Source organism: Cynocephalus volans, chromosome 11, assembly GCF_027409185.1.
Source record: "Cynocephalus volans isolate mCynVol1 chromosome 11, mCynVol1.pri, whole genome shotgun sequence".
Taxonomy (NCBI): Eukaryota; Metazoa; Chordata; class Mammalia; order Dermoptera; family Cynocephalidae; genus Cynocephalus; species Cynocephalus volans.
This window is the reverse complement of record NC_084470.1, coordinates 52,130,233-53,283,665: the sequence shown is the minus strand read 5'-3', so window position 1 is coordinate 53,283,665 and position 1,153,433 is coordinate 52,130,233. Positions and strand designations below refer to the sequence as shown.

At 40.4% G+C, this 1,153,433-nt stretch overlaps 6 protein-coding genes, 1 non-coding gene and 2 pseudogenes across 11 annotated transcripts; 5 read left to right on the top strand and 4 right to left on the bottom strand.

Annotated features, from left to right (window-relative positions):
* Positions 1–32,260: 32,260 nt before the first annotated feature.
* Positions 32,261–36,437, top strand: CCK (cholecystokinin). Its single transcript, XM_063113523.1, has 2 exons — positions 32,261–32,474; positions 36,304–36,437. The coding sequence occupies exons 1-2, from the start codon at positions 32,261–32,263 to the stop codon at positions 36,435–36,437; spliced, it is 348 nt and encodes a 115-aa protein (XP_062969593.1).
* Positions 36,438–66,774: 30,337 nt separating this feature from the next.
* TRAK1 (trafficking kinesin protein 1) lies at positions 66,775–186,295 on the bottom strand. 4 transcript variants are annotated; one of them, XM_063115097.1, is made up of 17 exons: positions 186,023–186,295; positions 151,909–152,103; positions 109,534–109,610; positions 102,336–102,452; positions 100,017–100,117; positions 99,012–99,120; positions 96,916–96,994; positions 95,769–95,899; positions 95,068–95,142; positions 94,427–94,564; positions 90,449–90,525; positions 89,040–89,276; positions 87,693–88,009; positions 80,889–81,107; positions 72,528–72,630; positions 71,659–71,751; positions 69,483–69,569 (listed from the first exon to the last, which is right to left on the bottom strand). In XM_063115097.1, the coding sequence occupies exons 3-16, from the start codon at positions 109,582–109,584 to the stop codon at positions 71,679–71,681; spliced, it is 1,827 nt and encodes a 608-aa protein (XP_062971167.1). In that variant the 5' UTR covers positions 109,585–109,610; positions 151,909–152,103; positions 186,023–186,295; the 3' UTR covers positions 69,483–69,569; positions 71,659–71,678. The 4 variants fall into 4 exon arrangements, with proteins under 4 accessions (XP_062971164.1, XP_062971165.1, XP_062971166.1 ...); XM_063115094.1 differs by lacking the exon at positions 71,659–71,751 and having other exon boundaries at positions 66,775–69,569; positions 80,763–81,107; XM_063115095.1 differs by lacking the exon at positions 71,659–71,751 and having other exon boundaries at positions 66,775–69,569.
* Positions 186,296–276,503: 90,208 nt separating this feature from the next.
* On the top strand, positions 276,504–851,225 carry ULK4 (unc-51 like kinase 4). Its single transcript, XM_063114672.1, has 37 exons — positions 276,504–276,585; positions 288,396–288,578; positions 298,239–298,338; positions 300,091–300,230; positions 302,838–302,997; positions 306,580–306,681; positions 307,265–307,348; positions 309,090–309,165; positions 311,690–311,782; positions 315,285–315,403; positions 315,560–315,629; positions 317,085–317,181; positions 340,887–340,991; positions 343,427–343,487; positions 345,289–345,470; positions 346,331–346,377; positions 352,067–352,145; positions 379,080–379,187; positions 383,136–383,219; positions 396,605–396,766; positions 412,092–412,274; positions 447,658–447,785; positions 474,484–474,617; positions 476,126–476,247; positions 476,415–476,471; positions 488,472–488,523; positions 488,628–488,722; positions 501,022–501,073; positions 501,171–501,315; positions 514,385–514,477; positions 547,551–547,599; positions 600,697–600,802; positions 665,091–665,254; positions 671,434–671,532; positions 721,882–722,067; positions 848,064–848,149; positions 851,026–851,225. The coding sequence occupies exons 2-37, from the start codon at positions 288,441–288,443 to the stop codon at positions 851,087–851,089; spliced, it is 3,822 nt and encodes a 1,273-aa protein (XP_062970742.1). The 5' UTR covers positions 276,504–276,585; positions 288,396–288,440; the 3' UTR covers positions 851,090–851,225.
* On the bottom strand, positions 357,043–358,000 carry LOC134391077 (ribosome biogenesis protein NSA2 homolog). Its single transcript, XM_063114979.1, is given in 2 exon segments — positions 357,043–357,331; positions 357,334–358,000. Coding segments are annotated over 2 exon segments (780 nt in total). The 5' UTR covers positions 357,947–358,000; the 3' UTR covers positions 357,043–357,164.
* On the bottom strand, positions 359,327–359,639 carry LOC134390291 (ATP synthase subunit g, mitochondrial-like; annotated as a pseudogene).
* Positions 494,836–494,987, top strand: LOC134391442 (small Cajal body-specific RNA 21). The gene has a single exon (XR_010024980.1). It is a non-coding gene; the product is annotated as a small Cajal body-specific RNA 21 (non-coding RNA).
* LOC134390840 (Golgi reassembly-stacking protein 2-like) lies at positions 558,945–589,668 on the top strand. Its single transcript, XM_063114619.1, is given in 3 exon segments — positions 558,945–559,086; positions 559,089–559,950; positions 589,479–589,668. Coding segments are annotated over 3 exon segments (1,167 nt in total). The 5' UTR covers positions 558,945–558,971.
* Positions 851,226–858,198: 6,973 nt separating the features above from the next.
* Positions 858,199–901,783, bottom strand: CTNNB1 (catenin beta 1). 2 transcript variants are annotated; one of them, XM_063114031.1, is made up of 16 exons: positions 901,605–901,783; positions 872,918–872,978; positions 872,249–872,476; positions 871,788–872,041; positions 871,435–871,673; positions 871,142–871,343; positions 869,869–870,013; positions 865,027–865,130; positions 864,610–864,948; positions 864,196–864,354; positions 862,552–862,671; positions 861,873–862,023; positions 861,661–861,782; positions 860,537–860,597; positions 859,285–859,505; positions 858,199–858,978 (listed from the first exon to the last, which is right to left on the bottom strand). In XM_063114031.1, the coding sequence occupies exons 2-15, from the start codon at positions 872,928–872,930 to the stop codon at positions 859,297–859,299; spliced, it is 2,346 nt and encodes a 781-aa protein (XP_062970101.1). In that variant the 5' UTR covers positions 872,931–872,978; positions 901,605–901,783; the 3' UTR covers positions 858,199–858,978; positions 859,285–859,296. The 2 variants fall into 2 exon arrangements, with proteins under 2 accessions (XP_062970101.1, XP_062970100.1); XM_063114030.1 differs by having other exon boundaries at positions 858,199–858,819; positions 901,605–901,782.
* A 110,352-nt stretch (positions 901,784–1,012,135) lies between these two features.
* On the top strand, positions 1,012,136–1,012,619 carry LOC134390303 (gametocyte-specific factor 1-like; annotated as a pseudogene).
* The last annotated feature ends 140,814 nt before the right edge of the window (positions 1,012,620–1,153,433 follow it).

Here is a 1,153,433-nt window from a genome sequence, read left to right as displayed (position 1 = left end):
ACTCTTAGACAATTGTTCCAGGACCATTTATTGAATGATAGATTTTCTCTCATTGCTTTGAAATGTTACACATTTGAACCAAGAATCAGAGGCATATCCAGTGGGAGCTGGAACTGTGGGCCCAGCTGTGACCCATGCCAACCTGCTTAGACAGATTTGTGACAAGTGTGAGCCATGACAGGTGAGTGCCTCGTGTCCTGCATAAACCACTGTAAAGGAACATGGTCATTCCTTCACTTCAGCCTTCAGATCTCATGCAAAATGTCTCTTGTGGCCCATACCAACTTGCAATTATGTAGAGAAGGGAACTCTTAGCTAGGTTGACCATATAGGCTTTGAACAGAGGAATGATGTGATGTGACAAGTTTCTTTTGTTTTAATAAACTTTTTTACAGTGGTTTTAGGCTCACAGCAAAGTTGAACAGAAAGCACGGAGAGTTCCCATATACCTCCTGTCCCCACACACGCACAGCTTCCCCCACTATGAACATCCTGCACCAGAGTGGTACATTTGTTACAAAGGATAAAACTACATTAACATCATTATCACCCGAAGTCCATAGTTTACATGTGGGTTCACTCTTGACGCTGAACATTCTATAGGCTTGGACAAATGTATAATGACATGTAACCACCATTATAGTATCGTATAGAGTAGTTTCACTGCCCTAAAAATCCCCTGTGCTCCACCTATTCATCCCTCCCTCCCACTAACCCTTGGCAACTACTCACCATTTTTTTTTTTTGTCTCCATAGTTTTGCCTTTTCCAGAACATCATGTAGTAGAAATCATACAGTATGTAGCCTTTTCTGGTTGGCTTCTTTCACTTACTAATATGCAGGTAAGATTCCTCCATGTCTTTTCATGGCTTGAAGGTTCATTTTCTTTTAGCACTGAATTCCATTGTCTGAATGTACCACAATTGATTTATCCACTCACCTATTGAAGGACATCTTGGCTGCTTCCAAGTTTTGTCAACTACAAAGAAATCTGCTATAAACATTTGTGTGAGATTTTTGTGTGGACATAAGTTTTCAACTCTTTTGAGTAAATACTGAGAATCATGACTGATGGATTGTAGAGTAAGAATATGTTTAGCATTGCAAGAAACTGCCAAACAGCCTTACAAGGTGGCTGTTTACATTTTGCATTCCCACCAACAATGAGTTAGATTTCCTGTTGCTCCACATCCTTGTCAGCATTCGGGGTTGTCAGTGTTTTGGATTGTGGCCATTCTAATAGGGATGTTGTGGAATCTCATTGTTGTTTTAATTTTCATTTCCCTGATGACATGATGTGGAGCTTCTTTTCATATGCTTTACTTGCTTTCCGTTTATCTTCTCAGGCGAGGTATCTGTTCAGGTCTTGGCCCATTTTTTAATCCAGTTATTTGTTTTCCTATTGTTGAGTTCTAAGAGTTCTTTGTATATTTTGGATAATAGTCCTTCATCAGATACGTCTTTGCAAATATTTTCTCACGCTCTGTGGTTCATCTTCTTATTTACTTGATGACTAAAGTTTTTATAGGAACACTTCGGATGCCATTGCTTAATTCAATTGTGACATACTTGTGTCTTGGACCAGGGAGTACTGACGAGGGGTCATATAATTAAAGCACAAGAAAAAGAACTTGCTGATGAGTTAGATGTCAAATGTCAGGAAAAGAGATTGTTTGAAGGTGACTCTAAGGTTTTTGGCATGAGCAGCCTGAAGAATGGGGTTGCAATTAACTGAGATGGGGAGGCTGGATATTGGAGTTAAGAATTGGGTTTTGGATATGTTAGATTTTAGGTGCTTACCAGACCTCCAAGTTGAGGTGTTGAAATCCTACACTTGGAGATGAATGCAATCAGCAGACAATTGTAACCCCTGGGGATGGGATGAATGTGTTGCACGTATGGATAGAAGGGTACACATGAATATTTGGGTGGCCTGAAACGTGGGTTGCAGCACGGAATGCCATGACCACCAATATCCAGCCTCTTTTTCTTCCTTTAATAAGACAACACTGAGTTTAGTTAGGCACAGAACTTCCCAGCTAGAATTGACAATTACTAGCTTTCCTTGAAATTTTCTGTTATCATATGACTGAGTTTAGCTAATGTGATAATAACCTCATCATACCCAAATGGCTTTTTAGCTAATTTGTCTGAACAAACATCTAATCAAGTTCCCCACATTACCTCTGTTCTTATGCCTTCTAAATCTCTTTTCATCTAGAATAGCCTCTCTCTCCCTCTTTTCATTCTTTCATGACACCGACCAATTGAAGAGATCTGATTAGATGTCCTATAGAATAACCCATCTTCTGAGATTATAGGTTAGTTTAAAAATTTAGGTTAAAATTTTGAGTAAGAGCATGTCATAAATAATACCACATATTTCAAATTGCATCATATTAGGCGGCACATCAAGTCTGGTTATCCCACTATTGATGATGTCAAAATTGTAAGTTGATTTCAACATCACTTTTTAAAGCAGTATTAAGTGTATACAAAAAATAAGATATTTATAGTCTTTAATCCAAAAATCTAATTCATGAAATTATACCTTAAGAGAATAATGAAACCAAGGGGGGGAAATCTATCCATGAGGACTTTAGGCACTTATATCTTTAAAGAAAAAACTAAAAACAATATGAACGTTCAACAGTACTAATTCTGGTTCATTTATTCTTATATTCCATAAACATTTATTTAGCTCTTACTATGTGTTAGTCACTGGGTTAGGGACTAGGAGCATAATGACAAATATGCATGGCATCTGCCTTGGGGATCTGCTGGGAGGACAAGCAAACACACGGACATTCACATCACAATGTTAGAAAAACCACAATGGGGATGATTTCCCATCTTTAATGATTTCAATGTACTTCCCTCAGTGTCCCCCCCATCTCCCCAGATGACGAGGCACGCAATAATTGATTACCAATTCATTTGACATTAATTTCTAATGTAATTGCAATGTGGCTTTATAAAAGATAAACAAAATGATTTTTCAAGTAGCACATATTGATCACTTATGACCCTGAAACATCGAAGAGACCCAAGATATGGGGGACGATATTTGTTCAACAGCAAAATTGCATCAATTTTTTATTGCCTGGAAGAGGATGTATCAGGGGAAATTGAGCATGATTTATTTGTACAAGTAAATAATAATATAAGTTTTAATGATGCCTTCTTACTGTCTCTGAGCCTAAAATTATGTCCCAAAGGTAGTATGCTGGACAGCAATGGAGGTCAGATATGCTGCATCCCCAGCCCCAAGATGGCAGCAGAGCAAGCACACGGCAGCAGGTCTGTGTGGAGCAGACCTGTGTCCTGCATCAGAGAGCCTGCTCATTGCGGAGCCTTCTTGACATGAAGGCTCACCACCTACCGTCTCAAAATGGAGCTCGTCAGGTTAGTTCGGTTCAGGCACTTTTAAATGTTCACTCAAGGAGCTACTCTTAAAGTGCATGTATATAAAAAAAACTTCAAACCTTTCTTTAAGATTGAGTCAGACCTGGATGAGATTTTAGGATGTCTTTAGTCCATTCCTTGCCTTTAGACTGGACCATGGCTGCTTTAACTCATAAACACAAGAATTTATCTTTTTTAAAAAATAGAATGCCCCAAGGAGCAACTTCACCATTTCTGTTACGAATTTGCTTCATTTTCTGGAGACACTGGCATTTAAAGGCAATCCTCCTACATTCCTTGTGCTTCAGTTTAACTTTGCTTCTTTGGTTCTATCCTGGCAATGGTGAAGTGCCCAGCATCAGTCCCTGTGCACCTCACTACCCACACGTCACTCCGTTCTCCTCCTGTCACTTCAGACTCCACTCCATCCCTTAACACACTTGGCTCTTCTTGGCTAGCTCCTGTTGTAAAGTTTCCAGATAACATGCCACCACCTCCACTAGCATATGGCAGTGGAAGGAAAACTTCTAGAAATTTACAGCTGGGCAGAGAGTACCTCTCTTCCCCACTCAACAAGTTCAGGGAAACTTTCCCCATCTGTTCGGAGGAGGCAACCCTGTCCTAGGCACCGTTTTTAGCCCACTTTAAAGTTCTTATTTGCAACCCTAGAAAATAGAAACTAACCTATAGTGACAGAAAAGAGATCACTGGTTCCCTGGGAATGACTGGAAGGAGGGAAGGGGGGTACCAGGAGACTTTGGGGGAAGATGGAAATGTCCATTGTCGTGATTGTGGCGGTGGCTTCAAAGGTGTATGCATATATCAAAACTGACCAAACTGTACATTCTACATGTGTGCAGTTTTATATTAATTATACCTCAGTGAAGTTTTTAAAATTCTTATTAGCTCTTACTTCAACTTCTTTCAGACCTGGCCTAACTTCTGGAGCTTTGGCTTACTAACTTGCTGAGCCAATCGCTTGTCTCCCTATTCCCCAGAGCTGGAAACCACAGCAGTAACATCCTCACACAAGCCCTGCTTTGTAAATCAGCCTTAGTTCCCTGTAATTATATCACCACTTCACTGTCAATGGAGCTCAGAGAAATTAAATAGATTGCAATTTGTTCCTGCCAGAGAGCATCATGCTTGCAATTCAGCTGTGTGTGGGCCACCCTGTGACATTGGAGAGACAGACCGTGCTCAGCACAATGGACATTTCATAGACAAACATTCTGGAGAGGACATTCAACTTCATGCATCTGGACCATCCCTCCCACCAAGACCTTGAGAAGGCCATGACTAAGTCTTACTCATTCTAAATGTTTGTAGAGGTGAATTGGGGTTCACTGAGTGTTTCCTTCCCAGAAGCATCCCAGCTGTGCTTTAAGGGGAAGAGATCTAAACCTCTCTCTATATATCAGCCCCCATCAGCCCTTCCTCTCCATCCCCTTCACAGGGGAGCAGTGAAGAGATATTGTGAGAACACCGAGCATCACACAACTCCAGAGCTTTCCAGAGCAGGGGCTGAAATTGCATTTAGCTCCACAGCAAAGCAGAAGAGAGCAAGAGAAGATGATAGTGAACACACGTATTCACATCTGAGCCGCCTTTTCCGAGGAGAGATGTGGATATTTGATTCTAATCACAGATATCCTTCCCACCCCAGGAAAAAATATTCCATTCACCTAGATAAACAAGGCAAAACAGAATTTATAGAAATCAGGTTTCAAATGTAATTGAGTGCATCATAAACCTGGCTCACTGAGCTTACGAAAAAGTGGAATTTATTGATTACTATAAATAGGAAATGCAGCCTCGGGTCTCCTCCAGACACAGATGGATCCAGGTGCTAAAGGATGCTGCCCAGGCCCTGTCTCTTTCCCTCTCTCCGCACTCTCAGTCCTCTGTGCAGGCTGCACTCTCAGGCAGACTCTTGCCTTTTGGAGGAAAGATGAGTACAAAGGCCCCTACTGATCCTACTGATCCTACTGATCCAAAATAAGGATCTAGGTGGCTCCCTCAGTGTTAATATATCAAAGCTCACAGAGGAACTCTGATCGGCTCTGCTTGGATTAAGTGTTCGTTTGTGAACCAATCGCTGCAACCAGGACAATGGTGGGCTTTGATTGGCCATACCTGGGTCACCGGCCACTCTTGTGGCTAACACCGAGGGAGCAGGTGAGGAGAGGAACGACAGGCCCCTCGTGGGCTGGCTTTCCCAGAGTGAAGAAGAGTCCTGTCAGCAGAACAGGGAGAACAGAAGAGCATCCCGAGAAGCTACCACAGTCCACTAGAAAGAGGAAGAGAAAGAGCTGGCGCCCCAACCAGAAAGGCCGTTCCCTGAGAAAAAGCCTCTTCCACCTGCTGCCGCCAGAGGGTCACAGAGCGTGTCTTCTGTCGTGTGAACTTCCGCGGTTCCCGTTCATCTGGGGAGAAAGCAGAGTCTCCAACTCTGGTGGAAAGTTTAGTGGCCTGCCTCTGACCATGCTGTCTGCTTCTGCAGCAGGAGGGAGAGCCATGGGACTGCCCTCCCGGTTCCCAGGAAAATTACGATGCCAGCTTGTAGTTTATTCAGAGCAGAGAGAAACTCAACCTTCATTGAGAGGAAAGTAACTACGAGGGAGGGGAGGTACTGATGAATGAAATATCATCATTCTTGCTTTGATCTGTGAGACGTCCATGTATAGTGACAGGCATTCCATGGAGCAGAAGGGCACCTATAATCACCTTCTGTATGTGTCAGAGGTTTGTGTTCCCAGGAAGTCCACAATTTGAGATTCTTTTTCCCCCTCCCTTACTCAGCACTATTTTCCCTGAGAGAAAGGAAGGTTTAGCTGTATCTTGTGACTCAAAAGCAGGTCTAGCCTACGCTAGAGCCTTCACTTTTATCACTGAGCCTTTATCACTGTCCCTGGTCCCAGTCTGCCATTTATTAACTGCGTGGCATTTGGCAAGTATTTTAATCTCTCCAGGTCTATTCTTTCAGACCACAGTGGATTAAAACTGGGAATCAATAACAAGCAAAATTCCGGAGACTATGCAAGTGCATGGAAACTAAACAACAGACTCCTCAATGACATATGGGTCCACGAAGAGATTAAACAGGAAATGAAAAAATGTCTTGAAACTAATGAAAATAAAGACACATCACACCACAACCTGTGGGATACTGCAAACTCAGTACAAAGAGGAAAGTTTATTGCAATAAATGCATACATTAAAAGAATGGAAAGACTCCAAATTAACGACCTCACACTGCACCTCAAAGAACTAAAAAAACAACACTCCAGTCCTAAAACTAGCAGATGAAAAGAAATAATTAAGATCAGGGCAGAACTAAATGAAATAGAGACCCAAAAAACTATACAAAAGATCAATGAAACAAAAACTTGTTTTTTTGAGAAGATGAATAGACAAACCATTAGCTAGGTTAACAAAAAAAAAGAGAGAGAGAGAGAAGTCCCAAATAACGAAATCAGAAATGAAAAGGGAGACATTACAACCGACACCATAGAAATACAAAGAATCATCAGAGATTATTATAAACAACCATACGCCAATAAATACGAAAACCTGAAAGAAACGGATACATTTCTGGACAAATATAAACTTCCAAGACTGAACCAAGAAGAAATAGAAAACTTGTTCTCTCTAGGGAGAATGGAAATAATCAGACCTATTTTTGTAGGAAAACATGCCAGAAAAAGTTCCAAGATTTCTTTCTTTCCCGAAAACCTGAGACAGTTTTTTGGAGCCTGATTTTTAACAGGCTACACTTGTATTATGAAACGTGCTATAGACCATTGAAAGTTGATATCCAGTCCCCTTAAAATGTTAATTTATACACATTTTATATCTCTCTGTGCTATGCTAAGAATTGTATTTTTATCAAATGCTTTTCTCAAATCTGTGAACAATTACATCCCATTTCTCCTAACTGACTCATGGCCAGCCTTCTCCCTCATCAACAACACTGAGGCAATAATGAGAGAAAGGAAGGAGGAAAAATTGTGTGCGTGTGTGCGTGTGTGATTGAGTCCTCACACATGCATACACAATAAGTTGGTGAGGTAAATTCCATGATTATTTGACCTGTGCTTTCCTGCCCATGAAGGAAGTATTCTGGAAGGTCTCTATCTGGGCTCCACTCTCATGAGGACCCTCTGTGGGAGACCAGTGACTCAGTGGTGTGAGTGGACACTTAACTAGTCCTAACCTCGTACCTAAAGGAGGAGACATGTCCTCCTGCAAAGTTATTCCACTCATAGAAGAGCAGAAAAGAAGAAAACCCTGCATTCCAGTGTCTTTCCCTCTTCCCTGTTCTGTATCCTGAATTCCAAATAAAGAAAAAAAAATAGTTTAGGTTTGGTTGGAGTAAGAAATGAGGACACGGATTTAAGGATCACTTCAGAAATTCATTTTTGAGTGACTGATGGGGAATTGGGTGTTAAGTGGCTTTCTTGGGGCTGGGAAGTGGCTGGAATAGTCACCAAAGGACACCACTTGGTGTCCCCATGTCCTGATGGAGCCACAGAGGGAGAAGCCAGCTGCATGCCTTTTGTAGGCTGGGCAGGTAGATGGTGTCATTTGGTCATCATCCTTTGCTGTCCTTGCCATGGCTTCACTGTGGGTCATGTATATGTCCTTTCTCCCCTGGTTTGGGGTTTGGTCTTGTGACTTGGAATGTGAATAGAGGAATCATGTGCCCATCTGACCAGAGGCATTAAATGTACTGGGATGTTTTACCTTGCCCTCTTGGGCTCCTGCCCTATGCCATGAGAAAACATCCCCCAGGAAGCTACTTCCCATTCAGCTTGGGTCCCAAAATAAGTAACACATGGAGAAAATAACACCCAACCCACAGTTTGAGCAGAGTTGTCTCCAGAGGTCCCTCCTGATCTGAGCCATGTGGACACAGTCATGGGACTGCAATGGTGGATTCCCCTCAAGAGGATGAATTCCAAACTCAACTGATCCCTCCGTAACCACCACATTGACACTTTCCACCTGCATTGAGTCACTCTACTGTTATTTTGACTTAAACACACCCTTTATCCCTTCCTCTCCACACACTGTATTGAAAAGATGAAAGCTTTTCTATCTGGTTTAGGTTTCACCAAAAGCAGACCCTGAGACAAAGGCTTGGGCGACGAAGTTTATTTATGAGGTAATCCCAGGAGGCAGACATGAGGAAGGAGGGAGAGTGAGACGGGTAAGTGAACAAGCCAATAAATGGTGCTATAGTTTGACTGTGTCCACTCTGAAATTCAGGGGTTGCCATTGTGATGGTATTAAGAGGTGGGACCTTTAGGAAGTGATTAGGCCATGAGGGCTCCTTCCTCATGAATGGGACTAGGTGCCCTTATAAAGGGGCCTGTCAGAGGGAATTTGCTCCTGCTCTCCCTGCCCTTACCATGCATGAGGGCACAGTAAGAAAGCCCTCACCAGATGCCCGCACCTTGATCTTGGACTTCCCTCCAGAACTGTAAAAAATAAATTTCTGTTCTTTATAAATTACCCAATCTCATGTATTCTGTTATAGCAGCACAAAATGGACTAAGACAAATGGTGTTAGTGAGCTTATGGGCAACTGGGGCTCAATCCAGCTGGATACCCTCTCAGGAACTGTGTAGAATGCACCTCTGGTTTTCCCCCAAAGAGAACTAGGGCTATGATCTCACCAACTGCTATTGGTTGAGGTTTGGGAGGAGTGGTAACTCACCTGTACTTCTAGACCGTGCCTGCACCTGACTAAGTGACCTGCCATCTCCGAGGAGAAAGCCTGAGGTTGGGTGCAGAAGCCAGGCACAGCAGGGAACTGTCCTCCTCAGCAGTGCTGAAATCAGGCAGGCCAAGGGGACCCAGTTTAAAGTTGCTTTACTTATGTGCTGCTGTTCATGTCCCTGTGTCTCCTGCAAAGTGGCAGAAACAGGTCTAGAGTGAGAAGTAAGAGGCAGGAATAGAGATAAACAAATGGCTGGTAGTATTTGAGCACCTGGCTCCAGTTGATTCTACAAAGAACACTCCCAATTTTCTGTTGGTTTGGAGGAGGATCTGCCAGGTCCCAGCAGAAAACAGATTGTAGTCTCAAAGGGTTAACTGAAGAAAGTTAAATATTCTCTTATCTTACTATTATTCCTACAGATCAACCATAGCAGGTGCCAAAGTTTGAATGAAATTTATATGAGAATAACTTGAATGGAGAAAGTTCTAGAAAGATTGCCATAATTTGATTTTACTGGTGAATCCAAAGCTTTGGGTATTTGAGTGCAGGGTGAACACTGAGTTGAAGAAGACCTCTCCTTCTCTCCATCTGTTTGGCCCTAAAACTATAATAATTTCTTCCCTTGGTTGCCAGATAAGGGTAGGTAAGATGGCTTCACTGCCCTATGTTTAGGCAGAGGCAGATGTCTTGTCATCCTTTTCTTGATTTTAAATAATTGAGTTCTAAGACCATGTATTGGTCTGTTTGGGTTGCTTATAACAAAATACCTGGAACTGGGTGATTTATAAAGTAAACAAAATTTATCGCTTACAGTTTCTGAGGCTGGGAAGTCCAAAGTCCATCTGGTGGTGGTGACAGTGACCCAGAGGTCTCACATTGCAAGATGGTGGAAGCAGAGAGAGAGAAAGACAGACTCTCCTCTTCATTTAAAACCCTCAGAACCACACCCCTGACCACCATTTTTAATCCATTCACTACTGCATGGTCGTACAACCCAATCACTTCTTCAAGGCCCCACCTTACAATTACCACAATAGGATTTCCCACTCTCTTAACAGTCACAGTGAAGGCTAAGTTCCTAATACATAAAACTTGGGGGACACAACTCAAGCTTCAGGGAGTTTTGGAGGGACGTAATTCAATCCACTACATTCTGCCCCTGCCCCCCCCAAACTCATGTCCTTTTCATATGCAAATACATTCATTTCATCCCCAAAGTCTTAACTTGTTTCAACTCAAGAGTCCAAAGTTCAAAGTCCCATCTGTGAAATCAATACAAGTTACCTGCTTCTAAGATACAATGGCAGGACAAACATAGGGTACATATTACCATTCCAAAAGAGAGAAATAGGCCAAAAGAAAGGGGTAACAGGTCCCAAACAAGTTCAAAACCCAGCAGGGCAGGCATTAAATCTCAAAACTGGTGAATCTTGTAGCTCTACTCCATGTTCAAAGTCCTCTGCATGCTGGTATGGGGGTTGGGTCCCCAAGTCCTCTGGCAGCTCTGCTCCTATGGCTTTCCTGATCTCAGGTGATGCTTTAGTTCTCTCTGGCTGGTGTTGCACACCGGTAGCTCCACAGGTCTGGGGTCTCCATGGTGGTTCCACTCTCATGGCTACACTAGGCATGGTGCTGATGGGGTTTCTATGCTGCAACTCTGACCCCACATTTTCACTCAGCGTTGCTCTAGCAAAGGTTGTCTGGGAGGTCTCTGTCCCTGCAATAGATGTCTTCCTTGGTACCCAGACTTTTTCATACACCTTCTGGAATTCTGCAAGCCTGCAGACCTAACACCACATGGGTGCTGCCAAGGCTTCTGCTTGTGTTTTCGAAAGTTGTGGGTCCAGCCAAACCTGGGAGCAATTTAACCATTGCTGGAGCAGCCAAAGCAGCTGGGGTGCTGGTGCTGGAAGCAGCTTCCCGAGGTGGCCCTGAGCAGTGAGCCTACAGAGCTTGCCTCAGGCCTATTCCCCAAGACCATTCTGCCTCCTTAGGCCTTTGGGCTTGAAATGGAGTAGTTGGCCCCAGAGGCTTCTGCAATGCCTTCAGGGCCTTTTTCTCCTTCTCTTGATAATCCCTTTCCTTTGTACTAATCTTCTTAGCTAATGGTTGCTGGGCTGCACCATTGCATGCTCTCTGCTTCTCTATCACATGGCCAGGATGCAAATTTTCCAAGTCTTTGCCCTCTGCTTCCCTTTTAAATTCTGGCTTTATGTCATGCCTTTGCTGCAATAACTCAAAGTAGGCTGTTGCAAGTAGCCATGCAGCTTTCTTAATACTCTACTGCTTAGAAATTTCTTCTATCAGATACTCTGGTTCACAACTCCTAAGTTCCAACTTCCACAATGTCCTAGGGCATGGACACAATTCAGCCATGTTCCTTGCCAGTTCACAGCAAGAGTGATCTTTGCCCAAGTTTCTGAAAAACTCCTCCTTATTTCTATCTGAGACCTCTTTAGAATGGTCTTTACAATGCATATTTCTATCAGCATTATGCTCACCACCATGTAACCAGTCTCTAAGACATTCCAAACTTTCTCTCATCTTTTTTTCTTCTTCTAAGTCTTCCAAACTCCTCCAACTTTTGTCTAACACCCAGTTCCAAAGCTTCTTCTACATTTTGAAGTATTTCTTATAAGCAACACCCCACTCCTGGTACCAATTTTTTGTATTAGTCTGTTTTGGTTGTTTATAACAAAATACCTGGAACTGGGTGATTTATAAAGTAAACAAAATTTATTGCTCACAGTTTCTGAGGCTGGGAAGTCCAGAGTCCATCTGGTGGTGGTGATAGTGACCCAGAGGTCTCACATTGCAAGATGGTGGAAGCAGAGAGAGCAGAGAGAGAGAGAAAGACAGACTCTCCTCTTCTTTTAAGCCCTCAGAACCATGCCTCTGACCACTCTTTTTAATCGTTTCACTACTGCATGGTCCACCTTACAATTACCATAATAGGATTTCCCACTCTCTTAACAGTCATAGTGAAGGCTAAGTTCCTAATACATAAAACTTGGGGAACACAACTCAAGCTTCAGGGAGTTTTGGAGGGACGTAATTCAATCCACTACAGACCACTAGCTAAATCTTTTAACAGTTAGCTTGATGTGTGCTGGAGAAGGGATGGGTGGCTTGCTTCTTCCCTGGAGACCTTCATCAGAATCAGGGGCCCAGCTAGGAATAAAATTCTAGATTGGCATTTATTTTTTCTCAGCACTTTGAAGATTTTAATCTATTGTTTCTTGACATTTATTAATATTTTTACTGTTGAGAAATTGATTGTCAAGCTAATTATTGGTACTTTGCATATGATTTTTATTTTTCTTCTCTGGTAATTTTTATAATTTCCTCTTCATCCTTAATGTTCAGCAGTTTTCCTCAAGTGTGTCTATGGATTTATCTTTACCCTGAATGAATTTTAGTACACACTGCGAATCCAAGGACTTATGCCTTTAATTCTAGAAAATTCTGAGCATTTTCTAAGAATATTACTTTTCCTCATTTTTCTAACTCACTTCTCCTATGACTCCTTTTAGATGTTTTTTAGAGACTCTAGTACTAACCTCCTTTGGGGTTTTAGCCTTCTCTTCTTCTGTGCTACCTTCTGAGTTCATCCTTTAGGACTAAGTTTCAATTAATTAATATTAGAGTTTGTTTGGTCTATTGATCTTTTATTTCAATGATCATATTTTCCATTTCTAAGGTTGGTTCTTAGCATATCTACCTAGTCTCATTTTATACCTGTTTGTTTTTGTCCAATAATTTCTCATTTTTCTGGCTATTTATCTCTTGAGAATTCTTAGCATACTTAGTTTTCAGATTACTCTATTATTTGCATTTTATATGGTATGAATTCATCTCTTGGTTATTGATTTTATTGACTGTATTTCTTAGAATTAGTTTTTCTCAAGTGTTTTCAAATTTATTTTTCAGCATATCTTGATTTAGTCTGTCTCTTCTCTCTCTTCTCTCTCTCTCTCTCTCTCCTCTCCCTTCCCCCCTCCCCCCACCAAGTTCATGACTTTCTACTAACTAGTGTGCTATTGGCTCCACTCAGCCTCCTAGGACACCCAGCCCCGTGATGATATTAGAGATTTTGATTTTCCATTTACCTAGGCTTGGGCCAGATCCCGGCCATGGAGCTCTGTCTGTTTACTTTGCCCACCATGGGAAGATAGATTAAGTAAGCCACATCTCCTGGAAGTGATGGGATATGATTTTTTTACTCACCCCTTTTCTTGAGCAAGGGAACCCCAGCACAGCCTGTGGCTTCCACTGGGGACCCTGGATTTTGTGCCTTGCCCTAGATGGATCACTTTTAACTTCCACACCTTTGAATAATGTGAACTCCTGCCCCAGGCCTGTACCTTTAGTCCCCCACTTACTACTGTGTATTTCTATTATGTATCTGGCCCATGGACACATAGATTTTGCTTTTAATTGTAGCTATATCTTTCTAACTGGCCCTTTTTACAATTTATCTATCACTCTTTGGAGAAGAAGGAATCCCTTAAAGCAAAAATTACAAAAGAAAAGAGGAAACTAATTCCCCCAAGGTCATACAGCTAAGGAGCATACCCAAACTTGATCTCTAGTCTGTATTACTACAAAGTGAATGTTCAATCTACATTGTCACAATGGCTCCTTTTTTTTGTTGGGAGAATCTGGTTGTTCTTCAATGGCCACCTAAACAAAGATGATCTCAGCTTCTTAATGAATTATAAAATCAATCGTTTAGATAGTTTTATATATCTTAAATGAATTTAACAGACAGGTATCTGTCAGCCAATTGGGAATCTAAATAGCCAATAAGTGTTTTTTGCAGGTGATGACCTATCACATTAATGAACAAATGTCACTAATTGCAATTAATAGTGATACTGTTAATAAAGATATTTTTAAATGCATCAGCAGCACCAAACACTTGTATGCCTGGCACTGAGATAGAAAATGATATAAAACATGGTCCTTGCTCTCAGGAGATGGACAGGTAGTAACTAGATCAAAAAATGCATACAGTACATTAAAAGATAAATAAAAAGAAACTAGGATAGGCACATCGTGCTCTAGGGTGATTGGGAATACTGCACTGAGTTGATGGAAGTTAAACCAAGGTTTTAAGAAAATGGCACCTACCTGTATGGTCTATTTCATTTATTCTCATTTGAACATTTCTGCTTCAACTGAGAAATAGTGTAGCACAGTTGCTTCCCATTAAACTAATATTTCTGCCTGGTTCAACAGTCAGTAACTTTACTGAGGTGTGGTAAAGCAGCCAAACATGATTTTTTTTTAAAAAAATTTTATATTATTTTATCAATATACAATATAGTTGATTTTCCTGTCCCTTTACCAATTCCTCCTCTTCCTCCCTCACTCTCCCCGCTGCCCCCCATCAAAATCATATCTGTTCACTCGTCTTAACAAAATCAAGGAATTTTTGTGATTATTGTGTCTTCTTTGCCCCTCCCCCCTGTTCATTTGTATATTTACTTATTTATTTTTATTATCTCCCACAAATAAGTGAGAACCTGTGGTATTTCTCTTTCTGCGCCTGGCTTATTTCACCTAATATAATTTTGTCTAAGTCCATCCATGTTGCTGCAAATGGAAGTATTTCATTTTTCTTTATAGCAGAGTAAAATTCCATTGTGTAGATATACCACAGTTTCCTTATCCGATGATGGGCATATAGGCTGGTTCCAACTCTTGGCTATTGTAAATAGTGCTGCAATAAACATGGGAGTACAGGTATCCCTCCGACATGATGATTTCCATTCCTCTGGATATATACCCAGCAGTGGGATAGCTGGGTCGTATGGTAGATCTATCTGTAATTGTTTGAGAAACCTCCATACCATTTTCCATAAAGGCTGCACCATTTTGCAGTCCCACCAACAGTGTAGGAGGATTCCTTTTTCTCCGCATCCTCACCAGCATTTGTCATTCCCAGTCTTTTGGATCTTAGCCATCCTTACTGGAGTAAGATGGTATCTCAAAGTGGTTTTAATTTGCATTTCCCGAATGCTGAGTGATCTAACATGATTTTATTCACCCCCAAGCAAAATAGAGTCTCAGCATCTTCGAATCATGAACAGCATAGGCAACGTGACCAAATTTAACTTCAAGGAACATCCTGGTCACCCAAAGTTATAAAACAAGGAAGTCAGTGAAAATTGAAACTCATTTACCCAGAAAAAAAAATCCACTTTCCTTTTAGCTGGGAAAAAGACAAGAATTTGCATCCACATTTTAAATAATAAGCCCCTCTCAAAATTGAAGTTGATATAAAGTGTTTTTAATTTAGAAACAACTGACGGGGTAGAATTATGTTTTCATTGTAGATTTTTCTTCTTTTCTCTATCTCTTACTTATTCCCCTCACCACCACCATCACCCCCCCCCCACACACACACACACACACACATGCACACACACCTAATCCCTTTCCTGCATTTCTTCCCCATGGAGGAAAATAAGATGTTGAATAAATTCAAAACCTCTGTGTAAGTTTTCCATGGGTGTTTGGCCGTTGGCTTTTTCTTTTCCTAGTTCAATCCATACAACATTGAGTTACTTAAATCAACTGTTTGTTAAAGTATGGTCTAAGTCCTCTAGTGAAACCCACGGGTTCTTCTGAAAGCCACAGAAACGACAGGGTGCTGTACTGGAGTTCTGAGATGAACCCTATGAAAGGTGAAATAATTTTTAAAAATAGAACTTAGTCTGTGTCAGGCACTGAGGAAGGCACTTTACATTTATCTCATTTAATTCTCACGATAGCCCCCAAAGACAGGCACTATTATTATTTTCATCTTCATTTTGCTGATGACAAAAGTAAGGCTCCGAAAGGAGAAATAAATTTCCCAAGGCCTTACAGCTAGGAAGACCGAGCATTTGAACCCAGGCAGTCTGGGCTCAGAGTCCGGGCCCTTAACCACACTGCACAGCACAACTCTAGTAACCTGAGTAACCCAGAGCTATTTTTTTAGTTTTATTGTTTCCAGGTCCAGCTTACTGATCTGTTCGTTCATTCTGTCAATCTTTTTCTTAAATCCTTAAACATATTTGTAATAATTGCTTTAAAGTCCTTGTTTGTTAATTCCAACATCTGTGTTACTTCGAAGTGTATTTCTTTTTAATGTTTTTACTACTGATTATGGGTCTTATTTTCCTGCTTTACATGTCTGATCTTTTTTTATGATAAGCTGGATGTTGTGGATGATACATTGTATGGAGTCTGAACCACCTTGTTTTCTTTTAAAGAATGTTAGTTTTTACTCTGACAGGTGGTTAAATTACTGGCATGTCCTCTTGATCCTGTCAGGCTTTGTTTAGGCTTTCTTAGGGCCAATCTATTTTAATTTGTGTGCATAGTCCTAGAGGTATGGCTTGCAGTCTAAGGTGTGGTCCTTACTCCTAAAGTGTGGCTTTTCTGAAGTCTCAGCTGAATGCCTGAGCTGCTCAGCAGGGACTCTGAACTCTGGCTGTGTGGGAACTCTGGTATTTCCCAGCACTTCACTACTTCTGGTATCTTGACTTAGTTCTCAGCTTTCTAGTGGAGTTCTACCCTGCACATGCATGGCCCAGACTGCTCCCCTTGTGTATGCTCTCCTCTTCAGCATCTTGCTCTACTAATTCCAGCCATCCCAGCAACCCCAAACTCCAATCCCTGACTCTTCCACCCAGAAAGACCCCTGTGTTGCTCCAGTCTGGAAAGTGCCTCCAAACACATAGGACTAGGGCAAATGTGAGTTTCTTGTGTCTCAAGAATCAGAGTCTTACACTGCCTGCTCTCTTGTGCTGAAAACATCTGCCTCATATATTTTGTCTAGTTTTAGAATTGCTTACAGGAGGGGCCAAAAAACAGAGGAAATATGTGAGTTTGGGAGGGCAGGGGTGCCTGTTAGGTGATAAGCATTATACTAAACATTTTTTCCAGATAATGTCAGCACTTCCTGCCAATGAGCTAGTTATTATGCATTCACTAAACTATATTTTCAATAAACCATATTTCATGGTCTCTAAGACTCTGTTGATTGTAAGATGCACCACTATCTTAGGAATACAAAGAAAAAAATGCTGATGATTAAACATATTCCTTGATAATTGTCCTGCACGATGCATAAATCAGTCATACCCCCCTCTTGTTAGTTTGAAATTTCTTTCATCTAATCTAAGGAATTTGGCAATTTCTCCTGCTTTCAGATGCATGATTTGGTGGATACTGGACAACCCTTTTACAAATATCTCAACACAAAGCACAGCACAGCTTTATCTACTTGTGGTATCTTCTTTTTTTAAGACCTGTATAAAGTACCTGGTTACTGTTTGCTGAGAAAATATGGAATTGCAATCATTTCTCTAATAACGAATATATATTTCACTAACATTTCTAGATTTTAATGCTGTTTCTGTGCCTTTCTGTGCACACAACAGCCTTTCATTTCAGTGCCAAATTGTAATATAACATTTTAAAGACACCTTAAATAGCATTTAAAGTTAACACACATGGTACCAATCATGCACATTGTTGAAATGATATCAGTATGAATGACCAAGGCCAACTTCATGTCTCCAGCAATTATAGGATGCCATAGATTGTGGTACATGTCTTGATTTCAGAAATTTTAAAATGTGAAAAAATATCTCTATCTTAGAATTGACAAAATATGGTAAACCTAAGTGATATGTGTGTATGTATATGCATATATACATCTACACATACTTATACAACAAAAAAAAATCTGAAGGAAATAATTTGCTCACAAAGGTCTTCTAATTACTGTTCCCATTTTGACAACTTCAAGCACACTTCAAAGTTGCATCGCCATTGAACCTGTGAGTTGGCCTAGTTTTGTAGACCAGACTACAATTTAAACACACTTTTCATAAAATGAAAATAATTACAGTGTGGGCATTCTGAAGGACGTCCCTTTCTCTCACCACACACACCCAACTGGGAGAGTATAAATCATTCTAAATGTTTGTCCTTTGCTGTGAGGACTGACTTAAGCTGAGAGTTGCTTTCTCAAACTCAGCGGTTACTGTGAATGTCACTGCCCTGAGGATGAGGGGGAAGGGTGCCACTCTTGGACTTGTAGCCTCTCTTGGAAGCACAAAGCCTCTCTTTGTGCTGGGCCCTGTGGGAGACACTGTAGGTGACCATGGTGCCACACCTGCTCCCCCATCCTCAAACATACATGAGCAATCCAGGCTCCTTAAAACTGGCTTTCAGTGCATTTAACTTTTCTAAAATCGGAAACTATTTAGGCAAGGTGAGAGTTTATTTCCTTGAGCCAACCCTAAAAGTGCAACATCTTTTCTTATTGGTTTTTGACTTTCCAAGTTTCTAGGAAATTTGTTTAAAAGACTTAGAAAATTCCAACAAGCAAAAAGTACTCTTTAATTTTCAATAACGATGGTAATAGTTGGCATATATGATGTGTGGTTATATGTTAGGACTTTGAGTGCATGATCTAATCCTGATGGCTACCAAGAAAAGTAGATGCCATTATTATGCTCATTCTGCAGGTGAAAAGCTGAGGATCAGAGAGACAGAGTAACAGAGGCAAAGCCACACAGTAAAGCAGGTATTTAAACTTGAGCTTATCTGACACCAAAACTCATGCTCTTATGACAAAAGAATGTCCTCCCTAACATCCCCATTTTCTCATCCAAACCTCTTTCAAATATAATCTGCCATTTCAATTAAAAATAGTCTTGCACCCAAGGGACTGTCTGAAGAGGTGAGGAGGAAACACTAAGCTTACAACTCAAAGTGCAGAGCGAGCTCACCACTGGCTGTAGGCGCCTGTCCCAGAGGAGTGGGCAGAAGCTCCGCTGGTGCCCATTTGCCAAACTCAGCAGGCATGGGCCTTACCTGATTCGCCAACATCACATGAAGTCTGTGGTGCCCAGCCTTCCGGTTCCCACTCAATCCCTTAACTAAAGCTTACCTGAAACAGGGATATAAGAATATGCTCTCAGGTGTTCTCGGCCACATTCGGCCAAGTGTGAAGGGCACAATTGGAGAAGTCAGCTGACTGGGAGAGGGGACAGGGAGAGGCTCCAGGGTTGCAGTGGAGGCACCTGGTCACCAGAATATTCTTCCTTAGGTGCCCCTGCTCTGGTTTGGCCCCAGATGCAGGTGGGGGAACTGTGGAGTGGAAGAGTGTGGGGGTCACTACCAGAAGGAGCTCCTGAACAGGCTAGTTTTGGGGTGATTTGTTATGCAGTAATAGAGATTTAAATAAAAGAAGGGAGGGATGGAAGGAGGGTAGGAAAAAGGGTTGGATTCAGGAGGCTATGAAAACAGCCCAGATAAGAGCCAGTGAGCACCTAAACTATAGAAATGGAGAGAAAAAACAAATTCACCTTTGATTTGACCCAGAAAGCTCAGAACCTCTAAGCCCTCCCAGACATGCAAATAACCCAGCAGCCAGGATTTCCATTGTTGAAGCCTTCAGAGTTGGAAAATAAGCCCTCTGACTGGCTTATCTGGGGTAGCTGCCCCAGGAAAGGATCTATCTGTAACCATTCCCCAAAAGGAAGAGCATGCTTCTGTGTGCCGTGGAGATCACGCTCTAGCCACATGGAGCCTTCATTGATCTCGTTAATAAGCCCTTCAATGGAGTGTTTCTGAGAGGGGGCTGCCGCCAGGAACTGATGATAATGTGTGGGGGGGAGGGATGTGTAACAAGGCCTGGCAGTACATGGCGTCCTTCCACCCTTCCCTCATCACTCTTTTTCCCTTTCAGAATGATTCAGCAATTCATTTATTCTATGTGGACATAATCCCTCTCCCACCAAAAGTAAATAAATGAGGCTAGTTTTCCCAGGACAGTCCTAGTGCCTGACACCAAGACAGCTGCTTAGAAATAAGCCTGTGACGTGTCTCTCTCTTAGCATTCCGGCCTCTCCATTCAGAACCCTGTAGGGGTTGGGATGTCCTTTGTTGCATCTGTGGCAAGGGGAGGAACTTGACAATTAAATGTGGGAAGCCCCCTTTCCTTCCCTCAGAGAGAGGCTTTGAAGTTTTCAGTCAATTGTGTTTACTGTAACTGACCAGCCTCGTGTGTGTGTCCGTGTGTGTGTGTGTGTACACTAGAAGTTACCCACTAGACAAGTAGAAAGAACGGTAAGGCACATTTGCACAACTCAGTGGTGGGGAGATCTCAAAAGGAGCTGTCTTGGAGCCACACCCATCTAGATTTGTCCAACTGAAGCCTACCCGCCTCCTACATCCCCAGTCCATGAAGGGGATGGGGGCAGCCCAATGTCTCGAAGTCTAGTCTGATATCCTGATGTTGCACAAGAATCACCTGCCGTGGTGGATACTGTGTTCTGCCCAGATGCCCTTGGATCCCTTGTGTTGCTTCTATTCTCCCCTCAGACCCCACCCCGGCTTCCAGTGGATTCCACTTGTGACTCTGTCCCTTTGCCTAAACCTACAAGACCCAAAAGTGCTGGTGGGTTCACCTGCCTCAGGGCAGCCCTTAGCCAACCACTGTCAGATGCAGCAGTTCAAAAGCCCAGCCCCCTGGCTTCAAGCTCCTGCAGAGCTCTCCTGCAGGATCCAGCTGAGGCCACTCTCTGTGGGACCTTGTCTGAAATCACACCTTTCCTTAGCTTCCCCTGTCCCATCCTACTTCCCCCCCAACCAGTCTCCCTTGGAAACACTTCCTGATACATCACTCAGGTAGGATTCTGGGGAGCCCAGCCTAAGACATTCTGGTAGCTGGTGAAAAAGAAGATCCTGGCCGCCCCCCTCCAGAGGTTCTGATGCAGCAGGTCTGAGACGAGAGTTGACTCTACCTTTTTAACACGGATCCCTGAAGAATCTGGAGCAGGGGATCGGTGGACTCCACACTGAGAATGATTGGTCCACAATAAGAGACTCCTACTCAAAGAAATGTGCACTTGGGGGTTGTCATGAGATTTGATGGTTCTAAAACATAAATGAGGCCACCCCTGTGGAAGATTAGGAACATTGCTATGGAACATTCAGCAAAAGCTTTGCCAAGTTGTACAAAAGGGACCTCCTCAACCTGCCACGGTAGGTCTTAGTGGTCACATCAACACATCAGCCCCTGGCACCTGGGAGATGTGGACTCTTCAAAGCCAAACAGCACTCCCCGTTTACCACCCTATCCTAGGACTGCGCAGGTCTTCTAGCCACGTGGCCAGCAGAGAGTTTATTGCCTGTGGACAGGAGTAATAAGCACAAGGAATATTTTTAACTTTGGAACATGACTTAAGTGGACAGAAGCTGAAAATTCAACCAGAAATACTTTCCCAGAAGTAGACTCTGAGCGAAGGCTTTGAGGGCAAGGGACTGATTTGGGAGGGGATCCCAGGCTACACGGGTACGGACATGAGGAAGTGAGACAGGTCATGGAAGGCCAATAAGGGGTGCATTACTGAGCATGGCCACCAAGGGCCACTGGAGCTGAGTCCTGCTGGGGAACTCCAGGAGCCAGCACAGAACATGGCCTCAGAGTGATCCCACCCCAAGAGTGTGGAGCTGGGGTATTTTCCCACCAATTCCCGGTAGTCACTGGTTCAGGGCTGCTCCCTGGAGGCATTGATTTCCCACCACTTGAAACCTGCCTCTGCATGGCAGAGCAGGCTCCCTTCACCAGAAAGAATATTCGAGCAAAGAGTCACAGAGGCAGAGAGCTGGAAGTCAGGTCAGCCAGTGAGCCAGGCACCCACGGCATCTGACAAAGCATTTGCTAAGGCATCTGCGTTAATATGTGCTGGCCCACTCTGCGAAGGCACATTCTTCCCAATCCTATTGCCTATGGCATTGCCCTTTTTAAAGCAAGACAGCAAATAGTTATGGGTGGAAGAAACACAATCACATCCGTGAAACCAGTAGCATCTTCTCTAGATGAATCCTTTAGCCCCATCTGTGTCTTCCCAAGGAAAGCAGATTGCTCTGTTAAGTTTCAGGGCTTTGGCTGGTAACAAACCCAGCTGCTGGCGTCTGATTTTCTCGGCTGTGTGTGCAGTACGCGCGTATGCCTTTAGCAGCCTGGCACCTCTTTGCAGCAGCTAGGGTTGCCAAGAGAGAGCTGCACTTTCCCTCCTGCTCTCTGCATCCATAATTTCTCTTTAAAATTAGCATCTTGTTATACAAGGGGGTCATCCACAGAGAGCCCAGAATAAATCTCCTGCAACTTGACGGTTTTAGTGGACTTGAGCTTTTAGTGCCATTTTCCCTCTACTTTCACCTCAGTGAGGGTCACTGTGCTCGGAAAAGAGAGCGAATGACAAAACTCAGGAGATGTGCGACAGATTCATGTAACTGAGCCAATCCCAAGATGCCTCTCACTTCAACTCCATCCTCCCATGGGTTGTTTTCTCCTCAGTATCTCATTCTGAGACCAGAAGGGCTGAATGTGCAAAACGACTAAAAGTGTCAATGTTCTTGTCCGCAAGGCCTCACCTCACAGTGCTATGGTTTATCCCACTGAGACCTGACAATGCTCTAGAAAGTAACTCCTACCCACCTTGTTTGACAATTGTGCAAAGGCAGGGTCACAAAACCACAGTGGCTTGCTCAGGGCTACACAGATGGTGGATGGGAGACCCAGGACTCAAATCTAGTATCATTTTCACTACAAATTTCCCAGGGTCTGAGAGGAAAATGAACCGTACTGGGCGTAAGAAAGAGGACACATTTCTTGAACATTTCTCCAGGGCAATATTTGTACCTCTTGGTGCACATATTCCCCAAAAACCAAGAACAGAAGAGGGGGATTTGTGTGTTTTTACAGTTCATGAATGTAAAAGGATCTTTTCTGAGGCTTACACTCACGGTGCTTCATCCCAGACCCCCTCCGCCCACCTGAGTTCACCCGCAGTACTGGTCCAGGCTGATGGCTTCCCACCGCGAGTACCTGCATCCTTCTCGTCTGCTGTGTTAGCATTGGGTCCCCATGCTCCAACTCTGCCTGCCATTGTAACCCTCAAACAATAGGAGATTGGAGTCATGGATAAATGCTCTAGTGGGACAATTCTAAGGGGTTTCTATACAGCTTCTCAGAGGGGACCCAGCAAGACTGAACCCCAATTGTCCCCAACAGTAACCTGCTCATTATCCCACACTTTCCTAACTTTTCTCTCTTCCCCATCTCACTTCCCCACCTCCTCAGTTCAGCTCTCTGGGAAGCCCCCCAAATTCATGACCTACATCCAGGTCTTTGTCTCAGGGTCTGTTTGGGGGGATATGCAAACCAAGACAAGGACCCAAAGTGTAAACCAAGATTCTTGTTTCAAAACTGACTCTCTTTTCCTCCCAACTCCAAGCTCCAGCAACTTACATAAGGAAAATAACCTGGCAAATAAAATCATATTCTCACTCCTCCACAAGTCCTTGGTGGCCCTAGGCACAGCACTCAGAAGCTCCCCACTCATCTGAAGGCCCGCCTGTGGCCAGCTGTCTCTGGGGAAATCAAGGAAGGTGATAAACAAACTCCTTCCTTCACTCATCATCCCAGGTGCTAGGAAAATATATGCACAGACCCTGCGTTTCCAGGCTGCCAATTTTTAGCATTTCATTACACATGCTGAAGATTCATGCTATTCCTAAAGGAATGGATGTCATTGAAAATCTATATAGAACTTTTACTTTCATGGTAAAATTCCCATTGTCCAAATACCACTACCTTTTAGTGTGAATTTTTTTTCCTTTTCTTTTGGCTCCCTTCCCCACCCACATGCCCTTTGGGCATTGTTCAGCATTATGCCTATGCAAAATAGCTCCAAACTTGCTTTTCCGAAAACCCTGGATCTCCAGAGAATTTCTAGGCTGGCACTATCCACCTCCCTGCTGAAATCTGGGAACTTTCTTTCCTCCCTTGGGTCTCAGGCTTGCCCAGGAAATGCTGAGCGCAGATTGGATGGTGTGGTCAGGCCCAAAGGTCAGTAATTAGCATGATGAGGAGGAAGAAGAAATATGTATCCAATGATCTTCCTGCCCCACTGCTCTCTTTTGGTGACCACGTCCTGGCCCCACACGCACATGCACACAGACTCCACCCCCTCTTTCTGAAATCCCTGCCTTTGACCCCTGCTCCCAACTTTTGCTCTCTTACTTTTCCCCAGGTTGAGTTGGGATAGAAAGAAACAGGTCAAGTGTGATTAGGCCTTAGACGTCCATATGTTTAAGGGTCCCCGACCCCATCTGACTCACACCCCCTTTTGACAACAGATCTTTCACGCTCTCCCTTTACTGTCCTGAAATAACGTTTATAACTGTTATAATACCCCTACTGACAGAGGTTCTCTTCTTGACCAACTCTAGCCAGCCTCCTCTGAGCCCTTTCTCAAGTAGGCCTCAACCTTGACCTATCGAGACTTGAACAAATACTAGCATAGTTTCTAATAGTTCAAGACCACATCCTTAGGATGACTTTAGCCCACCTTAAAGTGCCTGCCTGAGAAAAATCAAGGTTGCCAAAAGAATTTATGGTTTGTTCCAGCCAACCTGAAGATAAGGCCCTTGTCTCCCAGCCTCGGTGGGAGGCTAGGAGCCTAACTTTGATAAGCACCAGTTGACAAATGCAGATGGGTTTCACATGCACCAGCGCACTCCCCACCAGCACCTGCTTCCCACTTTCTGTAATTCTTCACTTCCCTGGCTCTGCTGAGCCCCCACTCATCCTCCTCCCTATTTCCTCATTCTCCCTTTAAAACACGTGATCACCTCTGTTACATAATCACTATACAGTCCACACCTCTGTACAGTGCTCACTGGCTAGATGGAAAGGTACATCCATGCAATGGACTATTCTACAGATACTGAAGTAGAATTATGCTAACAACATAAAGTAAGCTCAAATATATATTTTAAGTGAGAAAAGCAAAGTAGAGAACATTATGTGTTACGTGCTTCCATTTGGAGATAAAAACGTGTGTGTGTTGTGTGTGTGTGACAGTTATTTGATTTGCTTGGATGTGCAGGGATTCTGTCGGGAAGAATTTACTAAAAACTGGAAATTGTCTGGGGAGGAGAAACTGAATGGTGGAAGGACAGGGGTGGGGGACTTAGTTACCACTATGTACTCTTTTGTAGCTTTTAAATTTTGAATTATATTCATTTAATGCCTATTCAAACCATTTCAATTTAATATTTAAAACTGTGAGCCTTCACCAGTCAAGTTGTCCTGGAACAGTTGTGTCCCAAAGCCTTAACTCAAAGGAGGGGGAGTGACCACCATTCGGGAGCCAGACAGGTTGGCAAGGTGGGAGGTGTCTCTGCTGGAGGTGGGGACCCCAGGAGACACAGGCTTGCCTTCTGCTGCAAGGGGACCTCAGCTTCAGAGGCAAGCTGGATCAGTAGGACCACAAAGGATCCCAGACTGCCCCCCAAATAATTTGGGTCTCACTGTTAACTTTCCCAAGTAGAGCCATAGAATCTTCTTCTAAACTTTCTACAAAGGAAAGTGAGTTGAAGGACAGGCCCGAGGACACTGGTGGCTGGTTTCCCTGGCAACTGTTCCTCTTGGCTTTTCCATATTAGTTTGAAAAGCAAAAGGAAGGTGTGTCCTGCATGGAGATCAGTCGGCTGGGAGCTGACCTCTCCTCATTCCTGTCATTTGCTCATGAAGCCATCTCCCATTTCTGGTGGCTCTTAGATCCCTGACTAAATAAAATGGTGCTAAAAACAATTGCCAGGACTATCTGGAGTCAATGACCCAGTTAAGGGTTGGCAAATTGCTTTTCACTCATGAATATACACCTTGTAAATTCAATCAACTAAATTGACTAAACTAAGAGTTTAACCCAGTAAATGTTTATTGGTCACTTAGCACATATGCAGCACAATCTTTGCAGCGAGTGACTAAGTCACAGTTCCTGCACTCTGACATATAATATGGCAGATGAGATGCACACGTAGATGAGTTCGTTAAACAGATATTTATGGAGCATCTGTCATGCACCAAGCACTGTTGTAGGAAATTAACATAAAATATGGCAAACTCTGACACTGAGGACACACAAGGTGTTAGGGGGGTGCAACCACTCTGTCGCCGCCCCATGCGCATCCCCTCAGGCCATACCAGTGGAGCACCTGCAGGCTCAGCTTCCAGGCACCAGCATCTACAGCTCTTCCTCTGAGGGCTACCACTGGGGTTGGAAACCCCTTTGGCCCACACACCCAGCTGGTCAGAAGTGCCCCCAGGAGCTGCCTTTAGCCAATGACCGGCTCCCTAACCACCCTGCAGGTGAGATACCTCTGAGGCAGGTGTTCTACACTGGCCCCTGGAGTGCCCAGGGGAGAGATCTCACACACACACACACACACACACACACACACACTTGCCTTTAGCATTGTGCTTTTGCACTTGCTCTTCTCACACACAACCTGCTTAACTCCACAGAGTGGTGTTTGGATTCATGATCCTTGAACGAAAGAGACTTCAAGGTCCTCCCCAGATTTAGTCTTCCTTTATTCTACCAACCTTATAGAAATGCCAGAGAAAAAAATAAAATATTTTCCAATCTACAGGTATGTCTCACTCTGTTAGGGACTGAATGTTTATGTCTCCCCAAAATTCTTCTGTTGAAGTGCTCACCCACAAGATAATGGTATTAGGAGGGGGAGACTTTGGGAGGTGATTAGGTTTAGAAGAGGCCATGAGGGTGGGGCCCTAATAATGGGATTAGTGCCCTTAGAAGAAGAGATACATAGAGCTTGCTCTCTCTCTCTGCCATGTGAGGACACAGTATGAAGATAGCCATCTACAAGCCAGAAAAAGAGCCCTCACCAATACCCTGCCATGCTGGCACCCTAACCTCAGACTTCCTAGCCTCCAGAGCTGGGAGAAATAAATGTCTTTGCTTAAGCCACCAGTCTATGATGTTTTGTTATAGCAGCCTGAGCTGACTAAGACACAGTCACTGTTGATGTCCTGTCCTTGTTCCCTCCCCTGTGGCTATTGCCACCACAGCCAGCTGCTTCTCTCTTCTCTGCTCAAGGGAGGCCTTTTTGGAAGTGGAGGGGGGAGCTAACACCCCCTGAACAGCCCTCAACCAATTGGAAATGGGAGTTGGTGGGTAAATGCCCCGAGCTCTCCTCTCAGCCCCAGGTGGGCAGGTTATGAGGCATGTTCCAAGACACATGTGTCAGAGAGTCCCCAGGGGGATTGAATCCACAGCAGTAGCCCACTCACTACTCACGCATCTCTCTTTTACCTGCTCCCCCACTCCCACTTCCTCAGGATCACTCCCAAATAAATTCCCTGCACCCAGGTGCTTGCTTCAGGCTCTGCTTTTGTAGAAACCCAACTAAGACAAGAAAGTTCTTCATTAAGAAAAAAAAAAAAAAAGAAGCACTTCACAATGACTACATCTATTTCCATCTTCTCAATCAAATCATTCCAGATAATGGTAGATGACACTGGCTATGAGGGCCCTTGAAAAATTCCAGGAAAAATAATGGCATTTCTAATACATTCAGGAGAAAAAATTCAAGACACAAAGTAGAAGCCTTCAAACCAACTCATGTTTGATCACAGCAAACAGCCTCCTAACCTCTGTTAAATGGGGATTACTTGTAACAAATGTAAATTCTATGAATAATAAATTAGGAGGCTCTAGCATGTCCCTGGAAATTCCACTAAGGTTTCTATAAATACAAAATGGACATATGTTTTTGAGATACTTCCCATGACTAAAAAAGCCTGCATGACAACGTCACATCTGTTTCAGGGACGGCTCTTTGAGGATACCTCTCCAATTCTGAATGGAAACTCCCTTCAATTCTTTTCACTGCAATCAGATGGAAATTTCTAGATTCCAAAACCAGTAAACAGTTGCAGGTTTCCTCTCACCACTACTCCCTTTCAAATGCAACATCTGGACATGGTTCCCTGTACTCTTAGGCCTCTACGTGAAGGCAGTAACCTTCCACATCCTGAGGAGCTCTGTGCCCCACTGGTGAGTCTCACTCAGTGATGGGGGTAGTGGGTGTTGGTGGTGGTGGTAGGAGAACAGAGAGGGCACTGCCTTTTTTATTCCTTTCCTGAGACAAGAGGATGGGCTTAGGGTAAATTTTAATTACCATCTCACATTTGATGAAATCCAAAACAACCTCCAAAGAAGGTAAAACCCTATTACAACTTCCCTTTTCTTTATTTGAAAAGGAAAACCATTTCTCTGTAACGTATGGCAGCGAAGTCTACATGGCAAAGAGTGTAACAGGGGGTCTTCAAGCAGGTATTTGCTTGTTCATGAAGATTCCCTGCCCAACCCTCCCTGTGCCCTCTCCCTGCTCTACTTTTCTGGAAAGCATGTGTGCCTATCTATGACCTACCACACATGCCATGTATCTTTCTCATGTTTTCTGTCTCCTGCACTAGAACAGAAGCACCAGAGCACACGGATTTTGTCTATTTTGCTCACTGTTGTGTCCCAACAGTGCCTCATAGACAGTTGGTGCCTTCTGCAGGATTATACTGAAATTAGGCAGATTTGGGGCAGGTGGTTTATTTGGGAGATTTTTTCCCAGAGAGCAGAAGTAAGGAAATGAGAAGAGAAAGACAAGGAAGGAGGAAAAAATAAGCAGAGATGTCATCAAGGTCATTGCTAAAGGCAAAGAATCTTTGAGAAGTCTCCAGAAGCTTCCAGAATGGTCCAAACAGAGAAGAGACTGGGGTTCCCATTCCCCACTGGTTAAAGATAGTCCTCGTTGCCTTTACTGGTTTCTTGAACAGCACAAGGTTGTTCCCTGGATGGCTGGAATTTCTTTCTCTTTCCTCTACTTTTATAAATGTTCTCTGATGAACACTTATGACTTGCATGAAGTTTATGTTTCATAATACTTAGTAGGTTTCATAATAGTTTATTATCCTAAATGTAAATCTACCTTGATTCCTGGTGCTCCTCCTCATCCCTGAGGTCTTCCTAACCAATCCTCCTCACCAGTCCTCCTCTTCCAGTCTCTCTGCCTTTGGACACATCAACACCAGACTCATCTTCCTAAAACCCTTCCCTCCCTCATCAAAGCATTTCTTCAGGATCGTCTCCCACCACCTCACCCTCGCGGGTCCCACATACATCAGAATCACCTGGAGGAGTTTGACATCTTGTCTACCTAGTTTATTCAGCTTCCCCATTATGCTGTCAGCTCTTGCTCATACTGTGTCCCTGGGGCCTGGCACAAAGTAAGTGTACAATAAATATGAATTAAGTGGACGGTGGGAAGGTAAGGAAGTTCTAGAGCAGAGGTCTCAAAATGTGGCCAGAGGACCAGCAGCTTCAGCGTCTCCAGGGAACTTGTTAGAAATGCAGGTTTGGGGGCGCCACCTCAGACCTACAGAATCAGGAACTCCGCAGGTGTTTGAACAAGCTTTTAGGTGATTCTGTTGTATAACACGTTTATGTTTCCAGGCACGTCTTGGCCACCGTAACATATAAAACCAGTTTCCCCAACTGGACTACACAAATCTTAGCAGCCTCGTGGGAAACCCACTGGAAGGCATTTAATCAGCTTCTCTCCTTCAAAGATGATGCCTCTAGGTTGCAGAAACGCAGGTGCCTCTCGAGATTAGAAAGAGGAGCTGCAACCAGAGGCATCTGCGGGTCAGACTCCGCGCCCGCCCCCACCCGACCCCCGCGCAAGCGTCCCCACAGTCCCTCCATCCTGGGAGTTCCAGAGCAGAGTACAGATTACGATTTTAAAAGAAGACCCTACAAATCTGCATCCGAGACGGATGAGGGAAAGGACGGGGGAGGATTGGAGGGCCCGGTTTCGGGGGGATGGCTGGTGATCCCCAGCTCCGGGACTGGGAGGCCTCGGTGCGCGGAGGCGTGAGGGGCATGCTGTGGCTCTGCTCTTCCCCGCGCCTCGGTTGGCCGTAAGATGGGGTTGGCAGTGCCTTTGCAGGGACGCGGCGAACTCAAGCACCAGCCAGGGGGCTCCAACCCAAACGGCTTACGGGGGCACAGAACCACGGCGCACTGAGTGGCTCAGGGTCGCCCCGCTCCGGAGCCCGGGGGCGACCGCGCAGGAGAGGGCGCGTAGCAGTCTGGGTGTCTCCCCTCCCTCCTCCGGGCGGCGGGTGAGTGACTAGGGGCGAGGTCCTTGTCTAGAAACCCAGCAGCCGGAGCTCTGTCGGGGACTGGGCCGGGGGCCGTGAGCGCGTGTGGGGAGAGTGGGAAAGGCAGAGGCCGCGGCCAACTGGAGCTTGGGGGTGCGGTGGGGAACAAGATCCTGGGGGACTCGCTGGCGCCACTTGGCGACCAGAAGCGGCGGACACCACGGATAGGCGGTAACTTGTCCCGAGAGGAACACAGAGTCCTTTCCCAAACTGGATTCCTCTGAGCGAAGCCAGACGGTGCCATCCTCATTTTACAGGGACATAAAGAGGCCAGGACGCCAACAGCCAGCTGTGGCCAGAGCCCTGTCACTGACCCAGGAACACTCGCCCTAGGAACCCTAGAAAACTTCGGGAGCTTTTAATGGGGCTGAGAAGGAAGCGAAGACCCCCGCGCTCCGTCCCGCGAAAGCCCACACAGGTCGAAAGATCAGAGCACGCAGGAGACAGGCCGCCACCTCTCCCTCTCGCAGCTACACCGTGCTGACACCCAGCCCTGCCTACTGTCCCCCCCGTTTCCTTTGTGGTCCATCCTGTCCCCAAAGCGTACTAAACGCGGGCAGCTCTCTCTCCACCCTGGAGGAGATTCCGGACTCCTAGGTTCCCGCCCTGGAGAGCGCCGCGCTGGGATGGGCAGGGGAGAGGCAGCTGGACGTGGCTGGGGGAGGAGGCTCCTTGGGCAGAGGGAGGCCGGACGAGGGGCACCCGCCTGGGAGGGGTTAACCAGACTCCCCTGGGCCATTTCTCCCTCTCCCCCAGGAGCCATTTCAAGTGGATGTCGCCCCTCTGGGCACGTGTCGCCGTCCGTCTGCGTCAGCGCTGGGTAAATAGATGACTGGCCGACAGCGCCGGGCGGGGCTATTTAAGAGGCAGCCTCCAGCCCGCCCACCCTTGAACTTGGCTGGGTTGCTGGGCTGCTCCGGTGGAAACGCTAAGCCAGTTGCGTCTTCATCCAAAGGTAGGTCCCTCCGCTCGCCGGCAGGGATCCAAGTGTCATGTGTCTCTGAAGAACGCTGTCTTCAGTTTTGTGCCCTTTCCCATTTCGTTTTCCTACTTTGTGTCTTGCCTCCGACAGCTCGGAAGACATTCCTGAAAGTCAGAAATAACGGTGCTGTATCTAAAAATGAGGGCCGAGTGGGGAAAGCTGTTCTAGAGACGTTCACACATCCGCATCATTTTTCTCTTTTGCGTACAATGCTGACATATCCATTTGCTAGGATTCGCACTCAAATAGGATTTGTTAGCTGTTACAGCGCGATGCGATGTACTCTGCAACCTTTCCATGTAAAATACCATGGGGTTTTACGATTTAAGTTCATTTTCTAAATGCTGCAAAAAAAAAAAAAAATACAGAGCTTTAAGGGCAGAAATGCGCGGGTGTTTTATCAGCTTGCAGATGTAAAATGCAGCAGGGCTTTGGCAACCACTGAGGGCTGGGCGCATATTCTGAATTTTAAAACCCTGCCTATGTTTTGCGTAGTGGTTTGAGGAAACTTTATAGATATGGCTTTTATTTGTTGCTTCTACATTTTAAACTGTGCTCTTCTCCCCCGCCCGCCCCCCCCCCCCATTTATTTCTGTATCGAAATCTTCTTAGCTATCTGGAAGGTGCAACCTTTCTTCAAGGGTCTCATTTCTCCTACGGAGTCTTCCCTTCAGCATATTTTTCAGACTATCTTAAATCTCGCGCCTTTCCAGTTAGAAGAGAGACACTCTACAAACGCTGCCTCAAACTTTAGGAAAGCAGAAGGCATTCCTTCTGCTAAACGTGTCAGGAAACAGGGTCTCTGCGCCCTGGGCACCGGGCGTGGATTACCCAAAGTACGAGCCGGGCGCACCGGGACGCGCGCGCTGTGGCCACTCGGCTGGGGTCCGCGCCTGGGGAGCCCTCGTGCTTGCGCCCGCCTGGCGGGTCTGGAGCGCCCATTTAATCTGAGCCCGCTTCTGGGTGCCCGACCCTCCGCAGTAGCCCGCGGATGCCCAGCCTTTTCGTTAACGTCCCCTCCCCTTCGCTCTCCACAGCCATGAACAGCGGCGTGTGCCTGTGCGTGCTGATGGCGGTGCTGGTGGCGGGCGCCCTGACGCAGCCGGTGCCCCGCGCAGATCCCGCTGGCTCCGGGGTGCAACGGGCAGGGGAGGCGCCCCGGAGGCAGCTGAGGGCCGTGCAGAGGACGGACGTCGAGCCCCGAGCGCGCCTGGGCGCGCTGCTGGCCAGATACATCCAGCAGGCGCGGAAAGGTAAGGGTGCTGCCTCCCCTCCTTGACTTCGGCCCCTGCTCCGGGCTCCCAGTCCTGAGCCTCTTGTGCAGCGCCCGCCTGACGGAGGTAACCCCCTGGGAGGAAACACAGACTGCACGTTGAGCTAAGTTTTTCACTGTTCTCTGAGTTACACTGCGGCAGACAGTGCAGTGTTCCGGGCGTCCTCTGCAGCAAACTGAGAGAGGGTGTGGAATCTTGTTTTTTAAAAAAACTTTCCTTGAACTAATTTTTGGTATGCTGTTGCTGTTTAAGATCAACACCATTTTATGAAGATATTAAAAGATAATTACTGAATCTTCTAGCAGGAGGTGATCAATGCTGAGAATGCTTCAGATCTGACAACAGTTTAAAAAGAAGTGACCCAACAGGCAAAAAAAAAAAAAAAAAAAGCGACAATGTGTCAGTTTTCACCAAAGTACGTAGTGGGAGGGAAGAATCAGTCACATTTTTGAGTTCTCCTTGGTAGTGACTTAAAATAAACATGCAGGGAGAGATGTGTTTGTTTTTATTTTGCTGTTGGAGACATGGTCCCGGTTGCAGTAAGAGCTGAACAAATTTCAGTTCTTTCAGCATCTTCCAGGAATAAGGTGATGCTACCACCCACTAGCTAAGTGGCATGCAGACAGACCCTTTCGTGGGCCTGACTTTCTCATCTGCAAAGAGAAGATGAGACTAGAGTTCCCCGAAGCGCCCTCCCACTCTTCGTGTACGATGAGTCAGAGGAAAGCTCATCTATCTCTTGCGGTCCTTAGGATCATGAATCGGACTGGGGCAGTTTTTCCTACCAAGTTTATCCACAGTGACACTGATGATGAACGGTGGCTGTGCAGCAGTGTGCTAACCTGGACCGACACAGCGGGAAGTTACAGCCATTCAGCAGATGCTGCTGGGAGGGCTGTGGGAGGTGGGCTCCCTTTCCCATGAAGCTCTCTTACCCAGTTGTTGTGTCAGGGCGTGGACCTGACCTTAACTCATGGCTGGACAGGAAAGGGAGAAAATGGAGGGCTCGGCTCTCCAGAGTCTCCCCTTGTTTCATATGAAGTTGAGACTGGGGTCTTTTGACCAGGGGACTTCAGAAGGAAAGAACGGCAGGTGATTTGTTATTTTTCTTCCCCTCGTTGGGAAATTGCTTCAACTACCACCTTCTGTTTTGCTTTTTGGGTTCCTGCTGACTGTCTGAAAGTAATTTAGTATCTGTCCCCAGATGTGGGTTGAATTTCAACCAGACCAGTCTGAAATATCCTTGGCTTTTCATTGAGCCATTAATCTGGAAACCCCCTCCCCAACTTTAAGAAAGATCCAAAAGAAACAGTTCTAGGAAGAAAAAAATAAATAAAAGCTAGTTACCAAATTATTTCCTAGAACCAACCCTTGCCAGTGGCTCTTATAGCACAAACATTAGTTAGAAAGTTCTTCCCAGCCCCTCTTCTCAAAGCACTCTCCACCCCCTTACCTTTTGCCTTCAGCCTGTGTGTCAATCAAACCCAGGTGAGAACAGCGGTCACTGGGAAATTCAGCTGCCAACACTCAGGAGCAGCCCCAGCTAAAAACAATCATACTCTCCTAGCTCACAAATTAAACCAGGAATAAATATTTACACATATAGATACTGCATGGCTTCCTTGAATATTTTACATATTTTGAGATTAAATCAGATTTTTACTCAACTATAGTATATATTATGCTTAAAGGTTCTAAACAAGAAATGTACTTTTTGAGCCGTACTTAAGAGTTTATCATTAGAAATTGTCTGCAGAGCTTTTAATGGTCTGAGGAGAAGCAATTCTATTGAAGGATGGTGCAGGGAGGCATCTAGTGACATAGTGGCATTTAGTGCACACCTGCTCCATGCCTGGCAAAGCCCCAATGCTCCATCTCTCAGTCATCACAACAGCCCTGCACAGTAAGCATTGTTATGCCCGTTTTGTCAGTGCGTAAGCCAGGGCTCTACAAGAGTGAGTAACCTACACGTGTCTGCACATCTGGGAAGCAGCAGGGCTGAGAGTCTAGCCAGGTACTGACCTCCCCCAAGGGTCTGGAAGCCATTCAGCTCCCCAGCTGTACTGCCCATTCTCCGTTTTAATGTTAAAGGAGCCAGGCCCTTCAATTGAATTCTAGGTCCCTCCCCTGTGTCAGGCACTGGGGAAGTGAGTGAGGATTCTGGTAAGTACACATGACGTGAGGACTGAGCTGCGTGTGGGATGGGAAGTTGCGTGTATAGTAACTGCAGCTTCCATGGCTGGACACAGTGCTCCCACCAACAGCTGAGGCTGCTTGCTCGTGTTGAAGCTGTCACTCTGCTTCCATTAGATAGAAATTCAGGTTGTGCCCAGCTCTTAGAGTGGACATTCATCATCAGAGCAGGCAGCAGAATGGGTCAGATTTCCACGTGACTGTGTACAGGTAACTGGGTCTTCAGGTTTTGCTGATTTCAAGGACTAATGTTTCACCTGGAAGGTGCTGAACAATTAAACAGCAGGGGCTGATTTTCTCCTGCATAGGCTGAGAATATGTGCAAAAAGGACTGGGATGTGCTGAGTTGACTCTTGGTTCCAAAACTGGAAAGGATGGGGGAGGGGAGAGAAAGGGTAAGGATGTTGTTCTGTGTAGCTGTTTCCTGTTTTTTAATTTAGTTTGCTTAATTTTGTGACACCATAAGACAGGGTAACTGCCTCTGCAGTGTCATTTATCCGTAAAAAAAAGCCACAGTCTGACTCTGCACCTGTGGGCAGGAGTTGGCCGGGGCAGCCTCATGCAGAAGGGCCATATGCCAGCATCACAAGAAGTGGGGACACTGTGCCCCCCAGCACCATGGGAATCCTTGAGCAGTCCTCCTCTCTTCTACTCCTGAATTGGCCTGGGCTTTGTCCATTGATGTCCCTAAATAGCCTTTCTTAACCGTTAGTTTGCATAGGAGAAGGCGTTATATTGATATCATAGTCCATGAGGCCACTGTCTATGATCTGTGAGCTAGGACTATGTCACATGCCTCCAAAATAACCACCTGTCCATGTCCCTGCTCACTCAGTGTGAATTATACGTGAGGATCATCCTTTCCTAAGGACTTTATCATCCCAAAGGACCCATTTCAGATTCATTTCTTGTATTTTGGTCAAAACAGCTGATTTAAATTACCTCTTTTACTACCTCTCACTCACACTGTCAGATTCAAATCTTCCTTGATGGTTGCTGAGCTGCCAAGATTTGAGTCTGACAGTATGTCTTTTTCTGAATATCATACTTTTAAAAGAATGTAGCTTTCAAATTAACAACTTTTAAACAGTATTTATATAGCAATGGGACTTGAGTCCACTTTTTTTAACCATTCCAACATCAAGATATTGTAATTGCACTACCTTAATAACAAGAGCCCTCCAGACAGGTAAGATATGTTCAGGAACATTAAGGGGTGAGACCGAGAAATGGGTACATACTGCAGAAGCTGTGGTTGTCTTCTGCTGAGGGCCATCTACACAAGGAAAACACCCTGAGAGGTAGGGAGACAAAGGAAAACCTAGGCAAGTCAGTCTCTGCAAGGCAGGAGGACGTGAACCCACCTAAATACTTGCAGAACACAAAACACACCTGTAAGTAGTAAACATTGCCCTCTCTCCAGTCACAGTCATGCATCTTTCTCCTCTCCTGTATTTTTCTCCAGCAATTCTATTACCTTGACAACTCTTTGATACCTGTAAGAAGGTGTATGTTATATATTTTGTCTAGCTTTTTCCATTGTTCTCCTTCACAAATTGAACTAGTGATGTTCTGACATATAATACCCTGTTTCCTTCCTCCCCGCCCCTTGTAGCTCCTTCTGGCCGAATGTCCATCATTAAGAACCTGCAGAGCCTGGATCCCAGCCACAGGATAAGTGACCGGGACTACATGGGCTGGATGGATTTTGGCCGGCGCAGTGCCGAGGAGTATGAGTACCCCTCCTAGGGGACCCGGCCTCCAACAACCCGCCAGGAAGCAACCTCCCGATGCAGAGGAGGCAGAATAAGAAAGCAATCGCACTCATAACTTGTCTCTGAAGCTTGACATTTTAAGTATCTATTTATTACGTTTTCAATCTGTAAGATTGTCCAGTGCAACCACACACCTCAGCAGAATTGTGCAAATGGAAGACAAAATGTTTCCTTCATCTGTGACTCCTGGTCCTAAAATGTTGCTATGCTATTAAAGTGATTTCACTCTGCCCCCCATTCTATGTCTACTGAGGGCAAAGGGCTCCTCAAAATGTGTGAGGGAAGCCTGATGTGCGGTGCCCAAGGATGAATCTCTGCAGCAGATGGTTCCAGAAAGGGCTTGAGACATGGGGGTCGGGCGTGGAGCTGACTTCCCTGCTGCAGACAAGGCAGGCAGTGGAAGGGCCTTCTGTGGTCAGCTCGGGCCCAGCCCTGGCCATCCTGATTCCTGATCTCGTCTGCCAGCCCCACCCCACACCAGGTTTCTTTGGGGTTTTCTCGGCCTTTAACCAAGTTACAGGGCAGTGCCAGGCAGTGTGTTTGCATGCATCTGATCACCCCATAGCCCTGTGACACCTAGGTTATCGTCCTTCCTTTGCAGATAAGGACACAGGTTCTGAGAGGTGAGAGTGACTGGCCCACGTCCCCCAGCTTAGCGCTCCTAGGTTGATGGGACTTCCATCACTCTAGCACTTCTCAACCTCTAGAGTACACAGGAATCAATGGGGAATCTTGTTAAACTGCACATTCCAACTCAGCAAGTCTGGTCCGGGGCCCAAACAAGTTCCCAGGTGATGGCAGTGCTGGTCCCAGCCCACACTTAGAATGACGATTGTGCAGAGAAGAGTCTATGATTGCTTCCCTCTTGAGCCCCACTGTATTCCAGAGTCGGTGGGCATGTTGGGAGGACTGTGGTAGTTATCCTTAGCAGACGCTATCCTCTCATGGGCTGATTGGTTGTTAGTTCTCTGTAGGGATGAGTCAAGGGAACTAGTCCAATGGAACACCTGGAGATGATCTAATACCCACCTCCCACAGTGCCTCTTTTCCATGCCTCCCGGTTGAAGCCTCCAGGAACCTCAGATCCTTGTCCCCCAGAGATCACAGTGGCCCAGTGCAGCAGGACATGGCAACCCAAAAGGGAACAGATGTTGAAGAAAATATTGGCAAATCAATAACTGGTCTCAAAGGGGCCCTCCCTGGCCACCTCTGGCACTCAATGCCATCTTCCTTATCAGATGCAGGGAAAGTCATTGGAGGGAGCCCCCAGGAAGACTGGGTCAGCACAGTTCTTAACTTGAGCTGACATTAGGATTCAGTGTAAAACAGACTCCAAACAGATGGCACACTTTATTATTCCCTCCTGAGGTCTCTACCTCATTCAGCGCCTACAATGTGGTCTACAAGACTGCCTCATCTTAGGTATCCAATCCCCATTCAGTCTCAAGTATCAAGATGCCTGTGTTTTTAGCATGTGCACACACACACACACACACACACACACTCATTGCCAAAAATATTTTTTATGGGTTTGTGTGGGGGTGTGGGGTTTGGGGTATGTATGGGGATGAGTGTATGAGTGTGTGTGTGTGTGTGTGTGTGTGTGTGTGTTGTTCATTTGTAGGGGGTGGGGGATTATAAGGGACTTGGAATTTAATATAAAGTCAGCAGTGGGGAATGGGTGACAGAGGTCCGATCTGAATTAGTGATTTATAAATCAGGGAAGTGCGTGTGAAACTATCATTTTCAAAGGTAGAGTCATGACTCACACAAGTATAAAATGAACACATGTCAAAGATGTCATTTAACTCATCAATTCCTAAAGGAAATAGTAAGATGTTACAATCATTTCAAAGGAGAATCTGAAGGACAGACGCATACAGGCAATCAGGAATGCTGAAATGAGTTTGCTAACAGACGTCAAACTGGCTCATATCTACAAGTCAATAAAATGTAGTTTGGGGAATAAACTGTTATCCAGAACAGATTGTCTTGGGTTTGAAGAGACAAAGGAAAGAATCTTGATCACTCAGGTAGATTTCCAGGTACCTTGAATATTTTTTTCCAGGACCTTCAAACTATTGCTAGTCCTGAAGATGAATAAAGCAGAAGCCAAGCAAAAAGAGAGAAAGCCATCGCTTGCTAATTTCCCCTGGGCTCTGGGTTCTGAAAACATCTATTACCAGATATCAAAATGATTTGTGTCTGTCCCTGCTGTGAGCTAGAACCTCTCAGAGAACGAGGGTCCAGGGACCCCGGATGAGAGTCCACCCACTCCCCACTAGACATTCGTCACCATCGCCAAGGCCCCCACTAGACAGACCTCCCTCTGGACACTTCATCATCACTCGCATCTCTCTGTCCTCTCTTATCACCACCACCCCCACTCACTCATGACCCTCCAGCCTCACTGCTGTCCTTGCTATGTCTTGAAAACACTAAACTCACTCCTACCTCAGGGCCTTTGCACCTCCTATTCCCACTGCCTGTCTCACTCCCCCTACCCTCCAACCAAAAGCACGGCTTGACCTCTCAGCTCACTCACCCCAATATGACCTGCTCAAAGAGGCTGTCCTGAGCATCTTCTCTAAAAAAGTTCCTCCATTGTTCTCTATCCCCTTCCCTGCTTCCTTTTTCTTCTCATGCTTATCATCACTTGGAATCACATTATACGTCTATCTACTCATTGGTTCTGTCTCACCCACTAGGATGTCAGCTCTGTTAGGACAGGGATTTTTGCCTGTTTAGTTCATTGCTATATTCCCAACCCCTACCACAGTATCTGGCACATGGTAGATTCTCAGTAAATATTTATTTATGTAATCAATTCATTAATCAATAAGGGAAAAATCTCTCTGGATCACCTGCTACTCAGGTTACAGATTGGTTTTAAAAGCAGTTTTATCAGACTACTTGTTTTAAAAATCAGAGAGGTAAAGCAGACTCAGGGACAAAGCCAAGTCCTTCCGGGATAGGCATAAGGACTAGCAGTTGAAAAACAGGCCACTCACACAAAAAGATGGCTGGCAGCATGTGTGACATCCATGGGGAGGGACAGTACACTCTGAAGTACGCCCCACCCCAAACACACATACACACCCACAAACATACACGTGTATACAAAACACACACACATACACACACACACACATGTCCAGTCCTATTTCTTTCGCTGTATTTAAAATCCAGAAAGGGTTGGCAATATCAAAGAAGGAAAAAGAAGAGTATTGATTTTCATTACAATATTAAAGAAGTGGAAACAATCTAAATGTTCCACAGTGAAGGGCTTGTTAAAGAAATAAACGTACATCCAGTTAATTAAGCAGTTATTTAAGTGATATGTATGAGGATAATGTAGAAACATGGAAAATGACTGTGATTCACATGAAGTGAAGAGGTCCTCTGATCCCATTAAATTCATTTACCAATTAATGGGATTATGTGAAAATAAAGAGAGTCATGTTAGGGTCATAGGATCACAGGTATTTCCTCCAAACTACCTATAATATTTGTAAATCATCCTTATAACAACTGTATCCCATGTCCTTTAAGCTGTGCCAGTCTGCAGAGAGACACAGAGTCATAAGACAGCCATAGAACTAGTTCTTCCTTTACCAAGGAGACACCCCAATTTCTCCAGATCACTTTGACAATTGCTGAGGTTTGTCACCTGTGTGGCCACCCACAGTGTCCACCATTTTCCTCTCCTTGGCTCCTTCTCACTAGGGCCGTAAAGCCCTCTGGAGATATCACCTTTGCCGGCAGAGATAAGAGCATTCCATCTGCTGTGCCCACCCCCAGGTTCTGGCCCAGCATCTAGAGTCTTCTGGTGCCTTCCATCCTCAGTGTGGGAGCCCTGGCCATAGTGCTACCATTTTGTTCTTGTCGGGTCTCAACAGCATTCTGTAGGGCCTGGATGCCATGGGAACCTCTCTGATAAGCAGTCATTGTCAAAGACACCAGTTGCCCCAGCCAGGTGACTGTACTGCCACCCCCAGTGTGCAAGTCTTTATCCTGCTCTCAAGTTTCCAGAAATATCATTGGCCTCTGAAGGTCACTTGCATGTCTGAAATCTCTGCATTTACCTTGTAAATTGAAAATGATAGCTTGAGTCACATGAGTTGTTCATTCTTTATACCTGGTGGCAATCACTGGGCTCAGCGAGGTCGGGATGAGACAGAAGAACCACCAGTTTAGCTGCTGGGATGGAACCTGGGAATACCCTTCTGTTTGAAGACATTATCAGTTCTTTTAGAGCAGGTTTGCTCCTATGAATTCTCTTAGTTTTTCTCCATCTGAGAATGTCTTAATTTCATCTTCATTTCTCAAGGATATTTTTGCTGGATTTAGAGTTCTAGGTTAACTTTTCTTTCAGTGCTTAAAAAAATACTGTACCACTTCCTAAGGACTCCACCATTTCTGACCAGAAATCTGCAGTCATTCAAATCATTGTTCACCTATAGATAATCAGTCTATTTTTTCTGGCTGCTTTCAAGATTTTCCCTTCATCTTTAGCATTCAGCAGTTTGATTATGATATACCCAGGTGGCGATTTCTTTGAGTATGTCCTGTTTGGGATTTGTGCAAGTCTTGGATCTGTAAGTTTATATCTTTCACCAAACTTGGGAAATTTTCAACCACTATTTTTTTCAAATATTTTTTCAACATCACATTCTTTGTTCTCTCCTTCTGAAATCCTGATAACACCATTGTTAGACCTTTTGTTGTTGTCACAGAGGCTCTGTTCATTTTACTTTTTTATTCTTTTTTTTTCCCCTGTGGTTTACATTGGCTAATTTCTATTTATCTATCTTCAAGCTCATTGACTCTTTCCTCTGTCATTTCCATTCTACTAATTAGTCCATCCAGTGAGTTTTTTACCTTGGCCTTTGTATTTGTAAGTTCTCAAATTTCCATTTATATCTTCTGTTTCTAAGATTTTCTATTTTAACATTTGTTTCAAGAATGTTTGTAATTGCTCATCTGAGCACTTTTATTATAGCTCCTTTAAAGTCTTTGTCTGATCGTTTCAATATCTATGAAATGTCATCATTGGCATCTGTTGATTGTCCTTTCCAAGGAAAATTGAAGTTTTTGTGGTTCACTGTATATTCAGTAATTTTGGATTGTATCCTGTACAACTTGAATATCACATTATGAGATTCTGGATCATGTTTAAATCTTACAAAAAAACGTTGATATTTTTGTTTTAGTAGAAAATCGACCTGGTTGGTTCAGTCTGCAGGTTTCAATCCACCTTCTGTGGTCTGTGATTGTGTCAGTTCAGTTTTCAAAGAATTTATACTGCTCTTTGGCTCCATTTCGGATGTGCACCACCCAGTGGCCCAACTGGGAACTGGGTGGTGGTCTGTTCATTACTTCCGTTCTCAAAGTCTTTGGTATGCTGATTAGGACCAGACCTAAATGGGGAGCCCTGGAGTTCATAAGCAACTGTATGGGGTCATTTACCTAATCTCCTCCCTCTCTGTAATCTCAGTACTTTCAGTTCCCTGAGGCTTCCCTTTTTAATCCTCCACCCAGAAACTTGGGTACTGGTTATGCTGTTCTACCACACACTTCCATTTTGGGGTTCATGTTCAGGTCCAAGTGGCAGGAGAACACAGAGAGATAAAAAGCAATGGAGGTTGACCCAACCCTCTTGAGATCACAGCTCCTCTGATCAAAGAGCAAGATTCCCCTTCCTCAAAGTCTTGGCTCCTGCCAGTCCCATTACTGATGCTGTCACTGGAAGTGTGGGTTCACCCAGGGGCTGTGGCATGAGAGGACAGAGAAAGAGAAAAAGGAAAAGACCAGGAAATGCTCATGCTCTCTCTGGGGATTGGAATTCTCTTTTTCACTCCTTGAGCCAGAACTAAAGGATTCTCCTGGAGCTGTCTATGCCCCAGAGCCCACTTCTGGTCTCTCGCTCTGTTACAGTCAAGTCAGGGAGAATACCAGAGGGCAGAAATTGTAAACGCAACACCGGTTTGATGAATTTCTGTATTCTGGAGTTCTTCCCCAACCTGTCTGCTGCTGTTTACTTTTTATGATCCTCAAATAGCTGCTATATACATTTTCTCCTGGAGTTATGATCACAGGGATGGATGGGTGAAGTTCACTTACTTCATCTTGTCCAGGAACAGAGCATCAGTGTTGTTAAATATAGAAATTTCACATAAAAAGCCTGGATTCTTCTGAAAATCTGGCAATGATGAGTCTACATTTCTGCATTGCAACAATTTGGAGGTCAAGGCCTGGTTGCCCTTTTAGACAGTGCCTTAGGTTGAATGTCTCCCCCCCCCCAAATTTATCCCCACTGTGACTGTTAAGAGGAAGGGAAATCCTATTGTGGTAATTGCAAGGTGGGCCCTTGAAGAGGTGAGTAGATTCTTTTTTTTTTTTTTTTAACTTCTTTTTTTTTTTTAATTTTATTTTGTCGATATACATTGTAGCTGATTAATGCTCCCCATCACCAAAACCTCCCTCCCTTCTCCCTCCCCCCCTCCCCCCCAACAATGTCCTTTCTGTTTGCTTGTTGTATCAACTTCAAATAATTGTGGTTGTTATATCTTCTTCCCTCCCCCCCGCCGATTTGTGTGTGTGTGTGTATGTGTGTTTGTGAATTTATATATTAATGTTTAGCTCCCTCCAATAAGTGAGAACATGTGGTATTTCTCTTTCTGTGCCTGACTTGTTTCACTTAATATAATTCTCTCAAGGTCCATCCATGTTGTTGCAAATGGCAGTATTTCATTCGTTTTTATAGCTGAGTAGTATTCCATTGTGTAGATGTACCACATTTTCCGTATCCACTCATCTGATGATGGGCATTTGGGCTGGTTCCAACTCTTGGCTATTGTAAAGAGTGCTGCGATGAACATTGGGGAACAGGTATACCTTCGACTTGATGATTTCCATTCCTCTGGGTATATTCCCAACAGTGGGATGGCTGGGTCGTATGGTAGATCTATTTGCAATTGTTTAAGGAACCTCCATACCATTTTCCATAGAGGCTGCACCATTTTGCAGTCCCACCAACAATGTATGAGAGTTCCTTTTTCTCCGCAGCCTCGCCAGCATTTATCGTTCATAGTCTTTTGGATTTTAGCCATCCTAACTGGGGTTAGATGGTATCTCAATGTGGTTTTGATTTGCATTTCCCAGATGCTGAGTGATGTTGAGCATTTTTTCATATGTCTGTTGGCCATTTGGATATCTTCCTTAAAGAAATGCCTAATTAGCTCTTTTGCCCATTTTTGAATTGGGTTGCTTGTTTTCTTCTTGTAAAGTTGTTTGAGTTCCTTATATATTCTGGATATTAATCCTTTGTCAGATGTATATTTTGCAAATATTTTCTCCCACTCTGTTGGTTGTCTTTTAACTCTTTTAATTGTTTCTTTTGCTGTGCAGAAGCTTTTTAGTTTGATATAATCCCATTTGTTTATTTTTCCTTTGGTTGCCCGTGCTTTTGGGGTCGTATTCATGAAGTCTGTGCCCAGTCCTAGTTCCTGAAGTGTTTCCCCTATGTTTTCTTTAAGAAGTTTTATTGTCTCAGGGTGTATATTTAAATCCTTAATCCATTTTGAGTTGATTTTAGTATACGGTGAGAGGTATGGATCTAGTTTCATTCTCCTGCATATCGATATCCAGTTATCCCAACACCACTTGCTGAAGAGGCAGTCCCTTCCCCAGTGAATAGGCTTGGTGCTTTTGTCAAAGATCAGATGGCAGTAAGTGTGTGGGTTGATTTCTGGATTCTCTATTCTATTCCATTGGTCAGTGTGTCTGTTTTTATGCCAGTACCATACTGTTTTGGTTATTATAGCTTTGTAGTATAGCTTAAAGTCAGGTAGTGTTATGCCTCCAGCTTTATTTTTTTTGCTGAGCATTGCTTTGGCTATTCGTGGTCTTTTATTGTTCCATATAAATGTCTGAATAGTTTTTTCCATTTCTGAGAAAAATGTCTTTGGAATTTTGATGGGGATTGCATTGAATTTGTATATCACTTTGGGTAGTATGGACATTTTCACTATGTTGATTCTTCCAATCCAAGAGCATGGAATATCTTTCCATCTTCTTGTATCCTCTCTAATTTCTCTCAGCAGTGGTTTGTAGTTCTCATTATAGAGATTTTTCACCTCCTTGGTTAACTCAATTCCTAAGTATTTTATTTTTTTGGTGGCTATTGTAAATGGGCAGGCTTTCTTGATTTCTCCTTCTGCATGTTCACTATTGGAGAAAAGAAATGCTACTGATTTTTGTGTGTTGATTTTGTATCCTGCTACTGTGCTGAAATCATTTATCAATTCCAACAGTTATTTTGTAGAGGTTTTAGGCTGTTCGATATATAGGATCATGTCATCTGCAAACAGGGACAGTTTGACCTCATCTTTTCCAATCTGGATGCCCTTTATTTCCTTCTCTTCTCTGATTGCTCTGGCTAGTACTTCCAACACTATGTTGAATAGGAGTGGTGAGAGTGGGCATCCTTGTCTAGTGCCTGTTCTTAAACGAAAAGCTTTCAGCTTTTCCCCATTCAGGATGATATTGGCAGTGGGTTTGTCATATATGGCTTTAATTATGTTGAGATACTTTCCCTCTATACCTAACTTATAGAGGGTCTTTGTCATGAATGAGTGCTGAACTTTATCAAATGCTTTTTCAGCATCTATAGAGATGATCATATGGTCCTTGTGTTTGAGTTTATTAATATGGTGTATCACATTTATTGATTTGCGTATGTTGAACCAACCTTGCATCCCTGGGATGAATCCCACTTGATCGTGATGAATAATTTTTCGTATGTGTTGCTGTATTCTGTTTGCTAGTATTTTAGTGAGGATTTTTGCATCTATATTCATCAAGGATATCGGCCTGTAGTTTTCTTTTTTGGTTATATCTTTACCTGGTTTTGGTATCAGGATGATGTTTGCTTCATAGAATGAGTTTGGGAGATTTGCGTCCATTTCAATCTTTTGGAATAGTTTGTAAAGAATCGGTGTCAATTCCTCTTTGAATGTTTGGTAAAATTCTGCTGTGAATCCATCTGGTCCTGGGCATTTCTTTGTTGGGAGCCTTCTGATAACAGCTTCAATCTCCTTTATTGTTATTGGTCTGTTCAAATTTTCTACGTCTTCACGGTTCAGTTTTGGGAGCTTGTGTGTGTCCAGAAATTTATCCATTTCCTCCAGATTTTCAAATTTGTTGGCGTATAGTTGTTTATAATAGTCTCGAATGATTCCTTGTATTTCAGATGAATCAGTTGTAATATCGCCTTTTTCATTTCTAATTTTTGTTATTTGAGTCTTCTCTCTTCTTTTTTTTGTTAGCCATGCTAATGGTGTGTCAATTTTATTTATCTTTTCAAAAAACCAACTCTTTGATTCGTTGATCTTTTCAATTGTTTTTTGGTTTTCAATTTCATTCAGTTCTGCTCTGATCTTAATGATTTCTTTCCATCTGCTAACTTTAGGATTGGATTGTTCTTGTTTTTCTAGTTCTTTAAGGTGAAGTGTTAGGTTGTTCACTTGCCATCTTTCCATTCTTCTGAAGTGAGCATTTAATGCAATAAATTTTCCCCTCAATACTGCTTTTGCAGTATCCCACAGGTTTTGGTATGATGTATCATTGTTTTCATTAGTTTCAATAAACTTTTTGATTTCCTGCTTGATTTCTTCTTGGACCCATATGTCATTAAGTAGAATGCTGTTTAATTTCCATGTGTTTGTATAGTTTCCAGAGTTTCGTTTGTTATTAATTTCTAGTTTTAATCCATTGTGGTCTGAGAAGATACATGGGATAATTCCAATTTTTTTGAATTTATTGAGACTTGATTTGTGACCTAATATGTGATCTATCCTGGAGAATGATCCATGTGCTGATGAGAAGAATGAATATTCTGAGCTTGTTGGGTGGAATGTTCTGTAGATATCTGCCAATTCCAATTGGTCTAGAGTCTTGTTTAGATCTTGTGTTTCTCTACTGATTCTTTGCCTAGATGATCTGTCTAATATTGACAGTGGAGTGTTCAGGTCCCCTGCTATTATGGTATTAGTGTCTATTTCCTTCTTTAGGTCTAATAGAGTTTGTTTTATAAATCTGGCTGCTCCAACATTGGGTGCGTACATATTTATGATTGTTATGTCTTCTTGATGGATCAGTCCTTTTATCATTAAGTAGTGTCCCTCATTGTCTCTTTTTATGGTTTTTAGTTTAAAGTCTATTGTGTCAGATATAAGAATAGCCACTCCAGCTCGTTTTTCTTTTCTGTTTGCATGGTAAATCTTTTTCCATCCTTTCACTCTTAGTCTGTGTGAATCTTTATGGGTGAGGTGGGTCTCTTGTAGGCAGCATATAGTTGGGTCCTGCTTTTTGATCCAGTCAGCCAGTCTGTGTCTTTTAATTGGGGAATTTAAGCCTTTAACATTAAGAGTTGTTATTGAAAGGTGTTGATTTATTCCTAGCATTTTATTGGTTGTTTGGTTGTCTTAGGTGTCTTTTGTTCCTTGCTTTCTGATTTACTGTTTGGTTTCTTTGTTTGTTGGTTCCTTAGGTTGTAGATAGTGTTTTTGTTAGCTTGTTTTCTCTTCATGAATGCCATTTTTATTGTACTAGCGGGTTTAGATTTTTCTTAGGTTTTTATGGCAGTGGTAGTTATTTTTCAGGAACCAAACCCAGTACTCCCTTGAGGATTTCTTGTAAGGGTGGTCTTGTGGTAGTGAACTCCCGCAGTTTTTGTTTGTCTGAGAAATATACTATTTGCCCCTCATTTCGGAAGGATAGCCTTGCAGGGTAGAGTATTCTTGGCTGGCAATCTTTGTCTTTTAGTATTTTGAAAATATCATCCCATTCCTTTCTAGCTTTTAGGGTTTGTGATGAGAAGTCTGATGTTAACCTGATTGGGGCTCCCTTATAGGTGATTTGACGCTTCTCTCTTGCAGCTTTTAAGATTCTCTCTTTGTCTCTGAGTTTTGCCAATTTGACTATGACATGTCTTGGAGAAGGCCTTTTTGGGTTGAATACATTTGGAGATCGTTGAGCTTCCTGGATCTGAAGATTTGTGATTTTTCCTATACCTGGGAAGTTTTCTGCCACTATTTTGTTGAATATGTTTTCAATGGAATCTCCATTTTCCTCCCCTTCTGGAATACCCATGACTCGGATATTTGAGCACTTGAGGTTGTCTGATATCTCTCTCAGATTTTCTTCAATGTCCTTGATTCTTTTTTCTTTCTTTTTGTCTGCTTGTGTTATTTCAAACAGCCCATCTTCAAGTTCAGAGGTTCTCTCTTCAACTTCGACAAGCCTGCTGGTTAAACTCTCCGTTGTGTTTTTTATTTCGCTGAATAACTTCTTCAGTTCAGCAAGTTCTGCTACATTTTTTTTCAGGACATTGATTTCCTTGTATATTTCCTCTTTCAGATCCTGTATACTTTTCCTCATTTCATCATGATGTCTAGCTGAGTTTTCTTGTATCTCATTCAGTTTCCTTAGAATTATCACTCGAAATTCCTTGTCAGTTATTTCAAGGGCTTCTTGTTCTATAGGATCTAGAGTATGAGATTTATTAACTTTTGGTGGTGTACTTTCTTGATATTTTGTATTTCTGGTGTCTTTTTTTTGGTGTTTATTCATTGTGGCAGGGGGTTTCACAGTCCACCGGTTTGAGACTAATGACTAACTAGGATGTTGCTGTGGTTGCCAATTTGGTATGGCTCCCGCCGTGACTGCTCAGTTGGCCTCTAGTGTCTTGTGTGTGTGGTTGCCTCGGGTCTTGGGCTTCTCCGAGGATCCACCTTTCTGGTCAGCTTGTACTCTGCTGGGCTGGTGGATCACGTACCATAGGGTGTGTGATCTCTGTTGAGCTTTCACTTCCTGTACAGGACTTCTCCCCGTTCCGTGTGCTCTGGCCCAGGCTGTTAGATCGTGCAGTGGCGACCCCACCGGGTGTGTGGTTTCTGTCGAGTCTCCGCCTCCCTGGCCGCACGTCTCCCCCCTCTGTGCACACTGTGCTGGGCTGGGGTGTGTCTTCTGCACCCCTCGTCTATCAGCTGGGCCTTCAAGACCCTGCTCAGCACCGCCTCGCCCAGGAAGTCTACCAGGTTTCTGCTAGGCACAGACGACCGGTCTCTCTGGGTGCCTTTGTAGCACTGTGTAGATCTTTCTCGGGTCTTGTTCACCTTTGTATCCCCCCGGTATAAACCGAGTCTAGTGCCCGCCTGCAGCCTGCTCTCCGGCAGGTTCAAGCGGACCTGGGAACTCTCCTACCACACTATTCCCAACCAGAAATTCGTTAGGCTTTTTTCCAAACTGGTGGTCGCAGAGATGTTATCTGCCTCCCAGTAACAGGAAGTTTACCAGGGCCGGAGTCCAGGGTGTGGTGGAGTGACAGTCGGCCCGCCCGTACTTCCTAGCCCTCCCAACACTGGTCGGGACGCCCCACACCCCCAGCCCCGCCAGAGAACCACGGAGGGAGTGGGAGAGGAGGCCGGCCTGCAGGGTCCGGAAAGCCCCGCGCCAGGCCAAGCAAATGGGCTCAGTGATGGCCGAGCAGGGCGGAGCTGCCCGCACCTGGGAAAATGGAGGCAGCACCGGGGCAGTGAGTGGCCTGGTGGTGCAGGCAGGAGCCGCGTGGGCATCCACCCCCTGAACAGAGCTGTGCCAGTGATCACTCACAGTGCTGTGCCAGTTCGGGCACTCGCTCTGTCTCTGGTTTGTTGCCTTCCGTGTTCTCGGCGCTGCCGCCTCGGGCTGTTCAGTCGCGGCGCCGCTCGGGCGCTCCCAGGAATCTTCTTTAATGCCGGCCTGAAACCTCGAATCCTGAATAGGGCAGCTGGCCGCCTTCAGTGCGGCCCCAGCCTCCGGGATCCTGGCTGCATCCACAGCAGCCCTGGCGCCGTGTTCCCTGTTTCAAGACTCGCTTTTGCAGCTAAGAATCAGTTCTTTTCCTGCTCCACACTTCAAAGCTGTTGCCTGTAAATGAGGCAGCCTCTCCTGCCGGGGGCAAAGTGGCGTTGAGCCCCCACGACCGGCCAGCAGCAGCAGTCCTCCCTTAAGAGATGGCCAGAGGAAGGTCCACAAGTTTCCCGGCTGCCTGAGGCCCAGTGGCCACCTTTTCCACCTCAGCTACTCCGCGCCAGCCGCCGCAGCCGCCGCCATCTTGAAACTCCAGGAGGTGAGTAGATTCTGAGAACCATGCCTAGTGATGGATTAAAAATGGTGGTCATGGGCGTTGTTCTAAGGGTTTTAAAAGGGGAGTGCATGAGGAGCTATCTCTCTCTATTCTTTCTGCCCCACCATTTTCTGCCATGTGAGACCCTGGAATTGCTGTAAAGCCACCACCAAAGAAGACTCTCACCAGATGTGTTCCCTGGACTATGTAAGAACTTCCCATACTCTGAAACCGTAAACAATAAATTTTACTTTCTTAAATTATCCAGTTCCATGTATTTTGTTATAAGCAATAAAAACAGACTAATACAAACAGGCTTGCCCTATCACAGGCCAACCTTACAGATGTGTGTTATATTTGCAACCCCAGCTTGAGGGGAGATTGAAATCAACTACTTTCAAAAGGTAGCTGTGGGTACAACTCAGATTCAGCTACACAACTGCCTCTTGGTTCGTTAGGTCTTTTTGATGCCAGCTCTTTCTTGCCTTCCCAGCCTCTGGCCCAGGTTTATGTCTCCAAGCCTTGGCCTTCTCCAGGCCTCCTCTACCATGCTCTGCCCCTTTTGGGGTTCCTCCCTTGATCTTCCCTCAATCCTCCTCCTTTCCCTTTTACTTTGGCTTCTGTTACTCCTGCTCTTCACCCAAGACCTCAGCACAACTGTGAGCAATTGAGTTCAGCTGTGCCACCTGGACTCACTCTGTGGTTGTCTGCTGCCACCTACCCTTGAGAAGGGCACCAGCCACAGACTTTGGGGCTGCTCTTGCTTTCTCTCAGCCTGCCAGGGCCTAGACATTCCTCTTGGAACTCTAAATCTTGATGACATTATCTTGAGATGTGCTGAAATTTTAAAACTCAATAATTTATGGCATCATAAAATAAACCACCATATCTTAATTTTGAATCCTTTACTATAACTTCTTTACTTTGGAAAATCTTCAGAGGAAACAAGAGTTACAAATGGAATGAGGTATATCTAATTAAGCTCGAAGTCTAGTACCTTTTCTATTTTTTCCTTCCTGTGGCTCACATGCCAGTCTGGGCAAATAGAAACAGGCACAATCAGCAGTTCAAGTCTTTTCTGCCCAAATGCCTCAGGACTGTGGCCAGAATGACTTCAACATGTTTGATCCTTCTCTAAGTTCCATTCCAGGAAGGATTCAACTGTTCTCCTGTATAAACTTGTGTGCCCTGTTTCAAGCCCTCACTGGCTCAACAACATGCACTGAAATGCACCTGTGTGCCAGGCACTTTGTTAATGTAGCAGGTACGGAGACCCAGCCTAGTGGAGTTGACAATCATAGCATAATGCAACAAGAACACTGTGACAGACAATGTGCTGAGGCTGGAAGAAAGCAGAACAGCAGAGCTGGGTGAATTAAGGAGAGGGCAGCCAGGTGGCTGCCTGGGCGGGCCAGTTGCTAAGGGACATGTAATCACCACTACAGCAAATTGGAACCTAGGTGTCAGTGAAGTTTTTCATACTTAGTGTGATAGTTACTTTTAGGTGTCAACTTGACTAGATTAAGGAATACCTAGAAACCTGGTAAAGCATTATTTTGGGGTGTGTCTGTGAGGGTGTTTCAAGAAGAGATTAACATGTAATCTCTGGGTGGGAAAAATCCACCCTCAATATGCGTGGGCATCATCTGCTATGGATTGAAGTTTAATCCCCACTGTAACTGTTAAAAGTGGGAAATCCTATTATGGTAATTGAAAGGCAGGCCCTTGAAGAGGTGATTAGATTGTGAGGACCATGCCCTAGCAAATGGATTAATCCACTGATAGTTTAATGGTGGTCATGAGCATGGTTCTGAGGGCTTTAAAAAGAGAGCATGTGAAGAGCTCTTACTCTCTCTGCTCCACCACCCACCATGTGAAACCCCATGTTGCTGTGTAAAGCCATCACCAACAAAACTTTCACCAGATGTGTTCCCTGGACTTTGGACTTCCCAGCCTCTGAAACTGTAAGCAATAAATATCATTCCTTTATAAATCACCCAGTTTCAGGTATTTCTGTTATAAGCAACAGAAACAGACTAATTGGTACCTGAGAAGTGAGGTGTTGCTTATAACCAATACCTGAAAATGTGGAAGTGGCTTTGGAACTGGATATTGGGCAGAGGCTGGAAGATTTTGGAGAAGCAAGCTAAAAAAAAGCCTAGATACTGGTGAGGGCTTAAAAGACAAAAAGACCAAGGAAAGTTTGGAAGGTTTTAGAGACTGGTTAAATGGCGGTGACCAGAATGCTGATAGAAATATGAACAATAACAGCCATTCTGAGATCGTAGATGTAAATGAGAGGGAGCTTATTGGAAACAGGGGCAAAGATCATCCTTGCTATGAACTTGCAAGGGACTTGGATGCATTCTGTTCATGCCCAAAATTTTATGGAATGTGTAACTTAAAAGGGCTGAACCAATGTATTTGGTAGAAGATATTTCTAAGCAGCAAAGCACTGAGGAAGCTGTATGGCTACTTGCAACAGCCTACTCTGAGTTATGGCAGAAAAGGCATGAAATAAAGCCAGAATTTATAATTCAAAAGAAAGCAGAGGGCAAAAAATTGGAAAACTTTACATAGAACCAGCCATGTAAAGAGAGAAAAGGTGTCTTTCTGAGAGGAAACCAATGGTGTGGCCCAGCAACCATCTGCTGAGGAAATTAGTACAGAAGAAAGGGATTATCAAGAGAATGGAAAAAAGACTTTGAAGGCATTTCAGAGATCTTCGAGGCTGACCCCTTTATCACAGGCCCAAAGACTAGGGAGACAGGACGGTTTTTGGGAACGGGCCTGAGGTACCCTCCATAGGTTCAGTGCCCAGGGCCACCTTAGTATGCTGATCCCTGCACCCTGGTTGCTTCAGTTTCTCTGGCTGTGGCTAAATTGCCCCCAGGTGTGGCTGGATCCAAAGCTTCAGAAGATACAAGCCAGATGCTTTGGCAACATCCACATGATGTTAAGTTTGCAGGCTCACAGAATGCCAGAGCTGTGGAAGCTTGGGCCTCCACCTCAATTTCAAAGGATGTATGGAAAAGCCTGGGGGCCCAGGAAGAGATCTGTCACAGGGGTGGAGCCTTCTCTTTCACAGTGCTAAGCAGAAATGTGGGCTTGGAGTTGCAGCAGAGAAACCCCACCAAAGCCACATCTAGTGGAGCCGTAAGAGCAGGGCCATCATGGAGACCTCAGATCTATAGAGCTACCAGTGTGCAACGCCAGCCTGGGAAAACTAAAGTATCACCTGAGATCAGGAATGCCATAGAAGTGGAGCTTCCTGAGGACTTGGAGACCCAACCCCCACAACAGAGTGCAGAGGACATCAAACATGGAGTCAAGGCACATGATTTGCCAGCTTTGAGATTTGACGCCTTCTCTGCTGTATTTTGTACTTGCTTAGGACCTGTTACCCCTTTCTTTTGGCCTTTCTCCCTTTTGGGATGTGAATATTTACCCTATGTTTGTCCCACATTGTATCTTGGAAGTAGATAACTTGTTTTGATTTCACAGATGGGACTTGGGACTTTGGACTTTTGAGATGAAACAAGTTAAGACTTTGGGAATGAAATGAATGTATTTGTATGTGAAAAGGACATGAACTTTGGGGGAGCAGGGGCAGAATGCTGTGGCTTGAATGTCCCCCCAAACTCATTGAAGCTTAATCCCACTGTAGCTGTTAAGGGTGGGAGATCCTATTATGGTAATTGAAAGGTGGGGCCTTGAAGAGGTGATGAGATAATGAGGACCATGCCCTAGTGAATGGATTAATCCATTGATGGTGTAATGGTGCCATGGTTCTGTTGGCTTTAAAAGGAGAGTATGTGAGGAGCTCTCCCTCTCCATGCTCCACCATCTGCCACGTGAGACCCGCGTCACTGTGTAAAGTCACCACCAACAGGGCTCTCACCAGATGTGTTCCCTAGGCTTTGGACTTCCCAGCCTTGAAAACATAAGTAATAAATATTGTTTCTTTACAAATTACCCAGTTTCAGGTATTTCTATTATAAGCAAAAGAAACAGACTAATACACCATCTAATCCGCTGGGGGCCCAAAGAGAACAAAAACAGAGGAAAAAGGCAAATCTCTCACTCTATTCACTGGAGCTGGGATACACTCTTCTCTCCTGTCCATGGACATCAGAACTCAAGACTCTTCAGCCTTTTGGTTCCAGGACTTATACCAGCGGCACCTCTGGTTCTCAGGCCTTTGGCCTTGGACTGAGAATCACACCATTGGCTTCCCTGGTTCTGAGGCTTTGGACTTGGACTGAACCACACTATCTGCATCCAGTTTGCAACTGGCCTATTGTGGGACTTCTCAGCCTTCATAATCCCATGAGCCAGTCTCTCTAATAAACCCCCTGTCATATACTCACACACATATTCTACTGGTTCTATCTCTCTGGAAAACCCTGACTAGTACGCTTAGTAACTTACCTAACCAGAAAAATGGACTGCGGTTCCACCCCTACAGCAGGCAACAGCGCTCGCAAGTGGACATTTGAGAAAACACTCCTCAGGTTGCCAGCTACTCCCTGTTGAGGGTTTTAGTTCTGCATACATTGAATCTGCAGGATTCAGGCCCATTTCTTCTTGCTACCCAGTCAACTGAAACTTTAAAACCAGATAATTCAGAGCATAGGACTATTTTCTATTTTCTAAGAATGGGTAGGCTTATTTTATTATTTTACTTTTGAACTTTTAATATGGCTACCAAAAGACTCTTGGGATTAGAAAATCACCCAATGAAATTGAAGAGAGAACAAGAAAGACTGACAAGTGAAATGCTTTTTGTAGAATTAAAACCGAGGGGGGGGAAAGAAACTTGGAGGTATTTGGAAGACAACTTGGTAACCATGGTTACCTCTAATTAGTGAGCACCTTATGCTTTCCAGATTTGACTGAAGGAAAAATGAAAGGAAAAACAATTCCAAATAAGTACATTAAAAATGTTACGTTCCATTGAGTACATGTCATCTTTGCATTTTAAGCATAAAACACAAGATATGGAAGTTTTTAAATAGCAAATCAGCTATCCCCACCTTCACCTTCACCTCTGAGTCTCTCCCTGTATAGCGAGGACTCATAAACCAAAATTGAGGGTTAAGAAAGTCTCCTTGAAGGAGGTAACACCAGAGGTCAGGGTGCAGAAAGACAGGCGGCTCACTGAAGAGTCAGACTGACACAGGAATCCTAACTGTGGCTGAGTTGGGGTGAAGTTATAAACTATCCAAACAAATTCCTCCTGTCTGTGCTAGGCACCGAGGAAAGGATGAATGTGGCTGTGGTCCTCATCAAATGTACCCAATAGGGACTCCATAATTACTTGGATTTGAACTTGAGCAGAGAGGAAAGCTCCAAGAGAAATTGTTCCGGGGTCCACCTCAGGTTTTCTATGAGAAGGAGCCATGACAGGAAATCATGACCACAGACAAAGAAAGAAGAGAGGAGGAGGCATCTGCTACATGTACCTCAGGCCCCTTAGTCTCTCCCAGAGCCAAGACCAATGTCAAAGCCCTATCTTCTAGCAGAACAAGTATCCAGCTGAATCAGGACTGGGACATGCTTATAATAGGATGGGGAAAGACTTCTGTCTGTCTGAGGGATTTCTCCATTTCAAGGGAGAAAGACTTCATCTACAATTCATGAACTAATAGGATGGGTTTCTAATGAACACTAGCTGCAGTATGCAGAATACAATGGTTATTTTCTTTCTCTGTGTAGAAAAAAATTATGGAGTTGGAATCAGGGTAAGACGAACTTTGGCCTACATGGAAACCCCGCAGTTGTTCATTTATTTTTTCATACATTCATTCAAAAGCTATTTGCCGACACGATCACAGCCCAGACACTGTGCTGAGCACTAGAGATGCTGAAATGCAAGACAAATGGACAGATGTCAGGGCATTCTCAGTCTAGTGGGGAGGTGACACATTGGGTCCAAAGGCAAAGAGTTAGGGATCATTTTCACTTGAATGTTTTAACAGACATCTCAGACTCAATATTTCCAAACGTGAGCTCATGACTTTCCCCTCAAACTTTCTGCACCTACTGCCTTCGCCAACTCAGGTGATGGCAACTCCATCCTTCCAGTTGCTCAGGCCCAAATCTTGGTGTTATCTTTGACTCTTCTCTTTCCTTCCCATGTTTCATCTAACCCATCAGCAAATCTTGTTGGCTTAGCTTCAACATGTATTTAGAACCCACCCACTCGTCACCACTTCTACTGTCACCACCCTGGTCTGAGCCACCACTAACCCTCCCCTAGATTATCCTAACAACCCCCTAACTGGTCTGCCTGCTTCTACACTACAGTTTATACACATAGTCACAGCAATGTACTAGACTCCTTGTTTCTGAACACATCATGAAGCCATAGCTGGTAATCATGATTGCCTTTCTCCACAACTCATTCCGTGTTCCCTGCAAGCCCATACAGGCATGGCCACCTGTGGTTTGGATCTTTCTGAAATGAAAATTTACCTTTCTCCCACTAAGTAAAAACTCCTGACCGGCTGAGGACAAAGAAAACATGAAGTAGGTGGGGAAAGAATGAAGTCACAGTTACCAACCAGTGACAAGGATTATCGCACTATATAGGGAATTCAGAGAATTGTTTAAACAGGTGTTGGAAAACTGAAAAAGCAAAAACGAACACTGAGATAACATAGTGCTAAAATGAGCAGGAATCAGGGCCTTTGCCTTTGTTGGGCATGGGGAGAAATGGGAGTAGGTTGGGATTAATAAAATTGAGAAGCTTGAAGGAGCGCTGAGCAGATGGAATGCAGAACTCCAAGGACAGGCTGCTCTGGCTGTTATCACTGAGCAGGAGGGGAGCGTATGGGGCCCGTGCTGGGGATGAGAGGAAAACTACAGACTGGAACCGGTGCTGTTGCCAGGGTGAAGAAGTGTTGCTGGGATGACACCGAAGGGGACAGCACACAGACAGGAAGAAACACGTCTCCTCCCCCTCCTCCAGCCCCCAGGGGTGCCCCTATTGGCAGCACCTGACATAGAGGTGGTTTGCAGAGGCCCAGCCCCAGCAGGGTATAAAATGGTGGATTTGGAGCTGAGAGACACCTTCATAACTGGCACAATTGATTTCCCCCTGCTTTTTTACTTAGGAGGTATTATCATGGTTGACATTACAACGCATCCACAGGGTCCAGTACCTCAAGACAAGGTCATGATGGAAGAAAATTAGACCTGAACACCACCTATAGACCCTGAACTTCCCTTTGGAAAAGACCATGCATTTATTTTGTTCTTGTGAGGGATTGCTATATTGTGCTAAACGGAAGTGATGTTGATGATGATGTTTATATTTTGAAGTTAAGGAAGATGAGTGTAATTAGGTGTTGGACAGCCAAAGGGTAGACTCTAGTGGATATTCAAATATTGTCTGTTCAGCACCTTTAAACACCTCTCCTTGGGGAAGTCTCCACATCCCCAGCGTTGGAACCGGACACTTTTCCGTGGGCCTCTCCTGCAGCTGCGGCAGGGGCTTGTGGAGTTGGCTACAAATCACACGCAGCGTGAGCAGTGCTGGTGGCCCTTCTGGAGTGGGCTGGGGGTATGATCTGGGCATATTCCTATCTCCCTGGCCTCCAGGTGTGGTTCTCTGTCTTTAGGGAGATCCTCTCACCTAACTATTATCCTTTAATAAACCCTTTTTCTCCTTAAACCATCTAGGCAGATTTCTCTTGTTTGTAACTAAGAGACCTCACTGAGGCAGATGGTGAGAATATCTAGTTATATTCCTCTCATCTCTAAGTTGGAAATGTTTATAAAGAATGTTTTAAAAATACAGGTGAGTGAAGATGTAATGGATAAAATAAGGCCCCAGCAGAGGAGGGAGGGGCTGAGACCCGTGGACTTGGTGGAGAAATGGTGCAGAACCCGTCCTCCTCTGTGACAGGTGCACAGAGAAAACAGTGAGTGCGTGTGCAGGAAGCTCACGGGCTCGGTCGCAGAGAGTTGAGAGAGTCCCTGCGTGGTGCTTCAGTTTTCTCTATGAGAAAGGGTGAAGATCTTTTGTTGAGACTGAGGGAGAGATGGAGTAGAAAGTGAGGAATGGGGAAGGTTTGAAGTGTGCCTATAGAGAATAAGAGAGGCCACTGGCTAGAGAAACGTGGGACCACGTGGCTTCAAGCAAGGCCCAGCTGAGGTGAGAGACAATACATCTGGCACCCACACTCATGGTTCCCTTTCTCACCTAGAAGCCGGCAGTCCTGGGCTGGTCAGGGAAAGAAGGGTGAGTAGTTGAATAATCCAGAATTGGGATTTTGACAGATGGGGGCAACAGGTAGGCCATAAAGTGGGGGAACTGGGCACTGAGATAATAGGGCACAGTCTAGGCTGGGTAGGGAAAAACAGACTGGGGCTGACGGCAAACTAAAGCAGCAGAGGAGTAGGGGCTAGATGTTTCTGTGAGGTCTAGAACATGCGGAGAGGGTGACCGGCTGAGAGCCACGAGCCACGAGGTTGTGGTCAACAAGTGGGGTCACTGGATTTCACATTTCAGAAGGTGAGCCATCTAAGCTGATAACAAGAGCAAGGATACGGCCTTGGGAGAGCCCGGCAGGAATGGAGTGCTGGTGAAGGCCAGTCGAGATAGGGCGGAAGCGGACATAAGAGCCCAGAGTCAAAAGGGTCATCTTCACAGCCAGCCAATGTCACCCAGGCTGACAGCAAGACTGAAGATGGAGAAAAAGGCTGTGAAGTCAGAAGGTATCAATCCTGACACCTTCAAAAAATTAGGGGAACCTCCAAGAAGTTGGCCAAGGACAGCCACAGGGAAGGGAGGTTGAGGGTAGCAGAGGCAGGAAGCATGAACGTCAGTATGGCCGTGGCTTGGGAAGAGGATGGCATAAGAGGGACAACCAAAGGCAGCAATAGAGAGCCTGGAGCCCAGGACCCTCAGGAACATGGCAGTGAGAGTCTCCCCAGAGGCCGTGGGGGAGGCAGGGTTCCATGGGACGAGCCAGGTGTGGTCGGGCATGAGGTGGAGGATTGTTGACGGTGGGGGTCACAGGCTTGAGGGACTCTGTTTACCGTGGAACCGGGTTCCAGTGGGAAATGGCCGAGGAGGCACGGCTCTGAGGAAGAGGGGCCCAGGGCCCGTCCTAGGCAATGCCTTCTCCCCACCCAGGGTGATTTGTTAAACGCAAAAATAATCAATTATTTTTAGAAGCTTCCTCACTTAATCAGAAATTTATTACATTTAACAAAGATGCCTTTTACCATAGGAGTCTCCACACCAGCACTACCAGATAGACGGTGTGTTGGCTCATGCCAGTCCACAACTGTCTGCCATGAAATAGAAATGGAAGTTGAGGGTAAAGGGTGAGGTCCTATTTGAGCAGTTGACATTGCCACATCGTCCAAGCATGTGACAACAATGTGCATCAGCTCAAGTGTCATCCTGCTCTCTTGGGGAGGTGCGGGTGGCACGAGCAGCAGACTAAGACACACATAGGACCACATCAGACCGTGTGATATTCTCAGGTTTGTCAACCATAAGTCAAAAGTGTATAAAAATATAAGCAAATGTAAGCATTTATTTATTTTTCTAACTTGTTACTTTTACCAGGAAGTTAATTTTTAATCAAGCTTTTTTAAATGTATAGTGTGACATTATCATCTAAGTTGGGAAAGTCATATTTGTATTTTTTACTTTTTAGCCAGAATTTATGGATTGTAAAACAAGCCCCAGTGGAAATTTTTGTTGAGAAATTACTTTAAATATCTCATCAAAAGAAAGAGAGAGAGAGAAGAAAGGAAAGAAGGAAGGAAGGAAGGAGGGAAGGAGAGAAGGAAGTAAAGAAGGAAGGAAGGAAGGAAGGAGGGAAGGAGGGAAGGAGGGGAAGGAGGGAAGGAAGGAGGGAAGGAGGGAAGGAGGGAAGGAAGGAAGGAAGGAAGGAAGGAAGGAAGGAAGGAAGGAAGGAAGGAAGGAAGGAAGGAGGGAGGGAGGGAGGGAAGGAGGGAAGGAAGGAAGGAAGGAAAAAATGAAGGAAGGAAGGAAGGAGGGAAGGAGAGAAGGAGGGAGGGAAGGAGGGAAGGAGGGCAGGAGGGAGGGAGGGAGGGAAGGAGGGAAGGAAGGAAGGAAGGAAGGAAGGAAGGAAGGAAAAAATGAAGGAAGGAAGGAGGGAAGGAGGGAAGGAAGGAGGGAAGGAGGGAAGGAAGGAAGGAAGGAAGGAAGGAAGGAAGGAAGGAAGGAAGGAGGGAAGGAGGGAGGGAAGGAGGGAAGGAAGGAAGGAAGGAAGGAAGGAAAGAAGGAAGGAAGGAAGGAAGGAAGGAAGGAAGGAAGGAGGGAAGGAAGGAAGGAAGGAGGGAAGGAAGGAGGGAAGGAGGGAAGGAAGGAGGGAAGGAGGGAGGGAGGGAGGGAGGGAGGGAAAGAAGGAAGGAAGGAAGGAAAAAATGAAGGAAGGAAGGAAGGAGGGAAGGAGGGAAAGAAGGAAGGAAGGAAGGAAGGAAAAAATGAAGGAAGGAAGGAAGGAGGGAAGGAGGGAAGGAGGGAGGGAAGGAAGGAAGGAAGGAAGGAAGGAAGGAAGGAAGGAAGGAAGGAAGGAGGGAAGGAGGGAGGGAAGGAGGGAAGGAAGGAAGGAAGGAAGGAAGGAAGGAGGGAAGGAGGGAAGGAGGGAAGGCCACAATAATACTTTTATCTTTCAGAAGGAGAGAAAAAATCTATGGTTACCTGAGGCAGGAAGTGGGGAGAAAAAGAGTCTGGGGAGAGATTGGGTAAGGGGCATAAAGAATAATTACTACTTGTAATAAGGAACATGCTAACGATATTAATTTGATCAGCACATGCTGTACACAGCTTATGGTGGTCAATGTTGTACCCAAAATATGTGTAATCAATTATGCTTCAATAAAAAAAGAGGCTAAAATATATCATACATAAAATCTTCCTTTTCTGTCAACATCTCTCTGATTGAGGCTGGTTTCTCTTATCTTAAATGTTATTAAAAGAAAACATAGACTCTTACACATTGTCCCCTGCAGATAGCACCATTGTCATTCTGCACTTGTAAGGTAAATTAAGAGAATCCAGCTCATCTGTCACATTGAAAACTTTAATACTGATATACATCGTGTTCACAGTGGGGTATTTGTGTTCAGTATGGAGAATCCCTGCTTCATTTGTAACATTTTTAGCTACGAGTGCAGAACGAGTTGAGAATAACGGTGAGTCTCTGTATTAAAGCTCTATTGCACACTTTTAATGAATAACAGGTACTGTCCTCATAATTCTTTTATTTTTCCCTATGTTTGTTCTTATATTTTTGAAATGTTATTTAATGTCTGCCAAATCTAATATCTTAAAAATTGGGCTTGTATTTTGTATTTCTTTATCTGGTATTTTATTTTTCCTGTAATTCTTCATTATAGTATTTTACAAAAATATTGGCCCATGATGGATTGATAAAAATTTTTAAAAACAACCAAGCAGTCTTTCACCACCGAGAATTGAGAAGTCCTGCTCTATGAGTCTATAAAGCCCCTGAGGCAGGACTGGCTGTGGACGCCTGGCTGAGCCCCCTGCCCCCTTCATCCCCCTGCACAGTCTTGCTGGGTCAGGACGCCAGCCTTGAGAAGAAGGCATGGCTGATGGGGATGGGTGACCGCATACCTAGTTCATGAGCCAGGTGAATCGTTTCTGGGGTGGGTCAGTTCCACCATTTCTGCTGAACTCCAGAATAGCCGAGCACACAATTGCTTCTCCAGCCACAGGCTGGTGGCCTAAGGGTGGCAAAGTCCACCGTCGGCTGGAAGTCAGGCAACCAGTTGAGTCAGGAGTTGGACACTGCCACTGCTGCTCTGGGCCTTAGTGTCACAGGTGACTAACAGAGGCCCCAGGGAGGACTGAGGGTTTATGTATTGGGGATGTGGGAGAACAACACATCTCTATTCTGGCCTTTCTATTCTGAAAAGATGTGCCTAAACCTTTGCCTGTCGCTTAGGAATCTCCTCTACCAATGGCCCCCCAGTGCTACCAGCAGCCTGGCCCTGAATTCAGCCTGCTGAATTCTGCCCTGCCCAGCTGAGGTGGGCCCCAGGTTACTCTCTTGCTACCTCTCCCTGGATCTGCAGCTGGTCCCTGAGGTTGCTGGCTCTAAGCTAAAGGCCTGGGTTTCCCTCACTGGTTTTACATTCTTTGGGACTTCGGAGCAGCATCAGCCTGAACCTTGGGCATCTGGCATGGTAAACAAACATTTCCTCTAACCCTAGATTCAATCATTGTGCTGTGGCTTTGCAGAGCTTAGGAGATACAGGCTAAAGCATCAACAAGGAAAGGGGCAGAATATCTGCAACTTACTTTCAAATGTTTTCAGTAAAAACTGAAGAATTAGAATAGTTTATAAAGGAAGATGCAAGATTCATTTAAGGGTGCAACAGAAGGGGGGCGTTATTTCAAAAGGTAGGAAGCGCCCTAATAATACAGAACATGTTTTGTGAACTGTTTTTTTAAGTGCTTTCCTGTTTCCTGGTTGTGGCGGGAGGACATGCAACGTGGTTTTCTCCCTGTTCTATGCTGAATTTCTTCACTTACACCCAAGCCTGTGTGTCTGTCATCCTCTCGGCCTGGAATGCCTCCTTTGAGCCCACCTGAACAACTGAGACCATGCCTCATGACTTCTCTTGAGTGGTTCCTGACCCCCCAAGCAGAGGGACTTGCTCAACTTTAACCATGGCTGCTCCTGCTGCCCCTACGGACCGGGGCCCTCCCTGGGGCTGGGAGTGTGTCTGGTTCCTCTCTGGATCCCCAGAGCAACATGGAACTGAGGCCTGAGTGGGGACTCAGGACATCTTGACAGGAAGAGTGGGAGGGAGGAGCTGAGAATCCATTGGGAATACCTGGAGACCTCAGGAGTCCTTGGGGGTCTGGCACTGCACCACTGTCCTCAAGCCACTGCAGCCCCCTGGCCCCACTGAAGCTCTAGAAAGGACACCAGACTCCCAGTCCCAAAGAAGGGCTCTGGAATGTAAGGGGCCAGGCCTTCTTCCTGGGCATTTTCTCCTGCTTTGAACCCCAGACAAACTCTATTTACAAGTGACAATGGGGCAGGGTGTGGGGGGCACTCCAGAAGAAGGCACGGTGGCCTGCCCTAAATTGCTTTCCAGGGTAGAGCAAACCCACCTGGTCTTGTGATGGGATCTCAGGGCCGGTCCCTTCAGGTCTTCTGCAGCCTCCAAGTGCCCTCTACTGGCCACAGAAAACAAATTCTCCCCAGATACGATGTTTTTGAGCCATGAGCTTAGATGAGCAAAAAAATAAATTTTTTTTTCTATTTCTTTACTTAATTGCTATTATGAGCTCCCAATCAATTCAGGTAATTCAGAATGACTCTCCTTCATCAACTTCTCCCCAGGTGGCATCTACCTTCTGGGTGCCGCACTCGCTAGAGCTATGGGGGAGGCATGCGTCTACTTCCTTTGTCCTGTTGGCAAGGCCCCCCCAGGGCACACCTGCCTCCCTGCCCCTAGGCAATATGTGGAAGTGACTCCCATATCTTGTCTGGGGCCAGGTACTTCGGGATCTCCTGGGGTCTTGTCTGCTGAGACCCTCTCGCTGCCGTCTCTACTTCCTCTCCATCCCACGTAATCACTGCACTACAATGGGGGTGAGGAGCTGGGACGGGGCTCTGGAGCTTTCCCACCTCCCCAGCCCCGCTGAAAAACTAGCTCATCTGTCCTTGAATCTCCAGACTCATCTGAGGCCCCTCCCGTAACCTTGGACTTGGGCCACAAACAAGGAAAAGTGAAGGGCTCCCACACCGGTCATATGTTGGAATCTTTACAATTCCTCCCTTCCTTCCTTCCTCCTGTACTTACAGAGCCTTTCTCCAGGCCTTGTCCTGTGTGTTTGGCAAGCGGGAGTGACAGAGAGAGAGCAAGCAGTAAAAAGGAAAACTGGCTCGGTAAGTTTTTGTTCCAAATCTTTCGGTCTTATACCAAAAGGTATATTCAGCTTTTGTTTTCCTCATAATTGAAAACTAGGAATTTGACATCTTTGTTCTCTGGCCCCATCAACTGCCTCTTTGACAACTTCCCCCTTGGGCCATGGTGTCCTCTGGTTGAACTCCCTGGGCTGGAGGAGGGATTGGGATGCACATGACGAAATTCAGCGTAGAACAAGGGGGAATACCTACCACCTCGGATATCCTCCTGCCAGTCCCAGCAGACAGAAGAATGCATTTTATAGTTTGCAAAGCATATGTTAATAGGGTTCTTCCTACCTTTTGAGATGAATCCTTTTTTCTGCATCTTTCTTTTTTTAAAAAAAAAAAAAAAAAAAAACTTATTCAGGCCGACCCCGTGGCACACTCAGGAGAGTGCAGCGCTGGGAGCGCAGCGACGCTCCCGCCGCGGGTTCGGATCCTATATAGGAATGGCCGGTGCACTCACTGGCTGAGTGCCGGTCACGAAAAAGACAAAAAAAAAAAAAAAAAACTTGTTCTTTGCTTTTCTCAAAAATATTTTAAAGTTACTTGCAGATGTCAAGCCCCTTTATCTTGACCTTTTAGCATGTATCTCCTAGGAAATAGGACATGCTTTTGCATATCCGCAGAATAATGATTGAATTCAGGAAATTTCACGTTGATACAATACTTTTAAAATATATGCTCTATATTCAAATTTCTCTGATTGTCCCAACATTTTCCTTTATAGCATCTTTTCCAGTCCGGGATGCAATTCAGATCATGGGTTGCATTAGTTGTCTCTTTATCTTCCTTTACTTTGGAACGGGTCCTCAGTCTTTCTTTCATGACACTGACATTTTTAAAGGGGATAGGTACATTGTTTTATAAAACATTCCTCAATGTGTCAACCTCATGATTCAGGTTTTGCAATTGTGGCAGGAACAGCAAGGGGCATGTGTCTTTCCTAGTACATCACATATCAGAAGGTCTCAGTTTGTCCCATTTGGGGTAACATTAAATCTCACGTCTTGTTTCAAGTGATGTACAACAAGTTTCTCCACTGCAAAGATACCTTTTCCCCTGCTATCGTTATAATGTGTCCCCTCTAAAATTCAGGTGTTACCAATGTGATAATATTGAGGTGGCGCCTTTAAGAGGTGATTAGGTCATGAGGACTCCTCCCTTGCAAATGGGATTGAGACCCTTATAAGAGTCTTCATGAAGCATTCAGTCTCTTGCCCTCTGCCTTCCACCATGTGAGGACACAGCATTCCTCCCTTCCACAGGATGCAGCCCTCACCAGACAACCGAACCTGTGGGCACCTTGATCTTGGACTTCCCAGCCTCCAGACTGTGAGAAATAAATTTGTTCTTTACAAACTACCCAGTCTGTGGTATTATTATAGAAGCACAAAATGGACTAAGACACCCCCTCTGTAAGTTAATGAGCATCCTGTGGGAAGATTCAGTGTGAATGAATATACTGCTACCTAACAAAGTCTTACCCAATGGTATTGGCATACCTTGTTGTCTGAATCAGTTATTAGCGTTATGGTTGCAAAATGGTTTTTCTAATTCTATTGTCCTTTCTATATTTGTTACTTACCATTCTACTGTAAGAGCTTAGAGAAATGCATTCTAGGACCCTTTTTACATCCCTCCTACAAACCTTCACCCTCTGCTTGGAATGCCTTCCCCACTTGGCAAATCCTGCCCATCTTTGAAGGCCATATCCAGGGTCACCTTGCCTCGAAGCCTTCCCTGTCCCTGCTAGGAAATATGCCTCCCATGGCAGAATTGCCACCCAGACCCCATCTGGTCTAGGGCAGCGGTTCTCAAACTTGAGTGCACACCAGCATCACCTAGAGGGCTTGTTGAAACACAGACACCTGGGCTCCACCCCCTGGGATTCTGATGCACTGTGAGAAAAGCTTACTGGCTTAACAACTAAGATTTACTTCTCCTTCAGATTACATGTCAAAGACAGGTTGGCAGGGATGATAGAGACCACCGTTTCAAAATGTGGCTTCAGGAAGAGAGGAACATGGAGAACCTCCCATGGATTTTCCTCCACTCACAGCCTCCTGGCCACAACTAATCACGTGACCTGCCCAACTGCAGTGGCTGGGAAACATGGGATCAGATGGACCATTTGTTGAGCCCATGGTTTCCCCACCTTGGGCCTTCTCTCTGTTCCTCAAACACACCAGATGCTTTCCTGTCTCTGGGCCTTTGCACCAGCTGCACTCTGTCCAAATGCTCTTGTGCCAGATCTTACACGGTTGACTCAAATACCCCCCTCCCAGGAGAGGCCTTCCTGACTGCCCAATCCCAAGTAGCCAGCCACTCCTTCCCACCACCCTGTTTTCTCTGCACAACCCGATTATTCTACATTTGGTGTCGTCATTCTCCTCCCGTAGATTGCATGCTCTATGAGAGCAGAAGCTGGCTCACTTGTTCATCACTGTCCTCCCAGCACCTACAACAATGCCTCACACAGGGCAGGTACTCAAAATGTTTACTCAACTAATTAACACTAAGGTGTATTACTGTTACCACCTCACAGGTTAAAAAAATGGAGGACCCAAAGAGGATTAGTGGCTTGCCCAAGGTCACACCACTACCAAATGGTAGCACCTCATTTAAACACCAAGTCCCATATCCCACTACAGCATTTGCTTGCATGATTTCCCTGCTTTCAAATACTGATGTGGAAGTTTTATTCATCCTTTTGTTCATGTCACAATTTCCCATCTGGTGGGACTTCACTGTCCTTGATTTTTAAGTCTCTTCACACAACCCCATGGAAGGCAATTTGGCCACATCTAGGAATTTATCCCACAGATGTGCTCACATATGCAGAAAGTTGCATACATGCAAGATTTTTTCATCACAGCTCTGTGACAGCAAAAGATGAAATAAACTCATGACCATCCATGGGGGCTGGTTCACAGGCGTATGTGCGTATTCGCAGTGGGTGTGTGCACACAGTGGACCAGTACGCAGCCCCGAAGAGTGAGGGAGATGTTTAGGTTCTGATTGGAAAGTCGTCTAAGGTATGGTATTCAGGTTGAAAAGAAGGGGGGATATAACCGTAGTAAAGTATATGCCTTTCATTTAACTTCCCCAAAGAGGTGAATGCCTTCAAGTCCTACAAAAAGAGATCATCTCCTCGATGAAAAGATAAAAACAAAATATAAAGCAGAACTCCACTGTGGTTTCCATCATTTGGACTTCTTTTATTGATATTCATTAGCAAATAAAATGTTATTACTGATTTTTGATGCATCACAACACACTTTTTGGTAGTGGTTGCATGATGTTGATCATTTATTTATTTACTATACTAAACACCGCAACCTCCAAATTGCTGATTTTTACACTGGTATTTCTGGTGATGATGGGTGGTTGCTCTCTCTGAATACATAGAGTGGTCCACTCAGTCCATGGTTTTCATATTCCTTTGTTATTCTACCTACTGTTTTAAAATACATTCAAATAAGATATAAGTTACTTGCAGTGAGTGCACACATACACCAGCAAGGAGAGTTGAGAACATAATTAACCAACACTCTCGTGTTCAGAGAATAAACAGTCTGAAATTGTGGGACTGAGCTTGCTCCTTGGGGACTTTCTCCAAGTATCCTCAGTGGACATAAAGTTACCTTCAATCAACTGAAGGATACGTCTCTTGCTGGGGGAGGGGGCACAAAATGACAATGTCATTTACATGGGATGTTATCCTTCCATAAATGTCTGCATCAAGTGGTCACTGAACCCCGTGATGTACAGTGCAGTCCACAGATTAGAATAAATTATCTGCTTAGATTGGGATGCCACAGACACGCTATGACTGGAGTTGGAAGCAGAGAGGATTATGTTTAAAATACAGCACACATAAATAATAAATAGAAGTTTAAAACTTAATCAGCGACAACAGAACCATGCTCCCTTATTCATTCATGGTTCTTTTCATGAGCACCTCTATCTTTTCCTAATGATAATCAGTGCCACAAGGAGACAAAGGGCTTTGGGGGGCCGAAAATAACTTGTTGTGACCATCCCCTGTTCTGAAACAAGAGGGTAAAATGTGTGGGCACCGAATGGCTGCAACAAAAGACTGCACAAGTGAAAGCACACTGACCCATCTTACGTCTCAGAGTAAGGACTGGAACCAGAAAGATGCCAAAGCCTTGTTCCTTTCTCCCTCGAACCAGTTGGTATTACGCTTGGTTGTGGTTCTTCCCCTTTACTTTGACTGTTGACAAACTTCTTTAATAAGTTTTCTCCTTATCCCCTTTCATTTTAATCTTATCATTAAAGTTGTCTTGGGTCTGGTCTTAAATCAATTGGGTTGTGACACCAGGTCCCAGAAATAAGCTACTATCTCATTAGCAGCTTGGTGTGTTTGAAGTTTGTATTTTGGTGTTATAGAACCACGTACAGAACATACACTGCCAGTACCATTACTTCCCTGCATATAAAAAAATGGTAAAATAAAACAAGTCACACAGAACACAGAGGGGCTGCTGGACAATGCAGCGGGAGTGAATACATTCTCTTCGGGTCAGACGTTTGGCCTGACAGCTGATTACGAAACACAGGATGACTTCAAGTTGAAGGTATGAAAAGTAAAAGTCACACCTCAAAAAAGAAATAACCGTCCACGGAGGCAGAATAGTGAAGGTCTGAAGAAGCCAGGCCACCCATGAAAGGAAGAAAAGCTCCCGACCATGAAAGCTACGTCAGCCGCGTGTGGCCGAGGACGGAGGCTCCTCACACTGCTACAGGGTGGGCAAGGCGTTATGACCCATGCCATGTGACAGCTCACGGTGTGCACACAGGCAATCAGCCACGGAATTCACTGGGTCCCTATCCATGGGATAGGAACACACTTGGGAGTCTCAGTGCTTCTCAAAAGGAAAGAAGAGGAGGACACACCTTCCCCCAGCTCAGCACAGGTGAGGTCCTCGGGAGAGTGGTGACAGGGCGGGGCACTCCCTGTGGGGTCCAAAGAGGGGACAGGGCAGATACAAGGTCTCCGAGTCCTATGTACACATTTTACAAAGTTTCCACTCTTCCCCTGTTAGGCACGAGGCTGACGCTCAGGAGCGGGGCAGAGAAGGAAAGGGGAGCGAGCGCTGCAGGGGGAGAGGGAGGCGGGGAGCGACACAGAGCATGTTGGTCTCCTCCAGGGCAATGGGCCCCCTCCTGTCCTCACCGTAAGCTAGTTTGTTTGGGGAGCTTAGCACCCATCAAGATGCCTGAAGTGAGAGTCACGGGAGCTTTCATCTGCATGCTGGATCCCACCATGGTGGGGAAGCTCCGATTCCGTCGGATGCCACTGTTGAGCTGCAGCCCGCTGATGGCACTGGTGACAGTGGGGCATCCGAGAGGCAAGCCCTCAGGTACCAGGCCTCCAGGGACAAGAGCCTGTGCTGGTCCTGGGGGCCCACAGAGAGGTCCCTGATCTTCAGTCAAGGTGGGGACATGGGCTCGCCCTGAGTTCACCACTTTGGCCACCCCAAACCTCCTGACTTTGTCCACGAGGTTGAGGTTGGAGACGGACACATCTGTCTGGCTCTCACTGCTCTGGACGTTCTTCTTTTCCCTCACCTCCCTCAGGATGGAGCTGGCTGGCTTGGAAGCCAGGAAGTTGTCGTAGGGAGGGCTCGTGCACTTGAACTCAAAGGAGGGCGGGGAGGACGTGGGCGTCTGCATAGGTGAGTTCGGCGGGGTGGAGGGGATCACAGCCATCTTGGGGGTGTAGGAGTGCAGGAGGGAGCCCCGGCCAGCTCTGTCCCAGCTCTGGGGGTCATACACAGCTGCAGAAATGCCCCGCTCCTTCAGCAGCCACACCAGCCCGAGGGATGTGCTCATTGTGGTTGTGGACTCACGGGTGTTAGTGAAGGATTCAGCCAGGCTCAGCCTCCGTGGAGTGCATGGTGTGGCCACTGGCGTGGATTTCAAGTGGCTGGCGCTGCCACAAGCTGGAGTTGGGGCTGAGTTAAGGCTGAAGGGAAAAGATGACAGGTTATTCATCAGAAATACCTGTGGTGTTTGTGGCACAGAATGGGTCAGTGGCCAGTCTCCTGCAGGTGGTGCAGGGTGGTCCTGGGACAACAGGAGAGGACTCCCTGGCCAAGGCCCCCCAGACATCTCTGTCCGTGTCTGCTCCTCCCTCTTGCCCAGGGAGGCCTTGGATCCCCTGAAATGGGGCCACGGTTTAAATTAACTGGAAGCTGCACACAATCCCCTTTGCTTGTCCCTGGGGGGTGGGTATAACCGTCCCCTTTATGGATGAAGAGGCAGGCTCAGAGGTTAAGTGGTATACTCAATGTCACACCCAGTTACTCAGTGAATAATCCCAGATTCAAACCCAAGTCTGAGTAACCCCAAGGTTGTCACAGGATAGGTAAGGGTGCCCTTCAGCAAAGAGGTTTCTTTTCCTACCAGATTTACTCAAATTCCAGCATTCCTTCCTAACACCTACTTCTCCCTGAGGCAAGACATTAACCAGGTCTATGGGATGAGAGAGCTTATTTTAGGAATGGCATAACAGCCAAAGTGGGTGGGACAAGGCCAGACAATGCCCATCAAGTCAGTGGCAGCCCTGGCCTCCTGACTCCCGGTTATGTGCTCTTTCCTGTGCTCTGAACTGGCCCCCAATCCCCTTCACGTGCTCCATTTTGATGAGTGGCATTATGGGGTCAGAGCAAGCCATGTCACGTATGAGCAGAACTACATCCTACTACTTGGAAAAAGACCCACTGAGTGTTACTAAAGGAAAGCAGAAAGATTCGTTCCTTCACTCGTGCCATGCTGAGGACCCACTAGGTTCCAGCAGCCGGGATCCAACAGTGGAGAACAGAAAAGTTTACCAGAGGGGCAGCAAAGGGAAACATGTTGCTGTCTGCTTAAATAATCAGGGAAGACTCTCTTTTAACAGCTGATACAGGGACGGGGTAAGAAACAGGCTCAGAAGCCCTGTACAGCTTCTGAATGAGCAACCAAGGGGCAAAAAAGCAGATCCCTCCCGACAGTCTCACGGGACCTACCCTGGTGCCCACGCAGGGATTTGGCTGTGGCTGCCAGAGTCCCTTGGAGCAGGTCAGCTGGGCGGTCCCTGGGAGCTAGGGGATGGAGACCTCTCTCCCCAGTCTAGCAGAATGCCCAGATACCTTGGGCAAATCACCACTGGGAGAAAAGCAAAGAAGAGGACCCATCCTGGAGCAGGTCCTTGGAATAACTAGTGAAGGGGTCTCTCCTGGGGTACAAGATGGAGGCAAACATTTGGCTCCACATTCAGATGACCTTGACACTGGCCATTCAGTACAAGGTGGGGACCACAGAAAAAGCCAGTATCACACAAGCTCAGGAGTGGGGATGCTGGTAGGTTGGGAGTACTCAGAGAAGCATGAGATTAGAGACTATAGCAGATTCCTAAGGTTAAAATTGTGGATTTTTAAAAAGGCTCAGGTGAAATTTCACAAATGTTGATGTACAACCACAGAGGGCAAAAGAGTTCTGGACTTAAGATCTTGTTCACACGGCCATTCTGAGAAAGATTTTCAGTTGTTTCAAGCTGCCTTTCTTTCAAACTCAGGCAAAAAAGCATTCTCTTGCTACTGACTTCCCAGGCTTTTTTCATCCCCAACAAAGCCATATGGACTTGCAGATGAAGACTCATGTGGTTCGAGTCCTATGGCCACAGTCAGAAGAGCGCGAGTTACCCGGGCACCAGCCTCTCATAGGAGGAGACTGTGTCCCGTGATTTTGAAAACAATCTCTTTCAAACATAAAGCCACAGGATGGGGAAGCCAGGTTCTCCAGGGCAGGAAGGGAGATGGAAAAGACAAAGCTAAAATGGAGAGACCCTTGTCTGGTGAGAACTTCCGGTTAGGCCTTCATTAGTGCTGGCACTCAGCTTGACTGGGGGCATTTAGACGGGTTAGGGGTAGCGACTGTCAAGGCCGTGTTAGCCAGGCACAACCACAGAGACACACCCATGCCTATGTCCCCAGGTTAGTGGCGGCCATGCGTGCACACACAGCTCCTTCCACGTGACCCTGCCAGGGCAGGCCCTGCTGGCGTGTGCTCACCCCCTGCCTTGCCCGTGGGCTCAGACTCTCTGCCCTACATCTCCTCTCAGCTCAACAGGGCATATGGCTGCTTCGGTGTCCTCCTCACATGACCTGCGGAGAATTATTCATAGTTTAAGGCGCTCCTTGGGGTGGCTGCTCCCTCCGAGCTGGCCCTTCTCACCTCCCTCCCCTTCTGCTTCGCTTTCCAATAAGCCCAGCATCTTACTTGACTGCGCCATAGAGGAAATGGCGGAGGGAGTCACTCTGCATGGTGGGGAGACCGTTTTCCCTTTCACTGGAAGCTGTGGAGGCCCGAAACCAAACCAAACCAAGCAGACAGCCCACGCCATGCATGTCCTCTTGCCAGGTGGTGCACAGAGGGAAACAGACCGCACTCAGCACATGGCTCGGTCTTGGAGTCTTCTCATTTGGTCATTACAGTTTGGCTGTGGGTGCATGGTACCCAGGGCCCATTCCAGAGGAGCAAGGGCTTCCAAAGTAATTTCACCCATGAAAGAACTCCATGCCATCTTGGCAAGCTTTGGGACAAAAATCCAACAGACTTAGCCATAGTGCCTGTGGTGTCAGCTTCAATTGGTTGAGGGGCCTACGAATGCATTCTATGGCAATTAAAAGGTAACTAAAGGTGGGTCCAGATCTCTCTGAGCTGGATCTCAATCAATAGGGGCCTCCATTCAAAAGGAAAGATGGAACTCAGAACAGATGCCTGCAGACGCTTCTGAGATGCTTAAGCTGGCTAAAGTTGGTTTATGAATGAGGCTCTCTACTTGGCTTTCCTCAACATTAAGTACTGCAGGGAAGGGAGTCCTCTGACCTCCCCTACCACCCCCACTGTCCTTCCCCCCACCAGGGCCAGACTCCCTTACCTTGGTGTGACCCGCGTGAGCTCGTCTGAAGGATGCAGGATGCGACAGGTGGTGAAGGTGAAGGTGGAGTTGGTCTGTGACATGCACTTCCCAGGGTGGTGCGCTAAATTGAGGGGGGAACAAAACATATTCCTTGCATCCAAGTATAATCACGATGAAAATAAAAATCCAGCATGTCTCTCTACAGATGCAAGAAGCGATGAGCTACCTTGTTAACTGGATCTGGGCGAGGAAGGTGAAACGCAAATGTTCTGGACTGGAGGTGGTCCCTCAAAAATAACCATAGTTTGGAGCACTGGTCTGCAGAGCATCGAATTCCAGCTTCCGGCCCAACCCAGACAGGGTTTCTCATCAGTATTCCTGGGCCAGTAGTGGATCCAGTTCAGAGGGGTCTAATGGGCCTTTGTGGGTAAATTTGGTTTCCCTCCTCGGAAGTCAAGATCTGCTTTCTTCTTTTGTTGCTTTACATTTCTTTTCATTGGCAAACAGGTGCCAAAATTCTGCCCAGGGGAAGGGGAGAGGTGCGGGCAGGGAGAGGAACTTGGCACCTGGAAACAGGGCGAGGCTCACATGGCTCCCTTTTCTGTTCACACAAAAATGGGCTTAAGGAAGCTGGTTCCACTACTGTCTATCTGTGATTATCAGAGTGGGAGACAGAGATCTCAGCTGCCTCAACAACATGGCAAGAGTTCCAGAGATGGGGTGCTCCAGCTCCAGGAACAAGTCTGGTCTGACATATAGTGGTGCAATCAGCACAGGGTCCCCCTTCTTACTCCCCAGCTATTTCTGTGCCATCTCTATGATGTTTGATTTCTAATGAAAATGAAATGACAACAAGGTGTCCTCAATTTATTTCCTTCTAATGTTCTAATGAGTTACTGTTAAGGCAGCTGAAGACTACAGTCTGTAGCAAAGTAAACCACAGAATTGTTAGGACCATGCATCAGAAAAGCTGGCAAAGGAAAAAGTAATAGAGTCTATGGGAGATATCATGATTGTAGAGGTCATCCTCATTCATAACTCAAGCATGAGGGAAAAAAATAAAAAAACAAAAAAAGATGCTGCACCAAATAGCATGCACAATGAAGTACGGGGATGATTCTCCCACCCCACCCCACCCCAGCCCTCCCCCCACTCCTGCAGCAGCTCAGCCTCCAGAGACCTCCTGGGAGAAAACTGGGATATCAGAGGCCATGAGGATGCAAAGGCCAGGAAGATTCGAAAGGCTATGAACCAGAATCTTCTAGCTCCTATGTTAAGTTTTCTCTTGGATTTGACAAAAAAGAAAAGGGACAAAACAGAACAGATTGGTGGCCCAAACCTATAGATCCACACACAGTTGATGGTGTCTTAAAAGAAAACAAGGAACCAATGAAACAAACAAAAAATGCTGGAGACATACAAACTGAAGGTAGCAGGACAAAACCAGAGCACAAAAATGGTGACAGTGACTAGAGGAGCAAGGCAAGACTGGTTTGCCTTGATCTCTACAGTCTGACCAGGCTCTGCATCAAAGGAGGCTTTCATGGCACCCGGCATGCAGCCAGCTCCACAGCCACCAGAGGGAGCTCCAGGCAAAGCAGGAGGGAGAAAAAAACAAAAATAGCCTTTATGAATCTTTGTTTCTCAACCAATAAAAGCAATGGTTTAGGAACTCACATAACTGAGAAATTGCTGCAAGAGAAACAAAAATGGAATAAGCTATGAAGAGAAGGCAACCAAACAATCACGATTCTCTTACTCCAATAAGGTCTAGAAACAAAAGCAACAAAATGCCTGAGAAAAGCATCCCAAATAAGAAGCATGAGGGGTTGCGAGGCGGGGGAGGGGAGGGGGGCAGGAGGGAGAAGCAGTAAATAAAAATAATTAAGACAAAACAGTTGAAAGAGAGATACCATTTAAAAAAAAAGTCAAACAAGACTAGATTTAAAATCAGAAGCATACCCCATTTAAAACACATGGCCAGAATATCAAATCAAAAGGTCAGGAATGTTCTCTTCCTCGTCCACCCCCTTACACATTAGATCTTCAATTGCAACAGGAAGTGGAAGATAGACATTTTAGAGACATAGTTGCAATCAGCAGAAGCAAAACCCATCTTATAAAAATGGGTTCTGGGGATAGGAAAAGGCTGCTAAAAATTCCGAAGTCACCATTCCCCAGAAGAAATGGACAGCTTTAGAAGACCAAGATCAACCAGTGTCAAAAGTGACAAAGCCAGGGATTCGGCCCCTCCAAAATACCACCGGACGCCTGGACCCGCGAGCGCTCCGCATGTCACCACTGCCTGCTGGGCTGCTGCTGCACCTCCCTTCCTTGGGACACAACATAAAGACAGTGAGTCGCCCAAGGCTGCTTGTACTTGCCACAGAGAATCAACAGAATGATTCCTAAACCCCATATGCAGAAAGGGGCAAGTTCTAAGGAAAAAGGGGGGCGGGGGGGGCATATAAAATATTATTCTTGGCAGGAAGTAAGGAGCTTGGGGTGAGGGTTTGCCACTGATGTTCCCCAAGACCACACCACACACTGAAGGCCCTGCTTTATCTAAACCGTGAGTTCTTTGCAGAAATTGATCACATTCATCTCATGCTACTCACTTCGGGAGCTCAAAGGGCAGGGTTTCTTGGGTTGAATGCTCCAACTCCTACTTAAACCCTTATACTTTCTCTCAACCTGACTGGGGCTTCAGAGTGTTATGAGGAGATGGGCAGATATTAAGCAAGTTAGAGAATTAACACAGACAAATGCTTTCATCGTTTTATTTAGGACTGACTTTGCATTTACCAATAAAAACCCTAAGCCTTTATTATTTTTAATTGTTTTCCCTCTCCCAGGTTCTGGCACTGGTACAAAATTTGATAAGCTTTAAACTCAATTAATCCTTAACTATTCAAAATCTTACAATCTTCTTAGTTGGTGCCTAGCATGCAGGGTGGGTTGCCCAGTTCACCTGCTCTGATTGGATCCTGTTGCACCTTGTGCCTGAATAGGCACCCTTGGTAAGTGGCGCTGACCACCCATGCTCCTCTGGGACCCGTGATGCCTGGTACTGACCAGAAAACTGGGTACTTGGGATCCTGCTGCTGCAGCCAGTGATGGGATACCATGACACAGCCCCTAGTCTCCAACAGTCAGGGCCTCCTCTCTGGATTCCCCTGCAGACTGCTATCCGCAAGTGTGCTATACAGACTGGGGTGGCTGCTGCTCTGTGGAGCTCATGCCTTCCAGGGGAGACAGCCACTGCTTCCCCACAGCCCAAACCTTAATCATGAGAAGAGGAATGAGCACAGACAAGGCTGGGGCACTCTGCTGGGGCCCAGAAGTTCTGCAGGGACTCAAAGGGTAGTCGGGACTCTGTCTGGCTGCCCACATAATAAGGCTTGTACACCCCAGCTCATGCATTTCGTTCAATCCTCATGGTGCTTTCCTTCCCCCCATCCACAGGGAAGGGCAATCTGGTAATGTGCTGGGGAGAACAGAAGTTTTTCTCTCTGTACAAGCCATCATAGAACCTAGTCCTTAAAAGAACCTTTGCGTGAGCCCACACAGAGACGTCACGGTGCAACTGCACTGGGTGTGTTTCCATGGGGAGACGGAGCACACACATGCACGCACACAGCTGCTTCAAAGGAAACCTTTGAGACCGGAAAACACTGGCTATGCCATGCACCCAAGCTGTCTTTAACTCACACAAATAACTTCTGAAAATGTCCAAAAAAATTTACAAACGTATCTCAACATCTTGGAAAAGGGACCCTGTCTTTGCAGTGCACTGAGGGACTTCCATATCCTTTTCCCCAGTTTTCTGGGATGTAGCCAACTTGTATAAAATAAACCAAATGCCCCTGACCTTGTTTTCCCTTTTCTTAACTTGAACATGCAGTGTGAAGCTGCTGTCGCATGATTTGGATCTGCTTTGCAAGATCTGTAAACTCATTAACCAACTCATACACACATACACACACACTCTCCCCCCACCTCCATAATTCCAGTAGCTGTCACCACATCAACAGTGGCATCTTTCCTATCCAAGCAAAAACAAGTCTATTGAAAACAAAAGCCATTGTCTACCCAGGTTAAAGGCATGGCTAGAACTAAGCCCTAAGAACATCAGTTTTTTGTTTTTGTTTTTAATGCTCATCTTCTGATGGCTTTATTCCCTTTGGGGCGTGGGGGGGGGGGGGTTTCTTTGCCTGTCAGCCACATGAGAAATAGCTCTCTTTACATTTAAAAAAAAAAAAAAGGGAGGGGAGGGAAGCAATGCTTTAGAATCCTTCCTAAAAGACCAAAATATCAGGGGATAGAAAAATGCTTTAAAGACTTTTCTGTCACTTCATTGTATAACTGCCCGTGAAATTTTCTGAGGGAAAAAATATTCTGAGTTCATGTGGGAAAAGTTTCATATAACCTGTCTGCTCCACAATTCATCATTAATACAAATTCTGTGTTAGGGATTAATGTGGTTTTAACAAATGTTCTCTGGGGGTAAGGGGTAAGGAATCAAGAGTAGTTCCAGAAGCAGTCCATAGTGCAGTTGTTTCTTTTTTAATAAAGTGATTTTAAAACATAAAGTATTATACTAATACAAGACGACATTTTCTAAGCCCTTAGTTCCAGGATTCGCATAGGCCTGGTAATTATTTTTCTCTGCTTAAGCATTTCTTCAACACAGCTCTCATCTGGTCCTGCAGCTCCGTAGAGACCCCCGCCCCTCTCCATGATCAGAACCTGGCCAGCAGGCACTGGGGAGGTGTCTATCACAGCGATTTGAACCACATCACACAATCTTTTTCTGGTTCCTGCAAAAGTAAAAGTTTACTCTTCCCACTACACCAAGCTGTCTACTGTTTGTTGCATCTAAAAAGTATGTGATTTAAGAGATGAACAATTTCACAGCATTGTACAGAGAGGGCCAGAAATTCTCTCCAGCGCCCCTGGGGTATCTTCTAGAGAAAAAGGGATTTTTAGAGTGCTGTTAAAATGTCAGAAAGGCTGATGCAAAAAATCTCTTTGGATCCTTTGGATGCCGACAAAGCAGGACCCCGTGCCCTCTGTCCTCCCTTCTGTGGCAGACACGAACAGGTGCAGGGTGCTGGCTTGGCCAAGCTGCATCAACACATTTCCCTGCTGGTGCTTTCAAAGCCAGTTCAGCAGAGGGTCTGTCCCATGCTTCACCAGGCAGCACAGCTACACAGCTCACCCGTGTGCTCCCTGAAGGGCCCTCTGCATGAGAAGTGCCAAGTGCAGAAGCCCCTCCTCAGAAGCCCACATGGGTGCCTCCAGGAGCAATGGAGGAACAACTTGTGGTGCTCAGACATGAGGACGCCCCAAAGAAACCACTCTCAACAAGCAGGCCTTGCTTTGGAAATTTTAAGCAGGGTTGACTCTATGCTGTTTGTTTTGAATGAATCAGTTCTCTCATTCTTTGTCCATTTTTCCACTACTGGGTTGCAGTTAGCCTGTTTTGCTCTGTTTTAACACGTATTCTGATGCGAGACCACAAAAGCTTCCGTAGCATCTCCCAATACAGTGGGCATGAGCAGACCATCTGCTCTGTCTATAATGACCCAACTCCTCTGTAATTGCCACAGAACCAGGGCTGGTTGGAAAAGTGTTCCCATCAGAGTGGGAACTGGTCAACTCTCGCAGCGGAGACAACGAGAAGGAACTCATGCCCACGGGTCTGTGAACCAAGTGTACCAGACTTTTCCTTCCAGACCCATCAGGCCCCCAGGTGAACTTCCCCTCCCAAGCCTATCTGGACCCTGCTTCTGTGGTCTGCGGTGGGACTGAAAGCGAGAGAGGACCCAGGCTGGTGCAACTGTGCTGCAACTGGCCCCTTCCTCTGAGACGGGCTGAAGGAACACTTGGCTCCCTAACTTTCTGTCAGTCTCCTTTCCACCATGAGCTGTTCCCCTCCCTTCCCTCACCTGGTAACCACTCCTGAACCTATGTATCAAACAAGAAAGTGCCAAAAGAAGCTACTGCTTGGCTTTTGCCTCCGGTGGCCCAGAAGCTGGAGATTTAGGGAATTTTTCAAGGACAGTTTTGACCAAGTGTGACTTCTGCCTTCCACACTGACTTAAGCCCCAATGACAGGAGGCCTGGAGGCCCCAAGGCAGGGACCAGACCACCTGGATACAAATCCCATGACAGAGGATGCCCCGTGCCTTCCTCTTGAAGCTTATCTGTCTGCCTATGACTCCAGGATTATACACAAAGAGCCACCCAGGGCCTCCAGGATGATTTATTTAGAGAGTAATATGCTTCTTACATTCCAACAATTAAAGTGGTTCTGTCGTTCCCAACAGAGAAAAACAGAGCCAAATAATTGTTAACACCTTTCCCTTCTGTATTGAGCTTTTACAGATAAATCTTACTCAGGAAACAAGGTCAAAAGAACTCTTGTCTACATGATCAGATCTTTCCTAAATTACCCTCAGAAACCTAGATAACTTTTTTATGATCGCACACCTCCAACCTAACCCTTCTACAGTTTCCACTGTAAATGTGCATGCCTTTCCTCAAATAAAGTTGCTGGGATGAATTTGCTGCAGTTCTGAGTAAGAAGGAAACAAGGAACAACTATGTCTTTGTTTACAGTAGGGAGTGGTCGGGACTTGAGTTCTCATAATTGGTCCCCTCTCTCCCTCTGTTCTCCAAGAGAAGCTGTTTGTTGATTGATAAGCTTTTCACCTTCTGTACAACTTCTCGAAGATGCACCTAATGATGCCTCTTTGAACTTCCAGGATTCACCTTCTAGTCTACTTGCTGGACTGCACAGAGAGGGCATCACACTCAACACGACACCTACCCCTTCAGCCACAAATATCAGCCAGACACTGTTTCTGTGCCTCTCCTTGCCTTCTAGATGGGCAACAGAGACAATAACAAAGGGAGCTACAATACCGCAGCTGGTTTCCCTTTCTTATGTGTAGATACTAAATAATAAACATTTTAATTCCCTCACAAGTTAGTCCATTGACTGCTTTAAGAAAAAAACAAATCACAAATAAACCTATGTGCTAAATAAATCCTTTTTACTTGATGATTCTTCTAAAGTTTATGTCAAAGAAAAAAGAAAAGTTGGTCCCAAGCAAAGTCCCTTGACCACAGCTGTCTGAAATTAGCCAGATGATGGGCGATACCACCAAGAACCTCAGCTCTTTCCTGCCTTGTATTTCATGGGGAGTGTCACGGCCTGCACAAATGGAAATTATGAATCACAAAGATGAACGTCCTCTCTTCAAATCCGGTGGCTCAGGAATGTCATAAAGATAACAACATTGGGTTAATTCATCTTTTTGGGGGTGTCTCCCCTTATCCCATACAGGTCTTTGTCTTCTGGGCACAACAAGCTAGGTGGTCCAGGAAATCTGGGGATAGTACCCACAGGAGCCCATGATTGCCAGGGGACCCGAGCACAAAGCTTTTCATCCCAGTTGCCAATGGGAAATTCTGCAAACTCACAGCCACACCTCTAATGCTTGGAGCTGGGGGTGAGCCAGAGCTCTTTTCCAGATTCACCTAGTGTCCTCTCTCTGGAAGAGCTTCATGACATTATCTTAGGGTTTGTTTGTTTAGAAGTATTGCTAACACACTTATAAAAATACAGTTTGAACACATGTAAGCTGGACAGAAAACAACATATATACCTTCATTGAAGTTAGGAAAGTGAAAAGGCTGATTTATCAAGTGTTGCCTGAAATCCTGAACATTTTCTGGGCTTCTTACTATCTTAATGTAGCATACATTTAACAGATTCTTTCATTCATCTTCTGAATGACCCAGCACTTATAATTTCCCTAAAACTGCTCATCTTGGCTCAGTTCAGTTTGGAAACCACCAAGGGACTCAGGAATCTGCCCCTCAGACCCGAGGAGATTCCCATGATAGGAAGAAGGGCACCAATGTTCTTAGGGGTTAGGGGTGGCCCAAAAATCCATTTCTTTTTAGCAGCCTTCCCTGCTCCCCTTTTAGTGTACTGCTGGGCCACGTAGCTCCAAGATGGACAGGGCACTACACCCGTTTGTTACAAAAAGGAGGCATCAGACCCCATATTAAAAAACAGAACCGCAAAATGGGAATGCTTTAATCGTCATCCACACAGACGAGCGGAAGCTACAGACAGAGAGCCACTACGGACGGTGCCCGCAGCAGAGGTGAGAATGGCCCAGAACTCTGCCTCTGGGAAAGGTGCCAGGTGTACAGGACTTATTGTGGTGCCCTCACCAGACCCCTCCTCCTCCTCCTCCTCCGTGGCCGCTGGTGACTCCTGCATCTCCTCTGGGGAAGCCTGAGGCCGGCTCTGGTAACTTCTGCTGCCTGAGACAGTCACGCGTGCTCGGGACCTCTCACCTGAGGTCTCTGGGTGCTGAACTGGTGTGGAGGTAGCTAGGCCCAGGAGAGAAATGTGGTCACCTGTGTCATCTTCTTCAAAGTCGTTAAGGCAGTACACTTCATCCATGTCAACGTCCAGTGTCCGGAAGCCCTTGGTGACCACACCAGGCCGGGGGTCCAGGATGCCCCCGAGGTGAGGCTGGGCCAACTGCTGCCAGTGGTGAAGAGTGGCAGAACCTTGCAGGAGAAAAGGAAGAGAATGGGGTACAGAGAGAGAGGAGAGGGTTAGGGTGGAAGTCTAAGATGATGCCTGTTTACCACCCTTCAAGTGCTTAGCATGAACCCCAGCTGGGCCTGAGCCTCCGAAGGTGGAATATGGAAGGGACATCAGTGGAGATGCTTTAGTCCTTCGTGCTATGCACCAGTAGTTAATGTCCTACTGTGCTCAAAAGGGGCACCCATCTAAGGAATCAACAATTAATTTTTTTTTAAAGTAAAATTAATGCCATACTGTATGCCAAGGATGCTTGATGATAATGTCTTTAATCAACTGATGTAACCCCAAAATTCAACATATTATGACTTTACAAATAGACGAGGGAAAAAAAGGAAGACAAGCACAAAGGGGAGGCCATGTATACCAATTCTATGCCAAATGCGCACTGCTGGGAACAGGAAAGACATAAGCTCAGGGAGAATAAAACAATGTCAAACCAATCTCAGGACCCATAACAAGAGAAAAGCAAAAAGAAATTAAAGAAGCACCTAGAGATAAGTGATAAGTGTGACCACCACCTCTTTTACTTAGGTTTTCTGTATTCCACCAGCAACTGTGAGAGGCTGCAGGGTTAGGGAGAGGGAATCGGGTTAAAGAGATGTGATTTAAGAACAAAGGAAGTCCACACAGAGGTCTGAAGCAGAGCAGCTGATATCCTTGGTGACACCAGACCCCGCGACTCAGATGACATTGTGCAAGTTCTGTAATAACACCGGAGCATGTCCCGGAGGACCTCAAGGTGTCATAGGTACTCTACAAAGAAAAGCGTTCCAAGGCCAAGTGCACTTAAGAAACCTGGGTAAAGAAGTGTAGTGTTTACTCAGGAGCACCCCAGAACTTTAGTATGCTGCAATGTCCTGGGGTTCTGCCCAAGCTACTGGACAGAGCAACCATTCATCCCTCTTGGAACACTTATTAACACCTTAGTTGAAGCTGACATTGGTGGTGTGTGGCCCCTGAGGCTAGGAGTTCCAACCCATTCTTCAGATAAAGTCATCACCCCCATGCATACAGCCACACAAATAAACATTCTATGCTCAAAAGAGAGACTTAGAGAAGATCCCAGGCATCAGAAGGCAGGAGCCTTCCCCTGCAAATGGCCCAGATAGTCACCACCAGTTTACCGAGGGTGTACTTGCTGGGTGGGCAAGAATCCCTCCAGGCTACCAGGCTGTCCTGGGGAGTAAAGAAAGGGGAATCACAGATGCCAGGAGCCAGCAGCTCAAGAAGTTAACGAAAAAGAGAAGGGAAAAGGCTGCAGATAGTGGGGTGACGGAGCAGTCCAGGACCCTCCAGTGTGCCCAGTGAGCCCACCACCTCCAGACACCACTGGGAAATAACTTCTTGTGGGACAATCTCGGCCCGCAAGGCTTGAGAGGATTTTGTAAATGGGCAATTTCAAATCCACTTAAAAAAAAAATTGTACTTACTACTAATACATGTTTAAACTGTTCCTAGACACCCACTCTGAGGTCTACCCCAGTTTTAAGTGTGCACAGGTACAACAGCAATCTACTTAACCCTGATCCACTGAATACAAACAGGAAGTACTATAAATGCAAAAAAACAAACAAAAAAAGGCAACAATATAAAGAGGGGTGTGTGATGAGAGAGAACATTACATTCCTGTTCTCTCACTAGGTGCTAAGATACATGCAGAGCAGTGGTTCTCAAACAAGGACAATTTTGCCCTCCAGGGTACATTTGACAATGTCTAGAGACATTTTTGTTTGTCACAACTGTGGAGGAAGAGGGGGATGCTAATCGCATCTTGTGGCAGAAGCCAGGGAAACTGCTAAACAGCCTACAATGCACAGGACAGCCCCACAACAAAGAATGATCCAGCCCCAGATGTCAACAGTGCCAAGATTGAGAAGCCCTGCTCTAGAGCAGTGGTTCTGAACTCTCAGAACCCCAAAGGGAGTTCACATGTAAGCAACACTGTGTAAATGTGGCCAGGGCTTCACACACCTGCTGAAACCAATTCATGGGATGTATCCCAGGTGCAACAGCATCTTTTTTTTATAAAGCTATTCTATGGAGGCATGCTTATATGGCAATTTATTTTATATATATATATTACATCAACTCACTCCTCAAAACCACTTTATAAACCAAGTATTATTACCCATACTTTACAGATGAGGGAACAGAGGTGCCCTGAAGTTAGATAACTTTCCAAAGTCACTTAATTAAAGGGGGAATAGCCAGGGTTCAGAACTAAAGGCCAGGTTCTTTCAGTACTCTCACGCCACCCATCCTCCAAAATCCACAAATCTCAGAACAAGGACTCAGCATTCCAGCCAGGAACCCCAGCTGAGTGGCAGTGGCTGGCCCCCCGCTGCACAAACGCTAGCAGCAAATTTTCCAGGTGTGTTCAACATCTGCCAGGAGACACACACACTCCTGTAGATGGGGTTTCTCTGCCACCCTGGGAACCCCCATACATACTACATAATGGGCCCCCATCCACGTGCTTGCTGGCTGCACGGGCACGTTCCTGGTGACAAAACAGCACCAGGGAGAAGTCTTAAACAAGCCAGTGCCATGCCCAGCTTCGGACTACACACTGGGATCTTAGGAGGAGGATGAGAAATCCCCAGTACTGCGTGACCACATCACCGCTACTTCTGGAATGGGAAGAAAGGGAAAGCCAAGAAACTCTGGAAAGCAGAGAACTGAGGCAAAAAAATTGCCGAACCTCCTTGCCCTCCTGGAGGGGGCTCGAGATGTTCACAATCTGCTGGGAAAGAATTCAGGGAGGCTGGAGGTCCAGGCCTTGCTCCTCCATCTGGTCAGCAGGCTGCCCCCATCACTCCATGTCCCCCCACCCCCCATCCCTCATGGAAGGGCTCGAGGGAGAAATAGGGCTACAGAGCGTCTGCTGTTTGGAGCCAAGGAGGCTACAGAAATGCATGAAGTTATCTGCATTCCCTGAAACTGCACAGCCAAGGAAATTTGGTGAGATTTCAACTGAAAGGTTATATGGAAAGATGCACTGTCCTCGGATTTCTACCCCACATCTTTGACATCCCTTACATAAGAACAGCTGATCTTACCTGGGCACTTACTAAGTGCCGGGCACTCTCCAAAGAGGTCTACATCTATAACTCCTTTAATATTTATCACCCTGTTGTCTCCATTATACAGATGAGGAAACTGAACACAGGGAGGTAAAGTAACTTGCCAGAGGTTGCATGGCGGGCAAGTGGCTGATCTGGGACTGAAACTGAGGCCAGCTCCAGTGTCCATTCTCTTAACCACAATTACCGCCTCTCAGCAGCGAGGAGGCCTCACCTATGTGAGTCTCAGAGAGCAAGTCAATAACACAAGTCAATAATTAGCTTTTCTAATCTCCATACAGGTGTTTTCTATTCTGTAGAAGTGAATATCAGTGAAGCATCTCAAACCTGACTGATTTCAGTTATGTCATGCTGTGGGGCTCATCAACTATCTCCACTCCTGGATTGCTCTGAGGCCCCAGGAGGGTTTGCAAAGCCCAGCATCTGGGCAGATCACCTCACCTTCCTTCCACTGCCACTGCCTGAGCCACCATGTAGGAATTCTTCCGATCTCCTGGCTGCCTGAAGTCCTTCTTTTGATATAGGAAGGCATACAAATTAAAAAGTAAATATAAATGGCATCTCATTCAGAGCCCTGTTGCCTCTTTCCTATTCCCTATTTCCCCATCTCATTCCCCAGCCTGGATTCCTTTACTTCTCAAACACAATTATTGGCTACTTCCCATTACCAACCCAATGTAAGACGTGCCCACTCCTCCCACCCACATACAAATGAGGCTGGTGTTAGGCAATGGGGCAAAGAGAGAAATCTTTGTGTTCCTGGTTGGGACAAGATAAAGTTCTATGAAATAAGGGAATGGATACTTGGGGGAGATGTAATTACGGTCACTGCCCCTTTCCCTGTCTGCTTTCCTTCCACACAAGAGTTTTCATGTCATCAAAGGAGAAGAAAACCAAATCCATTTATGTCAGAGTAATATCTAGGGTTTAAAAGTTAGAATGAAACCTGCTGGATAATGTACAGCTTAGAAGTGCATGCTTTTCCCTAATTACATATTAACTTATTTGCCAGAAAGGAAGCACAAAATGCAGGACAAGAAATTCTGCCTGCCTCTGTCTTTTTAATGCAGTTACCTCTCTCTTTCTAGTTTACATGTTTTGTTCTTCACCTACTTTAAACTCATAAGGTAGGATAAAGAGACAAGAGTGCCAGCATTCTTAAACACCTAGCTCAGCTATTTTGGCTGACACAATAAGCAAATGGCGAGATTAATTAAACAGGTAAGGGAGACACAGATGGAAGATGCTGACTGGCTATCTGCTATGATCATAGCCAACATTCTCCAGGGGCCTTGCCCCAGGTACATTTACCTGGGCTGCTGGAGATCACGGGAATCCTATCAGCTTCTCAGTGGGCCAATGAAAAATGACGATGTGAGAACATGACCCTAGCACAGTGCTGGTCCAGGTCTCAACACCAGTAACTTGGCCCTGTAGACCCGAGCTGCCAGAATGGGAAAAACTTAGGGAGCCTAAGTTTTAATAAGCACCTAATAGATGTCAGACACAACAAAACACATCACATTTACTCCTCACCACAATCTTGTTTGACAGCTCTGAGCTTTTTTCATACGTAAGGAAAACAAGGCTCCAAAGGTTGGTAACATCCAATGTCACAGTTAAGAGCTGTACTAAACCTGGAGTCAGGCAGACTTCTGTGGTCAGCACCCCACTTCACCAAATTAAACACAGTAACACAAAAAATAATTGTAGAGGGAAGAAAGAAATACTGACTGTATTTACAGGTTAAGAAGTCAAAGAACTACAAAATGAAGCCAAAAGTAACTATATCATGAGGACGTGTTACAGGTCATAGTAATAAGATATAACTTTTTAATGGCAGTGATTTAGCCTCCTGGGGAGCAGGGTACTCTGGATAAAATTTATCTTCCAAATCTAATGGGATTTTCTTTCTCTTATTCTATTAACTAATCACAAAAAAGACTGTTCTCTAAGTCACATGATTAAAAGAAATAAAGATGAATTGGTCAAAACAAATTTTTAAAAATCTCCTCCTGCAATGTGCTTTGAAAATGAATCCAAAAACATACTCTTAGATGATCTAATGAAATACTGAGTTAAATATAAAAAGCAGACAAGATAGAGATGGAAAATTCCAATGATCTTTGAGAGACAAAGGAGGGGGAAAAAAGAAAAGGAGAAAGTAAAATTGCAGAAATGGAAGATTTTATTGAAAGAAAAACAGACAATATGGATCAGAAAACAATTGCCAAGCTTACAACTGAACAAACAATTTAAAAGAGCCATACCTTTTCTGAAATCTAGAAAGGACCTAAATTATACAATTAAAAAATAATCATGAAAACAGAACAAGAGCCCACCCTCTTCCTTCCTTTGGAAAATATGGGATCCAGTCACGTCTTGGGTCTTCAGCAATCACAAACTCACCTTACCGCATGAATTCTCAGTAGGGGCAATATTAGCCCAAGGGGGCAAAAATGGGTTCTTTTGAGGTGAAAATAACTGTATTCTTTTTAGGCACAGATATATACATAGTACATAAACAATATATCTGCGATATTAAAATTTCATGGTGTGGGGGGTACAAATAGGAAAAGATGTCTACAAAGGCTCCTTAAAGGGGGCAATAATATGAGAAATGCTGCCTTACAGAAATTCTGATTTGGCTTGGCATCAGAAATGTAGTACAGAATTCTAAAACACCCTCTCAAACTCACATGGGTTTCCAAACTAAAAAATGAAAAATGCAAACACTTGGTGTAAAGCCAAAATAAAAAGGAGGAAGAAAGGTGAGGTTTTCCATGAGTTTAATCTGAGGAGCCCCCAAGACTAAAAAGTGAACTGTCCCTGGAAAAGGGTGGCTTAAGAAGATACAAAACTCACTTGCCTCCACAGCCACCCCTTCTTGGCCTCCAAATTTCAGACTGTAGCAGCCCTGCTCAGAACACGCTGTCTGCAGAAAGCCACACCCTCTCTATAAAGACTAAATCAGAACGCAGAGCCCACAAATCGCTTTCAGCTGGTTAGTGAAAAATCGCAACTTAACAGTGTTTGCTTGGCACTGCTCCTTGACACTAAAATTTCTGAGAAGCCAAAGCATTAATTCTCCACACTTCTCAGACCCCCAGCCTGACCTGATTCGTTTTTGAGTCTATTAGCAGTGCCCCTGCCCCTACAAATGGTTTTTATTTCTAAGGTTCTAAAGGCAAAAGAAAGAACTAGAAGACCACCGTCCGCCTCCTCTCCTTTCCTCTGCCCAGCTCGGTTGCCTGCGTGCCCCCTGTCATGCGTGCCGGCGGGCTCGGTAGGGGACCGAGGCTGGGCGCCACCCTTACAGGAACTCAAACCAGCAGCGCGGGTGGCTGTCGCGGAAGAAAAAGGAGTAGGCGTTACAGAGCGGCCCCGCCTTCCGGAGGTGCAGCAGGGACCACAGGGAGTCGCCGAGGAGGGCAGAGAGGGGCCGAGGCCCCCTGCGGTCACCTTCCAGCGGCTTCACGATCTGGAGCTTCTCGGGCAGGTAGGAGCGGCTGCTGAAGGACATGCCGGAGAAGCCGGTGACCTCGGAGAAGCGGGAGTGCGTGCCCAGGGACATGATGCTCTCGGTGGGCGTGACGGAGCCGCTGCGCAGCTCGCCCTTCTCCGCCAGCTCGCGCAGCTTCCTCTCTTGCTCCTCCTCGAAGAACCTCCGCTCCGAGAGGTAGTTCTCCCGGCGGAGGGACAGCCGCCTCAGCGCCGTCTCCAGGTCGTGCGAGCCGGGGGTGCCCGGGGTCCCCGGCTTCTTACTCCGCGCGTCGTTTCTGGAAGAAGAAGGCGGGGTGAGGGCGGGGTGTCCGGCAGGGGGCGCTCTGGACAAGAAAGGCCTGACGCTGTGTGGACGGGAGTGGGCACTCCGGGGGGCTGCAGGACTTTCTGCGGAAACCATGGCACACCGTTGAAATGCAGGCAAAAATGGGGAAACAAATGCCTGCCCAGAGGAACTACTTTCTCTCTGTAGGGTTTTCTGGGGAGGAGGACTAAGATGGGATGAAAACTTGCACATCCTAAGTAAAATTCACAGGCACCTCCCTCATGAGTGTTTAGGAAGAAACTACCTCCAGGCTGGAGTTCCCGTCCACCAGCAGGGCAGCTGGATCTAGGGAGGCTTCATGCTTCTCTTTCCTCTTGAATTAAAGGAGCTGAGAGCTCAACTCTGAACAAAACCAGCTCTGATCAAGGAGTTGCCCATCCATCTGACCCAATCGGTCCAGAAGAATCCATTTTATTAAGTTAGAGGGAAAGGGCACACAAAGTGGACAATGTTGGGGGACAGAGTCCATAGGGCTTCAGGTCAAAGAGGAATTGACCACTGCTGAGGAAGGCCCACCCTACAGCCACAAGGACGTGATGGACACTCGTTGGACACTCTGGCTCCCTGCACCCTATCTTCTGAAGCAAACTAGATTCTGGTCACAAGGCAGACAGCCTGAGTCTTCCTCAGTCTGTCTAACATCCAAGCTAGAAAGGGGTTCACAAAACAAATGTCTATTCTGTAGCCCAACAGTGAAGAGTAACAGAAAAAATTATTCTTTTAATTCTCCCCTTCAGTATTTTATAGAAAAGCAGACTTTCTGGTATTATCTTGTTACACCTCTGTGAAATGGTTAAAATGTCAGTAACAGGGATAAGGTTAAGCTCAGCGGGTTGGTAGAACAGATTTGGAGAACATAAGGTCTATATTTTTCAAGCAATTCTCATCAGCCTCCCTCTTATGAGTACTGAACCTGCATTCAATCCACACCACCTCTCCTCTTACCAAAACAGAAAAATAAAAACTCCCAGTTCACTCACCCCAAGTCAGCTGCCTCTGTTTCCAGGATGATACTGTTAGTCTTGTTGTCGAGGACAACGTTGCCGATGTCACTGCCATAAATGCTGGACCGGGGGGTGCTGACACAGCTGGACAGGAGGGAGTTCATGGCCGAAGACTGGTTGGAGCCAGGGATGTTCATGGGGGAAGGGGTCAGAGATCTCTGTTTGACAACCTGGTTGATGTTTCTCACGGTCTCAAAGACACGCTTCTGGTGACTGGGGAGGATGCACAATAACATCCATGAGTAAGCAAATGCAGGAATGATCTTGGAGCTAAACCCTACAAAACTGGTCAGCTGAGGAGCCAGAAAGGCACCTGGCCCTTGATGAGCCCCAAGCAGCCTGCTGTCCTGTGCCTTCCACATGTTCTTAGGGCATTGGTTGCCTCCTTCATAATGTGAACTTGGAGAGACTCAACACCCACTGAATCCAGGACTCTGGAGCATGGTTGTGTCCTAATGGTGAGAGCTAGCATAAGTGATGCTGCTCTTCACATCCCTAATGCTTGACCTACAAATAAAATACTTAAAAGATTATTTTTGTCTTCCATCTGGTTTTCTTCTTTCATAATATCCACTAGAATGCAAGCTCCAGGAGGGCAATTTTCACTACTGAGCACATTAGGGGGGCTCAGTAAATATTTGTAGAATGAATATTTGTGGACCACGTACTTTTTAAAAAAGCAAGACTTAAAATTAGTATTAAACTTCATAATGAGAGGATAAAATACCAGATTTGCCTACTTTTAGAAACTGTTATTTCTAAGAGCAGAACCATGTTTTGATGCTAATTTGCTCCCTTTTAAGAAGAAAAGGGTAGGCAGATTTCTATAATGACCACTTCCTTTGGGGCTGCAGAGGACTTCACACATATACAGAGGTTCACTGGACACTTGTCACTCCCAGGATCCTGTTTAAGTTCTGTCTGTGGAGTTTGGGTACAGAGAAAAGACAATGAAAGTCAGGAAGAGAGATGGCAGAAGCCAACAATACCCACGTGTGTCCATAAGAGAACACCACTACAGAGCCCTCTGTATCTTACTGTATCACTATTTTTTTCTATCAGACATTAAAAATTTTTAAAGTCATGTTTTCTGCTGAAACGAAAAATAAAAAATGCTAAGCTGTGCAGACATGGAGCTTGTTTTAAGAGAAATGAGAAACACATGTCTCCTATTCCAACTTTCTGTTCATAAAATATCTTTAAAACCTAATAGGAGGAGCTGAGGGATGTTGTCAGCTGTGTTCTCTCATTTCCCTTAATCTGAACTAGGAAGGAGCAGTCATCACTATTGGTGTCTGAGGCCCAAATGTTGCTAGGTTTTGAACACCATAGGCCACAAATCAGTCTCTGGGAAGCTTAGAAGGATAGAAACTGTCTGGCCATACGTGACATCTGGAGACTCGGGCTCTTCCAGCTTGAGCTCCTTGCGCATGGTTCCCTCGATTTCTGCTGCCAAGGAGTCCTGGGAAAAGCCAGAAGACACATGCCAAGTGAGCAGCAGTCCAAATGCTCTCTTTCTAAAAGAGGCATGCAGCCAGGTGAGCCAAAGGAGAGAAACCAATGCATCAGAAGCCCACAGACTTCCCACAATACAAAGTTAACAGCATTCTCCATTGTTACAGACCCTGGCTGAGCAATTACCAAGGCAGCACCATCACACACTGAGCATAAAGCCCCTAATCCACATGCAGCTAAGTGTCTGAAAGCAAACCTTTGCTCCCCTGGCCAAACTATGGAGCTGCCACTATGGCCACAGAAGGGACAAAGAATTTGTTGGAGGGAAAGGGGTATGTTCAGAATGATGGGTATGGGTGAATTGTCAAATACCTCCACACTTACAAATGGTCAGATATGGCATCACAGCCCATACAAGACTACTGTCCTCCCAGTCTACAGAGTCTACAGCATCCCCTCAGCTCATCCAGGATTCTGGAACAGAGGCTAGATAAAGGCCTCCAACTTTGGATCCTAAACAGTTCATTTACTTCTCTCTCTAGCTAGGTCATGAGTTCTGGGGTCAGAGGAAGGCCAGTCACTGATGGTGTCTGATTTCCCCAATGAGCCAGGTCATGAGCTGAGACTCAATAACATGGGCTGCCTAATGGAAACCCCTGCCCTGTACCACCCACAACTCCTCACTGTGTGTGAGGTAGAGCCTAACAAACAATCCCCCGCAGTAAGCAGGTAGATGCCCACAGGACCAGGTGTGCAGAAAAGCACCTACTGAGCATCCAAGGAGGCCACCTAGATCAACCTGAAGGGCTAAACCCATGCTCACCAACATAACTTCCGCCGATGATGGAACTGTCCTCTCTGCACCATCCAATGTAGGAGCTACTGGCCACTGTGACTGAGGCTGGTGTGACTAAGGATCTGAATTCTTAACTGCACTTCGTTTTAGTTGATTTACATTTACATAGCCACATGTGGCCGGTGGCTTCCCAGTAGACAGCACATGAGGAGTCGAGGGCATCCTCCCACGGCCCCACAGTCCATGGGGATGCTCTATCTGGAGGCTGGAACCAAGTGGGTAGGCTGCACAGAGCCAGCGGGAGGCTCATCAGCAAAGGGCTACTGGCTTGTGTTCAATTCTTATTCACAAATATACAATGTGGTTTAGTAATTATTACCCACGATTGCCTTAGACATAAGCCTATGGCAAAGGGGTTCTCTAGATGAGTCTTTTTTTTTAAGCCAGCTTATTTTTCTTAGTACTGTTATTCACTATGTAGTTTACATTTGTAGTTTTGCAAAACAGAGAGGAAGAGGCCTTAATATACCTTAAGAAAAATGACACATCAAATTAGTAACTACACAGCCATGTACTGGGATAAGGTCACCAGCAAGTTCTGTGATTTCTTTTGGCCATGACTCCATCCCATCTGGCAGCCTGGAGAAGCCTGCGGACCCCTTCTCAGAATAATATTTGTAAATGAGTAAAATAATTAGAAAGCCAGTAACACACACACACACACACACACACACACACACACACCCTGCCCTCACCTCACCCCGGGGTTTAGGACTGGTAATAACTGTCATTTTGAAGTGGAGATCAGCATCTGCGATATTTTGAGGATCTGCAACAACTGAAATGTGCTGCGAAAACACCTGTGATTGCTACCGGTGACAAAGTCACAGAAAGTGCTAATATTACTGTGGTTTGTTGCCTACCTTTACAAAGGAAGGAAATACTGAATACAGGTAGGGACTAATGAAAATAAAAGATGTAATTTTCCCTCAAAGTGCTCAAGCCCCCCTGAATTCTGTCTGTGCATCCCAGTTGAACTACTGCCGTAAGGCAAGAGACTGGGAAAACAGTTGAGCAAAAACTGCCACTCACTGTTTTATTCAGCAATTAGAACGGTAGAGAGCAAAAGAGGAACACCTGGGCGTTCTGCTCCATAAATACAGGACTGCTTGAAATACCTTTAATGCTTAATGCACTTTAAAAATAGCCATGTTCAAAAACAAGGCTTTGCCAACAGCTACAGAAAAAGGCAAACAAAAGCCTTCTCTCAGCAAATGTGAAAGCTGAGAACCCCTCCAGAACAAACTGAGATGCAGGCTTTCAATTCAACTTTTCTCATGTAATGGTTTCATTTTCAAAGACAGGTTTGTCCTTGAGATCGGGGAAGGCAGTGGCATGAGTTCCAGGTGCCCAGGAAACAAGACAGCCCCGGGAGCTTGCCGCACCAGTATGAGAAGCCAGGAAAGAGCCTGCAAAGCTGCCGACCAGTCTATGAGCTGTTAACGCTGGATCAGGGAACCTGGGGGACAGAGTGTTTTCTGCTGCTTTTACCAGGATTCCTGGACTCATGGTCATCCACCTGGCCTTGGAAAGCTGACAATTTATGTTATGTGTCTTTCATTTTGGTTTCCCTTAGATTTCAATAAAGTTTCTTGAGAGGGAGAGAGGGGGAAGTTCTAGCCTGACTTTGATATGTGAAAGCAAAGAAGAAAAGAAGATCATGATTTATTTATTTTATTTTTTTTAATTTTATTTTGTCGATATACATTGTGGCTGATTATTGCTCCCCATCACCAAAACCTCCCTCCCTTCTCCCTCCTCCCCTCCCCCCCAACAATGTCCTTTCTGTTTGCTTGTCGTATCAACTTCAAATAATTGTGGTTGTTATATCTTCCCCCCCCCCCGTTTGTGTGTGTGTGTGTGTGTGTGTGTGTGTGTGTGTGTGTGTATTTATATATTAATTTTTAGCTCCCACCAATAAGTGAGAACATGTGGTATTTCTCTTTCTGTGAAGAAGATCATGATTTAGGAGAAGTGGGCTAGACAAGAAGGAATGGGGGTGGGGAGCAGTGTCTGCTGAAAAGAAAGAGCTCCAGGGAAGGGCAAATTCGAAAGGGTTTTGCAAACAGCCATCCCCTCCTATCTCATTTAGGGGAGTTCCTCTCAAGAGATCTTCTCTCCTCAGAGAGAATTTGGTGTTTCATCAAACCACAGTAATAGAGCCTGAATATTAAAAGGTTCTTGGTAGTTTGTTTTTCGGGCTGTCCATCCATCATTCATGTATCTATCCAACCATCCAAATATAATATCTATTGTCTACAATCCTACAACATACCAAGTGCTATCTAGGTATAGAGTATTAAAGACAGGGAGGGAAGAAAATTACAAATAAGACATGGCCTCCACCTTCAATATGCTTTAAAATGAGTATGCTCATTTTCCTGACACCAAATGTTACAGGGAAATGACCAGGGGGTCAGCCCTGTGCTGACCAACTCCTACAGGGAGATTAACCACCTGGAAAATCCTCTTCTCAACTCTGTTTCCCTCAAGTCCAAACATGAAACAAATCAGGCTAGGGCTAAAGAAATAAGACCACAGAGAAATAGTATGAAAAAATAAAATTACCAGCCCAAGCACAGAGAGAAAATTTTTTTTCAGATCATAGATACTGAAAGCCACCAAGAGAATGATTAGTTAGCATACAAAGAATCAACAGAACTGTATGTGCACTTCAAGATTTCTGGAACGCACTTGTGAGGCCAAAACAGCACCTGCTCACTCTAATAAGGCCAGAAAAAATCAGTTATAAATAACGTTTTCCAAATATCTGAGGTTCTTACTAAATCAAGTTCCCACTAAATGTATCTTTTAATGACAAGAGAAGAGACAACAGACTTAGAGTGACGGAAAATAAAGAACCAATTTGTCTTATGTAGTTCAGAAGCCACCACCTGGGCTCGTGTGCCCTTGACTCAGATCTGATCCGAGCTGCAAAATGAGAAGCTGACTGTAAAGACAGCTCCAGGGGCCAGAATGTCAGATGCCGCCTTCTCACCACGAGGAGCCCTCTGGGCAGGAAGAAGGTGTTGGGAAGAAAGAACCAGCTCACCATGGGAAACAGGCCCAGCGAGTGGTAGCGCCGGGACGTGGTGTTGGGCATGGTTTTGTTCCGGAGGTTCTTCAGCTCTTCCTGTGCCTCGTGAAGCATCTCCATGCACTCTGCATACTTGTCCTCCAGCTCCCGCAGCTGCAGGAGACCAGGAAAGATACAGAGGGTCAGGATCTCGTGAGCAACCAGGGCACACACGCTAGCCCACCCACCTGAGAGCCAGAAAGGTACAAGTAATCTAACTCAGCCCCCAGCATCTCGTGGAACTGGCTGCCCTGTGGTCGTGTGGCCAAAAGGGTCCTGGGGCTTGCATTTCCTTTCACTTGGGGCAAGTTACAGACTCAGAAATCTCCTAAGATACTAACAATGGGCCACTGAGATAAAACCAACTTTAAACAAAAGATCATCACATCCTGGTTTCAGGCTGCATCTCTGCACAAGGCTCCTTTCTATGGTGTGCTTTGTGTTGCGCTGTTTCACTATTTGAGCGTTTATTGAGAGCCTGTGCACAACTGAGAATTACCTTATGAGTAAAATTAAGTTCAATATAAAATTGTTTGTTATGGTGGACATGACCAAAGCCTGGCAATGGAGGCTCCACTGGACCCAGAAGCCTGAAGAAATGAGGTAGAGACGCTCACCTCGGCCGTGAGCTGCCGCTGGGCATCCTTAGCAGCCCCCAGGTGCTGGACGAGCTCTTCATTTTCCACTGTGCACTAAAACGTGGCAAAGATCAATCATCTTCTCGTGTACAACACCTAGATAAGTTTGACTGCTCCCTCCTTGCTACTTGATCCATTTTGATCTCATCACATCTCTACAATGAGATCTTCATCTTATATTGGAGTAAAATTGTCTTTTATACAATTTTGAAGGCAAAGTCTTTCCTATATCCATGTTCATTGTCCACTCATCCCGCCCTTCACCTCCAAAGCATCAGCTGATCTTTAGACACATTTGTGAAACTGTTTTTTGCTGCTTCATCTTAAATCTAAAAGGGATATTGTTTGTTTTGCTGCAGAACATGCCAGGTGCACCACGTAATAACAGATACCGGACTAGCTGATACATAAGTTAAATTCCAAAACTCCATACCTACAGCACCTTTTTAATAAATTCTATTAATTAAAGACTATCTTGAGGAGATAAGAGGTCACAAATAACACATCTTGCCAATTCAGGGCATCCAGTTTTATACTATTGGATCCACTAAGCTTTTTCTCCAAAGGGGCAGCACAAACTCCTAAGATATGAAACTAAAGGGCACAGTCTTCTATAGTAAATGCCCTTTTTGATCTCAGCAAAGCCTTGTTGTGTCAGCCCAAGAAACAAAAAGTCTTACAGCTTTTGCCTTTTTCTGCAAATCAACTATCTGCGATAACAGGTGTGTGATCTCTTCCTGCTGGCGGGCAGCATCTTCAGTCTTCTTGGCCAGTTCCTCTGAGATACTAGCAATCTGGACATTGGCATCCCCTTTGACAAAGAAACGACAGTCACAGGAGTAAGTCAGAAAAGGACACATGCAGACCCAGAGAGAATGGTTTTTCTGTGGTTTGCACAGGAAGAACCACCTTTATTATAAGACAGGGGGAGGAGTTGGAGTGTGTATGAAGAAGGAACTCATAGTGACCATTTTCCTACATGGCAAAGCAAAGCAGCTTCTTCACGACTCAGTCAGTCATGAGAAGGAAACTGTCCCCCTGGCTGTCGCTCCCAGGCTCAGTGCAGGGGTCCAACCACAACCAAGGCTGTCTCCTCAAGGCAAATTAGGCAGGCTCCAAGAGTTGGCCAGGAGGTGCCACATTAAACATGAGTGTGACTGACTGAATCTCTATGTTTCACACATGAACAAATCTCATCACTAACAGGAACCCCTGCTGCACCCTGTTTTAGAAAGGAACTATTACTGGTGCACAGTGCAGTTCCCTTGGAGTTTTCAACCAATAGTCGAAGCCATAACTCATTTTACTAGATTTGAACATAGGGTGTGTTTCATTTACTTAGTATTTTGCAGAAACACAAAATAATCTGTTTGACCTTTTATCTTAATCTTAACTTGTAAACTTATAATAGAGAGGGTGGGGGAAAGAACTTATGTGCAAAGCTAAGAAATATGGCCTCAACTTTCAGAAATCAAATTACTAGTAAGCACTTTTTCCACATCTTCAACACAGGTTTCTGTAGCTGGGCCTAATTTAGCCATTAAATAATTCCAATATTCAAGTAGAAAGCCAAAATTAAAATTAAATATCTCAGCAAGAAATTGAGATAATGTATGGCTAACAACCCAGCACCCAATTCATACATGGGGAGGAAGCGGCCACACAGTGTCAGGGGAGGCTTCCAGTTTTAAGAAATGCTACTGAGCCACAAGCTGGCAGGATACTGCACTTTATCAAGGGTGAAGCAAATCTGTCTAGTCATAATGACGACAGATGCAAAAAGGTAAAGCAAGGGAGTGGGATGGGGAGGGAGGGCCAGGGACATACTCAGCTCCTTCACGCAGTCGTTGACCAGCTGCTGCTCCTTCTCTTCGTAGGTGATGGTCTCTGTCTTCAGCTGGCAGGCCTGCGGACAAGACTCAGGTCAGAGGTCCAGCATTTACACCTGGCCTGGTGGGACAGGCAAGGGCTGAGGTATGACACTAGGGCTAACCTGTGTCTGGGAAGTCATCCTCAGCATCTCCTCACTGTCACCCATCACACCCTCAAATATGGAATCTTAACTCCCTGCTTAGTTGAAGGATAAACATTCTCAAAGCTGAAAAGCTGAAAAAATGTGTGTCGCTAGTGGGCACCACACAAGGCAATGAGCACAAGAGCTATGCACCCTGCTCTGTTCAAACCCTGCACACACCACCATTGTATCAGTCTGTCTAGATGTTCATGTGTGTCTATCCCAGCTTGGCTCACAGATATGGACGCCTTTGTGACCCTCAAAGTGCCCAGGACACTGCCCTGCCTATAGCAGGTATTCTAAGGATAACCACAGAAGAATAGCTAACATTTACCATGCACCTGCTACGTGCCAGGCACTGAACTATGAGGTTCTGAGTTTGAGTTCATCCTGTGTGTAAACCCAAGAACAAGGTCCAATATGAAAGCATTAAAATTCAGGGACCCAAGAGCTATCCAAGGACGCTAGGCAGCTTACTCCTGGCTGAAAAGGTGGGAAGAGAGAGATGTGAAGGCCCAAGAAAATGCAGATACACAGAATGGGTCTCTGAGCCCTCGGGTCCTGGCCCCAGAGAGACACTACACTTCTGAGAATGGAGGCGGGGTCGTGGGAACCTGTAGCTGGATCAGACTGCCTCAGCTAGCTAGCTGTAGGTGACGATTCTGACAGAGGGCCTAAGCACAGGGTGCCCGGGACTGGAGCATTTACCTGGGGCAGATGCTGGGAGGGGCGGCACCAGACTCAGAATGGGGAGCACTGGGCTGCAGTCTTGGCTCAGCCACTGGCTGGCAGAGGAAACTTGGGCAACCTTCTTGGTCGCTCCAGGTTTATGTTTCCCATCAGTAAACGAGGGGCTGGAAGAGGTGAGGTCTAAGAGAACAGGACACGCAGAAGAGCATCTTGTTAAGCCCAGACTCGTGGATCTTTCCAATGTTTGGGCAAGTTCAAGGTGACAGGCAGCCTGCCCTGTCAGAGAGGCTTCAGGGAGCCCAGGGCCAACCTAGGTGGGCACACAGCCCAAATCTGACAAACAATGGCCTCATAAGCCAGGCCATTATCATCCCTCTGGCTAAAGAGCGTAAACTCGCTACTAGCTAAGGCAGACAAATAGTACTAAATTTGCACGTGTATCAGTGTTTCTAGAGAGCGGCAGTGAGTGGAGGGGAAAAGGGCTGGCTTGAGTCACAGAGACTTGCAAATCCTGGCTTTGTCATTTACTAACCCACTGACCTTGCAATATCAAAACACCTAGCAGCCAGGGGCCTGGTTTTCTCACTGTAAATGAGAAAGTAACCAGCTGTCAGCTTTGCTGTGAAGACTAAAGAAAAATAATGTAAGCAAAGTGCCTGGCACAATGCCTAGCCAATAGGAAATACTCAAAAGCATGAGTTCCCAAGTTGTCACAGCTCAACCTTCAATTAATTGTTTAAGAAATATGTCTCCAAGTTCTTGTGTACTGTTTCATTAGAGCATATCTAATCTGCAGTAACATGAAAACAAGGCTTAACGCCAGCCTCCATTTCTCCTGGGTGCTATATGTTCAGGGCTGGAGAATAACACGGGAAGACCTCACTGCGGGAGCTTTTGACCTAACAGCAGAGGAGGGTTTGCAACTCTCCCCAGCCCACACACTGCGTAATTCACCAGGCCCGTCTACCCCAGCCTGGAAGGTGTGTGCTGTGCAAGAAGGCAGTGCCCAGCACACGAATGAGGCACCTGCTAAGCACTCAGTATAGCTACAAGCTGAGGTTCAGGTGGTTCTTCCACAGACTATCACCTTTGAGAACAGCACTGTAACCATGGCTATTATCATGTGGCTGTGGCACCGTAACCATGGCTATTGTCACCAAATAAGGCAAACAGGGCCACCACCCTTCCAGCAGGGGCAAGAGCAGGGAGTCCACCTCACCTCAGATCGAAGTACAACATTCTCCTCTTCAAGGTCCTTCAGCTTCTTCTGAAGAGAATCCAAATGAAAATAATTCTGGACTGAGGAGGATGACTCATTCCTCTTCAACCTGGGGGAGAAAGGACACTCACAATCCAGGGAGACTCATTTCCTCCCCACCACCTGTCACCACCTGGAGACACAAAGAAGGGCTCTTTGAAAGAAAGTTCAGGAGACTGGCAGATGTGACAATGACCCATCAGTCTGCTCCCCACCCCCAGAAAACAGTACCTCCTATGCACAGGCTCGCCCCACTTCAGACCCACATTCCAACAAACCTCTGTCCACATCTGCAGTTGCCACATCACCCCAGAATTGAGGGGAATCAACAGTATTTAAAGCCTAGACAACTCTGGGATGCCTGGGTTCTTTTTTTAATACCCTTACAATGAATGCACTTCTGTATGCCAAGAACTGTTTTAAGTACTCTGCATGTATTAACTCAATTAATGCTCATAACTCTATGATTTAAGTACTACTGTTATTTCCATTTTACAAATGAGGAAACAAGTACAGACAGGTTAAGTAAATTGGCCAAGAACACAGCAAGTCGTGGAGCCAAGATCTGAACCCCAGGCCAGCAGGCTCTAGAGTTCATGCTCCCAACATGAGGCTGTGCTGACTCTCAGAGACTCCGCGCCTTCTGTCCCAAGGACCCACCACAGCTCCTCTGGATCCAGAACCCTGCATTTCCTCCAATAGCAGAGCCCACCCTGTTACCTGTTAACATGCCAGGGCAAATCAACCTAAACTGACAAATAAGCGACAAGACCCAATAAGAGGAAAACAAAGCCCATCATTCCATGTCCCATTAAAATAGTAAAATTAATCTGTTTGAGGCACTCGGAGATGCTTGGTCTGTAGAAGGCTGACTTGAAGGTGATCCTGCCGAGGTGACTCCAAGGACATCAACAGCAGCCACCCTGTGCCCTGGCCACTAGAAACACAGCCCCCCTGGGGACTTACGGGGTTGAGCACACGGACTCGGGCTCGCTCTCCTCTGCAGCACTGGTGTAGAACTGAAGCAGCTCATCTTTCATGGACAGCTCGTGCCGTAGCTGAGATACCTGCACAAACAGAGCCGGGCTCATCACTGGCCTCCCAAGAGCTGATAACGTCCATGCTCGTGCTCAAATGCTCATTGCTTAGTGACAACATTTTCTAAATTCCCATTGACACTGAAGGCACTTGATTTCGTGCCATTCAAAGAAATAGAGTTTCAAAGACTTGAGTTTGATCCCATTTAAGAAAAATAAAATCAATTACTTTTTGGCAGAAACCTCCCTATCTAAATTCATAATTGTTAGCAGAGAGGGGACTAGAAGGCTCTAGAATGATGGTTAGTGGAGATGAGAATGCTGTGGGCTTTGGAAGTAGCCAGATGACCATCTGGGCAAACAGCCAGAGAAATGGATAATGTTACCAAATGAAAAAAGAGGCCACTCACTTCAGCCAGAACCAAATCCCACCTCAAAACAGGATAATGGAGATGCCGGCTCTGGGTGGGCTGTGACAAGCAGCTCAAGGACCCTTCCTCTCACACCTGTGACTGATGTACCCTCACAAGGCTCCTGGCCAAGCATGGCCAGACCTTGGTTCTGTACCCAATATCACTAAACAGAAATTTCAGATTCAGGAAGAGGCAACTGTCAGGTATTGGCCACATATTGACTCCTGCTAAGACAGTTTTGCAAATCACGTTGATTTATACTTAAGGTTTTAAAATAAACTTGTGTCATAAAATTCTTCATTTGCCCTTTTACCATTCAGTACTGATGAATATGTAACCAGTGCTATAAATGAGAACTGAAATTCTGTTTTAATTATTTCTTGTTTCTAATTTGGTTTGGGGTCTATGGTTTATTCCATCATTCCCACATGACACAATGAAGGTATTGTGTGTTCCACGGAAAAGCCAATCTTATGTGCATAACGGCTTTAGCTTCCACACCTAGACTGATAATTTCATGGTGTGCCAAAGGGAAACATGTTATAGTTTTCAAATTCAAAGCTTTTCCAAGGAAAAAAAGGAATTTCCACTCCCAGAGAGTAGGATGCTCTTTAAGCAAGGTGAGGAAGTCCCAAGTAAGGACAGTAATGTGAAGAATTCGACAGGTGGCCATTTGCCAGTTCCCTGGTGGCATGTCCCTCTGCTCAGAGGGGGTGACCCGGCATGCTTTCTCACCAGTCACCTGAGTGCAGAGGCATTCAGGTCATGACGCTGGAGGAAGGGAACGCAGCAGTCAACTTTCTCTCTTCTAGAACATACAGTATTCCACCTTACCTTTTAAAGAAGTGCTGGGAATAAAACGTTTCTTACATAGTGGTAACTCTACTGCATCATGTTAAAACTATCACTAAACACAGACAACAATGTGCTGGGAACAGTTTTAATGAGGAAAATGTTAGAATACATCTTAGGAACATGAATAATGGCACCCCTCCCACTGAAAAAGTCTCTGATAGAAAGTAAGGGAGAAAAAACGAGGAGAAAGTCCTCGCAGTTAAAATTCACTATTAAGAGAACAGGTAGGGTGAGAAGAAAGAAGCTACTACATAGGGCCTGGCTCTAAGCTTCCAATCTGTGCTCCAGCAACCCCATCTAACTCTACAGCTTCCCTCTGCTGGTCCACACCATGGCCCTTCTAGAAAATCTGTGTTGTTCTTCCAAAACCTAGGCCTCCTAAAGATAAGCCTAAAAGTTTCATGCCCTTCCTCTCACCACCGATTTCCATCAGCCAAGATTTGTACCATAAAAATAAGAGGGTTTCTATCGTGAAAAAAATAGACTGTTTTGTTTTCTTTTATACACACAAAATTATATCATAATGATGAATGAGAGCTGCCACTTCACTCCGCAGCATGAACTGGCCTCCTGACGGGTTGCTTCTCCAGCTGCCTGTGCCTACCCCGATAGCTGTGGTCAAAGCCTGTGCGTGCTTTTGTCAGGCATGGACTGTCTTGATCACCCTACACGGTTAGAATCTGGAGTCTTGGAAGACAAGAACCACAGCTGCCCCAATACGCCCAGTCCTGCCCGTGTGACAGGCATTGGGGGTCTACTGACAAGTGAGGATTGTGCCCACCCTGAGCGATCCTATCCACACTGCCTGAGGAGAGCAAGGAGACACAGCAAATGGAAGGAGCTGCAGGAAGGCAGCTTTCGGTCTCCAGGTGGCCTCTTCAGGACAGGCAGCTCTGGGCATCCCCCCAGGAGGGTCCCCATTACATCCTGTCCTTCAGCCATGCCCGGGGCTCCCAGAAGTCCTGCCACCAGGGCCTTACCTCCTCCCTGATGTGTTCCACTTGCTCCTCCAGCAGCTCGTTCCTCTCGGTTAATGTCTTGTTCTTTTTCAACAATGACTGGCCAATCCGAGCAGCCAATTCTAAATCCCGTTCTTTCTGTGAAAGGCAAGAGGGAGAATGGATTCAAAAAACCTAAGCTTCCTAAAGGAACCAACAGTGCTCAGTGTCAAATGAGGAAAACAAGGGCATCTAGAAATAACAAGGAAATTAATAATTCATCATCCGTGTTGGCATCTGATGCCCGTTAAAAGAGGAGTAACCTTTGCCCACATAATGTGCAAGGGCTATGCAGACCTCTAGCAATGAGAAGGGAAGCCTTAAAACTTAATGAACACAAATCTTTATTCCTACAAAATGCTTTATTCCTTAAAAAAAACACTTCCAAGAACATATCTTTGTAATTGCTGTTGGTATTTGTGCGATCATTTGATAACCTGTTTCCCCCAGCATATGGATACAGTAGCTATTTGGTGAATGAATGAATGAATATAGAAATTGTTCTCAAATGCTCTTACAGTAGTAAAGCAAGTGCTGATACAGGGAGGCTACTAGACTGGAATTTACTGGGTTCCTTATTTTTGCCTTATATGAAACAAAAATGTTTAAAGTTACTCTGAAACACAATTACATGCATTTTTGTTTGTTTTGTTTTGTTTTTTACTTAGAAGAGGCTACTTAGGCTTTATTTTTAAAAACAACTTTCAAAATAGATAACAAATAAAACTGCCATACTTCAGATAAAAAGACAATTTTAAGGACACAAAATTTTCTGTTAGTTCAGCTGATGACATCAACTAGAACAGTAGAGAGGAAAATCCTTAGTGGCATACATATATAAAGGCATGGCTGCCTCTGTGGGAAGAAAGAAACCCCTGACAGTGGATAGACACTATCACCAAACACAGACTGCTCAGTCCCCACTAGATCCATATTTGCCACAACGGTTAGATTCCACCTGCTCACTTTCAGGTGGGGGTTGGCAAGGATAGGGAAACTCTGGAAAACTAAACCATTTTCAAGTCTATGCTAATTACCCTGTTCACCTGGTATAAAAAACAGAAGAATGGAAACTTGTAGTTTGGGTAGGAAAAAAGCTGGAGAGGAGTTCTAACTTCTGATCCCACTCCAGCTATTTACTACCAGCGTAGCCTTAGGCGAATGGTTTCAGCTTCACAAAGCTCAGATACACAGATTAGTTTTCAAACCACAGGTCGTAAGCCGTCAGTGAATTGAGAAATCATTATGGTAGTGGCAACTGGCATTTTGTTTTAAATGAAATACAACAGCACAGAATTGAAAACATCAAAATGCACTCCATGTAATAAGGGTATTATTTCATGTTTAAACTTTAGTCTGTCATATATTTACCTTTGTGAGTACTGGGCCACAACCTAAGATGCGTTCTCAAGACCTTGAGATCAGGTACTGGTCTCAAGTTTACCTGCTCCAGGTGAACCATCCTACTCTAAACTGGGAGAGTTCAGGTTGTCAGAACATCCCAGGGGCCCAGTTCCCTTGTCTGTTAAATGGGAGGAGGGTGGAGGGGCAAGCTAGCTGAATGATCCTTGAAAAAATCTTCTAGCTTTATGATTCACTGAGTTGTATGATAAAAAGAATAAGCAGCTTTTATTTCTACCTTCTTACATATTCACCAAATTATTCTGTGTAACAGCAGCACACCTCCCTTTGCTAACCACAAGAACTGCAATCAATCAGAAGCACAGCACTTGAGGTCTAAGTATAGTCTGAGAAGACTCTGGATACCAAAGCAATTTGGCTCCCTCTTGCACAGATGATGGTCTCTCTACCCTAGGTCTTCCACAATCCTGAAACCTGTAATGCTGTCACTATGGTCCCAGACAGAAGCCAACAGTACATCAAGTGGGCTGAAATATCCCAAGTCATTCCCAAAGTTTGTGCCTCTCCATCATGTCTTTGCCTCCCAGAAACACAGCTCATATGTGTGTGGGGCGGGGGAGGGGGGTCCTCCCATGGAGCAAAGGGGATGCAGCAACTTTGCCCAACCAACAGAGATGCTCATCTCTGTGCATTTATCCATGCTGGCCCTGGTGTCTACCAAGAAGAGTCCTATCTCATGGTCCTTTGTCACTTCTCAGGATTGATAATTGTGCTTATTTGGTACCTAGAGGAAAAGATTCAGAGAACAGTGTGAAGGAACCTGTGCAGAATTTGAGTCTCCAGGGGCCAACTCAAAATTAGCACCTAGTCCAAGTGGTTTCAGCCAATTCACACCTGGTTAAAATTGCAATACCAATGTCCATTTCTCTTTGGAAGTGCAGTCTCCATAAATCTAACTGAAGTCTATTAAATTTCTCTACTAGACAAGTTCTCAGACTGAATACCCAGCCGGTGCTTAATTAATGCTCTCCAGCTCACTACCTGACTACCTGTTCTGCACTACCTTCTGGCATCCAAGCTGCCAAGTTCCAACAAGCACAGACATTTTCCATGCCTTTGCCACATTTTGTATGCACATTCCACTGCAAACGAAGCAAGCAAAAACTATAATACTGAAGCCTGGTTAGGAAAGGCACTACCGGAGCACCTGAAGGACATGGAAGGCTTCCACGGCCACCAAGAGCCAGAACCCAGGAGAAATGGGTAACAGGCAGGAAAAGAAAAACAAGTGAGCTCAACAATAAAGCCCTTTTTCTAACTAAAGAAGAAATGCAAAATAAATCAAGAAATAAAAATTTTAAAAATTTTAAAAATGAAGCCGTTTGCACTACCTATTACACCTTAAATCCCAAACCTGAGAGCTCTTTCCTCTCCCATCCCCACTGAGGGCCAGCTCTCACCTGATCTGCACTGGAAATCTGATCTTTAATTATAAAGAACACTCTCTGCTGGGGAAAAAAGGCAAGAAGTTATAGTAAAAGTATTTATGGATGAAATGAAAAATTAATTTGTCATAGTGTCTCCAATTTTTCTAATTTTAGTAAGGCAACAGGCTGGTTGGGTTCCTCGTTGAGAATTACAAGAATGAAAAAAATAAATTCTATTTCTTACAACCAACCAACATATGATAAATGTTTACTTCTAAAAACAGAGTAGGTAGAAAATGACCACTGCATTAAACTTCAATGACAATAAGAGAGTACAAATTTATAATTTATGCCCTTAGAAATAAGCTATCAGAAGAACTAGTTCTTTTATTCTCTGGAAAATGAGGCAAAGTGGAGCTCATTCTAACTCTGCTTGCTCCCTCTTTTCAGCTATGTCTGCTTAAAAAGTCTGTAACTTGAGTCTCGGCCCGTTTCCCCATGAACACTTGCAAGGACTGACACACCAAGAGAGACACGACAGCCTGCCTTCCACACTGAGCAACTGACTCATCTCATTCACCAATTTCAGGATAGAAAGCATGACTAAGGGGCCAGTGGAAAAACCTTCCCCACAACTGTGCAAGAGGCAAGCTTTGCCCATAGGTACATTCCGAACAGCAGCAAGCCAGCGCAAGCCGCAGGATGCTCTTTCCCTAACAACCAAAAGCAAACTCTCCATGCTGGCCAAGGGCTGTGCTTTGGAATCCTGTGTAAGTCCCCCAGCACCCTGCCTGCATGTGGCAGGCATGCACACCAAAGCAAATGTACCGAGCAAACAGAGCCAAAGCCAAAGAAAAGCAAAGCCCCCGTCACATGACTGGGGCAGTCAGACATTACCCAGGAAACACACCTAGTTCCAAAGAAAGGCAGTTACTCAGAAGTAATTCTTATCAGGACAAGGAACAGAATAGCATTATACATAAAACACAGAGATTGAAAGAGACTACTGCCATGATGACCCTTTCAAAATAAAGCAAACAAGGCCCAACAAAGAACTGTGGGCAGAAACTGCCCCACCAACATTCTTTCCAGCAACTCAATTTTTTTAAAAGATGAAACCATACTTTTTATACACCAACACTCATCTAGGGAATTAACTGCGGGGAAAAGTGAATTATTGATACCCAGTACTGCATAAAGGGCTTGAGTCCTCGGCTCTTTAGGAAGTGGTCCTCACACGTCCAAGCACAGAGACTGGTCTTGCACTGGGGAAGCGTCACCTACCACTGCCTGTTCAAATTCAGCCGCAGCCAAGAAGTGCAGGCAGCGAACACTCACAGAAGCAGCATCGCATGAAACACATTACCCAGTTCATGTTTTCAAAGTAAAACATCCCACTGACAGTCAACTAACCAAATTAACAAAGACTAAATAGGGCAGTAAACATGACAGCCAAAAGCAACAGAGTCCCATGTACAGCAGGTAAGGGCCCGGGTTGGAAAGCCACCCAGTAATCTTGTGCATCTTCTGTCTCCTAGGATTCAGGTCCATTCACTGTAAGACAGGGAAATAGTGGTATCTACTTCTGAGAGCTATTGTAGAACTATTGAGATAACTCATGGACAACACTTAGCACTCAGTAAAATTTCACCCCTAATAATAATCATGACAAGAGAGGCAGACATTTTATTGAAGGCCTATTGTTTCCAAGGTTAAAGGGGAGAAAGAAATCAGCCAACAGGATCCCTGCCTTGGAAAAGCTTCTAACCAATCCTGCTGGATGAACAAAACAAACAGAACTGGAGGATGACTCCCATACTTGGAGTTTGGCAGGGGCACAGACTACCCAGGGCCAGGGACAGATTCAAAGGCCCCCGGTGAGCCCCGCAGCATGAGACTGAGAAGCAGGAAAGGATAGAGGTGGTTAAATGGCACGCAAGGTCAGGTGTGGGAGAGCAGGAGGCAGGTCACTAGTGACAGAGCTAAGAGAGGGATTCAGGAGCAAGTGAGTGGCCTTGAATGTCACACCAAGGAGCTCTGACTTTCAGGGAGAGGGCGAGGTGATCACAGAGGGCTTGGGATGGTGGCAGCTGCAAGGAAGATCAGAGCAGAGAGAAACTGAAATCTCACTGCTGAGGCTCCAGAAGCCTGAGTGATGGACTTGGAATAAAAATAACAGCACAACATAGGACCCCACTCAGAAGACTTGATGACCAACTGGATGAGAAGTAGACACTGGAAACACTGTAAGATCTGGAGAGCAGTGGCACTGTTGGGGGAAGTAGATGCAGCAGGAAGGGGTCAGCAATAAACCATTTTCAAAAGTCAGTGGTGCCAACCAGGTGAGCCCGCCACGTGGGTAACGCCTGCCACCAAGACAGCCACCAATGGAGTGCCACCAGAGGGCAGAAGGCCTGTACCACCAAATGCCTCACCCAACGACCTGTCACACAGCCACAAACCTGACATCACTTATACGGGACCTAGGTATTGGTGACTTCTCCTTCAAGAGAACAGGACAGGAATGAGTTCCAGGATAGGTGTGAGAATGCTGGATGTGTGGAGGGGAGAAAGCAGAGGAAGAGAGAAACATAAAACAGGGCAAAAAGATGCTCCCCAAAAAACTTTGGGTCCCAACACTCCTGACCAGGTCCTATCTGTGTTTCAACCTTGTCTTCCCAGTGGATGAAAATGGTAACAATGATTTCTGGGTCTCCCACATTGTAGTGGATTGAATTACGTCCCCCCAAAACTCAATAGAGCTAGAATTGTGCCCCCAAGTTTTGTGTATTAGAAACTCGGTCCCCACTCTGGCTGTTAAGAGGGTGGGAAATCCTATCACGGTAACTAAAAGGTGGAGCCAAACAGATGATTAGATTGTAGGACCTTGCAGTAGTGAACGGATTAAACAATAGTGGTCAGGGGCGTGGTGCTGAGGGCTTTAAAAGGAGAGCATGTGAGAGTCTGTCCCTCTCTCTGCTCCAACATTTTCACAATATGATACCCTGTTGTGACAGAAGTCACCACCAAGGAAAGCTTCATCAGATGTACTCCTTGGACTTTGGACTTCCTAGCCTCTGAAACTGTGAGCAATAAATATCGTTTTCTTTATAAATCATCCAGTTTCAAGTATTTTATTATAAGCAACAGAAATGGACTAATACACACATCATTCTACTGTCTTTCTGCAGAAAGTGCTAATCAATAGTCACATGACCCAAAGTCATTCTAGATTCTACAGTAGAAACAAAGTCTAAAAATTAGCACCTGTCTATTTAGGCCTGATTTGGTGGTGTGGGACAGTGTTTAAGGATGGGCACTTATTCAATACTTACTTACTAAGAACCTACCATGTCCCAGCCTGTTCTGGGTGGATACACACATTGTACTCATCTATTTCTAGAGGCCTACATAGCACCTTCATTCTCAAATGCCAAAGAATGCTGAGAAGAAATCGAAAAAGCACAGTCTCTATATATAAGCAGCTCACCCAGTCCTAAGCAACTCTCCTAAATTTCTTCTTGTCATGCTTATTTTGCTTATTCCATGTTGACACTGCATAATATTCCACTTACCTGACATGAGCCAAAACGCAAAGTTCATTAGGAAGACATGGACAATGATATATTTTTCTAACAGTTTTTGGATACAATTAAAATATATTGTTAGGGGAGTTAGTGAGAAATTGGTAAAGAGTCACGAAAAATGACTACAATACATAAGGTTGAATACACTAATTATCCTGATTTGAGCAACACATATTGCACACAGGTATTGATATTCAATGCTGTACCCCACAGATATGTACAATCAATTATGTTTCAATATAAATAAATAAATAAATACCAGGTCTCCCCCCCCATACACAGATATGTAGTCATGCTTCAATATAAATAAATAAATACTGGATCTTCCCCCCAATAATTAAAATAAAATAAAATAAATTTTTAGTATATATAGGTGAGTATTTTAGGTTTTTTTAAACTGGGTATCCTAGCAAATATTTAAATACCACCATATTTTCTGTCATTAATACATTCCTTTAAAAATCTAAGGATTCCCCCTTACTGGCCAGCTGTAAAAATAAATAAATAAAAGGCTGGCTGGTTAGCTCAGTTGGTTAGAGTGTAGTACTGGTAACAACAAGGTCCAGGGTTCAATCCCTATACTGGCCAGCTGCCAAAAAAAATTTTTTTAATGAAAATCTAAATACCCTGACAAAATTACAGCTACAAAGGCTGTACTACATAATTAGTAGTTCAAAAAATAAAGCCATTAAATCATATCACAAAAGAGCCCAATTTCTGAGATTCTAAGGTATGCTTTAATCAAATATAAACTATAATCAATCAATTATAAACAACTCTTTTGACTTCTCTTGAAACACTTACCTCCTCAAGAAGCCGAGTAACAGCGTCTATGTCATTATATGTCTTAGTCATCTGGCCAACTCTTTCAGCACATAAAACTGTAAAAAACAAAAATAACAATGAGACTACTGATGCCACAAACCTGCCAAACAAATGATCCATCTAAAAAAGTGGCCCAAAAGTTGTACGTGCACATTAGGTACAACCTACACTGTACTCAACACCACGAGGTTCATAAGGAGGCCCAAGTTTTGGGGATGTTGGGGTGAGTGTGTGACTTCTAACCCCTGTGAAGCCCTGACATTGTGTGTCTGTGTATGCACACACCCATGTGCATATTTAAAGGTGGTGCCAAGGGGAAGGTGAGGGAGTGGAAAGGTGTCTGACCTCGTATAAACTCATCAAACTGAAGAGCATAGAGAGGGGGCCAGCAGCACAGCCCCCAACATGTGAAGTGTCTGAAAGGCCTGCAGGATCTAGACCCCACTAACTGTACAGACCCAACCACTGGACAGAGTGGGATCCTTCAGAAAGCAACTATCGTTATAATTATTAAACAACAGTCTTGGGTTGGTAATTTCATAATGGCACAGCCCCCTCTTACTCAACTGGCCTATATTCTAAGGCTACGCAGCCAGTTTCCACACCATGAAAACCACGTGACATATATTTTTAATTTACAAGAAAAAGACTACTGCTATTGGGGACACACACACACACACACACACACACACACACACACACACACACACACACACACACACACACACACACACACACACACACACACACACACACACACACACACACACACACACACACACACACACACACACACACACACACACACACACACACACACACACACACACACACACACACACACACACAGTGAAGTTTCAGTACATGTACAGTTTACCGTGGTCATAAGATGCTGCACACAAGCCACTTTAGGACTGTGTCTTTGCTCTTCCATTGCAGAAAAGGGCTGTGCAATGACAGAAGGACTCTGTCTGCTAAGAAATGTCAGGGTTGTTTCGTTTTAAATCAATGGCGAGATATTGATTTGTAGCTCAACAAATACCAAGAAGGTAGCATAAGTTTTATTCTATGGGGGAAAGAGTGAATTGAACGTAAATGGATTTAGGGCTGAAGCACAAACCTTTTTGGAACCTATATACTTTGGTACTAAATAATAACTTAGAAATGCTTTGTAACTAAGATTCTAGACAATAATTCTGTTAATCTTTTGTAATGACCCACATTCAATAACAACCCATGCAAGGCATTTGGGAATTGGAGTAGTATTACTAAGTCAAACTCAGTAGCATTACTAACAGCAAACAGCAACTGGAACTCAATAGGTCTCTAAATATTTTATTAAATGCAAGTAGAGATCATCTTAGTGAATGAGATCAGAGAAATCTGATCCATTGGAATGATTTTCTAGTTTAAGGAAGAGACCCAAAATCTGGTTCCAAATCTGAAACCCTACCAACACACAGCCATCAAAGCCAGGAGTTGGGCTCTGCACCCAGTACACTCACGGCAGGATCCTGCCTGCCTGAGGGAGGGAAACATGCTGACTCTAGCACTTTCCTTCTCTTCGCTTCAGACAGAGTGGCAAGAGAGAGAAAGGCAAGGAATATTTACAAGGGTGGCTTTAAACCAGGATCTAATTTGATGTAGGTGAAGTCCAGCTCAAATTACTCTCTACAGTTCATCAGCTCGAGGTCACAAGAAATCCTTAAGTGAAGATTCCTATGCCACTGACAGGAGTTAGTTTTCCTCCTGTACAGATGCGATGTCCTGCAAGAGTACAGAAAAAGACTCTGGAGCCCTCCAGCCTGAAGCCGCTGGAAAACCTCAGCATTCCTTCTTCATACACCAGGAAACAGACCACCACAGTTGGCAAGTGGTCCCTGTGTTTGAACTAATATTGTGACTCTAGTGTTTGCTAATGCTCTCCTCAGGGGACTGAGTCCTCTGATTTCCTGGGAAAAGAGAAAAAAGCAAGACAGGACAGCTGCAGCCAGAGGTGCACGGGGTGTAGGGACCTCCCATAAGTCCCAAAGCCTGTGACTGAGCCTAACTGACATGAGTCAGAGGCAAAAATGAAAAGTGCTGTTTACCTCAAGCCATGGAGGTATGTGATTGTTCTAGCTATGTTTAAAAAAAAAAATACATGTAATCCCAATTTTGGGGGGAAAAGAGAAATGTATAGATATCTAGTATACAGAAAAAAATGAGGATAGCCACAAAAATAGTCACATTTGGATAGGATTACAAATTTTAATTTTTTTTGTGTTTTTTAAAAAAAAAAAAATTCTGTGGTGACCATGCACTGATAGGGAAAAAATACTTTAAAATATTTTTGAGAAAATATACAGTTGACTACAATATAGGGTCCTGGGATCCTCCCTGAGCTTACTTTTACGAGAAATTAATAATAGCAACAGCAGACTTTCACTAAGCACACGTAACACGGCCAGGCACTGTTCATAGCATACATACAGAGGTATGTATTATCTCATGTAATCCTGAGGGCAATACTATGGAGGTGGGCACTGATATAAACAGCACTTTATTAACGGGAAGCCAAGGCCCAGAAAGGTTAAATCAAGGCTACACAGCTAGAAAGTGGCAAATTTCAAAAAAAGAACAGACTCCCACGGTTAGAGCACAGTGCTGATAACACCCAGGTCCAGGGTTCAATCCCTATACCAGCCAGCTGCCACCCACCCATCCCACTCCCCACCCCCCTCACTCCTCCACCCCCCAAAATGGACAGACTCCGAGCAGAGGCAGCAGCTAACATTTATGGTACCCCTACTATGTCAAGGGATTTAATACAGTTTCTCATTCAATCTTCATAATAACCCTGCAGGGTAGGCACTGTTACAACGACTGCTCCACAGATAAGAAAACTGAGGCTCCAAGATATTAAGAACCTGATGTTAAAACCTACTAAGGTTGCAGAGAATGAGGCTGCACTGCAGAGACTGAATCTAGGACAGCCATAAAGGACACAAGAGCAAGGCTAGGGCTGGCACCAATCAACGTTTAGGAAGTATGTAAACAGAACTAGAGGCATTTGTGTCATGAAGGAAGGAAAGAAACCTGACTTTGGGATCAGAGGCTTAGGTTTTCACAGCACTCTACCAAGGGCACAGTGCCCCAGACAAGCCCCTTAATTGCTACATCTTGGGTTTCCTCTTCCAAGAAATGAGAGGATGGGGGGTAAGACCAATGAGGATGGGAAAATAACAAACCATGCCTTTAAACAGTGAGATAAGTACCAGCCGGTCTTCCCAAGCACCAGCTTTCTAGACACTAAATCTACAATAAACTGTGGTCAAGTTTCATTCTCCATAGGAACGGTATTTCAAATGGAAGTTTTATTTCTGATCCAGGGAGCACTACCAAATAAATCCACTTCCATCCAAAAATGTGTCAAAAGTAAAAAAAAAAAAAAAAAAAAACTAAAGAAGCAGCCATAAACCTGTCTAATAACTTTTTTTAAAAAAAAAAGATGACCGGTAAGGGGTTCTTAACCCTTGACTTGGTGTTGTCAGCACCACACTCTCCCAAGTGAGCCATGGGCCACCCAACCTCTATAACTTAATAAAAAAAAACTACAGTCCATATCCTAGAAAAAGATGTTAAACACACCCTGCCTGCTACAGAAAAGTAGAAATACAATACATATATCAAACCTCCTACACTATCAAATTAACACTAAAGGACAACCATTATCGTGTACCAGGCTCTGTGCTGAACAAGACAGGACACCTGCCCTCCTGGGGCACACAGAAAACAGGCCAACCTGGGAGATCTATCTGGGGGCTTCCAGGTCTGGCAAATCCCTTTAAGGACTTTGAACTTTTATTATGGGACAATGGAAAGTCACTGGAGGGTTTTCAAAGGGGGAGTGTTCACCTGAGATTTGTACTTCAGAAAATATTTTGGTTCCAGTGTGGAGCAATGGGGGGTGGGGTGGGCCAGTGCCAAGTGTGTTGGATAAATCCAAAGAAATCCTGGATGGCAGTGGGGATGGTGAGGAGAGGGCTCTTTTCTTGAGAGATTTAAAAGACTGAGTGGGAGGCAAATAAAAAGTAGGGGTCTGGGCTTCTCACTGGGACAAAGGGGACAAGAGCAATCCATTTCCTGGGCCTGGTGTTTCTCTCCCAGTCGGGCACATGAGACGGAAAGTCAGAAGCAAGATGGGGCTGCCCAGTGAAACCACCAGCATTGGGACCATTGCTGACATGGAATAACATGCTGGGCGCAGGCCTGCCCACAACCCACAGGGGCAGGAGGCCCACCTGACAGGCATTCCATCCAGGAGGCAGAGCTGCTAAGTTTTGTTTGGGTTTGGTTTTGAGGAGAGAGGAGAATCAAGTGCTTATTCTTGGGACAGCAGGTGGAGTAAGGAATCATGAAACCAAAACTGAATGAGTAGCCCTGGGCTGGCTGACCAGAAGGAGGGAGGCTGTGACTGGGCTATCATAGCTACTTGAAGAGGAGTGGGGTTCAGCTCCGTGGGGTGCTTTAGTCTGAAAATCAGCAATGCAACTCTGATGCAAGTTAAACCGTGCCAAAACAATTTTGAGAATAAATGTTGGCACCCATTTTCCAGCTCCTGTTTATCGACGTAAGATGCTAGCCAAAAAAAATCCCAAATATCTACAGTGAGCATGCCCTGGATAGAAACGAGTCTCTGCCTAATGCCAAGGAGATATGGCCAATGGGAAGCTCAGAGGTGACTAGAATTGAGGGCCCTGATGGAACCCCACAAGGAAGAAAATGGGGGGTGGGACTGGGATTTGATTTCAATGCAGTAAGACAAAGGCTTCTGAATGAGCCTTCTGGCAGGGGTGGGAGAAGTGGGGACAGTGTGTAGAGGGCTAACCAGGTGAGGCTACAGCAGAGTTCAGGTAGTGGTGGGGCTGGAGCAGGTAAGGTCTCATCCCATTGTGGAGGCAGAACTCGATGCCCAGCTGCATGCAGTAGATGGCAAGGAACTTCACAGTTCCATCACAGCAGCCTGCTCTCCCTAAGGAACCCTGTGTCTCCATGTTATATGTCAAATTAACAGGCTTGTTAGTGTCCTTGACATTTTGGCCTTCAGTAATTATTATAAAAACTACAGGCATATTGAATAAACTTTCAAGAGACACGTACCCCTGGAAACTCTGATATGCCCAGTGGAGGCAGAGCTCGTATTTAGGGATTAAAGAAAAAGAATGGTCCACAGACCAGTGGATTACCCCTCTTTCACTGTGACCAGCAGCAGCAGTTGTCAGAATGAAAAAGCATCACTACTTCTGGCCCCTGATCCACCAGAAAGTAAACTTAATAAATACTTGCTGTCTGCCCTGTTCACAGGGGCAGGAGGTAGAGATTCAGAACCTGACAGCTAAAAAGCTTCCCATAAAATTCTAATCAGTCACCATTCATGTCAAGTTTCCAGGAATTACAAAATGGATGTCCTTCAAAGCTTTGTCTACATGCTTTTGAGTTTAATGAGTCCTTGAGCTGCTTAAAAACCTTCCTTAGCTGTGGCACTTCCTATAAACAGCAGCCTCAACACATAGGACACACAGAGCCCCTCTTTACCTGGCCCCGGCCAACCATTCCCATTCTCCACCACCGCTTATCCACACCTATTGATGCCACTCTCAGATGTGTGGTCCAGCACTGGAGTATCTGCTACTCCCTTCTCTAGGGTCTGTTTTTCTCCCACTTTGCCATCTAGGAATTTCTGGCTCTTCCCACAGCCCAGCAAGAAGCAAGTGCCTCCATGTAGCTGAACCCTATGTAAGTCTCAGCTATTCTGTCCATTTCTGTAAAATCTGCATTTATAGTCTACCAGGCCAATCTGGTAAAGCTTTTGATGAGGAGGACATCTTTAAGTGGCTGTTGTGACTCAGCTTACAGCAGCAACTCCCACTTATCTCTGCCACACACAGTGCTGGGTGAGTTATACACAGTGATCTCCATCCCTTATGATAGGGAAACTGAGGCTCCGAGAAGTTAGGCAGATTGCCTAAGGTCACAGAGACTTTTTAAAGTCTCCAAAGTATCTACCCACGAGAAATGAAAACATATGTCCACACATAAACTTGTACACAAGTGCTCATAGCAGCATTATTCATTACAGTCAAAAAGTGGAAACAAGTGAGTATCTACTGGTGAATGAATCAACAAAGTATGGTAGAGCTACACAGTGAAATGCTATTCAGCCATGAAAAGGAATTAAGTACTGTTACATGCTACAGCATGGACAAACCTCAAAATCCTTTTGCTCAGTAAAACCAGGCACAACAGTACCACATAGAGTATGATTCCATTCATACAAAGTATCAGAAAAGGCAAATTATAGAGATAGAAAGTAGATTAATGGTTGCCTGGCATTGGGAGTAGGAACAGGGATTAAGTGTAAACAGGCATATGGGATAAAACTGAATTATGGTGATGGCTGCACAACTCAGTAAATTTACTAAAACTCATTGAATTGTCTAGTTACAATGGGTGAATTTTATAGTATGTAAATCATACCTCGATATTTCAAGTTACCAAATAACGTGGGTAGTGGATTGAATTATGTTCCTCCAAAAGTCCCTGAAGCTTGAATTGTGTCCCCCAAGTTTTATGTATTAGAAACTTAGCCCCCACTGTGACTGTTAAGAGGGTGGGAAATCCTATTGTGGTAATTTGAAAGGTGGAGCCTTGAAGAGGTGACTGGATGGTGGAACTGTGCAGTAGTGAATGGATTAAAAATGGTCGTCAGCGGCATGGTTCTGGGGCTTTAAAAGGAGAGGAGAGTCTGTCTCTCTCTCTGCTCTCTCTCTGCCTCCACCATCTTGCAATGTGAGACCCCTGGGTCACTGTTGCCACCACCAAATGGACTTTGGACTTCCCAACCTCAGAAACTGTAAGCAATAAATTTCATTTTCTTTACTAATTACCCAGTTCCAAGTATTTTGTTATAGCAACATAAAAACAGACTAATACAACACGCAAACAAGCATCCCTGAACCACACCTTTTATTCCAACCACTTCCCTATTACATGACAACATAAAAACATTTTATTATCTCAACCCCTGTCTGAGCCTTCCCTGGACCACGATAGTGATGTCAGACAGCAAAATTGTTGAGGAATAGCAAATCACCCATTAAGAAAAACGCACTGATAAACAGCACATAAATGTACTAACCCGCCACATACAGACGATGTATTTTTAGTTTAAAAATTGTCATTAAAATATAGTCAGGTAGCAGAAAGAATTCCATGAAACATCCATAAGAAAACTGAGCACCATCTGTGTCCAATTTTCAAGAAGAGTTTGACTTTGATCTCTCTTCCCCAGCACAAAGCTTCCATCCTTCTCCAAGTCATAGTTGCTTCCTCAGAGGCTCAGCCAAGCCCCTCACCTGGCTGTTGTCCCTTACTCAATATTTATCTTCAAAATAATTTAGACTTGACCAAATAGTCCAAGTGAAAACTACTAAACTGGGTAAGACATGTATTACTTGGTTTTAAAAGCAAACAAAACAAAAGGTAACTATTTTGACACAGCCCTTAAAGTTGATATTGGAATAAGGTGTGGGCCCATATTACTTAGTAATAAAAAACAATGCTTATTTCTCAGCAATTAAAACAAAATAAATTTTAAAAAGCAGAACAATTTCTTTTTATTCTTATCTAAATGTCCTCACATCAAAAATGGCTCCAATAGGGCAGCCAAAACAAACCCTATAAACAAATGCTTACAAATGTCCCATGTCCCTCCCCACCTGGGCTGTTTTAAGTCACATGAAGGCAGCTGACTCTTATTCATTTGGGGCCAGACACACAGTTGACATTCAAAGAAAATGGAAAAATCTGTCCTACATGCAAAGAACATCTCATTTCTAAACAACATCTGATAGAGGGATGAAAACATAAAAGCCCTGGTATGTGTCTCATCAACCCAAGATGAGCATGTGTCCTGGTGAGTCTCCTCCCAAACACTGAGGATTCCTCCCCAAAAAAAAAAAAAAAAAAAAAAGCCATCTGGGAAGGGCCAAAGCTCAAGTCCAATGTGACTCAAAGAGCCTATGAGGTGGGAAGTTGCTAAGAAAAATGCATTAATAGGAAGGCATCAACTAAGCAGCTGTGGTCTAAGCCAGAAGCAAATGGGCAGAGTGCTACCACACCCCCCATGGGAAAGACACTGGTTTATCATGGCAGCCTCTGGCCTGCATAGCTTTCAGACGAAGGTTCAACAGCAGTGGGGGCAGAGGCCAGAGCCAGGCCCACCACAAACAGCAGTCTGTGCAGCCGTACCCATGTCTGTGTGGTGCACAGTCTCTGCACTGGGAGGCAGGAGGAAGGTGTCACTTTGCCAAGAGCAGAGACAAACTCAGTACAGCTCTGGCTTCATTTTATGCTCCTCAGTAATATTATTAACTGAAGTTGTAGTGTATTTTACTGGCTCACTTTCCCTTGACTTGGTGGGGTGAGAGCAGGGTACCAAAGCTAGTTATTTAAGAGGCAGAGAAGGATAAATGAAATGACTATTAAGAGTATCTACAATGTGCCAACTGCTCCCTGGGCATTTTACAAATATTATTTCACTTAAAATCCAGAACTTATAACACAACTATGATCCCCATTTAACAAGCCAGAGAGAGAGGCCAAGTGCTTAGTCCAGGGTCAGGTGGGGCATAACTGTGAACTTGAACCAGGTTTATTAAATGATGTAATAATCCACCCAGCCCAAGACTGGAACACCCAGTGTTTATCTGCAGTGACCATTTATAACCTAGACATTTAATGAAGGGATAACCAAATGGCTCGCTCTTGAGCACTCACCATGTACATGGCACTCTGCCAAGTGCTGTATGTATATCCTCTCCTTTAATGTTTACATGTATCCTATAAGGAAAGAATTACCATTGGCCCATGGCTGGCCCAAAGCATTCCATGAGGCTCTGGGTTCCCACTGCCAACTGACTTTTTTTTTCTTGTTTTTCTAGATTATAATTTCTGGTTGGTGCTCAATACCTGAAACTGCCCTTAGTGCAAAAGACTGACGCTGTTAGCAGCCACGCCTAGGGACAGCGGTATGTATGTTCTCCTGCAGCCTGTGGTCTCCAGGAACCTAAACTCACTAATGAGAGCATTCAGGAAACTCCAGACCGTTCCACATGCTCTTTCCAAATCCTGCTGTATCCTGAGCAATCCTGAATGACACCTGCCAGGAGTTTAGTGACTCATCTTGCAATTGGGTAACAGCCCTTAGAAGTGCCCTGGTAAGAAGAAATTAGGAAGTCAGGCTTCTTTAGGCCTTTCCTCGAGAAAACTGTGGGAATCTGCCCTGCCACACAGCAAACCACAAGGAACTGACGAGGAAACTTCACTTCACACCAGTGTCTTCCTCATGTCAGTGCTTCTGCTCAGCACAGGGAGGGGCGGGACCTACAACTTCATCCGCACAGCTCAGCCCTGCTTGACCACACTGTGAGCACAGGGGACTCGGGTAAGCAAACAAAGCCCTCCTCCTTCCTCCAAACAAAGCCACTCAGCACTTGAGATCAATTCCATTTTGTGACTTACTGTGCAAGTTTTCAGTGACCAGAAGAACATAGCCTGGGCTGGCCCGTGGCTCACTCGGTAGAGTGTGGTGTTGATAACACCAAGGCCACGGGTTCGGATCCTAATAGGGATGGCCGGTTTGCTCACTGGCTGAGCATGGTGCTGACAACACCAAGCCAAGGGTTGAGATCCCCTCACCGGTCATCTTTTGGGAAAAAAAAAAAAAAAAAAAAAAAAAAGAACATAGCCTGAATATTTCCTCTCCCTGGAAGGACAGTTAGAGCAAAGCTGCCAGCCTAAGAGGATTAAATGAGATAAAGTGAGGGAAGGGCCTAGAACTCTACCTATTAGCTTAGTAAAGACAACCTCTGTTGGAAAGCAAACCCCCAAGGCAGTGCAAGAGCCCTACTCTGTGCTTACCACGGCGACTCTGGACAAGGCCAACCTACCTGAGCCTCAGGTGCTTTGATTGCAAAATGGGAAGAATGTTTACATCAAAGGCTGTTTTGAAAATTAAACAGGTGACGTTAGAAAGTGCCTTGCACCCCACAAGGTTATCTGTATCCATAACTATCAGAGCAACTCAAATACTAATTTTATCCTTCCGTTTTCAACCAAAAGCACCTCTCTAGACAAGTTGACAGTGTGGAAAACCACCTCAGAATCCAGGGAACGCGGTTAGACTCACACCCTGCACCTATTTTCGCTACTCAGAGCACTCTTCCTCCACACATGGGACTTGCTTCCCTGAACTCAGGACAAAGGTGGTATGACCATGACAGAGAAAAATAGGGTCCTGCCCAGTTTGCTCTGGGATACATGGCATGTTTCCAGCAAAACTGGCCATGAAACCAAACTTCCCAAGTTGCTATCTTCCTGATCTGCACCACAGACTTCCTTCAGGCCAGAGCAAACCTTAAAAGTGATTTTGTTTTATTTTACAAAGAAAACAAAGCATGTTGGCAATAAATGTTTTTCTTTTGAGGTTACTGTCTTGAAAACATTGTTAACACTTCACAGACAGTATGGCTAAAAATATTTTACTGGAGGGTAGCCAGTTAGCTCAGTTGGTTAGAGTGCAGTGTTATAATACCAAAGTCAAGGGTTCAGATCTCAACACTGACCAGCTGCCAAAAAAAATTTTTTTTGTTTTACTGGAAGAAGGGGGAAAATTGGATGGGAATAAACAAGAGAAGGAAGAGAATGTAATCGTCTGTCATAAGCCAGCAACTATAGAGAAGGGTCTCCCCCTCTGAATTCTATTACAAGCCAGATATGCTGGTATCACTGAGATGTGGACTAGGCACAGGACAATGCACAATGGAATTCTCCAGAGGGTATGTTAAAATCCAGATTGCTGGGCTCCGCCCCAGTCTTTCTGATTCAACAGGGTTGGGGTAGGGTCCAAGAACATGCATTTCTAACAAGTTGCTGGGTGATGCTTATGCTACTGGCTGGGAACCCCACTTTGAGAGCTGCCAGCATCATGGCTAAGAGCAGAAAGCTCTAGAGCCATCTACATAGGTGGGCTCTATGACCACTTAATAGCTGCGTGACTTTAAACAACTTGTTTAACTTAAGTTTCCTCCTATAGGTTAATAAATCTATGAAATGGAAATTATCACAGTACTTAACCTCATATGGTTGTTTTAAGGATTCGGTGCATGAATCCACATACAATGATATCTGGCACATAGTAAGTACAAGATGAACATTCACTATGATCATTACCATCTAGCTCTCAGTTAAAAATGTTTAAAATATGAGGATACTTCAAAAAATTCATGGAAAAATAGAGTTAAAATATAGTACAATCTGTCATGGGTTCAGATTCCCTTTCCAGCCAGCAGGCAAAAAAAAAAAGATAATACAATCTTTCCCTGAATTTTTTGAAGACCCCTCCTGTATAGATAGATGAAAAGAATATATATACACACGTGCACACACACACATACACACAAAATGCATGCAACACAAACGCTCTTCTCTGACTGGGATATAGGACACTGCTCCAGAATCTTGAACAGCCTTTAATTTAGAATCATATGATCCGATGATTGGTTTTAAAAATCATCCTAGTGTACTTTACGGTAGCAGCTCATCCCATATATACATATCATCTGGAGATCTTGTTAAATGCAGATTCTGACTCAGTGGGTCTGGGCTAGGGCCTGAGATTCTGTATTTCTAGCAAGAAATCCCAGGTATCACCAGCACAGTCTGCACTTGGAACAGCAGTTTTAACAGACAGGAAGCTGATCCAGTTAAATCTGGGCTGGACCTGGTTCTACAGGAGCAGATGGATGTCTTTTTCTTGATCACTTCCAGGGGCCCAACAAATGGTCGATCCCATCAGACTTCAACTTCATCAGTCTGTCAGTCCTTTTCCCTCCACCATCTCTGTGAAAGGGCCAGGTGGGGCAACAGCCAGGCTCCAGGCCTCAGAACTGAACCCCCTCCCTCTCTTCTGCCTTGTCCCACTGTTTCCCCTGCTTTATCCAACAAAATATTTTTAGCTGTCCTGGAGGTGAAGTGTTAATATTTTCAGGACAGTAACCTCAAAAGAAAAACACGTGCAGTATATGGCCAATTTTAAATAATTTTAACTTTGAAAACAGAATTTATCCTGCGACCTGAAATAGACCATTCTAAAGCAGAATTTCAAAAACGTATTCAAGAGACCTAAAGAACATCTATGTAGTCACTTTTCAAACACTCTGAGTCACCCCAAAAACTCCTTTCTCTGGGCTGTGGATGAAAGCCCCAGAAACCCAACTAGGAAACTCACGGCAGCATTTGGGCATATCTTTACTTAACATCTTCCCCCTTCCCCAAAAAGGAACACCGCTCTGAGTCAGACTGGGCTGAGCAGTGGGCTCCCAGGCAATTTCAATGTCAACCCTTGGGCTTTTCTGGCTAAAATACTTCTAAGTTTAAAAAATCTTTGTTTCAAATCAGTGATTAATAATTCTTTAAAAAATAAACTACTGCCAGCACAAAAACATGTTTTATTTAATCATGAATCAGTCTCTTGCCAATTAACTTACCAAAACCCATTCAGTTACAAGAAAACAACCAAAACGCTTAAAACAGAGTGCTAGAGTGCCACAAAGGCAAAACAGAAAAACAACTATTGATATTTGCAACAGGGATGAATTTCAAAGACCTTAGTTAAACAACAGAAGCCAGACATAAAGTCACACACACTGTGATTCATTTACATAGATCAGGAAGTGGCAAAACCTACAGGGACAGAATTCAGAACAGTGGTTTCCAGGGAGGTAGATGTAAACTAGAAAGGGGAACAGGGGACTTCCTGTGGAGCTGAAAATACTGCTTCTCTTGGGGGGGTGGGCATTACAGGGGCAGCATTAGGCCACTCACACGGAAATGTTCCTTCTCTCGGTGGGGGTCTTACATGGGCTTCCACAAATGATCTCTGTACTTTAAGTTGGACCTCAATTTTAAAAATGGTAAGAGTGCTGTAAAATCAGTAGAACAGTCAAGCCTGTTTAGACACTAACAGGGAAAGGATGAAATTTGAGCAAAGTACAGAATTTACCCTCTTCCACAAGGTCCAGGGTGTCATGCTGCTCCCGAGGGGGCTTCCTCTCTTCCTCCTGGCAGTCATATTCAAAACACTCCTCTTCCTTTCCTATGTCTCTCAGGGACATTGCTGAAGTCACCCCAAAGCCAAAACATTACCCTAAGGGGCCGTTCTTGGGGGAGTTCCCAGCCACCTGCCCAGAGGAGCCATCGGGGCCCGGGCCCACGGGGCACACACTGGGCCCTGGCCCGGGCCACGAACATGCCCTGGCTCAGCTGGAGTAGACAGGTGTGCACAGGGCCACCAGCCCAGGGAGGACCCGGAAGGGGTGGCTCCCAGGAGCCTGGAGGAGGGGTGGGGCGTGAAGAAGCACCTGCTGGAATGGGATCGTCCTGCCCAGCACCAGGGCCACCCTGCCAGGTGCTGTCGATTCAGAGGGGAGACTGGCAGGCAGGTACAGCACTCAGCAAGCTCCGCCTCCCCATTCTTCTCCCCACTTTTTCTCCCCCCTGGAGCAATGAGGAATGGTAGCTTCCTGGAAGTTTATAGCAACTGCACAAGGCAGTATCAACCAAGCCTTAAGCAGGTATGGTGTCTAAAGGTGGGGTGCTAGTGGAGGAGCTGCCCTGGTGAAGCATTGCCCAACACTCCTAGATGAGAGATTTCAAGATTTGCTTGAGAAGCAGAGACAGATCTTACTATGACAACAGCCTGATGACAGTACTGAGCAGAGGAAAGGAGTGATCATTCTGATTTCTAGCAAAAGTGAAAAACTGCAGTAACCATTACCTGTGTTAAGCTTATTTCATCCCAGTCCTTCTTTGGTAATAATATATTGCATTTTCTCTATATTAATCTGCATTTCACAAATCCCATTCTCACCTGAAATCTGTTTTCACAGCCAAATTTATAAAGATCTCTTCCAGTTGCTAGAATAAGGCAAGATGGGGGCCGGGGGGGGAAGCAAAGCCTAATATCTTGCAATGTTGCCTGAAAAATAGGATCCACAGTTTAATTGCCTAGCTCAATGCCAATTCCTCCATGCTGTTAGATTTTTGCCTGTAACAGTGAGAATGGCAGGTTCTTCCATCAAACTCACTGACAGGCAGCTCCAAGTGCTGGCATCTCAGAGAATCGCAGCTCATCCTGGAACCTGTGTGCTTCAGCCACCTCCTAGCTACACTGTGGCAGGTCTCCCTGCTCCTAAAAACCACACCAGAGGACCTATTCTGCCTCTCTGGTGATTCACCTTCCCCAGGTAACCATGAGGGAAGACTTTAGCAGAGGCAAGATCATCATAAAAGAATTAATTCTCCACACAAGGACAGGACTACGTCTCATTAATTTTTGAATCCTTAGGGCTAAGGATTCTGCTTAGGTAGCAAAAAATGTCTGCTAAGTTGAATCGTTACCTCCATAAAGACTAATATAAGATCATATACAAGTGCCTCTAAAAAGAGAACCAGAATATAATAAAGATTTTATTTAAAAAGTAAAATCTAGAGACATATGCATTCTCTGGCTAATTTTTTGGAACCTGAAAATGACTGCTACATTTTGCCATGTTAAAAATGTGTTCTTCATAAAAAGTATGTGTAGAAGAAATTCAGAGGCAAGGAGTTCAAAATCACAATTTGAAAAACTAGGTAAGCTTTAAATACAAAGTTCATAAAAACAGAAAAAAATCTTTCTTTAATCTTAATAAACGTTATTAAATTGAGCTTATTAATTCAATTCAAATGAGAGTAGATACATGTATCAGGTCTTCTGAATGAGAGCATCACTTATTCTGAACCCCTGGGAAGGAGGAAGGAAAGGAGGAAAAATCTTCCCCTTGTACATGATTCATTCAGCAAGTATCAGATTTGCTATAACCTGTGTAGGATACTGTGCTGGGCCACAGTGCATACAAAGGAAAACAAAAGCTGAATTCACACATTGGAAAATATTCTCTCAAGTGATTTTACTCATAACCAAGTGGTTTATGACTCATCTTTTAACTCAAATTTAGGCTATCCTTAACAAATGATTTCAAAGTCTCTATATATTATATAATAAACATTTAAGACACAACTTTTTAAAATAAATTTTTCCCAACTTTTAATTATGAAAATATTACAATATACATAATAGTTTAAAGAATACTATAGCAAATACCTGTATACCTCCAACAAAATCGAACAATGAATATTACGCCTTTTTTAAAACATTGTTCAGATTTCAGAAAAGTTGAAAGGATGGTGCAAAAATTTCTGAATGTCTTTCATCCAGATTCCTCAAGTGCTGATAATTTATTACATTTGCTTTCTCTCTCTCTCAACATTGAAAGAATACTATAATCTAATCTATAGACCTTACTGAGATTTCCCCAGTTGTCCCAGTGACATCCTTTATGGCAAAATAAATCCAAGATCATTTGTTGCATTCAACTGACAGGTCACTCAGAGTCTCCTTTAATCTGGAACAGTTTCTGAGTACTTCAAGATATTGATGTTTGTGGCCAATACAGGCCAATTATTTTGTAGAATGTCCCTCACTTACGGCTTGCCTGATGTTCTCTTATGATTAGATTGGGTTTATGAGCTTTTGGCAAGAATGACACAGAAGTGGTGCTACTTTCTTTTCAGTGCACCTTATCAGGAGGCACCTGCCGTGGATCAGTGCTATTACTGCCAATGCTAAAGTTGATCATTTGGCACAGGTGATGTCTGCCAGGTTTCTCCACTATAAAGTTACTATTTTTCCCTTTGTAATTCAAAAGGGTCTTGTGGTGATATACTTTGAGACCACTAGTTTTGATGATTCTTGACTTAATCCATTATTACAATGGATGGCAAATGGTGAATTTCTAATTCTCTGATTCCTGCCTTTATTAGTTGGCTTTCTACTGTTAGTAATAACTTTTTCTTCTCTCCTACTTAGGTACTCATTTATTTATATCAATGTGGACTCATGGATTCTTACTTTATTCCATAAGTTACCACCCTTTAACCTTATTATTAATTTTGATGTCCAAATCGCCCCATATTAGGCCAGAGGAGGCTGGCTGCTGTGTAGAACATAACACTTTGAACACAGGACCGCCCTAGGCTCTTCATGTCACCCCTTTTCTCTGAGTTTAGACACTCTTCAGGAATACCCATCCCCCCCCCACCTCTTCTTCCATCCTTCCCCACCGTAAGGGATGTGAGGAAATTCTCAAAACTCGTGCACATTTGCATTTACTTCAAGGTTAAAGGCAGAGACAGGCAAAAAGCATCTTCTCTGACAGAACTGTTTCTCCAAAAGTCAAAGTAAAATATGAGCCCCCGAGTCCAGCATGAAAGCCTGGGAATCCCTTCCACCAAGTGAGAGACGGAGAGAGCTAGATGAGGCTGGACATGCAGTCTCGAGTTCAGCATGGACCAGCCCCACCATAAGAAGCTGCTTGGCCCATGAAAGACAGACAAGTAGCAGAGATGTGTGCACTATACCAGAGGCATGGACCAGACACTGGGACCTACAACAGAGAGGCTGGGAGTGACTTCCTAACTCGTCTCTGGGAACACTGGACAGGAAGGCTAGAGGAGGAAGGCATCATTTACCTCCTGCAGGGCAGGGGGACGTCTTTCTGTAAGTGTCCCCTGCTCTAGATCTACTCGACATACTGCCATAAAAGTCATCTTTCCAAAGCTGTATCTTGCATTGTCCAAAGAGTGGCCACAAGCTGCTAGGGCTATTTATATTTAAACTTAAATAGTTAAAATTAAATAAAATTCAAAATTCAGTCATACTAGCCACATTTCAAATGCTCCATAGCCACATGTGGCTAATGGTTACCATATCTGACAGCACAGAATAGAACATCTGGAGCATCACAAGTTTCACTGGACAGCACTATTTTGAAAGGGGCCACTTATTTTCAAGACACGAGGTTTACACTTTCTTGGCCTTCACACCCTGCATCTCCCCTACAGCCTCTGTTCCCAGCCTGACCTCCCATCACCCCTCATTCAGACAAAACAAACTGCTAACTTCTTCCCACATAAGGCTCTTACCTTAGCTCACCTGTGAGGGAGACCAGAATGCCACCTCAAAATTATTTATTTTGATGTTCAAATTACCCTATATGAGGCCAATGAAAGACCCTGCAGGCTTTGGCATAAGGATTATTTTGAGCAGAAGGCAATTGAGGAACAGCACGTGCAAGAAAAGCTCTAAAAAGGAAGCATAAATTCCCCTTTGTAAAGGAAATTTACATTTGCAAAGGTGTCTCCCTCCTGTACCATCTCTTATCAATGGATAAGGCATCCACATGAATCTGCACAAACCTAACTAAACAACCTTTGCTTACCATACATTTCCTAGACACCTTCCCATAACTTACTCCCCCACAAATGCCCAAAGCCCCTTTTCCTTTGTCTCACCTCTTTTCCACATTTTGCCACCCTTTGGGATGGTATAAAAGCCTCCAAATTATTACTACCTCTTTGAGTGATTGCTTGTGCTTACGTACATAATGTACGTAATTAAAACTGTTTTTTTCTCTTGATCGTCTGTCTTTTATCAGTTTAATTCACAGGGCCTCAGCTACTGAACCTAAAAGTGCAGAAAGATAAAGTTTTTCCTCCCCTACATATATAAATATGGCCTAAGCAAGGTCCTTGGGGACATGACAATCAATCAAAAAATCAGTAAATCAATAAATAAGAGAACCATGAAGCTCCAAAAATCTAGGATTTGGGCTTGCTTTGGCCTTCTCGTCAATGCTCTAGTCCTCAGTTTCCATGTCTAAGGGAGGACATTCTCTCTACTGAAGCTGGTAATAAAAACTTATGCTTGTCTAAAACAGTTACATTATAAAGCTATTTACGTGTCATTTCTTTTTTGTTTTTTAAAATCACCTTAACAGCCATTCATGCGAGTGCTGTGTCTGAAAAGAGAGAAGTCAGCCTCTGCCTTCAAGGGTGCATCACACAAACATAAGACAAAGAAACAGGGTCTGTTTGCATTGACACTTAGGGAAACAGTACAGGAAAATTAGAAAAATCATCTCACGAACCTACGTTTCCAATTAATGCTTAAAATACCTCTAACAAAACTTCACTCATGAACCAGCCATCCCATCTTGGGGTGACATTTTAGAGGTCACTGAAATCAAGTGAATAACACAGCCCACATGACTGCTTGCATATTGTCATGGATTTTCATTATGGAGTTAACAAGCTATAAGAACAACCTCTGTGACCTCTATCTGAGTTCCATCACTTATAAAGTCAGTATGAACCAGACCACCTCCTGCCCTGACATTCAAATCTATGATACTGCAAAGTGGGGGGTGATGCAGAACAAGTCTGATAACAAAAGAAACTGCTGCCAGAAACAGGTGGTCAAAACAACTGCATCTTGTTCAAAACACCATTCATCTTTCCAAAGGGATTTTTTTAAAAGAACTTCATAACTAGTACTAGTTATAAGGAAACAAAAGTAAGCACTGGCCTGGCTCTTCTTCGCTTACAAAGGGCTTTTACTTTGTTCACACTCTTCACAAAGGCTCCAGTCAGTGTGGTTGTTCCCATTTTCCAGATGGGGAATCTGGGTTCACAGAGATCCCAGCATGTGCCCAAACACACAGCCACACAAAGTGCAAAACAGGACTCAAATGCGGACCCCAGAGGCCTGTGCTCTTTGTGCCGTTCTACCTGTTTCTAGAATCATTCCCAAAAGGCATTCTGTTTCTTTAACTTAAAGACATACACTCGAACTCAAGCCTTTTTGAAAATTAAAAAGGCCTCACATGCTTTATGAGCACACTTTTTTTTAAATGACCAGTGTAGCCAAGAAACAACATAAGGTTCTGAGACTGCCCTAAAGAATTACTTTCCAAACCCCCCTGCCTGGGGTGCTCTCCACTGACATTGGCACAGTTTCCCAAACACACGTAAAATAAACAACCCCCCAAAGCATGTGCTAAAAACTTAGGTTTCTGAGGGCCTCTCCTGGTCTGAAGTAAGCCTGAGAATCTGCTTTTTTAATAAGTGGGTGATTTTCAATGATTGCCAGGTTTTAGAGGTTTTGCATTAGAGATGGGACACATCCTATCTAGGTAACTATGACCCTGTTTAACACCAGAGTTTAAACTAAACACCGAGTACATATGCGCAAATTCTGTGATGGCTACTCCTAGATTAGGCTGATTGCAGGCTACTTCAAATCTCTAAAAATTACTGTAAAGTAATGAGCAATAAACTCCTTCAATTTCTTCTTATTATAAGCCCCTCTCCCATGCTTCTTGTTATATCCTCTAGTTCTTACTGTATGGCGGTATGGGGGGTGGGGGGGAGAAGGGGTGGACAGAGATGTGTATAAGACCATCACAACTAAAACTGATATGGGGAAGAATACAGTGATTCAACACTGAATAAAGCTCTCCTAACCTCAAACATGAAAGGAACAGCAGCCATCTCTTAATTCTGACTTTTAAAGAGAGGGCCCTGATTGGCCTGCAATCTATATTCCCATCCACAGACATTATTTTCAGTGCTAACGCTGCAATTTAAGTGTGAGTCAATAACTCTGACACAAATGATGATTTTGCATCTTTTTCAAAACATTTGACTCACCTTTTGTTACTAGTATCAAAAGTTCCCTAGAAGTTTCTCTCAAGGATTCAAAATGCCAAATGATAAGAGAGACAAAGCAATGCTGTGTGTCTACTGATTTGTGATTTAAAAGCTAAATATAAACAGGAACAAATTTCTTTTCCAGACTAACCTGCCTGAAGCCAGGAAAGAACCCAACTAGTTAGAAATGTGTAAACAAGTAACCAGAAAATTAGTATATACTTAAAATTCCCTCCTGTAGGTTTCCTAAACCAGATCATTTCTGGGCTTCAGTTCCTTTTATTCACTGTTTTGCTACCATCTTTAAATGGGACTATGAAAATGCCAGTTGTCCTAGGAAATTCTGTCCCAACAACCTTCTCCAAAACGGGAAAAGGTTAAAGGGCAGTTATGCTCAACACACATTCAGACAATAGCAGCAATCAATATTTATTTACCCTTGGATGGATGAGCCATCTCCTCTTCTATTTTCCTTTGCTCTTGGAAGAGGAGAGATCGGGGTGTCTCCGGGCCAAAAGACTCAACTGAGGAACTGCTGGGTAAGAAAATCTTTCAGATGGACACCCAGATAAGAGCAGGCCTCCTTTCAACCTCCAGATTGACCATGGCAAGTGACTGGCTTTATTTCAGAGTGTAAACAGAACTGGATAGTGTAGATACTGGGTCAAGACATTAAGAAATCTTCCTCCCCCGCTTCTAGGAAGGCATCCACCAGAGCCATGGCCACACCCAATTCATCCACAGGCCTTGTGACAGGCGCTCTGCTGCAATCAATGCTCCTTAATCCAATGGTACACTGAGCATGTATTTAATCACTCACTTTAAAAAGTTAGGGAGAGTTCAGTCACAAATCACTAAGGAAACTAGAAAAGGTCAATGATGATTTACAAAAAGAAGCATCCTTATAATTGCTTCTTGGACTTAGGTAATAGAAGAGAACTTAAGAATGAATATATCCTAAAGAAAAAAGAATTCATTCATCCTTTCCCCTCAAGACCCTGGGAGCTGACCACCAGCCTCGTTACTCAAGATATTTAAAGACCCACAAGGACCCAACATGACAGTGTCTTCATCTAATGCTGGGGACAGTGGTGCTCAATTGCAGAAGTTCCTTAGCACATTTAAATACCACCCCCTGAGAAAGCCTCTTGACTCCTCTCCTGTAGTTCATAGTCAAGGCAAAGATCAGCAGACAAGAGATAATTGTGCAGTTCTTCAGCTTACTAACTAGGCCATCTCCCAGCCTGTTTCATCATTCAGGTTAATCAAATCTAGTCACAGTTAGAGCAATCTGAATCTCCCAGTTCAATTAAAAAAGCAGTTACCTTACTTATTAATGGCTCTGTGGGACTGGGAACATATCATCACTGGAGAACAGACCCTCAAAGTACATATATTAATTGCATCCTTTTTATGGTAAAGCCATGTGATTTAAGGGTCATTTTCAAGAAGAAATTAAAGAAAGCAGATTAACGTGTAATATACAATTCTGATGCCCAACACCGCAGGAGCCTGAGACCCCTTCCCCTGTGATCTCTCTGAGAATGCACTTCAGTGCTACTTTCCATATGCTAGAAACCTCCTGAGACCTGTCCAGCCATACAACTCGGCCTCCACCCAGTCTCCTCTGGAATGTGCCACACCCTCCCTGCATAAACCAAGATAGTGACAGAAGATACACTCTCTCCCTGACCCTCCCAATACCTCCCCACCCCCATCTTGGCTCCAACAAGCAAAATTCATTTGAATCACCAGCTAGGTGGGAAGCTGCTTCTGCCTTTCGCCAGCCTTCCCCTAGTCCCCAGGTGTGGGCTCAGGAAAGGGCAGATTCTTCCAGGCCTGCTGCTGACAGTTCAAAAAGCCACCTCCTCAGCATACTATTCCAGCCTCTAGTTTCCTAATCTCTTCCACAGCACAGAGCACAGTGAACACATTTCCACTTGCGCACACATGCATCAACAACACACTCACGTCTCACACCAGAGAGAATTCAATGCAACAGAAGCACCACACTTGCAAGCCCAGCACATCAGAAACCATCTCCCCCTTCTAAGCAAACGACCATACACACCATGAAGGAGTCTCCCACTGTAAAGAGCCCTGCCCACCTGCCATCTCCTCCACCATGCCATGGAAAATGTCAGCACCAAGCATGTCTGCCGGCAGTGCTAGTTCCGGTGACCGCCCCCCCCTTCTGCCCATCTCCCCAGAAGGTTTCAGGACCTCCCCCAGAGGGAGACAATGCCCCTACACAACCCCGCTCTATTTTTCAAGGGCCATAATTACCGTCCGAGCACTCTTCATAATACCAGTCTAGTTCATAATAATCCGCTTCGATAAATTTCTGCATAGTCAGAATTCTTGCAGAGGAAAGAACAGACTTCACAGCGCCATCAACGTCAAGTAAAACACTGCCATGCCTCCCTGCCCTTCCAGAACACTGGGCAGAAGAGCATCCCAAAACACACCAGAATTAGGATGTGCATTCTTAATGACAATCTGGAGCCAAAAACAGAAAAGGGGAAGTGAAAAAGAAAAATTCTATTGGGGGATAGGAGGCAGAGTACAAGGAGCAGAAAGGAAAGCAATTTGCAGAGCTATTGGAGCCCCTGGCAGCCCTGCTAATAAAGCGGCACTGGACAGCAGCCCTGAATGGGAGTAGCCAGAATTGTCCTATCCAGACGCCCAGAGGGTGACGTCAGGGACACACACCACCACCGGGCCGTCTCACTCAAGCCTTGCCTCCTGCTTGCTGCTCATCTTTCAATCTAACCGTTACCACAGAAACCGGCCAGCTCTGAAATATGATGCAGAGATGGAGGAAATGTCTTCCAAGGATGCTGGGAGCAGAGGCTGATAGATGCCACACAGGGAGAAAGGAGGGTGCAGGCAGGTGGGACACCAGGGGGCTTAGCACCATCATCACCTCTAGCAAATGTAAAGACAGACTTACTTATTTGCTCAAGTCTGGGTCACTACAGAAAGTAGATTTTGCATTTGAAAAAATACCACCTTTTAAAATTTGCAAACCATTACTTTTGGGTTTTTTCCTCAACCTGATTTAAAACGTTAAACATCTTTCCTTAAAAATTTTGACCACCACCTAAAAGAAATGAAAAAATTACTTAGAAAATGGAAACATTTTCATTTAGAGACAGTAGTATCCTCTGCTCATGCCTTTACTCAAACTTCTGGAAAAACAGCCTGCAACACAGAAATAGAGAACACCATGACAAAGGGCTCATGCAGTACAATACACTGTTTCATGGACACTCACATGTGTATCAAAGTCAAAATGCACAGCAGAAGGAAACAGCCCACCTGAAGGAAGGTGGTTGCCTCTGGGGAAGGAGTGAGGGAATGAGGCTTTGAAACCATCCTTATTAAGTCCAACTGTAATGTTTCCTTTCCTCAAAAAAAAAATAGTTAGCATTTATTAGTTCTAAGTGATATGTCTGATATTTTTATAATAAAAACAAGGTACTGGATGATCAGACAAATTTTAGACTTACTATAGGTAAAACTCCATCCCCTAAAGCAAAGCTTCTCAACATCAGCACTGAGGTTCGGGGTTAGATTCTTTGCTGTGGAAGGCAGTCTTGGGCACTGCAGGATGCTCAGCCACATCCCTGGCCCCTACACTCACTATATGCCAGCATCCCCACCCTCTATCCCCCAGATATGACAACCAAAAACGTCTCCAGACATTGCTGAATATCCCCCGGATGTAAAATCGCCCAGCTGAGAACCCTGCCCTAAACCAAAACACCAGTCATGTGTCATTTAATGATGGGGATATGTCCTGAGAAACGCAATAGGCAATTTTGTCATTGTGTGAACATCATAGAGTACACTTACACAAACCTAGATGCTACAGCCTGCTACACACCTAGTTATGTGGTACAGCCATTATAATCTTATGGGACCACCATCGTATATGTGGTCCGTCGCCGACTGAAACGTCATTATGAAGCACATGACAATACTTACTTCACTGATCTGTTGGCCAGGTACTACAAGTTGCCACTGGTGTCAAGAGCAGCGCATATGTGTGTAGTGTACATATGTATAAATATCTCTATGTCTGTCTCTGTGTACATATAATAGAAAATTAAGAGGAAAATGATACAGACACACATTCTATATATAGAATCCTGGGCAGAGTCCATATTTTGCACAAATCTAACTCAACCTTTCTAAATCACTGGAAGAGGAGAAGCCTGTGATGTTGGGTTGTAAGGTCCCCAAAGTTGGCCTCCTCTCCCCTGCCTCTGTTCCAGCAGTCTCTCCACCTCTGGAGCACCCTCTCCTCATTCGGGGCCATGCCAGGCTGCTACAACCAGAACCTCCCACTTGCCCATCTGGCCCAGCCTTTACACTGTGACAGCAGGTCCCGTTCCCCTATCAACTGCGGGGTTCCTGCCCCTTTAGCACTATCAAATAGCAGAGCCTCCTCAAGTCCCAGAAGGGAGAAAGGGAAGTTAAAGGCAGGGGGCCCAACCACAAGCAGCCAAAGGAAACCATCCACATGTGGGGCAGAGGAGTGATGGTGGTGGTGAATCTTGATTAACATTGTTAATACGTTTTTAGAAAAGTTCAGAATATGCAGGGGACAAGGGAATGGCACCATGTTGTCCCCTGGCTGTCACCTACACCCTGGAAGACCTGTGCCCCTCTGGCATCTCTTCTTCCTCCAAGGCATTCCCAACCCAGCTCCAAATTCTTCCTGGTCCATGTAGAGATCAGAGCCCATAGCCTCCCTCACTTACTTTAATCCCTCTCCCTGACCCCAACTTAGACATACATTATAAGCTTTCTAGGACATCTGACTACTTAAAGTCAGCAGACAATGGTTTTAATTCCTCCCATAACTGCCCCTGGTATCCATTCATGTCTCATCTCTGCCTTTGGTCTTTTACTGTGCCTCTTTCTCTGGCAATAATGGTGCCTCTCAACAGCCCCACAGCAAACCACCGAGCAGCCCTCTCAGATGTCCTTCCTCCAGACAAGTGAGCTGAGGCTGGTGTCCCGAGGCTTCATTTCTTTAAAGTTCCTTAAGGTATTTCTTTAAAAAAAAAAAAAAAAAAAAATTCCAGGCCTCATAAATAAACAAATCAGCAGTTAACAGACTCCTCAAAAATCAGCATGTTCAACAGGTTCAATCCAATATGTCCGGGGGGAAGGTCCGATATGAATCTGCGAAATGAAGATTTAATAAAGGAATAGAAAATGCAAACTCTTTAAAGCATCAAATGAAAGTTAAATGAGGACACAAACCCCTTAAACAAAGGCTTGGCACATTTACTTTATAGCACTATGAGTTTCTTTAAGACTTTATTCATTCCTCATCACCCATGAAAAAAATGGATAGATGAACCTATGGACTGATGGATGGGTGGATGGCAGTGTAATTTCATAGTTAAGAGCATGGGCTTTTGAGTCAAATGGCCTAAGGTTTGGTGCAGGCTTCTCATTCACCATCTCTGTGAACTTGTTAGACACAGCAGTCTCATCTGCTAAAGGGGGATAATTACGGTACATGTCACAGAGATGGGGTGAGGCCTTAATTGGGGATGCAGAGCACTTGGCATGGAGTCTGGGACAAAATGAGTTTGCAGTAAATGTTAGTTGTGATCCTCTTCATCACTCTACTTCTTTAAAAAATGAAATAATGTACTGGCCAGCTGCAAAAAAAAAAAAAAAAAAAGGAAATAAGCTAGTATGAGCAATTAAGAAGAGTACAAATGTCTAAGCTATAATTAGGTAAATGAGGTAGAAACGCCATTAATAAGCTTTTCTCAGCATGATTAATCCAAAGGCATTGAGTTCACAGTGATGAGGAGTGACAGGTTGGGGTGGGAGAGGGGGCAGAGAGACCACTTCTAAACAATAACGGATTACTGAACACAACTCACATCAAGTCCAAACACTGCACGTATCCAATTTACTTTTTAAGACAATGGGAAAGAAACAAAACAGAGTGTAAAAATAAGCACAAAGGAAACAGCATCACTCACTTATGCGTGAATTTTATGGGCCTCTAGCAGTTTCAGAGTGAATGTCTATTTTACAGTATATGGTATAGATTATTTTAAAAAAGTGAAAGTCTATATCCAAACTCTTTTATAGGCTCAGAAGGATAAAGGAATCCATCTATAGCTCTGCAGAGATAGTTCCAAGAGTAAAATCCAGGTCTATTTGGCTTCAAATCCACTTTCCTTTACACCAATAGTCCCAACAGCCCTAACGGTTACAGCCGTCCCTTGGCCCAAGCTCACTGCAGCTGAAAAAGCAACCTCCTCCCAACTATGATCCTACACTGCCCCCATCACTGCCCACCCAGGGAGAGTCAGGAACAGGTACAGGAGCAGCCTCAGAGAAGCCTCACTGTCACGTAGGCGGCCACCTCCCAGTCACCCGCATCTTCAACCACACTATTAAAGGAAGTGCTGTCTGCACACTAGTCATTCAGTACTTTATATCTCACTTAATCTTCAGACCTCTGCAACCTAATTACTCCCCCATTGTACAGACAAGAAAAAGGGGCTCAGACAGTTTAAGTCACTTGCCCAGAATCACACAGCAAATACCAAGAGTATATGGATATAAACCAGGGACGGTCTACCTCCTAAGCCTTTTCCACTTCATCAATGTGACTGAGGAAACATCTAAGGATTATTTGCAAATGAAATATGAAAGAAAAAAAAAGAAAAGGTACAATTAAAGGAGATAAAAAACAAATTAGCATGTCACAGAGAAAACTAATTGAAACTTTTTTTTAAAGAACAAAATAAAAATCAGGAAAGTAAGAGTTAAATTTTAAATACCAATGTGACTTCATGATATTAAAAAGAAATACTATTTCCAGCTGTCACAAAAGTGGCCCAACAAGGACATGCCCCCACCCATCACCAGCACAACATTCTGGTGCCCAGATTTGGGTTAGATCTGAACACGGCTCCTTGGGGTGATGCTGCTTCCACATCTTGGGGCTGGGAAACATCAAGACAGGCCTGCAACGACAGGGCTCAGGAAGGCAAAGATCACTCCAAAAAGTCTGGGGTAGTAGTGGGCTGTGGGAGCCAGCTTAAAAGGACCACTATGGGCAAAATTGTAACAATTTGAACATCAAAAAGAGAATACAGTTAATGATGATTAAAGGGAACACGCTGAGTCTCTGAAGGCTATGCAATGAATTCACAATGAACGTCTAACCAGGTGAATAAGGCAACTGATACATAAAGGAACAGAGAATACGATAGGAAGTTATTTTTAATCCATTTTAGGAAGCAGGAGAGGTGGGTGTGTATGACTGCTCTGTTCCTGCCACTAATACCTTTTATAAAGCACTGTACAAATACGTCTGTAAGTAGGATGGCTATGAATAAGCCAGCCAGATAAGGAATGAGGAGGCTGGTGTTTAGAACAGAAAGGCCTGACATTGTGGCACAAAGTACACCCATGTAGCTGGAGGATCAGACCCAGGGCACAAGACGACGAACTAGCCAGAGGCTCCAGAGGAGAGCTGACTGCCCACACTGGGGCCCCAAATTCTTGGAAGATAAAAGTCCAATATGACCCTGCTAATTATAACAGCAAGACACTCACAAACCTTGAATGTGTTTTCAAATATCCCAGGTGAATGGGTCATTAGAATGCAACAATGGATTATGTCACAGTAACCAAATGTACAGAATTTGTCATTTCAGGAAAAGGCACCAGGTTGAAGGTGGCCCCACAAAAGATATGTCTACCCAGAAGCTGTAAATGTGTGAAAAGGGTCTTTTTGCAGGTGTCATTAAGTTAAAGTTCTCTGGATGACATCATCCTGGATTAAGGGGCGCCCTAAATCCAATGATAAGCATCCTTATAGGAGGAAAGAAGGGGAAAAGACAGAGGAGAAGGCAATGTAAAGACAGAGGCGGAGACTGGACTGATGCGTCCACTAGCCAAGGATCGCCAGCAGCCCCAGGAACTGCAAGGGGCATGGAATGGGTTCTCCCTCAGAGGGTCCAGGAGGACCAACCATGCTGAGACCCTGATTTTGGACGTCTGGCCTTCAGAAATGTGAAAGAATAAATTCCTGTTTGAAGCCACCAAATTTGTGGTAATTTTTTATGGAAGCCCTAGGAAACTAATATAGCTACTCTGAGATAGTAATTTCTTTCATCTCTGTTAAGATTACTAGATCCCTGGAAAAATATAAAACAGGTTCAAAAATTACAAAGAAATGAATCAAACCCACAGTACCAACACTTAAGCATAAGTACCAGGAGTTTTGTGATCACTGCTGTAAGACTATACACTCTTTTGAAAGCATTAAAGAGGATCTAATAGAGATTTGGTCTGCGATGTAAAGGGGAATCTAATTAAATACATGTGTCATCAAATTCAAATGTTTAAAAGAATTTTTAAAAATTTCTAAGTTTCTAATTATTAGTTGTGTGAGTATATGAATATTTAAATCTATTTAATGCATTTAAAATATGAGTGAATACTAACAACTGAGGGTTAAAGGACAAATGGTGCTGTCGTGAGTTTGCCCCAAAATGTCTCAGACCTCACAGACCTTGCCAGATGCTACCTTCCTCCATACCCCACAGGTGAGCAGTGCTGGCCACACCTGGGCCCTCGTGTGGACGTCTGAACAAGCAGGTCAGGTGTGCTGACACGCCCCTGTGCCCATCCCTCCTGTTAGCAGAACCATTCAGTGCCCCCCACCCCAGGCGTGCTCCCGGACTCCAGAGCATTCCCCCCTGCCGGCCTTTTCCCTGCATGCCAGGGCAGCCAGGAAGCCTCAGATAGAAGAGAAGAAGACCCCAAAGGGACTTCCTACCCTTCAGTTCTTGAGGGGGATGTGGGGCTCATGTGGAATACAGACTTACCATCAGGCCTTCCCACCACTCACTTCAGAAAATTAACTGAACAGGATGCTTCTGCGGAGTTCTCTTTCTGAGCCTTATTTCTTAAAACGTTGCCACTGCCACCCATGGCAGAAGGCAGGCTGCTAAGGAACAGCTTGCTGTCAACTACTCCCTCCCAAATCATCTCCTCCTCATTTCAGGCACAGGAGAAGCAGGCGCCCACCCCACCTCCAGGGGGAAGGTGTGAGGAACAGAGCCTGGCTTTCATAGAACACATCCAAAAACAGAGAGCACTACAGAGGCCAAGTGCATCCCAGCCTCGATGCAGTTCTCATTACAATCAGCCCTACCTCTGAGAAGGAAGAAAGAAAAAGAGTTCCAATGTGCTGTGGCATCACTGCACAGCTTGCACAGTTCTGAGTTTGCCTCCTGCCAGCCCAGGAGGGCTGCATGGGAAATCTCACTCCTATGACCAGCAGGGCACATGGCAGATGCTGTAGACTTCAAAACGCAGATAAACCAGGAGCTCAAAGGGCCCCGATTCCACTCCTGTCAAAACTCAGCTGAACCTCAGTAGCCTGAGCCCATCACCAGGGAGAAGTGGATGGGGTGTGAGCTGAGCTGTCATGTCAATTTTCCACCCACCTGAGTCTGTTCCAGCTTTGTCTTAGACATGCTGAATTAACATGAAAAGAAAAATGGTCAATCTGTACAGAACTGCTTGCCAAGCACTTTTCTTCTTTATTAAAAAGAAAAAGAAAAAAAAGTTACTCAGCATTGAATCTGGTTTGATGAGAAAGAATGAAAGAGGGCAGGGGACAGTAAGCTAGAGGCCATGATGTTGCATCTGCCTCCTGGCATGAGGACCTGGCTGCCCAGCTCACCAGATACTGCGTCAAGGCTCCTGGTGCTGTCAGGCACCCTGGCATGTGGCTGCCTTTGATCACCTACCCCAGATAGGCACCCTCAATGCCCCCCAGAGTCTGGCACCCAAGCCCACGCCTGGGTGGAGGCATCATGACCATGTGTGGCTAATGTGTAGAAAGTGACTATGCAGCCAGCACAGTCACCTCTGGTCTTACAGACATCTGTGTCAGCTAAAAGTGGTGAAACATGGGCCAAAGGATGAGTCCACTCACCTGAGGAGTGAGCAAGAGAGGAGGGAAGACACAATTCCAGGGCTTGCTTAGGTTCTTACCTGTCAACAAATTCTCTCCAGGTCTTGGGAATAGCAGAAAGGATACATGCCTATTTGGGCATTTACATGAGAGAAATTCATAGCATCTACTTATAAGTACATTGCAATGTATACATTTTGGTATTATTTTTGTTAGCAAATGATGATAAAAAGTTTTCCCTGGCAATCAGATCCCCTTCCCATCCACGGTATGATCTCCACCCACTCTCGTAATTTATCTTTCCTCCCTTCATTCAACTCTGCCCCACCACACACAAGTCTGGGTGAGAACACACCTCCTCATTGTCCCATCGGGAACCCTTCCCCCAAAACACACACACACACACACACACACACACACACACACACACACACACACACCCACACACCCTTATGCTTTCTCTTAGGTCACCACCTTATAAAACTACTGACCCCCACCCCCTTCAGAAGGTCAGCCCTATGTGCTATTTATACATTTAATTTGTACAGGTTTAGTGCATATTGTGGTGTCTCTATTTGTTTCCCTTGCAATTTTAATTAGGATGAAGGCAATCTTTCAAAGGTAGCAACAAACAAAATGATCATTCTATTCTACATGTGGGTTTTAAATTTTGTTTTGTTTTTTATAAAAAAGATAAGGAAGGAGAAACACATTTTTAATTTAAAAACATGTGTCTCTGCACTTTGTCTGATTTGAGAAGCATTTATTAAGTGCCTATTTAATGCAAAACACTGGGCTAAAGACACTGGCCCACTCAAGCGGACATGGGTTCTGTCTTCATGGGATTTAATCAAGAATATAGAAATGATTTTCAATAATTCATAATCTTCTAGAATTTAAGCCTTGCACATATCTAAATCTTAACCACAAAAGTCCTAGGTGATATAAAACATGCTTAGAGGGCCGGCCCATGGCTCACTTGTGAGAGTGCAGTGCTGAGAACACCAAGGCCATGGGTTCAGATCCCTATATAGGGATGGCCAGTTAGCTCACTTCGAAGAGCATGGTGCTGACAGCACCAAGTCAAGGGTTAACATCCCCTTACCGGTCATCTTTTTAAAAAAATAAATAAATAAAATAAAACATGCTTAGAGAGTTGGGATAATATTTCTCTGATGTTCAGTTTGAGAATTCTTTAAGATTTCTCCTGGAATTAGCACCTGAAAGCAATTTAATGGTACTTTTATTTGAAAAAGCAAACACTACAGAGAAATCAAGAAAACTTGCCCATTTATAATAGCCACCAAAAAAATAAAATACTTAGGAATTGAGTTAACCAAGGATGTGAAAAATCTCTGTAATGAGAACTACAAACCACAAGAGGACACAAGAAGATGGAAAGATATCCCATGCTCTTGGATTGGAAGAATCAACATAGTGAAAATGTCCATACTACCCAAAGTGATATACAAATTCAATGCAATCCCCATCAAAATTCCAAAGACATTTTTCTCAGAAATGGAAAGAACTATCCAGACATTTATATGGAATAACAAAAGACCACGCATAGCCAAAGCAATGCTGAGCAAAAAAAATTAAGCTAGAGGCATAACACTACCTGACTTTAAACTATACTACAAAGCTATAATAACCAAAACAGCATGGAACTGGCATAAAAACCGACATACTGATCAATGGAATAGAATAGAGAATCCAGAAATCAACCCACACACCTACAGCCATCTGATCTTTGACAAAGGCACCAAGCCTATACAATGGGGAAGACACTGCCTCTTCAGCAAATGGTGCTGAGAGAACTGGATATCAATATGCAGGAAAATGAAACTAGATCCATACCTCTCACCATATACTAAAATCAACTCAAAATGGATTAAAGAATTAAATATACACTCTGAAACAATAAAACTTCTTAAAGAAAACATAGGAGAAACACTTCAGGAAGTAGGACTGGACACAGACTTCATGAATACGACCCCAAAAGCATGGGCAGCCAAAGGAAAAATAAACAAATGGGATTATATCAAACTATAAAGCTTCTGCACAACAAAAGAAACAATTAATGGAGTTAAAAGACAACCAACAGAGTGGGAGAAAATATTTGCAAAATATACATCTGACAAAGGATTAATATCCAGAATATACAAGGAACTCAAACAACTTTACAACAAAAAAAACAAGTAACCCAATTAAAAAACGGGCAAAAGAGCTAAATAGGCATTTTTCAAAGGAAGATATACAAATGGCCAACAGACACATGAAAAAATGCTCAACATCACTCAGCATTCAGGAAATGCAAATCAAAACCACACTGAGATGCCATCTCACCTCAGTTAGGATGGCTAAAATCCAAAAGACTCTGAACGATAAATGCTGGCAAGGTTGTGGAGAAAAAGGAACTCTCATACATTGTTGGTGGGACTGCAAAATGGTGCAGCCTCTACGGAAAATGGTATGGAGGTTCCTCAAACAATTGCAGATAGATCTACCATATGACCCAGCTATTCCACTGTTGGGAATATACCCAGAGGAATGGAAATCATCAAGTCGAAGGTATACCTGTTCTCCAATGTTCATTGCAGCACTCTTTACAATAGCTAAGAGTTGGAACCAGCCCAAATGTCCATCATCAGATGAATGGATATGGAAAATATGGAATATCTACACAATGGAATACTACTCTGCTATAAAAAAGAATGAAATACTGCCATTTGCAGCAACATGGATGGACTAGAGAGAATTATATTAAGTGAAACAAATCAGGCACAGAAAGAGAAATATCACATGTTCTCACTTATTCGTGGGAGCTAAAAATAAATAAATACACAAACAACCTGGGTGGGGGAGGGAAGAAGACACAACAATTACAATTCCTTGAAGTTGATACAATAAGCTAACAGAAAGGAGTTTGTTGGGAGGGAGGCGGGAGAGGAAGGGGGGAGGGAGGTTTCGGTAATGGGCTACAATAATGAACCACATTGTATATTGACAAAATAAAATAAAACTAAAAAAAAAAAGCAAACACTACAATTTTTAAAAAACAGAAATTAAAAGTCCATACTCATTTTATTCCTATTATACAACACAGGAAAACTCAACTTAAGAAACTGCGTTAAAACAAAAACACAATAAAAAAACTTCATCAAGGGATATCTTTGACTAGAGAGTAAAAAACTTTCAAAACACTTCAGACAATCATAGAATGTTTAATGCTAATTGCCACAGAATAAAACCAAGTCCCAAAGCAATTATCAGTGATTTGCCTAAGGTCACACATTTATTTGGTAGATGATGAGAACAAGGCCTTCTAACAACACAGGACTGTTGGGTCTTCAACTTCTTTTCCCCCCTAAGAACCAATAAGCAGAAGAAAACCTTCACTATAAACAGAAGTTACCCCAACCTCAAAGAGACATTACCTAATCCACAGGGATTAGTTGCATCTCTCAATTCTAGTTAAACTTCTATAGAAAACATGCATTACCATTCTCTCCCAGGAAGCCACCCTTGGTAAAGTTTAAGAAGTTCATCCCATGATAACACTTTGAATTAAAAAACATATTTCTCGCAATGATTTGCCATATTCACGCAAACCTGATGTCTCCTTCACGACTATTACCTATTGTCATTTCCAGACATTCACTAATGGATAACAACCTGCACAGACTTAGAAAATGGTAAGACACCCTTCCTCACCTGTCTTATAAGAAAATCCTTAGGACATGTTCAGACTTCTTAAAGACCACGTTTGGTGTTTTCGGGCAAACTGCTTATAAGTACTGCCTGGCTTGATGTCTGTAAGTGAAACAATTTGGTTAAAGATGAGAAAATCACAAATCAGAGCTCAGGAGAGGTGAAATTCTGTCCATTTTAAGTACCTCAAAAGCACATAAGATCTTTTCAAACCAGAAGATAGTAAGAAAGGAAAGGTGTCGGCTGCACATGGAGATGTCATATTGCCGAGGAGAAGGAGCTTGGTCCAGCTGGGCTCAGACCCTGCTTCTTGTGGGGTCTTGGGCAGACAATGGAGAACCCCTCTGAACATCAGCTTCCTTGTTTTTAAAATGGGGAGAACAGTCTTCACATGAGGGCTACTGGAAGAACTAAAAGTGCATGGAGCATAATAAATGCTCAACGGATGTCATTTTTAGTCATCATTAACCACCATTATCTACAAACCATCCAGCAGAAATTAGAGATAAAACCCAAAAAAGAGAATTCTGAATCCAAAGAGTGAAGTATCCAAGAATATCTGCTGTGGACTGAATGTCTCCCCAAAATTCATGAAAGCTTGATACCCATTGTAACAGTGTTAAGAGGGTGGGAAATTAGACTATGACAGAGTGGAAATGTGGGGCCTTTGAGAGGTGACTGAATCATGATGATTGTGTACTCATGAATGGATTGATACATTCATGGAGTAATGGGTTGGTAGTTTAAAGGGTTGTCATGGGCATGGATGGGTGGCTTTATAAAGTGAGCACATGAACGAGCTCTTGCCATCCTTGCTATGTGATTGCCTGTGTTGCCACAGGACCCTGTAGAGAGTTCCCACCCAGAAGAAGGCCCTCACGAGACACACCCCCTGGTCCGTGGACTGCCTAGCCTCCGAAATTGTTAAGAAATAAATTTAATTTTTTATAAATTACCCAGTTTCAGATATTCTGTTATAAGCAACAGAAAACAGACTAATCCAATATCTAAATCTCCAATGAATGTTCTCAGGGGAGGAAAATACCAGGAAGTTGATTAAATGTTACCACCTCACAGAATAATATTCCATTCATTCACTCACTCAACATTTATTCATCAGGTTTTCTTACTAACTTCATAACTCAATATAAGCTAACCAGGAATAAGCTATTTTTACTGCATTAATTTAAGGGGATATTTAACCTAAGACTTAGTAATACTGCAGTTCAAAGAGGCTTAAAAACAGTCACGTCTTCAAGCCTAGTAAATCAATTTCTAGAAATACACCTTAAGGAAATCAAGACTTGGGTGGACAAATACTTATGTAGGAGGATGCTCACCCAGGTGATATAAGAGGAAGAATTAAAAATAGCCTAGATTCCTAATAATAGACAAATGATTAGATACAAATGATGGATTATTAAGCAACAGTAAAAAAATGTGTTCTTCAAGAATTTTAATGCTGGGAGAAATGGTCAACATATAATATCAATTTAAAAAGCGTATGTTCCCAGGTACGTAATATATTTGTTACGGGAAAAAACCACTAGAAAAATCTCACAAAAAGTGAATGGTGATTGCTAAGTAAGTCAACTCTTTGCTTTTATTTACCAAATTATCTAAAATCAGCATACTTTTGTGACCAGAAAGAAATATTATCATTTTTAAAACCTAACTTCTGTTTTTTTGTGGGGAAGAGGGGACTTGAAAGTAAATTTACTATTGTAAAGCACATGCTTCAGAATATTTTTTTTGTATTATAAAGCATTTATCTGTTTATTGTAACATAGTTGATGTACATATCTGCGGGAAAACCTAACTTCTTTTAAAGGCTATTTCTGTTCACCAAAGGCCAGCCACCATGAGCTGAAGAATGGGGTAGGCACCACAGGTCTCTAAAATAATAACAAGCGTGCGGGCTTCCTCACCCTGAAAATCAGAAATGGACTCTATCTCTCAATGCCATGTCATCACCCACAAGTGACAGAAATTTTTTTAGACCCACAAAAAGGGAAACAGTGTATTAGCCCATTTTGTGTTGCTATAACACAATTACCTGAGACTGGGTAATTTATAAAGAACACAGTTTTATTAGGCTTACAATTCTGGGAGGGCTGCATCTGGCACGGGCCTCAGGCTGCTTCTACTCACAGCAGAAAGTGGCAGGCAGCTGGCGGGCACAAGCAGATTACATGGTGAGAGAAAGCAAGACAGAGAGAGGAGGTGCCAGGGTCTTTTTAAACAACAAGCTCTTGTGAGAACTAATAGAGCGAGAACTCACTCATTAATCCCCCCTCCCCCAGGAAGAGCATGAATCCATTCATGAGGGATCCATCCCCATGACTCAAACAGCTTCCAGCACTGTCACATTGGAGATCAGATTTCCATGAGTTTTGGTGGAGACAACACATCCAAACTTGATCACTGAGATAGAGAGGTTCTATGACTTTCTCATGGTGACAGCAATAACTGGTTTCAGAAGCGGGGCTGCAATGCAAATTTCCTATCCATAAATTTAGGAGAGAGGGAGAAGATGCCTTTGAGAATGAAAAGCATCATTTCTGAGCACCAACTGCATGTCCACACATGGGCCTCTATGGAAGTCGAGCAGGTGGTAACAAAAGCCAATGTAAAGATGACAAGCACATATTCAGTTTCTGTGAGATTCTGGTAACCAATCCAAGGAGAGAGATTCGTAGAAATCACCCGCAAAGAGGCAACAGCTGAAGCAAAGAAGGTGTAAGAGAGAGGAGACTCCAAGACACAACACTGACAAATGTCCATATTTAAAAGGGACTTAGCCAAAAAGAAAAACAAAAAGCCAGAGATGAGTGGTCAGAGGAGGAGAATGAAAACTAGGATGTTGCTATGCATGATTTAATTACACACAAACACCCACTGTAAATAAAACTCCCAGTGGGAAAGACTTTGAATAAGGCTCTTCACGTTTAATCATCATCCTTGCACCCCTCCAACAAGAGAGCTTGGAAGATGATGCCTCACGTTAAGGAGGCTCCTTGTTTGGGTTAGAGGTCAACCAAGAGTGCATGGAAATACAGAGAAGGCAGTAGGGCCCACCTTCAATCAGCCTACCTGGGAGATACTGGGCTCCACCCTCTGAACAGAAGGGGGAACATGCTAACATGATCTCTTCCTTTAAAGCACTCACCATCCAGAGGGGAGACAGTTGGTAAAATAAGCATAACATGGTAGGTAAAGGTGTGGGTTCTAAAGTTACAAATACTACGTGGCATGAAAGAGCGATGGCAGAGATAGAGGTGAAGCCTTCCTAACTAACCCCTGCTTTTCTGAGTCCCCCACTGAGCCTGTACTTGCCACGCAAAGCCCACAGCCCGATGCCCACACCTGCTGACACCACCAGCAAGCAGACCACTGTCTCATGTGCCTGGAATTTGGGCTCCTGTGAACTGAGCTCTTTCTCTACCACCAGTCATTTGCATGTTCCCAATCCTGTTTATGCCCCTTTGCTCATTAATGTAATTACATGATTGTGTTTATTATTTCAGGAATAGTAAAAGAAGCATTGTTCCTTTTCTTTTTTTTTTTTTTTTTACCGGTAAGGGGATTGTAACCCTCAGCTTGGTGAGCGCACCCGCCATACCTATATAGGATCCGAACCTGCGGCCTCGGCGCTCCCAGCGCTGCACTCTCCCAAGTGAGCCACAGGGTCGGCCCAAAGAAGCATTGTTTCTATGAAAACTAAGTTTGTGAAACATACAATTAAGTATTAAATGGCCAATTAGATTTGGATGAAATAATAGTAATATATTCAAAAAAATCATTTAAATAAAAAAGGAATATATTTGAATATGTATTCAAATCTAGGGTCTATGTCCTGGGGCACTCATAAAGTAAGGCACTTAGCATAACCCTGGCAAACAATAAGCACTCAATAGATGTGAATCATTATTATTACTACTGGTTATCACTACACAAGCAAAAGTATTACAAAGAATGATGAGAGCTAGGAAGGTGGGGGGGGAAGAAAAGCAATAGAAGTGGGAGGGGGAACAGCACAGAAGGGGTGGTCTAAGAAGGTCTTCTCTGAGGAGGACACATCTGTGCTGAGGGAGCAGATAAGCCAAGGTCATGGAGTGTTCAGACTTGCACAGCAAGTCTGGAGTGTTTCCGGGTCTGAAAGCACCAGTGTGGCCACTGCAGGGGTGAGGGAGAGGGTGGCAAAAGGCTGGCGGGAGAGAGGGCCAAGGGCCCAGTCACAGGGCTTTGCAGAACAACGGGAAGCAACAGCAGCAGAACAGCCCAACTGAATTTCAAAGAAAGACCAGCCAGGCTGCTGGGTCAAAACAAGACGGCAAAGAAGCAAGAATGGAGGCAGGGAGATGTTACAGCAGTCCAGGGGTGAGATGACAGTGGCTTCAAGGGCGACAGCAGAAAGGTCACAGAAGGGACCTGGGACATACCCAGAAAAAGAACTGACAGCACTGGCTAATGGCCAGGAGAATACGGAAATGGGATAAACCGAGTCACATTTATTAAGATAACTGTGAATGGAAGGGGAAAAATCCACCTTTGGCAGTGGTTTGTTAAGCTAATGCCTGGGTAGATAAGGTGGGGTGGGGAGTGGGGGGGGGGGTATAAATTTGGCTGTCACCAGCATGTGACTGGTATTGACAGCCTTGGAAAGAGGCTACAGAGAGAAGAGGGCTGGGCACTCCAGCCTTTAGAGAAGCACATCACAGTCACCTGAAGACTGGAATCACTATTTCTGAGAGTGGGGCCTAGGGAGGATAGGTTTTTAAAAACTCTAGGTGCATCAGGGTTGAGAGCCACTGATTTGAAAGTCAGAGGAAGAAGAGGAAGAACTGGTAAAAGAGGCGGGAAAGACTGGCCAGAGACAAGAGGGAGATCTGGGAGCAAGTGAGGACCTGGAAGCCAAGCCAGGACAGGGTCCAGAAGGGAGAAGCCACTGCGTCAACCCTTCTCAAGGATAAGCAGGACACAGGGAGACAGGAACCTTCAGGTATAGTGGTGTAGAGTGCTCAGAGCCCAGTTAAACCCCCCATGCCAGATGCTCTGGGTTCTCGGACCTTATCCTGAGTAGATTCCCACTCCTCTGGGACGAGACCCACGTGAGTGAACTGTAACACATCGGGTTCATCGTGCACGCCCGTAAAATCAACTAGTCACTCATTACACCTGTGACCGGTGGACACAAGTGAATGAATAACGGCAGAAATGGGGGTATGACATTCCTGTAGGTTCCACTTCACAGGCCACTCTAGAGTGCTGGGGTGAAGAGTAGGGAGACCTATACATGATTTCTGGCGTCACACACTCAGCCATACACACTTAGCAAGTCACTTCACCCTGGGTCTCAGGGGTCCCACGCACACAATTATGGTTGGACTATAACGGACTATAACATTTTATTTAAATGAAGTTAAATTTTAAAAACTCTTAATGGCAAGGAGAGTTGGTTTCATATGCAGGTTCCCAGACCTCACTCCTCCTCCCACATGAGCAATGTAAGCAACGCAGTGCAGGATGTCAGCCTAAGGCCTTGAGAGCTTCCTGCACTGGTCCAACCCAGTGTAAAGTCCCTTGGTTACATAATGGAAAAAAAAATCAATAATCCAGGAGATGTTTTTACCTCCTAATCAGAAAACCTCAGCTAAAACCCAAACAAGTCAAGGTCTCAAAAGATTACAGGTATATACCAGTCACTCAATAAATACTTGTTGGCTGATTCATTTACATTACTTGGCAGCAAAAACAAACAATGGAACAATATCTTAAAACTCTTACTTGCTTCATAACCTTCTCTTCCACCTAAGAAAAACATTGTTCCAAGTAAACTCAGAGGTCGAGTGGTCAGCAGATCAAATGCACATGAGATATGGAGGGATTTCTTTTCTCAACCAATGCTCCGTAACCAAAACGTTACATAGAGTGGCCCCCAGAGGAGGAACCAAAGGGAGTCATAGCCACCTAACAACTGACACGGCAACCTTCATGTCTGGTGTCTCCTGAATGTTATGTGACGAGAAAAGTCTGCAGCACACTTAGTCATCCTCACTTGGGACTGGGGAAATGTGCCCTACAGACCACAGGATGGAGGCGAAAATCACTGGGAAAAAGGAAACCTCATCTTCAAATTAAGCTACATCAGGATAAGTATCACTTGGGAAAGTGACCTTAAGTCAATAAAAAAAATTGAATATTGATTTTGTTGGATGTATATTTTATAAATAAATAAGCTGTTGACCTATTCTGAAACTGAGGTTTGGGGATAGTTTTTTTTTGTTTTTTTGTTTTTTCATGTTTCACCAAGTAAGCTCTATTTCTAAACTAGAATTTTTTCTCCTTTTTTAGCTTCTCTGAAAGACAGTAGTTAAGATATGGAGTCAGACCAGATAACCTAGGTTTGAACCTCAGCACCCACCTTGCTAGTTGTGTGACTATGGGGAAGCTTCTTCGCTTCCCTGAGCGTCCTCATCTGTAGAACGGGGACAGCAAAAATATTACACTCAAAGGTCACTGTGAGGATTAAACGAGATATATGCACAGCACTAAAAGCAGTGCCAGGCACACAACAGGCATCAAATGTTGACTACTCTTTCCTCCTGGTTTGACCATTTAATCCCAAATGTTCCATATTTATGGACACATTTGCTTTGTGGGTCATTTTAATTTTAATTTTCTGTGTTTCTCAACCTCATCAGGAATTTAAAGTCTACCTGACTGGGGAAGTGCTGAAACTTTTCTGAAAAGGTCATTCACTTGGTAAGTGTGGATGCCTCCACCATAGCATGACATGAAGATATCTGTGATTTCTACTGCTGACCAAGTCACAGCTCCTGTTAATACCACTGAGCTTTGTTGTCTACATTCATAATGAAAGGAAATGCTGCATTTCAGTTAGAACTTAGTGAAAATAAAGATGTAGTTTTTTTTCTCCTTTACAAGTTCATAGAACACCTAAATTCTCCCTACAGACTCTGAGGAACTTAGGACCTCAGTTTGAGAGCCCTGCTCTACAAAGTCCTATATTTAGGTTAAGAGTTAAGGCCTGATCATTCCATTAACAGATATTTGGCAAATAGTCACTCTGCTCTAAGCACAGGAACATAGAAGAAAATACAGAATTAAGGTAAGACCTGGATACAACCATGATGTAAGAACTTTCAGAATCTCTGCTCAATGTTTATTTTGGTTCTTCCAGTTTTATTATAGGTTGTGTTATTCACTGCCAAATCCACCAAGATTTCCTTTTTGTCTTAAACATATAACTAAAAACAAAACAAACAAAGGACACAATCTCTGTTTAAGACTACTGTTAAACGGACTTCAGAAACTGTGGATAGTTGTTATGGAATAAACACTGACTCCGCCACGCTTCCACCTGTTCTATAATAAAACCAGCCCCGCCCAACTGTAGACATTTTACAGGGATAACATGAGGCAATTCATGTCAAAGTTCTCTGAAAATTGTGTGGCAGTGCCCAGGGACGAAATTCCAATTACACCATAAATGTCAGTGATAAGTCAGCATGGGTGAGAAGGGACCCATGAGAAGGGACCCATGAGAAGGGACCAGGAGCCTCCTGTGGCAAAAAGGTCCATGAAGAGTCCTACAGAATCACAGGGTGGTCTCCTAAGGAACAGAAAGCAACACAGATTTCCTGAAAAATAATTTTGTTGTGAATTCTACTGTAGACTTCTTCTATAGTCTGAAGGAAGCAAATATAGAACCTAGCAAGGAGGTTACTCCAGATGCAGTTTCCTACACAATACCACATTTGCTTGCTGGTACAGATGCTGTGAGTAAAGAAAAATGACTTGCAAAGAGCTTTCAATATGCTTCAAGACATATCAGATGCTCTAAAGTTTCAACTTTAAATTAGTACAAGTCTAATATGCTTCATATCTATCATGGTGTGGATTATTCTATTTTTATTCCTATTGAAACTGATTATCTGCAGTGTTCACAAAGAAACTGTAGGGTTTGCATTAGGTATAAAAACACAGGTCAATTTAAACAAATTTCCTGTCTTATTAATATCTAATACAGAAAACCTGAAAATGGCCCCAAATGCACCTTAAAGGAGAAACTCGTAGTTCCAACTTGTTTGTTATAAATGATCTCACAAATTCTAGAATATTGGAGAGATCAGTCTGTATTAGGGAGAATAACTACAGAAAACTTTTAGAGATGCATTATAAGCTGGTTTTGAACCAAGTTACTTCCACAGAGAAGCAGGATTGTTGTACCTTTCTTTGAAGGTGACACGAGGAAACACAGATATGCAAATTATAGGGCTGCCATAAGTTTCTAAAGAGTGAAATTGCTTCTAAAAAGGCACCTCTTGATTAAACATCACAAATATCAAGTATTAACTTTTTAAATGATCACTTTCTTTTCAAGTCTGCGATGTCAAGTATCATGCCCTTGTCATCATGAACTCACTCAAAGAGCTCACTAATATACTGCTCACCTACCAGGTATCACCTCTGCAGCCCTCAGCATGACTGGTTGCTGCTGCAGTGACATTTTGACTCTCCCAAACAACCAGTTTAGTGAGCTTTCATGCAAGGGTCGTCAGCCTTGGTACACATCTTGCTACATCACATAAATGAGGTGTCTAGATATTCCCAATACCTTTGGTTTTAAATGCAGACAAACTCCTTTCCAATAAGAATTTTTAAGGACTCATGTGATACTTTTGCTAAGAAGGGGAAAGGGAACAGTTCAAATTCGTCTGTATAGTTAAAAGAAAGTTGGTTCAAACAAAAACTGTACTTGGTCCCCACTACTCTAAAATTTATGTTCAGAACATTTAAAATTGAGCCCTACAGCCATTTCTCTGACAACCTTTCCACAGATGGCAGGCCACAAGACATGGAAACCAGTACAAGATCTCACATAAGGCCATGGCTAAGAAGGACTGGTCATCTCACAGTGTCACAACATGAAAGCAACGACTTACGGAAGTATTTCAGCGTCTCTTCAATTTGCTCAGTTGTGAGGTCAATATTGGCATCTGGAGAAATGAGAGGGGTGTGGAGCCAGTCGTCGTGGTCATAACCGTAGATGGTGTCAGCTCTTAACTTGTAATGAGGCAGCTGCTCCTCCAGCAGGCTAATGATTTCGACTTCCGGAAGATCGGTGCTATTGCACACATCTGGAGAGAAGACCAACAAGACCAAGACATGAGAGCCCAGAACTGACTGTGTCCTGCTGCTGCTGGCTAACTAAACTTGTGGCCTGCAGCAGGTGTCTTTGGTCACTTATCTACAGCACGGGAAAGCCAGACAAGGCCTATCAGAGGTCTTTTTCCAAGTTAAATTCTACCTCAAAACTTAGAATTATGCATGCTAACTGCCAACTCCCGCCCAAGACAGTTCCTGCTGTTTAGTGCCCACTATCTGGGAAGGAAAGCTGAAATTCCTGAGCCTTCATCAACCCTTTAGCTTGGCCATTCTCTCTCAAGCACTCTACACTTATGCCAAGCCAGTTATAATTTCACCTATATGCCTAATTCCTTTCTGCCATTCTTTTACCATTGAAGCTATCCCCCTCACCTAGAATTCTGCCTTCACTTAATTTATTCATTCATCTGTTCATTCATCCACACTTCCTTCCTTCCCTCCATCCAAATGTATCCTGCGTACCAGAGGTGCAAGAGACACGTGGTGAACACGACAGTTGAGGTTGCAACACTTGTATCCTTATGCAGCATCCAACAATTATACCAATAGGTGCCCATCCTTCAAGGCACACCTTGAATACCACCTCTTCCCTGATATACGGGTGTTTTGAACACTCCAAGCAGACTTAATCTCTCTTCCCCTTTCTATATTCACACAGCATTTTGTCAGAACTTCCGTTACTACACTTAAGTTCTGTCTCCTGGGTATTTGAGTCTCCGATACAACTTGCAATGAGATGGCAAACTTCCATATACAGATGTCCTCAGTCCACCACCTGTGCCCACAGCTCCTGGCCCAGGCTGTGCTCAGGGGGTGCATGATAGCACCTGTGATGGCAGACCTATTCATATTAAGCACATGAATGCAGTCCTTTTAATTAAATTGTAAACATGCCAAAATGGCAAACATAACCAGGACATGGACCAATCTTACCCCACTTCTCTACCCCACTGCTTACTTGTCAAAGAAGAAATAGAGGATGAATTAAATAAATGCTAACAGGTGAGTGTTAATTGTCAATCTACCAATTCTGACATCAGCCACTGCATCAGCTCATTTTGCAGAAGGCTTTTGAGACCTATGATGGTAAACAACCTGTAGGAATGACAGTGGTCTTGTCAGCCCATAAATAAACCAAGCACTGTGGTACACCCAACTGGACAAGAGAGAAGACTTAACCCTGTCTTTCGTTCTAGGAATGAGTCTTCAATGGGGAAAAACCAATCAAAAGACAAGAATACTCTTGGAGTCAATTCTTAAAATTGTTGTACTATGTTCTTGCCCTGAAGTAGGAAACAAAGGTGGGAACCTGGATCAAGGTGGAGGATCAAACAATACTTCAGTCTCCTGTCCCTCTCCAAAGTGTTAGGAAGGCAGGGGAGAAAAAACACTTGATAAGTAAAACCACACAACAGCATGGGAAAGTAAGGAGGAGTGCTAAGGATGGATTGGATTATGAGGTATAGTCATGCATCACTTAACAACGGGGATACATTCTGAGAAATGCGTCGTTAGGCAGCTTTGCTGTGCGAACATCACAGAGTGCACTTACACAAACCTAGATACACAAACCTACTATACACCTAGGCTATATGACATAGCCTATTGCTCCGACCACTGTCATATATGTAGTCTATTGCTGACTGAAATATCACTACACAGCACACAACCGTATTCCTAAAACACGGAAGGGAGGATCAAATTAAAGCAGAAAAGCCCAGCCCTACACACACACACACACAGAGGGAATGACTGGTGCAAATGGTGGGAGTACATCCCGGGTGCTAGGAGGCAGCCTTCAGAGGAAGCAGGAAGTGCCTTGGGCAGGGATTCTTTGGAGAAGTTAAACAGGAACAGCAGCGAGGACCAGTCCCTACCCACCTCTCCCTGCTTGAGCCAAGGCCAAGAAGGCAGAAGGGCAGTGACTGCAGAGGCTGCTCAGACTCAAGTAGAACATAGAGACACCTACGCCCTGAAAAACAGCTATGCCAGACTTAGCAAAATCCCTGTCTCTCCATATTTAATAAGAAAGCCACACAGCAGGCAAAAAAATATGCGATAACAGGAAGAGAGGGCGAACAGTTAGGAGTCATCAGCCTTTGGGTAGGAGCCCACTGAAAACACCTGTCAGCACCTAGCCCTCCTGCAGCTGCCCACCACCCTGCACCACACCTTCTCACTCAATTCAATATGCAAAGCTTCACTGTAGAACATCGCCATTCAGGAAGTCAGCGTGGCTTTTCAAAGTGCTAAGGAAAAAGTTCATGATTAGAAAATGAGGACATTCCAAAGTCTGCTTGGAGCTTTAGGGAAACACTGCAGTCCTGGACAGGGGACTACATCTGAATGGGCAGGCTTCTCTGCCTAATGTGGGAAATGTCGCAGCAAGCACACTTGGCATTTCAGGCAGCCGAAAACCAGACCAGACCTGCTCTATCACTGCGAAGGTCTGCCACAAATAGATGTCCTCCCTAGGACAGAGCAACCAGTTGCCCAACCTCAAGACAGAAGATATCACATATTTCTTCTCTTCTCCCAGTAGCAACAAAACACCATCCAAAAGGTTCAAGATGGGCCCATAACAAGCAAATATTTCCTCTTCTCACTGTCAGTGAAGAGTAAGTTTCCATAAAGCTCATCTCTGGGAAAGGCCATAAAATGGCCACCATCTGACTGAGGGGACCTGAGGTCAAGGAGGGCTGACACACTCTTGGTGGCATATTTTGGCTGAACATGTATCTAACCAAAAACCATCATTCCACAGCAGCTCCACAAACGCAGTACCAGCCTATCCCTAGGAAAAAGACGTGGAACCAACATACTCCTGCATGGCACAACCCTCACGACAGGCTGGCATCTTCTGTTGCCAATGCTATTGGGTGGTGGTGAAGGTCACGAATTCCAGGGGGAAAAAATCCCTTCTAAGAATAAAGTGTCATTTTGCGAGCATGCTAGCAGCTGCTCAAAAGCTGAGACCCTGTCCCTCCATGTCCAAAGCTGAAGGTCAACCTATTTACAGTGTGGGTCCTTGTGCCCAAGAGATATCATTTTCCTTAAAGCATATGAGGACCAGTGAGATAAAGTATCAAAAGGTAAGGCTGTGCCAAAACACCCTTTTGAAAAACTCTGTATATTTGATTTTTCTGTAATGTGACCAGCCATATAAACATCAAGAAGTTTTCAGATGCTTGGAAGGCCCAGAGAATTAGAGCATAGGAGAGGATTATGAAGAGGTCCAAGGAGCTCTCCTTTTCCTTGGTGGCAGGGCCAGAAGTCAAGTAAGCGTAATATTGGAGGCCTTCAAGAATTCCCCAGGAATGATTTCAACAGGCCAAACACCAAGCCAGGTGCCTTCAGAGCATTCTCTCACCCTCTTGGCAATCCGGGACACAAACGTATTTGCTCTGTTTTACAGATGAGGAAACTGAGATTTACAGGGGCAGTGGAATATCTTGTTGGTCAAGGTCATGCAGCCAACTACATGGCAGATCCAGTATGAAAAGCCTCAGCAGTGTGACTGAAAGCTATGCTCTTCCATCTGCTACCTGCAGCCGGGCTCCCAGGAGGGTGCACTTGAAATGCTGCGGAATTTCCTGGATGTCATCATAAGGAAGTTTTGGTTCTAAGCAGGTGGAAGACTTCATACATGTGGCAGGAATATTCAATTAAACACACTGACAAATTAGGGAGGTGTCGGAATGATTCAGGAAGCAGAGCCAAGAACTGAAGTATGGTTCTGTAGAACCATAGAGGGTCAGTGGCCTGAGTAGGACAGCCCTGCCCCTCTCTTGGAGCTTATTCAAGCTCTTGGTGTGAATAGACACTGCTGGCTCAACCTGGAGGAAAGAAACCCTTTATGCTCTTGATGTTCATCATTTCTTCACAGCTCCAATTCACATTAGTAACAAGCTATAAAAGTGTGTTCTCGGATAAGTCTCAAATAAATGGTGTCAATCTCCTGATAGAACCCAAACCCCAACATGTCCATGAATTCTGACAGATCTGTAGTAACAACAACCCAAAACCCCACCAACCCTTGTCTGTCAAACCACCAGAAGGCCAGGCTCAGCCAGGCAAAGAGGGAAGAGAAAGACTCCTCGACATCTCCCCCTTCCTAGTGACTATAACAGCCCACATGGTTGCTGCACACATTGCTGCTGGCGTCATCTTTGGAAAGACCCTTTTTTAATCACAGTACTGCCCTGCTTTGAAAAGCTCCCAGCTCCCTACAAAGTGCTTCATGATTCAGCCTGCACCTTCCTAGGACACAGGCTACTGATTGTTTCCCAATACCCAGACTCTGCTTCTCCCTTCTGGTATGTCACCCCCAAGGTGTGGTTGGGTCCATGGCCACCCAGCTAAAAAGTACGTTTCTAGCTTTCTCTGCTGTGAGGCATGCCCACACGCCTGGTTAACAGGAAGTAAACAGAACTTCCAAGCCGTGCCCTTTCCTCCTGTCCAATCGTGAGTTGGGCAGGTGCATCTTCAGCCACAGAAGTAAAGGCAACAACACCTCAGGGATGACCAGAGCGAGCCTAGCTGCCTGGACAACTTGGAGGAGAGAGCCCTCTTGAACCACCTTCCACTTGGTTTTTAAGAGAGAAAAATAAATGCCTACCTTATTGGGGCCACTGTCATTTTGATCTCCAGCAGCTAAATCAATACCCAAACAGCCTTTCTCACTAACCTCAGCCTCTGCTATTTTCTCCAATTTCCCTTCAGTTAAGCCATACCAACTTCTCGACATTCTCCAAATATATTTTCCATAAATCTGGGTTTTTACACCATCTGTTTTAGCTGCCTAGAATGCCCTTCACTGGCCAGCAAACTCCATCCTAAAATATCACTCAAATGTCACCCTGGGTTGCAAAGCGTCTCTTGACCTCTCTTTTCTGGCTACCACAGTACTTAGAACATAAATAATTTCACTGCAAGGTTGGAAGTGTCTTCTCCAAGTCTCTTCCCCACGAACTGTGAGCCCCTCAGGAGAAAGAGCTCTGAAGTGGCCGTCTTCGCACCCAACCCAGCCCTTAGCACCTCGCTGGGCAACAGCGAGTGTCAGATGGATGACGGAACAAAGAGTAGGAAGCAGCAGCAACGGCTGCAGGTCTTCTGTCAACCCCTTGCCCACCCAGATGGACAAACATCCAGCCTTCATGCACAATGGAGGTGGAGCCACCTCCTGTCAAGGTCTTTTCAAGCGCCTCTCTCAGTATTACCCTGGGTCTTTGTCCAGCATGGAGCAAAGTCCCAGGTGAAGTGAACTCCCCCTCAATCACTTGGCAAACCCTAATCCGATGTCCACCATCCTTACAGCTCCACCTTGGGAACAGAGCATAACGGGCCTCTTCACCTCTTCAGAGCTATAACCCTTCCTAGGTTTTCTCCAAGGCACAGATTTGGAGTGGGCCCTCGTACTTCATTTATGGCTGCCTGGGAGGTATGAGACAGGGCTGGAGCCTGCTCAGCATCCAGAAGGTCTGGGGCTGTGGTAACAGTTATGTCCACTCTACACCTGACTCAGGCTAGATCCTCACTCCCAGAGAGGAGCCAGGAGATCCTTCTATCTCAGGACTTGTACTCATGCTCAGGCAACCTGCCAGGTGTCTGTGTTGATGCTTACATTTTACAGCAGAGGCAAAAGCTCTAAATTCGTGCCCGACATTTACAAATCAGAGAATTTCATGCAAAAACACAGATCCCTGGCCTCTCAGAAGAGGTCAGCATATCTAGCATCATGACCCACCTTCTCCATGGAGCAGTTCAATGCTGTGGGTGGTGGCCACCCCAGATGGGGAGGGGCTAGTTTCAAGGGGGCTTCTGGGCCTCTTTGCCTGCACACCAGAGCTGGAGGGCTAGCCCCAGGAGAACAGAGAACTGCACATGTGGGAGGAAGGCAAAGTACGCAGAAGAGCTGTCTAGGAGGAAATTATCCCTAAATAACTCACCCGGTCTGCAGCAAATCTGGGAAACAACAGTGAGAGAGGGAAGTATAAAAGAAGGGCAAGACAAAGAGGAAAAGCCTAGTGAGCGAAAAGTCTGGCAAAGCAGAGGAAGAGGGAGAAACAGAAGGGCACAAAGGAAAGAGGAAAAGAAGACTGCCAGGGAAGAGAGACAACGGAAGGAAACCAGCACCATGACTGCCACCTGCTGGAAGATGCCCAGAGGCCCTGGGTGCCAGCCAGGAGTACTGTTCCAAGAGCTTAGAGAAAGGGATCCCAACCTTGCCTCTGCCCCAGCTTTGCCCTGTCACCCCAGCACTCATGTCTTCACCTGTCTGAGGGTCAGGTTTTTTGTCTGTAGAACACAGGCGTGCGGCTGCAGAGAAGCTCTGTTCCCACCCTAAATTCCTCTGAGTAGCCAGAGCAGGGGTCGCACATCCCAGGGGCTGTGTTTGGGAGCAGCCACCACTCGTAGCACTTCCCTGCTACACAGAGTAAGTGGCCCCCTGATCCTTAACATGCTGACTTCTTCCGAGAGGCCAGGGCACAATCAAAGAACAAGAAGTCAATCAGAGGACAGGTAGGAGTCAGAGCTACTGCCTTCTAGTCCTGCCTCTGCTGAGGCCTGAGACCTCAGCAAAGAACAAATAAAAGGAGCCTTCACTCATCAAAAACAGCCACATCACAAAGGCCCATCTTTTTCCAATTGTTCCCTCCCCATCCCTACCCGACTCCATTTCTTTACCCAGGTTCCCTCTTGCCCCAAAGGCAGTGGGTGAGGAGTGTGACCCCAGGTCTGGGTTTGAGGAAGTCTAGCTGGAAGCAAGAACCCTTACCCTTGGCAGCGACTGCAAACCTGCAGCAATGTTCTAAAGCCTTCTCAAGACAAGACACCCTACTCAGCTACTTGCAAACCATTCTGTAGACTTGGAAACAATTCCATTTTCTTAAAATTATAAGGATTAAAGGGCACAGACTCAAGTAGTCACACGCATACCAAACTGGTGCCAGAGACGCATGTGACAATTTGTAACCATGTCTGACAGACGACCTTCTAAAAAACTCCTAAGGATCATGCAGTTCACAGCCTTACCTAAGCATCTTCAGAGAACTCAGTCTTAGTAATTACTTTCTATACCAGAAAAGTTGTGATTCCACAAACTTAGAGCTAAAATCTACTGACTCAACCACCTCATTTAGTGGAAGAGGACACTCTCATCAGAGAGGCTGAGGAAGTGACCAAATGTCACAGAGCAAACCAGCAGCAGACCTGAGACTGGTGCACATCCCCCCATGTAAGGGGCCTCAGGAAGTAGCAGCACCACCTCTGGATGACGATTCGTTCCCCACTGTTTTACCAGTACCCAGAACCCTACCCGGTAACTAGTGAGTACTCAATTAAGATTTGCTGAACAACACAAAGCACTTGTTATCTATTACTACATTTTATTTACTCTCACAAACCAACAGGCAGTGCATAATGAGGAGTAGGAACACATTTTATAAATGAGGAAACCAAGGTCCAAAAGACAGAAGGGGAAACTGAGGCCCTGAGAGATTCACAAACATGGGAGAGGTCTCAAGCCTCAGCAGAGGCAGGACTAGAAGGCAGTAGCTGCCCTCTCCCATCCCCTTACAGCACTGCCTCCCGGCTCACCCTCCAGTCCCCAAAGGACAAGTACAATTCTCCCTTTTTTCTTCCTTTTCTGCCTCTCCCCACAGAGGGACATTTTACTTGAAAAGGGCAGCAAAGGGGGTCTCCAGAAAAGAGGGAAGGACAAGCAGAGAAACCCATGTGGAACTGGAAAGGAAAGGCCAATAACAAAACCACACTTCAGAGACAGAAACAAAACCTGACACTGGGGAGTTCTCTGGAACGACTGTGGCCTTAATTGCCACTAGAGCAACTCCTTCTAAGAAAAAGGACAAACAATTACACTGGTTCAATTCCGTGTGGACCGGTGTCAGGTACTGAGCTATCACTTGACCACACACCCACACCCACTCCAGTGATACATACCCCGAGAGGAGCTGTCACGCAGAGAAGGCCAATCCACCCAACTCAGTCGCATTTGGAAACAGGGTCTCCAACATGAGGCTAAAGGGCAGTCTTGAGCAACTGAGTGCAGCACGGTCCACTCGGACATGCTGACTTGTGCAATGAAAGAGGGCAAGAAGGGGCAGGGCAAAGCAAAGACAGAAGGAAGCTGCCCCAAAATGTCAAAACCAAATACAGTGTTTTTCAGAAACAGTAACTCCAACAGGCTTTGTATGGAAACCTAAAAAAGCAGATGATAATTACATTACAGGTTAGGTTGACTCTAATACTAAGACAGAAAACTACAACTATACAGAAATCTATTTTATTTTAAAAGGAAAAATTAATGTGTATAAGTCCAGTCCAGAGTTGAACCACTAGGAAAATACTCAAGAAATGGAGAGTGTTACTGTCCACTTGAATTTGTTTTATGAGGAAATAAACAGAAAAAAATACTTTGGGTTCCTAATTTTCTTAATAACTTCTCTTTAAAATGTGTATGTTATATTTCACAAATATTAAGTAACCAGGGGAAGATTATTTTACATGAAAATATCAAGTGTCAGTATGCTTTTAATTAAAGTGCCCACAGCTGAACTAGTGTTTAGACAGATGGAGCTGGTATCAACTGGAACACTTGCAGTTTGATAGCACGTTTGGAGAACCAAACATTTGTCCATGACCCTTAAACCAGTAATCACACCTAGGATTTAATCTAAGAAAGGAATCCAAAAAAAAATCTAAAGTGTAATATACATTAGCATGTTTATGGTATATCTGATAAAGTTAAAAACATGCATGACCAGGTTCCTCAAACAGTTAAACACAATTACCATATGAAGCAACAATTCCACTTCTGAGTATATGCTCAAAAGACACAAAAGCAGGGACCTGAACAGAAATTTGCATACCTTGGTTCATGGCAGCATTGCATTATTCACAATAGCCAAAAGGTGAAAATAACCCTAATGTCCAAAGGCAGATGAATGGATACACGAAATATGGTATATACATAAGATGTAATATTCAGCCTTAAAAAGGAAATTCTGACATGCTACAACATGGATGAACCCTGAAGACATTATGTTATGTGAAATAAGTTAGTCACAAAAGGATTCTGTAAGATTCCATTTATATAAGGTATCTACAGTAGTCATATTCATAGAGACAGAAAGTAGAATGGTGGCTGCCAGAGGCTGGGGTAAGGGGAGGAGAGTAGTGTTAAATGGGTCCAAAGTTTCAGCATGGATGATGAAAACATTGTGAAAACAGGTGGAAGGGATGGTTGCACAACAATGTGAATGTACTTAATGCCACAGAACTATATACTTAAAATGGTTAAAATGGTAAATTTTGTTATTTTACCACAATTAAACAAACAAACAAACAAAATGCATAACCCCCATGACCCAATATCTCTCCTCCCAGGTCTCAGTCATAAAAAGGAATGAAGTACTGACACATGCTACAACACAAATGAACCTTGAAAACATTATGCTAAGTGAAAGAAGCCAGCCACAAAAGATCACACGATTCCATTTACATGAAATGTCCAAAATAGGTAAATCCATAGAAACAGAAAGGAGACTGGTGGTTGCCAGAGGCTAAGAGAAGGGCAGACTGGGGAGTAACTGTTCATGAGTAGTGGATTTCTTTTTAGGGTGATGAAAATGTTCTGGAACTACATAATGGTGGTAGTTGTACAACATTTTGAATGTACTAAATCCCACTGAATTGTACATAGTAAATGTTATGTGTATTTCAACACAATAAAAACAAAAACTCAAAAAAAGTGTCCCTGTTTAAAATTCACGAGATACCACTACCCACTAACTAAAATGGCTATAATCAAAAAGACAGACAATACTAGAAGTCAGAAGATAAGAAGAAACTTCTACATTGCTGTGAAAATGAAAAATGGTACAGCCACTTTAACAGCGGCAAAACTCTGTAAATTGACTAAAGAAATCATTGAATTGTGCAATTACAATGGGTGAATTTTATGGTATGTAAAATTACACCTCGATAAGGCTGTTTTTTTAAAAAAGTGTCCTTGCTTAGACAATGGTCACGCTAGCTCTGGTTACTTATTTAGGAGACAGAGCTAAATTAAATCAACAAAAGGCTATTAAATATAAATGGGATAGATACATACTTACAAACTATTTCTGCACACTTCTATATGTTAATTGTCATATCATCATCAATAAACCTTTTAAAAGATGTTCACTGCATCACCAAATACAACCTTCATATTTATAAAAAGGGCAGTAGTTAAGTAAATCTTATCAACTAAATGGATTACTATAAAGCCATAAAAAATCAAGTATTTGTTTATTTCTGGCGAGGGGCCGTTTGGGCAGAACCTGAAGATCTGGGGAACAGTGTTCCAAACAGAGGAAAGAGTGAATACAAAGAAAGGCCTGCAGCAGCAGGTACACCTGAAGCCAAGGGGGAGAGCATTGGAAGATGAGGTAAGAGAGGCCACAGCACCCAGGAGCTTTGAGGCCAACACAGGGCGTCTGGACTTAACTCTACCTGCACTACAAGATTCAAGGATTAAATGGTCACTTTGGCTGCTGTGCAGACAGACTGAAGGGGCTGAGTCAGGGGTTGGGGAGGAAGCTACTGCTACAGTCCCTGCAAGAAATGGCAATGGTTCAAGCTAGAGAGTAACAAAGGTGGGATAAGTGGTTGGATTCAGGAAATACTTTGATGGTAGAGATAACAGTGCTTGCTGATGGACTGGAATTATAAAGACAACACAGCTGAAGAGAGAAACAATTACAATACAAAATTAAGTGAGGGAGGGGACTTTTATATTGATTATAATTATGCAAAAATTATGTGAGTGTTGTGTCTTTTGTAAGTAGAGTCTTATGACATTCAGACAATTACATCAACCTACAAAAATTTCTACGCCAAGGTTTTAAGTAGGCTTTTAAAAACTTTATCATATTTCTCTAATGGCTGGTATTGTCTTTTTTTTTTTCAAATTATGCTAAGAAGTGGCTTTGGGGAGCATTAGAATGGTATATTAATACCGTTTTTAAATGACATTGTTAGCTGCTATAATGATTATATAAAAATTAAATATACCAGAGCTTACTCATTCAAATAAAAGCTGTGTCCTTCAAAGTAAAAACTCAGGGGATGGGTTAGCCTGCCATTAGATTCATGAAATTACCCTTCCCAAATTTTCCTCAGTCTTGGCACACTGGAGTGGGGGCTCATTTATGACCACAGAGGATACACATCTGATACAAGAAGGTGCTCTGAAAAACAGGACCACCGGGGTCAAGCCTCCTGAGAAAAAAAAGGAGAAGCTCAAAAAATGTGAAACCCTTTCCTAGATTTTTTTTTAAAAGAAGTAAATATTGCAAGATAGCCTTAATTTGTTTACTTTTTTGGTTGGATTGCCATATAAAGTAACCTGAAGAGTGACAAAACCATGTCAGCGATAATATCATGCAAAGGAACCCATAGTCCCAGAAGGTGTTTTCTCCCAGCTCATCCACAGACAGAGAGCACCTTTGAGGCAAAATTGTTGGCTTTTTTTTTTATTATTTTAAATGGTAGTAATATACGGGCAAGGGGTCAGTTTATAAACTTTTAAGCTGTATTTCTTCACTTCTGGGTTATTCCCATCCATCCATTCATTATCTACTGTCCCAAGTTTCACACTCCTTAGTGAGGCAGAGAATAAAGAAAAGAAGGTAGATTTCATGTTAAGCATTCCTGCCACAATTAAAATTTTTAAAAAGGAGTTCAAGAAAAATGGATTGAAATACATTTGAAAATTTGTGAGAGGTAGTAAAGGGAAATCATGTGTCATGTTCTCAATCTTATTGATGTAATAGGATAAAATTTTGGAAAAGTAAGAAGACTCAAAGGTGCTACTGAGTAACTTGCCTCACTGGACCACTGAAAGTCTTGCTCTATAAGGCATTAATTTGTGTAGTTGTGTTTCTTCAAAACTAGGTCATGATTAAAAATAAGAACACATTATCCTTGGGTGGGCAAGGGTATATTAAATAACAAAGATTTTCCCCAAACAAAAAGGATGTATCCCCAGAACTTCAGTTCCAATTTCAGCACCTTCAAAGATTTGCTCCCAACTGCCCTCCTGCTATCACTATTTCCAAAGGTGGCGCAAGCCAAATCCCTTGCTCCCATCCATACTGTGCCCAACGGACCAGGATACAACACACCAGCCTGCACCTACCTCTCTATGCACATCAGTCCTCACCCCCCACCCAGCCAGGGCTCAGTGCCCTCCACCCATACTGCTCTTCTTTCTAGAACGCACCACACTCTTTCCTGCCTCTGAGCCTTTGCTTATGCTGGGCCTTCTGCCTGGAACACTTTTCCTGTTCCTGCCAACCACCCCTTTGCCTTCAGTTTCCAGACAAAGTAACTTCTTCAGGACCACCTTCCAGGAAAACCCAGGCCAAGCCCGGGCCAAGGCAGGCCCCAAAGTCACCTTCTCTCCGGGCAACTGGCATTTTCCACTAATCACAATTTGCAGTCATTGGTTAGGTGATTGACTACCAGCTGTCTCCAACACTAGACTACAGCTTCATGAGGGCAAGGGCAGGGTCTGCTCAGAGTCAAAGCAGACACTCAATAAATGCCTCAGAATGCAATGAACAACACATCTGGTTCTTCACAAGCACCTCCTATGCCTTGTGCTGGGAAAACAGAACCAAACAAACACTGAGCAGAGTGGTTAGGAATTTCACTGAACATCTGAGGGAGACCTAGTGCTTCTGCCATTATACCACTTCTCCCCTGGTCACAAAAATGCACAAGGCAAGACTTGCTCTTCTGTCTTCTACTCCTCTACTCCTCCCTGGGCCTCAAAGGGCCTGTGCGTGGAATGGCAGAGCTCACACCCCACCTCTAAAATGCAAGGGACTGAGCCAGGACAACAAAATCCAACGCTGGATGCTGGGTTGGATCTTGAACCAGAAAATAAGTTTTGTTTGCTAAAAAGCAGTGATTCTCACCAATTTTGCCCCTTAAGGGGGGCATCTGACAATGTCTGAAAACATTTCTGGTTGCCACAACTGGGAGGGGGTGCTACTGGCATCCAGTGGTAGAAACCAGAAATACCCTTAAACATCCTACAATAAACAGGACGGACTCCACAACACATAATTTCAGATTTTAAATGACAACAGTAATGTGATTGAACAACTCTGATCTAAAGGACATTAGTGAGACAACTGACAGAAAAGGGCTGTGGATTAGAGAACAGTGCTGTGTCAATGTTAATTTCCTGACTTTGATCATTAAACTACAGTTATATAAGGGCATGCCCTTGTTTTTATGAAGCCCATTAAGTATTCAAAGATAGTAGGTCATAATATCTGCAACTTCTCAAAACATGGAGGTGGGAAAAGAGAAATGATAAAACAAATGTGGTAAAATGTTAGCATTTGGAAAACTTGAGCTGTGCTCAACTTGCAACATATATCTAAATCTAAAATTATTACAAAACTTAAAAATTTTAAATATTTTGAAACAAATTTTAAAAAGTCAAGAGGCTGGTGCAAATCAACCTTCCAGCCAGTACTTCAACAACTTCACAGACATCATGGATCCCATGTCCTGAGAGGATCTCACAGGTAAGTTTGCCAAGGATTTAGAAAATGGGGGGGGGGGGTGTCCCCAAACCACCGGGACACAGTCATTAATTCCAAAACCATTTTGAAAATTTCATTTCTACCTCCTTCACCTTTATTTCTCTCTTCTCCATGTGCCCTGGAAAGCCACTTTTGCAATGAAAGAACACTGAACTAAGTACCCTTTCTTACCAGATCTCTTCACACTATTCCAATTATTTCCTAGAACTGAAATTGCAAACTGACTTCCAGATAGGCATACCAATTTATACCCCACAAATGGCAAGTGAGAATTTCTGTGTCCCCACAAGCTCACTAAATGGGTTTTGTTAAATTTTTAAAGTTTTGCCAGTCTGATAAACCACCATTGGAATATTGCTATTATTATTTGTATTATTTGCATTATTTATATTTCTTAATAATATTCAACATCTTTTCATAGATGATTGGCTATTTACAGTTCTTCTATAGGTTGCTCTTAAATGTTCTTTTTCTTATTTTATCTCTGGGTATTCAACTCTATTATTGATAGAGGTTAATTATTATCCATACGGTTTCATTATTATTGACAGAGGTTAATGAAGCATTAATTGTATTAACTCTTTTGTCTATCAAACATATTGCAGTTATTTTTCCCAGCTTGTCATCTGTCTTACAACCCTCACATTTCACATTCTTTCCCCAACCAGCCTTGAGCAGCTACAGTACGACTTTCCATCATGAGCTCGTGTGCCACTGATGACCTGGGAAGCGATGTCAGTGTGGTGTGCACGTTGTGTGGTTCACATGAAATTTTTTGCTAGGCAAGGGGAGTCACAATCATGAGATTATAGTTGTCCCTTGGTATCTCTGGGAGACTGATTCTAGGACCCCCAGTGGATACCCAAATCCCACACTTGCTCAAATCCCTTAAATAAAATGGTGTAGTATTTGCATTTAATACTGTACATCATCCTGCTTACTCTACTTTGAATCTCTAGATTACTTACAATACCTAATACAATGCCTACACATCACCTCATTTGTGTGGATTCAACATAGTACCGGCGAGTGGCAAGTTCAAGTTTTGCTTTTTGAAACTTTATACAATTTTTCCCCCAGATACTTTCAATCCACGGTTGGTTGAATCCATGGATGCAGAGCCCATAGATACAGAGGGCTGACTCTACTTACATCCTTCAACAGAAAAGCAAAAAGCCCTTGAGCGCTTGTGCTGCAAAGGCAGGAGCCCTTTCAGTACTATTTTTTTAATTCTAAAATAAGCTCTGCATCCAGAGCTCCATCCCCAGCAACATGTGCCACAGCCTTGCCTGGCTCTTGGCCTGCAGAAAGCTGTGCTTTCTCCTACACCCACCTTAACAGGACCCTCAGGGGAGCCCCCTTTCCTCTGTACACCTCATGGCCTTTCCCTCTATTGTTTGCGTGGCTCCAGCCAAAGGTGTGGAGGTGCTCACTGGGCTATTCAAGTTATCTCCCCATGGAGGGTTTTTGTAAATGTAAGTGTTCTGGTTACAAAGTTGCATAATTCCTGTTATTTTTATTGTCCAACTTTGCAGAATACACAAGTTTTTCAGGAACAAATATATCACGTTATAGTAAGAATGTCTGTATGAAGGTTAAGTGTGTACAGTAAAAATGCCTGTATGAAGGTTAAGTGTGTACAGTAAGAATGCCTGTATGAAGGTTAAGTGTGTACACGCAGAAGAAAACACTAGTGGATATTTTAATAATCCTGAGATGGGGAAAGGCCATCCTAAGCATATATTTTCTTCTAGCACTGTAGAGCTAGGGCTAGGTCTGGAGCTCACAGACCCCTCCAGCCCATTCACAAACCCTTCACACGCAGGTCTATGAGCTACATAACCAGCAAAAAGGTCCTTGGAGCCTTGGCTGAAGTAGAAATAGTCTTTATTCAGCACACACAACACTATGAGCTAGGCAGTACAAAGAGAAACTCAGAAACTCAACTGCTACTGGCAAAGTCCAAAGAAAAGACTGAAACTGAGCAGCTGCCAGCAGAGTAAACATGCTCTATTTTTAGATGCGAGCTCTCTGCCTGCCAGCTTCTGCTTCACAAACTGAAGAACACACAATAGCTAAAAAGATACATTGGTGCACATGCACAGTAACTCCACCCACACACAACTTGTTTACAAGAAATGTGCTGCTCACCCCCAACCAGACCTGAGCCAAGGGAGACTGACTAAATTATCCTATTTTCCCCACAAGCACTTTTAGGGCTTCATCTTTAATATTGTATCTTTGAAGGAGTTGCATAGGGATCCAGCTATATTTTTTATAATGATAACGTCAATAATAATGACAAACATTTATAAACACTTATCAGTATTTAAATAAATTAATTCATTTAATCCTCCATGAGCCCTAAGAGTGGAGACTCTCATCATCCTGTTGTACAGAAGGATGAATACAACTGAGGCACAGAGAGACTGAATAACTAGACCACAGCTAGTAAGGAGTAGATCTGGTTGGTGGGTGTTTTTGTTGTTTTTTTTTCTGATTTTAAAACTTTTTAAATTGATAATTCCTATTCATGAGGCACAGAGCTCACAATCAACACCCGTGCCCAAGAGGTGATGATCACGTCAATACTATCAGCATGCGCACCTCATCAAATTGTAATTATTCTCCCTGTCCCCCACCCAACCTCTCCCCAACTCCCTTCTTTCCCCTCCACCCCCCACCAACCCCAACAATCCTAGGTCTTTCCCTCTGCCAGTCCCACACACCACTGTGTATACCTGGTTTTCTAACAGAGTCTGGAGCCAGAGGCCACAGTCCTAACCACCACCCATGCTGCCTCCGGCCCTAAAGACCCTGACCTCACGGATTAGATAATTCCTCCTCATGACTCTCCTCTCTCTAATCTTTTCTACTATTTCCCACTTGCAGTCTCTTGAGTACTTTGCTTTGAGAATTCCCTAAACACAGCACTTGGCTAAAGCTTCGCTTTTTGACACATTCTGAGACTGTCTCCAACCAGGAGCATTACTGTCAAATCAGCTATGACTGATCTTAATTCTGTCATGTCTCCTGGTGACTCACCTACAGGTTTCATTACTTTGCTGTCTTTTGCTTTGTAGAATATACTACTGGATTCCTTTTTCTTCCAGTGATTTAGAACAAAGCTTCCCCAGACAGTGCCCAGGGTGGCCTCCAGCTATGAACTATCTCTACCATTTGCCCATCATGCTATGCAAATATCCTTCTTTCCTTGGGTGGGTCATGATGTGAAAAATGAGGGAATTCAACTGATGTTGAAGGTTCACGCCATATTTTTAATTCTGGTCAAGGAGGCATGGGAGACACTATTAATGACCTCCCACTATCCATGTTCTCCTTAGTATCAAAGCCCAGAGCCTCATAGAGAGACTACTCTCCTTTAGCCTCCTTTATTCCTTTAGCCTCCCCTACAGCAAAATGAGACCAAGAGGCTAAGTTCTGGTGAATGAGATACAAGCAGTGGTATGGGAGCCTTTCCCAAAGGCTGCCTTCCTATAGCCTGGGACTGGAACGTGACAGCTGGAGCTTGAGCAGCCTTCTTAGACATGAGGTGACCTTAAGGATGGAAACAACAGCTAGTATGATAAAACCATCGGACAGGAGGAGGCTGTGTCCCTGAGGACAGCAGGGCACCAGCACTGCAGAGCCTCCCTCTGAACTTCTTTTATGGGAGGGAAAAATAAATTCCATCAGGTGAAGCCACTGTTTATGCACCCAAATTTAATCCTTAGTGATACAAATAGTTGTTAAATGACCAGGAAGTACACCTGTATTTCATTATTTATACGTAGCAAAAACAGCATAACTTACTTGTACTTCATCTCACCAATCTCCCTCCAGTCTCTTGGGTTTTGCTGCTCTAATCTAGGGATTCAGATCAAGTTTCCTATTTTCAAATTATTAACTTTTTACACTTATCCTTGCTTTCTATTGTCCAAAAACATTTATACCCCATATTTATGGTTAGCTTCTTTTATGGCTTTCAAGGCAGCCTTAGCAGTTGACTGAGTTCAGGGCCCATATTCCTCCACCTGTCCTCTCCTCCCCAAAGTCAGCTCTCACTGGAGGACAGTGGAGAGTCAGCATCAAGGGTGCACTCTGAGATTAAAGAATTAAGAGCCAAATCAGGAAAACTTGATTTTATTAATAGAACAAAATTTTGTGAAACCACAATACCAACTGTGCCTCTACCATTCAATGCAGCTATCTGTTTTACTGTTAATCTAAATTATTTCCTGAACAGGAAATCCTGTTGATAAATGAACAATGGTAGTTTTTCAAAACCTCAAATGAGATCATCTGGTTATTAAAAGATTTCAAAATCATCCAAAAAAAATATTACTACTGCCTGACAATAAGCAGTTAGAACAGATAAACAAAAATAAAACTTGACAGGGAAATGATTCCCTGTTACTTGAACCAGGTAGCAAACCAACACGAATGTAAATTCAAAATATACATAATTACAAAGGATGACCCACTACAAAGTGGAATCCAAATAAAGAAACCAAAGTTATAATAAGGGGAAAATGTTAAAGTAACTTATCAGTTGATATAGTAACTATACACTAGTGTCAGGTGCAAAAGAAGGAGCTACTAAGTGCACACTTGAATAGCATGGGTGACCACTCAGGAAGGACCCCTGCTCTGCTGTCCAAGGCTAGGGGGTAAGTCTGTCAGAGTCAAAAACAACAGCAGCAGCAGAAACCAAGAGGTTCTGAAAGCTTATTATTAAAAATGCAGCCACGCTGAGGAAGATGGGAGCAGAATAAGAGGTGTCAGCTAAAGCATATGCAATTTCTTTTTGAGGTGATAAAAATGTTCTAAAATTGACTGTGGTGATGACTGCACAACCCTATGAACATACTAAAAACCACTGATGCAATTCAATGTTACTTCATTGATATAATTCAAATATAATATAAAGTGTATAATACTCTATATGGATGAATTATATGGAAAATGAATTATATCCCAATGAAATTGTTACCAAAAAAAATGCAACCACAAGGGATTCAGAAGTAGGTTTGCTGAGCACACCTACTGCCTTTAAGAGCATCAGCAAATCTCTGTAAAATAGAAACACTGCTCACCAAAGATAAATCTGAATTCACCAGAAAGGTTAAACTGCCTCCCACATCAGCTGCTGGGAAAGGCCTATGAGCTTCTAATACCTTTTACAGTCATTTCTACTGAAGATGGAGTAAGCAAAATGAGATTCCATGCTTAGGAACAATAAGCTTTGGTTGCCTAGATTCTCAATGACATGAAATGACTGTTTTCCACTTAAGAGAGCTGAGTGGGTGGGATATTACTGGACTCACCAACAGCCCACTGAATTTTATTTGACTTCCCAACTAAAAGGGATATTTCTCTCATTGTTAAGTTGGTGTCCTGACATAGATCAGTCCTTGAAAGTCTAGGCCAAGAGTCTACAAACTATAGCCCACAGGGAAATCCAGCTCCCTCCTGTTTTTGTAAACAATGTAAATAAAAGTTTTACTGAAAACAGCTCTGCCCATTCCTGTAAGTATTGTACATTGCTGCTTTTGTGCTACGACAGCAGAGATAAGTAGTTGTGATAGAGGCTGTTTAAGCCGCAAAGCTAAAATATTTACTCTCTAGCCCTTTACAGAAGTTTGCCAACCCCTGCTCAGGGCCAGAAGAGCCCATGTCCTTCCCCCTCTACTTCCACCCCAAGTTCTCTTGCCTAGCAGGGCTAAGAGAATAAGCAAAGGGTTTAGAGGTGACTGACACCCTACAACCATTCCTGAAGGCCACCTACATGCCTCAGCCATTCAAGGCCACTCCTGTTTCCTAAGAATCTCCTAAAATCCAGGCTGTTCATTTTGTTCACAATTCCTTCAATCCCCAGCCTTGCTGTGGTTCACTGTGGACAAAATATCATTCCACAACTCTGTAACTATGGGCCGGGACACATGACTTGCTATGGCCGATGGGATATGAGTGGATATAACTCCATGTCCAACCAGAGGGTATGCATGTGCCTGTGTGATTGGGTTTGTCCTCTTGAGTTCCTTCCCTCTGCCAGGAGAAGAAAATGTCCCTGGATAGCTCCTGCTCCCTCAGCACAAATCCCCAGATGAAAGATAAGTGGTTGGATCCGAATCGAAGCCCAGATGACTCAGATGACCTGTGACCATCAGCAAAAAATAAACATGGTAACCACTGGGATTTAGAAGTCGTTTGTTAGCCAGCACTTCTACAGCAACACCTAACTAATATACACCTAATTTAAAGTCCTATAAAGTACAACCACTGATAGCTAGAAGAATAAAGTTCACCACACGGACTGAAATTACACCACCATCAGAATCTCCTTACACGTAGTCTAGGCAAGAAAGACGTGACCACATGTGGCTTTAATGACACCCTCCCTTATAGAAACTACTTCTGGAATTAATTCCAGCGAACAAAGTGAATGGGCACAGAATAAGGGTGGATAGAACGAAGCATGAGAAGTGAGAAAGGGAAGATTTCTTTTGTTCTACACAACTAAAGTTGCTTGGTTGCCCACCTTCACAAGCAAATAAAGCAAAAATACAAAAATGGGACTACGCCAAACTGAAAAGCTTCTGCACAGCAAGAGCCACATCAACAAAGTGAAGAGAAAACCTATAAAATGAGAGAGTGTCTGAAAAATACACACCAGAAAAGGGACAATACCCAGAGTATATAAGGAACTCAAACAAGGGCAAAAAACCAAATAACCCAATTAAGAAATGGGCAAAGGACCTGAACAAACGTTCCTCAAAAGGAGACATACTTTCCATATATGAAAAAATGTTCAAAATCACTAATCATCAGGAAAATGCAAATTAAAACCACAATGAGATATCATCTCACTCCATTTAGAATGGCTATTGTTAACAAAACAGAAAACAACAAATGCTGGTGAGGATGCAGAAAAAAGAGAACTCTCATATTGTTCATGGGAATGTGAATTAATGCAGCCATTGTGGAGGTTCCTCAGGAACTAAAAATAGATCTACCCCACAACCCAGTTACCCCACTACTGGGTATGTACCCAAGGGAAATGAAATCAGCATATCAGAAAGACACCTGCACTCCCACGTTCACTGCAGCACTATTCACAATAGCCAGGAGATGGAATCAACCTAAATGCCCGTCAATGGATGAATGGATTTTTTAAAAAACTGTGGTATACATACACAATGCAATACTACTCAGCTATAGAAAAAAGTGATGTCCTATCATTTGCAGCAACCTGGATGGAACTAGAAACATCATGTTAAGTGAAGTAAGTCAGGCACAGAAAGACAAATACCACATGTTCTCACTCATATGTGGAATCCAAAAAATAAAATAAAAGTGATTTTCATAGAGTAAAGAGTAGAATAATGGTTACCAGAGGCTGTGGGGCGGGAGGGGGGAGGAGAAGTGGTGGACTAATGGGTACAAAACGATGCTATCTACCCTAAGTGAGTCATTGTGCAGTATACGCATGTATTGAAACAACACACTGTGGCCCACAAATATGTACAAGTGTTAAAATTTTTTAAAAGTTTTTAAATCTTGCAAGAGAAAAATATAAATAAAGTTGCCTCCTTTACCTGTTAAGCTTTCCTGACAATTAACTCCCCTTTTTTCCTTCAATCCCTTTCAAGAGTTGCAAACCCAGGTCCCTGCAGGTATCTGGTCTCCATGTTGTCTCCCAGCTCCTGTTGCTAGGGCTCCGCTGCACCACTAGGTGGTGCTGCACCCTTGTCTGGACAGGCCCATTCCTTCCTCCTGCTCCTGGCAGCCTGAACTCAAATCCAAGGTGAAGAAGGGAGAGTGGGCCCCAGGAAACTTCTCGGCCCTTTCACAAACTCAGGTTTGCCCCTTCCCATTTCTATTCACCAAAAGCTCCACATAAACAGGGAGAAATCGCAGTTAAAATAGCATTGAGCAATGGAGTTCAAAGCTGCAGACGTGACCAGAATGGTTTGTTGTAAGGATTTTTCTATGCTGAAAAAGAATAATTCTGTCTATCAGACGAGCTGAAACCTAACATGTTGGGTTTGGAGAACTGAATTCCTACCAAGAAAAGAGAAAGAATGTCTGGGTCCTTCACATGGTACTCCCTGCCTACACTGCTGGAGGTTTGAGGGTAGGGGGCTGCTTTAAGAAGGGGGTTCCTACCCACAGGCTTACCCTGTCATCAACTTCCCAACCATTAAGAAACAAGATCCTCCTCTCTCCCTCTGAGAAGGTTCAGTTTGTCCCACACACATGTCCCATCATCTAGATCAAAACCAAGCTGGGGTTAAATCCTCCTGAATGTGAAGATTTAGGGTCCTGCTCTGAGCTGGCCCACTTGGGGTCTGGAGTTGATGTCTGCATCCTGTTGCTCCTCAGGCCACCTACAGTTCATTTTCTCCCACCTACCTCTAAGGATCCTTGCTCACTTGAGAGCCACCCCATCCAGCTGGACCACCCATGCGTCGTGCTCACCTGTGCCCCTCCCAGGTCCTCCACTGGTGGCATCAGGATCGTGTCATCTTCTCCACCAAGTCCTGTCATTTGTCCATGCTGTTGCCATCTCCCCTGTGCTCGACACCAGCCAACTCCCCTACCTCTCAATTCCTGGACTTGTTAACCTCAATGGCTCTCACGTCACACTCCACCTCCACCAGCCACGCCTGGGCCACCTCTGAAATCTGAAGTTCAGATGCCCCTTCCCTGACCATAACCCTATCCACACAGCTCTCCCTCAGTTATTCCACACCAAAGACCCCCAGCCCTTTGATCCTCCACTTTGCCTCTACCACCTCTTCCCATCCACCTGATGCCCACAGCCCTCTGCTTCAACTCTGCCTGAGCCTAAGGCTCATCCGACCTCACTCCCATGCTCCTTTCATAGCATTCACAGGGCACAACCCAGTTATGGGTGCGACCACTGCCCACCTTACTCTCCCTGCAGCTGGGTTCCTGGAGGCACTGGGGGAAACCAGAAATCACAAGGGGGCTGACTGAGAGCCCTAGAATGCTCCAGACTCCCTCCTCAGAGGGTACCTTCTACTCCAACTCGGTGACAGAGGTGGCAGGGGAGAAAAAGATGCAGGCCTGGATGAGGTCTGAAATAGCTTCTGGGCAGGGCAGTCAGTAAGGGCAAACTCGCTTTCTGTGCAGCGTCCAGTTGAGCGGGCTGGCTCCTTGTGTGTGTCTCCATCCCCGTGGTCGAGTTACCTCCCACAGAAGGCACAGCCTTCACAGCCTTCCCATTTCACTTTATTCAAACGCTCGCCTCCTCCTTCCCATTTAACTCTGGCTAATAATTCACAGACTTACTGCACACTGGGGAGATGCAGAGTGAGTGCTGACAACCATTCACTTCTCCTTCGTGCATCTGCAAATTCAGCCACTGATGTCTGGGTAACAAGGTACTTGCTCCCCCGACCTGAGGGGGAAAGGGCCCATTTACGACAGGGACAGGCCCACTTCGCATACTCCACTGCTGGGAAAGCACCCAAGAACATTAACTCAGCATGGCCTGTGACCTGTTCCCTTCGTCTAAGAAGCTCTGCTGAACACTGCAAGTCTTCCAAAGGCTTTGTCAGCCTGGAACCACCTCGGTTGTACAATGTTTAAAAAAGCAAAAAGAAAGAAGTTGTTTAAGAAAGAGAAGGAGGAGAGGAACAGGGGAAGGAGGAAAAGAAAGGAGGAGAGGGGAAGGAGGGAGAAGGGGAAGAAGGAGACAAAGGAGGGGAGAGGGGAGGGAGAGGAGGAGGAGGAAGCAGAGGAGAAAAAGGTGGAAAGGAGGAGGGACTGGCGGGAGAAGAAGAAAAAAGGAAAACAGAACATAAAGGTTCTACAAGATACTCCTCTGGAAACCAAGCACCCACTGGCCCCTGCAGTTTAGAAACTGAGACCCCAGCAGCTCTTCCCAGGGCACACCCGCCAACTGACCATCTGTTTGTGTTGGTTTGGTCTACATTCCAGAACAGATGTCTGGGAAATTTAAAGACTCAAATCGCACGATAAGAGGTGATCCCTGCTATGTTTATATAAGGTACCATGTACTCCCAGTGAGTGATCCAAAGCGTGGTCCTTCACTTCTAGAACTCAAAATCCAAGCCTAGCCAACAGTGAGAGCCAAATAAGGGGGACAGGCAGGTACTGTTCTAGATTTCACTGTGAACTGGGGTGGCTGGAAGCAGCTTTACAGAAATTGGGAATTGATCTGAGCCATTAATAAAAATCACCGAAATAGTTACTGCTGTACATCACAGCACTAGGTACTTAATAGGAATTACCTGAATACCAATAACAACCCTGAGATTCTTATTATCATGCCCATTTTAGAGATGGAGAAACAGGTTCACACAATAGATGACTTGCCCAAGGTCACAGCACAAGTACCATGAGTCAAACCTAGACCTCTCTACCCAAAAATCAACATGCTTTAGGCCCAAAACCCCAGAAAGCCACACTGCTTCGCCGTTGGGAATATTGATAGAACCTGTTCAGGCTGAAATACAGAAGGAGGATAGACTTCCCAGAGGAGAGAGTTCATAGTGCCTTAAAAAATTACAGTGGGCCTGCAGTGGATTGAATTATGTCCCCCAAAACTCACTGGAGCTTGAATTGTGTCCCCACAAGTTCTATGTATTAGAAACTTAGCCCCCACTGTGACTGTGAAGAGGGTGGGAAACCCTATTATGGTAATTGAAAGGTGGAGCCTTGAAGAGGTGATTAGATTGTAGGACTGTGCAGTAGTGAGTGGATTAAAAATGGTGGTCAGGGGTGTGGTTCTGAGGGCTTTAAAAGAAGAGAGTATGTCTCTCTCTTGCCCTCTCTGCTCTCTCTGCTTCCACCATCTTGCAATGTGAGACCTCTTTCTTGGTCGTTGTTGCCACCACCAGATGGACTTTGGACTTCCCAGCCTCAGAAACTGTAAGCAATAAAGTTTGTTTTTCTTTATAAATTACCCAATTGCAAGTATTTGTTATAAGCAACAAAAACGGACTAATACAGGGCCTATGTTCATTAATTTCCTCTTAAACCCCACATATGTCCAACAAGGATTCAAAAGAACCAGCAGAATAAGCAAAAAATAAGAGCGACCTAAATACTTTATTAAACGGAGGGAGTCAAGGAACAGCTAAGGCAACTGAGCTTCCTAGAAGCCAAGACAAAAAGAGAAACACACACACACACATACACAAACTTGTTATGTAATAAAAGGAAATGTAGATGAGCAGGAAAAGAAGTTTTAGCACAAATCTCAAGAGTTCATCAACAAATTTTTGCAACAAATACTGGATAATATAAAGTACGTTTAAAATAATTTTTTATGAATGGTGCACAGATGCCAGTCACTTCCACAATCAACTAATAATTTTTGTATTTTTAAGCAGAGGTCATATATTAATGTTCTATGAAGACATTTCAGTGGAAACATAATGCCTTTCCATGAACTGTAACACTCCACAGAGCTGTGCTGTCCAATATGCTACCCACTAGCCACACGTGCCTATTTAAACTTATTCAGTCACAAAGTTTCACACTTCAGGCACTCAACAGCCACATGTGGTTAGTCATGCAGATAAAAACATTTCCATCACTGCAGAAAGTTCTATTGGACTTTCTACAGAGCTTCAGAGTTTTCTAAGTATTTTCACAAAAACATGTCAGTTGCTCCTCCCAGTAAGTCCTTTATTCCCATATGATGGACAGAGAGAGAAACAAATTCTGCCTCCTCAACGACTTCAGAAGCGTCCATGGCCTGCCACTCCTTCAGGCCACACCCCATCACTTCCCAGCAGATTTGGGCAGAATTCAGGCCAGCCCCGTCACTCCCAACAGAGCAAACAGCACGGCTCTTGCCACAGTGAACCAGCCTCCAGGATAAGGAGGGCAGTAAAGGAATAAAAGGAAGTTACAAATCCATCAGGGCAAGGGAAGGGGGATGAGGGAGAAGAGTCGTCAGCTGCTGTCACTCCCCTTTACCCTCCACCTACTAACCCAGCAACAGGCATCCCAGGGTTTTCCTCCAGGCCACATATAGATAGATGGATGGATGGATGGTGACAGTTAGATAGACAAATAGGCAGACAGACAGATGATAAAAAGATAGGTAGATGGCAGAAAGACAGGCAGATCTAGACAAACAGGCAGTAGTAACAACAAAGAAAACTGATTAACTGAGCACTTACTACAGGTTGAGTATCCGTTATCCAAACTGCTTGGGACCAGAGGTGTTCTAGACTTTGGTTTTTGCATTTTTGAATATTTGCAGACACTAAACTGTTGAGCATCCCTAATCCAGAAATCCAAAATCTGAAATGCTCCAATGAACATTTCCTCTGTGTGTCACTCAGAAAGTTTCAGATTTTGGAGCATTTCAGATTAGGGATATTCAATCTTGTGTTATTCTATTTGTGTTGTTATAACAGAAATACCTGAGACTAGGTAATTTATAAAGAACAGAGGTTTATTTGGCTAATGATTCTGGGACAGCTGCATCTGGTGTGAGCCTCTGGCTGCTTCTACTCATGGCAGAAAATCGCAGGCAGCCAGCAGGTACAAGCAGATCACATGGTGAGAGGAAGTAACAGAGAGAGAGGAGGTGCCAGGGTCTTTTAAACAACCAGCTCTCACAGGAACTAATAGAGCAAGAACTTACTCACTACCCCTCCTCCTCCAGGGAGAGCATTAATCCATCATGAGAGATCCGCCCCTGGGACTCAAACAGCCTCCAGCACTGCCACACTGGGGATCAGATTTCCACGAGTTTTGGCAGGGACAACACATCCAAACTCTATCATTCCACCCCTGGCCTCCCAAACCTCATGTCACTCTCACATACAAGATACAATCATTCCATCCCAACAGTCCAAAAAGTCTTAGCTTGTTACAAGCACCAACTTAAAAGTCCAAAGTCTCATCTGACACCAAAAGCAAAAGTCCTTCCAGCTGTGCACATGTAAAAATCAAAAACAAATTTATCTACTGCCAGGATACAATGGTGGAACAGACATTGGGTACACATTCCCATTCCAAACTCTATCAAATCTGTATATGCCAACAGCATCCTTAGTATTCTGCATGTATTTATGTATTAACTCATTTAATCCTCACAGCAATTCAGAGAGGCAAGTACTACAACAAGCTCTCCTCTAAAGTTAGAAAGAAAGAAAAGAGTATAAAAAATAATTATCTTATTTAGAATTATAGAGATAACCACTCCAGGAGCTAAAAGTAGAAACTTTTGGGTCACGGAAAAGACGATAAAAATTCCCCTAGAAAATACCAAAAGATGCTCAACCTCCAAGTAGGAATAAAGAATACAAATCGAGATCACATGCCTGGCTGTTTTATAAACCTCAGTTGGCCAAGAGCAAAATGTTTGCTAACACCCAGGAGCAAACAATGTGGGCCCGTATACTCTCCCACGTTATCTGAACAATACACAAAATACAACCTCTCTGACAATATCCATCAAAATCTAAGTCCCCACTCAAAAATTCTCACAAGCATATACATCACAGATTTGCTCAACTATGTGGGAACATGAATATCCCCCCCAAACCCATTTGTATCTGCAAAATACTGGAAACAATCTACATGTCTATCAGTAGAGAATTAATTAAAACAATTGGGGGTCTTGCAGGCAATGAATAATACGCAGCCAGTAAGAAGAAGAATGTGATGGATGTATGCTTTAAAAAAAAAAAAAAAAAGGTCTCCAGAATAGGCTGCTGAGTAGAAAAACAACAGCATATTTAGTGCATGTGTCATTTGTAGAAAATTTTAAAAGCAGGAAGGGGACATGCATACACACACATGCACAGAATATTTTTAGAAAGACACACAAGAAACAGTGCTTCCTTTGGAGAGGAAAAGAAGGGGGCTGGAAATCTGATGGAGATGGCAAACCCCAAGGTGCATTCTTTAACCATTTGCAGTTTTTCTGCTGCACACTTTTCTAAGCCAATGCTTCTAAGGGTGAGCAACAATGGCCCCCTTGGAACACCATTTAAAAAGCAAAAACTGGAAACAACTTACAGCACCCATCAACAGGGGACTGCTACAGTGGTTCTTCTTGGAGCTTGAATAGCCAGCAGGGTTAGTTGCCTTTGTGGCTGCCACCTTCCCAGCAATCCTACATGAAGGGGCAGGGCCTAACTGTTCATTACACACCCTGATGTGGTTACAACTGAAATGCAGGTTACATAATTTCACCTTACTTTACTTTCTCCTTCGTATACAGTAAGGCATGACATTGATTCTTTTACTATTATGTATGTAAGAAATTAATTATCTATTAATTTAATTTCAGATTAATAAAGGAGGAATTACAAAATGTTTATTATAAAAAGAAACATTACCCAGGATTAAAAAAAATGTTTTTAATTAAAAAATATAAAAAGAAACAACAGGTATTTTAGGATTAAGAACTGCTGGTTTTCCTTAGTTTGTTGAGGCTGCTATAACAAAATATCACAACCTGGTGGCTTATAAACAACAAACATTTATTCCTCACAATTCAGGAGGCTGGAAAGTCCAAGATCAAGGCACTGGCAAATCTGGTGTCTGGTGGGGGACTGTTTCCTGGTTCACAGATGATGCCTTCTTGCTCTGTCCTCACATGGTGGAAGGGGCTGGCTAGCTCTCTGAGGTCTCTTTTGCAAGGGCACTAATCGCATTCATGAGGTCTACCGCTCTTGTGACCTAGTCACCCCCAAAGGCCCCAACTCCTAATGCCACCAACTTGGGGATTAGGATTTCAACATATGAATTTTGGGTGGAACTCACACAGTCAGACCATAGCATGGTTTAAATAAATGAATGATGATGATGATATAGCCCAACAATGGGATACTACTACGTAGGTATTTTAAAGAATAAGATAATATTATATGCACTATAATAAAATCATTTAAAGTAATACTGTTAATGTATTTAAATGCAAATCAGGGTATATATACAGTATGGTCCCATTTGTGTTTTTTAGAAGGAAAATATGTACATAAAAACTTTGTTAAACCGCATTGATGTTGGAATGACAGTTATGCTGCCATGACTATGCTTTGGTACACTTTCAAGCTTTACCACTTGCGTGTGTTACTGTTCTAATTTAAAACCCTGGTGAAATGAAATTATTAGAAAAAGAAAAAAACCCTAATGAAGGAAGTTAAATAGAGTCAGCAAATAATACTGCTGGGTCTAAACCCCAAGGATCCCTGTTTTACACAAGAGGTTAGGCCACCTCATTCTGCACCTCCTTAAAGGTGGGGGTGATAACAGTACCCACACAGCAGGGTAGTGCTGAGGACAAAATGAGTTCTAGGAGCAGTGCTTGGAAGCCTGCTAAGCACAAAGCAACTACTCAATAGATGCCCACCATTGTTAGGATCTATGATGGCTAATCTTCTGTGTGTCAACTTGACTGGGCCCTGGGGTGCTCAGAAGTTTGGTCAAACATTATTCTGGGTGTGTCTATGATTTTGGGGCGAGATTAACATTTGAATGGGTAGACTGAGTAAAGCAATCTCTTTAATTGCCCTCAATTACAGAGTAATTGCCCTCCCCAAGGCGGGTGGGGTAGGCCTCATCCAATCAGTTGAAGGTCTGAAGAGAACAAAAAGGCTGACCCTCAAGCATATAAGAGAGGATCCCTCCTGCCTGACTGCCTTCCAGCAGGGAGGTGGCCTTTTCCTGTCTTGAGACTGAAACACAGGCTCTTCCTGAGCCTGAAGACTGCCACCCTGTGGACTGGAACTATACCATTGGCTCTCCTGGGTTTCTGGTCTGACAACTGCAGATCTTGAGACTTGTCAGCCTGCATAATCGAATGACTCAATTCCTTATAATAAATCTCTTTACATATATCCTAATGGCTCTGTTTCTCTAGAAAACCCTAGTACAGGATTTATGAAATTTGACTTGTTCCAGGTCTAGTTAGTTATAAAGGTTCAGTCCATGATAGTTTCAGTTTGATTCGCTCAAGTTTTTCAGTGTTCACAGGAGATCGGGGTCAAAGAATGCAAACAAGCTTCCAACTTCAAAGTTCCTCATGAGGCTGTAAGTTCCGGAGTCACCAGTGAGCCCTGCGGCCAGGGGCACCTCCAAACCTACCTGTTAGGCCTGATCTTGGCAGTGGTACATGCTGTAACCTCCTAGTCCCTACAGAGGACCTCAGCTGAGCAGGAAGAACAGAGTGCTGAGAGCGGAGGCCCTCACATGTCCCTCTACCAACAACTACATTTTTTTAAATTATAATTTATTATTTGCCAGCTTCTTAAAATGGTTTGAGGTGGGCAAAGACCTGTAACACTCAGGTGAAACATTAGATACATTAGAAACTTGTTTCAAAAGCAGAACTAAAACCAATAAGGAAGAAGATAAATTCTGACTGGGTTTATGGCTAGTCTTTTACATTCTACCCACCTCTGGGCTCTGAGAGCGGGGCCAGTTCTCACTCATGGACTCCAGCAATTAACACATACCCCAGCAAAAAACTGGCCCTGAATACATTCTGGTTCAACATACATGAATCTGATTGTGTCTTTAGGCTTATTCAATAAGATTTATATGTTTTGAAACCTAAAACTGACTGGAACAGGACAAGAGGAGCTCACAAGAATTTACTGGGTTTGGCTCAGACAGCTCTTAGGAAACAGTGTAGAGAGGACAGAAACCAGACCGGTCATCAACAGTCAGACTCGGACCAGAGGAAGTGAGAAGAAACGCCAGCCCCACAGCAAGAGAGGCAAGTCAGAACAAAAGTGATTATTAGCAAGCGCCTCATCACTGGGGTGTTAATCAGAATCATAGGGCCAAGCGTTTTGTAAAGAAAAAAAAAAGAAAAGTGAGGGAGGAAGACAGGGAAGGAGGGAGGGCGGGAGGGAGGGAAAGCGACATTGTCTAACTCTGTTCTTTACCTTTTGAAAAATTCCTTGCTGACCCAAGACACCAAGCTAGTCTCTAAGAAACCAGGAATAAAGACACAAGAGTAGAGAAATCTCAGAGCTGGAGACGCCAGAGGGGCCTGAGAGATCCTGTTCAGTCATTGCAGAGAATTATGAAGGGAAAGGGAAAAACCCAATCAGCCAGGCTGCTCACGCCCGCAGGTGACTTGCCTCCTCTGAGCCTGGACAATAGGCCGACAGATGAAGGGTGGAGGAGATGGCAGGGGACAGCAGCCTCTAAAGTCCCTCCGCTCTGCCTATCAGTGATTCAATATTCCAACTTCCCTTCCACATGGCCACTGACAACCTGCCAAGCAAAACAAAGCAACAGAGAAAAAACTTCTCCTGTGGTCTTTTCTCCTTTCTGGCACAAAGAAAACAAGCAGCAGACACACCCGGCAAACACACTTACCACACGAGGATGTCCGAATGAGCTTGCCTTGGCAGAGTCCTGGTACAGGCTGGGCCCTTACGGGCTGCCCAAACTGAAAAACCAATGCCATGTGCAGACGTAAACTCCAAAGGCAATTCAGAGAGAAGAGAGACCCTCCATGAGAGCCCAGCACGGGCAGTGCCTGGGCACAGTCACCATCCTGCGCCTTCCTCAGCAGTTTTCTGAGTTTGCTTGTTAGGGCAAATCCTAAGACTCTGAGTTGCCCTGGAAGCACAATGGGTTACGTAACTCCAAGCGGCCTGTGAACCCTATCAGCTCATCTTGTTAAAATGCACCAAAATGACGCACCCAAAAATGTGATACCTCTAGGTTGGGGGTAGGGGAATATAGAGAAGGGCTTTGTGATGGGCATTTGGTTTTGCCTAAAAATTAAAGTGGAACAAAAAGTCTGCTGTTCATCTCTGTGCTCATTGGGAACTGGGGGCGGGGTGTATTTATCAGAGGCTAGATGCCAAGCAGTATCCTGGGACTGTACTTGGCAAAGCCCTAGGAGTTCGCAGATGCATTCCCTGGGATACTCTAGGTCCCTCCAAGAACTTTTTTTCATTTATGTCTCCCTTTCAATGACCACGTAATAAGACTTGAATCTGAGCACGTTCCGCATCATCTGGCTGTCCAGTACCTTAAACATGTAACAGTGCCTTTGTTTATACTCTTGTTTACCAAGGTACTGCTAAACATGATGGCACTGAACTGTTTCTCAGCTGTCCTTGGTGCTTGCTACAGACAACTCAGCAAAGAACTCCGAGTTACCACGTCTTATTGGGTTGGAAGTTTCAGTATTGCATTCTGCCATTTCTTTGCCCTCGGTTGTCACATTTGGAGAAAGTAAAACTACTTTAATAGGCTCAACGTTTCCTGGATTTCATTGGTATACACACCACTGGAATCTCAGGGACCAGTGCACGCATTTGGAAAAACGCAGGCCCAGTTAGGAGGCCAGTGCAATAGTCCAGGCATGAGATGAAAGTGGCTTGGACCAGGATGGTTGCTGTGGAGCTGTAAGAAATGATCAAATCCTGGACATGCTCTGAAAATAGATAGAGCCAACACACCTGCTGGCAAACAAGTGTGAAAGAAGAACAGAAGTCATAAATGCCCCCAAGGTTCCTGGCCTGACGAATAGGAATGACAAAGTACCATTTACAAAGATAGGGGAGATGCCAAGAAAAGCAAGCGGAATTGGAAATCAGGAGTTCATTTTGGCTGCATGAGTCTGGGATGCCTGTTAGGCATCCAAGTGGAACGTCATATGTGGAGCTAGACTCAGACATTTGACCTTTGGCTGAGGACAGACACTGAGAGTAGCCAGTACAGAGGTCAATTTTAAAACCCATATACTGGGTGACATCACTTGGTGTGTGGGCATACAGAGGAGAGCAGAGGGTCAGAAGGGCTGAGCCCTGGGCCCTCCACGTTCCCAGACTTGGAGGGAGAGGAGCAGCAGCGGTGAGGTAGGAGGACTAGAGAGTGTGGGAACTCAGAAGCCACATGAGGACTATATTTCCAGTAGCATCAACTGCTGCTGAAACGTGAAGTAAGACAAAGACTGAGGACAGACCCCTGGACTGAATGAGGTGTTCAGTGCTGGGGGCATGGTGGAGCACAAGCCTGCTCACAGTGGATTCAGGAGAGAACAGGAGAAGAAAAACTGGAGTCAGCCAACTGAAGAGCAGAGATGCAGGGCACTGGCCTGCAGAAAAAGCAGGGCCAAGAAGGATTCCAAAAACAAGGGAGGGATCATAACATGTTTCAGTGATAACAGGAAAGATCTGTGAGCAAGGGGAAACAGACAATACATAGACAGAGAGCAGATGTTGGAACCATGTCCTTCCGGTAGCAGCAAGTGGGAGTGGGATTCAGCGCACAGGTGGAAGACAGCATGTGTGGGCCATTCGTGGGGACAAGACAGAAGGTGTAGGGGCCCAGCAAGGAGCTAGGCACCAGGCTGGGATGCTGGGCCTCCTCTGTGCCCCTTTGTGGCCAGAAAATCCTGACTCACAGGAGGTCCTCAATGCTTAACTGGTGACACAGAACAAGAAGAAGCTACTAGAAGCAAATTTGCACATTTTAAACTGTCATCAGGCATTATTTCAAACAGGAAGACAAAAGCAAAAACTGCAGACAAAAATGAGTAGAGCAAACTCATGTACGAATGCAATTGGATTTAACGTTAGTGTTGCTACCCGCTGCTGCCACGCACACATCCTACACCATCTCCATTCAGAGCCCTCTCCTGCGTTCACTCCAAGCACTTGTCTCAATGTTCCCCTGGGGAAAGGAAATAAAAAGAGCTCTACCACAAAGTGCCTGCACAACAGATGTTGCCAGTGGACTGGGAGGTGATTATCCTGCTCTTGGAACACTGGGAAGGTATGACTGACAGGTATCTGTAAGAACCAATATGTGCAAATCTTGATGATGTACAAAGGGCATGCAGTAGTTCTCTGTTTCTGCATCCTACAATGACACTGCATGTTAATCCCATTACACCTACCTTATGTCTGAAGAAACTGAGCCTCAGAGAGAGGAGGAAGGGGCCAAACTACACTGAGCATCCGCTATGGGCCATGCATGCTGCTCACAGTTCAATTCTGCCGTCTTTAATCTTCATGACAATTCTGTGAGGTGCTGTCAACATCTCAGACAGGCCAGTGACTGATACAAGCCACAGAACAATTCACTGGCAAAGCAGGTTCCGGATGGGAGGTCTCACAATGCCAAAGCTTAGACTCTTTTGAACTTTGGTAGTTCCACCCCCCAATCTCCCCTACACCTGCTCCTGTGGCTGCATCCCTTCCCTAGTCTTCACTGACTGAAGCCTCCCTTCCGCCCTCCCTCCCTGGCAGGGAAAAGGCCCCCATACCAGTAATGGTGCAGGCATCCCGGTACCCTCTGTAGCTGGGAGCATCTTCCACAGCCTCGCTTACGTAGTGTTCCTCAGGGATGCCCGGGCTGCAGGCTAGAGCTGCATGGTTGCAGGCCTCCGAAGGGGCGACGGAGCTGGCCAAAGTGTCGTCGTGCAGAGCTGTGGCGTCCAGCTTGGCAGGTTTCACAGGGAGGTGCCCACTGCCATCGGGGGCTCCGCTGCTGGAGTCTGGGGCAGTCAGGCAGACAGCCCCCAGTAAGTCTGGCGCACCAGCAGGGGCTCCTTACAGGGAATCTACGGGACAATCCAGAGAGAGGGACACAGTTATTCAGAGTCTGTGTATAAACCTGGACAAATCTTTAGAAAATAAGGACCCCAACATGACATAGTTTCAGACCAAAAATCCTGAAAAGTGTTTCCTTCAAGTCAAGTCATATCCAATCACATTCCTCAGTTTCAATAATAGAACTGCAGTGATGTCCCATTCAGCTAATCAGATATCAACACACACCAAAACATGGTGCACATGCTTCATTTACTTATTGAAATCTGCCTTGAAGCAGCTTTAAGCAAATAAACAAACTGGATCACAGCTAAAATGATGATAGCTAACCTGAAATAAAGATATCCAGGAGACCTGGCAACCACATCGTGTGTGACAATAGCTGTGAGCGGGTGTTCTGTGGGAGACAAAAACAGATGTATTTCTACAGGATTCATATATATGTGAGGTAACATTTTTATTTGAATGTTGAATTATGTAAGATGCAACGTTTCTCTTAAACTCTTCCAATCATGACACATTCTCAGCTCTCTAAGAACATTAAGGTATGCCCTTACCATAAGCTACTATGAGAAATTCTCCTTCTAAAGGAGACTCCTTTAGAATCTGATGAAACTACAGACCCTATTCCCAAAAAACACATGGAGTTCCAGTAAAGTCTGCCCACTCATAGGCTCTGGGGGAGCCAAGGACAGCTGACTAAGACCTTTGGAATTAGCAGGTCAATCTGTCTCCAGGGGCCACTACAGCAACATCTGCCTGACCAGGCAATCACACCCCCCATTTAAAATCTGCCTGGGACTAACAATAACTGCTGGAAAGGGATAATGTGTGACACAGGCTGCTAAGGACTCCAACTACTCAAGTAATAGCAAACTCTCGCATGCAGGCAGCTTCTCCACACATTTCAGGAGAGTGCTGCTGCCTGAAAAGTCAGCCTTTAATCCAACAACAGACCTCTCTTCCCAGCCCGCCTCCACAGACCCCGCATGTGTGCACACACACACCACCCCCCAAAAAATGTCAAACAGGAGCTTAACGAGCAAGGCAGGAAGCCTACAAAACATTCTTTATCATGAGAGATCTCTACTTTCACTCTCATTCTTTCACAGATGCACAGTGGAATTTTCCTGAGACTCCAATACGTGTGATGATGCTGTTGCTGGAAAGGCTCATTAACGCAACACGTGCTTCCGTATCCCTGTAGCTTAAAATCTTGCGTTTTAATTTCTAATACACTATGAGTATATATGAACCAACATAACCATATAAACAATAGCTCTTTGAAATGCTCGGTAACTTTGAGGAGTCTTGAGGCAAAAAAAAAAAAAAAAAAAAAAGCTTGAGAACCACTGTTCTAACAGATGATGCACTGCATTCACTTAAGGAAAAAAAAAAAGGGGGGGGGGTAACATTTTACCCAACACAGTACAGTCAGTTCTGAAAGAAAACTACAGCCCTGAATCTGTGAAGTTTTTCCTCAGCAAGAGTTTATTAACCAAAATACACCAAGAATTCATTAACCAAAATACACCAGGAGTTCCTATGATAAATGAACTCAGTCTAGGTGATAGACTTCCTGCTCTCATTAAAATAGACAAATAAATATAAAAATGGAAAGAGGGAAGGGGACCCTGTACATTCCTGAGGAAATGGGAAAGGTAATAAAAGAAGCCTGGAACCTTTAAGAATTTGTGCAAGACAACATGTAGATAAAACTGGACTGTCACACCTAGTCAGTGACACCAATACAGACAAATGGATAAGCCACCTGACAAGAAAGGCCTAGAATCCCTGAGCAGAACCCAAAAACATTCTGGGCAGCAGAGGCCTGAGTGGGGTGGACTAGAAGACCACCAAGCGTTAGCAGTTGTGAGCAAGGAGCCAGGACCAGAACACACTGGGTGAGGCTAAGGGAAGCCGGGCACTGCCGCGGCCCACTTCCCAGGGGGCCCAAGTGGCTTCTCTAGGGCTGGGTCTTGGTCTGGACTTGCTGACACAATCAGAGTGTGGAAAATCCCATCAAGCTGCACTCTTACGAGCTATACACTGTTTTGTATGTATATTTCAATAAAGTCAAGAAAAGATTAATGAATGCAGATACTGAATTTGTGAATTTGCTTTTGAAGTCATCCCCAAACTAAGAAGATACAAAAGGGCACACTGATGAGAGTTCCAGAAAAATCAATAAAGGTGTAAGACTAACAGGAATAAAGAATACAAAAGCACACTAATTTTTAAATGAAGCAACTTACACCATTAAATCAAAAGGTTCTACACAAAGACCTAGACAAAATTAATAAAAATAGACTCCTAGACATAATCTAGTGAAAATTTCAAACTCCAGAGATATAGCCAAAGATGAAAAGACATGGTAAAGTAAAAATGGTAGTGAAATTAAACCAGTAATACTTAAGACTAATGTCTAAATAATGCACATGATTCACAAAGCTAGAGGAAAAAAAACAAAAGAAAAATGGACAAAGGATATAAAAACCTACCCCCACGCCCAGCAAGTGCACATGTGAGCATACACACGCACACCCTGAACGTCATGTGTGTGTGTGCACGTGTGCGTGCATCTGAACCCACAACCTTGGTGCTATAAGGCTCTGCTCTAACCAATTGAACTAACCAGCCAGCCTCCCTGAGAACATTTTAAGGAACCTTAACAGTGATCAAAAAAATCTTTCTCTTTTTGCAAAATGCAATTGTTCTACTGAAAACCAAGTTTCATTTAAATCAATGCGTTTTTAAAAAACAAAAACTGTCAGCATTTCTTAAAGCAGACTTTAACCATGGGCTACACAACTTTGGCTTTTATCATCTATGAGATGAGAGAGATGGCCTAAGTCTTGATTACTAGCCCTAAATCGCTACTGCTTCTCCTACTATCCGTGTTTCAATTCACAGCTGTCATACACGTAACCCAGAAACATACTGCTATAAAAATGAATATTTCAAGTAAGTATAAGTACTTTCTAAAAGAACAGAATTTTAGAAACATCAGCAAATGTTCACTCAAGCCTCAGAAGGGAACACAAGCAACAGTTCTGAAGTCCAAAGAACACCGTTTATGTATAGCAACTGGCAAAGCTGTTCAAAAGCTTGAGAGGCCCCTCAAAGTAAAAAAAACCAATCTCTTTTACACATTAAAATCAAGTGGGAAATAACCCAAATTTCCATCAATAGAAAAACAGTTATAAATTATGGCACATTCGAACTAATGAATTCTATAAAATGAGATAATCCATGTAAGGCACTAACCTCTGTGCCTGGTACATATTAAGTTCTCAAAATAATCATTACCACTGACATTATAATTTCCAGATTATCATGTCAGGGACCTTTCTTGGTTTTACCACAGTATTCATATGCCAGCACTTCCAAACCTATTTCACCATGAAACCTTTCTCCACATAATACCTATTCACATGCACTTATTTTGCAGAGTACACTTTTGGAAAAGCCTCTTCTTACTGGACATAACCTTCATACTTTCATCCAACACCACTTGTCCAGGGCTCATCTCCCCCTCAAAATTTTGAGCTCCTTGAAAGCACGGACAGGTCCTGGTACATGTAAGGTACTAAGTACATGTTTGCAGAATAAAACAATAATGAATGAAATAAGGGGTTTGGTCCAAATGACTTTGAGGATCCCCTGAAGCTACAAAGCTGTGGTTCTAGGATCCATAAAGGAAACAAAGGGTGTAACCTCCCAACTACACGGTGCTAACTTTGAGGACTAACAGAGATCAAGGGGAAATCGCCTGAAGCACTCCTGAAGGTATGCAGACAACACCCTGTGGGCTTTCAGGATGGCTCCAATGTAACCTCACTTCATCCTTTTCAATACAGACCAATACACATCAAATGTGATTTAATGGTCAAATATGTGTAAGATGACCCATAAACAACAATTCAGGGATCAGGAAGCCTCATTTATAGACCACCCAAAAGCAAGTCCTCCACCCAGTTTCTAACTCGAAGAAAGAGTTGCAGCATGCGCCCTCTGGGGAGACCCAGGAATAGTAGGGAAGGGGTGACAACCCTTCCCCAAGGTGTGAACCTGTTGAACAGTGCTATGAAAGACCCTAATGATTCAAATCCCAATATCCCTTCACAGTTTATTAGTGTTTTACTCATACCACATTTTCTGCTGATAACTCAAGATCTCTAAGAGTTCAAAGATCAAAAATAATACCAGGCATCCAATCAGACTCACAAGGAAAAGAGACAAGACCCTGCCCAGCACACATGCTCCAACAACCCCCCAGGCATCATTTGGGGAGAAGGGAAGAAGGCGGGGCTGTGGGCTTTCTGGCTGCAGAGACACTGGGAAAGTTCCTGCAGGTCTCTGAGCCTCGGTTTGCTCCCCTGTGAGGTAATAATACCTATACCTCTGAGATTGTTAAACGAATTACTGACATGGATGCAAATAAAGTCCCCAGCACAGTGCTAAGCACACAGCAAACTCTCAAATAGCAGTCACTCTTCTCAAAATTATTCATGGATTGTCTAAGAGAAGTGACTCTTGAATGTTCCTAAAACTGCGTAATTTTGAACACCAGTATTCTATAAGGCAGTGCACATCTGTAAAATTATAACACCAACTTTTATTGAGATCTCAGTGTGTGTGCCAGCCACTGTGTCAAGCACTTTGGAAGCTCTAGCTTATACTGCCTGCAGTCACCATCTCCCTGTTAGTGGGGTACTGATACAGTAGAGAAAAAGAATGCCAGAGAGGTTCGGTAACTTTCCAAAGGTCATAGAGCAAGCAAACGGGAGAACCCAGGCCTGAAATGAGACAAGTGATTGGAACCCAAAGCAAAAACGATTCTTGGGACTTTGTGGCTTGCCGTGCCTCTTGCCTTCCCTTTACCCTAATGTACACAGGCATTTCCGAGGCTTCACTCAGAGCTCAGGAACAAAGCAACTGCCTCCCTGGATGTGCTCTGGCTCCAGCAAACCCTGGCACACCAAGCCAAAGGCATCTTTCAAACAGAGGAAACAAACAAGGCTTAAGAAAAGTAAGAGTGGATGGCCCTGAGAGATGAAAGCGCCTCTGTTTAATTTACTGAATTCTGCCTAGGGAGCCTGCAGGAAGGCAGGATTTTTCTCAGCAGAGGAGTGAGAAATTCTGCAACCCGGTCAATTTTTCAGCAAAAGAAGTGCCAGGAAAAGAAGCAGGAGAAAGAACACATGGAGGCGGCTCTGCAGTAGAGTTGAGAGAACGCTCCTGCCTTGAGCCTGGGGCACGTGGCCCAGGTACCCTGCCTCACTCTTTTCAATTCCAAGGTCAATAATCCCAGCCCCCAAACTGTCAAAAGAGTACTCAACAGGCAGCTCAAGTTTTTTTGTTTTTGGGGTTTTTTTAAATCAAGATGTATTAGTAGCATCTATTACTTTTTTTTTTTTTTTGAAATATCAGATATACATATTACTCTCTGATGAAAGAAAATCAGATTAAAAGGATGCTCTACTTATGACAATCCAATGGACTGAAATCAGATTGTATTAGTCCGTTTGTGTTGCTATAACAGAAATATCTGAGACTGGGTAATTTATAAAGAAAAGAGGTTTATTTGGCTTACGATTCTGGGACAGCTGCATCTGGCATGGGCTTCAGGCTGCTTCTACTCATGGCAGAAAGTGGCAGGCAGCCAGTTACAAGCAGATCACATGGCGAGAGGAAAGGAAGAGAGAGGAGGTGCCAGGGTCTTTTTAAACAACCAGCTCTCACGGGAACTAATAGAGCAATAACTCACTCATTAATCCCCCCTCCCCTAGGGAAAGCATTAATCCATTCATGAGGGATTCACGCCCATGACTCAGTTTCCAATGCTGCCACATTGGGGATCAAATTTCCACATGAGTTTTGTGAGGACAACACATCCAAACTCCATCACGGATTTACAAAAATAATAATAATAATTAACTTTAAACAGCAAATTTTCCTAGTCACTTAATGTATCATTCAATTCACAAAAACTTAATTTATATATTTCTTTTCAGGAACATTTTTTTTTTTTAATTTTAATGTCAATCGATAAGGAACAGATTCACCACAAAGATTAACATCTTTAATGAAAAAATAACTCAAAAATGAATTTAAAAAATCCAAGCAGAAATTTGGTGAAGGACATGAGCAGATAAGTCACACACTAGCGTCTAATAAGTACACTCTAAGATGTTGTTGGGCGGGGAGTAGTCAGACATCTCAGGACCCCTGGGGCACAGGCTGGTTGTGGAAGGCAGTGGGTGGGGCCAAAGCCCACCACGGTGGCCACTGTCTCGGGACCCCGGGGGCATCTGGCCTGGCTGCTCAAGTTTATTTCAGTCTGTTGCTAAACTCAAATTTGCTGACAAAGTACATCTGTGCAAGTTCCTGAGATTTTTCTTCCCCTCCAACATGGGATTTTTGTGGCTCGGAACTTGAACTGAAACCCCAAGAGCTGTGTGACACTGAGGAGATGGTGTCGCTTTTCTGGGCCTCAGCACCCTCATCTGGACATGGCAGGGACTGAGTGAGCATCAACGAGCCGTCTCCTAGCTACACATTCCAGGAACTGCGGAAGAGGGCAGGCAGATCGCAGGAGGGCTTCTGCATCCTGGACAGCCCTTCTCTACTCCCCCTGGAGCTACGAGCATGAAACTGTTCCCACCCACATGTAGGTGCCAGGAGATCCAAGCAGTCATGAGCAGACAGAACCGCCCTTCATGAACAGTAAAGCACCGATTTCACAAGAGGTAAAAAGGGACATTCCTTCCTACAGGACAAATTCAGAGGCTGAAAGGAGAAAACCAGAACCAGAGTTCCGGGTTGGAGGCCAAACAGGTGACAAGGAGAAGCCAGTACTGGGTGGCCCCTCCATGGCCAGCCAGGTGCATGAACTTTCAAGGTTTCCTTTTTCTGGACAGGGGCATCCGATATACCTGGAAACCATGATTTATTCAGCAATTCTGAACAAACAGGTCCAAGGACAGCAAAAGGTTTCAAAAAGGGACAAGTTGTTCACCAGAATTATACCAGCCTTCCATTGCTGTTGTAAAAATTTACCACAAATTCAGTGGCTTGAAATAACACCCATTTATCAGCTCATAGTTCTACAGGTTAGAAATCCAACATGGGTTTCACCAGGCTCCGTTCAAGGTGTCACAGCAGTGTGTTCCTTACTGGCGGATCTGGGAAAGAAGGGGTATCCACGCTCATTCAGGTTCCTTGTGGTTGCAGGACTGAAGTCCCTGCTCCCTGCTGGCTGACAACTGGGGCTGGTTATTGTTCCTAGAGGCTTACTGTGTTTCCTTCTCACGCTTTTCACAAGCTCCTTCAGGCTTCTCTCCAGCCCTTGCATGTGGCCCCCACATCTCAGAGCCAGCAGCGGCATGTCAAATCCTTCTCATGCTCAGAACCTCCACAGTATCCCCTTCTGCCACATCTTTCTATCCTCCTCTTCTGCCTTCCTTTTCTGTTTTTAAGGGCTCAGGTGATTGCATCGGGTGCACTCAAGATCATCCAGGATAATCTCCCTATCTTAAGGTCATGTGATTAGTAACCCTAACTCCCTTTATAGCATCACCTAGATCAGTGCTTGATTGAATAACAGGTAACAATTTTTAAGGGACTTTAGAATTTTGCCTCCCACGGGGTCTTTGATTCTAAAAGCACAGCATACCTCAGGAGCCCTGTGTTGTCCGAAGCCTAGTGAGAAGGCAAACCAGAGTCACCCACAGCCACCTAGACCCTTTTAACCCCAGAGGAAGATGATTTAGAGCACACACTGGGAACCAGACAGGCTTCCGTTTAGTTTAGGTAGCTCAGCTACCATATACTCACTGCAGCCCTTCGTCAGGTTACAAGATTTCTCTCATCTACAAAATGTGAGTATTGCCACTTGTTTGAAGAGACTCGCCCTAGGAACCATAAGCATTTAGCAGCAGAACGTGCAATAGAGTCATGTTTTCAGCACACTGTTTCTATCTTAGAAACAATCACAAGGGAAGTCCACCTAACTTGCAGGCTGTGGATGGTCCTAAAGGAAACCAGTTATTTGGAATGGGGATGGGCACTCCAAGAGCTTGGCTCTCATCTGAGGCCAACTCACTCATGAAGGGCCTTGCCTGAGGTGCAACTAGCACTGGGGTCTCCCCTATCTGGCCAGGGCAATTCTTTTTCGTGCCATCTTATAGCTACTTCTCTGAGCAAACTACTGCTTGCTCAGGTGATGAGACCAACATCTGCTATTTTAAAGTGCAGACAGCCCCAGCACTCCCGTAACTGTAAAACAAGCTATAGGTCTGGCACTATACTTAGTGATTTACATGCACGACCTTGTTTAAGGCTCACAACCTTTAAGTAATATCAGTATCTACTTTTTACAGGAGAGGAAACAGGCTCACAGAAACAAAATAATTTGCCTCAGAGCTGAGCCTAGCTTTGAATGGCTTCTTCTATTACAGTTGTGAGTAAATTGTGCTTAAAGGAGCACATGGGTCAGCAGAGAATCAGACATTCCATGTGATCCTTGCCCACTGACCATTCTCCTACATCTGTCCGTTCTCTCTTAAAACAACCCTCTTGCCATAACAGGAGCAAAGAAACTCAAAGCAAAGACCCACTGAGACCATTCAAGTCCATTTAAGAAATATGCAAACAGCCCAAAAATGGGGTCCAACCTCTGGGGCCATGCTTGGAGGTGAACAGCTGATGGGAGACGACGCTGGAGGTCTACGCCTCCCCTACTTCTTCATCTTGTCAGTTTCCTATCTCATTTTACCTTTCTAGCACTCCCATCAGCCCAGGCCAGCCCCTTAAATAAATAACCGTACAAGTGGCTAAGTAGTGGAAAACATCATGTAAAAGTTGCACACTTGGGAGATGAGGAGGAGACGAGTTGCAGGTTTCCAGAAATGGTACCAGGTCGATGAAAGAGCAGGGCCATCAAGAAGAAGCTGTCAGCTTTGCAGGACACTCACGCTACGTAGGACACTTACGCTATGCAACTGGATACAGGCTTCCACATGTGCAATGCCATCTGTCCTACCCATAAAACAATTCTGTGCTAAAGCTTGGTAAAACCATTCTCATTCTGTGAAAGAGGAGTGGGAAAAAGGCTTGGGGAAAGTTTAAGTGATTTGCTCAAAGTTTTATCTCAAATAATGGTAGAAGCAGGACTGAAAAGCATTTCTTATTACTTAAAAATTTCAACTACTGCTACAGTCCTCTGCAAAGGGAAGGAGCATCTTGGGAGAGAAAGATTTGGAGGAGCCAATATTGGCAACTACAGTCAGAAAGTCGGGCAGTGTGGGGGTAACCCAAGGCACAGAAAAGGAGATGCCAAATGGTCTCAAGAATGACTGCCAGGGCCCCTTAAAAAGGAGAGGCCAGTCACTGGGGACTACAGGCAGCCACTGTTACAGATTCTGTTAGAATGATTTCAGGAGGTGCTTGCACATGGACTGGGTCTGCACTCGGGGTCCCTGTCATGCATGTCTGTCCTCTCTTGCTCTTGCTTCCCCACACTGTCAGGCCCATGCACACACAAACACAAGTACGGACATACACACGTGAGACAAATGCCACTTTTAAGGCTACACCTTCCTCTGGCTCTGGAGAGAGTGAATCCCCCAAAATAATAATGAAATCAATAATCACTCAAAGAAAATTTCCCTTACTCAAGACAACTGGAGCTCTGACTCAATTCAGTTCCAGAAAGCAGACCTCTCTTTTCTAAACCTTGCTCAGAACATAAGCAAACCCAACAACACGTACACCGCCCCCAATAACTGCCTATGAAGTAAGGACAAATCCATTTAATCAATCCAGGTCTCATGAATGAAAACTGCTGTGTGTGACCAAATCCCTGTCTCCAAAATAATTCTTCTGCAACTGAGAGAACAGAAATGCCCAGCCACGCTGCCTTCTGTAAGCCCAGCCCTGTCTCCCAGAATAAGGAAGAAAGATAGAATAAAAATACAGCGCCCTCTGACAGCCTTACATAATAGTCCCCATCTCTCTCTAGCTGGCAGTAGCAGATTTTATAAAACGCCATAAATAGCTCCTTCTCCTGCCAAAGAAACCAGGCTATGAGGATAAGCTACAGACCTTGCTTAAGGCCTGCCTCTCCTCCTTCGTCCACAATGGAACTTTTTGTGCCTTCCAGCATGAAGCAAATTCAGTGACATTAGCACAGACATGTGTTATAAGACAGATGCTAAAAGCTGGGCCAGACATTCAAAACTTGGCTGTCAACCCCCAAGAGACAGCACTCCCAGGCTAGCGTAGGAGTGGTAACTATAGTACGTCACTCTGCAGAGGGGCTTCCACAGCACACAAGGCCAATGCAGTTGCTCTGTTGGGCAAATAGTGGCCTTTGGACACTTAATCCCACCAGCCAAGGGGCATGAGGCCAGCCTGACAGGCAGCATGCAGGATGGAGGTGGTTCTCAGAGTAGCATCACCACAGTATGTTCCATACCCCAAGCAAGCCCCAATCAGAAAATCGGAAAGTACAGCAGGGCTCTGCATGTTCCTAGGACACCAAGAGGAATTTTGCAGGCTGGCCCAAGCATGTAAAGGTGGCAGGAGTGGTAACCTCATCCCGAATCCCTGTGGCATGGCTCATTGTAAATCTCTGAGATTCCAGGCTGGAAAGAAAATGCTTTGAAGAAGGAAACTTTGCCTAAGAAGGGTCAGATGTCCTAAACCAGGAAACCCTGCATCCCACACTGCAGGTATCATCATTTTGAATGGGCATGGGGTCTCCAGGGAAGAAAGAAAAGACAGAAAGAGACCTGAGATCCATGGGAAGGCAGGACTGAAAAGGCCCTCCCAATGTACTGGCCTGAATTAGTAATAAACCTTGCCCAGCCAAGAACAGCAGCTGCTGAGCTGTCACATTCTAGAATAAAGTTAATATAATAACTACAGTGCAAAAGAGGCCCAGGAATGCGGGAAAAGAGAAACAGAAGAAAAGAACAATTCTCTGTGACCTCTCCTTAAGTCCTGGTTTTTACTGCACTCACTCCCTAGGAGGAGTTTGGCTTTTTGAAAAATCATAATGACTCCAAAGGAAAAGAGCACTATTGGCTGTGTTTACTGCACAGTAACTATGTACCCAGCCAGGCTTTGGTGCACTACCCCAGAAAGTGCTCACCCAAAACTCATAGTAGTCTGTGGGGCTGGCATCATCACCCTCCTCAAGTCACAAATAGGAAAGCTGGAAGAAACTTGCCCACAGTCCTAAGAACCCAGAAGTGAGGCTAGTATTGAACCCAAGCCTGTTAGTACCATAGCACATGGTATTATTGAAATTGACAATGAATATGTAAGGTAGACACTGACGTAATTTGTTGCATTCCTCTTTTACCACTTATATAGATCTGAAATTTTTCCAGAGGAATGGAAATCATCAAGTCGAAGGTATACCTGTTCCCCAATGTTTATCGCAGCACTCTTTACAATAGCCAAGAGTTGGAACCAGCCCAAATGCCCATCATCAGATGAGTGGATACGGAAAATGTGGTACATCTACACAATGGAATACTACTCAGCTATAAAAAACGAATGAAATACTGCCATTTGCAACAACATGGATGGACCTTGAGAGAATTATATTAAGTGAAACAAGTCAGGCACAGAAAGAGAAATACCACGTTTTCACTTATTGGTGGGAGCTAAAAATTAATATATAAATTCACACACACACACACAAAAACCGGGGGGGGGGGGGGGGAGAAGATATAACAACCACAATTATTTGAAGTTGATACGACAAGCAAACAGAAAGGACATTGTTGGGGGGGAGGGGGGGAGGGAGAAGGGAGGTTTTGGTGATGGGGAGCAATAATCAGCCACAATGTATATCGACAAAATAAAATTTAAAAAAATAAAAATAAAAAAAATAAAAAAATAAAAATAAAAATAAAAATAAAAATAAAATAAAATAAAATAAAATAAATGAAATTTTTCAGAACAAAAAGTTGGAACATAAAAAGAACAACCCTACATGAAAAAAAAATTTTTTAAGACTGTAAGATAATGTCAATTTCAGGGCTGGTCGGTTAGCTCAGTTGGTTGGAGTGTGGTGCTGAAAACACAAAGGTCCAGGGTTCAAGTCCAGGGTCCAGGCTGGTTTTTTTGACCAGCACCAAAAAAAAAAAAAGATAATGTCAATTTCAAGACAAACACATTCAAACATACCATGAAGCTCTTTTCATGTCAAAAAATGTTAAAATCCACAATAAAAAATACTTGTGTAAAATCTTTATTAAAGAAAATTCAAAAATAAAATTTTTCAGGAAAAAATATCACTAGTAATCAAAGAAATGAAAATTAAAACAAGTATGAGATACTATCATGTATCTATCAATTTGGCATGCTTTTGTCCTAATTATAACCTGTGTTGCTGACAGGGTGCAGACAATGAGCTCACTCACATCCAGGAGCTAGCATCAAAAGGAATTCCACCTCCACAATTATTTTCTAAGAAAAATCATAACCATGTACACAGATTTAAGTTTCCTCTTCTCAGCATTTGCATAACAGTTAAAAATTGGAAACTGGAAATATCTAACAATATGGGTTTCAATTAAATAAGGGATGGTTCATCCATACAACACGTCTGCACACTTCTCACCATGACGCCATTTCCAATGACACTGAAGAGAAACATGCGGCGGCCAAGAAAATATGCTCATGATAGATTAAGTTGGAAGATGGCAGGTCACAAAACAGGGTGCAGAATATGATATCTCTATTTAAATAAAAATGAGAGGCATACAAATATAACTAAAGAATATTTCCAGTGGAATTTCACCTTCACAAGCATTCTGTCCCCAGCTGCAGAACTATACCCAGCACTGCTCCATCACACTTCCTTATTAGGTCCTTGGCTGTCCTCCAACATGACAATTCAGCCCTCACTTCTCGATGGTCAAGTGAGCTTAGCACCACTGTACCATCCTAACCACCTACCACTTTTAATAAATTACAGCTCTGCAGTAACCTCTGAAATAATTCCCCACATGTGGGGGTTAAGCTGGTAGGGAAATTGAGACCCCATTTCAACAGGTATTTCCTACAATCAGGCTATATACAAATTTCAAACACACATGAATTGCATCCTATGCTTCATACTATATAGCCAAAAACTGAAATAAAGACTCACTTCTGCCTGTTTAGTTCCTGTTATATCCTCAGCCTGGAACATCGTAAAACAGTAAGTGTAGAATGAATTTAATGACTCACGCTTTATGCCCAAGACTAGCAGAAATAACCAACCCAACTCTTTTGTCTTAACAACTATGTGATAAGCTGATTACAACTGTAGCAACCTATAAAGTACAATGAATTCTCACTGAGTCATCTGTCATATTAGGAAATGAGATGTTTAAGGGGCTTTCAGAGTGACAGGACAATGATGGTCAACCAAGATCGCTTCACAGTCAACTCCTGAAATTAACCTACAAAACTTACAAAGCTCAAAAGAGAAGAGAATGGGAAGTTTTTGTTTTAAAGCTTGTATTTTGATAAAGTTTCATTTCCATTTCCATATCAGCTTCTCAATGTGCACTCAACTACAGTGAAATCACAGCCTGATGTTTTTGAAAACAGACTCTGCAGCTATGGAAACAGAAGTTGTCACTATATTCTGACTTCACTGTAGGATCAAGTGAGAAGAAACATCTCAACCCGGACACAGCTACTTAGCTACACTATTTAGCTACATACATCGTTCTTTTCAATAAAATGTGCTTAACTATAATCAATAAAGCAAGCCCCTAAATTCCTAATTTTCTAGACAAATTGTACCACATAAGAGTTCCTCCAGCTGACAATTCATACTTCAGACACATGTGTGAAAAAGTATCCTATTCCTGATTTTATTAATTCTAAATAATCCCTGGAGAGGCAAGACGGTTTCACTTGATCCATATTAAAAGTCAGATTCTGGACTTAAACCAGTGTTATGGCAAAGAAGAAATTCTGTACAAAGCACTAACACAGGCATCTGGAAAGAATGAGAAAAGAATGGGAAAGCACAGCTAGATTTTTATCAGCCACTTCTAATAAATAATCCAAAACAGCCCCTCCGGATTACTCAAGAAGTAGCACAAATTATTAAGAATGTGTGGTATTGAGGTCAGAAAACAAGAGCCTCTATATAAGAATAAGACTATCCCAGGAAATAGTGAGGTCAGGGACCAGAGCCTTAGAGGGGCTGAAGGAAACATGTCCCCCCTCTCACCCCACACCACACACACAGAAAAAAGCACTCAATTAGCCTTTCTCGCTGAGACTAATGGGGCCATTACTACGAAACTGGCCAAAACAGCCATGTACATACACACTGAGTGAATATTGACAGCTGGGCCTTCAGTAACATAGTTTGATGGGACGGCAAGATCGCCTTAGAGCAAGCAGGCATCATAAGCACAATGCATAAAGGCAACAGCGAGACAGGAAATGAAAAGAGGGAACACCCTGGCCAGGAACTAGATGGATGGTGGGCAGGAAGGATGATGTCATGCCCAAGTTAAAAAATGCTGGCTCCTCACTGGTCCTCACCAGGCACCACCATCAAGAGCACCAGCAGCAGGAGGTCCCACTTCTGCATTGCTCAGGACCTTGCTCAGGTGGATCAATATCCACATTCAGCTTTGCTAACCTGGGCTATCTCTTTCTCTCCATGATCATTCCATTACAGAGCAAACACCATCTTTCCATGACCTTGGTGAATCTAAAAAGCACCTCAGAGCTTTCTCTTCACAACTAAAATATTTAACGGCCAGATCCAACTAAGACAGCTTATTTACAATTTCAAAACTACACCAACTGCCTGGACTCAGGAGAGCTGATGAGGTCACATTTTTACAAATTAGATAGTGTTTTTTGTCTTCACTGTGCTGTTAATTTTTTAATTAACTACCATCCCAAAGGTCAAAGTTTTCACACAAAGATTCTAGATTTCTCAGCCTCTCTTGATAAATATGGAGATCTGGCAACACTGGGCTCACTTCCCTGAGATGCTCCTGAGAAGCGACACTTAGTCAGTAACTAGAATGCACCTGCTCTCCAACTTGCCACAGCCCCCACCACTCCCTAGTACCTGATACTCAGCTGGTTTTATTCCTTTATGTTATTTACCTAGCCTCTATTAGCATGTTATGTAGACAAAAGGGCAAGGCTCTGGCATGGCCTTGCTTCCACCAACACAGAATAATTCTGATCTCAGCAAGTCCCCTTTCTTATATCAATATCATTTTGCAAAATTCCAGTTAAAAGAATGTCTGGAAAAGGAACTGGTTTTAAAGGAATTTCTGGCTAGCTCATTGTTTCTACTTACAATTGTGAACGTGTAACCCTACATAAAAGGTTTTTAAGAAATACTTACACTTCACACAATGAGAATTTTCTCCATCAAACTCTACTGTTCAATTTACAATCAGAATTTCACAGGTGAATTCTATTAGACATTCAAAGACCAGATAATCCTGATTACACTTGAAATTGTTCCAGAGCATAGGAAATGAAATACATCATGGGATCTATTCCAGGAACATAAGGATGGTTCAATATTTAAAAATCCATTTATATAATCCACTGTATTACTAGATCTAAGGAGAAAAATCATGATTACCTCCATAAATACTGAAAAACCTTCAATAATATTCAACAACCTATTCCCAAGTAAAACACTCCATAAAATAGAAATTCACAGATACTTCCTTAACATGAATACACACACACACACACACACACACACACACACACACACACACTCACGCACGCATATCACATTTCCTAAAGCTAACATCTTACTCAATAGGGAAATACTAGCAGCATTCTCAATAAGGTTAGAAACAAGATAAGGATGCCCACTATTCTATATAACAATGTGTGGGAGATATTAGCTAATACAATTATACACACACAAAAAAATTAGTTGCATAAGAATGGGAATAAAAGAAGTAAAATTAGCCCTTTGCAGATGACATGTTCATATACCTGAAAAATCCAAGAGAAATAATAACAGGACTAACTCAAACAATAAAGGGACTCATTAAAGTAGCTGGATATATTTGCATAAAAATCAACGGCCTTCATATCCATGAAAAATCAGAAGATATCATGGAAGCTAAAATTCTACATATTACAGCAAAAGTAAAATACTGTACTAAGAAACAAAATGAACAATATGTAAGACAAAAGAAAAGATTTTTTAAAAACCACACAAAGTTATCCATTATAACACGAATTGTAAAAGTAAAATATTGGAAGCAACCTAAATGCTAACATATGAGTTTGTTCAACCAATGTAATACTTTGCAACATTAAAGAAAAAAATATGAGAAAGATCTCCATAAACTGATGATGGAAGAGTCGGAATACATCGCTAAGTAAAAAAGAAAGGTGTAAAAAAGTTACTTTTTGTACAAGAAAGGAGAAATAAAACATTCACAGATAAGTATCTGTTCATTTTTACAAAAAGAAACACAAGATGAACAGCCAGAAATTGATTATACAGGTGTAGGTAGGAACAGAGTGAAGGAATTTAAGAAAGTAATGAGCCATCTCTGGGTACACCTTTTTCTACACTTTGGACTTTGGACTATGTTACTGTTTTACATAACTTAAAATTTGAATTAAGTCAATGAAGGTGTTCAGAGGTGGGAAAGGGGAAGCAGGGGTGGGGATTAGTGAGAAATCAGTAAAGGGCCACAAAAAATGATTACAGCGTGTAATGTCGAATATGATCATTATCCTGATTTGAGCATCACATATTGCACACAGGTATTGATATTCAACATTGTACCCTACGGATATATACAATCAATTATGTTTCAATACAAATAAAATAATTTAAAACAATAATAAAAATTGATATGGAAATTTTTAAAAGTCAGCGAAGGTGTGGGACTCTAAAATTGCATATAAAAAGAAAAGAACATGATTATAAAGCAAATTAGTACCAAACAGAAGAAAAAGCATCAATCAAAGGAACTGTTGCAGGCAATACTCTGCACACTCAATGAGATACAAGTGTACTCTAAGGACAAAAAAAAAACTATATAAAGTAAATCTTGAATTTTATTTAATAAGTTTGTTGACGGTAGTGGGAAGGGAATAGCTAATTCTAAAATTAATTTGGGTGTAATATGTAAATACATTGTTGTTTATAAACAGGAAGGTTTTTATTTTGGGGGAGCAGTGGGGAGCAGGAATTTGTTTAGTTGGAAGGGCAGGGAAGATATTTTTGGCAGAGTCAAAAAAAAAAAAACCCTTAAAAAAAATCAACATAGATGGAGTTTAAGATTTAAAGAATAACCTGCCAGCTGCCAGAGGAAAAAAAAAAATTTTTTTTTCCAGAAATAAAGCTGGAGAATAGGCAGGGGCAGATCCAGGCCACTTCATCACACTACTTACATTGTAACAGGAGTACTACTTACATTGTAATGTCTGTAATCACACACTAGGGTGGCCCTAGTCTCACACCCCATGCTAAAAAGAGCTTGGCCTTTATTCAACAGGCAAATAATCCAAAATGGCTGATACTCTCTTGGCTGCAAAGTCCATCCTGAGATGCACAATGAAATGCTTTGACATCAGAAAGCTTCAGGAATGCTCAGTACAAACACACAACACAGATTCAGATCTGCGGAAAGGCACATGTTCTCAAACCTATTCCAGTACTTCCACAATTCTGTGATCTCTGATTAGAATCTAACACTATTAAATTGAACAACCTTCACCCAACATAACTATTTTTTTTAAAAGTATAGTTACTTAACTCATTGAAAATATGCCCTTAATATTCTAAGGTAAAATTAATCACAAGTCATTTTCACAAAAACTTTTCATTTCCAGGAAGTCCAGCACAAATATTTTAACTTCAGTATTTTAGGAAACATTCTGCAAGCTGCTTAAAATGTTTATTATTCACTTGTTTTTCCATGACAAGTCATAATAAAATAACACTCATTCTATGCTTATTAGTCTAGAATTACATTTGGGTAATTCAGATCAGTTCAAAAATTTGTTTCACTTCTAAAAGTCTTCTAACACTGACATGGGACTGTCTGTGAAAGAACTAGCATTTTTGTGATGTGTCACTACTACCTAATCCAGAAGGCATCTGTGGTCTCCCCTGGGTCTTATGTCACCATGGTCTTGAGGTATTTTAATTACCTAATGTTGTACAACAAACCACACCAAAACCTAGTTGCTAAAAAAGACAATGATTTATTATCTCTCACAATTCTGTGGAGTGGCAGAGGCTCAGCTAGGCAGTTCTTCTGTTCTCCTTGGGGTCTCTCATGAAGTTGCAATCAGATGGGAACAAGGGCTGGAGCATCTGAAATGGGCTCGCTCACATGTCTATAGTGCCTCGGCAGAGGTGAGTGAAGATTGGAACTTGTCTTTCATGTAAAAACATGTTGTCTCCATGTGGCTACTTGGGCTTCTCATACAGTGGCTGGATCCCAAGAGGTGTTCAAAGCATGGGGCAGAAATAGCAGATCTCTTTAGACTCAGTCTTGAGACTGACACAGTGTCACTTCCACCATAATCAACTAGTCACCATAAGTCACAAAGCCAGCCCAGATTCAAGGGGAAAGGATACAGACTGGACCTCTTGATGGGAGCGTGGCAAGAATCTATGGCCCACCACATGGCCAGACAGCATCAAAGGCCTCAGACAATAAGGCACAACTGTGTTGCTCCTGACTGCTTTCTCTTTTTCAGTGTGTGGCTCAGACCTTTTCAAAAGAGCAAGAACACTGTCCCAAAGACCTTTCTAGAAGAAACATCTGACAAAAGAAAGAACCTGAATGCTTCTTCCCTATGGTTTAGGGCAGGGCTTGGCAGACATTTTCTGTAAAGAGTAAAATAATAACTATTTCAGGCTTTGAGGGCAACATGGTCTCTGTCACAACTATTCAACTCTGCGGCTGTAGAACAAAAGCAGCCACAGACAATATGTAAACAAATGGGTGTAGCTTTGTTCCAATAAAACTTTACTGACAACAACAGGTGGTGGGGCAGATTTGGCCCAGGGATAAATTTACTGACCCCTGGTCTGAAAAAATGAGCACTGGATTTGGGATCAGAAAACCAGGCCTGGAATTCTGATTTCACTACTCACTACCAGTGTAATCTTGGCTGACTTTAAGCTTTCTGAAGTGTTATCTTCCACATCAAAAACACAGGGATAATGTCATACACCTCCCAAGGTGGTTACGAGGAGTGAAATAATACAGGTGAAAGTGTACCGCACATTCCCTCAGTGACACAAACGTGCCTTCATTCCACTGCAGAGCTCCTCAGGAAGGGCCAGAGGAACTCCAACAGATGGGAGAGAAGGGACTACTGGGCACTGTTCTCCAATGAAATAAAACCTTCACTGGTGAAAATTATATTTTACAGCAGACTGAACAGTCTTTGTCAAAGATCTGGCACTGTTTTGCTCTTTCTCAACAACAAAATATTTTGTTTTACGGCATACAGATAGCACTGGTAACAACCTGTATTTCACAAACAAGTAGCATGCATGGTTAGTGAGAAGAAGAAAAAAAAAAAAACACCAAAATAAAGGAGCCTCAGAAGAGTTATTACTCAAATACAAAGTTTTTTTCAGAGGCAGAACTGTATAATCATACTGTATTTTAGCAGATTTTGTAGCTTCTGAAAGGTTAAACAAAAAACAGTCTCTGAGACAGCCATATATTTTTAAATGCTAAAAGCATAACCGGATTTTTTTTTAACATGTGGGTGCAAACTTTATTTTCCTGAAATTGGCCCTGGTAGGAAAAAAAATTTATTCAAAATGTACAAAAAACAAAACAACAACAACAAAAAACTATCCTTAGCCAAAAGGAATTAAAAGCATTGAAGTATTTTGTTTATATTTCCATAAGTGGGGCAGCCCTTTATAATACCAACAGTCAGCCAAGAGAATAAGAAATTTTCACAAGAACAACTGGCAGCATTCTACTTCTGCTTTTGGAAAATTCCATTTTATCCACAGGAAAGTGGACACATTAGAAGCTGAGTGACTGGCCCACTGGCCAAACCTGGTCTGCTGTAGGATTCCTAGTGCACACATGAGCAGATCTCTCTCAGCCATGACTCCTCTTGCAATTTCAACGTCCCCTTCTCCCAACTTGGCCACCTTGGTCAGAAGCAGCTGTCCCACAGCCTCCACCAGAGACAGCTGCATTCTGGAGAGATGACGTCAACATCTTAGAAGGGCACAGGTTCCCTCGTAAGCTCCAGAGTGAGTGCCAATGGCTGTCATCATTTGAACTGAATATCCCCTTCCAAAGTAAGCTGGAAAACTTCCAGGGCAAAGACAACCGAATAAAGCTAGAAACAAGGCAGATAGATGGATGGATGAGCTTGCTGCTCCTAATTCATAAATTGATAAACTGTTATACACTGTTGGTCTCTTGACTAATAAATTTGATGGGAAAGAAGCGAGATCATTTAGCATAAAACAAGCAAAAGTGAACATTCCCAAATTCCCTTGTATTTGTACTTGAGCACAATGGAATTCTCATATGATAGCTGGGAAGTCTATATTAAGTATCTCAGGCCAATCTTCTACTAAATAAAGTTCAAGTGGCATTGAGTTCACATGATACTCAGAGCTCTCCAGACAGCTGATTACTCCCCCCATATCTCCTACTTTGGAACTTCTGCTTCAAAGTAGCTCCTTGCCTGCTTTTGCCATGGCCAGAGTCCATTCTGTACCCAGGACGTGTAAGCATGATGAGCTATCAAAGGACTGACAGATAACAGAGCTGCCTCCATCGCACTGTGCTGTATGTGTGCAAGGTTGTGCACACCCAAACCTATCACTCTTAAAAACTTAAGGTCAACAGTTATGTAAGATGCTAACATTAGGGGAAGCTGGGTCAAAGGTATATGGTAACTCTCTTTGCAACTTTTCTGTAAATCTAAAATCATACCATAAAGAGTTTTTTAAAAGTAAACTTTATGTCAGCTTCAAGGCCTGAAGCATACCAGTAGTTTTTACACGGTCCTTAGACATAAGTCATTAAATCCCTTTAAGGGTCAGTTTAGTTAGCCATGAAATGAAGCTGATGAGATCCCCAAGGGACTGCAAAAAACACCTGACAAACAGGTGTCACATTAATATGACAATGTTTACATTAAGGAGTATTCCCAGTGACAGACTGTGACCACAAACCAGTGAGATTGTTAACGGAAGCCATGCCCAGAAAACAGACACTCCACTGACATTACTATACCATCACGCAGTTTCAAAGCTACCCCAATCTCCATTTCCACATGCAAATGGACAACACAGAGGTACAGCCTTTTGGTTACCCTTTATCATTTTAACTACAACTAAAATCATTTTTATTTAGTTTTCATGGAGTTGCCTACTCAATATTTAAACAAATATCTCCATAGGAAGTGATTAAACACTGGCCCCCTCCCTGTTCCTCAGATCTCTGGGTCCTGGTACTTGCTATTCTCTCTGCCTGGAATCTCTTCCCAGGTATCCTCATGGCCCTCTCTCTGGTCTTTTTTCAGATCTTAGTGGACACATCCACCCCTCAGCAAGCCCTTTCCTGACCACCCTGTTTAAAACCGCATGTCCTTCCCAGCACTCAGTATCCCCTTCTCTATTTTTCTTCTTAGAAGCTATTCCTGCTAATGTAGTATAATTCACTCACTGTTTATAGTCCATCTTCCCCAAATGTAAGAATGTAAGCTCCATGTAGATCGAGCTTTTGTTTTGTTCACTGCTAATGGGATTTCTTAAAAACCGTCTATGGAACTGCCCCATCAGTTTTATTGACATGGTTTTCTGGAATCGATGAGAAAATAACAACTTTTAAATTAAAAAAAGGACAATTTTTATGCCAGAAAAAAAAAGATGTGATTAATATCAATCAAGTACTTTCTGAATCTGCTATGTGCATGCAACTCTCCCTCATGCTTTAAATACTGTATTTTTGTCTATACTAAGTATATGTCACTTTTATGTAAATTATCTCACTCATTCCTCACAAATCTGTGGAGGAGGAGGAGCAGGCATTATCATTCCCATTTCACAGAGGGGAAAACTGAGGCACCACAAGTAAATGGTGAAGCTAGGACAAGAATCCAAGTTACCCAGCACCTTGTCTAGAACAGTCTCCATCATAGCTAGCTATATCTCTGGAGGGAAATAAAAACACTCTGAAATCAGTCACTTCAATTTGTTTCCTAGAAAATAATAAGCTTTCTGAGTTGGATGATTTTTTTAAAATACAACACAAATATTAAAGAAAATGATAGATGACCCATCACATATGTTCTTGTAGAAAAATTCACAGAAATACCCAGAAGGGAAAAAAAGAAAACTGAAGTCTCCTTAGAGGCACAGGGAGAAATGGGCCACCATCCACTGTCTTCAAGATCTCATTAATTCAGAAGGACTACCAGAAAGCCTACTGGTGAAGACAAGTCAATATCTTTCTAAAATACAGTTGACTTGGTGCCCATCCTGGTGTGGGAATCTAAAGTCTATATATACACAGAAGCACACATGAAAGCTCCCTGAAGTCCACGGCCTACTTACGTTATTTATGTATGTGTGTATGTACGTATATGTACGCATACATACACACACACATATATACACACATGCACACACAACTGCTTTTCTTCTAAATTAGGTAAAAGTGTATTTTGTCTTAAAAACAAAGTCATGGCACAAAGGGCAGATGGTAAAGTGTAAGTCCCCTTAGATGCACATTCTTTCACATTTAATATCTCTGAAATTGCGGTGTGTCTTATAGCCAATGGTACCCTACCATGGTTACTTGGCACATTTTTTTTCTTTCTCAGAGGTACACAAGCAATGGTGTATCTTATGATCTGTGGCACCTTAACTTTAATGACACATGGTAGATCTCTATTTCTTTAAAATAAAAGGCATCATTATATACATATGGTTCTGCACTTTGCTTTTCTCGCTTAGCAGCGTATCTTAGATTATTCTTTATCAATGCACGTAGAGATGTCTCTTTGACTTTTACAGATGCACAGTACTCCTCTGAATGGACAAACCATAACTTAACCAGTTACCTAGTGGTGGTAATTTAGACTGTTTCAACTGTTTTAAATCTTTTGTCATGTACTGAGATGAATAAAAGCTTTGCACATTGCTGAAAGCAGAAGATAGGTTCCTAGATACGGAAAGGCTGAGTCAAGTGGAATCATATACATACAGACAAGTCAGTCTCTGCCCTAGATTGGGGTGGGGGACAAGTTCAGCTCAACAATTCAAATGGGCAAGGCCACAAAAAACAATGGGCAAGGCCACAAACAAACCTTATCTCAGTTAATCTCCATAACTGCCAGGGACATGAATATTAAGTACATTTAAAAGTTAAGCAGAGAGGCTCAGAGGAGCAACTTACCCAAAAGCTGTACACAGGTCCAGTTTCCCAACCAAATGCCCAAGGTGGCAGAGCAGTAAGAGAAGTACTAGCCAAGCAAGGAGATCACAAAGGTGGCAAAAGTAACACCAACATGGGCAAAGGGCAAATCTGGGGAGGAGTACAGGAGGAAATAAGGTTTGAGCCCAGCCTTAAAAGGAAGCTTACAGAACAACATGTTCAAGTTTATTGACATTTAAAATGAAAATTTATTTCCAGTTGGTTGTATACTCTGTTTTCTTCAAACACTTAAGAATAAGAACATAAACAGATGAACAAGGTATAGGCTAAGTGGCAGGTTAACCAGGGTAAACTCTCAAGGTTACAGGACACTTTATGGAGGAGAGACATATGGCCCACCCAAGACAAAAAAGAGAGACAAAGCCAATCCTAGAATCCAAGTCCACCCCTCCCTTTCTACTTGGCCACACGTAGTAGGACAGTGTTTGCCTTCCATCAGGTTCTTCTCAAGTCACAAAATGAGGGCAGCAGAAAGAGCATCACCTGCAGACATGACAATGTCACATGTCTCCTCCTCAACTACAAGAAAACTCTCCTCAGGAGACCACACAGACTTGTCCTAATAACAATGGTCCACGTGAAAACCATGGCAGAGGGGATGGGGCCACTGTGATTGGCCTGGATCAAGCGACCCCTGTGCTAGCATGCTACAAAGGAGGCTGAAGAATGGAACAAAATCTGGATTCTGTTAGGAAAGAGGAAAGAGTGGCAGAAGATGGGTGTGGGTTGGCAATCAGTTTGTTACTCTCCATCACTCACTTGCTCACTCACTCACTCATTCAACCATTCACTCATTCAAAAGCACCACTGTGAGCCTGCTGTCAGTCTTTGTGGAGAAAATACTTGCACAGAATTGGATTCTGGCCCTACAGAAGCTTATGATCAGGCCATATTTACATAAGAACTTTCCATTTTCCTTGAAATCCAAAGTAGTGCTAGATATCCCGTGTAATTTAAAGTGATTTTAATTACTGCACCTTAAAGTGCACCAGTGCCCTACTTCCCATCTTCCTGATCACTGCCAGCTTCATCTGAATTGGACCAAGCACCAGAAGGTGCCCTTCACCAGGCCCCTGTTCTATTAATAGCAATTGTGCATGACTCAGGTTACAGGTTGGTTCAAATCCATATAAAACTGGCTCCTCTGACTGAGCCAATCTTAGTACATAACTTTGTCTCTCACAGCAGATTTTTATTTTTAAAATTCGTGTATTGGAAGTAGAAATGTCAAGTTCATAGGTATTAAAAAGGAATCAGAACTGCCTATTATTATAATTAGGGCCAGAAAAAAAGACAGTGACATTCAAAAAATATACCAAGTACTCAATATCATATCCTAATATGGCACACATTTAAAGCTTAAGATATGAAAAAAGCATATTTTATACTGCATTTGTAACAACATTAAAAAGCAGGATTTTTTACCTTTTTTCTAGATTTCTGAGTGAACAAAACAAAAAAGAATGCTTTTAATTTCATCATTTCTCATATTCACCTGGGTGAAATAATCTATTTAATATCAGTTAATAGATTCACTCAATATAATTTAAAAATCAATGATTTAGGAGAAAAGTGCATTTCTGCTTATGCTGATGGACACTTGTCCAAGATATATTTCAATTAAAATAATTTCAAAAGTCAATAAGCACATAAAAAGATGTTCAACATCATTAGCCATCAGGGAAATCAAACCACAATGAGATACCACTTCACATGCTCAAGGACATCTACAATTAATAAGACAGATAATGACAAGTGTTGGAAAGGACATGGACAAACTGGAACCCTCATACACTGCTGAAGGGAATGTAAAATGGCACAGCCATTTTAGAAAATAGTCTGGCGTTTCCTCAAAAGTTTAAATATGGAGTTACCACATGATCTAGCAATTCCACTCCTAGGTAGCCACAAGAGTAAAGAGAACACATGTCCACACAAAAACTTGTCTATGAACATTCATAACAGCATTATTCATATAACCGAAAAGTGGAAACAACCCAAAAGTTCATCCACTGATGAATGGATGAACAAAATACTATATGTACAGGCAATGGGATATTATCCAGCAGTAAAAAGGAATAAAGTACTGATACATTCTACAACATGGATGAACCTTGAAAACATAATGCTAAGAAGCTAGTCACAAAGGACAATATATTATATGATTCCATTTATAGGAAATATCCAGAAAAGAAAATACAGAAAAAAAAATAGATTAGTGGTTGTCTGGGGTTGGAGGATTAGGAAAATGGGGAGTAACTGCTAATGGATATGGGGTTTCTTTCCGGGGTAGAATAAAAGTATTCTAAAACTGATTATAGTGATGGTTTCACAACTCTGAATACACTAAAAACCACTGAATTCTATACTTTAAATTAGTGAGTTGTACAGTATGTGAATTATATCTCAATAAAGCTGGTGTTTTTTTTAAAGCTTTAAGTAAGTCTATGGGAAGGGGTAACTATAAATGGACAGGCACAAGACAGTTTCTTTGGGGTGCTGGAACTATTCTGTATTCCTGTGATGACGGTTACACAACTTTATACATGTGTTCATATTCACAGAAATGTACACCAAAAGAAAAAAGTCTGTTGCTATATGATAACTTAAAAATAAAAGTTTTTCTCAAACGTCTACGGCTTTGGGGCCGGCCTGTGGCTCACTCGGGAGAGTGTGGTGCTGATAACACCAAGGCCACGGGTTCGGATCCTATATAGGGATGGCCGGTTCGCTCACTGGCTGAGCGTGGTACTGATAACACCAAGACAAGGGTTAAGATCCCCTTACCGGTCATCTTTTAAAAAAAAAAAAAAGTCTACGGCTTTGGGCATATGTATAGGCCTCGGGCATACGTATACAGCTGATACATTATTAACAAATGTTCAGATATAATCATGGCAATGGTTAGTCTGGAAAATGGGAAATGATTCACTTCTCGCTGACCTGGTTATATCTGCTCCAGTGAATAAAATACCAAGTTATTTCCACTTTCCACCATATACAGAAATTCTACCATACATAAAATACCTTCAAAATGTCTCAACCATTCTGGAAACAAGTATGATGGTGGTAAAAGAGCAGAGGCCATCTTTATAGAAAATAATTGAACCTTCCAATAGAATGAATGCTGCTTCTTCCAGGCACCAGGCTAGGAGTGTAAAGTCCGTGGTTCTTGGTCTGGCTATACAACTGGTTAGATGGTGAGCAGGTGAGGTGGCATGAGTTATTTCTGATCCTCCTGCTTGAACCCACCCAAAGCTTCCCATCATTGCTAAAATAAAACCCAACCTTCTGACTCTGGCTTATAAGGTCTCATTGCGCATCCTGTACCCAACTTCTTCTTGCCTCTGCTTATTGGGATGGGGCACAGGTCGAGGCAAGACAGCACAGCACGGTGGACCATAAAACCAGCCAGGCCCATCTCTCCAGCCAAAGGGAGGGTTGAGGAGGCCATTCATTCCATAGTTGTTTATTGATCATGTTGACAAAGTGTTTCTCACAGTACTTAGCACATAAGGAGCCCACAATAAATGACAGCTGTCGTTACTGCTATAGACGTACACAGTTCTGTGAGCATGCACATGCACACACATACTCACATGAACATGCACACACATACTCACATGAACTTTAGCTTTATAAGCACAGGTTTCTGTCTATCCTGTAACCTCAACACTCCAATGGCAACATTAGCAGGTGCTCAATAAACATACTGACTCCATGGTACTGGTGTTAGAAAACAAACAGGAAATATTCAGGAGGAGCCAGAGTGTTTACAGAAATTTCTACTAAAATCAAAAGCAGACTGTTGTGCATCCAAATATCTTTGTCACAGCTTAGGTAAGCATCAAGGTAGGGCAGACTGTCTGCAGGGACAGAAATTTTTGGTTCCCAACTCTGGGATGAGCAGTAAATCCATCATTGGTCATGGAAAAAGCAAATGGGACCCTCAGCAGATGAGGTCTGGGGTTTCATTTTCACTCAGAGAAGGAGGAAAGTCAGTGTCTGTGGGTTTGGAATACCTCTTGGCTTGGGCCAGCTCAGGCCTGCTCGATCTGACCAGCCAGGTCAGGCAGGATCAGTGTGGACTTGACTCAGAGCAGGCCCTTGGCATGGACGCCAACCAAGCCTCTGCCAGCTCCTCTAGGCCTGGATCTGGGGGGCAGGGGTGGAAAGGCAGTGGCTCCTCTAACAAGGATTTCTCCAGCCTTCACCTGGGTCCAGGAGAAAAGGGGCCCGTACCACAGGATGTACACAGCTCCCCTAAGTGGGGAAAGGGCTTCGCACCCCACCCCCACAGCAGCCACCACCCCAAGGGTCCTCTTTTATCCTCCTCCTTTGCTACCAACTTGATCCCTCATTCGGAATGGACTGCAGTATTTTCTCTCACTGTATTTTTTATTCCGGGGGGGTAGGGTGGGCCCATTATCCACCTTTCCTTTTTCTTCATACAAAATCGAGTTCAGCTATCCTACTACGCTAACTATAAACATTAGATGAAAGTCAACCAGACAGAGTCCATAAGGCCCACCAGCTTAAACAAATGGAAAAGAAAAGATTTCTTTGTGTGGGACACTGCCTGGGAGAAGGAAGAACTCATAAAAACAGCCATTGTTCAGGAGAAGGGAATCAGACAGCTTTATTCCAGGCAGCACATGAAAAAGCAACATTCAGCCAGCTTGCAGAGTCAGGGAATCTAAATGGCAATGGAGTGGCCCCAGTCAGTCGACTCCCCATGCCTTTCCCCAGAGGTTTGACATGAGCCCGTAACACCAACAGATCCAAATGCCATGGGAAAATGACTTCTGGAGGGCCTGTGCACTCAGCCCCCAATTTTCTCAGGGTGCAGGGACTTCTGGCAGCCAGTACTCAAAATTCTGGGGCCCTTCACCACCGTCAGTCCTTAACAGTGGTATTTAGGGCTCTTTCGTAATGGGGGAGACATAGCAGAGAACAACGTATACAGTGAGATCTCAACTAGGCTAAATAGACATCCATATGCACACAGAAAAAAGACCGGAAGGAAGCCTCCAGAATGCCGACTGTTGTTGTCACTAATATCCACACACACCACTCATCACTTCTTCACACGATGAAGAATAACCAAGTTTTTTTTTTCCTCCAAGACTGAATCATGCTTTTTGGTACAGCTGGCTACCTTCCCAAATCAGACTGAATCCGCTCAGCAGGGTGTAAAGCACCTTAAGTAGTGATGCTAGAGGGATATTTCCCTCAGGAAGCCCCAGATGAACTTACTGCTCCCTCCTTCCAGGTTTTGTGGGCATAACCCCCAAACCCAGGAACTGACTTGTGCACCAGTCTACAAGATCATCTAAACCAGTTAGTGAGCATCAGAACCTCCTGGAAGTCTTATTAAAACACATATCGCTGGGCCCCACACCAGAGTCTCTGAGGTCTGAAGGCCCAAAAATCTGCACTTCTGACAAGCTCCCAGGGGATGCTGATGCTGCTGATTGGGGTCCATTACTGAGGGCCACTACTCTAAACCAGCAAGTAATTTCAAGCCACACGCATCCCTAAGATACCAACATACTAAACTCTTCAGTGATGCCAAGCCCCTGAGAGCCCTGTCCAGGTGCTTTTTTATTTTTAATATCTTTGAAGTCTTTGTAAGTTTGGGCTTCATCAATTACTACTTGCTCCTGATGGAGTCTGCAGACTTAATCATTCCAAATGGTTCGCACATACTAAGCTATCGTATCACAAGGGCATAGGGCAATTTCAAATCACAAACGGCTTCCAAATGAGTCACTGGGTGTCACTGGGCAGGAGAGAGAATGGGGTGAGAAGAGGGAGAAGTTTAATAAGAAAAAAATCTCAGCCACATACATTCAGACAGCCACCAGGGCTGTGTTCTGTGAACTGGGGACAGGCAGTCAGACTTTCATTGTCATTCATGACTTAAAAGATGGAGGACTCCCAGTCTCCAAGGTCACATACATATCACCTGTAATTTCCCTTCCCTTCTTTCTTGTAATGGCTCATCTGAGGGCAAGTGGCAAAGGGTACCATCCTCTATGAGCCTCTGAAGGCCACTTCATCAGGCTTCGGGCCACCAGACAGCCACTCAGCTGGTCAAGCTGGTCCATGAGTACAGAGTAGAGCCAAAGCCAGAAAAGATGCAGCAGATGTTGGCCTGGGCTGAAGAGAAAGCTGGAGGTAAAGGGGAAGACCCCACTAAGAGAGCACCTGACCTTTGAACAGGGTTAATACCATGCCCACCATGATGTGAAATGAGAAGGCAGGGATCCCACTGAGCTGGCTGTCTTTCTGCTTGCCTTGGGCATACAGCACAGGTTCCTTTCTGAACTATCAAAGGAAAGGCAACAGTAAGACCTGCACCACCTTGCCTTCACAGGGCAGCTCAGACAACTAAGAGCCCTGGCTAGGCTAGTGAAAGCCATCAGGACCTACGACAGTGATAGATATGGTGGTATCTGCCACCACTGGAGAGGCCACACCCTGAGCCCAAAATCTGCAACTGGCATGGTCAACGTGGAAAAGGCAAAGGCTAAAGAAGTTGCCAAGAAACTGGATTAAATGTACAATGTTAGTTCTTCTGTACATAAAAATAAAAATTATCCTTCTAAATAAAAAAGTCAACCAGAAGCCTCAACTTTACTTCCCTAAACCCCACAAAAGAAACCATAAGGGAAGTTTTTTTAAAAGATATAATAAACCCACCCACAAGGCAAAGAAATTGGAAGAGAGGGTAAAAGAGGACTGAAAACTTTTGACACATCTTGGAAGATGAAAAGCAGCTGGACAAGGCCTTAACTTCTTTAGTGGAACATGGACAACTGCCTGCAGGGGGATCCCAGGGAGAAGCAAGGAACTCTGAGAAGATTTGGGGCTTGGAGGAACTGTGCTTTGGGAGGTGATGAAGTGGGGATCAGGCTTGGGGCTAAAAACAGGATGACTGGCCAAAGGCTCCTATAAATGATCACTCTGACACATCTCCCAGCTCCCGAAGGTCCTCTTCACCTCCATGAACATCCAGGCAACAGTCCCTTCTCCAGTCCAGCAGAAACTGGAGTCAGAGAGGTTGAAACACAGAAGCTTTGGACTCTGGAACACCAGGCACTAATGAAAACAGGACTGAGTATGGATTAAAAACTGAAGAGTATGTGTAAATCTATACACCTAACAGTGGCAGTCACCTCCTAACCCCCAGGTCCTGTGCCCAACTCAACTGAGAGAACACCAGCAGCCAGGCAGGATTCTGGAAGGTTCCACTCTGGGGAAACTGACCAATCCAAGAAAAAAAAACTCTGGATACTCACAGGGTCCCCAAAGAAAAAAGCCAAGTGCATTATCACTCATAATACAGCTTTACAGTCAACAAGCCCTGCTCTGCAGACAGAGCTCCAATCAACTCCCTCAAATATGAACAAAGACCACCAGACATTTGAGGAAAGCCTCTAACTTGCAGACAGACACCAAAGCAAACAGAAACAAGGAACTCAGGAAACAGAGGCAATGTAGGAAATAGAAGAAAACTTCAAAAAATGACCATTAATGACTTCGGAGAAAGAAGACACTGTATCCCGAAAATAAGAATAGGACACTATTCCAAAATAGTGGGAGTGGCTTTTGGAAGCCACAAGAGAGAGCTTTTGGAAATAAAAAATAGATAGCAAAAATAAGAAAATTAAATAAAAGGAATGAGGATAAAGCTGAGGGAATCTCCAAGGAAATAAATGAATGAGAATTGAAAATAGAGAAAAGGATAAGAAACAGAGAGAATCAAATAGGAGTCCCAGAATGAGAAAAAAGAAAGGAAATGAGAGGAGGAAATTACCCAAAAAATGATGTAAGAAACTTTCCTAGAACTGAATAATATAACCCTCTAGATGGAAAGGGCTCATTGAGTGCTCAGCATAATACATTTAAAAAGTCCCAAACAGCATCCTGAAATTTCAGAAGTTTCTAAAAGCTTTCGGAGAAAAAAACAGATGACATAAAAAAGAATAGAACCAAGGATGGTAAAGGACTTCTCAACAACATCACTTAAGATGATGGAGCGTGGCCCTCAAAATTCTGAGGGAAAGTTATTTCAACCCAGAATTCTATACCCATCCCAACTATTAGTCAAGCATAAGAGCAGAATAAAAATAATGTCCCACATTGCAGGATATTATCCAGAAGTATAGAGGCAAACATCAGAAGAAAAAGCTTAAAGTCAGAAATAGTGACTTTTGGGGAACAAGACAGTGGACAAAGAATGGTGGAACATGGAAACCACAATTGTTTTAACTGGTTTTTTAGTGTTATTTGACTTCTTAAAAACCATGCACATGAATTAGCAGGAAATCCACTGGATAGAGAGCCACGTTGATGTGCACTGTGAATACACACAAAAGTCAAGTCATTTCTGACCTATGGTAAACTCTGCAGACTCAATGGCCCGGGCTCTTCAACAGGTAAATTGTGAGAAAAAGAAAGTGAACCTGCAGATTAATAGAAACTTAAGATACATATCAAGCTCAAAAATAGGCAAAATTTCACAGTGGCTAGCAATTATGTTAAAAGGACTGCAGTTACTTTTGAAGAGAGGGGCTTCTGAGGAAGCTGGCAAAGTCCCATCTCCTAACCTAAAATGGTTGTTCTACAAGGTATTTATCTCATAATAATTCACTATTCTATACACTGTTTTGTGTGGTTTTCTGAATCTGTGTGTGATTTAACAAGAAAAAGACTTTTTAAAAAGCTATATGCATGTTATTGCCTTGATAAAAATGAATTATTTAAAAATAAAGTCACGCAGACATCACACAGAGGATTTTCTGACAAGATGCTCCCTGTTGTCAACATTGGGTATTTCTGAGTAGTATGATTTGGGATGGTTTCTTACTTTCATCTCTGTTCTTTCTTAAATAATTAGGACTTTTAAAATTGGCTGTTACACAAAAACAATGTCAACTGTAAGTATCTATGGGCTAATCTTTCAGATTTGTGAGTCCCAGAGCTTCTATCTTCCTTCTTCTCTCCCTACTTTACCTGATTAATGCCAAACTCAGAACCAAGGGACGGTAATGGGGAAAAGTAAACATTAAATAAGTTCATTTTTCTAACTTTCAGATCTGCTAAAAGACCGGCATCTAAGAGAGCATTTACACTCTTCTTGCCTTCATTAAATATATGAAGATAATTCATATATATAATAATTATGTATTTTTGAAACTGTTTTACATTTTAAAAAGTACAATCTAATACCGTGGCCATGCTTAACTTAACGAATGGATTTAAACATTAAGTACTAAAATGTTATCCTGAATTAGGTAAGATGTACGTAAGAGCATCCTCAATTTCGACCAAAGGTTCCATCACCCCTTAAAAACCAAATGAAATTAAGGCAAGTCTAATAAACAAAAAAGAAAGAAAGAAAATCATTTCAGGACACTCAGGCAATACTAAAGCTCATGATATTCAGAATCAGTAACCAAAAAGCATTCACTTATTGAAAAGGAGGAGAAAACTACTCAACTAGCACCAGAAATATGACCCCTTAGTGCTTAGGGATTTATGACTGGGAGGTAATCTTAGAGAAAAAAAATTTACATTTCTTCCTCCCAAAACAAGTACTGTAAATTCTAGCAGACACAGTGCCTTCTAATCTAAACAAAACTTAACAACTGGTAACGAATTGATTCATCTTCCTCTTTTCAGAAGGGCTCCATGTGCTCTACAGACACCCTCTTAATTCCATCTTCCCAGGAGTGGGGATGCTAGTGTCAGGGCAACTCTAGGCACCAGTTGGTTCATCTTCCTGGCTTGTTAGTCAACAAAATCCTCCAGAAGGGAAAGCCCAAGGAGCCAGGCAAAACAGTAGAGGGGCCAACAAATCCTACAAAGACCCTCATTCCTCTTACTCCATCCTGCCTCAGAGTCTACATCCCTACTCCCACCCCTCCCAAACTATGGCCTCCTGAGGGTCTCTGAGGAGTTCCTGAATGGTGCAGACATTTTTTCAAGTGTGCTCTACAGCAGATTTAAATCAACAAAAAGAAATCAAATTGCTAGCACTGCTCAGTCAAAACCAAGATTATTGGAGGTAAAGCTTCCACTTCCAAATTTGGTCTCTGCTATCCCAGTAAGTTCCTAGTTTATATTTGTTTGCCATCCAGTTTGGGGACCACTGCCCCAGAACGTACACTACAGGCTTAGATACTGCTCTGACATAGGAGAGAGGGTAATAAGGTTAAGAGGGCCATCCTCTGAAGGCTCAGAGATGTGCAGGCACAAGGACTTCTCCTACATAATGCACTAATTGCTAAATTTGCCAAAGTCCACATAACCGAAAAGCTCAAATAAATAGATTTTTTAAATTACCTTTCTATGCTAATGGATAATTATAACCATGGCCCTGGAGTATGTACCTGATTCATAAGCACCTCTGAATAAAGAATACATTACATGGTGTTTCAATTTACTGAACACAACAGCCTGATTTCTAACCATCCCATGTAAAGAAGTCTTGGTAAGGGTGGAAGCCAGACAACACTGCCTCACGATCACAGAATAACTGCAAGCTGGGGAAAGAACTGTACTACCAGCCTCCAAGTGTCCAGTCTGAGTCCCAAATATGTCGGTGAATTGTGAGTCCAGTAAATACCCCCTTCTCCCATCTCTCCAAAGTCTGTTCAAGGTGCACTCAACAGCCAGACTTTAATCATTAGCATTAGGCAAAGGGTGTTCTCCACCTTGGATCAGATCCATGGTCACCTCACAGACAGCAGTCAGTTTCTGTTTAAATGCACTGAATAATAATGTGATTCTACCTTTAAAGCTTTACTCTAGAACAGTTTCCACAGTAGATTTCCTTTAGCTGAAGGTACAAGTCCAGCTTCTAAGTAAGATTATAGAAAGAAAAGGTATACACATATAGAGATGTAACACATCATGAAATGCATCCAGAAATGCAAGCAGAAGTTTATGGTAGCAATAGACTTCTGCTTTGAGAAATTTTGTCACATTTCAAAATTGCCACATCCAATTTCCTGATTTAAAAAATCTTTAAGAAACATACAGGCATCAGCTGGTTAAGATTTTATTTTGTTCATGTAAGTAGATTCTTCATCTCTAGTTTCTTAAACTGGGCTAACTTAAAAACCTAGAGAGCTCATGTAATTCAAGTGAAAAAACAGAGCACAGGAAAGAAAATTTTAAAAACTGGCAGCAGGCTTGTATCTGTTTCAGCAGTTGACCTTTGCTACTAAATCTTCTTAATAACTAATAGGTAGCATTTATTAAAAACAGTTAACCTGGAGCACCTCCCCTTATCCTCATGGCCAACGAAGGAGACATCATCTCCGCTCTACCGAGGAAGAGACTGAGACTTGGGGAGTTTAAGGAATGGCCCACACAGCTTACAAGTGGCACGGGTGGCCTTGACCCTGGGTGGTCTGGCTCCAGAGCCGAAGCACTACAAATCCAATTTATTTACTCTACTTTCTAGGAAAGTTGTCCTCTTAAGCAGAGAAAACTCATTCCACATAACGCAATGTTCAAATGGCCCCTACAAAAAAAAAAAAGAAAGAAAGAAAAGCAGGTGGGAATGGAGAAGACTAGACTAGATACAAACAGAAATGAAATAACATTATTTAAAATCCCCATATCAGTTTTAAGGTCCAAAATCTAATCTAACCCAGTGCCTTCGGCCACAAGGTGGGTTTCTGCCCAGGCCAGGGGCCCAGTTAAGAGAACTAGCTGGCCAGTGGGCCACCCTGCTCCTCTCAAATCAACCCACTTCTGGAGATCAAAACAAAGTATCACAACCAGATGACGGATACTTGAATGCCCATTTTCAAAATATTAAACTTTGACCACAGCAATCATTTCATTTATAATAAGCTTTTTAATAATTTTTAAAAATGAAGAAACAAAAGTTGGACTCCCACCAACTAAAAGGTATTTTAAAGAGTCGGGAAGAAGGCTGTCACCAAGTGCTCTTAAGAGGCCAAAGCACTGTCCTCTTTCAAACTCATGTCCCCTCCAGGGAGCTGTGGGCGAAGGGGGTAGGGGGACTCCTGTCAGCCTAACAGGCCACTGTCAGAACCAGGGATACCAAGGATCAAAGCCAGGGACTGGCTCAGAAATGGCCAAACCCTGCAGACGAAGTCTGTCTGAGACCAGGAAAACTGGGATCCCCTGTATTCCCCAGCTCCACAGAGAAAACAGGACACAGGGCCTGGAACTAGAGAAATGCACAGGCAAAAAGCCAAAGACAACACCCATCAGAAGCTGGAGAGATTTGCTTACAGGGCTGGGGCGAGGGGAGGGAGGGGATGGGGAGAATGAAGATAGAGGGGACAGGGTCAGAGTAAGGACAAAGGATTCCCAAGACATGGGGGAGGTAGAGGGCAGGGGTCAGGAGGAGGGGACTAGGAAAAAGGGGGGGGGCAAGGCAAGAAGAGGAGAGGAAAAGGGGGAGGGAACAGAACTAGGGGGAATGAGGGAGGGGACAGGAGGAGAGGGGTAGGAGGAGAACAGGGGAAGAAAAAAGGGGAACAGAGAGGGGAGGAAGGGTGAGAAGGCTGGAGGAGACAGTGACAAGCAGAGACAAACTGGGACAGCTGAGTACCTTGAAACGGTTGCTAAGCTGCTGCCCATAAGCCCACAATAACAAAGCTTAAGCTTGGAGATGGTTGCAGATACACTAATCCTTATCCCAAAAGGGAGAGAAAGAATCGGCAAGAACTCTAAAGTCAAAGTTACCAGATCAAATTCCACAGAAGGAGCCTTCCTAATGTATCCTTTACAAAGGAGGCCAACATCCTCTGGTAATAAGAACCAGGGATCGTTCTTTTTAAAAGATGAGAAGAGAAGATCAGTATAATTAGCAACACTTCCAGACCATGATAGGTCAGGGTCTAATTAAATACTAGAGACAGTAATAACAGTGACCACAACTGATGATCTGCCCTAGAGAGTGGAACAGCCAGCATCCACATTAAGAATTGTATACTTTCTCTGGAACACCTAGTGAAGCAATCATTTTCACAGGTTCATTTTCCAAAAGAAAATGCACAAAGAACTTTAATTTGATGAAAAACAATTTACAAGCAGAAACAATTTCTACACAGAAGTTTCTATTTCACTAAAAAGAAAAAGTATTTTCACATAATAAAAGTCTTGGCAAAAATATAAAAAAACAAATAATGAAGTAATGATCCAAAAATCATTTCTAAGGGCCAGCCCGTGGCTCACTTGGGAGAGTACGGTGCTGATAACACCAAGGCCACGGGTTCAGATCACTACATAGGGATGGCCGGTTAGCTCACTGGGTGAGCGTGGTGCTGACAACACCAAACCAAGGGTTAAGAACCCCTTACCGGTCATCTTTAAAAAAAAAAAAAAAATCTTTTCTTATAATATACCATTTTAATAAAGGACAAAAAAGAATGACAATCTCAATAAATGCAGAAAAAGCACTTGGCAAAATTCAACACCCTTTCATGATAAAACATTCAACAAAACAGAAATAGAAGGGAACTTCCTCAACCCATTAAAAGGCATCTATGAAAAACCCATAGCCTAACACTAAACTTAATAGTGAAAGACTGAATGTTTTGTCCCTATGATCAGGAACAAGACAAGGATGTCCACTCTTTCCACTTCTATTCAACACTGTACTGGAGGTTCTAGCTAGAGCAATTAGGCAAGAAAAAAAAATAAAAGGCACTCACACTGGAAAGGAAGAAGTAAAGCTATCTCCATTTGTAAATGACATGATCTTACAAATAGAAAATCCTAAGGAACTCACTAAAAAACTATTAGAACTAAAATACAAGTTCAGCAAGACTGCAAGATATAAGACCAATAAACCAAAATCAGTTGTATTTCTACACGCTAGGAATGAACATTCCAAAAATGAAATTAAGAAAATTATTCCATTTATAATAGCATCAAAAAGAATAAAATGCTTAGGTATAAATTTAACAAAAGTGCAAGACTTATACACTAAAAACTATAATGTGGGAAAAAATGAAGGAATAACTAAACAAATGGGAAGACATCCTATATTAATGGATTAGAAGACTTATTAATATTGTTAAGATGGCAGGGCATCCAGATCGGAAAAGATGAAGTCAAACTGTCCCTGTTTGCAGATGACATGATCCTATATATCGAACAGCCTAAAACCTCTACAAAAAAACTGTTGGAATTGATAAATGATTTCAGCACAGTAGCAGGATACAAAATCAACACACAAAAATCAGTAGCATTTCTTTTCTCCAATAGTGAACATGCAGAAGGAGAAATCAAGAAAGCCTGCCCATTTACAATAGCCACCAAAAAAATAAAATACTTAGGAATTGAGTTAACCAAGGAGGTGAAAAATCTCTATAATGAGAACTACAAACCACTGCTGAGAGAAATTAGAGAGGATACAAGAAGATGGAAAGATATTCCATGCTCTTGGATTGGAAGAATCAACATAGTGAAAATGTCCATACTACCCAAAGTGATATACAAATTCAATGCAATCCCCATCAAAATTCCAAAGACATTTTTCTCAGAAATGGAAAAAACTATCCAGACATTTATATGGAACAATAAAAGACCACGAATAGCCAAAGCAATGCTGAGCAAAAAAAATAAAGCTGGAGGCATAACACTACCTGACTTTAAGCTATACTACAAAGCTATAATAACCAAAACAGTATGGTACTGGCATAAAAACAGACACACTGACCAATGGAATAGAATAGAGAATCCAGAAATCAACCCACACACTTACTGCCATCTGATCTTTGACAAAGGCACCAAGCCTATTCACTGGGGAAGGGACTGCCTCTTCAGCAAATGGTGCTGGGAGAACTGGATATCCATATGCAGGAGAATGAAACTAGATCCATACCTCTCACCGTATACTAAAATCAACTCAAAATGGATTAAGGATTTAAATATACACCCTGAAACAATAAAACTTCTTAAAGAAAACATAGGAGAAACACTTCAGGAAATAGGACTGGGCACAGACTTCATGAATACGACACCAAAAGCACGGGCAACCAAAGGAAAAATAAACAAATGGGATTATATCAAACTAAAAAGCTTCTGCACAGCAAAAGAAACAATTAAAAGAGTTAAAAGACAACCAACAGAGTGGGAGAAAATATTTGCAAAATATACATCTGACAAAGGATTAATATCCAGAATATATAAGGAACTCAAACAACTTTACAAGAAAAAAACAAGCAACCCAATTAAAAAATGGGCAAAAGAGCTAAGTAGGCATTTCTCTAAGGAAGATATACAAATGGCCAACAGACATATGAAAAAATGCTCAACATCACTCAGCATCCGGGAAATGCAAATCAAAACCACATTGAGATACCATCTAACCCCAGTTAGGATGGCTAAAATCCAAAAGACTATGAACGATAAATGCTGGCGAGGCTGCGGAGAAAAAGGAACTCTCATACATTGTTGGTGGGACTGCAAAATGGTGCAGCCTCTATGGAAAATGGTATGGAGGTTCCTCAAACAATTGCAGATAGATCTACCATACGACCCAGCTATCCCACTGTTGGGAATATACCCAGAGGAATGGAAATCATCAAGTCGAAGGTATACCTGTTCCCCAATGTTTATCGCAGCACTCTTTACAATAGCCAAGAGTTGGAACCAGCCCAAATGCCCATCATCAGATGAGTGGATACGGAAAATGTGGTACATCTACACAATGGAATACTACTCAGCTATAAAAACGAATGAAATACTGCCATTTGCAACAACACGGATGGACCTTGAGAGAATTATATTAAGTGAAACAAGTCAGGCACAGAAAGAGAAATACCACATGTTCTCACTTATTGGTGGGAGCTAAAAATTAATATATAAATTCACACACACACACACACACACACACACACAAAACCGGGGGGGGGGGAGAAGATATAACAACCACAATTATTTGAAGTTGATACAACAAGCAAACAGAAAGGACATTGTTGGGGGGGAGGGGGGAGGGAGAAGGGAGGGAGGTCTTGGTGATGGGGAGCAATAATCAGCTACAATGTATATCGACAAAATAAAATTTAAAAAAAAAAAAAAAATATTGTTAAGATGGCAATACTCCTGAAATTGATCTACAGATTCAATGCAACTCCTATCAAGATCCCACCTGCTTTTTTTTTTTTTTTGGCAGAAATAAACAAACTGATATTAAAATTCATATGAAAATGTAAAGGACCCAGAATAGCCAAAATAATCTTGAAGAAGAAAAACAAAGTTGGAGGACTTATACTACCTGATTTCAAAACTTACTCAGCTAGAGTAATCAGGAGAGTGTGGTACTAGGATAAGGATACACAGATCCATGGAATAGAACTGAGAGTCCAGAAATAAACCCTTACATTTACAGTCATTCGATTTTCAACAAGACAATTAAATGTGGAAAGATTAGTCTTTTCAACAAATGGTGCTGGGACAACTGGATAGCCATATTCAAAACAATGAAATTGGACTCCTACCTCAAAAATTTATTCGAAATGGATCATAGACCTAAATGTAAGAGCTGAAACTATATAACTCCTAGAAGAAAACACAGGAATAGATCTTCCTGACCTGAAGGTAGGCAATGGCTTCTTAGATATGACACCAAAAGTACAAGTGACCAATAAAAAACGATAAATAGAACTTCATCAAAATTTAAAATTTTGTGCTGCAAATGTTACCATCAAAAAAATGAAAAGAAAACCCATAGGAGAAAATATCTGCAAATCATATACCTGATAAAGGACTTGTATCCAGAATATATAAAGAACTCTTAAGGCTGTTTAAAAACAACAACAACAATATACCCTTGGTATTTTAATCTAGAGAAATGCAATTTGGCATCTCCATCCCAATACCCTTGCACTGCCTCCCAGAAGGTGACTCTGTTTGAATAATTCTAAAGCACTCTCATGTTATCCACCATGCTGCAAACCTCTGGGAAGTGTCCAACCTTTCCCATTTGAGGTTCCACCATTAGAAAAGGCAATTGACCTCTCTGAGCCAAACTCTTGTCAAGCAAGTTGCTGAGGATATCATAATCCTGTTTTTGACTTATACACAGTCCAGCAGCTCTCACAGCAGCATCCCTTGAAACCACCTCTCAGGAATCCAGGACTGACAGCATCTTCTGCACATCACACCACATACACATATTAAGAAGGAGACATGTGGGCTCTGGAGTGAGGCCACCTGGACTCGAACTCCTTCCCCAGCCACCCAGCAACATGGACCAGTTACTCAACCTCTAACTGGTTTCCTAGGACCCACCTCAGGGGGTGATTAGGAGCATGAAATGCTATACTGCTATCATCCACGTAAACACTCACTAAATGCCATCTCTTGTTCTCATTAAGAAAAGAGAGGCAGGTAACTGAGCCAATTTTAGAAACAAAAAGTGATGATTTTGCTCTGGTTGGTTCCTCTAACACATGCTCTCCAGACATGGGTCATGCTGCTTTCTCCACCTGGGTACCTTTCCCTTAGCTCCTGGCTCCTCAAGGGAGCCCTCTCAAACTCCAACTAAGCAAAAGTTCCTACACAGTGCACAGTGACCTCTGTCATACAACCTGTCACAGTTACAACTTTCCATTTGTTTGTGAAACTGCATTAAGGTCCATCTAGACTACCAGACTGTAAACTCCATGAGGCAAGAGCTACGCCTCTGTTCACTATCTTCAAGCACCCTGCCTGCCATTCATTCAACAAAAACACCATGCCAGGCACTGTGTCAGGTCCCAAGCATTGGTAGGAAATATCAAACATGACACCCCTGACCTCCAGCAGCTTCTATTCTACTTGGGAGGAACACTGAAAACAAAACCCATAAACCAGTGAACAAGATCGTTAAGGAAAATGGGCATAAAATGGGCACACGATAATATCTGTCCAATAAATCAATGATGATAAACTGTATCTAATTACTTATTTGAATCCTAAAACTCTAAAAGCAGCTTGCATTTGTATCATACCACAAGAGTACATTTCTGCTCCATGGTACCATAGCACTACCTACTGCACTCAGCGAGGTTAAATTCCAAGTAGAACAAACTCCCTCGATAGTTAAAAGGCATGTCAGCATACAGCGTCAGGCCTGGTTAGCCTCTAATTCTCAGGACTAGAAGCATGCTAATTTTGCCGGTTGTGACATGAGTCACAGCAGCCACAACTATCTCCTGACCCAGGAATTCTGTTACACTGCTCTGGTGATTACAGCTTGTGATTCTAAAAGGATCACAAATGCATGGGGAAAGAAAGCACAGAAAGCCTGTAGAGAAGTCCTGCTCCAGTGGGCCAGCTCCAATTTCCAAATCCATGCCCTTGCATTTGCCCTGGCGGAGAGACAGAGCAACTTAAATCTCCGAGTTGTGAGAGGAACATGCTTTGAGCACCATGAAAACCAACTGCATGAAATGGAGAAATTCGTGTTTGTTCTTTAGTCATTCATTAAATGTTTACTGAACACCTACTATGTTCCAGGCACTACTGTGAGGCACTGCCAGTGCTGGGAATACAGCAGAAAATGAATCCCACAAAAATTCCTGCCCTCGTGGAACCCACAATCTGTTGGGAGCAATGATCTCAACAAGTGCTGCCCCTGTAACACACAGACAAGACTAGCCCTTTGGGTCTAGTGCCAGATGCCAGGTCGGCCACCGGCATCTCCCCCATTGTCCAAATGAAGCCTCTTACAGGCACAAGAGGGCACAGACAAAAATACCAGCAGTGACAAGCCATAGTGAAAACTGCTGATACAGGTGGGTCACCTGGGGTCAGAGAAGGCTTCCCAGGCCAACCTCAGGTCAGACCTAAAAGGTAAGCAGGAATTAGCCAGACTGGAAGAGCAGGCTGTGAGGAGAAGAAAGGGAGGGGGCAGGCTATGCAGGCAGAGGAACAGCAGAGGCAAAGTCCTGGAGAAAGGAGAGAAAGCGTGGCCCAGTTAGGAAACTGAAAAAGCTCCGAGTGGCTTTAGCAAGGAAAGGAGAGGCAGCAACCTCTTTGGCCCCACAAAGAGCTCCTGAACTGGTTTTAAGTAAGGGAGTAATGGTATTCAACTTGCACTTGAGAAACATCACCTTAGCAGCAGAGTGGAGAAAATATTAAAGCAGCCACATCCAACAGGGCAATCAGGGAGATCTGGGAGGCAACTGACCAGGAAGAGGGGTAAGGAGGAATGAGAGAAAAGAAGCTTCAGGAAAAGGTTCTGGTTCCTGCCTAAGCAGCTGAGGACAGCAGTGCCCTTCATGTGACTGGGCTCACAGGCAGGCCCTTTTCTTTGGAGCAAGGGATGGAGGGAGTGCGCAGTGGTGGTGACAGCTGGGCAGCATCTGTGCATCCTACAATGGAATGGTGCAATGGACAGGCAGGCGGGTAAATGGGTCCAGAGCTCAGGAGGCAGTTCTGGACCAAGATTTGGGCAATGATGACAACCAAGTCATAGTCCTGCTAAGATTTCCAAATCAGTATGTCAGGCAAGGTGCCCAGACACACTCTAAGGACACCAACATTCAAAGGCTGTGTGGGCACAGAGGAGCCCGAAGCCTACAAGGAAAATCAAAGCAGGGCCTTTGGAGAAGGAGGAGGAAAACCAGGAAAGTGTAGCTTCCCAGAAGCCAAAAGAAAAGAGCATTTCAAGAAGGAAAGAATGTGGGTAATGCAGCTGTCAAAGGTCAAGAATGACAGGACTGGAAGGTGTGCTGGGATTCAGCACCAAATGCACTGTGCTGTTGTGGTGGAATAATGGATTCAGGTGTCTAATGGCAATAGGGCCAGTGAAAGGAGGCAGAGGACATTTTAGTGAGACCGGCAGTGAAGGGGGTGAGAGGAAGAGCTATGGCTGGAGAGAGACGTGGGGTCTAGAAAGAAAGTAAATAATTAGGCAAGTTACAAGGCAGTGGGATATAGAGTCTATTGACAGGATGAGGCTGAAGAACGTAGAGGAGCTAACTGGCCAAGTGCTGCTCCTGATGAGACGAGAGGGGATCCAACATAAGTTGCACAAATCAGCCTCAGGCAGGAAGAGGGCCCCTCCTTCACATATCAGGAGGTAGGCCAAAGAACACCACTACTTACCAGGCTGGGCACGAAGGCTAGGAGACAGCAAGTCTGCCAGTTCTTGCTCACAATGTCAAGGGCATCTACGAAAGGCAAAGGTAGAGCATGGGGTAACATGTTCTAAAAGACATGCAAAGACTAGAACAGTCATCATGGCAAAGGCAGAGAGAGAAGCCTAAGGAAACACAAAAGTACCCCTGGGTAGAGCCTGTGACTCAGCTGAAGCTGGTTTATAAGGTCACCATGCTGGGTGATAGGTGATTATGTGATTTCTCCAGCAGCTCTCAGAAGGCAGGGGCAGAGTTCTGCCAGGTGCACAAAAGAAGGACAATGGGTGCTCAGAGATGACCAGATAGGGTGTGGAGGGGGAGGGCAATGAATGTGTGCAGAGGGCTAGAAGGACTGGAGTTCAGAGAGCACAGAGATTATGCTTAGGATTTCAGAGTTGGAGCAGGGAACTCCAAGAGATGACACAGTCCAGCTCGTGACCAAGGTAAAGGAGGGTGGAGAGGCCACCACTGGAGAGGAGATGGCTCAGGTGCTAGGTGAGTCATCAGAACTCACATGATGTGGCAATGGGTGGGGAAGATGATCTTGGGCCAAATGCCCCAGTCTTCAGTAATGGAAGCAGAGTCTGGAAGGAGACTGTGGAGGAAGGAGAAGATGAAATACCAAAATGTCACCAGACCCAAAGGAATGGAGCTCAGAGATCCCCTTCACTGAATGCATGCATATGCTGCCAACAAGCAAGAACAAGGCAGATCATTTTATATATATATATATATATAAAACTCTATCTAATCCCCACAAGCAGGCTACATAGTCTTATTCTCACTGGCTAAGAACTCTCCCAAGACCACCAAGCCTAAACATGCTGGACCAAGAATTTAAGGTCCAGGCTTCAAAACACCACAGCCGCTCCGCCCCTTCACATTCACAAAGAGACAGGGTAGATTGCATTATTTATGCCCCAGCAATCACTTATCCCCATGCAAGAGCTCTCTAATTGCGCCTCACACCATTTCCAAAGAGGAGGGGTCAGGGGTCCCCGGCTGCTGGGTAATAAGCGACCAGCTGTCCTCCTGAAAGGCATACTGTACTCGCTGAGAGGCCCCAGTAATTACCCAGAGCCCATTAAAAAGCACCCAGAATGTGATGTGCTAATAGTTCCAAAACTAACACATCAAAATATCAGTTTTTAAAGAAACACTAGTCCAGAACTTATGTTTCTAAAAGGTCTTACTTGGTCATAACTCAACAGGAAAAATCCCTTACTTCCCACATTTCCAAACAAAGCAGCCAGTGTTTTAATTCCAATGACAATGGAGTTTCATTATAAAGAGAACAGCAGCCTACCACACTTGTTTTAGGGGGTTAAAAAATGTTTGGTGCCACAGTCTCGGGGCAAAAAAAACTTGAATAAAAGATACAACAATAGTTAGTCTTATAGGCAACATTAACACACAAGCTGGCCATAAGCTCTCATTTGGTTCTTAATAATGTAGTATTTATTTAACAAGATGTCAATAAGGCATAGTGGAAAGGACTGTGAGTTGAGAGGTTGGGAAGAAGTTTTCTCAGGTTGACACACCCCAGGTGTATTTGAGCCAAATCTGGGGCTTCTCACCATCTTTGGCAAGCCCTGCTTGGCCATAAACAGCAACAGCAACATGCAACCCCTCTGCACTGCACAGAGGAAACACAAGCCCTGCAGCTGCTGCCTGCAAAGCCATGGTACATTCTGGAATAGCCAGGCACACCCCACTCATACTCACTGCAATCCCAAAATAAGCCCAGCTCTTGGGTTGATTATTCTTACCATACTCTACCAGAAAGCAGCATGATTTTCTGTCCTCAAGTACTTCAGATTCCAAGAGAACTGTACCCTCCAGATTCTTTAGTGATCACCTCAGCCACTTACTTGACACATCGGCACACACTGCAAGAGGGAAGCTGCTGAGCATTTCGGTCTCAGTAACTCCAAGTTTGCAGCTGGAGAAGCCGAATCCCCTCACTCATTTCTCAGGGAAGAGTTCAGATCTTCTCCCCCATACCATCCTCAAGGCCGGGAGCTTTGCAGAGAGGGAGCTAATCTCAGATTGTGGAGGTGAGCACGAGTGATAATGATGAGCCTTGGATCAGCTGTTGAATCTTCTTACACTCTCCCTGCCCCTGAAATTCTGATCCTCACTGCAGGGACATGCTACCATCCATGTGAGGAACCGGACACGCACCTCAGACAGCCCCACTCTAATTTATTACAGAATCATTTTTAAAATAGTAAATTTCAAATGGGGCACTATATACCCAGACATGGACTAAGCAAGTTTTACAACACATACACTGAGAAAGTATCACAGAATCCCTTTAAGAATCTTCGGAAAACTTTCAATCTTGAAAATTCAAATAGCTGAGGTGAAGGACAAATCGACGAATCATTGATACTGTGCTCTGGGGCGTGTCCATCCATTCCTCCTCCTCTTTGTACCTGTGCAACGGTTACCTCACGCTGACTTGGGATGCAGTTTGCGATTTACCTTCTTCCTTCTACTGAGAAAATAATTTCTCAGCTAAAAAGAAAAGAACATTCTTGTCCCACCTCACCCTCTAGCTCTAGTCTGAGATGCAGATGCCTCCACTTATTTCTTTGATGTTGGGAAAACGTTAACCCAAGCAGTCCTATTCATAGCCTGACCAACAGATTAAATATAACAATGATTTTTTTTTTTTTTTTTTTTTAAAGATGACCGGTAAGGGGATCTTAACCCTTGACTTGGTGTTGTCAGCACCACGCTCAGCCAGTGAGCGAACCGGCCATCCGTATATGGAATCCGAACCCGGGGCCTTGGTGTTATCAGCACCACACTCTCCCGAGTGAGCCACGGGCCGGCCCTAACAATGATTTTTAATACCAGGATTTTAAAACATTATGTAAATGCTTTCTGGTTTTAAAAATTCCATTTAGACCCTACAGGCCAACAGAAAAAAAAATCCATTTAGAATGCCTGTAAGATCTAGGCAACCCCCTAACTCCTTTGCCCCTCTGGCTCCTCACATCCTACCCCCAGGACACAGCACATCCTCCTGCAACCTGTCCCAGTGCAAACTCTCCTCTCCCTGCTTCCACTCCTTTCTCCCCTAACCTGGCTCTTCGCACAGCATGGGAGGGGGGCAGGTATCCGTTAAAAAAAAGTTAATCGATTCATGTCCTGCCCCTGGCTCAGAATCCTCCAGCAGCTTCCAATCACACTTAGACTAAAATCTCAACTCCTTACTACTGGCTTAGCAAGGGATACAGCCCTGCCCTGCGCATCTATCTCTCCAGCCTCAACCATGTCCACTTTCCCTGGGGGCTCCCTATGCTCCAGCCACACTGGTCTTCCTGCCAAGGCTTCTGCACATGCCATTTGCTCTGCCTGGGAAGCTCTGCCTCCATATTTTCCCATGACGCATTCCCCCCATTATTCAGTCCCTGCTGACCCATAACTTCCCTTTTATTGCTATCCCCTCCTAGCCCCCCAGAACTGAACTGTCTCGTTTACCATCACATCTCAATGCCTGGCCCACAGAAGCCACTCAACACATACCTAGCAATTACTGATCTAAGTGGGTCCCTATGCTGCCAAGAATCCTCTGACTCCAACCAAAGGTGATTCTCACCTGCTGAAGACCTATGGAATCAGAACCAACCATACATTTCTAGAATAAGCATAAAGCACTCAGCAAGTACACTGGGATACAGCATGCAAACATGTTGCCCTGGTGGACTGGCACTCTGGCACCTGTGACCACTAGTTTGTAAGAGCAGGGAATGCTGCAAGAAAAGGCTTCCTGCTTTATGATTCCCCTCCTTCAGATATAGTAAAGTTAGGGAAATGAAAATGGTTGTTCCTGGATTTCTTTCCCAATCTCTGAATTAGCAGAGAAATGATCATGAGTAATTCATTGCTCCATAGAGTATCTCTCTTCTCATATCGATCACAATGCAGAGTTTAGGTTTTGGCTTTTTAAAAAATCTTTTTTACAACTAAATAATTTTTTAAATGTAAAAGTATTTTTCTAATATAGATATATTTACTTTCTTTTAAAGAAAACTGCCCAAATTATAGAAGCTTTTTAAAAATGCACTTCTGACAATTATGGCCATTATTAAAGTAAGAAATGCCACTAATATATGCACGTATTATTTCATTGTTTTTGAAATAAAAATATGATCAGGTAACTAATTTGGTGTCATAGCTATAAAATTCATGTAAACATATCAAAATAACAACACTTTGAAATAAATAGAAGGGAACTTCTATAATGAAGCTTGCATCACTCTGAGCTATAAAGTGTATACATTCAGGTTAGACCACACAACCCACTTCATGTAGAAATTCAGTCCCCCGAAGCAAAATTTAAGTAAAATTTGATATTGATTCCATCTTGTGATTCCAAGCTGATGTGGGTTACTATAAAAATAAGTGGAGAGGAAGGGGCCACATGGAAGCTTACTGATAAAAGTTGATCAACGAGATCCAGGACGACAGCAGGAAGAGACGTGTGATCAGCCAAACTAACAATGCATAAATCAGTGTGCAAAAATAATCAGCGTCTCTGGCCAGCTCATCAGTCTGTTGAGCCCAAAGTGGTCAGTAAGCTAACAGTGCGATTTAAAACAGGCTCTTGTCAAAAAAATCTCCGGTATATGATCACTTACCTGTACTCCTTACACTCTCTATGAAATGCCAAGGTTCACTTTTAATCTAAAATGGACAAACTTTCTTCATATCCCCTATGTTCTTTTCTAGTTCCACAAAGGGTTAAATAAAAAGGTCCTCAAAGGAGAAGAAAGTATGGAAGGGAGGGAAAGGAGGGACAGGAAGAGTGAGAACACAGAAAAGGAGAGAAAAGGGAGAGAGAGAACAGAAGAGGAGAGAAAGAACAGCAGAGAGCAAAATAGAGAAAGACAAAGACAGGAGCAAGACACAGGCAAAAACACAGAAAGTCAGAGAAAGAAAGAATGAACACCAGAGAAAATGACAAGAGACAAAAACAGAGACAGAGAGAAAGAAAAAGTTCAGGGGAAAAAAATAGTAACGTGTTTCACGGAAAAGCTATTTGTTAAAGAGTCCCTCTTTTTCCATGTACTATATTATGCCATATGTGGGAAGTGAACAAGGCTGGAACTCCGCCTAAGAACATCTGCCACAGACTTTAAAAGCCCTAATAATAGCACAGCTGGTGTCCCCAGCCTAATGAGCTCACCACCCATGTGACTGCTCCTTCCCCAGCAGCTCCTCCAGAGAGACGCTGGGCCAACAACAGAGATCGTCTCCACCCCCCTACCCTCCCCCACATTCACGCTTTATTTCCTCCACTGCCTTCATTCTCCCCTTCCAGAAATCACCCCCACCCATTTTCCTGAGCTAAGTTACTCTGATCCAGCAGTTCCTTTGAACAGACACGTAACAAGAAAGGCAACTATCATAAATAAAAGATAGGGACATCACTACAGATCTTATAGACATTAAAAGGATAATAATTATGCCAATCCACTCAGCAGCTTAGATGAAATAGACAAAGTCCTTAAAATATACAACTTACCAAAACACGAAAAGAAAGAGAAGATCTGAATAACCCAACATCTATTAAAGAAATGTAATTCCTAATAAAAAAAAATCTTTCCATAATACCATGAAAGGCCAATATGACCCAGTATGTCTTGCTGCCAGGGTACAGGGTGCCGGCGCCCCCAGGAGCCCTGGTCTGGGGAAGTCTGTCTCTGACAGGAAGCCTTTCTCACTGACCAAAGCATGTTTCTAGGAGGAAACCAAGCACAACAGAATTAGGAAGGGGGGAGGGGGAGGTAAACAAAGAAGTGAGGTTTTACAAGGTTGGGAAGTTTTAACCCTCTCTGGTATAATTTTTTGAAACTAATTCCCATCACAGTACACTTTTAAAAGACCTCTAGCATTTTAAAAAACTGCACGTTAGCATCAGGAAGGGGAAGGATTTCAGTTTCTAAGGGGAAGTCTAGCAGAAAGTGACAAGAGGAGACTCCTGTTGGCACGAAGGCTGTATCTATAGCAATTGGAAGAGGAGCTGAAAAATCTGGGGTCTCTCACTCTCAGTCCGGGCAACACATCCCGACTGCCAGAAAGAGCCAAACGCGTATTATACATGGGGCTTATTCACCAGAAAAGGACAAAGAAGGCCACATTTCAAAACTCTGCTTGGTAACACAATAGTGTGGACGTGCTTGTAAGCATGCAGTACTGAGGCTAACAAATTACTAGATTCTATCCCTGTCTACCAGGTAATTGTATCAATAGCAATCACATGATTAGCTAAAAGGTAGGCAATCATTAACTTTTTCTACTGTTAAATGCTGTTACACATTAAAATACAGTGTTTTATGCCTTGTTAATACCATAAACAAGTAATGTAAGCTCTGACAATTTCCTGTTTTGATTTACAGCATCAACGCCACTTCTTGCCATAAGTAAAATACTGCAAAATTCACAAAAGCTCAAAAACAACAATTAGAGTATTTTAAAGAAATAGCTTTCTACATTATTCCCTTTTGTTGAAATGTTCAATATACTGAGAAGAATCCTCTCCAAGACACACCATAGTTGTTTCCATTCACAAAACACTGAATGCATTAAAATAACAAATTGCTATTTCAGTCTTTATCCTTCCACTCTCAAGTCTTAGAGACTCTGCCTGGCTCCAACTTCAGGCCCACAAGGGTGCCCTGCAAAGCGTATCAGAGCCAGAGGCAAAAAGAAAAATCAATAATACTGATCCTTTCTTTAATTAAAATTATGATACTTTGTTCATCATTGGGTTTTTTTGCATTTAGATTTTTTTAAAGTATTACTCATCTTAAGCACTGAGTTTTTCAGCACCCTTCCTTAAACTTTATACTCTTGACAAGTGCCTTATAGTAGGTTCACCCTAATTCAGGCCCTGGACCACAGTAATAATATACTCTGGGCAAACCAAAGAAAGAAAGAATAAACATTCAGGCTTCAATAACCACCCAACAACTGGGCAATAGCTGCCTTAATGACACGTGTGTGTGTGTGGGTGTGTTTGCTTCAAGGGAGAAAGTGTGTGTGATTGCTTCAAGGGAGAAAGAGTGTGTGACTGCTTCAAGGGAGAAAGAGTGTGTGTGTGCGTGTGCGTGTGCGCACACGTGTGTGATTGCCTCACGGGAGAAAGTGGGATGAAAACCACAAGGGAGAAAGAGTGTGTGATTGCTTCAAGGGAGAGAGAGAGAGAGAGAGAGAGAGAGAGAGAGAGATAGAGAGAGAGAGAGAGAGAGAGAGTGTGTGTGTGTGTGTGTGTGTGTGTGTGTGTGTGTGTGAGATTGCCTCAAGGGAGAAAGTGGGATGAAAACCACAAGTGAGAGCACAGCAAAATTCTGTGGAACAAACATATTTTACATCATGTTGCATTACCATTTAATAGCTGACAAATTAACTAGAACCTTTAATTACCTTATACATTGAACTCCATTCACTTTTACTTACATATACACCTTGTACAGTCAATACCCCCTCTAGGTAACCACTATTCTGACCTCTACCAAAGGATAATTTTGCCAGTTTTTGAACTTTATGTAAATGGAATCATACAGTATATATTTTTGTGTCTAGTCTCCTTTGCTCAACATTTTGTCTGCAATATTCATCCATTTGTTTGCATGTGCTAGTGTTTTATTCCTTTTTATTGTTGAGTAGTAGTCCATTGTATGGTTATACCACGATTTGTTTACACAGTCACCTGTTGATGGACATTTGGGTTTCCTCCAGTTTTGTGCTATCATGAGTAAAGTTGTTATGACTAAGTACATTAAGCACTTGTTTCCCTTAAGTATATGCCCAGGAGTCGATCACTGGGTCATAAGGTATATGTTCAGCTTTAGTAAATATCAGCAGTTTTCCAAGTGGTTGTTCCTTTTTGTATGTGGTGTACGAGACTTTCAGTTGTTCCATATCCTCATCAGCACTTGATATTGTCAAATTTGTTATTTTATCCATCCTCATGGGACTGCAAAGGTATCTTTGCTAAAACAAGCAATTTCTAGTTCTCTCCAATATTACCACAATTCTATAGCTCCAACAGTACTAACCGTAAAACCTCAAGTAAGATGTGTAAAAATCACAGGTACAGTAAAATCTCTAATCCAGAGCTCATTACTTTCAGGAACCCATAAAATATAAACACCATGAGACAAACATAGACAATCTTGGCAAGGAAACATGAAAAATTTAATGAACACCACAAGAACTCCTATAGTCAAAATGTTGCTATAAGATATTCACAAGCCTAAGTCAGCATCTCTTCTGAAAAACAGAAAACCAAATGATACAACTATAAATATCTGCACACCTGCTATGTATAAACAAACCCAAAGGACATTTTAGCCCTTATCTCACTTGGCCTCTGGCAGCACAGTGAACCTGTGAACCTCACCCTTCACCACAAGAACACTGTCTCCCCCAGCACTTCTGGTCTTCTCCCAATCCCTGGTCACTATTCTATGAGTTTTTCTACATGTATCACTACTGTCTTTACACAGGGATGGGGTCCCCAAACCATTACCTCAAACTCAGATCTCTCTCCCAAGTGACAGGCCCAGATGTCCCACTGCCCTAAACATCTCCACGTGGAAATCTCAGGAGCACATCAAACTCAGCACATTCAAAACTGGGCCCTCCAGGTCTTCGCCCCTGGGACAGCTGAGCTATGAGAGTCCAACTCAGAAACCTCAGCCCCATCCTTGACCCCCCCCCCTCACCCATCACCCTTTCCTCAACAAGCAGCCTTATCTCCCAAACACCATTCAACATATCCACTTCTTCCCATCCACACTATCACTCACTGCCCCAGTTGTAGTCACCCCCGTCACCTTGAGTAAAGCCAAAGCCTCCATGGCAGGTCTCAGTCATCTTGGAGGAAGATGAGGCCTAGGACCAAGGTGAAACTAGCCACCTCTCCTAATGCCACCCCCACCCTACCATGGGCCCTCTCTTTAGAACATGTATAAACTGCATCCCTTTTCCACCCTAGTGACCAAAATGGGGATGCAACTTCTGAGTTTGTGAGGGAAATTCTCAAACTTGCTTGCAATGATCACTCTGCCATGCTGCCTCTTGCCTGATAGAGAATTCAGTATACCATAAAGAATAAAAGTCTGATTATAAGATAACCAAACTCCTGGGAATATTTATTTTATTTCCTTCCATATGAGCATCATTTCTCTCCTAACATCGAGGGACTTAGCCCAGCTAAAAGGTTTTCAAGTTAACATTCAATAGTTGTTAAAACATTCCTCTTGTACTTAATTTCTCCTTTCTTTTAATAATACGAACTACTTTCCTATCTTCCAAGTACAGTATAAACCCATCTACTGCACCACTCAACATTTTAGTCTATTTTGTCAATGATTTGCTAGTCATGCCTTTTAGCCAGTTATAATAAGAATTATTATATTGTTATAATAAGAATTATTATATTATTATAATAAGAATAATTAAAGTAGCTTTTTAAAAAAGGGAAAAAAAGAATATTCTGCTTGTTTTCTCACATACATAACACAAAACTACAAGACAGCTTTGGAATGTCTTGATTATTTTCATCCAAATATCAAGTCCAAAGGGATTTTTCTAATGCCTTGGGACCACTGCAAAGTTAACCCTTCCTCCTCAAAGTCAAAGCAAGGAAGTTAGTTTGTCAGGTGAGCAAAAACCATAGCCCACATCAATGTATTAAGCCACAGGGACCATTCCTGTTAGTGCCATATAGAGGAAGGCCAGCACACACCCCCAGGGAGTGGCACAGAATACATGCTCCAACATTATTGGTGGATAAATGGATCATAGAGAATTCAATAACAAAAACAACAACAACCGCTAACACAAAATGCTTACTCTGAGCCAGGTATATGTACTAATTAATGTAATCCTCTTAATAGCCATATGAGGTTATTTCATAAGGTAATGGTTCAGGAACTGGCTGTCATAAATAGGAGATGATTTCTCGGTTCAACACATCTAGGCACCAACCTTAGAGGGAAAAAAAGAGAACATGGCTTCAAACACATGTGTGCTGCACTTTATCCAGACTGACTGTTAAATATGACGGGTTTTTCTTTTTTAACTTATGAATGAAAACAAAGCTACACCCCACTCGGTTACATAAAGCAGAACTGTACAATTTCCATAGTATTACGCATTTTATTTAAAACATATTCTATATGCAAAGGTTGAAATGAAATACCCACTGTCTGGGTGACACACTTTTTTTTCTCTACTACAAAAGCCAGTAAACCAATTGTCTCAGAAATTCTGTACCCAAATGTAACACTCACAAACACAGCATCAGTGAGTCATCAACATAACAAATTGCTCATTTTCCTCCTCCCCACCTTTCCTCTCACTCATTACGGTGTTATTCCTGAATCATAGGTTTGGTTTTTAGTTTGTTTGTTTGGTGTTTTTAATCTCCTGGCATAAAGTTTACCAATTTCAACTTTGTAACAGAACAAGAATATGCCTGTCCCTTTAGTTGAAATAAACCCCCAATCTTCTTCCCAGGTTTGAAATTCTGCAGTGCAGGCAAGGCCCAAATCTCTGGACCCTCCCCCCAACGTAGTAAAAAATGGCCCTTGATATTATAACCGTGTTTCCAGATCTCTTCAGATATTGAACCACCAAACACCCTAACTCCAAGTCCAACCAAATTTATTGTTGGACCCTGTATTCAGAATCACAAACTGCAATGTATCATTTTTACTGAGTTTCCTTTCTTTCTTCTGTTATCCTCTTTGATCCCCCAACTTACACACTCCAATTTTCATTCAAAATAAAAAAGGTGAGGGAAGAATGGAAGGAAAGACCATAAACACGCAGACCCTAAAACACTAGCCACTTCCAGAAACCAAGTTACTCTAAGTCCCACCACACTTACTAAATAAATTAAATGTGATGCCCCCAGGTTAAACAGCAACCAGAAGCAAGGGTTGAAGCAAGGGCTCCTGATATTCTGCTGCTTTTTAAGAATCACCCACAGTTCAAAGCAAAGACCGTGGCTAACATTCTGGAAATACAGAATGAAGGGAGAAGAGTAACTCAAAAGAAACAACCATTTCACACCCATTAGGATGGCTATTATTTAAAACAACAACAACAAAAATTAATAAATAAGCATGTGTATGTAGAAAAACTGAATCCTCTATACACTTGGGAAAGTAAAAATGGTGCAGCCATTGATAAAAACAGTATAGCGATTCCTCAGAAAATTAAAAGAATTACCATGTGATCTAGCAATTTGAATTCTGGGTATGTACCCAAAAGAATTGAGAGCAGGGATTCAAACAGATATTTGTAAATTGTATTAATCTGTTCTCTGTCGCTTATAACACCTAGAACTTGGTAATTTATTAAAAAATAAACTTTATTTCTTACAGTTTTGGAGGCTGGGGAGTCCAAGGTCCAGGCGGCACACCTGGTGAGAGCCTTCTTCTTAGTGGAGACTCTGCAGAGTCCCCTGGCAACAAAGGGTATCACATGGCAAGGAGAGAGAAGGATACATGCTAATGGGCTTCTTCCTCTCCTTATAAAGCCTCCAGTCTACTCCCTGATAACCCATTAAGCCATTAACTCATTAATCCATGAATGGATTAATCCATTCATGAGGGTACAGTCTGCATGATCCAACAATCATGTCTTAAAGGCCTCAAACTTCAAATACCATGTGTGCCTGTATGTGTTTTTTGTTGTTGTTGTTGTTGTTGTTGTTTTAAACTTGTGCTCAGGCCTTAGAATCAAATACCATATTGGGGATTAAGCTCCACCATGAGCCTGGGGAGGCATTCAAACCACAGCATGAACCAACAGTTCACAGCAGCACTTTTCACAATAGCCAAAAGACAGAAGCAACCCAAGTGATCATCAAACAGATGAACAGATAAACAAAACGTGGTATATACATAACAATGGAACATTATTCATCCTAAAAAGAGAAATTCTGACACAAGCTACAATCTGAAAGAAACTTGAGGACATTATGCTAAGCAAAATAAGTGAGACACAGGACAAATACTGTATGATTCCACTTACACGAGATTCCTAGAATAGTCAAGTTCATAGAGACAGAAAGTAGAATGGTGGTTGCCAAGGACTGGTGAGAGGAAGAAATAGGGAGTTAGTGTTTAATGGGTACAGAGTTTCAGCTGGGGAAGATGAAAAAATTCTGGAGATGGTGGCGGTGGTATTTGCACAACAACGCGAATGTACTTGATGCCACATAAACTGTACAGTCAAAAATGGTTAAAACAATACATTTTATGCTATATATATTTTATCAGTATTTTTTTAAAAAAGAAATAAAAGAAGGTCTTGCATTACAGATTTCTTTTCATCTCTCAGACTGGGGGACTTGAGTACTTCTGGCAAAAAAAAGAATTTAACAAAGACTGTTACCTGCTTCCATCCCCATACGAGGTTACAGAATGAGCACAACAGGCTGAGAGCTCTGCACCTGCTAGGAAAGCAGGAATGACAATGGAAGGATGGGGAGGAGGTTACATATTCTGGGGTTGGATCCACTTATCTTCTATCTAGCTTCCATTCTGTCACTCTATTTGTGATCTTCCATATCTGCAGTGTACATGAACTGGCACTATCGATTTGCTCAACAAAGAGTAGGTGGGTGGATGAATGAATGTTAAGTGGATGGATGCTTCAACTACTCAGCTAGAAACTGGGGAGAACTGCCTATTTATTCACTGCTCTGGCATATTTTTAAGAACTTAAAACATCACCCAATGTTTTAGGTGTCTATTGAAGAAGAGGAGAGGAGGTGGTTAATGACTGGCTAGACTATTAGAATGTCTTCCTCACCACAGATTTACAATAACAGTTTGTCCTTCTCTGGAGTCCTCCCATTTTACAGTTCAATGAGCACAATTAAAGGAAAGGGAAAGATTGGGGGAGGGCTGGGAATGGGTTCAGCGATCTTTTCCAAGAGACCCTAATCCCTTTCCTTTCAGTGGAGGACAGGAGGTTGAATGCAACTTTAAGCACCAAGCAGGGAAGGGAGAAAGTGTGTGCTGGCGTTGTGCATCTGAAGAGAACTTATCTGTGTAATCACAGAGGAAAGTCTGAGTATAAACACCACCTGGGGATACGTTTAAAATACAGATTCAAGTTGAGCTTCTCTAACACGCTCCCAGGTGATGCTGATGCTGCTGGACCACCAATCACACTTTGAGCAGTGAGGCCTTACACTCCTGCAATCAGCTTGAGCCAGGACAACAGGGATCAAAAGTCAGGCAGAAACAGCCAGGATCCCCCTCTCATAAGTTCTACCCTCTTCCCACTGCTATTCTCCACCTAGAAAACGGCCACTAGGTTCAACCATGAATCTGGACTCTCAGTCCCTTTGGCATAAGCAGCTGAACCGTCTGTAGTTACTCCCTGACTCTCATCACACTGAGGACAATAATGCTCCTAGAGGTCAAAGGAATCTGTCCTCCCCAGTCCCCAAGAAGTTAGCCAGCAGTCCTCTGACAAACATAAATCCAAGGATGGTTTCTGCACTTATTGCTCAGCTGCTCCTCAAGGTCCAAATTCCTGATTCAATAATACAGGTGAAGCCAAACCACTTAACACTCTAGGGAGAGGTTTTATCTTTGGCCATATCTCAAACTGGAAATTATTTGATAAGGACTGATAGTAAAGGAGGCACACCTACACTAGATCATATCTGTTCTACTTTTTGCAAAACTTAAAAACTGAGAGCTCACAGAAAGTTAACCACCAAAAAAATCCAGACCCATAGTGTACAGTATTGATTTCAAAGAACTGCCTGGAAGGACTTTTTGATTTTACTAAAACAACCAGAGAAACCGATAGAGAACTTCTAAAATCCCACGGTTCTCCATATGCATAGATGCTTTTTCTTTCCAAACCTGGAGAAAGAATTAAAATAAAGTCCTATATTGCCATTCTAAATATCCATTTTAAGTGACATAATAAACCTGCATCTATGTAATGGACTGTAGGATTTGCTAATAGCTAACCTGTGTGAACATAAGTCAGTAGACAGCAGCATTTTTTAAATGAACATAATGATGCTATCTAGTAACTAAGTCTAATCATTAAGGAGGGTGCAATAATGGTGAGGTGCTCTGAATGGTATGCTAGAGAGATACTTGTCAAAAATGTCAAACCACTTAACCCGCATGTTCAGGATTATTTTCAACTAATTCTTTAAAAAAAAAAATTGAGGGAGGCGCTGACTGGTTAGCTCAGTTGGTTTAGAGCACGTGCTGACAACGTCAAGGTCCAAAGTTCAATCCCTCTACCAACCAGTAGTCAAAAAAAAAAAAAAAAAATGTTTTAAGTCCCCTGAATACCCATGGCATGGTCTTACTTAACATTCAAATCCAGATAATTTATATTCTGGTGGTTCTTCAATTTACTAATATACCGATTTCCCCTCAATATTGGAGCATCCTTTTCAGATGTTAGTACAAAATCCATTTCCTCTGGGTAGATTATCTTCTGCTTTTGAATGTCCTGGAGTATCATAAATTATGGAACTAGAAGAGACCTAGAAATAATCCAGCTCCAAGATTCTCAAACTGGGGTATACATACTTATGCTGGGAGGAGGCCCTAGGACCCCAGGGAAAACAAGTAAGTCTTCCTCAAGCGCTTTTCAACTCAGACAGCAATTTTTTAAAAAAAAAAAAATATGACCGGTAAGGGGATCTTAACCCTTGGCTTGGTGTTGTCAGCACCACGCTCAGCCAGTGAGCTAACTGACCATCCCTATATGGGATCCGAACCCATGACCTTGGTGTTAGCAGTACTGCACTCTCCTGAGTGAGCTACGGGCTGGCCCTCAGACAGCAATTTAAAGCATTTTTATATTAAAGTAAGATGAATCCTGCATTCTATTCTTCATCAAAGGAATCAATATGTTAACACAGAAAAGTTCAGGCTTGTGTTAGAAACATCACAGAGCTCCCAAATCTCCCTTTCCTTGGGTTCCTTTGCTATGAAGTTTATGGGGACAAGTTTAAGATGCATCAATGTAATCCATTTCACAGCCTGAGACACGGAGGCCGAAGGACTTCCCCAAGGTTGTGAGTGGTCCCCGGAGAAGTCACTACCACTTGTTAGTCTTCATAAAATGGATTTTTACAGTGCTTTCCGAAAAAGCTCTTACTACTAAAAGGGTGAGGCTGGAAGCAGTCCTTCCTAGAATGCTGGACCTGAAGCCCAAACAGGGACAAATAAGAGCTCTTCTTCCACCCCATTCCACCCTTTTCCGCCTCAGGTGCACTATTAACAATCACATAATTCAATGAGCTTCTCAACAACACCACACAGCCTTTCAGAAAGCACGTATCAAAGCCTTTCTTTAAGCAGCTGCACATCATTTGGCATAATATGTAGCTCAGAGACATCCAGATTTACACATATGCAATTATTTACTATCTCTTTACTAAAACTTTGAACTTTTCAACACTGAAAGTGGCCTCCATTTAAATACACCTAAAAAGGCAAGTCAGAATAGGGAAGCTTTGTTCAGAAAGAAGGGGGGGGGAAGGGGAGAAGCCAGAAGACCCATTCAACAGTGTATCTGTGTCCAACAGACACTAACCCAAGACTATAAAACAAAATCTAAATACCTACATAAGCCCTGGGGTTCACAAGGACAGAGTTCTCTCCCTAACATTTCCATCTTCTAAAAGGAGCATCCTTTTGTCCTCCCCCTACAAAAACAACGGTACATACCAAACACAGGTAAGTTAAACAGATCAGGGTTCATTTTCAAAACCAAGGGTCAGACAATCATATATCTGAAGAGGCTGGTCGTTGTAACATTACCCGCAAGTTTATCAATCTTCCCAACCATATATTGTTAAACTGCAACACACACAAAAGGCTTTACTCAATATCTGCAACCCTCAGTGAGTTTAAATGAACTGTCCACCCTCTGATGCCTTTCTCACTTGAGCCCTCAAGGGTTAAAAAAAATAATAACTGCCCCTTGTAGGAAAAGTGGTCACCTGCCTGCTTGCCCTCCTCAGATCTCTTGTGAGCTGTACAGTACAAGAGAACAATCACATCCATGAAAACACTCACAGCTGATGGAGCAGAGAGGGCCCAGGGTACACTCTCTATCTTGTGAGCCCAGATGGTTTATTCAAGAATCATCTAACAATACAGAGGTCTAGCATGTGCAAGGTCAGAGGAAGGGGCTCAGAATGCAACGACAGGAACAAAGTTCACAGTGGAAAGCAAACAGTAAGATGCTGTTAGTTTGGAAACTGAAAGTTTAGGAATTCCTTCCAATACGAATAACACTCTATCATTTTCAAAGCCCTTTTACATGATCTGACTTGACCCTCACAATAAACCTATAAAAAAGATAATAATTACTATAGAATTATAGTATCTTCTTTATTATCCCTGTTGGGGCTCAAAAAGGTTACCAAGTCACAAACTTAATCATGTTGGAATGAGACCTGAAAACCCTCCCATGTCATTTGGTCAAACTTTCCAAACATGTACACAGTAGTGACTGAAGAAAAAAAACAAACTTTTACAGACACTTTCATTTAAAACACTGTCTCTTTAATCCTAACAACAATCCAATGAGGTATGTTGGGTTTTTGTGGGGGGGGGGGGTAATGAGGGGATAAATCCCAGAGAGGGGAGAGCCAGGTCAGAGGTTAAGTAAGGGCCCAAGGTCGCACAGCAAAGAGAGGAGCTGGAATGTGAATCCAGGTTTCCCACTCCAAGGCCAGTGTCCTTCTTAACTCACCGGAGGGAAGGCACATAAGCAACACAGCAGCGTGGAGAAACCCTCAAGGGAGAGCTGGGGATGGGAAACTGAATCCCGCAGCTCTCTGGGGCATCAAACAGGAAACGCTCTCAGCTCTCATGCTGGGGCCAAGCTGAAATCCAACTCTTGCAGCATCCCTGTGCCCTGTTCAGCTCTCCAGGTGGCTCTACACTTGTCTGGGTACCTCTGTGATAAAGCTGGGGCCAGAGATCAAACAGCATAAGAGACCTTCCAAACCAAGGAAGTGGTGCCATCTGTCAACCTAGGTCCAACTCTCTGAACCTACTAGTCAAGCTCCCTGCCTGTCACCCTCCACTTGGAGACCCTCCCAGTGCAGACTCTGGGGCTGATCACCACTCAGTCTGGAAACTGGAAGGACCGTGGAACTGGTTTCCCTGTGGTGTCTCCCCACCCCCATCCCCAGATAACCAAAAGACTCTACGGGAAAGGGTACCCGTCCTGGCTACACACTAGCAGACAGTATCGACAACGTTTACATATTTGTTTGAAGCAAATAAAGTTCTGGTGAAGCAGATCAGGAAAAAAACAACAACAAAAGAAGCCTAAATACTCATACTTTGGAGGCTCCCAAAGTGGATGCTAACTTCAGTGTCTGAAAAAGCGCAGCCAAGGGTCCTAAAACAGGAGGCTCAACGGGTACGGGGCACCCAGCGCCAGCCCCAGGAGCTGGTGGACTCTTGACATCTTCCCTAAACACAACTTTACAACAGTAGAAACAATACATTTCATTAAATTTGTTTTACCTGCAAGAGGCTGACCTTGGAGAGTAGAAAAGAATTTAAAAACTCATGTCAAGGGCCGACCCCGTGGCGCACTTGGGAGAGTGCGGCGCTGGGAGCGCACCGCCGCGGGTTCGGATCCTATATAAGGATGGCCGGTGCGCCCGCGCGGTGCGGCCGGTCACAAAAAGACAAAAAAAAAAAAAAAAACTCATGTCAAAAAAGTGACAACGTGAACTCTTAGGATGAAACCGGGAAGGGGGGCAGCCTAAAAGCCATCTGTCTGGTCTTTGACACGCTCAGAAGATATCATTTACTTCAAGTTTTGCGGGTGAGTAGAAATCAGGGTCCTGCCCGCACTCTGGCCTGGCTGACCTCAGGGCTCTTTGAAGGTCGCCTCACTGTCACCTCAGAGTGCCTGAGCAGGGAATCCAGGCCTCGGGGGTGGCCAACACGATGCCCTATGGGCGCCTTTTGTCCAGCCCCACCCCCTCCACCATACACACTGGGCCTCCCGCAGGTGAGGCCAAGGCAGGAGGAGGGTTGTCCCCCCAGGGTCCCGGAGCCTGTCCTCTCCAGCAGACACTATATCACGCGCCGACACAGTGTTCTTCCCCATTCCCCGGGCCCGATGCACGGGTAAGCGGACCCCGGGCTTACCCACAAGAGGGGCACGGAGCGTGGCCCCGTAGCAGGCGTGGTCCCGGGGGTTCAGGGCGCTCGGCTCTCCTGGCCACCTCCTCCGCGTCGTCCTCCACCCGGTCCCGGCCGCCCGGCGGGTCCGGCTCCCTCCGCTGCAGTCCGCCGGGCGGCACCGGGGCTCAAGCAGCGGGGGCTCGGCTTCGACGCCGCCTCCCCTTGCCGCTCGCCCGCCGACCTGGCGCTCCCGGGCTTGGGGTCCGGGCTGCCTGGGCGCGGGGGTTCTCGGGGTGCTGGAGACTCTGGGGGGTGCTGGAGACTCTGGGGGGCGCTGAAGCTGCGCTGGGACTCTCCCGCGCTCCCTCCCGCGCCGCCTTCCCGCGCGCGGCCCCTCTCCGGGGGACGCCTCGCTTGTGGCGCGCGGGCGTCACGGGCTCCGGGCGCGCAGGGGCGGCGGCCGGGTGGGCCCCGGGGCGGCGGGTGGAGGCGCTGCTGCGGACGCCGGCACGGATGCGGGTGCCGCGGCGCGGCCTCTCGCCATGGCTCCCTCGCCGGCGGGCGGCTCGCACCTCCCCTCCGCGCTGCCGTCACCGCCCGACGCTCGCCGAGCCCTCCCCTTCCCCGGCCCCGCCCGCCCACCGCCCCGCGCCGCCACCTGCGGGCCGCCCTCCAGGATGCCAGCGGGGCGCGTCCGTGCCGCCGCGGGCCGCGCCTCTGCGATCTCTCCAGCGGCCACACTCGGCCCGCCAAGCGCTTTTATCCGCGCCGCCGGGCACGGAGAAGTACCCGGGCTGTACCTCGCTCGGGAAAAGCTCATCACAGCCCTCCCCGAGCGCTTGTTTACTTCTAGCACTTCTCGGTGCCCGTCCGGAGTCAGTCGAAGGGGAGCATGGGACTCTCGCGGCCCTGTCCCGCGCGCGGGCTGTTCGTCGTGAAAACAGTGGAAGTTCAGCCGTTCCGATCCTGCAAGGCCGGCCGGCTCCTAGGAAGGCCACACTTACACTTAAACGGAGGGAGGACTGAGCCGGGAGCGGGGGGATGTGGATGGCAGTGGCAGTGTCAACAAGATGCCACCAAAGGGTGGGAGGGAGGGGGACGGGAAACGTTCCAGGAAGTAAGCGCTCACAGGCCACTCTTAAGCAAGTCACTTGTGGACGGTTTAACGGGGAACAACCCAAATTAGCTCATTTCCAGTTGAGGCTGCTAATTCAACTTCTTCTGCCTAGTCTCTGCCCAGAGGTCACAGAGGACACTGGGAAGACTAAGAGAAGACGCAGACCAGAACCAAAGATGGAAGGAAACTAAACCCTACCAAACCTGGCTTCCGTACTAGCAGAGGACTTGAAGAGATCAAGCGTAGACTGGCTCGGGCAAAAATCATATGTGAATGCTAACTCTAGGGGGGCTGTTATGTGGGAGCAGATATTTGCCTGGGTTACCGTCTCCCCGTAGATGATATAGGCTTATTAGTAGCAAGGAGGGAATTATTAATATACAAAGGGGCAGGCAGACCGCACATTTACCAGGGGATCAAAATTAACATCACCAGTGAGAGCAGATGGATATCATGTCCTCAGGACACAACACTATTCAGTATTCCCAGGGAGAAGGCATAACCTGAATCTAATGATGATGAAATAAAGCAAATTCCAAACGAAGGCCATCTATTCAAAAGGGGCCGGTGCTGTATACCTCAAAAGCGTCAATGTCATTAAAGACAAAAGAAAGCTTGGGTAAATGTTGCAGATGAAAAGGTGCTAAGGAGCCAGGACAACTAAAAGCCATTCCTGATCCTAGACTGGATCCTGTATGGGGGAGATAATGGACATTCCAAATTGGAATCCATATAGTAGATTAAAGTATTGAGTGAATGTTAAATTTACTGATGTTGATAACTTGTGCTATGATTATGTAGAAGAATTTTTCTATTCTTAGGGAGAACATAGTAAATTATTATGAAGGGGTAAAAAGTCATGATGCATGCAACTTACCTGCAAGTGTCAGGGCAAAAAAACATCTTGGTAGGAAAAAAATGATATAGCCAGTGGGCACAATATTATCAGTGAACCTGAGTACAGGGTATACTGGAACACTCCTATAAGTTTAAACTTATTTCCAAGTAGAAAGATTTTGAAAAACTGTCAAGTGTGGGTTGGAGTAGTGTGAGAGGAAAGCAGGTGTGGTTATAAAAGGGCAACACAAAGGATCCTTGTGATTTTGGAACTGTTAAATATACTGACTGTGGTGGTACAGGTGATAAAATTATGTAGAACTCAATAAACACAGACATATGAATACAAGTAAAACTGGAGAAATATGAATAAGATAGGTGAATTTTATTAATGTCAATATCCTAGTTGTGATATATTAAGGTTTTGCAAAATTTTATCGTAGAGAGAGACTAGGCAGAGTGTATTGTTTCTTACGATTGAATGTAAATCTAGAATTATCTCAATTACAAAAAAATCAAGTATACAACAGGTTTGTATATAAATGAGCATGGCTGCCTGGTAGTATGCAAGAGCAAATGTGCTGGAGCTGTCTCACAGCTGATTTAGAATATACCTGCTGCTGTTACCAACAGCGGAGGTTTTTAAGAAAAAAAAAATAGACTATTTAAAGTATAACTGATACATCAGGTTCCTGCCAGTTCTGTAATTTAAGAATCTTAGAGCTGGGTGTTCTTTGAGATCATCTAGTCCAACCTTCTCATTTTCAGGAAACTGTGGGCAGAAAAGTGGTGCATGACCACAGGAGAATCAAATTAGTGGTAGACCCATGATTACTATTCATGTCTGTGGAATGTGTCCTACTATCTTTGCACCTTTACCAGCTGCCTGTCACTCCCTATATTCATGAGATTCAATCAGGGTTGATACAGAATTTTAAAGACATTCATTCACTGGAGTCCCTGATTGTGGCCTTGTGGGAGTAGTGTCCTGACATTTGGTTTCCAGCACCAGATGACAGACATGTAGATCCCACCCCTGAGGAGAAGAGGCTAGTTTCCCTCTCCCACTCCCAGCTTGGAGAAAGCAGGTGGCAGGCGCCTCAGCTATGGGCCTGTCCAAACTCATGAGCTACTTAGAGCAGCTGCAGACCTGCTGCTGCTGGAAGTCATGGGTACAGGGACCTGGGAGGGAAGCAGGATGGGTACACAGAAAACAGTAATTGCCCTGGCAGGTCCCAGACTTATTCAATATCAGGCAGAGTTCTCTGTACCAGAAGGGACTCTGGCTTCCCTTAGGCCACTGATAGCCACTATATTCTTTCCTTTTGTCAAATCAAATCGAAATCAGCATATGTTTATTAACATTTGCCAGGCCCTGAGTTAGTAACTGTTGAAAATACAAAAAAGAATATCTGATTCCTGCCCTTTAGGAACCCAAAATACAGCCAGGGGCCCAAGGTGGAGATGTAGAAAATGACCCAACAAAAGGAATTAAAATGGCTTGGTTTCTGCTATGGATTGGATTGTGTTCCCCAAAGTTTCATGTATTAGAAAATCCCCACTGTAACTGTTAAGAGAGTGGGAAATCCTATTATGGTAATTGAAAAGTGGGGCCTTAAAGAGGCAATTAGATGGTGAGGACTACATCCTGGTGAATGGATTCATCCATTCATAGAGTAATGGGCATGGTTCTGATGGCTTTAAAAGGAGAGTGAATGAGAAGCTTAGCTTTCTCTCACTCAAGTCGTACATGATGTGATAACCTGCATTGCTGTGAAGAGTCACCACCCACCAACAAGGCCCTCACCAGATGTGTTCCCTACACTTTGGACTTCCCAGCCTCTAAAACTATGAGAAATACATTTTATTTCTTATAAATTACACAGTTTCAGGTATTTTATTATTAGCAACAGAAACAGACAAATACAGGTTCTCCCAAAAAACAGCATCCGAGAAGGACTCATGGGCAGGTAGTTTATTTGGGGAGTGAGCTCATGGATTAGGGGTGGAAAAAGGAATTAGGACCAGAAAGGATGAAACAGGGAGGGAGAGAAAGCCTATCCAAGGGTGTATAAACTATGAGTAACTGGGGCTTAGTCCCAATGAGGCCCTCTAAGGAATTGTGTAGAATGTAAGACGGAAGGAGCGACTATTTATCCACCAGCTCCTATTTCCCGCTGATCAAGTGGGTGCTGAGCAAAAAAGTTAACTAAGAGGATGTGACACAGGACATACATAAAAGATGCCTGACTCACCAGCAAAAAAGCATCCTGAAGGCAGGGATTTTTGTCTGTTTTATTCATTGTTGTATTCCCAGCACCAAGAACAGTGCCTGATTCATAGGTGCCCAATCAATATATATAGAATGAATGACATACTAATTCAGGTCAACAATAGAAGAAATTATAAAAAGTAAGTACGTAAGTCATTTTTTAACAATTTTGTGTGTGTGTTGCCTGTTAGTATTGGACTAGAGTGACAGAATAGTGAATGAAGCAGGTACATTCCTGGGCCTAATGAACCTTTCAGTCCAGGAGAGGAATCAGATAGTATGATACGCACATACATTTTCAATTAGCTTGTGAAAAGTGCTGTGAAAAAAAGGGTGCAGGTGCTATAAGTAGGATAGTAGGGGGGCTTATGATAGATTAGTTTGTGGGGAGGACCATTTTTTTTTTTTTTTTTTTTAAAGATGACCAGTGAGGGGATCTTAACCTTTGACTTGGTATTGTCAGCACCATGCTCACCCAGTGAGCCAACTGGCCATCACTATATGGGATCCAAACCTGTAGCCTTGGTGCTATCAGCACCACACTCTCCCGAGAAAGCCATGGGCCAGCCCTGGGAGGACCTTTTTGAGGAGAAAACACTTTAGCTGAGACCCAGGGGTGGAACAGGAACCAACCAAGCAAAGGGGAGAGGACAGCATCAGACCCAGAGGTGGGAAAGACCCTGAATGGCTGGAGCCCAAGTGGGGTTTTCAGGGAAGAGCCAGACCATAGGCCCTTGGTGGTTTGAGTAAGGAGCAAAGAGTTTTAGGTAAGGGAGTGACATGGTCAAGTTCACATTTTCTACAATCCCCCTTCAGCTGCTGTGTGGAGAATGGACTCAAGTGGATAATCAAGAACAGCCGGGGCTGGGCAGTTCGCTCAGTTGGTTAGAGCATGGTGCTGATAACACCAAGGTCCAGGGTTTGATCCTTGTACCAGCCAGCCATCCCCTTTACCCCAAAATAAAACAGCCAGCGACACTGAGGGTATGAGGAAGACCAGACCACTTCAGGGCCAGCCCAGGAGGCTTAGCTTCCCCTCCACCACCACTATTGCCACCAGTAATCCTTCAGCAATATGCTAAAACCCCACTGGAATGTAAGCAGGCCCTGAAATGTCAATTGGTAGAGTGTAAGTTTGCATAACTGAAAGTTAATTAAAACTAATATTTCTTAGACAATCTTACTATGCGGGGAAAAAAAGAAAATGTTTTCTATTTATTAATAGATATGTAGGAAATAAACCAATTATTATAGGGAAAATATAGGAAAATGGTCAGGGCCCCTCAGATGTTCTGAATCTTGCCAAGCATTTGATGTAAATATGCACAAGTGAACAGGTGTTCCTTGGTTATTGTCTAATGTAATTGCGCTTGTGCACCCAGGTGTCCTGGGCTATGGACTTAAGTATAAAGGACAAATGTCTCTGATCCACACCGCCCCTCGCCCCCAGGATGTCCCCTTTGGAGGGGGGGGCAGCCACAGGGAGGCTGCTATTGCTGCTGGAGGCTGTTGCTGCAAGCTATCACTTCCATTGCCCCCAGGATGCCCCAAGAGGCCACTGCCACTGCTGCTGCTGCTGCTTCTGCTGAGGACTGAGCTCGTGTCATGTGCCAATGGCTCCCGGGATCTTTCCCAATTACCTAGTGTGGACCTGTGTGTGAGGGGTCTGGTGACCCAGTGTGTACAATGGGTTTGAGGGCTGTGAGCCCTAGTCCTAGCAATACAATTGGAAAACTTAGTGTAACTAAAATAATGAAACATTTTGGCTTTAGTTATGAACTGCTTTAACAATACAATTGGCTATAATGGCAGGAGTCCAACAATGGCCCTAACTGAACAAGTGGTGTAGTTGTGTAGCGAAACAATTCTAAATAAAGTATCAGCTTGAGCTGACTCAGAGTATCCTAAATGATTGTGGGGTATTCACCTATGACCACCATACACTCATACATACTCCAGAAAAAGAACTTGAACCTGTCACCATTCAAGAAAGAAAGCAAAGGTCCAATCATGTTTATTCACATTCACATTATCATGGAATGTCTTATCCTGGGTTTTAATCTAACATTTATTGAGTGCATAGTATACACCAAACAAGGTACTAACTGCTTTAATAACATCAGCTCCTTAATCCTCACAGCAACTCTATGGGATAACTATTATTATTTGCAGTTTTTAGATAAGAAACTGAGCTTCGGAGAAGTTAATTAAATTACCCAAAGTCACGAACGATGACCAAGTCAGAATTCAATCCAGGCTTCTAGCCTCCTATGACTGATTAAACACTTTGATTTTGTCTCCCTGCAAAGTAAAGGAAAGTCAACCTCAGTCTTTGGAGATGGGAAGACTGGAGCAGTGAGGACTGGAGTGGGAAAAGAATCCTAGGAATAAGACATGAAGTCTTGCATTTATAATTGTTCAAGGATTCCCTAGAAGTAAGAAAAACATACTTTATGGTATTGGGCTAAATGGTGGCCCTCTTCAAAATATATATTATATCCTAATATCCAGAACCTTTGAATGTGACCTTATTTGGGAAAAGGAACTTTGCAGATATAATTAAGTTAGTGATCTTGAGATGAGGAGATCAGCCTAGATTATCTGGGGAGACCCTAAATCCAATGACAGTGTCCTAATAAGAGAAAGACAGAGGGAGATTTGAGACAGACAGAACAGGAGAAGACACACAGAGGAGAAGGTAATGTGAAGGCAGAACAGACAGACATGAAGCCACAAGCCAAGGAATGCCACCAGCTGCCAGAAGCTGGAAGAGGCAAGGAATGGATTCTCTCCTAGAGCCTCCAGAGGGAGTGCATCTCTGCCAACACCTTGATTTCAGATTTCTGGCTTCCAGAGTTGTGGGAGAATAAGATTCTGTTGTTTTAAAAAACCAAGTTTGTGGCAATTGGTTACGGCAGCCATGTATTAGGAAACTAATACACGTGCACAGATACATCACTACAATAATTCTCCCCTCTCTCCTTTATCATCAATTTTTCCCTCTCTTCTGGGACATTCTCATCAGCATACAAGCATATTATTGCTTCCATCTCGGAAAGAAGAAAAAATTCTCTTGACTTCACTTACACCTCCAGCTGCTACCCTGTTTCTTTGCTCTCCTTTATAGCAAAATTCCTTGAAAGAATTTCTTGTTGTCATAGTCTCAATTCTTCTCCATTTTTTAGAAACCCGTTCTGTTCAGGCTTTATTCAGACCACTCCACCCAAACAGCCCCTGTCAAGGTCACCATTGACCTCTACATTGCCACGTTGAGAGGTCCATTCTCAGTTTTCCTTTTACTTCTCAGCAGCATTTGACACAACCTCTGTCACCTTTTTCCTGGAAACATTTTCTTCACTTGGCTTCTAGGAAACTGCACTCTATTCTAACTCCTGTAGTGATGTCATCTAATCTCAAGGCTTTAAATACCATCTGTACCCAGATAACTCCAAATTTATACCTCCCGCCCAGACTTTCCCCTCTAGACTCGTGTAAACAAACTTCCTACTTGACACTGACATTTGGATGTTTGATAGGGACCTCTACCTTATTTTGCCCCAAACTGAACTGCTGGTCTTCTCCCAAGCTCCATCTTCCACAGTCTCCTGGATTTCAGTTGCTCAGGCCAAAAATCTTGTAATCATCTTTGACTTCTCCCTTTTTTCCACCCCACATCCAATCCATCAGGAAGTCCTGTTGGTTCTACCTTCAAAATATAATCCAGAACCTACTTGTTATTGCCTTCACTGCTACCAACCTAGTCCAAACCACTATCATCTCTCCTGGATTCCTGCAAGAGCCTCCTAAATTCTTGCTTGCTCTCCTGTTCTCTCTCACCCCCCACGCCAGTCCATTGCCAACACAGGAGCCAATGATCTTGTAAAATGTGTCCTATCATGGCCTTCCTCTGTTCAAAAACTTCAATGGTTCTGTTTCTCCATATATAATCAAAGCCTTTACGATGGCCCGTGAGATCTATGTGGTCTCTTCCCCTGATCTCACTGACTTCCATTTACAATGGTCTCCTTGCTGTTCTTCAAATACACAAGGGATGCTCTCACCTTGGAAATTTTGCACTGGCTGTTCCCTTTGCTTGGGATGCTCTTCCTCCACATATCCTTATGGCTCTTCTCCTACCTCCTCAGTGAGGACTCCTTGAATCATCTCATTTAATGCTTCCATTTCTCTTCCCCTGGCACTGCCAATGCCCTTTACCCTGTGCCTTGGATTGAGTGTCCCCCCAAATGTTAACCCTCACAATGTTAAGAGGGTGGAAAATCCTATTATGGTAATTGAAAGATGGGGCTTGAGAGGTGATTAGATTCTAGGACCATGCCATAGTGAATGGATTAAAAAATGGTTGTCATGGGCTGTTTGGAGGGCTTTAAAAGGAGAGTGAATGAGGAGGTTAGTCTGTTCCCTCTGCTCCACCATTTTCACAATGTGAGATGCAGCTGTCATGGTTGCCACCACCATGGCTCTCACCAGATGTGTTCCCTGGACTCTGGACTTTCCAGCCTCCAAAACTGTAAGCAATAAATTTCATTTTCATTATAAATCACCCAGTTCCAGGTATTTTTATTATAAGCAACAGAAGCGGGCTAATACACCCTGCTCCATATTTTTGTGTTTAGCACATTTTTTTTTTTTTTTTCCGTGACCGGCGCTCAGCCAGTGAGTGCACCGGTCATCCTTATATAGGATCCGAACCTGCGGTGGCGGGAGCGACGCCGCGCTGCTAGCGCAGCACGCTACCGAGTGCGCCACGGGCTCAGCCCGTGTTTAGCACATTTTAATACATTGTATAATTCATTTATTTATCATTTATTTTCTGTCTCCTGTATATTGGTAGTATTATTCCCAGATGTATACTAAGCACAATGTCTAGAACATAGAAGTTGCTCAATAAATATGTGTATTTATTGACTGGATCAATCCTTCAGGATCTAACCAGAGATCGATATGAAAGTGTACTAAAGTGTACTTGCTGATGTTTCTTATTGTTTTGCTGTGGGGTGGAGAGTGTAGTAATTTATATTTGTCATATCAAAGTTAAAAGATCTTGAGAATATGTCTTGTACATCCTTAACTTCCCTTCCACAGCCCATTATGAAGTGGCTATCCATCAAAACCTTGCTAGATGGATTCTATTTGTTTTCAATATATATGATATTATTCTTGGGGTAATGAGTGTCCTATATTATTTTCTGATTATGGTATATCTGTTCATATTGATTTATTTTGTCATAAAACTACTTCTTATCTCCAAGTTCTAGGACTCCCTGTTTCATTGGATGACTGTTGACACCAGATAAACCTCAGGCTTTCATGGACTTTGAGCTTATCTAATCCTCTTTCTTCCCTAAAGAGTCTTAATCACAGTTCATCCTGATGGAAAAATACCTCTGCTATTCTATAGTTGCTCTTACCTAAATCTTTTCAAACTCACAGGCCTGTCTGAGTTTCTGGTATGTGGTATTTTAAATGTAGCCAACATGATCCTACTTGCCTGTTTCCTAGTGCTGTCTGTGTATGTTTGGTTTTGTTTTCCCCTGAGGCAAGGATTCTTCACCCAGTGTCCCTGGAAGGTCAAAGGTGGGCATCAGGAAGCATATACATTAGGGTGTACTAAACTGAAAGAATGAATAAAACCCTAAAATGTACTACTTCAACACAACAGTTTATTTTTTGTTCAAATAACATCTAGAGTGATTCTACATCAGTACAGGAGACCTGTTCCATACTCTCTTTCTAGGACTTGGGCAAATCATGGCTCTGTCATCTTAGCTCACCACAGCATGGTTATCCTAATTAAGGGATGGGGAAAAAAATATGGAGGAACATCTGTGAGAGATTTTATGAGACAGAACTGGCAGGGGCACACATCACTTCTGCTCACATTTCCACACTTACCTGCAAGGGAGATTGGCAAACGTAGTCTAGATGAGCAACCAGGAGGAGAGACTAGATTTTGGTACTCAGCTAGCATTTTCTGCCATAGAGGTTCTGAGAAACAGGTACACACACAAAATACACCTTTCATACCATTCATTTTGTGTTATTTTAAAAATGTTTTATAAAGAAAAATTGCTTTATTAGTTTAACTTATAAATTATAGTTTTATTTCATTTCACTAGAAGTATGAGGTTATACGAATGACCCGGCTGGGCCATATGACTATTTGGAACGGAGATTGGGGCCTGTTACCAAGGGAGGATACCACTATATATGGTCAGGCAAGGTACAAGCATCATCATACTATGTTATGACATCTGAAATAATTACTTGATAAGAACTGGGAAAAACCTGTTGTGGGGGATATGCTAGCGCTCTGCCCAGATCCCCTGCAGCCTTACAGTTGTAGTGCAGGCAGCACCTGCATCTCTTTTGCTGACCACATCTTTTGGCTACTGAAGCCTGCTCAGTTCAGCGCAATGGCCTGGAAGTTCTGGGGAATTGAAGAACTTGTTCCAGAAGTCCCTGTTCCCTGTCCCTTCAGGCAAAATATGTTCTGTGCTGGCTCCCAGATTTTCTTCACGTGATTAAGCTCCAGTTATTTTTGTTCGATAAAAGCCCTTCATTGGCTGCCTTCTTTTCCTGTCTCATTTCTCTGCTCCCCTGCCCATGTTTCATGGAATCACTCCCAAATAAATTGCTTGCATATCTCAGAGGCTACTTTTGGGGGGAATCTAAACAAAGACACCTATCCTGCCATTGTTATTATGCATATTGGTCAGTGTTTAGCTTAGCACTAGCCTGGGCTGGAAACTGTCAAAGCAAAGCAAAGAGCTTCCAAGGAAGCTTCTTAGACATTCTGTGACTGTGTCACACTGGGAGATGAGGTGAGAAGAGGCAGGGTCAGCTGTTTCTGTGCTGCAAAGTCTGTGAGAAGAAAACAAAAGTAACAATCTTGCACTGCTCAGCACCAGCAAGTAGAATGTTTTCCTCCTGGTGTTACTAAATTTATCACATTTAGTAAATTAAAGTGGTTAACCCAACATGAATAGATTCCTGTTTCTCTGACTGGGCTTTGGGAATAAATAAGCCAATAAGAAATAACTTCCGGGCCAAGCCCGTGGCGCACTTGGTAGAGTGCTGCGCTGGGAGCGCGGCAACACTCCCGCCACGGGTTCGGATCCCATATAGGAATGGCCAGTGTGCTCACTGGCTGAGTGCTGGTCACGAAAAAGACAAAAAAAAAAAAGAAAAAAAAAAAAGAAATAACTTCCATGCTGGGTATAACAGCTTCGCAATGATTAAACTGACTTAGATAAGGGCATGTGGCAGGGGGAATACATTTTACTTTTTCCTCCAAAACCTATCCCACATGGACCAACTGAATTGAAGACTCAGCAGCATCAGGCTCTTAAAGGAAGGTACCAGGCCTATTTGTTAGCTGAGTTGACAAAGAAGGACTTCAGGAATGAGAACAAAGTGCTAGTGCCTTTCATTTCATTTGAATCACTGAATGTGACAGGACACAAAAACTACCCCATCTAACGTGGGATCACGTTTTTGCCAACAGAAGCACAAAGCCAAGAACAAAGTGCAGGAACCTTTGTCTGACTATCCTGGACACGCCACAGAGAGGGTGGATCTTTTACCTGACAAGAACTCAAACTTGAGTTTACTTTCATCCAGAAACCTCATCTGAAGCATCCTTCAAATTTGCATATCCCAGTGCCAAGCAGAAGAAATGACACACAATTTGATGAAACTTGATGAAGTCATTGTTTCCTTCCCCAGGACCCCCCCTCCCTTTTCAAAAATTTGTCAGATATGTTAAACAAAATTTCAACAATTTTAGTTTAAAAATCAGATTGGCTTTTATTAGCAATTCAGGAATCAGGCAGCATCTCATTTAAAGAATAGATAAGCACACTGCTGGGCCTGGCAGAGCAGTTTTTTTTTTATAACACATTTTTATAAGGTAGCTAGATGAGGAACAAGGAAACTGATAACATATAAAATGGACTGGTTAACATCAAATTATTTTCCTTGAAAGAGTGAAAGCAGAGGGACTTCCTTATCATGCTGGTTCAGGTTGACTGGTTACCTTCTGCTCGATTGCTGCAAATCTCCTGTTTTTAGGAAAAACTGGTCCGTTTGGGGATTTTCCTGCTTCTTATAAGTTTCAGTTTAGTATTAGTAACATCATTTTGGTTTGGTCTGCTGAGGACTAGTGCTGAAGCTCAGTCCAAAACAATGGCCTTCTGTAAATTTTATTTAACAGAACACATTTTCTTGGTTCTTTTCTTCACCCTCTCAACTGGTTTGAAAGTTCTGCAATCTGTTTCTATTTCTTTAATATTTACCCTCAAAATTTTAACAGTTTTATATTTCTTTATCAAAACAAGACATTAATCTTACTTAAGGATGCACTCTAGGAAAACAAACAAAACTAATCCAAATAAAGAGGTTAAAAGATTACAAAGATTACATGCAAAAAACATAGTGATCAATTTAAGATTAGTCTGGAGCATCTGGTAGTGCCAGAAAGTAAAGAAGTGCTAAGACAAAACAAAACAAAAAACACAATCATGGGGTTTATGTCAAAGGGACACAGGAGCCAAATGTAGAGCTCCCAGTGGCTAAAGCTGAAACAATTTGAAAAAATGAATAAATAAATAGTATTGGATTATTAACCCTGCATGGGATCCTGGAACAGAAAAAGGATATTAGGGAAAAACTAAGTAAATCTGGATTAAATGTGGACTTTAGTTAATAATAAGGTATCAGCATTTGTTCCTTAATTGTGACAAATGTACCATACTAATGCAAGATGTTAATAATACAGAAAACTGGGTGTGGGACATATGGGAACAATTTGTACTATCTTTGCGATTTCTCTCCAAATGTAAAACTACTCTAATATAAAACATATACTTAAAAAACAGTGGCAAACACTGAAACCAGTATAAAGTCTAAATATTTTAATATGATTAGGATATTTAATACATTTCTTATTAAAGAATTATTTAAATGCAAACAGTAATTATAATTTAAAATAAAAATATATATTTCCACAAAATCTGGAAAGTTATAGAAGAAGATGGAGAAAGGAGGTAATTCTGAAGGTTTCTTCTTGTGTAATGTATGATTTTAATAGAGAAATATAATTTTTTTTTAGATGTTAGGGGTTATTGCCAGAGAAATCGAAATAGCAGTAGGACATCCAAATCATTAGAGGTGTATAACACAGCAAATGCTGAGCGAGAGTGTGTCAACATGCTTCCTTGCTCTCCCTGTCATGCCTTTAGTGTCTCTCCCGTGATAATCATTCATCTATTAACCCATTAATCCACAAATGGATTAACCTATTACTGAAGAGTCATCATGGTCCAATCACCTCTTAAAGGCTCCATCTTCAAATGCAATACTGGGAATTAAGCTCCAGCATGAGCTTGGGGGGACATTCAAAGCATAGCAAACGAGAAGGACAAAAATATAATTTAAGAATGCACAATAAACTAAGACAAGAAAAAATAAAAAGAAATCATAGATGACACTATTACTACAGTGGCAGTGTCTTAATTTCTCTACACTTAGCTTTTTTTTTTTTTTTTTTTGTCTTTTCGTGACCGGCACTCAGCCAGTGAGTGCACTAGCCAGTCCTATATGGGATCCGAAGCGCTGCACTCTCCTGAGTGCACCACGGGCTCGGCCCTACACTTAGCCTTTCTTAGCTCACATGTAACCTGAGTCCCCATCATGACTGCGGCATGTTCTGACCTTTTCCCAGTAAATCTGAGCATTTCGAAAAATGTTTACGTTTTCCGAAAATCTATTCTATTATTCTTGTCGCCTCTTGCCCAGGCCTCTAAATGACGCTTTGCAGGCCTCTTGCCTCTGCAGAGCTTTTCCACTTCGAGCCCCAGTTGTCTGCCCAAGCACAGCTAATATAAGGCTGTCAGGTTTAATTAGAGTTGACTAAGACCTGAGGGTAGTAATTACATGTTAATCAAGTTAACCAGATGGAAAGACTTGATGTTGTGATATGTCATTTATCCTCAAATTAATCAGTGCATTTTATATAACTTCAATAAAATGCCAAGGGAATTTTATTTTGAGGAAGTAACTATGTATCTAAAGTTCATATGGAAAAATAAATACATAAGAATATCCAAGACAATTAAAAAAATCAAGGGATACTAATCCTGACAAAAAAGCAAAATATAAAGTCACTGTAATTAAGGGGTTATTTCTGTCATAGGAAGAGACAAATGCATCAATTGTACAGAACTGGGAGTTGAGAAACAGAGTAATGTATCTATGAGAACTTATTTTTATGGCTAGCAGGACACTATACTCCTTCCTTTTTAGTAGTCCAGGTTCTTTGGGATCCTGGACTATTCAAATAGAAACTGTTTTACTGGAAGAAAACCTTAAGAAGTTTTATTAATCATATATGTCATGGGTTTTAAGCAAAATCCTGTGAAACATCCAACCCAAAGAAAACTCTTTTCAAAAAGATTCCCTAAATGTTCCATTTTTCTCTAATTTCTTCCTAGTTCTTCTTTCTCTTTCTAAAGAGATGATCCTAATATTGTATCTCTAGGGAACTGTCTCATCTTTTGATGTTCCAAGATTAACAACATCACCAATACATCCAGCAGGGTTTTTTTTGTTTGTTTGTTTTTTGGTATTTGGTTTTTGTGTGACCGATAAGGGGATTGGAACTCTTGGCTTGGTGTCGCTCGCACGGCGCTCAGCCAGTGAGCGCACCGGCCATCCCTATATAGGATCCGAACTGGTAGCGGGAGCGCCGCTGCACTCCCTGCGCTGCACTCTCCCGAGTGAGCCACTGGGTCTACCCCATCCAGCAGTTTTTAAAAATGTTTTATTATGAAAATTTTCAAAGATGAAATAGAGAGAATGATAAATTAAACCCCCATGAACTCATTACCAGCTTCAACAATTATCAAGACAGAGCCAGCCTATCTTTATCCTCACCCAATTCCCTCATCCCTGGAATTATTTTGAAGCAAATTCCAATCTCAGGGATTATACAATTTCACTCATAAATACGTTGGTGTGTACCTCTAAAAGATAAGAAGTCCTTTTATGACTAGTTACCTAAAATGTACATATTATTAGTGAAGCTGAGTTGACAAAATTCACCTTGACCTTGCTTTTTGGGTGGCTGGAGATATTTCAAAATTTTTCAATTTCTTCTTAAGTTATTGTTTTATTCTAATTTCCTTTTTAAAAAATTTTCTGATTTCTTTTTTGAGGTCATATTGTGAGTTTGAATTTTGCCACAAATATATCAATTTAATCAAATTGTCTTATTTTCATGAAAGTGCATCTAGCAAGAGAAAAATTTAAAATATAGCAAGTTAATGCTAGAGGAGCAAATTGATGATTCAGAAGGAAAAGAGAACTGAAGGAGCAAAGGCCATATGCAGATGAGAGGGGATGGATCCAGGGAACAAGTGGAGAGGTTGCCCTTAAATAGGAGCAGATCATCCATGTGTAAGAGGAAAGATGGAGTTTGTGGATTCAGATGCATGACAGTGGGTTGATTTAGTGATTCAGCTGAGAGTGAATCGGAAATGATGAGAGTATCAGAAGCTGTGAAATAGTCAGCTCAAAGGTGGAGAAAGTGAGTTGTCTAAGAAAATGTAGGATTTTCTGGCCTCAGAAGCCATGTGAGAGTTGTGGGTGATAAATTTAAAGTAGGCCTAGGTCAGCACGATTGTGTTTTTTTCTCCATCCGCAATCTTCTGCCCCCATGTTGGTACAGACTGGAGTTTAACCAAAGTTACTTTTTTTTCCAAGATGGGCTTCATGAAGAAAGAGAGGGGTAGAGTAGTATAGCGTATACACTGGAGAGTAATTTTAGTGATTGGGAAAGTAAAAACAAGAAGGGAATGGTAGAAAATGAAAACATCATTTGGAGTGTGGGAGAAAGAGTAGCCATATCTTGAGACAGTGGTAGAAGCAGCATCTTCAGCAAATGGCCAGGGGATTCCACAGGCTGTGAGTTCAGAGGACATGGTGGAAGGGTTGGGAAGGGAGATAGTGGGAGTGTGTGTGGGAGACTGCCGTACAGTGTACCAGAATAAGAATACAAGAGTGGAATGATGACCTGAGAAGCTTTTACTTCTTGTGGCTGTTAGTCTCCGCCTATGAATCTTGTTGCTGTTTACTTCAGGCTTTCTTGACATCCAGGAAAGTGGATTTGCTACTCAAAAAGTTCCCCCACTAGGAGGATTTTCTTTCCTTTAATCTTCAATGGCCAGCTCTCTTTGTTTTTCATGTCTGTAATGCCAAAGCAGTCCATTTCTGGTCCCCAAAAAAACCTTGCCTAGCAAGTTGTAAGCCAGGCTTGAATTTTTCTAACTCAGTCAACTGGTCAAAGGGAACTCTCTAAGAGGAAAAAACTGTGCGGTAGAGAGGGTTAGACATGCATCAGGAGTAGGCATGCTGGAAGTGTAAACAACCTGCTTAGGGGACTTACTAATATCTTTAGGACCTGCAATTAATGATGTAGTAACACTGGGAAGATCCATCGTTATGGCTTGGTGGACCACGTAACTCAGTCCACGACAAGCAACTCATATCCCAAGGGCACCTCAGGTCTAATGGTATCTACCAAGGCCCTCTATAACGCAAGAATCATTTCTTAAAGGGAGTTACTTGACCAAGAGATGATGTTCCTTTTCAAAATCATGGGGACCACTACTGGGATAGTGCTAACAGGGCTGGCACAGGATCCACGTAGATCTGATATAAACACTTAGATTACCATTGCCTCCACTGGAGTATGTGGACCAAATTCTACAGCTATTTTTGCTCATTAGCCTGAGAAAACTGGAGAGCGTTTCTTGTTCAGGAATCCACTCAAATTTGGCATTCTTTTTACATCACTTAATAAATACAGAGTTAGCACTTCTTAATGTGGTGTATGTTGCTTCAGAAATCCAAAAAAGTTCACAAAACATTGTGCATCTTTTTTAATGGTAAGGATATAAGATGTGGCAATTTTTTCATTGCTTTTAAGAGATTATCCCTATGTATATGGACCACTGGGTGTCAGAAAATTCAACCAGATAAAAGGCTTCTGAATCTTAGAACTTATCTCCTATCCTCAGAGGGTAAATATATACATTAACAAGGAATCTAAGGGACTAGCTACTTCCATCTTTCCTGATTCTTTCAGCACCATGGCCTCAATACAGTGAAACACTGTGGTGTCTTGTAGGATGATGAGATGGTCAATGTTGCTGTAGTCTAAACTGTGTGCCACTGAGCCAGAGAGTGGACATAACCCTGAGGCAAAATTTCAAAGTATACTACTTACCCTGTCAGGTGAAAGCAAACTACTTCTTGTGTTTTGTACATAATGGGATAAAGAAAAATGCATTTGTCAAATAACAAGTTACATACCAGATGCTAGGAAGGTTGATCTGGAAGAGCAACCACAGTTGTAGTTATCAGTTGATGAACACTATGGTAATCCATTGTCATTTTTTAAGATCTTTTGTCCTGTTCAATCTTACTAATTAAATGGGAATATGATAGGATGTATTATTACCCATGCCTCTATCAACCCTAATGGTGGCAGATCCCATGTGGATGCAATATGTTATTTAGGTGGGTAGCAGTAACCAGAGAAGTGTTTATTTGGTCCTTTTAACTATGATATCGTTCATTTCACAGATCAAGGAGTATATACTCCACAATTGCTGAACAAATATATTTCAACATCACACTCAGGAGCTGGGAAAATAATCATAGAACATGTTTGGAGTCCTGCTGGGCCTACTGTGAGACGGGCATTGAGGAAACCCCATTTACCATTTCATACCCAAAAGCCCCACTCTGAAAGATGTACCATATGGATTCTGTATCTGCTAGTAGAACTGTTATCTGTTATTTTAAAGCAAGCTCTCAATATACCCCTAACAGTGTGGCCATTTCCCTTTCCCTGGTGCACTGTTCTTATGATCATGGCTTCAAGTCTTGTTGAGAAAGGTTCACGTGAGTGTTCAGTGACATCTCAAAAATACAGTGAATGCAAAGCAGATATGAGAATCTAGCTATCTCCTACTAAGCTAGACACTACAGAGTTACATAATAATGCTACTCTTCTCACTAGATTTTTTTGAATTTTGGAAAATATAGTTATTTTTATTAAAGCATGTTATTTATGTGAAAATATTATGGATTTATTATTCTTTTATTAAATATTATTTATTTATTTAGATGTTTTTAACATCTAAAATTTTTTAAATTTTATTTTTTAATTGACATGTAATAATTATACATATTTATGGGGTACAAAGTCATATTTTTATACATGTATACACTGTGTGATGATTGAATCAGGATAATTACCACATTCATTACTGCAAACATTTATCATTTCTTTGTGATGAGAACACTTGAACTCCTCTCTTCTGTCCATTTGAAAATATATAACAAATTATTTTAAATTATAGACACTTAGCACTACTATCTAATACTAGAACTTATTCTTCCTATGTAGATGTAATTTTGTATCCATTAACCAACCTCTCCCTACCCCCTCCCCTATTAAATATTAAATAAATATTTTAAAATTTCTGTTTGAATTTCTAATATGATAAATATTAATAGTTATAGCACACACAAACAAAAGCTCTTTGAGGTCTTAAATTTTTAGGAGTGTAAAGGCATCCTGAGACCAAAAAGTTTGAGAACCTCTGGTCTACATTATAACTTAGAACTTTTGGCATCTCACAACTAATTTAGCACAGACCACTGTTGAGTCCAGTTTCAGCTAATCAAGATAATAGACAAAACTGTAAATTCAACTGATGTAATTAATCCACATGATTAACCTTTTTTTCTACTCAAGTCTTGTAGCTTTAAAATAAGAGATTCTTTTAGCACAGTCATTCTCTCTGCCCTCAGTAGAAGAAACAATCTCAACTTATAGATCTTAAATTCTTTGTTTTTTGTTTTTGTTTTTTTAATGTGTGTGTCTTGAGGGAATCAAAAGCATTTTTTCTAATGAATGTTCATTCCAGGTGAGTATAGATAATGATTTAAACAACTGTATTCTCACATTCTACTAAAGGTTGTCAAATTCCCATCCCTTAAAATGAATTGGATTTCATTGCCTTTTTCCCCAAGAAGACCAGATATCCATTCCAAGTGTCCTCCAATATCTGAGGGCCTTTTGCCAGCCTCTACTCTTGGTACCAATTCAAGGAGTATATACTCCACAATTGCTGAACATATATATTTTAACATCACACTCAGGAGCTGGGAAAATAATCATAGGACATGTTTGGAGTCCTGCTGGGCCTACTGTGAGATGGGCATTGAGGAAACCCCATTTACCATTTCATACCCGAAAGCCCTACACTGAAAGATGTGCCATATGGATTCTGCATCCGCTAGTAGAACTGTTATCTGTTATCATTAGTGAGGGCTAGGGCCAACCCTGTGGCGCACTTGGGGTTCGGATCCTATGTAAGGATGGCCAGTGCGCTCACTGGCTGAGCACGGTGCGGGGGTCACAAAAAGGCAAAAAAAAAAAAAAGTACATTAGTGAGGGCTATAAATTGGAAGCAATAGAAATAGAAATTAAATTGATTAATTTAAACAAAACAGGAATATATTGTAAAGATACTGGACAGTTCACAGATTTAATGGCAAGATTGGAGAATTGGGCTAAAAAACCCCAGAAAGGATAAAGAGAGCCATAGGGCTAGGGTTAGGGATACAGCTGAGGTTAAGGCTAAGGCTAGGGCTAGGGCTAGTTCCAGAATTATGTTTGAGATACTACTAAAGTTAGGGCTACAATGAAGCTAGGATTAGGTTTAGGGTCAGTGTTAGGTCTAGGGTTGCAACAGAGTTAGTTTTAGGGTTATGAATGGGGTTAGGCTTAGGAGTTTTTGTTACCTTAATTTCCAAGAATCTTAGGTGTGAAGCCCTGGCTATATCTAGTGCTGTATCTAGGATTCTGGTTAAAGGGTGTTGTTAAGCCTCACATGTAGTACATGTTCTTAATGTCTCACCCTAGTTTTCTCTGCCAGCTGGTGTACCCATCCTCCATTATTTTTTCCTGAAAATTACTCTTATTTGAATGGTAACAACCTCAGTCCTGGAAATTAGGCTGCCTATCTCTAGTAGACTGCAGCCAATGTTTTACAAATTCAGTCATTCTAAAGTGATGCCCTTGCCTTAAAGTGGGACCAAATCTGGAGTGTAGTTTATGGTTCAGAGCTCCCAATGGGTTCTGGCAAAATCTGGTCTCCAGCTAGACTGTGGACCTGTCCTGCTTCCCTCATCCCCCACCTCCTAAGAGCACTTTCCCAGTAAGTCATACGCATAAGAATCCCCTTCTCAAATTCTACTTTTAGGCAACTCAACCTAAGACAGTGAGCAATAATTCAAATATAAGAAGGAGATTCATGTTCTCAGTTGCCAAAGTTGACAAAAGCCCACAATGTCTATTTTAATCACAAAAGAAATATTGATATATAACCCTTGACTACATATCCTACTCCAAGGACTATTTCTCTCTCTGCTTATAGGAGGCACCAGGAGGCAGGATCCTGTCTTTTGTTCATTGCTTTAGACCCAGGCTAATACAGTGCCTGACACACAGTAAGTTGTTGATATATGTTTGTTAAATGAATGGATCGATAGTACATATGATTCCTCTGATTCTGCTCTTAGATTGCTGTGGATTTGAGAAAGTCCTGATGCCGGACTTTTTCTCTCATCACAATTTGATATTTGATGTCCTCCACCCACAGCTAGGCACTAGTACAGCTCTGTGCCTTAGTTATTCAACTGTAAAGAACTTCTTGTCAAACACACCACACCACTGATGTCTCACTGTCATCTCTGTCCCCATTCTCAGATAATTTTTCTTCTTTATTATAAAAATTTAAAACAAAAGCTATCAAGAACTGTCTCCAACTAGTGTAAAAATAGCTCAACAGAGCAGAATTAATAAGCTAGAAATAGACCTTAATGCATATATTAAAAATTGTTCTACAATGAGAAAAGGCATCACAAATTCCTAAGGAAAGGGAGAACTTTAGTGCTGAGATAGTTGGTTAATTATTCTGAGGAGTAATAAAATTATGTCCTAATTTCCCAATGTTCACCAAAATAAATTCCAGATGGATTAAATAATCTAATGTAAAAACTGAAACAATAAAAGTAGAAATTAAGCAAATATTTAATCTCCAAATGGGAAATGCCTTTCTAAGCTTAAAAAATAATTTTTAAAAAATCATGGAGGAAATGTTAAACTTTTGACACCATCCTATCACATAGGAATTTATCCTCAGACAAAAAACCAGAGATGCTTGCCAAGACTGATGTATAAGAATGTTTGTTTCAGGAAAGAGGAAAGGAAACTCATTTTTATTCTGAACAAGGAGAGCATGTTTCTCTCTTCCCCTGTCAAAGACTGTTCAGGGACACTGGCCTAAAAGTTTGGCCTGGATTTGTAAGAGGAAACCCTAAATTCAAATAATCTGCAGATTCTTTGTATCACTAAAAGTAAAAATCAGGACTGAGAAACATTTGTTTAGGCAAACTCCTTAAAGTCACTTGCAGATGTCGAAAGATTAGAGCAGTTCTGTCTAGAGAGGTGATTAATAGAGAGTCCAAGTGCTACACCAAATAACATGATGGGACTTACAATTTTCCCCTGAAAACAAGAAAGAAGGGAAAGTCCTGGACTGGGTAGAAGAGGTGAGAAAGGAAAATAGGAGTTGCCGGCAGAATAGAGGAGGGTGGCACATGGTTACCTGGGGGAGGGATGCCTCAGGGTCTTGCAGGATGTAGATGTGCCTACTCCATTTTGTCTATTTAAATGTTTAATATATATATATATAATGTATGTATATATATGTATATGTACATATTCTATACACACATGCATGTTATACACATATACATTATACATATAACACATATCATATATATGATTGTATACACACATATATAATTAAAAAATATGTATTCACTTAAATTATATGATGTAAAGGTAGAATAGGTAGTACAGTTATGTGGTTCTAAATTCTAAATATACAAAATGCATCTCTACACCCAGACGTGCACTCACCCACATCCTCTCTAAAGTTAGCAGTTCCAACATCTTTCAGGAGATGTTGGAATTATTTTTTGCATATATAAGCAGATACCTACATATATTCTTCACCCTCTTTATTTCTCTCGAGAAATGGTAGTATACTATACTCTGTTAAGTACTATGCTTTTTCCTCTTAATACCTAATCTTAGAGATGCTTTTTATATTAATACACAAAGAGCAAATTTATTTCTAATTTAATTGTCTCCTACTGGTGGACATTTGAGTTGTAACTGATTTTTTTGTTGTTGTTACAAACAAGGCAGCAATAAATACTCTTGTGCATATGTCATTTTGCAAATGTAAGAATATATCTATTGGATAAATTCCTAGAACTGGAATTGCTGGATCAATGGGGATGTGCATTTGTCATTTTTATAGATACTACCAAATTGCTCTCCTGCTTTCTAACAATGTGCAAGTGCCTGCTTTCTAACACTCTTACCATTATGATGTTTAATACTCAGATTTAAGTTGTTTCCTTTCTGTGCTGTAACTTCCTTCTGTTATCATCACACCTTCAGTCTGTTTCACACAGTAACATGGGCTTTGGCAAATGAAGAAGGAATAAAGTATTGTTGAAGAGGATCAGAACAGGACACCCCAAAACATGCTGCTTTGGAATACTGGATTATTTTACTTTAAATTTTATTTTAGGTGGCTGGCTAGAATGGGGATCTGAACCCTTGACCTTGGTCTTACAAGGTTGTGCTCTAACCAACTGAGCCAACTGGCCAGCTGGATTACTTTAAATTGAAGACAATTAAGCAACAACAAATGCAGAAAGGGCTCCCTAACCTCCCTTTTCTACCTAAAAGAAGGGCATAAATTTCCTGTAAGAAAGGTACCCTTTCTGTATCAGGAAAAGGAGAACATCCTTATCACCAGAGGTGAGGAGTTGACACCAAGGTGAATCTGCACAAACAAATCTTAGTAAAATAATGCATATCCTCCACTAGTTTCCCCCATATATTTCCTAGTCACTTTCCTAAAATTTACCACCCCTAGCTCAAACCCCTTTTTTCATCATCTTTTTATGTCTTCACAGTTTGTTGCTCTTTGTTAAAATGGTATTTAAGTCCCCAGGTGTAGCCATTTATTTGGGTCTTTATTTCTTTTCCATGAAGGCCTTCATGTGCACGTAAAAATTTAAAATATTAACAGCAAATAAAATTTGTATTCTTTTCTCTGGTTAATCTCTCTTTTGTCAGTTCAATTCACAAGTCTCAGTTGCAGAACTTAGGAGAGTAGAGGAAAAGTTTCTTTCCCTTTACACTGTCAAGTGTGTGAGGGGAAGCAAGGTTAGAGGTGAATAGGATGTGCTAGAGATAAGATGATGAGAAGGCACCAAACCTTAAGAAATTTGTTGGGAGAGGGGAAGGAAGAGGAGAAAAAAAAATTTTGTTGCAAGAAATGAACAAAAAATATGATTATCATGAAAATTCAGTCCACCGTGGAGTTGCCACTGTATGCGTGATGGATGCTAGAGTCATTAATTTTGCTATTAAAGGAAAAATACATTGCAGAAGGCCAGAAATTTTAAGGGATCTTGGATTGTTATTATTATAACAATAAAAATCTCCCATCCAAGAGGTAGGTGGTGCTTGAGCTCTTCCAGTGTATCTACATTAACATGTTGGTGCTGGAAGAGTAATCATGCTCCTTTCCAGGCCTTCCAGAGTGGTGAGCTGCATCAGTCCTGAGGCTCCCTGAGTCCAGTTTCTGTCTCCAGGAGAATCCACTCTGAGCTGGTAACCTGAGACTGGAGCACACTGTATCCTAAGGGGGGCTGGAGACACCATGACCTCATGGCCAGCTTCTGTGTCTAGTTCTTTTTTTTTTTTTTTTTAACCTGTGCCTACTTCCATGGGGAATTACAACCTGGAAGAGCATTACGGAAACATACAAATCATCTCCTACCCTCTGAATTTATGCCCCTGACTAGTGGATTTTTCCTCCTCCTACTCTATTCATTTCTGTTTTTATCTTTAGTAGCACTTTCCTTCGATTTCCACTGTAATTATTTTGTTGTCATTTTTCTAAGCTCACTGTCTTTGAACTAACCCCAGCAATAATTGACAGATCCACAACTGTAATAAGCAACTTCAAAACACCTTTCTCAGGAACTGCCAGAATAAGTAGCAGAAAGCAACATAAAAAGAGGGTTTAGAAGATTTGAACATGTTAAGTTAGTGAACAGTTAGTAAGCTTGAAATTATGTATATGAAATTTTGAACCTAACAAATAAGAAATATATCTTTTTTAAACTCCTGTGGAACAGTTAAAAATAGTAGTCATTCGTTAGACCAAAAAGAAAATTTCAATAAATCTCAAAACCCAGATAACATATAGGCCAACAGCAAAATCTATCCAATTGCTAATTTTTTAAATTAGCAACTCTTAAATATCTCTTGGATTGAAAATAAAATACAAACTATGGGTGCTATACCTTTTGTGTCTTTGAAGATATTAATTACAATCTGGTATGTTTTTCACTTGCTTTCTGAATTATTTTTATTTCCTCTAAGTTACTTTTACTGGCTTGCTTATTAATCTCTTTCATGGTAGAGTCTTTCCTCACATGATGGAGTTTGGATGTATTGTCCTCCCAGAACTCATGGAAATGTGATCCACAGTGTGGTAGTTTGAGTCACGGGGTTGGATCCCTCACAAATGGATTAGTTCTCTCCTTATGTGGGGGGATTGATGAGTGAATTCTCACTATTAGTTCCTGCGAGAGCTGGTTGTTTTAAAAGACCTTGGCACCTCCCCTCTCTCTCTTGCTTCCTCTCGCCCTGTGATCTGCTTGTATCTGCTGCTGCCTGTCACCTTCCACCATGAGTAGAAGCAGCCTGAGGCCCATATCAGATGTAGCTGTCCCAGAATCCTAAGCCAAATAAACCTCTTTTCCTTATAAATTATCCAGGTCTCAGGTATTTCTTTTTTCTTTCTTTTTTTTTTTTTTTAAAAGATGACCGGTAAGGGGATCTTAACCCTTGACTTGGTGTTGTGAGCACCACGCTCAGCCAGTGAGCGAACCGGCCATCCGTATATGGGATCCGAACCCGGGGCCTTGGTGTTATCAGCACCGTACTCTCCCGAGTGAGCCACGGGCCGGCCCCAGGTCTCAGGTATTTCTGCTATAGCAACACAAATAGACTAATACATCACATATCTTGATATTTCTGGATATGTTTTCTGGCTATGTGTTCATATGCAAAAGTAAAGCACTAAAAGTTGTTTGTTGCACATTTTGCAGATTTATTGATTTTGTGGTGATAAGGCAGTGAGATAGTTGGTTTTTTTTTTTTTTTTAATTAGGAGACTTTCCCTCCTGCCAGATGTATTTTTTTCTTATGCAAATCTCTTTTCCAACAAAGAATATTCCAATCTTTTGACCAGAGATTAGAAGACTAGTTGCCATCATTCTTTGCAGGAAAGGGGGCTAAGGACAGGCTTCTTGGTTTAGCAGGCAGATTTTCGCTCATTCTCCACTGTTGCAGGCCTTTTATTCATGTTGTTTAGAAAGTATTTCCATGTTTTATCCTAAAAGCAAAACTCACTGCAGGGAGACACTGCTCTGGTGAGGTCTGTTGTTAGTGGAGGTGGAATTCCTTTCATTCACTACCAGGCAGAGCATTAAATGCCCAGGACTCACATGTCAGTGGCTGAGTTGAGGTTGCTTCTGCTGTGGATCTTCTGCTTGTCCGATGCCAAGTGCTTTCTGTGTTCCAGAAATGCCTCAGAATTTCTGTCTAATCATAGTTCCCTTTCTTGTTCTTAAGTGCCCTTAGGGTTTCAATTTCAATTCAGTCATTGCAGTGAGGTTCTGGAGGCTGTGTGGTAAATTTATGTTTTTGGTTCCTCATCTTAAATCTTAAGTCCAAATTATTTTGTGAGGCCAATTATAGCTTTTCCCTAGTGTTTTCTTTTGGCTCCCTTCTAAATGGTAGTGGAGTGTCTTTCTTAGGGCCCACCCTGAGCACCTATAGTCCTTCAGAGCCTATGTGTTTTTTTTGTTCTAACTTTTCCCCAGAATCCAAGTGAATTTTCTTAATTTGTTCTTGCTTTCCCTCAAAATTTTTTTTTGCTAATTTTACTTGTATTTTATTGTTATTCACATGCTTCTTTGTATGAAGATAAGTTATTTTTTCTCCTCTGCAACATCTAATTCAGTGCTTTGCCCAAAGAAGGAAATTCCTATGTGATTGAATGAAGAGATTCTTTATGATAATCTAGAGGTGAGGAAGATAAGGCAATAGGTGTCTGAGAGGAAGGGGCTGCCTGAGTAACTCAGCATTTGGCATCCTTCATGTCAGATTCACTCTTATCAACTATAATGAGAATGAAAATCTAAAATTAAGGTGAAAGAAAAGGTCATTCTGAAAGCACCAGGGAATTTAAGCAATTTGAGACATGGTGTTTCTCAGTTCTGCTCAAGAACCTAAACAGCACTCAACTGTTTTTTACTTTTTAAAATCGAGGCAAATGCCTGTCAAGGTTTATCTCTGGACTAGAAATGGTCACTGAGTAGGGTCCATGTTTTCTCTAGTTTGTCTTTTGTGATACTGTCTTAAAATTATCTATACCAGGAGTTCTTAAATTTTTCTGGGTTACTAGCACTTTTGAGAATCTGATCAAATCCATGAATCCTCTAGCTAGAAAAATGCACATGCATACAAGATTTAACTGTCTCAGCAGCTTCATGTATTGCCTAAAAGCATCCAAAGAACCTAGGCTAGGAAACTCCAGGATTTGATATTGTTTCTGACATTAACTCTCACGCTATTTATTAAAACTCAGAATGAACTAAATGATATTTCATCCAATTTTATACCTTCATTAATTTTGGAGTGATTTATGAAGAAACTTTTTCCATACCAAAGCTGTTAAATACACAAAACCGAAAATAACGAATACTGTAAAATTCTTGAGAAGACTAGGAGGGTTAGATGTAAAAGAAAAGGAGATGTGATTCACCTGAGATCAGAACACTTCCTCTAGATAGTGGTTTGCAAAGTGTAGTCCTCGATCAGCCACATCCGCATCTGTTAACTTGTTAGAAATACATAATCTTCACCTGGTAACTTGATAGAACTGCATAATTTTACGCCCCATAGAGATCTATAGAATCAGAAGTTCTGTGGGTGGAGCCAGAAATTTGTGTTTTAACAAGCACTCCAGGTGATTCCAATAATAAAGTTTGAAAACCACTGCAACTTCAACAGAAAAGTTAAAGAGGAAACAGAAAAGGGGAGCTGGTTCCAATGTGTTTGGTGGTTGGAATTTGAGGGCGTGGAGCTTTGAAAGGCTATATAGTCAATCAACTCAAGATCAGAGGATCTGGTCTGTTTCCTCATCTACAAGAAGGAAGATAATTCACAGCCTTCTCTTTCCTAAAGAGTAAAGAACTCGAGGTGCCTGCTTCTGAGCCATTAGTTACCCAGACTATGCCACCACGTCCACTTGAGCTCCCGGAGGACTCCAAAAAGGAAAGAATGGAAAGAAACAGAGGAGGACAGTGGGAACGGGAAGAGAAGGAATAACGATGGCCCAGGGCTCCACAGCTCCAGCCCCGTAAGTACCGCTCAAGTTGTTCGCTGTGTCAGTTCTACTCGCCAGTCCCGGTGCCGCGTTAGGATTGAGTAACGGTCCGTCACGACCGCCCACTTCTGGGCTCTAGCCAATGGGAACTGAAAGGCTTAGCCAGTCAGAACCCTGCGTTCTTTTCGGCGGTCTGAGTGTTGCCATAGAGACGGGATGGGCGTATCCAAACGCAGAGGGGTGCTGGACCTCGGGCTGTTGGGCTGGTCTTAAAGGCGGTGTGCGATGCCTTTAGGGTGAAATAGACGTCCTCGAGGCGTCCACTTCCGGGCCCCAGCCAATAGGAACGTGAGCTTCTCAGCCAGTCAGCGCCCTGCGCTCCTTCCGGCGTTCTGCGTGCTGCCCTGGAGACGGGATGGGCGAATCCAAACGCGTAGGGGTGTTTGACCCGCCGAGTCGGACGCTGCTTTCGCGCGTCACGCTTTGCTTCTTTGCTTCCCCCCTGTACGTGGGCTTGTCGATCCGTCCTGAGGTGGAGACCGAGACGTGCGCTGTCCCGAGGAAACCGTCGAGTGGACTGGCGGCATCTCCCGACCAAGCGACGAGGTGCGTGACAGTGGCGGTTTTAATGGCCAAAAGTCTGGGTTCGTGTCGCCCTCAGCGGGCACGTACGAAAGCGCAGGCTTGGAGGGGTGCCGCTCGGCCGCCCTCACTCCCTTCCTCCGTGGACCCTGCGCCCTCCGCGCCCTCCCTGCGTTGGCCTCTCTCTTAGGGCGCCGCTTTGCGCTAGTGTTAAACTAAAAACCCTAAACAACTTTCTTGGGGCTTTGGTTCGGGACACACTGGACACCTCTTTCAGGACCTGGGTGCAGGGGGGGATTAAGGGCGCTCAGCTCGGGACAGGCGCTTTATGGACGCCACCTCTTAAAACCCAGGGCGGGTGCGTCTTCACCGCCTGGCATCGCTTCCCCGGCTCCAAGCCGGCCTCGTTGACTGATGTCCACGGATGTAGCGAGGCAGTGGAAGCCGCCAACTCGCTGGTCGCGAGCCGGCGGGGGTTCGACGGTCGTGTAATTACGTGGAGACTCGGAACCTGCAGTTAATTCAGTATAAAGTGCTGCGAGGAGGAGCACCTACTGAACGCTTAGTTTAGTCCCCTCTGCCTTTTTGGTCAGAGGTTCGCAAAGTTGAGCGTGCATCATAGTCAACCGGAAGGCGTGTATTAACGCAGATTGCTGGGCCCCGCCTCCAGAGTTTCTGATTCTGTAGCTCGGGGGTGGGGGCCGGAAGTTTGCATTTCTGTTACCTTCCCAGGGGATGCCGATGCTGCTGGTGCAGAAGGCAAAGATCTCGGTGAAGGTAGGGATGTTTGAGGGGAGGGTTGCAGTCTGGACCGCGCGTTCCTATCACGTGGTCTGTTTTAGAGTTGGCTGAATGTCTGCCTCCTGCATCTTAAATACCTCATTTGCACGTGTGTGTGGTTTGCTCTGACTTAAGATGCTTACTAGGTGAACTTGTAGATTAAAAGAGACTCAAAAAAAAAAAAAAAAAAGACTCAAAAGGTGCAGCACACTTCTAGAAGATGAGGAAGAATAAACTGTGGTGCCGGGGAAAACACACTTGGGTCATAAAATTAATAAACAAACCGAAGAAAGTGGTGACTGTGAAAGTCAGGAGAGTGGTTACTTTTGGGGAGCAGGAGGAGTTGTGATTGAGGTGGGCACACTACTTCTGATGTAGTGATGTGGCTGGCAAAGTGCTATTTTCTGACCTGAGTGGTGATTATGAGGGTGTCCCTCTTATAATTCATTTGATTATACATTTATTTTGTGGGACTTTCTGTATTTTATTCCACAATTAAGAGGTTACAGATTTTTTAAAATGCGTATTAGGAACTCTTTAATGGGGAACGTCTTTGGACAAAGTCAAAAAGAATCTTAAAGTCACAGAATTTAACACTTAAGAAAATCATCTGTTCCAATTCTTATTTTTCTCCCTCAGGGAGCGGGAAATGCTTTATTTAATACTTTTTTCATGTGGTTAAAACCTTGTTTTCAAAAAATCAATTATTAATCTTATATAAAAACTTACTATTTGAACATCTTATCCTGATGTATCTGAATGTAGTCAGTTTCTGAACATTCAGTGAAGGTTTCTGGTTATTTTTTTCTGGCTTAATAGCTTCTCTATCTTAATGTGTTGTCAGTTCAAATCTTATTTTGGTTATATCAAGTACCATGTACTTACTATTTACCTCTTGACACGTAATTACTCTAGTTAAGTCTGTGTTATGGTGGGTCAGGAGTCAGGATTGGTTCTTTCCAATAAGTGGATTTTATACAGGAGAGACTTAAAAGGAACTTAGGAAAACTGTTCATTAAAAGAAATAATACTAATCTGTGCCTTTTTGGCTTTCCATTTATCTAAATTCAAAATTTTCCCACATCTTTTTTGACTTAGAATTAAAAAAAAATTTTTATGCCAATAATGGTTTCTTCAAATTTGATCTACATACCAGGTTTATAATCCAAATAACTAAATGTAATTACTAGCTTGTAAATGTTTTCACATACGATTTTCCCCATTTTGCAATACATTTTAATTTCTTTGGAAGATGGAATCACAGAATTAGCATTATTGCTATATTCTTAGAACACTGGCTCCCTACACCAGCATATGAGTCAGCAAACTATGGACCACAGGCCAAATCTAGCTCTTGGTTTCTGGGAGAAACATGATATTTCAGCAAAAGAGTGAGGAAGACCCCCAGAGGTTCAGAAACTTGAGATGGCAGAATGGAAAGACAAATGAAGGTAGGTTAAGAGTCAGGAGAGACTCCTCACTGCAGGGCAAAGGTAGGTGAGGGTAATCCCCAATGGTCCCAGCTCGTACTGAGGACACCTGCAGTCCAAGCTACAAGGAAGCTGCATGGCTTTTGGAGGCTGTGAGCCCAGTGTGAGGAGCTGCTTGGAGCCCATGAGACTGCATTAATTTAGAGAGAGAATCCACACTGTGCCCCCCAACCGCCGGGTCCCAGGCTCCTGCAGGATGTCACCATTTTGGGATCAGAGCCAACAACAGAGTGCATTTTGCCCTGAGGCTCAATGGTCCACACATATCCACATCCCTAAAGCCCCCTCATCCCATTCTGACTTGGCACCTGACTCCATGCAGTGCATGGAGTCTTCCCCCAGGGCAGAGGGAGCCAGCTCTTGCACTCTCTGGAGCTTGACAGCCAGCTGATTGGGCCTTTTGCCACATCTGGTGGCCCTGCTCTCTTAGGTGAGTTCCTGCACACCTCTTCCAGGGACACAGTCTCACCTGTAGCTCCAGTGAGCCCACCCAGGGCTACTGGGCCCGGGACACCCATCCCAGCTGGGGGGCTACAGAGGGCTAATGTTTTCACGATCTCAACGACCTCACCTGGAGTGGCCCACTCAAGCTGAGGAGCTGTGGAGAGCCCTAGTTTCTCTAGGGAGGTGCAGGGCCTGCCTACAGCTCCAGTGACCTTGCCCAGAGTGGTCCATCCCAGCTGAAGAGCTGTAGAGCACACCAGCCTCTCATCTGAAGTGGGCCTCTTTGGGCGAGGTTGCTGGGGTTGTTAGCAGGACCCTACCTTCCCAAGAGATGTGGGGGTTCTCTGCTAGAGTTGCCCACTTCAACAGCGGGCTGACAGAGTGTCCCAGTGTCTCTCTCAGGACTCTGAAATCCCAGTGGTGACCCCAACAATCCCATCCAGGGTCACCACCTCCAGCTGAGGAGCTTCAGAGCACCCTAGCATCTCTCCTGGGAGAGCATGGTCCTGCCCAAAGCTCCAGTGACCTCACCCAGAGTTGTCCCTTTCAGCTGAGGAGCTGCCAAGTGCCTCATTGTTTCTTATGAAATCCAGGGTCCTGGCTGCAGCCCTAGCAGTTCTGCCTGGGGTTGCTCATTTAAGCTAAGGAGTTGCAGAGCACCCCAACACCTCTCTCAGAGGCACAGAATTCTGGCTGTGGCACCAGCGAGCCAACCCAGGGTCCACCAGTCCAGCTAAGAGCTGCAGAGCACCCCAGTGCTTCTCCCAGGAGCCTGAGACCTTGCCTCGACCCTGGCAAGCCCACTCAGTGTTGCCTATTCTGGCTGAAGAGCTTCAGAATGCTCCAGTGCCTCTCCTGGGAGTCAGAGGTCCTGGCTGTAGCCCCAGTGACCTCGCCCCAGTGTTGGCCACTCTAGCTGAGGAGCTAGAATACTACTTGGCCATGAAAAAGAATGAAATCCTGTCATTTGTGGCAACATGGATGAGCCTGGAAGACGTTAAGTGAAATAAGTCAGGCACAGAAAAATACTGCATGTTCTCATATGTGGAAGCTAAAAAATTTTTTTGAAATTTAGAAATAGAGGGTAGAATTGTGTTTACTAGAGGCTGGGAGGGGGAGAGGGGGAGGATAGGGAGAGGTTGGTTAATGGACACAAAATTACAGCAGGATGGGACACATAAGCTCTAGTGGTATACGGTAGTTCTAAGCATCTGTCATTAACAATAATTTATTGTATGTTCTCAAATGGCTAGAAGAGAGGAGATCAAATGTTCTTATTACAAAGAAATAATGTTTTGCAATGATGAATATATGCTAATTACCCTGATTTGATCATTACATATTATATACATGTATTGAAATATAACTCTGTACCCCATAAATATGTATAATCAATGTTTCAATTAAATAAAATTACTTAAGTCCAAATTTAGCTCTTGGCCTGTTTTTGTATGGCTATTTTGAACACAAGTAACAAAATTAGAGAATGAGATTTTGGACAATATGCAGTAGTCTTCCCTTATCCAAGGGGTATGCGTTCCAAAACTCCCAGTGGATGCCTGAAACCACAGATAGTACCGAATCCTATATATACCATGTTTTTTCATATACATACAAAACCTAAGATAAAGTTTAATCTATAAAGTAGGGAAGTTAAGAGATTAAAAAAATTTATAATAAAATAGAACGATTATAACAATATGCCAGCATCACTATTCTTGTGTTTTAGGCCATTGTTAAGTAAAATAAGAGTTACTTGAACACAAACACTGGGATACCTTGGCTCAAGATGGCTACTAAGAGACTAAAGGGCGGGTAGCACCTATAGTGTGGGTAAGCTGAAAAGAGGGATGACTCATATCCTAGATGGGATGGAGTGGGACAGCATGAAATTTCATCACACTACTCAGAATGGCATACAATTTAAAATTTATAAATTGTGAATTTCTGGAATTTTCCACCTAATGTTTTCAGACCATGGTTGACTGTGGGTCACTGAAACCACAAAAGTGAAACTGCCTTTAAGGGAGTCCTACAGTATCTTGATATCTTTCTTTCCTTTACAGTATACACATGGTACTATGGAAAGCACATCTGTATTTTAAAAAAAATTTAAACCTTTACTTGTATGTATCTGTGCGTTTTTTCAATATGTGCATATACTGCACAGTAATTCAATTAGGGTAGATAGCATAGTTTTGTATCCATTATTTTACTGCTTCTTCTCCCTTTTGTCCCACCTTCCCTCTACGCCTCTGGTAACCATTATTTTACTCTCTATAACAAACCTTTGTGTTTTTGCTTTTTTTCCTTTTTTTCTTTTTTTAGATTACACATACGTATGATATCATGCAGTATTTGTCTTTCTGTGCCTGACTTACTTTATCTAACATGATGGTTTCCAGTTCTATCCATGTGGCTGCAAATGATAGGACATCATTTCTTTCTATAGCTGAATAGTATTACATTGTGTATGTATACCAGTTTTTTTTTTTTAATACATTCATCCATTGATGAACATTTAGGTTGATTCCATCTCTTGGCTGTTGTGAATAGTATTGCGATGAACATAGGAGTGCAGGTGTCTTTCTAATAATATTGATATCATTTTCTTTGGGTATATACCCAATAGTCGGATAGCTGGATCATAGGGTAGATCTGTTTTTAGATTCTCTAAGGAACCTCCATACTGTTTTCCACTATGGCTGTACTAATTCACATTCCTACCAACGGTGTAAGAGAGTTCCATTTTCTCTGCATCCTTGCCAGAATCTGTTATTTTCTGTCTTGTTGATAACAGCAATTCTCACTGGAGTGAGTTGATATCTCATTATGGTTTTAGTTTGCATTTCCCTCATGATTAGTGATGTTGAACGTTTTTTCATGTGCTTGTTGAGCATTTGTATGTTTTCTTCTGAGAAATGTTTGTTCAGGTCTTTACTCGTCTGATGTGTAGTTTGTAAACACTTTTTCCCGTTCTGTATGTTGTCTTTTCACTGTGTTGGTAGTGTCCTTTGCTGTCCAGAAGCTTTTTAGTTTGACATAGTCCCATTTGTGTATATTTTCTTTAGTTGCCTGTATCTTTGTAGTCTTGTTCAAAAATGGGCTAACCACTCATTTCGGGTAGCATTTACCCTATGTTTTCTTCTAGTGCATGTGTTTATTTCTAGGCTCTGTTCTGTTCCATTGTCTTATTTGTCTGTTTTTATGCCAGTACTATGCTATTTTGGTTACTGTAGCTTTATAGTATATTTTGAAGTCAGGAGGTGTGATGCCTCTTTGTTCTTTTGTTTTTAAGATTGCTTTAGCTACATGGGGTCTTTTGTAGTTCCATACAAATTTTAAGACCATTTTTTTCTATTTCTGTGAAGAGTGTTGTTGGTAGTTTGAGAAGGGATTGTGTTAAATGTGTAGATTGTTTTGGATAATGTGGACATTTTGATGATGTTAATTCTTCCAATCCACGAACATCGGATATCTTTCCATTTATTACCCACTGGTAGAACAAAAATGGAAATGAGAGAGAAAAAAACTAAATCTTACCACCACAAGAAATCAAACACCAAAGATGAACAATAAAAGGGGAAGAAAGGAGCAAAAGATATTTAAAACATCCAAACCAAAATCAATAAAATGCCAGGAGTAAGACAATATTTTTCAATAACAACCCTAGATGTGAATGGATTAAATTTACCATTCAAGACTCAGATTGAGTGATTGGATTAAAAAGCTAGACCTAACTATATGTTGTCTTCAAGAGACTCACCTCACCTGTAAAGACACACACACACTAATATGGAAAAAGATATACCATGCAAATGGAAACCAAAAACGAGCAGGAGTAGCTAATCTTATATTGGGTAAAATAGACTTTAAACCAAAAACCATAAAAAGAGACAAAGAAGGCCACTCTATAATGATAAAGGGATCTGTCCAGCAAGGAGATGTAACAGTCATAAATATATCTGCACTCAACACTGGAACACCCAGATACGTAAATCAAACACTATTAGACCTAAAAAAAAGAGACCCCAATATGATTAGTTGTGGATCTGAACATGTCTCTCTAAACATTGGAAAAATCATCTAGGCAACAAATTAACAGAGAAACGTAGGATTTAAAATGCACTTTAGACTAATTGAGTTTGACAGATATCTACAGAACATTTCATCCAACAACTACAGAATATATTCTTTTCTCGGCATATGGAACATTCTCCAGGATAGATCACATGTTAGGCCACAAGTCAAGTCTCAACAAATTTTAAAAAATCGAAATCATTTCAAGTATCTTTTCAGACCACAACAGATTAAAACTAGAAATCAATAACAAGTGAAACTCAGGAAACTATACAAATATATGGAAATTAAACAACATGCTCCTGAACGACCTGTGGGTCTGTAGTGGATTGAATTATGTCCCCCCCAAACTCACTGAGGCTTGAATTGTCTCCCAAGTTTTATGTATTAGAAACTAAGCCCACTGGGCCGAGCCCGTGGCGCACTTGGGAGAGTGCTGCGCTGGGAGCGCGGAGACGCTCCTGCTGCGGGTTCGGATCCTATATAGGAATGGCCGGTGCACTCACTGGCTGAGTGCTGGTCACCAAAAAGACAAAAAAAAAAAAAAAAAAATAGAAAGAAACTAAGCCCACACTGTGGCTGTTAAGAGGGTGGGAAATCCTATTATGCTAATTGAAAGGTGGAGCCTTGAAGAGGTGATTGGATTGTAGGACTGTGCAGTAGTGAATGGATTAAAAATAGTGGTCAGGGCATGGTTCTGAGGGCTTTATTTTTTTATTTATTTATTTTTTTTGTCGTTTTTTCGTGACCGGCACTCAGCCAGTGAGTGCACCGGTCAGTCCTATATAGGATCCGAACCCGCGGCGGGAGCGTTGCCGCGCTGCCAGCGCAGCACTCTACCAAGTGCGCCACGGGCTCGGCCCCTGAGGGCTTTAAAAGAAGAGGAAAGTCTGTCTTTCTCTCTCTGCTCTCTGTTTCCACCATCTTGCGATCTGAGACCTGGGTCACTGTTGCACCACCGGATGGACTTTGGACTCCCCAGCCTCAGAAACTATAAGCAATAAATTTGTTTTCTATATAAGTCACCCAGTTGCAGGTATTTTGTTATAAGCAATATAAACAGATTAATACAGAAGATTGGTACCGCAGAATAGGGTGTTGCTATACAGATACCTGGAAATATGGGTGCAGCTTTGGAACTGGGTGTTAGGCACAAGTTGAAGGAGTTTGGAGGACTTAGAAGAAGACAAAAAAATGAAGGAAACTTTGGAACATTTTAGAGATGGGTTAAATGGTTGTTACTAGAATGCTTATAGAAATGTGGACAGTAAAGGCCATGTGGATGATGAGGTCTCAGATAGAAATGAAGAACTTATCGGGAATTGGACAAACGATAACCCTTGCTACACCATAGCAAGGAACTTGGCTGCATTGTGTTGATGCCCTTGGACCTCGTGGAAGGTGGGACTTATGATTTGTGAACCAGAATGCTTGGCAGAAGAAATTTCCAAGCAGCAAAGCATTAAGAAAGCTGCATGGTTACTTTTAACAGCCTACTTTGAGTTATGGTGGCAAAGGCATGATGTAAAGCCAGAATTTAAAAGGGAAGCAGAGTGTAAAGATTTGGAAAATTTGCCGTCTGGCTGTGCAGTGGAGAAGCAGAGAGCCGGAGAAAAACGCAAGGGTGAAGTGGATAAACTGTTTGCTAAAGGCATTAGTCTGGTGATGAGGCAGCCAGATGCTAATAACCAAGACAATGGGGAAAAAGCCCTAAAGGCATTTGAGAAGTCTGGAAGGGTGCCCCACCCATCACAGGCCTTGAGGCCTAGAAGGACTGAGTTGTCCTGGAGGGCAGACCTGGGGTGCAGCTGCCCTCAGGAACTTGCTCTCTGCATCCCAACGGCTCTGGTAGGAACAGCCCTGTCTCAGGCAGCCCCAAGTGTGGTTTGTGCAGCAGCTCTGGAGAGTAGAAGCCTGAAACCTCAGCTACATCCACAATGTGTTAAGTCTGCAGGCTGGCAGGACCTGAGAGCAGTGGAGGCGTGGCAGCCTCCACCCTGATTTCAGAGGATGTATGGAAAAGCCTGGGGGCCCAGGCATAGATCTGCTGCAGGGGTGGAGCTGCTGCAGAGACCATCTACTAGAGCAATGCTGAGCAGGAATATGGGGTCTGAGTCCCCACAGAGGGCCTCTACCAGGGAAACGTCTAATAGAGTCATCGCAGCGGAGTTGCTGCCAGGACACCAGAACTACAGGGCCAGTGGTAACCTGCAGCACATGCCTGGAAAAGCTGCAAGCACCAGCGCAGCCCACTGGGCAGCACCTGGGAGAGCTGTTGGAGTGAAGCTGCCTGAGGCTTTGGGGGCGCAGATGCCCAATTGTTCCCAGGATGCAGGACTTGGAATCAAAGATTATTTTGGAGCTTTAAGACATAATGTCCGCCCTGCTGGGTTTCAGAACTTGTTTGTGGCCTGTTTCTCCTTTCTTCTGGCCTATTCCTCCCTTTTGGAATGGGAATGTATACCCAATGTCTGTTCCACCATTGTATCTTGGAAGTAGGTAAATTTGGTTTTGTTTTTACAGGTTCACATCTAGAAGCTTTTGCTTTTGGTCTCAGATGAAACTTTGGACTTTTAAAAGACTTTTGGGACTATTGGGATGGAATGATTGTATTTTGTATGTGAGAGTGAAATGAGTTTTGGGGGGCCAGGCGTGGAATGATAGAGTTTGGATGTGTTGTCCCTGACAAAACTCATGTGGAAATCTGATCCCCAATGTGATGGTGTTGGAAGCTCTTTGAGTCATAGGTGTGGCTCCCTCATGAATGGATTAATGCTCTCCCTAGGTGGGGGGATTAATGAGTGAGATCTTGCTCTGTGAGTTCCTGTGAGAGCTGGTTGTTTAAAAGACCCTGGCACCTCCCCTCTTTCTCTCTCTTGCTTCCTCTCACCATGTGATCTGCTTGTACCCTCTGGCTGTCTGCTGCTTTCCACCATGAGCAGAAGCAGCCTGAGGCCTGTGCCAGATGCAGCTGTCCCAGAATTGTAAGCCAAATAAACCTGTTTATAAATTATCCAGTCTCAGATATTTCTGTTAGAGCAACACAAAATGGACTAATATAGGGTCCAAGAAGAAATTAAACAGGAAATCAAAAAAAATTCTTGAAATTAACGAAAACAAAGACACATAATACCAAAACCTGTGGGATACTGCAAAAGCAGTACTGAGAGGGAAGTTTATTGCAATAGATGCTTACATCAAAAGATGTAAGGTTAGGTTTCAAATAAACAACCTAATGCTACACCTCGAACTAGAAAAACAGCAATCCAATCCAAAATTAGTAGACGGAAAGTAATTATTAAGATCAGAGCACAACTAAATGAAATAGAAACCCAAAGAACACTACAAAAGATCAAGGAAACAAAGTTGTTTTTGAGAAGATAAACAAAGTAGACAAGCTATTAGCAAGGCCAACTAAAAAAAAGAAGAGAGAAGATCCTAATAACAAAAATTAGAAATGAAAAAGGAGACATTACAACCATACCATAGAAATGCAAAGAATCATCAGAAGCTATTTTAAACAACTATATGCCCAGAAATTTGAAAATCTGGAGGAAATGGATAAATTTCTGGAAACATACAAACTACCAACTCTGTACCAACAAGATGTAGAAAACCTGAACAGCCCAATAACAAGCAATAAGATCGAGGCAGTACCAAGCAGTTTCCAAACAGAAAAAGCCCAGGAACAGAGGCTTTTCTGCTGAATTCTATCAGACCTTTAAAGAGGAATTAATGACAGTTTTCTTCAACCTACTCTTAAAAAAAAAATTGAAACACAGGCCATTCTCCCAAACTCATTCTATGAGGCCTGCATCACCCTCATACCAAAACCAGACAGATACAACAAAAAAAGAAAACTGTAGACCAACATGTCTGATGAACATAGACACCAAAATCCTCAACAAAATATTAGCAATCAGAATACAGCCACACATCAAAAAATTATACACCATGATTAAGTGGGATTCATCCCAGGAAGACAAGGATTGTTCAACATATTCAAGTCAAATGTGGTACACCACATCAACAAAAGTACAAAAACCAATTGGTTATCTCAATAGATGCAGAAAAAGCTTTTGACAAAATTCAACATCCCTTCATGATAAAGAGTCTCAGCAAATTAGGTATGGAAGGAAGATGTCTCAGCACAGTAATAGCCATATTTGGCAAACCCCATGCCAATATCTTTCTGAATGGGGAAAAGATCAAAGTTTTTTCCTTAAAAATGGGAACAAGACAAGGATACCTACTCTTACAACTCCTATTTAACATAGTATTGGCAGTACTAGCCAGAAGAGTCAGGCAAGAAAAAGAAATAAAGGGCATTCAGATTGGAAAAGATGAAAAACTGTCCCTGCTTGCAGATGACATGAGCCTATATATAGAAAAACCTAAAGACTCTACCAGAAGACTCTTAGAGCTGATAAACAATTTTAGTAAAGTTGCAGGATACAAAATCAACACACAAAAATCAGTGGCTTTTTTATACTGCAATAATGTGCTAGCAGAAAAAGAAATCAAGAAAGCAAGCCCATTTACGATAATAGTCACCAAACAAAGAAACAATCAAAAAACCCCTGAGAATTAATTTAGCAAAGGAGGTAAAAGATCTCTACAATTAAAACTGCAAATCAGTGCTGAAAGAAATGAAAGAGAACACAAAAAGATGGAAAGACATTCAATGCTCTTATGTGTGAATATGTGTGTTAGAAAAACAAGTGCTTGTCATCACTGTTTGCAATACCTGACATACCTTTGAGTTACCTCAATAGTACTGTAAGTGAAGCTAGAATAAAAAAAAAGATGTTGAGAGGGAGTTAAATGCTGATTTGTGAACTGTTTTATTTATTTTTTTCCCTTAATTTTGTTCATCTTACAGAAAGAACCACACTAGTATCCAATACTTGTAGGTGAATTTTCTGAACTTATAGAATTATTAGGTTTAGTTACTTATTAAATATCCTAGGCTAGTTATCCTACACTAAATAATCATGCAACTAGCATGCATTTGTAAGTGTCATTTTTATTTACTTTTAGGAGCTGGAGGTGCTATTTTATCCTATGTGAGAAGTCAGCCCAGAGATGGAAAACTTTATTCTGTATGAAGAGATTGGCAGAGGAAGCAAGACTGTTGTTTATAAAGGTCGACGGAAAGGAACAATCAATTTTGTAGCTGTTCTTTGTACTGATAAGTGCAAAAGGCCTGAGATAACCAACTGGGTAAGTCAAGTGTGTTTCCATCCATCTGGGGAAAGACAGAGCTGTGATTAGATAGAAAAGGTAACATGTAAACAGAAGCCATTGAACTCACTCTATGAAGTACCACATTTTCAGCCTGGAATGGATAACTTTCTATCTGTTTCAGTGCCAGCAATCTTGAATAATTACTAATAAACATATCCAAGTAATTTTTTTTTGGTACAGGTCAGGGAAACTATGGTCTATATTAGATCATTTACTTTTAAAATTTAGTGTATGAATATGAGGCTTTCCTAAGGAAGGACACTGAGTGAGCACTTAGGTTTGAGGTAGCTGTGTCACTTTATAGCCTAGGCTTTTGGACCATACCTAGCTTTCTTTTTTTTTTAATTGTGGTAAAATACACATAAAATTTATTGCCTTAATGATTTTGAATTGTACAATTCAGCGATAAGTATATTCATATTGCTGTGCACCCATCACCACCATCTATCTCCAAAACTCTTCATCTTGCAAAACTGAAACTCTATACCCATTAAGCTCTTAACTCTTCATTTCTCTTCTTCCCAGCTTTTGGCAACTATCATGCTACTTTCTATGATTTTGACTAATGCTAGGTGGGTTATGACAGTGATATCATACAGTATTTTTTTTTTTTTTTTTTTTTGTGACTGGCTTATTTCACTTAATATAATGTCCTCAAGGTTCATCCATGTTTTGGCATATATCAGAATTTCCTCCTTTTTGAGGCTGAATCATATTCCATCATACACATATATAGTACCACATTTTGCTTATCCATTTGGCGGACACTTAAGTTGCTTCCATGTTTTGACTATTGTGAATAATGCTGCTACAAATATGCGGATACAAATGTCTCTTTCAGATCCCGCTTTCACTTCTTTTGGGTATACACCTGGAAATGGAATTGCTGGATCCTTTGGTAATTCTATTTTTAATTTCTTGAGAAATCACTATACTGTTTTCAACAGGAGCTATACCATTTCACATTCCAACCAATGGTGTACAAGGATTCCAATTTCTCCACATTTTCACCAACACTTGTTTTGTTTCTTTTGATAGTAGCCATCCGAATGAATATGAGGTGATATCTTGTTTTGATTTTAATTTTCCTAATGACTAGTGATGTTGGGCATCTTTTCATGTGCTTATTGACAATTTGTATGTCTTCTTTGGAGGAATGTCTATTTGTTTGCCCATTTCCTTCAGTGCTTTGCCCATTTTCTAATCTGGTTGGTTGTTTTCTTATTGAGTTTTATGAGTTCTCTATATATTCTGGATTCGCTTATCAGGTATATGATTTGCAAATATATTTTGCCATTTCATAAGTTGCATTTTCACTTTGATAGGGTCCTTTGCACAGAAATTTAAAATTTTTATGAAGCCCAATTTGCCTATTTTTTCTTTTGTTGTCTGTGCCTTTGGTGTCATATTCAAAAATCACAATATCCAATGTTGTGCAGCTTTTGTCATGTGTTTTCTTCTAAGAGTTATATAGTTTTAGATCTTATGTTTAGGTATTTGATTCTTTTTGAGTTAATTTTTGTATATGGTGTTAGGTAAAGTGTTTCAGTCCTTGTGGGCTGTGCTATAGTTTGGATATGATTTTCCCCTACCAAAACTCATACTGAAATTTGATCCCCAAAGTGGCTGTGTTGGGAGGTGGGGCCTAGTGGGAGGTGTTTGGGTCATGGGGGTGAGTACCTCATGAATCGATTAATGCCCTCCCTGCTCTAGCTGGAATGTTCCTCTGAGAGTGGGTTGTTAAAAAGAACCTGGCACGTCCCCTCCCTCTCTCTTGCTTTCTCTCTCTCCACGTGATATCTGTGCACATACTTCAGCTTCCTTCTGCTTTCTGTCATGGGTGGAAGTAGTCTGAGGCCCTCACTAGATGCAGTTGCTCAATGGTGGACTTTCAAGCCTATGGAATTGTGAGCCAAATAAACTTCTTTATAAATTACCCCATCTCAGGTACTCTGTCATAGCACACAAAATGGACTAATACAGGCTATTATACAAAAATACCTTGGACTGTGTAATTTATAAACAACAGAAATCTATTGCTTACAGTTCTAGGGTCTGGGAAGTCCAAGATCAAGGTGCCAGCAGTTTTAGTGTCTAGTGAGGACTTGTTCTCTGCTTCAAAGATGGTGCCTGGTATGTGTCCTCATGTGGCATAAGGGGACAGCAGGCTTTCTTAAGTCTCATATAAGGACAGTAATCCTATGACCTAATCACCTCCTAAAGGCCCGACCTCTTTATAGAACCGTAGTGTGGATTATTTTTCAATGTGAATTTTAGAGGGACACAAACATTTAGACCATAACAGTAATGGTCCAGTTTCTGTTTTTTGCATGTGAACATCCAATTTTCCCAGCACCATTTGTTGAAAAGACTGTCTTTTACCCATTGAATAATTTGGCTCCCTTGTTGAAAATCATTTGACTATATGTGTAAGGGTTTATTTTTGGGCCCTCTATTCCATTGGTCTATATGTCTGTCTTTATGCCAGTACTACACTTTTTATATTACTGTAGTTTTGTAGTAAGTTTCAAAATCAGGAAATTTAAGTCCTCCAACTTTGTTCTTCTTTTTTAAGATTGTTTTGGCAATTTGGTGCCCCTTGAGATTTCATGTGAATTTTTGGGTAGATTTTTCTATTTCTGCAAAACATTAGTTATTGGGATTTTGATAGGGATTGCATTGAATGTGTACATTGCTTTGGGTTGTACTGACATCTTTCAATCTGTGAACATGGGATATATTTTTCCATTTATTTATGTTTTAAAAAAAATTTTTTTTAGAAGACGTTTATTTAATCCATAAGAAATAAATAAGTTGTGCAAGAAAGGAATCATAGTTTAATATGGCTTTTCTCTAAGCATGCATATTCATAATAATGAGAACAATAAATATTGATTTATGATGTAAATATAATACAAGAATGGAGAGATAAGAATGCACATGCTAGAGGATAATGGGGGAAAAAATCTGAATCTTTATATTCCATAGTGGAAAATCAATTGACTAATGTGTTTTGGAGATGTAGAAATAAATAGCAGATTAACTCAAAGTGTGAAAATGGTTGCCTCTTGGAAAGAGGAAATAGAGGTCATGATGAATGGGCACTACTGTCTTCTTTAACAAACTATACAGCTAGTGACTCCTTAAACTATGTGCATGAGTAATTTTCATTAAAAGTAAATACATTAAAATTCAATAATAAGAAGGCAGGGGGCCGGCCGTGGCTCACTCGGGAGAGTGTGGTGCTGGTAACACCAAGTCGGGTTAAGATCCCCTTACCGGTCGTCTTTTAAGAAAAAAAAAAAAAAATAATAAGAAGAAGAAGCCAAACATTCTAATAGAAAAATAAGCAAGGCACATTGAGACATTTACAAAATAATAACATATCAATGACAATAAACATTTTAAATGTTCTCAGTCTCACTAGCAATTGAAGAAGTGTTATATTTTTTCAACTATTATTATTATTATTATTAGGAAATATCAGTATTAACAATGATAGCCTGTTTGGGTAGTGTATATCAAATCACTGTACTGTTCATGTAAGTAGAAATTAATAATACAACTCTCAGCAGGGTTCTTTAGAGTAATTTCAGAAGTTTTTAAATGTTCATGTTCAGTTTTTTTGGCCATAGAATAAGTCTTAATACATTTAGAAAGACTAAGGTCATATAATATATGTTCTCTGACCACATTAACAGAAGGAAATTTAGAAAACTCACTTATGTGTGTGAAATTAAACAGCACTCTCCTAAATAAACAATGGGCACAAAGAAAAATCACAGGGAAATTAGAAAGTACTTTGAGATAAAAATCAAAGCACAATATATTAAAATCTATAGATGCAAGGCTCATGTGGTGCTTAGAGGAAAATTTATTCTTGTAAACACCTATATTAAAAATAAGAAAAATCTCAAATCGGTAATGTAAATTTCTACCTTCAGAAAAGAGCAAACTAAACCAAAAGCAAATATAAGTAAGAAATAACAAATACTACAGCAGAAATATGTGAAATAGGGAATTAAAAAACAGTAGAAAAAATCAACAAAACCAAAAGCTGATTCTTTAAACACATCAAAATTTGCAAATCATTATCTAGACTGACCAAGAAAAAAAGAGGGAAGACCAAAATTGCTAAAATCAGGAATAAAGCAGGAGCATTATTACACTGTCTTTTTCAGAAGTGAAGAAGACAAAATCTCTGTTCTCAGAAAGCTTCTGTTTTATATTTTTATTTTATTTTTTTAAATTAAATTTTATTTATATTTATTTTTGTGGGGTACAGTGTGCTTCAATACATGCATGTCTTGCACAATGATTCACTTAGGGTAGATAGCATAGTTTTGTCTGTATTAGTTCACTCCTTATCTTCCACCCCCACCCCCTCCCAGCCTCTGGTAACCATTATTCTATTCTCTACTTTTTTTTTGTTTAACACACAAAGATTAATATCCTTATTGCAAAAAGAACTCTTAAAAATGAATTAGAAAAATCTAAGCTGAAATTTGGTGACGCACATGAGCAGATAAGTCACATGTCCAAAGAAATACATGTGGTTAATAACTATCTTCTAGGATCTGGTTGGGGGTAGGGCTGTCCTGGCCCCCGTCTCTGAGGATCCCAAATATCGGGTTGGCTCCATTGCTGGCCTGGATGTGCTGCAGCAGCAGTGGTAGCAGGGGTGGGGCTAGAGCCCAAGGCCCCCATCTCCCAGGACACCCCAGGTGTTGGGCTGGCTCCATTGCTAGCCTGGATGTGCTGCGAGGTGGTGGTAGCAGGGGAAGAGGTAGGGCCCAAGGCCCCCATCTCCCAGGACCCCCCAGGTGTTGGGCTGGCTCCGTTGCTGGCCTGGATGTGCTGTGGAGGTGGTGGTAGCAGGGGTGGAGGTAGGGCCCAAGGCCCCCATCTCCCAGGACCCCCCAGGTGTTGGGCTGGCTTCCGTTGCTGGCCTGGATGTACAGTGGTGGCGGTGGGGACAAGGCTAGGGCCCACAGCCCCAGTCTCCCAGAACCCCCCTGGGTGTCAGGCTGGAGGAAGCTTCTGTTTTAACTGGGAGAGAACTATATATAATAAACATATGGATTATTAGTGTTAATTGCTGGAAGAAAAACAAAGCAGGAGATAGAAAAGAGACTGATGATGGCTGCTGTATAGTTAAAATGCTCAGAAGGTTCTCTTTGAGGAGAAATGTGGGCAGTGTGGTCTGAACATGGCAGCTTCCTAGTGGTGGCGGAGGCAGTGTTCTAGAGATGACAACTGTTACAACTGTGATGGCAGGGTCCTCATTCCTCCATGTCCTGTTGGTGGCAGGGGCAGGTGCTCTCTTGGTGGCTCAATTTATGGTGTGATTTTGGGAGTCTTTTCTAGAAAGTCAGCTTAGATTCTTTTTCATGACCCTTACCATCAGTTCTGTGAATTATCTGTGCCCGTTAAAATTCCTTTTGTAACCAGAGTGGATTCTTTTTTTCTGCAACAAAAAGTATTGGCCAAATCATGTGGTGTGGTGGTCAAGTAAAGAAAGTGATGCAGGGAGAAGAGAGAAATCAGTTGTATGAATTGCAGCTGATGAGGTGAGGATTAAGGATTTGGCAATGGAGAGGCCACTGATGACCTTGAAGAGAGTGGCTTTGGTGAAGTGGTGAGGATGAAAGCCGGAATTGGAATGGATTTAAGGAGAAGTGGGAAGAGAAGGTGGAGGTCATTCTTAAGGAGTTTGCTGTATCAAGGAGGTGAGAAATAGGGTGATAGCTGGATGGGGATATGAGGTTAAGATGGAAAGAATGATCAGGAGTAACTGATAGACAGAATTTGTGATAAGAGACCTGAAATTAAAGCAGGTGGTTCATTTTCTCTCATGTAAAGAATTCTAGCACTTGTAAGCTGGTTCCACCATGTCATCAGTTCCCTGTAGTTCCTCTCTTCGTTGCTTGGCTTATGTGCTCAAAGCCAGTTCACAGTTGCTGGATGGCCACTGCAGCTTTAGTTTTCCAGGGAGGAAGAGGAGGAAAGGGGGTGCCAAGGAGTTACCTGGTGTCTTAAATAAACCCCCTTTAAAAGTTTTCCAGGAAACCTCAGCCAATGACCCTGTTAACATCTTGTTTGTACTCCGTCCATCTCTGCAGGAGGTGAGGAAATGTTTTCTGGCCAGACACAAAGCTGTTTCCAATGGTATAGGGAATCTGTTATTAAGGACATAGGCAAGGTGGATATTAGGTAAGCAATTAGCAACCTCTTGTGAGAGATAATAACTGCAGTGTGTTTGTATGTTGATGAAAATGATCCAGTAGCAAGGGAGAAATAGACAGCATAGGGTGAAGAGGAGACGGTTGTAGAAGTGAAGTTTGAGGGAGGATGGGATCTTGTATACAAAAGGAGGCGTTGGCTTTTGAAAGGAACATGGAAAGTTGAAGGAAGGCAGGTATTTGGGACAACATGCAAGTTTGTTGATAGATTACATTCCCTTCTGATTTCTCTGAAATAAGCAATGTCATCAGGTAGGTGGTGGGAGGAGAGGAAGACAGTGTTAGAGGTCAGAGGAAAGAGGAGGCGTGAATGTCACTTAAAGGGCAGATTGTCTGGGGCCATTTGAGATTTGTGATCATAAATTTAAAGTAGATCAGTCAGCATGGTTTGTGTCTGCCTCAGCTGCTGGGGTATATGCAGAGTGTGTGGAGGGTTGAATTTACCAGAATTGGAATGCTAGCATGAGTGAGCCTAGAAAGTGAGTGTATCACAGGCTAGGATGTGTGAAAGAGATTTTGGAGGTAATGCAGTTTTTAGTAAAAGTCTAGCAATGGCATTCAATAGAAGTATAATGGGGGCTACAAATCTAATTTTAAATTTCCTAGTAGCCACATTGAAAATGGAAAAAGAAATGGGTGAAATTAACGTAAGCAATTTTTGGGGGGGTGGGGTGTGGCTGGCCAGTAAGGGGTTTTAAGAATATATTTTTTAACCCAGTGTATACAATGTATTATCATTTCAACATATAATCAGTATAAAAACTATTAATGAGATATTTTTCATCCTTTTTAGTATTAAGTCTTCAGAATCTGATGTGTATTTCATACTTGTAGCACATCTCTGTTCAGACAAGCTGCTTTTCATGTGCTCAGTAGCCCTGTGTGGCATGTGGCTCCTACATTGAACAGTGCAGGTGTATGGAGTAACCATGGATGGGTAGATGAGTAGAGGGAAGAGGCAAGATTGTGAGAGGCGATGTGGCCCAGCATCTGGGAGAGTAGGCATTGGGCGTATGTTGAGTGATGGAGGGTGCTGGCGGGATGTACTGGGGCCTGAATTCTGTTGGAATTGCAACACCTCCTTTATTTTTCATCAGGCCCTCCCCCTCTCCATGCCTGAATCAGTGGGTGTCCTTAAACATGTGCAGCAAGTGGTCCTCTTCATTGTCTGGTGGCCTTACTAGTTTTGTGGTTTTTGACAAGGTGCTCCTCAAATTCTCTCTTGGTCACTCTGATTATTGGTTTTCTCCTCATCTATCTTCTAAGTTATGTGACCCCATTTTCCTCTAATTGTGTTATAGTATGAACCCATCTAGTTGTTCCCAGAGTGTTTCACTTTTAAAATAGGGAACTCCATATTTCTAGAAGTTATGGGCCCTTTAGCTTGTGTTAAGTGACAGTAGAATTTGATGCTATTAAAAAAATTTTTTTTTCAAATAATAGAATCTGAAGCACTTTAGTAGTTGTCCACAATTCTGGGTCTTGAAGGTTTGCTTCTAATGCACACATTTTTGTATTTAATGGAATTTTATTTTATATATATATATATAAATATAATTTATTTATTTATTTTTTAAAAGATGACTGGTAAGGGGATCTTAACCCTTGACTTGGTGTTGTCAGCACCACGCTCTCCCAAGTGAGCCATGGGCCGGCCCTTATTTTTTTATATTTTTGATGGCTGGCTGGCTGGTATGGGGAACTAAACTCTTGACATTGGTGTTACAAAGTTGTGCTGTAACCAACTGAACTAACTGGCTAGCTCTTTAATGGAATTAGCCCCCACCAAAAAACAATTCGTAGTTTTAAATGACAGGGAATTTTGCATTTTTATTTTTTGTTTCTGATGTACAAGTATTCTTATGACCTAATGGAAATATACATTTTAATGTTAATGTGTTTATTGTAATGATTCCTCTTTTAATAATCTGGGTGAATTGTTGACATTAAGAATCATTAAAAATATTTTTAAAAAGATTATAGAATCCTGAGAGTTCTTTTATTTTTTTCCTTTTTTAAATTTATTTTTTATTAGCATATTTATTATTACAAATCGTAATTATTTGTTATGCCCCTTACCTGACCAATCACTCCCCAAACTCCCCTCTCTCCCTCCCCCCCATCTCTAGTATCCTTGCTTTTGCTCTCTTCTTTTGAAAGTTTAATATATTATTGTGGTCTTTTGTTTCCTCCCTTCCTCCTTTCCTTCCACTTATGAGTGAGAGCATGTGGTATTTTTCTTTCTGTGTCTGGCTTATTTCACTTAACATAATTTTCTTCAGGCTCATCCATGTTGCTATTAATGACAGAATTTCCTTTTTTTTTTTTTTTTTTTTTTAAATGGCTGAGTAGTATTCCACTGTGTATATATACCACATTTTCCTTATGCAGTCATCCGTCGATAGACATTTAGGTTGGTTCCATAGTTGGGCTGTTGTAAATAGAGCTGTGATGAACATGGGAGTGCAGGTGTCCTTTGACATGATGAGTTCCATTCCTTTGGATATATACCCAGTAGTGGGATTGCTGGATCATATCGTAGCTGTATCTGTAGTTGTTTGAGAAACCTCCATACTGTTTTCCATAATGGCTGTACTTATTTACAGTCCCACCAATAGTGTAGAAGAGTTCCCCTCTCCCTACATCCTCACCAGCAATTGAATTCTTTTAAATATTATAAAAGTAATACATATTCATTATAGAAACTTGGACATTACAGAAAAATGGATAGAAGAAAAAAAGCACGATTGTTCTGTCACCTGAAGGCAATCACTGCTCATGTGTTGATTTCTTTCCTTCTGGTCTTTTTTTTTCTATGAGTTTTAAAAATGCTTTAATCACGGCATTATATAATTTTGTTTCTTACCTTTTTCACTTAACATTATAACATCATCATTTTTCCATGTTGTAAAATTAAATAGGCTGTCTAATATTGGCTTAATATTTTGTCAGTTTATAATACAGAAACTTCCTTAACTCTTACTGTGTTATTGAGCATTTAGGTTATTTTTACTTATGAAGTGTTTTTTTTTCTTTTAAGTTACTACTTATTTTGTCTGTGTTTTAAAAGTAATGTGTGTAGTTCCACCAATAACAGCAGCTATTTTGGAGGATACCTTCTGGTCATTTTCCTATAAGTAATTCTTTTGCAATTTGTATTTACACAAATACACAAAACAGTATTATGTACATTTCTAAAAGTTATTTTTAAGATTGTACATTAAATTAGCATTTTTCCATGTTACCATAATTTCTAATGTCTGTAGAGAATTCCACCAAATAAATTCCTCCTTTCTAAAATCCATTTACCAATGATTTATTTAGGTGTTTCTCAGTAGATATAAGGGTTTTAAGAACTTTTTATTGTTAGAATGAATGCTGTGTGTTTTTATAGGTCCGTCTCACCCATGAAATTAAACACAAGAATATTGTAACTTTTCACGAATGGTATGAAACCAGCAATCATCTCTGGCTCGTAGTGGAGCTTTGCACAGGTGAGAGGGTGTAAGAAGTGCCGTGAATGTAACCAACTTACGTAGTACTGAAAAAACATATGGTGTGAGTTTTGTTACTTTACTTTTGTCTTCTATTGCACATATAAGTAGTGTCGATATTATTTACTATTAACTTGAAAATGTATTGCTTGATGGATATTAGGGAACGGTAAAGAGCAAAAATGATTGGTGAAAGGAAGAATTACGTAAAATTCAATTTGGGGTTGACTTTGATATATTAATAAGTCACTTACATAAAAACTTAGAAATATTTTAAAGTGATTAATTTATCAAACAAGTTTTTCCAATAAATGAAAACAAACACTTTAGGTTAATTAGCTATTAAGTAGCTAATAAATTTATAAAGTGATTTTTTTTTTTGAAAAGGATATTTGCAGTAAAAACTTATGCAATGTGGAAAAATGCAAAGATGAACCAACAAATACCGAGCAATAATTAAAGGTAAAATATTATAGCTATTGCTTCATACAACTTTCTGGGAGTATATTCAGGGAGAAAGGTGACTGAGTAAATAGATATTATCTGGGCTTTTAGTTTCAAAATTTTAAGAGTTTAATAGGGAAAAAATGTGATAAATACTACTGTTAGTGTACTTGTATTTATACATTAAGTAATGACAAAGAATCATTAAATATTAAGACATCATAATTATTACTAGCTTTATGAATCTAAATGATTATTTTGACACTTAGAATTTATAAAATTTAATCATAAAAGATGTAATTTTGGGTTAATAACTTATTTGCATTTTAATTTTCTGAATTAATAGGAAGGGATTATGGTTGGATTATTTCTTTAAATGTGTGTACTCACAGGTTGTCAGGGGACATCCCTAGATTACTCTTTATTCCTGACCCCTAACCAGGCGTAATATCTTAACTCTAAAGTATTCCTGTTTGGAATGGTTCCTTATCCACCAAAACAAAATAAACAACCATCCCCCCAAAGTCACCTCTTACCTCCATCATAGTAATTCTAATTGAACTTTCAGATGCCAACAGAGACTTCACTTTTTCTGAGCTTGGCTGTTGTAATCTTGACCCTTTAGAAAAAAGTTCGTTTCAGAGCTGGCCAGTTAGCTCAGCTGGTTAGAGTGTGGTGTTGATAACACCAATGTCTGGGATTCGTTCCCTGTACCAGCCAGCCAAAAAAAAAAAAAAAAAAAAAGTTTGTTTCTGGCACTTAGATGGCAGAACTGTAACTGGGACCTGGGAAGAATATAGCAATGGAATTTACAATGTACTTGCCTTTGGCCTTTTATGTTATCAGTAGTGTACTCTAAGGATGGTGATTGTTAAGGAAAGGCAATGTCTTTTTTCCATGCAATACTTTGCAGAATGTGATCTGACTTTACACATGAGTAAATGAGACTATAAATTGCATAATGTGACTTAAGTGCACAGTTTTGAGAGTATTTAACACTGATTTTTGTTGCTGTTCATTTCCTGGGGGACCTGGGGTGATTATTCTTTCATCCCAGCTGCTTACTTCCTACCATTCTTCCAGATGAAGTGGGCATTCTCCTCGAGCTGCTCAGGAGTGTGGGCACAGATTTCTTTTACAGTGCTTGGACGACTGTGTTCACTCACATGTGTGTTTACCCTGCCAGACTGTAAGGGTTTGCTGTCTTGATCATTTTTTAATGTTCAGTATCTGGCAGTATAGAACCTCTCAGAGATATTCTGTGATGTTAGTGTGTTGAAATGGGTGATTTCAACCAACTTCTTGCAGGTGGTTCCTTGGAAATGGTTATTGCTCAAGATGAAAACCTCCCAGAAGATGTTGTGAGAGAATTTGGGATTGACCTGATTACTGGATTACATCACCTTCATAAACTTGGCATTCTCTTTTGTGACATTTCTCCTGGGAAGGTAATTAATGAAAGTTTTGATTTCCTAACTGATTGTGTCTCAATTTAGAGTGCTTTTTCACAGGTGTTTTTATTTTTAGATAAAAATTTGGTATAGAACGTTGAAATTTTAGCTACCTATTTAAGTAGCTTTTAGAATGTAAAATCTCTCCTCCTTTCAGAGCTATGAGTAATTATTACTGCTGCTAAAGTATATTGTGAATGATGAGCCTATAAGAAAATACTCTCTTAGCTCTTAAATCATAGTACGCATGTATGAACCATTGTTTTAGCTTGATAATGGCATTCTTGGCTATACATGTATGATTCCTGATGTTATTGATCAAATATTTTCTTTTTTTGTTAAAATTAATTATCCATAACAAAATCTGAGTCAGTGCAGTAGAGTTATGAAACCAGCTTAGTTTCCAAGTTGCGTTCAACAGTGACACTTAGGAGCCATGTGATCCTGGATAATTTACCCTGCCTGTCTGTGCCTTAGTTTCCTTGTCTGTGATATGGAGATATTTTTGGGGTGGTTTGTGAGGATTACATATTATATTTAGATTAAGCTTCTAGGCACTTTCTGGTAGGTAGTGTGCTTGCAAGCAGTGATATCTATTACTGTCTTTATAAGTATATACTCTTAGGAATTGTACATATTACTGGTCTGAGTTTTAACTTCTTTTCCTTTAATATATGCCAGTGAAATGAAAAGTTGAATATTTCACTTTTTAATTTATTTTTGTAGGCCATCTACATGAGAAGATATTAAGCCCCCCCAAAAACTTCAAAAAAACCCTGTATATAAAGAGAAAAATAAAAATTAAAAAACCCTGTATAATTATAATGAATAACAGTTCTTGTTGGAGATGTACATATACTTACCTCAAGTCTTCAGCCACACAACTGTCATTGTACTCTGAAAGCTGCTATAGACAATATGTAAATGCATGGGTATGGCAATGTTTTAATAACTTTATTTATGGACAATGAAATTTAAATTTTATATAATATTCACATGTCAAGAAATATTCTTTTGATTTTTTCAACCATTTAAAAATATAAAAACCATTTTTAGCTCACAGCTGTACAAACACAGGCAGTGGCTAGGATTTGACCCAGAGGCTGTATTTGCTCATGTACATGTAGGAATTATTTAATGAGGTCTATTATCAGCAGTTATGATCTAAGACATTCAGTTTGATTTGTACAGTAACCTGTAGTCTAGAACAGGGTAGGCAGAGGTTGGGCAGGATTCTCGTTTCTGTGCATTAAGTTTTATTGCAGTGCAGCCACACCCTTCCATTTATTTATTGTCAGTGGCTACTGTTGTACAACAAGAGTAGAACTGATAGTCAAGACTGTATGGCTTGCAAAGTCTAAGATATTTATTTGGCTGGCTTTTTTTTAAAAACCAAGTTTATGGGGCTAGCTGGTTTTCAGTTGGTTAGAGTGCGGTGTATAACACCAAGATCAATTGTTCAGATCCCCCTACTGGCCAGATGCAAAAAGAAAAAAAAAAAGGGAAAAAAAGTTTACAGACCCCTGCCAATGGTTCTCAAAGTTTGTTCCTTGAATCAGCAATGTCAGTATGACTTGGGACTTGTTAGAAATGCAGGCTCTTGGCTCCCATCCCCGCCCAGACCTGTTGAATCAGAAACTGGTCAGGTAGTGACTAGTCGTCTATGCTTTAACAAGTCCTCCAAGGGATTCTGATGATCAAAGAAGTATAAAAGCCGCTGTTGATACTAACAGACATTCTTAGTAAGTATTTGTGACTAGAAATTAAAGATTAACTTCAAATTGCTTTTAAAAACCAAAAAAACACCTGATCCATTACAACTATCCAGAAATATTTTTAAAGACTCTAGAGGAAACGATAAAAGTCATAGAACACTGGTTCCTAGCATGGCTTCGATAATCAACAGATAACTTCTTTTTTTATTTTTATTTTTTTTGATGGCTGTCTGGTATGGACCGAGTGAGCTAACTGGCCAGCCCCTCAACAGATAACTTTTAATCTTCATAATCAAATTATGTTAGCAGACTTGAGTGCTTATCTCATGCAGTGATTGTTAAGCCCTTTGAATATATAATTTCAATGAACCCTTACAATAGTCTGAAGAGTTAGGTATTATTTTTTCCATTTTATAGATGAAGAGACTGAGGATTAAAAAGGTTAAATAAGTTCTTCAGGGTCAGACAGCACGTAAGTGGTGGATTGGGGGCTCAAATCCAGATCTTTAACTTTAAAACCTTAGTTTTAACTCTACATTTTACCTCCTCTCTTGAATAAACAATACTTTAGGCAGGTGGGTTTTCAAATCCTCTTTTATCTATCACTGAGGGTTGGTAAGTATACAATGTTCTTTATCTTTCCCAAAATCTTAAGGTTTCCCTCTTTGGTTATGTGATGTGTTTATTATATACATCTGAGAATGGACAATTATTATTAAAATGTTGGATTTATTTAGCTTCTTTTTGAAAAAGTTGTAAGCATTTATTTTTCTGAGTTGTGATGAAACAAGAAAGCTGATGCTCAAAAGTTCTTTAGTGTAATTATGAGAGGTACTGTTGGATGTACAAATTGAATTTGTTTTTGAGAACAGTTTTTTAATCTTCATAGATACTCTTGGAAGGGCCTGGCACATTGAAGTTCAGTAATTTTTGCCTGGCAAAAGTGGAAGGTGAAAATCTGGAAGAGTTCTTTGCTCTGGTGGCAGCAGAAGAAGGAAGTGATAGTGGGGAAAATGTACTGAAGACAAGCATGAAAAGTAGAGTCAAAGGTATGTGGACCTGGAGAGCTTAAATATCATAACTCTAGTTATGGGCCGCCCAAGTCCCGTGTTTAGGAGATAATGTCAATCTGTTATTTTGCCAGTCCAGTATTGTATTTAAATAGTGGCCAGGAGAGGTCTAGTAGGAATGGTTTTGTACATGGCCTAAAGTTTTCCATGTGGATCAAATACTGTGTCGGGCATGGGAACCTTTAACAAAGCCTGTGTCTTGTCCTTAGTTTATATGTTTCTGACTACTCATTAGAACATAAAGTGGAGGGGGGGTTCAGCACTTAGTACACTGCCTGGCAAACAATAATGGCTTGATAGATATTTGCTCAACATTGATGAGTGGATGATATTCTGCAATTAAGGCATCTTTCTAAGGGTGCCTTCTTGGCAGATGTTTTTGACAGTGAGATGGGGCAGGGATGTTAAAACTGCTGTATTGAAAGGAGAGTCTGAAGTGATATTTCTTCTATCTTTTGGGTAAAGATCTTTCCTTCTCAAGTTCCATGAACAGGTACTTGAGACTTTGGGTCACTAAAGCTCTGTAACACCATGATTGTCAGTTAAGTTGGGTGACAGATGAAGGAGAGAGGGTGGCATCCGTGGGCTTGGTATTCATGTGGCCCAGGGATGAGAAAGATGAGGGAAAAGGATAGGGAGCAGCCAGTTAATTGTAGGCTCTATAAATATGACCAAAGAAGATGTATCATTCAGGGCAGGTCTTATATACAGTAAGATTTTGTGCCCAAGAAGAAGGGTTTTAGGGTCTCCAAATAACATTCCATAGAATGACCAGCATTCTATGAAAATGACTATTGTGGACTATGTTAGTGGAATATTAAGTTCTGAATTATTATTGGTCATTTTATTAGAAAACAAGGAAGGTGGTATATTTCAGCAATACATATTTAATAAGGGAAGAGGGGTGTGTTGTAGAGAAATAGGTCAGAAGTGATGCTCAGTTACTTCTGAGCTTAATTTAAGAATAGTCTCCATGCTGGGGCAAGTTAACCTCTTTGGCCAAGGGTGGAGGATGCCCTTGTAACCAACAGGGCAGAATCAGTCCTGACCTTTGGGGATCATCCACATCATATGCAACTCACTGTCACATCCCTGTGGTATAAAGAGGAAAGTAAAAGGTAAAGCCCCTTTTATTTTTCTCTGGAGCCTTTGAGAATTTACAGCTGAAGTGTGGTGATGAACAAGGCACAGGAAATAAACATATATGAGTGGCTGTGTGTTGTAGGGGAGCCATAAAAAACTTATTAACAATGATTCTGATGTTAGATACTGATGCATGAAAGAGAAAAAAGTTTTGGTTGGGCTGCGTAAAGGTGATATTGCAAAGAGATTCTAATAAGGACATCTGGATGCTAGTTCTGTTTTTGTTTCCAACTGTGTAACCTTAAGAGCAATGTCATGTAGCTTCAAGGAGTCTTAACTTCCTGTGTAAAGTTAGAGAGTTGTAGTGGATCCTGGGTCCCAAACTCCAGGGCCAGGAAAGTTATATAAATGAATGAAGTGGCCCAGTTTAAAAGGGAGTGATGTAGGTCATGTCAAACTGGGCTCAGTTCTGGCCCAGTGTTATTGATTGGTTCAGAAACTGGAAATCTGGGCTGATTTATGAAATGAGTTTCAAGTTTAGAATCCTCTACCTGCAGACTAGAATTCAATTTCTTGATCTGGTCTCTGATTTCTTCTCTATTCTTATGACCATGAGAATGTGCCTTGCTGTCCTTCAACTACGGGGAACATAATTGACCAAGGCCTCTAGCTACTTGAGGAGGAAATCCATTACTGTGTTTGCTGTGAAGCCACACTTCTCATGAGCTGTGTCCAGCTAGTGACTGAGCATGGTGGGGATACAAAGGCAGCCCTATTCCTGGGCTGACGGTTCAAAGGTTCTCAGTGACCTTGATCAACCTTTCTTAGACTGCATGGCATCTATCTACAGATACTTCATTTAACCTTTCTTTCCTCTCTCGTCACGTGGGTCTAGCATGGATTGTGGTCTGACCAGCTCTCACAGGCATTTCTCACAGGCATTTCCTGTAATAAAACCCTTGCATGGTTATCCTATCTTGATGTCTGCTTCTTGGAGGAGCCAAACTAACAGTTCTCTGCTTTGGTTGAATGTGTGCTCCAAAGGTTATGTATTGGAATTTAATCCTCACTATAACAGTGTTGAGGGTGGGAAATCCTATTATGGTAATTGAAAGGTGGGGCCTTAAAGAGGTGATTAGATTATGAGGACAGTACCCTTGTGAATGGATTGATCCATTCATGGAGTAATAAATTGGTTTAATGAGTGGTAATGGGCATGGTTCTGATGGCTTTAAAAGGAGAGCAAGTGAGGAGGTTAGTTCTCTCTCAGCCATTCACCATGTGATACCCTGAATTGCTGTGGAGAGTCACACCAAGAATAAGGCCCTTACTAGGTGTATTCCCTAGATTTTGGATTTCCCAGCCTCCGAAACTATAGGAAATACATTTTATTTCTTTATAAACTACCCAGTTTCAGGTATTCTTTTATGAGCAACAGAAAGGGACTAATTCATCATCCCCCACCACTCTCTGCTTTAGCTTTATGTCCCAGCAGCATTCTGTGTTTAGTTTCTTGCACATGTGCCCTTACTCCTGTGCCCTGACTCTTTTGGTTCTCCTGCTTTTCTTTCCTGGTGTCAGCTTTTTTGAGGGAGACTTCTTTACTTCTTTGCCCTCTGGTTGGCAGAATTTTATTGGACTGAATACTTAGGTGTTGGTTCTTTGTTTCTATTACTTTCATGATATTCTGTGCATAAATCAGTCATTGAACCTACGCTATAATAAATTTTTTGTGTTGGTCTTTCCCATTTGTTTGTGAATGTAGGGCTTTATATTCTTTCTATTTTATATATTCTTTGTATTTTTTAAAATTTCTTTGTTAGCATATTTTTTTTTTGTTAATTCCACATTTGTTAATTTGAGAAAAATTTAGGCATGTTCTAGGTACTGGGAATATGGATGTGAACAAAGGCAAAAATCCCTGCCCTAAGTGAACTTACATTTCCAGTGGAGTTAGACATTCATATTCAACAAATACTGTTGAAACATCTATTAAGTCTTGGGCAGGATGCTTGGGCATCCCATGGGTCTTATTTATCTTTATTTTCTCAGCATCTAGTGCAGACAGATAGGCCCTCTATAATGTTTTTTGAACAAGTGAGTAATAAATAAACTTTTGTTGTTAATCCAGTGGAATTTGGGGGTTATTACTGCTGCTTAACCTATTCTAATTGAAATAGCATAATGGAAGTTTCTTTTCTTTTGACTATTTAAATTGTTAATTAAAAAAAAGTATTACCTGAATTTGCCGCACCTCTCATTCAGGTGGATTTTCAAAATGTTTATATTCATACAGTCCTTCGTAAAATGTGACCTTAAAATTAGAAAACATTTTAAAATGTGAAATGCACATGAAGTTTTATTCATGTGTATGTTTTCCTCCTGTCTTTTTTCATCTCACCAGGTTTCTCTCAGGTAGGTTTGTGTTGGGAACAATACAAATGTCTCACAGAGTTGTTCTTTGTACTTTGTTTTTAGGATCTCCTATTTATACAGCACCAGAAATTGTGAAGGGTACTGACTTCTCCATCACCAGTGACCTCTGGTCTTTGGGCTGTCTGCTTTATGAAATGTTTTCAGGTGATTATTTTCTGGTTCAGTATAAAATCAGAGCTAGACTAAAACAAACCAACAAACAGAAACACCAGAAAAACCCAGTAAGTCTGTAGTTTGCAAATATTTTGTCTATAAGATGTCAAAAAGCTGGTTTTGTTAAATTTTTCTGTATATTGATTTTGGCTAAATTGCTTGGTATCTAGGCATATGCAGGTTCCTAGGTACTTTCTGACATATAGGTAATTTTTCATGATAGTCATCTGGAATGTTGAAATGTGCCTAACTTTTAAAAACAGTGATTATTAGTAGAAATATTTGTCAAGGGGCCTGAAATTATTCAGATGTGTTGAGTGGCCCATGTGGCCCTTGGCTCATACTAGTGGTCCATCCATGTGTGAATTTGTGTATTTAAGATGATACATTTTGAATTAGAGAAATATAAAAATAGATAGTGCCTGGTACATACTAGGCATTCAATAATTAGTTATTGTTATATGCTTTTTCTATAAATTATGTAATCCCGAAATTATCTGTAGTTGATATTAGTTTAGAATTATCTGTTATAGCAAACTGTTGTTTAATTTTGCAAGTTTTCATATGATTTCAGGCAAACCTCCATTCTCCTCAGAAAATGTTTCAGAATTAATTCAAAAGATTTTATTTGAAGATCCTTTGCCACCTATTCCAAAAGGTAAGATTTCTTATGATAAATGCAGTTAATTTGCATTCTAAACCGATTAAAGGTGCACCTTTATGCAAAGTCTGTTTTTATTGATTCATAGCCCCCAGTTATATTTTATAAATAGTCCTAAATTGATATTTTTAGAAATGCTAGCATTTTCTTTGCAATTTATTTTAGATACTAAAATGGAAAATAAAATACTACTAATAGCTTCCCTCATTTAAAAACACAAATTATTTTGTGCTCTTATGTCACAAGAAGTCTGGTTTAAAGATTTAAAAAATTCAAACCTTTATATAATACTGACTTTTGTATTTACCATTTATTTAATTTACTTGTATCCCATGTGGTTATTTCTATGTAGTATCTGAATAGGAACACGTCAGGCATTTCTCATTTCTTGGCTTAATGTATCGGAATGCTACCATTACAAGTTTTAAAAATCTTTTAGACCTAGATATAGTTGTAGTATTTTAAAAGTGTTGGGACTTTAATCATACAAGTTGTGGTTAGTATATAACAATCTACCACTAGCAGTAATTTTAAGAAAATAACAGAAAATTGAAAGAAGGCACAAACATAGTAAAGCATTTTGCTGTACACCATAAAAGAAATTAATCTTAAGACACATAAATGGAAACAGATTCTACAAAAATTATGCTTTGAGTTTTTAAAAAAATAAAATTTTCAGAAGTAACAAATGGAGGAAATAGGAATACAGAATATTTTCAATATTTCAAGAATCATCCTAGGTGAAAAAACTCCTTGTTTTGAAAATAGCCTATATTTCTTAAAACAAGAGCTGCATTTCTTTTTTCTTTCATTAGCTTTGTCTTAGTTTTTGTAGAAATCAGTCATTTCTATTTTCTGTAATGTGGCCTCTGATTTCTTTGTTTTAAAAGCTCACAGTGCTGACTATTGTTTCTCCTGTAAATTAAAGGTTTTTATGCAGAGAAGAGAAATCTGAAAATGAAGCTGTTGAGGGTTTGGTCAAGATATCACTGGTGGCCCAAGCTTAGTTATTTCACGGGGATCTTCATCAGATGGTGGCCATGGTGCCACCTGTTTGATTACCTTGTCTCGAGGGTGGTTGGCGATGGTGTTTAGTCATTGTCTTCATGGGCACTTGTTTTAACTGTAGGCTGATGAAGTGGCCATGGTATATATCTAATTAAAAAAGTCAAAATATTATTGGACAGTGTCATAATGTTGTAATATTTATTACTTCCTTGTTAAAAATCTTCAAAATAAAGAAAAGAGGGATTGTGAGTATTCTAATCATAGTATGTTATAACAGAGAGTTGGTCAGTCATGAATGTTCAGAGAATGAGACGTAGCTAATAGTGGAAGACAAGAGCATGAGTTTGTCAGACTGATTCTTATTGGGCTTGTTCAATAAAGAAAGAGATTAGTGGTTAGTTAAGACTTAGTTTTTGAGATTCTTTTTTTTGTGTGTGTGTGATCTAGGATTAACAGTTTTTTATCTTTGTACTCTGCCACCACTGCCCCACCATCCTGCCCCAATGAATGGAAGCTGTAATTGTTGTTAATGGATTCAGTGTTCTCTTAAAAGCAGTTTATGTGTGTGTCTGGCTATTTGGTGTGAACAAACAAAAACTAATTAGTTTATATGCTTAAAATACGATTACTTTAAATGTTGATATAGGATATTGAAATACTCGTAAAGTTGATGTGTTATATATTCATCTACTTATCACCTTTTCCTTCTTGGAAATTAATTTGTTTATAGATTCTTCTCTCCCTAAAGCTTCTTCAGATTTTATTAATTTGCTTGAAGGGCTACTTCAAAGAGATCCTCAGAAAAGGTATGAATGGTATTTTAATGTGAATGAATAATGGAATTTTTTTTCCCCCTTTCATGTGTTTCTAAAATAGCGCTGTTCTTAAATGTACAAATAGCTGTTCAAATTACTTTTTTTTCCCTCTCAGTTTGCAGTTGTTCTGTTTTTTTTTTCCATTTTAAAAAAAATCGTGGTAAAGTAAAATATATAAGGATTGATGTTTTAGGCATTTTAAAACATACAATAGCATAAAATTCATTACATTCATAAAGCTATGTAACCACCACCTCTGTCTATTTCCAAAACGTTTTTGTCATCCTAACATAAACTCTGTACCCATTAAGCAATAACTTCTTATTTTACGTCCCTGCAAGTATTTTTAATCATGAGAAAGTCAGTTTCTTTTTTTTTACATATTAAATAGTTGCCTAGTAGTTGACAGATTTTCTTGTAATTCCCAAATCCAAGAAGTGCATTTCTTCCCATTGTGTATTTTAGGCTAAAACTATTTTAGATTATTTAACTGGGATGCTGCTGTCAAGATGGTTAAAGTACTAACTGTTAATTGAGTGATATTTTGATGTGATATATTTTTATGATAATTCTGTCATAATGGGGCTATCAAGTGACAGGATAATAGACACATTGTGAATTTTCTATGTTGCAGTGATAGCAAAGTTAGAAATCGTTGTGGCACAGGGTAGAGGAGATTAGGATGAGATGGGGGAGTAGGAAAGGGGTCTCCTTGGTTAGGGAGACAAGAGAAACTAGAGTCTTTCTTTCTTTTTTTTTTTTCTTTATTTAAGGTGTTGTCAGCACCACGCTCTCCAAAGTGAGCGAACCGGCCATCCCTATATGGGATCCAAACCCATGGCCTTGGTGTCATCAGCACCACACTCTCCCTAGTGAGCCACGGGCCGGCCCCAGAGAAACTAGTTTCTAGTTATGTTTTTGCTACTAGATAACTGGGGGTGGGGGGTGTTTAGGTAAGTTTTTGATGTCTCCTCTTTCAGGGTATAAAATAGAGAATAAATTTAGTGTAACATATAAAATAGTCTCTACTTTTATTAAATATATGAAAAAAACTGCAGGACAAACCTCCTTTGCTTACATTAGAATGCTTTCAGGATTAGTGTTATTTTGGTGGATAATCTTTCAGATGTCTTTTGATAGGATATAAATATACCTCATTTATTTAGGATGGCATATCTACATATGCCTACATTTATACCCCATATTATATAATTTTTTGCTTAAATAGGACCATTTCGTAACCTACTTTTTCTTATTGTATATATTTTCATATTAATAAATACATATCTGCTTAATTCTCTTAAATGGCTGCAGAATGTACTTGGAATAATCTATAATAAGCATTTAGAATGTTTCTTGATTTGGAATATTATATATATTGCTGTAATGAATATCCTTTTATGAGGTTTTTTGTTTTTTGCTTCTCTTTGGCAGTGACCTCCTGTGTATAAATTTCTTGAAGTGGGATTGCTGGCCAAAGGGTAGGAGCATTAAGAAGTTTGACACATTTGATACATTCTAGGAACATGTGCTGATTTATACTTTCAGCAATAATATGTTAGAAAGCTCCTTCCCTTCCACCATTACCTACAGTGAGCTTTGTTGATCTTTTAAATTTTTCGTAGTCTCATGGATGAGAAATAAATTTCACTTTATTGGCCATTTTTATTTCTCTTTTGGTGAATTATAAGAGCTCTTTTTATAAAAGGTATATGTGGTTGCAAATTCTTTCTCTTTATTATTCATGTTTTACTTTTGATCAAAGTAATTTTTATTTAATACAGACATTTTAAATAATTAAGCAAATATAAATTCCTTTCTTTTTTGTTTCTAAATTTCAATCAAGTTTAATTTTCCCAGTCTGATGAGTATGACTAGAGGTATACCCGATTATAGTAAAACTTAATGCTTTGAAAGTTAGTAAGGGTTTTAGATACTTAAAGTCATTCTAATGTGAGTGAACTAGCTAGGTAACATTATTTTGACCCCTAAACAGAGGTGTGACTGTATGTAGTCTTGAAGCTGATATTCTTGTTTATTTCTGAATGAAGTTCTACAAATGAAGTTCTAGGACTGAAATGTGTCAAACAGGGTAACTAAAATAACCATGAATCTCTTGGGAAATAAAGGATGAGAGAGTTATAATTGATAAAATCTGATATATTTACTTTAGTATTTCAAATTATTTATAGACTCTCTTCATACATCGGTTGGAGAACCTGAAAATGTTTTCATCAGACTCTAGGGGATATAAACCCTGAGACTTCTAATACTTAGTTGTCAAACTGTTTCATTCTGTACCATTGTAGGCTTCTGAATGATTTCTTCTGATTTTGCTGTCAAGAAAAGTTAATTGCATACTAAAATCAAAGTAAAATATAAAACGATTTCAGATACATTTGTATGGAGATATTTATAAATTGTAAGATCTGATATATTTAATTGGGACATGTTCTCGGAATTCTTTATGGTAAATTATGTTTAAATAGAGTTTTAACATTTATGTTTTATAAAGATTAACTTGGACAGGCCTACTGCAGCATCCGTTTTGGAAGAATGCTTTCACTAGAGAAGATGAGGAATCAACCATTGAGGATTTCAACTTCAGGTAGCATAAACTTATCTTTGTGCTTGGGGCATAGTTATTGAACACTCATGCCCATTACTATGCTAATACTATAACATCAGTGACCTTAATTTCTATGCTTTCATGGTAAGAGAAAATCTAGCATTTGTTGAATTAAGGGTTGCTTTTAAAGAGTTTGATCATAATCTTTTTGTGTTCTTGATTTCGCTCATTTTTAAAAAAAATCAATTGTTCAATCAGTGATTTAGTATGGTTAGTCATTAGTCCTGTTCACCAAATACATCTGGCTTCTTGACTTTCAAGTATGTGGTAGGATCTCATTCCCATTTTAAGGTAGATGTGCTCATGTGACTTGCCTTGGCTAACGAAATGTGAGCAGAAATTGTTATGGCAGAAGCTGCCAAAAGGAAACGCAGACACCCGGAGAGATGGAGAAGTCAGATGAGTTATTATGCTGGCAGTCTCAGGAGAACTACCCAAAAACCTGAGCCCCGAATGCAGGGTGAACTAGGGTTATATACTTTTCTTGAGCAAGTAAGCAAGCTTTTCTACTGGCTCTCCGTCTGTATCTAGGCAGAGTTACCTAAATTGGGGTCTTTTACCAGGTGGTTAAAAGTGGGTAAGGGGCTTTGGGTAGGGGGCTTCACCAGGTGGGCAAACTGGGTTATGGGATGGGAAATGTGATTGGGGGCTTTCTGCAACATGAGCTAGAGACCAACTCCGTCTCTCATCCATACAGGAAATGGTGACAGGCTGAGGTTCAACTCAGTCTCTCACGTCAAAAAAAACTGACAGCCTTGCAAACTGCAGAGCTATAGAGCTCAGAAATGCATTCAGCTGTTAACCCTTGACACAACTCTAGTTATTACTTACATACAGGCAGATATTAGCTGAAAAGTTAAAATAAGGATTAAAACAAGGAGAGGACAAGGAATTTAGCCACTTCAAAATGATGTGTATTGGGCCGAGCCCGTGGCGCACTTGGTAGAGTGCTGCGCTGGGAGCGCGGCGACGCTCCCGCCGCGGGTTCGGATCCTATATAGGACTGACCAGTGCACTCACTGGCTGAGTGCCGGTCACGAAATAAACGACGGAAAAAAAAAAAAAAAAAAAAAAAAAAAAAATGATGTGTATTATTTCCAGATAGAATCTTTAAGAGCAAGTGTGCGATTTGCTACATATCTTCCTCCTGATGAGGTAATTGGGAAGAAAAATGTAAAAATGGAGTTGACGTAAGCCTGGGTCATCTTTTTTTTTTGTATTTTTTAAAGAGGCTCAAACAACTGTATTTCATTCAATCTTGGCTCTTGGCTGCCCAAGAGGAGGACAGTAGAGGTCAGCCACAGAGGAAAGCTGGTTCCAAGCCCCAACTGTCCTTCCCCTTATCCCCAGGCACCTGGATGGTGTCAAGCCCTAGGATAACCCTGCAGGCCCCACAAGGCTGGCTTTTGTCCTCTCTCACTCCTTCCAGCTCCTTGCTCATCCTCAGGCCTCGGCCCCTTCCTCAATGGCCTGGGACAGTTGGACGTGTGGGGGCAGCAGAGCCCAGCCCTGGGCCCCATCAGCCTGGGTCCTGAGTGACTATGGTGAACATGGCTTTCCTACTAGCCTTCAATGGCTGTATGCATGAATGAGACATAAAGTTATGAGATTTTAAGTCACTAGGATTTGGTAGTTGGATATTACCACTGCATAACCTAGTTCGTCTTGCCTCGTATACTTCATTTTCATTATAAAATCTTCTTAGCCCAGGACACTGAACAAAGTGATGGTGTCTGGAAAAGAGCAAGGTGAGGAGTAGTTGAGTAATAGTTGAATCATAGTTGACTAATTTTTCCCCCTCAACTTATTCAGTGGTAAATGGTTGTCTGCTTCTTAATTTTGTATTGGGCATGAAGGTCTGAATTCTGTTTAATATCTCTCCCAAACTTCAGTTTCTGTGATGCAGTGAGCTCCAGCTGTGTTCTCACTGTTGTATTAGGCTCTATGGGAGCTACAGAGAAGTTTGGTACAGCTCCCACCTTCCAGTTGCTTATATTCTGGCATAAAATCAGTATCATATGAAAAAGCTAATACCTTGGTAGTCTTGGCAAACTGGACTCTGGTCCTGGTCTGTAAGTATCAAAGTCACAGAACACATCTGACCCTTAGTTTATTGTCAGAGAGAATTCCTGTAGTAGAATTCTGCTACTTTCTCCACGGAGTTGTTGGGGAAAGTATATGAGATCATATAAATGGAAATACTTTGAAAAATGTAGATGATTATACAAGTAGATATTATTAATTCTTTGCTTTACCCTGTTCTCTTTTTTGTTCTGCGAGATGAATATTGAGATCTTTGCAAGTGATGGAATACACTAATGTGACTTAGTTAAAAGCGTTTTGTCTTTTAGTTTGTATGTACTTAGAAATGTAGGAAAAATCTTATCATCACCAATAAAAGATTTTTATGTTAATTGTAAGTCTCTTACATAAGCAGTCATGTCATCTGCTAATAGGGATCGTTTTCTTTCTTTTTGATCTGTATGTCTTTTTTTTTTTTTTTGACTTGTTGCTTTTGCTATGCCTTTTCTAGTGAAATATTGAAACGGGAATGATGAAAGTAGACATTTTTGCCTGGTTTCTAATTTTAGGGCAGAAGCATTTAGTCTTTCCCCATTAAGTATTATGTTAGCTAGAGGTTTCTGTAGCTGCCCTTTTTCAGTTTGCATGAATGATGAATTTTGTTAAATGTTTTTTCTCTAGCATTTGATGTGATCATGTGATCTTTCTTCTTTAGGCTCTTACTATGGTGGATGACATTAATTGGTTTTCACATATTGAGCCAGCCTTGCATTCCCACAAGAAACTCTAATTGGTCATGGCGTATTATAATTTTTATGTCTTTCTAGATGCATTTGGATGCAAGTTGCAGGAGGATAGAGAAAGTGAAAAAGAGCGGAGTAGCATGGATTTGCTTCATGTTCTTGAGTACATAGCTCTCTGGTCAGAGGAAAAGTTTCCCCTCTTTCAGAGTTTTAGGTACTGGCTAGCGGCTACTGCTGTCCCCAACCAGCTGCTGCAGGATTACCTGGAGGCTGCTCAGGACAAAAGGGAAAAAAGAAAAACAAACCAGGCGATTTACCCTTCCCTCTCTGACCCTTAGGGTCTCTCTTTTCCAATCCTTGGAACAGAAATAGAGGACTTCTCTTGAGGTTCTTTCTGTTTGTACTGTTGCCTTTGAGTTCAGGCAGGGCAATACTAGAAGAGAAAAACAAAGGGAAGCTCATTGCTTTTTTCAGTAGTACTTCAAGTTCTAGTTTACTTCCCCAGTCTGTTAAGGTTTATAGAATTCTTAGTATTAATTCTTGAGTATAGAAAGTGCTCATTTTAGCCATTCAATGAAAAATATTATTTTTCTAACTCTACAACTTTGCCAAATGTTGTGTGTAATATAATTATCTTTCTAACTTCTTGTTCTACACACAACACTATAGAGAGCCCCAAAATAAGTTGATTGTGTTGGCTTTCTCCTGTTGAATAGCAGAAACGTAATGGAGTGTTCTGGGCCACAAGATTCCAAGGATCTTTTGCAGAACCCTCAGAGTGGCCAAGAAAAAAGACAGAAGAGTGATCAACGACTAAGTAACTCTTTCAGACTGGGTAAGCTTTCATTTCAGCACGTTCATGCTGCTTAGAATGCTGTTTCAGAGAGTTCCTAATTTCAGTGTTATTTTTATCTTTAAATCTCTGTTTGTATTATGCCTTGCCCATGGTATTTTGTTCCTTTATGGATAATATGTTACTTTCCTGCCACAGAAAATCCAACTGAGTTGCAGCCTAAGAGTACTGTTGGGGCTCAATTGAATGAAACCATGTTTCTTCTCAGGTATGTAAAAAAGAAAAAGCAATAATGGATCAATAACAAATAAGAGGTAAGTCTTTTTAAGAGCATCTTCTGTCCTGGTGGCAAACTGTGTTACACAGAGATTAAAAGGCAGGGATATTGATGACAAGTTCCAGTTTTGGTCTCCATTTTCAAAGTTACAGTTAAGTGCTGGCCAGTGGAATCGTGATTTTTGCTCTTTATTTTTAAAATTTTTAATGAAATCAACTTATTTTTCCTAATTTTAAGGGTTAAAACCTCTTCATTTTGTACTTTAACTTAAAATAGAATTGAATTTAAAAATTCCAAAAGTCCGCCTTCTTTATTTGGATAAGGACTTCCAAAAAAGAAGAGGTTGTGTTTTTCTTTAAATATTTTTTATATGCGAGGCTTAAACAATGTTTGTAATTATTGAAAGAATTAAAATCAGAATGGTATCTTGAAGTGATTAGGACTAGTGTATTTAAAAATTTAATAATGTGTAAATATTAAATGTATTTTAAAATACATTTTTCTCATAGTTTTTTTTTTTTTTTTTTAAAGATGACTGGTAAGGGGATCTTAACCTTTGACTTGGTATTGTCAGAACCACACTCTCCAAGTGAGCTAACTGGCCATGCCTACATAGGGATCCAAACCTGTGGCCTTGGTGTTATCAGGACCACACTCTCCCAAGTGAGCCATGGGCTGGCCCTCATAGATAGTTTTATTTCATGAAATAAAGGTTATAATAGTCAACTAAAATTTCCTGATCTGTTTTACCCATATTTAAATGTGAAGTATATAAAATTTATCTATATACACTTTAGGCATTTTAAATTCAGTTTTTTAGAAATTTTTAAGAAAATTTTATGTGCTAAGTACTTGTTTAATGAATGAACAAACAGATAAGTGAAAGACAGGTGAGAATCCTGATTTTGGGGAATTTGAAGGAAATAATTAAAAAAAGACTCTAATGATCTAAAGGGAAGGATTTCTTAGAATGTGAAAAACTCAGAATCAGAGACCCAGGAATAGCGTAATGACCCATAGAGTATGGCAGGTATATATATGTGTAGGAGGAATTATTAAAAATACATGCAGATTATAATTTACTTGTTCCTTATCCAACATATTTTTTCAAATATTTAAATATTTTCCATCCTTTGTAGAATATCTATTTTATTAATTGATCTGCCTATACCAACAGACATTTAAAAAATGGTAAAATCAATGTTTTAAGGTTTCTAGTTAAAAAAGAAAATACTGTACATAGAATGGAAGCTATAAATGAAAGAACTAAGAAATTAGCCAGGAAATTAGTTTAAAAGCGGTTACAAAAATTATGTCATATAAATGCAAATTAGGCTTTAGACATTTTTTACATGAGATCATATAGAATCCTTATATTCTATCTTTTTTCGTAAGAATACTGAACACAGGATAAAGTTTCTGAAATCTGAAATGTGTATTTTTCAGTTCTCGTCCTACTCCGAGAACTAGTACTGCAGTCAGATTAAATCCTGGTGAGGATGTGACTCAAAATTCACCACAGAAGACTTCTCCTTTGACCAAGGTGAGCAGAGATGGAAATTGTTTTCTTCATAAGATATAGAGGTTCAGAAGAACAATCTCAAGTTGATACATGAACCATGTTCATAATTACGAAATTTACAATAAAGTCGGCTTCCCTAATCATCATTGTTTTTTCTAGTAAGTGCTCTGAGAGAGATTTCATTTAGTTGCTTTATACTTGTTTTTTGAGTGACAGCTTTATTGAAATATAAATGATGTACCATATAATTCACCCGCTTAAAATGTACAATTCAGGGGCTTTTAGCATATTGAGTTGTGTAACCATCACCGCAATCAATTTTAGAACTCTTTTGTCATCTCACAAAGAAACCTTGTACCAATTATCAGTCACTCCCACTTGCTGCATTTCTTCTGCACTCATCCTAGGCAACCCCTAATCTACTTGCAGTCTTTATGAATTTGCCTGTTCTGAACATTTCATATAAATGGAATCATATAACATGTGGATTTTTGTTACTGGCTTTTATTTAACATAATGTATTCAAGATTCATCTGAGTTGTAGCATGTATCAGTACTAGATTCCTTTTTATTGCCAAATAGTATTCTGTTGTGTATACATCTTTTCCATTCATCAGTTAATGGACATTTGTGTTGGTTCTACCTTTGGGCTATAATGAAAATGCTGCTATAAACATTTGTGTGTATGTTTTTGGATTTTAGTTTTTACACATCCTCATCAACACTTCATTGGGGTTTTTTTTTGCGGGGGGGAGGTTGGGGAGTAGGGGTGGCTGGCCAGTATGAGGATCTAAACCCTTGACCTTGGTGTTAGAATATCGTGCTTTAACCAACGGAGCTAACTGGCTAGCTCTGTTTGTCTTTTTTTTAATTGTAGTAAAATATGCATTACATAAAATTTACCATTTTAGCCTTTTCTAAGTGGTTCAGTGGCATTAAGTACATTTGCAGTGCTGTGCAGCCATCCATCATCCATCATCCATCTCCAGAATATTTTCTTTTTTTTTGTAACCTAATTTCATTTATTTATTTTGTTTTTAAAATTTTATTTCTCAATATACATTGTAGTTGATTTTCATGCCCCTTTATCTGTTCCTCTCCATCCCCCTCCCCCCATCATATCTGTTCACTTAAATAGTTCAAGGAATTTTGGTGGCTATTCTGTCTTCTTCCCCCTTCCCCCCCTTGTTTTGTTTGTGTTTATTTATTTATTTTATTTATTTTTAGCTCCCGCAAATAACTGAGAACATGTGGTATTTCTCTTTCTGTGCCTGGCTTGTTTCATATAATTTTCTCTAAGTCCATCCATGTTGTTGCAAATGGTAGTATTTCATTCTTTTTTTATAGCAGAGAAGTATTCCATTGTGTAGATTTACCACAGTTTCCTTATCCAGTCATCAGATGATGGACATTTGGGCTGGTTCCAATTCTTGGCTATTGTAAATAGAGCTGCAATAAACAATGAGTACAGGTATCCCTTCAGCATGAGGATTTCCATTCCTCTGGGTATATTCCCAACAGTGGAATAGCTGGGACATATGGTAGATCTATCTGCAATTGTTTGAGGAACCTCCATACCATTTTCCATTAAGGCTGCACCATTTTGCAGCCCCACCAACAGCATATGAGAGTTCCTTTTTCTCCACAACCTCTCCAGCACTTATCATTCTCAGTCTTTTGGATATTAGCCATCCGGACTGGAGTGAGATGGTATCTCAAAGTGGTTTTGATTTGCATTTCCTGTATGCTGAGTGATGTTGAGCATTTTCTCATATGTCTGTTGGCCATTCGTAAATCTTCCTTTGAGAAATGCCTATTTAGCTCCTTTGCCTATTTTTTAATTGGGTTATTTGTTTTTTGCTGTAAAGTTGTTTGAGTTCCTTATATATTCTGGATTTTAATCCTTTGTCAGATGTATATTTTGCAAATATTTTCTCCTGCTCTGTTGGATGTCTTTTTATTCTGTTGATGCAGAAGGTTTTTAGTTTGATATAATCCCATTTGTTTGTTTTTCCTATAGTTGCTGTGCACACTATAGGAGTGTACACACTCCTACTTCCTAGAGTGTTTCCTGTATGTTTTCTTTAAGGAGTTTTATTGTTTCAGGATATATATTTAATTTTTTAATCCATTTTGAGTTGATTTTGGTATGTGGTGAAGGGTAAGGGGCTAGTTTCATTCTCCTGCATATGAGTATCCAATTTTCCCAGCACTACTTGTTGAAAAGGCAGTCTCTTCCTCAGTATGTAGATTTGCTGCTTTTGTCAAAGATCAGATGGCTGTAGGTATATGGATTGATTTCTGGGTTCTCTATTTTATTCCATTGATTCGTGTGTCTATTTTTATGCCCATGCCATGCTGTTTGGGTTATTATAGCATTGTAATATAGTTTAAAGTCAGGTAGTATCATGCCTCCAGCCTTATTTTTTTTTTGCTCAGGATTGTTTTGGCTACGTGTGGTCTTTTTTTGTTCCATATAAATGTCTGGATAGTTTTTTTCCATCTCAGAGAAAAATGTCATTGGAATTTTGATGGGGATTGCATTGACTCTGTAGATCACTTTGGGTAATATGGACATTTTCATAATGTTAATTCTTCTGATCCAGGAACATGATATATCTTTCCATCTTCTTGTGTGCTCTTTAATTTCTCTCAGCAGTGGTTTGTAGTTCTCTTCATAGAGATTTTTCACATCCTTGGTCAGCTTTATTCCTAAGTATTTTATTTTTGTGGTGGCTATTGTAAATGGGCAAGCTTTCTTGATTTATTTTTCTGCATAATCACTGTTGGAGTATAGAAATAGTACTGATTTTTATGTGTTGATTTTGCGTCCTGCAACTTTGCTGAAATCATTTATCAACTCTAGTTTTTTTATAGAGGCTTTAGGCTGTTCAATATATAGGATCATATCATCCGCAAACAGGGACAGTTTGACTTCCTCTTTTCCAATCTGGATGCCCTTTATTTCCTTCTCTTCTCTGATTGCTCTGGCTAGTACTTCCAGCACTATGTTGAATAGGAGAGGTGAGAGTCAGCATCCTTGTCTAGTTCCTGTTTTTATTATCCCATTTAGGATGATACTGGCAGTGGGTTTATCATATATGGCTTTAATTATGTTGAGATAATTCCATCTATGCCTAACTTGTAGAGAGTATCATGAAACAATGTTGAATTTTGTCAGATGCTTTTTCAGCGTCTGTAGAGATGATCATACGGTTTTTGTCTTTGCTTTTGTTGATGTGGTATATCACGTTTATTGATTTGCATATGTTGAACCAAGCATGCATCCCTGGGATGAATCCCACTTCATCACGGTGTATAATTTTGTGTATGTGTTGCTGTATTCTGTTAGCTAGTATTTTATTGAGGATTTTTGCATCTATATTCATCAAAGATATTGGCCTGTACTTTTCTATTTTTGATGCATCTTTGTCTGGTTTTGGTATCAGGGTGATGTTGGCCTCATAGAATGAGTTTGGGAGAATGGCCTCTGTTTCAATCTTTTGAAACAGTGTAGAAAATTGGTATCCGTTCCTCTTTGAAGGTTTGGTAGAACTCTGCAGTGAACCAGTCTGGTCCTGGGCTTTTATTTGTTCGGAGCCTTCTGATAACAGCTTCAATGTCTTATTGTTATTGGTCTATTCAGATTTTCTATATCTTCTTGGCTCAGTTTTGGTAGTTTGTATGCACCCAGAAATTTATCCATTTCCTCGAGATTTTCAAATTTGTTGGCATATAGTTATTTATAGTAGTCTCTAATGATTTCTTGTATTTCTGAGGCATCAGTTGTAATATCACCTTTTTCATTTCTTATTTTTGTTATTTGAGTCTTCTCTCTTCTTTTCTTAGTTAATCTTGGTAAAGGTTTGTTGATTTTCTTTTCAAAAAACCAACTTTTTGTTTTATTGATCTTTTGTATTGTTTTTTGGGTTTCTGTCTCATTTAGTTCTGCTCTGACCTTAATTATTTCTTTCTACTAACTTTAGGTTTGGATTGTTCTTGTTTTTCTAGATCTTTAAGGTGAAGTGTTAGGTTGTTTGCCATCTTTCCATTCTTCTGACATAATCATTTAATGCAATAAATTTCCCACTTAATACTGCTTTTGCAGTATCGCACAGGTTTTGGTATAATGTGTCATTATTTTCATTAGTTTCAAGAAATTTTTGATTTCCTGTTTAATTTCTTCTTGGATGCATATATCATTAAGTAGAATGTTGTTTAATTTCCATGTGTTTGTATAGTTTCCAGAGTTTCGTTTATTGTTGATTTCTAATTTTAATCCATTGTGATCGGAAAAAATACATGGAATAATCCCAATTTTTTTGAATTTGTTGAGACTTGCTTTGTGACATAACATGTGGTCTATTCTGGAGAATGTTCCATGAGCCGATGAGAAGAATGAATATTCTGAGGTTGTTGGATGGAATGTTCTGTAGATATCTGCCAAGTCCAATTGGTCAAAAGTATTATTTAGATCTTTTGTTTCTCTATTGATTTTTTGCCTAGATGATCTGTCTAATGATGAGAGTGGGGAGTTCAGGTCCCCTGCTATTATGGTGTTAGTGTCTGTCTCTTTCTTTACATCTAGTAGTGTTTGCTGTGTAAATCTGGCTGCTCTGACATTGGATGCGTATGTATTTATGATTGTTCTGTCTCCTTGATGGATAGATCCTTTTATCATTATATAGTGGCCTTCTTTATCTCTTTTTATGGTTTTTGCTTTAAAGTCTATTTTATATTATATAAGAATAGCTACTCCAGCTCATTTTTCATTTCTATTTGCATGATATATCTTTTTCCATCCTTTCACTCTTAGTCTATGTGTGTCTTTACAGGTCAAATGAGTCTCTTGAAGACAGCATATTGTTTGGTCCATCTTTTTAATCCAGTCAGTCAGTCTGTGTCTTGAATGGGGAGTTTAATCCCTTTACATTTAGAGTTATTATTGAAAGGTTTTGATTTACTCCTAGCATTTTATTAATTTTTGTTTAGATGTCTTAAGTACCTTTTGTTCCTTTCTTTCTAATTTTCTGTTTGTCTTCTGTATTTGTTGGTTTCTTGGGGTGATAGATTAACGATTTTTTTTTCTCTTTTGTTAGCATTTTTGTTTTGCTGGTACGTATTGTTCTTTCTTGAGTATTCATGGCAGTGATGGTTGTTTTTGTGGTATCAAACCCAGTACTTCCTTGAGAATTTCTTGTAGGGCTGGTTGTGTGGTATTGAACTCCCGCAGTTTTTGTTTGTCTGAGAGATATACTATTTGTCCTTCATTTAGGAAGGATAGCCTTGCTGGGTAAAGTATTCTTGGCTGGCAATTTCTGTCCTTTATTGTTTTGAATATATCATCCCATTCTTTTCTGGCTTTTAGGGTTTCTGATGAAAAGTCTAATGTATTCTGATTGGGGCTCCATTATAGGTGACTTGCCACTTCTCTCTTGCAGCTTTTAAGATTCTCTCTTTGTCTTTGAGTTTTGCCAGTTTGATTATCACATGTCTTGGAGAGGATCTTTTTGGGTTGAATGTGTTTGGGGATCTTTGGGCTTCCTGAATCTGGAGATCTGTGACTTTTCCTATGCCTGAAAACTTTTCTGCTGTTATCTCATTGTATATGATTTCAATGCCGTTTCCTTTTTCCTCCCCTTCTGGAATACCCATGATTCAGATATTTGAGTGCTTAAGGTTGTCTGTAGTCTCTCTTAGATTTTCTTCAGTTTTTTTGATTCTTTTTTCTTTTCTCTGGTTTTCCTGTGTTAATTCAAATAGCTTGTCTTTCCTGTGTTAATTCAAACAGCCTGTCTTCAAAGTCAGAAATTCTCTCTTCTCCTTGTTCAAGTCTGCTGGTTAAACTCTCTGTTGTGTATTTTATTTCGTTGAATGAATCCTTCAGCTCCACAAGATCAGCTACATTCTTTTTCAAGGCATTGATTTCCTTGTACATTTCTTCTTTCAGATACATTATATTTTTTCTCATTTCATTTTGTTGTCTAACTGAGTTTTCTTGTATCTCATTTAGTTTCCTTAGAATTGTTACTCTAAATTCCTTGTCTGTCATTTCAAAAACTTCCTGTTCTATAGGATCTAGCACTTGAGAGTTATTATTTTCCTTTGGTGGTGATGTACTTTCTTGATTTTTCATGTTTCTGGTATCTTTCCTTCGGTGTTTTGTCATTGTGGCCAGGGGTATCACAGTCCACTCGTTTCACCCTGTTGTCTGGCCTGGATCCTGAAGGGATTGCCACTTCTGGTCAGCAGGAACTAGCCTGGCTTGGTGTTCCCACTGTGCCTGCCTGTTCTGGGACAGCTGGCTTGGGTTGTAGGGGCCCTGAGGCTCTTAAGACTCTCCTGGCAGTGGGGACCAGCCTGGGCCAGAAGTCCTGCCCCACCTGCCTTCTCTGGGACAGCTGGTCAGGGTATGGGAACCCTGAGGCTCTTGGGACTCTCCCGGTGGCGGGGGTCAGACTTGGCTGGAGGTCCAGTGTTGCCTGTCTTCTCTGGCATGGCTGGCTTGGGGTGTGGGGCTCCCGAGCCTCTTAAGTCTCTCCTGGTAGTGGGGACTGGCCTGGGCTGCAAGTCTCGCCATCCTTGACTTCTCCGGCCAGCAGGTTTGGGGCGTGTGGGCCCAGAAGTTCTAAAGTTTCTCTGTGCAGTGGTGAGCAACCTGAACTGGGGTCCGGTGGTGCACGGTTTCTGTCTGTTCCCTTGTTCCTTAAGAGTTGCAAATTGGTCGTTCTGTGGGAGAGAGGGACACCAGGAACTGACTACTCTGCCATCTTGACTGGAAACGTAACCTAATTCCATCTCCAGAATATTTTCATCATCCCAAACTGAAACTCTGTACCCATTAAATAATAACTCCCCATTCTCTATTCCGCCTACCCCTGGCAACCACTGTTTTACTTTCTGCCTCTATGAATGTGCCTATAGTAAGTTCCTGGTATAAGGGGAATCATAACACTTATTTTTCCTTTGTGTCTGGCTTAGTTCACTTAGCATATTGTCTCTAGGGTTCTTCTATGTTGTAGCATGTGTGATAATTTCATTTGTTTTTCAGGCTGAATAATATTTCCTTATGTGTGTATACCATATTTTGTTTAGCTTTTCGTCTGTTTATAGACACTTGGATTGCTTCTAACTTTTGGCTATCGTTAATAGTTTGGCATAGTCCATCATTTTGATTATAGCCACCTTAGTGGGTGTGAAATTCTATGTCACTGTTGTTTTGATTTGCATTTATCTGATGGCTAATGATGTTGAGTATCTTTCCATGTGCTTATTGGCCATTTGTCCATCTTCTTTGGAGAAATGTCTATTAAAATCCTTTTTTTTTTTATATTTAAAGCCCATTTTTATTTGGGTTATTTATCTTTTTATTATTGAGTTGTAGGAATTCTTTACATAGTCTAGATATATGATTTGGAAAAATTTTCTCCCTCTGTGGGCTGTCTTTTCACTTTCTCTGTGGTATCCTTTGAAGCACAAAACTTTAAAATTTTGATATAGTCCAATTTATCTTTTTTTGTTGTGTTTGTTGCTGCTTTTGGTGTCATATCTAAGAAACCATTGCCTACTCCAAGTCCATGAAGGTTTATGCCCATGTTTTCTTCTAAGCGTTTTATAGTTTTAGCTCTTATATTTCTTTTGTTTTATTTAAAGAAAATTTTAATTTTAACTTACACATTGTAGTTCTACATACTTATGAGGTACAATCTGATATTTTGATACATATATATGTTGTATAATAATCAGGTCAGGATAGTTAAAGTATCAGTCACCTCATGCATTTGTCATTTCTTTGTGGTGAAAGCATTCAAAAGCCTCTCCTCTAGCTATTATGTAATATATCAAACTTAACTGTTACCCATACCACCCTTCTGTGCAATAAAACATCAGAACTTATTCCTCCTATCTAATTGTAATTTTGTACCCATTGGTCATCCTCTCCCTGTTTTCCTTTCCTCTCCTTCCCTTCCCCCATTCTCTGGTAACCACTGTTCTGTTCTCTACCTCTATTCTCTCACTCTCTGAGTGAGGTCATATGGTATTTGTCTTCCTAGACCTGGTTTACTTCACTTAATATCATGTCTTCTTCTTTTTTTTTTTTTTTTTTAAATTTTTATTTTGTCAATATACATTGTGGCTGATTATTGCTCCCCATCACCAAAACCTCCCTCCCTTCTCCCTCCCCCCTCCCCCCTAACAATGTCCTTTCTGTTTGCTTGTCGTATCAACTTCAAATAATTGTGGTTGTTATATCTTCTCCCCCCCAACCGGTTTTGTGTGTGTGTGTGTGTGTGTGTGTGTGTGTGTGTGTGTGTGAATTTATATATTAATTTTTAGCTCCCACCAATAAGTGAGAACATGTGGTATTTCTCTTTCTGTGCCTGACTTGTTTCACTTAATATAATTCTCTCAAGGTCCAATATCATGTCTTCTGAGTCCATCCATGTTGCCACAAAAGGCAGAATTTCATTGTTTTTTTTATGGCTGAATAGTATTCCATTGTGAATATATACCACTTTTTTTTTTTTTTTTTAAATCCATCTGTTGTTGGACACTTAGGTTGATTCCATATCTTGGCTACCGTAAATTGTGCTGCAGTAAACATGGGAGTGCAGCTATCTCTTTGACATACTGATTTCATTTCCTTTGGGTGTATACCCAGTAGTGAGATTGCTGGATCAAATGGTGGTTCTATTTTTAATGTTTTAAGGAACCTCCATACTGTTTTCCATAATGACTGTACTAGTTTACACTTCCACTAACAGTATTCCCTGTTCTGGACATCCTTGCCAACACCATTGGCATTCCAACAGGTGTGAGGTGGTATCTCATTGCTGTTTTCATTTGCATTTCCCTGATGATTAGTGATATTGAGCATTTTTTCATATGCCTCTTGGCTATTTGTATTCTTTTGAGAGGTGTCCATTTGTCAATTGGAATTTTTTGTGTTTGTTTTTGCTATTAAGTTCCTTATATATCCTTGATATGAACTCCTTATCAGATGTATAGTTTGCAAATATTTTCTCCCATTCTGTAGGTTCTCTCTGTTAACAGTTTCTTTGTTGTATAAAAGCTTTTTAGTTTGATGTACTCTTACTTGGCTAATTTTGCTTTTATTACTCGTGCTTTTGAAGTCTTATTTAAAAAATCCTTTCCCAGCCCCATGTTATGGATCATTTCCCTTATGTTTTTTTTCTAGTAGTTTCATAGTTTCAGGTTTTACATTTAAATCTTTAATCTATTTTGAGTTATTTTTGTATATGGAGAGAGGTAGGGGTTCAGTTTCATTCTTTTGCATGTGGATATCCAGTTTTCCCAGCACCATTTAATGAAGAGATTGTCTTTCCTTTAATATGTATTATTGGCACTTTTGTCAAAGATCAGTTGGCTGTAAGTACCAGAATTTATTTCTGGGCTCTCTATTCTATTCTGTTGGTCTATTTGGTCTATTGGTCTATTTTTATGCAGTTTTGGTTACTATAGTTTTGTAGTATAATTTGATGTCAGGTAATGTGATGACCCCAGCTTTGTTAGTTTTTTTCTTTGGCTATTCAGAGTCTTTTTTGGTTCCATGTGAATAGTAGGATCTTTTTTTTTTCTGTTTCAGTGAAAAATGTCATTGGCATTTTGATAGAGATTGCATTAATTCTGTACATTGCTTTGGATAGAATAGCCATTTTAACTATATTAATTCTTCTAATCCATGAACATGGGATATCTTTCTATTTATGTCCTCTTCAATTTTTTTTAATTGAAACATAGTTGATTGTACAAATCTGTAGGGTACAGAGTTAAATATCAGCACCTGTGTACAATATGTGATGCTCAAATCCTCTTCAAGTTTTTTCTTCAAAGTTTTATAGTTTTCATTGTAGAAGACTTTTACCTCACCGATTAAGGTTATTCCTAGGTGCTTATTTATTTTTTTGTAGCTGTCATAAAAATTGTTTTCTTGATTTCTTTTTCAGATAGTTAGCTATGAGTAGGTAGAAATGCTCCTGACTTTTGTATGTTGCTTTTGTGTCCTGCAACTTTACTGAATTTGTTTTAGTTCTTTTTTTTTTTTTTTTTTGTCTTTTTTGTGACCGGCACTCAGCCAGTGAGTGCACCGGCCATTCCTATATAGGATCCAAACCCGCGGCGGGAGCGTTGCTGCGCGCTCAGCGCTGCACCCTCCTGAGTGCGCCACGGGCTCGGCCCCGTAGTTCTAATAGTCTTTTGGTGGAGTCTTTATGGTTTCTATATATAAGATAAATTCATCTGCAAACATGGACAGTTTGACTTTTTCCTTTCCAATTTGTATGCTTTTTTTTTTTTTCTCTTGTCTGATTTCTCTGGTTAGGATTTCTGGTACTATGTTGAACAGAAGTGGTTTTCTATTCTATCCAAAGCAATGTACAGTGGGCATCCTCGTCTTGTTCCTGATTTGATGGAAAGTTAAAGCTTTTCTGCATTCAGTACGATGTTCGCTGTGGGTTTGTCAGTATGGCCTTTACTGTATTGAGGTACATATTATCAATATCTAGTTTGTTAAAAGTTTTTACATGAAGGAATGTTAAATTTTGTCCAGTGTTTTTTCTGTACCAGTTGAAATGATCATCTGGTTTTTTTCTTCATATCTGTTAATGTGGTATATAACATTTGTTGATTTCTGTATGTTAAACCATCCTTACATCCCTGGGATAAATCCTACTTGATTATGTTGAATGATCTTATTAATGTGCTGTTAGATTCTGTTTGCTAGTATCTTTTTTTTCTTTTCCTTCCAAATTTTATTTTATTTTGTCAATATACAATGTGGCTGATTATTGTGGCCAATTACCGAAATGTTTGCTAGTATCTTGTTGAGAATTTTCACTTCTGTGTTCATCAGGGATATTTTTTTTTTGTTGTGTCCTTGCCTGGTTTTGGAATTAGAGTAATGCTGGCCTCATAAAATGAATTGGGAAGTATTTCCTTCTCCTTAATTTTCTGGAATAATCTGAAGAGAATTGGTATTAGTTGTACTTTAAATGTTTGGTAGAATTCAGCAGTGAAGCCGTCAGGTCCTGGGCTTTTCTTTAATGGATGACTTTCTATCACTGATTCAGTTTTCTCACTTGTTATTGGTCTGTTTAGACTTTGTATTTCTTTATAATTTAATCTTAGTAGATTGCATTTGTTCAGGAATTTATTCATTTCTTCATATTATTAAATTTGTTGACATATAGTTAATTGTTCATAATGCACTGTATGATCTTTTGTATTTCTGTGGCATCAGTTATAATATCTCCTTTTTCATTTCTGATTTTTTTTTTTTTTTTTTGTGACTGGTAAGGTGATTGCAACCCTTGGCGTGGTGTCGCCCACACTGCGCTCAGCCAGTGAGCGCACTGGCCATCCCTATATAGGATCCGAACCTGCGGCCTCGGCACTCCCAGTGCCGCTGCGCTCCCAGTGCCGCTGCACTCCCGAGTGAGCCATGGGGTTGGCCCGTTCATTTCTGATTTTATTCATTTGAATCTTCTCTCTTTTTTTATAGTCTGCCTAAAGTTGTTATTCTTTTCAGTAAACCAACTCTTTGTTTCACCGGCATTTTTGGGTTTTTTTAAATTTCATTTATTTCTGCTCTGAGTTTTATTATTTCTTTCCTTCTGCCAATTTTGGGTGTAGTTTGTTGTTTTTCTAGTTCCTTTAGGTGCAACATTAGGTTGTTTGTAAGAAATCTTCCTTTTCAATGTAGTCATTTATTGCTATCAAGCTTCCTCGTAGAATTGCTTTTGCTGTGTCTCATAGGTTTTGGTATGATGTGTCTTCATTCTCATTTGTCTCAAGGAACTTTTAAGTTTTCCTTTTAGTTTTTCATTAACCCATTGGTTGTTTAGGAGCATGTTGTTTAATTTTCATATATTTGTGTAGTTTATGATGTTTTTCTTGTTTTTTAGTTTTATACTATTGTGCTCAGAAGAGGTACTTGATATGCTATCTTTTAAAATTTGTGTTGACTTGATTATGGCTTAATATATGATCTATGGAATGTTCCATGTGCAGCTGACAAAAATGTGTATTCTGCAGCTGTTTCTTGGTATGTTCTGTAAATGGCTGTAAGGTTCATTAGGTCTGTGGTGTAGTTCAAGTCAGATGTTTCTTTATTTTCTGTCTAGATGATATGTCCATTGTTGAAAATGGGGTATTGAAGTCCCCTACTATTATTGAATTGCAATCTATCTCTCCCCTTAGATCTAATAATGTTTGCTTTATGTATCTGGGTTCTCTGGTGTTGGGTGCATATATATTAATTATTATATTCTCATGTTGAATCAATCCCTTTATCATTGTATAATAACCTTCTTTGCCTTTTTTTACTGTTTTTGATTTAAAATCTATTTTATCTGATAAAAGTATTGCTATTCCTGCTTGCTTTTAGTTTCCATTTGCATGCGATATGTTTTTTCAGCTCTTCACTTTCAATCTATGTTTATCTTTGGTAGTTAGGCTAGTCTCTTATAGGTAGCATATTGTTGGGTCTTGTTTTTTTGTCTATTTAGCCACTCTGTCTTAATTGGTGAGTTTAATCCATTCACATTCAAGGTTACTACTGATACGTGAGAAGTTATTCCTACCATTTTGTTACTATTTCTGGTTGTTTTGTAAGCTCTTACATTTATGTCTTTGATCTATTTGAACTCATATATATATATATGAAGTAGGGGGTACAGCTTCATTGTTTTGCATGTGGATATCCAGTCATCTCAGCACAATTTGTTGAAATGATATTTCTTTCCCCATTGAGCTATCTTGACACCCTTTTTGAAAATCAATTGGCTGTAAATATGAGGGCATATTTATGGACTCTATTCTATTGATCTGTTTGTCTATCCTTATGCTAGTAGCACCCTATCTCAATTACTATAGCTTTTTATTAAATTTTGAAATTGGGAAGTATGACTCTTCCAACTTTGTTTGTTTTTATGGTTCTTTTGACTATGGTTCTTTTGAATGGGTCACATACATTTCCATCATATGGAAATATAAAATTTAAGATCAGGTTGTCAGTTTTTGCAAAGAAGCCAACTGGGATTTTAATAGCATTTGCATTTAATCTGTAGATCAGTTTGGGGAATATTGCCATCTTAATGACATTAATTTTCCTTTATGAACGTAGAATGTCTATTTAGGTCTTTTAAAATTTTTTTTCAATCATAGTTGTTTTGAATGTGGAAATACTTTGAATTAAATACTTTGAATTAGAAAATTTGTCCATTTTATTTTTATTGTACTTATTGTCTGACAAACAATTATTTTCAGTTACTGTAATTTTTATGTAACATGGAATGTATTTGGACCATGTAAAACTAATTTCTGCAGTGAAATTTAATGTAAATGGGTTATAATAAAATCTGACTCAGCTAATAGTTTGGTTATATGTGAAATGGAAAAATCAGTGTAGAACTAAATGCATTCTGAAATCCAGTAGATGTTAAAGCATTTCTGGCAGATGTCTATTGTAGAAGGTAGTATATAATCATCTTATTGAAAAAATTCAAGTAATATTTATTTAACTACTGTAAGGTAGTCTATAGTTTATAGTTTTTAAATGATACTTTTTATTCAATTATGAAAATTGCATAATAATTGTAGAAAACTTGGAAAATATAAAAGAGGACAAAGAAAATAAAAAAAATTAGTTATATTTAAATAACCCAGAGTAAACACTGATTACATTTTCATATTTCTACTTCTGGTTTCATACATATATGTTCATTTTCAAACAAGGGAACATAATTTTATAACTTAATTTTTTTTTTCATTTAATAATTTTGATCTTATTGCAAGTATTGATTACTTAGTTTATTCCTGATAATTTTATTTTATTTTTTGCTACTGTAGATGGGATATTAAATTTTTGTAACTTGTCATATACTCAATTTACCTATAGGAGATTAATTTAATTGGTCTATGTTACTAATTCTTATATTATTTCTAATAATTATTCAGTTGATTAATTTTTTATTGATATATAAGAATTGTATAAATTTATTGGGTACACGTGATAATTTTAAACATGTATACAACGTGTAATGATCAAATCAAGGTAATTGGGATATCTATCACCTCGTGCATATATCATTTCTTTGTGTTGGGAACATTCCAAATCTTCTCTAATAGCTATTTTGAAATATAAATTGTTAACTATAGTCATCTTACTGTGCTCTTGAACACTAGAACTTATTCTTTCTAACTGTACTTTTGTACCCGTTAACCAACCTTTCTTTGTATCTTTCCTTCCCACTACCCTTCCCAGCCTCTGGTAACCACTGTTCTACTCTCAGCCTCTATGAGATGAACTTTGTTTAGCTCCCAAATTTGAGTGAGAAAATGTGGTATTTCTCTTTCAGTGCCTGTCTTATTTCACTTAACATCATGTCCTCCAGGCTCATCCATGTTGCTGCAAATGACAGGATTTCATTCTTTTTTTTTTTAATGGCTGAATAATATTCCATTGTGTATATATACCACATTTTCTTATCTGTTCATTCATCGATGAACATTAAGGTTGATTCCACATCTTGGCTATTGTGAATAGTGATGGGGATACAGATCTCTCTTCAATATACTGATTTCCTTTCCTTTGGATATATTTCTCAGCAGTGGGATTGGTAGAGCATATGGTATCTCTATTTTTAGTTTTTTGAGACACTTTGCGTCTGTTTTCCATAATGGCTGTACTAGTTTACATTCCCACCAATGGTGTACAAGAGTTCCCCTCTTTTCACATTCTCCCTAGCATTTATTTTTTGTCTTTTTGATTCAGTTGATTAATTTTGGCTTTCTGGATGTTCAGTTATATCATCTACAAATAAAGATAATTTGGCCACCTATCTTTCAAATATTGATGTCTTACTTTACTCTATGGACTAATACAATTTACTGGCAGTGCCTGCACAGTGTTAAATCAGCAGGCCTTTGCTTTGTTAGTAACTTCTCTTCTTTCCTTCTACTTCGTGCCTAACAGAAGACACCATCCTGTCTACTCAGGCTATTGCAGTAATCTACTAAGTGGTCTCCCCAGTTCTCCATTGCTCCCTGGCAAGCCATTCTCTGCTGAAGCCAGTGTGATTTTTTTTTTTTGTAAAAATAACTTCATTAATTACAACTGTCTTCTTTTGAGCAGTATCAGGCATTGTTTTCAACCTTCTGTTTATTCTTCTCAATCCTGTAAGGTTGTTAGTTTTAATATTTATTATGGATGAAGAAAACAAAGGTTTTTTCGTTAACTTTCTTAAGGCCACATAATTAACAAGTGGCAGTGTAAGTCTACCTATCTTTTTGTCTTGAAAGTCCGTGTTCTTAAACTTAGAAAAAAAAATTTTTTTTTAATCAAGTTTCTCCTTATTCTTCATGTGTTTTTTATGTGTTTCACCTGAGTTGCAAGGAGTGGTCTTGGTTTCTAGGAACTTTATTGTCCCGCGCAACCGTCTCGCCAGCAAGAACGACGCGGCACACACAGGATCCTTCTGCAGTAAAGCTTTAATGCGTCTTGAGAGGCAGAGCACAAGCTTATCGGGGCGGAGACCCCAAGTACAGAAACCCGTTCCCTTTTATAGAAAACTGTCCCTCGCCTAGGACGTGTCCCTCTCTGACTGGCGGTCGTGCATCAGCCCAGATGACGCCACGGGAGAGGCAGAGACTGGAGGTTGGGGAATTTCCCAGCACATGCGCTCTAGACTTGTTTTTGCCGATTGTCAGTGTCGGCCAGCGCCATCTTGTAATGGCGATTACGGTGTAACGTGGGCAGCTCCCCACACTTTATTAGCTAACTCTTGTGTTCCTTCATCCCCCCCCCACCCCCCAATTTTGGATAATTTCTTTTCCTTCATGTTTACTTCAGTGATTGGTTTTCTCTGTTAAACTGCTCTGTTTCTGACCTGGGCTGGTCACCTTTCCTTAGGCAAACTGGTGATTTCGCACTTCTGGGAGGCCACCATATTGATGCTGAAGTTAGTGTGGACACCCACTCTGCATAGTGCACCACAGCCCAGAGCTCTTGGGCTCAAACGATCCTCAGCCTCAGCCTCCCTAGTATTGGGGACAACAGGCATGTGCAACTGAGCCTGGCTGGTGTTCTGTTTTATTCAGTTTGCTAGTCATTGTTTCATTTGAAATTCTTAATGCATAAATGTTCTTCTGTTTTTCTGATGGAAAGTACAAAGTCATGGCACTAGGAATAAAAGTTCTGTTTAAGTAGAGCACAAAGAAACACCTCAAGGCTGGCCAGTGTGTTGCTGATAACACCAAGGCCACGGGTTCGGGTCCCTATATAGGGATGGCTGGTTAGCTCACTTGGGGGAATGTGCTGACACCAGGAAATCAAGGGTTAAGATCCCCCTTTTTTAAAAAAAAAAAAAAAGAAATACCTCAAAGGAATAACTGATGGTGAACATCTGGTTGTTCATTTTCTTATGTATCAGCTCTACTTTAACTAGGTTTAATAAATGTACAGGTGTTTTAACACTTAGGTAGTAGGTCAGTACTTTAGTCTGAAAATTTTTTATGCTACAAATTTAACTTCATATTGAATATTCTGTAAAGCAGAAATAAATTGATTAGTGTTCTGTGAATGAAAAATAAAAGCCATGCTAGTAATCAAAAAACCAGTTTGCCTTATCACATTTTATTTTATTTATTTATTTATTTTTTTAGTTTTATTTTGTCGATATACATTGTGGCTGATTATTGTTGCCCATCACCAAAACCTCCCTCCCTCCTCCCTCCCCCCTCCCCCCACCCCCCACCGATGTCCCCTCTGTTTGCTTGTCCTGTCAACTTCAAGTAATTGTCGTTGTTATATCTTCTTGACCCCGCCCTGGATTTTTTTTTTTTTTTTTGTGTGTGTGTGTGTGTGTGTGTGTGTGTGAATTTATATATTAATTTTTAGCTCCCACCAATAAGTGCAAACATGTGGTATTTCTCTTTCTGTGCCTGACTTTTTCACTTAATATAATTCTCTCAAGGTCCATCCATGTTGTTGCAAATGGCAGTATTTCATTCGTTTTTATAGCTGAGTAGTATTCCATTGTGTAGATGTACCACATTTTCCGTATCCACTCATCTGATGATGGACATTTGGGCTGGTTCCAACTCTTGGCTATTGTAAAGAGTGCTGCGATGAACATTGGGGAACAGGTATACCTTCGACTTGATGATTTCCATTCCTCTGGGTATATTCCCAGCAGTGGGATAGCTGGGTCATATGGCAGATCTATCTGCAATTGTTTGAGGAACCTCCATACCATCTTCCATAAAGGCTGCACCATTTTGCAGTCCCACCAACAATGTATGAGAGTTCCTTTTTCTCCGCAACCTCGCCAGCATTTATCGTTCAGAGTCTTTTGGATTTTAGCCATCCTAACTGGGGTTAGATGGTATCTCAGTGTGGTTTTGATTTGCATTTCCTGTATGCTGAGTGATGTTGAGCATTTTTTCATATGTCTGTTGGCCATTTGGATATCTTCCTTAGAGAAATGCCTACTTAGCTCTTTTGCCCATTTTTTAATTGGGTTGCTTCTTTTCTTCTCGTAAAGTTGTTTGAGTTCCTTATATATTCTGGATATTAATCCTTTGTCAGATGTATATTTTGCAAATATTTTCTCCCACTCTGTTGGTTGTCTTTTAACTCTGTTAATTGTTTCTTTTGCTGTGCAGAAGCTTTTTAGTTTGATAAATCCCATTTGTTTATTTTTCCTTTGGTTGCCCATGTTTTTGGGGTCGTATTCATGAAGTCTGTGCCCAGTCCTATTTCCTGAAGTGTTTCTCTTATGTTTTCTTTAAGAAGTTTTATTGTCTCAGGGTGTATATTTAAATCCTTAATCCATTTTGAGTTGATTTTAGTATACAGTGAGAGGTATGGATCTAGTTTCATTCTCCTGGATATGGATATCCAGTTATCCCAGCACCATTTGTCTCTTTCCCAGTGAATAGGCTTGGTGCCTTTGTCAAAGATCAGATGGAAGTAAGTGTGTGGGTTGATTTCTGGATTCTCTATTCTATTCCATTGATCAGTGTGTCTGTTTTTATGCCAGTACCATACTGTTTTGGTTATTATAGCTTTGTAGTATAGCTTAAAGTCAGGTAGTGTTATGCCTCCAGCTTTATGTTTTTTGCTCAGCATTGCTTTGGCTATGCGTGGTCTTTTATTGTTCCATATAAATGTCTGGATAGTTTTTTCCATTTCTGAGAAAAATGTCTTTGGAATTTTGATGGGGATTGCATTGAATTTGTATATCACTTTGGGTAGTATGGACATTTTCACTATGTTGATTCTTCCAATCCAAGAGCATGGGATATCTTTCCATCTTCTTGTATCCTCTCTAATTTCTCTCAGCAATGGTTTGTAGTTCTCATTATAGAGATTTTTCACCTCCTTGGTTAACTCAATTCCTAAGTATTTTATTTTTTTGGTGGTTATTGTAAATGGGCAGGCTTTCTTGATTTCTCGTTCTGCATGTTCACTATTGGAGAAAATAAATGCTACTGATTTTTGTGTGTTGATTTTGTATCCTGCTACTGTGCTGAAATCATTTATCAATTCCAGCAGTTTTTTTGTAGAGGTTTTAGGCTGTTCAATATATAGGATCATGTCATCTGCAAACAGGGACAGTTTGACTTCATCTTTTCCAATCTGGATGCCCTTTATTTCCTTCTCTTCTCTGACTGCTCTGGCTAGTACTTCCAACACTATGTTGAATAGGAGTGGTGAGAGTGGGCATCCTTGTCTAGTTCCTGTTCTTAAAGGAAAAGCTTTCAGCTTTTGCCCATTCAGGATGATATTGGCAGTGGGTTTGGCATATATGGCTTTAATTATGTTAAAATACTTTCCCTCTATACCTAACTTATAGAGGGTCTTTGTCATGAATGAGTGCTGAACTTTATCAAATGCTTTTTCAGCATCTATAGAAATGATCATATGGTCCTTGTGTTTGAGTTTATTAATATGGTGTATCACATTTATTGATTTGCGTATGTTGAACCAACTTTGCATCCCTGGGATGAATCCCACTTGATCGTGGTGAATAATTTTACGTATGTGTTGCTGTATTCTGTTTGCTAGTATTGTAGTGAGGATTTTTGCATCTATATTCATCAAGGATATCGGCCTGTAGTTTTCCTTTTTGGTTATATCTTTACTTGGTTTTGGTATCAGGATGATGTTTGCTTCATAGAATGAGTTTGGGAGAGTTGCGTCCGTTTCAATCTTTTGGAATAGTTTGTAAAGAATCGGTGTCAATTCCTCTTTGAATGTTTGGTAAAATTCTGCTGTGAATCCATCTGGTCCTGGGCTTTTCTTTGTTGGGAGCCTTCTGATAACAGCTTCAATCTCCTTTATTGTTATTGGTCTGTTCAAATTTTCTACGTCTTCACGGTTCAGTTTTGGGAGCTTGTGTGTGTCCAGAAATTTATCCATTTCCCCCAGATTTTCAAATTTGTTGGCTTATAATTGTTTATAGTAGTCTCAAATGATTCCTTGTATTTCAGATGAATCAGTTGTAATATCGCCTTTTTCATTTCTAATTTTTATTATTTGAGTCTTCTCTCTTCTTTTTTTTGTTAGCCATGCTAATGGTTTGTCAATTTTATTTATCTTTTCAAAAAACCAACTTTTTGATTCATTGATCTTTTGAATTGTTTTTTGGGTTTCAATTTCATTCAGTTCTGCTCTGATCTTAATGATTTCTTTCCTTCTGCTAACTTCAGGTTTGGATTGTTCTTGTTTTTCTAGTTCTTTAAGGTGAACTGTTAGGTTGTTCACTTGCCATCTTTCCATTCTTCTGAGGTGAGCATTTAATGCAATAAATTTTGCCCTTAATACTGCTTTTGCAGTATCCCAAAGCTTTTGGTATGATGTATCATTATTTTCATTAGTTTCAATAAATTTTTTGATTTCCTGCTTGATTTCTTCTTGGACCCATATGTCATTAAGTAGAATGCTGTTTAATTTCCATGTGTTTGTATAGTTTCCAGAGTTTCGTTTGTTATTAATTTCTAGTTTTAATCATTGTGGTCTGAGAAGATACATGGGATAATTCCAATTTTTTTGAATTTATTGAGACTTGATTTGTGACCTAATATGTGATCTATCCTAGAGAATGATCCATGTGCTGATGAGAAGAATGAATATTCTGAGGTTGTTGGATGGACTGTTCTGTAGATATCTGCCAATTCCATTTGGTCTAGAGTATTGTTTAGATCTTGTGTTTCTCTACTGATTCTTTGCCTAGATGATCTGTCTAATATTGACAGTGGGGTGTTCAGGTCCCCTGCTATTATGGTATTAGTGTCTATTTCCTTCTTTAGATCTAATAGAGTTTGTTTTATAAATCTGGCTGCTCCAACATTGGGTGCGTACATATTTATGATTGTTATGTCTTCTTGATGGATCAGTCCTTTTATCGTTAAGTAGTGTCCCTCATTGTCTCTTTTTATGGTTTTTAGTTTAAAGTCTATTTTGTCAGATATAAGAATAGCTACTCCAGCTCGTTTTTCTTTTCTGTTTGCATGGTAAATCTTTTTCCATCCTTTTACTCTTAGTCTATGTGAATCTTTATGGGTGAGGGGGGTCCCTTGTAGGCAGCATATAGTTGGGTCCTCCTTTTTGATCCAGTCAGCCAGTCTGTGTCTTTTGATTGGGGAATTTAAGCCTTTTACATTAAGAGTTGTTATTGAAAGGTGTTGATTTATTCCTAGCATTTTATCGGTTGTTTGGTTGTCTTAGGTGTCTTTTGTTCCTTGCTTTCTGAGTTAGTGTTTGGTTTCTGTGTTTGTTGGTTCCTTAGGTTGTAGATAGCGTTTTTGTTTGCTTGTTTTCTCTTCATGAATGCCATTTTTATTATACTAGTGGGTTTTGATTTTTCTTGGGTTTTTATGGCAGTGGTAGTTATTTTTCAGGAACCAAACCCAGTACTCCCTTGAGGATTTCTTGTAAGGGTGGTCATGTGGTAGTGAACTCCTGCAGTTTTTGTTTGTCTGAGAAATATACTATTTGCCCTTCATTTCGGAAGGATAGCCTTGCAGGGTAGAGTATTCTTGGCTGGCAATCTTTGTCTTTTAGTATTTTGAATATATCATCCCATTCCTTTCTAGCTTTTAGGGTTTGTGATGAAAAGTCTGATGTTAGCCTGACTGGGGCTCCCTTATAGGTGTTTGATGCTTCTCTCTTGCAGCTTTTAAGATTCTCTCTTTGTCTCTGAGTTTTGCCAATTTGACTATAACATGTCTTGGAGAAGGTCTTTTTGGGTTGAATACGTTTGGAGATCGTTGAGATTCCTGGATTTGAAGATCTGTGATTTTTCCTCTACCTGGGAAGTTTTCTCCCACTATTTTGTTGAATATGTTTTCAATGGAATCTCCATTTTCCTCCCCTTCTGGAATACCCATGACTCGGATATTTGAGCGCTTAAGGTTGTCTGATATCTCTCTCAGATTTTCTTCAATGTCCTTGTTTCTTTTTTCTTTCTTTTTGTCTGCTTGTGTTATTTCAAACAGCCCATCTTCAATTTCAGAGGTTCTCTCTTCAACTTTGACACGCTGGCTGGTTAAACTCTCCGTTTTTTTTTTTTATTTCACTGAATAACTTCTTCAGTTCAGCAAGTTCTGCTACATTGTTTTTCAGGACATTGATTTCCTTGTACATTACCTCTTTCAGGTCCTATATACTTTTCCTCATTTCATCATGATGTCTAGCTGAGTTTTCATGTATCTCATTCAGTTTCCTTAGAATTATCACTCGAAATTCCTTGTCAGTCATTTCAAGGGCTTCTTGTTCTATAGGATCTAGAGTTTGAGATTTATTAACTTTTGGTGGTGTACTTTCTTGATTTTTTGTATTTCTGGTATCTTTTTTTTGATGTTTATTCATTGTGGCAGGGGGTTTCACAGTCCACCGGTTTGAGATTAATGACTAACTAAGATGTTGCTGTGGTTGCCAATTTGGTATGGCTACCTCCGTGACTGCTCAGTTGGCCTCTAGTGCCTTGTGTGTATCGTTGCCTCAGGTCTTGGGCCTCTCCGGGGAGCTACCTGTTTGGTCAGCTTGGACTCTGCTGGGCTGGTGGATCACGTACCACAGGGTTTGTGATCTCTGCTGAGCTTTCACTTCCCGTGCAGTACTTCTCCCTGTTCCGTGTGCTCTGGCCCGGGCTGTTGGATTGTTCAGTGGCGACCCCACAGGGTGTGTGGTTTCTGTCGAGTCTCCGCCTCCCTAGCTGGACGTCTCCCCGCTCTGAGCACACTGGGCTGGCCTGGGACGTGTCTTCTGCAACCCTCGTCTATCAGCTGGGCCTTCAAGACCCTGCTTGGCACCGTCTCGCCCAGGAAGTCTACCAGGTTTCTGCTAGGCACAGACGACTGGTCGCTCTGTGTGCCTTTGTAGCACTGTGTTGATCTTTCTCGGGACTTATCACCTTCCTCCTGGTATCGCGGTTATTTGTGTACTTGTCTTATCTCCCACACCAGAGCGTGAGCCCCTCGGGGGAGGAGCCTGCAGCACACGGTTCACCCTTGCATCCCCCCGGCGTGGACCGAGTCCGGTGCCCGCCCGCAGTCAGCTCTCTGGCAGGTTCAGGCGGACTTGAGGACTCTCCAACCACACTATTCCTAACCAGAAATCGGTTAGGCGTTTTTCCGAACTGGTGGCCGCAGAAATGGTATCTGCCTCCCAGTAACAGGAAGTTTACCGGGGGCTGGAGCCGAGGGTGCAGTGGAGTGACAGTCGGCCCCACCCGTACTTCCTTGCCCTCCCCATGCTTACCGGGGACGCCCCACGCCACCAGCCCCACCAGAGAACCGCGGAGGGAGTGGGAGGGGAGGCCAGCCCCCAGGCCCCGGGAAGCCCTGCGTCAGGGCAAGCAAGTGGGAAGGCTCAGTGAAGAGCCGAGCCAGGCGAGGAGGACAGGCTTGGCTGAGCTGGGCCGGAGCTGCCACCACCTGAGAAAATGGAGGCAGCCCCGGGGGGCAGTGAGTGGCCCGGTGATGCAGGGGGAAGCCGGGCGCGCGTCAGCCCCCCGAGCACTGCCGGGTCGGGGGTCACTCACAGGGCTCTGCCAGGTCGGGCGCTCCCTCTCTGCCTCTGGTTTGTCGCCTTCCCCATTTTCGGCCCCCTGCCGCCTCGGGCTGCTCGCTCGGTCCCGCGGTGCGGCTCAGGCGCTCCCAGGAATCTTCTTTTATGGCGGCCTGAAACCTCGAATCATGAATAGGGCAGCTGGCCGCCTTCAGTGCGGCCCCGGCCTCTGGGATCCTGGCTGCATCCACAGCAGCCCTGGTGCCGTGTTCCCTGTTTAGAGACTCGCTTTTGCAGCTAAGAAACAGTTCTTTTCCTGCTCCATACTTCAAAGCTGTTGCCTGTAAACGAGGCAGCCTCTCCTGCCAAGGGGAAAGTGGCGGTCATCCCCCACGACCGGCCAGCAGCAGCGGTCCTCCCTTAAGAGACTGCAAGAGGAAGGTCCACAAGTTTCCCGGCTGCCTAAGGCCCAGTGGCCGCCTTTTCCACCTCAGCTACTCTGCGCCAACCGCCGCAGCCACTGTCATCTTGAAAAACCGCCTTATCACATTTTAGAACATCAAACTGTAAAGATCTGTTTTCTAGTCCTAACCAATCTTAGTGGTAAACATGAGCAATTAACTTATTTTCTTTCAGGTATGTTTTTTTCATGTGTCACAGAAACAAATTGCAATTTTTGTTTTTGTTTCAGATCACAAGTGGACACCTGAGTCAGCAAGACCTGGAATCCCAGATGAGAGAGCTTATCTACACAGACTCAGATCTTGTCATCACCCCCATTATCGACAATCCAAAGGTGCAGAAAGATACTGTAACAGTGGAGGGCTGTTAGACTTTACTGAGGTCTGAAACCTGTGTGAAAATTTCATTCAGAATATTCTTTTCCTTCTTCTCTTTCCTGTTCCTCTTGTTGTCTTCTTCTATTTCATTTATGCCACATGTCTGCATTTCCAGCTTCCACCCTTTCTCCAACCTTCTCCTCTTCCTTCAGTTCCACTTCACTGGAGTGTGGTGAGCTTTCTCCTGTTTTTGACACGTCTACTGTGCCTCTCATTACTGCACTTTTCATGCACCAAGGGGTGGCTGCTGACTTCTGGCCCTCAGAACTTAGCTCTCAGTCCCTTCATTTCTCCACACATACTTATGCAAATCCCTCCAAATAGTCTAATCCCTGATGTATAATTAAGGCAGATGTCAGCTCTGCTCACCAGCCTGGGTTGGGTGGGCAGGCAGATCACACAGAGACCCTACTCTCTCATAGGTTGTTAAGACTGCTTGGTAGATGGTAGGGAGACACCGTGGGAGCGTGGGGAGTCTTGGATCACAAAGCACTTCTAATCTAGTGTGTTTTGTTGCTTCCTGTCTTTTGGAATGTAATATAGTACTAAGGGATGATCAATACTCACCTTTAATAAAAATTAATTTCTTAGTCCCTTCTCTTGATTTTCAGCCCCCAACACATTCACATCCCACTACCTAGCCTGTGTTTCAGTTTTCCTGTTTCCTTTTTTTAAAAAAAGGATCGTCTTTTTCTGTATTAATTCCTTGTTTCTTCTTATCTACTTGGAGAACGTTACTATGGTTTAGATCAAATGGGTTCTTGGATTCATATTTGTTTTCTAGATGACAGCATTTCATGTAGATTATTTAGCTGTTTTTCATAGTGGAGCGAATTCTTTTTATGAGTTCAGAGGTCTGGCACAGTAACTGTATATTATGCTAAATTTGATGGGTTGTGGGGCATTTTCACAGAAGACTTTGTAGAACAATTTGTGATATCTTTTGACCATATTCTCTTTGTATTTCTTTTCTTTGTATTTCTTTCTTTGTATTTTCCTCTTATAACCATACTTAGTAGTTTCTGGGAAACCCTAGTCGGTAGACACTTTTGTTTTTTTTTAATATTTTATTTTAAACTACTCTTTTAGACTTAGAGAAAAGATTCAAAAATAGAGGGTTCCTGTATACCTTTACCCAGCTTCTCCTAATGTTAACATCTTATAGGATCATAGTACAGTTAGCAAAATTTAGGAATTAACATGGATGATACAGTGCTATTAACTGAACTACTAAACTTATTTGATTTTTACCAGTTGTACCACTAATGTTTTTTTTTTTGTTCCAGGATCCTGCATTACTGTTAGTTGTTATGCCTCTGTAGTCTCCTATAGTCTGCCCTTTTCTTTCATGGTCTTGTGGGAATTTCTCAGTCTTTCCTTTTTTTTCATGGCCTTGATACTTTGAAGAGTAACTGGTCAGGTATTTTGTAGAATGTCCCTCAGTTTGGATTCGTCTGAAGGTTTCTAATGATCAGAATGAAGTTAGATTATGAGATTTAGATTATTAGATTAGAATGCGATTATGCATTTTTGGCAAGAATTCTACCAGTAAAGATTTAAAAAAAGCTATATAGAGATTTTGGAGAAGTTAGTCATAGAAATGGTGGTTGAATTTTTAATTGAAAGTCTCAAGATGTTCAAAAATCATGGATCCAACTACGTGGTGTTTTCACTTTCCTCAGATAAATTGTGAACTTTCCTATCCATGCTGTTCCAGTTTGCTGGAATGATGGTGTTTTCTCTAGTACAACCATCAAGTCTTAACCATCCTTCAAGACCTCAGCCCACCTTCCACGTCTTCTATAAACCCAGTCCTGACCCCATCAGCCTAAAGTGCTTGCTGTATTCTCTAAATTATTGTTTTGTTAAGAATTTCTCTTTGAAATGTTTTGTCCCTAATTATGTCCTGCCTGGTTTGAATTGTTACTTAAATATTTTATGTTTTATTGATTTAACAAATCTTTGTCTCATCTTTCCAACCATAGTATCAGCTCTCTGATCATGGCTTTTACATCTTTGTGTCCCTCCTTAGCCCTTAGCACCACTGTGCTTCATCCTGGCAGGTACCCAATAAATATCTGTTGAATGACTAAATTTCTAACCTAGAGGTAAGTTAGCTAAAGACTAAATCAAGATAGGTGAATCTTTTCTGTGAAGCTTTATTTTATTGCAGATATCAATTGAAATGATTTTAAAAAATAAATTATCTATATTTGTATATTTTAATCATAAAGAACACTGTTGAATTCTTACACTTTTGGTGACAATTAAATTTTACAGCATTCTTTTTTGTCTTCATTGATTTATAATCTGATATAGGGGACATATCAAGAGACAGATATGTCTCAAAAAGCATCTCAAAAGTTTTTTGTTTTGTTTTTTTTAACCACAGATAATGAAACAACCACCAATTAGATTTGATCCAAAAATATTACACCTACCAGCACATTCAGGTAGGATCATAAACGGCTTATCAAACATGCAGACTCTTTGTATGAAGATACAAATATTAAGTTTATTTGCAAATGGAATATTTGTATTTAATAACTAAATTCCTACTTTTTTGCCAATTGGCTGTATTCTTGGGCCAGTGTTATGCAAATTGTAAACAATCTGTAATCTGTTTGTGCTAGACTTTGATATTTCTCAGCTAATTCTGGTCTGCCCTATATTCTTGAGGGTAGGGAAGTTCCTGTAGAGCTGGGTGAGTTTTCATGTTGGCTGAGGATTCTTCTCCTGTCATTTCCCTTGTAGAGTTAGTTGAATTTCTACCATTACGATGATGTCGTGGGTGCACAGTGTTGGGAACCACAGTGAAGAACTGGGATTCTGCTTGACAGCTGAGACCATGAATAAATAGTTCACTTTTGTCGGGATGGTGTGGGAATGGAGATCCTTAAAGAATGGTTATTATGTTTCCTTTCAGATAATGAAAATCTTAATTAGAACATCAGAAATGTTTACATACCTTAAATTGATTTTTTTTGTTTGACAAGTTATATTTCAAGCTGTTAAACTAGATTTGGAGAAAATTCTTCATCATGGCTAGAGTAGAATCTATGATTTGAAGTACATTCAAAATAGAATATATTCAGGGCCGAGCCCGTGGCGCACTTGGTAGAGTGCTGCACTTGGTAGAGTGCTGCGCTGGGAGCGCGGCAACGCTCCCGCCGCGGGTTCGGATCCTATATAGGACTGACCAGTGCACTCACTGGCTGAGTGCCGGTCACGAAAAAACGACAAAAAAAAAAAAAAAAGAATATATTCAAATTTAAATAAACTGACTAATGGCTTATATAGGTCAGCTTAATTACTGATAAAAACAAAAAAGAAACCTTATAGAAGGATGTATATGAAAGGTCAGAAAGAAGAAAAATATTATTAATATTTACAACCATTATTTATGAAAAACTAGAGAATTATTATCTGGAAATACTGCTTTTCCTTTTCCCCTTTGAGTTATTTAGGAATTTTTTACAATTTATTTTGTTTAGAGATCATCTAAAAATATATTTTTTTGGTGCGTGTCTGGTATGAGGATCTGAACCCCTGACTTTGGTGTCACAAAGCTGTGCTCTAACCAACTGAGCCAACTGGCCAGCCTAAAAATATGTTAATTTTAGATGGCATCTCATTTCCTAGTTTTTGCTTTTTGTTTGTATAGGGAGCTGGAGGTATGAATTCCAAGTGATTTCAGTTATCATGTTAACCTCTATATGTTTAACAGTAATTTCACTGTACCTTGTTAACAACTGTAGAATTTGTGGCTTTTCAATATTTTAGAGCTGGGTTGATTTATTTATACAAAGATTATCTTGTTTTCTTTTAGTATAATTTTATTTAACTTTGCATTTTGTTGTATTTTAGGTCTCAGGCATCTGCCTTCTTTTTTTTTTTTTTTTTTTTTTTTTTTTTCCCGTGACCGGCGCTCAGCCAGGGAGTGCACCGGTCATCCGTATATAGGATCCGAACCCGCGGTGGCGGGAGCGTCGCCGCGCTGCGCTAGCTCAGCCCTGCCTTCTTTTTTTAAGCATAGTTTTTCCATTGAAGTAGTTAAAAAAGTCTCCATAGGTAGAAAGAAATGAGGAATATAGAAGGACAAATAAATATAGTGTCATTTTGGAGTATTTTTGGTTTTCACAGTGTAATATTACAATTTTCTTTGTTCTTTAGCTACTGAAACTGTTTATTTCTCACGTTTTCAACAATCCTTTTTCATCCTATACACACTTTTACTATTTTCTTCCTCTGTAGTGGATAAATTATTATTTCTGAAAGACCGAGATTGGAATGACTTTTTGCAACAAGTGTGCTCACAGATTGACTCCACTGAGAAGAGCACAGGAGCCTCCCGAGCCAAGTTGAATCTCCTTTGCTATTTATGCGTGGTAGCTGGCCACAAGGAGGTAGCCACCAGGCTCCTCCATTCTCCCCTGGTAGGTGTGATGTAAAACCCTGTTCTAGAGTCCCTGCACAACGTGCCTTATGCACTTAACGTTTGTATTTCTGTGGAGATTAAAGCCAGTGATAAAATACTTCCTTGACTTAATCACAATGAAAAAAGTGACTTATCAAGATTATAGGTTTATGAAAATTTTTCTCTGTTTAATCCTTAGGTCTACAGGTAGTAAAGTAGATGGCAATTTTGAACTTTTTCTTTTGTGATGACTCAGGTTTGCATTTTATGCTAACTTGTAATAACTGTAAGTATTTTTCATATCTGAAGTCATAAGACAGACCTTTTCATCAGTGACTGAAATGAACATGTGGAATAGGAAGCTCCCTTACTGGATCAACTGGATCAACTGGATCTCATGTGATGTTGAAGGGAGACATGAATCTCTAAGACTTTTTTTTTGTTCCCTCTGGGAATATTACTTTTTCGACTATCTTGGTTCATTGGTAAACCCCTCAGAATCTGTCAGAGCTTATGAAGTCATTCCCAGAAAGGAATTACAGTGGTTTGGAGGTGGTTTTTTTTTTTTTTTTTTTTTTTTTTTTAATAGTGGGCCCTCATTTGCTTCCAGGATAGTATTAAGGTTACTTTTTCTGGTGGTTGGTGTGTGTCTTTTGGGTGGGGGTGAACATTTAGGGAATATAAAGTGGTAGGAGAAACCAGAAGTACTGTTTTTATTTTTTATTTCTATCTTATTCATATACTCAGTGCTTTTGTATGTTTGTAAATAATTATCTCCTTGGTGCATAATTTACACCTCAGTTGTATAAAGGTCTGATGTAGCTGTCACTTTCTGTGTTGTTTCATGGGTTAAATGTACATTTGAATTTTTTGTTCTAGTTCCAGTTGCTAATTCAGCATTTGCGAATAGCTCCAAACTGGGATATGTAAGTAACATTTATATTTTAAAAATATTCTTCGTGATTTTATTAAGTAAGTTCAGTATACCTACTGATCAAAAGTACAGAGTCCTAAATAATTATCATACATTATTCTGAAGTAGTGACAACTCTGACTCATATGCAATTTCTATAGGCATCCCGATTGTAAATTTAAAAAGAAGACTTAAAAATAGCTCTTATCCTAATATTATAAATACAATTCCGGGATTATCTGCACTACTTCTGGAAACTTTATCGACTGCTACTCTTTTATGTATTCATTCGAAATACTTTAACTCTGATCCCCACATTTTTATTTGTTTGTTTGTTTGTTTGTTTCTGTCTTTTTTGTGACCGGCTGCATCCAAACCCGCGACCGGGAGTGCTGCTGCGCTCCCAGCGCCGCACTCTCCCAAGTGCGCCACAGGGTCGGCCATCCCCACATTTTTATTTAGTTATACTTTCTAGGAGTTTTCTCTGCCATCTGTATCTTTCCCTCACATAGCATGTAACTTCCCTATGATGTTATTTATAATCTAATGAGATTATGATCTATAAACTGTGAAAAGCACATTAGATCAAGAGTTAGGAGGTGCTGGGCTCTGGTTGCCAACTCGACTGGGCCAAATAATTACCTTTTTCTGAATCTCCAGTTCCTGAAGTCTGTGTGGGATAAGGAAATGGCATAGGTTTAGGATTCAGACAGACCTGGATGTGGAATGCAGATATACCCCCTGGGCAAATTGCTTTAACTGCTGAGCCTGTTTCCTCATGTGTAAAATGGGGATAGTGTAACTACTTCTAAATTTTTGTTAATAATTAAAATTTGAATGAGAGAAATATATGAAGTGCCTTATACAGTGCCTGGTTCTTAATGGCTGCTTAATATACCTGGAGGAGGGTATGTAAGTTGTAGTTATTATCAAGGTTGCTTATAAGATTGCTTATCTCATATGATTATTAGAAGTACATGAAAAAATAGGGGTGAAGGGATTTTGTGAATTATGGTAGTGGTATGATAGCAATTATTCTACCATGCTGGTGAAATTTGGGGGAAACCATAGGAGTTCACCAAATACTTTTTTGGGTTATTACTCTTAATGCAGCTTCTAATGTTAGTCTCCCTAAGTAAAATCTGGTGTTAAAAATAGGATTTTTAGGTAATGGTTGAAGATTTGATACTTTGAGAAGGTTTGTAGTATGCTCATTAAAAAGAAACCAATGAAATCTTCATTTAAATACTTTTATTTAAAGCTTAAATTATATTCTTGAGTGGGGTGCCCCCTGCTGACATTTTAAAACAAACATTTCTTAATCCTTTCCAAGTACTGTTATAAAATTTTTTTTTGTTTTTTATTTTTTCACTTTTTAGGTGAAGCCAATCTCTTTTTCTTCCTCTTGCATGTTTGTTTGATTTTGCTTTTCATTGTATGAGCTTTTCTTTTTATTCCAGGCCTGTGAAATTTTACTAGAATGTGTATAGGAATGTCTTTTTACTAATTTGTTTCAGCAGTTGCTCTGTTAAATTCTTTAACCTTTTCTAGGTTTCTATTAATTCTTTATAATTTCTTCCTTTCTATTTTGTTCTTTTTCTGCTCTTTAAACTCCTGTAGGATGGGTGTGGGATTTTGTGACTGACTCTTCTTTCAAATTTTGTTTTGCTCTCTCTTTCTCTTTTTTATTGATATATAATTCACACACCATAAAATTTACCTTTAAAACCAACTGAACTACATACTTTTTAACCATAACCACTATCTAATTTTTGTACATTTTCATCACTCAACGAAACCCTATATCTATTCTTCTTCCCCCTAGTCCCTGGCAGCCACTAATCTACTTTCTGTATATTGATTTCCCTATTCTGGACGTTTTATATAAATGGAATCATAGTATGAGGCCTATTGTGTCTAGCTTCTGTCATTTAGCATAATGTTTTCAGTGTTCATCCATATTGTAGCATGTATCAGTACTTCATTCTTTTTATGGCTGAATGATATTCCACTGTATGCATACACCACATTTTGTTTATCCATTCTGGATGGACTTTTGGGTTGTTTCTGCTTTTGGCTATTACAAATAATGCTGCTATGAACATCCATCTACAAGATTTTGTGTGGACATATGATAACGCTGTATTCAACTTTTTGAAGAACTGCCAAACTTTCTTTTTTTGTGGCTCTTCCCTGACTTTATCTTTGAGCTCAAGCTTGGTGTTTGTCCCTGCTCATTTTATTATTTAGAATCTCCAGTTAATTTTTTTATTTCAGCAATCACATTTGAAAGTTTTTGTTCATTTTCTTGTTTTCTGATTGGTCCTTTTTCCTAGCTGCCTACTTTTGTTGTATAATATACTTTTGCATTTGAGGGTAAATGTTAGGATTATAAAAATTATCTTCTTGCGACAGAATTTAGGATTAAATATTATAATTAATATTTTAGGTTAAACGTTAGGATTATAAGAATTGTGTGTTCTTACCTCTTGAAGCTATAGGTCACTTCTCTTTCATCATGGTCCTGCTTTTTAATGCTGTTTATTCCTCAAATGCCTGGTGATCTTTGGTTCTTAGTTTATATTATGAATAGTATGTAATAATATGTAATATCTTTGGTTCTTAGTTTATATTATGAATAATATGTAGTAATAATAATGATGAGGTCTATATAATTTCTGCCTTTGGGAATTTTATGCATTTATCTTTGTGGTCTGGTATAAAAACATCTTTTAAGGTATGCCATGGAGTAGTCAATTAATTAATACGGTGGTAATAGCTGACCTATTCAGCACATAATTGTTGGACACCATGGTAATTTCTATACATGGATTATCTCCTTTGATGCTAAGAACTTGATGAGGTATATACATCAAGGTATGATGTATATATGAGGTAACCAGGAACGAGGTATATGAAGGATGAGTACTTACCCCAGGGTACTAAACCCCTCCACCCTCTACCATGGGTCCAAGACTAGGCCCAGGACGTCTGATTCCAGAGGCATAAACATCATCTTGTACAGCCTCCCACTGAGGAAGTGTGATCATTGTAGGGTACAGAGTTGATGTATACAGCTGTTACTTTGACATTGCTAGTTTTATTATGGATGCTTTAATGTATTTATGTATGTATGTATTCATTGTTGCCTTTTTGATGTGCTCGGGAGAGAAGTACATTGAAGTTTCCCACCACTGTTTGGTTTACTTTTTGTGCTTTGTTATTTGGTGTATAAAGATTCACACCTTATATCTTTTGTAGGTCATACCATTTTTAGTTTAAAAGGGATCTTTTTCTCATTTAATGCTTTTAGTTGAGTTCTCCTTTGAGATTTACATTGGAAATCCTGCTTCGATTTTGTTTGCCTTGTGCAGCCATATTTTTATCCATTTCTTTTCTACTCATGTGTTTATTACTTTGTTTTTGATGTAGATATTTTATTTATTCAACAAACATTTATGGAGGGCCTCCTTAACTCCAAGCACTGTCTAGGTGCTTCATGGACCTTATGTGCTGGTGGGAGAAGACAGATAATAAAAAAATTAACATCAAATAAGTAACTACAGAATTTTACATTTGTTCTAATATGGTAGCCACTAACCACATGAAGTTATTTAAATTTAAATTTAAAATTGATTCAAATTTTTAAAAAATCAATATTTAGTTCCTCACTTGCTCCAGTCATATTTTATGTGCTGCATAGTCATCGTGACTAGTGGATACACTATTGAACAAAGACATGAAACATTTTTGTCATCACACGAAAGTTTGTTGGGCAGTGCTGCCTTAGGTGCTGTCATGGAGAAAGGGACAGTTCTCAAATATAGTGTACTGAGTCATTGGGACCACCTGGAGTGGTGACACTGAAGAAAAAAACCTGAGCTCTGAGAAGGAATTAGTCTTCCAAGGGCACTGTGTATAGGGTATAATTGTATTAAATTTTTTGGCACAAATTGAGGACTATTGTTATTGTTACTTTAAATAGTTTGTAATTTAAAAGTATGAGGGTTTTTAGGTAGCATGTTTTAATAGAAATTGTTTATGGTGAGATTGGGGAAAATATTTAATTAGCATATTGATAACGTTTAAATTTTAGTTGAATAAATTTAGCAACCAGTATTTAATTTTGTAGTTTGAAGAATGATTTTGTATATTGTATACTTGTATTGAAATATAACTCTGTACCCCATTCTCTGTACATATTTGTATGCATAATCAATACTTTTTGATTAAAAAAATTTAAAAGTCAAATCACGATAATTAGCATATTTATCATTGCAAAAATTTATTGTTTCTTTTTAGTTTTTAAAGTTTATTAATTTTTTTTACATTCTGTGATGTTGAAATTTATCATTTCTTTGTGATAAGAGCATTTGAGCTCTCTTCTAGACAATTGAGAATATACAATAAATGATTGTTGATTATAGATGCCTACTACTACTGTAGATCAGTGTTTTCTAAGTATTTTGAGCTTTTCTTTGAAAAGAGATAAGTTTTGTGTTTCATATCTTTTAATTCATTAGTGAGCTTTTGATTGTGAGCATTTGTTCAACAATTGTGAAAAAACTTAAACTTTTTTTCAGCTGCCATTTTAAACTGCACATGTGGAAATGGAAGCATAATTGATTTGGCTGTGGTCTTGAAGCTGGTCAGTTACAAAGCTGTGACTGGAAGCTTTTTCTTGCAACTCTTGGTACAATATCCTACCAAATATTTTTCAGAGTGATCACTTTTAAAGTGTAATCTTTTTATTCAGTTGTGGGTTGCTAATCATACAACTGCCTAGGACATTTTAAATCAGTATATGTTAAGAGATTCAAATAGGTAATTCAAGAAGTGTTGAAATCCATAAAATGATTTCTGTGTGTTAGAGTTATGACAACACATTTTCCTTGTGGTACTTTTCTGAGTGTGATTTATTCCCCTCCATGGGTCCTGCATAGGTTTGTTTTAAGAACCTGAAAAATAGAGGCTCTCTAGCTAATGTACAAACTGATTAGCCCAGAAAACAAGTGAGCATCAATCACTACATAAGAGTTTGGTTCTCATCAACTCACCATTTTTTTTTTCCATTAAGAAAACTTATCAAAGGTAATTTTATGTATGAAATACTTTTTTAAACCACACTGAAGTGTTATTTAGAAATATATCAACTTTGTTTTCTGCTGGATACCAAGGAAACCTCTCATTAAAACTAATTAGTGTTTATTAAAATAGAGCAATATTTGTAAAATTTTTTATTGTAAAAATTTCAATTAAAGTGAATGTATGCATATATGTTTAACTGTTCTGACATTATTTACTGTTTATGTACTCGTTAGTCTACTCACAAGTAGAACAGAGACCTTTTACCAAATGCCTCTGCACTCAGGGATAAAAGAGGATTAATTACTATTTCTCTCTTCTCCCTAGGTAAGGCCTTTTAAGATTTTACTCTCCATTGTACTATTTAACCATAACTTCTTTAAATTTTGTCACTATTACAGTCTTGCAGAGGACATTTTTGTTCATATGTCCCCATGTACACGAGGGAGAGTTTCTCTGGTTAAATACGTGGGGGAGTGTGTGCCTGCCCTATCACACTCAATTTTTATTTCACATTCTTATATCTGATGCTCATCATCGTGTAATGTGACTAGCTGGGGTTGGTTTCCTTGCTTTCTGATTTCTCTCTTCAGACCCTATTTTCTCTCCATTTACAGACGGGCCAAGGTTGCTAGGGTGATTGGTTTACTGGCCTCACACACAACTGAACTCCAGGAGAATACACCTGTTATCGAGGTAATTTCTTTTTATTACTCAAATGTTATGTATGCCAAAAAAAGATTGTTCTTGATTTTGTGATTTAGAATATGCAGCTTTCATTGACCTTTACTTAATTTTTCTTTGTGGAATTATGGCAATTGTTATAAAACAATAACCTCAACAGACCTTTAAGCTGAAACACAGCAGCTCATTTATATCATAGTCTGTTATTAAAGGTGGTTTAAAGGCAGGGTTGCAAGGCTTGTGAACTCCACTTATCACTACTTCATTTATTTTTGGATAGGGCTTGTTTTATTGTTAGTTTTCTCATAGTCTCCCCCAAATATTATAACTAATGTATTTTCTTCTTAAAGTATAGCTAATAATTCAAATTAAAATTCTCTTAGCTTTTCACCTTGAACTTAGTGTTTTCATCCTTACCAGTTGTCAATTATTTCTTGACAACTGATCCTAGTATTTAATGGCTGTGCATGCACTAAAAATGTTTCCTAATATCAGTTATTTTTTTCAGATACTGCTACTGGGAAGCCTTTGTTATTTGGTTAACCAGTAATTCCAAGTCCTGTGAAGTGAATGCTATCATTGTACTGCCTATATGAGTGTCTTTTAATACTAAAAATTACTTTCTACCAATCCTGTTGATGTGTATTACACTTAATTGGTGACAGATTTTTATCCTTTGGGGGGGGTGCTCAAGAGTCAAAATAGATGAAAAGAACCAAAGCTTTTAGGGGGAAGGGCAAGAACTCCTAAAGAAAGGAAAAGAGAGGTAAGGAGAGGAGATTTTGTAGAGCTGAAACTGGTGGTGTGTTATTTGGAACTTTAAGAGGAATTGTCTAGCCACATACTGTCCAATAGAACTTTCTGCAGTGATGGAAAATTTTCCATGTCTGTGCTGACTACTGCAGTAGCCAATTGCTGGGATAGTATCCCAGCTGGCCTTGGGATGTCTGGGTAGACATAAATGGGAGATAAGTTTAATTTCATTGAATTTCCCTTGCTTACAATTATATCTCTATTCCCTACGAACTGTTAGATCTCTGAGCTACTTGTAAAGACGTCAGTAAGTCTAAACTTTTCCTTTCTGGGACTAAAAGAAATGAATTTTGACCTATATGATCACTGATGGTACCCAGCCTGGCTACCAGAGATGTATGGACTGCATTTTCATCTAAAAGATTAGGCAGATAGTGCAGTATCACCAGGAAGATGAGGAGTATTAGGATCTCTAAAGTGGGAATTCCGTCTGATGGCTCAGAGCAAAAGGTGTTTAGTGAGACAGAGTGATTGTAGGAGATGGGAGGGAACTTAAAGAAAAGTCTAAGACAAAGTCTTAAGATTTTAGAGAGCACTCCTGGATAACCAGAGCAGGCATTCATTGCTCCAGAGCAGTGTGCCATGAAGAAAGAGCCCCTGCATATGGAAAACATGACTGTTGAATTAAAATATTTAGTAATTGCAGAGATAAGTAGGATGGATACTTTAGGAAGCAGAATTAGTGAATTTAAAGATTAGTTGGATGAATTCCCTTAGGATTCAGAAGAAAAAGAGAGAGAATAAAAATTAAGAACTAAAAAGGCAAGTATGGTAGTTCCAGAATATATATTATACTGATATGGTAGCCACCAGCCACAAGTGGCTACTGAGCACTTGAAGAGCAGCTAGTGCAAATTGAGATGAACTGCAAGTGGAAAACGTACCAGATGTTGAAGACTCCTTATGGGGAAAAAAAAGTAAAGTATCTCATCTGTAATTTTTAAATATGTTACATTCTTAAAGGATAATATTTTAGAGATATTTGGTTAAATAAAATATTAAAATTAATTTCACCGTTTCTTTTTTGTTTTGAATGTGGCTACTAGGAAATTTAAAATGACTTATCTCTTGAATTATATTTCTGTTGGCTGGTACTAAGCTAAACATAATAGAATTTCCAGGAGAGATCAAAGCAAAGAGAAATGAAACAATCATGAAAAAAATAATAGAAGATAATTTTATCCTGAATTGAAGAAATACTGAAATCTTTAGATGAGAGGACTCATCAATTGTCAGGCAAAACATTGAAAAAATATGCACATTTAGACATATCCTGGTGAAATTTATTATTTCAAAGAGAAAGAGAAAACCAAAAACTAGGTTATAAATAAACAAAAGCAAGTCAGGTTTACATTTAATTTATTTGTAACACAAAAGGCTAGTAGGTACAGAAAACCAGTGGAACAATGTTATGGGATTGTGTGACCTTTACTTTCTATATACAGTCATTATGTTGTCTATGAGGACAAAATAAAGATATTTTTGGATATTCAGGGATTCAATCTGAATTTCATGAACATTTCTAAAAAATAATTTACTTGAGCAAGATGTGCTGACTAAGAGAATAAGTGTTAAGGCAAAGTATAGGTAAAACAAATTTTAAAAAATCTATTAAAATTTAAGTCTAAATAATACCTGTTAGTGTTATGAAGCATAATCTGGAAAGAATGGATTATTGAAAAAGAATATTCAGGGACAAGATGGCAGTGTAGAGTTGCCCAACATGATCCTCCCACAGAGGGACCAGAGCAGGGAAAGGACAGCTAAGTATGGGGGAGAGCATTGGTGGGAGAGCATGGGAGGGCAGTGGGAGCCTGGTGAGGACCCTGTGGAGCATGAAACCCAGCAGGGAAGTGTAGAGGAGAAAGGCATGTGGCTTCAGCTGCTGCCACGTCTCAAATGAGGATCAGACAGGAGGAATCCTCCCTTGCAGCAGAAAGAATCTGCTCGACCATGAGTACTTCTCTGTGGTAACCCTCCTCCTACCCTCAGCCTTCTCCCCCACCCCACCACAGTTGTCTGTGCCATTGTCTAGTGCCAGAGCCACAGCCCTTCCCTCCACACAGGAGTTCATCCTGTGCAGTGCCCCCCGCCCCCCGCATGACCCACTGGGTGCCCGTGCAGCTCCAGGCTTCCACCCACCTGCATGGCCACCACTGTCTAAATGACCCCAACTGCCTGCCGGCCAGTGCGGCCCTACTTGCCCAGCTGGGCAAAGCCATCAAGCAGCTCTCGTGGCCCCCAACATCAAACTGCCTGCGTGGTCCCAGTTGCCATATCCACCTATATGGCTCCACCTGCACATGTAGGCCAGCAATCCAGCCACACACAACCCCACCCCGCGTGGGCCCGGCCACGTGTGCAGCCCCAGCCACAGACATAGTTGCCAGCATCTCGCAGAACTACTGAGTCTACACAGAACGACTGAGTCTATCCAGAAACAAAACTAAAATACCCTACCCAACGGGCAATATATAACAAATCTATAGGAGGGAGTCTCTCTCCTCAAAAGCCCCCCAGAGTAATTGAAGAAGCAACAACCAGATGACTAGGCATCAACATAGGGATACTAGACATATGAAAAAACAAAATATAACACCACCAAATACCAGAACCCATATGACAAGAAACCCTTGATATGTCTGAATGGAAATTCTGAGTAATAATTGTAAAGAAGCTGAGAGAGATACAAGAACACTCAGACAACATAACAGAATGAGAAAATCAAACCAGGACATGAAGGAGGAAATTTACAAAGAGTTAAATACCGTAAAAAATAATGTAGCAGAACTCCTGGAACTGAAAGACTCATTCACTGAAATCAGAACTGTAATTAAGAACGTAAGCAGCAGGCTAGAGCAAGTAGAAGAAACAATTTTTGAACTTGAAGACAGTCATTTTGAAATAACCTAATAACACATGTTCATCAACAGTGGAATGGACAAAGCATGGCATGTTTATACAATGGAATACTAAATAGCATTCAGAATAATGAACTACAGCATTGGGCAACAGGAAATAGGCCTGAATGAATCTCATGGCCATAGACACTTGTCCTAGACAGTAGTAGGGCATTTCCTTGAAGAACTGATCTTTGTACTCAGAAATGTCCTGGACCTACCTGTGCTTTGAGGGTTCTTGCCTTAGAAGGTCAGCTCTTCTGTGGTATCCATGGGCCAGATACCATGGGGAGAGAAGTGATTGTGGGTAGAATGTAAAAGGGGTCTGGAGATGCAGGGGTGCCTTGTAGCATAGAGTCTGGGGAAGATAAGCCAGAGACCAAGGCTGGAGCTCAGAGACTGTCCACACCCCTGCGGGATCATGGTGCTTGTGACTCCCTGTGGCAGTGGTTGGAGATAATATGTTCTGCTGCTGGAAGAATTCTCAAGGGTCTGGGCATCTGCAGTAAACTGGGACCTGTCAGTCACCCTGGGTAATGTGCCCTCCTAACTCCTGGCACCATGCCTCTAGCCTAGTTCTCCTGGTACTTGTTTTGCTACTGCCACTGCGAGTGTCTGGCCCAGCAGTTCCTGAACCACACTTGGCACCTGTGCTCACTTTAGCTTGAGTTCTGTGGCCAGTGCTTCCCTCTCTTTGAAGACTGGGTACCTTGTGTTCTCAAAGTATTTCTCCCATTCCTGTTGCTGTCCCTATTGTGAGCATTGTATTCCTATGCTGCCTCCATTGAGAGGAGGGGCAGGTGCTAATTCCTGAGCTTCTTGTGCCTTTTATTCCTGCACTGTTCCCTTCCTGAGTGTTTGCTGATGTTTTATTAATTTGAAATGCAAGGACTTGGGAAAAATCATTTCACTTAAAAAAAAATTTTATTTCACTTAAAAAAAAGTATCTGGTAAACTATTTTGAATTAAACATATTATATTGTGAACTAAATTCTGTTGGATAATAGGGAATTTACATAATAGCATGAAATTGTGCCTAGTGCTTCTTTGTGATACCATCTTTTATTTTGTTACTTCTCAAAACACTTTAATTTCTGCTATGAGCAATTGGCTGACAATTTACTTTTTTTAAAATTTTTTTATTTTTTGTAAAACTGGGCCATTTTATTTTTTACAATGTAATAAATAGTTCTCTCTCAATGACTGCAGACAGGTATAGCTTGTTTGATAGCATTCAGAAACATCACAGTAAGGGTGGTTTTCCCAATTGGTGTGTAGTCTTTGATCATTATAAGGAGTTACTTGTACAAAACTGCTGTCAAACCAGTAAGACTGCATTTATGCACCCATCGTTTTCAGGATTGTTGGTAACCTGGGCATATTTTCCCCAAATAACCTTGCCTCCTTGTGTCACAAGGCCTAACTCACTCACATTCACTTCGATGACAGTACCTTTGATAATAACACCCAGAGCTGTATATAGTGGGATGAGGGATTCTTTTTTACACCAAGTATTGGCAGGCAAAAGGTGGCTTTCAGTTCAGGATGTGTTACATGCGCCTTCTTGAAACGTAAGCCCATTGGCTTAATGAATCTATCATATTTAGGTGGTTTTCTTGTAAAGCCATCTCCAACAAAGCAGACTTTAGTAACCATCCTTTTCCATTCCTTCTTCTTTCTCTTTCCTGTTCGAATAACTTTTAATACTTCTGTTTCTCCCTGGGCACGAACTTTGGGCAAAGGGACTTCCCATTTTCCCGCTTTCTCTTTTCGTTTTTGTTTAACCATATTAGAAAGAACTTTAGCTCGGGACTGTCCCTCTCTGTCTAGCAGATAGGCAGGTACTGCTCCCTGTGGAGTCTTTTCATCATTCTTTTGTTTGGTATTTCTCTTTTCATGCATCTTGATAGTCTTTTTCATTTGTATTTTCTCAGCATGGCGCTGTTTATGGTAGAGCTTAGCCTTCAGACCAATCATCTTTTTTGCCTTCTTTGAACGTTCATGAACCTCTCGACTTTCCTTCTTTCTTTTTTTCTCATGGTAATCCAAACGATATCCATAGCGTTTACGGTGTAATTCAATATATTCATTTTGTGGCATGGCGACGGCCGCAAAGCTGCCAGGCGCAGCCTCCGAGGCGCGAAGAAACTCTCAATTTTCTTGGCTGACAATTTAAGCAGCCACTAGAGGTCACCTAAACACTGGAAAAAAAGTTTCACAAGTTTAAGAATTTATCTTTCAACTTATGGAAGAGGCAGGATCTATGGAGGCTTAGCAGGTATACGGTACCATGTTTCATCTTTTTCCTCTTTTTAGAGTTTTTGCCCCATGAGATGTGGCTCCATTCCACTGTGATTACATTTGGGATTTATGAGATCAGTGAAAGCCATGACAGCCTCTTCCAGGCAAATGCAATCAATACCTTGCACATGATTTCACAGGCTTCCCTGTGGAGCCCATTGGTGAACCTTAGGTTCAGAACTCTTTTGACCAGGTTTCTGTAAAACTCACAGTTGGGTGTTTGTAGAAAATTTCTCAGTAAATCATTAATAAGCGTCAAGTGTAAGATTAGTCCAGATTTCTCCAGTAGGTTTACTGCTAGTGGACAATAAAAATTGTGGCTGAAGATCCTGTAAGCATTTTAAAGGCATAGAACCTCATTGTGTTATTCACCTTTGTACCCCACAGTGCTCAGCCAGCAAAATAACATGTATTTTAGGTACTCAGTCAATGATGAAGGATTTAATGAATGATTATAGAATGGTAGGAAAATATGATGGTATAATTTGTTACAAAGAGACAGAAGAAATGGAGAGAGAAATTTATTTTGCTATCCATATGATATAACTTAAGTCTCTTTCATCTTGTTTTCTTGTCAATCGCTATAGAAAAGAACTTGTCATGAAGCATCTATTGACTATCTTTCCCACAGAGAAATATAGTCATCATAAGTTTATTCTCCTAACAACTCATTTACCACTCTGCAATCATTGTGGTTTTTATGTGTAATAATTTTAAGAAATATTTCTAATATTATGCTACAGTTATTTAGTTACAAGCATGAAGTGGATGTATTTTAGAAAATTGAACATAGACCCATACAATTCTAGAACTGAAAGGAATATTAACAGACATTCTAGGTTAGCCCATTCATTAAAATTTATCATATAAAATTTTAGCTTATGGTTGGCCCTCTTGGTCCTGAGTTCCTCATCCATGGATTCAACCAATTGCAGATTGAAAATATTCAATGAACTGAACATGAACAGACTTTTTTTTCTTGTAGTTATTCCCTAAACAACAGTATAACAACTATTTACATAGTATTTACATTGTATGAGGTATTGTAAGTAATCAAGAGATGATTTATTTATTTATTTTTGACACATCTTATTTTATTCAGGTAGCAGTTTGATCACACATGGTCCATGAAACTAAAAAAAAAAAAATCAAGTATAATCAGACATTAAAGACTGGTCTTCAAACATTATAGCAGATGATACCACACTTGCCTATAAGCTCTCTGATATAAAACCACATCCACACCTCAGTGGCAATCAAACCATTCAGTACAGCTTCCTTAACTGTGAGCTGTTTAAAGCTGCCCATTTGAGCACTATTTACTACTTTTTTCAGGCTCTAAATTGCTGTAGGGATCTCAGCAGGGGTTGGAGGAGTCAGTTTGACCTTGGCATAGTATCAAAATGTGGCCAAGCAAGGCTTCGAGTAAAGTCAGAGCAGCGTTCACCAGTGCTGGGTCCTTCTCCATGAGGTTATGGACAAATTGGGCCATGTTTCTAGGATGGAAAGCCTGTTGCCCCCAACAGCCGGCTGAATGTCACCCTCCCTCTGGAGATGATTTAAAGTGTATGGGAGGGTGTGCATAGGTTATATGCAAATACTACTATGCCATTGTATATCAGGGACTTGAGCATCCTCAGATTTTGGTGTCTGCAGGGGGTGGGGGTTGGGGGTTCCTAGAACCAGTCCCCCACAGATGCTGAGGGATGACTATATATAAAAGTAGAGAGACTAATGAGGTATCATCACTCACTTGCAACAGTTATCAACACTTTGCTAATCTTGTTTCATCTGTCTCTCCTGTTCTACCTCCTTTGTCGTCCCCCTTCCCCCATCTCTCTCTCTCTCGCTGGAGTATCTGAAAAAAAAATCATATCATTTTATACATAAACTCATAAATATTTTTCTAACAAAGAGATTTTAAAAGATAAAACACAAAATTTTATATGCCACACAACAAAACCAGCAGTGGCTCCTGAATACCATCTAATACCCAGTCAGTGTTCATATTTTCTTGATGATCTCATAGATGTCATTTTGTAATTTTCCTTTGAGCTAGGATGGAAACAAGGTCCAGTATTGTGTTTTGATCATTTCACCCTTAAGTCTCTTAATTTTGAACATTTTCTTGTCTATTATTTTTTAGTGCCACTTATTTATTAAAGACAAATTATCATTTGTCTTAGCCAAAACTGTAATGTTGGAAATTTTATTGCTCCCTTTTGGTGTCACTTAACATAGTCCTCTATCACCTGTATATCCTGTGAACTGCTGCTTAGATGCAGACCCTTGATTAGATTCAAGTTTAGTGCTTTTTCTGGTGGGGGTTAGATGGGAATTCTTCTTGGACGGTGCTGTGTGTCTCCTATGACCTCAGAGAGGGAGGCATAGTCTAGTTGTCTCACTATTTGTGGGGTTAAGATTGATCACTAGATTCAGATGATATCAACCTTATTAAAAACTTTCTCATCACTCTTATGTAATAGTTTTAGCACCAGATTTCCCCTATTAATCATATTTACTTTCGATCATTTGATTAAAGTAATGCTACCAAATAGCTCCACTGTACATCTTTTTTCTTTGCAGTGTCATTTTACTGTCATGTGGTGCACATAATAAGAAAATAAAAAATTATATGGATTATAACTTTCCTGTTTTAACCTTTTTCTAAATTAAAACATACAATTTTAGTTCAGGAACTGTTAATCATCATATTAATTGTCATTAATTTCCATTGCATTTTTTTCTTTTCATTTTCAACAGATTATTAGTTCATTCAGTTCACTGTGCCGTGCAACATTATTACTGCCATTATTGTTTTGAAATCAATCTAATTTAAACATCTATTTTACATTTCATGTACTTGCTGTGGGATAATCACATTTTATGATTTACTTGTTTAAAAGAGTGAAGTCTCTCAAGAATTATTGACTTATGAATACTGACACTAGATTCAACTTTCTACCGAATTGATTTTCAAATTAAATTTTCATGTTAAACAGTGGATATATGGCATTATTTAATTTAGTTCTCTCTGAACATTGCGTGCCTTTGGAACTCTAAACATAGAATGTTATGAACTGTAGAGACGATTGGCTGTTCCTCCTTCTGTTTTAAGGGTTGTGGTATAGTGTGCTCCACTTTGAACTCCTGCTTGGTATTAACCTGCACAATTGCACCACTCCCTGTACTGTCCCTGGTGGCTTGAGCAGCGTATTTTTTGATTGCTAGAACTGCGCACAGTTCTGTCATGGTCCTTATTTCCCATAGTCCTAATTTTCAACTTACACAATTTTTTTGAAGAACTAATGGTACTTGTTGCATTTTTTGAGATATATGTATTTTAGGTACATATGTGGGCTTGTTTTTTCCTATAGTTTTTCCATGTAGCATTTATTGTGATTTTATTCTAATTATAAAAATAACATATGGTCTTCTAATTATAGCTACTGAAAATCTTCCTATAGCAAAACCAAAACAAAACATACAAATGCAGGATAAAACATAACAAAAAGACTTTAAAACATAGCTGAATGCATAAGAAAGGGAAATTCTCAAAAGTCAGAAACGGAAGACTGAAATCTGAAATGGTGAGACTAAGGCTGTTTAGGGCAGAATGGAGTGGTGGTTATGGCTGCTATAGGTTTAAGGTTTGGTACAATTTAAGAATAGAAGATGAGACTTTAGGTTTCCCTGAAGCAGTTAGTTGGAACTAAGACCGTTGAAGAGCTATCCCTTTAGTAAAATGGGGAATTTAGAAAAAAAATAAAATAAAGAGCAGCTTACCTATCTACACAGAGAGGTAACAAGAAAGTTTGTTGATTTTTATCATCAGCTCTAGAAAGAGGGGAAAAAAAAGTCTCGTATAAATTTGTAACTATAGTTTTTCAGTTTTATTCATGTTGGGGGTATACATTTATACTTCTCTTAAACTGAGAAATTAACATAAAAATTAGACCTCAGCTGGAATTCTGGTTCTGGTAAAGGTTGAGGAGATGTATTGGGTCAACCCTTCTGCCAATGATAATAATAAATCTGGACAGACTATAATAAGAAAAGTAGCTAGAAACTGGAGGCAACACACTACTTGAGAGAAGGGAAGCAACTGTAGAAACACTAATAACAAGAAAGCTTGAGTGGTTTTATTAATAACAAAGTAGACATGGAGGGAGTATTGCTAGAGACAAAGACATATTTCATAATAATGAAAGTTTCAATCAATTAGGAAGCATTAATAATCCTAAATTTGTATGCACAAAATAAGACTTTTAAAATAGGTGAAGGAAAAATTGACAACTAAAAGGAGAAATAGATAAATCCATGATTGTTGGACTTTTAAAAAATAAGTAGACAGAAATTCAGTGAGAACATAGATATGAATGATATCAATGAGATTGAACTAATTAACATTCTAAATGTTCTATAAGAACACTAATTCTCACAACTGTAGAATACTTCATTTTGAATGCACACTGAATTTCACTAAGACAGACTATTTTTTCTTTTTTAAAAATTATTTTTATATGTATTTATGGGTACAGAGCTATCAGTATTTGTGTATAGTATGTGATGATCAAATTAATTAGCATGTTCGTCATTACAAATCATAATTACTTTTTGTGTCCCTTACCCACCTCCTCCCTATCTTATCTCCCCCTTCCCCACCTCTGGTAACTAATAGTCTGTTCTCGGGCTGGCCCCGTGGCTCACTCGGGAGGGTGTGGCGCTGCTAGCACCGAGGCTGCGGGTTCGGATCCTATGTAGGGATGGCTGGTGCGCTCACTGGCTGAGTGTGGTGTGGACGACACCAAGCCAAGGGTTACGATCCCCTTACTGGTCACACACACACACAAAAAATAGTCTGTTCTCTCCTTCTGAAAATTCAACATTTTATTATGGTCCTTCTTTATATCTTAGCTCCCACTTATATGTGAGGACATGTGGCAGTTCTCTTTCTGTGCCTGGCTTACTTCTTTTCACATAATTTCTCCAAGCTCATGCATATTGCTGTGAATGGCAGAATTTCATTCTTCTTTATGGTTGAGTAGTATTCCATTGTGTATATAGACCACATTTTCCTTATTTTTCTTAGTCATCCATTGACGGACATTTAGGTTGGTTCCATATCTTGGCTATTGTAAATAGAGCAGCGATGAACATGGTAGTACAGGTATCCCTTTGACATGATGATTTCCATTCCTTTGGGTATATACCCAGAAGCGGGATTGCTGGATTGTATGGTAGTTCTATCTGTAGTCGTTTGAGAAACCTCCATACTGTTTTCCATAATGGTTGTACTATTTTACAGTCCCACCAAGAGTGTAGGAGGGTGCCCTTTTTTCCACATCTCGCCAGCATTTGTTATTCTCAGTTTCTGATAATAGCCATATTCTTGGCCATAAAACTTATCTTAATAATAAAAGCTGAAATTACAGAATATATTCTCTGACCACAAATGGAATTAAATTAGAAACTGATAACAAGGGAATCTAGAAAATCCCCCATATGTTGGGAAATTAAGAAAAATACTTGTAAGTAATTCATGGGTCAATGAAGAAATCTCAAGAGGAGTTAGAAAATATTTTAAACTGAATGATAAGGGACACTCAGCGTATCAAAATTTTTGTGTTGCTGCTGAAGTGGGTATAAGAGAGAAATAATTCCTAGCTTGAAATGTGCATATTAGACCAGTAGTTCTGCAAACTGTTAAGTATATATCAGAATTACCCAGAAAGTTGGTTTATTGAATTTGCCCTTGTTACCTCCCTGCTAAACAAACCTCTTCTTCTGTTACTTTTCGACAGCAGAAGAGACAAATTTATTGAAAATGATAAAGTAAGGGTAGAATGAAGTGAAACATTCTGGATTTGTTTCTTATATTTAGCCATAATGCTGAAGTACATATCATTTGGGGAATTGCCATATTTGAATCACTTTTGCAAACAAATTAAACATTGCACATCAAAGAATTTTTAACAGGCATGCTTCCTAATTTCTTACAATGATAGAATTCATTTAATTTCTTATCTGACATCTTGTAGCACAATTTTTAGCTCTTGTGTTTTCTGCTATGACTAATTTGATGCTCATTTTACCTAGACTGTGAATGTACCATTGCTATACTTTTAGAGCTGCAGTTATGAGACTTACATATTTGAATGCAATACAGTTTAGTAATCCTTGGGAGCCTAGCAAAGCATCACATTTAATTTTCTATTAGATGAAAGAAACATGGAAAGAGAATTGGTGATGGAAAGAATTGCACAAAACACAGCTAATCAGAGCTGATCCCTGAAGCAGAAAAATGCAATTTAAAATGAGCTTCCTTTGTATTTCTGCTATTTGAAGAGTTTTGAAGATATGACCTTTAAGAATATGGTATCAAGTAAATAATACTCGTTTTATATATAACAAGCCTGAAATTGTAGTATTGGAGTTATGTTCTTGGTGTCATAACTTTTAAATTATTAGACATCTAAAAGACCCAATTAAAAAAAAAATTTTTTTTTTGGCGACTGGCCGTTCGGGGATCCGAACCCATGACCTTGGCGTAGACCCAATTTTAATAACAGGACAGTGGTAGCTTCAGAAGAAAACATTTATGTAGTGAGAGTAGTTGTATTCTATTGTCTCCAAATAAAAATTTTGTTTAACCCTCAATAAACATATGTACCATGGGCATTCCAGTAGATATTTACATTAGATACAGAAGAGGTGACCTGCCACAACAATGTGGCAGTACCTGGGATGTGAGTGTATGCCTCTGGCTTGGTTTCCTCTGCCTGGAATGGTTTCTCCAACCATCTTTGTCAGGTTTTGTTGTGGTTGCCAGAGGGCAGCAGTGAAGAATAGAAAGAGGGTGTGCATCTCTTTCTAGCACAGCTGCCAAGAGTCTTGGCCATGGTACTCTGTATTGGTAAAAAGGCCATTGTTAGAACAGCATTACTATTCTTGTCATTGTACGTAGGTTCCAGACTGGGAAGGTGTCTGCAGACTGCCAGTCTTTCTTTTCACCTCCCTCAGCCACTGCACACCATTGTCATTGGTGAATATCATTGCTTGATGTGTAGTCAAGAAGGGGAATTCATAGACTGATTCTCTGATTTTGATATGATATATGGATCCATTGTCCCTGGAGATACCAACAGTTTCTTGTTTTTTTTTTTTTTTTTTAAGTATTTGAGTTAAACTAACTCAAAACTGTAAAATTAGTAGTTTGGGAAGGCTTAAAAGGCTGTAACTCAAAATGAAACCTGGCAGCTTTTTCATTCAATCTAAGTGTTGCTTGCAAGAAGGAAAGGATGAATCCAGGTATTAGGGTTGATGCTGCCATTTTCAATATTATTTGGTTTCACAAGCTGATTGGGAAAAACTAGAAAGTGAATTTTTTCAAAGGGGAACATATTAGTACCAATCCCCAACAGATGGTATACTCAAACTGAGATAGTTCAGTGATGGTTTATTTACAAAGGGATGATTAAAATGGTAGTACAGTTAACCAGGGTTAGCGATTGTGGAATTGTTTTTACCTCTCAACCCAGAGAGAAGGAGTAGGGAGTAGAGGTTGTGGTTCCTGGAATTCAGAAGGAGCTGTGTTTGGGAGGCTGATTGAAAGGAGCCATTAGCATGGATGGTGGAGGTGGCACAAGCCCAGGGAATAGGGATAACTAATCCAAACCTGGAATAGGCGCTGTCCCTGTGAGGATAAAATGCTGTCCCCTCCATGATCAGAAGATTCCTGTATAATCAACTTGCCACTAGGTGGCCAGGTTGGCCCTCCAGGGAATGGAGCCAAGTTGGCCTCTGATCTTGGCAGGTTGGGCACTCAGCAGTAGCAGTAAGCAAAGTCAGCCTTGGTGAGCGGAAGCCCGTGTGTTTAGCCCATGCGTAACTTCCATCCTTGCCTCTGTGCAGCTTTCTTTGTGGGCTTACTGAGCAAGCTCCAGGGTAACTGGTGAAAGGTGCCCATTGGCATCCCTGGGGTGGTTCCTCCCTTCCAGCTGACTGTTGATGCCCTCAAGTGGGCAATTATGTGGGTGGATTGTGAATGTCTTTACATTCTGTTCCCATTCCAAGAGCTCCGTTTATATCTCTCTCCCCCAGACTTTTATTTTTTTGGTACAATTTTCTTCTACGTTCCTCATCCGATGGCCAGCCTATAAGCCACTGCCTCTGATTTGGTTGATTCCTTAGTCCATCTCTCTCCGTTTATAGTAAATGTAGATGTGCCTTCCAAAGTTCTGGCCACTCGGAGGATTTCCTTTCACCAGTCTTTGTGTGTCACCTTTGAGTGGGGTTGCAGTGAAATATGCATCCACTTTCTGCTGGTACCAACATACCGTGCAGATCCATATGTTAACCAGGCCTGTGCTTTTTCCTCGTGAGAGGGAAGAAGTATAGAACTTCTTATGAAGTCATGGGTGTGGGCTGAGGAAGGGGGAGAGACAGCCGAGAAGTGGGAGCAGGTACCATGGGAGTCCCAGTCACCTGCACATGGAGTGAATCTGCTTGGCTTGGTCTTACACATACCATTTCAGTTTTAAAATGAAATGCTGCTGTGCATAACCAATTTTATGGTAACACCCAGTACATGATGGGCAGGGCAAGTCCCACAGTGTTCCAGGGTCAATCATTCAGTCTCAGCCAGGACCCAGCAACAAGCCAGGAACTGCTTTTCAAAAGGAGGATGGTTTGGGCAGTGGGGAGGGCAAGGCCTTATTTCAAAACCATATGGGTCTGTACTATGATTCTGCTACTGGAGCTTGCCACAGGCTTTATGCAGCATTACTATTTGCCATAGACAGTTCCGATAGTATTAGGCTTGTGGGTCTTAAGGCCCAACTGGCACAGCAGCTTGTAGTTCACCTTGAACTTGCTGCAGAACTCTTACTTGGGTCCCTCTTATAACTGGCAGCCTTATCAATGATCAGTAAATGGGCTGGAGCCTCCAAAATCCAGAGACTTGCCAATCATTGGTCTTCCTTTATCTTGGTGGGCAATGCAAGGTGCAGCAACTTCTCTCTCACTTTAGAAGGAATATCCTCACATGCCCCAGATGGCTGGACTCTTAAGAACATCACCATGTGGGTAGATAGACTGTGAACTTTTTCAGGATTTATCTCCTACCCTCTGGCATGCAATTTAGGGCTCTGCTCACCAGGTGCAGTTAGCATAATGTCATCAATATAATGGAACAGTATGGTGTCCTGTGGATTATCAAGATGATCAGGGTCCCTCTGGACTGTATTATGACAGAGTGGGAGACTTGATAATAGAGGCAATTCAGCAAGTAGAAACTACTTCTGATTTTATTTACTGATTGGAATGGAAAAGAAGGCATAGCAGGTGCCAGGGGCTGCAGTGATTTGTGTCAGTAAAGATGTCACATTTGAAACTGTAGCTACAATAGGTATCACCACTTAATTAAGTTTTCAATAATCTGTAGTGATTCTCCATGACCCCTGTGGCCACTGCACTGGTCTAAAAGGCAAGATAAATGGAAATGTGGTAGAAATCATCATACCTGCACCTCTCAAGTCTTTAGTGGCATTGCTCTCTGAGGTTCCCCCATGGATATGGGCTTGTATTTGGTTTACCATCATTGAGTGGGCAGGCAGAGTAGGTGTTGTGTGTAGTTCCAGTGGCTTCCACTTTAACTCTTTCTACACTAAATAGTCCTCAATCCACTGGTCAGAGATCCAGTGTGGGAATTCTAGCAGTTACTAAGTATCTTCACATTATACTTTCTGGCACTAGGAGAATAGCTAAGGATGGGTCCATGGGTCTACTGGACAGATGTGAGGTGGATTTGGGATAAGACTCCATGTAGCACCTGAACTTGATAACAGCTAATCTCATTATTGGACTATGGTAGCTCTTTAGGTTTCCAGAGATCAGCACAGATTCAGAGCCATTATCTTCTACAGGTCTGGGTATTTCTCTTTCCTTAGTGCTCAGTCATATGATAAATGCTGAAGACCCTTTGGGGAAGGAGAGTGTTGTGGAAGATTTACAACATTCACACGTGGCCACTTTGCAGGGGTCTCTTTCAAAGGAACATCTAGTTTAGGTATGAGCCAGTTTGGCTCTGGGATCTAGGTAAGAGTCTGTGAAACATTGATATGGGGACTTGAGTTAGGTTTCTGACCAGTAAACCCAGAAATTTTCTTACTAAATGTCAAGTGTCAACGTAGGGAAAGTGAAGGAAAATGGCCAGGGCCCCTCAGATGTTCAGAATCTTGCCGAGCATTTGATGTAAATATGCAAGTGTGTGCCCAGGTGTTCCTTGGTTATTGTCTAATGTAATTGTGCATGTGCACCCAGGTGTCCTGGGCTCTGGGCTTGAGTATAAAGGACGAGTGGCTCTGATCCACAGTGCCCCCCACACCCCTGGGACGTCCCTGGGGTGGGGGGCCACAGGAAGGCCGCTACTGCTGCTGGATCTGCTGTAAGCTGCTGCTAAGGACTGAGCTCATGTCGTCTGCCAACAGCTCCCGGGATCTTTCCCAGTTACCTAGTGTGGACCTGCATGTGTGGGGTCTGGTGACCCAGCCTGGCATGTGAGGGGTCTGTGACCCAGTCTGTACAACAGGTTTAAAGGGTCTGTTGGCCCTAGCCCTAGCACACAATTAGCTGAGTTGGCAGGGGTCTGACAATTGCCTTAGCCAGACAACTGCCCAGTCCCCGACCATGCAATTGGAGTAGTCACTTAACCCTACAGTCAACTTAGTAGGCTAATCTTTTTTTTTTCTTTTTTGAGAACCACCGATTTATTTTTATTTTTAATAGGCTAATCTGATGGTCACTTTACCACTGTCTTGGATTCTTGTGGGTCAGAATACTCTGATCACCACATTGCCCTGTAATTCAGTGTGACAGTTGTGCCCACCTTGTTTCTGAAGTTAAGTGCTGCCACTGGCCTTTACTAGTCCTAAATCCCATTATTTCCACTGAGATCAGGGGACCCAATTCGATTGCTAGTATTTCCCACTGTCATCTCGGGCCTGTAAATGCTAGCTACCTCAGAACTCTTCAGAGATGCTGGTGCCCCCTTCACCAAGGCATGTCTTTCAGGCCCACCTGGAGGGGGTTTGGGGGTGGCTGGGTAGGTCACACTTTGTTGAACAATTCCAGTGTTTCCAATTCCCTGAGCTTTCAGATTCTGTTCTCTATCTATGGCAGTGATTCTCAATCTTGGCTGGACCTTAAAAATTCTACTGTTCAGGCTGTACCCCAAAGCAATTAAACCAGGTGATTCTAGTGTGCAGGCAATATTGAGCACCACAGCAGTGATTTTGGAAGTGTGGTCCTAGACCAGCAACATCAGCATCACCTGGCAACTTGTTAGAAAAGCAAATTCTGGGGCCTTACCCCAGACTTAGTGAATAAGAAACTCTAAGGATGGGGCCTTGAGATCTGTGTTTTTACAGATTCTTCAGTGATGCTGATGCACAGTAAAATGCACACTGCTCTAGAGTATGCTAGGGAAATCCTAGCATTTTGACCTTATCAGGTGGAGGATGTTTCAGTTGGCAAGCCTAGCAAACTCCTAGGTGTTTGAATCTCTGGTCTCCTGGGTGAGGCATTGTGATTGTGAGCTGCAGTCCTGCTTTTGAGGCCTGGTTTGATTCTTGGGAGATTTTTTTTCCCCACTGCTTCATTTAGTACCAGAGTCTCAACATTCCTTGCCGTTCTCTCTTGCAGGCTGGTTTATTTCTTATTCGTATATTCCTGGGGTCCCAACTTAATGTGAATGGTCTCCTATTTGATGCCACACTATGGGCAGGCCCTAGGGTTTGTCTCCTGTTTCATTCCAAAAGGTGATTTCAGGGTCACCAAGATTCAGCATATGTCTTCCCTCTCCCCCACCAGGATTAAAGCATTCTGAGTACTTACTATCTCTCTGGCTTCCTGTTTTCACTGTTGTCTTCTTTTCTCTTTATTTTTGGTCTTTGAGGATTCCCTAATTTTTTGCCAATTCAGCCATGCATTTTATAAAGATATTTTATCCAACATTTTTATTATTTTCAATGGGGGGAATATTTAGGATATCTTATCTGCCACCCACCGGAAGTGGACAAAGGAATGTTAATTGAATAATCTGGTTTTGAACTACAGATTTACTACAGTTTGGCATCCAATTTCTTAACTTAGTCTGCATGGCAACATTGATCAGTATACCTTTTTTTTTTAAATGAAGACTTTTTAGAGTAGTTTTAGGTGTACAGCAAAACTGAGAGAAAGGTACAGAGATATCCCATGTACCCTCTCCACTCCAAACATGCACAACATCCCCTGTTATCAGCATCCCCTACCATAGTGGTACATTTGTTAAAATCGATGATTCTACATTAACACATTATTATAACCCAAAGTCTGTAGTTTACATTAAGGTTCACTCTTGTTGTTGTACATTCTATGAGTTTGTAAAAATGTATGACAACATGTGTCCACCATTATATTATCATACAGAGTATTTTCACTGCCCTAAAAATCCTCTGTGCTCTATTTATTTCTCCTTCTCCTTAACCCCTGGCAACCATAGATCTTTTTACTGTCTGTATGGTTTTATCTTTTCCAGAATGTTATATACAATATGCTTTTCATGTACTGCTTATTTAGTGGTTGGTGCTTTGCATCCCTGGTGTCAGATCCATGACATAAATGTTGATGGCAAATCTTAACTGCCACAGAAATGATTTTCTTTTACCCTAAGATATTGGTGCAGTAGTGTACTGACTGTTTTGTTAGAGATTCTTTTAAAGTAGTAGAACTCCTTCATTACTCTGTGTAACTGGAATGATCTCCTTGAATTGAATGATTAGGGTTCTCTCTGTTATGGTAGGCTAGCTTATGTTGTGGCAACAAAGACCATCCAGATCTTACAGGCATGGTCTGTCTTGCTGCAGGCCTAGGTGACTCTTGGGAGAAGCTCACCTCAGCATTCCAAGATGCTTCCATCTTATATGGCATTTCCATCTAGCTTAGTCCTTTAAAGTTTCTTGGGGCAGGAGAAGAATGTATAGAATATTGCATGTAGGTATATATACATCATTTCCACTTTCAGACATTTAGCCATAAGTAGTCACATGGCCCCATCCAATTCAATTCCAAGGGTGCTGGGAAGTGTGTTTGTGTGTCCAGGAAGGGTGGAGAACTGGATAGCACTAGTACTGTCTACCACTTTTGCAGGTGGAAGGAAATGAACAAAGTCAAAGTCTCCAAGATTAGGTTTGGAACAGTCAGAACTTGATAGCTCCAGAGGGTCTCTGGACCAGGATTCTCTTGGAGTCTTGCTTTAGGATACTGCTAGAATGAATGAGTGAACTTCAGCTGTTCTTTTCTCTGTGTCACTCCAGTCAAGGTTCAGATTCCTGAGCAAGAGCCTTGATGGCTGAACTTAGGTTGTGGCCCTGCCCTTGATTGTACCAGACTGTGGAAGGAAAGATATTTCTGAAGGGAGCTTGGGACTCTTGAGGTTTTGTATTCGGAGGACAGGATGCCTGGTTTGTCATCCTACAGGCTAGGCACAGTGCAGGAAAGGTATTTCTGAAAGGAAATTGAGTGGTGTTAGGAAGAGGAACTGGATGACTAGTGACCAAAAAATGACAAATTTCATTTGTAGTTGACGTTTGTTGACGTCTAATTTAAAAAAAAAATACAGGAAGTTGATAAAGTTTGTGTACCTAGTGCTCCCAAGCTTTTTAAATGACTGTAGAAGCTGTATGAGAAATCTGCTTAAGCTTTTTATTTCCTTTTGCTGACTTCATTATCTTTTAGAGAAGGAATCCACCAGTTACAGGTTGTTTGTTTATGTTTAGGCCTCAACAGGGAAGTGACAAGATAGCAGTCCTTGCTTCTTCTCCCTGATTTAGTTATAGGAGTTTGGTGCCAATTACAGATACTAATTTCAATGCAGTTACCCAATTAACATGCAGAGAACTAGAGATAATGTTAAATGTTGATGTCCAGATGTCACCAAACAGAGCTCCTTACAGATGACCTTGCATGGACATTTTCAGAGTTATTAAATACAGAACAGAATTTTATTCTCTTAACACGTTTACCGTCTTTCTGCCCTGGTGTTATTGGCCCTTCTTTATCTGACCAGGGTGTCCACACTCTTTTTGAACCAACACTTGTGAAAATGAGGGTTTGAAGTTTCAATTCTACAGATTTTACTCACCAAGCCTTAATCAGATATACAGGACCCAAAGGAATCTAAGATTTAATGCAAATAAATAGGATGTGGATTTTTTTAAAAAGGAGATTATGAGGTTTACAATCTTCTTATTTTATGTGCCCTCACTGTTTGGTACATTTAAAGTGGTGTTCTAAGAAAGAAAAAGCCTAGGCAAAGTGGTATCAATTGGAATTCTCTCTTCATCTGAGATTGTGGAATGCCTCTTATTTTAGGTGTTAAGGAAGAGTACTGAATAGTATATGATTTAAAGACTGTGTCATTGGTGTAATCACTGCTGCTGTATCTCCCATTAGGATAGTTAACTAGGGTTTAAAAATGTTCCTTTGGGCTAGTAAAACACTGACCATAATAGCAAATAGCTAATATTTTCTGGATCTGGAGCTTAATTCAGTTTCTATGTGTAGCTGTTAATTGTGTATCAATTAACATGGACATTTAACATCTAAATTTTGAGGGCCAAGGGCAAACAAATTATATCTGTACAAGTGTGAGGATATTAATTTTATAATGGCAGGACTACCAAGCTTCTGTGTTCTTTTTAATTCATCATCTTCCTGTATTTATGCTTCTGGCTTAAGAGACTCAGTCCAAGGCATATGGGAATGAAACACATTTGACCTTCTAATATCAATCAGATGACTTCAGGTAAAGTCAAAAAGGCTGGCCTGCCTCTACCTGGTCAAATTTGTTATATAATGCGCTTTGATTTCAAAGGATTAGTTTGGGAAATGGCAATACAGTCTTAAATTTTTATTTGCAGTGTTCATCCAACCAATCATGCCTGTGGTTGCAGAAGAATAGTTTCCATTAGGTTAGTAGTGTAGATGTGCCTCAAAGCGTAGTGATATTGGAAATAAGACAACAAAACCCCCTCCATCATTTTTCTTTACTTAGAGTTTTCAAAAAATGCACACAATAGTAGCATAGTACCTGAATAACTATTCTATTTTTATCTTTTAGTTTCAATGTTAGAAGGCCAGTAGGATTTTTAGACACTATAGGAAAACGTGTGGAAGAACAATATCCACATATGACTTGGATTTCTGAGTTTGCAGAACTAAATCTATTTTACCTTTTTCGTTCTGTTTAGTATTGGCATTTTCAAATGCCCTTATACCTAGGCCAGTAAAAATGTTTTTTTCTCCTTGGTTTATTATAGTTTTTATAGTTTTTTTTATTATAGTTTTTCTTTTTAATATTAATATTTCCTTAAAATTTTAAGATAACAAATAGAAAATTTATACAAATAACATTGCAGAGAACCTTTATCTGTTGAGTTCTGTTTAATGCTATCCACAGTTAACTTTTGCAAGTGAGATGTCAGGTTGCTGTGGCATTACTGGAATAAATTATATGATATGTGCTTATTTACAAGACACTGAGCTCCAAAGCAATTTTTATTATGCTGGAGGCAGTCCAGACAGTTTTATCACTTTAAGGGTCTGCAGCATTAAAATGTTTTAAATTTCCAGTGATGCTTACTGACACAAAATACCAGTGGATTATAAAATGGAGAAATGCTATAAATCCCTGCCACTAACTTTGTGAAGCAGAAAGCCAGATCTGAGTATGAATTTAGTATGAGGTTGACTTTTTTTAATTAAACTTTTCTTGAGATAGTTATAGATTCACATGCAATTGTAAGAAATAATACAGAGACATACTGTGAGTACTTCATCTTGTTTTCCCCAATGGTAACATCTTGGAGAACTATAGTATAATATTACAACCAGAATACAAGGATCTCTCATATCGCCACTTCCCCTACCACATGTGCCAGCCCCCAAACCCCCCTATCTCTTCTCCACTTCCATACTTTTGTCATTTTGAGAAATTTGTATAAATAGAGTCATATGGTGTATAACCTTTTGGGGTTGGCTTTTTTTCATTTAGCATAATTTTCTGATGATTCATCTAGGTTGTTGTGTATATCAATAGTTTTTTGTTGTTGAGTAGTATTCCATGGTATGGTTGTACCACAGATTGTTTAACCATTTACCCATTGAAAGATATCTGGGCCATTTCCAGTTTTGAAATTACAAATAAAACGGTTAGAAACATTTACTTACAGATTTTTGTGTGGACAAGTCTTCCTTTCTCTGGGATGAATGCTTAGGAGTACAATTATTGAGTCTTATAGTAAGTGTGTGTTTAGTTTTTTTCATTTTTTAACTGAAGCATAATTGATTATACATGTTTGTGGGGTACAGAGTTGATTATAGGTATTTGTGAACAATATGGGATGATCACATCAGGATAATTAGCATATTCATCATTGTGAAACGTAATTGTTCTTTGTGTGCATTAGCCAATTTCTCCTTAACCGTCCCTCTCGCTGCTAGTAACCACAATTCTGTTCTCTCCTTCTGAAAGTTCAACATGTTATTGTGATTGCCCACCCTTCCTTCTCTTGGAAACTTCCAAACTGTCTTCCACACTGGCTGTACCATTTTTTATTCTCACCAGCAGTGTGTGAGTGATCCGATTTGTCATCATCCTCAGAAGCTTTTGGTGGTGTCATTATTTTTTTTTTGGCTGCTGGCCAGTATGTTGTCACTATTTTTTATTTTTGCCATTCTGATAGATGCATAGTGATTTCATATTTTGATTTTAATCTGCATTTTCGTAATTGCTAGTTTTGTTGAACATCTTTTCATGTGCTTATATTCTCTTTGGTACAATATCTCTGAGCTTTTGGTGTCAAGTCTATTTTTTACTTAGCTTTAGAACCTGAAGACTTTATCCTATTGTTTTTCTAGAAGTTTTATAGTTTTATGTTTTACATTTAAGCCTGTGACCCATTTGGAGTTAACTTTTTGTGTAAAGTGTCAGACTTAGGTTGAGGTTCACTCTTTGTTTTTCCTATAGATATCCAGCTGCTGCAGCACCATTTATTGAAAAGGTTGACTTTCCTTCATTGGATTGCCTTTGCATCTTTGTCAAAAATCAGTTGGCTGTACTTGTGTGGAGCTATTTCTGGATTCTCTGTTGTGTTTCATTGATCTATGTGTCTATCCCACCAACAGTGCTACACAGTCTTGATGACTATAGCTATATATAATAAGTCTTGAAACCAGGTAGAATAATTTCAACCATTTTATTGTTCTTTTTCAAAATTGTTTTGACCATTCTAATCCTTTTGTCTTTTGATATAAATTTTGGAATAATCTTGTTTATCTACAAATATTTTTCCAGGATTTTGATAGGAATTGCATTAAATCTATCAGTTTGGGGAGAATTGACATCTTTACTATTTTGCGTCTTCCTATCTGAACATAGTATATTTCTCCATTTGTTTAGATCTTTGATTTCATTAAACAGCATTGTGTAGTTTCAGCATACAAATCTAGTACACATTTTGTTCTAGTACTTAATTTTCTTCAGTGATTAGAAAAGTTTTAAATATCAGTTTTCATGTGCTCATTGCTAATATATGGAAAAAATTTTTTAAAAATGTTGATATTGTATCCTATGACCTTGCTGAGCTAACTCACTAGTTCTAGGCGTTTTTTCCTGTAGATCCCCTGGGAGTGTTTTGGGTATACAATCATGTAATTTACAAATAATTGTCTATTTCATATTGTGTGAGTTGTGATAGTTTGTGTTTTTCGAGGAGTTGGTCCATTTTGTCTGAATTGCCAAATTTATGTTGTTCGTAGTATTCCCTTATTATTCTTTTGATGTCTTCTCATTTTCTGTAGAGCTGTTTTATTGTTTCTTTTTCAAATGTAAAAAATTAAAAAAAGAAATTTAATTGGCAAATAATAATAGTATATATTTATGAGGTACAGTAGGATATTTTGACATATGTATTCATTATGGAATGATTATATCAAGCTAATTAATATATCCATCACCTCACATACTTATCATTTTTTGTAGTGAGAACATTTAAGAGCCACTCTTTTAGCAATTGTGAAATGTACATTATTATTGAAGTGGTCCACATGCTGTGCAATAGATCTCAAAAATTTGTTTCCCTGTCTAATCGAAACTTTGATCAACATTATTTCCCCATTCCCCATACCACTTCTGGCCTCTGGTAACTACCATTCTACTTTCTGTTTCTATAAGTTTGGCTTTTTGAGATTTCATATATAAGTGAGATCATGCATTATTTATCTTTCTGTGCCTGAGAGAGAGGTATTGAAGTCCACAACTGTAATTATGGATTCGTCTGTTCCTCCTAGTTCTGTTGTTTTTTGCTTCACATATTTTGGAGCTCTTTTGTTTGGTGATACACATTTAAAATTGATATATTTTCATGGTGGATTGACTTTCATTATTATATAATGTTTCTTTTGGTCTTTGGTAATTTTCTTTGCTCTGAAGTATCCTTTATTGATATTTGTATAGCCAGTTCTGGTTTTCTTTGATTACTGCTTTCATGATATATCTTTTCCTATCTTTTTAAAACAACTACATCAAATTAATTTTTTTAATTGAAAAATAATAATTGTATACATGTAAAGGGTATCTTTCCATCTTTTTACTTTCAACCTATCCATATTACTATTTTTATGTTAGTTTCTTATAGACAGTGTATAGTTGGGTCATATTTTTTAATTCCATTCTGCCAGTCTGTTTTAAGTGTATTAGACCATTTACATTTAATATAATTATTGATCTATTTGATCGTAAGTATACCATTTTATTTTTGTCTTCTGTTCTCACTGTTTTTCATTTCTCAGTTTTTTTTCTTACTGCCTTCTTGTGGGTTACTGTACATTTTTTACAATTCCATTTTGACTTTTTCTATAGTGTTTTTGAGTGTATCTTTGTTAAGCTTTTTTAGTAGTTGCTCTAGGTTTTTTATCTACACATAACTTATCAAAGTTGACCGGTGTCACCGTTTTACTAGTTCAAGTGAAGTATAGAAAACTAACCTACATTTTTATCCCTTTATCTTTCCTCATTTTTATATAATTGTCTTAAATATATTATCTAAATACATTTAGAACCAAATCACTCATTTTTATAATTTTTGCTTCAACCGTCAAACATAATTTAGAAAATTAGGAGAAGGAAAGCCTATTGTATTTACCTATATTTTAGTCACAGTATTCTTGCTGCCTATCTGATATTCCAAGGTTCCTTCTTTCATCTTTCATTCTTCCCTTTCTCTTTAGAATACCTGCCTCAGCCATTTTTTTAGGTTAATGTGCCGGTGACAATTTGCTCTTTTTGCAGGTTAAAAAAATTGTAGAACACTGGCACTTTCAGATGATTCAGTATAGTATTAGGGGGTGATCAGTAAAAGTCAAAGGAAAGGCAAGACTGTGTGTAGAAGTGATCTGCTGCAAGGGCTAATGTGATTCATGATCCATTTTCCCTCCTCAGCCTCTTTATATAGAGGGTTCCCTGTGTGTAAGGCAGTGGGTGGTGAGAGTTACACAGTGTGGTACATCCATGCAATGGACTAGAACTCAGCAATAAAAATGAATGAATTTTTGATACAACCAGCAACATGGATGAATCTCAAATGCATTATGCTGAGTGAAAGAAGCCAAAAAGAATACATAGTATGTGATCACATTTGCATGAACTCTAGAAAATACAAACTAATGACAGAAATTGGTGAAAATTGGTGGCTATCTAGATAGGAGAGAAAGGGAGTGAGACAGAAAGATTACAAAGGGATCTTGAGGAAACACTGGAGGGTGTTTGCCTTGATTGGGTAATGAGTTTACGGGCACTTACATATGTTAAATGTATCTAATTGTACACTTTATGTGCAGCAGTTTACCGTATGTCAGTTATAACTCAATAAACCTGTTTAAAAAAGAATGTGTTGTCAATAACTTTTCCTCCAGTGTATGACTATTGTGCAGCTATCCCACATGCCCATACTCTTGTTTACAGAATGTGACCAGTGAGTGCATGATGGGATGTTGTGGCATTGCCAGATTGCTCTGGAAGTTTTCAAATATTTACTTACTTTCAGTTTTTAAACTAACGTCTTTATCAATGGTAAGAAATTATCTTGTCTGTGTACCGTTCTTTGAGTCAACCTATTTAGAGTAATGCTTCCACACTATTTTATATACATTTTTTTCTTTCTCAGAATGGGGCCATTCTGTATGTATCATTCTGAAACTATTCTGTCCATCTTCATGGTCACACTATGATTTGACTAACCTGTGTTCCGGTATATGAATTCTGGCAGTGAGTGTATGTGATTTTCTTAACATGATCCTAGGAAATTAACTAGATTTGGTAAAATATGCTGTTGAGTTTCAAAGTGGATTATACTGATACTTTGGTATAACATTCCCACTGTCAGATTTTTGAAGGTTTAATACAATATAAGAGCTTTCAAATAGTGGTATGCTGGGGTATGCCAGGGATCCTGTATGGTAAAATCTGTGTTCAGATCCTAGCGTCCAAGTGAACTGGATGGCTTGGGGCAAGTTGCTGAAAATTCTCTCAGCCTCTGTTTACTTCTTTAAAGATAGGGCAGCAGTTGCCTCACAGGATCAGTGATATGGTGAAAGTGCTTTGTAAACTGAAAAGTTATATGTATGTAAGTTTATTTCATTGGATATATTTTTACTTTCATCGGGGGAAGTTATTGTATTTTTCTTCAGGAATAAGGTCCATATTTTGAAAACAGTTTGGAAACTAGTTCTTAAAAATGGAAGGGGAATTTTGCAGCGTCTTGCTTTTTTACATATAGGTTAAAGAACTGGGAGATACACTGGAAATAATATACTTTTTTCTCTTTTTCAGGCAGTTGCTGTGTTAACTGAATTAATTAGGGAAAACTTCAGGAATAGCAAATTAAAGCAGTGCCTTTTACCAGCACTTGGGGAGCTGATCTATCTTGTAGCCACCCAGGTGAGATTTTCTGATGAACTCAATTGCTGTTTCACATGTTCTGACATATCCTGGCTGACAGGTATTAATAGCCTATAAAAGTTTTTTGACTTTGCCTCTTAGAACTTAGGAGAAATGCCTAAGGAACTTAGGAGAAATTTTACCTCTGGAGGAGAGAGATATTAGTGTCTCTGTCTCTTTTTATCTCACTCTGTCTGTCTCTCTTCCCTCCTTCCCAGTGGGCCTTTTTTCCTTTTAAGTGTAGGAGATTGGCAGGTCATATTTTAAAACCAGTGGACTGAAACTCCCTAAAGTACTCCCTGAGTTGTTGCCATCTTTGACTCCTTCAGGCAAGAGGAGACCATTTATTCTCCCAGTATAAAAGCTCCATTTCAGTTTTTTTTTTTTTTTTTTTTTTAAAAAGATGACCGGTAAGGGGATCTTAACCCTTGACTTGGTGTTGTCAGCACCACGCTCACCCAGTGAGCTAACCGGCCATCCCTATATGGGATCCGAACCCGTGGCCTTAGTGTTATCAGCACCGCACTCACCCGAGTGAGCCACGGCCCGGCCCCCTCCATTTCAGTTTAAATAAAACACTACTTTGTGCAAATATAGCTTTTAATGTGACTGTGGAATTTGCGATGGCAGAATTTGACTTCTTATTTCTAACTGCAACAGAATTAACAAGGGAAAAGTTGATATTTCATTAATATGTTTAAGAATATTACTGAATATAGATATATGGTTTAGTCTTTTCATGTGATACTCTGAGAGTTTTAAATAAGTACTGGTAAGTTACAAGTTAATAAGGAAGTTCTCTCATTGCATTTCTTAAGTTTTGGTTCTAGAACTTGCTCAAATGTTATATAACCTGAATATCCATAGTATTTAAATTGAATCGACTTTCCAGACAATCAACACTTTAAGGCAACTACCATAATTTTTATAAAACGTAAGTATTTAAAATTGTTTAGCTCAACAGTTAGTATAGTAGCTGGTATAGCAAATCTCTTCTCCTTTTCATGAATGTCTTGGCTGTTCTTGACTCTTTGCATGTCTGAATAAATTTTAGAATTGGCTTGTCCCATTCTGCAAATCGTCTTTTTTTTTTTTTTTTTTCCAAACCACATTGATTTTGCAGATAAATTTGACAAGAGCTGATATAGTTATGATTTTTGAATCTTCCAAAGTATGTTTGGAATCTACTGAACCTGTATATTGATTAGGAAAGTATTGATATCCTTATGATATTTAGTCCCCCAATGCATGAAAAATAGTTTCCATATATTTATATATTTTTTATTTTAATTGACACATTGCAATTATACATACTGATGGGGTACAATGTGATGTTTTGGTACATATGTATGTTGTGTAATAGGTTAGAGTAATTAATGTATCAATCATTTCATGCATTTATCATTTCTTTATGGCAAAGACATTCAAAGCCTTTCCTCTAGACCTTTGATACGTTTTGAGGATGTCAGAATAAAACAGTTGCTTTCATTAGAAGCGCGATCAGGTACCTGGTCTGCCATCTTATCAGAATAGGGATCTAGTCTATTTTTTTTGCCCTATTTTTTATCCCCCTCCCCCAGTTTTAACAGGTATAATTGGTAAACAATAAACTGCACATGTTTAAAGATTACTATTTGATAAATTTTGATATATGTGTACACCTATGAAACCATCACTACCATCAAGATAATGAACGTATCTATCACCTCCAAAAGTTTCCCCTGCATTTTTTGTAATCCCTCTGTCCTGTCCCCACGTAACCACTGATTTGCTTTCTGTCATATGAACTGTTTGCATTTTCCAGAATTTTATGTAAATAGAATTATACAGAATCATATTCTTATTTGTTTCTGAAAGTAGATATAGAGAATCATTTTCCTGGGTTTGTACTTTATTGAAATAGCCTAGCTTGTATCCAGTTGAAGTTCATAACCAAGGGAATGGGAGCCATGAGATAAGAATTTGAAAATTTAGGAGAAGTAAGGGATAGTCCATATCCTAACAACCTTGAAGAGGCAGGATGGGAATGGGATCCTGAGCCCTGGTGGAAGGAATGGAGGAGCCTGTTCTGTTACAACCACAGGGTAGAAGTAACAGATGGCTTCAGGTGGAGGTAAGTTTGTCCTTTCTTTCTCATGACTTCCATCATCTCTATGAAGTAGGAAAGTAGGTGAAATGGTAGGCGAGTCACAGTTTTGAAGTTGTCCTTTTAAAGAGAGAGTTGATCAGAGAAACAATAGGTCTGGAGAGAGATGTTTAAGATCCCCTGGGGTTGCTGATCATGTCATTAATGGTCTTTCTGTGCTCTGTGCTGTCAGCAGTTGCTTAGTGCTGGCCTGCAGAAAGTAAGTGACTGGCTTCCTCCAAGGTTGGGGTTTCCCCAAGCAAGGGTAAAGGTTTTGCCAAAGAGAAAGGTAGTTCAAGTTTTTGGCAGAAGTGATTAAATGATGGGCCAGAGAATTTCAGTGGCAGCAAAGGAGAGAGGTAATAGATTGGGGGAAAGAGGAGGAGGGGGGGAGAGGGGACAGAGTCCAGTGATGTTAAAGGTTGTGGTGGATGATTTGAGTAAGTGAGCTGGAATAGAAGAAAGTTGTGTTTGGAAGTTAAATTTAGTTCTGAATTAGTGATTTTTGAGTTGGAGCAGCTCCTGATCATATAATATCCAGGGTATCACCATATATGGAATTCTATGATTAAGTAAGGGTACAGTTTTAATGGGTCAAATTTCTCCTCATGGATATAAAATACTTTTGGATAAATAATGTACCAATTCTATCATTTGGAAAATCATTAACTAGAACCTAATTTTTTCTGCTTGAAAAAGATTAAGTTTTTTTCACTTTCTGTGTATCACCTGGTTTATTATATGATTTTATTTGAGTACAAAAGGGTATTATACTGATTTGGTTACTCTTCTGTGAGACAATTATTACTCATGTCACTAAAATCAGTGGACCTACTAGTCACGTTTGCTTATTTTTATTTAGCACATTGTCTTCCTAGGTAACATACTTAACATACTGCTTTTCACTTATGCTTATGGATTGTACTGAGATGTTACTCAAAGTCGTGTGTCCTGTGCCTTCAAATCATTCCAGATAATGTAATGTTTTTTAAGTAGGGATATTGATATTATCATCTACAATTAGCAATAGAATATCAGATCATATTGTCATTTCTCAATTATTTTTATCTAGTTACTGATGAGGGGATCTTATCAACATCATATATAATATGAGAAATAGAAGGAATGGCTTGTATGTACAATGCAATAAAAGACCCTTCATCTGGTCATAATTGTGAGGTAGTAAGTAGTACTTTAAATAGAATATTAAGAAGTTTAAGACAGTTTGTATATTTGGAACTGTGCCTTTTTCTTTTTTTTTTTTTGGAAAAGTATACATTTAAATTTTGTATGTTATGAAGTATACTATTAACAATTTTTTTGCAATAATATGTCTCAGAGCACTTTGTAATGATGCTTAACAAGATATGATTGTCTGTTGAGAGTCACTGAACTTAAGAAATCAAACTAATTTCTCTTCAAACTCTGAGGTACATGCTATCTTCTAGGATTTTTCTGTTCAAAGTATGAAGTTCATGTATGAAAGTAAAAAATGAGTTTTTATAAGGAAACTATTTTTCTTTTTAGTGGCTATAAATTAAAGTTATGAATGGAAATCTTGATCTTACATTGCTTAATAGAAAATGGAAAAAAAAAATTACCACTACAATCAGGTATTTTCAAAACTATAAATCTTCTAGAGATTAAAAAAGTGGGTTAAATATATTTCAAGGTACATTTTCTGAAAATTATTTGATATCAGTAAGTAATATAACTGATGGATTATAAGAAGAGTCTTACGCTATAATGAGTGTGCTCTTTTCTTGAATGTGTTAATATTTTGTGATGTTAGCTTCACTGTCTTTCCTTCCACTTCATTTTAGGAAGAAAAAAAAAAGAACCCTAGAGAATGCTGGGCTGTTCCCTTGGCTGCATACACAGTGCTAATGAGGTGCCTTCGGGAAGGGGTAAGCCTCCTTTGTTGTCCTCTGTAGACACCTGCAATTGTAATAACCCTTCAGGCACTGTGTGAGGATTGTAGCCTGCAGCAGTGCAGGAGCTTGTCAACCAAGTATTGCTCCTGAATTTAAATAATCCCGACAAGCTACTGTGAGCAATGACCTACAGTAGACCAAGTATAAAATGAACTAGCTTTCTCATTCATTTAAATGTTTTTTTAAAAGATGATAGCAAGTATAAACAACATAACTAGTTTTTAAAAGCGTACTGTAATCACCCTCCTGAATCCTTTTAAGTTTTCGTGACAACAGTTTAGTAAGCAACTTGTATGCAGAGAATTTTCTGTGAACCTCAGATACCCCATGATTATCTTGTCAGGCTGGGATTTTGAGGTTCAGAAACAGGGAACCTTCCACTACTATCCATTGATTTTAATATTAAGTAGTATTTATTAAGTGATGTGATTTTTCAATTTATTCACATCATTTCCTATGCTATTATTAATGGCCGAAAACCAGCCAGCTGGCCAGCGAACCAACTCATATATATGTAGCTCCTCTGTGTAACTATGTAAAGGGTTTAGTAACCAACCTAAAAGGCTGGCATTTTCTGTTTTCTTTAAACCGTTTGACATTGTTTCACCCAAGGCAAAGCCATAGGCTAAAAACATTCCTTAAGGAATGAAAAAAGATATCAGGACAAACATCTTCCTTTTGAGTTCATTACTTCCTGCATTATACCAGTAAGGCAGTAATGTGCCAACTGTAGAAAAGCTCTATGGGGTTTTACCTAGTGATCCAAAAATGAAATTTGAACACTTCCTAGCCTATAAGTTTTTGAATACTTAGTCATTTGTTGTTATAGAATATAATGGAGCAAGTAAATTGTACTTTATCAATAATATGGGAATTAAGTCATTTTTATTTATAGTCAAAAGACACGTTTGGGTTCATCATTCAAGGCCTCTAGCTAGACACACTTGAGGGCACACAGATGAAGAAGGTGAAATTCCTGTTTACACATTCATCTCATCTATTGTGGGAAATAAGATAAAAATATAAAGTGGAATACATAAATGCAAAAGAACAAAATACAGGAACTCAAAGGAGAAAGGAGTCTTCTAGGGATCTCTTTAATGTATAAAATAAATTCTAAAAGCTTTTTATCTTTAATTTTTAAAACTTAAGTCATCGTCTGGTTAAAAAATGATTAATTCTAGCCCCTAAGGTTGTATCTTTTATCCAATATCCCTTTTCCACACCTGCTCCCATTTTTTCATTGGATACATAAAATGAAGAATTTTTGATAGTCATGTACATTTTTTTTTAAGGAGAAGCATTATTATTTTTTGTCTTTGAAAAAGAATGCTTTTATTATTTATTTATTTATTTATTTTTCATTTTATCATTATATAATATAATCATTTTTTGTGGCCCTTTACCAATTTCTCCCTAATCTTCTTCCCCCTTTACCACCTCTGGTGGCCTCAGTTCTGTTTTCTCCTTTTGAAAGTTCGAGGAGTTATTGTGATTGTTTTACCTTTCCTTCTCTCTCTCTCTCTTTTTTTTTTCCAGCTCCCACTTATGAGTGGGGACATGTAGTATTTCTCTTTCTTTAGCTGGCTTATTTCACTTAACATTATTTTCTCTAAGTTCATCCATGTTGCTGCAAATGGCAGAATTTCATTCCTTTTTATGATAGAGAAGTATACCGTTGTGTATATATACCACATTTTCCTTATCCAGTTGTCTCTCGATGGAGATTTAGGTTGGTTCTTCTATTACTCTCGAGTGGGCTTTGAGAAGAGAGACTTCTTTTTTGGGTCTCTGCTGGTGACTTTCCTTGTGTCAGTGCATTTGAGTGGCTAGTGGGCTGCCTGTGCAGTGGCTGTAGCTGCTACTCTGGTGGCGAGCTGCTTTTGCGGCAGCCGTGGCTGTGGCGGGCCACCTGCACAGAAATATTTTCGGCATGCTTCTGCCTTCTGCCAGGTGGTGGGGGCTGCCCACGGCTCCTGCCTACCTCATATGCATTGTTATTATTAAATAATTATTGTTTATAATTATGAGATAGTGATATAGTTTTGTGATTTAGTAACACACTTGCTTTCTATTGCCTTGGTATGTATAGCAAGTCTTCTTTATTTTTCATAAAGTGGGGGGAAGTTCAGAACTCCATAACTTATGCAAATTTTATACACATATATTCAAAAAGCAGTTAAGTATGTGCTTTTGGTATCCACTAACATTATCCCTACAAAATAGATAAATTAGGGGATGATTATTCTCCCTAAAAAGGATTTCTATCCTTATAAAAATAATTCAGTTATAGTAGTTCTTAAAATAGCACATTTATCTAATGCATTCAGGACATAGTTTAAGATAAAATAATTTTAAACCTTTTATCTTCAACAGTTTAAAAACTTTTTTCATGTAGAGAACTGTTTTTCCAGTACCTCCTAGTATTTCTGAATGTGTGATCTTTTCCTGTGAAACATACTTCATAAACAGAAGAGTGTATGAAATGTATATGTATAGTTGAAAACATGCTCACATACTCACTCTCTTAAAAAAAAAAAAAAAAAGGCTGGTAGCTTAGAGAATTCCTTTCTGTCCCTTTTGGATTTCATCTTGTCTGTTCTTTCAGGGCGTAACCACTGTTCTGACTTTGGTGATAAATATTCCCAAGTTTTTCTTTTTAGTGTTCCCATCTTTGAAAGTATTGCTAAATATTAAGTTGGTTGGTTCTTAATGTTGAATGCTCATATTCTTTTGAGACTTAATTTTTTTTACTTAAAGCTAGGTTGACGTTGATACCTGCTTAATGTGTATGTAGCTCATTTGTACCACTGCATAGTATGTTGTCATTGGAATATGCCTCAGTATATATATATATGCACACACGTATGTGTGTGTGTATCAATTTATAATCCCACCAGCAGGACGCAGGAATACCCATTAACTCACATCTTCTCAAGCATTTGATATAGTCAGACTTTAATTTTTGTTAATATAATGGACATTAAATATTTTCTCATAGTAGATTCAATATGCATTTCCGTGATTACTAATGAAGATGACCATCTTTTTCTATTCATCTGTTTTTTTGGCTTTTCTCTTTTGAAGAGTGCTTGTCACACGGGTATTGATATTCAGCTCTGTACCCGGCAGATATGTACAATCAAGTATGTTACAATAAAAAACAAATTAAAAAAAAAAGTGCTTGTCAAGATGTAAAACTGCTTTTTCCAGTGCTTTGTAGGAACTCGAAACTCCACAACCTATCGTTATAAATATTCCAAGCATTAGAAAAGTAAGGAAAACTATAACGATTGCCTTTGTTTCCATCACCTAGATTCAACAGTTAACATTTTGCCCTCTTTGCTTTGTTGTAATGTGTGCATGTGAAAGTACATATACATATGCATGTGCATTTATTTTTTATTTATTCATTTATTTTCTGAACTGTTTGAAAAAATTTCAGATGTCATGGCACTTTACCCATAAGATTCTATGTGTATTCTTGATATTAATATTTCGTTGTTGATATGTGTTGCAGATACTTCGTAATTTATGGTTGGGCTTTTCATTTTCTTTACAGTGTGTATTGATAGAAGTTCTTAATTTTACTGTAGCTAAATATATCAATCTGTTCCTTTATGATTTGTGCTTTTTGTGTCTTAAATTCTTCCCTACTCTAACATCATTAAGATAGTCTATTACATCTTCTAAAAGTTGTTTTTCCTTTTCCCATTTAGACCTTTAACTATTTGTAATTGTTTTTTGTGTGTGGTGCTATGTATATGTCTCTTCCTGGGCTCTATTTGGTTCTGTTGGCCTATTTATCTCTTGCCACACTATCTAAATTAATAGCCCTTATTTTTAATAATTTTTTTTAATATATGGGAAGTTTTGTCCTGCCAGTATAATCTTGTTTCAAGAGTTTCTTAGCTATTTTTGTTCCTTTTCATATAATTTTTAAAAATCAACTTAAAATTTTTTTTTTAACATTTACTTGTACATGTTTGTGGGGTGTAATGTGTTGTTTCAATACATCCATATACTGCACGATGACTTACTTAGGGTAGATAGCATAGTTTTGTACCTATTAGTCCACCAGAATCAACTTTTTGATTTTCCTGTTTGAAATTTTTTTTTTTTGGTCCATGTTTAAGTCTCCATTTATCTTATTTTATCTTTATGTTGTTGTTTTTGTTTTTATAAGAGAGGCTCAGGAAGCATAGCTTTTAGAGGAAGTAGCCACTAAAATCAAAATTTCAATATACTTATTCATGGCTGCACTACAGCCAGATGTCTTTTTAAAAAAAAATTAATTCATTTATTAATACTTTTTTACATTCTAAAATGTTGCAGAGCAGTTGGGGGGAGAGGAAAGGGGGAAGGAAATAGGGTGGGAGGAGTAGGAAGGAGGGGGAGCTTGGTCAAGGCCTGTAGCAGCCCCCTCATTCCAGCAGGGGAGACCAGTGAAGTTCTGGTGGCTGCTTGGTGGTCATCGCTGAGCTGGTTGTGGATGTTGTGGGTGCTTGTGAGGCCCTTGGTCCCCCATCGCCCCAGCTTGGGAGCACAAGGTGTTTTCTGGGGTGGTCTGGTGCTTGTAGCTAGCTGGGCTGGGTGGGATTGTTGCTGGGGGTGGGGGTGGGACGGGGCATGGCTGAGGCCTACTACCCTCTTTCTTCCCTGTCTTGGGAGCCCAGGGGGCTTCTGATCCTTCTAGGTTTTATAGGTGTTCTTTGGTGGTGTTAGACCTTTACTAGTTAATATTAGACTGTCCCTGATCTGTGGGTATTTTGGTTTTGTTTCAGTTCTGTGTTGGTTTATTCTCTGTTCTACCACTTAAGCTCTGTCTCCTGCTTACTTCTAAAATACAACACTTGAGCCCTGGTAGTTGAGGTAAATTTCTGCTTTGTTGCATATTCCCTGGAGAAGGTTTTTTGTACAGCTTAGTTTTTAATTGTTGACCTTGTATCTACTGCCACGTCTTGTGAGGTCTGGTACAGCAAACTGCACCCCCGGCAGATCTGTATTCCTGATCAGTCTCTGCTGAGTGGTCCTGTGCTGATTGGGGGGCAGATCAGCTGTGCATGCTGTGCCCCAGTGTTCCCCTGGTGGCCTGTCTCCCCCACCACCCGCACTCCAAACACTTCCCATGGGGCAGGCCCTTGCAATGGACTCACCAGTCTCTGAGTGGCTCCTTTTTTCAGTTGTCTGTGACCCCTCACTCCTGTGTGGGTCCACGGGAACCCTGTCAGTGTTCTTTCTGCCCTGGGGGCCACCAAGGCCCTCTTCTCCCCTGCCGCCTCCACGCAGCTTCATACATAGGGCACAGCAGTGGCTTTTGCCAGTTCTTCCTCTGTGTGTTCATCAGCTCAAGCCTCGAAGCTGCCAGGGCTTGAAATGGTGGGAGTGATCTTTTCTGTCTCTTATCATGGCTTCTTCCACCTTCATGAACTCTGTCAGTCTCTCCTCCTTTTCCCCTGAGCTTTAGCAGCCCCAGCTTGGCTGCCCTTGCTTTTTAATAGTTGTAAATTGGTTGATTTGTGAGAGAGAGTGATGCTGGGGACTATCTATTCCGCCATTTTGACCGGAAGCCCCTGAGATGTTGATTGAAAATACATCTCTAAATAATTTTAAGGAGAATTACTTGATATTAGTATAAAATGGAAGGCATACTCATTGAAAAGACTAACAGAATGACATTTGAAGTACAAAAAATAACTGGAATTACATGATAACTGATTGAAATTCCTTTGAATTCTTGATCACATTCAACCAATGTATTTAATTTTTAAAGTTAACTCTCTTTGGTGTTGTTGCAATTCCTTACAGCTAACATTTTATGAAACATATGTACTGGCTGGGTACAGAAAAGGGAATGATAATTTAGGCATTGCTGTCTTCAGTTATTGGGAAAGGGAAATGTTTTCTTATCCCTAATTCTGTACCCCAGTTTTTTATTGTTGTTTTGTGACTTAATTTTCTTTGTTTCTTTGTGTTGTTACTCAGACGTTTAAGACTATGATCTTTCCTCTCAGTCTAGTGTAGCCCATTAGTTTTGACGTGTAGTGTTTCTATTATTGTTATTTTATAGACAGTCCCTCGTTCTAGTTTTAAATGTTTTCTTCATCTAGGGTCGTTTATGAGATGGTTTAAACTTTTTCAAGTGGGTGGAGTTTTATTGCCTTTTTCCCCTTTGTTGAGATAACAAAGGTGCATTGCCTTATAGCTAAGAATGTGGTCTCTTTTATTCTCTCTCTCTCTCTCTCTTTAAAATTGAGCAAGTTTATATATTTTTACATATGTGTATATATACATATAAAAACATAAAATCGACCATTTAAATCATTTAATGTACAGTTCTATGGTATTAGTACATTCACATTGTTGTGTTATTTCTCTTGTTTTTATATCTAATGAGATGTTCTTTTGCTTAACTTTTTTTTCTCATATTCAAAACTTACTAATGTACCCCATTGATTCTGGTTGTTACGCCTGTTCCTCTTCCCTCTAATCTCTGTGATGGGAAGAGCACAGTGTAGACATTTTACTTCTTCATTTTATTGATATGTAGACCTCTTCTTAGCAGGCAATTTTAGTTTTAAATCATAGATTTTTTTGTTTATTATTCATAGAAGACTAGCTTTGTCATGAGATATTTGTAAGTATTATATGAATGAAGGGTTTTCTAGTCAAATAAGTTGAACACATTGGGTTAAACAAGGTTGGACAGTTTTGTTTGTTTCTAGTACTTTTTAGAGCTTTTAATTATGAATCTACTCAAGGGGATATTGTATGCAACATTTTCAAAGTTATTTGGTCACAGACCGTATCCTGTGTCATGCTGTGGGGTGCACTTTGAGAGAGGAAGCTGTAATCTTATACTGAGACTGTAATGAGTGAGTTGAAATAATTTTCAGTAGGTTTTCCTCTTTTAACTTTACCTAAGAAATTATGACAATCTTTTCCAAACAGGCCATACTGCTTTATGAACATGATTTCTGTAACTTTAACAATGGTGATAGAGATGTGAGTCAGATGTTTTTGTCCCTGTTACAGGTGCAAATGCTCAGATGGAGAGTGGGGAAGTATTTAGAGTGAAAGACTTATGGTAGAACACACAAAAAATAGGAATATCTGGCATAACTGTTCAAAGAAGACTGTGATAGTGTAGAAGAAAAGGTATCCATGATGATAATGAGTCATAGTTTCAGAGTCAGTGCCGACACTTCAGAGACCTTATTCTGGGAGTCAGATGTGGATTTTAGTCCCAAAAGTGCCACTCTTTAGAGTTCTGATATTGGCCAAGCTCTGGGGGCTTCACTTGGTGATGTTTCCTTAAAAATAAGCAAACAAAAAAACCCCAAAACAACAAAAACCTGTGCGCGATGATCTTCCATGTGCTTCTGACTCAGGCCCCCTGAGTTTGACAGCTTTTCCTTCTCTTAATTTGCCTTTCATGTTTGTCCACAATAGCAAAGAGCAGATCCCTCCTTGGGATCATTGCTGTGTTGATCTCAGGAATGTTTGGCATTGAACGTAAAAGATATATATTCCACATGTATGTAGAATAGGGGGGCTGAGAGAGTTGGCTTTTTAATTTTTTTTGAGTTATTTATTTTCTGTGGGTAGGTAGCAACCTATTCTACAATGCATATAGAAGCTGGAAATAGCTCCTAGAGAATTTCCACGTTTAGAGAAGATTAACTTATACATTTGTATCTGATCAACCACATCATTTTTTTTTAGCCTGCATAATAGCGTATATAATTATGGGTGCTGAACTGACACCTGGCATATGTTGTATTTAAAAATGTGAAGTTCAAAGAATAAACCATTGGCTTTAATATTCATTTCTGAACAATAGCTTGTTAGATAATTTTGATGTAACAAAATTCCTTTCAGAGAAAATTTAATTTTCATTTTTTAATTAGAGCTCTTTGTTCGTCTTAGTTATAAAATGTTTATGTATTTAATTAGAAGAGACTGAGCTTGAATTTAAAAAAAGTACTAGAAATGTTAGCCATTAATATATATTATCTTTGAAATGTTTTAGACACTTGTTACCTAAAACAAGGAGAGAAATGAGTTAAAATTCTCGGTTTTTAAGAGCTAACGTGTAATTTTTTTCTGTTTTTAAAATTGATATAATCTAAATTTAATCTTCCTAATGAAGAAATGAATGTGCCAGCAACATCACGTTCTCTGTGGGTACTCACAATTCCCCTTGCCTTTTAAACAGTGAAGGTAGACAACATGTGTGTGGAATAGGAATAATGCAGTGGGTTTTTTTTGTTTTGTTTTGTTTTTAAATAGCACAGTGAATCTGATAATTCAGAGATTCATAATTTTCTGAATGCTATTATTAGTAGGGTGCAAGAGGGCTTACCAGGTGTGGAGTTACCTAATGTGTCTTTATGTGAATCAATGAGAATAATATGTGGGATGAGATCCTCAGCTAGCCCTGAGTGGGGTAGACCAGCTTCCAGAGAATTGATAGGGTAAGAAGCACACAGAGCATGACATTTTCACTGCCTGAGGGAGGTTTGTGCCTCCCCATCTCCTCTGGCAGGTATACTCAAAGGGGAGGCTCCAGAGTTTGGCCTTGTTGGGTTTGGCATGTAAGATCTGATGAAATATCAGTAGTAATACCTTTCAAGGATTTATATTAGTTGGATTACTGTATAAATTTTCATATTCCTTTGACTGTTTTAACAGTTACACACTTTGTACTCTTAATAAAATTTATAGCCCTTTTGTTTCTTTCTCATGTAATGCCTATTCTTCTAATTTTTCTATTTATTTATTATTATTATTTTTAGCTTAATGTTACTATGGTTAGAGAAACTGATGTATGCATGATTCCAGGCTTTTGGAATTTGTTGAGATTTTCCTTTTGACTCAGTATGCATATACATACGGAAAAATGGGTGAATTCTGTCATTGTTGGTTTTTTTTTTCCTGCCTGTTAGGTCAAGTTTATTTTTTGGCTGCTGGCCAGTATGGGGATCCAAACCTTTGACCTTGGTGTTATGACATCACACACTAACCAACTGAACTAACAATGGGCCAAGCTTAGGTCAAGTTTGTTAGTCTTCTTGATAGAGATGGATGAATGGATGGATGGATGGATGTAGATCTTCTGTATCTGTGCTGATTATTTTTTTGTATGTTTTATCAGATTTTGAGATGTGTGTTTAAATTGCCCTCTTTGGTAAAGTTGTAATTTCATCATATTTTGCTTCTATGTATTTTGAGTGTTAGTTATTAGATGTATAGAAAATTTAGGTTGTTTATCCCTTGGCTTATTGTAATTTCTATTATGGTGTGACTTTAAAAAATCTCCAGTAATGCTTTTTGCTCAAAGTCTGTTTTGTCTCATATTAATATAGCTATGCCAGCATTCTTTGGGTTAGATAGGACTGGTATATCTGTTTTCATTCTCTTTTTCAGCCTTTCTATAACTTTATGTTTCTTCATATTGTTTATTTAAAAATTTTCTGTTTTATAGTCATTTTCTCTTAACTATAGTATTTAGTCTATTTATATTTATTGTAATTATTGGCATAGTCCTAGTGATAGCCACCATATTATTTTGTGCTTTTTGTTCCATCCATTTTGTATTTGTTTTTTTCTTCATATCCCCTTTTTTCATTGTGTTTTTCTAATTCCTCTTATTTTAGTGGTTATCCTCTTGCTCTTGTTTTTGAAATATGTTTTTTCTGTGAATACAATTGTAGGTTGACACTACTTTTCTATTCATAATTTAAAATATTGTTTGTCTTTTGGCTGCAGTTGTTGCTGCTAAGTTGTCAGTTGTCAGCACAACTGTGGCTTTTTGGAAGGAGATACTCTACAAATCAAGTGAGGGTCTGCTTGTGCTTTTAGCTTCTTGTGGGCTTTCCCCCTGCAACCTGCCCACCCCCAAATACACCCTCAGCCCTCAACTCATCTCGGCAGAGAGTCAGAGAGATGGGGAGAGTTATTCATTTTTCACATCTATTATACTTAGTTTTTAGCCCCTGGGATCTCCTACATTTAATTGGGTCTGGGTAGGGGAGTCTTCATTTGGCTTTCTACATTTGTGGGCCCTCAGCCTTACCTCTTGTTCACGTTGCTGGACAAATGCTCTCAGGACAAGTTCCAGCTTAAGTGCTTTGGGCACGTCTCAGGATTCTATGGGCAAATAGCCTTCCTTATATTGAACTTCACAGTTGGGAAACTTAGCTTATATCCCTGGATATAGCCACTCTCTTCAAGTGGGGTACCTATCCAGGGAAGACTTTTATTTAACTGGAGGATATGAGAAGACAATTCTGTGTGAAGGGGAAGAGGTGAGTTAACACTTAGGCATATCCAGTTTATTCTTTTCAAATTTGCCAGAGAGGTGATGCATTTTATTTTTCCCTGAGTAGAGTGAATAAAGGAACAGAGAGAGGATAGAAGTGTTACGTTAATTTATTCTGGCCACATGGAAGGAAACAGGAATGGGAGGGGGCATTCTCTGAAATACTCATTCTGAGAAATGAAATGTGTCAAAGTTTGAGGAAACAAGTATGTTTAAGACTTTTTTATCAGTCTTATAGTAAGTTCATACTATATGCTATTTATTAATAATATAGGAAGAAAAGCTAACATTTAACTCAGTATCTTCTGCTCATTTAAAAGATGTTTTTACTTGAAAAATATCTAAATTTAGATTGAACAATACATGTATATTGTAACAATTTGAACAGTGTAAAAATGTCTGAAGTATGATTAGTGGCTCCCTCTTCCCACAAACCACACCTATTATAATTACTGCTAATAGAGTGTTGCGTACCTTTCTATGTCCTTCCTTTCTTTTTATATTTATATATGGATATTTTCTTCTTAAACAAATGTGGGATTATATTATATGTAGAATTTTAAATGCATTCTTCAATATTTTTGTTAAGGTATAACTTTAAATGCTCAGATATATAATGTATATGTATTGTACATATTTTCTCACAGTCTGAGACACTGTGAGGCTTAACGGTGCCCTTATGAGCAGAAACTTAAGATTTTGATGAAGTTTAATAATCCTTTTCTTTTATGCTTAGTGCCTTTTTGTCCTGCATAAGAAAGCTTGGTCTACCTCAAAGTAGTCAAGATATTCTTTATGATCTCTTCTAGAAGCTTTGTGGTTCTAGCTTTTACATTAAAGTTTGTGATTCATCTCATTAATTTGTGAGTATGGAGTATTTGCTGAGTTGTTTTTTTATGTTCAAGAACATAGCCTAACTTGGTAATGTTTTGTGTGATCTTGAAAAGATTGTGTGTTCTACTTTTGTTGAGTGAAGTATTCTATAAATGTCAAAGTTGGCTGATAGCGTTGTCCAAGTTCTCTACATCCTTACTGATTTTTTTTATCTCCCTTATTTGCTTATTATTATACATCTTTTTTTTTACAGTATACATGTCTAATTTATCACAGTTGACCTTCAAGTAATGCTATACAAATTCATGTGTAATCTAAATGAACCTTATATAACATTAGAATATTATACCAGAATCTTATTTATATAACGATATATGAATTTATATATATTTAAGAATCTTACACCAGAATAATCTAGTATTCCCCTTGTAGTCTTTCTACTATTGTTATACATTTTACTTTACAGATTTTATAAACCTCACAATACATTGGTGTTATTTTGTTATTTCGTTTAAAGCAAAAATAGCACCGATGTATTGTGAGGTTTTATAGAGGTTTTTGTTACTACATTTTAAAGAGGTTCAAAAAGTAAAGAACATAAGTCTATTATATTTACTCACATCCTTATCATTTTTTTTATTCTTTATTCTTTTGTGTAGGTCCAGTTTTCCTCTTAGTATCATTTGCCTTCTGCCTGAAGTATTTCCTTTAGTGCATTTCTGCTGGTGATGAATTTTCTCAGCTTCTGTATGTCAGAAAAGTGTTCACTTTATCTTTATTTTTGAAAGATGTTATTGTTGGGTATAGATTTGTAAGCTGACAGTTATCTCTATCTTTTTTTTTTTTTTTCCTTCTGCTGCTTTAAAGGTATTGCTCTACTGTCTTCTGATTTGTATTGTTTCTGATGGAAATTCTCCTGTCATCCTTATCTTTGTTTTTCTCTATGGAATGTCTTGTTACTTGAGCTGCTTTTAAGGTTTTTCTCTTTATTATTATTATTTTTTTTTTAAGCAGTCATTATGATGTGCCTTGGTGTGATTTTTCTTTGTTTCTTCTGCTTGGAGCTCATTGAGCTTCTTAGATCTGCAGTTATTAGTTTTCATGAATTTGAAAAAAATTCAGTGAGTTTTTCAAGTATTTTTTCTGTCTCGTCCACCTTTGGAATTCCAACTACACTTATATTTTAGGTCCTTTGAAGTTGTCCCACAGTTCGCTGATGCTCTGTTACTTTTTTTTTTTTTCCAGTCTTATTTCTTTCTGTGTTTATTTCGGATAGTTTTTATTGCTAACTGCTGTGTCTTCAAGTTCACTAATTTACGCCATAGTATCTAATCTGTTAATCCCATCCAATGTAATTTTTATTTAAGATGTTACATTACTTTTCTCTAGACTTTGATTTGGGTCATTTTTTATATCTTTGGTTTCTCTCCTTATCGTGCTTATGCTTTCCTCTTCTTTCCTGAATATAAGGACTATATTTAAAATAGCCATTTTAACATCTTTCTACTAAGTCTTTCATCATTTCTATTGATTGAGTTTTCTTCTTATGTGTCATATTTGCATCATTGGCAATATTAAATTAGATGCCAGACACTGTGAGTTTTATATCATTGGGTGTGGAAGTTTTCTGTATTTCTTTAAGTACTTTTGTGGATTTTTTGGGACTCATTATATTACCTAAAACAGTTTTAACTTTTAAGCACTGTTAGGATGATCTAGAATAGCTTTTAGTCTAGGGTTAATATGACACACCACTGAGGCATATCTTTCTTAGGACTGTCCTTGATGTCCTGTATTTTGGTTGTCTTTTCACTCTGGGTAATTGGTACAGAAATTACTTCTAGCCCTGAGTGATTTCTGAAGATTGTTCTGCCTGCTTCTTATGATTTTAAAATTACCTTTCAATTTCTGTGTTGCACTTATATTGTTTATTTTCCAGATTATTTTAGCATTTTTATTTTTATTAAAATATGTGGAGAATTGTTTTGCTAGCTTGCTAGTGAATAACCAAATAATTATTTGTAATAGTTTTATAATAATCAGAAAGAATTATCATTCCTCCCAAGATGCCTAACACATCCAAGGACAGATGATACAGTCTTGGTATCAGAACATTATTTGCAATGGTTATGAAGAAATGACATATATTTTTCATACTAAATAACTCATTTAATTTTTTCCTTGTTTTCTATCTCCCTAGGAAGAACGTGTTGTGAATCACATAGCAGCAAAGATTATTGAAAATGTCTGTGCTACTTTTTCTGCTCAGGCCCAGGGCTTTATTACAGGAGAAATTGGACCTGTTTTATGGTACCTATTCAGACATTCCACCATTGATTCTCTTAGGATAACAGCAATATCGGTAAGATGGATCAACTTTTGGGGATATATGAGTATCTGAGTATATTTAAACACCAAGTTTGAAGAAATGTGCTAGAGTAAGAGTAAATTTAATTGAATAGGAAGGAAACTGAAATCTCTGAGTAATGGTTGGTGAGAGCAGTAACTTGATTTTCTCTTAAAGCAGAATTTTTAAAACTGGGGTTGGAAAATGTTGGGACTGTCAGGGAATTCCAGTAGGACCTTGTAGGACCATGACATTATGGCTTCAACAACTTAGTGGAAAAAACTGTGGTAGTAAATAGAGTATACAGGATTTCGTTTGTTATATTTTTAGAGTTTCCTGACATTTTCTGTTTGCACCCTTATTCAGATTTTGCTTTAAATGGGTTTATCATGAGTATCAGATGAATCATCTTAATGTTCAGGCATCTATAGTTCTGCAAATTTTGCATTTTGATTGGTTGTCTACTACTTTGCTCACGTAGTTATGATGACTTGGTGTAAAGGATAATTATATACGAAGATGTGTTAATGTGATTTTTATCAATTTAATAGCCTGTTGGATGAATATAACCCTTTCTCATGTGGTTTTCTTGAATACCCCTTTTGATTACCAGTCTCATCTGGACTCTCAACATTTTGTGGCACTCTCACTGTATCTTTCTTGCACTTCTCTCTGTAGCAGTTTCATAACTTACTTTCTCTCCTTAAACCTCCAGTCCCACATTTCATCCTGCATCCTCACTGAATAACTTTCCCTTACTACGTCCAATGGGAACCATCCCAACTTTCTTCTGCCATATCAGCAGACCTAATTACATGCACACCTGTCCTTTCTCAGTTCTTTTCCTCCTGGTACAGTTGATGAGATGTCCTTTCTTCTGTCAGAGGCAAATCTCTTCATGTTTCTCCAAATCGCCTTCCTGGTCCCTTTTTGGGAACCTCACTCAAATGGTTATTTTTTTCTCTTTTCTAAATCTTGAATCTCTCCTCCTCTACTAGATCCTTCTTTTTTTTTTTTTTTTTAAATTTTATTTTGTCGATATACATTGTAGCTGATTAATGCTCCCCATCACCAAAACCTCCCTCCCTTCTCCCTCCCCCCCTCCCCCCCAACAATATCCTTTCTGTTTGTTTGTTGTATCAACTTCAAATAATTGTGGTTGTTATATCTTCTCCCCCCCCCCCCCCCCGGTTTGTGTGTGTGTGTGTGTATGTGTGTGTGTGAATTTATATATTAATTTTTAGCTCCCTCCAATAAGTGAGAACATGTGGTATTTCTCTTTCTGTGCCTGACTTGTTTCACTTAATATAATTCTCTCAAGGTCCATCCATGTTGTTGCAAATGGCAGTATTTCATTTGTTTTTATAGCTGAGTAGTATTCCATTGTGTAGATGTACCACATTTTCCGTATCCACTCATCTGATGATGGGCATTTGGGCTGGTTCCAACTCTTGGCTATTGTAAAGAGTGCTGCGATGAACATTGGGAAACAGGTATACCTTCGACTTGATGATTTCCATTCCTCTGGGTATATTCCCAACAGTGGGATGGCTGGGTCGTACGGTAGATCTATTTGCAATTGTTTAAGGAACCTCCATACCATTTTCCATAGAGGCTGCACCATTTTGCAGTCCCACCAACAATGTATGAGAGTTCCTTTTTCTCCGCAGCCTCGCCAGCATTTATCGTTCAGAGTCTTTTGGATTTTAGCCATCCTAACTGGGGTTAGATGGTATCTCAATGTGGTTTTGATTTGCATTTCCCGGATGCTGAGTGATGTTGAGCATTTTTTCATATGTCTGTTGGCCATTTGGATATCTTCCTTAGAGAAATGCCTACTTAGCTCTTTTGCCCATTTTTTAATTGGGTTGCTTGTTTTTTTCTTGTAAAGTTGTTTCAGTTCCTTGTATATTCTGGATATTAATCCTTTGTCAGATGTATATTTTGCAAATATTTTCTCCCACTCTGTTAGTTGTCTTTTAACTCTTTTAATTGTTTCTTTTGCTGTGCAGAAGCTTTTTAGTTTGATATAATCCCATTTGTTTATTTTTCCTTTGGTTGCCCGTGCTTTTGGGGTCGTATTCATGAAGTCTGTGCCCAGTCCTAGTTCCTGAAGTGTTTCCCCTATGTTTTCTTTAAGAAGTTTTATTGTCTCAGGGTGTATATTTAAATCCTTAATCCATTTTGAGTTGATTTTAGTATACGGTGAGAGATATGGATCTAGTTTCATTCTCCTGCATATCGATATCCAGTTATCCCAGCACCACTTGCTGAAGAGGCAGTCCCTTCCCCAGTGAATAGGCTTGGTGCCTTTGTCAAAGATCAGATGGCAGTAAGTGTGTGGGTTGATTTCTGGATTCTCTATTCTATTCCATTGGTCAGTGTGTCTGTTTTTATGCCAGTACCATACTGTTTTGGTTATTATAGCTTTGTAGTATAGCTTAAAGTCAGGTAGTGTTATGCCTCCAGCTTTATTTTTTTTGCTGAGCATTGCTTTGGCTATTCGTGGTCTTTTATTGTTCCATATAAATGTCTGAATAGTTTTTTCCATTTCTGAGAAAAATGTCTTTGGAATTTTGATGGGGATTGCATTGAAATTGTATATCACTTTGGGTAGTATGGACATTTTCACTATGTTGATTCTTCCAATCCAAGAGCATGAAATATCTTTCCATCTTCTTGTATCCTCTCTAATTTCTCTCAGCAGTGGTTTGTAGTTCTCATTATAGAGATTTTTCACCTCCTTGGTTAACTCAATTCCTAAGTATTTTATTTTTTTGGTGGCTATTGTAAATGGGCAGGCTTTCTTGATTTCTCCTTCTGCATGTTCACTATTGGAGAAAAGAAATGCTACTGATTTTTGTGTGTTGATTTTGTATCCTGCTACTGTGCTGAAATCATTTATCAATTCCAAGAGTTTTTTTGTAGAGGTTTTAGGCTGTTCGATATATAGGATCATGTCATCTGCAAACAGGGACAGTTTGACTTCATCTTTTCCAATCTGGATGCCCTTTATTTCCTTCTCTTCTCTGATTGCTCTGGCTAGTACTTCCAACACTATGTTGAATAGGAGTGGTGAGAGTGGGCATCCTTGTCTAGTTCCTGTTCTTAAAGGAAAAGCTTTCAGCTTTTCCCCATTCAGGATGATATTGGCAGTGGGTTTGTCATATATGGCTTTAATTATGTTGAGATACTTTCCCTCTATACCTAACTTATAGAGGGTCTTTGTCATGAATGAGTGCTGAACTTTATCAAATGCTTTTTCAGCATCTATAGAGATGATCATATGGTCCTTGTGTTTGAGTTTATTAATATGGTGTATCACATTTATTGATTTGCGTATGTTGAACCAACCTTGCATCCCTGGGATGAATCCCACTTGATCGTGATGAATAATTTTTCGTATGTGTTGCTGTATTCTGTTTGCTAGTATTTTAGTGAGGATTTTTGCATCTATATTCATCAAGGATATCGGTCTGTAGTTTTCTTTTTTGGTTATATCTTTACCTGGTTTTGGTATCAGGATGATGTTTGCTTCATAGAATGAGTTTGGGAGATTTGCGTCCGTTTCAATCTTTTGGAATAGTTTGTAAAGAATCGGTGTCAATTCCTCTTTGAATGTTTGGTAAAATTCTGCTGTGAATCCATCTGGTCCTGGGCTTTTCTTTGTTGGGAGCCTTCTGATAACAGCTTCAATCTCCTTTATTGTTATTGGTCTGTTCAAATTTTCTACGTCTTCACGGTTCAGTTTTGGGAGCTTGTGTGTGTCCAGAAATTTATCCATTTCCTCCAGATTTTCAAATTTGTTGGCGTATAGTTGTTTATAGTAGTCTCGAATGATTCCTTGTATTTCAGATGAATCAGTTGTAATATCGCCTTTTTCATTTCTAATTTTTGTTATTTGAGTCTTCTCTCTTCTTTTTTTTGTTAGCCATGCTAATGGTTTGTCAATTTTATTTATCTTTTCAAAAAACCAACTTTTTGATTGGTTGATCTTTTGAATTGTTTTTTGGTTTTCAATTTCATTCAGTTCTGCTCTGATCTTAATGATTTCTTTCCGTCTGCTAACTTTAGGTTTGGATTGTTCTTGTTTTTCTAGTTCTTTAAGGTGAAGTGTTAGGTTGTTCACTTGCCATCTTTCCATTCTTCTGAAGTGAGCATTTAATGCAATAAATTTTCCCCTCAATACTGCTTTTACAGTATCCCACAGGTTTTGGTATGATGTATCATTGTTTTCATTAGTTTCAATAAACTTTTTGATTTCCTGCTTGATTTCTTCTTGGACCCATATGTCATTAAGTAGAATGCTGTTTAATTTCCATGTGTTTGTATAGTTTCCAGAGTTTTGTTTGTTATTAATTTCTAGTTTTAATCCATTGTGGTCTGAGAAGATACATGGGATAATTCCAATTTTTTGAATTTATTGAGACTTGATTTGTGACCTAATATGTGATCTATCCTGGAGAATGATCCATGTGCTGATGAGAAGAATGAATATTCTGAGGTTGTTGGGTGGAATGTTCTGTAGATATCTGCCAATTCCAATTGGTCTAGAGTCTTGTTTAGATCTTGTGTTTCTCTACTGATTCTTTGCCTAGATGATCTGTCTAATATTGACAGTGGAGTGTTCAGGTCCCCTGCTATTATGGTATTAGTGTCTATTTCCTTCTTTAGGTCTAATAGAGTTTGTTTTATAAATCTGGCTGCTCCAACATTGGGTGCGTACATATTTATGATTGTTATGTCTTCTTGGTGGATCAGTCCTTTTATCATTAAGTAGTGTCCCTCATTGTCTCTTTTTATGGTTTTTAGTTTAAAGTCTATTTTGTCAGATATAAGAATAGCCACTCCAGCTCGTTTTTCTTTTCTGTTTGCATGGTAAATCTTTTTCCATCCTTTCACTCTTAGTCTGTGTGAATCTTTATGGGTGAGGTGGGTCTCTTGTAGGCAGCATATAGTTGGGTCCTGCTTTTTGATCCAGTCAGCCAGTCTGTGTCTTTTAATTGGGGAATTTAAGCCTTTAACATTAAGAGTTGTTATTGAAAGGTGTTGATTTATTCCTAGCATTTTATTGGTTGTTTGGTTGTCTTAGGTGTCTTTTGTTCCTTGCTTTCTGATTTACTGTTTGGTTTCTTTGTTTGTTGGTTCCTTAGGTTGTAGATAGTGTTTTTGTTAGCTTGTTTTCTCTTCATGAATGCCATTTTTATTGTACTAGCGGGTTTATATTTTTCTTAGGTTTTTATGGCAGTGGTAGTTATTTTTCAGGAACCAAACCCAGTACTCCCTTGAGGATTTCTTGTAAGGGTGGTCTTGTGGTAGTGAACTCCCGCAGTTTTTGTTTGTCTGAGAAATATACTATTTGCCCCTCATTTCGGAAGGATAGCCTTGCAGGGTAGAGTATTCTTGGCTGGCAATCTTTGTCTTTTAGTATTTTGAAAATATCATCCCATTCCTTTCTAGCTTTTAGGGTTTGTGATGAGAAGTCTGATGTTAACCTGATTGGGGCTCCCTTATAGGTGATTTGACACTTCTCTCTTGCAGCTTTTAAGATTCTCTCTTTGTCTCTAAGTTTTGCGAATTTGACTATGACATGTCTTGGAGAAGGCCTTTTTGGGTTGAATACGTTTGGAGATCGTTGAGCTTCCTGGATCTGAAGATTTGTGATTTTTCCTATACCTGGGAAGTTTTCTGCCACTATTTTGTTGAATATGTTTTCAATGGAATCTCCATTTTCCTCCCCTTCTGGAATACCCATGACTCGGATATTTGAGCGCTTGAGGTTGTCTGATATCTCTCTCAGATTTTCTTCCATGTCCTTGATTCTTTTTTCTTTCTTTTTGTCTGCTTGTGTTATTTCAAACAGCCCATCTTCAAGTTCAGAGGTTCTCTCTTCAACTTCGACAAGCCTGCTGGTTAAACTCTCCGTTGTGTTTTTTATTTCGCTGAATAACTTCTTCAGTTCAGCAAGTTCTGCTACATTTTTTTTCAGGACATTGATTTCCTTGTATATTTCCTCTTTCAGATCCTGTATACTTTTCCTCATTTCATCATGATGTCTAGCTGAGTTTTCTTGTATCTCATTCAGTTTCCTTAGAATTATCACTCGAAATTCCTTGTCAGTTATTTCAAGGGCTTCTTGTTCTATAGGATCTAGAGTATGAGATTTATTAACTTTTGGTGGTGTACTTTCTTGATTTTTTGTATTTCTGGTGTCTTTTTTTTGGTGTTTATTCATTGTGGCAGGGGGTTTCACAGTCCACCGGTTTGAGACTAATGACTAACTAGGATGTTGCTGTGGTTGCCAATTTGGTATGGCTCCCGCCGTGACTGCTCAGTTGGCCTCTAGTGTCTTGTGTGTGTGGTTGCCTCGGGTCTTGGGCTACTCCGGGGATCCACCTTTCTGGTCAGCTTGTACTCTGCTGGGCTGGTGGATCACGTGCCACAGGGTGTGTGATCTCTGTTGAGCTTTCACTTCCTGTACAGGACTTCTCTCCGTTCCGTGTGCTGTGGCCCAGGCTGTTAGATCGTGCAGTGGCGACCCCACCGGGTGTGTGCTTTCTGTCGAGTCTCCGCCTCCCTGGCCGCACGTCTCCCCCCTCTGTGCACACTGTGCTGGGCTGGGGTGTGTCTTCTGCACCCCTCGTCTATCAGCTGGGCCTTCAAGACCCTGCTCAGCACCGCCTCGCCCAGGAAGTCTACCAGGTTTCTGCTAGGCACAGACGACCGGTCTCTCTGGGTGCCTTTGTAGCACTGTGTAGATCTTTCTCGGGTCTTGTTCACCTTTGTATCCCCCCGGTATAAACCGAGTCTAGTGCCCGCCTGCAGCCTGCTCTCCGGCAGGTTCAAGCGGACCTGGGAACTCTCCTACCACACTATTCCCAACCAGAAATTCGTTAGGCTTTTTTCCAAACTGGTGGTCGCAGAGATGGTATCTGCCTCCCAGTAACAGGAAGTTTACCAGGGCCGGAGTCCAGGGTGTGGTGGAGTGACAGTCGGCCCGTCCATACTTCCTAGCCCTCCCAACACTGGTCGGGACGCCCCACACCCCCAGCCCCGCCAGAGAACCGCGGAGGGAGTGGGAGAGGAGGCCGGCCCGCAGGGTCCGGAAAGCCCCGCGCCAGGCCAAGCAAATGGGCTCAGTGATGGCCGAGCAGGGCGGATCTGCCCGCACCTGGGAAAATGGAGGCAGCACCGGGGCAGTGAGTGGCCTGGTGGTGCAGGCGGGAGCCGCGTGGGCATCCACCCCCCCGAACAGAGCTGTGCCAGGGATCACTTACAGTGCTGTGCCAGGTCGGGCGCTCGCTCTGTCTCTGGTTTGTTGCCTTCCGTGTTCTCGGCGCTGCCGCTTCGGGCTGTTCAGTCGCGGTGCCGCTCGGGCGCTCCCAGGAATCTTCTTTAATGCCGGCCTGAAACCTCGAATCCTGAATAGGGCAGCTGGCCGCCTTCAGTGCGGCCCCAGCCTCCAGGATCCTGGCTGCATCCACAGCAGCCCTGGCGCCGTGTTCCCTGTTTCAAGACTCGCTTTTGCAGCTAAGAATCAGTTCTTTTCCTGCTCCACACTTCAAAGCTGTTGCCTGTAAATGAGGCAGCCTCTCCTGCCGGGGGCAAAGTGGCGTTGAGCCCCCACGACCGGCCAGCAGCAGCAGTCCTCCCTTAAGAGATGGCCAGAGGAAGGTCCACAAGTTTCCCGGCTGCCTGAGGCCCAGTGGCCACCTTTTCCACCTCAGCTACTCTGCGCCAGCCGCCGCAGCCGCCGCCATGTTGAAACTCCTACTAGATCCTTCTGATCAGCATTCAGGTATTCATTAATCTGCCCCATTGAAAAAACAAACAAACAAACAAAAAACACATACAAACATGTTAAAAAGTCTCAAGGCCACAAATCCCTTCTTCATAGCCATACCTCTTTAAATAGTTATTGCCACATAACTGTTGTTCCTTTCTGGACCATGTTTCCTTTTCAATCCAAGCTGTTATCTGTCCTAAAAATGCCACTGAAGCTGATCTTGCTAAGGTTACTAATGTCTTTCATGTTGCTAAACCCTGTGGATATTTATAGATGTTTTTCAGTTCTCATCTTTCGTTATCTATGTAATCTCAAAGATCAAAGGCTAAAAATCTTGCCTCCTGAATATCATTAAGAAAGGATAGATAGCATCCAACGCACACACACCCCTCTGCTTCACGAACCACATGTTTTCAAAATTACAAAACTAATTATGTATCAATAATTACAGAGAAACCATCAGGAAGAATTACAAAGTACACCAGTGAACTTTCTTGAAGCATCTTTCAATTATATTTTAAGGTATCCATTTTAATCTTGAGCCTTTAAAAAAAAAATCTGTCTTGCTTTAATTGGGTTTATGTTATTATCATCTTTCTACTCAGTATGGTTTCTTTTCTTGGCAGAGTTTTTCAATTGTTCCCACCAAAGTCTCATACCTTCTAGCCCTTCCTTTCTTCATCTACCATATCAAGCTTGACTCTTTCATCTTGGGCTTCTTTTACTTTGTTCTTAGCATTCATCTGAGTCATGTACTTTTTTTCAGTGAAATTTTGCCAATTATTGCATTAATGTCTCCTTTTCTTTTCTGCTCCAGGATCCTGTTCAGGATTATGTGTTATATTTTGTTTTCATAACTCTTTAGTCTCTTCCAGTCTGAAACAGTTTCTTTGGTCTTTGTGTATTTCATGTCGTTTTTAATTTTAAAAAGTGTACAGAGCATTTATTTTGTAGGGTGAGGCTCAACCGGGTCTAGCTGGTGTTTTCCCATTAAAACTCCATAGCATCCATTGATGACTTCCCACTTTACAAGTTGAACATTGTTGATTTGAAAGTCGGAAATCCAAAAAGTTTCAAAATCTGAAATTTGATGCCCAGGGAAATGCTCATTGGAGTTTCAGATTTTGGCAAATATTTTTGTATAAAAGACCAGATAATAAATACTTTGAGCTTTGTAGACCACATATAAGTATAGTTTCTGTTGCATAATTTTTTTTTGTTTTGTTTTCAATAACGCTTTTTAAAATGAAAAGCATTTTTTTTTTTTTTACTGATCATGAGCTACACAAAAATGGGCCTTAAGGCATTAGTTGGAATTCTATTTTTAGGGAGCACTTTCCCTTATACTGCATACATATGTATGTTATATATGTGTGTATGTATATCATTATGGACTCATGGATATTTATTTTATTAAATGGATTATAATGTGATACTACTACTAATTGAATGCTCAGATTATCCCAGATTTGGCCAGTGGGATCCCTTTAAGCTGGTTTCTGTGTCTTTTTGACCTATATCAATCATTGTTCGAGTACTTCCTTACCCTCTGACAGCATTCTTGGCTCATTTTTTACTTTTTCCATGACAGCCCTAGGATCCGTCATTTTTCCAAGGAGTCCATGGTAATTAGGAACAAAGATCAGGGTGCTCTTTGTGTTTGTTGCCAGGGGTGTCATTGTTTCTAGGCCTTCTCTATATTCAGAGCTAGAAAAAATATATATACCCGTACATACACATAAATTTATTTTTTTATATCATTGTACATGTTTTGGGGAAAAACTCATGAATTCATATTGATACCTCCAATTTTAATCTAACACCTCAGGATTCTTTCTAGCTTCTCTTTCCGTGTTTGTAAATCCCTTCTCTGAGAGAAATCTGGTAACCATTATTGCAGTATATTTACTTATGTGTTCAACCAGTTGATTTATTCCCTTGGTGTGTGACAAACTCCCATCCTCTCCTCTGTGTTACTCCAGCTCCCTTGCCACTACACTCTGCTTCCTGGGCCACCCTTGGCTCAGCATTCTCTTTTCCCTCTTTGTCTGCCTTCCTCAGACTCTGACATATTGGCTCTGGGAGGGAAGGTTAGGGGAAGTTGGGTTAAGGAAAGCAGAGTCATCTTTGGTACTTTCCCTTCCCTTACCTCTTTCTATTTCACTATTTACAAGCAGCTAGTCAATCTGTCCTGTGATTCACTAAGCATCTCTCAGATCTTTCTACCTCTCTCTGCTACCTCCATGATCCAGGCTATCACCACTTCTCACCTTGACCACTGGAATAGCTTCCTAATGGTCTTCCAAAGGCCAATTTTTTGTTCTACCAACTCCATCCTCCACACAGAGTGAACTTCATAAAATCATTTTTCTTCTTCTTACTTATCTGCTTAAACTTTTCACCAGCTTTCCATTTTTTTTTTTTTGAAGGATTGCTAATACGTTATTCAAAGTACTAGGTAGAAGTTGAAAATTGATGAGTGCTTTTAGATGTTTAAAGCAGTTAGCACATTTTTCTTAGTAAATTAGTTATGTTGGTTTATTTTATTATAATGCCTTATAGATTGTAAGCTCCTTGAAATCCTGAACTACGTTTTGTTTATCTCTTTTTCAGTTTGATACCAGGTCTGTTGATTGCAAGTTAGGACTTTACCTGCAAAGATTAAGAGGGATCCTCCTGTCCCAGGATTGAGTAGAGGGCAAGAGGTTAATAACATTAAACCCTCCTCTTTTCTAGGAGACAAATAGGCCACAAAACTGCTGCTAATAATAAAGGGAATACAGTGTGAGATCATTGTTTAGGGAAAATAGTTATTCTAATATTATAATCTTAAGAAAATTGCATCTGCATCATCATAAGCAGATTTACATGAGTATTTATTAAAAACTGAGGTTATAGAAACCGAGAATATGCATTGTGAAGCTACTTCACACACATTCTGGTGAGGAATGACAATCCCTTCCTTCTTGGAATGCCTGACAGAGCTGAACTTATTTCTCAATTTCTTTTTTCATATTCACCTCTCAGGAATGTGTCCTGGAGGTTAATGTACCCATTTGGTGATAAAGATAAGAATTATTAATGTAACCTTCACGATCTTGCATGGTTTGGCCTTTGCCTACCTCTTTTGTCCCATCTCACAATACTCATTCACTCACTCACTGTGCCTCACCCAAACTTACGTTCAGGCATTTTCTAGAATTCCCAAGCTTTTTTCTGCCTCAGGACCTGTCCCCTTGGTGTTCCCTGTGCCTGAGATGCTGTCTGCTGGCTTTTCACATGGCTGATTCTTCATCTTTCAGCTTAAGTGTCAGCTCCTTAATTAGGACATTCCTGGATCCTCTCCTTCCTTTCTGTGATTAACTATCATTTCTCTTTCTGTTTTCCCTCATAGCAGTGGACACAGCTGTATTTATTTAACTTATTTAGGCACAGTTTTTACCTTTAGAATTTCATTTCCAGGAAGATAGGAGTCCTGTTGTTCCTTTTCTGAGCATATGATAGGTGCTTAGTAGATGTCTGTTGACCGCATGAATGAGTGAGCACCGGGTGGAAGATAGCATTGCTTGATATTGAGGCAGCAGCCTGCTTCTTGTTCCCTTTGTCACTGTCTGCATTTGTTGCCTCTTACTGATTTTTCTGACCCATTTCTCCTACCCATTCTTCTACACCAGTGTGGCCCTCAGGCCAGCAGCATCAATATCACCTGGGAACTTGTTAGAAATGTTGTTTTTTGGGGCCCTAACCCAGATCTGCTGAATCAGAATCTCTGGGGAAAGGGGCCCAGTAATCTACATTTCAACAATCTTTCCAGTGATTTTGCCTGCTGAAGCTGTTAAAAAACACTGTCATGGCCTGGAGTGAAAGATGATTAATTTGTCCTTCCCACTCAAGGGTGGCATTACTGGTAGGTATTGGTAGCTGGGGGAGTGGGCCTGACTTGGGTAATATGTCTTACAGAAAGAAATGATTCTTAGAATTATTGGGATTATAGAGAATCTCTCCTGAGGAACCATAATGGGAACCAGAGAAACCCATAGGGTTAGATTGGGTAAAACAGCTCCTACAGAGGAGATAACTGGATTAATTATAATTACTGAAGCACTGAGATGAAAATGTGTCAAAAAGTGAAGAAGTCCCAGGGTGACAGAGACGCAAAGGATTATTCAAAGCCCGTTTCTACAGAGCGATGAGAGGCCCAAAAGGGTTAATCCCAGGAGCAATTCCTTCAAGAGAGAAGGGTTCTAGGAGTAACCCCAAATCAGTTTTTTCTCATTTTTTATTGTCCAGGCAAGAAAGTTACAGAAAAGAACACAGGTGGTTAATCAGTCATAGTGTAAGCAATTTACTATCTAAGGAGTCAAAAAACTAAGCTATATGAAGTACAAAAAGAAACAATGAGATATTGTCGTGGCAACACTTAGTTCCCCAAGAAACTTAAAGAAACTGCAGAGAGCAAGATGTGGAACATCCCCCAACCATTAACCTTGAAGCTTTTAGCTCACATACTTTCCCATCGTTAGGTTTAGCTGCACCAAGGATGACTGCCCTTAGAGCAGTCACTTTTGCTGTGTTACAATTTTTTTATGTACAATAGAGACTTTAGTCCTGGGAAAGTTTTCACTTTTTCTCAAGCTTAGAATTTATATGTGTAATGCTAAAATGTTAGGCTATTCCTAAGGCTACAGGGCTTTGGCCATGCTAAAATGAAAGGCTGTGGCCCTACTAAACTACTACCTATGCTAAGGGCTTTGGTCCTACTAAAACTAAGGGCTGTGGTCCTACTAAGCTAAAGGTTAAGGCCCTGTGAAATACATGTGTTTTATTAATGTTAGTATGTTCCACAAAGAAGTATGCGAAGTAGTGGTTCTCTCTGGGGTTGGGGAGCTTTTCAAGAAACATTGACTTCTTTTTCTTCTCTATCCACCCATACCTCTGTTCTGATTTGTCTTAAGATCTCCCAGGAGTCAGAAGAGAATGTGCATAGTTTGAAAAAGTTCTCAGGGTAATTTCATTTATCAAAAAACCATTCGAAAGACCAGAGAGAAATGGTTCTTAAACTTTTTCTTCTCCGGTGATTCTGTTCATGTTTTGAATAGATATGCAGCCTTCACTTTTGAATTAGTTCTTTTCTTGAAATTGCTTTTATTAAACAGACTGTAAGGAAATACAAATTCTGGAGATAACACTAAATGTTCTTTTTGAAGTAAAATTTTGAAGTGAATTTTTAACTGAACCTTTTTTTCCAATTTTAAAATGTAGTCTCAAACTCTATTTTAATAACTAAATATTTTAAAACTAAATTGCTGAAGATCGGACTTGATATTTGATTTTTTTGAATCAGGAAATACAAGCACTAATGTGCTCTTAAGACTCTGCATCTTCTCAGTTGCTCTGAAGCTCTCAACTGAGTTTGATATTCAGAAGTGACTAATTAAAAATTATTTTCTTCATGAGCTTTTCAAAATAGAAACTCTGTTAGGCTTTTGAGCAGCATTCTGAAGAAGAGGTATTCTAGTTGCCCTCATTTTGCTTTGAAATCTATTTAGAAGTAGTCTGGACAAATTGTTTACCAAGAAATTTCCCCATTGTCATTGGGTAGGGATTTCACGTCAATAGAAAGTCAGTTTTGCTGTGCCAGCTTCTCCAAGAATTGTTTAGTACTAATGAGACTTACTGTTTGCTGTGTTGAAGTCATTGTTGGGAGAATCCTAATTTGTTGGAAAAATTCTGATTGTACTGTGATCTTTAGGGACATCATTTAAAATGCCATTTTTTAATATTTGGACTAAGACAATAATGAAACAAATTGTTGTGATTTTATGAATAGCAGTTTTCTTAGATTCATTACAAATGAGTTTTAAAAACTTTCACAATTATTTAATCTGAACCAGCTTTCTTTTTAGTGAATTTGTTTTTCATATTCCTATTTTCAGATATTACTGCTACTTTTCTACCAAAACTTACACAGTTTGGATTTTAGATTTGAAGAACCCTACTTTCATATTTTCTAAACCATGATGTCTAACTTACCCACCTGTAACTTCCTTACAAGAAAGAGGAGAGACTGAAATGTTATCTGAAAGGTGCCTGAAGTAGAGTTTAATCATTCTATGGAGTTTATTCTGATATGGCTATTTCTAAATGAATACTCCTGGTATATGTTTGAAATGGAGTCAGTGATTATTAAGATGGAATTTTATAAGTGTCAATTTGATAGTTCTATGAGGAAAGGGACAATTTTTTTTTTTGAAAAGTATATAGTTAGTGCTTTACAAATGCTCATTTATTCAGTACATTTTATTTACTCATTAACTTCAGGAATGGTAGTAAATATATACGTTACTAATATAGCAAAATTTCCTGTAAATGTTTATTTCAATATAATTTTTAAAGTGTCTAAAATAGTCATTGGCATTGGAATGTAATTTCAAAAGTTATTATAAAAATAATATGGATTCACTTGAGAAATTTGAACAGCAGAGAAATAAAAGGTTGACGACTCTTCATTGCCTTTTTTCTACACCCATCTCTCAGTCCCAGTCTTAAATTAAGAGAGAGCATCTGGAGAAGGTCTTTCTCGATTTTCAATGGTAATACTTACATTTATGTTTTCCTTTCTGGCTATAATAAAGTCAGACTATCATTTTCAAAGAGATTAGAAATACTGTTTAACATTAAGGAAAAACATCTCCTTTAAAGTGTTTCATTTTGGGGCAAGATTGGGTTTTATACCAATCGACACTTTTCCTTATTTTTTCAATAAGAATAACTTTTAAAGGAAGTTCCTTCTTGGAGATAGAAAACATTTTTAATGTTTTCCTCAGACTTTCAAGAAAATGTAAATATTTTTCAAAGTCTTTTATTTTTTTTGTAGCTCTCTCCCTCTCTCCTCTCCTTCTCTCCTTCTCTTCTTCTCTTTCTCCCTTCTTTCCTCTTGACTTCATATATCTGACAATTCATCTTATATTTGATCTTTTCATTGTTAATCAAGGTTATAAATCTATTTAAAATATAAATCAGGAAGAAGGAGCTTATGTGACATTAATTATAGTGAGTGTTTTTATAAAACTGTTCCTGGCTTAAGTTTATTTTTCTCTTTGAAGTCTCCGACGTACACATGGAATACATTCATCTCTTTCTTTCTCTTAAAAACTTTTGAGGGCTTCCTGTTGCTTATGGCGTGAAATTTAAAGTTCCTAGCCTTATCAACCAACTCTTGGCTCCAGCCCGCCTTTCCAGATGGGTCATCAGGTTTTCTTCTTTCCTACTCTTACCCTTGATGTACTTATTATTATGTCTCTAATGTTTTAAAACAACTTTAGTTTTTGGTGGTAGCTGGATTATTGTTTTATTTATATTTATTTATTTATTTATTTTTATTGTTTTATTTTTAAGTTTGTTGAAAATTTACAACTTTCTTGTGCCAAAATAAGTAGTAAAGGAGCAAGGTAAGCACCTTCTACTCCTTTACACAGAAGCATGTGTTATCTGTCAGGAGAGTGGTTAATGCACTTGGAGTTGTCTGACGGATCTGTTCTCCTGTTCCTGCAGGCTTTATGTAGAATCACTCGCCATTCTCCTACCGCCTTCCAGAATGTTATTGAGAAGGTGGGACTGAACTCGGTAATAAACTCCCTGGCCTCTGCCATCTGCAAAGTTCAGCAGTACATGTTGACCTTATTCGCTTCCATGTTGTCCTGTGGGATTCATCTTCAAAGACTAATTCAAGAAAAGGTTTGACTTAGATTTCATCTATTACTGTACTTTAAAAATTGTTGTTTTCACCTAAAATTTTAGTGGTTAAACAAGTAATGTCATCTCTGTAGAATTTATTTTTCATCTCAGGGGGCCTTTTTGAACTTTGCCAAACCTCTGTGCTACAGAGCATTCAAAGAAGATGTTATAAGAGTCTTTTAGTGATTAAAATAGAAATCGAGTAAATGGCTCCTGCCTATTTGTCCCATTTTAGTAATGAAAAATTAGAAAATTTATGAGTCCTTCCTATATTTTAATATTTCTTATGCCACATCAACCTCAGCCCCCATCTCTTTTTCCCATATCCTTTGCCTTCTTTAAGGAGGGGTCTCTTTATATTCTCTGCTTGCTCTGACCTGTTCCTATTGTTTTTCTTGGCTAATACTCTGCCAATCCAAATTACCTTTAAGAGCCTCCTTTCTTTGTCTTTAACTTGGTTCCCTTCCAGTCCTTTGATATTCCTTTATTGTACTTACAGTAGAGTTTGTAAGTATTACATCCACATCACAGCATTGTATAGCTATAAATGGGTCTCTATCATAGCCTTTCTCAAAGTATCCCCTTGCTAAAGGGCTATCCCTGGACCAGCAGTATTGGTATCACGAGAGAATGTGTTGGAAATGCAGACTCTCAGGCCCCACTGCAGACCTGCTGAATCAAAGTCTACATTTTAATGAGATCTTAGTTGATTCATTTGATCTTTATGGTTTGAGAAGCCTTGCCTGAGTGTATTAGTCTTCAGTGAGGTGTTAACAAGTGAAAAACGTGAACCATGGTTATGTATAAGTTTGGAAAGCAGTAAGTCACAATTACAAATATTTTCTTTTTTTTTGGCAGCTGGCTGGTTGTATTAGCCCATTTCTGTTGCTTATAACAAAATACCTGGAACTGGGTAATTTATAAAGAAAACACAATTTATTGCTTATAGTTTCTGAGGCTGTGAAGTCCAAAGTGCAGGGAACACTTCTGGTGAGGGTCTTGGTGGTGGTGACAGTGACGACGGAGTATCACGTTGCAAAATGATGGAATAAAGAGAGTAGAGAGTAACCTCCTCATTCACTCTCACTTTAAAGCCCTCAGAACCACACCCCTGACCACCATTATTAATCCATTCATAACAGTATGGTCCTACAATCTAGTCACCTCTTCAAGGCCCCACCTTTCAATTACGACATATGGATTTCTCACCCTCAGCAGTCACAGTGGGAATTAAGCTTCTAATATATTGACTTCAGGGGACACAATTCAATCAACCCACAGCACCGGTTTGGGGATCCGAATCTGTGGCTGTGGTGTTATAAGGCTGCTCTGTAACCAACTAAGTTAACCAGCCAGCTCCAAATATTTTCAACCGTATAACTTTTCCCAGTTTTTTATATCCTAATGTGTAATGTGAATCTTCATGTGGAGAAGGTAGTATGCAGCATTCTTTAAACCAGTCATCCTTTTTTTTTCCCAAGTGGGAGAGGTACACCTTTCAAATCCAAGTTTTGCAACACATGGTAAAGGTAATGCTGCTCAGAAGGGTAGAATGGAGCCACTTAAATACACTGTTTACCGTCATTCTTCTGCATTAAATGCAGTACATTGAATTTTGGTTTTTACAATAAAAGTTAAATTTTCAGTAGCTGTTATGAATAACTATCAGACTTACATAGTAAACTTGATCTGTGAAAGTCCAAATAGAGAGTAAACCACATTTTGCTTTTATTCTAATAATTCTGATTTAGATTCTACTAAGAAGTTTATGCCTCAGAGAAAGTGTTTTTTCAACAATCTATGTGTCTAGTTTTTGCTATTAAATTTTCCAAATTATTAAATGTGTTATAATCATTGTATTAGAAAAAGTAACACTTGAGTAGTTTTACTGTGTAAGTTGTGGTAATAGAGGCTGAGAGTTTTAGCAGAATTTTTTTTTCACCCTCAGCACAGGCATGGATTGATTAAGCTTCAAATATAGCAGCATTTGAGAAAGGCAGTTAAATAAGGTGCATTAATTAATATGATTTTTAATTGTTTTATAATGTATAACTACTGTTCCATGTATCTTAAAGAAATGAACGAATGAACAGTTAAATGTATGGAATAATAAGTAATCTTTTGCTTTTGATTAGTATGGGTATTTTTTAAAAGGTTCCTATTGTGGTAGAAAATACATAACAAAATTTGCTATCTTAACCATTTTTAAGTATACAGTTCAGTAGTATTAAGTATATTCACACTGTTGTAAAACAGATCTCCAGAACTTTAACATCTTGTCAAACTGAAACTCTATACCCCTTAAACATTTTGGCAGGTAAGGGGAAGGGCTCCTGGTTATTCTCTGCACTGACACTGGTAGCGTGGGGACAGGTGCCTCATTACTGGTGAAAGGTGGTGAAGGATGCAGGCTTCCCATTCTGCCTTTTCTGATACCATCATGGCAGGGAAAGGGAGGAGGAGCTAGTTACTGCTATATACAGGTAGATGTCCAGGCTCCTCATGTGGTCTCTTCTGATGCCATGGCCGCAGAGGGGTTTTTGCTATTGCCAGGTTGAGATGAAAGTCCCAGCTCTCCACTTGGTCTTTTCTGATACCACTCTGGCAGAGGACATTGTTGGGGTGTCTTGTTATAGTCACATGAAGTTGGAATTCTAGGCTTCCTACTTGCCCTTTACTGATGGAGCTGGGGATGTGGATTTTCCATGGTGGTTGGTTGAAGTAATGTAGCTATTGTCTAAAAGTTTTCTGTCAAGTCAGGCTGCCCTTTTCTTGGTCTTTTGACTTGAGAGCTGGTTTCTCTTGTGTATTTGCATATGTGTAACTGTTGTTGTTTCCAGGCTCCTGTATTCCCCAGCACCCAATCTGGGGTATATCAGGCAAAAAGACAACCCACCAAGCATGTTGCTGTGTTGACCCTCAGGTCCTGAGATTCCTATCTGGTGTCTCTTCTCTCCACCCTTCAGTCTTATATTTATTTTATATATGATATCCAGGGTTTTTAGCCATACTTAGTGGTATGAATAGGGAGAAGTGCATCTTCTCTCTCGTCTTCTAGTTTTTAAAGTGTATCTGTGACAGCTCAATAATGTACAATGAACTTTTATTTAGAATGCAAGGTTCTGTTTTTTATTAATTAAAACTGCTTGCCATTTATTGAACCTTTATTATGTGCCAAATGCTTAGCGATTTGCAACTCTGGGTCTTTCACAGATGAGTGTTAGTGTGTTGAGTAATTTTGTTAAGTTCATGGAGGATATAAATGCTGGATACCAGTGTTCACACCCTAACAGGAGGGGTAGACAATAAACAAGGATAGAGAATACTTTTGGATAGTGTCAGTGTTCTGAAGAACATAAAATGGGTTAATGTGATAGAGTGACTGCAAGGGGCAGTATGGAGGAGGGGTGGAAGCAGACAGTTAGCCTGGTTGCGGCGGGGGAGTTAGGGAAGGCCTCTGAGGAGGTGCAGTCTGGCCCCGAATGAAAAGAAGGAGCGCACTGGGTGAACATCTGGGGGAAGAGCTTTGTGGTTTAGCTTCCTTGAAGTGCGAGAAATCTCAGCGAGATCAGGAAGAGAAGGAAAACCAGCACATGTGGAGCATAGCAAGCAGGGAGGAAGGGATGTGGGAAGAGTCTGGGAATTTAGGATACCTGGATCATGTAGGGTTGTGAGACTGGCCTTTCTAAGGGGTTTTAGCATAGTGGATATTATTTTTACTTAAAGAAAAGTATGTGTCTGAGGGAGCGGGTTTGCCAACCTTAATATTGCAAAATTGAGGTCTTCTTCAAGTGTCTGGTTGTTGATAGGTTAGAATGAGTAGAAGAGGAAGAGACCTGGAGCAAATAGAAGGTATATTGCTTCCTGCTGGACAGGGAGAAAGCACTGCACATGTATTTTTTGGGGAACCAACGCTTGTACATAGCCTTTTTTATTGAAATTCAGTCTCGTAAAATGTCCATTCCTTTCCTTTTAAATAAAATAAATTACTGTTTACTGAAGAAAATTTAGAAGAGTCTAAAGACAAAAAAATATCAGCTGTAATCCCACTATGTAGAGATAATTATTATTAATGTGTTGGTATATCTCTTTTTTAGTTTTTTGTCTGTGTGTCTATTTTATGCACACATTTACAAGTCAAAAATGTGTTGATTTATCTTGATATTTTCATGAGTATTCTGTTATTAAATATTCCTCAAGAACATTTTTTTAAAGAACTTGTTATATGATTTATTTTGTGAAGCTCCAGCAATCTAACTCTTTCCCCACTATTGAGCTGTTGTCTTCCATTTTTTAGTTCGTACTCACCCTGGTACAGTGAACATCTTGTTACACGCATCTTTGTGTTCACCTCTAATAGATTACCTCAAGTGTTACGACATTTATAAGGCTCTGCATAAATATCGCTAAATTGTTCTCTAGAGAGGTAGATGATGTGTGGACCATGTGCTTGTAATTTAGACAGTAGTCATTTAAGCCAGTGGTATATTTCTCTTTTAATAAAACCTAGAGTTTAGGATTATTTAATTAGCAGCGTATTTCATGTTTTCATAGTTGTTTGCAGTTAAAAGTTAATCTCTCTGATTTTCCATTTGAAATATGACACTGTAGCCAGGTGTTCATCTTAAACTACATTAACTAAACGGTATAGTTTATTCCCTTCTGAATCATGCTCATTTTCTTTGAGTGACTATTTATGTACTGAAGGAATTTGTTCAGTTTATCACCTGCATTAGCTACTTGGGTATCGGTGTCCTTAGATGATCATTGTCCAGCAGCTTTTTACATCAGCAGCCACTTGCGTAGTTGGCCTTGATTTATTTTGTGTCATCATGTATAAAATGATCTGCTTTCCCACAGTTGTGCTACATGACAGAAGATTTCTTTATCTAAAACAAGTGTTATTTCCATACACTGTGATGTAAAAAGTGAGCGATCACAGCCATGGTGAGAGGAGACTCTCTTGAGTTTACAAATCATGTATTCTTCATATTCCAGTAATTGAAGAAATTAAACAAAATAAAAAGTTTTTGAGAAACCATTTTTCCAGTTTTTTCTCCAAACACTTGGGGAATTTTTAAAAAATCATTGGTAGATGGCATTTTATATGTGATTCTTGAATCATTGCTAGATGTAGGGAATTGATTATCTTTTTATAATTCAGATGCTCGAATAACTGAACAAGAGGTTTCTGGAAGGCCTGACCAGGTGTATGAAAAAACCTTGTAGGTTAGGTGTGAGTTTATTTATTAATCTTTGCTGTGTAAACATTTTTCTTTTTCTGGTTTACTTTGTAGTTAAATTTTTCTGGTTTTCCCAAGCTGTTTATGTATCCTGAAATACTCAATTTTCAAAATAAGGGAATGGAGGAGTTTGAAAATTCATGAATATTTCTTGGGGAAATATTCATGTTTATTGGGGAGAAAGATACTAGATGAGGTCATTATAATTTTCCTTAATTATAATATCTAAAAATTTAAAGTAGTCAATGCTAAGTTAATTTAATTTTTTTTTTTTTTAATTTTATTTTGTCGATATACATTGTGGCTGATTATTGCTCCCCATCACCAAAACCTCCCTCCCTTCTCCCCCCCCCCCCTCAACAATGTCCTTTCTGTTTGCTTGTCGTATCAACTTCAAATAATTGTGGTTGTTATATCTTCTTCCCCGCCCCCGGTTTGTGTGTGTGTGTGTGTGTGTGTGTGTGTGTGTGTGTGTGTGTGTGTGAATTTATATATTAATTTTTAGCTCCCACCAATAAGTGAGAACATGTGGTATTTCTCTTTCTGTGCCTGACTTGTTTCACTTAATATAATTCTCTCAAGGTCCATCCATGTTGTTGCAAATGGCAGTATTTCATTCGTTTTTATAGCTGAGTAGTATTCCATTGTGTAGATGTACCACATTTTCCGTATCCACTCATCTGATGATGGGCATTTGGGCTGGTTCCAACTCTTGGCTATTGTAAAGAGTGCTGCGATAAACATTGGGAAACAGGTATACCTTCGACTTGATGATTTCCATTCCTCTGGGTATATTCCCAACAGTGGGATAGCTGGGTCGTATGGTAGATCTATCTGCAATTGTTTGAGGAACCTCCATACCATTTTCCATAGAGGCTGCACCATTTTGCAGTCCCACCAACAATGTATGAGAGTTCCTTTTTCTCCGCAGTCTCGCCAGCATTTATCGTTCAGAGTCTTTTGGATTTTAGCCATCCTAACTGGAGTTAGATGGTATCTCAATGTGGTTTTGATTTGCATTTCCCGGATGCTGAGTGATGTTGAGCATTTTTTCATATGTCTGTTGGCCATTTGGATATCTTCCTTAGAGAAATGCCTATTTAGCTCTTTTGCCCATTTTTTAATTGGGTTGCTTGTTTTCTTCTTGTACAGTTGTTTGAGTTCCTTATATATTCTGGATATTAATCCTTTGTCAGATATATATTTTGCAAATATTTTCTCCCACTCTGTTGGTTGTCTTTTAACTCTTTTAATTGTTTCTTTTGCTGTGCAGAAGCTTTTTAGTTTGATATAATCCCATTTGTTTATTTTTCCTTTGGTTGCCCGTGCTTTTGGTGTCGTATTCATGAAGTCTGTGCCCAGTCCTATTTCCTGAAGTGTTTCTCCTATGTTTTCTTTAAGTTAATTTAATTTTTATCAGATTGTATTTACGACTTTTATGAATTTTAGGATTTGCATGAAAAAATTTTAGGATTTACTGTAGAAAATTCAGAATATGTAGAATAGAGAACACAGAAGGCTGAAGTTTTGGGGTTCTGGTCAAAATGGTGGAATAGACGGTTCCCAGCGTCACTCTCTCCCACAAATCAACCAAATTTACAACTATAAAAATGTAACATTAGCCTAGCTGGGGCCGCTGGAGCTCAGGGGAAGAGGAGGAGAAACCTACAGAGTTCACGAAGGCGGGAGAAACCATGATGAGAGAAAGAAAAGCTGCTCTGAGCATTTTGGGCCGCAACTGCTTCAAGGCTCTAGCTCCTGAGCCCATGGAGCAGGAGCCGGCAGAAGCCACAGCTGTGTCCTTCAGATGGAGTTACTTGGAGGAGGAAGGGGAGAAGAGGGCCTTGGTGGCCCCCAGGACAGCAAGACCACTAATAGGGTTCCCATGGACCCACGCAAGAGTGAAGAGCCAGAACAAATGAAAAAAGGGAGCCATTCAGAGGCCAGTGAGTCATTGCAAGGGACCGGCGCAGGGCCCATCCCATGGGAACTGTTCAGAGCATGGGCGGTGGGTGAGATGCGAACACCAGGAGAACACTGGGACACAGCAGGTACAGCCAATCCACTCCCCAGTCAGCATAGGACCACTCAGAGGAGAATGGTCAGGAATGCAGAATTGCATGGGGTACAGTTTGATGAAAAAACTCAGGCCCAGATCAGAGATTCTACAGAACACAGATCCACCGGGTCTCTGGAGAGCCAGAAGTACCTATAAGATCAACCATTAAACCCTGAGCTGCACAAAAAGCCTTCCCAAGGGAAACAGCAGCAAAGTAGCAATTTAAACAACCACACAGCTCAAGTACTGGTTCCCACAGGAAGGTCCCCTGTGTGAGAAGCAAAGGACAAAAAAATTAGTTCTGGCCCAGGCACACCACCAGCACCTTGGGGCCTGCCTGGGAACTGGAGGCTTGGATCCGGGGACCAGACCCCATTCCCACTTCCAGGCACACCGTGCCAGCACCTCAGAGCCCACCCAGGGACCCAGAGCATGGAGAAGGGGACCGGACCTCTTTCCCACAACAAGGCAAACCATGCCAGTGCCTCGCACCCTGCCTGGGGACCTGAGGCTTGGAGAAGGGGTCTGGACCTCTCTCCCACAACCAGGCACATGGCGCCAGCGCCTTGGGTCTCGCTCGGTGACCTGAGGCATGGAGAAAGGGACCAGCCACCCCTCCCACAACCAGGCACATGGCGCCAGCATCTTGGGGCCTGCCCAGGGACCAAGGGCATGGAGAAGGGGACCAAATATACCCCACAACCAGGCATACCGCCAGTGCCAAGGAGCATACCAGAAATAGCACCTCCACGTGGGTGGCCTAACACAGCCACCACAATAACCATGGCTGGTGCAAAAGTGGCTAGATGCTACAGCCACCACACAGACGGTCCACCAACCACTGGAGTGCATTCACACAAGAAGAGTCACCAGCAGAGATAAAGAAAAGAAGATGATGTCTCTTCCTACAAAACCCATTTCAGAGTGACAGAAGAAGCATCTGCTCTGTGGTAATATTGGGGGACCTGATCACATCTCTCAGCATTGGACAGATCATCTAGGCAACAAGTTAACAGAGTAACTATTATTCTTTCAGAAGGAGAGAAGAAATCTAGGGCAAGTAGAGGAGGGAGGGGGAGGGAATGGGGGAAGGGGAGAGATTGGACAAGGGGCATAAAGAATAATTACGATTTATAACAATATATATGCTAGTAATATTAATTTAATCAACATATTTCAATGTTCAACCCCCAAAATATGTATAATCAATTTTGATTCAATAAATAAAATTTTAATAAAAGGCTGAAGTTCTTACCTTCTGAGGTAATCTCTAAAAATTTTAATGTATATTCTTTCATGTTCATATTTACTGTACATATATGTACATATGAAGATACTTCAAAAAGTTCATGGAAAGATTCATTATTATCTTTTAGTTCTATTTTTTCATGAATATACATATACATAGGGCTGAGCCCGTGGCGCACTCGGTAGCGTGCTGCACTAGCAGCGCGGCGACGCTCCCGCCGCCGCGGGTTCGGATCCTATATACGGATGACCGGTGCACTCCCTGGCTGAGCGCCGGTCACGAAAAAAAAAAAAAAAAAAAATGAATATACATATACATATATATATATATTTACATATTTCCCCCTTCCCTACCGTCATCATATGTACTATTAGAGTATTTTTACAGAAATTGGATCAACTGTTTATTGTTTGGTAAACCATATTTTTCCTGTTTAAATGGTGTGTTAGGGAATTGTGTATCTAAGTCAATTAATGTAACTCTTCAATATAATTTCAAAAGATTATGACAGTTCATCATATAAAGGTTTCAGTTTATTCCAACAGTTCACTACTGCACACTTAAGAATTTCCTTTTTTTTTGCCATGGAGAACATTCTTATGGCTAAATCTTTTGCATGGACATTCTTAATTATTCCCGTAGGATGAACTTTTAAGTAAAATTGCTAGGTTAGCCTCATTTTTTAAAAAATTGCAACATAGTTGATTGTACATTTCTGTAGGGTACAGAGTTGAATATCATTACTTGTGTGCTCAAATCAGGATAATTAGTATATTCAACATTATACAGCGTAATAGTTTTTTGTGTCCCTTTACCAATTCCTCCCCAGCCCCCTGCCTTCCTCCCCCCTCCCCCCTCTCCCCATCCCTATCCCACCTCTGGTAACCTCAGTTCTGTTCTCTCCCTTTGAAAGTTCAATGTATTATGGTCAGCCTCGTTTTAACAAAAGTCCTTACGCTTTGGTTTTATATAAAAATTGCTAATAGCTACAGTGCCAGTGAAAAGTGTGATGACATTGCACCCTAAATATATATATGTTTCTTTTTTCTTTTTTTTTTTTTTTTGTCTTTTTCGTGACCGGCACTCAGCCAGTGAGTGCACTGGCCAGTCCTATATAGGATCCGAACCCGCGGCGGGAGCGTCGCCGCGCTCCCAGCGCCGCGCTCTCCGGAGTGCTCCACGGGCTTGGCCCTAAATATATATATCTTTCAAATGTGACCAAAATATTGTGGTATAGAGCTTTATTAAGTGCATGATTACATTCCTTTATTTCCTTCAGTTTACTTTTCTATCTTTAAAATTTTCAGCCAAGATACTTAGAGGTCATATGGTAAATTATGTTTTGTTTTTGTTTTTTTTTTTTCATAATCTCCATCTTTTTAAATTTGGCGAACCACAGTAAGTTATTTTTGGGTTGTTGAAAATTGTGGCTCTGTTCTAAATTTGGCCCAGAAATCATGGCAGGTGCAAAATCTGCTTTTTCTTCTAACATCAGATCAGTGTTATCAGAAGAAGGTGACTGTTCTTAGAAGTTAGAAAATCTAAACAGAAGTAGAACAGAATCTAAAAAAATTTTTGTTTGTGACAGTATGGTGGAGTAGGTATTCTGCAAACCCTCACTCTAAAAAACTTAGACATGCTGGGTAGTTCTGACAAAGACATGCCTTGGTGGGTAAAGAGAATGGGAGTATCCTGAGGCTAACAATGAAGATGAGGTGAAAATCAGAAGTGCTACTGTGAGAGTGCTAGCGCGGCAGCCCGGGTTATCAAGGAACGTGCGTGTGTTTCCAATAAAGAGTTTCAAACATGAAAAACAGTATAACTGCCCCACATATCCCCATTATCAACAATTTTTAATACAGGACTAATTTTCGTTTATACCCCCTCTTCATTTATACATGGGTACTTCAAAAAGTTCCTGGGAAAATAGAATTGAAAGATAATACGATTCTAATCATGGACTTTTTTGAAATACCCTCATACTTAATTTGTATGCAGTCCTCCCTCTGAATTATTTTGAAGCAAAACCAGACAACATATTGTTTTGTTATTCATGTGTATCTGTAGAAGTAAGGATGCTTTAAAAATAAGTACATTCACAATCTCATTAAACACCAAAAGATTTCCAAGTTCTTAATATAGCCACATACCCAGTCAGAGTTCACATTTTCTTGACTGTTTCATAAATGACTTTTTAAAGATTGCTTGAGTCGGGATCAAACCATGTTTCTATTTCAGGTTGATTTGTCTCTTAATTCCCTTTCAATATGTATAGGTTCCCTTACATCTTTTTTCCCCCTTTGAAATGAATGTGTTAAAGAAACTAGTCATAGTTCTACAGACTTTTCCACATCTGGATTTTGCTGATTGAATCTAGCAAACCGCATAGACAATATGGTGTTCTTTAACATTCTTTAACATGTTACTCCTGTATTTCTTGTAAATATGTAGGCTTATAGGTTTGTTCACATTCAAATTTGAATTTTTTGGGAAGCAAAGATGCTTCATTAGTGGTATGTGTTAAGAATGAGCAGTGACTTCAGACAGCTTTAGTCCAATCTACTGATTATAAATTTCCCCATCAACTTTTCACTTAATGGTTTTAGCAGCCATCAGTGATAATTACTTAGATATATTATTTTATTATGGTTACAATATATTTGTATTCTAATTCTATCATTCTGTCTTTATGTATTAATTACTATTCCTCTATAGAAAAGAAGTCTTTCTTATCAACTCTTTGGTAATACTGCGGTACAGTTTATATAAGCAAAGGCAGGATAAATGCTTTATTCATTTATTTACTGATTCTCAGAATAATGTGTTGGTTCCCTAGGAGTCTCCAACGATTGATTCTTTTAGTGTCCTTATGAACTCACAGATTTTAAGATTTTGATGTTTCAATCTGTTGTAGGTATTATTCTTTTTCAGAAGCCTTTTCCAGTTACCTCCTGGGTCCTTTTGTCTTAACTCTAGTAGTCTTTGCTTTCTTGCTATCTGATATGACAGTACGTTTTAGACTTACATTTTCTTCTTCTGGATCTGAAATCATCCATTTTCCCAAAGGAGTCCTTGTTCTTTTACTGGGAAGTAGTATTTACGGACCACAGTTTGATAGGGGTACTCATTGCTACTGGGTTGATTATTGTTTTTAGGCCTTTTCCATGGACAGAGCTAGGAAATAACTATTTATGAAATATGTCAACTGTTCATAATGGTATTTCTAACTTCAATATTTTATATGAGTATTTTTTCTCTTAAGCTGAAAATCTTGGTTTTTAATAACATTCATATAAATGTTTTATATTTATATTATTATGTAATAGATTCAGAATAATAGCATCAATATTATCAACATTATGATTTCTGAACACAATCTAATTTTTTTTTGCAATTCTTTTTGTATTTAGGATACTTCCAAATAGAGATGTGTGTTCAAATTAATTAATGTGCTTAAAATTCTCTTCAAATAATTCCTTGTCTTCTTAAGCCACCAACTTGATATACAATTAGGTATCATTCTCCTTTGATTTTGGGGGATTTTTAAAAAAACTTTTGATATAATTTGTTTTATAATCATGTAAAACATTAATATGGTTTTAATGTCATTTTATAAAAGACCAATTGAGAGAAGTCTGGTTTCCTTCTCTATCCCTTTCCCTTTTTCCCTGTTTTCCTCTTTGGGTATAAATGTTTTTACTGGAGTACCTGTTTTAATTTTCCATTTAAAAAAAGATAAGCAACTGTGTCTCTCTCATCTCTGTCTGTCTCTCATTCTATCTATATCTTTATTCTTATCTCTCTCTCTACACACACACACACACACACACACACACACACACACACACACTCACACACTCACACACTTTTTTTTCTCTGTCATTACCTATCTCTCTGTCTCTCTTTCTATCTGTATCTTTACTCTTATCTCTTTCTACACACACACACACACACACCCACACACACACGTATATATTTTTTTCTCTGTGTCATTACCTCTCTAACTCTCTCTGCTTATCCTCCTATATATCTATATCTGTCTATGAGTAAAGGCTAGAATAAAAAACCTTTTCCCTTCTGTGTGAGAATTTGAATTTCAGTTAACCTTCCAGCTCTGAGTCTCTAGGAACCTGATAAGACCAACCTGTTATCTGTGTTACCAAGCAGGACTGCTTATGGTAAAAATGGGCCCCGATTGGTAAGTTGTATCTGGGCTGGGTGAGTAAGAGATACTTGGTAGGAAGCTATAGCTTTGGGCTTTCTTAATTGCCATGACTCTTGTCTCTGGGGAAACTCAAGGAGCTATGCCTATGGAGTTGTTACAAGAGATATTGGTGCCTGTGGGGTACAAAGCTTCTAAGCCAAGGTGGCCCCAATACCCACCCAGTGTGGCTCTCTTCCCACTGCACCTGAGCTGTGCTGCCCAAGCTGCTGCAAGGAGCCCTGTAGGAGCGGAACATTTGGTGCTGCCTTGCCAGCAATCTCTGATTCCTGAACAAATTGGTAGAAAATGTAATCTGGAGTAGTGTTTTGAATCTGCATGTTTAGTTGATTCTAAAAAGACCTCTTGTGGGTATGTGATAGTCTCTCCCTTGTTTGATAAAAGGTAGCATACACCATTTTGTACCTTGCTTTTTTTTTTTTTTTTTAAACTTAGTGTATCTCAGAGATCACTTCATAGCTGTTTATGGAAATGTTATTCATTCTTTCATTAACAGTATTTCATAGTGTGGATGTACCACATTTTATTCAACTAGTCTCCTATTGACAGACAGTTGAGTATCAGATCTCTTTCTTTACATTATGAGACTAAAATATGAAAACAAAAACTTAAAGACAGTTTAAGTGGACATCTTTGTGACCTTGTGAGGAAAATTTTCTTAAGAATTAGTATCCAACATATGAAGAATAGCCTAATAATAGGTAAAGATAAGACAAAGTAGACATAAGATGTGAAGAATTATTTTACAGAAGAAATTGGAATGGTGAATAAACTTGGGAAAAGATGCTTGAACTAAACATTAATGAATAAAATGAAAGTTAAAATGAATTACTGTTTCGTACTCTTCAGATGAGCAACAATGTAAGTCTGATAGTAAGAATTGTTGGCAAAGATAAGGACCAGTGGAAACTCTCCTAGGTAAAATGCATAATCACTTTGGAGTGCAATTTCATAATTTCTAGTGAAGTCGAAGATGCATTTACCACAGCAATTAGTATTTCTACTAGAAATATAACCTTGTACATGTGTACACAGAAACATGCAAAAATTGTTTATTGTTTAAGTATTGTTTGTAGTACCATGAGATGGCAAACAATGCAAAAATCAGCCAACAAGAGATTGGATAATTTTTTTTTCATCTAATACTTTTGGTATTAGTACTTGTCAGTCTTACAGTATATTTCAGTTATTTTTATATTTTTGCCAATCATTGCAATTATGCCAACTTCATACTAAATTCTTAGAATGCCTTTCTGAGTTCATTTCAAACTGTGATTCTCTACAAATTAAATTACATTCTGTTTTCTTTTCCCTAGTAGCTTTCCAAATCTCACCTATGGAGAGAAGGATGGAGAAAGGGAAGAATCAAGAGTAAATCATCTTGTTTAAGAGACTGGATAATTAAATTTAAATTGTAATGTATCTATCTATATAGTGAAATATTACACAGCAGTTTAAAATGAATGAACTAGATTGAAAAGTATTAACAGATAAATCTTATAAACAAGACTTTGAGTGAAAAAGGCAAGCTGCAGAAGGATATGAACAACATAACATACATCTGAAATTTAGAATATGCAAAAATATATATATTTTTAGGACAATTATGTAGTAACAAGAAAGTACTTTACCTTTTAGGAGGAAGAGGGGAATTAGAGATAGGACAGAGGTTTCAACTGTGCCACTATAATACATTGTTTCTTTAACAATAACAACAAAAAAGAAATTAGGGCTCATATGTTTAAAATATTAAGATTTGATAGAGTCAACTGGATTTTTAAAAATCACGCTGCTTTTCTGTATCCTTGAAATGTTTCATAATGTAAAGAAAAGGATAAATATTATAGTCCTCAACTTACAATATTTTACATTTTTCCTTATCTTTGTTTAAAATTTTTTAATGATCTATGGGGAAGTTTCATTTTCTCTTTGTGGTTTGTGTGCATGTGTACGCGTGTGTGTGGTGGTTGTGATGATGGTGTTAGGATTAATCTACCTACCACTTGGTTGTATGTAGTATGGTTTGAGAGGAAAAGCATTATAACATCTCATAGGTATTCATTTGTAATTTTTACAAATGGAAACATTATTTCAAAAATTCTGATGTGCTTTTTTGGTGTTTACTAGCAATATTACTGAGAGTGAAATGCACAAATCTTTAGCTTACATTTATTGAGTTTTGGCATCATTTGTGATCTTAAACTTCCTGTGTTCTCTAGAAATGTATTTGAAGATGGAAACACTGTAACAATGTATTCTTTCCTATTTCTTCTTAAACTTTACCTAACATCCCAGAACATACTGGACTTTAGGAACTCTATCCCTCATTGAAGATGGCATGGATTACTAAATCACCTAACTTTGAACATCACTGCATATATTTTAATGGAAACATTCTGACAGATTAATAGTGTGGTATTTTATAGTTGACAAAGAGAGTCAGAATTTGATTTAGGCCTGCAAGGGAGTCAGTGGAGTAAGTTTGTCTTTGTGGCAGGCTGTATTATTAGCTGAAGTATCACATGTTTCAGATATAAGAAAAAATATTATCCTTTTTTATTCTTTACTGATATTCACAAACTTAGTCATCTTTCAGTCTACAGGTCTTCATGGATGACTGTAACCATACTTATTTTGTTTATGGAAAATTCGAAGTTATCTAAAAAGATATATAGTTTTTTAGAAGTTTAGCTTTCACAAATAACTTAATATTCCCCATCTAAAAGTCTGCCAGGCTCCCCCCGACCCCAATCTACTTATAATTCAGAAAGTATCATTCTATAAAATCCACATACAAATTACACAATTTTTGACGACAACTCTGCACTCTGTAGCATTAGGAAGATTATGGGTTGAAAGGAGTACTCTGAGGGAAAATGTATATTATTTTTGTGGAATATTTGAAGAATTTATCCCTTTCTTGTGCTGTACTTATGAGATTGGTCAGATGGCCAAGCCTTTTCTGTATTCCTTCTCTCTTCATTGTCTTGGTCTTTTGGGCTGTGGCTCATGTCTTGGATTGATGTTTAGGAAGACCTTGGTACTTTTATTTAGTGGGATAAAATGATCTATCAGGTTGCTCATCATTTTGTCCTTAAGCAAAAAATGGTGCCAATCTGTTGAAATGAGTGTATTTTGAGTAGGATATAGGTTATACCCTCAAAATATATAGTTTAAAAATATTTGTGGTTGCTGACCTCTCCAGATATTTCATATTTAAGATCATAGCTCTATAATTGATCTTAGATTATAATCTCTCACTGCCAGGATTATTCAGATGATATAATGAACATACTACTTGTCTATGAATTCTAAGTAAATTGAAAAATACTGAAGAGTAAACATTACATGATAGTGAGTTTCTGTTGGGTCAGATTTGGAGAGAAGGAATGCTGCTACATGTATTTTTTTAATCTTCTCAAACGTTTTTATAAAAATAAAGTCGTCAATGTATTTTCACAAACCCCAGAATCAAGTGGGATCAAATCATGAATGTCCCTCTGGGGTCAGCACCTGTTCCGGAGATGGCAGAGGGAAGGAGAAGATGAATTCTGACAGTCCTGCAAACTGGAGAATCTAGGAATTTCCAATAAGTGATTAGCCCCTAAAGGAAAATTTCATACTCAATATGGAAAAAACCTGATGTGCATTTCTTGGACAAATCCTTGAAACTCAAGGATGGCTTCACAGGTTTCAGTGTGTGGGTGAGTACAAAAAGACTGGGAAGATCACAGTAGGTAAGAGGAACGCAAGCCCTTCACAGCTTTCAGAAATACCCAGCAAACACTCCCTCCTTGAAGGACAGCACTCCATCCTAGAACAATCAGAAATAGAATACAGATTAAATATGTGGGAACCCTGAGAGAAAATGCATAGAGGGGACCAGATAAGGCAGCTCTGGGAAGGTGCTCTGGACCTGGCTCTGAGAGGCCATGTTTGTGAATATTGCATAGTAACAAGAAAGGAATCCTAGAACCATAAAAATAAGAAAGCTATCTTGTCATGTTCCCATGTTCTACATTAAAACCTCCTTCTCAAAGGTAACAGGAAAATCTGTTTCATTTAAACACCAGCAACATAAAAGGGTTGTGGTCAAACCTGTAAACAGATAGTGCAAAAGAATATAAAAATATAAGAATAAATGGTTTTGAATAACATCCTAATGAACAACAAAGCCTTATTAGGAAAAAAATATGACCACAAAGCATATGAAAACTATAAACTAATAGTTTAAAAAGAGCTCAAAAACATTAAATTAATGGAAGCTGTGAAAGAGCTATTCAAATTAGAAAATAGAAAAGCTCAAAAAGAGATGACTAGACCTGTAGAAAGACACAAAAATAGAGGTGGTATATCTCAGGTAAGATCAAGAAATAAATAGTTAGAAATGAAGACAATTTTACAAAGGAACACAAAAGGGTAGTATAATACTTTTTTGTAATAAGCATAATAGGAATGGAAAAGAGAAAAATGAAAAAAGATAAAGCAAATTAAGGAAAAGATTAAAAGCATTCAAGTGAGAGTCTTAGATATAGAAGACAAAGATAATCAAACATATCAAGGAAACCAGTGAAGCAGAAAAATACTAAAAACTGTAATCCTAAAGTATTTTCCTGAATTAAAAGAGTACTTGAATGTACAAATCAAAAGGGCACACAGTGAATTTAGGAAAGTCATCCTACAATAGCAACACCAAGACATTATAAAGGAAAGCACTTTGGGCATCTAAGCAAAAGGACCAAGTCACTTATAAGGAAAAGACAGTTATACTGGCATCAGACTATTCCATAGCAATACTCAATGCCAGAATACAGTGGAATAAGATACTTTTTTCTTTTCATATTTTTTTTATTAATATATATTTTTTTACATTCTATGAAGTTGTTGCAGAGCAGTTGGGAGGGAGGGGGAGAGGGGAAGGGGAAGGAGGAGGGTTGGGGTTGAGGCCTGTGGTACCTCCTTCATTCCCACAGTGGAGACCAGGGTGCTTCTTGTGGCAGCTCGTTGCTGGGCTGGTTTTGCATGTTGGGGGGGCATGGCTGAGGCCCCCAGCCCTTCCCCCTTTCTGGCTTGGTAGCCCAGAGGACTTCGGTCCTTTAGGTGTTATAGGTGTTCTTTGGTGAAATGCAACCTTTACTAGTTAATATCAAACTTTGTCTTTTTGTTGTGGGTACTTTGTTTTATCCTCTCAGTTCTGTATTGGATTATTTGCTGTTCCCACCGCTTAAACTCTGCTGGAACTAATCTGTTGTCCTTTGCTTACTTCTAAAATGAGAGAACTTCCTGTGGGAACCAGTACTTGAGCTCTGTGGTTGAGCTAAATTGCTGCTTTGCTGCCGATTCCCTTGGGAAGGTGTTTTTGTGCAGCTCAGGTTTTAATGGTCGATTTTAGGTACTTCCAGGTGTAGTTAGAGCCAGTGCACCTGGATTGTGTAGAAACTCTGATCTGGGCCTGAATCTTTTCATCAAACTGCACCACATGCAATTCTATATTCCTGACCAGTCTCCTCTGAGTGGTCCTATGCTGATTGGGGGGCAGATCAGCTATCCTTGCTGTACCCCAGTGTTCCCCTGGTGGGCCCATCTCCCCTACTGCTTGTGCTCCAAACACTTGCCATGGCATGGGCTGAGCTCTGGTCCCTTGTGATGACTCACCAGCCTCTGAGTAGCTTTTTTTCAGTTGTGTGGCTTCTTGCTTCTATGTGAGTCCATGGGAACCCTATTAGTAGTCTTGCTGGCCTGGGGGCCACCAAGGTCCTTTTCTCCCCTGCTGCCTCCAAGCAACTTCATCCGAAGGGCACAGCTGTGGCTTTTGCCAGGTCCTGCTCCGTGCGCTCAGCAGCTCCAGCCTGGAAGCAGCTCGGATTTGAAACATTCAGAGCGGTTTTTCCTTTCTCTCATCATGGCTTCTCCCACCTCATGCTCTCCACAGGTCTCTCCTCCTCTTCCCCTGAGCTGTAGTGGCCCCAGCTTGGCTGTCATTACTTTTTTATAGTTGTAGATTGGTTGATTTGTGGGAGAGAGTGACGCTGGAGACTATCTTGAGTGGAAGTTAGAATAAAATACTTTTTAAGAAAAGAAGATGTGAGCCAAAGATTCATTTATCTTGGGTCTTCTGTTATTAAGATCATAGACAGATGTATGAACATGCTTTCTGAGGAATCGGCCAGAGAATGAGATTCCGATGACCAAGAAACATTAAGAAACATTTGATGACGCTGAGGCCAAGTAGTGAGAATAAGGGTGATAGAATAGTATGTCATTCTACACCTGCAGAGATATATATAGGTACATCAATGCAAGGAAAAGTATATGAAAATTATGATAAACTAGTAGACTGCCTTGTAAATAAATCACTGGTATGGCTTGGGCAAAAAAAAACAAAAAAAGCTTATATAAAAACTCAGTGCCAGATTCTCGATGTTAGAAAATTGAAAGCATGAAAACTTCTGGAACTCTACTCTGCTGTATTTCTATTACTTAAGCTTAGAAAACTCACATCAATGTGTTTAAGTTACAGAGATTCCAACATCTGTCTCAGTTGTTTTTTTCCCTAAGGTATATGACCTTGAACGTGCTTTGTAACTGGGTAATCAGTAATGTATACTTTGGACTTCATATACTTTGGGGGTCACTTAAAGATTTAAACATTAATTTTTAAAGCCATACCATATGTCACAGATGAGTTTGTTCATGCACATTGGTAAGATGACTTCCTTCTGAGTGTTATTGACATTGACTAGAGATACTGCCTTTTAAATTTTTTGCTTTCCTTATTAATTTTGACACTCGCTGCTGTATATTTATATTTTAGCAGTCTAGTTTGACTGAAGATGGTGCTTCAGGTTTTGTGCTTTGACCAAGTAGTGCAGCAGTGATTAACAATAAGCCTGAAGCCACAGATCTCTATATTACTTGGAAGTACCATGGAAGATCACTGTGGAATTTCATCCATAGAAAAATTTAGATAAGTCTACGCAGTTTTTTCTTTTTCAGAAAGGCACTAGGCATACAGACTCAGTGGTTGCTAATCAAGCATTTAAAATATGGAAATTATACATATTAGTCACATTATGAGTTTATATTATATTGTTTTTAGTCTGCATTAAAAAATACATGTTTTCTAAAGGACATTTTACTTAGATGCCTGCCAAAACTTCTTTAAGGAAAGTATGATTCCAAAACAATTTTGTATTTAATCAGTAAGTTTTTCATTTCCATCAATATTAGACAGGAAAATAGTGTCAGTGTAGTTATTTACATGATTTCTCATTGTTTTTCCTCAAGGCTGTTATCAGTTGGTGGCCAGGCTGCTCATTGATTTTTAGCTGTGACAGTTGTTTGAAGTAGATCAATTTTGCCTCTTGAGATTTGCCAGAGACAGCTTTGAAGTTTACTAACTCATTATTTTTTATTCATCTAATAATTCTGTCTTTATGATATGTACTAGAGGGATATTTTACATTTTGCTTAATTTTGATAACAATATCTTTTTGTTTGTGTTGGGAGTTTCACATATTTTAGACAAACTCCTAACATTTTCAATATTTTATTATACCATCTTTATGTTAGGACGGAAATGCTCATTCTGAAATCACTGCTGAGTACCATTCTTGTCGTGAATATTGGACATGACCTTGTTGTGTTTATGATTTGGGCTATAGAACTAAACAGCTTCTGTTCTTTTTCTCTGCATGTAATATTTAGATATGTGGAGCCATATGACAAGATTAATTTAAATCAAAGCTGAATACATAGTGGATTGAAAGCTGAAGTTACCTGAGGTCATTTTTGGTTCTCTTAAGGTAGTTTTGGTTATTCATCCTTGGCACTAAGTCTTTGCCTGTAGCCTGTAATCTTCCCTCCTCAAGTGTTGTGTGATTAATACTGTTCTGGAGGTGTGGCACACATTGCTTAAGATTAAATATGGAGCCTGGGGCAGTTAGTTGTAGGGAGTCAGACTCCCTACTATTCATTCATTCAGTTCTTTTGAAATGACAAAATGGAAATTTATTTAGGGCATAGGATGTTTTTAGGCTTAGATCTAAAATTGTATTTCATCTTCCTGAGGGACTCAGAGTTATTGCAGTACAAATAAATCTTTTATGTAATTTGTTTTATTTTTGATATTTGTTATAGTTTGTCTAGTTTGTTTCACTCGAAATCATAAGCATACTATTTTAATTTTGCAGTATTGTTAATGATGGCTGAATATCACTACATCAAGAAGAAATAAAATAATAGACCTCATCGTCACTTATGGACATTTTTGTGTTTTAAAATTACAACTATTGTTGTTATGAAACTTTTTTGTGCCTGGGAATTTTTCCTCTTTATTTATATTCTTAAGTTATATATTTTTTATCCATTGCTATGTAACAAACTACTTCAAAATGTGGTGGCTTAGACACGAACAGTAAAAGTTATTTTGCTCACAGATCTGTAATCTGAGGAAGGCTATGTTAGCTGGGGAGGGCTGGAGAATAAACTTTCGAGATGTCTCATTCATATGACTAGAAAGTTGGTGCTAGCTGTTTGTTGGGAACTCAACTGGAGCTGTGGCCCTTGACCTCAGTTGCATTCTCTGTGGGCCTCTAGAGTCTGCTTGGACTTCCTCAGAGCATGGTGGCTGGATTCCAAGAGTGAGTGTCCCAAGAGGACCAGGCAGAAGCTGCATGGCCTTGACAAACTTAGCCTTGGAAATCATGTAGCACCACTTCCACCACTTTCCTTCCCCACTTCCACTCCCCTTCCCACATCCATCATTAATGTTTGTCATGAAAGAAGAAGGTTAGCCTGGATATTGTGTAGATGGGGTATTTGCTGTAAGTATAATTTATTTAAGTCTATTTTTAGATGTTAAAATTGTTTTTTTTGTTTGTCTTGTAAACAGTGCTACAGTGAGCATTCTTGTACATAAATCTCATTTGTTCATTACTTTGTTAGGATAAATTGAGCTATAACAGCTGTGTCAGAAGAAAATAACTTTTCTAAGCCTTTTGAGAAATAACTCATTTTCTATCAACTGTAGGAAAGCCTGAACACTTAGTTTCCTACCAGATTTATCCATTTACCTGTGACTGTGCTGCCACTAGCTGCTATTCATTTTCATCTTTGCTAGTCTGCCTTGCAATGAGATGGATTTTTATTCTTCCTAATGTTGCATTTTTTTTTGACTACTAGTGACGGTAATCATATTTTAATTTGCTTTTTGGCAGGCAGTTTAGTGTTCTTTTATCAGTTCATGTCATTTTATTGTTTTACTGGAGTGTTCTTTTTTTTATTTATAAAATTTATATATAATGATATTGATTCTTTGCCATGAGTTTTAAATATTTTAAGTACATTTTCCAAGATTATATATTCATTTTGACAGACGTATGGTATCATAAGGTTGCTTTTTCCTCAAATTTTTAACAAACTGTTTGTGTCTTTCTTGTATAAGAAAGTAAGAATATCATTTAATGAAAAGTCTGTCCTTTGTCTTTTTATTTTCTGCAATTTTAAATACACGTGTGTGTTTTCTTTTTTTCTATAGTTCCATTGTCTTTTCCATAACAATTTTCAAAAATGTACTTCTTGCAGCATTATGCTTTATGGTATTTTTCATTATCTAGTTAGACAAAAGTCTTCAGTCATTACATCAAGCCTATGATATGGGTTACTGTAGTTCTCTCTACTTCATTTTAAAGTTGAGAAAACTGATTCACAGAGGTTATTTTATCAAGGAATGTGGCATTTGTACTCAGATTTTCCTGTCTCCAGATCTTAAGTTTCTTACCAACATATTTATACTGCCACTTCATTTATTCAAGTGCTCTATTATCACTCAATAAAACTATAGTTTTCTTTGCGTAAGTCCTACATTTCTCTTCTAAGTTTTTGTCTTTAAATGGTTTGTATTTCTGTTGCTGTTTATTAATGAAATTTTTTTTCATTACAGATTATAGTGAAAACTATGGAGTTTTCAATCTTTATATTTATCTAGATACTTTACTAGGCATCCGAAAAACTAAAAGAAAGCAACAGTTGTATTGTTAGCATGTTTTTGACTTGATTTCAAAAGTGGCTGAATCTAAGAATATTTAAGAAAGTGTTTATTTTTAATATAAAATTTAATAAAATACACTTAAATATATATAAACATTTAAAAAGGGTAGTTAAATCACTTGTAAGCTTGTGTTTTCTTTAAATTTATACATGTTCATTTTCTTGATTTCTTACTATTTATACTGAAGTTTTACATTGTGCTTCTTGTCAGGGAGATTTAAATAGGTTTCCTTCTTTCATTGCTTTGAATCCATTTTTAGTTCCATTTGAGTTAAAATAAAGGATGTGCTATCATGTTGGTAAAACTTTGAGTAGCTTTAAAGTGAGCAGCAATAGATTTCTTAGAGCATTTCTTCTGAATTGACTGTCATTTATGTTCATTAGTATTTGCTCTAAACTCAGAATTAGAAATTGAAGTAAAATGAAAAAGGCAGTTAATAACAAGTGTTGGTAAAGATTGAAGCAACTGCAGTTCTTATATGTTAGTGGATGGTGAATTAGTACAACCACTTTGGAAAACCATTTGACAGTCTCTAATAACTCTATACCGTTGCCTACCCCTACCTCTTAACATAGAAATTCTATTCATAGGTGTCCAAGGGTACTTCAAAACGTTTGTGGAAAAATAGAATTCAAAGGTAATAAGAATCATTCCATGAACTTTTTGAAGACCTTTCATATACCTAAGAGAAGTGAATGTACATGTTCACAAAAAGACGTGCACGAACGTATATAGCAACTTTACTCTGAACAACACAAATGTCCAAGAGTAGAATGGATACATAAATCTTTCTGTATTGACACACTGGAATATTATACAGCAAGAAAATACCAACTACTTCTACACATAACACATGGGACTTTCACTCTATTGTATTGAAGCCAGGAATTATCTTTGCTGTCTTCCCCTTTTTCTTGATTAATTTAGCTGGTAATGTATCCGTTTTGCTATTTTTCAGAGAGCCTCATTGATTTTTTTTATGTGTCATTGAGTTTTAAAAATTTTTGCACTGATGTTTCTAAATTTCTCTAATTGTACTAATGAATTTTTATGTATGCATTTAAATTCAAATTTCAATAAGATAGATAAAAGGTGGACTTCCAGGTGCTTTATTTAAGTAAATTAAACTAAATCCTAAACCAGGAAAAATGTATCATTGTTTTTTAAATAAGTTTTTTACTAATATTTCTAAATCACTTCTTCAGTGTTACTAATTTATGTTTACATCTATGCATGAAATATTTGAATTTTAGCGAAGTAGATGCAAGATGTACTTTCTTTTTTTCAATCTTTTAAAAATCTTGATTATACATATTTTTGGGATACAGAGTTGACTACCATCCCATGTGTATATGTGATGATCAGATCAGTAGTATTAGCATGTTAATTATTACAAATCATAATATTCTTTGTGCCCCTTATCCAATTTCTCCTCAGTCCCTTTGCCCTTCCCCCATCCACCTCTAGTAACCATAGATTTGTTCTCTCCTTCTAAAAGTTCAATGTATTATTGTGGTTCTTCCTTCCTCCCTCCCTCCCTTCCTCCTTCCCTCCCTCCCTCCCTCCCTTCCTCCCTCCCTTCCTCCCTTCCTCCCTCCCTTCCTCCCTCCCTCCCTTCCCTCCTTTCCTCCTTCTCTCCTTCCCTCCTTCCCTCCTTCCCTCCTTCCCTCCATTTCTTTCTGTATATGGCTTATTTCACCTAACACAATTTTATCCAAGCTCATCCATGTTGCTGCAAATGGCAGGATTTCATTCATTTTAAAGGCTGAGTAGTATTCCATATCCAGTCGTCCACTGATGGACATTTAGGTTGGTTCTATATTTTGATTATTGTAAATAGAGCAGCAATGAACATGGGAGTGCAGGTATCCCTTTGATGTGATGATTTCCATTCATTTGGGTATATACCCAGTAGTGGGATTGCTGGATCATATGGTAGTTCTATCTGTAGTTGTTTGAGAAACCTCCATATTGTTTTAAGTCCCCTTTCACCACATCCTTGTCAGCATTTGTTATTCTCAGTCTTTTTAGTAACAGCCAGTCTAACTGGGGTGAGATGATATCTCAGTGTGGTTTTGATTTGCATTTCCCTGCTGATTAGTGATGTTAAGCATTTTTTCATGTACCTGTTGGCCATTTGTATGTCTTTCTTTGAAAAATGTCTTTTCAGCTCCTTTGCCCATTTTTAAATTAGATTATTAGTTTTTTTACTGTGAGGTTGTTGTGTACCTTATATATCCTTGTTGGATGTATAGTTTGCAAATATTTTCTCCCGTTCTGTAGATTCTCTTTCTGCTCTGTGGATTGTTTCTTTTGCTGTGCAGAAGCTGTTTAGTTTGATATAATCTACTTTATTTATTTTTTCTTTTGTTGCTCGTGCTTTTACAGTCTTATTCATAAAGTCTGCTCAGTCCTACTTTCTGAAGTGTTTCTCCTGTGTTTTCTTTTCATAGTTTTATGGTTTTGGGTCATATACTTAAGTATTTAATCTATTTTGAGTTGATTTTGGTATATGGCAAGAGGTATAGATCTAGTTTCATTTTTCTGCATATAGATGTCCAAATTTCCTAGCACCGTTTATTGAAGAGGCAGTCTCTTCCTCAGTGTATGTTCTTGTTGCCTTTGTCAAAAGTCAGTTGGCTGTAAGTATGTGGGTTAAGTTCTGGGTTCTCTATTCTGTTCCATTGATCTGAGTGTCTATTTTAATGCCGGTACCATGCTGTTTTGGTTACAATAGTTTTCTAGTATAATTTGAAGTCTGGCAGTGTTATGCCTCCAGCTTTGTTTTTTTTTGCTCAGGATTGCTTTGGCTATTTGGGGTCTTCTGTTGTTCCATATGAATGTTAGGATTGTTTTTTCTATTTCTGTGAAGAATGTCATTGGTATTTTGATGTGGATTGCACTGAATCTGTAGATAGCTTTGGGTAGTATGGATGTTTTCACAGCGTTAATTCTTCCAATCCAAGAGCATGGTATGCCTTCCCACCTTTTTACATCCTCTTTAATTTCTTTCAGGAGTGTTTTGTAGTTCTCATTGTGGAGATCTTTCACTTCCTTTGTTAAATTGATTCCTAAGTATTTTATTTTTTTGGTGATTATTGTAAATAGGCTTGCTTTCTTGCTTTCTTTTTCTGCTAGTTCCATTGGAGTATTAAAATGCTACTGATTTTTGAGTGTTGTTTTTGTATCCTGCAACATTACTGAAATTGTTTATCAGCTTTAAATGTATTTTGGTAGAGTCTTTAGGTTTTTCTATATGTAGAATCTTTTCATCTGCAGAGACAGATTGACTTCTCCTTTCCACTTTGAATGCCCTTTATTTCTTTTCTTGCCTGATTGCTCTGGCTAGTATTTCCAATACTGTGTTAAATAGGAGTGGTGAGAGTGGGCATCCTTGTCTTGTTCCTGGTTTTAAGGGAAAGGCTTTCAACTTTACCCCATTCAGGATGATATTGGTGGTGGGTTTGTTGTATATGGCTTTTATTATGTTGATATACTTTCCTTCTGTACCTAATTTACTGAGAGTCTTTATCATGAAGGGATATTGAATTTTGTCAAATGCTTTTTCTGTATCTGTTGAATTAATTATATATTTTTTGTCCTTGATTTTGTTGATGTGGTGTATCACATTTATTGTTTTGTGTACATTGAACCATGTGGGCATCCCTGGGATGAATCCCACTTGATCATGGTGTATAATTTTTTTGATGTGTTGCTGTATTCTGCTTGCTAATATTTTATTGAGGATTTTTGCATGTACGTTCATCAAGGATATTGGCCTGTAGTTTTCTTATTTTGTTGTGTCTTTGGTTTTGGTATCTGGGTAGTGCTGGCCTCATAGAATGAGTTTGGGATAGTGGCCTCTGTTTCAATTTTTTGGAATAGTTTGAAGAGAGTTGGTATTAATTCCTTTTTAAAGGCCTGATAGAATTTAGCAGTAAATCCATCCAGTCCTGGGCTTTTGTTTGTTGAGAGACTGCTGATTACTGCTTCATTCTCATTTCTTGTTACTGGGTTGTTCAGGTTTTCTATTTCTTCTTGATTCAGTCTTGGTAATTTGTGTGTTTTCAGAAATTTATCCATTTTCTCCAGTTTTTCATGTTTGTTGGCATATTTTTATTTATAGTTTGAATATCTTTTGCTCCTTTCTTCCCCTTTTATTGTTTGTCTTCAGTGTTTGTTGTTTTTTTTAGGTGGTAAGGTTTAGTTTCTTTCACTTTCTCATTTGCGTTTTTGTTTTAATAGTGGGTTTTGTTCTTTCTTATGTACTCATTGTAGTGATTATAGTTTTTCAGATTCTAGATGCAGGACTCCCTTGAGAATTTCTTGCAGGGCTGGTCATGAGGTTGTGAACTCCCACAGTTTTTGTTTGAGAAATACATGATTTCTTCCTCATTTCTGAAAGATAGCCTTGCTGGGTATAGTATTCTTGATTGGCAATTTTTTTCTTTTAGTATTTTGAATATATCATCCCATTTTCTTCTGGCCTGTAGAGTTTCAGTTGAGAAGTCTGCTGTTAGTCTGATGGGGGTTCCCTTATAGGTGACTTGATGCTTTTCTCTTGGTGCTTTTAGGATTCTCTCTTTGTCTTTGAGCTTTGCCAGTTTGACTATAATGTGTCTCAGAGAAGATCTTTTTGTATCTGTTTGGGAATCTTTGGGCTTCCTGGATCTGAAGGTCCGTGTCTCTCCCTTTATCTGGGAGGTTTTCCATTATTATTTCCTTGAGTAGTTTCTCAATGCCTTTTTCTTTCTCCTCCCCTTCTGGAATACTCATAATTGGTTGTTTGTGTGCTTAGGTTGTCTGCTAGGTCTCTTAGATTTTCTTCATTTAAAAAAAAATTCTTATTTCCTTTTTTTTATTTTTTGTCTGCTTTGGTTGATTTGAAATGATTGTCTGCAAGATCTGAATTTCTTTTTTCTGCTTTCTCTAACCTGCTGCTTAAGCTCTCAGTTGTGTTTTCTATTTCACTGAATGAATCCTTCAGTTCCAGGAGTTCTTCTATATCTTTTTTAAGGTATTAATCTGTAAGTTTCTTTCTTTATATCCTGGATATTTTTTCTTGTTTCCTTGTGTTCTCTAATTGAGTTTTCTAAAGAGTGTTGCTCAGAATTTCTTTTCAGACATTTCAAGGGTTTCCTGCTGTATAGGGGCTGGTACTTGAGAATTACTGTATTCCGTTGGTGATGTCATTTTTTTGTTTATTCGTATTTCTAGTATCTCTTTGTTGATGTCTGGTCATCTGGGATAGCAATTGTTTCTTCTATTACTCTGGAGTGGGCTTGGAGGAGAAAGACTTCCTCTTCTATTTACAAGCGCCACTGGTGACTATTCTTGTGTCAGTGCAGTTGCATGTGCAGTGGACTACCTGCAGGGTTGTCAGAGCTGCTACTGTGGTGATGAGCTGTCCTTGTGGCAGTGGCTGTGGAGGACCACCTGTGCAGAAATGTTTTTTTTTTTTTTGGCATTCCTTGGTTGCGGGACACTCATTTGCTTCCTGTTTGAGTGGTGGTAGGGCTGCCTGTGGCTTACCCCTCGGTCCCCAGTCATGCGATGCTCACTTGTCTCCTATTCGGGCAGTGGGAGGGGCTGCCTGAGGCTTTTGTCTGGGTACCAATTTCAGGATGCTCACTTGGCTCCTGTTTGGGTGGTGGGAGGGGATACCCAGGGCTTCTGCCTTGGTCTCAAAGAGCCTCATTGATTTCTGCTTGCATTTTTCTTATTTTATTCCTTTAGGTTCATTTGGTTTACTTTGTTTTTGTCTCAGCTTTTAATGTTGGGAATTTAATTAAGGTATTTTTATTCTTTCACTTTTATTTACAGATGTATTTATAGGTTGTGTATTCTTCTGATTACTGCTTTAATTGTATCCCATATATTTTGATATGTGGTGTTTTTACTATTACCTTTTTAAGTTCTGCAATTTCAGTTTGTATTTTGCCTTTACTTAAGTGTGTTTAATAGAGTTTTTAACATTTGTAGGTAGAAGAGCCTTCTGTATTATTGATGTTTTTGTTAATTTCTAGTTACATTGCATTGTGATTATAAAAATTATTTTTTACTTTATGGACTAAATTAAGGTTTTCTTTGTGACCAGTCTAAAGGAACATTTCTTGTTTACTTAAGAAAATGAATTATTAGTTGAGTGTAAATTTTGATACATACCCATAACATGTAGTCTATTATTTGTTATTTAGGTCTTTCATATGCTTACTTATTTTTGTTCCTTTGACACTCTTGGACTGAGACTGTTGTGATAAAATGTTCTATTGCTTCTTTCATCTCCTAAAGTGAAAAGTAAAGTAATTTTCAATTTAGAATTGTGGTTGCTTTGCTACTTAAAGCATAGCATTCATTACTGTATTTATTACTATTATGTGTTTATAGTAAATGGTGGCCATTAGCATTATAAGGGTTTTTGTCTTTACTACTTTTTGGCCTAAATTCTACCTTGTATATCAGGAAGAATCATGTAATTCGTTGTATATCAGAAACACACTTTCTGCTTTTTTTTTTTTTTTTGCTTTATTTGCCTGATATATAAACGTGTGTGTGTGTGTGTATATGTGTGTGTGTGTGTGTGTGTGTGTATTTATATATATAATTTTAAAATTTGTATGCATTCCTTTTTTGGGATACAGTTCTCTTAGGATTAACACATACATAGCCTTTTGTCACCACCACCACAAGAAGGATACAGACAATTTCAACATCTCAAAGAATGATCTTGTGCTGCTTTTTTTTGGATAAAACTCTCTCAACTCCAGTACCTGCCAGTCATTAATATCTTCTTTGCCCCTATAGTTTTACCTTTTCCAGAATGTAATATAAATGGAGTCATATTGTATATAATCTTTTGAGACTGGCTTCTTTCACTTAATATAATGCAGTTGGGATTCATCCATGTTTTTGTGTGTATCAGTAGTTCATTATTGCTGTGTAGTATTCCATTATGTGGATGTACCATAGTTTATTTATTTATGTATCCTTGAAAGACGTGGGGTTGTTTCCTGTTTTTTACTGATGTATAAATGTTGCTATCAACTTTGTGTACAGGTTTTTCTATGAACATAAATTTTCATGTCATTAGAATAATTACTTAGAAGTGGGATGATTGGGGCATATATGGTAGGTATGTTTTTAACATTTTTATGAAACTGCCAAACTCTTTTCCAGAATGTCTGTACCATTTTGCATTCTCGCTAGCAATGCATCAAAAATTCTAGTTGCTGCACATACTTGACATTTTTCATGTGAGTCATTCTAATACGTGCATAGTGGCATATTGTGATCTTAATTTGCATTGCTGTAATGATTGTACAGCATCCTTAATTTGCATTGCTGTAATGATTGTACAGCATCCTTAATTTGCATTGCTGTAATGATTGTATGGAGCATCCTTTCACATATTTATTTGACATCTTTATATCTTCTTTGGTGAAATGTCTGATTAAATATTTTGCATGTTTAAAATTTTTTTCTTAATATTGACTCTTAAGGATTTTTTGTATGTTCTGTGTACAAATATTTTCTCCCAGTTTGTCTTCCACAGAGAAATTTTAATTTTGGTGAAGCTTCATCAGTTATTTCTGTTATGGATTGTGCTTTTGTTGTTGTATCTAAGAACTCTTTCTAACCCGAGGCCATGAAAATTTTTCTTCTCTAAGAGTTTTATAGTTTTACATTTTACTTTTAATTATATGATCCATATGGTGCAAGGCATAGGTTGAAGTTAGTTTTTTTGCATGTTTTTTGCATGAGTTCCAACATCATTTGTTGAAAAGATTATCAGTTTACCAAAATTGCCTTTGCACCTTTGTCATAAATTAACTGACTGTATTTTAAAATTAGCCTTTCTAAATTTGCAAAAAATACTGCTGAGATTTTTATTGAGATTGCATTAAATCTATCAGTCAATTTGGGAAGAACTGACATCTTAACTTACTTGAGTCTTTTACTACATGGACACAGAATGTCTCTTCATTTATTTATGTCTTTTAATTTTTTTCATTTATCACTATTTTGTAGCTTTCATTGTTCAGATTCTGTATATATTTTGTTAGGTTTAAACCAATATTTCTTTGTTGTTGTTATTGGAGCTATTGAAACATTATACTTTTAAAAAAACTTGTTTTCCAGTTGTTCATTACTGAGTGTATAAAAATATTACCAGGTCTTGCTAAACTCACTTATTAGTTGTAGAAGCTTTTTTTGTAGATTCCTTGGGATTTTCTAGTTAGACAGTCATGTCATCTGTGAATATTTCTTCTATTCCAATCTGAATGCCTTTTATTTATTTTTCTTTCCTTATTGCACTCACTTTCAGTAAAATGCAGAATCATGGGTGATGAGGGATGATTTCTGGGGAAGCATCTAGTCTTTTATTATTAAGTATGATGTTAACTAATTTTTTTCTAGATGCCCCTTTTCATATTGAGGAGATTACTTTCTATTCCTAGTTTGCTGAGAGGTTTTTTTTTTTTTTAAGTCATGAATGCTTGTGAATTTTTCCAAATACTTTTTTATCAGTCGATATAGCCATGTCATTTTTCTTGTTTAATCTGTTAATATGGTGAATTATATTGATTGATTTTTCAAAAGTTGAATCAGTCATGGATCCCTGGGATAAACTCCACTTGGTCATAATGTATTATTCTTTTAATATATAGCAGTCCCCCCTTTATCTATGGGGGATATATCTGAGTAGATGCCTAAAACTGCAGATAGTAATAACCCCTATATATAATTTGTTTCCTGTACATACACACCTATAATAAAGTTTAACTTATAAATTAGTAACAGTAAGAGATTAACAACAGTAACTAATAAAGCAGATCAATTATCACAACATACTGTAATAAAAGTTATGTGAATGTGGTCTCTTTATCTCAAAATATCTTATTGTATTGTACTCACCCTTCTTGTGATGATGTAGATGATAAAATGCCTACATGATGAGATGAAGTGAAGTGAATGAGATAGGCATTGTGACATAGCATTTGGCTACTATTGACCTTCTGAAGATACTTCAGAAAGGGGATCATATGCTTTAGGCAATCCAGGTTTGAGCAATGATAATGTGCGTGGTTGGATGTCAAGAGCACAGGATTTCGATGGCTGACAGGCAGGTACTGTCTCCAGTGTGGATATGCTGGACAAAGGGATGATTCATGTCCCAAGCAGGACAGAGCTGGACAGTGCGAGACTTCATGCTACTCAGAATGGCACACAACTTAAAACTTATGAATTGTTTATTTCTGGAGAGTTCCATCTAATATTTTCAGACCATAGTTGGCTAAGGGTAACTGAAACCATGGAAGTTGAAACTGAGGATAAGGAGGGAATACTGTATTGCATGAGTCACCTTGCTTATATTATGATGAAGAATTTTTGCATTTGTATTCCTAAGGTATATTGCCTATAGGTTCCTTGTGTTGCATGACTAACTGATTTGGACCTTTCTCATGTCTATAAATGACATTTAATAATATTTACTTCAGATTGAGCTGTTATATTAACACTTTATCTCTGCTTCATGTTTTTGTTTTTTTGTTTTTGTTTTGTGTTTTGTTTTGGTTGAGTGGTATCTTAGGCTGTTTGGGCTGCTATAGCAAAATACCTTAGACTGGGTAATTTATAAACAGCTGAAATTTATCATTCATTATTCTGGAGGCTGGGAAGTCCAAGATCAAGGCACCAGCAGATGTATCTGGTAAGTGCCCATTCTCACATGGCAGAAGGGACAAACAAGCTCCCTGGGGCCTCTTTTATAAGAGGACTAATCTCATGAAGGTGGTGCCCTCATGACCTAATCACCTCCCAAAGACCCCACCTCTTAATATATTGGGGATTAAGTTTCAATATGTAAATTTTAGGGGCACAAATATTTAGGCCACAGCAGGTGGAATCGGAGAATTTTTATCAGCTGAAACGTTTTCTCATTTTTTGTTGTCTTTATATGAAATAGCTTTATATGAACAACTTTACATGAAACTTGCCTCCTGTGTTCTGTACTTTTTGAAATATCTTAAATTATCCTGGACTAATGTGATTTTATATGGAAAAGATTAGAGGTTTCAGTTGTTTCTAGGGCTCTTAGTTTTTTACTTTAGTTTTTGGTTGTTGGTATTGATGTATATATATATAAAGAAATTGTTCCTTTATTCATAAAATGTGCTGCAGATATATTCCTTAGTTTATGTGGTTCCTTTTTCTCTGTATAGTGTTTTATTTCCATATGGAATTTAACTTTTGTATTCACATTTCTCAGGCTTTTTTTTCCCTTTCTAATAAATTATTTATGAATATTTTCCCCACTCTGAGATTTAAATATGTATAAATATGTATATAGGTATGTATATATCTCTATTTCCTATGGCTTCTTCTAGATCTTTGAATTATTTTGTGCTTATTTTTTGTTTCTTTTTTTTTTTTTTTGGCAGCTTGCTGGTATGGGGAACTGAACCTTCGACCTTGCTTTTAGGAGGCTGTGCTCTAACCAACTGAGCTGTCAGCCCCGATGTGCTTGTTTTTTAAGTCTTAGATTTGTCTAGGGTTTATTTTCAAGTAGGACACAAGGCAGTCCCCACCACATACATGTACTCAGTCTATTAATTTTCATTAGATCAGCATTCAGTGGGCTTTTCTATTATTACATCACTTCGTGTTTTCAGATTACATTCAGATGCATCAGATGTTTTATCAGTTTTTTCCCTTAAAGAGATCTTTCCTAGAGCCTAGACCAGATCTACTATATGGATAGCCTGCCCTCTATCTGGTTAAGGCTGTCACATTGCAGTCATCCTGGGATTTTCTTTGACTCTTTCTTGTGTTCAATAGTCTCATCTTGGTTTATTTCCTCAGGGTGAGAGTTGAAGATAGAGGAGTGATGCTGTGATAAATGATTTTGGAAAGATAATAAAAAGATCATGAAGATCCTTGTATGCCATGATAAGGAGTTTTAGCTTCATCTCAGTGGTTGTGCTAACTATTGAGAATATTTTATAGATGAATAACATAATCATATTTGCTGTTATAGAAGATCACTGTGGCTGCAACTTGTAGACTGGATGGAAGAAAGGAAGGTTAGATGAAGCCTGTTGTAGTAATTCAGGGAAGACATGAAGGTACTTCAAGAAGTTCTTGGAAAGATTTATATTATTTTTTAATTCTATTTTTCCATTAATTTTTTGAAGTACCCTCTGTAGTGGATTGAATTATGTCCCCTCAAAACTCATTGAAGCTTGAATTGTGCCCCCCAAGTTATATGTATTAGAAACTTGGCCCCCACTGTGACAAGTTAAGAGGGTGGGAAATCCTATTATGGTAATTGAAAGGTGGAGCCTTGAAGAGGTGATTGGATTGTAGGACCGTGCAGTAGTGAATGGATTAAAAATGGTGGTCAGGGGCCGAGCCCGTGGCGCACTCGGGAGAGTGCGGCGCTGAGAGCGTGGCGACGCTCCCCGCGCGTTCGGATCCTATATAGGAATGGCCGGTGTACTCACTGGCTGAGTACTGGTCACGAAAAAGACAAAAAAAAAAAAAAAAATGGTGGTCAGGGTTGTGGTTCTGAGGGCTTTAAAAGAAGAGGAGAGTCTCTCTCTCTCTCTCTCTCCTTCTCCCCCCGTCCCTCCCTCTCTCCCCCTCTCCCCCGTCCCTCCCTCTCTCCCCCTCTCCCCCTCTCTCACTCTCACTCTCCCTCTCACTCTCTCTCTCTCTCCCTTTCCCTCTCCCTCTCCCTCTCCCTCTCCCTCTCTCTCTCTCTCTCCCCCTCTCTCTCTCCTTCCACCATCTTGCAATTTGAGACCCCTTGGTTCACTGTTGCTACCACCAGATGGACTTTGGACTTCCCAGCCTCAGAAACTGTAAGCAATAAATTTTGTTTTCTATATAAATCACCCAGTTGCAGGTATTTTGTTATAAGCAACAGAAACAGACTAATACACCCTCATAATGGTGCTTCACAATAAGGCAATGGTAAAGGTAAATTCTGTCCTTCTCACAGAATTTATAGGAGTATAGGTTTTTCTTTTGTGTCATGTATTGGGTACTGTTTTTATTTTATGTCTGGTAAGAAGACCTCAGATGTATAGACTAGAGATATGATCTCTATATAGGCAGGTTTGCTCGGAGACTCATATCTACATGCAATTGTGACAGCCAGTTGTTTTATTTATTGCCACACTTCCATTTGTGTGGTTGGGTAGTCAAGAGGCAGGCTTTGTTGTTCAACTGGCCTGGATTTGAATCCAACTCTGTGAATTTGGGAAAATTGCTCAAGTTTTCAAGATTCATTTTTCTCTTTAATATGGGGATAATATTGTCAACTTTTTATGACTAATTTTCAGGCTTAAATGTGATAAACACATCTCATAATGAGAGAATACATATATATTAAAATTTTTATATGAGGTCTGGCACAAATTGCTAATAAAACAGCAGCTGATAGTATTTTACTTCCTGCCATTTGTATGATCATTATAATCTATTCACTTTGAGAATTGAGACTACCCTATTTTTTTCATGTTTTCTCAAAAAAATTTTAACATGTCTTCCACAGGTTTTTGTTTCTACAATTATCCGTTTACTTGACAGCCCCTCAACTTCCATTAGAGCAAAAGCCTTCTTAGTTCTTCTGTATATTTTGATTTACAGCCGTGAAATGTTGCTGCTCAGTTGTCAAGCAAGGTAAGATTTTCTCTGATGGTTTCATCACTAACTTCAATTTAGTGCTTGTTTTATTAGTAGTTGTATATACATTTCATAGGGTATTTCTTGGCCTCTATGTACGTGGTATTGAAATTTCTAAATTTTTTCAAGGGTTTAATATTTCACTTATAATCTCAGCTTAGAAGCACTGAGAACACAGAGAAGACCTCAGAAACAGGGTGAGGAATACCTGTTATTCTAGATTTGAGGACAAGACAGAATGTTAAAGATAGTTCTGGTTTGTATCTTTGTCATTTTTGGATCAGTGGTTTGGTTGTTTGCATTACTGTATAATTCTGGAATTAGTTGAAGGTTCAGAAGGAGCAGCCTTGTGAGATAGAAGGAGGAGCAGGGAGGGGTTGGGAATTTAGGGAGCGGTCCTAGAATGGGCAGATCTCTCTCTCTCTGGGCTTCAACTCCTTCCTCTCAAGGTAAGAGCTGTCCTGGATGCTCCTCAAGTTCTCTTCATGCTCTGATGCTTTCTGATTAACATCTTCTGAACTGTCCAATCCATGCTCCATTGAAGCCCAGAGGATCCCTGAAAATATGGTTTAATGTCTATTTCTAGATCAAGGTTTTTACTTGTTGTGGAATAGTGAGCAGAGCCTGGAAGTGCTGGAGATTGATCAAACTCAAAAAAAAAAAAAAAACAGTTGCCAAACTTTTCTGTAAATAATTGGACAATAAATACTTTAGGCTTTATAGGTCAAGAGGCAAAATTGGGATATTATGTAGGTACTTACCTAAGAAGAGAGAAAACAAATTTCCACACAATTTTATTGCAGTAATAAAATAATGCTGCTAATAATTGAGTACAGCTTTTTTTTTTTTGTAATACAGGTCTGCTGATAAGGTAATTCATTTTGCGGGGGAGGAGCAGTAACATCGTGCTTAATTGGGGGTCAAAGTGTCTCCATCACCAAATCAATTGCAAGTGTTCATCTGTTAGTGCTGATTTCTAATGTGATTTTATGTTTTATCTTTAAAAAATGTTTTCACACAGAAAGGTACTTCCAAATACGAAAATCAATTCATGAGCACATGATTTTAATTGAGCACATTCATCATGTGGAAGGCCTTTGTGGACTTTTGTTATTTGCCTTTCAGCATGTCATTACATTGCAGATAAATCACTTCCAATTGCAGGGATCACTGTTCTTCATTGTTTTATGTCCAGTGTCTTGAAAACTCATGTTTCATATATTTTGTTTATTTTTTGGTGCTTTAAATGGGTGGGTGAATCCTGTCTCCATTAGTCCATTATGGCCAGAAGCTGAAGTCGCTGTTGTCTATTTTTAACGGCCTCACCACTGGCTTTGCTACTTTTGTTTTTCCCTTGTGTTTGCCATCATTTTCACCAGAACAACTAGTGTAGACTTCAGCAGATGTTCTTAAATCATTTCTTGTACTCACAGTCTATTCTCCATATAGCAGCTAGAATATCTACACACTGTGAATCATCTTTTCTTTCCTGCTCAGACTCTTCCAATCATATCCAATCACGCTGAAATAAGACCCCTGCTCCTCACCATGGCCTGCCCTGCCCTGCCTCATGTAGTTTCTGCCAACTTCTTAGCCTTTGTCTACTCCAACTCTTCTTTGTGTTCACTCCATTTCAGGCACATTGTTTTTCTTTTTGCTTTCTGACAACACTAAGCCTGTTGTATTCACCTCAAGGCTTTTCTCAGTTGTTTCCGGTGCCTGTGATCTCTTCCCCTAGACGTTTGCATGGCTGGCTTCCTCAGGTCATTTGGGTCTGTGTTCAAGGGTTACTTCTTCTGAGCACCACTCTGATCACACTATCTAAAATACCCCCTATAACCTCAACTCCGGAAAGTCTTGAACTGGAAGGAACTAAACTCCTCAGACCTTCAGAGCCTAGGCATGACACTTGCAGTTCTTGAGGGGAATTGCTGTGACCTCTGTGTCTCTGAATGAATATAGAACCTTTAGCAGCGGTGGGGAGATGGTAGCCTGAAGGCAGGTCCCTGACCCTGACTTTCACTCTGCTTCTCTTTGGAGTAACACAACAAGCAGGGTGAGTGTAGAGAGGGGGCCTGGCAGGTGAGCTTAGCCTTGTGGGAGAGATGAGGTGGGCTCTCTTCTTCCTGTAGTGTGTGGCAGAGATGATGTCCTTGGGTGCCTAAGCTTAGGGTTAATGCTAGACCTCAGGGCTTCTGCAGCATCCAAAATGCAGATACTTTCTCCATGCAGTGGCTGGGGCCTGCAGTCCTATTCCCAGGACATCTGAAGCAGGACTGAAATGATGAGGGGGCCAATCTGCCCCAGTCTGTGAGGCTGTGGGACGACCACTTCATCTTCCTGCCCTTGAAGAGAACAGCTCCCTCTTATTGCCTGTTTCTTTGCCACACCTGTCCTGATCAGGTGCTGAGTAGGTGAAGAAGTCAGTAGGCAGAGATTTATCCCAGCCAATTTATGGAGACACAGTGCTTGAAGGAGAAAGAACAAGAAGAGTAGGCAGCTCTTACTGAGGCAGAACTAATGCAAGAGACAGAAAAGAACTTTAGCAGTTAATGAAACCTCTATCTAAAGGCAGTTTTTTGAAAGTCAGCAGAACTGAAAGAAAATGGCCTCTGTCGGGGATGGCATTGGTGCTTTGAGAGGCAGTATGAAAGAACACGTTGAATCATACAGAGCTGATAACAAAGACATGGAAAATTCATGTGAAAACAATAAGAAAGATGGATTATAGGTCCAGGAGACCTCACATGTAAAGTGCCAGAATTCCAGGAGGAGGAAAGGAACAGGTGGAGAGAATTTCTAGTCAAGGGAATCATAGCAGTCATGTGGTTGAACACGCTCTCTTCTGATGCTGGACTCAAATCAGAGTAAAGGAGTTAAAACAAAGGTGGCAAACACAGACAAATGTTAACTTGTCTTTGTATTTTGGAAGCTGGAAAGCTGACAGATGAATGTTCACTTATTTAGCGTAATGGAGACTGCTGAGATCTCTTATTGTCTATAAGAGGAAAGGCTAAGATGAGACATGATTACTGCATGACACAACTCTGGAAAGGTTGGGAATTGGGGTACCAGGTACCTCTGAAGGCAGCGTGAGAGGGAGGTGAGGTTTAAGATAGGAAGATGATGGGAAGTTGGCATGGAGATCTGATCCTCAGCCCTCCTCCCCACCCTGAACATTCAGGAGACTCCTCGTCCACTGCAGCTGGAGACTTGAAATGTATTCTGCATAGTGTGAACTGCAAAGGCTGCAGATGTGGGGGTTCCAGACACTGCTGGGTGGGGGATGAGGTGCCTGGTGGAAAATCAGGAAAAGTCAGTTTACTTTGAAGGGTGAGGACCACAGCCCCCTTCTCCTGCTTGACTTGCAGACTGTTAGCAGTCTAGCTTATATACTATTGGCCAGAGTTTGGAGAGTCCTCTTGGGGGAGCTGACTGATTCCCGATAAAAGCCCCATAGGGGCTGAAATTTGGGTGTCCCAGCTGTAGCTAGTGAAGTGTCGTGCTGTGGAGCTTATTTGTCATAAGCCCCACTCCTGTGCACAAACTCCCAACCATGCTACAGTGCCTCATTTTAAAAGATAAATGGACAATCAAGAATCACCAGATACTTGACAGAATCCTTTAACATGGAGGACAGAAACCAAAACTCACCAACAGATAAAAGGGACGAGGCAGAAACAGAGACAGAAGTCATGAACTGTCAGTTTGTGGAAAAAGAAATGAAGATGACCCTTAAACCTATGAGTTAAATGCTAGATCTCCCTCATTCTAATTGAAGTGAAAATTAAAATTACACTGAGATACCATTTCTCACTTAATGCATTGGTTGTGTAATATTTGACAATGTATTCTCTTGGTGAGGCTGTGGAGAAACTGGTACTCTCATACATTGCATGTGGGATGCAAAATATTGTGATATGAAGAGGAATTTGGCAATATATAGAAAAATTATTTATTAGTCCTTTGATCCAGCCATCTCACTTCTAGGATACAGTGTCCCAAGATGTATTAGCCAAGAAGTAAAATAATACATGCACAAGACGTTATTTGTTACAGCAAAAAAACTGTAAACTACCCAAATATTTAGCACCAGGAGACTGGCCGGGGAAGTGTTGGTCATCCCTGCGTTAGTTTTCTATTCCTATTGTAACAAATTACCACAAACTCAGTGGTTTAAGACAATGTCCATTTATTGATCTGACAGTTTCCTTGGGTCAGGAGTCTGGGCATGGTATAACTGGATCTTCTGCTTACATCTCACTTGGATAGAGTCACGGTGCTGGATGGTGCTGCGATTCTCATCTGAGGCTATGAGTCCTCTTCCAAGCTCACTGATAATTGGCAGAATTCATGTCTTTGCAGCTGTAGGACTGAAGTCCCCATTTTCTTGCTGGGTTTTGATTGGGGTTTGCCCTTAGCTTCTAGAGGTTGTCATTCTTTTCCATTGGCAGTTCACAACATAGGTGTTAGCTTTTTTTCTGGCAAAATACTTCTCATGCCCTGAGTCCCCCTCATGCTTCAAATATCTTTGACTTCCCTCTTCTGCCACCAGTTGGAGAAAATATTCTGCTTATAAAGGTCTCTTAGATTAGGCTCACCCAGATAATCTGCATATCTTAAGGTTAATTGAATTGGGACTTTACCCCTTTGCAGTAGTACCTAGATTAGTGTTTGAACAGCCGGGATTCGGCTGGGGGGAATTCTGGGGGGTGGGGCATCTTTACCATTCTGCCTATCACAATCCCCATAGTGGAGGGCTATGCAGCTGTGCAAAGGATCAAGGAAGATCTCTGTATATGGCCATGGAATCATCTCTGAGATATATTATTATCCCGAAAATGCAAGGCGCAGTAGTCTAAGAAAGGAGGTGAAAACAGGAAAGATGTGCTTTTGCTAATATTTTTTAAAAGAAAGAGTGGAAGGTTAAATAAAAAAATTAACAAAAATGGAAATTTATAGGGGTAGGAAGAGCATAGGGAGCAGGGGCAGGGATGAGTTATATATACTTCTCTGAATGTACCTGTTTTATGGTCTAGACTTAAGAATCATGTAAATGTTTTACATAATTAGAAAACAGGGCTGGCTGGTTAGTTCAGCTGGTTCCAGTGCAGCCTTATAACACCAAAGTCATTGCCATAGTGATTAGCAGCCAAAAAAAAAAAAAAAAAAAAAAAAAGAAACACAGAAAAATGATAAAAATAAAGCAATCTCTAAAAATTGAAAATAACCGCTGTATCAGATTTTTGGTATAATGCCCCAGGGAAGAGATATTTAAAGTGCTTTTAAATATAATAGTACAGTAGTCCTCCTTTTTTCTTAGGAGATATATTCCAAGACCCCCAATGGATAACTGAAACTGTGGATAGTACTGAAACCTATATAAACTGTGTTTTTTTCTATACATATATATCTATGATAAAGTTTAATTTATAAAGTAGGCACAGTAAGAGGTTAACAACAATAACCAATAATAAAGTAGAACAATTATAACAATTTATTATAATAAAAGTTATTATGCACTTTGGCCATAACTTTTGCAGTTTAGTATATGACAGCAACACTAGCACAAATTTCTTTTTTCTTCTTCACAATTTTATGAATTTTATGGTAGATCCTAGCAACCTCAGTATTTTGAGGTTGAAGAAAAATACAATGTTTTTATTTCCTTATTAAGCCAAGAAGTTTCACCTTTTCACTTAAAGGAAGTACTTTACAGCTTCTCTTTGGTGTATCCGAATTGCCAGCATCACTACTCTTGCGCTTTGGGGCCGTTATTAAGTAAAATATGGGTTACTTGAACACAGGCAGTGCAATACTGTGACAGTAGATCTGATAACTGAGATGGCTATTAAGTGACTAAGGGTCACTTACTAAGTGACTAGGCATGGACACTCTGGACAAAGGGATGATTCATGTTCTGGGCTTTAAAAATTCTGGTTCCCAGGCCACACGTGTACCAGTTATAGTCAGCATGTCTGGGGTGGTCCTGGGCCCCAGTCATTTTTAAATCTGAGCACAGGAATGGAGTCTGTGAAAGACGGCGGTGAGCTACAAGGTGCTGCTGCTGCTGATCTGGCAGGCAGGCAGGCGAGGTCTGGGCCGGCCCTCAGCAGCTGTCACTGCCCTCCCAGGGCTGGTGGGAACAAGACCGAGCAGGAAGGCGAGAGATTTCATCACGTTACTCAGAAAAGTGCACAATTTAAAGCTTATGAATTATTTATCTGGAATTTTTCATTTAATAGTGTCGGACCACAGCTGACCATGGGTAACTGAAATTATTATCTTAGGAGACTTGGGTCCTCATCTTGCTCTGTGTCATTAAATCATGTTGCCGGGTAGGGGTGGTGTTGCTGGTCACTGGGCTTCACTGACGCTAATCTACTAGGGGATTCAGATTGCTGCCTGCTTCTGCTGGTTGGGAAATTGTCCCAACAGGGAAACTGGAGATTGGTGTGCTTTTGCTGGACAGTGAATGGAGGGTCAGCTGTTGGCTCAGTCTCCTGGACACTACCTCCGCAGGGGTATCAGGTCACTGCTGTCTGCTTCCTCCTGGCAGGAGATGGAAAATTAGCTTCCTGTTAGGCCTTGCCCAGACTCTTAGCTGGGGAATTGGATGAGCCATCTGCTTTCCTGAGGTAGGAGTTGAAGTGAACGATTAACTCCTCTACTGATCCTGCTAAAACTGAAGGAGGGGGAGGATGATTGTATGTGATTTTCTGTTAGTGTATTGCCAGAGTAGGGTAGGTAATGCCAGATTTTCTGTTGTTAGGCTATCTTTTTATTGGTCCTTTGGCGAGGGGAAACAGGCTTTTCTTGGAGTTTTTTTTTGGGGGGGGTAGTTCTGCTTTGGAGGCTTCTGTACAACTCTATTGGAATATATGAGAGACAATAAGGAAATGAAGGAGACTCACTTCCACATCATTTCTCAAATACTACATTCTCTAGGAAGTCCACCACCTTTCTTCATTGCAGAGTCTCCCTATGCTTGCATTATATATACTCTGTTTAGAGATTTTTCGTTAAAAGAGGGAGGACCATCTAGGAACGGGGCTGCTCCGTCTTGGCAGAATTGGAAATCCAAAGTCACTTTTAAACAGTTGCTCATGGAAATGTGAGTTGCTGCAACTTTTTGGAAAGTGATGTGGAAATATCTATGAGTATTAACAATACATACTCATCACTTTTAACAGGGCTGTATTTGCTGTTTAGTTGCTAGGAATAAAAATATGAATTGTTCAGGATATATGCATGAGATGTTCAACATAGCATTATTTCTACTGGGAATACCTGGTTAATATAGTTAATATTCACTGGTATTGAAGTTCTTCAATGAATGATGATAATAGCTATAATATAAATGATTCATTTGATTAGATTGGAGGAATGTTCATTATATATAGGTAAGTGAAAAGGTGGAAGGACAGAGATACATTAATTATGAAGATATTTTTGTAAAATAACAAAAATGGCAAAACTCTTCTGTTTGCATGTATTCATATAAAAATTCATTAAAAAAAAGAAGGGCTTGGAGAAATAATACCAAATTGGTTATATGAGGAAGGCAGGATAGGGAAATTATTTATCTTCATTCATTTGTATTTTTAGGCTTTAATAATAAACATGTTTCAATCCTATAATTAAAAAAAAGGTGTAATGAAGGAGAAAAAAAACAAACCAAACTAAAATAAATGTTTGCAGTAAGTATCAGTGGTTTTGAAGGATTAAGGCAGTGAGAGTCCACATTTTTTTGAGGCTTTCAGATTAAATTTGTTAATGTAAGTTATTCTCAGTAACAAATAGGCAGCCAGTACAGATTCTGGAAACAGTTGGTGTTTGTTCCTTGTGCTTTGCAGCCCAGGTACTAGTGTGCATATAAAATGTAAGGTTGAATATAAAGGTGTGCAAAAGAAAGCAGCCTTCTAGCTAGAGAGATGTTAAAATTCTCTGTGATGAGTTTATATGGAAACTTCCTTCCTTCCTTCCTTCCTTGTCCCTTAAAACTGCACTAGCAGTTGGAGTGCTGAGAAAATCGTAATGCTGTCCATTTGCCTGAGAACCGAAGCCTCACATCAGGAGCCCACAGTGACCTTTGCTACATTATGCAGATATTTTTGCTGCTTACCATCATTGCCATTGGCTTTTTATGGATTAGATTTTAGCACATTTTCTATGATGTCAGCTCACAAATCTATCTAGCATGAGACAGGCAGTGAAATTGAGCTGTCAGGATCAGATAAAAATGATACGATAGCCCCCAAATGACCACCTATTTCTTCAAATGGCTTTATACTCATATTGAATATGACAGGTGATAAAATAGGGCCTATATGTCTCTGGAAATGATAACCCTTTTAGAGGATGAATAGTCTTGTAAGTTCGTTTTATTGGTTTGCTGTGAGCCTGAAATGTCAGTGCCTCCTGATAGATCAAGGTTTCCTAGAGTTTTCTTTTCCTTACCCATGGCATTGCTATTATAATATGGTAATCACTGAAATTTAAAAATCTGCTTTGATTTAAAAATTTTTTTTAAAAAAAGAAACATCTACTCAAGATAATTCATTAACTGTGTGGGAAAAAATCATTTTCTCTGCTTATACCATATAAAAGTCAATTCCAGATGGATTAAAGAATCATATACCAAAAAGAAACCATAAACAGCTGAAAGAAAATATCTTTAAAGATCGGTAAGGAAAGCTTTTCTGAGTAGAAAAGCAATGAAAAGAAACCATAAAAAGAAATACTGATCGTTTAGCTACATATAAATTAGAAACTTTTATATCCCCCCAAAATCATAAATAAAGTTTATATGCCAACACAATCTGTAAATTTTTGCATCATACGTAATAGGTAAGCTGTGTACTGTAAAGAGATTCATAATTATATGAATAGATAATCAGCCTCATTAGTAATCAAAGAAATGTAAATTTAAAAAACCAAATAGTGTTTCTATCCATCATATTGTCAAAGTAAGGAAAAAACTGCCATTATATCCAAAGTGCAGACAGAGGGACAACTTTTTATCCAGTTGGTGAGGCTACCTTTTTAAGGGCATTTTTGTGATGTGTATCAGGAATCCCTATGATTTAGTAGTTTCACTATTAAAATAAACTCCAGTAACAGGTTTGTACTTTTCTAGGGTGTAAAGTACTTGCCAGATCTGCATCCTCAGTGCAGTTGCCTTTCCTTTGGTGCTTAGGTTGTTACTAACATTAGTTGTTAGACATGGCACAACCTAGAGACTCTTCAGAATATACCAGGTTCTGGTTGCTTCATCTGCACTGTATAGCAGCAACCCAGTGTTCTCTTGGTAATCACAATCACTCACTCGAACCAGGAGAGTAACCCTCTTTGGTCCCCAGAATGATCTTCCACTTAATGGAATTGCCATTGTGTCCTCTGGTGGAAACTTCTTCCTTGGAACCAATCCAGCAAAGTTCAAAGTAATGGAAACTGGAAGCAAAAATCACTATTGGGTATAACAGAGAGGAGGTCACTCCCATTTCACTCCTTGATTCCTGGCCCTGTGTGTTTTGACTATTGGAGAGACAACAGCATTTATTTTGACAGCTAATTCAAAACATATACTTCATGTTTTAAGATAGAACACAATTTTTCAGCATGTTGCTTCCTAGCTGTCAGCATTAACTGAATTTTCCATAGGCATTTCTCCTTTCCGTTAAGCCAAGTGCTTCTGGATGAAGGGGTACTTGCTAAGACCACTGAATTCCATGGGCTTGAGCCCATGACTATGCTTCTTAGGCTATTAATAAGTTCCTTGATTAGATGCATTATGATATCAATTACCATGATGGTAAATAAGGCATTTCTTAAGCGTACACTTAGTTGTGCTGGCAGAAGCTTATGGACAGGGAAAGCAAATTCATATCCAGGATATGTATTTATTTCAGTGGGGATAGTTTGCTGCCCCTTTCATAAACCAACTTGTTACTAGGTGTCTGGTTGGTTTCCACAGGAAATGGAACCACACTTGGAGCTCAGCATTGGTTTTTCTTGTTGGCTGGAGTGCCAGTATCCAGGTAATCACTGGTAAGGAACATTCCTTTTGCTGAGCCCATGAGTAGCCTCCATCTTTGCCACCTTGGCCCCTTTGTATGTGGGCCAGTTGAGCAAGCCCTAGAGTGGCTAAAGAGTCTTGACTGACTTTTGCAGAACGTGTCATCTTGTCTACATGATTATTGAGAGCCTCCTCTGAAATGGATGCCCTTTAGTGAACATTCACATGTTATGCAAATGTCTTCATGCTTTGTGCCCATTCTGAGAGGTCTATCCACATACCTCTTTCCCAGAACTTCTTGTAACCAGTCTTCAAATCTTGTTCTATCTAAGTCCCTGACCATTGTACTAAGCTATTAGACAGTGCCCATGAAACAGTGGCCATGAAACAGCATGCATCTGTACTTCTAACCATAATCTCAATTGAAACACAGTGTACAACAAAATGTATTGTTTGAGGTTATGCTCGTTGGGAGGATGTCCTCTTCAGGGACACTTCTGATTAGATTTGTGATGCAGCAGTTCACTTCCATTTGGTTCTAGACTATTGTACTGAACCATTTACTAACTCAGCTCAGTGCTTTTCCTTGTCAGTCAACTGGTCATAAATAATTTTTTTTTCTTGTTGGCCAGTTTAGGGACCAAACCCTGATCCTTAGTGTTATCAGCACCGTGCTCTAATCAAATAAGCTAACAAGCCAGCCCATAAACAATTCTTTAAAAAAAAATTTTTTTTTTAATTTTTAATTTTTTCTTAAATTCAAAATAGTTTAACATTTATTTGTACATATTTATGGGGCACAGTATATTGTTGTAATACATGTACACACTGTACAATGATTTACTTAGGATAGATAGCATAGCACAAACAATTCTTAATCAGGATTGAGTAGAGGCAGTGCAGAGGAATATGTATTGAAGGAATTGGAGCAACTGTTATTAGTCTGTTTCTCTTGCTTATAACAGAATACCTGAAATTGGGTAATGTGTAAAGAAATAAAAGTTATTTCTTACAGTTTTGGAAGTGGGGAGTCCAAAGTCAGAGAACACATCTGGTGAGGGCCTTGTTCTTGATGGTGACTCTGTAGTGATGCAGGGTATCACATGGTGAATGACATGAGCAAGAGAGAGCTAAACTCCTCACTTGCTCTCCTTTTAAAGTCATCAGACCATGCCCATTACTCCATGAATGGATCAGTCCATTCAAAGGGCATAGTGCTCACAGTCTTTTTCCTTTTTTTTGGTGGCTGGTGGTATGGGGATCTGAACCCATGACCTTGGTGTTATAAGGCTGTGCTCTAACCAAACCGAGCTAACTGGCCAGCCTAGTCCTTGCAATGTAATCACTTCTAAAAGGCCCCACCTTTCAATTAGGATTTTCCACCTTCTTAATACTATTACATTGGTGATTAAGTTTCCAATACATGAACCTTTGGGGGACACATTTAACCAATAGCAGTGCCCTATTCATGCAATTTACTATTATATTCTGGACCTTTTCAAGGTAAATCTCTTATGTTGATCAACCTACTTGAAGATGGGTTACCACTGTGCATGGCCAACCTAGTGGCTTGGTGAGTCAGGTTAATGACAGATAACTCACATCATGTGATCATTTGATGTCAGTAGTCACGTGTTCATTCTCTATTGGGGGATGTTTCTCAGGAAGAATAATAGTTCACAGACAAGAATGGGGCTTTGCTCTAAACCCCCAGATGTCTATGTCGTGATTCACTTATTGTTGCTTCCCTGGGGCTTTATTTGCCAGAGACACTCAGAGTAGTACTAGATATGCTAGGTCATAAGGCCCTACTGGCAGAGCAGCTTGTACTGCAACTTGGAATTGCTGCAGAGTCTTTACTCAGTACAGCTCCATTCGAAACCAGCAAGTGTGTGAGTTTCTCAGAAAATGAGTGAGAGGAATATATTCAGAGGTGGTATGTATTGCCTCCTGAATTCACAAAAACCCACCAATCATTATGCCTCTTTTTTGGTCTTAGTCAGTAGAAGGTATAATAACTTGTCTTTGATTTGGGGGGATGTCCCAATGTGCTTTAGACCATTGAGCCCCAGAAACTTCACTGAAGTGGTAGGCTCCTGAGTTTTTATGGGATTTATCGCTCTCTCATGTGTCTTACTAAGCCAACTAAAGTACTTGCTGTCCACTGTTCCTCAGGTTCAGTCAGCTTAAAGTCACCAAAATCATGTACAAGTGTAATGATTGGTGGCATGTCAAGGTGATCCAGATCTTTGCAGACTGTTTCATGGCCAAGAGCAGGAGAGTTGGCATATCTCTGAGACAAGACAGTGAACATGAATTGATGAGTAAAAGAAAACACATGCTGGTGGTTCTTCCAAATTGGTCCAGAGAAAACAGCCTTTGCCAGGTCTATAGCAATTAAGATGCTAGGGCTGTGTTGATTTGCTTGGGTAGAGATATTACATCTGAAATTGCAGGTACAATTACAGTCACAACATGCTTATATTTTGGATAATCCACTGTTACTCTTCAAGATCTATCACAGTCATTTTCCAAGATTAGACAATTTAAATGGGGATGTAATAAATATGAGCATACTTCAAAAAGTTTGTGGAAAAATAGACTTAAAAGTTGATGTGAATCTTTCCATGAACTTTTTGAAGTTCCTTTGTGTTATCACCTCTGTACCATTCAAGTTTTTGTTGTTGGTACTAATTTTTATGATTTCATTTTCTATTGATATGGCCTACTATCTTGGTAGAGAGGGGACATTCCAGACTTGATTTGTTTCTTTTTATCATACTGGCCCTCACTCTCATAGGTCAGATAGCCAATGTATGGATTCCGCTAGTTGCTAAGTATGTCTGTTCCAGTTACATGTTTAGGTAATAGAGAAATAATTACAGAGTAGGTCCATAGATGCGCTGGGGTCACTGTAATTTAAATTTGGACTCAAACTCTATTTGTCACCTGGCCACTATAAGCTGAGAGACAATAGCTTTATTTACAAATAGAGGCATTAAATTGGCTGTTGAGTTTGCTTGAGGATTCTGGCAGGGTGATGGAAGGGAAGAAAAATTTATCCCATATTTAAAGTACAAATTGTTCTTGCATGGGGGAAAACAGCAGTTGTAAGTTAAAGAACATGTAATAGACAGATAAAGTGGGTATAGAGTGGAGTGGAGCAAAGAAAAGTGTGGGACTTTGATTTCCTGTAAACAGTGTATGGCCACAGCAAGGAACTGGTTGTGAAGTTATCCAAGCGAGATGGATAGTTTACGTTTTGTTCTAGTAGCGCACCTCATGGGAAGACCTGCAGTAAAAACAGACAGTATAGTCATCCACTAATGGGCACATAGAGCTCAGTTAGAACTCAGTGGGAGTAAGGGTATCTATCCCAGGGGAATGGGGACAGGAGGAGCAGGGTTGATGGTATCTTCAAGGAGGATTAAATTAAAACAAGGAGTGTGAGGTATCCATTTCTAAAACTCATATAGTTACCTTCTTACTATGTAAATGTGCCATTGTCTCAATAATAGACTATTGGAATCTTACCTTCTACTCATACCATTTTCAAGGCAGTCACTTCTTTTCTCTTGTGTTCCTTTCTGTTTCTCCTCTTTACTTGCACACTTGTAACTCCTAATTGCCCATTCATTAGCTGTGACACTGTCAGATTAATATTCTTCAAATGCCACTTCATGAAGTCATCCCTTGGCTTTAAAAATTTCCTTCCTGCAATCTCCCTGTGATTCTCACTCTTTAGTTAGCATGGCCTTTGTGCCAGGTTTGCTGGCACCCAATTCCTTTAAATTTTTTTTCATAGGGTTGAAAAACTCACCTCCTTTTATCAGCCCTTAAGTCTAAACTTGTCTTGTTCTCCTGCCATTCAGGGCTTGGGTTGCTGCTAGAGTTCTACTTACTCCCCAGGCAAGTTTTTCCTTTGTGTGTGCTTGGGCTTTGCATCAATCTACTTAAGTTGTACCATTTCCTTTAAGAAATTCTTCAAAGGTTCTGGCTGTGAATGGTACAATTTCCTGTTTTTAGGGCTAATGTGGTTTCCAGTGGGAATATGTAAAAAGGAGAGGTAAAATGGTTGGGTTCAACTTGCTGACTTGAACTGGAATTTGCCTTTGTAGTTCCTAGTAGGAACTTTACATTCTTTGCTTTCTTCCCACATCAGTCTTTTTGCTAGTTCTCACTTTTTTGCTTCATCCCAGGTACTCATTTTTTCCCTTTCATTACTGTCCTCAGGTGATTTCATCTTATATGGTGGTTTCAAACACCACCTATACTCAGAAACACTCAGTAGCACTCTTTATCCAGTTGCTCAAGCCCCATCTCTGAGTAATCCATATTATTTTCTTTCCAGCACTCACTCCACCTCCAAAAGATGTCCACGCCCATCCCTCCCGCCAACTTTATCTACTACTTTCTATCTAGACTGCCCCCACCAAGCCAGCAGCATCTTTTCTTGGCTATGACACTGGCCTCCCTGCTTGTAGTCTTGTTTCCCCCCAATAGTTTACTTTCTATACAAAAGCTAGAGTAATCTGATGAAAACGTCTTGTATTTAGTTGAATTTAAGGCCATCTGATTATATGAAAGCCTAATTTTTCAGTGAAAGGTCCAAAAAAGACTCTTTTTTGGGGGGTGGAGGGACCATGGTAAATATGTTAATTTTTTAGGAATTTGATGAAATGGACAAATATCCACCTCTAACTTTAAATATTTAACTTATTACTATGGTTAAACATATGTATTTACAATTACATATTAAAAATAATGTACTGATTTAGAAAATTTTTTTATAGTCTTGCATTTCATAAAATTTATTTCAATACTCCACATAAATCTTTTTATTTATTTATATGTTTTTTAAAAATTTAAATTTTATTTATTTTTTATTTTAATTTATCAATATACAATACAGTTGATTTTCGTGTCCCTTTACTAGTTCCTCCTTTTCCCTCCTCTGTCTCTTCACTCCCCATATCAACATCATATCTGTTCACTTGTCTTAACAAAACCAAGGAATTGTCATAATTGTTGTGTCTTCTTCCCCACCTGTCATTCATTTGTATGTTTATTTATTTATTTTTATTAGCTCCCACAAGTAACACACAGATCTTTTTAAACTGCTTTATTGAAGTGTCATCACAACATATTTGACATTGGTTCCTTGAGTTTCTTCTGCATCATCTGACAAGGTATTCTAGACTATGTCATCTTCTGTTACATTTAAATGATTTTAGAGACAGCCCTTTTTGCACCCATGTATGATATAACTAAAAATTTTTATCTGAACCAAATGTTCTTATATAATAGTAGACGGTCATCTTAGGCTTTTTTTCTCTATTCATTTGTAACCTACATAATTGATGTGATTATGTATTAAGAGAATATATATATATATATATATATATATATATATATATATATATATATATATAGTATCTTATTCAGCACTTTTCATTTTTGTTTTATTTATAGTGGGAACGTCTGTCTGAATAATCTAACTAACTACTAGTTTACCAGAAACTAGTATTTCATTGTCTTCCTTCTTAAAGTACTTTCTTACTTGGCACCCAGGGCACTTTTTTTTTCATCCTTCACTAGTTACACTTTCTCATTTTCTTTTGCTGGTCCTTCCTCATCATCCCAGCCTCTTTGTTAGTTCAATGGCTCAGTCACCGGGCATTCACTCCTGAAGTGATCTCATTTAATTTAATGGCCTTAAATACCATCCAGCCGTGGCTTACTCTTAGATTAGTGTTATCAGCCCAGACATTACCTCTGAATTCAGACTTGAATATCAACATGATATCTATTCTTTGATATCTAATAATGATTTTTCTATCCCAAACTAGCAGTCTTTACCTATCTCAATAAATGGCAGCTTTGTTCTTCTTGTTGTTAACTGCATGGAGTTATTCTTGACTCCTCTCACATCCAATCAACAGCAGATCTAATTATTTGTACCTTAAAAGGATATCCAGAATCTCATCAATTCACACCGTTTTCATGCTACCACTCCAGCTAAAGCCACGCCACCATAACTTCTCATCTGAACTATTACAGTTCCCTCTTAACTGGTCTTCCATCTTACATTATGACAGTATCCAAAGTGGTACTTTTAACCCACAAATCGGATCATTGAGAATAAAATTCAAGGCCTACAAAGCCTTATGTGGTCTGGAGACTGGTTTCCTCTCTGATCTTTTCTTATGCTGTGCTTCAGCCACACACATACATATCAAGCGTGTGCCTGTCTTTGGGGTGTTGCATGTGCCTTCCAACTGCCTGGTTTCCACATTACTTGCTTCTTCACTCCTTCTGGTCTGTGCTTAAATGGCATCCTGTCAGAGAGCTTTTCTCCGACAAGTGACTAGTTGCCTTACTCTTCTTTAATTTTCTCCATAGGACTTACGACCACATAAACAATTTTCTAGTTAGTTATTTGTTAATCGTCCATTTCTTCCCACTTGAATATACATTTCATGAGTTGTATCCACATCAACTGGAAAAGTGCTTGCACATAGCAGATACTGTAAATATTTATTGAATGAGTAAACTAACATTATCACCCTTGTCTTCATCGAGCTCATTTTTACTCTAGGTATTGCACTGCTGTATAAGTACTGGAAATATAAACAGGCATAGGATGTGGCAAGTTTTGCCTGAGAGGCATAGAGGTATATAGCAGGAGGGTGTTATAGAAGGTAGATGAGGGAAGCATAAAGGTGGATGTGTGTAGAATGAACATAGGATTCCTATGGAGATGAGAGTAAGAAAATTGTGGTCAGATTCACAGGAATGAATTACAGAGACAAATGGAAGGAAATGGGGAAGGAGGTAGTAGTTTCAGAAACAGGCAAGTCCTGGGGAGAAATAATCCCTCTACACAGGTGGTGGTGGGGAGGATAAGAGTGGATCTTGTTCACTTGTAATTTACTTATATAACTGTTCAGAGTGTTGGTCTTTTTAACTCAATACTCTTATAGAACACTAAGAAATATCATTTGCAATATCATTTGCAGTTTTGTTGTAGGACAATTGTAAAGTGTTTATGGATACTACACTTAAATATTTCCACATTTTATTTCCTTCTTAGAATGTGAATGCTTTTAAAATAATGTTCCCCTGTCAATAAAATCAATTTATTTTACTGTAGCCTGTGAAAACACATCTTGTAATGGGGAGGCATTGGGGAGAGCATGAAGAAATGGAACATCATTCTAGAGTGACTTTTGTATTGTTGTACATCTATCAGTCTTTTATTTTTCCCTGCAGACCTAATGGATATTTTCTTATGTGTTAACAGTCTGTACTAGTGTTTGAAAACGATTTGAATAGTTTTTTGCCTTAAGGAGAAGATATATTGAACTATGATAATTAAGCAAGACATTATTCAGTTTTATAATGGATAATTTAAATTTTAGAGAAAAATAAATTCTTTATAGACAGTGTGAATTTGCTCTTTTATACTCTGTAGATTTTGGTAGGATTTCTTTTGGATTCCCTGACTGCCAAAAGGTAAACAATTCTGTTTTCTCTGTGCTCTCTGTTTCTGGGATACCTGTTGTTAACATGGAGAATTTCCTGGAACGGGGAGAGAAGCCCACTTTTGAATCTTCTCAATCCCTGTTTGAATTAAGGTGATTCAGTCTTACTGGTGCCCTAGCTGCCTCCCAGAAACAAGTATAAATCCTTTTTGGAGAAGTCTAACCCCAGGCCTCAAAATAGCTCTCTGGTTTTCATGTGTGGAGTCTAACACTCATTGGAAAATAACCAGGCTTGAAGAGATAAGATGATATGGTAAAATAACTAAAAACCAAGATAAACAAGAGACAGTATCCACAGGGGATACAGACAATGGAGTTGAAGTAAGTGTGATTAACATATACAAGGAATTTGAAAGATCAAGGATTTCAGAAAGGAACTAGAACTATAAAAATGAGCCAAATGGATATTCCAGAACTGAAAAATACAATAGCTGAAAGAAGTCAGTGGATTAGGTTAACAGCAGATTTGACTCAGCTGAATAGAGTCAGTATACTGGAGTTATCTGGGATCAGTATAGAGAGACAAAAGGATGGAAAACATGGAGAAGACCAGAAGGGACATAGGGGAAAACTCTGGGGAAATGTGATTTCTGTAAATGGTGCTAGATTATATGGATTACAATATAGGAAAAAAGTTAAAACTTTACCCCTGTTACACTGTACAAAAAAGTCCATTCAGATAGATTGCACATTTAAATGTGGAAAGGTAAAACAATGAGCTTCCAGTAGATAGCAAATGAAAATATCTTCAGGAGGGAGGGACGTCATCAAGATGGCAGAATAGACAATTCTCAGTGTCACTCCTCACCACAATTAACCACTTTACAACTATTAAATAGCAAAGACTGCCATCCTGGGACAACTGGAGCTGAGGGAAGAGGAAGAGAGACCTGAGGAGTTTGTGAAGGTGTGAGAGGGTGTATGGATGGTGCCTATTGTTCTGAGCTCTGGCTGCTTCTGAGGTGGGGAGTAGATGCTGCACATGGATTGAAGCTGGAAAAAGGTGCAGAAGCAGCCTTCACATAAACCTGCTTGGAGTCTGCAGGAGAGAGGATGGTTTCAGAGCACACCATACTAGACCACAGGCCATAAGGAGCCACTGGAATGATTCCCCTGGGCCCACATAAGAACAAGTGGCCTCAACTGACTGGAGAAGGAACCACCCAGAAGCCAGTGAGTTATCCTGAGGGATGCATACATGGCCTGCCCCATGGGAAGTGGTTGGAATGCAGATGAAAGGCTGGCCTGGCAGAGGAACATTGGGTGCAGTGTGGACATCTGGTCTCAGTGGAAATTGCTCAGGGCGATGGAACTGCAGGGGGTGCAATCTACAGGAAAGACTTAGTCCCAGGTCAGAATTTCCACACAGCCCAGATTTAGAAGTGATTAACAATTTGCAAAAAAAAAAAAAAAAAAAAAAACCACCCTTCCCAGAGAATCAGCAAAGCAGCAATTTAGCTCAACACAGAGCTCAAGTTCTGGTCCCCACAGGATGTTTCCCCAGCTTGGGAACTAACCACAGGAGAGCACATTAGTTCTTGTGTAGACCGTGGTGGTGGTAGCTATTAGTCTACTACAGAACAGGAACTAAAGTTACAGACCAGAGACAAAGCTACGATTTTAACCAGTAAAGGTCTAACACAACCAAAGAACACCTATAAAACCTAGAAGAGGTAGCTGTATCTTCAAATGTCCAGACATCAACATGAAGACACAAAGATGGAGAAAGAACAGAGAAATATGTCACCACCACAGGAAACAAAGCAAAAGCAATGGATGCAGAGGAACAGAGAACAGCAGATCTATGAAATGTCTGACAGAGAATTCAGAATAACTCCTCAACTGGAGTTCTCATACCTCCCAGTTAGAGTGTAAATTGACATAATCACTTTGGAAAACTGATCAGTATTGTCTATTAAACTGAATCTAGGCATGCCTTATGATCTTGCAATTATACTTTCAAGTGTATACTCAGTAGAAACATTTATATGTGTCTAGCATAAGATAAGCTTAGTACTATTCATAAATTGAAACATCCCAGTGTTCATCCACAGCAAAATGAATAAATAAATTGTAGTATATTCACACACTGGAATAGCAGCAACAACAAAAAACATGGAGGAATATCAGCACACATGCTGAGCAAAGAAGCCAGGCTGTCAGATATCTGGTAAAGTTTGTTTTCCTTATGATTAAAAGTTGAGGGAACAACAGCCTATTTTAGAAGTTCTCGATGCATAGGTAAATTTTGTTGACATTGATCTTCACACTAAGATCATCTTTATAGGCATTTTTTATGTGAATGTTAGCATCAGCATCTCTGGATGTTTCTCTTGGGCCAGTTAGTTTTGCCAAAGAAGAGCACATGAAGAACATTTCAGTCATCCCCTGGATGGACGGGGCCTGCTTGACAGAATTGCAGGAGCCCACTGGGAGAAGGGAACTGAAGTCTTAGTATTCACTGAGCATAAATTCACTTAGTCTCCCTATTTTCAGTTTGGTAGTCCTCTCTTTAACTTGGTCTGCTATTTCCCAGTCCAGAGATTTTCTGTTTTATTTTCTTTAGAGAATGTTCAGACTTCTGCCTGAGTGCAAGTCTAGTGGCAGTCACCTAGATGAATTGGGAATCTAGGGATCAACCTGTTTCTTAATCAGATTTTGCCAAATACTTATTCTTTTAATGCCTTCCCCTTCATTTCTTAGTTTTAGAAGTACCTTTTCAATAAATAGTACCAAGCAAGTGGTTATCCACTTGTGTTAAACAAAATAAAACAAAACAATGGAATTAGATTTCTACCTCAACCCATATAATAAATCAGTTTCTGGTGAACTGAGGACTTCAACATGAAAGACAAAAAGGAGGAGGAGGAGAAAAAAGGAGAAAGAGGATAAGAAAGAGGAAGAAAAGGGAAAAGATCCAGGCCATATAAATAATGCTTATAAATCAATAACAAACAATCTACAACTCAGAGGGAGAATGAGCAAAAGACCTGAATAGGCATTTTGGAAAAGAGGAAATATGAGCAGCAAAGAAATATCAAAATATGCTTGCCATCATTGATAATTATGAAAATTCAAATTAAGACCACCCTGATACCATTTTAGACCTCATAGATGGGTAGAAATTATATCTGATACTACTAGGTATGTATAAAGCTGTAACTCAGATGGAACTTGTACACTGCTAGTGGGAGTAAATTGCAACAACCACTTTGAGATCCAGTTTGACAGTGTTGTGAATATTTGAGTTTTCATTCTTATACATATACTGGAGAAAATATTGCGCCTGTGCACCAGGAAATGGATGCAGCAGTGTTCATGGTAGCATTGTTTGTAAGAACAAAAGCTGAAAGGAGACTTAATGTCTCTCTCAGTAGAAGAATGGGTAAGTAAATGGAGTTACATCCTGCATGTTCACTTAAAACAAAATCGACCTGGTAGTGATTTTATTTCCTTAAGGAAAACGTTTGCATTCTTCTTACATGTAAAGGAGTACAACAGTTTTAATGGCATACATTTCTATACCATCTATAGAGAGATAGCAAGTTTGCTCTCATTTTAATAAGTTGAGGCAGTGCTCCAAAATGCAGGGGAAACTGGAAGCAGGGTTTTTGACCATGATGATTTGTGAATCAGTGAGCAGGATGAAATACAGATTTAGCATTTTCTAGGAATTTTTTCTTCAGATTTGTATACTTGGGAAAGCAGTATCCCAATTTTGGTGGTGGTAGTGGTGGTAATGATTATAATGATAATAGAAGCTACCATTTCTTGAGTATTTGCCATGGTCTAGGCTATTTCTCATTTAAATCCTTACAGCAATCCTACAAGGCAGGCATTATCATCTTATTTTGTAATTAGAAAACTGAAACTTCTAACAACTTAAGCAATTTGTTCAAAATTACACTGTTAGAAAGTGCTAGAGCTGGGAATTATTTCCAGATTTGGTTGACATCTCTGTCCCAATATTGTCAAGTTAAAAGGTTAACCCTGCTTAAGGAAAGGATCTAGTAATCATAATGTACACTGACCATAATGAAGTTTTGGGGTACTGCTGTAGTAATGTTGGTTAACTTCTTTTTTAAAGTCAGCCTGACACTGACACTGTGAGAAAGTATAGATCTTACAAAGCAACGGTAGTCTGTTTGCCTCACTCAGCATTTATCATTTGGTAGGGTATCCTGTATAATTGAGCATTATATTACCTAAAAAAGTCTCTACAGGGTAACATTAGTAGTTAATGTTCTTAAAATATTTACATTAAAGTTTAGGTAAGGCATACTCATGGTTTAAAAACCAAATTCAAGAGGTTGAAAAATTTCTCACCATATGCACATTGCCCCAGACTACCATTGAGCAAAATAAAGGATTATTATTGGTTGCTTATGTATCTCTCTGGATTTTTTTTATGCAAGCAAATATGAATATAGATTATTCTCCTCTCTTTTTACACAAAAAGTACACTATTTTGAACTTTTACTTAACATCTCATAGTTCTTTCCATACAGTATATAAAAAGCCGCATCTTTTTTGATATCTGCATTCTAATGGTTTTACTTAGCCAGTCCCCTTTTGCTGGATACCCACCCTCCAATATTTTGCTGTTATAAATAGCAAACTATGAATATGTGTCATGTCATGTATACAAGTTTATCTATAGAATAATTTCTTTCTAGAGGTGGAATTATTAGATTTTAATTTTCAAGATATTGCCAACTTACACTCCATGGGATTTTTACTTATATTTCTAACAGCAGCATATCAGAGTATCAGTCATTTTACTGTATATAAGCAAAGTGGAATATCTTTTTGCTTGAGCCATTTATATTTTCTTCTGTGTGTACTGCCTTTTCCTATCCCTTGCTCATTTTTTCTCTTTGTTAGTCTTTTTCTAGTCATTTTCTGGGAGAAATATATAAATATGTGTGTGTGTATGTGGGGGATATATATGTATGTGTGTAGGGATATGTGTGAATCTTCAGATATAATATTAATCTTTTGTGATATGAAATGAAAATATTTTCCCCCCAGTTTATTTGCCTTTTGATTTTGCTCCTGACACTTTTTTTCTAAGTGGACATTGTTTTTTTTTACTTCTTATATATAATCCATCAGTATAAATTTCAAGAAAACATATATCAAACAGTAGAATTAAGAAAAGAGCCATAACCAAGGAATTGCTGTACAGCACTAGGTGAATAAAACCTTATGGCAGTTTCAGCAGTAATACCTATTTGGTTAATATTTATTGAGTACTTAATTCATGTCAGGAATTATGTGCCCAGGAGTGGAAAGTTGTGGCGAGCAAAATCAGATATATGTCTTGCCCTTAGGTATTTTTAAGTTTACTGGGGTGACAAACATTATCAAATAATCAAAAATGTATTAAAAAAATTGAAGTTAGGGGGCCGGCCCGTGGCTCACTCGGGAGAGTGCGGTGCTGATAACACCAAGGCCCCGGGTTCGGATCCCATATAGGGATGGCTGGTTAGCTCACTGAGTGAGCATGGTGCTGACAACACCAAGTCAAGGGTTAAGATCCCCTTACCAGTCAACTTTAAAAAAAAAAAAAAAATTGAAGTTGGGTAAGGCCTGAAAATATTTCATGCTATGAGACGATGTAGTAGAGGGATTTAATTTAAGAAAGTCAGTGGAAACTGAATTATGAAATACATATAGGGATTCCTTGGCAAACAGGAGGGAGAAGAGTCATACAGGCAGAGGTAATAGCTTGTTGCTGGGGAGGAACTGAGTTTAAGGGACTGAAAGAAGGACAGTGTAATTGGAAGGGAGGGAAAGCAAGACAAAGCTAGAGAGGTAGTTGGGTGTCTGACCTTGCAGACTTTGTAGGTCATGATAGGGAATTTTAAGACCTCCAATGTTAAGAACAATGGGATGCCTTCAAAGGGTTTTAAATAGGGGAGTGACTTGATGGACAAGCTTAGTTTAGGTGTAGGGTGTGTGAGGATTAGAATGACAGAGTAAAAGCAGATAGACTAGCTAGGAGACTATTGCAGTAATCCAGAAGGAGGAAATATGGTGGCTTCGCACTTGGTTGGGAGTGGAGAAGTATAAGCTTTTGAGGAATACTTAATGATTGACTTGACATGGGAAGTGAGAGAAAGGGAGATGTTAAGGGTGACTCTCCTAGGTTTCTGGTTTCTTTAATAGGGTAGAAAGTGATGTATACAGTGGGATATTGTACTTTGGAAGATAACTAGGTTTGATGAGATGATGATGTTTATTTTGGATATATAGAGTTTGAAGTGCCTTGAAACAGACAAAAGCAGATGTTAAGTCAGCAGTTAAATGTATTGGTCTGTAGCTTAGAGACTGGGTTTGGGATGCAAGTATGTAATTGGAAGACATCTGTGTATATACGCGGTAATTTAAATCATTGGGAGGGATGAGATAGCCTGGGTCAAATGGATAGTGTTCTTAGAACCGAGTCTTCATAAATTTGAGCGTTTAGGAGCAGGAACCAGCAAAAGACACAGAGAAGGAACAAGAGAAACTGAAGAAGAAAACTAGCAAAGTATGATGTCATGATAGATAGAGGAATAGGAGGAGTGGCAACAGTATTGAATGTTGCTGACTTGTCAAGATAGGTAGTGAAAGCAGACAAATGTCCATTGGATTTGATGTTCTGGCGGCTGTCAGTGGCCTTAGAGTGATGGGAGTGAAAGGCAGATTGAGGGTGATTCAGGAACAAGTAGAATGAACAGTGGAAGCAGTTCATATAGATTTCTCTTTTAGAGTTGGGGGGAGAGAGGCAATAGGGCAGTTGCTAGAAGAGCACGAAAGGTGTTTTGTAGAATGAGAATGAGTGAATATGTAAAAAGAAAAATGAATCATTGGCAGTTTTAAGGTTATAAGAAGGTGGAAGGGAATGAGATCCAAAGCACAAATGGAAAGAGAGGGATAGATCCATTGTTGTTATAGGAGGAAAGATGGCTAGGATGGGATGCACAGTTGCTGTACAGACTGGGAACTGGGAAGAAGAGGGGTTTATGATGCTTTCTATTTTTTAGGTACAACAGGAGGCATAATCACTTACTGAGAGTTTCATGAGAGGATGGATGGTTAGGGTTTGACGAGAAGAAAAAATTGAAAATAGACTGTGGGAATAAGTTGACCAAGGAAATATAGTTGGATTACTGATACTGTTCTGGGCCATTCAATTATAGTGGAGTGTATCTGCTCAACGTTTAACTTCAGCATCCTTTTCTGCAGGTATACAGAAAGTAGATTGTCAGATTCATCCAGAGTTCATTTGGCTAGATGTGTGCAAAGAGAAGAAAGAGCAGCAAGAGTGTAATCAATGATAGATGGTGAGATATAATCCAGTCAGGAAGAAAGCTAAGAAAGGGCTGATGGATTGGTAGGAAGTGTCGTGGATTCAATTAGGAGAAGTTCCTAGGAAGTTGTGCAACGGTCATAGTGGAAGTACTTGAACAAGCAAGTAGAAACAAGAGCAGGTACGGTCAGAAGGGGTGTTTGAAATGCTTATCTTGGAGGGGATGCAGTTAAATGTCATAATTTTTAATTTAGGAAAAGCTGTCTTGCAGATGGTGAGGCTGGGCAGGGAGCTATCAAGCAACCCATCTCGGGAAGCAGAAAGAGCAGATGGGTTCCCATTGTCCCTAGTCCTTTCTGGTCCCACTCTTTAGATGGGCAGATGAAACAGGTACCGATTAAGACTTTCTTGGAATCACTGCCATTCTCTTGAAAGCTCCCAGCCACAGTGATAGTGTTGTGCTGCAGGTTCCTTGGAGCTCCAGGCTGTCCCCATTCAGTCCATCACGGCTTTTATGGCTGATGTTTTTAAAGTTCATTTGTCATGAAATGGAGGGAACTTACTTTTCTATGGTTTACTCTTTATCAGAAATTTTGTGCTCTGAGTTATTTTCAGGTAGTACTAATACATTTCTATTGATTCATCAATACTCTGTCTTAATCTTAACCATTGTCATATATTTGTTAGAGTTTGGCTAGGGTCATAATGAATGATTAGAACAGAGGGCATTGATTGATGTGGAATCAAGGCTAACTTCCTGACTTGGGTTAAACCCCATGTGTTCACCAATAGGGCTCCAAATAGTGATAAACACAAAGGCAAATGCATGAATAAATCTATTAGGAGAACCACACAATTGCTAAGTGTCAGGATTTCAGTAATTCTTTATGTATGTACATACGTGTACAAAGCCACCTCTTTCCAATTTACAGTGGGAATTGGTTGGAAGTTCTCCATAAGAAGTAAAAGTTGGGTAGGGTGAATGAGAACAATGGAAAAGGAGAGATGGATGATGGCGAACAGGGACATTGCTGTAAAGGGGATTTTGCATAATGGAATCACTGGACTCGTTGCCCTGTAGAGAGCTGAGGGAAATGAGAACTTGGGAAAAATGACTGATGGGTCCAGAAAAGGGAGAAAACATGGAGAGGGCCTAAAACTTTCAACAACACCCTAAATATTTAGGGTGATGGTCCAGTGTGCTCACTAGTTCTGGGTTGGGAATGGTTGGTTCAGATATTGATGCGGTTTGAAGAAGAGATAGATTCTCTTTTTTAAAAGGCAGGTATCAAACTAGTGGACATGTAAAATCCAGATGTTTAGATAGTGTCTGTTATGTATAAAACCCAGTGTTAAAATTAAACCTTTTCTTTGGATTTATGTACATAATTTACAGAAAGAATTGGAATTCACATGAATTGCCTGTGGTTCCAAGCAAGCTTAATACTAATGACTAATAAAAGTGTAGTCAACTTGTGGTTCTACTTTGGATCTTTGAAACACCAAGAGCCGTCTTCTGTCCAGACATCTTCGTTTGCCTTTCAGTTATCATCTGGAGCATGTTGTTTCTTTCCATTAGCCAAAGGCAAATGAAATTAGGGCCTTGTTTTGTAATATGTTGGCAGAGAGATTCAGAGTGGCCTTCCTTTCTTTCTGCATAAACGTTTTGAGATTTCTAAGGCAAAACTTGACTGTGTTTGACAAGCTGCTGCAAATCTAAACATCAGAATGATTGGGACTGTGCCCTCTGGAAACACTTGCCTTGGCAACATTTTCGGACAGAAGCTATCAACTGTTTTATCATGAGAGGTAATCTTTGCACTTTTCTGTATGTAGACTGGTGATGTACATCGAGAGAGATAGCAGAAAGGCCTCTCCAGGCAAGGAGCAGCAAAGTGGCAATGAATACCTGTCCACATGCCTGGATCTTCTCATCCGTCACATTTTGCAGGAACTGCCACGCATTTTAGGTAAATTAGAGTCTTGTCCTCAGGCCTCGTTGCTGCTTACCTTTCTGCTACTTGATTTTCAGGCATCACCTCTTTTTTATTCTTAACTTGTCTTTTCTTGCAGGCAAATGCAATGACACTTTCTCTTGAATGTGTAGTTTCAAGATTTAAATTTGCCTTATCTGCTTTTATAATTATTTTGCGTCAGTGACATGATAGAGACAACAAGCAGGATAAAGGTTACACTGAGGGGTTATCTGAGGCAAACTGGCAGTTTTAGAAAATAAACAAAAGGAAAGCATTTTAATTGCTTAAAATTGGACTTACGCTTTTACTTTTGATCATTTTTCTTAAGATTTGTCTCTGTCTAAATCTGAGGAAATAAATCTTCCCTTGAAATTAGAACCACAGATTTCATTATTGTTAAAAGAACTTTAAAATGCATAGATTTTAATTTGAGAAATTAAAATTTAAAAATTTAATGTTAAAGCAAAGAATTTTGATATTGGTGTAAAGTCCAAAGTTTGAAAGGTTCTTTGGTTTGAAAAATTATCTTTAAGATAAAAGTATCTAACAATGATTTGAAAAAATATTTATTATAGCTAAAGAAATCTCTTATTCCCTTGTTATTTATAGAAATTAAAATCTAAGGAATGCATACAGGTAGCTTAAATTCGATTCCATACTTTTCCAGCAGATGTAGCTATAAACCAGAAATGTTTAAAATGTTGAATTTCATCCAAGCCGTTACAGTAAAATATACTTAGACTCAGAAATTCAGAATATTAAATCAAAGTAATGAAAATATCTTCATGGCCAACTGACAGTAACTTTTTGCTTCTTATGAATACTTTAGGAGTTTTTTTGTTTTTGCCTTTTAACGACTGAAAGTAGAGCAGCTCAAAATTTATTTCGGATTGTAACCTTTTTTGAATCTCCAACCTAAAGGCTATAATCTGCTCACTTGGTAGCTGAGTTCCTTGTAGCTGAGTTCCTTATTACCACACTCATCCTGTTTTAGGATATGATGATAAGATTTTGATGTCCACAAAGCAAGTTTTATGTATTATTGGATTTATCATCAAATGAGTAGTTTTGGCAATTTATCTTTATTTCCATCCTATTCTTTTTTTTTAAAGTTGTGGTCTATAATCTGTTCACTTATAATTTGAAAATAATTTTTCCTGTTTGCAAAAGTAATGTGTTCATTGTTGAAACTTAGAAAATATGATAAAAACAAAAATCTCTAAATCCACCACTCTACCATTGTCATTTATAAATTCTATTTTAAATTTCTAGATGAGAGGTTAATTGGTAATGTTTATGCAGAATATGACATTCTGTCCCCAGAGGCCACAAGTGTCTGTTATAATTTCAATATTTGTGAATAAAATGACACAGCTTCTACCCACTTATTTTATTTGGAGGTTGATTACCTTAGAGGCCCCATTAGTATTCATGCAATGACCAATGTAACCTAGTTTTTGTGGTCTTTAACTTCCATGCATGCTGTGGCATGTCCTTCACAGGTGACATTCTTAACGCCTTGGCTAATGTTTCTGGTCGTAAACACCCATCAACAGTTCAAGTGAAACAGCTGAAGATGTGTCTCCCCATGATGCCCATCGTGCTTCACCTCGTAACTTCACAGGTACTATTGTATTAGGGGAGAAAAATATAAATGTAGCTCCTTTCTTTGTAAAGTGGAGCTGAGAAATGTCAACCTAGACAAAACATTTTCATTTTTTTTTTCTTTTTGTCGAGCTAAAATTGTACATGACTTTCAGGATTTAATCTATGGAAACTCTCATCACACAGGTATTTCGACCTCAAGTTGTAACAGAAGAGTTCCTTTTCAGTTATGGAACTATTCTTGTGAGTAATACTAAATTTTTCAAGTTCCTAATAAAAATGTGCCTGTCTCTACTGTTTGTGGAATCTGGTGTCAGAATGAGGTAATTTAAAAATCCTAGTGGTATTTATTTGTTTCTAGGGAAGTGACCTTTACCTGTTGACTGTAATAAAATTTGACATTTGGAGAAAAATACATTCTCCTCTGATAATGCATTTTGTTCAGAGATAGCCCCAAATAGGATAAGTAAGTCCATAGAAACACTTTCATAGATTTTGGTATTAAATGTCATAAAAAAATATAAAGTAATAAAACGAGTGAAAATGGAATAGTAAGAATATATTATCATTATTATTTACTTTGTCTTATATTGTCCAGTCATGTGCAGTTTCTTTTTCTGTGATGGCATTCCTCTAAGTTAAGCTCAGTTTAGCCTTTTCTTTAATTTTGATGATACAGGTAGAAATGAAAAACAAGTCATTGTACTGTCTTTCACTTCAGTTTTTGCTCATAAAAAATCATCTTTTTGTTTTGGTTGTGGCTCATGAATTAGTAAGCTTTTTCTCTTGCCTGTAGTACTGTATATATTGTTGATAAAATGAGGAGCTATACAAAAAAAAGCTAAGACCTCTGTCATGCAGCATCTCCAGTCTTACTTTGGTACTACTAATAAAGTGAACTGAGATTTTCAAAATGCCATAGAGGTATTTAGTTAAAATGAAGTAGATATTTCAATTTTATTGTTACTTTGAAATGAAAAGAAACAAAAAACGATTATTACCACCCACAAGTGAGAATATGGTTTTCTAGAAGGCTCATCATTGAGTGCAGTATGATATTTTTAAGCGCAAATGTTGAGTGGAGGTTCCTGACTGCAAGGAAGCAATGTGTTCAGGCAATGCAGTGGGGGTCCTTTTGTGCTCAGTTTCAAATCTTTATCAATCTAGTGCCTTGAATCATGAATACCAGAAAGTACATGATTTTGATAGTACATTTATGAGTTTGCAAATTACTGTTTTTCATCTACCAAATTACTAAGTTTTTCTCAAGTAAATTAAAGTAAGTCTTTAACTTCTTTATCTGTTTTTAAGTACAATATATGCATCATTTTAGCACGGCTATACTTCTATATCTATAATTCCATTGCACTGACATATAAATAGTAATTTTGCTCTTATAATCCATTTTGGATTATTTTGGCACAGTATTTGTTTGGGATAGGTATAGTTGTCTTCTGTTTGTTCTTTTTTCTTTTTTCACGTGTAGTACTTTTCTCTGCCTACATTAACTGAGTACACTTTAGGTTTTCAAGGACCTGTCAAGTGTTTCCAACATAAAAGTTTTTTGGACTTCCAGGAATTATATATATATATGTATTTTAGGCACAACTCATCTGCTCCTCGCAATACTGTGTTCAGAGATAAGGGAGGAGGCCACGCTGAGGAAAGGTCACTTTCTCCAAGGAGTGGGAGTGTTTTTTGTGGGTTGTGGGTGTTCCATAGGGTCTTCTCAGTATAGGCACTTTTAGGAAATAGAAAACAGCTTGCCTGGTTATTTTAGGAATTGCACTTCCCATTGGCTTCATTTTTCATGATGGCACCAGCGCATGGCTTGCCTGTTTGACCTATAGCCTTTTTATTTTTTTATGTTTTGGTAGAAAAATTCAGTATACTTATGTATGGAGGCGTGAGTGTAGGAATTAACTTTTTGTGTGTGTGTGTGGACTAGGAAGTCAGCTTTTATTCAGGAATATTGGAGATGACCTGAGGAGAGATGTTAGGCTAACTCATCTCTCTGGTAACCTGAAGGAGAATGGCCAGAATAAAACCATCTCACAGACCCGGATTTACTCTGGGGTTTTTAAAGAGGGGATTGAGGGAATGGAATGTGGGAAGTGAAAAGCAGGCGGGAGGGGGACGTGGGCTGTGGGGGCTCCATGCAAGGAGCCAGATACAAGGTCTTGCCAAGGCCCCGTCTGGATTCTGTTCCCATCCTTGATGTTATCTTAGGGTCCTGCTGGATTTTGATGTGCTTCAGGGTAGAATCAGCATAGCTTTATTGATGTCTTCTTTGGTTTCTTGGGGTCCGGATAGTATGTGTCTCATGGCAAGTTTCGAACTCCAGGCAAACTGAAAAACAGCATTAATTCTTTCATACAATTGTCTCCCTATTCTTGAGTTAGTTCAGTTCATGTTCTCTGTTGGCTGTAATAAATCGTTTGGCAAATTTTTCAGGATAGGTTCTTGGTTGACATACTTTCTTAACCTCTGCATATTTGAGATTGTCTTCTAGTTGTCTTTGTACAGAAATGATAACTTGGCAGAGTATAAAATTCTTGGTCCAAAATTATTTTCCCTTAAAACTCTGTAGATATTGTTCCATTGTCTTCTGGCATTTAGAGGTGCAACAGAAAAATCTAAGGTCAGCCTGATTTTTGCCCCTTTATAGGTTACTTGCTTTCTCTGTCTGGATACTTGTAGAATTTTTTCTTTATCCTTGAAATTTAAAAGTATCCTTGGAATATGTCTAGGTGTTGCTTTTATTTTGTCAAATTTTAAAGGTATCCTGTTTGCTTTTTCCATTTGTAGTCCTAGTTTGCTCTTCAGCTCTGAGAATTTTCTTCAATTAGTCCTTAATTACTGTTTCAGCTCCATCTGCTTTGTCCTCTATTTAAGATATTCATACGGTGCATTGACTATATCACCTGGACTGGCCCTCTAGGTCATTCCTTTTCTCTTTTTCTTATTTTGATTTCTTTCCCCTTTTTCTCAGCATTCCATGAGACTCTCTTTTTTTGGATTTATTTCAGTAGTTTGATTTTGTGGACAATCTGGCTTGTACCTTCTTTCTGTTAACTGTCTCAACTCCCTGATACTTTTTGAGCTCTCTGCCCATCCCTTCTCTATCACTGTGGATAAGTTGTTAAACCCCTCTTTTATACAATTCTTAAACCTTTTCTAAGCTTCTGTTTCCAGCTCTATATCCATTTCAAGAGGAGGCATTTTCTAAATTACTTAGCCCTGTTCCTTTCTTCTGAACTGCAGTATTATGACCTTTTCCATAGCTCTTCTTAGCACTGAGGACAAAAAACGAAGATTAAGGAGGAATTTACTTTTAGTAAACATTTTTTTTTTTTCACAAGGAAAATGAAGTTTTGGTCTTCTTATATTTTAAAGAGATTAGTGTTTGGAAACAATTTTGCAGGGTGCTTTTGAACCATTTTCAAACTTTCAGAGGCTCCAGGAAAAAAAAGAATACCCAGCTGATAATTGCTGTTTTCACTTCTTATTGGCAGAAGCAGTCTGTTGAGGGCACTGGGTGCCCTCAACACATTTTAGCAATCAAGTCTCTGGGGAAGTGCTACTAGGAAATTCTGTGGTGAATACTATACTTATTTGGGCCTCCATTGAATTGGGCTGGGAAACAGGAAGTAATGACATTATGGGAATATGTTAAGGAACTCCTGATGTGTATTAACCTAATGTTCATTGTACTGTGTCCTTTTGAAAATGCTTTTGATTAATGAGCTAAGGAAGAGGACTTTGTTGTGTTTGATTTTAAGTTTTGTCCTTATTAGTTTATAAAAGTACAGTGGTTGTGTGGTGATTATAGTTATCTTAAAAAAATAACTAAGAAAGGATAGGGCCGGCCCGTGGCTCACTTGGGAGAGTGTGGTGCTGATAACACCAAGGCCCGTGGCTCACTTGGGAGAGTGTGGTGCTGATAACACCAAGGCCCGTGGCTCACTTGGGAGAGTATGGTGCTGATAACACCAAGGCCACGGGTTCGGATCCCTATATAGAATGGCCAGTTGGCTCACATGGTGGGTGCTGACAACACCAAGTCAAGGGTTAAGATCCCCTTACTGGTCATCTTTTAAAAAACAAAAAAACTAAGAAAGGACATACTTAAAAATCTGCCCTCTGTAGATTTTTATTGTGAGTGCTGGTTTGTTGGTAGATTTTGGCTTTAGTTGTGGATAAAGGAGAGATAGAGTACTGTTATATTTTTAAAAACATGATACTCTATACTTATTTGTTGCCACGTAAGTGTTCTTGTTATGAGTTTTTTTCCTTTAACAGACCATGAATACATATTCCCAGTTTGCTACAGGAGCTTTTTTTCAGCTTCTTTAAGGGGGATTAATACTGAAGAGCGGTGGCCCTTGAGATGCAGCTGTCCCTCCTGCCCTCTAGATGGGGCTGTTTCTTGCTACCCCCTCCCCCCACCATCCTCCAGCCAGTGAGCCAAGCTGTGGGTAGGTGTCCATCCTTTTTCCCTCACCTGCTAAAACTCCCAGTTTTGAAGCTCGTGCCATCCAAAGGTATCCTGTGTTTACCCCCTGCATTGTGGTCATATGCAATTTGTGAGTCATTGGCCCTTATTCCTCAAAATTTTTTTTAGCATTGGGCTCACTGTCAGTCTCTCTGTGCTGCTCCTGACAGCATTTGTGGAGAATTTGATGACCCTCTGGAGGATCCTTCCAACACCTCAGCCTCTCTGCCTGTGAGCTTGTCTGTCTTTCCCTCAGCTGCCTATCCCCGTGGTCAAACTCTTGACCTTATCGTCAGCATCCCCTTGTCTGGCCACCACCACTAATTTTCAACTCACTTTCTCTGTTCCCCAACTCCAACAACCCTTCAACTCCTCTGTGCCTTAAATTGTTCCCACCAGCTTTTTGCTTACCATCTGGCCCTCCCCTGGCTCTGCTTCTAACCTTTTCTCTTTACTCAGCATAGTGTTCCCGGTCCAGCATCAATACTGCCTTGAGTATACCCATAAGTCTCTTTCCTCTCCTTCACTGCCCTCCTCTGGCAAATCCTAGTGTTTGCTAAATTTAATTCTCCACTTAACACTAGCCCTACTTTGAGTGGACAAATATGGCTAGGGAAAAACACAGTGAAAATAACCGGTCTCACTTGAAATTCATGACTGCTCATCTCAAGTGAGCCCTCTCTGCAGACTGGTACATCTAGTTTATTTTCCTAATTTATATACCTTCATGCTCATGTAGACGATTATTTATGTGTCCTCTCCTGGAAGCTTCAATGCCTCTTACTCTTCTCACTCTCACCTCATTACTTCCTATGAGGAAGAAGAAATCTATCAATAGACATTAAATTGGTAAATCAACAAAATTTTCAGTAGGGATTTTTAAAATTAAATAGGGGAAGTATATGAAGAAAAGAAGTTAAAGGAACCTCACAATTTTACGAATTAGGTAACGTTTGTTGACATGAAAAAGGAGAAAAAGGAAAATACATGTGAGCAGATAGAAAATCCCAGGAGTACAGAACAGCAGAAGATAGGAAGCAGAAGCTCGCCTCCTGTGTCAGGATCCAGAAGGAACCACTGCTCATCCTTTCCTGAGACCTCTTCCTTGAAAATTATTGTTCACATCACTGGCATTTGTGTATTATCTATATGTTTTTTAAAGAATTATACAGAGTGGATTATAGTATTACAAGTGTACATACTGTATTATGCCTTCTTTCTTTGCTTAGTAATCTATAAATATTTAGGTAGATTTAAGTAAAAAGACATCTCTCTCTAAATTTTTTATGCAACATCAAATCTATATTTATTCAACAGAAGTTATGTGCCCATTTTGGAACTCTGGAAACCATTTCAACTAAGTTATCATGAAAAGTATACATTGCCTCTTTTTAAAATTAACTCCATTATTTCTTTTTTAGTCTTGTTTGTTTGTTTATTCATAGACCAAGAAAGAGAATTCAAGGTGTCATGTATTTTCAGTTTTCAAAGAGCTTGCCTTTTCTAGGCTTTCTGATTTTCTTGATAACCTAGACAATAGATGTCTTTAAGATTTTTCTTATTTTGAAGATTATTTATTTTTTAAAAATTATAAAGTGCATGCTTGTTAAAGAAAATATTGAAGATTATAGAGTGAGAAAGAAATTATTTTTTTCTGGCTGCTGGCCAGTATGGAGATCCAAACCCTTGACCGTGGTGTTGCAACATCATGTTCTAACAGACTGAGCTAACCCGCCAGCCCTATAGTGAAATTTGAAGAAAATAAGGTCACCTATAACTACATACTAGGAGACAACCATTGTTCACGTATTGTTTTTTCCTTATAATGTTTTCTATTCGTATCTATGCATTTGCATTATAGAAAAAATTATTCATGTATCTGTAATACATATGACATATACAGATACATGTTGTTGAGACCATGTGTTTTAGTCCGTTTTGTGTTGCTATAACAGAAACACCTTAGACTGAATAATTTATAAAGGAAAGAGGTTTATTTGGCTTAGGATTCTGGGACAGCTGCATCTGGCGTGGGCTTCAGGCTGCTTCTACTCATGGTTGAAAGTGGCAGGCAGCTGGAGGGTACAAGCAGATCACATCTCAAGAGGAAGCAAGAGAGAGAGAGAGAGAAGGTGCCAGAGTCCTTTTAAGCCAGGAGCTCTCGCGGGAACTAATAGAGTGAGAACTCACTCATTAATCCCCCCTCCCCCAGGGAGAGCATTAATCCATTCATGAGGGATCCGCCCCCATGACTCAATCAGTTTCCAACACTGACTGCCACATTGGAGATCAAATTTCCACCTGAGTTTTGGAGGGGACAATACATCCAAGCTCCATCATTCCGCCCCTGGCCCCCCAAAACTCATGTCACTCTCACATACAAAACACAATCATTCTATCCCAATAGTCCCAAAAGTCTTAGCTTGCTCCAGCACCAACTTAAAAGTCCAAAGTGTCATCTGAGACCAAAAGCAAAAGTCCTTCCAGCTGTGAACCTGAAAAACAAAACCAAATTTATTTACTGCCAAGATACAATGGTGGAACAGGCATTGGGTACACATTCCCATTCCAAAAGGGAGGAATAGGCCAGAAGAAAGGAGAAACAAGCCCCAAACAAGTCCGAAACCCAGCAGGACAGACATCATGTCTTAAAGCTCCAAAACAATGTTCTTTTATTCCAAGTCCTGCATCCTGGGCACAATGGGGCATCTGGGCCCCCAAAGCCTCGGGCCCCCTTGCTCCCACAGCTCTGCCAGGCTTAGCCTTGCCTGCAGCTTTTCCAGGCCTGTGTTGCACATTACCAGTGGCCCTGAAGTTCTGGGGTCCTGGCAGCAGCCCCGCTGCCTTGGCGCTACTAGATGTTTCCCTGGTGGGGGCTTTCTGTAGGGGCTCTGACCCCACTTCCCTGCTCAGCATTGCTCTAGTAGATGTCCTCAGCAGTGGCTCCACCTCTGCGGCAGGTCTCTGCATGGGCTTCCAGGCTTTTCCATACATCCTCTGGAATTTGGGTGGAGGCTGCCATACTTCCACTGCTCCCATGTCCTGCTGGCCTGCAGACTTAACACAGTGTGGACACCACCGAGGTTTCGTGCCTCTACTCTCCAGGGCTGCTGCACGAACCACACTTGGGGCCGCTCTAGCTAGAGCAGCTGGGATGCAGGGAGCAGGATTCTGAGGGCAGCTGTGCCCCAGGTCTATCCTCCAGCATAACTCAGTCCTTCTAGGCCTCAGGGTCTGTGATGGGCACCCTTCCAGACTTCTGAAATGCTTTCAGGGCTTTCCTCTCATTTTCTCTGCTGTTGGCATCTGGCTGCCTCACCGCCAAGATAATGTCTTTAGCAACCAGTTTATCTGCTTCACCCCTGCATTGTTCTCTGGCTCTCTGCTTCTTTACCACATGGCCAGGCTGCAAAGTTTCCACATCTTTACACTCTGCTTCAATTTTAAATTCTGGCTTTACATCATGCCTTTGCTGCCATAACTCAGAGTAGGCTGTTAGAAGTAGCCATGCAGTGTCCTTAATGCTTTGCTGCCTGGAAATTTCTTTGCCAAATGCTCTGGTTCACAACTCTTAAGTTTCAACTTCCACAAAGTCCAAGGGCATGGACACAATGCAGCCAAATTCCTTGCTGTGGTGTAGCAAGGGTTATCTTTTGTCCAACTCCCAATAAGTTCCTCATTTCTATCTGAGACCTCATCATCTGCATGGCTTTTACTGTCCCTATTTCTATCAGCATTCTGCTCACCACCACATAAGTCTCTAAGACATTCCAAACTTTCCCTTGTCTTTCTGTCTTCTAAGTCCTCCAAACTCCTCCAACCTTTGCCCATTACCCAGTACCAAAGCTGCATCCACATTTTCAGGTATCTGTTTAGCAACACCCCACTCTTCAGTACCAATTTTCTGTTTTAGTATGTTTTGTGTTGCTATAACAGAAACACCTTAGACTGAATAATTTATAAAGGAAAGAGGTTTATTTGGCTTACAATTCTGGGACAGCTGCATCTGGCATGGGCCTCAGGCTGCTTCTACTCATGGTGGAAAGTGGCAGGCAGCTGGAGGGTACAAGCAGATCACATTGCGAGAGGAAGCGAGAGGAGAGGGGGAGGGGGAGGGGGAGAGAGGGAGAGAAGGTGCCAGGGTCCTTTTAAGCCAGGAGCTCTCACGGGAACTAATAGGGCGAGAACTCGCTCATTAATCCCCCCTCCCCCAGGGAGAGTATTAATCCATTCATGAGGGATCCGCCCCCATGACTCAATCAGTTTCCAACACTGCCACATTGGAGATCAAATTTCCACCTGAGTTTTGGAGGGGACAACACATCCAAACTCCATCACTGTCCTTTGTCTGTATAGATTTATACTCTACCTTTTTTGATTTATATTGTGTATTTTCCCATATCTTTAGGAAATTCTTTTTCTAAACACTTTTTTTTTAACAGCAATTTTTATTGATGATGAAGTTTCATGGAGAAGGCTTTAAAAAATTTTTTGTCAATTAAAAAAATAAAACGTGAAAAACTTTAATTTTTTAACTGACAAATTTTAAACGCTTGTCATATATAACATGTTGTTTTGAAATATGTATACATTGTGCAGTGACTAAATCAAGCTAATTAATATATGCATTACCTCACATGCTTATCATTGTTTTGTGGTGAGAATGCTTAAAAATCTACTCTCTTAGCCATTTTCAAGAATACAATACGTGTTTATTAACTGTAGTCACTGTGTTGTGCAGTAGGTCGCTTGAACTTATTCCTCCTATCTGACTCAAATTTTGTATCCTCTGACCAACATCTTCCCAGTACTCCCTACCCCTCAACCCCTGGTGACCACTATACTCATTTCTACTTCTGAATTAAGCTTTTTTAGATCTCACATGTAAGTGCCATCATATAGTATTTGTCTTTCTGTGCCGGATTTTTTCATTTAACACAATGCCCTCCAAGTTTATTTATATTATCGCACATGATGGGATTTCCTTCTTTTTGAATGCTGAATAGTATTCCATTGTGTATATCTACTGTATTTTCTTTATCCATTCATCCACTGATGGACACTGCTATGGGTCAAATGTATTCCCCAAAACTTGATGTGTTAGAAACTTGATCCTCACTATAACAGTGTTAAGAGCATGGGAAATTTGATTGACATTTGAAAGGTGGGGCCTTTAAGAGGTGATTGGATCTCAAGGACTGTGCCCTTGTGAATGGATTGATCCGTTCATGGAGTAATGGATTGATGGTTTAATAGGTTGTCATGAGTGTGGTTCTGCTGGCTTTATAAAGAGAGTGAGTAAGAAGGTTAGCTTTCTTGCTCATGCCATTCTAGCCATGTGATATGCTGCCTTGCCACTGGACTCAGTACAGAGACCCCCACCAAGAATAAGACCCTCACTAGATGTGGTCCCTGGACTCTGAACTTCCCAGCCTCCAAAACTGTAAGAAATAAATTTTGCTTCCTTGTAAATGACCCAATTTCATGTATTCTGTTATTACAGAAACTAACTAATACAGACACTTGGATTGATCCCATGTTTAGCTTTTATAAATAATGCTGCAGTAAACATGAGAGTGTAGACATCTCTCCAACATACTGATCTCATATTTTTTGGATATATACCCAGTAGTCGGGTTGCTGGATCATAAGGTAGTTCTATTCTTAATTTTTTGGGGAACTTCCATACTGTTTTCCATAATGGCTGTACTAGTTTACATTTCCTCCAACAGTGTGTAAGGGTTCTCTTTTCTCCACATCCTTGTCAACATTTATTGTTTGTCTTTTCGATAATAGCCTTTAATAGGTGTAAGGTAATATCTCATTGTGGTTTTATTTTGCATTACCCTGATGATGAGTGACGTTGAGCATTTTTCCATATACCTGTTGATCATTTTTATATCTTCTTTTGAGAAATGTTTATTCAGATCCTTTGAACATTCTTTAATCAGGTTATCCATTTTTCTTGCTATTGAGTTGTTTGAGTTCCTTTTATATTTTGGATATAAACCCCTTATCAGATGTTTGGTTTGCATATATTTTCTCCCATTCTGTAGGTTGTCCCTTCACTCTGTTGATTGTTTCTTTGGCTGTGTGGAAGCTTTTTAGTTTGATGTAATCTCATTCATCTATTTTTGCTTTTGTTCCCTGTGCTTTTGGGTTCATATCCAAAAATTATTGCCCAGACCAATGTCATGGAGCTTTTCTTCTCTGTTTTCTTCTTCAGGTTGAGTGTCCCTGATCCAAAATGCTTGGGACCAGAAGTATTTCTGATTTCACATTTTTTTTTTGATTTTGGAATATTTGCAAAATACATACCAGTTTAGCATCCCTAATCCAAAAATCCAAAATCCTCCAGTGAGCATCATGTTCATACTCAAAATAATTCAGATTTTGGAACATTTTGGATTTCAGATTTTTGGATTAGGGATGTTCAACCTGTAGTTGTTTTACAGTTTCAGGGCTTACATCTTCTAAACATTTTAATGGCTATGTACTGTCCCATTTATATGAACTATATACTGTTTGATATAATTTCAGTAAAGTTCAAAAATATACAAACAATATACTATTTTGGGACACATGTAGATGTACTAAAACTATTTAAAAATACCAAGGAAATAATAAATTCACAATAGTGGTTATCTCTGGAGGAGAGGCAGGCAGGTGGGTTGGGGGAATTCCTGCAAGCAATTGGGATTGTCTTAGTTCTTAACCTGATTGGTGGATTTAAGTGTTTTCTTTGTTCTTATAACACAAAATATATACATGTGTTCTTTTGTATATGTTACATATATTCTTTTATGTTTATCAGATATTCTAAGAAAAACCATTGGAGTATAGTAGACCAATTTCTACTCTGGGCTAATTGCTTATACTTATTTTTTAGATCTAAGGTCATCTTATTTTATTTGTTATTTGTTATACATAAAACTTAGTATATGTATTATTTTGTGAGCTAGGGGCAAGCACTCTTTTGCAGCGTTTCTGCATATCAGTAACACAGGTGCTCTTCCTATCACAGCTGTAGCAGTGGTTGTTTCATTGAGATTATGTTCTTGGAGCACCTTTTTTTCTGAGCATTTGGCCAGGGACTAGGAAGCGCACTCACCCAGGGAGCTGAGGCCTCAGAGAGCTCACAGTCAAGCTGCTTGTGCCCACCTCTCAAACAGTATTGGGGTCATCCTGCAAAGGAGGCACGAGCATGGAATGTGGGAGCACAGAAAAGGAGTTGGAGTTGGATGTATCTAGGAGAAACTAAAGACAGTGGTGAAATTTGAAGACAGGCTTTGAGAACTAAACTGTTTTGTCTGGATGCAGTTTGCATTCAGTGTAGCTAAGACTAGACCCTCCTTTGAGACAACTATTTCACTTGATTATGTGGCATTCTCACTAACTTCCGAAATGGTGAGAGAGTAAGTGTGGTATATTGTTGGAAATGGTTATATATCATTGGATTATTTTCACTTTTGCAGGTGCTTATATTACTACTGAATTTATCCCATCATTAAATCACATTGATGGTAATTTTGTATTTAAAAATGATTATAGTTTATAATTTATGTAAGTATTTAATATTATTGTATTTCAAAACTATGATTATAGTAATTATAATATGTGTAGAGTATTTAATGCCTTCTGTGAGTTATTATGAACATAGATGCAGTTTGGACACAACATTAACTACCTGTATTTTATTTCAGAGTTATTTTGAAACCTCCATTTATTAAAAAATTTATTTTTTTCAGAGTCATATTAAATCAGTAGACTCAGGAGAAACTAACATAGATGGAGCCATTGGTGAGTAGACCATGGGACATTTTATGTCTTTGTTTGAGGTAATTTGATATTGTGATTTAGTACAGGTAAATAAAAACACCTTTAGTAATTTACTGTATTCCTAGGACCGACGGGATCGGAAGAATTTATTAAGATCACGTTGTCAGCTTTTGAAGCAGTAATACAGTATCCTATTTTATTGAAAGACTATCGCTCTACGGTCAGTTCTGGCAGCTTTTGCAAAAAGCTCTTTTTGGTTTAGTTGGTAATTTACATATGCTTGGCTCTTGTATGTTCCTCAGATGAAAAAACCTTTCAGAAAAGCCTCCCCACTGGCAGAATGAACATAGGAAATCCCTTCCCTCTTTGACTTTCTGGGGATTTTTCTTTGCTGAAATTCTCTTTTCCTCCTGGTCCACACCTTCCTCCCAGCTTACTCCTTCCTTCTTGCCTGATTATTTGTTGTAACCAATAGTACAAAAATGATCCAAATGACAGTGACTACTTTTGGATAATAAATTATATGGACATCCAAGGTATGAACTAGCAGAGGTTTTGATATGAAAATGTTTTTCAACTTTCAAACACCTAATCCTACAGGTAAGATTTTAGACAGTAGTCACTCATAAATTGGGGATTGCCTGTAATGATGATGAGTCAAAGTACTGAATTTAGAAAGAAAAATTGAATTAAAGAAATTATGATATAAAGAAAAATAATTTTTTGAAATCTTTAGGGTCACATAGATACCATTGTAGAACTGAATTCTGGAATTTGTTTCCTCACGTTATTCTTCTCCACAACAACCCCTTCTTCCTGCTTCCCCCACTGTATACTCTTAGCTTTCTTTTTTTCATTGAATCTTTCACTTAAATAGTATCTTTCTTGGCTGGTGACATCTTGGAATTAGCTCAGTTCTGATTTGGGTTTATATTATATGCATGTTAAAAATTTTTAGTTTATCAAATGTGGTTTAGAATGCCAAAAAAGATTGTATCTTGCTTTCTTAACTAGGAATTATTATTAAAATCAGTTGTAAGTGACATTATTTTGGAATTTTACATGCTGGTTAATATACTTAAAGTTTTTGTGGAATTGTATTTAAAAGAATATGTAACTCCCTAAATGTTATAATGTTAAGATGGTTATACTACCAGCTCCCCATGCTACAAAAAGTGGACAATCTATATAAGTATCTCTTATGTTCATATGTTTTTTTCACAATTCCTTTATAGAAATCCTTTTTTCTTTCCCAGTTTTATTTACCTAAAAAAATTTTCCTAATATCTTACTCTCTTATTTAAATTTTTTTTTTTCAACATTACAACAAGATTGCATTTGCTTTGATAATGGTGATGGTGGGACAATAGTGATGATATTTGACTCTACTTTTTTTTTTCTTTCTTATTTTAGCTCTAAGAACGATGTATAGAATCATGGGAAAGATAGAAAATATAAAGTTTAGTGAATTTTCCTTAAAATCGTTTTAGGTCTGATTTAAAGTTAAAACCAAAGCTAAGTCAGTTTTATTTTATTAGCATTTAGTTATGTTTATCTTCAACTGTACGAAGTAATCATTCAATAATTATTGATCGCCTTGCCTTACGAGGTACAACTCTAGGCAGAGGAGAAAGACTTCTGTGAACAAAACAGAGTACCTTCCCCCATGGAGCCTACAATTTAAGCAGGAAGATAGACAATAAAAAATATTAAAATAAATATATAATATACGAGGTGGTAGTCAGTGGTATGAAGAAAAACTCAGAATATGAATGGGCGAGGGAATGGTATTGATGTTTTATAGAAGGTGATTATTTCTCTGATAATGAGATATTTGGACAGACACCTGACATATTCAGGGAAAGAACTTTCTAGGCAGAGGTGATAGCAAGTGTAGTGTCTGATATTTTTGAGTCTTTCTTGTTTTATTTTTAACTCCCACCAGATCTTATTATCACTCCTTTAATATTGTTAATGTTCATTTTTATTCATCCACATATTTGCTCTGTATTTTGTTTTTTTTCCCCTTAGTTCTCACTCCTTTTATCTGTCTTCACTTATTTCTGACTGAAGTGTATCCTTTACAGCTCTGTTTAGCCTGGGTTTGCTGGTGGCAAATTCTCTGTCTGATAAAGTCATTATTTCTTGAAGGGTATTTTTGCTGAGTTTTAAATTCTAGGTTGGCAGTTATTTTTGCTGTTAATTAGCACTGTGCACGTATTTTATTCTCTGTGTTCTGAATTGTTGCTATTGAGTGGTTATGTATTAGTCTTTAGCTTTTCCTCTGAAGGTAAGTAATCTCTCTTTTTGTCCCTTGTGTCCTCCTAAAACTGTTTTTGGTGTGGGGAAGATGTCTTTGGTTTTCTGTAAATTCATTATGATGTAAATTTTTTAAAACCAATTTACTCTGTTCAGGATTCTCTGTGCCTCTTGAGTCTGAGGATTGTCCTTTTTCATCAGTCTGGAAAATTCTCTGCCATTATCTTTGCTTGTTCTTTCTCTCCTTTGGTCTGTTTCCTTCAGTAATTCAGATCACACGTACATTAAGCTTTCTCACTGTATTTTCTATACTTCTTACTGTCTTTCGTATTTTCTGTCCTTTTCTCTTTGAATGTTATATTCTGAATGATTTCATTTGTTCTATTTTTGTCTTCTACTATAGCCATTCTGCTACCAAATATACCCACTGAGTTTTTAATTTTAGTTATTTTTCATTTTTAGAGGTCTTGTCATTGCTAGAAATTCTGCTTGTCTGTTTTTTTTCAAGTCTATATTGCTTTTTATAGTTTCCTGTAGATATTTTCAGTTTGTGATTTATTTATTCACATTTGTAAAGTGTAGTTACTTTATAGTATGTCTGATAATTCCAGTATCAGAAAATTGTGAAAGTCTTCTTTTATCTGTGGTGTCTGTTATACTTGTTCATGCCTAAATCATTTTGTTTCCTTGGAGGCCTGATTATTGCTTATTCTCCTTGCTGGTCATTGTCCTTGAAATCCATTCTTGGGTATTCTGTGAAACCTAGTGTGGATGTTCCTAACTCCTAAAGGCACTGCTCTTTAGGATACTACGAAAGAGCAGACCAAAGTCATTTGTATCCAGTGTACAAATCCCTAAGAATGTAAGGGGTCTTCAAAAAGTTCATAGAAAGATTTGTATCTTTTTAATCCATTTTCCATGAACTTTTTGAAGTACCCTTGTATAGGTCCAAGACCATAACTTCCCAGGGCAGCCTTCTCAGTTTTCAGGAGTGTGAGTGTGTGTGGAGGGTTTGGTGCCCAAATCTGGTTTTTCCTCACTCTGGGAGTGTAATCTCTCCACTGGTGCCCTGCTCAGTGTAAGGAGAATCACAAAACTCCATATGCTGGGAGGACAGGGCCTGGTGGCCCCACTGGAGCCCTGTGTTTATATTATTGGTAAATGCCTCCTAGTCTCAGTCAATCCCATGCGTTAATGTTCTCCTCAATTCTCTACTTAGGCTTTCATTCAGAAGTTGCTCTGAGAGTTCCCCACTGTCTTTTCAGACCTTAAATATTTTTTACAATTTTGGTTTTTTATGTTTTATCTGGCATTTTTTATTATTTTCAGTAAGAGAGTTAATCCAAGTAGCCATAGCCACCAAAACTAGAAACCCTGTTTTTCATGGTTGTTTTCATAGCAATGAATTCTAAGTCTTTGATTGAGATATTACTTGCTGGGATGTTGCTTATTGATTTTTTTGCCTAATGAACAATAACCATGGCTAATCTGTTGAAATCCAGTGTTTATAAATATCTGTGTTGCTTTTAAATAGAAATTTAATTAGATTACATTGTAAACATAATTGCAGCATAATTATTGAAACTACATCCTCTATTATGATAGAAAAGGTATTATAGCAACTTACCAGCTTCATAAAAATATTTTTTAATGCTATAACTCATGGGAAATCTTCTAATTACCTCTTCTTGAGCATGACTGGAATACATGAAGATGAAGATTCAACACCCTGAGGAACATAACATTGTTTGAAATGTTAGCACACACTATGTTCAAGGCTCTTGATCAATAATTTATTGTGTGGAAGTGGCTAAATACATTTAATTCTTGCTGATCGCAGCACTTATTGCAGATTTTCCGCAGAATTTTTAGACCATTTACCTCCTCAGAGGTGGAAATCATCAGTCTGGCCTACAGAGCAGTCAGAAAACCACAGTGATTTGATTTGTACATAGAATTTGTTCCTACGCATGATGGTTTCAAAAAAACATTCATAATAGCAAAAGAAGAAATAAAAATTATTTCTTTATTAGAAAATTCTGGCGGTAATATACATAATTTGCCTAAAATATATTTCTATTTCTTTAACTTGAAAAAAATAAGCTAAACCTTAATATATTCTTATGAAAAGCCTGTTCTTTTATACACTTTTAAGCTAAAGGCTGGAGGCTAATAAATATAGAGGAATTTATCTTTAATTAAACCAAATATTTGAGTTAATACTAAGTTTTGGTGGTGATGTAGAGGAAATGGAACTCTCAGAAACTCCTAGTGGAAGTGTAAATTGGTACAACTACTTTGGAAAACTGTTTACCAGTAGCTACCGAAGCTCAACATGTATAGTACTGTGACTCAGCAATTTTACCTCTAAATTCAGTAGAAATGCAAACATATGTTAACCAAAATACATATACAAGAATGCCCCGTGGCTCCAAACTGGAAACTATCCAAATGCCCATCAACAGTCTATGAATAAATAAATTATGGTATAGTCATAAGATGGAATACTGTACAACAGAGAAAACAAATGATCTATAGTTATACTTAACAACATAAATCTCACAAAGTTAATATTGAGCTAAAGTTAACCTATACAAAATACCATGATTGTATTTGCACAGAGTTTAAAAACAGACAAAATGAGTCTATTATAAGTCAGGATAGTGGTTACCTGTGGGTGGTGACTGGTAGATGGTGACTGCAAGCCCCTTCGGTGGTAGGGAAGGTGAGAAAAGAGCAAAGGAGGCAGGAACAAAGAGGGGGGCCTAGAAGCCAAGAAGTCAGGCGACAGGGCAGGAGCTCAGAGCTTGTGGAGGAAGAAGATCAAATGAAAAAAGTTCGTGACAGGTGATTAAAGGTGATTAAAAATGGGTGTTTAATATTCAATTTTAAATTGTTGGTGTTGCTGTTATAAAATCTTCATCACACTAAACCCTCAGTAAAGTCTGGTATATGTACCAAGAAGTTATGAGATTTTAAAATTTAATACTTAGTAGGGGAGTGTATTCTTTGTCTAAGCTGTAGGTTGAAAAATCAATGAAGACCATGCAAATGAGCACAAACAGAGGCTATTTATTCAGCGCTTGCTATAGCAAGGGAGTCAGCAACATCACTTGCATTTGGCAGAGACTCAAAAGTAGGTAGGGGAGTGGGAAAGATGTATAGTAAAAAAATAAAAATAAAAAAAGAAAGGCTTCAGGTGAGCTCTGATTGGAGACTGTTGGCCTGGGGAATCTGGAAGAGGGCTAACTAGAAGTGGGGCATCCTGTGTGATTGGTTAGGGGAGCGTATTTGGCTTTCTCTGGTTGACCCCTAAGTTGGAAGGGAAGAGAGGTACAAAAAATAATCTAAATAGCGTGGCTATCTATACATATTCATGCTATCTAATGAATACTCAACTAAGGGGGGTGGTTCTCAATTATGTAACAGGTTATGTAATATAGCCTTCCACATGCTTAGTTGGTCTCTTTGTAGCATGCTCATTGATCAAATTCTGTCACATGCACTGAATATTCTAGGTGCTCTCTAGCATCTCCAATGGGAGATCATTCAAGGGATAAACTCTTTTTACTGAGCATGCTTGGCTACTGAGATTACACAAGTCAGCCTCCTGTGGTCTCAATCTCCACATGCTGGTACTGAAAATAGGTGCTACAGGCAACAGCAGCTCAGGACTCAGAGGAAGGGGCTTGTGGTTTGCGACCCAAAATAGTAGCCTAAAACCCGACCCCAGAGGGACTGAGCACCTCCTGTCTCATTTGGTTTACTCATGTTGTCATCACTCATATATTCTTAGGAAGTACCTGTTGTAAGCCATCTCTTTTAAGGAAGTGCTGAGAATACATTAGTGAGCCAGAATCAGGCCCTGCTCTGCACTGGTTCAGTCTGGGGCAGGGGAGGAGACTCCAATATAGAAAGCAAAGATTGAGCCACAATTTGAAGAGTGCTGTATTGGTGATGTGCACTGGGTGTGCTGGGAACCCTACTCAGTCTGACAGGGTCTGGAGATAGATTTTAGATCAGGCAGTTCTTCAGCTAAGTCTTGAAGCAAGTAGATGTTAATTTCTGGGTAAGCTTCTAGGTGGGAAGTGGGTGTTACAGGTAGAAAGAATCATGTATGTCTCCACCTCCACTCAGCCTGGCTTAAAATAGAGTGCAGGCATCCTCCCCTGTGTGAGAGCTGTTTAAGAAAGGAGCCTCCCCTGGGCTGTCCTAGCCTCACATTTACTTGACTGTGATAACTTGGCAGGGGGAGCTGGTGGAAAGGATGAAGAGCTAACTGATGGAGGGAGGGGAGAGGGAAGAATCATGTATACATAGGGAGAAATGTGTGAAATGATTTGATAAGTGTTTTTAAGCTTTCTCCCATTATTTTGAGATATTTAGAGTAATTTAAAATTCTTAATCATAGAAGTGTAGAATTATATGCATGAGTTGGGATTAATCTCTGTCCTGGGAGAGATTGGTTCACATGTGAGTCACACTATCAGGAATACCCTCTTCAATGTGGTAGGTCAGCATTTGAAAGACTTTAAGCGGAAGTTCACATTTTGGAGGTGTCTTTATCTTGATGACCCTTTTGTTAGAAATATTTTTTTCCTTTGGTGAAATTAGTCTTTTTTTCAAGATATGTGAATTGCCTAGGAATATTGTACAGGTGCCCCAGCCTTGTACCCTTGTATGGGAAGGGCACAAGAATCCAGTCAACCCAGCAGAGTGGTTCTCTTGGCATTGGACACTGATTTGTTCCTGTGTTTATTTCATTGAGCCTTCTGCTGCCCCATTCTGACTCTACTTAAGGGAATTTAACCTTGTACCTTAAAGATCCTTGTATCTTAGAAGGCCTTAGGTGTTCTGGTGAAGCCTGTGGACTCATTCTCAGCGATGTTTTTACATGCGTAAAGTAAAATAAATGAAATGCATAGAGTTATATAGGAAAGCATTTGTATTGAAATATAGTTGTCAGAATATTTTTTAAAATGAACAAATTTGTCCTGGTGCTGGGCCCAAGTAGTCATACCATCTGTGTATCCAAGATCCCTTCTCTGTGCCCCACCCAGCTCTGCTGCATTGCCTTAAGCACCCTTGGAGCTGCTCTCTTATTTTACAGCACACCCCTTGTGAGTGACCTCTAGGGATTTGGGGCCAGATGCTGAGGCTAGAACTTTTGTTCTGTCTGTCATCTTGAACCAATCTTCTCTCTCAATTTAGTTATTTTCTCGTCTTTGTCTGGTATCTTGTAGATTTTATATCTAAATGATTGTTTTAATTTTCATCTGGATGTTTTCAAATTAAATTTAAGATACTCTAAATATCTCAAAAAAAAAAAAAAGAAAAAAAAGACCTAACTCATTGCATGTCTCTAATATAGGACTCTAAATCCAATTCTTAGCAGCTGTTTATTAGCAGCAACAATAAAAACATACCTCCCCCCTCTTCAAGAAACCCTGGCTCTTCTTCATATCCCTGTTTATGTACTGTTAGTTCTTTTATATTTGTGAGTTTACATATTCATAAATGTGCATCAGTTATACAAAATTTTTTCCTTTATTTTCTTGAGTATGGACGAATAACCCTTGCAATTTGTATAGGCATATATCAAAGTATTTTATTTTCTTAAATTTTCTTTGTTGAATTTTCTTTATATTTTCAGCCTAAAACTACTCCTGGAACCAAATATTTCTTTGCTCTGTTCCTTGGAGTAGCTAACATTTAAAGGGTTTGTTTTCATGTCTTCCTTTTTGTTAGAATCATTGTATATTTAACTTTAAGTGCACATTTTGCCAAAAGATATGTGGTCTCCTTTTCCTTATTAGGATTTTAAAAAGTCATCTTTTTAGGAAAACCATTTGTTATTTTGATATATGAAGTTATTGATTAGAATATGAATAAGATTAATGAGACTTTTTTAGTTTTTATGTCCTTTGCCTCCTTAGACTTGCTGAGTATGCAGACATTTTCAGTATAGTTTTATTTTTATTTTTCAATTGATATCTCACTGGGTAGCCTATGTTTGATAAAGTAATCAACTGTCATTGCTCAGCAAAAATGATATAAAGGTAAATAGTCAAATAATCCTCCTAAATTTTCTTATTAGTCTTCATTTACATATTATAGAAAGCATGCAGTTTCCACGTTACCATCCTCCACCTGTTCACTTCTTCTAAAGGATCATTCTCACTTGAAAGTGTTAAACTTGATCATCCTGGTATACTGTTATGATTGCCTTAAGTTATTGAAAGAAAACCTATGTTAATTAAGAAATTAAATGTAGTGTAATTAAATTGATTTCTTTTTTTAAAACTTATAAAATAATTTTTAATACAGAAGTTTACATTTAGTACGTATTTAATATTATATATAGTATTGTTTCAGGATACATAGTGTCATGCTGTCTATATCCTTTCATAAGTTGATTTTTTAAGTTAAAATATAATGATGGTGAGATTTATCCATTCTGTTTTGTGCTCTTGAAATCAAATCTGCAATGAATATCTGAAAGTGTCACATAGCACATAGAATGTGAATTGCTGAGTTGTAGGATGTGTTTATCCTCAGCTTTGGTTGGTATTGTGAAATTGTTTTTCCAAGTTGTTGTACAGATTTATCATAGTATATGAGTACCCATTTCTTGACAGTCTTGCAGGCATTTCTTATGTGATTTTTGTTTTTTTCTTGGCAGCTGGCCAGTACATGCGGTATTATATGATTTTTTTTTTAACTGATTCTGTGTAAAGTAACATCTCAGTGTTGTTTAAATTTCCATTTCTTTGATTATTAGTGGAGTTGAGTAGCTTTCGTATGTTTATTGGCTGTATGAGTATTTCCTTTTGGGAACCACCCATTTACATCTTTTGTCTAGTTTTTGGAGTTGTCTTTTTCTCATTGATTTGGTTTCTTTTCTTTAAATTTCCTTCATTGATTTTCATGGATTTGTTTTCATGGATTCTGCATACTAATCCATTGTGAGTTATAGGGATTGCAGAATATCCTCCTTTTAGTTTTCCTTTTAGTTTGTACTTTTTAGGTGTCATTAAAAAGATTCTTTCCTACTCTAATATTACAATGCTATACTGTATTTTCTTCTAAAAGCTTTTTCTTTTAACCATTAGACCTTTAAGCCCCTTAATTTTCTTTTTTTCAGTAGTCTGTTATTTTTATTTTTATTTTTATATTTTTGGGGTGGCTGGCCGGTATGGGTATCCAAACCCTTGACCTTGGTGTTATAACACCATACTCTAACCAACTGAGCTAACTGGCCAGCACAGATTTTTAAAAAATCAAATAGATATCTTAATATTCCTATACCCATCTATGAATAGTCTATATGTTTTTCCACTGTTGGTAATACTCTCTCTGCTACTTACTATGTGTAAGTAGCATTATGTGTCCCTTATGTGTCTGTTTCTAGACTCTCTATTCTATTTCATTGGTCTCTTAGTCTAACCCTGTACTAGTACCCCTTTATTTTCATTATAGTAAACCTGGAAACTTGGGTTAACCATCTGTGCCCCATACTTTCTTGAAAACTTTGTTATTCATGACTCTCTTTTCATGTATATTACAGAATTATCATGAGGAGTTCATGAAAACCTTGTTGGGATATTTATTTTTGTTGCATTGGAATTATAGATTAATTTGCAGAGAATTGACTTCTGTGAGTCTTCTCATCAATAACTATGTGTTGCCTTCATTTTTTCACTTCTACTGCTCTTTCTTTTTTGTGGATTTGAGTTTCTGACCTTTATTTCATTTTTCTTCTCTCTGGAGAACTTCTTTTAACATTTCTTGCATGGCAGGTATACAGAACATCTTCAATTTTAGTTTGTGTGAGAAAGTCTTTATTTCTCTTTTACTTGTGAGGGATAATTTCACTGTGTGCAGAATTTTAGATTAGTGTTCTGTTTTTTTTTTCTCTTAATACTTTGAATATTTTACATCACATGATGAACAGGTTAAATGAACTGAGGTAAATGTGCCTTTAGTGTAAGGTTTTATGTTTATCAAAGGCTAGGAGCTAAGCTATGTTTACTTTTTGTGGTCACTGTAGGTTTCAGAGGCTAAAATTTCCTCTAGAGTCCTTAATTTAGTCTCTCCTGTTATTTTTTGGGTCTCCCTAAGAACTCCTTCTTAAATAAAGTCTGTGTCTTATAGTTTCCTCAGTTGTTATTCTGTGTTATTATATAGGATCTTTGTTGATGTTGTGGTGATGTGTCGGGGGGAAAGGGAAATGTTCTTTAGACCCGTGATTAGATCTTACTCTTTTAGTAAGCCTGTGCTCCTGGGCTGTGACCTTTACAAGTGCTTCTCAGACAGAAAGCCTAGAGGGGGCTAGAGTTGAGTATTTCCCTTCCCCCAGGTCAGTTAAATTCTGGCAAAACCCCAGTAGGTTAGGCTAGGGTAAAGTAGTTTCCTTTAAGTCCAGGTCTTTGTTAAGGGCATATTTCAAAGTAGTTAATTTTTCCCTCCCCCTGCCAGAAGCACAAGGGAATTTCTACCTGATCTTCACCTTTAGAATTTGGTGGGGCTCTTGGGGGTAAAACTCCTGGAAGTAGGAGCTGGGGAATCCCTTACGACTGGGACTTCAGGAATTTTTGTCTCTTAAGCTAATCTGTGATCAGTCTCCAAAATTTGGTCAATTACCCTTTAAGTTTTAGTACCAGTTTCTGGCTCTACTGATAGTTTCTGCTTTTGGTAAGCTGTGATTCTGTGTGTTTGCCTGTCTGTCCAGTTTTGGGGATGGTGGTTTGCCCTGTGACTTCAGTTCTCTGATACAATCTAAGAAAAGTTGTGGATTTTCAGTTTGTTCAGCTTTTTTTGTTGTTGTGGAAATACTTGTGACAATTTTCATCCTCTTTATATGTTGGACTGGAACCCTGAAGTCTATCAATGGCTGTGGTACCTGTAAATATTGTGAGAGTGTGTGTGTATATGTATTTTTTCTGTAAAGGTCATGATACCATAGATACCTTAGGATTTTATTGCTTTTGTAAAGGTATATTTTACCAATTGTGTTATTTAATTGTTTGTTGTAGGTGCATAGGAATAGTATGGATTTTTGTGTATTCATCTTCTGTCTGACAATCTTGCTTTTTTGACTATGCTTAATGTTGTCTTTTGAATTTCTTGAGATGGACACTTAAATAATCTATTTCATGTTCTACATCTTTCCATACGCTCTCTTAAACCTTTAAGATAGGTGTTGGTCATGTTGATAGTGGGATATATTACTTTTCTTTGCATAGATTTTGCTTTTGACAAGACTGGATGTTTGGAGTTCTCAAAACACCTTGGTAGAGAATGATATCTGTGCTTTGAGTGATGTGACATCGATTACTGGAAGAGGATGAATGAAATATCCCTGGTTTTAGGGTCCCTGTACAAATGTCTATATAGAACATTACGTATAAACCTATTGTGTGAAATGAAGATACAACAGATTAATATGGATAGGCCACCAGCCATATATAGAGATCCTTTCCTGTGCAATGAATGCATCGTTTCATTGGTTTGCACAGCAAGATTTCATGTGGCTGTGCATAGCTTCTTCTGTCCTTTTATCAGTATAGAGCGAACAGGTACTCAAACAGTAGTAATTTTATTTTCACCAAAATAGTTTATCAAATTGGACAGTAGCTTTCAAAACTAGACAGTAGCTTTCAAAATTAGATTTGTCCATCCTTCATTGGCATTTTGGAGGGAAAATAACTTATTTTGGGTTTCAAACCATATTTGATTGTGCTCTGTCTGATAAAATTGGGAAATCATGGGAGTGGTTTGTATAGTGGATTTACATCTTCTGAGTCTATTTCTAAAAATAACCTAGATTAACTTGTCATGGTATTTTGATGTATTTGATAAAACGTGGGGATTGTATCTCTTTTTCTCCCCCAACATTTTGATTGTTTTTTAGCTTAAACTTAAGTAATGATCATCAGCTTATACTTATACATATTAATTTGATGGTTTAATGCTAACCTATGACATTATATTCTAAAGTTCCTTTTATAAACTCTGAAGGTTTTGAGAAATTACTGTTCTGATTTTCACAATGTCATTTTGACCTGAGGACTTTTTCAGAGTTAAATGAGTTTGGTGATTTATTAAGTGTCATGAAGAGTTTAAATCCAGGATAAATTTAGCTTTTTTTTTTTCACTCCTTTGATTAGTGATTCTGTTCATGAAAAAAGCACAGATAGTGGTTGATACCAGTTTTGTGTTTACAGAGATTTGAACCAAGTCTTTCATATCCTCTCTTAGGTTATTGATTATATCCTGCCACCCTTGGTCTCCTTGGTTCAAAGCCAAAATGGTAAGTTGTGATCACATCAGCAAGAATTCCATCAGTTACACATTTTGTTTTCTTTCTATCTCCATGTTGTCACATTCTTGGCATTATTTTTTTCAAGTGGAGTGGAGACTCTTCAGCTTGCGGTTGCTCTCAGAAACTACATCTTTACTTGTGAACCAGGAGATTGGGGATGGCGACCAGGAGATGAATGTCGATTCTGACAGCAATCTTGTGGCTCTCATTAGAGACACCTTACTTCCCCAGTAAGTATCTGCTGCTGCTCATCACGCAGAGAAGTGTATGATGTCCAGGAAGCTTCTGACAAACTAGGTCCAGTGATAGGGCCATGGATCTCGATGGCCTTATATTTATGAACATGTGCTTGTGTACTCACTATAAAAGAGTTGTAGAAACAGAGGTGGTAACTGTTACACTGCAGAAGACTCAGAAGAATCTTGGTTCATCTTCAAAAACATCCATTTATAGCTTAATCTGTTTTCTGCCAGGAACATGTCTCTGAAGTTATGCAAATTTAAAAGTGTTTATGGTTCAGGGGATGAGGTTCATGATTCAAGATCAGTATTACAAGACTGCTGGAACATGAAATTGACTTTTCCTGGTTCTGCTCAGGAATAATAGAAATGGAAGGAAGTTTTTTATTTCTCCAAACTCTTGGAATGGAAATTAATTTTAGCTACAAACAGGATTTTTGAGGGTGTGTGTGGGAGGAACAGGTAATGAGTGTTAGTTAACAGAAAGGGATTATTTTTTCCTTCTACTCCTTTGCTCACGTAGCACACACACAGCAGGATGAGTACTGAGAGCTCTTAATGCAAACATGCACAACTCTAAAATGACACCTTGTAGCTCAGGGAATACTGTGAATTTTATTAAACAAAGTAGTTTAAATTAAAAAAAAGTGTATGCCATATATCATCATTAAAGAAGATTTTTGCAAAACTAAATAAATGTTGTATCATGTATCATGTATTAATATGCATGTCTGATCTTGATCAAGGCCTGGGCTGCAGTCCACATCAATTCTCTGTAGGTTTTCAAGAATGGCAGCTTTACCTAGGGAAAGGCTATTTGTTCAACTTCTAAAGATCTACTATTCTCATAAAAAAAATTATCACAACATAGAAACCTGATATAATTACATCCTGATTTTGACTGTTAAGAGTATAAACTCTATTATATGAAATTAGGTCCACATTTAAAAAAAAACAAAACACAACTAAAATTGCCTGCTGCTAAAGATAAAGCACTCAAACACTCCTAGTTTTTAAAGAAGATGTATTTGACAAAGTATGTAGCTATTGTGTGTCAACCCTTCTGCTAGCTGAGGGAGCCTGTCTTGACTGATTGGAGCTTGATCTGAAACAGCTTGATTTATAGGGCCAGTCTGTTTCTTTTTCCTTTTCAACACTTTTAGAGTAGGTTTCAGGGAGATCCCAGATAATGAATGTGTACAGTAAGTACTTTTGATACCCAAAGTAAGAAAATGGTTATCTATATGAGAAAAAAATTTTAAACTTTGTGATGTGGAGCTTTCTCAGTGGTAAACTATAAATAAATATATTTTCAGTTTCAATTGTTATATATTTGTGTGCAAATCATCTATACTGTACATGGGTTAAACAAAAGATTACAACCTACTCTAACAGGATTAATTAGTGCTTTCAGTGCCTTCTTATACTTCTAAAACTATGTATAATCATATGTCTCTTTCTAGCAAGAAAATGCTTAAAAATTTGCACAAAATATGATTTTTAAAGGATGTACTTTGGATATTTGTTATCTGAAGACTTATAGAGAGGCATTTTTCAGGACCTAAGATGTTCCCCCCCACAGTTTAGCAATAGCTTGTTAGTGGCTCTGTAGATGTGAAATAAAATTTCTTTACATCTGAAGTCTGCTCAGTTTTGGAACATTTTGTAAAATAAGAACTCTAATTCAGTGCTCCTGTGTTATTCATTTGAACTGGAATAAATAATATGTGTTTCCTTTAATGTACATCTTTATCTTTTCTAGAGATGAGGAATTAAAGAGAAAAATACAAATGTAAACCATATGGCAATTTAAGATCATAAATAATGTAAATGAGTTCAGGTTTTTATTAAACAACTTGAAATGTACCTCAGATAGTAGTATGGAATTTATTGAGATGTGTTGTGGGATGTTTTTAAAGCTTGTGGACTGATTCCAATGTGAAGTGCAGGTCTGTGCTCTGTATTTTCATCTCTAAGCCTTAGTTTCTTCGTCTATAGAATGGGGATAATGACACCTACCTGAGGAGATAATTGTGCAGATTAAATAGGGTACTTCTTGTAAAACATTTAGTACAGTGTGTGGGACATAGTACACTCTTGACAAATGTTTAGCACCACTACTATTATTATTAGGCTCATTATTTTAATCTCTCCTATTAATCATTAAAATGAAGACTGTAACTGTACAATAATAGTAATAGTACCTGTGAACTGAAGTGGCCATTAAAATAGATAATGCTCATTGTGCCTATCTGGCATATATAGTAATGGTTCAATAAATATAATGTAAAATATTTAAAAATAAAATGTAAGTAATGAATTATTTAACTTTCTTGACTCCGAAAACTAAAACCTTAGCAAGCAGTTTGGTCTTTGAAGACAGCTCTTGGTAATTTTAAGTTTAGAAATGCTAGTAATGAAAAATTCATGTTTGCCAGTGAGTATGTAAATATAACGGCTTAAGAGTTACGAAATTTCTAGAGTTCATAGGAGTTTCTAGAGTTCACATCCACGTCAATTTGGCAAGTACACCTATTGTTGTTGATACTTTTAGTTTTGTTAAAGCTTTAATCATCCTTTGACCTTAAACAATACTTTGTATAAAGCGATGGTGACAGTCTTTTCAGGTACATGCATAGTAGGCTTTCCAATTTTCATACAAAGGTTTTAGTCATGACTATTTTATTTGCAAATAATAATACCCAATTCAAAATAATCTATTTGCTCACATAACCAAGAACTCAAAGACTTGTGCTGGCATCAAATATAGCTGGATTCAGGGGTATGATTTATGTCTACAATACTCTGTATATGTGTCTTTCTCTCCATCTTGCTACTCTGCCTACGTGTACATGCCCTTGTGCCCAGAATTGCTTCTTTCACTTGGTGGGTCGATAGCTTCTGGGGGTGGGAGATTCTAGAGAAAGAGTGCATGTTTTTTCTAGTAGCTCTGGCAAAATTCTCAGGGAGGACAACAATGTAATACTTGTGTTCCAGGTGCTTCTCAGAATTGCTGTGTAATATGATGAAAGCTCAGTTGTAAGAATAAACATTTATACTAGGGTTCTCCAGAGAAACAGAACCAGTAGGGTGTGTATGTGGGTGTGTGTGTATGTGTATAAAATAAAGAGATTTATTGTAAGGAATTGGCTCATATGATTATGGAGGCTACGTCCAATGGTTTGCAGTTTGTAAGCTGGAGACCCAGGAAAGCCGATGTAGTTCCTGTCCAAAAGCTGGCAGGTTTGAGACTGAAGAAGAAGAGCAAGTGTTTCAGTTCCAGTTTGAAGGCAGGGAAAAGACCTATGTTCCAGCTCAAGGCAGCCAGGCCAAGGAGTTTCCTCTTATTCAGCCTTCTTGCTCTGTTCAGGTCTTAGTTATTGGATTAGGCCCACCCACATCAGGGAGGGCCAGCTGCTTTACTCAGTGTACTGATTTTGATGTTAATCTCATCCAGAAACACCCTCACAGATACACCCAGAATAATATTTGATCAAATGCCTGGACATCCCATATCCCAGTCAAGTTGACCATAAAATTAACCATCACAACATCTGCCATAAATATCATGAGTGAATTGCTTACTCTATAAGTTAATGAGTTAATGCCAAAGAGCCACGACCTCTTCTCAGTGTGCATGCTTTACTTTCTAAAAAGTAAACTTTAGTTGTAAGTATTCGTGTAGTGCTTACTCTTTGTGAATTGTAATACCATTTATAGGGAGATGGTTTTTGAGTAGACTTTGAAATTGGGTGTGACTGAATAGAAAAGGAATGTCAAGAATGGGGTAAGCAAAGGTATGGAAGAGGCAGAACATGAGGCAATAAGCAGGCCAGCTTGTTTCCAGCAGAAACTACATGTGAGAGTTATGTGAAATAAGCCGGGGAGAGAATGTTTTCTCTCTTCATCAGCCCATTTACTTACCTAATACTAAATACATCTTATTTCACAGCTGTATTTCTAGTTGTAGGGAATATTAATGACCAAGATAGGCACAGCCTCTGCCTTTGTGGAACTTTCTCTCTGACAGAGCCAAAAATTTCAGAAATTGTTTTTTTGGGGGGCAGCTGGGCAGGACAGAGATCAAACCCTGGACCTTGGTGTCATCAGCACTGTAGTCTAACCAACTGAGCTAACTGGCCAGCCCCTCAGAGATTCTTTTAAATGAACAAACTTGGAGGTTGTATAAGTAAAAATGTTTCCTTAAATATTAACATCGATGCCTCCTTTCTTAAACTGTGGGCATACATGATGTTGATAAATCTGGAGGGAATGTGCTCTTCCTGAAACTGTTTTGTTTTTGAGTTTCATATCTCACCCATTTAACTTTCTAATACTCAGGGTTTCTCGACATTTTATGACCTTAAGACACTATTTTGCATGGCCTACCTATTAACATTTGCCAGAACTCTAGTGGTCCTTCCATCACAATTTTGGAAATACTCCTTAATTAAGGACATTTTTATGAAGGTGAGGAACAAGAAAAGGATGCTCAGCATCAAAACTTTTGTATAACTTTGTATTGTAAGTATTGAATAATGTAATAACACAAGAAAATTAAACTATAAATATTCTATTAGTTTTCTATTGATGCATAACAAATTACTATGAGCTTAGTGACTTAAATCAGCACCCATTTGTTGGGTCACATCTCTGTAGGTCAGAAGTTTGACTCAGTGTGACTGGTTCTCTGCTCAGGTTCTCACACAGCTGAAATGAAGCATCTCCTGTGCTGAGTCCTGGATAGAGTCTCTGGGGAGAAATCTGCTTCCAAGCTCATTCAGGTTGTTAGCAGAATTTAGTTTCTTGTGGTTTGCATTAGTTTCCTAGAGCTCCTGTAACAAAGTACCACAAACCAACTGGCTTAAAACAACAGAAATTTATTCTTTAACAGTTCAGGAGGCTAGAAGTCTGAAATGAAGGTGTTGGTGAGGTTGGTTCCTTTGAGAAGCTTTGAGGGAAAATCCCTTCCATGCCTCTGTCCTAGCTTCTGATGGCTGCCAGTCATGCTGGGTTTATGGCAGCATCACTCCAATCTATACCTCTATCTTCACATGGCTTTCTCCCCTGTCTCTGTGTCTCAGATTTCCCTCTGCCTTTCACTTATGAGGACACCTGTCATTGCATTTAGGTCCCATCCTAAATCCAGGATGATCTTGAGATCCTTAAGTCATTTTCAAAGCCCTTTTTCCAAATAAGGTCACATTCACAGGCTTTGAGTGTTAGGACTTGAACATATCTTCTTGGAGGCTGTTGTTCAACCCATTTTGCAGTTGTAGGACCAAAGTACCCATATCTGTGTTGCTGTAATGTTCGTTTAGATGCCCATGTTTCTTCTCGTGTACCCCCTCCATCTTTACTCTGGCAACTGTCAAATCCCCCCAGTGCTTGGAATCTCTCTGACTTCTTCTGCCACCAGCTTGAGGAAACTCTTTGCTTATTAATGTTGGTGATGTTGGCCATTGGTAATCTTTATCTTGTAGCTCATGTATTTGGATTCAAACCTTGGACTTGCCATTAACTAGGTGCGTATGCCCTCACTTCCTCCTTCTCCTGTTCCTTCTTTCAGTTTTTCCTCCTTTCTTAAAGATAGTTGGAATGCCAGTACCATAACTGAGTTATCTGTATGATTAATGAGAACGTTTTTTTCTCTTCTGGGAAGAAAGATACCACACATACTCATAAAATTACCATGATTTTTATTCAGCTGAGAGACAGGATTTAATTTTAAGGGTTTATGCAGAAGAGAAGACGCAGTATTTAATAGAACTTAAGCCCAAATTGACCTTATTAATTAAAATAAGCACCTCTCAGAAGTTTAAAATCAAAGTCATCATCAATGAAATAGTACTGAAAGTGGTCTGATGCTATTTGAACATTTTTCTCTGAGATCTGGTTACATAAGGCGAGGACATTCTCTTTCAGTATTTAACAAATGTTAAGTGGGACTAAATCCTGCAGTCAGGAAACAAACCATTGCTATTCTGGGGAGGAGAAAATTTTTAGTATTCCTACAAATGTAAATAATTTGTACTACATTTTGTGATTGTGCATGTGCAGTTTAAGACCCTTCCTTTCTTCTTCCCTCCCTCCCTCCTCCCTTTCCTCCTTCCTCCCTTCCTTCTTTCCTTCCTTCCATAAATATATATTGAGTGAAATCCATGTGCCAGGTACTTGGGCTACCTAACCCTAACCCCTCAGTGAGCTTACATTCCAGTAGGTGAGGCAAAGTAATAAACAGATACATGAGATGATTTCAATTACTTAGTACTGTGAAGAAACAACAACAACAACAACAACAAAAAACAGTGTAAGAGGAGAGAAGAGTGGTAGGGGAATGAGGGAGGGGCTGCTTGAGATCAGACAGTCGGAAGGGCTTAAGTGATGTAGTGAGTCATGGGAAAAGTTTGCTATACTGTTTGCCTTTGGTAGACTGGAACGTTTTGCCAACATGCATTTTAGTTTCATATTTTCTTTTTAGCTTTGAGTGTTTTGTGCTGAAAACAGATCATACTGATACAAATGTGCTTATGATATTTTTATGACAGTATGGCATTCAATATTTCTCTCCTGGGGAAAATGAGTATAGCTTTTCTTTTTTGTAATTCTCTTGTGACCCGTGAAATAATCAGGGCCGTAAATTATTAAGGCTTTGTTTTTTAGCATATGACAAAGGAATATATTCCTTACAAATGAGAATTGTATTTCCTTTTAAAATTGGAGTTTATAGATGGATTTCATTATTGGTAACATACTGTAGCATTGTTTAGCTGTCTTAGGAATAATGTCCAGTAAAAATAATGAGTTTGACTAATTTCTGTGCTTGTGTTTCAAAGGACATCTGGATGGTTCTGTGTTGCTTCTTTGTCTTCCTTAGCCACAAGCATTTTATGTTAAAATAGGTATGAACTTGACCTTCTTTGATGGGAATTAGAATAGAAAGAAGTATTTTATTTTTGACTTTTCCTTTTTTTGCAGATATTTTTGCATCAGAAAGAAGCATCATAATATTCTACTTTCCCCCCTTTACTTCATCCTTTTGTAATGTTTTGCATCTTTACCTAAATTGGTGCATTTAGGTACAGTGACTTTTTTTCCCCCAAGAGGTACAACCTACAGGAATTTAAGTTGGGATAATTTGAGAGTTAGAGTTAGTAATACAACATAAAGATAAATTCTTTGATCCCTTTGAATGAGGATAATTCTACCAGTCCAGTTCTTTGGATATATTTTGTAAACATTGAGTGTTGCTTTATTGAAGTCTTTACAGGCTTTCATAATGAAAATTTGCTATTTATCTGATTGAAGAGGGCTTAATATCTGGAATTATATTTAACACTTATTTTGAAGTTGTACCTATCTTTCTCTTACTTAGGAAATATATATAAATACACACACACACACACACACACATGTGTACATATAAAAATATCTTGGTTCTCCCACCTGACCTTTTCTCCATCCACTTAAGTATCCATTTAACTATTAATTTACTTAAATATCTATGCATCCATGCAAAATGCTAGAGAATCCCATAGAACTTGATGCACATGAAAACTACAGGACGGGGAAGTCCTCAAGATAACTGTTTGGTTTATACCCTATCTCATAAGGTTTTGAAATTGATTCAAGATGACATCTAGGTCAAATGTTGGAAGTAACTGTACAGAAAATACTAAAAAGTGTAGGTTTTCTACCTTTTTCTCACAGCAGTCCATGGGAAAGTTCTCAGCCTTCTTGAAAAGTAGATTTTACCTCAACGCCTTTGCTGTTTGGCAGCCTTCTCTTTATCTAAATCCAGCATATCTCTTTCCTCTAATCTCTTCAAGCCTCATCCATCTTGCACTCTGTCAGATTTGTATCTTAATATATTGCTTTCCTCATATCATTCTCTTGCTCAGAAGCCTTTTAATCTATAGACTGTAGAATATAGCCTTAACAGTATTTACCCAGCTGTTCAAGACTCTGAGTGTTTTGCCTCTTGCCTACCATTTCAAATTAATATCTTCCTGTTCCCCTAGATGGTTTCTCCAATCCTGGTGACATTTACTTAGTACTTCCTGAAATTTCCTGCTTGGACCCCATCTCTTCCCCCTACTCCCAGGCATCATATTGTTAATGTCTATGTCTCTGTATCGATACATATATAACACTATTTTATTGGCTGTCTTGTTAATCTACTTTTAATCTATGCCTACCTTTATGGATGTACTGAAAATCATTTAAACAATTCCCAGTCACTGAACATGTAGGATTTTTCTAGTAGTTCACTATTGTATATGATGCTGCAAAGACCATTTTTATAGCTGCATCTTTGGGTACATCCTTATTCCCTTTTGTTGAATCTCTAGGGGTAGAGTTGCTGTACCAAAATTTATATATGTTTTAAAGGCATTTGATATGTTTTGCCAAATTTTTTTTCAAAGAGCAGTGCATATTTCCAACTTTTCTTTATGCACTTGTTAGCTCTGACTTGCATTCTTTCAGATTTTAATGAAGTATACTATTTTCCTCTTTACTTCTTGGCCATTTATGTTCTTCTTAGGTGAATTTTGTCTTGTTTTTCTAGAGATACATTTATTGATTTGTAATAGCTCTTTATATTAGTAAGAATATTAACTCTTTGTGTTTACCAAAATTCTGCAAATAATTTTTTCCTCATTTGGTTTGTTTATTGTGGTTTTGCCATTGGGAAATATTTAATTTTAAAAAACTTTAATGTTATACATATTTTTCTTATTCATTTCACATTTGTTATGCTAAAGAGGCCTTTTCATCCAAGAATATGTAAATATTTACTCATTTTAATATTCTAATGAAGTAAAAAATTTTCACTTAAAATTTTAATTTGTTGGAGATACATTGTTATAAGTTATGGTCTGACCATTTGGTCTAATTCCCTTTTTAAGATTATACTTTCCTGTCTACTGTCAAGTATCATCTTCCTTTTGATTTATATGTGTATTCTTGATCCCACCCTATACTTAATAATTATTGTGGTTCTATAATGTACTTTAGCTTTTCATTTAGCAGCATCTTCCTCATTGTATTTCACCCTAAATTTTCTTGGATATTTTGGAATATTCTCTTCCCCCCCACGAAATTCTCAGAGTATACTCCATTGAGATGGAAATGTGAGTTCGTGGCTTAATTTTTGCAGAGTGGGCCTCTGTGATACGGTGAACTCAGCACCTCTTGGCCAATTCTTTGCTTGCATCCCTCAGAATAGCTTCTCACAGTAATCCAGAGTTATTTAGATAGCCTGTTTCATTTTTCTCCCAGCCCACCTAATTGGGCACTGGTTACACCAGGCACTTGATAAGACAGAGATTTATTTATACTAGGACTGGGAATGAAGAATGAAGAGGCATGGACTATCTTGTCTTCACCTTGCCTTGAGTCTTGAAAATGTGATTTTTAGGGGTTTTCTCTCCTTTGGGATGGGTGTGAATTTAGTATTACTGGTTTTTCCTGCCTGGGTTTCAGCTGCTTTTGCCCCTAACAAAGACCCCTTAGTTAGAGAGGATCCTAGAGGTAGAAGGGTGGGGTCCAGGGACACTATCTGGATGTGGCGCTATTAAATCAGTAATCTCAATCGATGGCCAGGCTTAGAGCACTTGGAGTGCTCTTCTCCAGCTCCTATTTATGTTGGCCAGCTCTTCACTGGTCAGTCTCCTTCTAGGACATTTCAAGAGTCAGGGCTCATCACTATTTTTTTTTCCTGCTAAGTTGCATTCAGAGGAGTGCAGGATCCAGTTACTATCAACTTAGCTGCTTTATCTCGCTTCAGAAGACAAGGTTAATAAATCACAGCATACTTTTTGCTAGATCTTGCTAATCATTACAAACCTATCTTTGATCAAACTAAAATATTTTCAGTATTTGTATTCTAAACATATCCATTATGAATTTTACCCTTTTTTCCTAATGGGAGGAAGATAAAACAGTATTCTTTGGGAAAATTCTCATGCACATGTTAGTACAAGCTTCATCCTTCCCTCCTGTTTCATGGCTAGATAAACTCAACACTTTTATTTCAGCCAGTGAAGTTTCAACAGTGTTTTCTTTAAAAAATGTAGATTATACATGTTTTTTGTTAACTCTATTTCGAAATACATTTTTCAGTTCTGTTGAGAATGTTTTTCTCCCCCACATTGTGTTTCTAAATATTTGACCATATTTGCTCCTGTGCTTTCCACACAAGCATGTGAGTAAGACCACTTGGGAAGCTTTTGTAAAAATTCATAGGCTTGTGGCTCCTTCCCTCAGTGATTCAAGTATGTCTGGAAGTGGGGGCAAACGGAGCCAATTATTTAGGGTACGTGAATGACTCATCAGAAGTTTTCTCATCTTCAATTCAATGTCAGACTCCTTGGCCTACAATTTCCAAATACTGGTAAGCAGTGGAAGAGGGCATTCTTCTCTTATTTCTTACGTTAATGGCAGTGCCTCTCAGTTTCCCTATTAGGGATGTGTGCTTTAAAGCAGGTGTGGTGTGTTCCAACCCTGTACATTCCAAAGAAACTGGCGCTTGACTGCCTCCTGGGAGATAACTACCTAGCCTTGGAATATACTATCTGACAAGAGTGTCTTTGTATACCTGGGGCCTTGAGCCATGCCAGCTCATTTATGCTAATGTTGTGAATTATGGTGGGGGCCTTGGGCCACAGCGTATCAGCTTGACCTCTAGAGGGCTGGGGACTGAGTAAGGTCAGCCAACCAGGGGCTCCATGCCTACGTGACTGACCTCCAATAAAAACCCTGGACATGAAGACTCAGGTGAGCTTCTCTGGTTGGCAGTACTTCACATGTGTTGTTGCACATTGTCACTATGGAGATTAAGCATGATCTGTACAACTCCACTAGCAGATGACAACTGGAAGCTTGTGCCTGATCTCTCCTGGGCTCTGCCCTATGCACTTTTTATCTTTGCTGATTTTAATCTGTGTCCTTTCACTGTAATAAACCATTATTGGGAGTATAACAGGTTTTCTGAGTTCTGTGAGTCCTTCTAGCAAATCATTGAACCTGAGAGTATTCTTGGGTACCCCTGATTTAGGATGATAAAAGTTTTTTTATTTCCATAGGAATACTTACAAAAAGGAACTAATGATCTCCCTCTGGTGTGCTAAGTTGTTCCTTTTTAAACAAAATTTGAATTGGATGTTAAATATTATCAAATATTGGATTTTATTTTTATCACCTCTGAAGATGTTTACTTGATTTTTGTTTTATTCATATGATGAAATATATTAACTGATTTTTCTAATGTTGATTTTTTCCATTCATGAAATTACTCTTGGTTGTGCTGTGTCTTTTTTTGAAAACATATTGCTGTCTTTGGTTTATTAACATTTTAGTTATTATGTTATTATAAGTGATTAGTATTTTGTCTTTTATCTTTGTCATACATGAAAAAATCTTTTAGTTGCTGTAATTTAAAAATTTAAGCAAACTTTCTAACATATCACACTTCCTGGCTCCTTAAACAAAACACTGTACCCAAGCTGACATTTTCTTGACTCACTATCCCCATTTTGCACATTATCGTATGTAGTGGCCCTCAGGCCCCTCTGAGGTATAAGCAACTTCTCACTCTGTGTTAAATGCTCCCCAGACTGCTCTCTGCTTCAAATTCTTGGGGTTGCTTTCTTTTGTTTTTCCTATGCTTTCAAGACCCATTTCTTGTAATTCTCACGTTGCTTCCTTTAATAGTCCCTCTCCTCCCCTTACTTGCCACCTTTTTAATGGCAGTGGGCATAGAGGCTATATAATTAAGTTTGTTATATAATGAATTCCAAAATGAAAGTAAATAAGCTCTGGGTAGGAGACTGGGGCCCTGTTCTCTAGATGAAAAGCATCTGTTTCATATCATAGATTTTTTAAAACCCATTTTGGATTTTTAGAGATATTTTTCTCCCTTCTTAGTTGTTGGCTGTTCCTGAGAATTGTCAAAAAGGTGATTGGTTACTTCATTTATTTATTTATCATTCTTTCGTTCATTTGAACATCTACACAGTGCTGTATACTGGGTAGTTGAACCTAAATAGGTAAGACATAATATGCAATCCAGTCTCTGCCTAGGAAATAACATGGGAGAACAGTCTTGATTTTTTTGTGGAAACTTTTGATAAAGACATTTTGAGTTTGATTCTCTTTGGTAATAGTTTAATTTGGGATTTTAAAGTATTAAGAATGCTGTGCAGAAAAGAGTTAGTATAGCAGGCCTGAGACTGTTGTCCTTAAAAAGTCCTGCTTGCATGGTTGGCCATTGGCTGGGCATCTTGGAATCTGGTTCTCAGAGTGCTGTTAGTCAACCCTTACCCTCACTGTGCCTAGACTGTGCAAACAGTCTGGTCCATGCTGAACACTTGCTTTCCTTCTGGGAGTCTGAAATTTTGATACATGTTAGAGGTTGCCAACATGACTAGCCCCAAATAAAAACCTTGGTCCCTGAGTGTCTAATGGGCTTTCCTGGGTAGAAACATCACATATATGAGCTGAATTTCATTGCTGGGAAAGAGTGTGTTGTGAGTGACCCCACGTGGAAGGGAGAGATCATTAGGAAACCTGCCCATGTATTCCTCCAGTCTTCTGCCTATGTCTTTTTCTCTTATGATTCAGCCGCGTCATTACTATGCTCCTATGCTACATCTTGGCCATGAATACAACTCTATGCTGAGTCCCATGAGTCCTCTAGTGAGTATCCGAGTGTGAGGGTGGTCTTGGAGACCCCCAACACAAATGCCTTCTGGTTATTGATCTCCAACTATATGTCTACCTCAGTACTAATTGTTTTATATGGATTATCTCAGTGAATTTTACTGACAATATTCTATGAGGTAGGTCAGTATCATCATCACCACTGGCAAGTGAAGCTGTTTGAAGCTTCATGAGTTTAAATAACCTGGCGGGTCCTATAGCTGATAAGTTTATTTCAGTATCTACTTTTTTTTTTTTTTTAGATGTTTGCACTCCTGATGTATTGTTTTTATTGTTCAGAAGAGCATTTAAATGAGGGAAACTACTGAGTATTTTTTAAATGTCTCTATTGTTTCAGGTATGAGCACATTCTCATGGAGCCTGACCCAGTACCAGCGTATGCTCTAAAACTGCTAGTTGCGATGACTGAACACAACTCAACTTTTACCAGGTGCTATAAGTTCAAATTTTTATTTCTTGTTTTTCATCTATAAAATGAATTTTATGTGTTCCGAAAATGTTGTTAAAGATGATGAGATTCTAAAAGACCAATGTTGGAGCTGCCAAGGTGGTAAATTTTCATGTTTCATGGTTTGTAATATCTGTCATTTATGCTGTTTTGGCTCCTGTTCTCATATTTTTGTTCCTTATTGGAGTTTGCATATTGTGGAGTGCATTATGCTTTAAAATGATAAATTCTTGAAAGAGAAAAAATTAATACATACATGTGCTTTAAAAATGCCAATTGGTGCCCCATATTATATTGGACAGTTTGTTAAATCCTGATAGTATCTATTGACTATTACTTGTTACCGTTTTATTTAGTTGACATTTTTTTGTGTAGTGAAGAGCTTTTGTCTTTATGGAAAGTCCTGAATATGATGATGCTGGATTTCTTTAGAACTAGTTGCTGGGTTGTTTTTAGTCTCATAAAGAACAGTTTGTCTGAGAACAGCCAGGTCCACAGAAGGTGAAGAAAGAAAGAGGTCTTCCTTGCTTTCAAATAAGAAAACTAGTTTTTATGTACAGTGATGCCTGAGGACCTTTTGGAGTTTGAATACCATTTGTAGGTGCAGTGCACCTTGAGAGTTGCCAGCTGGTCTTTAACAAAGAACTAAATCATGTAGTCCCAACCACTTGGATTTCATCTGATCTGCTGTCCAATCACAGAAAGTACTGTGCTATTATGAGCCACCATCGCTGCTATTACTAGCAAACAAGAAAGGCTGTTTTAAGACAGATTCCATATTGAGTGAAAAGCTGAACCAAAACACTCTCCCCAGTGGATGTGCCAGGGCACACGGGTGTGCTGTGACTGAGTCACATGGGTGTCAAGGTACTTTCGGTCTTTGGGTCATCCACATTGCTGGGTCTGTAGTAACTCAGGCTGGTTACCGTACTCATTCCTTCCAAAGTGTCCTGTGCAAATATTACCCTGTACTCTCTGTGCCATGTTGTGAAAGAATTTGGGGAGCACTGAACTAATACTCTTTTTATCTTTGCCAGTGTGAAGCTCTTTGTTTCTATAGCCTTTTAGAAAGTCTGACCAATGAGTCTTCCATATTTATCACTCAGAAGGCACCATTCTGTTTTCTTAAAGAAGTTTAATTCTAAAGAGTGAATATGTATTAGAAGTTGAATAAAAATTCAGATGGATGTTTCTTTCCTGGTCCTTTGACATCAAGTACTAATACTGTATACTAATATTATCGTTTCATTAGATTGAATAGATTGCATTTACTTTTTTTGTGTTGACATTAGCTCATTCATGTGGCATGGTTTCTAGACTCCTTTCCCTTCTTCCAACTCTATATGAAATTCAGCTGAATTCCCTTACATTGAGGAGCAAAAACCTAGAGAAGTAGAAACAAATAATCAGTGGCCTTCATAGAACCTTTTTATTTTAAAAATGATTAGAGACTAGGTTTAGAAGTCGGTTTACTCTAGTTTTTTTTAAAAAGAGTTTACATTGCCTTAACCACAAGAATAATTACTAACTATGCTGATTTGACCATCACATATTATACATGACTATGGATAGTCAACTTTATACACCACTAATATGTGCAATATGCTACATTAAAAGAAAAAAAAATTTTTTTTAAAGTTTATAAGCAGAATTCAGTGGACTAATTTTTATAACTTTTTGTTTTAATTTCAACAAATAATATTTGAATATATTGTCTTTGCCTTAAATTCTAACAATAAAATCAAGAGGTCCCCTTGGCTTCTCATCTCCCATCCCCACTGCCTCACAGGTCTCTTCCCCGGGGGGTATGTCATTCCTGAACTTTTTCTAGGTACTGAAATTCAATATGTATACTGAAATAAATAGCTTTGTTTTGTGGTGGTTGATTTTTAAAAAAATCATGAATAGTATTATTCTATATTCATGAAATTTGCTTTTCCACTTATCAAAATGATTTGGAGATCTTTTCATGTCAGTATTTGTTCATACTCTTGACAATATCTTTGCCAAACGTACTGATAATATTGAATCTCTTTTAATGTTTACTCACTATATTTAATTAAAATGTGAACAGTGATCTTCAACCTTCAGTTCTACTTCTAAGAATCTGTTCGAAAGAAAACCTCACATATGCACAAAGATTTCTACTGAGGCAGATAATTTTAAAATGAGAAAATTTTGTGTAGTTTATATACTTTTATATAAGCAAAGTATTAAATTATTTTATAGCCATAATATAGAACACTATGTAGCAGTTTAAAAGGGCGAGATAAAGTTTGAATACTGACATACAAAAATATCTAATTCGTTTTGTTAACTGAAATCACTTATTTATCATACTCCCTTCCCTTCCCCCCATTTAAGTGCTACCTTTGCTTTACTTGGGGTCTCTTTCTGGATGCTGTTCTGTTTGCCTTTCTCGAGAAACAGGGTGTTAAAATAAGACTTGCCTTATGCCAGTTTTGGCTGTGGCTCCAGCAGTCAAGAGCAAAGCATTAAAGGCCATTTACACCCCCATTCCCCACTCCCCCCCCACACTTTAAAGGGAAGTCCTAGTAACCCGTGTGTAACTTGCAAAGTTCATTCACACACCTTGAGAGAAGGGATGGGGGAGGGAAAAATAATAAGTAATTAGACTTTGGAGTTTGTTTTTATTTCCCTAACTGGATTTTTAAAAACATGCTTTAAGTGCAACATTTTGGAATGGTTATGAGTTTTTAATGGGAAAAAAAGAACAATATCAAAAAGATATTGAGAAGTCTTATTCCTTTCCCTGTCCACTCTGTTCTCCCCTCATCTTCCTATCATTCTCTACGGTTAAGTACTTTTGTTCATTCTGTGTCCAGATGCAAGCTAATGTGGATATGTATTTTTTCGTTTCTCACTTTTACACACAAATAGTATGTTATATATGTTTTTCTGCCCCTTGGTTCTTTTCGCTTAGCAGTATATCCCCAAGATTTCCTTTTATATTAATACGTAGAGAGCTTCCATATTGTGTTTTACAGTGGTAAGATCTTCCATTGTGTGGATATATCATAAGTTATCTAATTAGTTTCTAATGGATAGACCCAAGTTGTTTCTAATTTTTGATACTACAAACAATGAATAATCTTATACAAATATCATTTTGTGCACATGTGTGTACATCTTGTAGGATGATTCCTAGAAATGGTGTTGTATCAAAGGATAAATACATTATATTTTTTTGATACAGACAAATTACCTGTCTGGGGGTTTATCATTTTGCATTTCCAAAGGACATGTATGAGGATGCCTAGTTCTCTATAGCCTTCCCACCAAAATTTGTTGTTAAACTTTGGAATGTTGTCAGTGCGAGAGGTGAGATAGGGTTATTTCAGTGTAATTTACATTTCGATTTCTCTTATCCTGAGTGAGTTTGAAGATCTCTTCATGTGGTCAAGGACCATTTGTATATCTTTTTCTGCTCATGCTCTTTGCTGTCAGTTTCTTGGTCTTGGAAATGCTACTCTTCAAACTAAATCGTCTCTTGCCTGGCTTTCCATTGCACAGATACACCACAGTCTGCTAATCCATTTTACTTGTAACAGTGTCTGGCTTGTTCCAATTTTTTGCTATCATGCATAGTATAGCCTCGAATATTCCCACGTGTACTCCTTGGTGAATCCATCTATGTGCCTCCATTGGGTGCCCATGCAGGAGGGGAAGTGCTGGGTCACAGGGCTTGTGTTCACAAAGATCCAATAGATACCATCAAGAAGTTTTCCAAAGTGGTTGTACCAATTTACATTTCTACCAACATTGTTCAAGAGGTCAGGGTATCATGTAAGCTTTTTTTTTTTTAAACTTTAGGTTTTTTAAGGTATAATTTACATATAGTAAAATTCACTCATTTTAGGTATATAGTTTTCTGTGAGTTTTGACAAACGCATGCAATTGTGTAACCATTAGCACAATCCAGATAATGAGTATTGCTGTCATTCCAAAAAGTTCGCTTGTGCCCCTTTAAATGTTAACTGGTAAAAATTTTGTTTGCCTGGGAAATGAAATGACCAGATTGATTTTATATTTTATTTTAACTTTTTGAACTTATTTTTCAAATAATTTATGTTCCAAACTTTAGTATTTGGAAGTGTATATAGAGAAAAGTAAGTCTTCCTCCAAAGAGATAGCTTCTGTTACTAGTTTGTCTATGTGTATTATTTTTCACATAGATGGTAGCATGCTGTCTATACCATCTGCACCTCTTTTAAAAATTCTAAAGCTCAGGCCATATCCCAGGCCAATTAAACCACACAATCTCTAGGGCTGGACACTGGCATCAGTAATTGTTGAAGCTCTCCCAGATGATTAAATATGTGAACAAATTTGAAAACCACTGGTCTAAGCATTTGTAATTTAGAAAGATGTTGCCAAATTGCTTCCAATCTAAGTTGTGCCTGTTTTCTCTTCACCACCTTTGTATGACAGTGCCTATTGGTGTGAAACCTGTATCAAATTAGTGTATGTATGATCTTTGCCATTCTGATACATGAAAATTGTCTTTGATATTAATTTCTAGTTTAATTACATTGTGATCAGATGATATTTTTTGTTCTATTTCTAGTTTTTATTATTTGCTTTTATTTGTTACCAAATTTAGTGAATGTTCTATGTTTATTTTCTTACTGTAACCAATACAAAATTAGGCCTAGTGCTGAGGAGTGCCACCTCTAATTTTGGCAAGTGTCTAAAATAGTAACTCATTAACCTTAGAGATCTTCCCCAGTGTCTTGGTAGCAAGAAATTTTAGGCCAAATGCTTGACTGGAAATGTATATCAAGAGTACAATGCCTTAATCGTTTTGTGCAAATAGATTTCTAGACATATAAAAATAACCGTGTACGATTTGTTATAAATTTAACTTATTAATTGGATGCATCAGCATCATGTACTTTGAAGGACATGCATCTTAATTTTGCTTCTGTATATGTATTGAGTTCAGAGTACCAAGTAAAAATTGTTAGAACATTAAGCCATTCTATGTCAACTGAAGCATTTTTGTGTGTGTGTTTATTTGTATTTTATAGGTTCTTAGTGGATAAGAAGCCCTTAAAAGCTTAGTCATAGTACCATTGAGAATTTATTGTTCTCCTTCAAATAATGGACAAGAGCATGATTAAATCTGCATTGTACATTATAGGGATTTTATTTTTTTAAAATGCTGCTGCCCCTGGTGCATTTAGTTTATTATTGAGTGTATAGCAGAAAGCTAAATTGTTTGTCACATTGGTGCGATTTTACTGTCAGGAGGAATGGGTTAACTCCCCTGAGCTCTGCCCTTTTCTCTCTTCTTAATTTTCCAGTAGATTGCACTAAACTGTTCCTCTCAGATGGAGTGATATCCCAGTAGCTTGCTTCCATTAAGGGCCAATTAGCTTTTAGCTAATCTTTCTCAGCAAACAAATTAAATTTTAACTTCTTTGAATCCTTTTGAAGCAAAATTTAGCTCTTTTTCTGAATTGCAAAAAAAAATGTTTATGCTCTGTATCTAAGCAATATTAGTAACATTTTGGTTTGCTTGAAAATTTTAGAGCTATTTGTTTTATGGCAAGACTTATAAAGATGCTTTTTAGAGGAATGAAATTTTAGGAGTTTCTTAGATGAAGTTTACAGTCAAATCAGTGGTGCAGCCTTCAGTGAAAAGTACTTCTGGCATTACACTCACCAGACTTCAACTGACTTCCCTCGTTGGTTTTTGGTCCATTTGTTCATCTTTTCATTCATTTACTTATCAAATATCTAATCAGAAACTACTGAGTGATGACAAGGATAAATGATAAGATAAAGTTCTCATCCTAAAGGTGCTTATAATTTGATGGAGGTGACATTTACATGTAAGCTTTTATTAAACAATGTAATGATTTCAAAGAGACAGTCATGTCCAGAAGATTATGGTAGCATCTAAAGGACTTTAACAGAACTAGCTGTATGATCTTGGCTAAGTTACTTAACCTGTCTGCACTTAAGTTTTCTCCTTTGGGAAATAAGGGTAATATTAGCACCTGGTCCACAGAAAATGCTGTGTAAGTTCCCCCCCCCCCTTTTTATTCCTCTCTCCCCTCTTGTCTCTTCCTCTGTCTCTTTCTTTCCCTTCTTTATCTTCTTCCTTTTCATTATGATTAGAGGAAGAAATATTAAAGGAAGTGTTTCTAGAAGAGGTAAACCCTTGACAGAAGGTAGATGTTTGGTGATACTGATATAAACCAGAGCTCTAGCACCCTACAAAGAATTGAAAAAAAAGTTCTTCAATAGCAGAAAGAAAGTGCATGGTGGGGCAGTCTTTTTGGACTGACTTTGGATAAAAATTGTGGAAACTATTAGCAACATCCCAGTTATAAGATGCCTTCCATTTGAATTTGCCTTTCAATTTATAAATCTAAATAAAATAGGCTTTGCCATATACTGATATATTTTCATTTACATTTTGTAGTTTGTTAAAAGTAAAAGCCCAAATCATCAAAGATGACACAGATGTTTGAGATGCTTCCCTGTTGTTAAAATAAGCCATTTAAGTTTTTTTCCCCCTTCAATTAGCTAAATTTATATAGCTAAAATATTTCCTCTGGTGAAATCTCAATGAGTAAAATAACTATGGAATAAAGTAAAAGTAGAGGAATTTCAGGAGATAAAGTAAGTGTTTAAAACACTGAGCAATGCCCAGGGTCCTAGGCAGCCCCCCACCACCCGGAAGCAGGCAAGAGAGCATGCTGAAAACACCACTTCTGCACAGGGGGCCCACCAAAGCCACCATGCAGGTGGCTCACCAGACACTCAAGGGCATTGACAAAAGGAGAGTCACCAGTGGAGACTGGAAAAAGAAGAGGATGTCTCTTTCCTCAAAGCCCAACCCAGAGTAATAGAAGATGCAACTGCTCTACCGGATGACCAGACATCAACATAGAGAGACTAGAAATACAAAAACACAAGAAAATATGACACCACCAAGAGAATACAGTAATTCTTAAATACCAAACCCTGTAGAGCAGGAAACTCTTGAAATGACTAAAAAGGAATTCTGAGCAACAATCTTAAGGAAACTCACTGAGATATGATAAGACTCAGAAAACATACTGAAACAAGAAAAAATAATCCAGGATATGAAGGAAGAAATTTACAAAGAGATTAATACCTTAAAAAAGAATGTAGCAGAATTCATGGAACTGAAAGATTCACTTAACGAAGTAAAAAACACAACTGATAGCTTAAGCAGCAGGCTAGAACAAGCAGAAGAAAGAATTTATGATCTTGAAGATAGTCTTTTTTTTTTGTGACCGTTAAGGGGATCGCAACCCTTGGCTTGGTGTCTCCCGCACCGCGCTCAGCCAGTGAGCACACCGGCCATTCCTATATAGGATCCAAACCCGCGGCAGGAGTGCCGCTGTGCTCCCAAGCGCTGCACTCTCCCGAGTGCGCCACGGGGCCAGCCCTTGATGATAGTCTTTTTGAAATAACCCAGGTGGACAAAAAAAGGAAAAAAAAATTTTTTAAATGAAGAAAATTTAAGAGACCTAGCAGACAACCTTAAGTGTACAAACATTCAAATTATGGGTGTTCTAGAAGGGAAGGAGAAAGGAAAAGGCATGGAAAACCTATTCAACGAGTTAGTAATGAAAAAGTTCAGAGGTATGGGGAGAGACATGGGCCTTCAGATCCAGGAGGCTCAAAGATCCCCATACAGATTCAACCCATAGAGACCCTTCCTAAGACACATTATAGTCATACTGGCAAAGCTGAAAGATAGAGAATCTTAAAAGGAGCAAAAGAAAAGTGTCATGTCATCTATAAGGGAGCCCCCATCATACTAACACCAGACTTCTCAACAGAAACTCTACAGGCCAGAAGAAAATGAGATGATATATTCAAAATGCTAAAGAAAGAAACTGCCAGCCAAGAATACTATACCCAGCAAAGATGTTATTCAGAAATGAAGACTTTTCCAGACAAACAAAAAACTGTGGAAGTTCACCATCCCATGACCAGCCCTGCAAGAAATCCTCAAGGAAGTCCTGCATCTGGAATCCGAAAAATGATAATCACTACCACAAATACACAAAAAACAATAATCACTGCCACAAATACATAAGAAAGAACAAAATCTACTGGTAGAACCAAAGTGCAAATGAGAAAGAGAAAGAAACTAAATCTTACCACTGCAAAAAACTCTAATGACAATGTAATAATGCCTCTGCTTTATTTCTGATTTTAGTAATTTTGATCTTCTCTCTTTTTTTCTTGGTCAGTCTAGATAAAGGTTTGCAAATTTTGTTGATCTGTTTAAAGAATTGCCATTTGGTTTTGTTGATTTTTCTCTATTGTTTTTAATTCCCAATTTCATATATTTCTGTCATAATCTTTGTTATTTCCTACTTATATTTGCTTTTGGTTTAGTGTGCTCTTCTTTTTCTATTTTCTTAAGTTAGAAGTTTACATTACTGATTTGAGATGCTTCTTATTTTTAATATACGTGTTTACAAATATAAAATTTCCTTTAAGCACTGCATGAGCCCTGCATCCTGTAAATTTTGATATGTTCTGCTTTATTTTTATCTGAAAGTACTCTCTAATTTCCTTGTGATTTTTCTTTTTAACTCATTGTTTAATTAGGAGAGTGCTGTTTAATTTCCACACCTTCGTGAATTTTCTAAATTTCCTTCTGTTATTGTAGTCAGAGAATGTATTTTCTATGATCTTAGTCTTTTTAAATGTATTAAGTCTTGTTTTGTGGCCCAAACAAACAAACAAACAAACAAATAAATAAAAATAATGGGGAAAAAAAAAAAACACTGAGCAAATCTTGAGTTTTTGCTCTTTTTGTCAGTCCCTTGAATCAAAAGCTGTTTTTTTGACCCGCTATTTCCCAGCCTTTATTTTAGGATTATAGTGCTGCATACTTGTTCAACATGAATTATTTAAGTGTTTAAAAATCACTTAAAGAAGAATTTGGAAGTTAAATCAAAATTTTCCTAATTGTCAACTTTGTTGAGGTATTTTGTATTCTTCCTCTGACGTTATACTTTTACCAATTATAAGCATGAAATTTTATTTTACTCTTGAAAAGTTTAGCATTTTGTTTTTCCTGGGAAACTCCTTTTTCTTGGTTCAACTACTAGTGGTTATTAACTATCTTTGAAAGCCTTTAATAAGTTAACACCTCCTGTTCTAAAAGAAGAATTGAGAGTTGGATGTGTTTATTTTATGTTGTCTGTTTCTAGAGAAATCCTCAATTTATAAGTATAGTTAGAATGGACATATATTTATGTTGTCCTTGCAATGGATTTCTTGATTTGTGAACCTGTTGAGTTTGTGTCTGCTGGACTTTAGCTGGGATAGTTATTTCAATACGGTGATATTTTCCCATTGTTTTCTTTCAACATAGATGTGAGTTTGCAGTCAAATCAATACTTAGCAGGGTTTTTTTTTTTTTTTTGGTGTGAGTTTTACAAGGAAACCACTTAGAGTTTATTGTACACATTTACAAACAGTGCATTGCAGAGTGGTTTTAAATTTGAGTCTGGATTCAATAAAGCTTTCTCTGTTTTGTAAGGCATCTTAAGGTCTGTAGACTTTTCCTTGTCATCTAATGCAGGGACTGGCAAACTGTGACCCATAGGACGAACTGGCTTGCTGCCTATTTTTGTGTGCCCTGTGAGGTAAGAGTGTTGTTTACATTTTTAAAGAGTTGTAAAACTTACAGAGAGATCAGTGTAAGACAGAGACCCTATGTCTGGCAAAGCCTAAAATATGTACTTTCTAACCATTTTCAGAATATTTTGCTGACTACTGCCTTAATGGAGCCCTTTTTTCCCTTTACTCATGTGAACGCAGAAATATGGGAATTTTAGATCTGTATGGAACTTTGGAGATCATCTGGGTATTTTAAAATGTAGATTTTATTATTATTCAGGTGTGGTGAAGACAACAGATCAGGAGATGACTGTCATTGAAAAGATAGTTTGTTATACTCACATAACCCAAGAGGAAGGGGCACTCCACTCCATGGGGGCAGTGTGGGGAAGTACCAGGGTTAGTCAGGAAGTGTGAAGGAAGATGTGGACAGGACCTTTCAATGTGGTTTCTGTGGGAAGGAACAGGCAAGACAGGGGTAAGTAGGTTTAGGATTGGCTAATTTGAATAATTTCAATGGGCTGTGGGATGTAGGGGCTCTCCCTGTTTATTTGGTATGTGGCCCTGGAGTGATTAGCTCAGGGGAATAGTGGCCAGAGTGTGAAAGCTCAATAAAAGAGGTGGTTAGGGATATGAGCTGTGGATTGGTTGGTTTGCATAGAAAAGGCATGCTGAAAGGTGAGTTTGTTTGCTGTCTCTAGAAATTGGCTAGTTCTGGGATGGGCATTCCCTCCAGGGTTAGCAAGGCCCCAAGATGTCAGAGCATCAAAACTATAGCGTAAGAAGACATGATTAATACACTGGGCCAATGTCTTCATTTTACACACGAGGAAAATGAGGCCCCAGAGGGAATTTGTGTGTCTCAAGTCCCGCAACAAATTTGAAACAACATCAGACTTTGAAATCAGACCTTCTGTTTCATCGTTCTTTGTACTACCCAGCAGAGCCGCTTCTTTTTTTTTTTTTTTAATAGAAACCCAGATGAATATCACAATGGACTTTAAAGTCAAACTGTTTTAAGTTTCATTGTGTCACATTTACTTGTAAAGGCATAGTTATCCTCAGTGTCATGTGGATAAAACCAAAGCATGATTCTCCTTTGTTTCCCACTACCATCTTCAGCAGGTTCTAGTACCCATATCTCTCTCTTTTATCTCACTGTGCCACTCCTTGCGCTATTCCATTCATTGTATGATTCTAGTTCCTGGTTCAGTTTAACCTCTTCCTTCTCCCATCCTCCTAGGTTTTGAACCCTGTTTTGGCTTATGATTTAAACCACAGTGACAGAGTTGACATCTCTCCTCATTAGTTAATTGTGATATAACTTAATTGTATCTCCTACAGGAACTAATTTAAGTCTTTACTTAAGCACTTATGGAGTAAGTATAAAATTAATTCTCTCCTTCCACTCCAGTTTTCTTTCTGATGGAATTATGGATGAACACCAAAGTTTAGGAGTTTGGTCCAAGGTATTCTATTTTTCTTACTGATTCATAAGGAAAATCAACAGTAATTACTCTAAATCTGCTTTGACATTTTTTATGTTTTCAGGATATAAAAAAATTCTTATGTGAGTTTTGGCTGCTATAGGTGGTAGTAAATACTTCTGTTTATTTTTTTCCTTATCTTGCTCACCATCACAGAGATTTCCCCTAAGTTCACAGTGACTAGGTAAACATTTCATCGCCTCTCTGTATTGTATGGTGTTCAGCTGGGTACATTGAGACTGTTCATCTTTGTTGTCAGAAACAACTTAATCTTTTTATCCATGTTCTCATAGCACACTAAAGGATTGGTCATTTTGGTTATTCTTCTCTGGCTTTCATGGGTTCGGGGACAGTGTTCCTCATGTAGTGGCAACCAGAGCCTGGCAGAGAGCTCTACATGCTGGCCACATGGTGCCCAGGCTTGTCACTCACTACATGCTTGTCTCACAAGCCAGCATTTAGTTGAAGCCTTTCAGAGCTGCCTGGGTATTTGGGATCGACAATCAACAATAATTCACAGTTCCTTTCTTCTGTATTTAAGAAGTCTAGCAATTATCATCTTTAACAAAATGCTATCTCACATTTTCTCATAAAGTATTTCCTTACTTGCCCATAAGAAAATTCACTTTAACTGTTCTCTTCTTCTGAGTCTCTTGAAATCTTACAGTTTATTTACATCATAGAATCATGGAACTTCAGAGCAGAATGAGTTTGACATTCTTCTACTTGCAAGAAAAGTTGTTATTCATTCATTGAGTCACTCCACAACTGGTTGTGTTCACTGAGGTGGACAAAACAGGCGAGGTCCTGGCTTTCATGGAGCTTATTATTAAATGGGAGTAATTGACAATAAACAAGGAAATAAATTTGAAAAACATATTTTCCATTTGTTACAAGTGTTGTGAAGAACAAAGAAGCAAAGTAAGAGAACAGAGAGTGTAATGGGCTGGGGTGGGCTATTTTCAAGAGGGTAGACAGATTGCCTCTTTGGGAAGGTGTCACATAAGATTGAGGTGAGGGAGTTTATTAGCTGTGCTAATGCTGCTGCAGTTTTTAAAAAACAAAAAGCCCCCAATTTTCAGGGACTTTCAGAAAGAGAGAATAACAACAGTGTCAAATACTGTGAAGAGGGTCAGTATGATAAGGACAGAAAATTAACCATTATTACTGGTAACAGGAGGAGTAACTTCTTTAAGGGTGATTTTCAGTGGCATATGTGGCGAGAGCCTGGTGGAGTTGATTGAGGAAGAAATGATGAAATGGAGACCCGGAACATCAATAACTCTAAAGGAGTTCTTGCTGTAAAAGAGAGTTAAGAAATGGGGGCTGAAAGGAGATATGAGGTCAAGGAAGTTGTTTTTTTTTTTTTTTTTTTAAGATCACTATTTTAGTGATGTTTTTATGTTAATGTGAATGCTCTAGTACAGGGATTGGTAAATTATGACTTTCTCAGCCAGATCCAGCCTACCACCTGCTTTGTAGATAAAATATTATTGGAACACAGTCATGCCCAATTTTTATATATTGCGTTTGCCTGTGTTTATATTATAATGACAGAGTTGAGTGGTTGTGAAAGAGAATGTATGGCCTGTAAAGCTTAAAGTATTTACTTCTGGCCCTTTACTGAAAGTTTTCCTACCCGTGATCTCCTAGAAAGGGTAGAACTGAAGATGTAGGAGGGTAAGTGGTGACTCACTAGACTGACATCCTTGCCTTCTAGCGGATACACTCCTGCAGTAATCCCCAAGGGAGTTAGAATCCAGTGAACAGGAGGAGGTAATTGAACTGGAAGGTTAGGAAGTGCTGTTGTGTTTTGAGATATCTGAAGGTGAGATTTTTGAAGTAGCGCTGTTAGTAGTCATAAAACTCTCTAGGAGACTGGGTGATGGAGGATGGGCTAAAAAAAGAGTTTGGTAGTAATGAGGTCAATGTGTTGGGAGATCAAGGTATTGAGTTCTTATTTGCGTAATTGGAAACTATATATATGAGTATATTCCTTTTTTAGAATATTTGTAAAAATAATGCCTAACACTGTACTAATGCCTCTGCTATTTATGTTTTTCTTTGGAGCTAGTCTTTGGAGATACAGTCATATGGTACTATCGTTTTTGTGCTTTAAGATAATAGTAAAAATGTTAGGTATTATTGTGGTCATTATTTTTATGAGTTCATCTTTTTGCACTTGCATTTAAAAAATTATTAAGACATGATTATTCTCCTTGTGAAGAAATCATTTAAGCATGTTTAGAACTTACTAATTAATTTTACCTCTTTCAGATTGGACAGAAAGACTCACCTGTTTGAGTCTCTCAGTCTGTCCTGGAACTCTTCCTAGACGTGCGTTTTGGCCTGTGTTTTCCAGTCTTTAGGGACAGTGTTTTTTATGGGTTAAGGGTTTTATATACTGTTGGATTGTTCCTCTGTTTTCTCCCTGAACTCCTGCTTAAAGTGGGTGTTGTCCAGATTCCTTGCTACATGTATATCAAGAATGTTGGTTAAGCCTCAGGTGTACTATGCCCTTGGCCATATTTTATCACCTGCTCATTATTTGCTCAGACTGATGCATTTTGAGACATAGTTTGGGGCAGTGATTATCCATGTCTTTCCTAGTGGAGCTTGACAGATCCCTGGAGTGGCTAGTAGTGGGTACAGCCCACAGGACCCTGGTTTTTTTCCTCCTTAGCTCTTCATGAGGAAGAGCTCTGTGCTTCCTGAACCACTATGAAGAACGAGAGACTGTTCCACAAACTCTGTGGCCATTGTGGAGATGACGTAAAAGCATTGTGAAAATGCTCAAATACCATAACTATTTTACTGCAGGAGGTCTAGCCTGGGTTGTCAGAGTGAGATATGAATTCCAGGGCTAGATTCCAGTCCTTCTGAGCTGTTACGCACTGGGCTTAGTTCAGCAGCAGGCTCCTCAGTTCAACAGTCATTGTTAAGAAATGACTCAGTTGTGTATAGCAACCTCTCTGTGGGGTTTGTGTAGACAATTTTGTATTCACGAGTACATGAGTGAGCTTTTCCAACTGCTATAGTGAGGAGGTGAGAGCTCTAAATGGCCTGAGTGCCAATAGAAATGGGACTCATCTCCCCTTGGACAGTGCTAGGATGAGGATGTCATTGCCAATGTGAACATGACAATCATGTTGGCTTTGGTAAAAACCCAAACCTTCTGAAGCTTTCATAAGCCATTAGCCATCTAAACATTGATCCTTCAGAGAAACGCTTTGTTTCTCATACACACATAGGGTCTGGCATGAAAGCAGTCTACTTATCCTTTACCATAATAAATAATTTTTCCCTTTCTTCAGACACCATGGGTATCACTATCCCTATTTAAAAAGTGTATTCTTTAAATTCCTTGTTTACTGAACATCAGATTAACATCTTCATTTTACTGGTTTATTAAGGAATGTGTAAAGGTGACAGTTCCCTTGGACCAAAATATTAATGTAGAAAATATTTATTTTGACTGACACATTTATCTTTTCTTGGTAGGATCTTCTAGCTTTTCTTGTTGGCTTCTTTGATTTTTGACTCATTAGTTAATGCCTTTTGATTATTTTATACTTGTGAAACAAATTTATTTTGCTTCTGATGGTGTTAAATGTGCAGCACTGAAAACAGTGGCAAAAGAGAAGATAACATTGTCTTGCAATAAAACATTTCTATGGTGCCCTTGTATCCTGTGTTTGTATGGTGATTGGGTCTGTGTATAATATAGTTAATTCAGGAACCTTTATTTATTTGGTTTTTATAATCAGCAAAACCATCAGCTTTTAGAAATAATAGCTAAACAAAATCTCTTGATATGATCAGTGTACCTTCTGGTCTGAAAGTATGCTATTTGGCAAGTTTTAGCATCACAATTCTATTTTAATGTTTGAACTTTCTTTTGGTGATTTACCAAGGTAATTTACCTTTTTAGAATTAACAAAGTACTTGTGCTGAAAATTGTTTTCTGTTGTTGTTTACCTACTCTTGATAGTTGTTCATTGTTGTGAATTAATTGCATGCACCTCCCATTTTCAGTCAACTCCCTGAGGACCAAGTGAATGGAATGTAACTTGAGGCATTAAACATAGACTCTCAATTCATCTGTTATGTCTCACACCAAATGCTCTTCCATATCAAGAGTCCTCTGATTTTATGTGATGACAGTTATTGGTCAGAATATATTACAATGTTTGCTATACAGATGGGGCCTTTGTCATATAATTAAAGAGCACAAGAGCTGCCAGACTAAACAATGGTCTGAGTTTCAAATAATGTTCTGTAACTCTCTTGGCACATTTTTATTACCATCTTGGACATGTGTTATCACTTAGCATTCTTTGCCATAGTGTATTATATAGGAAAAAAACCCAGGCAGTGAAGTAGACTAATCATGGTTTTTCAGTGAGGTAAATGATATTTTGTACTCTTGGAACGCACAATTATTTGTGTGTGTATTTCATCTCTCTGCTTGGAGTCATGAATCCTGCTTAACCAAGTTGCTAACAAAGTAAACAAATGGTCAGCTTTAAGGGATGGGTTTCATTAGGTATCTTGAGATTCTAATGTAGGGTAGACCCAAAGGGAAAATGGACAAAGGACATGAAAAGGCCATTCCTGACAATAAACATGAAAAAAGAGTCACCCTTATTAATAATAATTTTAAAAAATCCATTAATATAATAAGTTACTTTTGAAAAAACCAAATTAGTAAAGTTTTGTTTGTTTTTTTAGTAGCACTCATTGAGAGTCTAGAGAAAGGTGTACTTTCATATACTGCTGCTTACCTTTCAAACTAGTATATCTCTTGAATCGGAAGCACAGGCAACAAAAGCAAAAATAAACAAATGGGATTACATCAAACTACGACACTTCTAGAAACAACAGAGTGAAGAGACAACCTATGGAACGGGAGAAGCTATTTGCAAACCATACATCTGATAAGGGGTTAATGTCCAAAATATGTATGGAACTTGATAGTAAAAAAAAAACAAAAACAAAAAACTAAAAACGAATAATCCATTTAAAAAGTGGACAAAGGATCTGAATAGACATATTCAGAGGAAGGTATACACATGGCTGACAGGTATATGAAAAAATGCTCAACACCACTAATCATTAGAGAAATGCAAATGAAAAACAATGAGCTGTCACCTCACACCTGTCAGAATGACTATTACTAAAAAAACTAAAGTATCAGAGAGGATGAGGAGAAAAGTGAACCATGTACACACTTGGTGAGAATTTAATTAGTACAGCCATTATGGAAAACAGTATGGAGGTTCCTCAAACAATTAAAAATAGATCTACCACATGATTCAGCGATTCCGTGTCTGGATGTATATACCTGGGAAGATATCCAAAGGAAGTGAAATTAGTGTGTCAGAGATATCTGCACTCCCATGCTCATTGCAGCACTATTCACAATAGCCAAGGTATGGAATCAACCTAAGTGCCCATCAGCGGATGAATGGATAAAGAAGATGTGGTATATATATATATAATAGAATACTAGAAAGCATTTAAAAAGAATGACACTGTCATTTGTGACAATGTGGATAAACCTGGAAGGCATGTTAAGTGACATAAGCCAGGCACAGAAAGACAAATACTGCATGACCTCATTTATGATGGAATGTAAAAACATTGAACTCAGAAGAAGAGAGAATGGTGGTTCCAGGTGGTGGGGTTGGTGGGGTGGTGGTGGTGGGGAGATGTTGGTCAAAGGGTTTAAAATTTCAGTTAGGAAGGAGATATAAGTTCAAGAGATCTAATGTTCAACATGGTGACTATGGTTAATAACAATGTATTGTATTCTTGAAAATGGCAAAGAGTAAATTTCAAGTGTTCTTACCACATACAAAAAAATAGGTATGTGAGGGTAATGCATATGTTAATTAGCTTTATTTAGCCATTCCAGAATGTACATATTTCAAAACATGTTGTATGTGATAAATGTATACAATTTTATTTGTCAAATAAATAAACAAATATTACACATTAGTATATCCTTTGTGATGAGAAAACTGTCAGTATGTGTTAAATACCTTTCATATCACTTCTAGGAAAATATCCTAAGAAAATAGTAGAAGATATGTACAGATGTCTCTATACAAGAATGCTCATTAAAACATAATTTAAAACAATAACATTAACAGTAAAGAAGCTGGTGTATGTCTTCAAAGAGCGATTTATGTACCGGACAACAGTGGGTGCTTCACAGGCATAGCCTTATTTCCTTCTCACCATCAAGAAGTGAAATAGGCAATTGTATCAGATATGATGAAGGTGACACTCAGAGTTTACCTAAGTTTTCCAGGAACACAATGCTAGGAAAATTGAGCGAGGATTCCAACTCATTTGAAGTGTCTCTTAACCCCTCACCCCAAGTATGTTTATTTTCTTTCTAATGTATATGAGTAGAAAGTGGAAATCAGGGGTCCAACAATAGAGGACTAGTTAAAATAAATTATAGCTTAGAAAACTATGTAGCTAAAAAAACTCATTTTTTAAATGAATACTTAATGACATGGGAAAATGTTTTTAACATGTAAAAAAAAAAACCCAACATGATTTGAATTTTTTCTTCCAGCCCCATCCTAATATAATACATCTAACAGGGTCTTAAATTAGGAAGATTCCAGATCAAGTACCTGATCCATGACTGGCTTTGTGAGTGACTGTGAGCAAGTCACTTCACTAGCCTATGCTTTAGTGTCTTCCTCTGTAAAATGGCCTTAACCTCATATGCTGTTAGACATTAAATGAGGCATGAATGTCCGAGCACGTAGCACAGTGCGACAGAGTACATACTCAATAAATGGTAGCTGTTACTTCAAAGATGAGGCTGACCCTATGTCATATGAATAGAAAGAAAGACAGTTAAGTAACATATCAAAACTTATTAATGATTTTCTTAGAGTGGTGGGATTATATTTCCTTTGTAGTACTTTTCTATTTTTTCCCAAATGTAGTATTAATAATATATTTATACATTTTATATAATTTCATATGAAGTTATACACAATTATTGTTTAATAATTACTTTCTGTAGTCAGAACAAAACTGTAAATTTGTTAAGCATATGCAGACTCACACACACAGGCTGGTGATTCTTATGAAACATTAGCACGAGCAACAATCCATAACCCATCTTACCGTTTTCACAGTCAGCATGTAGCCTTAATTCAGTGGTTTCAAGTTGATCTCATTCTGTGTTTTTGTCCCTTAGTACCATAGTATCATGGATGGTCTTAGAAATAGCTCCTGAAATGGGCTTGGGGATACTAAAGTTATTCAGTATAATAAAAATATAAATTATAGAAATAGGGGTGAACCTAAAATCTGAACATTGAGAATGAGCAGGGTGCTAAGCTGTACTTTGGACCCTTTTTTATTCTACATTCATTGATGTTCTTTCTTCCTATGTCATGTGAACATTGAGACCACCAGGTTTTATTTTTCCTGACAGCTCTTTAAATGTTGATATGCCTTTGGTTCCTGACCTCAGTCCTGTTTCCAAACTTAACTCATCTTCTTGTCCAAACATGCTTTTCTTTTCCGTATATGATCTCAGAGCAGTTAAGGTTATAAATTCTGAAATGGATTAGCTATGTTACCTTGGTGTAGTGAATTCTTATAATTTTATATTGCCTCAGCATCCATTTTGAATACAGGCTTAACTTTCTTACACCAGAAGCAGGACTCAGTTACCCTTGACATAGCTTCTAGTTCTGCACCACACCCAAATAAATGGCTCAAGCTGGTGGCCAGGTATAGGAACTTAGAAACTGGTACCCCTGCTTTCCTGCTGCTTTCTTTAAAGGCATTTGCCAGAAAACTTAAAGTGACCCATACCCTATTCCCTTATGCAGATGTTCCTCGACTTGAGATTATGTCCACCAAAACCCATCATAAATTGAAATTATCAAAAGTTGAAAATGCATTTAATGCACCTAACCTACCAAACATCACTGCTTAGTCTAGCTTACCTTAAATGTGCTGAGAACACTTACATTAGCCTATAGCTGGGCAAAATCATCTAACATGAAGCCTATTTTATAATTAAGTGTTGAATGTCTTATGTAATTTATTGAATACTATACTGAAAGCAAAAAACAGAGTCGTTATTTGTGTAGTTGAAGTACGGCTTCTACTGAATGCCTGTTGCTTTTGCACCATCATAAAGTCCAAAAGTCATAAGCTGAACCATTGAAAGGGACCATCTGTACGAGGTTATGCTGCTGGTTGCCACACCCTTTTCTCTCTCTGCCTTACTCTTCATTCCTGCCTCATGTGATCTGGGGATGGAGGACCTGACTCATTACTCCTTCCTTGCCCAGGATCTGTATGTAAAAAAATATCTTTGAACTTGTTTCCTGACGTGGTGGTGTATTTAATTTGTGTTTTCCATGTGAAGAACTAAGGGTTTCTAAAGGCTGGGTTTTCCTGGGACACTGGGGAGAACACAGGGTTAGGCTCCCAGCACCAGAGCGGTGGTCAGGCAGGCATAAACTGAGCACAGGTCAGACAAGAGCCCCAAGAGTACCTGCTGATATAAACAAGTTAACTGTGGAAGGGACCCCCCTGGTGGTGGACTGGACAACTAGATGTTAGGTTATCCACCAGGTAAAAGAAGTATTCCATGGAAGGTGCACTGTAAACACCTGCATACAGCTCCCCTTTATTTCCCGTTAGGGTAGGGTTGCTAGCCAGTCTGGTACTGGAACCCCAATTTAGCGGGGGACTCCCAAAACGCATGCATAAGGTTCAGTGGTAGTCTTCTCCTCTGTAGAGTAAGGTTAATTATTCCTACCTCATGGTAAGGGTTAAGTGAGAGGTAAAGCACTAAGCACAGTGCATCAGTGCACAGGGATAAATGAGATGGCTTGCTGTGATGTTTGTTACTCTGGGTGGTGGTCATGGTGGTGGCCTCCTGGTAGGACAAATCAAACACCTGGGTCATTCTAGCTCTTCCCTCCACTCTCTCTTGCATCCAGTAGATTATCAAGTCCTGTTGATATAATCTCAGTTTCTCATGTTGTCTTTTCCTATGGATTCCTGCTTTGATCCTATCACTTCTTGAGAGTAGTCACAGTCTGCTAACTGATCTTGTTTCTAGTCCTTTTTGCTTTCAGTACATTCTCCTCATTGTAGCCTGAATAATCTTTGTAAAAATATAAAGCTGGTAATGATATTATCACTTTGTCTAATCCTACCCTTAGTGGCACCCAGTAACCTAGAGCAGGGCTCAGCAAAGTTTTTCTGTAAAGGGCCATAATAACAGTAAATAGTTCAGGCTTTGCAGGCCATATTGTCTCTGTTATAGCTACTCCACTCTGCCATTGTAACGTTTTTATTTATGGAAACTGAAGTTTGAACTTCATATAATTTTTGTATATCATGAACTGTTCTTTTGATTTTCATCAACCATTTAAAAACCTAACTGTACTTAGCTTGCAGGCCATACAAATATAGGCAGCCAGCAGGGTTTGCCTTGCAGGCTATAGTTTGCCAAACCCACTCTAGAGGATAATGTTCAAGCTCCTCAACATGGCTAACATGTTTTGTGATCTGCCCTGGCTTATTCCTACAGCCTGATCTTTTGCTACCTTCTTTTTACCTCTTCCACTTATGTAGTAAATTTGCTTTTTCACTTACTTTTCTTTGCTCTTAATGAGCCACCCTGTTTTTGCTTTCTGTCATGCTTTTACCTTTTTCCAGGACACACTTCATCCCTACCTGTCCTCCCTCCCTCTTACCCCTTCCTGTACCCACTGTCAATAACCTACTCCTCTGCTGAACCTCAAACAGTACCTATGTTGTAGATGTGGACTCTGATCTAAGTAAGCTGCCTGAGTTTGTATATAAGCCCCTTTACTTGTCACTTAACCATTTTACTTAGCTTCTTCTTCTTTTTTTTTTTTAAAAGATGACCGGTAAGGGGATCTTAACCCTTGACTTGGTGTTGTCAGCACCACGCTCAGCCAGCGAGCCAACCGGCCATCCCTATATGGGATTTGAACCCAGGGCCTTGGTGTTCTCAATACCGCACTCTCCCGAGTGAGCCACGGGCTGGCCCTTTACTTAGCTTCTTTGTGGCTCAGTTTCTTATCTGAAGAAAAAAGGGATAATAATAATAATGCCTAACTCTTTTTTTTTTTTTTTTTGGTGGCTGGCTGGTTGGCACAGGGATCCAAACTCTTAACCTTGGTGTTATAACACCAAGCTGTAACATGCCTAACTCATAAGGTCTTCCTCCCTCCCTCCCTCCCTCCCTCCCTCCCTCCTTTCCTTCCTTCCTTCCTTCCTTCCTTCCTTCCTTCCTTCCTTCCTTCCTTCCTTCCTTCCTTCCTTCCTTCCTTCCTTCCTTCCCTCCCTCCCTCCCTCCCTCCCTCCCTCCATCCCTATTGTCATTATTGGCTGCACTTTGAGGCCTTTGCTCTGCCCATCAGATAGAAAAGACTACTTCTGTTGTCCCTTCTGTACCCTTTACAGATCTTATCTTTATATATCTATCCTAGCATTTATAATACTTGATGTAGCTTTCATTCAGCCCAGTGCATGGCACGTAATAACTAAGCAAATGTTTATTGAGTGAATGTGAGGGAAAAGAGAAATCTTAGCCTGTCTTCAAGTAGATTTCAAAACAAAAATCTCTTACGTTTCATTGTATAACAGGGCAAAAAACAACTGTAGAAAAATAAGCAGGTTCATTAAATTGAAAAGAATTTTTAAAATATCTCATATGCAACTGCTATTTTTTATTATTGCGTTCATATCTGTGGGAGAAAAGAAATGCTTGCCAGATGTGCATTCTAGTGGTCCTCTCAGGGACTTGCCTCTGGTCTGTGCCCTTGTCAATCCTTTATCTTACTGTTTGTTTCTGTTCAGTTCCCTTCCTACTCTGATGAAACGATGAGCAGTCCTCCTACCTGTAGTTTCAACATGTGGAGCTGTGAGATGAATACAGAATCATATCTTGGGGAGAATGCTAAGGATTCAAAGAATCGTTAGAGAAAGGAGGCCAGCTGCACAGAGCTGCAGGGTTCATAAAGACAGAGCGAGGGCTGAGGACCCAGGCAGAACAGAAAGCACTGGGCAAGATGTAGGAATGAGGGGCCAAAGCCCTCAGCTAATTAGTAAGAGTGTGATTGCCTGTGCAGGAACAATTCATGTTAAGCCCTAGACGAAACAGGATTTTCAGGCACATCCTAGCATCTGGAGTTGGAAGGAGTAAGAGATGGCTTGTAAAAGGGTTCTTCACTGTATGGAGATCCTCTTGACTACAGCTCTCCCATTTTGCCTTGCATACTTTCTGTGATAGAAACATTCTGTGGCCTCATTTTATTCAGCAAATGTGGGTTATCTCCAGGCTGTATTGGGAACCTATTGAGGTAGTAGGTATAAACACATTTTGCAAAGTTAATGTAACATAAAGTTCTTCTATATTCATTTAAAATCTCCTTTCTATTGGAAAACACTTGGCTTTTAATTTAACCAAAGTTTCTCTTACTGAAATTCATACCTTTTCTCTTACTAAAATTAATATCTTTTTAATGCTATTTTAGGTAGTGAGAGATTTTGCTACATATAAGGCACATTCGAGTGTGGCTTCATAGTCTAACTGAATTCTAAGACTTTCTCAGTGAATGACACAGCCTTACAACTTGGATTAAGTCACGTTTGTATATGTTTTGTTTTACTGGTGTGTAAACTTCCTCAGGGGAGAAGTATTATGCCTACCCATAAGGAGGACCACGTAGATCTTTGTAAAATGACCATATCTAAAATTTATCTGTGTTAAAGCCCTGCCCTTTCTTGTGTAAGTGAAAAGTAACCCTTTATATGTGTGCCTTTATCATGTAAGACTTCCACAATTCTCTGCAAGTGAATTAGCAAGCATTGCAGGCTAGGGCAAACATTTCAAAGAGAAATGTTAACAAATATTATTACTTTTGGGGTAGACATAATATCGTGCCATAACTAAACATTATAAAACCATTTATTTTTGAAGCTGATTCACTGAACCAAAAATTTGAAATTCAGCTAGATGTTGGAGATTTTTAATTTAAAATGACTGTCCTTGGTCCACTAGACTGGTAAATTATGTAAACGAAAAAGCTTTGTTTGTAGTCTAGTGCTTAGTCAGTTACAGAACAAATATGAAATCTGAAACTCCTAACCAGCATTGTTGGAAAGCTAAACAAAGTTCAGCTTTTATTTTGGGTTTGTATGCAAGTTAGCCAGAGCAGCTTATTTAGAAAATCAAATAAGAATTATTTTTTAAAAAGGAGGCAAGGGTTAGAGGGAACTGGGGTGGGGAGCAAGTTCAGATAGAATTCTGAGATGGCCTTCGAGATTCCCAGCACCTGGTGTATACTCACCTTCATCCAGTGATTCAATTAAACACTAATTTAGTGTGGTTGTGAAGTGATACTGTGGATGTAATTAGGTCCCAAATCAGCTGACCTTGAAATATGGAAATTATCTGGGTGGGCCTGACCAATCATATGAGCCCTTTAAATCTGGTCTACAAGGCAAGTCAATGAGATTTGAAGCTTGAGAAGGATCTGATGTGGAGGAGATCCCTTCTTGTGGGTTTTGGAGATGGGGGGTTGCCTCGCACGGAATGCAAGTAGCTGAGACAGATCCCTAGCTGACAGCCGGCAAAAAAAAAAAAAAAAAAAAAAAAGGGACCTCAGTCATACAACTGCGAGGAACTGAATTCTGCCAACAGTACGAATGAGGTTGGAAATGGATCACCTCCACCTCCAGCCTCTAGACTAGAACTTAGCCCAGCTGACACCTTGATTCTAACTTTGTCATACTCTAAGAGAAGAACCCAGCCTTGCTGAGCTAGACTTCTGACCTAGAGAACATTGAACTGATAAATGGTGTTGCTTTAAGATACTAAGTTTGTAGTAATTTGTTATGCAGCAATAGAAAGCTAATACAGGCCACCAATTGTGTCTCCCTTGGATCACTGTAGTTGCCTATTAACTGGTCTCTCTGGTTCTGTAGACAAGTGCTACTCAAACTGTCTGTGCTGAAGAAGCAGCTTTAAAAACTTGTTTTTGTTGCAGACCAATACTGTGGTAGATTGTGTTTTACATAATTGGCTCCAAAAATATCTCCCATCCCACATGCTCTTCTGTAAGGTGACTATGCTGCTCCCCCATGAAGAGGTGGAAGACCCTCCCCTTGAATCTGGACTTCCTTTGAATCTGTCCTTGAATCTGTATTGCCTTAATGACTTGCTTGTACATACTTAGAACACAATAGAAGTGATCCTGCATAACTTCTAAGGCTAGGTTAGAAAAGGCCATACAGCTTCCATCTGGGTCTCTCAGAATGCTTGCTGTCCAGGCATCCGCTCCTCGGATGCTCCTTCCTGTCACCCAGGCCAAGCCCTATGGAGAGGGCAGCAGTAGGTGCTCCAGTCAACAGAATTAACTGAGCCTTCCGTGAACCATCCCAGCCCGGGTGCCAGACATGTGAGCGAGGAAGTCATTAGATGGTTACAGCCCCCAGCTATTCTAGTCACCCTCAGCCTTTGTGTCTTCCCATCCAAGGCCTTAAACATCATGGAACAAAGACAAATCATCCCCACTGTGCCCTGTCCAAGTTCATGACCTGCAGAATCCACGAGCATAGTAAAATTGTTTTTGCTTTATGCCTCTAAGTTTGCGGTAGTTAGTTATGCAACAAAAGGTAACTAGAATAAATATTTTAATAAAATTCTATAAGAATGATTTACTATAAAAATGAAATTCAAAAAAAGACACAGAATATAAGCAGAAATCACATAGTGTCACTTCCATGCTACTCTGTTGGTCACTGCAGTCACATACCTGCCCAGACTCACAGGGAGAAGGCACAGACCCTTGCTCCTAAAGAGAGGAGAGTCAAAGAATTTGGTAGCCATTAAAAAAAAAAAACTTTTCATATGGAAATAACTTTAGCTGTACAGAAACGTTGCAAAAGTTTTACAAAGAATTTTCATGTGCCCTTCAGCCAACTTCTAGTAATGTTAACATCTTACATAGCTATAGTACAGTTATCAAAACCAGGAAATTAACTTTGATATGATACTGTTAACTAAACTGCAGATCTTATTCCAATTTTTTCAGTTTTCCTACTAATGTTCTTTTTCTGGTCCAGGATCTAATCTGGGATCTTACATTGCATTTAGTCTTCATGTCTCCTTAGTCTGGGATCGTTCCTCAGTCTTTCCTTGTCTTTCATAACCATATTGAAGAATACTGAGTAGCTATTTTGTAACATGCCCCTCAGTTTTAGTTCGTCTGATATTATTTCTCGACTAGATTGAAGTTATGCATTTTTGGCAAGAATACTGCAGAAGTGATGTTGTGTGCCCTCTGTGCATCCTATCAGAGTACAAGTGATGGCCATGTGTCTTGTTACTCAATCAGTTGGTTGAGGTGGTATCTGCCAGGTTTCTCAGACACTGTAAATATCTCATGAGGAGGTACTATACAGACATCCTGGTTTTTATTATATTTTGTTTTAAAACTGTCACAAAATTCAAATATTTTATCTATCATTAGAGCCAATAGATGTAAACTTAAGCTTTCAAATTTCTGTAGTTATCTTTCATAGATCTGTGACAGCTTCAGGAAGGCCCTGGTCTGCAGATCACACTTGGAGTAGCAATGTTCTAGATTGCACTTCTTCCCCTGGTTGATTTTTCCCATTACAGTCAGATTGGAGTTTGATCACCAAATCCAGTTGTGTCATTCTGCTTAAGATCCTCAGAAGCTACCCATAACCTTTAGGGTGAAGCCCAAACTTCTTCAAATGGTAAGCAAGGCTGTATTATTCTGTTCCACCTTTCATATTGTCCTTTTACTACTTAGAATGCTCTCCTGCCACTCCTCCTTAGCCCCCACCTCTCCCTATATACACACACCTGCCCCCTCTGCACAGTTTAACGGCTGATTCCTATTGTCTTTCAGGGCGCATGACATCTTTCACCAGTCTGAGCTAGCTAGGTTTTCCTCATGTCTATTCCCTTACATCCTGTGCATATATCCGTGATAGAAGTTAATTCTATTTTTATCTTTGTTTATATGTCTGTTAACCCACTTTACTCTGAGTTTGAGGGCACAGACTTTGAATTTATAGGATTAGCCCTTGGCAAGGGCTCAGTAGTGGTAATCATAAGTTGAGTACTGAGATAATTTCCAGGAAAAAAAAGTCTTTAGTAGTAAGTAGGATCTGTATTGTTACCGAAACCCCAAAGGTCCGTTTGCTTGCCGCTCAGTAGTCAAAATTGAGAAACAAGTGTTGGTGTAAAGAAAGGTAGCCTTTAATCAGGTAGCCAGCAGCCTGGGGACATGGTGGACTCATGTCTCAAAGACCATCTCCACTTTTCCCAGACTTGCCAAAGGGTTTCATAGGGACAGGTTGTAGGGGGCTGATTCATGGTGATCTAGGGATGTGCAGTCATAATCATAAAATTACAGATAAACCTCAAAGAACTTCTCAGGTGGGAGCTGATTCATGGTGACCATTCTCCATGAAGTAAAGTCATGAATTCAGTTCCTGTTAACCTCAAAAAGATCTAGTTAGTAAGCTAGTAAAGAATAGCCACCTGAATTAATAATTTATTCTATAAAATACTGTGTACAGCATGAGCAAAAGTCATTATGTTCTAGCAATCATGTGAACAAGAATCATTGTAATCTAACGTCCACCTGCAAGCTATGCGGTTCAGGTTACAAGAGTAAGAAAAGAAACTTTTTAATTTTGAAGTTTAACAAATGGAGTCACTTCTGTTCAGCCTGTTACAGTATGACAAGATAGATGCCCCAAATGCAGAGACGGTGGATGGAGAAGTCCTTTGGGAAAGACAGTGTCCCTGCAGGATGGAGTTGGCTCACAGAGACAGTGGCTCTAGACTTCAGGCCCTTGCTTCATGTGTCTTGTCTCTCCCCACATAGATAGTTAAAAACTTGAATCAAGCAAGAAAGCCCAAGACAGGGTATCTCCATGGACCAATCCACTGTCACCTTGGACCTGTCTTGTCACTCTTGGGGACTCCTTTCTTTGTCCTGCAAAACTGAGCTCAGCATAGGCAGATGTTCTTTGCCTTCTATCCCTCGGCCTCCTTCAGGCTCTTCTGCTCTCTAAATAAATAGGAGTGTGGTGGTGGTGGTGGGGAGGAATGGACTTTAGTTCCTTTTAACTCATTCTTGGTTCATCCCTACATGACCATTGGGCAAAACTCTTAAGTTTTAGAGGAAAGTTTAAAAATGTTAATAATGTTTTGAAATTCAGCTCAACCCATTTCTGTAGCTCTCTGACTAGAAATGGAGTTAATCTCCTTATTCCTAGTAATTGATATCTAAATATTGCCAGATTTACTTTATATTTAGCCTTTGTTTTTAATGTACTTGAAATGTAACCATGCCATAAAATAGAGAAAAACCAAGGTCACCATAATTCCATAGGCTGCTGCTCATGAGTTTACCTCAAAAGGAAGTATTCTTTCTTTCGTTAAAAGTATTGACCCATTATTTAAAGTATACATTATAATTATTTAGAATCATAGCACATTTTATGATAAAATCCTCTTATAGATCAATTTTTGCTTGTTGCTTCTTAGATAAATCTGAACTAAATAATTATTGAATTTAAATACATAGTTTATTTAAATATATATTTAAATAGAATTTAAATAAAGACGTTTTAAATATTATTTATTGATGCTTGAACAGTAAGGGCAACATTCATGTTAGGCATAGGAGAGAGTTAGAATGCCAAATAATGTATATTAAAGATTTATATCAGTTTATTCAAAATTTTCTAATTGAAACAGCACCTCCTTTGTTAATAATATAAACCACAGATTTACAAATTCCCGGTGATTCTTCTGAAACAAAACTTTGTAAGAGAAACTCTTCAACCACACACAATCTATCATTAAATTGTACTGTTAAGGGAGGAAAAAAACCCCAAGGTAAAGTACTTTCAAGAACTACACTTGGAAAGGGCAGCATATTTCAGTTTATTCATCTGCAATTACTTAAACATGGTGTGCTTAGATAGCTAACATAAAGGAAGAGAAGTATAGTGTAACATAGTTAATATCTTAAAAGTCCTTTGAAGATTAGGAATAATTTCAAAAAGATCTGTTTTGTTTGTTTTGGGTTTAAAAAAATTTAGATAAATCTCTTTTCTTCCTGTCCTTCAGGCTATCCATAAACCATAGAAATTTTGTTCTTTTAGGACATAGGATATAACAGACTCATGTAATAAAATACTGATGATTTAAATCATGGTGGCCAACCACAACAGAGCCCCCCAATAAGTAGCCTTTTGCATCATTATTTTCCAAGGTCTGCAATGATGATTTAAGACCTGATGTCTGCTTAATTCCCAAGGAATTGACAACGTCAACTTTCTTTAGAGGTAAGCCTGATCCTATCCTCCCTGGCCTACAAAGGCCTGAGCACCAGAGTTGCTCTCCAAAGTACCACACTGGAGGAAGAGTGCTCTGAGTAGATTGCTCCATTGCTCAGAGTGAATCAAGTGTTTGATCATTTCAGACCTGAGCCACCAATTGGACCTATGGTGGTATGAGAGGAGGTGCTTAAAGTAAGGATACTGATTTTTAAAATCACATTTTAAGAACATGCTGAAAGGCAAATATTATCTCTAAAGCATTCTCCTTAAATCTGTGGAATATACCAATATTTATAAAGCAAATATATTTCACAGGGCCTAGTTTCTTGTAGTTTCAGGTTTAGCCTAACTTCTTAAAAGTACATATAAAATGTTGACCTTGGAGAAGACTGGAAATTTTCCACAGGCTATAGTCTCTGTTGTAAGGTAAAGAATTGTAACACAGCAAGGTTGCTGGCTAAAGGACAGAAAAGTTACTGATTGTTATGTAAAGACACTGGGAAGCTGCTGTAGGGAGAGAGAATGTTTGTGAAGATTGAGCTTTTTATTGGTGGATCGACTTAACCTCTTGCAAATTGCATCATGGAATATCACTTTGCTTGTTTTACTGAATGTTACCAGCCTATATTGTTAAACTATAACCCCGCCTATGTTCTCTTCCTGTAACTTCCTAGTCTGGAGAATAAATGTGGGAAGAAAACCCCAATTCAGGGTTAATTTCCCAAAAAGAAGGACTGCCTCTCTGTTGAGGGTTCCGGGAGATTAACCCCTTCGGGGCTTCTCACTGCTCAGAAGAGATGGGCTTTGAGTAATCTTTTGTGGCTCTGTCACCCAGGGGAAGAGGGGTGACAAATCTGTGGGAGGCAAAGCAACATAAATCTGTGAATATCAAATGTTTTATCTACAACTCACGGTTTTAAAAAAAAAAAAAAGCATTTTATGCCACTACCTAATACATCACAGAACAATGTGTGACACCCTTGGATTTTCTTTATTATTTTTAATTTAAAAAATCCTGGTAAATACCTAGTAAACTCATCTCACTGTCCACTTGTTGCCACTTCCTGCAATTTGGAAAAATACTGCCTTATATAGTTATAAATGTTTATTGATGCTCTTGTTTCTTACTTGCTTTAAAGTTTTTCCATTGGAGTTACATTTAAGGTTAGTTCGTAAGTCATAGAAAACAAGATTTTTTTTTTGTTTTTAACTAAAATTTTTTAATTCAGCTTGAGTTCCCTTTTTATTCACCAGATGTGGTTCTAAATTATGTTAGTCAAATCAGAGAATGAAAATTGTTATGGTTGATTGATTTCAGAAGAGCGTAGAGACTGGAGTGTTAGAATTTAGAGTTAAAGGAGAGTTGAGAGATAATCCTGGCCAGCTTGCTCATCAGGAAGAGACCTGGAAAAGAACTAGTTGTCATTTTTAAGAATGGATTTAAGGTAGTTTTATGTGGTTATATCTTAATAGCATATATTTAAAAATACTCTTATGAGAGGGCTGGTGTTGTGAGGAGATGCTTCTGGATCTGAACGATGGAGTCGACTATAGCAGAGGGAGACTGTAACTTCTAGGTACTGTTAGAGAAGTAGTGGTGTCTGTGTTCTTGCGACTTCCTTGGCTTTGGTTGCTAGGGCAACTCTGGGATGTATGTGCTTGGCTGTTTCTACGCTAGGCCTAATAATAATATGTATCATAAAAATTTAAAAAGACCACTTTAGGAAATGAGACAGCTAACATCTAGAAAGTTGAAGTTGTACTTGATATTGAGTCTGTGCATTTCCCATCCTAACCAGGCACGTAAGGAGCTTCATCCTCACATCTGAGCCTTCAATTGCCTGGGAAAGTGAGAAAATATAAGTGAACTTAGTATTTTTAATCACAACCTTTTCCACCCTAATAAACTGAAACTGCAGAAATAATTACGTTTACTTAATTTATTTTAAAAATCTATTAACATTATTTTAAGTGACAAATAATAATTGTATATGTTTATGGGGTGCAATGTGGTGGTATATATATGTATACGTTGTGGAACGATTAAATCAGGATAATTAACATATCTATCACCTAACATACTTAGAATTTCTTTGTGATGAGAACATTTATTTATTTTTTATTAGCGTATTCATTGTTACAAATCATACTTATTCTTTATGCCCCTTATCCAATCTCTCCTGTTCCTCTTTTCCTCCCCGGTGCCCCTCCCCCCTTCCCCCTCCCCCTCTAATAACCATAGATTTGTTCTCTCCATCTGATAGATTAATCGTTCCTCTGTTGGTTTGTTGCCTAGGTGACCTGTGCAGTGCTGAGATAGGTGTGATAAGTCCTCCCCTATTATCGTAAATCAGATGCTTCTACTACTCTGGAGTGTGCTTTGTGGAGAAAGAGGTCTTCTTCTTTTTTTTTTGGTCTCTGCTGGTGCCTCTCCTTGTGTCAATGCAGTTGAGAGTCTGACGTGCCATCTGCATGGTACCTGTGACTGCTGCTATAGAGACTAGCCACTTTTGTGGCAGCCATGGCAATTGTGGTGGCTATGGTGGGCTACCTGTGTGAAAGTGGTGTTTTTGGTGTGCTGTTTACCTGGTTGAGGCTGGGTTTGGCTTCCCCTGGCTCCATGCTTCATTCTAAGATGTTGTTGCAGAGCAGGTTGGGGGGAGGAAGAGAAGGGAGGGGAGAAGGGTTATAGGGTGGGAAGAGGGGGTTGGTGAGGGAGCGTGATTGAGGCCCATGTCCCTCCCTCATTCCAGCAGGGGAGACCAGGGGGCTTGCAGCGGTGGCTGGGTCATTGCTGGGCTGGATGCAGATGTCAGGGGGGTGTTGTGGTGAGAACATTTAAAATCTACTTTTTTAGCAATTTTGAAATATACAATACATTATTATTAACTATAGTTCCCATGCTATGCAATAAAGCACCAGAACTTATTTTTCCTGTCTAACTGAACTTCGTACCCTTTGACCAACATCTCCCCTTTCCCTGTCCACCTCCTTCTCTTTGATAACCACATTCTACTCTCTGCTTCTATGAGTTTGACTTTTTTACACTCTAAGTATAAGTGAGATTATGCAGTATTTGTCTTTCTCTTCCTGGCTTACTTCACTTAGTCTGATGTCCTCTAGATTCATCCATGTGGTTGCAAATGGCAGAATTTTTTTTTTTTTTTAATAGCTGAATACTATTCCCTTGTGTATATATACCACATTTTCTCTATCCATTCATTCATTGATGGGCACTTAGGTTGTTTCCATATCTTGACTATTGTGAATAATGCTACAGTGAACAGTAATCACATTTATTTTTGCTAGACACTGAGGTAGGCCTTTCCAAGTGCTTCAGTCTTTGGTAAATCTCTCTGTATCTCGCTTGCCCTTAACACATATTTGTAAACACTCTGATCTTTTTTGGTTAGTCTCATAGGCTTTTCTTTTATCAGTGTATTATTATAGACAAATAAGCTCCCAGGAGGCCAGATGATAAAATTCTCCTATCTACCTGGTGTTTTCTATGAAATAGACAAACTGAATGCACCTCCAATGAATGCAATGTGTTTGTCTTAAGCTCTGTAATTTATCACACAAAGTTAATTCTAATAAAATGGTAGAAAGAAAAATGATTTTTTTCTTTTGGACTGAAGCAGGAGTCAGCAAATGATAGCTTATGGCTCAAATATGGCCTACTGCTTGTTTTTTGTAATAAAGTTTTATTGGAACACAGCTATATCTATTTATGTATAATTTATGGCTGCTTTTACATTACAATGACAGAGTTGAGTAGTTGCTACAGAGACTGTATGGCCTGCAAAGCCTGAAGTATTTACTATTTGGCACATTACAGAAAACACAACCTCTTCTACCCTAGACCAAAGGAGTATTTAGAGATTCAAGTATTGTTCTTAATAAAAACTGTTACTTTTGAATGGTTTAGGTATTATCAAGGCTATTTTCTCTTAAATTGCATGAAAAATTCTTCTGTTACAATTGATGACAATTTATAACTAGAGTTGATGAAGAAAAGTGCCAGAGTCTACTAGGTGATTGGTGTCCAATTTTTTAAAAATTAAAAATCATTAAAATTCATTATACATTAATTCTTTAATGCTGAGAAGACAGTTAATGAGGCATATATAAAAAATTACAGTGTGGTATTTATAATTTGTGCAGTGAGGGTTGGTTACATTATTTCAGCTGTTATCACCTGTTTTGATACTCTTTATAATAATTGTGAATTTTAATTAATTTTCACATTGAAAAATATCAGTCTTCTTGAGATTTCACTTGCAATAAAGCTAAGCTAGTAGCCACTTGCAAAGAAGCCTCATATTTCTTGTGTTTAATAGCTGTGGTTCAGGGTTTTAAAAATGAGCATTTAATCATACCTATTTCTCAGTCACAGAATTTTAGCATAAAATGTGGGGCAGTAGTGCTCCATATCAAGGCAACAGTTTAAATATGAATTATCTAATTTGTGGTTATCTTTTTATTTTTAACAGACTTGTAGAAGACAGCAAACTGATCCCACTCATTTTTGAAGTAATTCTGGTAAGGAACGAAATGTACATTTGAAATTCAAGTGAAATTTTGGGATTTTAGGATTTGATCAAGTTGTATGGTTGGGTTTCTAACCCAATCTGACCTGAAGGATTGTTTGCTCTTTATCATCTCACTTAACTTCATGGGACCTCAACTACCTTACCTGTAAAGGGATGTCAAGCTCTGAAGTTGTATAGGGATACTGTTTAATGATCTGCCCTCTTTTCATAAATCCTTTGCATTTTAGTTTTCTTAAACTATGTTATGTTTTCTAACATAGAGTGCTTTAATGAGGTTGTTTTGTGGAGGAAGGGCAGAATGATTATTGCTGCACTTCAGTATGAATTTTCTGATGTTCAATATGAAACCCTCTGACTTTGCAGTCACTGTGTACCAGATCAGCAGTTTTATGCCTCTGGTCAGAAAGTTGTCTTCTTCAGAACTTAGAATAGCTTACTTAGTTTCTATATGTTATTTTTTTCTGTTTACGGAATGCAACTTAATTGAAAACCATTTGTTACAGAAAATCTTTCATATATGGTTCCTATGTGAAGAGAATAAAATAGGATGCAGAGTTGACTTTCTTCATCTCTGATAAATTGCTATTTATACTAAATAAAGATCTGTGAATTAGGCTAAAAATTGAGTTGGTGCTTATAGCAAAGGAGTGGCGTTGGCTAAAGAAAGGTTGTTTTGTACCTGGGTGTGTTATCTCCTTTTACCAAGAACTTTACCTCCAGAGCTCACTGACAACACAAAGGGCAAAGGAGGAGATTCTCGCTCAGCCAGATCAGCCTAACCTTCCTTAGTCATCAATGGAGTTCAGCTATGATAGTTCTAACTCTACAAGTGAAAAATAAACTTTTATTAATCATCTTAAAATGTAAATTTTCAAATAGTTTGTGTGCTGTTATGCCTGTAAAGGTGAAAACTATTATTAGCCACAGATCACCCTTTCCTTTTCAGGACATCTTGTTGGATTTGCCTAGCTTTTGCTTTGGATGGGGGGTTGGGCGCGGGGATAGTATTCCCAAAGAATGATCCAGTGACAAGGTGACAGAGAGCTTCTGTGCTGAGTGGAATATGCAGTGTTAGAGTCTGGATTAAACTGCTTAGAACACTAAAAGGGGGTTTTAGAGGCAGTATCAGGAGAAGGGATAGAGAGAAGAGAGATGAGGAAGTGTGGCGGTAGAGCTATCTAATTAGGATTTTTAAGTTTTGCCAAGTGACATGCATGTCTTCCCACCTTCAGTAGGATGCACATTACTTGCTAATTTGTTGTGGTTCAGCAGATTATGGTTCAGCAGACTGCTGAGTTTGGCCACACGGTTGGGTATGGAGTAAGAGCCACTGCTGTCCAAACTCAGCCACTTTTAGCATGCAAAGAGACTGGTGGTGTAGACGTTCTAGAGCTAGAATGGGCCTTAATGGTGGATGTGATTTATACTCTAGCTGTGGAAGGAGGGCTTCTAATGTGTTAAGGTCAGTACAGCTCTGTTTGTTAAAATTGTCTGATAAAAAGTTCCGATCCTATCCTTAGGCAGTGATCTCAAGGTTTAAAATCCCAACAGAAAATTCCTTCCTGTATGTTACTGAAATCCCTCCATACCTGATTAATCTCTGTATACTGAACACCTAGCAGGTGCTTCATATTTTACAAACCACAGTAAATGTTTAACCAATTGATCAATGCCACAGTTTAAACCCTTGTCATTGTGATGCGGCTGTCTTAGGGAATGGGTAGAAGGTGACATCTAATCTCTAGGTCAGGATTTTAACCAGTCCTGAATCCTGTGGCCTCACAGGCATGTCTGGGATGATGCTCTTCCTCTATCTAGAACAGCTCCATGCTCAGGTTTCTTGAAGGATATTATTTTAAAAAGAAGTTCTTGTTATAAAACCAAGGTCAAGGGTTCACAGAGACCAGCAACCCAAAACAAAAACAAAAACCTTAAAAAGAGGTCCTAATGCTAAAAAGATAAGAAAAAAGGATTTGGAAATGACTACTTTATGGGGCATGACTTTGATGTCCTTGAAGAATGTTATTAAATTCCTATTCTGCTTTTGTCTTTCTTGAGTTGAATAATCTCAACTTTCTTCTATATAAATGCATTCTTAATTAATGAAATGTCATTGTAGCAGTTACCCTATGAACTGTTACCTGTCCTTTTAAAATTTTTGTCATAGAGCTAGACATAATACAGTATTTTATTGATTCTGCAATGCACATTTTTTTCCAGATTTTAACATTTCTGAAACTGAGATATACTTTCCAAATCAGTGGTGCTTTACAATTACTTTCAGCCAGGTGACCGGGTTGTCATTGCCTTAACCAATTTATTTCACTTTTATTTTCCTTTTTATAAATACCTGAGTGATATATTATGAAAATCTATGTCTGAATAAGTCTAAAAGATCTCTTTCAATAAAAATAAAATAAAAATTCTGAGTAATAAGAAACCATATTATAGTTTAATTGGCAGCATTTTTCTTTCTTAGTGCTTGATAAAATAATGGTGCATCATAGAACTGATAGATTCCTAGATTCAAGGAAACACGGTATGTAGTTCAATTTGGTTTGGTTTCTAAGTTTGAGGGCCCAGATGTTGTCTAGAATGTACACAGCAGCTTCTAGCAATGATTTTATCAGAAAAAGGCATAATGAGACGATTGTGTGGGGCCCCGCATGCTTGCCTACTACTTATGCCTTCTAGCCAGCCATTAAAAAAACAACAAAACAGCATTTGACTCATTCGGCTGGTGGTCTACTGTGACCTCTTGATGACTTTTTTCTTTACTCTTAGCCCGTAACTGTTCTCTAGCTTCTGTTTGATGAACTTAATAACTGCTTTTGGGCTTTGTAACTTCCTTTTCCAGAGTTCCTCCTAAGATGTGCTCTTCCCAGCAGTGCATCTTCCCCTAGATGTCTTTCATTAAGTAAGCCTGTCTCTTCTGATGGGCAGGAATTGCAGGCAGCTTCTCTGTTTTTCCCGCTGGAATGGAGGCAAGTGAAGGTGAAAGGAGCAGAATTCTGAATTTGATGTCCCATTTGTGCAAAAGATCCACGTAGACATCTTAGGATGAGCAAACATTTCTGGAGTTGTGTGGTAGACCAAGAGCTCCAAGTATGGATTCAAAATGGTTAACTAAATTACCTCAAGTGGTAATTTTTATTATTTTGGAAAAAAAAATAATGAAAGCAATCTCTAGTTTTAAGTGCCAACTCAGGAGACACAGTGTTACTTCCTATGTAGATGGTTAATGTGTAGGCCCTCTGAATTCACATTGCGGGGAGAGAAGGATGTGTAAACTCATAATTGGGTCGGAGCTGTTAAATCAAACTAAAATTGCCCAGAGAGGACTTCAGATAAGTTCCTGACTAAAAACGTAACTTCAGGAACAAATAGCTGAGTCTCAGTCAATCAAAGGTGGCCAACTGTGTAAACCATGTTCAAATAAGTCAGACATGAGCTATAACCAGTCCGGCTGTATCTGTACCTCACTTCCATTTTCTGTATGCTATTTCTGTTCTCTGGCTACATGTATAACCTGCACATGTGGCAGGGTGGAGCAACTGAGCCATTTTTGGTCCGAATTGTTGCCCGATTTTAGAATTGCGTAAAAGCTAATTAAGACCTACAAAACTAGACTTGTAATTTTGTCTTTTAACACAGCATAGTAGGAGTTGTTATGGAGAGAGATATAGAAAGCTGTGGACCCCAGAGAAGGGAGTGACAGACCCTGCTGAGTGATGGGGAGGGGAGTCTCACAGAAGTGACCTTTGAAGAGGGCTGTGAGGGAAAAGGAGTTGTTATCTCAGGAGGGGCCTTTACAGCATGGGGGATGGGAAGACTAGGTCAGGACATGGAATGGTAATACTTAGATATGCCTAAGCACATGGATCAGAGAACCATGGAGAAGTGGTAGGTAATGAGGCTAAAGGGCAGTTTGGGATGAAATCCTATAGGACTTTGTACTGAAGAGATAATTTATGCTCTTCAAAATTAGTATCCTCTACTTGAAAATAAAAAAAAAAGATCTTCTAGAACCTCCATGCTACAGGAGATATGTGTAATGAGGAGGTAGGCTGATAAGCCACAGGTATGGGAGTCAGAGAGAATCAGGCTTATGGTTTCCTGTACTGAAAAGTTCAGTGTCCAAGCTCCTTCAGTCCCTAGAAGACTAAAACAGGATGAAAGCTAGGTTCTGGGAGTTCCCAGCAAGTCTTCATCAGTGAGGCTTTTGAGGTCAGCCAAAGGACTGTGGGGAAGAGAGCATAAAAGACAGAGCCAGTCTCAGAGGTCTGATCTAAGGTCCCCAGAGTTCTGATACCACATTCAAAGAGTGGTCAGAATGTTTTCAGTCTTGAGCTCCAGCTGCAAATTTCCCTGCCTTTGGCAGGCCAAGCAGTGGAGAAAGCCAGGTAGCTGATTGCTTGCAAAAGTTTCTTTGGTGGGAGCTGAGCACTGTTTCCCTGGCAGGGCCCACCTGGGTGGGGAGCAGAGGCTCAGGAAGCATGAATGCATTAAGCTGAATGGATTTGTAGTATACACAGTGTTCAGGGTCTATGACATTAAGGCACTCTGGATCAGCTTAATAAATGCTGGTTCCTGAAGAATGTGAGCTGTCGGAAGAGTCTGATGGCTTGGCTTTTGAGTGCAGAATTGCCGGATGAGCAGGATGGAGAGCATTCTTTTTTCCACTTTACCGCTTTCCAGAGAATAGAAATTGCTTTTAAATGTGTCTTAAGGGTGAATTTGGACGTATCAGGCTTTGAATTTTGCTATAACTCCAATCTCTCTTCATTTTGTTTCTGTGGTTTATGTTTTGGCCTACTTCAATCAATCATTTTCATGCCAAGTAATATAGGCGAACTTTATTTTATTGGAAAAAATCTTTATTCATAGCAGATTTTCCAATATATGCCAAAATATCACAGTCATGATATTTTATGTGTCTATTCCAAAACAAACAGTTGAAGAGTAGTTTCAGGGCAAAATGTTAACAATAAAAATAGGATTAACAATACACTAGTTTGACAATTATATTGTTTTATCAATTATCAAGAATAGCAGTTACAGCCAGCTTTAGTAAATCTTTCAAGTCAACTGTATCTTTAGAAAAGAGTTTCTTTTTTGACCTGTGGATCCTAAAGGATTTAATCACTGAAATACCAACATAGTATAGACTGGCAGGCACATTACATTCAAGAAATGTTTTCAATCCTGTGTATTCGTCAAGTTTATAAAATTGCTTTACTGCACTCTAGTTGCAGCTCAACTAATGTGAATTGATTCTTAGAGTATGTTGAAGTGATAAGTTCCTTATAATTCGAAGAACCTGTATGCTTGTGTCCAGTATGCCATTTACAAGATTCTCCAATGCACATGGGCAAAAATTTCTAAAATAGAAAACAAGATTTGATTAAAATTTCAAAGTGCTTGACTTAGGAAGATACTTTCAAATTTATACAAAGAATACCTATCAGATATAGGAGATAAATCTCATTCTTCAACCTACACTTATACCCATTTAGGCCTTTCGTAGATTGCAAAATGGAACTGTATAACAAATTCCTGTTGTATACAAAGATGACTTTACACACTGCTGACATGTACTGCCATTAAAGTATGTACTGTGAGGTGCTTTTTGGGGGAAGGGAGAGAATGAAAATAGATTTGAATTTATCCATTCTAGGTAGCTTTGTGTCATAAATTTGTATTTGCAAAATAGTTCTCTAAGACTAGGACACAATGTATTGATACTGGATTGAATGAAGTTGCCCAAGTAGCAACTGAACAGATGACTTTAATTTGATCATACCATGTTAGCTGAATACATGGGGTGAAATAAGTAAAATAAACATATCAGTAAACTTGAGATAAAGCATAACTAGTTTTTGCATAACTAGTTTTATTAAGATAAAAATCACATATCGTACCCAATGAAAAAAGCTAAAAAAGCTTAGTATGTCTTTGACCAATCACAGGGCTCATGTTGGGAATGTGTTACATATGGCTTCTCCCACGCCAGTGGAATCTTGAGTTTTATCTTCATCTGTCTTGTTTCTAATTCTGCTCTAAGTCCTGGACTTCACTTTGAGGAAACGGACAGTACTCATTCTTCCTTTTCTCTAAAGGAGACGGTCTTAGAAAGCATGGGAGAAAAGTAGATAAGTGAGAAGATGTTAAATCATGTATTTCTCAAGATTGTAAGCTTTTGAGTTTTTGGTTTTTACTCTTAATTGATTGAGGAATTAGATGATGAAATAGTAAGAAGGGTCAGTGTTCTTCAGTGTGACATATTCACAAAAAGGCAGTGGTTGTCACTCTCCTGAATTTTGGCTATAGCTAGTGATACCTCTGAACTTCTTTCCTAACTCTGTAGTATCTGGAAATGCTCAGTCACTGGCCATTGGTCAACTTTAGTTTCAGGCTTGTGTTAAAAAAGAAAATGCTTGTGTAGTCAGGCATTGCAGAGTTACACTGTTCCCAAACCATGTATATTTAGAGCCCTTTGAAAGATGGAACAATGTAAAATGACTTGGTAAATGCAAAGAATTACTGGAAGAGCCTAGTGTAAAATCAGTGATTACTCATTCTCGATGTGTAACCACTGAAAGTTACTTTGTCTCAAAATTCGTTAGTAACATAGGGCCCCAAAACATTTATTTGTGAACAAAACAACTGAGAATACCCACTTTTTGAGAAAGTAATGTCAACAAATAGTTACCAATTCTGATTTAATAAAGCAGCAAACATTTATTAACATTTGCTGTTGATGCTCTTTTTCATTTGTTTTCTGGATGAGTCAGAAAGTGCAAAATTTATGCACTTATCCAGAACTGCAAAGGATTTTCAGACTGAGCCAGGAAATCTGATATACTAAATCAGTTTACAGAGTTATGGAAAAGGTAGAGCTTTTTAAATTGCTCTAGCAAGTGAAATTGAATTTTGGATTTATTAAAGGTGCCAAGTTGGAGGAAGACTGTTATGCAAAGCCAGTAAGGGCAAGTTATTACATAGAAATTTTAGGTTTATATTTTTTGGTAACAAAAACCACGCATTCTTGTAAAGAGCTTAAACAACACAGAAATGTTTAATAGAGCCTGTGAAGGTCTCCCATAATTTCATGGCTTAAGTTGGATGCATATTCTTATTATTTTCCACACATGTATCATGTCTGTCTCATCTTTTTAAAAAATTGGGACCATACTGTTCTATTTTGTATCTATCTTACTTTGTAATACCCATGGCAGCAGTGTTGGGGTGTGTGTACGCATGCATGTGCTTGCACACATGTGTATTTTTAATTCTTTTTAATGACCATGTAATATTTCATTGCATGAGCATGATTTATTTAGCCAGTCCCATTGATGGACATTTCAAGTCTCCCCCCAAACTTTTTTCTAATATGGGGGATACTGAACAGAATATCTTTATCATATCTTTGTATACCTGTGTGAGTTTCCATAGAAAAAGTTCTTGAATGTTGAATTGTTACACTAAAGTATACACATCTTTTGTATTTTAACATTACTTTCCAAATGATGATAAAAGTTTTCCAGCACAGTAGTGTATAAAAGCAACACCTGCTTTGCCACACTCTTAGAACGACTGAGCGTTGTCAGTCTTTTAAATTGTTGTTTGTATTTTTACCTGACTGCTTTTTTAATATGTAAGGTATATTTATCATTCTTTCTGCTTTTATAGCTTACCTGTTTTCCAGAATTCTTAGGAAAGGACTTCCCCTTTAAAAGTATAAAATATTAATTAATCCTTTTATTCTATACATTTATCATTTCATAATTAAATCACAAATCTTTGCTCCAAAATAATTTTGTTTTAAGGATTGAGTACAAATCTAGCTTATCTCTTCTTCCACACTTCCCTCTCACCATCATCAAGTTATCATTCCAACTGTTTATTGATTTAATCTGTCATTATGGTGACTTGAAATACCATACTTATCATTATTCTTTATATTTCCATGTTTTATTGACAGTATTGGCATGCAAGTTGCATATATTTAAAATGTATGATTTGATTTGTTACTTATATACTTATATATGTGATCAAGATCATGAACATATTCATCATCCCCTAAATTTCCTTGTGACTATTTGCAATCCTTCTGTCTCTACCCACATTCCTGTCCCAGGCAACTATTTTTATTTTTAATTTTTTAAAACCATTTTATTGAGGTATGATTGACATATAAATAGCAGTACATATTTAATGTTACATCTAGATGAGTTTGGGGATAAGTATATATTCTTGAAACCATCACCTCCATCAAGGCCATAAACATATCCATCACCTCCCAAAGTTTCTTCCACCCCTCTTTATTATTATTATTGTTGATTTTTTTGTTTGTTTTTTGTTTTGGTGATAAGACACTTAACCTAAGATCTACCCTCGTAGCAAATTTTAAGTATATAATATGGTATCATTAGTTATAGGCTCTATGCAGTATAGTAAATCTCCAGAATTTATCCTGTGTGACTGAAATTTTTTTGCTCTTTAAATATCACCTCTCTATTCTCCCCTCTATTCGCTCCTGGCAACCACCATTCTACTCTGTGCTTCTATGAGTTTGACCATTCTGGATTCCACATATAAATGCGATTATACAGTATTTGTCTTTCTGTGTCTGGCTTGTTTTACTTAATATAATGCCCTCCTGGTCCATCCATGTTGTCCCAAATGGCAAGATTTTCTCCTTTTTTAAAGCTGAATATTATTCCATTGGATATATATACCCTGTTTCTTTATCTGTTCATCTGTCAACAAACATTTGGATTGTCTCCGTATCTTGGCTATTGTGAGTAATGCTGCGATGAACATAGGAGTGCAGATATGTCTTCAAGATAGCGATTTCAGGTCCTTTGGATATATACCAAGAAGTGGGATTGCTTGATCATATGACAGTTTTATTTTTAACTTTTTAAAGAACCTCCATACTGTTTTCTATATTGGCTCTACCAATTTATACTCCCATGGGTAGTTTACAAGGATTCCCTTTTTTCCACGTCCTTGCCAATATTTATCTCTTGTCTTTTTGCTAATAGCCATCCTAACGTGTGAGGTGATATCTCCTTGTGGTTTTTATTTGTATTTCCTGATGATTAGTGATATTGAGCCTTTTCATATACCTGTTGGCCATTTGCAAGTCTTGTTTGGAGAAATGTCTATTCTGGTCCATTGCCAATGTTTTAATTGTTTGTTGTTGTTGTATGAATCCCTGTATATTTTGGATATTAACCTCTGGTCAGATACATGGTTTGCACATATTTTTTTCTATTCCATAGTTTGCCTTTTCATTTTATTGTTTCCTTTGCTGTGCAGAAACTTTTTAGTTTGATGTAGTCCCATTTGTCTGTTTTTACTTTTGTTGCTTGTACTTTTGGTGTCATATCCAAAAAATCTTGCCAAGGCTACTGTCAGGGAACTTTTCCCCTATGTTTTCTTCTAGGAGTCTTACCAGTTTCAGATCTCACCTGTATCTTCAGTCCATTTTGCTTTTTGGCATTGGTGGGTATGGGGAAACAAACCCCTGACTTTGGTGTTACAAGGCTGTGCTCTAACCAACTGAGCTAACCAGGCAGCCCTTCAGTCCATTTTGAGTTGATCTTTTTGTGTGGTGTGAAATAAGGGTCCAGTTTCATTCTTTTGTGTGTGGATATCAAGTTTTTCCAACACCATTTATTGAACAAACTATCCTTTCCCCATTGTGTATTCTTCGTGCCCTTGTGGAAAATTAATTGACCATATATAAATAGGTTTATTTCTGGGATCTCCGTTGTGTTCCATTGGTCTGTGTATCTTTTTTTTAATGTTTATGCCAGTATCATACTGTTTTGATTACCATAGCATTGTAATATAATTTGAAATCAGGAATTATGATGCCTCAAAGTAAGCTTTGTTCTTCTTACTCAAGATTACTTTGGCTATTCCAGGTCTTTTGTAGTTCCATATGAATTTTAGGATTTGTTTTTCTAGTTCTGTGAAAAATGTCATTGGAATTTTGGTAAGAATTTCATTAAATCTGACAGATTGCTTTGGACAGTATGGAGATTTTAACAATATTCTTTCAATTCATGAACAAGAGATATCTTTCCATTTACTTTTTTCTGCTTTAATTTTTATAATTAATACTTTATAGTTTTTAGTGTGCAGATCTTTCACTTTCTTGGTTAACTTTATACCTACATATTTTATTCTTTTTTCTGCTATTGGAAATGGGATTGTTTTCTTTTTTTTTTTTTAAACTGTGCAACACCTCCTTTATTTCTTTTTAAATGCCATTTTATGGTAGACGTATAAAGCAACAACAGCAGTTACAAAATGTTGTCTGAGTAATTTTGAGAGCTCAAAACAAGGATCTGAGTATAGACTGAATAAAAAGATGTTCAATTAATAGTGCACGTTGTGTAACTTTAACAAACACTTTCAGTTAGAATTTTCATGTAAACCTTACTAGAGATGCGATTCATGGAGACCAAAAGTAAAACATCTTTTCCTCTTACAGTTTAGTGAGGTGGTCTGCATTCTCGCAAACAATTTACAAAGTACAAGAAATGTTGTGTGTGAAGACTAGGCATAAAATATTCCATTTTCTTACAGAAGGAGCAGCAAGGGGACAAGGAACCAAGTGGAAACCCTGCCACCACATTTCCCAAAGATGTACACCCCCAACAATGGCAGTGGAAGCCTGGCAACAAGCCACCCTTACAATTATTTTTGGTTGTTCAAAATACAAGCACTTTCTGACATTCCCCTCCCTGGCCCGTGAGCCCCACACCAACTTGGCAGCCCACGTCCTCTTGCTTAGTTTTCCCCTTAGAATTATTTACAGGACGCCTACAGATACAGTACAAACTAGTATGAAATTAATGATAGTTTGCATTTCCAGACACTCTCCTGTGGCTAAGTAAATATACCACGCCAATTCCAAGGAACGGTTCAAAGTTAAGGTGACTCAGAAGCATTTGCATCCATAGCTTCAGAAACTGGCTTCTCACTGGCTGGGGCGGAGTTGCTGACTCTGTCCTCAACAGTTGTGGGGGCCTTTGAAGTGGGGGGTGTCACATCCACAGTGAGCGAGGAGGCAGCATCTGCCTTTGCAGTAGTCGTGACAGTGTCAGAAGGTGGGTGGCTGGTGGGTGGGAGGGAAGACAGCAACTCCCCTGAGCTTGCTGCAGAAGAGCCCTCTGGAACCAGAGGGAATGACGAGAGGAACTCGGATGGCATGGGGAGAGGTGCGATGCCAGGTAGGTTTAGGGGAGGCAAGGAAGGAAGAGGTGGAAAACCTGGGTTCACGAGCTCTGGTAAGCCCACACCTGGCATGAGCCGGCTTGCCCACCCTGATCGCCCGCCGCCATGGGCTCCTCGCAGAGTGTCGAGATCCCAGGCGGGGGCACGGAGGGCTACCACGTCCTGCGAGTGCAAGAAAATTCCCCAGGATATAGAGCTGGACTGGAGCCTTTCTTTGATTTTATGTTTCTATTAATGGTTCAAGACTAAATAAAGACAATGACACGCTTAAGGATCTACTGAAAGCAAATGTCGAAAAGCCTGTAAAAATGCTTATCTATAGCAGCAAAACACTGGAGCTGCGAGAGACCTCAGTCACACCGAGTAACATGTGGGGTGGCCAGGGCTTGTTGGGAGTGAGCATTCGTTTCTGCAACTCTGATGGGGCAAATGAAAACGTTTGGCATGTATTGGAAGTAGAATCAAATTCTCCTGCAGCACTGGCAGGTCTTAGACCTCACAGTGATTATATCATTGGAGCAGATACAGTCATGAATGAGTCTGAAGATCTATTCAGCCTTATTGAAACACATGAAGCAAAGCCACTGAAACTTTACGTGTACAACACAGACACTGATAACTGTCGAGAAGTGATTATTACACCAAATTCTGCATGGGGTGGAGAAGGCAGCCTAGGATGTGGCATTGGATATGGTTACTTGCATCGAATACCTACACGCCCATTTGAAGAAGGAAAGAAAATTTCTCTTCCAGGACAAATGACTGGTACACCTATTACTCCTCTTAAAGATGGATTTACAGAGGTCCAGCTGTCCTCAGTTAATCCCCCATCTTTGTCACCACCAGGAACTACAGGAATTGAACAGGGTCTGTCTGGACTTTCCATTAGCCCAACTCCACCAGCTGTCAGTAATGTTCTCACTACAGGTGTACCAACAGTACCGTTATTGCCACCACAAATAACCCAGTCCCTCACTCCTGTGCCACCAGTGAACCCAACCACTACATTACCAAGTCTGATTCCTTTACCAGCAGGACTCCCCAACCTGCCCAACCTCCCCAACCTTATTTTCTTTTTCAGATGGTTTGTTAGTGAATGGAAATGCAAGTGGTTTTTTAATATTGATTTTGTGTCCTACAACTTTACTGAATTCCTTTATTAGTTCAAACAGTTTCCCAATAAAAATGTTTATCCTCTGCAGAGACAATTTTACTTCTTTCTTTCCTATTTGCTCTGGGTAAGACTTTCAGTAATATGTTCAACAGAAGTGGTGAGAGAGCATCCTTGCATTCTTTTTATTCTGAGGGAAAGTTTTCAGCTTTTCTCCATTGAGTATGGCATTAGCTGTAGGCTTGTTGTACATGGTCTTAACTTTGTTGAGATATATTCCTTCAATTCCTAATTAAATGAGAGTTTTTATCATGACAGGATGTTGAATTCTGTCAGATACTTTTTTTTGTATCTATTAAGATGTTTATGTGTGGGCCGACCCCGTGGCTCACTCGGGAGAGTGAGGTGCTGGGAGCGCAGCAGCACTCCCACCGTGGGTTCGGATCCTATATAGGAATGGCCGGTGTGCTCACTGGCTGAGCGCGGTGCGGCTGACACCAAGCCAAGGGTTGCGATCCCCTTACCAGTCACAAAAAAAGAAAAAAAGAAAAAAAAAAAGATGTTTATGTGTTTGTATTTTCATTCTGTTAATGTGGTGTATTACATTTATACATTAGCATATGTTGAACCAATACTTGTATCCCAGGAATAAATCGCAGTTGATTACGTTAGGATTTAATGTGCTGGTATTTTGATGAGGATTTTTGCATCTATGTTTTTCAGGAATATTGGCCTGTAATTTTCTCTCATTGCAGTGTCCTTGTCTGGATTCGGTAGGAGGGTAATGCTGGCCTCATAGAATGAGTTAGGAAGTGTTCCCTCCTCTCCAATCTTTTTGGAAGCATTTGAGAACAATTGGCATTAATTCATCTTTAAATGTTTGGTAGAGTTCACCAGTGAAGTCATCAGATACTGGGGTTTTCATTGTTGAGAAGTTTTTGTTTACTTGTTTAATAGTTTTACTTGTTTTTAGGATGCTCAGATTTTCTGTTTCTTTAGGTAGTTTGTATGTTTCCAGGAATTTATTCATTTTTTTCTAGGTTTTACAATTTGTTGGCATATAATTGTTTATAGTAATATCTTATCATACTTTGTATTTTTGTGGTATCAGTTGTAATGTCTCCTCTTTTGTTTATAATCTTGAGTCTTCTCTTTTTTTCTTTATCCAAACATTTGTCAATTTTATCTTTTCAAAAAACCAAGTCTTACTTTCATTGATCTTTTCTATTGTTTTTCTAGTCTCTATTTCATTTGTTTCCACTCTGATCTCTATTTTCTTCCTTCTTGCAACCTTAGTCTTAGTTTGTTCTTCTCTTTCTAGTTCCTTGAAATCTTTTTTTCCCTTTAATGTACTTTTTTACAGCCACAAGTTTCCCTCTTAGAACTGATTTTGCTGCTGTCAGTATACTTTGATATGTTATGTTTCTATTTTTGTTTGTCTCAATATATTTTTCATTTTCCCTTCTGATTTCTTCTTTGACCCATTGATTGTTCAGGAGTGTGTTGCTTAATTTTCACTTATTTGTGAATTTTTCAATTTTCTTTCTGTTATTGGTTTTATACCATTATGGTTGGTTAGAAACATTACTTCTATGATTTTACTTTTGTTGAATTTGTGAAGACTAATTTTGTGGCCTAACATAGGATCTGTCTTGGAGAATGTTCCATGTGTGCTTCAGAAGATTATGTATTCTACTGCTACTGGATGGAATGTTCTATACTTGCATATGTCTGTTAGTTCTGTTTGGTCTATAGTGTTGTTCAAGTTCAACGTTTCCTTATTGATTGTCCAGATGATCTATCCATTGTTGAAAGTAGGGGTATTGAAGTACCTTAGTATTATTGCATTGCTAGTTCTCCCTTAAGTTAGTATTTGCTCCCTTCAGTTATCTCTATCTCTTTCACCATTTATTTAGTATTTGGTGTTAGTATTTGCTTTATGTACTTAGATACTCTGATGTTAGGTGCATATACATTGACAATTGTTATATCTTCTTGATGAACTGACTCCTTTTTCATTATATAATGACCTTCTCTGTCTTTTGTGACAGTTTTTGACTTAAAGTCTATTTAGTCTGATATAAATATACTCATGCTCCCTTTTGGTTACCGTTTACTTTAAATATCTTTTCCATCCCTGCACCTTCAGCCTGTGTGTGTCCTTAAATCTAAAGTGAGTCTCTTGTAGGTAGCATTTAGTTGGATTTTTTTTCTTATTTATTCAGTCATTCTTTGTCTTCTGATTGAAGAATTTAATCCCTTTACATTTAAAGTAATTATTCATATGTAAGGACTTACTACTGCCATTTTCATCATTTTCTGCTTTTGTAGTTCCTTTGTTCCTTTTCTTCCTCTCTTGATGCCTTCATTTGTAATTCGATTATTTTTTGTGATGATATGCTTTGATTGCTTCCTCTTTATTTTTTGTGTATCTAATATGTATTTTTTTTTGGTGTGTATATGATTACTGTGAGGCTAACACAAAAGTCTTATATAACAATCTATGTTAAGCTGATAACGAATTTTGATCACACACAAAACCTCTACACTTTAATTTCTCCTTCCTCTACATTTCATGTTATTGATTTGACAGCTTACACCTTTTTTATATTGTGTATTATTAAAAAATTATTGTAGGCATAGTTATTTCTAGTGCTTTTGTCTTTTAACTTTTGTATTAGAGGTAAAGGTGATTTATATAACACCATTACAGTATTAGAATTTTCTTAATTTGACTACATACTTACCATTGCCAATGAGTTTTGTACCTTTATATGTTTTCATGTTGTTAGTTAGCATCATTTTGTTTACACTTGAAGAGCTCTCTTTAACATTTCTTCTAAGGCAGGTCGAGTGGTAATGAACTCTCTCAGCTTTTGTTTGGCTGGGAAATTCTTCATCTCCCTTTAATTTCCAAAGGACAACTTTGCCAGGTGTAGCATTCTTTCTCAGCAGTTTGTTCTTTCAGCACTTTGAATATATTATTCCATTCTATCCTGACCTGTTGAGAAATCTTCTGATAGTCTTCTAGAGCTTTTTTTGAGTTGACAGGCTGCTTTTTTCTTATAATTTTCTAAATTCTTTTTGGTTTTGACTTTTGAAAATGTCATTACAGTATTTCTCAGTGAAGATTCCTTTATATTTAATATATATTGTTTTTTTGGGGGGGTGCTTCATGGATGAGGATGTTCATTTCCTTCTCCAGATTGGGGACGTTTTTTTCATTATTTTTTATGAGCAAGATTTCTGCCCATTTTGTGTGTTTGTGCTTCCTCTGGAATTTTCACAGTTGGTTTGCTTGATTGTGTCCCATAAGTCCCATAGATTTTCTTTACTTTTTCATTCTTTTTTCTTTTCGTATTAGTTGAATTTGATTTAGCTAATTCTTTGTTCTTCTTGATCAAAGCTGCTGGTGAAGATCTCTATTCAGAATTCTTCAGTTTGGAAATTTTTTTCTTTAGCTCTAGAATTTCTGTTTGGTTATGCTGTCTCTTCGTTGAACTCATTTTGTTTATGTATTGTTTTCCTAAATGTATTTGCTTGTCTCTCTGTGTTTCCTTGTAGTTCAGTGAGTTTTTAACAGATGATTATTTTAATTCTTTGTCAGGCTATTTCAGATTTTTTTTTCTTTGGGATCAGCCACTGGAGTTTTATTTTGATCCTTTGTTGGTGTCACATTTCCTTCATTCTTTATGTTTCTTGAAGCCTTGCATTGCTGTCTTTGCATCTGAAGAAGTAGTCACCCACTACAGTATTTACTGACTGACTTGGGAAAGAAAGACCATCACCACTGATCCTAGCTAGAGATTATGGGGATCTCTCAAATCTTTAATCTGGATGTGTCTGCTCCACTCCACTTGTTCACTCTTAGGGGAGAAGTCTTAGGATTGTGTGCCTTCTCTTGATCTTACAAATCCAGGCCTGGTGCTGAGATTCTCTTGTTTATTTTCCCTAGGGCATTTTCCTGAAGTGTTCAAGATTGTGCTCATTCTCTCAATCTCAATCCAACACAGTCAAACTGGCTGCTTAGATATGCACCTGTTGTTAAGATTATGTGTTGTCTGCAGGAGCTGACATGGGCCATGCATGGGGATATTTAGGGTGTTATCCTGGGTGTGTGTGTCAGGGTGCAGTTCCTCTTAATGGGGTATTTTAGTCCATTTTATGTCACTGATAACAGAATACCTGAAACTGGTAATTTATAAGGAAACAAAATTTATTTCTTACTGTTTTGTAGTATGGTAAGTCCAAGATCCAGGGAACACATCCGGTTAGGGCCTTCTTCTTGGTGGGAACTCTACAGAGTCGAATGGTGATGTTGGCAATCACATCATGAGGGCTGGACAAGAGCACTTCAATGTGCTTAATTAGTCTCCTTCTAAAACCCCTTGTCCTACTCCTGTGATAACCATTCATCCTTAACTCATTAATCCATGAATGGATTAATTCATTCATGAGCACATCACTATTGTGTTCCCATCACTTCTTCAAGGCCCAATTTCAAATATCATATTGAGAATTAAGTTCCAACATGAGCTTGGGGGGATATTCACACTATAACATGGATTCTGCAAGCCAGTTAGTAGCATTCATGGCTGGCTGTTATGAATTACATGCACTTTGTTTGCTGTGCACTCTCACCCCTTCTCCTTGCTCCAGGCTGCCCCCAGACAATTTGGTTGTGCAGATCCCCTCATTATTCTGAGTGCAGTGGGACAGAAGTTGGCCTTTTGGACAGTGTCCCTCAAGGCTGGGGAAGCCAGGCACTCCACTTATTTTTATTTTTTCCCATGGGAGAAATTGTGGGTCATGGGGGCCTTCTTCTCAGCACTGAGTTGTGCTGTCTTGAGGGAGTGCTGATGTGGGTAAAGTGAAGCTTCTCTTCTCACCCTTTTCAATGTGTCCACTCTTGGATTTTTTGGTCCACTTGGGTGTTGGAACTTCTCAGATAGACTTCTGGGCTTCCACAAAGGTATTCTCATCTGTGGGTGGTTGCCAAAAGTGATGTTTCTGTGTTGGGATGAAGGTTGGAACCTCCTACTCTGCCATTTTGCTGATGTCACAGTGTTCTCTTGGGCAACTATTAATTTACTCTCTGTCGTTGTAGGTTAGTTTTCATTTTCTAAAATTTTACATAAATAGTAATAAGGTATGTACTCTTTTTGCCTGGCCTTTTCCATTGAGCATACTTAGTTTGAGTTCATCTGTGTTGTAGCATGACTTAGTAGTTTCTTTCTTTTCATTACTGAATACTATTCTGTTGTATGGATATTCTACAATTTCTTTATCTATCCAACTGTTGATGGATATTTGGGTTGTTTTCACTTTGGGGCTAATATGAATAGTGCAGTGGTGCACATTTGTATACAGGTTTTTGTGTGGACTTACGCTTTCATTACTCTTAGGTAAATCCCTAGGAATGGAATGGCCAAGTTATATAATAGGTATATGTTTAGCTTTTATGAAACTACAAAAAAGTTTTTCAAAGTGGCTGTGCCATTTTAGGTTACCATTAACAGTGTGTGAGAGTTGTGGTTGCTTCACATTCTAACATTTGGTATGATTAATCTTTTTAGTTTTCAGCATTCTGATGGATTTGTGGTAAGTATATCAGTGTAGCTTTAATTTGCATTTTTGTAATGCCTTCTGCTGTTGGGTTTATTTGCCATCTGTACATCTTCTTTGGTGAAGTATCTGTATAAACTTTTGCTCATTTTTTATTGCATTGTTTGTTTTCTTGTTATTGAGTTGTAATAGTTCTTTTTATATCTAGATACAAGTACTTTGTCAGATACATATTCTGAATATTTTCTTGCAGTTGTGGCTTACCTTTTCATTTTGATAATAATGTCTTCTGAAGGGTATAAGTTTTTCATTTTGATGAAGTTTAACTTTTTTTTAGTACTTTACTACTTTAAGAATAAGAAATACATGTCAAAACCAAGTTTACAAAATTTGTTCATTTTGTTTTAGAAACATAATAGTTTTAGCTATTAAATTTAGATCTATGATATGCTTGGTAAATTTTTGTATATGGTGTGAAGTGAGAGTTAAAGTTCATTTTCTTTCTTCCCATTTCTGATATTGCTTATTTGAATGACAATAATAATTTGAATATTCTGTCTTTTTTTTTTTTCCCTCCGATCCACTTGGCTGGAGGTTTATTTACTTTACTTACCTTCTCAAAGAACTACCTTTTGGTTTTATTGGGTTTTTTACTTATTTACATATTTTTGTTTTAGTATTTATTTCATTAATTTTGCTCTTTAATAAAACTTCCTTTTGTTTCTTTTTGGTTTCCTTTCTTGCTATTATTCTAGCTTTCTTTAATGTAAGAAGCTTAGGTCATTGGTTTGAGACTTCTCTGTTTTTCTAATCTAATTATTTAGCACTATAAATTTCCTGCTAAAAACTGCCTTAGTTCCATTCCATAAATTTTATGTTGTGTCTTCATTTTCACTTAGTTCAATGTAATTTCTAATTTTCCTTGTAACTTCATTTTTGATTCATGGATTGTTTAGAATTGTTAGTATTCCATTATTTGGGGGAATATCAGAAATATTTTTTATTGATTTCAATTTATTTTGTGGTTAGACAATACAGTTTGTATTATTTCCATCTTATACAGTTTCTTCAGACTTATTTTATAGTCCAGTATATCATCTATTTTGGTAAATATTCCCTCTATACTTGTAAAGAATGCATATTCTGCTGTTGTTTGTTGTAGTCTGTAGTGAATATCAATGATGTCAAACAGGTTGCTAGTGTTGTTCAAGTTTTCTGTATCTTTACTGGCTTTCTGTGTACTTGTCTGTCACTTATTGAGAGAGAAGTAATAGTCTCTGAGTATAATTGTGGCCTTTGACTGTTTCCCCTTTCAGTTATATTAGTTTTGTTTTCTGTTTTGAAGCTCTGTTATTCCATGCAAAAATTAAGTTTAGGATTATATGCCATCTTGATGAATGGACCCCTTTATTATTATGAGATGACCCTCTTTATCTCTGGTAGTATTGTTTATCTTGAAATCTATTTTATGTGATGTTATTATCATCACTTTGGCAGCTTTCTTTGGTTAGTGTTCATAAGACATACAGTTTCCCACCCCTTAGCTCTTTTTTATTTATTCTTTTGGTGGCTGGCTAGTATGGGGATCCGAACCCTCGACCTTGGTGTAATAACACCACACTCTAACCCATCCCTTAACTCTGAATGTATCTATGCCTTTATGTTTAAAGTTGTTTTTTTGAAGATGGATGTAGTTGGGGCTTGCCTTTTTTTTCCCCAATCTGACAATATTAGTCTTCTTTTAGAACATTTTCTTTTAATGTAAGTATTAATATTATTGTATTTGAATCTTACTACTAGATTTTTATTGTACCTTTTGTTCTCATTTTTTTCCCTGCCTTCTTTTGGATCAATTATGTATTTTCCTTTTTAGTGATTGGTGTATAATTTGTAATATGCATCTTTAATTTATCCTGTACTACCTACTGTCATGTAAGTAATTACCATTACCTTGATATAATGGCCACCTCCAAATATACTACCAGACAAAGTAGCTGAAAGCTCATTGAATGTAAAGGATCACGGATGAAATAAAAAAAAAATCTCATACAATTTATTAAATCAATTAAGTACATACAGTGAGAAGCAAGTGGTAGGTTGAATTAACATATTTTAGGTAAAGTGCAAGCAGGGTGAAGTGGACACTACCTAAATCCACATAGTAACTATCTTAAGCCAATAACATGTATTTGCTGTGTAAGAGACACTGAGACATGCAGAGTTGGCCCCGGCTGTAGTTTAACAGTGAGCTTGGTGAACATCTGTGGATTTTATTTGTGTTTCTTAGGCAAAGAACCACACAGGGCCTGAATAGATGTCATCAATGTGTGGCTTAACTGAAACTTCATATAAACTGAATATTTGATGCTTTCTGTATATTTAGCATTTCATGAATATTTAGGGGCCCAGATGTTTCATGTATGTTTAATGACTAATGAATATTAGGTATCTTATGGTCCTTTTATTCATTTCTATTAATGTTTAACATACATATGCTCTATCTATATGTGACACATCTTATAAGCTTCATACATACCATTTTTTCTTTTCTTCTGTATCAGAATTAAATACTTGCAAGTAGTATAGAAGTGTACTTTATAGCACCTCATGTCTTATGTAAGAACCTTGTAACAGTATACTTCTATATTTAGTGACTTCCAATTACATGCATCATAAAATCCAACCTCTTGTAAAACCTTACATGATCTTACTGTGGCTCCCTCTCTTGCCTCATGTCATCTCTCTCTTTCCCTTCCTGACTATACTTGCACCACATCGACCTCTTAGTTTACTGAATAAGCTATGCATAGATGTATTTTTTTCCTTCCTTAGGACCTTTGCTTTTACTATTACCTCTCCCCAGGATGTTTTTTTCCCATCTCTTTGCATGGCCAAGTGCTTCTTGCCCCTCAATTTTCATAGAGGCCTTTCTTCTCTATTTCATTATAAAATAGTCCTGTGAGAATAATTGGCTGTTTCTGTTCCTGTAGCCTCCTATCATCTGGCACATAGTAGCTTTAGATATTAACTAGCCATTCACTACATATATGTTGAATAGTTACAGTATGGTTCATTATTTTGTCTAACGTTGTGCTGGATTTGATATGCAAAAGTTTTTTAGGGTTTTAAAATAAATATTTATAAATGAAATTGGTCTGTAGTTTTGTGTTATCTACTACTTTTTTAGTATTATATTTTGATTATATTTATAATTTCATAAGAAGTTGCAAAGATAGTACAGAGGGGTCTCCTGTACTTCACCTAGTTTCTCCCAGTGATTATATCTTATAAACTACAGTACAGTATCAGTATTGTACATCGTCGTAAAGTATGTGCATAGTTCAGTTAATATAAATTCTTTGAGGTTTGTTTTATGGCCCAGGATATGCTCTGTCTTTGTTTATGCTGTATGGATGCCAGAAAGGAATGCGTATTCTACTATTATTTATTGGAGTGTTATATAAATGTTGATTAGATCCTATTGGTTGATGGTGTTGTTAAGTTCTGTGTTGTTGATTTTCTTTCTAGTTATTCTGTTAATTGAGTAGAGAAGAATGATGAAGTCTTCAATTATAATTGTGGATTTATGTATATCTCCTTTCTTGTCCACCAGTTTGTGCTTCAGTGTTTTGCACCTTTGTTGTTTGGTTTATACTTATTTAGGATTGTTATGTCATCTTGGTGAATGGAATCATTATGTAATTTTATCATTACCATTTTGTCATATAATGTCTTTCTATATTTCTATTAATTTTTTTCCCTCTGTAAACTTTTTCTGGTGTCAATACAGCTACACCTTCTTTCTTTTGACTAATATTTGCTTTGTTTTAGAGTTCTCCAGAGAGACAGAGCCAATAGGATATGTATATAAATATGTATGAGATGAGATTTATTAGGGTATGAAGGCTGAGAAGTCCTATGAAATGCTGTCTGCAAACTATATGCCAGTAGTGTGGCTCAATCCAAGTCCAAAGGCCTAAGAACCTGGGAAGCTAATGGTGTAATTCTCAGTCTGAGACCAAGGCCAGAGAGCCCATTTGTTCCACTAATGTAAATTCTGGAACCCAAAGACTAAAGAGCCTTTAGTTCTGATGCCCATGGACAGGATAGAAGAGTGTATCCCAGCTCCAGTGGATAAAGAGAGAGATTCACCTTTTCCTCTGTTTTTATTCTCTCTGGGCCCCCAGCAGATTGGATGCTGCCCACGCATACTGAAGGTGGATCTTTCCTGTCCCATCCGCTCCGGCCCACATGCCATTCTCTTCTGGAAACACCCTCATAGATACACCCCAAAATAATGCTTTACCAGGTTTCTAGGTATTCCTTGATCTAGTCAAGTTGATACTAAAATTAGCCATCATATATGGTGTATCTTTTTCCATCCTTTTAATGTTCAACATACGATTATTATTATATTTTAATTTCTCGTAGAGAGCATATAGTTATGTCATTTTTTTTCTTAATTCACCTTGTGAATCCGTCTTTTCAGTGGTATATTTAGACCTTTTATATTTAAAGTAATTGTTGATGAGCTAGGTATTAAGTCTGCAATTTTATTTTTTTGTTTTCTTTCATCTTTGTTTTTTCTTTCTCTGTTTTCTTTTACCTGCTTTCCTGTGGATCACTTGGACATTTTTTAAGAGTTCCATTTTGATTTGCCTATAGTGTTTTTGAGTATATTTCTTTGTATAGAATTGTTAGTGATTACTCAGTATCATATTATGTACAGTCTAGTAGTCAAATCATTTTGCCAGCTTAATAAAGTATAGAAACCTTGAAATCTTATCCCCTTCACAGAAAATTTATTTTAAAGCTTCAGCTCCGAAACTAAATAGTTATGGTTCATTTTTAGGAGATTCTATCTAGTTCTTTGACTGCTTTAAAAAAAAAAAAAACAAATAACCTTTTGTTTTAATATAGTTTTAGATTTACAGAAAGGTTGTAAAGGTAGTTTAGTGAGTTCCCATATGATGCCCTTACCTAGTTTCCACATTGAGTTCTTTTTTTTTTTTTTTTTTTTTTTTGGCAGCTGGCTAGTACAGGGATCAAACCTTGTACTTTGGAGTTATCAGCACAGTGCTCTAACCAACTGAGCTAACTGGCTAGCTCTGTTGTTAAGTTCTTATATTACTATGGTACATTTGTCATGACAAAGTATTAAATACTTTATTCAGATTTCACTAGTTTTCTGTACTGTTCTTTTTTCTTCGCCCAGGATGCATTCACAATATCACATTACACTTAGTTATCATGTCTCCTAATCTCTGTGGCAGTTTCTCAGACTTTCCTTGTTTTGGATGACCTTTCTGGGTTTGAATACCACTGGTGTTTTAAAGAGTGTCCCTTAATTTGAATGTGCCCATTTTTCTTTTCTCATGATAAGATAGGTGTTATATGTTTGGGGGAGGAAGACCACAGAGATGAAGTGCCATTCTCATAACATCATATCAAGGGTACTTGCAATCAACATGACTTTTCATTAGTAATGTTAACCTTGTTTATGTGGCTGAGGTTTTTCAGGTTTCTCTACTGTAAAGTTACCCCCACCCCCTTCATTTGCATACTTTACTTTTTGGAAGCAAGTCTAAGTACTTCTGACATTCAAGAATGGGAAGTGAAGCTCTGCCTCTTTGAAGGCAGAGTATCTATATAAATTACTTGGAATTTTTATGTACAGGAGATTTGTCTGTTCTCCCCCATTTATTTATTTATTCATTAACAACTTTAAAATTTTCTCTCCCAGGTATTGTCTCTTAAAGTTTTTTTCTTCTTAAATTTGTTTTGGAAATTTGAATATTTTCTAGAATATCATCCATTCCATTATTTATTGTAGTATGAATGTTTTACTTTAATATGTATTGTTATTTACTCTGTCTTTTTCCTAATTTAATATGTTTGTGACTTCTTTAATTTTGTCCTTGTTAAGATAGCTAGTATTTAATTTAATGGGGTTTTCCCCCCAAAGAACTAGATCTTAGATATTTACCAGTGCTACTAATTGTATTGTTACATTGTTATATTTATAAAATATCTTTAATCATTCCTTTTTTCCCCATTACAGTTGTTTTGTTCTTTGCCTGACCTCTTGATTTAAGTGCTTATTCATTTAACAATTTTCCTTGTGAGAAGTAACAGGCATCTTGTATTGTCTTTTCCATCAGAGCTATCTCCATTTCCTGAGAGTGTGTCAGGTAGAGAAGTACGTGGAGAGTGTTATCATATGGAAATGTTGTGTGTGACTGGTGGTAATCATTGTTATTCAAACAGCTGGTTGACCAGGAACTCCTGGGATAAGAGAAGGAAAACACAGGTCTTGGCTTCGGTGAGCTCAGAGTTTACTGTGAAGGCAGACATAAATCAACAGGTATAATAGACACACACACACACACACACACACACACAGTGGTGCCACCTCTGTGATGCGGGGTGATGAGAGCCCCTTCCAGGAGGGAGGGGACACTTTGCTGAGCATGAAGTGTAGCAGTTTGCATGATGTACAGTGTTGTTCACAGGCTGAAGTGTGTACTTGCTCTGTTCCCTTCCCCAAAGGGCATATGCACCTGTCCTTCCTTTGCTTGGAAAATTCTTTCTGCTCTTCTATCAAAATTAACTCCCGGTGGTTCTTCTTCTCTGCTTCCAGTCATCTCTTGCTGAGGATCACCGAGACTCTCCTGATTGGTTCAGATGACATTGTCACACGTACTCAGGGCACCTATACTTCTTTAGAGCACTTGTCACAGTTTACAGTTTTATGTTTGCTTTGTGTGATTAGTTGATTATAGTCTACCAGTAGATTACTGAATTTGTGCAGCAGGAACTGTGTCACGTTTGGTTACCACCATAACCCTGCACTTAGATTACTGACTGGCAATAGTGGGTGCGTAGTAAATGTCTGCATGAGTGAGTGCATGCATAAGAGGGAGATGGTGGATTTTAGGTAGATTGGGTCCAGACTGTGATGAGCTTTTAATCCATGCCAAGGAGTTTGGACTTTACCTCATGTCCTCTGATGAGCCTTGGAAGAATATTAAGCAAGGATTTGATCATTAGGTTTACATTTAGAAAGATTTACATGAGAGTCATTTGTGTGGTAAGCACATTTTGGAACATGTGAGTAAAGTAGTGTTAAGTAGATAATTCTTATTTTTGTAGATGTTAACTAGCAGTTATTATTTAGTAACTTCTCCATTTTGAAACTGCCTTTTCTAGGCAGTTTTTCTTTTTTACACGTTTACGTAGTTTCTCCCCTGTGTAATGGCATGGTTTTTGAAGCTTGCACCTGTGGTAGACAGAATAATGCCCCCACCCTCCAAGATGTCCAGGTCCTAATCCCTGAAACCTGTGAATGTGTTACATTATATGGCAAGGGGAGATTAAGGTTGTTAATCAGCTGACTTGAAGATCATCCTCTGGGCCTGATGTAATCACAAGGCTCCTTTAAATGTGGAAGAAGGAGTGAAAGACTGAACTGGCCATTGGTAGCATTGACACTGGAAGTGTGCCACAGGCCAAGGAATGCAAACAGTCTCTAAAAACTGGAAAAGGCAAGAAAATAGATTTTCCTCTAGACCCTCCAGAAAGGAATATAGCCCTGCCAACACCTTGATTTTTAGTCCAGTGAGACTTGTCTTGGACTTCTGATATCCAGAACTGTAAGATAATAAATTTATGTTGTCTTAAGAAACAAAGTTTGTGGTAATTTGTTACAGCAATAATAGGATAGTAACACAGTACCACTTACTATTTTTTGGTAATAAACCTAACATGTAAGTGATCATGAAAAACAATACAAAAGTCTTTGTAGATGTAGCGACAGATTAAATATGAAATCTGCTCTGGTCTCTGTATATGCTGTGGGCAATAAAAATATCCACACATATTTTATAATGTTTCCTAGATTAAAATTCATAATATGATTCATGATTTAAATTAGTCAAAGCAGAAATAATGTTCATTTTTTGTAATGTTGTCCCCACACTATTCAAATGTGAGTAATTCCTGCTGTGCCATGCAACTATGGCAATTTCTAGGTTTCGTTGTAAAAATGATTCATTTTGTTCTGTATGACAGGTTTTCCTTTGAAATATATTACTCATATGCTCTGGGAGATTGCTCACATATGTCTCTTTATCTGTATGGTCTCCCGAGATGCTCTGTATCTGCTGAAGAACTGGATTTTTATTTTATTTCACTATAAAATGTTTTATAGTTTTTCCATAGCTCCAGTTGAGCTACTCTTAAACAATTAGTATTTTAGAGGGTTTAGTTTGCAAAGTTAGGAGTGTTGTAAACCTGTTTAGATAGATGGCAGGGCATGGCAGGCTGAAGCAAGGTCAGGTTTTTCCAACTCTTCCTCTGGTGGCTGCTCAGGGAGGGAGGAACTGGTCAGGTGGGACCAGGACATCTCTGCTTCGATCAATTTTGTATGTTGGGGATTCTTGTAAAGTTCACTGGGTCCACTCAGCCCTCAGGGGCCTTAGACTTCTTAAGGTTTGTTAGCTTGAGCCTTCCAGGAAGTTAGGGACTGCCACTAATGAAAGATGTGCTTAGAAGTGAATTTTTCAGAAAATGGCTATTTTTTAAATTTGGGGAAATACATGTAAGAGAATTGAGTGCACCTGCTGTGTTTAGGTGTTTTGTTTTTTCACTTTTCTCCATATGGAGTGTCTTTAGACTTTACCTTTGAGCTCCTCTACAATGCAGAGCTATTCCCCTCCCAAAAAACCTGTAGGTTTGTGTTTTGAGGGGTATATCCCTTTTTTGTCTTTTTAAGAAATTGTCCAATCATAAGCCAGTCGTCTTGGGGCAGTAATCAGAGAATAGCGATTGGATGTGGGCAGTGCTGTCTCATTAGGAAGTGCCCAGAAACCTTCCTTTCCCCTGGGTTTTCATAGGTGGCCAATCAGTACTCAGTCTTCATAGCCTAGGCAGTGAATCCAGAGAACAGTACAGGTGATCCTACATGGAGGTCATTGTTTGATTTCACCAAGGACTTGATTCTGTGGAAACTGGACTATCTGCCTACAAAGTTCTATGGGGTGGTGGCGGGGGTGGTGGATATGCTATGGGGGGGGGGTATTCTGTGGGGGCAGAAGTGGAGAGAGGGAAATTAAGTCGCAGAGCCAAATTTTACTTAAGAGATAAAAGATAGATGTATAATTTGTGATGTCCTGACTAATGTAAGGCCCTGCAGGTTTTGAGCCTAAAGAAAAAAAAGCCACCAATGTATCTACCTCAGTCCACATAGAGAATTGTTATTAATTCTTCTTTAAAGGTTTGGTAGAATTCTGTGGTGAAGCCATAGGTTCTGGGCTTTTCTTTGTTGGGAGACTGCTGCTAATAGCTTCAATCTCTTTGACTGTTATTGGTCTGTTCAGATTTTCTGTGTCTTCTTGGCTCAGTCTTGATAGTTTGTGTGTGTCCAAAAATGTATCCATTTCCTCCAGATTTTCAAATTTGTTGGCATATAGGTGTTTATGGTAGTCTCTAATGATTCCTTGTATTTCTGAGGGTGTCTTCAGTTTTTATGCGGATAGTTCATCCTACACTTTGACCACTCAATATCCCAACCATCTTACTTCTCATGTTCTGTTCCATCCCCTGCTCACACTTGGTGCACATTTCACAGATGCATTGCTGACCTTGTGATCTGTTACAATGGAACTACTTTTATAATCTTGACTTCAAGCATCCTACTCTCTGACTGTCATCTCCTGTCCTTCCAGTTTATCTTTTTAAAAAAATTTTTTTTTATTTTCGTCCAGTTTATCTTTGATAATTCTCTCAGGAATTCTTCAGCCCCACACAGATGTTCAGACCATTGATCCAGCCACTCTCAGTATATTCTGACCTGTGTCTTCACTTCCCCTTTTCAGCTTAGATTCCAAGATTCCTTCATTTTATGACCTTGAAAATGCCCAAATTCCCTTGCCTGTACCTTATTCATCTGTCAGAGTCATGACTTTCATTAAGCCCAAATCCCAACTCTCCTCATTCTTTAACAGCACTTCATAAATTAAAATCTCCTGGAGAAAAACATACAGTCATACCAACTGGTTTTTCTTTAAATTACTTGACTGTATCTCAACTGGGACTCTATGCTGTTTCATGTGTTTGATTCCCACTCTCTAAAACAACTGTCCCCGATACACAGCTGCCTTAAGCTTCATTGAGAAATTCCCTCATCCTCCCAACATCACATCTGTCAGCCTATAGGCAAATGTACCAACACTCTCTGTCTTTGTCCTACCCACCCCCACCCTGATGGAATGACTAGAATATCCCTGCTTTTTTTTGAAGGCAAACCAAGTCATCTGTTTGTGCTCAGGGCTGATTGCCTCTTGTCTTTGTAAGGTCATTCTTCCTGTTATCTTCTTTGACTCTTTATAGGTCTTGGTTGAAAATGCTGGGCATTCTCTTAACCTCACATTCTTCTGCAACTATTGCTTCATTTTTACGATTGCCCTCATAGCTCATAGGAGCTCATGGAACAGTGAGACATAATAAAATGGATACTCTTGAAATTCACCTTCCAGCAATGAGGGATTAAGAGGATCTGCAATTACCCTCCCTCTGTAAACAACTAGAAAACTGGACAGATACATTTAAAAAAGCAACTTAGCCCAGGACTGTGATCCCTAGAAGAGGAGAAATGAATGAAGTAAACCTACTATGGACTAGACCTTCTGCTATGTGGCAGTTTTCAGACAGGGAAACAGTGAACAGGAACCCATACAGAGTCCAGCAACCTAGATGAGTTAAGAAGAAAGGGATTGGAGTTTGGGGCATGCCAATGCAGCTACAATTTATGAGATAGAGTTCCAGAAAGAGGAGAGTTACACAGAGAAAAAAACCTGAGAAATCTGTGTACACGTCCCTGTTTATCTTTGAAATCAATCTGCATATGCATAGGAAAAAATACCACAAAGGTCAGGCAACAAAAAATTCCTAGGAAATAAGTCACTAGACAGCAATAAGAGAAACAATTCCCATAGCTCTCACAAGGCCAGGGAATCACTGGAGTTCTCTCCAGCCAGACCAGAGAGGCCATGCTGAATGTACAGTGCCTTTGGTAAAAATAATTAACAAGGGCAATGCTTTGGAAATTGGACAATATTATTCCTAAAATAAAGGCAATTCTAAACCTGCCTTAAAAGAGCTTTAAAATGTACCCTTAAAAAGTCAAGATAATGTGCAAGTAATTTTATTGCCTACCAGAAAAAAAAAAAAAAAAATCCAACACTCTTTAGAAAAATTAAAAATAAAAAAGGCAATGCAAAATTTGCAATATCAGGAGTCAAATGAAATCTAGACCCCAAAATGACATAAGTAGTCAAACTGCAGGCAAAAATGTTAAAATTGTTATTATAAATATGTACAATATGCTCAAGAATGTAAAGAAAAAATGAATATAATGAGCAGAGAAATGGAAGATCTTTTAAACCAAATGCAACTTTTGGGGGGGGGAACTTCTGAAATAAACATTTCACTAGATGGGATTACCAGAAGATTAGACACAACAGAGAAAAAGACCGGTGAGGGCTGGCTGGTTAACTCAGTTGGTTAAAGCACAGTGTTATAACACCAAAGTCAAGGGTTTGGACCTCCATACAGACCAGCTGCCAAAAAATTAAAAATGGACCAGTGAACTTGGAGATCTACCAATACAGTATACCCAAAATTGAGCACAGAAGATAAAAAAGATTGAAAAACAAAATTAACTGTCTCATTGTCCTGTGGGATAATATCAAGTGGTCTAACATACATGTAATTGGAGGCTAAAATATGATATTATTTGAGGAAAATTATAAATTCCCAGATCCAAGAAGCTCAATAAACCTTAAAATAGATAAACATTCATGTACAACCCCCACTCCAAGATAAATCATAATCAGATTCCTGACCGCCAGTGGTGAAAAAATCTTACAAGCAGTCAAAGGGAAAAAAAAGTTATTACATAGAAAAGAACAAATATAAAAATGTCAGCAGACTTCACATTAGAAACTGTACAAGCCAGAGGATACTAGAACAGCAACTTTGAAGTATTGAAAGAAGAAACTAAAAATTGTACTCAGTGAAAATATCCTTCAAAAATGAAGGTGAAATAACTTTTTCAGCAAACAAAAGCTGAAAGAATTCTTCACTATCTTTGCACTTAAAAAAAAAAAGAAAGGAAGTTTTTCAGGCCAAAAAAAAGATGAAAGTTGAATTACACAAAGTAATGAGGATCTCCTAAGACAGTATGGGTGTAAATCATTTTTTAAATCTTATTTTTATCATATTTAAATTTCTTTAAAAGAACTGGATAAAGTAAAAATAAAGTATTATTGGATTCATATGTAGAAGTAAAATGTGTATGTGTAAATATTTGGTCACAAGAATAAAAATAATAGTTCTATTTAGTCAGCCTATACATTGTACAGAGTGGGACTGTTAAAATGGCCATACAAGCTGAAACCATGCAATGTGATTTTTTTAAAAAAATTAATTTTTAAATAATATTATATTAATATTATTTTTTTACATACCAAGATGATGTTGTGGAGCAGTTGTGGGTGGAGAGAGGGGAAAGGGGAAGAAGATAGTGTGGGAAGAAGAGGAAGGAGGGAGGGGGGCCTGATCAAGTCCCATAGCAAGCCCAGGGGGGCTTCTGGTTTGTCTTGGTCATGGCTGGGGTGGATGCAGACTCAGCTCCCCCCCGCCCTGCCTTGGCTCAGGAGCCCAGGGCACTTCTAGCAGCGGCCTGGTGGTTGTCACTGGGCTGGATGCAGACATCATGGGGGTGTGGCTGAGGCCCTTGGCCCCCTCACTACCCTGGCTGGGGAGCTCGGGGTGCTTCCAGTGGTGGCCTGGTGGTCGTTGCTGGGCTGGATGCAAATGTCACAGGCCACGCATCAGCCATGCTCACTCCAGCTTGGGAGCCTGGGGGGCTTCCAATCCTTCTAGGTTTTATAGGTGTTCTTTGGTGGTGTTAGATGTTTACTGGTTACTGTCAGAAATCTGTGTCTGATATGTGGGTTTTTGTTTTTTTCTTTCAGTTCTGTGTTGGATTATTCACTATTCCCATCACTTAAACTCTGCACTGGAACTAATTTGTTGTCCTTTGGTTACTTCTGAAATGGGGGAACTTCCTGTTAGGACCAGCACTTGAGCAATGTGGTTGAGCTAAATTGCTGCTTTGCTGCTGATTCCCTGGGGAAGGCTTTTTGTGCAGCACAGGTTTTAATTGTTGACCTTGTAACCACTTCTGGGTCTTGTGAGGTCTGACACACCTGGGTTTTGTGGAAACTCTGATCTGGGCCTGAGTCTTTTCAGCAAACTGTACCCCCTGCAGTTCTGTATTCCTGACCAGTCTCCACTGAGTGGTCCTGTGCTGATTGGGGGACAGATCAGCTGTCCGTGCTGTGCCCCAGTGTTCCCCCAGTGGGCCTGTCTCCCACACCCCCAGTACTCCATACACTTCCCATGGCATGGGCAGAGTGCCAGTCCCTTGCGATGAGTCACGGGCCTCTGAGTGGCTCCTTTTTCAGTTGTCTGTGGCCTCTCACTCTTATGTAGGTCCATGGGAACCCTGTTGTGGTCTCGCTGTCCTGGGGGCCACCAAGGCTCTCTTCTCCCCTGCTGCCACCAAGCAATTTCATATGAATGGCACAGCAGTGGCTTTTGCCAGCTGTTGCTCCGTGTGCCCACCAGCTCCAGCCTTAAAGTGACTGGGGTTCAAAACTGCTGGAGCGATTTTTTCTTTCTCTCATCGTGGCTTCTCCTACCTTCATGAACTCTGTAGGTCTGTCCTCCTCTTCCCCTGAGCTCTAGCGGCCCCAGCTTGGCTGTCGGTGCTTTTCAATAGTTGTAAATTGGTTGATTGTGGGAGAGAGTGATGCTGGGGACTGTCAATTCCACCATCTTGATTGGGGATTGTGATCTTAATAAAGAGAAAAATTACAATTGTTCCATGATCTTAACAATTTGTTGTGAAAACATTAAAAACTCTTATGATTAGTTATAACTGTGCAGAAAAATAAAAAATAGTAAACCTAATATTTCTTTAATACACTGTAACTTGAAATATAAGAAACATTGAGGATTAAAGTGTTTCTTTGTAGAACACTTATGAAGAGTAGTTTGAATAGTGCTATCCACCTTCTCATCATAAAACTTACAGTTCTTAACAAGCATGTTTTCTGTGCCTTCAGGAATTTTCATACTCCTTTCTGACATTTTATCCTTTATGCCTTCAAGGTGGTGAAATCTCTGAGTTTCTTTAAGGTCAAGTTTTCTTTACTGATGTCACTTCCTCTGGGACATCTTCATGCTTTTTGTTTACAATCCCTTTCCTCATTGATGTTGGTAAGTTCCTCTAGCTGTGTATCCAGAGCTTCTAGAACACTGGCAGGATAATCAGTTATTTCTTCTCTAACTCTGTTTAAGTTTGATTCAAATTTCAATTTCAGTATAATCACTTTTTGCTTCTTTTGCTTCTTTGTTGGTCAGTCTCAACAATCTGTTTTGTAAAAGGTCATGTGGATTTATCACTGAAAGACAAGGGAAAAATCACTACTACACATTTTGCTGTCTGAGCAAGAACTGATGCACAGTGACAAATCACGGACAGACTTTGAAAGAAGTGATGTGATATGCCACTAATCATGATGTGTATCTGTTATTAGTGATGTGTTGGTTGAAGATCTAGCAGTGAGGTTTATACTTTATGCAATTACTCACTGTTAATATACTGTGGTAACTGAAATCTGAACCGTGTTGCTGGGGAACTGAAGCTATTTAGCTAAACCCTGGTAATTGAAATTCATGCATATTGGAACCATGTAAAGAGATGACTATCTATAGTTAATATTTGTATCTATAAAAGTAACTGTATATAGACACACACACACATACACACACAAAAAACAGAAATATAGACATTGAAATGTTAACTGTGATTGTTACTGGGTATAGGATCATAGCTAATTTCTGTTTTCATACAATGAAGATCCAGATATAGCACTTGTGTAAAAAGAAAACAGAGGGTTATTTTTAAAAGCAGTAATTTTTGAAAGTTATTTCTTAGGTGTTAACATTTCCTGGTATAGAAAATATAATTTTAAATTCATACAAACCACCAAGAAATTAGAACATGCATATTTTCTTACTTATACACACAAGCATATATATAACTGGAAGGCGGTATACCCAAATGTTAACATTATTATCCCTGGGTAGTTTGGAGAAGGTCATTTTCATTTTCTTCTTTCATATTTTAGCATTTTCATCATAGAAAATTTTTTAACCAGGAAAAAATAAATATTTAAAAAGCAGGTGCCACAGAGTTTGTCCATTCATTCATTTAATAAATATTAATCAAACTGCTGATGTGTCACTGACTTCAAGTAGGTAGGGTTACAGTATTAAACATAACAGAAAATGTCCCTGTTTTCATGGAGCTTAAATCTTAATGAGACACAAAGTTGACAAATAAGAAAAATACCAAAAAGTGTTAAGGGCCATTAGAAATTAAAATTGAGTGGTATGATAGAGAGTGACTAAATGAGTTTTTTAGCTGGGTGGAGGCTTCGCAAAGGAGATAAGATTTAGACAGAAACTTGAATGACAAGAGGGATCGGTCATGCCAAGTTGAGAGAAGACATTTCAGGCAAATGGAACTTTGCATGAAGATCTTTACGTGAAGATACAAGGTAGAAATCAGCTTGAGAAGATGGAGAAACAGGAAGACCACTGGCTGAGGAATATCAGGGGACTTCGAAAAGTTTGTGGAAACATTTAATTAAAAAATAAAAATAAAAAGTGTAAACTTTGTTTCTCAACATAAGCTCCATCAAGTTCAAGACACTTTTGTAAGAGGCGATACCAGCCCTTTAGTCCATCCCTAACGAACTGAGGGTCCTGGGAATTTAACCATGTCAATGCAGTCTTTTTTACATTATTAACTGAAGAAAAATGGGTGCCCTTTAAAGATTTTTTAAGCTTAGAAAACAAAAAGAAGTCAGAAGGAGCCAAATGAGAACTGTAAGGCAGATGCCTAATGATTTTCCATCGAAATTTAAAATTGCCCTTATTTGATGAGAGAAATGAGCAAGGAGCATTGTCATGGTGGAGAAGGACTTTCTGGGCATTTTTCTGCCAAAGTTTTGGCTAAATTTCTTACTCTCTTAATAAGCAGATATTATCATTTTTTGGCCTAGCAGAAAGCCAATAAGCAAAATGCCTTGAGCATCCCAAAACCTATTGCCATGACCGTGGCTCTGGAGCATTCCACTTTTGCTTTGGCTGGACCACTTTCATCTCTTGGTGGCCATGGCTTTGATTGTGCTCTGTCTTCAGGCTCATACAGGTAAACCCATGTTTCATCTCCTGTAACAGTTCTTTGTAGAAATGATTCAGGATCTTGATCCCACTTGTTTAAAGTTTCCGTTGAAAGCTCTGCTCTTGTCTGCAGCTGATCTGGGCACAACAGTTTTGGCACCCATTGAGCAGAAAGTATGTTCCAACTATAATTTTCAGTCAGAATTGTGTAAGCTGAACCAGTTAAGATATCTATGGTGTTGGCTACTGTTTCTGCTGTTAATCATTGGTCCTCTTCAATTATGGCGCAAACAAGATTGATTTTTTTGCAAATTTTTATGGATGCTCTGCTGCCCTGGGTTTCATCTTCAACACTGTCTCATCCCTTCTTGAAACAAGTTTTCCATTTGTAAACTGCTGATTTCTTTGGGACGGTGTCCCCATAAACTTAGTGTAAAGCATCAAGTGATTTCATCATTCTTCCACCTAAGCATCACTATCAGTTTGATGTTTGTTTTTGCTTCAATTTTAGCAGAATTCATGTTGCTCTGATAAGGGCTCTTTTCCACCTGATGTCTTATTCTTCTCAGTGCCTCGAACTAGATCCTGTTCGGACATATTATAACAAGTTGCTACTCTTTGGTTGCCTGTTCACTTCTCAGAGCCTCAGTTTGCCCGTAGATAAAAGTTGAGAGTAGTGAACACAGTCCTACAGTTTCCTTTAACTCTAAATACCATGATTTTTGTCATCATTTTAATGTGAAAATTGGAAAAAGAAAATTCAAAGCATAATAACTTTATCTTTCAATTGAATATAATTTTAAAAAATTAAGTCATGAAGGCAAGTTTCTGTGCAAGTATATACTTATAGTTACAAAATTGTATTTTAATGGCATTGCACAAAGTGTCACGTACCACGTAAAGTTCACTATCAGTTGACCATCAGGATGATCTTTGTCCTCCCTCCTGCTACCTTAGTTTAGACTCTTGTGGTTTTTCTGTCCCCACTTGCTTCTTTTGTTCTCAGTTCTGTCATGGCACCTTTCACTGGCATCCGGAAGCTGTTTGCACAGATGTCTTTAAAACATGGCCAAAGCCTCATTTCTATAGCAATCTTTTGAATAAAAAAACTTTTAGGTTTTTGGTGTAGTTTGGAAATTTTAATTAATGCTCCTGACATAAACTCTGCTTAATCTAATCATTATTTTTATCTTTTGCTCCTCATATATTGGCATCTCTTACAAAGAAAATAACAGAAGATCATTTTTAAGTTGTCTTTAATTTTAAAATTTTGGGAAAATATAGTAAAATGATAAAAATTTCTGCAGTGCTAATTTATCAACATAAAAACACAGTATTTAATTTTAAAAATTATGTTTGTTACATGAAAAATACCTATTAGAGAGTTATAGTGTTTCCAGTTTTCAATTTATGCAGTAGTGTTACTGAATATTGCTGTTGTGCCAGGTAGTAAGCACTGGCACTGCAAAGATGGATGATATTTAGTTTTTGCCTTCAGGTGACTTTATCTAGTTGCAATCAAGTAGATAAATGCTATTGGTAATTGAGGGGACTAAGGCACTAAGTGAATATTTCATTGCTTTCGTCTAATTACCTATAAGGTCATGGTTCTTTCTCAGTATTTTGAAACTGTGTACTACGTGAAGAGCAAGTTCAATTTCAGTGCGTATGTCAGTGTGGTAGGCAGAATTCTAAGATGTCTCCATCCCCATTACTTGCCACAAGGGAGTTTGCAGATGTAATTAAATCACTAATCAATTGACCTTAAGATAGGGAGGTTATGAAGGTGAGTATAACCTCATGACATGGACTTTTAAAAGAACAGTTTCTTCAGTTGGTTTCAGAAATGGAAATCAGAGACATTGAAAGTATGAGAAAGTAGCAATGCCAGAAAATTCTGTTTGAAGTGGAAGGATGCATGGAGCAAAGACTTGAGAGTTGCCATTAGGCACTTTAGCCAATAGCCAGTAAGAAAGCAGGCATTTCGGTCGTACAACGATAAAGAGCTGAATTCTGATCTGGATGAGTTCAGAAGAGGATTCGTCCATAGAGCCTCCAGATAAGAGTGCAGCCGAGATGACACTTTGATTTTAGTGTGGGTGACTCTGAACAGAGGACCCTACTGAGCCTGCCTGGAATTCTGACCTATGGAAACTTAGATCATAATTGGGTTTATTATTGTTGGGTTTTTTTGCCCCTAAAATTAACAATAATTTACTAATAATTTATTAAATATCCAGTCAGTGTTCAACTTTCCAATTGTCTCAAATGATTTTTTACACTTTATTTGACTAAGTTGCTCACATTGATATTAGTTATATCTAAGTTCTTTTAATCTGTATGTTCCTTTTCCTCTTTTGGTTTCTTTCTGATTTATTTGTTGAAGAAACAAAAATTGTTTTTCCTGTACTACTTCCCACAGAGTGCATTCTCATAGTGTCATTTAACATGTTCTGTGGCCACTGTTTTTCTTGAAATTTCCTTATTGTAAAAAACATGACATTAAATTTATACCATCTTAACCATTTTTAAATGTAAAGTTCAGTAGTAAGTATATTCACATTTTTTGTACAGTGGGTCTCTAGAACTTTTTCATCTTGTAAAATTGACACTGTATACCCATTAAACCCCTTTGCAACTACTTGTCTACTTTCTGTTTTTATGATTTTGACTCCTTTACATACATACTTCATATGAATGGATTCATATAGTATTTGTCCTTTTGCGAATGGCTTATTTCACTTTGCATTATTTTTTTATGGTTCATCTATGTTGTCACAATGACAGAATTTCCTTCTTTTTTCAAGGCTGAGTTCTATTTCATTTTGTATATATACAGCACTTTCTTTATCCGTTGATTAGTTGGTGGACAGTTAAATTGATTCCACATCTTGGCTATTGCGAATAATGCTACAAGGAATATGGGTGTGCAGTTATCTCTCTAAGATTCTGCTTTGAATTCTTTTGGATATATGAGTATTCCCAGAAGTAGGATTGCTAGATCATATGATAATTCTATTTTAAGTATTTTTGAGGAACCTTCATACTGTTTTTCATAATGAGTTGTACCATCTTACGTTCCCACCAACAGTGTATGAGGCTTCCAGTTCCTCTACATCCTTACCAGCATTTCTTACTTTTTTTTTATAGTGGTCATCCTAATGGGTATGAGGTGATGTCATTGCGGTTTTCATTTGCATTTCTGTTATAATTGGTGATGCTGAGCATCTTTTCATATTCTTCTCTGGATAATTTTCAGTTCAAGTCCTTTGCCCCTTTTTAAATTGAGTTATTTGGGGTTTTTTGTTGTTGAGATGTAGGAGTTACTATATATTCTGGTTAGTAACCCCTTACTAGATATATGATTCACAAATATTTTCTCCCATTCTTTATGTTGTCTTTTCACTCTATGAATTGTTTTCTTTGGTGCATAGAAGTTTTTAAATTTGATGTAATCCCATTTATCTGTTTTTTATTTTGTTGCTTGTGCTTTTGGTGTCATGTCCAAAAATCATTACCAAATCCAGGGTCCTGAAGCTTTTCCGTATGTTTTCATCTAGGAATTTTATGGTTTTAGGACCTACATTTAGGTCTTTATTTTGAGGTCATTTATGTATATCGTGTAAGGTAAGGGTCCAACTTCATTCTTTTGCATGTGGATAACCAGTTTTCCTGATGCCATTTGTTGAAAAGTGTTCTTTTCCCATTGCATAAGCTTGGCAATTTGTTGAATATCTTTTGACCATATGTGCACAGGTTTATTTCTGGCTTCTCTGTTGTTCAGTGGGTCTACATGTCTGTCTGTATGCCAGTACCATATTGAATTGATTACTGGTGTTTCGTACCATGTTTTGAACTGTGGGAAGTGTGAGACCTCCAAGTTTGTACTTCTTGTTCAAGATTATTTTGACTATTCAGCATCCCTTGAGATTCTGTATGAATTTTAGGATTTTTCTTCTATTTCTGCAAAAAATGCCATTGGTATTTTGATAGGAATTGTGTTGAATCTGTAGATCATTTTGGTTAGTATGGATATTTTAACAATGTTAAGTCTTCTAATCCATGAACATGCAATGTCTTCGAATTTTTTGTATCTTTTTGATTTCTTTAAGCAATGTTTTTAGTTTTTAGTGTGTAAATCTTTCACCTCCTTGGTTAGGTTTATTTCTAAGCATTTTCTTTTTGATGCCACTGTAAATAGGATTGTTTTCTTAATTTCCTTTTCAGATCGATTATTTTTAGTTATTGTATATGCTATGGTGAATTTTCATGAATTCTATGTGCAATAGAAAACAGTTATTGTTTATTCTCTATTTATAGGATTCCAAATTTGACATGTATCTATAACATACAACTTATTGAGCATGTTGTTTAAGTCTTGCTTATCTTTACTTATTTTTTCCCTTCATCTGCCTTAGATCGAGGCAGGTGAATAACACACCCTGTTTTTAGTGTGTTTTTGTGTATTTCTCCCCACATATCTTGGTTTATGAAAGTTATTGCTGTGTTATTGGGTGCATACATATTAATAATTATTATTTCTTTCTTAAATGTTATGACTTATAATTGAGATGAGATTTGTTTTATTAATTTATTCTTTATGATATTTTCTCTCTTTAGATTTTGATACAAAGTTATAAGAGTAAATAGGGATGGATTCATGTCTGGTCATTGTATCTCTTCTCCCAATCTCTTCTTCTTCCATAGATATTATTCTTTCTAAATGAGAGTTTTTCCTCATTAAGTTCTCTAGTTTCTAGTAAACTCAATCAATATTTGGCTGAGAGACCCATTTAATTAGTGGATTGTGATTCCAGTTAGGCTTCATAGCTTTTTCATCATGACACTTTTTGGAAGCAAAGATGCTTTGTAAAGAATCTTTGAAACACCAGCTGCATATATGGCAGGTCCTCTGTTCTCTGCAGACACCAGAGTGAACAGCCATTTCGGTCTTTCTCTGCTGCATCCTACGTTTGTGTGTCTCTTGACAGATTGCATGATTGTCTGCAATTCACCACACATGCCTGAGGGTTCACATATAGATGGCTTTGTAGGAGCATCCTGCTGGAAACAAACGCTTCAGCAGTTCTGGCCAATAATAATAAAGCACTCCAAACAGGATAAAAGTCCATCAAAGAGTGGGAGGAGGACAAGCATGAGGGCTAAGGCCTAAGGAGGCGAGGTGACTGGTAGTGCAGGGCATACCAGCACATGAAATGTATGTGATTCTGGCTGACCTTTCAGGGCTGGTATAGAAGGAGCTGCCTGTTGAAAATTGTCTCTCTAGCAGGTGATGTGTTACTGTTAAATGAGACTCTAATTATAGTGTAATGCATTCCTCACAAACATAAATAAAATTTATATTTTATTTATAATGCATTCCTCACATATACAAAGCAAAGTATTCATCTCCCTGAGTGGTTACTTTCTGATTGCAGAATGGGTAAAATTTTAGATAATCCATCTCTTATTAATCCCACAGGGGCTCATAGTGGAAAATAAGTGAGACTTATTTATGCTTGCAAATCAAATTGCCATAAAAGATTATTTCAATAGCCAGAGGCAAAATCATAATAAAATAATTTAGTAAAAATGGGAGCTAAGAGTATGCTTAATGGAACATGATTAGATTTAATTTTCTTACTATTTCCATCATTAAAGCTCCATTATCTTTTCTGAGACCTCATTTAGGCTTTCTGCCACACCACAGCTCTGAGACATTTTTGAGGTGCATATAGAAGCCTGTGACTTCCATTAAAAAAAACCAAAAAGTAGCTAATAATATTTTTTCTTTCATTTTTGCTATTTGATACAAATGTCTCATATCCAGAATTTCTTACATTTTCTTCCTTACTCCATCTCCTGAAAGCTATAAATATCATTATCTAAGAGCTTACACACAAAAGAAGTTTGATTCCAGAGTTGAGAACAAAAGTAAGACTTACTGGTATATATCTCTTAAAGTGCAGGGACTCTAATGATTTTTAAGAATTCATCTAGTTATTCCTTTGCCTTCAAGCATATTTATAGCTATATTGTATTTGTAAATAATAACAGAATGAGTAATCGGAAATAGTACTAGCTTTTTACATTTAAAAAAACTTGATAGATAGGAACAGTGAAGAATTTGCACACTTTAAAAACTTCCCCAAATTATTGCCTCTTGGTTTAATGTAACTAGGAGAGGGTGCAGGCCATTCCAGCCAGAGAGGCAGAGTCTAGTTAATTTAGGTTCATTCTGAAGTCAGTGCCCAGAGGCTCAAAGGGCCATGTGAAAGCCAGACAGTGAACTGTAGAGGTTGGGTGATGACAGCCTCATCAGAGGTGAGTAGAGAAGCTTCGAGAAGCTGGCAGTGGGAGAGGCCCTGTGGAGCTGACCAGGAGGCTGACGTGGCTCCACTCCTGCCCATGCTATGCAGACGTGAGATAATTGATCTCTCTGATTTATGATGGCAGTATGTTTCTAGTTTGTTTTCAACTCCACTGGATCTAAAAAAATTTAATATTGTATGCAGTTATTATTAACCAAGATTTAGTGAAGATTCCAAGTCTTAGCCAGGTGTTCGGAGTAATCTGTCTCAGGGTGCTTTTGTAACTCCCCGTTTCCCTCACCCGCAAATTCCTGTGTCTCATCTCATCTGTGGAATCCACAGTTTGTGCTCTTTTTCAAGTTCTCGACCACTCCCAGTCCACTGGTTCTTCCTGCCCAGCTCCATTCCATCTCTTTTCCGAAAGCCTTTTGGCTCTTGTAGGCCTTACTCCCTGGTCTGCCGTGATCAGCACACTGTGCTACCCCTTAGCCTGTTCTGTTGTCTGACTTGCCCACGCCCTGGATGGGAAGCTCCCCAAGGGCAGGTCTCTGAGTGCAGGTCTTGGCACTTCATAAGGATCTGGGGTGGGCATGCTCCATATAGATTGTTGAAGGAGTGACGCTCCATCGTTTGCAGAAGTTATTCAGTTTTTACTTTTTTCAGAATAGTCCATTTTCTGTAATACCACAAATTGTTCACATATTTGTAAAAGATTTTGTATATGACTATATATATATACGTGTGTGTGTGTGTGTGTGTGTGTGTGTATGTGTTTTAAAATTACACAGTTTCACAGTAAAACCTCTTGTTATTTTTATGTGGGAGCTTAGGCACGATCCATTCATTCTGTCCAAGTGAGTTCTCTGTTTTCTGTTGTGTAAAACACGGTGTTTGAAAAGATATTAATTCATAAACATACTCTTTGCTCCCCGCCACCTCAGCCAACATTTGTGTGATAAAGCTGGACGTAATGGTAAGGTAACTCAGCTGGATTCAGGTATATGGAATTCTTTCACAGGCTGAAGAAAGGCCAGCTTCTGAGGACTTTTTTTTTTTTCCTGGTAATGTATATCACAACTTTATATTGTTCTTAGGTAGATTAGAGCACAATCTGGGAAGAGGTGAATGAGGGACACCAATCTTGTTCTAAAAGTTGTGTTTGATTATATTTGCCACAGTCCACAAGTAAATAAGACTGTGCAGAACTATTTTGTTTGAATATAGTCACAAAGCTTAGCAATTGTTATAATTTATATTATTTAACCTGTCATTTAAATATTCTTCTTGTGTGTTTTTTCCTTGAAGTGATTTGGAAAGGCACAGCGCTGGGTTTAGCATTAAGGATGTTGGAGTAGAAAAGGACCTTGGAGGTTGGTTTAAGTCCCCACCAGCTCACTTCTCAGTGGGCATCCACTTCCACCTCTGTAATCCCGCTGCTTGCTTCTGGGCTGAGCGCCCAGCTGTGCACCTTGGTGAGGCAGCTGATGCAAAATGAAGCAGCGGGGTGCTCTCAGTTGCCGTAGGGGAAGGGCTCTCTGTTGTCTGTATGGTTTTAAACAACGTGTTTCCAGCCACCTGAGGTTTTACCTCTTTCCTAGCACTTAATGGATCTGGTGGCAATGACTTAGATGCTTTGGCTGAGAGTCATTTGCTGTTGGCATCTCTGGTGGGGTCCCTGGCCCTGGTGTGGCAGAGACTACATTGTGTTGAACTTCAGAGCATGGTGAAATGAAATGGTTCAGCACTGAAATTATGTTAATTTTAATAAATAGATTATTTCTTGTGCCTCCAAAACAGGTGTGTGTGTATGTGTGTGTGTGTTGGTTTGTTTAACTTGTTACTCATACCCTGAGAGATGAGATTCTAAGGTTATCTAAGCTCGTGACAACTGTCACTGGTGCCCATCCATTGTCATGCACACCAGCAGAAGGATTCTGTGCCAGCCAGTCAGCCTAAGGGCACCACATGTCTAGTCATCAACAGCTCATCAGAATTCTCATGCAGAAGGGGCTATGACACCATGACACTGTGTACGCATAGGGGGTGGCCAGGTGAGAATGTGGTAGCAAGAAAGCAAGCCTGATACGTGTTGTTCATGAATTGAGAAACAGTGTGAAATGCCTGCAGTTAAAGAGAATCAGAGAGAAAGACTGCACTTGCTTTTCTGCTCCCTGTCAGTGAGGAATGGCATGGATCTCACTGGGAAAACAGTATTCAATACTAAAAGGAGGGACAAGAGCTGCTGTCTCTGTGCATGTCTCTCTGACATGGTGGTCAGCAGTTGGAGGCCCCCACTGGATGGACACACACTAAGTCTGTTGACTCACTGTTAGCAAAGGTCCAGTTCCAGATTGAGGTGAGCAGCTGCCTTGTGATGGGGAGAACTTTTGATTTAGCACCTGCAGATATGAGGGGTTGTACCCTGAGCTTAGCCTCACTGGACTCAGTTTTTCTTCTTGGGGAAGCCATTTGCCCATCCTTCCTTCCTTTCTTCCTTCTTCCCTTCCCATCCTTCCTCTCTCTCAGCCTTTCTCACCTCCATCCTTCCTCCATTCCTTCATTATTAACAATCATTTTGATTTCTGGTTTTTTCTTTCTGCATGAGGAAAATTTAATTAAGCCGTCTTGACATAAACTCTTAAAGCTGAAGTTCATTTATTGGGATACAGCAGTTAAAAATATGAAAACACCAATGCCTTCACTTTTTGCTCCTCCCCATTCCCTCATCTCTAAGTTCAAGGGACTTCTCATGAGCTAGTGAAACTGGTGCTTTGATGCATCAACAGTGGACTTGACCAAATGGATACTCTTCAGATGAGTCTCGGATGCTCAGCACATAGCCAAAACCCCCACAGGTATTTGTCCCAGAGTAGATACTGAAGAGTGGAGTTGGGTTTCAGCTGATGTCTCAAGGCCCTTAGGAGACTCCCAGCCTGGTTTGGCCTAAGAAATTAATTTAAACTCTCAAGAGTTCCCTTCTGGATTTCATAAATGGGGGCTGGCTAATACACTGTCACTTTCTACCTTGGTCAAGTTGGTCAGTCTCTGATTTCTGGAATCTCCTTATTCTTATTTGTCCAGCCTATGCCCTGCTTATGCACAGGGCTGTGGGTATATTATTTCTTCTCTCAAATCTTTTCCCAACACAACACTACTTGGTTGACCCTTCCCATGGGTGTCCAGCACAAAACTCTGGATATATTTACTGGCTTATATTAACACTACTCAGTTTATGCTTATATCTAGAGTATCTTCTAACTCCAGTTAATTTAAAAAATGCTAGTAAGGCCACAAAAAATTATCTTGGAGGTGAAAACTTCCTAGAGTCATTTTATCCCATTGCAGCCATTTATTCTCAAAGATGCTATAGTTTCTGTTATTGTGTAGCCAAAAATGAGCTTATTGAATGTTCCAAAGTGATTATACAAATGTAGCTGTTCTTATCTAAGTAGAACCTAAGGTAAGGAAAACTGATTGCCCTCAGTTATGATTGAGTACAGAAGTGTGATCATGCATCAGATACCAAGTGCAGCAAATTCCAGAGTTAGTGTCAAAGATCCAGACTGCCTTATGCTACTGATTTTTAAACACACCATATACATGCTTGAAGTTCCCCTGATGTCTGATTTATTACTTGTTCAGGATAATTTATTGGAAAAATATGTTCCTTGTTTAAAATCTCAACTCAGACGGTAAGTTGGCTATCACCTCTTTAGAGGTAGCCCTCTACTACAAAAACTGGTACAAAACCTTGTTACATCCAGAAAGTTTTTCTTCTGGGGCATGGTGGTCAGCAGGCTTTGTTGAGGGTTCCCATTTGCTCAGACATAGTGTACTTACCACTACGGTTCAGGGGTAAGGGCTGACCTACAAAAGAAGGTATTAAGGGCAACTGAATCTGCAGCTCCAGGGAGCAGGCTTTACAGTGTTATTCCAGTATGTGTTGGGGGATTGGGGGGACTTACCAGTTTTAAAGTTACACCCTGATTCTACATACCCTGATGTGATTTTTAGGTAATGAATTGTGAGGGCCTATGTGAGGTAATGGAAGAAAGGAAGATGCACTTTTCAGTTTAAGTCCTGACCATACTCCTCATATTCCCTTCTCAGAGTTTCAATTTCTTTATCTTTAACATTAAAGGCTTGAACTGGAGGGGGTCCTCAGATTCTTCCAGGGTGTACTAGTTTATGACTCTTGCTTTGCTCTAGGTTTTTCAGCTGCTTTGGAGCAGGCAAAAGCTTAGAGTCTTGTCTTTTCTCAGCCAGGTGTTCTTCTGTTCTACCCACTATTCCTTTATGCCAATTTAAATAAACCTTGAGGTTCAAATAAACTTTCTAGCCAATTCCCACTGAAATTTTTTTTTTCTGCAGGATTTACTAGTACCTCTTTGAAACAGGGAGTGTGAGTACCAGCACTTGGTAAACTCCAATTAGGAAAACTTGGCAAACTCCCACAGTAATAGACAGCTGTGATTGAAAACTGTCTTGTGATAATTGTATGTATTGATTTTTCCATTCATTTTCACCATCTGTAATATTTTCTTTCTATAGGATGGGACATTCTTTGTATTTTCGAGCAGTTGTCTTTTACAGTGAATCCCATTTAAATTGTCTCAATGTGTGTCAGAATTTTAGGAGCTTATATTTTCTATGCTGATCCAAATGCTTCAATATGTGAGAGTTTTATGTATTTTGTTTAAAGTAAAAAAATCTGAATTTATCATTTACTGCAAACATTATTCAAATGTAAATATATAGTGATTTAAAACTTTTTGAGAAAGGAATTTATCCTTTCGTAGTTCTGTTTCACACCATTATGTAGCAAATTATAGGTGCTCAATAAATATTTATCAATTGCTTAATTGAAGGCAGTTTCTAGTTACTGACTAGTTAGTTTCTTGAGGGAAGCTGTCACAATCTGTCTGTCCCTTCCCCAACTGTATTCACCCACACAACTTTGAGCAGGATTGATATTTCATTAATTTTTCGGAGGCTGGTGTGTACCAAGCACTGCATCTAGGCACTGGGGACGCAGTTAAGTGTTCCATTCTGGGTCTCAAAGGGCTTGGCATCAGGCGAGGAATGGGAAGAACCAACAGTTACTTTACATGTGGTGGGCACGGGGATGAAGGCAGGTGCAGGAAAGTAATGAAAACACTGTTCAACACAAGGGCAACCTTCCCTATGGCCCCCAGGTTCAGGGAACAACATCTGGCCTGAATTTTTAAGAGTGATGTTAGTTTGTTAAGACTTTAATATTGTTGTTTTATTGTTTATTCTTATTTCACTTTTAGGAAGTAGCAAGGATGTGAGGAGAAGGCTGAAGGAGTGTGTGTCCTGATGCACGCTTATTTTCTCATTTGTCCTCTCTACTTTGGGCAGGTCATTAGCTCAATAGTGTGTTGTGGGGAAGATTGGCCTATCTTTCAATGCTCCAGACAGACATATAAAAGGAGTACAATCCATTCTCAGGGACGGTGGTCCTGGCAGCTTCCCTCTGGCTCTGTTGCCAGGGTTTTCCTGCCTGAGCAGCACTGGCTGTGGCCCATGGTGCCTGCCTTGAGGCACAGGGCTCTGTTGGGAGCCAAGAGGACGGAAGCTTCCTGCTAAAAGCCTAAATAACATGAAAGGGTAGGGCTAGGAAATCCAGGTGACACAATTAGCCTGCCAGAAGGGCGTCCACAGCACACTGCCATTGATGTTGAATGAAGACTGAATTCTAAAGACAAGCTTATCATTCTGATTGGCAAATGGTACCAGTTGATCCAAACTCTGCCTTCTGTGCCAGTTGGAATGTCTCATTAATCATAACTTGTTTTTGGTGCTGCTGGAGGGCCTTTACAATATCTTTCAGTCAAATTAAACAATAATTTTAAATTCCCTTCTCTTATGTCTTTAATCAGAAAGGTGAAGGGAGGACTTCAAAAGATGATGCCCCATGTAAAAGAAAGGAGTTAATTCTGTATCTCCAGACTAGACTCTTAGGGTAAGAGCGCCATACATTTTTGACTACAGATGGGAGAGAAGCATGCTTCAAGGTTCTCCCTTAGCCTCCTCAGCCCCTGTCTGACCTGCTCAGTCCCCAGAAGCCCTGACCACGAAGGCAGAGGATCTGTGCAACTGCTTCACAGCTGGCAGAGCAAATCCCAATTACAGTTACCCCAGCCCCAACTTTATCATACCCCAAACATTCCCACTTTGGACCCCTAAATTGTGGCCTTTCTGTCTAGGAAATCATATATATATTTAACAGATAAATGACTGAATTGATTTTAAGTTATCCTGTGCCCTTTTAGTTTAATTCAGCTTGTTTCATTCCCTGTTCTTTACCCCTACGGGTCAGTATTTGGCTCAATAAATCATGAGATTATTTCCAAAATTATAAAGTGATACTTCTCTGAGATTGAAAGCACTAGAGTAACAATATTTTTGCTTCTGCCATCTCATGACTCTTGTGGTCTCCCCTCTTTGCAGGGCTTCAAATCCCACCAAGGATCTGGACACAAAATGGATTGTGGGATCTTGGGTGTATTATAAGCTCTAATGTTCCTCCCTTGGCTTGCATTCTACGTGACTTAAGCTTCAGAAATGGAGGGAGACAGAGTCTCTGCTACTTTAGAAAGAGGAGTCCAGTAGCAATAGGTGAGGTGAGGCTGGAGGCAGAGGTACCCATTAGGAGACTGTGGCAGTCCTGGCCAAGGATTACAATTGCCTAGTGTTAGGCAGCAGAGTAGGGATGGAGAGTAGAAGATAGATGCAAGGGGGCTCAGGGGAGAGTCAAGGGGACTTTGTGGCTGATTGGATGCAAGAAACAATAGAAAGGCAGTAGTCCCAATGATTCCAGGATTTATGGCTCGGTGGCTGGGCAGGTTGTAGGGTGGTTCATTGAAAGAGGAAATAAAAAAGGAGGAAATGTGAGGACAAAGGAGAAGATGTGCTCAGTTTAGATTCCATTGAGTTTGAGCTGCCCATGGAACAGCCTTGTGAAAAATCATCAGTGATATGGAAAAATGTCCTCTTTCCATCAAATGTATTTATTTTACTCGAATACTTTGAAGGCTCTTTTCTGAGCTTGTGGCTCATGTCTCTAGGAATCTAGCCAGATGGGAGAATGTTTGCAAAGGAAAGTGAGTGGACGCACCACTACATCCTGGGACAGCACTTTGGTACCACTGTACAAGTGTGTGGACAATAGCGTTCTTTAGAGCAACATTAGAATTTTTTGTGAAATGTAGTCTAAATGTATGTTGACTAGGATGTGTTACATGTCTCTGTCTAAGAGGTTGTAGGCGTTTATGCACACAACACTTGTGTGTGCTTCTGCTCTTCACTGTCTCTGTAGCTTCTCATTCCTAGGTGTAGTTGTGGTCCTTTAATTAGTTGTCTTTGAAATTCTGACCCAAGCAAAAGGCGGAAGAGAGTGACCATGAGTCATTGTTACTTTCAGTTGTTAAAGGTGTTTCCTACCTTGACTATCCAGACCCCTATCAAACTTTTTTTTATTTGAAACATAATTGATTATACATATTTGTGGGGTACAGAGTTGACTATCAGTACATGTGTACAATATGTGATGATCAAATCAGGGTAATTAGCACATTTGTCATTTCAAAACATAATCATTCTTTGTGTCCTTTAACCAATTTCTTGCTAAGCTCCCTCTACCTCCCTCTCCCCCTCTCCTACCTCTAAGAACCAGCATTCTGTTCTTGCCTTTTGAAAGTCCAGCCTATTAGTGTGGTCTTCCTTCCTTCCTTCTGTTCTTTTTTAGCACCCACTTATGAGTTGAGGACATGTGGTATTTCGTTCTGTGCCTGGCTTATTTCACTTAATGTAATTTTCTCCAAGCTCATCTGTGTTGCTGCGAATGGCAGAATTTCATTCCTTTTTATGGCTCAGTAATATTCCATTGTGTATATATACATTTTCCTTATCCATTCTGTTGATGGATATTTAGGTTGGTTCCATATCTTGGCTATTGTAAATAGAGCTGCAATGAACATCAGAGTGCTGGTATCCCTTTGACATGATTTCCATTCCTGTGGGTATATACTGAGTAGTGGGATTTCTGGATTGTGTGTGTGTGTGTGTGTGTGTGTGTGTGTGTGTGTTTTGGCAGCTGGATGGTAAGGGGATCCAAACCCTTGACTTTGGTATTATAACACTGCCCTCTAACCAACTGTGCTAATCGGCCAGCCCTCCTCCCAAACTTTTAAAGTTCTGACATCTGTCAGATTCTGACATCTGAAGTCTTTTAGTGGCATTTACATCTTCAGATATTAAAGTATAATACCCTTTCTACAGTGAAACCACTTTTGAAAGGCTAGTGTTTCCTTGCTGTGCCCTTGGTATTTCAGAGCTGTCCTCTTTAAGCACTGAAGCAATTAGTTTTGAGAAGGCTGATTCTTCAGGGTCCAGTGCTCTCCTGCCTTTCATTTGCCGAAGCTGTACATTTTAATGAAGTTGTTTCATCTATGTTGCCAAACACTGGAATTTTGTTGCTTCAATTCTAATTATCTCTACTGGCAAATGCTGTTTTTTATTAGAGCTCTCAAGTGTTCTGTTTATTAAATGTCCATACACTATGGTGTTATGCACATAAATTAGGTCAGCTGTGCTTATTGATGGGTTATGGATGAAGGATTTAAATATTTTTGTCATAATCTTAAAGTGCAGTAGGATTTCCTTTTGGGGGATATCAGTGATGCCCTCTTCTGTGAGCTGTTTCCTCTCTTACGCATTAGCCAGTGCTAACACAGTGTCTGAATAATGTGGCTATTAATGGTGGCTCTAGTATGTATTTTTATTCATTTGGGTAGTGTGCTCATTCTTTCTTGTAGTTGCCTAGTACTTATGTTCTGTTTCCTGGGTTGCGTATCTTACAGCATAGTGATAAACATTAAAGGACTCTTAAGAAACCAAGAGATCCCTTTGGTGGTGGCAGGGGTCAGTGCACATTATAACTTGAAAGGAGGGAAGATAAGTATCACCAGAGCACTCCCAAATCAGTATTTTTGGGGTTCTTTCTACCCCCTACTCTGGACTCCTTTCACTTTCTCCCAGATAACCCTGTGGGTCCACAGGTGGTATTGGTTAATCTGGAATGTGCTAACTGGCCTGGGAGACCCTGCCACCCTACTCCCCACCCTGTCACTGTGGTTATAAGGCAATGCTGCATGGTGATTTGGGGTGTGGCTTCTGCCATCCCACAGACCTAATCCCAGCTTCACCACTAAAGAGCTTGGCAAGTTGCACTTGACCTTGCTAACCTCAGTCCTTATGTATAAAAAGAAGAGAACTGTAACTTCTTCCATGTTTTTGTAAAGATTAAGAGATGTTGTAGGCAAAATGCTTGGGGTGAAGGCCATGGCACATAATGGGTTCTCAATAAATTATCAGTGCTGCCCTGTCCTAGCTAAGGCTCATGTGGCTGCTCTGCCACCCCTGATAAGGTAGATCCCGATGCTGTCAGTGCCTGCCACCTGGGCCCCTGACCCTGTTCCAAAGGCCCTGTTGCAGGTCATCACCTATTTCTGTCCCTCCTTGCTTTGCTTTCCTCGCACATGTCGGGGAGACAGTGGTGTGGATTCCTTGGTTTATTAATGAGCCATGGAGACTGAAAAAAAAAGACCTGAGCATTTTACTTAGCCTGCTATTATTGTCCTTTTACCCTAGGACTCAAGCATAAATTTGGGGGAGGGGGAGCTGTCCCAGAGTAGCACGTAGTGATGACACAGTCTTTAGTCAGAACCATCCCTCCCCTCCAGCTCTGGCCTGCAGTCTCTGAACCAAATTTGTGTGCCCCTTTGCCCTTTCTACCGGTTTTTCAGATGTGCCCTCAAGCTCTAGCCCCACATATGTACTCTCATGTTTTCCCCCTTCATATAATTCTGTACTCTGACTTTAAGAAGTAAGTGTGATATTTTTCAATGAATAATTTATCTCTTGCAGGTTAATATGGTTGTGAACAACAAGAATAAATCTTATTAAAGTTGCTAAGAGAAATGAAATATCTCAATTTGATAAAAGTTAATAGAAGTGTGCTTAATTCACATTTATACCTTCTCACCTGCTCCTTGCATGTATTTAGCATTCCTTCTGCAGAAATTATGATCTAGTCCACAACAATAGCCATCTTAGTTCCCCTAGAGAACCATGTCATCATCTTGAACAGGAACAATTACTCTGTTCCTAGGTCTCCCTTCCCTGCAGTATGTAAGAAGTTTTACATACCTACAAGAGGAAAGAGCAAATAAAGATAATTCTGTAATATAATTTTTATAAAGCCCCCACTTTATTCTGAACCAAGTTCACAATCTATGAATCATCTGAAAACCAACAACAAAGAAAAAACAGCAGTGTTTTTAATAATGTCTAGAATTGAAAAGGAACCATTTCTCCCAGTCTGGTTACGGGATTATTGGTCTCCTTATTCTGTGCATCAAATATTTTTTTCCTAAGTACCCCTAGTAATAATGCTAGTGGGGATGTCTGATAATCAGCATGTACCTTAGCTTAAACCCCTCTGCAGATTGACTAGTAGGGCTGGCAGAGGCCTTCATTCTGCAGCAACTCTGGGATCTCTAGTCTGGGAGGCCCAGAACCCGGTTGACTGGGATCTGATCCTGGATTCTTTTTTTTTTTTTAACCTATTTATTTATTAATATTATTATTTTTTTACATTCTAAGTTGTTGTGGAGCAGTTGGGAGGGAGGGGAGAAGGGAAGGGTGGAGGAAGTAAGGTGGAAGAGTAGGAAGGGGAGGCTTGGTTGAGGCACCTGGCACCCCCCTCATTCCAGCAGGGGAGGCCAGGGGGATCTGGCAGTGGCTCAGTGGTCATTGCTGGGCTGGTTGCAGATGTTGGGCAGCGTGACTGAGGCCCTCAGTCCCTGGCCACCCTAGCTTGGGAGCCCGGGGTGCTAACTGTGGTGGCTTGGTAGTCATCACTGGGCTGGTTGCAGATGTTGAGGGTGTGTGGCTGAGGCCCTTGCCCTCCTGCTGCCACAGCTCAGGAGCCTGGGGCACTTCCTGCAGTGGCTTGGTGGTTGTTGCTGGGCTGGTTGTGGATGTCAGAGGGGTGGGGCATGGCTGAGGCCCTCGGTCCCTGGCCGCCCCAGCTCAGGAGCCCAGGGAGCTTCCTGTAGTGGCTTGGTGGTCATCACTGGGCTGGTTGTTGGGGGGGCATGCTTGAGGCCTTTGGCCCATTGCCCAGGCTCGGGAGCCCAGGGTGCTTCCTGTAGTGTCCTGGTGGTCCTCGCTGGGCGGGGAGTGGTCACTGGGGGGACATAGTTGAGGCCCATGGCCCTCCCCCACCCCCCAGCTTGGGAGCCCAGGGGCTTCCAGTCCTTTTAAGTTTTACAGGTGTTCTTTGGTGGTGTTAGACCTTTACTGGTTAATATTAGACTTTTTCTCTGATCTGTGGGTATTTTTTTTTTCTTTCAGTTCTGTGTTGGATTATTAGCTACCCCAACCACTTAAATTCTGCACTAATTGTTGTTTTTTGGTTACTTCTAAGATGGGGGAACTTCCTGTGGGGACCAGCACTTGAGCTCTATGGTTGAGGTAAATTGCGGCTTTGCTGCTGATTCTCTGAGGAAGGCTTTTTGTGCAATTCAGGTATTAATTGTTGACCTTGTGTGTACTTCTGCATCTTGTGAGATCCAGTACACCTGGGTTGTGTGGAAACTCTGGTCCGGTCCTGAGGTTTTTCAGCAAACTGTACCCCCTGCAGTTCTATATTCCTGACCAGTCTCCACTGATTGGTCCTGTGCTGATTGGGGGACAGATCAGCTGTCATGCTGTGCCCCAGTGTTCTTCCAGTGGCCCGTCCCCCCCGCCACCCACACTCCAAACACATCCCATGGGATGGGCCATGTGCTGGTCCCTTGAGATGACTCAATGGCCTCTGAGTGGCTCCTTTTTTCAGTTGTCTGTGGCTCCTCACTCCTATGTGGGTCCACGGGAACCCTGTGAGTGGTCTTGGTGGCCTCCTCTTCTCCCCTCCAGTCTCCAAGAAATTTCATAGGGAGAGCACAGCAGCAGCTTTTGCCAGCTTTTGCTCTGTGTGCTCAGCAGAGCCAGCCTTGAAGTGGTGGGGGTTTGAAATGGTCAGAGTCGTCCTTTCTTTCTCTCATCGTGGCTTCTCCCACCTTCATGAACTCTCTAGGTCTCTCCTGCTCTTCCCCTGAGCTCTAGTGGTCCTGGCTTGTCTGTCATTGCTTTTTAATAGTTGTAAAGTGGTTGATTTGTTTGAGAGAGTGACGCTGGGGACCGTCTATTCCTCCGTCTTAATCTGAAGACCCCCTGATTCTGGATTCTTAGTATCCAGAGGCAACAGAGGGTTGTAGAGTGGTTTCTGTATTAAAGGAAATGCCTATATCAATAAGTGGCATTCTACTTGTGAGAAAGATCTGCTTCATTAAAGTGCAAAGAATGAAGGGACGGAGATCTTTTTCTCATTTGTGTTTATGATGATGTAATTGTACTTCTGTATGATTATGATGGAAATTTTGATCTATTGCAGGAACATCAAGAGAGCATTCTGGGTAACACCATGCAGAGTGTGATTGCGTTACTCAACAACTTGGTTGCCTGCAAAGATTCAAATATGAACCTACTTTATGAACAAGGTAAATGCTTCTTAGAATTAGTCTCTGATTCTGTTGAATTTAGCTTATCAGTTTCCTCATCTTATATAATAGGGAGTCAAGAAATACTATTTAAAGTTGATGAGTCAAAATAGATATTTAAGAATCTATAAGTAATAATATCACCAGCTGAATTGGAAGTGGGGTTAGATAAGGATAGTTTCCCTAAATTAATTCATTCTCTTTCATGGTGCAAAGTCAATAGGTACTGCTTAAAGATGATAAACCAAGAAATAGGACTATAAGCATAGTATTTAGAATTGTTGTTGTTAATCAAAATAAAAAGATATGTTCAAAAGCACCTTGGAAAATGAGACCGAATGGCTTGAGAGTGGCTTTACTTTACATCTTATGCATATCTGTACTGTTACAATTTTAGAAGTCATATATATGTTCTATTTCTATATTAATAAAATAAAAGGTTTCACTAGAATTGTCCACAGAAATAAGACTTGGACAAAAATCTGTTACTGAATAAGATATTATGTTACTTTTCTGATCCCCCCCCCCAAGAATTAAGAGTTCTATTTCTATGTGGTTAATATACTTGAACGGTGGTGATATTTTTTCTTCTAAGTATGCGCTTACTTCCAGTGATAAATACTGCCAGCAGGTGTGGAGCTTTGGTACATGGAGATCTTTATTCTTTTAAACAGCAGCATCCTATTCTGTTTTATGGATATGGCACAATTTATTTAACCAGTGCTCTAATAATAGATATGAGCTATCATCAGTATTTGCTATTACAGACAATTCTGCGATAAATAGCCTTATACATGAGTCATTTCATGTGGGAGCAGGACTATTTATAGGATAAATTCCTGGGATTGGAATTGTTAGATCAAAGGGTACATACACTTGTAATTGTTGTAGTTATTGACAAGTTGCTGTGAGAGATGTGCCAGTTTCTACTTCTACCAAGTCACATGAGATTGATTGTCTTTGGATCTAAGAGCATGTTACATGTCCCCATTTATTCAAGACTTTTTTGTGTCCTTCAGATTTTTAATTTTCTTTTTTTAAGACTTGTGCATTTCTTGTTAAGTTTATTTCTTTATAGGTATTTTATCTTTTCTGCTTGTTAGAAATGAGGAATTTCCTGCCAATAAACTTCCAATTTGTTTTCTTAAATTGTGCTTAAAAGTTTTCAATTTCTGTATAATAAATTTTGTACCTAAGTTAATTATTTTATTTTCAGTACTAGTAGTTTTTAGATGATTCTCCTACTTTTCCGGTTATATAATCCTAATAATTGCAAATAATGATAGTTTTCTTTCCAATTTTTATAACACTACCTTTTTCCTCTTGTCTAATTGCAAGATTAGTCAAAAAGGATGGGATATGGGATATCATGGTTTGGCTGCAAAATCTTTCTTAACTTTTCTGGTTAAGAAAGTACCCATCAATTTTAATTTTATCTTTGTTTTCTTTAGTAATCAAGAATAAATAATGACTTTTGTCAAATGTTTTTTTGGCCTCTATGAAAATGATCAGATGATTTTCCTTTGAATCTATTCATTTAATGGATGATATTTTTTAATTAAAAAAAAATTTTTTTTTATTTTTAAAAATTTTTATTGAATCAAAATTGATTATACATATTTTTGGGGTTCAACATTGAGATATGTTGATCAAATCAATATTACTAGCATATACTGTGACAAATCATAATTATTCTTTATGCCCCTTGTCCAATCTCTCCCTATCCCCCTCTCCCTCCCTTCTCCCACCTCAAATTACCCTAAATTTCTTCTCTCCTTCTGAAAGAATAATGGTTACTCTGTTGATTTGTTGCCTAGATGATCTGCCCAATGCTTAGAGGTGTGATCAGGTCCCCCAATACTATCATAGAGCAGATGCTGCTTCTGTCACTCTGAAATGGGCTTTGTGGAGAGAGAGGTCCTCTTTTTTTCTTTATCTCTGCTGGTGACTCTCCTTGTGTCAATGCACTCCAGTGGCTGGCAGACCATCTGTGAGTGGTTGTGGCATTTAGCCACTTTCGCGGCAGCCATCGTTATTGTGGTGGCTGTGGTGGGCCACCCACATGGAGGCGATGTTTTTGGCACGGTCCTTTGTGCTTGTGGTGTGCCTAGTTGTGGGGAGTGTCTGGTCCCTACTCCAGCCTCGGGTCCCTGGGTGGGCCCCGAGGTGCTGGCACAGTGTGCCTGGTTGTAGGAGGGGGTTCCGGTCCCCAGCTCCATGCCCTGGGCCCCTGGATGGGGCCCCAAGATGCTGGTGGTGTGCCTGTTTGTGGACAGGGGGTCCAGTCCCCTTCTCCATGCCTTGGGTCTCCAGGTGCGTCCTGAGGCACTGGCATGGTGTGCCTGGTTGTGGGAGGGAGGTCCGGTCCCTGGCTCTATGCCTCGGGTCCCTGGGTGGGCCCTGAGGCACTGGCATGGTGCCTGTTTGTGGGAGGGGGTTCTGGTCCCTGGATCCATACCTTGGGTCCCCAGGTGGGCCCTGAGGCACTGGTGCCATGTGCCTGGTTGGGGGGGGGGTCCAGTCCCTGGCTCCATGACTTGGGTCCCTGGGTGGGCCCTGAGGTGCTGGCACAGAGTGACCTGGTTGTGAGAGAGAGGTCTGGTCCCCTTCTCCATGCCCTGGGTCCCCAGGGGGGTCCCAAGGCACTGGTGTTGTACCTGGGCTGGAACTAATGTTTTGTCCTTTGCTTACTTCTAAAACAGGGAAGTTCCTGTGGGAACCAGTACTTGAGCTGTGTGCTTGAGCTAAATTGCTGCTTTGCTGCTGTTTCCCTAGGGAAGATTTTTTATGAAGTTCAAGGTTTATTGGTTGACCTTATAGGTACTTCTGGTTCTCCAGGGACCTGGTGCACCTGGGTTGTGTGGAAACTCTGATCTGGGCCTGAGTTTTTTCGTCAAACTGCACCCCATGTGATTCTGCATTCCCCACCAGTCTACTCTGAGTGGTCCCATGCTGATTGGGGGGTGGATTGGCTGTCCTTACTGTTTCCCAGTGTTCTCCTGGTGGGCCTGTCTCCCCCACTGCCCGTGCTCCAAACACTTCCCATGGGACGGGCCCTGTGCCGGTCCCTTGCAATGACTCACTGGCCTCTGAATGGCTCCTTGCTCCTGCATGGGTCCACAGGAACCCTATTAGTGGTCTTGCTGTCCTGGGGGCCACCAAGGCCCTTTTTTCACTTGCCGCCTCCAAGTAACTCCATCTGAAGGGCACAGCTGCAGCTTCTACTGGCTCCTGCTCCATGTGCTCAGCAGCTTAAGCTTTAAAGGAGCTGCAGCCTGAAATGCTCAGAGCAGTTTTTTCTTTCTCTCATTGTGGTTTCTCCCACCTTTATGAGCTCTGGAGGTCTCTCCTCTTCCCCTGAGCTCCAGCGGCCCCAGCTTGGCTGATGTTACATTTTTGTAGTTGTAAATTAGTTGATTTGTGGGAGAGAGTGTTGCTGGGGACTGTCTATTCCACCATCTTGACCAGAACTCCTTAATGGATTATATTTAATGGGTCACTTAATATTGAACTCATCGAAGCAGTTGGGTCAGTAACCACACTAATTATGGCACATTGTTCTTTAATTGTGCTACTTAAGTTCTTTGCTGATATTTTATACAGGATTTTCCATTGCCTTTTATAAGTGGGATTGGTTTATAATTTTGATAGTTTGTTTTTGATGGGAAAAGTACATTCTTTGCCAGATTTTGGTGTTAATGCTGTCTTGCTTCATTTTTTTAAAAAAGGAAGTTTTTTTGGGATCTGTTTCTATGCTTCTGAAACAGTTCAAGTATCATTGGAATTAATATTCCTTTAAAGTTTGATAGAATTCCATTATGAAGACATCTGACTGATGTTGTTTCTTGGAGATATGATAGTAGTGATACCTCTTTAATACTTTTCTCTATTTCTACAATAGTAAAAAACTATATTTTTCCATCTCTTCTAGAGTCAGTTTTAGTAAATTATAATTTCCTAGAACATTTTTATTTCATATGCACATTCAAAAATTTTCATAGAGTTGGGCAAAAGAGGTTCATATATTTTATTTTCCTAGGTTTTGGAAGTTATCTCCCCATTACTGTTTTTTATGTATTTGTACTTTTGCATTTTTATTGAGTAGTTAAGATACTGGTTTTGCTATTGTGTGTGTTTGTGTGCATGTGCATGTGTGTGTATTTTTTTTCCAGCCAATTTTAGGATTTACTTATTAGTACTATTTTAAAAAGTCAGTTTCTGCTTTTACCTATCTATTTATTCTTTGTGCTTTTCATGAGTTTTTGTCATTCTTTTTCTAGGTTTTTGAGTAATATGTTTAACTCGTTTATACTCATTCTTTTTTTATGAATGAAAGTTTTTAAAGCTATGAATTTTCTTAAAGTATTACCTTACCTGTACCTTACTCCTCAGAGATTCTGATCTGTAGTGCTTTGATCATTTTTGTTTTCCCTATATATTTCAATTTTGGTTTATATTTTCTCATTGAGCCAAGAGTTGTTTAGAAATGAGGGTACATTTTTTAAGGTAGAAAGGGCTTTTTGTTTTATTAATTTTTATACTTCTGATTTTATTGCACTATCTCAGCAAATATTGGGAGTAGTAATTCCACTTCTTAGATTTTACTAAAATTGTCTTATACCTACTCTATGTTCAATTTTCATGATTCGAGATGTGCTCCTGAAAAGGTATGTATTGGTTTTCTCCCATGATGATGACATGCTCTCCCATCATAAGTGATTGTAAAACTCAACAAAACATGTGAAACAACTGTTCCCAGGCATTGGAATATAAGCAGAATAGGGCTGTGATCCTTGAGAGAAGGGAAACTTAGGAGGTGAAAAGTTAAATTTTCCACTTTCACTCTGGTGGTTTGTTTTTGTTTTCTTCTGTCTGGGGAGGGAAGTAAAGTCTAAACAGAATACAGAAGCCTTGCTAAACTGGGGAGGAAGAGATCAGTGTTCAGGGGTGTAAACCGGTGAGGATTCATAGAGCGGGGTATAAGAGAAGAGTAAGTTACAGCCCAGAAGTCCACGTGGAGGTTTCCCACAGGTCTTTGTTGGGGGCTGAGCTGCACGTGTGCAGAGAAGAATATTGTTAGGTTTGGTATAGGGTAGACCAGATGCTAGTAGTTAAGATAATGGTTTTACTCTCTCAGTTTTGGCTGAAAGCCAAACTGAGACAGCAGTAACCATGCAGTGATAAGAGAGGTTGGAATTCCAGCCTAGCCAAAGTAGAAATACCTGGCTGTGCACTCAAGGAAGGTTACAACAGCCTGAAATTAAAGGCTACTCTAGACCTGCTTTACAGTATGAACTGTGTTTTGAAGTAAGGACTAAACCCTACAACCAAAGATTAAACCAGTATAGACTTGTCCTAACAAAGAATCAAACTATGCCTTTTGGGGTCAAAAGATCCACCAGAAATTTAACTGCCTGACAAAACAAAAGTCAATACTAATTAAAATTAGATAACATAATCCAGACTCCCCACAACATATTATCTACAGTGACCACCGTACAACCAAAACTTGGTAGACACAAAAATAAGTTTGAGAGTGTGACCAATAATAATAATAAAAGTCAATTGAAACAAAACCCAGATTACCCAGATGTTAAATTAACAGACCAGAATTTTAAAGCAACTATCATAAATATATTCAAGATCAAAAAGAAAAGATGGAGATAATATTTGAAAAGATATGGAATTTCATCAGCAAAATAGAATCTATAAAAAAGAACCAAATAGAAGTCTAGAACTGAAAAGTACAATATTTAAAATGAAAAATTCCCTTTCTGGGCTTACCAGCAGATTAAAAACTTCTGAGGAAATTGTTAGTTAACTTGTAAGATTAATAGAGATTTTCTCATCTGAAGGATAAAGAAAATATTTTTTAAAAGATGAAAAGAGCATCAGTGGCCTGTGGGACAGTATCAGACATTCCAATACATATGTTCTTGGACTCTCAAAAACAGAAAAGAAGAATGGGGCAGAAAAAAGATTTAAACAAATAATGGCTGAAATAATTCCAAATTTGGTGAAACATATTTTTCTACAGATTTGAAAAGGTCAGAAAACCCCTAGCAAGATTAAAAAACAAAGAAGACCCACTGAAGCACCTGCTAGTCAAACTCCTGAAAATTAAAGTTAAAATCTTGAAAGTAGTTAGAGAAAAATGACATATTACATAAAGAGAAGTGCATAGTATAAATGATGGCTGACCTCTTGTCAGAAACAGTGGAGGCTGAAAGAATAAAAGCTGCTATTCTAAATTTTTATATTTAGTGAAAATATCTTTTTAAAATAAGGTTGAAATAAGGACATTTCAGATAAATGAAAGCTAAGAGAATTTACCAGCAGACCTGCTTTATAAGAAATACTAAGTTAAAATTTTCAGTCTAAAGGGAAGAGATACCAGATGAAAACTCAAACTCAAATCTACAGAAAGAAATAAAGTGCAGAAGAAAGATAAATATGTTGTTAAATATAAAAGAATGTCATTTTCTTTCTTTTCTCCAACATTTTAAAAAAGAAAAATTACTAGGCAGGCTTCCAGAATGGTGGGTTGAGGACCTCAATAAATCTGCCACGCCATAAAAACAACAAAAACACTCGAAAAAATTCTGAAAGTCAACTTTCAGAATTCTGTGAATTACCAAGTTACCAAGTTACCAGAAGCTTGCAACAGTATAAGGAGTGTTTATTCAAGAATAATCAATGAATCTTAGTAAGAACTACGAGGATGTGGCATTGTAACTTAATGTCCTCCCATCCTCCCTCTCCCACCTACATGGTATCCTTGAAAACCACCATCCTCACAAACACCATAGCTGTGAAAAACAGCAGGCTTGCAACCCCTGGAATGGGCCACTTGGGTTTAGAATCCCTCAAAAAAGTCCCATTCTCAGAGCATTACCACAATTTGACCTGTCTTATACCTCCTGGGAAAACCCCATTCATAAGGCATTGTCATTATTTGACCTTAGAGCTCATGTGAGTGAAAAAGCTTGTACTCGTGGCATTTGTAACAAACAATCGTTGGCAATTTTTAACATTAGAGCTGGCTGAGGTGTAATAGTTGGGATGAACAAGAGCTTGTCCAGAAACTTAAAAGGAAGATCTGGGGAAAGAGATACCCACAGGATGCTTTGAAAAACTCTGACATATTCTTGGGGAATCTAGAAAGCTGTGTGCATGCATAGGGCTGTGCACATGACCTGGAGAGACTTGAAAGGGTCCCAGCCTGTCTCCTCTGATGTTGAGGTGCTGCCTAAATGTTGAAGGTGTGTCCCAACACATACATGCAACTCCTTGACAAAGGGTGGAAGACTTACTGATTTAAGGCATTTAAGTAAATCTCTGGCCAGTCATTAGCTAGTTACTAGAGCTAAATAAACAGGGACTTCTATGGCCAAACACTGTAGAGAATACAGATTTTACAGAATTAGCACAAAAATGTCACTAAACAACCTAAAAACAATAAAGTAGCAATGAAAAAATACCTTTTGTAGGAGGGTCTGATTTCCAGAGTTGACACATTATATCATCTAAGATGTCCAGTTTTTGACCAAAATTACAAAGCATGCCAAGATAAACCCCAGGAAAATATGGCCCATATACAGGAAAAAGCAATCAGTAGAAACTATTTCTGTGTGGGCCCATATGTCGGATTTACTAGACAAAGATTTTAAGTCAGCTAATGTATAAACATGTACAAAGCAATTAAAACTTTATAAATGAATGGTCATCAAGAAACCAAATACACATCTGGTTGAATAAGAGTTAAGGAGGAGGATGGTAATCTTCTAATGGATGCAATTGTAATGATCCTTGTGTGACTTAATCATGAAATAACATTAACTCATTTTCTAGTTAAAAAATGTACATTTTAATTTATATAGATTGTGTGTATGAATGTATGTGTGTATATAAATGGTAATGATTATGTTTAGATTCTAAAATAAAAGTTTACACTATAAAAAAAAGTATGCTCAAAGAACTACAGGAAACATGTCTAAAGAATTAAAGGTAAATATGAAAATGATGTCCCACCAAAAAGAGACAGACATTATAAAAGAGAACTAAACGGAAATTCTGAAGTTGAACAGTATAACTCAAGTGAAAAATTTACTAAAGGGGCTCAGTGGCAAATTTGAATTGGCAGAAAAAATGATCAGCTAATTTGAAGATAGGTCATCACTTCTGACCTTACAGAAGGAAGAACGATTACAAGGGTATTCTGTGAAGAATTGTATGCCAATAGGTTAGATAGCTTAGATGAAATTTCTAAGAGACAGGCTAATAAAATTGACTCAAGAAGAAATACACAATATGAATAGACTTGTAACAAAGAGATTGGATTAGTAATTAAAAACATTCCTCAAAGGGTGTGAATACAAGCAAGTGTGGTCCACTGAATACAAGAAAATAACCCAGGGGGCTGTCTTTGAAGACTAGGTGCTATCCTGTACTCTCTAGTCCCTAATGATTCTGTCATTCCTATACACAAAATATAACATTATCCTAATATTTCCCCAAATCTCATCTTATTACATGATCAGTTTTAGGCTTCATGACAAGGATCTTGTCATCTAAATGAATTTGAGATACACATGAAGCTCAACGGGTGCATTTCCTCAGCTGCAGGTCCTTGAATACTGTACCTTTCAGTCTTGAAGATCTGTGAACTAAGGACACAAATTATATAGTTTTTCACATTCCCAGACTACAATGATGAGATAGAGAGGAGGACCACCATAGATTCTGTCACTTAAAAAGAAGAAAAACAGAAGGCACCTAGCAATCACTGATGCATGGCAATGCTGAAACCTTGGTGGGAACATTTCCTCAGTTCTGTTTGTTCCTGGGTGGCGGGGGAGTCCTTTCCTTGGGCAAAATTGTTCTCCCTGGGAATGCATCTCTGTGGCTCTTGCCTCTACTGTGTGAATCATTCTTCCTTTTGCATTAGGATGGCCCATATTTGTAGCTAAGTAGGTTTCTGAACCCAATTCCTCTCTCTAGAAGTTTGTGGGGGGACGCTGAGATCTCTTTGCATTCTGGAAAGATTTGCCCCGGTCCTTTTTAGTCCAACCTGATGGTGATTCTGATGATAGAGTTCTGTTCAAAACTTTTTTTTAGAGTCTTGTAAATCATTGATGTTTATTCCATTAAAGAAAAAGCCCACCTATGCATCCCTTCAAAACATTCCCCTTTCTAACTTTGGCTGAGAATCAGGGTACTGTGGAGTAATGTCCTTGAGATTCATAGTAGCCCTGTTGGCTAGCTGAGATTGTGCATAAGGAATCAGATGCCTGAAATGGAAATTAGAGAGGTTTGCAGCTACTGACACATGAAAGCATGGGATTATTTGAGGTGGGATGAAGAACAAAAGTCCTAGAAGACAGGAGCTTATGTTATTGAGAGGTCAGGCATGGAAGTATTGTCTATAAGGTGATCTAGGCGACTACTGAAGTTGTGTTCAGTGTAGTATTAGAGTCAGAGCACCAGAGGGAACACAGATGGATTTACCTTGAAGGCCCATATGGCCTGAAGAACAGTCTGACCCCAGTCTCCAGAGGTGGGTGCCCATGTCTAACTTGGCATCACACTCTGCTGCTCTCAATACTGCCTGGCTATGCAATGTGTGGACTTATTTTTCTAAAGTTGGTTAAATATCCCATGGTATGAAGATTTAGTGGAGCATGGCCATGTGAAGAATTCCAGACAACCTGCCACTGTTTAGCTTTGAGTGAGTGTTTATGGTTGGTTTGAATGAAGTCGTCTTGTAAATCTTTGCTTTAGATCAATACTGGCTCAGTCATTGGTTTGTATATTTATTACATTTCATGTGGAATTAGATTTCTTATTTCAACCATACAGGGCTATTTCTAATACTGATACTTTAAAAATCACCTCCAATATAGGTGGACTATAATGTAGATGAAATAGAAGGAATTGTTCCCTGTTTTAAGTGCTTCATTACAGCATTGTATTAGTCATTGTCAAAGTTTCATCCTCAGACCACACACCAGTTATTGGTGGCATGCTGTAAGGATGAATTCTAAGGCACACCTTTCCCCCCTCATATTGTAATATCTTTGAAATCAGTACCTCAGCCACTGTTATCCATGTTGTGGTCCTGACATAATTACTGCTGCTACCACATGCATGTTGAACCTTGAAGAATGGAAACATAATTACTGCTGCTACCACATGCATGTTGAACCTTGAAGAATGGAAGTAAAGCCAGAGACCTCAGGAGATTGTTTCAGCAGTACTCTCATGCACCACTTCTCTTGATGGAGCAAAGGATGTGGGGAAACATAAACACTGATGACTCTGAGATGAAAATGAGTAGTCAGGCTCCAGATGGGAAGATTTAGAATCACTTAACCAATTAATTTTATTTATGTTCTTTTTAATGTATATATAAAGGCAATACAGTCTGCCCTCTATGTTCTTTTTAATGTATATATAAAGGCAATACAGTCTGCCCTCCTTATCTGCGGGTTCTGCATTGGTGGGTTCAACCAACCACGAATTGAAAATATCAGAAGGAAAACCCCTAGCAATAAAAAATAACAGTACAAAAATAAAAAATAATAAAAATAAAAAACAATGTAGTGTAACAGCTATTTATATAGCACTTATACTGTGTTAGGTATTATAAGTAATCTGGAGATGATTTAAAGTATAAGGGAGGATGTGTGTAGGTTAAATGCAAATACTATACCATTTTATATTGGGGACTTGAACATCCACAGTATTTGGTATCTATGGGGGTTCCTGGAATCAGTTTCCTGCAGATACTGTTGGATGACTATATATGAGAAAAACCATATCAGACTAAGTCTCAAAGAGCTCTTGCATTAGATGTAAAGTGAAGTTCTAAATGATAAAACGTGTGGTAATGTAACTAGCAGCATTTTTTCTTAAATGGTATGTAAAACAATGATGCTCCTTCTGATCAGTGGCATCTAGAGCCAGTGAAGTATGGTAGGTAATAGACGTAAGGACCTTGGTACAGTGTCTGTTGTGTGGTAGGCATGCCACGGACTACACAGATTCTGATGAGTAGACCTACTGATGTTATCACCAGCATGCAACTGAATTATATAATTCTGTTTTTTTGCTTAAGCATTTTCTTTTTTAAATGAAATGGTTAGGGAAAGAATTATAAAAAAAAAGAGTAAGACATTTTATTCATATTTGAAAAATCAGAGTTATTAACATTTTAAAACTGGTTGCTGGCTCATCCCTATGCAATGACCTTTCAGTAATGGATATTAATTCCAGCTTTAGTTTTACCAGCAGAGCTGTCAGGATAGTGGATTTACATGACACACTGCAGCACCAAAAAACTATAGCATCTCTAAAGAAGCATTTAAATTGTTTGTCTGCACTGGTTTGTGGAGTTTCAGAAATCATTTCCTGCTCGGTATATTATTAAACTGTCTTAAATCGGTGTTTACTCAAGAGACTAGAAAATTACTATGGGAGTCGTTTGGGCTTTACGAATAAAGAAAATGCACTTGATAGCTCTCTCAGATGGATTTACTTTTAAGAATAACATTTAAAATAATGTTATACAGCAGGGGCTGGCAAGCTTTTCCTGCAGAGGACCAGGTTGTAAATATTTTAGGCTTGTGGGCCATATGGTCTTTGTCGCTATTACAGTAGTCTGTCTCCCTTATCTGTGGTTTTGCTTTCTGCGGTTCCAGTTACCCATGGTCAATCACAGTCTGAAAATATTAAATGGAAAATTCCAGAAATAATTCCTAAGTTTTAAATTACATACTGTTCTGAGAAGCGTGATGAAATTACTGTCCTGCTCCATCCAGCCTAGGATGTGAATCATCCCTCTGTCTAGCATATCCACGTTATTGGTAGCTGTCTTGGTTATCAGATCGACTTTCATGGTGTCACAGTGCTTGTGTGCAAATAACTCTCTTTTTACTTAATAAAGGCCCCAAAGTGCAAGAGTCGTGATGCTGGCATATTGATGTAATTATTCTATTTTATTACTCATTATTGTTAATCTCTTATTGTGCCTGATTTATAAGTTAAACTTTATCATAGGTATGTACATATAGGAAAAAACATAGTATTTATAGGGTTCGGTACTATCCCCAGTTTCAGGTATCCATAGATCCACAGAGGGCCTTGGATGGGTGGGACTACTGTACTCAGGTCTGCCAACAGTGAAAACAAACCAAAGAGAATCTAAAAATGGATGGGCATGATTGGTTTCATTTTTCCTTACAAAATTAGGTGGCTCGGCTGTAGACCACGGCTTTCCAACCCCTGTCCACTAACTAAAATAAACTCTCTCAGAACTGCTCTCAAATCTTCACAAATCAACATAGTTATAAATTATATTTAGTTATTAAACCGTGAGTTAACCTAAGAAATAACAGGCATTACTTGTAAATTAATAATTTAAGAACATGGCTGCTGCCATCACAGTGGTATGAAGATGTATGAGAAAAGGGGAAAAGTCTACCCTGAGAGTTTAATCTAAAAATGACAATGAATCAATCTTACTGTGTCCACTAGTGCCTGCTAAATAATAAACCCAGCCCAGGCTCAGTGAATGAGAATAACAGGCACTTATTTACTCACTGTTGTGCGAGCTGGCAGCATGGCTGGGCTCACTCACATGCCTGCGTCCTCACTGTCCGGGCTTGGAAATCTCATGCTACTTCCATCACATTCTGTTCGTTGAAGGAAACCACTGAGCCAGCATGGTTCAAGCAGTGGGGAAGGACACTCCACTTCCTGATGACAGGTGCTGCAAACAATATGTGGCCATCTGTAATCTACCCCAGTTGCCTAGAAATTTGGGATCAGAGCTTTAACTGACATTCTAATTGGTGCATCTAGTTCAGGAGTTGGCAAACTTTGTTCTGTAAAGGGCCAGATATTAAAGATTTTAAGCTTTGTGAGCCATATGTCTCTGTTAACAGCTACTCAACTATGTTCCCGTAGTACAAAAACCACTGTGGGTGATATGAGGGTACTTCAAAAAGGTCATGGAGCAATGGAATTAAAAGATAATATCAATCTTTCCATGAGGACCCCTCGTATGTAAATGAGTGAGTGTGACTATGTTCCAATAACTTTATCTTCAAAGACAGGTAGTTTGCCACCCGCAAATCTAGTTCACAAAGTCATTGAACATTGTATGCTAGGCATTGTTCTAGGTGCAAGGAATAAAAGTGAATACAAGTGACAAAAATCTCTGCCTTCATGGAACTTACATTCTGGTGAAAAAAACAAAATAAGTGAACAGGAGGTTTATTGATGATAAATACTGAGAGAAGAAGTAAAATGAAGGAGAGGGACGTGAAGCATCTGGTTGAGAGTGGGGTTGAAATTCTTCATTTGGATAGCAAGGGAAGGCTTCACTGCAACGATGACTGTTAAATAAAAGCTTGAAGGTAGTGAAGAAACAAGCTGTGTGCAGACATCTGGGGGAAGGTGGGCAGAGAGAACAGCAAGTGCAAAAGCCCAAGGTGGGAGCGAGCCTGGCAAGTCAGAGGAGTCTCAGGAAGGCCAGTGTGGCTACAGTAGAGTAAATGCCGGGAAGAGCAGGAAGAAAAAGCAGAACTTGTTGGTGTATCCTGGGTGCACAGGGTCATTTGTCAAAAGCTGTTGAAAGCGTTGAAATCGTTTGGGAACTTGTGACTACCTACCTACCTACCTACCTACCTACCTACCTACCTACCTACCTACCTCTCTACCTACCTACCTACCTACCTACCTCTCTACCTCTCTACCTCTCTACCTACCTACCTACCTCTCTACCTCTCTACCTCTCTGTCTTGGCTGCCTTGTGTGGATTAGGCCAGTGGTTTGGGAAGCAGACTCAGAGTAGGCCCTAGGAATTTCCCAGGTGAGGCTAATGAAAATCCAGGCTAGAAAACCATTGCAGCAAACTCAGCTCCCACTTGGGGCTGGAATCTCTTGCATGCTGTCATCTTGAGAGATTACTGTGTGAATGGTTCTGGGGTTAGAAAGGCCTTTTTTCCCACAGGGCAGCATGCCCCATCTTTGAAAAATTCTAACTGTTATAAAGTGTTTTTTTATATTGAGCTGAAATTGGCTTCTCTGTAGTTTCTACACTGTTTGATTCTGGTTTTCCCCTTTGGAACCATTCAGACAACGTATATTTCAGTTTACCTATAGTAGGAATAAAATACCTTACAGTGTTAAATGTGCAAGTAAAGTTTAAATTATAGTAATATCACAATTGGTGTTTTATAGTCTCTTACATTTAAGATGCCAGAAATGTTTTATTGATTTTTTTCCAGCTATATTCATATGATGAGAGATGTATTTATTTCTTTACTACCCTGTGTAACAGTTTATATTATACCTTGTTAACATATCTGCCAACATGTCTGGTGTTCTTGGATCTTAACATTCATTTTACTTCATGGAAGATGATTTCTTCGGTTATATTTATTTATTCTAGTTGCTTATTTTCAAGTTGTATTAGCTGTGGTTGAATTACAAACCATCATAATTCAGTGAATTAAGACAAAAATCATCTGTTACTTTAATCTCTTGTGTGTTGGTTGGCAGGCACTTAACTCGAGGCTGGGCTGTGACAACATTGCAATTGCTTAAGTTGGGTTAGCTCCAATGGACCCCAATAAAATTGGGTTCTAGTTCTTTTTTAGTTCTGGATGAAGTCCTACCAGTCCTTAAATGCATTCAATGGCCATGGTCAGTGCCAACAAAATAATCATGTTAGCCTTTCATGAAGCAAGGGCCCAGTGCAACTCCCTGACTGCTTTGGTTTATTTTCTGTGATGGTCTAAACATTTTACCTCAGTTTCTGAATGCCCTATCCTACCATCTTGTTCTGGTGCTGTCCTTGCTGAGAATTGTAATAATGTGGAAGGACTGATTTTTAGGACTGATATTTTTTAAGTTTCTCAAGGTAGTCCCAGAAGATATTTCATTCTTCTGTATTTGGTGAAATTTCACTTGTTTGATGTATATGTTTATTTTATTGAGATATACTTTATATATCAGAGAAAACCACCATATTTAAAGAGCTTAATTCAGTGGTTTTTCAATATATTCACAAGGTTGTGCAACTGTTCCACTATCTAATTCCAGAACATTTCATCACCTCACAAAAAAAAAAAAGAAAAGAAAAGAAAAGAAAATCTCATGTACTTCTTAGTAGTCACTCCTTACCCCAGTTCCTGGCAACCATTAATCTACTTTCTGTCTCTTTGGATGTGCCTATTCTAAACAAGTTATGTACATGAAATCATACAATATTTGGCCTTTGTGTCTGGCTTCTTTTATTTAGCATTAATCTATAAATTTTGATGTTAATAGAAAAGGCACAAATAAAATTTTAAATGTCAGTACCCAAGAAGATATATGTTTAAATAACAGATGTATTTTCATCAGGTATTCGAGCTTTTCTTATTTCTTACTACCTTGATGTCACTAACCTTGATGTCTCTAAAACTTTGCTTTAACAAATTGCCACTCTTTGCTTCAAAGGGTCTTTATACATGTCTTTTTTTTTTTCTTTGTCCTTTTCGTGACCGGCACTCAGCCAGTGAGTGCACTGGCCATTCCTATATAGGATCTGAACCCACGGCGGGAGCGTCGCTGTGCTCCCAGCACCGCACTCTCCCGAGTGCGCCACGGGCTCGGCCCTATACATGTCTTTGTGAAGTTTTGACTCTCAGGAATTTACTTATGATAATGAAGAATAAGTTTAATTCAGTAGCTTTGCTCAAACTTTTAGAAAAAAATTTTTTTTATTTTAATGAATCATGGAGTATAAGGCAGAATGCTCTTGAAAAAATTGAACTGTAAACATAGGATAGGGATTGCTTGAATTTGACGTGAAGTTACATATTAAGGTAATGTTACCAATCTTTGTTTATGTGGATGGCTTTTTTTTTTTCTCCCAGAGATGCTTTGAGAACTCTTCTCTGTTAAGCTAATACTTAGATAAAGATATACTTGAGTTAAGACTTAGCTACAACAAGGATCCCAACTTAAAGCTTAGGATGTTTTCTTTCTTGGACAAGAACACACTACAGCTTTAGTTTTCAATGTGCAAGTAAGGATGAGAGAAAATCAGGGAACTGGAAAATCTTTCATTGAATGCAATATGTACATGACAGTATTATCCCTGAATGGAATCATGAGATACGAAGCAAGGTTCTCTTTCAATTTATATGACTACAAAGTATCTCTGTTCATTTCTTGTCTTGACATTCCTACTAACCAACAGTTTACTATGCTTAAAGTATTAATGGAAAAGCCAGTACTTTTCCCCATTTGCTTGGTTTCCTACTTGTAAAGTGGCTGTAATAATACTTGACTTATCTAGGCACTAGGCAGGTGAATGAATTGTTTGTAAGAGTTTTTTTGAAATTCCTCAGGAAAAATGCTGTAGTTAACAAAACAGTCTCCGCAAGTAAGCTATAAAGTAAATTCCTTACATGTAAATGTCTCTTTCTACCAATTTCCATTAGTAAAATTGAGTATACAATTAGATCTAGGTTCTAACAGAAAACCATAAAATATATTGACCTGAGAATGCAAGTTTTGGGAGAAGAGTTTTAGAGTTTAGGAGTATAAAGTGATCTCCAATTTAATTGTCCGCCAGTTTGTGCTTCTTGAGGATGAGTCTGCCTATAGGCTGTGGCCAGTCTCCTGTTCTTACCAAGTTATTTTTGTGGCCCACTCTCTGAGGGAGTACACTATTTAAATTTTTCTTCCACAAGTGAAAAATGTAGAGATCTGAAATTCCATCAGACTAAATTTAACTCAAAGCATCTGTTTTCTTAGTTGCAGTTCCATCGTGGATAATTGTTTTACATGTGGTTAACCTGTAGACATAGCTATATTATACACTTATAGTTGTTTTCTGATGGCCCCCTGTCTTTCCGTCTTCTTTAAGGAAGTATTACAAAACTATTCAGAAGCTATCAGAAATCCTAGTTATGTAATTGTGATAAAAGTGTAATCATCCAGGTTGGAAGAGTATAATAAATTTCCAATAAATAAATTTAACTTTAAGCATTTTTCCATATTCTTGTGCAAAAGCATTACTGTGAGGATACAGTGAAATAATAGATATGAAGGTGCTATGAAATAGCCAAACTGTTAATCACACTACCTGAGTTTAGTATTAGAGAGAGAATTAGGCAGACAATATTATATTGTGGTTGATAGGAAGGGTCTGGAGCCAGATTGCCTGGATTCAGATCATGGCTCTGCCATATGCCACTTGCATAACCCTGAACTGGCTACTTAATGTCTCTGTTTTCTCAAATACATAATGAGGATAATAATAATAAATCCCCCTACTCATTGCATAGAGTTGTGGTGGAAGTTAAACAAGTTCATATGTGTAAAGCATTTGGAACAGTTCCTGGCACATAGTAAGCATTATAGAAATATTAGTTATTATATAATTTGGTCAGATTCTTAGAATTTATACCTTCTCTTTTCTCCCTTGATGCTTCATACTTGGGGAGCTTATGTGCATTCATCGTGCATTTAATTAACCTGAAATTGCTGACACCCTGATAAGGCAGGAAGGAGAAACAAATAGCTGTGAGTGTGTATTGTGTGCCAGGGACTACATGCAAAGCTGTGCACACATCCTCTTCTGTCCCAACAGTAGGGCTGTGAGCTTGGTTTTCTCATCAATAAAAGAGAGCTTATTAACTCTTCTTTACAAGGTTGGTAAGATTTAAATGAGATAATATATGTAAAGCACTTGACAAATTGGACTCTCAATAAATAATAGCTATGATTATTACTATTTTGTATCATCTTTGGTAAAGAATAACTCTTTGGTAGATAACTTAAAGATTAGATTTTTAGGGCCTCTTGAATGTTTCTGGTTAAAGTAATAGAAAAAAGTCACTTTTGTTTTACTTTAATATCTCCAAGACCACATAAAACAATGGAACCAAACTTCAACTTAAAGTAAATAAAAAAACCAAAAAACTGCAACACTCCAAGCCAAAACCTTTGAAGTATACTTGCTAAATATTGTGAATTCTGTAGAAAAATGGGCAATATATGTCTCTCTAGACTTTGAGCAAGGTATATATATTCCCCTCAAAAGTGCCACAGTCCTGAAAGACATACCTGACAAGTCTTTGATTAAAGTGATGAGATACAGGCCAGCCATGTGGTGATGTCCTTGTAGAGATAATGCTTCAGAATTGCAGGGGCATCATGGAAACCTTGGGGAAGTAGGGAGTTGCAGGGGAGACCATGCTGAGGTACCGTTTCTGTCATCTCTGATCTTGCCTTCAAGCTGAAGAAAGCAATCTCAAGAAACGTGTTGTTAGGCAGGACTATGACAGGAGCTTATGGCCAAATTCTCTTAGCTGTGGCCACACTGGTGTCTGAGTGTGAAGTAACAGACACAAATTGAAGTAACAGGCTCCACTTCACTCTATCCCAAACTCTAGTCCACACTTCTTAAGCAGGTACCTGTTCTTTTTCAAAGGTTAGTAACAATCAGAAAGGAACCTGTACATAAAAGCTGGATGGAGGGAGCTTCAGAGGTGGAGAAAGGACAAACAAGAGAAACAGAAGTAGAATCACACTTTCTAAGTCTATGAGAGATGCAAACATTCTCACTCTACAAAAAGGAGTTCAAACAGAGGATCAGGAGCACAAAGGAAGCATGAGACAGAGAAGGGAATGTGGAGCAAACTGGGAGAACTTGGAAAGAAATGGAAAAAGGGAACTTTAATATCATGACGCTGGAAATTATCGATCACAAAGATGAAAGCCACACTAGAAGCTGCAAAAGATGAGTAAACATAGCTGAAGGCATCCTTGGGGAGGTGGTGGATAAGGCTTCAGGGAGTCATACAAAATGACACAGAATAAAACAGTGATTTAAAGATATGAATAGAGACAATGAGGAATGTCACTGACAAAAGAGATACAACATAAGCATGATTGGTGTTCTTACAGAAGAAGCCAGAGGAAACTGGACAGATGAAATACTTTAGAATAGAAGAAAGTGTTCTAGAAATAAATGCACAGATAAAAAAGGCACATTATATTCTAGGAAAAACTGATGCAAAATAATGTATTTTAGTGACAATATTAACCATCAAGGACAGAGAAAGGATTATTTGATGAAGAAAATGCATGGAGCTCCCTCACTGTGCCTCAAACACGCAAGAACCTGGAGACTGGAGTGAGAGCTTCATGGAAAGGGATGCCCTGCAGGCAACATGGCCTTTGGGACAGGGACCCCAGCCCATTCTCATCCAACCCTTTGACCTCCTACCAGTGGCTCTCTATCTGAACCTGGTGGGAAGCAAGAGGGCAAGACTGTCCATTGATGCCATCTGGGTAGATCAGTGGCTTGGTGGAGAGTGGAGCAGGAAGGGAAACAGAAGACATCCAGCATGTGAATCAAATCCAGTTTTTCTTGCCATTCAGTTAAGACATCGAAGTTTGTTTTAGCCTCCATTTTATTTATAGGAACAAGCAATGATAGAAAACAGTCACAGTGTCCCTTGCTGTCAGTTTCCCTTCTAACCATGTGTTAGAATTTTAGTCTTACTGAGGTGCTCATGTGAGAAGTGTGAGAGAATTGACATCTCTCACACATCTTTCTCTTGCTTAGTTGACAGAGATTTCCCAGTTAGACTACATCGACAGGATAGAAAAAATGTTTTAGGAACCGAAACGTTTGTTTGGACCCTGTTACATCTTCCAGCGCTGCTCTGTCTTGCCTTGCACCTGCTTTGACCAGCTGTCTTTACTTCAGCCTTAGTCCCTTAGTCCCCTCTCAGGTGTGTTCCTGTCTCTGGCCTGATTCAGGCCAGAGGACTCCGTATGTGGTCCCAGTTTTCTGCACAGCTCTAATCCTGAGGACTGTGGGTAGAGTTCAGGAAAGACTGGAGGGGAACTGTAAGCCAGTTTTAGGGAGATGGTATTGACTGTTTTCAAAGGAATAAGGGGCAAGAGAAGGAAGAATGAGAAGAGTGGGAAAGGGGGGACTACAGTTGGAGAAACGACATCACTCATTCCTGCACCTCCACTACCTTTTAGTCAATGCTTTAATTTTAAAAGCAGCTTTAGAATATACTAAAAGCCACTGAATTGTACACTTTAAATGGTTGGACTTTATGGTATGTAAATTAGGTCTCCCTATAGTGAGTAAAATGTTTCTTATATTAGTGTATGCTTGTGTCTTATTATCAAGGTTTTCGTTAATTAGCCTTGATTCTCTTGACCCTGTTTTTCTACGTATTCATATGTGCTTAAAATTCAAATTCTCTACCACACTGTGTTTCAGGAGGGGACAACTCTATGGTGTCCCAGTGTGGTACATCAAATGTCTCCTTTGTGTGAGGAAGAACATTGAGTTTAATTACATGTGCAACATTTTAAAAGAAACATCCATGATGGTGAGGCAAATGGGAACTGTTCCTCCTGAAGCGTGGTGGAAGATGCTGTGATGTTTAGCTTGTATGCTAGATGACTAATCAGAGCTCTGAGGGATGTCTTCAGATAAGTGTCTCCCTCTCCTGCGGGTCAGGGTGGAAGTTCATACTGGGATTAGCTCCAGAAAGCAACACCTTAAGTCTTAGTGAAAGTTCCAAGCCAACCACTTCATGCTCAATATAAGAAAGACCTTTTCAATGGGTTGAAGACTCAGCTTTGTAGAGGTCAACTCCTGGACGTGGCAGTGCTCTGCACTGTGAGTGCCCGCAGTCTCGAAGGGCGATGAAACAGAGAAGCAGTTGCAGTGGGGTTGTGAGGTTGGCTTATGGCCTCTAGAGCACCTTATTGCTCTAAGATTCTATGATTCTTTCTTATGTTTGCCAGTGTTCGCAAACATTCCTGTGGTCTCTAAGATGGAAAGTGGGGATAAGTTAATGTAATGAAAGAAAGCTATTAAGATGTAAATTGTATTCTCTGTAAGTGCTTTCACAATATGCTGAAATGTACATTCACTTTTATTCCCTTATGTCTAGGCTGCTGACACTTAGGAACTAAAGATGGAAATGTGGATTCAAGCAGGTTATACCCATGCAAAGAAAGACAGCTAACATCTGGCTCTTCCTTTTTTCCTTTAAATGATAGAATCAGTGATGCATAGTGTCTCCGACACTTTCTCTTTTATATCCTTAGTTTTAGAGAAAAAAAAATCTAATGTCGGCTAGCAATTATTGGAGCGCATTGCTGTCTTATTCAGCAAACACTAGGACATTTAAAGTGAGGACAGTTATTAACTTTATAGAGGCATTTAATAACTCATTTACAGATCATGAAACAAAGCTAATAGTCACCCTTCATGGGTGAGGTGTTCTATTTGTCTTGTGGTCCACTGCTTTGACTTTTAGTCAAATGTCAAGAAATCACTTAGATTTCAAGTGTCTTTATGTGAATCTTAAAGCCTGTAGTACTTTGCACACTTAAAATATGAGTCCCCAAAGAGCAACGATCTAGCATTAACATTTTTAATAAAAAGGTAAGGTATCAAGGTATCAGCTTTCCATTTACAGATATGTAAATGAGTGATTGGCAAACAATAAAATGATATTTAGTGTATATAAGCACCAAACTTTGGATTTAATCCATTCTTCTTCTCTAGGTGTCTCTTAGTTACTAGCTATAAATAACTGAATAAATCATAGGCCATTTAATCTCTCATTTCATTAACAGTTTTCACCATAATTGAGTATTTCTGAACATGATAGTTTGTCCTTACCCTCTTCCTAACAGCTCTTCCTAACAGCTCTCTCTCTCTCTGTACCATGCCCAGAAGATTTCCTTTCCTATAGGAGACAGTTATGATTTGGGTTTTGTTTCCTTTAATTTCATTCAGCAAATCTTTTCTTTTGAATCAGAGAATGTTTAGAGTTGGAGTATTTTTAAAAGTAACTTGTTCAAACCCATCATGGTACAGATGATGAAAGCTAGGCCAAATAAGGTACAGAAACTTGCCCGGGATCCCCCAGGAGGAAGGTGGCTGAGATGGCCCTGTGATGCAGAGATTCCAACCCAAGCTCCCTTGCCTCCTGGTGCTGTCACCTTCCTGTGCTAACTTATCTCTATCTTCACCATTAGGTTTCTTTTCTGCCTCTCATTTGGCACCACGCCTTTGCTTTAGTTTTTGTTTATTGTTTATGGAGTGGACTGGAGCACTGCCCTCTGTTTAAGGCTAATATTACTGGTGACTCGAGGTCCCTCCTTTATAGACATGGTTAGATATATTCTTCCTTGAGGTGCATGGTGACTAGTGGCATGCATTTTTTATTTTTGTTTTTCAAGACTGGCCAGTGTTTAGAAGGCCATTTCTGTCCAGAGAATAAAGCCATGCTAACCCTCCCTCTCAAGAATTTCATCAGCACTCTGCATTCTTTAATTCTGGGATTCCACCAGCTGTGCTCTGTAGCTGTAGATGGTATTCACTCTAGTGCTCTGTCATGCAGCTGGCATGGAAAATCTGACACCTCTTTTAAAGGTAAGTTTCAAAAATAATCTAAAAATAGAGGAATTGTTATATTTTGAGATGAAAAAGGCAGGATAGTATTTGGAGGCAGTTCCATTTTATGTGACTGAAGTAGTAAGCAGGTCGGTGACATGACTGCGTTGCTCACTCCTCCTAATCATATCTTGGAAGAATCATCATTCTGTCGGATTGTTCAGGTATTTGTTATTGGATAAAGGGTACTCATTCTTATTTTCCTAGCACATCTCCAGGCATGTCATTTTTGCTCAATAAATATTTATTAAATGAATTAATGAAAGAATGAATGAACAAACAAACTTGAAAATCACATTCATTAAAGATAATTGCATATGGTATATTCTTGTGAGAATCAATTGAGAAGAGAGAATAGGTCCAGCAACAATAATGGTAATACTAATAATGACAATAATAACAATCAGAAGTGGAACCGAAATTGGCATTTGTTTTCCAAGGACCAAGTCATCCAGCATTGAACAGCATTCACGAGGTTTGCCCCTGAGTCAGTTCTCCACTAGGCAAGGTAGATGCCCCATCAGGAAAACCAGTCATCTGAATCCAGAGAGCCAACAGAGGGGCTTTCAGAGGGGTAATATGCAAGTAGGAACCAGGTTTGGCCTTGTGGGTTATACTGCATTAAAAGTGAATTGTCTGAAGCAAGTTGCTCATGATGCTATAGACTCATATTGTTGGAGGGCAAAAATGTACATATACATAAATGTAGTCGTTTTCACAAGCCCCCATCTCAACTGGATAGCAAAACCAAAATCAAACACCCCACCCCAACTTAAACTTTCCAGTTAAATGTGTCTAATTCTTTTCCAGTTAAAAATGGCCTGACTATGAGTAAATTTGTAGTCTGTTCAAAATCCAACTCCTGACTTAGGGCAGTTTCTTCCCTCCCTCTCCTATTCCCTAAAATAGAATCTGGATTTACAGGGATGCTTTGTGTGTTCTTGTGGGAGCAGGGAGAAGGGAGAGTCTCCTTGAATCCCCATATGATGATATACAAACGAAATAAAAATATTTAAAAATAATTTTAAGTGAAATCACTTTTTTTTTTTTACCAAATATTCATTATTTTTTAAAATATGATTTAGCATTTTATTATAGAGAAGTTTACAGATTTAGTCAAGTTTTTCTTGATCTTATTTTTTAGAGCGGTTTTTGGTTTACAGAAAAACTGAGTAGAGTGTACAAATGCCCTGCCCCCGGATTCCCATTATTAACATCATGTGTTAATGTGACATGTTTATGACAATTGATGAGGAAATGTTGATATGTTATTATTTAATAAAATTCATGGTTAACATTAGGGTTCACTCATTGGTAAACCCTAATCTGTGGGTCTCCCATTGCAGTATCATACAGAACAGTTTCATTGCCCTAAAAATCCTCTGTGCCCTACCTATTCAGTTTTCCCTCCCTCCAGCCCACAGCCCCTGGCAAACACTGATCTTTTTAATGTCTGCATAGGTTTTGCCTTTTCCAGAATGTCGTATAGTTGGAATTATACAGTGTGTAGCCTTTTTAGACTGGCTTCTTTCACCTAGCAATGTGCATGTAAGGGTCCTCCTTTTCTCTTCGTGGTTTAATAGCTCATTTCTTCTTATTGCTTTTTATTTTTATACAAATCCATTGTACAGATGACTACCATTCACCAATTAAAGGGTATCTTAGTTGCTTCCAGTATTTGACAGTTGTGAACAAAGCTGCTGTAAACATTTGTATTCAGATTTCTGTGTGGATTTCAGTTTTCAGCTCACTTGGGTAAATACCAAGGAGTGCCACTGCTAGATTGTGTGATAAGCCTATGTTTAGCTTTGTGAGAAACTGCTAAACTGTCTTCCAAAGTGGTTGTTCCATTTTATACTCCCACCAGCAATCTGTGGGAGTTCCCATTTGTTTTAGTTTGTTCCTGCTACAAGATACCTGAGACTGGGTAATTTATAAAATATAGAAATTTATTTTCTCATAGGTCTGGAGGGTGGGAAGTCCAAGATCAAGGCACCAGCAGTTTTATTATCTGGTGAGGGCTGCTGTTTGCTGTCAAGGTGGTGCTTCTTGCTGTGTCCTCACATGGCAGAAGAGACTAAAGGGCAAAAGTTCCTAGCTAGCTCCCTCACACCCTTTAAAAGGGTTCTAATCCCATGCCTGAGGGCTGATTTCTGACTTAATCACTTCCTAAAGGCACCACCTTTTAATACTGTTACATTGGGTGGTAGGTTCCAACAAAATGAATTGGGGTGAAGGGGTCCCATACATTCAAATCGTAACATCATTGCTCTTCATCGTCACTGGCATTTGGTCTTGTTAATGTTTTGGATTTTAGTCATTCTAATAGGTATGTGGTGGTATCTCATTATAATTTGTAATTCCCTAATGACATGTGATGTTGAACGTCTTTTCATATGCTTATTTGCCATCTGCATATCTTCTTTGATGAGGTATCTGTTCAGATCTTTTGCCCATTTTTAATTGGGTCATTTCCTTATTGTTGAACTTTAAAGATTCTTTGTGTATTTTGTATACAGGTCCTTTATCAGATATGTTTTCAAATGTTTTCCCCTAGTCTGTGGCTTGTCTCCATTTTCTTCAGGTTTAGTTTGTTTTGATACTTGGTTTTAATGGCTGTATTAACTGAAAAGTAAGCCTCATAAGCAATGCGTAGATCTGAGTGGAGAAAGTCCACCATTGACTCTGATTTCCTAAATTGTACTTATTTTCAAATCCATCCATCAGTTATGCAAAGGATTTTTCAATAATTTGTCTAGTAAAATTTCATTTTCCCCAAATGTCGCCTATTCCTGTAAACTAATTGGAATATTTGCGATCCTATATATATTTAAGACCTACTGAGATTTACTTGGAAAATGTTTAAATGGGTGTGAAAATGGTTTCCATTTTTTTGTTTTATTTAGTTTTTGTTGAGGTTTAACATACATGCAGTAAGGTACACTAATTTTAAGTGTACAACTTAATTTTTACAGATGTATACACATATAAAACCAACATATAGATCAAAATAAAGAACATTTCTGCTTACACTAGAAAGTTCCCAGTCAGTGCTTATACCCAGAGCTAGTCAATCTTCTGATTTCTTTCACTGTTGATTAGTTTCGCCTGTTCTTGAGCGTCAAAGGAATTGTAAAGTGAGTCTACTTTTGTGTCTGCTACTTTCACAGAAGTCTCTGTGAGAGTCATCCACACTGTTCTTTTTGTAAGTGTTTTTTTTAGTTGCTATGTAGTATCCCATTGTATGAGTATATTACAGTTCAACTCTTTTTCTGTTGGTGAACATTTGGTTTGTTTTCAGTTTATGGCTGTTATTAATATTTTATGGCATGTCTTTTTGAGGACATATTCCCTCATTTGTTCTGGGTACATGCACACACGTGTATGCATGCACACACACGCACACACACACATAAACATAGACACATATACCTAAGAATGCAATTGCTGGGTCAAAGGGAAGGCTTATGTTAGTCCTCAGTAGATTTTGCTAATCTACTAAAGTGTTAATGTGCACTCCAACTCGTAGTACAAGAAAATTCTATTTGCTCTACATACTTGATATTTGTCTTTTACTTTTAGTCTTTCTGGTGGTGTGTAGTAGTATCTCATTTTGTTCTTTTTTTAAAGGAAAACAAAATTTTATTAATGTTTTACATTCTAGGATGTTGTTGTGGAGGGAGGGGGAGAGGGGGAAGGGGAAGGAAATGGAATGGAAGAAGGGGGGAGGAGGAAGGGCAGAATCGAGGCCTGTGGCACCCCCCTCATTCCCACAGGGGAGACTGGGGATCTTCCAGCAGTGTCCTCGTCATTGCTGGGCTGGGTGCAGATGTCAGGGGGGTGTGGAAAACTCCTCTCCCCACTACTGTCCCAGCTTGGGAACCTGGGGTCCTTCTTGCTGTGGCTTGGTGGTCACTGCTGGGCTGATTGCATGTCAGGGGGCATGGCCAAGGCCTGAGGTCCCCCACTGCCCCTGCTTGGGAGAGCCTGGGGTGCTTCCTGTGGTGGCTTGGTGATTGTCTCTGGGCTGGTTGCATGCATCAGGGAGGTGTGGCCAAGTCCCTAGGACCCCCAGTGCCTTGGGTTGGGAGAGACTGGGGTGCTTCCTGCAGTGGCTTGGTGGTCGCTGCTGGGCTAGCTGTGGGTATTGAGGTTCATGACCCTGAGGCCCCCGGCCTCCCACCGCCCTGGCTTTAGAGAGCCTGGGGCACTTCCTGTGGCAGCTTGGTTTTTGCCACTGGCCTGGTTGCGGGTGTTGGGGGAGGCGTGGTTGAGGCCCTTGGCCCCCCCACTGCCCTGGCTTGGGAGAGCCCGGGGTGCTTCCTGCAGTGGCTTGGTGGTCGCTGCTGGGCTGGCTGTGCATGTCGAGGGGGGGCGGGCATGGCCAAAGTCTGAGGCCCCCACTGCCCCAGCTAGGAGAGCCTGGGGTGCTTTCTGCAACGGCTCGGTGGTCACTGCTGGGCTGGCTGTGTGTGTCGGGGGGGCATGGCTGAGGCCCTCATTCCCCACCCTCAGAATTGGTTGTGGGTGTCGGGAGGCATTGCTGAGGCCCCTGTCTCCTTCCCCCTTTCTGGCTTGGTATCCCAGGGGACTTCCAGTCCTTCTATGTGTTATAGGCCTTCTTTGGTGAAATGAGACCTTTCCTGGTTAATATCAAACTTTGTCTCTGGTTGTGGGTACTTTGTTTTTTCTTTCAGTTCTGTGTTGGATTATTTGCTGTTCCCATCATTTAAACTCAGTGCTGGAACTAATTTGTTGTCCTTTGCTTACTTCTAAAATGGAGGAATTTCCTGTGGGGACCCGTACTTGAACTCTGTGGTTGAGCTAAATTGCTGCTTTGGTGCTGATTCCCTAGTTAAGGCTTTTTGTGCAGCTCAGGTTTTAATGGTTGACTTTATAGGTACTTACGGCTCTCAAGAGATCTGAAACTCTGGTCTGAGCCTGAGTCTTTTCATCAGACTGCACCCCGTGCAATTCTATATTCCTGACCAGTCTCCTCTGAGTGGTCCTTTGCTGATAGGGGTCCAGATCAGCTGTCCTTGCTGTGCCCCAGTGTTCTCCTGGTGGGCCTGTCTCCCCCACCGCCCATGCTACAAACACTTCCCATGGGACTGGCTGTGCTCCAGTCCCTTGGGATGACTCACTGGCCTCTGAGTGGCTCCTTTTCTTCAGTTATTGTGGCTCCTTGCTCCTATGTGAGTCTATGGGAACCCTATTAATGGTCTTGCTGGCCTGGGGGTCGCCATGGCCCTCTTCTGCTTTGCCAGCTCCTGCTCCGTGTGCTCAGCAGCTCCAGCCTGGATGTTGCTGGGCTAGAAACGGTCTGAGCAGTTTTTTCTTTCTCTCTTCGTGGCTTCTCCTGCTTTCATGCACTCCGAGGGTCTCTCCTCCTCTTCCCCTGAGCTCTAGCAGCTCCAGCTTGGCTGTCATTGCTTTTTTATAGTTGTAAATTGGTTGATTTGTGGGAGAGAGTGATACTGGGGACCATCTGTTCTGCCATCTTGACCAGAAGTCTCTCATTGTGTTCTTAATTTTTAACATTTTCATATGGTGATTGGCCACTTAGATATTCTCTTTTGTGCCTGTGCATGTCATTTCTAAACTGAGTTGTATTTTTCTTTCTTTCTTTTTTTTTTTTAAATTAAAAGCTCAGTTTAAATTTCTATCCATTGTTTCAACATAGTGCTTTGTTATGGCTGAAAATATTCCAAAAGCTATTTACACAATTGGTATAGAATACAATATGAGCTTTATACGAACTGTTGTTTATTTATTTATTTTATTGGCTATGAATATTCATGAGATACAAAGCTGATTGTCACCACTCATGCCCAAAATATGTTGGCCAGATCCATACTGGCAGCATGTCCATTTCCACAAACTGCAATTGCACCCCATGTCTCCCACCCAATTATCCCCAACCTCCCTCCCCATCCCCCTTTCCCCCACTCCACTTTGTATCCCTAGGTATGCTTTCTCCCTCTGCAAGTCCAACACACCACTATGGTCTTTCTTTCCTTCCTTCTTTCTCTCTTAGCTTCCACTTATGAGTGAGTACATGCGGTATTTATCCCTCTGTGCTTTACTTATTTCACTCAACATAAGTTTTCCAAGCTTATCCATGTTGTTGCAAATGGGAGAATTGCATTCTATTTTATGGCACAGTAGTATTCCATGGTGTGTATATATATATACACACACCAGTCATCCATTGATGTACATTTAGATTGGTTCCATATCTTGGCTATTGTAAACAAAGGTGTGATGAACATGGAAGTGCAGGTAACCCTTCAACATGATTTCCATTCCTTTGGGTATATATCCAGAAGTGGGATTGCTGGATCATATGGAAGATCTATCTGTAGTTGTTTGAGAAACCTCCATAATGTCTTCCATAGTGGTTGTACTAATTTACAGTCCCACCAACAGTGCAGGAGCATTGCCTTCTCTCCACACCCTTGCCAGCATTTGTTATTCTCCATCTTTTTTGTTATAACCAGTCTAACTGGGGTGAGATGATATCTCAGTGTGGCTTTAATTTGCATTTCCCTGATGACTAGTGATGTTGAGCATTTTTTCATGTACCTGTTGGCCATTTGTATTTTTCTCATTGATTTATAGGATTTCTTGTATATTCCAGGTAAGATCTCTTTGTTAGATATGTGTACTGCAAATATTTTCTTCAGTTTTGTAGCATGCCTTTATACTCCTTGATTATAAACTTGAGCAGATGTTCTTAATTAAATGAAGCCTAATTTATATTTTTTAATGGTTAATACTTTTTGTGCCTAGTTTAAGAAATTTTTTCTTGTGCCAAAATCATGAAGATATGCTCCTATGCTTTCTTCTAGAAGCTTAATTGTTTTCCCTTTCAGGTATAGATCTGTGATGCATCTCAAATTAATTTTTGTGGTGGTGTGATATGAGTCAAGGCCAGTTTTTTTCCCTTCTGTGCTGTTTTTTAAATGCCTTTTCCCTTTTGTCTAATTTTTCTAATGGCATGGATTTGAGACCTTTTTTTTTTCGGTAGATTTTTTTTTATTGTGGTAAAATATACCTAACATAAAATATACTATTTTAACCATTTTTTAAATTTTAACTTCTCAATATACGTTGTAGTTGATTTTCATGTCCCTTTACCCGTTCCTCCTTCCCCCCTCCCTTTCTCCCCTCCCCTTCCAACTACACCATATCTGTTCAAGGAATTGCTGTGTCTCCCCCCCCCCGCCATTTGTTTGTTTGTTTATTTATTTATTTATTTTTAGCTCCCACAAATAAGTGAGAACACGTGGCTTTTCTCTTTCTGTGCCTGACTTGTTTCACTTAATATAATTTTCTCTATGGATTTGAGACTTTTAGGGATCAATCTTACAGTGCTTTCAGCTACCCAATCAAATGATGATAGAAATTTTTTCAAGCATCCTTTTTCAAAACGCTCTTATAGTTACATTTCTTACACAGTGTTAAAACTTTACTTTCAACTTAAAGGGACAGGTAATGTGTGTGTTAAGGAGGTATATGGGTAAGTCTCTGCTAGATAGCATAATGACAACCTGTTTATCACACAAAATCTTAGCAAGTATCTTTTTGTGAAGAAAAACTGCAATTTTAAGACCTTAGCCATTAGAAAAGCAGTGAACCAATGTGTTTTTTTTATCATTCTGTACCTCAAGATTAGCCTGTATTTTAAAGATTTTGTTTTTACAAAATTAACCACATCATTGGCTTGGAGTTTGAGACTGGATACTCTTGGTCCAGGTTGCCTGGGTTCAATCCCTGGTTCTGCTAATTAGATCCACTAAGACCTTGGGCAAGTAGTAACTTCTCTGCGCCACAGTGGCCTCACCTGTGACAATAGATTTAATTATAATATGCATCAGAGGAGGTTGTTGCAAGCACTACATTAAAATGAATATAAAGATATGAGAATGTTGTCTTGCACAAAGTGAGTACTCCGTAAATATATATCTATGCCTATAGTGATCTATGTGTATGTGGTTATTAACTTTTGTTATTATTTTTCCTCCAACACATCATATATTTCTGCCATTCAATAACCTTACTGCAGTAGTTTGCTGGTGCATGATGCTGGGAATAAATTTTACTTGTGGTGTTATCTTTGTAACCTTACCTTAAGAATAGTTTATTAAAAATTTAAATCAAAGCAGTTATTCTATCAGTGATTTTACTTATACAGCTCTTAATAAAAAACATTTTTAGTAAATAAATTATTTACTGTCTAGAATATATCTTCTCCAGCACATCTTTTCTTTAGTGACTCACAGAAAAAGAAATTATTTGAATATTTCTTCTCAGGAACAGAATCTGGAAATACCATGAGTGGAGTCAATTTTGAAATAGTTATGCTGTGATCCAACTTCTCAAAATATATTTGTTCTAATGTTGCTGCTTCAAATTTTCAGCAATATTTTCTAAAAATTGCCAATGATACTTATTGATAAAGATCAAATTTCAGTGTTTCTGTTGTTCTTGTAGTATATTATTTTAGTCATTTTTTATCTTGGGTAGAAAAGTGTTTTCCCCAATGGTTTGTGATTTTCTGACTTTTACCATAAAATACGAAACCTCACAGGGGCTTCTGAATATTTATCATTAAGTATCATAAAATGTTTAGAAGTACTGAACTGAGAATCATATGAAATAGAGTTTTTGTTTTCCTACTGTGGGTACTTAGTTTTAAATTTTCTTGCTAGCTTTGATGGCTTTATGTAATTTCTTCCTAAAATATCAAGGCAAAATACATAGCAAGATTCATTTAACAGTAGTGTTTTTCATCATTTCAATTAGTTTAGCTGATTTCTTGTCAGACCTAATTAGCTCATGGTTGTTTTTCACAACATAATGTGACTGAGGAAAACTAGGGAGTAGAATCATTCTAATTTTTTTGCTTGTTTGTTCCTGTTTGTGTTATTAGTATTACCTACAATTTTATTTTATTTTTTTCTTGGAAGAATCATTATAAGGTACTTGTTTACTTTTTTATTGTTAATTTAGTTAAAACTTATAATGTAATTGGTGCATTCATTTAACCAGGCATATACGAACTGCTTTATGCTGAAAAAAAAAAATGTATATATATATATATATAAGTATGTATGTGTGTGTATGTACTGTGTGTTGAAATTTTGCAGAACCTTATTCGCTTTCCCACTCTGCCTCTCTTGAGTCCTGCTGCCCCTACTCATTCCCCTGGATACACAGAACCACTCATTTTGGTAGGTGGGCTGATGCCTGGATCCAGTAAAAAGACCAGTTGTAGGTATTATTTTTCTTGGTAAAAATAATTATAAAGTACATTCTAACATTCTATTTTTTTTTTTTAACCATCCTCCAGTGGGTCACTTTGGAGAACTCTGGTCTAAAATAACAAAACACTTGCTTAAATAATAGAGAACATGAAAGTAATTTTTTAATGAAGGAATAATGGTTGGAAGGCAAAGAGAACTGAGGGGAAAAATAAACAAGTTGATGATAAATTTGTGGAAATGTAGAGAAAAATCTTAAAAGAGAGGATTCCGAAAAGGAAGCAAAGGGGCAGCAGCAGCAGCAGCAGCAAGAAAGAAACTTCTGTATTGAAAGTTATAAAACATCATTGAGAGACACGTACAAGGATCTTGATAGCACAGTATTTGTAATAAAAAACTGGAAACTTCTCAAATGCTCATTAATATTAGAATATTTAAGTAACTGTGGAATAGTCACATAATGGAATGCTACGTAGCAATGAGAATGAACTGCAACTACTGTTGATACAGTATGGATGGATCTCATACACATAACATATGATTCCAGATGTACATAGTACAAAACCAGGCAGCTAGTCTTTGACGTTAGAAGTCAGGGCACCAATGACTTTTGGGGAGGAGGATAATGTCTGGAGGGAGCACAGGAGGATTATGGGTGCTGGCAGTGTTCTTTTTCTTGAGCGACAGGGTGTTTATGTGGGTGTGTTCAATTTGTGGAAATTCGTCTAGCTTTACACTTATGATATGTTCACTTTTTAGTGTTTCTGCACATGAATAAAAAGTTTTTCTAAAAAAGTCTAAAATGGCTTACTATATACAGATAGTAGCTTAACACTGGGTATTTGTGTACCTTAGATTCAGTCATTTAGATTGGATTGTCATTTGATACTACCATATAATAGCTGTGTGACTGCACACCTAGCCATGGCACGTGTCTGAACTACATCTGCAAGATGGGGATAGTATCATCCTTGTTTAGTTACATTGAGAATTAATACTGGCCCACAGATGATGTCATTGAGATGTCATTCCCTTATGGGGACAATATATGTGTGTATGCATGTATGTATGTTTGTGTAAAAAATATATATATGTACACAGACACACAGTATATCTATGGTAGGAAGCAACAACTCTAGTGAATTTTAAGTTACAGCTCTTGATTAGATTATTTTTTATTTTTATTTTTTCATTAAGTTTTTATTTATTTATTTATTTTTTTTAATTTTATTTTGTCGATATACATTGTAACTGATTAATGCTCCCCATCACCAAAACCTCCCTCCCTTCTCCCTCCCCCCTCCCCCCCAACAATGTCCTTTCTGTTTGTTTGTTGTATCAACTTCAAATAATTGTGGTTGTTATATCTTCTTCCCCCCCCCCGTTTGTGTGTGTGTGTGTGTGTGTGTATGTGTGTGTGTGAATTTATATATTAATTTTTAGCTCCCACCAATAAGTGAGAACATGTGGTATTTCTCTTTCTGTGCCTGACTTATTTCACTTAATATAATTCTCTCAAGGTCCATCCATGTTGTTGCAAATGGCAGTATTTCATTCGTTTTTATAGCTGAGTAGTATTCCATTGTGTAGATGTACCACATTTTCCGTATCCACTCATCTGATGATGGGCATTTGGGCTGGTTCCAACTCTTGGCTATTGTAAAGAGTGCTGCGATGAACATTGGGGAACAGGTATACCTTCGACTTGATGATTTCCATTCCTCTGGGTATATTCCCAACAGTGGGATAGCTGGGTCGTATGGTAGATCTATTTGCAATTGTTTAAGGAACCTCCATACCATTTTCCATAGAGGCTGCACCATTTTTGCAGTCCCACCATCTTGATTAGATTAAAAATGATTTATCTACAGATGAAACATTATTTCTAAATATATGTTTACAGTTTACATTTATAGACCTAAATATAAGTATGTGTTTATGTGGCTATGTTCAGATATAGAGCAAAGTTCATTGAAATTTTTTTACAGTGAGATTGTGGCTATATATTTTTTTCCTCTAAAAGCTGTTATATATAGTAAAACATATGATTAGGTACATTTAGTTTGTTATAGATGACAGGTTGGGATGTAATAATGATTTTTCTCCCTTTGCAGCTTGTCAGATTTAATCAGTAGGTAATCAGACATTGATGGAAAATGAAATTCAAAATTATGCTCTATGCTTCCATATTTGCATGCATCATTCTGAAGGCCTCAGCCATTATATAGTCCAAAATAACAGAAATGGCTTTTATTTCCATGCACATAGTCATTCACATATTCATTTATTTAAATACTTGTTTAGAACTAACTCCAACCAGTATTATAGGCACTGGTCACAACAGTGTGTAAAACAAAGGCCCCTGTTTTAACAGTGTTTATATTCTAGGGGACAGAGAGAGTAAATTATCTGTGTGGTAAAGATATGTTAGATGATGACATGAACAGGAAGGGGGTAGAGTATGCGAGAAGGGGTTGTCATGTCCAGGATGATTGGGAGGTCCTCTCTTTTTATGATATTTGAGCAGAGACGGGAAGGAAGGGAGAGTCATGCCAGTGTGTAGGGGATGAGCATTCTCTACCTGACAACTGAGTACTCCAGTCTTAATTCAAAATCAAATGACCCAAAATAAAAATTTTTAATATATCTCTATTTCTATGGGGTGGTTTTGTTTGCTTTGCTTTTGTATATTTGGACTCAACCAAAATGGCCTTTCCTATTGTTGAAATCAAAGCACTGATTCAAATGACTAGTTTCAAGTATTGAGGTTCTGGAATTAAATATGTCTAGTTCTAGCTGTTTTCAAGGTCTTTGCTTACTTTTAACATGTATTTACATTCATGGGTAAGATTCAGATTTTTTTCAGAAAGACAGAGTGTCGTTTTTTATCTTTTTAGGACATTGAAATGTCAGATGTTAATTATCAGGCTTCTTTTTTAAAAGGCAAAAAACCCCAAAATGGTTCGTAGTGCGTGTATGCTAATTACATATCTGTTATACTTCTAAGTTAAATATCATCTGAAATGAGACATCATTATTTAGGTTAATATTTCAGACAGTTTAAACTTAGTGTTTTTGCTATTGCTCAATTTTCTATCCTAGATAGATGATTTCTGAGAAATTTAGGTATCTTGTGACATTAGCAGGAATTTTCCTCAGAAGTGGGTAGTACCTTTAGAGCTCTCTTAATCTGATTTCTCAATGTTAGTGAGGAGGTCTGGAGGAAGGTGGGGTGTGCTGCAGAGTTGCAGCTGACAATTGGGATCTGCAGACTCTGAAACCAATGCCCTCTTCTTTGTTTCTTAGGTGAGCTTTAGGTAGCAGTGTGCCCATGGCTTACAGGAAGAGCTGATGTCATGCTTATTTATATAAATAGTCTCTGAAATGTTTTATACATATAGTAATGCACTGCATAATGACTTTTTGATCAACGATGGGCCATTATACAATGGTGGTCCCATAAGATTATAATGGAGCTGAAAAATTCCTATCACCTGGGGACATTGTAGACATTGTAATGTTGTAGTGCAGTTACTTTATTTTTTACAAATTTAGTGTAGCCTAAGTATCTAGTGCTTATAAAGTCTACAGTAGTGTACAGTAATGTCCTAGGCCCTCACATTTACACACCACTCCGTTGCTGACTCAGAGCAACTTCCAGTCCTGCAAGCTCCGTTCATGGTAAGTGCCCTATACAGGTGTTACCATTTTTTATCTTTTATCCTGTGTTTTTTACTGTACCTTTTCTAGGTTTAGATATGTTTAGATATATAAGTACTTATCGTTGTGTTACAGTTGTCTATAGTTTTCAGTAGAATAATACGCTGTATAGGTTTGTTGTCTAGGAGCATTAGGCTATACCAGATAGGCTAGGTGTATAGTCTACACCATCTAGGCTTGTGTAGATACACTCTATGAAGTTAACATGAAGATGAAATCACCCAACAACACATTTCTCAGCACATATCCCTGTTGTGATGTGCGATTGTATTTAGTTTGTTAACAACAAATTCTTGGCCTCTTGTTGACTCTGTTATTTACCTTTGTGCTCCCTGCAGCCATGTGCTCTTTCTGGTCACCAGATAGACCTTAAGAGATGTCCAGCTTCCTGAGTAGTTTTGTTGCACTAACCCAATTTTTGTGAGAGTTTTGAAATTAAACGGTGGTGTAGTGAGAAAAGCCTTACTTTCTTCTAGGAGACTAAAGTTTTGGTCAATTCACATTTACTCATAATTGTACCTTAGCCCTTTAGGTATGTTGGATTCCTTCTCAGATTCATATGTGGCTAAATGTTCTCTGGCCTCTTCATCACCCAGCTGATTGATTTCCATTCCAACATGTAGTAGATTGAATTGCGTCCCCCCAAAGTTTAATGTTTTGGAGGCTGGATCCCCACAGTGACTGTTAAGAGGGTGGGAAATCCTATTGTGATAATTGAAAGGTGGGGCCTTAAAAAAGTGATTAAATTGATGGTTTAATGATGGTCGTGGGTGTGGTTCTGAGGGCTTTGAAAGAAGAGCATGTGAGAAGTTCTCTCTTTTTGCTCTGCCATCTTCTGCCATGTGAGACCCCTGGGTCACTGTTGCTACTTACCAAGGCCTTCACCAGATGGGTTCCCTGGACTTTGGACTTCCTAGCCTCAGAAACTGTAAGCAATAAATTTTGTTTTCTTTATAAATTACCGAGTTCTGAGTATTTTGTTATAAGCAACAGAAATGGACTAATACACAGTACCTTCTTTGAACTTCTGCAACTACTGAGAAGCCCATTTAAAGTACAGATATTTTTTTCTTAAGCTAATTTATCAGTAGTTGTATTGCTGTGTCAAAGGGCATTGAATTTTTATGTCAATTATTGGGTAGGTGCTGTGTGTATGTTTAAGTAAGTTTATTGAGATAATTACAGACAGTAAAATGCACTAATTAATTGTGCAATTTGTTGAGTTGTGAAATCACCACCATAATCAAGATTTGGAACATTTCCATCACCCCAGTTTCCTTGTACTCCGTGCAGTGAATTCCCTCACTCACTCCTAGCCCCTGACAACCACTAATTTTTTTCTGTCTCTGTAGTTTTGCCTTTTAAAAAATGTCATATAAGTGGAATCATACAGTATGTAATCTTTTGTGTCTGGCTTCTTTCACATAGCAAAATGCTTTTGAGATTCATATTTTCACATGTATCAGTAGTTCAACCCTGTACCCCACCGATATGTACAATTATGTTTTAAAAAAAAAAAAAACTATTTACATAGCATTTAAATTGTATTAGATGTTATAAGTAATCTAGAGATGATTTAAATTATACAGGAGGAGGTGCGTAAGTTATATGTAAATGCTGCGTCATTTTATATAAGAGACTTGAGCATTGCACATTTTGGGAAACAAAATAGTTTGTTCCTTTTGAGAAGTATTTCACTGTGTGGCTGTATCTCATTTTATTTATCCATTCGCCAGTTGATAGGCATTTTGGGGTTGTTTCTATGTATTAGCATTGTAAGTAAAGATTATATGAGCATTCACATATAGGTCTTTGTGTTTACATATGTTTTTATTTTTCTTGGGCAAATACCTAAGAGTAAGATTGCTGGGTCATATGGAAAGTGTATGTTTCACTCTATAAGAATGTACATTTTCTGTATGTATTATTAAAAAGGTAAATGATAAAAAGTGTTAGCAAGAATGTTGGAAAAAGGGAACCCTTGTACACTGTTATTGGGAATGTAAATTAGTACAGCCATTATGGAAAACAGTATAGAGGTTTCTTAAAAAATTAAAAATAGAATTCCACTTGTGAGTCTATATCTAAAGGAAATGAAACCCATATGTCAAAAAGATATCTGCCCTCGCATGTTCAGTGCAGCATCAGTCACAATAGTAGAGATATGGAATCAACTTAAATGTCCATCAGTGAATGAATAGATAAAGGAAATGTGGAATATATATACAATGGAATACTATTTAGCCTTAAAAAGAAAGAGATCCTGTCATTTGTGACAACATAGATGAACCTGGAGGACAGTATGCTAAGTGAAGTAAGCCAGGAACAGAAAGACAAGTACTGCCTGATCTCACTTATGTCTGCAGTCCAAAAACTTTGAACTCATAGAAGCAGAGAGAGTAGAATGGTAGTTTCCAGGTGCTGGGGCTGGGGGTTGGGAGGATATTGGGGAGATATTAGGCAAAGGATACCAAGTTTCAATTAGACAGGAGGAATAAGTTCAAGAGACCTATTGTACAGCATGGCACAATATTTAATAATGATATATATTTGAAAATTGCTAAGAGATTAGATTTTAAATGTTCTCACCACAAAAAGTAAGTATGTGAGGTGATGGATATGTTAATTAGCTTGATTTAATCATTCCACAACATATACATATATCAAAATATCATTTTGTATCCCATATATAATTATTTGTCGATTAGAAAAAATTAACTTTTAGAAACTGCCTTTCTGTTTTTCAATGTGGCTATGCCGTTTGTCATTTTTACCAGCAGTGTAAGAGAATTTCAGTTACTCCGCATTCTCAGCAACACTTAGAATTGTCAGTCTTTTTAATTTTAACCATGCTAGTGTCTGTGTAGTGGTATCTCATTATGGTTTTAATTTGTGTTGCTCTGGGGACTAGTGATGTTGAACTGTGCTGATTTGCCAATTAATAACTGCAGACTTTATAGAGGTTACCAGAAACTGAGGGGAAGGAATAATGGGAAGTTAATGCTTAATGGGTACAGAGTTTACATTTAGGATGATGAAAAAGTTTTGGAACTAGAGGTGGTGGTTATACAGCATTGTGAATGTAATTAATTCCATGGAATTGTATGTTTAAAATTGGTTAAAATGGCAAATCTTATGTTACATATATTTTGCTGCAATAAAAAAAAAATGACTGTAAACTTTAAAACAGTGTATAAACCTTCCAAATTACTGGAGAACACAAAAACAGTGAAAGCCTACTGGAGAAACAAAAAATGTGAAAAATTCATGAAAAAACAAGAAGCGTGCAAGGTAACAAAAGATCACATTTACAGTAAATTTTGCCCTAATACACAGTAAGTAGAGCAATAAGTTCACATGCATAAAATGCAGTTTGTTATTGTAGGAGCAGTGAGATGAATGGCATGAGTCTATACAGACAGCTCCTTCTGAGTTCCAGGATTTAGCAGCAATCTGTAAATCATTCCAAGCCTTGCTGTGCTTGGCGCCATCTGTTGGCCCGTGTGGAATCCAGTGTAGGTGGGGATGCTGTGACAGGCTGGCAGTTCTGGGACAACACCAGCATTTCTGGGAATTTCCAAGTTGGCTTGATCCAAGGGATTGGGTGGGAAGGCTATTGGGAACACAATACCTCTACTTAGACCTCCCTGGTTCCTGAGAAAAGTTTACCCTCCGTTGTTCAGCTTGTCCTCTCCTTGCCCTTTCCTTGCCCTTTACAGCCACCCACCCTCTCTATGCACCACAACAGGTAAAAACTGAAATAAGAAAACTCCTGCCCTGGCCCCAGCTTAGATCATTTAAATCAGGATTTTTGTATAGTGGGACCCTGGTGTTGATATTTTTTAAAAATCAGGGTTCTCTCATTTATGTCTGTACTCACATAAATGGTTTCAGTAGAAAAAATGAGAAAATGAAGATTAATGAGCTAGGCATCCAACTTAAGGAGTTAGGGGAAAAAAAAGTAACCCTGAAGGAAGTAGAAAGAAGGAAATAATAAAGACGAGAGCAGAAATTAATGAAGGAGAAAAGTTCCTTAACGCAGTAGGGAAGATCAACAAAGCCAACTGACAGGTCTTTGAAATGACTGATAGAATTGAAAGAACTCAAGAAAGCCTCAAGAGAAGAAGGAAAGAAATCACAAATAAACAGTACTAAGAACGAAAAAGAAAGTTGAGCTTATAGAAGTAGAGAGCAGTAGTAGTTACTAGAGTCTGGGAAGGGAAGGGAGGAGTCGATAGGGAAATGTTTGCTAAGAGATAAAAAACCATAGCTGGACAGGAAAAACTCCCTCAATTAAGATTGAAAAAGACAAACATCCTAATAGAAAATTAAGCAAAAAAATTAATAGGAATTCCTGAAGAGATAGCATAAATGTCAAATAAATATGAAAAAAACTCAAACTTTTTAATAAAGGGAAATATGAGTAAGACTTGAACAAGATACCATTTTCATATTATTAAATTGGCTCTAGAGTGTTGGCGAAGGTATGGATCAAAGTGAACACTGTAAATGGAAGTGTACTTTATACACCACTATGAATGACAGTTTGGTACTATAAAGTTGAACATTTGTATATCCTATGACTGAGCAATTCCTTTCCTATGAATATACCCTGGAGAAACTCTTGCATATATAAATTAAGGGAAATGTACAAAAAGTATTCATAGCAGCATGCAGACAACCCAAATGAACATCAATAGAAGAACTCATACATAAATGTGCTAAAACTATACAGTGGAATATTTTTCAGCAGTGAAAATGAATGAATCAAAGCTATGAGCAAAAACATGGATGAATTTTAGAAACAAAGTATTGAGTGAGAAAAGAGCAAGCTGCAGAATTCTGTATGTAGTATGAGAACCAATTTTGTAAGACTCAAGAGCAAAATTAAAATGTTTAGGGATATGGGCCGACCCCGTGGCTCACTCGGGAGAGTGCGGCGCTGGGAGCACAGTGGCACTCCCGCCGCGGGTTCGGATCCTATATGGGAATGGCCGGTGTAGCTGGTCACAAAAAAAAGAAAAAAAAAAATGTTTAGGGATATGTACATAGAAAAGTACTGTAAAAACAAAAGCATGGGAATAAGACACTCAAAATCCAGAATAGCGGATAAATCTGGGGGATTATCCAGGGAGATTAAATGGCGTTATTGATATTCTAATTTTTGAGTGTAACATTTATGGGTGTTTGTTTTATTATTATGCTTCATAACTTACTTACATATTTTTTGACTATCAAAATACCACAAGCTTTACTAATAAAATCAGAACTACAATTATAGATTATTTAGAAAATAATGGCTCAGAGAAAACTATGTCACACTTTAGGTGTTTTCAGTTAAACTCTTCTCAGATTAAAGTTAATAGGTTTGAATTATTTTATTAACAAATAAGAAAACTAAGATAAATGGATCAAATATATAACTGAGGAAGTTCAAATGAAATCAGCAACAGAGTGGAAGTATTAATAAGTATTTTATCCAAATGGTTTAAAGCTGAAAGTGAAATGAGATAGCAGAACAGTTTTCAGAATTTAACCCTTTTTGCAGGGGCAAGTAGGACTACACAGCAAGGTTAGACAGCCTTTGACTGGAGTTGCTCCTGTGAATCCCAACGTGGGAAGGCAGATTGTTCATAAGGACTGGGGAGATTGACCCTTCACCCTGAAGAATGGTGGTCAGGGAGCGCGTGGCCACAAACAATCTTATTCTTTACCCCAATACATCATACACATATTATCTCCCCACCTCCAGTGTTCCATTTGTTATACATAAAGCTAGCAAGCCTTCATGTAATTGATACTTTAATTAAAATTTTAATCTATTAATTATTTTGCCAAATAGTCAAAAGTGAAATTGGGCAACAGAAAAATCCTTAGATTTAACTACTTTTAATCTTCTACCCTTTCCATTTTGCAGTGGATTGTACCCAGGCTGTGAGCCACCACATACTTTATGCCAATCAATAAAACTTTGCCCAAGGTGTCCTTCTCTCAGCACCCTACACATAGGAAAGAAGCTGCTACTTTGCTAATAAATACAAGAATTCTGTTGTGGTACTTTGGAGGTTTTTGCAAATACTTAATTCAGAGTTTTTTGTTCAATATAGTCAACTCTTGATTGCCCAGGTCACTATAAGGGGAAAGTATGTGGTTGGGAGGGGTCATTCAAGGGAGATCACAAGCAAGACACCCTAATCTTCATTTCAACAGAGCACCTTTACTCTCATATATTTTGTATAATGAGCTTCTTCATGAGATTTCCTAGCAAAAGAGTTTCCATCAATAAAAATAAAAACTTTTGCAAACCAATGTTCTATTGTACTTTTAAAAATTGAGGTTTTGGGCCGGCCCGTGGCTCACTCGGGAGAGTGCGGTGCTGATAACACCAAGGCCCCGGGTTCGGATCCCATATACGGATGGCCGGTTCGCTCACTGGCTGAGCGTGGTGCTGACAACACCAAGTTAAGGGTTAAGATCCCCTTACCGGTCATCTTAAAAAAAAAAAAAAAAAAAAAAAAATTGAGGTTTTAGCTTAATAAAAGTATTGGCAAGGGAATGAACGAATGAAGTAGACCTATGTTCCTTATTTCTTCTAGAGATTTTATATAAATGGAATCATACAATATGTAGTCTGTTGCATTTGGCTTTTTTTCTCTTAGCACAGCCTTTTTGAGGTTTATCTATTTGTAGAATGTATCAGTATTTTGTTCCTTTTTATTGCAGAATAGTTTCATACTGTCCTTAATTTGTATTTTTTCTTTTCCTTCAATTTGCTATGGATTTTATCAATTTTGCTAGTCTTTAAAAGAAGAAACTAATGTTTTTCTGTTTTATTGATTTCTGTTCTTTATTAGTTCCTTAATTAATTTTCTGGGCTTGTTTCTTTTTTCCTAGATTCCTAAGGTGGGAATCTATAGAAATGATTTTAAAGCTTTCTTTTTTCCAGCATTTAAAGCTACAGATTTCTTTCTAAGCACTCTTGTATTTTTATTACTTTTTTAAAAAATGTTTTCTAATTTCCCTTTTGATTTCTTCTTTGACCCATGAGTATTTTATAAGTGCATTCTTTAATTTCCAAACATTCTGGGATTTTCTGGATACTTTGTTATTAGTTTCTAATGTATTTCCAGTTATGTTGAAAGAACACACTCTAAGATTTCAATTTTTTGAAATTTCTAGAAACTTATTATTTTGGCCTGGCATGTGGTCTCTCTTGGAGAAGGTTTTGGTGTACTTGGAAAGAATGTGTATTCTGCAGTTGTTAAGTACGGGAGCTTATAATAATTACCAATATCAAGGTGGTTGATAGTGCTGTTCTGGTTTTCTGTAGCTGATTTTCTATATACTATTTTTTTTCAGTGTTTCTGTTTCTGAGAGAGAAGTGTTAAAATCTCCAGTTATGACTGAATTTGTCTGTTTTTCTCTTTAGTAGTATCAGTTTTTGCTTTATATTTTTTGAAGCTCTGTTATTAAGTGCTCTTATATTTAAGATTATTGTGTGCTCCTGATGAACTGACCGTTATAAGAATATGGAATGTCCCTTTTTATCTCTAGGACAATATATCTGGTTTTCAGAAATTCATCTATTAACTTGTCTGAATATAGTCTTATGTATAATTTTCCTGTTTGGGGTTTGCTGAGCTCCTTGAATTTGCAAGTATGCATTTTGTTTGTTTTGCTAAATTTGGCAAACTATGAGCTATTATTTTTTAAAATATTTTTTCTCTCATTTTCTCTTTTTCCCCTCCCTCTGGAACACCAATTATTATGTATGTAAAATAGATATACATAGGTGTATTAATCTACTTGATATGGTCCAGCAGATCATTGAGTCTCTATTTTTAAAATTTTAATCTTGTTTTTTTTCCTCTTTTCTTCAGGTTGGATAATTTCTATAGATCTTTCTTTAGGTTAACTCACCTTTTCTCTGCCATTTTTAGTCTGCTTTTCATCACAGTTAGTGAATGCTTCATTTCAGATAATGTAGTTTTTAGCTTTAGAATTTTCATTTGGTTGATATTTTTTATTTCTTAAATAGTTCTGATCTATTACCTCATTAAGATCATATTTTTTGTATCTGTCAACATATTATCATTAGCTCCTGTAAAACCTGGGTCGTCTTGGTGTCTCTTTCTATTTAATATATTTTGTCTTGGTTATGGGTTATATCTCTCTGTGCTTTTGCATGTATAATAATTTTTTATCACACGGTGGCACTTTTGGGGGTATATGGTGAAAAGCTGAATTTTATTGACTTCCTTTAGAGAATTTGGAGTTCTTTTTGGGCTATTATTTAATTTACTGGTGATTCAGCTTGATGCTTTCAAGGCTTGGTTTTAATTTTTGTTACAGTGAGTCTATTAATAAGGTGTGGGTTTTGGGGGGTTTCGGTTGAATACTCAGTGTTTAGCAAGGTCTCTTCACTCTGGATTGTGAGAACCCCTCGTCTCCCAGTTCTGTGCAGTTTTCAGACTCTCCATGCAACTCACAACTTGTAGTGGGCTGTTCTCTTTAACACCTCCTGGAGTTTCATCCAATGAACATATTAATATGTGATCAAAGATTTTAGGGTTACCACTGTGCAGATTTCTGAAGCTCTTTTTCTGAACAGCTCCACTCTCTTCATTAATCTTCCTGGAAACCTCTAGCTCCCTCAGCAAACTCTAACTCCAATCTCCTCCTTCTCCTCAGCAAAGGAAGACGGTCATGCTCTGCTTAGGCCCTGCCACCCTGCGGCTTAGTCTGGAAAGTTCCTCCAGACAGAATGCCAGGGTGATTATAGGGCTCATTTCATGCATTTTCCCTCCCTCAGGAGTCAGGAGTCTTGTACTGCTTGTTGTCTAACATGTGAAAAACAGTTGCCTCATATATTTTTGTCTAGTTTTAACAGTTTATGATGGAAGGACTAGTTTGTTACCAGTCATACCATCATTACTAGATGTCAGAGTCCTCTCAGTCTGTTTTTAATTTGAAGTTTACTTGTTATGAGCATCTCCTCATTTATTCAAGAGCCAATTTATATTTTCTTCCCTTTGGGGGGAAATATATATATATTTGTTCATTTCCCTTGACCACTTTCCTACTATGTTTTTGATATTTTCTTATTAGTTTGTCAGTATTTTTTACAAATAAGTGAAAATTGACTCCTGTGATAAAGTTATGCAAATATTTCCCACATTGTTGTTTGGCTTCTGATTTTGTTAATGTCATATTTTACTACAGAAATACAAGATTTTTATTAGGTATTATTTATAAATCTTTTATGGCTTTTGGCTTTAGTGTTATGTTAGTAATGCTTTCTCAAGACTTAAAGAATTCTCCTTTATTTTTTCCTATTAATTTTATGGATTTAGTTTTGATTATTAAATCATTCCTCCACCTGGAATTTATTTTGTTTTTAGCTGTGACAGTAGGATTTATTGTTTGATGACTACTCAGTAATGCCAATACTGAATATCCCATCATTTCTCCATTGATCTGAAATGCCATGCTTTTGTACCAGATTTCTGTGTATTTTTGTATAGATTTCAGGTCTCTTCATGTTTTCCCTTTGACTTTTCTACTCATGTGCCAATGCCAAACTCTTAATTTTTATAGTATTATTATATATTTAATGTACAGTTAGGGTAGTTTCTGCTTTCAGTTACTTTACCTTTTTTTTTTTAGCAGTCTCCTTGCTGTTTTACTTTTTTATTTTTCCACATTAACTTCATAATTGGCTTGTCTAGTTGATTGCTTATTTTTATTATAATTACTTTGAATTCATAGATTCATTTAGAAAGGAGTGGCTTTTTTTGATATTTTTTTGATTTTGAGCATTCCTGTCCGAAACATAGTATGGCTCTCCAGTTGTTAAGTCTGTCTGCTTCTGTGTTTTTCGATAGTGTTTTAAATATTTCTTTATGTAGACCTTGCAGAGTTCTTGTTAAGTTTATTTTTAGATATCTCATCTTCTTTTGTTGCTATTGTCAATGGGCTCTTCTATTTCATCTCGTAAATGGCTACTACTTGCTTTTATCGATTTTTTTTTTCTTTTTAAAACAAATTCTACTCTGTGATATTCAACTTCACCTAAATATTGTCCCTGTCCTTTGACTGCTTTTTTCACTGTCAGTCACACAGACATTTATTGAACACTGGTGGGTGTCATCTACTGAGATGGGCTCCGGGTAGAATGATCCACAACTTCTGCAGCAACTAGCCCAGCAAGCCAAACCGTCACCTCTGCAGCATCAGCCCAGGTTGGTCAAGACTTGGTCAATGACTGCCAGCTTCCCTAATTTTTGCCACCACTTCCAACTCAGGACCAACCACAGAAAGCCAAATACGTTCCTCCAACCAATATCATAAAATGCCCCACTTCTAGTTAGGCTATCCACTTCCGGCTTCACCATGCCAGCAACCTCCAAATGAGTGCATACCCAAAGCCTTTCTTTCTTTTCGCTATGAAGCTCTTTCACTCCCCTCCTGGCCTGCCTGCCTGCTTGCCTGCCTGCCTGCTTTTTGATTTTTGGCCAAATGCAAGTGATGATGCTAACTCCCTTGCTATAGCAAGCTCTGAATAGCCTCTGCTTGTTCTTGTTTGGGTGACCTTTCTTTATTTACACATACTATTAAGTATAATGCTCATTAATGGGTTTTCTAATGATTAATCAGCTGTGAATTTCTAGAATGAGCTCTTCTTTGGTCATGTGGTAATGTCAGTTACTCAGCACATGCTTCTAGAACACCTACTATTAGCTAGGGACTGTGCAAAAGGTAGGTGATACAGGAACAACCCAAATAGATGTGTTTCCTGCTCTTGTGGAATTTATAGTCTAGTAGGAAGACAGACTTTCATCAGATAAGTGCACACGTTTGATTGTCGGGAGTAGAGGGGGAAGAACTCCAGGAAACTGAGAAGGAGTGGCCAGGTAAGAAATTCAGAAGAGTGGGGTGTCCTGCAACCCAAGGAATGGCAGAGTTTCCAAAAGGTCAGTTGTGTCCAGAGGTCAAGTGCAAGGAAGTGAGGAATGAATATTATGCTCTTTTGCTTTTAACCATGTTTTCTCAGTTATTTTCCTCTATGATTATTTCTGCCAGCATCATCTTTTACATTCATATTTAAGTGAGCATTTAGAAGTCCCTTTAAAACTTGAATTGAGTTCCAATGTGATTTCATATTTTTCAGAAATTTGGTATGTAAAAGCTGCATACTGAATTTTTCTTAATATTTATTTTCTCCACCAGAAAGCTGAAAATGAAATGTGCTCCCTGCTGATTGTTGTCATTTACTTGACAGCACTGGTGTTGAATATCTAATATCGCTCTGCATCTCCTGCAAGATCAGCTAGAATAGGCTTGCTTTTTGAGTGGCACCTGTTAATTAACTGTTGCAGAAAGATGTCACTGAAGTAGAAGATTGTCATGGGATAGTAGACCTGCTGGATACAAATGCTAAAATAACTTTAGCAAATAAGACTTTAACAAAGAAGATTTATTTTCAACGTAGAATTCCTTGGTGCCATGGCAATGTTCTGTTCCTTCTTTTTATTGACTTATTTTTTAGTCCTTTATATTGCTCTCGTGCTGGGAGAGATTCACCTTTCCATGTGAAGCCCTCCCCTTTACCTTTCTTATCCTTTTCTTTTCCTAATTACATCTTTTTAAACACATCTGGATTTTTTTTTTTTTTTTTTTTGGCATTCACTTTTTAGACTTGATAGTCTTATTTTCTTCTTTTTCTATTTTTGGTCATTTTAGTTACAGAAAAGCAGTCTTGCATAATGGGTAATAGCACAGACCATAGAGTCACATGGCCTTGGCAAAGTTTTCTACAATTTCTGAGCCTCAGTTTCACCATCTGCTAAGTGGAGTCATTGAGAGGATATCTGTTAGATATGTACCTGGTATGTGGTAAGAACCATACAGGTATTTGCTGTTATTACTGTTTCTCTGCGCTGGGTTATTCCAGTGTCTAATTTTTAACTTTAGAGTCAATTTATAAATAATAGTGACAGGCCCCTGCCTACAACCGGGCATGCAGTGGAGCATACCAAACCCATAGAGGTTAAGAAAGTTCTTGAGTAGGTAGACCAATGCAGCAGAATACCACCAAGTTCCAGTCCCTGGAAGAGAAATCTCAAAGCAATTAATTTGAGACACAACAGAAAACATATGCCAAATCCCCTCAGAGAAGAAAAGGCATTATATATTCAGTCCAGAAAGATAAGCAAATCTAAGAAAAGTGTCTGTCCTGTTGTCTTTCTGTTATTTTCTCAATGAATAGTAGTATCTCACCATTCATCTGGAAGGTAACATAAAAATATGATGACTCATTTGATTACCTTATAGATATATGTTGTCTGTCCATTCTTTATATTCAATAAATCTTGTTCCTTAAAAACAAATAAATAAATAATAGTGACAGTTTGATATTATGCATCTTTATTGAAAATGTTTTGAAATAATTTTATGCATAGAGTTTTACAGGTTTAGAGAATAAATAATATGATTCACTTGCTACATTCTGATGTATAAAATATCTGAGCTGAAGGAAACCTCAGACATCACATGATGCTCCTTCTCTGTTCTCAGGTGAGGAAATTAAGGCTCAGTAAAATGGTCACTCAGTCAGGTCCTGGTAGGGCTGAGACCAGGATGTGTGTCTCCAGGCTCCCTGTTCAATGTGCTTTACTTTTCTGTACTATAATTTGAACAATATAGTTTTCCTCCTACAAAACAATGTACTAAATATAGAGTGTCTCCAGTGTTATCAAACTGGGTTGTCTAAGTTCTTGGTCCCTCAGCTGATGACAGCTCAGAAGTCTGTCTCCATACTGGGAACAGTGGCCAAGGACTTCTTGGTAAAGACAACAGACTAAGCCAAACCAACTACTTTTCATTCCTCCTTATGTTAGTTTCCTGTTCCATAGTAACAAACCCACAAACTTAGCAGCTTAAAACAATACAAAAGTTGATTCTCTTACAGTTCTGGAGGTCAGATGTCTAAAGTCAAGGTGTTGGCAGGGCTTCATTCCTTCTGGAGGCTTCTGTTTCCTTGTCTTGAAAAACCAAGCTGAAAAGCATCTAGAGACCATCTGCATTCCTTGGCTTGAGGACCTCCTCCTTTTTTCCCCAGGGAGCCGGGAGCCTGCTGGGCAAGACTGTCCAGAGCCCTTCTTTACATAACTCCAACTTCTTGTTTCTGTCATCACATCTCTTACTACTCACTCTGATCTCCTCCCTCCCTCTTATGAGGACCTTTGTGGTTACATCGGGCCCACTTGGATAACCCAGTGTGATCTCTCCATCTCAGGATCCTTAACTTAATCACATTTGCAGTCCCCTTTACCATATAAAGTCATATTCACAGGTTCCAAGGATTAGAATGTGAATATCTTTAGGTGGGGATGGGAGGCATTATTCAACCTACCATGCTTTCAAAGTGCCACTTAAACAAGAGTCAGGTCTTCTAAATTATTACCTCCAGGGAAAACAAAAAGTTGCCGAGGAAAGGAAAAAACAATCATAATTTCTACATTATTTAGTTGGGAATAGTGTTTTACAGTTATAGCAATGTAATCACTGAATATCAGTCTGATGGAAAGTAAGCAATAATAGTGGGGGGATGGGAGTGGGTGTGCCTGTGATGTGGGGGTGGGCAAAGAGAGCTGCATCTTTATATTCCATGGTAGGAAGTCAATAGATAATGCCTAACGCTCAAAAAGTTTTGAAGTAGCAATGCAAATGTGTTATTTAGAGAGATGGAGATAAATAAAATAATTAAAAAGATTATTTCAGAAGAATTAAAAGGAGTGAAAGTAGTTGCCTCTGGGGAGAAGAAGGTGACCTGGGACTGCTGCATGGCCTCTGACTCTGATAAAAATAAAAAATTAAAAAATAAATGCAGATTGAAAGAAAAGGAAGAAGGAGGGAAATAATGTGTGGAGTCAAGAAAGTGACTTAACACTTGAAAGCTGGAGACTGCTAATCTAGTCCATTAAAAGAAGATTTTAATAAAAGAGAAAGAACTCCCAGTCCCTTCTGTTGGTTAGGACTCTTACCTGCATGTATTAGAAACTTAAACTATCCAGTGAAAAGGAGAACGTATGCATGCAGGAAGGAACCATTCCTTTGTCCCAGGTACAGGTGGACCCGGGACCCACACGTGACTCCTGAAGCCCCTCTCCCACAAGTTCCTCTTGTCTGGTCATTGCTTTCCTTTTCATTCTTGCTGTTGCCCAGCTTCTGGCTCCTCTGTCCTGGAGATGAGACATCACCACTGCCATTGCCTATTTTCAAATGTTAAAACATGTTCCTCAAAGAGATTTCACTCTCTCCTTACCTACCCTATTTCTGGAACTTCAGGAGAAGTAAACAATTGACTGTGACTGGGGATCCAGTCATCTTGTGCAGAATGGCTGCGGCCCGGTAACCAGGTGGCACCTGAACACAGGTTCTCCTTCTAGAGATTGTTAGCAATATTATGAAATTTTATTTTTTTTAAAACAGGACACTGTGCAGTTATTTAAAAGAATGAGTTAGCTGTATAAATACATAGTGTGGTAAGATGTCTCTGATATATTCATCAGTGAACAAAGTAAGCTGTAGAATATATTCCATGCATAATATATGTGTATTTACCTGTATTTCTTATGCTTAGAAAGAATCTATTAGCAAACTCTTATCTATGATGAGTTTTGAGGAAATGGGATGCCAGTGAAATTTTCATTGTCTATGTCATACTTTTACGTACAAATACATATATTTGTGTTATTTGAATTTTTAGAGTATGATAAGAAAGGAAAATGGGGATTTTTCTATAATGAATATATATTGCTTTTATAATAAGAAACCAATGGGAGAAATCTGTGCCACTTTGTATTACCTACAAGATAAAGTCCAGGCTATTCTCTCCTTTAGGAGTCTCAGGACTCTGAATACCACCGCTCTCTACCCTTCTGCCTTTGTTCTTCCCTGGCCCTGTATTTTAGCCTTCCCACACTGCTCAAATACCGCATGTTCAAAGCCCAGCTACAGATCTTTCTCATTGTTTATCGACCAAACCTTGCATGCCCTTCCTCCTCCCTTCTGCCTGTCCAAATCCAGATATCCTGCAAAGTCCACTTCAAGTCCCTCTTTCCCAAAAGCACTTTCCCTGCCCTCCCATTGATCATCATCTTCCCTGACCAGTAACACCAACCTGGTGCTTTATTCTGTGATCTGTCTCACATGCCGATGTCTTTATATTGGCCCTGAAGGGAAGTGACTGATTCTTAAGTTTATTGTAGTCCCTTCATTGTCCAGCACTGTAAAATTTACATTATAAATGCTGAGCATGTTGCAAATGAAACAGTGAATGAAAGAATGCGGTAGGGTTTATCCTGAATGTTTACCTACCATCTCAGAGACAGGTGACAGGGGAGGAAGAAAGACAAGGACTGAAGATTTTCTGGGGCGTAGGGCTTGAGAGGATGTACTTAGCGCCCAGCTCATAAAACCCTCTTCATAATTCAGCAGGTGCTGAATTAAAGTTGAAATTGAATTAGATAAAACTTTCAGGCTTTCAGGGCAGACCCTGGGCTGTGTTGCTACTAAGGGATCACCCCCCTCCCAAGAAGGTTTCCTTCCCTGCCCCTCCATCCCACTCTCTCTTCCCAGCGCTTTCCTAGGCATTGGAATATATGATCAATCATTCTTTACTCATCCATTCCCTGGCGAAAATTGGAAGGCAAGTTTATGTACTTTTGAATTAATGTAATTCACTTCTTGAATTAGTCATAAACAATATTATATCTTAAGTTTGGTTATTAAATTGGCATTCTCTTCTACTTTTTATTTTCTTACTTATAAAAATTGTTCCAAGTATATTTGTTTAAATCAATCCTAAGCCGTATTAGCTATCTGTGAGTAATCAAAATGAGTGTATCTTCAATGCAAAAATCCCTTAAGTGTTAAACTTCTCCTTTCAGGGATTTTATTACAGAGTTCATTCTTTCTAAAACTTTTTACTCTCAAGTATGCAACTTGGGTCTCTTTTTGGCCACATTGGTTTACATATAGCTAAAATTCAAAGTCTTTGCTTCAACCATAAAAGGGCATTGAAGACCCATGGATAGGTGACCAGAATAATTTATATACAGTGTCCCTCCGTATCTGTGAGCTCTGCATCCGCAGATTCAGCAAATCAGATTGAAAATATTTGTTTAAAAAAAAAAAAGCAACAATACAACAATTAAAAATAAAACAAGTAAAACAATACATGTAACACTATTAACATAGCATTTACACTGTATTGGGTACTATATGTAATCTAGAGTTGATATAAAGTATACAGGAGAATGTGCATAGGTTATATGCAAATTCTACAACATTTTGTATCAGGGACTTGAGCATCCATGGATTTAGGTATCTGCAGGGGGTCCTGGAACCAATTTTCCACAGATACTGAGGGATGACTGTACTCGAAATAATTCAGTACAATGTTCTGTGCTAATCATAGGAGGATCCGGGGATCATTGTGGGCTCAGAGGAGAGCTAGGTGAGTTTGTTTTTAAGATACTCTCACGTACAAAGTTTTCTTAGGAGAGTATTAATTCAAAATGAATGCTCTAAATGCAGTCTCTTCCAGTTTTTGGAAGAAAAAATTTAATTAAAACATTAGCCTTTGTTGTATTTGAGAAATCCCCAGTCTGTGATCCATGAGGTTCTTTCAGATTACGATTCGATGAGTTACTTTACTTCAGTAGTACAGAGAATTGTGAATTAGCTAGTCATACTCATTGAGCTAAACTTGTTTGAGTGGGGAAGGGCAAACTTCCATGGGCCCTGGTGCTTGGGCTGATGAGGGTGAGGGTGTTACATGAGGAAGCCAAAGCTCCAGGCCAGAAGGACTGCAGAACTGGGAGTGCAAATATGAGAGCAAGATCAAAGCCGAGGAGAGGTGTTAGCCTGACAGTGAGCACAATGTAGACACCCATGGCCTCTTATGCAGCACCTTTGTCAGCCTTTGGGGGCATGTTGGATCCATGCTTAACAGGCTGGAGTAGCAGAGGCCCAGTCCTACACTGAGATGGTTCAGAAAATTTTAACCTTAGAGATATTTGGATATACTTTTGTGTAGGGTCATTTCTGTCTGTGGGTGGCTGCTCATTTACCTGTAGCCAGAAGAGGTTGAGTGCACTTAGATGCTATATGGCTCAGGACACACAGTTCACAGATGCCTCCATTTATACCCTGTCAGTGTGTCCAAGATGGGCATTGCCACTTTCTCCCTCTGAGTTTTTGTATTTAAAAGTAGACATTTAACTCACTTGATTTGATCTGACTTCTGGTTTTAGTGTTTAGGTGTTGATCAATTTGGGAAAGAATGATTTCCTCAAATTGAATTTTGCAGATGCTTTCATATGCCTTTTCTGAATTGTTTAGGTTGACTTTAATGAATCTTAGTGGGAAGGACCACATGTTTGCATGATGTAAGTGTAAAATTATCCAGAAGGAAGCCTCTATGGAGGGAGGTTACATTTGGATTTAGAGTGTTGTATTCAAATCATTAAAGATAGAAATACAAAGTACTTTTAAAAGCTTGGAAGTTCAAGGTGTACAATTATATCAGCTCTCCACTCCAGCAGATTTTGAAAAAGTACTAATAGGACACAATGACCAGAGATGGGAGCAGGTAATGCACGTTAGTATTGCCAGATCATAAAACGCCTGAAAATAACTTATGGGGATGATTCCTTTAGGGATTTGCTTATAATTAATACAAAATAATTCTTGGATTTTTTTGATGAGTTATAATTAATGCAAAATAATTATTGAGTTCTTTGACTTAATGACTTTTGGTTTCTTTTAGAGAGGTTGGGGTGGAGTATTAAGAAGTTATTATGATGGCATTTGACCAGAGGACTAGGAAATACTGGAACGCTATCCCAGATGCTTTGTACAGCATCTCTGAGGGAGAGGATAGGCAAGTAAGGCACTGAAATCCTTTTTATAGTGCTGGTCTACATAGAGGGTTCCTTGTAGCCATACTTCCCATATCTGCTGGCCTGGACACAAAGTTGGCTGTGGCTTTCTCTATATACTTTTTTATTAGTCCGTTTTGTTTTGCTGTAACAGAGATACTTGAGACTGGGTAATTTATAAAGAAAAGAGGTTTATTTGGCTTATGATTCTGGGACAGCTGCATCTGGCTCGGGCTTCAGGCTGCTTCTACTCATGGTGGAAAGTGGCAGGCAGCTGGCGGTTACAAGCAGATCACATGGCAAGAGGAAGTGAGAGAGAGAGAGAGAAGGTGCCAGGGTCTTTTCAAGCAACAAGCTCTCGCGGGAACTAATAGAGTGAGAACTCACTCATTAATCTCCCCTCCCCCGGGAGAGCATTAATCCATTCATGAGGGATCTGCCACCATGACTCAATCAGTTTCCAACACTGCCACATTGGGGATCAAATTTCCACCTGAGTGTTGGAGGGAACAACACGTCCAAACTCCTCATACCTACTGGCCTGGAAGCAAAGTTGGCTGTGGCTTTCTCTGTATACTTTCCTCTGTTTAAACTTCAGTCTTGAATCTTAACACTTTTATGCAAGAAAGCTTTCCTCTTCCCTTCAAGTAGGTTTCTATCAGCTAGAACCAATGGAAAGACGCAAGAGACATAAAAAGGGGTTGTGCATTTGCCCAGGGGTCTGAAGCAGAGGTAACCTAAGCCACAGGTAGTACTAGTACACCCCAGCCTGGGTCTGAATAAGAGAGGATAGAGACACAAGGAGGAAGAAAAAAAAGGAGTGGGAAATGGCTCTGCCCTTCTCAGGGGCACAGGCCTCTGCCTGTGCCATATTATCCCTGGCCTTCTTGGTGGAAGACAAAAGTAGAAAGACCCACACACCCATCTCCACTGACATTTCGATCCCTTGCAAAGTTTTTGCTCTGGAGAACACACTTGGCAATATCCTTGAATTTCACCCCATCTCTTTAGAGGTGGAGCATGTCTCTCTTGATCATGACTTGTCTGTGGAGAGGAATAAAATTAGAGAGATAGAGGAATATTAACTTTTCCCCCTCCATACGAAGGTTTCTACTTTGACTCACTCCGCCTCCTTTTTAGGTTTATTTTTTAGTAAAATGCACCATGTATTAGCCTGTTTGTTTGTAGAGCTATGCCAACATTAGCCATCTAATCCAGGTCCCGTGAGGTAAGGTGAGGGGACTAACAGCAGTACGTCCCTGTGCTCCCTTAGGGGCTATGGACCCTGGTGTTGTCAGCCCTTTGGAAATACACGTTCAAGCCCTCCTTAGCTCCTTCCAAGAAACTGTATTTCTTAACATCCTCTATGGGGAAATTCTGGAAACAGCATGAGAGCAAATATGTCAAGACTTGCATGTTATGTGGGAAAATGCAATGAAGAAGGTCTGGCAACTTGAAGTCTAACTTCAGATTACAGTACCTAATGAATTTTACTAATGACAGTCGGCAGTGACCTGGAAATTGTCAAATTAGGGAACTTTTCTTGGGCTTTGAATTATGTCAGACATTCTTTTTTTTTTTAAGTTGTAAATTGACAAATTACAGTTGTATATAATTCTGGGACACAAAATGATGTTGAAGTTTAGGAATACAAAATTCCAACAGCGGAACCTAATGAAAGAAAGATCTATGAAATGATAAAGAATTTAAAATGATCCTCTTGAAGTTCAGTGAACTCAAGAATATACGGATAAATATTAAATAAAATTTGGAAATACACAAACAAAATGAGAAGTTTTTGGTTATCTTAGACTCAGCATATTTTAAAGCCAACTTATAATTCCTAGAAAACTCACTCTAGCTTTCTTCCAGTGAGTGAGAGTATAGTGCCAGGCACAGAGCAAGTGCCCAGTAAATGCTGCTATCATCCAGTGCAGACTGTGCACACGGTTTAATTTCTCTTCATCAAAAACTGCTCTAGTCTATCCTAACCTGGTTTTTTAGCTCTGCATTTTTAAATTTAAGTATATTTTATATGCAGTGAAATGTACAAATCTTATACAGTTCAATGAGTTTTAAAAAATGCATACAGTCCTGTAACCCACACCCCATGAAAGAATAGTACATTACTCTCTCAACATTGGACAGATCATCTAGGCAACAAATCAATAGGGAAACACAGGATTTAAATTACACTCTAGACCAATTGGACTTGGTGGATATATATAGAACAATTCACCCAACAACAGGAGAATATGCATTCTTCTCATCAGCACATGGAACATTCTCCACGATAGATCACATATTAGGTCACAAATCAAGTATCAACAAATTTTTAAAAATTGAAATAATTTCATGCATCTTCTCAGAGCACAATAGATTCAAACTAGAACTTAATAACAAATGAAACTTTGGACATCACACAAATACTTGGAAATTGAACAACATGCTTCTGAATGACATATGGGTTAAAGAAGAAATCAAACAGGAAATCAGAAAATTTCTCGAAACTAATGATAACAACAACACATTATACCAAAACCTGTGGGATACTGCAAAACAGTACTAAGAGGAAAGTTTATTGCAGTAAATGCTTGCATCAAGAGAACAGAAAGGTTTCAAACAACCTAACCTTACACCTCAAGGAACTAGAAAAACAAGAACAATCCAATCCAAGACTTAGGTGGAAAGAAATAATTAAAATCAGAGCAGAACTAAATGAATAGAGACCAAAAATACTATGCAAAAGATCAATGAAACAAAAAGTTGGTTTTTGAGAAGTTAAACAAAATAGACTAACCACTAGCCAGACTTCCTAAAAAAAGAAGAGAGAAGACCCAAATAACAAAAATCAGAAATGATAAAGGGGATATCACAACTGATACCACAGAAATACAAAGAATTGTTAGAGATTACTATGAACAACTATATACCAACAAATTTGAAAATCTGGAGGATATGGATAAATTTATAGATACATACAAACTACAAAGATTGAACCAAGAAGACATAGAAAAACTGAACCGACCAATAACAAGCAACAAGATTGAAGCAGTAATCAGCAAACTTCCAGAAAAGAAAAGCCCAGGACCAGATGGCTTCAGTGCTGAATTCTACCAAACCTTTAGAGAGGAATTAATACCAGTTCTTTCCAAACTGTTCCAAAAAATTGAAGCACAAACCATTTTCCAAAACTCATTCTATGAAGCCAGCATCACCCTGACACAAAAACAAAACAACGTTACAACAAAAAAAGAAAACTGCAGACTGATATCTGTGATGAATTTAGATGCTAAAATCCTCAACAAAATACTAGCAAACAGAATACAGCAACATGTCAAAAAGGATTATACATCACGATCAAGTGGGATTCTTCCCAGGAATGCAAGGATGGCTCAGCATATGCAAGTCAATAAATGTGATACACCATTTCTCTTACCCTAGAAAGTTTTGTCCTGCTCCTCTCCCAGAAGCAACTGCTGTTCTGATCTCAACAACAGAGACAAGTTTTTGTTAGAACTTTAAATAAATTCTAAAGCTCAGTTTATACACTTCTTTTGTTTCTGTGGTCTGTTTCAGCATTGTTTTTGAGATGCATGCATGTTGTGGGATTCAGTGTTTTTTTTGTTGTTTTTTTTTTAAATTGCTGAGTAGTATTTCACTGTGTGATTATTTCTCAATTTGTTTATTCCCCTATTGATGAACACCTAGGCTGTTTCTAGTTTGGGTCTATTTTGAATAAAGCTCTAATGGAGCTTTATGTGGACATATGTTTTCATTTTACATGGGTAATACTTAGGAGTAGAATTGCTAGACAATATGGTAAATTATTTTTTTAAATAAATTGCAAATTCTTTTCTTGTCAGTAATATATGAGAATTCTGGTCACTCCACATTATTACCAACATTTGGTGGTGTTGGTTTTTTTCATTATAATTATTGTTATTTATGTGAGGTGATGTTTCATTGTGATTTTAATTCTCATTTCCCTTATGACTGGTGATGTGGTGATGTGATGTTGAATACTTTTAATGTGTTTATTGACTGTTGATATATCTTTTGTGAACTTACTGTTTAAATCTTTTACTCATTTTAAAATCTGGACTGTTTGTCTTTTTATTATTGAGTTGTAGGAATTGTTTATATATTCTGAACATAAGTTCTTTGTTAGACATAGATATATAGTGAATGTTTTCTCCTAGTTTTCAGCTTGCCTATTTAATTTCTCACTAGAGTCTTTTGATTTTAATTTTTGATGAAGTCTAATTTATCCATTTTTTTAATGATCAGGTTTTTTTGGGTCCTAAGGAATCTTGCCTACCTCCTAATTGCAAAGATCTTCTCTTACATCTTCTCACAGAACCTTGATGGTTTCAGCTTTTATGTACAGATCTGTGATTCATCTAAAAATTATTTTTTCATATTGTGTGAGGTAGTGGCCACAGATCTTTCTTTTTTCTCTATGTAAATACTCAGTTTTTCTATCCATTTTTGTTGAAAAGAATTGCTTCTTTCTAAAAAATTCCCTGTTGAAATTCATTTGGCCATATAATTGTGGGTTCATTTCTGGATTCTGGCAATAGGAATATCTGCATGAATTCCTTCTTTTTCTTTAAGAGATATATAATTCTTATCTTTGTGTACTGAATCAATGACACAGTAACACTGAGCTTCCCTAGTGCTCAGACCATGGTCTCTAAATACCATTTCTCATTTTAGAAAAGCCAGGGCTCTTTGGAGAAGTAGCTAATTCCCAGTCTAATGCAGGAATTCTGTAAGATGAACTTGGGGCATATTATTATAGCAGAAGCAAAGACACTTTCAGGGGGCTCTTAGTGGCCAAAGATGGGACACATTGAGCATAAAAAAGAATAATGATTAAAATCAATTTAAACCCATCAAATTTAATATTTAAAAATCCATTATATTCAGAATGACTATAGAAAATTAACTCATTAGTAACTCTCAATAGTTTCTAGCTTCCCTTACCACCTGGCTACTTTGGTCACCTTTGATAGTTGCTAACACTTTAAAATCATTGTTCTGAAAACTGGTAAATGACAGGAAATAATAAACATTTATATTGCTTTTCCTTCTCAAGCTATATTTTATCATAACCAAGTAGGTTATAAGGGAGGGTTCTTTATGGTACAAAACCAGCTTAAAATATAGAGAAAGAATGATAGAATTTGAAAATCACCATATTGTCATATCTAGTGAAATAATGGGACTAGACGGTGGTCATTAGTAGATAACATTAGATAGGGAACTTTGTAATGGATGTGTTTGGCCGACAACCCTGGAATTTGTGGATCAGTTTTAAAATTGCTAAAACTGATGGTATATCCTTCCAGAGAAGGTGCGGCAGGAAATACAAAGAACCTAGCCCCAACTATTGCCATAGGAGTTGAACCCGAATTAATAGAGTCTCTAGGTCTAATTACCAGTTTACAGGAAATATGGGGATATAGGAACAGTGCCACCAGAAAATCTGCAAGAAAAAATGTTCTAATTAATCCAATAAATTAATTGCATGAAAAATTGTGAGTGGGGGAAGGACTGCTAGAGATTAAAGGGGACTTAAGGGCCCAAACAAAATGGAATGTGTGAATCTGGTTTGCATCCTGATTCAGACAAATTAATTGTAGAAAAGATGTTTTTGAGACATAAACTCTGTGTTGAGTAAATTAAGAAATATGAGGGTACTTCAAAAAGTTTATAAAAAGATTCATATTATCTTTTAATTCTATTTTTCTACAAACTTTTTGAAGTACCCTCACATGTTAATTTTAGTAAGTGGTAATGGCATTTGTTAAAAAGTTTATCTGTTAGACTACACAGAAGTATTTACAGGAGAAATAAGATAATGTCTTGTATTTGCTTTAAAAAACTTTTTAAAAAAGACAGATAAAACAAGACTGACAAAATCCTCATATTTGTTGAAAGGAGTGATGAGGGTTTAAACATGAAAAACATGAATTTTGACCCTGAAGTAAAAGTTCTGGCTATGAAGAGCACTGTAATATGGCTGCAATAGGCCACTTCCAATCATATTGATGGTTTTGCTGGCATTATCACCATTGTGAAGAAGCGTTTTTATCTCATACTTCATTTCTAATCTCGTCGGAGCACCTTCCCCTGGGAGCTGGTGACTTTAGTCTGTAAAAGTAGAGCTTGGCACTCGTTGCCTGTTTTTTCACGTAGGAGGCTGGATAGACTTTCCATCCCAGCAGGGATTGTACTGCATTCCTCCTGCGCACTCCTTCCTTAAAGACTGAATGACAATCGGGAGGAACATCGTTGCCCACCAGCTGTTTACTCTGAATCAAGCAGGGTATAGACAAGTGCTCAGGTGCTCACCTCTGCCTTCTGAAGAGCCATGTCCTTTGCCTCTCACAGAGTTGGACTTCACCAATACCCACCCCTTCACCTTTGGTCCTCTACATGATGTGTCACTAAGTCATCATGAACTCCAAAAGGAAAACATCTTCTCTTGTAGCATGGGTTTACCAAATACTACATTTTTAAGCCCTTCTACCCATTTGCAGCTCACATATGCCAAGTGCTGATTCATAGCATGCATGTGAGTGATGCTTCATAACTCTAAGGAGAATGTTTGGTGGTGCAGTGCACGTGTCACAATACAGTCGTTCATTGCATGATGATGTTTTGGTCAACAATGGACTGCATGTATGATGGCGGGATAGCCTAGAAGCAATAGGTCACACCATCTAGCTTTGTATAAGTACACTCTGTGATGTTCACACAACAGTCAAATTGCCTTACACGTTTCTCAGATTGTATCCCTGTCGTTAAGCAGTCCATGACTGGAGTTGCTTTTCTGCACTATACGTCATTGATCATATGTGCCATCAGACCTTGTCATTTGAAAAAGATGTTTTAACAGTAACTCACTCTGCTTCCTCTTTAAGTATGTACAGCTCCCTGTTATGATGGTTTGACTTATGATTTTTTGACTTTATAATGTGCTTATTGGGGTATTAAATATTGGGATATTAAATGCATTTTTGACTGATGGTATTTTTGACTTACAGTGGGTTTATTGAGACATAACCACCTCATAAATCAAGGAGCTTCTATATATTTATCTTCAGCCTTGAGACTTAGTTTTGTTTTTTAAAGCATCTTGGCAGTTGTGTGACTTATACCTGTTTTTTCCACAAGGAGTAAAGCTTTGAATGATGCCTCTGTAATTTTAGTGTGTCTCTGCCTTTGGTGACAAAATTAGTTACTTTTGTAGTCTAGGAATTATTTCATACTTGTTAGAAAAACTAGACTAGTTTGCTGGAAGTGACAATGTGCACTATATAGAAGAGATGCCAAAGCTTGAATCGCTGTGCTTCTCAGAGTTTTCATCCAGTTGATGATCTGGGTACTAGGGACAAATGGATTACAGGTCCAATAAAATCCAGCTTTCAATAAATGTCATACTTCCTTACCATGCTTTTTTCTCTATCTGCTTGTGTTGAATATCTCACTTTTTAAAAGAACATTTGGATTCATGCTATAATGATGCCAAAGGTCACATTCATCATTTAAGTTTATAATATTTTATGTTGTATTTTCACCAATTTTATATCTGATTCATTTTTGTGAATTCAAAGAGTAATGCTAAATACTAGTAACAATAGAAATGCCAACTTAAATGTAAACAATAGTGGCCCCTCCATTCTCCCAAACTCATTCTGTGAAGCAAACATCACCCTGATACCAAACCGGACAAAGATACATTAAAAATAGAAAACTACAGGCCAATATCCTTGATGTATATATAGATGCAAAAATCCTCAACAAAATACTAGCTAACAGAATACAGCAACACACACACAAAGTTATGCACCATGATCAAGGAGATTCATCCCACAGATGCAAGGTTGGTTCAACATACACAAATCAATAAATGTGATACACCACATCAATAAAAGCAAAGACAAAAACCATATGATCATCTCTATAGATGCTGAAAAGCATTTGACAAAATTCAACATTCTTTCATGATAAAGATTCTCTACAAGTTAGGTATAGATAGAAAGTATCTCAACACAATTAAAGCCATATATGATAAACCCACTGCCAATATCATCCTGAATGGGGAAAAGCTGAAAGCTTTTCCTTTAAGAACAGGAACTAGACAAGGATGCCCACTCTCACCACTCCTATTCAACATAGTGTTGGAAGTACTAGCCAGAGCAATCAGAGAAGAGAAGGAAGTAAAGGAAAAGATGAAGTCAAACTGTCCCTGTTTGCAGATGATATGATCCTATATGTTAAACAGCCTGAGGCCTCTACAAAAAAACTCCTAGAGTTGATAAACGATTTCACCAAAGCTGCAGGATACAAAATCACACAAAAATCAGTAGCATTTCTACACTCCAACAGTGAATATGCTGAAAAAGAAATCAAGAAAGCCTGCCCATTTACAATAGCCACCAAAAAAATAAAATACTTAGTAATAAAGTTAACCAAGGATGTGAAAAATCTCTATGAAGAGAACTACAAACCACTGTTGAGAAAAATTAAACAGGACACGAAGATGGAAATATATCCCATTCTCATGAATTGGAAGAATTAACATTGTGAAAATGTCCATATTACCCAAAGTGATCTACAGATTCAGTGCAATCCCCATCAAAATTCCAATGGCATTTTTCTCAGAAATGGAAAAAACTATCCAGACATTTATACGGAATAACAAAAGACCATGCATAGGCAAAGCAATCCTGAGCAAACAAAAAAACAAACAAAAAAACCTGGAGGCATAACACTACCTGACTTTAAACTATATTACAAAGCTATAATAACCAAAACAGCATGGTACTGGCATAAAAACCGACACACATATCAATGGAATAGAATAGAGAACCCAGAAATTAACCCATACACCTACAGACATCTGATCTTTGACAAAGGAAGCAAGTCCACACACTGGGGAAGAGACTGCCTCTTCAACAAATGGTGCTGGGAAAACTGGACATTCATATGTAGGAGAATGAAACTAGACCCATACCTCTCACCATATACCAAAATCAACCCAAAATGGATTAAAGTATTAAATATACATCCTGAAACAATAAAACTCCTTAAAGAAAACATACAGGAAACACTCCAGGAAGTAGGAGTGGGTACAGACTTCATGAATAGGACCCCAAAAGCACAGGCAACCAAAGGAAAAATAAACAAATGGAATTATATCAAACTTAAAAGCTTCTGCACAGAAAAAGAAACAATTAACAGAGTGAAAAGACAACCAACAGAGTGAGAGAAAATATTTGCAAAATATACATCTGACAAAGAATTAATATCCAGAATATACAAGGAACTCAAACAACTTTACAGCAAAAAGACAAATAACTCAATTAAAAAATGGGCAAATGAGCCGAATAAGCATTTCTCAAAGGAAGATATACGAATGGCCAACATACACATGAAAAAATGCTCAACATCACTGAGCATCCAGGAAATGCAAATCCAGACCACTTTGACATACCATCTCACTCCAGTCAGGATGGCTAATATCCAAAAGACTGAGAATGATAAATGCTGGAAAGGTTGTGGAGAAAAAGGAACTCTCATATGCTGTTGGTGGGACTGCAAAATGGTGCAGCCTTTATGGAAAATGGTATGGAGGTTCCACAAACAATTGCAGATAGATCTACCATATGATCCAGCTATTCCTCTGCTGGGAATAGCCCCAGAGGAATGGAAATCATCATGCTGAAGGGATACTTGTACTCCAATGTTTATTGCAGCACTATTTACAATAGCCAAAAGTTGGAACCAGCCTGTATGTCCATCATTAGATGAGTGGATAAGGAAACTGTGGTATATCTACACAATGGAATACTACTCTGCTATAAAGAAGAAATACTACCATTTGCAGCAACTTGGATAGACTTAGAGAAAATTATATTAAGTGAAACAAGTCAGGCACAGAAAGAGAAATACCACATGTTCTTACTTATTTGTGGAAGGTAAAAATAAATAAACATATAAACAAATAAAGGGTGGGGGGAAGAAGACACAACAATCACAACAATTCCTTGAACTTTTTAAGACAAGTGAACAGATATGATGTAGTGGGGGGAGGGGAGAGAGGGAGAGGAGAGGCGGAATGGGTAAAGGGTCAGGAAAATCAACTACAATGTATATTGAGAAGTTAAAATGAAATAAATAAATAAAAAACAAACAACTCCCCCCAAATAGTGGCCCCAAAGTGTGAAAATATATTTGTTGTGACAGACTACATCAAAATAAAAGTTGTTGAAGACCAACTGCACTGCTAATATGAGGTTTGCAGAGATAAAATGATAAAAGTTTTAAATTTCAAATCTCTTACAATCATAATTTATCTTACATTTTTGAAATGTATGAGATAAAACTGCTGTATCATTTTATCCTTTTGGAACTACCCAATTATTTGTAGACCCCTTAATAGAACAAACCACTGGTTCCACCCTGGTCCCTGATTAATACGCTGGAGGACACTACCTTCAAACAGAGAATCTGGGGACAATGTTTTCATGTACAATACGTGTTCCTTCCATGTCAGGGAGTCCTCAGATCCTGTGAAACCTGCCCATGTATGACTGTGTTTTTCAAAGTATAGTTTTGGGGGCCCTTCCATCAGAATCATTTGGGAAATTTCTTTAACATGTATATTCCTAGGCCCTATACCAGGATCCTGAGTAGACTCGCTGGGAATGAGGCCTGGAAACCTGCATTTTAAACAACATTCCCAAGTAAAAGTGCTACTTGGAGTTTATGAAACATAGACACATTATTTTTATAATTATGATGAATATTTTTTTCTTTTCCTTTTTTGCCCTCAGGACTTGTCAGTCACGTCTGTAACCTGTTCATTGAAACTGCCACACTATGCTTGGATGTAGACAATAAAAACAACGAGACGGCAGCCGCACTGCTGTTTTCTCTGCTTGATATTTTGCACGGCATGCTGACCTATACATCCAGTATTGTACGGCTGGCTTTGCAGGTAGAGTATCTCTTTTCCTGTGTCTTTAACAACCCTATTCCATGTCATGCTTCTCTTTCATTCTCTTCACTCTAATCTTTCTCTAATGTGTCTTTATTTTCAAATAACATGTTCTGTAGAGAGAGTCTACCGTCTTTGAGTAACCAAAGTCAAGAACAGAGAATTTGATCACAAAATCTTAAGGAAAAGTAGGAGAGTACTACCAAGCAAAAACTTAGTGAGCATTAGTTGGGAAACTGCTCTTGACTGAGGTGAGCGTTTGCCTTAGGTGCACCCTAGGTTTGGCCAAGTAGTGGGTAGCCTTTTGTGTCCAGAGATGGCACTCCAGCCCACCCTCAGCAGGAGGGGTTAGCTTGCTAGGAACAATGGATTGAGAGTTTATACTCACACATACTTGTACATGTATGTGTTTGTATACACATAGATACATACATATATATCACATAAACTCTCCCACTTGTTTTTTCTTATGACTGATAACATGGAATTGCAAGATGGTTTTGAGGATTAGAGGTGTATTCAGTGGCTGGGAAAAAGTCAATTTTCCCTGAACTATAACTTGTATTTACTTAGCATCATTCTGTAAGGAAGGAAGGAGATGTGGTTTTATTGAGTACTTTCCACGTTAGTGCCTCCACATGCCTATTTCATTTAATGCTCCCTCTAACCAACTGAATCAGTTGGTACTTAGATCAGGTGAAGGCCACACAGCCAATATGTATTCACTGTTGTATTTTCAGTCCTAGTAAAATTGCAAGAGATGTATATTAAATGGTAGCATCCTAGCTTGGATAGATGCAGAAGCTAAAGTTAAAACCAAACTTTTGATACATTGCCAAGAGTCCCAGTAGCAGAGCCAAGAATGATTCCCTAGACCCTGGTTTAGTCTGTGCTATTCATCATTATGATAAATGGTATTTGTTATCCGCAGTTAAGTTGGTCAAGTATTTAGCTTGTCTAATATGGTTTAGTAAATAATTCCAAGGTCCCCTCAACAAATATGTTAGGTAGGTTACTAAGTGTTTAGTCCAAACTGTAAAGCCAGTAGATTAACCTGGACTTTGAATTACCTAGTTGTCTTTATATGTTCTTCTATAATAATTTTAAATTAATAGTAAAGCACTGCTAAGTGCTAACAGAATCCCGAATTATGTATTTCTTCCTTTTCTCTCTTTTCTAGTAAGTCTCTCTTCAGAGAACATTGTTTCTAATTTCAGTTTCCACAGTGGTAGGTTTATATAATTTTTCAAGATATAGTCAATAGTTACTTTCACCAGATGCCTTGATGATATCCATCTGCAAAAGATTATGTCTTGTAGATTGTAGATTTTAAAAAAGGATCAGAAGTTAAAAAAAAAAACAAAACTCCAGAACAATAAAAATTCTCTTTTATTATCAGCGATTATATAGATATTCAGGGGTGTTTAAAAAAACTCCTTAATACAAAATATTTTCTAATTCACTTTTTTCAGTTTGCTAGTAAGTCAGTAGATCACTGTTTTTCTGTCTGTTTGTTTTTCATATTCTTTAACACCACTATATATTTTACTGCTATCGTCCTTCTAAGTCCTCCCTTATAATATTTGCCACGTACTGCTTTTGGCCTTGACCACTGACTTTGATCTCCGTGATACCCAGTGTCAATCTGGAAGAGGTAGTCCTGGAGGCTGAATTAGAGGAAAGAGTTGGGAACAGAAGTGGAGTGTGCATCAAAGACAGATCACCTGGAACACTGAGTTATAAGTACTTTCCAAACCATAAGTCACCTTTTCCATTTATAAACATACTCCGCATGGGGGATTCTTCTGCCCTCAAAACCTGGGTCTACTTCTAATAGGAGCTTCTTTACAATAGAGGAATTGAAGGATGCCAGTGTTTAAATTTATAACAGTGCTTAGATTTATGAAGCACTTTTATTTTCAGGGAGGAGAGTGGTATGATTACAAGTATGTGGGGGCAGGCAGGTGTCAGAATCTCCATCAGGAGTTCAGTCCCTACCCAGCCTGCTCTGTGATTCAGAATTGGTTCCAGTTTAACCCTGTGAGTGTCTTGTGTGAAAGATGTGGAGGCAGAGACGAGAAATGTGCGTGAGGCTCATTGATATGGTGGGGGCCATTGGTATGGTGGGGGCATGTGGGCTGTGCAGGCTGGAATGCCTTGGATTCAAATCCCAGATGTACCTCTTTCCACTTGTATGACTCTAGCAAGTTACTTCATGTGCCTAAGTATCAGTTTCCTCATCTGTACAGTAGACACAATAACTATTCTCCAGGGTTGCCGTGAGACTTAAATGAGAGAATAAAATACATTTAATTATATAAAAAGCCCAGAGAAGGTAACTGATAAGTAGTTGCTGAATCATGAACAGCAACAAGAAGAAAGGTTCTCACCTTGTTTGCAGGGGCTTTCTATGGCCATGACTTTATCATTTCCGTGTCCTGGCCTATGGAAGCCACTCAGTTTATATTTACTGACTAAACTAACTCCTGGCAGGCTTATGAGTTATTAATTTATTTTTTTATTTTGCACTTATGAGCCTAGCATAGGGCTAGGCACCTGTGATTACAGCAGGGATCAAGAGAGGAAGGGTGTTAGCTCTCAGGGATCTTACAGTTTCGTCTGGAAGACGATCAATACACGAATAATGAAGCAAATCTTCACCTTACTACGTGTGTGAAAATGCAGCGATTGAAAGGTACAGGGTGTTGCAAAGCAAACAAGGGTAGAGGGGGCAAACCCAGTTTTGAGCTTAGGGAGGGCTTTTTCAGGGAAGACAGATTTTTAGTATTACAGTCCAGGTCACCTGACTTCCCAGTCTGGGCCTCGTGTATCATTTCTGAGATGACATAGGGAAGCTCGTTATATTGTTCTCTGATAGTAGGACAACTAAACTGCTGACTCGCAGATGTGTTGGTATTGCTGAAAGACTGAGATGTGGCCGCTGCATCTTTCTTAGTCACACACACATAAAGGCTGTCCATGGGCGGGGGCTGTAGTCGTTTTTAGCATCTCTTGGAATTACCCAGTTTGACTCCTCTGTGGCCTTCCCTGTGTTGCTCATCTCCACAAACTACTCTTTCTGGTTGTTGAATGCAGATGAGATTTTTCTGCCATATTCTGTAGTCCTGATCGTGTCTCTCCCTGCCTCTGAAAACTTCAGCAACACCTCATTATCTGTGATATATCTTTCTGACTCTTTGGCAAGACACTCAAAGCCTTATGCAATCCAGCCCTAGGGCGCCTTTCTAGCCTCATCTGCCAGTCCTCCATGCTGCCCATACCCAAACCACGTAGTTGCAGAGTCATTTTCTACATAGATCCTGTGTCTTATCACTCCTATGCCTTTCCTCATGAGATTCCCACCACCTGAAATATGTGCACTCCATATTACTCCCTGTAGACCTCATCCCCATCATCCAAATGATGAAGTCAACTGTCACTTTCTTTCACTTCCTCCTGCCACCTAAACTATGTTTACACCTCTGTTATAGCAGTTTTCACACTCTGCCTTTTGCAGTTATTTGGAAACTTGTCATCCTTTTAATTAAATCATGAGATCCTATAGAGTGGGGACTGAGTCATATTCATCTTTGCATCGCAAGCAGGCGCATGATGGCGTTTGGGAGCACTATAAGTTTGTTGAATTGAACTGATCTGGGCCACACCATTGACAGTTGTGCTCCAGACATCAGACAGCAACTGCCTGAGGAATAGACCATCTCTTCTTCTCTATGGATGCTGTACCTCTATGTTTATTCCGCAAACCTCTGTTAAGTACCTACCTCTGTGCACTAGATTCATGCAGTAATGTTAGATGTAATAGAATTGTATTATGCCTGGCCTTTTTTTAATGCTGAGAAGTTAGCTTTATTCTATTATCTCATTTTAGATAATGCTGTATTGCCATTTAATATCAAATATGGCTCGTAAGTTGATATTCCCAGGTTTTATTAGTTTAAGACTATTAAATTTATATTTCCACCCAGAGTTCTCTCCTGAGATTACTTATATATCCAGCGGCTTGTGCAGTATAACTGCTAGAGTGCCCCATAGTCCAAAGCTGATCTCAGGATTTACCTCCCAAACTAATTTCCCTGCCATTGAGCCCTGCCCCTTCACCCTATTGTGTAAACCAGAACCTGGCAGTCATTCTTAAAATTCCCTTTTTCGTATTTCATATCTGCTCTGTCACCAAATAATGTAGATTTTACTTTAAGTATCTAACAAATCCAATTACTTCTGTCAAACCTACTGCTACCACCCTAGCCCAGACTATTATCTTCTCTTGCCTGGACTGTAACAGCTGTGTGGGTCAAGAAACACTGGATGGCTAGAGGTGGGGTAAGTTACCACATAGCAATGACATGGGGCAGCAAGTTCTGGAAAGGGGTCAGTAGAACCAGAGCATGGAGAGGGCAGTGGTGATATCATGGCAGAGACAGGAGCTCTGTGCAAAAAGCACACAGAGAACCACAGATCTGGGAGTCAGGAAGCTGATCTGAAGGAGTGTGTGATTTTGGGGAATTAGAGAGAGACTGAGAGAAGAGGCAGGCCTGAGCCTCTGTATTTGTCTCTGGGCTTTTCTGTTTACTGCTACGTCCACTCAGGGATCCCTTTGCTGCACAGAGCTTCCATTGTGAGCCAATACTTTTGTGAAGAGAGTTGGATTTCTAATACATTCCTGTTGCGTACCTCCCTGTTATGCAAAGCTGCAGCATTCTCTTTCTGGAACCCTTAGCAACTTTGCAAGGAGGTGGTACGTGAACACTAGTGGGCTGGGTCTGGATGTTTCTGGTGATAATATTGAATGACTGTGTAGATCTTGGAGGATCTGGAGGACCACTGGATATCTTGGTGGAAAATGTCCCATAGTGTGTGCTTGTTCTGTGGCCCCATCTGCTTGCTTATATGTGTTTGGAAAAGAAGCAATGGCATGGTGTCCCTCACTGTTGCCCAGGTCCTGACTTGCAAGACTGCCTTATCTTTCCCAAGAGGGACTCAATCTACTCTAAAGAATAAAGTGTAATGTGAAAAGGTCAATGTTCCATGTCAGATTGTGCTTCAGAAGGCAAAGGATTAATAGCCAAGATTCAGAAAAGTTCAGGCCTCTAAGATGCTGCACATTTGTTTTCTGAGAGGAAATTCTACCTTCAGATAAAGTCAGTTGGGGAGGTGGGGAGTGAGGGAAGCTCCTAGCTAATGATTGCCATTGTTCCCCTTAGCTATAGAGAATTGCAGGTTGTTAAAAGGTGTATGATTTTCAACGAAGTCCTTCTGAACCAAAGGAAGCAGCCTGCAGCCTGCCATATAGGTTCTGGCAAAGGTCATTATCTAAAAGTGGTTTTGTTCCTTTTGAGTGAAAGTGAAAACAGGAAGAGTGTGAATGAAATGTATATATACTATAGCAAACACCATAAATAATCAGTATATTTTTTCAGTGTAAAATTATTTATCTCTATGATGGAAATCTCCTTTGGAGTTAGACAGTTCTATAAAACTCCTAGGAAATGATAAACTTAACCACTTACTCATTTTTTTTTTCCGTCGTAGTTTAAACCTACATGTCCTAAGTAATTTAGACCCATATTTGTAGCCTATCCTTGCGGTGATACATTGGACAAATATTCTAGAAGTTATCTGAGCATGTGTGTGCCTATAGAGAAGGAAAGCATCATATAATGTACATGAAAATGCCCAGGGTAGATTAGCATTTGTGACTTGGATTCAAATAGCCTGGGTTTGTCCTCAGGCTTCATTACCCATTATCTGTGGGAGTTCAGACAACCTACTTAGCTTCTCTAAACTTCAGTTTTCTCATCTGAAAAATGGGGATAACAGTACCTAGTCCCAGGAGGCTGGAAAGATAAAGTGCTAACCCACCGCAGTGTGTGGAACGTCACCATCATTCCTCCAGCAGCAGCCCTTGTTATTGCTTTATCCATGGGCTGTCCAGGTCTGCCTCTGGGGCCTGAGCTGGTGGCAGTGGTAGCATGTGCACTCTTTGTTGCGTTATAGCAAAGCATAAAATCTCTTCTGGGGTCTCTGTCCCATATTCAGGGAGACTGAGGTGGAATGCTTCCTCAGCTCCTTTTATCTGCTAGACTGAGTTGACCTGTCTTGTTCAGCCAAGCTGAGCCAATCACCAATACCCTCTTTCATTTCTCTTCCCCCTGTTCCAGGCACAGAAGTCTGGCTCAGGAGGGGACACACAGGCCGCAGAAGACCTACTGCTGCTCAGCAAACCGCTGACAGACCTCATTAGCCTGCTCATTCCACTGGTAAGACCTCACCTGTTTGTGTGTCTTTCAGGACCTTGCAGAGGTTGAAGTAATTTCATTTAAATTTCATGATCTTTTCAGTTTCTGTGTTATTTTAGTTCCTTTCAAAACCAGTATCAGAAGAACTTTCAGAAGATTATTTAGCCTGGTTTATTTAAAACCAGGTGGTGGACTTAAATAGATATTTAAGTAAGGCATAATCTCAAATCCAATTACTTTCTTAATGAATGTAAGGTAAAAAATTCAAAAAATGAATTCCAAGAAGGAAGAAGAAATCTTTATGGGAATCAATTCCCTGTCAAAAAGATATTTTAGAGTTATACTTGGCATGGAGGACTCCCCAGAAATGCAAAAGCACAGACACAGACCTAGGGCATACCCCCTCCTCAATCTCAACAGAAATGGAATGAAATAGTGAAATTAAATAAAAACAAATGAGACTACACAAGACTACTAATGTATGAAAAGAGCCCAACAGAAATTGGAAATTTGGGCTAACTAAACAGTTTTAACCAAACTTAAAGAGAACCCTGCATATTGACACATGACTCCCACCCTTAGACAAAGCAGTCAGCCGGAGGGTTAGTTGATGAAATTCCACAAAGCCTCATGAAAACCTCTCCAGATCTGTGGCTCCAATAACTAGGCGTACAGGTAACCTCAGGGAATTGTGTCACTTGTGGCCTCCATCCTTTACAGAGGTAGACAGATAGCTCTTCAGCTTTGTAAAGCTTTCTAGGATTTGCCTTTTTTCTGCCCTATACCTCAAAGAAAGGCAAAGGCAGTTTGGGCGAATAATTCTATAGACTTATTTGTATTCAGCAAGTAAAGGTTTTGCTCAAATGAGGGAGAAAGAAAAAGTGAGGAAAAAAATCCACCAGTACTGGGTTATATTAAATAATGGCATACAAGGAATAGAGCAGTCACCAAAAAGTGGCCACTGGGCTCACAATGAAGTGAGGGCACAACCCAAAACCCCAGAGAACTGGACATACCCCTGACAAAGTGGAAGGATCTTTGGTGTAGAACTTTGCGTGTGAAGTTACAAGACAAAAGCAAAACTAACCAGTCCAGCTCAGAGTGCAAGGACTGAATCCTGAGCCAGCTCTCTTAGAGGTGAAGGACGGGAGGCAAATCAGGCTCCTGTGAACAGAGGGGAGAGACTAACACAAACTACATACTCTTAGGGACATGGAAAAGGGTTAAATCGGCTCCGTTAGATATAAGTAAACTGATGCAGTATGTGATATATGTAGGACAATGTTTGTATTTATATATATAAAAAGAATGTTAGAAAAAGAAAAATAGCTTAAGAAAGACAGATGAAGAATCCATTATAGATAAAACTTTTAGGACACTCTGTTTCACATGTATGTCTTATAGACAAGGTTTTGTTGTTTGCCACATTCTGAGATTTGTTTTCTTTTCATAGGTGAACTTAATCCAATTGGATTTAATGTTAAAACTTATCATTGGCCTTAATTTTATTGTCATTTTATATTTTCTCTCTAAATGTTTTTCTATATTAGATACAAGGTTTAATGCAAAAAAACCTTTAACAGGACAAGGAGAAAGATTCTGTAATGGTAAGGAAAAAATCCATGAGAAGATATATAACTGTTATAACATCAAATATCAGAGTATAGAACTATATAAACAGAGAAGGACCAAAGGCATACAGGGAGAAATCCAAGAAATATGATACTATTAAGAAATTTACCCTAAGTGAATCATTGTGCAGTATATGCATGTATTGAAACAACACACTATGCCCCACATAAATAAATATAAATAAAATTGAAAAATAAAAGAAATTTAAAATATTTTTCTCATTGCTTGAGAGATCAGGTAGATGAAAATAATGATGTAGAGCAGAGATTGGCAAACTGTGGCCTGTAGGCTAAATCTGGCTGACTGCCTATTTTTGTAAGTAAAGTTTTATTGGAACACAGCCACACAGACAATCTGTTTACGCATTGTGTATGGCTGCTTTTGTCCCTCAAGGGTGGAGCTGAGTAGTTGCAACGGAGACCATGTAGCCCACAAGCCTATATTATTTACTCTGTCTCTTAATGTAAAATGTTTGTTGACCCCTGCCATGGAGGAATGAATAATAAGATTGGTCTAACAGGAGTGTATTCATTTCTGTACTCTGAAAATAGAGACTGCACCTTCTTTTCAGTTTTCTAGGAAACAGCCTTAAAAAGTTGATCATGCATTAATGTTAAGAGAATATCATCAATAAATTCCATTTAAGTAGGAATTGTATAGACTACATTCTTTAACCATAATACAACAAGATTAGAAGAAAAGATAAAAACAATTGAAAATGCGCTATTAGCAAATGTTATCCATGAGAACAAAAAATATGGTATTGTGATTATATCAACTTGGGTCCAAGTAGGAGACAGAAACCATACAGTGATTTAAACAGGAGAATTTTAATATAAAGAATTATTTAGCTATGAATGAAGAGTAATGAAGATTTTTAAAGAACTCTATAGGGTACCCTAAAGCTGAGGGAGAAAACCCAAAGAAGGACAAACTTCAAAGGGGAACCGCCTCCCCAAGGCTGTGGGTCAGACCTTGTTGGAGAAGACATGGTTGCAGTCCACAGGACAGTGGTGAAGTTTGTGGGCTGTCAGGCCTAGAGCTGGTCCACGGTCACTGAGAAAGCAGAAAGCAACTCTCCAGGGTACAGGTGAATCCTAGCTAGTGGGCAGGCATGCAGAGAGAGGCATCCCACTGTGCATGGGAGGCCTGGAGTGCCTGGTGCTTGCAGGGAAGACCATAGGAGACAAACTTCTGCAGGAGGCAGGCACATGGGGGAGTTGGGGTCCCAGTGCATGTGGGAAGCCAGGAGCACACAGTATCTGTTTTGGGAGGCCTGCAGGATGATGATCGCAAGCCAAGGGAGGGCTGAGGGTTACTGAGGAACCACAAATTCTGAACACTTGGTTAGGGTAGCTTACCGCCAGTGCCATCACACCCCACTTCCTATCAGTGGTGCAGCCAGAAATAGGAAGCTCTGACTCCTGCAGTGTGCCTCTAGTGGGCTCTACTTAGCAAAGTTACCGTACAGGCTCACTCTGAAGGAGGGATGCTCACCATTATCACTAAAATATGTATTGAAGGGTGAATTTGGAGCTGAGTGGCAGCAAATGGATTATTATTAGCACGGTGATCAGTTGAGTTCATTCCAGGCAAGTAAAGGTGATCCAGTGTTAGGGAATCTAACATTCTCCAAAGTCTCATGTCTTATAAGTGATAGAATCTGTATTCAAACGTTTGGCTGTCTAACCCCCACCAGCATGTTCTAGTTGTTCCAGGTATTGTAAATTCTTTTTAAAACAATTATTTAAAAAATTTTTGCAACCTGAAATGTGTGTGATGATGTCTTGTGGTTTCAATTGCATTTCTATAATGACTATTAATATTGAGCACCTTTTCATGTGCTTATTTGCCAATATTTGTATTTTTAATTTTTGAAATATGAATTTCCTTCATAATATGAATACATTAAAAGTAAATTTAATTACCTTCTTAAAAAACTGTTTTAAATGCATAATTTCAGTGCATATAAAATTTCCCAGTGTTTCTAAATCAAATTATTGTTCCCTGGAAGAATTTTAATTAATTAATTTTAACTATATTTTTGTCAACTAATGCTATAATCTTTCTAGTTAGGAACATTTAGTTGCCTTTTCCCAAATGGAATTTTTCTATGATATCCATGTTCTATGGAATCTTAAGTGAGAAATAACATGAAAGATGAAATATAAGAAGTAAATGTAAAACAACAACAAGAACAGTAATAAATGATGAAAGATTGTGTTGCATAGAGCTTGTAGGCAAGGGCTCTTCCTAGCTCTGCCATTTACAGCTCTGTGACCTGGGCAACAATATTGGTTACATAATTTATTGACACCACAGTTTTCTTGTCTGTAAAATGGGGTTAATAATACCAAGTAGATCATGAGGTTATTATGGGTATTAAATGAACAGTACCTGTCACATAGTAAGTGTTCAACAAATACCAGGGTACTTCAAAAAGTTCATGGAAGGATCTGTATTATCTTTTGATTCTATTTTTCCATGAACTTTTTGAAGTACCCTCATATAAATATATAAAAAATGATAATCTTTGTGCCAGTGTTACCCAGTGCTGATAAGAAGAAATAGACTCTGCTTTATCTTTGATCTTATTTAGTCCTTCCTTTTCTTTGATGTAGGGCCCATCCTTACCTTACAAATAAGGACCCTGAAGCTTATAGAGGTGAAAAATACAGAATTGCAGAGCTAGGTGTCTGACCTCAAATGTACATGTTTTTCCAGCCATAATTCTACTTGACGTCTGGATGAACCTCAAACACATTAAACTCCTAACTTTATTGCATGTTTGGAAATACTCTTACTGAAAGAGAATGCATTTGATTAGCAAGCCATTTTGTTTTTTGGTTTTTTTTAGTTTTGGATGGTTTTGTGATTGGAAGATATTCTTAGCTAAAAAGTGTAGTCACCTCCAAATGCATTATCCACAATTTAAGGAGATGTTCTGAATAGAGGCTACTATTTGCCTTTTGTCCCAAGGACAATGACAAACACATAAATGGAAAAAAGTGCTTGTAGACTTCACAAAGCACTTTCGTTTAAGAAGGATAAAAGAAGTTATTTTATACTTCTACTTTATATAGTTATATCCAATTCCTTAGCAGAGTTAATTAGGAGATATAAATGATTAAGATATGCCTTCAAAATGCTGGAACAGTAGCACAGAGTGGCTCTGATGATCCTGGATTTGCTTTCACTACTTGTAATAGCTGTCCTGATTTAACTAAACCCTGTTTAGTTGCTGGGTTTAAGTGATTAGACTTAAATCTCAGAGGGAAGGGAGTAGACAGTTCTATCGCCTCTCCTGGAGGAATCTGCCCCTTTTAGAATTGTTTGTTGAATCTGTCCCAAGTAATCTAATCTAACAACCAAAATAGGCCATTATGAAAAATCCCTGGGGTGGAGCAGTGGCTGAAACTTGAAATGCAGACTTGATTCTGTATTCTGGAATTGCCCTCTTAGAGTCTTGTTTCCTTATGCCACCCTGGTGTTCAGAGTAGATAATCACCCAAGGGATAAAATGGTGATCTGAGAGGTTTTTCCCAGCTCTTTGGGACACTGAACTCCTGTTACTAGTAACTTGATCACATTTAGGTTCTAGTATATTGGCCAGATGTCTGCCTAATGTATGTGAGCTGCACTGTATATATACACATTTATCACTGGAGACATTAGGTTTAAAAATGGCCTGTGACAAGAACATTGCCATATGTTTACTGAAAGATGAACACACATTTATAACTGTGTATAAAGTGAAGAAAGATAGTAATAAGCCTATTAAGGCCCTAAACTAGAGCATATACAGGCCAAAGGTAAATTTTACAGTGGCCGTTAAAAAATGTAGTAGGTCACAGAATGAGGTGTTGGAATTGCTTTCCCATAGGGAAAAGTAAACAGACTTTCAGTTTTCATCTGACTTTGATAATTTTGGAGGCATTTGGCCTAAAGGCAAAAGAACGAACTTGATAGCTTTTGAGGTTCTTTTCAGATATGGTCCTATGAAAGTAAACCTAGTTATCATTAAGAGAATCTGAAACCTGTCAATCCATCATTTATGACCTGTGTTTATAATACACACTGTAGGAGAACATAGTGAAATTTGTATATGAGATAGTGAGTCTTAGTCTGTTTTGAGAATCTAATGATTCCAGAACCTCTTTCTATAAAAATGTCTAACCTCACTTATATGTGGAGTGCTACACACAATTCACAATTTAATGGGAACTTCAAACTCTCACTTGGTAACTGTATTGTAAGATATGGCTAATATAGGATATAAGTTGACTGTCTCCTGAAGGAAAGATAAACAAGGTAATTGTTTGACCAAAATATTTTATTTGTTAAGAAAAAGAGAAAATGAAACCCCCCTGTATATTCTAGATAAGTTTTTAAACTAGATAATTAATTTTTATAGGAAATTGTGCTACAGCCTGCTTCTTCCTGTGTGAAAATAGGTACCTTCAAATTTACAAGGTATTGTTTTTTAATTTTTATTTATTATATATCAAAGATGCTAGTACGGAGACTGGTTTATACTGGTGTATACATCTCATATTAACCACGTATGCCTTTCTTTGCTGTTGAAAAGATGTCCTTCTACAGTCTGTTTAGGATCCCAGTCCTCACCTAGCATTTGAATGTAAACTTCCTGTGCTGGATGACTGGGGGACTGAGCTAGCACCCGAATGACTAGTGATTCTTATCAATCTATGTTTCTGAGATTACGGTGCATTTTAAAAACAAATAAGAAAATTGAAGTGAAGTATAGGAAAAATAGATTTGTTTTTTATTTTCTAATTTCTTCCTTTCAAGAAACACTTGAGCAGATTTTTCTCTTTAAATGGTGGTGGACTTGGACTTGTCTATTCTTTCCTTTCCCTGCTGCCTTCACAGTCAGTGGCATAAAATATAGGTAATGGTTTATGGTGATTATGGTTTATGGTGATAGAGCCCAGAGCTACTAAGTAGTCTATTTGCAAGTCAGACCCAAGAGATTGGGCATTTTATTAGCTCTGTATTAAGCAGCTCCTCTAAGGAGTCACTATCCCATTTAACAGTATACCTCTCTTACTGATGAGCCACTGCCCATCCACCTACTGGACATTTCCACTGGATACACCATAAACAAACACCTGAAACTCAACAAGGTTAAAACAAACTCACAGTGACCTCATCAGAGCTGCTTCTCCTCTTATATTCTGTCAGTGAATGAAACTGACTTCCACTTCGCCCAAGCCAGGAATGCAGGTATTATCCTTGTCTCTTCTTTTCTTTCACCGTCCTGCCCCATCTCATCAAGCCCTGGCAGTTCTGCCACCCAGATACATCACCAACTATCACTGTCTCCCTAATGCCACGGACGCGATCATAAGGCCACTGCCATCTTCCTGCACTTGCAGGGCCACAAGAGCCTTCTGCTTGGATCCTCTGCCTGTTCTTGCTTCCTCTGCTGTCTTCTCCACAGTGAGTCAGAGTGCTCGTAACAAAATGCAAAACTCACCTTGTCACTCATCGACCTAAAACCCTTCAATGGTTCTCCCCTACTCCTGGATAAATTCCAGCATCTTAATACGTTTTCAAAACTATGGATAATCTGATTCTTTCTCATGTTTCCAGCCTTTTCTCTTGATTTCCTTTGTCCTACTCTATGTTCTGCTTCCCAGCTTTTGTCAGTTATGAATTAATTAATTAATTAATTAATTTGTTTGTTTGTTTATTTGTCTGTCTGTCTGTCTGTCTTTTTGTGACCGGTAAGGGGATCACAACCCTTGGCTTGGTGTCGCCCACACCGTGCTCGGCCAGTGAACGCACTGGCCATTCCTATATAGGATCCCAACCCGCGGCGGGAGCACCGCTGTGCTCCCAAGTGCTGCACTCTCCCGAGTGCGCCACGGGGTCGGCCCTTTTGTCAGTTATTTAAATATGCCACAATAGGTTGGGCTGGTTAGCTCAGTTGGTTAGAGCATGGTGCTGATAACACCAAGGTCCAGGGTTCCATCCCTGTACTGGCTAGCTGCCAAAAACAAACAAACAAAACAAACAAACAAACATGCCATGATTTCCCTTCCCTCTGCCACCTTTCACTTGGCTGGCTCTTCCTTGGCTTTCAGGTCTTGGCTTCAGTGTCACTTCTTTCAGGAGGCCAGTTACACCCATCAAGATTGGGTTAGGTTGCTCCTGACCCCAGCTCCCAAAGCATCCCCAGCTTCCTAACACTTTTTATTACATGTACCAAAATTGCTTGTTTATGTCTCTGTTTCTGCCACTAGACTGTATGCCTTAGGAAAGCAGGAGCCATATCCATTTGCTTCACTTTTGGGCCTGGTACAGAGAAGGGCTTCAATTAATATTTGTGTAGGAAAGAAAGCAAAGAGCTAACAAATGTAGTCTATTTTCTCAGTGTAACTGAGAATAGACCATGTCTGGTAAGGCATACATTCAAGTACAAATTTATGCAGTTTGTCTGCACCCCTGCTGTCCTGCCCTGGCCAAGCTAGCCCTTCCTGGGAGGTGGTGGTGGTGATGGCTCACAAATCATGTGCTTTACAATCACATTGTCTGGACATTACTTCAGAGGTTGCCCTCTTCTTGGCAGAGTTTGCCCTCACATTCATTGGGCAGCCTACATTCCTGAAACAACATATACTTCTGTCTTTGACTGATGAGAAAGGATACAAAAGGGCAGATAGCATTAACCAAGGACTCATGTGTTTCTGGAAAATTGCTATACTGGATGTAACTGCAGTAATATAAAAACCCAGCCATAGGATCCCAGCAGTATTGGTGAGCATAGAAGCCTTTGAGCAATCAAAATAGATGCCATGGTATTGTTACCCTTTTCTAACAGGAGAGTCCCCAGGGGTCTGACATTCAGTGTTTAGACTTGGTTAGCTTTAGGAAAGAAAGGTCCCAAAACTGCATGTCTGTTTTCTCCCATTACTTCTTATGACTTTGTCTTAAAGTGGTTGTAATGTAGAAATATGTTTGGTTTTGTTTGTTTGTTTTTGTTGCTTTTTTGATAGCATAGCATTTTGTTATTGGCCAAGGCTGCCTGCTCTGAGTTGAGTAGGAAACTATTCACTTATGTGGTGGGATATGAGGGGTGCCAGAAAGCAACTCCTCCAGTAAATCATTCTCACCCTTGGTGACCCATACTCTATTCTCATTACCCTCTTTTCAAGCCCTCTTTCAAGTAGTAATGCTTTAATATGAATGCATTTCACTGACTGAACAAGACTGGGGCAGCAGGACAGACCAATAGGAGAAAGAGAAGAAATGGGAGTTAGAGGACAGAAGAATTAATTGAACACGGAACTAAGAAACATGGTTCATGTTAAAAGCAAAGTCCAGTTGGTTAAAAGATTTTTAAGGTTATACTTTATTCTCTGTTCCCAGTACACTTGCCTTGATTAAAAACATAGGATAATAATATTTTCGCATAATTAATGGTTGAGTTTTTATGTGCATTAGTGAGGAAAGTGAGTCTTAATAATTAGATTCTTATAACAAGATCTAAAGGTTAAATGTTAGAACCAGGTAAAAACACATCAGAATTTTAGTATGATTTTATGTTCACACATCTCATTTATCATGTAAGAATTGAGCAGAATGGCAAAACCCCATGATTTTTGGAGTTTCAGAACTTATAACATAAATTCATTTATGAGGCATAATGTCTATAATACGGTGGTGATGATCTGCATAAATCTCATTTAAATAATACCACTCCTCTTAAGAGCATGGTTCAAATTTCAGTTATCATGGTATATTAACTGGGAGTAATTACATGGAGTACAAACTTTGCTGCTAGTACTTCAGTCAGCAAATTACTGTTATAAAGATAACAGATGTTCATCATGATCAGTGACCAATCATGTCACTTATTTTAGAGTCTGCCAGCAATTGGTCACTGTGTATCTATTATTAATTTCATGCACAGACAGCGAAGAATGTAGCTGTGTTTTCTCCATGTCCCTTAGTGATAAATCCATCTAGCATTTTATGAAAATTAGTAATTGAGAGAAGGAATTGTCCAACAAAGACGCAGGTGCAGCGAAGAAACTAAAAGTGAGAATGTGGGAAATTCAAATGAAATTTGAATGGAATGTAAATGGAGTTATAGAAGAAATAGCTGATTGTAGGAATATTGACAGCGCTGCCATTTGAGATGCTCTAGATATGTATTCAGAGGAACTTAGTGACAGTGAACTTATCTGCATGAATGAGAAAAGTGGTTTTGATGAAATGATGAAGATGTCCTAGGGGAAGTAATGCGGGAAAACAACTTTACATTAAAGGAACTCTGGGAGATATTTCACAACATTGAAAATGCAAAGAATAAAATGTTAGGAGTTGATCTAGACTTGGGAAGGAGCATGACAATTTACCAAGACATAGAAAGGATGCTTTCTCCATATCATAAATTATATGACCAGAATAAGGCAAGCACTGTTCAAACTGCTCTTGATAAATGTTTTACAAAGAAATAAAACACTTTAATTCCCAGTGTTTCTAATGTTTCCAATTACAGGATACTAAATAAATATTAGATTTGCTGTTTTTTTTTTTTTTTTAGTCCCCTACACATTTGTAACTACACATTTATAATCAATAATGAAGGTTTTTAATGTCTTGATAAACTTTAAAGGTCATGGAACAATCTTAATTTCCTCATTCATTATTAAGATAATTTTGCATATTTTAGCTTTGCATGGTTGTTTTTATGGTCCTGTACTACAGTGCAAAATGAGTATTACACCTGTATCATACAGGACACACATACACTGAAATGCTTGCAGTGCTTAACTCTGGGAGGTAGAACTACATGTGATTTCTATTTTCTTCTTTATATCATCTATATATTTCAGATATTCTTAATTGGACATTTATTACTTTTATAATAATTTAACATTTATTACTTTTATAATCATGAAAGATTTTAAGTACCCATTTTTGGCTTATGCTATCCATTTTTCCATAGCAAAAACAATTTGTAATAATTGAATTTCTACCATCCCTGTCCTCTCCCAGCTTCCTCATCCCCTTTAATAAATCAGTGATATCCCTTTCCCATCAGTCAACAATCCACTTTAGACTTTTGTTTCCCATTTATTGGATGAAAAATCAAGGCCCAACTATATGCTGGCTACAGGAAATATGCCTTATATATAAAGACACAAATAGGTTAAAAGTAAAAGAATGGAAGATGATAAACCAGGCTAACACTATTCAAAAGAAAGCTGGAGTGTCTATTTTAATATCAGACAAAGTAAATTTCAGAGCAAGGAATATTACCAGGGATAAAGAAAGTCATTTTCTAATGATAAGGTGGCATCAATCAAACAGACATAACAGGGCTAAACAAAGTATATGAAGCAAAAAAATGTTAGAAGCACAAGAAGAAAAAGACAAATCTACAAGTTTAGTTAGAGATTTCAATACCCTATTCTTGATGATTGATAGAGCAAGTAGATAATCGGCAAGGAAATGGTAGATTTGAGCAACCCTACCACCCAACTTGACCTGATTGACGCTCATACCACACCCAACAAAAGAAGAAAACACATTCTTTCAAGTGAACATTTTACCGAGATAGACCATATTCTGAGCCATAAAACAAGTCTCAGTAAATTTAAAACGGTTTATGTTATAAAATGATTTATGTTATATATATATATGTTATATTTATAAATTCTGTGATATATAGAAATTATAAATTTATTAATATATAAAACTCACCATAATGTAATTAAATTAAAAATCAATTGAAGAAAGGTATTTGGAAAATCTCCAAATATTTGAAATAACACACTTCTAAACAATCATGGGCTAGTCAAATTAAAAATCAAAAATTAGAAAGTACTTTGAACTGAATGAAAGTGAAAGCACTATGTATCAGAACTTGTGGGATGCTCCTAAAATGTTACTGTGGGAGGGAGGGAAATTTATAGCACATAACTGCTATGTTAGAAAAGGAGAAAGATGTCAAATCAGTGACCTCAGCTTTTACCTTAAGAGACTAGAAAAGAGTTTAGAGAAAAAATTCTGTAAACCCAAAGCAAGAAGAAAGAGAGTAATAAAGATCACAGCAGAAATCAGTGATAAGGAAACCGGAAAACAGTAGAGAAAATAAGTAAAACCAAAACTCAGTTCTTTGAGATCAATAAAATTGAAAACCTATTGTCAGACTGATCAGGGGGAAAAAAGAGAGAAGACACAAATTACCAGTATCAAGAATGAGAGAGGAATGTGGAGAGACATCACCACAAATTCTACAGATATTAAAAGAATAATAAGGGAATATTATGACCAGCTTTATGCCAATCAATTAAAAAAATTAGATGAAGTGGAAAATTCCTTGAAAGATACAAACTATCAAAGCTCACTTCAGAAAAAATTATCTCGATAACCCTATATCTATTAAAGTTATCAAATTTTAGTTTAAAATGTTTCTATAAAGAAACCTCTAGTCCCAGATAGCTTCAGTGATAAATTCAACCATTTAAAAAGTAATATTTTACACAAACTTTCCCAGAAAATTGAAGTTCTATTTCCCAGCTCATTCTATGAGGCCAGCATTATCACAAAAACACAAAAACACATTATCACATTAACACAAAAACAAAAACCGTACAAGAAAAGAAAACTATGAACAAATATCCTTCATGACCATAGATACAAAAATTCTAAATAAAATTTTGGATTGAATCCAACTATGTATTAAAAGGGTAAGTACATCATAACCAAGTGGGATCAATCCCAGTAATCCAGGATTGGTTTAACATTCAAAAATCAATGTAATGCACTACATTAGCAAACTGAAAAAGGATAAATATACAATCATCTCAATAGATGCACAAATGTACTTGATAAAAATCTAACAACTGTTCCTGATAAAACCTGTTAAAGTACATCTGTGAAAAATCTACAGTTAGCATCATACTTAATGGTGAAAGAATTAATGCTTTCTTCTTGATAAGAAACACACACAGGGATGTCCACTTTCACCATTTCACTCGCCATTATGTTAGAAGTTCTCACCAGTGCAATCAAGCAAGAAAAAGAAATAAAAGTCATTCAGATTGGAAAAGAAGTAGTAAAAGTATCTATATTCACAGGTGACATGATGTCTCTGTCAAAATCCAATGGAATCTATAAAGAAAAGCTACTAGAAATAATAAACATTTGGCAGTGTTGCAGTAAAGAACATCAATATCCAAAAATCTATTTTATTTCTGACAATGAACAACTGGAAATTGAAATAAAAAGTAATGCCATTTACTGTAGTATAAAAATATGAAATATTAGTGATAAATCTGGCAAGAGATATGAAAACCACAAAGCATTGCTTGGAGAAGTTAAAGGATTTCTACATATATGGAGAGATATACCTGGTTCATGTATGGGAAGACTCAATATCATCAGGATGCCAATTCTTTCCCCAAGTTGGTCTGCAAACTCAAGTCAATCCCAATCAAAATCCCAGAGACCCTTTTTCGTAACAATTGATGAACTGGTTCTAAAATTTACATGAAATACAAAGAAACTTAGAGTAGTTACAACAGTTTTGAAAATGAATTAAGTTGGAAGGCTTACTATGATTTCAGGACTTACTGTGAAGCTGCTGTAATCAAAATAGTGAGGTATTGGTGAAAAGAAACTTTTGAGGGTGATGTTTATGTTCACTATCTTGATTGCTGTACACTTTAAGTATGAGCAGTTTTTTGCATACCCATTATGCTTCAAAAAAGCAGTTAAAAATAAATTCATTTTGAGATTGCTTTATTATTTTCATTTCTTTCTGAGTGAATTCACTTATGGTCGTTGTGTTTGGTAGTTCTCTTTCTCTATTTCAGTCTTCTGTCCTATTCAGGCTCATCAAGAGTGGAAGGTATTTGGGTTTTGTGATGCTCTTATTTCTTTTCTTTGCACCAACTGCTCCTATCTAATGGTACTACAGTTACCTCAACTCTGCCTTGGGCCCTCCAGTCCAGATGTAGATGCAAGGTCCAAATTTCTATCTCAAGGTGATATTTGGTATATCACAAATCTGTATACTGTGCTGGCAGTGAATTTGGCTCCCGTTCTGTTGTTGCTCTTTTCAACTATAGAGCAGCTTCATTTATTAGCTGGAGCCCCATGCCTGGAGCAGCTTCTTCAGTCTACTTTTTTGGACAGGGAATCCCGACCCCCATTTCACACTCAGCACTTGGCTTTTGTCTTGCCACACCTGGAGTGGTGGTCCCTTTACATTAAAGATCCTATTTCTTGGTAGCTACTTCTGACTGCTTTTGAACTTCAAGCTGCTGTGTGTTCTATTTCTGGTTCACAAAGAGATTTAGTTGTATCTTTAAAAGTTTTTATTATTTTAGTTATTATGGGGAGGAGCTGTGTATGTAAATGTTGAATTCACACACATGCCTGTTTGGTTCCCAGCTTTATCCCTGGCACTTTTCAAAGTGCTTGGCCATGACAAGCTGTCAATAAATAATTGTTGGATGCTTGAGTAAGATATACTAAGTGCCAAAATCTGTTTACAAAGCAAAGTTATAATATGGTCTGATTTCCTTTGCACTTTATATTTCTGTATATAAAGTGCACAAAAAGAAGTGAGGGTGGACAAACAGCAAGCTTAATATAGGGTGTTTATGGACAGTATGTGAACAACAACTAAAAATGCTTCCTGTGCTGTCCACCCCGCCTTTTAAACAATAAGCATGTATTTTTAAGTTTTTTTTATTTTTAAGATTTTATTTATTTATTTTTGAAAATTTTATTTTGTCGATATACATTGTGGTTGATTTTTGTTGCCCCTTACCAAAAACCTCCTTCCCTCTTCCCTCTCCTCCCTCCCCCCCAACAATGTCCTTTTTGTTTGCTTGTCGAATCAACTTCAAGTAATTGTAGTTGTTATATCTTCCCCCCCCCCCCGGTTTTTCTTGTGTGTGTGTGTGTGTGTGTGTGTGTGTGTGTGTGTGTGTGTGTGTGAATTTATATATTAATTTTTAGCTCCCACCAATAAGTGAGAACATGTGGTATTTCTCTTTCTGTGCGTGACTCGTTTCACTTAATATAATTCTCTCAAGGTCCATCCATGTTGTTGCAAATGGCAGTATTTCATTCATTTTTTATAGCTGAGTAGTATTCCATTGTGTAGATGTACCACATTTTCCGTATCCACTCATCCAATGATGGGCATTTGGGCTGGTTCCAGCTCTTGGCTATTGTAAAGAGTGCTGCGGTGAACATTGGGGAACAGGTATACCTTCGACTTGATTTCCATTCCTCTGGGTATATTCCCAGCAGTGGGATAGCTGGGTGGTATGGTAGATCTATCTGCAATTGTTTGAGGAACCTCCATACCATTTTCCATAGAGGCTGCACCATTTTGCAGTCCCACCAACAATGTATGAGAGTCCCTTTTTCTCCGCAACCTCGCCAGCATTTATCGTTCAGAGTCTTTTAGATTTTAGCCATCCTAACTGGGGTTAGATGGTATCTCAGTGTGGTTTTGATTTGCATTTCCCGGATGCTGAGTGATGTTGAGCATTTTTTCATATGTCTGTTGGCCATTTGTATATCTTCCTTAGAGAAATGCCTACTTAGCTCTTTTGCCCATTTTTTAATTGGGTTGCTTGTTTTCTTCTTGTAAAGTTGTTTGAGTTCCTTATATATTCTGGATATTAATCCTTTGTCAGATGTATGTTTTGCAAATATTTTTTCCCACTCTGTCGGTTGTCTTTTAACTCTGTTAATTGTTTCTTCTGCTGTGCAGAAGCTTTTTAGTTTGATATAATCCTATTTGTTTATTTTTCCTTTGATTGCCCGTGCTTTTGGGGTCGTATTCATGAAGTCTGTGCCCAGTCCTATTTCCTGAAGTGTTTCTCCTATGTTTTCTTTAAGAAGTTTTATTGTTTCAGGGTGTATATTTAAATCCTTAATCCACTTTGAGTTGATTTTAGTATGTGGTGAGAGGTATGGGTCTCGTCTCATTCTCCTGCATATGGATATCCAGTTATCCCAGCACCATTTGCTGAAGACATGGTCCCTTCCCCAGTAAATAGGCTTGGTGCCTTTGTCAAAGATCAGATGGCAGTAAGTGTGGGGGTTGATTTCTGGATTCTCTATTCTATTCCATTGATCAGTGTGTCTGTTTTTATACCAGTACCATACTGTTTTGGTTATTATAGCTTTGTAGTATAGCTTAAAGTCAGGTAGTGTTATGCCTCCAGCTTTATTTTTTTTGCTCAGCATTGCTTTGGCTATGTGTGGTCTTTTATTATTCCATATAAATGTCTGGATAGTTCTTTCCATTTCTGAGAAAAATGTCTTTGGAATTTCGATGGGGATTGCATTGAATTTGTATATCACTTTGGGTAGTATGGACATTTTCACTATGTTGATTCTTCCAATCCAAGAGCATGGGATATCTTTCCATCTTCTTGTATCCTCTCTAATTTCTCTCAGCAGTGGTTTGTAGTTCTCATTATAGAGATTTTTCACCTCCTTGGTTAACTCAATTCCTAAGTATTTTATTTTTTTGGTGGCTATTGTAAATGGGCAGGCTTTCTTGATTTCTCTTTCTGCATGTTCACTATTGGAGAAAAGAAATGCTACTGAGTTTTGTGTGTTGATTTTGTATCCTGCTACTGTGCTGAAATCATTTATCAATTCCAGCAGTTTTTTTGTAGAGGTTTTAGGCTGTTCAATATATAGGATCATGTCATCTGCAAACAGGGACAGTTTGACTTCATCTTTTCCAATCTGGATGCCCTTTATTTCCTTCTCTTCTCTGATTGCTCTGGGTAGTACTTCCAACACTATGTTGAGTGGGAGTGGTGAGATTGGGCATCCTTGTCTAGTTCCTGTTCTTAAAGGAAAAGCTTTCAGCTTTTCCCCATTCAGGATGATATTGGCTGTGGGTTTGTCATATATGGCTTTAATTATGTTGAGATACTTTCCCTCTATACCTAACTTATAGAGGGTCTTTGTCATGAATGAGTGCTGAACTTTATCAAATGCTTTTTCAGCATCTATAGAGATGATCATATGGTCCTTGTGTTTGAGTTTATTAATATGGTGTATCACATTTATTGATTTGCATATGTTGAACCAACCTTGCATCCCTGGGATGAATCCCAGTTGATCGTGATGAATATTTCGTATGTGTTGCTGTATTCTGTTTGCTAGTATTTTAGTGAGGATTTTTGCATCTGTAGTCATCAGGGATATCGGCCTGTAGTTTTCTTTTTTGGTTATATCTTTACCTGGTTTTGGTATCAGGATGATGTTTGCTTCATAGAATGAGTTTGGGAGATTTGCGTCCGTTTCAGTCTTTTGGAATAGTTTGTAAAGAATCGGTGTCAATTCCTCTTTGAATGTTTGGTAAAATTCTACTGTGAATCCATCTGGTCCTGGGCTTTTCTTTGTTGGGAGCCTTCTGGTAACAGCTTCAATCTCCTTTATTGTTATTGGTCTGTTCACATTTTCTACGTCTTCATGGTTCAGTTTTGGGAGCTTGTGTGTGTCCAGAAATTTATCCATTTCCTCCAGATTTTCAAATTTGTTGGCGTATAGTTGTTTCTAGTAGTCTCAAGTGATTCTTTGTATTTCAGATGAATCAGTTGTAATATTGCCTTTTTCATTTCTAATTTTTGTTATTTGAATCTTCTCTCTTCTTTTTTTTGTTAGCCATGCTAATGGTTTGTCAATTTTATTTATCTTTTCAAAAGACCAACTTTTTGATTCATTGATCTTTTGAATTGTTTTTTGGGTTTCAATTTCATTCAGTTCTGCTCTGATCTTAATGATATCTTTCCGTCTGCTAACTTTAGGTTTGGATTGTTCTTGTTTTTCTAGCTCTTTAAGGTGAAGTGTTAGGTTGTTCACTTGCCATCTTTCCATTCTTCTGAGGTGAGCATTTAATGCAATAAATTTCCCCCTTAATACTGCTTTTGCAGTATCCCACAGGTTTTGGTGTGATGTATCATTATTTTCATTAGTTTCAATAAATGTTTTGATTTCCTGCTTGATTTCTTCTTGGACCCATATGTCATTAAGTAGAATGCTGTTTAATTTCCATGTGTTTGTATAGTTTCCAGAGTTTCGTTTGTTATTAATTTCTAGTTTTAATCCATTGTGGTCTGAGAAAATACGTGGGATAATCCCAATTTTTTTGAATTTATTGAGACTTGATTTGTGACCTAATATGTGATCTATCCTGGAGAATGATCCATGTGTTGATGAGAAGAATGAATATTCTGAGGTTGTTGGATGGAATGTTCTATAGATATCTGCCAATTCCAATTGGTCTGGAGTATTGTTTAGATCTTGTGTTTCTCTACTGATTCTTTGCCTAGATGATCTGTCTAATATTGACAGTGGGGTGTTCAGGTCCCCTGCTATTATGGTATTAGTGTCTATTTCCTTCTTTAGGTCTAATAGAGTTTGTTTTATAAATCTGGCTGCTCCAACATTGGGTGCGTACATATTTATGATTGTTATGTCTTCTTGATGGATCAGTCCTTTTATCATTAAGTAGTGTCCCTCATTGTCTCTTTTTATGGTTTTTAGTTAAAGTCTATTTTGTCAGATATAAGAATAGCTACTCCAGCTCGTTTTTCTTTTCTGTTTGCATGGTAAATCTTTTTCCATCCTTTCACTCTTAGTCTTTGTGAATCTTTATGGGTGAGGTGGGTCTCTTGTAGGCAGCATATAGTTGGTCTTCCTTTTTGATCCAGTCAGCCAGTCTGTGTCTTTTGATTGGGGAATTTAAGCCTTTTACATTAAGAGTTGTTATTGAAAGGTGTTGATTTATTCCTAGCATTTTATTGGTTGTTTGGTTGTCTTAGGTGTCTTTTGTTCCTTGCTTTCTGATTTACTGTTTGGTTTCTGTGTTTGTTGGTTTCTTAGGTTGTAGATAGCCTTTTTGTTTGTTTGTTTTCTCTTCATGAATGCCATTTTTATTATACCAGTGGTTTTAAATTTATCTTGTGTTTTTATGGCAGTGGTAGTTATTTTTCAGGAACCAAACCCAGTACTCCCTTGAGGATTTCTTGTAAGGGTGGTCGTGTGGTAGTGAACTCCCGCAGTTTTTGTTTGTCTGAGAAATATACTATTTGCCCTTCATTTCGGAAGGATAGCCTTGCAGGGTAGAGTATTCTTGGCTGGCAATCTTTTTTAGTATTGTGAATATATCATCCCATTCCTTTCTAGCTTTTAGGGTTTGTGATGAAAAGTCTGATGTTAGCCTGATTGGGGCTCCCTTATAGGTGATTTGATGCTTCTCTCTTGCAGCTTTTAAGATTCTCACTTTGTCTCTGAGTTTTGTCAATTTGACTATAACATGTGTTGGAGAAGGCCTTTTTGGTTTGAATACGTTTGGAGATCATTTAGCTTCCTGGATCTGAAGATCTGTGATTTTTCCTATACCTGGGAAGTTTTCTGCCACTATTTTGTTGAATACGTTTTCAGTGCAATCTCCGTTTTCCTCCCCTTCTGGAATACCCATGATTCGGATATTTGAGCGCTTAAGGTTGTCTGATATCTCTTTCAGATTTTCTTCAATGTCTTTGATTCTTTTTTCTTTCTTTTTGTCTCCTTGTGTTATTTCAAACAGCCCGTCTTCAAGTTCAGAGGTTCTCTCTTCAACTTCGACAAGCCTGCTGGTTAAACTCTCCGTTGTGTTTTTTATTTCGCTGAATAATTTCTTCAGTTCAGCAAGTTCTGCTACATTTTTTTTGAGGATATTGATTTCCTTGTACATTTCCTCTTTCAGGTCCTGTATAGTTTTCCTCGTTTCATCATGATGTCTAGCTGAGTTTTCTTGTATCTCATTCAGTTTCCTTAGAATTATCACTTGTAATTCCTTGCCAGTCATTTTAAGGGCTTCTTGTTCCATAGGATCTAAAGTTTGAGATTTATTAACTTTTGGTGGTGTACTTTCTAGATTTTTTGTATTTCTGGTATTTTTTTTTTTTTTGATGTTTATTCATTGTGGCAGGGGGTTTCACAGTCCAGTGGTTTGAGACTATTGACTAACTAAGATATTTCTGTGGTTGCCAATTTGGTATGGCTACCTCCGTGACTGCTCAGGTGTCCTCTAGTGTCTTGTGTGTGTGGTTGCCTTGGGTCTTGGGCCTCTCCGCGGGGCCACCTCTCTGGTCAGCTTGGACTCTGCTGGGCTGCTGGATCACGGGCGGTACCGCAGGGTGTGTGGTCTCTGCTGAGCTTCCACTTCCTGTGCAGGACTTCTCCCTGTTTCGTGCGCTCTGGCCCGGGCTGCTGGATCACATAGTGGGGGCCTCGCAGGGTGTGTGTTTTCTGCCGAGTCTCTGCCTCCCTAGGCGGATGTCTCCCCGCTATGTGCGCACTGGGCTGGGCTGGGATGTGTCTTCTGTAACCCTCGTCTATCAGCCGGGCCTTCAATACCCTGCTCGGCACCGCCTCGCCCAGGAAGTCTACCAGTTTTCTGCTAGGCGTAGAAGACTGGTCGCTCTGGGTGCCTTTGTAGCACTGTGTAGATCTTTCTTGGGACTTATCACCTTCCTCCTGATATCGCGGTTATTTGTGCACTTGTCTTATCTCCCACACCAGAGCGTGAGCTCCTCGGGGGAGGAGCCCGCAGCACACGGTTCACCTTTGAATCCTCCTGGCACGGACCGACTCCGGTGCCCGCCCGCAGTCAGCTCTCCAGCAGGTTCAAGCCAACTCGGGAATGCTCCGACCACACTACTCCTATCCAGAAATCGGTTAGGCGTTTTTCCGAACTGGTGGCTGCAGAGATGGTATCTGCCTTCCGGAAACAGGAAGTTTACCGGGGGCGGAGCCCAGCGTGCGGTGGAGTGACAGTTGGCCCAGCCCGTACTTCCTTGCCCTCCCGACACTGGCTGGGGACACCCCATGCCACCAGCCCCACCATAGAACCGTGGAGGGAGTGGGATTGGAGGCCGGCCTGCAGGCCCTGGGAAGCCCCGCACAAGGGCAAGCAAGTGGGAAGGCTCAGTGAGGAGCTGATCCGGGCGAGGAGGACAGGCCTGGCCAAGCCAGGCCCTAGCTGCCACCACCTGAGAAAATGGAGGCTGCCCCGGGGCTGGTGAGTGGCCCGGTGGGGCAGGTGGAAGCCGGGCCGGCGTCCTCCCCCCGAGCAGGGCTGGGCCGGGCTGGGCGGCTCTCTCTCTGCCTCCGCGTCGTCGCCGTCCCCATCCTCAGGTGCCGCGGCCTCGGGCTGCTCACTTGGTCCTGCGGTGCAGCTCGGCTCGGGCGCTCCCAGGAATCTTCTTTTATGCCAGCCTGAAACCTCAAATCCTGAATAGGTCAGGGGGCTGCTGCAGCTAAGAAACAGTTTTTTTTCTGCTCCACACTTCAAAGCTGTTGCCTGTAAACGAGGCAGCCTTTCAGCATGTATTTTTTTAAAAAAATCAAAATACACTAAAGTTATTTTCACTTGAAAAAAGTAAACAAATAAACAAGGGTTCTGACTCTTCCCTCCCCTGTGTTGAGGCACTGCTCCTCCTCCTCATCCCCAAGCCCCAAGTCACCTTGCACGTGATTTTCTGTAACCTTTCTCACTGGCCTGTTCCTCCAGTACTTAATTCTCAGGTGCTCTAAAAGGACCAAAAAGGCTTGTAAGAAATAAACAGACTCTCACTTGTGTTCCTTCAAGAAGTTGTTCCTTGATATTCCTTAAAATTCCTTTGATTAGAATAGTCTCAGCCTTGAGTTCCTCTTTAGGAGAGTTAACACTCTAATGTGCATGCATTACTGACAAGTCAGTGGTGCTACTCACATTGTTTCTATTTTGATTTGGGATGTGGGTGATAAAACGAAAGGTTTGGTGTTCATGAGGTGGGTCAGGGCAAGTAGCATTCAGCTTCAGCCTTGGAAATGTTTATCTCCTCATAGGTGGCTTGAGTAGATTAAACCTTTATCTCCTCAAGGGAGCTGGGCTCAGAGGCATCTTTTACCCTGCATCCATGGCGACCAAGCTGCATTCTTGCTCTGCCCAGAATGTAGTGTGTAAGGCACTGAAGCAAAGCAAGGTGGCGGCTTACTGCCCGCTCTTTCCACTCTGGAGATACCTGACATTCACCCCATCAGATGGAGAGAAGAGAACTACCTAGATTGTAATTTTAGATTCAGAATCCTTAGCATTTTTCCTAAAACACCTTATCATTTTTAGTGAATGGTAAATTTTTCTCTAAATTTAGCATTTGAAATCCCAGAGTCAAATCTGATAGGTAACTGCAAGCTTCTTAGATGATTAGAAAATGTACACATCCCTTCCACCCTCCCTGCCAGTGGGCAGGGCAGTAAGAAAACTTCATAAGTATTCCAGTTCTGCAACTCCGAGTTTCTTATAGTAGCTGTTACCAACAGCATTTGCTCTTTAATTCTGCCAGTAAAGGTCAGCATGCTGTTCTGTTGAGTGGAGACTAAACAGGTTGGTTGGCCATCTTGTGGTTATAAATTGGCTCTATAGTTCTGTAATAAACATTTTTTTTTTCGCTTCAAAAATAAGCAGCTAGATATGACTTAGCAGAGCATAAAACTTTATGTTGAACTTATGTTGTACTTAAAAATGTTGCTTTTCTACTTAAAGACTCAGTAAGTTCCATGTTTTGGCACCTGGTGCAGTGTCCATGAAAAGATAAGAATAGTAATTTCTTTTAGAAAAAAACCAGATGAGGTCTTTTTTGATCTACATTACTTGTGACATTTGCTAATCTTAATTCTTGATGTCCTTCCTGAGGGAGCTGGATTGTGTCCCTCTACTGCAGAAGACACAGGGGCCTTGGGTCTGCTTTGTAATTATTGTTGAAGAACATGTCTGCCTGTCCACTTCTCCAAGCAGTCATGCCATTTTGAGCAGATGGACCCTAATATGTCCATATCCAGTGATCCAGTACAGCCAATTGACACATTGTGGAAAGGCCCCTTTTTCATCAAGTTCATTTGAAAGATTCACCAGAGAGTTAAAATGACCATTTCCTGCCTACAAACTCAGTGATTGGACTAGAAGAGTTCTCCTGGCCCCTTCAAGCTTTGTTGTTTTAAAATTCACTTAAAAATATCTAAAAGGTAATGAAAGAAGATGAAAAATATGGTTTCAAATGATATTGTATGCTAGATTACTAATACTAGTATATGGTATATAGAATAGCATTTTTAAAAAACATTAACCAGAAATATTATTACTAGTTACACGTAGTTTTTTCCATTTTCCTACTATTAAAGTCTCATTTAGGTCAGAAAGTAATTGTGCACATATTCAATTCAAAGTTACTATTTTTTTTTTTCAAAGTTACTATTTATTCTCACATAGAAGTTTATAAGTTTTTGAGTTGTTTTGAGCTTGCTTACATGATCTGGTGCAACAAGTTGAGAAACATTAGCCTCAATTGATTTGACCTCATTAGCATCCTTCCTAGAAATATGTGTATTGTTATTTTGAATCGTAGGCATATGTGTGTATCTTCTAATAGGTATCTATTATTTTATTTTATTTTGTGTGTATCTTTTATTTTCATTTTGATTGGATACTCTATGATTGTTAGTAGTTAGGTTTCCACAGTTTCTGGCTGTCCCTGGAGTTAAGCCATCTTTGGGAACGATAGTACGTGAGACATAAGTAAAGACTTGAGACATGAGATTAATTTCCTGGGCTTCCTCTACCCTCAGGAGCATGCCTGTTGGACTGAATGCTTTCATATGCAGCATACAACCACCCATTTTACAGAGAAGTAAGTTTAAGTGTAAATTGTTTGGTTAAGCTATTCCTATCTTTCTTTTTGTCAGTGTGAATTGAAGAGGAAAATTTTCAACTCACGACTTTTTTTATACTTATAGTTTAGCTCATAATTAAAGATTCACTTGAGGCAAAAATAGGAAACACACGTTTCATGTAAATGAAACCTCCAAGCTGTTTGGAATGTGGAGGCCAAGATAATTACAAAATCCATCATGCAGAAACACTGCAAGTGCAGAAAATTCAATGTTGAACCCAGTGATCAGTTTCCCTTAATTTATCACTGAGAGAAAAATAAATTGGCTATTTAAGGACTAAACTTTTTCCTGTAGGTTATTGTTTAAAAATTAATTCAAACTAAAATACTTTGACCATTAATACTGGGCAAACATATTAAAATGTAAAATAATAGGAAATGGTAATATACTTCCATTCTGAGACTTCACATACATGGTTCCAAAAGCGCAAATGAAAAATAAAAAAATTAGTTGGTCATCTGATTACAAGTAGATTAGCTCCATTCTGAGTTTTTAATGTACCTGCATGATTTACAGTATTTTACACCTTTTCTCCAAATATTTTGGGTGTTTGACAAACAGAGTCTATCTGCTAGTGTCCTTCTTTAAGTCATCAAAATTATATATACCCAGTAAAAATAATTCAAACTCTGGAAAGTTTAAAAAATAAAAAAGTAAACATCTTTCTTTCTTGTCCAGACTCACAGAAAATAATGTTTGCTTTTACAATTATGAAGGCACTTCAAAAAATTCACGGAAAAATAAAATTAAGAGATAATATGTATCTTTCCATGAACTTTTTGAAGTTCCTTAGTATACATATATATGTGTATGTGTAAATTAATGTATGTATGCCCCTTTTAATACAAGGGGATCATAGTATATATATAGATGTACAACTTGCTTCCCCCCCTTCTCAATATATTTTAACAAGATTTTCTTATCAGAACATATAGATATAACTATTTTTGATGACTGTAGCTCTGTTTGAATATACCATAATCAAGTTTGGTAGCTCTCCTATTAGTGGATGTTTAAGCTTCCAGGTGCGTATATGTGTGGGGGGTAAATAGTTTTTCTGACAAATAGAAATGCACTGAAAATCCTTGTTAGGTATATTTATGTTTACTTGTATTTATATAGTCATAGGACAAATTCCTAGAAATAGAATTGCTAGGTAAAAGGTTGTAAATTTTTTGTTTTGATATATAGCATTGCCAAATTGCGCTCCTCAAAAGGTAAAGACCAGTTTTTATTCTCACCAAAAGAGAGAGTGCCTGTTTCCCCACAACCTTGCTGATACTGTTTTATGAAATTATAACATTATTCCATTCTGATACATGAAACCTTGTATGTCTTTGATGTTTTGCATTTCTTTTATCGTGAATAAAGTTTAGCATATTTTGTAGGTTAATTAGCCATTTGTGTAACTTTTTCTATAAATTACTTTAGTGTAACTTTTGCCCAGTTTTTTCTATTTAGTTTACCTTTTTCTAATAATTTGTAAGAGCTCTTTGTATGTTAAGAAGCTTATCCTCTTGTCACAACAAATATACTTTTTCATTTTCTGTTTATATTTTTTATTTTTATAGATATTTTCACTATATAGTTTTTATTTTGTAGTCAAATTTATCAGTGTATTTCTTTATGACTTTTGAATTTTATGTCATGTTTTTAAAGGGCTTCCCACTCCAGGATTATAAATAGAATTGCCGTATTTTTTTCTTCTGGTACTTTTGTGATTTTATTTTTTACATTTGGATATTTGATATATTCAGGATTATTTTGTTATAAGGAATAAGGTAGATACAACTATGTAATGTTACATTGGTAAAATATTTCAAACATCGAGTAATATTAAGATTTTGTTTCATTGGTTCTAGTTATCCTTTGCCACATAGTTATTAAATTAGTGGGTGTAGCACCTGCATATCTTACAAAATCATCATTTCTTTGACTGAATATAATTGGTTATATTCTTTGCACCATAATCATTAAATAATTAGGAGTTGTGTGTATCCAGGGAGATAATAGCAAAGCATATTCTATGAATATATCATCTCCCTGATCTAATTTTCTGTCTTCTTAATAACACTAAACAAACAGGTATGAATGACAGTGATTCTTTTGTACCACAGAAAAGGAGGCGAGTAGTGGTCTCCAGGTGGGAGAGCTATTCTGGTATATTCCCCAAGGCTTATACAGAAGAGCCTTATCTTTACGTTATGTGATCCTCCAGAGAAAGTAGCATTTTCAGGACTGATTTTCCCCTCATGAAAAATACTTTTCCTGCATTGGTTCATCAGAGAGAAACAGATTCAAGACATATTGTTTCTTTTGGGGTGGTGAAAAAAACTCCACTTAAAGTAGAGGTGTTGATATGTAACAATTTCCCATGCCTGTATTTTTTTTTAAAAATCTCTATTTCAAGGTTATGCTGATTGCATTTTACCTTGTCAGTGCTGGTCTTTAATATCTTGACCTCCTAAAATGTATGTATACTAGACTTTTAAACTGTAGGCACTTTGTTGCCTTGTCATCAGAAGGGATAATAACATAATAGCATGGAGCTATGCATTTACGGTAACAGCAATCAAAAAGAAATGGTTGCATATTTAAAAACTGAAAATGAAACGATGTCCAGTTTATTTGATGTTCTATGTGAGGCCATTTGGCAGGAGATAGTGGCATTTCCATGATTCACTTGGGTCACTCCTGAATACCCATTTGTTTAACTGTGGCTGAGCTGGCTTCACTGGTTACCAGGTGAATGACCATGGGTAAGTTAGTAAAGCCTTTCTCTCTCCACATCAAAAAACGGAGGGATTTGTAACACCTCACAGGGTTGTTGGAAGGATTAAAAGTAAATTTGTGCCCCCAGCCCATGTTTGCTTTTATCTCTTTGTTGTATTGCTTGGTATTATCTTTATTACTCAGTAGTACATTAATGTGTGGTGAAAAACCCATTATGGTACAATCAACAAAATACAGTTCTTTAGGAGTGGACCATATTTAAGATGAACAGTAAACTCCCTGAGTTTGCTTCGTTTTATTTTTGCTACTCCCAGAAGAGCCTGTTGATTGTGTGTAAGCTCAGAAAATATGCCTGTGCATCATTTTTGAAAAAGGAAAATAATGTGGATATTTCATAGTGTATATATTTGCTCATAACTGTAATACAGTAAAGTTAGCAGTTTTGATAATGATGTTTGGCATTTTTGTTTTGTTTAATGCCTGCAAAATTATCCTGCCTATGGCTCCCAGAGGGCCTTCCCATTACAGCATGTTCTGTAATCATATTACTGATCTAATAAACATCTATCTCTTATTATAATAAACTCTCTTTGTGAACAGCCTCATTAATGTGCTGAAATAATGTACCCAGAGGTATTTCCAACAATTTCATTGTGGCTCTAAAATTAGCTGCCCTAGCGGCTGTATTGGTGCAAAAACTGCCACTTTAGCTCGTGATTGAGTTGCCTGCTGTGCAGATCATGAGGGTACACGGAGCAGAGCTCACAGTAAAGGCACTTTGGGGACAACAAAGTCTTGTAGCATTAAACTGCAGACCGAGAATCTCACTTTAATTTTGATTGTGAATCAATCTTGTTGAATAAATGAACCATTAGTTGATAAAACTGAGGCTTTACCTTATGGAATTTATGAGGTGTCTAGGTAATAAAGCCTTAACTATGTTTAACCAATTTTATATAGAGGATTTTCTCCTTTCAGTTGTAAAAATCGCCTGGTTTGATAAGATTCTCCTGTTAGGAAGTGGTTGTTTTTATTTTATTAGCCTTGCAATTTCATTATAAAACATCCATTATTTTAAGAGAAATAACCCTCTTTAAGAATAAATGTATTCTCTCCTATTATTTTTTATTTAGGGTATATTCTCTATTTCAAACCTATATTATTTAGATGTGAACTCTTCAGAAAGGAATTATTTTAGTATGAAGAGGATTTCATGTATTTTTCAATATTCTGGGTTTGGTAAACAGTGATTTGAACAGACTTCTAAACCATATAGTTCTGCAATACACTATTTGAATCTTACAACCAAAAAGTTACATATGCAAGTTTCTTTGTTCCTTATTTCATGGTCATAAGAAATTATGATGGTCTGTCATTAGAGTTGTGAAAGGCAGCTTGAGCCCTTCCCACTTTCTCCATTGGTTATAACAAGTGTGAGACACGATTTCAGAGACATGCCAGGTACCTGGTGGTAAGGTTATGATTAAAAATATTAATTCTTGAGCTGGCCCTGTGGCTCACTTGGGAGAGTGCGGCGCTGGGAGCACCGAGGCTGCGGGTTCAGATCCTGTAGGGATGGTCGGTGCGCTCACTGGCTGAGCGTGGTGCAGACCACACTGTGCCAGGGGTTGTGATCCCCTTACTGGTCAAAAAAAAAAAAAAAAAAAAATTAATTCTTCCCAAATTAATATACAGATTTAAGGTAATTTTTATCATAATCCCATTCACCATTTTTTTACTCAGTAAAATGATCCTACAGAATAAATGTGAGAAAAAATTTTGAACAGAAAGGCCTCTTTTCACTATTTTTTTTCATACATTCATCTCCTGTCTTTCACAAGAACTCTTTAAAGGAAACATGCAGAAAGTCAAAAAGGAATAAACTTATAACAATGAGGAGAAAGGGGAAATGGGAGTCAAAAGCAGATTAAGATTTCAACATACTTCTGGGAAACAGAAGTCCAATGGAAGCCTGTACAAGGATTAAACGGCGTAGAGGAAGCCCAGCCCCAAAACATGCCATGAAGGTGCTATGGTGACAGTGGGCATCGGCCTTCCTGATGAAACCCCACAGAACCCCTGGCCTCAGGAAGGAGGTAAAAATAGGGGCATTTTCAAAAGTCTTTGTAAAAAAACAGCTTTGCCAGTTGATTCCTCTTATGCTGTTCTCTGGTTTCCACATGCCAAAGACCAAGTAGCCTAGTGTGTACCCCTGTGCCCCCCATAATGATGCCAGATTTTTCCCTAGAGAAAATGAAGCTGAGAAGAAGTCAGCCAGTACCCCAGAGTGAAGCATTCTGGATTTTCTACAGAGCAGCAGTGGGAGAGGTGTTGGCGAGGCTTTCCTAAAGAGAAGCTTTTCATCCTCCACACCCACTGCTGTCAGGCTGTGCTACCACCTCTCTCCGTGAGTGATCTCGTTCAGTTCCTAGCCTTCCATGGTGCCAAGACGTCAAGAATTTCCAAGTTTGTATCTTTGGCTGTAACCTGTCCCCTGAACCCCATTTTTGTATATCCATTGCCTAAATATATCTCCATGTGAACGTCTAGGCCAACGGTGGTGTGAGCAGTAGGATGAACATCTGACTGATTTCTGTGCAGGCTCTCTGTCACCTTGCTCTCCTCTCTGACCTCATTTTCTAGCTTCTCCTCGCACATTCACTCTGGCCACTCTGCCTCATTACAGGTCCCTAGAAACGCCAAGCACACTGTAGTCACAGGCCTTTCTTTATCTTCTGACCGCTATGTTTTTATTCTGAAATTTTTCAGATGGAAATGTTGAAAGAATTGCACAATGAGCACTTACATACCCGCTACCTACATTCTGTCATTAACATTTTGCAATGTTTATTTTATTTTTTATCCATTCATCCATCCGTTTTAATTTTTGATGCATTATGGAGTAATGCCACAGGACTTTCAAACTTGGTATTCTAACCTTAAAAACCTCTTTCTCCCGACATTGACGTGGTCCTTCCCTCACTTGCATCAGCTGTTCAAAGAACACTGCCTCAGGGAAACCTTTTCTAACACCCCTATCTACAATGGGGCTTATCAGGCCTGACACTGTATTATGTACTGGTTCATTTATTGTCTGCCTCCCCCTCTAGAATGAGAGCTCCAGGAGGGAGAGGCTTTGCCTGCCCCGCTTTGTCCACCCTGTTTCCTCAGCATCAGGACCATGCCTGGTACATAGTAGGTTCTTGTGGCAGAGACTTCAAGTTGTTCACCAATGTCCATTCTCCTTATGCACGTTGTGGGGGCCACAAAATGCCACCTCCATTCTCTTAGGGTCCCTGCTGGGTCTGAGAATTAAATTGACCATGAGATAGATTAACAGGAGAAAAGCACTCAAATTTATTTAACACAAGTTTTACGTAGCTCAGGAGTCCTCATAAGGAAATGAAGACTGGGAGAAGCAGTTAGAGTCAATTACTTACATACTGAATTGGAAAGAGTAGAAAGTGGTGAAAATGTGAGAAGGTGAATGGGCTTGGGCTAGGGTAGTTAACTGGGTAGAGAAGTAGGTAGGAAAATAAGGGTTAGTTTAACAAGGCTTGTTTGTACAGATCCTGCGGCCTCAACTTTCCTCTTCTTGACAATTAGAATGCTGCATCTTTCACATGGGAATTTCATCTCCTGCTTTTAAGAAACAGGACAAATGTCAGTGATCTTTTTGCACCTGCTGTTTTTTAAATGCCTTTAATTTAAATAGTCAATATGATAGAGTGGTATGTTAACTCCTTCAACACCCAGAATAAAAACTTTCCCAACATCCCTTCAGGCTTGATGTGACCATGTGACTGAACAAGGCCAGGCCAATGAGAAGTGAACAGAAGTGATGTGTGTCCCTTCCAGGTTCAGCTCTTAAAAGGATTGGGTGTGTGCCCACCTGCCTTTCTCCCCTTCCTGCCACCTAGGCAGGAGGAACCTCCACGCACCCAGGTTTTGCAAATTCAGCCTCTCTGCTGCCCAAGTACAGTCAGTTATCTGTCTTCTTGCAGCTCTCCTAGGGAGAGCCTTACTACTCAGAAACGTGTGTTTTCCTCCAGAGTAGGCTAGCCTGGGCCTTCTGTGAATTCTTCATATGAAGTCACACCCTCCATCCAACCCCATATCTCTCTCCTTGGGAAGTTACATGGATTGCATTTTACTCCCTTGTTCAGGTGGGATTACCAAACCCTGTTTTGTAGCCTTGTCTTTCCTGTGCCTCTAGTCATATTCCCCTTCCTTTCTCAGGTTCTCTTCTCTGATGGTTTCACTTCTGATCTCTCCCCAGTAGACCCCCAGCATCCTCACCTTAGCTCAGTTACTAGTAGAAAACTTTCTTTCCCTTCCAAAACCGAAACTGAGTCTGATGCCTCCAGAGTTTCTCCTGGGACAAGTGCTGTGCAGACCAGAATGCTTCATTGCATAAATGTACCCTCCACTCCTCACTGTCTCTCACATGCATGGAGGCTTTGGGCTTCCAGGTGCTCCTGTTAGCTGTAATGCCATTCCAGTTCTCCAAGTGGAGCTCTCCAAGAGCTGTAGCCTTCCTTTTGTTAATGTTCCCATAACGTGTACATTTCAGTGCACTGCCACCCGATCAGAGCACACCCATCATGGTGTCATGGCCCTGACTCTCCTTCGTGGGGTGCTTTTAATTTCTTTTTTAAATCCAGTATCTTCCATGCCCAAATGCTGCCTCATTTGGGCAAATTCTGTTCCCCATTTCTCCATGCCTTTTCCTCCTTGGTAATTAGGCTCAGGAAGTTACGTGGATCACATTATGTCTGCTTTTCACATGGGGTATTTCAAGCCCTGTTTTGTAACCTTGTCTTTCCTGCTCCTCTGGGCATTCCTCATTCCTTCCTCATGCTGCATGCACTGACAATCACATCGCTGATCTCTTTTCTCTCTCTTTTTTTTTCTTCCTAGCACTATTGTAAACCTCTGCAGTATAAGTAGGCACTGCCTGTGTCACTTAGGAAATTTGATCACTTTTCTGTTGTAAAGCATTCAAAGGGAAGAGCAGTTAGAAGCAAATGGAAGCAAGTTTTATTTGGGGGGTGTAGTTGTTGAAAATGCTTAGAAAGAGCATTTCATTACATGAGGATGTCATTCTACATGGGAAGAAATTGGGGTGGGGGTGGGGGTGGGGGACTCAGGAGAGCCCTGCCGGACTGAGTTCTGCTCAGTGGTCACCACAAAGTAATGAGGACCCAGGGTGGATGCTTCTGTTTTCACAGAAAAAATGGGAAATTCAGGTTTTTATGAGAAATCTTCCAATTATTAAATGTTGGAAACATATTAAATCTTTAAAATGCCCAAACTAAATAAAACAAGCCTGTAGGGGTAGATTTGTCCCAGGGCCTACCAGTTTACATCCTCTGTCAGATTTTTAAGCTCTTGTCCTATACCCAAAGCCTAATTCCTTTTCATTTATGTGTGATGATTTATGCTTGGTATAGTGTTCCTATTGTTACTATGATATCAAAATTATTTTTCTGGAAATGTATGACTTTTTGATGTGATTTTTATAAAGATCATTGGGCACATTTTCCTCTAAAAGAGAGTTTGTTGAGAAAGGCATTGGAATGATAATGCTTGACATAAAAATTCACATTATTTGTATTATTTGAGGACATCTCTATTCTATAACTCCTCCTTGTCTTTAGATGTCTTGCCATTGGGGCATTTGATTTGGCATGAGTGTTTAGCCACTGGGTACCTGCTCTGTGCCAGGTGTACTAGACAGGCCAAGAGGCGGCTTTTGTGGGCTGAAACAAATGAGTTGGACACGCTCATTTCTGAGAGTGACTAGCAGTGAAAAGGGAGAGATGCTGCAGCACTGCAGGGTGGTTTTCGTGTTGGGAGAGGTGGTGTGGGAATAAGCTGAGGATCTTTTTACATTGGGAGGCCAGGGAAGAACTCTCTGAGGAGGTGGCATTTGAACTGGGTGGCGATCGATATAGAGCCAGCCTTGTGAAGACAGGCGGAGGAAATTGTGGATGGAAACACCCTGATTGGCACTACGCTTGACAGGTTTAGGGAAGTGAAAGAAGACCAGGGTGTTTAGGGCATCATGAGCAGGGCAGAGGTGGGTACAGGTGAGACAGGAGGGGAGGCTGGGGCCTGGCCGCGCTGGGTCTTGTGGGCCAGTAAGGCATCTGGGGTGCATTCTAAACACAATGAGAAGTCATCGCAGGTGTTGAGTGGGGAGTGATGTGATCTCATCACTGTTTTGAGAAAATCATCATGGCTCCTGTGTGGAAAATGGATTGTAGGGTGCGAGTGAGAGTGCAGTAGAGCATTTAGTTCCTTCTTGGGTGGCTGTCTCAAACCTGCTTCTCTCATCCACCTGGACGTCTAAGGTGGGGAGACAGAGAAAGAGCAGAAAGTGACATGAACCAGGCAGGGCTTTTCCACAGAACTCAGCATCTTAGTGTTCACTGTTGACATGTTTATCCTCTGTGGTTTCTGAAAATTTGCTGCATCATTAGAATTGTTTAAATCTCCTTCTGTATTGATGGTTATGACTTTTTAAGTGAGCTATGTTTTCCCATTCTTTAGTTATTGACAGGAAACTGAAGTGCATTAGAAAGTTAGTCAGGACAGTGCAGGAGGCCCAGAAGTCAAGGCTGATTTGACCTACTTGTAGCTTTCAACTCGATTTTGGATTTTTTCTTTTAAACCATAGTACTCGGATGTGTGATATATAGACTTGCAACTAAATAAATAAAGGTAGTGGCAGGTTTTCTTCCCTCTAAATTCCCACATTTATGATATGATGTGCCTAGGGGTCAAGGGAAACTGAAGAATATCCTTACTTCTCAAGGGAAAGGGACAGTGTCAAGACCATGGACAATAGTGTTTCTTTGGGCTGTGTCATCTGGAATTACCACCATTCATCAGCTTAATGATACTTTCTGCTGCCTGTTCAGCTGAGTTTGGGCGAGAGTGATATATGAAAATGCAGAGGAACGAGATTGATGACCTAATGTCAAATCTTGTTAAAGGTGCCCTAACAATACAGAGGGAATCTCTTCTCCAGGGGATTTTAGGAACCATAAAAAAGACAGAAAACATTGTATTATCAAGTGGTTATTTTTCCCTTTCTTGGTCAATATATTCTTTGAAAATAAATATTCCCATATAATTTTTGACAAATCACTGTACCAGGCATTATTTTAAAAATAGAATATAAAATGAGAAAGATTTTGAAATGCGTTTTATTCTGTAAATCAATTAAAGGGAAGTACACAGGACCAGTGTGATTTTATTTTTGTTTTACAATTGTGATTTTAAATTGTTTTAAGACAGTTTTTAAAATTCAAATGTAAGTTTACTTTGAAATGTTTCCAAGTTATGTATATGTATAGATTTATATTTCATCTCACTCACAAAGCATTTGAGGTGGCTAGTAAGAAGGATGCAGTAAAGTTAGGATTGACAGAAGACGCCAAAACAATTCATTGTTTATCTGAAATTCAAATTTAATTGGATATTCCTTTTTATTTTTTTTTTTAAGTCTCGCAATCCTAAATAAAGTAGGAAGCATGAATAAAGCAATGAAGATAATACAGGGTATAGTTTCTACACAAATAAGCAGTCTAATATAATTGCTAAAGTTGGGCCATGGTTTTAGTTTTGAGAGTCTTGGTTGCCATACAAAAATGGAAATATCATCATTTACAAGATGCACATTAGGGGAAAAAAAAAGTTCCTTGGGGCAAGAAGACTTTCTGGTTTTTAAGTTTGGGGTATGGTGTTATGGGTTAACGTGTGTCCTCCAATAAAGATATGTTGAAGTCCTAACCTCCAGTACTCCACAATGTCTTTATTTGTAGGTAGGGTTCTTGCAGATATAATTAGTTAAGATGAAGTCATATTAGAATATGGTGGGCCTAATCCAATATGACTGGTGTCCTTATGAGAAGATGGCCATGTAGGGACAAAGACACACAGGGAGCATGCTATGTGAAGTGTCCCTCCTGAATTACCTGTTCTAAATGAGTTGAGGAGGCAGTGATTGGAGTTAAGTTGCCACAAAGAACATCTGGAGCTACCAGATGTAGGAGGCAAGGAAGGATCCCTCCCTAGAGGCTTCAGAAGAAGAATGGCCCTGCCACCACCTTGGTTTCAGTCATCTAGCCTCCAGAACCGTGAGACAAGAAATTTCTGTCATTTTAAGCCATCCAGTTTGTGGTACTTTGTTACGGCAGCCCTATGAAACTAATACCTTGGTACATTACATTGATAGGTTTTTGGGTGTTAAACTGCCCCTACATTTCTAGGATATTATATTATTCTTCTAATATCTTGTTGAATTTTATTTGCTATAATTTTATTTAGAATTTTTGCATCTGTGTTCATGAGATATGTTTTTATATATGTGCTTTACTTGTTACACTGTCTTTGCCTAGTTTTGGTATCAAAATGTTGATCTCAGAGATTGAGTTAGGAAATATTCTCTCCTCTTCAGTTTTCTTGAAGATTGTGTGTAGAATTGGTATTGGTATGTTATTTTTTAAAAAATAGTTTTATTGAGAAATAATTCACATACCATAAAATTAACTCCTTTAAAGTGTATATTTCAATGTTGTATATTCACAGAATTGTGCTACCGTTATCTTATTCCAGAATGTTTTCACCATCCCCAAAAGCAACCTCATACTCATCAGTCACTTCCCATTCCCTCCCCTCTACGACTCTAGTCAATCACAAATTTACTTTCTGTTTCTATAGTCTGGCCCATTCTGGGTATTTCATATATACGGAAGTATATAATATGCCATCTTCTTTCTCTTCGCCTGATGTTTTTAAAGTTTATTCATGTCTGTAGCATGTATCAATACTTCATTCCTTACTATTCCCAAATGGAATATCATTTGGGTATATTTGGTTCATCAGTTTGAGCAGGCGAAATGGACATTTGAGTTGTTTCCACTTTTTGGCTAGTATGAATAATACTGCTATGAACATTTGTGTACAAATTGTTCGTGTAGACATATGCTTTCTTTCTCTTGAGTATATACCTAGGAGCTGGCTCATATGGCAAGTCCATGTTTAACCTTTTGAGGAACTGCCAGACTGTTTTCCAAAGTGCCTGAACCATTAACATTCCCACTAGCAGTGTATGAAGTTTCTAATTTCTTCACATTCTCACCAAGTGCTTGTTATTGTCTGTGTTTTTTGTTATAACCATTCTAGTGGGTGTGAAGTGGTATTTCATGGTGGTTTCGATTTGCATTTTCCCAATGGCTAATGATGGTCAGCATCTTTTTCTGTGCTTATTGACCATTTGCATACCTTTGGAGAAATCTCTATTCAGATCCTTTGCCCTTTTGAAAATTGGATTTTTAAAAAATTATTGCATTGTAAGGATTTTTATATATTGTGTATATACAAGTTTCTTATCAGATATTAGATTTACAGAATATTTGTCTTATTCTGTGGGTTGTCTTTACTTTGTTTTCTTTCTTTCTTTTTTTTTTTTTCCCCACAGCTGGCAGGTACAGGGATCTGAACCCTTGACCTTGGTGTTATCAACAATATGCTCTAACCAACTGAGCTAACTGGCCAGCCCCTTTTTTTACAAAAATTTTAATTTTGATAAAGTCCAGTTTATCTAATTTTTCTTTCGTTGCTTGTGCTTTTGGCCTCATACCTAGGAAACCATTGCCTAACTCACAAAGACTTCTATGTTTTCTTCAAGTTTTATACATTTAGCTCTTATATTTAGGTTTTGGCCCATTTTGAGTTACTTTTTGTATATAGTGTGATGTATGGGTCCAATTTTATTTTTTTTAATATGTGGATATCTAGTTGTTTCAGCACCCTTTGTTGAAAAGACCATCCCCCCCTTCCCCCATTCAATTATTTTGGCACCCTTTTCAAAAATCAACTGACCGTAAATGTAAAGGTTTGTTTCTGGGTTCTTAGTTCTATTTCATTGATCTACATGTCTGTCTTTATGGCAGTAGCACATAAACTGGATAACTATAGCTTTGCAGTAGGTTTTAGAATTAGGTAGTATGCATTCTCCAACTTTGTTCTTCCTTTTTAACATTGTTTTTAACATTTGTTTTGGCTATTCTTGGTCCCCTGCATTTACATATGAATTTTAGGATCAACTTATCAGTTTCTGCAAAACAAACAAAACAGCTCTAATTTAGCTAGAGAATGCTTTGAATCTGTAGATCAATTTAAGGTGTATTGCTATCTTAATGATATTAAATCTTCTGATCCATGAACACAGGATGTTTTTCCATTTATTTAAACCTTCTTTAATTTTTTCAATGTTTTGTAGTTTTCAGTGTGTAAGTATTATGTTTCTTTTGCTAACTTTATTCCTAAATATTGTATTCTTTATAATGTTATTGTAAATGGAATCATTTTCATAATTTCAACTCCAGATTGTTTGTTATTAGTGTATGGAAATACAATTGATTTTTGTCTATAGATCTCATATCTTACAACATTGGTGAACTTGTTTATTAGTTCTAAAATTTCTTTAATTGATTCCTTAGGATTTTCTATACACATGATCGTTTCATCTGCAAGGAGAGATGGTTCTACTTCTTTCTAGATACTTTTTATTTTCTTTGCCTAATTTCCCTAGCTAGAACCCAATATAATGATGAATTAAAGTGAAAAAAGTGGATATCCCTGTTTGTTCATGATCTTAGGGGGCAGGAGTTTACTCTTTTGTCAGTAAGTATGCTGTTTGTTGGCTGTAAGTTTTTCATAGATGTTCTTATCAGTTGAGAAAGTTCCATTCTATTTCTGTTTTTTGAGTGTTTTTATCATGAAAAGATGTTTAATTTTGTCAAATACTTCTTTTGTAACTATTGAGAGGATCAAGTAGTTTTTGTTTTTTATTCTATTAGTACTGCATATAACATTGACTAGTTTTCAGATATTAAACTAACCTTGTATTCCTAGGATGTGTGATACTTTTAATATGTTGCTGATTTGGTTTGCTAATATTTTGTTGAGGATTTCTGCATCTATGTTCTTAAGGGATATTGGCTTGGAGTTTTCTTTTCTTTTCTTGTAATGTCTTTGGTTTTGGTATCAAGGTAATGCTGGCTTCATAGAAGGAGTTCATAAGTATTCCCTTTTATTTAGTTTTCTGGAAGAGTTTGTGTAGAATTGGCATTACTTCTTCCTTAATTGTTTGGTAGAATTCACCAGTAAAGACATCTGGTCTTGGAGTTTTCTTTTTAGGAAGGCTTTTAGCCATAAATTCATTTTCTTTAGTAGATAATGTGCTACCCATGTTATCTATTTCTTCTTGAGTGAGCTTCTCTCAGGTACTTTGTCCTATTAACTCTGTCTGCCTTGATCTTCTGGAGCCTTTTTCTCAGCCTCCTCAACTTAAGAAATTCACTGGGATCCACTTCCATTGCTCTCCCTGCACATAGGCCTGGAAACTCTGTCAAGTCTCTAATCTGGGACACTAGTACAGCTCACCCAGCTTGTTTCTCATCTCTTGTGGATCACTGTCTTTTATTGTCTGATGTCTAGTATCTTAAGAACCACTGTTTCAAGCATTTGTCTGCTAGTTTATTGTTTCAGGAAGTTGGGTGTATCCTTTCCCTGTTATTTTAGGGAAGATAGGAAGATTTTATACCTGCACTATATGTATACATATATATTAGCAAAAAAACAAAAACAAAGCCCAGACGTCTTCAGATTTACAAGGATCCAGGAAATAAACCACCCTTGACAATATTACTTATGATAAACATCTCCAGTTATTTGAACAATGAAAGAAAATTAATTCAGAAATGAAGAAATGTTAGTGTAGATTGAAATAGAAGCTTGAGTATGTGTGCCTGTCTCACCAGCTATCCCAAATCTATGAAAATACAAAAGCATTAAATGCATCTTACAGTGTTGGGAGAACAGAAAGAGAAGCTATTAATGGAAAAAAAAATATTTTGTGTGCAATTACTAGATGATAGAAAGCAGATGGTACTGAATTGAAATAGTGAAGAAACCTATCACCCAGAACGTACATAGGAGAAGACTAACCTGAAGGTAGGACAGCTGCAGAAAATCTATAAACTCAGAGTGAGGTGAAAAACTGATAAGCCCTGGGCCCTTACCAAGCTAGTTGGAGATTAACATTCAGAACAGTCAGGCCACTTAGGCCCCTCCCCTTATCCATATTGCTCTGCTTTATTTCAGCATCATAGTTCAAGAACTGCACTGTAAAGAGAGTAAACTGTCTATCTGGAGTAATTTCTAAACTAAGATTTGGCTTAGGAAAAAGGCATTGGGAAGTTTAAGGGAAACACAGAGTACAGGTGGGGTGGGCAGAGAGGGGAAGCCAGTTAAAGAGACAGGCATGTACAAATGCAGAGGAAACCCAATCCAGCTTCCTAGAATAATCTATCCAATCTTTCATTCATAAAATAGAAAATCAAAGACCACTAGACATTTGGGGAAACATAATAAGAAGCAGACAGAGCAAGGTAAAAAAAAAAAACAAACACCAAAAATCCCCAGCTGAACACAGAAGAAACAAAGATGATAGGAAGTATTATAGACTGAATCGTATCCTTCCCCCAAAAAGATGATATTGAAGTCCTAACCCCCAGTACCTCAGAGTGTGACTTTATTTGGAAATAGTGTTGTCATTCCAGATGTAATTAGTTAAGATGAGGTGATAGTTGACTAGGGTGTACCCATAATCCAATATGACTGGTGTCCTTATAAGAAGAGGGCCAGGTAAAGACACAGGCACACAGGGACAATGCCTGTGATAATGTTAATTTAATCATGTAAATATATATTATGCAAATATTAATTTTAAAAAAGCAGGAGTGGCCATGTCAATATCAGAAAAAGTACACTTCAGAGCAAGGAAAATTCCTAGAGACAGAGAGGGACACTCATAATGATAAAAAGATCAATCCACTGGAGTACATAACTATTTTTAATGTATGCACAACACAACCTCAAGGTATGTGGTGCAAAAAAAAATAGAGCTAAAAATATAAATAGACAAATTAATAATTATAGTTGGGGACTCCAGACCCCACTTTCAGCAACCGATAGAACTAGACAGAAAATCACCAAGAATAACGAAAAATTCAACAATACCATCAACCAACAGGATTTAATTGACATATACAGAACACTCCACCCAACAACAGCAGAGTGCACATTTTTTTCTAGTGCCCATGGAACACTCACCAATATAGTCTGCATCCGCAGCCATAAAAAAACTTCAACAGATGTAAAAAAAATTGAAATAATAGAGTGTGTTCTCTGACAATAGAATCAAACTAGAAATCAATAAAAGAAGGACTATAGGAAAATTTTTTGAATGCATATAAATGAGTGAAAATGAAAATATATCAAAATATGTAGGGTACAGCTGAAAGCAGTTCTGAGAGAAAAATGTGTAGCACCAAAAGCTTACGTTAGAAGAGAAGATGTCTTAAATTAATAATTTAAGTCCCCACATCCAGAAACTAGAAAAAGAACAGCAAAATTAACTCAAAGCAAGCAAAAAGGAAGAAACTATAAAGATAAAGCCAGAAATCAATGAAATTGAAAACAGAAAAACAATAGAGAAAAATCAATGAAACAAAAAGTTGACTTTTTGGGGAAAAAAATCAATAAAACTGAAAAACCTCTAGCAAACTGATAAAGATAGGAAGACAGAAGGCAGAAATCACCAATATAAGGAGTGAAACAGGTGTCAATATATATCTGCAACCATTAAAAGGATAATAAGGGAATACTTTGAAAAATTTTATGCTCATAAGTTCTATAATTTAGAAGAAATGGACCAGTTCTTTAAAAAATTCCAAAACACATCCAAGATGACTAGAGCTAATAATAATCTATTGTATATTTCTAAATAGCCAGAAAAAAAGATCTTGACTATAATCACCACAAAGAAAAGATAAATGTTTAGGTAGTGGGTACTGTCTACCCTAAGTGAATAATTGTGCGATATATGCATCTATTGAAACAACACATTGTACCCTCTAAATATGTACAATTAAGAATTAAAAAAAAAAAATAGTGCTAGAACAGTTGGATGTTCAGTGGCAAAAAATAAGAACATTGGGAGTTTCAAGATGGCGGCGGCTGCGGCGGCTGGCGCGGAGTAGCTGAGGTGGAAAAGGTGGCCACTGGGCCTCAGGCAGCCGGGAAACTTGTGGACCTTCCTCTGGCCATCTCTTAAGGGAGGACTGCTGCTGCTGGCCGGTCGTGGGGGCTCAACGCCACTTTGCCCCCGGCAGGAGAGGCTGCCTCATTTACCGGCAACAGCTTTGAAGTGTGGAGCAGGAAAAGAACTGATTCTTAGCTGCAAAAGTGAGTCTTGAAACAGGGAACACGGCGCCAGGGCTGCTGTGGATGCAGCCAGGATCCCGGAGGCTGGGGCCGCACTGAAGGCGGCCAGCTGCCCTATTCAGGATTCGAGGTTTCAGGCCGGCATTAAAGAAGATTCCTGGGAGCGCCCGAGCGGCGCCGCGACTGAACAGCCCGAGGCGGCAGCGCCGAGAACACGGAGCAGCGCCGAGAACACGGAAGGCAACAAACCAGAGACAGAGCGAGCGCCCGACCTGGCACAGCACTGTGAGTGATCCCTGGCACAGCTCTGTTCGGGGGGTGGTTGCCCACCCGGCTCCCGCCTCCACCACCAGGCCACTCACTGCCCCAGTGCTGCCTCCATTTTCCCAGGTGCGGGAAGCTCCGCCCTGATCGGCCATCACTGAGCCCATTTGCTTGGCCTGGCGCGGGGCTTTCCGGACCCTGCGGGCCGGCCTCCTCTCCCACTCCCTCCGCGGTTCTCTGGCGGGGCTGGGGGTGTGGGGCGTCCCGACCAGTGTTGGGAGGGCTAGGAAATACGGGCGGGCCGACTGTCACTCCACCACACCCTGGACTCCGGCCCGGTAAACTTCCTGTTACTGGGAGGCAGATACCATCTCTGCGACCACCAGTTTGGAAAAAAGCCTAACGAATTTCTGGTTGGGAATAGTGTGGTAGGAGAGTTCCCAGGTCCGCTAGAACCTGCCGGAGAGCAGGCTGCAGGCGGGCACTAGACTCGGTTTATACCGGGGGGATACAAAGGTGAACAAGACCCGAGAAAGATCTACACAGTGCTACAAAGGCACCCAGAGAGACCGGTCGTCTGTGCCTAGCAGAAACCTGGTAGACTTCCTGGGCGAGGCGGTGCTGAGCAGGGTCTTGAAGGCCCAGCTGATAGACGAGGGGTGCAGAAGACACACCCCAGCCCAGCACAGTGTGCACAGAGGGGGGAGACGTGCGGCCAGGGAGGCGGAGACTCGACAGAAACCACACACCCGGTGGGGTCGCCACTGCACCATCTAACAGCCTGGGCCAGAGCACACGGAACGGGGAGAAGTCCTGTACAGAAAGTGAAAGCTCAACAGAGATCACACACCCTGTGGTGCGTGATCCACCAGCCCAGCAGAGTACAAGCTGACCAGAAAGGTGGATCCCCGGAGAAGCCCAAGACCCGAGGCAACCACCCACACAAGACACTAGAGGCCAACTGAGCAGTCACGGCGGGAGCCATACCAAATTGGCAACCACAGCAACATCCTAGTTAGTCATTAGTCTCAAACCGGTGGACTGTGAAACCCCCTGCCACAATGAATAAACACCAAAAAAAAGACACCAGAAATACAAAAAATCAAGAAAGTACACCACCAAAAGTTAATAAATCTCATACTCTAGATCCTATAGAACAAGAAGCCCTTGAAATAACTGACAAGGAATTTCGAGTGATAATTCTAAGGAAACTGAATGAGATACAAGAAAACTCAGCTAGACATCATGATGAAATGAGGAAAAGTATACAGGAACTGAAAGAGGAAATATACAAGGAAATCAATGTCCTGAAAAAAAATGTAGCAGAACTTGCTGAACTGAAGAAGTTATTCAGCGAAATAAAAAACACAACGGAGAGTTTAACCAGCAGGCTTGTCGAAGTTGAAGAGAGAACCTCTGAACTTGAAGATGGGCTGTTTGAAATAACACAAGCAGACAAAAAGAAAGAAAAAAGAATCAAGGACATGGAAGAAAATCTGAGAGAGATATCAGACAACCTCAAGCGCTCAAATATCCGAGTCATGGGTATTCCAGAAGGGGAGGAAAATGGAGATTCCATTGAAAACATATTCAACAAAATAGTGGCAGAAAACTTCCCAGGTATAGGAAAAATCACAGATCTGCAGATCCAGGAAGCTCAACGATCTCCAAATGTATTCAACCCAAAAAGGCCTTCTCCAAGACATGTTATAGTCAAATTGGCAAAACTCAGAGACAAAGAGAGAATCTTAAAAGCTGCAAGAGAGAAGCGTCAAATCACCTATAAGGGAGCCCCAATCAGGTTAACATCAGACTTTTCATCACAAACCCTAAAAGCTAGAAAGGAATGGGATGATATTTTCAAAATACTAAAAGACAAAGATTGCCAGCCAAGAATACTCTACCCTGCAAGGCTATCCTTCCGAAATGAGGGGCAAATAGTATATTTCTCAGACAAACAAAAACTGCGGGAGTTCACTACCACAAGACCACCCTTACAAGAAATCCTCAAGGGAGTATTGGGTTTGGTTCCTGAAAAATAACTACCACTGCCATAAAAACCCAAGAAAAATCTAAACCCGCTAGTACAATAAAAATGGCATTCATGAAGAGAAAACAAGCTAACAATAACACTATCTACAACCTAAGGAACCAACAAACAAAGAAACCAAACAGTAAATCAGAAAGCAAGGAACAAAAGACACCTAAGACAACCAAACAACCAATAAAATGCTAGGAATAAATCAACACCTTTCAATAACAACTCTTAATGTTAAAGGCTTAAATTCCCCAATTAAAAGACACAGACTGGCTGACTGGATCAAAAAGCAGGACCCAACTATATGCTGCCTACAAGAGACCCACCTCACCCATAAAGATTCACACAGACTAAGAGTGAAAGGATGGAAAAAGATTTACCATGCAAACAGAAAAGAAAAACGAGCTGGAGTGGCTATTCTTATATCTGACAAAATAGACTTTAAACTAAAAACCATAAAAAGAGACAATGAGGGACGCTACTTAATGATAAAAGGACTGATCCATCAAGAAGACATAACAATCATAAATATGTACGCACCCAATGTTGGAGCAGCCAGATTTATAAAACAAACTCTATTAGACCTAAAGAAGGAAATAGACACTAATACCATAATAGCAGGGGACCTGAACACTCCACTGTCAATATTAGACAGATCATCTAGGCAAAGAATCAGTAGAGAAACACAAGATCTAAACAAGACTCTAGACCAATTGGAATTGGCAGATATCTACAGAACATTCCACCCAACAACCTCAGAATATTCATTCTTCTCATCAGCACATGGATCATTCTCCAGGATAGATCACATATTAGGTCACAAATCAAGTCTCAATAAATTCAAAAAAATTGGAATTATCCCATGTATCTTCTCAGACCACAATGGATTAAAACTAGAAATTAATAACAAAGAAAACTTTGGAAACTATACAAACACATGGAAATTAAACAGCATTCTACTTAATGACATATGGGTCCAAGAAGAAATCAAGCAGGAAATCAAAAAGTTTATTGAAACTAATGAAAACAATGATACATCATACCAAAACCTGTGGGATACTGCAAAAGCAGTATTGAGGGGAAAATTTATTGCATTAAATGCTCACTTCAGAAGAATGGAAAGATGGCAAGTGAACAACCTAACACTTCACCTTAAAGAACTAGAAAAACAAGAACAATCCAAACCTAAAGTTAGCAGACGGAAAGAAATCATTAAGATCAGAGCAGAACTGAATGAAATTGAAAACCAAAAAACAATTCAAAAGATCAACAAATCAAAAAGTTGGTTTTTTGAAAAGATAAATAAAATTGACAAACCATTAGCATGGCTAACAAAAAAAAGAAGAGAGAAGACTCAAATAACAAAAATTAGAAATGGAAAAGGCGATATTACAACTGATTCATCTGAAATACAAGGAATCATTCGAGACTACTATAAACAACTATACGCCAACAAATTTGAAAATCTGGAGGAAATGGATAAATTTCTGGACACACACAAGCTCCCAAAACTGAACCGTGAAGACGTAGAAAATTTGAACAGACCAATAACAATAAAGGAGATTGAAGCTGTTATCAGAAGGCTCCCAACAAAGAAAAGCCCAGGACCAGATGGATTCACAGCAGAATTTTACCAAACATTCAAAGAGGAATTGACACCGATTCTTTACAAACTATTCCAAAAGATTGAAACGGACGCAAATCTCCCAAACTCATTCTATGAAGCAAACATCATCCTGATACCAAAACCAGGTAAAGATATAACCAAAAAAGAAAACTACAGGCCGATATCCTTGATGAATATAGATGCAAAAATCCTCACTAAAATACTAGCAAACAGAATACAGCAACACATACGAAAAATTATTCATCACGATCAAGTGGGATTCATCCCAGGGATGCAAGGTTGGTTCAACATACGCAAATCAATAAATGTGATACACCATATTAATAAACTCAAACACAAGGACCATATGATCATCTCTATAGATGCTGAAAAAGCATTTGATAAAGTTCAGCACTCATTCATGACAAAGACCCTCTATAAGTTAGGTATAGAGGGAAAGTATCTCAACATAATTAAAGCCATATATGACAAACCCACTGCCAATATCATCCTGAATGGGGAAAAGCTGAAAGCTTTTCCTTTAAGAACAGGCACTAGACAAGGATGCCCACTCTCACCACTTCTATTCAACATAGTGTTGGAAGTACTAGCCAGAGCAATTAGAGAAGAGAAGGAAATAAAGGGCATCCAGATTGGAAAAGATGAAGTCAAACTGTCCCTGTTTGCAGATGACATGATCCTATATATCGGACAGCCTAAAACCTCTACAAAAAAACTGTTGGAATTGATAAATGATTTCAGCACAGTAGCAGGATACAAAATCAACACACAAAAATCAGTAGCATTTCTTTTCTCCAATAGTGAACATGCAGAAGGAGAAATCAAGAAAGCCTGCCCATTTACAATAGCCACCAAAAAAATAAAATACTTAGGAATTGAGTTAACCAAGGAGGTGAAAAATCTCTATAATGAGAACTACAAACCACTGCTGAGAGAAATTAGAGAGGATACAAGAAGATGGAAAGATATTCCATGCTCTTGGATTGGAAGAATCAACATAGTGAAAATGTCCATACTACCCAAAGTGATATACAAATTCAATGCAATCCCCATCAAAATTCCAAAGACATTTTTCTCAGAAATGGAAAAAACTATTCAGACATTTATATGGAACAATAAAAGACCACGAATAGCCAAAGCAATGCTCAGCAAAAAAAATAAAGCTGGAGGCATAACACTACCTGACTTTAAGCTATACTACAAAGCTATAATAACCAAAACAGTATGGTACTGGCATAAAAACAGACACACTGACCAATGGAATAGAATAGAGAATCCAGAAATCAACCCACACACTTACTGCCATCTGATCTTTGACAAAGGCACCAAGCCTATTCAGTGGCGAAGGGACTGCCTCTTCAGCAAGTGGTGCTGGGATAACTGGATATCGATATGCAGGAGAATGAAACTAGATCCATACCTCTCACCGTATACTAAAATCAACTCAAAATGGATTAAGGATTTAAATATACACCCTGAGACAATAAAACTTCTTAAAGAAAACATAGGAGAAACACTTCAGGAAATAGGACTGGGCACAGACTTCATGAATACGACCCCAAAAGCACGGGCAACCAAAGGAAAAATAAACAAATGGGATTATATCAAACTAAAAAGCTTCTGCACAGCAAAAGAAACAATTAAAAGAGTTAAAAGACAACCAACAGAGTGGGAGAAAATATTTGCAAAATATACATCTGACAAAGGATTAATATCCAGAATATATAAGGAACTCAAACAACTTTACAAGAAGAAAACAAGCAACCCAATTAAAAAATGGGCAAAAGAGCTAAGTAGGCATTTCTCTAAGGAAGATATCCAAATGGCCAACAGACATATGAAAAAATGCTCAACATCACTCAGCATCCGGGAAATGCAAATCAAAACCACATTGAGATACCATCTAACCCCAGTTAGGATGGCTAAAATCCAAAAGACTCTGAGCGATAAATGCTGGCGAGGTTGCGGAGAAAAAGGAACTCTCATACATTGTTGGTGGGACTGCAAAATGGTGCAGCCTCTATGGAAAATGGTATGGAGGTTCCTTAAACAATTGCAAATAGATCTACCATACGACCCAGCCATCCCACTGTTGGGAATATACCCAGAGGAATGGAAAACATCAAGTCGAAGGTATACCTGTTCCCCAATGTTCATCGCAGCACTCTTTACAATAGCCAAGAGTTGGAACCAGCCCAAATGCCCATCATCAGATGAGTGGATACGGAAAATGTGGTACATCTATACAATGGAATACTACTCAGCTATAAAAACGAATGAAATACTGCCATTTGCAACAACATGGATGGACCTTGAGAGAATTATATTAAGTGAAACAAGTCAGGCACAGAAAGAGAAATACCACATGTTCTCACTTATTGGAGGGAGCTAAAAATTAATATATAAATTCACACACACACATACACACACACACACACACACACACAAACCGGGGGGGGGGGGGAAGAAGATATAACAACCACAATTATTTGAAGTTGATACAACAAGCAAACAGAAAGGACATTGTCGGGGGGGAGGGGGGAGGGAGAAGGGAGGGAGGTTTTGGTGATGGGAAGCAATAATCAGCTACAATGTATATCGACAAAATAAAATTAAAAAAAAAAAAAAATAAGAACATTTACCTAAACTTTATACTTTTTGTAAAAGTTAACTCAAAATTAAATTAATTAAAAACAAAATATAAAACCTTTAGAAAAAATATATAAGAAAATCTTCAAGTGTAACAGTTTGCAAAGTTTTTAGAGTTGACGCCAAAAGCATGGTCCTTAAGAGATAATATCAATAAATTGGACTTCATCAAAATTAAAATTTTTTTCTCTGCAAAAGACTCAGTGAAGTGAATGAAAAGATAAGCTACAGACTGAGAGAAAATATCTACAAACCACATATCTGAGAAAGTAGTTATGTCTAGAATATTTAAATAACTTTAAAATATCAACAATAAAGAAACAGCTAATTAGCAAAGGCAAAAATATGAATAGATGAAAAGATGTTCACTGTCAGTTGCCACTAGGGACATACAAATTAAAACTACAATGAGGTATCACCATCTGCATTTTGGAATGACTAAAATAAAAAATAGTTATAACACCAAATGCTGCGGAAGATAAGGAGAAACTGGATCTCTTGTACATTGGTGTTAGGAATGTAAAATGGTAAAATGGTACAGACACTGTGGAAAACAGATTGGCAGTTTCTTAAGGAACTAAATGTGAGTTTCCCACACAACACAATTGACTCTTGGGCATTTATCACAGCGGAATGAAAGCTTATGTGCACACAAAAACCAGTACAAATGTTCACAGTAGTTTTATTTGGGATAGCTCCAAATTAGAAACAACTCAAATTTCCTTTAATAGGGAGCAGTTAAACTGTGGTGCGTCTATACCACAGAACACTAATCAGTAATAAAAAGAAATGAACTATCAGCCGGTTAGCTCAGTTGGTTAGAATGTGGAGTTATAACACCAAGGTCATGGGTTCAGATCCCCTTACCTGCCAGCCACCAAAAAAAAAAAAAAAAAAAAAAGAAAAGAGCTATTGGTACACACAAAAACTTGGATGGATCTCAGTGAAATTATGCTGAATGAATAAAGCCATACATACTGTGTGATTCCATTTATGTAATAGCTTGAAGACAAAATGGCAAACAGGTCTGTGGTGGCCAGGGACTAAGGATGGTGGAGGGAGAGGGTTGGCTGTTACTATAAAAGGGATCTTGATGATGGAACTCTTCTGTATCTTGATGGTGGTTTCCACCAAATCTACACATGATACAATTGCACAGAACTAAATACACGTGCACGCACACACACACAAATACATATACAATTAATAAAATAGGAATAAAGTTGATGATGACTGTATCAAGGTTAATTTCCAGGTTGTGATATTGTACTCTAGTTATTATATAAGATGTTTCCATTGGGGAAACTGGGCGAAGTATATATGGAATCTCTCTGTATTGTTTCTTATAACTGCATGTGAACCTGCAAATATTATTTCAAAATAAAAGGTTAATTCACCTACAGAAGAATGAAGTTGGACCCCTGCTTATACCATATACAAAAATTAACACAAAATGAATCAAAGAACCTCAGTATAAGAGCTAAAACTATAAAATTCTTAGAAGAAAACTTAGGCATAATCTTTATGACCTCGGAGTAGGCAATGGTTTCTTAGATATGTCACCAAAATCATGCATATACCTAAGAAATAAAAACCAGATAAATTAGACTTCATCAAAATTATTTTGTGCTTCAATGGACAATATCAAGAAAGCAAAAAGACAACCCACCTAAAGGAAAAAAGATTTTGAAAATCATGTATCTGCTAAGGAACTTCTATTTAAAATATATGAAGAACTCTTAGAACTCAATCATAAAAAGACAAACGACCTGATTAAAAAATGGGCAAGGGGTCTGCACAGACATTTCTCCAAAGAAGATATACAAATGATCAATAAGCATATGAAAATATACTCAACATCATTATCCATCAGGGAAGTACAAATGATAACCAGCATGTGTTAGCATTCCACACCTACTAGGATGGCTGTAAATAAAAAGACAGATAATAACGAGTGTTGTTGAGGATGTGGGGAAACTAGAACTCACACATTGCTGGTGTGAATGGCAGCTTTGGAAAAAGTCTGGCAGATCATCAAAAGGTTAAACATAGAGTTACCATGTGACCCAAAAGAAACAAAAACACATGTCCACGCAAAAACTGTTTCACAAATGTTCATAGCAGCATTATTCATAATAGCCAAAAAGTGAAAACATCTCAAATATCCATCAGCTGGTAAATAGATAAACAAAATGTGGTATATTATCCAACAGAATGTTACTAGGCAAGAGAAAGAAATGAAGTACTGATACATGCTACAACATTGGTGAACCTTGAAAACGTCATGCTAAGTGAAAGAAGCCAGTCACAAAGGATCACATTTTGTTATGATTTCATGTATTTGAAATGTCCAGAATAGGCAAATCCCTACAGACAGAAAGGAGATCAGCATGGGGGGCAGAGGGGTGGATGTCAAGGTGACTACTAAAGGGTTATGGGGGTGCTGAAAATATTCTACAATTGATTGTGGTGATGGTAGCATGACTCTGAGAATATATTAAAAACCACTGAATTGTATACTTTGGGTGGATTGTATGATACAAGTATAGAAATAATACATCAAAAAAGCTGTTCTAAATAAAGTAAACTTTAAAAATTAAAAGATTGAAATGTTTATGGTATAATTATTTTATATTATACTTTTTAATGCATATAGAAACAATGCTTTCTTTTTCATCTGTTTAGTCATTAATGATTTGGACACAGATGAGGCCTAAGTATTCCTTAATGTCCTCTAGGACGAAGATTTTTCCTAAACAAGTTACTAGTAAACAAGAATGTAAAAGAATGTCTCTCTGAAAAATCAATCTATTTCCATACCAAGTGACACCACCCCCTCATAAGTGTATATATTTGCATATATTAGATAGGTATATAAAATGTATGTTGATCCTTTGCTAGTTGTAGACCACTCTTTATTTTCATATTGCTTATAGCTCTACTGATATGAATATTTTCCTTTTTTTAAAAATTGAAACGTAATTGATTGTACGTGTCTTTGGGGTACGGAGTTGAATATAAATACCTGTGTGTGCAATATGTGGTGCTCAAATCAGGATAATTAGTGTATTCTACATTATGCAATGTAATCGTTTTCGCAAGCCATTCTTTTCTATGTATTAAAGAAAGGACTGCAGGACCATCTTCTGATTTTGTGCTGTTAGCTTTGTTTGGGCAATTGTATACATTTTGAAAAAGATGCATTCAAAAAATATTCAATTAGTCAAACTTTGTACTCAGACTGATGCTGCCATCATTAAGCAAAATTTTACTGTATTTCTTGAGGAATGACAATACCATCCTCAATGACATTTAAATAGTCCTGTTTGTTAATTTTCAGCTTCCTAATGAGGATCCTGAAGTTTTTGAGGTTTCATCCAAGTGTCTGTCTATACTGGTTCAGCTGTATGGAGGGGAAAACCCAGACAGCCTGTCTCCTGAAAATGTGCAAAGTTTTGCTCATGTATTGGCATCCAAGGAGGACCCGAAGGAGCAGAAGCTTCTGTTGAGGATTCTCAGAAGAATGGTGAGTCCACACAGAAACTGGAGGTATGGAGGGTGACTTCAATGGAAGTCGTTGTTTCTTGGACCTAATTTCAAATTTCCGGAAAAGTTGCAAAGGTACTAAAAGAACTCCCAGTTACTTTTTGCCATAGTCACCTATTGTTAACATTTATCATGTTCTATCCATCTGCATGTACACATATTTTTCTGAACTGTTTGAGAATAGATTAGAGACACTTCGCCTCCATACTCCTTAATATGTAAGTATGTACAGTCGTCCCTTGGTGTCTGCAGGATGTTGGTTCCAGCACTCTCCCCGTGGAAACTAAAGTTGGTGATGCTCAAGTCCCTTGCATATCCTACCGTATACTTTAAATCATCTCTACATTACGTATAATACCTAATACAGTGTAAATGTTATGTACATAGTAGTTATGCTGCATTATTTTTTAATCTGTATTTTTTTTATAGTTTTATTTTTTCAAATATTTTCTATCTGCGGTTGGTTGAATCTGTTGATACAGATCAACTGTATTTCCTGGGGGAAAAAAAGGGTATTCTCTTAACTATAATAATCAAAATCAGGAAATTTGACCTTGATACAATTATTTTACTAATCTCCCATCTATATTCCAATTCTGTCCCAATAAATTTTATAGCTTTTTTTCTGGTATAGGATACTGTTCAGGATTATGTATTTTAGCTGACATGTGTCTTTAATTTGGAATAGTCTTGCAGCCTTTCTTTGTGTTTCATGACTTTTTAAGCAATATAGGCTGGGTATTTTGTAGTATTTCCTTCAGTTTTGCTGTCTGTTGTTTCCTCATGATGAGATTCATGAATACCCCAGAAGTGATATTGGTCCTTCTGAATCTGCCACACCTTGAGGCTTATGATTATTTGTTTGCTCCTTACTTGTGACGTTAATTTTGATCACTTGGTTTAATCAATGTGTGCTTATTATTTTAATTTTGTAATGGTTGCAATATGGAGATTTTCTAACTCCCAACATTTCTAACTCCCAGCATTTTACTATAAGGAAAAACTTTCTCTCTGCCCTATTTTTTATTTTATTTTATTTTTTTTTGATGTGTATAGGTGATGTCTTTTAGAAAGTACTTTTGAAGACTGACTTATTTTCTTCCTATAATAAATCTTATTCTGCTGATTTTGGAGGCCAGTATCTAGTGTTAAAGTTAATGAAGAATGGAGGTCTTGTTAGTCTGTCATCTTGTGGTTTGTCAGTTTCTATGCACTTCTAGATCCTATTATCTTGAGGTGTCCTTTAGCATATGGAGGCTATGGGTGCTCCGAAGAGTTATACTCAAGATGACTTTTGTGACACTTTGATAAGTAGACAGTTGCAGCGAGTGACCCAGCTGAATCTACATGGCAGGTGATGAGTGACAGACCTAGAAGGGAGATAAAGAGATTTACCCTCCTTGCTGTTATATTATGCTTTTGTACAATCATGTCTACCCTGCCTCCAAACAAGCCTTACTGTCCCAGTGGAGTTATTACCTGAGTGACAGGATGACGACATGATCTAGGCCAGTTTCCCAAGAGTAGGTTGAATACTTCTGAGGACAGTAGGTTTGGAGATGGTATGCCAGCCTAGCACTAGATGACATTGGATTATGTAGTAATGCAATTATTTCCATTTCAATTTTCTCTTGATTTTTCTCATTATTCAAAGCAAAGGTCTCGGTTTGGTACTACTGTGTCTTCAACACCTCTCTAATCCTTCAGAATCTCCCTTTTTAGCAGCAGACCTCTCAGACCCTCACCCTTTACAGTGGAGATAAGGTATTTCTTTAAAAATTATTTCACTTAAAGAAAAAAGGTGAGTCAATCTCAAGTCAGGTAGTAGAGAATGTAATAATACAAGTGATAAGTAGATATGGCAAAACTGTGAGTTTGGGAGAGAATGACAAAAGCTTGGGAAATATTGGTTTAATATCCCATATGGTTAATTTTGTAGAGATTCACAATCTCTTCTTTGAAACTCAGCATCAGATTTTTTGGAATTCAGAATTTTCAGATCTTTTTGGCATGACAACTATACCATGTCATATATGATACCCATAGGAGACACTCAGGCAGTGCTGTCATCAAGCACAGAAATATTTCTGCAGCAAAATATATGAATGTTCACACAAAGTGAGGTAGATAAAGGCTAAACATGGGTCCTTGTGGGTTCATGTCAGGTTTTGCTACCAAATATGTTTTTGAATCAAACTTAGGAAAAAAATTCTGATTTTCAGAGCTTTCTAGGTTTCAGAATTATAGATAAGATATTATGGACCTGTCTTTGGAAATAAATTATGTAATTTTCTAAAACACTTATCAAAATAGTCATACATAAAACAAATTAGACCCAGTTTATTCCAAACAGTCAGATTCCACCATCTCTTAGTTTATTTTTCTGCTGGAAATGATTTCTGTATAGTGTCTGACCTGCCAGATAGGGCCAGGTAGATTTTGTTGGTAGAAGACAAGTTGAATACAAGTTACTTTTACCTGTGTATGTGAACACAGAAGTAGATCCTGGTGCTGCTCATTCTCTTTTTTACTGTGGTATAATGTACATAACATAAAATTTACCTTTTTAACCATTTTTAAGTGTACAGTTCAGCGGCGTTAAGTACATTAACGTTGTTGTGCAACCACCACCACGTTCTATCTCCACAACTTTTACATCTTCCCTAACTGGAATTCTGTACCTATTATACACTAGCTCCACATTCCTCCATCCCCCAGCCCCTGGTAACCACCATTCTACTTTCAGTCTCTGTGAATTTGACTGCTTTGGGTATCTCATGTAAGTGGAATCCTACAGTATTTTTCCTTTTATGACTGGTTTATTTCACTAAACGTGGTGTCTTTAAGGTTCATTCATGTTGCGGCATGTGTCAGAATTTCCTTCCTTTTTAAGGCTGAATAATATTCCATTATATGTATAAATTGTATTTTTAAAAAATCTTTTCATTCATTGATGGACATTTGGGTTATTACACCTTTTCTGCCCCATTTGTGTTTTCTTTACTTATCTCCTTGTTATTTTCAGCATTGACTCATGGATTTTTCTTTTATTCAGTGGATTGCAATTCACTGCTGTCCCAGATTTGGTCAGTGGGAACCCTTTCTGGATGTTTGCTGTGTCTTTTGACATGCCCCTATTTTTTTTGAGCACTTTCTGTCATAATGTGTTATTCCAGGCTCATCTTGTATTACTGCCTCAGCCCTGGAATCGGCCATTCCTCCGAGGAACTGTGGAACTTTTTCATGTGGTATTTAGAAAAATAAGATGCAAAAATGCTCGGGGTTGAAATTACAACTGTTTGTTTGCTTAACAAGAAAAACAGTGTGGACCATCCCAAGAGTCAAAATACAGTTTCCTACTGTCTCGTGGAGGAGATCTCTGCAAGTCACTGTAGCCCCTTGCTGTCTCTAATTTAGCTGTTCAAGAATGCTCGTAATGTTTACAGGCCAACCATCTGTGGTAAATGCTTTGAAATCTTCTGAAAGCTTTCTAAATTACCCCTGGGTCAGCCAATGTTGGGTTAAAGTTTTATGAAATACACAGAGATTCTGGGGGCCCTGGTCAGCTCAGCTGTAGCCTTGAACTTGCCACAACTGATACTGAGTTTAATACTTTTGGAAAGAAATAGCAGCGGATTACCCAGTGAGTAGTGTGACACTTCTGGACTGAGTTACTCCTTCTTCCTCTTTGTCCTGCTCCTCCCTATCCTTAACTCTGTGGCAGCCATTATTTTGTAACTGTTGGCTTTTCTGGTCTCATCTTTACATAACCCTCATACCAGGATAGTAGTGTGGTTTTGTTCCTCACTGTATTTTCAGCGTGTTACAGTGTCTGACACATAAAAGATGGTTGGCCATCAGATGTTGGTTACTATTGTGTGCTGGTCCCTATGTTAAGGTCTTTTGGTGCATTATCTCATTTTATTGTTACAGCAAACCTGGAGATCAGCTCCAGTGATAATTCCCATTTTACAGGTTAAAAACTAAGGCTCAATGGGTTTAAGTAATGTTCCCAAGGCCATCAACTAGGAAGAGGCAGAGCTGGTACCAAATGCAAGTTGTCTTGCCCCTAGCCCATGGTCTTTCCAAGTAGCTGGCTCCCTTTCTGCTGTTCTGCCTGGTACTGACCTAGATTCTTCAGGCATTCATTGAGTGAATTTGACTGAATTTTGATCTGGAAGGCACCTGAGCAATTCATTTTTTTATTCATGGAAAAATAAGTCATAGATTTATTACTATGTGCAAAGCACTGCATTGGGAATACTAAGACAGTAAGACATGATATGATCTTCCTGCTCCCTGCCCTCAAGGATCTCTAACTGGGGGGATGCACACATTACAAAGCAGAAGGCAATCAGTGCTACAGTGAGAGAGCCAGCAAAGTTCCCCAGGAACATTCCCTTTGGGGAAGAAGTTGGCAAGGACACGATGTTTTGAACTGAGTGTTAAAGGAGGTGTCAGTATTCCACACTTGGAGCAGGAAGAAGCACATCCTGAACAAAAGCCCAGAAATCCATGGAGCCGGGTTGTGGAGACATAAGAAATGGGCCAGGAAAAGCCAGAGGCTACCAAACATGAGTTTTAATAGCATTTGGAGTTTGGACATTATGGTTGAAATTAGGAAATTCTGGTCTCAAACAAAAGGGTGGTGACAACATCTCAACTGAATTCTGGTTATCTTTACTGTGAAGTAAAGCTTTTCCATGCTACCTGGCGTGGAATAGGTATTAGTAAGTATCTACTAAGCAGAATAAGAAGTGTCCATAATGTATAACAATTTTGTTATGGCAATTGTTCATTTTTGCTCTTCAGTCCATATTGTGAGCTCATTTGAGTGCTTTATAGACTCATAGGTAAGACTTAGAAGGACCTTAAAAGGCATTCAGTTGGTCTACAGTCTGATGCTTCAGTCTTCTTCACAGTATCCCGGCCAAGTTTCTGAGGCATGGATGAGATTGGATAATCAGATGGATGCAGGACAGGACCTTGAGTGATATGAGGAATGCTAGCAAGATTTCCTGGGACTTTGAAGAGACCTGCCTCTCAAGCTCAGCTCAGTGGACCAGAGGAACCAGGTCCCACAGAGAAATGGGCAGTCTAGATGCATTACCAGGCAACAGGAATTGGATTAAAGAGGGCAGGTAAATGCATTCTCTTGATTGTGAGAAGCTGAAGAGGGAAAGACAAGCTCTTCGAGGACCTACCTCTAAGGACATTCATTACGTGCACCCTCCCACCAGGAGCACATCTAATCAGAAGAGTGTTCTAAGCTGGTGAGGCCATCTCTTTTTCAGCCGAGGGAGGAGTGTCCTCCTGTCCCCAAAGCTAAGTGAGCCTGAGTGGAATCAGACAGGGCAACCCTGAAATATGCTTGGCCCCGTGATTTACAAGGCCAGGTAATGAGCATGTCAATGGCTGGTTAACCGTGGTAATTAGAGAGTCACAATAATGTGGCACATCCCTTCATATGATTCACAAAATAGGCCCTGAATTCTTGACATTTCTGTTTAAAGTCCGAATCTTATGATAGAAACTTTCTAAAATTACAACTTTTCACTAACAAATTAAAAAAAGATGTTTAATTTCTGCTAATGAAGTTGGGATGGGTTTTGCCCCTAGGGTGCTCTTCCTTGTTTAGTCTGTATTTAGAACATCCAGAGGATGTTGGGGAAATCTAACAATTTAATTATCTATTGTGTTATACCAGGAAGTTGGGAGGTTTCATAATTATACTTTGTGCTCTAGCTTTAAAAATATGACAGAAATCCTTCAAATATCTCCCAAGTTTGCCTGTTCCTTAAACTTGATATCAGTGGGAGTTTTCCCAGGGTAATAATAGTAGATTAGCTACTTGTCTCTGCTGGCTTACTCTGCCACTCAAAAAATTGACTACACATGAACTACCACAAACTTCTTCTGTACCTAAAAGTGGCTTAAACATAAGCAGTTGACTACTCAAAGCACAAAAATGATCCAAAAGGGTGATTGTAACATGCTGACAATGCAAACTCCCTGTCATCCTCCCACCCATCTACCGGGTTCAGCAGAGGTGGCAGGAGTGCAATTTGGGATCACTCTCTGAAGATGGGTATTAGTAAAGACTTATTATTTATTATATCCATTTCTTGGAGGTGTTTTACCCTGTGGCCTTCAAATTCTCATATAGGTCACCTGGTCTTTTTCATCCCACATGAGAATGGATATTATGTTCTGTGGCTGAAAATGGGTGTAACATAGCATTTCTTCATGCAGAGTCTTTAAAGCTTTAGAGAGACCAGATGAGGAAACCAGGAATTCTGAGTTCTTTTTCTATTTTAGGACCAGGTTGAGTTACAGAATTTAGATTCAGAAGGGACCTAATTTCTACTAGAATAGTAAAGTATTCCATGAAGCATAACAGAAAGGCAAAATGATGCCTCTCGTCCTCCTATCTTATTTTTCTCCCGGTTAAGACCTTCTGTTCTTGACTCCTTTAGTTTTCATTTCAGTGTTGTTTTATTCACCCCCAAAATGATACAAATTAGACAGTTTTTAACATATAGTCAAAAAATGTAATCCTCACCTTGAGTTAGATGTATTAGAGGTCTTCAAAAAGTTCATGGGAAAATTCATAGTATCTTTTAATTCTATTTTTCCATGGACTTTCTGAAATACCATCATACATTTTCATTTTTACAGTGTTCTGGGGTAAACAATAACTTTTACTTAGTGCAGGGTAGTTGAGTTAAATATATCTGAATTCAATTCTGTGTTTCTAATAACCCAAAGAAAGTAGAATCAAGTTGAACTTACAACTAGATGCAGCTGATTTATTCTTTATAGGATTTTTGCCAAGCTTATGTAAACTTATATGTAGAGATAAAGGCACCTCTTAATGGAAATAAGCACAATTTCTATATTTCTTTAGTCCTGTATGCCTGACCAAGCACATGTGCTCTTATTACCATAGAAAGGCAGGTATCAGGCTGATTCTAGCCCTCATTATGCCTTGATAATTGTGAAATTTCGTGAGTCATTTTGCCTCCATGTTGTTCAATCTCTTCAACTTGTAGAAGGAACCTAGAGTAAATGATCTCTAAGGTTACTTTCACCCTAATGTTTTATATATCTAAGAAAATAATACTTTATGTATAAATATGCAGAATATTTCTATTATATTTATATAAATTCATGGTGATATATATAATTGACATATTTTCTTAAGGAACAAAGAATGGGGATTGGTGTGAAACCATGAAATTTTTAAGAGAAACACTGTGTTCCCAAATGAGTATAAAGTAAATGGAATTAATTTTTATGAAATCTGATCCTTAGAAGATTTTCCTGAAACTCCGAGAGAAAGCTTTCCTTGAATCCATACACACGCATTTGTAGTTACACCAGAAAAGTGTTCTCTGCCAGTGATTACTGTAGGGTTGGCAAGTTAATTTGGGAACTCTTTGAATGATTTGGTTGAATCTTTCCAACAACAAAAAAGAAATATCTTGTCTCGAATTTTTGCTTAATTCCCTAAGGAGACATTCTTGAGAATTCGAGCAAGACAGATTCAGGAAGCAAATAGCTAGTGGAATAGAGTCATCTATAGCTAATTCCTCTTAGAACTTCCGTGTTGCTGTCAGTGAAATAACAGCCCATCTCAGGAGTCTGGAGGAAATATGTGGATCTTTAACCACAGGTATCCTGAGGATGTGCATGTGACAGAAAATACCTCCTTCAATGCACTCTGCACATGTCTCTTTCCCTCACATTTACTACACACGCCAGCTCCTTCCCCCTCTCCTCACATGGAGGCTCCTCACAGCTAGGCTGCTTGCCTTCCCTTCCTTTTTCTCAATCTGATGTTTGTAGCCCCTGGGCAGCATAATTTTCCTTCTGTTGTGACTTCTTTTCTCAAGAGATTCAGCTCCCAGTGCCCTCTTCCTGTAATTTTGGCAAATAAAATTTGTTCCCTACTTTTTCTATAGAGCCTTCTCTTATTTCAAGATCTCATTGCCACTGATGATACTTTTATTTTCCTTTTCATTATATAAAGTTTCAAAACCATAGAAGAGTTGAAAGAATAGTAGGATGAACACCTGTGTCATCAAGAATTGTTATCAGAATTATCATTTTACCATATTTCTGTGTGTGTGCGTATGTGTGTTTTCCAAATCATACAAAAGGGAAGACATCATGGCACTAGGCCCACAATACCATTATCATACCCAATAAAATTAACAATGTCATAATATCATTAATATCTAGTTTATATTTAATTTTCCCTAGTTGTCAGAAAGTGACTTTAATAGTTTTTTTTTTTTTTTTTTTTAGCCACATTCCAACCAAGGCTCACATACTGAATTTAATTGTTTTCTTGTCTCTTTTAATCTAGAAGAGACATTCTGCTTTTTTTTTTTTCCTATTGAAACTGACTTTTTGAAAGCCTGAGTCAGTTGTCTTGTAGAATGTCCCAGGCTCTGGAATAGTATGATTGTCTCTTCGTGACATTTTGGATCAGAATATCTTATTGGTAGTGGACCTTCACATTAGGAAGCATAGGATGCCAGGCTGCCCACTTTTGGTGGTGTGAAGTTTGATTGTTTCGTAAAGGGATGTGTGCCACATCTTTCCATCATACAGGTGCATGTGTCCCTTGCAATTCCTAAGTAATCCTTGCAGAGATACATTGGCACTGTGTGAATAGTCCTTTTCCCCACACTGACAAGTTCTTAAAGCAAAAGATTCTCTTGGTAATTTGGGACTTCTTTAATGACATATTTTGGAGCATTTAAAACATGTTAAGTATTAGGATGAACATGTTTGAAAAATACTTCCTTGTGGTTGCATACAGCAACAAAAATTGTTCTGGAGGCCCTTTCCTTATGAACACCTACATTAAATGTTTCTAATTTTTGTTTTTTAAAATAATATTTTAAATATATAATTTTTATTTATATAATCTATATTCATTTTAAGAAATGAATTCCATCCAATGAAAGAAACAATTAACTAATATCTATATTATATTCATAGGAATATCTTTCTTTCTTTAGAAGGATTGCTTTTAAGTACATAGGCTATACAAGTATATTATGCGAAGAACCAGATTTGGGTTTCAGGTTTTCCGTTTTTAAGGAATCACAGAAAAAGCTAGAGATGAAAAATATTTCAGTTGATATTTAAACTATTTGAGAGAGTGTTTTAAATTCAAGCCGTTAAGACAGTTGAATTTAATGGTATGGTATATAACCTTTTCTTGGTTTTTTGTAAGCTAGTGTTTTGAATTCAGTAAACAGAAATACTTGACCAGGTTTAGGTATATGATTTTAACACTGAAGTTCCATTTTGTTCCAGAATAACTGATATGGAAAATTAACCACTTAATTTAGGTTCATTTAAGCTGGCCACCTAACAATTTTGGTGTAGATAGTGACAAAATGTTTGGTTGAGGTTTGATCTCAAAAAATGAAACTAAAATTTACCAAATAAATTTGTCTTTAACACCATTACATAAAGGGTTATGTAATGTTTTGCCATACTACACAGAAAAAATCTTTAGTAAGGCAGAGTAAGCACTCACTCAGCCAGTTCTTACTGACTGCTTACTCTGTGGCAGACATTGTTCTAAATGCTGGGTCAGCAGTGAATGAAACAGACAAAACTCCCTGCTCTAGTGGAGCTTACTGTGGAGAGTGAGATGATAGCCACATTTATTAAGAAGCTTTGTTGTATTTAGATAGTAAAAGCACAAAAAAGAAAAATATAGAAGGAAAGGGAAATAAAATATACAGTGGGGCATTTGCAACTTTTAGATAATGTGGCCAGGGAAGGCCCCACTGAGATGACATCTGAGTAAAGACCTGAAGGAAATGGAGGAAGGAGCCAGGAGAGTATTTGAAGCAGAGCATGCTAGGCAGGGGACCAGCAATTGCCAAGGCTGCAAGGCAGGTATGTACATGGCATGTTCTAGGAACTTCAAAGAAGCCCATGTGTCCAGGGCAAAATAAGCAAGGAGGAGGCACTAGGATGTAAGAAAGGCAATAGGGAGGAGGTCACGAAGGCCCTGTAAGCCCTTGTGAGGGCTGGCCTTTATCCTGAGTGGGATGGGAGCCTTTGGAGGGTATTGAGCAGAAGGATGAGGCAATCTGGTTGGTGCACTGAGAACTGTCATTGAAGAGCGTGAAGGATAAGAGATGTATGTCGGGAAGCTCCTGTATGTCCAGGAAAGTCTTGATCGTGACCTGGAGGGGGTAAAAAGTCTCCGTATTTTAGATATGTCTTAAAAAGTAGAACCAATAGAATTTGCTGACATATTGAATGGAGGCTGTGAGACAAAGAGAATGGTCAAAGATGACTCCAATATTGGCCTAAGTCAAAACTGAGATGGCTAAAACCGTAGGAGGAGCCAATCTGGGGCGAGAGAGGAAATCAGGAGCTTAGTTTTGAACATGTTGTGTTTGAGAAATCTGTCACACGTCCAACTGGGAATGTCAGATTAGCAGTGGGATCTACAGGCCTGGAATTCCAAGTGAGAGAGGTCTGGACTAGAGAGAATGGTTGGAGGTGATGGTCAGAGTGTGAGATGCTCGAGTGTACATTCTAGAGGGTTGCCAGTTAATGGTGATGACCAGATCTAGAAAAACAAAAAATGTGGGAACGAGTGTCTCAAATGTGAAGGAGGACAAGATCCCTGGAGTGAAAGCCAAAGAAGGATCGTGTCTGTGGACGTTGAAATTACTAAGTGTTATGACAGGAATGATGTTGAGGACAAGGACAGTGACCTGGGGGCTGGGAGTGTGGGTGACCCAGTGGTCCACAGATAACTACAACAGGCAGGAGTAGCAGATGGTATTCTCTGGTGACATTAGGTTTAATGCTGGAGTGGGGGTGGGGTGATTTATGGAGGAGGGGTAGAGAATGGTCAGGAAGCGGCAGTGAGAACCAGGGAGCCACTTCCAGGCCCCAGAGGTTCAGGGGATATGAGAGACACATGCAAGGGAAATGTATCATCATGGGAAAGCCCAGTTTCAATTAGAGCAAAAAAGTGATGGCAGCGTACTTGGAAGAGATTCAGGAGATAGAAAATCTTGCTGCTGGCTGTTCCAAGGGCACAACGGAAGGGAGTCAAGAGGAGGGGTGAACATGGGAGTCAGAATGGGGATGAGAGCCCAGCAGAAGAGGGCTGACCTGGGAGACCTGGGCTCTATGCAGGGACTGACATAACCTTGCATAATGAGATTGGGCCTGACTGTCCCAGGCAGGCAGGAGAGATGAAAATGTATGTGAGAAGCAGGGACCTTGCTGGAGCCCTCAGAGTTCTGGGACTCCTGACTCCAGCCAGAGCAGAGGTGATCCCGCCCAGAGCGCTGTGTTCCCACACCTCTCTGCCCATGAGAGCCAGCAGAGGGGCATCCTTACTCTGAGCATGTGCTTCCCACCTGAACCCCACCAAAAAGGCTTATAGGCGGACCTTTTCACTCTATCACTTGGGGCTCTACCACTGATTCTAGACTTTTCTGTGTGTAACTTTTCATATGATCAAAATTGCATGACGGCACATTATAACATCTTTCATATTTAGCCTTCCCAACACTGTCATAACAGTGGGTCTTCTTTGCAAAACTATTTAAGATCTTCATCAGTTTTCCATTGCCATTCAAGTTTGTATTTTCTTTTGGATTGCCTGTCCTGTCTTCATCCTTGAAGAGATTTTCACCTGTTTATCTCCAGTCTTCTTGTTTATCTGTCAGACCCATGCTCGTCAAGGCTTTGAGTGTGATTTTCTCCACCTCACTGGCACTGATTTTATGAAATCTCACATCTTTTCCAGGATTTGAATTTTTTCTTCACTTTTGTGTGAGCTCTTGAGAGCCAACCACCCATTAATTTATCGGTGAACTTGTTCATGCCCTAAGGACTTGGGCTTCCCAAGTCAGAGTTCCTGGGGACTTGAGTACTGGAAATAAGTATTTAGGTAGTAAGGACCCTCTGCCACTCTGTAACCACTTGTTTAGCATAGCAAACGTATGATCCCACATGCAGGCATAGTTTCTGTCTAATAATTTGCCTTTAAAATCAAGCATCACAATAAACAATCCTTCTAATTAATATAAGTGGGCACTTACTTTGATTTTTAAAAAATATTTTGGCATCTTGGTCTGATGAGTAAGGCTGAGCTAACCATGTGATCTTCCTAGTTCTGCTTTGGACCTTGAAGCGATGGAAGGAAGAGGGCAGGTGGCGCACATGGGCGCCAGTGAGAAGTCAGGTCTCACTGGCATCTTAGGCAGTTGAGCTACACATCCTAGATCAGTGTCTCAGTGATACACATGAAATTGCTATTGAGGCCTCTCCTAACTTTTTCTGTTTCAGTTACTAGCGTTTTCCAACATCAATGCTAAAGGAAATGTTTTGAAAGTATCCCTGAGAACTACTTCCCATGGCACCATGATTTCCTGTTTCAGTAGAAAGCAGGCTGCAGTCATGACCCTCCTTAATGCCAGTAATGATTGGGGCTCTATTTCAAATAACCACTGTCTTCCCTTCTGATTTATGCACACAACGTATTTATCCCTTCTTCAAAGGAAGCCTCAAAGTTCCACCCACTATAATTTTTTCAGGATATTAAATACTTTTATTTACTTTAAGCTGATAGCACTTGCTTTCTTTCTATGAAACACCTCTAAAAACATTATAGATTTCATTAATTGGGTCTCCAAAATATTTTGTTTTAATACTACAAAAGTTTTGATGCCACTTGCTTTTTTTTTAATTCCTTCATTTTTATGTCAAGAAACCAAGCCTACTTATGAACTCCACTGGACCTTTTGTGTAATGGTTATGAGCAGGTTTTAATGAAATTTGAGAGTGTCTCTAGAGATCACAGATACTGGGGCCTTTAACATTGTGGTGTTGCCTAGCAACCTGTAAGTCATTACATTTCCAGGCTCTGTAATAACATGATATACTTTTCTTTGCCAGTCCCTGATGAAAATGTAATGGAAATAATCCCTTTCTAAAGGTTGCACTCTATGAGTGGGCAGCAAAATAGATTTTTTTTCTCTTTTCATGGCCTGGGCAGGTTTTAATTCAGTGCGCAAAGTATTGTTTTCTGAATGTTGCATGTGACAGGATGAAATGTATTCTAAGGTGATAATCTTAAAAGGAAAGGCTACTGTTCTAAAATAATGGTTGTAAATACCATACAGATTGTTAACATACATCACTGTACCCTCACTATGTTGAAAAGAAAGTTGATTAGTTGACCACCAGTTAATGCAAGAATATCTGCTTATTCCTAGTTAATTTATTCTATCCAAGTATTTGCAGGTATTGGACAGATTTAAGAGTATAATAAAAACATATATTTTAGAGTAGTAGGAGCAAAACCTGTCTAAATTAGTGAAAATTTTGACTTATAGGCTATTTCTGAAAATATAATTTTGTAATTTTTAGAGCAGTATTTTTTAATTACAAAAATAGCACATAATTTCTACATGAAGTTCATAGCAACATTGTTCACAATAGCCAAAAAATAGAAACAACCCAAATGTCCATCAGTTGATGAATGGATAAATAAAATGTGATATATCTATACAATAGAACATATTCAGTCATAAAAAGGAATAAAGTACTGATACATGCTACAACATGGAGGGACCTTGGAAGCATTGTGTTGAGTGAAAGAAGTCAGACACAAAACACCACGTGCTGTATGGTTCCATTTATATGAAATATCAAGAATAGACAAATGTATAGATAGATTAGTGATCTATAGAATCTACAAAGCTACAGAAAGATTGTGGTTGCTAAGGGCTAGAGAAGGACGGGACTGGGGTGTTACTGCTAATTGGTATAAGTTTCTTTTCGGGGTAATAAAAATGTTCTAAAATTGTTTGTGGTGATGGTTGCACAACTCTGAATATACTAAAAACTACTGAATTGTACACTTTAAAATGATAAATTTTATGATACAGGAATTTATTTAAAAAATTGCAAGACCACAATGTATATTGAGAAGTTAAAAAAAAAATTGCAAGACCCCCAAAAAATCTGTGTGTGTGTGTGTGTGTGTGTGTGTGTGTGTGTGTGTGTGTATGTGTGTGTGTGTAGTTGTGGTAGATAACTTGGGAAATATATGAGTAAAAAGAAGAAAATAATGTCATTCTTAAGCCTATAACCCATAGATTAACATAGTTAATATTTTGGTTTATTTCTTTCTAGTCACACAAACACACACACACACACACACAACATGTATGTATGCATATGTATATACTATACACAGATACATATATTAACATATTTGTAAATGAATTGGGATTTTTAAATCATGATGGTGAAGAGTCCATGTATTTACCTTGCTCCCCTCCCAAAATTCCATCAAAATGATCAAAATAAGTATAAAAATAAGTCAAAATGCACAATCTCACTGAAAACAGGGAGGATACGAATAATAGATGCATAATTAGAGAAGTTTCTAGAAGACAGAGTTTGTTTTCCAGAAAGAGTATTCAGAAGTTAGGAGACCACAGACCACCACAAGCAGGAAGCAGGCATGCTGAGAAACTCTGGAAGAATCCCCAGACTCAGGGGTAGCAGGGGCTCAGAGGAAGGTCAGAGCATAGGCCCCAGCCCCGTCCTCAGAGCTGCTATGCAGGATCTTCCCCAAGGTGCCCTGTGAGTGGGCACAAGTGTAACTAATTTTGGACTGGGTTGCCCTGTACCCCCAGAGCCATTGCCCTCTACCAAAGGGGGTGCTTAGCCTTCCATCCCTGTTCCTCCCCTGAACTGAAGTCTTTATTAATTTTTTATTTATTTCTCACTAACTCTAGGGCAAGGCTGCCTACAGCTCTCAGCAGCATTCACTTAGGAGGAGATGCCCAAGGAAATCAAGGCAAGATCTTAAAAATTACTGAGGTGGCTCATCAGGCTGCCAGTACTCACTCATATAGATCTTTAATTATGAATATTAACAAGCAAGGAAGAATCACTGGACATGTGAGGGAGGTCCATAGCCAAAGAGTGTCCGCTGATGGACCAGAAAAGCCAATGACCATAGAAAAAACAAAGATAATATGAGAAGCAGGACTTTAAAAAATATCCTAATTAGTATCATCATAAAGACTTGCACGATTATTGCATTCATAAAACAAAAAATGACTACAAAATTTTAAAACCCACTATAGAGATTGAATAACAAAATAAACTCTGACAAAAGCCAAGTGAATTATTTATAAAACCAACTTGAAGAATTCTTTCTGAACACTGAGAGAACATTAAAAATTGTGGCAGGTGGATCCAAGAAATCCAACAGTTCCTCATGGGAACGGTGTATTAGCACTGCAGGTCTGGCGATCCACCAAAATTAAATACCCTCTTGACAGAGAGAAAACGGACAGAACAGTTAACTATGACGTGGATGTTTCCCCGACATCCTCCACGTGAGAGCAATTTGCATATAGTACATTTATATGCATAATCATATAGCTATACAATAGTATATTTTAGATATATATATAAATATATAACAAGAGTATATACACACAATAAGTGTATATGTGTATATGTACACAATAAGTATATATATACACTACGTGTATTATGTGTATGTGTGTGTGTGTGTGTGTGTGTGTGTGTGTGTATTCAGCTGTATTTTCCAATGATAGATGTTTGAGGCATTTTATTTGTAGAATCTATTGAACTGGATATTGTTGCATATTAGACCAAATGTGATTGTTTTGTACTGTTTAAGACATAAGTTGTCTAATACTACTCCCAGTAGTACATATTTTCTAGGGAATCACTTTATATGTTTAGTACTATAATATGCAAATAGAGGGAATCCCAGCCTCTCTGTTTGCTAAGCTAACAAGAACTGTCACAGATTCATTAGCCTTGGGTTTCCACTGAAGTATTAAAGAATATCAAAAAGTGAATTGCACCTATTGTGAAGCCATGAAGCCATCTGACTAGGAATCCTTCTATGTGCCCAACCAAGCACTGTCTGCTATGGGGAGCTTTAACACCTGTTAGGCTGCTTGCTGTTTGCTTTGAGGACATCTCCAGCCTTTGAAATAGTGCCATTGTTAGCCTGGTTTGTAAGACTGTCCCATCTTTTCTGGGTTGGAGCATTTAATCTGTGCAGACTTTTAGTATGTGAAATTAACAGATAACTCTTTGTTGAGATAAAAAGTAAATTTATCCAAATTGTTCCTGAGCAATTCACTTTATAATATAGAGTATTTGATTTAAATCAACTTGATTTATGTCCTTAATCAAGAAAATCAATAGCTCCAATTTTGTTTTTAAAAAGATTTTAGTTTATATGATATAGCCTTATGATATAGTTATCTTTACATTGAAGTAGATGAAATTTTAACTCTTGCAAGGTGCTTGTTCTGCATATGCAATGAAAGAATTCATTTAGCATAAAGATGAAGAGCAGGGGCTTGGGGCCTAGGCAGCCTTGGGTTCAAGACTCACTTTTTTTATTTAGTAAACAACTGGGCAAATGACCTATCATCACTGAGTCTCAGTTTTCTAATCTAAAAGATGCACATAATGATATTTCTACCATAAAATTGTTATGAGGATTAAATGAGAAAAAAAAAAGTGCTTAGCATGTGCCTGGAACATAACTGTTTGAAAATAGTAACTTGCTAGTCAAGATGGTCCCCAGCGTCACTCTCTTCCACAAATCAACCAATTTACAACTATAAAAAAGCAATGACAGCCAAGCTGGGGCTAGTGAGAGCTCAGGTGAAGAGGAGGAGAGACCTACGGAGTGCATGAAGGTAAGAGAAGCCACAATAAGAGAAAGAAAAAACCACTCCGACCAATTCGAATCTTGGCAATTTCCAGGCTGGAGCTGCTGAGTGCACGGAGCAGGAGCTGTCAAAAGCTGCATCTGTGCCATCTGTGCCCTACAGATAAAGTTGCTTGGAGGCAGCAGGGGAGAAGAGGGCCTTGGTGGCCCCCAGGCCAGCAAGACCACTAATAGGGTTCCCGTGGACCCACATAGGAGCAAGGAGCCACAACTGAAAAAAAGGAACCACTCAGAGGCTGGTGAGTCACTACAAGGGACTGGAGCACAGCCCTTCACGCAAAGTCTTTGGAGCATGGGCGGTGGGGGAGACAGGCCCACTGGGTGAAAACTGGGGCACAGCATGGACAGCTGATCTGCCCCCCAATCATTGCAGGACCACTCAGAGGAGACTGGTCAGGAATATAAAAATGCATGGGGTGCAGTGTGATGAAAAGACTGAAGTCTAGGCCAGTGTTTCTATATGACCCAGGTGCACTGGATCTCACTCAAACCAGAAGTACCTAAAAAGTCAACCATTAAAACCTGAGCCACACAAAAAGCCTTCCCCAGGGAATCAGCAGCAAAGCAGCAATTTAACTCAACCACGGGGCTCAAATACTGGTCCTCACAGGAAGTTCCCCATTTTAGAAGTAAGCAAAGGACAACAGATTAGTTCCAGTGCAGAGTGTGAGTGGTGGGAACAGCAAATAATCCAACACAGAACTGGAAGAAAAAACAAAGTACCCACAACCAGAGACAAAGTTTGATATTAACTAGTAAAGGTCTCATTTCACCAAAGAACACCTATAACACCTAGAAGGACCGGAAGTCTCCTGGGCTACCAAGCCAGAAAGAGGGGAGGGCTGGGAGCCTCAGCCATGTCCCCTGACACCCACAACCCGTCCTGAGGGCAGGGGCCGAGGGCCTTGGCTACACACCCCCAACAAGCGCAACCACTCCCTTAACAACCACTGAGCTGCTGCAGGAAGTACCCTGGGCTCTCCCGAGCCAGGGTGGTGGGAGGCGAGGGCTTCGGCCACACCTCCCCCCACACCCGCAGCCAGCCCAGTGATGACCACCAAGCCACAGCAAGAAGAGCCCCAGTTTCCCGAGCTGGAGAGGTGGGAGGCGAGGGCTTTTGCCACACCCCTCTGACATTTGCACCCAGCCAAGCAATGACCAAGGCACCTCTGGAAGCCCCCTGGTCTCCCCTATGGGAATGAGGGGGGTGCCGCAGGCTTCAATCCCACTGCTCCTCCTTCCTCCTTCTTCCCTCCCATTTCCTTCCCCTTCCCCTCTCCCCCTTCCTCCCAACTGCTCCGCAACAACATCATAGATTGTAAAAAAAAAATATTAATAAAAGAAAAGAAAAGAAAATGGTAACTTGCTGTTATCATTATCATCCTCCTCCTCCTCCTCATTTTTATTCTATATGATTTTAATTTTCTGGCTGCACCAGAAAATTTAGTTGTCTTATTCCCCAAATACGTATTACTTTCTGCCCACATAATTGTAAAATCATTAGGACATGAAAAATACCTGCTGGTAACTTGAAGAGTATTTTGAATTTGCTTCATCAAGCTTTCGTTGAAGCTGAAGATCATGAAGGCTGCCACATATTATCAAATTTTGTTTATTCCCTTCTTTTAAATGAGGCAAGTGTTTTTGTTTACTGTGGTGTGAAGAATTTCATTCAAGGCATGCCCTGGTTAGGACAGCTAGATTTTCCAGACCAGATATTGAGATTATCCAGGAAAAAGAACTTCTGGATTTAGAATCCAGAATCTTGTAAAAATGCTGAAACGGTTTCATCTCTGGGATAGTTCAATGGTGTGGTGGAGATAACAGGACCTCCAGTCCTGTGCTACTCAAAATGTGGTCCCAGACCTGTGGCAGGCAGCATGATTTCTTTGGAGCTTATTTGAAATGCAGAATCGCAGGCCCCACCCCATGTCTGCTGAATCAGAATCTGCATTTGAATGAGGTTCCCCTTTGAATCTCATGTGCATGTCCTTTGAGAAACACTACTCTAGAGGCTGCTCCTGAAAATCCAGAATGAATGGTTACTGAAGCTGTAAAAAAGATTTGGGTCTGAAAGACTGACTCTTTAGTATCCAGTCTGTCTCGAGCTTGTTCCATATACTTTCAATAATGTTTACTAGAAAGAGGACTGGAACTATAATTTGTGTTTATTTCTTATTTGAATTTTTTCTTTTATTTGAAAATGAGAATGATATTCAAAATTGACATATCTATTTATGGTCTTCTGTCTCTAGAGTCTAGTATTCACTAGTGGAGAGACTAAGCAGCACTGGGAGAGAAATATGATGAAGAGAATGTTGAATTAATAAACCCCTGTAACAGGCTAGCTGAAAGTACAAGAGTTTTCTTGTCTGTTAAAATGATAATATCCACCTACTAATGTATTAATAATGCAGTAATGTGTGCAAGGGGCCCAGCACAGGGCCCAGTGAAGGGCGGGTGGGTCAACATTGTTGCTGATCAATCCAGTTGAGGGGCAAAGGCCAGGAAATGGGGGTGGGGGGAGCACTGAGTGAACCCTTCTAGGCAGTTAATCATCAGTGATGTATGAAGAGAAGAGACTTGGATGTAGGTTTCACATATTTACCCTGTACCCTACCTGCTGTGTGTCCTTGAGCACGTCACTTAACATCTTGAAGCTGAGTGCTAATTTACCTGTTAGGGCCCTTGTATGAGGATTATAGGAGATAGTTATGCAAAGTGTTTATCATACTGATTGGCACAGAGAAAACCATCAATAAAAGACAAACACACATGTACACATGTATACGCACACAGATATATACTTTGGAACTGCAATTGTTTTCAAAAATGTTCATGACCCAGGTGTAATGTCCCTGCCAGGTTATACACTTTCATCCTTCTTATTTCCTCAGTAAAGGCCCATTTCTGTTTGAGCACGCATACCTTCTTGTCAATGGTACACTCCTTCTGCTGAGGGGTTCAGTGACAGGTAAATTAGAACACACACTGCATAATGTACATATTTTTACTGCTTGCCTCTGCAAGAACCAGAGCTCTGAGGTCAGCTTTATTGGAGCAACAGAGTGGCATAGGCAAGCCATCCCCGGCCAGCAGCAGCTTCCCAGAACAGAGGAGGTCTCTGTTGCCTGCTTCCCCAAACCAGGCATTGGCCTTGTTGTGTCTCACTCAAGAGAGCTCAGAGGAGTCAACAAAGCTGGTCATGACTTATGCATGAAGATAGGTGATTCCGTCTGGCCTCCCTCAAGGCCTTGACCCCTTCTCTGGCCCTTCCCTGCTGCCAACACATAATCCTTAGCCCTTGGGGAACTAGAGGCCTGTTGCCAATTACTGTGGGCATCTCTATGTGCCCCACAGGGAGCTCCTCGTGCCTTATTAGGCTTAATTGCGTGGCCACTGAAAGCTGGAGCCTCTGGTATTGTCTCTTCTGTAGCCCTGGGGCATCCTGGGGATGGGTAGCGTGGTTCCAGAGTCCACTGTGAAGTTGTGCACAGGCTTGCTGCCTCCATTAGCACTACAAAGGCTGGAAAATGGCCACAGCTGCAGTGAATGATGCTGGAGACTGCATCACTGCACAGAAACTTTCCAAGAACAGTGCAGCCAGAGCAGGGCTCAGCTCTCTTGGTGCTGGATCTCCTGAGCCTCCCAGCCGTTATGAAGCTGGAATATTCTTGGCTGCTAAGTGCTTCTCTTAGGGACATTCTGGTTATTGTCACCAACTGTTAATTGAATGAGGCTATAGCCTGGGAAGCAGTTTTCCTTCAAAGCTACTGTTTTGATCATCATCTTAATGATGTAAAAGCCAACATGTATTGAGTACAGTCTCTGGGCTGGCTGCTGAGTTGATTCATCAATGTGGATAATATTAGAACAGCCCTATGAGGGGAGATATTATTACCCCCATTTCACAGTTGAGGAAACTGAGGCACAGGAGGCCAGATGAATAAGTGGTGGAGCCAGGATTTGAACCCAGATATTTTTAACATAACATTTATAGCCATCATGAATAGTGTATATCATATCATATTTACCCCAAATAAGAAAGAATTGGCAAAATCCTTCAGGGGTCTATTTTCTTTTTTCTTTTCCTTCTTTCCCCAATGTTTTATTATAAAAGTTTTCAATCATACACTGTGAAAGAAGTGTATGTGAGCACTTGTAATACCACCCAGATCCTTCCATTAACACTTTGCTAGATTTGATTTATCTTAAATCTCTCTATCCCTCTGTTCATTCATCTATTCATTTTCCTTTTTGATGCATTCCAAAGTAAATTGCAGGCATCAGTACACTTTCCTCTCCTTGGGAATGAAGCAACAGCCTGAAACTTCTCTACCTTCTCCTGGATTCTCCTTGAGCATCTCTGACTGGGCCAAGTGAATATGTTTTGCTCTCTGCTGAAGGGCCTTGGCTTCAGCAGTGGCTCGGTCATTGCTGGGTTGGATGCAGATGTCAAGGGTGTGTGGCTGAAGCCCTCAGCCCCCCACCACCCCAGCTTGAGCCCAGCGTGCTTCCTATGGTGGCCTGGTGGTTGTTGCTGGGCTGACTGTGGGTGTTGGAGGGGCGTGGCTGAGGCCTTTGGCTACCTTCAGGGATCTATTTCCAGAAACGTGTTGCTGACTTGAATCTTAACTGATGTCTGCTTTATCAGTGTTTGAATATGTCAGTCTCTAATCCAGTCACTAATTCAAATGCTGCCTTTTCTATTGAAAGTGTCTTATTTCAAAAAAAAAAAAAAAAAAAAACAAATCCCCAAATATTGTAATGCATCATGGCTAGGAACTTTCTGTATATTCCAGTCAGCACTACTTTGAAGGGGTTGCATTTTTCAAGCTCTTTAAGCCACAGGCCTATACCTATAGACTTTCACACCTGAAATGAATTTGGTAGACTCAACCATCTTAGCATAGTTAACCCTCTGCTGTCTGACATGACTGAAAAGTAGGCTTTTCTGGTTAATCGAGGCATCTGACAAATGGTGATCTCAGGAAACTAGAATGCAATAAGATATGCTTATTAGCAAAACTCTTCTCAACAGAAATTAGTCTTTTCTTGACTATTTAGAACTCCTGAGTATATAGTGACCCACATGATACTATGAACAGGAAAATACCAAGTATAGGGTTATTCGATTATTTTGTCTTACAAGCATGCTGAAGCTCTTCCTTCCTAAGTACAAAAAATAGCCACCTTCCCTAGAAACAACGCCAAAATGGTAGTGTCTATCTTTAAAGATTTTATGTTAGAAACTTGCATTTAATGTAAATCCATTATACCAAAATTTGAGTTAAAAGGCTGGTTTTTTATTATGAATATTTTACACATGCAAAAATGTGTAGAGAACAAAATGATAAACACTTGTGTAACCACCACCCGATAAAATGCTGCTTTTAAAAATGTTCTAGTTAGTCACATTGGGATATGAAAACTTATAGTAATGTTGTAACATAAAATAACCCCAAGTAATGATATATTTTCAACAGTATAGCTTTTGAGCTTCTAAGCAGTTTTATGTTGTTTATCTAACAAGTTCTGGATTCAGTCACCTTCTTCCACAGGGAATGGCCCATGCCAGGCCAGATTCCAGGAAAAGATGAGTTTGTGCCCAAGAGTACTTTTCCTTACTGAGAGGGTGGGGAATTAGTACTTTTGATAATTTTATGTACTTTTTTCTGAGTTCTATCTCATCATGTTGGAGTTTTCTCTCAATCAAATGTAAGTTTACAGTTTTCTCCTTAAAACCTTTTAAAAAATATCCAAACCCATCATCTTCTCTCTCAGCTGATGACCTTTCTTTATATTTCACTGAGAAAATAGAAGAGATCAGGAGAGAGGGCCTCAAGTTCCCTCCCAACACGTGCCACCTGCCTGCCCTGTGCCACCCAGGCTCCTGCTCTCTCTCACTATGGGGGCCAAGCGCTCTGCTTCTGCCCCGAGCTGGCCACTCCCAGTTGCTCACAGACATCCTCTAGCCTGTCTCCTCTTTCTCTCTCCTGCACGTTCAAGGTGCCCCTTCCTGGATCTTTCCCGTCAGAATACAATATGATGATATGTCACTCATCTTTAGGAAAGAAATAAAAACCTCTCTGCACCCACATTCCTGTCTAGCTTTGCCCATTTCTCTGTGTTCCCCTCCTAACAAAACCCCTTGGGTGAGTTGTCTAGACTCGCCATCTCCAACTAGTCCGGCTTCCGGCCCCACAGCTCTCATCCCGGTAGCTAGTGAAAGACGAGATCTCAGTCTTTGGCTTACTTGGCCTTTGGCACAGCCTGCGGCTCCTCCTTCAGGAACACTGTCTTTCCTGGGTTTCTGCGACACCATGCTCTCTTGCTTCTCCTCCTCACACTCTGGCCACCCCTCTCGTCTCCTTTGCTGGTGACTTCAAAGTTGTGCCTGAAGACAAATTACTTCTTGCCTTTGTACCCGCTCCCTAGGGGGGCTCAGCCGGTTCCTTGCCTTTGCTGTTGTCTTTCCACTCAGGACCCTGCGTTTGTACCTTCAGCCCGCCCAGGGCCCCAGACTTGTGTGTGGTAGAGCCAGCGCTTGCTGCACATCTTCACCCAGCTGGTTCCTCCGTCACCCCTCCCCGTCCCCACCAGGGCAGCCTCCGGTTTCTCCAGGCAGAACTCCTTGCTTCTCCAGGAGCATGGCCTTTGAGTAGAGGCCTGAGGAAGGGAGAGAGCAGTCAAGTCGTCTTCAGCTCTTCTCTCTCACACCCCACCCCATGCACCCACATACTCCGTTGGCTCTGCTTTCAGCACCTATCAGGAATCTCATCACTTTTAATCACCTCCACCACTACCATCCTGCTGCGTCGCCTCGCATGTGAATCATCCTAACTGTCTTGAACCAGGGAGATCCTTTTAAAACCTAAGTAAGATTGTGGCACTCAAAACCCCCAAATGGCTCGCCATCTCAGGAAAGTCCAAGTCCTTACCTTACCTGCAAGGCTCTTGCAGTTTGGCCCCCACTACCCACATGACTTGCCCCCTCCTCCCACTTTTCTTTTTGCTCACCCAGTGTAGACACACCAAGCATGCCGTACCTCAGGGCTTTTATATGTGCCGTGTCCTCTGTCCGGAAGATTCTCCCACATGCCCACTTGGCATCTTTACTGGAGTGTCACCCTGGTGGAGAGGCCTTCCCTGACCAACCTCTGGGAACAGGGTACCCCTTCCCTGCCTCTGCATTCTCGGCCTCCTAATCCAGCTTTCTTTTTCTCCCTTGCACTTATTGTTTTATGGAGTTTTGTCTGTTTTCTTGTTTATTTTCAATTGTTTGTCTGCCCCTCTAAGATATAAGCACTATGAAGACAAGGAATTTGCCCATTTTTCTCATCCTTCCTATATACCTAGAGCCTAGAATTATATTAGGCATATGGTTTAAATAAATGAGTGGGTTTTGTAAACTATGCACCTGCTTTTCCCTGGATGGACTCAAGCCACAATCTGTTCTGTAGAGCCGACTCCTTAGTGGTATGTTTGCCCCCAAATGCCCTGTGGCTAGAGATTGTGCAAGAGGCAGTGTTGCCTAATGGTGAACAGCACAGGCTCTGGAGCCAAAATAACTGGATTTGAACCTGACTTCAACACTTACTAGCACTGTGACCATAGACAGGTTACTTAACCTGTCTGTGCCTCCAGTTTCATCATCTGTAGAATGGTTCCAATAGTTCTGTCCTTGTATAGGGCTGTTGTAAGGATCAAATGAGTTACTTTTGTAAAAGCAGTTAGAGCGGTGCCTGGCACACAGTAGGTGATAAATGTTGGCTGTATTATTTTTATTCATCTTTAGATCCACCATGACACCTGCCATAGTAGCCTGCATTAAGGGGGCATTCATCAAATCTATGTTTTCTTTTGGAAGTACAGCCTAAAGGACAGTGAGTAGGGTATCGAACTGGCAGGCTGCAGACTGATATCAAGCCATTACCATTTCGTGAATGTGTTCACTGAACATGTGCTGAGCCCTACTCTGTGGTAGGCATTGGACAAACAGTGATGAGCAAATATGGGTGACAGTCTCTCGTCTCAGGGAGCTCTTGGCCCCACCCTGTTTAGCTGTGAGATCTTGATATGCCACCCTCAGAAGCTGACAGTGAGGGTAGTGACACATGCAACCTATGATTGCATGTCACGGCTCCCCCACCCTGAGTCTGTGGTGGTGTTCCCGCCACAGCACTCAGAGGAGCATCTTCCTTGCACAGCCCCAGCACGTTCTCTCAGTTAGCTCAGAGTTCCTGACTGTGGCTGCTGCTTATTCCCTCCAAGGTATCTTTCTAGAGGAGGCAGGGTTTTCATGGCAGGTCTGAGGGTCGGTCTCAGCTCCACACTGGGAAATCGTGGACAAGTTACTTCCTTAAACATTCCTTTATCAATTAACTAGAAATTACACCTGCTGCATAGGTTATTGTGAAGATCAGATATCTACCCAATGTCCTCACATATTCCAAGATTCTAGGGTCACCATTTCCTATAATCTCCAAATAAAATGACCCAAACACCATGGGGTCCAGCAGTCTTGTGTGGTTGCAAGGATGCCTGAAAAGTGGAAGGGATTTAGATTTTATTGGTCATACAACACCCCAAATTCCTGCTTGTTACTCACCATCACACCTGCTGCTGCCGTCCTTTCTCTCCCTTCTTTCCCCAAAGCATGGACCTGAGCCTCCCTCTCTCATCCCAAGTGTGGGGAGAGAACGTTTTCAGCCTGCTGCCTGAGCTGTTAGGACCCATTCTGCCTTGCACCCCACTTCCTAGACTGCCCCCTCTCTTTAGCTCCTGCTCTTTCTGCCTTTCTTTCTACCCAGGACTTGCCTTGCCAGTTGAAGCTGCTCCCCAGGCTCCTCGCTCCGATGGACTTTGCCTGGTTTCACCTTACCTTCCACCCTGATCCTGTCATGTGGAACACCTAGACCAGAGGAACATTTATTTTCTTAGCAAAATTAAAGCTTTCTTTTTATTTTCTGATTGTATAGATAACATGTGACGGTTAGGGGAAACAATTCAAGCATTATAGAAATGACTGAGAAAATTAAAAATTCAGAAAAAGGAGTCATACTATCCCTACTGTCACACAACTGCCTTTTTGCACTGGCTTGCATGGCATGGAGTTTTAAGCCTGGTTAGCCTACAACTTATAAATAGTAAGGATGTAGTTTTTGGTGCTATGATTTGAGATGCCACCACATCCTCAGACCTCCGTGAGTGATTGTATCAAAAAAGAACGGTCAGAGTCACTGAGAATTTGGATTCAGGAAAGACTGTCAAGAGAAGGGGCAATAGATGATACATGCACACCTGACAATGACAAATCACATGTATTCCTGCCAGACAGCTTCAGGTCTTGTCTATGTGTCCAACATAGCCCAGTGACTGTCACATCTCAATTTCATCTTAATAGGACTTGATGTTTTTTGAGTGATCCTCTTTTCTTTGTAGAAAAACATGTAAAGTCATAGAAGAGCCAAAGAGCAGTTGGGCACAGAGAGCAGAAGGGGACAGGGCTCCTCCATGGTGGCCTTCAAATATGGAAAAAAATTTAATTACAAGGACCTTGACCTAGTTTTCATCTCACCAAGGTCAGAATGATAAACAAATTACCTATAAGGAAAAATTATGTGCTAGTTAAATGAAATATCCAGGTGTTTATCTGAGAGGGACTGTGGGATATCCTTAGGGCTAGAAAACTGGTTTGCATAGAGTATTTGCTCATAAGTTTCTGTTTTGAATGTGATGAAATTTTTAAGCTAGCTGTTTCATTTTAGCATACCCAGTAATGAAATAAACAAAGTGTGAAATATGAGACAGTGCTAGTTAAACATTTATGCCAGCCCTACCCTGTCATTTCTTGAAACTATTAAAATGTAATGTTTTTATATGAAATCATTATAAATTTATAACAAGTCTAATCTGTGGTGATGCACTGTTCCATGGACTGTGAATTACTGTTCTAAATTTCAGGTGGCAGATGCTTTCTCTGAGCGATGTGCTGGGATGATTAGTTCCTATGATGCAGTGTAGAATATATCTTTTAATTTGCATAAAACACGAATGCTGATTATACAGTTTGATATGAGACCTTCTAAAATATTTTCCCAAACAATAGTCTTGACAGTCAGCTCTCTTACAATAAGGAAGTTGATTATAAATACTGCCCTGAAGACTTTCTACCCTTAAATCTCTATTAAGAATGTATTCATAGAGAGAATGACTTAAAAAATATCACCGAGTCTTCAAGATGGGTGCAATAATTGGTCTGTAAGCAGAAATAAGGTTCTGTAGGGCTTTTGCTTAAGCCCAAGGGCATTCTTGGTTTTGGAGGTTGAGATTCAACCCAGGATTATATCTCTCTTCCCAGGTCCAGTCTTAGACATGGGTGGACCAAAAGCTACCATTCTAGGGTGGTTGAAGAGTCCTGGGAATGCCCTTCTGCCTCAGAGTATCTCTGTCTTTCAGGTGTTCCCTGGAAGTCATCATCAGTTCCTAAAATTCTAACACTAGAGATCTTTCTTTGGAAAACAAGCTCTTGTTAATAGACAGACCTAACCTTAGTACATTTAGTTCATTGGCAAGTAGGAGTTTTCTAGCTACGTGCCAGTGTGGTAGAGAGCTGAGAGCAACTCCTTCAAGAATGATGAACAGGAACATAGCAGTGCTTAGATGCGTGTGTTGGGGGAAGGGAAGGAAGATGGCCCAGATCAATAGGGACGGGGCATCCACCAGGTAGGGGCAAGGTCAGCAAGCCATTCTAGATTTCCGTAATATAACAGAGGTCAAGTGTTTAATCTGGAGAAGACTGCATAGCAGTGCTTGTCGGCAATTACTTGAGTCTGTAGCAAATACAGATTTGGAAAACAAGTTATAATCTAGTAATCATAGCTTCTTTAGTGGGCTTGCCTGAACCTAGCAGGATTTGAGTGCCCTGTGTCAGAGTGGGGACCTCATTTCCTGATCTTCCAGGACCCTTTTGTAAGCTTGCCTCTGTCCCGCTTCTGCCTGTCCCTAACTTCAGAGCAGAAAGCATAATAAGGAGTATACTATTGTGTCTTGACCCCAAAGAGCTCCCAGTCTAACAGGTAAGAGGCATGTTAACACAGTGTAGCCTACTACATGATGTTTGTAATTAGAAGGTGATATCAAGAAAATCTTCTTCCACAAAAATGAGAACTACCTGCAAATGTGGTCCATTAATGAGATAACCAGTTGAAAACCAGGCTCCACTGAAATCTCTGAAACAGCCAGAGAGGCTTCATTTGTAATAGATGAAGTCTTTCAAAATGGTGGGCTATAAAGCTTGAGAAAGGAGAAGCCCCTGTCAAGTCACTCAAGCCTTCAGTAAAAGGAGATTGGACTGTGTGCTCTTGTACGGCCTCTTCCCATGATCCCAGCACAGCCTCTGCTCAGCTGCCATGGACGGACGGGAGAAGGAAGGGAGTGACAGGGGCCAGTGATGAACCAAGCATAGTCATCCTCCACATGGCTCACAACTGGACTACAGACCCCAGCCTCCTGTGCATGCAGGTTCCACCAATGGTGTGTGAGCGTGTATCTGTGTGTGACTTCTGTGCTGACAGTCCTTAGGAGGCAGAGATTCCTTGTCAGCCCTCTTTTTGTACATCTGCCAGCTGCATGCAAAGGGCTCTGAGACCCCCATAAGACAGTGGGGTTGGAGGAGCATGAGTCTCTGAGGCACCAGGTAGCAGGCCACCTTTCAAACTTATGTTGATTTGTTTTTGAAAGGAAACAGGAAATAAACTTAGGTGTTAAATCATTGAGATTTGGGTGGAGGGAGGGATGGGGAACTGTTACTACATCTAGCATTATTTTAACTAATATTGTAGGTATGCTTTATAGAAGTAAGACTTAAAGAGATGTAAAACAGACTTTCTTTATTTTCTTTAGTTGTTATTGACTTCATGTTAACACTCTACTTCTCCACATTGTTAATCAGATGCATTAATACAAATTTGGGCCCATATCACCGGCCATCTGAATAGAGTTTTATCTGTCTATAGTCAGTGAGGTAGGTCATTGCTTAGTGGAGGCAGGTCCTGCTTGTTCTAGCCAGTGGGAACCTGATATCCAGAGAGGGCTCTAAGATGGGGAGACCCAGGAAACCCTATATAAAATGGATACCAAGCTTAAAATTTCTACAGAGTAAGCAGGAGACAGTATCCCTGGGATAGGCTAAAGTCAAGTCATTTCCTAGATTCCCCAAGCCCAAGGAGGAAGGCTACCATACACTTCTGGCCTTGGAAGCATGTTCAGTAAGGTAAAAGCATGAAAGAGGAAGGTGAGAGGCAGAGTCTGAGGTTCACAGGTACTGTTCTGACGCCCAAATGGTGGGTGGAAGATGAGACTGCCCTGTTTTGCTTGAGATTTGAAAATGCATATGCCATGCTTTCTTGTGATTTGGCCTTGTCTGACCCAAGGGTTCGCACATTCCCTGTAAACCAGCACCTTAAGTTAGGTTCCCTGAGCCATCTGCCTTCCTGCATGCTAAGCAGCCTCCTGTTTGAGCTTTGAGCTCTGTGCTCTGCAGAGATAAAGCTGGGAACCTCATCTAAGGGAGGACGTTAAGCAAAGAGGAATTAAGCTTCTCTATGAGGCAAATCAAAAGGGTACTGTTGTTCTGGGAGGGGAGGAGAAATTAGGGTGGTGTTAACTATTTTTGGCTTCTTCTTGATGGGCAGAGTCCTGAACCTGGGACTGAGAGCATGGGGAGAATGAATTCATACCTGAAGAAAGGGGTCCCAGCAATATGAAGGGACAAGGAAGGCAGTGGTTGACAGGACCCCCAGCAATGGGATATGGCTAAGATCTCCATAGGAACATCAAAGGTTGATTCAGAGTTTTAAGTTTTCTTTTTTTAATAGCAAATCCCTTCTGATACTGTCAGTTAATATAATACTCTGTGGTAAATCCTAGTTAGTGGTGCCTTCAGGATAAAGGAAGGGGAGCAGTGTACATCTTTGGCAGGGGCAGTGTAGGAATGTGTGTCCCTCACCATTCCTCTGTAGCTGTAATGATGACTGTAGCATTTATGGAGGAGGGGGAGGCACTGGTTTCCAAATCCAGGTGGTAACCAGGAACCACATCAGAGGATGCCTGCAGCCAAGTAAAGAGTGCCAGGCCATGGCCAGATATCATAGGAACTGGTCAGAGATACCCCAATCCCCCTTCTCAAAATACACCAGGGTAGTGTTTGTCAGCTGTTTTTTCATTATGCATTTGAAGGTACTTTTTTAGACTTCTTTTCACCTAACTGCCTATAAAATTTTATTTTATTTTTTGATATTTTTTTCAATAGGAGTATATTGTTTTTATTGAAATACCCCAAAGCTTCAAGCATTTATAAAGACCTGGGTCAAGAGTTTTAGTTTAGGAATATTGATTAATATTTCCCCAGGGACACATTGTTAGAGGCTCACATTAGCTATTGACTCTGTTAGTGATCACCTCACCAAAGGCCCCTGAGAGGGATCGATAATCAGGTACAAGGAGGGAGAGGTAGGTAAGAAGAAGGATCAAGGAAAGGAAGGTGAGGCTGATGAGTACCTACGGGGTGTCAGATAGGACTCTAAGAATTTTAGGGGTTTTTTTGGCCAAAAAACAAGTCTTAATACATTTAAAGAGACTAAGGTCATAGGAAATATGTTCTCCAACCACAATAACAGAAGAAAATTTAGAAAATTCACAAATGTGTGGAAATTAACACTCCTAAATAACCAATGTGTAAAAAGAAAAATCACAGGGAAATTAGAGAGTACTTTGAGATACAAATAGACGTTGTTGTCTTTTTCTGGTCTCTGTTGACTCTCCTTGCATCAATGCAGTCAAGTGTCTGGCAGGCCACCTGCACAGTCGCTGTGGCTACTGCTGTGGCATTGAGCTGCTTTTGCAACAGCTGTGGCTATGGCTGTGGCCGTGGTGGGCCACCTGCATTTTTAGTGTGCTCCTTGCCTGGTGGTGGGGGAGAGGGGCTGGCCCAGGATTCCAGGCATGTTCTGTGGCTTTCCCTTTAAAATTTTAATACCATCGGTAGACTGTGTCTAATTATATATTGTGATCATTTGGAGGGGCACAAACCATTTGTAACATTCGAGATTTAGTCCCCCCCGACCAATTTTGACCCCTTTGGAAGCAATATCACCCTGTTGAGAATGCATGTTCTGGAAGCAGATGACCTAGAGAGGAGGGAAGGTCAGATCCTCCACCGTGTAAGTAGGGGTGACCCCAGTAGGAACACAACAGACTGGGAGGTGCACCTTCTATCCATCTGGCCTGGAGATTCACCAGGCAGTGTGGATCTGCTCTGGAAGGAGATGTCTTTGTTTGGAAGGGCAGAAGCTTGGATTTGTCCCAAGGGGAAAGCCTTATGTGTGAACAGCCAGTGAGGCTCTTGTAACATCTCTGAGGAGTAGGGGTGGGGGCCTATAGCTTTGTAGCTTGATTAGGAGGAGAAAGACTGAAGCAGTGCCCTGTCCTGTACCACCCACCATGGAATCCCTGGAGTTTCTATGTTTTAATATTTCAGAATACATCCTGGAGGGATTGGTGGTTATGCCACTTTCCTCCAGCTGCACGTGGGTGAAATTCCTGGGGTGTTTCTGGGCAATCAGCCTATAGCTTTTTGTCCAGCCGGTGCATGTTGCCACAATCAAAGAGCTCCCAGTTTAACTCTTTTTGCGAGGAAGGAAGCAGAGTTAGTCTCTCTACCTCCATGCACTTGGACACCGGGCCATCTGCCAGCAGTCCTACAGAAGTCATATTTCCTGCCGTGGTGAGTCGTCTGTGAGGAGAGCCAAGGCCTTGAGTCACCAGCTTGTTCAGGGGTTTGTCAGGTCATGTTGCAGGATGTAACGGTTCTCTGCCACCCAGAAGTTTGCTGCCTTGCCAGAGAACAACTCTTAGAAGGCCGGACTCATCTTCAGTCCTAAGTGCTCCCGTGGGGAGTGAAAAGGAAAGCCATTCTCAGAGCGGTCTGCGAGGAAGATTGTCACTTGACCAGCTAAGTTTTGTTTCAATTTTTGCCATATGAATGAGAGAAATATTTCATTTACGAGGTCCTGCAGTCCCCGTTACTGATGCTGCTGAGGCATCCCGAGCTTTCATTCTAGAAGAGGAGAGTGGAGGCAATTGTCTTGTGAACTTCATCGGGCTGGAAGAAGGGGCTCTGAAGGTTAGTCTCCAGAAGGAGAAAGCCTCCTTAATTTCTGTACAAAGAGAAATATGCACACTTCTGGCAACACCACCCAACTCCTTTGAAGACTATTCCCGCTCAGAGACTTTAGAATGGAAACTTGGACTTCTGTATCTGTTCTGTGACAACGAGCCAGCCCTAGTGAGGCTGACCTTGCTAAACACAACGATAGTTACTGAAAGACGCAGTAAAGCCCGAACCATGAATTCACTGTAAAGAGTCCTAGCTGATCCTGGAATAGCTTGATGCAAGTAGGTTCGGTTATTATAAATACACACACACCTGGCTATCAAATACTATGCCACAATTTCAGCTCCTTATGCAAGCAAATCAATAGCAAGCCTTCAAATTGTAGTTTATTTTTAAGCAGCATTACTTTTTGGTTTATGTGCATAATAAAAACATAAAAATGAGTAATTCTTTATAAACATTATTCCTACATTCTGTTTATGTTAACAGAATAAACTTACAATGAAATAAAATTAGTTATATGAAAACTGTGTGTTTTTGTTTACGCACAGTTTTCTGGGGAAGGTATCCATAACTTTATTTTATTCTTTAAGGGGCCCATGGCTCAAAAAATAAAAAATGAGAAAAGCAAAATCAAAAACAAAAGATCAAGAACATGCTGCCCCTCTGTAGAAAGAAAGAGATGGCCAAGTTAGCATTTTATAAAACCACTCCTTCAACTTATAGTTGTATTATCTTCTTAGGTTAAATATAAGAATGCTAAATATGATGAATAGCAGGTTGTATAAAATATAAAACAGATCTGAGTTTGTGAAGAAATGACTTTCACAAATCACATTTATCATAATGTGGTATTAAATTATGAAATATATACCGTATGCCCAGAAAATATACCCATGAAATAGCATAGAGAATTTATGTCCATATTAATAATGGCAAGATGGACAAAATATGCCTTATTTTTCAGAAAGACATGGCTTTGATAGTGGTTCCATGGTGATATTTCCTTTACAGGGGAAAAAATTTCATAAAGAAAAATTATGCTATTTCATTGAAAGTAGGAATAAAGTGCCTTGGACCCTACATTCCATAGTGAGACCCCTCCAAGAAGAAACTTATATGCCTTACCTGTGTGCCAAAAATTCCAAGGAGAAACCAGTTTTGGGTTTATATTTGACAAGTGGACTGAGGGTAGAAAAGATACTATTTTTGCCCCACTTAAGCCTGACTTTGCCTTTTCTTGGATTCATTTCTATAGGAGGGACAGAGATTTAGAAGCTGCTTCTTGTGATTACTACTACTAGTGGTACTAGTACTAGTACTGCTGCTGCTGCTGCTACTTAAGGTCCTTGTACTATGTCTTCCCATAAAATGTTGGGTGTTGGTGAATGGCAGGTTCCAGGCTGGCCCCTGAGGAAGACTCAGACATAGGGGCTGGAGCGTTGTTTGGCTTAAGTCATTCCAAGCTGAATGGACCTAGAGGTCAGCTCTCAGGAACCAGCATAGATAGTCAGGTTTCCTTAAGGATGTCCACAAAGGTCTGCACTTTCTGAGCATAAGTTATTCAGCAGGTGCTTGTTTAGTCTGGTCAAATTGCAAGAGTCTCTGACTGCCTTTCTAGGAGTTGTGTTAGATATGACTGGAAGGATAGATAGATATTTTCATTGTGAGAAAAGTAAGCTCTATGAATGACAAATTGGGAGTGGGGGTTATGTGGTAAATTCAGTTGGAGTCCAGCCTTCCATCTGGTGTGACGTTTCATGTGGCCTGGTTCTCAGAGAGCCTCTGGTCATCCCAATATGCTCAGACGCAGCACTTCAGGCCAAAGGGATCCTCCAACCCCACCCCTGTTTGGACCTATGACTTAGAGACTGACTTGGGAAAGAATGAACCACCCAGACCACAGCTTTATGAGGGTGCTTTCATTCCTTGGATCTATTGGAGTCTTGTTTTGGGGTGACCTTACAGAAAACATTCACTTTGCTGGAGTCTCCCAGAAGCTGAGAACTAAGGACTCTGGCCCACTCTGGTGTGGTGCAGCCAAACCCTGTTTGTTCATTCCTTACTAATTCAGATTATGGCAATTCTGTTAGATAAGTAAATTCATGAATGTGGAAATACGGTGCATTATGCAGAGGTAAGGTTCTGCTGTTAACTTCTTTTGATTTTTCCTGCTGTAAAACTAACAGTGCTCAAAGGAGTCTTACACATACGTTCACCCTTGTTTTATTGGGGCTTGGTGTGTGTGTTTAGTTTTATTTCTCTCTCTTAGAATGTAAAGTTCTTGGGGTAGCTTAAGGGGTGGGACAAACTTTGGAGGCAGAAGCACCTTTGAGCTCACTCAGCCTCACAGACCCACATTTCCTCCTCTATAATGCAGGGATAATAACTGTACATTCTAGAGGTGTTTTCAGAAACAAATCAAACAATGTAAGTAAAGCACTTTCACAAACCCTGGCCCTTGGCAGGCAGGCACTCTAAATGGTAGCCTTCACCTTGTTCTCTAGGGCACTTTGTGTAGGGACCCAGAGGTACTGTCATGCACCTTGCTGGAGGTGAACGCTACAGCTATGCTGAAACTTCACCTTTTCACATTGGAAACCTTATTTTTATTGCCTCCTCTTGATCCATTTGCTTTTTAAACTTATTAAATCAGCAAATCTATCTGTTTATATCTTTCCAATACCTTACTGATCATGCAAGTAACACTACTAATACTTCTTATAAGTAAAGCAATACACTAAGGGTTACCCTGGGGTCACCCTGCCTCAGTGGGCCCAGAGTATATGACATAATGCAGGATAATAAGTGGTCCATGCCCTGATGGAGTCCATTGGAAGGACAGGCTCCTTTTCCCTAGAGATACTAGGGCAGGTTTCTTAGAGAAGGTGGTATCTGAGATGAGCTTTGAAACACATGTGTGTGCAGATATGGAGGGGAGAGCATTCCAGATGTAGGGAACAGCATGAGCAACAGTATGGAGGCCAGCAAGAGAGAACTGTATATAAGAGCAGAGAGGAAGTTTTAGTTAGTGTTAACATGCGTGAAAGGGAAGAGGAGGAAGAAATTAAGTCGGCAAGTTAAGTCAGAACCCGGAGAGGCTTTAATATCTCTTGATTTTTGACAGCTGGGGGACAAAATATCTGTCTTACTTATTTGGTGGAATGTTGCAGGCTGTCAGGTTTCACTCTTTTAGACTATGAACTGTGAACTAGAAATATTCAAAATAAGAATTCGTTTTTTTATGATTTTCCCAAAATGAAGAGACATTTTGCATGCTAAAGACTTAAAAGCAGTATACACATGACAAGTCTAGTTAGCACATGCATGACTTTGAACTGAGTTGATTATTGGAATAAACTTTAAAGCTGCTGCAATACGCCTTTGAACTCAGCTAGAGCCACAGTGACGGCACTTTCTACTTAATGCCTGTTCTATTCAGAAAAAGGTATAAATTTTTACTTGTGAATCTTATGTTTTTTTTTTCTAAATATTTGTTCCTATGTCTTAAAGAGGGGGATTCCAGTGACTAAATTCTGTAACTGGAGTTCTTTGAAGATAAATCCCGAGTAATGACTCGGGTATTGTAGATTATTTTTAAGCCAATAGAAAAGTTTGAAAAGCACTGAGTGTGTATGTGACCAGGCCCTCAAATCCAAATGACTGACTCACGCTCTTGTCACATTAAAAACTGTAGACTTAAAAATACTTGAAAATGATTTTTTAAATGAGTTATTTTAGAAAAAGAGAACCCAAGGGTAGTGTATCTTGGCTTGCTGTGATCTTTCATTTCAGATTTATTTTTCACAGCACACACAAATATGTACTGTTTCCTTATTCATTGTATAGTTATTATGTAAATTAGTTTCCAATGAAAATTACAATAATCCAAAAACTTGAAAATATTAAACTAAGCCTAAAAGAATTATGTGTTTTCTTTGTTTGCTTTTTTTTTTTTTTTTTGGTGGCTGGCCTATAAGGAGAACTGAACCTGTGATCTTGGGGTAATACGGCTGTGCTCAAACCAACTGAGCTAACTGGCCTGCCCCAGCCTAAAAGAATTAAATGGCAGAATTCTTCACCTTACCCCTTTAAGCCTCCCTCTCTCCTCACATTCACGGTGGCCGACTTAGCATCCCTAGCTGGGCACTGGTGGGAGCACTGAGTGAGGCTTTGCTGAACTCACTTCCTGCAGAGAAGAGGAAGCAAGAACTTCAATATGCCAAAAGGATAGGATTGATGTTATCAAAGAGGAAAGGCAGTGTAACGTGAGCAAGTACTACAAGAAGACCATAAGAACTTCCAAAAAACAGGTAAAATTTAAGTCCTGGATGCCGTGATCTGTCCAGACATGACTGATGGGTTATAGAAGGGATGGAAAGGAAAGACAGGTCCAGAGAGCATGCGCTGGGTTCTCACTGTTTCAGGTGATCCACTCAGTCCTCACTTAGTGAGCACCTCAGAAGAGCACCTTGGTGCCCTTTTACTGCTGGGTCAGCAGTTCCCCACTGCCTCAGGATGAAGCCTGGAAGTTTTCATGACTGCTGCTTATCCCTCTGTTGTCACCTCTCATGCCTCCCCTCCTTCTTCTCTGCACCCCAACTATTCTGGCCCCTGACAGTTCCCCTAACTGACTGTACTTTTGCTCACCTTTGAGCTGTTCCTTCTACCTGGAGCAGCATTCTCTTGCAACCCCTCCACCTGTCCTCACCTGTCTCCCTGGCAAGTCCCTGCTCTCTGTGCAGGTCTCAGTTTACAGTCTTTTTGACCAGGGGCGGATGACATCTTGTGCTTACCCCCACTGTAGCATTTTGTGACATCGTTATGTTTAGTTTCTATATGTAGACCGTAGTTCAAGAACTGTCTTGTCATGCCCCCCCTTCAGCATTTAGCAGAGTACAAGAAACATACATAGTAGACCCTGAGACATTAGGAGGGAAGGAAGACAGAAGGACAGGAGGTATGATTAGGAGGAAGGAGAGGGAGAGAGAATTGAATGCCTGCAAGAAATTGTGCCAGGTTCTGAGAATAAAAACTGAATAATAATAATTTCCTTGCCTACAAGGAGCTCACGGCCTGGTGGGGAAGAGAGAGTCATATAAAATTATTAAAAATACAGTATGAGAAAGTGTATAATAGTGGTGCAAACTGAGTGCTGTGGACATGCTCAGTGCAGCTCCTGAGTATGAGAGGAAGGCCTTGCTATGAATCTCAGAAACAGGGAAGGGTCTTAGGACAGTGAAACCAGACAGTTAGGTGAGGAGACTGCCCTTGGTCAAATGCTGGCTATGAGGTTGCCATCTGCAGCCATAGGTGCCCACAGGCCCCACCTCGCTTCTTCTTGACATGGTTGGATCAAGCCTGTGCTTAGTGAAGAAACACCCTGAGGAGCTCTGGCCTTTGCACCCCAAACCACAGAAAAGCACCCAAACCAGGCCCCCTCTGGTTCCTCCAGAAGCAGGAGCTCTCTCATGCATGAGTAGGGAGAGGGGACTTTGAGCATTAGTTCTGTTCTGAAGAGACACTTGAAGAAGGCCTGCCCTCTAGCAAGAGCTAGTCCGACTTCCATGGTGCCTGTGATGCTCTGGAGTAAAGGCTATGCATGGGCAAGTATACACAAGCTTATCCAATTTGAACATTAACAAATAGTCCTGCTTAAAGTTTTTTAAAAAATAAAGATAATATAAAGATGATTAAAGTGTTGTCCAAGTGACTCACTTTTTTTTCCCACCAAGTAAATTGTGTAAAACCAAAGAGAAGAACACGTCGGTCCTGCTGCGACTCCTCATTTCCCGTTTATGTCCCTGTCAGTAATCTCCTCACGAGCTCGCTCGGGGTGGAAAATTGGAAGATAATTAGCGTTAGGTGGTGGGAGAAGCTTCCATGGTGACGGAGGCTTATTCATTGTTATGTATGATTACAATGCGAGGGGAACTCATAAGGATTCTAATTAAAACAACAACAGCTTGTCAGTGGGTTACTTTTTTGTTCATTTGACTCTTTATTAGGCAGTAGCTGCTTGTGTATTTCTTATATGACTTTAGCTCTAGTAACAGTAGCAACATCCTAATTATTAGAGACCTCTAAATCAGCTTTGATTGCAACATAGGCAAGGAGAATCTATTAGAAACCTCTGGCTCAATGGAAACTCCAGATGGAAGTTTTAGATTGTAGGGCAAGTCCATTAGCCTTCCGGCAGCCCTCTTCTTCCCCATTCTGATCTTCTTCCTGAGAATGTGAAGTGGCCGTGGCTGTGCATTTCTGATATGACGGGACGTATTTCCTCGTTTCCTTGCATGAATATTCAAATAGAGAAGCTTGATTCTGAACCCTCAACTCATTAATTTACTCTCCCCATGTGCTTCTATACTCAACACTGATTGAGAACTTAAAAGAAGGGAGGGAAACTTACTAAACCATCATGGCAACGTACTACACTTCATCCACACCTTACCACAAACTATATTTAAATTTTTTTTTAATCCCCAAATTACTTCATTTAACACATCTGCTGAAATTTCATGCTGCCTTGGCTTTTCATATAGCAAAATTTGTTTATAAATAGTCCAGGAAACTCCTTTCTGAGTCGTGAGACCATTTTACAGACACTTTAGATTCCATTTCATTTCTTAAATAATATGAGAAAGAAATTCTTAAGTACATGTTTACCATTAATGTAGTTATCTATATTGCTCCTCTGAGGGATGAACGTCATCCTCTGTAAGAAAAAAAAAATGTGGGAATAGGGTCTCCATGGGGATGCTTAGCAGTACTTCCCGTCACAGAGCCTGCAGGACCAAATGTGGCTGCCATAAAGTCACTTGCCCTGGTTCCTTGATTGCAGGCTGCAGCCCCTAGCCCTTCATTTCCCTTCTCCCTTCTGGTGTCTTCCAGAGGATGCAGCCAACTTCCTCCAACAGAGTCTCTGCAAGAGTAGCCCTGAGTCCAGGGGCAGAGATGAGAGGTGGTGCCTGCCCTGCCGGGAGCCCGGCTGTGGAATGTGGGCGGCCAGGATGGGGAGAGCAGCTCCTGTCTGCCATTCGTGTGTGGGTGTGTTCAGTGTTCTCCTGTGCCAGACACCGCTCTGTGCTGGTGATTTTATGCCTTGGGATCTCTGATGATAAAGTTGGTGGGATAGAAGAGAGAAAATGAGGGTTTTGAGAGATGGAGTTATTTTTAAAGTTTTTCCTTTCCCTTTTATGTGTAGAGTATAAAGAATTTCCAACAGAGGCAAAGAATATGCTTGATGAGGATGGCTTAGGCACTTATGTGTTTTGTGAAACATTTTGGCAGGTTTCTGTTGTGTATGTAAGCATTCACATGTGGGGCCACGGTTGTTAAAGCTGACTGGTTTGTCTTCATCATGCTTGCTGTGATGCTGCTAGTCTAGCTCCTCCAAAGAGCTCAGTTACTGAACAAAATCACAGTCTCAAACCGTGTACTTTTTCTGAACCAAGACTAGCCCTCCCTTTTGTCTCCATCTGTAATGGTTAGCTGCTGCCACAATATGCACAACACAGTACTTAATAAACCACCCCAAAACTCTGTAGTATGCATTAATAAGCATTTATTTCTTGATCATCTGATTATAGGTCATCTGGGTTCAGCTGGGCTTGGCCCAGCACACAGGTTGGAGTCAGCCCTGCTCTGTTCTTCAGGGCCAGTGGACTAGTCAGGGCAGGATTTTCTCAAGGCAGTGACAGAAGCACAAAAGATCAAACCCTACCATGTAAGTACATTTCAGGTCTCTGCTTGCATCGTATCTACTAACATTCCATTGGCCAGATCAAGTTATGTGGCCAAGCCCAAGTGAATATTTGTTGAAAAGTGATATATAGTCTCATGACATCACAGGGCCTGGCTTCATAAGGTATAACCCATGTCAGTCTGCTTGTTCCTCCCTTGCTGTGTATGCTGAAGCATAGCCTTGCTTATGTTCGAGTCTTAACACCTTGATGATGTAACCACAGTGCTTGGCAGAGCATTAAGAACTCACATGTTGGAGATCATTGTAGTCTCTTAATCAAGAGGGAATACCAGTTATTTCACTGGCCTGGGATGCTCCCAGCAGCAGGATGGCACAACAGCTCAGCTTCCATATGGAAGTTTGAGGAGACTGGTTCTGTACTCAGCTTAAGAATCATTCTCTTCCCCATCCCCAGCTGTACTGTTTGTTCATATGTCTGTCTCCTCTGCTGGGTTCTAATTCCCTTCAGGAGGAAAAACTTGCCCCTTTATCCCCTGTGTGCCCACCCCAACCCCGTCCAGTTCCATAAAAGACTCCCAGTGAATGTATAAAATGACAGAAACTTCAGCTTAGCACTGAGAATGGTTACCCGTATGAATTATTTTCACCTCATTTTAATCATAGCACATCAAAGATGAAACAACCTTTAGAGATCATCTAGTTCCCCACTGTCCAGTAGAATTCTCTGCAGTGATGAAAATGTTCTTTATCTCTGTTGTCCAGTATAGTAGCCACTGGCCACAGGTAGCTATTGAACATTCCAAATGTCTAGTGCTGCTGAGAAACTGGATTTTAATTTTATTTAAATTTAATTGAATCAGACCTAAATTTAAATAGCCACATGTGGCTAGTAACAACTATATTAGACAGTGCCAGAAAGTTCATCCCTTTTTGGCCCAGGGTAGACATCAGTAGATGTTTCTTGAATGAATGAATAAATGAGAAAGGAATGACCCCCACCCAAGGTCACACAGCCAACTCATGGCAAAGCCAAACTAAGACCCTGGGACTGGCTGGCCTGGGCACCTCCTCCCCCCTCCTAGAGGCCTGTATTTGCATTAGTTTGGCCTTAATGTTGTACTTGTAACCTTCTAACAATATCTGAACACCTCATGGTCACATAGGTTGGGAGAGAGAAAAAGAATAGAAAGACAAAACTATTTTTCTGTCTTTAATAACTTGAAGAGTGAGCCTTAAAAACTCAATCAAACATCAAAAAATTTTTACACAGTAGAAATAATGTATACTTTCCATCCAAATTAAAACATACGCTCCCAGCAATTTAATTATGCAAATGTGATATAAGCAGCAGTGAAACAGTGTTAAAGGGGAAGAATGAAGATTGATAAGCTAAAATTTCTGGTGACATTTTCCTTTTTAATTCGCTCTTTTGGTTAATATTATGCTGATTTCCATGCACTCCTTAGGTGGATACTTTATTTCTTTGTAATAAGTGCCTTTACAAATTTATGCAAATAATATTAATCACTGTTGAGAAAAACAGCAGCCATTACAATCCCTACTGCCCACAAGTGTTAGGCATCAGTAATAGGTGGGCCTTTAGCTATGAATATGATTAAATACATTGGTAAGCAAAGCTGCTGTGTTCAGAAAGGGCTGTTTTTCCTCTAGCTGCATGGAGAATTCTAAAGTATAATTCCCACCTTTGCTGTGTGGGTGACCAGGAGTAATAAATTGAAGAGCGGGTAAAAATTGTCTTGCCCCACCTCATCAGAGGAGCCCCATTCCATCTGGCCCTTACCAGCCAGAAACTCTGTCTCAGGTGGGTCTTCAGAAGCAGACCCTGAGGTGAAGATTTGGATGCAAGCTGTGTATTGAGGAAGTGCTCCCAGGGCAAACCTATAAGGGAATGGGAGCAGCGGGACAGGGGAGGGGAGGAGTCCAAGCAAGAATGTGATCATAGGCAGAGTCCTGTGGAGGGTGGATTCAGCCTGATTCCACAGGGGACACTTGATGTAAATTATGCCTCAGATTTGTACCCTTGAGGCCGGGGGACTGGGCTTTCAAACATGGAACTTGAGACACAGTCATTGGCAAGGGCCTACTGTGGGACATAAACCCCCAGGTACTTGCAGCTCTCTGGGAGTGCAGACAGAGTGCTGGTAGGCCAAGAGCAGTCCTCTGACAAGAGCAGCTGGTGCAGGCCCATGGACGGGGCCCAGTCCAGAAGAGAGACCCAAGGGGATTGGGTAGAGCCCTGGCAGTGTCCACCAGTATGTCACTCTGGCACCTGTCCACAGCTGGCACTCCCCACCTTGCTGCTTATGGTAATTAATTTATGTGTCAACCTGACTGGGCTAAGGGATGCCCAGATAGCTGGTTAAACATTATTTCTGGGTGTGTCTGTGAGGGTGTTTCTGGAAGAGATTAGCATTGAATTGGGGTAGACTGAGTAAAGCAGATGGCCCTCTTCACAGTAGGTGGGGATCACCAATCCACTGAGAGTCTAAATAGAACAAAAAGGGTAGAGGGAGGGAGGATTTGCTCTCCCTGCCTAACTGCTTGAGCTGGAACATGGATCTTCTGCCCCCGGCATTCCTGGCTCTCAGGCCTTCAGACTACACCACCAGCTTTCCTGGATCTCCAGCTTGCAGACAACACATCATAAGACTTCTCAACCTTGATAATTGGAAGAGCCAATACCTCATAATAATCTTTTTACATGGATATGAGGGCACTTCAAAAAGTTCATGGAAAAATAGAATGAAAAGATAATTCTAATCTTTTTTGAAGTACCCTTTTACGTATACACACTCACATAAACACATTATCCGATTAGTCCTGTTTCTCTGGATAAGCCTGACTTATACGCTACTCTGCCCTCCAAAGCACAATGGATCTCTTCCCTGGAGTCCTCTTAGTGGATTGGAGAGCTTCCTGGTAAATTATGTCCAGGCAAAGGGGTTTTGTTCAAAATGACTTTTATTCCATCAGATCACATTGGGATTTTAGGAGCAGTTTTCAGAGTTATAAAACAGAGGGGTGAATGATGGAGGAAATTTGTAGGAAGGCCGGTGGGGAAGGTGTTCAGACAAATACGAATACTAACAGATAAGGCGAGCTAATAAGGAACGCACGTGATCCAGAAATTATGGTTTGTTTGTTTTTCTCCAGCATCTTAGAATTCCTTTGTAAAGCCTGGGCATGCTGTGGTGATTCCTTCCTTTTCACACCCAAACATTCAGGGCTCAAGTATGCAGCAGAGATAGTCTCTGGTGGGCCATCTTGCTGCGTCAGCAGCAGCCTCTCCACACCTGTGTCAACCTCAGGAGGAGGGGAAGCTGGAATTCCAGGTGCCAGGGACCCTTATGTCAAAGCACTCCAATCCTGTTGGAGAAAAATTGGAGCTGCAGACACTTTATCTCTTCTTATTTACTTCCTCTCTTGCAAAGAAGGTGTCCCTCTGAAAGGCTCTCTCTGCAAAGGAGAAATGCTATTTTGAAGGTGAACATAAAAGCTTTCTTGGCAAAGAAATTGCTTTGTTCCATTTGAGAAACCTCGCTGCTTTTGAGAGAAGAGAGGCTATGAGGCTCTGAGAACTTGATTAGCTCTCATCATCTTTCCCTCTAGTTTTCAAAAACAAGGCTAGACAGAAAGGCTCTTAGTGTCTGTCTGTCCTATGGATAGCGACCTGTCCCCTAATAACAACTTCAAGGGCTGCCATATCCAGAGCTGCCTGAGATTTTGGGTTTCTGCTAGGAAGGGAAACCCAGAGGACTGAATTTAGGCCCATGCAGTGGGAGAGGAATCAGATTTGAATTTACTGTCTGTGGTTGAGGCAAGTTCTGCTGCTAAATGGCTGTGCAAATGTCTGAGGAAATGAGGACAACAGCTCAGTACACTGTGTGAAGGGTGCCTTACAAAGTGTAAAGTAGTACAGTGCAGCTTTAGTTGGCGGTGAATTCTGGGCCTCACAACCTCAGAATTGTGTGTGTGTGCATGCACGTGCTTGCATTTGTGTGCATGTGTGTGTGTGTCTGCATATGTGTGCACATGTGTGTATGTGTATGTGCATGCATGCCTTTTCCTGTTCTAGCAGGTGTGGATGGTGTTGATGTGCCCCTCAGGTCCCAGCCCTCCCCCTTTCCTTACCCCAACCCCTCAGAACAGAAGAGGTAAGGAGGCCCTCCCCGCTTCAGGCCCTTCCAGATAGCAACAATGACAGAGAGAGATGATGACTCCTATTCCTGAGCCCCTTCCCCACCCCCACCTCATATAAAGCATCTGTCAAAACAATGTCAAGTTTAGTTTACCAAAATTGTCAAACTTCTTATTTTTATATAAATTAATATGTACTATAAAGTAGTACTTTTTAGCCTAAAAATGTATAATTCAAATAAAATGGAACCATCATAATTGGAAGAACATAGGGTTTTGAGTAATAAGACTAGGATTTGTGACCTGACTTTGCTGTCGATTTACTCTGTGGTGTACATTTTCTCTGAGCCTCAGTTTCCCAATCTGGAAAATGGGGCTAAGGCCTTAAGTAGAAATATTATTGTGATAATCCAATAAGGTGACATTTGAAAAAACATTGTGACCTGTATAGCACTTCTCATATGAGTTAATATCATCAGTGTCTTTAGTAGAGGGGTTTGGAGCTGCAGTTCAGTCCCTGGTTTTATAGACGAGGAAGCTGAGCTCCAGACTAGTTAGATGACTACTGTTACTGACAATGGGCTGTAACCCCACAGCTCCCTGTCCAGTGCATCCCATGTGCTCCAGACAGATGGCAAGCATTGGCATGGCCTTCCAGGCTGCCCAGGAGGCCCAGTCCTGCCTAGTACCATCCGAACCCAGACTCTGTGGGTGCATGTGCTGGAGACCTACCTGAGGAAGTTAGTGGTGTGGCTAAAGGGACAGACCATTTACCCTCATTTGTAAAGGAGGGTAGGCATGGACTTTGGGATCAAATAAGAGTTTCAGGTGTGTTTTCTCCTCCTGTGCCTTTGAAAAGCCTCATGCCTTCCTGTACCAGCAAGTTATCTTGTTAAACCTTAAATGGGTTGATTCCTCCCTGAGAGCTGGTGAGGAGATGTGGGCTTCTGTGCTTGTCCAGAAGTGACACAGAGCAGAAATCTATAGGGCATTCTTCTGATACACTTTTCTTCCCTAGGCTGGGTCAGTAACATTGGAGAGTGTTTCAGAAGAGGCTTGAAGTTCTCCCACCATCATTTTCTGTTATATTTTTTATAAGTTTTAAACTTATTTTAGGGGACCCTTTACTGCATGTTATTTTTCTAGAGCTCTTGTAGATTGTTTTCTTCTGTACAGAGGGTATTTTCCTCCAGAGATGGTTTCACCGTTGTGGTAGTTTTCCTCCTGACAGGACTGAGGCTGGGCCTCGTGTGTTGCATGGATGGTGAGCTGAGCCCCACTTCTGCCACTCGCCCTCCCGGTCTGGCCCAGTCTCCAGCAGGAACTCAGTCAGTTTTGGTGGAGGACAGGCTTACCATACTTCTTCATGGCCAAGACCGTATTTGCATTTGGCCATCATAGCCTGTTTCTTCCTTACCTCCCTCTATAAGTCTCTACATCTATCAGAAAGCCTTGTTCTAGAACAGGTTTAAAATGGCTTGTGGCATTGTTTTTCCTTTTTTTTTTTTTTTTTTTCAGGTTATTTCTTTAAAAGAATGCAGAGCATTTTTTATTTGGGTTGCCTCATGTTGAAGTGTTCTTTTCCATTTTGTATAACCCCAGTAGAGGCTTGGGATGGACGCTTTTAAACGTCCAAAGTAAGAAATAATTTGAGATGAGAATTTTGGTGATATCCAAAAACCAAGTACCTCCTTCCTGTCCTCATGCTGCTGACATCAACTCCCTTAAATCCCTTATGCCTTCAAGACACACCTGTTTTGTAATCACCAATTTCTGTGGTGTAGGTTAGCATTATGCAGAGTATTCTTTAACAAAACAGCTGTTTGCTTACACACATCACAGGCCATAATTTTTTTATATCTTGTGTCATTAGTGGTTGTGACTTTTTTCCAAGGGAAAAAAGTCTTTAATTTTATCTCACTATTTCTTATCTTTTTAGTCTGTTCCCAAGAAACATCAGCTACCACCAATATGCCACAAATATATTTCAATAATTTCCAATCCCATTAAACTTGATGATAATATGAAGATGGAGTTAATCTTACCTAAATAGTTAGGAATTTATTAAATAAATGAAAATAGAGATTGTTAAGTATTCAAAGCTGCTGTCATTACTTTTTAAATCTCATGAAATGTGATTCTTTACATGGCACAGATCACCTTTACTGTGAAGTTAACCAGCGTTAAACAACCTATGCCAAATTAAGCTAATTTAAAACTTCACTCCTAATGAGTATACTTAATACTATTGTTTCATGACTTAATTATCCCTTCTCCTTGTCTTGCAAAGAACACTACTATAAAGAAAAAATCATGTGCCATTGTTAAAAACACCTTTTGAAAATCAATTTACAATCATCAAAATTTTGTCTCTTATGTGTATATCAGTTTACCTTTGTTGACCTTTCACTCTTTCATCTTCAGCTCTATAAATTTTCATCCTGCCCTAGATCTTCTGTCCCTAGGAAAGTGGCCATTATTTTGGCAGCCCTTTCTCCTCTAGCCATGACATTCCAGGACAGTTTCTGCCTTTGCAGTTCTTCCTTCCCCCTTTGTGTGAGTCTTCTTTATCTCTACTTCTTTAAAAGATGAAATGAAACAGGATTTAATTAAACCTGAAACTTTTTCTTTTACTATTTGTACTTAATTCTTTTCTACAAATGTTCAAATACGTTCTCCTATACTAATATACACATCTCGGATCTCTTTCTTTAGGCAGTACACTTCAAAGACACGGACCTCTTTCTGTGTTAAATGGCACATAGCCTCACAAGGGGGCGTCCTGCCCCATTTGGGGAGCCTGCGAAAGTGGAGGGGAGAGGAGCACCTGCAGAGCCCATGCCAGAGTGCCACTTGCTTCCCATGGCCCAAATGGAAAAGTAGTCCCTGAAAAAATCCTCCTTAGTCATTATAAAGGTCCAGAAATATAGAACTGGAAGGAACCTAAGATATCAGGTGGCACACCCTCTCTTTGTAGTCAAGGCTTAGGGTCCCCTCAGGATGACAGGGAGAAATAAAGGAATCTAGGCCAGTAGGACCTCAAGAGACTTGACAGACCTGCAGTAGAGTAGATGAGGCAGCCTCTCAGCCCAATTCACAGAAATAATTTTAACAGTTTTCTGTAGGTTTAGTCCTCTGCAGTTTGCAACCCTTTCATAAACCATCCATGTTCAGCCTATTCCCATCAGCACAGCAACACATAGCTCATACTAAACAATTGGTGAAGAAGCAGTTCTGCACATTTGACCTTGTCCTACCCTCACTTTTGCCTCTGTGTGTGTATGGGTTTGTGTGTCTTAGTTATCCTGTCCTGTGAACATTTATTCTCCTTGTAAGATCTTGACGTCTTATGATAAATAGCACCTAACCATTAAAATAAGAAAGCCAGGCCTGAAGACTTTATTAACTGGGCACTATTTCACTTATATTAGTGGTTCTCTAGTACCAATCCATGGCCCACCTGCTTTAGAAGCAGTTAGGCCACAACCCAGACCAGCTGAATCACAATCTCTAGTTACGGTGCCCAGGAATCTGAATTCTTAATGCTCCCCACTGATTCTGATGTGCTGCCAGGTTGGGCAGTCATGGTTTATTTTCTACTATACCTGTCCTGAAGAGCCAGCATCCCAACCCTGCCCAGATGTCCTACATAGCAAATAGGTGAAAAGTCAAACAGCTCTGTTCAAACCTTTCTTGCCTGGGTCACAAAAGGAAACAGCAAGAAATGTTTAAGACAAAGAAAAATGAAGATTGTCACAAGATGGCTCTACCCTTGGTTACCCTTAGGTGAGATATGCAATATTTCAGAAGTTAGAAAGTACCAGACACCAAGGCAAAGAAAGAGTAGTACAGGCCAGGGTGGATGTGAAATATCCGCTGACTTTGGTTCCCTTTCCTGAGTGGATGGCCAGTAGAGTTCTCCCAATTCTGATTGTGTATCCAACTTCTCGGCACTAATTTTTCAGCAATTTACAGTACATCTTAGTTGAAAGGAATGTAAAAGATATCCCAGTCATAAATAGAAATGAGTGAGAACTATGGACACCAGTTTTCCTCTTTGAATACAGTGTGTTGAGGCTGTGTGCACTGGGTCAGGCTCTGCTGTTACACCGTTAACTTCCATGGACCCCACTGGTAATCAGTTTGAAGTTTGAAATTGTCAAGGTCGCACGTTTCTGAATGACTCAATGTAGTGACTTGATCTCAAATATCTGTAGATAATGTCCTCACCATTTATTCTGCCTCTGATACAGTCTGTAATGGAACCTTTAGGAAAAAATCTTTCTTATGTTGTCAATCTATCATGGTCATGTGTAAGTTATAACAAGTATGTTATTGTCCTGCCCTTTGGATCTCAACAAACAATGCTTTGCTTGGAAATTTTTCTTTCTTTCTTTCTTTTTTTTTTTTTTTTTTGGTTTCAGAAATTCCAGATGAGATGACTAGAAAATATTTTAAAAGTTGGTTAAAGTTGGTGTAAAGGTTTTAAAAGTTCGTACCCAACCTTCTTAAAGAAAGGATCTTAAACTACTTTTATCTTGCCTGCTTCTCCATCTGGCCATCCAAGCTGAGCGGTATAGACTTAGTTTGTTGAGCGGCGAATATTTCTGGCTTCTCACCACGACTGCTATTGGGAAACATGGGAAGCTGGAAATATTGTCCTTTCGTAGCACTAAGTGTCATTAACCATGATGAAATCAAGTTGATTCATGCTTAGAGTTGGCTATTTTCCAGAATTTTCCCAAAATCATTTGAATGCTTGATTGGAATTTACAAATGTCAATGTGACCCTCAGATCTATTTCTTAATTGGCAATTTTGGAGTAGATAAGCTTTGAAATGGAAATGTAGGTTTGTTGGTTTGTATTTATTTACTTATTTTTCCTTTTGGCTAGAGAATCTCTGCTTTTACTGAAGGAATCAGTCCTATCCTGTAGGCTACATAGTGTCATGCTCAGATTTCCAGTGGGTACTAAAGAAAGACTCATGAGCTTTTAAGATCTGACATCCCAAGATCTTCATATAATTATGATCTTGTACTGCTGCAACACAGACACTTTCCATTTTGTTTTATTTTTAACAATTTATTTTAGCTTATAAAAAACTTGGAATGATAGACAAAAAGAAAAATTATACAAGAGTTGCAGATAAGCAATTAGTTATAATTTTGGTATATTTCCTTCTAATCCTATCTCTACTCATTCCATATTAGCATTCGTTGATCACTTGCTCTTTGTGGCACCAAAAAAGAATCAGAAGTTATTGACAGTTAGTCAAACAGTGAACAATTGAATTATTAGGGAACACTCATTAAGTAATTCAAATGGATAAAACAAAGTGTTAAGAAATTTTTTCCAAACAACTTTAGGGATTCTGTGAATTTGATGAAGGTGTTGGGGAGTGATGAAGGAAGTGGGTTGCAGAGAAAAAGTTCATTTCTTCCTTTAATCTGTAAAGTAGTTAAGAAAATGTGTAAGTAAATATAGAAAAAATGAGGAACTGAGGAATCCTAAATGACATTGTGACAATTTTGATACCCTGAGATTGGGGATATGGACAGGAAATAAAGAGCATAGGAATAACCTTAGGTGGACAGTTTTCTTCTTGTTTTCATTGTTTTTAAAGGATCTAAAGGCAAGGCGTTAATATTAAACAATCAGGTTTTATTCTATAATTGCACACATTATTATACCAAGAACATTCCATTTTCTTAAGGTAATTGGACTAGATTAGCTGTCCAGAACCCTAGAGTACCTGCCCAGTTTGAATCGACGTGCCCAAATGTTCTGCTCTCTTGATGAGTCCCTTACATGCATCACTGCTGTGCCATTTCCTCAATTGTTGGCCCAAAGGAGCTCCCGGCCCCGAGGTGGACAGTCTTACATGATGCTATCCAGACTAACTAGATCTCTTACCCTAATGAATGCTTGCAGGCCAGACCTACAGAGTTTACAGATATCTAAGTCAGTTTGGGGGCAACTCCCTTCTTTTACCCAAGTGTCTGCTGTGTCTGAAAGAGTTCACCAAGGAGTTTAGTACTAACCCAAGAGTAGGGGACTTGAGGCTGTTTTGGTGTTTTCGTGTGTGGGGTGTGTGTGTTAAATAAGTAGACACTTAAGACTTTGAGAAACTGCAGTGCCAAGGGCTAAGCTGCAGATCTCATGTGACTCTCTGTAGAGACTGGCAGCGGTAGGCCACTTCTCCTGGTCTCTTCCACCTCCCTTGGACCTCTCCCCCTTGTGTCTCTCTGACCTCTGTAGCTCTGAGCACAAGGCTTAGGAAAAACCTAGCACTTCAGACTACTTCTGTGGCTTTGGCTAGACTATTCCCATAGCCTTAGCTTTGCTGCCTGCAATTATTATGAGGCCCAAGTGATATTGTGGATATAACAGTCCTTTTAAACCACAAAGTGCTGGGAGTAAAAGATTCTTCAGATTTTTTAGCTGACTTAGGGGTGAACATGGCTTCTCTGCCTGTGATTTGGCTCTGAGCCTCTTCCTACCCAGTCACCTCTTGTGTGCATCATGCACATGCTTCTTACAGCGTCATTGATGGCGTCTGTCACTGCATATCCATGCTGCCATGGGGTACCTGAACCTTATTCCTGGATTGAGTTTACAGAAAAGTAGGAGAGTAGTTAGCTATAACCTAATTTTGGTTTTGCCTATAAGAAATGCCCAGGTAAGCATTCATTGCCTAAAGAATTGGGGTAAATTGGGATAGTGGGTGAGCAGTGGCCAGCCTTGGGAGATGTTCGAATGTGCTCAGATCGTCAGATAACTTTTAAAACTCATAAAAAGAAGTCAGTATGGGGTCAATTTCCTTGGGAAAGCAAAATCAGTCCCCAGAAGCTGGGGGGAAGTTGATAGAAGTTGATTGGATGGAACAAGGAGGAATAGGCACGAGGTGTTTGGAGAGATGTGGAACGTCCTTGTGCTGGCAAATTCAAATCTCTCTGGTTTCAACTCCAATCCACTCGTCCAGAAAGCTCAGCGACAGCAGGATTGTAAAATCTGTGGCCGGAAACAGCTGTTAGCTTCAGGGGAGAAACGCATTTTGTCTAGAGGGAAACTACTGGGCCTGTGGATGTCAATTAATGTGATATTAATCTGAAACATTTTCCTGCCCCTACAAGTTAGGAAACTTTAATTTGGATACTTAGGTTTCAGTAATTCCATGTTTTTGAAATTTTATTCTCTAATGCAATAACATTTGTCAAATCTTATATACTCTTCCGGGAAATACCTTTTCTTGTAAAGAGCTTTATTTTTTTTCACTCAAATGACTTAAAACACTAAGATTTATAAACAAAGGTGTTTATTGCTATAGTTTATTAGTGAAAACTTGGAAACAATCTAAGTGTCCATCATTAGGATATCTATTATGTAAATCTAGGTCCATCTGTATAACAGAATACTATGCAGTTCTTAAAAAGAATAAGATAGAACTAGATGTATTAATAGGAAATGATATTTGTGGTATTGGTTTATACAACTGTATTTATAATAAGATCTCATTTAAAAAATATAGTTCGAATCTGTATAATTAAATAGGTTTAGAAAAGACTCTATAAGGAATAATCATCAAACCATTAATAGTTTATCACTGTAATGGTGAAAGTTTTAGAGGGAAAATTTTATTTTCTTATTCATGTATGCATAAATGTATTGATCTGAAGCATTTGGACTTTTTCAGTGAGTATGCATTTTTTTATAATTAAAATTCTTTAAAATTAAACACTAATAGAAAGAAAAATATCATTAGAGCCAGCAGATACTATCATTTCCTTAAACTGGATTCATTGCTCCCCAGATTGATCTAAGTTGGAAAAAACTGAAAAACCAGAGATTTCAGAGTAGCCAGTTGATGTTCCCCATCATCCGCTATTTAAAAATTTGAACTATTAATACATTGCAGCAACGTCAATAAATCTTACAGACATTGTGCTGAGTGAAAGAGGCAAGTCTCAAAAGGTTACAGACTGTATGACTTATTGGACATTCTCAAAGCAGCAAAACTATAGGGACAGAGAAGAGATCAGTGGTAACCAGGGTTTGGAAAAAGGGACAGCACAAGGGAATTTTTTTCAGTGATGAAAATTTCTGTATCTTGATGGTGGTGGTGGTAAACATGACTTTACTATGTTAAAAGTCATAGAACTAAATGCCAAAAAAAAAAAAAAATCAATTTTACTGTTCATTAATTTAAAAAATAGTGTATTTTAAAAGTGAAGAATAAAATGAAGTTAAGGAACAGGGAGCCAAGGAAGATTATATGTCCACGTAAGAACATGGCTGTGGTTTTCAGGTTGTTCAGCACCCAGAGTCCACCCGACTCTGCGGGGCTTGCTCGTCCTCACCTCTGCCAGGGCGTCAGTTCCACCACCCAATAACTGGAAGGGATCATCCCATTTCTATTTGAGTAGAATAATTCCCCAATCAGGAAGCTCAACACTTTCAAGACTTTATATTGGATTTAAATATATGCCTTCTATGAAGCCAGCAGTTCCTCTCTGTAATTTCCACCAGTGGAATCCAATTTTGCTCACTGGCATCACATAGAATAAATCCAACTCCTTTCTTTAATACAACTCCAGAATTCTGTATATTGCAGTCATATTTCCCTCTTTTTTCCATCCCCACCTCTCCTTCTCTGAACTGTTTCTTTTCTCAGCATGTTATATCCTGGTTTCCAGATTCATCACTGCTCTGGTCACTTTTGTCTGTTGCCTCGTTTGTCACCTTCCCTCTGAAAATGTGTTGGGCAGAAGCGAGTGTGATTCTCCTCTGTCCATGGTCTGATATTAGAGAACAGAACTGATCTGCTCTCTCATTGATCCTACACAGTTTTTCTGTTCATGACACAAATGGTCACACTGCTGTCTCTAGAAGCTGTACCACTCTGTGGACTTGAAGTGTCCAGACATGATCTTCTGACACATGCTGCTGTGAAGCCTCCTCTTCCCCATCACGTTCAGCAGGAGTAGGTTCTTCGTCTTTCACAGCTGAACTCTGCATTCTTTCTGTTCAGTGCCGTCTTTTTAGGGTTGGCCATCCCAAACAGTACAGGTCATTTTGCATCCTGCAGGGTTCTGACATCAGGCATATCCACCGTTCTTCCCAGCCTCGGGCTCAGACGTGCCAAGTCTGCTTCTAACTGAGTAGTGCAATCCCTCCTTCTAAAAGACTTGAAGAAAGGAGATGTTTCAGTTTCATTTTTACCTCATCACCTCTGACTCACTGGGATAGCCTGTTCCCCAAGAAAAGAAATGCCAACGTGTCTTGAGGTTTCTTGTGCCTATGTTCCTTTCTGAAAAGATTCTTCTTGTGCTCTGAATGTTGTCACTCTTTATATGTAACTGTTAATTGTATGCCTTGATGCTAGTTTAGGTTGCTGGGGCAGGATGGCGCCACATAAATACAAGTTATCATCCTAATTAGCATCACTGCATACTTAAGCAGGTTGGAAAACTTACAGCCTCCTCTGGCACATCATAGGTGTGTAGTTATCGTGAAATTACTACACGTCTGGATATCTTGTTTCTATAATTGCTGTACTTGAAAGGTGACTACTGGCCTGTTCTGGAATGAAAAGGTGTTAATTATGTTAATAATCAGGAATTCTGAAGCAGGTTCTCTTAGTGGGTCCTGGAGGTGTGTGGGTTCTGGAAACTACAGAGAAGGCAGGTAGCCAGTGACCAGGTGCTGACTAAGGGCAAAAGGACGCCAGAGAAAGTAGGCACTCTATAGAAAAAAGCGAGAAAAATGAATTATAAATGGCCATAGAGGCAATTTGTTGGCATGATTAAAAAGTGCACTCAATATAATGAGGTAAATTAAATAGGCCAGGGATTTGGTGTAATTTGCTCCTGAACAAAGTGCCCTATGGACTTTTTCCAACAAGACACCTTCTTCTAATAGATTGCTCAGGATGTGAGGGTAAATGGAGAAGGTGCTAGATTATCCTTTTTCTTCCCCTCTCTGAAGCCAGGTGTTTATTTCCAAACCGTTTTTTTTTTTTTTTCTTCTCATTTACCAAAAGAAATAAATCACCCGAAAGCAAAAATTTTGTGCCAGTCCACCTTATCAAAAGCTTGGAAACACCAGGGCAAAGAGTCTAGCATATGAATGCTGTGTTACCCGATGCTGACCTGTTTCATATAATTATTCCTAAACTGGTTGTTCAAGAGACTGCATTTAATTTGGAGCCTTTATATAAAAAATTTGACACAGTGCTATAAAGGTCCTGCTCCTGGTGAGGTGAAAAGGGGATCTGGCTTCTGGGTCAGTGTTCCCTCTTATTGCTAATCTGACTAATGGATGTCCCTGTCCTCTGTGTCTTTTACCGTGTCCCTTCCAAAGCATTATGCACTATCAAATGGGCTCAAAATAGTTAAATTGTCTTTCCCCCCAATCTAAGTGAAGTGACTTAGAGAGAAAAGAAGAAACATCCTTAAAAACAGCTTGAAACTTTTATAAAACGTACTTTACACAAGACCACCAAAATGCACATTTCATGTGAGCTTTTTCTTTTGTTCAGAAATCCTCAAAATGTCAGCTTCTTTTCCCTGTCATTCACGTATTTTTCATTTCACTCTTTGTTAATGGAGTGTAACATATAATATTATTATGCTATACATGTATTCTTGTATATATACAGCATGTAAATATAACTTTCTTTAACTTAAGTTTAATACATTTTCCAACAAATGCAGGGTAATCTAGTTGAAGAGGAGAATTGGGAATTGTAGCAGGCAAGCATTGCAATCAAAGATTCTAAATTGCACTTCAGTTAATAATGAAATTCTTGCAGGAATTAGCTGCAAACTTGTATTCAAGAATCGAATTTGAAGAGTTGTCCATATTGATTTGTGAGGTATAATGGTGCTACTCGTGATTGGAATGCTGTGAATTTACTGCCTGCAGAGAGAACTCAGACTGTTCTTGAGGAGCCCAAGTTGCAGAAACCGCCCACGCTCATGGTGTGCTGAAGCCGATAGTCCCAGCCAGTGAGGAGTCCAGGAACTCAAGTCAGTGTGTACAGTGATTTTTATTGGGAAGGATAAAGACCTGGTTTTATTTTATTATATATACACATACATACATGCATGCAGATATATAAATATATATAATTTATTTATGTATATCTATTATATATATTTTATACATAATAAACTCCATTCTTCTGTTAAAAACACCTTCTTTAGTGCCAAGAACATCTCTCCTCACATGGAATTTGTATCTCTGCAAACCATTTTCAACCAAGACAATAACATATATTCTAGAATTTACTGAAAGGATAAGTATTTGAATTGGAAGTATCTGTTTATTACATAATAACATGAACTCTGCTTTCCATTTTATATTTAATTGGAACTTAACTCTTATCTTTCTTTAAGAAACCAATGAAGAATTTATATGTAGTTTAGAAAAGTTGTTTCTGTTTCCAGTCCACCTGTAGCTCATTTTAATTCTTCAAACTCCCCAGGATACCCCCACCTCCTGGGCTTCTTTCAGTGTTCTTATTTTCCTGAGTGACCAAACTGATGTTGTCATTTTTTTAAAACAGGGATTGACCTTGGGAATTTCTGGGAGAATATTGCCTTTATACTCATCCTGTATTCTATAGGGAATGATTGTATGATGTCAAGCTGTACTTTAACAAAAAACATATCATTTAAACCATCAGAAAATTGTAGGTTACACTGTGAAGAAATCAGGGACTTTCTCTCCACTGTAACGAGCCCTACTGGTCCTCTCTCTGCTAGTGTAGATGATCTCATTTGGCTGGGTAATTACCTCCTTTGGAAAGATGATCATTTGTTTTTACTCTCGTGGTGCTAATGTTTGTCAACTTAATGTTTTAGTATAACACTTCCTCCACTCAAGAGTGAAACATGCATAGTTTGTCATGAGATGCTGGTTGGAAAACAAGAAAACCAAAAAAGACTTTCCTAAGATCACAGTGTACAGAGTGAAGGAGGAAAATGCCCTTTTATTGTCTTTGATGAAATAGAGAGAAAAACGCTGGCAGGTGGAGGTCCAGAGAGAGAAAGTAACCTCAGACCTTTGCTTTTGCTTATACTGTTCCCCGTCACTCTTTCCACTTGTCCAAAACCCATCCATCCTTCAAGGCCCATTGCCATTTCCACCTGCCCTCTGAAGAGCTGAATAAATCCCTCCTCTGCCGTCTGTGCCTTGAGTGGTTGCCCCATTCAGTTAATCCTCTGTACCTGATGGTAGTTCTCTGTGCCTTGTTTTCTGTGATTCTTGAGCTTCTATTAAACTTCTCTCCCTGCCAAAATATGGCACAAATTCTTTGTATAGCTCTGTACCTTTGTATAGCTCTGTACCTTTGTATAGTTCTGTGCATAGAGTATACAGGCCTTTGTACAGTACATAGACCTTTGTACAGCTCTGTGCACAGAGTAGACACTCAGTAAATGCACCGAATTTGATAAAAGATCTCATAAAGGAAACAGGTATTCAACAGTCACCTTCAGTCAGTTTAGCTTTCTTTTTCTGCAGACAAGTGATTAATGGCCATTGAATAGTAGATGTATAGTAACACAATTAGATGTCTTCTCCCCAGGGGCAAGGCCTGCTTGCTTTTTTTCCTTTTGAGTTTCTAGCACAGGCTGGGCACATCGCAGATTCTCAAAACCTGTTCAGTGAATTGAAAGGAAGAGAAAGGACTGCCTTCATGATGTTAAGGCGCCAGCTGAAATAACTGTGACCTCAGAACCCTGAGCTTGGGCTGACCTGGTTTCCTGCTGGGCTCAACTTGCAGTGACAGTCACTGCATTGATTGATTGCTTGATTGGTTTTACTGGGGTAAGCCCTCTGCAGTGGTTCTTGAGGATTCTTGGCTCCTGCAAATCCTTACCAGGCGTTTATATCCATTCTGATGGGTGTAAATAGTATCTCATTGTAAACTCAATTTGCCTTTCTCTGTGAGTAAATGCTTCTGTGAATTTTCTATTGTTATCCTTTGCCCATTCTTCTGTTGGTATCCCTGGCTTTTTCTGGTTGATTTGCAGGCATTACTTATGTATTCTAGATATTTATATCTAGATATAAAATGCCAAATATCATCTCTATGACTGTCATGTCTGTTAACTTGGCCTATGGTGTTCTTCACTCACCAGAAAAATACCAACTATTTGCCTTTGATTTGTACTTTTAGAACCTTGCTTAAGAAGTCTTTCCCTAATCTCTGGTCATAAGGATAACCTCCTACAATGTGTCCTTGTTTTCACCTTAATTTTTGAGATGTCATCCTGTAAATCTTTGGCACACATTTATTTCTGGAGACACCTTTGTTTAATTTGATTGAGGCAAAAATCTTGAATTTAGTTTTAACACATTTGAGATGTATTAGCAGCCAGCGCATGCTCAGCATTAGACAATTTGGCCAGAGGTAAGCATTCATCATTTCTTATACCAGTGGTTGGCAAATTTTAATGTTCCTGGGAATCACCTGAGAGCTGGAATCACCTGGAAATGCAGATTCTTGATCCCTGTGTGAAATTCTGGTTCATTGGGTCTGAAGTGGGGCTCAGGAATCTGCTTTTTATTCAGTGCAGGTGGTCTGCAGCTAGTACTTTGAGAGATACCATCTTTACAGTGGGTACAATCGTGGCAGATACGTCACTTTAAGAAACACTGTCCACAAAAGTCCAAATAAAGGACTTTGAGAAAAGCGAATGCAATGGAAAATTTACCTACAACATCAGTTTAGCCCCTGGGTACTGCATTCATTGGAGCAGAGGTGTCTCTGCGTGTGGGAAGCAAGGCTTCCATATATATGAAAGAGTAGTTGAATATTTTATATCCTTAGCTCTTTTCATACTAATGCTGTTTCCAATAGGCACTGATTCTTCTGAGGGCTATTGAAGGTTTTTCAGAGGCCATTACCACCCTAATTAACACCTCTCCTCTTAAAGGATTCCCCTGAAGTAGTTAATCGAAATGTGAGATCTTGGGAGAAAGCACCTTCCCAGGGTGTGAGTTTGTTGCGTTTTAAAGGGGAGAAGGACCTGAAAGACCTGGCAATTAAGATCCATGGACAATTTCCAGGCATAAAAAACTGGCAGTAAGATATAATTGCATTAAATTACTGAACCTTAAGACTTGTTCCAGAGCAGCATAGACAGTTTATTTAAAGGATGGGCCTCTCAAGATCAATTCAGGAGAATGTTCAAAATTGAGAAGGATTCTTGTCTGGAACAGTGGCAGGTAATGGTTCTCAGTACCAAGCACAGGTTGTGGGGCTGGGCAAGATTAGTGGTTGCTTCAGTCCCACAGAAACTGGAGGAATTTATGCAGGTTTTTAGACTCCTGGGGATCCAGCCACTCTCCTTGTTATTGAAAAATGTGTTGTGATCCCAACAGTTGACTTTTATTATCATATTCGTCATCACTGTCAGGGTAATAATAGTGACATCCCTGCATTGTGTAGCACAGTTTACACAGGACTTGCCCCTAGATTATTTCATAATAATAATGACTGCCCTTTTTTGAGTGCCTAGAATGAGGTTTGTGCTTCATATTCATTACCCTTAATGTTGCTGAGAAATCTGTAAGTTATTCTTAGGGAAACAGAGGCTCAAACCATTAGAAGAGTTTCCCTTAAATCGTATAACCAGTAAGCAGCAGGGCAAGAATAAGGATTCAGGGTAGATATTCTCCAATCATGTGTCACCTGTTCAGTAATTTGAAGAAAATGCAAGTTTATTGTTGTTTAAACTTTAAGCATATTTAAAATATATTTATATCACTACTGAGTTTTAAGTTATGAGGAAATTTTGTAGCTATATACATGAAGAAACTGCTATGGAATCAACAGATTAAAGCTTGGTTTCTCCATTTTATTAACCCCGTGTGTCTGGCTCCACCATTTATTAATTCAGTGATTCTGGAATAGTTATTTAACCTTTTTGAACCTCAGTTTCCAGATCTATAAATTGCTCATAATAACAATGCCTATGTCACGTAGTTCTTATGAGGATTACAGAACATAATACATATAAAGTGTTTAGAAAAGCATCAGGCACATGGTAAACTCCCAATAAGTGTTAGGTGTTTAAAAATTGAATATGATGATATTAGGGAAATTTCAGGTCCCGGGGCTGAATCCAGGTTCTTAGTGTCCTGAACAAAGAACTGGATGAGACACGCCAGAGATAAAGAGCAAAGAGCAGTTTTGTTTAGCAAAGTGAGAATACAGTCCGGAGAGGATGGAGCAGGCAGATCAAGAGCCCCAACGGTTACATTCCCCGGGGGTTGTAAGTCCTCTTAGGTGGATTCATGTCATTTAATCACTGGTAGAGCCCTGAGTGTAGTTTTTGTCGTATTGGCAAATTTTATCAGCACCCTTGCTGGTACGGGGATCATTGGTCCAACTGAACGGTGCCTTAGCTGGTAGGGGGCTCCCTGTCTGGAATTGTCTTTGTCTCTTGTGGCTGGTTCTGTGCATGTGCCTGCCTGTTCAGGCAACCGGTTTGTCCAGATTTCCTTCTCCCGCTCTTGTCTTTATCTAACTTCCTGCCTCCATGACATGATGGCTTTTGCCTTGGCAGATTGGAGATGACTGGTATCTTGCTTTGACCATGTACCAAGATGTGTCTAGTAAGGCAATACTTATAAAGGTTTTTTTCTTATTTAATAGAACCTAGATTTTCAGACAGCCACAGACCTGCAGGCTCCGCCTTTAGATCTGTGCTCTCCCCAAACTGACAGCACTTAAACACTTGACTCATTCTTGATGAATTATGATAATCATGTACAGATGACATGAAAAGTGTTTTCAGATCTTTTTGAGCCATTGAGATTTCAGTGGAAAGGAGGTGTCCTAACAGCTCTGGGGATGGAGACCACCTGGTTTGAAGATTATAAATTGCAGTCACGAGCACTTACTTGTACTAGTTTGTAAGACACCCTCCCCCAACCCACAGGGGATGCCCAAGTGCACCTGAGAGAATAACACAGCCTGCAAGTTCATTCCAAAAGTTGCCTCCACACTCTCTCTTAAATGTCTCTGGAGCCATCTTGTACTAGCTTTGATATTGCATTTTAGTAAAATAAGGACCCTATTTCTAGAAATCATGCAAGAAATACCTAAACTCTTTTTCATAAAGCACTTGCAGCTAATCATATCTTTTCAGACACAATCCTTTATTAACCCACCACAATATAATCAGTGGTGCTGACTCTGTACCATAGTTCTTCTTAAAACCAAATTAACATACACTGGAATTAAATTTGAGTCTCTGAATGAATCTGTCATCTTCTACAGGTTATAGGAGGCATCGCTGCTTAAGACCTCTTCTTCATTCCAAATACAGCCTATTTTCTTTATAAGCCATAGTTGGGTACATAGTGTCAATCAGCAATGTCCAAGCTGTTTTTCTAGATTTGCTTGCAGACTGCACTGCTGATTGCCTGCTGCCGTCACTCCAGCGTGACTCAGATGGCTGGCGGACCCTGTCCATCAGGATTTCCCTCAGGGCACACTATAGCTCTGGACCTTTCTTCCCACCAGCGTTCTGTGTAGTACCCTAACTACACAGAAGAATCTTATTAAAATATTTTAAGATGGTGGTAATTATAATCCAAAACCCAAATCTTCATTTGTGGCATTTCTTCTCGATCTTTATTTTGCCTCTCTGTACTGTAACACTTCAGAATACTTAAGAAAACTAAAGTTTTGAACTAAAAATTAGATATAACTATGCCTACTTACTGAATTCAAAACCAAATCCCATTATTCATTTTTATTAAAATACACAAACAACCATTTTTAAAAACTAACCTAACCCAGTTCAAACCAATGTGTACTTCTTAAATTAGAATATCAAATTTGTTCTACAAACTGAAAAATTTTTTTGAAGCTCCAGTTCTAAAAATATCTTCTCAACTATCTATACCAAAGAAAATTCCACCGATTGCTGTTTATGTCTCACAACACTAATGGAATGGAAGAATTAAAAAATAAGTGATTTTTTTCTTATTTTCTCACCTATATTCTCTCCTACTAGGGTTTTCTCAAGAGGTAAATAAAAAGTTGAGAGCAACTTTTGCCTTTAAACTTATTAATAATTTACCTTAACCCCTGGGACAACAGCATTGGATACACCCGTTAGTTAAAGGGTCAATAAAATGGCATCAATGGTAGGAGGGAGGTCAAGTGACTAATTCCCTGCAGCCTCTGTGAGTTAATAGTAAACAGAAAGGGAGAGGAATTAGTAGCAACTTTCTCAGGACCAGAAAGAAAATCTTTCTTGGCTGTAATCACTGGAAGTTATTGTGGTGGGTAGCAGAGTCTCATAATGTGGTTGGGATAGCACTGTGCTGCAGGATAAATCAGAACACTTTCTGGGATATTTTGGTAAATTTCTCCATCAAAATTACAATTCTCTTCAGCATGAGCTATTTATCTTGAGGTCCCCACCTTAATAAAGTGATTTGTTATTCAGCGGGATGTATTATTTGAACAAGAAAAAAATGATTGTTACATTTTGGTAGATGTTTATGGGCAGTGGTACTGGAGGTTAGTGTGTGGGAGTAGGGGTAAGGGAACCTCAGGCTGACTCTGGCCCGTATCATCTCCTCCTCTTTCATAGATGTTTAGCAAATCATTGTGTTGGGTTGTTTATCACTGTAAATAATCAGCTGTACGTGGACTAAAAACTTTAAACAAATGAAATGACAGTATTTCAAAATCAGAAGAAATGAGTTTGAATTGCTGAGAAAATAGATATAATTGCCTACTTTACCTTCAAATTTGTAGTCATTAAACAATATGTTTAAGGAGAGTTTCAATGTTTTTAGAAAATGCCTGATATTAAGTTAAAATTACATAGAAAAATATGTGGACAAAGAGCAAAAGACTAGAGGGCAAAAAACTATTCCAAGATTTTGACTCATTCACTTAACAATGAATAGCAAAAAACTATTCCAAAATTTTGACTCATTCACTTAACAGTGACTTGAGTGCCTATTCTATGCAAGACACTGTTCTAGATGTACATTGTCATGAGCCAAATAAGAAAGTTTCCTGCTTTCATGGAGCTTGTGCAGCAGCTAGGGGAAGCGGAGCAATATATTATTTTAAAAAATAACAGCTTGAGATATAATTTGCATACTCTATAATTTGCCCATTTAAAATTTACAGCTCAGTGGTTTTTATTGTATTCACAGAGTTGTTGAAGCATCACCACAATCAGTATTTTAACATTTTTATCACCTCAAAAAGAAACCTTTTACCCATTAGCAGTCAGATCCCGTTCCCCTCTCTCTCAAGCCTCTGCCAACCACTAATTTTTCTGTCTCTACAGATTTATCTGTTCTGGATATTTCATATAAATGGAATCATACCTTATGTGGCATTTTTTTTTTTCTGACTTCTTTCACTTAGTATAATGTTTTCAGAGTTCATCCATTTTGTAGCACGTGTCAGTGCTTCATTCCTTTTTTTTTTTTGCCAAATAATATTCCATTGTATGGACATATCTCACATTTTGTTTATCCATTTGTCAGTGAATGGCTATTTGGGTTTTTTCCCCTTTTGCTATTATGAATAATGCTGCTATGAACATTTGTGCACATGTTTTTGCATGGACATGCTTTTTTTATTTCTCTTGGGTATATACCTATGAGCGGAATTGCTGGGTCATTTGGTAACTCTATGTTTAATCATTCGGGGGTACTCCCAGCCTCTTGCAAAGTGGTTACACCATTTTATATTCCCAACAGCAGTGTGTGAGAGTGCTGATTTCTCAATATCCCTATTATCATCAACACTCGTTATTGTTCTTTTTGGTTATAGCCATCCTAGTGGGTGGGAAGTGGCTAATGATATTGAGCAACTTTTTGTGTGCTTAATGGCCACTTGTATATCTTCTTTGGGGTAATACTTTGCCCATTTTTTAAATTGAAAGAGACTGGGGGAGGTCAGGTCAGGGAAGGCCTCTCTAGTAGCTGAGAACTGAATGTTAAGAAGAAGCTGGTCATGCAAAGGATGGGAGAGTGTTCTGGGCCCATGGAGCACCAAGTGCAAAAGCCCTTTTGGGGAACAAACTACTTTTTCACAGATCGGTCAGTGAGCCCAAAACATAGTGGGTAAAGCTGGAATGGCAGGAGATGAGGACAGAGAGGAGGATGGGCACCAGAGCAAGTGTCACTGGTAGAGTTTGGGATTTTAATTGCAATGGGAGACCTTGGATAGTTCTTACCAGGGGAATGAAATGATTCTGATTTATGACTTCTGTGTGAAGAAAGGATTGGAGTGGGCAGGAGTTAGATAAAGCAGGGTACTAGTTAGGAAGTTACTGTACTAGATACAGGTGCAGATGATGATGGACTGCTATGATAGTAGTAGAGATTGAGAGATACAGGATTCCAGGTGTATTTTCAAGGTAGTGTGTACAGAACTAGCAGTACAGAACAAGTTTGTCTCAGCGTGACACCCCTGCCTTATGAGCCCTGAAGTGTAGAGGTGGTAGCCTATGGCCTTATCAGTTAGCCTCTTTTGGCATGGGATCTCAGCACTGTGAGCAAACTGGGGTAAGGGCAGTCAGGCCACAGCATACTCAGTATGCCATACTTGACACAGAGCATCTGCTCCCTGAGTGGGAGTGGGGTGGAGGAGGGATGCAGCAGCCTAGAGTGGAGTTTCTGCCATGCCGAGCTGGGAAGTAGGAGGGACGGAGAGGATTGTGGTTGAAATGCCACAAACTTACACTGTTCTTACTGAGTTTTCGTGAATTTTATTGATTAAATGTTGCTTCATTTGCCTTATGTGCTTAAGACAATTTAAGACACTTTATATAATTGTTCTTTATTTTTATATTTTCTAAGTAATATATTTTATTTTCATCATAGCAGTTTTAGGTTTACAGAGAAATTGAGCAGAAAGTACAAATAGTTCCCATACCCTCCCCCAATACACAGCTTCTCCTGTTACTAATGTGTTACACTGGTGTGGTACATTGGTTTAGTTATGAACCAGTGTTGAACTATTGTTATTAACTTGATTTTACATTAGGGTTCCCTCTTTGTGTTGTACACTTCTGTGGGTTTTTCCAAATGCTTAATGTCATGTTTTAGCTGTTACAGTATCATACAAAATAGTTTCGCTGCCCTAAAAATCCTCTGTGCTCCACTTATTCATCTCTGCTCCCCACCCCCTGTGAACCCTCCCCCTGTGAAACCCTGGCAGTCGGTGATTTTTTTTTTTATTACCTCAGACATTTATCATTTCTTCGTATTGGGAACATTCAAAATCCTCTCTTGTAACTAATTGAAAGTATACAATAATTGTTTTTAATTATAGGAACCCTACAGTGCTGTGGAACTCTAGATATTATTCTTCCTATCTAGCTGTAATTTTGTATCTGTTAATCAATCTCTCACTATACTCTCTCCCATCTGCCCTTTCCACCCTCTGGTAACCATCATTCTACTCTAACTCTGTGTGATCCACTTTCTAAGCTTCCACATGAGTGAGAACATGTGATATTTCTCTTTCTGAGCCTGGCTTACTTTACTTAACATAGTGTCCTCCAAGCTCATCCTGTTGCCTTGAATGATAAGATTTCATTCTTTTATATGGCTGAATACTATTCCATTCTGTATATATATTTTATTTAACTTTATCCACTCACATGTTGATGGACACTTGGATTGATTCCATTATCTTGACGTTTGTGAATAGTGCTGCAATAAATATGGGAGTAAAGATATCTCTTCAATATACTGATTTCCTTTCCTTTGGATATATACCCAATATTGGGATTGCTTGGTCATATAGTAATTCTGTTTTTAGATTTAGAGGAATCTCTGTACTGTCTTCTGTAATGGCTGTACTTCCCAACAATAGTGTATAAGAGTTTCCCTTTCTCTGCTTCCTCAGCAGCATTTGTTATTTTCTTTTTGATAATAGCCATTCTAATTAGATGGTGATGATATGTCATTGTAGTTTTGATTTGTATTTCCCTGACAATTAGTGACATTGAGCATTTTTTTTTATATACTTGTTGACCATTTGTATGTCTTCTTTTGGGAAATGTCTATTCAGGTCATTTGCCCATTTTTTGATTAGATTATTTGGTTTTTTGCTGTTGAGTTGAATTCCTTGTATGTTCTGGATATTGATCCTCTGTTGGATGCATAGTTTGCAAATATTTTCTCCCATTCTGCAGGTTGTCTCTTCACTCTGTTGATTGTTTCCTTTGCTGTAAAGAAGCTTCTTAGTTAGATATAATTCCATTTGCTAATTTTGCTTTTATTATCTGTTTTTTTGAGATCTCCTTCATAAAGTCTTTGCTGAGTCTATTGTCATGAAGCATTTCTCCTATGTTTTCTTCTAGTAGTTTCATAGTTTTAGGTCTTACATTAAGTCTTTAATCCATTTTGAGTTGACTTTTGTATATGGTTAGAGATAGGGGTCTAGTTTCATTCTTCTGGATATAGATGGGTATCCAGTTTTCCCAGCATCATTTATTGAAGAGACTGTCCTTTCCCCAATGAAAATTGGTGCCTTTGTTGAATATCAGTTGGCTATAAATACATGGCTTTATTCCTGGGTTCTCTATTCTGTCCCATTGTTCTCTATGTCTGTTTTTATGCCAGTACCATGCTGTTTTGGTTATCATAGCTTTGTAATATTTTGAAGTCAGATAGTATGATGCCTCTAATTTTGTTCTTTTTGCTCAGGATTGTATTGGATGTTTGGGGTCTTTTGAAGTTCTGTCATGAAATATAGGATTTTTTTTTTCTATTTTTGTGAAGAATGTCATTGGTATTTTGATCGGGGTTGCATTGAATATCTAGATCCTTTTGGGTAGTATAATAATTTTGACAATATTAATTATTTCAGTCTATGAACATGAGATGTCTTTCCATTGTAGTTTTACAGTTTTCCTTGTAGAGATCTTTCATGTCTTTGGTTAAATTAATTCCTAGGTATTTTTTTGTAGTGATGATCATAAATGGGATTGCCTTCTTGATCTTTTTTTCCATCTTGCTCATTATTGGTGTACAGAAATGCTACTGATTTTCGTATGTTAATTTTATACCCTGTAACTTTATTCAATTTGTTTATTAGTTCTAAGAGTTTTCTAGGTGAACTTTTAGAGTTTTTTATATATGAGACCATGTCATCTGCAAGCAGAGGCAATTTGACTTTCTCCTTTCTGATTTGGATGCTCTTTATTTCTTTCTCTTGCCTAATTGCTCTGGTTAGGACTTCCAGTACTATATTTTATAGAAGTGGAGAGAATGGGCATCCTTGTTTTGATCCTGTTCTTAAAGGAAAAGCTTTTCCCTGTTCAGTATATTAGCTGTGGGTTTGTCATATATGGCCTTTATTGTGTTGAGAAAACTTTCTTCTGTACTTAACTTGTTAAGGATTTTTATGATGAAGGGATGTTAAATTTTAGCAAATGCTTTTTCTGTATCAATTCAGATGATCCTATGATTTTTGTCCTTCATTATGTAGATGTGATGTATCACATGTATTGATTTGCATATATTGAACCAACCTTGCATCCCTGGGATAAATTCTACATGATTATGGTGAATGATCTTTTTAATATGTTGCTGGATTTGATTTGCTCGTATTGTGTTGAGGATTTTTGCATCTATGTTCATCAGGGATATTGTCCTGTAGTTTTTATTTTTGTGTGTCCATGTCTGGTATCGTTATCAGGGTAATACTGGCTTTGTAGAATGAATTTGGGAGAATTCCCTCCTCTTCAGTTTTTTGGAAAGAGTTTGAGAAGAATTGGTATTAGTTTTTGTTTTTTTTTTTTAAGTTTGGTAGAATTCAGCAGTGAAGCTGTTTATTCTTGTGCTTTTCTTTAATGGGAGACTTTATTACAGATTCTATCCTGTTACTTGTAATCGGTCTGTTCAGGTTTTCTGTTTCTTCTTGGTTCAATCTTAATAGATTGTATGTGTCCAGGAATTTATCCATTTCTTCAAGGCTTTCCAATTTGTTGGTGTATAGTTGTTCATAATAATGATCCTTTGTATTTCTCCTTTTTCAGTTGTAATGTCTCCTTTTTCACTTCTGATTTTGTCATCTGTTTTTTTCTTGATTAGTCTAGTTAATTGTTTATCAATTTTGTTTATATTTTCAAAAAACCAATATTTTACTTTGTTGATATTTTCTATTTTTTTTTTTAGCCTCAATTTCATTTATTTCTGCTCTGATTTTTATTTTTTTTACTACTACTAATTATGGGTTTGGTTTGTTCTTGCTTTTCTAGTTCCTTGAGATCCATTGTTAGGTTGTTGGTTTGGAATCTTTCTATTTTTCTGATGTAGGCATTTATTGCAATAAAATTTCTTTTTAGTATTGCCTTGGCTGTATCCCATAGTTTTTGGTATGTTGTTTTTCTGTTTTTGTTTGTTTCAAGAAATTTTAAAATTTTCTTCTTTGACCCATTCATTGGTCATTTAGGAATATATTGCTTAATCTTCATGTATTTGTTGGAACTTTTGTGGCCTAATATATGGCCCATCCTGGAGAATGTTTCATGTACTGATGACAAGAATGTATATTCTGCAGCTATTGGAAAAATGTTCTGTAAATGTCTGTAAGGTTCATTTGGTCTAGAGTGCAGTTTAAATCCAATGTTTCTTTGCTGATTTTCTGTCTAGATGATCAATCCAGTGCTGAGAGTGGAGTGTTCATGTCCTCAACTATTATTATATTGGAGTCTGTCTTTCCCTTTAGATATAATAATATTTTGCTTTATATATATATGGGTGCTCCAACACTGGGTGCATATAAATTTACAATTGTTATATTATCTTGCTGAATCAACCCTTTTAACACTGTATGATGACATTTTTGTCTCTTTTTACAGTTTTTGACTTAAAGTCTATTTTATGTGATGTAAGTATAGCTACTCCTGCTTTGGGTTTCTTTTTGCATGGAATATCCCTTCACTTTCAATCTGTGTGTGTCTTTACAGGTGAAATAACTTTCTTCTATATGAAGGCAACATATACTTGGGTCTTTTTTTTTTAATTAATTTTTTAAAAATCCATTCAGCTAGTCTATTTCTTTTAATTAGGGAATTTAGTTCATTTATATTTAAGGTTATTATTGATAGGTGTGGACTCTAGTCATTTTGTTGATTGTTTTTTGTTTATTTTATATATCCTTTATTTCTTTCTTCCTCTCTTATTATTTATCATTGGAGTTTGCTTGTTTTCTGTAGTGATAAAGTTTGATTCCTTTCTCTTTTTCATTTGTGTGCTTGCTTTACCAGTGAGTTTTATCCTTTTGCATGTTTCTTGATGTTAGTTATTGTCCTTTCAATTCCAGATGTAGGACTTCCTTGAATATTTTTTGTAAAGCCAGTATAATGGTGATGAATTACTTCAGTTTTTGCTTATCTGTGACAAACTTTATTTCTTTTTCATTCCTGAAGGATAGCTTTGCTGGATATGGTGTTCTTGGCTGGCAATATTTTCTTAGAGCACTTCAAATATATCATCCCATTATCACCTAGCCTGTAAGGTTTCTGCTGAGAAATCTGCTGTTAGTCTAATGGGGATTCTTGTATATAAACTGATGCTTTTCTCTTGCTATTTTTAGAATTCTCTCCTTATCTTTGACTCTTCACTTTTTTTTTTTTTTTTTTTGCTATAATCTGCCTTGTAAAGGATTTTTTGGGTTCAATCTATTTAGGGATCTTTGAGCTTTCTGGATATGTATGTCCATATCTCTCTGAAGAATTGGGAAGTTTTCAGTTATTATTTCATTAAATTAGTTTTTCATGCTTTTTCCTTTCTCCTTTTGGGAACAACCATAATTTGAATATTTGTTTGCTTAATTATGTCCCATAATTCCTGTAGGCTTTCTTCACTCTTTTTTATTCTTTTCTTTTCTCTGGATAATTTCAAATGACCTATCTTCAAGGTCAGATTCTTACTTCTGCTTGCTCTAGGCTGCTTTTGAAGCTCTCTATTTTATTTCATTCATTGAATTCTTCAGCTCCATGATTTCTTTTTGGTTCTTTTTAATGATATCTGCCTGTTAATTTTCTCATTCATGTCATGAATAATTTTCCTGACTTTGTTGAATTGTTTGTATTCTCTTGTATCTCACTGAGTGTTTTTTTAGATTGTTATTTTGAATTCCTTTTCTGGATGTTTGTAGATTTCCTTTTTGTTGGGGTCTGACACTTGTGTGTTATTGTGTTCCTTTGGTGATGTCTAATTTCCTTGCTTTTTAAAATGTTTTTTGTGTCTCTACATTGATGTCTGTGCATCTGGTGGAACAGTAGTGTCTTCCAAACTTTACAGAGTAGCTTTCATACAGAGAATCTTTCATCTGCAGTTGGGTCTTATTTTGCTGGTTGGGAAGGGTTTGGTGATTCTGGCTCCACTTAGATGCAGTAGTATAGTCTCCAGGTAGCTTCTTCAGCTGTGATCAACCTCACCTTTGACTGTGGGTGCCTCATTGACCTAGGCTGTAGAACTTTGTGGCAGCGGTGGCAGTGGTGTAGGTTGTTAAGGTCTTCAGTGGCAAGGGCTTTTGGGATCTTCCTATTATCATTTTCCCTACAATGGGGAGAATTCACCAAGGGGATTCCTCTTGGTTTTGTGTCTGACTTAACCTACAAGCAGCTGCAGTGGTGCTGGGTTCCAGGTGCAGGTGCTTTGAACAGCTGTGGAACTGGGATCCTGGGCTCAGGGTTTTGCAAACCTATTGTGTCACATAGGTCTTGGGGTGTAGGTTCACTATCTGTGGTAGGATTGGATGTATATTGCTTATAGTGCCAGGATCTGTGAGTCTGAGCCCCACCCCCTGGCAGTTCAGGCCCAGTGGGCTAGGTTGTAACTGTGACCCTGACCCTAGTGTGTAGCACATAGCACTGGTTTGACTCTGGAAAAGAAAGAGTGCTCTAGAAGTTTGGGCTCAGGGAGCAGAGTTTGGCTGCAGTTCAGGAACCAGAGCTAATGGGGCTCAGTTGTCACTTAGTTCTCAGGTTCATAGTAGTGATGACCATAGCCTCTAGAATAGTGAGGCTTGGCAATATCTCAGTATCTGTGCAGCCAGGTGCAGTGACAGCAAGGATCCAGAATAGCAGAGCATAGCTGTTGTTTGGGCCATGGAGGGCAGGAAGCAGCACAACACTGACTCTAATTCCTGAGAAAAGTGGTATTTCAGCAACTCAGTCTCTAGGGGAATGGTCCAGCTCCAGGGAAGTAGGGTGCTAGAGTTGGCTGGCCAGTAGGACAGAGTGTCCCAGCTCAGCTACTGCTCTGTTTTTCCCTAGGACACAAGGTACTATGTCAGCTTAGCCCTCGGATGCACAGCTGGTCAGCTTAGCCAAGCAGCTTCTCGGCCAAGCAGCTTATGGACCCGGACACTGATTCCCCATGGGGCATTGTGCTGCTTCAGCTCCAACCTGAGCGGAAGGGGCAGTGCGGCAACTGAGAGGGGTGGGTGGAGTGGCTTCTCTACCACTTAGCGGCTCAGGTAGGATCTAACAGCAACTTGCAGCTGGGCTTGTAGAAGTTGGGGGCTACTGGGTGGGGGAAGTTCAATGGTGGCTTAGCCTCTAGGATGAAAGGGTGTGACTCCAGGGTATGGCACCCTCCAGCCACAGTTTCTGTTTTAAGGTGGTGTAGCTGCTTGGGTACAGTGTCAGCTACTCTGGGGGAGCACTACTTTGTGGACTCCAGGCAGCTCCCTCAGCTAGGCTTAGTGCCTGTGAGAACTGCTGGGGTCCCAAGTAGGTGTCCAAGGTGTTGATTGGGACTACTGGATCCTCTTGCTTACCTCTTCCCTGCAGAAAGAAGTTTCTCCTGGTTCTCAGGTGATTTTGGCCAGAGGATGGGGTGATGGAGTCTGGGTCTTTCCTTCCATTCTCTATGTAGCTTTCCTGAATTTCTGTGACTAGTAACATTTCTGTTACTTCTTTGATTCGCTCTGCACTCTCCTTTATTTTTACTTGCTTTATGGCTTAGTTTTTGATCACCTTTTATAAATGTTCAATGTGTGCATTGGAAGAATATGCATCTTCCAGTTGTTGGGAGTAAAGCTCTATATATGTTCATTAAATAGAACTTATTAATTATTTTGTTGAGATCTCTTATACAGTTAAATTTTGTATCTACCTAATTATCAGACAGCTTGTGAATCTGTATATTTCTCCCTGTATTCTGAGGCTAATTTACTAGGAGCATTCAAGTTTAAAATTGTTTTATTGTATTGGTGAATTGAAGCTTTTAATGTTATGTAGTGATTTTCCCTATCTTTTATCCTTATAATAAAATGGTTTTTATCTTAAGTCCTATTTTTTCAAATATTAATATAATTAAACCAGAATTCTTTGATTATTTTCCTGGTCGGTCTTTTTCCATAATTTTGCTCTCTACCTTTTCATACTCTTATGTTTTAGAAGTGTTTCTTATAAAGAACATTTTATAAAGAGGTAGATTTTGTTCTGTTTTGCTGTAATTTGTCTAACTTTCTCACTTGCACTTTTTTTGGGGGTGGCTGGCCAGCACGGGGATCCAAACCCTTGACCTTGGTCTTACCAACACCATGCTCTCCCAAGTGAGCTAACTATCCAGCCCCCTCAGTTGTACTTTTAACTCAATTGTTTTCTTAATCTAACTCTTTTATTGTAAAATATATCTTTCATACAAAAGGGTATGTGAACATATTTCCATAATTTAAAGAGTAATTATAATGCAAACAGTTGGGTAACTATGATGCAGTTTAAGAAACTTAACACTGCTAGTCCCTTGGAGACTCTTGCGTACTCCTCCTCATTGCATTCCACTCTTCTCTCATACCCACCTCACTTGTATGATAATCATTGCCTTGCTTTCCTTTATAATTTTTTCATCTTTTCCTATTAATTTTTAAATTTCTTTTATTTTCTAATATAAGTATGTAGGAGTTTAAATTATCCTTTGAGTAGCCCTTAGCTAAACTACAAATTTCAATATGTATCTTTTTTATTCCTTTTTACTTCTAAATCTTTTCCATTAAATATATTCTATGTTCCATTTGTTCACCTTTGCATTATTTTTAAATATTCAAAATTTAGGTGGTTTTGGAAAGTATCTTTTATTTTTTTATTTTATTTATTTTATTTTTTTGTCTTTTTGTGACCAGTAAGGGGATCCCAACCCTTGGCTTGGTGTCGTCCACACCGCGCTCAGCCAGTGAGCGCACCGGCCATTCCTATATAGGATCCGAACCTGCGGCGGGAGCGCCACTGCGCTCCCAAGTGCTGCACTCTCCCGAGTGCGCCACGGGGCTGGCCTGGAAAGTATCTTTTAATTCATTTTTTCTATTTTCGTTGCATCAAGGGTCAGAAAACATCTGTATGATGATGTCAGTTATTAGTGATTTGTTGTGACTTTGTTTGTAGTCTAATATTGTAGCCAGTTATTATAATTTTTCCATATGTGTTTTGGGGAAAAAAACGTATGCTTTGATTATAGGGTACAAGGTTTTATGTGTGTCCATGATACTAATCTTGTTAGTTGTGTTACAGTTCTGTCTTTGTAAAGACAATCTTCCAGATGTTTTTGGCTGCTTGCTAGACCAATTACTGTGTTACCATCTCTCATTTTGATTGTGGATTTGTTGGTGTCTCCTTATAATTTGTTAATTTCTACTTTGTATATTTTAGGACTATGGTATTTTGTGTGTGTGTGTGTGTGTTTGTGTAACATCAGGATTGCTGATGTTTCCTGGTAAACTTCCTAGTGAACCGTTCTTATATCAATATGTTCATACTTTCTTCTTCCTAAGGATGCTTTTTACCTTAAGGTCTGTTTTACCTTTCTGTTGCTTGTTATATTAGTTAGGGTTCTCCAGAGAACAACAAACAGGATGTGTGTGTGTGTGTATGTATGTGTATCTATATTTGTGGAGAGAGGGTACTTCAAAAAGTTTGGTGGAAAATAGAATTAAAAAATAATATGAACTTTCCCATGAACTTTTTGAAGTACCCTCAGTGAGACACTGAGAGAAATTTATATATAGGGAGAGATTTATTTATTTGTATTTATATGTAGAGAGTGATTTATTTTAAGGAATTGGCTTACATGATTGTGGGGGCTTGGCAAGTCCAAAATCTGCAGGGTAGGCAGGCAGGCTAGAGACTCAGGGGAGAGTTGCCCTTTGAGTCCAAAGGCAAAGGCAGACTACTGACAGAATTCCCTCTTCTGGGGAGGTCAGTCTTTTTCTATTAAGGCCTTTAGCTAATTGGATGAGGACCACACACATCATGAAGGATAATCTGCTTTACTCAAAGTCTACTGATTTAAATGTTAATCTTATCACAAAATATCTTGACAGGAACGTCTAGTATGTTTGGCAAAATATCTGGGTACTGTGGCCCAGCCAAGTTGATATGTAAAATTAACTATCATACTTACTTCATTTTCCATCTTTATGTACTTTTCAGCCTTTTTCTGCCTTTATGCTTTAGATAAGTTTCTTGTAAATAGCATTAAGTTAGATTTTGTTGTTTTTATCTGCTTGATAATCTCTGTCTTTTAACTGGTTTGTTTATTCCATTTGCCTTTATTGTGATCATATTTGGAGTTGGTTTTTACTACCATTTTATTCTGTGTTTTCTATTTACTATGTTTTCCTGATTCTTCCCACCCCCCACCCTTTTTTCTCCTGGTTTCTAACAGATTGATCGTAATGTAAATAAATATATACCTTCCTCCCCTCTTCTGGTTTGAAAGATATATATACTGTTTCTTTTATTTGGTAATTATCTTTAAAACTTAACAGGTATAATTGATTTAATAATTTCTGAAAAAAATGCAGCACAAAGTGTGAACTACAGATTGGTGCCAGTCTAAGAACTAGTTTGTACCTATTCACAATGCGGTAAGGGTAGAGATTGTGAGTAGACATTTAAAAACATTTGGGTCAATTTGATGTTACCAGTACATGCAAGCATGTGATCATTTTCCTAGTGATTCATTTTTATTTTATTTTAGAAAATATTGGCGATGGTGGGGTGGGGAGGGTGGTCCTTCATCACAGATCCTTTGAGACAATAATCTAAAGTTAATCAAGATCCTTCTTCCAAACAGTACAATGACCTTAAATGCCTTAACTCAATTTACCCCTCCCCAACCTATATGTTATTATTGTTCAGTGTTTTAGAACCATTTGTAAATATACATCCAAAATGAGTCATTTTTGCTGCTCTTTTTTAAAAAAGGCATTGGTTAGATTTATCCATTATATTTACCAAAATTTCTTTGCTTATCATTTCTTTATGCATCTCACTCTTTCCTTCTGGATTCAAATCTTTTCTTTCTAAAGTACCTCATTTGGTATTTCTTCTATTAAGCGTTTTTAATGATAAGCTTTATTTTTGTTTTTCAGAAAAATATCTTTGTTTTAAGCTATTTCTTGGATGATTGTATAACTGAAATTATGTTATTAAGAAGTAATCATTCTAAAATATTCATTTAATCTTCTACAATATTCTTTCAGCAGTTTAAGAACATTATCCCACTGTCTTCTGCATTCTGTAAATATTGATAAGTCTGCTTTGAGTCTAATTGTCATTTTTTTAATAGGTAATCAGTCTTTTTTCTCTGATTTTAAAATCTTTCATCTTTGGTGTCCTGCAGTTTCACAACAGTGTTTCCACATGTGGCTGTATTTTCTGTTTCTTTCCATGGACTCATTGTGCTTTGTGAAATTGAAAATTCATGTCTTTCATAATTTATAGAAAATTATCAGCCATTACCTCTTAAATACTGCTGCTTGCTGTTTCTCTCCATTTGCTTCTTCTTAAGCTTCTACTAGATGTTGGATACTTTAATTCTAGCCTGTTCACTTCTTTTACACGTTTTCCTTCACTTTCTGTCGTGTGTTCTGAGTGGTTTCTTTATATCTTTTTTTCTACTAATTTGCTCTCCTCACCTATTGCTCATCTACTGCTTAACCCAGTCTTTGAATTTTTAATTTCAGCAACTACATTTTTCATTTCTTGGATGTAAATGGAGTTTTTTTCCAAATATTTTCAATATCTGTTTCAAATATCTATCCTGATCTTTTCTTCTTAATTTTTTCTTCTATACCTTTAATCAGCTTAATCATTTCTATAGTTTTTATTCAATAATTCAGCCAATGAAGTTCTTCAGAGCCCAGTACTTCTATTTGTGAGCCATAATCAAGGTGGATCATTTTTTTCTTGTGCTTTGTAATTTGAGGCTGCGAGGTGCTTGTATTTTTGTTGAGGGGGCGTTTCTTATGAGCTGTTTTATTTTTTATTCTTCCAGGTATCCTTCAGAGATTCTCTTTTAATGTGTTTTTCCTTTTTCTTTTTCTTTTTTTTTTTTAACTCTGAGTTTTCTTGACTATACTGGGCTTATAAATTCAAACTCCAAACTATGTAAAAGAAAAACCATAGCTACAGATTCTCGGGGAGAGTTTTTTTGACCTGGTGCTCAGGTCCCTCAAGCCAAGCTTCCTTGACTGTCTCTGTGTCAGTGGGAAGTGTATTATTCTCATGTCCCTTCTCACGTTTATCCAGCCTCTCGCTTTCTGCCCATACGTGCTGTGGACAGTCAAGCTTTTGGGTACCAAAACGAGAGTGTTGTGAGGCAGCCAACCAGAAACCACAGCTCCAGATTTTCATTTCTTCTTCACATTTTCCCACTGGGCATTTCTCTTATTTCCTTGCTGGTGCAGCTATATCTTTAAAAGGATATGGGTTCTATTTTATCAGCACATCTAGGCTTTTATAGTGTGATCATTTTTAATCTATCCAGGTCCTCCTGTTATATTATTGGAAATGAAACTCTCTCACAATGAATCTTTAGCATCAGGAAAAAATTAACATTTAATTTAAAAGGAAAAAAGCACCTGCCTTTTGGGGGGGGGCTGGAGTTTCCCTCCCCACAGTCTAAGTCTTCCCCTTCAGACCTGACTCTTTTCCTGTTGTCAGAGCACAGAGAAGGATTCCCAAGGGGGTGTGTGAAGTCAGGGCTGAGTGGCAGCACACACCAGCCTTTTCCCAGTATTTGCCTGCTGCCGACTGCCAATCGCTCTCCTATCCCAGTTTTGAATCATCTGCCCGCTAGCACCCCTGTTGCTTTTATCTTCATTCCAGCTCTTGGTTCTGTCCTCATCCCTGCTTCCATCTCTTTCCTCCTTTATCTCCCTACCATTTAAGCAACAGAGTCAGATTAGTAACTTACTCTGCAGAGCACATGTCCTTTTGGTGGCCCAGCATGTACGCCCCCCTCTCCATAACAGAGGAATGGTCTCACCTTAGAATTCTTGGCAGGAAGCAAAGACCAACGGACCGACCGCCTCTAATGAGAATAGTACATCCTTGCCGTTCCTTCCTCTCTTGCAGCTGAGCCACAGGCAGGACCTCTCAGTTTACCCTGTCAGGCTCCCTCGTTCCACACTTTGACACAGCAGCTAGTGACATAGAAAGCAAGGGATTTTGAGTGTGCTCTCTGGAAAAGTGGTGGATCCTGGTTTGCCAGATTGACTTCCTGGTACTGTGGATCACAAGCAGAGCTGTTGCTAGTCATGGCTGCCGTATTATTGCCTTCCTAGTCAGAAGTGGCCCTGGTGCCAGCAGTGATGGTGGTTGGTTATGGTCTTTGTCCTGGTAGCTCAGACTCAAATTTTCCAGCTCCCCCCAAAATTATGAACCACCAGTATCTTTCTCTGCTGAAATCAGCCAAGGTTCATCTCTGCAGCTTGCTACTCAAAACTAAGAACCCCAAGTGTTACATTTATCTGTGTTAAAAGTTTCCATGTTTCTACTGAGCCAACACGTATGGACGTATGGACGTGTTCTTTGCTGTCCTCAGACAGACTTGTTTGCACACAACCTTCTCCTAAATGCAGGACTTCTTCTTTATCCGTCTCAGAGATACTCAGTGGCTCATATACCAGGAAGAAGGAAACCTAGACAGAGTGTTCACCATTCCACATATGATGCCGAGTACCCCCATGTTATCCAGGCTTCAAACGTCTCTTTCTTTAGTATCCAAATATAGCAGCGATACCACCTATTTGACACATATACAGCCCCCTCCCAAATTCTTCTGAGAATTCTTGGGGAGCTTTGAACACCTCTTGCGGTGTCACTGAGCTCCCAGATTCAATTCCAGTCACTTTTGCAGGCTGCTGTCCTCCCCAACAGTTTTATCTCACAGCACAGGTGTATCCCAGGACATGATACCCAAGATGACCCTGAGTTATAGAATTCAGCGTGTCAGAAGGAAATTACAGAGCAGAAAAAGCACATTTACAGCTGTGAGCTTAAACATCATCACTGTTCCCTGGCCCAGAAAACCCCTTATCTCAGAGGACACTGCTAGACTTGTTTGCAAAAACTCACTTCCATTCTGAATAATTGAAAGTTGGTTGTGTGTATTTTACTGTGTGAAGAAATAGGGAAACACGGCTGAGACCTCACTAACCTCACTGGATCCACGGAGACATTTGTATGTTACTCATAATGTGCTCTAATATAATTGTGGTAGCACATTTCTATAGTCACAGGTCTTAATTTTAATGAATACCACTTTTCTTGTTTTCTGTGGGAAGTGGAATTAATACCCTAGCATGAACTAGAAATGCTAAAGTTGTTAATAGCCTCCCTAGAGTTTTACTTCTTGCTATGATACCTACAATGATTTAATCTTCATTTAAGCAGCATGAAATATCCCCGTATAGGCTCCTGACCTTGAAGCTTTTAAAATGTTCCTCAAAAATAGGAAAATATTTTCTTCCAAACTCTGAGACAAGGACAATGTCAAAATCAGTTAAGGGCCAAATAATTATTATCAGTGACAATGCTATAATTTTTATAAAATCATAATGATAAAAATAATTACAAAATTTGATTTTTTGTGTTTGAATGTTTGGCATATCATGACTTTTGAATATGATATTGATTTTGCTTCTTCTGACAAATGCACAATTCTGTCTTCCAATATTTTACTAGAGACAGTTTTAATATATTTTGTTTTTAAGAAAAGTTTCACTATTCTTTAATATTATGAAATTCCCTTATGTTCACATTACTTTAGTTAGGGATAGATTATTTAGACTTTTGAATATTTAAATAAAGTTGCTTCTCTTGCTTTGATAACATAGACCACTGAAATTTTAGAAACTATCCATAATCCCCCAACAGACATTCATTGTGAATTTTTTATTGGGAATCAGATTTTTTTATTATTTCCCTCCATTTAAAATTATCTGTTTTAAGAACAGAAATAACAAAAAATAAAATGAAATAAAAATTTGTTTACTTCAAATAGGACTGTTTTGCAACCTGGAATCTGAACTTTTTGGAGAATATTGGGAAACAAATAAGCCTATACTGCAACTGGGAAATATTCTAAATATTTCAAGTACTTTGCAAATAGTTAAATAAATAGCTCATCACAGCGTGCTGAGTTTTCCTAAAACTACCTCTTCAGAGAATCATCTGTCTCTGCTTCATTCCCATTCACCATCCATACTTCTGTATGGAAGGCCACCAGACAGTTAAAAGCAGAAATGGTAGAGTAGCGTGTGCTGGCATCCCTTTTCTGACTCTTAATCCTGGCTTTCAGACACGTGAAAAACCCCGCTTACTAACTTGCTTAAACAATTTCATTATGTCTTGATGCAAATATTATTTTATTTCCACTGACTAATATGTTCAGGAAAATCCCATTTATCTCTGAGAGAGAAGAAAAGTTAAAAATACTTTAGACTGACAGTCAATTCCTTTAAACATGTCTGTTCAGTTCCTACATGGGCCAAACATTCTTTACAGTGCTTATATAAAAGTGGTTTCCTGTGAGAGCGTGCGATGCTCCCCTTCTTTGTGTACATACATCATATAGATGTAATTTTCCCATGTTGCTTTTCTGACTCTTACCATTTCAGTATCAGTCAGGTCTGGGCCTCAGTGTCCATATTACATAGAAAATGTTAAATTTATTAATATTATAAAAATATTTATTAATCAAGAGGCCAACTCTGTTTTAGAACTTTAAACCGAATTTTCAACATCAAATAACTCTTAGAAATAGAATGCCCCTTCCCAAGAGATGTCACATTCATCTTGTCCTTATAAGCATCTTGATTGTGAAATACTTTAGTGATACATATCTGACAATGTGTGACAATCCAACCTCTTTATTTTATTTTGTTTTTTCTTATTTCTTCATTTGTATTAATAGATTCTTAAAATAAAGATGCGTTTACTCAGATGCATTCCATTGCAAAACTGTAAACATAGCACACTAGAGAGCCTATTTCTGTAGAAAATAATGATCAGCCATTCCACCCAGTGCTTAAGCTATTGTCTGGTTGAAAGTTAAATAAATTAGGATTGATGTGAAATCTATTCAGCTGGCTGTATACCATTAAATAAGTTAGTGCTCACGTGTCCTATCGGTTCCTGGTGTATAACTTAGAGCTAATTAGAAGGTATTCTGGGTTGGGGAATATTCAGTTCATTCTACTCTGTCATGTATAGAAATGCACATTTCTCCTAATCTTAAAAGATTGAATAGCATTTCATTTAAAAATGAAATAAAATGCCAGTTGGTTAAAAGAAAAAAGTCTGGTTAGCATAACATTCTCAGCATCAACAGCACCATCCCTGCAGGGTACTGATTTCTCCCCACCTCACTCAGCTCTCAGTCTTGACTAATGAAGGCAGCAAGTAGTGTTGATGATCTCCGGGCAGTGAATGATTTAGAAATCACAGCTTTTCATTTTGTGGTGAAATGCAACAGCCTCCTTTGACCTTTTCTGGGACTAGTCCTGCACCATCTTGTGTGTGGTGGACCCGTCCCTGAGCCTGAGGAAGTCAGTCACACCAAACAATCTTTCATGACCCTTCTTCTCAATCTGGATTCAACAACTTCTCTGTTGTGACTTCAGGTCCCAGTTATTTTAGATCGGAAAGAAGCAAAAAAAAAAAAAAAAGAAAAAAAAAATCTGTAAAATGATCAAGATTTAATTATAAGAGAGAAGAGAAAATTAACTTTTATAAACTTCAGCATTTGAACTGCTATTAGCCACATATCTCTTGTATCGTGCCTGGTAGGGTATCCCCATAGCTTTTTCCTAGCTGGGATCTATGTGGTGCTTTTGCACAACCATCTGGGTGTGCTGTAGAAGGGTACACTTCACCAGGCTGTGCAGTGACTGTGTGTGTGCATCGTTAGGCCTTAAGATAAAGATTCACCCAGGTGGGTCATATTGTTTGGGTAGTGTTTGGCAACCACAGAATAATTTTAATACAGAAAACAGTGAAAACTTACTGCAAAATCCTATAGGGTTTACTTGTTGTCAAGTTGATTATGTTAAATAATGCCCATTATAAACATATATTTAGAGGAAAGTTACACATATTCAAATACTATGTCTGTAGTAATAGAGTTTCTCCTTTAAAACTCATTCTAGAAAAGCAAATACCTACCAGTTTGCACAATTTAGAGCTGCTGTAAATGTTCCAGAAGTAAATATCTGAGTAACATTTACCTCTTCGTGAGTTCTCCACATCTTCAAAATTGTATGCCAACCTCATTCATCCAGTGGTGTATAAATCAGACTGCTCCATGGTTGCTCCAGGCTTTTTTATCCATTCAAAGAAATGTAATCAAAGCTCTCATTTTTCAATTGTTCATCTACTAAATTTGTACCTGCTAAAAATAAATCCAGTGCAGGCAAGTGCGTGATGAAACTGGTTCTCTTCCCTTGCTGGCATGGTGGAAATTGCTTCAGCTCCTATGGAATGTATCTGGTGACCTGTTTCAAGAGCCATGTTATTGTTAATAACCTTGACTCTGTAATTCCACTCCTAAGAATCTATCCTAAAGAAATCATCCAAAGCATGGAATATGTTACATGTATAAAATTGTTTATAATTCTGAGAAATTGGAAACAATCTAAAAGACTACCAAAATGGGCGTGGTTATATAGATTATATTATACTCCTTCAGTGGAATACTTTATAGCCATCAGAAATTATCATAACAAATACAGATTAGATACTGTGGAAAAAATATGTAGGTTATAATGGTTGGAAGTAAAGCAACGCAAAAATAGTATGTTCATTGGGATTATAAAGTACTTCTCTTGAGCTAAGGATCAAGGAACATAATCTCTTCATCCAGATTTTTAGCAGACCCCTCAACTCTTTCATTTAAATATAGCTGCATTAACAAATCACTCTGAAACTTACTGACTTACAACACAAGCCACTTACATAGCTCATGATTGTGCAGGTCAGCCATTTAGGCTGGGAGCTGCTGGGGAGTCTTTGGTTGTTGTAATTGGGCTCTCTCATGCACCCTTGGTCAGCTGATCTCAGCCAAGTTGTCTCCCATCTCTGGGGTCTTGGCTAGGACAACTGGACCACTTCTGCCCCATTTGGCTTCTCACTCTCCAGCAGGCTAGCCTAGGCTTGTTTTTAGAGACAGAGGTCCAAAAGGGAGAAGGGAAATGTGCAAAGTCACTGGAATTCTAGGCTTGGAACTGGTACAACATCACTTCCATCACATCCTGTCGACCAAAGCAAATCATAAGGCCAGCCCACACTCAAGGATGGGAAATAGACTCCACCTCTTGATGGGAGCAGCTGCAATGTCACATTGTCAGAGGTGTGGATACAGAGAACAGAATAATTACAGCTACTTTTGCAGACATTCTTCTCCTAACTCTAACTCTCGTTCTAACTCACTGAATTGTTGAGGTTCCTTAAAACTGTCAGTGATTCTCTGAAGAGTTTAGATATTCCAAATCTAATGCTTTACCTGAATGCTGAGATTCAGCCAGAACACTGCAGGTGTATCACTTTGGATTGGTGCCCTTCTGACTGCTCAGTTCCATGCCATACTAGTTCTTAAGTAAATTTGAATATTTCTTCTGTTGACCCTCTGTGATTTGAGGACCCCCCAACCCCCCGCTCCGGCCAATACACATGAAATTTCATAACCTTCCCAGGGTTATCACTCTCCTAATATATAGTTTGGAGAACATAATCGTTAAGTGATTTAATCTTCAACAACAGAAGGCATAGTTAATGTAGCTGAAACCCATGTTTCTTGCATGTATGTCAAAATCCTTTTTTCTTTTTGATTTAAGGGGGTAAAAACAAAAAGAAGAAGAAGATCTAAATATTTTTAAACGGCACTAATTTTGGTTAATTTATTTGTTTAACAACAGGAAAACATCAGGGACAGGGACAATAATGGCATAGTGTTGAGGTTTTGAGAGTCTGACTAATTTGGGATTGAATAGTGATCCTTAAACTATTAACTTCTTTATCTTTAAACTCTTAGAAAAAGCTAATTTTTTTGTCTTTTGAATCCTAATGTTTTCTCTTCTTATTGACAGAAAAACTGAAGTAGTTCATCCATCAGTAAACCCAAAAGCCAATTTTAAAAATTATTTCAGGAACTTTCTTGTTTGAGTTTATGTATTAGTTTTATAAGCTGAATATTATTTTTCCCCTGTTGCACTTTAAGCTGGATGTCACTTGCTCTATATAGTGTATGATATTATTTAGCTCTCTAATTCTTCTTTTCATTAGCAGAATCAAAAGATAGATGCAGCACGCTCAGTGGTGATGGGCAATTTTTTATGTGCTGCCTAGTCAGTTGTTAACCGAGGACTTATTGATTTGTGTTAGGCCTTTGCCCTATAGATGCTAAAAGTTTTGGCAAACATTGCCAGGAGAGCATCACTCATTTCCTTCATGACCTTGGATACAGTGAGCTGATGTTTATGCTCTTCTGCAATGTGATAATTCATTAGCCCATCCAAAAACTTTTAACAGCTTCACCATACTTGACCTCTTTTGGGGAGAGAGGTTGTGTTTGGCAAGGTAGTTCACCTTTGAAACCAGCAGTGGTCCATCAAAAAGCTTCTCAGGTTTGGAGAAAACAAATTAGTTAATTTGTATGAATTTTTCTTTGGCTTCCATTGATTTCAGTGGCTCTTAATCCATGGAACTTTTCAAAAGTATTGGCCCCTCACCCCTGAAGATTCTGACTTGCCAGATCTGGAGTAGCCTGGAAATCTGTGTGTTTCAAAGTGGTATAGGTGAGTCTGCTGTGTAGCAGGGGCCAGAAACCCTTGCATTAGACTTGTTTTGAGGAAGAAATGTTCTGCCAGTCCCTTTAAGAGGGTTCAAAATCAGTATCCACTTCTCTCCTGCTTCGCCAGTGCGACATGCTGGAACACTTCATGGGACCCTCCATGGTGTGACATCAATCTCAAAAGCAAGAAGCGGAGGCTCACCCTCTGTTTTGCTTTCCAAATGTTTATGGCAGGAAGAAGCCACCCCATCACCCACCACCACAGGTGCCAGACATCAATGATTGCAGAGAGGCAGAGGCTCGGGTTCCAGAAGGAGTCCAGGATCACAAATCTCAAAGGCAGAAAAGTTAAATAGCAAATAGGTGCTGACCTAACTTTGATGGTAGTGCACAGCCGGCACTCACAGAGGCATGGGAAGGAGAGAGATTTCTGGAGACATTGGGCCCCTGAAAGGATGGATCTGCTTTAGTGAGTCAAGGAGAGAGCACACTCGCAGCAGGGGAGTCACATGATAGCACCAGAGCACAGCCCCTCTTACTGTCTCAGGCTGCATTTGCAGAAGGCAAAAGTGCACTGGGCTTCTGCACAGGAAATGTGCAGGATTAGATCTGACCACTGTGTCCCACTTCCATTTCCTCAGTGTGACTCTTCCTCCTCCATCCCCCCTCCTTCCTTCCCTCATTTCTCCCTTCTTGCCTCTTCTCTCCTTCTCCTTTCCCCACTTCTCTGCATTCGCCTGTTTCTTCTTCCTTCCTCCCTGCCTCCCTTCTGCTTGTTCCTACTCAGTTTGGGCGTCCCCTGCCTTAAGGCCCGATGCAGTCTGCCCTTGTCTCCTCTCTCCCTCACTCATCAGCTTCCAGCCACGAGGACCATAGGTGCTTTCTCAGGCCCTTTGCTATCTTAGAGCCCTTCAGTCTGGAGTTCCTCCGCTCACTTGCTCTTCCTCTGCTGTGGCTGCATAAATGTCACCTTTAGGCCCCAGCATAAATGTCACCTCCCACCAAAGGCCTCTCTTGTCTCAGGATTAATTCTTTTTCTACACATAGCACTGAGAGATGGCAGCTTTCCTACAGAGTCCCCAGCTGGTTGGCAGAGTTTTCCATGCCTGTTCCATAGGCAGGGCATACCTTCCTGAGTCTCACCTTCAACCAGGAAACAGCTCTGGTTTACCAAGTCTGAGGCCACCAGCACCCAGCAGGGTGATTGTAAAGCCCGCCTCTGTGATGGGCACCCTGGTCAAGAGCCCTGGGGGCTTCAGCTTCCAGCCTTGCTCTTACTACCCTCTGGGGATCTTTTCCCTTCCTTTTAGACTGAGTTAAGTGTTTCCTTTTAAAAAATTTTTTATTAGAGATTTAATTTTTTTAGAGCAGTTTTATGTTCACAGCAAAATTAAGAGGAAAGTACAGAGATTTTCCATATACCCCTACCCCCACATATGCACAGCCTCCCCTACTAACAACATCCCCCACCAGACTGGTACCTTTGTTACAACTAACAGACCTATATTGACATATCACAAAGTCCATAGTGTATTAGGGTTCACTCTTGGTATTGTACATTCTCTAGGTTTGGACAAATGTGTAATGACATGCCTCCATCATTATAATATCCCACAGTGCCCTCAAAATCTTCTGTGCTCCTCCTGTTCATCCCTTCCATGCCTTCCAAGCCCTGGCAAACACTAATCATTTTACTGTCTCCATAGTTTCCCTTTTTTGAAATGTCATACAGTTGGAATCACACCATATGCAGCCTTTTCAGGTTAGCTTTACTTTTAATATGCATTTAAATTTCCACTATGTCTTTTCAGGGCTTGATAGCTCATTTCTTTTGAGCAGTGAATAATATTCCACTGTCTGGATATACACCACAGTTTATCCATTTAGCTACTGAAAGACATATTGGTCACTTTCCAGTTTTGATGATTATGAATAAAGCTTCTATAAACATCTGTGTGCAGGTTTTTGTGTGGACATAGTTTCCAACTTTGGGTAAACACCAAGGAATATGATTGCTGGTTGGTGTGGTAAGCATATACTTAGTTTTGTAAGAAACTGCTGAGCTCTTCCAGTGATGAATGAGAGTTCCTGTTGCTGCACATCCTCACCAGCATTTGGTGGTGTAGGTGTTCCAGATTTTGGACATTCTAAAAGGTGTGTAGTAGTATCTTGTTTTAATTTGCATTTCCTGATGATATATGATGTGAAGCATCTTTTCATATGCTTACTTGCTGTCTATATATCTTCTTTGGTGAGGTGTATGTTAAGGTCTTTGGCCCCTTCCACCCACCCTGGGGGATCGGGGGAGGAGTTGAAGCTTAGAAGGGACTTGGATACTAAAGTGGAGCTAGGCCAAAGAGAGAAAGGCTGTGGAAATGGAAGGTTCCCAGGCACCTTGCAGCCTCTTGTTGCTTATCCTTGGGGTTGCCGGAGACACTCCCCTTACCTTACACAAGCATAGCATTCTTTTCCTTTCCCTTCCTTACTTGCTAAGCAACCTGTGCAGGAGAAAGACTGTAAGTATTTTTTTTTAATGTTTTTAATCAAATCATAATTGATTATACATACTTATGGGGTACAGAGTTGACTATCAGTGTTTGTGTTCAATAGGTGATGATCAAATCAATATTTTTAGCATGTTCATTATTACAAATTGTAATTATCTTTGTGTCCCTTACCCAATTTTTCTTTGACCTCCCTCCCCCTCCCCCTTTCCCACCTCTAGTAACCACAGGTCTGTTCTCTCCTTCTGAAAGTTCAGTGTATTATTGTGGTCCTTCGTTCGTTCGTTCGTTCCTTCCTTCCTTCCTTCCTTCCTTCCTTCCTTCCTTCCTTCCTTCCTTCCTTCCTTCCTTCCTTCCTTCCACCCACTTACGAGTGAGGACATGCAGTATTTCTCTTTCTGTGCCTGGATTATTTCACTTAACATAATTTCCTCCAAGCTCATCCATGTTGCTGCAAATGGCAGAATTTCATTCATTTTTTTTATGGCTGAGTAGTATTCCATTGTGTATATATGCAGTATTTTCCTTATTCAGTTGTTCATCAGTGGACATTTAGGTTGGTTCCATATCTTGGCTATTGTAAATAGAGCTGTGATGAACATGGCAGTGCAGGTATCCCTTTGACATGGTGATTTCCATTCCTTTGGGTACAGACATAGAAGTGGGATTACTGGATCATATATATGGTAGTTCTATCTGTAGTTGTTTGAGAAACCTCCATACTGTTTTCCATAGTGGTTGTACTAATTTACAGTCCCACCAACAGTGTAGAAGAGTTCTCCTTTCTCCACATCCTCTCTAGCATTGGTTATTCTCAATCTTTTTGATAATAGCCAGTGTAACTGGGGTGAGATGATATCCAGCGCATTTTTTAGATGCATCTGTTGCAGCTATTTTTTTCCCAGTATGTGGCTTGTTTTCTCATTCTCTTGATGTTATCTTTTGTACAGCCGAAGTTTTTAATTTTAATGAAGTTCAGCTTATCAATTATTTCTTTCATGGATCATGACTTTGGCGTTGTATCTAAAAAGTCATCTCCATACCCAAGGTCTTCTAGGAGTTTTATAGTTTTGCATTTCACATTTAGATCTGTGATCCATTTTGCATTAACTTTTGTGAGGAGTGAAGGATCTGTGTCTGGACTCTTTTTTTTTTGCGTGTGGATGTTCAGTTGTTCCAACTCCATTTGTTGAGAAGACTGTCTGTGCTCCATTGTATTGTCTTTGTTCCTTTGTCAAAGATCAGTTGACTATATTTATGTGGGTCTCTTTCTGGGCTCTCTGTTCTGTTCCATTGATCCATTTATCTGTTTTTTTCACTAACACCACACTTCCTCGATTACAGTAGCTTTATAGTAAGTATTGAAGTTGGATAGTGTTATTCCTCCAACTTTGTCCAATATTGTGTTGGCTGTTCTGGGTCTTTTGGTTCTCCATGTAAATTTTACAATCAGTTTGTCAACATCCACAAAATAACTTTCTGGAATTTTGATTAGGATTGCACTGAATATATAGATCATGTTGGGAAGAACTGACATCTTGACACTGTTGAGTTTTCCTATCTATGAACATGGAATATCTCTCCATTTATTTAGTTCCTCTTTGATCATTTGTCAGAGTTTTATAGTTTTCCTCATGTGGATCTTGTACATATTTTGTTAGGTTTATACCTAAGTGTTTTGTTTTTTGAGGTGCTAATGTAAATGGTATTGTGTTTTTAATTTCAAATTCCACTTGCTCATGGGTTGTATATAGGAAAGTGATTGACATTTGTATATTAATCTCATATCCTGCATCCTTATTATAATCACTTTTTATTTATACACAGGAGTACCTTTGTCCATTCTTGTGGATTTTCTACATAGATAATCATGTCATCTGTGTATGAAGACAGCTGTATTTCTTCTTTCCCAATTTGTATACCTTTTATTTCCTTTTCTTCTATTTGAATTGGCTAATACTTCCAGCATGATGTTGGAAAAGGAGTAGTGAGAGGGGACATCCTTGCCTTGTTCCTGATATGTTTCCTTTACATTTTGGTTGGATGCTTCCCAGCATTTCAATGTGTTTGGACAAAAGGGGCACTTCTGACATAACTGCTGCTGGCCATAATGACCTGAAGTCACATTATCTTTATAAAATACATTTAACCGCTTTCTTTCCCATGAAAACTCTTATGATTCTCTGCTACTGACAGAATGGAGTGCAAACCACTCTGTGTGGCACACAAAGCTTGTCACAGCTGGCCTGAAATGATCTCGTGTCTTAGCCCATTTGTGCTGCTATAACACAATACCACAGATTGGATGATTTATAAAGAACAGAAGGTTATTTCTCACAGTTCTGGAGACCGGTAAGTCCATGACCAAGGTGCCGTAGGTTCATTGTCTGGTGACGATCCAATCTCTGCTTGCGAGATGGCATCTCAAACACTGTGTCCTCTGGAGGGGAGGAACACTCTGTCCTCACATGACAGAAGAGCAGAAGAAAACAAATGTTCTCCTTCAAGCTTTTTTGATAGAGGCATTAATCCATCCCTCATGACCTAAACACCTTCCATTGTACCCCACCTCCCAAGACTATTGCATTGGGGATTAAGTTTTCAACACATGAATTTTGGGGGATACATTCAGACCAGAGCATCTTTTCATCCTTATCTCTTAGCATTCTGTATTGCAGACTCTACCAATCACCTAGGCTGGGCCCTGAACTCACCACACCTTTTTACACCTTCACGTCTTCGTTTACACTATTTTCTCTACTGGGAGTTATTTTGCTTTCTCTCTACTTTGCAAACTGCATCTAATCCTTCAAGATACATATGAAATGTCACCTCTGCAGTGAAGCCTTCCCCACCTACCACAGGTACTTTCATAAGGCTGCATAGCAATTTGTATAATAATAGTAATAATGGATAACAAGTTACTATATGCCAGGTAATGTCCCAAGTGCACTTATTAACTCATTTAGTCCTCACAGCAGCTCTATGAGCTTCTGTTATTGTCCCCTATTTTACCATTGTGGAAATAGAACAAAGACAGTTTACATTTTGCTGGGATCACATTGCCAGGAAACTGGGGAGACAGGATTTGAACCCAGGGTGTCTGACTATAAGGCCCAGGCTCCTAACACTAGATAGCCTTCAGAGATTCCTCTATGATGTTCTAGTCTGTAACATGCTGTTTGGGAATTTAGTTCTCCATTTGGTGGTGAGTCTCTGAGAGTGGAGTTGTATTATATTTATCTCAGGATCGGTCTCCAGCTGGCCCAGCACTAGGCCTTGCCCAGAAGTGGTACTGACTGAATGAATGGACCTTCACTACCATGACAAGGAGGTCTTCCCTTCTTGCCACTTCCTGACTTTAATCCCATCTTGTGTTTCCTTGACCTTGCATGGAATACTGCCAGCTTTGTTTTTAACCTTTTATTTTTGGGGTGTGTGTGTGTGTGTTCTCATTTCCTTCTGATAATCCCATTAATGATTTTCTGTGAATCTTCAAGTTGTTTCTGGGTTTGTTATCCAAGTGGTCTTGCCTTATTTCTATTCATTTTTACCTTATTTCTATTCTTTAGGTTACTAGTCCTATTCATGGGGCTTCTTAGAATTAAAATATCAGTCTCATTCATTCTTTGTTTCTTCCCATGGCAAACCAAATATACTTAATATTGAGTCCTTTGTCTTTAAATTCCATATGTTCCCAAAGATAATTGCTGTCATTAAAATCATATGGTCAAAGTATTATTTTAATACACAACATTAATGCTTCCTTGTAAATAGATTTTATCCATACAGTTGTGTTACAATGTAGGAATATTTTATCTGATCTTTTTACATACATTGTATAAAATATTAATTCATGTGATACTCTTCTGGGCCTTTCCCTATTCTCTCAGCCGATCTAACTCCCTGGATTGTATGATTACAGGATCTTTTGGGACTCAAGGACAAAGCCCAACATCTACAATGTCAGTTTTAGTTTAATTTTGCATCAGTTCTATTACTATTAATTAATTATGGATTGTTTCTTCTCCATTCTGATTTAATGTTCATACCTCCCAGTATCATTTTTTAATTCTTGCAGTCCTTCCTGATAGAAAGAACCACTAATCAGAGTTTTTAATTTTTTTCCCTTAGGATAAGAAAAGACCCTCCCAAGTGTTGTCCCTCCTGACACTAAATTCATTGTTGAGTATCTGCACTGGTTTTCCTTATGATGCCTAACGTACTAGTTGTCATTTTCTGTGGACTGTGTGCTGGGAGGGGACAGTAAGGGCAGTCATTACTCCAGAGGGCCTTCTCTACCGCCTGTTTTATGATGAGAGCAAGACTATCCACTGTGTAAACAGAAAGCTTCCTCTGCTTCAGGTCAAAGATGTTGGGAGGGGCCCTGGAGAGCACAGTAGAGGGCAGTGGTCAGAAGCTAAGGCACTGGATCCAAAGGCTTGGACAAAAGTCCAGGGACTTGTTGGCAAGTAATTTGGCCCTTCAGAACCTCTACTTATAAAGTGGGAGAAATAAACCTATCTGAAAGTCTTGTTGTGAGCTGAAATCTGAGCAGACCAATAACAAGCAATGAGACTGAAATGGTAATCAGCAATCTTCCAACAAAGAGAAGCCAAGGTCCAGATGGCTTTACATCTGAATTCTATCAAAACTTTAAAGATGAATTAATACCAATTCTCCCCAAACTATTCCAAAAAATTGAAACAGAAGCCATTCTCCCAAACTCATGTATGAGGCCAATATAAATAATTCTGATACCAAAATCAGATAAAGACACAACAAAAAAAGAAAATTACGGGCCAATATCCTTGATGAAGATAGATGCAAAAATCCTCAACAAAATATTACGAATAAGAATACAGCAACACATCAAAGAGATTATACACCATGTTCAAGTGGGATTCATCCCAGGGATGCAAGATGGTTCAACATACAAAAGTCAATAGATGTGATACATTACATCAACAAACTCATGGACAAAGACCATATGATTATCTCAGTAGATGCTGCAAGGACATTTGACAAAATTCAACATCCCTTCATGATAAAGACTCTCAACAAATTAGGTACAGAAAAAAAGTATCTCAACACAATGAAAGCCATCTATGACAGGCCCACTGCCAGTATCATTCTGAATGAGGAAAATCTGAAGGCTTTTCCCTTAAGAACAGGAACAAGACATGGGTGCCATTCTCACCACTTCTATTTAACATAGTACTGGAGGTACTAGCCAGAACAATTAGGCAAGAGAAAGAAATAAAGGATATCCAGATTGGAAAAGATGAAGTCAAACTGTCCCTATTTGCAGATGATATGTACTATATATCGAAAAACCTAAAGACTCAATCAAAAAACTTGTAGAGCTGGTTAATAATTTCAGTAACGTTGCAGGATACAAAATAAATGCCCTCAAATCAAATGCATTTATATTCTCCAATAATGAGCAAACAGAAAGAGAAATCAAGAAAGTAAGGCCATTTACAACGGTCACACACCCAAAATAAAATATACTAGGAATCAATTTAACTAAGGAGGTGAAAGATCACTACAATGAGAACTACAAACCACTACTGAAAGAAATAAAAGACACAAAAAGATGGAAATACATTCCATGCTCTTGGATTGGAAGAATTAACCTTGTGAAAATGTCTATACTACCCAAAGCAATCTACAGATTCAATACAATCCCCATCAAAATACCATGACATTCTTCACAGAAATAGAAAAAGCATTCTCATTGTTCATATGGAACAACAAAAGACCCTGAATAGCCAAAGCAATCCTGAACCAAGAAAATAAAGCCAGAGGCATAACACTACCTGACTTCCAATTATACTACAAAGCTATAGTAACCGAAACAGCATGGTCCTAGCATAAAAATAGACACTTAGACCAGTGGAGCAGAATAGAAAATCTAGAAATCACCCCTTTGGCTTACAGCTATCTGATATTTGACAAAGGCAACAAAAATATACATTGGGGAAAAGCCACCTCTTCAATAAATGGTGGTGCTGGGAAAACTGGATATCCATATGCAGAAGAATCATGCACCTCTCACCATATACTAAAATCAACTCAAAATGGATTAAAGCTTAAATATAAGACCTGAAACTGTAAAATTACTAAGGGAAAATATAGTTGAAACACTTCAGGAACTAGGTCTGGGCACAGACTTTAAGAACATTAGTCCGAAAGCACAAGCAACAAAAGAAAAACAAATGGGACTATATCAAACTAAAAAGCTTCTGCACAGCAAAGGAAAAAATCAACAGAGTGAAACAAAAGCCTACAGAGTGGGGGAAAATTATTGCTAACTGTGCATCTGACAAGTGATTAGTATCCATAATATATAAGGAACTCAAGCAATTACACAGCAAAAGAAACAAATAACCCAATTAAAATATGGGCAAAGGAACAATAGACACTTTTCAAAGGAAGACATACAGATGGCCAACAGGTACGTGGAAAAATGCTCAACATCACTAGCAATCAGGGAAATGCAAGTTAAAACTACATTGAGATATCATTTCACCCCAGTTAGACTGGCTATAATCAAAAAGACAGAGAATAACAAATGTTGGAGAGGATGCGGAGAGAAGGCAATGCTCCTCCACTATTGGTGGGGTTGTAATTTAGTACAACAACTATGGAAAACAGTATGGAGGTTTCTCAAACAACTACAGATAGATCTACCATATGATCCAGCAATCCCACTTCTACATATATACCCAAAGCAATGGAAATCATCATATCGAAGAGATACCTGCACTCCCATGATCATCGCAGCTCTGTTCACAACAGCCAAGACATGGAACCAACCTAAATGTCCATTGATGGACAATTGGATAAGAAAAATGTGATACACACACACACACACACACACACACACACCATGGAATACTACTGTGCCATAAAAAAAAAAAAAATGAAATTCTCCCATTTGCAACAACATGGATGAGCTTGGAGAAACTTATGTTGAGTGAAATAAGCAAAGTACAGAGGGATAAATACCGTATGTACTCACGCGTAAGTGGAAGCTAAGAGAGAAAGAAGGAAGGAAGACCACAGTGGTGTGTTGGACTTGCAGAGGGAGAGAACATACCAAGGGATACAAAGTGGAGTGGGGAAAGGGGGATGGGGAGGGAGGTCAGGATAATTGGGGGGATAATTGGGTGGGGGACAGGGGGTATAATCACAATTTGTGGTAATGGGCATGCTGCCAGTATGGATCTGCCCATCACATCTTAGGCACGAGTAGTGACAATTTGCTTTGTACCCCATGAATATTCATAATCAATAAAAAAGGTATAAAAACAGAAAAAATATTATTTTCTGTCTTTAGTGTCCTATAATTTGTTTTATTTTATTTCATTTTTTTATTTTATTGGTTATGCATATTCAAGGGGACAAAGCTGACCATCACCACTTGTGCCCAAAATGTGATGGCCAGATCAATACCACATCATATCAGCATGCCCATCACCACAAATTTGATTACTCCCTGTGTCCCCAACCCAATTAATCCCCAAACTCCTCCTTTCCCCCACCCCTGCCCCTCTCTGCAACCCTAGGTAAGCTACCACTGTGTATTCTTTCCTTCCTTCTTTCTCTCTTAGCTCCCACTTATGAGTGAGGACATGTGGTATTTTCCCTTTGTTCCTGGCTTATTCCAGTAAACATAATTTTCTCTAAGTTCATCCATGTTGTGGCGAATGGCAGAATTTCATTCTTTTTTATGGCTGAGTAGTATTCCATTGTGTATATATGCAATATTTTCCTTATCCAGTTGTCCATTGATGGACATTTAGGTTGGTTCCATATCTTGGATATTGTAAATAGAGCTGCAGTGAACATGGGAGTGAAGGTATCCCTTCAACATGATGATTGCCATTCCTTTGGATATATACATAGAAGTGGGACTGCTGGATTGTACGGCAGATCTATCTGTAGTTGTTTGAGAAACCTCCGTACTGTTTTCCATAGTGGTTGTACTAATTTACAGTCCCATCAACAGTGTAGAAGAGTTCCCCTTTCTCCACATCCTCATCAGCATTTGATTTTTTTAAAGTTTTCATACATCATAATGTTCTTTTTTTTTAAATGTAGTATTTACTTTCTTTTCTTTCTTTCTTTTTTTTTTTTGTCAATATACAATGTGGTTGATTATTGTGGCCCATTACCGAAACCTTCCTCCCCTCTCCCTCTCCCCCCTCCCTCCCAACAATGTCCTTTCTGTTTGCTTGTGGTATCAACTTCAAGGAATTGCAATTGTTATGTCTTCTTCCCCCCCCACCAGTTTTGTGTGTGTGTGTGTGTGTGTGTGTGTGTGTGTGTGTGAATTTATTTATTTATTTTTAGCTCCCACCAGTAAGTGAGAACATGTGATATTTCTCTTTCTGTGCCTGACTTGTTTCACTTAATATAATTCTCTCGAGGTCCATCCATGTCGTTGCAAATGGTAGTATTTCATTCTTTTTTATAGCTGAGTAGTATTCCATTGTGTAGATGTACCACATTTTCCGTATCCACTCATCCGATGATGGACATTTGGGCTGGTTCCAACTCTTGGAGCATTCGATATTCTCTGTCTTTTTGATTATAGCAAGTCTAACTGGAGTGAGGTGATATCTCAATGTGGTTTTAATTTGCATTTCCCTGATAAATAGTGATGTTGAGCATTTTTTCACGTACCTGTTGGTCATTTGTATGTCTTCCTTAGAAAAATGTCTATTCAGCTCCTTTGCCCATTTTTTAATTGGGTTATTTGTTTTTTTACTGTGTAATTACTTGAGTTCCTTGTATATTAGTAATCTGTTGTTGGATATATAGTTTGCAAATATTTTCTCCCACTCTGTAGGTTTTTGTCTCACTCTGTTAATTGTTTCCTTTGCTGTGCAAAGGCTTTTTAGTTTCATATAGTCCCATTTATTTATTTTTTCTTTTGTTGCTTGTGCTTTTGGGCTCTTGTTCATAAAGTCTGTGCCCAGTCCTAGTTCCTGAAGTGCTTCCCCTATTAGTAGTAGTCATTGTTGCTGTTATTATTATTTATTTGTAAAGTTTTTGATGAATAACGTACTTACAGAAGAATACAGAAATCACAAGTGACAGCATGATGAATGTTCATACATTAAATACAGCTGTGCAACCAGCACTTGGCTTGACAAGCAGAGCCTTGCATCATCCCAGAAGCCCCCCATGTCCCTTTATGTTTTTAAGACTTGACGATGTTTATTAATATAGGTTGTTCCTTTATTTTAACTGGGAATAGTACTCTATTGCATGATTAGAATGTAGTTTGTATATTGATTCCTTTCCTGAGGGGTATTATGGTGTTTCTTTTTCTTTTCTTTTTTACGTATTACAAGAAACACTGTAGTCCTGTACACATTTTATATCAGGCAATGTCTAGTGAATTAAACAGCCATTTTAGGTATTCCAGACAGGAGGGGATTCAATCCAGGGAACTGAAAGGACTTAGGGAGTGAAAATCAGGAGTTTCTGCAAGTGTTTGAAGAGTCAGGACTTGCAGGGATCAAAGCAAACTGCCAAAAACCATTGCCTGTATTGCCTCCAGTGAATTACAGCTTCTCTTTGCTTGCTTTCCAAATGTTGTGTGATTGATCTCACCAGCAAAATCGAATTTGGAACCTGCTGGTAAGGGAGCCTGGAAATTGTAGTTTCCAGGGTTCCTGCATATAAGCAAGAAGGTAGAAGGGTGGGAATAACTCTGAGTATCAAGAGATGCTGTTCAGCATGCATGGACCACAGTCCTTTCCCTCATGACCTAGAGGAGTCCAATAATTCTGGGCAGCCCCTGGTCCATGCTTTATAATGTTGCCTCCCAGTCACTGAGTGCCTCAGCAGTAGAATTCAGTTTAGCTTCTTAGGAGTCCCTGAACCCCTTCTCAGTGCAAGCCCACTAGTCACTAATACTGCCATGGAGCTAGAACGGGCTCTTTGAGGACTGGAAGCCAGAAGGCTAGAGGAGAACCAGTATAACCTAAAGAGTAAGAGCAGGGACTTCGAAGCCAGACTGTGAGGGTTCAGATTCCAGCTCCTCCATTTTCCAGTTGTATGGAAGTTACTTAAACTCTTTATCAATTTCCCTATCTGTTGTATGGGGGTAATAATAGTATCTTCTGCATCTCCTTGTTGCATGATTATAAATGAGTTTTAATACAGGTGATGTGCCTAGTACACAGTAAATCTTAATAAATTTATCTGTCATCATTGTCATCACCACCATCATCATCATCATCATCCCTGTAATGTTATATGGCAGAGACCTTACTAGGTCCTGTGCCAAAATGAGCTTGATCTAATGAGAAGATGCAGGGTTAGAGTCCAGTTTCTGGTACTGGACTGACTGACTTCCTTCGCTGGGCTCTTCCTTCTAGTGCTGAGCTCTGAGTCTCCTCTGTACGATAAGGAGATGTTGAGTGAATATGCCCCCAGATTCTTCCTGCTCTGTCTGCCATGGATTCTAATCACCTTCAACCTGAGATTTTGCAGGATGCCATAGGATACTGCTCAGCTTTCATTGTTGTGAAAGTTCACCTCAGTCTTGGCCTTTTGTCAGCATAAAACATTTGTGTTCAGGCACCAAAATCATATTAACTCATTTAGTGTTTTGTGGATATTTTCAGTAATGCTAAATTTCTGAGGGAATTTTCTGACAGTATTTATGGTTATTGTCAGTGGGTGTTGGGTCCAGATGATAATAACATCTAATTGAGAATGCAGAGTATACAGAGTTGCCCTAGGGGATTTAAACATTTATCCCAGTCATCTTAGTGCACTGTGTCCTCTCCTGCTAACACCTGAAACAGTAAACTCAGTAAGTAAGAACTATCATTTTAAAATGTTCAGTGCACTCAGATGATGGTGTGTTATTCCAAAATTAGGAGCATTTTAAGTGTGTGTTTTATAATTGTCATAACAAGAGCAATAACAAAACAATTCAAATAGGTTATCAAAAAACGTTAAATGTATGAGAGACATAGCTCTCACAGAAAGAAAATAGAACAAGGTGGACAGCCTAGGAGTTGCCAGCTGCTGCAGCTGCCCACTGCCCCACGGTGCTCTGACGTGGAGCCCCTCCACACACCACAGTGTGCTCAGTGCTCTGGGTCCCCAACAGTCAGAAGAGGGGCCCTGCCTCAGGCTGCCTGCTCTGTTGTGAACCAGGACAAAGCAGAACCCAAATATTCACCGTCTTTGACCATCACAACATTTCAAGGTTAGGTTGGAAATCTTGGCTGTTCAAAGAATTACTTCAAGGAGGGTTTCTCCTCTGAATAAACACAGCCACTGGGCAGGTCTGTGAGTGGGACTGGCAGGTTTCTCTCTTGAGCACTGAGTGCTAATCCCCTGGGGGTATGATAAGTTAAGGTCCTTTAATGTATTCTTAGGGTCACACATTAGTTACTAGTTATGTTATCAGCAAATAACAAAAACTCTAAGTCAAATTGGTTTAAACAGTGAATAAATGTATCGCATAGAAGAGTCCAAAGGTACAGGAGGTTCCAAGGGCCTGCCTGGCTTTTCTTTCTTGAGTTTCCCTCCTCCTTACATGGGCTGCTTTATTAGTCCATAGCAGAGTGTTTGCAACAGTTCCAGACATCATACCAAGATGTAACTTCCCAAGGTTCTCCAAGACCTGTCTAGATTTAGAGAAGGAAATCTTTCCCGGAAGCCGCCGCAGACTTCCCCTAGAGTCTCATTGATCAGATCGAGGTCAGTGCGTTGTTCACTGAGAATCAGCTTGTGCTCAGGTGGGCTTATCTTCCCCAGTGCAAGCCACGTGAAGGAGGAGTTCTGACGGGAAGGGAAAAGATTAGAGTTGTGATAGGAAGGGAAAAGGGGAGATGGATTTTTTATGGCCACACAGGTGTCCACTACTGCTGTATTTTACATTTTTTTCTGTTTGTGAAATTACTCGAAGTTCAGTTTTCTCACAAAATATATATGGAAAATATATACTACACTCAAACTGAATCTTAATATAATTCTCATCCTTATCAAAGAAATGACTTTGTTCCTTTAGGTCTTTTCACACCCACCCCAGACTCAAGCTGCTTGAAAGTAACTCTAAAGACATTTAGATTATATTTACACAGGCTTGTGGGATCAAGATCCAAAAGAAGTTTCAACCTAGTTTAAGCAAACAGGCCAAGCATGACCTGTGCTCAGATGTCCCCGTTTGTAACCTTGCTAAATAACAAAATTCATTGGACTAAATGTTTATGAACAAACATGACTTTGGCCTCGGTGCAGTAATTTCCAGGATGACTCCAGTTCGTATATTTGAACTATGGCAAATGTTAATATCATCCTAGAAGAGTGTGAGATTCTTACTGTGAGTATTTGGTTGAGAGAAAAACTCAGCTTCCCCAAGTCCCAAATCTCTAGCTGGAAAATCAGCTATTTGAAGAGTGCTCAACCCCCCAGGGAGTTTTAATGTCCCGAGGGGTAAAAGGAGAATCTAGAATGTGTCCTCCATCAGTCCTAACTCTATGCCCTGTTCTTTGCAGAGCAAATTTACTCAACCAAATTTCACCCCATGGGGGACTCATTTGGTCTAATTTTGTTTCTGAATTTTTGGACCAAGAAAAATCAATATAAAGATAAGCATCATATTCCACTCACAGCCGAAATCCACATCCCAGGGGCAGAAAGCAGAGGAAACTATGTTGTTTTTTCTCTTCACATCATTTCAGTTCTTGAGCCAGCAGGAAATTGTATCCCTCTCTCTGCCACTCAGTCCTATTTTCCTTCCTTCCACCAAGTTAAACAGAAACAGTTTCCTTCTTCTCACTTGTTAGGAAAAAAAAAGTCCCTAACTCCTTTATTTACTTAGCCTTTATGAATCCCACAGCCTTGCCTACTTGGTGACCTCATCTCAGCTCTTGGCTCGCCTTTTTATTCCCCCCGCAGTCCAGCCCCCACCCTGACCTTGCCATTTTCCATCGAGATTTTCACCAGTTTCTGCCATAAGCTCCTAGGGTTACTGCCAGGCTTTTGATGTGCTGGGATTGCTGACAGGGAACTTCCACGGCCTCCTGCCTCGTCCCCTCTGCTATCGTCAGTGAGCAGTCTGCATGAGCAGGACATTACACAATGTATGCAGTATCCTACCACCAGGAAAGACATGCTCCAAGCTTCTCGGCTTGATAGTCTTGTTGCCCTTGAGAAGTGCAGTGAGTGAAGGTGCTGGACATCCCTTGCAGAGTGGTTTGACCTCTGCCCCCTGGACAGCTGCCATTCCCAGAATGAAGGTCTGGCAGGAGGACTGAAAGCAAGAGGCAGGAGGGATGGCGTGAAGAGAGGAGGCCTCGAGTGTGGGAAGGAAAGTACCCTGTGGTTTTAACAGGAAGCCATGCCCCAAACCTGTGTTCCTGTGTCACTCCTGAGCATAAGCTTAGGGCCATCTTTCTTCACCTGGCCTCAGCCTCCCTTTCTCCTTAGCAGCCATGGGAGTTGCATGGCCCTGGAGAAGCCTTTCTTCCCACCTTTACTAGGTGCCCTGCCTCCTCCTGAAGGTCTGGTTGCTCCTGGACTGGCCTTGGGCTGCACACACACAAACCCACTGCTGGTTGTCCCAACCTCAGCCCTCCACCTGCTCTCACTCCCTCGTCTGCTTTCCCCATGGCTTGTGGTGTGTTCATAACCTCTGAGTCCTGGGCTGGGCAGACCTAAAAGTGCAACCTCACTCAGCTGCCGGGTTAACTTATTGCCAAATCCAGGCTCTGGAACTTCACTCTCTGGCCAATGAAAGCTGTCTTTCTGAGCCTCCCTGGCGCCCTCTGAAAAACAGATGAAAATAATGCTCATCTCACAGGGTTATTACAAGGATTCAGGAAGATAATGTATGAAAGACCTTCACAAACCATAATGCACCATAATTATTGTAAAGGAAATTATGTATTGATCTCTGAAGATACAAAGAGCCTGGCCCATCAGCATGTCTGTCAAAACGAGGTCCCAGAAAAGATATTCGTTCCCTAGGTATTGACCAAAGTAGTTCAGCTTTAGGGCAATCTCTGGTTCAAATTTCTATCAATAAAAACAATATTATAAAGTGAACAGTCTCCCATCCAATCTTGTTCTCTAGCCATCAAATTCTCCTCTCTGGAGGCAGCCTTTATTATGACTTTCTGTATATCAGCCCAGAGATGCTCTATGCGTATGCTGGGAAGTGTTGGACACGCATTCTGCTCCCCCTTTGCACAAATGGAAGCTCTATGTACACTGCCCCTTGCTTGCTTTCCCACTTTCTCAGTTGTTTTATCTTTGGTAGTTAGAAAAGATGGAAATGATATTTTGCTGTTGTTTTAATTTGTATTTGCTTACTGTAAGTAAGATTAAGCACAATTTCCTGTCTAAAAGCCATGTGAATTTCCTTTCATGTAAATTGTCTTTTCATATGTTTTTCCCAGTTTTTTGTTTTTTTTTTTGAGTTGGCCCTATACTGATTGATTTGCAGGAGCTCTTTACTAGAGAGATAAGCCCTTTGTGATATATGTTGCAACTATTTTCCCAGTTTATTGTTTACCTTTTGATTCCTTTCTTATTAGCTGTTTCCATGCAGAATTTTATGTGATCAAATTTCTGCCCTATACTTTGATAAAGAAAGAATGAAGACAAAGAACTGTACAGTTCTGAGGTTTGTCTTTCCGTTAGTCTGTCTTGAGCTTTTATTCTTTTTCTATCACCTGTCACTGTCCTCTTGTTTCCCCTCTCAGCGAAGTGAAGGGTTTGCAAAGGCTGGAGCTTTGACCTGGGATGGTCCAGGGAAGCAAGAGACAGTCCAAAATTGAGAACATAGTTGAGATCTTAAGTGAATAGTTTACCTTGGAGGGAGGCTTGAGGGTATAGGTGACCAGAACGTAGGGTTTCCTCAGAACTCTGGTGAAAGGAGTCTTTTGTTTAACCGGAGTTGGATCAAGTGTGCCAATCCCGTCCCATACCTCCTACCATCACACAACTGAAGGATAATGGAGAATTAACCAAGTCAGTGAATTGAAACGCACACCATTTGAGGTCATCATTGTGGCAAGTGTTGGATGTTTACAGACAAACCTTCTCCAGCTCATTTTCTCCTCTGACACTAAGTCAGGCCCTAATGGATCATCAATAGTCTCACGTGTTATATATTCCATCATCATGGACTCTTGGGATCAGGAGCTGGGAGAGGGGCTGATCCTTGATCCTGTCTACATTGATGTCCCTTTTTAACACAGCCACAGACAAAGCCCATGCCCAGTGAGGACGGCTCATTAACTGCCCACTCTGCGCAGGGGCTGATGGCAGCAGCAGCTAGGTCAATCGTTGTTGGAGGCGTGGTGGATGTGCACATTTCTTGGGCAGATGGTGTCACCTTGGATGCTGCAAATGTTAGGAAAGATTCTGAGCAAGTTCGTTAGCAGCTGGGTTGTTCTCTCATGACCATTCAGACAGACATCTGACGGGTGTACCAACTTGTCAGGACTCGCAGCTGAAAAGTTTGCCGTGAATGCCATTACTGATTTTTTCCCCCACCCTTTATCTCCCCACCCTTTGGCCATTGTCTTAAAGCTGGATTCTGATCTTTCTTTGAAAAGGGTATTTCTCAAAAGAAATGTTTTCTCCCTCTGCTAAACACTCCTGCAGCAAGACAGGATGAACAGTCTTTGATCTTGTAGGCATTCTTTTTAAGTTTGATCTTTTGATTTAATGTTTTGTTTCTATGTACTTAATGGTTTGCCTCAAAGTCACCTAAATATCAGGTCAAATAAGGCAAATACTTTCAAAAGGAAACCCATACCCATGTTTTATTGTAACTCCTAACAAAGTGCTATAAAATTGTTCTTTGTAACCAGCAAATTGTTTCTAACTTGGCAGGAGTGAAGAGGAGAACTTCTAGGCCTCCTTTGTAACAGTGGGTCACCAACCTAGATGATCCCCAAAGCCCAAGCAGCAAATTAAAGATCGGTAACTCTGCTTTGTCAGTTCCCTAACATTCTTTATGGGAAGTAATAGATGAGTTGCTTCTTCCAGGGCATTTGCCAAGCATGGGCTATGGAAGATGGCTTGTGTTTTTCCCATAAGGGTTGTGGGATGACCTAGTTCACTCTACTTTGGCCCCATTGGAGCCTCTGAGCCAGTTTAGTGGGCAGTACAGAGCACAAACATCTCGAGCATTCCCACACAGAATTATAGTGGACAGAACAATGAGTCCAGGTTTATCAGAGTTGGGTAGCCATGGTGGAAGCATCTTTTCTCACAGCTTTTCATCTTTCCTGACAATATATCAATAGAAGTCCTAGGCACACGAGTCCATGAGCTACAAGCCTCAGAGAAATGCCAACAAATTGGAGCAATAGCAAATGAGAACATAGCTCCGTAGGATGTCATGGACTGCACTGGTTGTTTGGGGTATCAGGAATCTAAGTGGACTAGTGAGTCAAACCCACCAAAATTTTATTCTGGTTCAGTTTATTTATAGGCATGTATTCTAGGCCAAGGGCTATAATTAATTTGGCTATATCCGTGCCAAAATATTCTTATGAATAATTAAATTTAAGATTCTGTTTTTGTCAATTCCTAGGCCTTTTTAAAAGTTAATCTATATTTTTTGAAGGAAAACATTGCCACTGTGACTTATTGGCTGGCTGTGTTGCTTTGCAACCTTAAAATATACTACAAACTAATGCATGTGCACAAAAAATGAAAAACTGCAAACATCCTAGGTATCCAACAATAGAGGAATGATTAGATAAATTTTGTAACTGTAAGCATTACAGGTTAACACATGAGTACTTCTTCCAGTCAAGATGGAGTAATAAAGCCCAGATTTACTCTCCTGCTTGAAATAGTAAAAAAGAAAAAAAGAAAAAGAAAAATGTATAAAACAATGGTTTTCAAAACACTGGACTCAGGCAGTGAAAGACAGTGACTCCTGAGAGAGGTGAATCCTATGATTGCCCCAGCTTACTGCCCTGAGAGTTTGCAGGCCACAGCACATGGAGGGGGAACTGAGGTGGGGCCCAGGAGATTCCAAGTTGAGGAGACAGAGCTGAGAGTACGGGTAGACCAAAGCAGCTGAAGCTTACAGGGCACAGTATTGGAGAGAAAACTTGAAGATCTGCACATGGTGCCCCAAAGTATTCAGCAGTACTGATTAACATCTGTGTGTGAGGCCAGGGAAAGAGCCATCCAAAGGGGGATTAAAGTGAACAGTGCCCAGTGCTTGTGCGAGGCCAGGAATAGTTTCTGTTCCCACCAGCTGAACTGGAAAACCTCATTATTCACGGGGCATGGGGTAGAATACACAGAAGGGTCTTGTCTAAGTAGTGGAGAATAATTAGCCCTAGACTAAGCACTATTCCAGACCTACCTAACAAATCAGAAAAGCAAGACCCCAAAGGATCAAAATGTTTCCAGTAATTCAACCACATCCCAAAACAAAGACCAAGAATATTTATAGCAATACAAAAATATCAAGCATTCAATAAGGTACATTTTATAGTGTCTGGCATCAAAGATTACAAGGCATGCAAAGAAGCAGAAAAGCACAATCTATCAAAACTGACACAGGTATTAGAATGGGCAGACAAGGATGTTAAAAATTATTATAATTGTATTCCATATGTTCAAAAAGCTTAGCAGCAACATGGAAGATATAAAAAAAAGACCTAAGGAGAACTTTTTAAGATAAAAACTACCATGTCGGGATGAAAAATACATGGGATGGGATTAACAGCAAATTAGACATTGCAGAAGAAAAATTAGTGAGTTTGAACACAGTTATAGAAGCTATTCAAAATGAAACAGAATTTTTTTATAAGTAAAGATGACTTAGGATAACTTCAAGTGGTCTAATATATGTGTGATTGGAGTCCTTGAAAAAAAAGGGGTGGGGGAGGAACAGCAAAATATCTGAAGAAATAGTACTTGAAAATTTTCTAAATTTGAAGAAAAATATAAACCCACAGATCCAGTATGCTCAACGAGCCCCAAGCGCAAGAGACGTGAAAAAAACTACACCAAGGCACATCACAATCAAATTGCTTAAAGCTGGTGACAAAGAATCTTTAAAGCAGCCAGAGGAGAAAGCATTAGGTACAGAAGGAGCACTGATAAAGGTGGTGGCACATTTCTATGAACGATGCAAATGAGAGGACAGTGAAGCAGCATCTCCATCGGAAGGAAAAACTGTCAGCCTAGAATTCTATATCCAGCAAAAAATATCTTTCAAAACTGAAAGCAGAAAAAAGATGCTTTCAGATATACAAACTTGAAAGAATTCATTGCCAGCAGACATCCTATAAAAAGCTCTTCGGGCAGAAGGAAAACAGTACCATATTGAAATCTCGATTGATACAAAGGATTGAAGAGCATCACAAATGATAACCTCACTCCCACCAGCAGTGTATGAGAGTTCTGGAAATGACCCAAATATCAATCAATAGGTGATCGGATAAACAAAATGTGGTGTAGACATAGGAAGGAGGGAGTGCTACTCAGCAGTAAAATGGAATGAACTGTCCATACATGTTCAACGTGGATGAATCTCAAAGTAATTATGTTGCATGAAAGAAGCCAGACAAAGAAGAGTGTGTACTGTATGATTCCACTTATGTAAAATTTTAGGAAATGCGAAGTAGCACATAGTGACAGAAAGCAGATCAGGGTTGGCTGGAGGTGGGGGTGGCGTGGGCAGAACAAAAAGGGCGGGTTAGAGGCGGGCGCGGGGGACTCGGGGATGCTGAGGTTCTCACCATCTCCACTGTGGGGCTGGTTTCACAGTTGTGTACGTATGGCCAGACTTGACAAACTGTACAGCTTCTATTTGTGTAGTTTATTATGTCAATTAAACCTCAGTAAAACTGTTAAAAAATTAATATACGAAGACAGTGCAAAATGAGAAAGACATAGAAAAAGGACATAGAAAAATGTAGAAAACACAGTTTTGTAAGCCCTGTTACGACTAAGTAAAAACTACATGTGATATAGATGATTAAAAAAAAAAATTTAGAAAGATATGAGGGGTCTTCAAAAAGTTCGTGGGAAGATTTGTATTATCTTTTAATTCCATTTTTCCACAGATTTTTTGAAGCACCCTCATAGTTTAGGAAAAAGAGTTATTGCAATAATTTTTGCCAATTGTTTTAATAATACAAAAACGAACAAGTAGAAGACAAAAAACGTAGTTTGTTCTTAGACTTTGTCATTTTATGGGATTTGAATTTCAATTACTCTATTTAAGGTTTTTAATGATTTCCTTAGAACCTTAACCTTTCTGTGCCATAATCTCCTCTTATATAAAATGAGGGAATTAATAGTGTTTAATTCTTAAAAGCTTAAATGAGCGAATTCATTTCCAAGTGCTTAGAACAGTCCCTGGCATACAGTAAGCACTCAATACATGTTAGCTTTTATCATTACCAGCTGCTAACAGAATGTTGCCATAAGGCTACCTTGGATCCAAGAACAAAAGGCAGAAGGTTGAACTTTAAAATGTTATTGATTCCTTCCCTGTCTGTGTATACTCAGAGAAAAACAACAAAAACTGAAAGTAGAGGGGAAAGGAAAAGGCCTTATGTCTTTGTCTCTGATCCCTGACTCCAAGGACTGAGAACCCGCAGATGGGCAGAGCAAGTCTTTCTTTGGGTTCCATGGGGAGAGGAGCGGACCATCGTGGACGTGGAGCCGGGCAGGGGCTTGCTTCAAGGTCGTAGACCCTCAGCTGGGTTGAGGAGGGTGGGTTGAGTAAGCGTCTAGTGTGAGTGTCCAGTCCCAGCTCTCGGACCCTCTCCCTGCTAGGGGTTTGTGTCCTGTCCCACCTGACTGTGCCTCACCACCGCTGCTTTTCTCTCGACTCTGAGCCCCCTGCTTGAGAGGTAGTTTTTACTTTGTATTACAGATCATTTTTTCTGAGTGGTCAATCTCTTGGCCTCCAGCTTTAGCTAACAACATGCTTTGTCGTTATCACAGGCTATTTACAGTGATGTGTATGTGTGTTTGTGTTGTGTGTGTGTATTTATCCCAATACACATGTACATTCCAACTAATACAGTAAACAGTCTACTTCATAATTTTCATACATAGCAGTTCATACTGATAAATAGTATTTCCACTGGAACTTCAAACTACAGGAAAAGTTATCACAAAGTATTAAGGGTGGATAAAAGATGAGCCTCCGGAGAGTTGAGGATTTTCCCTAGCACTTTTTCACCCACAGTCATGCACAAGTACTTTATTGAACACTTCTCTTTTTTAAATAATTGAATGTTACAGGAAACTGTGAAACCAAATGTTTATAGTTTGAATAACTTTGGAGACATGGCAATTTTAACTATTTAAAAGAATGCTGTGAAGGTCCTTCTCTTATGTAGACAATCTACATAATAATTTGTTTTTCCTAAATTTCCATCTTTACATATTGTATTTAATTAAAACAGTCCCAGAATCCTTACGATGTTAACCGATGTTTTTCTCAATCTTGAACCAAAGCATCTCATCAAGGTAGCAACTGTTTCATGGTGCCATTTTGTACTGGGGTGAAATGGATTGTAGCTTCATAACATCCCTCACTTAAGGGAGCCTTGGATCGTGCTGTCTCCCACCTCATCCAGATACTGGAAGACGGGCCGAGCCCGTGGCGCACTTGGAGAGTGCGGCGCTGGGAGCGCAGCGACGCTCCCGCCGCGGGTTCGGATCCTATATAGGACTGGCCGGTGCACTCACTGGCTGAGTGCTGGTCACAAAAAAGACAAAAAAAAAAAAAAAAAACCAGATACTGGAAGACTACATTTGCATAAGACTGTCAATCCTGGAGCTCGTTTATCTACATCTATCCTAGGCAAGGTCTCTGGTTCTAGGATTTTCTGTAAAAGGACATGTTGAGTGACATGTCAGATTCTGACCGTCTGTGGCCTTTATTCCTTTTATGGCTTTTTATTGAGATTATTGGTGAAGCTAATAGAGGTGGGTAGAATTATCCATTTCCAGGGGACACCTGGAGTGATTATACAAAATAAAGAAGTCCTGCTTATCATATATCTTTCCCCCAGAATGCAGATATGTTCTAAAACTCATACAGAACTAATTTCAGAGGAGTGTAGTAAAGCTTGCTTCATATTCTCACTGAAGTGGGTCATATGGGATCTCCTGAGTTAGTCGGGTCAGTGTAACCAGCGAGCACTTTGATCCAGAGAGCAGCTGAGGGCTGGCCCCTAGGAGTTGTGTCTGAGCTGCTGCTCCTGGGCTGGCTCTGCAGCAGCTGTGTGCAATGCCTGCCTCTGCAGAGCTGAGTCTTCACTTTCTGGAGGTATATGTGGGGATGGTGGAGTGTGGGACCTTCGAGGTTGCTCTACCAGAGCCTCTCTGCCTTGGGAAGCCTGGAAGGATTTTGAAGCACCAGTTCATCCTGGAGTGGGATATGTCCAAGCGATGGTCACCCATGTACCACAGAAGGAAGGGTGTTGTGTATTGAAAGAAAGCCTGGTCCAAGACTCAGCTTTGGGCAAGAGGAAAAGAAGGGTGTGTGTGGGGTGTGTGTGTGTGTGTGTGTGACATTCTGAAGAAAGACATCCTAGTATAGCGTGAGAAGGCAACACAGTCTGACTCAAGAAGGATCTGATGGTCCAGCCCAGGGTTTGTCAACCTCAGCACTAATGACATTTTGAGTCAGATAATTCTTTATTATGGGGACAGCCCTATGCATTGTAGCATGTATAGCAGCATTTCTGGCCTCTACCCACTAGATGCCAGTAGCACCTCCCCTTACTCCTAGTTGTGACAACCATCTATGTCTCCAGACACTGCCAGATGTCTCCTGGGGTACAAAATCACTCCCAGTTTAGAAACACTAATGTGTAGTAACAACTCGGTGCCTGTTTTACAGGCTACCTTAATCTTGTCAACATCTCAGCTTGCACTTCTGACTTGAAGGCCCCTTCATCATTTCTCAGTGTCACCTGATGGTGGAGATGAAGGATTCTAAGCCAGGAAGACCATGGCTAGTCAAAACTTTGCCCCCCTAGGTGGCAGTTTCCTCATCTGTACCAGGACTCATGTTGCTCTGAGGCAGCTGGGGTAATGCCTGGGAAGGACTTTTCACTATGGCCATTGTCAAATGAAGACCTAAGAGTCATGCAGTGTTTATAGTGTTAAGGTATTTAGAACTTCCACCTTTCTATCAGCTGCCACATTCCCCATTTCAGGATAATGAGTCCATTTAAGGTAAGTGTAAAAGAGCTTTAACCCCCTCACTGCATGCCCCCCCCCCCGCCACCTGGTCACCAGGTGGTGAGAAGGGTCACATTCTCTTAGAAGAGTGGAGGCAGCCTGCCCTCCCAGTGGCACTGCCATCCCCCATGTGAGTCTACTGGAGCAGAGTGGTTTTAAGGAACCATGGAAGGTAAAGGAGGCCGTTTGGGGGATGGTATAGCAGCACTTCAGTAGGAAGGAAGACTCGGAGTTCCCCCTTCTCTCCATTGTCGTCCTTTTCTCAGTCTCAATTTATTTTCCTGCCTTTGTTGAGTGAAAACCTCCTAAGAATGCTTTTGCATTTGAACTGGGGTTCATGAAGCACTTGTAAGTTATTAATACTCTAACTCATCTGAAAACACCTGAAAAGTTTTCTTCTTAAATAATGTTATTAGGCTTCCAAGAGGCCTAACCTTGTATTATAAGCCATTAAGAAAAATGTGAAGAAACAACGTAAAGTCTAGCCTGTTTGTGGCCAAACAGCCTGCCCCTGAGAATTCACTCATGGTAGCTCACCGGAATTGGGAGGGAGTCCCTCTTGGTCGTAGGGCTCTGGAACATCTGTTCTGTGAGACTCTCTGTTCATGTGTCTCTCTCTGCTCTGCAAAGATGTCTGAGCAGAGTCTGCAGCCAACCTGAGGCTTTTCTAGAGCATTAGCTTCACCCGTGAGAGACTCAGTTGGACCAAAGCTCTGGCATCCCTGTTAAAGTTCCCAGAAAGAGTGATCGCCACATGGTGGTCACAACTCTTTTGAGTCCAGGATCCCAAACCCTGTCCTGCCACAAGCATCAGCTCTCTTCCCCTGTCCCCACCCCCGCCTCCACTGGGTCTCCATGAGGATGAGGGACTAAGGCTTGAGGAGGTTAGTCAACTCAGCCTGCTCAAAGCCTTTTAGAAAGGAATATCCAGGCTCTTTGATGTTGTCCTGGAAGGCTCTGAGACCTTGGTTTGATTAATTTTACCCCAAGGACAATTTGACACTTGGCCAGGAAATTGTTTCCTGTGTATACAAATTCTCCTGGACTCTGTGTGGTCCATCAGATTTGCCCAGAACAGGGAATGTGTGGGTCAGCTGACTCCTCCTGGGAGTTTTCCAAGCACCCCCCCCCGCCCCCACCACACACACACACAGCTCCTTGTCAGCACTCGGCCGTGCATAACGGATGCTCTGGGGTCAGCTGACAGCTGACCTGTCTCTCTGAGGTGAAAATCCAGAGACTTCATGACTCCCTTCCCCCCCCTCCCTCCTTCTGGAGCCAGACTTTCTCAAAGGCGTTACAAAGAATGTCTTCAAGCTTTGGTCCAGCCTAAGGGAGGGGAGGGTGACATCTCTCAAAGGGCCTGCTCATTTCCTCAAAGTGGTCATCATTAAAATGTTTCCACATGGAGTCTGTCAGTATCTGATCAAGTCCCTCAACAAAAATAATAGCCAACATGGGGATTTTCAGGCCTAAATTTTGACTAATTATCGCCTGACAACTTTAATCAGGTAAACCAGATGAGTTTTATTTTTCCTTCCCACCTTATTTTCCTCCCCATTTTATCAACTGAAGGAATTTCAGTGACCCCCTGCTGTTTCATTAGAACGTCACTGAAGTGTAAGGTGAAGTTGGAAGGACAGAGGAAGGTCGAGGAGGGAACAAGGAGCTTGCTAGCTCCAGTGCCCCGCTCCCCACCCCACTGCTACTTCCCGTGGTACCCGACTGTGCTCAGCCTGCTTCTGATGCATGTCGAGGAGAGTCTTCAGGTGATGGTGAGTCTCTTGGAGTGGCTGCCTCCAAGTCTCAGGAAGCCTGCAAATCCCTCTCAAAACTGGCCACCCCCCGGGTCCTCTCTTTTGCTGGCTTTGGCTACCTGTGGCTGCGGGTCTGTCCCCTGCCCTGAAGTGGTTCCTCACCTGCTTTCCTGACTGGAGGCTCAGGGTCCAGCCCAGATTGAGGATTCTGGGTTATTGGCCCAGCCTTCGGTTTCCAGGCCCAGGAAAACCCTCAGGTCCCTGGGGCCCTTTGCCCCTTCTTGCAGATCCCAACTTGATGCCTTTGGAGTTCTTTGTGACAGCTTCTTTGAGAGCCTGTGGTGAGCAGCTACTAGGTCCCAACCCTGTGTCATCTCCCAAGGCTCCCTATTGTACTTGTGGATTCACTCTGGCAAACATGTTTTTACTCAGTGGAACATGTGTTATCTTGAGCAGAAATCACAGTCAACCATAACCCAGCTGACTTTTCCCCCAGTGGAAATGTGTTTTCAGGAGGAGGTTGAAGACTTCAGTCATTTAGGTGACAATTTCTCCAAGTATTAAAAAGTGGTCACTTACCAAAAAATAAAGTGCTCATCCAAAAAGTCCATTTAAAAGATTACTAATAATTGCCAATTAGTTGATCTCTCTACTCTGAGAATTAGTATGTAATCATGTTGCCCATTTTCAGATGTGAGCTCTATATGTGCTGGACTGTTTAGATTCTGAGGATATAGCCTGGGGGGTGTCAAGTCAGAGCTTCCACTGCGAAAAAGACAATTACAAAGTAAACAAATAAAATAATGTGAGATAGGACTGGATGTCAGGAGGAAAATAAAGCAGGGGGAGAAGAGGAACAGTGGTGTGAGCTTTTTTTCCTTTTCTCTGACCAGTACTCGAGTTACTTTATTTCTGGTAGAAATCTCTAGGGTTCTATTTCCATATTGTGAGGGATGCCAACTTTTCTTCTCATCCCCCTCAAGAGGGACGGTTTAGGCATTTTGCCTGCAAGAAGGGGTCTTCAGTGCTCGGCCTGTTTGGCACACTCATCCCAGCCGTCATGCGCTGGCTCACACTCCCACCAAAGCACAGTCTCTGTCACTGAGGACAGAGGCCCAGGTAGCCTCTAGTCTCTGCCTAATTGAGGCTCGTGGAGGGGGTAGGGATGAGGGGAGGGATCAAGTCAGCGTGGCCGGGGACTTGGTGCTGGTGTGGGAGTTCCTGACGTGGTGCCTCATCCCCGCCACCTCTCACCTTCCTGGACCATCTCCGTGGTCCGTCCTAACCCTGCTCCCTGCCACTGCCTGCTTCTGCACCTTCCACATCTCCAGCAGGCTCAGGTTCCCACCTCAGGACCTTTGTGGTTCTACCATCACCCCTCTACAGAGTACAAGTCCCCCAGATATTCTCATGCCCAGTTCTTCCTCCTCATTCCACCCTCAGCCCAGTGTCATCTCCTCAGGGAGACTGTCCTGGCCAACCTCACAGCTCCGTTTTTCCCTCTGCTTTATTTTCTTCCTGATACCCAGCGCTCTCTTATTTGATTTGATTTGATTACTTTGTAGTTGTCTTTCTCACAGTGGAAGCTCTGACTTGACACCCACAGGTTGTATCCCCGTAATGTAAACAGTCCGGCACATAGTAGGTGCTCAATATACCCTGTCTTCTCAACCACAGAATTATGCTAACTAGTATCAGAAAATGCTTCACAGCTGCCAGAGAGCCTTCCATGTGTGCTCATCTCATGCATGATTGTGATTTGTTTTCTGCGCACCTCTGACTAGACTGAGGGCCTTGGGGGTGGGGATTGGGTATCATTTTCTTCGAACGCTCGGGCTGCACCCATACTCATTGCATGTCCTTGAAGCCATGTCCACGTGTTTGTATATTTGATGTTTGCTTTATACTGTAAGCGTTTTCGTGGCTGTCTCTGCTTACAGCGGGTGAGTCACTGCAGTGCTGAGTGGTGGACAGTGTGCTCACTTCGTGGAGTGAGGAACTGAGGGAAAAGGAAGCCAGGGGTGGATTTAGCTTTGTTGAGCTGACATCGCTCTACCTTGCTTCCCTTAATCCAATGGGAAGTTCAGGGAAAGGGCTGGAGATGGGCGCTATTAAGCCACTTGTTCAACCTACTTCTCCTTTCCCACCTCAAAGCACCCCCATCACACACACGCTCACCACAAAATAAAACAATCCGTGACTGTTATCAAATAGACACCTCCATAGAATCCCAAATATTCCTAAGGACTGGCTGAGATTTGTTTGGATCAAATTTCCATACTGTCTGCTCACATAGTTCCTCACTTCTTATGACCCACGTTTTCTCACACTTAACCAAATCACACGATGGTTTCTACCCCAAATATTTTCTCTCGTGAAGAAATGATTCCATCCGCATCCTATGGTTGATGTCCTAGTGCCACTGCCTTGGAAATCTATTCTCACATGCTTGTCTTTCTAAGCACTTGGTTTGGGTTTTCCTGGGAAAAATGGCATGTCCTCATCCTGTATTTCACCAGAACTTTCTTTGGGCCAACCTCTAGTTTATTCTTATATCCACAAGAGATTCACAACCACAATTTTTTTACCAATTAAAACTGTTTTTTCCTCACTTATTTTGGACCTGGCTGTTGTAGATAGTTAGTTGGATCAGGCCTAAAAGATTTCCCAAACCAGCTATATTATATTCACCATTTTTAACTGACTGGATTTAATGGCCAGAAACTGATGTAATTATGAACAGTTTCTAAGCAAAAAGGACATTTTTATTGCTCTGCAGAGAGCTAAGTGAACTGGCTGGCCTAAAATGAAGAAGGAGGTAGCTGTGGATTATTTTCTTTTAGGAAATAACTATGTCTTATGGGGTGAAAAAGAAAAACATTCAAATCCTCAGCATGTCTTTTCCAGGGCCTCTAGATTTAGCAAGTGGCTGCAGGAGCAGACAGGAGTTAGGGCAGAAGAGGAGAGTGGAGGAGTCGGGCTAGGCTGCGGAGCAGGCAGACCCCAGGAGGAGGAAAGAAAGGTCAAGAGAAGGAAGCAATCCTTCCACACTGGTGTCTTCTCCCCCACACCATTTGATAATCCAGGTGTTACCTTCTTTGCACACTGCTTTTCTACATCTGGAAACATTAGTGGAGAGGAGCAATACTCCCCACTTTGACCCCCACTCCAGAGGCCAATGTCTGAAATGCTGCAGGCCACACCACTCACCTGGGGGCCTGGGCGCCTGGAAGCTGGGGTTGGCTCCCCCTGCAGCAGCCTCCTCACTACTCACAGAAGGTGTCAGCTCCTGCCCTCCCCTCTCAGACAGCGGCCCCATCTCGGTGTTGAGTGCTCCGGCAGCCAGACCCTCATCGAGGGAGACAGGTGCAGTGCAGCAACAGGGTGGGTGGCAGGAGAGAGCCGGCCAGATCTGGGTCTCCCTCCCAGCTCCACTACGGACCAGCCACCTTGCCCCATCTCTAATGTGTCATCCTAGAAGACCTTCCTCACAGGTCACTGTGAAGAGAACACGAGACAATGGCCCACATCGGCTACTCAGCAAATGTTTGGTCCACTTCCCATCACCAGCAAGGACAGACCTCCACCTCGGAGTGCTAGGAGAGATGTGCTCAGCCTTCTGGTAGCCACGCTTGAGAGCAGCTGTCAGATGAGTACTGGTCTCCATGTCAGGGACAGTTCATGGGCAGTATGTAGGATCCACAAACTCCTTCGGGCAAGACCAGGAATCCCCGATTCTGTCTATGAGAAAGATTCTGTGGGCCATGCTCCTGCTGGAAATGATAAGGATCAGCCACAGTGGCGGGGAGCAAAGGGTGCTACACAGACCGCAAGAGATGGCCCACAACACAGTACAGAGAGGGCAAGCCATTTACACAAGGTCACCCAGCATGTAGGCAATGGAGCTAGAAGTGAAACACCATTTAAACAGTTAGTCATTTATAATTTTTAATCAATCAGCCAACAACTGTGCAGGGTACTTAGAGGCAGATATGAGGATAGAGTGGTCTCTTGGGAAGAGCATGGATCTTGAAGTCAGAGAGACTGGGTCAAATCTCACTGCCACTGCTTGCTGACCTGGTGACCTTAGGCAAGTGACATAAGCCCTCGTAGCCTCCATTTCCTTATCTGTAAAATGATCATAGTTAACACTTATTTTTCAGGGTTGTCAAAAAGAAGATAATATATTTGAAAGCATTTAACTTTATCCATTAAACTTTATCTGTCAATATAGTAGGTGCTCAGAAATGTTGGTTTCCTTTCTTGACCCAAATCTCAAGCCCTTTTCACTCCAAGGCTTTTTGGCTCAGTTAGTCCTATAGATAAAGATGAATCCCAGCAGTTTCCACCTGAAACCTAGGTTTTGTTGGCCTACACCCCTCACACCTGCTAATGCCCTGAGCAGACTCCCCTCCCCCACCCCAGTTCTTCTGGAGGGCACGACGTGGAGACTCGTGTGTGCTTTTGAGCAAGAGGCAGTCTGCCACTTTCTTCCTCTCCCATCCCAGCCTCTTTCAACTTGAGGAATCACTATATTCCACATGCCACCACTGTCTCAGGCCTTGATACTGCTTGGGTTCCCCCAGTGAATTAAAGCTAGCTAAACTGTGCCCCCTGCAGAGCATGGGAGAATGCCTTGGACAGTGCTCCACCTGGACACAAAGATGTGCTGCTTATGCCCCAATACCACTCAGAGTGTTCAGTGCAATCTCTCTGTCTCTCTGCAGTGAATCTGCATTCATGGGGGTCTGGGTCGAATGTAGGTGAGCAAGGCTTTGTGAGCTGGAACAATGTCATTTGTAAGACCCTACCTCTTCCCTTGAGATGCCCCAGTGTGGGCTCCAGCCAGGACCTTGCTGATGAGCAGATCCACTGGCAGGAACCCTTAGGGGCACCTCTAGATTTCTTTCAGATCATCCCCTGCTTACTAACCCCGGCCAGAAGGGGTCTCACTAGCTTTTGCTGAGGAACATAAAGTTTCTAAGTGGGCTCCAGGGAAGGCACAGATGCCGAAAGGCAGCCAAAGGCTGTGCATGAGAACTACTCCTTACAGAGGCACTCAGCATCCCATGCAAGATGTAACGAGCATCTGGGTCTGGATGCATAGCAACATATGTTAATATAGTTCTGCTTTAATCTGAATATGAAAGGTGAGGCCCTGGCAGCATTTCAAGAAGTTTCTGGAAAGACCCAGAATGAACACTGCAACATCAGGTAGAAAGTGGGGGAGGGAGCGCTAGATTCCATCACACCAACCAGAGGTTCTTCAGATTCCATCCTGGAGTCAGATGGCGAGGGGATGGCGTGTCTCAATGTGCAATGGGGAGAAATGGCTTTGAAGTAACATGAAAACCCCAGCTGAAGAGAAGACAAAGTATATGTTAAGACAACAAAATAAAGGGGCTGGATGGATAGGTTTATTTTTGAGATTTAAACTCTCTGAAGTAGAGTTGTCATAGTTACCTGCTTGCTTTTACTTGTATTTATGAGATCTGAAGGCTGCAGAGTTAAAATAATCCTCCCCTGTGTGAAGTGTGTGTCTGTAGTAACAAGCACCAAGCAGCACCTGGGCCGCTCTTGCTGTCGTCAGCTTCATCTCCTGATCTGTTTCTAGTCTGTCAGTGTTGTCTGGGCCTGTTGAGAGGAACTCATGGTTAGAAAGCTAAAGTTAACTTGGCTTCATTTTGCCACACACATTCAGGATCACTAAAGATATAGCCATATGTCATCACACACACACACACACCCACCCACCCACCCACCACGTACCACAACCTGTCCATACCTGACTCGTTACAGCCACTATCTCCCCATACCAAAACACGTTTATAAATACAAAAGCCTGCACTGGAGACTTTTATGAGCTTCCTGAGGGTGATGCTGTGAGTCATATTAATGAGCATATATTCAGGATGCACCGTGGTGATAGAAAATAGAAGTACATTCTGATTTGCACAATTTTGTAAGGCCTTACATAAGGGGTGTAGGCACCAGGGGTGGATTTGTCCCTCAGTGGCCACTTTGCCTTGGGCAAGCCACTGTTCTCTTTGTGCTCACAGCCTCTCCTGCAAACTAAGGTGTCTGGCCCACTTCAGGGTCTGCCATCATCACTGGCTACAGATGGCTCTTCTTGCTAGTTTGCATTTGGGGAAGCTGAAATCCAGAAAAGAGCCAACCCAAACTCTGTACTGCAGGGTGTTGTGTATAAAACCACTACCTTACAATTCGTGAGCCTGGTAGGGAATTTGAGGAATAATTCTATACTAGGGACGCCAGCATCTCCTTTCAGTGTTTGGGTTAAACCAAATGATGCATGAATGATGGGTTAACATAATGTCATGTTAAAGTGTAGCAAAAGGTTGAATACAAGTTAGGTATTTGACCAAAGTGCATTATAGTAGTCCCCCCTTTTTCCAAGGTTTTGCTTTCTGCGGTTTCAGAGACCCATGGCCAACCACAGTCCAAAAATATTAAATGGAAAATTCCAGAAATAAACTATTCTTCAGTGTTAAATTGTGTGACGTTCTGAGTAGCATGATGAAATCCTGAGCCATTCCGCTCTGTCCTGCTCAGGACGTGAATCATCCCTTTGTCCAGCATATCTACAGTGTAGATGCTCCCCACACCTTAGAGTCACTTAGCTGTCTGGGTCATCAGATCCACTGTCATGGTATCGCAGTGCTTGTGTTTAAGGAACCCTTATTATACTTAATAATCTCCCCAAAGTGCAAGAGTAGTGATACTGGTAATCTGGACATGACAAAGAGAAAATCCTTTAAGTGCTTCCTATAAGTGAAAAGGTGAAAGTTCTCAATAAGAAAAGGAAAAAAATCTGCTGCTGATGTTGCTAAAACCTATGGTAAGAATGGATTTTCTATCCTTGAAACTGTAAAGGAAAACAAAATTTGTTTATGGTGTATATAGGGTTCAGCTGTAGGCATCCACTGGGATCTTGGGATGTGTCTCCTGTGGATGAGGAGGGAGTACTTATCTGATCTTAGATAGATAGCTGGATAGACAGATATCCTTAACTTTGCAGATGTAGAAGAAGTGCCTTTTCAAGTTAATCTTAATTCTAAGCTCATATTCCCAAATCTTTTATGGCTTTTCCTTTAAAGTCCCCATGTTTTGAACAATACTTGTCTACGAGGTGAACTTCCTATGTTTAGTATGATTTATGTTTCCATTTTGATTGATTTTAGCCGTGCAAATACCAGTCAGATGTCTTAGCAGCGTGAGAAAATGACTAGCACTTCAGACTTGGCTGATGTATTTTCATCATAAAGCAGAGAAATGTGAGGCAGGCGTGACTGTTTGCAGGAAATTGACACCTGACCATTTGAAATATTGAAATTCTCTCATGAACTCAGAAGTCCAGGAACCTCTGCTATATACTACATGATTGTGAAACAAAATTGAGTTTGCTTGTCTTGTTTTATGGAAATTAACTGACTGCTAGTAACGTATTCAATCAATTGCGGATTGAAAATATTCAGGAAAAAACAATTTTAAAAATACAACAATAAAAAATAATACAAATAAAAAAATACAATATAACAACTATTTACGTAGCGTTTGCATTATATTAGGTATTATAAGTAATCTAGAGATGATTTAAAGTACACGGGAGGATGTTCTTATGTTATATGCAAATACCATTTTATATAAGGAACTTGAGCGTCCATGGATTTTGGCATCCCAGGGACACCAAGGGGACAACTGTAATGAAAATAGTAACTACAGGAAGAAGATGTCGTGTTTATAGTCTTTGTGGTTCCTCTCACATTATTTTCTTAGTAACTGCAGTGCTCTTTCTTGACTTCTGTAATCACAACTGTGAGAAGTTCTTCAGGAGTTGGCCATGAATTCAGTATCACAGTGGACAAGTGTCACTTTCGCTCCTACCTCATTCAGAATGGTAGAGATTTCTATGTGGGTCTTAGTTTGCACCAAACATTCTCTGTTTAGGTAGCTCAAAAGAGAAGTAGATGGGATGACTTTTGAGCAGACCCATAATTTGGTTTTTAAGAAAATTGAAGTAGAAGGTTGAAGGCCACATTTTCTGGTAGATAGTGGAATGTTTTTAAAAGAAGGTTGCTTCCCATCTCAATTTATAACCCTCACTGATCTAAGAGGAGACCAAACTCTGGGAGAAAGGAGAATTTACTCTTTAGTGCTCATTCATTCCAAAGCCACTTGAAATCCTAATACTGCAAACTTGACTAATCATAGAAAATGGTTTTGGTGTCATGGAACAGAATAATTTAGCAAGGCAACTTAAAACTCTTCTGAAAAGTTACTCAGACTTTGTTTTTACTAATATCTCATTCTAAAAATCAAATCAGACTATACAGATCTGATTGCATGCCAATTGATGCATGAATGGCTTTCTTGTTTTTACATTTCCCTGTTGAAGGACATCTTGGTTGCTTCCACTTTTTCGTGATTGTGAATAAAGCTGCTGTACACTTTTGCATACAGGTTTTTGTGTAGACCTGTTTTTAATTCACTTGGGTAAATACCTAAGAGTGCAATTGCCAGGCCACATGGTAAGACTATGTTTAATTATATAAGGAATTGCCAAACTGTCTTCCAAAGTGCTGTACTATTTTGCATTCCCACCAACAGTGACTGAGAATTTCTGTTACTCTGCATCCCCATCAGCATTTGTTATTGTTAGTTTTATTAATTTTGGCTATTCTAATAGGCATGTAGTGGTAATACATTGCAGTTTTAATTTGCATTTCCCGAAAGACAAATGATGTTGAGCATCCTGCTCATTTACTACCCATTTATCTTCTTTGGTGAAGTATCTGTTCAGATTTTCTGTCCATTTTTAAAACTCAGTTTGTTCTTGTATTGTTGAATTTTAAGAGTTCTTTATATGTTCTGGATACAAGTCCTTTATCAGATATGTGATTTGCAAGTATTTCCTTCTAGTATGTGGCTTATCTTTTCATTCTCTTACCAGTACCTTACAAAGAACAGAGTTTTTAATATTTATAAAGTATGATTTGTTAACTTTTTTTTTCTTCAGGGATTGTGTTTTTGTATTACAGACTCAACAACAAAAGCAAGGTCACAGAGATTTTCTCCTATATTTTCTTCTAGAAGTTTTATAGTTTTAAGTTTTATATTTACATCCACGATCCATTTTGAATTGTTTTATATAAGGTATAAGATACAGATGGGCATCTGTATTAGTCTGTTTATGTTGCTTATAACAAAACACCTGAGACTGGGTAATTTATGAAGAAAAATGACATTTACTGCTTACAGTTTCTGAGGCTGGGAAGTCCAGAGTCCATCTGGTGGTGGCAACAGTGACACAGGGGTCTCACATTGCAAGATGGTGGAAACAGAGAAAGAGACACAGACTCTCTTCTTCTTGTAAAGTCCTCAGAACCATGCCTTGACCACCATTTTTAGTCCATTCACTACTGCAGGGTCCTACAATCCAATCACCCCTTCAAGGCTCCACCTTTCAATTACCATAACAGGATTTCTCACCCTCTTAACAGTCACAGTGGGGGCTAAGTTTCTAATACATTAAAAGTAGGAGACACAATTCAAGCTTCAGGGAGTTTTGGGGGGACACAGTTCAGTCCACTACAGCATTCATTTGTTCCAGCAGCATTTGTTTAAAAACCTATCCTCTCATTTAATTACTTTATCAAAATTTTGACAATATTTGTTTGGTTCTATTTCTGGGCCCTCTAATCTATTCCATTGATATGTTTATCTATCCCTCTGCCAGTGCTACACTGTCATAGTTACTATAGCCGTATGGTAAATCTTACAAATTGAGTAATGTGATTTCCTCAAACCTTATTCTGCTTTTTCAAAATAGTTTTAGCTATTCTAGTTCCTTTGTCTTTCCATATACATTTTAGAATCAGTTATTTTATAATATCCCTGCTGAAATCCCTGCTGGGATTTTGGTAGGAATTTTATTAAACCTATATTTTGGGAGAATTTATATTTTTGTTATATTGAGCCTCTCAATTCTTGAACACAGTATATTCATTTAATTTTTTTCTTTCATCAGTTATGTTATAGTTTTTATCATACACATCTTGACCTTTTTTTAGATTTATACCTTTGAAGTTTGTCAGAACTTGTTTTATGACCCAGTATATGGTGTGTATTTTGGAAATTTTCCATGTGCACTTATAAAGAATATATATTCTGCTGTTGTCAGATGAATTTTTCTATATATGTCAATTAGGTCAAGCATGTTAATCTTGTTGTATATAACTTCTGTGTCCTTTCTGATTTTTGTATGCATATTACTGGGAGAGATTGAAAAGTGTCCTGCCATCATTGTGGATTTGTCTAATTTTCACTTTGGTTCTGTTATTTTTGTTGTTTATGTATTTTGAGGCTGTGATTAGGGGCATACAAATTTAGAATTGGTGTATCTTCCTGGTCAGTTGACCTTTTTATAAATATGAAATGTCTCTCTTTATCTCTGGTTATGATTATTACCTTAAAGTCTACTTTGTTGTTAGCTGTGCCAACTTTTCTTTGGTTACTGTTCACATGGCACATCTTTTTCCATTCTTTAACTTTCAACTGTTCTATGCCCTAATATTTAAAATATGTTTCTTCTAAGTAATATGTTTTGTTTTGTTTATATGCAGTTTGAACATCTTAATCTTTTACTTGGAGTATTTGGTAAATTTACAGTAATGTAAGTATTAATATATTTAGTTTTCCATTTACCACATTATTCTTGATTTCTGCTCTTGGTTATTTCCTTCCCTCTTTGAATTTGGTTTTGTTTTGCTATTCTTTTTCTAGTTGCTTGACATAGAAGCTTGGATTATTGATTTGAGACGTTTCTTCTTTCCTAATATAAGTATTTAGTACTATAAATTTCCCTCTAAACACTGCTTTAGCTGCATCCCACAGATTTTGATATGTTGTATAGTAACTTTCATTCAGCTAGGAATATTTTCTAATTTCCCTTGGTATGTCCTCTTTGACTCTTGGATTATTTAGGAGTGTGTTGTTTAATTTCCAAGTGATTGGAAATATTCCTATTATCTTTGTTATTAATTTCTAGCTTTATCCCATTATGGTCAGAGAATATATTTTTTAATAATATATATTCTTTTAAATGTGTTAAAATTTGTTTTATGACTCAGAATATTGTATACATTGGTGAATGTTCCTGGATTATTGGAAAAAATGTGTATACTGGTGTTGATGGGTTCAGTGCTCTACAAATATCAATAAGATCCAGTTGGTTGATGGTGCTGCTCAGTTCTTCATCCTTGCTGACTTTTTGTCTACTCATCCTATTTATTACTATGAAAGGAGTTTTGAATTCTCCAACTACAATTGTGGATTTGCCTGCTTTTCCTTTAAGTGGTATTAGTTTTTGCTTTGTGTATTTGTAATTTATGTTATTAGATGCATACATATTTATTATTATGTCTTCTTGGTGATATAACTCTTTTATCAACATGTTATATCTCCATTTACCCCTAATAATTTTCTCTGCTCTAAAGTCTAATATGTCTGATAAAAGTTTTCTTTTGATTTATGTTTGCATGGTATATCTTTTTTTCATCTTTTTACTTTTAACCAACCTATTTCATTATATTTAAATTAAGATTCTTATAGACAGTATATACTTGGGCCATTTTTGTTAATCATTCAGAAAATCTCTTACTTGCTGTATTTAGGTCATTTACATTTAATGTAATTCTCGTTATTTAGGATTTAGTTTACCTTTTTGTTTGATTTCTGTTTATCCCCAGTGTTTTCATTTCCTCACTTTTTCCATTCCTGCCTTCTTTTAAGCTATTCAAACATTTTTAGTATTATATTTTAATTTATTCTGTTTTTTACTATAGCTATTTGTATACAGTTTTTTAGTGGTTGATATTGATTATAAATACTTAACTTTTCACAGTCTACTTATGACCAATATTTTACCACATCAATTAGAATATGGAAACCTTACCACCTTATAGTTTTCTTTGCCATTCTCCTCCTTTATGCTCCTTTATGACTGTAAATCTCATCAGACAATATATTTTTTACTTTTCTACCATCAAAAATCTTTTAAAGAAAGAAAATATCCTCTTATATTTACCATTTCTGCTGCTTTTCCTTGATTCTTGATGTTCCAAGTTTCCTTCTGGTATTATTTCCTTTCTCTCTTGAAGACCTTCCTTTGGTAATTCTTTTAAAGCAGCTTAGCAGCTTTGTTTCTAATAATTTTCCTTTATCTGAGAATGTCAATATTTCACCTTCATTCCTGAATTATATTTTGATATGATGATGTCATTCCTGAATGGTATTTGCTACGTATAGAATTCTAGTTTGATTGTTCGTTTTTTTTTTTTTTTTAGCACTTCAAAAATATTGTGCCACTCTCTTCTGGTTGCCATGGTTTCTAATGAGAAATCCACAGTAATTCAAATCATTGTTACACTATAGGCAATGCATCTTTCCCCCCTCCCCCTGCCTGCTTTCAAGATACTATCTTTTGTCTTCAGCAAGTTTGATTATGATGTGTTTGGACGTGGATTTCTTTAGATTTATCTTGTTTGGGATTTACTCAGCTTCTTGAATCTGTGGGTTTCTTTCTTTCACCACACTTGGAATAGTTTTAGTTATGATTCCTTCAAATATCTTTTTATTCATTCATTCTCTGTCCTTTCATTCTGGAACTCCAGTGACAAAATTTTTCATTATTGTCCCACAGGTCCCTAAGACACTATTCATTAGTATTTTTAATCTTTTTTTCTTTTTTTTTTTTTTTTCTCTATTGCTTTCTGGGTCATTTGTATTGATCTATCTTCACGTTCACTGGCTCTTTTCTCTTATCTCTATTCTGCTATTGAGTCTATCCAGTGAGATTTTTTATCATTTTGTTTATTATATTTATAGTGTTAAAATTTCCATTTGGTGATTCTTTATATGTACATATATATATTTTAACTGCTACATTCTGTTTTAATACTTATTTCAAGAATGTTAGTAGTTACTTCATTTTAGTATTTTTATAACAACACTTTAAAATCTATGTCAGATAATTCCAGCATCTGTGTTGTTTTATTATCTTCTGTTCATTGTCTTTTCCCACGTGAGTTCAAATTTTCATGGTTGTTTATATGCCAAGGGCTTATGGTTTGAGTGTTTGTCCCTCTAAAGCTCATGTTGAAACTTAATCTGCCTTGTAACAGTATTAAGAGGGTAACCTGACTATGGTATTTGAAAGGTGGGCTTTTAAGAAGTGATTGGATTATGAGAGATATGCACTCATGAATGGATTAATCCATTCATGGGCTAATGGATTAATGGGTTATCATGGGAGTAGACTGATGGCTTTATAAGGAGAGGAAGAGAGACCTAAGTTAGCACAAGGGCATGTTCAGCTCTTTTGCCATGTGATTCCCCGCACTGCCTTGGGATTCTTTAGAGAGTTCCCACTAGGAAGAAGGCGCTCACTAGATATATCCCTCAACTTTGGATTTCCCAGCCTCCAGAACTGTAAAAAATAAATTCCATTTTTTTTATAAGTTACTCAGTTTCAGGTATTCCATTATAAGCAGCAGAAAATTGACTAATACACTGAGTAATTTTGAATTTTATCCTGGTCATTTAAAATATTACATTATGAAACTGTCTTGTTGAAACTCTACAGAGAATATTGGTATTTTTTGTTTTAGCAAACAATTATGCCGGGTAGGTTCAGGCTGCAGGTTGGCACTGTAATTTCAGTGTCAGATCAGTTTTAAAGGTTTGGCAGTGCTTATGTGGATCTATCTGGTGTGTCCTTCCCCCAGGGGTCAGTATGGGGAGGTGGGCAGAGGTTTACATTAGCTCAGTTCTCCAAGTCTTTGGTATGCTGTCAAGATCAGTGCCATGCATGCATAGGTTGGGGTCGAGCCCAGGAGTTCATAAACAAGTTTATGGGGCTGCTTTCTAGACCTTTTCATTATCTCCCACATACTTTCTGGTTCCCTGGATCTCCCATTTTCTATCTGGCCAGAAACTGCCCACTTCCACAGTTGTGTCACACAGGGCCAAACACAGAGAAAAAGAGCTTGGGTTGCTGATGCCTATTGCTGCTACCACTGCCATGGCTGCCACCACAGAAGTGCCTGGGGTCTGGAGCACAGGAGGATGGAGGAAAAGGAGTGAAAAAAACCTGGGGGAGGGGTTCATCTACTTGCTAGATTTTGGGAGTTCTCTTTCCCACTCCTGAAGCTGGGTTTCTCCTGGAGCCCTCTCTGTCTGCCTCACAACGCTCACTTCTGGGGTTTGGGTTTGTTCAGCTCAGGCTGGCCTATACCAGAAAGAAAGAAGTGGTTTGGTGGAACTTTGAATTCAGGGTCCTCTCCCAGTCTGCCTGTTGGTGTATACTTTTCAGTGTTCTCAAATAGCTGTGCTATGCATTCTGTTCAGTTTTGATAGTTGCATTCAGAAGGAGAGAAAGGGAGAGAACTGGAACCCTGACTGACATACAATCATGTGTCGCTTAACAACTGGGATATGTTCTGAGAAATGTGTCATTAGGAGATTTCATCATTGTTCGAACATCATAGAATGTACTTACACAATCCTAGATGGTCTAGCCTACTATATACTAGGCTGTTTGGTATAGCCTGTGGCTCTGACCACTGTCGTATTTACAGTCCATCGTTGACTGAAATGTCATTATGTAGTGCATGACTGTAATTTTCAATTTTATTTTCTAATTAAGTCATCCTTATATACAGGACAACAGTTGATGTTATTTATAAGAGTTCAGTTAAGTGGCCAAATCACATAGCTTTTAATTACTTCTTTTGGCTTTGTTGATTCCTACACTTCTGTCAGGGGCACATGATGCTATTTTTGTCTCTTCCTTTGATCACATAATTCTCACTGTATTTTTCTATTTGCACCTTCTAGCCAGCCTTATGAGTCAGTGTAATTTTGTCAGTTCTTTGCGACTTGAGGGGGTGATTTCCTTGGAGCACAGCCTCTGCACACAATACCAGGCAGGGCTGGTTGGGGGCAGTGGGCCTGGATGTAGCTCAGCTGAGCTGTCTGGGGGCAGTTCTGAGAAAAATCAAGTGGGAATCTTCACTGAAGACCCCTGATTTGGAGTGCACCTTCAATATAAGTTTGTGCTTACTTCAGACATAATTGAAGTACAGTTGACATTTTCAAATAGCAGACTTTTGAACTCATCAAGTTGAATGTAATTTCAGAACAAATGTCCATGCAGCTGTTTTAAGATGCAAATCTTTGCACAAGTCACACCTGATGCCGTTGAACTGGCAGCTGGTCTCTGGCACACTCAGGAAGTGGGAGAGGATCTCAGTGGAGGTTCAAATTCATTCACATGTAGTTCTGAGTCCACGTTAAGGTTTAATTATCCTTGTGACCTTCCTATCACCATGAGTGATTGGTTAAGAAATGTTCAGCCTCTTCTTGACAACTAGGGAGATAATAATCCAGCCTTGATCATTATGATAAAGTGGAAAGACACAGAACACTCGAGCAACTGGATCAGTTAAGGCTAATCTAGTTCCAGCTACATGGTGGGAAGAAAATCAGGCTCCATGTGAACTCCTGTAGGGCACCTTAATTTCACTAAGCCTCTTTACCTCATATATAAAACATGCTACATACTTACCTTGGAAGGTGAGACTGTTGAGAAGAATAAATGAGAACATGTATAAGAAACTGTAAAGCCTTCTGAAATATAAAGTGCCATACAAGTGCTTACTACAAAACTTTTAAACTAGCAAAGATAAAAATAGGACGTGAATGGTGTATTGAGAAGCAAGTCTAATATAAGAATAAAAAGTTTATTCCTAAAGTCTTCTCTTCTTTGCCTTATAGAACATGGATTCATTTTTTGGAGGGGCTGAATTATGAGGTCTCTGGGTACATAGGCTGGGTCCATCCCATCTGAGCCCTTCCAGTCCTGAGAGTTTATGATTCTGCACATAGGTGCTGCAGAGTCAGGGATGCCCAAGAGTATTTCTCCCAGGATTGTGGTGATTAGCATAGGCAAACTTCCTGGGATTTGGTTATTAGTGGCTCCTCTCCCATCCTCCCCAGATCCCCAGGCACCCAGAATCGTGATCCTTCTGCCCATGTGAAAAAGATTGTATTGGGCTTAGACCCCCAAGGATAGGTTTCTAATTACTCGTCTGGCTCTTTGGGTCCCAGCACTAACAATGTAGTTTTGCTTCAACTGGAAAGTTCAGGGTTCCAGATACAAACCCTCTTGAGGGACCCACAGGAGGCACCCCACACTGAACTGGCCATCTCCAGCACCAGCAGACTTACTTATGCTCACCCACAAGGGTCACCAGTGTTCTGCCTCTATCCCCGTGGCAGCAGTGCCCTGGGGGTGGTTACAGGGAGCTGCAGACCAGCCCAGGGCACACTCCCCAATGACACAGGCAGCAGCTATAGCACCATACAGGCCTGACCCTCATAGTTCCCATCCAACACAGCACGAGTCAAGGATGGGCTGGCTGACCACTTTCTTCTTCCTCCCTTGCAGATCACTTCCAATGAGAAGCATCTGGAGAGCCTCAAGAATGCAGACAGCCTCCTGCGGGCTCTGGAGCAGCTGGCCCCAGCCAGCGGGTAAGTGGAGCCCAGCAGGAGCAGTGTGCAAAGCCTGCTCAGGGTCAGCAGGCACTCTCAACCAGCTCCTTCTCCCACCCACTGCCCCCACTTGCCCCACACCAGGGACCACCTCCTTCCAGCCTGTCATTGCCCACTGAGATCCCTCCCACTGTGGGAAGGGACACTCAGCCCCTCTGTCCCCTGGTAATCCCCACTGTGGTGTGGCAGGGCAGGAATCAACAGGGGGAAAGAAGGTCTCGGCCCTGCCAGGGGAGGCAATATTCCCAACTCAATGCATCTGAGAAGGCTGAGTAGATCGTGACCAGGTGGGAGATGTAGTGACCCTCATGAGAAGGTGTGTGGGTGCACACGCACCCCCATCAGCAGCCCAGCCGGAGGTGTTATCACCACCTTGTGGAGGCCCCGTGGGCTCGGGCAGGGCTGCGGCAGCACCACCAGCCCTGCCTGCTTCACAGCCAGACCTTCAGAGGGGAAGCTTAGAACGTGCAGGGCAGAGCATCTACTCTTGGAAGCCAACAGTGTGGGGTTAGGCCCACCTCCTAGTACTCAGCTGTGCAGTCAGTGTGCCCAGACCATACTGGAAGTGAGGACAACAGACCAGAGCAAGGCCTGTCACCAGGAGCGTGTTACATACTGTGAAGGCAGGAACCAGTGTCTCTGTCAGCCGCATAGTGACCCCACTGCTTGCTGGAGTTGGAGTGAGAGCTGTCGGGAGGGTTCATCCCACAGTGACATGCACCTCCCCCCACACACTGAACTTGAGAGGTACACGTGGGGCTTACAAATTTTTACACTATCATCCAAAATGATAGTGCCAAGTGATCAGAGAAAACTTACATAGGAATCAAGAGAAAGGTGCCCCCAGGTATCCATCCTTCACTTGGTTCCCTGTGTCACTGGGCTCCCTGTGTGACAGCACCGGAGCTGGCTGTGGTGCGGGCTCAGTGAATGTAGTCACATCTCCTCTCTCCAGCCATTGTCCCCAAAGTTGAGAGAAGTGGCCAGAGGTTGTGGTGGCCACAGTTCCCTGAGCCCCAGCTGCTCTCTCCACCCTGGGAAGAAGGACCCACATCCTAAGGGGTGTCTGATCCTCACTGGATGTGTAAGACATGGAATGGCGTCTGGCATTTCCTGGCAGTTTCTGTTGGTGTTTAGAACTGCAGAGGTTTATGAAATCTGCTTCCTGGTGTGTTTGGGTTTGGTATTAATTTGAAAAAAAAATGTGTGTGGCTGAGGCATGGCCAAGAAGGTAAGTCTACAGAGAAGGTTCGGCTCCTACCAGCCTTTTGCATTTAATCCTGGATTGGTCTACCCCAGCCCCTTTCCTTTTTAGTGTAAACCAGGGAAGTAGTTTCTTATCCGTGGATTTCTGAGGGGGTGGGAAGGAGAAGATGGGTGTGCCTGTGGTATAGGGCATGGATAGTGACTCCCTGGCTGGGATCTAGGCCTTCTGCTAGACTGGTTTCTGGCATCCTTCCCCAGGGGACCTGGCCTTGTGCAAAAATCCATGAGGAAGCCACCCTAAGCAGATTTGTGCTGCAGAGGGCACGTGGAGGGCCGCTGAGGAGTGGAGTTTAGCCGGTTGCCCCTGAGAACCCTCCCCTCCAGGGCATGCCTCTGTGGGGCTCCTCACCTAGCAGGGGCCTCTGGCTGCCTCTAGGCCCGAGCTAGCACATCCTCATGCTGGACCAATTTGGGAGAGCTGGACCCAAATTTGGAGTGAATGTGTCAAAAGAAGGCTCAGTGCTCCACGAGGCCAGCGGCCTCTCCTACATCCACACCCAACACTCCAGCAACTGAAACATCTTCACTGGGCAGATCTTGTGCTGGGTGGAGAGGTTGCTCTTGTGGGTTGTCTCATTTGGGCTTCGTTCAGATGGCCCAACCAGAAAGGGTTTTCTTGTGTCAACCGAGAATGAGTGGATGGCAAAAGTTCCCAGTTTTTCTGCTGCTCTGCCAGAGGTTGGTCTGCCTTCCTTGCCAGCCCCTGTGGTGGCTCTGGCAGGCAGGGTGGGCCGCGTGGCCCCACCAGACTAACCTGGGCTCAGCCAGGAGCAGCCTGAGTTCAAACGCATTCCTGCTGTCCCTTGGGGCCTTTGATGCGCAGAGCAGGAATGCATGGCACCATCTCCCAGTCACTGTCCCATCCCACTGCCACCCACGTGTTTTATGCAGTGCACCCGCCCCTGCCCCCCCTCCATTTATTTGGTAACAGCTCTATTTCTGTGCAGTCAAGAGTGTGCCATGATCTAATTTTACCCTTCAAGGGTAACCGCTATGTTAGTGTCATTCTTTTCTTTGCTAACAGTTGTTAAGTCACAGGTTTAAATGTGTCTCAATTTGTTCTGGTTGCAAAGTTTCCATTTTAAGTTTTTAATTGCACATCCACACCTATGAGAGTAAGAAACTCAGACCTGGCTGACTGGCTGGGAAGCAGTACTATGGAGCAGGGCAGGTCAGTGTGTGGAGTGGGTCTGGGATGCACAAGTCAGCTCTACGCAGGAACTGGGCAGGCCCACTGTGGGCCCGGGCCAGAGAGAGTGTGGCTGCCCTCCGTCTGACTTGCCCTTACAGGGTAGTAACAGTGCTCCTGGCAGACGTGGCTCATATGGTGAGTGGTGGCCAGGGCCAGGAGCTCAGGCCTAGCTTAGGTGTGCCCCACCAGGACTGTGGGCCGAGGGTTCTCACCTCACAGCCTGAGTCAAGTTTTCCTGCTTCTGCTTCTGAGAAGATGATGTGCATGCACAGCTCTAGGAAGCAGCTGGTCCATCAGATACTTGGGTGCAAAAGAGGCCAGCCCCATTGATAGGGTGGGCATTTTACCCTGTAGATGCCCGGAAAGTGATCTACTTTGTTTTTTTTTTTTTTCATAGTTCATCTGCTGACAATGTGGTGGCTTCCTTGGCCCAGGAAATCCTACAAGCTGTCAGCCACTAGGCAAGAAGGCACTTAGCACAAGCCCACTCTGAAGCACCAACCCTTGACTGCACAGGCAAGGTCAGCTGCCAAACATAGTGGCCACATCACCACCCAGAGCTGTATTTGGACCTAATAAAGTCAGCTGAATCTAGAATCTGCCAGCTGAAGTGCTCTCACTGACTCTAGGCCCTAGAAAACCCACCCACAACAGACTTCCTCAGTTCCTATAGGAAGCATCTGGGAAGCCCAGGTTTGCTAGCTGTTCTCAGAAACATACTTCCCCACTCCATGTGGGCCAGGTAGGCCTCCTCTAAAGCACGCACTGCCTGTGCTAATAAAGAAGTGGATGAGAAGCACAGTTCTCTGTAAGCAGTTGTTTCCTCCTTGGGGAAGAGCTGAAAGGCAGGACCAGACAGGAATGCTTGCCAAGCTGCAGCTCCAGAGCAAGCCTTTGGAAGCTAGTTTTAGCCTCATTATCTTCTTCCCACTTTTACCTACCTGGCTTTTTTCTTCTTTTCATTTCAGGGGCAAACTAATTCTAAGAGTCCTGGGGAGGACTGGGCAGGACTTACTAAACAGCAGATAGTTAAACATTTGTATAAAGAATGCAGAACGCTCAAGGAACACTGGCCTCCTTGTAGGCTTGCCCATCAAGATGAGATGATGGCATCAAGGCAGAATCATTCCCACAACTTGTATCATGTACCTCCTTATCCCAGAAACCTTTCCAGCTTTTGCCTCATTTTCCCTCACACACACCTTCCTACTTCCTATGTAAGAGTCAAGCCCATGAAAATATTTGGTGGACACTATGGAAAGATGCTGGGACTGCTTTACTGGGGAAGGCTTGCTCTTTGAATCTGGACTGGAAGGTAGGTCCTGAGCAGCTCCAACCAGATGAGTAAGTTGAGGCAATCCTTTGGCCTCTCTAGGGCCTCATTTTCCCCATCTGTGAAGTGAAGGGGCTAGACTAGAGCAATGGCTACTAACCCTCTCCCAGCTCTAGTGCTCTGTGCTTCTCCTAAGGGAGAGGGGATTTGTCCCTTAACAAACACTGCCCAGATAGATTCTGTTCCAGGCAGCAGCCACCTGCAGGTAGAATGGGTGGGACAGGCAAAAGTGGTAGCCACGTAGGTGCACAGAAGGCCCCACCTACTTCATCATGGGAAGATGGTCACGTTGTCACCAACAGCACCACTTTGACACAGTGATCTGGGTAGTTTGCCAGTTTTCATTTGGCTTTATAATAAAAACATCAGCCCTGCGCCCAACCACATCAAAGGCCTCTATGTCAATTACCTTATTTAATCCCCACCACAACCTGCAAAGCAGGCCTTCTAGCTTCATTTCATAGATGAGAAAACAGACTCAGAGGAGCCGATCCACTTGCCCAGCAGCCCACAGCTTGGCTTAATTTAGGACTGACTCCATAGCCCCTGAGTATCCCCTAGTGGGGTGTTCAAACCTTGAGCTGTGACTAATTGGGGCATGAGAGTGTGTCCCACCCAGTAACGAGCAGCTTCATTTAACCTCTGCTGATGGGGTGAGGCTCTAAGGACTTAGTCCTGCTGGGCAGTGCCCTCCACCAGGCTGCATGTGCCCATGTAGCCCTGGCCTGGCTGGATTTGCCTGTGCATCTAGGAGTGAGGGGGGAGTAGCTGGTGGAGCGACCAGAGACCTGGATTTCAGCCCCAAGTGCCTTTGCTTGCTGGGCCCAGGAACAGGCAAAGGTCTCCTTGTTTTCCCAGGACATCTCCTTTCATTCAGTTTTTGGGGGAACTGCCTCAGGGTTCTGGGTCTGGAGTGCTCCCAGAGGGTATTTCAGAGCAATGAAAGATTCTTCTTCCTCCTTTCTTCTTTTCAGTTGAACAAGAAGAGATCTTTGCTGTTTAACATAAAATAGGAAGGTCTTAACATCCCAGAAACCATTTTGTTGAGTGGACCACCCCTGGCCCTGAGCCTCACAGCATTGCCTGTTGGGGAGAAGGCATATATCAAGGTAGGCAAGGGACAGGGAGAGGATGGTCCCGAAGGTGCCAGGTCACTAAAGCTAGTTTATGCCAAAGCTTGTACCCTGACATGAGGCTGTGTCCTCCTGGATTAAAGGGATCCTTTTTGTTACTCTTACACAGGTGCCCTATGGAAAGCAGCAGCTTAGGTCCCAGAGTTCAGAGATGGGGGATGTGAGCAGGCTGGCTGGGCAGAAAGAGGCTGAGAGTGGTAACTCTTCCCTGCTGGCCCTGGGCCCCCTCAGAGCTCTCAGGACTCTGGCAGTGGCGAGGGGCCCAGACCCTGGCACCTACTAACCCTCTCCTACCCTCTATACCCTAACTTCAGCTGCCTGCCAATTGGCTATAACTCATTGGCTTAGCCTCTCAAGGGATGAATGGTGTTACTCAATCAGATGTAGGAGGGAAAGGAGGTGGCCAGACCATGAGCGGGAAGGGGAAGCCTAGGTGAGTAGCTGCAAGGGACTACCTTCTCTCCCTCCACTAACAGCAGGCCTAAAGCTCCAAGACCTGGCCTTACCTTAGAGCCTGAGAGTAGGTGCCCTCTGAGCTGTACCTCTGTGAAGTGCCATTTGGTTGACTGGCCACATGTGTCTTGAGAGGAGCTGACAATCATGTGGGGGAGTTAAGGAGGCTAGGTCTGTGTGATGCAGCAGCATAACTTACTATCTCATGGTTCTTTGCACCTGTCTTTTCGTGTTTCCCATATTACCTCATGGACATTCTCAAGTCAACTCTGTGAACACAGGGCAGGAATTATCCCTCTTTTGTAGTTCAGAAAGCAGGGGCTTTAGGCTCTTGTACAAGGTGAGTGATAGGAGGGAAACTGCGTCTCTGCACTTTCTTCCTCCCCTGGCAACAGAAAAACACAATGTAGAAATAAATCTCCCTGATATATGCAAGGGTTGAGTTAAGAGGAGGTAGGGAGGGAAGGAGAAAGCCACAAGAAAGGGCTTGGACCCTTGGGAGAGCTGTCTGGAATGGGGTGGGGACAAGACTAGCCAAAGCTGAGGGGGCTTTGGCCCCAACAGCCTCAAGTTTCAGTGGTACTGTGGAGGAGGGAAGTGTGGGAGCAAGAAGCTGCAGCCTAGAACAAGGACCTTTTAAACCGATTCCTTAAGTCCCCTCTGGCCTCTCATCAGAGGCTTAATGTTGAGGAAAAGCATTCACTGTTTACTTTTGAATAGGTGATAAGTGTATGAGCCTAGTAAAAGCGCTATATGGTATCAAAAGATGTAGAGCATAGTCCCTCTCTCTTTCTCAGTCTCCTCCCCCAAGGTGCCCAGTGTCACCAGTGTCTTTGTATGCATCCAGGGATAGTCTATGCATATGTAAGTTTTTTACAAAGATTCTGCCACACACACCCCCATTTTTTTTAACCCAAACTTTAGCAGATGTAAACTCTGCTCTTTTTCTACTTAATGATGTATTTCTTTACTTAATAATTTTGAAGATCATTTTTTATTAAAACAGCTTTATGTGCTGGGTTTTTTTTTTCCTTTTGATAGCAGTGGTCCACCAAATGGATGCGTCACAATTTGCTTAACCCATTAATGGGTAACAACAGCACTGCAGTGAATATCCTTGTATGCTTCATGTGAATATACCTTAAATGAATTCTGAGAGTAGAACTGCTTTGTCAGAGTATCTCTGCCAGTCTTATCTAACATGGAAATTCAGGAGTTTATGGATACAGGGACCTTTCACTGTCCATGCCAGAATTTACCCAGGAAATACATAGGGTTACAGTCCCAGCCTGTCTGAAAGGGTGGGATCATTTTTGCCTCCCTGTATACCTGTTCTGAGATCTGTCCCTGTCCCTCGCCCCCCCCAGCTCTGCTGAGGCCTGTCATCTCTGTCTAGCTTACTGGAGTCTCATGAGGTGGGGATGGTGGGACGGACACTATAGAGACTCCATGTAGGATGCTGCTGGATAAGAAAAAGGAAGAATTACCTTCTCTGCACTCCCCCCCCCCTCAATATTTTACAATTGCATTTAGGTGGGTGACTTGCTCAAGGCAAGGAAAAGCAGTTAGATTCTCACCTAACAGAACAAAACTACTGCAGTAGATTGACTTGGCATTTCTGCTTTATAAACCAAACAGCACAAATTCAAATCTGTTTATTATCGTAATAAAAACAAGAATTAAAGAGCATATATATAGGCCGGCCCGTGGCTCACTCGGTAGAGTGAGGTGCTGATAACACCAAGGCCACGGGTTCGGATCCTATATAGGGATGGCCGGTTTGCTCACTGGCTGAGCATGGTGCTGACAACACCAAGCCAAGGGTTGAGATCCCCTTACCGGTCATCTTTTAAAAAAAAAAAAAAAAAAAAGAGCATATATATTTCAAGCTATTTCATTACCCAGGATTCAAATACTCAAATCAAAGCCTCATGTCTAAAACATCTGCTCCAACATGAGAAAGCGTCATTCTTTGGCTCCAAAGAGCCATAGTGGCCACTGCAGTGGGATCAAATGTCTAAATCCCAAGGCTGTCTCATAGCTACGATATAACTGAATAAAGGGAGGGAAAGCTCACGCTGGAAAGCTCTCTGTAGTGGACTGAATTATGTCCCCCCCCCCTCACTGAAGTTTGAATTGTGTTGCCCAAGTTTTATGTATTAGAAACTTGGCCCCCACTGTGACTGTTACTGAGTAATTGTGATTGAACATCACATACTGCACACAAGTACTGATGTTCAATTCTGTACACCACAGATATGTACAACCAACTTTGTTACAATAAAAAGAAAGAAGGTGGGAAATCCTATTATGGTAATTGAATGGTGGAGCCTTGAAGAGGTGATTAGATTGTAGGACCATGTCATAGTGAATGGATTAAAAATGGTGCTCAGGGGTGTGGGTCTGAGGGCTTTAAAAGTAGGGCACGAGACGTTAAGTCTCTCTCGCTCTCTGCTTCCACCATCTTGCAATGTGAGACCCCTGGGTTACTGTCACCACCACCAGATGAACTTTGGACTTCCCAGCCTCGGAAATGGTAACCAATAAATTTTCTTTATAAATCATTCAGTTTCAAGTATTTTATTATAAACAGAAACGAACTGATACACCCTTACTCTGAACAGCCATGTTCTTATCAGTTTTCTTATCTTCACTTCCTATACCCACCCACCTGGGCCAGAAATGCAGTTAGGCAGCACTCCATTTAGGCTTTTCCTCCCCAACACCATTTCTGGTAATGAAAACTTGATTCCTCACTTCCCTCAGTACTTCTACTTACAGAAAAGGTTAGTACCTTGCCAGCACCCTATGCACCTCCCTTCCCGGGTAACCACCATTCTGATTTTGGTGGTCATCTATTTACTTTCTAGTTTTACCATCCATGGATGCTTTCCTTAAATTGTACCTTTTTTAATCAATGAAGATAAATGAGGTCGTACAGCATGTATTTGTGACTTGCTTTTGTTCAAGATGATGTTTGAGATATACCCATACTCTACCCACATCCAAATGTGTGTGTGTGCTGTAGTTTACTGCATTGTATCCTGTGTAAACTGATTGTTGGACACATGTGCTTCCAATGTGGGCTGTCACAGAGTGCCATACTGGATGGAACTTGAGGCAAAAGAAAAACCATCAGTAATATACACACTGTCTTTATTTAAAGAAAAAATTAATATTTTGTTGGTCATGGATGCTTTTCTATGTTTTATTCAAATGGCTACCCATTTGTCACCTTTACAAAAACGTCCCTCTTTTTCCACAGTGACCTCCAATGCTACCTGTAAAGTGTTTAAGTGCCTTTGTCTTACTCTTCCATTAATCTGTATTTCTATTCCTGTGCCAATAAATGTTAACTACCTCTAGCATTATAGTTAAGGAATGACAGCTGCTAGAGCAAGTCTTCCTCTCTTATTCTTCAAGTATCCTGGCTATTGTTCACCCTCTGTACTTGTAAGTACATCCGAGAACAACCTTGCTGAATTTTAACTTTTTAATATAAAGTTTTTAAGTGGAACTTCAAAAATATGATTTTTAGGCAAAGCTCTGAAATGTTTTCTAAAGAAAGTTTTCTAAAGACAGTTCTTTAAATGAAATACCTTCCCATGGTTATGTTAAAAGCTGAGCTCACTACAGATCTTCAACGTGTTAACCTACCAGTAGCTCTAGGCTTCTTGGTTATCATGCATGAGGCAGAAGCTGAGACCTACCACCTCACCAACTACATGAACGTTTCTTCTTCAACCCCAATTACATAGACCGCAGTGAAGAATTTTTGTGAAGTAGATGCATTCACTGAAGCTCCTCCCCACATGAAGCTGATTTTTAACAAAAAGAAACAATGCATGTTTGTTTACTATCATAATAAAAAAACATAGTAAATCCAAAACAGTTCTCAAGCACAAAACACCTTCCCTTTAAAAAAGACCAAAACACAAGTCTTAACAGGTCTGCCCTAAGAGATGTGATGAACTAAGCTTGTCAGACCTACCACTGCGATGACAGGATCTGGCAGATAGTGTGGAAGAAGGCCCATTCCGGTTCTCTCCGATTCTGTTCAGACAGATAGGCATCAACACTTCAACCTGCTTAATTATCAGTTCAAAATGGAGTTGAAGGAATTCCCCTCTCCCAATGAGTCACACTTGTGTGAAGGTGCTAGAAATCCAAATCCAGGTAGCTAATATTTCATTATTACCTTAATGGAATGTAAAACTATCTGAAAGGGTTTGGGGTGAGGGATGCCCATTTGACTTCTAGTTTTACTCTATTTCTTTTAGCTCCATGTAGGCCAAACACTAGTACCCCCATGCCTTTGAACTGAGAAGGCTTTTGGTCACTTGGGCAATTACTCACATGAGCACAGCAAGACTCCAGGCTAAAGGATTCTTGGCCATAGGCTCTAAGCCAAGAGTCAATCACAATGTTTAAGGATGAGCCACTTTTTTTGGTGGGGGGGGGAGTGGTGTGCAATTTAAACCAGGGCCAAGTGCTAAAGAAACTCGGCAAATAATCCCATCTAGAGGAAAGGCCCTCTCTAATATGACGATTTAAATTACTTCACTATGTGTTCTCCTCAGGTTGAAGTTGAACTGGATAAACTTAGTACCCTCACAAACCATTTAATGACAAGGATAAGAAGATGACACAATCGAATGAATTAAAAGTTTAATTCTGAACCATTTTTATAACCGCATTTTTCTCTTGAAGCATTGTATCACAGCAGGTTACAACAACTTTGGGATAAAAGGCAACAGGTAAACTGTCCAAAACAAGGTTCCAAATAACACCTCTTACTGATTTACCCTACCCATACATATCCCAAATAAAAGTTTTTGATCAAAAACATGAAATAGATCCACCTGCTTATTTTAAGCATATTAAAAAGGAAACTAATTGGACCGTTTCTATTTGTCTATTTTATACAAAAAGGCTACACAATGTTACACTTTATTCAGATTACAATTAGAGTGATTATGAATTAGTGTTCTACACCATTACTCAATTCTTAAAAATTAGAAATCGCTGTAGCAGTATTCACTATAACTTAACACTACAAGAGACTTAAAAAACTAACAGTTACTGCAAAAAAAAAAAAAAAAAATTAAAGAGCTACTTCAAAGCAAGCAAAGTCAGTACCATTACAGATATTTAAAAAAAAATTTTTTTTTAAACAAGCAAGGCTAGGGTTTGATAAATTCCATCCTGTGATCCATTCTTGTGCATTCTTCACTTCTTGAGTCACTCCCAAAATCCATTTGTATTGTTACTCCTCGACCAAAAAGGACCAGAACAAAAAGTTTACTTCAATTGTTCCCATAGGAAACTCAGCTTGGTTAGTGTGTCAGGCACTTTCTGAGATACCAGCCCACCCCTCGAGCCCTCTCAGCAACTCTACAGGCCAATCACAATGCAAGTTCAGACAATACAGCTGTATAAAGAGAGAAAGGCTGCTATTAATGTTTAAAACAGCAAATGTTACTCATTTGAGTATTAAGTTGCAAAAGCTGTGGCAAAAAACATTAAAGTTAATAACTTCCACACATGATCACGTAACAACCAGAAATCTGAGAACACTCAAATGTTCCAAGACATCTCCTTTCAAAGTATATACCTGTTTTTGTGGCAGATTTACAAATAGGCCTAAACCACTCCCACCCTACCAACCAAGTCTTTCTGAAGTTCTGTAGGCAGAGTAAAAGTATTTTACCCAAACTGGCTTTCTTTAACTTCTTACCTAAAAGATGATTTACAGGTCAGTATCAAACCAGGCCAGCTGATTGCTATCACCTGGAGGCAGCCCATCCATGAGGTCCTGGGCATGCCCCAGATCTGGCAGCCCATCAACTGGATAGTCAGCACCAGGGTGATGGCCACCCATCTCATGCTCCATCATGGGGTCCATACCCAAGGCATCCTGGCCATATCCACCAGAGTGAAAAGAACGATAGCTGGGATCTAGAAGAGTCAGGGGAAGCAACAAAATGGGAGGGAGGAGAAACAGAACAGAAGTTAATACCGAGGTTAGGGCATCCAAACTCACTGCTTTCTAAACCAGCACTGCTTTCTAGCCTCTTCAACTTCTAGCTTTCTTCAGCCAAATAATTACTTTGTGCCAGGTCATCCATGAGAGAGTACAGAAAATGTCTGTTTCTACCAGAAGCACACCCACGGATTCTAGTCACACCATCAGTCTACCCCTGAACACTCTGCATCTGCCCTGGCAGAAATTTAAGGTTCCTGAGGAGGAGAAGCAGCAATCTACTGTGTGTTTCACCACCTAGGCATTGAGAAGTCATGGGAAGGAGTTTAAGACAGTAACAAGGATGTCTGGCAGGTGTAATCTTATCTGTTGAAAAGTCCAGGTCATACCATAAAAGTACTGAGAAAAGACACTGTTTCCAATGAAACTTTACCATATTCAATCTTAAGGGTTGACATTTATCTGTCATGGTAAGAAGACTATGAGTTTTAGCAGTTGAGTAATTCGGTAAAACCAGGTAAGATTATAAATTTAAGATGGCTATAGTTGTTAGTGACCATCTTCATTATAAAAATTTGAATTAGCCTTTTAAAAAACCCTGATAATACAACTAGGTCAATACTCACCCCAGATCTGAACTCAGAGACAGGAGTTTCCCATACTCTCATTTCCCTGGGGTGGGTGGTGGATAAAGGTATTATGGGTTCTCTGACCAAAGAGAGAATAAAAAGCCAGGCAAATTAACATCCTGCATAGCAAAGGCCCAGCAGTGGAACATGTATTTGGTGGTGTGGTGTGATCCTGTTGCTTGCTCAATGTGTGGCTCAGAATTCCCTATGCACCACTAAAGTTACTGTTGCTGACTCTGTAATTTAAGAACTGCTTTTAATTGCAGCCACTACTTTCCTGCCAACACTGGTTTCCCAGATGAGCAAACCGGCTCTTTTGATAAAGCTTTAGAACTTTAGCTTGATCTTGAGTAAATCAAGAAATATGAGACACATACCATCCTGACGATATCCAAGGGGTTCTCCCTGGGCACCAATATCAAGTCCAAGATCAGCAGTCTAGATAAACAGGTCCAAGGTAAGGAAGAATACAGAGCAAAATGAAAATTCTCAACTTAAAAGTATATGCTGGGCACTCTTCTAGGTGTTAGAGATACAGCAATAAATAAAATTAACAAAGACACCTGGCTAACCCCAACAGGAACTGCTGACAGACAGGGTGTGTTATATGAAAGAAAGAAGATATTTAGCCTGAGCAGCTGGAAGGACGAAGTTGCCATTAATTAAAACAGAGAAGACTGTGAAAACAGGTTTGGGGAAGGGGTGGGTTGGGAAAATTAAGGGCTCAAGTTGCAACATGTTAATAAGATGCCTATTAAAAACCCAACTAACACATTACTCACTGTTTGGCAATCTGCATTTTTTTTTTTTAACACGACAATATCTCATTCAACAAACATAATCCACTATATGACTATGTACCATAGTTGATCATTTTGGGGAGGGTAAAATAAATTTCCAGGGTGGTTCTAATTTTGATTATTAGAAACAACATTTCAATGAACACCTGTACTGAGAACAAATACTGAAGACAAATTCACAGAATTCAAGTAGAAGAGTATATAAAAAGCTGACTGTTCAAGAGACTGCCTCCTTCCTTACACCCTTTTGAAAATCTTTAATCTGGCAACATTTTCATTTTTCTCCTTCATGAATTCCAATGTCAGGGAACACAACTTGTAATGATTCTGAGCAGGATCCTTCCCCCCCTCCCCCCAAAAGATGACCGGTAAGGGGATCTCAACCCTTGGCTTGGTGTTGTCAACACCACGCTCAGCTAGTGAGCGAACCGGCCATCCCTATATGGGATCCGAACCTGTGGCCTTGGTGTTATCAGCACCACACTCTCCCGAGTGAGCCACGGGCCGGCCCCCTGAGCAGGATCTTTAAAGCTTGTAATTCTTCCACACAGTAATAGCTGGATAGCATAGAGAGAAAGAAATACTCAAGCCAGGGACAAAGTCAATGCAAATGAATGTGTACTAAGTGTTCTGAGGGAAAACAATAATCTGCCTTACCTGCTCTAGCAAACTACCAGATGAATGTGCTCACATTTGCCTACCTCATTCCAAGCCATTGGCTCTGTTCTGAAGAGAGAACTGGTCAGCTCAACTGAAAGCCGTTTCTTGTAATCTTGTGGTTTGTCCTCAGACATTCGGAACAAAACTGCAGCTGCATATGTTGCTGGGAGAGGAAGGGGGAAAGGCCTGTGAGGAAAAGCTCCTTTCTTTACTGTACACATCCATGAAAGGCTTTGGTTCCTTTTCTACTTACCCACACCTTCATTCCTAGAGTGAAGTAACTCTGTCAGAGGAGCTGTGGCTCCCTCAGCTTCAATAGCTTCTGCAGCCTCCTTGTCCTGAGCAAGTTCACAGAGGACCCCTGCAGCTACTCTTTGGATATTTTCAATGGGAGAATAAAGCAGCTAAGGAGAAAGCATACACAAACAAAACCTAATTAAATCTAAAATTAAAACATGGCAAGCACCCCACTATGGTGCAAACATTCCCAATGCAGAGTATAGGAGGCATTCACACTGTTCGTATTAAATCATATTCTCTGAATTTATGTCCTAGGGTGTTTAATGCTCTGGACCACTGGATCTCTAGAATATTTTTAGCTACAAACCCATTCTTCAGAGGTAATTTTAATCGATCTAAGATTTCGAAAACCCAGAGTTGACTGGGGGCCAGTGCCCTGGCCCCTAGGCCAGTTTTTCTTCCTCCAAAACTAAGCACAACTAAAAGTGAAGTGTAAAGTCTCCTCCCTCTTCTTAGGCTGAAGTCTCAATGTTTCTCCTTCTATTGACCAAGAAAAATGAAGAGAATTTTCATAAAATTAAATGTTGGGGCCCCATTTTGGTCCCTAATTTTCTGAAATTTTGTTGATCACTAAAATCCTGAAATTTTATGGACATATAAAATCTCGAACACCTCACTTAAAACCAGCATACCTGCACAAACAATGGAATGGTATTTAGTCCTCTGATTACGATTCGGTTGTGAACATCCCGAGCTAGGATGTGAAGGGCTCCAGTACAACCTTCAACTATTTCTTCCATGCGGACCCCCTCCTACCAAAAGAAATATGGTTATCGAATAGGGCATTCTCCCCTCTGAAGTTTATGAAGTTGAAAGGCTTTGGGTTTCACTACAGTTATTCACATTACGTATCCAAACTTCCCCATAATTTGCTGTTTATTTAGGAATGAAGGAGGATTCCATTAAGATGAGTGTCACTAAAAGGAGGCCTCCTGGCAGCACTAATTCCAAATGGCACCCCTGACCTACCACACACAGACACACACACACAGAGAGAGAGAGAGAGAGAGAGAGAGAGAGAGACACCCCCCCCCCCCCCCACAGAGCTATGCAGTGAAGTACAGCCTCCATATCCTGTACCTCTGAATCCCAAAGATAACTTTTTCTTACAGCAAGGGCACCAACCACTCTGGGTAAAAGTATATGACAAAAAGATGCACAGATGGGAAAGTAATGCTCACATGCCCCCTCTATTTTTGTACATCTGCGTTTATATTGGTGAGAGCTTGGCAGTTTTATCACCAACTGTTAAAATTCTACTGAGTAGCCAGCAGAAAATCCATTCCTCACCTCTTCTAAGACTATTCAACTGATAGCCAGTATAGGAGAAGGAAGTTATTAGCTTTTACAGAATGTAAGTACCATCTGCTTCTCCTGTTTCTGGGTCTGAGTTTTAAAAAGTTAGGATTCTGCAACTCTTAGCAGCTTTTATACACGACTTGGTTTTTATAGGAGGACACAAAACTCCTTTCTTTATAGAAAAAGACATTTAAAATAAAAGGTGTCCTCTTCATTCTATTAAGCCATCCCATGGGAGATGGGCCAGTATGAAAGATAACTAATGGAGAAAATCAAAGCTCCAATATGAGTGTATACACATAACTAGCAATATGGGATTCCCAAAATCTGTTCTGTGGGGTCCATCTTTGTTTTCTAATGTAACCTAATTAAATAAGAGGTCTGAGTCTCAAAGTCTGAGGAATCAGAAGTGTCTGTAGATTATATACTTGTAATGAAGCTAGTTTTAAGACTCGAACTTAACACCAAAGCTTTAGGCTGAGAATATTACAGGTAAAGATTCCAGAAATGCAACTACTTAATTCTTAAGATTTGTCACGATTATATAGTTTTAGGCCCATGAAAACAGACTAAAAAGGCCTGTTAAACATTTATAAGCAAAACTCATGTTGCAGTAGAGGAAAAGAAACCCTGAAATCAGACAGACTTGGATTCAAATTATAGCTCCACTACTTCTTAAGTAGGTGAGCCTTTGTAAGGATTAAATGAGAACATTGCATAAAGTGCCTAACCCCATAGCAGTAAACCACACCTCACATACCCTTTGAAAGACCAACTGTGCAATGGACATGTCCAAAGAAATAGCACCAGGGGCCACATTATTCCTTATTATCTCTGCAGCTGCAGAAGCATGTCAGTTTTTTGGGTCATCAACAACCCTTCAGGAAGGAGAATGGGGAGGACCAATAAACCAAAGAAGTTCAGGATCCTTTGGATTTATACATTCCTTTTAAATAGCCAAGTGTCACTATACCTACCACAAACTGCTGCTGTGTTCCACCCATTGATGTACGGCGCTGGGTATCCTGATGTGCACGAACTAGCAACTGAACTAGTCGTGGAATGGCACCCTGCTCACGTAAAGGTGCGTGATTTGCTGGACAAAGGGCTAGATTTCGAATCAATCCAACGGTAGCCTGCAGATAAGAAAGAAGAATTGGTATACAACTCAAAAATCATTTTCTTAGCCTAAAATTCCCACCACACTAAATCAATTGGTATCAACTAAAAGTAGCTACACAAACATTTCAGAATCCCACCCTTAACCCAGTTACACTTCCTACTTACTAAGGAATACAATTCCTATTTATCAGGCCCTCTGCCTAGGCAGCCATCCAACAGCTAGAGGTTCATTTTCAATTCTGCAACATTCTATTTTGATTGACAATTACCTTTATCAGAGGCCAATGGGATGGTGGGTGTAGGAGTTTAACCACAACTGGTAGTCCATAGTGAAGGCGAACAGCATTCTGGGCCATCTCTGCTTCCTGGTGTCGGCTGGTCAGATGACGAAGAGCACAGATGGCAGGCTCAGTAATGTCCTCCCTGTCACCAGCACGAAGGACAGTACGCACAAGAGCCTCTATACCACCCACTTGGCACACCATCATTTTGTTCTTATAATTATTGCAAGTGAGGTTAGAAAGAATTCCAGCTGCACAGGTGACCACATTTATATCATCTGAACCCAGAAGCTGAACAAGAGTCCCAAGAAGACCTTCCATCCCTTCCTATGGAGATAAAAACAGATGCTCAATACATATTCATCTTGACTCTGTCACCAGGGAACCAGTTTATTCAGGAATTACCTGTTTAGTGGCAGCATCTGAAAGATTCCTAAGAGTCCAAAGACAGTTCTGAACGAGACGCTGACTTGGATCTGTCAGGTGAAGTCCTAAAGCTTGCATTCCACCTAGAAAATTAAAAATTAAAAAGGCAATGGCCATTAGCTGGTAGTTCCTCACTATCAGCCCTAAATGTCTTCTTTAGCCTTAGAAAGTGTCCCTCTTTATTTCCCAAGCTTACCTCCCTCCCCAAGTACTTTACTTCTCACTTTCTGGGATTTTGCTGTTTTCCTTTTTCCATTTCACCTCACTAGTAACAACTTCTGTCAAATAGCTACTGCTCCCTTCCTATGTAGAAAAAGCCTTTATTAGCTCCACTGTTTTCCTGTAGGTAATATTCCTGTTACTTATTTCCTTTCATCCATTCAATCATTTAAAAAATATTTATCCAGAACAAGGCCCTATTCTGAGCTGTAGATATAAGCAGTGAGCAAAATATTCAAAAATCCCTACCCGTACTGGGCATATAATCTAGTTGGAAGAGGCAGACAATAAACAAATATGCAATTAATAAACTAAAACCACACAGTATGTCAGATGGTATTGAGTGCTATGGAGAAAAATTGGACAATGGAGGAAGGCTGCAATTTTAAGTAGGGAGGTCATCTCAGCGTGAAGGGGACATCTGAGGGAAGACCTGAAGGAGCTATGTAAATTCCTACGTAAGAACAATCCAGAAAGAGGGTACTGGAACACTTGTTGCCAGGGACTATATAAAAGTCACTGTCTCCAAAACACATGCTCCAAAGGTTTAAAGCCTTCCATCATTTAGGATCCCCAATGAGGAACATTTACTCTCGCAAAAGAATATGAATAAATGGAAGCCCACACACTAGTTTAACTCATCTGTCTCTAACTCAAATCACTTCTGAGCGCAGTGAGAAAGACTTTCTTTTCCTCGTCTCCTTGTTCATCCTCAGGTCTGTTTTATTTTCTCAAATTAGGTGAGACTGGTACCATGACAACGTAATGGGTTAGAAATCTTGATTCTCCTTTGATCTTAGAATAGGATTTTTAGGTAATGCATGAACAAGCTAAAAAGCTCTCAAGTAGGGGACAACAGTTCACAGATAAGTTTGGCAAAAGCCATCTAATCAATTCTAATCACTGTTTAGGAATGGAATTGTGTACTTTGACTGTTTTAGGTTACTGGCTTGATTCCAGCTTGAATGACAATTGACTATTTAACCTACTGATTGTTCTTAAGGTATGTTAAGGAAACTGCTTGAATGCTGTTTAAATATGCTAAAGAAATCGCTGTAGGAAGTATGTGGAAAAGAAAATGTTTACTAAGGGCAAGCTGTTTCTTGGTGGATGGACTTAGCTTTTTAAGAAATGCATTCTGGAATGTCACATTGTTAGTTTTACTGCTATTACTAGTTTTAGTTGTTTAAATCTATACTGAGCTATAATTCCCTTCTGTAACACTGCCTGTTTTGATGTCCTTCTTTGATGATTGAATCAACTGATTTTTCTTGTGAAACTTCCTTGGCAATAAAAAAGAAAGACTGATTTTTGGATGGGGGCTAATGTTCCCCTGATGGGCAGCAGTCCCTCCAGGCCTTATTCATGTTACCTTGAGTGAACTCTTTCTTTCTCTTTTTTTCCCCGTCTCGGTTACACAGAGGGAAGTGTAACATGACAGCATTCATCACAACTACAATTTAGTCTATCCTCCCTACAAGACAAAGATCATCTCTATCGAATAGCTTCTGCACAGTAGCTCCAGCTACTAATAGAGTGACCTGCAGAAGACTGATGCTCAATATTTGTTAAATGACTACGTTCTGTCCTCTCATAAAACTTTATTCTCTCCCCCTCTACATAACATTAACTGAGTAGATCTTAACCCCAGATGCCCATCAGAATGGCCTATAGAGACTTTAAAAACACACACACATTCTGATTTAGGTCTATGGTAAAATAGTCCCATGCAGATGACTGAAGCACTCTCCACCTCCCTTCCCTGCTGCTCTTAACCCCATACACTAAGAGGGAAACTTTGAAATCTCTAACCCTGCCTTCTCTTGCATTCTAGTACCTTACATTTTCGACTACCTGCTAACCTGTCAGTCACTCTGAATATGTCAGCTTCTTAATTTTGTTCAAAAATTAACAATCTCTTCTGATAGTTCCATTTATCTTCATGGTACCAATGTTCTCCCCACCACAAACCATTTTTGATTGCTCCCTTAGCCCTGTATTATTACATTTTATGATTCTTTCAAAATTCTCAAACATCTGTCCTTTGCTATATATTTCTAAAATCAAATTATTTCATTTCTAGAAGGCTATAACATCTCAATGGTCTAGTACTTCTTGCTTTTGGTCATTCAAACTGTTAACACAGTTAACAAACACACCACTGTGATGCTATGCCACTGCTCAACAACCATCAGAAGATTCTTGCAAGATGGCAGAATAGATGGTCTCCAGCATCACTCTCTGCCACAAATCAACCAATTTATAACTATTACAAAGCAATGACAGCCAAACTGGGGCTGCTAGAGCTCAGGGGAAGAGGAGGAGAGACCTATGGACTACATGAAGGTGGAAGAAGCCATGATGAGAGAAAGAAAAAACCACTCCAAATGTTTCGAGCCCCAGCCGCTTCCAGGCTGCCGAGTGAATGGAGCAAGAGCTGGCAAAAGCTGCAGCTGTGCCCTTCGGATAAAGTTGCTTGGAGGCGGTAGGGGAGAAGAGGGCCTTGGTGGCCCCCAGGCCAGCAAGACCGCTAATAGCGTTCCTGTGGACCCACACAGGAACGAGCAGCCACAACAACTGAAAAAAAGGAGCCACTCAGAGGCCAGTGAGTCATCGCAAGGTACCAGCACATTGCCTGTCCCATGAGAAGTATTTGGAGCATAGGCAGTGGGGGAGACGGACCCAACCAAGGGAACACTGGACAGACACAGCAAGGACAGCTGATCCACCCCGCAATGAGCGCAGGACCACTCAGAGGAGACTGGTCAGGAATACAGAACTGCAGGGGTACAGTTTGCTGAAAAGACTCAGGCCCAGATCAGAGTTTCTACATAACTCAGGTGGTGCACCAGATCTTATGAGAACTGAAATACCTATAAAGTCAACCATTAAAACCCGAGCTGCACAAAAAGCCTTCCCCAGGGAACCAGCAGCAAAAGCAGCAATTTAGCTCAATCAGAGAGCTCAAGTACTGGTTCCCACAGGAAGTTTCCCCATTTTAGAAGTAAGCAAAGAACAACAAATTAGTTCCAGCGCAGAGTTTAAGAGGTGGGAACAGAAAAATAATCCAACCCAGAACTGAAAGAAAAAACAAAGTACCCACAATCAGAGACAAAGTTTGATATTAACTAGTAAAGGTCTCATTTCACCAAAGAACACCTATAACACCTAGAAGGACCAGCAGTCCCCTGGGCTATCCCAAGCCAGAAAGGGAGGAGGACTAGGGACCTCAGCCATGTCCCCTGACACACACAACCAGTCCAGATGGTGGAGGCCTTGGGGCCTCGGCCATGCACAACCAGCCCAGCGACAACCACTGAGCTGCTGCAGGAACTGCCCCAGGTTCCCAAGCTGGGGAGGTAGGAGGCGAGGGCTTTTGCCACACCCCCCTGACATCTGCACCCAGCCCAGCAATGACCAAGCCACCACTGGAAGCCCCCTGGTCTTCCCTGTGGGAATGAGGGGGGTACCACAGGCCTCAATCCTGCCCCTCCTCCTTTCTCCTCCTTCCATCCCATTTCCTTCCCCTTTCCCCTCTCCCCCTCCCTCCCAACTGCTCTGCAACTTCACAGAATGTAAAAAAATAATAAAAAAAGATTCTCATTATCTATAAAATAAAGGCCAAATTCTTTAGTATAACCTTCAGGAACTCTTTAGAATGTGGATCCCACCTAGCCTTCCAAACTGATCTAAATATTCTACATCTGTGGTTCCAAAGCTGAAATAATGCATGAATAAACTGCATAAGTATCTTACAGAAGCCTAGAAAGTCCCACATGATATGGCCCTGCCTAGCTCATCAACCTCATCCTGGGCCCATTACTCACTATGTTCTATTTACACAGACTTTCTTTTCAGTAACTGGAACTCTGCAATATCTTTCCTACCTCCAGGACACAACACATGATGTTTCTTTTCTCCACCTGGAAAGCATTTAACCCCCACTTCTCATATGGACAACAGGTTCCTTCTCATCCTGCAGTTCATTTGCAGTCCCATTTAACATCCCCTTCTCAGGGAGGCTCCTTCCCTATGCATCTAATTAGACAGCTCCCCTCCTCATTAAATCTGTTATCACTATTTACTATTTGGTTTTCTCATAAAACTCATGTTACTTTGTAATCACTACATATTTTTGCAATCTTCACAAGACTATTAAGAATAAGAAGAAGGACAATATCTGTTGTGGTACCCAATGTATACCATGTGCCTATTTCATTGCTTGAAATATATTAAGTGCTGAGTATTTTCAGAACAAACAAGCTGGGTGAACTTCTTAAAATGAAGATTCCTGGGCTTCCAATCACAAGTCTGTTAGCAAAGCAAATCTTGGGTATATACAAAATCAAAATTAAAAGCATATGCCATCATTTACGACGATTAATAAGAACTCTGCCTAAGCTAGCCTTAAATAGCACCAATCTAGGTAGCAAGCAGAACTTACACTTTGTCTGAATGTGATTTTGGCTACAAACTAAGTAGGACCACCTACTTTCAGTCCATTAAGGTTGTTCTATTACCTTTTCCCAAGAAAAGTGATCTAATTAGAACTGCAGATGCTAATTAGAACACATGAGCAAAATAGATACATCATATACTTACCAGCTTCTACAATAGCCGGCTTATTACTAGAGCAGACAGACAGCACCTTCAATACTCTGCTTGTGGTCCACAGTAGTTTCTCATAAGTGTAGGTCCTCATTATATTTACTAAAGCTTGTGGTCCACCACTAGCCAGAATGATCAGCTAGAAAGGTATGTATATATAGTTAGTCATTGAATCTTGATCAAATGCCCGAGAAAAGCCATATTACCAACCTATTTCACTGTACAATTTCAGCCAGCTTGCCATTGGACTAATTATATTCCTGGACCCCATCACTCAGATCCCCACACTGAGGCTCTATCTAACCCCTCCCTTCCATAGCATTCCACTCCAACTCAGGCATCCCAGTCTTCCCAAGAATATTTCAACTCCGGCCCAATTTTCCTCTTCCCACACCGATCATAGCAAAAAGAAAAAAAAAAACCATCCAGAAACCATGATGATATGCAATAGTAATGCCCAAATATGAAAGTTGTATCAAAACTCGTTCGTTGAAAACTTGAACCAGACCAGGCACTTAAAACTGCTAATCATTTGACCCTTTGATTTTCCTAATTACATTCACCTTAAAAAGAAATACCATAAAATAATCACTTACTCTTGCCCTTTTTCTTCCCTATATATCACTATCTTTCGACCTAGCCCCAGTTTTCTAAAAACAAATCTTATCACTTCATGCCTCTGCTGATAAATTTGTTTCCCACTACTCTTTCAACATGTTCTACAAAGCACTGCAGAATCTGCCCTGCCTATCTCAGCTGCCCCACCTCATCCTCCTCCTTACTCTACGTGGTTCATAAAAATCCCAAACCCACCATGCTTCTTCCTCTTTAAGACTTTCAAAGATGTTGTTTTCTCACCTAACCTTCACCTAGTTAATCCCTTCTCCTCCTTGAAAGCTGAACTCAACTATCACTTCCTCCAAGAGGTCTCCTTGAACCCTCAAAACAGGGTCTGTTTTGTTTATGTGCTTTCATAGTCCCTTTTCTTCCTAACACATGAATTAAATAGTAATTAGGTTATTATTTCAACATCTGTCTCCCACCAAAGAATAAAAACTCGAAAAGAAACTTGCCTGCTCTATTCCTAGTGCTTGGCACAGTGCTTTACATACAAACACAAACATTTAAAGGGACAGAGATGTCCAACTTTTCTAGGCTACATACAAAGGGTGAGGCATACTGTGAATTTGTAAGAGTCCATGGAATGACATGACATTGGGGGTCTCCAATGCTCCATGAAAACCACATTAAAAACAATTTCTTTTACCTTGCTTTCTTGATTGCCATAAGCTAAAATCTGAAGGCAGTCTGTTGTAATAGCCAAAAATTTAACATTTGTTTTGTTGAGCAAGGCAACCATTTTCTGCAGCCCACCAGCTAAACGCACTGCCATTTTAGCTCCTTCTTGATGTAATAAAAGGTTATGGAGAGTTGTGATGGCATAAAACAATACAGAATCCACTGGTGAACTGGGAAGAAGAAGAAAAAAGCCTCATCAGAAATGTCATGATTGCAGTCTTCTACTTCTCAGCTTCAAGCATTCAGACCATGTTTTCTTACCCAAGCATTTTCACCAGGGCAGGAATCCCTCCAGACTTAAAGATGGCCAACAAGCCCTCACGATGATGGGAAAGGTTGTGCAAGGTCCCAGCAGTACAACGAGCTGTTTCTACATCATTTGTATTCTGCATGGTACGTACAATAGCAGACACCATCTGAGGAGAGCGCATGATGGCGTGTCTGGAAGCTTCCTTTTTAGAAAGCTGATGGACCATAACTGCAGCCTTATTAACCACCACCTAGAAAACACGGATTAAGAGGCATCATTAGTTTTCAAATACAGACATTTTGAAACTTCCCTCTTCAAAGTTTCCTTCAAAGCAGACTGGAAAGCTAGCCAAGTCACTGCATACCTGGTCCTCATCATTTAGTAGTTTTGTCAGCTCAGGGATTGCACGTGTGGCAAGTTCTGCATCATCTTGATAGTTAATCAAGTTTACAACTGCATGTTTCAGCATCTGTGATGGTTCAGCCAAACGCTGGACATTAGTGGGATGAGCAGCATCAAACTGTGTAGAGGGGATCTGCATACCCTCATCTAACGTCTCAGGGAACATAGCAGCTCGTACTCTCTGAGCTCGAGTCATCGCATACTGTCCATCAATATCTGGGAAAGGTAAATTCAACACTCACTATGCACAGTTCAGCATTTACCTGAGTATTTGTTATCCTAAGTTGTAAAAGTGACACTGCAATCACTCCCTTTTCTTTGCCACACCGTTTTATTTACACTATTACACACTTAACTTCTATGAGTAACTACTTAATTTTCAAAACTATATTCTGACTTTCAGTAAAGCAATAATACTCTTACCAGCCACTTGTTCTTGAGTGAAAGACTGAGAAAACCCCTGTTCCCACTCATACAGGACTTGGGAGGTATCCACATCCTCTTCCTCAGGATTGCCTTTACCACTCAGAGAAGGTGCTGTGGTAGTGGCACCAGAATGGATTCCAGAGTCAAGGTAAGACTGCTGCTGCCAGTGACTAACAGCTGCTTTTCTGTCTGGCTCCATGGCCATGTCCAACTCCATCAAATCAGCTGTAAAAATGAAACAGTATTAGCATTAATATATTGGAAATGTTACCTTAATTAAAATAAAAAAATTTGTGATATAACCCATTGAAATATTTTTAGAAATAAAGTCAAATCTGAAAGGCAGCCAAGAAAAGCAGAATGATAGCTAGAATTAGTTCAGTGATGAAACATCTATGCCCTTAGGGGACCACCTAACAGTTACTCACTGAATCAGTGGAGAAATGGTACTGCAGCAGGCTCCAGAAGCAGTCATCCAGACTAGATTCCTGCTGGTGGCTTGTTTGCTATTTCACCAAGCCATTAGGAGGAGTGAGCAGAAAATGGAGCAAAAGGTAGCCTGACGAGTAAGCAGGGAGAGAGGAAAGCAGGGGGATCTGAGCCAGACTGGGTTAATGGCAACGAAGCAGAGCCCCAATTCAGTAACTAAAGATTTATGACACAAACCTTGAGTAGCCATTGTCCACGCAGGATTTTCAAAACAGTTGTATGGTATACTGCAGATACCCTAAAAAAGTTAATCAGGAGTCATTAGGAATTAAACCTAGTTTCATTTTAATACTCATAAGTCACTGAGATGCCTGCTAAATGTCACAGACTATGCCTACAAAAACTCCAAATACTCTTTTACCATATGATATAGTGAAACCATAAGTTCTCCTCCAGACACCGCAACCGCAGCTCCATCATAGCTGAACTTCTGCATGAAAATTCCTCCTTAACAAACTCCTCTTTTTAGTAGAAATATAAATTACCAATATTCAGGATGTTGATAAGAATGCATAAAAGCTCTAATAATGAAAGACAGGGAGGGGGAAAAACTATTCAAAAATCAACTGCTCTGTGAATTTTAAAAAGCCCCTTCTTTTTTAACTTCTCACCAAAAAATTCATAGAATCCCTTTGGACAGTAAGAGGTCCAATCAGATTTTAAAAACATGAAATTTTCAGTAAACAACTCAGTTCTTTTCTGATACAATATAGTGCCATATAAAATACCTTCAGTAAATATGTAACAATAAAAATAAAAATCTAAAAAATAAATAAATAAAATACCTTCAATAAAGCAGATTTTGGTGACTGGGTCAGAACAGGAGATTTTAGATTTTTTACTAAAAAGTGAAATTACTTCTCAAATGAAAGTTTGCAACACAAATAAAAAAGCACCTTCATTAGTAAAATTTTAAGTTCAAATTCATAGCAATGATTTATTGTAAATATAAATATTACCAACTGGGATGCTATTTTGAGCAATATAAAAATTTCATGATATATATATATAAATCTTAGCATCTAATTTATGTCTGTATTTGTCTTTATTGTGCAATATTCAGGAAAAACACAATCACACATGGAATTTTTTGCAAATGAGAACAGTGTTAAGGACCCACAGCCTCCAAATATTACTAATGACAAAATTTTCTTACAAAATTTGTCCCAAAATAAGTTCATCTTGCACTACAAACTATTGGGTGTCTACAAATTAACATACTGGGTGCAAAAACATATGGAATAAGATATTTAAGTGTGAACTGTGTTTTCAATTAATGCACAAAGAAGTTTAAATGTTTAATGAAGTTGGAAACTATATGCTAACGTGGTGATTATTCCTAAAATTGCTCTTCCAGCACTAGATTTTTACAATCACAAAGACCATATGACACCTAAACTGACAAGAGTTGTGAATAGTTGTTTCGGTGTCCATAGTAGAAAGAACTATTTATGTACAAGGCAAAACAGAGGACAGAAAATAGTAAAGGTGATTTCTGTACTTAAGAATTTACATTTTAAGATAATTTACTAAGAAGGACTATGTGTTTTAATGTTTTGATTCAACAGAACTGGAGTGGGGCACAGATATTTCCATTTTTAACAAACTAAGATGCAGCAAGTGATGCAGACCACACTTTGAGAAATACTATGCCGGAAGGCATCTAGATTCTCTGTCTACTGATGCTGTGTTTTAGCTTGTATCTTTTGCCTTTGTGACTGTCTATTTAACCACTTTCCCACCTCTCTGGAAAATGGGTCCTCCACTCCAGCCCCAGTATATTTCTGCAAAAGACATGTTCTATACTGAGCTTCTCCTTTGGCCAATGCCAACAGGCTAAAAAACCAACAAGTTGTGTCTACAGACATACATCTAGCTTCAAGGAAAAAATATTTATAGTACTGTTTCCTTACTGTTGATGCAAAGGCAAAACATTTTAGCCATGTTACTGGATAAAATCTGTTTATGTGGGCTGACCCGGTAACTTGACCATGATTTATAATGATTTTATAGAAAAAAGCAAGTTCATGTTCCAAACTTCTAATATCCATTTGTACACTGGGGATTCTCAACATTATACATACATATTCTTTAGCACTTTAAAATTTATGCAACATACATAAAAAAAAAATCATCTTGCTCCTAACTGAAACCCTATGAGGTGAAGGAGAGCAAATGTTAACAATCAGCAGGTAGAGAAGTAAAAGGTATGAGTGAAAATGGGAATCTACAGAGGGAACAGCACAGACCCACTCACCCCTGCACTGCTCTGCAGACAGATCTTTTTAATACACCAAAACTCTGAGCACTGTTCACTAAAGAAATCAAACAGACCGTACAGAGAACTAGGGCAGAATCTAGCCCCCAAGGAAAGTCTTCCTCTAGCCAGAGCCTCAGGCCAAGGGCTGGCTCCCCTCTACCACACCCTGCCAATCATTAAGGTCCCAATCCTAGAGCTCCCAGTCAACCAAGGCTTACCGATCACTTTAAGAAAACCTTCAACATCAAAGGAAAAAGTTCAAGGAAAACCAACAGAAAAACTGGCTCTATAGAAAGACACAGAACTTAAAAATGGGGTTGGATAGGGAGAGATATAGGGCATTTCAATTTAGTATCCTCATAGAGACTGGAGAAAATAAATAAAAATAAAAAGTAGAAAATGAAGTTAAGAAAATGTCTTAGAGCATAAAGGAGAAAGACAAACACACAAAATAAGAAAGGAGAGAGAAGAAAAAATAAGAAAGAGGATTGATCTAAGAGATCAAATTCCAAATAATACTCATTTCAGAAAGAATTACGAGAAACAAAAATGTGGAAAATCCACTACCAGTCAAGATTGGGGGGGGGGGTGAGGGGGACAGTACTTAAAAATTACAAAGTACTAAATATTCCAAGATGCAGGTGATCACTAACTACAACTACATTAGAATGCTTTGTGTCCTGACGGCTTTATCACCACCAAGTGATGCCTTGACAAAGAAAGAGGGTGCTGGGGGATGGCCAACTTCTCATATATTTTCCCATCCAGTCTAATGAGGTGGTGGACACATGCATCCTTCATTTTTGTCTTTTTGCTTTTTAAACATATGCTCTTTCCTATTACATATTTTATAAAGAATACCTCAAAATCCATCTTGCTATTTCTGATTTAAATCCTACAAATGCCTCCTGCCAAAGTCAATGTAAGAATTCTTGACACAACCAATACAGATTTCACACTGAAGTTATTTTTCAAGTTCTCATCAGGACAAAATTATCTTAATTACTTTAGTTTCCAAAAGTTTGAGTGTTACTAACTGGCAGTAACTCTGATATGTAAAAATAAAGCCGATATATTATAAAACCATAGTTTTATATTGGCAGTTCATTCTAACGATTCACTTTTCCAATAATCTGTATGAGAAGAACCAAAGCCAATTATTTATTCTCTGTTTTAAAGTAAGAAAATGCCACTCTATTTCAGGAGCATGATAAACTTTTGATGTATCTTCAGGGATTTAAAAGTTCTTAGTAAATTTTATTTGTAAATCTAAAAACACATGCATGTGCATTTTCATTAACTGTCACTGGCAATACTTTGCCACTTAAAAAATCCACAGTTTTCTCAAATCTTCCTGTTTTAGTACTTTTCATTCAACACTAGTCTTTTAAGTCACAACTTAACTCCAGTTTCCTTTTTTATTTGCTCTTCAGCTGTGTGTTTGTTTATGTGTTTCTGGAAGAAGTCTTCCTGGAATGGTCACTAGGAAACAAACATCAAATGACCCTTGCTCCTCCAAACACCTAAAATGTATGTGCCTTTGGTAGTATCTTTAAAAATGAAGGTGAACAAATGGCTATTCGAAATATAAAATGTCTTTGGGGCTAGGAAAAATTAGGATGTTCCCCAAATAATCTCTTCTTTCCTTCATAATTTATTGTCCTTCCTACCCCAGACATAAAGTAATATATGCTTAGTATAAAAATTTTTTGTCATTTACATAATATAAGTCTACCACACAGTTAATTATTGAATTATGTCATTTTGGTATATTTACTACTATTTTAAACTTACTGCTATGTTTTTAAAATGAAAATATAAAAATCAATTCCTTGTATAGACCATTATAAAATATTATCATCTGTATTATATCATTTGTCTATAATTTAAGCATACTTCCCATTCTTGGATATTTAGTTTGCTATTCCAATAACGCTGCAATAAACATCTTTACATACAAATAATTCTCTTAATTTCTTCTACCGCCATAAGTTCTAGTTGTAGTACTACTGGGTTAGAGTTAAGAACTTTTAAGTCTCTTTGATACATTGCTATAAAATACTGACAGAGCTTAAATTGATATTATTTCACAGAAGGCACTGTACCAATGGCCAGCTTACCAAGGGTTTGTCAGCATCAACTGTTACCTCAGACAACTTTTGATAGATATGTCTATCCATATCTAGCATATATACTGCCACCACCACCCCATCTTGCGAGTTTTTCAAAATTCTGAGTTTAAATGCTTATTATTATTATTATTGGGCTACATGTAGCCTTTTGGCTTGCCAGATTTTTGATGTAGTATGTTCTTATGGAGTATATGTATACATTATACGTAAGAGACCCTTTGAATAATCATTAATATAGCATGTTTAGGCTGACTGCGTCTTACTCTTGAACAACACAGGTTTGAACTGCGTAAGTCCACTTATATGTGGACTTTTTTCACTATATATTGGGAATTGTTCAGTCAGGTATTCATGAATGTATGACATACCTATCGAAGAGCAGGCTATCAGTAAAGTAGTGTTACTTAAGAATCAATGCCCCCTCCCCATTGTTCAATAGTAAATTATAATTAGATTATGGTAGTAATCTTTTGAATTTATGAATGTATCACCAATGAGTAACTTCACACACAATCTTTGGTCAGTAACAGATTCCAAAAGTCCAAAGAATACATAGCAGGGGGCAAGGGGTGCGTGCAAGAAAGGGAATAGGATGGAAAAAGGTATTAAAGATGGCTTCAACTCCTTAGCAGTTTGTGTTTGTTTTTTTAAATCAAAGAAATATAGCAAAACTGCATCTGTTAATCTGGGTGGTGAGTACATAGTTGTTTTATTACATTATGCTCTTACTTTGTATAGTAAAAATAACAATAAAAATAAGAAAATAGCTACATATCAGCATTTCAGATAAAATAACTTAAAGCTCAAATATGATTTTGAAATACAAATCTGTGTAGTTTAATCTTTAGAAAAAATTAAAATGCAGTTACCCAAAAGGGACATTAGTATTTTATGTATACTTTTGATAATTCAGCTAAACCTTACTAACTCAAGTTTCAAATACAAGGATAAAATATTCCCGTCTTGAAAAAGGTGGCAGTCACAAAAGCTAACCAGGCTAAAAGTATATTTTAGAAGGCTAAAGATTGTAGCTATGTGGGAGAATGTTTCCATTTTATCTTGAAAGTGAAAATCCTGTTTCTCTCAATTTAACAAAATGATTGGCTAAATATTTTTAAACTTTAGAACACCAGTTAACAATCTTGAGACACTTTTACACCCATTTAAAGTGCATTTTTATGGTCCGATAAGGTTGAAAACAACTCAGTTTAATTTTTAATAAAAGTGGCCATTACAATTATATACAAAACTAGACATAAATAGGACAGTTAGAAAAATATAATCACAAAAATATTTCATTCATAAAAGCAACAATAAAAACAAGGTACATAACAAGAATAAATGAGAGAAATGTCTTGTTCTTGACTAGAAAAGTTTTGTACTGTATTAAGCTGTCAATTTTCTCTTAGTTTATAAATTTAATGTGCTCCCAACAAAATTCTAGTCAAAATTCTTTAGGATTGAAAAATTATTCTCAAGTTCATTTGGAATGGAAGTGTGAGGATAATTTTTTTAAAAAAGGAAAACCTGGAATAACTATGAGAAGGAACCAGTTCTATCAGATACTAAGATGACATTATAAATCAACAGCCACTCAATTTAATTTAATCAATTAAAGTATTGTGTTATTAGGGTGGGAACGGATAAGAGACTATACTAATTAAAAAAACAAAAACAAAAACCCAGATATGATGTGGCAATTTCATAAATGAAGAAAGTGATATTACGATTAGTGGAAAAAAGCTGGATTACCTAATTAATAGTATCAGGAGAAATGAACTCATCATTCTAAAAAGCATTTTTTTCATGCTTATTTTACTATATTAAAATTAAACCTGCATTCAAATATTTGCATGCAAAAAAATAAAACAATGAGATAAAATATGAGTATATACAGAAATTAAACCATAGTAAGAAGCCCAATTAATGTTAGTATCCGTTGAAACTCTAAAACCAAAAAGGAAAACACAGATTGTGTGTGTGTGTCTGTGTGTGTGGGTGTGATTTTTTAAATTTAGGCAAAAGTCCACCACATATAATTTAACAAATGACATACTGGAAAATATGAAACATAATTAAAAGCTGATATCCACAGTACACACACACACACACACACACACACACACACAAAAGGACACAAATCATTAAGAAAAAAGAACTATACTCCAGGGAAAGAGCATGAACCAGCATTTCAAAGGAAAAACAGAAAGTGAGCAATAAATATATTAAAAATGTTTGAAACCATTTACTTTTTGCTTATCAGACTGGCAAAGATTAAAAAGATAATACCCACTGCTGATAATGATACGGTTAAACTGTAAGAAACTTTTTGGAGCATAAGCTGATACTACCCATTAAACATACATGTAAATACCTTTTCCTTTTCCTTTAAAATTGTATTCTACAGGAATAGTCATGAAAGTATACCCAGAAGTTGGTACAGAGAAGCATTCATACAGAAAAAGCTGGAAATTACCTAAATGCCCATCAACAGGGGACTGAATAAAAAATAATGTATCCATTATAATGGCATACATTTTCATCCAGTGAACAAATTCTACGCACCTTTTATGTTACTGGAATTGCAGTAACAACAAGTAACAGTAACAGTCAAGGTTGCACATCTAGAAAAACATATTCTGTCAGGGAATTAAGCAATAAAAACAAGACAATTTAGAAAGTGAGAACTGCTATGAAGATGAGCTATGAAGGTGAGAAAAGCTTGACTGGTAGGGGAGGAGTGAGACTTTAGATAAGATGTGTGCATAGTCACAAGGAAGGCCTCTCTGAGGAAGTGACATTTGAGCAGAGGAGAAGGAACTAGCTAGGTAAAGATGAGGTGGAACACTACAGGCAGAGAACAGGCACAAAGGAAAGGATGAACTTAGTGTGGTAAAGGTATTAAGAGGTCACTAATGTAAACAGAAGGCAGGAAACCACGAAAAGAGAAAAGTGGGGACCAGATCAACAAAGGACATACAATAAAACCCAAACTGTACTGGGAAGCCACTGAAGTAACATGATTTGTGATTTAGGCTTTTAAAAGTTCACTTTACTAGCTATGGGGGAAACATGCAAAACATTTGCATACCTTTTTACATAGGTTTTTGCATATATTTGCAGAACCAAATGTATAGAATATATTATTATCAGAAATAATATTTGTCCAAGAAGATTATTTTATATCATTTTATGTTAGGCAAACACTGAAATAGCATTAAGGAAATGTTTCTAAGCATAAAAGCTAAGTGTGTCCTATAAAATGAACTTTATGCAAACGAAACTACTGAGCCAATCATTTTGCCTCAAGGCAAAAAAAGGGACTAAAAAGTGACATTCTTTGGAAAAACAGCCAATGTTTTCTAAAGCAAGGAAACAGAACTCACTGCAAATTTCTTTGTATTCAGGCAAATATCATTTTGTTTACTTATATCAATAAATGTTCCTATCTCTAATAACTTAATAAATATTTCATTCATTCCTAGCTCTTATTCTATTAAAGTGGCAATATTCAAAGAATCAACTGCATTACAAAGTAATGCCAGATTTCTGACTAAGTCAATTACAGTGTCTTAATATCTTTTACAGATTAATTTTAGGATACTGGCTTGTGATATCAGCTAAACATCTAATTTTGTCCTTGACATACTTAACAAGGTAGCATAAGTAGATTCCTAGCATCTTCAGTTCTGAGCCTAATATGTTATCTCACTGAATATTCATAGCAATCTCAAAGTAGATATCATTCCCTAAATTATCACATAAGAAAAGTGACTAGCAGTAGTTAACACAGGAGTACAACTAATAAATTGCTCATTTAAAATTCAAATCCAGGTCTGTGTGCAGCTCAGTCATGTGCCCTTCCAATCTCATCATATTACCCCCAACGCCGGAAATTATAGACAATTGGTAACAATGTTGCAGATAAATTCAAGAAAAGGATTAGCAATTTTAGATAAAAGTGTCACATGTAATACTAAAGAACTACATTCTTTGAAGATGACCACAGCCAAAAAATAAAACCCTTTTTTCTTTAATATTTCTAAGATTTATTTGAATCACTATATACACCATATTTTGACTAGGTACCTAGTAGCACTACATATGCCTTCAAAGAAATGGAAGATTTAATTTCAAGAAAATTTCTAGATGTTAATTCTATATTCAGACTATACGCAGAATTAATTGCAGGGATTCAATGACTTCTAGAAGTAATTTAAAGTATTGCTTTATATCCCATAACAATAACCTCCCTCTTCACTTGTTACAAGTTTCCCTTCCCCACTATGCCAGCACACTAACCTTTAAAAAAAGACTCAATGAATGAACTCTGTGAGGGCTGAGACTCTACTTTTAGTTCCTCTCTATTTCCAAAGTGCTTATTAAGCACTTAAATATTTGATGGACTGAATGTGCCAACAAAAAAATAAAGTGCTGAAAAAGTAGACAGAACACACAAAATGTCTTAAATGGAACGGCTTAGACAGTCAACAACAATTATACATAACCTAAGAAATTTCTTAAATGCCTTCAGAATCATGATGGAATCATTTATGAAGAATGTACATCATCTGAAACAGGGGTCAGCAAACTTTTCCTAGAAAGCACCAGATAGTAAATAGTTTAGGTTTTGCAGGCCACAAGCTCTGTTACAACTACTCAACTCTGCTACAATAGTGTGAAAGCAGCTATAGACAATATGTACACTAATGAGCATGGCTGTGTTCCAATAAAACTTCATTCACAGAAACAAATCTGAATTTCATAGAATTTTCATGTGTCATGAGATATTTTCCTTTTGATTTTTTCCCCCAGACATTTAAAAATGTAAAAACCATTCATTTCACAGGCTGTACAAAAACAGGTGGCAGGCAGTAGTTTGCCAACCCCTCATTTATTATATACTTTCACTGAGAACAAAGGCAAGTGAATTTACATTTTAATTAAGTACATTAAGTCTAAATGTGAAGACCTGCAAAGGGTTTTTAAGTGGGTTAACAGGTTACTAAGAGAGGTCACAAAGTTTTTTCCCATGAGTATCTTCAAAAACAGGTTGTGTAAAAAACATGAAATTGGACCAAATGATATATGAAAGCCACACCAAAACCATTTATTTGGGAAAAATATCGCAGGCCAATTAAGACCAGTATGTGCTAAACCAGAATAAATCAGAATACAGCCTCAATATGTGCATGGCTTTTTAAATCTTTATAGTTCTTTAAAAAAAAAAAAAAAAAAAAGACCTATAGGCTTTCTTGTTGGTCCCTTTAAACTGGCAACCAGATCCTCCCAACACTTTTTAACCAAGAGTGTTAATCAGACTAACCTGGAACATCTAAAAACACATATGATTAGCGGTTCTCTATCAGGGCCCTGGCATTGTACTTTTTATTTAAGTACAATGTCACAGGTTGCTGATGTGGCTACCACCAGCTAAGGGCTATAGCTGTAGACAAACCATATGATCCAAACTGTGTGTAGCATTACGGAGTATCCCAGGTTAAAAAACAAACAAAAAACTCCACGGAGTATCCCTAGCATCAGCTCCCACAGAAGCATCTATTCACTAAGACTACACAGATTCTTAATCTTTAGCAACCTCCTGTCCCTCGCCATGCATGTCAAGTTTATGTTATTCTCTCAAACAGAAAGACATTTTGCTGTCTTTGACAGCCTTATCCTACTAATAGGTCTCATAATTATGAAGCTCTCTTATATTAAGAAGAATAATAAATAAAGTAGAATGAGTTAGGAAGCTTTTATTTTCAAAATGTGACTGCTTTTTTTTTTTTTTTTTTTTTTTTTTTTCATTGTATGATAAACTTTATCACAGGTATGTATGCATAGAAAAAAACATAGTATATAAACATTTTTTTTTTTTTTTTTTTTTTTTAATTTTATTTTGTCGATATACATTGTAGCTGATTAATGCTCCCCATCACCAAAACCTCCCTCCCTCCCCCCCTCCCCCCCAACAATGTCCTTTCTGTTTGTTTGTTGTATCAACTTCAAATAATTGTGGTTGTTATATCTTCTTCCTCCCCGCCCCCCGGTTTGTGTGTGTATGTGTGTATGTGTGTGTGTGAATTTATATATTAATTTTTAGCTCCCTCCAATAAGTGAGAACATGTGGTATTTCTCTTTCTGTGCCTGACTTGTTTCACTTAATATAATTCTCTCAAGGTCCATCCATGTTGTTGCAAATGGCAGTATTTCATTCGTTTTTATAGCTGAGTAGTATTCCATTGTGTAGATGTACCACATTTTCCGTATCCACTCATCTGATGATGGGCATTTGGGCTGGTTCCAACTCTTGGCTATTGTAAAGAGTGCTGCGATGAACATTGGGGAACAGGTATACCTTCGACTTGATGATTTCCATTCCTCAGGGTATATTCCCAACAGTGGGATGGCTGGGTCGTATGGTAGATCTATTTGCAATTGTTTAAGGAACCTCCATACCATTTTCCATAGAGGCTGCACCATTTTGCAGTCCCACCAACAATGTATGAGAGTTCCTTTTTCTCCGCAGCCTCGCCAGCATTTATCGTTCATAATCTTTTGGATTTTAGCCATCCTAACTGGGGTTAGATGGTATCTCAATGTGGTTTTGATTTGCATTTCCCGGATGCTGAGTGATGTTGAGCATTTTTTCATATGTCTGTTGGCCATTTGGATATCTTCCTTAGAGAAATGCCTACTTAGCTCTTTTGCCCATTTTTTAATTGGGTTGCTTGTTTTCTTCTTGTAAAGTTGTTTGAGTTCCTTATATATTCTGGATATTAATCCTTTGTCAGATGTATATTTTGCAAATATTTTCTCCCACTCTGTTGGTTGTCTTTTAACTCTTTTAATTGTTTCTTTTGCTGTGCAGAAGCTTTTTAGTTTGATATAATCCCATTTGTTTATTTTTCCTTTGGTTGCCCGTGCTTTTGGGGTCGTATTCATGAAGTCTGTGCCCAGTCCTATTTCCTGAAGTGTTTCCCCTATGTTTTCTTTAAGAAGTTTTATTGTCTCAGGGTGTATATTTAAATCCTTAATCCATTTTGAGTTGATTTTAGTATACGGTGAGAGGTATGGATCTAGTTTCATTCTCCTGCATATCGATATCCAGTTATCCCAGCACCACTTGCTGAAGAGGCAGTCCCTTCCCCAGTGAATAGGTTTGGTGCCTTTGTCAAAGATCAGATGGCAGTAAGTGTGTGGGTTGATTTCTGGATTCTCTATTCTATTCCATTGGTCAGTGTGTCTGTTTTTATGCCAGTACCATACTGTTTTGGTTATTATAGCTTTGTAGTATAGCTTAAAGTCAGGTAGTGTTATGCCTCCAGCTTTATTTTTTTTGCTGAGCATTGCTTTGGCTATTCGTGGTCTTTTATTGTTCCATATAAATGTCTGAATAGTTTTTTCCATTTCTGAGAAAAATGTCTTTGGAATTTTGATGGGGATTGCATTGAATTTGTATATCACTTTGGGTAGTATGGACATTTTCACTATGTTGATTCTTCCAATCCAAGAGCATGGAATATCTTTCCATCTTCTTGTATCCTCTCTAATTTCTCTCAGCAGTGGTTTGTAGTTCTCATTATAGAGATTTTTCACCTCCTTGGTTAACTCAATTCCTAAGTATTTTATTTTTTTGGTGGCTATTGTAAATGGGCAGGCTTTCTTGATTTCTCCTTCTGCATGTTCACTATTGGAGAAAAGAAATGCTACTGATTTTTGTGTGTTGATTTTGTATCCTGCTACTGTGCTGAAATCATTTATCAATTCCAACAGTTTTTTTGTAGAGGTTTTAGGCTGTTCGATATATAGGATCATGTCATCTGCAAACAGGGACAGTTTGACTTCATCTTTTCCAATCTGGATGCCCTTTATTTCCTTCTCTTCTCTGATTGCTCTGGCTAGTACTTCCAACACTATGTTGAATAGGAGTGGTGAGAGTGGGCATCCTTGTCTAGTGCCTGTTCTTAAAGGAAAAGCTTTCAGCTTTTCCCCATTCAGGATGATATTGGCAGTGGGTTTGTCATATATGGCTTTAATTATGTTGAGATACTTTCCCTCTATACCTAACTTATTGAGGGTCTTTGTCATGAATGAGTGCTGAACTTTATCAAATGCTTTTTCAGCATCTATAGAGATGATCATATGGTCCTTGTGTTTGAGTTTATTAATATGGTGTATCACATTTATTGATTTGCGTATGTTGAACCAACCTTGCATCCCTGGGATGAATCCCACTTGATCGTGATGAATAATTTTTCGTATGTGTTGCTGTATTCTGTTTGCTAGTATTTTAGTGAGGATTTTTGCATCTATATTCATCAAGGATATCGGCCTGTAGTTTTCTTTTTTGGTTATATCTTTACCTGGTTTTGGTATCAGGATGATGTTTGCTTCATAGAATGAGTTTGGGAGATTTGCGTCCGTTTCAATCTTTTGGAATAGTTTGTAAAGAATCGGTGTCAATTCCTCTTTGAATGTTTGGTAAAATTCTGCTGTGAATCCATCTGGTCCTGGGCTTTTCTTTGTTGGGAGCCTTCTGATAACAGCTTCAATCTCCTTTATTGTTATTGGTCTGTTCAGATTTTCTACGTCTTCACGGTTCAGTTTTGGGAGCTTGTGTGTGTCCAGAAATTTATCCATTTCCTCCAGATTTTCAAATTTGTTGGCGTACAGTTGTTTATAGTAGTCTCGAATGATTCCTTGTATTTCAGATGAATCAGTTGTAATATCGCCTTTTTCATTTCTAATTTTTGTTATTTGAGTCTTCTCTCTTCTTTTTTTTGTTAGCCATGCTAATGGTTTGTCAATTTTATTTATCTTTTCAAAAAACCAACTTTTTGATTCGTTGATCTTTTGAATTGTTTTTTGGTTTTCAATTTCATTCAGTTCTGCTCTGATCTTAATGATTTCTTTCCGTCTGCTAACTTTAGGATTGGATTGTTCTTGTTTTTCTAGTTCTTTAAGGTGAAGTGTTAGGTTGTTCACTTGCCATCTTTCCATTCTTCTGAAGTGAGCATTTAATGCAATAAATTTTCCCCTCAATACTGCTTTTGCAGTATCCCACAGGTTTTGGTATGATGTATCATTGTTTTCATTAGTTTCAATAAACTTTTTGATTTCCTGCTTGATTTCTTCTTGGACCCATATGTCATTAAGTAGAATGCTGTTTAATTTCCATGTGTTTGTATAGTTTCCAGAGTTTTGTTTGTTATTAATTTCTAGTTTTAATCCATTGTGGTCTGAGAAGATACATGGGATAATTCCAATTTTTTTGAATTTACTGAGACTTGATTTGTGACCTAATATGTGATCTATCCTGGAGAATGATCCATGTGCTGATGAGAAGAATGAATATTCTGAGGTTGTTGGGTGGAATGTTCTGTAGATATCTGCCAATTCCAATTGGTCTAGAGTCTTGTTTAGATCTTGTGTTTCTCTACTGATTCTTTGCCTAGATGATCTGTCTAATATTGACAGTGGAGTGTTCAGGTCCCCTGCTATTATGGTATTAGTGTCTATTTCCTTCTTTAGGTCTAATAGAGTTTGTTTTATAAATCTGGCTGCTCCAACATTGGGTGCGTACATATTTATGATTGTTATGTCTTCTTGATGGATCAGTCCTTTTATCATTAAGTAGTGTCCCTCATTGTCTCTTTTTATGGTTTTTAGTTTAAAGTCTATTTTGTCAGATATAAGAATAGCCACTCCAGCTCGTTTTTCTTTTCTGTTTGCATGGTAAATCTTTTTCCATCCTTTCACTCTTAGTCTGTGTGAATCTTTATGGGTGAGGTGGGTCTCTTGTAGGCAGCATATAGTTGGGTCCTGTTTTTTGATCCAGTCAGCCAGTCTGTGTCTTTTAATTGGGGAATTTAAGCCTTTAACATTAAGAGTTGTTATTGAAAGGTGTTGATTTATTCCTAGCATTTTATTGGTTGTTTGGTTGTCTTAGGTGTCTTTTGTTCCTTGCTTTCTGATTTACTGTTTGGTTTCTTTGTTTGTTGGTTCCTTAGGTTGTAGATAGTGTTTTTGTTAGCTTGTTTTCTCTTCATGAATGCCATTTTTATTGTACTAGCGGGTTTAGATTTTTCTTAGGTTTTTATGGCAGTGGTAGTTATTTTTCAGGAACCAAACCCAGTACTCCCTTGAGGATTTCTTGTAAGGGTGGTCTTGTGGTAGTGAACTCCCGCAGTTTTTGTTTGTCTGAGAAATATACTATTTGGCCCTCATTTCGGAAGGATAGCCTTGCAGGGTAGAGTATTCTTGGCTGGCAATCTTTGTCTTTTAGTATTTTGAAAATATCATCCCATTCCTTTCTAGCTTTTAGGGTTTGTGATGAAAAGTCTGATGTTAACCTGATTGGGGCTCCCTTATAGGTGATTTGACGCTTCTCTCTTGCAGCTTTTAAGATTCTCTCTTTGTCTCTGAGTTTTGCCAATTTGACTATGACATGTCTTGGAGAAGGCCTTTTTGGGTTGAATACGTTTGGAGATCGTTGAGCTTCCTGGATCTGAAGATCTGTGATTTTTCCTATACCTGGGAAGTTTTCTGCCACTATTTTTTTGAATATGTTTTCAATGGAATCTCCATTTTCTTCCCCTTCTGGAATACCCATGACTCGGATATTTGAGCGCTTGAGGTTGTCTGATATCTCTCTCAGATTTTCTTCCATGTCCTTGATTCTTTTTTCTTTCTTTTTGTCTGCTTGTGTTATTTCAAACAGCCCATCTTCAAGTTCAGAGGTTCTCTCTTCAACTTCGACAAGCCTGCTGGTTAAACTCTCCGTTGTGTTTTTTATTTCGCTGAATAACTTCTTCAGTTCAGCAAGTTCTGCTACATTTTTTTTCAGGACATTGATTTCCTTGTATATTTCCTCTTTCAGATCCTGTATACTTTTCCTCATTTCATCATGATGTCTAGCTGAGTTTTCTTGTATCTCATTCAGTTTCCTTAGAATTATCACTCGAAATTCCTTGTCAGTTATTTCAAGGGCTTCTTGTTCTATAGGATCTAGAGTATGAGATTTATTAACTTTTGGTGGTATACTTTCTTGATTTTTTGTATTTCTGGTGTCTTTTTTTTGGTGTTTATTCATTGTTGCAGGGGGTTTCACAGTCCACCGGTTTAAGACTAATGACTAACTAGGATGTTGCTGTGGTTGCCAATTTGGTGTGGCTCCCGCCGTGACTGCTCAGTTGGCCTCTAGTGTCTTGTGTGTGTGGTTGCCTCGGGTCTTGGGCTTCTCCGGGGATCCACCTTTCTGGTCAGCTTGTACTCTGCTGGGCTGGTGGATCACGTACCACAGGGTGTGTGATCTCTGTTGAGCTTTCACTTTCTGTACAGGACTTCTCCCCTTTCCGTGTGCTCTGGCCCAGGCTGTTAGATCGTGCAGTGGCGACCCCACCGGGTGTGTGGTTTCTGTCGAGACTCCGCCTCCCTGGCCGCACGTCACCCCCCTCTGTGAACACTGTGCTGGGCTGGGGCGTGTCTTCTGCACCCCTCGTCTATCAGCTGGGCCTTCAAGACCCTGCTCAGCACCGCCTCGCCCAGGAAGTCTACCAGGTTTCTGCTAGGCACAGACGACCGGTCTCTCTGGGTGCCTTTGTAGCACTGTGTAGATCTTTCTCGGGTCTTGTTCACCTTTGTATCCCCCCGGTATAAACCGAGTCTAGTGCCCGCCTGCAGCCTGCTCTCCGGCAGGTTCAAGCGTACCTGGGAACTCTCCTACCGCACTATTCCCAACCAGAAATTCGTTAGGCTTTTTTCCAAACTGGTGGTCGCAGAGATGGTATCTGCCTCCCAGTAACAGGAAGTTTACCGGGGCCAGAGTCCAGGGTGTGGTGGAGTGACAGTCGGCCCGCCCGTACTTCCTAGCCCTCCCAAAACTGGTCGGGACGCCCCACACCCCCAGCCCTGCCAGAGAACCGTGGAGGGAGTGGGAGAGGAGGTCGGCCCGCAGGGTCCGGAAAGCCCCGCGCCAGGCCAAGCAAATGGGCTCAGTGATGGCGGAGCGGGGCGGAGCTGCCCGCACCTGGGAAAATGGAGGCAGCACCGGGGCAAGGAGTGGCCTGGTGGTGCAGGCGGGGAGCCGCGTGGGCATCCACCCCCCGAACAGAGCTTTGCCAGGGATCACTCACAGTGCTGTGCCAGGTCGGGCGCTCGCTCTGTCTCTGGTTTGTTGCCTTCCGTGTTCTCGGCGCTGCCGCCTCGGGCTGTTCAGTCGCGGCGCCGCTCGGGCGCTCCCAGGAGTCTTCTTTAATGCCGGCCTGAAACCTCGAATCCTGGATAGGGCAGCTGGCCGCCTTCAGTGCGGCCCCAGCCTCCGGGATCCTGGCTGCATCCACAGCAGCCCTGGCGCCGTGTTCCCTGTTTCAAGACTCGCTTTTGCAGCTAAGAATCAGTTCTTTTCCTGCTCCACACTTCAAAGCTGTTGCCTGTAAATGAGGCAGCCTCTCCTGCCGGGGGCAAAGTGGCGTTGAGCCCCCACGACCGGCCAGCAGCAGCAGTCCTCCCTTAAGAGATGGCCAGAGGAAGGTCCACAAGTTTCCCGGCTGCCTGAGGCCCAGTGGCCACCTTTTCCACCTCAGCTACTCCGCGCCAGCCGCCGCAGCCGCCGCCATCTTGAAAACCGTATATCAAAATGTGACTGCTTTTTGTTATTTCAATACAAAGAACTTCAAGGAATAGCCCCTAATCTTTGTTGTATTTTGAGTCCAAAAATACACCAATAAATGAGTCATAACCTGGAGCTATACATGAATGTCATGCTGATATATTATATATTTTTTTGCTTTCTCAATTTACCAAATAGTGATTTTTATCAAAAGGGATTTTTTGTTGTTCCACAAGAAAGCTTTCCCCCGATTCCTTTATTTACTCAATAGTTTCAGGACATAGCAATACCAACAGTATAAATATAATGTACAGATTTCATTCATTTATTCAAAAAATATTTATGCATCAGCTACATGCCAGGAACTATAATAGATTCTGGGTATGCGGTAATGATTGAAACAGACATGTGCATTCTTGAGGAGACAGATAACTGAATAAACAATTACTAAGAGTGGTGAATGTATAATTAACAAGTGGAAGAAGGATGTGGAATGAGACAAAAGCACAAGTGGAAGGTCCTACTGAAGAGTGACCAGAGGCTTCCTGAGGGTAACTTTCAAGCTGATACCTGAAGAAGGATGCAAAAGAGCCAGCATGCAAGAAGCAGAGCAGGAACATTCCAGAAATAAGAAATAACATGAGCAAAAGCCCAAAGTCATGAAAGAACTTGATCATCTGACTTCACAGTGGTTTGATTATAGAGGGGAAGGGTGAGTGCAATGACATGGGGTTGAAAATAGCCAGATCATGTAGGGTTCTCTAGACTTTGACAAGAAATGTGTTTTCCATTCTAAGTGCAACTGCAAGTTATGACAATTTATAAGCAAGTGAATAACAAGATCTCATTCAAGTTTTTAAAGGCTAGTTCTGGCTATAATTCAAAAAACTGGAAGGGAGCAAGACAGAAAAAAGGGAAACCAGTAAAGAAGCTATAACCATAGTCCAGGTGATAGATGGTGGTGACTTAGGGCTAGAGTAGTAGCACTAGGTACAAGTAGTAGCTAGACTGGAGAAATACTTTGTAGGTAGAAACAACAGACTCTGTTGATGAATTGGATATAGCAGATGAAAGAAATTAAAGATGACAGAAATTAAAGATAACTCCTAAGTGTCTGAGTTGAGCAACTGGGTTGTGATACTAAGTCTAGTGCCATGTAAGAAAAAAAAAGCGTATTTCTTATACTGTGTTGTTCAATACAACAGCCACTAGTCATGTGGCTATTTACATTCAAATTTAATTTAGTATTAGAAATTTAGTTCTTCAGTCACAAGGCCACATTTCAAATGCTCAATAGCCACATGTGGCTGGTGGTGACCATACTGAACAGCTAAGATACAGAACTTCCACCATCACAGACAGTTCTATTGGACGGTGCTGTTCTAGAAGGAAGAAAGAAAGAAATGTGCCAAATGTTGATTGGTTCAGCAAGACTAAAGCTAAAAAGTATCCATTTGATTGATCAACATGGAGGTCCAGCAGAACCCTGCAAGAGTACATTCATTGGAATAATGTAGGGAGGACACGAACAGGAATGAGAGTTAAAGGAGATACATGGGTGTATCTCTTTCATGTGTGTTCTCATTGTGAAAGGGAGCAGAAAAATAAATGGCGCATTAGCTAGAGGGAAACGAAGGTTGGGCGATTCTAGAATATTCATTCAATAGGCCTTTACTGAGTACCTGTAAGTTCCAGGTGTTCTGGTTACCAGGGATACAAAAACGGGACAAAGACCCTGAAAGAGGGAGAGAATGAGCAAGTAAACACATGCTACTTCAGAGTATGATTAAGTACCACAAATCAAATAAATGAGGATAATACAATGAAGTGAAACTGGGTAAAAAGGAATGTGGTAGTCATATCTGACATCAGCCATGAATGTGTGATCAGATAGAGGAAAAACAAAAAGGCTGAAGAGGAAGGAGTGAGAGGGGGAAAGTAGTAGGTGACCAAGGGCGTGGTCTGAACATGTAGGAGCTTGTGCTTTTACTGAATGAGATGGTAAGCCCCTGGAGGGTTTTGAACAGAAAAGTTACATGTTCTGTTGCTTTTTAAAAAAGGATTACCCTGACTACTGTGTTAAGAATCCATTTAATGGGAACAAAGGTATAAGCAGGGAGACCAGTTACAAGGCCTTTGCAATAACCCAGGCAAAAGATTAAGATGTCATGAGTATGGCAAGAAATGGTTAGATTTTGGATATACTGTATTTTGAAGGGAGAAGAGAAAGGGTTTGCCAAGGACTTAGATATGGGGTGTGAGAAAAAGATGAGTCAAGAACTACACGGTTTTGACTAACTGGAAAGATAAGAGTTGCATTTAGGAAAGACTGAGAGAAGCAGCTTTGGGGAGAACTGGGAGGTCAGTTTTAGATATATTAAGTTTGAGATGTGTCTTAGACATCCAAAACGTTGGGAAAAAAAAATAGCTGGATATGAGAAATTCCAAGTTGGGGATGTAAATTTGGAAGTCGTCTGCAAATAGATGTAAATACTGTTTAAAGCTATGACACTGGAGTCAATATAGACAAAAAAAAAAAAAAAGGAAAGGTCTAAACCTTTAGCCACTCTAACACAGAGGTCGGAGAGATGATGGAAAAAGCAAAAGAACTGCCAGTGAGGTAAGGAAGAAAACCTGCCAGAAGGCATAGTGGCCGAGAAGCCAAGTGAAAAAATGTTTCAAGTAACTGTAGCAATTGTAGCAAATGATACTAATAAGTTAAGTGAGATGAGGACTAGAAATTTAGAACATGGTGGTCACTGTAAGGGTTGAAAAGAAAAGGGGAGAGATCGCATATAAGAAATTGTTTCAAGGTGTTTTGCTAAAAACAGACTGAGGTAGTGGGTTAGAGGAGATATGGGGAGAAAGTTTTTTAAAAATGGGATAAATAATAGCACGTTTGTATGCTCATGGGAAGAGCCAGTAGAGAAGGAAAAACCAATGATGCAGGAGAAGGGAGAATGACAGAGTACCATTCTTGAGAGCAAGAGGGGATGGGATCTAGTGTATGAACTGGTTTGACCGTATCTTGAACACTACAGTTTATCCATAGAGACAGTAGAGAAGGCAAAGGGCACAGTTACAGACACTAGGATCTTTGGACATGAAGCCAGGGAAGGACAAGGTTGTTGAACATATATACAAGAAAGTGATTATAATTCAATGTGAAATTTCAGGTGGGTAGAAGTGAGGAGAGACAGGAAGAAGCTTGGATAAACACAAGGGTACTTCAAAAATTTCATGAAAAGATTCGTCATATCTTTCAGTTCTATTTTTCCACAAACTTTTTGAAGCACCCTCATAGACTGTAGGTCCCAGCAGGGCTGAAGGGCTACTGGAGTTGAAATATTTACTAGAGAAATGAGAAAGTGAGATGCTTGGAATTAATTGGGGAGAGGGACACAGTTACTGGTAAAAGACAAGGTATTCTTGCATATGGCAATGGGAATGTGTGGTTGAATTAGGATGGGAAATAAGATCACTGGGGAGAAAAAAAATCAAGGAACTAAGAGGTCAAGACACTAGAAGCATCATCTACATCCATGTTATTCAAAGTGCCAGACCACAACACCATATAGAACTAGTACCAGATTATAAATCAACATACTGCTTCCTTCATCAAAAAAGTCTTGCTACAAAAAAGTCAGCAGAACTAAACAGTGAACTCAGTGACATAGGTGATTTACATGCTGGCATAAATTCCTTACCACAATTCATACTAGTAACAAAAAGTTCACAGACCAGACCACATTTTGAGTAGCACTGTTGATATCACCAAGAATTGTGACAAAAATAAAGGAGACAGAGACAATGAGCCAGGAACTATTAAAGTGTTCAAGAAAGGAGGGGAATGGCCCAGAAAGGTTGGTAGATGCCTGAAATAAAGATGGGTAGGGGGTGATATAATTTGATGACATGGAAGTCAAAGCTTTGTTTTGAAAAAGGATGGTCAAGAAGTGAAAATATTTACCATTTGAGAGAGCTGCAAAGGAAAGCAGCATTATCAGAGGAGAGGCTAGGTTACAGTGGGGGAAGAAAGAGAAGGAAACATTCACAGAAAAGACTGCAAATACAAGGGATTTGCTAATGACTAAGAGTTCCAGAAGTCATAATGAATGGATTTCAGGAGACAATGAAAGGTCAGGAGCTGGGGGATCCCCCCCCCTAAAAAATCTATAGGATTAGAGTTGGGGGGGATAAGAGTAATACAGAAAAGCAAGATATCTAAAGTAACAAAGTCCTTGGAAAGGCATATGTCACGACTGCCATCTGACCAGAATGCTGTAAAGATAGACCCTTGATATAGGCTGATAAGATCTGATAAGATGACAAAGACATTCCTGCTTAGCTTCCGAAGCAGGGTGGGGCACGGGGGGGGGGGGGTAGTAGTTTGAGAAGAAAAGGGTAGTATTAAAAAGTTCTGTCTTAGAGTTTTTAGAGAAATGTAATAGAATCTGGGGTATAATGGCAATAAGGAAAACCTGAGACCCTCTGGCATTCAGTTAGGGCATTCTACAAGCACGATTAGTAAGTATCTTTCTAAAAAAAAGACCCAATTTTAGTATTTCCCAGCTTCCACTTATCAACAATATCCCAACTTCCACTTACCAGCAATACCATTTTAACTATCATTACTCAAGAGTAGACTATTCCTAGACATCTAATCTCTAAACTTTCTAACTTCTTATTTTTTATTCTTATTCTATGGGGAATAAAATGGCTGGCAGTCTGATCCAGGACTCAGGAAAAAATGACAGCAGAATTAAGAAAATAGTTATCTATAGAGGACAACTATCAGATACAAAATAACAAAATAGTTGGCCTTAAAAACTAAACAAACGTAAAAATTAAGCAAAATGCCAGAAAACTGATATACTATTTTATGAATCTAAAGAGTGCTATGTCAGCATACTGTTTAGTTTTTAATAACATTTAGTTTTTACTCCTTTTTCTAAATGAACTATAATGTATAAGTACTGTTAGACGTTGCTACCACATACTTTCAGTCACTCAGAAAGAAATTTAAATATCTACCTCAGCACTACACAGGGGAATGGAACTCCACTTGGAAGACTCCACAGTCACTTGGATTGAAAAATATTTCCAAGAATCCCTTGTTCCTCCCTTATACATGTGGCATTCATTTAGTATATGCAAAGCTTCAAAGACAGACTCACTCCCTACACCCATACCCCAAAACCACTTAATTATACTTAAAAAAAAAAAAAAAAATGGAGCACAGTTCTTAGCCTGTTATAGCTCTTTAATCAGTTTACTTCATATTAAAGGAAAATTGCAAGCATTTTGCAAAACCACCCCTCAGTATACCAAATTACTACAATCATTTAAGATCATCTTCAAACTTCACTCCCAAGAAATTTTGCAGTAAATTTAACTTCTCCCTTTTTATATGGATAATTTCCAATAGTGTGTTATACATACATACATATATATCACCATTAATTTCAGCTATCATAAACTGTTAATAAAAGCTTAAACTAACCCTACCCCTTCAGCTGTTGTACATCTTTTACTTCTAACTCAGATTAGCTACCAGCATTTAAGATAAGATTTTATTAATCAGAGATTTATCTGCCATGAAGACTGATAAACTTGAAAGAACTTAAAGCAGGTTAATATTCCACCCCACCCCCAACTTTTAAACAAATTAACCCATCTGTTATAAGCCAGTTCAAAAGAAAGCATCAGTCCAGCAACATCTGAATTATTAAAATACAAGTAAACTGTGGGAATATTAGTGAAAAAATTAAAAGATGGAAAAAAATAAGGGAGAAAAAGAGAAGTGCTATGAAGCAGTTTCACCCCAGCATCATCCAGCTGTTCACACTCTTCAAACTGTCATAGGGAGGGGGAGAAAAAAGGAGGAAAAAAAAAAAAAAACCCTTTTCAACAAGTCCAAAAGAAACCAGACGTAGGAAACTTCTGGAACATTATAAAAAAAAACATTTACAGTGGCTCCATGAAGAGTAACATAGGAATTGTGGGAAAGGCCACAGGGTGAGGCACCTCTAGGATTAATGCTTTATGAAAGCTTCACTGATCTGCTTGCATTTTACATCATATTGTATAAAAATAATTGCAACTTATAGCACTATTTTTAGATGATGCTTTTTAAAATCATGTTGTACTACAGTTTGCATTCTTAGTCCAGTCATAGTTTGCCATTTAAACATGAAGTTTGAAGATATCCAACTTTTCAAACTCTGGAAATGAAAAACCTTGCTATTAGTAAAACAGTTAAACAAAATCTATTTAATTGCCTGCATAAATTTATACTCACCATAAAGCAATATGCCATTAATTTAAGTAAAGCATATTCAATTACTTTTTAATTATCTAAACTTCATTTTTAAGTTTTGGATCTAGTCTAACAGTTTAGCTTAGAAATACAGACTTCTGCTGAAAACCAATACATGATTTCAGACTTCAGTAAAATTTAAGGCTGAGATGAATTGTGTACACAGTCAGAATTTCTCCAGCATTTTAATTGCCTTCACAGATTTATTTTTGAGACCTCCTTCAAAAATACACTTTAAAGAACTGTTGTTAAGATGATCAAGTAATGAGCAAGTTATTTTCCCCCTTTTCCTAGAACCAAACTATCTTAATTCTTAAATTCCCAGACTTCACAAACAAGTTGATAATACGAATCTTGCTTCTAAGTTCCTAATCTATAGTCACTTGCTGCAAGGCACTTTCCAAGTGCCTAAATAAATACAATCCTAATGGTTTAACAATGTTATTTGCTAAATTACATAAATTCACAGAACCAGTCATTTCATAGAATCATCATTAAAAAACAGTACTTCAAATGGGACTACTAAAGACATTACAAAATTGGCAGTATCCAGCCAATAGATGTATTTGTATTTAATTTGCGCTAAAGTGTTTTAAAATATGAATTTCAGTTGCTAATATTTGCAAATTGAGAAATGTACATTAATCTGGACTTCCTCCTTTTAGGGAAAAAAGAATTCAGATGATCTGGCAACATGAACTATATTCCCACCCAATGGCTCAGACTGCTTATGACTGGCTGCTTATATGGGACAATGTGTTCTCCAATTTGTGGTAGTCCACATAGTCCCAGTTATACCGTACCTGCCTCGCCCTGGTAACATTTGAGTAGCCATTCCCGTTATAATGTGGTAAGACCAACCCTACAGGGCTTGTGAAAGTAATCTTATTTTAGTCACTTATCTTGAATATCAAATTGTTGTATACTATATTAATAAGGGCAAGTAGCCAATTTCAAGAGATAAATTAAGTCCCTAGTAGAAAACATTTTTTTCAGTAAGTCATATGTACGTAATTTTTAAAAGAACTTTCAAATCACTCTCATTTCTCATAAAAATCTTGAAAAACTGGAACAGAAGCTTATAGACAGTAAATGCTGCAAATACTAAGCATCAGCTTGGACAAGTATTCCAAGTATGATCCTTTGGAGGAATACTTAATCCTGAAACAGCCATATAAAGCACTTATGGCAATCTTGCCTTTTTGTTTAAAAAAAAAATCTATAACAATAATACAGAAATGATAGTGAAAAATCATATCAATGTTTCCCCAAAACTATACTGAATTCCAAGGGTGAAATGGAGCAACGAGTGATACTGTCATTTTCCCTCCTCACACTATTAACATTTTGATTTCACTTCAAACCACAGATTCTGGGGGAAAAAATTTTAAAAATCTAAACTCTGAAAATTTTCCATAAACTGACCACTTGACTTCCCAAAAGCTAATTTAGAGTAAGCTTCATTCCCGTTACTAAGCAGAGTCTGCTATGAAACAAGTATTTTCAGAAAACGTTACTAATAGAAATACCACGAACTTTAACATAGTAGCCTAGAAAGGTATTTACTGAAAAATTTAAAGAACAAAACAGTGTTACACTGTATCAGAGCCCACACACCGTACAAATGAGACCCTCACTAGGGCATTATATTTTAGTTCAAGAACACTGACTCAATTAGATTTGTTTCAATCTAGTTCCTAATATAACCTAGTTGAGCACTTACACATGTTTTACTCTGCAAATGATTTTAGACAAATTGACAATTCACATCTTTATTAACTTTTCCTGAAAATTTTAGTTTCTACAATTTATCAGTATGGTCAAACATGACCTTTTATCTCCTACAATACTACACTGAATTTCTGGTTTATCATTATGATATATTAAAGCAGAACTGCCTATTTAAAGTGACCTAAATATAACTCTCTAATTTAACTTTGACTTTTCTCCTGCAAATATTGGTTGAGATGACATTTTCTCAAGCCAGCATTTAAGTCAGCAGTACTAATAGGAATAAATTATACTAGAATTCAGATCGTTTCTTAGTTGGTTCTCTCTCATCAGAACTATTCATAAATATATTCCACACAAACTTTTTGGAATAATAATAATAAAAAAAAAAACCCAAAATGCAAGCATTATACTATGTCCATATCCACTGGAGGGCACTCAACATGACCAAAGCATGCAATGAAAACAAGCTTTAACTACCCTGCTGCTTCAGGTTTGAGGAAGACTTGAGGGCGTGGGGAATGCCTCTTTAAAAAAATGCCCACACTTAAGTTCAAAACCCTTAAATATGGGTTCCTAATGTGACTGACTTTGTCTTTTAAGAGCTTCTTTTTCCTTAGGGAGAAAGCAGATTCTATACACATTTCAAGGATAGAAAGGTTCAGGCCTTAACAGATGAATCTAGGTTTTAAACTGAGTCAACCTTCAGTCTTGCATGAAACACAAAAGCAGCTGTCTAAGTAAACAGAAGAAATAAAGACATTTCTGCTGCCTTTAAACGATGAAAAACCATAGGAGTTAACTCCTATTCATTTTCAATCAACACAAAAGGTTTTGTGAAACCTGAGAAGGATGTATTTATTTTAACCTATTAGTCTAGTTATCTATCACACTCATAATGGTAACAATACATATAATAGTCTATTAAAGAACTAGAACCTATTCTGTACACCAGTATCCTCTCAATGATGGTACATGAGGAAATAGCTTCTGGACAAATCAGGAGCTGCTCCTGGTCTGTTTACTACTTACTTTTATGGTATAAAAATGTTTACAGTCAAGCTGTTTCAACATTAGATACCACAGTACCAATAAGAGGGCTACAAGAAAACAACTGTTAACACAAGTAATGTTTTCAAAAACAATGTCACTAATCAACATGTAGCACTGCAAAAGAATTGCCAATATTTTTTATTAGAAATTTATCCAGTTCTAAAAGCATTCATCCTTTCTGCCCTGGGTTAGCAGTCAAGCACGCTTCCGACCAAGCTCAGTGTCCAAACTTAAATTCACCACCTACTCATTTACACTTATTACCAGCAACTAGTAGACCCTGAAAGAGAAATAAAATCATCTTACAACTGGACAGAGATATTGTTTCATTTCAGTAATACTAAAGCTTCATTTGGCTGAATATACTTAAACAGTCCATTTCAGGGGTTTTAATTTCACTGCTACATGTAACTATAAAAAAAAGATATGCAAACTTTTGAATTCTCCATGCCCCTGGTTTTAACAATACTTAACATGCTTCTCTCCCCATCCCACCATAAAACAAAAAAGGGTATCTACAGATAGGTACTACATTTCAAAGAACTCTTAGAGGAACTTGTCTCTTTCCCATTTTTCCCTTCCTATCTTTTGTGGTGGTGGGGGGCAGTGTTATGAAAATAAGCATACAGACCTTGATTTAGGACTATTTTTATTCCAGTCATCACTATAACAGTAGAAAGGTCAATTTTTTAATCAACCACCTTACTTAAAATAAATAAATAAATAAATAAACAAATAAATAAATAATCAAGTTTTCCCTGAAAATTGTTTTTAAATGTCTGTTCTGGTCTCTAGGAGACCCGGAGACTCTCAGGGCCTAGGACTCCACAGGACTCCAAGTTACATGGTATACTAAGCTTTCTAGGGCAGTTTTTATTTCCCCCTCAAGGACTTCAGACTTGAATAGTCTCAGCATTCCTTTAATCCTATAGAATACAGTTCTGCAAGTTTTTCAACTTGCATATGGCCTTCAGAACAAAGATTAGGTCAAAGCAATGAATACCAGGTGCAAATTAATCAAATTTTGTCTAATGTGAGAGGACACCCACAAATAAACCTTAATGGTACTTTTTTTTTGAGGGTTTAAATGTAAAAAATAAATGTAGCAGCAGCCTTAGTTCAAACAAAGAGCCTCCAAAGTAGTTTGTCACTAATTTAAGCAGGTAGTAAACAACAGCATTTATTTTTACATTATTATTACATTAGTAAATAACATCTTAAGGTACATTTAACGTTTCTTAGGATGAAGACAAGTTAACACGAAGATATCTGAAGGTAATAAATGCTCACCAAGTGACAAATAATGAAATGGCTTTCTAAATTCCAGACAAAATACTTTACAACTTAGCGATCTGAAAAACGTTAGCCTAGACTTTATCAAAGGAAATACTGCCGTCTCTTCAAGTTGATGTCTAGTCTAAGCCACCATTATTCATGATACAAAGCTCTCATTTCACTAAAACCACTCCTCGATTTCCTTCTGCCGACCTCTGCATACCAGCAGCCCAGTCTCTCTTCATTCACCACTCACAACTCGGGGGTGGGGGGATGTGGAGACCACAGATGTCTGGAAGATACAAAGTATGAGACAATGCTCCCTCGAAAAAGGAACAGAAAACGAAGGAAACAACTACACCCAAATGCCAAACCTTTCAAGCTTGACGGAGTCAGAAGCGGGGTATGGAAACTTCAAAAGTCTCTTCAAAGTTCTTTCCCCAGACAAAAACACTGAAAGAAGTTGCAACGCTTGAATTTCATTTAGCTAATTTTGTAGCGAGGGAAAAATTAAGTCCGCTGAAAAGAAAACGCGCTCTAAAAATCAAGTTTAGCTGCAGTAAAACTTCTTGAATATATTATTTCTACTAACAAAATTCTCAGCAGTCAGAGGCTGAATTCCGCATTTCTCTTGGTGAGAAACAGTAAGCCAGTCACCCTCGCCTCCACCCCCACCCCCTTATTTCACTAGGGTCTCAAACCCACTGCCATAAACCTATAAGATTCCCAGTACATTACAAGTCGCTTTCACTTATCTGCACGGTACGAGAAAATATAGGTGCTAGAGACGGATTTTACATGTGCACACCCTACTGACGCATCGCACCGGCTGCACTAAGAGTTTGGTTACTCTAAGGTTTAAAGTTGCTTCGATTCAAACTCACATAGGCAGGACATTAAGAAAAATATTAACAATTCTCTCATTCTCCTTAAGAACGAAAGAGGAAATCTAGAGAGAAAGTCCACTGACCCCATCCCCAAAGCAGATGGAACCTAGGGTGGCGTCCCCGCCTCAGCGCCCGAACCCCAACTCGCCACTGGGGCTGGGAAGGCGGAGCCCCCCGGCCCCACCCCGCCCCCTACCCCGGGCCCGGCGCATCCCGAGGCGCAGGGTCCCTCCCCCAAACTCGGCCACTGCCGGAGCCTGGGACGGAAACCACAGTCCCCCACCCCCACCCCGCCGGCCATCCGGGCTCCTGGCCGCGCCCCCGCGGCGCCCCCTCCCCGCAAACAGAGCCCCCGGGGCTCCTGAACGGCAGCGCAACCGGAACTCGGGCCCCGCCGCCGACCTCCGCGCCCCGGGTGCGGCCCGCCTCCGCCGCCCCCAGGCGGAGCCCCCGCTCCCCACCCCCGGCCTCCGGGCTGCTCCGGGCCCGGCTCCCCGCCCGCCGCCGGGACCGCGCGCCCTCGACGAAGTTTGGCTCCGAAGAGGGAAAGGGAGCAGCTCCGGAAGGATAAGGAAAGGAGCACTTAAGCACCTCAGGGAAACAGGCTCCTCCCGCCGCGGGAGTCCGACCGTCCTCAGCCTACGGTGGCGGCTCGGCGGGGACTGGAGCTGCTTCTCGGACCTTCCTCCGTCTCCGCCTCCCCTCGCTCTCCGCTCCCGAGGACGGGTTAACGCGGCTGCCACAGATCGAGAAGCTTAAAATGGCGCCGCACAAGGAGCTCTTATAAGTCGCGTAGAAGCCGCTGTATCCTGCCGCCGCCGGCGCAGCGCGGAGCGTTCCGCCGTGCGAGGACAAGGGGCGGGGCGCGGGCGGGCGGCGGAAAGTAGTCCCCGCGCCGCCCGGCAGCCCGTCGTCTGACCGCCCCGGGTCGGGGCGGGGCGCCCGCGCGCGGCCCGGACGCTGTCCGGGGTGGAGGCTGGCGGCTGCCCGCCGCGCGGGAACGGAGGGCAGCCCGTGAGGGTGCCGTGGTCCTCAGCTGGGAGGCCGGGCCGCCGCGGGGTGGGAGGTGAGGGGTGGGGGGATCGTCGTCCCACGAACCTTGAGAGCAGACTCGCGGCTCGCCGCGCGCTTCCCGCCGCTCGAAGGAAGGCTCTGGCCCTCGAGGGCTGCGCGGGGCGGGTGGGACAGGCCTTGGGAGGGCCGAAGTTCGGGGCGGCGGCGAGGGCGCCGAGGTCGGGGGCCCTCCCAGCTCGGGGTGCTGTTGGGCACCGACACCGTACCACCGTCGGTCGGGGGGCTCCCAGCGGGGTGCGGGTTAGGGGCTGCGCCGTCGTTGCGGTCTGTGTCATACACTCCCTGCAGGTCCTGGCTCGCAACCCAGTCTCACAGCACCCAAAGCACCCTCCACACACATACTGTCCGGATGGTGGGTCCCACATCCCGACCGGTTGCTCAGCATGAATCCCGACGTGAACCACCACCGGGCCGAGCCTTTTTTTTTTTTTTTATCCCCACTAACGAAGGCTGAAAACTGTTGGTAGAACGGGCGCCAAGCCCACAATTCAACTAGTCCTTATGAATACCTACTGTGAACAAATAACTAATGGAAATGGATTAGCTCCAATTAGGTTACTTCTTATAGATTCCATTTCTATCTAGTTCCACTGTGTCGCTAGGTATCAGTAGATTTATTTGTGGTGATTTTTCTTTGGAGGAGCTGCATTTCTACTGTATTGCTTACTTGAGACGTCTGATTATGTTGTTTATAAAAGGAGCTATTGATTAGGCAGCCTGTAATTTTTTAAAACCAATTTTCTATTCTTCAAAAACATCTAATTTCCTTTCAATAGGCAGACGTTTGGTCTTCATTTCCCTTGGCAATGTCTCCATTTGCATTTGTCAAAGCTGAAACAATTATCGATTCACTTTCTCTAGTCTATTGTTTTATGCTTATTTTTCCTCCAAAACAATAGAGTACAGAAAGCAACAGTGAAAGTTACCTCCCAGGACTATAATTAATGCATTCAAACCATAGGTCTTTATACATAGGTAGAGGCAGGAAACCTACTTATTCCTTCATGGAGGTAAGACGTAGTTTTAGGCATACATAATGTTTCAGAGCCAATATATTCTTTAACTCTTTTATTTTTCTGTTTTAAAGATATTCTGCTGTATACAGTAGTAATGTCAAGTGCTATCACCATAGCACATGTGGGCCACTGCAGTAGAAGAAGTCCACACACTAAGATGATATTCAGTGAGATCCATTATCTAGAATGACTTTCTCATTTGTATCTTTGCTGGTAATACTGTAGAATTAAGTGTAGCTGCTGGCTGTGGTTAACTCAGCTGGTCATAATTCAAACAGATTGGACAAAAACAGACATTTCATCAAAGCATTGTAATATAAATGCAAAAGTATAAATGGAATTTCCAGGTATTGATCCCCAATTTTAATTGTCATATACAGAGTTAAAGAATATACAGTGATTTGATTAAAGCCATATATTTAAAATCAGATGACTGATTAACCTCTATTAAAGTTTTTTTTTAATGGATGTTTGATTTTTCTGTGTTCAGTGTATGCTGAATAAATACACTGTTAAAACTGGTTAAGAAATATCTGCTTCATTAGAAAATATAAAAGATGAAAACACTTCTGTATTTGTATTTCTCTATTAAGGTGCCAAAATAAAGCATTTTAAAAATAATTTAGATATTTTAATCTGTATTTAGAATTAGGATTTTTAAATCCATATTTATACTTTAAGCAAACACACTTTATTAAAGGAAATGTAAAATTTGCAAAAATGCAGCATGCTGTTTTTCCCATCAAATTTGAGCGTGCATCTTGAAGAATTACTGGGTGGCTAGCATTAAAACAAGTTAGTTGAACTTAAATTGCTCAGAATTTTTATTTGCTTCTCTCATAAAACAGAACTTGTTCTAGTTGTCTTACCAAAAATCTGAGATGAATAACTTCTGTGAAATGAAGACAAATACTAACATTTTAATCAAAGGGAAATACAGTATCAAAATACCTAATGAGTTGGTAAAATAAGTGATTTTGTAAAAATAATTTTTAAAAATAAACCTTGGGCAATGCATTTCATAAAAAACATTTGGTTATCTTTTTACACCTGTTCCTTCTGGACTATAAATTAATTCATTTTGTGAAAGGTGGCAGACAAATGGTTCTAAATTTTAGACCATGTTCTTAGAAACCAAAAGTGTCTGCAGCTGGTTTAACAGAGAAGCTATTACTTGTCGTGATATCAGACCATATCAAGCAGTGGCTATACAGAACCCGAACATAAAGCATCTCTTCACTAAAACACATGCTTTTGAGTTACCTTTAAGCAAAAAATAAAATAAATGCCCAGATTGTTTTCGTACTTGAGACAGAAACATTAATCAAGCCAGCGTTGTAAAGAAGTTCCATCCATTCACTTTTTGGATATTTAGCTCTAACAAATCCATTAATTAAACATTTATTGAGCATCTAAGACAATGAGCTTCCTTTCAAAAGAGGGAAACGGATGACTGGCTCCTTTCGATTAGGTCCCTTAAATTAATGTAAAATTTTAGCTGTTATCAACCCTAATTGATAATAAGCAGAAATGGTAGAAAACAAGCTGTGAAACTAGGGTGTGGTCTCCTTTGGAATCTGCATCTGAATCTCCTTGGGAAAAATCCCCTCCCAGCACAAAGGTAAGACTAAATAATATTCTATGCATTTAAAACAATCAATATCAACTCCCTAAGAAGGCCTGTTAAAAATATTTCTTTATGACAATGTGAAAACACTGGACAATAATCAGGGTCAGCTTTTCATTTAGCAGTTCATCAAGTGGGCTATTTATGGATTGGGACTTTAGATTTGCAATACATCATCTCAGGGTTCAGTGTTATCTTTTGATTCCTTTCCAGCTGAACAGGCTAAGTAGTTGTAAATACCTCTTGTCAGACTACATGGTTGGCTATTCTCTCACACAGAAGTAATCTAGGAACCCACTGGGCAAATTCGGCCGAGAGACACTGTGGAAAGCTTGCAGCTGATGTGCACTGCAGAGTGAGGGAGGGGTGGTAAAGGTGGTGGGAGGCAATGGCCATGGTGGTGGCAGTGGCCTGGTCACTTCAGTAACACCAGGAACACCCTTCGTGCTCGGAGTTATGTGTTCTCGAGGCCTTCATTGGTCTCCCATACTAAGGAAGTACATTTTAATGGCTACCAAAGAAAGTGTGAAGGAAGAGCAATGGAGACATCATCCATGATATTCAAAGAACATAAAGGTATATATGTTTTTCAATGTTTCTAAGAACTAAGACAAGTACCGCGGCTTTACTAAGAAATCATGCTTCAGAGACATACTCCCCCCAACACACACGCGTGCACATAATACACACACACACACACACACACACACACACACACACACACACACACACACACACACACACCCCCCACTATTAAAAATTTCAAAATGGTTGCAGATATTTCATTCACAAGAAGGTTAAAGGCGTTTCCCATCGCAAGAAGGATTAACTTACCAGAGGATTCTGGGACTGCAGATGTATACTGCGGCAAAATCCCAAATTCATCGAAAAAAATCATTTCTGGACTCCAACTGCTAAAAATAATAGAATTATAGTAAATCATGGAAAAGATTAAAACAAGCCATTTTTACATCCCCAAGTGTTCAGAAAAAAATGATTCTTTCTTTTTAAATCATTTCTTAAACAATGCAAATTTTAAAGTAGCTTTTCTCTCCAGAGCACGCAGCGCCATGAAATCGATAATTTTTGATCTTTCGGTTAGTAGGCAACATGGTGAGCTATTGCAGGGACTGCAGGCAGCAGACATGTTCTTGTCAGCTAAAAATTTTCATATTGTTTTTGAATCCATTGAGATTTGTAGATGTGGTATCACCGGTTTTTTGTTTTAGCTTTCACTAGGCTATAAGGATGCAAACCCTCAGTTTATCGACATATACATGTCTATTGCTTTATATATATTAAAAACAGGGAGTCTTACTGGATCTTAAACAAAAAATTATGTAAAAGGAGTGGCTGGTGTGATTATAATCCCATCATGCAGGGTCCACGGTTCCCATTTAGTGAAATTTCGCAGAGGGCAACTTCTTAAGAACATCCCTGCTGTGCAGAGTGAAAAGCATGAACAAACCAAAGACAGAATTCATCTGTGTTTATATTTTACAAACAATGAAAAACCTACTCTTTGTATGCCTTTTTTCCCCCACCTTATTATTTCATGAAAACTGCTGCATTTCCCCGCCCCCATCCAAACACTCACCACCCCAGCACTGCAGTATTCCGTCCCTCTTCTGCTTCTCCTTCGTCTTCTTTTTCGCTTTCACAAATTCTGCACGCGCCATCTTTGTGTGGGGTGATTCTGTGCTAATTTCACTTACCCATTCTCTTACAAATCAGTTCAGAAATAGAAAATTATAGTGTACTTTAGGGCTTAATTTGCCTAAATTTCTCTCAGTCTTCCCTTCTGACAGAAAAATAGAAACAGTGTGTGTGTGGGGGGGGGGGGAGCCAAAAACAGATATTTCTATTATTGCCATAACCTGTTGTATACAGTGGTGATAAAAAATATTATTAACATAATAGCAACAGCTGCAGTCTAAATAGAAGCTATGAGATAATTAATGTGCTACAACAAATTAATTTGCTGCAGGTGCTTCTGCTGTGAACTGAGTAACCCATGCTAAAGTCTAAATACAATTATGATTCCCCCCACACACTAAGACAAAATACGGAGCAAAATGTCCTGTTCGATAAATATGCCTATTGTTAAAAAAAAAAAAAAAAAAAAAGACCAAAAAACACAACCTCCTCAATCCTTTATTCCCTGCCCCCCACCAACCCATTCCAAATGGTTCAGTCATCAGTGCATAAGTGTGGAGTTGCATCGGGTGTGTACGCGTATGAGTGTGTGTGTACTGGGATGGAGGGTATGATATTTTCAAACATATGGAAGTTTGATGCTATGTCTTAGTTAGAAAACATATGCACCAGCTATAGATTTTTTTTAAAAAAAGATAGCTTATAACATTTAAAGACTATTGGCTTTAGAACAAAAATTAGGTGGATCCATGTTTATAGCTAGAGGAAAAATAAGTGTTGAACAGTTACCTATCTGAATTAATAATTTTAAAAAATCATCTGTCTTATAGAAGAAGGAAATGTGTTTATAATGTAGTACTCCTCACTAATTTGAAAGAGATTTTTTTACTCTCACTTGATGTCATGTTGAGTGTTTATGGCGAATGGTTGCTGGTTATATCACAAGAGTGTGCCAGAAATATATTGTATTAGGTTAACATGGGAAGGGGCCTGGAGAAGGTCACAATGCCAAAAACAAATGTCCATTTACTATTTGGCACCACTCAGCAAAAAATAACTTTGGGCCTAGAAAAATGGAGAAATATAGAGATCAAAAAAAATTTTAAACTATTTGGCTAAAAAATTCTCTTAGAGTAAGAATATAGTCATTTCTGATTTTTCTCCCAGTAATCCTCCTGAAAGGAATAACATTTTTGTTTGCATTGCAGCCTTAATTTTTTGTTTGCTAAAAAGCAAAAATATATAAATTTTATCATGGTCAAATTTTCAAGGTTATTGGTTATTAACATTTATTCTATTGGATGATCTTAAAATTTAATTCTAAACTTGTAATACAATAGATTAGTTTCCTATACAATAAATAGATTTTAACAGCATTTTGATATAAATTTGAAGAAATTTTAGTTCTAGGAGAAGATATAAAATTATTCAAATAGAACATTATCCCAGCTACACCCAGAAGGGACACTGCATTTGCAAGGATTTTCCTTAAAATAGATTTTATTTCAGATACTCTTTTTAGGTGGACAAGCAATGCTCTGAGTCACCACCATTCTCTGTGCAGAGGTACCGAATATTTGTCACACACCATTTCTCATGCAGAGACAGACATGCATTTTACTCCATCTTTCTTTTGTTTATACTAAAGCTTTTTTTTCCCTAATCCATTTTTAAATACACTCATGTTTTGAATTCGCGATTATAGAATTTGAGTCTTGGGGAAAAAAGAAAAAGAAACAGAGACCATCTTGGTTTTCTTTTAAATAGAGGGAAAAGAAATAGCCGATTTTTGGATAAAAATGAGGAAAGTTGACAGGTACGAAATGTATACATCTCCGCTGGGGTTTTCCAGTAATTTTCATGTCAGCTGACTGTATCGTTCCACCCAACTGGAACTCTCTAAAATCATATAGTTCTATAATTATGAAATCAATTTGGGACAAGAAAAAGCGCTTTAATTTCTGTTGCTCAAGGGATCAACCATTCAAAATATTCTTCCTTTCACTGTAATTTTTTCCCCCCTAACCATTAGACTACCAGGGCTCCACTATAAATTGTATTAGAAACTAAGCTGTAAGAGATCAAGATAGTAAATGTCTAACATGTATACTCCTCTTTCCTATTAATATTTTCTTTTTATAGCAAACCAATCCCAGTTCCTTCATCCTTTCTTCATATGATTTGGTTTTCAGAACCCTTATTCTTAAATTGTCAGTACAAGTGGCATTGTGCAGGTTCTGAACAATAAGAAATGGTGATTGTAAGCCATTTCATTTGTGGGTAGTTTGCCACATAGAAAAAGATAACTAACAAAATTAAGATGATTCAATTTTTGGCTTGTTTTTATTAATCACAGCATACTGCAGGTTTATCTGGAGCTGTTGTCTTCTAAAACAAAAATTTCTGAAGATTTTTAATTATGCAGTCTTCTTAGTAAAATAATTTTGTATATGCACTCCCTATATGTACATTAATTTATATTATATACATGTACTGCTGTCAATACATATATTAAATATCAAGGAAGCTTGATTTTTTTTTAAGGTAAAAAGCAAATGTAACAGTTTTAGTATTTTATTTCCTCATTTCAAGGAATCTTCATGTGTACCTTCTGAGTTATATTCACTCCACTCAGGACCACTGTTCTAAACCTTTGAAATCTTTCCCATAATCTGCTTTAAGGCATCGTTTTACCCATTCTGAATTTGTGCAATTTTTTTTTTAAGTAAACTCAGAACTAGATTTATTGTAGTTGCTGATTATTGTACAATCCTTTAGGGGAATTACACCTTGATCTTTTCTATTAACTGACTTTAAATAAGTCCCCTTTGGTAAAAACCACCATTCATGTTTCTAGCAAACGTACCTAGAATAAATACTGGTTTATGGAGTCTCTTGCATCACCATTTTCTCTTGATATCTAACTCCTTTGTGTGTATGTGTATGTATACCCTGTGTCTTTCCCTTCTTTAATGCTGTTTTAACAAGAAGGTGTTAACAAAGAGGATAAGGCTGCCTTTTCAGTGTCAAAGAATTCTGAGATACCTCATTTAATAGCTGTTCTTCAGTGTCTGCTGATTGAGAATCTATATAACGATAAAAAGCTGCTATAAATTCAGTATCGCTTTTAAACAAATTAATGTTTTATGAATCCCAGTGGAATCTACATGAATTTTAATACTATTTGCAAACATATGTGGAAGACTCACTTTTCAGTGCGCAGAAAAAGCTTAGAGCCCATATGGGGTCTTGGAGTTCTTGCTTAAATTTGTGGATAGAAAGCCACTGCTGTGAAGAATGCGGGAGATGCAAATCCCACTCTGCCACGCACTAGCCGTGTGACTTGGACAGGCTCTTACCTCTCTGAGTCTTGGCATCACCTCTGTAGTAGCAGTAACAGCCATTGTAGTGGAAGTCACAATAATCCAAATGGCAGCTTCCATTTGTTGAGCTTCTGCTGGACATGAAGCTTTGCCCTTCACAACCCAGTGAACTTCATCCTTTATATTTAAGACCTCTTTTAACCATCACAACTAATGACATAGGAGAACATTATTTTCCCATTTTACATTTGTGGAAATTGAGACTTAGAGAGATGAAAGAGTTTGCTCAGGTTATATGATAAGTATACAGAGCTGGAATTTGAACTCTAGACCTGTGCTGTCCAGTACAGTAGCCATTAGCCACTTGTGGCTGTTTAAATTTAAATGAATTAAAATTAAATGAAACTCCTCAGTCTTATTAGCATGTTTTAAGAACTCAGTAGCCATATGTGGCCATCATATTGCATAACTCAAAGAACATCTCCATCATCACAGAAAGTTCTATTGCACAGTGCTGAACCAGACTGATGAACTGCAAAGTCTGTACTTTAACCACTAGATTTTATTCTTCCTTACCCATTCATTACTTTACCCATTCATTCATCCAGCAGACATTTACTGAATATCTGCTATGTGCCAGGTACCATGTTGGACACTGGAGAGTAGTCTCACTGTATTGTTGTCAAGAGCAAATGGGATAGACATGAAAAAGCTTTTTAAGCTATAAGCTTCTACTTAAAAGTGAGATACTTTTGCATTGTAGTTACTATAGTGTAGTGAGGCTCTTCTTCATTGAGGGCAGGTTCTGTGTTACTCTTCTTGGAATCCTCTCTTCCCTCCCCCAATCTCCCTCCCACAAGCACTTAGCAGGGTACAGTACCCATCAGAAGTGAATGCAGAGCCTCCCATTATAGTGCACATGTCAGTTTTTTGCCCACCTGTCTCTGAGCCCTTTTCCTAAGCTTGGGAATTCCCCAGGTAGAGTATTGGGAGCAACATGGACCATGGCAGCAGGAGCACGGGTAGGTCTCAGCTCAGCCAATCAGATGTTTCTGTTTGGGATTTTGGCTGGAGTAGATAACATGATGAAACCAAGTCAGATTTAATCATTCCAACAACTGCAGCAGTAATGTTTTCTTTCTACGTAACTGTCACTTTACCAGAATTACGATGGGTGATTTTAAAAGTAACTTTATTTTTGTCTACCTCACCTTGCCATCCCTTTAAGCCTCCTCCACGAGGGTGGTCCTGAATGCCAGGTAACAGATTGCTATGGTTACTAAGTTGCAAAACAGTGCTCAGTTTATTGAAGTTATTACATCTTCAGTCAAAGGTAAAAATTTTCCCTCTCCCAGCTAAGAGATACTACGAAGGGGGTGACTTGACTTCTTCCTTCACCATCATGTCCTCCCCACTGGCTAGCTGCTATTTTTGACCCCTTTGGGTTGGGGCCATGAGGAAAGGTAAGAAGAATGCAACATTTTAAACAAACTGGTTGTTGTCATAAACTGTCTTTTGCTCTTTGGGTCCAGCCAATGTTTAAAAGTGGCTCTGTTGTGGGCATTTTTGTGAGTTCATTAGCAGCTCCTCTACTGGAACCCTTGGTAGACTCTGCCTCTCCCTTGGGCATGGTGGGACTCCACAATAGCTCTTCAAAGGTCCTCTTCAGGGATCTTACCCCGGTCTTGGTCTCTCATCCTTCGGATGTCCTCACTGTCACCAGTTTTGGGTCATCCATTTGCTTTGACATTTCTGCCTGGTGACCTGCCTCACATATCACTCTGACATCTAAAACCTGTCATATCTTGGTGCCTCAGTTGAAACTTCTGGTCTGATATCCTATTCCCCTAGAGATAGCAGAGGGAACCAGGGCCAGTTGGCATGACAGCAACAGTGTCCTCATCAGACTGTTCTGTGATTATTGCTACTTAGCCTCCTTGGGTTTCTGCTTGTATTTCAAGCCCATTGCTTGTACCTTCCTGGCGATTCTGTGAACTATCTAATATTCCTCCAATAAACTCCTTTTTTGCTTTAGTCAGCCAGAGTCATTTTCTGTTCCTTGCAGCTCAGCACTTGGTTTGATAAACCCCCCATTTCTATTATTTTCTACTGTTGTCTGTTTCCCTAGTTTGTATTTAGTCATTCTGTCTCTACTATTTTCTCAGATTGTGAAGTAATACATGTGCCATGCAAAACATTCAAAAAAATCAGAAATGTATGACACAGAATGAAAAAGTGCCCCATAATTCCATGCCACCAGATATCCATCAGCATTTCTAAATTTAATTTTTGAGTTAAATAATGAATTCACATATGAGGGTACTTCAAAAAATTTGTAGGAAAATAGAATTAAAAGTTAATATGAATCTTTCCATATACACACACACATATGCATACATATATATGTATGTGTACATATCCATATGTGTACACACACATATGCATATGTATATATGTATGTGCAACATATGTATGCATACATATATATGTGAATATATATGCATATATATACACATTTCTCTTGGACTGGGACACCAGGCCAGACTCGTTAGCTGGCTAGATTGAGTTAATATAGCCTTCCCCTTTTTTTTCTTTTTGTAATATATATATTTTTTCTAGCAAAATTGTTTTATTTTGGTATAATATCCATCTCCAACAGCTAGAAATAAAAATTTCCATTGTTTTCAATTGAACTGTCTGTCACTTTCTTTCAGAATGCCCCTTTTTCATTAAAATAATTTCTAAACCACTCGACCTTCTGTTTAATACTCAGATACGAGTTTTTGGGAAGGCCACAAGTCACCAGCTCCATGAAGTGGTGAACTGGTCCTTGTTTTAGAAAATCCTCCAGGTATTAATCTGGAAATATATGTTCATATATCTATATTTCACCCTATCCACCAGTTCTCACCACCACCACACTCGCCTTAACACTGTTATTAAGTTCTCTATCTTGTCAGTTTCCCTATGATGAACATGTTACTTTCCCTCTATCCCCCTTTTTTTATACAAAAGATAGTATAGGTATAATTTTCTTGCACTTTATTTTAGTACCTTAACATATCTTGGAAATCTTGCCACATCAGTACTAAAGAGTGCTGCCTCATTTGTTTTTATAACTGCATGGCAGTCCATGGTACCTTAATTTATTTCCCTAGCCCCTCCTCATTGATGGACATTAGGTTTTTTCCAAGCACTTGTCATTACAAATAGAGCTGCATAAATAATTTTGCACATGTGTCATTTACTACATGTGCAAATCTTAACTGTAGGAACAATTCCCAGAGGTGGGACTGCTGAGTCAAAGGATATATGCAGGAGGAGAGAAAAATCAGTATGATGTTGTCAAATTGCCAGTGTCCAGTTTGCACTCCCCATTACTATAGATGATGTAACAATTTCCATTCTCACCAGCAATGTATGAGAGTGTTTGTTGTCTGGCGGTTTCATCAATGGAGGTTGTGTGTAAGAGACTACTGAGCCCCGCCCATACCCTCTAGACAATCATCTCTAGACAGCCACAGCTGCAACTTTCTGCCCTAGAACTTTTTTTCTGGCTTCAGGAAGCCGACTTGGCCTGTGTGTGAGAGTAAGCAATGGATAGGGAAGAAATGCCTGAGAGTTAGTTCTCCACAAGCAGCTATCAACCAGTGATGGGGAGGGCATTGGTGGATAAATACCTCTGCTTTCTCACTCATAGAGGTGGCAACTCTGAAAATGTGCTCTACACTGTCTCCCACAGGCTCCCACCTGAGCTCCAGGTACCTATAGTAGTAACTGGCTTGATAACACATCCTGTCTTGACTTCTTTCTCTCTCTTCCTCACTTCCCTTCTGGTGTTTCCTGAGATCACCTCCAAAATAAACTACTTACACTAAAATAGTTGGGAGAACCCAATCTAATGGTGTGTCATCAAACTTTTGGAATTTTATGAATGATATCTCAGTGTTAATTTGATTCTGCATTTTTCTTTTGAATGAGATTGAGCATAATTTCATATGTTGGAGTATTTTTCTTTCTATTTCTCCAAACTGATGGTCATATATCTTGCTTACTGGTCTCTTCAATTTCTAGAAAATCTCTATATTAAGAAGATTCAGTCTTTGTGATATGAATATTTTTTCCAGTTTGTTGTTTGTCTTTGTTTTATGGTGTTTTTGGTTTTTTCTCCTTCCCCTCCTCTTCTTCCTTCTCCTCCCTTTCCTCCTTTTTCTCCTTGCCTTGGGTTGAATGTCCTCCCAAAACTTAATCCCCACTATAACTGCTGAGGGTGGGAAATCCTATTATGGTAATTGAAAGGTGGGGCCTTGAAGAGGTGATTGGATTGCAGGACGATGCCTAGTGAATGAATGGATTAAAAATGGCGGTCATGGGCTTGGTTTGGAGGGCTTTAAAAAGATTGAATGAGGTTAGTCTCTCTCTGCTCCACCATTTTCACAATGTGATACCCTGCTGTCACTGTCGCCACTACCAAGGCCTCTGCCAGATGTATTCCTTGGACTTTGGATTTCTGAGCCTCCGAAACTGTAAGCAATAAATTTCATTTTCTTTATAAATCATCCAATGCTGTGTATTTTGTTTATAAGCAACATAAATGGACTAACACACTCCTCTTTCTCCTTCTCCTCATCCTTCTCTCTTGCTCTTTTTTGCCATTCAAGAGATTTTATTTTTATGTAGGCAAATTAATCAATCTATTCTTTTGTTTCTTCTGCATTTTGAGTCACAGCCAGAAATGTTTTTCTCCATTCCAGGTTATAAAAGGAGGATTCTATGTTTTCTAATAACATTTTTTATTTTGACATTTATGTCTTTAATCTGTTTAAAATTTATCCTAGAAGATGTTCATCCATTTTTACCTTCATTGTGAATTTTTGGCTCTCTGGTCGCTTCCAGAATCACCAACCACTATGAAAACGGTCGTTGGATTACTTTGAGCAGAGTGTCACATTTCACCGCCCACACCTACTTCTGCAAATGATTATGAGTCTCGGTTTTCCTCTTAACTTGGCTTTTACTTCCCTTATTAACAGAAGTTCCTGTCGTAGCATTTCTCCAATTGGAATAGCCTCTCTGTCTTTTTTACTTTACCTGTATTTTATCTCAGCTGAAAGTGTATATTTTGCTCATTTCCCATAGCTCTTCATTTTTTCTTTTGTTCTGCTCAAAATTGCAGAGCAGCTTGTGTTCCATTTTCATGTGGCATTGGACCCAATGTCTTCTAAAATTATGGAATGTTTTTAATTGCAGGCTCAAAAACTAATAAAAAAGATTGAGTGCCCTAACATTTTTTTTTAAATCTGATTTTTGCAACTTATTATGCTGCTGTATACATTTTTAAAATCTATTTTTGTCTTGATATTTGTTCACTCATAGGGAGAAAAATACGAAAAATAGATGATAGACAGACATGACTTTTATTCACCTCTAGGATGTCATAAACCGTCACACAAATGATATCTGCATAGGAATTTGATTAAATTCAATTGTTTTGACCAATGCAGACAAACTGGAAGGATTAAAGATTTTCTGATTTATGGCTGGTTGTTTGGCCATCCCTTAGCTGTGCTTCTAAAAATATTGCTTTTGCACTTCTGGTGACTTTTTATCATATCCTGGGCCAATTCTACCTCCAAATGTGGGTGAATCTTACTCACTGATCTTTGGCTTTCTTTTAATTGAGTAGCATCCACAGAGGCATAGTCTCTTCTTAGAAAGAATGAAAAAAGCCCATTGTATTTTATCGGTCTGATTAATCGTTTTACCTTTGAGTCATGGGCCCCACTGAATGTGAGACAAGGAAACCACCCATAATTCCTTCCAGTCATGGGTGGTTTGAGCTCCTTTTGCCCACATGTAATGAAGAAAGTACATCACCTCTACCTGTTTACTCACTGCTTCTGTGTGTATGAGACTCTGCTGGCTTTTTCTGGGAAGAAGTATTCCTGGTGCAACTAGAATAACTGCAAGATCTACTTTCATGAATACCTTCAATGGCATTTCTGGCTTTTTCTTGAATGTGACTAGGGGAGTAAAATTGGGTGGCAAAATGCCCATCTCCCTACCAGTCCTCCATTCTCTGCAAGTTTTCAGTGTAGCCTCTGTGGAAACTTCCATTGCAGATGTCTCCCAGCACCCCCACCCTCCTCATCAGAATACTCCTCCCCTGAGTATCACTAGCTGTGGGATTGTAAGACACCATTATAATAAAGGTGACAATGACAGATCTCAAGGAAGTGGAGCTCCAAAGTGAGGGAGGGAGGCACATCAGAGAGAACGGGCTCTGCGAGCCTGATAATGAGCATGGGGAGGACTTTTTCTGCTTATAGGTGAAAGAGACAGGGAAGTCTCTATGTGAAGACAAAGCACTTAATAATGTGATCACAGAGCCCTCCTAATGGGACCAATGTGATGTTCAGAAAATGTATTCTTTTTCACTGCCTTATTCTTATATTCCAGTGGAAAAGATCTTCAAATGAATGTTTACTTAATGCACCCAACTTGGTAATGCCACGCTCTAGCCAAGATTTTTATTCAGCAAAGTTATACACAGGGGATTATGTTTAATTGATTGAGTAACCTTGAGTCTCATAGAAGACTTTTTCTAGACTCTTTGCCTCAGCTGGAAGAATAAAAAAATGTTTGGTCAGATATAAATTCCTTAGTAGTGTTGTCAATTAATTTCTAAAGGATTTTCTAACATGCTGGGTGCTCTCTTGCCTTTTCTTCTCCCAAAAGATAAGGAGGCTTTTATGGAAATTTATAACTTGGTTCAAACAGTACTGCACAGCAATGCCAGCTTCTTGTATAAGGAATGCCCTGTTTTCCCCAACCCTGAGTTTGGGGATGCTGGCCCTCTGTCAGCGAGCGACCTGACATCCCCTTGGTGTTCAGGAAGGAAACCAGGCCACACTCCTGCCACAAGTGTCAGAGGTGGCTGCTGCTCTCAGGGTAGTCGGGTATGCGAATTTTCCCCTTTCTCTTGGACTGGGACATGGGGCAGAGTCATTAGTTCAGTATGTTTGAATGATATAGCCTTTCCCTTTCTTTCTTTCTGTTGACTTGCCAGTCACCAAGCCTGGCAATGAGAAAAACACTCCAAAGTGTGACTCTCCCTAGCAAATGTGGAGAATGGGGGACTATCCAGAGCTGTTCTCTCCCATAAGGCTTTCTGGATGGTTCCTGAAATGAGGAACAAGAGGGATGGTCCTCCAGTCCTATCTACTTTTTGCTTAGGGCTAGGGGTTTGCGGGGAAACGAGGAATGACTGTTAATGGGCATGAGGTTTCTTTTTGGAGTGATGGAAATATTATAAAATTGATTGTAGTGATGGCTGCACAACATTGTGAGCATACTAAAAACCACTGAATTGTACCTTTAAGTGGGAAAATTATATGGTATGTGTATTATACCTCAATAAAGCTGTTGTTAATATGTTTTATTATTAACAATTTATTCTATTCTTCTAAGATCTCATCCTTAATGAATCTCATGATATGCATCTCTAAAGAGTAGGATCTAGTCACTTGTGATAAAATGCAGGTATCCAAAGATATGAGCAGAGTTTGTGCAAAGTTTGTTAGATTCAGAAGTTCATACAGTTCTTATAAACACTATTATGCAATTCATTCGTTTTGAAGTAGGGAATCAGATTTTTTGTATTACGTGCTATAGATAGCCTAGCATTAATTTTTTAAATGTTAGGTAAATAAAAGCTCAGTAACACACATTATCTTATCATCACTACCTGCCCATCACCTAGTTCTTCCTCATTCACTGGCTGGAGGGATCACACATGAACATTCACATTGAAATGTGAATGGGGTCACACACTTCAGCATTTTATCAGGGCTGCTGCATCTAGGGTGTGTGCTGTGCCCACATCTTAGATAGTTTGTACATTTTGTGACCCCTTCTCCACTTTGCTGTTCACCTCTAAGAGCCAAAACCTGCATTCTTGTTTAGAGGATTGTCTTCACACTGGAACCCACTCTGTCCTCACGCACAGAGCCAGCACGTGCCCACCCACACAGGCAGTGGCCCTTAATCGGTGAGTGAAGGGTGCACATGGGGAGAGATGAAATGCCAGCTCCCTTGTCTCAGGACCAGACAACTTTGAGGTATAAGTCACACTCCAGAAGTCCTCGTGGGATCACACCCTTGCTTGGCTTCCTCTTCTTCCCTGTCTTGCTTCCCCTGTTTCCTTGCGGGTCTCCCTGGGCAGCGCTTCCTTTATAAGTCAGTTGCACACCAATCTTTATCTCAGAGTCTGCTTGTACGGAGCTTGACCTAAGACCACAGTCAATGCATCTGGCCAATCAGTGTGTTCAGCGTGGTCGGCATGCCTGGGCATGCTGCGGTGCAACTGCTCTGTGTGTTTCAACAGGTCGTGGGAATCTGGACAGGCTTTTCTCCCTGGAGCACTGGAGTACTTGGGCAGGAAAGGCATTAACTGAGTCTTGGCATTTTTCCTGTACCTCCTCAGAAGGCTTGATGAAGCCCAGCTCCTCAGGCTGGGCTTGTGGCTCCAGGCAACCTTGACTAGAGTAAGGGTGGGAGACTCTGGCTGGGTCCTCCTAGTCCCAAGGAGAGTGAATCTACCCCTTCCTCTCCCCCATTCATTATGCTCTATGCATAGGTATACGGTTGTGTGTTGCAGGGGAGATCTACCCTTACTTGGACTCCAACCTGGGACCCAGATGACCCCTGGGCATCTTTCTGACCTCTCAACTTTCACCTAGGTCTGCCAGCATCCTAGAAGCCCCTAACTGCTCTGATAGACACCCTCCTCCATTTCACAGCCTTTGCACGATGAGGGCCAGTATGAGGTTTCCTGCCAGCTGAACATGGCCAATGTGAATTTTAAGTCAGACAGCTTAAGTTCTAATTTGTCCTTCTACAGTCACTGGCTGTGAGAACTTGGACAAGTCACAGGGCTCTCTGAACATCTCTTTCCTCATGTGTAAGATGGGGAAACCTCTACCTCATAGGGTAGTTGTGAGAGTTAAATGACATGGTAAATGTAACATGCTTAACACAGTGTAAGTAAATAGTGACTATGATTTTCTTCTACTTAAAAAAAAAGTTTATGTGATTGTCAACGTTCAACTGATTGGAGTTTCATAGGACTTAGCAAATTTAGAGCATATGTTCTCTATGAAAGAAAGCATAGTCTTTCATAGAAGAAAGAAAGTAAGAAAGCCTGGCTTAAATAAAATTCACTTTGGGGACTCTGAAGGCACTTCATAAAGAGGGGCAATGACTTTCCAGAGCAGGATAAACTGAGAAACGAGAGACCCGAGGAACTGCTGATGGAGAAAGATTTCAGGATGGGGAAAACAAATGAGAGTTCCTAATATGAGCCCCTAGGAGAGGTATTGGAGTTGATTTGCAGTTGAGCTGCTTTTTTCACGGGCAACTCTGCAATGCTCTTCAGAATGACTGGCATCAGGGATGTATTTAATTAATAATAGTGATTCTTCCCAGCACTTGAGGACCTGGTTAGTGCAAATGTGAATGTGCAAATGAATGACAGTACATTTGTTTCTCATTTACAGTGGTACTGACCATATGATGTTTTAGGATCTAGCCCTCAACATCTTTCATATTTCATACCACTCCCTTTTAACATCTGTTGTAGCAGGGAAAATTGCTGTACTGGTACAAAGTACATCTCAGAAGGTGCTAAGCCTCTGTTACTCAAAACTACAGAGTAAAAAAAGATAAAACTGATCTATGCTGTGGAAGTAATGGGAATGGCTACCTCCAGGAGGAGGACATGAAGGGTTTTCTGGGGGAGCTTGGAATGCCCTTTTTCTTAAACTAGGTGTTGTTTCATGAGTGTGTTTACTTTGTGAAAATTCAGCAAGCTGTACAATTTTGATACACGTACTTTTCTCTGTTTATTTTACTTCAATAAAAAGTTAAAACAAAGATAGCATCAGCTAGATCTTAATGTACAGAAATAATTTATCTTGGTGCAGATTCTGAGTCTTTCTGGTTACATTTGGAAGCAGAATGTGGCAGACATTGTTGACTAACCAACATCTATTCCTCCCTCCCTTACCTACACTGAGATAGGCCAGACCCACTTTCCTAAACTCCCTTCAGCTATGACATAGTTAGATCCAGTGAGATGGAAGAAATTGTTTGCTAAGGACTCCTGGGAAAGCTGTTACTTTCTTGATTGAATAAACAGAGGAAACTGGCATCATGCCTTTGCCCTTCCTCCTACCTTGAACACAGATGTGAGGCCTGGAACCAGGGCAGCCATATGACCACAAGGGAGAGGTCAAGAGAAAGCCAGAAGCACTTGTCCTGAGATCTTGATCTTTCTTATGGGAGAAAAAAATGTCTCCTATTTGTTTAAGATAAGTTAATCTTGTTCCTGCTACTTGCAACAAAGGGCATTCCAAATGGACAACAAGATCTTCCTCCTCTCCCCTTTCCTTCTCTTTCTCTTTGAGATTTATCCCAGTTTGAATAGGAAATTAGCTGAGCATTTACTATAACTATCTTTCTGGCTTTGTAGTGGCTGATAGGTCTAAACTCCAGGTACTTAACATCTATACCATTTTGTCACACTTGACCTTTCTGTTATACGAAGGAAGTGCAGCAGTGTCCATAGCATCCTTTGACAGTGTTATGGGAAAAAGAGTTGCGGTGGTCTGATCAGTTTGGAAAACATGTAGTCAAAATTAATAGGTTTCTTCATTGTGGGAATCCTCAAAGTCTTTAATATGCAATATGCAGAATATGGAGCTGAATTTGTTCCCAGATCTTTTATGACATGAGACTGGCCTTTGGGGGATGCTACTTGGCAGACCTGAGATGGAAGTGCACTTCTGGGCATGTCCTGCTTTTCCCCAGTCCAGCTGAGAGGCATGCTCTTTGAGGTGATGCAACGAGAGCTTGGCTATTTGGAACTACTAGCACAGAGAGGTTGTCTGCACACATTCTCCTGATCCTGCACATCCCAGTAGAGGCATTGATGAACCTGCAATTTACAATATGTTAAATCTATGAAAGAATAATATTAGGATAATATCACAAGGGTCATGGGCTCATGAGGCACAATTTATTCACACAAATCTCCCCTTGGGATGACCCTTTTCCCTGCTTATTCAAATCCTGCCTATGTTTCAATACCTTATTTCTTTCCTGACCATATCAATCCACAGTTCTCCTTTAGGCTCCCAGCAAGTAGTGTTAGGGAACACCAAGATTCAGGGAAGTCTTAGTTTCTCTGTCTTCTCCAATGTACTGTATTAGAATAGGTTATACTTTCCTGGAGTAATAAGCAAAATCAGAAATATCAATGGCTTATTTCAAAAAATAAGTTGTTTCCTACTTATGTATCATGCAATGCTGATTGGGTACTTCCTTCTACCTTAAAACTATGCTTCTGGATCATGTGGCCTCCAAGGAGAGGAGAGTGATGGGGGAGGGACACTAGTTTTTAACTGTGTTGGTTCTCAATTCAGAACTTGCACAGGTCCAAACCTAACTGAAGGGAGGCTGGAAATAAGTGGGCACATGTTGATGAACATTAACTCTCTCTGTCACATTTTCTTATGAGGTCATATTTCCTACTAATTTATAAGCATCTTGAGAGCAGGTATACCTTGAGCAGTGGTCTCCTCTGTGGCTTTTACCTGCTCACCATCCATTCTCCCTTTTGCTAATATAGGTCACACGACTCTAGTGGGGATGACTCCACCTTCCATAATGGGTATGTGATCCAGGCTTGACTAATCAGACCAAATTCTTAGACCCTTTTTTGGAAATTTTAAAAAAGAGACCCTCTCTCTTTCTGCTGCACTTAAAGCTTGGAGTTGCTAAGGGCCATTATTCCATTTTGTGTTGTTATAACAGAAATACCTGAGACTGGATAATTTATAAAGAACAGAGGTTTATTTGGCTTATGATTCTGGGACATCTGCATCTGGCATGGGCCTCAGGCTGCTTCTACTCATGGCGGAGAGTGGCGAGCAGCTGGTGGGTACAAGCAGATAACATGGAGAGAGGAAGCAAGAGAGAGAGGAAGCAGAGAGAGAGAGAGAGAAAGGGAGGGGAGGTGCCAGGTTCTTTTAAACAACCAGCTCTTGTGGGAACTAATAGAGTGAGAACTCACTCATTAATCCCCCTACCTAGGGAGAGCATTAATCCATCATGAGGGATCCGCCCCTGGGACTCAAACAGCTTCTAGCACTGCCACATTGGGGATCAGATTTCCACATGAGTTTTGGTGGGACAACACATCCCAACTCTATTAGCCACCATGCAGAGAAAGCTGGCTTGGGAATGAAGTCAATGCCCCCAAAAAGCAGAGCCAAGAGGTAGAGAGAGAAAGACACAGGAGTTCTGGTGACATTGTTTGAGCCCCTGGCAGGGCTGGTTTTATGGACCTGCAACCTGTGTAGTGAGACAGGGATTAGAGTTTAGAAGGGCCCCATGCTTGTTTTAATGCTCTTACATTGTCATCTTAAAATTCCTAACAATTTTTAAGAAAGAACACTACACTTTTATTTTTTACTGGGCCCTGCAAATTATGTAGCCAATCCTGGCCCCTGAATTAGACCATGCCTGAAGCTACTGATACTCCTCCTGGATTTTTTTGGTTACAAAACTCAGCAAATTTCCTTTCAGCTTCTGTCACTTGCAGCTTTTATAGAACTATGATCACAGTCTGGGTTCCCAGTTGTAAACATTATAAATTCATTCTAACCAGTTTATGAAGAAAAGGAATTTGTTCAAGAATATTAGATAATTCACAGAAACTCTGAGAGCGACAGAGGAATAGATCTTAAGGCTCAGTGACCAAAAATAGTGGCAAGATTCTATCACAGATCTGCTCCCAGGAATATACCCCTGGGCACAAATATTGTGTTCACTCCTCTGAGTCTGGGGTTTGAATTCTACTTAGAATAATGTGCTGCTATGCTCAGCAGAATGGGTTCCCTGTGGCACCAACTTCACGACACTAGTATCCCAGTCAGTCTCATGTGAGCATGTCAGATCAGTAGGGCCTAAGCCTGCACCCTAGCAGCAAGGGTGATTGGGCAAGAGGGATTCCAGCTTCCACCTTGGGAAGCATGATAAATTAGGGAACTTCTGCAAAGACAGGAAGGGTGTTTAAAGATGTTGGGAGGCATCCACAAGTAACAAACACCCACTACTTATATACATTTGAATTCTACTGAGGACTGGGCACATAAGAAATCCTTCATAGATAAATGTGGAATGAATCAACAGATGTGCACACTTTCTGCTACTCTCAGTGACTGTGGGGTCTTCCAGGGTGCCACCCTAACGATTGGTTGGATGTCATTTTTGGTGCTGCCTTAGGCTTACTCTCTGACTTCTCCAGAAGTCTACTGTTTTCCACCCATCAGGAATCCCAGCCTGGACAAGAGGAGGCTTTTCTGCAAAGCAAATATAGCCCAGTCCTTTGGTTATAAAGTGTTTGTTGCTGGATGTTGCTGCCTACACAAAGTAAGTTCCACACACTTAACTGCAGCCGTCAGGTAATAAACCTATTTCAATGCAAAATCATCTTGTTATTGCTCATAATTTTTATGCCAGTTTCCAGCCCATTCATGAGTATTTTACAGAATTGGGTGTTAACAAAATAATGAACAAAATAAAATGTACAGAGTCAGTAATTATCAGTTTCCTTTGATGAATCTGCCCTAGAGTTTGTTATCACCAATCTGATGTAAAAATTAAACAGAACAAAAGAGTGCCTTTGAGAGGGGCATAAAATCAGCATTTAAAAACAACTGCTTCATCCTTTTTGGACCTTTGCATTGAATGCATTTATTTCAAAGGAGGCTGAGTGTGGGAAGTGAAAATGGCCTGAGTGGCTGCTGTGGATGCTCCTCAAGACCGGGCTTCTCAGCTGTTTGGCAAGAAGCTCTAGGTGGCCTTTAGAAAGAAGGTCCTGGTTTCAGAGAGGTGAAGATGCACAGACATTAGCAGGGCCAAAGTCATGTCTAAACAGGCGTGTGACTCTGCCAGGGATTTGGGGATGTGCAGGATTTAGAACCAGGAAAGAGCAAAGATCAGCTGTCCTAGGTCAGCTCCCAGGCTCAATTTTTCTGAAGCTTCACTGCTGGCTGGGGAGAGGTTGGCATCAACTGGGGCTCCACTCTGCTCCGCAGTTGGAAGAAATGGCAACAGGCCTTCCAGAGAGGCCAGACATTGCAAGAGCCTCAAGAGTGTCCTAAGAGGGCTGTGGGCCCAGACTCTTGTATCTGGGAATCATCAAAAATATACGACAGATGCACAGTAAACATTTGCTGAACAAATGCTTGTTCACGTCTACGCAGACTTCATCGGTGCTATTTCTACCACCTGGAGTATTCTTCCTTTTTCTTGCTTCCCATCAGTCACTGGTGCCTCTTGAAATTTTGACAGAAACCATTGAAACATAAAATGAAGCCCATAAATCTTGAGGGAAGGCTATTCTCCCAAATGCCAGGAATGCACGTACACCCCACATGGACTGCCCTGAAGTTGGGTTCACCTCCTGACAGCTCCAATCCTCAGGGACAGCTCCTCTGTACTATGCAGGGAGGGGAGAATTAAGCATGTTGAATTCTGTGTTACCACTTTGAAAAAAGCAGCTGCATCCTCAGAGGTAGGTCCTCAATAACCTCTGCTGTACGTTTTCAAAATAGGTGAGGAACAGTTGCAAGGATGAGAAGGGCAGCTTGAGAAATTAGCTATTTAAGGAAATCAGCTGCCCATGGGAAATTTCTTTGTTCTCAAGTTCAGGTTTTCACGTCTAATGCCACTTTTCTTAGGCAACTTCTGCTGAGACCCTCGCCATCCAGCATCCTTTGGGCCATGGTCTCGCCTCCTCTCTTCTGCAGGAGGTGATGAGGCTTTCTCCACATCGGAGGGGAAAGACAGAGCACACATACCTCAGCTACTGTCTCTGAGATGCCAGAACACTCCCTCCAGTCCCTGGAGGAGCCCTTGCAATGGGTTTAAATTTATAATCAAACTCGTTCCTTTCAGGGTATAGGTTACTTTCTGAACCAAGATTCCCTGCCTGCTGCCTCTGAGATTAGGGTGACCAAGTAGAATTTTCTCTTCTTCTCCCCAAATTTGGCCAAGACTTCCAGGATTGTTGCAGAATTGGTAGGCCAAGCTGCAACTCACCATCAAGATTCTTCTGAATCCTTTCTATTAAATAAGATGCATAAATCCTCAAAGGGAGTGAAAACATCTTCTCAAAAGAAGTGCTAAATCAGAAGCTGCCAACACGAGCTGAAAGTATACACAGACGAATAAGTAACATGCTGTAAAGTACTCTACCCGTTCTGAACTTTGAAGCAGCTTCAGCTCCCCACCTGAACCTAGGCCACAGTATGGCCAAGTGGTTTAGGGCATGCCTGCAATTATGAATCTCTGCTCTGCCCTTTTCCATCTGCGTGAGCTTCAAGCTACTTGACCTCTGGATCTCAGTTTGGTCATCTGCAAAATGGGGATAATAATTGCACTGCCTTGTAGGGCTGCTGTGAAGATTAAATGAGACAGCAGGTAAAGGGCTTATCACAGTTCCCAGCACATACAGTAGGAGCTCAGGGAGCATCAATCATTACCCCGTTACTCATATGTTATTGGGGAAGAGAGTCATAAGCCTGACAAGAGACTGGAATCCTGAAAGATGCTCTCCTGAGGGGTGCAGGGAGTATGAGCTAGGGATTTGGGCTGGCAGCACCTGCTGTTGCCCTCCAGAGACAGGAGCCATGCCTTCAACTCTGACTGGGCTCCCTGCATGTGGATGGCTGCCTCAGCCTGGATGGCTTTTAAAATAAGCAAAGCCACGGGGCCAGAAGGTTTTTCTTTCTCTGTGACTGACTCATCTAATGATCACCCTCCCTGGGGGCTTGACTGATCAGAGGGGACCTCAAGAGAAAAGGAGCAGCTGGATTCTAGCAGGATCTTCTGTCTAGCACCAAGGAATCTGGAGTTTTCTGGAAACTAGGTCAAGTGTTTTAAGCAGGAGGGTGAACAGAACTGTTTCTGAAAAACCCACAGGTGTCCACAGAGGGCCATATAGTCAGGAGGGAGGAGGTGAGGGAGACCAGTAGGGGACTCTCCAGTTATCAAGGTGTAAGAGATGACCCACTTAGACCAAAACAGGGCAATGGGATGAAGAGGGGGGGACGAGAACTGATATGAGTGAGATCAAGGGGTAGAGTTGGCTGGGCTTTGTGAGCAGTTGAAGCCAGGGCAAGGTCTGCACTGTGGTGATTAGCAGCAGCTGTGGATAAGCCACCCAGGGAGACAAAACTTACCACGAACCCAGTAATGGCTCTGACATCAATTCATCTGAGTGACAAATCAGACCCTGCCTCAGCATGGATGTGCACTTCCCCCACGGGGGTCCTCAGAGGGCCCAGACTGCACCTCCAAAACTTATGCTTTTGGAGAAGTTTGGAAGAAGCAGTGGGGAAATTCTGTGCAGGGCTAGAGGCTGTGGAGATTAGCATTCTTAGAGGATTATCAGCCCTCCTCTCCCTGCTTCCCTGGACTTGCATATGGCTGCCCCACTCCCTCTCTCTCCCCCTGCACATACCACCATCACGTAGGAAGGAAGCCTGGGCTGCTGCGGAGATGCCCCTGAGAGAATTCTCTGCCTGCCCTGAATCCCTGGAGATGCCCGGCAGGGAGCAGCGGGTCTCCAGAGAGCTGGGCTTTCTTGCCTCTGAGGCTCTGCAGAACCCAGGCTGTCAGCAGGATACAGGAGGGCAGCGTGCCCTGAGGCTTCACGCAGCTGTGGAGGAAACACATTGGCTCCAGAAACCTCTGCTCCGGCAAAGGAGGGAGGCAAGGGCAGCAGCTGTACCTGGTGGCAATTCACAGATGAGTCCTGGGAGGTATGATAGGCAGATGCTAAGGAAAGAGAAAAACTCACCAAGCTGTGCCTTGAACAACCAAGTCAAGTGAAGGTGGGTAAAGCAACTCAGACATCCCTGAGAAACTGCCCGAGGCACAAGGTTGACCACAGAGTCCTCTATGGTTAGGGAGGCCACTTATTCACTCATCCTAGCATCTCTACATTGTATAACTCAGTGCTGTCTCTCTGGGGTTTGATGTTAGGAAAGACCCTTACCTAATTTCCAGGATTTCAGCTTTGTGAAACTAGAGCTTTTCCTGTGCTCTAGAATCAGTTACCAAACTCTCTGATGAGAGCCTCAGTGTTAAATGAAGCATTTGATTGTAGTCCAGGGAAGTGGGACTGAAAACTTTGATCCTAGTGTGGAATTCATGACATGTACATTCATCTTGCCAGCTCTTCTCCTTTTGGCTTCAACTCAAGACTCCAGTTTGGTGTTGTGATTAGTTTTGCCCTAAAGCAGAGTTTCTCAACCTTGGCACTACTGATATTTTGGGCCAGATAATTCTTTGTTGTTTGGGGCTGTTCTGTGTATTGTAGGATGTTCAGCAGCAGTCCTAGCATCTAGATGCCTGTAGCAGCCCCCCTCCCTTAAGTTATGACAACAAAAAATGTCTCCAGACATTGCCAAATGCCCTTAGAGGGCAAAATCACCCCCCGTGAGAAGTGTTGGTTTGAAGGAAGGGCCTCTGGTCAGGATCTTCATGTAGAGCTCATTTGTCCCATGAGAAAAGTGAGGAGGAAATGGACATGTGATGATTCCACGCACTGTTCTTAGTAATGGAATGGCCTCCTTGTCATATCCATTGGGTGGATCAGCTTTCTTGGGAGTAAGAGGAGGCCTGTTTTGGGTGGGCCATGGATACAGCATTAGACAATATTAAATCAAAAGCTCAAAGCTTATTTTCTTTCTAAGTTTCTTTCAGATCTACTGAAGTCTTGGGTTTGTACTGGTGTGTTTTTTTTACCTTCCTAACACACCTTCGCTGATTTCCCTTTTTCCCCTTCCACTTTATCTCCTGTATGAACTTTTCTGTTGTGCTTTGTACTATCATCCTTTCAGTGGTTACTCTAGTATTTACAATACGCATCCTCAACTTATTGCAGTCTACTTTAAATTAGTACTCTTACCATATCCCGAGCAATGTCAGTCCCTTACAACAATTTAAATCCATTTATCCCTTTCCTGCCTTTTTTGCTCAGGTCAGCATATATTATACTTCTACATGTGTTATATGTTATTATTATTCTTGCTTTAAGCAGTCAATAGTTTTTGTCTTTACCTTCTTAGGTGCTCTGCATTTCCTCTTGCACTTCCTTCCTTCCATCTGGGAGCATTTTTCTCCATACTAAAGAAGTTCCTTTAGTATTTTTTTCATTTTAACACAGAGAGAGCAGACCCCAGGCTAAGATCCTTTCTCACGTGCTAACATCTGAATTTAGTCATGATGTTTTTGTTTTCATTGTGTTTATTGCAGTTCTTCACTGTTTAAGAAAAAGTGATAGTGTGCTTTTCATTGAACGTTTCAACATAATACATTTAAAGAAAAATATCAAGCAAATAATCATCTAGATGGTACAGACAAAAAACAGAAGGTGATGTGTAGATTTTCAAAGTTCAGTAATAAAAGCTCATGATAGGTGAGGTGCTGTGGGTGAAAGCACTGCCCTGCTGGGTGCCTCTTTTTCAGGGGCAGCTGGGGTATTAGAATGGAGCATCAGGCTGAGGGCTCTGGTGGTGTGACTGTAGCAAGTCATATCACTTCTCTCACCCCAAAATGGGGATAACCAACATAGGGTTAGAAAAGAAGAAAAACTTCAGGTATTTTTTATAGCTTTAAGTTATTTGTAGTTATTTTAAATAATAACTGCCATTTAGAGTGTAAACACTATGTGTCAGGCAATATGCTGAAGACCCCATACTAACCAGAGGTCAAGTTGTTGTTATTACCTATTTATCTGTTCTTCTTTAATCACAAGATTTCTCACACTTGTCAGCTTTGTTCGTTTACTGACTCAACAAATAGTTACTGGGCATTTCTCTGTCCCAGTTCTGGATTAGGTGCTGAGGATAGAGCAGTGACCAAAAGCAGGGATGGTACCTGCTCTCCTGTAGCTCATGCTTAATATGGAAGGCAGGCATTAATCTAATAATTACAAAAACAAATGAATAATTGCAAACTAGCTAAGGGCTGGGAAAGAGAAACTGGATCCTGTAAAGGGACTAGCAGAGGCCCTCTGGGAGGGTGGGGCAGGGGAAACTTCCTGAGGCTATGATTGACAAGCTCCACTCCTGAGACCTCCCCTCCTGAGACCTCCCCTCCTTCCTCCAGTCTCCTGATCTGGCTACTTCCTGCACATACTTCAGGTCCCTGTCTCCTTCCTCAGAGCTCTCTTCTGACCCCTGCACCAGGTTAGGTAGTTGCACATACTATTTGCTTGTACCCCAGGGAGTACCCTAGACTTTTCCTTTTGTAGAACTTTGCATCATTATAATTAAATAGTGGTTTGGCTAGCCATTTTTCCAGCATCTGACAGCCCTCCTGGGCTGTAAATTTCATGTCTGCCACATGCACTGCTGTGCGACTTATTCCTGGAGCAGTGCCTGGCACTTAGTAAGCTCTCAGTAATATGAATGAATCAAAGTGAACCTCTCCTGGCTTCAATTTCCTCACCTGTAAAGTGAGGATGAGGATACTGAACTCACTAGCTTTTTTTTTTGAAAACCATAAACATGTAAGTAGTTATAAATGGGTAAGGTACAGGGTGTAATAGGGTATGTAGGTAGTTTCACATATTGTTTTCTGCTTCATTTTTTGGCTTACCTACCTGAAGGTGCCCATTTCCTTGGTCTTTTTTCTTTTTTAATTTCTCGACCGCAATTCTATGACTATATGAATTAACTCATTTTTCAGAGCCCCACATTCTTCCCCCGCTACTTTGAGAAATCCACCATCAGGCATGTTTCCAGTTTTCCTGTGGGGTTAGGGGCACTTCTTCCCTGCCATGTGGTCTCACTGCATAATCATGAGCAGTTTTACAACTTAATTATAGGTCACTTAAACTGGCCCCAGATGGACTGGGGATGGTCCCAAACTCACCTTTGATGAGGGAAGGGGTTAATTAATCCCTCTTCATAAATTCCCTTATCTGCACAAAAGAAAGCAGAAATATCTCTCATACTCTTTTAGAAAAAAGAAAATGCATGTGTTCTAGGTCAAAGAAGGAATGGCCAGGTGTCACATGCACAGAATTTTAGAGCTGCACAGGGCCATGGTGCACATCAAATTCAGTCCCTCCATTTTACAGATAAGGAAACTAGGCCCAAGCAGCACAGCTAGTTACCAGCAGAACCTAAACAAGCATCAGAACCAGCACTTGTGATGCTGTGCTACAGCAGCCACTGGCTTAAATGATTTATCTTGATACTCGTTATTTCCTCTTGCCCACATTTAACAGATGAACATTTTCCTGGGCAACCTTATGTTTCCTTAAGTAACTGCCTGGAGAGTAATTAATTAATTTAATAATATTCTCACAAGACCAATTCTGGACCAGACACCATGTCAGGGACTAGGTAAGCAAAGATAACTAGGACAACGCAAACATGCTTCCCATAGGAGAATGGTTGAATTCTGGCACATCTACAAAAAGGAGTGCTTTGGGTTGAATATTTAGCCCAACTCCTTCCAGATCTTATTTTCTTGGCTTCATCCTGATCAGAAAATCTACAAAGAGAGAGGAAGAAGGTTGAGAATTCTCCAGAAAGAATTGCTTAAGTGACTTTGTTTTCTTTTTATGAGGGACCTCAAAAAATTTGTGAAAAAACAAAATTGAAAGATGTTGAAAGACTGCTTGTTTCTGCTTTTCCCTTGACAAGTTTGAACCCCAAAGTGTGAGGTCTTGCCCTGGGAAAGGAATGTGCAGGGCAAATCTGCTGCTCTCCTCATTCCAGCCAGCTGTCCCTGCGCACCTCCTTCCACGACTGGACGTTGATTCCTGCCTAGGAAGAAGTAGCCAGCCCAGTTGGAGCTAAGCCCACAGAGAACTGCCTGGCTCTCTTTCCAGCATTTGGTCCTTCCTAGTTCTATACCTGTCTTGCTTGTCACCAACATGCTCTTGGTTCAGTCTACTTGAGCTTTTGGCCTCTGTTAAGCATCTAAATCAGTGCTGTCCAATAGAACTTTCTGGAATGATGGAAATGTTCTATAATCTGTGCTGTTCAAACAGTAGACACTAGCCACATGATTTTTTTTTTTCTTGCAGCTGGCCCGTATGGGAATCCGAACCCTTGACCTTGGTGTTATAACACCACCCTCTAACTAAATGAGCTAACTGGGCAGCCCCACATGACTTTTTAATCTTTTTATTGTCCAAGGAAAAAAGGAATGACCAAAGAGAGGGTCTCATTTACAAATGGGCCTTTATAATATTTAAGGATGAGGAAACTGAAACGTGGAAATTGCAATCACTCATTTTTATTCTCTTTCACAATCGCTTGATTCTGTTAAAGGGAATTTTAAAAAGCCCCACATAATTTAAACTATCTTTTAAAATATGTGGAGAAACAAGAATTCCCACATGTCAGAAGAATGAAAACTGTGCATATTTAAGATGCACGTTAGTATCATGAGGGCCATCTGTAGCACTTTGTCTCTTCCTCCTCTGTGCACCCTTGTTCTTGGGCATTGCACCTCCCCAATCCAAACACATGATGGTGGGTGATGTCAATCACAAGACTCTGATCTTTTGGGTGGGGGAATCACGTGACTCAAGCAAGGCCAATCAAAGCCCTTCCTTGAGATTTTTCAGGTGGAGTTGGAGAAGGGCGTCCCCCCGCCCCAGTCCCTGGGGTTATGGAACAGGGAGGATTTAAGTTGGAGAAAATAGTGGCCTTGTTTTCAGCCACCCAGAGAGAGCCTGTGTACTCTACAGGACAATGAGCTAAACAGATACAGGCAAAGCAGAGAGAGACAGAGGGCTCTGGTCTTGTTTCTCATCCCTAAAAGGACACATAAAAATGAGCTCTGAATGGCTCAAAGGATTAGGACAAATATTTCAGTTAAGAGAATCCAAATGTAAGTGGCTCATTGAGAACACTCTGTGCAGTAGAGATACAAATACAAGACATTTCCCCCCTCTCATTGCTGTGCCCTGTGTTATCTGTCTTTCTCAAACTTTAATTTATCTTGACAGATCCCATAACTTTCTGGTCACATCCAGTGCTTAAATGCAGCCAGGTCCTGTTAAAAACACCAATCTTCTGTTCAATGCTGTGATTTCTCCTTTGCCATTGCTGTCTAGACTTGTGGCTGAGAGGACTTGGATGGAGAGAGAGCATGGGCTTTCCATTTCCCTTCTTCCTCCTCCATCTTCTATCTCTAGCGACACTGGGGAAGTGGGGAGGGATGGGAAGCAGAGATCAACTTACATGACTCTCATGTTGGTGGGGTGGCCTTGATTTCCCTTTGGTTCAATCTGGCTCTGTCTGAAGCTTGAGGTCTTTTCTGATGTGGCCATCTCTGTGTAGACAGTGGATGTGGTTTCTTTGGGGGGCAGTGCTTGGTTTCATCTCCACTGCTGAAGACTTTTCAGGGGTGGCCTTATCTCCTGCCAACTCCACCAGCAGTTCAGGTCCCCAACATTCTTTTTGAGGGGGCATCTCTTCTCTTAGTTTGGGGATCCCTGGGCAACTCCACAGTTTCTGCCTCCTCCTCTAAACTCCAAGCTCCTTGTTCTTTGGTGGAGGTGCCTCCTCTTCTTCCTGGGCACTCTTCATCTGAGCCTCTTCTAAGCCTCCTACTCCATGCATGATGAAGATGCTCATATGTGCCCCTCACCTTCAGGAGACATTTGCAAGTTCTCTCAAGCACTCTCCAAACAAGTTTCCCTCTGCCTGTTGCCCATATTAGAAAGATCCAGGGAAGGAGATGAAGTGTTCTTGTAGATACCCCAATCTGCATGTATGCTTTTCCTGACTATTCCTCCCTATTGGTGTGAACAGGAGAAAGCACTTCTATCTCCCCATCTTTTGTGGGGACACAAGGGGTTTAGTCTCTCTAGGGACCCTATGCTCACCACAAAGCCACACAGATCTGTCCCATGATCCCTACTTTCTTTCTACTCCCCAGTGCTCTCCTTATAAGTAGTGTCCGGGGTGGGGGTGGTGATTGATTATAGAGGGGTCACTTCTGCTGCCTGTTAATAAGCCTAGGGGAGAAGTGTCCCTTTCTAGAATGATCGTTAGCACTACCTCCTCTCTATCTAAGAGTACCAGTTGTCAATTAATTCCATGTTGACAAGAAGGCTTGGTTAACATCCTGTTATAATAACTTGTAATGTGTTTTGCCACCTCTAGACCAAAAGGCACAAAGGAAAAGTCCATCACCCAGTGACTCTGGTCATTTTACCTGATGTGTCTGGATTTCAGGCAGACTATGACTGTCTAAGCAGACATCTACAGATGGTGGGAAGAGAATCCTGAAAAATATTAAATAAGAAGCTTACCGCCGGGGTGGGTACCCTACCTTTAGGCCAGTGTACAAGTGCTGTTGGGGAGAGGTTCTGCAGACTGGGGAAATTCCTCACCTGTGGTAGTGCCACCAATGTGAAAAGAAAAGCTTAATTCACCTGCTTGCCCCATGTATTGCCTGTGTGGCCCAAGGAAATCAGCTTCGCTTCTCTCAATCTCCTTTTCCTCATGTGCAAAATGGGACACTACTATTGACCTTTCTGTGTGGATTAGAGATGAACTATGCAGAGTTCCAGAATGGAAGATGGTATTAGTCTGTTTCTGTTGCTTATAACACAATACTTGGAACTGGGTGATTTGTAAGAAAACAAAATTGATTGCTTATAGTTTTGGAGGCTGGGAAGCCCAAAGTCCATGTAATGCATCTGGTGAAGGCCTTGGTGGTGATGACAGTGATCCAGGGGTCCCACATGGCAGAACGGCAGAGCAGCCAAAGCAGTTAGGGTGCTGGTGCAGTGATGCTGTGGAGGGCACCTCAGGCTGTTCCCTGAGACCATTTTGTCTCCCTGGGCCTCCAGGCCTGTAATGGAAAAGGCAGCCTCTGAAATGCCTTCATGGTCTTTTCTCCCTTCCCTTCATAATCCCTCTCTTCTATGCTAATCTGCTTAATAAACAGTTGTTGTGCTACACCCTTGCTTTCATGACCAGGCTGAAAATTTTCCAATTTTTTGCCCTCTGCTTTCTTTTGGATTATAAATTCTAGCTTTGCTTCATGCCTTTTCTGCCATAACTCAGCGTAGGCTGTTACAAGTAACCATGCAGCTTCCTTAATGCTTTGCTGCTTAGAAATTTCTTTGGCCAAATATCCAGGTCAGTACCTTGAAGTTCCACATTCCATAAAATTTTTGGGCATGAGCACAATGCAGTCCTTATAGCGAAGGTGATCTTTGCCCCAGTTTCCAATAAGTCCTTCTCATTTACATCTGAGATCTTCTCAGAATGATCTTTACTGTCCATGTTTCTATCAGATTTCTGCTCACCACCACTTAACTAGTCTCTAAAAAGTTCCAAACTTTCCCTACTTTTCTTGTCTTCTAAACTCCCACCAGCAACTAGGTTTTCTCTAGCTTGCTCCTTCAAATTCTTCCAGCCTCTCCTCAACACCCGGTTCCAAAGCCGCTTCCACATTTTCGAGTATTTGTTATAAGCAACAACCCACTTCTCTGGTACCAAAATCTTAAATCAATGGCATCATCGGCTTCCCTGGTTCTGAGGCCTTCAGACTTGGACTGAGCTGGGCTGCCAGCATCCAGTTTGCAGATGGTCTATCGTGGGACTTCTCTTCACAATTGTGTGAGCTAATTCTTCTAATAAATTCCCTCTCACATATATATATATAACATATCTTATTGGTTCTGTCTCTCTGGAGAACCCTGACTAATACAGAGCCCAGTTAATAGTATTAGTCTGGTTTCTCTTCCTGTTCTCCATAACGAAGACCCCTTCCCTCCACCCTTCTGCACACCCCGCATTAACATGGGAGAGAGCCCGGACCCCTTAACTGCTTTACTTCTCAAAATGAATGGGTTTAGTAGATTTGTTCCCTCTGGGGAGGGATGGGAGTTGGATTGGTGAGGGCAAAATGTCTTGGAGCTTAAGCAGATACTATTGGTGTGGCTGCCTAGGTCCCAGCAGTTCCTGTGGGGACATGTCCTTGCTATACCCCCATTCTCTTCAGGGAGCTGCTCCTCCTCCACTCAACACCTAGAGTTCCATGAGGTTCCAGTAAAGGCTGTCATTCCCGGTATCCCACCCTCCCAACCTAATGGGGCCAATCATGGGGCCTCACCCCCTGTCGACAGTGATTGTTCTTGGCTTGGGAAAATCGGGGATTTTTCTGGGATTTATCTAATTGGAGCTTTCTTCTTGGATGATGAAGTTGAGAGAATGTGTACTCAGAACTCCTGGAGACCCTAATTTCAGCCTCATGAAAGGAACTGAGACCTCCTAGCACAGAGCAAATATAAGAGAAGAGAAGGGAGAATGGGCTGCTGTTGAGTCCCTGGCTCCAGGTTGTCTGATCTCTGGGGATCCAAGCTTACTGGGACCATGTGGTCTTGATGGCAACTTCCAGTGCCTGTCTGCCCCTCCCCCTGCCCTGCTGCTGCTCTGTTACCTGTCATTTCCAGTGAAGAACAACGGCCCTGGAATCACAAAGAACTGACTTTGACTCCTGGCCCTATTGCTTTATAGCTTGGTGATTTTTTTTTAGCACAAACTTCATCTTGCTGAACCTCAAGTTATCCATTCATAGAATGGAGAGGTTAATGATACCTAATTCATGGGGTCGCTGACTCTGTAACTAAGGGAACTGTGACTGCCAGCTTCTTCCTCCCCTCAGACATATATTCAGAGTAAGAAAGATACAATTTCCCAGAGGAAGGGTAGAGAGAGCTGTCTAGACAAAACACTATTGTCCTTGAAACCCCAAATGTCCTTACTAAATATGTGAAGGCTCATGACATCTTTTCCTGGAACATGCTGTCATCTGCTACCACCATAAAATGTAATCACTTAGGCCCAAATTTGAGTCCATACCCGAGCAGCTGCTGCTTCTGCTCTAGGATGAGATTGAGAACACTGGTGGCTTCTAGGGGACTAAAGGCTGTGTTCATCTGTGAAGGTTGTAATACGTCATTGTTTTTTAGCACCAAAAGTTCACTCTGGCCAATCTGTAGAATTTTTTCAGCTACTGGAGCTAATTCAATGCCCATGAGAGTAAAGGGTACACATTTTAGGACTGTAACTCCCCAAAGAGGTCCTAGTTTCACCCGAGAATGGTCATTGCCATCAAGAAATCTGAAGCTATTCCTCAGCATCCAGGTTCACCTTAATTGACAAGCCAAGGTGCATTGTAGCAAGTGTGCACTTCAAATGGACCCTTTCTGTGATTTGATCTCTAATTTACCAAGTTTTAGATGGAGAATAATGAGGATTTCAGTTTAAGGGACACCTTGAGCACATAGAACGGAATGGGGACTGAGTTCAAACACAAAATGTTCAAAAGACACAGTCCCTCCCCTTGATTACCTTGCAAGTAACTATAGTATCATATGACAAGTACAGTGATAGAGATGTGCACAGGATGAGAAGAAGCTCAGCCAAATCAGAAGGGGTTTGTGGGTGGATCCCGCAGTCATGAACCATTAAATCAACCATGAGCTGGGCACACACTGTGTGCTTCCTGCTGTTCTCTGAACACACCAGCATGCTTTCACCTCAGGGCCTTTGCACATGTGATTCTTTTTGCCCAGATTGCTTTCCCCCAAATATCCTATGCATCATCCCCTCACTTTATCCAACATCCACATTCAAATACCATTTTATCAGAGAGGTCTTTTCCTGACCCCCTCCACCCCCACTTTGTTCCTATTCCATACTCGGCTCTATTTTCCTTCATTGTATTTATCACCACTGCCATATTATATGCTTATTTGTTTGTTTTTATCTGTTACCTCTTGACTGCCCCCCCCACTATTAAAATCAAGAAAGTAGGAATCCAGTTTTTTGTTGTTTATTTTTAAATTTCTGTATCCCAGGTACCTGGAACAGTGCTTGCCACAGAGCAGGTGCTCAGTAAATAGAAATTACATGAATGGGTGAATATGTTAAGATACCCAGATAGCTCAGACTTGATCTTCACACTCAAATTGTACAGTTTTGGGAAAAAGAAGTAAAATAGAAGGACACACGATTGCTGGTTTAATTGAAGTGTATGCTAACAGAGATTGGAAGAGGAAGCTGTTAATTCTTGGGGAGGCAGTGAGGAAGGAGGTGGCATCTCAGAGGAGGTCATATTTCACCAGGACTTTGAAGGATAAGTAAGAGTTTTTCAGCAAAAAGGAGATGAAGAATTGCAGCAGTTTCTGAAGGGGTGCAACTGATGTCTCTTGGAATCACCATCCAGGAGAGAGTGCCAGTGCTCACTGCATGCACATGCAACTCTCAGCCTGAGGCTTTTTCTGCAAAGTGTGCTGGGCAGGCTGTGAGGACTGGAGAGGTAGTGCCCCAGGGGCAGCCCATAGCCCATGGTGGAGGGAGGTGAAGGACAAATGCCCCTACTTCTTTGTTCCTCAAGTGGGACAACTTGGAGGTGAGTTCTGAGGTCTCCTAGGGGATTGGGCCTCCTTCCCCCATAGTGGTAACCTGCTTGATAACACATTCTTTACTTCCTTCCTTCCTTTCCTGCCTTACTTATCTGCTTCCCTAACAGCGTTTCCTGAGATCACCTCCAAACAATCCATTTCCTCTTGATTCCTTGACTCAGGTCTACTTCTGGGAGAACCACCTGAGGCAGTCACAGTCCCTGAAGCAGCAGGAACATGGACAAAGACAAGGGGGCTGGACTGTGCCAGGCAAGCTTGGGAGAGGCTCGGGGCAAGAGCTGAAATTGTGGCCAGCCTGCAGCTTGAATGCAAGGCCCATCCACACACAAGGTTTAATCGCAGCAACAATTGTGCTGATGAGCACACAGCCACAGGTCTGAAATGCTGACTTTAGCCTTTTAATTTTTCATCATTCTGTTTGCTGCTGTTCTATTCCAGATTTTTTTCTTCTCTCTGTCATTGGAAGAGAAATGATACCCCTGCCATGGGTAATGCCACTGGGGACCAACCCCTGGGAGAGAGTGTACAACATAGAAATGCAGCCTGAGCAGCACATTATGGCATCAGGGCAGGTACTTGTTGGTAGGTGGGAATGATGGTGGGTGGTTTAGACAAAAGGAAAGAAGATACGCACAGGAAATGGGAAAATAGGTGTGGGACTATTATTCCTTTAGGTTGCACATTCAAGTCAAACATCATTGTCATTTCAGTGAAGTCTCCTCAACTGAGTGACCAATTGTTCTGAGAGATAATTAAACAGTAGCCAAAGCATGAAGGATCAATACAAGGATTACCTCTGAATGGAGTTGACAAGAGCAGCAAGTTTTCAAGATATAAATCAACTTTCATGGGGGGTGTAAATCTTGCAAAGAGAGGGATGCTGAGACTTGGTGGCACAGGTTCAAATGGCACCTAATGTGCCTTCCCTAGATAAGTGACCGCTGGACCTTTTCTCTCATTCAGTAGGCGGGGAGGAAATTGAGCTGCCAAGCCACATGAAACTCCTGTTAGAGATTTGGAGGAAGATGAATGGTACTTAAGTAACAAGAAGACCATGAAATCAAACCACTAAAAAACAATTTCAAGACCAGTCAATTTCCCTCACCTTTTCACTGTGATAAAGCCTCCAAAAGTCATTGGATGGTTCCTTTGATCTTGCTAAGTTGGTGTGTTGACTTTCTCACCACTTTCGATAGGGGCATGGGGTGTTCCTTGCATGTAGGGGAAGTGCTGTCTTTGGGAGAGGATGAGGATGGGGAGGCTCCACTCCTTCCTCCTATTTTCTTGGTTGTTTTCTAGCCTTGGGGACAAAGCTGGGGTTCTTTGGCCTGAAGTCACCAAGGTTGCCTGCGGGTGTGCCTAGGAGAGATACCATCTCACTAGGCCTACTTTTCTTTGATTTCTAACAAGTTCTCTGACCCAGTTCAAGCTCCATGTCACTTTCTACTCACTCCAACCCAAAACTGAGGTCAGAATGGACTTGGGTTAGTGTGGTGGTGGATGTCACCTAGGATGACGTAAATTCTCTTTCTGCTTCAAAGGCCCGCCTTCTCATTTTTAAGTTTTTAGTTTGAAATTTAATTTCAATCATAAAAACTACAGAGAAGTACATTCTCCTTGTGAAAAATTAAATGAAAAATAAGAAAAAAAAATTAACTTTGGATAAAGTTAAAGGCCACTTTGACCAACAGTCCTTACCTGCCAGTATCCCCATAGGTAATAGCTATTACAGGGAACATGTGTGTCCCTCTAGTCCTTTTTCTGCTCATTATCATGCATGCTATGTATTTATATCCCTATAGAAAATATAAAGAATATGTGTTTAAATTCTTTAAAGGCATCCCGTCTTACATACTATGCCACAACTTCTTTTTCTATTTGACATGGTGCTTCAGGTTGGTAGGGCTGGACTCAGAGCCACTACTCTGGTTGCACAGCCTGGAGGGCATGAGGGAGGCTGAAACTTAGCCCATCTCCACTAGCTTAGGCCAGAGGAAAGGGTGCCTTTCTATAATTGGTTTACCCACAGGGACCTATCTTTTTCCAATTCATATGAAGATGTGGTATGTACTGCGGTGGCCCTAGATGGATCTTCTATGCTCCCTTTAATTGCTTCGAAGTTTTCCATTGTGTGTCTATATGGCATGCTATGTATTCATCCCCATGACTGGACCCTTAAGTTGTTTCTAGTTTCTCATGATCATAGTCCATACTGCAATGAACAGCCTTGTCTCTGCGTGCACACGTGCAAGTGTTTTTCCTGAGAAGTGGTGGGATTGCTGGATCACAAGGATGCACATTTTGAATTCTACTAGACAATCCTAAATTGCCCTCTGAAGGGCCCCACAGCATGCAGTTCCGTAGTAGAGTACAAGAGTGCTCATTTCCATCATTCTTGCCAGCACTTGATGCTGCCAAACTTCAATTTTTCCTAATTGCCTTCTGACTTAGTCTGTTTGTGCTGGTATAACAAAATACCATAAACAACAGAAATTTATTTTTCATGTTCTGGAGGCTGGGAATTCCTAGATCAAGACTCTGGCAGATTTGGTGTCTGGTGAGATTTTCATAGTTGGCGCCTCTTGCTGAGTCCACATGTGGTCGAAGGGAGTAGCTAGCATTCTGAGGCACTAATTCCATTAATGAGAGCTTTTTCCTCATGACCTAACCACCTTCTGAAGGCCCCACCTTCTAATACCATCACCTTGGTGGTCAGATTTCAACACAGGAATTTTGGGGGGAACACAGACATTCAGACCATAGCACATTCCCCTTCTTAATGTACAACTGGTTGACTCTATTGCTCTGGGGTTGTTCCTAACCTACTGTTTTATTTTATTCCTGGTTTCTTCATCAACTTGATCTCAACCTTGGCTCTCTGAGCTTCCTACTCCTTGTTGCATCTACTCTCACAAAGATTGCCTGCTGACAGTCTGGCCTGAATTCTAGTTGTCAAGTGGGCAGGAGAGCAACATTGCCTCTACCTGACTGTGTGACCATGGGCCAGTCACAGGTATGGGCCTTGGTTTCTCCACTTGTACTATAATGGAGCTGGGTTACAGGAACTCCAGGATCCTAGCTCTCAAGTTCTGGCCTAAGAAGGACTAAAAAATTTCATTTTAAAAAGGTGCTCTTGGGCCAGCCCATGGCTCACTCGGGAGAGTGTGGCGATGATAACACCAAGGCCATGGGTTCGGATCCCATATAGGGATGACCAGTTAGTTCACTGGGTGAGCGTGGTGCTGACAACACCAAATCAAGGGTTAAGATCCCCTAACCAGTCATCTTTAAAAAATAAAAACTAAATAAAAACTAAATAAAATAAAAAGGTGCTCTTGCCCTCTGCAGTGTTAACCACTGTTCTGATTCAGTTGAAACATTTTACTGTGTGTGCATATAGACATGAGTCATTTGAAGAGGTATGTGTAGGTATAGACTTTTATTGCTCTCATAAATTATATCACCATTTATTTCTGTGTTTTCATGGGTGGAGATGGATGATGGAGGAAGGGCCTTTAGGTCTGCACAAGCTCTCAAACAGCTAGTGAACGTTTCTTGAATAAGTCATGCCCACTTCCACCTCTTCAGCCACCTCCTTCCTGTCTTCAGGCCACACCTTCCCCATTCATTTAGCAAATATGTATTGATCACATACAACATCCCCTCCTGCATGGCCATTTTTGGAAGGAGTGAGAGTAGAAGGTGGAGAAAAGATATAGGGTGGTGGAAAAGTGCTTTCATGAGCTGCCAACTGTCATTGTTTAGTTCAGTGCTGCTTAATAGAACTGTTCGTGATGATGGCAATGATCTGTAAAATTTGTGCTGTCCAATATGAACAAACTACAAGTGGCCATTGAACATTGCTATGGAAGGTGTGGCTTGGGACCCTATGTTAATGAATAACGTATATAAGGAAGCAATACAGTGCTGAGAGGCTTTGTAGCAGACACCCCAGAACCCAGTCCTCACAATCCTCCCTTTGAAGCCTCAGTCTCTTGATCTTAGAAATTGTTTTTAGGATCAAAGCACATAGAGTGTTTTGGTCTTGGCATAGGACCTAGCTCACCATAAGTACTCAATCCGGGGTGTTCTTTCCCCCTCTTGTTGTGCCTTGGGAACCAAGACTCCTGCATGCTTAGGACAAGTTAAAGCATCAGCCTTGAGGAGGCGGGGCTCAGGGAGCAGAGTGCTTCTGGGAAGGGCAGGCTGAAGAAGCCACATCCTCCTGCAAGGGCTTCCAGTGCCTCAGACTCTGATTCACTCAGGTGAGTTGCTCAACTTTATGGATGCCACAAATCACGTTACTCTCATTCTGGAGAATTTCAAGGGTGCGAATTTTCCTCCTCCGCTACTGCCTACCAAGACAGGTGCTGGAACAGGTGCTAAGAAAATAATTGTGAGTGCATTAATCACCCAAAGTCTTTATAATTGAGCAGAAGCCAGGAGTCTTGGGTTTTAGACGCACCCAGCTCTGCCTCTCCAGGAGAAAGTGAAGACTTTGGGTAGCAAGCCAGGTTTGGAGTCTCAGCTTTGCCATCGCCTGGCTCTGTGATCTTGACAAATGCTGACTCTGCTTGGTGTCTTAGTTTCCCCATCTGTCCAGTGGTCCCCTAGAACTCTGCTTCCTGATCACATATAGGCTTCTTTTGCTAGCAGGTCCCAAGGCTGGGCGTAGGCTTTACATACACATTTCTCCTCAGGTTGGGATTTCTCCAGGCTGGTCACTCATCCTCCTGCCAGCCCCTCCCATCCCCCAGCCCCCTCTCCACACAGCAGGAGCCTTGCAGTTGGCTTCCTGTGACTCCAACAACAGGCAGGCGGGTTTTCTCCTTCCCTTCCCTGACCTCACCCGGCAAGCACTCCAGAGGCGGTCAAAGCAAACAGGACTTGAATGACCCGGCCAGGAAATCCAGAACAAAGGAGGGCTTCTTTTATCAGCTGTTTCCTTCTGTCGGGAGATAAATTGTGAGAGTAATAAGCATAAAAAAAAGTGGGACAGAAAAAAAAAAAATTATATAATACTTTGATGAAATGGAGGCATTCATTTATTTTTTATCCAATGAGTGTGTGATTGCTATGTGCTGGGTATGTTGAGCTGAGACTGTTTAATGGTGTGTAAAACATGGAGCCTGACCTATAAGAGTTCACGGTTTAGTAGAGGAGATTAGAAATAAGAACCTGGACAAATGCAATATTAAGTCTTCTTGAAAGAAATAACAGAGAGACTGGAAGACTTGCAGAAAGGGTAGCAGTTAACAGGGGTGGAGGAGTGGGTAGGAGGTGGAGGAAAAGTGGGCTTGAGAAGAGTGGATTTTGCACATACAGAGGGAGATGCACATAGTTGCAGATGAGGGCCTTGGTAGGTTCAACCATACAGTTTCCAGTAACTGACCATTTTGGCTAAGAAAAATAGCAGTTTCATATATTTCAACTGAATATTTAAAATGTCACTAAATAGTTAGGGACAAGATCATGTGGGATCTTGTGAGCCCTGTAGAGACTGAATTTTATCCTGAGGGCATGGAGAGGCAATGAAGTTTTACTTTTTTCTCCTAAAAAAAACTAGTTTATTTTCATATAGCTATATAAGTAATATATGTTATTTTAAAAACTCAGATTGTACCAAAAGTATAAAGAAAAAGGATAATGATCAGTTTTGATCTCACCACCTAGATGACCATAGTCAACAATTTGGTGTGCCTTTTCAAGACTTTTTTTCCTCAAGTCTTACACATGAAGAGGCACAGGCATGAAGCTGCTATTTAGAAGTTGCCTGTGGTCTCTGTGTCTAACGGAGGGAGCTGCAGGTTACCATGGAAAAATTCACTTTTGAGAGCAGAGTGGGAGAAAGGTGAAGCAGGACTTTTTTGGCTTAATTGTTACATCTTCTCATACATGCCCTCAAGTGAGGTTGCTAGGGACGAGGTGGACTCTCTCGTGCAAGGGTCAAGGAGCCTCCTGAGAGGCAGGGCATCGAGACCTAACACCTTCACTAAAAATCAAAACCCGAACCCAAACCCTTTTCCGAAACACTTTGGAAATTTGAAAAACAGAGAAAAATTTAAAAAAGACAATGATTACCTCTAGTCCCACCATTCAGAATTGTATTATTGACATTTTGGGATATAGTTGCTCTCAGTCCTTTTCCTCTTTAGGTTATGTCCACATATATAGTGATAAATCAGATTAAATTAATGTTTAGCAAATATTCACTCTGCTCCCACTTCCTCTTTGATATTTAAGTGTGTGTATGTACTTACACACACACATATCCCCAGTCATGTGTCACTTTATGACAGGATACGGTCTGAGAAATGCGTCATAAGCCATTGTGTCACTGTGCAAAAATGTATCATGGAAGGGAACAGCAATGAATTTCCCTATCATCTGCTTGCATGAGTGTGGGACTTCTAATTATGTTACTAAGTCTCTCTGTGCCTCACTTTCCTCATATGTAAAGTGGGGATTAGAATAATACCATGTCCACAGTTATGAAAATTAAATTTCAGGTGTGGATTGTGCCTGGCACTCAGTGAGTGTTATCTAACTGTTATTAACCATTATTTTGCTGTGGAGATGGGTGATAATCATTTTAAGATGCAAAAATTCTAAAGTAGACAACAACCCTTGCAATTAGGATCAGACCTAATATGTTAAATGATTGGTTTTCTATCTTAAAGGTCTGAGCTACCTTTGAGAGGATCACCCATTGGTGAGCTAGGCATCCCTCCTCAACATATTTGGCAGTATATTTGTTTACACCAGCACCACCACAAACACTGGAGTAATATTGCTGTGGATTGAATGTTCCCCAAAACTTAATCCCCACTGTGACAGTGTTAAGAGGCTGGGAATCCTATTAGGTAGGGCCTTGAAGAGATGATTGCATGGAGAGAACTGTACCCTCATGAATGGATTGACCCATCCTTGGAATAATAGGAGTAGTTCTTGTGACTTGAAAAGGATAGTGAATGACTGCCTCTCCCTGCATGGGGGGAGCCTCTGTCATTATGACTAGCCCTCCCAACCCAGGTAAATTCTGGTTGGGGCTCAACATTGGCCATGAAGAGGCAAAAATGGTGGTGACTTGTAACACCTCATTGATGCACTGTGCGTTGAGTCCAGTCTGCCTCTGCTTCCATATTTCTCTCAGAGACAGACTCCTGGAGACTTGCAGTGCAAGATAGAGATGCCTGCCTTCTTTTGACCCTCTGCAGTTTTCTGATTTTCTTTAAGTGCTTTAACTTTTGCAATTCTAGAGAGGAATTTTCTTTCCAAACCTGTTCTTTTTGAATGTGCTCATCCCCCCAATGGCAGTGACAAACAAAAGGATGGACCTGCATTGATTGACTTTGTCGCTTTTTCTCAGCAGCTTGTCCTCTGATGGCTTGTCTCATGCTACCAGCTTCCCTTTCTCTGCATGCCCCCAGGGCTGCCTCTGCAGGTTAAGGGCTCACCTGCCCAGCCACCAGTGTCCTAGTGGGTTTCCTTGCAGTCCCCTCAGTTGCTGTTTCTGTTTTTGTTGCCTTGGGACCCCACCTCTTCTTCTCTATCTTCTCATGATTCATTTTATTAATGGGAAGAAATTATAGATTACCCTTGGTCTGGCAATTAGAACTTGAGCTTGATAAAGACATCTTCTTTGTTTATTTATTTTTTTTCTCTGCTATTTTCTATAATGAATTGTCCAGGCTCATGATCAAAGACCTTTTCATTTTTCATCTGGTATAATATTAATAACCACCCAAAAGAGTAATAAAACAACAATAACTTATATTTATTGAGTGCTTACCATGCACTAAGCACTAGTATGTGTGCTTTACATATACGATCTCTTTTGACCCTAGTAATAATCCCCACTGTACAGATGAGAAAAGTTAGATTCAGAAAATTTAAATAATTTACTGAAGCACTAGAGCCAATGTTGAAACCCCATTAGTAACCCAGATTAAAAGCCACTGAATACAGAAAATTGTGTGTAGAAATATTACCAATGAACCCCATTGGCCCACTTCCCAAAGCCTGCATGTGGTCTCAGACATTCAGATACTGCTCCTGAAGCACTGTTTGTCTATAGGACATGTATGATTTCAGATACCCTCTCAAAGGCTCTGCATCAAGACCCTTTTTTTGGTTGTTGTTGTCTACAAGTGGCTGCAGCTGCTCTTGCAGGGTCTCAGGGATGTGCTTTATCAGAATTCAGACATCCCTCCCTGAGGCCGGAGCAGCACTCTGAAAAGCATCTCTTATTGCACTGTGTTCTTAATGACCTGACCTAGCCTGTGGGAGATTCAGTGGTATGCTCAGGGGCTGGGCTGGAGGAAGAATCTGCACGTTTTGGCCAGGGGCTGGCCTCTGCTTCAAAGGCTGTATCTGTGAGGCAGGCACAGCCACCAGCCTTCAGACACCTGGGGCAGCTATGACAGTCCATGGAAATAGGCATCAGTGCCATGTTCCTGCTGACATATCTGGCCTCTCGGTAGCTCTCCCCAGGTGCTCCCTTGAGTCAGCCTGCCTGGGTTTCCAGCAGACTTTTGACCCAAGTGATACCATTGGTATTGCTGGGACTAGACTGCTGGAATCAGTTTCCCTGAAAGGCTTTATTTGTAATTGCATGATCATTCTGACTGATGCAAATGACAGCAGCAGAAAAAATGACCCTATGTGCAGAATGAACCTGCAGCGTGGGTTGGCTCCTTTGGCAGAGGTGTGAGGCAGTTGATGTGAGGTTTCACTGGACTCTATACTGACCCAGCACCCCCCTTCAGAGTCCTTTGCCTCCTGGAAACACAAAAACTTCATATAGTAATAGTGTCACCTGGGGTCCTGTCTCTCTGCTATAGGACTTCTCCTCCCTCCTTCCATCCAATACCTTGATGTTAGAAGAGAATGGTGTCCCACCTGCTGGGAATGAGCACTAGAGACCAGAAGGCAGAAGGCAGGAAAGAGCTCATGGGGAGTTTGGGCTGGTGGTCCCTGAGTGGGAAGTGAGGAGATGGTCAACAGTAGCATTGAAGTGTCAGAGGGTCAGAGGGTCCTCAAGGGCAGCTGGAGTGGAGGGGCTCAGAGCCACAGACAGCAGATGACAGATGAGTGAGGAGACAGTCAAACGGCCAGGCAACTCAGGAAAGTGCCTACCTCACTTATGATTTTTACAAATCAGGCAGCAAGGATGAAAACACCTTACAAAATCGAGTATTGGTGAGCACATGAAGAAAAAGGCACTCATACTCCTGGGGGAGGTTTGAATTAACACTGGTCCACGATCCTTCATCTGAAATACTTGGGGCCAGAAGTGTGTTGGAATTTAGAATTTTTCAAGTTTTAGGAAAGCAATGTGATGTTTAAACTGTATATTATATAGCACTGTGCAGGAATGAGAGTACTATCCTATGATCAAATACATTTATGTGTCTACAGTGAAATGTACAGATACTCATTCTAAGTGAGATAAATAAAGACTGTAAACAGCCTTGAGATCATTCAGGTCAGGGTTTGCCACCACATGAGTTTAGTTACCAAACTTAGAATTTTCAGTTTTCAGAATTTTGTGAATAAGGGATTGTAGACCTTGCAACATTTCTGGAGGGTAATTTGACAATATGAATTGAGAATCTTAAAATGTACAAACCCTTTAACCCAACAATTTTACTTCTAGCAAAATAATTGTGATAACATGCAACAATCTAGCAATAAGGATGTTCATTGCATTGTTTTTTTTTAAAATCACTATTATCATTCTATCAACCACTATCAGGTTATGCTGCTTTCATATCCTCCACATCTAATCAATTACAAGTGCTATTGATTGAACTTCCTAACAACTTTTCTTTCTTTTTTTTTTTATTGGTTATGAATATTTGTGAGATACAAAGCTGACTGTCATCCCTTGTGCCCATGATGTGAGAGCCAGATTCATACTGGCAGCATACCCATTACCACAAATTGCATTTGTACCCCATGTCCCCCACCCAATTAACCCTAACCTCCCTCCCCCTACCCCTTTCCTTCCCACTCTACTTTGTAGCCCAGGGAATGTTCTCTCCCTCTGCAAGTCCAATGCACTACTGTGGTCTTTCTTTCCTTCCTTCTTTCTCTCTTAGCTCCCACATATCCTTGATGAACCTAGATGAAAAAATCCTCAACAAAATATTAGCAATCAGAATACAGCAACATATTAAAAAATTATATATTATGATCAAGTGGGATTCATCCCAGGGATGCAAGGATGGTTCAACATATGAAAGTCAATAAATGTGATACATCACATCAACAAACTCAAGGACAAAGACGATATGATTATTTCAATACATGCTGAAAAAGCATTTGACAAAATTCAACACCACTTCACAATAAAGACTCTCAACAAATTAGGTATAGAAGGAAAATATCTCAACACAATAAAAGCCATTTATGACAAGCCCACCACCAGTATCATTCTGAATGGGGAAAAACTGTGGGCCTTTCCCTTAAGAACAGAAACAAGACAAAGACGCCCACTCTCACCACTTCCATTTAACATAGTACTGGAGGTACTAGTTGGAGCAATCAGGCAAGAGAAAGAAATGAAGGTCATCCAGATTGGAAAAGATGAAGTCAAATTTTCCCTATTTGCAGATGACATGATACTATATATAGAAAAGCCTAAAGACTGTCAAAAAACTCCTAGAGCTGCTTAATAACTTCAGTAATGTGCAGGATACAAAATAAATGCCCCCAAATCAGTTTCATTTATATATTCAAATAATGAACTAACAGAAAAAGAAATAAAGAAAGTAAGCCCATTTACAATTGTCACAAAAACCAAACAAACAAAAAATACCTAGGGATCAATTTAACAAAGGAGGTGAAAGATCTCTACAATGAGAACTACAAACCACTTCTGAAAGAAATTAAACAAGACACAAAAAGATGGAAAGATATTCCATGCTCTTGGATTGGAAGAATTAACATTGTGAAAATGTCTATACTACCCAAAGCAATCTACAGATTCAATGCAATCTCCATCAAAATACAAATGACATTCTTCACAGAAATGAAAAAACAATCTTACCTTTCATCTGAAACAACAAAAGACCCTAAATAGCCAAAGCAATCCTGAGCAAAAAAAATAAAGCCAGAAGCATAACACTACCTGACTTCAAATTATACTACAAAGCTATTGTAACCAAAACAGCATGGTACTGGTATGAAAATAGACATTCAGACCAGTGGAGTAGAATTGAGAGCCCAAAAATCACCTCTCAGGCTTACAGCCATCTGATATATATATATATATATATGTATGTATGCATGTATTTTTTAAAAAAACAATCTGAATGTTCACCACTAGGGGATTGTTTAAATACATATGAGTATCGTACTTTCATACAATGGAATAGGAGGTGGTTCTTAAAAATAAAGTGTTTGCTTATTGACTTGGAAAGATGTGCATATGCTATTTAGAGACAAATTTAAGTTATGAATACAATCTTATTTGCACAATGAAACCTGGAAGAGTACACACCAAGCTAGGGTTATCTTCAGGAGTTAGTCTTATGCATGGCTTTTATTTATTTATTGCTAATGTGGATTTTCTCATTCCTTAAATTCTGAGTTTCAAAAGTAACTTATCAAAAATTTCGAACAATTCAGAGGTGCTTAAACTAAAACAAAGACTTCTACACTTTCACCCTCTCCCTCTTCTCCCTGGAGGTAACACATCAATTTGGTGTGTTTCTTTTCAGATCCTTTTCTACATTTGTAAATGCATACAAATTTCTAAAGTAATTTTTTTCATTCATGGAATCATACCATGTATATTCTTCTATGTCTTTATCTTTCACTTTACTATATCATTCACCTCCTCCCATGCTGTAGGGCATAGCTTAATTTACTTAACCCTTTGCACATTGCTGGACATTTAAGTAGTTTCTATTTATTTACTACCTCAAACAATATTGCAATGAACATTCTTGTACATGTGCCTTTGTGGATATGTACACACATTTATGTGGAAGAGTTCTTAATTTTGATTTTTCTGATTTTTCCATAAAAAACATGTGTTATTTATTTTATTTATTTATTTGCAATTTAGTTGGTTTTTATTAAAAATTTGTTGAATAGAAAATTGAATGAGACAAAATGTTCTTCATCTTGTCTCTACAATTCAATTACTAGTTATTAATTTTTATTTTTATTTTTTTCCCCTGAGAGTTCCTTTTCTTTATTTTTTTTTCTTCCAAATTTTATGTTATTTTGTCAATACACAACGTGGTTGATTATTGTGGCCAATTACCGAAACTTCCCTCCCTCTCCCTCTCTCCTCCCTCTCCCCCCTCCCACCCAACAATGTCCTTTCTGTATGCTTGTCGTATCAACTTTAAGGAATTGTAATTGTTGTGTCTCCTTCCCTACACCCACCCCATTTTTTTGTGTGTATTTATTTATTTATTTTTAGCTCCCACAAATAAGTGAGAACATGTGATATTTCTCTTTCTGTGCCTGACTTGTATCACTTAATATAATTCTCCTAGGTCCATCCGTGTCGTTGCAAATGGCAGTATTTCATTCTTTCTTATAGCTGAGTAGTATTTCATTGTGTAGATGTACCACATTTTCCGTATCCACTCATCTGATGATGGATATTTGGGCTGGTTCCAACTCTTAGCTATTGTAAAGAGTGCTGCGATGAACATTGGGGAACAGATATACCTTCGACTTGATGATTTCCATTCCTCTGGGTATATTTCCAGCAGTGAGATAGCTGGGTCATATGGTAGATCTATCTGCAATTGTTTGAGGAAACTCCATACCATTTTCCATAGAGGCTGCACCATTTTGCAGTCCCAACAACATTGTATGAGACTTCCTTTTTCTCTGCAACCTCGCCAGTATTTATCATTCACAGTCTGTTTGATGTTAGTCATCCTAACTGGGGTGAGATGGTATCTCAGTGTGGTCTTGATTTGCATTTCCAGAATGCTGAGTGATGTTGAGCATTTTTTCATATGTCTGTTGGCCATTCGTATGTCTGTTGGCCATCTTCCTTTGAGAAATGCCTATTTAGCTCTTTTGCCCAATTTTTAATAGGGCTACTTGTTTTTTTGTTGTAAAGTTGTTTGAGTTCCTTATATATTCTGGATATTAATCCTTTGTCAGATGTATATTTTGCAAATATTTTCTCCAACTCTGTTTGTTGTCTTTTAACTCTGTTAATTGTTTCTTTTGCTGTGCAGAAGCTTTTTAGTTTGATATAATCTCATTTGTTTATTTTTCCTTTGGTTGCCCGTGCTTTTGGGGTTGTATTCATGAAGTCTGTGTCCAGTCCTACTTCCTGAAATGTTTCTCCTATGTTTTCTTTAAGAAGTTTTATTGTCTCAGGGTGTATATTTAATTCTTTAATCCATTTTGAGTTGACTTTAGTATATGATGAAAGGTATGGTTTTAGTTTCATTCTCCTGCATATTGATATCCAGTTCTCCTAGCACCATTTGCTGAAGAGGCAGTCTCTTCCCCAGTGTATAGGCTTGGTGCCTTTGTCAAAGATCAGATGGAAGTAAGTGTGTTGGTTGATTTCTGGATTCTCTATTCTATTCCACTGATCAGTGTGTCTGTTTTTATGCTGGTACCATGCTGTTTTGGTTATTATAGCTTTGTAGTATAGTTTAAAATCAGGTAGTATTATGCCTCCAGCTTTATTTTTTATTTTTGCTCACCATTGTGTTGGCTATGCATGGTCTTTTGTTATTCCATATAAATGTCTGGATAGTTTTTTCTATTTCCGAGAAAAATGTCATTGGAATTTTGATGGGGACTGCATTGAATTTGTATATCACTTTCGGTAATATGGACATTTTCACAGTATTGATTCTTCCAATCCAAGAGCAAGGGATATGTTTCCATCTTCTTGTATCCTCTGTAATTTCTCTCAGCAGTGGTTTGTAGTTCTCATTATAGAGATTTTTCACATCCTTCATTAACTCAATTCCTAAGTATTTTATTTTGGGGGTGGCTATTGTAAATGGGCAAGCTTTCTTGATTTCTCTTTCTGCATGTTCACTATTGGAGAATAGAAATGCTACTGATTTTTGTGGTTGATTTTGTATCCTGCTACTTTGCTGAAATTATTTATCAACTCCAAGAGTTTTTTTGTAGAGGCTTTAGGCTGTTCGATATATAAGATCATGTCATCTGCAAAGAGGGACAGTTTGACTTCATATTTTCCAATCTGGATGTCCTTTATTTCCTTCTCTTCTCTGATTGCTCTGGCTAGTACTTCCAACACTATGTTGAATAGGAGTGGTGAGAGTGGGCATCCTTGTCTAGTTCCTGTTCTTAAAGGAAAAGCTTTCAGCTTTTCCCCATTCAGGAGGATATTGGCAGTGGGTTTATCATATATGGCTTTAATTATGTTGAGATACTTTCCATCTATACCTAACTTATAGAGGGTCTTTGTCATGAATGAATATTGAATTTTATCAAATGCTTTTTTAGCATCTATAGAGATAACCATATGGTCATTGTTTTTGATTTTATTAATATGGTGCATCACTTTTATTGATTTGCGAATGTTGAACCAGCCTTGCATCCTTGGGATGAATCCCACTTGATTTTGGTGAATAATTTTTCATATATGTTGCTGTATTCTGTTAGCTAGTATTTTAGTGAGGATTTTTACATCTATATTCATCAAGGATATTGGCCTATAGTTTTCTTTTTTAGTTGTATCTCTACCTTGTTTTGGTATTAGGAAGATGTTTGCTTCATAGAATGAGTTTGGGAGATTTGCGTCTGTTTCAATCTTTTGGAATAGTTTGTAAAGAATTGGTGTCAATTCCTCTTTGAATATTTGGTAAAATTCTGCGTGAATCCATCTGGTCCTGGGCTATTCTTTGTTGGGAGCCTTCTGATAACAGCGTCAATCTCCTTTATTGTTATTGGTCTGTTCAGATTTTCTGCATCTTCTTGGCTCAGTTTTTGTAGCTTGTGTGTGTCCAGAAATTTATCCATTTCCTCCAGATTTTCAAATTTGTTGGCATATAGTTGTTTATAGTAGTCTTGAATGATTCCTTGTATTTAAGATATATCAGTTGTAATATCACCTTTTTCATTTCTAATTTTTATTTGGATCTTCTCTCTTCTTTTTTTAGTTAGCCATGCTAATGGTTTGTCAATTTGATTTATCTTTTCAGAAAATCAACTTTTTGATTCGTTGATCTTTTGTATTGTTTTTTGGGTTTCAATTTCATTAAGTTGTGCTCTGATCTTAATGATTTCTTTCCATCTGCTAACTTTGGGTTTGGATTGTTCTTGTCTTTCTAGTTCTTTAAGGTGAAGTGTTAGGTTGTTCACTTGACATCTCTCCATTTTTCTGAAGTAAGCATTTAATGTGATAATTTCCCCCTTAGTACTGCTTTTGCAGTATCCCACAGGTTTTTGTATGATGTATCATTATTTTCATTAGTTTCAATAAATTTTTTGATTTCATGTTTGATTTCTTCTTGGACCCATATGTCATTAAGTAGAATGCTGTTTAATTTCCATGTGTTTGTATAGTTTCCAGAATTTCATTTGTTATTGATTTCTAATTTTAATCCATTGTGGTCTGAAAAAATACATGGGATAATTCCAATTTTTTTGAATTTGTTGAGACTTGAAGAGTTCTTAATTTTGATTTTTCTGATTTTTCTATAATAAACATGTGTTTTTTAGATTCTTAAAAATATTATTAAACATATTAAAAGATTCCATCAGACTGTTTCTAAAACCCTGAAGCCACTCAGTTGGCACATTTTAATCTCAGAATAAATGAGCTATTCACTAGCACCACCTTGTAAATAAATAACACATATTTTTGGGCCACACTTATTTTTTACAGATTCACCCTCCCTGAAGTGTAGCTGGTCTAAGATGGCTGACAGGCATCACTGCCTCCACCTGAAGAGCTGGCTGCAGCTCCCAAAGCCATGATGGGTCAGGGGGATTTTCCTTGGATGGCTCTGGGTGTCTACCTCTCACAGGCTGTTTGGTGACCTGAGGGCCTCTCCTTGGCAGTCGGTGGTCATCAGCAGCCAGCAGCCTCCCACAAGCGTGTCTGGCTTCTCTGAGGATTGGGCCTGATGGGTTTCCTGGAGGTTCAAGGGGCTGCTGACTGCAGACAGAGGGGAGCTCCTGGGTAGGAAGGGCGGGCAGACATTTCCATGGCCTGGGCTCAATCTCTGGGCCTCTACAGCCTCTAGCTTTTCCCTTCCTTTTGTGCTCAGAAAATAGACAGTGCATTTCCTCAAATTGCAGATAAACATTTTTCCTTTACATTTTAATGTTCCTGAAATGGGAAGTGGATATTGAGTGTGGGAGTGTCTCTCCCCCTTGCTCTTTTTGAAGTCTATTATTAAATAGATGGTACATCATATAGTTAATGGAGTCCTAGAATTAGGAAACATAAGTGCTCCTCTTTTATTTCCCTTTACCTCCAGCCCCATAACACATGCAGCTGCAGCTGGCCTACCAGACCAGAGGCTGGAAAATTCCACCACTTGTGTGTACAGGATGAAAAAAAGTTGTCAGAATCTTTTCTGAAATTCAGACTGGACTCAAATAGGAGGCAAAGACCAAGCTCACCATTCCTTTCCTTGGCTGCTCTGTGCCCATCCCTCCCAATAATGCTGCTGGATCCCTTCTGTGTAATTAGTGGGAGCATAATTAATACATGAGAGGAGTCTTTCTAACAGATCTGAGCAAGTGTATCCTTTTAAAAATGGGATGGGAGGCAGAACCTTACAGGCTTCTACATGTCAGCCTGAAATGTCCAGTCAGATAATCAACTCCACATCCTCAGCCCAGCCCCATGGAGGAAAGTAAAAGAGTAAGGAAGAGTTCTGAGTAACTGAACTGGGGACTGGAGAGGGTGGGCTTACAGAGTCAGGAAACTGTGAATGGGATTGTAGTTTAAGTAAGAGCATCTTTGGAAGACAGAGGTCAACTGAGTAACATGGCTGGTTGTGGGAGATGCAAAGAAACTAATGTTTCTGAAGCACCTACTGTGTGCCAGGGACTGAGATGCTGCTGCTGAGGTAAATGTTCAGACCTCCCCCTTTACAGATGGCAGTAGGGTCCCAGAGTGCTGATTTGACCAGCTGAAGGCCACAAAGTTAGGGATCAGGTCTCAAGTTTGTCTGACTCTCAAGGCTTAAAGGAAAAATTGCTTTTATTGCAACCTGAAATTCTCTTGTTACTCAGTTCCCTTTCTCAGTCTTTTCCCACCAGTCCATCCAGCTCACCAGTGCTATGATCAACTTTCTGGAACCCTGGTTTAGATCATTCCCTTCACACCCTGGCTTATCCTACCTCTGCAGCCTCGTTGCCCGTGAATGGAAGTGTGCTCTCCTCCCAAGGCCTTGCTCAGATAACATGAAGATGTTGGCCTAGATACTCTCTGAAGTCTCTCCCAGGCCCAATGGTCATGGATTTATGGTTGGAAGTGGCAACTCCTTCATAAACATTTTACTAATTAATTTTATGAGCTTCTGACTGCCAGTAGGCACAACATAGCACCCTGTCCCCAACCAAACTTGCTTTTCTCCTCCTTTGCCTATCTTAGTGACTTACCCATTCTCCACTCAGGTGACCAAGCAGGACTTGAGCCTCAACCTTGGTGCTTCTTTTTTCCCTCAGCCTGCCTTACCCAGCCACTCATGATCATTACTGCTGCCTAAATTTCTAACCCACCCTTATTTTTCCATTCTTGCTGCTATGATCCTCTCATCTGTTCTTCTTGCCCCTACTTCTGTCTCCACCCCTTACAATACCCATTCTCCATGATGCAGCCAAATGAGCTTTTCAGAATACAAAGCTGACCACACCACTCTGTCATTTTAAATTGCTTCAATGGCTCTCTCATCTCCTTAAACTCCTCAACATAACATACAAGGACTTTGTCACCTGACAGCCAATATCTCTCCAGCTTTCCACGTTTTCCCTTACCGGTCAATGTAAACTACCTACAGTTTCACAAAAATATGTGGGGCGGGGGTAGTAGGGAGCCACAGTTTATATAGTCACTGAATGCAGATGTGAAAAAATGCAACTTTATTTTTCTACAGCTGAACTAAAATTATTGTACATGTCCCTGTTTCTGCTCCATAGTGGGAAAAAAATCCAGCCAATTCAAGGTCACTTGGTCCATGCTGTTTTTTAAAAAAATTGTTGTGGTAAAATGCATATAACATAAAATTTACCCTTTTATTATTTTAAAGATTACAGTTTCGTGTCATTAAGTACATTCACATTGTTGTGCAGCTGTCACCACCACCCATCTCCAGAACGTTTTCATCTTCTCACACTTAAGCTCTGTACCATTAAACACTAACTTGCCTCTCCCTTCATCCCCTGGCAACCACCCTTCTACTTCCTGTCTCTATGACTTTGACTGGTCAATGCTTTTAACACTCAGTTTTTCTGTTACTACTTGGGTGACTTGGTTTTCCCATGCTCTGGGGAGATATAAGTCTCTACGGGTATATCCATGGTGTTGAGAGAAACTCACACCCTTGCTTCCTCTGCTGGAATGCACCTGTCTGCAGTTTATGTCCTCAGTCCTGCTATGGCCTCTGGATGACTAGTCCAGACACTCTGCTTCATTCATGTCCCCTCCCATGCAGGCCTCTTTAGTCCAATGGCCCTCTCAGCACTTCTGTGTCCCCCTAAGGAGTCCAGATGCTCCCCAACTTCACTCTTCACAGTGACCCCACTGTGAGGGCCAGTCCTAGATGCCTTACTCACCATTATCTAGGGCACTTGGGTCTTCTCCAAGACTCTTCCGGCCACTTACGTTTCGCCCTGGAAGGCAAGTTCCAGTCCTGTCTGCCCCTTGAGTGCTTCTCTTCCTATCTGAGGATTCTATCACCCATCCCTCATTCTCAGAATCTTAATCAGGGGCCAGGTTTTAACTGAGCTGTGGTTATGACTCTCTCATCTTCCCCCTCCTGCTAGCTCCTACTTTCTCCTTTTGGGTAGGAGAAAGCTCTTCATGACGACTAGCATGAATAGAATGAGTAACATACACTCTCTTCCCAACTTATGGCATAATTTAACCCCTCCGTTTCAGGACTCTTAGCTTTTAGGAAATCAGAATATTTTTTCTCTAGTCCTTGTAATGAAAAACTTGACTTTCAAGACTAAATCACTGCTATGGGTTTGTACATTTATTAATTTATAGAACAAGTATTTGTTCATCATTTACTATGTTCCAGGCTCTGTTCTGATCGCAGTGAACATAACAGACAAAAATCCTTGTCCTTTCCCCTGTATTCCAGTGGGGAAAGATAGGGAAAAATTTGGTAAATGAAATATACGTGCTCGTATGTCAGATGGTAAAAAATGCTAAGGAGAAAATAAAGCACAGAAGAGGAACAGAGAGTATTTGTGTGTGGGGTTTTGATTTGGAAGAAGGTAGTCAGAGAAGTCACTGAGTAGTCACCGAGAAGGGGTGTCTGAGGAAAGAAGGAAGGAGGTGAGGGAGACAGCCCCACAGACAGTTGGGGAGGAGCTTTCCAGGTGCAGTTTGGCAAGTGCCAAGGCCCTGAAAATTTATCGGGCTTTCTGTGTTTGGAGTAGGGCCAGTGGGGTTGTCTTGGTGTGAGCGAGTAGGAAGTGAAGTCCAAGAGTTCGTGGGGACAGTGGGGAGGGGAGCAAATGATGCAGAGCTTCTCAGGTCATTGTGAGACTTGGGATTTTACTCAGAGTGATATGAAAAGCCTTTGGAGCATATTGAGTTGAGGCGAGACATAGTCTAACAAATTTTTACAGGAGCCACCTACTACAAGGGCAGGAGGCTGAAGAGAAGCAACAGCAGAAACGGAGACAAGTGACGAGATTATCGTGATAATCTAGGCAAGAGGTAATGGTAGCAAATGGTCAGTTCTGGGTATATTTTGGAGATGGAGCCAATAAGATTTGCTAGCAGATCAAATGTAGGAGGAGAAAAAAAGAGGGGAGTCAAGGATGGCTGTGAACTTTAGGACTCAGCTGCTGGAAAAGCGGAGTTGCCATTTGCTGGAGTCAGGAAGGAGCCCAGTTTTGGACTTGTTGAGTGTGGGATGCCTAACAGATGTCCACGTGGAGGTGGAGTAGGCAGTGAGTTGCACTCCATCAGGGAAGAAGCCTGCTCAGGAGACACAGTATAGGACTTAGCATTCAGATGATATTTTCAGCCAAACATAGAAGAAAGAATGAAGGAGAGATGTCCAAAGACTGCACTCTGGACCACTCTCGCACGTGGGAGGGAAAAAGAGGAACCAACAAGGGGGCTGAGAGGAAGCAGTCAGGGATGGAGAAATCCCACCAGGAGCTGGGTCTCAGAGTCCTGCTGAAGGAAGAAGTGTTCCAGGGAGGAGTCACTGATCAGCCATGGGAAATAACAAACGTTAAAAATATCTCTGTACCATCATAATTGACTTCTTTCTTCTCATCTGAAGTTGCCCTCATCTGAGGGTCATGTGCAGTGATGGTGGTGGGGAGAGGTCTACCACACCCGTAGTACTTTCTCTTACCTCCAGGCCTCTGCTCTTGCCTTGAACCCTCTTCTTTCCCTCTTGGCTGGTGGATTTCCAGTCATTATTCAGGTCTCACCTTAGAGGCACCTCTTCCAAGATGCCTTAGAGCCCCTTGTATGCCTTCCCAAAGCAGAATGATCTAGCCCATGAGGTTATTTTATGGTGTTCATGTGTTAACATTTGTGAAGGTGATTGTAAACTGTAAAGTGCCATTCAAGCATTTCTTCTCCCTTTTCTTCCTTTTCTTGATTGTTCCTTATTCTTACCCTTCTTCTTCTTTACTTAGTAGAGGTCTTCAGCCTGAGGGCAGGTGGAAGGGCAGGCAACATTCCCTGTCTGTGGGCATATGTGTATGTTCCAGAGCTTTCGTCAGTGTCTCAGAAGTATTTGATCCAAAACAGGCGAAGAATCAGTACATATTTTCTTGAAACAAAAGAGAAGTTAGATGGAGTAGGTTTTCTTATTTAGCCCTTTGTCATCCTCTCCATCCTGCTTTGTCCTTCTAGAACATGTATACAGACTTAGAATGTTAAGCCAAACTTCTAAATGTTCAGGAATGAGGCAATATTGATGCCCTAAAATTCAACCTCAAAGCAACATCTTGCCTCAACGCTGTTTAGTCCGACCAGAAGCGCTGTCCCTAGAGTCCCTGGGAGCTGCCTTCCTCCCTGTGCACTGCTGTGCCCAGTACTTCCAACTGCTTCCTTACTCTGAGCTTCTTGTGAGAAGCCACAACTATCACTCAGTTTAATTCCCATTTAATATAGTGTCAAGATAAAGACTGAGGATTCATGGGTTTGGCCTGTGAAGGTGCAGTGCAAGTGTTTGAGAATAAAACATCTCCTGACCTCACCATCAGAGACACAGATTTTATTTATTTTCTCAGGAGTGGGGTGTTTGGTGAGCTGGGTTTTTTTGTTTTTTTTTCTTCTTCATCTTTTGGTTGCTGTTGTTGTAGCTCAGTGGGGCATTAAATTTAGGGAGCAGTCTGATCTGTCATAGCCAGAGCTGGCAGGACTGTGGGATGAATGTGACCTGGAGATACAGGCCTGTGAGTTTTGTAATAAATCCCTTGGTCTGTGACTGCAACCCTGAGGGAAGGCTCCAGTCTTAGCCTGCCCTGAGCAAAAGCATGGAAGCATAGTAACAGAGTCATAATAACTCCTGCAGAGTGTGTTTTGAGGCCTTGTCTTAGTTTGGGATGCCCCTGTGGCAGATCCCAGGAAGCACAAAGGGTTTAGAGAAGTGAGGCAGGGAAGGGAAGGAAGCCAATCCGGAGTGGAAGAATGAGCAGGTCACCTCTGTGGGCAAGTGTGACTAGGTCCACTGGGGATCCTTGAGAGACTGTCCCTGTGTAGGGCAGGGAAGTTGTGGCATTTATTCATAGACTCCTGTCTTTCACTGGTGGAGGGTTGCTCTCTGGGGACTTTAAAAAAAAATTATTTCATTTATTTATTTTTTGTTTATTATTATTTTAAAGTTTTTGTTGATTATGCATATTCATGGGGCACAGAGATGACCATCAGCACCTTGTCTGGGGATGTTTTTTTGGCTCTGTGACAACACACACTGCTGGTTTTCCTTCTGTTCTCCATTGGTTTTCAGTCTACTTTTTGGGCTCTTCCTACTCTATGACAGCATCATTAAATGTAGGAGTGCCTTCGGGTTTGGTCTCTTTCCTTTTTTCTTAGTTATCTATCCTATCATCTTACGTTATTTTATCTGCTTCTTTGGCTTTTAGAGCTACCTAAGTGTTCACGACTATTTCACTGCCAGCTTGGGCAGACTACCAGTTATTCTCCCAAATCTATTCTCCCCTTCTTCCATATTAATTTGAGAGTACTTCAAAAAATTCACGGAAAGATTCACATCATCTTTTAATTCTATTTTTCCATGAACTTTTTGAAGTACGCTTGTAGAGTTGCAGCCAGACCCTGGGCTTCCCAGCTAGACACTACATTCCTGGCCTCTCTTGTGAGTCAGAGTGGCCAGCTTTGAGGGTTGACCAAATTTGAGCCAATTGAATGCGAGCAAAAGTGGTGTGGGCAACTCTTGGTTAATCTCCCACTGAAAGACAAGCCACTTGGCTTGGACCCTCTCTCTTCCTACCTTCCCACAGGCTGGGATACAGACAGTGCACTAACTTAGCTTTATCATTTCCAATGAGGACACATTCTGGGGATGTAGGAAAATGATGGAAGGAGACTGGATCCCTGAATTACCTCATGGAGCAAAGTCATATAACAGTAAAATTCTATTTCATTAAGTATCTGTATTTGGAGCTTCCTTGTTACATTGTGGCAACTTAGCCTGTTAATTAAGTAATAAACCAGCTTAGATCTCTCTTCTGAGGTCCTGACCCACTTATCCAAATCTAACTGCACATTTTTGCTTGGATGACACTCAGGTCCTCAGTAAAAACTGAACTCTTAATTTTCACTTCCTCCTTCCCTTAATATAATTCATCTCCCATATTCTCCTTTTCCATAAATGTTATTTTGGCCAAAACTCTGTATTACCAGAATGCTAGGATTTATTTTTTAATATCTCTCTTTATCTTATCTCCACATCCCAAACCCCATCACTAAATCTCATTGATTCTACTTTCAAGATACATCATATGCCCATACACTTAGTTTTCTTGTTTTCTTTTTTGGATCTTTAGAGAGAGTGGAGTTCATCACAGACCTCTGTTATTATTATAAGTTCAGGTAGGGACACTTTTTGTTTTATTTCAATTTTGCTTTTTACTTTTTCTTGTCTGCATTCTTTATACCCACTCCCATATCCCTTCTACTGATATGTACCCATTCTAATGTGTTTGGCATATGTCTGGAAATAGGTATACATCTTTGAAAAATGCACAGTATTTGTGTAGGCAAGTTTTTTCATTTTTAACATATTATAGTAGAGATCTTATTCTAACTTTTGTAATCAACACAGTGCTTTTAAAGATTTATTTATGTTGCTATATGAGCTTCTAAGTCATTACTAACATTTGCTCCATGTGTTCTGTAGTGGCTGGCATCATATTTTTCTTATCCATTCCTCTAAAATCTCTCAGTTACCACAAATACCCTGCTATGAAAAAAAAAAAAAAGAATGGCAAAAAAAAATTCTCACATATGTTCCTTCATGGACCTGAGTGTTAGCTCTTCTTGGGTGTGTTTCCAGGAGTTGGATTTCTGTATCACAAGGTATACGCATACTTAATTTCACTAAGTAGTGCTAGGTTGCTTTCCACTGTGGCTGCATGCTGTCTTCTCTCTCACCATTACTGCATACATGTTCCTTTTCCCCCACATACTTGCTTACTATTATCAAGTTATTGGTACTATCTGACTTTTTAATTTTGACAGTTTTATGGATGTAAAATGGTATTGCATAATTATTTTAATTGGTGATTGAATTGTGTCAGCATGAGTATCAGTTCTCATGCTTGTGAGCCATTCTACCTTCACTTCTTTGAATTGCCTGTTCATAGTCTTTGCACATTTTATTCCTATTGGATTTCCAGTCTTGTTCTTGTTGATTTGCAGGGAGGAGTTTCTTTTATTGTAGCAAATGTCCTAACCAAGTACTGCCTCTGTTTGCGTTTACATTGGTGCCAGGTAAAGCTCAAATAAACCCGTAGGCACAAAGGATTCTCGGTAGTTCATATGCAGAAAGGAAGTGAGAGAATGAGTCATCACCCCGCGCCTGGTAGTGTAGACATGTGGAACTGCAAGGGCCTGCGTTTTGGTGATTGGAACCACACTCACAGCAGTGCTGTGCTGTACGAATCACCTCTTTGTACAAACCAACCTTTCACAGTTCACTAACAATAGGGTATCAGTAATTATGCACTGAAGAAGATTTCATTAAATGGTGCTTTAAAATTTTCAGCACTCTATTTTGGAGTGCACCCTTAAATTGACTGGCACATTAAAATCAGTGGTTAAAAATGAGTTCATTGTTAAAAAGGAAAAATAATGATAATGACAGTGACAGTGACTGAAACAACGGACCATCCTGCTCAGAATCAAAAGAATCAGGCCATTAACATGTGAAATGTAAAATGTGCAAATGAATTTTCCTACATTAGGCCTGACATTGCTGATTCACTTTCAGCAAAACAACATCATTAATCATGCTAAAGAAATGTTGTTAGTTTGAATTTTATTTGCTTTTTTGTTTTTGAGTTTTGCTTATGTTTAACTTGCAAATTAATTTTTATAGTTTTTTTTTTAAGATTTTGTAACCATGAGAATTTTATAGCTATTTTTATGTTTCTACATTTTAAATAACATTACAATAAAAACAATTTCAAAAATGCTGGGAGTCTGTAAGGATTTTTCTATTAGCATTTGAGAAATATTGCCTCAGTGTAGTGAAACACTCATTTGCAGATTATAGACTATTAACTATTTGACAGACTTGGGGGGCATGGTGGTCACTGAGATGAATCCTAAAATATCAGCACCACAGATAATTCAAATACGTGTGAATTTGAGGCGAAGACCAGGGACAAGGTTAACATGTGTGGATTTGTGGCAGATATGATGGGCTGACTCTCATTAGCTATTCCACCCTTCTTGTAGTGTCTTCCTTTCTTGCAGAGGCTGGAAAGCCAAGAACTGCATTTCTTAGACTCCCTTGCAGGTTGAGTTCTGGACAGGATTTAGATCCAGCCTTTCATGTGCACTCATATGAGTGTGGGGAGGCTGAGGTGAGCAGATGCCTCGCATCTGCTCTTTCTGTTGCCAGGCACGCTTGTGGAGCCATTTGTATTGGTCCCAGGGTCCAGCCACTATCTTTGAGGACATCAACAGGCAAGGCATAGGTGGGGCACACTTCTGATGATGTGGATGTGATGGTCTTCTAGTTGTGACACTGATAATGTGGTTCTATATCCAGTAGCCCCTGACTATAGGAGAGACAGCAGCTCTTTCGGTGGCCCACTTATTCCTGTGGCTTTGGGAATTATTTCAGAAAACTCAACCTGTTTGTTGAGTTCTTCCAGTGATCCTGTAAACTGTAAACACCCTGTAAAAATTCATTCCTGTTTAGCCTGACTACAATGGATATCTGGCTAATACGAGGTCAAATTCTTGTAGAGTGAAAATTTCCGACTGCCCAAACCAACTTCTCCCCAGAGTGGAATCACATTTTGTATGCAGCACTCTTGTTAAGGCCATGTGGAGTACAGATTTGGTCTTTACTACCAGAGAGCCCAGAGGCAAGACTGTGTGGTCAGTGGCGCATGAGTAGCACAGGCTATGGTCCTTGACTTCTGGGACAGGTGGGGTTGAGTGGGGGAAGATACCACTGTGTGTGGATTGCTAGGGAAGGCTTGTGGAAAAGGTGTCACCTGAATTGAGCTTTAATTAGTGAGTTGAGGCTAGAGAGGGGCAGAAAGGAGGAGAGAGGACATGGAAAGTGGGCAGAACGACATGAATAGCATACAGAGGTGGAGAAATAAGTTTTGGCCAGATCCTGGAAATCCTTGGATGTTGGGAGAAGGAGGTAATAGTAATTTATCCTTTAAGCAATGGAGAGTCAGTGGAGGTTTTGAGCAGGAGTAATGTGATTTAAAAAGTGTCGTTTCTCCCCTCCCTCTCTCTGGGGTATAGAGAAAGTAGTGTTTACCTGATAAGCTTTTGAGGTGACTGGGATTGTTTTATGGTATGCGGCTGAGGCTGAGATATTATGTGGCCTGTTAATTTGGAGCTTCGGGAAATGGGACCCACAGGAGACATAGCATTGGATAAATCTTTCCCAGAAGACTCTGGAAGAACCACACCAGTCCCAGCAAGAGCCAGTCCATGCTGTAGCTATTGAAGAAGAAATCAAGATTCCACCCAGGTTCCTGAGAGTGTAGAATGAAAACACCTGGAAAGAATGTTTTTCAACATTGATTTCTTTAAGTAGCAAAGTGGGGGAGATTTGATTTCAGGGTTTTACTTTCTCTGGGGCAACAAAGGAAGGCTGATTGCATTGTTGGAACTTTTATATTCTCTAAGAAGTGTAATTTTTTTGTGTGGAAACTTTATAATGGTGGGGGGCTCTTAACTCATTTTTATCTTGCTGGATTTGGGCTGAGTTCCTTGCATAACCTTCTCTGATGAGCTATGCGGGATGATGTCATGGGATACAGAATGGGGTAAATTGTCAGGTAGTGGGCTTTGGAGTTCAATGAGTGGCCTTTCCTGATGCATTTCAGAGATTTCAGAGAGCAAAAAAAAGAGGCTTTGCTTTTGGGGTAAAAGTATCTGAAGAGGAACCACAAGAATGGAGGAGGGGATGTCCCTGATACTCCATGGCTTTCTGCCTTGTGGCAGACAGTCTAAGTTTGGCTGACAAGAGGCCTGGCTAATAAGCTTGATGGTTAACAAAAGAAAAAAGTGTGGGAATGTAGGCTTCTAAGGGGAGAAATGTGCTCTGGATATAGCTTCTCACCCATTTTCATTCCTTCCCAGTAGAATTCTCCCAATGTTTTACTAATCTAATTGATTAGACTTCAGAATGCTTGTTGGACCATGTTTACCCATGGACAAGTCACACTCTTTCCCTTCTAGGGTGCAGAATTGATAAACTGAGGGAGACCCCTTTCCTGTGCTGACAACCCCTTGTCTACTCTCGACTTTGAGTGGGAGTGGCTCGGTTGCATCAGCAGGCTGTCACCATCACTTCAACCCCGAGTCAACTCAAAGCAGAGCTGAGGGAGCTAACCGCACAGTCAATGATTGGTTGAGGCAAAGCAATGTGGATCGTGGACACTGATTTCCTTTATGCCTTTTTTGACTCCATCAAGTGTCATCTTTGAGGCCATCTATGCTACCCTTGGGCAGTCCCACTTCCATGTTCAAACTAGACCTACACATCCCCCTCCTGGAATTATCACACCATTATATTAAGGGGAGGGACTGACTTCCCAGGTACCTTGTTTAGTGTCTGTTTAGTCCTTTCTTGTGGACAACTTGATGATAGCTAATTTTTTTCAAAGCATGTACAAACAACATTAAACTTCTGGGATCAGAAATGTGTGGACTAGACTTAGACCTTCAATTTTTCCTTAGTGCCACTGATGTTAAACCAAACTACCTATTCTTTTCACTATCCTTGTGATTTGGGTTCTATTTTTTTTGGTGCTGGCCAATTTTGTCTGATTACTGTCTGCTTGTTTCACAAATACCTTTTAACCTGAGACTATAATGCATTTTATGGTCATTTTTCTCCTCTTCACTGTACTCCTCAAGCTCCTGCTCGGGAGGAGGCCCACTTGCCTCATTTCTGCCCCAGAGCTCTGCTTCCTTCTTCCTCATTTCCAGGCAGCTGGAAGAGAAAGTGCACGTGCTCCTCTATTCTTCAGTCATGTGCACTTCGGTACTCTCTTTCTTTAGTCTTGAGTGCGGGCCATGGAGAGTTTTTGAGCTCACGGGAAGACAGACATCTTCCTCATCCTGGGCACTCAGCAATGCTTCCAGTCCCTTTGCCAGAAAGTTCTGCACTGGGCTTTTAAGTTGGCAAGTAACAAAGTGGTACTTTGTTTCTCACTTGCTCCTGCATATAATGGCAAATGCATCTTGGCAAACTCATTAGGAGGAAGGTGGGATTTGGCATTTCTGGGTTCCCTATTCAGATATTATTCAAATCTCACCAATGTGTCTGGCAGAAGCTCCTCCTAGCACTAAGCTGAGGATGGACAGTGGTTGCAAGTAGAAGGAGAGGGTTTCCAGGCATCGAGGGCTGCAGTAATGAGGGTCTGAGCTGAGCACATGGCAGTGGGGGAAGAAGAGAAGGCACGAGTGTGAAAGACAGTAGGGAAGGAGAATTGGCAGGGATTCAGATTGGTGATAAAAATTGGCCTTGGGAGGGATGAGCAAGCCAAAAGTCAGAAACAGGGGGCAGAGGGATAACTAAAAATGTGAATGATAAGGATAACAAAGAAAGAAAAAGATGGACTAAGAAAATATGGTCAGGGACATTAAAAATCAAGCAACCCAATTAAAAAATGAGCAAAGGAGCTGAATAGACATTTTTCAGAGGAAGATATACAAATGGCCAAAAGGTACATGAAAAAAATGCTCAACGTCATCAGTCATCAGGGAAATGCAAATTAGAACCACATTGAGATATCACCTCATCCTAGTTAGACTGGCTATAATCAAAAAGATGGAGAATAACAAATGCTGACGAGGGTGTGGAGAGAAGGCAACACTACTGCCCTGTTGGTGGGACTGTAAATTAGAACAGTCATTATGGAAGACAGTATGGAGATTTCTCAAACAACTACAGATAGATCTTCCATATGATCCAGCAATCCCACTTCTGGGTATATATCCAGAGGAATGGAAATCATCATGTCGAAGAGATACCTGCACTCCCATGTTCATCACAGCTCTGTTCACAATAGTCGAGATATGGAACCAACCTAAATGTCCATCGATGGATGATTGGATAAGGAAAATGTGGTATATATGCACCATGGAATACTACTCTGCCTTAGAAAAGAATGAAATACTCCCATTTGCAACAACATGGAAGAGCTTGGAGAAACACGTTGAGTGAAATAAGCAAAGCACAGAGGGATAAATACCATATGTGCTCACTCATAAGAGGGAGCTAAGAGAGAAAGAAGGAAGGAAAGAAAGACCACAGTGGTGTGTTGGACTTGCAGAGGGAGAGAGCACACCTAGGGATACTAAGTGGACTGGAGGAAAGAGGGAGGAGGGAAGTTGGGGATAAGTTGGTGGAGGACACGGGGTGCAATTGCAATTTGTAGTAATGGGCATGCTGCCAGTATGGATCTGGCCCTCACATCTAGCTCACAAAGGGTGTCCATCAGCTTTGTATCTCATTAATATTCATAACCAATAAAAAAGAAAATATGGCCAGGGAAGACCAGAATTTGAGACAATATAAAAAGATGTCTGTTAGTTTCTATTGCTTATAACAGAATACCTGAAACCAGTGGTTTTATTTCTTACAGTTACAGAATTATTCTTATAGAATTTATTTCTTAGTTTTGGAGGCTGGAACATCCAAAGTCCCGGGAAAACATCTGCTGAGGTCCTTGTTGGTGGGTGGTGACTCTTCACAGCAATGCAGGGTATCGGTATCACACGGCTGATGGCTAAGCATGAGGGAGATAAACTGCTCACTTGCTCTCCTTTTAAAGCCATCAGAACCACACCCGTCACTCCATGAATGGGTCATTCACACGGGCACAGTGCTCACACTCTGATCACCTCTTCAAGGCCCCACCTTTCAATCACCCTAACAGGATTTTCTACCCTGTTAACAGTTACAGTGGAGATTATGCTTCAGTGAATTTGGGAGGGACATTTAATCCACAGAAATGTCAAAAATAGTTTTGTAGATAAGATTTGAAAACTCCACTTGCTCTCCTAATTTTCCTTCCCTTGAGCACTCGCTATGCATGGCTCCCTGGAGGGTGACACATGTTTAGGGAAATCCATACTAGTTAGTCCAAATGGGATAGGCCTTTGAAAGGAACTGGGCCTTGTGTTTTTCAAAAGCTTTAACAACTGACCAAATCAATTGCTCTGAGATCCTTATGGTTTGTGGGATCTCAGTGCCCTTGACCACCCTGAAGTAATGAAGCAGCTTGTACATTGTCTTCCTGGTGGTGCCTTCACTGATTACTCTTGTCTTGATTTGGGTTCTTCCAAAAGCAGAGCCTGAGATAAGAGCTCAGGAAGTGATTCCTGGAAGCAGGAGTGAAGGGCAGGGAGAGTGGGTTAGAGAAGAGGAAAAGCTGGTGTACAGGTATTTTATGGAGGTTGCTGCTGTGGCGACAGGGACTTGAGTCTCCTGGGACTTGGGAGGAGGCCAGTAGGCCTCTTGTTGAAAGAGAAGGGGCCAGAGAGTCTCTCCAGCACCTCTCCTCCCCATCCCTGTCCCCACTGGTTGAGGGTTGCCTCAGGGAGTATTAGAATACCCCACTTTTGGGATGAGCTGGAGTGGATTGATGGCTCTAGGGCAGAAAGTAAGGAGATAATAGAGCTCGAGGTAGGACATTGTCAGCTGGTGGGTGTCTAAGCTTGTGGAACTGTTCACCACAGCTGCAGCTGAAATCACAGGTAGGATGAGGTACTCAAACATCTGCACAGCGAGTAACCCCTCCTCTGGGCCAACCTCTGGCACGCACTTCCCACATGACATATTGTACCAGTATTGGTATTCAGCTGATGGACACCAGTTGTTCAAACATGGAACTGAGAATCCCACCCTCCACCTCTGTGTCAGCCCTCACCTTCTCCCTGGGACCTCTGGATGGTCCCATAATCCAACAACTAAAGAGTTAATTCCTGGTCAAATAGGTCCTACTCTAGCTTGAAGTCTGTTCTGGTTAGCCGGGCCTGTGCCTCATTGGTTGTAAAATATTTTGAATATCACCCCTAATTGTAATAATCTGCCCACATGTCTGTCTCTTTCACCAGATCAGTGTGCCTTCAGGCAAGGACTGTTTTATTTATTTTTGCATCTGCATCACCCAGTGCCAGGTGTGCTACATTTATCAACTCACTACTAGAAACAGAAGTGATGTCAAAATGAAAATATACATTTAATACCAAGGTTAACCAAAGCATGGCTAAAGTCAGATACTGACTATTGTGAGCATGGCTTAAGATGGAATTGAACAGTGAATATTTCAAGTCTTACTTTAACCTTGGGCATAATTTTATTCTAAACTGTAACCTAAATCCATAATAAAGCTGGGTTCTGAAGATAAATATCTTGCAAACTTTGGTTCTTTGAGAGTATATTTGATGTTTAGACTGACCCAGATTTGTTCAGAGATAAGTCTGAAAAATTCTACTAGTTTTTCCAAGTGAGAAATGCCATTTTGGATCATAAGTAAGGTATATGACTCTGAGGTAATGAGTTTTTTTTTCTTTTGTTGTTCTAAGCTGAACTGGAAGGCATTTCCAAAGTACAAATATATTTTGAGCAATAGAAGATTTGTTAAAAATAAGTGTATAACCTCCCAAGGTGACTACTTTGAAAGGAACACCTGTTTGAATGTTTAAGTATGTTTAATATTATCAGTCATGTAAAATTATGGCGACGATTCACCTAAAGTTGAACATATACAACACTTTCAAATGTTGAGACAGATCGCTGTCTTCTTGTTGTGTTAAACAGATTCTGTGTTTAAGAAGTTACAGACTAGCATGTGGAGAACGCAGAGCATCATGGGAACACATCTTGCTACTAATTTTCTCACTTTTAAATTTGCTGAGTGCCACCAACTATTGTCCTTGTCTCCCCTTGAGAAGGTGGCTAGTTATCTTCTCTGGCAGAAGAATGTCATAAGCCAGTGGATTGTTATGAATTCCATAATGTAGAATGACTCAGGAACTCCAACTAGTACATGCTGCTAAAATGGAAAGAAAAAGAGCTAGTTGTACTTCCTGGGGGAAAAAACTAACCATCCAAAAACCAGTTTTCAATATTAATTAGACTTTGGGTCACATAAAAGCTGGTAAAGCTGCTGGTTTTCCCTCTTCCGCTCTCTTGGATGTTCAACTTGACCAGAGACTCTTGTTCCTTTAAATCAAGGTTTCTCAAGCTCAGCAGTATTGACATTTGGGGTCGGGGTAATTCTTTGTTGTGGGGGCTGTCCTGTGCATTGCAGAATGTTCAGCAGCACCCCTGTTCTTTACACACTGGAGGACGGTAGCGACACTCCTCTGCCCCTTGTGATTACCAAAAATGTCTCTAGGCATTGCTAAATGTCCCCTGGGGGGAAACTCCATTCCCTAATCCACGTTGACAACCACTGCTTTAAAAGGAGGATGAAGCCCTCAGCAACTTTCCTGAGGATATCATGACTTAAATGGTTGAGAACTTTGCCACGTCTTCCACAGTAGCGCAGAGCATTCTGTAAATGGTGTGGTTTTGTGAGATGTTAGAGGAAACCCAGGCTTTTGCATCCAAAGCCCCATCCCAAGCATGATTTGTGGTGAGAAGCAGCATTTAGCTAGAGTTTCCTAGTCTTCTGTGTCTTTACTGTGGTTTAAGGAAGGAGCATAGACTTCGGGGCCATATGGTTCTGGGCCCAGCTCCTGCTCTATGGGTAAGTTATCTAATGTTTCTGAGCATAGGTTTTCTCTCCATAAAATAGGGATTCCAGGATCTGCCTTGTAGGATAGCTGTGAGGGTGAGATGAAATAATGATTGACAAACCCTCACTTCTCCATTCTCCCTTCAATCTATCTGAGGCAGTAATTGCAGACAGAGCTGGTCCTCAACTCAGAGCCCTTTGGGTCCCTGTAACATTTCGCTGCACACTTTCCCCAACATCTGTGTGCTTTACTTTTCTTGATCTTGGACTTCCCAGCCTCCAGAGCTTTAACCCTTCTCAGAGGACTGCCTTTGGGATACTGGAACCATTTTTCCCATATGTAGAGAATGGGAAGTGCGTGGGTGTTTATGTGTCCCTAATGTCCCCCATGGCCACCAGTCAACTGCTAACATATGTAGGAACATGAAGGCTCAGTTCCGTTGCCTCAAGTTGGGTCAAACTCTAAGGTGCAGTTTACACTCCAGAGCTCATTTATGGTTTGTGTTGAGGCTGGAACTTTGTATAAAATCACCCCTTGCTTGGCTTCTTCCTGATCCCTGACCTGCCTCCTCTATTCTCTTAACAAGTTTCTCCTGGGAGCACTTCCACATAAGTTACCTGCACATGAATCATCATCTCAAGGCCTGCTTCTGGGGAAGTATGTAGTCTCCAATAATTGCCTCCATTGATTCCTTCCTTCCCTAAGTATGTATGTTGTTCCTCACATCAAGAGGAAGATTCTAACTTCCCTCCTTGAATCTGGGCTGGGCTTAGTGACTTGCTTAGTTAGTAGGATGCAAAAGAGTGATGTTCTGAGAGATTCTAAGGCTAGGTTATAAAAGCCCAGCAGCTTCCTCCTGGGTGTCTTGGGATGCTCCCTCTGGAAACCCAGCCTCCAGGCTGTGAAAAGCCCAAGCACATGGAGAGAGCACTTTTTCATTGCCCAGTTAACAGCCCCAGCTGAGCTCCCAACCTGTAGCCACCATTCACCACCAACCATGTGAGTGAAATGTCTTGGATGTTGTTATGGACTGAATATTTGTGTCCCCCCAAAATTCATATCTGGAGATGAGAACTTTTGGAAGTAATTAGGTTGTGAGAATGGAGCCCTCATGGTGAGAATTGTGCCCTTATAATCCCACCATGTGAGGATACAACAGGAAGATGGCTGTCTGCAAACCAGAAAGAGGGCTCTCACTGGGAACTGAATCAGTTGGCAATTGATTTTCACTTTGATCTTGGACTTCCCAGCCTCCAGAACTTTGAGAAATCAATTTCTGTTGTTTAAGCCACTCAGTGTATGGTATTTATTAAAGCTGACCAAACTGACTGAGACAGATGTCTAGTCCAGTTGAGCCTTCAAATGACTCCAGCTCCAGTTGCCATTTGACTATAACCACATAATAGATGCCAAGTGAGATCTATCCATCTGGGCCCAGTTAACCAACAAAATCATAAAAGACTATAACAAATTACTTTAAGTGACTAAGTTTTGGAGTGGTTTGTCTTAGTCTGTTTGTGTTGCTATAAAAATAATACCGTAAACTTATGACAACAAAAATTGATTTCTCACAGTTCTAGAGGCTTGGAAGTCCGAGATCAAAGGTGCTGACAGATTTTGTGTCTGGTGAGGGCCATATTCTGGTTGATAGAAGGTGTCTTCTCACTGTCCTCCGATGGGCCTGTTTCATAAGGGCACTAATCCCATTTATGAGGTCTCTGCCCTTGTATTAGTGAGTGTTCTCCAGAGAGACAGACCAATAGGATATATGAATAAATATATGAAAAGGAATTTATTAGAGGATTGGTTCATGTGGTTGTGAAGTCTTAGAAATCCCATCATAGGCCATCCGCAAGCTGGATGCCAGTAGCATGGCTCAGTCCAAGTCCAGAAGACTCAGAGCCAGGGAAGCTGATGGTGTGATTCTCAGTTCAAGGCCAAACTCCTGAGAGCCAGGGTGCCACAGGTGTAAGTCCTGGAACCCAAAAGCTGAAGAGTCTTGAGTTTGGATGTCCACAGACAGGACAGAAGAGTGTATCCCAGCTCTAATGGAAATAGAGTGTGAGAGTAACTAACCTCTTTCTCCATTTTTGTCCTCTCTAGGCCTCCAGTGGGTCGAATGGTGCTCATCCCTATTGAGAGTGGGTCTTTACCAGCTTGTCCTCTCAGGCTTACAAGCTAATCTCTTCTGGAAACACCCTCACAGACACATAAAAAAATAATGCTTTACCAGATTCCTATGTATTCCTTAAGCTAGCCAAGTTGACACTTAAAATTATCACACATGTACAATCCTTGTCAACTTGGTGTCCATACTTATTTCCTTAAGCCATATTAATCTTCACATGGGACAGTGACAACATAATAGTTCCACCTAACATGATGCAACTATCCTGCGTACAACTGAAAAGAGATTAATCCCTTTCCCAGAAGAGGAGGTAAAGTCCTTAGGTAATGTTTACTCTTCCCGATTTTCTATGACTTAAATACAAACACTATCATGTACAGTTAATAATATTTAAATATTAATATAAAGTGCATAAGTCTTATGTTACATGATATGAATAAGAGGAACAAAAACAAAGATAATTTCTGAGTATATATGCACACATATATATATATTTACACAGATGTATTCTTAACAAAATTGAAAGACAATTACAGTCTCATTTCTGTAACTGGTCATGTGGTCATAGCTGGTATTTATAACTACCTTCTTTCTACTACCCATTTTGTATTCCCTTTTTAATTATAAATTCCAGCTTTACATCATGCCTTTCCTGCCATAACTTAGTGTAGGTTGTTATAAGTAGCCATGCAGCTGTCTGAGTGCTTTGCTGCTTAAAAATTTCTTCCAACAAATACCCTGGTTCATCACTTTTAAGTTCCACATTCCATAAAATTTTTGGTAATGAACTGAATGCAGGCACATTCTTTGCAACTCTATAACAAGGGTGACTCTTGCTCCAGTTTCCAATAAGCTCTTCTTCATTTTCATCAGAGACCTCCTCAGAATGGCCTTTACTGTCCATATTTCTGTCAGTGTCCTGGTCTTCACAATTTAATCAATCTCTAAGAAGTTCCAAACTTACCCTGGTCTTCTTGTCTTCTAAGCCCTCACCAGAATCTAGGCTTTTTCTAGCCTGCTGCTCCAAATTTTTCCAGCCTCTTCTCATTACCCAGTTCCAAAGCCACTTCCACATTTTCAGGTATTCATCATAAGCAAAACCCCACTCTCAATACCAATTTTCTGTATTAGTCTGTTTTCTGTTGCTTATAACAGAACACCTGAAACTGGGTAGTTAATAAAAAAATAAAATTTATTTCTCACAGTTTTGGAGGCCAGGATGTCCATGTTTCAGCGAGGGCCTTCTTGGTGGTGACTCTCTGTAGTGATGCAGGGTGTTACATGGTGAGAATGGCTGGAGTGAGAGCTAAGCTTCCCACTTGCTCTCCTTATAAAGCCATCAGAACCACACCCATTAAACCATCAACCCGTTACTCCCTGAATGGATCAATCATCAGGATCCAATCACTTTTAAAGGCCCCACCTTTCAAATGTCATAATTGGATTTCCCATTCTCTTAACACTGTTATGGTGGGAGTCAAGTTTCCAATACATGAACTTTGAGGAGACAAATTTAACCCATAGCAGTCATGACCTAATCACCTCCCAAAAGGCTCCAACTCCTAATACCATCACCTTGGGTCTTAAGATTACAACATATGAATTTGGGGGGGGGGGACACAAACACTCAGCCCATAGCAGTTTGTGTCATAGCAACAGATACCTAAAACAGGAACTGAACTAAAGACTAGTTATAAAGACTCTGAGATTCTCCCAGAGGGCATAAGATTGAGCAAAGATGTGAACACCTGCTCAGCTGTACTAAGAAGAATATTCTAAGGGCAGCTCTGGATGGGTGAAGAATAGTGGCAAAGTTGCCAGCCACTTTGGGGATATGGTGACTTACAGATAGGATGGTTCTTGGTCTACTATGTTCCTCCTGCAGAAAGGACTGGTTGTGTTCCTTGCATGATTTCTCTCTCCTGGCTCTCCCAGCAAGATATTTATATGTTGCTCCTCCCACAGCTCAGCTAATTAGCTAGGATGTCTGATTAGCTGCTTGCCTTCTAAAAATGGGTTTGTAAGAATGACACTTCCCGGTTCAGGAACTTTATTAGATTTCTGTGTGAGATGCTAGCAACTTCGTAGCAATCTCAGGCCCAAACCTCAATGGTGTAGAGACAAACATTCCAAAAAACCAGGTGTTGCTAGATGTCCCAGGCAATCAGTTCAGACAAGGCACCTGCTCAAGCTGCCGTCTCCCTGCCTGGGTCCTGGGTTGACACAAAATGAGCTAAATTTTGAGTTTCTGTTTGAAATGTAGTTGACGATGTGATCAGAAAGGGCAGGCACATGGGATGGTGGAAGGAATGGGTATTAGAGGGGTCCAAGGCGAGGTTTTTGGGACCAGAGAAGAGGACTGTAATTCTGGCCTAACATATGCCTCATTTGACTCTGACTAATGCTCCCCACCGCCATCCCAGCTTGTGTGTATGTGTATGTGTGTAACCAAAACAATAAGTGAGGGAAGGAAGTTGTAATATAAGGATTCCCTCTTTGTTCTTTCACACCTGTTAATGTCAGGACAGATGCCAGAGGCTCGGGTGTAAGGGGAGAAAGGATGGGAGCTCATTGCTTCTCTGACCTGTCTGAAGTCATGGCCAAACATGTCACAGATTTGTCATTGGTAGAGATGGTGCTGGCTCATGTCCTGTTCCTCTGGCCTCTGAAATCCAGGTATTGGGAAGCAGATGATGGACAAGGGGATTTGTAGATCAGAATGAGCCTCTTCCAAACCTCAGGTTCTCCATCAAAGTGCAGCTCAATCTCCAGACCAACTTTGTCACTGACTAAGTGAGGGATGTGAGGCCATGCCCTATGGAGGACTTGAATCAGAAGTCCTTGGCTTTCTTTGTACACATCATGATGAGATTTAGCCTAAATGAGCCTCCTTGGATGAGAGGTAATGTAGCTACCACACTGTGCAACTCAAGGGTCATCATTTATACCAGGCTATATGAACTGGAATTGGGCAGTGCCCTATCTGTGCTGCTGTTCTTAGTGGTCCTGGTGGAAAAGGAGTCAGTATTGACTTCTGTGAACAGCACTGAGCAGGAACCTAGAAGGTGGGACAGTTGTACATGGAGTCCACAGATCCAGCACTGAATAACATTGAATCACATCATGATAATGTTATTCCCTTTTCAATGCTCTTACTAATTATATGAAGGGGAAAGTCTTAGTCTGATGCAGCATGATTTAAACTCTCTTTCTAATCTCTCTTTGCAGCAAGGAGGTGACAGACCTCAGGCTCAGACCCTGAAGTGGGCAATAATTCCAGTTGGAATTTAATAAACCTATTTTGTTTAACTTGTAATTTTTTTCATGGTTACCTTCTGTTTATGAAAAATTATACTGAATTCAGACTTCTCTTGAAAATCTGGATGGTTTGGCAAGCTCAAGTCTTCTTTCCCCCATGGCCACAATTTACTAGGATGAGGAGTGGTCCCTCAATTAAGGTGGAGAGTTCTCCAGAATCACTCTCGCTCCCTTTTTGTCTCATAGCTGACACCTTGTTCACTTTCTGGGTATGTCACCTAAGGTATGGCCAGGATTAGAGCTCGGGTTTGTTTGTGTCTTATCCACTAGAGGAAAGATTCTTAATCACTCATGGCATCAGCACTCCGACAGGGGCTTTGTCAAAATGCATATGAAAATTGTTTAGAAGCTCTCCAGTGTTTCTGATAAGCACCCCCTGGTTTGGTTAGACTACATTGGCCTGCAGCAAGATCTGTCAAAAAAGCCTACCTCCTCATCTACATTCTTACTCTATGTATCTGTTAGGGTTCTTTGACAGTAAGCAACATAAATGGACATTTATTAATTTAGTTTTTAAAAAAGAATGTATTGGAGGATGTTGGGTAGTTGATAGAATCATAGAAAGAGCTGACCAACCGGGCTATGGGAACCAGGAGAGCCATGAAAATCTTAGTTAGAATTTCATGAGCTATCTCGTTTGGGGTCTTTCCGTCAGCTGTTTCAGCTCTGTGTCTCTCTACCCCAAATTCTAACATTGAGATGAATCTCAATGGTCTCAGTTGAGCCATAATCCCACCTCTTGGCCAAATGGGATTGCTGGGTATTTTGACCCATCAGACCCCAAAGGAAAAACTATTAGCAAAGAAAGAGAAAGGATGCTGAGAAAGCATAAGCATCAGATGCCATCTATACCTTGTAAAAATCTTCCTAGATACAACCAGAACTACACAACTGTTTTCCTTTTGGCTTGTTTTAGGAGCATTGTTTGGAGGGATAATTTTCTATCTGCATATGGAGAGTCTGAGTCTTTGAGATGTCAATGAGACACAATTAGAGTTCTGGAGGAACTAATGACTGATACTGTAATCAAGAGAACCTAAGTTTCTAGGCTCTTTTCTAAGTCTTCGGAACTGATTCTCTAGCAGATTGAGGTAAGCACCAGTCACTCCATTTAGAAGATATATCTTGCTTTCTTGAGACTCAGATAGGGAAATCTTGATTTTGAGCCTTGAAATATTTCCCAAAACCTGTGCTAAACCAGTGACAGGATTGTGTATTTCCAGGGGTGAATCATTAGCTGGTGGACCCAAGCAATTCCTGAGTGAGGCTGATTTAATTAGGGTACTCCTTGGGATGAAAAAATGGACCCAAGTCTTTTCAAGGGTAGTTTTGTCTATAATGCTGGATTTTTTTATGTTGGCTCACCATTTACAACTTAACTGTATGACTATCTTGTTTCCTTTTTTGCTTAGACTGCCAGGATATCTTGAATTATAGCAACTATGCAGGACCTTGTTGAAAGAGTTTTCCCCAGCCCATCTATTCTAATTTCTACTTTTTCCTGTTTCTTCTGTGTATCACACTACTTTATTATATGCATTTACTGTTATCAGCTTCATTTCCTTTGTGGGGAAAGGCTGGGTAGAAATAATATGGCCTCTCTTCTAATAGTTACTGGCTGGTGTTCTCAGGAAAGGCATTCAATTCTCTGCACCTCATTTTTCTATAAAATGCCCTGCTGACTTCACTGGGTAGTTTTAAGGGTCAAGTGAATTAATGTGCATAAGAGGGATTTGTACAGTGATATAATCATACAAAATATTATTACACGTTGTAGCAGCAGCACGATAGAGTAATAATTGGATGAGGCATGTGCAGCTTTCACTTTAGTTCTGAAATTCAGCCAAGCAAATGGAAAGGGAAAACCAGAAGGCAGAGGTGATATTTCCAAACTGGGGAGAGAGGGGACTTCAGTTTGGGCCTTTCTGAATTCACATTGCTCTTTGTTGGCTCTGGTTGCTGCAAAGCTATTTTGATCAGCCTTTCCCACTGTGAGCGCCCAGATCATGGTACAATATGTCTGGCCTTCACCCTGAAGAATTACACTCTGCATGGCAAGACATACACTCTTACCCCTGCCCTGAGAGGCCTGTGGGATGGGTCCCAGGGCTTCTCTGTATATCAGGTCAAAGCTGGGAGAAGCTGGGGCATGCATCTGGGGGGTTGCCTGAATTGGCACTTGTTTGTCATCCTGGTGTCCTGTTGGAAACCTGAATACATGGGGAAAGAAAGAATCAATTTTAAGGGCCTTTTTGCTTACATAGAGTCTGTCCCATTTCATCTAAGAAAGCCTCCTATCTTACCGTGTAATAAAATCTCAGAGAGAGACAGCTTCTTTCCTGTAAAAATTATTTGTATTTTCCCAGGGATGAGGATATCACACATGTCTTTTAAATAACTTTAGGGGTGGTCACTTTTTCTTTAGTCAGTTTTGATTCTTGTCAGTACTTCTCTGCTTTTGGAGATGTGTTCCCATTAATGTGGATATTCTCCAAGACTCCTCTGGGTCCAAGACTGCCATAGTGCACCAGAGGAGATGAGAGCCATCCAAGAAGCACCAGGGGTGAGCTTGCCAGGGACATCAGTTTGAGGACAGAGGAACGTCCAGTTTTCCCCCAATGGTAAACCACAATTATTCATCATTGTTATTCATAATCCAACCATATCTCTTTAGGCAGAACTAGCCTTTGCTGATTGAAGTGGAACAGGATGGTGGGTGCCCAACTTAGCAGCCCTTGGGATGAGTGGTCTCAAGTATTTGTTCAACGTTTACATGGTGGGGATAGGAAGAGACTGATTCCCTAATAGTAGGAGTTTTACACAAAGAAAGACGTACTTACTAATTATTCCTGCTGGATCAATAGTTTAAAGAAAGTCAGCAAAAATGTTTCCTGCATTTCTGTGGCTCTTCTTTTTAAAGAAATTAAGTTTTCTCACAGCGTAAATTTCACATATTGAAAAAAATCAATAGGTTGAAAAAAATCAAATAGGACTATAAGGCCTAAAATATAAAATAGGAATTCCCTCTATGGCTCCCCTGCCTTGTCCCAAAAGGCTAATCAAATCTGTGTTTACATTATTAAGACTAAGAAAGTATTGCTTATTGTTGAATCAAGTGGTGTAGTACGATTATGTTCCATTATTAAAAAAGTGAAGCACTTTTTCACTTTTTTTTTGCTTAGTTTTCTGTATCCAAGACATCTCTCCCATCCCCAATTTATGCCCAATACTTCTATGTATCTGTCAATCTTTCATTAATATTTTTCTCAAAATATCAAGTAATCTATCATCTCCCTGCCCGGAGACCTCAAAATTGATGTTCTCTTTTTCTGTCCCCATTTGTCCTGGTTTCTTTCTAGGACTGGTACAGATCTGTTTTCCTGGCATTTTCTGTCAGTGGTGCCTCTGATTCATCTCTTGTTCCTTCCATTTCTGGGCTTATTATTATTATTTTTTTCTTTCTAAAACACATCCTCCATAACTTCCTAAGAAAGGATATATGGGACATAACTTTTTTGAGTCATTTTATGTGAACAGTCATATTCTATCCTCATCCTTGATTGAGAGTTTGTCTGGATATAGAATTCTAGTTTGAAATTAATCAAGCCCCAGAATTGAGGTATAACTCTATTGTTTTTTAGCAGTCATAATTGCTGTTGAGATGTCTGATGTAATTCTTTGTATCTTTGTATTTTCTTTGTGACTTTTTTTTTGTCTTCCTGGAATTTTTTAGGCTCTCTTTATTCCTGCTCTCCTGATATTTGATGATGAAGTGCCTTGATGTAGTCTTTTAAAATTCATTCTCTGAGGCCCATGGTGAAATCTTTCAATAGGAAATATGAGTCATCTAATTCTTAGAAATTTTATTATATTGCCTATTTGCTAATTTCTTCCCCTTTCTTTTTTCTACTAAAGCTCCAAATAGTTAGATATTTCATCTTTTAGACCAGTGTTTTTCACACTTCAGGTTGTGTCACTTTAGAAGGTCAAAAAACTAATTTAGTGGGCTGTAACAAGTATTTAAAAAAATGCAATAGAATAGAATGAAATAGGCAATTTCAGTCTGCATATGTGATGATTAATTTTATGTGTCAACTTGAATAGGCTAAGGGATGCCCAGGTAGCTGATAAAATATCATTTCTGGGTGTGTCTATGAAGGTGTTCCTGGAAAAGATTAGCGTTTGAATCCAGTAAACTAAGTAAAGAAGTTCCACCCTCAACAGTGTGGGCAGGCATCATCTAAACCATTGAGTGCACTGTTAGAACAAACAGGTGGAGAAAGGCTGAATTCTCACTCTCTCTTCTTAAGCAGGTACATCCATCTCCTCCCGTCCTCAGACATCAGAACTCCTGGTTCCTGGGCTTTTGGAGTCCAAGACTTACACCAATATCCTCCACCCAGTCCTTGGCCCCATATCCTCCACCAGTCCTCAGGCCTTTGGCCTTAGACTAGAAGTTACACCATTGGCTAACCTGGTTCTCAGGCCTTTGGACTTGAACTGAATTACAAGATTGGCTTTCCTGGTTCTCCAATTTGCAGATGGCATATCATGGGACTTCTCAGCCTCCATAATTGTGGGAACTAGTTTCCATAATAAATCCCCTCTTATATATCTATATGAGGATACTTCAAAAAGTTCACGGAAAGAGTTGTATTATCTTTCTTTTTTTTTGTCTTTCAATTCTATTTTTCCACTAACTTTTGAAGTTTCCTCATATATATATATTCTATTGATTCCATTTCTGGAAAACCCTGACTAAACCATCATATCATGTAACAAGTAGTAGTATTGTGTGTGAGTATCTGTGTGTACTGGGTTTCAATACAATACATTTATTACTACGAGTCATAGTTAAAAATGTTTACAGAGCACTAAAGACTGATTAATTTTCTTATTCTTGCTATTGTACTACAGTGGTCCCCCTTTATTTGTGGGGGATATATTCCAAAACTCCCAATGGATGCCTAAAACAATGGACAGTACTGAACCCTATATCTAATATGTTTTTTCCTATATGTACATACTTATGATAGAGTTTAATTTATAAATTAGTCACAGTAAGTGATTAGCAACAATAACTACTAATAAAATAGAATTATAACAATGTATTGCAATAAAAGTTATGTGTATGTGCTCTCTCTCTCCAAAATATCTTGTAGTGTATGCACCATTCTTCCCGTGATGATGTGAGATGAAAAAATGCCTATGTGATGATGAAGTGAGGTGAATGATGCAGGCACTGTGGTAGTGTTAGGCTACTACTGACCTTCTGACCATATGCTGGAAGGGGGATCATCTGCTTCTGGTGATCCTGGATCATGGAGCCGTGACAAGCCATGATCATTTTCCGGACCGTGGTTGACCACAGGTAACTGAAACTGCAAAAAGTGAAACCGTGGATAAGGGGGGACCATTTTATCTATTTCTTTGCTTTCTTGTTTTACTTTCTTTCAATGCTTCTATTGAATTAAAAAACAACAACAACAACTGGCTATCGGGTTTTTAAGTCCTAGGAGAGCTGTTGTCTATTTACTCCTTTTGCATAGTGGTATGTCATTTCATAAATATAATATCTTCTCTCATGCCTATAAGAAAAGTAAATGTTTTTTTCAAAGAAGATTTTCTTTGCTTTTTGCATTTTCTCTGCTTGATCTCCCTGCTTTCTTTCTTTGTTTCTCCTCTCTCTTTTTCTTTCTCTCTCTCTCCTTTTTCTGTTCAGTTTGATCTTTTTCTTTTATGTTCTTTCTTCATATGTCTGTGGTTCTTGGCAGTAAAAAGCTGTCTGGAAGCTGTGTGACTGTGAGTGTGTGTGCACCTATATCCGGTGCCATCTACTAATCTGAGAAAGACTGAGGGGGGAGTCAGTTTATGAGAGATGAAGAAATCGAGAATTCTTTCAAGAACTCCTAGAGCAGAGCTGCCCAGCAGGAATGAAATGCAAGCCACATGTATAATTTTAAATGGTCTAGTAGCCACATTAAAAAAACTAAAAAGAAACAGGTGATATTAATAAAAATATATTTTATTTAACTCAGTATATTCAAAATATTACAATTTTAACATGCAACCATTATAAAAATTACTGAGATATTTTACATTATTTTCAACCAAGTGTTCAATATCTTGTGTGTATTTCATGCTTGCAGCACATTTCAATTTGTACTAGCCATATTTTAAGGGCTCAGTAGCCACATGTGGCTAGTGGCTACTGTGTTGAACCTCAGGTCTAGAGCTTTTTGGTGGTAGGGCACAGTGGATTCTGAGATTCATGAACGAGGCTCAAGGGAGGAGAAATGTACTATTTGCTTTTAGACTGTCCTTTTTCCTCTCTTGAACATAGAGCTGGAGTAAGTCCCTCCACTCCTCTATTTCTGTTTACTTTTTTTGGCCAGGTAAAGAGCAAGAAGGTTAGGGTCAAAAGATTACAAAGAGAAGAAGAGCCAGCCAGGAGACAGCCAGAAGACTAGAGCACTGCCATTCAGGGAGTACCTTTCCACATGTCAGGCACTGCACATACAAGTTCTTACTTAATGACTCTAGGTTACAATTGTACTAATTCAGAGAGGGTCAATAACTTGCTTGAAGAAACTTGCTAGAATATAAATTCCATGAGGACAGGCAATGCGTTGGTTTTCCTCATCATTCTCACCATTGTAACCCTAGTACCTAATGTCTGGCAAATAGCTGCCCCTGAAAATCCTGGTGAGATGACTGAATGGAGAACCCAGAATTCATACCCGCAGCTATAGATCCCAAAGCCAGATCTGTCCATGTATTTTGCTTTCTCTGCTGAGGTGGATAGCTAGATGGTTTTGGAGTTCCCAGCTCCTTCCTCACCCAGCCTTAGGCTCTTTGCTGATGTCAAGAAATCCTAGGAATTGTGTTTTAGCTGAGAAGAGCTCAATCGCCTTCAAGTGGCCCAAATATAGCAAAATTGTTAGGAATATAGAGAGACAAGGTGAGGTAGTCTTAAAAACATAGAGTCTGGAGCCAGACTGCCTGGACTGGCACTCCACCTCTGTTCTTTCTTTTTTTTTTTGGCAGCTGGCCAGTACAGGGAACCATACCCATGACCTTTGTGTTACAAGGCTACACTCTAACCGACTGAGCTGACTGGCCAGCCGTGGTATCCCACTTCTGTCCCTTCCTACCTGTATGGCCTTGGGAAAGTTTTTTAATTGATTTTGTGCCTCAGTTTTGTCACCTGCAAAATGGGGAAAATAATAGTGTCACCTCATGTGGAGGTATTGTGAAGATTAGATGAGAAAAACTCATGCAAAGCACTTACAATGAGGCCAAGAATATAATAACTGCTCAATAAATGGTAGCTAATATCTTGTCCTCAGGCTTTCCCTGTCCACCCCATGTTTCATCCTTTTGTTTCCAGTGTCCTTATTCTGGCCAAGTGCTCAAGCAGCAAAAATTTGAAACTTTGGATCAAAGGGTTTGAGCCATTTGCTAACTGGGCAATTTTGGACACGTCACATGATTTCCCCAAGCCTCCATTTCCTCACCAGATAACAGAGGACAGTTTCCTCACCTGGCTGAGTTCAGACTCTTGGGGAATATTTCAATGTTATTTGTAATCATCACTGCTGATGTAATTCACACCGAGAGGCCTGTGGCAAATGCTACGAATCCCTGCCTGTACCCCTGGCCCTCACTACTCCAGTGCGTGCTGCCAGAACCTGCATTTCTTCTCCTGGAGGCCTCCTCTGGTCATGGAAGCCCATTTGACCCATCCACATGAAAGGGTAGACATGCTGGGGAATTAACACTCCCATTCGTTTTCCCCCTGACCCCCTGCTCACCCTCAACCAAAGACTGTGGTAGTTGGTATAAAAATATCCCAGCTAATCTGAGAATAATGTGAAGCCTGTGTTCTATAAGGCTCCCAGTTTTCCCAGGAGGTTAAATGCCAGTGACCCACAGTGGTAAATGGTCAACAGTATACCCTGTATTGGCTATGCTCCCTTTCTTATCTACTTCCTCACTCTCCTTTATTCTGAAATAAACTACTTGCACTTGAGTTCTTATGTCAGGGTGTGCTTCTTGGGTACCCATGTCTGACAGAATTACTAGCTGATGCTAATATAAGCTTCTGGGGGTGACTTGAATTATAAATGGTGGCTTTGAGGAAGCTCTGTCTCCCTGGGAAAGGAGCAAGCAAGTTTCAGGGTTGGACTGACTGCATGCATACGTCTGATCAAAGCCAGGATATGGGGAGGTGCAGGTGACAGCTTGTTCCTGGACCATATGAAGAAGAGCTTCATCCCAAGTAGTGATGATGCTTGGCACAAATTTGATTCATCCCAGAACATCCTCACCTCCTGTCACGGATCAACCTTGGCATGCCTCATACCCACCTGTGCGCTGGCAAGCCCCTGAAGGCAGATGGTCTCCCAGGGACTACTGCCCTCCACTTTCCAGCTCAAGTTGAACCCGTCACAGTGGCCATGAGGAGCAGGACAGCTCAGGCTTGGGAGTGGGAGACTATCATTAAATAATTAATCATGGGGTTATTCTTTATTGGCCCCTTCAGGGTTAACCATGGGAATTAACAAGGGGCGTGTGTGGCTGAGAGCCCTGCTGTTTATTTTAATAGTTGTCTTACATCTTGAGGGGAAAAACAGAGAAAGAGCTGAGCTGGGCTGGAATAAACCCAAGTTTAGCTTTCAGCCAAGTGTAGCATGCGGTGTTCTGGAGAGCTTGGCTGGTGGCATGGAGGAGGCCTGAGATAGGGCAGGAAGGGGCCCCAGGTGAAGGCCGTGGGTGGGCGACTCCTGCCCACTGAGATCTGTTGCCGTGAGGTCTGTTGCCTGACTGCCTAATAAGAAATCTTGACTACCATATTTCTTTTGACTATTTCACTTCTTCCTCCTTCCCTTTATATTCCTCCTTCTTCCTCCCAGTGTAGAACACACCGTAAATGATTCCTCAATTCAAATATTAGAATAGTCTGACATTTAATAAGTACTGTTTTCTTGTGATCTGTGTGGTTGGGTTGTGTGGTTCTCAGATCAATGGCCAGATGACAGTCAGTTTCTGGAAACAGCAGGGTCCTCATGCTCTGGGGACAGAGCTGGGGAAGGCACCAGAGGCCATTTTCTTTGTGCCCAGTCAAGAAAGCACTTCCTGAAAGCAAAGGCAAGCTGTCACCGTGGGAAGTGTACCAGTGTCCTCAGGCATGTAAAGATAGGATGCTCCAGTCAGTGACCAGTGCTGAATTTTGACCGAGGACATAGAACAGAGTAAATATACAGCTTCTCTCTCATAGCAACTGAGTGTGTGTTGGGGGTGCACTTTGAAGCAATGACCGAGCCTCTCATTTGAGGGAACAGATAACAGCCTGCTATAGCCACCGTCTCTATGAAGACACATGCCTCGACACCAGTCAGAACCCAAATCTCCCTTCGTACTGTGCTTACCTAGTCCCTTTAGCCTCATCCTTGGGCTCTTTTATGGAGGGGCCCAAGCACATGGGAATGGACTGTGAGGACCTCAAGAATGAAGCAAAGCAACTCATGAAGGGAGTTAACCTGGAAATTTAGATAAAATCCCATCTCCTGGGAGTCTTGTCCTTCATGTTTCCAGCCTCTGGGAGGCACCTCCAGCTCAGGTGCAAGGGACCCTGGGGCTGGCACCTATGCAGCCTACCTCTGATGGCCCTCACACACCCTCCTTCCTCACTCTTGCTAGCCCCTTGGCCACCCATTTTTCCCCTCTTCCTTCTCTCCCCGAAAGTTCTTTGGGACATACATTTCCAGTGTGACGGCCTCAACCTGGCTTGCCCAACTCCTCTGGGCTTCATGCAGCCCGGAGAGGCTTCTGTCCTGCAACCTGAGACTCAGGAGATTCCTGGCCATCCCTCAGGGAGAAGGTATGGACAAGATTTGTACAGGGAGATTCCTTAGTCAGTTCCTCCCACCACCAGCTGCTCTGCCTCCATTGCCCCCAGCAGCTCCTGGTGCGCTGAGGATCCCTTACTGAGAAGTTGCTCAGCTGGCCTTCCCTGTGTTTTGCTTCCTCATCTAGTGGGACTCCACAAGGGTTCCCTTTCTTTTTTAGGGGAGGAGTCCAAATTCTCTCTTTTAGGAGGAGAGACCCCTCTGGTATTATTTTGGTTGTGGCTTGCCTTTTTTTAAAAACAAGGATCCATGGCTTTGTCTATTTGAGGAAAAGAAAGAGTAATTTGTATTAGTCCCTGAGCCTAGAGCTATAAGAGATATAAGATATAAAGATATCAAAGTCTTGTTATCTATATCAGTTATCCATTGCTGTGTAATAAATGATGCCAAGACTTGGTGGCTTAAAACAACAATCATTTATTTAGCTCATGGTGCTGTGAGTCAGCTTAGCTTGGTGGTTCTTCTGGTCTTGGTTGGGCTCACTTATGAGTCTGTGGTCAGCTGGCAAGTTCCCTCATCAAACATTGTTTCCTTCACATGCTTGGTGGTTGGCTGGCTGCTGGCTTGTCTCTGTCATGTGATCTCTCATTTTTCAAAAGCTAGCTCAGATATTTTCACCTTGTGGGTGAACAGGGTTCAAGGAGAATGAGCAGAAATATGCAAGGCCTCTTTTGCCTAGGCTCAAAACTGGCTCAGTGTCATGTCTTCTGTTTAGTGGTCAAAGCAAGTGCAAGGCCGACAGAGATCAAGTGGAAGAGGCAAGGTTCTGGAAAGGTATACTGCAAAGGGACACGGATAAGGGTAGGGTAGAAAATTGTGCCCAGTTTTGCAAAAAATCTACTTATCACACTATCTCTGCACTGTCCCTTCTCTTCATAAAAGACATGCTGATAGTCAAGCAGCACTGTTCTCTAAGTCCAGAATTCTGTCCACAGTCTCTCTTTCTACCTCCCAGTGATGGCTTCCATAGTGTAAGGGGTGGGTGTTGGGGAGTGGCTGATATGGAACCTTCCAGGCATCAGTACCACAGTGATTCTAGAGTGAACTAGGCTGTTTCTAGAGAGGCTTACAGCCTTATGGGGATGGAAATAAACTAAACAAATATTTCACAACAATCCCCATGTGCTTTGATAACGCGAGGTGAGAAAACAGTGCAGGCTTTTTTCCCTCATATATTTTTTAACTTATTATTTTGGAATAATTTTGGAATTTACAAAAAAGTTGCTAAAACAGTACACAGAGTTCCTGTGTACTGTTCACTCAACTTCCCTTAATCTTAACATCTTACATAACCATTATGCAATGATAAAAACCATGAAATTAATATCAACATAATCCTATTAGCTTTTGCCAATTGTCCCACTAATGTCCTTTTTTAGGTTCAGGATTCAATCTAAGATCTCACATTGCATTTACTTGTCATGTCTTGTAAGCTTCCTTTAATCTGAGAAAGTTCCTCAGTCTTTCTTTGCCTTTTATTTTTAAATTTTTAAATTTTTAATTTAATTTTTTTTTTGTCAATATACAATGTGGTCAATTATTGTGGCCCATTACCGAAACCTCCCTCCCTCCTCCCTATTCCCCCTCCCTCCCAACAACCTCATATCTGTTTGCTTATCATATCAACTTCAAGGAATTGTAATTGTTGTGTCTTCTTCCCTCCCCACACCAGTTTATTTGTGTATTTATTTATTTATTTTTAGCTCCCACAAATAAGTGAGAACATGTGATATTTCTCTTTCTGTGCCTGACTCGTTTCACTTAATATAATTCTCTCTAGGTCCATCCATGTTGCTGCAAATGGTAGTATTTCATTCTTTTTTATAGCAGAGTAGTATTCCATTGTGTAGATATACCACATTTTCCATATCCACTCATCTGATGATGGACATTTGGGCTGGTTCCAAGTCTTAGCTATTGTAAATAGTGCTGCAATGAACAGTGGAGAGGAGGTATACCTTCAACGTGATGATTTCCATTCCTCTGGGTATATTCCCAGCAGTGGGATAGCTGAGTCATATGGCAGATCTATGTGCAATTGTTTGAGGAAGCGCCATACCATTTTCCATAGAGGCTGCACCATTTTGCAGTCCCATCAACAATGTATGAGACTTCCTTTTTCTCCACAACCTCACCAGCATTTATCATTCACAGTCTTTTGGATGTTAGCCATCCTAACTGGGTTGAGATGGTATCTCAGTGTGGTCTTGATTTGCATTTCCCGAATGCTGAATGATGTTGAGCAATTTTTCATGTGTCTGTTGGCCATTCATATATCTTCCTTTGAGAAATGCCTATTTAGTTCTTTTGCCCATTTTTTAATTGGGTTACTTGTTTTTTTGTTGTAAAGTTGTTTCAGTTCCTTGTATATTCTGGATATTAATCCTCAATAAAATACTAGCTAACAGAATACAGCAACACATACACAAAATTATAAACCGTGATCAAGTGGGATTCATCCCAGGGATGCAAGGTTGGTTCAACATATGCAAATCAATAATGTGATACACCATATCAATAAAAGCAAACACAAGGACCATATGGTCATCTCTATAGATGCTGAAAAAGCATTTGATAAAATTCAACACTTGTTCATGATAAAGACTCTCTACTAGTTAGGTATAGATGGAAAGTATCTCAACATAATTAAAGCCATGTATGATAAACCCACTGCCAGTATCATCCTGATTGGGGAAAAGCTGAAAGCTTTTCCTTAAAGAACAGGAACTAGACAAGGATGCCCACTCTCACCACTCCTATTCAACATAGTGTTGGAAGTACTAGCCAGAGCAATCAGAGAAGAGAAGGAAATAAAGGGCATCTAGATTGGAAAAGATGAAATCAGACTGTCCCTGTGTGCAGATGACATGATCTTATATGTCAAACAGCCTAAAAAGCCTCTACAAAAAAACTCTTGGAGTTTAAAAATGATTTCAGGAATGTTGCAGGATACAAAATCAACCACAAAAATCAGTAGCATTTCTTTTCTCCAATAGTGAATATGCAGAAAGAAAAATCAAGAAAGCTTGCCCATTTACAATAGCCACCAAAAAATAAAATAAAATACTTAGGAATTGAGTTAACCAAGGAGGTGAAAAATCTCTATAATGAGAACTACAAACCACTGCTAAGAGAAATTACAGAGGACACAAGGAGATGGAAAGATATCCCATGCTCTTGGATTGGAAAAATTAACATTGTGAAAATGTCCATACTACCCAAAGTGATTTAAAAATTCAATGCAATCCCCATCAAAATTCCAATGACATTTTTCTAAGAAATGGAAAAACTATCCAGACTTTTATATGGAATAACAAAATACCACACATAGCCAAAGCAATTCTGAGCAAAAAAAATAAAGCTGGAGGCATAACACTACCTGACTTTAAACTATACTACAAAGCTATAATAACCAAAACAGCATGGTACTGGCTTAAAAATAGACACACTGATCAATGGAATAGAATAGAGAACCTAGAAATCAACCCACACACCTACAATCTTCTGATCTTTGACAAAGGCACCAAGCCTATACACTGGGGAAGAGACTGCCTCTTCAGCAAATGGTGCTGGGATAACTGGATATCAATACACAGGAGAATGAAACTAGACCCATACCTCTCATCATATACCAAAATCAATTCAAAATCGATTAAAGAATTAAATATACACCCTGAAACAATAAAACTTCTCAAAGAAAACATTGGAGAAACACTTCAGGAAGTAGGACCGGGCACAGACTTCATGAATGTGACCCCCAAAGCACAGGCAACCAAAGGAAAAATAAATAAACGGGATTATATCAAACTAAAAAGCTGCACAACAAAAGAAACAATTAACAGAGTTAAAAGACAACCAACAGATTGGGAGAAAATATTTGCAAAATATACATCTTTCTTTGCCTTTTATAACCATGGCACTTTTGAAAAAAGCTAGCCAGTCATTTTGTAGCATGTCTCTTAATATGGATTTTAAAGGCATGATGTCAGTATGCCTTATCATTGGTTGTGTTAACTTTGATCACTTGGTTAAGGTGGTGTCTGTCAGGTTTCTCTCCTATAAAATTACTATTCTTATTTTTATTTTTTAAAATTGACACATATTGATTGTACCCATATATGGGGTACAGAGTTATATTTAAATACATGTATACAATGATGATCAAATCAGGGTAATTAGCATATTCATCATTGCAAAATTTATCATTTCTTTGTGATGAGAGCATTTGAGCTCCTCTCTTCTAGCCATTTGAGAACATATACAGTAAATTATTATTGATTATAGATGCCTAGCACTACTGTAGACCACTAGAACTTATTTTTCTCATCTACCTGTAATTTTGTATCCATTAACCAACCCCTTCCCATCTTCCCACCCTTCCCTTCCCAGCCTCTAGCAAACACAATTCTACTCTCTACTTCTATAAGCCCGACTGTTTTTTAGCTTCCACATATGAGTGAGAACACATGGTATTTATCTTCTGTGCCTGACTTATTTCACTTAACATAGCGTCTTCCAGGCTCATTCACATTGCCAAAAATGACAGTATTTCACTCTTTTCAATGGCTGAGTAGCATTCCATTGTGTACATATACCCTTTATAAAGTTACTATTCTTCCCTTTGTAATTAATAAGTATCTCATGAGGAGATACTTTGAGATTATGCAAATATCCTGTTTTCAGCATACATTTGTCCACTAATTTTAGCATTAGCATTGGATTATTGCTACAATCATTATGAATGTGGTGGTTGCCAAATGGTGATTTTGTATTTCTATCATTCCTTTCACATTTATTAATTAGGAATCCCGTAAGAAAGAGCTTTCCCTTCTCTGCTCTTTATTTATTTATTTATTTGCATTATTGTGGATGATTGGATATTTACTTTAGGTAATGGGTTATAATCCGTTGCTACCATTATTTATTTTGCTAGAGCAGGACCTTTCAAGTGGTCAGGAACCACACAGTGTCTTAATGATCTGTAATGAGCTGATCACCTCCTCCAGAGTGTGTGGCCTGAAGGGACAGGGCCTGGGTCATATGCTTGTCTGCATCTCACAGACCTGGGCCTTGCGGGATGCCTGGCATGGTGTGCTGAATGAGTGAATGAAGGAACAATTTTAGTGCCTGAAAGTAGAGCAATAATAGGATCTCTAGAGGCCCAGAGCTCCAAAAGGTTTATGGTGCCTCTTTCTCCAAGCTTGATGAGTTAAAACAAAACAAAACAAAAATAAAAACAAAAATACCCCAAACTGTAAAATGTACAAGGAAGGCCAAACCAATTCAGAATATTTTCCATATTGGAGACCTAGCTGCCTTTATTTTTTGAAAATATCAAAATCGTTTGAAAAGAGTTGCTGGTTGTCTCTGTTTGCTACTGCCCCAAACACACGCTAGGTCTGCCCTTTGATCAACTTACACCTCTTGGAGGAGCTGGAGTTGGGGTGACTTCACAGAGGAGGGGACATTTGAGGTGGATCTTCAAGGTTAGGTAGCCATTTCATAGCAGAAGAAAGGGAGAAGTGTATTCCAGGCAGAGAAAATAGCACACAACAAGCCGAAAGGAATGAAAAAATGTGACATACTGGCCAAATGATCAGTAGTACCACGTAGAGGAATGGCAGGGCATGCGACTTGGGTGAGAAATTAAGGTAGGATATTGGGAAAGGTCTTGAATGTCATATTATGGGCTTAATCTTACAGGTAAGAGGAACCAGAGGAGGTTTTAAGTTGAGCAGTGACAGCATTCATTCATTCACTTAAGAAAAGCTTAATGAACATTGTACCATGGTGGTACAATGCTGGAAAAGACCCAGTCCTGGTCCTCATGGAGCCAGGAGGAAGAGAGTGTCAATAGACATACTATAAAACAATAAGAATTTCTACAAAAGATCCATGTTTTGGGCAGAGACTGATGGCAGAGGTAAACTGGCAGGGAGGCAGGGAGGGAGTCACTCACCTCCTTCTGCTTTCCTCCTCTGCTTTGCTTGGGCACACTCTAGACCCACAGGTGCTCCAGGAAGGGAGAAAGCATTGCTCAGCTTCACAAAGCCCTCCAGGCAATCTGGGGTGAGAATGGGATCTTCAATCCAGGCAACTCTTTCTACAAACAGGAGAAACCCTTCTATAAACCCTCTATAAACAAAACAAAACAAAAACCTTATGACTATGGTGTCAGGGCAAAAACTCTTGGACCCTACGTAGCTTGGTGTCTGGAAACCCAGGAAGTACCCAAGGAGAAGAAGTTTGGTTTAATAAGGGTAGTGTTTTATCTGTTAAATTTAGATTCTGACTTTTTATCTTGAAGCTATAACCCCCAAACACAAATGATATAGGTTATTGATGTTTGTTGTGGGTGCCAAGTCCATCTCCCCTCTAGCTTACCATTGCACAATGTGCTTCCAAAGCCAAAGCCAGCACCTGCATCTCTTTGTTCTCTGCTACTGTGTGCATGAGCCCAAAGAGCTAGAGGATTCATGCTCTCCTTCTAGCAGCCCTCGACCGAGGATTGGCAGGACTTGGTAGACAAATACTCCAGCTCCCTTGCCCTTTATGTATAGTAACTCTGAGATATGTTCTACATTGACTCCCAGAGATCCTCTGGGGGATTATGCTTCAGATGTTCACAGCACAGCGTTGCTTGATAACACACCCTTTAGTTGCTGCCTTCCTTCCTGTCTCCCTTCTGACTCCTCTACCGGGTAAACTATCCCCACTGGAATCCTGGTCTCAGGATCTGCCTCTGGGGGAACCCACATGAAGACAACATACCACGTGGTACATTTTAGAGGAAGAATCTTGTTATTTGCATGAAAAGGTAAGCCACCTGGTTTTCCTCATCTGGGGTGGGAATGAGCTGCTGTCAGTAGAGAAGCAGTCAGGGTGTCTGGCACCCAACCCCTCTCTACGTCTATTCTTTGATGCCACCTTCGTCCCTTGATATTTGTCAAATATCACTCCCTGACTCCAGAGCCTGAGGAAGGGAGAGATCACATCAGAGGCTGAGCTCAGGCAGGGACTGCTTAAAACAGGCAAGACTGACGGAGAAAGAATCGAGGGCTCATCCTTTTGCAGTCATGTTCTTGTAAATAGTGAGGAGCAGCTTAATCACTAAGAACTCCCCTCTGGTGGGTACATTTTTTAGAGCATAATAGAAGGTGTGATATCTTGTGAGAGGCGCCAGAATCACTTGGAGAACGGCAGCTCTGGGATTGAAGGAGGAGGTAGGTGACAAGTTCCTGGGAATATTAAAGATTAACACCGAATACTTTGTTGCTATTTAACTCTCTGACGATTCATGTCGCTGAAGCAGAAATGGAACATTTCTTTCCCTCCCTTCTGTTTATTCCTTCCCTTCTCTGTTCTGGGGATTCAGAAGCTGTGGATGTCAGATGCCAACTCCTTAAGGGCTGAAATGGTTTTATATAATAACAGAGAAGGGGAGCCTACCAAATGAAAAAAGAATCTCATTCAGCGCTTGGGCTGAAATGGGAACTGCAAACGGGGGGAGTGCTCTTAAAAATAGCTCACTCACAGAGAAGAATGCCGCTTGTCTCCCAGCGGCAGGCGCAACCCTTGGGTGAATTATAGGAACCTACTGTAGGCCTTGTGCATTCTCTTTTGAAATGTTGATGATGGCTAAAAGGAGGCGGTTGAATGGAAGGCTTCTGGTGACTGACACTCAGCGCAGTCCTTGGCAATGGATGAGCCTGTCAGGCCTGCATTTGCAGCCGACACAGGCAGTCTGCCACTGGGATGCATATGCCCTGTTCCCTTCCACTAATTACTTATGCAGCTCCTATCGCTGAAACTCCAAACCCTTCACAGAGGTGTACACAGTCTCTAAAGGAGGGTGGGGAAGGAGCCCTGGGGAGCCCAGGGAAAGGTGGGGGGGAGAGGTGGAGAGAAGATAAAGAGAGAGGAGTGAGACAGGAGATAATGACCTTAGAGACATAGTGGCCCAGAGAGAGATGAAGTGGGGGGCAGTGAGGAGTGGGGGAGTGAGAGAAAATGGGGACAGAAGCCCACAGGGACAGGCAGAGGGAATCCAGACAGACACAGAAACAGAAGGAAGGAGGAGGATCAGCGATGGGAAGGAAAGGAGTCAGTAGATTCATTACTGGATAATGAAAGGGAGCAGGACACAGCACCCTCCCCCAGGCTGCAAATGATCCATTCATTCTACACCCCAACCCTGCCCCGTGTTTACAAGAGGAGTCATGCTTGATTTGGTTTCGTGGTCATCTTCACTTCTAAAGGACAGGTCTCAGGAAAAGGGTGCAAATCTTATGATTATTGCAGGCTTTCTCTGCAGTCCTTCAGCCTGGCAAGTGGCCACTGATGCCTCAGCTGATGTGCCCGGGCATCCAGGGGTCTCTGGGACAGCCCTCTTTTCCTCCCTGGAAGGTCTGCCTTTGATCAGTTACTAGTCTAGTTGTCTCATCTGCATCCCCTCAGACTCATCCAAACTGGGCAGTGACCCTGATTGCTTCTTTCCTGGTCTGAGATGCCTGAGGAAGTGTTTGCACAGGCAGACAATGTGACCCAGAGCCCTGCTGTGGCATCTTCCAAATATAAACCAAAAAGGTGGGGTGGAGGGGGGGGAAGAGGGCAAGAGCTCTGTCTTGCATTCCGATATCCAGCATGGCACCACCACAGAGGCTTGAACAGTGCTCTTGGCACCCTGCCAACATCCCCTTTCCTACCATTCCCATACTTGCTGGCAGATTCTGACTTCAAGCACACCTGTCTCACTCTTCCTGAGGACTTGGACCATAAGAGTATTTGGCCTGTCTGGGAGCAGCCCTAAACCAATGACTGGTGGACAAATGCCGTAGCTTCCTTGTCCCTTGGATGGCACAGCTCTGGGGCATGTCCTACACTGAGCCCCAGTTGCCCACAGGGATGACCTGATCATTAACACTTCCCTGTACTGTCTTCCTTTCCTTCCCTGTCTCACTTTCCATACTACTCTACTGGAACTTCCCAAATAAACCACGTGCCCTCAAACTCTGATCTTCTGGGGGAACCTAGTCTAGATCGGGGGCTGTGTGGTGGGAGCAGTTTCCTCCCAGATCATGTAAACTGAGGGAACGCAAAGGGCTGTGTCACCGTGGTGTAATGTCCTACTCGTGTGAGGGGCTGGTCATCACCGCTGGGTTGGGTGGCCGTTCTGGTCTGGGTTTCCTAGAGACCACCCAGGGAACCTGCTGGAGCCAAAGTGTGTCTCCAGGGACTGTCTGGCAGGAGCAGCCTTAATTAATAAACAAAAGAAAAATGAGAACAGTCAGAAAAGAATAAGCACAGTAATTTTCACACTTTGACAGACGCACTTTGAAAATGAACGAGCCAAAGAAAGTCCAAAGCACTTAAAGCAAGCCGGGAGCGTGGAGTGAGCTGGCCTGTTTTGGCCCTTCTCAAACTCCGATTGCTGATGGTCATCTGTGAGGTGAGCATAGGCAGTAGAGATGTGGAGTGTGGCTGTCTCTGTCCCTGAGGAGAATGACCCTGGGGTCTTAAGAGAGGGTTGGGGTATCTGAGGAGTCTGATTGCAGGAGGAGACAGGCTGGGGTGGAGTAATCCTGCCTCACCATGTTCTAGTTGTGTTACCCTGAGCAAAAGATTTAACCTCTCTGATCCTCAGTTTCCCCACCTGTAAAACAGGGGTGATAACACCTCACGGAATTGTTGTGAAGATTAACAATGACATGATACATGTCTGTCAGGTAATATCAAATATAATTTCTTTTGTCTTTTCTTCATGCTAATAAAGGAGCCACACCCTCAGCCTGTCAGAGGCCAGGTTTAGTGTAAAAGGAAGTGTGTCCTGAGAGCCCTGGCCACATGGTCAGGCACTGAGACGGCGGCCACCCCCCCCACACGCAGCCAGTCTGCGTCCGTGGGCGTGGGAAAGAGATGTAAACGCTGACGGTCATTAAACACGAGTTAGACATGCCATTCCGCGCCACCAACACATTTCAAAAGTGCACATCACAAGGCTCTTGTTGAAGCCCTGGCAGCCAGCCAGGGGCAGACCACAAAAGGAAGTTGTTTCCTTGCTGCAGCAGCCAGGTGGCCGGGCGTGGCCAGAGCACCCCACCACCGCAGAGTGCATGGCCCTTTGGTGACTTCCTGCCCTCCCATCTGTTCTTTCTCCTGGGGGCCCTGCTGTGAATATCCCAGGTGACAATGCCCCAGCCAGCCAGGAAAGCCAGCTTTTACCTGACCCTTCCCTATGTCCCAGAAAAGCCGTTGGTGATATTCACATGGGGCCTCTTGCTGTGGCCCCCGCATCCTTCTAGGACACCTCATTGGCATTTTCTCCCCTCGGAGTACTAAGGGGAAAGTTTCTTTTATCCATAGGTGGTAGAAATCACATTCTGTCTGTGTCAAAGAGGTCTGAAAGATGGCCACAAGCCAAGTGGTGGCAGAAGGTCTGTAATGCAGTTGGCTTAAGTCAGGTCTCATTCCCGGCAGACAATCTGCAAATATTTATTGAGGGTCTGCTCTGTACCAGCTCTGTGCCCAGGTCTGTGGGACACACAGAGATGCCCTGTACAAAACAAGGAGCTTATGTTCTGACTGGGAAGACCAGACTGACACACAGGAAACCAGGGGGTCCTGTTGACCCCTGAGCTATGCTTTTAATGCCTGATGGTGTGGGAAGGTACAAGCCAAATACCAAGACACTGGTCTTACTCTCAGTGATTGGGTGTGCTCTTGGGATCCAGAGGAGGCTGTAGAAGTATTCTTGTTTTGCCCATAGACCATCCTCCAAGCAACACTAAATCCACCGAAGTCCTCAGATGGGTCCTCACATGGTCTCTGGCCTCCTATTTACTCTCACTGGTCTTTTGTCCCATATCTTCAGCCCAATCTAAGTTTTATCCCTTTAAACTAAGAATATAAACATTCACAAATGTTTGAATTTATCAATTAGCCCTTGCAAATACCTTGCAAGGGAAGTCCTGCTATTTTTGTTTTGTGGAGAAGGAAACTGAGGCTGGATGAGTGGGTAGCACACCCATGATCACATAGACAGTTGATCTTCTGACCTGTATGGTCCCTAGGTCTTAGGGTTCCCGTAGAAGGGGTAGGACTGGTTCAGTATGTAAATGATGCTGGCAGACTCAGCTCTGTGCTTGGGCTTGCAAAAATGTCAGTCCATGGAAGCAGGATCCTCTACATATCACATAAATAGTCTCTAAATTATAAGAAATGAAGAGTTTTCACTCACGCTTAATTTCTATATGCCTAACTACCTGTCGTAGGTCCCTATGTGGATAAATATTTATATACACTTTTGTATACACAGAAATATAACGCCTCAAATGATGTCCTACAGGACGCACTGCTTCATTTTATCTTGAGTCATTGAACTCTCATTGGCCAGACTGTGTGATTGACATTTGCTGAGTGCCTATGACTGGTTTCTTTTAGGCCTCCTTCAGTTCTGCTTGGCCCATTGTCCATTCTTGCTCTGCATGAAACAGCTCCTCTTGTTGGGATTTGCGGGAGCCCGGCGCACAGCATGTCTCTTCCTCACCTGAATTCTGAACCAGTAAGGCAGGTTTGGGAGCTTCTAGATTGACAATGGAATATCAGATTCTTCACCAATGAAGGTGATGGTGGAGAATGTGGCTTAGGTGTGCGGTGACTATGGACCTCAAAATACTGAACCCTGGTTAGACATTCTTACCTCCCAACCAGGCTTTGCAAAACCATTGCAGTTTGCTGCAGGTGGGGGCCCTACCCTGCATTTGGGCAGCAGGGAAGAATGCAGGCTTCCTGCAGGCCACCAGAGCTCAAAGATGAAAAGAATTCTCAGTAGAGTATTTCAACCTCTTCAGATCAGGGAAGAATGCAGGGTGGGGATGGATCAGGGTTATTATGTGGGTGAAGCCTGTTGCCCAACAGTGCAAACCGTGACATAGCTACACAAATGGCAGGGTCACTCTCCATCGGCACGCCCTTTCTAACCCCGTGTAAATCAACTCCACTGTCTTGGAGACCTATCATGAGTTCAGAAATTGAAGGTCAATTTGTTGGTAGCTGCCTGGGGTTGTTTCTTGGACAGGGATGAGAGGGCAGAAAAAAGGACCTTGACAGTCTATTACAACATTTTCCTGCACTGAGAGGCTTGGTAATAAGGCAATTAAAGGCATGGCTTTTTAAGGACATGGTGATTAAGAGCTGAGTCCAAGGCCTGGCTCTTTTTCTAATATTCTTATCTATAAAATTGAGATAATAATTCTACTTATTGATTTTTTGTATGGATTAAATTAAATAAGTTACAACAAAAGGCTTAGCACAGTGCCTGGCACACAGTAACTGCTTAGAGAGTACTTGTCTTCCTATGTCAGACAGAACACCTTACACTGGGGTCATCTTGCTTTTGTCGAGTACCTTCTACTATATTTTCTTATTTGTCCAGTGACCATGTAATCAGCTCACCGGCTTGTCCCGACTAACGCCTGAGCATGGCGCTGAACACGCAGTAGCTGTTGGTGTGAATTATTTCCACCAGCGAGTTTCCTCCTGGCTGAGAGTTGAGCTCCTTATTCCAAGGGAACAAGTGTTTGGATTCGGAGAAACAGAGGGGACAATGCGGGGCTAAGGCTCAGTCATGGGGCGAGGGGTACCTGGAGTCTGGAGGAAAGGAAAGGTGGTCCTAGATGGTCAGAGATGGCCATGGAAGGGGAAATGGAGGCAGTTAGAGATAAGCTTCTCCTGCTCTTCCACTTTTTTTCGTGCACAGGGAGCTCCTAGGATCCAGGATGATTATGGACAGCCTCTGTCCTGCTCACTGCATGGGGTGGTTCATGAGAAAACCATTTTTCTCTCTCTCTGCTCCTCCTTCCCTCCTTCTGGCTGCCTTTCCTTTCCTCTCCTCTCTCTCTCTCTCTGCCTTCCAAACTCCCAAATCTCCTGCCCTCTCTAATTACATTAGGCTTTAGCTTTGGATCTGGCACCTGCATTTTGCAGGCAATGAGAGCAAACCCTGACGGTGTTGTGCTGTTCTCTTCCACAAAACTGCCTTTTAGGTAAATACTTTTTGGGCCAATCTCACTGAATTAACTATCTGGGTCATTTGAATTTCTTCTCCAGGAAATAATTATGGCCTTTGGGAAATGTAAAGTGTACCACAGTCCTGTGAGTGGAGAGAAAATACCAGCCTCCCTCTTCCTATGACACCTCCTTCCAATTCTGTGTGACCCAGGGAACCAAATTAGCAGTGACTCCCATCTCAGGGGTCCAGGGTTGCTTTGGATTTCTCTGGGGAAGTCCCTTAGGCATTCAAGGTAGCTCTGCACGTGAAGGAGATAATATTCCGGTTACTTTTCCATATGTGAGAGCAATAACTTCCTTCCAAGCAGTTAAAAATTAAAAAGAAAAAAAACATTCTGTATATTCCCTCACCAATTCTAGAAGGTGAAATAGAGACGTAAGTGGTGTCATTACCACGCTGTAGCATTGGGAGGACCAAGGCTTGCTTCACAGTGGCAGGTAACAACAAAAGCTCGTAGGCCCAATGGCTGAGTTGCTTTGATTACGGTAACGAAATGTTGTAGTAGGAGCCTCTGCCAGCCCCTTCTCTGGCTGGGGGATGTAGGAAGTCACCTTGAGCATGAGAATGGTTCCTTTCTTCATAGAAATGTGAGAGGAGGCCACTGCTGCTGTGGGGGATGGCGGACATTCTTTGTGCCTGACAAGGCTGGCTCTTCCCAATACCCCTTAGGAGGCAGAACTGGTAGGAGGGAAGATGGTGGAGACGTTTGCAAGTGGCTTGCTATTAGTTTGCTCGGATGCCATAACAGTGCCACAGACTGGATGGCTTACACTACAGAAATTAATTTTCTCACAGTTATGGAGGCAACAAGGCCAAGTTCAAGGTGCTGTCAGGGTTGGCTTCCTCTGAGGCCTCTCTCCTCGGCTAGTAGATGGCTACGTTCTCCTCCCTGTATCTTCACATCATCTTCCCTGTGTGTGTGTTTGTGTCCTAGTCTCCTCTTCTTACAAGAACACCAGTCCTGTTGGATTAGGACACACCCATATGACCTAATTTTATCTTAATCACCTTTTTAAAGGTTTTATCTTCACATATGGTCATATTCTGATGTACTGGGGGTTAGGACTTCAACATATGAATTTGGGGTGAGACACAGCTCAGCCTGTAACAGGCTTCCTGGGAGGAAGGTGGGAAGGTGGATGTTGAGTGAGTGAACAGAGGAGATGTGACTGGTGGTACCCTAAGCTTCTGATGTTCAGAGATGTCAGGGCCTCTCTAGTGCACTGGCTTGTCCTGACTGAGGACAAGAGGCTGGAGGACACCAAGATGCCCAAGGGTGAGCTTGCTAAGTTGGAAGGGAAGCCCGCGCTGGTGATCCAGACTCACCAGCCGGGACTAGTGGCTGGTATGTGTGGGCATGCGGAGTGGGGCGAAGGAGGGTTTAGGGTGGGGAGGAGAGCTGTGGCTGGATGTTCCTCCAGGTGGGCATATGGAACTGGCTGAGCATGTGAATGTGAATTAGAAGAACTGCAACCTAGGAGCCCGAGCTGGGGCCACACAGGCCATGCAGAGATTTGTAAAAGTGAGCCCACCATGCACAGTTGTGCAAGTTGCAGACTATATGGTTGTATCCTACAGTCACATGGCTAAGCATGAGAATAGCACCTCTGGGGTTGGGCTGCAGCCTGTGTGGTTGGGCAATGTGGCTCTGACCCCGGGGGAAGAGCATCCTTGCAACTCTGCAGGACCAGTTTTCCATGCTGACACCATGTGACAGCAACAGAAGCCACAGCAGGAGTGGGGGCTTGTTCCCTCTCCACCAGGCATTAAGAAGCAGGACTGACCTTTTAAGTCTGAGTAAGGCCCAGGGATATTGGGAGATGGGATAAAGAAGGTCCAGAGGAGGAATTTTCTTCCTGATAAGGTGGGAATGTGGGAATTGAGTGATTGAAGAATAGAAGGAATAGGACCGGTTTGCAACTTCAGCTGGTTGAATGGCTCATACCAGTCATATTAAAGGTCTTTTGGAGAGAATAGACATCTTTTTGGACGAGGTTTTAAATAGCTACATTTTGCATTTTGGTTCAAATTTTGATCCACTGTATATCCAAAACCACTTCTGTTTTATGAAGAGGGTAAAGACTCATGTGCTAGGCACTTTGGTGGACACTGACAGAGAGGTATTGGCCTCAAGAAACTTATTAATGAAGGAGATCTGAGTCATTAAGTCAACTCTGTCCTAGTTACATGTCAGATGCCTTCAGTGAGGGAATACAGTACTCTGTCTTAGGTAGCTTTCTCAGAAGCAGACCATGAGATAGGGATCTATAGGAAACTGATTTATTAAGGAAGTGCTCCCAGAAGAAACTAGGAAGGGAGTGGGGAGGCAGGGTAGAGTGGGAAACCAAGCAAGGGTGTGATCCCAGGCAGAGCCCCATCCTCAGCGGCTCCTGCAGGGTGCTCTGGAGGGTGTCACACCTCAGAGTTCATCTTGACTTGAGGCAATGGAGCTGAACTTTTATAGTCCCCAGTCATCCTTGGCTAAGGGCCACCTGGGAGGCCATACACTTCCAGACACTTCCAGCATTTTGCACATGTGAGCAGAGTGCTGTGGTAGCCTTTAGAAGTCCTCCTAAGGGAGAGGTGGGTATGGCTGTTAGAAGCAAAGGATACAGCCAGTGAAGGAGGGGTGTACCAAAAGGGTCAGAAGAATGCCCTGGGGTCTGGGAAGAGCTCTGTCTGCTGTCCCAGTTCACTACTGACCAGCTCATGTGCCTCGTGTTGACTCATTTCCTGATTCAGCATGAAACTGTAGAGTAAAATATAACTTTAACATGCGCAATTTGTTTCTGTACTAATGCCATTTCAAGTAAGGCAGCTTCTAAGGTGCCAAGCAGGTGGGCCCAGGCACACTAAATTCCAGGAAGAAAGGAACCACCCACTGGTTCCAGGGACCAGCTCCTTATCTAGAGGCTGCCTGGCCTGACCACAAGAAAGACAAACGATTGAGAAATATACTGTTCCTTATTGGTGTGCCAGCCCGCTAAAGACCACCCATAAATCTAAAGGTCATCTCAGATAACCCTAAGCAGTATACAACTCATCCTGTTGCAAAAGTATGTCTGCCTAAAAAAAAAAAAAAAAAAAAAAAAAACTGTAAAAAGTGCTTGAGTTAAGAGGTTGGGGTCGCTTTGTCTTGAATGCTGAGTGACCCCAGCATGCTGGAATAAACTCCTCCTGCTTGATTGCATCGGTCTCTGTCTCATGGTCTTTGTGAGGTGAGCCATCCCGACGTGTGGGGTTTGTGCACGGTGCACAGATCTTACAAATCTTGGGTCAGAACCATGGAGGCTGAGGGTGGCTCCTTAACTCACTAGCTTTGTGGCCTTGGGCAAATAACTCTGGCCTTCATTTTCCTCACTGGCTGGACAGGAATGGCAATTCTTCCCTTATAGGGGGCTGTGAAGATACAAGAGGTGGTGCCTGTTAAGCACCAGGCCCCCTGCTTGGCACACCCTCAGGGATACTTGAAATGCCAGCTCTCTTCCCCACTTTCCCCTCCTTCTTCCAGTTACCTGTGAGCTCCATGAGCACTCTGTCTGCTGAAAAGTCTCCACGACCTGCTCATTTTGTTTATGTACCGTTCTTGGGAAGGTAACAATTTAGGTGGCAAATTGCACTGCCAGAGCCAGGGAGTCAGTGTATTAATTCCTGACTGTTTACTGTGACAGGTTTAAAGCTCAATATCTCAGGGAGTGCTGGGCTCTCGCTGTGCAGCATACAGAATTGCAAGGATGCTGTACCTTGCTGCTGGCAGCATCAGTATAGTTTCTGTCATCTTCTCTTCTCAGGGGGTCTGGGTGCAAGATTGGCCAACTGTATCTTGTCTCCTCTTCCTGCAGCCCAGGGTGCGCCACCAGCACTAGGCTGGGGGAACTCACTCACTCCTTCCTTTTTAGTGAGCCTGTTGGAGCTCTGTACCAGTTGGCCAGAGCTCTGTACCAGTTGGCCGTAAAGTGGAAGTGTCACCTGTCTCATTTGGGCCACAGGGCATGCAGTCCCGAGGTGACCTGGAAGGCAGCACAGATGAATCTCTTATCTCTCTTCCAGTTCAGGCCTCAAGTAAACAACCATGTTAGGTGTCATTACCCCCACACTGCAAGTCAGAATACTGCAGCCAACAGGAGGTAGAATCAGGCATGGAACTGACGTTCGTCTGGGTCTAAGGCAGAAGACAGCAGCCCACAAACCTCTCCCTTCTCCTTGCCCTGCTGCCCCTAGGTCTGTATGGAGAGGAAGCTGAGGGTCCTACCTACATCACATGAGGCTTTGAAAGAGATTGAGGAACTCCACATGTGCTTTATGCATACATTCTCCTGGTGATACCTCTTTCTATCCTCTGCCTCCCTCAGAAAAATGAATTATTATAGAGCAATCCGGTGAGTGCCCTTTATTCCTCGGGCACGATCCTGGAGTCTCACCCTCTACCCTGAGCAGCATATTAAAGCATCCCTTCAAACAAATTAGTTAGAGTGAACGGGAGAAAATTTTCTTCAGCAGAATTTCTTATTATGTGTAAAATCATACTCGTGCCTGGGGTTGTTGGGAAGTAGCTGTGTTTAGTGAGTGTCTGGCACCTGGTGACTCCTCCATGGTCGTGCATGATGTTAATTACTGTCAGCCTCCTCAGGTGGGGTGCTCCTTTGTGTCTCCAGCGAGTAGGAGGATGTACTCACTTTGAATCTGAATTGATTCATGGAAAGGCAATTATGAAACAAAGGTTCTCTGTGACAGCTGAGTCCAAAGAGGACTCATTTCCCCAGCACTGTCCAGTAGATCTTTCCATGATTATGGAAAATGTCTATAATCCACACTGTCCAGCACAACAGCCTACACATAGCACATGTGGCTATCAAGCACCTGAAGTGTGATGAGTGCAAATGAGAACTTGAATTTTTAATTTTAATTAATTTAAATTTAGATAGCCTCATGTGGCTATTGATTCAAACAGCACAGGTGTAGCACTCATTTTACAGTGATGTGTGGAGGCTATAAACATTTTAGTCATAGCGCACATGAATACTCTAAAATGATTTATTGAAAGAATATACACCCTAGTAAAGATAAGAAACATGGTAGCGGGGTAATAAAGGATTTGCTGATTACTTGGAGGTGACATGCTTAAGACACAAATATTAATAACTGATTCCTGACATGCGGGTTGATGAAGGACCTCTGCTGGGAGAGCATGATAGTCACATCTGTTTAAGTTAGGCTGGTGATGTTCTTAGTCTCAAATTGAAATGGGAGTGAAGGCATTTGGGTCCCTGTGAATCCAAATACTACAGGCAAGGCTGCATTGATGTTTCTCATAAACACATTCCAAACTGCCCTTTAAAATATGTACAATGTAGAATATTCTTACTGTTTAACTCAGTTACTCCATTTCTACGAATTTATACTGAAAAATAACTCCCAAATAAAGAAATAAAATCTTATGCACAAAGATGTTGATTATAGTGGTACTTACATCAGTAAATCCTTGGAAACAAGACACATGTCTATTAAGAGAAGGGCTAAAGGAACTACACAATAACATATTGGAAACAAATCAAATAATTGAGAAAAAATGGCTAAGAAATTACATGATAACAATGTGACAGAATATTCTGTAACCATTAAAATCATGTTTACATCATAATGCTAAGTTTAAAAAAGTAGAATTATATGTAGAGAAAATTCTTGTTTTTAAGAATACATAGAAAAAAGACTAAAAGAAAATGAATGAAAAGACATCTGCTTCGGGAAGATGAAGTAGAAATGCTTTTATTTATTCTTCTACTAAGCACAGCCAAGAACTCTGAACATTATATGAAACAAACATAAGACTCTGAAAGGTGGAGAAAAGAAGCTAGACTAGACAGGGACCTCAGGACCCAAGGAGCGACATGTTAGTGAGCTTTCTGGGTTTTCTTTCTGTCTTATATACGCCAAACTTAGAGCTGAAGAAACTGGCAACCCAGAAACACCAGTAGGTCCAGATTTTAAAAGCCTCAACAAAGCCTGATCTCTTTAGCCAAAGGACTAAGAAAGAGGCAGACTAGTAAGACAGAAAATTTTTAGACAGTAATTGCTCTATTCCAGCCAAACATCACAGAAGAAAATATGGCTCCAACCTGACTTGTACTTAGCACAGGCCAAATGGGGATCATGAGACTTCCTCCCTCTAAAGGCTGTAACAAGAAGTCCCAGCAACTGCACCAGGGTGTTGTCAGAGAAGGCCAAGGAGGGAGCTGGTACTCACGTCCCCACTGAATAGTGCCAAGACCCCCTCTCCCCAAAGCCAGCTAAAACATAAGGTTTAAAAAAGAACCAGAGACTTATAGTATGAAAATGTCCAGAAAATCATTTGTAATACCAAGAACCAGGAAAATCTCAACTGAATGAAAAAAGACAATCAATAGATGCCAACACAATCAACTAACAGACTATAAGCACCCTATAACAGACATGTGTAGAACACTTAAGGAACACGTCACCCAAACAGCAGAAGACACCTTCTTTTCAAGTGCCCATTGAACACAGACCAAGACAGACTATATCCTGAGTCACTGCAGCAAACCTCAACAGATTTAAAAGAATTAAAGTCATACAGAGTGTGTTTTCTGACCACAATGAAATCAAGCTAGAAATCAACAACAAAAAGATAACTGAAAAAAATCTCCGAATACTTGGAAACTAAACAACACATTTCTAAATAGTCAATGGGTTAAAAAGGAAATCTTGGAGGGAAATTAAAAAATACATTGAACTGAATGAGAATGAAAATACAACATATCAGCATTGTGAAACGTAGCTGAAGCAGTGCTGAAAAGGAGATTTACAGCACTAACTGAATATATTAGAAAAGAAGAAAGGTCTCAAATCAATAATCTAGCTCCTACCTTAAGAACCAAGAAAAAGAAGAGCAAAATAGATTCATAGCAAGTAGCAGGAAGGAAATAATAGAGATGAGAGCAGAAGTCAACAAAATTTAAAACAGAAAACAATAGAGAAAATCAATGAAACAACGAGATAATCCTTTAAAAAAATCAATAAAATTGATAAACCTGTAGCAAAACTAATGAAAGAAAAAAGAGAGGAGAAAGAAATGACCGATATCAGGAATGAAACAAGGGATATTACTATGGACCCAGAAGAAAAAAGATCATAAGGGAACACTGCAAGTAACTCCACACACATAAATATGACAGCTTAGAGGAAATGGACCCTTTTCTTGAAAAACACAAACCGTTGCAACCCACCTGACATCAGCATAAAAGGCATTAGCTTTTTAACTATTAAGGAAATTGAATTCATAGTTTAAAAACTCAAAAAAGAAATATCAAGACCCAGATATTTTCACTGGAGAATTCTACCACATATTTAAACAAATTCTACCCAAATTTCTTCCAGACAATAAGAAAGAACACTTCCCAATTCATTTTATGAAGATAGTATTATCCTGTTACCAAAATGAAAGCATTGTAAGAAAAGAATACTACAGGCCAATAAATCTCATGAATATAGAGGCAAAAATCCTTAATAAAATATTAGCAAATAAAATTTAGCAACATACGAAAAATATATATACCCAGATGAAGTGGAGTTTCCTCCAAGGACGCAAGTCTGATTCAGTATTCAGAAATCAATTAGGGTAATCAATCATATTAACAGACTGAAGAAGAAAATTATATAATCATACCTAATGCAGAAAAAGCATTTGAAAAAAATTAACACCCATTTATAATAAGGAAAAAACCTCTCAAAATTTTAGAATAGAGGGAAACTCCTCATCTTGATAAAGGGCATGTGCAAAACTCCTACAATTAACCTTATCCTTGCTGGTGGAAGCTGAATGTTTTACCTTCAAGTTCAGAAGAAAGCAAAGATGTTTGCTTTCACCAGTCTAATTCAACATTTAACTGGAATTTCTAGCCACTGCAATAAAACAAGAAAAGGAAATATAAGGCATACAGACAAAAAAGGAAGAAATAAAGTGGCTTTTATTTGCAAATGACATGACTGTCAATCTAGAAAATTCCAAAGATCTATCAAAAAAAGAGAAAATCTCCTAAAACTAATAAATGAGTTCAGCAAGGCCACAGGATACAAGATAAAAAAACAAAAATCAATAGTATTTTTATATGCTAGCAATGAACATGCCACCATTGAAATTAATACAATACCATTTATAGTCACTCAGCAAATAAATGAAATACTTAGGTGTAAATTTAATAAAACAAGTACAGGACTAGGTAACCATCTAATGAAACATGTACAAGACTTGTATGCTGAAAACTATAAAATCCTAATGAAATAAATCGAAGAAAATCTAAATAAATGGAGAGACATACCGTGTTCAGGGATTGGAAGACTCAACACAATAAAAATGTCAATCCCCCCCAAATTGATATATACGTTCAACACATTTCCTGTTAAAATCCCAGGATGATTTATTTTTTAGATATAAAAGATTATTCTAAAATTTATATGGAAGGGCAAAGAAACTAGAATATTTAAAATAATTTTGAAAAAGAAGAATAAAAAGAGAGGAATTTAATTCAAGACTTCTATTTCCTGAAATAAATTTATGTATAATCCAATCTTAAGACTTCTTACATAGCTACACTAATTGAGACAATATGGTAATGGGAAATGAAACACAAACATAAATGGAACAGAGCAGAGAATTCAGAAATGAACTCACACAAATAGGCTTAATTGATTTTTGGCAAAGGTACATATATGATCCAATGTAGGATAGTCAACCTTTTCAAAAGATGAGGCTGGAGCAACTGGACATCCATAGGCAAAAAAATAACCTTAATCTAAGTCTCACACATTACACAAAAGTTAACTCAAAATGTATCACAGCCTTAAATGTAAAATGTGATACTTTATATAAAACTCTTAGGAAAAAACATAGGAAAGCTAGTTTGATTTGGATTTCTCTCCTGGTCCTGACTAATATACTGGGTAACACCATTCTTGGGCAAAACAAGGTGTGGTTTTATGATGTTGATACTGGTTCCCTTTGGTGCCTTGTAAATGGTCTCTGAAGGCCTCCATAGGAGGCATCCCAAAATATCTGCAGCAATGGCATCACCAGGGCATAAGGTATAGTTTTCCAGAGTTATGCTTTAGGGGGACAGTTCATTTGGGTGTAGAAATTCTATTACCTTAAAAACAAGAGAGCTTTTTTCTTTCATAATCCCAGTTTGTACTTCACACGTGGGGTAGTATTTGTCCTGCAACTCTGAGAGTCTCAGGTGCTATTTTACCCCTTAAAAGACGAGGAGGTAAGAAGAGTCTCTCAGGTGCTGTCCTTCGTGCAGATGATGAAAGGACCTCTCTCCATGCGGGCTCCATGGAGAACTCAGACATGTCATGGCTAGTTCAGGCTCAAGGGCTTTAGGTGGGCACAAGAAAGAGTGTTACTCTCTGTCCCAAGCAGGGGCTGATTCTCCCCTCCATTGGCTGGAATCACATGAAACCCTTCTCTCTTCACAGATGGGGGCCCTTTGTCATCTTTCTGCAGTCCCAGGAGGTTGCCAGCACAATTCTGCCCACAGCATAAAAGGAATTAAGAAGTTTCTGCTGAGTCCCATGCTCTGCTCTGGTCACTCTTTCACGCCTGCATCTGGGGGACCCCTGCCTGTGCCCCAGGACTTACAGTGCGACTCTGCATTGCCTTTGATCTTGCCTGCCCCTTTCTTTGTCATGGCTCAGCTCCTGACTCCAGGCTCACACAGCCACGGCATTCTGGAAGCTAGACTGGGGACTGGCTGAGTCTTGCTTCCAGAATGCCCTGGCTGTCTGCCTATTGCCTTCTGTGGTGACTTCTCTTGCACCTGGCTGGCACATACTGCCAGTCATCCATTTTCCTCAGCAATGGCTCTGCCAGTCAGATGGCTCTGGGGTCCTCCCAGGGGAGACTCAGTTTGGCACATAGCTCTGTGCCTGGCTGGGTCCCGGGGTACAGCAGAGAGTTAACTTCCTTCCCACACTGAAGAACTAGGCTGCAGCCAGGTTTTATTCCAGGGGAACTCCAAGGAGGAATAATTGGCTCTCTAGAAGTTAGAATTGATCCAGGCACGGAACTGGTCAATTTTAGAGAACTGGATACTGCCGAACTGGTAGGAAAGTCTCCCCAGTCTCTGCCTCTCACCCCAGGGGCAGATCAGATCTTTAGGGTCTACTTGAACCCCAGGTACCCACAGGGAGCCCAGCTGATTCCAGGAACCCTAGGAAGGCAGTATACTTTGGGGTCAGTTAACAGTGGCTCTGGGGGCTGTGGGCAGAGAGTGCTCGGAGGCCCTGGGTGAAGTGTGGACTGGCAGGCAGCTGTTTTTCTAGAGGTGCAATGTCCTGCAGCCAGACTGGGTAAGGAGGAAAGGCCTGTACCTGCTTCGACTTTGCTGCTCCCCCAAGTGGAACTGGTACCAGGAAGCGAGGCAGAACTCATGCAGTACCTGAGCCTGAGTTGTAGTACTAGAGGATTCCCGGTGCCTGGCAGGCAGACCTAAACTCAGTGTTTCTACAGGAGGAATTCCAGTCCTGGGACCCCCAGACCTCATTCCCAGGCCATCCTACTGCATTCTCTAGAAGCCAAGAGGGAAAGCCTGCTGAGGAATGCTGGCCTAGGAGTTCTTGCTGATTTCCAGGGATGAATTAATTTAAGAGAAGCAAATCTGTTGGAGTAGACTGAAAAAGCCAATTCCTATCTCTTTTCTTGAGGTTCTGTCAAAATATGAAGAGGATTCTCAAGACAGAAGGCCAGGTAGCCCTGTGTGTACCCTAAGATAAATCCACAAGAGGAGCCTTTCAGAAATCTGAATAGCCACTGACACTTTTGGAAGGAAATGCTTGGAATTTGGTGTACTTGATGACACACTGATAGATGACGCAGGAAGTGACCTGCATCACTGAAACTGCTGGTGCTGAGAACACTGTCCTCTATCATGTGGCCAAGGAGGTTGAACCAAACAGCCTAGTAAATGATGGTGGCAGAAGAGAGTGATGAGGAGCAGGGGGTAGAACGGACCAGAGGTGGGCCTTCCTGAGCCATGCCTGTTGGTGTAATTGGGGAGGGGGCAATGAGAGGGAACCAGAGAAATGAGGAATGCAGAAGGGTGTTACTGTCCCAGGCAAGGATGAGGACACAGTGATGGGAGACATCCTGGCCAGTTAAAATTTTTCATTTCTCCCAGCTTCTTGAATTAAAAAAAACTAGCCTTAATGACAAAAGGAGTTTTCCCATGAATGAGACTGAGAAATTCTGACAGTTGTAGTCTTTCTGGGATGCCAAGTGCAAACCCAATCTTGTCTGCAGGCGCACAAGAAATCAAGGCCAATGGAAGGCCTGATTTCAACCAGTATTCATTGAATGTCCTCACTCCAGGCACATCATGCAGGTTAATTCCCTGGGTCACCTGCTCCTGTGTCATCGAACACACAAATATTCCAAGCCTTGGCTTCCAAAAATATCTATTGTTACACAGATTTCAACAAGACTCCTTTTGTTGATTTGGATATGGCATTATCTAGCCTACTGACTTAGAATCCTCTCCATAGGTTAATAGGATTTGACTCAAGAATCTCGAGGAAAGCAGATGGAAATGGGTATGAGAGATAAAGATGAGAGAGGGGTGGGCTGTCTACTGTTGCTCGCAGTGGAGGAAAGGACGCAGGAAAGGCAACCAACAATTACAACACCATGACTGAACATTGCATTGTGGAGCCTAAAGGAAAGGATGGGTAACTGGGGAGCAAGGGGTAGAAGGTGAGAGGAGAAATTGAGGCAGGACAGAATAAGGACGTGCCCAGGGAGGCTGTTCATAAATATTCAGACAGAATCAGCATTAGCCACCTCCTTGATTTGCAGTTAATGAACCCATAATGAGCTGACAACAGCTTAACCACCCTACCAGTCAGCACAGTGCACCTGGAACTTTGCAGTTTACAAAAACCGCAGCACTTGTGCACTAAGGGGAATGAAAATGCAGACGACCTCTATATGACCTTCCATCTGTGACACTAGCAGGAAAGGACAAAGTTAAGGGAAAAGTGACTCTGCTGCACATGACCAAAAACTTCAGAAGCTCAGGGATGCATGACAGGAAGCGTATGAAACCTTGCATCAGCCTGTTAGGCCTTAATTACCCTTGACTCTCCCCCATGGCCAAGTATAGCTCCTCTTAGTTAGGACAGAGAAACAACCTTGTTATAAACCCTCCTCCTAAGAATCCAGGGGTGTTCCTCACTTGTGAGGTTGCATGTGCTCCCTTCTGCACATACTTTCACTCTATGATAAAGTCCTATTGTTTGAATATTCTTTCTGTCCATTTTTCTTTCCTTTTTCCTTACGGGTGCTCACCACGATGTGGGCTCCTGTCAGTCCCATAAAAGATTTTTCTTCACCGTTTGACCAAGAACCTGGAAATACTGTCCAGTAACAAAATAAATTGGGAGTTGTGGCAGCTTAGCGGGCCTTGTGAAATAAGTAGTAGGGAAATGGAAAGGGAAGGCAGGCCTTCTAGAGAAGGTGCTGCATGGCACAGGTGTAGAGGTCGGCAAAGGCATGGTGTATTTAGGGAAGACTGGGGAACACTGTGCCCCTGAGGGGAGGCAGCAGTTGGATCACAAAGGGCCTTGTGTGACAAGTGGAGGAGTCAGGGCTTTATCTTGTAGGTTATTAGGGAATAGCAGGGGTTTTTGAATAGGAAGTTTTATTATTAGCTTTGTTTTTTAGGATTAGAACTGGATATTCTTTCTTCTTTACCAGCCTGTGAGTATAAATGAAATTACATTGATAGTGAGATCAGTGCTTTGCTCCTGTAATTACATATGCCCCTCCCACCTGCTGAACTGCAGGAAACCAAGCTCCTTTAAGGACTCCCAACCCATATATGATATCTCAGGGAGGCTCTGAGGTGGGGGTGGTTCCTGCTGGTCATTCCTAGGCCTCTTGCTGCCAGGCCACTCCAGAAGCTCTCCAGCCTTGGGCTGTAGATATCCCCCTGCCACCCCCCCATTCTCCTGCCTTTCTCTTCACCATCTGTGCTCACCTTTGTTCTGCAGCTGGGGAGTCCCTTCTTCTCTGTGTCCGTCCCTGGACTCTTACCTTCATCTCTCACACCCATTCCTATCTGCTTTCCTTGAGGCTCTTGAGTCAAATCCTATTAATGTACAGAGAGGATTCTAAGTCAGTAGGCTAGGTAACGCTGTGTCCAAATCAACAAGAAGAGTCTTAAAAATCTACAGACCCACAGCAGAGTTACTTAGGTCTAGAAGTATCACAGGGGTTTGTCAAACTTCTTTTTTAGTTTGAGACCCATCCCTTTCTTCCCCACAGCACAGGGCAGTATTTGAGGCTCATTTTAAAGAAAACATTTGCTGGTTTGGGCAATTGCTGGAAGACTTTTAGCCTCCCTTGAGTCAGGTCATCAGTATGAATTTATGGTTATCTTAAATTCCCAGCAAATAAGAAATATTTTAGAGAACAAATTGAATTTTGAAAACTTTTACATTGTGAATGCTGTGCCTCTTCTTCAGTGTCAATAATTATGCAGAGGGAGGCAGGGGACACAGTGGATATGGATGGGTTCTGGAATTAAACTGCCATAGTTCAAATCCTGGTTTTGCCACTTATTGTGTGGTCATAGGCAAGTTACTCAGCTTTGTTCTGTCTCAGTTTCCTCATATTATTCCCATAAAATGGCAATAATAACAGCATGTACTACATAGAATTGTTGTGAAGATTAAATGGATGAGAAAAATTTAGGAAGATGTGGGGTGAGGGCCACTGTGGGGAGGGTGTGTCTGGACCAAGCACTTGAATTCAGCTCCTCCATTTCCAATATGGAAGAAACTTACACTGATCCCCTGGACCCTGAAAAGATATTACAATGTCCCTATGATAAAAATCACTAGATTGGGGCTTGCAGACTTGTAGAAAGAATCATCCTGATGTTGCAAACAAATTGGCTGCTTGTCCCTTCAATGCTCGCCACCAAGTTCCTCAGGTGGAAATCAGTCATCATATCTCAAGTTATGATGACAAAAGTTGTATCGAGCAAGATGTTGTCAACCAAACCAGGAACTTTGGACAACAGACTCCAGCTGAGAGCACGTGGCAATACCCTCCTTGCAATGAAGACTGGGATAAAGATTTGTGAGAACAGACCAGCACCCCATTTGTCTGGGGCACAGCCAGCTATGTGGTAACAACAGCCCTGCAAGCAACATAGTTATGGAACATAAGAGTAACCTTACTTCAAGCATGTGAGCTCCCAAATCTCTGCCCTGTGTTCTGCCATGGAAAAACAATGGAAATGCACAGTAACTGAACATCTAGCTCTTCAAACGCCAGAACCCAGAAGACTCTTGCTTCTTCCTGCTATCAGTGGGCTCTTCACTTTCCTTCTAGTCTAAGTATAGAATGGTAAACTGTGACTTTCAAACTGAAAAAGTACCTTTTATTTTCTCTCTCCTTTGAGTCCTCATTTGATGGAAGAACCCCCATAGTCAGAAAAACTTCCAAATAAACCATCGATGTGGATTAAAAAAAAAAAAAAAAACGTTTAGTGCAGTGCCTGGCACAACCTAAGGGCTCAGCAAATGCAATGGTGAGGACGGTGGCAGTAATTCTGAAGTGCAGCTGCTTTCTGTGTGGGCCGACAGGATGGAAGGAGAGAGTAATGAACTTACAGCCGTGTAGAAAGGGATTCAATTAGCAGAACTTTCAGATGGGTTGAGCTGTGGGACACAGCGTTGCCTTCCAAATGGGCAGAGCCGTGAGAGGTTGGCGAGTATTTTTCTGTGGTTAAGACTCAGGCTAGGGCTGACAACTATTTTTAGGGGGCATTTTAAATGCAGTTTTACCCAGAGGCAGGGGAATAGATGATCTGACCTGGACAAATATCGTCACTGTGAGATTACATGACTCTCATCATTGGGTGTGGGAGAGTTTGGAAAAGTGAACGAAAGCACAAGTTGCGAAAAGCAGAAGTTGTTCCCCTTTTACTCCTGCACCCTGGCTGTTGCCAGCCGGCAGGCGCAGACCAATGCAATAATTGCCAGAAGCCCCCAGCCCTCCCCTGGCAGTGCAGGCTCCTGGGGCAGAAGGTTCCTCAGCTGCTGACTAAGGAAGGCTTGGTCTTCCCCACCCTGGGCTGGGAGCCTGGTGCTGCTGCTCAGTGTTTAGCCTGGAAGGCAGGATGTTCCTCACAACTTTCATGGTCTCAAGTTGTTCTTTACAGGCAGGGAATGTGGTATGACCACTGGAACCTTAAGATGCCCCCCAAACCCAACATCTGGTTTCCTGCCCCAGCCTAGATAGGAAGGATGGATGGAGTGCTCACTGAGCCGGGCTGGACGGAGCTTCATGCAGAAGGCCTTCAGGTGGATTTCATTATTAGTAGCTGACCAGCCACCAAGAGAAGGGGTGTCTTCTCTTCAGCCTCTATTTTAGCATAAAAATAATTTTCTGTTATCAAGGGCTTAACATTAAAACTTTAGTAATTAAACAAAGTTAATTTTAGAAAAAGAAAAAAAAAATCCCGTTCCCACTAACACGTTCTCTTAGTTTTAGCCATGTTGTGAATATAGTTTTAAAGGTTTGCAACCAATAGTCTACAATTTGTAGTCTGAGTTTTCACTCCACATTATGTCATAAGCATCAGTAATGCTGCTATATGGTTTTCATAATTACTTTCTAGGGCTTTATGACATATATTCCATTGAGTTACTATACATTATATATTTAATCATTCCCTATTAATGCACATTTAGATCATTTTCTACTTTTGGCTATGATAGTGACTGTCATATTAATGTCTTTATGTTTATGGTGGGTTTCTTCTATTAAATTCTTCCTTTGGATAGAATCTAAGAGTTAGGCTTACTGGGTTGAAAGGCATGAACATTTTTATTCTTTTTAATACATATTAACTTCCAAAAGGATCAAACCAATTTACAATGTGACCAGCTATGTATGATGATACCATTTCTTTCCCAACTTCTCTCACATTGGCTCTTACTATTAAAATGTATATACTTAATTTTTGTAGCTGAAACATAGCACCCCACATCTGTTTCAATTACATTTCTTATATTACTAATAGTTTCCCTCTATCTGACCCTTTAGGTTAGGGAGACCTACAAATCCACCATACTCTGTTGGCCTTAACTTTATAGGACATCCCCACAAACCCCAACTTAATCCTGAATCCATTTGCACTGATTCTTAAACCCAACTAGAATCTCTCTGTGTAACCCTGGCCCCTGCCAGGTTTGATGCTCTTCCAGATTCTTCTAGTGTGGCACATTTTCTGTCTAGTCAACTCCTCCAGTAGTTTCAATTAAGGAATTACTGCTCCCTCTTCTGATAGTAGGCACTGATTTAGACAATTAGTAAAAGTGGAAAAGAACATTTTTCCATACATTTGATTATAATGTGTTTTCTCTCGTGGAAGATGTTTATGTCCTTTGCAATTTCATTCATTTTTCATTCCAACAAATACTACTGAGTGCCTAAGATATTCTGGATTGTAGAGATATGACAGTGAGGATATAGTCTCTGCCCTTATCCAGCTCACATTCTACTGGGGGACACACACTATTAACAAGCAAGTGAGTGACTGTATAATATGTCAGGTAGTGATAAGTGCTAAGGAGACAAAAACTAAAGTATGGTAAAGAGACAGAGAATGCTGGGGAAGTGTGGGCAATGGCGTGTTAGAGCTGGCTTGCATCAGCTCTTGAAAATTGTGTGTATCTCTCTCCAGTTTTGTCAGTTGAGGTAGAGGGAACAGCCAGTGCAAAGTTCTGAGGCAGGGTGTGGTTGGCATGTTTTAGAAACAGCAAGAAGGCCACTGAAGCAGATCTGGAGGGGTTAGGGAGCAGAAGAGGACAGGTAAGAGACAAGATGGGAGGCAAGGGGGACGGGGACTGGTAGGAGATAAGATCAGATGCAGGCCTTCTAGGCCATTGTAAATATTCAGGCTTTTGCTCCTAATTTGAGATGAATGCCATGGGGAATTTTGAGCTGAGAAGCAACAGATTCTGATTTATATTTTAAAAGAATCACTCTGGCTGCTGTGTTGAAAATAGAACTGTAGGAGGGCAGAATTCTAGTCATTGGAAGGCTATTGAAATAATCCAGAAAAGAGTTGCTGGTTACTTGGACTGGTGGTGGAGATGGTGAGAGATGGTTTTGTTCTGAATATGTAATCAAGGAAGAATCCACAGCGTATCCGGATGGATCAGATTTGCTATGAGAAGAAGCAGCTGAGGAGGACCCCTTTCTATTAAGACCTTTCGTTACATTAACTTTGAAGAAAATGTTTTAGTTTAGAAAGACTTGAGGCACGGTGGCAGAGTCTACCACCCAGGTGTTTGGTTTGTATTTCCTTCTTCTACACAAATGTTATTGTGAGAAAAGATTCCCTTTTAACCGTGTTTGATTCTGAGCAGTTCAGTTCCGAAAAAGCCAACCAATTACAACGGTGGGGGTAAGTGCTAGAAGTCCACAAAAATCCATTCTCCCTTACACAGTGCAGAGTTTTTGCTGGGCATGAGGCAGAGGGAGGCATCTCTGGGACCAAGTGGAGGCCAAGGGAAGGTGAGTGGAAATATCACTTCCAGATGATTGTCACATGGAGAAAAAAGCCATTTTTCTGGAATTCCTCTTTTCTTACCCCATAAGCTCAAACACAGATGTCAGATGTGCCTATGACTAGGCTTTGACTATGCACATAAGGACTGTAGAGCAATAAGATGGAAAAGAGCCAAGGTTCTGGGATGAACATGCAGAGCAAAGCTACCCACCCCCCTCAGGACTGTTACAGGAGAGAGAAAATACTATCTTTTTAAAGCCATAGTTTCTTGGGAGTCTTTTCATTATAGCAGCTTAAGCTTTACCCTAACTAATATAAAAGCCAATTTCAAAACCAACCAACCAACCAACCAGTAGAAAGTCTGAAGGTAGAAGTGACATATTCCACCTGAGGAAGGAAGCCTGAAGAATCAGAACCTTCTGGTGAGTACGAAATGGTAGAAGACCCAGGACAAAGGGCCAACCAGGAGCTGGAAGCACCTTCAGAAGGTGGGCCACGATTTTAGGTGGGAACTGTGGGGACAGATTTATACTGGTAACAGTGAGTAGAAAGACATTGGGTGAAGGAGAGGAAAGAATGCTGGAGTTTTAAGGCAGGAAGATTTTTCCAGCACGAGATCAATCTGTATTGGGCAGAGGGGGCTGAGGACCAAGTGTGGGCCTATAGGGGAAGTTGTTCCACTGTGTTTTGAAGGCAAGGTATAAGAAACCATCCTGGGAGAAGGCACTATTTCAGTTGCTCAGGAAATGGGCAGGAATGACGCAGTAGGTCTTTTGAGAAATGTCTTTTATTGGCCATGCACTAACCTTGATCTATGCCAAGGGAGGGAGAAAAAGACACCTAACAAGCTTTCCCATTAAAGTTAATAGGGAATCCCCTATATTTTAAGGGCAGAATATGGCATGATGAATCTGTATGATTACTTCATGAAGCTTCCAAAAGATAAATAAGGCTCTTAAGTGACGTGTTTAGTGGTGAACAATTTATATAGGTGTACGCACCATCAGCTGGAATAAAATAGCTGAGGATAAGGTGGGAAACTGTTACCAAGTTTGACTCCAGCTGGTGCTGCATCCATGGGAATGCAGTAAATAGTTGCCAAATCACAATGAATATAAATTCATTCACACACTGGGTGAACACTTCTAGAGAGCCCACACATACCTCCTTACTCTAAGAACCTAGTATTGGCTGGCATTTGGGGGAAGCAGCAAAATTTCCCCTGAACACTACTCTGAAGGTGAGGCTGATGTCTTTGGCAGGAGGAAAGGAGCCATGCCCAGTACTCTAGGGTCCTGTCGAGGCACCTGTGTGAGCCCAAGTTTCAGTTAGAGTGACTGGACTTCCATCTTCTCCGTAGCCCTCTGGGTGAATCTGCAGCTGGAAGAGCTCTGTCTGCTTTTCTTCTCTCTGCATCTCCCACACTTTGTCACTCTGCAGGGATGTTCCTATAGTTCCATTCCTTACCTACCAAATATGCTTTAGTCTCTTGTGGTTTGGCTCTTACCCCACCACTCTGCAAAGGCTGCTCTTGCTATTGCTGTGCAGTGTGGTGGCTAATAGACACATGGGCTGTGGAGTGGACCTGCTTGGGTTTACATCCTGGCCATTCCATGCATTAGCTCTGTGATGTTGGGCCTACTGTCCTCATTTGTGAAATGAAGATCATATTTGTTTATGTCTATTTCTCCCACTAGACTGTGACCTCCAGGAGGGCAGATACTGATTCTAGTTTTTCCTTATATTCCTAGATGCTAGAACAATGAATGATAGGCACAGCATAGATGCCCATAAATGCTTTTTTAAAAAAATGAGTGTATGGAGAAATGGGTTGGGATCCAGCTGAGGTCAGGTTCCCCAAAGGAGAGGCAATGGGTTGTTCTACTGCAAGTAGTTGGATGTGTGCATAAGGGGCTATCTCTTTAGGCTAAAGTTTCTAGAAGAATTGAAGAAGCCTAGTAGGTACAAGGCTCAGGAAATGGGGTGAAGATGGGGTGGGGATTGGGTATCAACATCCACCTGGTTAGGGTTCTCCAGGGTAATTTGAATTGAATAGGGATGGGCAATAGTGAGAACCATCTTGAGGAAGCATGAAGTGTTTACTGATGGGATTTAAGTTAATCCAGTTCTGGCATATTATTTGCAAAAGGACCACAATTATTTCCCTTCCTATAACCACGCCTCTTTGCAATATGACTTTGCAGTTCTTCCCATCAGGAGTGAAGTCAATTTCTCTACCCCTTGAATCTGGGTTGGCTTATGACTTGCTTTAGCCAATAGACTGTGGCAGAAGTGTTAATATTTCAGTTCTGAGTCTAGGCCTCAAGAGACCTTATGGATTTTTCTCTTCAAAACCTGTCCAGTCATGAGAACAAGCCAAGGCCAGCCTGCTGGAAGATGAGAAACAGAGTGAAATGGAGCCAAGTCAGCCCAGCTGTCCAGGGCAGGCACTGGAAATGTGAGAGCACAGGGAACATCAGCGAAGCCAACCAACAGCTGACCTTCAGCTGACTGCAGATACATGAGGGAGCCTAGTCAGGAACAGAAGGGCTGCCCAGCTGAGCCCAGCCAATTTGCCAATGCATAGTATAATGAGCTAAATAAATGGTGGTGGTTTTAGGCCACTTAGTTTTGGGGTCATTTTTCATGCAACAATGGATAACTAATACATCATTTAATGAAATTGAGTGGGATCTGCTATGTGTCTCTTACCCCACACTCAGCTCTTACTGCAAACAAATGTCATTGTCCTCTAAACTTAATTTTATTAAGCATTATAGGAGGAAATTTATGGCTGATGTCTGGTCAATGGCACAGCTGATAAATAGAGGGGTCAGCCCATGTCCTGTCTCCAAAGGCCCAGTTCCAGAGCCCCTTGTGACTTTGGACATTATCTTCAAGGACAGCCAGGTGCAGTGGCTACACTGCCCACAAAGGAATGACCTCAGCTCCTTCTGCAACTCCTTGGAGCTGTGCAATGGTGGGTAATCATGGGAAGTTAAAGACTGTGGCCCCAACAAGTCTAGACTTAAAACCTGACACTAGCTGCCGGACTTAACCTCCTCGAGCCTCAGTTTTTTTCATCAGTAAAATGGGAACAGTAAAACTTCCTTCACAGGGCAATTGTTAGGATTAAATAAGATAGTGCATGTAAGGGGCCCAGCCCAGTGTAGGATTCTTGTGAAGAGTGGGGGAAATTATGGAGGTGTGGGACCTACCACAGCTGAGGAGCTTAGAAAAGATGTCTCCTTCCACATGAATAAGGGGACAGCCCCAGTGCCCCCTTTCCACCTACAGGCCTAAGTGAAGATTATCTCAGTGCATGTCAGGATGGCCGAGTGTCTAAGTGAAGATTATCTTAGAGCCAGCAGAGGAGGCCCAGGGCAAGTGGGGCTGTACCTTTACCTCAGAAACCATGAGCCTGGCAGTGGTTTCTGCCTTTAAAGACTCAGCTGATGTTCCGATCAAGACAGGGCTGCCCTCTTGGCAAACTTTCTTTACTCTTTGTGCTGGCGATGTAGTGTTTAGTGAATTTCTTCCTGTTTTTGAGCCCAGAAACGATCGTCTTGGTGGCCAGAGCACGTGTTTCCTCACAGAAGAACATGTGAGTGGAGAATAGTTTGCTTCTTTGCAACCAGTTCCTGCTCATTCCCCACCCTGTCTACACCCCACGCCTCAACATCGCTCCAACTCCTGTGGATCAGCATGCTGAGTGCAGGGGTGTGGATTTACGTCCATCAGGAGTCTGATTGAGGGTTAGGAAAAATCATTTGGGATGTGATGACAAACACAGGCACAGACCTAGAGTTGTGGCTGCTGTTTCTTTTCATAGATTATTCCCAGGGGGCCTCCGTCCTAAGCAGTTGCCAATTTCTGCTAAAAAGGTTCAGATTTTCCTATGGCTTTAGAAAACTTTAAAGGGGAAAATGCTTAAGCTTTGGGCCATCTACTTTTTTGTCACCCCAAATTTCATTCTATATTCTTTTCTTTCAGAATTTTTGTATATATACATAAATATATGAATTCTCTTTCTCCCTATACATGTTTGAGGAGAGAATACATATATGTAAACTGGGATCATACTGATTTTTAGCCTTTCTTTTTCCCTTAATATACCATCAACATCTTTTCTGATCAGTAAACCTTTATTAAAAGGCCGCAATCTAGAGACCAAAAGCCAAATCCAGTGCAGTTTTAAAGACTTGAATTAGAGCACCTTCAATCCCTGACTGGCCCTGGTGGCATTTGAAGCTGTTATCCTGAGTTTTATATCACTGTTTATAGTTCCTATTATCCCACTATAGTAATATTTCTCAGTAGAGACATTTTGGTCATTTCGTTCCAGACAGTTCCTTGTTGTCCGGACTGTTTTTTATATTGCAGGACATTTAGCACACCTGGCCCCCACCAACTCAATGCTGGGAGTGCCCCCAGGTTATGTGCCAACCAAAACTTACCCCATGCATGGCCAAAATGGGCCATCTGTTCTTGATCTGGGCTAACGATGAAGTCATCATAGGCTCCTCTTCATAAGTATGATGACCAGATGTCTTAGTGTACCTGGGACAGTTCCAGAGTCTTCTGTGGTTCAGGTGTATTTATCAATACCATCCCATTTTACTCTTTGAAGTGTCCCTGTCTGGATGATAAACGAGTTGGTCACCCTGAACATAAGGTCCTGCTTCAGAAAGAGTTAGACTTGTCAGAGTTCTGCTCAGGAGAGACTAAATGTGCTCAAGGTGCTAAGTGTGGCTTCTGCCAAGGGGGGTGCCATGCACAGATCCTACTTCCAACTCCAGAGCTGAACATCAGGGCAGCCAATAACACAGGTGCATTTAAAAAAATATGGGTAAGAACTGGCTTAAGACCAGAGCTATGCTGGAGAAATAGAGAGTCTGGTGGCCCTTTGGATTCAAGAAGACCTAGAGCAGTATCATTTCCATTGAGAATGCATGGTTTGGAGAGGCCTGCCCAGGCTCCACATTTTGCAGATTAAGAAACGGAGGCCCAGAGAAAGGAAGGGAAGCAGAACCTCAGGGTGTGAAGGGCTTAGGCATCCTGTTGCCCTCCCCACCTTGGAAGCTCGCATTTCCTCTGAGTGTATCTATGGGTGGACGGGCAGCCTCGCTTGGAACCCTGACCAAGGTCACAGAGATCATGGGAGCATGAGGCAGAGAGAATCCAGGGCTCTCCAATCTTGGACCAGAGCTCTTCATTCGGTTCCATTCTGTCTCTCCTTGGATTTCCCTCTAAGATGCTTAAACCTCTGCTCTCCCAGGTACATCTAAAAGGCGAAGTACCAGATGTCTTTGAGAGAGGATTCCCAGAGGCTATGGGAGATGCATCTTCAACCGTCACTTAAAAAACAAACACTATGGAGTGAGAATCTTCTTCAGGCTGGTTTGAGAAATGGATTCCACTGTATTTGACCTCGAGAACCTTCTAGTTAGTTCCCTAATGCTTCATCCAGTCTGGCTTCATCACTCTTCCACAGGCGCCATGCCTAGGCCATGCTGGTTATCTGGGATGTGTAAGAAGATTCACCCCACACCTTCTGTCTTTGGAAGAGTTGGGCTCCCAGCATGGAAGTCAGCTTGGATTGACCTGGCTGCAGACCTCACTCCTATCTAATGCTGTTTCCAGCTGGATCTTTAAGAGTTCCGAGCAGGGCCCATGCAGGAAATGTGTCCTGTGTTGAAAGCCAAGTTTCTCGCTATTGTTTATTTTTATTTTTGGCCTTTTATGGGATTGGTGCTTCTTTAAAGAGACCTGTCAGCCATTCCTTGTGGTCAGCTTTGTTTATCGACACATGATTTGCTCTGTGTTGGCTGTACATGAATCACTGGCATTACAACAATCTGGAAGACCACAGAATTTTACAAGAGGTGGTGCCTTTCCTTCCGTTGAGTTTCTCCAATGTCCCTTCTAATCTGCTCATCTAACCTCATCTCGGATCCAAGCTCTTCACTAAGTGTGGTATATTGCTCCTGGGTTTTTAAAATTAAAACTTTTCTGAACAGATGTGGCAGGAAACACTCTGTGGATTAATGCAAGTTAATATATAACATTAATCTAACTAATCTATTATTTATTGGGAGCTATGTGCTGGATTTGTGTTGAGCACTTCCATGTACTACCTCATTTAATTCTCGTTAACTCCATTGTGATGTATATATTATTAACAAAGTATAAAGTTGAGGCTCAGAGAAGTTGAGTGACTTGCTCAAGAGTGAGTATGCAGCTACTAAATGGCAGAGCTACGATTCAAATTCAGGTGAGCCTGATGCAGCGTCCAGTCTTTTTTTTTTTTAAAAAGACGACCGGTAAGGGGATCTTAACACTTGACTTGGTGTTGTCAGCACCATGCTCACCCAGTGAGCTAACCAGCCATCCCTATATGGGATCCGAACCCGTGGCCTTGGTGTTATCAGCACCGCACTCTCCCGAGTGAGCCACGGGCTGGCCCTAGCATCCAGTCTTAACTACACCATTATACCAGGTCACAGAACTCAGAGGAAGAGTGCCCCATTTACCTGTGTTCTCTGAGATGTATAAACTCCCACTGCCTCTGCTTACCGGGGATGCAGTATGGGTCACAAAGAGCACTGGCCCTAAAGTCAGAAGATCTGGATTTGAGTAGCAGCCTGCCCTGCCTGTATTAAGTTCACTGTGAAGATTGAGTGCTACAATGTATATGACTAAGGGTTTTATAACTGAAGGTTGTAATGGCTTTTTACAAAAGATGGCTCTTATGTATATACACATACCTGTTTCTACCTGTCTACGTACAACATAATCCCTGCCCCCTCACCTATATCCAGTGATGATAGGTGTATATCAGGTTGCTTGCAGATGGACAAGCCATTCTTGGGACTAGGATTTCTGATCTGCAAGGGGCCTAAGAAATCATCTGTATGTTACGAACGAGGGAAATGAGGTTTGGTAAGAGGTTTCTTTGTACTCTCCCCAGGACTAACAACATGACTTTGAGGTATACAGACCAATGACTCGAGGGTAGGCAGGGACCAAAAAAGCCATAACATTGACATGTAATATTGGAAATCTTGGGTCACCTAGTGGGATGAACCCAGTCTAGATTGGGAGAGGAGCGGACTAGAGCCAGAGAGATGGTCAGGATTGCTGGAGGGAGCAGGATGGGAAGGTTCCAGGTGGCTGGACAGATATATATATAAGGGAGAATGTTCAGAAAGCTTCACCTGAAATGACCTGATACTGTTTCTTCTTCCTGTGTCCTCACTTTTCTTTCCCTGTGCAATGTACAGTGTTCTATGGCTTCCTACCTGTGGATAATTAATTGGGTTTTATTGTGTTCAAGGAGGCTGACCTGAGAGTATATATTTGATGTCCCAAGACTAGGAAGTAGTCTAGCAGGGAGACTGCACTGAGTCCACCACCTTGGGTGAAAAATCCCAAGATGAAGCTTTGATCCCCCAAGGTGTAAGGGGCCAGTTGGTCTTTAATGAAGTGACTCAAGTGAAATTCCATGCTAATTCCACCCATGATGCGACCAGACTCTACATCTACCAGTTCTTTCCTCAGAGGTCTTGTCGACCCCACACTCATCTTTCCTGGTCTTCCTGCAAATGCCTGGTCCCAATCCAAACTAGATGAGAGGGTGCCAGCAAATAATCCAAGTCCACAGCTGGCAAAACAACCCACAGCACACGTCCTGGGCCCAGATGGGGACTGGGGGTCAACTGTGTCATCTGTCTTTATGGAGGAGAGCATGTTATTATACTAATTACAGTGTACTGGGCTTTACTGAGAACCAAAAATAGATATATGTGGCTTCTAGGGATAGGCACCAACATTCCTTTGGCTTCCTTTGCTATGTGATTTTTTTGAGAAATCTTTGCCTTGATTAGAAAAAGAAAAGGCTATCCAAGGCTGTGCTGCCTTAGGCATTTTTAGGACAGTTTGCGTTTGACCAGTGCTGCTGTCACCTTTGCCAGGTTCATGGTGCTGTTCTCTACCATCATGTGAGATTGCAAAAGGAACAAAACAGGCAGCCCCACCCTGTGTCCCTCTACTCCAGATTTTTGTTTTCTGGGCTCTTCGCATCTCATAATGAGGAACTGCACACCATAGCCCAGCCTGGGTATGCCCAAGAGAGCTTTCCCCTGGGGAAGATATTGGAGAGAGGTTGGGCTGATTCTGCAACAGGATGAGAGAAGAATTAACATTTATTGAGTTCCCGCTGTGTGCTCCCCTGTGCCAGGTGCTTTTGCTGATCATGGCAGAACTCTGGAAGGTAAATGAATTGGAGGGTCTGGATAAAGAAGCAAATCATAGAGCTGGAATCTGGGCCCAAGTCTGATCATTCCAAGCTCATGTTCTTCCTGTATTATATCAGAATATAATTAATACATGGCAGGAAGTACACACTTAATTGTGCCCTTGCTGCCCAAGTAATACCTCTTGAGAGATATAGTGGAGGTAAAATAGGAAAGGATAGAGAACACTCTTATTACTTTTATTCTCAGGTAGACTTAATAAGTTATGTTCACAAACTCAAATGCCTTTGGTGGCATGGTGGGATATGTAAATGCAAGCCAAGTGTGGAGAATATGGAGTTGAGGAGAGGAGTGCTGTAATGAAACCAAGGCCCATATACATGTCCCACTGAAGGCATCAACATCCATGCTTCTAAACTATGGCTGGCCAAACCGAGCACATCTGTGAACCAATCAAGACCAAGGACTGCCATTTGGGACTGCTGATTCAGATGTCTCTCTAGGAGTTGATGGCCGTGTATCCTGCCAGGTGCCAGTGTATCCTGCCTAGTGTGTCCCTCTAGGTGTTGATATTTGATTTTTATTTCTTCTTTATTTAAAAAAGGAAGAATAAATATATTACCTACACGGAAGACCTTAAAAACTACACACACGTGCATACCCACACACACATACCCACACATGGAACAGTAAGAATTTATGTGTTACACTTTTCTTTGCACTTTCCTTTCAAATTTCTTTTACACTTTGAAAGAAGATGTAGCATGTGAGAGCTGGAAGCAATCTCAGTGTCCTAGTTCTACTCACCCATTTAACGGATGAAGAAACTGAAGTCCAGAGAGAAAAGGAGCCTTCCTAGTTTCACAGAGCTAAGCAATGGCAGAGCTGGACTTGGAGGACCTGACTCCCAGGCCAGCAGTCCTTTCACTACATACCCGCCATGCACAAGTGTGTGGGCCCCACAGGAGTCAAAGCCACATGCATAGAAATGCTTGCAGCAGCGGTTACACGGCCTGAAGGTCAAGGTTAGGCATTGTTACTGTGTTCAGCCATCAGAGGAGGACTGGACAGAATTTGCTTGCAGGCCTCCTGGCTGAGTATCCACTATAAGGAAGTGAGGATGTGAGCTTTGTACCCGAACCCAACCCCCACTCAGCTTGGGCTATATACTTGCTGTGAGAGTCCAGGTGGGAGATGTCCTAAGGGGGGATGTTCTTGATCTGAGAAAGGAGCAGTAAAGTCCTCTCTCTGAATGGGGCGAGAGGCTCTGAGTGGACAAGTGAAGGGAGAATTTACTTTATACCAAATTGAAGACCCACATCCTCTGGACTGAAATTTGTTCTAGCTCTAGATGAAAGGTACTTTGAATTCCTTGGGGCAAGAATCAGAATATTAGAGGTGGGAGAAGTTCTGAAGAACCGGTCAAATTCTTCATTACCGAGTGGGGAGACACACAGGTGCAGGAGGGGGAGACATGATCACTCTTAGAGAGTGTGAGCTCCAGGAAGATAGTTTTTGCAGGGTCCCTGTCTATATAGACTATTTGATTAACAAACATATTAGAAAATTCATGGGCCCGTTAAGGCATAGTGATTTATTGGTAAAAATTTAGAGTAATGAGTAGAGAAAAGGCATTTATGCACTTGTTTATTGTCCTATCAGTGCACGTGAAATGTCTTCATGGTATTTGGGCACTGTCTCCCTTTTTAGGCCCAAGAACCATGTCTGCATATTCTTTATTATGAAATGCAACATTCCTGGGTAACTTCATATCCTTTGCTGTGAGAAAAAGGTAGCAATACTCGCAATGCCATGGCCCTTTGGAACCTCTTTGTATTGAAACAAAATAGATTTTCTTGCCTCTGCAGTTCCCTAAAGCCATGCACTCAATGCTGGCTTTAATCTTACTCATGGTGCTGCAACATGTACTATGCCATTTGTGAAAAATGGCTTCCAGTGACGCTCTCAAAGGTTGTTACTGTGTTTCATTGGTGATGACCACTGCATCAGTCAGGGTCAACCACAGGAACAGAACCAGCAGGATGTGCATACATTAAGAGATTTCTTGCAAGGAATTGGCTTATGTGATTATGGGGCTGGCTTGCCAAGTCTGAAACCTACAGGGCAGGCTGGAACTCTTTTGGGTGTGAGTTAAAGCTGCAGTACACAGGTGGAATTTCCTCTTCTTCAGGAGAACCTCAGCTCTGCTTTTAGGGCCTCTCAGTTGATTAGATAAGGCCTACCCAGATCACTGAGGATAATCTTTACATAAAGTCAACTGACTGTAGATGTTAACCACACCTACAACACCTAGATTAGTGTCTGAATAACTGAAGAGTATAGCCTAGTCAAGTTGGCACTTAAAATTGACTATCACAACTACAAATGCAAGTCTAACCCAGCGTATGCTGGAAAATATGAGCAAGACTTCGTTTTCTGGTCATGTTAAATTTACAGTTTAGAATTTTGTAGTACAACATGTCTTCCAACCATCTTCTCTTGGACTCTTTAGGCTATAATCATTGTATTTCTAAACTGTGATTGCTCTCAATGTTGATTCTACCCTTGCCTTTCACAGCAGTGGATAGTCTAAGGCCAAGCATGGAGCCATTAGTCAAAGGGATTGCTGACCCTTGTCGAGCATGTCTTAAGAAGGACCTTAGAGAACACGATGTCACCACATTGATTGATGGGAAGAGAGGACATTGATTCAACAGGTCCACTGGCTTTGTGCAACAGCAGTCTTTAAAGCCCTTGGAGGAGATAGGTGCAGCCAACTCTGGAGGACTGCCCGAAAGGGAGCAAAACCTGTACAGAGGGTGGGGTGGCTGCCTTGAGTGCCCACACTGCAGGGGTACACAGAGTAAAATATTCTTGCTGTCCTCAGAAGCTGTAACTGGAGGCAGCACTGTGGCCAGAACACAACTGGGTGAGAGCCAATACAGGGGCCCATGCACAGGACCCAAGGCCAATGGTTGGGGGTTAACTGTTGGTATCCAGAACCCTCCCTCATCCTATGTCTGATGTGAGTGAGAGTCACCTCATGTCAGCAATATAAGCACCATCTGGCAGCCCAATCTTGTGGAATTTCTGGTTTTTTTTAATATATTGAAACATAGTTGATTGTACAAATCTGAGGAGTACGGCATTGACTATCAATACATGTATGTAATATGTGATGCTCAAATCAGGATAATTAGTATATTCAGCATTACACAATGTAATCATTTTTTGTGCTCTTTACCGATTTTTTGCTAACCTCCCCTCCCCTCTCCCTTTCCCACCTCTGGTGCCTCAGTTCTGTTCTCTCCTTTTGAAAGTTCAGTGAATTATTGTGATTGTTTTATCTTCCTTTCTTTTTTTATTTATTTGTTTATCTTTTTAGCTCCCACTTATGAGTGAGGACATGTGGTATTTCTCTTTCTGTGTGTGGCTTATGTCACTTAACACAATTTTCTCTACATTCATCCATGTTGCTGCAAATGGCAGAATTTCATTCTTTTTAATGGCAGAGTAGTATTCCATTGTGTATATATACCGCATTTTCTTCATCCAGTCATCCATCGATGAAGTTGTTTAAGGAACCTCCATATTATTTTCCATAATGGTTGCACTAGTTTACAGTCCCATCAACAGAGTAGGAGGGTTCCGCTTCCTCTGCATCCTCACCAGCATTTGTTATTCTCTGTCTTTTTGATAATAGCCAGTCTAATTGGGGTGAGATAACATATCACAATGGTTTTGATTAGCATTTCCCTGATGCTTAGCCACACTGGGCATTTTTTCATGTGTCTGTTGGCCATTTGTGTATCTTCCTTTGAGAAATGCCCATTCAGTTCCTTTACTCATTTTTCAATCAGGTTGCTTGCTTTTTTACTGTTAACTCATTTGAGATTCATGTATATTCTAAATATTAATCCTTCGTCAGATGCATAGTTTGCAAATATTTTCTCCCATTCTGTAGGTTGTCTTTTTGCTCTGTTGATTATTTCTTTGGCTGTGCAGAAACTTTTTAGTTTGATATAATCCCATTTGTTTATTTTTTTCTTTTGTTGTCTGTGCTTTTGGACTCTTATTCATAAAATCTTTGCCCAGTCCTACTAACTGAAGTGTTTCCCCTCTGTTTTTTTTAGGGGTTTTTATAGTTTCAGCTCTTATATTTAAGTCTTTAATCCATTTTGAGCTGATTTAGGTATACGGAGAGAGATACAGGTCTAGTTTCACTCATCTTCATATGGATGTCCAGTTTTCCCAGCACCATTTATTGAAGAGGCAGTCTTTTCCCCAATGTATGTTCTTGTTACCTTTGTCAAAGATCAGTCAGCTGTAAGTATGTAGGCTAATTTCTGGTTCTCTATTCTGTTCCATTGGTGTGAGTCTCTGTTTTTATGCCAGTATCATGATGTTTTAGTTACTATAGCTTTGTGATATAATCTGAAGCCAGGAAGGTTATGACTCTGGCTTATTTTATTTATTTATTTTTTTGCTCAGGATTGCCTTGGCTATTTGGGGTCTTTTGTTTTACCATGTGAATGTTAGGATTGTTTCTTTCTATTTCTGTGAGGAATGTCATTGGTATTTTGATGGGGATTGTACTGAATCTGTATAACACTGGGTAGTCTGGACATTTTCACAATGTTAATTCTTCTAATCCAAGAGCATGGAGTGTCTTTCCATCGTTCTGTGTTCTCTTTAATTTCTTTCAGCAGTGATTTGTAGTTCTCACTGTAGAAATCTTTCACCTCCTTGGCTAAATTGATTCCTAGATATTTTATTTTTTTTGTGACTATTGTAAATGGGCTTCCTTTTTTGATTTCTTTTATGGCTAGTATGTTATTGGAGTATAAAAATGCTACTGATTCTTGCATGTTGATTTTGTATCCTGCAACTTTACTGAAATCATTTATCACTTCTAAGAGTCTTTTTGTACTCTTCATGCTTTTCTATGTATAGGCTTATGTCATCTACAAACAGGGACAGTTTGACTTCATCTTTTCCAATCTCTATGTCCCTTATTTCTTTCTCTTACCTGATTGTTCTGCCTAGTACTTCCAATACTATGTTAAATAGGAGTGGTGAGAGCAGGCATCTTCATTTTGTTATCGGTGGTGGGTTTGTTGTACATGGCTTTTATTGTGTTAAAATACTTTCCTTCTACATCTAATTTGCTCTCAGTCTTTATCATGAAGGGATGTTGAATTTTGTCAAATGCTTTTTCTGGGTCTATTGAGATTACCAGTTGGTTTTTGTCCATGATTTTGTTGATGTGGTGTATCACATTTATTGACTTGCATATATTGAACCATCCTTGCTTCCCTGGGACGAATCCCACTTGATCATGGTGTATAATTTTTTTGATGTGGTGCTGTATTCTGTTTGCTAATATTTTGTTGAGGATTTTTGCATCTGTGTTTCTCAGAGATATTGGCTTATAGTTTTCTTTTTTTGTTGTATCTTTGTCTGGTTTTGGTGAGAATGAGTTTGGGAGGATGACTTCTGTTTCTACTTTTTGGAATAGCTTGCAGAGAATTGGTATCAGTTTTTCCATAAAAGATTGGTAGAATTCAGAAATAAAGCCATCTGATCCTAGGCTTTTCTTTGTTGGGAGACTGGTATTACTGCATTTTGGTCTGTTCAGGTTTTCTATGCCTTCTTGGTTCAGTCTTGGTAGTTTGCATGTGTCCATAAATTTGTCCATTTCCTCCAGGTTTTCAAATTTGTTGGTGTATAGTCATTTAGAATAGTCTCTAATGATTCTTTGTATTTCTGTGGCATCAGTTGTAATGTCTTTTTTTTCATTTCTGATTTTGTTATTTGGGTCCACTCTCTTCTTTTTTTAGTTAGCCTAGCTAATGGTTTGTCTATTTTGTTTATCTTCTCAAATAACCCACTTTTTGTTTTATTGATCTTTTGTATCATTTTTGGGGTCTTTATTTCATTTACTTCTGCTTTGATTTTAATTATTTCTTTCCATCTACTAATTTTGGGATTGGATTGTTCTTATTTCTTTAGTTCTTTGAGGTATAGTGTTAGGTTGTTTATTTGAAATCTTTCTATTCTTTTGATGTAAGTATTTATTGCAATAAACTTCCTTTTAAGTATTGCTTTTGTAGTATCCCACAGGTTTTGGTATGATGTGTCTTTATTTTCATTAGTTTCAAGAAACTTTTTGATTTCCTGTTTAATTTCTTTTGGAACACAGAGATTATTCAGAGCATGTTGTTTAATTTTCATGTATTTGTATAGTTTCCAGATTTTTGCTTGTTATTGATTTCTACTTTTAATTTGTTCTGTTCTAAAGATACTTGAAATGATTTCAGTATTTAAAAATTTGCTGAGGCTTGATTTGTGACCTAACATGTGGTCTATCCTGGAGAATGTTCCATGTGCTGATGAAAAGAATGTATATTCTGTGGTTGTTAGATGAAATGTTCTGTAGATATCTGCTGGTCTAATTTTGGGATCTCTTAAAAGAAGTATCACACCAGCCAGCGGGAACAGTCTGCTCATCAGCTGGCCCTAAGACAACTCTATAAGCATCAGTTCTGGGGCTCCTCAGGGCATCAGGCCAGCCCTACCCAATAGGATAGAAGGCCAGAGAGTATTCCAAAAAGGAGATATGGGACTGCGGCCCACACAGGTCCTTGTCCCTGCCCAAGATATCCCATCCAAATATTAATGCTGGCCCTGGCTGGTTCCAAGCACTGAACTAATGTCACTGATGAAAGTGGAGGTTGAGGGGTAGGGAGGTTTTGGAGGGGAGGGTTAGAATGAAGGTACAGGTGGGGATGTTGCTAAGGCAGGGGGATTGGAACAGGGGCCCCACTTACTTGCTCAAATCTGATCTTGGTGCCAGGGGAAGGAAATGTTTAGGATCACGTGGATAATTGTTGGCAAACCTGTGGTGCCATGAGATATGACCAAGAAATTTATTACTAGTAATTATGAAAGGACTGAAGCCTGTAAATACTTTACTAAAAAAAAAGTAGAACAGATTTATGGTAATTCCCATGATAACTGCACTCTTACTTACACTCGTGCTTTCTTGACAGGCAGAGAAAAGGAGGGAATTATAGCTAGCCAAATGGGAACGTAATCTGGCTACATCTGTAAGCTTGTTTTCTGGAGCTAGGTAAGGAAGGAGTGGCCCACTGGGCACAGGGGTCTGGAATGCTGGTCTCTGAAGGTTACTAAGTACTAAAGCATCACAAAAACGTAACAAAATGGAGAAAATGGCAGTTCCCAGAATTCCTAGAAGGCAAACAGTACATAAGTGGTGCAGAGATGAAAGACTAGGAGTGGTGACCCTACTAAGGGGCATGCAAAAACAAACAAAAACTCAGAAAATACCAGGTGCTGGTGGGGATACAGCAACCAGTACTGCCAACAGGAGTGTAACTCAGTACAGTAACTTTGGGGAGCTGTTTGGCAGCATCTATGAATGATAAACATGTACCTTTCCTATGATTAAGCAATTTCTCTCTATTTCTGTCTATGTCTATGTCTATGTCTATGTCTATGTCTATCTATATCTGCATATCTCTCTGGCAGGAATATCTACATATGTTCACCAGAAGATATTTCTAGATTGTTCACAGCCATCCTATTCATAGCAGCAAGAACTAGAGATTTTCCTAGTGCTCAACACCAGTAGAAGGAATAAATAGGTTGTGATATATTTATACCATGGGATACAATCAGCAAAGATAATAAACAGTTTCTAACTACATACAACAATATGGATGACTCTCACTTGATGTAGCTGAAGAAGTCAGACACAAAAGAGCACGTCGTATATGATTTCATCCATAAGAAGAGCAAAAACTGGCAAAGCTAATCTTTGCTGTTGGAAGTCAAGACAGTGGTTATCCTTGGGGTATAGCAAGGAAGGGAACATGAAGGGGGATTCTGGAATGCTGGTAATGCTATTATTATTTTTAAAAATCTGGGTGCTGGTAAAGATGTGTATTCAGTTTGTAAAAATTCACTGAGTACTCATGATATGTGTAATTTTCTACGTGTAGGTTATATTTCAGCAGCAAGTTAAAAGAAAAGAGGGAAGCTCAATTCTTCCTCCACGTAGTACTCATATTCTCCTCTAAATAAATATTGAACCAATATTTAAAGAATATTGGTTTGGAGGTGTGACAAATTATTCGCTTATTAGTGTTTCCCTCTGGCTGTTGTCCCACCCACATGTATGTGATAACCATCCTACATGTTGTGGTGGAAATGCCCATGGGAGCCACCATCTAAGATACTCCTCCAGACTTATTGGGGCACGAAGAGCTGAACATAGCAGTGCCACACCCTTGACATTTTTCTTCCCATGAGCATTCCGCCCCTTCACATAAAAGGGCCTTGGTTCTTCCTCAGCAGTGGCTGATAGTCGAGAGCAGTGGGCAAGAAAGAGGAACACTTGTAATAATCGTTCTGTTCACAGTTCTACACCATACCATGAGCTCCTCTATTTTCCTCTTCTCTTTTTCCTTGGCTTCTTTTCTCCTTTTCTTTCCCCTTTCCACCTCCTTTCCTTTTCTCCCTGACTATGCCTTCAGACTCTCAGGAATACCCTGGGGAATTCTCGGGTCTCTGTGGTACTCAGTAGATTCTGTGACTCATTTAAGAATCAGACATATCTATGTTTGAAATGTGACAATCTCTTACCAAAGAACCTGCAAAAATCATTTTGTCTCTGTTGACTTAAGTTTTATCATCTCAAAGAAAGGAAAACAATGACATTTAGCTCACTAAATTACTGGAGGTCTAAATAAAATAAAATTGATCCTGTGTCTGGCACAATATAGATGCTTAATACAGACCTGTCTCCCTGCACCCCACTGATTTCTGTGGACAGATTTCTAGGGCTGGTTGGGGAACAGATGAGTAACAGACTCCTGTTATTCAATCCCAGATTATGTGAAACTTTGCAGTGATGTTTTTGGTTTCCCATGAATGATTGTCAGCACCTCGAGCCATTAGTGTAGCATGAGGAAAAGTGACTCAGCAGGGCCAGAAGTGATAAGTTTCTGGTGGAGATGGGCTTGATGGGAGAAGGCCAGGTGAGTCCCTCATATGCCCCGAGGGTGGAAACTAGAATGAAGGGCTCAACAGCATCATTGGCTGTCAAACCGCTCGGGGGATGAGGAGGGTGTTTCTGATGGGCCACGTCCACTGACAACATTTAGTCTCATACTATTTAAATGTCTGCCTTTATTATGGATTTAATGAAAGTCCATGTGTTAAGCAGAGAGAGGGAGGAAAAAAAAAAAAACCAAACCAAGTTCTGACTTTGTTCTTCTGAGACCACATTCTTCTCTCTTTGTTCCCACGACAGCTCACTGCATTGTTTCTAGCTGGCAAGGAAAGAAGAGCTTTTCATAAGGAGAAAGATCTAGGGGCTGCATCTATTCTTTCTGATCCTCAAAATTTTCTGTTACTTTGGGGAGGTTCCTGTCTAATGGTAACTGTTGTCCTAGCTCATATGACCCATGCATGTCTGGAAGGGCAAAATGTTGAAAGGCCAAGAGGTGTATGCAGGAAAAACAGAGAGAGGGGCAGTGATAGAAATATCACAAACTCCCAGGCAAAAAGTCCAGCTTCCTCCTGAGAGAGAAAGGATAGAGGAGGCATGAGTTGCCTGGCTATTTGTCTTCAGTCTAACTTCTAGAGACGCTTGCTCAAGCCTCTTTTTCATTTTTTCTGTTCTAAACAATCTGCGGTATAACTCTGGACTGAGGGAGCTGCTGGTCTCTTCTGGCCACTGGGCTTCTAGAAGGCTTAGAGCTTTGACCTTCCTTGGATACACCAAAAGCTCTACTGTTAGTCCCCATGTCCAAATCAACATCCTCAAAACTGACCTGACCTCATCACACTCCTTCAGGGAGTGGAGTACATGGCAGAAAGAGACCTAGAATTTGCCCTAGATACTAGCGCTGAATAGCAGTTTCCCAAGGAGACGAGAATGGAAAGCAGTGCAGGCAGAAAAAACAGCAGAGGCAGAAGTGTGGCATCTGGAATTTAGCAGGACCTTTTCAGGAATTGTAAATAGCTTGAAATGACTGGGATACAAAAAAGAAGGAGGGTAAATAAAGCTGGAGGGGTTGGGGAAGTGATCATTTATCTGTGGTCCTGAACTCTAGGTTAAGGAATTCTGAATCTAACTTTACCTTCCCTGCCCTCCTCCCCTTAGAGTTCTCCTGCAATAATACAATTTCTTCAGCAACAACTCTCATGTTTAATGTGCTGTGATATTTTAAAACAGTGGACAGAGACTCCTTCCTGCCGTCTTCCACACAGACCCACACAGATTCTGTAATGTAAATATGATCATGCTACAGCCCTGCCTAAGACCCTTTGGTGCCTCTGCAGTCTATAGGATTAAACATAATTGCCTTTGCTTAGCATTCATGGCTGTTCATGGTTTATCCTTGCTCACTACCTACCTGCATCCACCATGCTTCTAGGCAATGAAGTTCATTTGGAAAACAGATTATAGTAGACACTGGAGCTATAAAGATGAGCAAGATCAGATGTCAGTCTAGGTGGTGGGACTGGGCGAGCAAGTGTAGTGTGTCACAGAAGCAGGAGTATTTAAAAGCTCAGGGGAGGGAGAGACCTAGTAGTGGGAATTTTAAACATTGACTATGAGCAGAGAGAATGGAGAGACTTGGTCTTTGAGTTTTGACTGAGACTGGGGCTGGGATGCCAGCCCTCAGAGTTGCTGGGTGGGTACAGTTTACTCTCCCTGAATCTCGTTTTCCACTTTTTCAAATGAGGATGAGGAAAAGCATCCTTGCTCACCCACTTCATTGAATGATTTTGCAGGATTTAGAAGAGATAGCCTGTGCTAAAACCTTCCCAAACTATAAAGCACTTTAGAAACAGAATGGGGTATTGAGGGTATAATTACAACTAGGGAGCCGGCAGGCTCTGCCTCTAGGGAATCTGATCTAAGAAAGGTGGAAATCCAGTTCCACTTTTGTATGGAGCCACATGGCTCTGGTTGGGCTCTGTAACCTTGTTATGCAAAATCATCTTAGAAGTGGGGATGTCACTAATAGGTGCATAGTTTTGGCTATGGGTGCTCAGAATGCAAGTGGACTCCTCTGGAAGGGAGCCAGCATGAGTTGGCTGGCATTTGCAGGAGCTGGCTGACAATACATTTTGTTCGTGGTCCCCCTAGGAGCCTCTCTCTGGAGGAAAGGATGCTGCAGCACTCAGAGTTCAGTATTGGTTGTGTTTATTATTTAAACACTCAGAGACTAAGGAATTGACTGCTTTGATGTGGATTGATGGTTTCCTGATGCTTTATGACAGGTGTGGCTTGGTACCCCTCCTCCAACCCTGGGAGAATCGTCCTCTGCTGTTCAATGGTTCAATCATTTCTCATCTCTGCCATCTCCACTGGTCCACTGGCTCTCTCTCCTTTCTCTCTTACCTACTAGTGCTGACCCTTCCTGGGCTGCTGCCAAACATAACTCCCCCATTCTGTGAACCTCAAGCTGCTGGGCTGCCAAGGTCAGAGTCAAGAAAGGAAAAGGATAGACATGTATGGGATGTCTTTTAGAGGGCTAGCATGGGCATCCCATTACCAGTTTTGCAAAATATATTTCACTGGTTCCATTTTACAGACGAATAAGCTGAGGCTGAGGGTAACCTGCCATGTGAGGAACCCAAGTCTACCTAGTTCTGCCTTCTCAGGAAACCTCTCATTTCACTGCCTGTAGAAGAGACAGAAAGAGAAGAGGGAGGAAGAGGGAGACAGGAAGTAGAACTGTCCCTGGGGTGGAATAAATTGGGGTGCTGAACATGGTGCATTGGGAGCCTCCTAGGCTGAATTGCAGATGACTCAGGATGCAATAGGCAGGGAGGAGAAGTGAAGAGAGGAGTAAGTAGTTTTGTCCAAAGATGCTTTAAAGCAAAAGCCCTGAGGTGCAGGCATGAGGAAGTCTACATGTCTATATTTTCCTCTTCTATTCACATCCCTGTAGGTTGTTGTGTGGAGTTTTTTGTTGTCTCCTTTTCCAGTTTAACCTACTTTTTCTTAGAGATGGCAGGGCTGGATATGTCCCTGGAGAGGCCCTGGACATGTCCAGGAAACCTCAGAATAAGAGGTGGGCAGCTGGATCCTACCAAGGCAGGAAGCGGGTCGAGAGCTCTGGGTCCCTCGTCTGGAGCCATCTACACCTGCCCCCTTCTAGCTGTGTCACACACTTGGCCTATTTTGGGTTCTCCAGCAGAGTTTGGCAACACTCTCTCACCCTGAACATGGTCAGAGAGCCCCAAGCTCAGAGCTAAGGGGCTTTTTGAGCGGGAACTGCTGGGGCCCACTCACCCTGGGGGAAAAAAGGAATAGAAGAATCCCCAAAGGAGCCTGGACAGGCCTTCTGCAGTTCTGCAATGTGACAAAAACAAACAGCACAGGCTGCCAGCTCACCTTGTTGACTCAGATTCAACCAATTCCATGAACACTCATCGGATGCATGACCTGGGCCATAGTGCTCCAAGGTGAACAAGACATGTTCACGAGTGACCATGAGACACTGTAGAATGGCATCAAAGCTCTCACAGAGGCCTAAACTAAGGGCATAGGGAGCTGGGGGAGGAAGGAAACCTGGGTACAATTACTTTCAGTAATTCAGCAAACACTGACCAAACTCTTACCTCACTTGAGGGACTGGGGGTATATATACTAAAGACAAATTCCTTGTCACCAGAGAATCACAGGGTAGACCCACAAAGATACAGGCAATTGTAAAGCAGCTTAAAAATTTTAACAATAAATATATGCCCAGAGAACACTGATGCCTAATCCATATGAGGAAGGGAAAGCTTCCTGGAGGAGGTGACCTCTGAATTAAGTCTTGATGGATAAAGAGTGAGTAGACCTTAGTGCTTGGCATGTCCAGCGAGCTTCAAGCAGTGGGACCCGGTCTGTCTGTACAGACAAACTGTCTGTACACAAACTCCAATTTGTGTGTTGGAGATGGAGGCTGGGTGGGGGTGGGAGACATGGCTGAGAAGTGGTCAGAACAGACCGTGGATGCATTAGATATCCTCAGTGTTTTGATGGCTCTAAGGAGCCAATGAAGGAGGGTCTGGTGGGTCCAGATCTGTGTTTATAAGCATTGCTCTGACTGTAGCATGGAGGCTGGGCTCTGAAGGCGGATTTGTCTCAGTAATTCAGGCAAGAAGCTGTGAGGGCCTCATGAGTCATGGCTGGCACCAGCTTCAGATTTAGAAATATAGGATTTCTGACTCCAGGAGACGCTCCAGGAGATGCATTGTGAACTGCAGGCCATGGCACAGTTACATTGTAATGTGGCCGTACCAGTCATGGTTCTTAGGTATAGGCATCAGAAGCCAATTTCTGCTGATTGAAGCAGAGGACAGTTTGGTGGAAAGGACACTGGGTGGCTGGAGAATCGGTAGGAAGGTGTACAGCTGAGCTAGAGGATACGCAGCTTGGAGCAGCATCTAGAATCCCATGTTAGAAGAAGTCTGAAGGGGTCTGGAGAAACTTCTGCTGCTCTGGTTATTGAACCCTGGGCACTATTTTTGGCATTGCTACTATCTCAGTGCTACAAACTTGAACCTGCAGGATACAGAGAGAGAGAAAGAGAGAGAGAGAACTCCACCATTCCTGTGTCTAGCGCCTGAGTCAGAACCCACCTGGGCTCATTGTTGGTGGATCCTGGATGTAGCCTGTGCCCTGGCTGTAAAGGACACTGGGAGAGCCAGTTTCTGCCATTTTTAGTGCCTCCAATCAGAAGCAGGCACCCTAGACAATGAAGACTCATAAAGTGGGGAACTCCCCAAATGAAAAGGGAGTTCAAATATTGGATGGCCACATAAAATGATCAACATTTGCAATCATAGGAGCTTAGTTGAGAATTGTGTCAGGGTGCTGATGGTAATAATGTTATCCAGCAGGTACTGAGCAATTACTCTTTGTGCTAAGTATTCAAAATGCAGTGTGTCATTTTATCCTCCTGACAAGTCTCCCAAGCCATTTCTAATGCTATACCCATTTTAAAAGGAGACTTCTGGGTAGTATGGACATTTTTACAATGTTAATTCTTCCAATCCAAGAGCATGGGGTATCTTTCCATCTTCCTGTGTCCTCTTTAATTTCTCTCAACAGTGGTTTGTAGTTCTCATCATAGAGATTTGTCAAATCCTTGGTTAAATTTATTCCTAGGTATTTTTTTTTTTTGGTGGCTACTGTAAATGGGATAGCTTTCTTGATTTCCTTCTTTGTCAGTTCATAGTTAGAATACAGAAATGCTACTGATTTTTGCATGTTGATTTTGTATCCTGCAACTTTGCTGAAATCATTTATTAACTCTAAGAGTTTTTTGTAGAGTCTTTAGGCTTTTCTATATATAGGATCATGTCATCTGCAAACAGGGACAGTTTGATTTCATCTTTTCCAATCTGGATGCCCTTTATTTCTTTCTTTTCCCTGATTGCTCTGGCTAGTACTTCCAACAACATGTTGAATAGGAGTGGTGAGAGTGGGCATCCTTGTCTTGTTCCTGTTCTTAAGGGAAAGGCTTTCAATTTTTCTCCATTCAGGATGATTTTGGCAGTGGGTTTGTCATATATGGCTTTAATTGTGTTGAAATACTTTCCTTCTATACCCAATATATAGAGGGTCTTTGTCATGAATGAGTGCTGAACTTTATCAAATGCTTTTTCAGCATCTATAGAGATGATCATACTAGCCAAAGTGATCTACAGAGTCAATGCAATCCCCATCAAAATTCCAATGACATTTTTCTCAGAATTGGAAAAAAAATTCCTAACATTCATATGGAATAACTAAAGACCACGAATAGCCAAAGCAATCCTGAGGAAAAACAAAGACAAAAACAAACAACAAAAAAAGCTGGAGGCATACACTACCTGACTTTAAACTATACTACAAAGTGATGGTAACCAAAACAGCATGGTACTGGCATAAAATCAGACACTGTGACCAATGGAACAGAATAGAGAATCCAGAAGTCAACCCATGCACCTACATCCATCTGATCTTTGACAAAGGCTCCAAGATCACACACTGGGGAAGAGACTGCCTCTTCAGTAATGGTGCTGGGAAAATTGGACATTCATATGTAGGAGAATGAAACTAGACCCATACCTCTCATCATATACCAAAATAAACTCAAAATGGATTAAAGAGTTAAATATAAATCCTGAAACAATAAAACTCCTTAAAGAAAACATAGGGGAAACACTCCAGGAAGTAGGATTGGGTACAGACTTTATGAATATGCTCTCAAAGCACAGGCAACCAAAGGAAAAATAAACACATGGGATTATATCAAACTAAAAACTTCTGCACAGTAAAAGAAACAATCAACAGAGCAAAAAGACATCCAACAGAATGGGAGAAAATATTTGCAAAGTATACATCAGACAAAGGATTAATAACTGGAATATTCAAGGAAGTCAAAAAACTTAACAGTAAAAAATAAGTAACCCAATTAAAAAATGGGCAAAGGAGCTGAACTGGCATTTCTCAAAGGAAGATATACAAATGGCCAACAGACATATGAAAAAATGCTCAATATCACTCAGCATTTGGAAAATGCAAATCAAAACTACTTTCAGATACCATCTCACTTCAGTTAGGATAGCTAATATCCAAAAGACTGAGAATGACAAATTCTGGAGAGGTCATGGAGAAAAAGGAACCCTCCTATACTGTTGGTAGGACTGCAAAATGGTGCAGCCTTTATGGAAAATGGTATGGAGTTTCCTCAAACAATTACAGATAGATCCACCATATGGCCCAGCTATTCCACTGCTGGGAATATACCCAGAGGAAAGGAAATCACCATGTCGAAGAGATACCTCCATTCCCATGTTTATTGCAGCATTATTTATGATAGCCAAGAGTTGGAACCAGCCTAAATGCCCATCATCAGATGAGTAAATAAGGAAAATGTAGTATGTCTGCACAATGGAATACTACTCTGTTATAAAAATAAATGAAATACTACTGTTCCCAGCAACATGGATGAACTTAGAGAAAATTATATTAAGTGAAATAAGCCAGGCAAAGAAAGAGAAATACTGCATGTTCTCACTTATTTGTGGGAGCTAACAAAAATAAATAAGTAAATACACATAGAATGGGGACGGGGAGTGAAGAAGACACAACAAACACGACAACTCCTTGATTTTGTTAAGACATTTGAACAGATATGATGGTGATGGTGGGGAGGGGTAAAGGAGGGAGGAAAAGGAGGAATTGATAAAGGGACACAAAAATCAACTGTATTGTATATTGATAAAATAAAATGAAATAAAATAAAATAAAATAAAATTAAATTTTAAGAATAAAAAAATAAAAGGAGACCTCTGCATTGTAGACATGTCCACGGCACACAGCCAGTGGGTGGCTGGGCTGAGATTCCCTGTTAGTGGAGAAGATTAGCTTTCCTTGGCTATCTACAGTATGGCTCCCAAAAGCCTCGGATTTCAGTGGCAAGACAAACCATTTCTGCCTCAGGGCCCACATAGACGATCAGAATGCTACGTCAGGAGCATCCTCAGGCCCACGGACAGAAAACAGCAGGTGTGACATCCTCCCTCTTCTGCTCCCCAGTAAGGATATTTGGCTTAAATTATTCTCCTCCCACCCCAACCTCACATTCATTAATTCATTTGGTCAACATCAGATATTCATTGTTTTACGGATAATCAGGGATATCCTGATTTTTTTACGTAAAACAGGGATAGTATTAAAGACACCTCTTTGTCTTGGTTTGGGTGTCCCAGCAAGCAGAACTGAGACAGGACTTGGTAGCGGATATCTTATTTGGGAGGTGACCCGAGGATGCGGGAGCAAGGGAGCAGGAAGAATGAGCAGGGAAAAGGGAAAATGCCAACACAAGGGTGCGTTATTGGTTACTTCTGCTGGCATTGGTAGCCCAGTTACTCTGGGACCTCTGACAAGTATACAGAAAGCTCCCAGGACTTTCCTCCTGAAAGAGAAAGGCAGGAGCATTTATCTACAGCTCCCAGCCTCGTTGGTGGAGGGTTGTGCAGGGAGGGGGGATGAAGGGATTGGGGGTAACTGCCCTGCCCTTTGGAGGGCTAAGCTGGCTTTGAAGCTTGAGTGAGTCCCTGAGGAAGATAAGAACAAGCCATGGGCACATGGCTTAGAGACACTGTCCCAGGAGGAAGCTCCCCATGGCAGATGGACTGAGATCAAGGGTGACAATGATACAGACCTGAAAACGCGTGCTACGCTTCTCATGAGGTTGTCACCATTAAAGAGTTAGTTTATGTAAAACGTCTAGAACAACACCTGCCCCCAGCAAGGCTTTGTGTGCATGCATGCTGTTATTGTTTGCATGACTGTTGCAGTGTGCCGGTGCTTCTCCAGGCTCTGTGGGTACACCCTCACAGGACTTAGCCTCAGTTCACAAACATGTCTTGTTTGTGTCAGAACTCCGAGTATTGACACTGTTTATGTTCTTTTGCCAAGAGGTTCTGGGCCCCCATGAAAATGGGTGTGTTTCCGGATGGTCACGTGACATGGCCCCACCTGCCTGCTAGCCCTGTGAGTATCTCTGTTCCATCTCTGCTCCATTATGGAGCCACCTTGCTGTACCCTGCTCTTCAGGGTCCTGAACAAGGACTTGAGAACTAAGGTTTGGATCCTAGATGTAAAACAAGCAAATCCAGATTGTCCACCCTCCAAATTATACCCTGCTGAGAAGAGAAAACAGCTACAGACCAAAGTCACTTGGCTTTTGAATAATTGATGACTAAGAGATTGCAGCATGTGCAAAAGCACGCCTTCTGGATATGCTACTAAGAGTAGTTCAGGCAGAAGAAACCAGTCTCCCTATCCCCTGGAGGCCAGGCTTGCCTTCAGCTAATCTGGTGACGTAATCCTTTCACGTGGGGAGGGCCAGAGCATTAGAGTCCAGGTGGTGAATGCACCTTTTCGCCAGAGCCCTCTGGAGGCAAGTCAAGGCTAGCAGGTGCTTACACATCCAAGCCAGCTGACCTGCCCCCTGTGCATAGGCCAGGCCCAAATAGGAATGTCTTGTTCCCAGACTAAGCCTTGACTATTCTGGCCTCATACCTGTCCCTAAGATGTGACACTTGATGTGGCTCCTTGAGGACTGCCTTGGCCAACTCCTTGCTGGCTGCTCCCACTGACTCCATGGGTTCCAGCAGTTTTTGGCCTCACGGGGGACCCCCTTCCCCTCAACCCTATGGCAACACAGCCAGTCACAGGACCCTGGCCCAGTCCAGGAGCTGAGGGGGCTGGAGCCTGCACTGGTCCAGTCGTGGCTCTCACAAGTGAGAACCAGTGAGATCTCATCCAGGGTGAAAGTCAGAATTCATTTTTTTTTTTTTTTTCTAAATGTTGATATATTGCTATGAAAATATGATTTGAAAGGTCCGTGATCCCTTAACCATAATCTCAAGAGCCAGAAGCTCTGAAAACCAAAAGTTGGTTGTAATCTAAATAACAGCAAAATCTGACCTAACTAATTTCATTTGCCAGAAATATCTGATCTTCACTAACAGGAGGCTATTTATAGCCTTTATTGATCTCATTTGGTGTGAATATGCACACATGCCACTGCAGAAATATTAATGCCATTGATTATGAGATGTCCCAGAGCCCACTGGGGTGTTATGCAAGATATAGTCTGCACACAAAATTACTTTTCTAAAATGCATTCTGAATTCTGAAACACACCTGTCCCCAAGAGTTTTGGGTGAGGGATCGAGCCCTGTGTTATGATTGTCCCAGGGAGGGTTTAGGACCTGGGAGAAGTGACCGTGAGTGGCCTTCATATCCAAAGCTTGAGGGTGCAGGGAACCAGGGGCAGCTGCAGCCTGAGTTAAATATCACTGCGTCCTTCAGTATACAGTAATTACAGAGTCAGGACAGTTATATAGACATCCCTTCCATTAAAAAGAAAAGAAAAATTTGCTCCCTGTAATCCACACCCATTAACTCAGCTTCACCCTCAATAGCTGAAACCCATGCAGAAAGACCAGGACCTTTCCTAGATACTTTCTCTGGTCTTTTTCTTTCCTTGTCTCTTCTCCTCCTTCTTCCCTTTGCCCCATCCCTGAACTTTGCCCCCTTTTGGTACTTTTTGTTCATAAGAGGGAGGCTTCTGTAATTCACATGACAATAAAGCTCCTTAGGTAATTAAGGGAAGTCTGCAGCTTGCACTACAAATCTTGTTCCACTTCCAGTTCTGTGTTACTGCGAGTGTGATTCCGGGGAAAAAAAGGAAGATGAGGAGCTAAGACGGGTGGAAGGCCGATTGCACGCCAAGCGTTTCCATGTGGAGTGGGCAGAGAGGATGCTGGGAACACAGCTGGTTGTTCCAGACTTTTCTAGTCCCTCATAGATGACTCATGCCTGAGCCAGAATATGGGACAGGGTTGTAGATCTAACTTGAAGTCTTCATTTGTATTGTTCCCAGAACCAGACCCCAAGATGAGGGTTCTGGAGGTGAGGGGCACAGTGGTCAGGAGGTGAAGAGCAGGGCAGGGGGTGACTGGATCCTGTGGGGAAGCTCTGGGAAGCAGCACAGACCACACTTCAGATTTATCCTCCTTGAGGTGTGAGGGAGCTGGGGGATTTATACACCATCTCCCAAGAATCATAGGTTGAGGGCTGCTGGGGGTTGGATGATAATGCCCTGGCCCTTCTGGTCTGCCTCCTGGGGACAAAGGACTCAGGCACAGAGGTACAGATACTGGGGTTTGAAGATGATTGTCATGTATTGTAATAGTAAGGTCCACGAAACACTGGCAAGGCACCCACAGCATCTTATACAGTTCTTGTCACTAAAAAAATCAAAGGGATATTTGTACTACTTTATCAGAAGAGGGAAAAGAAAGCTATTCCCCCCATTTTGGTGGTTGTGCCCATGAGAGCCCCAGAGCCTGGAGGGGCAGTGATACGCTTGGTGGTGGGGTCATTTATGCCTAGGGAGGGATCACGGTCTGGGGGGAAGGGCAGGGGTGTCTGGTGGAGACAGTCATTCTGTGGGGTCTGTGATGATGGTGCTAGTGGACAGCTGTGCCCCTGGCATGGGAGTCGGTATCTGCAACTTGACAGTGGGCCCTGAAGGCATTGGGGACGGGCTTCCTTATAGTCCTTAGAGGCTTCAACAAATATCCCTGGATAGGGCTAGAGTGGCCAAGGGAAAAGTGTCAGGCACAGCAGTGGATCCCGCTTGATTGTGAGGCCCTGCGACCTCCCTTGGGCTCTGTGTGGGGCTGGAAATACCACTTGTGTCCTGTTGGGTGGGTGGATGATGCTGGTGTTGTTGCCTGGCTCAGAGCCCTTCTAGGTCAGAAGTTGTCAAACTTTTTGCTGCTAAATATTATAAGCTTTATGGTCCCTGCTATCTCTGTTGCAATGACTCAGCTCCCCCACTGCAGCAAGAAACAGTCATAGACACCATACAAACAAGTGGGTGTAGCTGTGTTCCAGCACGTTTATTTATGAACACTGAAATATGAATTTCATATAATTTTCATGTGTCAAAAAATATTCTTTTTCTGATTTTTTCAGCCATTTAAAAATGCAAAACCCATTTTTAGCTTTTGAGCTGCACAAAAACAGACTGTAGGCTGAATTTGACCCACGAACTATACTGGTAGACCCTTGTTCTAGGGCTTCTCTGTGACTTGGGCTCAAGGGTTAAGGGCAGATTTCCTACTAATTCTCGACAGCTTAGGAGAAGCAAACCTCCTTCTAGTTCAGGGAGATGATTGACTTACCTACTCTTGGGAAGGACTCACGAGCAGGGAGATAGAACTTTGAGTATGTGTGGACACCTCATCTGGCCCCAGTGAAGGCTTGGAGCCCAATTTGCCAAGTTTCTGCTCATTCACTGTTCTGAAAGTGCCAGCCTGCATAACAGTCCCAGGCCCATCACTTTGGGGATTTTACAGGGTTTCAGAAAGTAATGAGGAGAGTTGGGGAGAATAAAAGATCACGTATTTGGGTGACACTGGGTAGAGCAAGCAGATAGACTTCTTCCTGTGGACTTTGTCATGAGTGCCTGCTGCTACTGCATCATCCTGCAAGCATCCCTTGGAGAAGCCAGCATCGAGGATGGCTGAGTGGCAAGATGGAAGGTTCCTGGATCCATAAGGACAGTATCACCTGGCAGCTGATTTGTACCCACCTCCAGATGATATTGTCTCTGTACTTGCACGTTGTTGAAGCCAGCTTGCGTTGGAGCTCTCTGTTTCCTGTAGCCAAAAGCATTCTAATATTCTAACTGATACCGCTGAGGCCTCATTCTTGACAAAGGAGCATCCACTAAGGTGAGAAATAGGGGAGGGGCATGCAGAGGGCAATGGGGAGCTGGGCACTTTTATTGGGTTAGTGTGAAACATACCTTACACTCTACCTGGGACATCCTAAAGAATCTGTATTAATTAATTATCAGTGGGCTCGTATCGGGTACCTACCACATGGGCAGCATAGGAATAGGTCTTTCTGGGAATAAAAGAGTCATACAAAACATTGTTCTAGTATTCAAGCATCATAAAATTTAGTCGGTGGAGACAAGACTGGAAATAAAACAAAATAAATGGTCTAGAGAAGGGTGCTATCAGTGTGTGCTGGAGTAGGTAAAAGCTTTGTAGAGATGGGGAAAGCTGAGCTAGGCCTTAATCAGCAGAAAAGATGAAGGTGAGGACATTGAGAGGTGAAACAACATGCTCCAGATTACATTCCAGGAAGTGGCAGAGCAAGGGAGTCTGACCCAGGAAAGTCTGACTCCTTCCAGCACCTGGGCATGTAACTACTGTACTGGGACACACTTATGCTCCCAACATAGATATGTAGACCTGCATGCTGATCTATTAATTTATATTGAGAAACAGAACTGGTCTACATTACAATTCAAAATTTGCAAAGCCAAGTTATATTCAGAAGGTCCTTGAGGAATCCTAAAGCAGATTGACATTCAGGATACTCATAACACCAGGATGGGGCATGTGTCTTCAAAGACCAGTCCTTTTCTCCCTGGCTTGCTACTGGTAATAGAATGACCAGTTTTGGAGTTGAGGGCCTCCCATTTAAATGTTCCAGGCTGTTTTTTACAGTTCTTCTCCAGTCATGGTATAACTCAACTGGTGGAGCTTCTAGGTATTAATTATACTTACATTTAATTCAATGGTATACTGGTAAATGTTTAGCAAATGGCTCTCTGGGGGAAAAAGCCCTGATCTGTAGCATTTGCCAAGTTCCAAGCTGTAAATACTCCCACCAAGACTGATTTCAAGCTGCTGAAGAGATGCACACAATGGCTTTCACCAGCTGGTGCAGGCAGGCTCCAGCATATATGGTCATATGGCATCCTGCCTCTCAGACTCTATCCCCAGGTGCCCCATGGGAATTATGGGATATTCCCAGACTTCTCAGTAGAACATTCACCCAATCAGTCATGGCCATTGTGTGTGAACTTTTTCAGTTTAATTCTTGGGAAATGGCCTCATTTCCAAATTCTTGGAGAATACTTTATTTTCACTCCAATATACCACAGACCAGCACAGTTATAAGGTGACCATTACAGTGGCTGGAAACCTTATGGACTAAAGAAACAGAAGATGGATTTACTTTCCATATTGCCTAAAGTCCAGAGTTCTGTGAAAGAAACTGTAAAGAGTGGGGTTTGGGATCTGTTCTGGACTGAGTAATACCATGGGTAGCAATAGATAAATTAGTAAAGAAAAATCTTCTGCAACACCACCACCTCTCACCCCACCCCCAACCCCCACCTCACTTTGCTGTCTTGCCCAACGTAAAATGACAGGGAAAAAAAAGAAAAAATCTGTGTTGCCTAGTAACAGCCCTGTATGCAGGAGGAGACCAGTCAATACAATTCTGAATTAAGGCAACAACAAGTCACAAAAAATCCATCTCGAGGATTTGTAGGAAAACCAAAGCATAGTTATAGTCTCACTAGCTGGTGGGGAAGTCCCATTAGCTTTGAGTATTGGATTATTTAAAATGAGCTCTCTGGGATATGGATGCTATTTCTGAGAAGAAAAATCTACTCTGAGGCGGTCACAATCAATAGGCCACTTTGAAGGTTGACTTGAGCCATTACCGGTAATGTTTTGGTTATGTTTGTAAACCTACAATTCAGCAAAATTAGGGCCATTGAGTGATTTCCTTGGAGAGCCCTGCCGGTCAATCTTGCAATTCAGCCTCTCCATCCATTGAAAGCACCAGCATCTCCCAAGGGCTGTTGTGCCTACAGGGAGCCAAAAGCAGAAACCAGCACAAAGGTTGAAGATAGACCTTGTAGGATGGCCAACTGTCCTAGTTTGCCTGGGACTGAGGAGTTTCCCAAGATGCTAGGCTTTTAGTGCTAAAACCAGGAAAGTCCTGGGCAAAGAGGGATGGCTGGTCACCCTAGATTAGTGGTTCTCAGATAAAGGCAATTTTGTCCCCAAGCTAGGGTTGTCAGGTAAAATAGTAGATACCCCGTTAAGTTTGAATTTCAGATAAGCAATGAATAGTTTTTTAGTATAAGCATGTCACAAATATTCCAACGGGACATGCTTATACTAAAAAATTATTTCTTCATTATCTAAAATTCATATTTAACTAGACACCTTTTTATTTTATTGTTTTATAAATCTGGCAACCCTACTTCCAAGGGACATTTGACAACAGTTTTGGTTGTCACAACCATGACTTGGGTGGGTGGGGGTGCTACTAACTTCCAGTGGGTAGACATTGCTAAACTTCCTACAATGCACCAGTGCACATGACAACCCCCACAACAAAGAATTATCTGGCCCAAAATGTCAGCAGTGCAGAGGTTGAGAAAGCCTGCTCTAGATCTTAAACAAGCTGGCGCCCACGCAACTCAGTGTTCCTTGGGAGAATACTAAAGGATCGACATGGGCTTCCCTGCCTCATGCACACAGAAGGAAAAATGTAATATAAGTTCCTGGCCCTCAACGCTTTCAGAGTCAAACAACCATTGGGAGCTTAAGAAGTGTCCAGCAAAATGCTTCCCTCGTGCGAGGCCCCCCTTCCACACTCCAGGGAGAGCAAGGCAGAGTGTACCACAAAACAGTAGTGCAGAGGAAAACTGAATCACCGTGGTCTTGAGAACACCTCCATCTCCCCAGACTTTTATGGTGACATTTCCTCTCACTCCTAAAGCTTGTTCTTGGCTTTAAAAACAGAGCTTCAGAATGTCTTCATTGTTTTATGCACACCGGTACTGGCCGCGCCTGGAGTTTTCCTGAAGGAAGCTGTAGCAGCGGGAATTTTGTGTAATGCTATAATAAGGGGGCTTTATCCTTTCAAAAATACATCCTTTCTCCTTGTTGCCAGCTCTCCCACAGCCCTGTGAAAAATGTAGCTCAGAAGTTACGGAGGCGTTTTTATGTTTTTCCTGTCTCGCTGTAGTTCATGTCAAGCAACAGAAGGCAATTATTCTGTAGTTCACACTTAGGCATGCTGGCTTGAATAACTGAATGAGTGAATGAATGAATCAAAGTGTCAATTCTGTGCCCATTTCCCTATTTCGTAACAAGTGAAATGTAAAGAGTGGCATCTGTTTAAAAGGAACTGGTGCATTTGACTCCTCTAGGTAGCTCATGCAAGTGGAGTTAGCAGGGTTTGATGGGTACAGGGTTTCAGTTCAGGAAGATGAAAACGTTGTAGGGATGAATGGTGGTAACAATTGCACAGCAACGTGACTGTGCTTTACGGCACAGAAATGCACGCTTAAAAGTGGATAAAATAGTAGATTTTATGTTACGTATATTTAATCACAATAAATAAGCCCTGTTATAAGTGCAAAGTAAATGCTTGCTGATTGGCTGTTTATCTAAGGTCGATCTTAGTCTAACTGTGTCTAAACTTCCCCCCAACAAACTTGGCAGTTACCTCGTCACCCTGTGTTCTTATGCTTAGAGTTAAGTGGACGTCACCTGTGTCTTCTGCTCTCTGTTCTTAACTCCAGCAGTTGCTGGAGTTTAGGAATATGTTTCCTGTTTGGAAGTTATACTTACTCTTCCAAAGGCAGATCCTGTTAAGTCTTGATTTTCTCCCGATATGTACCTGATACCTGGGGACCTCTTGCCTTTTCTCAGACTGTGGAAAAGACTGCCCTTCTGGTTTGAATTTTGTTTGGAGTACCAGTCATCAGACTACTAAGTCATTATCAGCTGTAGTAACTAATAGGGGACTCCCTGAAGCCAGACAGCACTGGGTTTGAATGCCAGCTCTGCCCCTGACTGGCCCTGTGACAGTGAGGACATCACTTAACTCCTCTGGACCATCCCTTCCTTATCTTTCATATGATAATTAAAAGAGGTAATGAAGTTGCCTGGCCCGAAGAAGGCACTCAGTAAATGTTAGCTGTTACTGATATTGTCATAGGCCTGTTCTATACGGATGATCCTAAAAGGAAACTTGTAACTCTTACATTCCAGCTATTTATTCTCTCCATTCCATTTTGTTCTCCCAGGAAGTAGGCAGAACTGGCAATATTCTTCCTCATTTGTAAAAGGGAGAAAGCAGACTTAGGAACATAAAGTATCTGTCCCAAGATCACATAGTGACTCAGTGCAGAGCTGCTGCTGTCTCCCTGTCCAGCCCTTATTCCTTTCCCCATCTCAGGGTTTTCAAGAGGCAGAGGGGGATTCTTGGAGATGCATGGGCTCAGATTCTGTTTCATACATGACTCCAGGTCTCTTTGCAGAGAGTTTGAGCATCAAGTAGAGAGGGGGAAAGCTGGTTGCTGATCAGACCCCACCCCCAACACACATAGTCATACATACACACGTGCCCACAAGCACACATATGTGCATGCACGTGTGCACACATACAAGCATGCATGAGTGTGCACGCACACACACACATATTCATACACATATACATACATGCCCACAAGCACACACACATGTGTGCACACACATACATACATACACACATACACCTACACACTAGCACCTGTGAGATGGTTGACAATTGTCAGAACTGGCAGAGAGGCTGTTTTGGTGTCTTTGGGGTCTCCTCAGGAGTTGTTGGTACCAGCTCCGTGTGTGGTGTGTGTGTGTGTGTGTGTGTGTGTGTGTGTGTGTGTGTGTGTGTGTATGTGTGTGTCTGTTTCAGAGGGAATGCCATGCCAGCCACCTACACAGAATTGGGGTCTCCTCAGGAGTTGTTGGTACCAGCTCCGTGTGTGTGGTGTGTGTGTGTGTGTGTGTGTCTGTTTCAGAGGGAATGCCATGCCAGCCACCTACACAGAATTTGAAATAATTTCTGCTCAGTTCATACTGGCATCCCTCCCATCACTCCTCCACCTACTTAAAAAAGCAGGCTTGTTAAATCTGATTTAATCATGTTGCTCTCTCTTGACAATCTTCACTGGCCACTTCTCACTTTCAGGATGAAGCCCAGGTCCAAAGACCTGCACGTTGCACCCCACTGCCCCCCAGCAGTTGTCACCTAGCATAACCTTCCTCTGTCCTCCAGCCATGTGGAGTGACACGCCCATTTCTCCATGCCCCAGGCCTTTGCACACCTGGATCATTCTGTCCATATCATCCTCTCCTTCATCCTTTCCCCTTAAAGATAGGAACTCAGCAGTCTCGCCCTCCTGGTCCAGGGCTGTTCCTGGACCTTCCTGTGTCCTCAGGCTGATCTTTTCATCCTCTCTTTCAGTGGTCTGCCTACTTTCATTTCTCCTTGACTAGCCCATGCACTTGAGGGTGGGGACCGTGTCTGAGTCCCATCTGGTTTCCCAGTTCATAGCACAAGGTCTGGCCCCAGCAGGCACCTGTCCCTGCTCACTGAATAAATAGAAAAATGAATGGATGGTTTGGAGCTTCGAAGGTACCTTTCCACAGAAACAGTGTTGAGGCTGGAGGTTCCATGAAAGTTCATGGAGGAGGCAGACAGCCAGGTGGCTCCTGACAGCCATCTCAAGAACAGAAGGAGATCCAGGCTGAAGCTGACTCTGCAGAAGGTAGGGAGGAAAGGCAGGAAAAGCCTGTGTCCCTGGGGATGGATCCCTCAAGCTGGGCATGTCTGATTTCCATGATGTGTGTTAGTAAGATTTCTTGTTTTGGGAGCCACTTTGAGCTGAGATTTCTGTCACTTGCAGCTGGAAGCAGGGTGACCCCCGTGAAGTTGAACGAATACAAGCTTGAGGTCTCTTCTCTTACATAGGCTCCTCCCAAAGCCCTGGGAGGGCCTAACAAAATGTTCCCAGGTGCCATGTTTTTGTAAAATTTGCAAAAGCAAGGCATTTCAACCATAATACATTAAAACCACTACCTCCTTCCACTGTGATACCCACTCTGTCACATTACCCTTAGGGTTGGGTGCAGTTGGAGCAGCCACAGGCAGTGCAGGATCTGGCCAAGGTGGAGGTAACTGGTCACTCATCCAGTTGTGTGGGGAGAAATATGGTTCCCCGTCACATCGGGGCTTAGCTAAGTCATGCTGGATGTGCTGGGGTAGAAATGACTTCCAAGAATTCTACTACCACCCACACAGCTGACTCACCTGGCACTGCATCTGGAAGGTGCGGGGCCAAGGTTGTCATGAGATGTGAAACACAGAGCACAGAACTCGCCACAGAACCATACTGAGCGTGGAGAAGAAACAAGACTTGAAACACATTCTGAGGAAGTTCCTTCCATTTACCAGACATGTGAAATTGTATGTGAAGGATTCAGTTCTCCACAATCTAGTCACAGCAGGAGCTCTCCCCTGTTGGATACGATGGCATTGACCTCCCGATATGCCACTATGGCAATGACATGGATGACAAACTGGTTAATGAGCATCTTCAATTCAAAGCATAAAGATAGGTTACTTCATAGTAAGAAAACTTAAAAAAACCCTTTTATTTTCAGCTTGAAAGATTCCCAAATTTGACAATAATCCTAAAAATTTACAGGATCTTATCAATAGTTAAAACTTAAAAAAACAATCAATAATGAAAAAAATTCAATGAACTATGTTAGAGAAATGTCTGAATTATCCATCTATTGGCTCTAAAGAAAAATGATATAAAATTGTTGCCATGTCATGAAGCCATCAAAGAGGATCAGCCAAAAAATTCAGGGAAAAAGTATTTTAGAGGGATGCCAGGCAGTTGTTTAATACAAGTAGTATGCTATTTTTTTTGATTTTGTGATGTGTTGTCAGCTTTTTAAAATTATAATTTGTTGTCATTTCTTTTGTCATCCTAGGTATTTATTTTCTTGCCTGATTTTGTATGTAGTTTTGTTGTTCTTTTCCCTAAAGAGTGGTCCCCAAGTTGTGTAAGCCTCAGACCTCATGGCAGCTGGATCTACTCTGACTGGGAGAACCTGCCTTACCTGGGTGCTCATGGAACCCTGATGGTGGCCCCTGGGCTCTTCAATAGGCCTTTGCTGCTGGCGTGTGGCCTGGTGGCAGGAAAGCCCACCAAAGGGTGGTGCTGCCTGCTCCCCTCCACCAAGGATTTTGCCAGAGGAACCCTCTGGGGACTCAAGGCTGCCACTGGCTGTGGCCCCTGGCAGCTGCAGAAAGCCTGGATGACAGACCATTCCCATTGGCATGCCCTCTGGATCCCAGGAAATGTCTGCACAGCAATGTTCCTGACTTGTAAGAAATGTTCCTAAGAGCTGGAATGAGACCAATCCCAAATGTTCTAGAAGCAGCAGGGACATGGAACATCCCCCCAACACCCAAATGTACCCCAGGCTGGAGGCAGTCAGCTCTGGCTGCAGTTCCCTACATTGCTAGCATGAGCAGCAGAGGCTCTGAGCCCAGGCTCCATAGAGATCGCTCAGGGTCCGTGCACTTGGATGGGCAAAACATTGTATCTTTATTTTCAGTAACTTCTAGGTAAATTTCCCTGAATTATAAATGTAGGCAAAATGTAAGCAATGAACAGTTAGTAGGACTGTCACAAAGAGAAATCATGGGTATTTTTATAGTTCCTTAATGTTTTTGTAGTTACCTCAAGATATCATTTGAATCCGTCATTATTCAAATTATAGTCATTATTAGACATGCTGCTAATAATGTGTTAATATAGAAGTACGTATATTGCTATCTCACAAATTACACTTTATATTTTAATAATAATTTCAGTATAATTAGCTTCCTTTGTGATCTATTATTTGATTTAATTCATTTAAAAAATCACTCTGAGAAGGGTTCTATAGTATTAGGCTGCCATAGGGATTCATGGCACTGGGGAGGTTGCGAACACCTGTGCTAAAGGAAATTGAGAGTACAGGGAGAGACAGGAAGCTGGGATACGTAGACGAGACAATGAGTTGCCTTGATGGCTAGCTTTTGGCTCTGAATTAGATTTTTCAACTCTATGTATTAATTAATTAATTCATTCAAAAATATTTATTGGACATCACTGTGTGGTGAGTTTTATATACATGATCTCCCTTAATTTAATGCCACATGCTCTTTATGAGGCGGGTACTATTACTTAACCCATTTTACAGATGAAGAAATGAAAGCTTAAGTGACTTGCCCAATTTCACATGGCTTCTAAGTGGGAGAGCAGGAATTTGGTGAGGCTGTGTTTGTGATTCTCTCCTGGGGAGGGATTGAGAGCACTGACAGAGGGAGCACAGAGGCACTGTCGTCTAACTCAGGCTGAGAGAGCAGGAAGGCTACCTGGAGGAAGTGATAGTGGAGCTGAGTTTGATATGTGGGTAGGGGTTGGCTGATGCCTAGAAGGAGAGGGGTGAGACAGGCCACTGATGCAGACAACATGGCAGGTAGGAGGTGTCGGGAGCAGACAGAGACGCACTGTGGAAGCAGAGGCAGTCGAGGGTGCTGGAGCATCTTGGAGCCCTCCCCTCAGTTAGCACTTCAAATCTCAGAGCTGTGGGACATGTTCTAGTCTCATCATTGGGTAGGCACAGATTTTTGATTTAGGGCCTAGGGTTCTCTCTGGGCCACTTAGGGTAACTAAGCATTCAGGATTGTCTGGGACTAAAGGGTTTCCTAGGTTGCAGGACGTTCAGTGTGAAAACTGAGAAAGTCCCGTGCAAATCAGGATGAGATGATCACCCTAGAAAGCTGGGAGGGTGGCTCTTCTGACCAATTGAAGGATTGCTCTTCTCTTTTCTTGAGCCCAGGCAGGGGAGGTGATGTTCATCTGCAGCTCCTGGGCTTGTGGAGGGGGAAGAAGTCTGAGATGATGGGCGGTTCAACCTCTCCTCCCTTCGCCCACTTAGCTCTGTTCTTGGATTTGAAAAGAACAAAGCTCCACCGCATGGCCTCAGCCCTGTTTCCTCCAGCATACTCTGCAGCATCTGTACCCACCTACTAACTGTTGATGGACTGACTGAGGTCTCCTCTGCCTACAAAGACCAAGCTGGCATATGGGGTGTCAACGAAGGTTTAGTGGACGGTGTGCGCCAAACAAGGTATCTGAAATTTACTTTAACTTCATTTAGCAAAAATCAGATCAGCACTTCTCAAATGACACTGCCCATAACAATCAGTGCACCTGCTTGTGAACATGCAGATTCCTAGGCTCATGCTCCTAGAGATTCAAGTTCAGCATGTGCAGGGTGTGATCTGAGAAACTGCACTTTATACAAACTCTTTAGGGAGTAACGGGGTGGTTACTCCCAAACACTGGAAAAGGGAATGTAAAATGTACCCAGAAATTCTACCTTTTGGAATTTATCCTAAAGGCAAGTGCACAAAAGTGAATTGAAGAGAATTATCAATTCAGTGTTGTTAAAATAGCCAAAATTGGGGGAAAAAATCTGGATATCGATTAAGTAAAATTTGGCATCTCTATACAATAAAATGCTAGCCCGCCATCAAAAATGTTATTGTAGATCTTGATTGAACTGGAATGATGTTCAGCACATATAAATTTAAAACCTTTTTAAAAAAAATCAGTTTAGATTTACAATAAAGTTACAAAGATGGCACAGAAAGTTCTAGTATACCCTTCACACAAGTTTCCCTGTATGCTAAAATCTTACATAACCATGGTATATTTATCAAAACTAAAAAATCGGCATCCGTAAAATCTCATTTATTAAACTATTGACTTTATTCAAATTTTACCAGTTTTCCACTAAGGCTCTTTTTCTGTTCCAGGATTCAACTGAGGACACTACGTTACATTCAGTTGTCATGTCTCTTTAGTTTCCTCCAGTCTGTGGCAGTTTCTCAGTCTTGTTATTTATGACCTTGATGCTTTTGAACAGGACTGGTCAGATGTTTTGTGGGATGTTCCCTGACTTGGGTTTTTCTGGTGTTTTCATGATTAGACTGGGGTTATGGATTTTGGGGCAGAATACCACTGAGGTGACCACCACCCTCTCAGCGCATCCTAGAAGGGGTAACATGTTATCAGCATGACTTCTTTCTGGTGATATTAACCTTGATCACTCGGTTAATGTGGTGTCTGCCATATTCCTCCACTATAAAGTTACTGTCTTTCCTTTTCTGTATGTGAGAAGTGAGTCATAGGTCCAGTCCATACTCTTGGAAGGAGCATCAAAGAATTTGTGAACACACAGCAGACATTTTTAAGGGTTAAAAAGCAAGTTACAAAACTTATGTCATATGATCACATTTTAGTAGGAAAAAATATTTCTATGCCTTCCTAAAATTCTACAAGAGCAGAAACTAAATCATTAATAGCAGCTATCTTTGGGTGGTGGGATAGTGAGCATTTTTTTTTTTTGCTTTGATTTTACTAATCAGTTTTTCTAAAATTTTCATTATGAACAACTATTATTTGTGTCCTAGAAAGTTGAAGAAAACAAAAAGACAAAAAGTAGTACTCAGGTTTGGTCATGATTGAAGCTTGGGGCAGAGTAGGTGTGATGGATAATCCAATGAAGAGGCCAGATGATTTCAACAGGCTGCAGTCTTGGACTAAAACCAAAAGGATGAAACTTTCGAGGAAGGAATGAAGGTGCAACATTTAATCCAAAACCTGAGGATACAAGTACAGGAGGGAGAAGTGGGGGAAACCTGGCAGGACAGCAAGCACCTGTCGGAATGAGCCTTAGGTCTTTATTTTCTGAAACCACAGACTCAGTCTCAGCTTCTAAATGGCAGGGCTGTTAACACCTTTGATGCAGAAGTTGAGTGAGTGCCCAGTTCGAGGGGAATAGTCCCTGTAGCAAGTACTGTGGGTATCCTTCTATGTCTCATTTGCACTCACAGTCTGCTTACAGCTGATGGCTTCTTACTGCAAGCACCTGTCTACCTGTGGCTTCTTTGGCCTCAGGTCTGTACCTGGCCTGTACCTAGGGCAGGCCAGAGTGCCAGGGAGTTAACAAGCGTGGAGCAGCCTTGATCAATAGACAGATGGGAGTTGGGGGACAACTACCCAGCCTTTTTCTCCTTAAGTGGGGCTGCTTGACAGCATGCTCCACGTGGTCTCCTAGAACTCCCGAGGAGTGATGAGCCCTGATTGCCCATGGTGATAACCTTCTCATTCACCATTCTGCATTGGTTGTCTCCTCTACATACTCCACTGGTATCTTCTGGGATCACCTCTCAAATAAACTCCTGCACTCCAATCCTAGTCTCAGAGCCTACTGCTGGGAGACCCTGGTTTCAAGCAGTCCCATTGTTTCTGGAGCTCAGTTTCAATTCTGTGCATTGTGTTCATGTTATTCGCAGAAGGGGACTGTCATAGCCCGAGTCTTGCACACCAAGTCAGAGGGCTTATGACTGGATGAACCAAGGATGCTCAGCTTGGGGGATATTTTAAAGAGATGGGTAAGGTGCTTTCAAATGCTTAGGAGGTGCCTCATAAGAGGAGGACACATTCTCCCTACTCCAGAACATGGCACCAGCACTGATGTGAACCCTACACAGTAATAGTGAGTGCTCCCAGCAAGCTATTGGCTTCTTTAGGCAGAGATTGAGTTCTGTTCAACTTACCATCTTCAGTAACCAGTATGGTGGCTGTCAAAATGCAAAGACTTGTAGAAGGCAAGGTTTGTGGGTTTCTCCCCAGCATCCATTTCCACTTCTCCTGCCGACAGTGTCCTCATTTTTCTTCAGAGAATTTACCTGTTCCTCATTTCAAGTCTTTTGGTACCTGTGGGATAGATGCTCCCACCCCAGCTCCACATTTCATCCCTCTGCCTGCAACAACTGGCTCACAGATGAGCACATGACCCAATTTGAGCCAATAAGAGTGAGTCTTAGGACTTGTGAGAGGAGCTAGCATGAGTTGCTGTTGGTTCCCCTGAAGGGTGAGGTAAGAGGCTGGAACTGCAGCGGTTATTTTGCTAACACAAGGTTGACCCAGGATCTACCAGGAGAACGTAAGGTGAGAAGGCAGAGTGGAAGGGGAACACCACCTGGGCCTTTGTGGCATTTCTGAACTCTGGGACAAACCATATCTGGAGCCATTTTTTCCCCCAATGATACATTTTATAGAGTAGGTCAATTTGAGTGGGTTTTCTGTTACTTGTGATGTTACGTCATGACTGAATCTGTGCTCAACACAGGTTTGCTGATGGATGAATAGTACACAAATGGAGCACATTTCAGGTAGGGTTAAAGAAGTGTGTGTTAAAACTCAGAGCTCTGAAGTTCAGAACAGAATGTCCTCCGAGGTAATGAGTTTTGTATTTCCAGGGGTAGGAGCACAGGCTGCATCTCCATCCTGTCAGAGGTGCTGAGGGAGGAAGCCCTGCGGGTGGGAGATGGTCTGCATGAGTGAGGATATAGAACCTTCCCCACTGTTGACATTCTATCGGTGTATAAACTCAGCAAGGCCCCATAGCAGACCGAAAGCCGAGAAGGGTGTCTTTAAGAAAATCCACAGTTTGAGGATGATGAATCGATATAAAGTTATGACTGGAGAAGTGACTTGGAGCCTAGTTGGTCCCTGCTACTTTACACTCTTGGAATATTCCAGGTAAGGGGAGGTAGGAGAGGAATTCTGAACGTGAGCCAAGAGAATGGCAAGAGAGTTGGGGGACAAGGGGGCCCTGTAGGTCCCATGGCTGAGCAGGACTACGTGGAGAGCAGCTGGTCACCAGGGACAAGCCCCATTTGAAGGTTTGGCTGCAGCTCAAAGACCCGATAACTCTTTGCCTGCTGACAGGGTGTGCAGCAGGCCTTAGAGGAACGCTGTTCTTACATTGGCATACACATCAAGAGGATGGTTTGCTCGAGGGAGTTTGATTACACATTAAAGGGCATATGAAAGAGTAGGCATCCAACAACATTTGTCACTCATTGATTTTTTTCTTTTCTTTTCAACTGGTTTCAGATAGTGGAATTCTTTTTTTTTTTTTTTTTTTAAGTGCGGATTTACAGTCTTGCAGCCCTTATGTACACATATATGAAGCTGAGCTGTAGCCAAGGGCTTAGGAACACTGGGATCTGCCAGATCCATGTTTAAGTCTTGGCTCTGCCACTGGCCTCCTGTGTGATTGTGGGAAACTCACAAGGGTACGTCAAAAAGTTCATAGAAAAATAGAATTGAAAATATGAATCGTTCCATAAACTTTCAAAGTACCCTCGTATTTGCCTCTTTGAGCATTACTTTTCTCATTCATAAAATGGGAGCCACCTCAACGATACCCATTTCACAGAGCCTCTGTAAAGATAAAACATGAACACTATGCAAAAATATTGGAGTATCCAGAATGCTCAGATAGTGAGAGGCATAAAATGCTTATATAAGGCTTAGAGGGCCTTCCTGACCCATTAGAAGACACGATTTATTCAAAGACCCGTTCCATGGATTATAGAGGGCCCAAGTCCTCCTCCAATCCCCTGGGGTCTTCTGTTCTTCCAGATATCAGTCAAGGAGAGGTTAGAAAGATAGACAGCATGAGACCAAACAGGGAACAAGCGTGGGTGAAGTGTGACAAGAGGGAATAGTGTGGACTGTGGCAAAGTAGAAAGCGTGGGCCCTGCCAAAGAAAGCAGCTGCTTTCAGCTCCAGCCAACTGTTGCCAGGCAGGAATGGAGGTTGAGTGATACCAAATTTTTAAGAGAAGCCAGAAAGTCAGATTTCTTTTATAAATTCTCTGATTTTTAAATGCCTTCAAGTAACTAAAAATGATATTTAAACCTGCATAGGCCAAATAAAATAGGGGCGAGGGCTGAATGTGGTGCATACTACCAGTTTGCTACATTTGCTTTGAAGTCTGGAGGGAGGCCTGTGTGCTCCAAATGCCAAGGCCACATGGCATCTGGCCCTGCTGTCTGTCCCCATTAGTCTACATCCATCCTCCCAAACATTGCAAGGCAAAGACTTTGCGTAGGCAGGGACAAATCCTTCCACGTGTTGACAGCTGATGACACGCTGTGAAAACCATCAAGGGGAACGAGAGCAGGCAGAGAGATCAAAGTTTCTGAAACTCCATCCTTCTCCACGTGGGCATTCTGTTTCCTTGGAGGCTGAAAGTCACCCTGCTTCAACTCAACTCATTTCAATTACATTTCCTAAACATTAGTGCATGTCAAGCAGTAAGCTAGACCTTGGGGATTTTTTTTTGCATGCCCACTGTGTGCTTGACACAGAGTTAGTTGTTTTAAATACTTTGTCTCATGATAACTATGTGAGGTAGAAATTATCCTCTTCATTTTACCTGTGGAGAAAAAAACGCCTAAGAGTGGGAAGCCACTTGCCCAAGGTCACCTAGCTAGTCGGTGACAAAGCTAGGTTTCAAACCCCAGTCTGTGGGTCTCAAGATTCCTTGTTGGCTTCATGCTATTACTCTTTTCTTGGTCACATACAAAGTAAGCATAAACACTGCAGCAAATGTGATAAGCACTGCAGTGGGGCCTCAAAGGACAGAAAAGGGAGAGTGACTTCTCCAGTGAATCTAATGCGTCGGTGTGCACATGGGTCATGTGGGGGTCTTGTTAGACCGGAGCTCTGAGTCAGCAGGTCTGGGGGGGCCTCCAGCATCTGTTTTCCTAAGCAGTGCCTGGGGGACCCCATGCTGCTGTTCTGCCTGCCACACTTGGAGAAGCAAGGCTCTATTCCATGATCTCAGACTGGGCCTACTCAGCCTTTTGAGAAGAGCTGCTTGATCCTAATGGTGACAAGGCAAGGGTGTGGCTGGTCAATGTGAACCCATCATTATTCCTGGCAATGCAGCCTGCCTGCTCGGCAGCTTCCTGTGAGATCAGAAGAGTGGAATCTGTACCCTCATAGTGCTGTCATGAGGTTGTGGCTGTGGGGCACGATTAGCTTCTTGCTATGGTACAGTTAGCACTGCACTCAGGACAACTCAGGTATGCCTCTGTGCCAACGCAGCAAGTTGGTTTATTGCTCGAAGTTCTAAAGAGAAGTAAAGAAGGAGGTGTGGTGGATGCTGGTGGTGCCCTACCCAGATCTCCATCACCAAGGGGGCGCCTATCCCCAGCTGCTATGAATTGCCCTCAGCTGCATGGGAGCTGCCTCTCCCAGAAGGCTACCCTACTACACTAGCCTCCCTTCCTCCTTAGGGACAGCCTGTAGATTATGCTTGCCCTTAGCCTCTAGGAGGGGCCCTGTCTGTAGTGCAATTTATGCTCCAGAGCTCCCCATGGGATAAGGCTGAAGTAGACTCGGCTGAGACCACTTCCCTGCTTAGTATATTACCCTGCCCCATCCCGTTTTCTTTGTTCCTTTCTCCTGAGGGCACTCCTCCAATAAACCATGTGCACCCAAATCCCTGTCTAGGCTCTGTACCTAGGGAGCCTCACTTAAGACAGAAGCTCACACAGGTGGATTCTGCCGGGCACCACGTGCTCTTTGAGCCCTCACAAAGACAGCATGAAATGGGTGCTGTTATCTGTTTCACGATGGACAAGCTGAGGCTTAGGGAGGAGAATTCATGTGCTGAGTAACAACAGCTGATGACGCCTGGGCCAGGATTGGCCTCTAGGTGTGTGTCACGAGACCATCCACTTGGCCTCACTGCCAGTTCCTCTTTACGTTAGCTCTCACCTCTCACATGGTGCTGTGACACGTGCCCAAGGGAGGCCTGGGTATGAGTAAGAGATGGTGGGAGCTTATGGAGGTGGGCTTCTCTGTGGCCCTCTCTTGCAAACCCCATGCAGTTAAAGCTCTGTGGGCTCAAAGAAAGCCCAAGGGGGGACTATGTACCCATACTGATTCCTGAACTCAGAGTTGATTCCTTTGGAAAGTGTATCTTTTAACTTTACACAGGTTCTTTTGTCCACATTAAAATTTCCCCTCTCCAGTTCCTCCCCCAGGCACATTCTTGCCAGAGGGAACCATGCCAGGATTTTGCTGCGCACTGGAAGGGAACTAGAACACCTGGGTGCAGCCAAGGTTAAGACAGAGGATGCAGACACCCTTTTCTGATGTGTAGCTGCTCATGGTGGCAAGGAACTTTGAGGTCGCTGTCCAATTTGATCCTCCATTGTCATTCTTCACATTTTATAGGTGGTGCTCAAGTCCCTTTATGGTTCTATTGAGTCCAGAATTCCTTGATTTCATACAGGGGAAGGGGGCATAAGCCGTAGCAGGTGTGGTTCAGCATGGTAAAGACATAGGAACGCAGGCCCCAAGCCCATGTGAAAGGGGATAAAGACCTTAGCCTAGAGAGTCTCCTAAATCTGAGCTAGAAAGTTTTAAATGCGTGGTGGAGAGGCAAGAGATGAGTGATTCGGGAAGGCTGGGCACCAGCATCAGGCATCCAAAAGCAGGATCTTGGCAGGGCTGATGCGCGTGTTCCATTTAGATTCCACCCCATACGGTCCATGCAGGGAGGGATCTCACCCCTCAGCAAGAAGAGCTGTCCATATCGGGGTTTCTCCTGGGAACCTACCAGACTTAGTCCCCTTGCCTATGGCCAGCTTATTTACAGTTGCTTATACTCACCTTCCCTGTGACATTGTGTCCTGGATGGTGGCCTTTCCCGGATGCCAAACAGTGACACGAATGGTTACTGCAAGACTCACTGCTAGTCTATTTGTATGTCTGTTGGGAGATTTCAAGGACAGGGTGGGCAGACATTTGGGTTGAGTGAGAGCATGTTGGAACTTTGGGGATTAAATTCTCGGAACCATCATCCTGAGAGGTATGGGTGAGCTGTCATTCTGGGGCCCTGGCAAGTGGGTTTTTTAGGAGAGCCAGGTTCTTTTATTTGTAGCTTCCTGGGCCACCTTGTAATCTTGGTCTTCATCAGTTTCTGCACCACTCTCTGGGGAAATTAGAGGAAGTGGGCTTACTGATTTCTAGTCAGGACTTGTGTAGGGGTGTAAAGGTCTAGTCAGCTCTGTAACTCTGGGTTAAAAAAGACAAGTCACAATGGAAATCCTGGCTGAGAGCATAGTCCTGTTGGAGCAACAAGTATGTGCTACTTCTTTTGATGCTCCTTGGGTACCAGAAATGTGCTCTCATGCCCTAATGAGAACCCCAAGGGTTTATAAATTTCCCCTGGTCTAGTTGGAACTGACTCTCTGAAGGCAGAAGAGGTTAAAAAATGTTTTTTAAGCTTCAGGCAATTAGAGCAACCTTGCAGAACCCCTGACACCAAGAGGATTTATATTGGGTTTTACCTAATATTAACATGATTGAATGCTGCTGAGCATCCCAGGTCCATGGGGCACCTGATTCTTCAGAAGAGCATCTTCTGGTTTGGGACTTAAAGAAGACAGTATGATGCTGAAGGTCCAGACCTTGTCAGGGAAAACATGATCAGGAAATGAAAGAGCCCAGGAATCAGAGCCTCACAATCCTATTTTAAATACATGTGCTGAAGGCAGGTTTAGATAGAGAAAGGCCATACACACAAGTTCATTCACAGGGGACAGACAGGAAGGCTGGAGACCATAGTGATCTCCAAATAGCAGTGGGTCTCAAAGTGTGGGAACTCCTTAGAAATCCAAGAACTGCTGAATCAGAGACTCTGGAGGTGCGGCCCCGCAATCTGTGGGCCCAGGCATCACTAAGCTCTATAGAAGATTGTGATGCCTGCTTAAGTTTGAGAACCACTATTCCACATCAAACAGGACAGACTGGATCCAATTTTCAGATGCATTTTTATTTACTGGTATAGTGTTTGAAATTTTTTGAACTAATTTACAATGTTTCAAAATGGGTTTTGGTTTTTTTTCATGAAAATCCACATTTGTGGCTTTTCTTGGGGAGAAAAATGGGAAGATCTAGCCACGAGAGACTCACATATCCACTTGGGAACAATCATCTGGAGCTGAAACGAGGCTACTGCTCATGGAAAGGTCGGGAGCCCTCCTGGGAGCAGTGGCCCCTCATAACCCATCTCAATTGCCTCCTTCTCTCATTTCCACCGTGAGGCATTTAAGTCATTGGCCTGTGACCTATATAATGTCTAGTGTCACCTCAAGCTGAAGTTCATTCAACATGTATTTGCTGAACATGGGGACTTTTCCGCTGCCTTTGTAATCTTTTTCTCTTCTTGACGCTTATCATTCCCCTCCTACCCCATCCTCAAGTCCTTCAGCTTATTACTAAGAAGGAGAAAAAAGAACAGACTTAGTGCAATACCCGGAGCACAGCCATGCGAATCCGTTAGTATCAGCAAGGTAAAGGAAGAGGTTTGTTTGTTTAACCTTCACTCCCTTCTGATCTCACTCTTAAGAAAGTAAACTCATTATCACATTCAGAAAGGAAGGGACAGTATCTGCCCCCCATTAGGTTTGGGAAGGCTTTTATCTATCTTTTGGGGGTCATCAGAAGTGGACAAGCTCATCTTTCAGCAGCTGGTGGCTCTTAGCCTGGGATGGCCTCCAACGATTGACATTTGTTGACAATCTTCTCTATGCCAGACACTGGGCTGGGCTATGAGGACATACATGGCTGAGGGGGATCCTCTCTGTCTCTCTCTTTTGGAGAGGATTGGCAGGGTCGACAGGTAAAGGTCATTCTACATTACTAATCCCAAACACAAAGTCCTAAACATTCCTTGGTGGTGGCTGACACTCTACCCCTTATAAAGTAATTTCTTTAGCGCTCCGCTGTGCCCCTTTTCACAAAGGCAAATATTCCTACATGAGGTTCAATAGATCAGTTGGTTATCAAGTGAGGTGTTGGTTCTGGGGAAGGAATGAAAATAAAAATTGGAGGTGAGGGGCTTAGTAGAGTACATGTGTGTGGAAGAGAGGGGATACTGGCAAAGTACACTTGACTTTTCTAGTCCAGCCCTGACTTGAGAGCCCAGGCATCCTCTGCGGAAGACAAGCCTTTTCGTGTCTGAATGTGTGTTTCTGCAGGCAGCTCACGAGCCACATGCCCATTAAGCCTGACTCTCCATGGGGACCCACTGGTGATTGTGTGGGAATCGTGCAGTGACAATGCAGGGTTTCTCTGATGGGCACCTGTTGCTGCTGGCTCCTTCCTGGGGCTTGCTCACTGGTGGATGCAGAGGAGGAGGGGAGGCAGGTCCAGGGGGCAGGTGGAGCTGTGGGGATGGGGAGTGTTACCAGGAGGCTGTGTGAGGATTGCTGGGTGGGAGGCTGAAGTAAGAGCTGATGTCGTGGGAGGGGAAAGATGGATAAGGGTCTATACAGGAGGAGTGAGAGGTGAAGGACAAGACAGAGTGAATGAAGGCTGACTCCCATGAACACGGGGCAGACACTGTGGTGTTCCTTTGAGCCTGGCTTGCCTCTGTTGGCTATGGGCAGCTCATAAATCATGCCTGCCATTAGCAGGGCACATTCTTTAAAAGGCTGGGAGGTAGAGGGCAGGGAGGGAGGAATAGAAATCAGGAAATTCAGTCATTAAATGTAAGCCTCACCTCAACCTGAAAAGTGTGGAATTATGTTCCCATGTGGCCCAGATATCTGCTGAGGTCAGTTATCCTTTGAGATCTAAACAGACTTGGCTTTACTTCTGGCCCCCACTCTCTTCCCTCCCCACCATGTCTGTGATGCCTGGGGCTGGAGTGCTTCCAGTCTTTCTGAATTCCTTTTTCCACGCCGCTTGCTTCTGGGGCCACTTTCCTCCCTCTGCTCCGTGCTGGTCCTCCTCCTTGTCCCACACCCTGCCTCCCTCCTATTCTACACTGAATATCTTTTTCTGAGAGTGACAGAATTTATCACATGCTTGGGAGCAGCAGATAATTTTTCATCATAAACACCTCAAGATGATATTAGATATTCTTGATCTTAAAAGTCCTTTCTTCACCAGACCGGCATCCACGCCCCCTTCCCATCTGTTTCTCATCTCTATCTGCTCACCTGATTCTCTCCCTTCCCCACATGTGGCTGATCCCTTTCTAAATGAAGAGCCTGTCAGTGACCACCTTGTTTCACTGTCTGCTCATAGAGCATCTTACCCTCCTTCCCAAAGTGTCCCATCTCAGTCATTTTCTGAATAAGTATGTAAAGGGGATGCTGGTGCCAGACAAAATAACAACTTTTTCACCCCACTGGAACCGTTTTGTAGGTGAGGACTTGGGTTTTAAGAACTTAAGCAGCCTGGCTGGACAGTTTCTGGGATACTTGGGGAGATTTCTGCAGGGGGTTTCTGCCCCACAGAAAGCTGGAGATGTGCAGGGCCTGTCTTGGCCTGGTGCACATCTTGGCCTGCTGTTCTCTCCTCAGGATACGGGGCTCCTCTCTTTCCATCACTTGCTCTTTTACAGCAAGATTGTGGATGGAAGGCTCTTATGTGCCCGGCATTCTATTAATTTGCTCTTTGGGGAGAACAGCCATGGGTGTTGGCAGGGCCACAGTGCTGCGCTGTCAGCAAGTTCCATCTCTGCAGCGATAGCCAGCCCAGCACACTCTGCTCAGTTTAACACACCGGCGCTACATTGTACCTCATAGCTCAGAATCAATAAAGTCAAGGCAATTTCCTTAACATGCCATCAATAAGGGATTATGGAAGGGGGAGGGTTTTCTTAGAAGTTAATGCCTTACTAAAGTTCAAATGAGGCAATATATAGTAAAATAAATTCAATCTCTATTTTCACTCCTTGCAATTTTAGTGGAGACTAAATGAAATGGAACTGTGTTGATCCTAACCCGTTCAATATATCTTCACTTCCTAAGAACCAAGGTCATTTTTACCTTCATGGGAAGGGAGGCAAAATATAAAATACTCACCCATACTGAACAGAAATGCATTTGCAGGTATTTGAAAGCCAGGTAGATGACTGATATATTATGTAATTCGTTTCATAGCAGAGCTGAATGTGTTTTATAGATAGTGTTTAACCTTGCCAATTCTGCTCTGAGATAATCCCCCTTCTGAGGATAAAAATCATATATTTAACATAAAAGGCAAGGTTGGGGGGAGAAGAGCAGCATAAGGTGTCCTGTACAACAGATAACCAGAAGTTGCTTACACAGAAAGATGATCAGAGCAAGTTCATTGCTGCTTTGCCTTATTAGCTAATCATCATGTTCATACTAATCAGGAATGAGGTGATAATCACTGGAGTGGCACTGTGGCAGCATGCTGCTGAATGACAAAATGCACACAGCATTGTGTGCGGGGTGGCATGTGAGCAATGGCACAGACTGTGGTGTGACAGACTCTAGAGTGATCCTCTGTTCTATTCTGTATGTGTTCTGTGACCTGGGGTAATTTACGTAACCCCTTTGAGTCTCAGTTTCCTTGTTTGTGAAATGGGTGTAACAGCACTCACTGTAACGGATAATATTGGTTATTTATCCATCATCCGTTTTCCTTCTTCCTTCTATCCTAAAGAACCATGATTTTGTTCAGTTTTCTCTAGCCCCTAATTCCATAGAGGAATCTTGATTCATCCCAACCACTGCATGGAAGTCCCTGACATCTATTGGTCCAGAGAAGGACATGTGATCCTAGTTGGCCCAATCGGATTGGAGCAGATGTATTTTCACTTTCTCCCAGGGGGTGAAGCACATGTCCCAGTGGCCACTGGTCACCATCTTACAGTTACCTGGGAAACTAGACTTGATGGGAAGGCAGTAGTGAGAACGGCAAAGCACTGATGCAGAAAGGCCCTAGCTCCTCGATAACCTCATTGATTGTGCTGTGCCTGAAACCACCCTTCTTCTGGACTCTCAGGTATAAATAAATACTGTTTATTTAAAAATAAATGATAAATTTATTCTTCAAGCCATTTCAAACTGGGATTTTCTGTTACAGGCATCCCAATGCATTCTCACTGATAAACTACCTTAGAGGACTGTTGTAAAGATTAAGGGAATGAAGATCTATATACAGGGCTGTCCATTGAAAATTTCTGCGATGATGGAAATATTCTATATCTGCACTGTCCAATACAGTAGCCATTAGCCACACATGGCTGTTGAGCACTTGAAATGTGGCTAGATCAATTGAAGAACTACATTTTAAATTTTATTTAAATGTAATGAATTAAAACTAGAAATTTAAATAGCTACATGTAGCTAGTGGCTGCTGTGTTGTATGGCACAAATTTGTAAAATCATCTGGCACAGGGGTCAATGAATGAACCTAGCAGGGGTCAATGAATGTTGGCTTCTCTTCCCGTGTCCCCCACACACCCTGCACACCTCTCTGAGAACTTATTTGGTCACCAGATTCCGAACAGGTAGCAGCATGAGCAAGAGGCATAAATTTTGAAGGGGAGGAGAGTCAAGGGTTGGAAAGAGAACTGGATTCATCAGACCCAAATAGATGTTTCTAGTAACAGCATTTGAACTTTGTTCCTAGCCTAGGTACCCAGTGAAGCCAGGATGCTGTGTTGTTGGAGGTCAAAGAAAAGCCAGTTCGTGCCAGTGTCTTCATGTGGGCAGCATTATATGTTGGCATACAGATAAGTGCTGGCTTAAGACTTCGCAGAACTCTTTCAGACAATTTAACAACCCAGTGGGTATATTGAAGGTTTCTTATGATCCCCAGCCTTCTGAGGGCTCCTATCTATGGAGCAGCCAAGCCTCAGGTGGTATGTCCTGTGCTGTGACCATTATATCTTTCATCTTGGCAGATGATGTCACCTCACAGAATGGCCTTCAGAGGGAATCCTGAGCTGCCGAAGTTGGGATCCTTCACTGGGTGACTGGGAGTAATGCTTGTTTCCTGCAAATCTTGTTCATTGTCATTTGCTATTAGCCACCCCAAGCCCCATCTTTTTTTCTCCAACCCCCTTTTCTCCTCCACTTCCAGCTTGGCTACCACCTTGCAGATGTTTCACTGACAGAAGGGAAATATTAGAATTCTTATAATCCAGGCCAGTGACATATCAATATCCAGCATGGCTGGGGAAGAAAATCTTACTCAATCTCCCAATCCTGCCAAGACTGGCAGTGTGGTGTGCCCAAAGACTGGCTCAGTCCTGCAGGTCTGCAGGGGAAGCATGCTATTGTTGGTTCCTCATTAGACAGGCATGTTGGGTTCAGAATTATCTGCATTTTTTGAGTTTTTACTCCTTTAAAAATCTTTTAAAAATTGTGATGTAACAAAATAAATGCACATATCTTAATTGTACATCGCTATGAATCTTTTCATATACATACACTATGTAACCCCCATCCAGAACAAAGAATCCGAGTCTATACCTTCTCTTAAAAGGAACCAATTTTCTGATTTCTATCACTATAGGTTGGTTTTGCCTATTCAAGAACTTGGCATTAATGGAATCATATGCTTGTCTCACTCAATATTATGTCGTTGAGGTGAATCCTCATTGTTGCATGTAGCAGAGTGTGTTCTTTTCTATTGCTCTATAGCATTCCATTGTATTGAATATACCAGGCTTTATTTGTCCATTCTACTATTGCTGGACATTTGGGCTGCTTCTAGTTTTTGGTTATTATGAATAAAATTTCTACAAATATTTTTGTACATGTGTTTTGGCAGACATATGCATTTACTTTAATTGCGTTTTTATCCAGGAGTGGAATTGCTAGGTTGTAGGCTATGTATGTTTAGCTTTAGTAGATACCGTAAAAGTTTTCCAAAGTGATTGTGCTAATTTATACGCCCATAAACAATGTATGAGATTTCCAGTTTTTCCACATTCTCCCCCAAACTTGGTAATGTCAGTCTTTTTCATTTAGTTGTTCTTGTGTGTTTGGTGATTCTAGTAGAAGTATATTGCCTGATTTTAAAGCTCAAAGTCAGGGTTTGGCAAAATGTGGCCTACAGGACAAATCCAGCCTGCTGTCTGATTTTGTAAACAAAGTTTTATTGGAATGCAACCATACTCATTCATTTATGAATTCTTCTACGACTGCATTTGCACTTAAACAGCCAAGTTGAATCCTTGCAACAGAGACTGTATGGCCCACAAAGCTTAAAATAGCTGGCCATTTATGGAAGTTTGTCAACCCCTCCTTAAAGTAAGTGGTTCATGGAAAAATTCTCAGTAATCATCGTAGACCTCTTATTGCTGTTTCCTTGGCTTTACGTGGCAGGCGACAGGGCACAGCTGCCAACTGGTATGCCTTGGTATCCCGCTGCTGGCATAGGTTACAGAATGCTGGGCTACTGATCCCCTCAGCCCTCAGGGCAGCTGGATGGGGCTGGGGGCAGTTGGAGTTCTTGAGATGGTCTTCTCTGGTTTTGAGCAGCCTCAATGTTTTGTCCCTGGGTGTTGTGTAAATATTATAATTTTCTGTACGTGCCATGTCTCGTAAAAGTTTGGGAAGCCCTAGGACAGGAGTCCATACTAGCTGTCTTCATTTTCACATCCTGCCCACTGGCTTCTACCTGTCTCTGTTCACCGAAATCACAAATCCAGGGTTTTATCTCAGGTCCTCATTTTTCTTAATCTCTCTGAGGCATTGGGCACTGTTTGCTGCCCCTTCTGAGAAACACTTGCTGGCCTTGCCTGCATAATAGTTAAGATACTGGTTAGCATTCATTGAGTTCCTCCTGTGAAACATAAGGTTTACGTACAACATCTTAGCTGTTTATCACAACCACCAGACATAGTAGGTATTGTCATCCCAGATCTACAGTTGAGGAAATAGTCCAGCAAGTCTCACTTCCCAGCTAGCAAGTGGAAGAGCAGGGATTTGAACGTGGGTCTGGGGGACTTGACTATGGATAACCCCCTGGAAGGTCAGCATTACCTCCCACTCCATGATACTGTTGCTTTTCCTCTGATCCTAAGGCTCTCTCTTTTGTTTTTGGCTTTTGTTCCTTTTGCTGTCTCCTAACTCTTGTTTTCCCCAAGGCTCAGACCCTAGTCTTCTCTTTTTACTACACACTCTTTCCCTCAAGGTCTGGCTCATGGTTTCAGCTTTAACTGTGACCTTGAATGTGAATTAGTGTTGATTTTTCTGTGGTGCTCTGAAGATGTTACATATAGTATCTCATTAAATCCTCAATATAACCCTGAAGGTCAATGTCACATCCACTTCACTGAGCTGGGAATTAAAGATGAGAGGAGTCCAGTGACTTGGCTGAAGACCGCTCAGTTGGAGGGTGATGAGATAGGACATGTCAAACCCAGCTATGGTATGCCCTAAAAGCCCATGAGTGTGTAGGGCACCTCTCTACCTGCCCACTTGAATTTCAGGTCTGGACCCCTGACTTCCTACAAGATGTGTCTGCTTATATATTTCATCGAGACCTTGACTACAGCATGTCTAAAACCAAACACATCATTTCATCTTCCTGCTCCAGGCCAGTTCTGCCTAATAGGTTCCCTATATCTGAGGAAGAACAACACTGCTCTCTTGGGCACCAGTGTTGGAGTCTGCAAGTCACCTTCTATTCCAGATTCTCCATTCTGTGCCTACAAGCTGCTACCCAACCCTAGCAGGCTCTCATATGTCTTATTTATATACTCATGCTTCAGGTCATACTTTTTCTGCTCTCTGACACCATGCACAACCACGTGGATCATAGCCCCTTTCTCTGAGTCCCCAGCAATCCTTGCCTGTACCATTCCTTCTGGAATTCAGCACAATGTCACTTACTTGCTTTCATCTGTCTGCCTTTGTATCCACCTAGGCTGGTACATGTCCCATCAGGGCAGGGTAGACCATTCAATATCATCTTTCATGGTGGCCCTCAAACTTGTCTGAGCCTCAGAATCAACCATAGTCTTCTCCACCTTCCCTCCCCATTAAGTTCCTCACCAGAGCATCTGATTCAGTGAATCCAAAGGAAGGTTGAGCATTTGCATTTTTAACAAGCACCTTTGGGATTTTAATGCAAGTGGCCTTCTACCTCACTCTGAGAAATACTGGTCTGGTGCAACTCTTTGTTCACAGCTGTGATCCTTCATTCACAGATGAGGGAACAACGGGGACCCTGAGGGAAGAAGTGGGGAGGAGAACCTGAGTGCTCTCTCTGGTACTCTACTCTCATCTCTGCTTCTCTTGCCCCTTCCTTTATGAGTCCTCTGGCACTTTCTTTGCACATATCAAGGGCTCAGTGACTGCTTGTAGAGTGAATGAATTTGAAGACCTTTGTCCTACTATCTCAAAGTTATTCTCTGGCTATGAAGAGATGCCTGTGGAAGCTGCATGAATTCTACCTTCGAGTAGGATTTCTTAGGTAAAAAGTGGTGAGGCTGAGGGACATTCTACAAAATGTCTGACCAGAACTCCTCAAAACTGTCAAGGTCATCAAAAACAAGGAAATTCTAAGCAACTGTCACAGCCAAGAGGAACCTAAGTAACGAGACACAACAACTAAATGTAATGTGGTATTACGGATGGGATCCTGAGACAGAAATAGGAAATGAGGTAAAAACTAAGAAAATAGGAACTATAATTAATTTCTAAAAAGTAGTAGAGCAGGAATCTAAACTACTTGTGCTATTCCCCCTTTAGCACGTGGGGAGATGCACAGGCATTTAGTCACAACCTCAGTGTCAACATCTTAGCCCATTTACAAAGTTGATGCTGAATGTGTTTGCAAAGATTGACACCAGCCCAATGAATGCTTTGTTCCCTTTCTGGAATGGGTGCCCATGAAGATCTGGCTGGTCTGAAGGCCTGTATGGTGCAGGTGGGTCATTGAGAGCAAGGCCTTGGCATTGAGGGCTGGTGGAAGGACAACACAGTAATTTCAACAGAACCTGCTGCCAAACCCAGCTTGTCACCCATCGTCTGTGTTACTTCGGTGCATTACTTATCCTTCTCATTAGTTGAATGCAAGCTTATTGTGAGTATTTAGTGAGTGTAGACCCAGGGGCATAGTAGACAATACTTTATATAAGGCCCTCTTCAGTCACACACAGGTTGATTAAAGATGACAGTTCTGGGACTTCTCAGAACTTGTGCCTCTGACTTGTTTTCCAAGCTGGGCTTTGTTCTATCCCTGCAGTGCTGGAGTGAACCTCCTCCCAGAGGTCTCCCCATCCCCCCACCACGTCTGGGCAACCCCAGCCATATCTCAGACTTCTGGTTCCTTATAAATGGAACATTTATCTATCCTGGTCCCAAATGTCATTTTTATCGGTGTCCACAAATAAAAATAACAGTAATTTCCTAAATGGTAATAGCCTCAACACAGCCAGTTCAAGTTCTTCCTCTGGGAACACTGTGAAAAACCATTCATGCCACGTCCAGATTGCAAACCTCTGACCTATCACCAGCCTGTCAGTGTCAGTGTGACCCGTGGGAAGAGAATGCAGGCCAGCAGTCCAAGGAGGAAGTTTCCAGCCTGTACTCAGCCTGCGGCTCTTCCCCTCCCCAGCCTGCCCCTGCAAAGTTGGTTAAGGACACTGGAGGAAGGAGGAAAGGGTCAGGAGTCAGGGAGGTGAGAGAGAGAAACCCTGACAGCTTAAAGGTGAGAGAGGTAGTTCTGACAGATAAGTAACAAATGTGGCTCCCTCCTGCATGAGCCATCCATGCAGCTGGTTAGATTTGGCATCACCCATAATCATTCTCTGATGCTCTGCATGCCATGCAGGGGAAGATTTACAAGTGCAATTCTCATCGATGCTGTACTGGGGAGTTATGGCATCTCTGCACAGTGTGGCTGGGAAGGCCGGGAAAGTCTCATGCAATCTAAAATTCTCCATAGGTCTTTCTGGACACTTTCTCAATGTATCATTGTGGTCCCTGGTTATTCTAGCAGAGGCAGGGAGTGGGCTGGAGGTTGGCAGACCCTTGCAGAATGCAACACTTCTGGGTGGTCTTGGGCCCCACTCTGAGGGCCCCTAACTCAAGCAGAGATGTTGGGGCTCCTCCTTGAGTAAACTCAGTCTTGGCCCAAGGGACCTGGATTCCCAAGCCCTGGTGTATGGTTTAGAAGGTTTTAATTACATAAGTAATGCCTGAATGCATTCTCCTTGTAAAAAGAAAATGAAAGCAATACAGTTAATCTAAAGTCCTGTTCATGCATCATTCCCAAACTTTCCTCCACCTTGAGAAATAACTACTGCTACCATTTGCCTGGGCTTTCCCCCAGAACTTTTCAATGCGTACATATCCATATATGTGAATGCATAGAAATGTATATATTTTTTTAGTGTGTGAGGTTTATTTCTTTCTTTCCTTCCTTCCTTCCTTCCTTCCTTCCTTCCTTCCTTCCTTCCTTCCTTCCTTCCTTCCTTCCTTCCTTCCTTCCTTCCTTCCTTCCTTTTTCTCTTTCTCTACCTTTAAAGCATATGTATTCATATAGTGTGTGTTTATTTACATAATGGCATCTTAATGTATGTATTATCCTGTAATTTGCTGTTTTCATTCATCAATGGGTGTGCCAGCTTGGGGTCCTCTGGGAAGCAGATGCTGAGAGGAGAGAGGACTTTAAGAGGTTATTTGGGGGTGATATCTGTGAAAGATAAAGGGGGGGGAGCAGGTTGGGCAGGGAGAGCACAGTGTGATGCAAGTCTGTCAGTCTTTGCCAGGCCAAGGGGAGCTCAGAGTTAACTTTGCCCCTTGGAGGAATGCCTTGTTGGGCAGAAATGGTCAGGCCTTAGTACTCCAGCGATGCTTAGTCACTGGTGGTGGGGAGAGGGGAGGTTCCCAGGAAGAGCATGGCCTCAGCTCAAATGCTGCAATGAATCCCCAAAGCGCTGCAGCTGGAGACTGTCAGCTCACTGTTCTTCTTGCAGTTGGGCAGCAAGTTCTTCATGAAGGGAGATCTGAGTGGCACAGCTCCATGGCTGCCTCCTGGACCTTGGACTCTCTTCATGCGAGGTATGTATAATTTTTGTTGGAGAGTGTTCCCTGGAATGGGTCTATTACAATTGGCTTAGCCATTCCCCTCCTGATGAACACTTAGGTTGTCTTACTCTTTGCTATTATGAACAGTGTGGTGATCATCATCCTTATGCTTGAAGAGGGCTCCACAACAGGAGCTGGTAAGGAATTTTCTGGGGTGAATGAGGACAGGAGGAATTTCTGGCTCTGAGGATGCTAATTATGAATTTATAGATTCCAGGCAAATTGCCTGCTCAAGGGGTTGTAAACCAACGCTTCCACCTGTGGGATGGGAGAACCTGTATTTCCTATACCTTTGAAAGGTTTGGAGTTGATGAGGGATTTTGCAGTTGAGATTGGCTTCCCTGTGTTGGGCCTCTAACCCTGTTTGTCCAGCTTTGGCTCTTGACTCCTGCTGCTGCACCCTCAGAAGTTTCCTTCACTTAAACCTTTGTCCTGTGTTTGTGTGGCTAGTGCTTGGCCAGCTGAAGTGGCAAATACAAGTTTATGATTATAGACTCTGGAAACAACTAATGACATTCAATCCCAACTCTTCCAGTTGCTAACTGTGGTGCTGGACAAGTTACCTAACCTTTCTTTGCACCTCAGTTTTCTTATCTGTATAATGAGGATAATAAGAGTACCTACCTCACAGGGTAAACAGTGCATGTGGGGTGCTCAGACCCTGCCTGGTACAAAGTAAAGCCAACTCAACAAATATTGGCTATGGTTATTATCTGACCACCTGGCTTGGATCTTGGCACCCTGCCAATCATAAAGCCAGTTTTCTGGTATTGATTTTAATTTACCAAATGTTCTGCCCTCGAGAATAGACTCTCTAAAATCTAGACCAGCTTCAGTTTTGGTTTAGGAAATGTGGTCACCACACTCTGTCTCCTTGGCTGGGCTATCGCAGCCTGGGATTCCACCTCTCATGTCATCAGCTTTCCTGCTCAGATCCTGCACACCTTTCCAGCCTCCTAGATGTGCCTCCCTCCTCTGTCCTGGAGTGTGACATAGTTGGATAAACAAATGATTCTCAGCCCTTTTAAAAATCTTAGTATGTATTGACTGTATTGATTCCAAAATACAACAAAGCCCCAGTTATTTAAAGCTTGACTCTATGATTTGTGAAGTTTAATTTCCTCATCTGTAATGGAAATATGACCTACCTTATAGGGCTATTGTGAGGATTCAAGGAGGTAACACATGCAAAGAACTTAGAGCCAAGATCAGAAAATGGTACTAATGCTATCACCTCCCCAGAAACCAACCATTGTTCAACGTCATTCACTTGTGCCTCCTGGTTAACTGAGGATTTAGTATTTCCATGCTTACTGTGATTAAATTTATCTTGCATTTAGGTGTGTGCTAATATTGGCTAACATAAAGCAATAGAGGAATTTCAAATGGAACAGAGATGGCAAAAACAAAGAAACAGGGCTAACAACAGCAGAGATAGCTTTCCTGGCTGCTCAAGTGAAACATCTTCATCGTGATGTCTACATGGGTCTGAGCATCCTGTACTCCAAGATGCAAGAAATGTGAAAGTGTCCCCATCCAAAGGGAAGGGGGAACTACCCAGCTACCACTCACCATGACCTTCAGGATGTTGGGCCCAGCATTGTCAAGGTCAATTTTCAGAAAACAAAGAAACAAACAAGCAGAAGTTGGGATCGTTAGGTGAAGCTTCTTAATTTTATGATGTTGACAACAATTCTAGGGAACCTGGTCAACCAGTTTGTGTTTCTGCTTTAGGGCATTTCTGCACAGTTTGTCCATAACTTGCTGTGTCACATGAAAGCTGATGGAATCTTTCTGTCTAGAGCACATGGTAACTTCGCAGGTTGGTAACATTTAAGTGGCAATTATGGGACACTTTGGAATTTCAGTGGCCTGCATTAAATAGTTCCTTTTTTGGGTTCTCCACTTTTACTTCTCCTGGGGTCCTGTTTGACTTTATTAATTATGGCCTTCCTTGCCCCCTTTCTGCAAGGGCAGGTAATCAAGTGGGCTGCCTGGCACATAATATCTGTTGAATAATTGCAAACTCAGAAATCCAGGGACGTTTTCCCCCCAGCAATTCTCAATTTGTATCTCTCCTCCTGGAGGTAAATTAAAGCTATTTTTCAGCAACCTGTTTAACCAGATGGAGAGCAAGACTTCTGTGGGACCACAAATCTCCCTTTGGTCCTCCTCTTTGTATCTGGGGGTGCTGCATTTTTCATTTCCAAGGGCTTTATTTACAAGCTGCCTAACTCTCTTCTTTCTGGCTCTGTCCCTTGTACATGTCTGGGCACCATGTCACTGTCATACTCTGAAAAGTGAAGTATGTTTTGTGCATACTTATTCTCAGGGACTTTCACAGAAGTCTGTGAGAGTGTGGCCAGAGCTGTTGTCTCCAGCTTGGTGGGGTTCACGGCAGTGGGGGCAGGAGGGTGAGTGCCTGTCAAGGGCTAGGATTGCTGCCACTCTAGCGTAGGGGATGACTCTCCCAAGGGCCTCCACACTTGGTTACCATCATGAGTTACTCTGCCCACACAGAAGGGATGAAGAGCTATTTTAGGACGGTTTTCAAACTTCTTTTTAGCAGGGGAAGGCTTTCTTTAAATGACCTTATATATGAAAGGTCAATATGTAAGGGAAAGGAAGGAGGAGCTGCTCTCCTTGGAGATCCTGGTGTGCTCAGCCCCTCCCCCATCCTCCTGACAACTGGAGTGGCCTCTTAGGAGTTCCTCAGACTCTGAGGTTCCACAAAGGCAGTGATGTTCAAGTCCAAAGTGTTTCTGTTGATCCTTCCTTCACCTTCACTGACAAAGATGAGTAACTGGAGAGGACATCATGCTCTGCCCAGATCTATTCAGATCCCTTTACCAGATCTGCGTGTCTCTCCCTGGCTTTGGTGAATTTTTGATTCCAGTAGCAGAGGACTGCCTTCCAGCTCCTGGAGTCCATTTATCTATGAAGACCTGGGAATGCCAGGGAGTTTGCATCCACCAAGGATAACTAATAACCAATGGCTGACTGGAGAAGTATTATGACAGCCCAGCTCCCTTTGCTGAGTGAAGGACAACTGGGAGACGTAACTTGCAATCCAGAACTTTCCTGAGGGTCAGGCTGAAGCGACCCTCTGAGGGACTTTGCCTGAAATGATAGTGCTTGACTTTCTCCCCTTCTCTGTCCTGCTTTTGTCTCTCCAGTACCACTCTCACCTGTGAGGATGTCCTTAATAAATTACCTGAGCCCAAATCCTTGTCTCACTTGCTCCCCAGTACTGAATGTCTCTCCTATACTCTGTACTTTCTCAGAGAGATTAGCTCCTTTCTTTGGCTAGTCTTCAGTCAGCATCTTCACGGGTACAAAGGGGCCCATCCACCAAAGGCCTTTTATGATCCAAGCAACTGTCTGTTTGGGCCCACAGCCATTTTCTCTACTGTGTGTTGGTTTATTTCAGGGAAACACAACTCACCAGCCAGTGTTGGACTTATCAGGGACTTTGTTGCCTTGGAAACACAGGCCAGGAGACTGAGGAGCTGGGCAGGACCAAGTTAAAGACAGCAGTGCCTGGGGAGTCTTCTTTTGAGGTGGGAGTCCAGCACTCTCACAGCCCTTTTCTCCCTTCATGTGGCCACTGCCCCCCACTCAAAATCTGATGCTCATTAGAAGTTTGAGGATGTGCCTTTCAAACTTTTGATTAACAGTTTTTTTATGAGTCTAAATTAAGGCTGGTGTTCTTTCCCCATCTCTACAATGCCAAAGAGCATGCCAGAAAATGGCCTTTCCCAAAGGCTTTGTGTCTGCCTGGCTTTCACATGGTTGATGTCTCAGTGAGCTCCCAACAGGGCAAGACAGTGAGGAAAACAAGGGAGGCAAACATTGCCTTTGGGCACCAGAAGCCTTTCTTGACCCCTACAAGGAGCCTGGGTTAGGCCTGCCACGTGTGCCTGCAGACCCCACCGCGTCATTTCATGCACTGCTTTCCAACCGCCTACTTACTTGTTTAGTTGTGAGGTGGAAGGAAAACCTCTAGGTCTGAAGGAGTGAAATCACTGAGCAACAATATTTAGAAGCAAATCACGGTTCCTAAATTAAGCAGTACATTTGTACTTGCTGTCCTCACCCACTTGCAACAAGGACAGCCCTAGGAGGAACATGAGAATGTGATTTGGGAATGGAAGAAAATAGGTCACTTCTCAGATTCACAGACTGTATTTTTTAAGTGAAAAAAGGTCAGGGCATGAGATCTCATAAGCACTCACGGGAGAATATTATAACCCAGGAGGGGTTGCCCTCGTCATTGAGCAGACCACGCCTAAGCTTCCAGCCCATCGTTCTCCTACCCCAACCCTTGTTCTACCTCCACATTTGTCAAAGGTGATGGAGGCTAGAGCACTCCCTTCTCCATCCCATTCCTGCCAGCATCCTGGGCACTCCTGGGTAGCTCCTTGGTCTGCTCAGTTCCCATGGTCACCCCCTCCACTCTTCCATGCCTGTGGCACCTGCTGGACTCTGTCATCCCCAGGGCTGCTATTGACTCTGTATCTGCCTCTCTGAGCTCAGCCTCTTTTCCACCAGGCTTCTCAGTCCCCGGTTCCCACCACATCCACCCTTTGACTTCACTATGCTTTTATTTCCATGTGTCCTCTACTTGGGGCTCAATCAGCCAGGCCTCTCTTGGTTTTACTTCTCCCCTTATCTTGGAAGACATTACACCATCTTCTCTTTGGCTGGCACAGTCAACTCCCTGACCCTCAGCCAGCAACACCACTCTGCAAACCTTGGCGCCTCTCCACTCTTGTCTAGCCTCATGAGCATTCTAGGGCAATCACAGCAACCTCGCCAGTGTCCTCAGTACGGCTTGCCATGTGTGTTATGTACCAGTTTCTTCTGCCTTTTCATTGCGGCTGTTCCAAACCCACTCTTAAGTTCTGGATAAACTTGCTATAGCACAGAATAAAAGAGGTCCCTAACACGAATTCCTCCACTCCCTTCCCACTTACTGCAAATCCCATTGTAACTTGTCTCCCCTTCTTCCCTCCTTTACTGCCTTCCTGCCTGTCTCCTGTTTAGGGAAATCAGGTCTCAGGCTAGGTGTCACCTCTTTCAGGAACCCCTCAACCCTGGACTCCCTCAACCTTGCTGGCCAAGATTAGATTAGGGTCCCCTCTTGGGTTTCTACACAACCCTGATTTTAACTCCATCCCACCACGCTATAATGGTTGATTTACTGTATATCTCTCTAGGCTGTGAGCTCCTTGAAGGCAGAAACAGTTTTTTTCCTATCCTCTTATATACATATACCCATTCCCTGGCAGAGTGCCTGGCACATAGTAAGTGCTCGATACATGTTGAATGAATGATTCTCTTTTTCTTCACACCATTAGTTATTCACCTGCATCCTGGACCGCTTCTCTTTCTGCCTCCTTGTACCGTCAATTGTTCCTTCACTGTGTTTTGTCTTCAACCTACTTTCCTGTGGTGTTTTGCACTCAATTGTTACTATTGCCATTATTAATAATATCATTATTCTTGCAGCCACTATTTACTGGATACTTACTATGTTCCAGGAACTTTGCTAAACACCTTACATACATGCTGTAGCTCTATCCTTATGATAATCCTATGAAGGTAGTATTATTGCCCCCACTTCACAATGACATTTAAACATAATTAAGTCTCCTTTATTTAAAGCAAAGCCCGTCCTAGACTATGTATTTGCCTCCACCTAATGTTATATATCTTTATTTACGTTAAGGCCACATTTCTAAAGTGTCATCTCTACCAGCTGTCTCCCTGTTCTGACCTCCTTTTACGCCTATCTCCCTGGAACTGAGCCGTGTCTGACTATGAACACTCCCGCTGATGTCACCAGTGACCTCCATGTGGCTAATACAGTGACTCTTTCAGGCTTATCTTCCCATTTTGCAGCAGCAGATGACACTGATGGCCACTCCCTCCCTGTGTCTCTCTTTCTTTTCCAGCTCCCGTTTCCTCTGGCTTTGTCAAGTGTTTGTGTTCTGTTCCCTGGGGCTCAGTCCTTGGCTCCTTTCTGTCTTGCTCCACGCCCGCTCTCCGAGCACTCTCTGCTTCAGCTTGGCTGAAGATCCCACTCGTATCCCAGGATTCTTCTCCCCTCTGCCCTAGAACCATAAGCTCAAGCCTCTGTTTCCACCTTGATAGTTCTTCCACAGAGGCCACGCTCAATGTGCCAGACAGACAGACCTTACCGTTTGTTGTCTCCATCCAAACCTGTCCCGACACCTGTTCCTCCTCTTGTATTCCTTATCTGGGCCAATGACACTATTACCTGCCCAATGGCCCAAGTAAATATGTCATCAAAATTTTTGGTTCTTTTCTTTCTCTCCCATTTTATATCTAACCAGCTACCAAATCATGTTTATTGTTTATGCTAGGCTTACCTTAGGCCTGTGTTTCTTCTTCCCTATCTTCATTGGGGTTGCCCTAGTTCAGATAGTCACCATGTTTTGACTGGTCAGTTATAATAGTCTCTTGAATGTCATTCTGTTCATCCAGTGAATAATATTTTTAAAATAAAAATGGATAATGACCTACTTATTCTGCTTTTATTCCTCAGTGGCTTCCTACTTCCCTTGAGACAAATGCACAACTTAACTATGAAGACCCTTCTTGATCTGAGTGCTGATGACTCTTCTTGCCTCATTTCCTGCCTCCACCCCACTCTGTATCTTCCTCACCACCTTACATTATACACTAGTAACACTGAACCACATGCCCTCTCGAGAATCAGCCTCTGTTCTCTTTCTCTTGCTTGGTGACTGGTCCAACTTCTGTTTTGCTCCTATTCTGTGCATACACCATTATAGAAGTTATCTTGTTGCATTACAAATACCAGAATATCTGTCTGTAGCCCCTCCTAGACAATAAGCATCCAAAAGTCATGGGTTTTGCCTTTTTATTTTTGTGACATTGGTGCCAGTTCAGGGTTTGGCATGGATAGTCTGTAGTTTAAGAAAAATTTTTATTATTTTTTGCCCCATGTACATCATTAAATGATGATCAATTCTTAGGATCATAGGCAGATCACATAATTCCAAAACCCAATTGTAGGTGACACTTTGGGTTTAAAACCAGAAATGCCAGCAACAGGCATTGGTATACTTTCCCCTCCCTACTTTCTGATGAGGAGCTTAGGAACTGTAGTAAATCAGGTAGATGTTGTTTCCGGACAAGAAAAAGCAGGCATAATCTATCCAATGGGAAGATTTGTAATTTGCCCCACCAGGTGTCTTAAACCTGCAAATCTTTGTATTTAGCCAAGGAGCTGAAGCCACCAGCCCAGAGGTGGTCTTGAATGTTAATATTCAGCCTTCGTGAGAAGCCTCTTTACCTGAAGCTCAGGTTTTTGGTTCTATTTTTTCCATCTTCTTCAAAGAACTCCTGATGCTGAACTCTCCCAGGGAATTGAATCCTGATCACAGAGCACATGAATAACTACAGTGTAACCTCTCCCATGCCAGCAGGACGGGCTGGGCTACCATTACCTGAGCTTGAATGGAAGTTATTTTCTGATTCCTCCAAGCTCTCCTGGTCTCCTGAAGGGACTTAATCTGATTGGACTCTGGGTATAGAGGAGTTAGACTAGATAATCTCTGATGAGTTAAAACACTGGAATCCATGAAATGTGGAACAATGTCTGAGAACTACAATCTTGTCTTGAGATATTTATCAGGAAGGTAAAGTATAGTGTGGGATTTCTTCTTTGTCTTTTGTTTTTTCTTTTTCTTTTTTCGTCTTTTTTGAGACCGGCCACACCGCGCTCAGCCAGTGAGCGCACCGGCCATCCCTATATAGGATCCGAACCTGCGGCGGGAGAGCTCCTGCGCTCCCAGCGCCGCGCTCTCCCGAGTGCGCCACAGGGTGGGCCCTCTTTGTCTTAACTTGAGTATTTAGTGCCTGGAAAAGGCCTGTAACCATCTTTTGTAGGCGCCACCACCGCGGGAACATACCTGGGCTAGCCCACTGGAGGGTGAAAGACACATGTCCCAGCCACCCCTGTCACCAAGCTGATAGCAAGCCCATTCCCTCCAAAAGAGCCACCTGAATGACCTGTATGGTCTGCAGGCTCATGAAAGAGCCCATCTGACATGAGAATAGTCACCAACTGAGTCTAGCTTAAACGGATGACCCTCAGAGAGGTGAAACTAAATAAATGGTGGTTGTTTTTAGCCACTAAGTTTTGGGATAGAATGATTTGAAGCAAAAATGGGCTATTAGTATCTGTGCTCCTGATCTTCATGCCCTATTTCAGCAGACAAGGAGGTGAAAGTGTTAGATAAAAGCATAAAGCAGTAGGAAATGGAGCCAGGTCACCGGCTCTACCCAACTAGAGGGAGAAGCAGGGAAGGAGTGGCGGAGAGGACTGATGTTACAAAGAGTTCAGAGCTGAGTCCAGCTGGCGGGTAGCGGTTGGCACGCCTGCAACCCAAGCCCACCTCCTTTCCCTTTGGGGCAGGTCTGGCAGCTCTTTTAGTCCTATTCTAGGCAAAACAACAAACAGCATTTTATTTTTCAGTCAGAAAGGAACTTATCATTTTATAAGACCATTGTGAGTCTTACCACAGGTGTGATTCACCTGGGGAGCTTAAGGGCCGAGTGGGAACGATGACAGAGAGAAGAAAAGTGTCTCTGCGGTGAACTTATTGGAGGGTTCCAATGCCTTCTAGCTCTGAAGGGCAGAAGGTGAAAAGTAGTAATTTGCTTTGGCCCAGCCAAGGGATAAATGTTAAATGTAAACAGATGTTTGTTTTGTAATAATCTGGTTTGAAGGCTCCATGACAGGAGTGAGTCATAAAATTTTTAGATCTGGAACGGGTCTTAAAGGTTGTCTTGTGGGAAATCTCTGTCCTCCACTTGAATGCCTCATTTTACCTTTGTAGTTACTGTTTTTATCACACTAGCAATACTTAAGTATATTCTTCGTGTAAAATGGTCAGAGGACAACAGTATTTCCTCTTTGTGCTGCGGTGGTCTTGCCCATCCGTGCAGAAGCAGCCAGCGTGGGTGGGGTGTGAGCATCCTCCCAGCCCCTTTCTATCTGTAGACACTCACACAAAGATGGACATATATTCTCAGATCTACTTTTCTATCGCTACAAATGTTCTTAAATTTGATTTTCTCACTGACCAGAATGTTTTGGAGATCTTTTTGTGTCAGTACATAGAGGTCAAGTTCATTTTGCTAGAGCATGAATATCCATGCTCTAGTAAGTACTCTGTTTTTGATGGGAAATATAGATTGTTTCCACTTCTTTGGCTATTATAAACTTCAAAGCAAGAAACATTTTTAAGCATAACTCTTTGAACATCTCGGGGTATTTCTGTAAGACAGATTCTTGAAACAAAATTGCTAGAACAGAGGGCCTATGTATTTCTAAGGTTTGGCGTAACTTGCTGTTAAACAATCTTGGACTTGGTGTCTGCCATAAGGAAATTTTTAAACTACTTTTTCTTTTGTTTTTAATTGATATAGGTCTATTCAGGTTTTGCCTCTTCTTTAATCATTTTCTAAATTTAATTTTTCCCCCAGGAAATCATCCATTACATACAGATTTTCATATTTGCTGGTAATTATGTTTTATATATGTAGCACATTTTAATTTATAAATATCTCCTGTTTACTTGAATTTATGTTCCTTTTTATCATTGATATTGTTTGTGTATTCTACATTTCTTCTTGATCACATTTGCCAGAGGTTTATCTGTTTGTTGGTCTTTTGACAAAAACAAGTTTATTGATTATTCTTTCTTTTGTTTTCTAGACTATTAACTTCTGCTTTTATTATTATTAAATTTCCCTACTTCTTTAGAACTATTCTGCAGAGCTTTTAAATAATTTTCTTAGTATTGGGCCCAGTTCGTTTATTTTTAAGATTTTTAGTTTTCTAATATATACATTTAAAGCTGTAATTTTTCCTCTGAGAACTGATTTTGATGTGTAGTATTCTCATGGTTATTCACTTTTAGGTAGTAATAATTTCTATTTTAATTTTTTCTTTTATCCAAAAATTATGTTTAAAACTGTTTCAATATTCCTAAGCAGATAGTTTTTGTTTTTGTCTATCCTTTTAAAGTTGATTTCTGATTTTATGGCATTGTGGCCAAAGAATATAACCTGTATAATTTCTGTTATGGAAAAAATGTTTTTGGGATTTTATCTATGTGTGTGTGCGTGTGTGTGTGTGTGTGTGTGTGTGTGTGTGTGTGTGTAAGTGGCTTAGCGGATGGTCAGCTTTTATGGAAATTTCATGTGAGTTTGAAAAGAAATGCTTATTCTCTTTCTCATCAGGTTTGTTGTTACAGCATTCACGTTCTTCATGTCTTTAAGGTTTTGCTTAATTTATGAGAAAAGAAAACAAATATTCCTGTCTGTGAATTTGTAGATTATTTTCCCCTTAGAATTTCTACTATTTTTGCTTTTCATATTGTAAGTATGAAGGTTTATGTCTATTTTATCTTTTTGGTATTTTGAGCATTTATCACTGTAAAATACTTATAATTAATATCTTTTGCCTTGACTTTTATTTGTGAGACAGTGAAAAAAATTCTGTTTTTGTTTACACTTTTCTTGGATTATCTTCTCTATTCCTTTATTTTAAACATTCCTACCTAATAGTACAATATGGGCAAGTGGGTAGGGTAGAAAGCTCATCTTTGTCACTACCAGGCTTTGAAGCCTTGAGCAAGTTACTTGACCACTTTGTGTCTCAGCTTCTCATCTATAAAATGAGAATAATAAAAGAACTATTTCATAACTTGTTGTGGGGATTAAATATGGAGCACAAAGTGAATGCTAAATAAATGTTAGGAATAATTATTATTTTATGTGTCATCTTCAACAACATATAGTTGGATGTTTAAACCAAACCTGATAATTTCCTTTATTTAAATGATAAGTTTAACACATTATATTTTTTAAATGCTTTAAAAAGTTTTAAAATCCACCCACTTTAAGTGTACATTTAAGTGATTTTTAGTAAACATACAGAGTTGTGCAATCACTGTTTCATTCTAATCTTAGAACATTTTCATCATTCCAGAAATATCTCTTGTACCCACTTGCTGTCACTTTCCGTTCCCTCTCCCACCGCGAGGCAGCTGTTAACCTACTTTCTGTCTCTACAGACATGCCTTTTCTGGACATTTTACAAAAAGGAATCATATAATATGTGGTCTTTTGCATTTGGTTTCTTTTATTTAGCATAATGTTTTTGAGGTTCCTCCATGTTGTGGCATGTATCAATAGATCGTTCTTTTTAAATTACTGGATGGCATTCATGCGAATGGATATACCACATCTTGTTTATCCATGTATCACCTGATGAACATTCACATTGTTTCCACTTTTTGGCTATTATGAAAATGTTGCTATGAATACTTACATATAAATATTTATGTGGACATACATTTTTATTACTTTTGTGTAGATACCCTGGAGTAAAATTGCTGGTTTATATAGTGCAGTTATGTTTAACTTTTTAAGAAGTTGCCAAAGTGTTTCCCAAATTGGCTACGTCATTTTATATTCAGTTTCTCCACATCCTTGCCAACCTTGGTATGTTGGTCTTTTTAGTAATGCAATTAAAAACAAGAAAAATATTCAAATTTATATTTCACTAAAGAAGATATATGAATGGCCAGTAAGTATATAAAAAGACATTGAACATCTTTTACCAAAGATGTTTGTTATTAGGGAAATGCAAATTAAAAAATCACAATAAAATACTACTTCATACCCACAGAATGGCAATGATAAAATATTTTTCCCATTTTAAAATTGGGTTGAACAATTTGCAAGTTCTTCTATGAGGCCATTACTCTGGTACCAAAACTACATAAAGACATCACAGGAAAACTGCTCATCAATATCTCTTAGAAATATAGACACAAAAGTTTTCAATGAAACACTAGCAGACTGAATCCAGCAACATATAAAAAAGATCATGCACAATGACCAAGTGCGATTTATCCCAAGAATGCAAGATTGGTTTAATATCTCAAAATCTATTAGTGTAATGTGCCATATCAAAATAATACAGGACAAAAACTGCATGATTATCTCAATAGATGCAGAAAAGGCAGTTGACGAAATTCAACACCCTTTCATGATTAAAAATGAGCAGTAACAACAACACACACATGCATGTGCACACACACACAACACTCACCAAAGTAGGAACAGAAGGGAACTTCCTTAACCTGATAATGGTCCTCTGTAAAAACCTACAACTAAAAAACAATACTTAATAATGAAAGACTGAAAGCTTTTTCTCAGAGATCAGGAACAAAACAAATATGTCTGCTCTGGCAACTTCTCAACATTGCACTTGAGGATCTAGCCAAGGAAATTAGGGAAGAATATGAAAAAAAAAAAGAAAAGGGATCTAGATTGGAAAAAAAGAAGCAAAACGATCTCTATTTGCAGATGACATAGTCTTGTATATAAAATCCTAATGAATCCACTGAAACACTATTAGAACTAATAAACAAGTTGAGCAAGGTTGCAGAATACAAGATCGATGTGCAAAAATCAATTGTACTTTTATATACTTGCAACTAACAATCCAAAAATAAAATTGAGAACAATTCCATTTACAATAGCATCAAAAAGAATGAAAAACTTAGGAATAAATTTGACAAAGGAAGTGCAAAAGTTATACTCTGAAAACTACAAAACATTGTTGAAAAATTAAGATTGATTTATTTGCTTTTTATTATTGAGTTGTAATTGTTCTTTATATATTTTGTTTAAAAGTATTTTATCAGATATATGATTTACAAATATTTTCTTTCAATCCATATCTTGTGTTTTCATTTTCCTAATGGTGTCTTTGAAGTGTGAATATTTTTCATTTTGATGAAGTTAAATTTATCAATTTTTTCTTTTATGGATATTTCTTTTAGTATTATATCTAAAAAACATCTCTGTCTAACTCAAAGTCATGAAAAATTTCTCGTATGTCTTCTTCTAAAATTGTTATAGTTTTAGTTCTTTCATTTAGGTCTGTGATCCATTTTGTGTTAAATTTTGTTTATGGTGTGGGACATCAGTCTAAAATTATTTTTGTGCATGTGGATATTCAATTGTCCCAGGACCATATGTTTTAAAAAACCAACTATTCATTATCCATTTACTTGTCTTGACACATTTCTCAAATATCAATTGACCATAAATATAAGAGTTTATTTTTGGATGTTCAGTTCTGTCTATACGTCTATCTTTTCTTTCTTGGCTATGGTAGCTTTTTAGTAAGTTTTAAAATGAGAACTTATAAGCTCTCTAATTTTGTCTTCTTTTTAAAGATCCTTTTTGTTATTCAGGGTCATTTGCTTTTCCATAAAAATTTTAGGATGAGCTCGACAATTTCTGCAAAAAAAAAAAAAAAAAAAAAAAAAGCCAGCTGAGATTTTGATAGGGATTGCATTGTATCTATAGATTTGATGAAGTATTGATGCTAATTCTTCTTCAAATATTTTGGTAGAATTAACCAGTGAGACCATCTGGTCCTGTACTTTTATTTATTTGAATGTTTATATTAATATTTCAATCTCTTTACTTCTTAAAATCTATTCAAACTTTCTACTTCTTCTTGAGTCATTTTAGATTGAGGAAGCACTTTTCAATTTATTGTATGTGTTGTCAATCTTCAGAATCCTTAAATAGTTGTTTGTTAAATTTTGCACAGTTTTGTTGTTTCTTTTTGAAGAAAGGATTTCCTAAGCTCCTCCCTCAGCCATTTCAGAAGTTCTCTTTCCTCTTCTCCCCACTCTTTATGTATGTAGCAATTGCTCCGACAAGTACAAACTTATTCCTGCCATCTAATTTCAGTTTTCTATTTACACTGTTTTCATGTTCTCTTTCCTTCTATTCTGCCTTTTAGTGAACTAATTGCATTTTCTTTGCTCCTTTTCCTTCTTAATGATTTGAGAACTTATGTACTATTTTTTTGTCTTCTGGTGGTTACCATGAAATTTTAAACAAATATATTTAAACATTTTTCTATCAATATCTAATGTCAATGAGTGTTTGTGTTCTCTCTCCAAATAAGAACATAACATTAGCATGTTTTTATTTCCATAGTCTGCCATCTTCCTTCCTACCCCACTGCAATCACCTCCTGTGTTGAGATCATTTGGCATTTTGTTTTTAATTTTTGTTGTTTTTATAGTATGTCTTTTTAGAAAGCTATGAATTTTGTTGCTTTCTTTGTCACTATTCTCTCCTCACTGCACTTCAGACACCCACTCACATGCCTCATTTTCTAGTTTACACTTTATCAACCATAATAAGTGACTCGTGACCTAACTCTTCATATTAAATATCCCACTATCTGACAATCATTGCCTTTCTTCCTATTTCAGTTCTCTGGTTCTCTCATCGCAGAAAATATCTGACTTTGCTGAAACTTCCAAGCCTTTGATTTTTCCTTTTATCATCAGCATCCTTCTCCCTCCCTACCCCCTTTAGGTTATACAGTCAGCACAGTATGGTTATCCCCATGTAAACACCCTTTGCTCCTCTCTCCCTTCATTTTCCTCCTGCAAGAACAACCTAGCTAAACCCAATTTTCTGTTTACTCTATGTTTGTACCCAAGAAGCTGAATATCACTGGAGAAAATAATGTCAACTCACTTCAGACTTATGACTTTTGATCTCAAATGGGCACTCAACCCTTCCAGATACTCCTGCTACTCTTCCCCAATAAATTTACTTTCCTATCCTCCCAAACAGCCATTTTACTTGTCTTCTTTCCTCAAGGCTTCAATAGCCCGTCACCTCTCAATCTGAACTATGACCTCAATTTCAACTTCATAGAGAAAAATGATTTAGTTAGATGTGAAACGATCTTATCTTTCTACCTTTTGGACTGTGCTTTAGTCTATTTTGTGGTGGTATAACAGAATGTCAGACACTGGGTAATTTCCAAAGAATAGAAATTTATTTCTCACAGTTCTGGAGGCTAGGAAGTCCAAGATCAAGGTCCCTGCAAGTTCAGTGTCTGGTGAGGGTCCAGTCTCTTCTTCCAAGATGGCACCTTGGATGTTGCGTTCTCCAAAGGGAAGAGACACTGGGGTCCGTACGTGGCAGAAGGTGTAAGGGCAAAAGGGGGAAAAACTCCCTCTGTCAAGCACTTTTATAATGTCATCTGATTCCATTCACGAGGGAGGAACCTTCATAATTCGACCATCTCCCAAAAGCCCACCTCCCAACACTGTTGCATTGAATACTAAGTTTCCACGTGAATTCTGGGGTACACATTCAGACCACAGCACTCTGCCTGCACTTGTACCCCATTGTTACACATGATGACGGCCTGTGTCATCTCCTTTGTAATCACTATTTTAACCCTGGTTCCCACCCCCTCTTGGCTCAAGAATTTTCCTACTTCTGGTATCCCATTTCTCTCCTGCATTAATACTTTCTCCCTTTCAATTAGGTTACTCTCATACATACACACCTTAATCTTCCACCTTAAATAAAACCCTCTTTACTTAGCATTGCCTTCCAGCTACTGCCTGTCCCCTCCCTACGTCATTTCTCTGTTCCCAGTCACAGCAAAACTCATTGAAATGTTTGAACACAAACAAATCTTTCAAATTCCTTGCCTCCCATTTTCACCTCCGTCTTCCAGCCACACTTTCATTCCTGTCAGTCCACACCAACAAGGCTTTTACTAATATTGTCTTTGACCTACATCTTGCCAACGCTGAAGGTCAATTTTCTGTCCTCATCTGACCTCTTAGTGGCATTGGATACGACTGGTCCCTCCATCCTTCTTTGAAATGCTACTTCATCTGACTCTGAGATAACACACTTTCTTGTTTTTCTCCTACCCCATGGCCCGGAATTTCTTAGTCTCTTTTGCTGGCTGCTGCTTTTGTTCCAGATCCCTAAGGTTCTTTCCTTGGCCTCTTCTCTATCCAGATGCTGTTGGTGGTCCCTTCTGGTCTCATGTCTGCAAATGAAATGTATGTGTCGATGCCTCTTAGATTTTAATCAGCAGATTAGATCTTCACTCTGAGTTTTAGACTCATATATGAAACCATCAACTTGACATCTCCACTTGTTCGTTTATCAGACATCTCAAATGTCACACGTCCAAAGAGAACTGCAGGTTACTTCACCCTCCCGTCCTAGCCCTAGCCATCCTTGTTCTTTGTTCCACCACCACCTGTGCAGTTTGTAGTGCCAAAACTTGGTTAGTCCCAATTCTTCTCTTTCCCTCACACTTCACATGCAATCCATTGGCATGTCTTGTTGGCTTTACCTCAAATCCATATCTCAAATTTGCCTGCTTCCTTTATAACTACACTACTTTCATTTTAGTCCAGTTTTCCTCCTTCTCTCTCCTGGGCAACATTAATAGCCTCCTTAGTGGTCTTACTGCCTTCATTCTTGCCTCTCTAACAGTCAGAATAAAATGCATACTTTGAAATATTCCTGACTCACAGAAAAGTACAAAGATTAGCATAACAAAGTTCCATGTATCCATAATCCAACAGAAAAATTAAATATTATTGACACAGTTGAAGTCTCTGTGAGAAACTTCCTGTTCTCTTGCTCACTCCTAAAGGTTGCTACCATCTTTAATTTAGTGGTTATCGTTCCCACACATGTCTTTATGTCTTTACACTCTAACTATACGTGTGTGTGTGTGTGTGTGTGTTTGTGTGTGTGTATATGAAGGGTCTGCAAAAAGTTCGTGGAAGAATTCATATTATCTTTTAATTCCATTTTCCATGATCTTTTTGTACCCTCGTGTGTGTTTGTGTATAGGGATATACGTGTGTGTGCGTGTATACATCCCTAATTAGTATACAGTTTTGTTTTCTGTGGACACCATGTGCCCAGAAAATAAGAATACAGTTTGCTTTAGAAAATAGTGTCCTGACCTGGGAGGCCTTTAAATTGCCACTGTGTCATCTCTTCATCCCCTGGTTTGATTTTTTTCTCAGTATCTTTTCTTAATGTCTGTGGCATTCCCGAATGGCAATGATTCCCTCTTTCCTCGTCCTCAAGCTGTGTGGATCCAAATCTGTGACCCTCACTGGTTGCACAGGGCCTTTTACTCTTATTGTGTGTGTCCAACCACTGTCTGGCTACTTCTGATTTTTCTGTTTGTTCTCACTTTTCATGTAATTTGAAATCATGTATATATTTCTGTAAGTCACTGCAAAATTTTTCCTATAATTGGGCAAGGCAGAGGTAAATAAATAAATAAGTAAAAAAACATCTCCTCTAGGAAAGAGGAGTTTTATACAGATCCCTTGCATGGTTGTGACAGTATCTCTCTTTATTTGCATTCAAGATTCTGTGCTATACCAACTGACCAGGTCACCTTGTATTGTCATATGGGCTAATCTGATGTTTTAATAACATTTTAGGATTAACTGCATTATTCAAAACTGTGCTGTAAAGGCCCATGGACCATAAACCAGCTGCTCAAACACCTTATCACACAATGTCACCATAAAGACATCCCAGTCTCCATTAACACTGGAGTAGGGAGGTAGAATACCGATGTAGGCAGTTGCTCTTAGGATTCATATTTCTGATGTAATATATTTTAAATTGCCTCTTTCAAACCTTCTGTTTCTTCAAAATGGTCCCAGTGTTGACTTTCAAGGAGAGGGAGGTACCATGGTAGGTGGTTGTATCAGAAGAGGTAAGTCTGTGGGATGACAGGGAATACAGCAATTGTCTTTGGACATGACAACAGCCATCGTGGGAGAGGACTAGAGTTTTCTGTGTGTGATCCCAAGGGGCAGAACAGGCCAGAGGGTTCAGATCAGTAAGAGAAAGAAAATTTCTCATGGTCAAAATCTGGCCAAAGATGGAAAACTTGAACTGACTCGGGTGCCTTGCTGATCCCATTCAGCACTTCTCCTTCAGGATGTTCTTCCCACTCTATGCCCCGCAGCTTTCTGCCTGAGGACTTTCTCTGGCTGCAGGAGTGGGCACAGCCTGTGCACAGAGGCAGCCAGAAGTGCTGGGGAGTCAGTGCTCCCAGGAACAGTTCACAACCCAAAGTGCTCAGGAGTTGGTGAATAAACACCCTGTCTTCCTCGTGCTTCAGGTGGGGTATATCTGAGGCATGGTCTACACACTCTCCCAGAGGTCTCCAGTGGCATTAACCCTCAAGGCCCAGAGTAGTAGAGCACTCACAGCACACTCATCAATCACCTTGTGGTGACTGCCTTTCCTACCCTGTCTCACTTCCCCACTCCCCTACTCTGAAGCCTGAGATGGCTTTCCAAGTGAACTAGTAGACCAGAATCCTTGTCTCGGACTCTGCTTTTGGGGAGACCCAGTCTAAGACAGCACCCTTGTGAATATGTTATTTGTTGCAGCTTGCCTTTACCTCTGAAGGGAGATTGGAACCTGGTTATGACAAGGCTGTCAACAGTTTTCCTCTGGATAGAGGAAGTTTGGTAAAATGAACTAAACAAATATTTATGGCATGCCTATCATATCAAGGTTCTGAGATGGCCACTAGTGGACTCTCTCTCCAGAGGCAAATGGTTCACCAAGAATCACACCCATGAAATCGAAGTGAAACATCATCAGTGCTATAACTGATGTAGGATCACAGGGTGATAGCATCACTGAGGAGGAAGGGACAAATTTTGATTAGCAAGGTAAGGAAGGGTCCAAGGGGATGTGACATTTGAGCTGGATCTAGAAAAACAACAAAGTTCAACAGTCAAAAAGGCAGGGAAAATAGAAGGAGAAAAACAATCTCCAGCAGAAGGGACGGCTTATCACATTTATCTTCTGCCAGGTTGATTATATACGTTCAGAAATAACTTAAATAAACAAGCAAAAAAATAAACAATAAACAACACAAATAAGCATATAAGTAAATAATTTAAAAAGTAGCAATTCAAATAGTGCTAATAACTAAGGCATAAGTCTGTAAGTGGAATTTAACAGCAAATGTATTAACAATTCAAACAAAACCCCTGAAAATTATAATGCATAATTTGCTGTTATTTTAGGTCTTGAGATGAATAAAAAATGATGATTGTGGCTGAGGTCAACTATGTCTTCTGGTTGGCAAAAATAAAGCCTCCATCAGCTGTAAAAGACACTATCCATTACTAAAAAGTTTATACATATTCCCATTACACACTAATTAATTGAAGATGACGAATTCTGAAAGTGCTTAACAACTTCATGGAAGCATTTTAACATGTGGACATTTGGGGGAAGGGCATGAAACTTCTCAAAAGCAGGTCATTATCCTAATTTATTCTGTTTGGATTTTTCTAAGGTGACAGGTGAGAGGAGGTCCTTTATGCTAATGAAGGGGGCTATAGCTGAGAAAGTTGAGGGCTCCTGTTTGACTCTGCTACAGCTCACTTGGGCTATCAGCCCCTACTTGAGTAAATCAATGAAAGGAGTAAGAAGGGATTTATCTATTCTATATCTGAAGTGTTAACCAGGGGCACAGACATCTGAGATACTGGGTGAGTTACTGCTGGTATAGCCCATTCTGATTTTCATATTTATTGTTGAATGTGTACCATATCCTTCATTAGTTGAGAATTCTGGCAGTCCTATTAGAAAAGCAATATTTTGTAACAAACATTAATACTCATGAATTTCAATTCCATATTCTAACCTACCTTTCACCCTTTTCACACAGCTTTCCAGTGGCACAGCTTCCTCATTGGTCAGTGATGATCAGGGGTGGTGGGTAGAACACAGGAGCCTCAGTGGCATTTTGCATTTTCCCTGTCTGCCCTGAGTCACCCTGGGGCAGCACTCTGCAGCGCAGATGCCCACACTCCAGGAGGTATGAGGGAGTTAGCAGCCCTTGAGAAACCCTTGACTATTAGGGACAGAAACTGGCTTTCTCTCCTTCTCTACTTCACTTTTCTAAGATCCCTTCTCCTATTACTTGAGATCATTTCCGAAAATGTGCAACTGGCATGTAAACCTTAGTTTCAAGATCTGGTTTTGGGGGTAAACTAGGCTAAGATATACACCAATTAATTTTATTTTGGGCACATTACTTTTGTTTGCTGGCTGCTGTTTCTTCTTCAATGAAATAAAGGAATCAGGCTTTTTCATTCCTTTCAGCTTTAAGAATATTTCCTCTATTATAAAATAGAGGAAAAATTAAGTATTCTGGGAAATCTCATCTTCCTCAGTAATTCCTTTATCAGCACTCAAGTGATTTAACTACAGTTCAGATAAGGCTTCCATGGTTTTAAACAGTTCTATTCCCCCTTGTGTGGTTGCAACAGTTCTTTTTATAGCTTTTATCTTCTCAGCAATTCAACCCTTATCCTAAAGTAGTGAAAGAGAGAGAGAGAGAAAAAAAAAGCTACCAGGGAGCATAGCTATGCCAATGGTCATTGGTCTACTCCCTTACTGCTTTCTTTCCCTTCCCAGTTACTGCTCCATGGGGAAATTGGGAATGGAGTTTGGTCTCTGTAAATGGTGGCAGCATTGCTGAGCCTACTGGTGGTGAGGGGCAGGGACAGAGATGATGTGCAGTCAACAAACACTGGTTTTAATCATATGCAGCAATGAGGAAATGAAGACAGTCAAGCAGCTCTCCAATCAGAAATTTCACCCTGAGGGTCCAGACTGAGGAACAATGGACTAGACATATTTTAAGAAATACCATGTTCCCGTTCAGTTACAAACTTTAAGCCAGTTTAAGGTTGAGACTAAATATTTAGTTCGAAGAGTGCTGTCAGCAAGATGGCAGAATAGGACTTTCCAGTGCTTGTCCCCGTGCAGAAATATCAATTTGAACAAATATCCTTACATAAAAATACCTTCACAAGAGCTAGGGAATCCAGGTGAGAGATCCAAGCATCAGGATGTAGCACAGAAATGAGAAAAATCACATTGAAGAGGGTAGGAAGGCTGATTTCACCCTATCCACATTACCCCTCCTCCAAGTTTGGGCAGCGTAGCATGGAGCCTCTGTGTGGGGAAATGAGAGTGAAGTGAGTACCTGATTTTGTTGCAGGCCCCAGCATCAGTCCCACCCCAGAGAAACCCAGTGCCAGGCCAGCCCTCATAGTCCCAGACTCCAGGATGGTACCTGTGGACCAAGACTCCAGGCCTGCTCCAATGTCAGGCTGGACCCTGTAGACTCAGTCTCCGGGCCCACCCAGTGCTAGGCTGGTCTTCATGGTCCTAGTCTCCAGACTAACTCCTGTAGCCCCAGGATCCAGGCAGGCCCCGGCAACTCCAGGCTTCAGACTCACCCCAGTGCCAGGCCAGCCCCTGCAGACACAGCCTCTAGGCTAGTCTTCATTGTCCCAGCCTCCAGCCTGTCCCTGAGGCCCTAGGCACCAGGCCTTTTCCCTTGGCTTCAGGCTCTAGGCTGGCCCCTGTAGCACCAGGCTTTACACTCACTCCAGTACCAGCCTGGCTCTCACAGACACAGCTGTCAGCCTTGCCCTAGGACCAGGTCAGACTCGATGGTCCCAGGCTCCATGCTGGCCCCCTGGTCCCATGCTTCAGTGGACGCAGGGTCCAGTCCTGTCTGCTAGACACTGACGTTGGGCTGGCCCTCCCAAACTTAGACTCCAGGACCACCCCCATGGACCCAGGGTCCAGGCTGGCTGCTATGGATCAGTACTTGCATTCTCAGCCTGCGGGCTGACCCCTGTGGACCCAGACTCAAGGCCAGCCCCAGCACCAGGCCAGCCCCTGTGGATACACTTAGGCTTCAGGCCAACCTACCTGCTGACTCAGGCACCAGGCCAGCCTGCCTGATGACTCCAGCAGCAAGCACACTTGCAGGCCCCACCAGATGGCCCATCCAGAATCTCTAGATGGACTGACTGGTGGAGGGTTTTCCCTGCCAAAGCCAGTCTGTAAAGACTGGAATAGATATCTACTTCTTCATATGTGCAGACACCAACACATGACCATAAGGACCACAAATAACCAAATAATCAGGGAAACAAGACACCACCAAAGGAACAAAATAAAGTATAAGTAACCAACTCTAAAGAAATAGAGAACAAGGAACTACCTAACAAAAATTTCAAAATAATCATCTTAGAGAAACTCAGTGAGCTACAATAGAACACAAATAGGCAACTAAAGAAAGTCAGAAAAAACAGTACATGAACAAAATGAGAAGTTCAACAAAGAGATAGAAACCATTAAAATGAACCAAACAGAAATTCTGGAGCTAAAGAACATGATGACTGAACTGAAAAATTTCATAGAGAGTTCTACCAGCAGACTCAATCAAGCATAAAAAAGAATCAATGAGCTTAAAGATGCACTTGAAATTGCCTATCAGGGGAATAAAAAGAACAAAAGAAACATGGAAATGAGTGAAGAAACCCTATGGGACTTATGAGACATGATTAAGTGAACCAATATATTCATTCACTATGGAAGTTTCAGAAGGAGCAAAGAAAGAGAAAGAGGACAAAAATTTATTGAAAGATATTATGACAGAAAACTTCCCAAATTTGGAGAGAGATATGAACATCCATATCCATGAATGCCAAAGAACCCCAAATATATTAAATGTAAAGAAATATTCACTAAGACACATTATAATCAAATTCTCAAAAGTCAAAAACAGACAGAATTTTGAAAGCAGCAAGGGAAAAGCAACTTGTTGCATACCAGGGAATCCTCATAAGATTTAAGTGGATTCCTCAGCAGAATCCTTTAGGCCAGGAGAGACTAAGATGATAATATTCAAAGTGCTGAAAGAAAAAACTACCAACAAAGAATACTATATCCTGCAAGTCTATCCTTCAGAAATGAAGGAGAGATAGGGACTTTCCCAAACAAACAAAAGTTGTGGGAGTTTATGACCATAGACCTGTTTTACAAGAAATGCTAAAGGTAGTTTTTCAAGTTGAAACAAAAGAATGCTAACTAAAGACATGAAAAATATGGAAGTATAATACTCACTGTAAAAGTGAGAATATAGTCAAATTCAGAATACTCTCATAATGTAATGGTGGTGCATAAATCACTTTTTAAGACTAATATAAAAGTTAAAATGTGAGATTATTAAAAATAACTATAGCTACAATAATTTGTTAATGGATACCTGATATACAAAAGACATAAATTGTGAGATCAATGACAAAATATGGGGAGAGGAATGGTTAAAATACAGAGTTTTGTACATGGTTGAATTTAAATTGTTATCAGCTTAAAATACATGGTTATAACTATAAGATATTTTATGTAAGCCCCATGGTAACCATAAAGAAAAAAACCTGTAGAAGATATACACAAGATAAAAAGAAAGGAATCAAAGCATACTGCTGCCAAAAAAAATAAAATTATCAAATCACAAAGGAAGACAACAAGAGAGGAAGAATATAGCAAAGACACTACAAAACAGTCAGAAAATGAACAAAATTGCTATAGTAAGTCCTTACCAATCAAGAATTACTTTAAATATAAGTGAATTATTTTCTTCAATAAAAAGACATAGAGTGGCTGAATGGAAAAACCCAAGACCCAACTATGTGCTGCCTACAAGAGACTCACTTTAGCTATAGGGCACACATAGGCTAAAAGTGAAGGGATGGAAAAGATGTTTCTTGCAAATTCTAACCAAAATAATTCTGGGGTGGCTCTGCTTATATCAGACAAAATAGACATTAAGTAAAAAATTGTCACAAGGGAGAAAGAAGGTCATTATATAATAATAAAGGGGTCAATTCATCAAGCTATATAACAGTTGCAAATATATGTGAACCCATCAATGCACCTAAATAGATAAAGCAAATATTAACAAAACTAAAGGAAAAAAAATATGAGGGTACTTCAAAAAATGTGTGGAAAAATTCAAATAAAAGATAATACAAATACAAATTCTTTCATGAACTTTTTGAAGACCCCTATAGACAGCAATACAATAATAATAGGGAACTTCAATACCCCAGTTTCAACAACTGATAGATCAACCGGACATAAAATCAATAAGGATAGATTGAACTTGAACAACAGTACAGACTGAATGAATCTAACAGACTTATACAGAATATTCTATCCAACAGCAGCAGAATATGCATTCTTTTCAAATACACATGGAACATTCTCCAAGACAGATTATAGGTTAGGCCACAAAAAAAGTCTTAACAAATTCAATGTGATTGAAATCATATTAAGTATCTTTTTAAAAAAAAATTAATTTTATTTATTGAATCAAAATTGATTATACATATTTTGGGGGTTGAACATTGAGATATGTTGATCAAATCAATATTACTAGCATATGTATTGTTACAAATCGTAATTATTCTTTATGCCCCTTGTCCAATCTCTCCCCTTCCCCTATTCCCTCCCCCTTCCCCCTCTAATTACCCTAGATTTCTTCTCTCCTTCTGAAAGAATCATGGTTACTCTGTTAATTTGTTGCCTAGATGATCTGTCCAATGCTGAGAGATGTGATCGGGTCCTCCAATATTATCATAGAGCAGATGCTGCTTCTTTCACTCTGAAATGGGCTTTGTGGAAAGAGGCATCCTCTTCTTTTCTTTGACTCTGCTGGTGACTCTCCTCGTGTGAATGCACTCCAGTGGTTGGTGGACCATTTGCATGGTGCTTGTGGTGTCTAGCTGCTTTTGCGGGAGCCATGGTTAATGTGGATGCTGCAGTGGGCCACCTACACCGAGGTGCTGTTTCTGGTATGCTCCTTGGCACAAGCCTCTCATTCCCAGGAAGGCCCCAAGGTGCTGGTGGTGTGCCTGGGCCAGAACTAATTTTTTGTCCTTTGCTTCCTACACGGGGGAACTTCCTGTGGGAACCAGTCCTTGAGTGTGTGGTTGTTTAAATTGCTGCTTTGCTGCTGTTTCCCTTGGGAAGGCTTTTTGTGCAGTTCAGGGTGTAATGATTGGTCTTATAGGTACTTCCGGCTCTCCAGAGACCCAGTGGATCTGTGTTCTGTAGAATCTCTGATCTGGGCCCGAGTTTTTTCATCAAACTGCACCCCATGCAATTCTGCATTCCTGACCAGTCTCTTCTGAGTGGTCCTGTGTTGATTGGGGGGCAGGTTGTCTGTCGTTGCTGTGTCCCAGTGTTCTCCTGGTATTCCCATCTCACCCACCGCCCATGCTCCAAACACTTCCCATGGGACTGGCCCGGTGCCTTCCCTTGCAATCACTCACCAGCCTATGAGTGGCTTCCTTTTTCTGGTTGTTCTGGCTCCTCACTCCTGCGTGGGTCCATGGGAACCCTGTTAGTGGTCTTGTTGTCCTGGGGGCCGCCAAGGCTCTCATCTCCCCGGCTGCCTCCAAGTAACTCCATCTGAAGGGACAACTGCGGCTTCTGCCGGCTCCTGGTCCATGTGCTCATCAGCTCCAGCCTTAAAGCAGCTGTGTCCCGAAACACTTAGAGCAGCTTTTTCTTTCTCTCATTGTAGTTTCTCCCACCTTTGTGAACTCTGTAGGTCTCTCCTCCTCTTCCTCTGAGCTCCAGCAGCCCCAGCTTGGCTGATGTTACATTTTTATAGTTGTAAATTGGTTGATTTTTGGAAGAGAGTGATGCTGGGAACCATTTATTCCGCCATCTTGACCGGAACCCATGTTAAGTATTTTTTATGACCACAATGGTATAAAACTAGAAATCAATAATAGGAAGAAAATTGGAAAATTCACAAATATGCGCAATTTAAACAGCACACTTTGGAACAACCAGTGGTTCAAAGAAGAAATCAAAAGGGTAATAAAAAATATCTTGAGACAAATGTTAACAGAAACACAAAATATCAAAATTTATTGGCTACAGAAAAAGCAACACTAAGAAGGGAGTTTATAGTAATAAATGTCTACATTAAGAAAGAAGAAAGGTCTGGAATAAACAATCTGACTTTATACCTCAAGGAACTAAGCCCAGAAAGAAAAATTAAAAGAATAAATTAAGCCCAAAGTCAGCAGGAGGAAATAAATAATAAAGATCAGAGCAGAAATAAATAAAATAGAGACTAGGAAAACAATAGAAAAGATCAATGACACTAAGATATATTATTTTGAAAATATTAGCAAGACTGACAAACCTTTAGCTAGACTAAGAAGAAAAAAGATAAGACTCTAATAATAAAATCACACATGAAAGACAAGACATTAGAACAGATGCTTCAGAAATAAAAAGGATCATAAGGGGCTCTTATGAACATCTGTACACCAAAAGATTGGATAATCTAGGAGAAATGGATAAATTCCTAGAAACATACAACCTACCAAGACTGAATCATGAAGAAATAGAAAATCTGAACAGAACAACAGTAAATAAAGAGATTATATCAGTAATAATAATAATAAAAACCTTGCCCCCCCAAAAAAAGTCTAGGAACTAAAGGCCTTATTAGTAAATTCTACCAAGTTTTTAAAGAAGAATGAATGCTAATCCTTCTCAAACTCTTCCAAAAAATTGAAGATGAGGGAACACTTTTAAACTCATTTTATGAGGCTTGCATTACCCTGCTACCAAAGCCAGACAAGGATGCTACAAGAACAGAAAATTACAGGTCAACACACCTGATAAAAATAGATGCAAAAATTCTCAACAAATAGCAGCAAACCAAATTCAACAGCACGTTAAAAGGATCATGCACTGTGATCAAATAGGATTTATCTCTGGGATGCAAGAATGTTTCAACATATGCAAAACAATCACTGTGATACACCACATTAAAGAATAAAGGATAAAAATCATATTGTGTCAATAAATGCAGAAAAAGCATTTGAAAAAATTCAACATCCTTTCATTATTAAAAACTCAACAAATTAGGTATAAAAGGAATGTACCTCAACATAATAAAGGTCATATATGAGTATAACAAGCCCACTGCAAACATCATACTGAATGATGAAAAGCTGAAAGATTTGTTTAAGATCAGAAAGAAGACAAGGATGGCCACTCTTACCACTTCTAATCAATATAGTACTGGAAGTTTTAACTAAGGCAATTAGGCAAAAAATTAAAAATCTTTTAAAAAGGCATCTAAATTGGAAAGGAGGAAGTAGAATTGTCTCTGTTTACAGATGACATGATTTAATATTTAAAAAATCCTAGAGACTCCACCAAAAAACTGTTAGAGCTAATAAACAAATTCAGTACAGTTGCAAGGTACAAAATCAACATATAAAAATCAGTAGTGTTTCTATACACTAACAGTGAACTATCCAAAAAAGATCAAGAAAACAATCCCATTTACAATAGCATCAGTTACCTAAGAGTAAATTTAACTGAGGAGGTGAAAGATCTGTACACTGAAAACTATAAGACGTCAATGAAAGATATTGAAGACACAAATAAATGAAAAGATACCCCATGTTCATGGATTAAAAGTATTAATTTACTAAAATGTACATACTACCCAAAGTGATCTACAGATTCAATGCAATTTCTATCAAAATTCCAAAGGCATTTTTCAGAGAAATAAAAAAAATCAATCAATCTTAAAATTAATATGGAACCAAAAAAGATCCTGAATAGCCAAAACAATCTTGAGCAAAAAGAACAAAGCTGGAGGTATTGCATTACCCAATTTGAAATATACTACAAAGCTATAGGAATCAAAACAGCATGGTACTATCACAAATTAGGCATATATACCAATGAAACAGAATAGAGAGCCCAGAAATAAATCCATGCATTTAAAGTCAATTGATCTTTGACAAATGTGCCAAGAACACACAATGAAGAAAGAATGGTCCCTTTTATAAATTGTGTTGGGAAAGCTGGATATCCTCATAATTAGGCCCTTATCTCACACCATATATAAAAATCAACTCAAAATGTATTAAAGACTTAAACATAAGACTTAAAACTGTAAAACTACTAGAAGAAAACATAGAGAGAAACCTTCTTGACATTGGTTTACCCAATGATTTTTTGGATATGATCCCAAAAGCACAAGCAACCAAAGCAAAAATAGACAAATGGGATTATACCAAACTAAAAACTGTCTGAACAGCAAAGGAAGGAATCAACAGAGTGAAGAGACAACCTAAGAATGGGAGAAAATATTTGCAAACCAAACATCTAATAAAGGATTAATATTCAAAATACATAAGGAAATTTAAACAACCCAGTAGCAAGAAAACAAATAACTCAATCAAAATATGGGCAAAGAACCTGAACAGACATTTCTCAAATCAAAACATCCAAATGGCCAACAGGTATATGAAAAAATGCTCAACATCACTAATTATGAGGGAAATGCAAATTAAAACCACAATGAGATATCATTTCATACCTGAGGGAATGGCTTTTATCAAGAAGATAAAAGATAAGTGTTGGTGAGGTTGTGAAGAAAATGGAACTCTTGTATGCTATGGACAGGAATGTAAATTAGTACAGCCATTATGTAAAACAATATAGAGGTTCCCAAAGAATTAAAAATAGAACTACCACATCATCCAGAAATCCCAATGCTGGGTATATATCCAAAGGAAATAAAATCAGTATGGCACAGAGATATCTGCACTACCATGTTCATTGCAGCTTTATTCCCTATGGTCAAGATATGAAATCAACATAAGTGTCAATCAATGGATGGATGAAGAAAATGTGATATATATATATATATATATAAACACACAGTAGAATACTATTTAGCCTTAAAAATAAAGAAAACTTGTTATTTGGACAACATGGATCAATCTGGAGAACATTAGGATAAGTGAAATATATGGGGCAAATAGCACATGGTATCATTTATATGCGGAATCTGAAGTCATAGAGGCAGAGAGTAGAATGGTGGTTGCCAGGGGCTAGGAATGGGGATGGGGAGATGTTAGTCAAATAGAACAAAGTTTCACTTAGCCAGGAAGAATAAGTTCTAGAACTATTGTACAGCATGGTGACTATAGTTTATAATAATGTATTACGTGTAGTACCTGAAAATCATTAAAAGAGTAGATCTTAAATGTTCTCACTACAAAAGATAAGTATGTGAGGCGATTGATATGTTAATTAGCTTAATTTAGTCATTTCATTATGTATATATCTCAAAACATCATATTGTACATGCTAAATATGTATAATTTTTATTTGTCAATTAAAAATATAAAGAAAGCCAGTTATAAAAAAATTAGTACTTCAAAGCTTTTTGATGCTTGTTTATTGGTTGTTCCTGGGTTGAGTAGCACAACTCAGGTGAAAGGCAGGTTGGATTATTTGCTCTCCAGGGTGGGGGGTCAGTCTCACTATGCTGGGACACTGGGAAGAGCTTCCAGCCTTTAGGGAGTGTGGGTCTAAGACTGATGACTTCCTGTGCTAAGGCATCTTTGCAAGAGTTTAGGGGATGGGTGGTGGTAAAGATGCCACCAGCAGAGATTTTCATGAGGTCCTTTGTTCAGTTTTGCAAGTCCAGCCACTTCTCTCAGTACATGGCCCCATTATCTCCCTAGCCAGCAGTCACCTTCTAATTGGTTTCCCTGCTCCCACTTCCAATTTGTGCTCCTTCCCCTCTAATCTTTTCTACAGGATTATGCCTAGTGTGTTCTTTAAAATGTAAGCGATGTCATGTCTTCCCTTTCCCTACTCCCCAGATCCCTTTATGGATTTTCACTGCATTAGAATAAACTACACAATCTGTTCCTGGCTCTTCAAACCTGTTTTCTCCCTCACTCCCATCCTCCAGTCATACTGCCGCTTCTCTCTACCTGGGGCATTCACATGGTCTTTCCTCCTTTGGGACTTTGTATTGGCAACAAAGCTCTGTTTTGCACCCAGGTTTCCACACGCTGGCTCCTTCCTACCTTTCAGGTACCTATTCAAATGTCACTTCTTCATAAAGGCATTCCCTGGCCCCCAAAGTCCTGTGTTTAATTGTCTTTACAGCCTTGTCACTATCTGAAAACATCTTAATTATTTATTGACTTGGTCATTTTTTCTCCTCGTCCACCAGAATGTGTGCTCTTAGGGTGCAGGGGCCTGTGTCTTTTGTTAATCACTGTCCTCAGCAGTATGGACAGTGCTTGGCACTGATTAGGTTCTCAACAAATATAGATTGAATTTGCTGGCTTCCAAATGTCCCCAAGGACCATCAACCATGTTCAAAGGAAACCAAAGTCCTCCAGAGAAAGGGTACTCTCCTTGTCCAGAAGAGATGCATGTCAGAAGAAACCCAAAAGTTAAAAATCTGGCTAATGTTGGATGGGGAGGTGTTCTTGTCCTTGGTAATTCATTCCGATGAAAGCTCTTGTGCAGTGAGAAGCCATGAAAATCAGGAGGCCAAGCTCTTAATTCATGTCCAATACAACTCAACACAGAGCATACCCTAATACTACGGATTCGGGAGAGGACTTGTGCCCACAGGCTGCACTGAGGTGAACCACCTGGGTGCCTGTGTGCTGCTAGGCATACCCTTAAGATGCTCAGGGTCCTCCCCATCTCATTCCCAGACACTGTCCAGCACAATGCCTGGGATGTTAAGAAGAGAATGACAGTCAGCTGGACATGGAGTTGATCCCCAGAAGTTGAGCAAAGGAAGTGACTACTTGGCTGGCCCCATCACTTCTTCTTGGGGCTCAACAGAGCTGGCCTTTGGGTCAGCCATGAACCAGAATCTGTTGCAGCAGGAGCTAGGTAGCCTAGCTTTTAATTTGGATCAATGAGAGGGTTGGAGTGATTGATGTCGAGGAAGTGGAGCTTGAAGAGCGGTGCAGACACCAGGTGTTCTGGTCCTTTCATCTTCACATCAAATGCTACCTGGTGAGTTACAGGGCACAGGCTGGGGGTGGGGCAGCCAAGGGATAGGCAGCTGTTGCTCAAAAGCAGAGGTAGGCCACATGGCTGAAGACAGATCCTGGCTTCCTGACAGACAGCTGGCTGTAAATAACAGGCTGTAATTTCCTGGGAGGGGCAGACAGGTAAGAGTTTCCTAGTAGATGAAAGAGCCAGGGCTGATGATATACGTAATGGAAATTTAAAAAATTAATTTGTTCATTATTCATTCACACTGTTCATTATTCATTATTCCCTTGTTAATTTAACAAGAATCTATAGGCTTGCTCCTCAAAATGTGGTCCCTGGACCAGCAGCATGAACATCACTTGGGAGAGCCTGTCAGAAATACCAAATCTTAGGCCCCACCCCAACTCTGCTGAGCCACAATCTGCATTTTGACAAAACTCCCAGGAATTCTTAGCCACAGAAAAGTTAGAAGGGCTGACCTACAGGATAACTGCTGTACCAACTATGGGGTAGGGCCCTACAGAGATGCTGAGAAGGTGCATCTGACAAACATCACACCCCCACTGTGAGGAGCTCTGAGGATGGGGTGCAGGTGCACCTCCTGCAGGTGTTACTTCTGAGAAGACACATTCCACACCTGGTTTATTCCTTTCCAAAGTTCATGTAACATCTGCCTACTTTGACATGATAGTAACACAAATGACAATAGCACACAGCCGTGACAATATGGCAAGGGAGGTATGAATGCCTTTTGTTGATGGTGTTTGAAATATAGCTGCCCCCAGCCCCTTCTCTTGTGGCCTCTCCTCACCCTGTTGAAATTCTGTGTCCTCCCACCAAAGAAAACCTCCTCTTTCTGGAATGAATCTATCAAGAATCACTTAAGCCTCGGTGTGAATGTAAATCAATGATTATTTGCATTTCTATACTCTCGTTAACTGCTACAGTTATGCCAGAGCGCACAAACAGATGGGGGAGATATTAGGGGGACAGAGAAATTACACTGTTCAGGTAAGCTATGCTAATGTAGAATGCGGGTCCTGAAAATGACCCTCTCAACACAGGAATCTGAAAAGCACGTTACAGTTTATAAAAGTACCTCTGTATATTCCTATTTTATAGGTGAAGAGACTGAAGTTCAGAGAGGTTGTGTCTTGCCCAAAGTCACACAACCAGTACGTGGTTAAACTGAGATTTCAACCTAGATCTTCAACTAGAAACTCACGTTCTTTATACTGTTAGGTTGCTTCTATGTTAGGACTATATTGACTATCCAAGAAGCCCCAAGTCCATCATCATTTTCCACTTTTCATTCATCTATGTGAAAAGAAGTTTATTGAGCACCTTCTTAATGCTTAGAGCTGAGTGAAGAGGGCAGGTACAAGGATCCCATCTCTCTCTCTCTCTCCCTCTGTCTCCTCCCTGCACCCTCCCCTCGCAATCCATCCAATTGCTGCTTTCAACCTCAAGAAACTTACAGACCAATAGAGGAGAAAGGACATACTGAGACAACGATATCGTGTCCCTGCCCCTCTGGTAGGAACTAAACTTGGCTTCAACACCCAATTTCTTGGCCCTATAAAGTCTGATGTCCTCCCAGTGACAAATGCTAATTTTCAGAATTCACCTTCTCTTGGGGCCCTTTACTGCCAGCTCCTGAATCAAGTGTGCTAACATTTCATTCTGCATCAGTGGACACGTGGAACTAAGTCACTTTACCACAGTCCAGAAAAATCCACTTGTGCCAAACATTTTGTGAACTTAGATAATGCATTGGAAGTCGAGGGTCATGGAGTAGTGATGGCATGGTGGGTGTGTGGCTGCTTGTTGCTCCCCCTGCATGTCCTGCTCACCAACCCTTCCCTGCTCTATGAGGCTCCAGTTATTCCTCCTCTTTTGGGGCAAGTCATTCAGCTATCTCCTAACCTCAGAGTTTTACAACCAAATGTGTCATAGTGTTCAGAAGAAAAGAGGACTTTCTCTATGCCATGAGGACTTTAGACTGCAGTTGATATTTTATCTTTAAACACACTACTTATTGACATATAATGTACATACAGAGTGCACATATTAGAAACACATTGTCCGATAAGTTTTTACAAAGTGAACACACCTGTGGAACCAGTAGCCAGACTAAATAAAAAATGAATAGCATCCTAGAGCCACCTAAGACAGTTGATAATTTTAATAGAAATTTTTTTCTTCCTTTTACAAACATGAGAGGAACATGGGAAGTGCAGGACATCCTACCAGAACAACTTCCTATCAGAAAGTGGAGTAGACTTTGGCCTGCCTAGAGGGAGCAAAGAAGGCTTCAGAGCTGGGCTCTGCAAAATGCATGACATTTGCTCAGAGAAGGGGTGGGTGGGTGACTGGGATGGGCCCAGTGGCAGGCATAGCTTGAGTATACAAAAGGGCATGGAATTTTTCAGCAATCAGCAGGAAGCCCAGTCTGGTCTCTGTCTGGAGATGGGGAAGGGTGGATAGAATGCTGGAGAAGCTGAGGCTAGGACCACATTGTGAAGGATCTAGAATGGCAGTGTAGATGTTTATTCAATGGTTTAGCAGAATTTTAGATTACCTATTAAGATGCAGTGTTGCAACTGACAAAGATATTCAGATTTGTTAAGGGGGGAAAAAAATAAGCAAAATATTGCCTCAGGTGTTGCTTGATCCATGGTTCAAATAATGACTAGGACTAGTTTTTCCCCCTTCTGTTACTTTAGCTCTATCCTTAGAGTTGTCACCTTTTAATGTGAGTTTCCCCAAAGTAGATGCCGAGGCAAGGATTTGAATGTGATTTGGGAAGAAGTACCAATGGGAGTGTGGGGAAGTGAGACAGGGAAGGGAAGACCACCTAAAACTGCTGAGGTATCAAGCCAGCTGCCACTGTGGGTGCCCGGAGCTGAATCCCAGTGTGAAGCTCTGGGAACTTGTGCCTCCACCTTGCCCCACTCGAGGGGCGAGGATGCTGGGTGACAACTCCCAGCAGCTGTTGGTGGAGGGCTGCTCCAAGGCAGCATTAATTCCCTGGCCCTTCCAGCTGCCATACGCTCAGAGGGTGCAGCTTTCTGAGATTTTTGGAGAAGGGCCCTGGGCAAAGAGGTGCAGTTGCAAGTGGTTGGTGCCCCTTGAAGGGTTGAGACTCCATGGACAAGGGTGGGTTCGCCAACATCAGCTCATCTCCGCTCTCAGCAGGCTCTGCCTTCACACTCACCCAGGCGGCCCTCAGTTCCTGGGGCCGGAAAGGGCAGATTTTCTCCCCCAGTAAGAGAGCAAAAGGCCTGAACCTACCTTTCATTTCACCTGAACTGGGTCACTTCAATAAATCCCTGCGGTCAGCAGAGGCCGTAACCTGGACAAGAATGCCCACGCCATTAGCCGACTCGGCAAAGGAGGGAGAGAAGCAGGTTCACAGGGAAAGGAGAGGAGTCTGGCTGGGGTGGATGGCAGTGTCCTGGAGGCAGCTGGAGTGTAGTATTGAAGCCCGGGAAAGAGCTCCGACCAAAGTGTTTACCTGGGCATGTCTTCATTTGGGTCTCCCCAAAGCAGACCCTGAGACAAGGACTTGGGTGCAGGTAGTTTACTTGGGACGTGATCCCAGACAGCAGAAATGAGGGAGCGAGAAAGTGAACAGGGAAGGAAAAGAAACCAATTCAGGAGTGCTCGCGAGCAGGACACTCTGTGGGAAGCAGCGGAGATCGAACCCCAGAATTTCTCACCAAGGTGGGAGGACACTGGAGCTTCGATTCACTGACTCTCATCCCCATTGGCTGAGAGACTTTCTGAGGCATTTTACTCCCTGATTTTTCAGGCCTGAGCTTTGCTTGGACTTGGCATGTGCCTGTGGCTGGAGAATACCCTCAGGCTGAGAGGAACAGAAGCCCTCAGCAGCCTGGGCAACTACTGGCTGCAGGAATCCCCCAGGGTGCACCCAAGGGGATGTGGCCGGGATATGACCATCATCATATGATGCTATCTCTCTCCCATGGTGGTGGCAGAACGCCCTGTGGGTTGGTACTTGCTCCTGGTACCTACCCCTTTTCGTCTTTGAATTCTCTAGTCTTTGTTCCCAGGTGGCCCCAGAGCCCCTGTCTTTTCTAATCTGACTGTACCTCCACATTGGTCCTGTCTGTGAGTGTTCCAGATGGGAAATGTAGTCCTTTGATAAACTCCCACATCAAAAAGAACTAAGGGATAAAGGCTTGGGGGAGGGAGGTGTGTCAAACGTTAATCCAAGATTGTCCCTGGGATTGGAAATGGCAGTTATCTGGGCAAGAAGAAATTATGTGATCCGGCCTGTGTCTATTAGTTTAATTAAACCAGTGATTCTCAAATGGCCTAGAGGGTGTTTCAGACGTTCTGGGTAACCTCTTTCAAAGTAGACATAGTCCCTGTACTCTGAATGTGAAGGGTCTGCTGCAGAGGGTTGTTCTCTGCCTCCCCGGTGGAGAATCCCTGCGTGTAATCTGGGAAGTTACTGATGGGTGAGGTGGAGGTGGAGGCTGGTCTGAAATAAAACCCTGTATCCCCAGGTGTGGTGGAGTGGGAAGAACTTGTGGAGAGAAGACATGGTTTTGAATTCAGACCTGACTAGCCACCAAGCTTCTCTGCACCTCAGTTTCACCATCTGCAGAGTGGGAGTGCTAATGCCAACAGCGTGGGATTGCTGCGGGAATTAAGAGTTTCTGGCACATTGTTTCGATTGCATTTTTTTTTTTTTTTGCAGTTAACTCTCTGAATGATTCTTAATGCAGAGCCCCTAATTCACTGTGATTATGGGATTGCAATCTCATAGGCCCCTCCTTTCACCCACATTACTGAATCTCCTGCCAAACTGATCAGTTTCTGCCTCACAGCCTGAGCCCCTTCTGCTTTGCCAAAAGTGCCCTGAAGTTGGGGAGTGGGGTAGGTTGGGGGAGGGGTTTCTCCCTCACCTCATGGTCACAGCTCTTGCAAAGCCACCTCACTCTTTTTTTGGGAGGACTTAAAAGAGTAGGGGTACTCTGAGGACTGGTTCAGTTGTCCCAGAGGGCTAACGTGGAGTACAGATAAGCCCTTCTTGGAAGACTTGCAACAAACAGTGATATTAAACAGAAAAGTCTTTGCCAAAGCTGGAAATGGAGGAAGGGCATCCTCCCTGGCAGGGAGAGGGAAAGTGAGAACCATGAGCAGATCACCTCCTCATGGCTGCCTTCCTGAGTCTCCCTCCGTTCCTCCCTTGGTGATTTGAAGACAACACCCCCCTTGCTTGGAACCCTACAGAGCACACTCTCACTAGAAAATGGCCAGTCTCAGCTATTATATAATTTCTTCCTTCCTTGTATACCATAAACTAGTACTGAAATCATTGCTATCAAATATTTAACATGATTTTTAAAAAGTACAATAAACAAAGAAAATAGCACTCACAGAAAATTTCATTTACATTCTTAAAAAGATGCTGATTGCTATGAATTCTTCAAAAAGCCTGGGTAAGTTGACAATTTATCCTAAACCCAAATGCAAAAACAAATGCTTTCAGAGTGAAAAGCCACTTGCTACCATTTGGAGAAGAGGAAGTGGGTGGAAATTCCCAGGAATTCCCTTGGCGAATCCTGCAGAGGCATTGCCTCGAGGAGACTGACCCCAAATATAGCAGGTGCAGCTGGCCCCAGGCTGGAAAGCATTCCTCGGCTGCTCTTCTCCCTTGGCCAGGAGGCGCTCTGCCTAATACTGTGCTCTCTCTTTTCTGCCTCCCTGATCACTGTGACATGCTCTGAGCCTGTTATTTCCCTTAAAGCTCCATGTGGCAAAATGCAAAGGAAATTGCTGAGCCCTCCTCCCTGCCGTATTAGCTTTACCCAATGACAGCCAAGGACACATTTTTGGGTCTTCTTTTGTGATTGCTTCATGCAATCACAAATATACTAAGCAATCACTGAATATACTAAGAATCCAAGCAGAATTCTCCTGCCCAATTAAAGTCCCCCTAGTGTAAGACCTCTGAGTATGCCCATCACACGAGAGCTCCGCTGAGGAGCTGGAGATGATGCAAAGTAACCCTGTATAGTGTATTCCACTGGCCACTTCTACTGCTGAAAGAATGGCACAACCCTGTGCACAACCCATTCTGAGATAAGATGGGAAATAAATAAATAATTACACAGTGTTAATCACATATTAGTACATTTATCATTCACATATGGAGTATATTTTCAGAACAGTTTGCAAGTGATCTACATTCAGGGACTCCCTGTGTGTGATGCACACCCATATTTGAATCTTTCTGTAATAGGATTTGCTGAAAAGTGGGAAAAAGATTGGACTATTCAGAAAAAGGTGTTAGAAATAAATTATATACTCCTACACCACACCATACACAGAAATAATACTCAAAGAAGGTTAAGAAGTTAAACCTAACAAAGGTATAAGTAAGGGTATGAGAATAAAACACACGACAGTTCCTTAAAAAAAAAAATGTTTGAGTGAAGGAGCTTAACAGTATAGTAGAATCAAGGTCAATTTACAAAAATCAATCATATTTCTCTACATTAGCAATGATCAATTGAAATTAAAATGAAAAAAGTACTACTTTTAATAGCACCAAAATATGAAATACTTAGGTACAAACTCTCCAAAATATGTTCAGAATAGGTATGCTGAAAACTACAAAACACTCATGAAAGAAATAAAAGAAGACTAAACAAATAGAGATAAACTGTGTTCATGAATTGGGAGACTCAGTATATTTAGATGTGAATTATCTCCAAGTTAATCTATACATTCGATGCAATTCCAATTAAAATCTCATCAGGCTTATTTGTGGATATTAACAAACTGATTCTGAAATGTATATAAAAATGCAAAGGAACTAAAAAGACCAAAACAATTCTGAAAAAGAACAAGGTTGGAGGATTCACACTACTGGATTTCAAAACTTCTAATAAAGCTACAGTGATAAAGAGAGTGTGGTATTTGAGAAAGGACAGACATGGTGATCAATGAAACAGAATAGAAAGTCCAGAAATAGACCCATATATATATGCTTGATTGATTTTCAACAAAATTGCAAAGGCAAATTTAATGGAATAAGAGTAGTCTTTTCAACAGAGTGCTGGAACAATTAGACAATCCTATGCAAACAGACAAAAACCCTCGATCCGTACCTCACATCACAAACAAAATTTAACTCAAAATTGATCATAGATCTAAATGTAAAGCTTAAGACTATAAAACTTCTAGAAGAAAATATAAAATATAGTCTTTGTGAATGTGGGTTAAGCAAATATTTCTCAAATACAACACCAAAAACAAGATCCATAAAACAAAAATAATAAATCAGACTTCATCAAAATTAAGAACTTCTGTTTTTTGAAAGACATTAAGAGAATGAAAGACCAAGTTATAGATTGGGAGGGAATATTTGCAAATCACATATCTGATAGAGTATTTGTATATATTAAGAACTCTCAAAATTCAACACTAAGAAAACAAACAACCCAGTTAAAAATGGACAAAAGAATTGAACAGACACTTTACCAGAAAGACATGTAGATAGCAAACAAACACATATAATTAGTCATTAGGGAAATGCAAACTAAAATCACTAGATACCTCTATAAAACAATCAGGATGGCTAATAAACAAATACATAGAAAGACAGAAGGAAAAAAAAAGAAAGAAAGACACCATTAATATCAAATGCTGATGAGGATGTGGAGGAAGTAAAACTCTCATACACTGTTTGTTGGAATGCAAAATGATACAGCCACTTTGGAAGCCGCTTGGCAGTTTCTTATAATATCACTCATAGGTGTTTACCCAAATGAAATGAAAACTGTGTTGACACAAAAACCTGTCCATGGATGTTTATTCATAATCATCAAAAACTTGAATAACGCACATGTTCTTCAATAGATAAATGGATAAACAAACTGCAAATTCAGTAACAAAAAGGAGTGAACTATTGATATGTACAACAACATGGATGAATTGCAAATGCCTTTTGCTGCATTAGAGAAGCCATGCTTGGAAGGATATATGTTCTATTTTTCCATTTAATAGTAATTTGGAAAAGGCAAAAATATAGAAACAGAAAACATATCAATGGTTGCCAAGGGCCTGGTGTGGGGAAAGGGTTGACTACAAAGAGACGTGTGTATTTTTTTAAGTAATGGATTTTTATCTCAATTACAGTGGTGACACAATTATATGCATTTGTTAAATCTCACAGAGCTGTTCAATAAAATGGGTAAATTTTACTACATGTAAATTTTACCTAAAAACATGAGAAAAAAAAAAAAAGTGAGGACCACAGCCTGACATATTTCACCATGATAGAAAATATCAGCATCCCACAAAGCAGGGTAAAGGGAATTTAGATACACTGCAGGCCAGAGTATCAGTTGATGAACGCTTCTTGGAAGGCAACTTGGCAGTGTATCTTAAAATTTAAAAAATCTGTACTCCTTAAAACAGGCAATTCCACTTCTAGGAATGTGTCTTACAGACATCCTTTCACATGTGTACGCTGGCACAGTAAGGCCTGCAGGGAATGCGGTCCACCTAGTTTCAGGTCAGGGACAGCCAGGAAATGCCACCCTTGCTGTGGGTACTGGTGAGACAGATGCTGTGGGTGCCCCACGCCTAAGAGGCTCTTGGGCCTCACTATTGTAGTACACACGAGCCAGGCTGCCAGTTGCCTGGGGGCTTTCTCTGGCCTGAACTAAGCCCTTCCCCCAGCAGCCTCAAATAACGACTGATGGGAGTTGGTGTATAAACACACCTGCGGGCAGAGGGCCCACTCTGAGGTGCGCTTTCTACATGAGTTCCCACAGTCCCTCATTGGGATGAGACTGCAGTTGCAAGAGATGGTGGCTGGCTTGATAACATGTCTGTTATTTGCTTCCTTCTCTTCCCTGCTTGATTCTCCACTCCTGGGATTATGTTTCAAGTAAGGCAATTTTGCTTGAATCCTCGTCTTGGGGTTTGCTCCTGTGGAAACCAAACTAAGATAATTGGGTCCCCCAGAAGAAAGGCAGTGGTGGGCACTACCCTTAGGTGGCTTCCTCCCTAGTGAGCATTAATGATGGGAACAGAGAAGAGGAAAAGACAACAGTTCGTGAGCGCATGTGGGACTCTTGCAGTTTGGAGGAACAGGGGGTGGGCAGATTTTACATGAGGTATAGGCTTGTGCCACTGAGATATAAATGACTGCGGTCATTAGGACCCTCACTCTGCTTACATTGCTGGGTCAGCAGGACATAAACACATGCCATATTAGAGTTTTTTTGCAGGCCCTGCTGTAAGGAAGACTAAGACAGCTGAATGTGTGGGATTACTGAAGGTGCACTTTTCCCAAGGACCATCAGTCACTGCTCAGAGACTTAAATTTCACAAATGGAATCTGCAGCCTGTGAACTACTGCTGCCGAAGCTGGATATTAATAATTTGTGCCCCTTCTGCTACCAAAAAAGTGTTTTGAGAAATTGCTGCTTAGGTTGTGAATTTTAGAACATTCTGGGCCAATTCATCTTCTGAAGGTATCTGGTCAAAGCAGATGCTGTTTGCAACACCGAAGATAATCCACAGTGGGCTGGCTCCAAAGACAAGACGTGATGTGTGTGTAGTCATTTGCCCACTTGGCCAAAGACAAGACATGAGTTTCAAGCCTATCTGGGGCTGCTTGATTCAGATCTTGTTCTTCCACAAACAGCAAGAATTGCTGAATTAAATTAGTTCAGTGCCAACTGACTCACTTTGAAGACCATCCTACCTGGAAGGTGATATAAGTCAACAAAGTCATTAAAGACACTTCTGAATCTCTGCAAGTACATTATGTTCTTACCACTGGCAATATCAGAGTGTAAGATATATTAGAGGTCAACTAGTTCATAGAGGATCAAATGTCTCTGAGCCACCTGCTGTGCTGGTCCCACATTACACTGGGCTAGCTTCTCTAAGACACAGCCCATAGGATGATCAACTAATGTCATTAACTGTGTGGCTTGACACTGTAGACGGTGTCAATTGACAGGTCCCTTTATAGGTGTGGGTGGGTGGCAGGTAATAAAACTTGTCTCAGCAATTTGGCTTATTCATAAGCTGTAAAAATGACTTGCCTTCTCCTGAAGAATGACTTTTGAAGGAAAACTCTGTATGATTATAGAAGACAATTTTTGTGATATGTTGGCCCTATAACTTATCCAGGAGCTGCTCATCTGATAATATTCCAGGTGGTTTAGAATAGATTCTAACATTCAGCATGACTAGTCAAAAGATTTTGATGAAAAATCCATATAGATTTCTGCAAAATGAGTGCAAGGGAAGAATTTCTTAATATAAATCTATCTTGATATAAATCACTGTATATTTATTCATCTATTTAATTCAAGAAAGGATGTAAGTTCTTGTTAACAGTAGGGTCAGGCAAATATTAGAGTTATGAAATTTAAAGATATGTATGACCTCTGTATTGCATAAACTAAAACTTTCAGAAAGACTTTGACCTTTAAGAAAGGTCATTCAGTGGCTGGGTCTATAGGGACAGAGTGAAGCAGATGGTTGCTCAATCCCAGTAACTCTTCTTTGAAAAATAACCTTTTGTTTCCCTTTAATTATAAGTTTCTTTGCTTATAAAAAAAATCTGGCTGTGATTTCATCCCTTTACATCATCCAGCCTGGATGCAGAGCAAGGTAAAGGTGGTAGGTGCCCAGTTGTTAAAAAATCAGACAGAGTTGGGGTGAGACACGTGGAGACCTCAGAAACACAGGCTTGTAGGACTCAGAGAACACGAGGGAAGAATGGGAAGAATGAGGACTCAGGTATGAACAGTACTGTAGGGAAGAGGCTTGCTAGGGTGACCCAGACTTTGCATAGACATTAGGAGGGTCCAAAACAGCAGAGGCAGCAGGTGGTAGTCTAAGCATGAGAGTGATGAACCCGCATGGATAGGAGTCCTCTAGCTGGGCTAACTAAGCGCTGCTGAAGCCACAGTGGACAGGGCCATCTGATTCCTCTCTAGAACAAGGGTGTGGTAGACCCTCAACAGATTCAGAGTTCAGGCCCCAAAAGACTGAAGCTTAGGACCAGGCTTATGGACAACAGAGTATGGGATTTTCTGACATCGGGGTTAAACCAGTAAAAGCGATGTAATGGAGGTCTAGGAAACACACAAACCAGATCTGAGCATAAGTAGAGGCCTGTAATGTAACAGGTGCAGGCTCTAAGCTGGCAATTGCAACATTCGCACCTAGGATGGTGGAGGAAAGACCCACAGGTAACGGGTGCGTGTCCTTGCAGCTGTGCTTGGGACATGGGGGCACTCCTTAAATACCCGGTATTGAGGTTGGGCCTGTAGCCTCAGCTGAAATAAGTGTGCAGCAGACAATGTCAGTGATCCACCCAGATCTCCTCAGATCTCATTTTACCATTTTTGTGTGCTCCCTGTCTTTGGATATTTTTCCACTTCCAGCAGACAGCATCTGTGGGATTGTTATGGAGGATTCCCTCAGGCTGCTGGACATCACTTGGCCCACCTGTAGGCCACACTGGAAATTCCTGGGAGTTTACTTCTCCACCATGATCCTTGAGCAATGACTAATGCGTGGGAGGATTCAAGCCCTTTTCTTTTTCTGAGGCGTAACTTACACTCCAGAGCTCCCCTGCAGGATCAGGCTGCAGCTGTCTTCTGTGGGGCCTGGCCTGAGATCGCTCCCTTGCTTGGCTTCCTCATCTTCTGTTTTCTTGGACCCACTCTCTTACCAAGTTCTCATCTCCGGATCTGCTTCTGGAGAATCCAACTACGACTCGGTGTGTCAAGCTTCTTGCAGCGCAGGCTCTTACTGTAATCAAATTTTCTCCCTTTGCTTTGACTTGCTGCCAGAAAGCAAGCTCATGATGTGTTTTCTGGGTAAACTCTTTTACAGGGTGCTGTGGATTGATTGAGTTTTGTCCCCAAAATTCATTTATTAGAAGCTTAATTCTGACTGTAACTGTTGAGGGTGGGAAAACCCTATTATGGTAATTGAAAGGTGGGGCCTTGAAGAGGTGATTATATTATAGGACTGTGCAGTAGTGAATGGGTTAATAATGGTGGTCAGGGACGTGGTTCTGAGGGCTTCAAAAGGAGAGTGAATGAGGAGGTTGCTCTCTCATGCTCTCTGCCCCACCATTTTCTGCCATGTGAGACCCCCGCATTGCTGTAAACCTACCACCAAGATCTTCACCAGATGTGTTCCCTGGACTGTGGACTTCCCAGCCTCTGAAACTGTAGCAATCAATTTTGTTTTCTTTATAAATTACATAGTGCTGGGTATTTTGTTATAAGCAACAGAAATGGACTAATACACAGGGAATGAGTGAGTTGACTTATAAGCACTAGCATTAGGGTGTACGCCCACGTTAGCACCTTGTGCTTGAGAACTTGTTAAAGAATATCCCCATCTAGCTTCTTGAAAACTATCAAGCTGCCAGTAGGCTTTTACCTGTTAGAGTCCTTCTTCATCTATACCAGGTTTTTCCTCTTTGGGACTGATAATTCCTTGTTGTTTCAGACTGTTCTTTGAATTTTAGAATGTTTAACAGCATCTCTGGTCTCTACCCACTAGATGCCAATGGCATCTCTCTCTCCCCTCTAGTTGTGATAACCAAATATTGCTGAATGTTCCCTGTGAGAAAAATCACCCCTGGTTGAGAACCACTGATCTGTGCTGGTCCCCAGGGCTATGGCTGATGCTACTACTGTACCTTCCCTCACTCTCTGGAGTAAAGACCCACTTCCTCCTACTTTTTCAACGTCATGTTTACTAATGGTATAAGGTAGGGTTGCTTTTCTTTGAAAGCACAGAAGACCTCAAAGGCTGGACCTCTAAGCCAGCCCATCAACGTCTGGCATATTTTAAACTTGGTTATCTCTGACTTATAGTAGCTCCGTCATGTATCTTAGCCAAGGTTCAACAGCTTTCTCATCCCTGTTGGAGGAGCATGTTCTGAATAGAGTCTCAGATACTGGTTTTCCTTTCCTCTGGTAGCACGAGGAGTGATTTTCCCAAGGTGTTCGATAGTGGTGAGGACCACTCACTGTGCTGGCCGCAATAGGCTTCCTGTTCTGCAGATGGATCCCCAGCTACACTCACTAATTGAGCCTCCATCCAGCAATGTGACTCCTCCATGCTGAAGAGTCAGCAGTAGGAGCAGGAGAGAACCTCTTCCATGAACAAGATTTATAACATGCTTGGTGGAAAATATGGTCTGAGCGAATGTGGTTATTTCCATGCTGCCTGAAACTGTTCAGAACTTTCTGTGTAATTCTCCCTGGCCATGTGCATGGTCAAATGGATGGAGGGTGTAGGGAGGAAGATTTTTTTTCCCCTCAAAATAAGAAACAATATTTTATGAGTCAGAGTCTTCCCAAATGAAGCATGGTACTTTTAAGTTAGGGAGCTCCCTGTTATTGCAGATATTCAAGAATAGGCTGAACAAATAGCCATAAGAAATACTAAAGGAAGAATTCTGTTTTTGTTATGGTTTTGGTTATACCAGGATGGAAGTGTGCCAGGAACATCAGACTTGTACATAAATGTGTACTGTATTTTTAATATCTCAAAACTGTAAACAATTCAAGTGTCAATCAATTGGTAAATGGATAAACAAACTGTGGTATATCCATACAACAGAATACTGTTCAACAATAAAAGGAAATAAACTATTGATTTATATAACAATATGGATGAATCTCAAAATAATTATGCTAAATGAAAGAATCCAGACAAATAAGAGTACATATTATATAATTTCATTTATGTAAAACTCTAGAAAATGCAAATTCATCTATGGTGACAAAAAGCAAATCAGGGATTACTTGAAGAAGGGTGTGGAGAGGGGTGAGGGGAAGGATTCCAAGTGGCAGGAGGGAACTTTAAGCAGTGGATAAGCTCACCGTCTTCCTTATGAGAATGATCTCCCTGGTGTATAGATATACAAACTTAACAAATTGTACACTTTATATATGTGCAGCTTAGTATTAATTTTACCTCAATGAAGCTGTTTACAAAGCTCTATTTATTTTTTCAGATATATGTATTCTTTGTATCTTATTCTTAGGGTTTTAATTTCTCCTTTTATTTCTCATAATTTTAACATATTTCTTATTTCCTTTCAGAATATTATTAAGTCCTCAGGGCTATGGTTGGTGCTACAGAATGTTGTTAGCCCCAACTTTGTGGAGTCTCTAATCCTCCTTTTGCATGTTTTGACTCTTGCTAATGTAAGCTTTTTTCCTAACATGGTTTTTAATTGTTGTTTGTGAGCTTATCTTTAGCAGGTGCTGTCTTTCCATGAAGAAATCTTATATAACTTGGGACGTATAACTCCAGAGCTGTTTTATGGTTGCTTCTGACAAGTTCTCTGGGACATTGCTGGCTAAATTTCATGTTAACTTTTTGGCTTATGGGATCCTCAACTAGCAGATAGTGTAAATTTTGATTCCAAACATATACAAGACCCAGGGCTAGAGTTTTGATTTGTCAGGGGAGATTATTTCTCCCATTAAAGTCTAAGCAGAGATGGATGAATTCCTTTAATGTCTCCCTTTGCCAATAGGCAGATGCTTTCCTGGATGTGCAGGAGACAAGTAAGCATCGATTAATTGACCCCCAAACCCTAGGTCTGCAGATGGTGTCACAGCAGACACCTCTCGAGGTGGGTTTTGTACTCACAATCATCCCCTGAGAATGTCCCATGATACACAAGAAAGGGCTCCCAGTGGCTACGTCTGTGTTCTGTGACCTTGAGGCCCCTCCCCCATTACTGTCCACAGGCCTATCTAGCTGTGGGTGATTTTCCCAGGAGTGAGCATTTGACACAAGTTAGGAAAATCCAAGTTCTTTCTCAGAGGTTTTGGGGGACTGAAAATGAGGGACGAGAGATGGTATTTCAGGCATTAGAAGCTGTAAGATGTTAGGAAACGTCACTGGCTATTTTCTACCCTGGTTAGGAGCATTCTGCAACAGAAGAGGGAAAAGCAGAAGGAGAGAAAGATGGGGGGGAGAGAGAGAGAGAGAGAGATAGAGAGAGAGAGAGAGAACTTGAGGCCCAGCTTCACTGATGTCTTTCCCTTGCTTTGGCTACTCCAGTGTCTTTCCAGTGAATCCCTATTTTTATCTAAGTTGGTTCAAGTTTTATTTTGGTAACTTTCTGCTGAAAGTATCCTCATAATACATCTCTTAATGCAATTCTAAAGGGTTGCAGTCTTACAGTCATGCTTCTTATCTCTGTTGAGATTAACGCTGACCCCGTAGCTGGAGGCATCAGAGGACTCACTTATGGGGAGCTGGGGACAGTAAGGGCAGAGAAATTAGGCCAGAACCAAGAGGGGGCAAGGAGTTAAATTTCCACTGGCTGGGTGGTGGCAACACTTGCAGCCCCAAGGGTCTGGCATCAGGAGCAAGGTTGTTCTGTATCACATCCAGGTGGCTCCTGTCATCCTTGAGCTGTGTGATTCAGTGGAAAGAGCAGTGATTTGGGACCAGTGCTAAGCCAGAGCTCAGATGCCAGCTCTGCTACCTGCTAATGGTGTCATCTGGGGTAATGTATAGGCCCCTCTGAACTTCACCTGCCCCCTATGAAATGGTAACAATTGTTTCCCCAACCAAAACTTTTAAGGCTACTCCTGTACCATACATGCCCTTGAGTGTTGTTTATAAAAATCTACCAGGTCTTTCTATGATTTAAGACCTTTTTTCCCTTTCTCCTCAGTACTGTTTTGTTCTTAGACTTGGACCCTTGGTGTTTACTGGGGAATTTGTCTTGTGTACACCCTTTGGTGCTTTCCAATTCTGGATGCCTAATTTCAGAGTCCCAGACCCAAAGTCCTAAGCCCCAAATCCAGCTATCTAGTCCCATCCATGTCCAGCCTGTGAGGGAGATTGCAGACAGGAGCAAGACCAACTTTATTTATGGTTGTGGCATTTCAATAAACAATACATAGAAAACACCCACCACATGGTAGGGACCCAAGGAACATCACTTTCCCTTTTATTTTCTCTAGGAGAGGAATCTGGATGAAATCTGAGTGAGCCAAGTTGTCTATCATGCTAAGCCTCCAGCCCTATGTTGCAAATCCAGATGTGTTTTGCCCACTGCCACTTCTCAAATGTCATGCTTGGATGGGTAACATTGCAAAGTGTTGTTTGGGCTCTGCTGGAATGATGAGGACTATTTTCAGTGGAGAGGAATTTAATCTCATTATCACCAGCAGTCTGGGTAGGGCTGATGGCCCTGCCAAAGGATTGCAGACCCTATCAACAAGATAAGGTGTATCATTTCCAGGAGATGTATGATTGCCACTGCAAAATTATTTTTAGGAAGCTGCTTTTTCTGTCCAGAACATTCACCTGAAAATAGCTCTGAGCATTGTGGAGGCAGCACCTTGCAGAGTTCTGAACTGAAAGCTGAAACCTAAAGATTCATGGAGCAGGTTTTACCTCTAATTCCATATTTTGTAATGATACAAAACATGCTGATAACAAATAGCAGCTATAAGAAAAGCTCAATTCACCCTTTGCCTTTTATCCAGGAAGAATCCAAGTATCATGCTCATAGAGGTGGGGGGGGGGGAGGGAACAATGACTATTTGTCTCCCCTCCCAGATAACAGTGGATTGTTCTATTGCATTTCTATTTACAAGTCGTTTCCTTTTTCTCCTTGGCTAACGGAGTCCTGATTTTGTGCAGGCAGCAAGTCATGTAAGCCAGTCTCGGCAACACCATTCCCTTTTGCTAGTGATTGGCTTAGGGGTGGGCATGAGACCCAGAGCTGGCAAAGCAGATGGAAGGGAAAGCTTCTAGGGACTTCTGGGAGTATACGAAAAGGAGGGCATCACAAGCAGAAAGCCCTCTCCTACCACCTCTTGCCTTCTGTCTTTGGAGAAGAGCATGAAGATACGAAACCTGAAGTTGCAGCAGCCATCTTGTCACCTTCAGACCACAGCCTGTGGAAATAAAGCCAGCACACTCAAGAGGCAGAGCAGAGGCCTGGGTCCTCCGTGACAGGGTGAACTAACTGCTTAGTCAGGCCTTGGACTGTCCACCTCTGGACTGCTTTATAATTAAAAAAATAAAAATCCTAGTGGCTTAAACCACTGAAGACTGGGCTTCTGCTATTTGTAGCTATAACCAATCCTAAGGAACGCACATTCACTGGTTTTCCTCCAGTACCTGTTCTCCCTATCTTCTTAGTAGATGGAACCCCCATTTTCATCTGGGCATAGGACCTCTTGGATAAATGCTCTATTTCCCAGACTCCCATACAGCTAAGTGTGTCCATGTGACCAATGAGATATTAGCAGATGTAGCAGGTGACAGCTGTTGGGAACCATCCTTTAAACAATTGGTGCATACACTTTGCTCCTTTTCCTTCATCTTTTTTTAAATTCAGCTACCGAGGATGAGCAGGTGATGGTTGGAGCTTCAACTCCCACCTCTGGCTGTGAAGATGAAGGTCTCATCCTGGGGAGGAAAAGTGGCAAGGTGAGAGAACCTGGATCCCTAAGCCCTTCACAGGGAAGAACAGCCCTAGATTACCCACCTCCAGACTTTTACATGAGAGACAATTACACTTCTCTGATGTTTAAGCTGTTATCATTTTGTTTCTCTATTAACAGAGCTGAACTAAATCCCAACTGCTGCAGTAGGTGAGCAGCTGCTGAGAGGACCCCATGACTATTCTGGCCATTATACCCTGGAGTCTACAGCAGCCTCTGGCTTCAGGAAGAAAAGGAAGGAATTGACAGTAAGGAAAGGTGCAAATTTTTAAAGTTTTTCCCCAATTACGAAAAATGATTTTTTTTTAACCACACTACCATTTTGTCATCAGTAGGAATCAGTGCTGTAGGAAGGACAGTTAGGATGGTTGAGGAAGATAAACTCAAAGAAAAACCTAAAGAGAATTTTTGGCTAAAGAAAGAAGAGTCAGAGAGGGAAGCCAGTGAGAAAGAGGAGACATCAAGTATAAAGAGAGCACACTAAAAACAGAAAGCTCAGTGTTTTCTCTCCACTCCCTTTTTTGGGCATGAGCAGGGAGGCCCAGGCACCTGGGAATCCAGGAGAGCCCAAGGTAACACCACACAGGGTGCTCAGGAAACATGGAAAGATCTGAGTACAGGCCAAAGGACACCTGCCCCAAAAAGATGATATTAAGAAAGACCCACATCTTCAGCCAAGCACGTGAGTGAGGGGCATGTATATTTTGGGGTGAGTTTGTTGAAAGGAATTTTAGCATTCATATATGATGACTGACTTTATGTATGATATAGGGAGGTAAGGGTATATTCCATTCAACCAATATTTATTGAGCATCAGCTGTGTGCCAGACATTTATAGAGTATGTTTCAGAACAGTGATCAGCAAAATTTTTCTGCAAAGGGCTAGATAGAAAATACTTTAGGCTTTATAGGTCATGTGCTCACTGTTGCAGATGCTCAACTCTGCTGTTGTAGGGACAGAATAGCCATAGGTAATATGATATAAACAATTGGCCATGGCTGTGTCTCAGTAAAACTTTATTTATAAAAACAGGTGGTGAATTGAATTTGGCCTGTGGGCTAGCTGTTGTTTGTCAATTCCTGTCTTAGATGCCAAGCACTGTATTAGATACTCTAAAAATAGTTCATTTATGAAATACCTACAGTGTGCCTGACATTGTCCTAGGTGTTTCAAAACATTGCCTCTCATTATTCTAATAAGAGTCCTGGAAGTTTTGTGGATGAGGACACTGACATTTGGAGATAGTGCATAACATGGCCTCGGGCTCACAGCCGGTAGCCGTGTGGGGATGTGGACCTGTGTCTCTAAAATCTGTGCCCGTATGTGCACTTATGCAAATGAAATTTCCCTTCTACTGACTGTGTGTGTCATGCCTGTGACACTGTCTGCTGGCATACCTGACCACATTTTAGACACTCCCCAAGGACCAGACAAGAGGAACATGCCAGCAGAGCTCATGGAATGAGGCGCTAACACAAACTTTGTCTCATTTAACATATTTCCTGCAGACAGAACAGTCAGCTTCACATTGTGGGTGGGAAAGGAAGGGAGAGACAATTGGAGGAAAAAAGAGAGGCATGAGGCTCTGAGGAATTCCACAGCAGAATAGCCTAATTATAGTGTCTCCTCTTTGGGGCCTGAGAACCCACTGGGCAGGAAGTTAAAAATACCAAGCTGGTTAATAGGAACCTACCACGTACTGACCCCTGTATTAAGGGTTTCTTTTGTGTGATCTTATTTAATTCCCCCCAAATCTCCATGATGTTGGTACCAGGACCCACTTTCTTAGTGTTATCAAAGGCTCAGAGAGTTGGGTAGATTGCTTGAGGCCACCCGGCTAGTGGAGGACAAAATTGAGAATTAAACGGACATCTGTCTCACTCCAAAGCCCAGGCCCTCTCCCCATACCATGACTTTCCTGAGCCACTTTTGAGGTGGAAGAACAACAGGGTTCTTCTGGGAGTAGTTTATCCAATAGGCTACACCCCACTGCTCACAGCGTGTGCTTGCACGAGTCCCACTGATCACGGCGCACGCAGGCACGAGTCCTGGTGCTCTCTGCTCCTTTCTTTCCAGGAAGAGCAGCAAAACATGCGGGAGCAGAAAGAACACTTGCCCTCGAGGGAGGGAGCTGCATCAAATCCCGGCTCGTCCACAAAGAACTGTGTGAAGGTGATTCAACAATCAGGGTCTCAGTCCCCCTTCTGCAAAAATGAGAGTAGTAAAGACCTACCTCACAAGGTTGTTGTGGGAATAAAATATGAAGGTGAATGCAAACACGTTGACAAGTGGGAGTTCAGTAGTTGTTGGTTGAATCTTAAAGTACATGGAATTGCACAAACATTTGTGAAGGAGTGTGGCCTGTGGGTTAAAGCATGAGCCCTATAGCATCAACCAAATGTCCTGGTTCTGCTAGTTATTAACATGTGACCTAGAGAAAGTCACCTAACTCACCAAGTCTTAATTTTTTTCTCTGTGAAATGGAACAGATACTAGAAACTGCATCATAGGGTTCTACAGAGGACTAAACAAAAAAATTTAGAAAAAGGACTGTGCCCAACAAATTGCAAAAGCTCCATAAATGTAGCTATTATCATGTTATGATTGTGTTTATTACATACAGGCTCATCTGTTGAATGAATAAAGAAAGAAAGGAGGAGAGGAAGGACAGAAGGGAAGGGCTGTGGCTCATGGCTGGAGGGAGGGATTTGTCTTACTTCTGTCTGAGCTGCCTGACAGCACAGCCACCCTGATGTAGCATTAAATTACATGGGCTGCTCAGAGCCAATGGTGGACCAAGGAGAATCAGGGATTGGAGGCAGGCAGAGAGGCTCTCTTGAGAGCATAAATAACAAATTCGTTTGCTGTATCTTTAAATTTACATATTCATTTAAAACTGATTTATTCATTCACTCAGTAACTATTTATTGACCACGTATACACCAGGCACTGTACTGGGCTCTTAGGATACAGGGTAAACAGAACAGACATACCCCGCCCCCCCACCCCACCACAAAGCTTATAGTCTAGTGACAGGGCCAAGCATCAAAGAAGAAAACTAAATAAGTATAAAATAACAAATCATGATATTTGCTAGGAAAGAAAATAACTGGGTGCTCTGAGAGAGAATAACAGGAAGGTTTTTTTTTTTTTTTTTTTTGAGTATGTGTTCAGGAAAGGCCTCTAGGAAGTCTGAGGAGTGGCACTTAACCTGAGACTGAATGGATAAGAAGGAAATAGCACCGCAAAAGGCAGGGAAGAGGGAGGAATTCCAGACAGAGGGACAGCACTGTGATGATGCTAAAGTGAGATAGGATTTGTTTGCAGAGGAACTGAAGGGGTTGGGATATTGTAAGTTGGGGAAAGGGGGTTTGAAGTGAAGCTGGCAACGTAGCCGGGGCCAGACCCTGCAGGGCCTTGCTGGCTCCATTAGAGTTTCGATTCCGTTCTGAAGCCGTTGGAGGGTTTTGAGCCAAGGAATGACAATATGCCTTGTACTGCGGCAAGGTCATTCTGACTGCTATGTGAGAGCAGAGTAGAAGTGGGAAGCCCATTAAGGATGTGAATTCAGGGATTCAGGTAGGCGGCTGTGGGGGCTAGGACTAGGGGGATGACCCTGGAGACGAAAAGAAGTGGATGGATTTGGGAGCGCACCAGGATGTGGTGATGAACTGCATGTGCGAGCGAGCAGGAGAAACTCAGAGACAACGCCCAGAGTCTGCCTCAAGTAACTGATGGATGTTTGGTTAGAGGAGTGGATTTCGGGTTCCATAGCAAGCATATTAAGTTTGAGATTCTATGACATACCCTAGTGTGTGATGTCAACTAATGAGTCTCAAGCTAGGAAGTGTGGTCTGGGCTGGAGATATACATTTGAAAGTTGTCAGCATTTGCCAATGGTTTAAAACCGTGGGCCAGTGCAATGTCCAGGGCTCCAGCTGACACCCCATCCTTACCCTCTCTCTTCTGTTTCAACCTGCCTAGAATCTGGATAGAGCCAGGCTACCCTGCTGACCCCAGCATGCCTCTTGCTGCCTCTGCAGTGGCTTGCCCCCACAAGTGGCCTTGGAGCATGCCAGAACTTCTCTCATCCTCTACACAGTCCTGTGTTAGCAGGGGAAGACCAATGTGACTGGCATCAGAGCCCCACATGTTGACACCTTTCTTCTTAGAAAGGCCCCAGGCACTGAGCACTCTCAACGAGGACAGGAGGCAAGGGATAGAATCAGGCAAGTCTGTAGGCTGAGTGCCCCATGCAGCACGTGGAGCTTCGTATGTGGCATTTTCTGGTTCCTCTGGCTCTAGATTCATGTATCACAGGTGCTAGGCTCTTCCCAACTCTGGAAGAGCCCAAGTGTCCTGCGCCAAGCTTTCTTTTCCCAATTTTAGCATTGCATATTCAACGACCTTTAATAAATACTCAGCTCCCTCCAAGTTTCTTTCTAACTCCATCTAAACATTTACCTAATATTACACTCTCTTTATTCTAGAAGTTAGCTAAACAGTTATCAAAACCAAGCTCTCTTTTTGGACACAGTGGTGTTTCTCCAAGCGGCGTAATTATCCGCTATAGTCACTGGCATGTTGGGGTTGAAGTATAAACATCTCTGCTCAGGAGACAGAAGGCAGGTTATGGGAGGCTATAGGTAACCAGTTGGTGGGAGTTTGCTGCAGGCCTCTGGAAACAGCACTTGGCTTAGGCCCAGACAACTCTAGTTTAATGCCAGGATCCACCTGGTAATAGCTGTGTGTCATAGGCATGCCACTCAACCTATCTCTGCCTCAGTTTCTCCATCAGTAAATAGTGATAATTTCAGGATTGTTGTTAGATTATGGGGAATATGGAGAAAGCACTTTGTACACTGCAAGTGGTATTACAAATGTAATATGTTGTTTCCTGTGCACAACACTCAGCAATTTATGTAATTAGGGTCTTTTGCATTTGTGCTTCTGCCAGTTACTTTATATCATGAATGCCCCGCAGGCTAAATCAGACAAGCCCAGGCAGCTGCTAGGATCTGTGAAGAGGCACAGGGTTGTGGCAACTTCTTCTGTCCTAAGGTGCCTCACGTCATTGTGCTTGCACTTTCAATGAAAAGCAGCAAACTTTTCTTTTCCTTTCTCTCAATTCGTATGGATGTCCACTGCTGCATATTCTGTGTAGTAGTCGAATATTAGGATTGTTAAGATGTCAGAGTAGGGAGAGACGATGCAGGAACAGAAGAGGGAGGAAAAATTCACAGTTTATGAAGGAATGAGTGCACACATCTTTTTTTTTTCTTTACCCAAACAAATAAATAACAAAAACAGCACATTTTTGTCTCTTACCTACCCTTCCTGCATCCTCATTTGGGCAGAGCTCTGCTGGGAAGGGACACGACCATAAGCCCAGGGCATTTACTACTTGTTCTCCCTCCTGCTTCCTGAGGACAGCTCTCGAGCTGGTGAATAGAGCTGCTGTCACCTGGGCGTGACTGTCCGGCATTTTAGGCTTTGTCTGCCCCTCTGGCCTGAGAGAGCTGGGCTGTGTGGAAAAGCTCCTCGACATCTGTGTTGACTCTCTGTTTCTCTGGTTTTTCTCTGGCCCAGTTTCCTGTTCACCTCTGTCCTCGGCTGTCTGGTAGGCCTGACTCATAGGAAATGACAGCCAAGTCACCTAGTGGTCTGAGTCACTGACCCTCACAGCATCTCTTTCTTAAAAAAATAATAAAGGCAAATAAGTGCCTAAGAAAGTACTACTGAATTTTGCAATAGATTTCAGCTAAGTATTGCTTTAAATGGCTACTTCTGGGAAATCCCCACTCGTATCAGATGACTTATCTTTGGCAGCTATGATAGAAGCATATCAGTTTATCTTCCAGAAACTGACTTCCCTCCTCCCTCCCATTATCCCTCCCTCCTTTGCTACCACAAGTATTTGCAGAGAACCTGCTGTGTCCCAGGCACTGCATTAGGTACTGAACATAGAAATGAAGATGCAGCATAATCCTCACAAGCTCCCGACGCACATGGGGCATGGGCCAGTCAACACATTAAACAAGTGTGACAGGTCCTTTGGTAAGTGGCAGCACAGGGTGGCACTGAACTCAGCCTTGGGATTGTCTCAGGCACAGGGCTAAGTGTGAACAAGCTGGGTGAGGTGGGCAGGTGAGACATTCTAGGTAGAATCAGAGGATTCTCTGCCACTTCCTCTGTGGTCAACCGAAATGCTCTCTTGAATGGCAGCTTTCACTGGGGACACTTGAGGTTGCATGACTCCTCCCAGACACACAGGAGTGCTCTGTACAAGGGAGGATGTAGACAAAGGGACAGGTCGGAAGGAAGATGGATGAGGCTGGTCTTTTTCTTGGAGCCCCCATGGCAATCAGGGGAGGCTAACAGCAGTGACCGCCCACGTCAGTGTCCTTTGGACGAGACTGCCATGACTGGATAACCCATTGGTGGGGGAGTGCCCCTGTAGGCATGGGAGGGTGGGGGACTATGACAGTACATTCAGAAGGGACAATAAGCTTGTGGCCAATGCTTTTGGCACCCTGCGACATATCCCCTCAGCCCACCTATGATTTCTAATGCAGCTCCGGTAGAAAGTTCAGTGTGAGAGAATGCCCTCAAACATGAAGCAAGTCTCCTGTTTTCCTGCCTCAGAGCTGTCTGTGAAGCTGGGAGCTCACTCAGCCCTCAAGCAAGTACAACCTGGAAGTACGGGGAGGTAGCTCTCCAGCTGACGCCTTTAACCAGTGAAGAATGAGAGCCAGTGGACAAACGCCTAGCCTCTTATTCTTTGGATGGAACATTCTGGAAGGCATTCTGTGCACTTGCCAAAGGTCCCGGCAGAATCGAGCCCCCATTGCCCACAGCAGCACCTTGACGATGCACACTCAGAGGAGCTTTTCCTCCTTCCTTGTTTCCTCTCCTGCTTTCCCTCCACACCTGCTTCCTGGGATCTCCTCCCAAATGAACCACCTGCACCAAGTCCTGTCTCAGGCTCTGATTTTGAGGGAGCCCAAACTAAGACAGGAATATTATTAACATTTAAGGATTTTAAATAAAAGGCTTTTGAACATCCATTATTAGCCTCCTTAGAACACTGTCTCTCACCTTTTGGAATTGCCATTTATACCTAAACCACAGGAAAGAAGAGTTCAAAAAATGGCTTTAAAAGCCCTCTGACCCACAGGAAATGGCTGTCATCAAGTCAGCCCGTGCAAAGGGCTCAGTAGTACAGAAACATCAGAGGTCCTGGTTGGGGCTTTAGCAGGGTGACTCAATTTAGCACGTGAAAAGGAATTCTAGTTTAACTCAAGGGAAAGCTACTGGATATTATCCTTTCCCTAGTCATAATCCTTCCATTTTTAAAAAGAACACAGGATTAATGGCTGAGAAAAGATTGGGAAAGTGAGGCTGTACATGAACCTAAAAACTCTTGTGAATATTTTTACATTCATGAAAGTACACTAAGTTAAGAAAAGAACAATGGAATTCTGTACCTCAAAAATGAAAATAAAAGTTAAGAGATGATTTTTTTTCATGTCTTTAATCTCAAGGTAATGTGCTAAGGTAGCGATGAGTGATGTAGGAAGAAGAAAGATTATTTTGGAAAGAGGCCTTCTCAAGATCCCTTTTATCCTTGGAGAAACTAGAAATTCTTGCAGTGTAGAAAGTAAATACACCACAGATGGAAAGAGATACATGTATTTGGTAAGGTGTGGTAACTCCCACCCAAATATTTCAGGACACTCCCAATTTCTTTTAATTTTGCTCTTCTCATTATAGGGCCAGTTAACACGTTGAGTGTGCTCTGTGTGCTGGAAACTGGGCTAGGTCTCTATAGTATTCACGTATTTTGCACTCATTTATATAGCACAATATTTCTGTAAGGTAGGTAATATTGTCCACAGTTTTATAGATGAGAAAACTGAGGCTCTATTAAGCATGCACTACAATCAAATTTAATTTAAAACTTTGAAAGGCTTTTCAAATGGACATATTCATACACTGGGAAAAAAGCTGGTCAGACCACATGAATTGTTTTTTGGTTAAAAAACATGATCGTTTTAAAGTATTGGGTAAATGCTGTTAAAAAATGCCTTCAATCAATTTTGTGTTTGAAAAGGTAGAATTTATTCTCAGGGAAAAAAACAATTCTTTTAGAAAATACTTTCATGGTCCTTTTGGTTATAAATAAGCTCCCTGGCCTTTGTCAAGACAAGAAGAGAGAAATTACTCTGCTTAGATTATTTAATATTAGGGATTTTGGATTATCTCTAGTGAGCTCAGCAGTCAGGAGTTGGGGTCCAGCTGGTAAGATATACCCAAGGAAGGAATGGTCAGTTTTGTTACTTGTTGTCTTCTGCAATAGTTCCCCTTTGTAAGCCCCATATCTTCAGTGAACTTCAGTGAATCCTGTTACCCATGCAGCACTGCATGAGCATTAGTGGTATACTGGAAAACGAAAAAAAAAAAAAAAAAAGGTATATTGATGTCTGGGCAGAGCAATTCCAATTCCAAGAGAACACAACAGACAGTAGAAGCTGAGCTGAATAAGACATCATAAGAAAAAGCTAGAAGCAGTTTAGAGTGAGAGTAGGTATCTATAATTCTTTACCTTTAGAAATATTCAGGAAGGGACTTAATTTCTTGCAGAACTAGACTAGGCAAGATTTCAGTTTTGTTTGCTTGTTTGTTTTTTCCTGAATATTAGTAAGTTCAGGTGGATTACAACGGGAACCCGGGGCAGTAACATATGATAATGGACTCAATCGATAACCTGAAAAAGGGAAGAGAAATGAGAATTTTGTGGGAACTCCCTGAGATCACTATTCTTTTGCATCAACTGAGAGTCTACTAATTTGGGGAAAAGTTTCAACTCAAGTTTATTAGATAAGTGACAGTTGAAATTTGATTTTATTTCTTATTCATTGCCCTTGTTCAGTTAATGTAAACTATGGTGACTTTCAATATATAATCCTGAGAATGACACCAGCAAGATGGAGGAATGGGAGGTCCCCAGTCCTCATTCCCCCAAAGAAACAATGTCTTGGCAGTTATCTGCAGATAAACATGCTTCTGTGGGAGCCTTAGGATCCAGTAGGAGGTTGAAAACACTGCTGGAGGTCAAGAGCAAGGTGGGATGCTTAGAAGGCAGGACTGTGCGTGGGTGGTAGGCCCACTGACCTTGGCTGCAGTTCTGCCACCAGCCCCATCCACCAAGGGACCTGGGAGGAGACATGCCCATCAACTACCTTGATAGCAGGCCTGCCAACCAAGGAAAATGGTAAAGTTTACAAATATGTGGAAATTAAATATCACACTCTCGAACATCTTTGGGTCAAAGAGAAAATCAAAAGGGATTTAAAAAATATCAATATCTTGAGACAAATGAAAATGAAAACACAATATACCAAAACTTATAGGATACAATGTAAGCAGTACTAAGAGAAAAGTTTATAGCAATAAATGCCCAAATGAGAAAGAAGATGTATACACACACATATACACACATATAAAGATTTTATATTTATATACATATATGATTTTATATATGTACAGATATAATATTTCATTATATATACATAATGGAATATTATTCAGCCTTAAAAAGGGATGAAATCCAGCCATTTGTGGCAACATGAATAAACCTAGAGGACATTATGTTAAGTGAAATAAGCCAGACACAGAAAGACAAATACCACGAGATCACCTTTATATGTGGATGGTAAAATAGTCAAACTCATAGAGAGTGATGGTTTCCAGGGGTTGGAGAGTGAGAGAAATGGCAAGATGTTGGTCAAAGAGTACAGAATTTCAGTCATGCAAGATGAATGTGTTAAGGAGATCTAATGTACAATATATAGTGACTATAGTTAAACATACTGTATTTTATTCTTGGAATTTATTAAGAAGGTAGATCTTAAGTATTCTTACCACACAAACACAAATATCAACTATGTGAGGTGATGGATATGTTAATTAGCTTGATTGTGGTGATGATTTTACAACATATATGTATATTAAAACATCAGGTTGTATACCTTAAATAAATGCAATTTCTATCTGTTAATTATATCTATGTATTCTAGATTTACCAGATCCCTTCAGACAAGTTATTAAAATTACTTGCAAGTGTGCTGTGGGATGTAAATGCAGTCCCTGAAGCTACTTGTTCATAGCGTTGCATTAAATCTCTGATGTTTGAAAGCCACACTTCAAGGCACTGAGTGTTCCATGAAAGCACTCATACATGAAGCAACTTACACGGAGGTTCTAAGAGAGGTAGCAAAGTCAGTCTTTAAAAATGCAAGGGTGGGGGGATTTCCACTTCTTGAAACATGGAGCAGACATACTTTTTGTTTTTCTTCCTGCTAAGTATAGCTGAAAATCCTGGACATTATATGTAAAACAAACACAAGAAGACTCCATCTTTCGATGGAGAAAAGATCACAGACCAACTAGGGACCTCAGGACCCCAGAAATTACAAAGTGATGAGTTCCCTGGGTTTTCTTTTTGCCTCATAGATCTCAGACTGTGTACAAAAGAATCTGGGAACCAAGAAATGCCAATGGTTTTAGACAAAACAAAGCCCCAAGAAAAGCCTGCTCTCTTTAGCCAAAGGACCAGGAAAAGAGCAGTCTAGCAAGACAGAAAACTTTTAGACAACTGTTCTACTCCAGCCAAACATCTTCCACCCTCCCCCTGCTGCAACCCCTTCCAGCAAAGGCCAAGAGTCTAGATTTCCACCCTTGTTAGCCAGTGACAAGGCACTTCAATGCCCTGGTGGAGAGTGTCACAGAAAGTGGGACTTTCATTTCTGTGGTAAAGATACCCACCCCACTCTGCACACACACACACACCTTTCTGCCAGTGGAGATTATATGGGAATCCTGGGATTCTACTTCCAACCAATGATAATGAGATAACTCTTGCTCTCCTCACTGGGTTGGTGTCAGAAAAATCCTAATGGAAAGTTAGGAATTTTGCCACTGCTCAGAAGTAATGAGTTCATCTCTCCACATTGGGAGACAGTGGGGAAAGGTAATAAAGTGCCACACTCCCTCTCAGCCAGGGTAATATCGGCAGGGACCTAGTGGAGAGACTGAACTCCTAACCATGCCCCAAAGTGAAAAAGAGCCTCCTCCCTACCTCTGGCTTGACTTCCACCTATGCTGACAATAATGAGATGGTGTCTCCCTTTCTCTATGACAGCAGTGTAAGAAGAGGCCTTCTAAAATACAAAATTTAAATAAAACCCAGGGTCTTAAAATACCTCAAATGTCCAGGTTTCAATTGAAAATCAACTGTCACAGCAAGATTTGGAAGATCTCAACATGAATGAAAAAGAAAGTCAACAGACACCAACACCAAGATGACCCAGTTGTTAAAATTATTTGGCAAGAATTTTATAACAGCCATTATAAAAAATGCTTAAATGAGAAACTGTGAATATACTTAAACAAATTAAAAAATAGTCTCAGTTAAAAAGAAATGGAAATTTTAGAACCGAAATATACAATAACCAAAATAAAAAACTCAATGAATGGGTTCAACAACAGAATGGATAGGACAGAGAAAAGTATTAATGAATTTAAAGATAAGACAATAGAAATTAGTCAGTCTGAACAACAAAGAGTTGATAAAAAAAAATAGTGATAAAATAAAAGACAAAAACTGCATGACCATCTCGATAAATGCAGAAAGAGCATTTGACAAAATTTAACACCTTTTCATGATAAAAATGCTCAAATAAACTATGAATAGAAAATAACTTCTTCAACCTGATAAAAGACATCTCTGAAAAACTCAAAGCTAACATCATAATGAATGGTGAAAAACTGAATGCTTCCCCTCTAAGATCAGAAACAAGAAAAGATGTCTGTTCTTACCACTTCTATTCAATACTGTACTGAAGGTTCTAGCCAGGGCAATGAGGTAAGCAAGGAAATAAAATAAAAGGCATCCATATTTGAAGGAAAGAAGTAAAAGTATTTTATTTGCAGAAGACATGATCTTCTATATAGAAGATCCCAAGGAATCTAGTAAAAGAAAAAAAAAAAAAACCTAAAGAAACAATTCAGCAAGGCTGCAGGATACAAGACAAATATACAAAAATCAGTAGTATTTCTATACAGTAGCAGTGAGCAAACTGAAAATGAAATAAAAAAAAAATTCCATTTAGAATACCATCAAAAAGAACATAATATATGTAAATAAATTTAACCAAGGAAATGGAAACTTCTATTCTAAAAATTACAAAACATTTTTGAAAGAAATTAAAGAAGACCTAAACAAATGGAAAAACATCTTGTATTCATGAACTGAAAGGCTTTATATTTTTGAGATGGCAATATTCTCCAAATTGATCTACAGATTCCACAAAATCCCTATCAAAATCCCACCTAACTTCTTTGCAGAAATTGACTAGCTGATTCTAATGGTTTCTTAGCCATGACAACCAAAGAACAAGCAACAAAAGAAAACATAGATAAACTGGCTGTCATCGAAATTTTAAATGTTGTGCTTCAAAGAATACCATTAAGAAAGTAAAACAAACAAACAAACAAACAAACAACCCCCCCAAAACCAAACACCCACAGATTGGAAGAACATTTTTGCAAATCATATATTTGATAATGAACTTGTATCTAGCACATACGAAGAACTATGACAACTCAATAATAAAAAGACAAACATCCCAATTAAAAATGTACAAAAGTCCTAAATAGATAGTTTTCCAAAGAAGATACACAATGACCAATACGCACAAGAAAAAATCTTGCCATCATTAGAACATCATATGAACATCATGAATGTTCATAGCAGCATTATTCATAATAGCCAAAAGGTATAAACAACGCAATGTCGATCAAATGATGAATATATAAGGAGAATATGGTGTAGCCATAAAACAAAATAATTTTTGGCAATAAAAATGAATGACATATGGATGTATGCTACAACATGGATTAACCTTGAAAACACTATGCTAAGTGAAAGAAGCCAGTCACAAAGGACCACATATTGTATGATTCCAATTATATGAAATACTCAGAATAGGCAAATCTATGGAGAGAGAAAGTATATTAATGGTTGTCTAGCACTGTGAGTGGTGGCAGAAAAATTGGAGGTTAACGGATAAAAAACACAGGATTTCTTTTTGAGGAAATAAAAAAATACTAAAATTGATTGTGATGATTGGTGCACAACTCTGTGAATATACTATAAATGATTGAATTGTACATTTGAATGGGCAAATTGTGTGGCATGTAAATTATGTCTCACTGCATCTGTTTAAGAAGACGAATAGAGTTTCAGGGACAGGTGGGCCTATAACAAAAAAGCTTATATTGTGTCATTGTAATCTGAGAAGGAGAGGAGAAAAGGGGTATACCTAAGAAAGGTATATAAAGAGATACACTAAAAAATACTTTAAATAAATCAAAATAGAATTCTAAAACGTGCTTGAGTAACCCATAGAAAGTCAGGAAAAATATAAAAGAACAATAAAAAATAGAGAAAATAAACAACAAATGGTAGACGTAAGCCATAACATATCAATAATTCATCGAATGTAAATAAATATATGCACCAATTAAAAGAGATTGGCAGAGTAGATTAATGAAAACGCGCAATTCAATATATGCTATCTACAAGAAACTCACTTAAAATACGGTGGTATAGGTAGGTTGAAAGTAAAGGATGGAAAAAGATAAACAATGCAAACATTAATCACAAGAAGTTAAGACTGGTTATATCAATATAAGAAAAAGTAGACTTCAGAGCAAAGAAAATTATTATGAACAGAAAGAGCCATTATATAATGATAAAAGACTCAAGCCATTAAAAAGACATGCCCATTCTAAATGTGCATGAATCAAACAACTGAGCTACAAAATATTGAAGCAAAACTGATTAAACTAAAAGAAGAAATGAAGAAATCCACAGTTATAGTTAAGACTTCAATATTCCTCTCTAGACAATGATCAAATAACTAGACAGAATATCAGCAAAGATATACAAGAACTCAAAATCACTATCAAACAATAGGAGTGTAATTGACATATGTAAAACACTGCCCAGCAACAGCAGAATGCACATTCTATACAAGTGTCCAGGGAATATATACCAAGAAAGGCCATAGAATGGGTCATAAAATAAACCTCAACAACTTTTTAAAAATTGAAATAATGTAGAATTTGATCTCTGATCTCAACAGAACCATATTACCAATCAATAACATAAAAATAACAGGAAAACTCCAAACACTTGAAAATTAAACAGCAAACCTCTAAATAAGCTATGAGTCAAAAAGGTAGTTTCAAGGGAAATAAAAAAATGTATTGAACTGAATAAAAATGAAAATACAACATAGCGAAATTTGCAGCTAAGGCTAGCCTGAGAGGGAAATATACAGCACTAAATGCTCATATTAGAAAAGTCTGAAATCAATAATTTAAGCTCCCACATCAAGAAATGAAATAGAAGAGTGCAATAAACCCAAAGCAAGCAAAAGGAAGGAAATAATAAAGATAAGAGCAGAAATCAATGAAACAGAAAGCAGGAAAGCTGAGAAAATCAATGAAACAGATATCTGGTTATTTGAAAAGACCGATACAATTGACAAACCTCTAGGAAGACTAACAAAGACTAAAAGAGAGAACACAAATCGCTACTATCAGGAATGAAACGAGATATCACTACAGATGCTGCAGACATCAAAAGAACAAGAGAATACTAAGAACAAATCCACAAACAATTTGACAACTTAGATGAAATGGATCAATTTCTGGAAAAATACTAACTATTATAACTCACTCAATATGAAATAGATTATTGGAATAGCTCTATAACTATTATAAAATTGAACTTATAATTTAAAAACTCCTGGAGAAGAAATCTCCATGCCCAGTTTGATTCTCTGGAGAATACTACCAAACATTTAAAGAATTAACACTATTTCTGCACAATCTCTTTCAGAAAATAGAAGAGGAGGGAACACTTCCCAGCTCATTTTCTGAAGCCAATATTACCCTAATACGAGAACCAGACAAAGTACCAAAAGAAGAAAAATATAAACCCTCATGAATATCGATGTAAAACTTGTAAACAAAACGAGAGCAAATAGAAATCAACAATATATAAAAAGGAGTATGCACCATACTCAAGTGAGGTTTATTCTGGGAATGACAGGATTTTTCAGTACTAGAAAATCATTCAATTTTATCCACCATATTAAAAGGCTGAAGCAGTAGAATCATGTGATCATATCAATTGATGCAGAAAAGGCATTTGATAATATCTAACACTACTATAATAAAAACTCTCAGAAGACGAGGTGGGGAATTTCCTTAACTTAATCAAAAACATCTACTAAATTGCAGTTAACGTTAAGCTTAATGGTGAAAAACTTAAAAGTTCTTCCTCTCAGATCAGGCACAAGGCAAAGATTTCCACATTTACTACTGCTATTCAATAGAGGATTGGAAGTTCTAGCAAGCACCATAAGACAAGAAGAGGAAATAAAAGACACACAATGGGAAAGAAGGAAATAAGATTGTCCTTGTTTGCAGATAACCTGATTACCTACACGGAGACTCCCAAGGAATTTATAAGACAACTCCTGGAACTAATAAGTGAGTTCAGTAAGGTCACAGGATATAAGAAGATCACACAAAAATCAACTGTATTTCTACACACTAGCAAGAAATACATGGAAATCGCATTAGAAATACAATACCATTTACACCTCTTGAAACAATACTTAGGAATAAATCTAACAAAGCATGCAAAGGACTTGTTTGCTGAAAATACCAAACACTGGTGAAAGAAATCTAAGAAGATCTAAATAAACAAAGAGACATATCATGTTTATTAATTGGAAGTCCCAACATATTAAAGATGTAAAAATTTCCCAAATTGATATATCGATTTAACTACTAAAATGCCAACAATCTGTTTTCTAGATATAGACAAGATTATTCTAAAGTTTATATGAAAAGCTAAAGGACATAGAATTTTGAAAAAGAAGAATAAGGTTGAATAACTCTACCCAATTTTAAGACTTATTATACAGGTATGGTACTCAAAACTGTGTGATACTGGTGAAAGGATAGACACATAGTTCAATGCAGCAAAATAAAGAACCCAGAAATAGTTGTCATGTATGGGCAACTGATTTTGGACAAATGAGCAAAAGCAATTCAATGGAGGAAAAATAGTCTTTTGAACAAATGGTGCTGCAGAAACTGGGTATCCGTAGACAAAAATGAACCTTGACCTAAACTTCATACTTTATGTGAAAATAAACTCAAAATCAATCATATATTTAAATGTAAAACGTAAAACTAAAAAAGTTTTAGATAATAATGTAGGAAAAAAATCTTAAGGACCCTGCTCTTGGTGAAGAGTTCTTAGATCTAACACCAAAAACATGATTCATAAAATAAAAATCAATAAATTAGACTATATCAAAAATTAAAAACCTTTGCTCTATGAAATACCTGTCAAGAGTATGAAAAGGTAAGCTGCAGACTGGGAGAATGTATTTTCAAACCACATATTTGACAAAGAACTTCTTCTAGAATATGTGAAGAACCCTCATATCAACAGTAAAAAACAATCTGATTTGAAAATAGGCAAAAGACATGAAGAGACATTTTATCAAAGAGAATATATGGTGGCAAATAGCACATGAAAAGAGAGTCACATCACTAATCATTAGGGAAATGAATATTAAGAATCTATGAGTTATCACTACACAGATACTAAAACAGCTAAAATAAAAAGTAGTGACAATACCAAATGCTAGCATAGATGTGGAGAAACTGGCCCTCATACATTGCTCATGGGTATATAAAATGGTACTGTCACTCTGCAAAATAGTTTGACAATGTCTTAAAAAACTAAACATACACTTACCATATGATCCAGAAATTGCATTCCCAGAGAAATGAAAACCTAGGTCCACACAAAAAACTCTATATGATTGTTCATAACAACTTTATTCATAATAGCCCCAAACTGAAACAACTAGAATGCTCCTCAGCAGGTGAATAGTTGGACAAACCATGGTAACCCACCACAATAAACCTACGCTTAGTAAAAAGGAATAAAATGTTAACTCATGCAACAATCTGGATGAATCTCAAGAGCATTATGCTGAGTGTAAAAAACCAATCTCAAGACATCACATACTGTGTAATTCCATTTATATAATATTTTTTAAATAACAGGATCATAGAGATGGAAAACAGATAAGTGGTTTCCAGGGGTTAGGGATGGCCAGGGGGAGGGCGAGGCTGTGACTATAAAGGGGTAGCATGAGTGAGATCTTCTCAGTGATGGAATAGTGCCACATATTGATCATGGTAGTAGTTACAGGATCTACACAGGTGAGAAAATGACATAGAACTATACACACACATCATACCAATGCCATTTTCCTGGTTTTAGTCATACTGTAATTATGTAAGATGTAACCTTGAGGAAAATGGATGAAGAATACACAGCACCTCTATGTACTATCTTGGCAACTTCTTGCATAATTATTTCAAAATAAAAAGTTTTAAAAAAAGGAAAAGACCACCTAATTGGTTAGAGCACGATGCTGATGACACCAATGTCAAGGGTTCGGATCCTCATACTGGCCAGCTGCCAAAAAGCAAAAGAACATCCAAACTTAACAGGGGATCAAAAATAGAAATGACACACAAGAGAATCCAAAGGGGCTGGTTTTATGGGCCTCAGTCCTGCATGTTTGCAATGTCTTTTCTCCTGAGTTAAGGAATGGAGTGCAGTGTGCTGTGACATTTTTGACCTTGAGAAAGTGTCAGGGCCCCAAGATTAAATGCTCTGTTTGTGTTCCTAGGTCCCCAAACAGCTTTAAAGTGTGTGGTCTTCAGGGGGGTCCGAAGTCCATCACACTGCTGCCTAACAGGGCCACACCTGTCAGCACACACAGGGGCTGGCTGCTGGTCTCTTGGGAACCCTCCTACTCAGAGAATGTGACCAGGACTTCAGGAAATTCCCCATGTAGGAGAAGAAAAACAATTTCTAGTTGAACAAGAACTAAAAGGAATGAAGGTGTGACTGCAGCTCCATTGAATAATTTCCCCAAGTAGAAATAGGCATGCTGGCCACCCCCGGGCACATTCCGCCTGCTGTCCTCAGGAATTGTCTTGTTAGTGCACATTGTTCAGACAAGAGCCCCACGGTGTTTCTCTTCTGGCCCCTGAAGGCCATACTTTGGAGTACTGCACCCACTAAACCTGGAGTTTTGCGGCCTTAAATGAGTAATCACTTGGCTGAGTCATGCTGGTTAAAGGGCACATTAGCCTTTAAGATCTTGAACTGAAAGGGAGGACAAATTGAGATTTGTTTAGCCTGGTTCTCCAGATGGCTGAGTTCTTCACCTCAAGTCGGTACCCACGTTGTCAGGTCTTGTGCTAGGCATCGGGGACACAGAGGTGAATAAAGCACTTGTTGTCCCTGCCTTCATGGAGTTTGGTGGGGAAAACAGACACTAAGCAAATAAACACAGAGAAGTATGTAATAGCCCATGCCTTCCAGAACTCACTGCCAAGAGACCAGCAGCAGAAAAATAAGTGCCAGGAGGTCAGGAAAAGCACCCCTGAGGTGTCCTTTCAGCTGGGAGAGATGCGGTGGAGAGATGGGGTGGAGGCAGAGGACAGAAACATGCCCTGGATGTGGAACCAACATGCACAAGACATGGAGGTCAGGAGGTGCGTGGTGCTTTTCAGAATGGGAAGGGGGCTGGTTGGGCTGGAGAGTGTGGTGCCTGTGGGCCATGGTGAGATTTGTCCATTGTCTGGGGGTGCACAGCCTGCTGCCTCCAAGCAAGTTAGCAAGCACTTGCTGAGACCCCTGGGCAGAGCTACACTTCTGGGATGCAGAATAAAGTTTGGGCACTGCCCTTAAGGAATTTTCAAGCTGCAAATGAAGAGTGTACTTCAAGGTGATGTGTTGTTTTCAGTCTAAGAGAGGGTGAGCTGACGTTGGCAGACTGAAAATATCACCGAAAGGTCTGACCAGCATCTGCAGCTGTTACACATTACTGGGGTCCAAAGGTCTGGCCTTGAATGTCTAATTTTTTTCTCTCCCAATATCCTTGCTTTAAAATAGGAAAAAAAAAAAAAAAAAAAAACCACCCAAACTCTTAAAAACAGTCATGTTTACTTTATTCAAGATTAAAGAGCTTGAACCGACTTGGACAGTCTAAATGGATTTTTAAGTGCTTCATGGACAAGTACCCCTAATTGCTAAAATGCTAGGCTGGGCTTCCCTGTCTGCAGTGCTTCTGTTGTCTGGGTTTGCTTATTTACTCTCCTTGGTGGGGGTCAAACGCTAAGTCTCTGATTAGAAGATCTTAATTTCTGAAGCTATGGGTTGAAACAAGTTCTCTAGAGCCATGTCACACCAAAAGCAGTGGCCTTAATTTTTTTTTTTTCTTGAGTAGGCTAATCCATGTTGAGTAGGCTAGTCCATAGGTCTAACAATGTCTCTAATACAACATTCTACATGTGAGAAACTAGTGAAGTGATATAGTGCCCAAGAGGAACAGATCACGATCCGCATGTCTCCAGAACACAGATCGGCCACTGAGAAGGGAAGGAAGGGGCAAAGCTAGAGCTTCTGGCCTCTCCTTCCTCTTCCTTTCACTAATCTAGGAAGCTGATGGTAGAAAGAGTCCAGGATAGGGAGACCCAGGTTTTAAGTGCCAATCCTGTCACTAAGGGACAGTATGATTCTGCATGGGACACGTCACCTTGTTGAATCTCTGTTTTCCCATTTGTAAAGTGGGGGCACTAATTTCTGCCTCAATAATTGGTTGTGGGATCTAAATCTTCAAGGTGAGAACTGAGCAATCCCAGTCATCAGACACAACAGAGTTCCTGTAAGAAACTCCTTTCCTGAGAGAAACAAGTCCTGAAAATTTTGCAGAAACCATCCTCACATCAAGAGAAATTATGGTAAGGGAATTTTTCCAGGGACTGAGAAGCATTTTAAAAATACTTTTTAAAGATTCGTTGTAATATTCATAGGAGAGGCCTAGGAGGACAGGACAGTTTATATACTTTTTTTGGAATTGATTGTCTACTTAGCTGATTATTCATCAAAGGTTTGCAAGGCCTTTCTCTTTCCACTGTGTGATTTTAGCAATTGTATAACTCATGATTCCTGCAGGAAGGCAGGCAGAAGTGACCTCTGCACCATGGGCCTACCATGCAGGAAGGGAGACCCAGTCAACCTGACACTTACAGACCCATGAGATGAGTCAGCAGGACACCAGGACACCCAAGGTTGGTTGCTCAGACCTGGGGACCCAGATGGCTGGCTCTGTCAGGGGCTGAAGTCACCCATCAGACAGGGCAGTCCTTCCACTGCAGCTGCCCAGGCAGGATTCCTGAGCAGTTCTCATGACAGACAACTGAATAGATAACTGAATGTCCATTGTTCTCTGGAGAACAGGACCAAGGCCTATTCTAGAAACCTTCAGGGGAAATAAAGGGACATAAAAGCCAAACTATGAAGCAAGCATTGTTCAGTTAGGAACTGTGCAAGGTGGTGTGTGTGTTGAACACCCTTGAGGGCAGTGGTTTCTGTCCTCGGGAGAGACTCATGGTCTAGCAGGGAGGCAGACAGCAGCTCTACTCATAATGGTGGGGTACAGCGAGGGGAGCAAGGCAAGTGAGAAACTTGTTCTAAGAAGGGCAACAGAAGGGGGTTCATGGAGGACACAGCCTGAGCCAGGCCTGGAAGGGAGAGTGGACTTAAAGAGAAGACAGGAAGAGGGGTGGGTGAGAGGCCTTAAGCTGAGGCTGCTGAATCTTCAGACACACAGCTGTAAAAACAGATGTTGTGTTCGGGGCAGCAAGTTCAGTGCAGATGAACTGTGGAGTACAGCAGGTGAGACCCGAAACGAAGTGGGGATTGATCGGCTTCTATTTCCTGCATAGGCACATGTTAGAGGTTTTTTCATTATCAGGACAACTCATAAGAATTGACAAGATGCGTATTTATGTGGGTCTCTTTCATTCATTTACAATGTGGCATGGTAAATTCTTTTAATCTCTGTACTCAGATCACAAGAAATCAGGGAAGTTGTCTTTAATTATGAGTTTAATTTTTGCCTCCATTTTCTCCTCTAGGAAATTGGTAATTCATATGTTGGATTTCAGTTCTTTATCCTCTATATTTATTGTCTGTCTTATCATTGTCATCTCTTAATTCTGTTTTGAAAGCACTTCACACCTTGTCTTTGCTACCATGGAGAGATTTGCTGCAGCATTAGCATCTGGGACTGGGTTGGGAATGGGAGAGAGGATTTGAGAGAGGAAAGGGCTTGTGAGAGGAGAGCATAACAGAAACACATGGAATTTTTTTTTTTTTTTAGGTAGGAATGCTTAGGATTTAGTTCGACCTCAACCCCAGAGAGCATTTCTGAACCTCACGACAACATTATTTCTCAAGTTTTCCCTCCACATGATTGATTCCACATTCCATAGTATTTGATTGTATTTTACTTTCTCATTCTTCGTCTCCTGGGATGCTACTTGAATCTCCTTCTCAGAACTATAATCCTGCACTGGCAACTCATAAAGTAGTGGTTTTCAACCTTCACAGCACATTGCATTTAGCTCAGGAGATTAAAATACACTGATGCCTAGTCTTCAACCCAGACTTTCCTGCGGGTGGGGACTGTACATGGGTGTATTTTCAAAGGTGACTCTAGCACACTGCCAGGACTAAGAAGACATAGAGTACATGAAGTATGACCACTCTTCATCCCAGCCACCATGCCTGTTTACAACATTTCATGTGGGGATCATGCTGCCCAAGTTGCCACCTCCCAAGTTGCGCTAACATGAATGTCTACTTTCCTGCCCAGCTGCTCTCGAGGAGTTGCCACTTCTCCAAGCAGAATATAAAGAACTGAGGACAGCAGACGGGCTTTAGCAGCCAGGTAATACAGGGACCACATTCCAGTTTTCTGAGCACCTGTGTTTTCTGATCAGGATCTCGTAATCTCAGAAACACAAATGTTTTTGTTGGCTGTATTTATCAGAGCCTCTTTATACAGCTCTCTGTCTATGCAAATCTTTCCCTTTTCTTGATGATTTATTTGGTCACACTTGAACAATTCTGTGTTTGTAAAAGATTTCATGCCAATATCTAGGAGCAGTCTGGAGCAGGTCATTCTATTTGTGTTCAGCTTTGACCATCATTCCTTGCAGAGTGGTGCAGCAGAAGATTCATCTTAGAAAGATGGTGGTTTTACCTATAATGATTGAATCTAGTTTCCAAAAATCATTAGGCCTACAAAAATTTGGCCTTATGCACCCTCATTCCTTTCCATCTATAAGATATCATATTATTTTCTTTCTTTTATATTTTATTCATTTATTTCAGAAAATATTTATTCAGCACTAAATTATGCAAAGAACCATGGGGGATACCTAATAGTATCAGCAATAGTATCTGCTTTCAAAGGTCTTAAGATTAAATTAGGTCATAAAGGTGGGGCCCTAATTCAATATGACTAGTGTCCTTATATGAAGACAGCGAGATACCAGAGCTCTCTCTCTCTTTCTCTCTCTGCATGTGCATAGTGAGAAGGTGGCCATCTGCAAGCCAGGAAGAAAGGGCTTACCGGAAACCAACCCTTGAAGGCATCTTGATCTTGAACTTCAAGCCTCCAGAGCTGTGAGAAACTACATGCCTATTGTGTAAGCCACTCAGATTGTGGTATTTAGTTATGGAGCCTTAGAAGATGGGAAAAATACCTCACCACACTAAGCAATAGTACAAAGAAAATGAAATGATAAATGAAAAATATAAGATACCAGAAGGGCAAATACAGGAAATGTAACATGCAAATAATAGAAGATGTGAAAGGATTTGAAGGAAGAGTAATAATTAGGGAAAAACTGGAAGAAAACTTCTCTGGGCTGACTCAAATCTTCAGATTTTAAGGACTTCCTGAATAAAAAGCGGAATTAATAAAATAATATCAAAACCAATATAAACAAAAATCCAAACAGAACAAATCCTAGATACCTAAATTTATTCATTCTAAGTATAAGGAGAGAATCTTATAAGTTCCTTGACAAAAGAGAAACAGATTAGGACCAGACTTCTCACCTGCAGCACTGGGAAACAGAACTACATTTCTAGCTTCCAGGGTTCCAAGAAACCCTACTGAGAGAAAAGGACAGTAACAAATAAATAAGATAACATAAAATAAAACAAAACAAAATAAAATAAAACCTCTTTACTATTCAAGATCACATTACTAAGTCAGGGCAAAATAAAAACAATGTGAAACATGCAAGAACTTAGAAAGTACATGACCCAGGTATCCTATCAAAGGAGAGTTCATGTGATGGTTGACCTGGTATCCCTTCTTCAAACCAAATGAACATCAAACAAGATCAAAGATCTCACGAGAGGATTAGAAATGGTGGTGAGCAAGAACTCTTCTAATACATAGAGTAAAATCTAAATGGAAAAAATTCCAGTCAAAGTTAACCACACATTTACTATTTCTCTCTCCTGTGGCCCCACTCAAATAATTTAAATGAATTTTAAAAAGGTAAAAGCCCACAATGAGACAGGAGACCAAACAGTAACAGAGAGTTCAGTTGAGCTGTTTGGAAGTCAAAATACAGATGGAGCTTGGTAGAGCCAATTCACTCTACAGAACCTGGACTCAAAAACACCGGGGACAGCAAAGGGCAGGCAACATTCAGAGCTGGGATCAGGGGGACTAGTTCAATATGTCTCTTTTACTGCTGTGCTCTCAGCATTAGCTGTACTCTCCTCCTTCCCACACTGGCAGGCAACTCCTCCTCACAGAATGCCTGAGTAGATTGACTTGGAAAGATGTAGAATGCAGGCAGAGACACCAGACATTCAGAGACAGGAGGTAATGACTGCAGCTTCACCGAGGGGAATTAAGTGAAATTTCGCATCTCGAACAGAGGACCTTCCCTAGAGATTTCCTTTCCCGTCCCTCCCCAGAAGGCTTATGGACAGGCATGCAATCCCCAGGAAAGACACTGAAGCAGTAACCTCTGAAGAGGATAAATATCCCCAGACTACAAAGTTAGTGTGAAGGTAAGTGGAACAGCAATGTATGGTGCTGGATCTCGTTACTTACCTGGCTGTCATGCTGGTATTATTGACTCATTCATTGTACCAGTAAAGAATACAGAAATGACCATATAGCAAAGTTAGAAGGTATTATTTGACTCTTGGTCAAGGGGAGATGAAAGTAGAATGATCTCTTGAAAATGACTTTCATGAAGATAGGTCAAGTTTACTCAAATGTCATTTTAGATACGTGTAAGAACTATGTGACCTAGAGAATTAGGTAATGAGGACTATGAGCATACTGCTTCTTTGTGTTTTGAAGCCCATGGTATATATGTCTTCACTAAGCTGAACCAATATTCAAACATCTTTGACACTATAAAAATGCTGATTCTTTATAGTTCAACCTACTAAAGAGGGGTTCAGTATGACAGCAAGTGTGGAGAGAAAGATTGCTCTGGGTTTCTGCAGCTCCAGGTCCTGGCACAGTCTCTAATAGGAAGTAACCTTGGTTACCTGAGCAGAATTTGGCTTCTTTAGTAGGTAGGCATCTTTAAACTACAGTAGGATTTAGAATTAAGGATAGAAAAGCATAAGAGAATAAAAATCATTGTGTTGATATTTTTTGGTAAGAGAAAAATGTTTTCATATTTGTATTTTAGTTGTTTATAATGCTAGAATTTGGCTAATTATAAGTAAAAACCTTGAACTCAAATTTAAAATTTTTATTAAATATTTGTTTTAGATTTGTAATTCTAGGTTGAATTAGAACATTTAAGATAACTTTAGATTTAACATATTCATATATGTTTAATATTTTAAACATATATAGTTATTTATGTGCTCAGGAAAGTTTGTTTTCTAATTCAGAAAAAATGAAGTATTTAAAAAATTGAATATATTAAGTTTGTATATGCATTTAAAAATATTTGAAGGTATCTAATAAAACACATTTGCAAATAGGACTGATGGAGTTTGGATGTGTTCTCTCCTCCAAAACTCATGTGGAAATTTGATCTCCAGTGTGGCAGTGTTGGAAACTGATTGAGTCATGGGGGCAGATCCCTCATGAATGGATTAATGCTCTCCCTGGGGGAGGAAGGGTAGTGAGTGAGTTCTCGCTCTATTAGTTCCCGTGAGAGCTGTTTGTTTAAGGGAACCTGGCACCTCCTCTCTCTCTTTCTTGCTTCCTCTCTCACCATGTGATCTGCTTGTAACTGCTGGCAGCCTGCCACTTTCTGCCATGAGTAGAAGTAGCCTGAGGCTTGTGCCAGATGCAGCTGTCCCAGAATCGTAAGCCAAATAAACCTTTTTCCTTTATAAATTACCCAGTCTCAGATATTTTTGTTATAGCAACACAAAACGGACTAAAACAAGGACCAAACACCATTCATAAATCCCTCAGAGGTGATTTCTAAGATCTCCAAGACTTAGAATAATAACATTTGTAAGTACAAGTCAAAAGTTTAAGAAATAATGAGGGTTTAAAAATTATAAGTATAATAAATTGAATATTAAATCTTAATCAAAATAAAACAAACCTCTACATATTTTCTGTGAATAAAAACCAACCTTGAGAATACTCAAAAACTGGCAACAACTTGGTGATGTTTTGCAGACTTTGTCAGAATTGTCCGATCTCCAAATGATTTTCTTACAAGGAAATCTAGTTGACAATTCTGCCCATGAACAATCAGACTTTTACTGTCTCACTATCACTTACTAATTTTTAAAATTTGCACTTCTTTTTTCTTTTTATTGACAAATAAAAATTGGATATGTGGCTTATAACATGATGTTTTGATATATTTATACATTGTGTAATGGCTATTCAAACTAATTAACGTATGTATTACCTAGTACACTTATTATCTCTTTGCAGTTAGAACACTTAAAATCCACTTCCTTAGCAATTTTCAAATATGCAATATATTGTTATTAACTATAGTTACCATGTTGTACAATAGATCACTTGAATTTATTCCTCCTGTCTAACCAAAATTTTGTATCCTTTCACCAACATTTTGTATAATTTGACTAACAGGCACAAAAGGAACAATGTGACATGGTCTCACATTTGGAATCTAAAAAAGTCAAACTCATAGAAGCAGAGAATAGAATGGTGGTTATCAGAGGCTAGCAGTGGTGGGTTTGGGGAGATGTTAGTGTCTCACTTTTAAATATAAACAGTGAATGACCACTTGAGACTGCTGGTTGCTAACACCCATCCTCTCTTCTTTCACATTTAAAAGAGCCGGGGTTCTATTTGAGCAGCAATATGCCCACACCCACCTCCACAGACTTCCTTGCAGCCAGGGTTGGTCATCTGGAACACTTTTAGTAAATGAGATATAAAAGCACACTTCCCTACATGGAGCTTTTGGGAAAGCTTTTTTAAAAGTACAAACTAAACTGCATCCACGTTTTTCCTTTTTATCTTTTCTTTTTCTACCTCTTTCTATCTGGAATGTAGGTGTAATGCCTGGGGGTAAAGCAGTCATCTTGCAGCCTTAGGACAAAAGCCTAAGATAGGGGAGGAGACACTTAGGAGGAGCCTGGGTGCTTGATGATTTTGTTAAGAAGATGCAAGGCCTTAGATGGTCTTGTGTGAGAGAAATAAACACTGTTCAATTAAATCATTATAGATGGCTTTCTGTTGTTTTCAGCCAAGCCCAATTTTAACTGGCTCAACTTCATACACGAATAAAGATATTTAAAAAAACAAACAAACAAAAAACTAACAAAAGGAATCTGGAGATCAAAGGTAATAACAGGAACAGAAGGAAACCCCCAAATAATTAAAATAATTATATTATCCCCAGAGATGTTCATTTATATAACCAGTATTTATAGAGTGCCTTGCTTATTATAAAAGCTGGGTAAGAGAAGAGATAAAATAAAATGTTGCATCTATAAAACAAGAATAGGATATTGTGAAAAGATGAGAAAAAATAGAAAAAAGATAAAAGGCCTAATAGATAAATTTAAGACATTCACCATCAAATTATGAATTCCAGAAAGAGAGAAAGTGGTTGAGAGCAAATGGTTTAAAGAAGTGAAAGACACAAGTTTCCTTATTAAAAGGGCCCAGAAGGGCTCAGTACAATGAGTGAAAAAGTATTCTCTCCAACATGAAGCCAAGAGATTTCAGAATATCATAGGTTGATCAGAAATTCTGAACTCTTCCAGAGAGGGAAAAAAAAAAAAAATTAAGATAACTAAAGTCAGAATGGCATGGATGGGTCTTCTTAAGAGAAACACTGGATGTTGGAATAAAAAAGAACTACCTTCAAAATTCTGAGAGAAAATAATATACAACCTCAAACCCTATTGGCATCAAAGTACTATTCAAGTGTGAAGAAGAAATTAAGACATGGAATGGAAGGACAGAACCTATGAGGCACGCTTTCATGGGAAACGAAAGCTGGATGTACTCCAGAAAATTGAGGGAGTAAACCAAGGAAGAGGAAGACATGGGTCCAAGAAGTGGTCTCCTACAGAGAAGAGAACAAAAGGAAGTTTCTGGCTGAGGATTTTGTAGCAGTTCTAGGGAGCCAGCCCTCCCAGACTGGAGAATAATGAAGGCTCCAAAGGAGGGATTGGAAGAGAATAAAAGGAAACTGTTTACTCAAAGTTTATCTGATATGATAGAATATTCTAAGAAAAAACACTGGTAGGCATATGGTAGATCAGAGGCAACATGTGGAAAAAATATAGGTACCCAAATGAATGAATAAAACCAGGCAGCCTTTACTTTCAGAAAAATGAAAAATTTGTACAGGAAAGAAATATAATTCTCACCACCACAATGAGCTATAGCCATGAAATGCAAACACTGATTGTATTGAACAAAAACTAGTTTGTAAAAATTTTTAGAAGGATGGGAATGTGGAAATGGGTTTTGGTGGTATTACAACAAAATTTTGAATCATTTGAATAGGAAATCAAGAAATTCTAGAAATTGATGATATAAATGTATTTAGAAATATGCAGGTGAGTATCAGGAGAAAACAGTTCAAAGAGGCAAAATTAAATTGCTTCTAGGCAGCAGGCTTGGGGACTGGAAGGGTTTGGATGGTGGTTGTAATTCTTTATCCTATATCTTTCGATTTGATTTGATTGTGTGATGATGTATAGGCATCACACTTGCATTGAACACCCTCCCTGCACTGCTTCAGATTGTCTCTGCTTCACCTGTGTTATTCCAACTTTAGCTGTGGTAACCAGTACTACACAGGATCTGGCCAGCTTCCTGCAGGTACATCCTGACAGTGTCTTGCCTCAGGCCCATGCCCTGTGCTTCTTACTTTAGGCCCTTGGGCTTCTCTGTGAAGTTCCAGGCAGTAGACACCGTGGGAACCCGCTCACTTCTCATGTAGGTGCAACCTGGAAATGCAAGGGAATTAACACTCCACAAGGCAAATCTTTGACCAGTGGGAGGTCCTGAGCTGGTGGATGAATTCTTCCCTCTTTCTTCTCCTGGGAAGATAGTTCTGGGACAGGATTCATGACCATTCTCAGGATGCAGCAACCAGTCACCTGCAGTCATGGTGGAGCATTAAGAAATCTTTGTCCCGGCTCTTCCTCAGTCCCTGCGTCACTCTCATGACACTCAACCTGTCCCCTCAATCATAGCCCCAGTAAGCCTTGGTGTCAGGCTTTGCTTTCTGGCAAACCCAAGTTAAATCCAAAACAATGAAAAACTTTTAGACAAAGGCAAAAAGAAAAGAAAACAAAGTGAATTAAATAACCTACTTAAAAAAAATGATCTAAATGGAAGAATATACTATAACAAGAAAATGCAAAGTGAAAATGCAGATTATTGAAACAGACAAGGAAAATAAATGGTTTAGAATTTATAATTATGGGCTATTTTAGCAAAACTAGAAGTTGAAGGAGCAAGGAAATAATAAATAAGAAGAACTCCAATGTTTCTTTTACAATGAGAGGTGAAGGGGACTGGGCTGGTAAAAGACAGTATGGTCATTATTTAATTTCATGTATCAGTGGAAAATGTAGGCATTTTTAAATGTGATAATAAAGATGGGAAAGTACCACCAGCAGAAGAGAGAAGCATAACAGTTGCAAATTAATGGTGGTGGTGGTGATGGGGATGAGTATAGGAAAAAAAACTTGGTCAAGCTGAATAGTAGAGAAAAATATAAATCAGAAACAACAAGTATAGTAAATAGAAAATATGAAAAAAAAGGAAAAGAACTAAAATAAAAATACCACTTAATCCAGTAATCATAAATTGGTTGAATTCTCCTTCTAACAAAACAAAGACTCTCAAATTAAGGAAAAAAAACCAAAATTTGTATCTATACAAAGTTTTTAAGAGACATACCTAAAAGTAAATAATGAATAAATATCTATTTTGGTATTGATTTTTATAATAAAATATGTACCAGTCAAATGGAAGCAATTAAAAAACAAGGAAGATATTTCACCATAAAGCTTAAATCAAGGCCTGAACAATGAAATGAAACAACAACAACAACAACAACAACAACAAAAAACTGGATTGTTTATGATTAAAAAAAAAAAAAATCCTTGAGGAAGACAAAGCAGCTATAGACCTTCATGTGTTGAAAAACATAACAGCAAAATACACAGAACAAAAACTCCTAGAAATATGGGAGACGTAAATATAAAATCACAGTGATAGCAAGAGATTTTATCACCTCTCTTTCGCTATTTGGTATATTAAGGAGCTAAACATAAGAAAAGTAGAAAGGATTTAAATATCACAACCAATAGCTAACATAATGGTTCTATTTGGGTTTTTTTTCACCCTTGAAAACATGTTTAAAAATCAGCGTATACTTACCACACACACACACACAAAAAAACCTAAATAAGAGATTTTACAGGTCACATTCTTGGACTACATTCCTTGAAGAGTGCAGCTATCTTTGTCTACCCTGAGGGTGAATAAATCAAGCCTTGGTGTAGTAATGAGAAAGGGAAAGAGAGGCAGACAAAGAGAAGTGGTGTAATTGAGTGCTTACTATGTGCTGGAAGCTTCTGTGTGCTATCCACTTTTCATATATATATATATATATATATATATATATATATATATATATATATATATATATTTATCCACTTATCCAATTCTCAATAGAGCCCTGTGTAGAGGAATTACCATTCCATTTTGCAAGTGATGGACAGTTGTTCTCACTGTTTAGTATTTGGATCATCAGATTTCTATAAATGCCAGCAAGCAAAGTCCCTGCTTTTCCTTGGGAGGGAGAGCTCTAGCTTCTGCCCTCAGATTCAAGGCCTATTTCCCATCTCTGGGTAGTTCTCTTCCACGTCGGTGGTAAAATGGAGATTGTCACACTGACCCACTTCCCAGCAGGGCTGTGGGATGCAACTACTAATTACAAAGGCTAATAAAATATTTACGGAGCTTACTGCACACTTTGGAAGTGCAAAGGCTTAGTTAATAAAAGTAATGACAGTGCTAGACAAACACTGCTCAGAGCCTAGAGTCACTCTTGAGGAGAGTAAACAACTTGCCAGGGTAATTTCAAGCTCTATTGGATGCTTGCAGCAAATAGCACTGTTATCCGAGAGGAGAGAAAATCTGCTGTGCAGGAAATCCTGACTGAAGGCCCCAGCCCAGCCGTGCAGAGCAAGGTGGTTTGATTAAAATGAGCAGTGACCTTTCGTGCAAGCGCCGGTATCTCTGGGCTTTTTCAGAATTCAGGGAAGTAGAAGTGAGTTGGCTTCATGCCGCCTTGGGCTCAAGTTCCAGGGCATGTCTTGCTTTGTAGAGAAACCACTCTAGGAATGTGAAGTCAAGGCTGCTCCGGGCTGGCCAGGTCCAAGGGAGTGATCTCTTGGTGGAAAGTGTAGGGGCATTTTGGATCCTTGCAGAGGACAATAGAAAGAG

Bases quoted from the DNA above. Each gene is read 5' to 3' on its own strand.
- CCK (XM_063113523.1), top strand. From the start codon at position 32,261: ATGAACAGCGGCGTGTGCCTGTGCGTGCTGATGGCGGTGCTGGTGGCG. The intron at 32,475-36,303 runs GTAAGGGTGCTG...CGCCCCTTGTAG, and splicing joins CATCCAGCAGGCGCGGAAAG to CTCCTTCTGGCCGAATGTCC.
- TRAK1 (XM_063115094.1), bottom strand. From the start codon at position 109,584: ATGACTAAGACATATAATGACATAGACGCTGTTACTCGGCTTCTTGAG. The intron at 95,143-95,768 runs GTAAGACTTTTT...GCCACGTTTTAG, and splicing joins TGCAGAAAAAGGCAAAAGCT to TGCACAGTGGAAAATGAAGA. The intron at 90,526-94,426 runs GTGAGCTGGTTC...GGCTTTTCCCAG, and splicing joins CGCTGGGCCTGTTTCCCATG to GACTCCTTGGCAGCAGAAAT.
- ULK4 (XM_063114672.1), top strand. From the start codon at position 288,441: ATGGAAAACTTTATTCTGTATGAAGAGATTGGCAGAGGAAGCAAGACT. The intron at 352,146-379,079 runs GTAATTTCTTTT...TCTCTTTTTCAG, and splicing joins AGAATACACCTGTTATCGAG to GCAGTTGCTGTGTTAACTGA. The intron at 848,150-851,025 runs GTAAGTGGAGCC...TTTTTTTCATAG, and splicing joins CAGCTGGCCCCAGCCAGCGG to TTCATCTGCTGACAATGTGG.
- CTNNB1 (XM_063114031.1), bottom strand. The intron at 870,014-871,141 runs GTAAAAGAAATT...ATACCTTTCTAG, and splicing joins ATGGCAATCAAGAAAGCAAG to CTGATCATTCTGGCTAGTGG. The intron at 859,506-860,536 runs GTATGTGTCTCA...TGACTCTTCTAG, and splicing joins CCTTGGATATCGTCAGGATG to ATCCCAGCTATCGTTCTTTT.